Here is a 1,153,433-nt window from a genome sequence, read left to right on the forward strand (position 1 = left end):
GTTGAATGAAAAGTAATGCTTATACCTTTGTTACTTGGGTTTGGATGGGAACATTTTAATAAATCAAACACAGAAATAATCCTTAGAATGTGCTCTTTAACTACCACTATTCACTTTTCCATATAATCACCAGACAATTGGATACATTTCTGCCAACAATTAACAAGTTTTCTGAAGCTGTTATGGAAGTTGACACTCTGTTTCCGCAACCAGCGTCTCACAGTGCCCATCACGCACAGATCTTCCGATAGCCAAACAAAGCAATAATGTGACCCACGCGTTCTTGTGAAATGCCAATTATGCTTGAAATTTCTCTCTGAGTGATACAACAATCATCCTGAATCAATTTGTCAACCTTTTGCTTGTGAAATTTGGTGGTTGCTGTCACAGGACGTCCAACTCTTTGTTTGTCACGCAAGTCAGATGTTCCCACCTCAACATATTTAAACTTACTCGCCCAACAACACACAGTACTCACATCAACATAATCACCTTAAACAGCTTGCATTCTCTGATGAACCTCCTTTGGGGTGGCACCTTCTGCTGTCAAGAATGCTTAAGTCACATTGCTTAAGTCACATTGACTGACCATCTCCGCAGGGTTCCATACTTTGCACTTTAACAACACAACCGTTCAATACTAAGGCTTCCCACCAAATGGAACTGTAGAGGAGAGTCTACTGAACAAGCCAGTACCTGCCACATACCAGTACTGCCATCTATTGAGGAGTTAGGAAGGTGGAGGCATTGCTTTTCATTCAACCCTTAGTTGATTCTGGAGTCTAAGTTGAACATGAAATCTTCCTTCACTTCTGTCTCTACCTTACTGAGAAGGGACCATGGCAGAGAAAAACTTCTGGGAGAGAATAACTGTGTTCTGGAATGGGCAAAGTAGGCCATTGTTAGTGGGTCATCATCCTAATTCAGTGAAAAGAGCAACATTGCACACGACAAGGATGAGACAGAAAGGCGGACACCCCTCCGTATTCTTCTCCGTTAATTAAAAGTGTCACCAAACACTTTCTGGGCAGACTAATAACCCACGCTGAAGCCCTGGGAAGAATGTTAGCTTTGTTCCCCACATCACTGGAAGCCGTGCCCATAATTTAATCACTGTGCTAATTAAGAGGTCATCTATAGATCAGCCCAATACCAGCTTTTCCCCAAGTTCACCAGGGTCAACTTTTACTGTAAGTCATGTGTGATCAATAGAGAGCCCAATGGATTCTGCTTCCATAAATCAGAGGAATCAATCCAGAATATTGAGCGGAGATGGTTGAAACAGATGGGTTGGTGAGTAGTTAAGTATGGGGCAATAGTTGAGGAGGAAGAAAGTGCTGAGGTTTAGAGGAAAAAATAGCAATATACCCTGCTCTCCTGACATACTATTGAAACCTGCTTTTTTACATCCATAAAATCGTGCCAGGAGTGACTTGAAAAACTGCAAGTTGCTTCTGGTGTGAGAGAATTGGCTGTCTGCAAGAATGTTGCCCAGGGGACATTGCCCGGATGTTTGATGTTTTACCATCCTTGTGGGAGGCTTTTCTCATGTCCCTACATGGAGCTGGAGCTGACAGAGGGAGCTCATCCACGCTGGATTCGAACCGGCAACCTTCAAGTCAGCAACCCAACCTTCAAGTCAGCAGTCTGCTGGCACAAGGGTTCCTCATTTCAATCTCTGATTTGAATATATAACATTTCAGAACCTTTATCGTGCATAGTATATGTATCTACCCTCTAACTGTTGCAATTACTGTAGTCCTATTTTTAAACGAAGCTTCGTACGTAGCTTCCACTGTAGAATAAATGCATTGAGCCATGGCAGCTAAACTGCATGTCAAACTGCCATGGTGTCAAATTGCATTGATTCCACAGTGTAGTTGCACCCACAGACACAGACTAGGTCGACTTGCAGATATTTATGATTTATTTATTTATTTACAGTATTTATATTCCGCCCTTCTCACCCCGAAGGGGACACAGTGAGGATCAGATTGTACACATATAAGGCAAACATTCAATGCCATATAACATAGAACAGAGACAGAGACAGATGCAGAGGCAATTTAAACTTCTCCAGCTTCCAGCTTCCAGAGGGTATGCTTGATTCCAGCCACAGGGGGAGCAGCTGGTTCATCATCCACTGCGACGGCAACTTCCTCATTTCAACGGTGGCTGGATGATTTTTATTTTGTCATAAATTAGCCTCCTCACATATAAGTGGTACCTAAATCTCCTACTTGATAGATGCAACTATCTTTCGGGTTGCATAGGTCAGCAACGAGCAGGGTCTATATTTTATTTTTAATTGTCAGGTGCTCACCCCGACATGGGCTGGCCTCAAACTCATGACCTCTTGGTCAGAGTGATTTATTGCAGCTGGCTGCTAACCAGCCTGCGCCACAGCCCGGCCCCCTCATACTCTGCTAACAGGTAGAAGGAACAATAGGATTAGGTATGTTTGCATATGAACACAGGCATCACTCATATATGTAATTCAAGATTTTGTTTCTTCAAATACAGGCAGTCCCTGGGTCACAAACATCTGAGTTATTCAAGGTAAAAGGTAAAGGTTTTCCCTGACATTAAGTCCAGTTGTGTCTGACTCTGGGGTTTGGTGCTCATCTCCATTTCTAAGATGAAGAGCCAGCGTTGTCCGTAGACCATAGGTCATGTGGCCATAGGCATGACTGCATGGAGCACCGTTACCTTCCCGCCGGAGCGGTACCTATTGATCTACTCACATTGGCATGTTTTCGAACTGCTAGGTTGGCAGAAGCTGGAGCTAACAGCGGGCGCTGACTCCGCTCCCTGGATTTGAACCTGTGATCTTTCGGTCTGCAAGTTTGGCAGCTCAGCGGTTTAATGCACTGCGCCACCGGGGGCTCAACTTATTCAAAGTCATAGTTAAAAACAGAGGTGAGACAACAAGAAGTGAGAAAAATCTCCCCTTCGAAAGGGAAATCCACTCCTGTAAGAGTTATCATCATGGGGGAAAGGTATCTCCACTGGAGCTGTATCTCCAATCCTTGTTTCCACAGCAAGCCAAAATTCTTCAAACTCCAATGATAACAGGGACAGAAAGTGAGGTGAAATCTTCTGAACAGGGTGTTGTTCACTCTTGCCTATGCTAGGTAAAGGTAAAGGTTTTCCCCTGATATTAAGTCCAGTTGTGTCTAACTCTGGGGGTTGGTGCTCATCTCCATTTCTAAGCCGAAGAGCCAGCATTGTCCATAAACACCTCCAAGGTCATGTGGCCGGCAGAACTGCATGGAGCACCATTACCTTTCCTGCCGGAGTGGTACCTATTAATCCACTAATATTTGCATGTTTTTGAACTGCTAGGCTGGCAGAAGCTGGGGCTAACAGAAGGAGCTCACCTCACAACCCAGATTCGAACTGCCAACCTTTCAGTCAGCAAGTTCAGCAGCTCAGTGCCACCAGGAGCTCCTCTTCCCTATGTTATCCCAAAGTAAGATATATATATATATATATATATATATATATATATATATATATATATAGTTAGAGTTATGCTTAAAATATGTCCCTCTTCCATCTTACATATAAATTCAGTTTAAGAACAAGCCTACAGAACCTCTGTTGTTCGTAACTCGGGGACTGCATGCACATGTGTGGACATTCCCAATGTCGCCTTTCCCACCCCTTATACCGTCCTTTTCTTCCATCCTTCTTGAGTAAGCTCAAGAGATCAAGGAAGACAGCGCACAAGCTGGCAGAGTGACCCGCAGCTTAGAGGCAAAGAAATTAAGCTGTGAAAAGATAAACATTATTTCAAGTCGGATTTGAAGGATTACTGCTTGTAATAAAGAGTATTAGGCCCATTCAGGGGCTTTGGCAAGACAGCCTTCTAGATTTCTCCACCCCTTCCTTTTCCAGGAGAGACTTCAGGTGCGTTCCGATATTCCAGCAAGTTGTTCAAGAAAGCATAGGAAAGCAATGCCAATGGTCTAGGTCTGAGCACGGTTTGCTGGATCAAAACAGTAACTATTGTGCATGGGATTCCTTATTGTTTGAAGTAACCAAAAGGCATGTAAAACAAAAGAGGTGGCATGTTCTGCCCCCATATTAGCTATTTATTTGAAAGGTGCCTATAATGCAGGGAACAGATCAAATGCTACACATCTGAAGCCAAAACAATTTATTAAATAACAGAACTCAAGCTTCCCCTCCTCCAGAGTTTTACTGCCAGTCTTTGTGACGTGAGTTGTGAAGTCCTTGAAGCACAACCACAGTTCTGTCTGGATGTTACTTTAATATAACTTCAGTTGGATCTCAATCTGTTATATTTCCGATGTAGCTTTACTTTGTGTCTTTACTTTTATATAACTTTGATGTAACTTGTATGACGTTTGTGGCTTCAATGTCAGAAAGAATAAAACAATACCTTGGGACTAATAAGACTAGACCAACTATTTGGTGCTGTCCGAAATGGATCCATTAGACCATGGAAATGAACTGCAGCCAGGAGAGTTGTTTTAACCAGAAGAGGTCCATATGGTCCCTATAACCTGGTCAAGAGCATTTTGAATCCAATGAAGTTTCCAAGCAAGTATGAGTGTTAAGGATGTTTGGTAAGTTTGGTGAGGACACAGGAGAGAGCCTTCTCCATCGCTGCTCCCAGCCCTTTGAATTTCCCAGTTTTCCTTCTTTAGGTTTTGGAATTTTCATACGTCGGATAGGTCTATTATGAGAGTATTTCCTCCATTTCGGATGAAATCTTTAAAGCCAGACCAATCTGTTTTGTGTTTAACGTCTCGTAGTTTCTGTGTCAGACTGTCCATTTGTATTAAATCAAATAATTTTATGATCCATTCATCAATAGTAGGTGTGTGTGTGTGTGTATGTATATATGTGTGTGTGCGTGTATGTGTATGTATATGTGTGTGTGTGTGTGTGTATGTATGTGTGTGTGTGTATATATATATATATATATGTGTGTGTGTGTGTGTGTGTGTGTGTGTGTGTGTGTGTGTGTGTGTGCTTCCAGACTTTAGCTAAAACTAGCCTTGCGGCTGTCCCCATGAGGAAGAGCATTTTGTCTTGATTTTTATTCAGTTTCACGTTAGTTATGCCAAGCAGGTACATTTCAGGTATTTTAGGGAAGTTTATTTGTAGTATTTTTTGTGACGCTTTGTGTATGTTGTTCCAGTATTCTTTAACTTTTTAACATTTCCACCACTGGTGGAAGAAAGTGCCTATTTCTTTGTTGCATGCCAAACTATTTTTATTCTGGCAAACTTTTAGATTTGAAATAATATGTTCTTAGTGTGCTGTATTCTATTTCTTTTAAAAAATCTGTTCTTAACTATTAAATATGTTTTCAATTGGCTTAATCATGATAGGTCATGGCTTGCTTCTTAATTCTTTTTAATCTTTTGTAAAATAAGATTTTGATTTAATCTTATTTTCAACTTCTGGACGCCACTGTGGATAGCATCCCAGGAGATAGGCAGGATATAAATGTTTGGCAACTCTAAACTAATATTGCAATATACATATAATATTCATAATAATGTTATGATTTAATACAATGTAATAATAATAATAATAATAATAATAATAATAATAATAATAATAATACACTATTATAATTGTATATTTATATTACATGTAATATTACTAATAATATTGCAATATAGTCATATGGTACAATATAATAATACATAATGCTTATATAGTGCTTATATTGTGCTATACTAATAATATAATATATTGTATGTATTGTATTTTATTGTATTGTATGTATATATAACTTGTAAGTCACCCTGAGTCCCCTTTGGGGTGAGAAGGGTGGGATATAAATGTCACTAATAAATAAATAAATAAATAAATAAATAATGCAATAAATGACATAATATGACATAAAGTATATCACAAGTTCAATTGATGCTAATGGCTCTATAGCAGTCAGTCCATACTAGTTTTGCTTGGGGATTTGATAATGTTGAAATTTGGGATCCAGGCAGAGTATAAATTCAACAAATAACAAAATGTAATATTAAACATAAGCTCTATTGATAATAATGGTTCTACCGTAGTTGAAGCTAATCAGATTTGGCCAATGCTTTGAAAGCCAGCATAGTACATTGAACCACAAATTTGGTGACCAGGATTTGAATTCTTGCTCAGCCATGGAAACTCATTGGGCAACATTAGGCAAGTCATGCTATCTCAGCCTCAGAGGAAGGCAAAGGCAAACCATCTCCGAACAAATCAGGGCAAGAAAACCCTTAAGGTCTCTGTAAATCAGAAGTGACTTGAAAGCACACAACAGCTTAGCGCTCCAAGCCATTTTGCTTTGGATATGTTCCTGGAATAAGGGATGAAAGGAAATCATGGGCACCGATATCCCCTTTGAAAAATAAAAAGCAGCATCTCTAAAGTTATAGTAATACAGTAGAGTCTCACTTATCCAACACTCGCTTATCCAACGTTCTGATTTATCCAATGCATTTTTGTACTCAATGTTTTCAATACATCGTGATATTTTGGTGCTAAATTCGTAAATACAGTAATTACTACATAGCATTACTGCGTATTGAACTACTTTTTCTGTCAAATTTGTTGTATGACATGATGTTTTGGTACTTAATTTGTAAAATCATAACCTAATTTGATGTTTAATAGGCTTTTCCTTAATCTCTCCTTATTATCCAACATATTCGCTCATCCAACGTTCTGCTGGCCCGTTTACGTTGGATAAGCGAGACACTACTGTACTTCTTTCAATGTGAAGCATTTCAGCTGCTGGTTTGGTGATGCACAAATATGTATAAATTCTGTGTGTTGTCGAAGGCGCCTGATGAACCAACCTGGACACCGCATATTATTTAAGAACGTAGAATTGCTGGACCACTCTAACAACTATCATGTCAGACTGCACAGAGAAGCCATTGAAATCCACAAGCAGATGGACACTTTCAACAGAAAGGAGGAAACCATGAAAATGAACACAATCTGGCTACTAGTATTAAAAAAAACCTCTAAAATTAGAACAGTAAATAAGGAACAACACTCTGAAAACAGAGGAATTCCAGACATGAATCAATCAGGGGCAGATAACGACTCTGAACAAAGGATTCCCCCAGGACAGGACATGAAGCTTGCAAGGCCCTTTAATGCCAATCAATGTGATTAATTACAACATTCTCACTGGCCTCCAACAGACAAGAGTTTTTTCCCCCACCCTGGACCTTGCACATATATATAAACCTTCCTTGCCTAGTTTTTCCATACCTCACAACCTCTGAGGATGCCTGCCATAGATGTGGGTGAAACGTCAGGAGAGAATGCTTCTGGAACATGGCCATACAGCCTGGAAAACACACAACAACCATGTGTAAATTCTATTTGTCAGTTCAACATTGGTTGGTTTAGTCAAGTAAAAACATTTTAAGCAACAAAGAGCTTAACACATATCTTGAATTAATTGCACTAAAATAGTCACATTCATAAGGACACATCACCTAGCAGGATCATCCCCTAAAAGTTCCTTTTGTTTCAGGACTCATTGTTTCTGGAGTAAACAAGCCCCATCAGTGGAGATAGCAGGTTGGAAGAAGAAAGAACCTATGCTCTTTTTCGGCATCAAAACCTGATATTTAAGAATGAACTTTCCATCCTGACACATTTCAATCATTGCATTTTAATGACCGGGATTCTTTCTCTCTTAAAGAGACCAATCTGGCTGAGCCCATTAGTTTATTTTCATTATTGCATCCGAGGGCCTCCCCTCGCCGCACTCTTAGTCCTTTTCCTATTAGTTTCGCATCAGTCCGAGCTCTGATTTTTAATCAAAACAGTATTCAGAATATGATTCCAAAAGATTATATTTCGAGAGATTTGTGATACATATCTTGCCGGCATGACAGATTGCAGGGAGGTCTTAGATAGCTGGATAATCTGTGGCCAGGCGCGCTTGACCTTTAATAAAAAGGAAAACTGAGGGGGAGGGAATAAAGGCAAATCTTACAAGACTTCCAATAGGTCACCTTCAGTCGTCAGCTCTTAATGCACAGCGGCTGCATATTAAGGGCGTCCTAGAATTGCTGTTGTCTCAAGTAATCTCTCAGTGTCGATTGGGAAAGCAAACCAATACTCAACAATACTCAAGAAGAACAACATGGAGAGATTGGCTGAAGCTGAGTTTTTCATGCTATGGATGTTGACGGGTTTGGAAACAAGCTAGGTTATCTGAAACACACTCTCCTGCCATATGGACCTCTCTGAAATCTAATATCCCCATCAGAGGCCTGTTGCCTGTCCGATCCATTTGCAAAACTGGATTTATGGATACATAGGACATGGATTTCTCTAAAGTACAGGAATGGGAATGTCTGAAAGCAGCACCTGAACCCAACTATTGGGATCCTTGAAGGGCTAAGGTAAAGGTTTTCCCTTGACATTAAGTCCAGTCGTGTCCGACTCTGGGGGTTGGTGCTCATCTCCATTTTTAAGCCGAAGAGCCAGCGTTGTCCATAGAAAACCTACAAGGTCATGTGGCCAGCATGATTGCATGGAAGCTTACCATCTTCCAAAACCCTTCCATTGCATATTTGAAAAGACATTTTGGAGCAACATATGTTTCCAAATCATGCATAAAGATCTGAAAGTGGTGAAAACGTTCAAAAATGCTTTTACTCTCTGAATCCCGCACCATCTCCAAATTCCCTCTGTGTTTTTTCCTGCAAAATCACTGTAAGAGTTGACATAATAATAATAATAATAATAATAATAATAATAATAATAATAACAACAACAACAAATTTATTTTTATATCCCGCTCCCATCTCCCCAGAGGGGACTTGGGGCGGCTCACATGAGGACAAGCCCAGTTTCAACATACAATAAAATGCAGCATAATTGAACCAATATAAAACAGGTAAAATAGTATAAACATACAAACCAGCATAAAACATCAACATCAAAACATTAGAACATTAGAGTCTGAACATAATATACAAACTGTAAGATAAAATTCAGCAGACTCTACAAGAGGGAATTAAGGATCTCATTACAGGGTTTAATTAATAAGAGTGGAGTGTGATAAAGTGCAATAGTTGTGGCAACTAATAACTAACTGGAACTATTTATTCGAATGTACATCAAAATAACCATGTTTTAAGGTCCTTTTGAAAGATGGACAATGAGGGTGCTAACCTGATCTCCCTGGGGAGGGAATTCCAGAGCCGAGGGGCCACCACCGAGAAGGCCCTCTCTCTCGTCCCCACCAACCGCGCCTGAGATGGGGGCTTGTCATAAAGACATCCTGGGGTTTGTCATAAAGCACATGTCAGCTCACCACAGCCGCTCCTGAATGAACACACAAGACTCTCTGTGATATCACCAGAAACTTTTACTGTAGGAAACATGAACATCAGAAAAGCCAAGAATGGGAGGCTCCGGCCAACCCTCCTTTATATACCCTCCCCCTCATTTGAACAGTCTCTTCCCGCTCAGTAAAACCCCGCGCAAATTCCCCGCCAAGTCCATCAGCCGTTTCTCCTCCGAGTCCTGGGACGCAGGTGTCTTATCAATGTCAGTGACCCTGAAACTCAGAGCCACATCCAGGCTCTAGTAGCAGGGTTCTGACATGGCGTCCTCCTCCCCTTCGTCCTGGAAGGAAAAGATTAAACACAACTATTGTTCTCCGCTGTCCAGAGTTCCTTTATACTTTTTTAACAGGCTGCAATGGAATACCGGGTGTACCTTTCCTAGGTCCTTTGGTAGCCTCAGCTCATAGGTCACTTCGTTTATTCTTTTTGCTACCCTGAATGGCCCTATATAGCGTGGAGCCAATTTCTTGGATGGGAACCCCAATTTCAGGTTTTTTGTGCTCAGCCAAACCAGATCTCCTTCGCCCAATTTGTCCCCCTCTCGGCGCCTACGATCCGCAAAGAGCTTGTACTTCTTTTGTGTTTCCCGCAATGCCTCTACCACGGTTCGCCACCCTTGCTTGATTTTGGCCGGCCATTCCTCGTCGGTCTGGCCCTCCCCTTCCTTCCACTCGGGTAGCCTGGGGAAAGGTGCCACCTCCTGTCCGTATACTATTTCGAATGGGGCACGACCTGTGGCCGAATGTACGGCCCCGTTAAAAGCCATCTCAGCAAACGGAAGAAGGTCCGCCCAATCATCCTGTCTATAATTGGTGTACATCCTTAAGAATTGGCACAGTGTCTGTTGGGTACGTTCGACCCCCCCGTTGGTCGCGGGATGAAAGGCCGAGCTCAGGTTCCTTTCTGCTCCTAACAGCTGTAAGAATTTTCCCCAAAATTTTGCAGTAAATTGGACTCCCCGGTCACTAATTATCTTGTCGGGACACCCATGTAGGCGATATACGTGCTTCACATACAAATCAGCAAGTTTTTCAGCTGAAGGAAGTTTTGGCAGAGCCACAAAGTGTGCCTGTTTTGAGAATAAGTCCAATATTGTCCAAATGTATCTGTGGCCTCTGCTGGGGGGTAGTTCGCCTACAAAATCCATGGCTACGCATTCCCATGGCCTCATGGGCTCTACCACCTTCTGCAATAGCCCCTGGGGCTTCCCCGGTGGTGTTTTCCCCTCTGCGCATAATTCACACTGCGTGACGTACCCCCTGGCGTCTTTCCTCATTCCGGGCCACCAGCATTGTTTGGCCAACAGTTTAATAGTCCTGGTGGGGCCTAGATGACCCGCACCCTTGTTATCATGGTACTTCCTTAACATTTCTCGTCTTAAACATTCAGGAATATACAATTTCTTATTTACAAACACCAAATCCCCACACAATTCTCCTTTTTCTTTGTTTGTTTGTAACCATTTGTCCATTCCATACGCTCGCTTCAACTCTTCCTCCCATATTTCTCCTCCCCCCGTGGAAATGGCAGTACGTTTGTTTTCTTTGGCCGCTTGTGCTCGAGTTAGTACTGCCAGGCCCCATTGCTTATCAAGAAAAATACTCCCTTCAGATTCCTGAATTCCTCCCCCGTGCTGAGGCATCCGAGAGAGAGCGTCAGCGAGTATATTATGTTTCCCCTGGAAGAATCTGAGTCTGAAATCAAAACGGCTGAAATATTGGGCCCATCTAATTTGCTTCGCTGATAGTTTACGAGGGGATCTTAGATACTGTAAATTTCTATGGTCAGTCCACACCTCAAACGGTGTTCCACTTCCTTCCAGGAAGTGTCTCCAGCACTCTAGTGCTTTTAGAATCGCTAAGGCTTCTCTCTCCCAAATCGGCCAGTTTTTTTCTGTATCACTAAACTTTTTTGACAGATAGCCACATGGCTTCAGGTTCCCCCCCTCGTCTTTCTGTAGCAGAACTGCCCCATATGCCCGGTCTGACGCATCGCAATGTAATACAAAGGCTTTAGACATATCAGGGTGCTGTAGGACAGGCTCCTCCGTAAAACGCTTTTTAAGGGCTTCGAAAGCTTCCTGGCATTCTATTGTCCATGTCAGTTTGGCCCCTGGGGCCTTCACTTTGGCTGTTTCTCCCCTGCCTTTAGTCTTTAACAAATCCGTTAATGGCAAAGTGAGGCGCGCAAAGTCCTTGATAAATGTTCTATAGAAGTTTGCGAACCCTAGGAAGGATTGCAGCTGCTTCCGTGTTTTGGGGGCTTCCCACCCCCTCACGTCTTCTACCTTCGCAGGGTCCATCGCCACTCCCTGGGAGGAAATCCTATACCCCAGAAAGTCTATCTGGTCTTTATTGAACTCGCACTTGGCAAGCTTCGCATACAGTTTTGCTTCTCTCAACTTTTGCAGGACTTCCCTGACTAGTTCTACGTGTTGCTCCTTAGTCCGAGATACTAACAATATGTCATCTAAAAAAACAAAGACTCCCTTGTACAACAATGGATGCAACACTTCGTTGATTAATTGCATGAACGCGGCGCCTCCGCCGCACAAACCGAAAGGGAGCACACGATAATTGAATAATCCGAATGCACAGGAGAAGGCCGTCTTCCACCTGTCCTCTGGTTTAATCTGCAATTTATGGTACGCTTCAATTAAGTCCAATTTAGTGAATATCTGTCCCTCCGATAACTGGGCGATCAAGTCCTTCACTAAAGGTAGGGGGTATTTATTTCCAGAACTGATTGCATTCAGGCCCCTGTAGTCAATGCAGAGCCTCAGCGTTTGGTCCTTTTTGCGCCTGAACAACACAGGCGCCCCTAGAGGGGAATTTGAAGGCTCTATGAAACCCCTCGCTAGGTTTTTATCAATGTATTTTCTCAGTTCCTCCTTTTCCCTAGCCGACATTGGGTATATTTTTGCCTTAGGAAGCTCTGCTCCTGGGACTAGCTCTATCTTCACTTCAACTCTCCGCTTCGGTGGGAAACTGTCTGCTTCCTTCTCATCAAATACGTCCACAAAATCCCGATACTCTGGGGGTAATTTATCTGCCAGTTCTGCTATCCTGATAGAGTCTTCCTCCCCCCTTTTCCCCGGCTCTCTCTCCACTTCCTGGCTCCCTTCTTCCAACTTCATCCTGAAGATCATGCTCTTATCCTCCCAGTTGATTTGCGGGTTGGCCTGCCCCAGCCATGGCATGCCTAGTATAACATTATAGCTGGCTATTTGTGATATCACAAATGACACCTTTCCTTCCCAACTCCCTATCTTACACTTTACATCTTCGGCACTGTACTTAGCTAATGATCCCGATGCTGTGGATCCGTCCAACTGCGAAAAAGCTATTGGGGATTCTAGGTTCGTTCTTTCGCATCCCAATCCCTCGGCTAATTCAGGGGAGATGATGTTCCTGGAACATCCACAATCCACAAATGCTTTGCAGGTTGCTTGTTTGCTGCCACTTTCAAGCTGAATGGGGACCACTATCATGGCTTTGTCCTGACTTACCAACCCCCCCGAGTGGTGCCTCATCGGTGGTTCTTCCTCGGCGCGTTTCCCTGCCACGGCTCTTGGTTTGGGCGGGCCTCCGCCTTCCCCTTTTCTCTGCCAGCACTCGGCAGCCCTGTGGCCCAAACGGCCGCACACGAAGCAGCCCCTCCTGCTGGTGCTCACGTTCCCTGTCGGCTCCGTTCTCCTCCCGGCTGGGGTTGATCCCTCCTTCCGGCTCCCCTCTTTCATCTGCGGCCGCTGCTGTAGCCCTCCTCGGTGCCTCCTCGCCTGGGCCAGCGATGTCTCGACGCGCCCCGCCAGCTGAATCCATCCGCGCAGTGTGTCAGGCTCATCACGATGCACCGCCCAGGAGAGGATCTCCCGCCTGAGCCCCTCTTTGAAGAGTTCTATCTTTGTCACTGCAGACCATTCCGGCACCTTTTCAGCGAGGCATTGGAACTCCTCCGCATACTCAGATACCGACCTCTGCCCTTGGGAGACGGTCTTCAACTCCTCCCTCGCCCGGATCTGCTCCAGTGGATCTCGGAAACGGGTCTCCAGGGCCCCCATAAAGCGTCGGAGTGACCCCAGACATGGGTCGCGCTGCGCGTGTAGTTGAACGTACCAGCTGGCCGCTCCCCTCTTCAACACTGCACCAATGGCCCGTACCCGGCTGGATTCCGTTCTGAAAGTGTGGGCATTGTCCTCCATATAGCCCCTCACCGTGGTCAGGAAAAAATCCAGTTCAGAGGACTCTCCCCCAAACTCGATCCTTAGTTCCTCTCGTCTCGGTAGGGGTCCCTGTGGTGGCAATCCCCAATCCTCCGCCCGTCGCAAGCCCCCTTGCGGGCCAGTGGGCCCCGCTGCTGCTTCCCTTTGTCCTGTGCCACGCCCGGCATTCGCCAGGGGCACCAGGGTCTCAGTTGGGAGCGTAGCCGGGATTCTCGGAGGCTTTTCCCCTTCGTCGTCACTCTCCTCCACCCGCGTCAGGCTCGTTTGGATCTTGGGCCGGGCACCGGGCTCCTTTCGCATTTCCCTTCCCTTCGGTGCTGGGAGGTCTGCAAAGCCCTGGCTGCTTCCCATGCTCACGTCCCACATTGAGCTAGCCCGGAGTTCCCTTCCTCGCTCCGGCTCCGCCAAAACCGCCAGGCGCTCCATCGCCCTCGACATCACTGCCAGGGTGGTCTCCATCGCCGACATCCTCTCCTCCAGAAACACCATCTTTTGCGGGCCTGGGGAAGGTGAACCTTCCTCTCCTCCGGTGCTGTCTCCCCGCACCACTCCACGCCTCTGGGTTACCCCATTTGGCTGGGCATAAGCGGTGGAGGACGCCAGGGCCGCCAGCTGGTGGAACTCAGCGTCCGTCTCGGGAGTGGCCCTTTCCGACCTTCCCCCTCCGGCGCCCAAGAGCTCTTCATCCTCCACTTGCATGTTACACCTCACCGCTACAGCGGGATGGTGTCCAATTTCTTGGCTTAGTGTCAGCTCACCACAGCCGCTCCTGAATGAACACACAAGACTCTCTGTGATATCACCAGAAACTTTTACTGTAGGAAACATGAACATCAGAAAAGCCAAGAATGGGAGGCTCCGGCCAACCCTCCTTTATATACCCTCCCCCTCATTTGAACAGTCTCTTCCCGCTCAGTAAAACCCCGCGCAAATTCCCCGCCAAGTCCATCAGCCGTTTCTCCTCCGAGTCCTGGGACGCAGGTGTCTTATCAATGTCAGTGACCCTGAAACTCAGAGCCACATCCAGGCTCTAGTAGCAGGGTTCTGACAGCACATTTCTAACTGTCTCTTAAAAAGTCAGAACCAGCTCCGTAAATTTCAGTAGACAGTCGCTACAGATATAAGAAGCCATTTTATCCAGAGGTAGACCAGGTGATGCTTCCAAACAGTCATCTGTGGTGCAGCTGGCTACTAACCGATAAATAAATAACTACTGACCGAGAGGTCATGAGTTCAAAGCCAATCCGAGTCGGATTGAGCACCCGACCATTAAAATAGCCCAGCTTGTTGTTGACCTAAGCAACCCGAAAGATAGTTGGGGACTCTACTTGGGGAAGGGAATTGTTATAGATATAGATATAGATATAGATATATATGGCGCAGCTGGTTAGTAGCCAGCTGCAATAAATCACCATTGACCGAGAGGTCATGAGTTTGAAGCCCAGGTTAGATTCAGTGCCTGACCATTAAATAGCCCAGCTCATTGTTGACCTAAGCAGCCTGAAAGATAGTTACATCTATCAAGTAGGAAATTTAGGTACCGCTTATGCGGGGAGGCTAATTTAACTAATTTACAACACCATAAAAATTGTCCAGCAGCGTGTGGAAAAGAATGAGAAATTACTCCATCAAGGACTCGGTGTCACAGTGGATGATGAAGCGGCAGCTCCCTCTGTGGCCGGAATTAAGCACACCCTCATGAAGCCGGAAACTGGAAAATGTTAAATAGCCTCCGTGTCTTTGTCTCTGTCTGTATGTTGTATGTCTAATGGCATTGAATGTTTACCGTGTATATCAGGGGTCCCCAAACTAAGGCCCGGGGGCCGGATGCGGCCCTCCGAGGTCATTTACCTGGCCCCCGCCCTCAGTTTTATAATATAATATATTGTATATACATATAATATTGATAATATTATTATAATGTAATACAATATAACACTAATAATACCATAAAATAATATTAATTATATATTCTATATTACATATAATATTACTAATAATATTACAGTATAGTGGTATAGTTCAATATAGTAATATATAATGCTAATATTATGCTATGCTAATAATGTAATATATTGTATGTACATATAATTTGCAATCCACTCTGAGTCCCCTTTGGGGTGAGAAGGGTGTGATACAAATGTAGTAAATAAATGCAGTAAATAAATAAATAATAAATAAATAAATTTTAGACTTAGGCTTGCCCAAAGTCTGAAATGACTTGAAGGCACACAACAACAACAACAACAACAACAACAACAACAACAATCCTAATTAACTTGACTATCTCATTGGCCAGAAGCAGGACCACACTTCCCATTGAAATCCTGATAAATGTATGTGGTTAAAATTGTTTTTATTTTTAAATATTGTATTGTTCTTTCGTTGTTGTTGTTGTTTTTGCACTACAAATAAGACATGTGCAGTGTGCATCGGAATTTGTTTGTATTTTTTTTCCAAATGATAATCCGGCCCCTCAACAGTCTGAAGGATTGTGGACCGGCCCTCGGCTTAAAAAGTTTGAGGACCCCTGATGTATATGTACATTGTGATCCACCCTGAGTCCTCTTCGGGGTGAGAAGGGCAGAATATAAATACTGTAAATAAAGAAATAAATAATCAATCATCCTCAAAAAGGCACATTGGGGTAGTCTAGTTTACAAGTGTTGCCAGTTGTCCATGAGAAAGGGGGGAGGCGGAATCAGAAATCACATATGCGTCGTTGGTTCAAAAGCATTCCTAGCCACCATAGGATGTGGATTATTTTTCCTTGTTGCAGTTTGAAAGGAAAAACCCCTTCCCACACACCATTTCACTTGGCTTGAAGTGTTGTCTTGTGGGAAGCAATCTTATCTTCCCAGATTCTAGGCCCGGATGGAGTGCGGTTACAGGAAAAGTGGGGAGGGAGAGAGTCCCCGATTAGATAGAAGTGTACAAGTTTGTGGGTTGTCGTTGCTCATTGTTCCTCAATTAGCGAACATGCAAACACGTCCCCACAACCCGATTAGTTCCACCTGCTGCTCCCTCCAACCCCCCATGAACTCTCCACGCATCTCTTGAGATGGGAGGAAATGGGAATTCCTGACGGATGCCAACTAGGCTAGGCAAAAGTTGAAAAACACCCACACACATCCACACATATTCACAAACACTTGTTGTGCGACTGGAGTTCAAAAGTGGATTAGTCCATCCCATCTGCACACTTCATTACACTCCGTCAAAGAGGACAAGAGGGGAAAAATGCATGCATGGCATTGTACGGGATCATGTCTAGCCGCGCTGGGAATTTCTAGGGCAGCCGATGCCATCTTCCCCTCGTCCAACAAGAGCTGCTAATGAATTTTTGTCCGAGTTAATTGGAACATGCAGTGGAGACCTCAGGGCTGGGGCTATCTATGAAAAGCTGGCTTTGTACACTGGAGACGAGTGGATTCTTCTCATCTGCCCACCCATCCAAAGAGTTCCTGTGCCCCGCTTGTGACCCAGGCTGACCGTGGGATGATACTGGGCGGCATTCCACCGCCACCGATGATCCAAAGAAACTTCAGGCCCGACTGGTCTCCATGACCTACATTCCTGTCTCAAGCTAAGAGCCAAGGCAACCACTTTGCTTTACTTTTTTTGAGACCATTGTCAAAACTTACTAACAACCTTGACCTTTGCAGTGGGCATTCTGCTTCCAGATCCCATGGAATTGCGGAACCTCATAGATAATAAAGCTGATAGGGTAAAGATAAAGGTTTTCCCCTGATATTAAGTCTAGTCTTCTCTGATTTTGTGGGTTGGTGCTCATCTCTATTTCTATGCCAAAGAGCCAGCGTTGTCTGTAGACACCTCCAAGGCCATGTGGCCAGCATGACTGCATGGAGCACCATTACCTTCCCACTGGAGCGGTACCCATTGATCTATTCACATTTGCATGTTTTCGAACTGCTAGGTTGGCAGAAGCTGGGGCTAATAGCAGAAGCTCACTCCGCTTCGAGTCTAGGGGTTGGTGCTCATCTCCATTTCTAAGCCAAAGAGCCAGCGTTGTCCATAGACACCTCCAAGGTCATTTGGCCAGCATGACTGCATGGAGTGCCGTTACCTTCCCTCAGAAGCGGTATCTATTGATCTACTCACATTTGCATGTTTTCGAACTGCTAGGTTGGCAGAAGCTGGGGATAATAGTGGGAGCTCCCCAGATTCGAAGTGCCAACCTTTCAGTCAGCAAGTTCAGCAGCTCAGTGGGCCTTTCTCCCAAATCCCTGGTTACATCTCCAAATATTTTAAAAAATATCTTACACTATCATCCCGTATTATACAGTTTATTATACATAAAGACACAAATATTTGCATCATATAATAGATTTTTTTTCATGTCAGGAGCGACTTGAGAAACTTGAGATAATTGGCCGTCTGCAAGGACATTGCCCAGGAGATACCCAAATGTTTGATGTTTTACCATCCTGTTGGAGGCTTCTTTCATGTCCCCGCATGGGGAGCTAGAGCTGACAGATGGGAGCTCACTCCGCTCCCTGGCTTTGAACCACTGACCTTTCAGTCAGCAGTCCTGCTGGCACAAGGGTTTAACCCTGGCATACCTATGCCTGGGTTAACACATTGCACAACTTGGGGCTCCAATGTCATTGATGAAAGCGGACAACACATTCATTTGAAAGGTTAACTGATATCAATACCTTTTGGTATTTCAGTAGAATTTAAAGTTGGCAATAGTGACTTGCAACTTGCCAATGACTGTACAGTGTCCCTTATTACTGTTTGGAAAACCTAGCAGCACTAAGAATGAAGAAAATGTTAAATCCTCTCCTTGTCTAGTGATTCTACTGATGGCTCCCCCTCCAAAAAATAATGGTTGCCACATGTTTGAAGTCATTTCTAAGTTTCAGGATTTTCCTGAAAATATTTGTTCAGGAAATGTTTGTATTCCTGAGAATCTGAGAGAGTGTGACTTGAAAGCTCACCCACTTCGTTTCCCTAAATAGGGATTTGAACCCTAGTCTCCTGAGACCCATTCCAACACTCAAACCTTCACACATACATAACATATATTTCTTTTAAGCCACAGATTGCAATGCATTTGGATTCTGCAAGACTCTGAGTCTATTGACCCTGGAGTCATTTCAGGACTCCGACATCTGCTCTCGGGCTCTTTGTTTGCATTGTTTTTACCTGCTGTTCATCTGAAAACAAATTGCAGGTCAGAACAAGGTGGATAACATCCTGGGGAAATTTAATGATTGATTTAATCTGGATTTCCCTTCCGTCCTATCCTATAAATCTACTAAGAAGGATCACTCTTTTTTTTTTAGCCTGAATCTCAAAAGCTGGATTTTTGTGATGAACAGAAAACATCCTCCTGTTTTCCTATCTGACGGCAAGCAGCATCACCTTGAATTTCTGAAGCGTGGGATGGTGGGACTGTTCACTTTTGCTTGTTTGTGGAAAGAACTAGGACACAGGAAACAGAAATAAAACCAAGTCTGGAAACAGTACAAGAGGCTGAACCACCAAAATGATAGTTGTGTTTGCATGAAATTGGTACTTTTATTGCAACTGGGTGTTGGGTTAAGATTCTGGAAGACCAGGATTACAATCCAAGCTCAGCCATGGAGGACCTTAAGTAAGTCATGTTATCTTAAGCTGTGTCGATACTATAATCAAGAGTAGCGTACTCCAGAGTTGCCCTGAATTATTTATTTACTTATTATTTATTACTTGATATTATTTATTACTTGATATTATTTATTTATTTATTTATTTACTGGTGGTGGCGCAGTGTGTTAAAGTGCTGAGCTGCTGAACTTGCAGACCGAAAGGTCCCAGGTTCAAATCCCGGGAGTGGAATGAGTGCCCGCTGCTAGCCCCAGCTCCTGCCAACCTAGCAGTTCAAAAACATGCAAATGTGAGTAGATAAATAGGTACCGCTCTGGCGGGAAGGTAACGGCACTCCATGCAGTCATGCCAGCCACATGACCTTGGAGGTGTCTACAGACAACGCCGGCTCTTCGGCTTAGAAATGGAGATGAGCACCAACCCTCAGAGTTGGTCACAACTGGACTTAATGTCAGGGGAAAACCTTTACCTTTACCTTATTTACTTCACTTGTATACTACTTTTCTCACCCTGGATGGGGGACTCAAATCAGTTTCCAAACATATTACGACAAAATTCAATAAACCGTAGGAAGTCCATACTTCTAGTGAGAGTGTGTCCCAAAGTCATTGTGAAGTCTGTAATTGCTGGAAACATCACTTCAACAACCTAAGCATTAGGAAGAACTTTCTCACTGTGAGAGATGTTCAGCAGTGGAACTCTCTGCCGCGGAGTGTGGTGGAGGCTCCGTCTTTGGAGGCTTATAAGCAGAGGCTGGATGGCCATCTGTCGGGGGTGCTTTGAATGCAATTTTCCTGTTTCTTGGCAAGGGTTCTTCTAATTCTATGATTCTATGAAGTCATAACAAAGTGTCCATTCATATGATCACCAGAGGGTACATCATCAACAAGACTATGTTGGGGATCTGCTTCTGGACATCAAAAGCAGTGAGGCATTATTATTATTATTATTATTATTATTATTATTATTATTATTATTATCATCATCATTATTATTTCAACCTTTAAAAATAAAGAGACTGGAACCCTATAACCTGAAGCCGGGTTATCTGAAAGAAACTCTTCTGCCATACAGACCTCTCTGAAATATCCCCATCAGTGGCCTATTGCATGTCTGATCCATTTGCAAAACTGGACTTATAGATACACAGGATAGGGATTTCTCTAAAGTATGTGTTTGTTTATGTTTTAGTAATGCTGTAACCTGCCTCGAGCCGTGAGGAGAGGTGGGCAAGAAATAATAATAATAATAATAATAATAATAATAATAATAATAATAACAACAACAACAACAACAACAACAACAACAATAGACATTGACAAAATCACGATCTGCCAACTTCAAAAGGCCACCCTACTGTGATCTGCACGCATCATCCGAAAATACTTCACACAGTCCTAGACACTTGGGAAGTTTTCGACTTGTGATTTTGTGATATGAAATCCAGCATATCTATCTTGTTTGCTGTGTCATACAATAAATAATAATAATAATAATAATAATACTAATAATAATAATAATAATAATAATAATAATAATAATAATAATATGCAAGCTCAATATCAGTTGGTCCAATCATATTATCTGTATGTCCATTTTCCAGTGGTGAACAGCTGAAATGGGTTAGTCCAAAAGCTCAAAGGTTGTTCCAAAATCTCAAATGATGTGGTTTCAAATTTTGTATATCTGAGGACACCAGATTGCACCTGATCCAGCTGTCTACACTGAACACTCAGTCCACTACATCATACCAATTACACGTTGCAAAACCATATGTCTAGCTTACCACATTGCATTTTCCCAATAGTCACTGGGTTGTTGTGAGTGTTCCGGGCTGTATGGCCATGTTCTAGAAGCATTCTCTCCTGACGTTTTGCCCACATCTATGGCAGGCATCCTCAACCTCTGAGGATGCCTGCCATAGATGTGGGTGAAATGTCAGGAGAGAATGCTTCTAGAACATAACCATACAGCCTGGAAGACTCACAACAATCCTTTGCATTTCCTTTCACTGTTGTTTTCTTTTATAATGATTGCATGATGCTTCATGAAGTTACTCCAAAAGTATCTTGAAAATGCAAAAGATAACAGAAGCACTAATTAACAAGCAGTGCTTTCCCATTTCTGCCCTTCTCCCAGGCAAAAGCGTGCCTCATGGACTTTGTGGACTTCTCCCCTTGCCCTTTGATTTCATTTTGCATTTGATACAACCAGGGAATAGTTGCAGTCCAGGCTGTACTCAGTAGTTTCCATTGCCCATCAGAATGCACAAAGCATTCTCAATTCCTGGAACTTAACCTACTACATGAACCTTTTGGCTGAACTCTGATGTTAAAACCTTGCCTCACTCCGGGCAATTAGGCCGTGAGTATCTAAACAGGAAATGAGAGAGATTTTCCTCATTTCCTTTCAATTATGGCGATAATGTAATCTCTCCCCGTACCCTTTAAAGAACCTTTGCTAAAAGGATAATGAATGCTAATAGGTAGAATCTGATAAAAGAATCGGATACTTCAGGAATGCTGGACACCTGACTAGTCATACAGATATGATGAGGATGCATTAGCTGTTTTCCATGTATTAACAGATATTGGTTCAGTGCTTTCAAGCATTTTCAAGTGTCTGTGACATAGCCCTCATTTTATTGCTAGACGTGGGAAACATTTCGTATATGTGTAGTGGTTTGGTTGTAGTGTAGTGGTGCCGAAGGAGGGAATGACAAACTGAATGACACACCCGGGCTGTGGCACAGCTGGTTAGTAGCCAGCTGCAATAAATCACTACTGACCGAGAGGTCATGAGTTCGAACCAGCCCGGGTCGGAATAAGCTCCTGACCATTTAATAGTCTAGCTCGTTGTTGACCTAAGCAGCTCAAAAGACAGTTGCATCTGTCGAGTAGAAAATGTAGGTACCGCTTTATGCAGGAAGGCTAATTTAACTACTTTACGACACCATAAAATCTCCAGCAGTGTGCGGAAGAGTAAGGAAGTATTATTTATTTATTTTATTTATTTACAGTATTTATATTCTGCCCTTCTCATCCCAATGGGGACTCAGGGTGGATTACAATGAACATATAGATGGCAAATATTCAATGCCATCAGACAAACAACATACAGAGGCATTTAACATTCCAGCTTCACAATTCCGGCCACAGGGGGAGCTGTTGCTTCATGGTCCATTAGTGACTGTATTTCCTCATTCCTTTCCGGCATGTTGCTGGCAGTTTTATGGTGTTGTAAATTAGTTAAATTAGCCTCGCACATAAAGCGTACCTAAATTTCCTACTTGACAGATGCAACTGTCTTTCAGGTTGCATAGGTAACACAGCAAGGCTATTTAATGGTCGGGGGCTTAACTTGACCCGGGCTTCGAACTCATGACCTCTCAGTCAGTAGTGATTTATTGCAGCTGGTTACTAGCCTGCTGCACCACAGCCCGGCCCCAGTATTCCATCAAGGACTCGGTGTCACAAGTGGACAGTGAAGTGGTAGCTTCACCTGTGGCCGGAATCGAGCATACCCTCATAAAGCCAGAAGCTGAAATATTAAATTGCCTCTGTGTCTGTCTATATGTGTTTGTCTATATATGTCGTATGTCTAATGACATTGACTGTTTGCCATACATATGTACATTTGTGATCTGCCCTAAGTCCCCTTTGGGGTGAGAAGGGAGGAATATAAATACTGCAAATAAATAAATAAATAAACAAACTCACTCTTAACAAATCTTGCCATGAAAAGCCCATTATGGATTCATCTTAGGATTGTCATATAGTGGAAACAACTTGAAGACACCCAACAGCCCATAGTAACAATATGAAAAACAGAGCTAATCATAACCATGTTCTGATAATAACGTAAGTTGGTGTAACTCCAGGTTTCTTGGAAGAGCACCTATGAAAGAACTAGATAAGATCCAAATGTGTCTAGATATATAATTGGATATTAAATTTAGGATTGTTCAGGCCATTGTATTTCTGTGTGTTGTTGAAGGCTTTCGTGGCCAGAATGTAGGAGCCTCCGGTGCAGACAGCCAATTCTCTCACTCCAGAAGCAACTCCGGTTGCTCCTGACATGAAAAAAAAAATGGCCAGAATCACAGGGTTATTGTTTGTTTTCCGAGCTGTATGGCCATGTTCCAGAAGTATTCTAGGAGAGAATACTTCTGGAACATGGCCATACAGCCCAGAAAACAAACAGCAACCCATTGTATTTCCCATTTCAAGATATGGTTATGAAAGAGGGACAGTGGAGAAAACAGATAGGAAGAAAATCAACTCATTTGAGATGTGGTGTTGAAAAAGAGTTCTATGGATACGGTGAACTGCTAGAAAAACAAATAAATGGGTCCCAGAGCAAATCAAGTCAGAACTCTCCCTAGAAGCCAAGATGACTAAACTATTACTTCCATGAAAAGACAATAGTGAAGATAATATTGAACAGCAAGAAAAGAGGAAGACCACCTTCCAAGTTTATAAGACTACACTGTTGTATATAATGGACATCCCCAGATTTTGGTATACTTGGGCACACGGAACAAAACTCTAGCATATACCAAGTTCCCACTGTACACTTCATATTCCTTGAATGCACACAATGCATCAGAAGTAGAATGTTTCCATATTTTACAGTTGGGAGATGTGCGAAATCCTGATACAATGTCAGATACATATATAATCAATCTGTGGAGGCAGAGAGAACATGTTTCCTGCACTTCATCTCTCCATTTACAACAATTCGCTTTGTTGATAACATCCAAAACGAAGTCTATAGCATCTGTCATGTGCATGCACCTTTTCTCCAAGGCTTCTTCCTCCCAGTGTTTGCATGAGAAGGAATGTAACAGCAAGCAGTAGTTCTGCAGAACCAAATCTCCCCAAAAGTTGAGCGAGGAGGAACGGAATAAAATCAATGGGAAGCTCTGTAAGGACATCCCAGTGGAAAGAAAGGAGTGAATGCATACAAGATTGCTTATCTTCTTTTTAAAAAATGGAAAAACCATAGCGGTTTGACTCTTTTCTTGCCATTGATTCTCCCACAAACACACACACAGATCTTTTTTTTTGTTCTTCTAGGAATTCTCTTCTCTGTTTTCTACCTGGCTTCTTTGCCAATTTATTTGCCGGTTGCCAGAGTGTGGGTTAGAGACTTGGGTGATCTGGGAGTCTTAAAAAGAGAATCTTTGGCTGCATGCCCTCGTTAAAGCAAATAATTAGGGCTTAGTGAAATAAAGATGAAGGAGGAGATGTTTCCAGTTGATCCGGTCCCATGCCTTTTCACATTTGGCTCCCATGGTTCTTCCAGCTTAAATTGGTTTCCCAACCCAGGCAAGCACAGCAAGGAAGAAAAATCTCCAGGTTCTGGAAGTGTTCCTTGCGAGGCAGGAGGAGGCATCTAAGCAAAACTGCAAAACTTTACTATTAACTAGAAATAGAAAGAATGGGCCATCCATCTAAATATGTTTGCAAGTCTACTGAATGTGCAGTTCTTGAATCCACTTGCAAAACATATTTTCTGATGCAAAGAGCTGGCATGCAGAAGAGGGATAGAAATGGTGTCCTGCTGTTCCAAAGGAGAGAGTATGTATGAAGAGATTCAAATTATAAGAGAATGATTCCTACCAAAACATTAAGGAGAACTTATTTACATCAGTGGTTCTTAAAGTGTGCTCCGCTGAACCCTTGGGGCTCCGGGAAGTATACTGAGTAGAGATGGGTTTTCGGGACTTACCTTGTTCTGTTTTGTGTCCCGGCTTTTGTCGAGGCCCTGATCCATTTTCGCCTGACCTTCCAAAATTTGTTTTGTTTTTGTTTTGTTTTTTTGTTTTTTTGTTTTTTGGAGGGAGGGAGGTGCCAGCCAAGGCCACAGCACCAGCCAGTGCCATTCAAATGCCCGGTAAGGAGCCAGGCAAAGGGACAAGGGGGAGGCACAGGATGACCCAGCCACCCCCAACCTCCCCCCACCACGCCACGCCTGTGCACATACGCCTTAAAGCTCTCACCCATATGCCTGGACAGGAAAATGGTAGCCACTCTTCTATCAAAATCTGTGAAATTCTCCTATTTGCCAGAGACCAAAACTCCAGCCAATCTGCCATCTTCCCTGCCATACTCCTGCATTTTCAATAATAATATCAAAAATCAGAAACTCCTCAAAGCACAGCAGACAAAAAAACCAGTACAAGAAAACCACACTACAAACTAGAGCTGACAGCTGGCACAACAAAACATTGCATGGAAAGTTCCTTGACAAAATTGAAGGAGAAGCTGATAAGGAGAAGACCTGGCTCTGGCTCACGAATGGGACCCTGAAGAAGGAGACAGAAGGCCTGATCCTTGCAGCCCAGGAGCAAGACATCAGGACAAAGGCAATTAAGGCCAAGATCGAAAAATCAGCTGATGACCCAAAATGCAGACTGTGCAAGGAAACCGACGAAACCATTGATCATCTCAGCTGCTGTAAGAAAATCGCAGACAGACTACAAACAGAGGTACAACTTTATGGACCAAATGATTCATTGGAACTTATGCCTCAAGTACCACCTCACTGTAGTAAAGAACTGGTGGGATCACAAACCTGCAAAAGTACTGGAAAATGAGCACGCAAAGATACCGTGGGTCTTCCAAATCCAGACTGACATAGTTCTGGAACACAACATACCAGACATCACAGTTGTGGAAAAGAAAAAGGTTTGGATCATTGATGTTGCCATCCCAGGTGACAGTCGCATTGATGAAAAACAACAGGAAAAACTCAGGACCTCAAGATTGAACTTCAAAGACTCTGGCAAAAACCAGTGCAGGTGGTCCCGGTGGTGATCGGCACACTGGGTGCCGTGCCAAAAGATCTCAGCCGGCATTTGGAAACAATAGACATTGACAAAATCATGATCTGCCAACTGCAAAAGGACACCCTGCTGGGATCTGCGCACATCATCCGAAAATACATCACACAGTCCTAGACAATTGGGGAGTGTTCGACTTGTGATTTTGTGATATGAAATCCAGCATATCTATCTTGTTTGCTGTGTCATAATAAAATTATTATTATTATTATTATTATTATTATTATTATTATTATTATTAATTTATTTATTTATTTATACCCCGCCACCATCTCCCCACGGGGACTCAGGGTGGCTTACATGGGGCAGAAGTCTGAACAACATAATTGAACAAAATAAACAACATAAACACAATTCACAGTATAAAAAATAAAAACTGTAATACAATATAAAATGAGAATATTGTAACAGTTAATAATATCAGTTAATCACCAGGTACAGTTCCATCATCTCCATAGGTGGAGAAAAAGAACTATCAACTATCAACAAATGTACCAAGAAGCATTCAGAAGGGGATTTGTAAGTGTTGGTTTGTTGAAGTCTATTAAAATAACCTCTGGACTAATGCTTGTTTACAAGGATGTCGTAGCTAGCTTTGATCAGGCCTTACAAAGACGTCCCCGAGTCAATCTTAAAAAGATTACATGGAGTCTGGTCCCTTTTAAAATGTTTATGACATTATGCAAATAGAATCCATAACAAAACAAACAGAAATCATCAGATGGACACATAATTGATGCTTCTTCTTTGGGGAAAAAAAGTTATTCGCTTGTACAAAACATTACAGTGGTTAGAAATCAGCTTAGCAGGCAGGCCCTTGGGACTTCTTTTGAGTCCAATAACTCTGTCCACCCTAATCGGATCTCTGATTACTTTAAGTTGTAAAAAAAATGCGTTTAAAAAAGCCATCATGCAAAAGCAATTCAAATCAATGAGGTCGCACCTGGTGTAATTTAGACGGGAATTTCATCCACTGTCGTGATCAAGTATTATTTAGACACAAGACAAAACAACCTAGGAAAACACCGGGGCTCTGATTTGATGTAGTACATCATAATCTTTCCCCTAAGCCAGTCAAAACACAGCAGGTTGATAACAGTCCTGGGCTGGGAATCCAATTTATTCATAAGGATACAGTCCTGTTTTTAAACAAACTGTTCATTTTATGGAAATGAGGTGCTCTGATTGGCAGACGGAGACAAAGGTTGCTTTCATAAGCCAATAAAAAATATGGATCAGAGCTGCGAGACTGTTACTATCCCCCAGCATCCGTCAAATAAAGGACCACAAACAAAACACCCATTGATTTGAATGGAGTAGAGTTGCACTCTGAATGGGCACCTGTCCATCCATCATTTAGTATAATCAGCAAAGTGAGCATGCATTTGTGTCTCCAATACGATGCTGCTAAGCTTTGAAAAGCTACAAAGCCAGATTTCTCTCCCATTGTCATCCCTTCCCATGTTAAAAGTTGTTTTCCTCTAAAATTATATTTTGAAGCTAGTGCCCTGTCCTGGGTGAAAGAATGGGCAACACTGAAAGAAGGTAAGATTCTTGATCTTGAAGGTTTTGATCTAAGAAGGGGATGACATGCAAACATTGGATACGACAAGAGATTAATTGAAAAAAAATTGGGAATCATTTTGTATTATCATCCCTTATCAAAATATGGGGAAAATACAAAAGATATATACAGTGTTCCCTCACTACTTTGCAGTTCACTTTTAGCGGATTCGCTGTTTTGAGGTTTTTAATAAACTATAAAAGACTATTATAAATATTAAAAAATTACAATTTACAGCCTAAGACAGGAAGGAGAAGCCAAAAGGAGAGAAAAGGAGCCCAAGCGGTGACGGGAGGAGAAGGAGGAGATTTATCCACATACGATTGGTTGATAAAGACTTAAAATAGTGTATAACTACTAAAATAACATATAAACATTAAAATAAATATTGTGTCCCTACTTTGTGGATTTTCACTTATTGCAGGTGGTCCTGGAACTTAACCCCCACAATAAGTGAGGGAACACTATATGAAAAAATTCCGATATGGATTTCTACCCTGGAAGCAAATAAACGGAAAATTCTTAGCTGGACGAAATGGCCAAGATATAAAGAAATATTGTTGAAAAGGAATGACAGATTCCAAGTGAAAAATCAAGAAGACATAAAAAAGTTTTATAAAAATCTGACCTGGTTCCAATATGCCCAAATCAAAGAACAGTTTGCAAAAGACAAAAAAAAAAGTCGGGTTCAACGATGTAGAGACTTTTTGTGACAAAAGGCTCCAGAATGACAAAAAGGACATAATAACACTATATAATAAGTTACTGGAATGGTCCACGGAAAATGAAGGGGTTAAAAATTGTATGGTAAAATGGGTAAAAAATATAGGCAGGCAAATCAAATTAGAAGAATGGGAACAAATTTGGAATAAAAAATTAAATTACACTTATGCAGTAGATTTAAAAGAAAACTGGCTAAAATGTTTCATAGATGGTACATAACCCCGAAAAAAATAGGTATAATGTATAAAAATGTCCAAAATAATTGTTGAAAAAATAGATCTCTGGTGGTCGTGCAAAGAAACAGCAAAATTTTGGAAAACAATACATGCAGATACTCAAAAATGTTTGAAGACCTTCCCAATGAAACCCGAATATTACCTTTTAGGGATAACAGATCAAGACACATATTTTAATTTTAATGAGGATATTTTATTTACATACTTGAATACAGCTGTGAGAATTACTTTCACAAAATACTGGAAAACACAGGAAATACCAAAAATAGAACAATGGTTGGAGAAGATGAAAGCTATCCATAATATGGACACTGAGACAACACAGAGGAAAACCTGTAAAACAAACAGATTGGAAACAATATGAAGAGTATATCAAAAAGATGACTGAAAACTGAAAAGCAAACAAGAACTTGGTTGATACTTAAACAGAAATGGACAAAACCAACCAGTAGGAAGGAAGAATAAGATAGCATAAACAGTAAATAACCCACAGCAATGAAGATGGAAGACGGGAAAAAATCTATCCTCCTGAACTTTCCCATATATTTTCTCCTCCCCTTCCTTTATCCGTTTTCCCTTCTATTCCCCAACCTCTTCCTCCTCTTTCCATCATCCTTCCATCCCAAAGCCCGCCAGTCCCCTCCCCATTCCCCTACATTTCTCCTTCCCTTTCTAACCCACACGCAGTACGTGTGAAAAAGACCTTGGAGTCCTTGTGGACAACAAGTTAAACATGAGCCTACAATGTGATGTGGTGGCAAAAAAAATTCAATGGAATTTTGGCCTGCATAAATAGGGGCATAACGTCTAGATCTAGGGAAGTCATGCTCCCCCTCTTTTTCTGCCTTGGTCAGACCACACCTGGAATACTGTGTCCAATTCTGGGCATCGCAATTGAAGGGAGACGTTGACAAGCTGGCAAGTGTCCAGAGGAGGGCAACTAAAATGATTAAGGGTCTGGAGAACATGTCGTATGAGGAGTGGCCTAAAGAGCTGGGCATGTGTTGTGGTTCAGCCATCAGGTTCTGCCCTTCCGCAGAGATGGAGGGGGAATCAGAGTCTGATTTGGATTTTGGCTCCTCCAGAATTTGCATCAAAGCCCAATGGCTTTGCAGGTGCCCCAAGTTGTGCTTACTGGAGATCCATTAATTGGAGAACATTCCAATGTTCAGTCAAGGTCGGTTTTGCCAGATGGTGTGGTGGCGGAGGAGGATGTGGTTTTCGATCGGAGGGAATCTTTTGCGAAGGACAGGAGTCGAAGGGAGGGGCTGAGACGAAGTCGGTGCTTGGCTCTCAGGTGCACAAATGAATAACTTTCTCATTTGAAGTTCTGTGCGCCCGGACTCTCATTGCCCGGTAGCCTTGAGAACTCCTTAAAGGGGCCTCAATTCCTGTTCTCGTTGCGATGTCAACTTTGCTATCCATGGAAGAAGAATCTATGTTCCAGTGCCTTGTTCCTTGCCTTGTTCCTGTGCTTTGCTTCATGACTTCCAAGCCGAGTTCATGCCTTGTGACCCTCAAGTATACCTAGCCTTGTTAACCTCGGTTCCATGATCCCGGAGTGGTTGCTTTCCATGTGGATTACAGTTTGTGGATTTCCAGCATCTTGTTCCTATTGCTTGTGACTACTGGCTGACTAACTCTGGCTTCTTGGTGGAACTAACGAGTTCCGTTTATGGATTACAATATTGAAAGACTTTATTGGGGGTGCTATGAATGCGATTTCCTGCTTCTTGGCAGGGGGTTGAACTGGATGGCCCATGAGGTCTCTTCCAACTCTACTATTCTATGATTCTATGATTCTATGATTCTATTGGACTTGCTTTTGAACAGTTAAGGACTATTCTCTCTATTGACTTTGAACGCCATTTGCTTAAATTTATATATCCTTCAATAAACTGCTTTGCTTATGATCCTGGCTCCAGTGTGGTTTTCAGGGTGCCCTCGCAACCTTGGGGTGTAACAGCATGTTTAACCTGCAGAAGAGAAGGCTTAGAGGAGACATGATAGCCATGTATAAATATGTGAGGGGAAGTCATAGGGAGGAGGGAGCAAGCTTGTTTTCTGCTGCCCTGCAGACTAGGACATGGAACAACAGCTTCAAACTTCAGGAAAGGAGATTCCACCTGAACATTAGGAAGAACTTCCTCACTGTGAGAGCTGTTCAGCAGTGGAACTCTCTGCCCCGGAGTCTGGTGGAGGCTCCTTCTTTGGAGGCTTTTAAGCAGAGGCTGGATGGCCATCTGTCAGGAGTTCTTTGAATCAGATTTTCCTGCTTCTTGCAGGGGTTGGACTGGATGGCCCATGCGGTCTCTTCCAACTCTATGATTCTATGGTTTAATAAAAAAAGTTGTTTTCCTCAAATATCTCAGTTCTTGACTACCAGCGTTCAGAAACTGGCAGAAACTTGGCAAGCAATTGCCATCTTTATTCAATATGAATTGTGCCAGTTTTTGCAGCGATGGTTTAAGAGGAGGGGGAAAGCCTACATTTTAAAGATCCCGTGGCCCTGTCATCGCTAATTCCTTTGCAATTCACTACTATTAATCATCCAAAAACACAGCGGGGTACAAGATGTAATTCTTGGGTTGTTGGTTTTTTTAGGCCGAAGGCTTCTGACGTCGCCGCTAAGAACGCAACAATGAGGTGCCAACATTTGTCCTCAGGATTCAAACCATCAGCACGCGTCTTAATAAATCATTAGTCTACCCACAAGCAAATAAATATGTCTCAAAAATGTGGTGGGGATAAAACAACAACAACAACATACGGCGTATTGACATCAACAACTTTGAGATTCTTTGCTTGTAGCATGAGAATAAAACTAGCATGCTAATATGACATTTACAAATAATACCTAACCGCAGTCTAATTAACTTATTGTGTGCCTGCTAAAGCAGCATACATATTGTATTAGAGAAAGAAGGGGGGCGCAAAGTCATTATTTGTTCTGTGGCATGGAAACTTAATATATTTGCATATTTAACAAATTGTTACAGTGAAGGGGGGGGGGTGGCTGTTTCTAATGTGGGAACCGTCATTCTGTAGCTCATAAGCTTCAAAATGTGAGATCAAAAGCACCATGCTATTATTATTTTCTTTTGTCAACAGCGTCCTTGTAGCTGCCGGGCTTGAAGGAGTTGGCTCCTGAAGCAAACCCTTGCGGAGTGGAAAGTCTGGGATGACTCCAAAGGGAAGCTGGTAGTCAATCACTTGGTGGAGATGGAATTTGGGGCTTGGGGAAGTCCTCATCCACTCCATAAAAATCCCACAAATGAATGAAGTTTCCATGTTAGTTCCTCTGGGGTTCCACTTGAAAATTAAAAGAACGATAAAAACGCAGAAGTTCTTTGGGATATAGGGCTCAGCACCATGATAGGTCCTTCAACATTTGGACTAAAACTCAAAGTTAATGTCCTTTTCCACTGTCATGGGAGTCACTGAGGACAATATGGCTTTGGTGTTTCTTGCTATTATTCTGGGTTTCCATTTTCTCTAAGTTTTCATTTGGATATTAAAGAAAAGTTCAAAGATGCTGAGGTTCTATGGATCATAGTGTTCAACACTATGGACAACTTTTTTAAAGTTTGGACTAAAATCCAAAGTTAAACTAAGTTTCATGGGAGCCATTGAGCACTGATGTTTCCCTCTCTTATTGTCTTCTCTTCCAGCAACATCTCTTATTCTAAGATGCTGTCATATGCTTCCATTCTCTGCACCTAGTTAGATCCATTATCATCATCATCATCATCATCAACAACAACAACATTTATATCCTGCCCTTCTCACCCCGAAGGGGACTCAGGGCAGTTTACAAGTTATATTTCTATAAAAAGGTAAAGGTTTCCCCTGACATTAAGTCTAGCCATGTCCGACTCTAGGGGTTGGTGCTCATCTCCATTTCTGTCACGACCCAGGCTACAGAGCACCAATAACCATACGCAGAGGCCAAATTCTATCTAATATCTTTATTAAGGAAATATATAAAGTTAATAAAAGCGAATGTAAAGGTTAGTCCAGAAGCAGACCTTTCAGGAAAGGTCAAAATTAGTCCATAGAAACAATGTCCAATATGAAATATTAAGGTCCAAAGTTGTAATCCAATAACCGAAACACTCACTTTGCCAGGCAAAGTGAGGGGAGATGACAAGGTCCTTTAGTCCATGAACTTGAGCAAGGCTAGGAAATAACTTGATACTTGAAACAAGGCTTGAATCGTGGAACAAGGTAACGAGGAACAAGAACAAGGTCCGTGGAATAACTTGGTAAAATCCGTGAAACAAGGCAAGATTTAGTCCTGGGAAACAAGGCAAGGTCCGTAGGTAAACAAAGGCTGGGAAACAGGAGCGAAGGCTGGAAACAAGGACAAGGCTTGAGCAGGAACGAGGCTTGAAGCGGAGCGCGCTGTTCAGACACAACTCGCTCCGGAGGCTGACGAATTGACTCCGCGAAGTTACTTCGCGGGTAAAACACCTATATAGAGTCTAACTTTCCCGCCGAAGCAGTTCTCTGGGAACCAGAAACGAAAGCTAAACTCTGAGACCAGATGTTTGACTCCTTAAAGATTCTCACGAAAAGCAGGCTTAATTGGCTACATTCTTAGCTGCTATTCTAGCACTCCTGCGCGAAGCTGCTTCCAAACCCCTCTGTTGTTTACAAAACTCATGGCGAGAGAACACGGGAGATGTAGGCTCAGGGTTTGTTTGACATACTTCTGGGACACAACTTTCTTGCAGGTGCAAGGTTCCCAGATCTGCCTGGGAAAGATCTGGCTGAGAAGATTCCAGTTCTGACTGGGAAGGTAAAAAACCCAAGTTTTCTTCTTCATCAGGCATTACAATGTCATGAGCAGGACTACAAGGCCCATGAGTCATCACAATTTCTAAGCCGAAGAGCCAGCGTTGTCCGTAGACACCGCCAAGGTCATGTGGCCGGCATGACTGCATGGAGCGCCCTTACCTTCCTGCTGGAGCGGTACCTATTCATCTACTCACATTGACATGTTTTCGAACTGCTAGGTTGGCAGGAGCTGGAGCTAACAGCGGCTGCTCCCGCCGCTCCCGGGGTTTGAACCTCGGACCTTTCGGTCTCCAGCTCAGTGCTTTAACGCACTTCGCCACTGGGGCTCCTATATATATTTATATACAATATATTATATTATTAACATAGCACAATATAAGCATTTATATTGCTATATTGTACTATGACAGTATATTATAATATATTGTAATCCATGACCCAGTTGAGCCCATGAGAAACATCGTGTCTGAGCCATAAAAGCTCTTGAATCTGTTAGTGAAAATCCAACATGTCACAAAAAGGACCATCCTAAAGAGATATGTCACTAACAAAGGTAGACAAAAGAATGTGAGCTGACCAAGGAAGAAGTTTTGGTTCTCAGATCCTTTTGATTGCTGGGGACTTCAATTTTTAGAAGCCCCAGTCAATTTCGCCAGTGGTCAGGAATTCTGGGAGATGAAGTCCAAACCCCTTGGAGAACCAACGATTGAGGGCTGGGCTGTGGTGCAACTGCTTAGTAGCCAGCTGCAATGAATCACTACTGACAAGAGGTCATGAGATTGAAGCTCGGGTCAAATTGAGCTTCTGACCATTAATAGTCTAGCTCGTTGTTGACCTAAGCAGCTCAAAAGACAGTTGCATCTGTCGAGTAAAAAATTTAGGTACCGTTTTATGCAGGGAGGCTAATTTAACTAATTTATGACACCTTAAAAACTTCCAATAGCACGTGGAAAGGAATGAGGAAGTACTCCATCAAGGACTCGGTGTCACAAATGGCCGATGAAGTGGCAGCTCCCCCTGGAACCGGAATTGAGCATAACCTCATGAAGCCAGAAGCTGGAAAATGTCAAATTGCCTCTGTGTCTGTCTATATGGTGTATGTCTAATGTCATTGAGTGTTTGCCATGAATATGTGCATTGTGATCCGCCCTGAGTCCCCGCCCTGTAAATAAATAAATAAATAAATAAACCACTCTTCTAGAAGATAGGGAACAAATAAAAATAAGATAGCTGTTGAATCCTGGCCTGGAAGTTCTTCCTGCATATCTAAATCAGGAAGAATCAATCATCTTTCTGTTAGGTGGAGTTTGATGATGCTAGTCTCAACTTCTTTTGCTCCATTCAGATTCCTTAAGACTACTGCCAGAAGTAATATTGACAATCACATTAAAATCCCCCAACAATCCAGTTTTGTGTTGCAATATTTCCCTATATCCAAGTTAATTCAAATTTGTTTTCATTTTGAGCAGTGCCCATACTTGGGCAACAAAGCAACAACTGAAGTGTGGGAAAGAAGAAACTGGCACATCTTATGCTTAAATATTATTAAAAACTTCTTTACAGAGACAACCAGCTCACTATCCATCATCTCAAAGTAAGCAATCTTTGAAAGGTAAAGCTGCCTTTATTTAATTTGATGGACTGGCTGTTCATTATTTCTACTCTTCTGGGTCTGTGATTTATTTCATCACTACATTTTTTTTTAAAAAAAGGACAAGTAAATTAAGGAGCAAACCTTGGAAATTATTATTGGAAAACATATTGGCGATATGCTTCTGTTGTTGAAAGCAATTAACATCTCTGGTCTCCTCTCATCCCTTCCCTTGCTGTTGGATCTTTGACTCATCTTTTATATATTATACCCTAACTTGGTTTCTAAATCTCTGTTTCTCTGCGGTTTTCCAGACTCCTTGTGACAAAGCCACATCTTCCCTTCCTGTCCCTTAACGGAGTAGGAGGGCATTGGTGAACACACAAAATTTGTTTCTAATTTTACATTGGCCAAAGAACATTCCTGAGTTGACCAGCAAAAAAAAAATGGGTAGACCTTTTTCTGAAACTCCCACAAGGCAAACAAAACCAAGAAGAAATCAAATAAGACCGCAATGCAGCATAAATATTTTCACACTTCTTTTAGCTCGTGAGTCTCTTTCTCAAGAAATGCTTCTCCCTCTCCTTCTACTGTCAAGATCTCTAGAAACTATTGACAACCATGTACAAGATGGGCATTTCCCTCATTTACTGCAGCATAGAATTGACATGGTAGTCTTTGGACTTGATGAGAAGATTGGATACCCAGCAAGATGCCTTTTTGAGTGTATACAGCAGTGTTCAGCCTAATTCATACAAACATCAAATGAGGCTGTACATATAATTTTGCCCTGTATTACTTCACTCTGTGGGGTAGGAGTTCTCAGACTTTTTTAGCCGTGGAGCCCTTTTTGAAGCAAAAGTTTCTCATGAACACCCAATAAATTTTTATATTGATAGGTAAAAGTTTTCCCCTGACATGAAGTCTAGTCGTGTCTGACTCTGAGGGTTGGTGCTCATCTCCATTTCTAAGCCGAAGAGCCGGCATTATCCATAGACACCTCCAAGGTCATATGGCCAGCATGACTGCATGGAATAAGTTACCCTCCCTCCAGAGCAGTACCTATTGATCTACTCACATTTGAAGGTTTTTGAACTGCTAGATTGGCAGAAGCTGGGGCTAACAGCAGGAGCTCACCCATTCCCTGTATTCAAACCACTGACCTTTAAGTCAGCAAGTTCAGCAGCTCAGCAGTTTAACCCACTGCACTACCAGGAGCTCCATGTTTATATATTGTATTATATATCATATTATATATAATGTATATATATCAGGCATAGGCAAACTTTTTGCCCATTTTATATATATGTGTGTGTGTTTATATATTATATTATATGGTATTATCTCACTTATTACGGGGGTTACGTTCCAGGACCACCCGCAATAAGTGAAACTCCGCGAAGTAGGGACGCTATATATTTATATATTATTTTAGTAGTTATACACTATTTTAAGTCTTTATCAACCAATCGTGTGTTGATAAATCGCCTCCTTATCCTCTCATTGCCACTTGGGCTCCTTTTCTCTCCCTTCGGCTTCTTCCTCCCTTCCTTAGGCCGTAAATTGTAATTTTTTATGATTTATAATAGACTTTTAGAGTTTGGGGCCCCTGTTGGCACAGTGTGTTAAAACGCTGAGCTGCTGAACTTGCGGACCAAAAGGTCCCAGGTTCAAATCCGGGGAGCGGAATGAGCACCCGCTGTTAGCCCCAGCTTCTGCCAACCTAGCATTTCGAAAACATGCAAATGTGAGTAGATCAATAGGTACCGCTCCAGCGGGAAAGTAATGGTGCTCCATGCACTCATGCCGGCCACATGACCTTGGAGGTGTCTCTGGACAACGCCGGCTCTTCAGCTTAGAAATGGAGATGAGCACCAACCCCCAGAGTCGGTCATGACTGGACTTAACATCAGGGGAAACCTTTACCTCTACCTTTAGAGTTTACTGAAAAACTGCAAAAGAGCGAATCTGCAAAAAATGAACAGCGAAGTAGTGAGGGAACACTATATATCATATTATATATAATGTATACATATCAGGCATAGGCAAACTTTTTGACACATTGTGTTTTAAAATTTGACAGACAGACCAAGCCGGTGGCAGATGGATGGAGAGTGTTTGTGTGAAGTATTTGAAAAAGAAATGTACAAATTCCTATGCACACTGCACATATCTCATTTATAGTGCAAAAAAAAAAGGAAAGAAAGAACAATGCAATATTTAAAATGAAGAACAATTTTATCCAACATAAACTTAGCGTTATTTCAGTGGAAGACCCCAGTGGCTATCCAGTCCAACCCCTTTCTGCCATGCAGGAAAAGCACAATCAAAGCACTCCCTGAGCAGTGGGAGGGAAATAGGGTTTTGGATGCAAGCAAGGCAAGGGGGAAAGGATTTGCGCAGTGAGGAAGGTATGGAGGGAAAAAAGTTTTTTTGGCAAGGGAGGCAAGGGAAAAAGCTTTTGGATGCAAGGAAGGTGAGGGAGGGAGAGGAGCAGGAAAGAAGAGGGAAAGCTTGAAGGGGGAGGAGGGAAGCTCGAAACCTCTCAGTATGATTCACAGAGCCCCACGGGCCGCCCGGAGCACACTTTGAGAACCCTTACTGTAAGGGAACAGGCAAGCGACAAAATTCTCTACCTTTGCATCTACTGAAATCTAGAAAACAAGATGCCAAGGAGACATCATGCAATCTTTTCCCTAGTATACTTGTGCATTGTTTCTCCAGCTTTGTGTTGTGTCAGGCCAGTAACTCTCCCCTTCCCAATCCATGAATGTTTAGGTCAAATCAAATTCTTTATCTCAGCCAAAATCTTAGCTGGATGTGACAAAGCATAAAGGTCCACCAGATAGAACTCTACTCTCTCCCCCTTCTACTCATCCCTCTTGGCTTTCTTGCTTGTTGGTACCATACATGTGATTGGTCTTCAACATCTGTTTAGATTTTAATCTAGTTCTCTGTAAAATGAAAGAGATAGACATGATTTGTAAGAGAAGTCCAATTAACAATTGGTTACATGCAATACGTTAAGCAACTCTAAACTGGATTTCTGAAATCTAGAATATTCCAAAATTGTCCACAAAGTGGCTGAGACAGGGACACCTTCGCTTTTTCATAATTCAATGAATGCACACTTTGTTTCATGGACAGAATTATTGACCTTAGGCTATATTTTTAAGGTATGTATTAAACATCTATGAATTTTGTATATAGACTTGTGTCCCATCTCCAAGATATTTCATTATGTACATAGATGCAAAAACAGAAATTTCAAAATTAGGGGGGAGATCCACAATATTTTATAGAGCTATATTTTAATATGTGTATTTCTGGAGTTTTGGCAGTGTTTATATGTTTTAATTGTTCTGTAACCTGACTCGAGCCTTCAGGAGAGGCGGGTAAGAAATAAAATTTATTATTATCATTATTATTATTATTATTATTATTATTATTATTATCTTGAAACTATTTAGTTGCTTGTGATTTCTTTTCTTTTTTTTTATTTTATTTTTATTTCCATTATTTGAAATGTACAATGCTTTTGACACGAAATAAAAATAAACCTTGAAACGACCGGTGAGCCATCAGGAAGGTAGGTAAGAAATAAAATTATTATTATTATTATTATTATTATTATTACTACTACTATGAAACTACCGGTGGTGCAATGGGTTAAACCCTTGTGCCAGCAGCACAGCTGACCAAAAGGTTGGCAGTTCAAATCCAGGGAGCGGGGTGAGCTCCCGTCTGTCAGCTCCAGCTTCCCATGCAGGGACATGAGAGAAGCCTCCCAAAGGGTATCCCCTGGGCAACATCCTTGAAGACGGCCAATTCTCTCACACCAGAAGTGACTTGCAGTTTCTCAAGTCACTTCTGACACTATTATTATTAATAATAATTATTAATTATTAATTATTACACTTCAGGTACCTATAATTTCGAAGAAGGAGTTCTCAATTTCTAAATGGGTTTTCATTACTAAAGTTCATTTGGCTAGAAAGAGAAAGAAGGGAAAGATAAAACTGCAATGTTATTTAACACAAAATGAATGGGTGGGTTGAAACAGACTAAACAGAAGCCAGGCAGAAAACACTGTGGTTTGAGTGTTATTTAAGTCAAAGTATTATGAGCTTTCTTTTGTGTTCTGTCCATGCTTCAAAATTGGGGTGTTTTTTAAAAAGGAAATAACAATGACAACAGCAAAAGCAATGGGAAAATAACTTTTATAGCTGTGGTGGTGAAAAATAAAAACCGCCTTGGAAGAGCTGCTTGTCCAAGTGATATCTGTTATGTCAGTCTGCTCCCTAGTGTTATTATAGAGGTGCAACACCTCTGTCAAGTTAAAAGAAAATGTACACATAGCTGCGGATGGAAAAGACAAGGGATTTGGCAGAAGTATCTTGATAAAAAAATATGTTGGACCGAGATCAATCCTTTTGGCTAATGTTTGGTGCCCTTTAAGCAAAATAAAGGAGAACGGTTATGTGCCAATTGGGTTTGGTTTATAAACTAGCATAAAGATATAGGCAATGAGACTGGTTTTAAACATAATAATAGTGATGATAATAACAATGATTTAAATACCCTAAAGGAACCCAGTTTCCCTTCTGCTTTTGGAAGCTAAGAAAGGTCAGATCTGGTTAGTTCTTGGACGAGAGACCACCATAGAATACTGTAGGCTATACTGTATGTCAGAGGAAGGAATTGGCATAAATATTTCTAAACATTCCTTGCTTAACAAAACACTGAAATTCATGGGGTCTCCATAAGTCACAAGGCGATTTGAAGGCATACAAAGACACTCAAACACAACAACTTTTGAAGTGTTTTGGTTCAAAGTTGATCAGAGGTAAACCGATTCCATCAACTGGAATTACTTCATGAATATATTTATAATAATATTGATCTTGTTCATCCCAATGGTCAGATAAGGCACACAACAAAGCTACTTTAATTCCATCTTCTGACTGAATTGGTGGAAGTTTCCAAGAAGTAGGGACAAAACTTGAAAGGGTACTTTCTAAAGTGCAGTTACAATTCAAAGGCCAAACAATATTATTAATTTTAAGAAAAGAATTCAAACTACTATCCCTAGCAAGACAGACTAATGCATTTAGTAGTGGTTTGAGTATTAGGACTCTGTAGACAAAGGTTTGAATCACCTGTTCGTCAAAGAATCCCCAGGTAAGCTTGGGCAAGTCACAGATTCTCAGCCTCAGGAAAGCAATGACAAGCTCCCTCTGAACAAATCCTGCCAAGAACGCCCTGTGATTGATTCCTCATTGGATCATCTTACGTTGGAAAAGACTTGAAGGCAACAGCAATGAAATTTTAATTATTATTATTATTATTATTATTATTATTATTATTATTATTATTATTGACACAAAGACAGAGTATGACACAGAAAACAAGATATATATGCTGGATTTCGTATCACAAAATCACAAGTCGAACACTTCCCAAGTGTTTAGGACTGTGTGATGTATTTTCAGATGATATGCACAGATATTATTATTATTATTATTATTATTATTATTATTATTATTATTATTATTAGATACACAACAAGATGAGTACACAGCAAACAAGATCACTATAGGGGCTTTTGTATTGGATCACCTGTCGGACACTTCCAAAGAGTCTAGGACTATGGGATGTATTGGCAAATAATGTGTGCAGATCCGAGTAGGGTGGGCTTTTGCAGCTGACAGATAGTGATTTTGTCAGCGCCAATTATTTTTAAGTGCTTGCCAAGGTCTTTAGGCACTGCACCCAGTGTGCTGATCACCATCACCACTTCTTCTTCTTCTTCTTCTTCTTCTTCTTATTCTTATTCTTATTCTTATTCTTATGTCCCACTTTATCTCTCCTGCAGGAGACTCAAAGCGGTTTAACATAAAAACATCAGCATTCAAGGGTTGAATGAAAAGTAATGACTCCACCTTCGTTACTTGGGTTTGGACGGGAATATTTTAATAAATCAAATGCAGAAATAATCCTTGGAATGTGTTCTTTAACTACCACTATTCGCTTTTCCACACAATCACCAGACAATTGGATACATTTCTGCCAACGATGAACAAGTTTTCTGAAGCCGTCACAGAAGAAGTTGACACTCTGTTTCCGCAACCAGCATCTCACAGGACCCATCGTGCACAGATCTCCCAATAGCCAAGCAAAGCAACAATGTGACCCACATGTTCTTGTGAAATGCCAATTATCCTCGAAATTTCTTTCTGAGTGATATGACGGTCATCCTGAATCAATCTGTCAACCTTTTGCTTGTGAAACTCAGTAGTTGCTGTCATGCAAGTCAGATGTTCCCACCTCAACATCTTTAAACTTACTCACCCAACGACACACGGTACTCAGATCAACACAATCCCCATAAACAGCTTGCATTCTCTGATGAATCTCCTTTGGGGTGACACCTTCTGTTGTCAAGAATTCAATGACTGCATGTGGCTTAAGTTGCACTGACCAACTGCCTGTGCAGGGTTCCATACTTCTCACTTTAACAACACAACCATTCAATGCTAAGGCTTTCTGCCAAATGGAACTGTAGAGGAGAGTCTACTGAACAAGCCAGCACCTGCCTCATACCAGTACTGCCATCTGTTGAGGAGTTACGAAGGTGGAGGCATTACCTTTCATTCAACCCTCATACAATTTCAAATATACAAAACATTAAAACAGCATTAAACATCAGTATTAAAACAATTCAGATTAAATCCAGAAAAACATAGAAAACCACAGAAAATAAGAACATCAACACTGTCCATCTATCTTTCTTTGATTCATTCATTCTTGATTACGGTACAGAATCCTTTGCCTGCCAAATAAACAAAGACCATAAGAAAGTAGCATTGTCTTGCAGAGTTTGGGAAACTTTCTTCACCAGTTCAGTAAATGAAGTGAACAGGGAGGAAGAAGACATGTAGTTATGCCTAGGATCCTAGTCATTGTATCTGCCTGCCGTGGAGACGTTCAAAATGAAGATGAGCCGTCTACAGCGGGAGGGAAGTCACCACTGCAAACATGGTTAAAGGCACCGTCTGTATATCCTTTGGTACCCAGGCAAATTCGTATTATTTTAATGGCCAAGAAAGACAAAAGCAGTCAGAAGCAGTACTTGCAGTGTACACAACCTATTTCATGGCACGATGACAGCCTGTCTTGCTAACCTACCTGGAACTGTTCTCCAGGTTAGATGCTAAGATCAAGACCCACTGAAGAAAGGAGCTTGCGAGTGCAAGGAAAGCGAGGATAACTGGTGTTCGTAGCTGACAGGCTGTGCTTGGCACTTGACTCGCAACTGAACAAAACAAACACAGAGTAAATGCGCTGGCAAAGGAGGAAATCGGTCTTTCAAGGTCTCGGGTTTTCTCAGCCGTCCAAATTACAAGGGATCAAATCTGAATCTGACAAAGAAAAAAAGAAGACAAGGAATTCTGAAGCTATAGGAGTACTTACATTAGATGGTTTTGCGATGCCACTTATTTCATAGGAATTGCATGATGCTGATTTAGGTTTGGAATTGCTATAGTCTGCTGACTGTGGTCTCTTCTCTTGACACTCCTTGCTCCCATATTGGGGCACAACTTGCATTTGAGAATATAAGATCTTAAAATATATTGCATATGTATCATTATTGCCCTGCCTCCAATTCTGAACATGCCCATTGCACTCAGCTAATAATAATAATAATAATAATAATAATAATAATAATAATAATAATAATAATAATAATAATAATAATCGCACAGACAGACTACAAACAGAGGCACAACTATGTGGCCCAAATGATTCATTGGAACTTATGCCTCAAGTACCACCTCCCAGCAGTAAAGAACTGGTGGGATCACAAACCTGCAAAGGTCGTGGAAAATGAACACGCAAAGATACTGTGGGACTTCCGAATCCAGACTGACCACGTTCTGGAACAACACACCAGACATCACAGTTGTAGAAAAGAAAAAGGTTTGGATCATTGATGTCGCCATCCCAGGTGACAGTCGCATTGACGAAAAACAACAGGAAAAACTCAGCCGCTATCAGGACCTCAAGATTGAACTTCAAAGACTCTGGCAGAAACCAGTGCAGGTGGTCCTGGTGGTGATGGGCACACTGGGTGCTGTGCCAAAAGATCTCAGCCGGCAATTGGAAACAATAAACATTGACAAAATTACAATCTGTCAACTGCAAAAGGCCACCCTACTGGGATCTGCGCGCATCATCCGAAAATACATCACACAATCCTAAACACTTGGGAAGTGTTCGACTTGTGATTTTGTGATACGAAATCCAGCATATCTATCTCGTTTGCTGTGTCATACAATGTTGTTGTGTCAATAATAATAATAATAATAATAATAATAATACTTTATTTTTCTATCCTGCCTCCATCTCCCCGCAGGGACTCAGGGCGGCTAATACAGGCCAAGCCCAAAGAACAGTAAGCAAATAAAATGCAATACTATTAGTTATTGGTTGTTGTTGAGCTTATGTTTTAATGATATTTTATATGTTTTTATGTATTAATTCATCGTAATTGAAATGTATTTTATGTTGATATATTTTATTGTTGTATTACCGGGCTTCGTCACCATGTAAGCCGTCCCAAGTCCCTTCGGGGAGATGGAGGCAGGGTACAAAAATAAAGTTGTTGTTATTATTATTATTATTATTATTATTATTATTATTATTATTATTATTATTATTATATTATGACAAAGCAAACAAGATAGACATGCTGGATTTCGTATCACAAAATCACAAGTCAAACACTTCCCAAGTGTCTAGGACTGTGTGATGTATTTTCGGATGATGTGTGCAGATCCCAGCAGGGTGGCCTTTTGCAGTTGGCAGATCATAATTTTGTCAATGTCTATTGTTTCCAAATGCTGGCTGAGATCTTTTGGCACAGCACCCAATGTACCAATCACCACCGAGACCACCTGCACTGGTTTCTGCCAGAGTCTTTGAAGTTCAATCTTGAGGTCCTGATAGTGGCTGAGTTTTTCCTGTTGTTTTTCGTCAATGCGACTGTCACCTGGGATGGCAACATCAATGATCCAAACCTTTTTCTTTTCCACAACTGTGATGTCTGGTGTGTTGTGTTCCAGAACTTTGTCAGTCTGGATTCGGAAGTCTCACAGTATCTTTGCGTGCTCATTTTCTAATACTTTTGCAGGTTTGTGATCCCACCAGTTCTTTACTGCTGGGAGGTGGTACTTGAGGCATAAGTTCCAATGGATCATTTGGACCACATAGTTGTGCTTCTGTTTGTAGTCTGTCTGTGCGATTTTCTTCTTGTTGTTGTTGTTGTTGTTGTTATCATCATCTTCCAAAGGGGTTAATGGTAAGGGTTCTAATGGTAATGGTGAACACCTTGAAGGAACGACTACCCTAACACCCATTGAACCATTATCCAGTTTCTCCTACTTGCAATCTAGAAAATATATCATCTCTGGAAATGTAGTAGGCTTCCACCAGAAGGTACCACCAAGTCATCAAGAAGAACCTAGAACATTTCTAGACAGGATCTTTCTCTAGGGCTTTTCTGGGTCCTCCAGGGTGACACTAGGGTCACTATTATCTACAGTTCAAGAATATGGTTGTACAATATGTACCTGCCTAAGAATTGTCCTACCAGTCATATCCATACACTGTGTAGGGAAATAGGAGAGAGCCTTCTAAGCTGTAGTATCCCAGTTGTACAACATGTTCCCATCAAAGACTTGAATTACACCAATGCTTACCTTTGCTGTACACCAATGCCTTTGGTCTTCATTCATTTATCTCAGATGCTTGTGTACATCCTTTTAAACAGTTTCAGTCTTTTAAATCTGTTCAACTTGTTAATTATGTCAAATATGTTAGTTTATTTATTGGGTTGTTGTGTGTTTTCCGGGCTGTATGGCCATGTTCCAAAAGTATTCTCTCCTGACGTTTCGCCCACATCTATGGCAGGCATCCTCAGAGGTTTTGAGGTTGTGATACCTCACAACCTCTGAGGATGCCTGCCATAGATGTGGGTGAAACACCAAGAGAATACTTTTGGAACATTGCCATACAGCCCGAAAAGCTCACAACAACCCTGTGATTCCAGCCTTTGACAACACTTAATTTATTTATTTATATTGAAGCTTTTTAAGATTGAAAAACCGAGGAACTAAATTTGACAAATGTATCCATCCCTTCTATTAGGTTAGACAGCCTGATAGTATAGGAATCTGTATTTGAAAAGTGGGCTAGAGATCTGTGTGAGTCAATAATCTCTTAAGTATAAGTCACAAGGCAAATAATATCCTTTTTCGTATATTGTGCACCTGAACCCTGTTGCCAAAAATGGGTCTTGAGTTCAGATGAAGCCCTGCATGAAATAAACCTAACAAGCTCTTGCCATTTCAAAATGATTTATATATCAATTTCTGTAAAAGCAGGGAGCAGAATATACACGCAAGGCAATGTTGACACTATAAATGTGTCTTTATTGATCTTGTTCAGTGTAGAGAAGATTGGGAAGAAAGTAAGCTGTGGGAAGTTTTAGCATAGCTCAGAATTAGTCTTCAGGTATTAAAGTCAATTAATGCCCTCCAGGGTTTTCCCTCTAAACAATTACTTAAGAGCTCTTCAGAAGAAATTGAGCTGATATTCAATCAATGGATATGTCAGTTTGGCACTTTGGTAAATAGGTGATATGTGGAGATGTCTTACTTACCGAGGTAGAATGCTTATTCATTAAGTGCTAATTGCAGAAGTCTCTGAACGATACATTGGAAAAAAAAAACCTCTTCCTCGTCCCAACCTTTCAAAATGCCTGTGAACCCTTCATATTAGTCCAGTTTTAATTATGAAAATAGCACCCACAGAGATTTCCAGGCACACTTAGCAATTCGTTAGAGTGGCAAAAATATGAAACACATTCTGACAATGAAGCATACATATTTCAGCCTGATATCCTTCCTGCTAAAATGCTATGCTCAGGAAGAAAAAAAATCAATTTTAGTAAAGTCCTCCAAGCACCAAAGGGACTGGCATGCAACTGAGCAATTTTAAAAACACGTCCATAAGCTGAAGCTTTTGATTCATGTTTACTGCAAAATTATATTTGGAGAATTTTCATAATGATGTGCAGACTGTCATCACCCTCACACTGCAAAACAGAGAGTCAGATACAGTTGAGAGGTGAAGGGCACGACATGGGGGGAATCAAAGGCCACTTAAAAAGTTTGAGCTGAGAATCTGTAAATAAATAAGAACTTGATGGGATTCTGAAATAATAGCACACTGGAAACTTAACTTTGATGCTTATGGAGATATGGGATAGAAACAGCAATGCTCTTATTAATGAATTGCAACCTGGCACAACTTGGTGTGCAACCCAAGGCACATGTATGCAAGTATTGTAAATCTTCAGGCACAATGCACATGCTCAACAATATCACTTGTGTTGACTCTACTGCTACAACTTTTTAAACCTCTATCCAAAAAGAATATACATTCTCCATTGGAATAAAATGTCCAATTGCTTCCACAGGCAAATGTACAAATGTGTAAGACAAAAATGTGCCGTTCTTCATTAATTTCATTCTCAAAGAAAGCTACAAACAATATTAGCAATGGGTTGCTGTGAGTCTTTCAGGCTGTATGGCCATGTTCCAGAAGCTTTCTCTCCTGGCATTTTGCCCACATCTGTGGCAGCCATCCTCATAGATTGTGGGCAAAACATCAGGAGAGAAAGCTTCTGGAACATGGCCATACAGCCTGAAAGACTCACAGCAATCCAGTGATTCCGACCATGAAAGCCTGTGACAATACAATATTAGCAATATTTTCTGTCTAGAAAAATGCTGCTTCCTACACAGAGAATGCAGTCTTCCATGGACTATGATTCTGGAGACCAGCATTTGATTCCTGGCTCAACCACAGAAACCCATTGGGTGACCTTTGGTGACCCACAACCTCTCAGTCCAAGAAAATCCCTTGGTAGATTTGCCTTAGATTTCCAATTAGAAACAACTTGAAGGCACACACTGACAAGTATACTCCTCAATTCCTATAGTAAGAGCCATATTGCGATCTACCATTTCCATGCTAGTTCCCACTGAAACAACAGACAAGAAATGTTGACATCACAGTCTATAGTACATAACTTACAAACCCATAACTGCATTGCAGACTTGCAATGAAACCCTGTGAGCAAATGGCAAAGCTATATATCAAGACGTTCTGATGTGCATCAAGTACAGTAGAATCTCACTTATCCAACACTCGCTTATCCAACATTCTGGATTATCCAACGCATTTTTGTAGTCAATGTTTTCAATACATCATGATATTTTGGTGCTAAATTCGTAAATACAGTAATTACTACATAGCATTACTGCGTATTGAACTACTTTTTATGTCAAATTTGTTGTATAACATGATGTTTTGGTGCTTAATTTGTAAAATCATAACCTACTTTGATGTTTAATGGGCTTTTCCTTAATCCCTCCTTATTATCCAACATATTTGCTTATCCAACATTCTGCCAGCCCATTTATGTTGGATAAGTGAGACTCTACTGTACTTCTATTGAGGCTTGTGGTATTCAGCTGGAGGGCGATCCGTTTTTGGTATCCAAATTTTGTTCGGTACTTAGATCAGTTTTCGGGAGCCTTCTGAAAATCAACAAATAGAAAAAGCTGTTTTTGGCTAGGCAGCTGAAAGATCCGGGAAGATCCAGCCAATTGGTGGCAATGGGGAACTTACAAGGCTCCCCTTTCCATCCCTGGGATTCTTTCCTTTTTTCCTTTCAAGGAAGTCTGGGTTTGAGTAATGGAGTTAAGAAAGCACCCTTCCTGGAATCCTTTTCTTTCATCCTTTCAAAGGAGCATGGGCTTGAAGAACAAGGTTAAGGAAGCATGTGCCACTTTGTCCTAAAAAGAAGGGAAGAAGCTGCACCTGGCAGCCACGTGGTCCATTTCAGCTGAAAAAAACAAAGTGGCTGAGCCCTTACCATTACAGCCAGCCAAACAAGTCGAATTGGCCGAAGGGAACCAACCAAACCGAATCTGTGCACAAGCCTACTTCTAACATACACCAAATATTTCTGATGCACATTGGGTGCTCCAGCACTTCCTTGTCACTGTTGTACTTCACTGATGTGAAGAATTTTTACATGTATTCATGGCCATTATGCATTGGCCCATGGAACATCGATCACTCTGCTGGAAACCATTGCAGAATGGACACCTTATTTAGTAACATCACAGAAGATCCTGACACACACAAAAAGGTAGATCCTAGTTAAATATACATATTAGTAAACTAATCAATTCAGTTTTAGACATACTTTTGGACATTTATGAAGATGTATTTTTTATATATATATACTAGCTGTGCCCGGCCACGAGTTGCTGTGGCGAAGTCTGGTGGTCTGGTAAATAAAGTATTGAGGAATTGGTGGTAGTTAAGGTAAAGGATAAACGTTTTCCCCTGACATTAAGTCCAGTCGTGTCTGACTCTGGGGGTTGGTGCTCATCTCCATTTCTAAGCCGAAGAGCCGGCGTTGTCCGTAGACTCCTCCAAGGTCATGTGGGATGACTACATAGAGTGGCGTTACCTTCCCGCAGGAGCAGTACCTATTGATGCACTCACATTTGCATGTTTTCGAACTTCTGGGTTGGCAGAAGCTGGGGCTAACAGTAAAGGCTCACTCTGGTCCCCCAATTCAAACCTGCGGCCTTTCAGTCCAGAAGTTCAGCAGCTCAGCGCTTTAACACGCTGCGCCATCAGGGGATATTATTTCCTAAAGGTTGTGAATATATAATATTTCTGATTGGTTTTTTTTGTTTGTTGGAGGCAAGTATGAATGCTGCAATTAGGAAAAATGATTAGGATGTAATGGCCTTGCAGCTTTAAAGCCTGGCTGTTTCCTCCCTGAGTGAATTTTTTGTGGGGAGGTGTTAGCTGGCCCTGATTGTTTCCTGTCTGGAATTCCCTTGTTTTCAGAGTGGTGTTGTTTGCGATATTTTATGTGCTTCTACTGTCTGTGGCCCTGAGAAAACAGAGGATTTGCCGGACTTTGATGATGGGAATACTTTGTTGGGAGGTGTTAGCTGGCCCTGATTGTTTCCTGTCTGGAATTCCCTTGTTTTCAGAGTGATGTTGTTTGCAATATTTTATGTGCTTCTACTGTCTGTGGCCCTGAGAAAACAGGATTTGCCAGACTTTGATGATGGGAATACTTTGTTGGGAGGTGTTAGCTGGCCCTGATTGTTTCCTGTGTGGAATTCCCCTGTTTATTTACTGTCCTGGTTTTAAAGATTATATTGTTCTGCATTATTCTATCCCAGTAATTATTTCGTATTAAAGAAGAATCTCACTTATCCAACATTCGCTTATACAATGTTCTGGATTATCCAACGCAGTCTGCCTTTTCATAATCAATGTTTTTGTAGTCAGTGTTTTAAATTCATTGTGATATTTTAGTGGTAAATTTGTAAATACAGTACAGTAGAGTCTCACTTATCCAACATAAACGGGCCGGCAGAATGTTGGATAAGCGAATATGTTGGATAATAAGGAGGGATTAAGGATAAGCCTATTAAACATCAAATTAAGTTATGATTTTACAAATTAAGGACCAAAACATCATGTTAGACAACAAATTTGGAAGAAAAAGTAGTTCAATACACAGTAATTCTATGTACAAATTACTGGATTTATGAATTTAGCACCCAAATATCACGATATATTGAAAGCATTGACTACAAAAATGTGTTGGATAATCCAGAACGTTGGATAAGCGAGTGTTGGATAAGTGAGACTCTACTGTAAATACTACATAGCATTACTGCGCACGGAACTACTTTTTCTGTCAAATTTGTTGTATAATATGATGTTTTGGTGCTTAATTTGTATAACGATTACCTAATTTGATGTTTAATTGGCTTTTCCTGAATCCCTTCTTATTATCCAACATATTCACTTATCCTGCCGGCTTGTTTACGTTGGATAAGTGAGACTCTACTGTATATTTCTAATCTTATATTATCTGCTCAGAACTGGATTATCTGAGGCCCCTTCTTCACAGCTGTATAAAATGCACACTGAAGTGGATTATATGGCAGTGTGGAGTCAAGATAATCCAGTTCAAAGCAGATAATATAAGGTTATAAATGGGTTATATAGCTGTGTGGAAGGGCCTTGAGTCTACACTGCCTTATAATCCAGTGCAAATTAGATAATCTGTGGAAGAAGTCTAAGTGAGGCCTAAATCGGCCTGTCCCCTAACTGAAACCTGGCTGTCCCTTGGTTGCTAGGCAACCAAGTGGGCAGAGATTAGCCCTCTAAACTGGCAGCAATTGGATAAAAAAAATTATTGCTCTCCCTCTAATTAGGACTTTATTTTTCTTTTCTTTTTGTTGTATCAACCTTGAGGCGTGGATGATGGGTTGTGTTGTCAAATTTTGAGGTTGGGGGGCCTGTACTTTTGTTGTTTTGTGAATTGCCGTGATGCCATCACTCTTTTATATATATATATATATATATATATATATATATATATATATATAAAAGAGTGACAGCATCATATATCTATCTATCTCCAGAAAGTTTAGGCAAAACATTAGCCCTCAAAACCTGAGTTGACTTATCCACAGCTCAAGGACTACAGAGATCTTATCAAAATCTGTAATTTTGCCCCCAAAACCTGCCCTCATTCATGAGTTTGACTTATTCATGAACTAGCTGGTCTGATTTTCTTTACACTGCTTGGGACTTATATATTGTAAGTCCCAAGTATAATCCCAGCCTATAAATCTTAAATTGTGTTTTTGATTGGCTGCTTCAAACCTTTCATTTTCATTCACCAATTTCTTCCAATGTGATGTTGTGTTTTCTAAATGTAAAGAGAATAAGACCAACTAGTTCTTGACTATTTTCTTACCTTTCTCTTACGTATTGATAAATTAAAGTTAAGATAAGGGTCCATGAAAGTTCCATATCCATTATAATGTGTTCAAACTTGCCAACTTTACTTGAAGAACAGCAGATGAGTTTCTGCTCTATTGAATATCAGCCTGGGATATTTCTCAAAATAACACAATACAAGAAGAAGAAGAAAAAAAAGAATAATAATAAGAAGAAAGTCTTTCTTAAATGGAAATTTCACACTGCTAATCCACAATTCCAAACAATTGTCGCATTTCAACAGACCACGGGTGTCTTGGTGAAAAGCAAAAGTAATACATTAGGGCAATATTAAAATTACATTTTAATATAAAGTACCTGAGACAAAACCCCCAAACTATTAACCCTAAAGCCAATGACTATTCATTAGCTAAGTCAATTTTGAATCCCATTAGGTTTCACATTGTGCAAATTCCCACTGAAATTGATTTACTAAACCGGGGCTTTGATGGGCCTGAAATTAGAAGAAGTGAAGAAAGGATACTACTAATTGAAGAACATAATTTGATCGCCTGTGCAGGGTTTGGAGTCTAATGACGGTAGGATGGCAGTTTTAATTAAAGATAGCGGGCCAAATTCAACAGGGTGTAAGAAAGGCACAAGTTGTAAGAAAGGTTCGTCATTATGCCAAACTTTAGAACAATAATGAGAAGCTGTCTGTTGTGTCATTTCTCCTGTGTTGACATTTATGCGTAGGACTGCCTCTCATATATGAAACGCCTCTTTCTTATGTTCTTCAAATACTTCTGCAAAACTTTGGTCTGTAAAGCTATAAACATAGGTCAGAATCCTGTATCAGATGCTTAGTTAATTATGTTTAACTAAATAGACCTGCAGGTCTGATTCACTCTCCAAACCTGATGTAATTTGCCCATGCTCCAGTTGCAAACATAGTTTTCCCCATGCAGTTGATCACAAGTAAAGTAGGTTTTTCACAGGGAAAACAATAGTATCATAGTTGTGACTAAGTAGACTCTTAGAGCTGGAAGAGACCCAAGGACCATCCAGCCCTTGCCATGAAAGAATCAAAGTACTCTGGACAGATGGCCATCCAGATTCTATTTCAAAACCTCCAAAGGAAAAGATTCCACTTTCACTCCCAGGCAAACTATTCCACTAACAAATACTGTAGAGTTCCAGTTATTCGACATAAGTGGGCAGGCCGAATGTCGAATAACCGGATCTGACGGATAATAGGGAGGCTCTATTATCCAGCAAGCTGGTTGAAGGAAGCGCTCTTGTGCGTTGCTAGGTAGATAGCAAGCTGCCTAGCAACACTCACAGGCACCTCCCAAGGGGCCTGGGACGTTGAATAATATGGAGTGTCGGTTAACTGGAAGTCGGTTAACCGGAACTCTACTGTACCTTTTACAATAAGAAGGTTCCTAATGTTTAGGTAATTTTTTTTTCTGTAGTTTGAACCCATTGCCCTATCTTTTAGTCCCTGCAACAGCAGGAAACCTCGTCTTCCATGTCCTTTCAAATATTGAAACATGGTTATGATGTAAAGGTAAAGGTTTCCCCTGACGTTAAGTCCAGTCATGTCTGACTCTGGAGGTTGGTGCTCATCTCCATTTCTAAGCCGAAGAGCCGGCATTGTCTGTAGACACCTCCAAGGTCATGTGGCCGGCATGTCTGCATGGAGCGCCATTACCTTCCCGCCGGAGCGGTACCTATTGCTCTACTCACATTGGCATGTTTTCGAAGTGCTAGGTTGGCAGAAGCTGGAAAAACAGCAGGCGCTCACTCCGCTCCCAGGATTTGAACCTGGGACTTTTCAGTCTGTAAATTCAGCAGCTCAGTGCTTTAACACACTTTGATGTAAGGATGTGCAATTCAGGAAAAACCAGTCCCATTTTTAGTCCAGTTTTTGACAGGGCTCCTGTTCTGTTTTTTGGGTAGTTCCCAAAATAGGGAGAAGGAAAATGCTCTTTCTCGGTTCTGCAGATAGAAGCCCCATTTTTGCTTCAGGAAGATTTTGCTACTGGGTTGTTGTATGTTTTCCGGGCTGTATGGCCATGTTCCAAAGTATTCTCTCCTGACGTTTCACCCACATCTATGGCAGGCATTCTCAGAGGTTGTGAGATATGGAGTAACTAAGCACAGAAGGTTTATATATCTGTAGAAGTTGCTGGGTGGTGGGGAAGAACTCTTGTTTGTTGGAGGCCAGTGTGAATGTTTTAATTAATCACCTTTGTTGAGAAATTGTGGGATGGTATCTGTGTCTCTGCAGCGTAGAAGGAAGGTCAGGGAGCACAACAGATGTGCTTTCCTGGTCCTTAGTTTTTCCAATCTCCATGTGTCTTTGAATAATTTCTCTGTTTTATAATTTGAAATGTTATATTTTTGATATACAATGTGGCATTACATTTTGTCATAATCTGTAAGCTGCTTTGCGTCCCCTTCGGGGTGAGAAGAGTGGGGTATAAATATAGTAAATAAATAAATAAATAAATGCATATTTTAAAATATTCTGAACATGATTAAAAATGTATTTAAGGTGTCAAGAAAGGCTGAAGAAAAGAATCCCAAAATGGCAAGAATTTTCACACTTTGAGATGTTTTCCGTGCAAAATTTGGACCTGGTTATTCTGCACAGAATGGAACATTTTCAGCACAGCATTTTCTGTGCATGAAACAATATTTCTACCAGTTGAACTATGTTTCCTGCACAGAAAATGCAGCTTTCTTTGAAAATCAATCACATTTTCCCTCTCCAACAAACTACCTGAGCTCTGAGCAAAAAATAAAAAACAGCAAGTTTTTCTTATGGTCCCCAAAGTCGAGTCAATGGCTTCCAAGCAAAGGCCTGCAAGAAGAAAAGCAGAGCAAGAAAAAGTTGCATACATTTGGCCGCACATAACTTCCATTTATTGACTAGGAGTGTTTTGTTGTCCCCTCTTCGCCATTTGTCAGTGGTTCTGAGATGCCTGGCATTCAAAAAGATTTGTTATGTAAATGATATAATTGTACGTTTCCATATTTTAACATCAAATGGAATGATTGACTACAGAATCCGAGCTGTCTACAGGTGGGGGGGGGGTCAATTATCATCTGAATTATCACGCTGCCACACAAGAATAGCATAGCGCTGGAGTGTGACACACTTTTATCTCTATGCATTTCAATGAAGTCAGGCTGGTACATAAAAGGTTATCACCTAGGAAACATATTTTCCTAAGCACAAGTTAAACATGCAAGCGAGATCCGCATAGATATTCAATTTAGCCAGTCAACCCTAACCTATTAATATTTTAACAAAATCCAGTGAGGATAATTTTTTTCTTCTTTGATCCCATTTCATTTGAGCAGCCTGGGAAAAGGGAAGAAAAATTAAAAACAAAATAGTCAAGCATACAAAATGAGGTTATGTATTAAGTGGGCTATTTAATGTTTCTGGCATTTCATAGCCCTGGGGGAAGAGTGGATGGATTTAACAATCAAGATCGGTGTTTCTCTGGGACCCACAAAGTTCGAGAAACATAAAATAATCTATACTTCCAAGCTGACAAATCATACCTGACACCCGGCTTCATCTCACCGGGACTCTTTAGATCAACGTTAATCATCTGTTACAGGGAGTAAGAAGAAAAGTAAATCACACTTAGTTGGAAAGTGAGATGGAAGCTACTTGGGCAGAGGTTTTAATCAATAACGGGCAGGATAATCACCGGCAGCTATTGTTCACCTCTCCAAATATTAAAAGGGAAAGATGCCAAATACTAACAACTCAAGGAAGTCAGGAGAAAATAAACAGGTTGTCCTCCTAGTCAGCCCACAAAGTACTTTCCCTTCTCTTATATAGTATCTAGACAAGACATGGGCAAACTTTGGCCCTCCAGGTGTTTTGGACTTCAACTCCCGCAATTCCTAACAGCCGGAAGGCTGTTAGGAATTGCGGGAGTTGAAGTCCAAAACACCTGGAGGGCCAAAGTTTGCCTATTCCTGGTCTAGATCTAAGGGAGTAATAGACCTACTTTATTCTGGTTAGACCTCACCTGGAATAAAACTGTGTCCAGTTCTAGGTTTCACAATTCAAGAAGGATATTGACAATGTGTCCAGAAAAGGGCAACCAAAATGGCACAAAGTCTGGAAGCTATGCAGAGCAGCATACGAAGCTGGGCATATTTAGCTTAGAGAAGAGTAAGCAGTTTGGGGACATGATATCCATGCTTCAATATCTGAAAGGATGTCACATTGAGGAGGTGGTGATCTTATTTTCTCCTAGGACATGGGGAAATGAAATCAATCTGCAGGAAAAGATATTCCACCTAAACATTGAGAAGAACTTCCTGACATTTAGGGGTGTTCAACAGTGGGATAGAATGCCTCAGAGTCCAGTAAAGTCACATTTGTTGAAGGTTTTTAAACACAGTCAAGATCAGTGGTTCTCAACCTGTGGGTCTCCAGATGTTTTATTCATTTACAATATTTATTTTCCGCTCTTCTCACCCCGAAGGGGACTCAGGGCGGATCACAATGTACACATACAAGACAAATATTCAATGCCATATGAACATAGAGACAGAGACAAAGACAGAGACACAGAGGCAATTTAACCTTCTCCAGCTTCCAGCTTCCTGAGGGTATGCTTAATTCTGGCCACAAGGGGAGCAGCTGCTTCATCATCCACTGTGATGCCGACTTCCTCATTCCAAACGCTGCTGGACAATTTTTATGGTGTTGTAAATTAGTAAATTTTCAGGTTGCTTAGGTCAACAACGAGCAAGGCTATTTTTTTATTTTAATGGTTGAGTGCTCACTCCGACAGGGGCTGGCCTTGAACTCATGACCTCTTGGTCATAGTGATTTATTGCAGCTGGCTACTAACCAGCCTGCACCACAGCCCAGTTTTGGCCTTCAACTCCCAGAAATCCTAACATCTGGTAAACTGGCTGGGAATTCTGGGAATTGTAGGCCAAAACACCTGGGGATCCATAGGTTGAGAACCACTGGTCTAGATGGTCATCTGTTGGAAGGTCTTGGATTGTGTCTTCCTGCCTGGAAGAATAGGTTGAGCTGGGAGACCCTTGGAGTCTCTTCCAACTCTGTATGATGCTATGTATTTTTTCAACAAGGCTCATCCTGCCTGAGTGCAAAGGCCAAAGGCTCAATGGAATAGTATGTGTAATTTCCCAGTGAAAATGCCCTTATATATGTAGCAAAGGTTGCAGTCACCATTTACAAAACCCATGCATACATTGAACAGCCCTTATCTGAAATGCCTAGAACCAAATATATTTTCCAAAAAAATATAATCTTTTTAAATACCTGATTGCATGTACGTACATTACTCCCCTAGATCTAGACCGGGCAAGATAATATTTGCATCTTTTTTTTCATAGATTGATTTAATTGCATTTACAAAGTAGTAGCCAAAGTCAATTTTGTTTTAATGTTAGAAGGATAAAGTCCCAATAATATTGTTGAAGGCTTTTTCTGTATCTAAAAATACAAGGGAAAAGGAGGACACCTGAGGCTGTTAGGAATTGTGGGAGTTGAAGTCCAAAACACCTGGAGGGCTGAAGTTTGCCCATGCCTGGTGTAGACACTATATAGGAGAAGGGAAAGTAGTTTGTGGGCTGACTAGGAAGACAACCTTTTTACCAACATATCTTGGAGATGGGACCCAAGTCTCAACATGACATTCATTTATGTTTCACACAATGGTTCATCCAGTAATTTGGATTTCAGCTGTTTGAATTGAATTTTTGACGATTGTGTAGCTAGTTGAGCCCTGAAGCAACAAAAAAAAAAAAAGCAGAGGAATCTGAGGTTGAGAATCTTGGAGATGATGGAATTATTATTAATGGTGGTCTTCAAGCAGATGATGGTGAGCTCTGGCTTTCCAGAACTGAAAAGAGCATTACAGTAGACATACGATAAAGTTAATTCCGCCTTTATGACTCTGTGAAACCCAAGCCTCTTCTGGTGGAAGCCTATTCATACATTGAGCAGCAATTCAAACAATGCTGATGAATGATCAAGGGATGATACTGCAAGCGATGTATTGACTCGGCATGAAATCTGAGGTGGGAAAAAGAATGTATGGAAAGTGATAGCTAGAAAGTCGAGTCCTTCCACCGATGTTGACCTTGTCATGTGCAATATGTTGAGTTGCAGAGAAAGATGTCTAACCCATGAAATATCACACAGTGGCCAGGTTTCTGGAAGGAATTCTAAATATAAAAACAGTGAAAGGAAAACATGCCAAGCTTGATTCCTGTTGAGGATAGTTGAAATGACAAGTAAACATTCCAAAATTAACTGCTGAGCAAAGAAGGGAAGAAAATTAAGATAGCAATCTTACACACACTCATTGGCTCATAACTGATCGGGTTTATATAGCACTGAATGTGTATTTGATTGGTTGCCATCTCTGGAAATGTATACCGGAGAAAAGAATATGGCTCAAAGCAAACCTATAATTTTCCTTGAATAAATTGGTTTCTATTATATAGATTGCCTCGCTCTTTAAGTAACGGTTTTCAATGTCAGCAATTGTGCATGTAGGCACATTCTTTCACTTTCTAAAAGGGAATCCAAATCCAGACATCAACAAATGGGGGGGGGAAAACTGAATTAGAATGATTTTTTAAAAGCAATGTATGCATTACATGTTGCCTGTATCAAAAGTAAAACCATTATACCAAGGGGAAGGGTATGGTTAGAGGATTCTGGGAGTTGTAGTCCAAACATAACTTCAAAAGAAGAGAATTGTTCAACCAATTCCTCTGATGGTTTAACAACTTAATCTGCATCCATCCCCGCTGTATGCCAGTTATATCACTAACATCTGGAAAAAGGCACCAACACTGGAGTTAAATCCGGCCAAAGCCGCCATTCCCTATTTAAGCTGATAGATATGTACACAGTTCTATAGGACATTTCCATCAACAGCTCCATTTGCTTGTTTTTGAGGGCCAGATCCTGTCTCCTGTTCTCAATCTCCTTCAAAATAAATGCTACAGATTTGCTGTTGGAAACGATGAACAATATGTAAGAATTTGGCTGGGCTTTCTTTTACAATCAAACTTACATACTTGCTTGACATACAGAAATTGAGTAATTACTTGTTTGCATCTGACTTTGTAAATAAATCTGTTATTATTATTATTATTATTATTATTATTATTATTATTATTATTATTGCCTTCAGAACAAATGCAATTAAGGCCAAGATCGAAAAATCAGCCAATGATCCAACATGCAGACTGTGCAAGGAAGCTGACGAAACCATTGATCATATCCCTCAGCTGCTGTAAGAAAATCACACAGACTGACTACAAACAGAGGCACAACTATGTGGCCCAAATGACTCATTGGAACTTATGCCTCCCTGCAGTAAAGAACTGGTGGGATCACAAACCTGCAAAGGTCATGGGACTGTGGGACTTCCGAATCCAGACTGACAAAGTTCTGGAACACAACACACCAGACATCACAGTTGTGGAAAAGAAAAAGATTTGGATTATGATGTTGCCATTCCAGGTGACAGTCGAATTGATGAAAAACAACAGGAAAAACTCAGCTGCTATCAGGACCTCAAGATCGAACTTCACAGACTCTGGCAGAAACCAATACAGGTGGTCCTGGTGGTGATCGGCACACTGGGTGCCATGCTAAGAGATCTCAGCCAGTATTTGGAAACAATAAACATTGACAAAATTACGATCTGCCAACTGCAAAAGGCCACCCTACTGGAATCTGTGCGCATCATCCGAAAATACATCACACAGTCCTAGACACTTGGGAAGTGTTCGACTTGTGATTTTGTGATATGAAATCCAGCATATCTATCTTGTTTGCTGTGTCATAATAAAATAATAATAATATACAGTATAGGTAATACAAAGAGAGAGGGAAGGTGGTTCTGGTGAATCATATTCTGTCATTTGTTTGTATAACATGCGTTCCTCAGCCCAATTCTGCATAGTAATGATATGCAAAGTATTTTCACCAGAATGTCTTTAAATGCCATCCTCCTTTCCCTCAGTTTCCCCCCAGTAAGATCTTCCTGCAAAATAACTCATGATACTGGGGGATGGAGACTTTCAAAATAAAGCCAACACACATTCTTTCAATTTCTAAAGGGAAATCCGACTCTAAGCGCAGAACAAAGAGGGGAGAAATACAAGTAGAAGCAAATCAAAGGGGGGAAAAGTGCTGCGGGTTCAAGCAGATCAGATGGTGCACTTATTGGAGGATGGAGACCTTCAATCAGTCAAATGAAAGACACATTTGTATTAAAATACTTACAAGGCCAAGAGAGTAAGCATGGATCAGGTGAATTAGATTTAAGTTACTACTCCCTTGCTGAGAGATATAGACCCACCTCCTGGGCAATCTGTTCCCAATACTGAAACGTTCAGGGTTCGTGGTAGAGCATCGACCTGAGATAAAAGGTAGCTTGTTATTTGCATGTATTTATTTTTTTCTTTTGCGGTGCATAATATTATGTTAAACATGCTTAGGTTGCAAAAACGTTAGGAGATTGAACCAGACCAGGATATCTTAAACTTTTGCACTCAGGACCTCTTTCGGCCTGAGAAATATTTACATGACATATCTATATATATAAAAGAGTGATGGCATCACGGCGATGGACAAAACAACAAATCTACAGCCCCCCCAAACTCGAAAATTGGCAACGCAATCCATCATCCTCGCCTCCAGTAAGATACAACAAATTTACACATAAAACACTATCACAACACCAAAAAATGCCAAAACTAAGTACGCATGCGCAAAAACACCATGCTTCAAACCTTTATGGCGCTCGCGCGGCTCCAGTAAGATTTATATGACAAACACAATCACAGGGCCACAAACGGCCAAAAACTGCAACAGGCGATGTGCGCCTGCGCGCACCCCCCCATCCCTTCCCGCGCGCGCACACACACACCTCGCCTCAGAGCTGAAGGCAGGAAGGCAGGAAGGCCGATTCCTTGCTGGGCGCGGGATGGAGGAGGCCGCGCTGGGAGGCGTGCGGGCCTCACGTCGCTCTCTGCCCTCTCCCCCTCAATGTCCTCCCCCCTCAGGGCCCATGGAGGGCCCCGGTTGCTGTTCAGGCCCCCTCCTCCCGCCCCTCTCCCCTCCCCCCAATGCGAGGAAGGCCCCGCGGAGCCCCCCCCCGCCTCACCCTCTCTCCTCCTCCTCCCTTCTCGGTTCTTCTCGGAGGTCTTCAAGCTCTTCAAGGTGAGGGGGGAAGAGGAGGGCACGGCCCTCGAGCAGGCCTGGACCTCCCCTCGAGTTGTTTGGGGCGCCAACCCCCGCCCTTCCCGGCCTCAGGGCCCTTCCTTTTCCCCCTCACCCGGTTAAACGGCTGATGGGGAAAAGGAAAGAGCCTCAGGCCAGGAAGGGTGGAAGTTGGCGCCCAAAACAAGTCAAGGGAAGGCCCAAGTTGGCCCAGGCTGAGCTTCCCCCTTTTCTGTTGTTGTTATTGTTGTTGTTGTTCTCACCCACAAATTACAACCCCTCCAATGCCTCAGAAGCCCCCCTTTTTCCCCTCTCAAACCCTATCGCCCTCACCTTTCCCTTCCCTGTAATAATTATTAATATAATAACTGATCATCAGTTAAGAATGTAATAATCACCAATAATAATACTAATTTATTATTAGTATAATACTGATAATCATTCGAGAACATAATAATTCATAATAATAGTCAGTTCTTATTATTATAACACTGACAATCATTCAACAATGTATTAACAAATCGTAATAATAGAAAATTATTATTATTATTATAGTAATAATCATTCACAAATTAATAATTATTATTATAACATTGATAATCATTCAACAATATAATAACAACTAATAATAAGTAGTTATTATTTTTATCACAATGATAATCATTCAAGACTATAATAATTATTATTGTTATAACAGAAGGCGCCTCATATAATCCACTTCTAAACAAATAATATCACATTATAAATATACACTAGAATCTCACTTATCCAACATAAACAAGCCGGCAGAACGTTGCATAAATAAATATGTTGGATAATAAGAAGGGATTCAGGAAAACCAATTACACATCGAATTAGGTCATCATTATACAAATTAAACACCAAAACATCATGTTATACAACAAATTTGACACAAAAAGTAGTTCCATGCGCAGTAATGCTATGTAGTAATTACTGTATTTGCAAATTTACCACCAAAATATCACAATACATTAAAAACACTCACTCCAAAAACATTGACTATTAAAAGGCAGACTCCATTGCATAATCCAGAACATTGCATAAACGAATGTTGGGTGAGATTCTACTGTAATATGAAATAATTACTGTGGTACAATAATACACAACAATATCATCTCAGGACAGTAAATAAAGATCAACACTCTAAAAACACAGCTATTCCATCCAGGAAACAATCAGGGCCATCTAACACCTCCCACCAAAGGATTCCCCCCTTCACACAGGAAACCACCCACACTTTGAACCTACAAGGCCATTCCGTACTCATCACTCTCTCATCTCAGCACAGTAAATAAACAACAACAGTCTGAAAACACACAAATTCCATCCAGGAAACAATCAGGACCACCTAGCACCTCCCAACAAAGCATTCCCCCCCTCTAACACACGGAACCACCCAAGCTTTGAAACTACAAGGCCATTCCGTACTCTGGGGCCAATTTGCAATATATTAATATATATAATAATACAATACATATATAATACAATACATTGTATATACATATAATACTACTAATAATATTATAATACACTACAATATAATACTAATAACAAAACAAAACAATATATATATATATATATATATATATATATATATATATATATTACTACTAATATTGTGAAATAGTCGTATATGTTATAGGGTAATATCCTATCATATGTCTTTAATGTAATAAATGAATAAATAATACTGTATAATTTTTGTTGACGGTCACAACAAAAATAAAACCCAATGTAGATTGACCAACATCACTAAAAAAAAGCCACAGCAACGCGTGGCCGGGCACAGCTAGTAGGTATATAAAATAGAAAATTTTTCAGTACCCCAACATTAAGTTAAGGGGACTCCATTTGTGGTCACAATCCACCTTTGAAGAAGCAGTGGGCATGATTCCATAGAGACAAAAAGACCTTACATCCCAATGAGAAAATAATAGCCTGGACAAATATACATTAAAACTCACGGGTTTTTTTTTTAAAAAAAACTTTTTCCCCATATTAATAGCACATGTTGACTGAGTAGGGATAAGAATCCCCATTTTTTTATGGTCCAGCACTCAAACCACTACACCATGTTGGCTCATGTATACAGTTGACCATACACATTTGTGGATTAGATTATTTAAGGATTTGATTAATGTGTTCACGCAGATTCTCTGGGACAATTCTGTGGTCGATTTCTATGAGAATATTTTTTCTAGAAGACCTAGAGATTCCTATAGAGAACATTTTCCCAGTCTTTCATGGTCCCCCAGTAGGATTCAAGTGGAAGGTTACCATAGGGTTGCATTGGAGGACTTAGAAGTTCCTGGAGATAACATTTTTCCAGTCATTCATAGGTCCTCCAGTAGGATTCAAGTGGAAGGTTAGGGCTGCATTGGAGGACTTAGAGGTTCCTAGAGAGAATATTTTTCCAGTCATTGATAGGTCCTCCAGTAGAATTCAAGTGGAAGATTACCATAGGGTTTCTAGAGATTCCTGATGGGAACACACATTTATCCATTTGTAGGTCCTCCAGTGGGATTCAACTGGAGGTTGACCATAGAAAGTCCTAGGGAGGTACCACCAGGTTTAAAAAATGGCATTTTCTTGATTTGTGTTTTTTTCCCATAACCCCAGCGAATATGGGGTGCTGACTGTGGAACCTAGCTAGACAGGATCAAGCCAAAACTTGAAGTTTATGAAGATGTTATATCCAAAATTTGGAAGCATTTAAACACAATGCATTGACACCCATCCACATTTTCCTTGCTCTGCTTCCTTCCAGGGCCTAATCCTGCCAACGTTAACCAGGAGGAGAGGCAGTGAAAATAACAAAAGGTCAAGAGGACTTTGGTTGCAGTCAATCTGTAGGGATTTGGGGCATATTGGATTAAAAAAGCCTATATAACATGAAACATTTTCTCAATTATATACAATTCTTGCCAGCTTGAAGGAACTTGGTATTTCAGATGAATCCTAGGGCTTAAACACCTCTCACATCTGGATGGGGGGATTGTGCCCTTGTATATGATATACATTTATTTTACCCCAAAAAAATGGAAAAGAAAAGCTGCCTTTACTGGAAGAACCGGGTCTCTTTTACTGAGAAAGCATGATTCATTTCATAGAAATTCTCATCTGCTATTAATCTTTCAGGATATAGTTAGTGTTCTGATATTTTTCAGATATTGTTTTATTGAGGGATTTAAAGTAGCTCTCCCTAGGCAGCCTGGAAGATTATTTGGTGATTATAAGCAACTCAATACTGTATGACAGCATTTTCATGCAAGGGACTTACAATCATGTTTCATTAATTCAGCTTGAACGAAGCCTCATTTCGGGCCTTGAGGAGCTTAAGATTTATGTGAAATTAATAACATAACAGATGTCTTCACAATTTGGTTCCTCTGAAGAAGAAGAAGGGGGAAAAATAAGAAAGGCAAAGGAAAGAAAGAAAAGGCCACGATTACTTTGAAAACTTCAATGCTTTAAATTGCAGATTGAGAGAGTTGTCACTCCTGGGTATCCGTTTCGATCATCCCTCTTTGCGATCTCCGTGGAATTTAAATGTCAGGTTTATATGAAATAGTCCAAATTATCATTATAGCTGCAATAAACAAAATCAAAAGAACAAACCCATCTGCAAATTTTCAATTAGATCCATGATTAGGTGGACCTGGGTGTTCAAACTAAGACCAAGGTTGCCTCTACACTAGCCATGGGCAAACTTTGCCTGCTCTACACTGTCGAATTAATGCAGTTTGACATCACTTGAATTGCTATGGTTCACTGCTATGGAATCCTAAGATTTGTTGTTGGGCGAGGCACCAGCACTCATTATCAGAGAAGGCTTAGTTAAACTATGACTTATTCCATTGCATTGAGCCATAGGTGTTAAAGTGGCATTCATTCGACAGTGTAGATAATAATAATAACTTATAATAACTTTATTCTTGTATCCTGCCCCATCTCCCCAAAGGGACTGACATGGGGACCAAGCCCAAAAATCTATATATATACAAATGTAATGAGCATTTTCCCCATGGAGTAAACAACAAAGCCAATGAACCAAATCACACAAAATTTGGCCACAAAAGGCATAGTCATCCAATCTATGTGTTTCAATAAAAAACCTAGAAAAATAAAGTCCAAATTACAGAGGATGAGGAAGAGCCATTCTCCCCCTGGCTGCCAGTCAGAAGGGTAGGCCCTGCCCCTTTGAGACTCCACCCACTTCGTGTCATAGCAACCCACTCAGCCACAATGGTACCCGGGGGATAGGCAGAGTTCACTTAGGACTCTTCCACACTACCTATAAAATACAGATTATCTGATTAAAGATGGATTATATGGCAGTGAAGATTCAATGCCCTTCCACACAGCTATATAACCCAGAATTCCAAGGCACATAATCCACAGTATCTGCTCTGAACTAGATTATCTCGAGTCCACACTGCCATATAATCCAGTTGAGTGTTGATTTTATACAGCTGTGTAGAAGGGGCCTCATATAATCCAGTTCTAAGCAGATAATATAAGATTATAAATATAATATATAATAATTATACAGAACAATATAATCTCTAATATCAGGACAGTAAATAAAGAGCAACACTCTGAAAACGGGGGAATTCCAGACAGGAAACAATCAGGGCCATCTAACACCTCCCAACAAAGGATTCCCCCAGGGAGGAAGCAGCCAGGCTTTGAAGCTGAAAGGCCATTACATGCTAATCATTTTGGCTAATTGCAGCATTCGTACTTGCCTCCAACAGACAAAAAAAAAAAGGAACAACCAGAAATATTGTATATCCGCAAACTTTAAGAAACAACATCTACTAACTACGACCAATTCCTCAATACAGTAGAGTCTCACTCATCCAACATTCGCTTATCCAATGTTCTGGATTATCCAATGTATTGTTGTAATCAATGTTTTCAATACATCGTGATATTTTGGTGCTAAATTCGTAAATACAGTAATTACTACATAGCATTACTGAGTATTGAACTACTTTTTCTGTCAAATTTGTTGTATAACATGATGTTTTGGTGCTTAATTTGAAAAATCATAACCTAATTTGATGTTTAATAGGCTTTTCCTTAATGCCTCCTTATTATCCAACATATTTGCTTATCCAACATTCTGCCGGCCCGTTTATGTTGGATAAGTGAGACTCTACTGTACTTTATTTCCCATACCATCACATTCTCCACAGCAACGCGTGGCTGGGCACAGCTAGTACACAATAACATACATCAATATAGGTACATTTAACTTATAACATGTAAAAGCAAAGCATAAGATGCACTCTTAAATACAATACTGACCGATACACATTTTGGTCCCTCAAATGATAGACCTGCTTCTGGGTATATTTGACCTGCTGATTCCAAAAATTGCACCAGTTTCCCCCTATCAGCTTTAGTCTTTGAGCTACAGAAGATATGCCATCTACCAGTCACCATCTGCTCTCCCATAGAAAATCATGATAACCACATCTAAGAAACTAGAGCCGATGCGGTCTACCGAATGTAATTTTCTGAATCAGAGCCCCAAATGACCTTAGGAACAGGCCTAAAACCAAGACACCAAAAAAGAAAACATTATTGTTGGGTTGTGAAATAGAAACACTCTGTCATACCCGAGCCACCTTTGGCTTCTGAACCTGATCCAGAAATGAACTTTGACCAGGATGAAGCTTATTCTGACCTTTAGCCCAGTTCTCCCAGCTCCTTTCAGTTCCAGCTGCCGGTTGTTGATAGTTCAGATGATTCCTTAATTGGGAGAGATACTGGAGATGTTACTCCCATGGCTGAACCAGATGTTCAGAGTTCCCCAGAGAATGTGCCCTTCAACCGAAGGGAGTTTCTGCATCGCCAGAGATCAGAAAAACAAGGGCTTAGAAGGAGTAACCGCTTGGCATCTCGAGGGGATTGTGGATAAGAAGATTCCCTTGGGAACCTTTGGGGAGTTTGGTCTCCCTTTGTTGGGATCTGATCTTCGTTCCATAAAAGTGCCTTGCACTGCAGACAATTTGCGGTGTCAACGTAGCGTTTTCCTGAGAACACTTCATGGACTCCAGTTCCCTGATTTCATCAAGCCAAGCCTCCTGTTTCTGGCGGCCAAGCTGAGCCGCGACTCCCGATTTAAACTGGAGTAAATTCACTTCCTTGCCTTGTTCCTGAATCAAGTTTGATCTCCACTTCATCTCGTTCCTGCTTTGGTATCCATGATCTCCTAGTGACTGGGGACCTTGTTATTCAGCCTTGCTTCCTTGTTGTTCCCCGCTCAAACTTCCCAACAGTTTGAGCGTGTTTCGGTTTTGGACTTTGGACAATAATATTGGACATTTTCCTTCATCTTTTTGGACTTATTCATACCTCATCACAAAGAACTATTTCCCACTCATACTTTCTGCTTACGCATTCCTGAATTTATATTTGCTTTAATAAGGATATTATATGATTATTGGTCTCTGTCTAGTTTCCAGTGTTCACGCTGCCTTGGGGTGAAACACACTCTTTGATTAGGAATTGGGAGGTAGAAGCAGGGGTGTAGCTACCTATGGAGTGGGCAATTTAGCCAGGTGCCTTATTAGGGAAGCCAATGCCCGTATTTTGCCAGCTCTCCCTTCTAGATAAACCCCAGCATAGAAAGGAGGCAATAAATATTCAGGAATGAATTTGTTGGTCCTTAGTTGCTGAAAATTTAATCGGGTAAATAAGGCATAGCTAGACAACATGCCCACATACACACACCTCCACTTTATAAAAAAAAGAGAGCCCATTGCTTGCAAATGTCTCTGCCTAAGGCCTAAAAGCTTCTTTTCTCGCCTTTATTTTATTTGATTTGATTTAATCCAAAGGACATTTTAAGCACCAGCTTTTCCCCTCTTCAAAAGTCAATTCTTTTATCTAGGTTTCAGCTGCAAAAGGTGCCCTACAAGCTGAATTTTAACACATCCACACACTTGCAGTTATCTTTAAGGAAACTTTCTCCGTGTTTATCTCACTAAGACAGAATAATAACAGTAATTGAAATAGGGTTGGGGAGGGAATCCTTTTGTTGCCATCCTTAGGAAGAAAAGGAAAAAGGGAGGAGAAGGAAGGAAGGAGGAGGAGAAAAGATCCCACACATTAAGGGCATAAGAAATATTGTATTTTTAAAATTCAAAATTATGGCGGCGGGGGAGTTGCTGTGATGGTCAGATATGCAAACAACATTAGATTATGGACTGTAAAAATCAACACAGCACGAATATTCTTGGTTAAAGGCAGAGTTGGAGAAATCATTACAATTAGTTATATTTTTATCATGGATTCAGATCATGTACTAGCTCCATGTTGACAAGAAAAAGGTTTTCTCATACTTCACGTACTCTATTTATCTAACCTTGGGCATCATGACTATACAGGGGTTTCTTTTCAGCAAAAGGTCAGAGAGATAAAGAGGATGGGGACAACAGAAATTCAAATGCTTTCGTGGAAATAATAATAATAATAATAATAATAATAATAATAATAATAATAATAATAACAACTTTATTTTTCTATCCCACTCCCATCTCTTCCAGTGGGACTCAGGGCGGCTCACATGGGGACAAGCCCAATATCAACATACATTAAAATAATCATAAATTAAAATCAATATCTATATATATAGTAAAAGTCAGTGTTTGTATGTGGGTATGTTCGTGGGTATGTATGTGGCAGCTTTCTGATTGCTCCCGCTTTCACAGGCCACTGTAACCACCAGGAATGACGAAACTGTACCAAACTTGACACACAGGTGCAATGTGGCCTACTTTACATCCTTCTGTAGTTTGAGGGAACAACGGACCAGGAATGATGTGATTTACAGTACCTTTACGCACTTCCTGAGACCACTGGAACCCACACCAATGACTGATCAAGAACAAACTTGGCACACAGATCACTCATGACCCACCCTACATCCTGGCATTGTTTGGAGGAGGATGGATGATGGGACTTGCAAATGGGAGTTGTAGTTCACACACACCCACTGAACCCAGCTGACACTTGGGACACAGGCAAACAATGCCTTTCTCAACTGACCCGGGCATCACCGGGTCCCCAGCTAGTAAACAATAAAACCATATAAACAGTATAAACAGCATGAAACATAAACATATCAAGTCATTTGAGTCTGAGTATAGTGCAAAATATATAGAGGTAAGAGTATACAGACTCCACGTAAGGCTCAGGATAAAATCTAGAAAATAGTATAGATTGAGTATCCCTCATCGGACGTGCTTGGGTCAAGAAGTGTTTTGGGTTTTGGAATCTTTTTCCTGAAATTTGGAATATTTGTATTTGCATATATGTACAAAATGATCCCAGTCTGAATGTGAAAGACATTTCCATCAGAAAGCAAAGGTGTCCCTATCTCAGCCATCCATGCGGACAATTTTGGATGTATTTTCGAATTTTGGATGCTCAATACTCCAGTGCCACTTTCCTGCATTGATCATCTTCCATCATGGCAGAGCATTTTGTTGCTGTTATCCACACGCAGAACTAGATTTACCATGAAAGCATTTCATGGCATCGTCAGAAAGGGAAGATGTCATTATCTCAACCAGGTTTTGGAATCCCATAGAAGGGGTACTCAACCTGTACTATTTCTAGGAAACAAATCATCTCCAACAACATCTGGTTTCTGCTTGAGGCTCTGCTGAAGAAAGTCCTCATGGATTTGCATCATCTCAGGGCCTTTCATGGTGCATTACTTTGCCGCTACCATCCTTAGGGGCTTCAGGACATTATGTGAGGATTTTCCATGGCACTTAGCAACCGGACTAATGATGCCAAGAAAGACATGACCGTGATGGGCAATTCCATCTCATTTGGCAGGAGAAGGTCCCATGGCATTAATTCCATGTGCCAAAAACCCATTCATAGACTCAACACGGAGCAGATTAGTGGTTAAAAGTTCACAGGAAATGATGTTCTTATGGAAATATGGGATGTATATGTGTGTTAACTTTCAGAACAGGACTTTTCTCCTTCTGTGGGCATGGGATTGCTCAGATCCAGAAAAGCAATCCCAGACTCAGATTTGACCCTTGCGTAACATTTGCGCCATTCCGTTTTTAAGGCTGAGCGCAACTGAGCAAACACAGTCGGGATGTTCAGAAGTGCAGAATAAATATGGAATGTGCCCTATTTAATCTCCTTACACTGAAATCCACTGAGCAAAATTATAATTTGATATGGCTCAACTTAGCCAATAGAAACTCATAAAATGTCTTAACATCATAATACATTGTACAAAAGAATTGCTAAGTACCATAAAACATATGGGAATATGGGTCTGTATGCCTCTATTACACTCTGCCGGTGCCGCATATTAAAATCATTTCTATTTAAGTGCAAGGCTCCCCAAGGAATATCCCAGCCTTAATTAAAATGTCAATAAAGAAAAAAAGCAAAAGTCCAATGGGGACTTCATTTTGTTTTTAACTCTTTCAGACAGTGCTTTCTTAACTCATTAATTCTACTTCCCAACTTTGGGGACAATTAAAAGGAAGATTGTCAGGGAAGCTTTCCTTTTTAATTAAATGGAGGGACAGGAAATCCAGAGGTATATCAGGAGACAGTAAGTATCTGGTGCAACACACAGAGATTGCTACCTCTGCTATGCTTTCAGCAACTACACAACATAAGTCTATCCATGGCTTTTAGTCCTGACAATTTTTAGGTTTTGGTCCAGTTGCTTTCTTGTTCCTTGTTGGTTCTATATTGGGTGATGTGAGGTTGGGCCCTACATGACATTGTGTGTTATTTTCCCCCAGTTGTAACCAGTATTGACCATCCACCAATGAAACTGCATTCCTCAGAGTGCACATCATTTTTAATAAATAGTTTTTATTCAAGAAAAAAACAAAATGAAGTCATACATATAATATATATTAAATTACCATGACTATGGAGTTACATGTGGCACATTAAAACTGAGAAAAAACTTTTGAAAAACGTCAATCTTTTCATTCATTATTATTAGTCCCTTATTAGTCTCCTCCTTTAAGCAGTAATGCAAGAAGAGTTTAAGAAAACAAACTCTACTAATTCATGAATCCCAAAGATATAAATGCCCCTTCATTGTTGTGAAAAGGTAATGAACATGTCCCAATCTTTCTTAAAGTTGGTCAAAGATTCCTCCTTCATCAGCATAGTCCATTTGTCCATCTTTGATCATGGTCTCAAAGTGTAAAAAAAGTCAATGCCCCCCTTCTTAGTCCTGTGAGCAATTGGGAAGATGTGTTGTCGAAGGTTTTCATGGCCGGAATCACAACCTCACAACCTCTGAGGATGCTCGCCATAGAGGTGGGCGAAATGTCAGGAGAGCATGCTTCTGGAACATGGCTACACAGCCTGGAAAACTCACAACAACCCAACTGGGCAGATCTTTGCCAGACATTCTTCTTGCACTGGGGCAACTGGTTCTTTCCACCTGTGATCATATACAACTCTTGTGGCAGTTTTTTTTCTCATGTCAGGAATGACTTGAGAAATTGCAAGTCACTTCTGGTGTGAGAGAATTGGCCATCTGCAAAGATGTTGCCCAGGAAACACCCGGATGTTATATTTTTACCATCCTTGTGGAAGGCTTCTCTTATATCCCCGCATGTGGAGCTGGAGCTGACAGAGGGACCTCACCCATTTTCCCTGGATTTGAGCCACTGAAGTCCTGCCGGCACAAGGATCTGACCCATTGCACCACCGGGGGCTCCTTTGTGGCAATGATCATGTAACATTCTCTTAAATTTTCTTCCTAGATGATCAAATGGATTCATCTTATCACTGTGGACTCCACACATGCCTCCAGATCTACTTCAGAAGATCCAGAGCAGATTGCAGGAACAGCATTATTAGTATAAGAGGCGTTGGAGGGTGGGAAGCAAAGCTGTTGGATGAATGAAGGATGAATGATACCTGCATGAGCTATGATCCTATAGAGAAATTGTACAATCATAATGCTAGACAACATTTAATAGGGACTGCAAGCCTTGCAAGATTGATAGCAGCTATAAACATGTGGCGAGGCTTGTAAGTCCCTATTAAAAATGGTGAAGTACAGAAGTAAAGATGGTGGCAAATTCCACCAGCCATCCATTTCTACCTTACGGAAGAATCCCACTGCCTCAAAGACATCTGTGGTGGAAAGAATCTGTGGACCACACTTTTTTGTTTGCTAAATATGGTTTGGGAGGCCTTTGCCCTTAACTCCAGTGAAGGCATAAGGCTGACCACATTGTACGAGGGCTATCCACAAAGTAGGTTATGTTTTGGAATTAAAAATGAACAAAGTATAGGAGAAAACATTTACCATATGCAGTTGAAAGCCACACCCAAATACCACATCTCATGTAGTCGCCATTCAAATCTAGGCACTTCCCATAGCGATGAATGAGCTTTGCAAATCCTTCCCCACTAAATTCTGCCACTTGCATCCTCAACCAGCTGGTCAGCCCTTCCCGCAGCTGTGCAGCATTGCCAAAATGCTGCATTGCCAGCCAAGCCCCAATTGTTGGAAACAAGTGGTTGAGGGCGCAAGCGGCACAGTTTTGTAGGGAAGGAGTTGCAAAGCTCATTCATCACTATGGTAAGTGCCTAGATTTGAATGGCAACTACGTGAGATGTGGTATTTGGGTTTGGCTCTAAACTGCATATGGTAAATGTTTTCTCTTATACAATAGAGTCTCACTTATCCAACACTCGCTTATCCAACATTCTGGATTATCCAACGCATTTTTGTTGTCAATGTTTTCAATACATCGTGATATTTTGGTGCTAAATTCGTAAATACAGTAATTACTACATAGCATTACTGTGTATTGAACTACTTTTTCTGCCAAATGTGTTGTTTAACATGATGTTTGGTGCTTAATTTGTAAAATCATAGCCTAATTTGATGTTTAACAGGCTTTTCCTTAATCTCTCCTTATTATCCAACATATTCGCTTATCCAACGTTCTGCCGGCCCATTTACATTGGATAAGCGAGACTCTACTGTACTTTGTTCATTTTTAATTCCAAAACGTAACCTACTTTGTGGATAACCCTCATATTGTGCAATATTTAGCTACATTGTATTGCCTATAGTCTTCATGTGGCGCAGACGGGGCTGTGGCGCAGACGGGAGAGCAATGAGTCACTGACCAGGAGGTCATAAGTTCGAGGCCCGCTCGGAGCTATGTTGTTCATCTTTGTCCTGGGTTAAAAAGGCATTGAATGTTTGCCTAATATGTGTAATGTGATCCGCCCTGAGTCCCCTTCGGGGTGAGAAGGGCGGAATATAAATGCTGCAAATAAATAAATGTGGTCTATGTATTTTGAGTCATTGCTCTTGTGTCCGTTATAGCCCTCGTATCCTCATGGGATAATAGTGAACCTTAATGAAATGAATTACTTTTGCTGGAAGTTTCCATAAAGTTGATCTGGATGGCCAAATGTATTCTACAGTACTTTCTTGTAATTCGCCAAGGAATCACTTCCCTTAGTATTTCTTCCTAATGGAGTTGCACACTTTTCTTTTAAACACAGCTATTATTAAATGAGGCCCTTTGTGAATTGAGTTTAATTTCAAGCCTGTTAACATACTGTGCATGCTGATCTCATTGACTTCAAATGGACTATGGATCAGGCCTGCAGGGAGTTATAAAGAAGAGAGCACACAAATGGTCAAATGAGCTTCCCTCCTAGTCCTTGAATAAAAGAGTCTGCGCTCCCACTTCAGGGGAAGATACACAACCCAAGAGCTTAATCCAATGAAATGAAATAATAGCAGAGATATTAAATGTGAAACAGAGGCCCCATCATTCAGTTTGCAAAATAGCTGTGTGTATATATGTGCCTCCAAGTTGCCTCTTGACTTATCACAACCCCATGAGTTTCATAAGGTTCCCTTCCTCTGACATGAAGTCTAGGGTACTAGGCATTCATTGCTAGCCTCCCATCCAAGTAATTGCCAGGGCCGACCATGCTTGGCTTCCAAAATTAGACAGGACCCTGGTGCCTTTTGTTGTTGTTTATTCGTTCAGTCACTTCCGACTCTTCATGACCTCATGGATCAGCCCACACCAGAGCTTCCTGTCAGTCATGACCACCCCCAGCTCCTTCAAGGTCAAGTCAGTCATTTCAAGGATACCATCCATGCATGCCCTTGGTCAGCCCCTCATCCTTTTTCCTTCGTTTTTCCCCAGCATCATGCTCTTCTCCAAGCTTTCCTGTCTTCTCAGGATGTGGCTAAAGTACTTCATCTTTGCCTCTAATGTCCTTCCCTCCAGTGAGCAGTCAGGCATTATTTCCTGGAGGATGGACTGGTTGGATCTTCTTGTGGTCCAAGGCAATCTCAGAATTTTCCTCCAACACCACAGTTCAAAAGCATATCTCTTCCTTCACTCAGCCTTCCTTATGGTCCATCTCTCACATCCCCAGTGCCTTTAGGACACAGTGGTTTCCAACGTTGGTCCTCCAAATGTTTGGGTCTTCAAGTCCAAAATATCTGGAACACCAAAGTTTGGGAATTAGGATATTGTGATGAACCATGGGCCTTGTAGTCCTGCTCAGGACATTGTAATCCCTGATGAAGATGAAAACTTGGGTTTTTTACCTTCCCAGTCTGAACTGGATTCCTCTCAGCCAGATCCTTCCCAGGCAGATCTGGAAACCTTGCACCTGCAAGAAAGTTGTGCCCCAGAAGTATGTCAAACAACCCCAGAGCCTACTTCTCCCGTGTTCTTGCGCCGGGAGTTTTGTAAACAACAGAGAAGTTTGGATTCAGCTTCGCGCAGGAGTGCGAGGATAGCAGCTAAGAATGTTGCCAATTAACATTGGTTCTCGTGAGAATCTTTAAGGAGTTTAACATCTGGTCTCAGAGTTTAGCTTTCGTTTCTGATTCCCAGAGAACCGCTTTGGTGAGAAAGTTGGACTCTATATAGGTGTTTTGCCCGCGTAGCAACTTCGCGGAGTCAATTCGTCAGCCTACGGAGCGAGTTGTGTCTGGACAGCGCGCTCCGATTCAAGCCTCGCTTCAGCTCAAGCCTTGCCTTGCTATCCAGCCTTCGCCTTGCTTCCCAGCCTTTGTTTACCTACGGACTTTGCCTTGTTTCCCAGGACTAATCCTTGCCTTGTTTCACGGATTTTACCAAGTTATTCCACGGACCTTGTTCTTGTTCTTAGTTACCTTGTTCCACGTTCAAGCCTTGTTTCAAGTATCAAGTTATTTCCTAGCCACGCTCAAGTTTTATGGACTAAGGACCTTGTCATCTCCCCTCACTTTGCTTGGCAAAGTGAGTGTTTCGGTTATTGGATTACAACTTTGGACCTTAATATTTCTTATTGGACATTGCTTTTTTGGACTAATTCTGACCTTTCCTGAAGGGTCTAATTCTGGACTATTTTCTATACTTGTTTTATTAACTTTATATATTCCTTCAATAAAGATATTAGTTAGATTCTGGCCTCTGTGTATGGTTATTGGTGCCTCTGCCGCCTGGGTCGTGACAGTTTGACTCCGCCGCCCATAAGCACCAACTAACCGAGGCCAGGATGTCTACCGGAGCCGCGCCGGCTGGACAGCCGCTCAGCTACACCATCAGCAAGGACGAAGTGGACCGCATCCGTGACAGACTCAACGCGCAGGATGGAGAAATAAAAGGGTTGAGGGAGCGCGGAGTTCGCCTCCCGGCCATGGCGTTGCCTACCAAGTTTTCTGGAGAAGCTGCTAAGGTTCATGTTTTCCGCCGCCAATGTCAAGCTTATCTAGAGGCCCGTGATGCCGAGTTTCCCCAAGAAGACATCAAGGTGGCGTGGGTCTACAGTCTTCTAGACGGACCAGCGGCTAGCTGGGCGACGGCCCTGTTTGATCAAGCCTCCCCCCACCTAAGTTCAGCACAACGCTTCTTGGATCACCTTAAGGAGACCTGGGGAATCGAGGACAATTTGGAGGCAGCCGGTCACAAACTCCGGCGCCTCCTTCAAGGAGACAGACCCATGTCTCAGTACATAGCCGAGTTCCGCGTGCTGGCCCACAACACCGGCTGGAACGATGTAGCCCTCAGAGGACAATTTCGGGAGGGTCTCAACATTGAAATGCTGGAAGAAATCTCCAAGGTGGATCCTCCCCAGACCCTCGAGGCACTCATTGATCAATGTTTACGGGCTGAAGTCATGATTGCCAACAGGAAACAATGGGTTCGAGGCCAGGGCGGTAGAGCCGGGGCAAAACCCCCCGCTCCCGCCAGTGTTCAGCCACGTCCGGTGTGGAGACCCCCGCCGCCAACCCCATACCCCAGAGGAGGCGAGGAGGTGCCGATGCAGTTGGGCAATGTGCGTCCCAGACTAGATGCCGCCGAGAAGGCCCGTCGTCAACGCTTGAACCTCTGCTGGTACTGCGGGAACGGGGGCCACTTCGCCAGAGAGTGCCCAGCCAAAGGGAAGCCTGCCGCCCGTCTTGCGGCGGCGTCCTCCACGGAGTCGAAGGCGTCTGAGCCGACTGGCACACAGCCGGCGGGGGAAGCCAACGACCGGGTGTAGAGAGGCTCGCCAACCCGGTCAAAAAATCCATCCAAGAGCCGCCAACCGGGGTCCTGTTCCTTCTCGTGGTCACATTATGGTCAGCAAAAAGGGGACCCGTCATGATCCACGCCATGATAGACTCTGGAGCTACCAACAATTTCATCGATAGAGAGTATGCCGACTCTCTGGGATTACAATATCATGATTTCAAGAATGCCCGTGTGGTGCAAGCCATAGACGGCCGTCCCCTCAAGACGGGCCCCGTAAGCCAGTGGTCGGAACCCACCAGGATGTGGATAAGGGAACATATGGAAGAGATTTCCTTCTTTGTTACCGAGGTTCCCCATTTCCCTGTGATTTTGGGAATTCCATGGCTGACACTCCACGACCCTAACATCTCCTGGTCCAACAGAGAACTGCAGTTTGCTTCACCGTACTGCCAAAACCATTGCCTCGTAGCCAAGGTATGCCATGCCACAGACTCCGAGCCCATCATCACCTTGCCAAAGAAGTACTCCGAGTATTGGGATGTATTCAATGAGAAAGAAGCCGAAAAATTACCCCCACATAGACCTTATGACTGTGCCATTGACTTGGTGGAGGGGGCCCCGATCCCGCGAGGGCATCTCTACTCCCTGACTGAACCAGAGCAAGAAGCTCTCAGGGAATTCTTAGAGACAAACCTTCGCAAGGGGTTCATCAGACCCTCTCAATCCCCAGCCGCCTCCCCAGTGATGTTTGTGAAGAAGAAGTCAGGGGAATTACGCTTGGTGGTGGACTACAGAGCATTGAACAATATCACCAAGCGGAACAGCTATCCCCTGCCCTTAATCTCGGATCTACTGGACCGACTTCGAGGAGCCAAGGTCTACACAAAGCTGGATCTTCGGGGGGCTTATAATCTAGTTCGCATCAGAGAAGGGGACGAGTGGAAGACCGCCTTCCAGACTAAATTCGGATTATTCGAGTCCCGAGTTATGAATTTCGGTTTATGCGGAGCCCCCGCAACGTTCCAGCATTTTGTCAACGATATTTTTCAGGACTATCTAGACAGATTCTTGATAATCTACCTGGACGATTTTTTGGTGTTTTCCAGATCACAATCAGAACATGAGAACCACGTCAAAATGGTGTTGCAACGACTGCGGGATCATGGACTTTATGCCAAGCTAGAAAAATGCGCTTTTGATCTACAAGAGGTAGATTTCCTTGGCTACCGCATCTCGCCTCTAGGGCTTTCCATGGATCCAGCCAAAGTTTCAGCAGTATTGGAATGGCGGGCGCCAACTAACAAGAAAGAGGTGCAGCGTTTCTTGGGGTTCGCGAACTACTACCGCAAGTTCATTCCAGATTTTGCCCGCTGGTCCGACCCCATCACTAGCTGCATCCGTGGAAAGCAGCCTTTCCGCTGGACTGATCAAGCAGAGAAAGGGTTCCAGCAACTGAAGAAACTATTCACCTCCCAGCCAATTCTACAGCACCCAAATCCTGGAACCCCTTTTGTGGTGCAAGCGGACGCCTCTGATGTGGCAATTGGGGCTGTACTCTTACAACCGGTGGGAGATCACCTCCACCCCTGTGCCTTTTATTCTCGTCAACTAACCACACCAGAGAGGAATTACACCATTTGGGAAAAAGAACTACTGGCCATAAAGGCAGCCTTTGAAACTTGGAGACATTGGCTAGAAGGGGCCAAATTCCCCATTGAAGTCCACACTGATCATCGTAATCTAGAACATCTAAGAACTGCCCGCAAACTAAATCAGAGGCAGCAACGTTGGGCTTTATTCTTTGAACGTTTCAACTTCCAGATCCATTATGTGACCCCAGCTCAAACCAAGCAAGCAGACGCCCTGTCACGTAAACCGGAATACGCTGCAGGACGCAAGGAGACCTTTGAATCCCAACTGCTACAACCTGAGAACTTTGCCACGCTCACAGTGGGGAACACCAAATCCAGTCCCATTGGTTCAACTTCCCCTACTCCAGGACCCATCTGTGCTCAAGAAATCAGGGCTAGTCAGCAAGCAGATGCCTGGGCGCAGGACCAACTTCGCCAAGGTCTGCATTTTCCCTTTTCGCTTAAAGATGGGCTGCTCTGCTATAGAAATCATGTTTATATCCCACCCGGACCGGGCAGGGAAAAAGCGCTTCGTCTGTGTCATGACTGCAAACCAGCAGGACACTTCGGACTATTTAAAACCATGCATTTGATCCTAAGAGATTTTTGGTGGCCCAAGATCCGCAAGGATGTGGAAAAATATGTCAACACCTGCCCAGTATGCCAGCGCTCCAAGATACGAAGGGAGAAGCCCTCAGGGCTTTTGCACCCCCTTCCTACCCCATCTCGCCCATGGGAAATAATTTCCGCGGATTTCATCACTGACCTACCACCTTCCTGTGGATTCACCACGATCTTAGTGGTGGTGGACCTATTCACCAAGTTAGCCCATTTCATTCCCTGCGAAGGCCTCCCCACGGCCAAAGAAACTGCGGATCTATTTCTTCAGCATGTTTTCAGACTACATGGATTGCCCAAGAGTTTAGTCACAGACCGTGGATCTCAATTCACCTCTCGTTTTTGGAAGGCACTACAAAAACTACTGGGCATAGACTCTCGCTTATCTTCAGCTCATCATCCCCAAACAGATGGGCAAACGGAGCGCACCAATGCCACTTTGGAGCAGTATCTTCGCTGTTATGTAAACTACCAACAGGACAATTGGGCTTCTCTGTTACCACTGTCTGAGTTTGCCTACAATAATGGAGTTCAAGCTTCTACAAAAGAAACGCCGTTCTTTGCAAACTACGGTTTCCATCCACGTTTCTTTCCCCCTGTCATTGAAACTTCAGAAGTTCCCGCAGCAGAGGATTGGCTGCAGGAACTCACAGCGGTGCAACAACTTTTGCTCCAGCAACTGGACCAAGCCAAGGAGGACTATAAACGCCACGCTGACAAACACCGCCAGCCGGGCCCCGAAATCAAGGTAGGAGATCGGGTTTTTCTGTCCACTCGCTTTCTGCCCTCCCACCGCCCATGCCGGAAGTTAGATGCCCGCTTCATTGGCCCCTATCCAGTGGTGGCGCAATTAAACCCCGTGACTTTCAAACTCCAACTTCCGCGTTCAATGCGCATTCACCCAGTGTTTCACCGTTCCCTGCTCCTTCCGGCGGATGGTGTGCGTCCTGATACAGACCAACCGGCCCCCCCCTCCTGTTTTGATGAATGGGGAGGAGGAGTTCGAGGTTGAGGACATTTTGGATTCTCGCTTTCATCGCCGCCGCCTACAATATCTCATTGACTGGGTGGGTTTTGGGCCTGAGGAACGCTCTTGGGAAGACGCCTCCACAGTCCATGCTCCTGATCTAACCCGTCGCTTCCATCTGACCTATCCCACCAAACCGCGACCTCGCGCCTCGGGGAGAGGACCCCAGTTTGGGAGGGGCCCTGAGGAGGGGGATAGTGTGATGAACCATGGGCCTTGTAGTCCTGCTCAGGACATTGTAATCCCTGATGAAGATGAAAACTTGGGTTTTTTACCTTCCCAGTCTGAACTGGATTCCTCTCAGCCAGATCCTTCCCAGGCAGATCTGGAAACCTTGCACCTGCAAGAAAGTTGTGCCCCAGAAGTATGTCAAACAACCCCAGAGCCTACTTCTCCCGTGTTCTTGCGCCGGGAGTTTTGTAAACAACAGAGAAGTTTGGATTCAGCTTCGCGCAGGAGTGCGAGGATAGCAGCTAAGAATGTTGCCAATTAACATTGGTTCTCGTGAGAATCTTTAAGGAGTTTAACATCTGGTCTCAGAGTTTAGCTTTCGTTTCTGATTCCCAGAGAACCGCTTTGGTGAGAAAGTTGGACTCTATATAGGTGTTTTGCCCGCGTAGCAACTTCGCGGAGTCAATTCGTCAGCCTACGGAGCGAGTTGTGTCTGGACAGCGCGCTCCGATTCAAGCCTCGCTTCAGCTCAAGCCTTGCCTTGCTATCCAGCCTTCGCCTTGCTTCCCAGCCTTTGTTTACCTACGGACTTTGCCTTGTTTCCCAGGACTAATCCTTGCCTTGTTTCACGGATTTTACCAAGTTATTCCACGGACCTTGTTCTTGTTCTTAGTTACCTTGTTCCACGTTCAAGCCTTGTTTCAAGTATCAAGTTATTTCCTAGCCACGCTCAAGTTTTATGGACTAAGGACCTTGTCATCTCCCCTCACTTTGCTTGGCAAAGTGAGTGTTTCGGTTATTGGATTACAACTTTGGACCTTAATATTTCTTATTGGACATTGCTTTTTTGGACTAATTCTGACCTTTCCTGAAGGGTCTAATTCTGGACTATTTTCTATACTTGTTTTATTAACTTTATATATTCCTTCAATAAAGATATTAGTTAGATTCTGGCCTCTGTGTATGGTTATTGGTGCCTCTGCCGCCTGGGTCGTGACAGATATTTAGACAGGTTAGGTAAATGTAATGTACCAAAATAGAACATATAGGATTCCATCAGCTGTTTATAACACATTGCCCTGAATCCTTGACCCATTGAAGTTAAATGACAAATCAGTTCCTATAAAAAATATTTTGATTTAATTGAGTCCCCTTGGGGAGAGAGGGCGGGTTATAAATAAAGTATTTTATTTATAACCCCAATGATGCAGCGGGTTAAACTGCTGAGCTGCTGAATTTACTAAACAAAAGGTTGGTGGTTTGAATCTGGAGAGTGAAGTGAGCTCCTGCTGTTAGCCCCAGCTCCTGCCAACCTAGAAGTACGAAAACATGCAAACGTGAGTAGATGAATAGGTACAGCTCTGACGGGAAGGTAATGGCACTCTATGCAGTCATGCTGGCCACATGACCTAGGAGGTGTATTCGGATAACGGCAGATCTTTGGCTTAGAAATGGAGATGAGCACCAACCCCCAGAGCTGGACATAACTAGACTTAATGTCAGAGGAAAACCTTTACTAGTCTTATTTACTGTAGTTGGGTGTTAAAATGGGATTTAAGACATTACTTCCAAGCTTCACTGAATATCCAAGGAAGTAGTGGGGGTATAGAACTATGGGTATCGAAGATAGTGTGATGTGCACCTTAGATATGCAATAAACAACTGCACATTCAGGGTTCCATACACATGGACTTGTCCTATATATGTGTCTCTTGAACATGCAGTCTAACAAACAAAATTGCTTTTAGGACTGCTGCTGCTCAATCACAGTCATTTCTGACTCTTCTTGACCTCATGGACCAGTCCACGCCAGAGCTCCCTGTCGGCCGTTGTCTCCCCCAGTCACTTCAAGGATACCACTCATCCACCTTACCCTTGGTCGGCCTCTCTTCCTTTTTCCTTCCATTTTCCCCAGCTTCATGATCTTTTCCAAGCTTTCCTGTCTTCTCATGATGTGGACAAAATACTTCATCTTTGCCTCTAATATCCTTCCTTCCAGTGAGCAGCTGGGCATTATTTCCTGGAGGATGGACTGGTTGGATCTTCTTGTGGTCCAAGGCACTCTCAGGATTTTCCTCCAGCACCAAAGTTCAAAAGCATCTCTCTTCCTTCGCTCAGCCTTCCTTATGGTCCAGCTCTCGCAACCATAGGTTACTATGGGGAATACCATTGCTTTCACTATGCGGACCTTCATTGCCAGTATATAGCTCCCAAAATGTCCTATCCAGCATGAAAAATGTAGTTGTGGAGGGTGCAATCCAGAAAAAAATATTCCTAAAATGTGATTAAAATTAATCTCACACAGAAGAGTCTGAACTGCAAAATAATTTTTCAGATATATCATAGTTTAGTATGTTGCATATCTGAGTGCTTATAAATTTTTCATACCCTTGATCCAGATAATAATGAACTTCAGAATCATCACTAACTAGTTGTTAGTACATCATTGATTTATTTCACACAATTATACTTACTAACCTTACTCTCAAGATAGACTATTATGGACTTTCTGAGATTGCCTTTCTCCTAAGCACGCGGATTCATATCTCCTAAGCTTTACTATGCCCGGGACACATTTCTGTGCACCACTATTCCCTTGATTCCAGAGGGAATGAATTAAAAAATGAAACATTTAGAACTGCAAAGGAGTAAATTTTTGCAAAACAAAGTTGATGTTTATAAGAGGTCCTGGTTGCTATTTAAACTTTCACCGCTAGAGGGAAGTCTACAATAGCCTTTATGGAGAGAGGTCATGGAGCTCGACATTTCATTCTATACAAAGTGCTGTGAAACTTCCATCTGGGATAAGTTAGCTGAGAGACATAGGGAGGTTTTATGGATTTTACAGTGGGGACATTGGAGATACAGAATAATAGGAAACAAGGAAAAAGATCCAGATTAGGAGTTTCATCTACGCAATTTACCTCTACAATACATGCTGATCCATACCGGTTAAAATGGCATTATTATAAAACTGTATGGGGATCCTATATGAAGAAATAGATGGAATATTCAAACAATCTGCACTGTAAAAGGTAAATCTTGCACTGAACAAATATGAAACATTATAGCAGCATGAAACCCTTTAAACTGGGGGGGGGGGGATACTTCATCACAAAGCTCCAAAGCTGTTGAAAAAGACGGTGATTCTGTGTATGTATTAGAGGTGTGCGCGAAAAATTTTCCTTCGTTTCCTTCATGCTATCATTTTGTTTCGACCGTTTATCTACACAAAACAAATGATGACATTTTTGTAGGAAACAAGAGGTGACATGAAAATAAAAGTCACACAATCATGCTTCCTTTCATTTCCTTTTGTTTTGGCCTCGTAATAATAAGCAGGTACTAACAGAGGGCTGCTTTCCTATTACAGCTGATGCGTACCAATGGGTGTTAATAATAATATTAATATAAATAACAATAGTTATTCTGGCACCCTAAGCTGAGTCTGAGAGAGGAGGGCCTCCCAATTACATCTGATGTGGATCAATGGGTCTTGATGATAATATTTATATTAATATTAAGAACAGCAATTATTCTGGCACCCTAAGCTGAGTCTGAGAGAGGAGGGCCTCCCAGTTACATCTGATGTGGATCAATGGGTCTTGATGATAAGAACAGCAATTATTCTGGCACTCTAAGCTGAGTCTGGGTCTGGAGAGCAGTGTGTCCCAATTACATCAGATGTCAAAATGCCCACCATGTGTGGCTATTTTCACCCCTCTAGCCCAAAAACCGAGGGGGGGGGGTGAGCCTCGGAAGCCCTCCCATTGCAGCCAATGGTCCAAAAATTTTAGTTTTATTCATAAGCCATACGAAAATGTGTGTCGTTAGCAGGACATGAATAGGAAAACGAGATGACACAAATGAAACTACACAAAATGAACAGCAATTCTTTATGAATGCACACCTCTAGTATATATTCACTATCCAAATGGCACTGTCTTTGATGCCATAAATTACAGTCTGAAATATGACACCTGCTTGGAGGTCTCGCCATTAATTTTTACACTTTGAAAAGCTCTTAGCTGTCACATAAAGTTTTATTAGCATTTCTGGTACACGCTGACCTAATGAGTGAAAAGTGTCGGAAAACAGAAATGACACCCAAGAGGCCTCATTGAGGACTATCTATCCATTCAATAGGTGTGTGCTCACTTAGTTGAAACTCTTCCAAATAGGGCAACAAATCTAATTGGGAATCCTGGGAGGCATTTGCATCATCGCAAATTCGTTTACTATCATGCAAAAATGAAATATTATTTGAGGCTCACATGATCTGGAAGGAATCAGGTTCAAAACCATATGTTTTGTGCAATCCATATCAAAAGTGTCTCGTTTAACAACATGTCCCAATATACAACATGCAAAATTATATCCGAAGGAACAACCCTTGTTCTTGATGTTTTCTTGTCCACTAGGACTTAAGACCTTATCTTATGAGGAATTTCTAGCATCCTAGGACACTGTGACTCCTGTTGAGCAAAGGAGCCCCATGCCATATATCATACAACGTAGCCTCACTTCTTGTGCCATCAACACGGGAGCTTCCCCGTGTTCCATCTGGAACAATGGGGCTACCGCAGGGACACGCGTGATAAGAAAGTGCTACTGCCAGCCAGGTGGGGCACCAGGATTGCCCCACTGCCCCACTGATACGCGGGGCAGAGGGATTATAATATTTTGTCTTCTTTTCCTCTTTGCTTTTCCTTTCTCTGACAATTATTTATCTTAAAAACCGTTTGGGCTGATTACATCCCAAACAAAAAATATTGGTGTCTCTGTTTTTAGTTCTGTTCCCGGGGTTATTCGAGGCGCTGATTCAGTCTAGACTGTATATGCTCTACATTCGTAGATATGAGCAGATGGGGACAGTCATTTATTTATTTAGGATATATCTACCCCACCTTTCTCCACAACGAGGACCCAAGGTGGCTTACAGAATAAAAGATAAAGGTTTTCCCCTGACATTAAGTCCAGTCGTATCCGACTCTAGGGGTTGGTGCTCATCTCTATTTCTAAGCCAAACTACAGTTGCAGCCAGCATGACTGCATGAAGCGCCGTTACCTTCCTACCAGAGCAATATCTATTTCTCTATTCACATTTGCATGTTTTCAAACTGCTAGTCTGGCACAAGCTGGGGCTAACAGCAGGAGCTCACCCCACTCCCCAGAGTCAAACCATTGACCTTTCAGTCACCAAGTTCAGCAGTTCAGCAGTTTGACCCACTATGCCACCAGTGGCTCAGCTTACAGCATACCAGCATATAAAACAGAGATACATAAAAAGGTAAAACCATAATTAAACAACAATCCATAAAGTCCATAAAATAAAAGAATAGCCTCTTCCCTGTGTATGCCTCCCTATGTAGCAATAGTAAAATCCCCGATATCCTCCCCTACTTCAGTTAAAAGCCTTATTAAATAGAAAGGTCTTGACTGGTAGATGCCATATGTTTTCTAAATCAAAAACTTGAGCTGAAGGGGAAAAACCGGTGCCATTTTTGGAATCAGCAAGTCCAATATATCCAGAGACAGAGCTTACATATGAGACACCAAAGTGTGTGTTGGTCAAAGTAAACTTTTTAAAAGTTCACCCAAGGTTAATTAAGTTGCAATCTTCTCTTCTCTGAACCTAACACACCTATCTCCTTAAGCTGCTCCTCATAGCGCTTGGCTTCAAAACTTTTGACCATTTGGGTTGCCTTTTTATGGACACTTTCCAGCTTGTCTATTTCTTCCTTAAATTGTGGGGCCTGGAACTGGAAGCACTCTTATTCCAGGTCAGATCTGATCAAAGAAGAATCAAATGGAACTATTATAACTCTTGATCTAGATACTATACTTCTACTGATGCAGCCTAGAATCACATTAAATTTTTTCACCATTGACTCATGTTTATTTTCTTGTCTACTAAAACTCTAGATGCCTTTCACATGTACTGTTTACAAGCAAGATGTCACCCAACCTATATCCTTTTTTCCTGTCTAAGTGTAGTATCTTTCATTTGAGTTGAGATTGATTTTGTTAGTTTTGGCCCAATTCTTTAATCTATTAGGATCAGTTTGGATTCTGAGTCTATCCTCCGGGGTATTAACTATCTCTCCCAATTTGGTGCCATCTAGAAATATGAGAAGCATACCCTCTGTTCTTATTTTATCTTTTATTGGGAAACACTCAAAATTGAAACCTCTCCTCGTTTACCAATTGCTGAGCCAGCTCCTACAAATAAATACACTTGTTTCCAGGAATTCAAGAGGTAATTCTTTGCATGAAAGAACCTCTGACTTAATCCCTTGTTGCATTCTTAGCAGTCTCATTTTCACAGATCTTTGTCATTTTTTTTGGCAGTAATTTAATATTTTAGATATCCTTTCAAATGAATGTGAAAGCTTTTCACTGCTGTCCTTTATTCGCCAAAGTTCTTCCTTTTTGGCCTATAATTGAGTTCAAACTGGTTTTGTCAGAGCCTCCTTACGATAAACTGTATATATTTGTGTCCTTATCTAACTTTCCAGCTTTTGATCAACAGCCGCTTGTGAGCCTGTGTGTGTTATATTCAAGAAGTAACCAAATTTATTCAACAGATTATACATTAATTTTGCTATTAGAACATAATATGAACAGATAATCCACAGAAAGGCGTCAGAATTTTTTTTTATAAAAAAACCCTGAATTTAATTATAACCAGTAATGTGTGTATGAGAATTATAATTATGAAGAGCCATGTTCTGTAAATCTGAAATGACAGATTATATTTCAAAGCCTTATTGCAAAGGAATTACAGCACCAATTTATTAGTTGTAAATGTCTGATTATTGCGGCTTTGCTTTAAAAAAATATATATGATCACAGTATAGTCGATCTGGATTTGCCATGTTTAATCCTCTCGACAAAAAGAGAAGAGATTTTGCAGAGAAAGTGGACACTGTGCTAATTTGTTTACAAGACGTTTGCACAGTCAACCCATCTTTGTTTTACAATCCCTGGGCAGTAGTAATTTAGAGATACTTTACACAACTTGTATTTAATTTCTGCTGCTCACAAAGTGATTAAGAAATGGATGTTATACCTCCTTAGCAGCATGATTATTACCGAGTGTTCCCAATTGCCTTCCGCACATACCGTCCTTTATTACACGGTGATAACACGAAGATAGGAGAAGGACTTCCACTCCATTGACCGCAAGTTCGGTCCCATGACAATACGATCGGAAGAGCTCCAGAGGCATTGCTATTTATCAGACTTATTCTGGGTGCTCAAGTAGCAAACTTCCCAACCAAGCTATAAGTGATGGGCAAGTTTAATGAGGTGGAGTCTCCGGAATAGACCTTCTCTGTGTTCAACATCAGCAGATGTAATAGACCCTGCCCAATGGATCTAGCCTAGCTCCACTTTCTAATAATCTTCCTTAATGGGAAAGGCCTGCTGTATTTTATAATGGAATATGTCGCTTGGGTGCCCCTTCTGAGGGCAAAACAGGACCACTGAGCTGGAAGGAAACCTGCTAAAACATGCCACTATGTAGTTTCGAGGACAGTAAGAAGAACAGACAAATCACAATACAGTCTCAATCGAAAACACTGATCTGACCTTAATATCATCGACATCTATTAATCTGGGTGGGTCAACATTCAGTCTAGAAAAAGCATGACAAGTATCATTGCACTTCAAAAAATTACATGGAATGAACACATTGGAAGAGGGATGGGTAGATTTGTCATTATTGGGAAATGTGAGACATAGTGGTAGATCTATCATGCAGAATAACACTGGCCAACACACATTTAGGTAACTCAAATGTTAGCCCTGTTTCTGAGTATATTTGACCTGCTGATTCCAAAAATGGCACAAGTTCCCCCTATGAGCTCTAGCTATTGATAGGCCGGGCTGTGGCGCAGGCTGGTTAGCAGCCAGCTGCAACAAATCACTCATGAGTTCGAGGCCAGCCCGTGCCTGCGTCTCTGTCTCTATTCTATGTTATGACATTGAATGTTTGCCTTATATGTGTGCAATGTGATCTGCCCTGAATCCCCTTCGGGGTGAGAAGGGCGGAATATAAATACTGTAAATAAAAACAGAATATATGACATCTACCAGTACCAGTCTGGTTTCAGACGTGGTTATGGGACAGACACAGCTTTGGTCATCTTTGTGGATGGCCTATGCAGAGAACTGGACAAAGTATTCGTTCTCCTGGACCTTTCAGCAGCTTTCAATATCATCAACTGTAGTATCCTTCTGAGTTCCCTTTCTGGGATGGGGCTTTACTGTTCTTCAGTGGCTCCGTTCCTTCCTAGATTAAGGCCGGGCTGTGGCGCAGGCTGGAAAGCAAGCCAGCTCCAACAAATCACTCTGACCAAGAGGTCATGAGTTCGAGGCCAGCCCATGCCTGCGTCTTGTCTCTGTCTCTGTTCCATGTTATGGCATTGAATGTTTGCCTTTATGTGTGCAATGTGATCCGCCCTGAGTCCCCTTCGGGGTGAGAAGGGCGGAATATAAATGCTGTAAATAAATAAATAAAATAATAGATTCAGCCTATGTTAGATGGGGTCATAGTGTGAGAGTCCTCCTAGATTCGGCTCTACAACTGGAGACCCAGCCATCAGCAGTGACCAGGACTGCATTTGCACATTTAAAGCAAGTGTGCCAACTGTGCCCATTCCTGGAGATGTCAGTTCTGGGGAGTACATACCTTGGTTACATCCCAGTTGGACTACTGTAATGTGCTTTATGTGAGGCTACCTTTGAAAAGTGCTCAGAAACTTCAGTTGGTCCAAAGAGCACCAACCAGAGTGCTAACTGACGCTGGCTACAGGGAGCATACAACTCCTCTGTTGTGAGAGCTCCAATGGCTGCCAGCATGTTTTTGGGAACAATTCAAAGTGTTAGTTTTGACCTACAAAGCCCTATATGGCTCCAGTCCAAGTTATCAGAAGGACCGTATCTCTTTCTATGAACCTGGTAGACATCTGGGGAGGGGGCTTCTCTCTGTCCCACCACCCCTTTAAGCATGTTTGGTGACAAAACAGGAGAGGGTCTTTTCAGTGTCTGCTCCCAGACTGTGGAACTCCCTCCCAAGTGAGACCAGGATGGCCCCATCCCTGATGGCCTTCTGCAGGCAGGTCAAAACATTCTTATGTCAGCAGACATTTAGAGAAAGATAAGAGTCAGTCTTTGGGAAGGTTGTGGGTGGGATAAGGGCTGTGAGCTTTAAAAGCTATTTTAAGTGAATTTATTATATTTTATTTTGTTTTTACCACACTGTACTATTTTATTGTTTGCATTGTGCTTTTTAAAAACTTGACTAAAGTGAGGATTGTCAGCCACCTTGAATCCCCATGGGGAGAAAGACAGGATATAAATAAATTTGTTAATACTAATACTAATAATAATAAAAATAATAATAATAATAATAATAATAATAATACCAGTCATCATCTACTTGCCCATAGAAAACCATGATAACCATATCTAAGAATCTATAGCTGTCCAATACAATTTCCCAAATGAGTACCCCAAATAACCCTACGAACAGGCCCAAAAACATTTTTTTGTTGGGTTGTGTAATCTAACTGACAAGATAGAAGCAGAACAGCAATCCACCATCCACCCATGTCAATCTGCCCTGATTAATGATCCCTGCCCTCTTGAGCGAAGGTTTTGATTGTGATTGTTCCTCTTATTTATTGTTGTTTAACTGAATTGTTCTGTTTGATTTTAACAATGTGTTTTTACTGTTTCAAGTTGCTGTATATCATGTGTGCTTTGCACTCATTGGAAATCACCCTGAGTCCCTTTGGGGAGATAGAGCAGTATACAAATAAAGTGTTGTTGTTGTTGTTGTTGTTGTTATGTTGTTATATTATCCACCAGCACAAGATCTAGTAGAGAAAATATAGTCAGGCCTCCACATTTATGGCTTTGATGTGATTATTCACGGATTTGATCAAATGTTCTCTCTAGTAATCTCTAGATTCTCCGGTGCAACTCAAAAACCGACTTCTAGTGGAAGCTAACCATAGAAGTGTGCTGAAGGACCTAAAAATTTCTACAGAGGTGTGTAGCTTGGAGACATAGATATTCCTAGAGAATATCTTGTTATTTCTAGTCCATCCAGTGCAATTCTATGGGAAAGTAGACGTGACAGTTGGCCATAGAGATGTGTTGGTGGATGTAAACATTTCTAAAGAAGACACCTGTGTAGTTATTACTAGGTTCTCCAATACAATTCTATGGACAAGTATTGACATAGTAGTAGCTGGAGGACCTAGAGATTCCTGGAGAGGAGTTCTCTCATGTTAAAACAGTGGAAGGTTTTTTGTTTGCAATTTCCCCACTTTTGCAGGGGTCCTGTATCCCTAACTGCAATAAATCTACAGGGTAAACAGCGAACAACTGGGAGACTGACCCAGGTGTCCAAATGACCAGCTACAGTGCTGTTCTAACTAAATATATATTGACAATGATGAGATAATGATTAATGCTAGACTGCCTAACCCCTCTTGGCTGAGCAGGTATCGCTCCCCTTTCACGAACCCGGGCATCCAAACTGATGCTGATTAGTTCGTACATAATAAATTATCCAAAAGCAACCTTTGGCGTTGTATATCCCCAATGCTTTAAAATTAAAACCAAATTCAATTTAAGGGAAATTGCTGGGGAGGGAAAGGGAAACTCTTGCAATCCATTACCTTCTCTCCCTTCTTTTTTTAAAAAATTAATCTTCAATGAACTTGCCACTTTGGCCTTTCCACTGGATGCTGATAATCAATCTCGACATAAGGAACAGAGGCAACTCACGAGGACGTGGAATTAAAAGTGTGGACCTGAGGCAGCAACATGGAAAGAGATATGATTAGTGTTTGATTAGGGACAATTAAGCTAATACTCAATTAGTTCCCATTCTCTAACCCCTTGTGCCCCACCTCAGAAGCAAAGTGACAGATCAGAAAACAAAGAACCAGCTCCCAACCAGGTCGTCGTCGTCTTCTTCGTCTTCTTCGTCTTCTTCGTCTTCTTCTTCTTCTTCTTCTTCTTCTTCTTCTTCTTCTAAGCAGAATAGGATAAAATGAAATAAATGAGAGTCACAAGGAACCATTTATTGGTGTTGTGCCCTCGGTCAGAGCCTCGGGGTGACCTGCATGGAGGGAGGGGATGGTGTTGGCCTGGTGCCAACATTAACTGTACTTATTACGTTCGTTCCATGCAGAACACATCCATCTCCACCCGGGCCTTGACATCCCATTTATTCCGAGATTCATTTGTCATGTCCCCCAATCACGAAAATGAATAGAAACTTCCCGGAATGATGGATTGTGATCCTAATTAGGACTAAAGACAAGATCTACATTCAAGTAAAGCGCTTCCACCGTCCCATCTCTCCTCCTGCGCTCTTTCTTCGACTACAAAAAAAGGAAACCTGTTTAACTTTGCAACAAATGACCTTCTGGAGAGCCTTGGTCAAAAAGGAACTGCAAGCTATCAAGGGACGATTTCCAACAACATGGACAGATCCATTGCTCTTTTTGGGTGGGAAAGATCCTTAGGTTATTTATTACAAATAAGAAATGTGGGCAATGAGATTTCTTTGGGGCACATACTCCTTCTGAGAAGAAAGGTGCTGAAGCTGTTGGATTTGCTAATGTTTCTGAATGCCTTCAATATATTTGCCTGAAGCTATAATGGGCATAAGATCCATATAGGTTTCCTAAGAAATTTTCCAAATGCATCTCCTCGTGTTTGACAAGAAGCAAACAAAATATATACTTACTTTTCGGAAGAGCCTGAAAACTTGGCTCTTCCAACAGGCCTTTGGTGACTGACTTCCATAATAAAGGCCTGACCTGTTGCCTATCTTATTTTATTGTACTTTATTCCTTTAGCTGGCCATATTTTCCCTTGTTTATGCCTTCCCCAGCACTTTAATTCGGACAATAGTTCAGGTATTGTCCTCCCCCAAATTGTATCTGACACTACTGACACTTTCTTTGGCCCAGTTCCTTTTAGGAGCCAACTCTGGATTTTACTAACGTATGTCTATTTTATGTGACCTTATTAGTTTTTATAATCTATTCTATTGTTGATTGATTTGTTTTATTGTTGTATTTTTACATTGTCTGTTTATCCTGGGCTTGGCCCCATGTAAGCCGCCCCGAGTCCCTTTGGGGAAATGGGGCGGGGTATAAAAATAAAATTTTTATTATTATTATTATTATTATTATTATTATTATTATTATTATTATTATTATTATTTATTATAGGGGACTGAGATGGGCAGATTTACCTAAATGATTCTTCACATCTCATAAGTGGCTAAAGTTTAAATTATTGCTTATTTCTCTCTTATGCATAGAGCAAAGTATTAAAATTATCTTTATTGCTTGGTGAAATTATAAGAATTGGACATTTTTGCACAAAACCCAATTGTTAAAAAGTCTGTTTTCTTTACATAAAACTTGGCAATTATTAGCACAGTATATACTATTTTCTGTGCCAAAACATCCCACACTTCTTTTGTGCAAAACAAGAAGGATTGCACAAAACCCAGGCTTTACACAAATGAATTCTCCTCAAAAATATGAACCAAATCCAAAAACAAATCTTGAAACGGTTCACTGTTTTTTGGACATATTTAAGTGTGACAAGATGCATTTTCCTCCTCATAAAGAATAAGAATATTTCTGAATATTCTTTTCATCCCCAGCAGGGAAAGTTACCCAGATCCTGGTGCATTTTACCATTGTTCATTTATGAGAGTGCTCAACAAGTTATTATTCATCTCGAAGGCAACCTTCCAAACTCTACTCAGGAGGCAGTTGATTTTCAGAACAGTTATCCTGAATCTCCTGGGATCAATACTTTGGTCAGGCTTTTAGAGGAATAGGCATGAGTGCAATGAAATAATTTGATACTATAAGGTTAGAAGCATGGATGCAATCTACCGCCATGTTTGCTGCCAAAATATAGACATTTTTCACCTAAGCAAATACAACTTAAGAACATGCAAATTAATCCCTGGACAGATGCTCTCATTTCCAACACCTTTCACTCATTAAGACCTCTTATAATCAAATAGTGCTCATAAACCTTGCATCGACAGCTCGAGAGCAATTTAAAACATAGACATTAAAGGGTGAGGCCTCAAAGGAGCCATGATATTTTATATCTTGATTCATAGCAAGAAAAAAACTCATTTTGTCATTAAATATGAAAATAAAATGGTGGGGCCTCCCACCACTCAATCCATTTTTCCTAAACTCCTTTGCTTTGAATTCAGGTTACAGTGCTATAGATCTCAGGTTTTTGAAAATTGAGACTAGAAGAGAAGAACATCTTTAGAAGAAGGAAAAGGTAAACCTGAATGTCCCCCAAAATTTGAGGAGGATACTGAAAATGGAAGCCCATGTTTCACTTTCCATAGACTGTGAAGTATATTCTAACATCATTATATTGATTATGGTTCTTCCCAAGCCCTTGAAAATACTCAATGCATCATAACAATGTAGGTAAAGCAAAAGATTTTGTGCAAAAATGCATGTGTTTGATTTCTACGGAAAACAGTTGAAATTTTCTACAGAAATTTTGCTCAGTTGCATTCCATAGAAAACAGTTTTGGCTCCATAGAAAATTTTTCTGTATTTGCCCCAAAAACAAATTCCCTTTCTATAGAATTTTTGCTTAGTTGTATTCCATAGAAAACAGTTTTGGTGCCATAGAAAATAATATTTCTGTATTTGCACCAAAAATAAAAGCCCTTTTCTGTACAAAACAACCATGTACAAATTTCTGGGGAATGAGTTCCAAATTGTGAATTTGCTGTGAAAGCTGCATCATTTTTGAAAACTTTATTGCAGAATTGGTAAAATTACTTGTTTTCTTTGAGAAGAAAATAAGGAAAGCATCACATCTCTGTTTCTTACCTATTGACCTACCAACTCACCCATCTGTCTGAAGTATAATGGGTCAAACTTTGGAACAACTTCTAAGATGAGCAAAATGAAGCGTTTTACTCTGAATATACTCTAAAACTGAATTTCTAAGAGCACTTTCAAAGTAATCCCTCTGTTTCTACAAAGATGGATAATTTAATCTTCGTCATTGGCCTGTCTCTGTCAAAGCGAACAATGGATAGTCTATTCGCAATTGATGACTATATAGAAATTAATATTAGTAAAAGGTGTCCATTTAGTGTCTCACCTTCTGTGCTAAAGGTGACAGGCATGATGGATGCCTCCCCAGACAATGGATTTATCTTTAAAATGGGGTAATTACACAGTGGATGCATGGATGACATAATGACATTGTGGTTTTATATTAATAAAAGAAAGAAATATCCCTCTGCAGAGCAGACAATATGGTCAGCCTGGTTGAGTTCTTGATGGTGACAATGGTGAAATTCTGCAACTGTAGGGAGAGGATTTTCTTTGTTTATAACACAGTAAGGTTTGGTTTGTCATCCCATTTCATCCCCATTCTATTCCCTGCATTCTGCTAGTGATATAAAGCGGTACAGTTCCATCTCACACATGTGTATAGCTTGTTTTCTTCATTGCAAAGGTTCATAGTCTGCCTTCTACAAAACCCCTCACTGTAACATCCCCCTCCCATGGCAATATCATTGTTGCTGGAGAGTGGAGGAAGTTGGAGTTTCACTCACCTTTGTTCTCAGGTCCGGACACAGTCTACATCTACATCTCATTCCATCTGGAAATCTATGTCCTCAATATAAAGGACCATGTGGATCCAGAACAGGTCTTCACAGTCACTTACAGACCCACCACCAAGACTCTACCCCTGAAAAACAATCAAACTAGGCCACGCATGATCACCTATGGTGATGACACTGCATGGAAACCCAGACTGTGCCCACGTGGAAGATTGCCATAAAAGCCCGTTGTGTAGCCCAGGCGAGCCATTCTGGGCTGGGCTTTGTGCGGAGAGGGTGGTGGTCTGCAAACTCAGAGCAAGCAAGCCTCTTGAGGGAGAGAGAGAGTGAAGGGGCCCAGTCTGGCTGTTCCCACAGAGGGGTTTGGAGAAAGGGTTAGGGTTTTGTTGCTGGTTCTTTCTCTTAGCAAGGGAATTTCTAGTTTTCAAAGTATCCTTGCACAACTTGCAAGGGCATTGCTTGGCGTGGTCACAGGTCCATTTCTAATTGAAGGCATTGAGTTGAGGCTTGTGGGATCACATAGCCAGAGACACCAGTGTCCTTCTTGCTTACAAATACAGCAAGGGAATTTCTAGTTTTCAAAGTATCTTTGCACAACTTGCAAGGGCATTGCAATTTGATGAAGATAGCTCAAGAAATGAGGGTGGGAGAACCCTGTAAAAGTCCCCCCCCAGGTTCCTTTTTTTTTTTTTTTGCAATTGCACATGCGCATTCACCATTTTAGAAACATTTAGAATCATTACAAATTTTTGGAAATATCTGAAATTTTTGGGTGAAAAAATCGGAAATACTTTCTATATCGAAGCGCCAGCACCCCCTACTTTAGAAACAAGAATTGAAACTTTTTTTCAGCGATCGGACATGCCTAGTATATGGCATTATCCTGGATTTAACTAGTTTTGATCCCACTTCATGCAAAGTTGGGGTGTGCTCCAGAATTGGCTGGAAACTTCTGAGTACTTCATGTCTTCAGAGTACGATGGACAACCATTAGACCGCCATTGTTATACTTTCCCTACACTCCTGAGTAAAGGGAAGCATATGCCTGTGTTACCACTCTTGCCAGTTCCAGCAAAACACAGAGCTTCAAAAAGCTCCTGGTCATCATGAATGCCCCATTCTGACATCAACGTAGGTGTTGTTGTGTGCTTTCCAGGCTGTATGGCCATGTTCCAGAAGTATTCTCTCCTGACGTTTCACCCACATCTATGGCAGGCATCCTCAGAGGTTATATACCTCCCAACCTCTGAAGATGCCTGCCATTGATGTTGGCGAAACGTCAGGAGAGAATGCTTCTGGAACTTGGCCATACTGCCTGGAAAACACACAACAACCCTGTGATTCCAGCCATGAAAGCCTTCAACAATACAGTCAACGTAGGTGACCGGGAAGATGGTGAAGACATTGGCACTGTTCTTCTTCTTGGTCACTGCTGATTTTAGAATGGGACATGTGCATTGGCCAGGAGCTCACACAAAGCTCACAACTTTGAATTTTGTGCAAAATATACTTTTTTGTGCAAAAAGGCATGTTTTGTTATGCTAACTTTTTTTTGCACTGTATCATCAGGGCGGAAATGTATTTAAAATGTTTGAATTCTTTTCCAGCTGGGAGAAAACTTTTTAAAAATTTCATTCTTGCATATAAAAAGAAAATCAGTGGAGATGCATATCCCAAATACAAATAGCAATTCCATGAAATCTCACTTATGCTTCCCCAACTAGACAGCTCCTGTCACCAAATTCAGATGGCGGGTTGCTCCTCCACCCACAACTAGAGTGCCATCTCGTGGCAACCAGCTGAAATTTTCTACCATATGCCATTCATAACAGTAACTGAAATGTATCCATTAAGCACTGTTTAAAATGACCTCCCTTGGGTCACCAGGAAGGTGAACTGAACAAATTCAAAGATGCTGCCATATGAATAGGAAGTCGGAGACTTAGTGATACCTGATGCCCTTCGAACTAATAAAGACAAGGCAACCTCATCTTCTAATAAGTAGGAAAATAAATTAAAAATAAAATAAAATAAAGCCTCTTGGGGAAATGCTGTGATCACTGGGATTATCAACAAGCTGATCTTCATTTAATTCCCCCTGCAGTCTTCTCGGAACAAATGCCTAATAATTACAGGCCCCCAGGTGTTGTGATCAGAAATATCCTATTTAGTGTTTCAGCCACGTTGCCAAGGAGGCATCTTGTAAGTAGCTGTTGATTTTCCTGGTAATGCGGATAATCTCTTGGCAGAGAAACTCATTCTTGGAAGGAAAAAAAGTGACACTTCTCTTCTCAAATTCCATTTTAGGCATTCAATTCCCAAGGGAAAGGGAATTGGATCATGTCAGGAAGGAAGGAAAAGAAGGGGAAGTGGAAGCAAGATTAAAGATGTTAGAATAATATTCCTTTGTTTGGCATCTGTGGACTGGAGAGATTACACAATCTTTGCCCGATCTCCTCAGAGGGGATTTGAAACTACTTATGTAAACTCTGGAGAGTGGATGAAAGAAACACCCAGACCATGTACTTGCCACAAATGCTGACCTTTCTAGGTTTATAACAACAGCTAATAGTCATTAGGCATTTCACTAAGCCATTTTTTTACATAGTCAAAACATGTTGTAGTACAACACCTGCTGTGTCTTTGGACACAGATTAGGAAATTCAAACTTCTGGCATATAGGTTGACTATCTCTCATCTGAAACGCTTAAGACTGAAAGTGTTTTGAATTTTGAAATTTTAGGGGATTTTGGAATACCTGTATTTGTATCTACTTACATAATGACCTATACTGGAGAAGGAACCCAAGTGTCACTTTAAAATTCATTTGTTTTTATATAAACACCTGATACACAATATTTGTAATAGTGCACATGAAATGAAAGTTGTGTACATTGAACCACCAGAAAGCCAAGATGTTACTATCTCAACATTCCTTGTGAACAATTTCAGACTTTGGAGTATTTCAGAATTCTGGATAATCTGTAATTTATTTATTTATTTATTTATTTATTTCTATCATTTCTCTCACCCGAGGGGACTCAAAATAGCAATTAATGCCAATACACCAATATACAATAAATAAAATTAAAACAGTTAAAACATTTAAATAGTATCATAATAAACAATAAATAAAATTAAAACAGTGCAAAATGCTTGTGCATTGTAATAACACATGCTTTACAAAGCATAGAACTGTGATTTCTGCTACCTGGAGGTGGAGCCATAAGAAGGAAGACAAAGAGAGTGTCATATCTCAGGTTAGTTTCACCTTGCTTAACACACCAGGCTGTACAAGTCTTTTGTGGTTTATTAGGAAATAGAAAATAAATATTCCTTAAAAAGCAAAAGTAAAGATACAAAAGATTGTTGCAAAATCAAGGCTATAAAGAATAATCTAAAAAATCCTTAGGCATAAAACAGTTCCATTAATACATGACATAGTCCCATGAACTTGAATATACAAAGCTGCAGGATAATCCAAGAAAGCAAGAGCTGCTTCTAACTCAAACAAGACGTTGCTTTTGACAAAGATTTCTCTCTCAGCACACTCTTTAATATTCCCTGCATAGCATGAATGCATTTCTTTGGCCTCTGACCTTTTTCGTGTTTGCTATTCTGACACTCCTACGAACCCGAAATTCCAAATGGCCAGCTTGATCCAGAGATGCCATTTTGTCAAGGCCAGACAGCTCATTAGCAGCAGCCTCTGTCTGCATGCTATCTAACTGGGATCTGTGTTCCCTTTTCACCCGGCTATTTGGTATCAACCCCAGTATCATCAACACCATTCCCTGCTGTGGGAATGCCTCCCTGCTCCTCATCTCTCACAGCAGGGACACTCTGAACCTGAATCCCGTAATTCCCATCAGAGTAATCTTGAACCTGAATCCCATCATCTTGAACATCTGGAACCTGAATCCCACAATCCCTATCAGAGTCACTCTGAGACTCCAGCTGAGTCACAATAAAGAGCTCTGCTTGAGCAAGGATCTCTCCCCAGTTCTTCACAGGACTCCATTCATACTAATAGCCAGCACTATGATTCTGCATTAACATCCATGGTTCCATCATAAGGAATCATGGGGGCTGTGGTTTGTTGAAGTCCTGGAGGACTATGGTTGACAATTCTAATGTTCTATATTGCTAATCCCAGAATTTTCTAGAATGTAATCATGGCAGTTAAAGTGGAATAATAGCAGTATAACTCCATAGTCCAAGTGGGCCCTAAGTTTTGATCAGCTCCCAAACATCTCCTGTCTGGACTCTATTGACAGTAAATGAATATATAATGTAAGAGTGAGCAATCTATGTTTATGGATAAAGTTGGGCAGTCCATGGGAGGAATCTGGTTGAGGGTGATAGTGACACTATGTGTATGTCCCCCAAAGACACACAGAGATTTGAGGAACCTTGAGACAATGACCAAACTTTTAGAACCTGAGGCCCACTTTTTGAAGTCAGTGGTTCCCCTTTTGGAAGGCAATGGTTTCAACCCAACTATTCAAAGCTTCCATAACACTGTCCAAAGAAAACTGGTTTCTTTCCATTCTTTCCATGCTGGCCATCTTCAACTATATGATTACTACATGAAAAAATACCAATGTTAACATATGTGTACCAGTGGATGCAAAGGGGAAGGATACACACACATACATACCTCTGCTGGACACCTTTGTGATTTTCTTGTCACCTTTAGAGGAAAAGAGAATCACCTCTTTTATACAGCCAACATATGCTCCCAATTACTTGGCCTAATTAAAGGCAGACCACTGAGCAAGCTGAGAAGGACTTCTTTATCAATGCTGAAATGGAGCATGCAAGGCATTGCAGTCTTGTATTCTTTAAAGCTCTTTCAAGGAAACTACCTAGACATGCTGACTTGTGAACTCGGCTTGTCTTTTTTTTTTTTGGGGGGGGGGGGGTCAGGAAAGGGGACGAGAACATAGGTCTCTTTCTAATGGATGCCAGCACACCCAACAAGCAAGACTAAGGACATTTGTAGAAAAGCAGCATGTCAGTTCCTCTACACACAGAGAAAACCACAGGGATTCATTATAATAAACCAATATAACCAAACAGAAGTGATCTGAGCCAAGAGTTGAAACCAATTCAGATTTGAGAAATATATTTATTTGACCACTAAATGTCACCAACATTTTAACAATCTGATAATGGTGTTCTTCCCGTTTTTTTTGCTTTTTGTGAAGTAGAACTTTGTATGTGCCTTCAAGTTTCCTGTTGACTTATGGTGACCCTGTAGATTTCATAGGGTTTTTAAAGGCAAGAGCTCTAAAGAAACAGTTTAGTCAATGTTCTGTCCTCTGAAATAGCCTATAGCAGTGATTGTCAACCTGCTATAGGGTCCCCAGATGTTTTGGCCTTCAATTCCCAGAAATCCTAACAGCTGGTAAACTGGCTGGGATTTCTGGGAGTTGTAGCCCAAAACACCTGGGGACCCACAAGTTGAGAACCACTGATCCTTGATCCTTCAGGTGTTTTGGACCTCAACTCTCTAAAGTTTCCAGAATTCCTGCCACTGGCCTATAGTATTCGTGTATTGTCTCCCATCCAAGTATTGAACAGGGCTGACCCTGAATAGCTTACAAGATCAGACAGAATCTGATGCCCGGTGCTAAAGGGTTTCCATGGTCAAGCAGGAAATTGAACCCAGATCTCCAAAGTCATGATCCAACTCTCAGACCACTACACACTTGTTCTCCTGGCTACATGAGAAATACATGTAGAAGATAAGGCAGATTTTTTTCCCCTAAAAGTAACTTCTGAGATCAGATACAACTTTCCTCAGAGGTTGTGAAAAATTCTCACAGTTCTAGATAATTTTAGATGATCTTGCTTTTCTTGAGGATTCTCCTCAAGAGAAATTACTTCTAGCATGAGAAAGAGGATGGGATATTTTTCCCCCTATTACATTTTCTACAATTGACACAAAATATCATTTGTACCAATCCCACCAGCTGTGCAGAACAGGGGTCTTTTTGCCTTTCTGAATCTAAGCAAAAACACATAGACATAGGTAAAACATTGGTGCAGGCAGACAGAACACCAAAATGGGTAAAAAAAAAACCTGCGGTCGTGAAGAAGCTTGTGATAGGGAGACTCTGTCCCATCCCCATGCTCTCACTTATCTTGTTAGGATGGATCAAGTTAGGATTTATATCCCTATTTGGTATCTATTGGTATTTGGAGCCCCAGTGGCGAAGTGTGTCAAAGCTCTGAGCTGCTGAACTTGCAGACCGAAAGGTCGCAAGTTCAAATCCCAGGAGCGGAATGAGCACCCACTGTTAGCCCCAGCTCCTGCCAACCTAGCAGTTCGAAAACATGCCAATGTGAGTAGATCAATAGGTACCGCTCCAGCGGGAAGGTAACGGCGCTCCATGCAGTCATGCCAACCACATGACCTTGGAGGTGTCTATGGACAACGCCGGCTCTTCGGTTTAGAAATGGAGATGAGCACCAACCCCCAGAGTCAGATATGACTGGACTTAACATCAGGGGAAACCTTTACATTTACCTTTTGGTATCTGCATACCACTTGCTGGGGAACATTGGTTACCTAGCTATCTTGGTAACTGTCCTGAAAATCCATGTAAGATGAAGAACAATGTTTAATTGATAATCTTCCGCTGTTGCTGCGGTTGCTGCTTCCGCTTTCTCCTCCTCTTCTTCTCTTTCTCCTTCTCCTTCTTCTCTACGCCCTCAATGCAAGGGTCCACTTCATAAACAGGCGGGGACAATCCTTCTTTCAGGATCCCAGCCACTGCCAGCTATAAACCCTTGAGTCTGTACGTGTGCATGTACGATATGATGGGACACTGAGGGGAAATATGTGAGACAAATCTTCTACTGATACTAAGTTGAGCAGTTCACCACTCAGAAACACTTTCTTTATTTAAAACAGAGAATTATTTATTTATGGTTTCTTTAGTCCAAAAATCGTAACTTGTGGCAATAGTTTACTTCTTCAGTTTTACTTATATACAATATAAACCATATCTTTCATTCTTCAACATTAACAACTTGACTGAAACTTTGTCTCTACCATATTCCTTTTCCTCAGCTCTTCCTCACTAGAAACCCCAGATCTGATTCAATAATAGTCACTTTTTCCTTCAGTATTTCAACTAAAGTCCCAAACTTAAACTAGGATCCTTTTCCCTCTAGCTCACCCGGCTAGAGACTACCATAACTGAACCCCAGACACACACATCTTTTCTCTAGTTTTCCTCACAAGAAACATCAACATAACTGAACTCTTTTTAAAACATCTCCTCCTTTTCTCCTCCAGCTAGCTCCGCCCCTTTCACTAGCTTAGAAATTGTTACATTTCTACCGAAGCAGCTACGTTACCATGGTGACACATGGCCAATCATCAGTAGCTAACTCCTGCCCACTTTTATCTCTGAATCAACATTAAATAACATAGGTAAAAATTACCAATAAAATAAGGCTTTCCGTTACACCCTCCTTCTCCTTCTCATTGTATGCTACATCTCAGAGACATCTAATCAAGAAACCAGTGGTGTCTCCAACCATATTTATGAAACTGGAGGATGTCAGGTTGGCTTTATTTCAAGCTTCCCCTGGCTTATTTCCTGACCTTTAATTTTCAGTTTTTAGCGGCAATAACATGGTCTGCATTCCTTTTTTCCAGCTCTTTGTTGCTTTACTATACCCCACCAAAATGTATATACACGTCGGGAGAGGTCCAGAATGAAAAGAGAACAGGGCAAGTTCTCTTGTTTCCACATCTATTTGTTTTGCTCTAAGGACGGAAGTCACCCACTGCAGGAGCCCCAAGACCTGACTAGCCATTTGGAAGTCAAGATAGTGCAAATGCAGTCCACAAGAAGCAAACATCTGGTATTCTCATTATACAGGTCTTTGATGGGGGTTGAAGTGCATCCCCCTCTGTGAAAAAAGTAAGATGTTGCTACACCCCATTCTTTGTATATCACAGCGGAGAACATAAAGGCACAATAGTCTCTGCATACATTGTACATACATATACATACCACACACAAATTTCCCCTTTTTCCTCAACTCCCACAGAGATCTGCTATTTGCAGAGATGTAAGCTACCTAGTCTACTAATATCACTTAGTGCTCCACCAAAAACACTCAAGAGACCAAGGAGAGTTTACCCTTCCGGAATAAAAAATGGTAATCTCAAGAACCTGATATTCACCCCTATTTTTCCCCACCAGAGTTTATGAATGAATATTGAGCTGACATTTTAATATTAGATGACTTTGGCTATATCAACACTGGAGATGCCTTACATTGTCGTTCTCTATTAAAGAAATTTGGTTTAAAGAATGTTTGACCCATTTGGAAAGCATAGACAAACCCAGTCATTGGCAACATGAAGCACAGTTACACTGACTTTAATCTGTCAGTAGTTTCCTTTTTGAAGAAAGCAAAAAGCCATTTCTGCAATATTCTCCCTGTTGTAGAAAAGGCTTTCCAGCCCACACTGATTTTGAAGTCTATTCACAATTTGTGACTTTTTCTGTGCCAAATGTGCACAGCTTTTTGTTCTATTTAGGAAACAGCTTTTTCATAGAAATATTGGTTGGAATTCTGTTGGTTTCTAACACGTTCATATATTGAGTTACCTCTAAGGCAATTAGAATTGGACAGTGATGTAATATCTATATCCAGTAGAAGCCTACTATTATGTTACTAAATCAAACAGCCAACAATGGAAGTTATTTGGTGCTGTGACTGCTGAAGGATACTTTCATTTATTTAATTAAAACCTATAAAATTTTGGCGAGTATAGGAACAATTTCTTTCATTCTGAATTGGCTTGATGTTGTCATCATATCAAGAACATGGAACCCAATCCATCAGCACCTCTGTACTAATGACCCATCAGTTTCCCATTCATTATCCCAACATATTTCACAGAATACAAAGAAGAGCCAAAGGAGGAGAAGGAGAAGGGGTGATAGAGGTCTCCATTGCATAATGCAGGTCAACAAGTATTGAGGCTGGACCATCACCTTTGGTGAGAATCATAGAATTGGAAAAGACCACATATTATTTATTATTATTATTTACTACATTTATATCCCACTCTTCTCACCCCGAAGGGGACTCAGAGTGGCTTACAATTCAAATGAACATACAATATATTATTGGTACAGCACAATATAAACATTGAATTACTAAAAAGGTAAAGGTTTCCCCTGATGTTAAATCCAGTCATGTCTGACTCTGGGGGTTGGTGCTCATCTCCATTTCTAAGCCGAAGAGCCAGCATTGTCTGTAGACACCTCCAAGGTCATGTGGCCGGCATGACTTCATGGAGCACCGTTACCTTCCCGTTGGAGCGGTACCTATTGATCTACTCACATTGACATGTTTTCGAACTGCTAGGTTGGCAGAAGCTGGAGGTAACAGCGGGTGCTCACTCCGCTCCCAGGATTTGAACCTGCGACCTTTCGGTCTTCAAGTTCAGCAGCTCAGTGCTTAACACACTTCGCCACCAGGGCTCCATTGAATTACTATATTGTACTATATCATTATATGGTAATATTATTAGTAATATTAATAGGCCACCCTCTGCCAAATAGCAGGAAAATCTCATTCAAAGCACTCCTGACAGATGGCCATCCAGCCTCTGTTTAGAAGCCTCCAAAGAAGGAGCCTCCACCACACTCCAGGGCAGAGAGTTCCACTCCTGAATAACTATCACAGTGAGGAAGTTCTTCCTAATGTTTAGGTGGAATTTCCTTTCCTGTAGTTTGAAGCCATTGTTCCACATCCTAGTCTCCAGGGCAGCAGAAAACAAGCTTGCTCCCTCCCTTTGACCTGCTATGTGTCCGCTGTCATTGAAAGCACAATTGTACTGGAATAGCAGGTGTGTATGATAAAGTCTAAATGCTAGATTTTTATAGATCTCAGGAGTTGAGTTGACCGTTTAGCTCAAATGTCAACAACAGATTCTTTTAACAAAAATGAAAGCAACAAGAGGGCATAGCTTTGAGCAAAGGGAGGCGTGAGTAGAAGGATTACACGAACACGTTGATCACTATCTGCAATGCTTTCCAAGACACATGGCAAGCATTTATTGGCACGCATGCTAATGTGGATAAAATCTATCGGGTTCTTGGAAAAATAATCACTTCAGCCTTGTTACTGGAGGGATGAATCTGGGTCAACAGATGCATTTTGGATAGGCACCAATTCTTAAATCATTTAGCATTCCACACTGCAAAAAAAGAGGGAAATGAAAAAAACAACCTCTCAATTGCATGAATGCCCTCTTAGCCTGGTGTCTAATTTTATGAAGCTGCAGCCATTCACATCGATGCCTCCGTTGAACACGATAAAACATAGCTCCTATAAAAAGAAAGGGGATTCTGCTAAACTGATATAACACACATCAGTGCTCTGGATTATAGCTTGGTGCAAGTTCAAGTTATTTATATGTGTTTCCGGCAAAGACATCCCGTCTGGATTTCCAATATCACAAGATTAATCTTGCTAAGACATCACCATACAGATGGTCAGACAAGAAAAATTAGTCAAATATGAAAAAATATTAATATCTTCTTTTTATGCAATGGAAAAATATGATTTGTCTTCCAAGGAGATTAGAACTGAAGCTCTCAAGAAAATCTGATCTTCCAGCAACATTCATTTCCTTGGTTTCCAGGTTTTCTTACATCTTCAAAACATATGGGTCTTCTTCCGTCAAACGGTGATTGAGAAATCAAATGCCTGAATATGACGTCCTCATATCTGCTTCTCTGAAATTAAAAGTCTTAATAAGACAAATTCATTCTCATTCATACATAGGAGCAGACATTCCATCTTTTATAACCTTGACACTGGAGTGCTGTAAGACATTGTAAATTGGGTTGTCCTTCAGAACAGAAAAATGGCCCCAAATGAATCAGGCTTAAAGTCTATAGGGAATAATAGTGCTGTCTTCTATTTTTTCGGTGACTTCAGAAACTCACAAGTAGCACATGGCGGAATATCAGTTTTCTGTTGTTTACCCTTGGCATCCCTTCTGAAGCATTAGAATTGAATGGTTTGATGTTTAACTATCTTTTTAATTGTCTTTATTGTGTGCAGAAAGGAGCCTCTCTTACTTCTTCTTGGAGGCACCCACAGTTCTGCCTCTGTGACCGGTGGTCTTGGTGTGCGGCCTTCAGACACTGAGGCCCCAGAAGTGGTGCAGGCCCCGGTGGGCTCAGATTTTCTTCAGGTGTTCCAAATCCTCACGAAGCTTGTTGTGCAGCCCATTGGCCAAGACCTGGCTTTATTTCCCATCCTTGACGTCCTTCTGCCTGTTGAGGAACCAGTCAGGGATCTTGTACTTCCGGGGGTTCTGCATGATGGCATGTGCTCCACCTCGTCTTCCGTGAGTTTGCCAGCCCTCTTGGTCAGGTTGATGTCGGCCTTCCTCAGCACCACATTGGCATAGTGCCTGTCACACCTCAGAATAGTTCACCTTGCTATAAACACCCAGTCACACACAGAAGGAAGTATTTTGTAGTTTTATTGAGCAAAAGGAAATATAAATCAAAGCAGGCAGTTATAAGGTTCTCAAGATTGCAGTAAAAGAGTCAATAGGAATCCAATAGTTCATAAGCCTTAAAAATCCATTAGTCCATAAGCCATAACAATCCAATAGTTCATGAGCCAAAACAGTAGATGATAGATCCCAAGGAACAAAGGCCCAAATGTTTCAAAGATCTAGGAGCAGGAAACTTTTCTTAGGCATGAAGCAGGAACATCCACTCAGATGAAGCAAGAATTTGTTTTGACAAAGATCTATCTCAAAACACACACTTTTAAAAGCAACCCAAAAATGCATTTCTCCTTTCTGCGGAGGCCTCTCTCTTCCCTGCCAATCTTACACTCCTACGAGGCTGTACTCCCATAACAACCGGTCCGCCCTAGATAATGATGGCGCCCCTTCATGGTCCTCGTTATCTTGCACCTGAAAAGGAGCTGAAGACACCAGGGCTTGAGACATCTCTTGCTCATTAATTCCCATGGGAATGTCATCCTGGCTGTTATCTATGGCCGGCTGGGTCAACAGTTCATTCTGCTCAAGCTGCATTTCTGGAGCCGCTGAATCAGCCTGTATCATTCCCATTCCCATGCCATCATCCTGAAATTCATCCTGCATCCCATCATCTGGCTTTTGTATCTGAAACCGAGAATCCCCTTCTTCATCCTTACTCTGGCTATGCTGTGGCTGAGTCACAACAGTGCCAGCCCATTCCCTTGATGGCGGTGATGGCGAAGATGATCTTCCTCCACCCATCAATGTTGGTGTTGAGGACGCGAAGAATGTGCTGGAACTTTTCTTGGATCATGAGAGACATGGCTGTGCTGTCTGCTCCTCGCTCCTGCTTGAGCAGTCATTGGTAGCCATATCATGCATTGGATACTTTGTCCAATTAGAAACCTACATTTTGAGGCAAAGAAACTCATAGCTAATACTCATGGATTGACTGAATTTATAGCTCACCTTTCTCTCAGGATGGATGCAATATTTATCTAGCCACAATTCAGTGGTGTACCCCACAAGATACCATTGCTTTGGTCAGAACAAGTTACTGTCCCTGCAGTTGTCTACCTCATGTAAGTAATACATTATTTAAACATATATTGCTTACATTGATGCTTATAACATCCAGAGTCAATACTGAAAACTGGTCCAAACTTTCAAGTCCAATGTATTGAGAATAGGAATGAATGCACACACACACATACACACACACACCGAAAAGGCCTAGCACCTTGAACAGTTTTTCCAAAGTTCAGCTGAAAATATGAAGCAGATTTACTCTTCTACTGGCATAAGACCAATCAATAATAATAATAATAATAATAATAATAATAATAAGGTAAAGGTAAAAGTTTCCCATGACGTTAAGTCCAGTCGTGATCAACTCTGGGGGTTGGTGCTCATCTCCATTTCTAAGCCGAAGAGCCGGCGTTGTCCATAGACACCTCCAGGTCATGTGGCTGGCATGACTGCATGGAGCACCGTTACCTTCCTGCCAGAGCGGTACCTATTGATCTACCCACATTTTGCATGTTTTCAAACTGCTAGGTTGGCAGGAGCTGGGGCTAATAGCGGGCGCTCATTCCACTCCCGGGATTTGAACCTGGCACCTTTTGATCTGCAAGTTCAGCAGCTCAACACTTTAACACACTGTGCCACCGGGCCCCCCAATAATAATAATAATAATAATAATAATAATAATAATAATAATAATAATAATAAACATAAACCCTCGCAGTGATGTTGACCGGCTCTATCTGCCTAGAAGATCAGGGGCAGAGGACTCTTACAAGTCAAACAAGCAGTCAAAGAAGAAGAACATGCCCTGGCAGAATATGTAAAGCAAAGTGAAGAACCTGCTTTGATTGAAGTCAAAAATCAGAAACTCCTCAAAGCACAGGAGACAAAAAACCAGTACAAGAAAGCCACACTACAAACTAGAGCTGACAGCTGGCACAACAAAACATTGCATGGAAAGTTCCTTGACAAAATTGAAGGAAAAACTGATAAGGAGAAGACCTGGCTCTGGCTCACGAATGGGACCCTGAAGAAGGAGACAGAAGGCCTGATCCTTGCAGCCCAGGAGCAAGCCATCAGAACAAAGGCAATTCAGGCCAAGATCGAAAAATCAGCTGATGACCCAAAATGCAGACTGTGCAAGGAAACCGATGAAACCATTGATCATATCCTCAGCTGCTGTAAGAAAATTGCACAGACAGACTAAAACAGAGGCACAACTATGTGGCCCAAATGATTCATTGGAACTTATGCCTCAAGTACCACCTCCCAGCAGCAAAGAACTGGTGGGATCACGAACCTACAAAAGTATTGGAAAATGAGCACGCAAAAATACTGTGGGACTTTCGAATCCAGACTGACAAAGTTCTGGAACACAACACACCAGACATCACAGTTGTGGAAAAGAAAAAGGTTTGGATCATTGATGTCGCCATCCCAGGTGACAGTCGCATTGACGAAAAACAACAGGAAAAACTCAGCCGCTATCAGGACCTCAAGATTGAACTTCAAAGACTCTGGCAGAAACCAGTGCAGGTGGTCCCGGTGGTGATGGGCACATTGGGTGCCGTGCCAAAAGATCTCAGCCGGCATTTGGAAACAATAGACATTGACAAAATCACAATCTGCCAACTGCAAAAGGCCACCCTGCTGGGATCTGCGTGCATCATCCGAAAATACATCACACAGTCCTAGACACTTGGGAGGTGTTCGACTTGTGATTTTGTGATATGAAATCCAGCATATCTATCTTGTTTGCTGTGTCATAATAAAATAATAATAATAATAATAATAATAATAATAATAATAATAATAATAATAATAATAATTTATATCCCGCCACCATCTCCCCGCAGGGACTCGGGGCGGCTCACATGGGGCACATGGGGCAAACATAGTTCACAGGAGTAATGACATAAATACATTTGCACAATATACACAAGTGAAAACACAATAAGGTAATAACACAAGAGTTAATACAACAATAATAATATCAAACAACCACCAATACAATTCAATCAACTTCATAGGTGGGGGAACTACAGCAGCAATATAGAGATAGCATCTTCAAATTAAAATACCCAAATAAGAGGGACCTAATAAAATTCAGAATAGAATTATAATGAGGCTGGTGATCCAGTGACTGTCTCAACCATCACTGCGTCCAATTCAACAATGAACTTGGTTCTTTGGTTTCCTAGAAACCTGATGAATCTGGCTTACCAATGGAAATGATCCAAGATGTCATTCCAAAACTTGCTCCAGCATGCTTCCTGCCAATAGCAATGGTTTCACAGCCAGCTTACAGCATCTCACCATTATTCTGCCAATGATACATCATCTAACTGGGGCTTGGTGGGTACATCAAATCTGGGCACTAGCCAAAATAAGGCAATGTACGATATTATCATTCAACAAGAAGTCCAAGGTCCTAAACATCAACCGAAACTTGGCACATGAAATCAAAGGAAAAGCCAACATGTTCCCTAGGTAGGGAAGAATTTGAATATTATAAAAAGTCAAGACAAAGAGAGGAAGCATCCAACTTGTGACAAAGCAGTTGAGTTCCATCAAATCAAGGATGCCAGATCTCAATGATGGCTGGCAAAGATCAGTTGACTGGGAAAGAACCAGAGGATGGAAAATAAGGAGGAAGAGAAGTCCAAAGGCCTCCTGCATCAAACTATTGGCAAAATTATCCACTGTTTCTATTCTTTCCAAATAAATTCTGCATATGGCAAGCAAATCTTTAGCATCCAATCTCTACTCCCTGGTGAGCAGTGTTCTGTAGCTGTAATTACAGTCTCACATTTGTGTATCGTTTGACTAATATACTGGGCACACTCTATTGCATTGGGAACATGTTTGCATGAAAACTAGGACTTGAAACCTCTACCACAATCTGTAAACCAGAACTTGGAAATAATTACTCATAAATAGGGAATTAGTTGTAATTAATATCAAAATATGGCTTCATTATTCTCCAGCTATAATTTCCTGAAAGCTAATTTTAATATAACTTTGTTCATCACTGAGATAGTTATGATATCTCTATGAATGATGGGGGAGAATAGAACATGGTTCAAGAGACAGGTTATGCTCAAAAGTCTGGGCATCTTAAATAAGTGTCTGTTTTTAAGTATTTAAAATACTGATGATGCTACGACAAGCACTTTCGGGTGATAATTGACTGCAACAGCTGTAAAAATATATGTCACTACCTACATGCTTTTTGCTTCATTTCCCGTTCAACTTGTGTATCTCTGAATGAATAACTTAACAAAGACTTAGGAAGTCCTCAGCAGTTCACAAAGCAAAGGACATTGACTCTGTTGTGGATGGCTTTGGCTTTTAGACCATTCAGTGAACAGACAGCACAAAACATGGGAAGAAATTTAGTGAACATAATTAACCCAAACCAGACAGCAACCCAACTTCCCAGAGGGCTTCGTGACATTCAGAAAAGCACATTCATTTTCCTGAGAGATTAACCCCATCCGAGCCTATTTATCCACCATGCTCTTCAGTTTTGAGAGACTTGTGGAGAAGCATTATTCAGTCCCTCGTGGTGGAAATATATTTATTTAGAGCATATTCTCAAAGGACTTCTACAATGTCACATTTATAGAACTCAGATGAATCCCAACTTAATTAAACTACCCGGGGATCAAGCGTCTGTGTCAATATAATATCTGGAATGCCAGGCAATGGGGGAGGACTCTGGATTTTACATGGGTGTCATGGCTCACTGAATGCCATTCTGCTGGGCATCTGGCTCAGTCGTCTCAGTCGATTCATAGGAACAAGCCACATTTTTGCATTTTGGAATCCAGCAAAGATCACCCAGCTGCCAGTTTCCTATCAAAGCCTAAACACCAAGTAAGAGCTTGGATCTCCTCCAACGTTCTGTTTGCAGGCCTTATTATTACTGACAATGGAATCTGAGTCACAAAAGAGGCAAGATTGGAAATCAAACTGCAAGCCAAGGCTTTGTACATTGTCGGCATCTGTTGCAACTGGAGCTTATCAAGCAGAAACTACAATAGCAATGAAGAACATCTCTCCAAGTAGTTGCCTATTGACCCATTTTTGGGCTGTAGAAAATATTACTTCTGTTCTTAATGGGTGAAGCAATTTTTAGAAAGAAATGGTGTATAAGTCTGGAACATACCCATGTATAAGTCTAGAAATTTTAATTAAAATAGCAACCCAAAAAAGTATTGATTTATTCATGGGTCAAATGTAAGTACTGTAGCTTAACTCTTACATAAAAAAGAACCATCCTCTACTCTGAATAATGAAAGCCAAGAACTTATTATGTTCTGGGAGAACTTAGGTACCTTCTACACTGCTATATAATCCAGTTCAAAGCAGATAATCTGGATTTTATATGGCAGTGTCTTCTTCTTCATTCATTTAGTCGTTTCCAACTCTTCGTGACCTCATGGACCAGTCCACACCAGAGCTCTCTGTCAGCTGTCGCCGCTTCCAGTTCCTTCAAGGTCAAGCCAATCACTTCAAGGATACCGTCCATCCATTTTGCCCTTGGTCAGCCTCTTTTCCTTTTTCCTTCAATTTTCTCCAGCATCATGATCTTTTCCAAGCTTTCCTGTCTTCTCATGATGTGGCCAAAATACTTCATCTTTGCCACTAATATCCTTCCATCCAGTGATTATCTCCTGGAGGATGGACTGGTTGGATCTTCTTGCATTCTAAGGCACTCTCAGGATTTTCCTCCAGCACCAGAATTCAAAAGCATCTATCTTCCTTCGCTCAGCCTTCCTTATGGTCCAACTCTTGCATCCATAGGTTACTATGGCGAATACCATTGCTTTCACTATGCGGACCTTCGTTGCCAGTGTGATGTCTCTGCTTTTCACTATTTTGTCAAGGTTGGCCATTGCTCTCCTCCCAAGAAGTAGACGTCTTCTGATTTCCTGGTTACGTAGTGTAGTGGCAGTGTAGAAGGGACCTTAGAAGAAGCAACTGTCCCATTTTCTCTATCTACCAAGGAACAACATCTAGCCTTTTAAAAAAATGCTTGAACAGGGAAAATGGTAGCAGCCAAAAGCAGTTGTCTGCTGAGGCAGCATTAGTGCTTTTCCTCTCTATAGAAAGACCTTCAACCTATCCAGGGATCATATCAAAATCCACAATTTTAGTCCCAAAGCCTGTCTTTGATGTATACATGAGGTTGACTATACATAAGTATATACGATATGCTAAAAGACCCTCGTGGCACAGTGCGTTAAAGTGCTGAGCTGCTGAACTTGCGGACCAAAAGGTCCCAGGTTCAAATCCCGGGAGCGGAATGAGCGCCCACTGTTAGCCCCAGCTTCTGCCAACCTAGCAGTTTGAAAACATGCAAATGTGAGTAGATCAATAGGTACTGCTCCAGTGGGAAGGTAACGGCGCTCCATGCAGTCATGCTGGCCACATGACCTTGGAGGTGTCTACGAACAACACCGGCTCTTCAGCTTAGAAATGGAGATGAGCAGCAACCCCCAGAGTCAGTCACGACTGGACTTAACGTCAGGGGATAACCTTTACCTTTTTTAAAAGACCTTGCAAATATGGAGAATTTAGATTCCACTGGTGATTGGTAGCTTCCAGGTATGTTTGAAAAGGGGATTCAAGGAATTTGTTTTGAGTTTCATTGAAGACTTTAAAGACACTTTGTCTAAGAGATGCAATTATTTGCGAATTTTCCTTTTGATGGAAAAAAACATGTCAATTTTGTATTGATTATATTTCCAGTGTGAGCAAACCTTTAAAAAAAATTCAAATTTCAAAGACTATTCACAGGTCATGATTTTTCAGATAGTTGGACTGAGGATTCTGTAGACCATAACCAGCACTTTGAATTTTGCCTAGACATGAAATTGTAGTCAATATGAAATTGTTCCAACAAAGAAGATATGTGCCCTCTGTAGTAGAACTCTTGGTTGAAGCTGGGTGAATGCTACGCTACATGCAAACTCTCTGTTGACTGAAATCAATCTCACTCTGGGCTTTTCAAACATTATCTTTGCTCCTTTCATTTTCCTCCTCTGGTTTAGGGGAAAGCTGAGCTTGTGCGTTCTTCTGCCAGGCTTTTTCATTTCCATGGAGTGACACCATGAACAAGGTAGAAAAAAAATGGCACACACACATCAAGCTATTCCTTTAAAACATGGCTCGTTGACTTCTGAAATGCACATGTTGGTATATCCCAACACTCTCCTTCCTTTTCAATGAGTCTTTCTTCAAAGTTTGCAGTATCTGTCTGTAATTTTTCAAGCAAGGATTAGAGAGGATTAAGTCATTGCTAGCCTGGGTCTCCCAGGGAGTGTTGGCAAAGATGTTTCGCATACATTTCCAAGATGAGTCAAAGCATTGGACTGGTATCAATAGCAATTGCTTTGTACAGAAAAACATAAAGAAGAGAGTGGCCCAAAACTGTAAATCAAGTTTCACAGTCAGCCGATTCTTGGTACTTAATATGGAAACACCAGAGGGAGCCTAGTGTAAAACATTTTGTTTAAAAAATACATCCCTTCCCAACAGGGAAAAAATACATAGTGTACACACGCTGTGAAAATAACTATTCAATCCTGTAAACATTTATGCAAGAGTAAGTCCCTCAGACTTCTATGGAGCTCACTCATGGGCAAATGAATTGCTGCCGATAATACAACCAAATCCTGAGAAAATACAGATACGTTCTCTATATCTGTAAGCATAGTTACAATGTGAGTCCATTTGATGTAATATTTTGAAATGGATTCTTTGAAAAGTGCTATAATTTGAGCACAAAAGCAATATTTTAGACAGAAAAGTAGGGGTGTGCATGATATCATTTTGGTGTAGTGGATTTGGCAGGTTCCGGGGATTCGGCTGCTGAACGCCCAAACACGAGCCTGTTGGTCCCAGCTAATACGGATCACGGCAGCCAGATCTTTTTGGCTAATAGGGTTGTCTTTACTGTTCTAACGTAGCACAAATCCTATGTAAAATCATACTATGTAATTTTGACATTAATTTTGAAATCTGAAATATATACAGAAAGTCTTTTTCCTGAGGTGGAGGTGATGTGTGGGTATCTTGCCATGTGTGCTTGGGACTCCAATTCCCAGAACCCCCTCTTCTGTTTGTTTTTTAAAAAAATAAAAATGATATATTAAAAACTTCAGTGGATTGGTGGAACATTCTGAAACTTGGCAGCCTTGCAGTTGTAAATGTGCCCTACAAGTGAAGCGAGTTTCATGCTGATAGGCCTAAAAAATGACAGAATAGAATAAAGTATTTATATTCTGCCCTTTTCACCCCAAAGGGGACTCAGGGAGGATCACATTATATACATATAGGGCAAACATTCAATGCCCATATACACATAGAACCGAGACAGAGACAGATGCAGAGGCAATTTAACCTTCTCCAGAGGGGATGTTCGATTCTGGCCACAGGGGGGAGCAGCTGCTTCATCATCTGCTGTGATGGCACTTCCTCATTCCAACGTCATAAATTAGTTAAATTTGCCTCCCCACTTTATAAGTGGTACCTTATTTCCTACTTGATAGATGCAACTATCTTTCAAGTTGCTAGGTCAGCAACGAGCAGGGACTATTTTTTATTTTTTAATTGACGGGTGCTCACCCCGCCATGGGCTGGCCTCGAACTCATGACCTCATGGTCAGAGTGATTTATTGCAGCAGGCTGCTCCTCAAAAATTTCTCATTGGTGCCAATGGACAGAATCTTACTGAATCTTGTATTTGTGATCCTTGAATTTTCAGAAATTTTATTAACTGTTCAATAGCTATAAATTGAACAATTCACCTAAAAACATTGCTTATTCAATGGAGCCAAAACAATCCTATAGTATCTCAAATGCTCAGAAAACTTATGTCTTGAGTGCTAAGAAACCCTGGTGAGAAGAATCATTGACTGATGAAATTTTCATAATTTTAGACTTTTAAAATGCAAAATTTGCACATGGTTGTTTTGTGCAGGACATAACATTTTTATGTGCAGAAAAATATAGTTTGGGCAGAAACATTATTTTCTCCTCAGAAAACAGGCCCTTTATTTCTGCATAGAAAAAAATGACGTTTTCAGGACAAAGCAAACACATGTGAATTCTGCACAGAAAAAAAACCTTGAATTGCAAACATTCTTTGAAAATGGCAGTTGTCGACAGCTTTCTTGCAGAGAGATGAAAATTGCTAAAAGTATTTGTTACTTTCCCCTAGAAGAAAAATAGCAAAGGATTGTATCCCAGGTCCACAATTGGTAGTTGAACTATAAACCATCCTCTCACAGAAAATATTGTATATCTATCAATCAATGTGGGTGAAATTCAACTGAATTCAGGCATTTATTAGTAGTTTAACACTATCCCGGAATGTGCAATTGCATAATGCAGTTTTCAACGCAATTCAAAATGATGGTAAAGCTTTCTTCCACCCTTCTCACCATTTTCATTGGCAGTAAACCATCCCCAACCATGGCTACTTTTTTAACCATCAAATGTGACTTTGTTCTTGAAAGTTATTAAGGAGAGATAATATTTCATTCAGGTGAGCCTTGCCTTTCTGCTTAAAGGGGGAAAACAGCATTGTGAGCTTAGTAAAGAATTTAATTTGATGTATATCTGGAAGAAGTAAGCCTGACATTAAAATAAAAAGAAGAAGGTAAGAGCTGACAGCTGGATTCAATATGAGATTTGACACTGTTTTCTCCTAAGCTCTTTACCAAATGTATGTAGTCTATGAAACTGTCCCGTGTCCACTTTATTATGATCTCTTTTCCCCCTCTGGAAAAATAAAGAAAGATCCTTAATCTGAGAGATGACATTCACATGCTTATTTTGCAAAACAGCTGATACCACGTGACAAGCTTTATTTGCTCCATTTCTCTGATTTTGCTACAACCCAGGTTTCTTGTCAAAGCCCTGCCATAAGAAACGCACCATCGGCACACCCCGTTCTTCATCAAAACAGGCAGGATATCAAAGCAAAAGATGCACAAAACATAGCTGGAGAGGAATGTGAGAATTGGACGGTAATTTACGCCATGCCAGAGTCTTCAATAAGGAGCACCAGTGATAAAAAGAAATCAAATATGGGCCATGCAACCAGAAGCTGGAACAAGCTCTTATTGGCTGAATGCTGTGTAGATTTGAAATGGTTTCTTCTCGCAATTCACCTCACGCCAGCAAGAGAGATTGGCATCCAAAGTCACTCGCTCCAGATGCATAGCTGCAAAAATATCAATCCAGAGGTTGAAAAACAACATTGGGATATGAAAACCCCCAGAATTCACCAGCCAATGTCAACATTTGGGAGAATTCTGGAAGATGTGATTAAAAAATAATAACATATCCAAACTTTATGTCACATTGGTAGTATTTTGATCCCCTGAAACCTGGGTCTGCTACACCACTGCTGAGGAACGTCAAGAATGGTTTTCACTGCTCCTTACCCAAATTTCTCAAAAATATCAGAAATTAGAAGGAACTGCTCTTCATTCTGAGGCAGAGTTTACCACTCTACTTTTATTTGATGTGCATTCCAAATTTGTTCCTGTTATACTACCCAAATGTGGAGAACATTAACATCTGTAGAGAGTCCTACAATATTTCAACCCTCAGTCTTAGCACCATCATCCATAACAATGAAACTGAATGGGTTTGAATATTTCATTTGTCTGCCACTCTCAACAGGATATGTCTGTTCTGCTTTGTCCAAAAAAAGGCACTCCATTTGAGTGGCGCAATGTCCACTACCCATAGTATTAATGAGATTCAGATCAGTATTAAATGTTTTCTTGAATATACGGATGGGGAATATGTTAGCACTAAAGACTGCTGTAAGGTCCGAATGATTTTTCACCTACAGCCTTGATGGAAGACCAGTGGTACAGTAGTCAACATTAAAGTAAAGACATTTATTGCAAGAGTTCTAATGCCCCCAAAGAGAATCCAAAAATGTCATCAAACATACTGTTCTGTATGTTTGTTTTTGTCAGTGGTTGGAAACATTGTTTTGGACTACATGTCTCAGACTTTCCTAGCTGGTATGGCCATTGTATTATGTGAGTTGTATCATTCATTCATATATATATATATATATATATATATATATATATATATATATATATATCTCAGGTTCTGGTGCCAATAGTACAAATTAAGAATTGAATCTGCCAGTTCTCCAAATGTTGTTGAACTTCCCTTATTAGTTTATCTCACTATGGAAATTGCTAAGACAACTGGGACTTGCAATCCAACTATTTATGGGGAGCTACGTGGTTCCTATCCTTGACGTTATTTCTCAGCATGGATCAGTGGTTCTCAGCCTGTGGGTCCCCAGGTGTTTTGACCTACAACTCCCAGAAATCCCAGCCAGTTTGCCAGCGGTTAGGATTTCTGGGAGTTGAAGGCCAAAACATCTGGGAACCCACAGGTTGAGAACCACTGGCATAGATGAATGAATCAATTGCTGATAAAGCAGTGCTTCTGTAATCTCCACTGTTTCAACATATCTACTCTAATTGGGATTAGCCAACAGAAAATCTTTTATCTTTTATAGATTTTTTTGATATTACCTCTTGAGGACCAAGCTGTGACAAAATACGTTAGTTGACAAAATAGCAAAAGTTAGAACTTGCAATATAGTATTGTTAATGGGAAGTCCATGTCCACGTAGATTAAAATTCAGAATGATCCCTAACATCAGAGGTTACAGAAAAGCCTACATAAGAGATAGATGACAATGAGAGCCAATTGTTCGAAGGACTTTGGGAGACCAAAGTTAGAAACACTGCTCAACCATGGAAATCTATGTCTTTGGGCAAATCCCCCAGCCTCAATGGAGTCCAATGGCAAATCTCCTATGACTAATTCTTGCCAAGCAAACCCTAGGAGAAGCTTTCTATAAGTCAGAATTGACTTGAAGGTGCATAACAATCACACTATCTATTATCTACTTATGGTGCCAGAATTCCAGTCCTGTAGACAGTATCCTGGTCAAAGGATAAAATCTTTTGGAGGTAAAACCTGGTAAACAAAGTGAGGTCATCCTTTTTACACATATGATTATGTTGTAAATTGGCATCTGATCAGATCCAGTAGGAATCATAACAATAGTGATGACTTTGGAGATCAGAGTATGAAGCTCCACTTGGCCATGAAATCCACCTGGGTGACTTTAAGCAAGTCATACTCTCTCTGTTTCAGAGAAAGGCAGTCGTAAACCTCCTCTGAGCAAATCTTGCCAAGAAAATCCTGTGATAAGTTTGCCTTTGGGCTCCCATGTTGGAAACGACTTCAAGGCATATAAACAAAACAGCAAGTCCAGAGTTAGGTTGGTGGGGTTTACAATACAATTAGAGAGCCATATGTTCCTTACCTCTATGCTCTTTGATGCTGTCTTTGAGTGTACCAAACTACAGCCATTTTGAATCTGGCATTGGGTTTATATGGCTTTAAGAGCAGAGCTACCAAGTCCTCCTATCTGTATCTGGCTGTTGTCTTCTGGGTCTCTTCCACTGAGTCCTTATCCCCTTCAAACATCTGGTGCTTTAGCTTCCTCGGCCCTCACACATCCCATTTCCCAATGGGGCTCCTGCCTTGGCCGTTTCCATGCCAGAGCACTGAACATCTTGTAGTATCGGGAGGAATCCAAGCCAAAATGACAGCCAAAGCCTTCCAGAGGTGACACCAATCCAACTCCCCTGTTGTCAACACAATTTCCAGAAGGCCTCCTTCTAAAGAAGCTGCTAATCCAATGACATGTTTCTCCGATGGGCCTCTTGCCACCCGCGTGTGGAGATGAAGGCATGACCTGAGGGTTTGTACCACTTCAAGTGGTTCAGAAAAACCTTCCTAGCCAGAACTCTACCCTGGATATAATTTGGTGCTACGGAGCCAAGCTATTTCTTCCACCGAATGGAAGAGCAAGACTTGCACAAGGTAAAAAGGGGGATCAAAAGCTGCTAACAAAGTATTCCAACAACTGGAAGGGGAACGGGAGCATTCCAGATTATTGCCAAGGCCAAAACAGAGCTGATTGTGGAATCGATTTGGGAGGCTTGGTGAGATGCCTGTCTCTTCATAAGCAGAGTGGATAAAATGCATGAAGGGGATTTTCAATTCAGATAAAAGGAGAAAAGGAAGGAGAGGAAAAGAATGAAGATCTACCAAGGTTCCGATTGATTTATCTAATGAGTTAACTTTGAAGACGTTATGATTAAAAATAAATCATATCATATGGGTTTTAAAAATAGTACCATGGATTTTAACCTCACCTGATTCTAACCAACTAGGGAAGGGAATGGAAAGGAAGGAAAGGGAAGGGAGATCAGACAATCCCCTACATTATCCAATTTCCGTAAGGAACTGAAGACCTGGTGGTGTCGGCAGGTTTTTGAGTAATTACATTGGACTACCGCCGATTTCTGGGCCTGAATATATTGCACAAGATTTCCCTAGCCTAAAATGATACATTTTAATATATTGATTTTATGGTTCCTGTCCCCTTGATCTGGTCATGTAAGTGTGATTTATTGTTATAATTGTATTGTTTTACTTTGTTTAATAATGTGTATTATGTTGTTATGTAATGTTTGTGTTTGCTTTTATGACTGTAATCCGCCCTGAGTCCCATCCGGGAGATAGGGCGGTATATAAATAAAGTTTTATTATTTATTATTATAAGGGAGAGAAGGAGGAAAGAAGGAGAAAGGAAGGAATGGAGGGAAGGAGCAAAGAAAAAGAGAGAAAGGGAGGAGTAGAGGAAGGAATGGAGGCAGGACGAACGCAGGGAAGGAAAGCAGCCTTTAGACTCAATAAATGCCTCGCAGATGGCTTTTTCAAGACACACGGTCTTGAATTTCCTCAAGTTATATTCATCATTTTAATGTTCAAATCAACATGTTTCCATGACATTTCTATTTTCAAATAAGAAATTTTGTGACTGGACACCACATCAAATCCAGGGCCATAATCCATGGTGGTTTCTGATTTCCATGCCAATCTACCCAAGTAAGTTTCATGAGTGAGAGGGAATTTGAACCTGGGATGCTTGGATGTCTGCTAAGAAGCTGGTATTTGGGTATATCTAATGCAAAGTCCATGTTGATTTTTGACTCAGCACTGGTTCTAAATATGTACCTGAAACAGTCTCCTGAAATCCTTGCATAGAAAGAATGGAAATTGTCAAATATGCTTGTATTCTTCTGGTTGTGTCCACTAGATGGTGCAAGGAAATCATGGTTCTTATCATGAAGAGGAAATCTGATTTTATCCCGCCATTGCCTTGCAGATCTGGGGAGTTCTATAAAGGGGTAGAAGTGGATCAAGAAGGGGGACAAATGAATTGACCCTTCGAGTTTCAATATTGTAAAAATATTCAAATACGACAGCAAAACATCTGATTTTTGAATATACATACAAGAAAATTCACAAAGGAGAATACAAATATAAAACAATCTAAAGGCACATCCAGACAGGCCTTTAAACCGAGACTTGTCTTGGTTTTATTGGAGGCATCCAAATGAGGCCTCCAAATTAATTAGATACTTGATAAGACCCAGATCTTAGGTAAGATTCGGGCCTTATAAGATGTGGGTCTTTTTGTGGTTTGGGACAGGGGACCGCTCCCAAAACCCCAAAGCAACCCTTAAAACTGGGAAAGCCTGGGTTTTTTGGGTGGGAGTGGGGATGGGATTGCCTGCATTTCTCTGTTGTCCAGAAGTGCCCTAAGTAACATTTGCAATAATTACAGCTGCCATACAATCCAGGGTGTTTTAGTTGATTAATCCATCTTTCATTCTATTTGGTGAGCAACAAAAAATGTCTTTTTCTCCCTCCCATCTCATCCTTGCGGCTAATAAATGTTGAGGACGGGTTTCTGCCAAGAATTTCCTTGTTCACCCAGAGAAGATGATGTAGTCCACCTCCAGCAGTCTAAGTATACCAATAGAACATTATATTATATTGGGGCTGCTATTGGATCTTGACTAAACTGTGACTTCATCCAGATCCAGTTCAATCTTATTTGATATCCACCATGCGGAAAGAATTGCTTAGTTAGGTGACTTTTTCATGACTAAGAACTCTCATTGACCGTTGACCAGTATGTTAAGCATAATGAAGTCTGGATCCAACCTGCTGTATATAGGATTGTATCACTCATCTAAGAGTTGGTGAGATCAATTGCCTTCTTTTGATTAGTTCCACAGATACAGCCAGTAAAAATGATTCAGCGTCAAACTCTGAAAACAACAATAGTCTCCATTCTAGTATAGTATCAAGTATAATGCATCAGAACTGATGGTTTGCAAATGGATTTGTCCCTTATAATATTCATGCACTTCCTCTTGGCCAGACTTCTCGGTAGAAAGTATAACTTGACCCTGAATCCCATCTGCTGCCAAGACCTTTCCCTTATTACAAATTGAGAATGATACCTATACAAATGGTTTCAGCAGGTAAGGTTTATGGAAATCACAGATGCTCCTTTTCTCATTTCCTTTTCAGAAGGTTCTGGGCTTACCAAGCCAAGCAGAAAAGCTTGTACACTTAAATTAAGTCACACTGGCAATTTCCTCTTGGACTTTTGCAGGTCATTTCTTTTTTTTAAAAAAAAATGGGTACTAGTTCCTCTACAATATTGGCAAATGTTTCTGAGTAATAGCTTGGATTCAAAACTAGAGTGGAATCCACTGCTGGAAAAAGTAATGAAAATAACTGGAGCCAAGACATAACCTTAGATTCTATTTTCTTTTGTTTGTGATAGAACAAGACAATGCATACTTGTTGGCCTTAAGGCTCACATTTGTCATCAGCTGAGAGATAAAGCACAACACATGTGTGTATGTGTATATGTGCACCTACTCATATGAATGCAACTACACTTTTCACATACACATAACCCTTGGTGACAAAGGAGTTGCAGCTAATGAAGAATCTGATGCCTAGGTTGCTGCTCTAGTAAAGAATGTTAAAAGCAATGGTCACTCATGTCTATTGTGAAGAGGATAATGGTAGCGATCCTAAAGGTATTGTTTAGGTAAAGGTAAAGGTTTTCCCCTGACATTAAGTCTAGTCGTGTCCGACTCTGGGGGTTAGTGTTCATCTTCATTTCTAAGCTGAAGAGCCAGCGTTGCTCATAGACACCTCCAAGGTCATGTGGCCAGCATGACTGCACTGCCATTGCTTTCCTGCCAGAGCGGTACCTATTGATCTAATCACATTTGCATGTTTTACAACTGCTAGGTTGGCAGAAGCTGGGGCTAACAGCAGGAGCTCACCTTTCTCTCTGGATTCAAACTGCCAACCTTTCAGTTGGCAAGTTTAGAAGCTCAACGGTTTAACCACTGCACTATCGGGGGCTCCAAAAGTATTGTTTAGCTGTTGATTATTTACTTATTCCTTGTAAATGGTTATTGATGGCTCCCATGTTAATCGAGTAGTAAATCTGCTCCCAGGTTCAGTTTAAGCTTCAAGGGAGCTGTACATGGTGCTCAATTCTACTTCAAAGGAGTTTTAGCACCTTGCATAGATTCTGTAATGTTCAGACTAAAATGCAGAGTTTATACACTACCTTACTGACATGGAAGCAGCCAGCTGTGCCTGTCTTTTACACAGCAGTCTGTCAAACCTTTCCAATATCAGTTTGTTACTGTATTTAAAACATGTACGTATATACCGCCTTTTAGAGAAATTATAAAGCAGCTTGTGTTCTCAGACAGATTCTCAGATTCTTGGCTGGATATTTCTGGCTAGCTAAAGTGTTATTTCTTCCAATCCCACTAGCATAGGACAGGGAAGACGGTGAAAATGGTTATGTGTCATGTATACTCCCAAGAAAAAGCACAACTGCCACCAGAGGGCACTTCATACCAATTTGTCAATTTGAATTAATACAGGAAAGGCAGACAAGGAGAGGGGAAGGAATAACATAGGAATTACAATCAGCCTATAATATTGTATTTCCAGTTTGTATGTATGGTTGTGAAAATTGAACAATGAAAAAAGTTGATAGGAAGAGAATCAACTATTTTGAAATTGGGTGAGGGAAAAGAGTTCTACAGATACCCAGGACTGCCAAAAAGACAAATAGAGTCCTAGTGGCACAGTGTGTTAAAGCAATGAGCTGCTGAACTTGCAGACCAAAAGGTCCCAGGTTCAAATCCCGAGTGCCCACTGTTAACCCTAGCTTCTGCCAACTTAGCAGTTCAAAAACATGCAAATGTGAGTAGTTCAATAGGTACCGCTCCAGCGGGAAGGTAACGGCACTCCATGCAGTCATGCCGGCCACATGACCTTGGAGGTGTCTATGGACAATCCGGCTCTTCGGCTTAGAAATGGAGATGAGCACCAACCCCCAGAGTTGGTCACGACTGGACTTAACATCAGGGGAAACCTTTACCTTTACCTTCGTGCAAAGCAAAGTTAAAGTTGTTAACTTCAACGGACCGGCCACATTGTCCAAGTGTGCGGTCACCATCTCCCAATGCAGTTTCTTTATTCTCAACTTGAGGATGGAAAATGGAATGCCAGTGGACAACAAAAGAGATTTAAAGATGGGGTTAAAGCTAATCTAAAAATGTGGGATATAAACACCAGGAACTAGGAAGCCCAGGCACTCAAGCGTTGTAACTGGAGTCCACCTGTTACCAACAGTGCTATGGATTTTGAAGAGGCATGACTAGAGGATGAAAGGAAGAAACATGCCAAGAGGAAGGCATGTCAAGAAAACCCTTGTCATGACCACCATCTGGAAATCTATGTCCTCATTGTGAAAGACAATGTGGATCCAGAATAGGTCTTCATGGTCATTTACAGATCCACTGCCAAAACTCTACCTCTGAAAGACAATCATACTTAGCTACAAGTGATTATCGCTTATGATGATGATAAGTGCAAAGCAAGTCTGTCCTCTCCCTAGAAGCCAATATGTGTTGTGACTCAGCTGGAACCTCAGATGGACTCTGATGAGGATGATGGGATTCAGGTTCACAATCAGGTTCAAAATGTCCCTGTTGTAGAAGATGAGGAACAGGGAGTGCCAGTTCATTTTCCCACAGCAAGGAATGATGTTGTTGACACTGAAACTAGCCAGGTGCAAATGGACTTGGAAAAGGAGGACAGTTCTCAGTCTGATAATGAGGCTCAGTAAACTAATGAGCAGGCTGACCTTGACGAAACTGGCTCCTTAGATCGAGCTGACCGCTTGGAATTCAGAGTTCAGAGGAGTGTGAGAATTGCAAACAAGAGGGAGGTTAGAGGCCAGAGAAATGCTTTCATGCTTTGCAAAGGGTATTAAAGCAATGTGTTTGGAGACAAACCTTTGTCAAAGCAACTTCCGTTTAACCAAGAAGCAAGCTCTCGTTTTCCTGGATTACCTTGCAGCTTCTGTGTTCATGTTCTTGGGACTTAGTTATACTCTATTGGGACCTTGTTTACTCTTCGTGATTTCTGGATTTGTTCTCTATGACTTTGTTTTGTAACCACATTTTGGAACTTTACTTTTGTTTTTAAAGAACCTTTTATCTTCTATTTTCTAATAAACTAAAAAGACTTCAACCTGTGTGCAGTTTGGTGTATATAGGAAGGTGAAGCTACCCTGACGTGCGACAATATGACTAAACGGAAGCTATTGGACTTTGGACTTTGGACATATTGTTAGAAGACGTGATTCACTAGAAAAGACAACAATGGTTGGTAAGAAAGTGGTAAGAAAAAAGATGGTGACCACATTGCAAGTTGATAGACTTAATCAAGGAAACTGCCACCTTAAGTCTGTAAGGGTTGATAAAGTGAGTTAGTAGGTCTCTCATTCTAGGAGTCATTATGGAGTAAGGTTGGCTTGATGATAGTTACTAGTTAACAACAAAAAATATTATTAATCCTTGTGTGGTTGAGGAAAGGGGTGAATTATGTGTAGTTCTTTGTTGCTATTTACTTCTGTGTTGTAGGTCTGCTCTCATTTCTTCTTGCCAGAAATGGTGTCCAACCTCATTTCACTTGGGGATAAAAGCCATTCATACTCCTTTCACACCAGGATGTGACTAGTCATTCCTGTAGGCTCATTAGTGCATGTTAATGGAACCCAGAACAATTTCATTTCCACGTTGCTATAGCATGAAAGCTTGCCCCATAAACAGAGCCACAGGACTCAGAGGCCCATGAGTTGTAGATTTCAATATTCCAATAAGATGTGATGAAGAGGCAGGGTGCCAGAAATAACATGCACACTGAGGTTGGTGCAAAATCGTGACCAGATAGACCTTTTTTTAAAAATGAAGCAAAACATCAATGTTCTCAGAGGAACCTTTGGAGGCCAGACCGGCTTTCCCAAAATGTGACTAGAAGTAACATAAAACATTTTTGCACATATTCAAGACATTATAACACCTCTGTTTCTTGGCACGCGGCCCACTGTTCGGTTGTTACACGCAAAGGAAATAGGCATTTCCACCCTGGAATAGAACACTGGCCATTTCCTTTTGCTGGCTCCTGCCCCGACATTGCTGAAACTATGGTGCAAATTGGAACAGAATGTAACCGCAAAGGCCAGGTGATTTGTCTTCAAGCCTTTTCCAAGAATGGATGCCCTGGTGAGAGGCGACCTATCACTTCATTATTCTCTTGACTAAAATGCTCTCTAATATCCCATAATGAGATCTCCTTCTGGTTTCCAAGGTATACCATAAAGCATAGTAATTGGCAACCCTTTGATATTAAATCTTGCTTACCCTGCTATAGGCAGTTCTCATACATGTAATCCAGAACTGTTCTCGGGCTCTTTTTGTAAATGAAACCTTCAATTTGTAATCACCTTCTGCTTCGAGCGCACCATTTTTTATTGACCTTGCCTAGAGCACACAATCCACTTCACACCTGAAGCATGTTAAACCGAGACATAATCCTACATCCTTTTAAAATGTATGGTCCGGTAAAGCCCCAAAGAAAACATAAGAAAATAACAGCAGTCGAGGAATACCAGGAGGTATAAATGTTCAAAGATTTAATTTCTTCATTTGTTACAACTTCAACCTGTACTTTCTCAAAGGAATGAAGGCCAGCAGTTTGATTTCCTCTTTGGTCTCTTTCCACTGGCAGGTTTTAACTCTCCATTGCAGGGGGGAAACAAAAATAAGGACTTCAGTTGATTTACATAACTTTAAACAGACCTTGAAGATATTGGACTAGTTCAAGGTTTCCCACAGCTTGGCTCAATCATTAATCAGAGTAGAAACTACAGTCAGAAAACGAGGACTTGGAAGCACTGCTATGATGGAACTAGACAATAGAGGGGTGCAGAATATCATGTTGGTGTCCCGGAGTCAGGCGATTTGGGGGATTTGGCTATCAAATCACTGAAAACAAGCCTGGTGGGAAATAGCTGAAGCCTTAGCCTATACAGATAACATCAGCCAGATTTTTTTGACTAATGGGAGCTAATGGGGGCGAATGGGGCTGAGCCGCACTCTACTTGTGATGGAGGCAGCATGTGGGCTAGTGCCCACACTGACTTCCTTCAGGAAAGATCTGAAAATCTGGTTTTGCCAAGCCACCTTTAGTTAAGAAGATCCTGCACTTTATCGCTGTCCCATGCCATTAGAAATCCTATTAGGTAAAGGTAAAGGTTTCCCCTGATGTTAAGTCCAGTCGTGTCCGACTCTGGGAGTTGGTGTTCATCTCCAAAACTGGGAGGGATAGCTAACACTCCAGAAGACAGGAGCAGAATTCAAAACGATCTTAACAGACTAGAGAGATGGGCCGAAACTAACAAAATGAAGTTCAACAGGGACAAATGCAAGATACTTCACTTCGGCAGAAAAAATGGAAATCAAAGATACAGAATGGGGGATGCCTGGCTTGACAGCAGTGTGTGCGAAAAAGACCTTGGAGTCCTTGTGGACAACAAGTTAAACATGAGCCAACAATGTGATGCGGCTGCTAAAAAAGCCAATGGGATTCTGGCCTGCATCAATAGGGGAATAACGTCTAGATCCAGGGAAGTTATGCTCCCCCTCTATTCTGCCTTGGTCAGACCACACCTGGAATACTGTGTCCAATTTTGGGCACCACAGTTGAAGGGAGATGTTGACAAGCTGGAAAGCGTCCAGAGGAGGGCAACTAAAATGATTAAGGGTCTGGAGAACAAGCCCTATGAGGAGCGGCTTAAAGAGCTGGGCATGTTTAGCCTGCAGAAGAGAAGACTGAGAGGAGACATGATAGCCATGTACAAATACTTGAAGGGAAGTCAAAGGGAGGAGGGAGCAAGCTTGTTTTCTGCTGCCCTGCAGACTAGGACACGGAACAATGGCTTCAAACTACAGGAAAGGAGATTCCACCTGAACATCAGGAAGAACTTCCTCACTGTGAGAGCTGTTCGACAGTGGAACTCTCTCCCCGGGGCCGTGGTGGAGGCTCCTTCTTTGGAGGCTTTTAAGCAGAGGCTGGATGGCCATCTGTCGGGGGTGCTTTGAATGCGATTTCCTGCTTCTTAGCAGGGGGTTGGACTGGATGGCCCATGTGGTCTCTTCCAACTCTACTATTCTATGATTCTATGATTTCTAAGCTGAAGAGCTGGCATTGTCCATAGACACCTCCAAGGTCATGTGGCTGGCATAACTGCATGGAGTGCCGTTACCTTCCTGCCGGAGTAGACCCATTGATCTACTCATATTTGCATGTTTTCGAACTGCTGGATTGGCAGAAGCTGGAGCTAATAGCAGGCACTCACTCCGCTTCTCGGATTCGAACCTAATACATTGCACTATATTAACATTACCCCTTGCTCTCCATTTTGAAGACTGAAGTGCCACTATGTTGCTCTTGGTCATTGAGTATGTTTTTAAATTGTTGATGCTATATTTTATATTTTGATGCATTTATTGTTGTGTTTGGATTTGTTTTACCATTGTGTTTTGTTGTGCGCTGCTGGGCTTGGTCCCCATGTGAACCGCCCCGAGTCCCCTCGGGGAGATGGGGCAAGATACAAGAATAAATTATTATTATTATTATTATTATTATTATTATTATTATTATTATTATTATTGGTGTTGTGACTCAGCCTTTGTGCGACTCTGATGAGGATTCTGGGATGCAGTTTCAAGATGATGGGATTCAGGTTCAGGATGAGTTTCAAGATGACTCTGATGGGAATTATGGGAATCAGGTGCAGAGTGTTCTTGCTGTGGGAGATGAGGAGCAGGGAGGCTTTCCCACGGAAAGAAATGATGTTGTCACTGATGATGGTTTTCAGGTGCAAGAAGTAGAAAGGGAGAGTAGCTCCCAGCCTCAGTCTGATAACACTAACGAGCCCTGTGGCCTTGAAAGCGAAAGCGATGAAGCCGCTTCTCTAGATCAGGCTAGTCGTTTGGAATTTCGGGGGTTGCACAGAAGTCTCAGAATAGCAAATAAGAGGGAGGTCAAAGGGTAAAGAAATGCCTTCATGTTATGCTATTAAAACAGTCTGTGGGAAATGGTCGTCAAAGCAATTTCCTTGCTTGAATCAAGAACCAAGTCTGCTTCCCTGTATTATCTTGTAGCCTGGATGTATCCTCATTTCTGGGACTTTGGCTTCATTTTGGGGAGCTTGTTTCATGCCTAATGTTTCCATGGATTTGTTCTACAGCCTTGTTTTTGTAACTATCTTTTGGAACTGAACTTTTACCTTTTATGAACTATATATTCCCTATTTCCTAATAAACTACAAAAGACTACGATCTGTGTGCAGCCTGGTGTCTTTAGCAAGGTGAAGCTAACTTGAAGTGCGACAATTGGCAAGGCAGCCTCACAAATCAGGCAAGCTGCAGCTCGTCCTTTGCTTTCTTCCCCAGCAGGCTCCTATATCCCTTCCCGAAGCCTCCCTCTCATACCCTCTAGAGACAAATGAGTACTTGCTTTCCCAGCAGCATTTTGCGTGACACACGCATTAAAGAAGCCTGTGTTCCTTCCTGGGGAATGATGGGAGCTGAAGTTTTTCTCTCTGTGTGTTTCTCACTTTCTTTCTGAGCCAATCAGAAGCCTGGTTGATTGTGTCCATTCTTCTCCCCTCTTGTGGCTTGCGCTTGGGACTTGCAGTTGTACATTTGGCCTACAAGTGAGGCAGGTTTTGTACTGATAGGCCTAAAAATGACAGAGAAATGAGCCTCTAAAGTTTCCTCATTGCGCCGATGGATCAAATATTTCCGGCATGAAAACAGAAACCCCTCCCAAATTCGGGAAGTCCCCTAAAAATGGAATTGGGGGGTGGGGGCAGCCAAAAACTGGGCACCAAAAACGGCATGGGGTTTTTCTGAATTGCACACCCTTACTAAACAAGATCATGGAATGTGAAGACAGATCATTGAATATTAAAATTGAGATTGCTCATGCCATCGTATTTCCAATTTCTATGAATGTTATTGTTTATGAAAGCTAGACAGTGGAGGGAACTGATATGAAGGAAATCAAGTCATCTGAAATGCTAGAGAAGAATTGTATGGACATCATGGTTACTCAAAATCAGTACATGGATCCTAAAGCAAACTAAGCCTGAAATCATCTTAGAAGCCAAGATGACTTAACTGTGACTCTATTGCTTTGAACACATCATGAGAAGATAGGATTCGCTAGGCAATGATACTTGGTAAAGTGGAGGGCAGTAGAAACCATGGAAGACTGCATTGTAGACCGATGCAGTAGGAAAGGCACAACTGTCCTGAGTCTGCAAAACCTGAACATTGAAGATAGCGTGACTTGGAGATCTCTCATTCATAAAGTTGACAGAAGTCAAATTCAACTTGATGGCAGTTAACAACAAATATGGCTAGAATTGTCAATTGAAGACCCTTTATATTTGGGATTGAGTTAAAACAAGATAGCCAAAGACTCAGTCTGCATGCTATGAATTTTAAAAAATCCCGTTAATAAAAGGACAGGGGGAAATATGTGCAGTTAATGTTTGATCAAAGGCTGTGAAAACGTGGTTTTCATGATTTTTGTTTGAGAAATTACTGTCCTTGATATGAACACTCATCAGTTTTGATTCCTTAAGTTGAATGAGTTTAAGACTGAATTTTACAAATGTCATGGAGATGAAGTTCTGCCATGCTTTGATCCACCTCTTTGTTATATTACACTCTCTGAATTCATTTAGATGACCTTCATTTCTTTCATCTCTGCAGAGGGCATAGATGCCCCCTCCCCACTTCAGACCTGCCAAAACTCAGTTCCCCATTCCGACACTTTCTGAATATGGAATTTTGTGCAGCCTGGGAATTAGGAAGCAGATACAGCACTGCCTTTGACCAAATATGTATGTGTGTGCCTTCAGATTGCCTGTCAACTTATGGTGAGCTTGTAAATTTCAAAGATTAAATAGGTTTGCCAGATCAGCTCTGGTTAGAAGCAGTGGTGGACGATGTTCAAAGTCAATAAGTCATCTGTATCATTTTAATCTAAACTCAAAAGGAACCATCCAAGGTACTGAACCCATTTTGTAGACCTGCTTAAAGATAGAAAGCAAAAAAGACACCAGTCTAGCATCTCTAGAAACCTGGGGAGCAACCACTGAGAAGGCCCTTCCCCAAGTTCCCACCAGATGAAACTGTGACGGGACATAAAGAAGAGCTCCTCAAAAGATATGGAAATACAGGCATGTGAAAGTATGGTCTCTGTGTCAGACTAGCAACACTTTGAGTTATCCCTGGAAGCAGATCAGTAAGGGAATTGTGTACTCTCTGTATCTAGTTGTCACGCCCAGGGCAACGAGAGCACTAAGAACCGACACACGGAGGCCAAAAACTATCTAATATCTTTATTAAAGAAATATGTAAGAATAATAAAAACAAGTAGGAAATATAGTCCAATAAAAGACCTTTCAGGAATAGTCCAAAATTATATTGTCCAATATTTTATATTAGAGTCCAAAGTTGAAGATCCAAACCGAAACACACTCTATTTGCAAGCAATACAGTGGGGAAACGTCCAAATTCTTTCCAAAGTTCAGAGTAAGTCCAAAGCAACGTTAGTAACAAGGCTTGAAACTAAAAACAAGATCCAAGGCTGGGAACAAGGCAAGATAGTTCTTGAATACTTGGCTAGACAAGGCAAGGCAAGGAACTGGAGTTGCGGACTTTGCGAAGTCCACACTTGGCTGGAACCACGAAATCACTCCCGAAGTAGATCTGTTGACTCCGCACGGAATTCTTCGTGTCGGGCACTTTTATCCCGGTTTCATTTCTCTGCAAAGCAGGTGTCCAGCTTCCTGTCCCAAGGGAAAGGAGAACGAAACACATCTCCCTCCAGATGCGTTCCTCCCTAGAATTTCCCAGGGGAACATGGCTAATTAGCGTCTTGTTTAGCTGCTATTCCAAAGCTCCTCCGAAACTGCTCTTTCTCACTCCTGCCCGCCGCATAGGACTGTTTCCTGGGAAAAGGAGGGGAGGCAGTGGGAAAGACCTGGTCAAGGTCTTCCGTAATGGGCTCTCGGGTAGAAACATCAACATCAGGCATCTGGAAAGATTCCGGCTCTTGCTGAGCCGGCAAAAATCCTCTATTTTCCTCCTCATCAGCCACAATGGCACTGGGATCAGGACTCCATGGCCCATGGGACATCACACTAGTTAACAATCCATGTGGAGCCAAGTGGATTGATGAATCATAAGGCAGCTTCATGTCATCAAAGAAACTAGAGGAGGAAAGAGAAAACTGAATTTATTTGGATGTTTTTTTAGAAGTTCCACTGAGGATAATGGAAGGAATCCAGAACTTTTATGAAGGGATGAACCAGAGATACTTTAGCATCAGGTAGCAATCAACGTTCTTCAACATTTCACGAATAACCCCATACTTAGCCTGATGTCTTTTTGTTATAAAGAGATGCTCCCAAATTATAACAGAGTGCATTTTACTGAGGCACAAGAACTCTTTGGCAAAGAATGCTAAAAACCTTGTTAAACTCCTAAGATTCCATAGCACTGAGCCATGGAAATTAAAGTGCTGTCAAACAGCTTTAACTCTACAGTGTAGATCAGTGATTCCCAAAGTGGGCGCTACTGCCCCCTGGTGGGCGCTGCAGCAATCCAGGGGGTGGTGATGGCCACAGGTGCATTTGGGGGCGATGAATAACTGTATTAACTTTCTATTCTGAGCTCAAAAAATAGTTTCATAATTTCAAACTTCAATGTTTCTAGTTTACACCTTTTTTGTATATTTTACGAAAAAGGTAGAAACATTAATACATATATCTTTCTATTTAATTGCTATTTAAAAAATTAAAAATTAATTTCCAGGGGGCGCTGAGTAATATTTTTTCTGGAAAGGGGGTGATAGACCAAATAAGTTTGGGAACCACTGGTGTAGATCAATCCGCAGTATTCAAATGTTTTTTAATTGTACTGAGATCTACTAGATTATCATTGTCTTTAGATATCCTAGTTTAGACTATTTATTGTTCATCTACATATCAAAGCTAAAGTAACAAAGATTCTGCAAGTTGTAATCCCAAAGGTAGAATTTTTGAGCTCTGGAGAAGATTGGATGAAAAGATTAGCACTGCCTTCCTTGGAAAAAAAGTTTAGCTTGCTTTTATTTTCCTTCACCAGATGTCTAGTTTGACCTGGTTATTTGACTATTTCTGACCTTACTTGGTCATATTGAAAGTGATGGAAAGCTTGCAGAAAAACCACAATTGCAGGGTTATTTCAAAGAATGAAGCAATCTGACCAGGCAGTCTCAGTAAACATCAGATTAAATAGGAATTCTGCACTTGGATTAAATTGCTGAATTATAGGATTTATGTTAGGTGATGGTAGGATTGGAAAGAATATTCAAAAATACTTGAAAAATGGTTGGGAAACTTGTTTTTGTTAAGCATAAAGAAACTGTGACTGGAAGAATCCTAGACTTGTGAGAATGTTTGCATTTTGAGACTTATTATGTGCAAAATTCATATATAGGCGTTTACAGTGTACAAATTTGTACATAGGAAACAGTATTTTCTGCATGGAGAATAATACCTCAAGTCCTGCAGAGAAAATATTGTTTTCTATGGAAATCAACCAAAAGTGAATTTTATGCAGAATTTTTTTAAGTTACATTACTTTCTGCAAAAAAAATGCTTCTGGTCAGAACCTGGGCATTTTTGTGCTATAATTCCCAGAATTTGGCAATACTAAGTGGAAATTGAAACCTTTAAAAAGTATTTTGGTTTTGGGACATTCTTACAAATGGCTAAACAGTCAAACATACCCTCTTCCTAAACAGTCCACTCAATTGTGTCCAGCCTATATCTTCTCACTAACTTCCATAATGTCCGTCGGCATTTCATGACCATTCAATATTCTCAGATCTGTTTGAGGGAATCAGAAAGCACCACTCAGCATTTGCTTTTCCTAAAGTATTTCTGCAAACAGTTGGATTCCTGCAGACCTTCTGACACATTTTTTTGTGCACTGATGTTGTTTTGTTTGCTTGTTTGCATGCTTTGCTTTCATAAGGACTGGATGTCACCGAGTGTTCTATGATTGGGTATAATATGAAAATAAAGGGGGAGGAAGGTTTGCTTGCTTCCCCTCGGCAAAGTTTCCATCAGCCCTGGATTTCCCATTTGAATGCCTGCCACATTTCTGCTGCTCATTCCTGGAAGGTGACTAAGAGCCAATGCACGAAAGTGGTTGGTTTTGCTTAACTCCATAAGTCCTCTCCAGCTCAGGGCAAATGAGTCCACAATCAAAGAGACACAAAGATAAGAAAACAGACAGATAGTTCCATCTGGCCTAGGACATTCTATTCTGGCAAAGGAATAAAAGTGATACAACATTGGGTTTTGCTTTCTTACTGTTCCAGGTCTTTTCTCAAGCATCTCCAATGCAGAAACATAGTGGAGAAGGTTTTTACTGAAGATAGCGGGAAGCCTGTGCAGAGAGGTAGTCAATGAGTCTGAAGATCACTTTTCACTTCCTACAACCCTTTGATACTGCCAAAATGCAAAACAAGTATAAAATATGTTAAATCCAGACTGTCTGGCAAAGAATATCTCCTTCTATGAACCTGCCCCAGTCCTGAAATCTTCTTTCATGTCCTCCATCATCATCAGCACAATGGGATGCTCAATGGGGTCTTCTCAATGCCCTGGAACTCTTGTTATAAGCCTTCTCCTTGTCCTTTCACCAAATAAAAAGATTTCTTTATTATTTTAGGAAGCCTTTGAAAAATTTGAGGTTTTTAAATGACTTTTAAAAACATTTTTTTAAATTGTGCTGCTTTCTCCTCATTTTAATTGCACACCACATTGTTTTTTGTGTTCCTTCAAGTCTTTGTCTTCTCCTTGACTGTGGTTTCTATTCTACTTCATGCCTGAGCCAAAATATGGAAAAGCTTGAGCTACTCCAATGTTTTCAATATCTGCTTTAAAGTTTGTTTTCTTAATTTTGAAATGCAAATCTATCTTTGTGCTTTCTTCCTTGATTTTATTTAGTAAACATTCCAAGCCTTTGCTATTTTCTGTTAGGAGTGTGATGTCATCTGCTAGTGTTAATAGTTAATTAATGCTGATATTTTCATGTATTGTACTGTGGGTTTTTTTTGGAAAGGCAAGGTCTTTTAAATCCCTGATTTGGGGGGAAACAACAGATGATGACAATGGCGATGATGACAATGGCGCTGATGACATGACAAGAGTGATAATTTATTTATTTATTTATTTATTAAACTTATATACCGCCACTCCCAGTTTGGCTCGGAACGGTTTACAAAAATAGATTAAAACAATACACTTGGCTTTAAAATAACAATAAAAATAACAATAAAAGCAACAATAAAAACAGACATAGCCCCGAGTTTTTCACCCACTGAAAGCTTGTCGGAAGAGCAAGGTTTTGCAGGCTTTCTGAAAGGTAAGTAAGTCTCGGGTGGTTCGAGTTTCAACTGGCAAGGCATTCCATAATTGAGGGGCTACAATCGAGAAGGCTCTCTGCCTAGTAGAAGACAAATGATAAGTCCGTATGTTAGGGACATCAAGCAAATTTTGGATAATGACAAGACTCCTCTGAATTTTTTTTTCATGTCAGGAGTGACTTGAGAAACTGCAAGTCACTTCTGGTGTGAGAGAATTGGCTGTCTGCAAGGACGTTGTCCAGAGGACACCTGGATATTTTTTAATGTTTTTACCATCCTTGCAGGAGTCTTCTGTCATGTCCTCACATGGAGCTGGAGTTGATAGAGGGAGCTCATCCACGCTCTCCTCGGGTCGGATTTGAACCGGCAATCTTCAGGTCAGCAACCCAACCTTCAAGTCATTAGTTTTGCCAGCATAAGGGTTTAACCCATTGCACCACTGAGGGCTCCTGTCTTCTGAATGAATTCTGTCAAGAAAGTCCAGTGATAGGTCCATCTTATGACTGAAGGTAGAAATGACTTGGTAGAAATGAACACCAATAAAGTATGTGTCATAGAACTTTGAAAAAAGTTTCCCATGTTCTGTATCAGAAGGCTGACTAGCAAACAATGGCTCTTCTAAGATATTGTCCTCTGCAGATTTTATTAAAGTACCCAGATTAAAATATCTGCCACCTAACTTATTGAGAGTAACTGATGAATGAACCCATAGGTTCTTAATCAATTAATCGAATTGATACACCAAATTAGCATTCTTCACCTTCAGTCAGTCTATTTCTGATGTACAATATCAATCTGGACCAGACACAGTTTCCCAATTGCCATTTTCTATGTCATAACTCATAAGCAATAAAGCGAAGTCAAAAAGAATCAGAGCGACAAACGACAAAACTCTGTGCATCATTAATGAATGATGAAGATAAGAAGTGAGAGGATAACTTTCCGTGCATCTCATAATGGCAGCTTTGGTTTTGTGGTTCTCCGGTTCTTTGTGTTTAATAGGATACATTGAAATTAAAAATTTAAAAACCCAACACAGTGTACTCCATAAAAGATGAGATGGACGAATTACCCTCTCACCAGTTAAGATGTCAATATCATAGGAGAGACACAGAGACAATTTTCGGTCTATGTGAGTTCAACTCATAAATCCATTCCATCTGGACGCCACCTCAATCTGTGGATTTCTAAAAATGTATATGCATTTCATAATATGAGAGCAGCAATGGGATTATTTGTGGAGTCAGGAGGACCTAACGGACTACACCTGACTCCAAAGTTACACTTTGCCCAGGTCTGATCTCTTTCAAGGATTTCAAATCACTTTGAGCCCAAAGGCCAAATTCAAATTCAGGAAAGTTATCAAAGGCGTCATTCCAGTCATGGATGGGCCAAAGGCAAAAGGGATGTGACCCAAAATATGAGCTGTCTTCCAGTAAGTCAGCTTCAGGAGAAATAAACTTTAAGAATAGGTTCAACTCCTCATGCAAAAGCTGAGGAGTCACCAAATGCTGGTATCAGGGGAAATTAGATGTGGCCATCTTAGATTCTTGAGGAACCACTAAGATAGTGGTTCCCAACCTTTCATCCTCCAGGTGTTTTGGGCTCCAACTTCCAGAAATCCCTGCCAATTTACCATCTGTTATGAATCGTGGGAGCTGAAATCCAAAACACCTAGAGCAGTGGTTCTCAACCTGTGGGTTCCCAGATATTTTGGCCTTCAGCTCCCAGAAATTGTTGCACCCCAAGGCTGCGAGAGCACTCTGAAAACCACACTAGAGCCAGAATCATAAGTAAAGTAGTTTATTGAAGGATATATATGCAAGCAAATAGCATAAAAAGTCAGTAGAGTGAATAGTCCATAAAGTCCTCAATTGTTCAATAGTTAGTCCAACAAAGTCTTTCAAAGTTGTAATCCACAAACAGAACTCGATAGTTCCACTAAGTCAAAGTTCGTAAACAGCCAGAAGTTGCAGGGATCAGGAACAATGCGCGGTAAATCCACCAACTGTAATCCACATGGAAAGCATCCACTAAGGAGAAGTGGAAATGTGGTTAACAAGGCAAGGTATACTCAAGAGTCACAAGGAATGAACTCCACCTGGAGTTCCTGGAACCGGCACAGAAACGAAGCAAGGAGCAAGAGACTGGAACAGAGATTCTTCTCCCAAGGATGGCAATGTTGACACCGCAACGAGAACAGGAAACAAGGCACCTTTAAGGAGTTCTCAAGGCTACAAGCAGTGAGAGTCAGGACACTTACAACTTGACATGGGAAAGTTATTCATTAGAGCCAAGCACCCACTTCGTCTCACACCCTCCCTTCGACTCCTATCCTCTGCAAAAGATGGTCTCCGATCAAAAGTCATATCCTCCTCTGCAACAACACCATCTGGTGAACCCAACCTTGACTGAACATCGGAATGTTCCCCAATTAGTGGTTCTTCTGGAAGCACAACATCGGGCACCTGCAAAGCTTTGATCCAAGTCCTGGAGAGGCCCAAAATCCGCATCAGAATCTGAGTCAAACTCCATCTCCTGTGGATGGCCAGATCCTGACAGCTGAACTACAACAGAAATTCTAACAGCTGGTAATCTGGCTGGGATTTCTGGGAGTTGTAGGCCAAAACACATGGGGACCCACAGGTTGAGAACCCCTGACCTAGAGGACCTAAGGTTGGGAACCTCTGCAATAGGGGGTAAACTATATCAGGTGATACATATGACTTGTCTACACAATTTTGTGCCATGTTTGCACAGAAATGTATTGATTTTTAAAATGGAAATAATATCCCTGTAGTTAGATTTAACCACAAACACATTTGTTGCCAGCCCAACATCCTCGCCTACTGTATCAATGCTACAAGGCTAAGATTCTATACTAACTTACTTTTGAGCCTTCTAATAATGCTCACGCAGTGGTCAGAACTGTCCTTATTGCTCAGTTATGATGAAACTTAAAATCATGTGGGTATGCTAAAAAGCAAACAATGTTGTTTTCGTTTCTTTAAAGTTTTTTAAACAATAGGTGCTGATTTTGTCAAATTGTCAAGAATTTTAACTGTCATATTGTAGCATAGAAAGAGGTTTGTGGATGTGACACCATGACTTACCAACCCTAGAAGAACTGAGGAAAATCCATGTGTGTTATAAGATTCTGGGCTATGTTTCCTGAAGCTGTGAGTCACAAATGCTTTAGGTCACCTGTCAAACCACCAAAATCAAAGGAAATGCCTTAATAATGAAGCCCCAAGGCTCAGTCTTGTTCTTACAAGGGACCAACTTTTTCTGGAAACTACAGAAGCATTTGTGACCCATGGCTTCGGGAAACACAACCCAGAATCTATGCCAGCCTGAGAATGATTGTCCAATGGGAATTACCTGGGATTCCTGAAGGCTTTGTCTCATGTTTTGCCTAACAATGCTATATTTCTATTACATTATATATATTTTTTTCTCTAAGTCCCAGTAATTCTCTTCCAGTGTGATCTGTATTTTGATATGTATAGATAAGAACCGACTGAACTGCTCAGGTTCTTTGTCTATTATTTTCTCTTTGTCCACTTCCATTTGAAAAGTTTGTGTGGGTGCAATTTTTTTTCTATTATTCATACTTTTTAAAATGTATGTATGCACACACACACAAACACACATATATGCATGTTATTGTTTGTGTTATAATTCTCAGAAATATACTGCAAGCTTTAGAAACCCGCAGCATTCAAATAAGGTGTGCTTTATCTCACAACGGATCCTTGGAGATGTGAAACAGATGCTTTAGGTGGGAATATCAAAATCAATGTCCCGGTAGCGCAGCGTATTAAAGCACTGAGCTGCTGAACTTGCAGACCGAAAGGTCACAGGTTCGAATCCGGGGAGCGGAGTGAGCGCCCGCTGTTAGCCCCAGCTTCTGCCAACCTAGCAGTTTAAAAACATGCAAATGTGAGTAGATCAATAGGTACCGCTCTGGCGAGAAGGTAACACCACTCCATGCAGTTATGCCGGCCACATGACCTAGGAGGTGTTTACGGACAACGCCGGCTCTTCGGCTTAGAAATGGAGATGAGCACCAACCCCCAGAGTTGGACACAACTGGACTTAATATCAGGGGAAAACCTTTTACCTACCAAAATCATTGTCATGCTGTTCCATTCCTGATAAGTTATTGTGGATATCTATTTAAATGTTATCAACATGCCCAAGTTTACATCTACATTTATGAATTACTATATGTAAGTGTTTTAAATTATGTTTTACATGTATTTTAACTAATATTCTGAATTAGTGGCCCCAGATAACCCCAGGAACAGGCCAAAAAACCAACATACCAAAAAGATTTTGGTTTGGTTATCATTCATATACCCATTGTGTAAACTCAATTAACTACTCAAACATTAAGGAAGTATGTGCCAATCTATCTTTGATTGGTTTTTTCACCCGTTGGTGAACCCTTGGAAAAGAATAGATAGTGATGAAGAAGTGTATTTCAGACTTTTTTGCACCCACAGAGACCAAGGCAACAGAGACTTGTTTGCGAGAGGAAAAAGCAATCCCCACCATTCCTCGTCAGCTCTAATGAAGAATAATTTGCATGCTGCCCGTAGCACCATTGGTCAGAGGGAATTGGTTTTCCCATCTCAGACCGAACACTCTTAAATCCTTTGCTATTTCAAGCACTCTCCATTTGATTTTAATTAAAGCCCTGTCATGAATTATAAAAGAGCAGATCTTCAAAGTCATTAATTAAGGTCCCCTTGGTGTCTTTGTGCTAACATTATAATGACAAGTGGGATATGCAGAGAGCCTATTGACACACGGCGGGACGGCGGCTAGAGCAAGGCAAGCAGAACTATTATTCTGACATGCATGGCATGGCTCTTCCAATTGTTCAAGGAAACACATCTCCTGTGGCTAAAGACTGAAGTGCAATGGGGAACGGCCCAGGGATACATGGAGCACCTCTTTGGAAATGGGTCACGCCACCAACCCTTTCATGGGACGACTGTCAGGAAGCGGACTGAAGAATTAATAAATATGTTTATGCTTCCAATATCATTGCAACAGAAATTCCAATTATTCATATATTGTCCAGACTGATGAGTTGGTATTGTTGTTAAAGTTGCTTTGTTGGAAATAATGGGGCTTTAAAATTAAATTAAATTAAAAAGTCACAATTTGTCAACATGTGGAGATTTGTCTCCTTTGTTGTTTCTTGAGCAATTGAAATAAATCAGGATGAGGGAGTAAGTGGGAGGAAGAGAGAGAAACCAGGGCAGCTCAAAAAGTAGAATAACAAAGGATCAATTGAGACCGTCTTTTGTCAAACTGAGACAGCTTCTTGTGTTTCAAAGATCTGTCCTAGGGTTCATCTGCACTGTAGAATGAATGCAGTTTGGCAACACTTTAACAGCCATGACACAATGCTGCAGGGGAGGCATGGGTAAACTTTTTGGCCTTGGGCCACATTGTGGGACCAATCAGGAGGGTTTGGGCATGAGGGAGTGGGGCCATTTGCACCCTGGGTAGGACAGGCCCATAGAGCTAGGGCCATGAGAGGGTGGGCCAGAAGGAGCCAGCGCAAGACCTTGATCATCCTCAGATTGTCCTCACAACGTAAGGATGGGACTGCCAGGGAGGAAGGCGGGACACGCAGTTGACTGCCCAGGTCCTCAGGATGTCTTCTTGACATTATGCCAGGGGGAAGGCAAAAAAAGGATGTGGCTGAGAGTGCTCTGGAGAGCTCTCAGCCACCACGTGCCTTCCTTGAGCTGTCCTCCCAGTATAAGGATGTGGTTGCTTCCACCATCCTATATGCAATGGCTGAATGTCCTGTTTTGTCTTTCAAGAACAGCCTTAAGACACTGTGGTAAGTAAATGAAAATTGCTTTACTTCAGCAAAACATAAAGTACAGTACACTCAGTGAAATAATGCAAAAGAAAGCCAGGAAGTCTTACTTCAGACAAAGAAACAGGCATAAATCCAGATGCAGACTTGCAGCAGGCACACAGAGAGTGAAGGCATTGGAGTCAGTTTGTTACCAGCAAGAGCTGGCTGCACCTGCTTCTGCTTTATAGCCCTGGGTCCCTTCACAGCTGCTAGGGCAGTTCCTAATTGCTCAGCTGCATTTCTGGCAGCTAATCTAGTTGAATGACATCTCTGCTTGTTTCCTTTCACCTCTCCTGGAATGAGTGTACTAGCAAAGTCTCCTCCTCAGACTCCAACTCACCCTTAAATTCATGAATACTTTCCTGCTCCCCTTCTTCTTCTGAAGAAGAGGAATCACTGACACTGAGAGTGCTCCGAAGGGCTCTCAGCTGCTGTGGGTTGCCTTGTCCTTATGCCAAAAGGACAGAGTAAATAAGGAGGACCTGAGGTAAGCATTCCAGGGGCCGAATCTGGCCCCCGGGCCTTAGTTTGCCCATGCCTGCTATAGGGTCTTGAGCATTATAATTTCCTAAGTTTTTCATTATCTCTGCCAAATAATGCTGTTACCTCACCAAAATCCAACTCTCATAATTCCATAGCATATAGCCATGGCAGTTAAAGTATGTCTACAATGTAGATGCACCCCAAAGCCTTCAACATCACCAGCTCCTTCAGCATCAAAGACTAGCATTTCACCAGCCAGAAAGCAACAGCAACAACAACAACAACAACAACAACAAAATATTATTGTGGTCCAAAGACTCTTATTGCACCATTAAGTGTACACCGTATGCAGAATAATGAGAAAAGCAACAAATACAAACACAGATGTACACAGTAACACACACAAAGCCATGGCAAAAGATCAAGTGAGCAGTCCATCCCTTCTCCCAAATTCCATCACAAGGCCTTGAAGAATTTAAGGATAGTATGGACAATATTGGTAGTTCTATCCAGCTTCACGTCAAGGAAGATGAAAAGCATTATACAGCTTATCACCAAAGTAGATTTAATCCACTTCAATTCACAATCACAATCCAAGGAAGTGTTTCACTAATGTCTATATGCCTAGACAATCTCTTAGTTCCAAAAATGTTGTGAAATCCTGTTTAAAGACATCCCCTTTTTTAAAAAAAAATTGTTTTGATAGCAATTTATCCAGAGAAAATGATTTTTCCAGTTGTCGTCCCGTGAAGAAACACTTCCTTTGGTTTCTCCCCATCTTGCTTTTTATGCGCCAATGTATATGCATGTATTAAACCCATGATCTGCCTGTTACTACCTTAAAATTCCAGCAAAACACACATCTGGCAACTGCCCTCTTCCCCCCTCCTTCATGTTTCCACTGGTTTTTCAGACTTCCTCTCCGTGGTTTGGGAGGCTGGGCATCTGGATGTTTTAAAACATACAAAGGAATTGCTGGAGCAAGCAAAAGCAGAGAGAGCCCTGCAGAAGGCGAAGATGTCCTGCTGATAAGCAACAGATGGGACTTTACAACAACTGGATTCACTGACAAAGTGGGGAAGCTCTTCTCAGGAAAAGAAGGAAAAAGAGGACACAAGAAACTAATAGGATTTTCAACAAGATGGAGATCCATCTTTCCTTCAAGTTTGTTGGGTGCATTTGCAAAGTCCTTTTGCTCCAGCTTTCCATCTTCCACCCGACGTCGGCTCCTCCACCACCAACGTTCAGGCTTTCCGAAGACGTAGCAGGCCGAGAACTGATACCATCGCCCATCATTAAGTTTCCAGGGGATGTTTCTCCCAAAACAGACAAAGAACTGGCCTTGGTAAGTTTGATTTAATTACATCCTCTACCTCTTGGAGAAGAAACACCATCTTCTGTCCTGTTGACTCATTCTGAAGCCATAACCATCACTTTGTAAGTGCAAAATTACTGGTTTGGGGACAAGAAATAGAAAGTAATCTGATCAGTTTTCCAATGCAAGGTCCGTTTCTGCTTGTAAAACCTTTGAAGAATGAAAAGGGTGCATTTTGGGGGAGGAGGAAATGGTCAGCCTGTAGCTGTGTCCACAAACAACATATTGAAATATCAGCCAGTTTAATAGAAAGACCCCGGTATTGAGCACAAAAAGTTTCTGTTCACAATAATTGTTCTTTTTCTTTATTTGTTTACTTGCTTGCTTCCACCTCCTTGTCACAAAGCCTTATCATTGGTGCAGCTGAAGCCATTCCTCAACTTATCTTTTGGTAATTTATGAGATGACACTTAAGTCTACCCCAAAGGACTATTTACAGTTTGAACTGGCTTCATTTTTCAGGAAGAGTCATGACTAGTCTGAACCCAGGTCTGTCTGACACAGTAAGCTGTCCCTCAAAGCTATTCCAGATCTGTAAGATCTATGGTATCTAAAATGTAACATTTTAAAATGATAGTGCTGCATTACAATGTGTTTTTCATCTTTGTTTTTACAAATGAACTTACAGAAAAGAATGTTTCTATAACAGTGATCTATATGCTAACTTGTCCAGTGCAATCTTAGGAATGTTTCCTCTGAAAATTAAAAAAAACTCCCTTGTGCTCAATGTGAGCTAGGCTACTCTCATAGAATGGGAACCAAACACAAGCTTGCTCAGAAATAACTTTTGCTGAGGCTTACAATGCACATGTCTACATGCCATCAGGTTTTCTGTAGATTTATGGTGACGCTATGAATTTCATAGGATATAATAATAATAGATAATAATAATAATAATAATAATAATAATAATAATAATAATAAAGATCTCAGCCGGTATTTGGAAACAATAGACATTGACCAAATTATGATCTGCCAACTGCAAAAGGCCACCCTACTGGGATCTGCACGCATCATCTGAAAATACATCACACAGTCCTAGACACTTGGGAAGTGTTCGACTTGTGATTTTGTGATATGAAATCCAGTATATCTATCTTGTTTGCTGTGTCATATAATAATAATGATGATGATATTTTTGTGTGTCAGGAGCGACTTGAGAAACTGCAAGTCGCTTCTGGTGTGAGAGAATTGGCCGTCTGCAAGGATGTTGCCCAGGGGACGCCCGGATGTTTTGATGTTTTTACCATCCTTGTAGGAGGCTTCTCTCATGTCCCTGCATGGAGCTGGAGCTGATAGAGGAAGCTCATCCACACTCTCCCCGGGTTGGATTCAAATAATAATAATAATAATAATAATAATAATAATAATAATAATAATAATAATAATAATAATAATACTTTATTTGTATACCGCTCTATCACCCCAAAGGGACACAGGGTTGTTTCCAATATAGCTAAAACATTCAATTACCAACACAAAAAACATACATAAAACCATAATAAGACATCAACATAATTACTATTAACACAACATACTCATTTAGAGTTAAAACCAGTTTCAGTGCTAATCCATTGGGTAAAATTCAAATTGCCAATGGACAAAATTCCAAGGTGGGCCTAGACAATTGTGAGAGGCTGGGCCAGGGCAACAAAGTGTCATGGATAAGTACAAACTGGTGGCCAGGATAGAGCCAGGAGAGATGTATTGGGGCCGGGCAGTGGGTAAAATTAAAAACAGGGTCCTAGCCAGTGACCAGAATGGGAATTGGAGCTAATCATTTTCAAATAATAATAACAACTTTATTTTTGTATCCCACCCGATCTCCCCGAGGGGACTCGGGGCGGCTTACATGGGGACCAAGCCCAACAATATACAATACAATAAAACAAACTATATAAAATGCATTTCAGTCACAACAAATTAATAAATCAGTGACTATAACACACAATAAGAGGTAAAGGTAAAGGTTTCCCCTGACGTTAAGTCCAGTCGTGTCTGACTCTGGGGGTTGGTGCTCATCTCCATTTCTAAGTTGAAGAGCTGGTGTTGTCCATGGACACCTCCAAGGTCATGTGGCTGGCATGACTGCATGGAGCGCTGTTACCTCATTGGGGAGGGCGTTCCAAAGACGGGGAGCCACCACCAAGAAAGCCACTCTCCCTCGTCCCCACCAACCATTCTTAAGATGGTGGTGGGAGCGAGAGGAGGGCCTCCCCAGAGGATCTAAGAGATCGCACTGGTGCCTAGGGGGAGATGTGATTTTCATAGGCAATGAATACTCAGAGGTGGTTTTATTGGTTCCTTCCTCTTAAATGTATCCTACAGTAACTGGTACAAACTGGTAGTCTCCCATCCAAGTCATAATCAGATCTGACCTTGCTTAGCTTCCAAGGTCAGAGGGGATGCTAAGTCTTTGGGATACAAGGCATGCATACTAGTAAATGAGTGGAAGATTGCAGCCTGGAGATTAATACTTAAACCTAAGGCCTATTGGTTGTCTCATCTAGACTAGATCCATTGTCATGGTGCTCAATAATGGATGGATATTATTAATGTGACCTTCAAAATTGCAGTCTCCAGATTGTGTATATGGAACCACTGTATGCATATATTACTCTTGTAAGCTCTTAAACACACTGAGCCTCCGGTGGCTCAGTGTGTTAAAGCGCTGAGCTGCTGAACTTGCAGACTGAAAGGTCCCAGGTTCAAACCCAGAGAGCAGAGTGAGCACCGGCTGTTAGCTCCAGCTTCTGCCAAGCCAGCAGTTTGAAAACATGTAAATGTGAGTAGATCGATAGGTACCGCTCCAGCAGAAAGGTAACGGCATTCCATGCAGTCATGCTGGCCACATGACCTTGGAGGTGTCTATGGACAACACCGGCTCTTCATCTTAGAAATGGAGATGAGCACCAACCCCCAGAGTCAGACACGACTGGACTTAACATCAGGGGAAACCTTTACCTTTACCTTAAGCTCTTTCAAGACCTTCATCTGAAACTATAAGAGGGCTAACCAAGTGGATACCTTACTCTTGACATGTCTGAATGACAAACTCCCATGGAGGTTCATCCATTGACATTGTAGAGATTAGTAACCCAGGGCAGTGTGTTGATTTTGCTTTCTTCTCTCCCACCTAGTATTCCATCTACAATAGAGTCTCACTTATCTAGCCTTCGCGCATCCAACATTCTGTATTATCCAACACGGTCTGCCTTTTAGTAGTCAATGTTTTTGTAGTCAATGTTTTCAATACATTGCAAAGTTTTGGTGCTAAATTCATAAATACTGTAATTACTACATAATGTTACCGGTTATTGAACTGCTGCTTCTGTCGATTTGTTGTAAAACATGATGTTTTAGTGCTTAATTTGTAAAATCATAACCTAATTTGATGTTTACTAGGCTTTTCCTTAATCCCTCTTTATTATCCAACATTTTCACTTATCCAACATTCTGTTGGCCTGTTTATATTGGATAAGCGAGATTCTACTGTATTAATTACATATTCGGTCTACATTCAATTGTTAATGCCAATTAAAGATAATGGGAATCTTATTACTGAATATACTCGAGTATAAGCCGACCCAAATATAAGCCGAGGCACCTAATTTTAACACAAAAAACCTGGGAAAACATTGACTCCAGTATAAGCCGAGATACCAATAAAATTACATTAATTGAGGCACCAGTAGTTTAAATGTTTTTGAATCTTTACATCAGACTGTAATTTAAGATATGACTGTTCAACTCTGATTAAATCATTATTTTCATCTTCTTCAATGTAAATGTACTTATGTATCCTTTTAATAATAATAGAGTGAAATAATAAACGTAATAATAATAATAATAATAAATGCAGTGAAATAATAAATGTAGTAATAAATTACATGTGGGTCATCACTGAGTAAAATAATAAATGTATTTAATAATAAAAATAGAGTAAAATAAATGTAAAAGTAACAACAATAATAGAGTAAAATAATACAGTAGAGTCTCACTTATCCAACATTCGCTTATCCAACATTCTGGATTATCCAACACATTTTTGTAGTCAATGTTTTCAATACATCGTGATGGCTCCACTTCAGCTGCCATGACTGCATCCCTATCTTGGGGTTTGCAATATTGTGAGATGCTAAAACTCCCTGGCTAAGAATTCTAGATATCCTTTCTTAAACTGTCAGTCCATGTGTTCCATCGAATGGAACCATGGCAATTAAAGAGGAAACATACTGCTATAATTATGTGGTGTGAAAGAGCCTTGGGACATCTCAGTTTTCGAAAGAATGGGTGTGCCTAAATGTGTTATGCACAGCTGTTTCTTTAAAAAAGAGAGATTTCCAACAATGATGACCCACAGACAAAAATAATCATAGCAGCCACTCCAGTCTGCCTGAAGCATCTGTTTATAATTAATGATAAATCCAGCCATGTGATGATCGGAGCCACAAGTTTCCTATGTTGCATAGTCAAGACTGTCAGTAAGCTCCCGTTCTTTTGTCTTTCAAGTGGATGTTGACATTTAGAAGTTATTTGGTTGAGCAATGTAAATTTCTGTCAGGAAGTGGAAATGGTCTAAAATAGGGATGGGAATCATACAACCTTCCAGATGTTGGACTCCAAATCCCAGCATTCCTTACCATTAGTAGTTCTGGCTTGAATTGTTGGAATGATCTAACAAAATATGATTCCTCCCCCTCCCCCCTAAAGTGAGTTGCAAGAACTAAATGTAAGTAAGTACTGAATTACTGTATATACTCGAGTATAAGCCTAATTTTTCAGCCCTTATATGGCCGTGTAGAAGTGCCCTACTATCCCATCCTGTCCTCTCATTCAGTGTTTTGGACCCAACTGGACTGTGGCGCAGGCTGGTTATAAATCACTCTGACCAAGAGGTCATGAGTTCGAGGCCAGCCCGTGTCAGGGTGAGCATCCAACAATTAAAAATAAAATATAGCCCCTGCTCATTGCTGACCTAAGCAACCCGAAAGATAGTTGCATCTATCAAGTAGGAAATGTAGGTACCACTTATATGTGGGGAGGCTAATTTACGACACCCTAAAAATCACCCAACCACCGTTGGAATGAGGAAGTGCCGTCACAGTGGATGATGAAGCAGCTGCTCTCCCTGTGGCTGGAATCAAGCATACCCTCAGGAAGCTGGAAGCTGGAGAAGGTTTAAATTGCCTCTGCGTCTGTCTCTGTTCTATGTTTATATGGCATTGAATGTTTGCCTTATATGCGTACAATGTGATCCGCCCTGAGTCCCCTTCGAGGTGAGAAGGGCGGAATATAAATACTGTAAATAATAAATAAATATAACCAATCTTAGACCATATGGTCATAATGAGGGCATTTGATTGAGGAATCCTGCTTGCTTGTATTTTATTTACAACAGCCTTAGAATTACAGCTACTTCATCTCTGTTCAAGTCACCAGTCTAGACTTACCTGTTTATTTAAAAATTAAGCACCATTCACATTTGACTTCCATCTGCCATCATCACCATTCTGATCCTCTAGTAATTTTCACACTCAATCTAGGGTTGGAGCTACACTGACATATAATCCAGATTATCAAAGCAGACAATCTGGTTTTTATATGTCTGTGTAACCCCAGCCTATATGATCAAGTGCATTTTCAGGATGAATGGAAAAACTTGTTCAAATGTATCTATTTCTTCTTCTTCTTTGTAAAAGCAATACCTCAACAAGTACTATGGGTGCCCCAAAGACAGCTGCAATCTCTTTGTGCTGAAAGATACTCTGAAGAAAATGCAGAAATTCTTCGGGCTTCCTCAGACCGGAGAACTGGATCAAAACACTGTAGAAACCATGAGGAAGCCTCGTTGCGGTAATCCGGATGTAGCCAACTACAATTTCTTCCCAAGGAAACCAAAATGGGAGAAAAATCTGATCACATACAGGTATGTTGCAGAAGAAGAAAATCATTTATTTCCTAATATTCTTGATATGGAGCTAATTAAGAAAAGATTTGTTTTTTTTTTTTCATGACTGCTCTCTGATGCTACGAGCAACTCTCAGTTGGGTTTCTTTGTTTTGACTACTAATGGACGCTTTCTCAAGAGCATCTTCATATGTACTTGTGAAGAAAATAACTCTATAGTCAACTTCTGTCAGAAGTTGACCACAGAGACAAGATGGAAGGATTAGATTCCTTGAGAGAACATTTCTCTAAGTATTTTTATATTCAGGTGTTTTGATTTTGTTGTACCCTACCTCAAGCCATCAAGAGAGGTAATTAATACATTATTATTGTTATTATTATTATTAGTAGTAGTAGTAGTAGTAGCTTGGGTATCCAGCAATGCCCAGGTTATTTGAAAAAGGCATTGTTTGGTTTTGGATGTATGGTAAAATCAGGTTATATGTTACGCTATGTCTTAGAAAAAAACTCAGTCTTTGCTTTTGTTTGTTTTTTTATGAATGCTTCCATTAGAAAATGCATAAGGATGTGGGTGAACTACAATTCTCCAAAATCTTGGGCCAACCCACCCAAAACTCCCCCAGTATTCACAGTTGGATCTGTGTGCCAAGTTTGGTCCAGATCCGTCACTTGGGTTCAGTGTTCTCTCAATATGGATGAATTATAACTCTCTGATGACAAGGTCAATCACCCCAAGTTGGCAATGTTGGGTCTGTGTGCCAAGTTTGGATCTCACAGCAGCATTTGACACAGTTGATCACAATCTTCTGACCCACTGCCTTGCCGTTGCTGGAGTTAGGGGGACAGCTTTAAATTGGCTGGCCTCCTTTCTTCACAACCGTGGACAGCGAGTGGAGAGGGGAGGCCTGGTCTCTGAGAGGTCCCCTCTACATTGTGGGGTTCCTCAGGGGGCCATTCTCTCCCCTCTGTTGTTTAACATCTATATGCAACCACTTGCTCAGCTGGTCCGAGATTTCGGGCTCGAGTGTTATCAATATGCTGACGACACTCAGCTTGTGTTAAAGATGGAAGGCCAACCGGAGTCTGTACCCGACAGTTTTCACCAGTGCCTCGAGGCCATTATTGGATGGTTGCGTTCCAGTAGGTTGAGGGTGAATCCAGCAAAGACGGAGATCCTATGGCTGGGCCGACCGGGCAGTGGGGATATCCAGTTGCCAACCCTGGATGGCGAAGTGCTACGCCCGTCTTCACTAGTAAAGAGTCTGGGAGTCCTCTTGGACCCTTCATTGACGATGGAGGCCCAGGTCTCCGCCATTACCAAAACTGCCTTTTTTCATCTTCGGCAGGCTAGACGGCTGGGCCCCTATCTGTCTAGGGACAACCTGGCTACGGTGATCCAGGCTACGGTCATCTCGAGACTGGATTACTGTAATGCCCTTTACATTGGCCTTCCTGTGTCGGTGATCCGGAAGCTCAAATTAGTGCAAAATGCAGCTGCCCGGCTCCTTGCGGGAGTCCCGATAAGATGCCACATAACACCAATCTTACGGCAGCTGCACTGGTTACCAATTGAGCACCGGATCACTTTCAAAGTGATGGTGCTTACCTTCAAGGCCTTACATGGTCCAGGGCCGATGTACCTGAGGGACCGCCTCACCCCTTACAAACCCCAGAGATCCCTCCGTTCTGAGGACCAAGACCTGTTGGAAGTCCCCAGTTTCAAGACCTTGCGTCTAACTGCAACCAGACGCAGAGCCTTTTCAGCAGTGGCGCCATCTCTGTGGAACACCTTGCCACCTGAAGTTCGTGCCTTGCGGGACTTGTTGGCCTTCCGCAGGGCATGTAAGACACACCTGTTTCGGCAGGCTTTTGAGTTCTTTTGCTGATGTTTTAAAAGGTGCTTTTAGGATGTTTTTAAGATTTTTTATTTTTTTAAAAGATGTTTTTAAAATGTTTTTTAAATTGTTGATTTTAGCCGGTTCTTGTAAGCTGCTCCGAGCCCTAGGGGAGTGGCGGCATATAAGTTTGAAAAATAAAATAAATAAATAAATAAATAAATAAATAAGTTTGGCCCAGATCCATCACTGGTGGGCTCACAGAATACAAGTGAAGTATAACTCCCAGAGATAAAGATCAATTTCCTCCAGAGTCCACCAGTATTCCCAGTTGGCCATGTTGAATTTGTGTACCAAGTTTGGTCCAGATCCATCATCAGATGGGTTTAGTGTTTTCTAAATACGGGTGAACTATAATTCCTGGATGTCAAAGTCAATCACCCCCAAACACTGGCAGTATGCAAATTTGGCCATGTCGGGTCTGTGTGTCAAGTTAGTTCAAGGTCAATCATTGGTGGGGATCAGAGTGCTCTTAGATTGCAGGTGAACTATACATCCCAGTCCTTACTGTTGGGAATCATCCTGGACTACTCAAGTCTAAATGTAGTCAGATAGATGATAGAGTTAGATTGAGGGAATAATAATAATAATAATAATAATAATAATAATAATAATAATCTTTATTTATACCCCGCCACCATCTCCCCAATGGGGACTCGGGGCGGCTCACATGGGGCCATGCCCAGAACAATACATGTCTAGACATGCCTGTTTCCAAAGTATGCCTAGACAGGCTTTACTGTGTTTCACTCTATCCTGTTTATGTTACATCCCTTACTTTGAAGTTAGTAGAAATGTGAATTTCTAGGGACACTAACTTCTCATTGGTCAGAATGTTTTATGGCCCCAATAAACTGGACCATGAGGTTGGAACCATTTTGGTTCACTCTTCTCCCTTTGTTCTTCTAGCTAACAAGAAGCATCTCGCCATCTCTCCTGGCAAGATATAACTATTTAGATGTTTGTTATTTTTCCTTTCTTATTTTTCCTTAGAAACCAGTCTAGAGTAGACTAGACAGTTCCCAAGCCTTTCTATCTACAATGGAGTTCTTTTTACCTGAATAAATACTTTTTGAACTTTTACTGAGACTCTGCAGTCCATTGCAATCCTAAATGGTCAAAGGCTTTTCTTTGCTCACCCCGTGTAAGTAACTGCTGCATTTGAACGCTTTTGCTTTTTGCTACTCTGCTGATTTTGGTGGAATCTCCCCCAGAGAGGGTTAAATTGAGTCTAACCACTCAGAGATTACCACAACACTTACAACTCCTATAAATCATGGTGAATTCTCCCCAAACCTCTCTGGTATGTTCAGTTGCTGATCAATTCCTCTTTTTGCTGCATGCCATAGGAAAGGGTAGGAAAGGGTTAAGGGAGAGGCAGTGGGTGGGATCATGCAAATGGAGAAAGAAAGGAACACTGGTATGTGCTCGCTGTAACCTGCAATGTCCTGGGAGGGAGTGACTTGGTGGCTCCTCAGCACTGGGAACTGTAGCCTGTTTGTGGAGGCCGGAGGCTATCTGTGTGAGCAGACAACCGTGCCACATGCACACATACAGATTTTCACTTTTATTATGTGGATAGATAGATAGATAGATAGATAGATAGATAGATAGATAGATAGATAGATAGTAGTACTAGATCTTCCATTATGATTTTGTGGTCAATTTCTGGTAGAGCAAACCATGGGTGTGATGCAGGTTTTGCAAATCAAGTATTCTTTCTATAGCTATTCCTAAATGTTTTGTGTTCTATATTAGCAAAGATCATTTCTTCTTTTCAACATTTGTCCCATTATTCCAGAACATTGTGATTTTTTTTAAAAAAGCATAATAATGGTTACTCCTTTCTTCCAAATTCTGCTATTCGTTCATGGAACAAAACACCGCAGGCTCCACAGTGTCTGCCTTTCTCTCTCTCTCTCTCTTTTAAAGTTGATCTGGCATTTCTAGCTGGAGATGATATTAACCCCACAGCCATGTTATGTCTGCAGAAAGAAAGCAGACCAGAAATTACAGAGCGATTTGGACTGCGCATATTTTAACAAGCATTTCATCGTCCATTAAAAGTCTCTTTGGATTGGTTTTACATGGAGGGCGTACAGTGGGAGTCTTTTAATGATTTCCATATCACTTGATGCCTCAAGGCTCAGTGTTTAGTGTCTACATGTGTGCCTTTCCCCCCTGAAACTCCTAGAGATGATGTTGAAAGGCAAGAATGAGCAATGTCACCAAAGCAGGCAAGCAAAGAATGAAAGGAAGAGATAGAATAGACATGTCAGAGGCTACAAATGTAAACTGTCTTACTCAGGAGTAAGTTCAAGTGAACACAAAGTGGGATTCACCTCTTATTTAATACAACTCTATTGTGGCACTATATTGAACATTTGCCACATCAGTTCTTGCAACTGATAGGAGCATCTCTCATAAAAGACCCCTTCTACACTGCCATATAAAATCCAGATTATCTGCTTTGAACTGGATTATATGGCAGTTCAATGTAGATAATCTGGATTACCATATATACTTGAATATAGGCCGACCCGAATATAAGCCGAGGCATCTAATTTTACCACAAAAAACCTGGGAAATCATTGACTTCAGTATAAGCCGAGAGTGGTAAATTTCAGAAATAAAAATAGATACCAATAAAATTACATTAATTGAGGCATCAGTAGGTTAAATGTTTTTGAATATTTACATCAAGCTCTAATTTAAGATAAGACTGTCTATTTTTATTTATTTATTTATTTATTTACAGCATTTATATTCCGCCCTTCTCACCCCGAAGGGGACTCAGGGCGGATTACATTACACATATAGGCAAACATTCAATGCCTTTTAACATAGAACAAAGACAAGACAAACATAGGCTCCGAGCAGGCCTCGAACTCATGACCTCCTGGTCAGAGTGATTCATTGCAGTGATTCATTGCAGCTGCTCTCCAGCCTGTGCCACAGCCCAAGCTGATTAAATCATTTAAGTCTGATTAAATCATTATTCTCATCTTCTTCAATGTAAATGTGCTTATGTATCCTTTTAATAGTAATAGATGTAATACATGTAATGATAATAATAAATACAGGAAAATAATAAATGTAAAAATAAATAGAGTAGAATAATAAATGTAATAATAATAGTAAGATCAGAGTGAAAAAATAAATGTTTTAATAATAATAATAAAATAGAGTAAAATAAATGTAATAGTAGCAACAATAACAGAGTACAATAATACATGTAATAATAATAGAGTAAAATAATAAATGTAATAATACCAATAATAATAGAGAAAAATAATAAATGTACTGTACCATATATTCTCGAGTATAAGCTGATCCAAATATAAGCCAACCAGGATCCTCACCCGAGTATAAGCCGAGGGGGGCTTTTTCAGTTTTAAAAAAAGGGCTGAAAAACTAGGCTTATACTCGAGTATATATGGCAGAGTAGAAGGGCTCCCACGACCTTTTCAGACATGCTGCTGGAATTGCAACGGCTTGTGGCAATTCCAGCAGTGCATGCATGGAAGCGTGGAAAACTCATCGCCCTATGCCCCGCATCACCCAACTCATCCATGTTCCCATCCCACGGAGGGAAGCGTTCACCGCCTGGCTTTCCCCCATTGATCCAAGACAACATGGTTTGCCTTCTCCTTAAAGATGGAGCCTGACCAGAAGTTGCAGTGGGGAGTATAATAAGAGCTGGTGGGGTCCGTCTTAAAGAAGAAAGCGGACCGGCGCATGCCACCAATTTCACACCCATATGATGAGATCATAAGTCTCCAACTTTGGAGGTAATGATGAGTAGATACCCTTCTATGAAAATAAGAAACATGTGGATGTGGGAGGAGAGATATGCTTGCTCGCTCTGCCCCTTCCCTGTACTCAGGCATCTATACCTTTATCAGGGAGAACAGTGATTATGTTTTATCTTTTAGTTTGAAGTAGTTATCCAAGGCATTGAAACACATCCCCAAATAGGTGCAGGGGCTTTGAAAAAAAATATTTGAAGTCTGGAATAAAAGCTGGAGGAGATTTTTCACAACACTGACATGGAGTGTGTCTACGATGGCCTCAAATCCCTTACTAAGCACATATGAACCATTCATTGTCTCTACTATGGATAATCACATCTGATGAGGATCAATTGCCTCACTTTTAACAAAGACAAGAAATACTTTACTGGAAACTTCCACATATCCCAGGGCTTCTGAGCAGTCTTGGCCTGGTTTTATGTCCAGAAGGATAATTATCATCTATGTCATCACCAGCGCTCTTAAGCAGCCATTGAATCATAGAATAGTAGAGTTGGAAGAGACCACATGGGCCATCTAGTCCAACCCCCTGCTAAGAAGCAGGAAATCGCATTCAAAGCACCCCCGACAGATGGCCATCCAGCCTCTGCTTAAAAGCCTCCAAGGAAGGAGCCTCCACCACGGCCCCGGGGAGAGAGTTCCACTGTCGAACAGCTCTCACAGTGAGGAAGTTCTTCCTGATGTTCAGGTGGAATCTCCTTTCCTGTAGTTTGAAGCCATTGTTCCGTGTCCTAGTCTGCAGGGCAGCAGAAAACAAGCTTGCTCCCTCTTCCTTATGACTTCCCTTCACATATTTGTACATGGCTATCATGTCTCCTCTCAGCCTTCTCTTCTGCAGGCTAAACATGCCCAGCTCTTTAAGCCTCTCCTCATAGGGCTTGTTCTCCAGACCTTTAATCATTTTAGTCGCCCTCCTCTGGACGCTTTCCAGCTTGTCAACATCTCCCTTCAACTGTGGTGCCCAAAATTGGACACAGTATTCCAGGTGTGGTCTGACCAAGGCAGAATAGAGGGGGAGCATAACTTCCCTGGATCTAGACGCTATTCCCCTATTGATGCAGGCCAGAATCCCGTTGGCTTTTTTAGCAGCCACATCACATTGTTGGCTCATGTTTAACTTGTTGTCCACGAGGACTCCAAGGTCTTTTTCGCACACACTGCTGTCAAGCCAGGCGTCCCCCATTCTGTATCTTTGATTTCCATTTTTTCTGCCGAAGTGAAGTATCTTGCATTTGTCCCTGTTGAACTTCATTTTGTTAGTTTTGGCCCATCTCTCTAGTCTGTCAAGATCGTTTTGAATTCTGCTCCTGTCTTCTGGAGTGTTAGCTATCCCTCCCAGTTTTGTGTCGTCTGCAAACTTGATGATCGTGCCTTCTAACCCTTCGTCTAAGTCGTTAATAAAGATGTTGAACAGAACCGGGCCCAGGACGGAGCCCTGCGGCACTCCACTTGTCACTTCTTTCCATGATGAAGACGACGCTTTGGTGAGCACCCTTTGAGCTCCTTTTGAGTTTCTAACCATTGGAATGGGGAGTTCACACAACCAGCAAGGATACAGGGGTCAATTTGGACCTAGCCCTGGGTAGATTTCCACTGAAATAAACTTCCTCGAATAGCTCTGCCTATGGAAGCCACTACTTGAATAGGATACTGTACATGTGTCTCAATATTCTTATTTATATTCACCAGTATTTTTCCTTCTTTATTGTTTAGGATTTTAGGATACACCCCAGATCTGGACTCTGAAACAGTGGATGATGCTTTTGCCCGAGCCTTCAAAGTCTGGAGTGATGTCACACCACTGAGTTTCTCCCGAATTCATGATGGGGAAGCAGATATCATGATCAATTTTGGACGATGGGGTAAATAATAACAATAATGGCTACTCCAAGCAGACTAATGTAGCATCTTGCCATAGGTAAAGGTAAAGGTTTCCCCTGATGTTAAGTCCAGTCGTGACCGACTCTGGGGGTTGGTGCTCATCTCCATTTCTAAGCCGAAGAGCCTGCGTTGTCCATAGACACCTCCAAGGTCATGTGGCCGGCATGACTGCATGGAGCGCCGTTACCTTCCCGCCGGAGCAGTACCTATTAATCTACTCACATTTGCATGTTTTTGAACTGCTAGGTTGGCAGGAGCTGGGGCTAACAGCGGGTGCTCATTCCGCTCCTGAAATTTGAACCTGGCACCTTTCGGTCCACATGTTCAGCAGCTCAGTGCTTTAACACACTGTGCTACCAGGGGCCCCAACATCCATAGACAGGATGATAATATCACCATAATGAAAAAGTGACATGACTTGGAACATGTAATGCTTTGGTATCTCATCCCTCACTAATTCCTAGATTCTTGGAGAACATCCAGATCATTGAAGGCCCAAAACTTGTTAGACTGTGATATCAAAATAGGAATAGTATTACTTGGGGGTAAATCCAGCCCTCTGACTCATCCTTCTCTCTCCTCTATATATCTCTCCATGCATGAAACTCTTCCCCACCATGAGACATGAAAACCTCTGTGTGACCCAGGAGGCTCATACACTCCCAGTACTGAAAATCTCTGAGATAAGTTAATCTAAGGATTGTCATAAGTCAGAAATGATGTGAAGGCCAACTACAATAAGGAAGAACAACAACGTTTTATTTGGTCCTGGAAAGAAGACAGTGTTAATGCTCATGGGCCTCCTTCTTCCACATTCTCATGCTTTTGGTCCCACTTCTGCTACACAGAAAAATTATAGCATCACTGTTTCTAGCCATCAACAAGTTCCATTTATTTCATCCTATGAGCCCTGGGTCCACTATAACAGCCCTTAAATTGTATGACTTAACTAAATGTGGCTGGCTGGAGAGAAGAAAGCAATCTAGATGTTGTTGTTGAAAGCTTTCATGACCTTGGACACCCTGTTGCTGTGAGTTTTCCAAGCTGTATGGCCATGTTCCAGAAGCATTCACTCCTAACGTTTTACCCACATCTATGGCAGGCATCCTCAGAAACCTCACAACCTCTGAGGATGCCTGCTACAGATGTGGGTGAAACTTAAGAAGAGAATGCTTCTGTAACAAAGTCATACAGCCCAGAAAACGCACAGCAACCCAATGTAGATGTTATTTCAATCTCCATTAAGTAAAAGACCTGAATCAACCTTATTCATTTTTTCCTGGTCATAGTTAGTAACCCTGTATAAGAAAGAACTGCTGTTTTCAACTCTGCTTTCCTATCATGTCAATCTAATTCAGTATTGCTGGTGCCAAATGGAGGGCTAGGCTTCAAGAGACGGGTGGTTGTTTCAAGTGGCATCTTCTCAGACCAAAAAAGCCCACAGTGATGCAAAAGCAACCATGGAGAGGACAGTTGCCAGGCCAGTGGTCAGAAAGTGATGAATAACAAGGTTATAGCTATGCCAGGATGTTTTTCTTTTCCAAGAAAAACTTACAGTGAAATAAGTAGGGGAAGCCAAGAACTGTCCTTCACCCATGAAGACTTGGGAAAACCCAGGGCAAAAGACATATATCCATATTCAAAGTCATTATAGATATCAGTTGGTGGGTGGAAATATTTATGGGAAAGGACCAACACCCATTTTGGTGTCTCAAGTGTCAGCTCTATTTCTGGGTATATTTGACCTGCTGATTCCAAAAATGGCACTAGTTTTCCATTATTATCTCTAATTTTTGAGATACAGAACATATGCCATCTAGCAGTCACCATCTGCTGACCCATAGAAAACTATGATAACCATATCTAAGAAACTAGAGATGATGTGCTCTATCCAAGGCAATTTTCTGAAAAAGTGCCACAAATAACTCCAGGAACAGACATAAAATCTACCTTGACAACCTCACTGTTTTTAATTCTATGTTTTTAGTAAATGTGTTCATTTCTTTTCTTTCTTTTTTTTGGTTAATGTTTAAACATTATAATTGGTGCATGTTATTGTTTATTGATGTATTGTACATTGTTTTGTTTTGTATCTGGTATTTCTGTGAGCCGCCCCGAGTCCCGTACGGGGGAGATGGTGGCGGGATATAAATAAACTTATTATTATTATTGATATATTGTATGACACAGCAAACAAGATAGATATGCTGGATTTGGTATCACAAAATCACAAGTCGAACACTTCCCAAGTGTCTAGGACTGTGGGATGTATTTTCGGATGATGCGTGCAGATCCCAGTAAGGTGGCCTTTTGCAGTTGGCAGATCGTAATTTTGTCAATGTCTATTGTTTCCAAATGCCGGCTGAGATCTTTTGGCACAGCACCCAATGTGCCAATCACCACCGGGACCACCTGCATTGGTTTCTGCCAGAGTCTTTGAAGTTCAATCTTGAGGTCCTGATAGCGACTGAGTTTTTCCTGTTGTTTTTCGTCAATGCCGACTCTAATTATTATTATTATTATTATTATTATTATTATTATTATTATTATTATTATCATCATCATCATCATTATCATTATTATTATAAAAACCAAGAAAATTGTGTTGTGCTGTGTTATTTATACAGTCCACCTCTCACAGAAAATAAAGTTTCTAGTCTACAGTGGGCCCTTCCACACAGCCATATAACCCAGAATATCAAGGCAGGACATTTCACAATATCTGCTTTGAACTGGGTTATCTGAGTCCACACTGCATATATTCCAGTTCAAAGCAGATATTGTAGGATTTCCTGCCTTGATATTCTGGGTTATATGGCTATGTGGAAAGGTCCAGTAGTAGTTCTCAAAGTCTGGATTAGACTCCCTGCCCAAATATGAGCCGATAGAGCACTGGGCTAATGTAGCATTGTAGAGACAAGCAAGGCTTCTGTCATGTGAAAAGGTTTGGATATATCTTAATAGAATAACTGTTACATCAGTGTAATCTTTGTCATTTAGATATTAGGCTTCACTCTGTTGAATAACATATTAATTGGCTTCTTCTTTCTTCTTCTTCTTGTAGAACATGGTGATGGATACCCTTTTGATGGCAAAGATGGACTCTTGGCTCATGCATTTGCACCCGGACCAGGCGTGGGAGGAGACTCACATTTTGATGATGACGAACTTTGGACATTGGGTGAAGGACAGGGTATGACATAACTCCTTAAAACAATGGTTCTCAACCTGGGGTCCCCACATGTTTTTGTCCTACAACTCCCCAGAAATCCCAGCCAGTTTGTTTATTTATTTATTTATTTATTTACAGCATTTATATTCCGCCCTTCTCACCCCGAAGGGGACTCAGGGCGGATCACATTACACATATAGGCAAACATTCAATGCCTTTTAACATAGGACAAAGACAAACAAACATAGCTCCGAGCGGGCCTCGAACTCATGACCTCCTGGTCAGTGATTCATTGCAGTTAATTGCAGCTGGCTTGCTCTCCCTCCTGCGCCACAGCTGTTTACCAGCTGTTAGCATTTCTGGGAGTTGAAGGCCAAAGACATCTGGGGACCCACAGGTCGGGAATCACTGCCTTAAAATTATATTCACCATCTTGACCTTGTGACAATTTGTAAAGACAATTGGGGGGAAAATTGGAAAAAGCATTTAATATTTGAATCATTAAAAGCCAACAACATCACTTTTGAATAACATTCTAATTACAGTAGAGTTTCACTTACCCAAGCTAAACGGGCCAGCAGAACTTTGGATAAGCGAATATTTTGGATAATAAGGAGGGATTAAGGAAAAGCCTATAAAACATATTAGGTTATGATTTTAAAAATTAAGCACCAAAACATCATGTTATACAACAAATTTGACATAAAAAGTAGTTCAATACGCAGTAATTTTATGTTGTAATTACTGTATTTACAAATTTAGCACCAAAATATCATGATATATTGAAAACATTGACTACAAAAATGCCTTGGATAATCCAGAAGCTTGGATAAGCGAGTCTTAGATAAGTGAGACTCTACTGTACTTGAACTGGTTATTGAACATTTCAGTAATATCTAATGGGATTTTTAATTGAACTGCTTTAAACAAAATTAATTAACAAATCAAATGCTGGTGTGAATTTTTATTTTTCCCCTATTTTTTATTATCAACTAATTAATTTTCTTTAATGATTTACCATTAATATGTTAGCATATATGCTAATATTTCAAGGCTCATTTCAAAGCATGTAGAAATATCAGTAGCAGCTTGATATGGGACATTTCCAAGCTCCTTTTATGACATAATTTCATTACTGAAAAAAGGAATTAATTACAACGAACTAGATACAGAGAACCCTTGCTATCTGTTGTGGTTTGGTTTTAGGACCTCTTGTAGATTCCTCAATTCATGGATGCTCAAGTCCCATTGTATAAAACAGCATAATAAATGGTGTCCCTTATATAAAATGTCCATATCAAGGTTGTTTTGGGGATTTTTTAGGGGATGTATTTTCAAACTATGGATGGTTCAATCCTTGACTACAGAATTCATGGAGGGCTGACTATACTTCATTGTCACCATACCATCATGAGATCTTCTCTGATTTTGAAGGCTAAGCAGGATCAGAAACCTCAACTTTTGTGCTTATGGTCCTTGGCAAACAGTTACCAGGGAATTAATAATAGTGGTAAAAAAACAAACTGCTGGATCCTTGCTGAATCACATAACAGCTCTCCAGATTGTGAAAATAACATCACTTATGTAGTACTTCCAGGTGGATCTTCTCTCAGTGTAATTTCTGAGCTAGCTCCATTTGTAGCCAAGTTGTTTTTAAGTTCCAGTCAACACATTCTGCAGACAAAGGCTGTGTTTTGACTATGACTATTGCTGACAGATTCTCTCCCCTCTCCTTTCAAGTTGTTAGGGTGAAATATGGCAATGCAGATGGAGAGTTCTGCAAATTCCCCTACTTGTTCAATGGCAAAGAATACAACAGCTGTACTAATGAAGGACGCAGCGATGGCTTCCTTTGGTGTTCGACAACATACAACTTTGATACAGATGGCAAATACGGATTCTGCCCCCACGAATGTAAGTTGCATACCAATGCTATCACACCTGGCCTTATGACTGGAAATCAAAGGGGTTTGAGGTTTATCAGTGTGGCCTAATATTTTTGTTTCCATGTTGGACCAATCGGTAGATTCATTTTTATTGGAGTTCATAACTTCTTGTATTCTGAGAAATATCAAAAGATTGGATTGGACATCAACCATTTCTATATATGTTTAGGTTCTTGGGTTATGGCAAGAAAGCTGTGGATCCCTCTAAAGAAAACCACAGGATTCTAATGTCTGGGCAAACCTAAGGATATTATTCAATCTGCTTCCATAAGTAAACTGATTTATATTACCCTGATTCATACTTACCAAACTAATGTGTGGACCAGTATGAATCATAGAATCATAGAATCATAGAATAGTAGAGTTGGAAGAGACCACATGGGCATCCAGTCCAACCCCCTGCTAAGAAGCAGGAAATCGCATTCAAAGCACCCCCGACAGATGGCCATCCAGCCTCTGCTTAAAAGCCTCCAAAGAAGGAGCCTCCACCACAGTCCCGGGCAGAGAGTTCCACTGCTGAACAGCTCTCACAGTGAGGAAGTTCTTCCTGATGTTCAGGTGGAATCTCCTTTCCTGTAGTTTGAAGCCATTGTTCCGTGTCCTAGTCTGCAGGGCAGCAGAAAACAAGCTTGCTCCCTCCTCCCTTTGACTTCCCTTCACGTATTTGTACATGGCTATCATGTCTCCTCTCAGCCTTCTCTTCTGCAGGCTAAACATGCCCAGCTCTTTAAGCCGCTCCTCATAGGGCTTGTTCTCCAGACCCTTAATCATTTTAGTCACCCTCCTCTGGACGCTTTCCAGCTTGTCAACATCTCCCTTCAACTGTGGTGCCCAAAATTGGACACAGTATTCCAGGTGTGGTCTGACCAAGGCAGAATAGAGGGGGAGCATAACTTCCCTGACCCAGTGTCCAGTAATCCCATGATTTGACATTTTTCTGAAGATTGTTGAGGAAACTTAGGTTTTATAAATGAGCAAAAGAACATATATGAATGCATATTTATTATAGTATCCATATAAAATGTATAAACATTAAAAAAGGGTATTGAAATCCGATGGAAATGATTTTTGAATAAACACATGCAGAACTAGTACAAAAGGATTCTACTCTATCTATTCCCACAAGTCCTTGGCACCCCAGTTTTAGCCACATTATGGACTCAATTAATTAAAATATTAATTAATATATTAATTAATTAATGCTAATCAAGGCAACCAATTGGAAAATTCACACTTGCTTCAAACGAGTTCTTTCTCCCACTCTGGACATTATTCCACAGATATATAAACCCCACTTACCTACTTTCCAACAGACCTCACAACCTCTGAGGATGTCTGCCATAGATGCAGGCGAAACGTCAGGAGGGAATGCTTCCAGAACATGGCCATACAGCTCAGAAAACTCACAGCAATCCAATTAATTAACTGATTGCCTGTCTCCCAGTATGGGACTCAAGGCAGCTTACAAACTTTTTAAAAAGCACAATGCAATTTAAAAACTCTCAAAACAAAAGTCAAAGTACAATTGATTTAAAGCACGACATATATGAAATTATGCATCCTGTTCCATCTTACCAGTCCAAGGGAATAGAGAAGGCTACTTATAGAATCCCGGGAAATGGGGGTTATTTTTGGTGGCTCGCTTTGCAAGCTGCAGAAATATAAAGCCGGAAGTTAGCAACAACTTCTTGCAGAGTTCTGGAAGGAATTGCTGAAAAGAGAAAGAAGACGAAAGTGTCCAAAGTACATTGAATTGAGCTAACTGTACTCAGGTCTGGTTTGCCACTTTTTGCTTCTCTGTGCAAAGATTGAAAAAGCCTCCTTTTGGCAGTGGTTATTCCAGTATTAAGCAACTTTGTATGAAGTTTCCATATGTGTGGGTTTTTTTCTCTGCAATTGAGCTGTGATTCAGCTTCTAAAACATCCTCTTAAAATATGGAGGCTGCCAGACCTACAGCTGGACACAGCTTAAGTAGCCAGTGAATGACTCATCTCAGTCTCCCACCACAAAATTAGCTTTCCAGTGGAGAGGTTACATGGAGAAAGGATTTGAAAATGATATATAATACTTGTTATCTCAGAACTCTTTTGATCCACCTTATTGTCCCAGATATTGGTGACCTTCAACTCACAGAAGCTCCAGTCCCCATTGCCAATAGTCTAAGGATTTGGGAAACGGAAGTCCAAAGACATCTTCCCAGTTGAGAACTAGTCATTGTAGGTGTTTCAACACAGTGTGTGTGGCAATGTATGAAGACTATGGAACTGTCACGACCCAGGCTACAGAGCACCAATAACCAAACGCAGAGGCCAGATTCTATCTAATATCTTTATTAAGGAAATATATAAAGTTAATAAAAGCAAGTGTATGAAATAGTCCAGAAGCAGACCTTTCAGGAAAGGTCAAAATTAGTCCAAGAAAACAATGTCCAATATGAAATATTAAGGTCCAAAGTTGTAATCCAATAACCGAAACACTCACTTTGCCAGGCAAAGTGAGGGGAGATGACAAGGTCCTTTAGTCCATGAACTTGAGCAAGGCTAGAAAATAACTTGATACTTGAAAACAAGGCTTGAAACGTGGAACAAGGTAACGAGGAACAAGAACAAGGTCCGTGGAATAACTTGGTAAAATCTGTGAAACAAGGCAAGGTTTAGTCCTGGGAAACAAGGCAAGGTCCGTAGGTAAACAAAGGCTGGGAACCAGGAGCGAAGGCTGGAAACAAGGCAAGGCTTGAGCAGGAACGAGGCTTGAATCGGAGCGCGCTGTCCAGACACAACTCGCTCCGGAGGCTGACGAATTGACTCCGCAAAGTTACTCCGCGGGTAAAACACCTATATAGAGTCTAACTTTCCCGCCGAGAGCAGTTCTCTGGGAACCAGAAACGAAAGCTAATCTCTGAGACCAGATGTTTGACTCCTTAAAGATTCTCATGGAAAGCAGGCTTAATTGGCAAATTCTTAGCAATTATTCTCGCACTCCTGCGCGAGGCTGCTTCCAAACCCCTCTGTTGTTTACAAAACTCATGGCGAGAGAACACGGGAGATGTAGGCTCAGGGTTTGTTTGACATACTTCTGGGACACAACTTTCTTGCAGGTGCAAGGTTCCCAGATCTGCCTGGGAAAGATCTGGCTGAGAAGATTCCAGTTCTGACTGGGAAGGTAAAAAACCCAAGTTTTCTTCTTCATCAGGCATTACAATGTCATGAGCAGGACTACAAGGCCCATGAGTCATCACACTATCCCCCTCCTCAAGGCCCCTCCCAAACTGGGACTCTCTCCCCGAGGCGCGAGGTCGTGGCTTGGCGGGATAGGTCTGATGGAAGCGACGGGTTAGATCAGGAGCATGGACTGTGGAGGCGTCTTCCCAAGAGCGTTCCTCAGGGCCAAAACCCACCCAGTCAATGAGATATTGCAGGCGGCGGCGGTGAAAGCGAGAATCCAAAATGTCCTGAACCTCGAACTCGTCCTCCCCATCCACCAAAATAGGAACGGGGGCCGGCCGGTCTACATCTGGCCGCACACCATCCGCCGGAAGGAGCAGGGAGCGGTGAAACACTGGGTGAATGCGCATTGAACGCGGAAGTTGGAGTTTGAAAGTCACGGGGTTTAATTGCGCCACCACTGGATAGGGGCCAATGTAACGGGCATCTAACTTCCGGCAAGGGCGATGGGAGGGCAAAAAGCGAGTGGACAGAAAAACCCGATCTCCTACCTTGATTTCGGGGCCCGGCTGGCGATGTTTGTCCGCGTGACGTTTATAGTCCTCCTTGGCTTGTTCCAGTTGCTGGAGCAAAAGTTGTTGCACCGCTGTGAGTTCCTGCAGCCATTCTTCTGCTGCGGGAACTTCTGAAGTTTCAATGACAGGGGGAAAGAAACGTGGATGGAAGCCGTAGTTTGCAAAGAACGGCGTTTCTTTTGTAGAAGCCTGGACTCCATTGTTGTAGGCAAACTCCGACAGTGGTAACAGAGAAGCCCAATTGTCCTGTTGGTAGTTTACATAACAGCGAAGGTACTGTTCCAAAGTGGCATTGGTGCGCTCCGTTTGCCCATCCGTTTGGGGATGATGAGCTGAAGATAAACGAGAGTCTATGCCCAATAGTTTTTGTAGTGCCTTCCAGAAACGAGAGGTGAATTGGGATCCACGGTCTGTGACCAAACTCTTGGGCAATCCATGTAGTCTGAAAACATGTTGGAGGAATAAATCTGCAGTCTCTTGGGCCGTGGGAAGGCCTTCACAGGGAATGAAATGGGCTAACTTGGTGAAAAGGTCCACCACCACTAGGATCGTGGTGAATCCACAGGAAGGTGGCAAGTCAGTGATAAAATCCGCAGAAATTATTTCCCATGGGCGAGATGGGGTAGGAAGGGGGTGTAGAAGCCCTGAGGGCTTCTCCCTTCTTATCTTGGAGCGCTGGCATACTGGGCAGGTGTTGACATATTTCTCCACATCCTTGCGGATCTTGGGCCACCAGAAATCTCTTAGGATCAAATGCATGGTTTTAAATAGTCCGAAATGCCCTGCTGGTTTGCAGTCATGACACAGACGAAGTGCTTTTTCCCTGCCCGGTCCGGGTGGGATATAAACATGATTTCTATAGCAAAGCAGTCCATCTTTAAGCGAAAAGGGAAAATGCAGACCTTGACGAAGTTGGTCCTGCGCCCAGGCATCTGCTTGCTGACTAGCCCTGATTTCTTGAGCACAGATGGGTCCTGGAGTAGAGGGAGTTGAATCAATGGGAGTGGATTTGGTGTTCCCCACTGTGAGCGTGGCAAAGTTCTCGGGTTGTAGTAGTTGGGATTCAAAGGTCTCCTTGCGTCCTGCAGCGTATTCCGGTTTACGTGACAGGGCGTCTGCTTGCTTGGTTTGGGCTGGGGTCACATAATGAATCTGGAAGTTGAAACGTTCAAAGAATAAAGCCCAACGTTGCTGCCTCTGATTTAGCTTGCGGGCAGTTCTTAGATGTTCTAGATTCCGATGGGAAATTTGGCCCCTTCTAGCCAATGTCTCCAAGTTTCAAAAGCTGCCTTTATGGCTAATAGTTCTTTTTCCCAAATGGTATAGTTCCTCTCTGGTGCGGTTAGTTGACGAGAATAATAGGCACAAGGATGAAGATGATCTCCCACCGGTTGTAGGAGCACAGCCCCAATTGCCACATCAGAGGCGTCCGCTTGCACCACAAAAAGGGTTTCAGGATCTGGATGCTGAAGGATTGGCTGGGATGTGAATAATTTCTTTAGTTGCTGGAACCCTTTCTCTGCTTGATCAGTCCAGCGGAAGGGCTGTTTTCCACGGATGCAGCTAGTGATTGGGTCAGACCAGCGGGCAAAATCTGGAATGAACTTGCGGTAATAGTTCGCGAACCCCAAGAATCGCTGCACCTCCTTCTTGTTAGTTGGCGCCCGCCATTCCAATACTGCTGAAACCTTGGCTGGATCCATGGAGAGCCCTAGAGGCGAGATACGGTATCCAAGGAAATCTACCTCTTGTAGATCAAAAGCGCATTTTTCCAGCTTGGCATAAAGTCCATGATCCCGCAATCGTTGTAACACCATTTTGACGTGGTTCTCATGTTCTGATTGTGATCTAGAAAACACCAAAAAATCGTCCAGGTAGATTATCAAGAACCTATCTAGATAGTCCTGGAAAATGTCATTGACAAAATGCTGGAACGTTGCGGGAGCTCCGCATAATCCATAATTCATAACTCGGGACTCGAATAATCCGAATTTAGTCTGGAAGGCGGTCTTCCACTCGTCCCCTTCTCTGATGCGAACTAAGTTGTAAGCTCCCCGAAGATCCAGCTTGGTGTAAACCTTGGCTCCTCGAAGTCGGTCTAGTAGATCCGAGATTAAGGGCAGGGGATAGCTGTTCCGCTTGGTGATATTATTCAATGCTCTGTAGTCCACCACCAAGCGTAATTCCCCTGACTTCTTCTTCACAAACATCACTGGGGAGGCGGCTGGGGATTGAGAGGGTCTGATGAATCCCTTGCGGAGGTTTGTCTCTATGAATTCCCTGAGAGCTTCTTGCTCTGGTTCAGTCAGGGAGTAAAGATGCCCTCGCGGGATCGGGGCCCCCTCCACCAAGTCAATGGCACAGTCATAAGGTCTATGTGGGGGTAATTTTTCGGCTTCTTTTTCATTGAATACATCCCAATACTCGGAGTACTTCTTTGGCAAGGTGATAATGGGCTCGGTGTCTGTGGCATGGCAGACCTTGGCTACGAGGCAATGGTTTTGGCAGTACTTTGAAGCAAACTGCAGTTCTCTGTTGGACCAGGAGATGCTTGGGTCGTGAAGTGTCAGCCATGGAATCCCCAAAATCACAGGGAAATGGGGAACCTCAGTAACAAAGAAGGAAATCTCTTCCATATGTTCCCTTATCCACATCCTGGTGGGTTCCGACCACTGGCTTACGGGGCCCGTCTTGAGAGGGCGGCCATCGATGGCTTGCACCACACGGGCATTCTTGAAGTCATGATATTGTAATCCCAGGGAGTCGGCATACTCTCTATCAATGAAATTGTTGGTAGCTCCTGAGTCTATCATGGCGTGGATCATGACGGGTCCCTTTTTTGCTGACCATAAGGTGACCACTAGAAGGAACAGGACCCCGGTTGGCGGCTCTTGAATGGGTTTCTTGACCGGGTTGGCGAGCCTCTTTACGCCCGGTCGTTGGCTTCCCCCGCCGGCTGTGCGCCAGCCGCCTCAGACACCTTCGTCTCCGTGGAGGACGCCGCCGCAAGACGGGCGGCGGGCTTCCCTTTGGCTGGGCACTCTCTGGCGAAGTGGCCCCCATTCCCGCAATACCAACAGAGATTTAGGCGTTGGCGGCGGGCCTTCTCGGCGGCATCTAATCTGGGACGCACATTGCCCAACTGCATCGGCACCTCCTCGCTCCCTCTGGGGTATGGGGATGGTGGTGGGGGTCTCCACACTGGACGCGGCTGAACGCTGGCGGGAGCGGGGGGTTTTACCCCAGCTCTACCGCCCTGGCCTCGTACCCACTGTTTCCTGTTGGCAATCATGACTTCAGCCCGTAAACATTGATCGATGAGTGCTTCCAGCGTTTGGGGAGGATCCACCTTGGAGATTTCCTCCAGCATTTCAATGTTGAGACCCTCCCGAAATTGTCCTCTGAGGGCAACATCGTTCCAGCCGGTGTTGTGGGCCAGCACTCGGAACTCGGCTATGTACTGAGACATGGGTCTGTCTCCTTGGAAGAGGCGGCGGAGTTTGTGCCCGGCTGCCTCCAAATTGTCCTCGATTCCCCAGGTCGCCTTAAGGTGGTCCAAGAAATGTTGCGCTGACCTTAGATGTGGGGAGGCTTGGTCGAACAGAGCCGTCGCCCAGTTAGCCGCTGGCCCGTCTAGGAGACTGTAAATCCACGCCACCTTGATGTCTTCCTGGGGAAACTCGGCATCACGGGCCTCTAGATAAGCTTGGCATTGGCGACGGAAAACATGAACCTTAGAAGCTTCTCCAGTAAACTTGGTTGGCAACGCCATGGCCGGAAGACGGATTCCGCGTTCCTTCAAACCCTTTATTTCCCCATCTTGTGCATTGAGCTTATCACGGATTCGGTCCACCTCATCCTTGTCGATGGTGTAGGTAATCGGCTGGCCGCTCGGCCCAGGTCCGGCTCCGGTAGACATTCTGGCCGAGGTTAATTGGTGCTTAGGGTGGCGGAGTCAAACTGTCACGACCCAGGCTACAGAGCACCAATAACCAAACGCAGAGGCCAGATTCTATCTAATATCTTTATTAAGGAAATATATAAAGTTAATAAAAGCAAGTGTATGAAATAGTCCAGAAGCAGACCTTTCAGGAAAGGTCAAAATTAGTCCAAGAAAACAATGTCCAATATGAAATATTAAGGTCCAAAGTTGTAATCCAATAACCGAAACACTCACTTTGCCAGGCAAAGTGAGGGGAGATGACAAGGTCCTTTAGTCCATGAACTTGAGCAAGGCTAGAAAATAACTTGATACTTGAAAACAAGGCTTGAAACGTGGAACAAGGTAATGAGGAACAAGAACAAGGTCCGTGGAATAACTTGGTAAAATCCGTGAAACAAGGCAAGGTTTAGTCCTGGGAAACAAGGCAAGGTCCGTAGGTAAACAAAGGCTGGGAACCAGGAGCGAAGGCTGGAAACAAGGCAAGGCTTGAGCAGGAACGAGGCTTGAATCGGAGCGCGCTGTCCAGACACAACTCGCTCCGGAGGCTGACGAATTGACTCCGCAAAGTTACTCCGCGGGTAAAACACCTATATAGAGTCTAACTTTCCCGCCGAGAGCAGTTCTCTGGGAACCAGAAACGAAAGCTAATCTCTGAGACCAGATGTTTGACTCCTTAAAGATTCTCATGGAAAGCAGGCTTAATTGGCAAATTCTTAGCAATTATTCTCGCACTCCTGCGCGAGGCTGCTTCCAAACCCCTCTGTTGTTTACAAAACTCATGGCGAGAGAACACGGGAGATGTAGGCTCAGGGTTTGTTTGACATACTTCTGGGACACAACTTTCTTGCAGGTGCAAGGTTCCCAGATCTGCCTGGGAAAGATCTGGCTGAGAAGATTCCAGTTCTGACTGGGAAGGTAAAAAACCCAAGTTTTCTTCTTCATCAGGCATTACAATGTCATGAGCAGGACTACAAGGCCCATGAGTCATCACAGGAACTATTATTATATTTTAATAGAAACGGGTCTTGCATAGGCAGAACTTGTTTGGTCAGCAAGAATTGTGATAACACCGATGAACACACATTTTGGTGCCTCAAATGTTAGTCCCGTTTCTGGGTATATTTGACCTGCTGATTCCAAAAATGGCACCAGTTGTCCCCTATCAGCTCTAGTTTTTGAGGGACAGAACATATGCCAATATCTAACCAGTCATCATCTGCTTAGTCATAACGAATCATGATAACCATATCTAAGGAAGTAGAGCTAATGCAGTCTGTCTAATGCAATTTTCTGAATCAATGCTCCAAATAACTACAGAAACAGGCCTAAAAACAAGACACCAAAGTTTTGTGTAATCTGTCACTCCTTGACTTCCCTGTTGCTCCCAGAATTACAATAATAATATGGATTTTCCTCACAATAATACGGATTTTCCTAGCAAATATTATTATTGCAATATATCTCTATTTTAATGCTAAGTGTTTGGAAGTATTTTGGTCTTGAATGGATTGTCATAAACTGAATAAAAAATAGATTAATGTACAAATGACTATGCTTTCATTCCTCCTTGTTCCCTAGCTCTTTTCACAATGGCTGGCAATGCCGATGGGCAGCCTTGCAAGTTCCCCTTCAAATTTCAAGGAAGCACCTATGACAGCTGTACAACTGAAGGAAGAACTGATGGATACCGATGGTGTGCAACCACTGAAGATTATGACCGCGACAAGAAGTTTGGATTCTGCCCAGAGACAGGTACTCAAATGTACTATGTCTAGATGTGTTAGAGTAAGCCCAAACTCCATACAACTCCAGCTTTTTATGCCTTGCTGATGCTAGCTCCCTTTTTCCTATCTGCTTCTCTGTTCTGTTTATTGTTGGGCCAGGAGGAACATAATGTGAGACATGAAGACTTACCTAGGCTGGAGTAGAAGGGAAGAATGCACATTTTTGTAATATATTTTTGAAATAATTATTGTCTGTCTGCATTTTTCATGACAGCAATGTCAACCGTTGGTGGGAACTCAGAAGGTGCCCCCTGTGTGTTTCCATTCATCTTCCTGGGAAACAAGTATGAATCCTGTACCAGTTCAGGACGCCAAGATGGGAAAATGTGGTGCTCTTCAACTAGCAACTATGATGAAGACCGCAAGTGGGGATTTTGTCCAGACCAAGGTAGTGCTTCTTATAAGTATATATATCCTGAGGGAGGTAATAGATCATGTCTGAACTTGGAAGCTAAACAGGGTCAGCTCTGGTTAAAACTTGGAGGAAACTGCTAACTTTTCTGAGATCCCTATCTCATCCTCTTGGGATCCCAAGTTGCATCTACACCAATGGTTCCCAACCTTTGGGTCTCAAGGTGTTTTGGACTTTGACTCTCATGAATCCCAGCCAACTTACCATCTGTTAGGAAGTATGGGAGCTGAAGTCCAAAACACTTGGAGGCCCAAAGGTTGGGAACCTCTGATCTACGAGGGTTATCCAGAAAGTAAATTACGTTTTGGAATTAAAAATGAACCATGTATAGGAGAAAACATTTACCATATGCAGTTGAAAGCCACGCCCAAATACCACTTCTCAACATAGTCGCCATTCAAATCTAGGCACTTATCATAGCGATGAATGAGCTTGGCAACTCCTTCCCCACAAAACTCTGCCGCTTGCGTCCTCAACCAGCCGGTCACCCCTTTCCACAGCTGCGCATCGTCACCAAAACGCTGTGTTGAGGACGCAAGCGGCAGAGTTTTGTGGGGAAGGAGTTGCCAAGCTCATTCATCGCTATGATAAGTGCCTAGATTTGAATTGTGACTATGTTGAGAAGTGGTATTTGGATGTGGCTATCAACTGCATATGGTAAATGTTTTCTCCTATACTTTGTTCATTTTTAATTCCAAAACATAATCTACTTTCTGGATAACCCCCGTATACTGTAGAATTAATTGAGTTTGACACTTCTTGAGCTGTCATGGTTCAATTATATGGAATCATGGGAGGTGTAATTTGGTGAAACACCAACACTCTTTAGCAGAGAAGGCTATAGATCTCAAAAAACTACAACTCACAATGATTTCATAGCACTGAGCAGTTCAAGTCGTATCATTAATTCTATTATGTATATGCATCCCAAATGGCCAGTGTGTCCTTCATAATGTCACCACATTGTGCTTTTCCAGTTGTTTTTATATATCTTTCCCTCCAAACCCTCATTTTAAAAGCTTGAAAAGCTTTTTCTAAAACAGTAAGAATTTGGTTAAAATAGGCTGGTATTTTGTGCCTTTAGACCCACCCAATGCTGAAACATGATACCCAAGAACTTTCCTAAAATTGAGCTAAAGAGATTTCCCAGTTGTCTATCTTATTTCTGGAAATTGTTATGACTGTCTTAACCATCAATGGACAGTGTCTGAATTTGTTAGATCCTCCAATGCAACTCTGTAATGCCGTTTGTGGAAAACAGAATCACCTGGAGAACCTAGTAAATTCCTAGAGAGTGTCAGTGGTTATTGTTGGAGGTTGTAGATGTAAATAAATAGAAGCTTTACCACTGTTTCTAAACCAAACTGTATCCTGCAGTATAGGTTTGTGTAACAAGTAACAGTAACTTTACTTCAGTTCAAAAGATCAAACAGGGCAACAATATATGCAACAGTCTCTCTGAATTCTTACAGAGAATAGAGGGAATAAACAGTCATTTTAAACAGTCTTTAAATATGCCTCATTTGCCTTAGAAATAATCAGGCTTCAGAGAGTTGGCAGCCATTTCCTTCCTGACTGTTTCCTGTGAGCGCTCTCTTCACTCTCTGAGGTGAAATGGCAGTTAAAACTGTTTCTCTCAGCAGCAAGTTAGAAACAGTAGCCAATTAGAATTCTGGCTCCTGGCTGGCTCAGCCAATCAGCTGCCGACACATGCCTTTCCAGTCAACCCATTACATCGTGGTGCCTTTTTACAAATCCCCACAGTTGTGGGTAAGTGAAATTGGGAATAGTGATACCATGATTTTATGGAGAGCAGAATCATCTGAAGAACCTAGTAAATTCCTAGGGAGTGTCAGTTATGGGTAAGTGAAACTGGGAATAGTGGTACTATGATTTTGGAGTCTTATAAAATAATAATAATAATAATAATAATAATAATAATAATAATAATTGTATTTAGGCAATCATAAAAACAAAGTGATTTTCCTTCCAGGCTACAGCCTTTTCTTGGTTGCTGCTCATGAATTTGGCCATGCCATGGGACTAGAACACTCTGAAGACCCCGGTGCCCTCATGGCTCCCATCTATACCTATACCAAGTACTTCCGACTTTCCCAGGATGACGTTCAAGGAATCCAGGAGCTTTATGGTAATGATTTGTTTTACTAAAACAGAGATGGGAAGAATATGTGAAAATATTGTTTGCATTCCTGTTGTTAGCTTTGCAATATTTAAAGGAAACTCTGCTGTGTAAAATCCCTTGGTTGTCATCCTTTTTTATTCACAGGAGGTTCGACTGATGTTGGGCCAGGTCCAAGTCCAACCCTTGGGCCCGTTACTCCTGAACTGTGTGGTCAAGACATTGTATTTGATGCTGTTGCTCAAATCAGAGGGGAGATCTTCTTCTTCAAAGACCGGTAAATGGGTTTCTTTGATCAAATTAACTATAACTGAAAGATATACAGAATCTGCACGATAATAAGGAGGTGATATTTATAAGATTAAAGATTCTAAACATGCTCAAACAATAGCTATCAAGCTCTGGCATTATTTTCAAATTCATTAAAGTTTCCTCAATGAAACAATAAGCAATCTTAGCTATGATTCCCTACAAGACAAGTTTGCTCCTCACTACTTTAAAATGAACGGGTTTGTTCTAACAATTTTGGAAATTTGTCCCATGCCAAATCTTGAGCAAACTTGAGACTGAAACTCAATAACCGTTGTAGACATTTTTTTTGAAGATAAAGGAATTTCAAATAGGAAGACTATTGTTTATATGAAGCAATGGTGATGGATATATGATCAGGAATGTTTCTCATGTCTAAGTTTCATTGGACATTCTCCTGAATTTCATTGAGTCACTGGACTCTGAAATGGTTGAGAACACAGGTCCAAAAAAATATAATCTGCATGCAATTTACATACACACACATTTATATCTCCAGATTTGGATATATGTGTGTGTGTGTGTGTGTGTGTGTATATGTATGTATGTATGTGTGTGTGTGTGTATATGTATATATATATATATATATATATATATATATATATACACACACACACACACACACATACACACACACACACACACACATACACATACAGATTTGGAGATATAGATATAGATATATAGCTATACAAATATATATCCAGATTTGGAGAATTATGCAATAGTTATTTATTTGTTTACAGTATTTATATTCTGCCTTTCTCACCCCGAAGGGGACTCAGGGCGGATCACAATGCACATATACATGGCAAACATTCAGTGCCATTAGACATATGACAGACACAGAGGCAATTTAACCTTCCAGCTTCCGGCTTCATGAGGTACGCTCGATTCTTGCCACAGGGGGGAGCTGCCGCTTCACCGTCTACTTGTGACACCAAGTCCTTGATGGAGTACTTCCTCATTCTTCCACACACTGCTGGAAGGCTTTTATTTACATTTGGCTGAAAGCAAAGACAACCAATACTGCATCACCTAATTGTGATACAACTTGGGAGGAGGTCTCTGCATCCTTTTCATAGAGTTCATGGAGAAGGTTGGGTTTTCCAAGATTTACATGTTGATGGGACAGTGAATCTACTTTAGGTTTATCTCCACTATTAGAGGATATATCCAAGGTATATATCACCAAAAAAGGTTTCAGCACTTTGGAGAGCTCAGTTGGATAGTATATGTCAGAACACTGCCGTGGAAGTTGCACTCTGCTCCATTAGAAGCCCAGACACTTGACCATAGTCCTAAAATATTTCTGCTTGGTTTGTCACTAGAAAAAAATACAGTCTCTTAAGAGATTAATGACATCTTTCTGGAATCCTGAACAAACTCCGCCTAATTTGTTGTTTTTGTGTGATGCATTAGTAATTAAGTATCATTTGATGGTATGTTTATTCTGTGTTGTGCATTTTCCGGGCTGTATGACCATGTTTCAGAAGCATTCTCTCCTGACATTTCACCCACATCTATGGCAGGCATCTTCAGAGGTTATGAGGTCTGCTGGAAACTAGGCAAGCTGAGGATGCCTGCCACTGATGTGGGTGAAACCTCAGGAGAGAATGTTTCTGGAACATAGCCATACAGCCTGGAAAACTCACAGTAACACATTGATTCCTGCCATGAAAGTCTTCGATAATATATATGTTTATTCTGTGGGTCATTTTGAACATGTTTCCAACTCTAAAGAGGTGGCCTTGATGTAAACAAGAAATTGGTAGATACACACAAATCCACTCTTCCCGATATTCCGGTCCCATTATATTAAAAAAAATGCTAACCAACTAATGACAATAAAAAAGCTCTAAATGAAGTTGGTTTGCTAGATGTTAACCAAATTATTATTTTTTTCCTATTATGGAGGATTTAGCAAATTTGTTGCTTGTGGAATTGGCTGAGAATTGCAATTGGCATATTCAAATAGAGATGTTAAAGAGAAGGGGTGGAGAAAAACACATAGAAAGAAAGCCACAATAGTATCTCTGTTCACATTCCGACCCTTTCTGACCCAAACTCTGCTGCTGAAATCAAACTGGAGTTTTTTATATGCTTTTAAATCAGGAGAGGATACTGCCGATACATAAAACAGCTCCTCAATTACCCTCCTTTATTTCGCCGATGACTGCTTTTAATGCTCCAGGTTTCATTTACAGCCAAGCTGTTTGATAGATGATTATTAGATTTGATCTTTTTTAGTTGCTACAATCATAATCACCCGGCGTAATGCACCCAATACAAATGTTGGCGTTGGCCAAATGCACATCCATCTGTTCAGTGTGCAGAAATGGGGATGGCTGAAAGAGTTTTAAGTGCCTTGTAAATGGGTTTATTTGCTGGGATAATTGAAGTGGCAAAGGCTTCTCTCTCTCTTTTTTTGTTGGTTCTGCAGTGAGAATTAATAGGACTGCTAAAGATGTTATAAAAGGCTAATGGCTGTCACATAGCAAATGGGTAGAAATACAAGAGAATAGCTTCAGGAGGGCAATATGGGGGTGTTGATCCCCAAATAAGATTTCCATCCTATAGTGAATTTTTTCATCACACCATCATAGCCTAGCATTGCTGTAGTTGTAGATGATGTTGTTGTGTACTTTCAAGACATTCCCAATTTATGGCAATCATAGGCAAAGCTGTCATGGAGTTTTCTTGACAGGATTTGTTCAGAGAGAAATTTATGTGTTGTCGAAGGCTTTCATGACCAGAATCACTGGGTTTCTGTGATTTTTCTGGGCTGTATGACCATGTTCCAGAAGCATTCTCTCCGGATGTTTCGCCCACATCTGACAAAGGATTCCCCCAGGCAGGAAGCAGCCAGGCTTTGAAACTGCAAGGCTATTCAGTGTTAATCAAGCTGGCCAATTCTCTCCTGATGTTTTGCCCACATCTGACAAAGGATTCCCCCAGGCAGGAAGCAGCTAGGCTTTGAAACTTGCAAGGCTAATCAATGCTAATCAAGATGGCCAATTGCAACATTCATACTTGCTTCAAATAGAGAAAAGTTCTTTCTCCCACCCGGGACTTTCCATTGATATATAAACCCCACTTGCCTAGTTTCCAACAGACGTCACAACCTCTGGAGATGCCTGCCATAGATGTGGGAGAAATGTCAGGAGAGAATGCTTCTGGAACATGGCCGTACAGCCCTGAAAACTCACAGCAACCCAGAGAGAGATTTCATTGTCATCCAGTGGGTTTCCATAGCTGAACAAGGATTTGAACCCTGTACACACACACAGCTTTGAAGAGTGATTTTTTTAGTTATAGCATGGACAAATGAACCTTTTGATAAATGAAGTTCCATCATTTACATTTCAAGTTACTGCAGTACTTCCTCTCCCTCTCTCTTTCTTAAAATTGGGCAGAAAAGTAAAGCATGACAGCCATTTTTTGGTGATTTTTTTTTTAAAAAAATGTATGTAGTAATTACATGTTTATATTGCTGATACTAGTTCCGTGTGCCAGTGTGTGCATATGTATATACACACAGAGAGACGCACAAATGTATGCCTGCCCTCTCGCCAGCACTGATGAGAAACAGATGTGGCGATGAATCAGCCCTTTGTAGATCCGTTCTGTGATTCTTTTTTTGTTGTTTTCCTTCTGCCTAGATTCATCTGGAGGACAGCAAACCAACGGGACAGGCTTACGGGTCCTTTGCTCACTGCAACGTTTTGGTCTGAAGTGCCAGAAAAAGTCGATGCTGTCTATGAAGCCCCTCAGGAGGAGAAGACGGTCTTCTTTTCAGGTAAGGAGTAGAAGAAAGAAATGCTTAGTTTAGCATTTCTGTTTGGCCCCCTTTTTCTTAGGGACAACAAGGCTGACCATGTAGTTAGGAAATATGCTAGAATAGTGGTTCTCAACCTGTGTGTCCCCAGGTATTTTGGCCTACAACTCCCAGAAATCCCAGCTGTTAGAATTTCTGGGAGTTGAAGGCCAAAACATCTGGGAACCCACAGGTTGAGAACCACTGCTCTAGGTGTTTTGGACTTCATCTCCCACTGGACATTGGGTGAAGGACAGGGTATGCCATGTCATGGACACTTGGACATAACTCCTTAAAACAGTGGTTCTCAACCTGGGGTCTCCAGATGTTTTTGGCCTACAACTCCCAGAAATCCCAGCCAGTTTATCAGCTGTTAGGATTTCTGGGAGTTGAAGACCAAAACATCTGGGGACCCACAAGTTGAGAACCACTGTGCTAGAAGAAAGGCCTTCTTAAATTTCCAATCCAAAACACCATACCTCAGCCATCTAACTTATTTGTTCTTCCTCCTTAATAGCTTTTGTAAGCCACCACAAGTCCCTTCGGAGAGATGGGGTGGGGTATAAATAAAGTTTATTATTATTATTATTATTATTATTATTATTATTATTATTATTTGATACACAGAAAGATTAGAACACAGCAAATAAGACTACTATGCTGGCTTTTGTATTAGATCACGTGTTGGACGCTTCCCAAGTGTCTAGGACCGGCATGGGCAAACTAAGGCCCCACTGTCGTGCCTTAGGCTAGCTTCACCTTGCTATATACACCAAACTGTACACAGGTTGAAGTCTTTTCAGTTTATTAGAAAATAGAAGATAAAAAGTTCTTTAAAAGCAAAAGCAAAGTTCCAAAAGACCATTGCAAAATACAGTCTTAGAGAATAATTCCAGAAATCACAAAGAATAAACAAAGTCCTAATAGAGCATGACAAAGTTCTAAGAACATGAACACATAGGCTGCAAGATAATCCAGGAAAAACGAGAGCTTGCTTCTTGGTAGAATGAACGTTGCTTTGACAAAGGTTTGTCTCCAAATACATTGCTTTAATACCCTTTGCAAAGCATGAAAGCATTTCTCTGGCCTCTAACCTTCCTCTTGTTTGCGATTCTCACACTCCTCCGAACCCTGAATTCCAAACGGTCAGCTCGATCTAAAGATTTCGTCTCATCAAAGTCAGCCTGCTCATTAGTTTGCTATGGTTATTATCAGACTGAGAACTGTCCTCCTTTTCCAAGTCAATTTGCACCTGGCTAGTTTCAGTATCATCAACATCATTCCTTGCTGTGGGAAAATGAACTTGTTCCTCATCTTCTACAACAGGGACATTTTGAATCTGATTTTGAACCTGAATCCCATCATCCTCATCAGAGTCAATCTGAGGTTCCAGCTGAGTCACAACACCCCCTGGGCACTTACCTCAGGCCCTTCTCATTTTCCCTGTCGTCTCAGCATAAGGGCGCAGTGGCCTAAAGATGTGAAACTTGATCCCTCATATATTAAATAGCTTATTCAATGTTTGATTAAAATACCTAGTGGATCTGCTTTTCACTGCCAACAAGGCCACTAAGCCTACCATTGAGAACACCATCTTAAGGCTGAAGGATTCTGGGAAATGTAGTCCAAACTATTTTTGTTGTGTACAGTTGTAGCCCAACAACAACCAAATGGGACTTTTGGAAGCAGTGATCCAAATTGGGAAGAGTAGAGTTGGAAATGATGCTGGCCAACACACATTTTTGTGCCTCAAATTTTAGACCCGTTTCTGAGTATTTTTGACCTGCCGATTCCAAAATTGACATCAGTTTTCCCCCATGAGCTCTTGTTTTTGAGATACAGAAGATACGTCATCTACCAGTTGCTGTCTACTTACCCATAGGTAAAGGTAAAGATTTTTCCCTGACATTAAGTCCAGTCGTGTCCGACTCTGTGGGCTGGTGCTCATCTCCATTTCTAAGCCGAAGAGCTGGCGTTGTCTGTAGACACCTCCAAGGTCATGTGGCCAGCATGACTGCTTACCCATAGAAAATCATTATAACCCTATCTAAGAAACTAGAAAGAGCTGGTGCAGCCTTTCCAATGCAATTTCCTGAATCAGCAAACCAAAGAACCCCAGGAACAGGATGAAAAACTAAGACACCAAGAATTGGGGTGGGCTTTGTTATATATAGTTTTTTTGCCAAAGTCCAACATTATTGTATTGTCTTCCAAATGTCTATCACAACAACTACACTGATTAGAAGGGGGATGAAAGCAGAAGGGGATTAAAATAAATTAATTGCCTGTTGACTGTTTATGTCCATGTATCTACATATGTATTTGTTGCGGCTACATCGACTAGGTTTCCGGCGGTTTGAAAAGTCGAGCCAGCAAAATCTAAACAAATGTCTGCAACATGGCCAAAGGCATGATAAAACTGAGTGGAACAGGTTGGCAAAATGCTGATGGAGAATTTCTTTCAAAAGAAAGGAAAGGTCCAATAATGAACTCCACATGTCCGAACGCTAGCTGGGTTTGGATTACACAGTAAACTGGATGTAGCCAAAACACCTCATTTGTCTATGTCCAAGCATTACATCTACCATCGCCCTGGGGGACTGTAAGGAGAAGAAGAGATTCAATACTGTTTGCTAAAGAAATTCAATTAGTTCGCTATAAGGGAGGGAAAAGAACAAACCATCCAAATTGGCAGGTCAATAAGCAAACCCGACTGTTCTCGATATTATCAAACTAAAACACCCACGGCTTCAATCCCAAGGGTCAAACCGCCAACACATTTTTAAAAAGCAAAATATATAACAGAGTAATCTACACTGTGCACATATTGTATTTTTTTCTTCCTCCCACCTGGCTGTATACCAGGAATGCATATCTTCATTTAATGAAGCCAACACACATCCAAAAATGCTGGGTTGTTTCTACATTATACAATTGTAGCAGTTTGGTTACACTTTAACTACCAGAGCGCCCCCTTGTGGAACTCTGGGATTTGTAGGTTTTTTAGAGTCTTCGAATTCTCTAGAACACTTCCCTGAAAAGATGATGGTATGAGCAGAAAAACACCTCTGCCTCCAGACCATGAGATCCCAACATCCTGTGATTGTCTTGATGAAAATTTATTTTCCATTTAGCCGAACCGTGATGAAATTTGAAACTCTCAGATTGAAATAATCCTTTCTCCCAGCCCATTTTCCATTAACATCACTTGTAAAGGAGATAATTAGAACTTGATGTCTTATTTTTCTAGGAAACGAATACTGGATTTACTCCGCCAGCACTTTGGAAAGAGGTTATCCGAAACGGCTTACCAGTCTGGGGCTACCTCCTGATGTGCAGCATGTCAATGCGGCTTTTAACTGGAGCAAGAACAAGAAGACCTACATTTTTGCTGGGGACAAATTTTGGAGGTGAGACTTAATTGCTTCTCGGTAGGGAACCAGGGGATGAAGTGGTATCACGCTAGCACTTGGTTAAGTTTCGGATTTCAAAGCCAAAAATCCCTTTGTAGGAGAGCACAGTTAAATCACTACTAGCTGTGCCCGGCCACGTGTTGCTGTGGTGAAGTATGGTGGTATGGGAAATAAAGTATTGAGGAATTGGTGGTAGTTAAGGTAAAGGGTAAAGTTTTTCCCCTGACATTAAGTCCAGTCATGACTGACTCTGACTCGCATCTTGAGTCTAGACTACCATATAATCCAGTTGAAATCAGATAATTTCTAATTCCAATATTTTATATTATATTAATTGGATAAAAACAATCATTCCTCTCCCTCTAATTAGGACTTCATTTTTCTTTTCTTTTTGTTGTATGAACGTAGAGGCATGGATGAGGGGTTGTGCTGCCAAGTTTAGTGTTTCTGGGGATGTGTAGTTTTGTTGTTTTGTCCTAGGCCTTGGGGCTCATCTCTATTTCTAAGCCAAAGAGCCAGCATTGTCCATAGACACCTCCAAGGTCATGTGGCCACTGGCATGACTGCATGGAGCACCGTTACCCTCCCGCCGGAGCGGTACCTATTGATCTACTCACATTTGCATGTTTTCGAACTTCTGTGTTGGTAGAAGCTGGGGCTAACAGTGGGGGCTCCCTGCGCTTCCCCAACGCGAACCTGCAACCTTTCGGTCCGCAAGTTCAGCAGCTCAGCGCTTTAACATGCTGTGCCATTAGGGGATATTGTCTCCTAAAGCTTGTTAATATACATTATTTCTGTTTGTTTGGGGGTTTTTTTGTCTGTTGGAGGCAAGTATGAATGCTGCAATTAGCCAGAATGATTAGCATGTAATGGCCTTGCAGCTTTAAAGCCTGGCTGATTCCTGCCTGGATAAATCCTTTGTTGGGATGTGTTAGATGGCCCTGTTTGTTTCTTGTGTGCAATTCACCTGTTTTCAGAGTGTTTGCCTCCCCCCCCCTCCGGGGGGGACAATGTCCGATTGTCCCTCACCGATTAGTTTTTGGATGCTTGAGATGGGGAAAGCTTTCCCCTTTTTTTCCTCAGCCACGTCGTCTTCCCCAGTGTGAGGCAAGCCATCTGCCATGGACGTTGGGCTGCTCATATGCTGCTGAAATACCCGTATGTCGAAAGAGTTGGGGGCAGGGGCCAGTCCCACGCATGCACATATAGCTGTTTTTGGATTTTGGGATTTTGAGGGACATGGACTTCGAATTGTGTTTTGGTTTTGTCGTCTAAACACAGCGGGGAGGACCATGTGTTTTGTTTCCAAGTTTCGTGGTTCTGGGTTTTGTAGTTTCGCTGTTTTTATTAAGGTAGAAATGGACAGAACAGATTTTTATATATAGATATCACAACTGCAGGGTTTAGACTACTGCAAAGCTTTATACATAGGACTGCCTTTGAAGATTACTGAAAATTTTGGTTGTTTCGAAATACAGCTGCAAGATTGCTAACCTGAGCTATCAAGTGGATATATTTTGGAAACAATGGGAGCATCTATCTGTAAAATTAAAGCAGTTTGACACCACTTTAACTGCCATGGCTCAATGCTATGAGATCATGGGAGTGGTAGTTGTATAAGGTCTTTAACCTTCTCAGCCAAAGAGTGTGGGTGCTTCACCAAGCCACAATTCCCAGTATTCCACAGCACTTAGTCATGGCAGTTTATTTTTTTATTATTATTATTTACAACATTTATACTGGGTTGTTGTATGTCTTTCGGGCTGTATGGCCATGTTCCAGAAGCATTCTCTCCTGACGTTTCGCCCACATCTATGGCAGGCATCCTCAGAGGTTGTGAGGTATGGAGAAAAACTAAGCAAAGAGGTTAATATATATCTGTGGAAAGTCTAGGGTGAGAGAGGTCAGTGTGAATGTTGTGTAGTTAATCACTTTAATTAGCATTGAAAAGCCTATCTGCTGTCTTCTTCCTGCCTCTGGGGCATCCTTTGTTTAAGTCGTTAACTGCCCTTGGTTGATTCATGTCTGGAAATCCTCTGTTTTCAGAGTATTGCTTTTTATTTACTGTTCTGATTTTTGAGTTTTTTAATACTGGTAGCCAGATTTTGTTCATGTTCATGGTTTCTTCCTTTCTGTTGAAGTTGTCCACATGCTTGTGGATTTCAATGGCTTCTCTGTGTAGTCTGACATGATAGTTGTTAGAATGGTCCAGCATTTTTGTGTTCTCAAATAGTATTCTGTGTCCAGGCTGGTTCATCAAATGCTCTGCTATGGCTGATTTCTCTGGTTGAATTAGTCTGCAGTGCCTTTCATGTTCTTTGACTCTTGTTTGGGCGCTGCGTTTGGTGGTCCCTATGTAGACTTGTCCACAGCTGCATGGTATCCGGTAGACTCCTGCAGAAGAGAGAGGATCCCTCTTGTCCTTCGCTGACCGTAGCATTTGTTGGATTTTCTTCGTGGGTCTGTAGATAGTTTGTAGGTTGTGCTTCTTCATCAGCTTCCCTATGCGGTCAGTAGTTCCCTTGATGTATGGTAAGAACACCTTTCCTCTGGGTGGATCTTTGTCTTGACTCATTTATACTCTGTCCTTCTCACCCGAGGGGACTCAGAGCAACTTACAAAAATTAGCAAGATTTAATGCCGAAAGAATACAATCATAAAAGCAAAACAATACATATAGATCTGTTAGTAACATTGTTAAAATACATTATAAAAACCTTAAAAACATATATATAATTAATTCCATTCGTCCAAGAGCTGGCGTTGTGCGTAGACACCTCCAAGATCATGTGGCTGGCATGACTGCATGGAGAGACGTTATCTTCCAACTGGAGTGGTACCTATTGATCTACTCATATTTGCATATTTTCAAACTGCTAGGTTGGCAGAAGCTGGGGCTAACAACGGGAGCTCACCCCACTCACTGGATTCGAACCTCCGACCTTTTGGTCAGCAAGTTCAGTAGCTCAACGGTTTAATCCGTTGTGCCACTGGGGGCTCCACAAAAAGGTTATTTATAAGAAAACGTGTTTTTGCAGGTACAATGAAGTAAAGAAGAAAATGGATCCCGGCTTCCCTAAATTAATTGCAGATGCTTGGAATGGGGTTCCAGACAACCTAGACGCTGTGCTGGATGTGAGCGGCAGTGGTAAGTAGTCAATGGATTCCCAAATCCCAATGGTTTCTTCTTCAACCCTTCGCAAAATCACTCCCTGTTATCATTTTGAGAAGGAATGCAGAAGAAAATCTATCCATACTGGGGAAGAGGAGGAATTGGGAAAATACAGGGGAAATCTTGATTCATTTTTCCAGGTGTAGACATGCCCTGAGAGAGTGAGTTACTGTATATACTCGAGTATAAGCCTAGTTTTTCAGCCCTCATTTTAAGACTGAAAAAGCCCCCCTCAGCTTATACTCGGGTGGGGGTCCTGGTTGGCTTATATTTAAGTCAGCTTATACTCGAAAATATATGGTACATTTATTATTTTTCTCTATTATTATTGGTATTGTTACATTTATTATTTTTCTCTATTATTGTTGCTACTATTACATTTATTTTACTCTATTTTTATTATTATTACAGTACAGTAGAGTCTCACTTATCCAACATAAACGGGCCGGCAGAATGTTGGATAAGCGAATATGTTGGATAATAAGTAGGGATTAAGGAAAAGCCTATTACACATCAAATTAGTTTATGATTTTACAAATAAAGCACCAAAACATCATGTTTAACTACAAATTTGACAGAAAAAGTAGTTCAATACGCAGTAATGCTATGTAGTAATTACTGTATTGACTAATTTAGCACAAAAAAATCATGATGTATTGAAAACATTGACTACAAAAATGCGTTGGATAATCCAGAACGTTGGATAAGCGAGTGTTGGATAAGTGAGACTCTACTGTATTAATACATTTATTATTTCACTCTGATCTTATTATTATTATTATTGCATTTATTCTTTTACTCTATTTATTATTACATGTATTATTTTCCTGTATTTATATTATTATTATTATTATTATTATTATTATTATTATTATTATTATTATTATTATTATTATTATTACTATTATTATTATTGCATGTATTATTTTACTCTATTATTATTAAAAGGATACATAAGCACATTTACATTGAAGATGATGAGAATAATGATTTGATCAGAGTTGGACAGTCTTATCTTAAATTTGAGCTTTATGTAAATATTCAAAAACATTTAACCTACTGATGCCTCAAATAATGTAATTTTATTGGTATCTATTTTTATTTCTGAAATTTACCACCCTCGGCTTATACTGGAGTCAATGTTTTCCCAGTTTTGTTGTGGTAAAATTAGGTGCCTCGGCTTATATTCGGGTCGGCTTATACTCGAGTATATACGGTACTTCATATAAACATATTTTTTCTTCTTCCTGAACAGGTCACAGCTACTTCTTCAAAGACTGGTACTATCTCAAACTGGAAGATCAGAGCCTAAAGATAGTCAAAGTGGGCAACGTGAAATCCGACTGGCTGGGTTGCTGAGCTGTGTGGCCTCGTAATATCCAAAACCCACCTACCCTCCCCACCCAAAAAACAACCCCATTTATACTTTTTTATTTGTAAAAGTCCTATGTCATATTTGCAATTAGAGATAGATCTGTATGCTGATTCAAAGACCAGTCTGGAACTGGAACCATATGACTAAGTACCACTATTGGACACCATTCTTTTGCTCGCTCATTTGACCAAGCACATTTCTTTAGGAATACATTCCATCACAATCATGAATTCTGATTTTTTTATTTTTTTTGTGATGTGTGTGTGTCAGGAGTGACTTGAGAAACTGCAAATCACTTCTGGTGATAAGGAGCCGTGGTGGCACAATGGGTTAAACTCTTGTGCCAGCTGGACTGCTGACCTGAAGGTTGGGTTGCTGACCTGAAGGTTGCCGGTTCAAATCCATGAGACGGGGTGAGCTCCTGTCTGTCAGCTGTAGCTTGTAGGGATGTGAGAGAAGCCTCCCAGCAAGGTGGTAACACATCCGGGAGTCCTCTGGGCAACGTCTATGTAGACAGCCAATTCTCTCACACCAGAAGCAACTTGCAGTATGTTCTCAAGTCACTTCTGAGACAAATTTTAAAAAGAGTTCTGATTCAAACAAGGTGCAATTCACTTTCTCTATTTTCTTCTTCTCCCTCTCAGTGAACACAACTTTGTCCTGGGTTTCAATTGAGTCATTGGGGGCATTTACACTGTTGAGTTAATGCAGTTTGACACCACTTTAACTGCCATGGCCCAATACAATGGAATCCACAAAAGTTAAAGGCACAAATGTGGGGGACCGATTGTAGTTAAAATGAAAATAGTAATCTGTTTCATGCACTTTGTTCACTACCACAACTTAATTTGTCGGTTCTGTGTTGTATCTGAGCAATTTGTTCTGTTTCTTTCCTTTGCTCTTTCTTTCTCTGTCATTTTTCTTTAGGAAGCTTTGGGCAATGCAAAGTTTTCACTGTACAACCTGATGGAACATTTGTCTTCACACAAAGGATTCTTTTTGTAAAAAAGGGAAAATAAAACAACTTATGTGAAATGTCAGTGGTATAAATAAAGAATAAAAATTCCTCTCGGATCTTGTCCACTTTTGGATTCTTTCAACGATCGGCAGTTTAGAAGCATCCCATTAATATGTTTTGCTCTTTTCTGATAGATAGAGGCCCTTTGTTAGATCAGGAGCCCATGTCAAACATTTTATCATGTCAGAAGCAACTTGAGAACATACTGCAAGTTGCTCCTGGTGTGAGATAATTGGCCGTCTACAGAGACGTTGCCCAGGGGACGTCTGGATATGTTACCATCCTGCTGGGAGGCTTCTCTCATGTCCCTGCAAGCTTGAACTGACAGATGGGAGCTCACACCATCTCGCAGATTTGAACTGTCAACCTTCAAGTTAGCAGTTCAGCCTGCATAAGAGTTTAAGCCAGGCATGGGCCCAAAACTAAGGCCCTGTCCTCTTGGCATAAAGCTGCCTCGGCCCACCACATCCTTATGCAGAAAGGATGGGGTGGGAAGGCACTCAGCAGCTGAGAACTCTCTGGAGTGCTCTCAGCCACCACGTGTCTTGCCCTCCTCCCGGCACAAGGACAGTGTGAGCAGCCCTGTCCTTATACTGGGCGGACGGTTTGTGAATAGCACGCAGTGGTTGAGAGCCCTCCAGGATGCTCTCGGATATCGCCTGTCTCACTCTCCTCCCAGCAGAATGCCAAGAGGACAGTATAAATATTGAGGTAGGAGTACTGGGGGGATGATTGGGGCAGTCGCAAACATTTGTTTTCCTCCTGGCATAAGGACGGTGTGAGTAGCCCTGTCCTTACACTGGGAGGACAGCTTGTGAATAGCACACTGAGGTTGAGAGCCCTCCAGGGTGCTCTCGGATGTCACCTGCCTCACTCTCCTCCCGTGTCCTGTTTTGTCTTTCAAGAACAGCCTTAAAACACTGTGGTAAGTAAATGAAAACTGCTTTACTTCAACAAAACATAAAATACAGCACACTCAATGGAATAATGCAAAAGGAAGCAGGGAAGTCTTAGGGCAAACACAGTTCTTAGTCTCTGATAAACTCCCAAATCAAATAGCAAACTTACTTCAGACAAAGAAACAGCAGTAAATCCAGATGCAGACTCAAAGCAGGAACACGGGGAGCAAAGGCATTAGGGTCAGTTTGTTACCAGCAAGAGCTGACTGCACCTGCTTTTGCTTTATAACCATGAGTCCCCTCACATCTGCTAGGGCAGTTCCTAATTACTCAGCTGCATTTCTGGCAGCTAATGTAGCTGAACGTCATCTCTGCTCTGTTTCCTTTCACCTCTCCTGAAACATGGTTACTTGCAAAATCTCCTCGTCAGATTCCAACTCACCCTCAGATTCATGAACACCTTCCTGCTCCCCTTCCTCTTCTGAAGAAGAGGAATCCTTAACATCCCAGCATAATGTCAAGAGGACAACCCAAATACTGAGGGAGGAATATTGGGGGGGAGGGGTTGGGGCAGTCACAAACATGTTTCATTTTTCTCCTGGCATAAGGTGAGCAGCCCTGTCCTTATACTGGGCAGACAGCTTGTGGATAGCACGCAGCAGTTGAGAGCCCTCCAGGGTGCTCTCGGATGTCGCCTGCCTCACCCTCCTCCTGACATAATGCCGGGAGGACAGCCCAAATATTGAGAGAGGAGTATTGGGAGGGGGGAGGATTGGGGCAGTCACAAACATGTTTCAATTTCCTCCCAGCATAAGGATGGGGTGAACAGTCCCGTCCTTATGCCAGGAGGACAACCTGAGAATGACCTGCCCCCTCCAGGCCCTCCCTCTCCTGGGTCCATCCCAGAATATGCCTAGCTACTCTCTTTCCCAACCCAGCCCTCCCAGCTGGGCCCACAATGTGGCACCAAGTGAAAGAAGTTTGCCCATGCCTGGTTTAACCCATTGCACCACTGAAGCTCCTATGTCAAAGATGTCATTACTATATACTAGTGTTGAGCATTCGTGTGGAATTGCTGTTTGTTTTGTGTAGTTTCATTCGTGTCATCTCATTTTCGTCTTCGCGTCCTGCTAATAATAATGGGATGCCTATACAACACGAATTTTCGTCTGGCTAACGAAAAACATGAAAATTTTCGTGCCATTGGCTGCAATGGGAGGGCTTCTGAGGCTCCCCCCCCCCCCCAACTGGGTTTTTGGGCTAGAGGGTGACAAGCGCCACACAAGGAGGGCATTTCAACCCCTTTTAGCCCACCAACTTTTTAAACATTTGGATCTTCCCCAGAGTACTGTTGTTGTTGTTGTTGTTGTTGTTGTTGTTGTTGTTAACATCCATTGGCATGCATCAGCTGTCATGGGGAAGCACTCATCTCTCAGACTCAGCTCAGGGTACCAGAGTAACTATCGTTATTTATATTAATATTATTATTAATACCCATTGGTACACATCAGCTATAATGGGAAAGCAGCCCTCTGTCAGTACATGCTTATTGTCACAGGGCTCAAATGAAAGGAAAACAAAAGCAAGCATGATGACTGTGCAGCTTTCATTATTGTGTCATCTATAATTTCATACGAAAATGTCATCATTCGTTTTGTGTAGACGAAGGGTTGTAACGAAATGATAGCACCAAAGAAACAAAGAAAACATTTTCACGCACATCTCTACTATATACCTTTTAATGAGTGTGTCTGCACTCTGAACTTCATGTAGTTTGATGCCACGTTCACTGTCATGGCTCAATGCTATGGAACCCTGGGATTTGTAGTTTGGCGAGGCACCAGCAGAAGGTTTCAAATCTTCTAAAACTCCCAGGAGTCCATAGCATTAAGTCATTAATATTCAACATTGTATCGAATTGTGTTAATTCTACTGTGTAGATGTACCATCTTAATGCCAATCAATGTAAAGGAGGCATCAGTTGAAGAACAAGGAAAGATGAAGCAAAATAAAGTTTTGTTCCACTCACAAAGACCAGCAGGCAAATAAAATGGTACACAACTTCCAGGAATTCTCTATCAGCTCCCTTCTTTAGAGGGAAAGCAAGGGATTTTGTTCCAGACAATGACTAACTTCTTTGGCTAGGAAGGCTCTGTCACCGGAGCCAAAATAAACCCCAGCTTTTAAAGGAGAATTCATGTTAATGCCTATTCGCATGGAATTTGGCATTGCATCAACATTCTTGTTGAGGTCGGCCCCTCTTACGGGCAGATATTTTGATTGCTTTCAGTGGGTGTTTCTTTGGATGGGATGTCACCAAACAGATTGCGAAGACAGGTAAAAGCTGTTGAAGACATCTTCTAAAGGCTAGAGATGGACAAATCTCCATAAGTCTTTTTTTAAATCAATATTATACAGGACTGATAAGGCATCTTTCTAGAGTCTGCAAGCAGGAAGACAGTGCTTAACGGATCCCCGTAAATGAACAAACAGCACCATCTTCAGGGCAGATAAAAACCCTCCACTTTGATTTTCTGGATAGTGTTTATTGACACATTACTTGTCAGAATTGAGTCCCCGGTGAGGCAGCAAACAGCTGAGTTGCTGAACTTGCTGACTGAAAAGTCGGCAGTTTGAATCTGGGGAGCGGGGTGAGCTCCTGCTGTTAGCCCCAGCTTCTGTCAACCTAGTAGTTTGAAAACATGCAAATGTGGGTAGATCAATAGGTACTGCTCCGGCAGGAAGGGCACCAGGATGAGCACCAACCCCCAGAGTCAGACACGACTAGACTTAATGTTGGGGAAAAAACCTTTACCTTTACCTTAATTGTCAGAATAGGCTTTTTCTTGGGTTGTGGTTCGCTCAAGAATAGTAAACAATGAAGAAATTGCCCTATTGGGACCTTTCATTCAGCAGAATTGATGCCAACATCCTCCCCGATCTTTGCACTTTCCAATTTTCTCTGGGTTGAGTTTGTCAGCGTAGTTGTCAAAAATGGATTTTCCCAGCAGCCATATATTATTGTGAGATGCCGTGATGCAAAACATTTTGGTATGCATGATTTCCAACTGGGCAAGCTTGGCAAAATTATTTCTCCGAGTGAAGGAGGTACGACAAAGAAGGCCCTGGTACTGATGGACACAACTCAAGGAGTTGGCTGAAATTCTTCCTCATCCTTTCTGATCCCAGATTATTAAGAAGAAGGTTTGCTTCAGGCTACTTACATAGCATGATCCTATCCCCACTTTTTGATTTAATTGTTTGCTGTTTCCACGGCTGAGCAGGGATTCGAGTCCTGGTTTCCTAGTGTTCTACTCCAACACTCCAACCACTATACCATTGATTGTTGACTCAGTTTGCAACAAGGTGAAAAAAGAGAGTGCAAGGAGGAGAGAGAAACTGAGAGAGCATCTACACCAGTGGTTCTCAACCTGTGGGCCATGTCCCAGCTAGAGCTGACAGACAGGAGCTCATCCCATCTCACGGTTTCGGACCGCCAGCCTTCAGGTCAGCAAACCAAACTTCAGAGCAACAATTCAGCCGGCACAAGGGAGCTTGCTGGTTGCAATATTCATGCTTGCTTTAAATAGACAAGGGTTTTTTTTCTCCCACTCTGGTCATTCTACAGATATACAGTAGAGTCTCACTTATCCAACATCTGCTTATCCAACGTTCTGGATTACCCAACGCAGCCTGCCTCCCACTCAGATCCACAGCTGTTTCTCTACGCAGCAAGGACTGAACTTTTTACAGATTTAATTTCCGACAAAGTTGTTACTATAAGTTCATTTTATGCAGTTCTATCTTTATTTGTAGTTAATTTGTTAACCAATGTTTTTGTAGTCAATGTTTTCAATACACTGAGATGTTTTGGTGCTAAATTTGTCAGAGTAATGTGCACAGCATAGCAGCAGATGAATGACTTCAGTAGAGCGCAGAACGAAGGAACGTCAGAGACGATGTTAAAAGTATTTACAAAGTTTACTTGACAAGACAAACAGACTTGCAGACAATGGACATAAGACTTTCAATCTAGACAAACAGCACAGATCTTCTCAGCAGGCAGAACAGATCTCATCTGATGCAATCAGCTATATATAAACACACTTGTAGTCTGGACACTCCTATCTGGCTCCAGCCACATATCCAAGGTCAATACAGCTTCTTACCAAATTAACTCTTTACACACTATAGCATTTCCTGGATGATGCAATACATGCTAGACACAAATTTCATTTAAACACTACTAATACACAAATCCCACATTAACAAAATTTGTAAATTCAGTAATTACTACATAACGGGCATTGAACTGCTTTTTCTGATGATTTGTTATAAAACATGATGTTTTGGTGCTTAATTTGTAAAATCATAACATAATTTGACATTTATATAGGCTTTTCCTTAATCCCTCCTTATTATCCAACATTTTCGCTTATCCAACATTCTGCCAGCCCGTTTATGTTGGATAAGTGAGACTCTACTGTATATACACTCCACTTGCTGCACTGCCAACAGAATCTCTGAAGATGCCAGACACAGATGCAGGTGAAACAACAGGAGGGAATGCTGCTAGAATATGGCCATACAGCCCAAAAAACTCACAGCAACCCAACTTTTATATCTATTTATGAATTTTTCTGTAAATGTTTAGTCTGCCCTGTTTTTTTTTTCACATTTTGTAAGCTGCTTTCAGGCCTATCCTGGGGAAACAGTGGGATGTAAACAATGACGTTGTTGTTCTAATCTTAACACAACAGGTTTAACTCTGCATTGATTCAGTATAACCACTGGGTGGCGATCCCTTGTCAAGCAGAAGGTTCCAATCTGCAGCAGAGGATAATCCTTAATACCTGACTCTCTCTTCCCTAACTTTTCATCATATAAACTTTGTTACTGACTTTGGGAATTGACTCTACCATTACAAGAAAACTACCTTTTGATAAAATGTTAGTAAAAATAAAGGCAGAGGGGGAAAATCATTTTTTAAAAACCCATGATCACTCTTAATAGTGTGTTGTCAAAGGCTTTCATGGGTTGCTGTGAGTTTTCCGGGCTGTATGGCCATGTTCTAGAAGCATTCTCTCCTGATGCTTCACCCACATCTATGGCAGGCATCCTCAGAGGGTGTGGGGTTTGTTGGAAACTAGGCAAGTGGGGTTTATATGTCTGTGGAAAGTCCAGGGTGGGAGAAAGAACTTCTGTGTGTTAATGTTGCAATTGATCACCTTGATTGGCATTTAATGGCCTTGCAGATTCAAAGCCTGGCTGCTTTCTGCCTAAAGGAATCCTTTCATGGGAGGTGTTAGCTGGCCCTGATTGTTTCCTGTCTGGAATTCATTCCCGTCTTCTGAGTGTTGTTCTTTATTTATGGCCCATGAAGTCTCTTCCAACTCTATGATTCTATGCTGGGATCTTTTGTTGGGAGGTGTTAGCTGGCCCTGATTGTTTTATGCCCGAAATTCCTTTGTTTTCTGAGTGTTGTTCTTTATTTACTATACTGATTTTAGAGGGTTTTTAAAATACTGGTAGCCAGATTTTGTTCATTTTCATGGTTTCCTCCTTTCTGTTGAAGTTGTCCACATGCTTGTGGATTTCAATGGCCAGGAATCAATCAGGGCCAGCTGACATCTCCCAAAAAAGAGTTCACCCTGGACGGGAGCAGCCAGGTTTTGAAGCTGCATGGCTATTCAATGCTAATCAAGGTGGCCAATTGCACCATTCACACGTTCCTCCAACAGACGAGTTCTTTCTCCCACCCCGGACATTCCGAGATATATACATAAACCTCATTTTTATGGTTTCCTCCTTTCTGTTCAAATTGTCCACATGCTTGTGGATTTATGGCTTCTCTTTGTCATCTGACATGGTGGTTCTGAGAGTGGTCCAGCACCAGACCTTGAAGCTGAAAGGCTTTGAGGACAGTCAATAAAGAACAACACTCAGAAGACAAGGGAATTCCAGACATGAATGAATCAGGGCCAGCTAACACCCCCCAACAAAGGATTCCCCCAGGAGTAAGCAGTCAGACCTTGAAGCTGAAAGGGTATTCAATGCTAATATCGGCTCAGGCATTACAGTCAGCAGAGGAGGCCCTGCTTTCAGTCCCACCCCTGTCTCAAGCAAGGCTCGTGGGAACAAGAGAGGGGGCCTTTTCCATGATCACCCCCGACTCTGGAACTCTCTCCCCAAAGAACTAGAAATGTCCCTTTTCTTACTCTCTTTTTTTTTTAACTGCTAAAAACACATTTGTACTCTTTAGCATATAGAAAGGAGGAAGTTTAGATCAGATCATATACAATCATCTTAGGCGGAAAATGGCGCTATATTTCTGCTTGGCCGGCTGTATAAAATTTTATCATTTTAAATTGGTCAAGGTTTGCTTACATTTTGTTGAATGTTTGTTGTGTTTAAAATGTTACAGATGTAGTGGTTGATTGGTTATGTTATAATTTAGTTTAGTTTATGAGTTATGATTTTTGTTATAGTTTGAACTTTCTGTTTGGGATCTGTTTGGGGAGCTGATTCTTTTCTTTGTTGTGTATTTTTGGCCTTGAATATTTGCTGCCTCTTTGTTGGAAACCACTCTGAGTCCCTTTGAAGCGATAGAGCGGTATATAAATAAAGTATTATTATTATTATTATTATTATTATTATTATTATTATTATTATTATTATTATTATTTGGTTGTTGTATGTTTTCTGGGCTGTATGGCTATGTTCCAGCATTCTCTCCTGACGTTTCGCCCACAACTATGGCAGGCATCCTCAGAGGTTGTGAGGCATATTGGAAAAAAATTAAGCAAGGAAGATTTATATATCTGTGGAAGGTCCAGGGTGGGGGGAATGAATTAACGCCTCCGAACAAAGGATTCCCCCAGGCAGGAAAAAACCAGGACATGAAGCCTGCAAGACCATTAATGCTAATCAAGGTAATTAATTACAACATTCACACTGGCATCTAACAAAGAAGATCCTGGAAAACACACAACAACTCTGTGATTCTGGTCATGAAAGCATTTGACAACACATTATTATTATTATTATTATTATTATTATTATTATTATTGTATGACACAGCAAACAAAATAGGCATGCTGGATTTCGTATCACAAAATCACAAGTCTAACACTTCCCAAGTGTCTAGGACTGTGGGATGTATTTTCGGATGATGCATGCAGATCCCAGTAGGGTGGCCTTTTGCAGTTGGCAGATCGTAATTTTGTTAATGTCTATTGTTTCCAAATGCCGGCTGAGATCTTTTGGCACGGCACCCAATGTGCCGATCACCACCGGGACCACCTGTACTGGTTTTTGAAGTTCAATCTTGAGGTCCTGATAGCGGCTGAGTTTTTCCTGTTGTTTTTCATCAATGCGATTGTCACCTGGAATGGCAACATCAATGATCCAAACCTTTTTCTTTTCTACAACTGTGATGTCTGGTGTGTTGTGTTCCAGAACTTTGTCAGTCTGGATTCAGAAGTCCCACAGTATCTTTGCGTGCTCATTTTCCAATACTTTTGCAGGTTTGTGATCCCACCAGTTCTTTGCTGCTGGCAGGTGGTACTTGAGGCATAAGTTCCAATGAATCATTTGGGCCACATAGTTGTGCCTCTGTTTGTAGTCTGTCTGTGTGATTTTCTTACAGCAGCTGAGGATATGATCAATGGTTTCGTCGGTTTCCTTGCACAGTCTGCATTTTGGGTCATCAGCTGATCTTGGCCTTAATTGCATTTGTTCTGATGGTTTGCTCCTGGGCTGCAAGGATCAGGCCTTCTGTCTCCTTCTTCAGGGTCCCATTCGTGAGCCAGAGCCAGGTCTTCTCCTTATCAGCTTTTCCTTCAATTTTGTCAAGGAACTTTCCATGCAATGTTTTGTTGTGCCAGCTGTCAGATCTAGTTTGTAGTGCGGTTTTCTTGTACTGGTTTTTTGTCTGCTGTGCTTTGAGGAGTTTCTGATTTTTGACTTCAATCAAAGCAGGTTCTTCACTTTGCTTTACATATTCTGCCAGGGCGTGTTCTTCTTCTTTGACTGCTTGTTTTACTTGTAAGAATCCTCTGCCCCCTGATCTTCTAGGCAGATATAGCCGGTCAATATCACTGCGAGGGTGCAGTGAATGATGAATGGTCATGAGTTTTCTTGTTTTTCTGTCCAAATTGTCCAGGTATGGCCCAGGTGTTTATGGCCTTGATGATGTTGCCTCCATTGAGCTTGCTTTTGAGAATTTTTCTGACTCTTTGTGTGTATTCTTTGCTGACCACAGTTTTCACATGTTCATGCTTGATGTTGTCCAGCTGTAATATGCCCAGATATTTATAGGCCTCTGGCTGGTGACACTTTATTGTTTGGCCATTGGGCATATTTATACCATCATTTTCAATGATTTTTCCCTTCTTCAGTGCCATTGTCGAACATTTGTCCAAGCCACACTCCATGCTGATATCAGTGCTAAAAATTCAGACAGTGTTGGTCAGAGACTGGATTTCAGTTTCCGTTTTCCCATACAGCTTCAGGTCATCCATGTACATCAGATGCAAAATTTTGTGAGATTTCTTAGATGTTTGATAGCCAAGGTTTGTTTTTTTGTAAGATTGTTGACAGAGGGATCATGGCAATAATGAAAAGCAGAGGGGACAATGAGTCTCCCTGGAAAATTCCTCTTCTGATGTTGACAAGTCCATAGCTTTCATTTCCAACAAACAGTTCAGTGTTCCAGTGCTCCATCATGTTTTCAATAAAGGGTAATAAATTATTATTATTATTATTATTATTATTATTATTATTATTATTATTATTATTATTATTATTTGAAACACAAGATGAGTCCACAGCAGATACTCTGCTGGCTGTTAAATTGGATCACACGTCGGACACTTACCAAGTGTCTAGGACTATATAATAATACAGTAGAGTCTCACTAATCCAAGCTAAACGGGCCGGCAGAACCTTGGATAAGTGAATATCTTGGATAATAAGGAGGGATTAAGGAAAAGCCTATTCAACATCAAATTAGGTTATGATTTTACAAATTAAGCACCAAAACTTCATGTTATACAACAAATTTGACAGAAAAAGTAGTTCAGTACATAGGAATGTTATGTTGTAATTACTATATTTACGAATTTAGCACCAAAATATCACGATATATTGAAAAAATTGACTACAAAAATGGCTTGGATTATCCAGAGGCTTGGATAAGCGAGGCTTGGATAAGTGAGACTCTACTGTAATAATAATAATAATAATAATAATAATAATAATAATAATAATAAATTTATTAATAATAATCAAGGTGGCTAGTTGGAACATTCACACTTGCCTCAAACAGACAAGAGTTCTTACTCCCACCCACAGATATATAAACCCCACGTGCCTAGTTTCCAACAGGCCTCATTACTTCAGAGGATGCCTGCCATAGATGTGGGTGAAACGTCAGGAGAGAATGCTTCTGCAACATGACCATACAGCCCGGAAAACTCACAGCAAGCCAGGCCATGAAAGCCTTCGACAACACCATTCGTCATTGATGAGCATGTGCTGCTGGATGACGTCCCTCGCAAAAACAAACGTTTGAGCAGTTTAATAAACATTTTCCCATTTTTTAAAATGGGAAAATGATTTAGTGTGGTGCTCCAAGGGGACAGCTTGGCGCTGGTTAGGACTTTTGAGGTAAACATGAACGTAAAGAGGAGGAAGGCAGAAGAGCAGTGAGCCGGGCAAACGTTGGTCACTCTCCACCTGGAAGGGCGGGGGGCCGGCCCTTGCGCATGCGCCTCGGGGCCCAGGGAGGAGCGCGTCTGCGGCTGTCTATGGGCGACAACGGCTGAGGAGCCGGCAATGTCCTCCTCTCCTCCGGCTCCGTCTTCTCCGCTCCCTCCGCCCTTTCCCCGGCAGGAGTCGCTGGCCTCGCCGACGGTGCTCAACCCCTTCGTGCAGGAGGCGCGCCTGGACCCGCAGGCCAAGACCCGGGTAGCCCACCGCGGATGAAGGGGCCGGGAGGGAGGGGAGTTGATTGACAGCTCTCGGAGGAAGGGGGGGGGGGCTAGGAGGGATTGATGGGGTCAGCTCAGGTGAAGCCTGGCTGCAAAGCAGGTGGATGGGGAGGGGGGAAGCTGGGAAGGTGGGCTGAGCTCTCTGTCTGTCTCAGTGGTTCCCAACCTTGAGGCCTCTAGAAATCCCACTCAGTTTACCAGCTGTTTGGAAGTGTGGGAGCTGTAGTCCAAAACACCTGGAGGCCCAAAGTTTGGGAACCACTGGTCTATCTGGATCCAATGGATCATATAGAGAAAACGCTCCATTTCAAGAACACTGCATTGCAATAGCACTGCATTGGCTAAACAATATAATAGAATAGAATATCAGAATTGGAAATGTCTTGTTTAAGAAATAGATTGTGATATAGATATAGATATTATTTATTATTATTTATTTATTAGCAACATTTATATCCTGCCCTTCTCACCCCGAAGGGGACTCAGGGCAGTTTACAAGTACAGCAGAGTCTCAGCCTCACTTATCCAAGCCTCTGGATAATCCAAGCCATTTTTGTAGTCAATGTTTTCAATATATCATGATATTTTCGTGCTGAATTCATAAATACAGTAATTACAACATAACATTACTGCGTATTGAACTGCTTTTTCTGTCAAATTTGTTGTAAAACATGATGTTTTGGTGCGTAATTTGTAAAATCATAACCTAATCTGATGTTTAATAGGCTTTTCCTTAATCCCTCCTTATTATCCAAGATATTCGCTTATCCAAGCTTCTGCTGGCCCGTTTAGCTTGGATAAGTGAGGCTCTACTGTATATATACATACAATATATTATATTATATGACTACAGTAGAGTGTCACTTATCCAACATTCGCTTATCCAACGTTCTGGGTTATCCAATGCATTTTTGTAATCAATCTATATATATAAAAGGGTAATGAAATTTCGGCCTAGGACAAAACAACAAAACCACACATCCCAGAAACACTAAACTTGGCAGCACAACCCCTCATCCATGCCTCTGTCTTCATGCAACAAAAAGAAAAGAAAAATAAAGTCCTAATTAGAGGGAGAGGAATAATTGTTTTTATCCAATTGCTGCCAGTTAGAAGGCTAAGCTCCGCCCACTTGGTCCCCAAGCAACCCACCCAGCCCAGGGGACAGGCAGAGTTAGGCCTCACTTAGGCCTCTTCCACACTGCCTATAAGGTACAGATTATCAGATTTTAACTGGATTATATGGCAGTGTAGACTCAAGGCCCTTCTACAGCTATATAACCCATTTATAATCTCATATTATCTGCTTTGAACTGGATTATCTTGACTCCACACTGCCATATAATCCACTTCAGTGTGCATTTTATCCAGTTGTGTAGAAGGGCCACAGCAACGCGTGGCCAGGCACAGCTAGTTTTCTATACATCGTGATATTTTGGTGCTAAATTCGTAAATACAGTAATTACTATGTACCATTACTGCATATTGAACTACTTTTTCTGCCAAATTTGTTGTATAACATGATGTTTTGGTGCTTAATTTGTAAAATCATAACCTAATTTGATGTTTAACAGGCTTTTCCTTAATCTCTCCTTATTATCCAACATATTCGTTTATCCAATGTTCTTCTGGCCCGTTTATGTTGGATAAGCGAGACTCTACTGTACTTCTTTCAATGTGAAGCATTTCAGCTGCCAGTTTGGTGATGCACAAATATGTATAAATTCTGTGTGTTGTCGAAGGTACCTGATGAACCAACCTGGACACCGCATATTATTTGAGAACATAGAAATATTGGCAGAAGCTGGATGCATATGTATATAACACAATCAATTTCTCCGGCGGAAAGGTAACGGCGCTCTATGCAGTCATGCCGCCCACATGACCTTGGAGGTGTCTGCAGACAACGCCGGCTCTTCGGCTTAGAAATGGAGATGAGCACCAACCCCCAGAGTCAGACACGACTAGACTTAACATCAGGGAAAAAACCTTTACCTACCTCTTATCTATGTATGGCCATCTGTCGGGGGTGCTTTAAATGCAATTTCCTGCTTCTTGGCAGGGGGTTGTACTGGGTAGCCCAGGAGGTCTCTTCCAACTCTATGACTCTATGATTCTATGATATGAATGCAAAAAAAGTGAGCTGAGCTCTCTACTTCCTTAGATGCAATGAATGCAATAGCTCTGCACTGGCTAAACAAATTAGTACAGTATCATATAATATTAAAATTAGAAATTTCTTGTTTAGGAAATGTGTGTGTGTGTATGTGTGTGTGTGTGTGTATATATATATGTCATGGAACCCAGTTACAGGGCTTTGGTAATTCAGCCCTGTAACTGGGAGTCATAACATAAACAATCCCAGGAGCACCTGGCAGAAGAAGATAGAATATGCCTGGGAACTTGGGGCATCAAAAGTTATAAAAATAGTTGTATGTAAACATTGGGTCATTCCTGACTTTTCCAAAGTCATGTGTTCTTCAATAAAGATTGGATTTGAGAGCAGCCATCTCTGATCTGCGTTCAGACTGATCCTTTGAAGTGAGCAGGACAATTAAGTCAGGAATCCAGTTCTCACCCTCCTGCAAATTTGCAGTGAAGTGATAATGAGCAGGGAAGGAGATCAAAGCCATGACGGAGCAAAGGGGCCTCCGCTGGGAGCTCTGCCGTTGGCAGAAGAGACATTGCAAGCCATAGCTTCCTCTACGGGGTACCCCAAGCCGGACGGCGTGACCCAGAGGATTCCCAGAGGGGGAAGAGGCGTTCCGGCGGCGGCAGAAACCAGTTGGGGATCTGGAGGAAGCATGCCGGAGACCGTGGCCCAGCGGTTATCCATCCTGGAAACTCATTTATCCAGGCTGTCGGATACCGTGGGGAGAATAGTGCCAATATTGGAAGAGAATCTCCAAAAAGAGCACATCCGATATGGCGCCGAGAGAGAGCCAAGCAAAGGAGGCGATTGGAGCCAGAGGGGACAGCGAGCTTCAACGCAGAGTCCCGCGGCGGCAAGGGACGAGGGAGACGAGGAGTATTGGCAAGAGCTGGAGTTCCGGGACAGAATGGCGCGCGAAGTGGAGCGCCAGCAAGCTCTGGGAACTCTGAGGCCGCCAACCCCAACAGAGCTCCCAACCCCCCGAATGGGCGTCGGAGTAGAAAGACCACTGGGGCCAGGGATCGGGTCCAGTGGATTAGCTGACGAAGGCGGAGAGGAGCAGGAGATCCAGGAAGAGGAGGAGGATGTGCCGTACGACGGGGAAAGGCGAGATGCGGGGGCTACAGCGAGGCCAGTATGCGGATGGGGGGAAGGGCCGACAGCGGCGGCAGGATTTCGGGAGCCGCGCAGAATGACCACCGGAGTGGGGCGCGGCGTGATCCAAGGAAACCCGATGCAACCCTTCCCCATGCCTCCCAGACAGCATCAACGGGCCGCTGAATGGATGCCAAGAAGGGAAGATCTCAAGCTAGAATACGGAGGGGAATCAGCCGAACTGAACTTTTTTCTAATTAGCATCAGGGGATACATGGAAGACAATGCACACACATTCCCCTCCGAAGCAAGCAGGGTTCGGGCCATCGGCAACACACTAAAGAGAGGAGCGGCCAGCTGGTATGTGCAACTACATGCCAGACAGGACCCATGCCTGAGGTCAGTGCCCCGCTTCCTCGCCGCACTGGAAAACCGGTTCAGAGACCGGCTAGAGCAATTGAGAGCTCGAGACCAGCTTAGAGGAATAAAGCAGAGGGACAAAACGGTGCCCGAGTACGCAGAAGAATTCCTCCACCTCGCGGAAAGGGTACCAGAGTGGTCTGAAGTGACCAAAGTGGAATTATTTAAAGAGGGACTACGCCCCGAAATTTTCAGCTGGGCAGCGCACAGAGATGACCCCGAAACGCTCCAGGGATGGATTCAACTAGCGGGGCGCGTTGAATCCACCCTGGCCCAAGTAAAGCGCTTCAGGAGCAGCGGCGGCCAGCAAAGACCGGTGGCGAGAGGTCGAGGAGAAACGAGGAAGCAGGAAAGACCCGGAGGGAGGCCGGGGATTCCCTCCAGAGGAGACGACAACAAACCTAAACCGGGATGCTTTGTATGTGGGAAGACGGGCCATCGAGCAGCAGAATGCTGGGCACGGAAGGGGGAGCCGCCAAAACCCTCAAAGCCCAAGCCAGCAACCGGGAGGCGTGCGGAGGAGGAGGTGCAAGCCCCAGAATCTCCAGAAAAATTGGTGAGTCGGGACAAACGCATGATAGTAGTGCCAATCTGCCTATCGGGGCTAGAGAATCGGGCCACCTGCAAGGCATTTGTGGATTGTGGTTGTTCCAGGAATATTATAACTCCAGAGTTAGCAGGAGCATTGAAATGCCAGCAGATGGCGCTTGACTCCCCAATTGCGTTTTCGCAGCTAGACGGATCAGTGGCTACTGGGGAAGTATCTACAAAGGAAATACGGGAGGTCCCATGTAAAATAGGCAAATGGGAAGGAAGAATATCCTTTGTGATAGCCCCTATTGCCACATACCACGTAATATTAGGGATACCATGGCTCGAACAGGCTAATCCCGAAGTAGATTGGAGAGGAAAGAGCCTAGCATTTAAAGAACAGCAGACGCAATGGGAGATAAGCAAGATTGCAGAAGAGGAGGACGAGGGAGATGAAGAAGGTGAAATAGACCCACTGCTATTGCCACCTGAATACAGAGACTTTGTGGATGTGTTCAATCAGAAAGAGGCAAGTAAATTACCTCCCAAAAGGAATATAGAAGTAGAAATTGAAATAACCCCCGGAGCAAACTTACCAAAACCAAAAGTGTATCCCATGTCTGTGCAGGAGAAGGAGGAATTGAGGAAATACATTGATAAAAACCTGGCGCGGGGCTTCATTAAGCCATCCAATTCTCCTCTCGGGGCCCCAGTGTTATTCAGGAGAAAGAAAGACAACTCCCTAAGATTGTGCATTGATTATCGAAATTTAAATGCAATTACTAAGGACAATAAATACCCTATGCCATTAGTAAAGGATTTAATTACCGTATTGAAAAAAGGGAGCATATTTACTAAACTTGATTTAATTGAAGCATATCATAAATTAAGGATCAAACCGGAAGATACTTGGAAAACTGCATTTTCCTGCGCATTCGGCCATTTTGAATATAAAATTTTACCTTTCGGTTTAAAAAATGGAGGCGGGTGCTTTATGCAGCTTATAAATGAAATACTGCACCCATTGTTGTACAGAGGGGTATTCATATTTCTTGATGATATCTTGATTGTGACTGAAGATAAGGAAAAGCACGTGAAATTGGTCCGGGAAGTTTTGCAGAGACTAAGAGAAGCAAAGCTGTACGCAAAACTGTCCAAATGTGAATTTAATAAAACTCAAATTGACTTTCTGGGGTATCGGATATCTCCAGAAGGGTTAGCTATGGATCCAGCTAAAGTATCAGATGTAAAAGAATGGGGAGTGCCTCAAACAAGGAGGCAATTGCAATCGTTTCTGGGGTTTGCAAATTTTTATAGATCCTTCATAAAAGGCTTCGCGCAAATAACTGCACCCCTTACTGAACTTTTAAAAACAAAAGGGAAAGGAGAGACAGCAAAAGTAAAAGCTCCTGGCGCCAAACTAAGTTGGACGCCAGAATGCCAAAAGGCATTTGAAACCCTAAAAGAATGCTTCACAGAAGGACCCATTCTAAAACACCCCGATATCAGGAGCCCTTTCATAATCCATTGCGATGCCTCAGACTGTGCGTATGGGGCAGTACTATTGCAAAAGGATCAAAATGGGAACTTAAAGCCCTGTGGATATTTGTCCCGGAAGTTCAGCGAAACTGAAAAATGTTGGCCGATATGGGAAAAAGAGGCACTAGCCATATTAAAAGCCTTAGAATGCTGGCGACACTTTCTCGAAGGAAGCGGAATCCCATTTGAAATTTGGTCTGACCATAAGAACCTCCAGTATTTAAAGTCCCCTCGAAAATTGTCCCCCAAACAGATTAGATGGGCACAATACTTCAGCAGGTTCGATTTCCAATTAAAGTTTTTTCAGGGGAAGCAGAATGTCTTGGCAGATGCTCTTTCACGCATGCCTCAACACGAAGGAATACCCACAGCAAAAGAGGGAACAATATTCTCTGACAAACAATGGGGTTTAGCTGTCAGAACAAGAGCACAAACCCAAAAGGAGAACACTGCTATGGTTGAACTCGACGGAAAAGATAATTGGGGAAACGAGCTGAAACAGTCTTATGAAGGAGACCAGTGGATCGCATCCAATGCAGAACAGGGGGAGCAGAAGGGGGGATTTTGGTTTGTGAACAAGAAACTGTATATCCCAGCAACATTAAGGATCAAGATTTTGCATCGTTTTCACAACAACCAGAGCGCTGGTCATACAGGAATTACAAAAACAACAAAAGCAATAGCAAAACATTGCTGGTGGCCAGGGATGAGGAAGGACATAAAAAATTATGTTGTTCAATGTGATGATTGTGCCAGAAATAAATCGAGAGGAGGGAAGCCAATGGGATTATTACAAACAGTAGCAGAACCTACCAGACCTTGGGAATGTGTAGCTATGGACTTTGTGGGGGAACTACCGGTTAGCAAAGGACATCGTTATATTTGGACAGTATTGGACCTGTTTTCTAAACAGGCCCACTTTATAGCACTGACGAAACTACCATCAGCCGAGAAACTAGCTGAATTGTACATAAACCACATTTACAAACTGCATGGATGTCCCAGTAGAGTGGTCAGTGACAGAGGAGTACAATTCACAGCAAAATTTTGGGAAAAATTCCTGGAAATGCTAGGAGCAGAAAGGAGTTTAAGTTCTGCTTTTCACCCCATGACAAATGGGGCGGTAGAACGTACTCAGCAGACACTTGGGCAGTTCCTTCGAATGTACTCTAACATGAGACAAAATGACTGGTCTCGGTGGTTGGCTTTTGCAGAACTAGCTTTTAATTCGACTATACATTCAGCAACAAATAAAACCCCCTTTGAAGTAGTTTACGGGTATGAAATACAGCCTCTGCCCCAGCTGCCGAGATGGACAGAGAATGAGGGAACAGAGGCAGGGAAATGGAAAGCGCAAATGATGGAATGCTGGAGTCAAGTGACTGCATCCTTAAAAGAAGCACATAAAAAGTATAAAGTATTCGCAGACAGAAAGAGGGTGGAAGGTGATAAATTGGAGAAAGGAGATTTAGTGTGGCTAAGTACCCAAAACATCAAACTGGGGCTACCTTCGAAAAAATTGGGCCCTAAATATATTGGACCATTTAGAATACAGGGTGTTATCAACGAGGTGACTTTCCAGTTGGCATTGCCAAAAAGTTTAGGGAAAATACACCCTGTATTCCATCGTAGCTTACTGAAAAAATATATGGGTACTTTGGACAAAATGGACACATAGAATTATTGTTTTGTTTCAGGCTTGTGATGAAAGAAGAACCGAAGAGGAGGACGAAGAAAAGGAGGGCACCATGTCATGGAACCCAGTTACAGGGCTTTGGTAATTCAGCCCTGTAACTGGGAGTCATAACATAAACAATCCCAGGAGCACCTGGCAGAAGAAGATAGAATATGCCTGGGAACTTGGGGCATCAAAAGTTATAAAAATAGTTGTATGTAAACATTGGGTCATTCCTGACTTTTCCAAAGTCATGTGTTCTTCAATAAAGATTGGATTTGAGAGCAGCCATCTCTGATCTGCGTTCAGACTGATCCTTTGAAGTGAGCAGGACATATATATATATATATATATATGATTGATGATATAAATTGTCACAATAACACTGCATTTCCTATACAATTGATATGTGTGTATACACACACACACACACAAAGGGAGCGGTCGAAATTAGAAATTTCTTGATTGGAAAATGGAATATTTTATATGTGTGTAACAATAAAACTGCATTTTCTATACAATTAATGCATAATATAATATAACATAATACAATATTTGGATACAGTGGGTACATATGTATACACACACATACACATACATATATAGAAAGGGGTTGAAATTAGAAGTTTGTTATTTAGGAAATTGAATGGTATATATATATGATTGATATACGATGTAACGGAGCCCCTGGTGGCACAGCGGATTAAACTGCTGAGCTGCTGGACTTGAGGACCGAAAGGTCACAAGTTTGAATCCGGGGAACGGGGTGAGCGTCCGCTGTTAGCCCCAGGTTCTGCCAACCTAGCAGTTCGAAAACATGCAAATGTGAATAGATCGATAAGTACCAATTCTGCGGGAAGGTAACGGCACTCCATGCAGTCATGGCGGCCACATGACCTTGGAGGTGTCTACGGACAACGCCGGCTCTTTGGCTTAGAAATGGAGATGAGCACCAACCCCCAGAGTCAAACACGACTAGACTTAATGTCAGGGGAAAACCTTTACCTTTACTATACGATGTAACACTTGCTAAACAACAAACTTGTAATTGTAATCTATATAGAGATATAGATACAAATAGTGAATATAAGTAGAAAGATAGATAAAATTGATACAATTTGTGTATACAGATAGAGGAGAACTGAAAGGCTGTTGTGGCTCAGCAAATGCAGTGAGTGTGTTGTTCTCTCTCTCTATAGGTATGTCTTCAGTAACAATCACATTGCATTTGCTAAAAATGACCATCACTTTCTAATTTACAGCTGGTTTAAAGGATGCCAATTTAGACCCTTCTATACTGCCCTATAATCCAGATTATCAAAACAGATATAGTGTTCCCTCACTTAGCGCTGGGGTTAGGTTCCAGGACCACCCGCAATAAGTGAAAATCCACAAAGTAGGGATGCTTTATTTATTTTAATATTTATACATTATTTTAGTAGTTATACACTATTTTAAGTCTTTATCAACCAATCTTGTGTTGATAAATCACCTCCTTCTCCTATTGCCGCTTGGGCTCCTTTTCTCTCCCTTTGGCTTCTCCTTCCTCCCTTCCTCCCTTCCTTAGGCTGTAAAATGTAATTTGTATGATTTATAATAGTCTTTTAGAGTTTATTTAAAAACAGCGAAACAGCAAATCCGCAAAAAGTGAACCGCGAAGTAGTGAGGGAACACTGTAATCTACATTGTCTGCTTTGACCTGGATTAGATGAGTCTACACTGCCATATAATCCAGTGCAATGCAGATAATCTGGATTTTATATGGCAGTGTAGATCCAGCCTTAAACTCCCTGTGTGTGGTGTGTTGTTAATCATCCCTGCCATCCAAAAGGAGAGAGGTCTGTGTGTGCATTGCAAGCTGCATTTGCGAGAACAAAATGGTCTTGTTTAAAGCAGAGTTTGCGATTGCAGACAACAGTCTCCTATCTGTTGTGCTTTGGATGCCTAAACAACAATAAAAGTGAAGTAAACACCCAGCCTTCCTCCCTGGAAAGAATCTATACATTGGTGACACATTTATGGGGCCAAGCAAAACTGCAACGTGAGGTGACTCCCAACAAAAGTATCACTGTTTGGGTGGATTTTGGGATGTGTTTTGCAGTCTTGGCAACGCAACAAATGCTTGGATATGTTTTCTAGAAAGAGCCTGGCTTTTCTCACAGCCAGAGTCAGGCAAGGCGTTTTGTGCTGTTATGTTAGCATACTTTCAACCTGTTGCTCATATTTCCAAGTCAAATAAGGAATATTGTATCCCAAGAGGATGTTCATTTGAAGGGGGTGCCCTTGAAACCTTTGCACCCTTTGCTTTATCTCTTTCTGCTTTGCATCGGGAACGTTAAGGGATTTGGATCTCAGAACACCGACTCTGCAATGGGATCCAGGCCACACTTTAGAATGAATAGAGTTTGGCACCACCCAGTGCTAGGAAATCCTGGGATTTGTAGTATGTCAAGGAGCCCCAGTGGTGAAGTGTGTTAAAGCACTGAGCTGCTGAACTTGCAGACTGAAAGGTCCCAGGTTCAAATCCCGGGAGCGGAGTGAGCGCCAGCTGTTAGCTCCAGCTTCTGCCAACCTAGCAGTTCGAAAACATACAAATGTGAGTAGATCAATAGGTACCGCTCCAGCAGGAAGGTAACGGCGGTCCATGCAGTCATGCCGGCCACATGACCTTGGAGGTGTCTACGGACAAAGCCGGCTCTTCGGCTTAGAAATGGAGATGAACAGCAACCCCCAAAGTCAGACATGACTGGACTTAACATCAGGGAAAACCTTTACCTTTACCTTTAAGGTCAACTCATTAACTTTCTCTCGCTGAATCCACCCTGAGACCCCTTGGGGAGATAGGGCGGAATACAAATAAAGTTGTTGTTGTTATTATTATTATTATTATTATTATTATTATTATTATTATTAATCTCGTGCCTCCCCAAACTACAACCCCCAGGGCTCCAGAGTTCACCAAGCTACAAGCAAGACACTGATCTCAATGAGATCTTATCGCCAACCTTGTGACTTGCAAACGCACTGTTAACTTCCCTTTCTAGAATGGTCTGTATTGCATTTACAGGACATTGCGAGTCTCAGTGCTGCAATGGATGTGTGATTGCATTATTTTGGTTTTTTTTAATGGCTAACAATGGAAACCAGACTCCTTTTCTGTGGTGCAGATTGTTAAAACCAACAGTTTTTTATTCTCTGTTTGTATAGGAAGTGGAAGGCTGGATCGTGTGTTGCGGTGGGCTTGGATTTTAGTCTTGCTTTGTGGATTTAGTCTCCAGAATGAAACAGATGTTCAATATTTGGAGGCTTCTAATCTCTATAGGACAGGATTTCCTGCCTTGGTGCAAAGCTGTTGGGAGCTTGGTTCTCAATTGTTCAATTGGTTCTGTAATTTATTTATTTATTTTAGAATCGGTGTGTCCCCTGCTCTTCTTGTGTGTCTTTAAAGCTGTTTCCAAAAGCAGCAGCAATATAGCAGGGTAACATTCTAGTAGGGTAACATTGAGAGACTCGGCTTGTTTTAATAGATTCAGCACAATTTCAGAAACCAGGTTTCGAATCCCTGTTTGGCTACGGAAACCCATTGAGTGACTTTGGCAAGTCACACATTCTCAGCCTCAGAGGAAGGCAAATGAATAAATCTTCAGGAAAAACCATGAAGTTCACCATAGAATTGCCTTGGGTTGGGAACGACTAGGTCTGGATCTACACTGCCATATGATCCAGTTTCAGAATGCATGGAACTGGATCATATGAGTCTAGACTGCCATAAAGTGCAGTTCAATGCAGTTAATCCTCATTCTGAAACTGGATTATATGCCAGTGTCAATCCAGCTACAGTTAGGTCTCCTGAAACAGAAGTCTTCCAAAGATCACCTGATAGATCTCAGTTTCTCTTTTGCCCATCTCAGCCTAAGGACTATTAGATCTCACGACCCGTCCCTGAGTCTCAAGACCCACACCCTTATCTTCAATGTGGATATTCACAGTTTATTTTTTCCTCATTTGTTAGACTTGGTGTCATTTTTATTAGGAGGGCCAGCTCTGTTCAAGAGGGATGGATGCTTTATGGACCCAGCTTCATGATCTCACCAGGAATGGCTCTTGTAACCAAAGCACATTCTACACTGCCCTATATCCCAGGATCTGATCCCAGGTTATCTTTTTGAAACTGGATTATATGAGGCTCCACTGTCAGATAATCTGGATTAAGAAAATAATCTGAGATCAGATCCTGAAATATAGGGGCAGTGTTGAAGGGGCTCAAATTGTCTTCCTTTGACATGACATCCCAAGTTCTCAGGTTTTGGTCCTGAAATATCAATGTCTTGGTTTTAGACCTCAAACCTAAATTGTTTGAAATCCCAATTTCAAGGGAAAGTTAATTATGTTGGACTTGCTTTTTCAGAGAAGACACCATCTTCCAGGCTGGCCAAAGACATTTCATTTCCTGATGTGAAGGACAAGTTGGCTTCTCTATCCCATGTAGAGAAACCAACAGGCCAAGTCTTGCAATAGGATATACATAGTATGGCATTGTGTAGTCATAGAGCAGTGTGTTGTCAAAGGCTTTCATGGTCGGGATCACAGGGTTGTTGTATGTTTTCTGGGCTGTATGGCCATGTTCTAGAAGTATTCTCTCCTGAACGTTTCATCCACACTTATGGCAGGCATCCTCAGAGGTTGTGAGTATCACAACCTCTGAGGATGCCTGCCATAGATGTGGGCGAAACGTCAGGAGAAAATACTTCCAGAACATGGCCATACAGCCTGGAAAACATACAACAACCCCATAGAGCAGTGGTTCTCAACCTGTGGGTCCCCAAATATTTTGGCTTTCAACTCCCAGAAATCCTAACAGCTGGTAAACTGGCTGGATTTCTGGTAGTTGTAGGCCAAAACATCTGGGGCCCCACAGGTTGAGAACCACTGTCTTAGAGAGAGTAATCTAGCCATTGTCAACAGACATTTTACTGCCTCGCATGTTACCTTGGGTATATTTAACCTGCTGATTCCAAAAATGGCACCAGTTTTTCCCTATCACCTCTAGATTTTTTAGATACAGCACCAATTTTCATCTTCTCATCCATAGAAAATCATGATAACCATATCTAAGAAACTAGAGCTGATGCAGTCTATCCAAGGCATTTTTTAAATCCAGCACCCCAAATAACTCTAGGGCCAGCTAACACCTCCCAACAAAGGATTCCCCCAGGCAAGAAGCAATCAGGCTTTGAAATTACAAGGCTAATGGAGGAGGCCAGTTGCAACCTTTGCACTTGCCTTAAACAGACAGGAGTTCTTTCTCCCACCCTGGACATTCCACAGATATATAAACCCCGCTTGCAAAGTGTTCCAAGAGACCTCACAATCTGTGAGGATGCCTGCCATAGATGTGGGTGAAACATCAGGAGAGAATGCTTCCAGAACATGGACATATAGCTCAAAAAACTCACAGCAACCCAACTCTAGGAACAGTTCTATAAGCCAAGACACCAATAAATATTTTTGCTGGGCTGTGTATTTAACTTTAGTGTTTTTCTTAATTAAAGTTATCTTTTATATGAAAGAGAACAACATATTAGAACATATCATGCGACTGCTGTTACGGGTGTTCCTGGTACTGACTGGTTCAACGAGCAGTGTTTCCTGATATTTTTTTAAATAATGATAATGATAATAATAAAACTTTATTTAGGTTCCACCCTATCTCCAAATATAAAAGGCAAACATTCAGTACTCGAACATAACAACAGTACACCCGTAATAACAAAAATTGACAACCCAACATATACGAGTAAAACTAATTATGACTTAACAGCTAAAATTAAAAAGCAGCCTTTGGCTTTTAGCCAAGCCTAATAGTCTTGCGTTACCTTTATGGCTCCAAGCATACTATATTTTGTCACAGAGCAAGAATAACCTGTGACTCCAAGGAGGCAAATAAATATTTGTTGTTCCTAGTTGTGCATTTCTGGTTCTGCCCTACTCTGAACTCATTAGAAACTTTATACCATTCTTTGTAAAAAAATATATATATTTGGTAGAAAATAATTAGTCTTAACTGACTTTTTAAAAGGAGTCCCTGATAGCACAGTGGGTTAAACTGCTGAGCTGCTGAACTTGCTGACCAAACCGTTGGCAGTTCAAATCCGGGGAGCAGAGTGAGCACCTGATGTTAGCCCCAGCTTCTGCCAACCTAGCAGTTTGAAAACATGCAAATGTGAGTAGATCAATAGGTACTGCTCCAGCAGGAAGGTAACAGCACTCCATGCAGTCATGTTGGCTACAAGACCTTGGAGGTGTCTACGGACGACTCTGGCTCTTCGGCTTAGAAACAGAGATGAGCACCAACCCCCAGAATTGGACACGACTAGACTTAATGTCAGGGGAAAACTTTACCTTAACTTTTTAAAAAGACAAAACTCTTAGGTGCAAAATGCATACCTTCCAATATTTCACAAATGGAAACCTGGACAGCAGTATCAAAGTGTGGTCAAGACAGCAAAGGAAAAACACATTAAAAACCCTGTATATTTGGATAGTACAGGGTTCTTGGTGTTTGTTGCGGCCGGATTTTTTGCATGCCTTTCGAGGATTTCTGGATAGTCCTGGGTCAAAGCATGCCTGAATTGCACCAAAATGTAAGAAAAAATAAGAACTGGGAGACTTTAGGGAACTGGTAGTTGAGGTTTAGATGCCATGAAAGGGTGCATGAGTCCTGTCGGCTCAATTTGCCTACTTTATTTGAGGAAACAGAGCCCGAGGCTGCAGTTGTCCTTGCTGCAAGAGAGGTCCAGACTTGCTCCAAAAGCATGTTGACGAAGGACAGAACTCAGGTCAAACAAAGAAGGAAGTTGCTGTTCCTGTTCCAAAAGTCTGCGGCTTGCTCTCGCTAAACTTTGCAAAGAGTTTTGTGCCGAGAGGAAATGCATGTTGCTTACTGAGAAAGAAGACCTCAAGGTGGTGGTCACCTCCATCCTTTCGCCTCTGTAGAGACTTTGTTTGCCTCCTGTGTTTGAAGCTTGTTTTATGGGTAACCACTGGATTTTGTGTTTACAAACCATAGAGGAAGGAAATTTTGCAACTTCCCCAGTGAGTGCTTTTTGTTCCATGCACATCAGAATTAGGAACGTCATTTTTGGAGATGGGAAGCTATTGCTTTAATTGCCAGTTACAAGGGCAATGTGGTGGAGAGGTTTGAGCATTGGACTATGAGCCAAGGTTTGAATTTCCCATCATCCATGGAAATCCATTGGTTGACCTAGGGCATGTCACTTTCTCTCAGCCTCAGAGGAGAGGCAACCCCCTTCTGAACAAATCTTGCCACGAAAACCCCATGATAGGTTTGCCTTGGGGTCATCAATCGTCATAAATCAGAAATGGTTCGAAGGCATACAACAGCAAGAACAATTCAAATGAAGTTACACCTCGGAAGTTACTAATTGGTGTGTTATGTGATCTGGCGTCTAAGTAGAGTCCCAGCTTGCCTCACCTCTGTGTGATCATGCCCTTCGGCACCACTTTGAAAGTTTGGCAGTTTTTCCCCAGCTTTCCAAGAAACATTCACTGCTACTTCTAAACGCAGGTGGATTTAGCAGCCAAGCTTTGCTGTCTCTCTCATGGCTTTGATAGAGCCCAGGAAACATAATTCAGGAGACTGTTTCCTAGCCCTCGGTGACGCAGTGTGTTAAAGCATTGAGCTGCTGAATTTCCAGACCAAAAGGTCCCATGTTCGAATCCGGGGAGCAGAGTGAGCACCGCTGTTAGCCCCAGCTTCTACCAACCTAGTAGTTCGAAAACATGCAAATGTGAGTAGATCAATAGGTACCCTCCGGTGGGAAGGTAACGGCTCTCCATGCAGTCATGCCGACCACATGACACGACTGGACTTAATGTCAGGGGAAAACCTTTACCTTTACTTTCCACTATAGCTCCCAGTATCTTCAAGCCAACTGCATCACTTTTTTTATCGTGTCAGAAGCGACTTGAGAAGATACTGCAAGTCACTTCTGGTGTGAGAGAATTGGCTGTCTACAGAAACGTTGCCTAGGGTACATTTGGATATGTTAGCTAGGATGCTTCTCTCATGTCCCCGCAAGCTAGAGCTGACAGATGGGAGCTAACCCCTCTCTAGCGGATTCAAACTGGCAACCTTCAGGTCAGCAACCCAACCTTCAGGTCAGCAGGTCAGCTAGCACAAGGATTTAACTCATTGCACCACAATTGCATCACTGACATCACTCATTGAGGGATTTGGTGAAATATAATCCAGAAAACTAACTTCTTCCAGGACTACTTTAAATTTTCGGTTGCAGATCCTTCAGTCTTCTCCCACTGCCATCATTTTGTTTCATTTTGCATGACACTCTGGCCTAATTTTGCATCAGGTCCCCCAAAAAAGCAGCCTCGTGAAATAAAACAAAGCGGAGACTCAGGCTGAATCTACACTGCCATATAATCCAGATTATCAAGCATATAATCCAAATTATTTTTGAACTGGATATGAGTCTACACTGCAATGTAGACTTCAAAATTCATTAGTTGGGCATGCTTTTAAATTAGAAATGTTTATGGGTCCTCAATTCAATATGTAGCCTGATTCAGTAATTCACATTTAGACCTGATTTGGTCTATATCAGTGGGGGATGTAATATTTGGAATCAATGATAACGAAGCTTTGGTCATCCACTTATAGTTGAATTTTGGCTGACTCTACACTGTAGGATTAATGCAACTACTAGGGCTGAATTCTTTGGAATGTTATTTGTAGTTCGGTGTGCCACCACCAAACCTTGGCAGGGAAGGCCAAAGGCCTTGTGAAACCACAATTCTCATGATGCCATAACTTTGAACTATGGCAGTTAAAGTGGCGTCAAACAGCACTCATTCCACTTTGTAGACACACCCAGGAATTCCTATTAGCACTAGCCGACATTGTTTTTATGTGCCGCCATGTCGTTTCCAAGTTGTGATTGACACTGAAGGCAAAGGAGCAAAATGGATGCAGGAGAGAGAAACTGGGACATTTTGAAAGCAGTTGGAATGGTAGGGAACTATAGTAGAGTCTCACTTATCCAACATAAACGGGCCTGCAGAAATTGGATAAGCGAATATGTTGGATAATAAGGAGAGATTAAGGAGAAGCCTATTAAACACCAAATTAGGTTATGATTTTACAAATTAAGCACCAAAACATCATGTTATGCAACATATTTGACAGAAAAAGTAGTTCAGTATGCAGTAATGCTACGTAGTAATTACTGTATTTAAGAATTTAGCACCAAAATATCACGATGTATTGAAAACATTGACTACAAAAATGCATTGGATAATCCAGAACGTTGGATAAGCGAATGTTGGATAAGTGAGACTCTACTTTAGTTAGGATTGTTGCTGTTGAATTAGAAAGGCTTGGAGACTGCTAAATGATTAAGAAAGTGGTTTTCATCGTCTAGATGTTTTTGGACTTTAAATTCCAAAATCCCCAATTGGGTGAGGCTTCTAAGTAATGAACTCAATAACCTCTGGAAGATTGAAAGATAAGAACCATGAATGAAAAGAAAGTGTCGTCCTTATTCCGTGGCATTTGTATTTGAAACATGACATTAAATCAGGTGACTTGTTGACATTGTCTCTTTTTTTGCCTCTTAGGCTATCCTCTTTGGCCTTATTCTGGTCCCATTGCGGCTCATCTGCATGTTTCTCATTTTGGCAATGGCTTGGCCCTTTGCATTGCTGGCAACTTTCGGTGCTCCGGAGAAGGGGACGATGCCACTTCAGGGATGGAAAAGGTAACATTATGCCTTCACGTAACTGATTTCTCATTTGATATACCCAGCCTTCTTGATCTGCCTTCTAGGTTTGCTCAGATATCCATGTTCCTTTCCCCATGACGTTGAACCCATCCACTCTACACAGCCATAGTGTTATGAATCCTATGCCGCAGTAGCATCCTATGGGATCTTAGAGCATAGTTGTCTTTTTGTTGGGTGCCTTCAAACCATTTCCAGCATATGGTGACCATTGTCAGAGATTGCAATGTCTCGCCAAAGGCTATATTACCAGCAGTAACAGCATTACGCTGAAATATGCAGGTATTTCGGATTCCATCCTCACCCATCCCTAGAATGTTGCTCTAGAAAACCCTAGAGGCCCAAACTGAATTTAACCCTATAGTATTGAAGGTGGCTGTTTTATGTGTTATTTTCAGAAGCCTTTTCTTGGTTATAGCCCACTTTCCACATTCACTAGAGTTAGGGACACAAGACCACCACGATAGTGAAAACCACCAAAATACTTTATTGTCGAAGGCTTTCATGGCTGGAATCACTGGGTTGTTGTGAGTTTTTCAAGCTGTATGGCCATGTTCCAAAAGCATTATCTCCTGACGTTTCACCCACATCTATGGCAGGAATCCTCAGAGGTTGTGAGGTATTATTTATTTTATTTACAATATTTATATTCCGACTCAGGGCGGATCACAATTTACATATACAGTAGAGTCTCACTTATCCAAGCTAAACGGGCCGGTAGCAGCTTGGATAAGCAAATAACTTGGATGATAAGGAGGGATTAAGGAAAAGTCTATTAAACATCAAATTAGGTTATGATTTTACAAATTAAGCACCAAAACTTCATGTTATACAACAAATTTGACAGAAAAAGTAGTTCAATACGCAATCATGTTATGTTGTAATTATTGTATTTACGAATTTAGCACCAAAATATCACGATATATTGAAAACATTGACTACAAAAATAGCTTGGATTATCCAGAGGCTTGGATAAGCGAGGCTTGGATAAGTGAGACTCTACTGTACATGGCAAAAATTCAGTGACATAAACATACAGACAGAGACAAAGACACAGAGACAATTTCACTTTTTCCAGTTTCCGGCTTCATGAGAGTATGCTCAATTCCGGCCACAGGGGGAGCTGCTGCTTTACCATCCACTGTGACACCGAGTCCTTGATGGAATACTTCCTCATTCTTCCACATGTTGCTGGACAATTTTTTATGGTGTCATAAACTAGTTAGATTAGCCTCCCCGCATAAGCAGTACCCAAATTTCCTACTTGATAGATGAAACTATCTTTCAGGTTGCTTAGGTCAACAATGAGCTAGGCTATTTTTAATGGTCAGGCGCTCAGTCCAACCTGGGCTGGCTTCGAACTCATGACCTTTCAGTCAGTAGTGATTTATTGCAGCTGGCTACTAACTAGCTGCACCACAGCTAGGCCCTCTGAGGATGCCTGCCATAGATGTGGGCGAAATGTCAGGAGATAATGCTTCTGGAGCATGGCCATACAGCTCGAAAAACTCACCGCAACCCACCAAAATACCCATACCAAGCAGCTCACTTTGGCTTCCATTATCCTCCACTATGGTTGACCTCCAAGCTTGGAAATATTGAAACAGGATTCCAAAAAGCATATCTTGGTATATAAGGGACGTCATGCTTGTACACCATTGCATATAATGAGACAAGCTTGTATAGATGTTGGTCTCCAACAAGAGGATCTTAGAGTCAAAACCCGATGAATATCAAGGGTTCATTACACTTTCTGAAGTTTCAACCATCCATCATAAATGCCTTCCCTGTGTATGATGGATCTGGAACTACGTGAGATGTGATATGCCTTCTGGTGTTGCTGGAAATGAGCGTAGTTGTATTTATTTGGTTTGTTTCTTTTCTATGCCAAGGAAAGTCTCCTATTCCGCCCTCATCTTTCTTGGCCACGTCCTCTTCTTTGTGATGGGCTTCTGGGTCAAAGTGAAGGGCAAAGTCGCCCGTCCCGAAGAGGCGCCAATTTTTGCAGTCGCCCCTCATTCAAGCTTCTTCGATGGCATCGTGTGTATCGTGGCCGGTTTGCCGTCAACGGTGTCGAGGCAAGAAAACCTTATGGCACCCTTTGTTGGTAGTGAGTACCTTTGAATATCTCAATGGAGGACAGCTGATGAGACTAGGGAGACATCTGCACAGTAGAATGAATGCAGTTTGACTCCACTTTCCCTGCCATGGAATCATGGGAGTTGTAGGTGATGAGGCACCAGCAGAAAAGGCCAAATACCTTGCAAAACCACACCTTGCATGATTCCTTGGCATTGACCACTGGCAATTAAAGTGGTATCAATCTGCATTCCTTCTACAGCGGTGGTTCTCAAAGTGTGCTCCATGGAGCCCCTGGATCTCCACAAAGCATACTAAGGAGCTCCACAGTTCCCCTCTTCCTCCCCTTCCAAGCTTTCCCTCCTCTTTTATTCAATTACTGAAAACACACTGCATCAAAAAGGTTTCCCATGCCTGATATGTATATATTAAATATAATAATAATATTAAATATAATAATAATAATAATAATAATAATAATAATAATAATAATAATTAGGCCCGGGCTGTGGTGCAGGCTGGTGAGCAGCCAGCTGCAGCCAGCTGCAATAAATCACTCTGACCAAGAGTTCATGAGTTCGAGTTCCGCTCAGAGCCTGCGTTTGTCTGTCTTTATTCTATGTTAAGGCATTGAAAGTTTGCCTTATATGTGTAATGTGATCCGCCCTGAGTCCCCTTCGGGGTGAGAAGGGCGGAATATAAATACTGTAAATAAATAAATAAATAAATATACTTTATATTCCGCTCTATCTCTTAGAGTGGCTTACAGGTACATATATGGCAAACATTCAGTGCCATTATACATTATACAATTGACAGAGACAGACAGTACATAAACAGAGCCAAGACTTCCCTCTTTTCATCTCTGGATGTACTCAACCCGGCCATGGGGAGGTGCTGTTGTTTCATATTCCACGCCAAGGAGCCTATTGTCCATGCACACCTTTCCTAGTCAGATTTTTGCTGAGTGTTTTTCAGTAAGCCTTTTACCTCCCCACCAAAGCAGTACCTATTTATCTACTTACATTGTTGTTTTCAAACTGCTAGGTGAGCAGAAGTTGGGCTGACAGCGGGAGCGCATCCCAACCCGGGCTTTGAACACTGCCAAACTTTGAGTTGGCAGGATCTTGTATAGCTGGTGGTTTAACCCACTGTGCTAGCCTGGCCCTATATACCCTGTTTCCCCTAAAATAAGACATCCCCAGAAAATAAGACCTAGTAGAGGTTTTGCTGAATTGCTAAATATAAGGCCTCCCCCGAAAGTAAGACCTAGCAAAGGTTTTGTTTGGAAGCATGCCCACCGAACACAACACCAAAGCATGCAGGATCGGTAAATTTACGTACCATAAAGTGTTGTACATGGAAATATTGGTAGTAACACGAAATTGTTGATAGGATTCACAGTTTTCTGGTTATGCTGGTTTATGATGGCAACTACTGTACAGTATATAAAAAATGTTCATTTTTTTGTTCAACAATAAATGTGAATTTTTCTTCATGGAAAAATAAGACATCCCCTGAAAATAAGACCTAAAACATCTTTTGGAGCAAAAATTAATATAAGGCACTGTCTTATTTTCGGGGAAACACGGTATTATAACTAGCTGTGCCTGGCCACGCGTTGCTGTGGCTTTGTCTGGTGGCGTTGGTGAAAACTTGTTGAGGTAGTGGTGGTATTGAATGTCTGTTGTATGGTTGTCTTTATGTTTAGTATGCATTTGGGTGTTTGTGTACTGTGAAAGTGGTGACGGTAGAGGGGGTCTATGTGCCTGTGCAGCATTGTATAGTATTTATACGTTGTGTGGAAGGGCCTTGAGTGTACACTGCCATATAATCCAGTTAAAATCTGATAATCTGTATCTTATAGGCAGTGTGGAAGAGGCCTTGAGGCCTAACTGTGCCTGTCCCCTGGGCTGAGTAGGTTGCTAGGAGACCAAGTGGGCAGAGCTTAGCCTTCTAACTGGCAGCAATTGGATAAAAACAATTATTCCTCTCCCTCTAATTAGGACTTTATTTTTCTTTTCTTTTTGTTGTATGAACGTAGAGGCATGGATGAGGGGTTGTGCTGCCAAGTTTAGTGTTTCTGGGATGTGTGGTTTTGTTGTTTTGTCCTAGGCCGAAATTTCATTATCCTTCTATATATATAGACTAGCTGTGCCCGGCCACGCATTGCTGTGGCGAAGTCTGGGGGTATGGGAAATAAAGTATTGAGGAATTGGTAGTTGTTAAGGTAAAGGGTAAACGTTTTCCCCTGACATTAAGTCCAGTCGTGTCCGACTCTGACTCGCATCTTGAGTCTACACTACCATATAATCCAGTTGAAATCAGATAATTTCTAATTCCAATATTTTATATTATATTAATTGGATAAAAACAATCATTCCTCTCCCTCTAATTAGGACTGCATTTTTCTTTTCTTTTTGTTGTATGAACGTAGAGGCATGGATGAGGGGTTGTGCTGCCAAGTTTAGTGTTTCTGGGGATGTGTAGTTTTGTTGTTTTGTCCTAGGCCAAAATGTCACTACCCTTTTATATATATAGATATATATAATATATAAATATTTCTAGGGTGCTTCAAAAAGGGCTCAGTGGCTGAAAGGTTTGTACGTATGGCTGCATCCCACATCAACTGCATTGGGTCCAATAACCTGTTTCCTACATCCCCGCATAGCAAGCCCAAATACATCTGTATCCCTCTGTTGTCTTTCTCAAAATGGCAACATCACTTCTTGTAACAATTTGGGGAAGACTTAAGAGGAAAGAAGAAATACATTGTCAAGGCTTTCATGGCCGGAATCACTGGGTTGCTGTGAGTTTTCTGGGCTGAATAATAATAATAATAATAATAATAATAATAATAATAATAATAACAACAACAACAACAACAACAACAACAACAACAACAGCAACAGCAACAACAACAGCTTTATTCTTATATCCTGCCTCCATCAACTCGGGACGGCTTACAGATGGCACAAGGTGTCTAAAAACAACATAAAAATGAACACAGTATAAAATATAATAAAATAGAACACATGCAACATATAAAACATCAAATTAGACTCAAGTCAATCTGTGATCCTCTAAACATGGCGAAAAATTATTCTCTCCAAACGTTTCGCCCACATCTATGGCAGGCATCCTCAGAGGTTGTGAGGTTTGTTGGAAACTAGGCAAGTGGGGTTTATATATCTGTGGAATGTCCAGGCTTTGAAGCTGCAAGGCCATTCAATGCTAATCAAGATGAACAATAGCAACATTCACACTTGCGTGAAGCAGACAAGAGATCTTGTCTGTTGGAGGCACATGTGAATGTTGCAATTGGCCGCCTTGATTAGCTTTGAATAGCCTTGCAGCTTCAAAACCTGGCTGCTTCCTTCCTGGGGGAATCCTTTGTCGGGAGGTATCAGCTGGCCCTGATTGTTTCCCGGCCATTGATATCCACAAGCATGTGGACAATTTCAACAGAAAGGAGGAAACCATGAAAATGAACAAAATCTAGCTACCAGTATTTTCAAAAACTCTAAAATCGGGACAGCAAATAAAGAACAACACTCAGAAAACAGGAGAATACCAGACCGGAGACAATCAGAGCCAGCTAACACCTCCCAACAAAGGATTCCCCACAGGGCAAAAAATCCTTAATATAATCCAATCATGGCTAGAATGTTTTGTCTCTGTGTCTATTATCTTGTGAATGTCTCCTTAAACAGGAATCCTCAACTCACTCCAACCCGTTACAGTATCTCGAGTTGACCCAGATTCTCGGAAGAATACAATAGATGAAATAACGAGACGAGCGACTTCAGGAGGCCAGTGGCCCCAGGTACAGTGTATACAATGCATAACCTATTGCTTAGTATACAGTGTAGAGCCATGCCAGTCTCCTATGGGTTCCCCTAGGTTCCTGCAACTACTATTTCAGCTAGATTTGACCCCAGGAATTTTTATTTATTTTTATTTTATTTAGGGAAGTAACATGCAAAAGACTGATGGCAACAGTAATGTGGGGGAAGTACATGATTTCACTGGGGGAAGAAGCAGAAGCAAAGTTCACAATTTCCCCTTTCACTATCTCTAGTCAGTGAGGGAACTGGAGAAAGTGCACGATCTGAATTGTTGATGATCTGACTCCAGGCACAAAGAATGTGTTATGAGTAGTTTAGAGTGTCAGAAATTTGCTGGGATCTGCAGTTCGAAATGTTATTTTCTAGAACGGTGACTGTGACATCGGGTGACCTCATCTTCAAATAACATAGATTTAGAGTGCCCCCTAGTGATATTGTTGTGTCATGCAGCCACGACTTTTGCTAAATGGTTAATGTTGCGTTGCTGTGAGTTTTGTGGGCTGTTTCGCCATGTTCCAGAAACATTCTCTCCTGACGTTTTGCCCACATCTATGACAGGCATCCTCAGAGGTTGGCAGGTCTGTTGGAAACTAAGCATGTGGGGTTTATATGTCTGTGAAATGTCCAGGCTTTGAAGATGTAAGGTCATTCAGTGCTAATCAAGGTGGCCAATTGCAACATTCACACTTGTGTGAAGCAGAGAAAAGTTCTTTCTCCTACCCTGGACATTATTCCACAGGTATATAAACCCCACTTGCCTAGTTTCCAACAGACCTCACAACCTCTGAGGATGCCTGTCATAGATGTGGGTGAAATGTCAGGAGAGACTGCCTCTGGAACATGGCCAGACAGCCTGGAAAACTCACAGCAACCCAGTGATTCCGGCCATGAAAGCCTTCAACAACACTATTAAAGTAGTTGGCAGTTACATTCTTGGCAGTTCTAGAGATTGACAAAAGAAAACATCAACTATGCCTTCCAGCTGTAAGTGATGAATTGGCACAGGGGCCATTTTAAATCAGTTATACAGTAGAGTCTCACTTATCCAACACTCGCTTATCCAACATTCTGGATTATCCAACGCATTTTTGTAGTCAATGTTTTCAATACATCGTGATATTTTGGTGCTAAATTTGTAAATACAGTAATTACTACTTAGCATTACTGCATATTGAACTACTTTTTCTGTCAAATTTGTTGTATAACATGATGTTTTGGTGCTTAATTTGTAAAATCATAACCTAATTTGATGTTTAATAGACTTTTCCTTAATCCCTCCTTTTTATCCAACATATTCGCTTATCCAACGTTCTGCTGGCCTGTTTATGTTGGATAAGTGAGACTCTACTGTACTTTTAAATTATTTTGTGAATTCAGAAAAAATAGTAAAAGAACAATACTAATGCTAAATACTGTATTTACTCGAGTATAAGCCTAGTTGTTCAGTCCTTTTTTTAAGACTGAGCAAGCCCCCCTTGGCTTATAATCGGGTGAGGGTCCTGGTTGGCTTATATTTGGGTCAGCTTATACTCGAGAATATATGGTACATTTATTATTTTTCGCTATTATTATTGGTATTTTTACGTTTATTATTTTTCTCTATTATTGTTACTACTATTACATTTATTTTACTTTATTTTTATTATTATTGTTAATACATTTGTTATTTCACTCTGATCTTATTATTATTGCATTTATTATTTTACTCTATTATTATTAAAAGGATACATAAGCATATTTACATTGAGAAGATGAGAATAATGATTTGATCAGAGTTGGACAGTCTTATCTTAAATCTGAGCTTTATGTAAATATTCAAAAACATTTAACCTACTGATGCCTCTATTTTTATTTCTGAAATTTACCACCCTTGGCTTATACTGGAGTCAATATTTTCCCAGTTTTTTTGTGGTAAAATTAGGTGCCTCGGCTTATATTCGGGTTGGCTTATGCTCGAGTATATACGGTAAGTTAGATTTGAATGGAGAGCACACTTCTTGTTTTTCATGCTACGTCTTTCTGGTGTACTTCTGCCAGTTTGTTAATGGTAGAATAAGGCTACGTTTGCTTTATTGTTTTTGCATTAGTTAAAGTGAATGCATTTTACCTGTAAGTTTTTTTCCTTTGAACACCAGGTATTGGTTTTTCCAGAAGGAACGTGCACAAATCGTTCGTGTCTGATCACTTTCAAGCAAGGTGAGGATGCTTTTGCAGAAAAGTGAGATATGGGATGGATTGGGTATATTATTTGAAAAACTGGTGTACAATATGAGAATATTTTGTGGTTGCTGTCCAATAATGTGTTGGTTTAATGACAACAATTAAAACCTAAGAGTAGAACCCAACCTTGATTTGCTATGTCGTAGTTGAGACAATGGACAACTGGGAGTTGTCATTTGATGAACATCAAAATTTGATGCCAGAAAAGACTAAAGACCTTTTCAACATCCCATGATTCAATAGCATTGAGCCACGGTAGTTCAAGCAGTGTCAAACTGCATTTATTCCACAGTGCAGATGCACCTCAAGTATTTGTAGACACCCTTTCCCATTGATCATGGGAATATTTATGTTCTTTGCATTCGTTCTACAGTCATTTTCTATGTAAAGATACAGAATGGGGGACAATACCTGGCTCGACAGCAGTCCGTGTGAAAAAGATCTTGGGAGTCCTCATGGATAACAAGTTAAACATAAGACAACAATGTCATGCAACAGCTTAAAAAGCCAATGGGATTTTGGCCTGCATAAATAGGAGTATAGTGTCTAGATCCAGGGAAGTCATGCTGCTCTCTATTCCGCCTTGGTCAGATCACACCTGGAATCACATTGTGTCCATTTCTGGGCACTGCAATTGAAAGTATATGTTGACAAGCTGGAGGAGGGCAACTAAAATTATCAAGAGTGTGGAGAACAAGCTATATGAGGAGCGGCTTAAAAAGTTGAGCATGTTTAGCTTGCAAAAAAGAAGGTTGAGAGGAGACATGATGAGGGCCATATATAAATATGTGAGTGGAAGTCATAGGAAGGAGGGAGAAAGCTTGGAAACCAGGACGCAGAACAATGGTTTCAAATGACAGGAAAGGAGTTTCCACCTGAACATTGGGAAGAACTTCCTCACTGTGGGAGCTGTTCAGCAGTGGAACTCTCTGACCCGGAGTGTAGTGGAGGCTCCTTCTTTGGAGGATTTTAAACAGAGGCTGGATGGCCATCTGTCAGGGGTGCTTTGAATGCGATTTTCCTGCTTCTTGGTGGAATGGGGTTGGACTGGATGGCCCACGAGGTCTCCTCCAACTCTAGAATACTATGATTTTACCATAACCACTTTGAGCCTTCTTGTGGAGAGAAAAAGCGAAATATATACAGTAGAGTCTCGCTTATCCAACGTAAATGGGCCGGCAAAACGTTGGATAAGCGAATATGTTGGATAATAAGGAGAGATTAAGGAAAAGCCTATTAAACATCAAATTAGGTTATAATTTTACAAGCTAAGCACCAAAGCATCATGTTATACAACAAATTTGACAGAAAAAGTAGTTCAGTACGCAGTAATGCTATGTAGTAATTGCTGTATTTACAAATTTAGCACCAAAATATTACGATATATTGAAAACATTGACTACAAAAATGCGTTGGATAATCCAGAATGTTGGATAAGTAAGTGTTGGATAAGTGAGACTCTACTGTATAAGCATAATAATAATAGTAACAACAACAACAATGGCTTAACATATAAATTGTCCTTCCAGGGGCATTTATTCCTGGTGTTCCTGTTCAGCCGGTGCTTATTCGGTACCCAAACAAATTGGTAAGTTAATGTTGCTACATTTACATTTTAAAATGTTGAGCAGTGCATAAATCTTAGGTCAATATTTTTATTTAAAAAATACTTAGCAAATATTATTTTCTTTTTTAAACCTAGGACACGGTCACATGGACTTGGCAAGGATACAACTTGTAAGTGCCATCACAAAATGTCAGCACACACATACATACACATATACAGTTATTACTTGTCAGCAGTTGTTATAACAAGTGCCTTCCAGTTTGCACTGCCAATTTGGTTTTCCTGGCGAAGGGTAGTCGGAAGGCTTTTATACAAACTGCTTGGTTTTAGGAGTCATTGCTTAACCACAACCTTTTTTCCAAAAAAATATTTTTCAGCAATGAGGCCTTAGTCCTTACTCTCTGCCAGCTCTTTACCAAGATGGAAGTGGAGGTAAGCATTGCAGAAATGTTGCACCTTAAACCTGGCTTAATCAGTCATGTTCATCTATTTCCAGTGAAGAAGCCACCTTAGAAATAGTTTAGGATATTCTGAATAAGGCTAGAAGCTACTCATGATAGAACCTGAATCTAATATTGGAACAGAAGACTGTGTTGCAAACATACTGAGTCAAACGAGGAAGCTTCAGCCTACAGTTCTATACTGTAGAATTAATCCAGCTTGGCTCCAATGGCTCACAGCAATAAGATTCTGGGAGTTGTAGTTTGGGGAGGTACCAGCCCTCTTTAGCAAAGATAGCAACAGATCTTGCAAACTCCAACTCCCAAGATTTCATATTATTGAACCATGGCAATTTGATATCAAACTGCAACAGTTGTGCAAGTGTAGATGCAACTGTGGATTTCAGTTCTGCTCAGTCAGTTGCAAATAAACAGAACTTTCTCTTTGCAGTCCTCAGATTTCCTTTACTTTTAAGGATGGGCTGCCATCTCATGGCGGATTTGCTGAACTTCCTTGATTGATAAATTCACAAATCTGCTCCATTCTGGTGTACAATGCACTAGTGTTGTGCTTTTGTATGGAATTGCTGTTCGTTTTGTGTAGTTTCATTCATTTCATCTCATTTTTGTATTTGTTCCCGCTAATGGGGCGCCTATACGAACAGAATTTTCATCTAGCTTACAAAAAACGAAAATTTTCGTATCATTGGCTGTAATGGGAGGGCTTCCGAGGCTCACCCACCCCCCGCTCAGTTCTTGGGCTAGAAGGGTGAAAATCGCCACACACTGATCCCTTTTAGCCCCCAACATTTAAGACATTTGGGTGTTCCCCAGAGTACTGTTGTTATTATTGATATTATTATTATTAACACCCATTGGAACACATCAGCTGTCAAGGGGAAGCAGCCCTCTCTCAGTCTCAGCTTAGGGTGTCAGAATAACTGTTGTTCTTAATATTAATATAAATATAAATATTATTATTAAGACCCATTGGTACACATTGGATGTAATGGGGAGGCACTCCTCTCCCAGACTCAGCTTAGGGTCCCAGAATAACTATTGTTATTTATATTAATATTATTATTAACACCCATTGGTACATATCAGCTTTAATGGGAAAACAGCCCTTTGTCAGTACCTGCTTATTGTTACAGGGCCAAAACAAAAGGAAAACGAAAGCAAGCACAATGACTCTGTGGCTTTCATTTTCGTGTCGCCTCTCATTTCCTACGAAAATGTTGTCATTTGTTTTGTGTAGACGAATGGTCAAAACAAAACAATAGCACGAAGGATACAAAAGAAATTTTTTTGCGCACATCTCTAAAATGCTCCAACTGGTTGCTGGCCAGTGCATCCAAATACCCTGTTTTTGAGTGTCTTCTAGCTTGTTCCAACTCACTGAAACACATCTTGCTTTCTCTTCAGTTCCTCCCTGTCCACATTCCAACCGACGAAGAGAAGCACGACCCAGCCCTTTTTGCCAACCGAGTCCGTAGCAAAATGTCCAGGTGAGGGAGACAGGTTTTGCTTCAAGATGTCATAAAATTACACTCTGTAAGAAATTGTGAAAGATTTTCTGTTCCTGGTTTGAAAGTGTTATTTCCTGTGTGGTACTTACTTTGAAAGTAGCTATTATATTCCAGAAACTTAGTTTTTGTGGCTGCTACAAACTAGATTGAATTGGTTGAAACTCGATGAGATATTCATTGAAAAACTATAGCAAAATATGCTGCAGTTTTTGCAGTTTAATGAACCGTTGCCATGCTTTTATAATAGAACCAATTAGGAAATGACTTTTATAACCCAGGAACAAACATTGTGTTACATAGTGTTGTTTGTGATGGACTTGAAATGTGTTGGACACAAACCAGAATTTCTATGACATCTCTATGTCAGAGGGAAACAATATGTGGCCAGACAGACCTCCAATCATTTGGCGACACGAGACTCCCATCAATTATTATTATTATTATACCTACCAACACTGTCCGAATTTTTAGCACTGATATCAACATGGAGTTTGGTTTGGACAAATGTTCGACAGTGGCATTGAGGAAGGGAAAAATCATTGAAAATGATGGCATAAGTATGCCCAATGGCCAAACAATAAAGTGTCACCAGCCAGAGGCCTATAAATATCTGGGCATACTACAGCTGGACAACATCAAGCATGAACATGTGAAAACTGTGGTCAGCAAAGAATACACACAAAGGGTCAGAAAAATTCTCAAAAGCAAGCTCAATGGAGGCAACACCATCAAGGCCATAAACACCTGGGCCATACCTGTCATAAGATATACTGCTGGCATTATAAACTGGACACAGATGGAACTGGACAATTTGGACAGAAAAACAAGAAAACTCATGACCATTCATCATTCTCTGCACCCTCGCAGTGATGTTGACCGGCTCTATCTGCCTAGAAGATCAGGGGGCAGAGGACTCTTACAGGTAAAACAAGCAGTCAAAGAAGAAGAACATGCCCTGGCAGAATATGTAAAGCAAAGTGAAGAACCTGCTTTGATTGAAGTCAAAAATCAGAAACTCCTCAAAACACAACAGACAAAAAACCAGTACAAGAAAACTGCACTACAAACTAGAGCTGACAGCTGGCACAACAAAACACTGCATGGAAAGTTCCTTGACAAAATTGAAGGAAAAGCTAATAAGGAGAAGACCTGGCTCTGGCTCACGAATGGGACCCTGAAGAAGGAGACAGAAGGCCTGATCCTTGCAGCCCAGGAGCAAGCCATCAGGACAAAGGCAATCAAGGCTAAGATCGAAAAATCAGCTGATGACCCAAAATGCAGACTGTGCAAGGAAGCTGACGAAACCATTGATCATATCCTCAGCTGCTGTAAGAAAATTGCAAAGACAGACTACAAGCAGAGGCACAACTGTGTGGCCCAAATGATCCATTGGAACTTATGCCTCAAGTACCACCTCCCAGCAGCAAAGAACTGGTGGGATCACAAACCAGCAAATGTATTGGAAAATGAACATGCAAAGATACTGTGGGACTTCCGAATCCAGACTGACAAAGTTCTGGAACACAACACACCAGACATCACAGTTGTGGAAAAGAACAAGGTTTGGATCATTGATGTTGCCATCCCAGGTGACAGTCGCATTGACGAAAAACAACAGGAAAAACTCAGCCGCTATCAGGACCTCAAGATTGAACTTCAAAGACTCTGGCAGAAACCAGTGCAGGTGGTCCCAGTGGTGATGGGCACACTGGGTGCCGTGCCAAAAGATCTCAGCCGGCATTTGGAAACAATAGACATTGACAAAATTACAATCTGCCAACTGCAAAAGGCCACCCTGCTGGGATCTGCACGCATCATCCGAAAATACATCACACAGTCCTAGACACTTGGGAAGTGTTCGACTTGTGGTTTTGTGAAACGAAATCTAGCATATCTATCTTGTTTGCTGTGTCATACAACGTCGTTGTGTCAATAATAATAATAATAATAATAAAGTTCACAACACACCAGACATCACAGTTGTGGAAAAGAAAAAGGTTTGGATCATTGATGTCGCCATCCCAGGTGACAGTCGCATTGACGAAAAACAACAGGAAAAACTCAGCCGCTATCAGGACCTCAAGATTGAACGTCAAAGACTCTGGCAGAAACCAGTGCAGGTGGTCCCAGTGGTGATGGGCACACTGAGTGCCAAAAGATCTCAGCCGGCATTTGGAAACAATAGACATTGACAAAATTACGATCTGCCAACTGCAAAAGGCCACCCTGCTGGGATCTGCGTGCATCATCCGAAAATACATCACACAGTCCTAGACACTTGGGAAGTGTCCAACTTGTGATTTTGTGATATGAAATCCAGCGTATCTATCTTGTTTGCTGTGTCATAATAAAATAATAATAAAACTTTAAATTAACTCTGGTTTGGATTAGCAGTTGAATGCAGGCTGCTCTGTCCTCCAGTGTCATAAAGTGCATCTCACTTTAAAAATGAATGCACTTTGATGGTTCAGTGCTGTGGACTCATAGGAGATGTAGTTTTACAAGGTCTTGAGCCTCCTCTGCCAGAAAGTACTGGTGCCTCAGCAGATGCCAACTCCTAAGATTCCATAGCATTGAAACATGGCTACTTTTTGGGGAAAACTTTAAGAAAATAAGCTTGCCTTTCTCTAAAGGTAAGCTTATGGGTCCCCTTGGGGAGATAGGGCAGAATACAAATAAAGTTTTTTTATTATTATTATTATTATTATTATTATTATTATTATTATTATTATTATTATTATTATTAACTAGTGGGATGTATTTCTGTATGTCTTTGAAACCACAGTGCTTTGGGTGTCCCTGTTACGGATCATACGTACGAAGACTGCAGGCTCATGATATCTGCAGGGAACCTGACTTTGCCCATGGAAGCTGGCTTGGTGGAATTCACGAAAATCAGCAAGAAGCTGAAGTAAGTAGTTTTCTTGCCCAGATGGGAAGTGTAATAATAGAATTACAGAGTAGAAAGAGATCCCAAGGGCCATTCAGTCCAACCCCTTACCATGCAGGAACACACTTAAAGCACTTACTAAAGGAAGTTCTTACTAATGTTTTGATGGAATCTTCTTTTCCTGTCATTTGCTCCATTGTGTCCTAGTCTCCAGAGTTGCAGAAAACAAGCTTGCCCCCTCCTCAGTGTGATATCCTTTCAGATGTTTAAATATGATAGGCAAACTTGGAACGTTTGAATTTCTGACGGAGCATCTAAGTTCCTGGCACTTTCCACATAAATGCCTTCTATCTTAATAGACACACACAAACTAAAAAAGATCATGAAATCCTGAACTTTGTGATCATAGAATCTTTGGACTGCAATTCCAAATAGTACTTTTGATGGTCACCAAAGCTCTCCAACAATCCCTGTAGCTCCTCAACTTGCTCCCAATTTTGTGATTTTCATTTTCAGTCATTGAAATAGGGTTGCCAAAGTTAAAACTGGACTTGATAGGACTCTTGCCTGTAATAGTTGTGTAAAAGAAGGAATTATCAGCAAGCGTTACTCACCACACAACCAAGGAAAAAGCAACACCTACCGAAATCCCTTTTTCTGCACAAAGATTAAAGTTGCATAAGCTTCTCCAGTTTTTAATTTGGCAATCTTGAAAATGGGTGAAATGTGCTCCCAAGTTATTTTCCCAACCATGTATTGGCTGGATTGTGATCAGAAAGGGCAGTATATTATTTCCCACAACCATTTTTGACCAAAGTGTGAATATGTGCCTTTCAGTTACCTGTCAACTTATGGAGACCCGATGTATTTCATAGGGTTTTCTTAGGCAAGGAACATTCAAAGATTGGGTTGCCAGTTTTGTCCTCAAAAATATACAGCCTACAGAGGGTTTTCCATCTCCAAAGGACTTTAAACAGTCCTTGTGTAGGCATCTTTCAGGAGCGTTTTACTTATATGTTTCTGTAGGCTGATTATTTTAATGTTAGGTAGGCCTGGAGAGACAGGCCCCTGATGGTACAGCGGGTTAAACCACTGGGCTGCTGAACTTGCTGACCGAAAGGTTAGCAGTTCAAATTCGGGGAGTGGAATGAGCTCCCATTGTTAGCCTCAGCTTCTGCCAATCTAGCAGTTCAAAAACATACAAATGTGAGTAGATCAAAAGGTCTACTCACTTCTCTGGCAGGAAGGTAACTGTGCTCCATGCAGTCATGCCAGCCAAAAGACCTTGGAGGTGTCTACGGACAATGCTGGCTCTTCGGCTTAGAAATGGAGATGAGCACCAACCCCCAGAGTCGGTCACGACTGGACTTAATATTAAGGGAAAACCTTTACTCTGGAGAGAGCACTCGAGAGTTGGGCACCACCTGTAGCAAGGTGTTATCTACAATTCTAGATAAGAAGCCAGGAATCATTATTCTCCCTTCTTTGTATATCACATTACCAAAGGCTTTTGAAATGGATGCACACAAACATCCATGCTATTATGTAGATGCTAAAGATTGCAGTAGTTGTGTGTCAAAAGGGGCAATGCCCTTCATCCTCTGTCCTATCTTCATGGTCCCTTCACTTAAGTGAAGTATCAAGGACAACATTTCAGTCCAAGCTATCCTTAGCCCCAAGTTAAGGTAAAGGTAAAGGTTTCCCCTGATGTTAAGTCCAGTCTTGCCATTACTGCATGGAGCGCCGTTACATTCCCGCCGGAGCCTGTTGATCTACTCACGTTTGCATGTTTTCGAACTGCTAGATGCAGACTGCAGCCAGGAAATCAGAAGATGTTTACTTCTTATGAGGAGAGCAATGGCTAATCTTGATAAAATAGTGAAGAGTAGAGACATCACACTGGCAATGAAGGTCCGCATAGTCAAAGCAATGGTATTCCCCATAGTAACTTATGGTTGCCAGAGCTGGACCATAAGGGAGGCTGAACGAAGGAAGATAGTCACTTTTGAACTTTGGTGCTGGAGGAAAATCCTGAGAGTGCCTTGGACCATGAGAAGATCCAACCAGTCCATCCTCGGCTGCGCACTGGAGGAAGGATATTAGAGGCAAAGTTGAAGTATTTTGGCCACATCATGAGAAGACAGGAAAGCTTGGAGAAGATCACGATGATGGAGAAAATGGAAGGAAAAAGGAAGAGAGGCCGACCTAGGGCGGGATGGATGGATGGACAGTATCCTTGAAGTGACTGGCTTGACCTTGAAGGAACTGGGAGAGGCAACGGACAACAGGGAGCTATGGCATGGAATGGTCCATGAGGTCACGAAGTCGGAAACGACTATGCGATTGAGAGAGAGAGAGGGGTTGGCAGAAGCTGGAGCTAACAGCGGGCGCTCACTCCACTCCCCGGATTTGAACCTGCAACCTTTTGGTCTGCAAGTTCAGCAGCTCAGCGCTTTAACACACTGTCCCACCGAGGGCTCCTAGCCCCAAATTAATTAGCTTCAAATGCTTTGCACTCCTTAAATTATAGCTATGGCCCTTCCCTTTTATGATCCATGACCAAAATAAACTGATTCATTCTTTCCTCTTTTCAAAGTCTGAAATGGGACAATATCAGAGAGCAGTTGAGTCAGTTTGCAGCCATCGCCAATGCTTCCAAAGGCGGCCGGATCGGAATCGAGGAGTTTGCCAACTACTTGAAGCTTCCTGTCTCTGAGGTCCTGGGGGAGCTGTTTGCCCTTTTTGACAGAGTGAGTGCACTCTTTTTTCTCAGCTTAAAATGAAAGCTCAGTTGTGATTGTTTCCAGAAGCAAAGCTTGTGACTCGCATCACATGGAGCAAAAATGACAAGCGTTTCCACTTAACAAAAAGGGAGATTGTATACTGTTGAAGGGGGAAAGAAAGGGAGGGCAAGGAACGGCAAGCAAGGGAGGCAAAACAAGTGAGGGTACGGCCTGCCTGCCTGGGGCTGCTCAAAAAAGGCTTTGTGGCTTTAAAGCCGCAGAGGGAAGTTTCCATCTTGGCTCGCCAGCAGCCAAGAGGGTGGGACTCATCCTGCCCCCACAATAGATTCCAGCTGTGCGGGATGACGTGTCCGGGCACAGTGGTTTCTGATTGCCTTTGGCAGCTCCGTTGTTTTTGCAGAACACACCCAGACGCTCTGCTCTTTGCAGACGCTCTCCGAAGCAGTGGAAGCTGTTCATTCGTTCGAGTCTCTGTGAGCCTTCACCATGTTCCTCGCTCAGGCTCTGATGGATGCTGCCAGCGGCGGTAAAGCTGGCTCTGGTTCTGGCTCTGGTTCGAGTGGGAGCCGTGCCCTTGCCGCTGCTGGGGGAGCCCTCCTTAAAAGCCTCACAGGGGGCAGTGGAGGCGGTGGGGGCGCAGGCCTCCTGAAAAGCAGTGGAGGTCAAGGTGGAGGAGCTGGCAATGCCCTGATGAAAGGCCTCGGGGGGCTCTTGGCAGGAGGAGGCGGCGGCGGCGGTGGGAAAGCAGGGAACGTCATGGGACTCATTGGAGGCCTGGTGAACATCATCAGTGAGGCCGCAGCTCAGTACACCCCCGAGCCTCCCCCACCGGCCCGCAGCCATTTTGCCAACGTGGAGGCCAACGAGAGTGAGGAGATGCGCCAATTCCGGCGCCTTTTTGCCCAGCTGGCTGGCGACGACATGGCGGTGTGTCCCACCGAGCTGATGGGCATCCTGAACAAGGTGATGGCCCGGCACCAAGACCTGAAGTCACAGGGCTTCAGCCTGGACACTTGCCGGAGCATGGTGTCCGTCATGGACAGCGACACCACAGGCAAGCTGGATTTCTACCAGTTCCGTTACTTGTGGAACAACATCAAAAAGTGGCAGGCAGTCTACAAACGGTACGCCTCGCCGAACTCGGGGACCATCGAAATGGCGCGGCTGCCCGAGGCCTTCAAGGCTGCAGGGTTCAACATGCATGAGCAGCTCTACGCCTTGATGATACGCCGATATGCCAACGAGGATGGCACCATGGATTTCAACAACTTCATCAGTTGCTTGGTACGCCTAGACGGCATGTTCCGCGCCTTCAAAGCCCTGGATCGCGATGGAGACGGGAAAGTCCAGATGAATCTCCAAGACTGGCTCCAACTAACCATGTATTCCTGAACTGAACTGAACAGGAAGAGAAATGGAAGGCAGTGGTGTTTGTTTTGTTTGGAAGGTTGTTGCAAGTGAGCTCCTTTTTGCTAATGGCTCCTTTCAAGCAACAAGGCCCACTCTTTGGCCTCTGCTATATTTTTAGATTGCTTTGTTGGGAAAGCAGGAACAGTAGGAGAATTGTACAACTCTTCTGGCACTGCTTAATATTATTTCTAGCAGCATTGTTTCTGCAGCTGGAAATGCCTGCTTTTGAAAATGGAGACAGGGTGGAGTCAGTATGCATGTTGTCTAGTTACAGTGCTTTATCATTTCAAGAACAGGTTTATGCTTTTGTACATATATTTGGGCTGTGCAGATATATAGGACTAAGAATAAATATATTATAATTAATATTATGCTGAAGTTTGTAGGAAAGATGGGGGTAAAATGCAGCCCAAGGAAATCATATCTCCTATGTCTTCTTGAATTATCTACCTTGCCCCAAGACTGAATTGCCTTTCTTGGATTCCAATGAATATAACAATTCTGTCTTTTTAATACATTGCAGGATTGTGGCTTGCAGGCACCACACTGTTTAACATTAAATAGATCCTTTGTTTCAAACCAGAAGTGGATTTGTTGTCTTTTTATAGGATCTGTTGTAATTTTGGCATTTTTGACAGGGGATGCAGTTTTTCCCTAAGTTTCTTCTTGAAAGAAGCAACAAGTACTTTTTTAAATGTCCCTCCTTTTGCAAGAAACTCATTAGAAACCACGGTTTTCAAAGCCGATTCATAATTTGTAATTACTTATGCACAAAATTCAGGTGTGGTTCTTTTGCATAGAAAATAGCGCAACCCTTGTGTAAGAAACAGCACATGCAGAAATAACATTGTAGGTAGAAATGTTATTTCCTGTTGGTAAAACACTGTATTCTGTGAATAAAAAAGGGCTATTTTTATTTCTGCAGAATGTGTTTTGAAGAATCCCTTCAGCATTCTTATTGCCAGTGTTTCTACACTTCTTTTTCAGCCATTATCGGAATATTATTTCCATTCCTGACCCATTGTAGCTGCCTTCACCCAATGTAGTGTAACTAGTCCCTTTACGTGGGACAAAGGTTACCTGTAATTTTTTCCACATTAAACAAATAGTAAACAGGAAGTATTTTGACCCTCTTCCAAATGCATTCCGATTCATTTGGGGTTGGAATTCCAACCACTTGGAGTTCCATCTGGCCTTTCTGTGTTAAGCCCACGAGAACCATAACCTGCTGTTTCCCTAATTTTTGCATGTGTTTTTTCAACCTTTCCTATTCTAAAAAGTTGCAGTGTGTTTCTAAAGGCTTTGTCCCTGGTATGTTGAGCTTTGAATATTTTTGGTTGCATTCTTTTCCTTTAGGCCTCACCCACCGCTGGAATGCAGCCATGAGAAATTCTCTAATATTGCCTTCAACTTCACTGATGGCAGAAGGTCCCCACCCTTTCTGTATAGTAAGGGAAGGGATTACTTTCGACTTTCACACTTATTTTGCCCCGTTGCAGGTTTTTAAGATTTTGAGTAGGACATTTAACTCTTTGGCCCCACTCTACACTGCCATATAATGCATTTTCTAACTGTGCTGTGTAGTCTAAACAGGCCCTTCATTTTCCTGTCTAATTTTTCTTTTTTGATCAATTGCCAACCCAACAATCTGCAAATCCTGCAGCGTTATACATCCATGTTTTGGGTAATCAGTTTCCTAAATATTTTCTTTTATATCCAAGCATTGTATAATTTTGTATTAGGAAGGCTTTGTTGGCAACTGTTTCACTTAGCTCTGGAAAAATATTTGTTGGACCCTATCTACCCTGACATATAATGCAGTTTGGAACTGCATTATATTGTCAGTATAGACTCATATACTGCATTGAGCTGCATTATACTGGCCATATAATGGAGATTCCCACTGCATTATATGGCAATGTAGATGGGGCCTTGGCTTCACATCTGCTGAGACGTATTTCAGGGAAATATGCATCTCAACTCCAGTGTTTGCCAAACCCTTGATGCATGTCATTCCTGAGAACTTAAGTGCACACAAATCAATCTGCCTCTTTTCAATTGTGAGCCGCTAAAATGCAGCTAAATGGAACAACACAGGCCACAAAGTGCCACAGTTGTTGGGAGGAATGCTCCGTAAATTTGAAAACTTACAGGAAACTTTGCAAATTGCAGGGTAGGAGTTAAAACTTTTGGGTCTTCCCATTGGTTATGAAACAAAGAGCGTGTGATTTGGAGAAACTCCATGAAAACCCCACTTCTGACTATATAATAAATGCGCAGTGATGATCCAAGCTCTGAATAAGTGGAAGAAATGCAAATAGAGCTGCTTTCCCAAAAACTAGCACATTTGTGATGTGTTGGAACTATGGTTCCTATCAACCGGGCTGTGGTGCAGGCGGGAGAGCAAACCAGCTGCAATTAACTGCAATGAATCACTCTAACCAGGAGGTCATGAGTTCGAGGCCCGCTTGGAGCCTGTTTGTTTGTCTTTGTTCTATGTTAAAAGGCATTGAATGCTTGCTTATATGTGTAATGTGATCCACCCTGAGTCCCCTTCGGCGTGAGAAGGGCGGAATATAAATGCTGTAAATAAAAAAATAAATAAATAACCGTAGTGATGGTGTTGACGATGATGGGAGTTGTAGTCCAGCATCTCTAAGATTGAGGGAGATTGAACTAGAAATAGATCAGGAAGAGGATAGGATGAAGATAGATAGATAGATAGATTAAAGAGATGAAGAGATAGATAGATAGATAGATAGATAGATAGATAGATAGATAGATAGATAGATAGATAGATAGATAGATGAAGAGATAGATATAGATATTCATTCATGTATTCTACATTTTGCTTTAGTATTAGGCAGCATTCTGATTTTTTTTAACCCCAGGGCATGTTTGAATTTCAAGCAATTGATCTTCTCTTTGTTTCCAAGCCTAACATGTGCAAAGAAGGAAAAATAAACTCAGATCGTAACAAATTGAACTTGCTGTCATTTCTTTGATCAAGTTGTAGCTCAGCACGACCAGCTCGTGGGGGAAGGAGAAAGAAGTTTTGCATTGATCAGCCTAGGAACTTGAAAACTGTGCCAGAGTGTTTGCAAACTAAAGTCTACAGAATGCATGTGTCAGGAGTAAGAGAAACCATGTCAGAGCCCAGAGGGATGATCCCCTTCCCTCAGCTGCTCTCACTTACATTCATACTCCCTGCAGCTAAAATAAAACCTAGCACAACAGGCTGGTGTATAACCTCTCTTTCTGCCCTGTTCATTTTCTATTTGCATTCATCTAATGCTTGGAAAAGAAACGTTTCAGACTATAAAATCCATACCACCTGGGAAAATTTGGGAAATCCTCTCGCTAAAATTCCTAATTCTAGACTTGAAAGAGGTTTCAAGCATCTCATCTTACAATACCTTGGATCGGTGCTTTCATTGGTTTGACTACTTCTGCTATGTGTAACTAACAAATAGAGCCTTGGGTGCTAATAAATGGAAATTATTTGGGTGATAAATAAAGTATAGCTTGATCTAGAGTAGTGGTTGTCAATCTGGGGTCTCCAGATGTTATCGGCCTACAACTCCCAGAAATCCCAGCCAGTTTACCAGCTGTTAGGATTTCTGGGTGTTGAAGACCAAAAACATCTGGGGACCCCAGGTTGAGAACCACTGATCTAGAGTGTAGATTAATATAATGCAGATTGAACTGTACTGAACTGCATTATATGGGTCTATACCTATGGTTCCCAACCTTTGGGCCTCCAGGTGTTTTGGACTTCAACTCCCAGAAACCCCAGCCAGCTTACCAGCTGTTAGGAACTGTGGGAGCTGAATCACTGGTCTACACTGACCATATAAGGTCGTTTTAACCTCATTATATGGTAGTGTAGGTCCAGCTTGAAATCCCTACTATAGCATAGGATAAATGTTGGATGTTGGCCTTAGGAGACTTTAAACAGCTGTATACTTGTTGCAAAAAGAAATAAATATATTACCTGTTGTTGCTGTTGTTGTTGTTGTTGTTAGTGTTGTGTGCCTTCACGTTATTTCAGACTTACGATAGCCCTAAGGTGAAGCTTTTGCTGGAAGAACCTTGGTCTTCCACATGACACTCAAACCACTACACCACACTCGGGTTGCATCTACACTGTAGAATTAGTGCAGTTTGATGCCACTCTAACTGCCATGGCTAAATGCTATGAAATCCTGAGAGTTGTAGTTTTACAATGCCTTTTGTCTCTCCATCCAAAGACTTCTGGTTGCCTCACTGCAACACTACAACTCCCACAATTCTATAGCATTGAGCCATGGTTTTTAAAGTAATATCAAGGAGAATTGATTCTGTCATGCAAATGCATCCTCAAACACCTTCTTTGGGGAACATTTTGACATGGTTTTGAAGAGAGAGGGCTGAGCCAGTGCAATATAATATACACTGACTGATGCATCAAAATCAAAATGTACATGAGTCAGAAATAAAATGAAACTAACATTCCAAAAGTTTGGGGAAAAAGAGAAAGTTTTATATATAAGATGTAAGAATGACAAGGGAGGGATCCGCCTGCAAATGTTCAAGGAGGCAGTTTCAAGCGTATAGAGCAATGAGTAGAAAAGGACAAAGCTGAGACAAGTTGTTCAACTTATTGTAATCCCAGGTTTGCCTCTTTGCTTTCTCAGCCCGAGACAAAAGGGTTGGCGGATTGAACTGGGTGGAATGTGCATGAATAATTTCAAAGCTGAGCCCTATCTCTTTAATTTTTTTGTTTCCTAAATGTGACATCTCTTTCTCTCTTTTTATTATTCACCTCCACACACCCAACAGAGAAACGCCCTGCTGTTCTGTGGCTTTTTATATCTCTTTTGGCATGACTTGGCTTCAGTGGCTGTGGCTGTGAAGGTCTAAATAAACACTTGTGCTTGTCTGAACATATCTCAGCCCTAATGCAATACTATATGCAGGACTATAGAACTTCAAAATTACAGAAGTACACAATTATAGAACTACACAACTACATAATAATGGAACTACACTATTATGGGACTATAAAATTACTGAACTACACAATTACAGAACTACAAAATGTTAGGTAGATAATGCTATGTTAGATAGAAATGCATTGTCTGTAAACTCCATTGTGCACATCTGTTGGGGGAAATACAGTTCTAATAGACATGTGGTCACAACATATTCAACTTAAGGGCTAAGCAAGTGGAGATGTGGAAATAGAACAGTCATGGGCAAACTTTTTTGCCTTGGGGCTGGGATGGGAGGGGCAGGCTGGGAGAAAGGGGGGCCATTTGTGTGCTGAGAGGGGTAGGGTCTGGGAGGGGGCAGGGCAGGGCCTGGGTCATCCTCAGGTTGTCTTCCCAGCATAAGGACGGGGCTGCCCCAATCCTCCTCCCTCGATCCTCGGGCTGTCCTCTTGGCATTATGCCAGGAGGAGAGTGAGACAGGCGGTGGCTGAGAGTGCTCCGGAAGACTCTCAATCACCACGTGCCTTCCTTGAGTTGTCCTCCCAGCATAAGGATGCGGCCTCTCACACTGTCCTTATGCTGGGAGGAGGTGGGGCACGTGGTGGCTGAGAGCGCTCCAGTGGTCTCTCAGCTGCTATGTGCTTTCCTCCCCCATCATTTTGGCACAAGGATGCAGCAGGCCACTGTCTCATTGTTGTGACTCAGCTGGAGTCTCAGAGTGACTCTGATGGGGATTGTGGGATTCAGGTTCCAGATGTTCAAGATGATGGGATTCAGGTTCAAGATTACTCTGGTGGGAATTATGGGGTTCAGGTTCAGAGTGTCCCTGTTGTGAGAGATAAGGAGCAGGGAGGCATTCCCACAGCAGGGAATGGTGGAGATGATACTGAAGCTAGCCAGGTGCAAAGGGAGGATAGCATGCAGACAGAGGCTGCTGCTAACGAGCTGTCTGGCCTTGATGAGACGCCATCTCTGGATCGAGCTGGCCATTTGGAATTTCAGGTTCGCAGGATTGTCAGATTAGCAAACAAAAAAGAGAAAGAGTTCAGAGGGCAAAGAAATGCATTCATGCTATGCAGGGAATATTAAGGGGTGTGCTGAGAGAGAAACCTTTGTCAAAAGCAACGTCTCGTTTGAGTAGAAGCAGCTCTTGCTTTCTTGGATTATCCTGCAGCTTTGTGTATTCAGGTTCATGGGACTATGTCTTGTAGTAATGGAATCTTGTTTTATGCCTAAGGTTCTCTTGGATTATTCTTTATAGCCTTGGTTTTGCAACAATCCTTTGGATCTTTACTTTTGCTTTTTATGAACTATTTATTTCCTATTTCCTAATAAACTTCAAAAGATTTCAACCTGAGTACAGCCTGGTGTGTTCAACAAGGTGAAACTAACACTTATGGCAAGAGGATAGGGAAAATGAGGAGTGCCTGAGGTAAGCGCCTAGGGGGTCACATCCGGCCCCTGGACCTTAGTTTGCCCATGCCTGAAATAGAGGAACGATTAAAAGGAGCTGAGTCCTGACCATGTGACAGGCATGACGAGAATGATATCATTTCCTGTTGTCCCGGTGTGATGACAGGAAGCCTATAGGTATAAAGGTAAGTGGCAGGCATGTTCTCGTTCTCTTGCCATGAGGATCTTTTGCCATGTCATGCTCTCACATATCTAATATATCATCATTTTCCCCCTTCCCTCCCCCTCCCCCACCCCTACCCCTTACCACAATTCCATTAGAAATTTAACTCCATCCATGAGCACAACTTTTCCCATTTCTGTACAATCGTTACATTGGCTTTGCCACTTTTTATCCCATGTGAATATATTGTCCATTCCTCTTTAATTTTCCTCATTTTATCTTCCTTCTTATCCTCAGAGGTTACATTTGCAATAATTTCTGATTGGACCTGGTCAAACAAATAATTATTCCAATTCACCATATTCCACTTTTTTTCGTCTCTCCAGCCCCAAGCTATTACTGCCTTCCTTGCAAGAATCATAGCTTTGAATAGATCTTGATATTTTACGTTAATTTTATTGTTCCCTAATATCCCCATCCACATTAATTCCATGTTTACTTGGAGTTAAATTCTAAATAATTCCTCTATTTTCCCTGTTATTTTTTCACAAAATGTTTTTACCCTTGGACATTCCCACCATTTTTGGGAATGCAAAAAGTGTCATAAAAGAGCAAGGAGCAAAACCTTGTAAGACTTTTTTAAAAAGTGGAAGAAAATGTGAGTGAGATTTACAGTACTTTTCTTAAAAGCTCATAAAAACCAAGCATATCAGAAGGAGCAACTGAAAACATATCTATCATACTCCCCTCAAATAATTCTTGCCCTGTCTTTGTTACAGAATGGAGATGGTTCTATAGACTTCAGAGAATATGTGATTGGCTTGTCTGTTCTCTGCAATCCTGCAAATACGGAACAGACGATTCAAATGGCATTTCAAGTAAGTCCTTGATTTGGTGCCTAAAAAAACACTTCCGTTTTAATATGGGCAGAGTAATTACGAGCTCATTTGACTAAACGTTTAAAGCACTGTGGTTTAACTTGAACTATCATGATAACAACCTTTGGAATCTTGGGTTTGGAGATTGTGTGCCTTCAAATCATTTCCAGCTTATGGCAACCCTATGGAGAACCTATCATGAGCTAAACTCAGGAGGGATATGTAGATACCCCTCAGCTCTAATGTGCCACCAGACTCCAAAGTTCAGAGGTCTACACGATGCAAACATGGAAGTTAAAGTGGTATCAAAATGCTATAACTGCATAGTGTGAAAAGGTCCCTTGTGGTGACAGGGATGTTCCATGATAGAGCAGTCATCACATCAAGGTTCTGCAGACTAGCTGACTTTGGATAAAAGACTATTACACCGGCCAACGCTTATTTTGTAGCTTCAAATGTTAGTCCTGTTTCTGGGTATATTTGACCTGTTGATTCCCAAAATGGCACCAGGTTTTTCTCTATCCGCTCTAATTTTTGAGATACAGAACATACGTTATATACCAGTTGCCATCTGCTCGCTCATAGAAAATCGTGATAAATATATCTAAGACACTAGAGCTGATGTGGTTTATCCAGTGCAATTTTCTGAATCAGGGCCTTAAATAACCCAGGAACACACCTAAAAAACAAGAAACCAAGAAAAAATGTGTTGTTGGACTGTGTTATCAGAGAGGGAAATTTCTTTATTTTCATCCTTCACTTCACCGACCATTGAGTTATTATGAGGATAACATTGGAAGGAGAAGTAATGATATCCACCTGAACTCCTTGGATTAAATTCAGGATGTATCATAACTAACTGTAAGACCAGTCACTTTTACAGATGAAGACATTTTCTCAAACTATTCCCTAGTGATGAATATTTCCAGATTTCATTAGGCTGCTTTTCCACAGAGTTATCCTTCAAGGCAGTTCAAAAATTCTTTTCAATTTCCTTCTTATATTCTGCTTTCATAGCCTTGGAAAAGCCCATGTTATTTCTATATCATGATGAGAAGGGATAAGAGAACTATATGGAATCAGAATACAAATGTATTCAATCATATCCAGAAAAGACCTGTTTTCTACCTTCCTAACAATTTGAATAGGAGGAGAATGTGGTCCATAAGATGCCTGAATCTTCTCCTTCCAAAAATTGTTCCAAGCACTTGATAAGCAATGAAGAAGTCTTGAAGGCATCACTGTCTACATTCAAACCCCTTTTCTCTGTCTCTCTCAATTCCCACTTCTCTCCTCAGCTCTTTGACATTGATGAGGATGGTATCATATCAGAAGATGAATTTGCCTTAATTATCCGTTCATCGCTTGGACTTCCTGATCTTGACGTTTCTAACCTTTTCAAGGAAATAGATGCTGACAAGACCAACAAGCTGTCCTATGGTAAGTTCGATCTGTCATGGCTTCCATAGGGATTGCCACTTGTTTCTGGAGATGTTGAGAAGTCCTCCTGAGACTATGAAAAAAGAAGTTTTGTCCAAACCTTGAGTTCTCCTCAATGCTTGGTATTTTCACTAAGCAAGACATTACTAACACTCTGAAGTCAGCTTGTTTCAACCCTTATCCACAGTTTTGAGTGCAAAGGACACATCAAGGAGTAGTTCTAACAAGAACAGAATGATAGCTTCCAGATACATGATTTTACTAGTGAAGGAGAAAGTAAGACTCACAGCAAGCAGAGGATGGGAAACATCTTTTAGCTTAAGGATCATATTCAATTTCTGACAAGTTCTTGGGGGCTGAATTCCAGTGGAGGGTAGAGATAACAGCAAATGAGTGGGGCCAATGAATATTATTAGGTACTAATCATGAAAAGGGCATTTCTAATAGCAATACTTTATGCTGGTGTCCAGTTTTGGGTACCAACATTCAAGAAGGATGTTGACAAACTGGAAGGTGGCTAGAGAAGTGTGTCCAAAATGGCCAGAGGTCTGGAAACCATGAATCCCTATGATGAACAGCTTAGGTAATGGGGTATGTTTTGCTTAGAAGAGATAAGGTTGAAAGGAGACTTGATGACCATGTTTAGATATCTGAACGTATGTCCTATGGAAGATGGAGCCAGCTTGTTTTCTGCTGCTCCAAAGACTAGGACATGGAGCAATGGATTTGAACAGGAAAAAAGATTCCACCTAAACATTGGAAGAAAACATCCCAAAATAAGAGTTGTTCAACAGTGGATTGTGTTTCCTCGGAACGTGGTGGAGTCTCCATCTCTGGAGGTTTCTAACTAGAGACTGTATGACCATTACTTGGGAGTGTTTGGGTTGTGTCAAATAGAGTAAGGATGGCCCTGGTGGACTCTTACTACTCTATAATTCTAATATTCTGCTTTGCAGACTGGATAGAAACTTCACAATAGTTGGAAAACCAATGTTACTATTCAGGGAAGCTCAGAAGTTTGAACTGAGACTTCAGGAGGACTGGATCCAACTAGAAGTTCCCCTACTAAGCTGAGGTTTCATGAAACATCCATACTTTCTTGTTGTTTAGGTATAACATTGTATTTCTTCCTTTTCAGAAGAGTTCAAGAATTTCGCCCTGAAACATCCTGAATACGCCAAGCTGTTCACCACGTATATTGAGCTACAACGTAACCAGATGTGCATAGAGGCTGAATTTGAACCTGCCGCCACTCCAAATACTTCGGTTTCAGAGAAGAGCTCCGTGCCAAGGAATAAAGTCTGCCCTCAAACCTCTGAAGATGATCACTCAAGTGTCTCAGATAAAAAAGAAGACTGAATCAGAAAGGCCTAAAATATCTATATTTTTAATGTAATCTTCCTAAGGATTTATTTTTTTGTAATTCAAATTTATTTGTTTTTGGGTTTTTCTTGTGGGATTTTTTTTTTTTTACAGAAGGTGAAAATAAATATTTTCTTCGGTTTTTAAAAAACAAAGCCTATATTTCAAAGCTATTTTTAATGGATAAATTATTGTAGTTTTGGTATCAGGGTAGCATGAATTGCACAGTTTGCTAATGGAGTGAAGATCAAATACAAAGTATGAAATGTTCCTTTGGATGGGCATAGATCTTTGTAATAGGGATTTTTTTTCTCCTGGACCAGTGACCAAATTTGTTATCTCAGCTTCGGGGTAACTTTTTAAGCTTGTTACCAAAACTGAAGAGGGCTGAAAAAGGTGTTTCATTATTCGCTATTCCGAACTATACTTAAATTATGAATAAAAGAATGAACTTTGCAGCATTTTTTAAAGTTTTAGCATGACTAAAATGTCTTTCCCTTCAATGGTTTAGTGTTAACCCATTAACTCTACCATTCGGTGTTTCCATGCTCTGATTTATTGGAGGGAGAGAACCTACTCGGAGGATTTTGGCCTTGTAACCACACAGAAAAGCCATTGTACAATATTTTTGCACTTTCCCCTCCACCCTACTGAATAAAAATATTGCCAGAGTTGTGCTTGTCCCGTCCTTACTATTCTTCTAAGGTAAAGGTTTTCCCCTGACGTTAAGTCCAGTCATGTCTGACTCTGGGAGTTGGTGCTCATCTCCATTTCTAAGCCGAAGTGCCGGCGTTGTCCATAGACACCTCCAAGGTCATGCGGCCGGCCCCGTTGCCTTCCCACTGGAGCGATACCTATTGATCTAATCACATTTGCATGTTTTCAAATTGCTAGGTTGGCAGAAACTGGGGCTCGCCCAGTTGTCTTATTTTTTGTGTCAAAATGTCCATTTGTATAATGTCCAATATTTTGGTTAGCCAGTCTTTCAAATTCGGAGATTCTTTTATTTTCCAAACTCTTGCCAAGGTCAGTCTAGCCGCAGTACTAATGTGAAATAGTATTCTATCATCATTTTTCTTTAATATTGAGTTTTAGAATCCTAGTAGGTATGTTCTGGTTTTAATTTGAATTTGGTTCCTATCATCTTTTGTGTCATTTTGGTGAATTGTCTTCCAAAATTCTTTGATTTTCCCACATGTCCACCATTGGTGAAAGAAGGTTCCTATTTTTTCCCCACATTTCCAGCATAATGTAGAGTTCTTTTTGTTGAATTTTGCTAATCTGTCCGGGGTTTAATGCCAACGGAACTGCATCTTATACCAATTTTCTTTTATATCTGTTGCCACTGTGTATTCCCCCCCCCCCCCCCCCAGATCTCTTCCCAATGGTCCAAATTTAAATTATGGCCTACATCTTTTGCCCAATTGATCATGCATTCCTTGATTTGTTCTTTTTCAGTTACCCACATTAGTAAACGTTGGTAAAGTATTTTTTATTAATTTTGTGTCTTTTTGCATTATTATTTCCCATATCCCCTTGTCCGAGTTAAGGCCCATTTTGGCGTCTTCTTTGTAACTTGATTGTACTTGAGAAGGAAAAATAAGACTGATTGGACAAACGTTATAAAATTCCTGAGAAATAGAAAAATGGATCTTACAATAGATCTGTCTTGTATATAGAAGTGAGCTAATGGAAAGGAGGCTAGAGAAAATGACAAAAGTTAAAGGAAAATGAAAAAAAGTCTCCGAAGCACCGATGTGAAGTCAAACAGTACTTCATTTTTTTATTAATTTTTTCTTCTCCTCTTTGTTTCACTCCCTTTCTCTCTTCTCACCATTTTTTACTACTTGATTTTTGTTCTCCCACTTTCACTGTATCTACACTTACAAGTAATAAATAAAATTATGAAAAAAGGATAGGAAGCCTTGAATAGAGGTGCATCAGGCACAAAGAAATTCTATGAGGTCATAATGGGTTTTTTTAAAAGAAATAGTCTCTGATGCCATTGATACCTCAAGGGAGCAGCCAGGCCAAGGTTTAAGTATGGAGAGAAAGCTAAAACCAAGAAGCTTCTTCTAAAAATACATTTTTACATTTGTCAAGTGAGATGAGAGACAAGCTTTCATTTCTTTAGTTCCCATTCCAAACTGAACTAAGCAAAAGTACATAAAAGACCAATTGCAGTTTGTAAACAGATGGCATTAGATTAAAAAGAACGTCATTGTAGTTCATTTGTAAATGCAGTTTTGGGCGAAGGCAATTAGCTGTCATTTTAAAATGTACTGTATATACTTGAGTATAAGCCTAGTTTTTTAGCCTTTTTTTAGGACTGAAAAAAAAAACTCCTCGGCTTATATGTAAGCCGCCCCGAGTCCCTTCGGGGAGATGGGGCTGGGTATAAGAATAAAGTTATTATTATTATTATTATTATTATTATTATTATTATTATTATTAATAATAATAATATTCAGGTAAGGGTCCCCGTGGGCTTATATTCAGGTTAGCTTATACTCAGGTATATATGGTATATTTATTATTTTTCTCTATTAGTATTGGTCTTGTTACATGTATTATTTTACTCTATTAATTATTATTATTACATTAATTATTTTTCTCTATTATTGTTGTTACTTTTACATTTATTTTACTCTATTTTATTATTAATACATTTATTATTTTATTCCATTTATTATTCCTTTTTGTAAGGTTCTTCTTGCAGGCATAGAGAACAATGCAAATACATTTTCATTAGAAATATGTAAATACGATAAAATACATGAGACACTCAACAGTATGGGTGGACCATACTGTTCATTGTAAAATGCATACATATAAATCTTAAGGGTAAAGGTTTCCCCTGACGTTACGTCCAGTCGTGACCGACTCTGGGGGTTGGTGCTCATCTCCATTTCTAAGCCAAAGAGCCGGCATTATCCATAGACACCTCCAAGGTCATGTGGCCGGCATGACTGCATGGAGCGCCGTTGCCTTCCCGCTGGAGCTGTACCTATTGATCTACTCACATTGGCATGTTTTCAAACTCCTAGGTTGGCAGGAGCTGGGGCTAACAGCGGGCGCTCATTCCACTCCCGGGATTTGATCCTGGGACCTTTTGGTCCGCAAGTTCAACAACTCAGCGCTTTAACACACTGTGCCACCAAGAGCCCCCATATACATCTTACCTTAACGTTCTTCATGCATTTCCATGAAATGTAGATGATAGAAATTATAATAGCTGTCAGCAGTAGCAGCGCACTACGAATAATCCATGCCTCTATGGTCCTTTGTGAAACGTCTACGCCAAAAAGAAGACACACATCTGATTGCTCTCTTTTCCAATGTTGTTCTCTTTCTTGAGGTGTTTGTTTTTGAAGTGAACCTTGCAGTGCTCATCTCCATTTCTAAGCTGAAGAGCCGGCGTTCTCCGTAGACACGTCCAAGGTCATGTGGCCGGCCCCGTTGCCTTCCCACTGGAGCGATACCTATTGACCTAATCACATTTGCATGCTTTCAAACTGCTAGGTTGGCAGGAGCTGGGGCTAAAAGCGGGTGCTCACTCCACTTCACCACCGGGGCGCCTTATTCTTCTAGATGGGAAAAAAACAGAAATAAAGCCTGGATTTGTACAGAATGTCCAGATTTGAGGAAATGATACACAGAAAGCCCGAATCTGTGTTTAGAAAGCCAAAGTTCAGTCTGTACCATAAAAATGTGTGCAAATTCGTATTCTCTGTAAAATTAAGGCAGTTTGATACCACTCATGGCCCGGGCTGTGGCGCAGGCTGTTCACTCTTGGTCAAATCACTCTGATCAAGAGGTCATGAGTTCGAGGCCAGCTCGGAGCCTGCTTTTGTCTCTGTCTTTGTTCTATGTTAAAAGGCATTGAATGTTTGCCTATATGTGTACAATGTGATCCGCCCTGAGTCCTCTTCGGTGTGAGAAGGGCGGAATATAAATACCGTAAATAAATAAATAAATGCTATGGAATCCTTGAATATGTTGAGTAACCTATTACACTGATCGAACTTTAAAAATCATCCTCATCCAGATTCTGTCCAGTTTCATTATGTTTCACTTTGATCTCACCGGATTCTTTCTTACTGGCTGCAAGTTTTTGTGGAACTTTGCTCGTTGCTCAAGAAAACAGCAGAACGCCATCATGGACAAGGAGTACTACTACACCAAGGAGGAGCAGTTCAAACCAGTCTTCAAGGACCTGGAGTTCAAGGGCTGGTACACGATAGATGGCCCTCCAAACTGGTCAGACATCCATGTCCACAAGCAGATGTATGAGATCATAGAGAACTCCCTCTTCCTCAAGTTGAACCCTGTAAAGAAGTGTGATTTTTTTAGTTTACAGATGCCATGTTTAATTGTGTTTTAAAAGTCATGTTTAACTGTGTTTTTAAAAAGGGTTAATATTTCAGTTACTCAGCACTCAGAGTTGGTTGCCATGTAGAAGGGGGCGGAGCCAACTGGGTTAGCTGAAGAGAGCAGAATTTGGAGGGAAAAGTCAGTCAGTGTGTCTGTGGTCAGCGAACCACAGGGAAGTGTGGGCTTTGTTGAAGCTCAGGGAAGGCTGATCCTAAGTTAGGGATCAGGGATAAAATAAGTTTGGTGACTTATTTTAAGGTAGTCTGTAATTGGAGGAATTGCAGTTAGGACTGATTCTCAGTTGGAGAATCAGGGTGGCTCAAAGGTTGGATTAAAATAAGTCAGTTTAAAATAAGTTTGGTGGTGTTCCGTCCCCCAGGACGATGGTTTGCCTTACCTATTGGTCGTTTGTTTGTTTTCCCTCCTTTACATTTTGTTTCAGCCTCTGGCTGCAAAGGCCCAGGAAAAGTGGCTTGGAGTCTGCAAGAGCTGGCTGCAGTCTTCTTTGCAATGATTGGTCAAAGAGTACAACATCTTAGGACCGCCCTTTTTTACCAGGGTCTAGTCTCCATTTTGGAGCCTCATTTTGGCTATAGTCTTCCAACGTGCTGCAGCTGTGCAAAGCTAACTGGGACAAATCATCCTCAAAACCAGGCCAATCTAAGCCTATCCAAATTAGATAAGTATTGAATTATACTGATCTGGAATAGAAAATCTAATTAGAGGAGCAAGGTTATTCCGTCGCTTCTAGAACTAATCTTTGCTGTAAAGATAGGGAAGGAAAGAGTTTCTCCTTCTATTATAGACAGCGTGATTAGGGTGTAGTGGTTTTATAATCACCTTTGCCTTCTGGAACCAGGGATAATTCTGTAACTAAAACCTATAGAAATTTGTTTCATTTTCTGTAACTTTAAGATCTGTGCCAAGTTTACAACCTTGTATGAATAAACATCCTTTTTTTTTTTTTTGAAGTTTTCCAGACTCAGTCGTTCAATATTTTTAGGACAGCTTATAGGGATTTGCAGTTCGCCCGGATAAAGGACGGCACTTTTCAGCTTTATAGTTTTTTTTATTGTCTGGTGGACGGCACAGGTGGCTTATTTTAGCGTAGTCTGTCTCCTGACTAGAACAGATATTCTGTGATTGAAGTGGAATTTTAGGAAGTTTGAAACACCTCATTCTGTTATTGCAATTGTTAAGGAAAGTGCCTCTAAGTGAGAATTATATCCATTAAGCTTGTGCCTGAATAAACTTGTTATGGTTCTCTCAAACATCTCAGTCTGTCATACATACACACATCAAGAATAAAGAAGAAAGAAGAACAATAAAAGTCTCCTCTCTAAGTAGCCGGTGGCTAAATCTTCCAATAGTGGTGGCAAGAGTTGATAATCCCCTTAACATCTGGTGGCCGCATTATAAACATTTTTACCTCTGGTGGCAGCATTTAAATAAAACATATTTATATTGGTGGCAGCGGATATAGTTATATATATAAAATATATAATAATAACCTCTTTACATTTGGTGGCAGCGGTGGGATTTCAAAGGGATTCCCCCCTGTCTGAAAGAACCTCCGTCAGTCATAGATCTCTACAAATTGGTGGCAGCGGTGGGATTAAAAAGGATTCCCCCCTGCAGCGGATATAGTTATATATAATATAATTAATTAATAAAAACATCATCCTTCTCCACATCTCTGCAATTGGTGTCAGAGGTGGGATTTTCAAAAGGATTCCCCTCTGCCTGAGTTCGTTACAATTTGGTGGCAGCGGTGGGATTAGAAAGGATTCCCCCCCTGCCTGAGTTCTCAACAATTTAAATAAATGTGATTTTTGTTCCTTCAAACATCTTAGTCTCTGTCATACATACACACATCAAGAATGGACAAGAAGAAAGAAGAAAAATAAAAGTCTCCTCTCTAAGTAGCCAGTGGCTAAACCATAGAATCATAGAATAGTAGAGTTGGAAGAGACCTCATGGGCCATCCAGTCCAACCCCCTGCCAAGAAGCAGGAAATTGCATTCAAAGCACCCCCGACAGATGGCCATCCAGCCTCTGTTTAAAAGCCTCCAAAGAAGGAGCCTCCACCACAGTCCGGGGGAGAGAGTTCCACTGTCGAACAGCTCTCACAGTGAGGAAGTTCTTCCTGATGTTCAGGTGGAATCTCCTTTCCTGTAGTTTGAAGCCATTGTTCCGTGTCCTAGTCTGCAGGGCAGCAGAAAACAAGCTTGCTCCCTCCTACGTATGACTTCCCCATACATATTTGTACATGGCTATCATGTCTCCTCTCAGCCTTCTCTTCTGCAGGCTAAACATGCCCAGTTCTTTAAGCCTCTCCTCATAGGGCTTGTTCTCCAGACCTTTGATCATTTTAGTTGCCCTCTTCTGGACGCTCTCCAGCTTGTCAACATCTCCCTTCAACTGTGGTGCCCAAAATTGGAGGCAGTATTCCAGGTGTGGTCTGACCAAGGCAGAGTAGAGGGGGAGCATGACTTCCCTGGATCTAGACGCTATTCCCCTATTGATGCAGGCCAAAATCCCGTTGGCTTTCTTAGCAGCCGCATCACATTGCTGGCTCATGTTTAACTTGTTGTCCACAAGGACTCCAAGACCTTTTTCACATGTACTGCTGTCTAGCCAGGTGTCCCCCATTCTGTATCTTTGATTTCCATTTTTTCTGCCGAAGTGAAGTATCTTGCATTTGTCCCTGTGGAACTTCATTTTGTTAGTTTCGGCCCATCTCTCTAGTCTGTCAAGATCGTTTTGAATTCTGCTCCTTTCTTCTGGAGTGTGGCTATCCCTCCCAGTTTGGTGTCATCTGCAAACTTGATGATCGTGCCTTCTAAATCTTCCAATAGTCGTGGCAAGAGTTGATAATCCCCTTAACATCAGGTGGCAGCATTTAAACAAGACATCTTTTACAATTGGTGGCAGCGGTGGGATTTCAAAGGGATTCCCCCCTGTCTGAAAGAACCTCAGTCGGTCATAGATCTCCACAAACCCCATGACAAAAACATGGACCTGCCCTTCAGCGTCTTTGAATCCATGATCGACATCATCAACAGAGAGGCCACAATGATCTTTGCGGAGTTGATGTACATCTTGGCCACAGAGGAGGCAGAGCGCATCGAGGTGGACCACGTGGCACAGGTGACGGCCACCACCAGTGGGGAGAACTCCACGGTGGCCGAGTATCTCATTGCCCAGCACAGCACCATCAAAATGCTTCACAGCCGTGTCAAACTCATTTTGGAGTAGGTCAAAACTGTCGCACCTCAGTCTTGATTCACCTTGCTCTAGCACACAAACTCCACAGCAGGTTTGGGTCTTTTTAGTTTATTAAAGATAGATAGTAAAAAATTCTTCAAAAGTAAAAGTAAAGCATCAAAAGTCAGTTACAAATATAGTATTGAGTTATAAGTCCAGAGCTTACCAGGAATAAACAACATCCAAAGGAAACATGACAAAATCCAAGAAACATGGATACATGGCCTGCAATATAATCCAAAGCACTGCAGGAAATCTGGAGCTTGCTTCTCCAGTAGCGAGAAAGTTGCTTTGACAACAGCTTTTCCCCAAAGCACCCCTTTTATCACATCACTCTTTGCAACACATGAAAGTATTTCTTTGCCCTCTCACCTCCCCTCGGCTGTTTGCAATCCTTACACTACGCCATACTCTCAATTCCAAATGCTCAGCTCTATCTAAGAAGCCCATCCCATCAAGGCCAGTTTGCTCATTAACTCGCTGAGATTCATTAGTAAGCTGGGAATCTTCCAACCTCCCATCCTCCATTCTCAAGTCAGTGTACACCTGGCTGGCTTCACTGGGTTCAGGGTCATCAACTCCAAACCTGCCTGCGGGAAACTGAACTTGTACTCTCTGTTCCTCATCTTCCAAAGCTACAGGCCTTTCGGGGATATTTTGAACGTGAATCTTTCTTTCCTCATCAAAATTGATTTTAGATTCAAGCTGAGTCACAACAAAAGCATGAGAGGTGCCCTTCAATCATGAGATCCTGCATGAGACCTATGTGCTCTGCCACTGCCGGCCAGTGCTGAGCATGGACAAGTTCAAGACAAATTTCTATGATCAATGCAACACCGTAGGCCTGATGACCTACCTGGGCACCATCACCAAGACCTGCAACACCGTGAACAAGTTTGTAAACAAATTTAACATCCTCTATGACCTCCAGGGCATCGGCCTCAGGATGCAAGGGCTTTTCTTCTGAGGCCTCAAATAACCCCCCCCCCCCAAATAAAGTCATTATGCTGTCAAAAAAAGAAAACAAAACAGGGGAAACTCCTGTACCACAAATTGGTAAATTGGTTAATATTTTGCCACAATTAGAAAGTATGGAAGACTTTCCCCATCCTGATTGTGTTCAGGTAGGTTGAGATTGATTCAGCCGTGAGAGAAAAGCACTCTTACATTTATTTCAGAGTCGGAGCCGGTCCAACGATGAGGCGAATTAAGCGGTCGCTTGGGGCGCAAAACATGCGGGGGTGCAGTTGAGACTGCTTTTTCTGTTGATTTCTTGTAAAACATGATGTTTTGGTGATTAATTTGTAAAATCTTAATGTAATTTGATGTTTAATAGGCTTTTCCTTAATCCCTCCTAATTATCCAACATTTTCGCTTATCCAATGCTTTTATTTTTCAGTGATTGGTTTGGGCGGGGGGGGGGGGGGGCGGCAAAATTCTGTTTGCCTACACTTGAAAAATACCTAGGGCCGGCTCTGTTCAGAGGACAGGCATTTCCCAAGTTATGAACAAGATCAGTTCTGTAGATTTGTTAAGTTGAATTTCTATGTAAGTTAATAGGTATATTATCTAAGTGTAACTCCAGCCAAATAATTATAATATAATTAAAATAATTTTATTTCTTATTTATTTACTGTATATACCGCTTTTCTCACCCCTGGGGAGACTCAAAGTGGTTTACCACATAGTAATAGCAAAATTCAGTGCCAGACATACATGTAAACCAAATCATATATCCAAACAATGAACGCATAGCTGTGTATTAAAACAATAGAACCATTAGAACATAAGATATAAACAACATTTAGACATAGAATTAAAACACCTAGTAGAAACATTAAATTCACATGATCCAAAATCGTAGACCGGGGGCATTCCGATTATCAATTAGATATATTCCCTAGTTATTTCTTCTTGCATTGCGTTACTTCACAGGCCAAAAGCTTGGTCCCATAATCATAAAGGCCAAGAGGGAGGGCTCTGATCTAATCTCACTGAAGAGAGAGTTCCAGAGCCAAGGAGTCACCACTGAGAAGACCCCACCAACTGCACTTGCGAAGGAGGTGGGACTGAGAGCAGGACCTCCCTAGAAGATCTTAGCCTCTGTGATGATTCATAGAGGACAGGTCATTAGGGGGGAATTGAAAGGACATAGAGGACATTAGGACAGGTAAGCTGGGCCAGAACCATTTAGGGCTTCATAGGCTAAAGCCAGCACTTTGAATTGTGCTCAGTAGCAGACTGGCAGCCGGTGGAGCTGACGTAACAAGAGGGTTGTGTGCTCCCTGTATGCCTCTTCTCACAGTTCGATAGGGAAGGGTTAACACCACTGTGGTGTTCATTTTGCTGCTTGTGCCCCTGTTCAAGATTCCACTTCACTTTCAGTCCCTGGGATCACTGGATTTTGAAAAACTTAGCTTGTTGTGAAAACAAGGAACTGAGATAATGCTTCAGTGGAGACCCCGTTTCCCCATGAGAATAACTCTTCCAGGAGTGAATTTCCCTTCCAAGGTACAGATTTCTCTCACTTCCTGTTGTAAAAAAGAGTGCCAGACAAAGAATTTTGGACATAGAAGCACAAAAAGATAGCTACTCTCAGTGGGGTTGCCAACCTAAAATGGCTGAACCAATATAAATGTACATTTCAATTGTGAACTATCTAAAAATCCAAATGCCAAAACACTTTAGGTAGGTATTTACTTGAGCTAGATTTGATCAGCTTGATACAATGGTTAGATATGGGAGATTTAACAACATCCCTTATAATGAACGGTTCTGTATCTGTGGAGCACCTGAAATTGAGGATTTAGCACATATATTATTTGACTGTAAATTATATCAGAAGGTGAGAGATTTTTTCCTTGGTCCATATATCAAATGGACAATGCACGGGGAATCGCACATCAGAACAACATATTTTATGTGCGGTCAAGATCCAAAAATAACATATAAAACGGCTCTGAACTTAAGCATAACAATATGTTTGAGATCCACATATGTGGGGTTGATTGGGGTAAATTGCAGGGGTGACAATGAATTATGATGTACACACTCAGTTTTATCATATTTATTTATTGTATTGTTACAAGTGTTTTATCTAATTTTTGTATAGAATGTAATCAGGTCTTTTCAAGCCTGTTTGTTTGGCTTGGTACTTTGATATGGACTAAGGGCTAATCAATAAAATGTTCTGTCCTCACTTCCTGTTGTTTCATCCCATTCTTAACTATGAGTCGTTTGTAAGTCAGATTTTTGTAATTGGGAAACTGCCAGTAAGTGTATACTTTCAATTCCTCCTTCACTGATTTCCAAATCAGTGGTTTGGGCTGATCAAGAAAAGCAGGGCAATGCCACCCCCTACTGGTTCACAACTTGCAGTGAAAAAGGTACTTTTCCCAGGGAGAAGAAAAGTGTAATTGAATCCTAGAATTGGAGGAGATCCCATTCTACTGAACAGGAAGATACAAGCTAAGTTCTCCCAACAGATGACAATCCAGCCTTTATGAAAAGTCATCAGAGAAGGAAACTCAATCATACCTTCTTTTTTTTCATGTCAGTAACAACTTGAGAAACTACACGTCGCTTCTTGTGTGAGACAATTGGCTGTCTGCAAGGACGTTGCCCAGGGGGCACCCAGATGTTTTGATGTTTTACCATCCTTGTAGGAGGCTTCTTTCATGTCCCCGCATGGAGAACTAGAGCTGACAGAGGGAACTCATCCACGCTCTCCCCAGATTCGAACCAGCAATCTTCATGTCAGCAACTCAACCTTCAGGTGGGCAGTTCTGCCAGCACCAGGGTTTAACCCATTGCACCACCGGGGGCTCCAGTGACCACTATTAAACAGTTATCTGACTTCCGGTTATCAGACCTACCGTATTATCTGACGTGCTTGCTGGAGGGACAAGATTCTTCCCTTCGACAAGCACCCGGTTTAGGGACACCCCATACATGTTGCTGCCTAGCAAGATGCACCGGGCTTCTCCAAAGTGCAGGCAGTCGCCGGAGGGACAGGCCTCGTCCCTCTGGCAAGTTTAGGGAAGCCTGGGTGCATGTTGCTAGGCAGCAACATGCACCGGGTTTCCTTAAACTGAGTGCTTGCCGAAGGGAAGAGTCTTGTCCCTCCGGCAAGCATCCGCACTTTGGAGAAGCCCGGTGCATCTTGCTAGGCAACACGCACCGGGGCTCTCCAAAGTGCAGTTGCCGGAGGGACAAGCCTCATCCCTCTGGCGAGTGCCTAGTTTAGGGAAGCCTGGGTGCGTGTTGCCAGGCAGTAACACGCACCGGGCTTCCCTAAACTGGGTGCTTGCCGAAGGGAAGAATCTAGTCCCTCCAGCAAGCACGTCAGATAATATGTTAGGTCGGATAACCGGAAGTCGGATAACAGGAACTCTATTGTAATAACAACAACACGTTATTTATATTCCACCCTATCTCCCCAAGGGGACTCAGGGCGGATCACAATAGAGACTCTTCCCTTCGGCAAGCACCCGGCTTGATGGGAGGGATAATAGGGCCTTCCTATTATCTGAAAGTTCCAGTTATCCAACATTCTGCCCACCTATTTATGTCAGATTACAGGAACTCTACTGCATTATTATTAGTAGTATTGTATGACACAGCAAACAAGATAGATATGCTGGATTTCGTATCACAAAATCACAAGTCGAACACTTCCCAAGTGTCTAGGACTATGTGATGTATTTTCGGATGGTGCCTGCAGATCCCATTAGGGTGGCCTTTTACAGTTGGCAGATCGTAATTTTGTCAATGACTATTGTTTCCAAATGCCGGCTTATTATTATTATTATTATTATTATTATTATTATTATTATTATTATTATTACTACTACTACTACTACTACCTTCCTTCTGGAGCGGTATCTATTGATCTACTCACATTTCCATGTTTTCGAACTGATTTCAAATCCTGTAGTTTAAATCCCTTATTCCCACAAGCAGCAGAAAGTAAGCTAACCCTCTCTTCAATATGACACCAATACAGCAATGTTCCTGCATTGCACACAACATACAAGGGAACAAAATGCAATGCTCCTCAAACTGCCTGAAAAGGCCTGCCAGTAGGATCTCTACTATAAGTGTTAGCTTTGGTACTTTTCTTATATTGTGTGAGAAAGGTCTTCAGTGTCTCATAAGGCAAAGATGGGGATGCAAGCGTAGAGCTATGTTCCAATTTGAGATTAATAATAGCACTAAGGACATAGGGTCGTGTCAAAGTTAAAGGTCCCATTGATTTCTTACTGACCTGGCAAGGTAGAAGGCAGCAGGAAAAGAGGAAAATGGATAGACTCAATCAAGGAAGCCACATCCCTGAGTCTAAGGGACTTGAGCAGTGCTGTTGACAACAGGGTGATTTGGAGGCTTCACATTCATGAGGTCACCATAAGTCAAAGCCAACTTGATGGCAACTAACAACAACTCCGGAATAGCTTTCTCAAAATTTTTTACTCCAAGTATCCCTTGAAATAGTTTTCAGGACTCAAGGGAAGCACTCTGAGACAAATTATTTTACCCACAGCTCAAAAACATAGTTAATATCTTTTTCAGTCATGATTGTTCATGGAAACTCTACTAACCTCCTGGAACCCTGGTTGAGAAAACTTGGATCCAAAGCTTCTTTCTCCTCTCAGGTTGGTATCTCTGTCCAAATGCCTCCCCGGCTCTTTGTACCGAAACTTCTCATTCCCCAGAGCAACCATCTTTCAATTAAGGCCCTTTCTTCAAACCTTTTTGCTTATCTCCCCAACTTTATCTAATATAAACTACTAAGGATTCTTTTGGATCAATTATGTCTCGCTCCTGCCTCCAGGTCCCTCTGTGTAATTTCGAAAGCTTAATATCTCTGCGACTTGTCAGCCTCCGGGGCAAACATGTCCAGATGAATCCTACAAAGTATCTCAAGGCTTTAATTCAATTGTGTCTGACTTTCTTTGTCGTTGTCGTCTTCATCTCCTTCTTCGCCGCAGCCCCAACTCATGAACATAATTCTGTTAGGGCCAAGAAGCCTTTTTAGCAATAATTGAATAGCTCATGTTCAAATTATCAGCTGTACTAGCCAGAACAGCCAAGCAATTGACTCCTTCTGACCTTGAAGGATGCAGCTCTAGCTTTGTTCATCCAGCCTAAAGAGGTTTAGTTGTCAAACATTTGGCTCAAGAGATACAATTTGCTTGAAGCTATCTCAGTGGTAAGCATTGCTGAGTTTTGAGGATACACTCATGATGGGTTTAGCAGGGCCAGCCCTATCATTAAGCAAAGGATAGTGGTCATTTCAGGCAACAAAGACTGAGAGGTGGTGACCATCTATATATATAACTCTGTTCTGTCCATTTCTACCTTAATAAATACAGTGAAATTACAAAACCCAGAACCACGAAACTTGGCAACAAAACACATGATCATCCCCGCTGTGTTTAAATGACAAAACCAAAACACAATTTAAAGTCCATGTCCCTCAAAATCCAAAAATCCAAAACAGCTATGTGCGCATGCACAGAGCTGGCCCCTGGCCCCACCCTTGGAAGACATACGGGTATTTCAGCAGCACGCGAGCAGCCCAACCACAGCTTGCCTCATGCTGGGGAAGATGACTCGGCTGAGGGGAAAAAGGAGAAAGCTTTCCCCATCTTAGGCATCCAAAAACTAATCAGTGAGGGACAACCGGACATTTGCAAACACGCCCGGGGGGGGGGGGAGGTGAGGTTACAGAGGAAGGAGGGGAAAATCAATTTGCTATCTATGTTTAGGGCTTAGGAATAAAGTGTGGTCCCCGCCCGATATCTAGAGAGGACACATTCCTGAACATATTGTAACAGAAAATGGTGGATACAGTAGAGTCTCGCTTATCCAACATAAACGGGCCGGCAGAATGTTGGATAAGCGAATATGTTGGATAATAAGGAGGCATTAAGGAAAAGCCTATTAAACATCAAATTAGGTTATGATTTTACAAATTAAGCACCAAAACATCATGTTAGACAACAAATTTGGCAGAAAAAGTAGTTCAATACGCAGTAATGCTATGTAGTAATTACTGTATTTACGAATTTAGCCCCAAAATATCATGATATATTGAAAACTTTGACTACAAAAATGCGTTGGATAATCCAGAACGTTGGATAAGCGAGTGTTGGATAAGTGAGACTCTACTGTATTAGCAAAATGAATGACTTCTACTGAAAGGTACTATGGAGTCATGTTTGAGGACTTTGTAAATCCAAATTTCCAGTGGAAACATACTATAGAATCACCTGAAGGACCTTTACATACCTAGAGAAGATATATTTTGTGTGTGGGGGTAAAATTGCAGATATCCCTGTGGATACAGGAGGTCATACTATAGTCTCTTCTGTCTTTTCTCCCTGCTCTTTCTGGATCATTTGGTTTGAGGAATTGATGAGCTATCTTGCCAGGGACATAAAAAACAACAAAAAAGGCTTTTTTGCTTACGTTGGTAGAAAAAGGAAGAAAAAGGAGGCGATAGGGCCATTGCAAGGAGAAGATGGGGTGATGGCGACAGGGGACAGGGAAAAGGCAGAACTACTTAATGCCTTCTTTGCCTCGGTCTTCTCAGAAAAAGAAAGCCATCTTCAACCTCAGCAACACGGAATGGACGAAGGATTGGGGGAAATCCAACCCCAAATAGGGAAACAAGTTGTCCAGGAACACTTGGCCTCTCTAAACAAATTCAAGTCCCCAGGGCCAGATCAGCTACACCCAAGAGTACTGAAGGAACTAGCGGAAGTTATTTCAGAACCACTGGCAATTATCTTCGAGAGTTCTTGGAGAACGGGAGAAGTCCCAGCAGATTGGAGGAGGGCGAATGTGGTCCCTATCTTCAAGAAGGGAAAAAAGAACGACCCAAACAATTACCGTCCGGTCAGCCTCACATCAATACCAGGCAAAATTCTGGAAAAGATCATTAAGGAAGTGGTCTGCGAACACTTAGAAACAAATGCGGTCATTGCTAATAGTCAACACGGATTTACCAAAAACAAGTCATGCCAGACTAATCTGATCTCTTTTTTCGATAGAGTTACGAGTTGGGTCGATACAGGGAATGCTGTGGATGTAGCGTACCTGGATTTCAGTAAGGCCTTCGACAAAGTCCCCCACGACCTTCTGGCAAACAAACTAGTAAAATATGGGCTAGACAAAACGACGGTTAGGTGGATCTGTAATTGGCTAAGCGAACGAACCCAAAGGGTGCTCACCAATGCGTCGTCTTCATCATGGAAAGAAGTGTCAAGTGGAGTGCCGCAGGGCTCCGTCCTGGGCCCGGTTCTGTTCAACATCTTTATTAACGACTTAGACGAAGGGTTAGAAGGCACGATCATCAAGTTTGCAGACGACACAAAACTGGGAGGGATAGCTAACACTCCAGAAGACAGGAGCAGAATTCAAAACGATCTTGACAGACTAGAGAGATGGGCCGAAACTAACAAAATGAAGTTCAACAGGGACAAATGCAAGATACTTCACTTCGGCAGAAAAAATGGAAATCAAAGATACAGAATGGGGGACGCCTGGCTTGACAGCAGTGTGTGCGAAAAAGACCTTGGAGTCCTCGTGGACAACAAGTTAAACATGAGCCAACAATGTGATGCGGCTGCTAAAAAAGCCAATGGGATTCTGGCCTGCATCAATAGGGGAATAGCGTCTAGATCCAGGGAAGTTATGCTCCCCCTCTATTCTGCCTTGGTCAGACCACACCTGGAATACTGTGTCCAATTTTGGGCACCACAGTTGAAGGGAGATGTTGACAAGCTGGAAAGCGTCCAGAGGAGGGCGACTAAAATGATTAAGGGTCTGGAGAACAAGCCCTATGAGGAGCGGCTTAAAGAGCTGGGCATGTTTAGCCTGCAGAAGAGAAGGCTGAGAGGAGACATGATAGCCATGTACAAATACGTGAAGGGAAGTCATAGGGAAGAGGGAGCAAGCTTGTTTTCTGCTGCCCTGCAGACTAGGACACGGAACAATGGCTTCAAACTACAGGAAAGGAGATTCCACCTGAACATCAGGAAGAACTTCCTCACTGTGAGAGCTGTTCGACAGTGGAACTCTCTCCCCGGGGCCGTGGTGGAGGCTCCTTCCTGGGAGGCTTTTAAGCAGAGGCTGGATGGCCATCTGTCGGGGGTGCTTTGAATGCGATTTCCTGCTTCTTAGCAGGGGGTTGGACTAGATGGCCCATGTGGTCTCTTCCAACTCTACTATTCTATGATTCTATGATTCTATGATTCAGTAGTGCCTGTTTGATGATGATGGTAAGGATGATGAAGATTTCTGAGTATGCAATTCACAAGAAGCCGCTAGTCTCCCATGCTCTCTCCTCTCAGTCAATTGGGTAAAGGCTGTCCTACTCTTGGAATGGCTCAGTGCTTGCTGAAGTGGAAGCAAGAGTCCATCCCAGGGATGGTCTTCATGGGAGGAAAAGCTAATCCAAAGTGAATAAAACACCTAGCCTAAGATGAGTGGGACTGTAAGTGGAGGAAAGAGGCCAGTGACATCATAATAATGTCAACCAGTAGCCAGGGGAGCTATTGTTGCTCTTCCCATTGACTATCTTACTAAGGCGAAAATCTGAAGCTCAAGCAAATTCATGCATTTCCATTCTCACCTGGACCCAAGTAAAGACTTCACTTTAGGAGAAACACTGGAGGACCAATGTGCTTTCTGAAAGAATAATACCAACTGTCACCATTGGGTGGCACCTTCATCCATCTATCTAACGGTATCTTTTTTCACTCCTGTTCTTGTGTGCCTTCAAGTCATTTCCAATTTATGAATTTAAGCCTATACAGAATGTCCATAGTGGACCCTCGGGATCCACTCATCTTAACCTTTCTGGGAAGGCAATTAATGCCACTTTCACTGTCATGCCTCAAGTCTATGAAATCATGAGAATTATAGTATCTCAAAGTTTTTTAGTTTTCTCTGCCGAAGGCTGTTGGTGACTACAAACTACAAGTCCTGGGATTCCATAACATTGAGCCACAACAGTGAAAGTTGACTCAAACTGCATTCAATTTACAATGTAAATAAATCCTCAGAGAGAGAATGTTTTGCTTAACTTAAAAAAGAAAATCAAAGTAGCTCCAAAAAATAGCAGAAAAATAAGGCTAGGTTTCCCAGCCCAATTGAAACATTCCTCAATGTTTATTGTCAAAGGCCTTCATGGCCGGAATCACTGGGTTGCTGTGAGTCTTTCGGGCTATAAGGCCATGCTCCAGAAGTTTTCTCTCCTGACGTTTCACTCCACAACTGTGGCAGGCATCCTCAGAGGTTGTAAGGTACAGGCATCCTCACAGGTTGTGAGATACATGCATCCTGAGAGGCTGTGAGATACAGGCATCCTCGGAAGTTGTGAGATACAGGCATCCACAGAGGTTTTGAGATACAGGCATCCTCAGAGGTTGTGAGATACAGGCATCCACAGAGGTTATGAGATACAGGCATCCTCGGAGGTTGTGAGGTACAAGCATCCTCACAGGTTGTGAGAAACAGGCTTCTTCGGCGGTTGTGAGGTACAGGCATCCTCAGAGGTTGTGAGATACAAGCATCCTCAGAGGTTGTGAGATACAGGCATCCTCAGAGGTTGTGAGATACAAGCATCCTCAGAGGTTGTGAGACACAGGCATCCTCAGAGGTTGTAAGATACAGGCATCCTGAGAGGTTGTGAGATACAGGCATTCTCAGAGGTTGTGAGATACAGGCATCCACAGAGGTTGTGAGATACAGGCATCCTCAGAGGTTGTGAGATACAGGCATCCACAGAGGTTGTGAGATACAGGCATCCTCAGAGATTGTGAGATACAGGCATCCTTGGAGGCTGTGAGATACAGGCATCCTCAGAGGTTGTGAGATAGAGGCATCCACAGAGGTTGTGAGATACAGGCATCCTCAGAGGTTGTGAGATACAGGCATCCTCGGAGATTGTGAGATACAGGCATCCTTGGAGGCTGTGAGATACAGACATCCTCAGAGGTTGTGAGATACAGGCATCCTCAGAGGTTGTGAGATACAAGCATCCTCAGAGGTTGTGAGATACAGGCATTCTCAGAGGTTGTGAGACACAGGCATCCTCAGAGGTTGTGAGATACAGGCATCCTGAGAGGTTGTGAGATACAGGCATCCACAGAGGTTGTGAGATACAGGCATCCTCAGAGGTTGTGAGATACAGGCATCCACAGAGGTTGTGAGATACAGGCATCCTCAGAGGTTGTGAGATACAGACATCTTCAGAGGTTGTGAAATAGAGGCATCCTCAGAGGTTGTGAGATAGAGGCATCCACGGAGATTGTGAGATACTGGCATCCTCAGAGGTTGTGAGACACAGGCATCCACGGAGATTGTGAGATACTGGCATCCTCAGAGGTTGTGAGATACAGGCATCCTCAGAGGTTGTGAGATACAGACATCTTCAGAGGTTGTGAAATAGAGGCATCCTCAGAGGTTGTGAGATAGAGGCATCCTCGGAGCTTGCGACACACAGGCATCCACGGAGCTTGCAAGACACAGGCATCCACGGAGGTTGTGAGATACAGGCATCCTCAGAGGTGGTGAGATAGAGACATCCTCAGAGGTTGTGAGATACAGGCATCCTCAGAGGTGGTGAGATAGAGACATCCTCAGAGGTTGTGAGATACAGGCATCCTCGGAGCTTGTGAGATACCGGCATCATCAGAGGTTATGAGGTACAGGCGTCCTCAGAGGTTGTGAGGTACAACCTCTGAGTATGCCTGCCACAGTTGTGGGCAAAACATCAGGAGAGAAAACTTCTGGAACATGGCCATACAGCCCAAAAGACTCACAGCAACCCATTCCTCAATGTGGCTTTTCCTTAGGATCACCTAAGTCTCGTAGAAAGTATAAAGCATCGACATCCATAATATGATCAGGGTCACTTGCTGGATGCTTTTTCCTGCTTTTTCACTCTCCGAAAGCAAGATCCAGAACATTGTATTTCTCTCTCCCTACCAACCTGCTTGCTTCCAACTGCTCAACTACTGCCAAGCCCCCTTAAGCCAAACGTGGACCAGACTGATTCTAAACCAATGTCCTATTTTCCCCCCTTGCAAAATCCAGTTGGGGACTTTTCTTACCTTGAGGGGGCAGTGAAGATTACATTAAGCAGCCTGGCCACACTTTTCAGCTCAAGAAAGGCTCATGGGCTGGCATAAGGCAGAGAGGACACAGTCTCCAGAGGGAGAGAAGAAGAGAAGGAAACTTAGAGGAGAGGGAGTCCTGGTTGATTGTCTTTCCCATTAAACTTCTTGATTTCTCCTTCTCCATTGCAAAGACTTGGGAGGGGAGACACAGGAGTGTGTCAGGGTGACTGCAAGTGTCTTTCCAGTAAAGGGAAGCAAAAGGCCCTCCGGATTCTCCAGAGTAGGACATCTGGCAGGTTTCATTGAGACCGTAATTTAATCAGCTGAAGAGGATAGGTTTTTTAAAAAAGCTTGCCTCTCGCTTGCCAAGAGCTGTCTTCTTATCTCCACAGAGAGGAGGGTGAAGAGGTAGTGGGGTGCCCAACCTCCTCCCCCCAACATCTCACCTTGGTCCCACCTTATCAACAAACCCCAGGCAATGGAGCACCCATCTCCACTCAGGGCCATGTTCTGCTGCGGAGTCCCACCCATCGGTGAGTAGGCCGAAGGTACAGGGAGGTGGGGAGAGTTGTGTGTTGGGTTCAGTTTGGGCAAACTGAAGCTGGATCTACACTGCCCTATATCCCAGGATCTGAACTGGATTATATGAGTCTACACAGCCAGATAATCTCAGATAAGAAGTTAATCTAGGGCCATTAGAAAGCATCAACAGAGGAGAATGAATGCAGTTTGATACCACTTTTAACTGCAGCCGCAATCTTCTCTAGGATCTGGTTTCCCTGTTTCCAGAGGACACTCCAAGAATATCCCATTGGTCTATCCCTGGTGGCTCAGCGGGTTAAACCGCTGAGTTGCTGAACTTGTGGACCAAAAGGTCGCCGGTTTGAATCCAGAGAGCGGGATGAACTCCCGCTATTAGCCCTTGCTTCTGCCAACCTAGCAGTTCGAAACATGCAAATGTGAGTAGATCGATAGGTACCATTCTGGCAGGACACTCCATGTAGTCATGCCAGCCACATGACATTGGAGGTGTCTACGGACAACGCTGGCTCTCCGGCTTAGAAATGAAGATGAGCACCAGCCCACAGAGTCGGACATGACTGGACTTAAAGTCAGGGGAAAATCTTTACCTATGATTACATAGCTCAACAAAAACAAAAATCTTGGTGTCTTGGTTTTTAAGTCTGTTCCTGGGGTTATTTGGGGCCCTGACTCTGAAAATTGCATTGGAGAGACAGCTCTAGTTTCTTCAATATGATTATCATAGTTTTCTATAGGTAAGTAGATAGTGGCTGGTAGGTGACATATGTTCTGTATCTCATAAACTAGAATTGATAGGAGAAAAATTGTGCAGTTTTTGGAACCAGCAGAACAAATAAACATAGAAAGATGGCTTACATTCAAGGCACCAAAATGTGTGTTGGCCAGTATTTGTCAGAGTAATTGCAGTGCAGCAGTAGTTGGATGGAATCAGTGGAACGCAGAACGAAGTGACACCAAGAATCACATTAACAGTATTATCATTGAATCAATAATCTCCCAGGAGGAGAAGAATTTGGGCCCACTTTCCAATATGTACCTGCCTTTAAAAAAAAAAAAACAGGGCTGGAAAGAATTCCCAGCCCGAGAAGCAGCAGGAATCAAGACACTTTCCATTATAACGGTAGACACATTATATGTGCTGACTGTTCGTAGTCCAAAGGGCAGCACTCCACAGAAGATGGATGCCCATCTATATGCTCAAGTATGTTGCATAACATAAATACAAGAAACTCAAGTAAGGACATTCTTAAAAGGGGAAAGTGAGATATACCAAATGATCAAAAGATAGTTTGCTCAAAGCAAGTGTTCATAGGTGATGCCCAAACTCTTCCAAGTTGAATTGAGAAAGAAACAGGGCTCCTGGGGTCCCCCAAAGGAAAAGTTCAAGGAACTAGCTGCCTTATAGTTGTCTCCACTGCTTTCAAAAGAGGTAAAAGAAAACAAAAGGGAGAGGAAAGTTTCCCATTGAGGAGTTAAGATGGGGGAAGGAGGGATAGGACACAGCGTAGTCAGTGTTGAGAGGAAGAGAAGGAAGAAAGACCTTGGAGCCAAAGCAGTGCTTGAAACTAGCTACCTTGTAGTTGTTTCTACTTCTTTCCAAGGAGGAGGAGGAAGAAGAAGAAAGGGAGAGGAAGGCTTCCTGTTGGGGTTGAGATCAGGAAAAGGAGGAGGGATAGGACAGAGCCAAGTCAGTGTTGAGAGGAAGAGGAGGAAGAAAGTCCTTAGGACCAAAGCAGTGCTTGGAAGGAGCTACCGTGTAGTTCTCTCCACTTCTTTCCAGGAAGGAGGGAGAAAGGGAGAGGAAGGCTTCCTGTTGCGGTTAAGATCAAGAAAAGGAGGAGGGAAAGCACAGAACCTAGTCAGTGGCGAGAGGAGGAGGAGGAGGAGAAAAGTCGGGGCTCACTGGAAAGTCCTTGGAGCCAAAGGGTGCTTAGAACTGGCTACGTTGTAGTTGTCTCTCCTTCTTTCCAAGGAGGAGGAGGAAGAAGAAAGAGAGAAGAAGGCTTCCAGTTGGGGATGAGATCATGAAAAGCAGGAGGGATAGGACAGAGCCAAGTCAGTGTTGATAGAAAGAGGAGGAAGAAAGTCATTGTGGCGCTTGGAACTAGTAGCTGCCTTGTAGTTGTCTCTCCTTTCCAAGAAGGAGAAGTAGGAACTAGCTGCCTTGTAGTTGTCTCCACTTCTTTCCAAGGAGGAGGAGGAAGAAGAAAGGGAGAGGAAGGTGCCCTGTCGGGGTTGAGATCAGGAAAAGGAGGAGAGATAGGACAGAGTCAAATCAGTGTTGAGAGGAAGAGGAGGAAGAAAGTCCTTTGGGCCAAAGTAGTGCTTGGAACTAGCTACCTTGTAGTTGTTTCCACTTATTTCCAAGGAGGAGAAGGAAGGAGAAAGGAAGAGGAAGGCTTTCTGTTGGGTTGAGATCTGAGGAAGGAGGAGGGATAGGACAGAGCCTAGTCAGTGTTGAGAAGAAGAGGAAGAAGAAAGTCATTGAGGCCAATGTTGCGCTTGGAACTAGTAGCTGCCTTGTAGTTGTCTCTCTTTCTTTCCAAGCAGGAGAAGGCGGAACTAGCTGCTTTGTAGTTGTTACCATTTCCTTCTAAGTGATAACTTAGAAAGGAGGAAGAATAAGAAAGGGAGAGGAAGGTGCCCTGTTGGGGCTGAGATCTTAAAAAGGAGGAGGGATAGGACAGAGTCAAGTCAGTTGTTGAGAGGAAGAGGAGGAAGAAAATCCTTGGTGCCACAACAGTGCTTGGAACTAGCTGCCTTGTAGTCATCTCCACTTCTTTCCAAGGAAGAAAAAGAAGGGAGAGGAAGGCTTCTTGTTGAGAGGCTGAGATTAGGAAAAGGAAAAGGGATAGGACAGAGCGAAGTCAGTGTTGAGAGAAAGAAGAAAGTCACTGGGGCCAATGTGGTACTTGGAACTAGTAGCTGCCTTGTAGTTGTCTCTACTTCTTTCTAAGGAGGAGGAGGAAGAAGAAGAAAGGGAGAAGAAGGCTTCCAGTTAGGGCTGAGATCATGAAAAGGAGGAGGGATAGGACAGAGTCAAGTCAGTGTTGATAGAAAGAGGAGGAAGAAAGTCATTGTGGCGCTTGGAACTAGTAGCTGCCTTGTAGTTGTCTCCACTTCTTTCCAAGGAGGAGGAGGAAGAAGAAGAAAGGGAGAGGAAGGCTTCCTGTTGGGGTTGAGATCAGGAAAAAGAGGAGGGATAATACAGAGCCTAGTCAGTGTTGAGAGGAAGAGGAGGAAGAAAGTCCTTGTGACCAAAGCAGTGCTTGGAAGGAGCTACCTTGTAGTTATCTCCACTTCTTTCAAAGGAGGAGGAAGAGGGAGAAAGGGAGAGGAAGGCTTCCTGTTGGGGGTGAGATCAAGAAAAGGAGAAGGGAAAGCACAGATCCTAGTCAGTGGTGAAAGGAAGAGGAGAAAAGTCGGGGCTCGTTGGAACCAAAGCGACGCTTGGAACAAGGCGCTTTGTAGTTGTCTCGACTTCTTTCCAAGAAGGAGGAGGAGGAAGGCGAGAGGAAGGCTGAGACGGGGCGGTGCCTGCCTGCCTGTGTGTGCTCTCCTCCTCGCCCCGTGGCTTCCTTGCCTTGCCCTCTTCCTCCTCCTCGTCTCTTCTTCCTCTTCCTCGGTGGTGCGCGTTTTGCGCCGCGCTCTTGGAGAGCTTTTGGAGAGGCGCGTCCTCCTCAGCCTCTCTCCTCTCTCTCCTCTCTCTCCGTTGCCTCTTCTGCTCTCTTCTCCCCGAAGTGAGGATGATCCAGCCCCGCAGCCCGCAGCCCGAGCAGGACAGCAGTCCGCAGCCTCCTCTCAAGAAGGATGTGGAGCTGATCCTGGTCAAGGAGCAGAACGGCGTCCAGTACACCAGCACCAGCCTCTTGGAGAGCGGCGGCGGCGGCGGCGGCGGCGGCGTTGGCCCCTTCCTCCCCGGAGAGACCCCTTTGCCCGAGAGGGAGACCTGGGCCAAGAAGATCGACTTCCTCCTCTCCGTCATCGGCTTCTCCGTGGACCTGGCCAACGTCTGGAGGTTCCCTTACCTCTGCTACAAAAACGGAGGCGGTAAGGACAGCGGGGGCGCGATGCTTGCCTCGGAGAGAACAAAGTTAAGGGCATCATCCGCTTGGGGAGACTTGGAGAAGGACTGCCTTGGCTCTGCTGGGTGCATTCGTGCCCTTTGGCACCCTCGTGGCTCAGTGCTCTGGAAACCTGGAAGGTGTCCTTTTGCAAAGACTTGAGCCTTCTCTGCCAACACTTCCAGGACTCCACAACCCTGAGCTATGGCCATGTAAGCAGTGCCAAACTTCACCAATTGTAATCAATTAACGTAGTTGTACAGGCAGACCCCACGTTATGACCAACATAAGTTCTTTAGGTTTCAGGGTTGTTGTATGTTTTTCGGGCTGTATGGCCATGTTCCAGAAGTATTCTCTCCTGACGTTTCGCCCACATCTATGGCAGGCATCCTCAGAGGTTGTGAGGTATGGAGAAAACTAAGCAAAGAGGTAAATATATACAGTAGTCTCACTTATCCAAGCTAAACGGGCCGGCAGAAGCTTGGATAAGCGAATATCTTGGATAATAAGAAGGGATTAAAGAAAAGCCTATTAAACATCAAATTAGGTTATGATTTTACAAATTAAACACCAAAATATCATGTTATACAACAAATTTGACAGAAAAAGTAGTTCAATACACAGTAATGTTGTGTTGTAATTACTGTATTTATGAATTTAGCACCAACATATCACGATATATTGGAGCCTCCGGTGGTCTACGGGATAAAAGCCTTGTAACTTGAAGGTTGGGTTGCTTACCTGAAGGTGCCAGGTTCGAATCCCACCGGGGAGAGCGCGGATGAGCTCCCTCTTTCAGCTCCAGCTCCATGCGGGGACATGAGAGAAGCCTCCCACAAGGATGGTAAAAAACATCAAAACATCCGGGCATCCCCTGGGTAACGTCCTTGCAGACGGCCAATTCTCTCACTCCAGAAGCAACTCCGGTTGCTCCTGACACGAAAAAAAAAAATCACGATGTATTGAAAACATTGACTACAAAAATGGCTTGGATAATCCAGAAGCGTGGATAAGCGAGGCTTGTGAGACTCTACTGTATCTGTGGAAAGTCTAGGGTGAGAGAGGTCAGTGTGAATTTTGTAGTTAATCACCTAAATTAGCATTGAAAAGATTTTCCACAGATATATATTTAATAATAATAATAATAATAATAATAATAATAATAATAATAATAAATAAAACTTTATTTATACCCTGCCACCATCTCCCCGTGGGGACTCGGGGCGGCTTACATGGGGCAGAGGCCCAAACAACATAGAACAAAACATAGGCAGCATAATACAAATCACACTATAAAAAGATAAAACAGTAATACAATATATCAATTAAAACAAAAATACAGGATAAAAAAATGCATTTAAAACACATAAATGGTAAAATCGTAATAAAAAAGGGATAGATTATTAAAAACCCTCTGGGGCTGATTAATTAATGACTGTATCTCCATATTTACCGCTTTGCTTAGTTTTCTCCATACCTCACAACCTCTGAGGATGCCTGCCATAGATGTGGGCAAAACATCAGGAGAGAATACTTCTAGAACATGGCCATACAGCCCAAAAAACATACAACAACCCTGTGATCCCGGCCATGAAAGCCTTCGACAACACATTCTGTAGGTTTGCTCTTAAGTTGAATTCCTGCATTGCTGGGAGTTTTCCGGGCTGTATGGGCCATGTTCCAGAAGCGTTCTCTCCTGACATTTTGCCCACATCTAAGTTAGGCTCCTCGAAGGTTGTGAGGTCTGTTGGAAACTAGGCAAACGAGGTTTATATACCTGTGGAAGGTCCAGGGTGAGAGAAAGAACTCTTGTCTGCGTGAATGTTGCAATTAATCACCTTGATTAGAATTTAAAAGCCTTGCAGCTTCAAAATCTGGCTGATCCCTGCCTGGATAATCCTTTGTTGGGAGGTGTTACCTGGCGCTAATTGTTTCATGTCTGGAATTCCCCTGTTTTCAGAGTATTGTTCTTTATTTACTGTCCTGATTTTAGAGTTTTTTAATACTGGTGGGCAGATTTTTGCGGGAACCCCCTGTGGCACAGTGGGTTTAACCACTGAGCTGCTGAACTTGCTGACTGAAAGGTTGCCAGGTTCGAATCCAGGGAGGGGAGTGAGCGCCCACTGGTAGCCCCAGCTTCTGCCAACCTAGCAGTTTGAAAACATGCAAATGTGAGTAGATCAATAGGTACCGCTCCTGTGGGAAGGTAACGGCGCTCCATGCAGTCATGCCAGCCACATGATCTTGGAGGTGTCTATGGGCAACGCCGGCTCTTCGGCTTAGAAATGGAGATGAGCACCAACCCCCAGAGCCGGACACGACTGGATTTAATGTCAGGGGAAAACCTTTACCTTTACCTAACCTAAGCAAGGAAGGTTTATATATCTGTGGAAGGTCCAGGGTGGGAGAAAGAACTCTTGTCTGTTGGAGACCAATGTGAATGTTGTAATTAATCACCTTGATTAGCATTAATGGCCTTGCCAGCTTCAACATGGCCATACAGCCTGGAAAATTCACAATAACCCTGTGACTTTGGCCATGAAAGCCTTCCACAACACATTCTGTAGGTTTGGTCTTAAGTTGAATTTCTGGGTTGCTGGGAGTTTTCTGTGCTGTATGTTCCAGAAGCATTCTCTCCTGACATTTTGCCCACATCTATGGCAGGCATCCTCAGAGATTGTGAGGTCTGTTGGAAACTAGGCAGGTGGGATTTATATATCTGTGGAATGCCCAGGCTTTGAAGAGTTGTTTTCAGGAGGAAAAGAGGTCTCCACTGAAGCTTTCTCTGCAATCCTTGTTTCCACAAGAAAATTTCTTCAAATCCAGTCATCACAGGGACAGAAAGGGAGCAGAAATCTTCTGAACAGAGGCACAGAAAGCAATACAAACACCAAAGGGGTGTGTTTTTTTAATTGTGTGCTGCTAGGCTTGGTTCCCATGTGAGCAGCCCCGAGTCCCTTCCCGGAAATTGGGCGGAATATAAGGATAAAGTTGTTGTTGTTATTATTATTATTAACCCTTCCCTATGCTATCCAAAGATAGATAGCTAGACAAATATATGACTAGAGTTACACTGAAAGGATGCACCTGTACCGACTTACAAACAAATTCAACTTAAGAACAAACCTACATAATGTACATTGTTCATAACGTGGGACCTGCCTGTACAACTAAATAAATTGATTAGAGAATTGCTCTGAATTTTCCAGGCTGTATGGCCATGTTCCAGAAGCATTCTCTCCTGACGTTTCACCCACTTATATGGCAGGAATCCTCAGAGGTTGTGAGGTATATTGGAAACAAGGCAAGTGAGGTTTATATATCTGTGGAAGGTCCAGACTGAGAGAAAGAACTCTTGTTTGTCAGAGGCAGAATGTTGCAATTACTCACCTTGATTAGCATTGAAAAGCTTTGCAGCTTCAAAGCCTGGCTGCTTCCTGCCTTTGTTGGCCCTGATTGTTTCATGTCTGGAATTCCCCTGTTTTCTGAGTATTGTTCTTTATTTACTATCCTGATTTTAGACTTTTTTAAATACTGGAAGAAACCATAAAAATAAACAAAATCTGGCTCTCAGTATTAAAAAAAATTCTAAAATCAGGACAGTAATTAAAGAACAGCACTCTGAAAACAGACATGAAACCATCAGAGTCAGCTAACACCTCCCAACAAAGGATTTCCCCAGGCAGGAAGCAGCTAGGCTTTGAAGCTGCAAGGCTTTCCAATGCTAATCAAGGTGATTAATTGCAATATTCACAATTGCCTCCAACAGGCAAGAGTTCTTTCTCCCACCCTGGACATTATTCCACAGATATATAAACCTCACTCGCCTTGTTTCCACTATACCTCACAACTTCTGAGGATGCCTGCCATAGATGTGGGTGAAATGTCAGGAGAGAATGCTTCTGGAACATGGCCATACAGTCCAGAAAACTGCCAGCAATCCTCTAATCAATTTATTTAGTTGTATAGGCAGTTCCCAAGTTATGAACAATGTAAGTTCTGTAGGTTTGTTCTTAAGATGAATTTGTTTATGAGTCGGAACAAGTGGATTCTTTAAATGTAACCCTAGCCATATATTTATCTATCTGTGTTTGGATAGCATAGGGAAGGCTTGACACCCCGTATGGTGCTTGTGTTGCTTTCTGTGCCTCTGTTCAGAAGATTTCTCCTCACTTTCTGTCCCTGTGATGATTGGATTTGGAAAAAAATGGACTTGTGGAAACAAGGATTGGAGAGAAAGTTTCAATGGAGACCCCTTTGCCATTGATAACTCTTCCAGGAGTGGATTTCCCCTCTTGGGGTGGATTTCTGTCACATCAAAGACATGTGTTTGCTTGTCAGATCTTTGTAACTCAGGCAGGGCTTGTATTTTAACTTTATCTCCATGTCACAAATATTTAATTGCATTTGCCTTGTTTTACTTTTCTTTCCTGGCCGCCTTGAGTCCCTATGGGGAGAAAGGCAGGATCGAAAGAAAGCGAATAAAACAATATTTCTACAGTGTAGATGCACAGCGAACCAGAGGGAAGAAAGTTGGCAGCAGAAGTGCACCCACACTGTGGTATGAATGCAGTTTGATGCCTCTTTCACTGCCATGGCTCAGTGCTATGAAATGCTGGAATGTGTCATTTGGTGAAGCATCAGCGCATTCTGACAGAGAAAGCTAGAGACCTTGAAAAACTATAGCTTCCATGATTCCATAGTACTGGGCCATTGCTGTGAAAGTGGAGAGAAACTGCATTATTTCTACATTGGTAGAGACCTTGGAAAACTATAGCTTCCATGATTCCATAATACTAAGTCATTGCTGTGAAAGTGGATTCAAACTGCATTCATTCTATGGTGCTAGAGATCTTGGAAAACTATAGCTTCCACGATTCCATAGTACTCAGCAATTGCTGTGAAAGTGGAGTGAAACTGCATTAATTCTACATTGGTAGAGACCTTTGAAAACTACAGCTTCCATGATTTCATAGTACTGAGTCATAGTTATGAAAATGGAGTCAACCCGCATTAATTCTACTGTGCTAGAGACCTTGGAAAATTATAGCTTCCACGATTCCATAGTACTGAGCCATGGCTGTGAAAGAGGAGTCAAAGTGCATTAATTATACAGTGCTAGAGATCTTGGAAGACTATAGCTTCCATGATTCCATAGCACAGTGCTAGAGACCTTGTAAAAGTATAGTTTCCATGATTCCATCATACTGGGCCATTGCTGTGCAAGTGGAGTCAAAGTTCATTAATTCTACAGTGCTAGAGATCTTGGAAAACTTTAGCTTCCATGATTCCATAGTACAGTGCTAGAGACCTTGTAAAACTATAGCTTCCATGATTCCATAGTACAGTGCTAGAGACCTTGTAAAACTATAGCTTCCATGATTCCATAGTACAGTGCTAGAGACCTTGTAAAACTATAGCTTCCATGATTCCATAGTACAGTGCTAGCGACCTTGTAAAACTATAGCTTCCATGATTCCATCATACCAGGCCATTGCTGTGCAAGTGGTGTCAAAGTGCTTTAATTCTACAATGCTAGAGGACTTGGAAAACTATAGCTTCCATGATTCCATAGTGTGATGTTGTGTTGACTGTTTGTTGCCTATGTTTTGTTTTGCACTTGTTGTATTTTGTGTCACACCTTGAGTGTTTTGTGAGATGGTGGTGGGATATAAATAAAATATTATTATTAGTAGTAGTAGTACAGTAGAGTCTCGCTTATCCAACGTAAACGGGCCAGCAGAATGTTGGATAAGTGAATATGTTGGATAATAAGGAGAGATTAAGGAAAAGCATATTAAACATCAAATTAGGTTATGATTTTACAAATTAAGCACCAAAACATCATGTTATGCAACAAATTTGACAGAAAAAGTAGTTCAATACACAGTAATGCTATGTAGAAATTACTGTATTTACGAATTTAGCACCTAAATATCACGATGTATTGAAAACAGTGACTACAAACATGCGTTGGATAATCCAGAACGTTGGATAAGCGAGTGTTGGATAAGTGAGACTCTACTGTATTAGTATTGAGCAGTGGCTGTGAAAGTGGAGTCAAATTGCATTAATTCTACAGTGTAGCTAGCTACCGCAGAGGAGAATCAAACTTTATAAGCAACCATTGAAAGACATTTCTGTGTTAGTCTGGGTCGCTGTTCAGTGGGATCTTGTAGCATATTTGAAACTAATGCAAATAATGATGTCGGCAGCCTAAAGCCAAGAGAAAACTAAAGACCTTGTGAAACTACAACTCTCCGGATCCCATAGCATTGAGCCATGGCAGTTCAAGTGGGATCAGACTGCATTAATTCAACAGTCCAAGACTCATCTTCACAACTTCTGGGATGAACAATCCCTTCCCCTTTGCAAAATGGAAACAACAGTGACGTTTCGCCGTATGGTGAGAGTTGACTGAGATTAGTATTGAGACTCCATGGCATCGATCCAGTTACTAAGCTAATACAATATATCTACTAAAACAAATAACTGGCAACCGGCAAGACGGAAGCTGCACAAAAGAGCACAGCCAAAAGCTGCACAAAAAGAGCACAGCCAAAAGTTAGTGCGGCAAATATTGTGTTACAGTTTTGAGAGTCACAACACGTTGAAGAAGGGATGGCATCCTAACTAATAGCATGCTTACTTGGACTTAATTTGCTCATTTATTGGTATGTGTTAAAAACTGAATCTTTCCATTTGTCTGCACTCTTCGACTACGATGGCTTTCCAAGGGCATGAATCAATTTCACCTTTTGGTTTCCAAGCTTACGACGCAAACAGAAGGAATGCAGGAAAGAATCCTTCTGGAAAACCACAAAGAGACAACAATTCCAAATTCCTTCTTCAGATGCCTGTTGGGAGATGAGAAGGAGGATGGAAAAGCTATTATTTATTGCCTTCCTCCCTCGCTTCTCCCCACCCCTAACTATTAATATACTGCACCTTTACATGGAAGCTTCATTTGACTTGCAAAGCTAGTAGCTACGGATAGGCTTGCTGTCCATGATTTGGCACAATTTATTTATTTTAAAGCCATTTTTGGTCACATCAGAGTGAAACACACCCCCATAAAAAGAGATATGGAGAAAGTGTGATACAATGGTTGGAGCAGGGGTTCTCAAACTTTTTCAGCCACGGAGCCTTTTCTGAAGCAAATGTTTCTCATAGAGCCTCAATAAATTGTTTATCTATATATATAAAAGGGTAATGAAATTTCAGCCTAGGACAAAACAACAAAACTACACATCCCAGAAACACTAAACTTGGCAGCACAACCCCTCATCCATGTCTCTGCGTTCATACAACAAAAAGAAAAGAAAAATAAAGTCCTAATTAGAGGGAGAGGAATAATTGTTTTTATCCAATTGCTGCCAGTTAGAAGGCTAAGCTCCGCCCACTTGGTCTCATACCAACCCACTCAGCCCAGGGGACAGGCAGAGTTAGGCCTCACTTAGGCCTCTTCACCACTGCCTATAAACTACGGATTTCCAAATTAAGCACCAAAACATCATGTTATACAACAAATATGACAGAAAAAGTAGTTCCATGCGCAGTAATGCTATGTAGTAATTACTGTATTTACAAATTTACCACCAAAATATCACAATGAATTTAAAACACTGACTACAAAACAGACTGCGTTGGATAATCCAGAACATTGGATAAGTGAATGTTGGATAAGTGAGATTTTACTCTACAGGGGAAAACCTTTACCCTTTACCTTAACTACCACCAATTCCTCAATACTTTATTTCCCATACCACCATACTTCGCCACAGCAATGCGTGGCCGGGCACAGCTAGTATATCTATATATATAAAAGAGTGATGGCATCACGGCAATTCACAAAACAACAAAAGTACAGGCCCCCCAACCTCAAAATTTGACAACACAACCCATCATCCACGCCTCAAGGTTGATACAACAAAAAGAAAAGAAAAATAAAATCCTAATTAGAGGGAGAGCAATAATTTTTTTTATCCAATTGCTGCCAGTTTAGAGGGCTAATCTCTGCCCACTTGGTTGCCTAGCAACCAAGGGACAGCCAGGCTTCAGTTCGGGGACAGGCAGATTTAGGCCTCACTTAGACTTCTTCCACAGATTATCTAATTTTCACTGGATTATATGGCAGTGTAGGCTCAAGGCCCTTCAACACAGCTATATAACCCATTTATAATCTTATATTATCTGCTTTGCACTGGATTATCTTGACTCCACACTACCATATAATCCACTTCAGTGTGCATTTTATACAGCTGTGAAGAAGGAGCCTCATATAATCCAGTTCTAAGCAGATAATTTAAGATTAGAAATATACAGTAGAGTCTCACTTATCCAACGTAAACAGGCCAGCAGGATAAGTGAATATGTTGGATAATAAGAAGGGATTCAGGAAAAGCCAATTAAACATCAAATTAGGTAATCGTTATACAAATTAAGCAACAAAACATCATATTATACAACAACCAATCAGAAATATTGTATATTCACAACCTTTAGGAAATAATATCCCCTGATGGCGCAGCGTGTTAAAGCGCTGAGCTGCTGAACTTCTGGACCGAAAGGCCACAGGTTTGAATTGGGGGAGCGGAGAGAGCCCCCACTGTTAGCCCCAGCTTCTGCCAACCCAGAAGTTTGAAAACATGCAAATGTGAGTGCATCAATAGGTATTGCTCCGGCGGGAAGGTAACGCCGCTCCATGTAGTCATCCCACATGACCTTGGAGGAGTCTGCGGACAACGCCGGCTCTTCGGCTTAGAAATGGAGATGAGCACCAACCTCCAGAGTCAGACACGACTGGACTTAATGTCTGGGGAAAACCTTTACCCTTGACCTTAACTACCACCAATTCCTCAATACTTTATTTCCCATACCACCATACTTCGCCACAGCAACGCGTGGCCGGGCACAGCTAGTTATATAATATATTTTTTCTTGTGTCAGGAGCTACTTGAGAAACTGCAAGTCGCTTCTGGTGTGAGAGAATTGGCCATCCTCAAGGATGTTGCCCAGGGACACCCGGATGTTTTGATGTTTTTACCATCCTTGTGGGAGGCGTCTTTCATGTCCTCACATAGAGCTGGAGCTGACAGATGGAGCTCATCCTCGCTCTCCCCATGTTGGACCCTCAAGTCAGCAACACAACCTTCAACTTAGCAGTCTGCCGGAATAAGGGTTTAACCCATTGCGTCACTGGGGATTCATATAAAATATAATGTATTTATATCAGGCATGGGCTGGACCAGTGACAGATGAATCGAGAGTGTTTGTGTGAATTAATTCACACAGTGCAAAAAAAAAGGCAGAAACAATACAATATTTAAAATGAACAACAATTTTAAACAACATAAACGTAACAGTATTCAAGTGGAAGACCCCAGGGGCCATCCAGTCCAACCGCCTTCTGCCATGCAGGAAAAGCACAATCAAAGCACCCCCAACAGATGGTCATCCAGCCTTTGTCTGGGATTTCCAAATTCAGACTGACATAGTTTTGGAGCACAATACTCCTGACCTCACGGTCATGTTAAAAAACAAAGTATGGATTGTCAAAGTTGCAATTGATGAGAAGCAACTGGAAAAGCTAACACGATAGGAGGATTTAAAGATCAAACTACAAAGACTCTGGCACAAGCCAGTAAAGGGGGTCCTAGTGGTGATTGGCACACTGGGTCCAGTCCCTTGGCCAGCACTTAAAAAAAATCAGCGCTGACAAAATAGTAATAATAATAATAATAATAATAATAATAATAATAATAATAATAATAATAATAAAAACTTTATTTATATTCTGCCACCATCTCCCCACGGGGACTCGGGGCAGCTTACATGGGGCAATGGCCCAAACAACTATCTGTTAACTGCAAAAGATCTGCATGCATTATTCGCCGATACATCACACAGTCCTAGACAACTGGGAATGTTCAGTGTGTGATCTAATAAACAGCCAGCATAGTGATCTTGTTTGCTGTGTACTAATTTTGTTGTAAATAATAATAATAATAATAATAATAATAATAATAATAATAATTATTATTATTATTATTATTATTATTATTATTATTATTATTATTATTATTGCAGAAACCCAAGGGTTTTGCGGACCACAGTTTGAGAACCCCTGGGTAAGAATATTGGAATGCGATTTGGGAGATACGAGTTCTAGTCCTAGTGAGCTGCATGACATATACTGAGTGGCCAAGGGCCAACACATTCTCAATCTACCTCACAGGGTTATTGTGGTGATGAATAAATAAATAAGCAACTGACCGACCACAGAAGGAAAAATATCCCCTCGAATGCTGGAAAGGTTTTTATTTTGTGGTCCTTAAGCTCCAGCTTCTGCAAACCTAGTTTGAAAACATGTAAATGTGAGTAGATCAATAGGTACTGCTCTGGTGGGAAGGTAACAGCGCTCCATGCAGTCATGCCGGCCACATGACTTTGGAGGTGTCTACGGACAACGCCGGCTCTTCAGCTTAGAAATGGAGATGAACACCAACCCCCAGAGTCCAACATGACTAGACTTAATGTCAGGGGGAAACCTTTACCTTTACCCTAAGGTCTGACTTGGAAAGAAAACCCGAAAGGATTTGAATGAAACTAGAATACTTCTGCATGTCAATAGAGGACCCCTCTATAGGACTGAAATTTGGGAGTTTTCCCCATTAATTCAAAATTTTAATAGAAAAACAAACAAGGAAAACAACAATGCACATACATATGCAAACATAAACATTTCCTGACATTTTAGTAATAATAATAATAATAATAATAATAATAATAATAATAATAATAATAATAATAATAATATTTTATTTATACCCCACTCCATCTCCCAAAGGACTCAGGGCGGTTTATACATTGGGACAAGCCCATAACTACAATTTCTCTTATCAAGCTACATCTCTACTCCAACTAGTCGAACATACAGACATATTTGCAGAAATTCGTTTTCAAAGAGCATTGCCTGTTTTCCCCTTTTGTCAGTTTCTCTATAGTTCAGCACTTTTTATTGCACATTATCAATACAGTATAGTCTCACTTATCCAAGCCTCACTTATCCAAGCCTCTGGATAATCCAAGCCATTTTTCTAGTCAATGTTTTCAATATATCGTGATATTTTGGTGCTAAATTTGTAAATACAGTAATTACAACATAATATTACTGTGTATTGAACTACTTTTTCTGTCAAATTTGTTGCACAACATGATGTTTTGGTGCTTAATTTCTAAAATCATAACCTAATTTGATGTTTAATAGGCTTTTCCTTAATCCCTCCTTATTATCCAAGCTATTCGCTTATCCAAGCTTCTGCCAACCCGTTTAGCTTGGATAAGTGAGACTGTACTGTATATGTAAATGATGTATATCTCAGAGCTCAACTCAGCTTCCAATGTGACGGTGAGCAGGCATCGCCTTAACTTTTATAACTTTGAGGCGGGGAGAGAGAGATTTAAGAGAAGAATATGGGTCCCATTGGAGCACCGTGAAACATGAGGCACCGGAATGAGGCTGAACCCTGAGAGTGTTTACTTGGAAAAATATAGGTGCCCTGTGTTCATCACATTTCGCCTTACTCACTTTGTATGGCATGCAAGACTGGCCTCGGGTGGCAGAATCTGTGCATCAGGAAAGGATAGTAGATGGTTTGTTCCCTGAAATGTGTTGCGGCTTTCCCTTTAAAGAGGGAGCAGTGATATTTTCTGCCCTGTGATCCAAAACAAGTTGGTTGGCTTTAGGTACTGGAGTTGATTCTTAAAGAAATCCCAGGCAGACTTGACCCCTGCTGGGGTTGATGGCTTTATACTAGTGTAAAATAAAGACGGAGAACTCAGATGATAGGTTGGATTTGAGGCCCCATCATCCATAGGGAAAAAACTCCTTGGAGACTATGGCCAAGTCAACTGATGCTTTGGGGCCAGAACAAAGAGCGGGAGCCAGGAAGAGTTCCATCTTGTTTCCTGTACCATCAGTTGGGGGGCCCTCCCCCCAGTAACAGGCTATGCTAATAATATACGGTATTTACTCGAGTATAAGCCAACCCGAATATAAGCCGGGGCACCTAATTTTACTACAAAAAACTGAGAAAACATTGACTCCAGTATAAGCCGAGAGTGGTAAATTTCAGAAATAAAAACAGACATTAATTGTAAATTAAAATTACATTAATTGAGGCATCAGTAGGTTAAATGTTTTTGAATATTTATATAAAGCTCTAATTTAAGATAAGATTGTCCAACTCTGATTGAATCATTATTCTCATCTTCTTCAATGTAAATGTGCTTATGTATCCTTTCAATAATAATAGAGTCAAATAATACATGTAATAATAATACTAAATACAGGAAAATAATACATGTAGTAATAAATAGAATAGAATAAAAATAAATATTATAATAATAAGATCAGAGTGAAATAATAAATGTATTATTAATAATAAAAAATAGAGTAAAATAATTATAATAGTATCAACAATAATAGAGAAAAATAATAAATGTACCATTTATTCTTGAGTATAAACTGACCTAAATGTAAGCCAACCAGGACCCTCACCCGAGTATAAGCCGAGGGGGGCTTTTTCAGCCTTAAAAAAAGGGCTGAAAAACTAGGCTTATACTTGAGTATATACAGTAATATGTATTTTATATATGTTATATATATAGTATATTTTACATAATATACAATATAATAATATATAATAATATAATAGATTGTATAATATTAATAATAGTAATAATGTTATAATGTAATACAATATAATACTAATAATTATACCATATAATAATATTAATTATATATTATATATTAAATAATATTAATTATATACTACATATTACGAGGAGCCCCCAGTGGCACAGCGTGTTAAAGCGCTGAGCTGCTGAACTTGCAGACCGAAAGGTTGCAGGTTCCAATCCGGGGAGCAGAGTGAGCGCCCACTGTTAGCTCCAGCTTCTGCCAACCTAGCAGTTCGAAAACATGCAAATGTGAGTAGATCAATAGGTACCGCTCCGGCGGGAAGGTAACGGTGCTCCATGCAGTCATGCCTAGTGCCACATGACCTTGGAGGTGTCTACGGACAATGCCGGCTCTTCGGCTTAGAAATGGAGATGAGCACCAACCCCCAGAGTCGGACATGACTGGACTTAGCGTCAGGGGAAGCCTTTAACTATTATATATTACATGTAATATTACTAACAATGTTAAAGTATAGTGGTATAGTACAATATAGTAATATATAATGCTAATATTGTGCTATGCTAATAATATAATATATTGTATGTACATAAAATTTGTAATCCGCTCTGAGTCCCCTTCGGAGTGACAAGGGCAAGATATAAATGCAGTAAAATAAATAGGTCACACTCTTTCCGCCCTAGTTGAAGGCCAAGGCCACTCTTCTATGTACAAATCTTGCCAAGAAAATCCCATGATAGGTTCACTTTAGGGTTGTCCTAAGTTGGAAATGATTTGAAGGCAACATCAACAGCAACAACAAAACAACAACTAGGAATGACATTCACTGATTACTTTGTCCAGTCTTTCTCTGTGACCCTCCTTTCCTCTATTAACTATTAACCCATTCACTTTCCCAGTCCTTTCTATTTCTTGGAGTGTGTCTAAATTATGCAGCTGGACGCCACTTTATCCATCATGGCTCAATGCAAAGGAATCCCTGGATTTGTAGTTTGGCGAGGAAACAACAAACACTCTTTGACGGAGGAGGCTAAAAACCTTGTAAAACCATAACTTCACTCAGATTAAAAATAGCATTATTTTTATTCATGGTTTTTGTACCCCTAACCCCATTTGTTGGGGCTTACTGTATTTCAGAGAATCCAGTTGGAAAAGGTCACAAGGATCTTCCAATTCATCCCCGCCCTGCCATGCAGTTTAAATTGTTTTAATCTACAGTTGTATGTTTTTGATTTAAATATGTGATATATTTATATATATATATGTAAGACATTGATTTTTGCCATTTATTATGTTGTAAACTGCTTTGAGTCCCCCAGGGGTGAGAAAAGTGGTATAGAAATGCAGATAATAATAATAATAATAATAATAATAATAATAATAATAATAATAATAATATAATAATAATAGGTAAAGGTAAAGGTTTTCCCCTGACGTTAAGTCCAGTCATGTCTGACTCTGGGGGTTGGTGCTCATCTCCATTTCTAAGCCGAAGAGCCGGCGTTGTCCGTAGACACCTCCAAGGTCATGTGGCCGGCATGACTGCATGGAGCGCCGTTACCTTCCCGCCGGAGCCGTACCTATTGATCTACTCACATTTGCATGTTTTCAAACAGCTAGGATGGCAGGAGCTGGAGCTAACAGAGGTCGCTCACGCCGCTCCCGGGGCTTGTACCTGGGACCTTTCGGTCTGCAGCTCAGTGCTTTAACGCACTTTGCCACTGGGGCTCCAATAATAATAATAATAATAATAATAATAATAATAATGATGATGCAGGAATATGCAATCAAAGCTATTCTTGGCAGATGGCTATCCAGTTCAGTGTTGGAGTTAATGCTTTGTATAGGAAATGCCTGGGATTTCTTTAATGCTTTGTATTAGGAGCTCCCAGTGGTGCAACGGATTAAACCTCTGAGCTGCTGAACTTGCTGACTGAAAGGTCGGCGGTTCAAATCCGGGGAGCAGAGTGAGCTCCCGCTGTTAGCCCCAGTTTCTGTCAACCTAGCAGTTGAAAAACATGCAAATGTGAGTAGATCAATAAGTACTGCTTTGGTGGGAAGGTAATGGCGCTCCATGCATTTATGCCAACCACATGATCATGGAGGTGTCTACAGACAATGCCGGCTCTTCGGTTTAGAAATGGAGATGAGCACCAACCCCCAGAGTCAGACACGACTAGACTTAATGTTGGGAAAACCTTTGTCTTTACATATGGGGAAAAATTCAAAGTTAGCTCTCCATTGTCACTACTTAGAACTAGAAAAGATTCCAGTATGGCTCCCATAAGATCCATTGTGCCTCAACATAGACAACCATGAGCTGAACGGAGTAGAGTCCTGACTCTGTTTCAGATCGGTTTCTAAATTCTTTGTTCTGTAATGTACACACAGCTCAAGTTTCCTGTTATCAGTGACACATGTTGCGTCTTTGCCTTTTTAATAGAGTAAGGGCATCTTTGATCCTCATTGGAACCCAGCCAGATACATTTGGGAAGACGAGAGGACATGGCTCACAGATGTAGAGCTCTTGGCATGGCAATGGAAAGATTGGGAAGAAGATGTCTGGCTCAAAGAGAAATCAGGCTAGAGAGAAATCAGTGCCTGGATCGCTCCATTTCCTAGTTTTAAAAAGAGAGACTACATTCAGTTTGGAAAATAGATCCCAAATGAATCTGGGAATGCAGATTTGAACAATCACTTCCAGATCCTGGAAAAGCCCTGGAAGTTTAACACCTAGGACCTTCCAGAAACGAAATCTCTCTTGTGCTAGTCTAAGACATTAACCGCTGCAACTATGGCTGTTTGCTCTGTTTAAACGGTCTCGTGAAATTCTTCATGACCGACAACCTCACCAAATCCTGACCAATTTCCATTCTGAGCTTGCTGCACATCAGTTTTTTTATCACTTTTTTTAAACAAACTCTGTTAGTTCAGAATGCATAAATGCCAGATGTTTGAGCTCCATTCATTTGGGTTTTCTTTCCCAAAGATCATAAAATAAAATATCCCCCAGATACTGGCCCTTTTATTTTAGTTCTCTGCATGTTTATTTATCCTTTGGACTGTGAAGGTCACAGATGAGATCTGAAAGAGTCCTCATGTTGGACACACTGTGCTTATATCAGTACATTCTTGTGGTTTCCCAAACTACCTCACACACTTTTATGGGAAACTTCTCTTTAATATTCTAGAAAGATATACCGTATATACTCGTGTATAAGCCGACCTGAATATAAGCCGAGGCATCTAATTTTACTACAAAAAAACTGGGAAAACATTGACTCCAGTATAAGCTGAGGGTGGTAAATTTCAGAAATAAAAATAGATACCAATAAAATTACATTAATTGAGGCATCAGTAGGTTAAATGTTTTTGAATATTTACATAAAGCTCAAATTTAAGATAAGACTGTCCAACTCTGATCAAATCATTATTCTCATCTTCTTCAATGTAAATGTGCTTATGTATCCTTTTAATAATAATAGAGTAAAATAATACATGTAATAATAATAATAAATACAGGAAAATAATACAAGTAATAATAAATAGAGTAAAATAAATGCAATAAAAATAATAAGATCAGAGTGAAATAATAAATGTAATAATAATAATAATAATAATAATAATAATAATAATAATAATAGAGTAAAATAAATATAATAGTAGCAACAATAATAGAGAAAAATAATAAATGTAATAATACCAATAATAATAGAGAAATGTAATCAATGTACCATATATTCTCGAGTATAAGCTGACCCAAATATAAGCCAACCAGGACCCTTACCCGAGTATAAGCCGAGGGGGGCTTTTTCAGTCTTGAAAAAGGGCTGAAAAACTAGGCTTATACTCGAGTACAGTAGAGTCTCACTTATCCAACACTCGCTTATCCAACGTTCTGGATTATCCAACACATTTTTGTAGTCAATGTTTTCAATACATCATGATATTTTGGTGCTAAATTTGTAAATACAGTAATTACTACATAGCATTACTGCATATTGAACTACTTTTTCTGTCAAATTTGTTGTTTAACATGATGTTTTGGTGCTTCATTTGTAAAATCATAATCTAATTTGATGTTTAATAGGCTTCTCCTTAATCTCTCCTTATTGTCCAACATATTCGCTTATCCAACATTCTGCTGGCCCGTTTATGTTGGATATGTGAGACGCTACTGTATATACAATAACTGTTTTGCATGGTCTGGTCTGCTCAGGGCTGATACCAAAGGGTTAGCATTGAAGGGCAGCTATGGGTATTGTTGATACCTATTAGCCAGCTTTCTCATAGAATCACAATCTATATTGTCCTTTCCTAAGTTCTAAGTTAGGCTTCCAAGTATGCATCTTCACTAATGAATTAATGCACTTTTGACAGTACTTTGGTTGCCTTGGCTCAGTGCTATAGAATCATGGAGTTATAGTGTTACAAGGTCTTTCACCTTCTCTGTCAAAGAGCATTTGTCTCTCACCAAACTACAAATACAGGGATTTTTTTGCATTGAAACATAATGGATTAAGTGGTGTCAGACCATATGATTTAGATGCACCTCAAGAAACAAAGGACTGGGAAACAATACACCAAATGACACAAGAGATACTGGATATCAAGTTCAAACTAGAACCAGAAATGTATTTATTAGGATTCACGAACCCAAAATTAAAAACCAAGACAGGATGCTCTTTCACATAAGTATGGCGGCTAGACTCACACTAGCAAGAGTATGGAAAAGAAAAAAAAACTCCCAACCACAGAATATTGGATACTCAAAACATTAGACATAATACAAATGGATAATTTAACACAAAAATAAGAGACAGAAAAAGCAAAACGGACTGGACAAATTTTGCAAAATTTATGAAGAAAAGAATAGATTTGAAGATCTGTCATATATATAAAAACTATCTTTAAGAAAGGAGGACTGGAGAAATGATAGAAAACATAAAGAAAACGAAAGAAGAATATCTGAAGCATAGATGGGAAGTCAACTCACACACAGAGATTTCTCTGTCCTTTTTTTAAGGACACTTTATAAATATGGACATTTTATTATTATTTTTTCTCTTCTTTCCTCTCCTCTATCTCACTTTATCTCCTTTTGTTCTCCCACTTTCGCTGTATTTAGATCACATGAAATAAATAAAAATTATATATATTTTTAAAAAGAAACAAAGGACTGGGAAAGTAAATGGGTTAACAACTATTAGAGTAAAGTAATAGAGGAAAGGAAATAGGACCACCAACTCAGGAGTATCCCATGCCTAGAAATGCTGTAGCCCAGATTTGAGTTGTAAGAAGAAACTCTAGTGATGTCCGAAGAAACAGACCCTGGTGATTTTATTAAGACATATCCTTTATCTGGGACTGACCTCACCCTGAGATTCTTCCTACTTGCTCTAAGAACCAAAGATGGGGACCTTGTTGAAGGTTGTAGATATAAATAAATAGAAGCTTTACCACAGTTACTGACCCAAAATATATCCTGCAGTATAATAAAGTGTCACTCAGGATTGTGAAACAAGTAACAGTAACTTTACTGCAGTTCAAAAGGTCAAACAGGGCAACAATATATACAGCAGTCTCTCTGAATTCACACAGAGAACAGAGGAAATAAATAGTCCTTTAAAAAGAGTCTTTAAATATGCTTCATGCCTTAGAAATGATCAGTTGGCAGCCATTTCCTGTCTGGCTGTTTCCAGCCAGCGTTCTCTTCACCCTCCAAGGTGAAAGTGGCAGTTAAAACTGTTTCTCTCAGCACTAAGCCAGAGACAGCAGCCAATCGGAATATTGGCTCCTGGCATGCTCAGCCAATCAGCCGCCAACACATTCCTTTCCAGTCAACCCACTCTCTTCATGGTGCCTCTTTTCAAATTCTCACAGCCCTCACCCTTGAGATTTGAGAACCTTTCCCCAGAGACCATATTGCTTGGAGAACCTTCAAACTTGGGTCTTCACGTTTGATTCTACTCCTTCTGTTTAAGATTACCAAGTCATTAGCATCCCTTACCCTGAAAGTTTAGGCTTACAACCCGAGATGGGTGAGTTGAAAGGTTTCTGGAACAGCTTAATATGGAAGTGGGCAACTGGGGAATGTAGGTGAAGCCTAGCTTGCCAGGTTATATGTTCTGGCTTCCTATTGGTGACACATATAGCTGCAAATGGGCATTGATCCTATACTTTGGGGCTTTAGAGAAGAAGGTATTTGATGCATCCTTCTACAAGCTTTCCATCCTGGAATAAAACAAGAGAAGTCTGATGCACAATGTATTTCACGGCCCGAATCACTGCGGTGTTGAGTGGTTTCTGGGCAATATGGCAGTGTTGTAGCAGTATTTTCTCCTGTTGAACAGACGATGGTTATTTTCTCCCACCCTGAACATTTCACAGGTATATATACTCCACTTGCTTTACTACCATCAAATCCTCTGAATATGCCATCTATGGATGCAGGGGAAATGTCAGGAGAAAATGATGCTAGAACACGGTCTCAGAGACCGGAAACCACACAACACATCCAAGTCTGATGCTCTTTTTGAGGCTGTTAAAAAGTTCTGCTACTCAGCCTTGCAAAGGAGTCTCCTATTGGCATGGCAAATAGTTTAGCTTCCTTCATTTGAATTCATTTAGCTTCATTCATTTCTTGCATTATAGTGTCTTTTTAAATTCTGTGTTTATTTACAGTATTATATTCATTTATTTGCAGTATTTATATTCTGCCCTTCTCACCCCAAAGGGGACGGGTGGATCACATTGTACACATAGAAGGCAAACATTCAATGCCATATAACATAGAACAGACACAGATGCAGAGGCAATTTAAACCTTCTCCAGCTTCCAGATTACTGAGGGTATGCTTGATTCCGGCCACAGGGGGAGCAGCTGCTTCATCATCCACTGCAACGGTAGCTTCCTCATTCCAACGGTGGCTGGGTGATTTTTAGGGTGTCGTAAATTAGCCTCCCCACATATAAGTGGTACCTAAATTTCCTACTTGATAGATGCAACTATATTTCGGGTTGCTTAGGTCAACAATGAGCAAGGGCTATATTTTTATTTTAATTGTCGGGTGCTCACCCCAACACGGGCTAGCCTCAAACTCATGACCTCTTGGTCAGAGTGATTTATTGCAGCTGGCTGCTAACCAGCCTGAGCCACACTTTGGTTGGTGATGGACTGGGATAATCCTGGGAAGTAGGTCAGACTGCGAATCTGATTGGCCCTTGGTCATTTAATATGTTTCATGCATCTCACTTGGACTAGAACCTAGAGCTTCCATATCTCAGTTGAATATTCTAATCTCTACATCATCCATATGTCGTCTGTGTGTGTGTGTGTGCATGAGTGCATTTACGTGACAAAAATTGTTTTATAAGTGGGTTAGACAAGTTCATGGAGGACACATGGAGGACTTGAAGGCCAAATGGAGTTTCCATGTAAAGTTGAAATACCTTATATCACCAACACCAGTAGCTGGGAGATGGAGCAAGGGAAGAAGGCCATTGCCTTCATATCTTTCTTCTGGACTTCCCATAGACTCTGGGAGAAGCAGCATTCTGCATTATCTGGACTTTGGCTTTTATCAGGCAGGGTTCATTATTGTCTGTGACTTGTGGGGTCTCAAAGTCTTGGTAAGCATATTTGACCCACGTATTTACAAGGTATCCTCTCGTAAGTATTCCCTTGAGATATCTGTATACCAAACTATCCATCCTCCTTCTCTCTCTTTATCTGATTTGGAAGTTTTTATGAGCACAGACTCTGGCAAATCAGAAAGCCATTCCATTGACACGTGTTAAAAGGCTTGGTATTGTTCCATGAATCGTCTACTGTTCATTACTTTGTACTCAGCTTGATTTCTTGTAATATAAGAAATCATCTTTGCTCCCAGAGTGCTATTCTTAGCAGATGCAAATAAGAACTCTTTGGTGGCCTGCTGTGGCATGTACCACTTCCTGTAGAAACTGCCAAATGTGGATTTGGGAAGGAAGACAGGCTGATAGAAATCCCAGTTTCTCCACATACATTTAGACATGAGGCGCTTGGATGTTGAGATGGTAAAGGATCATGCAAGTGGAAGCTGGTGGCTCTTGGCTCTGATGCCAACGAGGCTGTAAACACGTTCCAGGTTCTAGATGGGATTTTAAGCAAACTATCCAAGGTATTGAATCTATTTGAGGTACAAGCTTCCCCACTTCTTCAACAGGTTAGGGACCATGGCATTGTCAAATCGAAAATATGATTAAAGCTGAAAAACAAAACCTAGTCTTTTGCAAGTTTGCACTGGTTCAACAAAGAGAGGGGGGGGGGTTTCAGTGAGTGGTCAAAAGAGGACCAGGGGTTGAAAGTGCAAAACAGGGCTTTAATTTCAATCTGTTGGAAAGAAATGCATTGAAATACAAGGGATATCTCTATAGCAAGGGTTCTCAAACTGTGCTCCCTGAAGACCTTGGGGCTCCGTGGGTAATAGTGAGGGGCGCCACGGTGCCATGCTGCTTCCTATCACCTCTTCTTTCCTCCTCCTGGGAAATGCAAGGAAATTAAAGTTTTGAGTTGCTTTTCCTGCATGGCAGAAGGGAGTTAGACTGGATGGTCCCAAGGGTCTTCCACTGAAATACTGTTATTAAATACTGTATTATTAAATACTGTTAACATTTATTGGAGCTCCATGAGATACTTTTGCTTCAGAAAAGACTCCACAATTGAAAATGTTTAAGAATCCCTGCTCTATAGTGTTTATCACTTTGGATAGGTTCATCCAATTTCTGTGATCTGGACTTCTGCCACAAGGAAACTTTATCTTTTATTAAAACCTGGGATGGATATGATACGGAAACCTTCAGCTGTCAGTAGATTGCATCCTGTATGCTTTTAAAGTAGGCAACTTGATTTGGGCATCCAGATTTGAAAGATGCCAGGTATTTGCAGAAGCCATTCAAGTTGGCAATGAGCATCACAGCTTTGCCTTCCATTGTCATAAAATTAAAGCCTTGGACAACTTCTGGTTCACAACAAAATGTCCAGCACACCACAGTTTCCTCTACTAATTTTCTTCTAAGTGGGCAAAGAGGGATTATTGAGATTGGAGAGTGTTGAATCTGAGGAAGGAACACTAGGGTTATTTCTATACAGAAACAATTTTCAAGAAGGGACACACATCAAATCATTTTCCACCTTAAAGTACCCCTGAGGACAACAGCTTCCTGAGTATCTATCAGTAGCAATTGCCTTGTTTTTTGCATATACCAAGACTTTCCCTAGAACTTGGCCCTTTATGGCTGCTGAAAAAAGAAAACAACATGAGCCCATCAAAGTGAAGATCAAGGGTTTCCTTGCAGATTTTCTATAGAACAAAGTTTATTTTGGCTGAAAGGGGCAAACATTCACAGTATGACAATATTCTATAGAAACTCAAGAGCTTTGTACAATATTTTTGTCGTATAGACCACAAGGTGGAGCAGTAAAACTTTGCAAGAGTATACACAGGCAAACATATATATATATTATAGATATAGACACCTAGAGACAGGTACAGTATGCAATAATATACGTATACACACTCGTTTTCTCATTTTCAATAAGAAAGAGTATCTTGACAGGGTTGTTGTATGTTTTCCTGGCTGTATGGCCATGTTCTAGAAGTATTCTCTCCTGACGTTTCGCCCACATTTATGGCAGGCATCCTTGGAGGTTGTGAGGTATGACACATAAAGATTCTCTTTAGGAATGTTCTGAATCCTCCAGCAAGACTCTACTATGGTAATGTATGGAGGATGTCATTCATTTCAATAGAATTTTCTATTGGGTTGTTGTGAGTTCTTCAAGCCGTATGGTCATGTTCCAGAAGCCTTCTCTCCTGACGTTTCGCCTACATCTATGGCAGACATCCTCAGAGGTTGTGAGGTATATTGGAAAAACTAAGCAAGGGAGGTTTATATATCTATGGAAGGTCCAGGGTGAGAGAAAGAACTCTTGTCTGTTGGACGCCAGTGAGAATGTTGTAATTAATCATCTTGATTAGCATTAATGGCCTTGTCAGATTCATGTCTTGGCTTCTTCCTACCTGGGGGAATCCTTTTTCTATTGTCCATCATTTTGTGTTTCCATATTAAATACAGGAACATATCCTTCATGGATATAGAGTTGTACTGTTGCATAGTTTGTTTATTTATCGTGTCAGAAGCTAATTGAGGGTACAGTTGTTTTATATATATAAAGAGTGATGGCATCAGGGCAGCGGACAAAACAGCAAAACTACAGGCCCCCCAACCTCGAAATTTGACAACACAACCCATCATTCACAGCTCTAGGTTGATACAGCAAAAAGAAAAGAAAAATAAAGTCCTAATTACAGGGAGAGGAATAATAGTTTTTATCCAATTGCTGCCAGTTTGAAGGCTAAGCTCCGCCCACTTGGTCTCCTAGCAACCTACTCAGCCCAGGGAACAGGCAGAGTTAGGCCTCACTTAGGCCTCTTCCACAGATTATCAGATTTTAACTGGATTATATGGCGGTGTAGACTCAAGGCCCTTCCACACAGCTATATAACCCATTTAGAATCTTATATTATCTGCTTTGAACTGGATTATCTTGACTCCACACTGCCATATAATCCACTTCAGTGTGTATACTAAACATAAAGACAACCATACAACAGACATTCAATACCACCACTACCTCAACAATTTCTCACCAACACCACCAGACAACGCCACAGCAACGCGTGGCCGGGCACAGCTAGTGTATGTGTGTGTGTGTGTGTGTGTATATGTATGTATATATATATATATAAACACAAAGTTAAAAACTTGACACTATACTAGATTTCTTTGGACCAGAAGCTAACCACTTTGAGTTCCTCTGATGTGGCTGTAAGAAGGTCCTCCATTGCGCATGTGGCAGGGTTCAGGCTGCATCATAATAAGTAATCTGTGGATTGCTCTTCTCCACACCCACATGTCATGGACTCCACTTTGTGGCCCCATTTCTTAAGGTTGGCTCTGCATCTCATGGTGCTAGAGCGCAGTCTGTTCAGCGCCTTCCAAGTCACCCAGTCTTCTGTGATCCCAGGAGAGAGTTTCTCATCTGGTATCAGCCATGGATTGAGGTTCTGGGTTTTAGCCTGCCACTTTTGCTGATGTTCCTGCAAGTATTTCTGTAGATCTTAGGAAGCTGTTTCTTGATTTAAGGCGTTGGCATGCTGGCTGATATCTGAATAGGTAATTATAGAACAACAGCCAAGGGAGAACTACTATCAAGGTTTGTTTGCTTTAACAGAATTTGTAGAGGAACAGCACTCAAGCAGAGACCCATTATGCATGGAAGCCCCCCCCCCCTCCCTGGCCACCAGTCTCAGAAAAAGAGATGCACTTATATCATTAAAGGCTTAAAGAGTGGTAAAGCACCTGGGGAAGATTTCCTACCAGCCGAATTATTTAAAAAAGATCCCGACTGGTGGGCCCCTCTTTTGGCGGGATTGTTCACACATATAAATAATACCTGCCAAATCCCAGCCGGATGGAAGTTGGCAATAGTGGTTCCCATTTATAAAAGAAGGAATAAAAAGGATCCCAGTAGCTATAGGCCCATTAGCCTAATAGATATCGTTGCAAAAATTTATGCTAGACTCCTATTAAGCAGAGTTGAAACCTGGGTAAACGAAAAAGGTATCCTTGCAGAAGAACAAACAGGCTTTAGACAAAACAGATATACCATTGATAACTGTTTTATTTTGAATCACCTGATTGCTAAATATGCCGGTAAGGGGAGGCACTTGTACGCTGCCTTTATTGTCTTCTCTGCAGCATTTGATACAGTGAACAGAGAATTATTATGGATTAAGTTGTCCACTCTCGAAACGGAACCTAGACTGTTGCTACTGCTTAAAGCCTTATATACAAGTACCTGTTTGAGAGTACGATTCGGGGTAAACGAAGCCCTGACATCCAGGATAAATACATACAAAGGGGTAAGACAAGGGTGCATCTTAGCTCCAATACTATTTAATCTCTACATCAATGATCTGCCTGGAGTAATGAAAGACCCTGTAGTTCATATGCCTAAAGTCCTAAAAGCATACTGTAATTAAATCAATTATGACACTGATTTATACAATGCATATAAAATGTACAGTAAGATGATTGTTAGTATCAGTATCATGGGTAAAATATATATCAATATCAGTATTTCAAACAAAAAACAACAACATCCATAATAGACATTAAATAATAAACATTAAAAACATCCTTAATAAACATTAAATTGACTTAATATCAATTTAGTCTGAACTTTAGTTTATGAACATTCCTAAGAATAAATAACAAGGAACTGTTGAGAACTCACATTTGTTGAATGAGAATTTATTGTTTAATGTCTGTTATGGATTCTTTTTGTTTGAAATAAATTGTATAAATCAGTGTCATAATTGATATCTGAATAGGGTATGGGCCAAAGATGTCACTGCCTTAGTCCTTTCATTATTGGCTGCTACTTCCCGACAGATATCAGGTGTTGCAATACTGGCTAAACAGAATAATTTCTCCAGTGGTGTGGGGCATAGACATTATGTGATAGTGCGGCATGTCTCATTAAGAGCCACATCCACTGTTTTAACTTGGTGAGATGTATTCTATACAGGGCATGCGTATTCAACAGCAGAGTAGCAAAATGCAAGGACAGATGTCTTCACTATGTCTGGTTGTGATCCCCAGGTTGTGCCAGTCAGCTTTTGTATGATATTATTTCTAGAACACACTTTTTCTTGATATTCAAGCAGTGTTTTTTGTAAGTCAGAGCACAGTCCAGAGTAACTCCTAGGTATTTTGGTGTGCGGCAATGCTCCAGTGGGATTCCTTCCAAGGTACAAGGGTTGAATGAAAAGTAATGCCTCCACCTTCGTAACTCCTCAACAGATGGCAATACTGGTCTGCGGCAGGTAATGGCTTGTTCAGTAGACTCTCCTCTACAGTTCCATTTGGTGGGAAGCCTTAGCATTGAACGGTTGTGTTGTTAAAGTGCAAAGTATGGAACCCTGTGCAGATAGTCGGTCAATGCGACTTAAGCAACATGGAGTCATTGAATTCTTGACAGCAAAAGGTGTCACCCCAAAAGAGATTTATCAGAGAATGCAAGCTGTTTATGGGGATTGTGTTGATGTGAGCCTGTGCGTCGTTGGGCGAGTAGGTTTAAAGATGTTGAGGTGGGAACATCTGACTTGAGTGACAAACAAAGAGTTGGACGTCCTGTGACAGCAACCACCGAGTTTCACAAGCAAAAGGTTTACAGATTGATTCAGGATGATTGTCGTATCACACAGAGAGAAATTTCAAGCATAATTGGCATTTTTTAAAATTTATTTATTTATTTACAGTATTTATATTCCGCCCTTCTCACCCCGAAGGGGACTCAGGGAGGATTACAATGAACACATATATGGCAAACATTCAATGCCAACAGACAAACAACATATATAGACAGACACAGAGGCATTTAACATTTTTTTCCAGCTTCATGATTCCGGCCACAGGGGAACTGTTGCTTCACTGTCCACTAGTGGCTGTACTTCCTCATTCCTTTCCTCGTGTTTTGCTGGCAGTTTTATGATGTTGTAAATTAGTTAAATTAGCCTCCCGCATAAAGCGTACCTAAATTTCCCTAATTGACAGATGCAACTGTCTTTCGGGGCTGCATAGGTCAACAGCAAGCCAGGCTATTTAATGGTCAGGGGCTTAACCCAACCCGGGCTTTGAACTCATGACCTCTGGGTCAGTAGTGATTTATTGCAGCTGGTTACAAGCCAGCTGCGCCACAGCCCGTCGTGTGGGTCACATTATTGCTTTGCTTGGCTATCAGAAGATCTGTGTACGATGGGGAAGGTGGAGGCATTACTTTTCATTCAACCCTCGTAAATAAATAGATGTCCCTCATTTCAAACATGGCAGCCCTAAAGTACCCTTCACTTCTGAAACTTTTGATCCAGCATCTCGCTAGACCTCTTCTAACATCCATTTCACAGAGAGAGTTCTATGAAGGTGCAATTAATGATCATAATGTCAGATTTCAGTTCCATAAGCCACCTTTGACCGGCGTTCTTCCTGTGAAGAGCTGTGATTCTGTACAACAGCGAAATAAAAAAGGTCCTGCAGAAATGCAAATCACATCCAGCTGCTCGCCTTTGATCCCCCAATCTCTTTCTAATGCACTTCCAAGCCTTGTTATTCCAAACCATGAGACTGTTATGTGACATCAAAGTGTTCATTTATGAGTCTTATCCTGAAAGGCTCAAATGTAAGAGAGAAAGTGTGTGTGTCTGTGTGTGTATATGCAGGCATTTTTTAAAAAAATTCTCGCCACTATTTTTCGCAAAAGGGCTTTGGGACCTCATGAAAGAGAACACAAAAATCAGATCGCTTCCTTTACAGATGAAATACTCATCTCTCCTTGTCATGACAAGAAAGGCAGGTTTCAAGGCTTCAGTCTCTTTCAAGGAAATATTTGCTGCGTGATCCTTTATTTTCCATTGATCGCCTTCAGCTTCATTGCGCCATGTCATGTGATACAAAACGAGGGATTCGCCTTATAGGAATTAACTTTGGCAACAATAATGATAAAAATATCCAAACGCTGAATTGCATAGCATTTATCCTCCAAGAAGCACAACAATCATGCTCTTTTAAAAACTGAGTGTTAACAGGCCTTTAGCTCAAAAGAATAATTTAAGGCTAGTAAAACAAACAAACAAACAAACAAATAATAATCTCACCATGCAACTGCCTATTACAAGGAAAACCAGCAGATTCCTAATCCATCTTAAATGAAGATGTGTGCTTTTCATCTTAAGAACAGACAAGCAGCTCGAGCTCTGAGTATTACGAGGGTTGAAAGAAAAGTAATGCCTCCACCTTCGTTACTTGGGTTTGGATGGGAATATTTTAATAAATCAAACGCAGAAATAATCCTTAGAATGTGCTCTTTAACTACCACTATTCACTTTTCCACATAATCACCAGACAATTGGATACATTTCTGCCAATGATGAACATGTTTTCTGAAGCCATCACTGAAGAAGTTGACACTCTGTTTCCTCAACCAGCGTCTCACAGGACCCATCGTGCACAGATCTTCCGATAGCCAAGCAAAGCCATAATGTGACCCACACGTTCTGGTGAAATGCTCCTCCCATCATATGTTTGCAAGCCTTGTAATACATTTTGTACATCTGCAAATAATTTGAAAATGCAAATGACCAAAAACATATGCAATGAAAGCAGGTACACAAACACTTTTTAATCAGTGAGTGAAATGCGGACTCAAGTGCCTATGTTAAGAAAAGTTCATGGACGAATGTGTACATTAACAAAAATATGTGCCGAAAATGCATACACTTTTTCCATGATGACTTTAAAAAGTATAAAGAATGGTGTAGAGTTTTAATCCAAGCTTTAAAGTAGCTATCTAAAGTCCTTTCTATCCTGCCATATAATCCAGATTGTCAAAGCAGATAATCCACATTGTACACTTTGAACTGGATTATATTATTTATTTATTATTTATTAGCAACATTTATATCTCACCCTTCTCACCCCGAAGGGGACTCAGGACAGCTTACAAGTTATATTTACATATAATATATTATATTATTAACATAGTACAATATAAGCATCATTATTATTATTATTATTATTATTATTATTATTATTATTATTATTATTATTATTATTTTATTTTTATACCCCACCCCATCTCCCCGAAGGGACTTGGGGCGGCTTACATGGGGCCTAGCCCGATAAAATAATCAATTATCAATGATACAGCAATAAAACAATTATACCAATAAAACATCAATTATCAATAAACAATCGATAAAATCGACATTAAAAACATACAATATTAAAACAGAAGACTAATTCATTATATATTGCTATATTGTACTATAACAGTATATTGTAATATTCTTAGTAATATTACATGTAATATACAATTATAATAGTGTATTATTTATAATATTTTGTATTACATCATAATATTATAAATATTATATGTATATACAATACATTATTATATAATATTATATACTATATTATATATACAATATATGAGTGCAGTGTGTTAAAGCACTTAGCTGCTGAACTTGCAGACCAAAAGGTCGCAGGTTCGAATCCGGGGAGCAGAGTGAGCACCCGCTGTTAGCTCCAGCTTCTATCAACCTAGCAGTTTGAAAACATGCAAATGTGAGTAGATCAATAGGTACCGCTCCAGCAGGAAGGTAACAGCGCTCTATGCAGTCATGCCGACCACATGACCTTGGAGGTGTCTACGGACAACGCCGGCTCTTTGGCTTAGCAATGGAGATGAGCAACAACCCCCAGAGTCGGACACGACTGGACTTAACGTCAGGAGAAACCTTTACCTTTACCTAATATGAGTATTACATATTATGATATTGTTATAATTGACTCAGGAAACATGGTGAATCTGCATTGCCATATAATCAAGTTATAAGCAGACAATCTGGATTTTATATGGCAGTGCAGAAGGGGACAAAGGCACTGAACTCTAGTCTTAAAATAGGTTCAGCTTTTGGGATTGTCCTTCCAACCTTTAGACTAAAGCATAGAAGACAACTCTCTCCAACAAAATAAAAAATATATATATTTGACCCAAACCACTATACTGCAGCAATTGCATCTCAAGGAAGGAAAGGAAATTTCCACTTCAGTGACTTAAGTTTTTTAAAAAGTCACTAGCGTAGTTTAAAAGGTTGCTGATTATAGCACAGTAATACGAGCCTTGAGTGTTATCTCAAGATGTTTGCAGTTGTGTTTGAGCCAGCGCTTGGTAAGACTCTCAGTCATCTACCTCCCATGGCTGGGCAGGCACTTTAATCCACTTGAAAGGCACATGGAGCTAATTTTAGCCGGTTTAAAGCACTTTTCTTCATCCTGATGTACAATGAGTCTCGGCTAGGCCAATTATTTGTGTGTGTGTGTTTTCCTTTTCTAGTGTTTTTCCCTCTCTTCTCCTCCAAACATGCTCCTTTTAAAACTCATGCCCAATGCTAAGCTTATCATCATCATAATGAAAATCATTGACCCCTTGATACAGTTCCTCATATTGTGATGCCCCCCAACCATAACATTATTTTCGTTGCTCCTTCATAACTGTAATTTTGCTACTGTTACGAATCGTAATGTAAATATCTGATATGCAGGATGTATTTACATTCACTGGACCAAATATGGCACTAATACCCGATACGCCTAAATTTGAATACTGGTTGGGTTGGGTGGGGATTGATTTTGTCATTTGGAAATTGTAATTGTTGGGATTTATAGTTCACCTTCAATCAAAGAGGATTCTGAACTCCACCAACGATGGAATTGAACCAAACTTGGCACACAAAATTGCCATGACCAACAGGAAATATTTGAAGGCTTTGGTGGACATTGATCTTGAGTTTGGGAGTTGTAGTTCAGCTACATCCAGAGAGCACTGTGGACTCCAAAGAATGATGAATCTGGACCAAACTTGGCACAAATACTCAATATGCCCAAATGTGAACATGGTTGGAGTTTGTGGAAAATAGACCTTGACATTTCGGAGTTGTAGTTGCAGGGATTTATAGTTCACTTGCAATCAAAGAGCCCCTTGAACCCCACTGCACTGATGTGAGGCAGGGGAGGAATCTTTTTAAATCAATTATGTTATTATATATTTAACTATCTTCGCTGCCACCAATATAAATATGCTTTATTTAGCTGCGGCCACCAATTTGTAAAGATGTGGGGTAGAGGATAATTTATTCTTTTTAATCTTTTTATTTACTTTAGATGGTAGCGTTACTTAAGTTTAGGATATGTGTGACAGAGGCTTGGATGTTGAAAGATAACAAGTTTATTTCAGGCACAGAGCGTAGTAGTTACAGTTTGTTTCTCAGAGTTAAACCTTCTTAATCTGTTGCAAATATAACTTATGAGGAATACACTTTCAAAATACTTGCTCCTTTCCCTTGATCACTTTGGATCTAACCGGGATTACTTTCCCTTTCTCCTCAGACTCTCCAAATAAACCTAAACAAGTCACCTAACTTGTTTAATTTAACACCACTAGAGATCTGAGTTCCCCTGGTTTCCTAAACTGGAACCAGTCCTTCCCCTGTGACTAAAAATCACAGACTAAACTGTTTTTTTAAACATTCCCTCCAAACGGCGGTTGGCTCCGCCCCCGTTGCTATGGTAACTGCCTCAGAATGCTGAGCCGGTTACCTTCCCCCATGTATTGTTAACTATAATACTTACCCACTTTAAACATAGCCAAACATGACTTCTAAAACAAAATCAAACAAACATGTCATCCATAAATCAAAACAAAACACACACTTCTTTACACCCACCAATGATCAAATTGGGCCAAACTTCCCACACAGAACCCCCATGACCAAAAGAAAATACTGGTCTTTGTCAACCCCCTAAATCCCTCTTGATATCCCCCCAGAGGTCTTGACCCTCAGGTTGAGAAACACTAGTTTAGGGATGTATCGATTTTAAAATTAGGAAGTAAATAAATTGTACTATCAATTTTTTCAATGTTCTCACCTTTATGGGTGGTGTTGGTTCTGTGGTGTCTGTAAACTCCCTAGACAAATGTACACAGTCTGCCTGGGCTGATTTACTTTGATGATGAACATCTCCCATTAATTGTAGTTACACTTTGATATTGAAATTAGCCATCTCCTGGTGGGAGAAAGTGCTTATTTTCCCAGAGGGACTTGTATCACAGAGATGGATTTATTTAGTAAAAGATTAGGCCTATTGCAATGATTCAACTGTATAATTCTATTTCCCACCCATACCTGATGCCTACAAAAAAAAACCAACTATCTATCTATATAAAAGGATAATGAAATTTCGGCCTAGGACAAAACAACAAAACTACACATCCCAGAAACACTAAACTTGGCAGCACAACCCCTCATCCATGCCTCTACGTTCATACAACAAAAAGATAAGAAAAATAAAATCCTAATTAGAGGGAGAAGAATAATTGTTTTTATCCAATTGCTGCCAGTTAGAAGGCTAAGCTCCGCCCACTTGGTCTCCTAGCAACCCACTCAGCCCAGGGGACAGGCAGAGTTAGGCCTCACTTAGGCCTCTTCCACACTGCCGATAAAATACAGATTATCAGATTTTAACTGGATTACAGTATATGGCAGTGTAGACTCAAGGCCCTTCCACACAGCTATATAACCCATTTATAATCTTATATTATCTGCTTTGAACTGGATTATCTTGAGTCCACACTGCCATATAATCCACTTCAGTGTGCATTTTATACAGCTGTGTAGAAGGGGCCTCATATAATCCAGTTCTAAGCAGATAATATAAGATTATAAATATAATATGTAATAATTACTGTGATATAATAATACAGAACAATATAATCTCTAAAATCAGGACAGTAAATAAAGAACAACACTCTGAAAGCATAAGCTACAGCAACACGTGGCCGGGCAAAGCTAGTGCTATATAACGTTATGCATCTGAAACCATTGTTTGGTGAATTGACCTCTATATTCCTGTGATGTACCCAGGGTAAATAAAGCTGAGAAAATGACCCATTTTGGGATGTCTGTTGTGTGGAAAGAGCAAACATTGAAATAATTCCTTTTACCCGAGTTACCTATAATAAGTTACAGTAGGCCTGCTCCTGATTTCACAAAGTTGTTGAATGAAGTTTCATTTCCATGTGAAAATTTTTAAATACTATATAATGACTATGGGTGGCCCAGGAAGGCTTGCAGAGGTGTTCTCTCTAGGTTTTCGGTGTGGTCACCTTCCATCAGTAGTTTGTGGTACTTGAAAATATAGGCCCCTTCCACACAGCTGTATAAAATCCACATTGAACTGGATGATATGGCAGTGTGATCACAGATGATCCAGTTCAAAGCAGATATTGTGGATTATCTATCTTGATTTTCTGGGTTATATGGCTGTGTGGAAGGGCCCGCAGTTGTCATAAATACCAATCAGTTACAAATCTGTAACTCTAAGCTATTTATTTGTTTGTTTGTTTGTTTGTTTACTATATTTATATCCCGCCTTCTCACCCCGAAGGGGACTCAGAGCGGCTTACAAATAATATTTACATGCAGTGTATTATATCAATAGCACAGCACAACACTAGCACTATATACCAGCATATTGCACCACACCACTATACTGTAATATTACCAGTAATATTACATGTAATAAATAATATGTAATTAATATTATTATATTGTATTATTATTAGTATTATATTGCATTATATTGCATTACATTATAATATTATCAATATTACATCTATAATATTGATAACCGAAAGGTCCCAGGTTCAAACCCCGGGAGCGGTGTGAGCGCCTGCTGTTAGCTCCAGCTCCTGCCAACCTAGCAGTTCGAAAACCTGCCAATGTGAGTAGACCAATAGGTACCGCTCCGGTGGGAAGGTAATGGTGCTCCATGCAGTCATGCCGGCCACATGACCTTGGAGGTGTCTACGGACAACGCCGGCTCTTCGGCTTAGAAATGGAGATGAGCACCAACCCCCAGAGTCAGACATGACTGAACTTAACGTCAGGGGAAACCTTTACCTTTACTTTACCTTACATGTATATACAATATATTAATTATTAGTTATGAAACCAAACTACAATACTGAATTCCATCCATAGTATATAGCAATACAGTATTCCTGAAAAGATCCATATTCCGCAAGGCACTCTGTGGGTTATCTATCAGAGAGGGACGTGCGAGAATGAGTGGGTAGCAAGAGGCCTAGGGGATAAAAGCCTTGTGACTTGAAGGTTGGGTTGCTGACCTAAAGGCTTCCAGGTTCGAATCCCATCTGGGGAGAGCGCGGATGAGCTCCCTCTCTCAGCTCCAGCTCCATGTGGGGACATGAGAGAAGCCTCCCATAAGGATGGTAAAACATCAAAACATCCGGGCGTCCCCTGGATAACGTCCTTGCAGACGGCCAGTTCTCTCACTCCAGAAGCAGTCATGTTGCTCCTGGCACACAAAAAAAATCATCCACTCAACTTACACTATCTAACAAAATTTGGAAAATTATGTTCCTGGTTTGAAAGTGCTATTTCCTGTTTAATTTTGAGGTACTGTACTTACTTTGAAAGTTGTTGTTATACTCCAGAAACTTTGTTTTTGTGGCAGCCACAAACTATATTGAATTGGTTGAGACTCTATGAGATAGTCATTGAAAAATTATAGCAAAATGTGCTGTAGGATGTAAACTTTTTTTAGTAAACTTTTTCCAGTATTGTTCCATTATCTGGGTGGAGGCCACAAGGAGGCACAAGAGAGAGAAGAATAGTCCATTTTACAGGAGGGGATTTGAAGGAGCAAAACCATTTTCCCCATTTTTTCTCATAATTCCTCCTCCGCACTTCCCATTTCATAAACGAGAGTTGTTTCCACAATGGGGACATGGGTGGGGGGAATAACAGGAAAATGGGGAAATGGTTTTGCTCTTTCAACCCACCTTCCAGCCCCATAAAATGGACTATCCTTCTCTCTCTAGCTCCCCCTTGTGCCTTCCGCCCAGATAATGGAACAGTACCCTTTTCTCATGATTTTATGATAGAACCAATTAGAAAATGACATTTATAACCCAGAAACAAAAAATTGGTTACATAGTGATCTCTATCACTATAAGTCTCCATGATTCTCGATGCCCCAGTGGCACCAAAATGTATTGCAATGATAATACAGCCCAACAAAAAAAATATTTGTGTCTTGCTTTTTAAGGCCTGTTCCTGGGGTTATTTGAGATGCTGAATCAGAAAATTGCATTGTGTAGACTGCATCTGCTCTAGTTTCTTAAATGTGGTTACCGTATATACTCGAGTATAAGCTGACCCAAATATAAGCCAAAGCACCTAATTTTACCACAAAAAAACTGGGAAAACATTGACTCCAGTATAAACCGAGGGTGGTAAATTTCAGAAATAAAAATAGATACCAATAAAATTACATTAATTGAGGCATCAGTAGGTTAAATGTTTTTGGATATTTACATAAAGCTCAAATTTAAGATAAGACTGTCCAACTCTGATCAAATCATGATTCTCATCTTCTTCAATGTAAATGTGCTTATGTATCCTTTTAATAATAATAGAGTAAAATAATACATGTAATAATAATAATAAATACAGGAAATAATACATGTAATAATAAATAGAGTAAAATAATAAATGCAATAATAATAATAATAATAATAATAATAATAATAATAATAATAATAGAGTAAAATAAATGTAATAGTAGCAACAATAATAGAGAAAAAATAATAAATGTACCATATATTCTAAAGTATAAGCCAACCAGGACCCTCACCCGAGTATAAGCCAAGGGGGACTTTTTCAGTCTTAAAAAAAGGGCTGAAAAACTTGGCTTATACTCGAGTATATATAGTAATTATCATAGTTTTCTATGGGCAAGCAGATGGCAATTGGTAGATGGCACATGTTCTATATCTCAAAAACTAGAGCTGATGGGGCGGGGGGGGGGGGAGACTGGTGCCATTTTTGGAATCAGCAGACAAATAGAGCCAGAAATTGGGCTAATATTTGACGTACCAAAACGTGTATTGGCCTTTGCTTTCAATTCAGAAGGGATAATGCAAGAGTGAGTACTAGGTAGCGATATAACACCATCCACTCTACTTATCACTATCATATGTAACATACACGATTCCCAATGCCCCAGTGGCACCAAAAAGTATTACAATGATAATAGCATTTCTGCAGCTCCTCAATGCCTCTTTCTTAGGGTTGTGTTTCTGACCATATTAAGAGGATGATTCCTTGCCTCTCAAGACTAGATATTAATCCCATTGTGTATAAACACAAAACAGATACAACAATTAAGATTTAGAAAGCCAAACACAAAATTTGCATGCAATTCATGTTAGTGTCTCACGATTCTGTTTCCAGGTGCTTTCCTCATTCCTTACATCCTCTTCCTCATCATTGCCGGGATGCCTTTATTCTATATGGAACTTGCGTTGGGTCAGTATAACCGGGAAGGAGCTGCAACCGTATGGAAAATCTGCCCACTTTTTAAAGGTAAATCCCAGGTTTTCTAATTAAGATACTTGTTAAATGTCTTGCTTTGCACATGCCAATATTGGACGTTGAGCAGTATTTTCTCCCTCGCCCCACAAAGGTGAGCTATAAGCATGAGTCACTGCTATGAAAATGATCTGAACGGAATGTAAAATGTCATGCTTTCCCTTTGCCTCCAGGTGTGGGCTATGCTGTGATACTCATCGCTCTCTATGTAGGCTTCTACTACAACGTTATCATTGCCTGGTCTCTGTATTATCTGTTTTCTTCATTTACATTTGGGGAACTTCCTTGGACGAAATGCGGCAATCCCTGGAACAGTCCGAACTGCACCGATCCTAAAAATGCCTCTGCTTTCATCCCTGGGACCTCTTACGCCAAGTACAAGATTACACCTGCAGCTGAATTTTATGAGTAAGTGTATGTGTGTGCAAAAATGTTTGTAAATCCCAGTGTGTTAGGGATTCCTCTTCCTCAGAAGAGAAAGGGGAGCAGGAAAATGTTCATGAATCAAAGAGGCAGTTGGAATCTGAGGAGGAGATTTGCAAGTGCCCACTTTTCAGGAGAGGCGAAAGGAAACAGAGCAGAGATGTTGTTCAGCTAGAATAGCTGCCAGAAATGCAGCTGAGTAATTGGGAACTGCCCTAGCAGCTGTGAGGGGACTCAGGGCTATAAAGCAGAAGCAGGTGCAGCCAGCTCTTGCTGGTAACAAACTGACTCTAAGGCCTAAGCCTTCGCTCCTTTTGTGCCTGCTTCAGGTCTGTATCTGGGAAACTGCTCCTAAGGATTTATTGCTGTTTCTTTGTCTGAAGTAAGACTGCTATTTGATTTGGGAATGTATCAGAGACTAAGAACTGTGCTTGCCATAAGACTTCCTTGCTTCGTTTTGCATTATTCCACTGAGTGTGCTGTACTTTATGTTTTGCTGAAGTAAAACAGTTTTCATTTACTTACCACAGTGTTTTAAGGCTGTTCTTGAAAGGCAAAACAGGACACTGTGGAATCTATTCCTTAAAATGTGTTGTTGAAGGCTTTCATCACTGGGTTGCTGTGAGTTTTCCGGACTGTATATCCATGTTCCAGAAGCATTCTCTTGACCCAGGCTTTCCTTCTATTGCTTTGAGTATAGAAGTGGTGTTTTTTTTCCAAGTGGTCAGGATAAATACTGTTTTCTGTCAGCTCACTACAGCCGCTCCTGAATGAACACACGAGACTCTCTGTGATATCACCAGAAACTTTACTGCAGGAAACATAAACATCAGAAAAGCCAAGAATGGGAGGCTCCGGCCAACCATCCTTTATATACCCTCCCCCTCATTTGAAAAGTCTCTTCCCGCTCAGCAAAACCCCGCGCAGATTCCCCGCCAAGTCCAGCAGCCGTTTCTTCTCCGAGTCCTGAGATGCAGGTGTCTTATCAATGTCAGTGACCCTGAAACTCAGAGCCACATCCAGGCTCTAGTAGCAGGGTTCTGACATAGCGTCCTCCTCCCCTTCGTCCTGGAAGGAAAAGATTTAACACAACTATTGTTCTCCGCTGTCCAGAGTTCCTTTATACTTTTTTAACAGGCTGCAATGGAATACCGGGTGTACCTTTCCTAGGTCCTTGGGTAGCCTCAGCTGATAGGTCACTTCGTTTATTCTTTTCGCCACCCTGAACGGCCCTATATAGCGTGGAGCCAATTTCTTAGATGGGAACCCCAATTTCAGGTTTTTTGTGCTCAGCCAAACCAGATCTCCTTCGCCCAATTTGTCCCCCTCTCGGCGCCTACGATCTGCAAAGAGCTTGTACTTCTTTTGCGTTTCCCGCAATGCCTCCACCACGTTCTGCCACCCTTGCTTAATTTTAGCCGGCCATTCCTTGTCGGTCTGGCCCTCTCCTTCCTTCCACTCGGGTAGCCTGGGGAAAGGTGCCACCTCCTGTCCGTATACTATTTCGAATGGGGCACGACCTGTGGCCGAATGTACGGCCCCGTTAAATGCCATCTCAGCAAACGGCAGAAGGTCTGACCAATCGTCCTGTCTATAATTGGTGTACATCCTCAAGAATTGGCACAGTGTTTGTTGGGTACGTTCTACCCCCCCGTTGGTCGCGGGATGAAAGGCCGAGCTCAGGTTCCTTTCTGCTCCTAACAGCTGTAAGAATTTTCCCCAAAATTTTGCAGTGAATTGGACTCCCCGGTCGCTAATTATTTTGTCGGGGCACCCATGTAGGCGATATACATGCTTTACATACAAATCCGCGAGCTTTTCAGCCGAGGGGAATTTTGGCAGGGCCACAAAGTGCGCCTGTTTTGAGAATAGGTCCAATATTGTCCAAATGTATCTGTGGCCTCTGCTGGGGGGTAGTTCGCCTACAAAATCCATTGCCACGCATTCCCATGGCCTCATAGGCTCCACCACCTTCTGCAATAGCCCCTGGGGCTTCCCAGGTGGTGTTTTGCCCTCTGCACATAATTCACACTGCGTGACGTACCCCCTGGCGTCTTTCCTCATTCCGGGCCACCAGCATTGTTTGGCCAACAGTTTAATAGTCCTGGTAGGGCCTAGATGACCTGCACCCTTGTTATCGTGGCATTTCCTTAACATTTCTTATCTCAAACATTCAGGAATATACAATTTCTTATTAACAAACACCAAATCCCCACACAGTTCTCCCTGTTCTTTGTTCGTTTGTAACCATTCGTCCATTCCATATGCTCGCTTCAACTCCTCCTCCCATATTTCTCCTCCCCCCGTGGAAATGGCAGTACGTTTGTTTTCTTTGGCCGCTTGTGCTCGAGTCAGTACTGCCAGGCCCCATTGCTTATCTAGGAAAAGGCTCCCCCCAGATTCCTCCCCCGTGCTGAGGCATCCGAGAGAGAGCGTCAGCGAGTATGTTGTGTTTCCCCTGGAAGAACTTGAGTCTGAAATCAAAACGGCTGAAATATTGGGCCCATCTAATCTGCTTCGCTGATAGTTTGCGAGGGGATCTCAGATATTGTAAATTTTTATGATCAGACCAAACTTCAAACGGTATTCCACTCCCTTCCAGAAAGTGTCTCCAGCACTCTAGTGCTTTCAGAATCGCTAAGGCTTCCCTCTCCCAAATCGGCCAGTTTTTTTCTGTATCGCTAAACTTTTTCGACAGATAGCCACATGGCTTCAGGTTCCCCCCCTCGTCTTTCTGCAGCAGGACTGCCCCATATGCCCGGTCTGACGCATCGCAATGTATTACAAAGGTCTTAGACATATCAGGATGCTGTAGGACAGGCTCCTCAGTAAAACGCTTTTTTAGGGCTTCGAAAGCTTCCTGGCATTCTATTGTCCAGGTCAGTTTGGCCCCAAGAGCCTTCACTTTGGCTGTTTCTCCCCTGCCTTTAGTCTTTAACAAATCAGTTAATGGCAAAGTGAGGCGCTCAAAGTCCTTGATAAATGTTCTATAGAAGTTTGCGAACCCCAGGAAGGATTGCAGCTGCTTCCGTGTTCTGGGGGCTTCCCACCCCCTTACGTCTTCCACCTTCGCAGGGTCCTTCGCCACTCCTTGGGAGGAAATCCTATACCCCAGAAAGTCTATCTGGTCTTTATTGAACTCGCATTTGGCAAGTTTCGCATACAGTTTCGCTTCCCTCAACTTTTGTAGGACTTCCCTGACTAGTTCTACGTGTTGCTCCTTGGTCCGAGACATTATCAATATATCATCTAAAAAAATAAAAACTCCCTTGTACAATAATGGATGCAACACTTCGTTGATTAATTGCATGAACGCGGCCCCTCCCCCGCATAAACCGAATGGGAGCACACAATAATTGAATAATCCGAAGGCGCAGGAGAAGGCCGTCTTCCACCTGTCCTCTGGGTTGATCTGCAATTTATGGTAAGCCTCAATTAAATCCAATTTAGTGAATATCTGCCCCTCCGATAACTGGGCGATCAAGTCCTTCACTAAGGGTAGAGGGTATTTATTTACAGTACTGATTGCATTCAGGCCTCTGTAGTCAATGCAGAGCCTCAGCGTTTGGTCCTTTTTCCGCCTAAACAACACAGGTGCCCCTAAAGGGGAATTCGAAGGTTCTATGAAACCCCTTGCTAGGTTTTTATCAATGTACTTTCTCAGTTCCTCCTTTTCCCTAGCCGACATTGGGTATATCTTTGCCTTGGGAAGCTCTGCTCCTGGGACTAGCTCTATTTTCACTTCAACCCTCCGCTTCGGTGGGAAATTGTCTGCTTCCTTCTCGTCAAACACGTCCACAAAATCACGATACTCTGGGGGTAATTTATCTGCCAGTTCTGCTATTCTGATAGAGTCTTCCTCCCCCCTTTTTCCCGGCTCCCTCTCGATTTCCTGGCTCCCTTCTTCCAAACTCATACCGAAAATCATGCTCTTATCCTCCCAGTTGATTTGCGGGTTGGCCTGCCCCAGCCACGGCATGCCTAGTATAACATTATAGTTGGCTATTTGTGATATCACAAATGACACCTTTCCTTCCCAACTCCCTATCTTACACTTTACATCTTCGGCACTGTGCCTAGCTAACGATCCTGATACTGTGGATCCGTCCAACTGCGAAAATGCTATTGAGGATTCTAGGCTCATTCTTTCGCATCCCAATCCCCCGGCTAATTCAGGGGAAATGATGTTCCTGGAACATCCACAATCCACAAACGCTTTGCATGTTGCTTGTTTGCTGCCATTTTCAAGCTGAATGGGGACCACTATCATAGCTTTATCCTGACTTACCAACCCCCCCGAATGGTGCCTCATCGGTGGTTCTTCCTCGGCGCGTTTTCCTGCCACGGCTCTTGGTTTGGGCGGGCCTCCGCCTTCCCCTTTTCTCTGCCAGCACTCGGCAGCCCTGTGGCCCAACCGGCCGCACACGAAGCAGCCACTCCTGCTGGTGCTCACGTTCCCTCTCGGCTCCGCTCTCCTCCCAGTTGGGGTTGATCCCTCCTTCCGGCTCCCCTCTTTCATCTGCGGCCGTTGCTGTAGCCCTCCTCGGTGCCTCCTCGCCTGGGCCAGCGATGTCTCGACGCGCCCCGCCAGCTGAATCCATCCGTGCAGTGTGTCAGGCTCATCACGGTGCACAGCCCAGGAGAGGATCTCCCGCCTGAGCCCCTCTTTGAAGAGTTCCATCTTTGTCACTGCAGACCATTCCGGCACCTTTTCGGCGAGGCATTGGAATTCCTCCGCATACTAGATACCGACCTCTGCCCCTGGGAGACGGTCTCCAACTTCTCCCTCGCCCGGATTTGCTCCAATGGATCTCGGAAACGGGTCTCCAGGGCCCCCATAAAGCGTCGGACTGACCCCAGACATGGGTCGCGTGCAGCTGAACGTACCAGCTAGCCGCTCCCCTCTTCAACACTGCACCAATGGCCCGGATCCGGCTGGATTCCGTTCTAAAAGTGTGAGCATTGTCCTCCATATAGCCCCTAACCGTGGTAAGGAAAAAATCCAGTTCAGAGGACTCTCCCCCAAACTCGATCCTTAGTTCCTCTCGTCTCGGTAGGGGTCCCTGTGGCGGCAATCCCCAATCCTCCGCCCGTCGCAAGCCCCCTTGCGGACCAGTGGGCCCCACTGCTGTTTTTCTTGGCCCTGTGCCACGCCCGGCATTCGCCAGGGGCACTAGGGTCTCAGCTGGGAGCGTAGCCGGGATTCTCGGAGGCTTTTCCCCTTCGTTGTCACTCTCCTCCACCCGCGTCAGGCTTGTTTGGGTCTTGGGCCGGGCGCCGGGCTCCTTTCGCACTTCCCTTCCCTTCGGTGCTGGGAGGTCTGCAAAGCCCTGGCTGCTTCCCACGCTCATGTCCCACATTGAGCCAGCCCGAAGTTCCCTTCCTCTCTCTGGCTTCGCCAAAAACGCCAGGCGCTCCATCGCCCTCGACATTACTGCCAGGGTGGTCTCCATCACCGACATCCTCTCCTCCAGAAACACCATCCTTTGTGGGGCTGGGGAAGGTAAATCTTCCTCTCCTCCGGTGCTGTCTCCCTGCACCACTCCACGCCTCTGGGTTACCCCATTCGGCTGGGCATAAGCGGTGGATGACGCCAGGGCCGCCAGCTGGTGGAACTCAGCGTCCGGCTCGGGAGTGGCCCTTCCCGACCTTCCTCCTCCTGCGCCCAAGAGCTCTTCATCCTCCACTTGCATGTTGCACCTCACCGCTACAGCGGGATGGTGTCCGTTTTCTTGGCTTAGTGTCAGCTCACTACAGCCGCTCCTGAATGAACACACGAGACTCTCTGTGATATCACCAGAAACTTTACTGCAGGAAACATAAACATCAGAAAAGCCAAGAATGGGAGGCTCCGGCCAACCATCCTTTATATACCCTCCCCCTCATTTGAAAAGTCTCTTCCCGCTCAGCAAAACCCTGCGCAGTCCAGCAGTCCAAGTCCAGCAGCCGTTTCTTCTCCGAGTCCTGAGACGCAGGTGTCTTATCAATGTCAGTGACCCTGAAACTCAGAGCCACATCCAGGCTCTAGTAGCAGGGTTCTGACAGTTTTCCCCCAGCGATAAATACAAGAACCCTGAACAGGAATGGGAATCTTCCTAGATATAATTCTTGTAGTCAAGAACAAAAAAGGTGGAAGTAACTCATTTCAATAGGGGCTGGGCAATGGCGCAGCTAGTTAATAGCCAGTTGCAATAAATCACTACAGACCAAGAAGTCATGAGTTTGAAGCCAACCCACGTCAGAGTGAGCACCTGACCATTAAAATAGCCCAGCTCGTATTGACCTAAGCAACCTGAAAGATAGTTGCATCTATCAAGTAGGAAATTTACATACCGCTTATGCAGGGAGGCTAATTTAACTAATTTACAATGCCATAAAAATTATCCAGCAGCGTGCGAAAAGGAATGAGGAAGTAATCCATCAAGGACTCGGTGTCACAGTGGATGATGAAGCAGCAGTTCCCCCTGTGGCCGGAATTGAGCACACCCTCATGAAGCCGGAAGTTGGAAAATGTTAAATTGCCTCTGTGTCTTCGTCTTTGTCTCTGTCTCTATGTCATATGGCATTGAATGTTTGCCATGTATATGTACATTGTGATCCACCCTGAGTCCCCTTCGGGGTGAGAAGGATGGAATATAAATACTGCAAATAAATAAATAAATAAATAAATAAATTCACTATTATCCATTATTTCCTGTTTCCAAAGTAAGTTCAGATATGGGAGCTGTAGGGTGCATCTACACTGCAGAAGGTATGCAGTTTGACACTAGTTTAATTGCCATGGCTCAACGCGATTTCTCAAGGCCTTTAGCTTTCTCTATCAAATAGTGCTGGTGCCTCACCAAACTATAACTTCCATGATTTTGCAGCATTAAAGCAAGGGAGTTACAGTGGTGTTGAACAGCATCCATTCTACATTCCCAAACCTTTCTTAAGGAAAGGGGTCTTATCTTATACTTCATTTCCATCCCGGTTATTTACATTTCTATGCAGACGGTGGATATCTATGAAGATACAGTTTCTCTGCCTTGCAGAAGTAGAGTTTTTAAGTTTGTTTTTTCTGGCTTCATCTTAAAGAGGAGAACTGACAAACAAAGCAGGCACATCCCATAAGGGCACACCGTGTTCTTTTAGATTCCCTTTCCTGTTTAGGTTTCATATCCTTTCAACTGCGCCATAGAGACCATACTTTCAACACCGCTCCGGAGAAATGGAACATACAATGAAGGGTGATCTAAGAGTCTGCCTTTTTTACAGTGTGTTTGTCACCCAAACAACAATTGTATTACAGTACTTGCAAAGATCTCTTGATCTTAACAACCTTCCATACATATCTTCTCAGCAACTTTTCCAACTGTCCTAAAAGGATGACCAATGAAAGTTTATGCTGAGATATACTAACTTGGGCTTCATGGGAGCTAGTGTCTTCCATATCAGTGGGACAATAAATACATGTTGGGCTTTAATCTAGACTCTAAAGGAGAGCTATCAAGTGCTACCATGCTTCACCAAAAATAAGACAGTGTCTTATATTAATTTTTGCTCTCAAAGGTGTGCTAGGTCTTATTTTCAGGAGATTTCTTATTTTTCCATGACGAAGAATTCATATTTATTGTTGAACAAAAAATGAACATTTATTATATCCTGTATATTAGTTATCATCACAAATAAGCATAACCAGGCAAACTGTGAATCCTATCAAGAATTTCTTGTTACTAGCATTATTTCCATGTAAAACAATCTATGGTACGTACATTTACTGATCCTGCATGCTCTGGTGTTCTGTTCAGCAGACATGCTTCCAAACACAAACTTTGCTAGGTGTTACTTTCAGGGGAGGCCTTATATTTAGCAATTCAGCAAAACCTCTACAAAGTCTTATTTTCAGGGGATGTCTTATTTTCGGGAAAACAGAATATTCCCAAAATACATTCAGCTCCTTAAATGTATAGCACAAAACCTGGAACAGACCCCTTTCATGACATGGAAGCCAACAGCAGCAACTTCATGGCATGAAGACTCTGATCTTCATTTCCTAAGAAGAGTAACTAAATTGGAATTTCCCACTCTCATATTGTCAAAACATTGTCAAAACCTGAGTACATTTCAGTCAAATTTCTCAGAAATTATCCATTTTATGCGTATGCTTGGTTCAAAAGATGTGAACTTTATGTCCCCTCTCATAATATACTTTCTCATTTGTAATTCCTGGGCTGAAAAGTGCTTCACAAAAATGTAGAAGAGCACTAACTCTAAAGGCGACCTCTCGTGACTCAAAAGGATGTGTCTCCAATAGTTGATCCCGCTTCAGAGATACGTGTCTACTTTCTCTTTGGAAGTGTTCTACTTCGCGTTGGTTTACTCCCTCTTTCTTATAGTTCTGCACAATGTTTCAAGGCCTCTTCTAGATAAACATCTCATTCTTTGCCAAGTTTGGATTGTGTCGTTTCAGCAGGAGTGAAGGAAGAGTTGATTATGCACCCTTGGGTGCAAAATTATCTCACATCATTACTGTTGTTTTTTTCCCTTTTGTTTAGGCGCCAAGTTTTGCAACTCAACAAAAGCCGTGGGATCCAAGACGTTGGCATGCCACGGTGGGAGCTCACACTATGTCTCTTAGTGGTTGTGATCGTCCTTTTCTTTAGCCTGTGGAAAGGCGTGAAGACTTCGGGAAAGGTATGCCATTGCTTATGCTCGCCAACATACATTTGGGTGCCTCAAACTTTAGAACTATTTCTGGGTATATTTGACCTGCTGATTCCAAAAATGGTGCCAGTTTTCCCCTATCAGCTCTAGCTTTTGAGTTACAGAACATATGTGTTGTGACTCAGCCTCAGAGTGACTCTAATGAGGATTTTGGGATACAGGTTTAAGATGAAGGAATTCAGGTTCAGGATGAGTTTCAAGATGACTCTGATGGGAATTATGGGATTCAGCTGCAGGGTGTTCCTGCTGTAGGAGATGGGGAACAGGGAGGCTTTCCCACGGGAAGAAATGGTGTTGTTGATGCTGATGTTTCACAGGTGCAAGAAACAGGAATGGAGCCTGATAACACTAACAAGCAGTTTGGCCTTGACGGTGCAGACAATGCAGCATTTCTGGACCGGGCCAGCCGCTTGGAATTTAGGGGGGTTCACAGAAGTCTTAGAATAGCAAAAAAGAGAGAGGTCAAAGGGCAAAGGAATGCCTTCATGTTATGCTATTAAAACAGTCTGCTGAAAGAGGAATCTTTGTCAAAGCAATGTCTCTTTGAATTGAGAAGCAAGTTCTGTTTTCCTGGGTTGTCTTATAGCCTTGATGTAATCTCGCTCAAACTACAGATCAATGGAGGACAACTTCAGTAGATGTAATGGCCAGTTCCTACACAACACTTTCCGTAGGCCACAACCTTTGGCTGCCACTACCACAGATACCATTTCATCAAAATACTTGCTTTAAATGGACTATCCCATTTTCTGATGATAGAAAGCAATTAAAGTAAACCAAAGATTGCTGTAAATTCAGTTTTGCCCATTAATTACAAAAATTGGTATTGATTGCTTCCACTATTCTCATTGGGATTAACTACAAATTTTAAATCCATTCATACAATAAACTCTTTGCCACTGAAATATTGATCAAATATATTTGCATTGGTCTCATTTTGCAGGTTGTATGGATTACAGCCACATTGCCTTATCTTGTAATATCTGTACTCTTAGTCCGTGGACTGACTTTGCCTGGCGCATATGATGGAATCAGAGCATATCTCAACATAGATTTGAGAAGACTTAAAGAAGCCACAGTAAGTAATCGGTTTGCATCGTCCTTTCTATTTATAAATGGCTTCTGTGTATTTGTCTGTGAAAGGGAGAGAAATTAAAATTGCAAAGATTACAAGGACATTATGATCAAAAATAGACCTTTAATGAAAATATATTGACTTATTGTTACAAACAAAGACTGGGTATCCCTTATCCAAAATGCTTGGGGCTAGATTTCAGGGTTGTAGTATTTGTGTACATGAGATATCTTGGAGATGGGGCCCAAGTCTAAAAAAGAAATTCATTGATACTTCATAATACACCTGATACACATACTCTGGAGATAATTTTATACAATTTGTTAATGTGCATATAGGAAAGTTTGCGTACACTGAACTAACAGAAAGCAAAGGTGTCCTATCACTGCCAAACATTTGGACAATTTTGGATTTTGGAGTATTTTGGAATCTCAAATAAGGAATTTTTAATCTGTACAAGAAAAGATGCTGCTTTTATTCAAACCTATAGAATTTCTGTTATCTCATTTCAGTGCATGCTTAGGAATTACTATGGGCTGGTTTTGAATAAGTTAATAGTTTGAGAATTATTCAAAAGTGTAAATATTGAGCAGAGTGCACATTCAATTATGTACAATGTGGTTGATAGAAATACTTTGCCGTGCTTTCTTCCTCTCTCAGCATCTCCTTCGATTCCCTGAAAATGTTACATAGAACATCCAGAAGAGCAGAACAATACAATCAAAAATCTGAGAAATGAAATTTTGGAGAGTTGTCTTAATGAATATTTTTGATAGAAACCATAAGGTTTTATTGAACATTGGGCCACATCCAACTTTCGTTGCTTCGTCGCCACCACTAAAAGAATGGATTGGCCACCTTCTTTCCTGCAATTTAAGTTTCTTATCTGTTTTAGTCAATCACCTTCCTTCTTAACTTCCATACATGCCATGTACACTTCAGAGTAAATTTAACTCTCTTCTATGAGGCTAAAAAAAGGAACCTAAAGACCAACCAATGTATTATTGTGGTTCACTTTAAGATGCATCTGATGAGGTGGACTATAGTCCATGGAAATGTATACTCAAGTCAATCAGCTAGTCTTTATGATGCTACAAGACTTCATATATATGTGTATGTACACACACACACACACACACACACACGAGGGTTGAATGAAAATTAATGCCTCCACCTTCATTACTTGAGTTTGGATGGGAATATGTTAATAAATCAAATGCAGAAATAATCCTTAGAATGTGCTCAACTACCACTATTCACTTTTCCACATAATCACCAGACAATTGGATATATTTCTGTCACCAATGAACAAGTTTTCTGAAGCCGTCACAGAAGAAGTCAACACTCTGTTTCCGCAACCAGTGTCTCACAGTTCTCTCAATGTATCAGAAACATAATGATGTCCCCACAGATCTTTCATTATTGGGAACAGATGGATTCTCTGATGAATCTCCTTTGGGGTGACACCTTCTGCTGTCAAGAATTCAATGACTCTACGTTGCTTAAGTCGCATTGACCAACTGTCTGCGCAGGGTTCCATGCTTCGCACTTTAACAACACAACCGTTCAATGCTAAGCCATTCTGCCAAATGGAACTGTAGAGGAGAGTCTACTGAACAAGCCAGTACCTGCCGCATACCAGGACTGCCATCTGTTGAGGAGTTACGAAGGTGGAGGCATTACTTTTCATTCAACCTTCGTATATGGAAAGAGCCTAATTCAACTAGCTCTCTATATCCAAGCCACAGACCTTGAAATGTTGACTTTATAGCACTGCTGTGTATTGACTTTAACAACACTATAATTGTAGAGTGTTGCTTTCTCAAACTATTTCTAGTTTGCTAAATATTTTTCCAGGAGGTGCCAGCCTGTCTCTCCCTCCAAGCTTTAGTGACGCGCTGCTGCAAATGTTACTACGACATTTTGCTAGGGCTGAATCCTTGCTGATACATCATGAAGGGCAGATTTATTGTAAAGGGAAGAGAAAACATCCAGGGAATCCACAGATACTGAAACATTCTCAGGAAGCTCCTAATGGGAAACAATGGAGACGAGACACACACTCTTCCTGACATCTACGATTTCATTGAGTCATTCTTGCTACTCCGTTTGTGAACCAGACATATAGTTTCAAATGCTACCGACATTTATAGACAACCATTCATTCATTACTGGAGAGTCAATGAGGTTATAGTTTCCTGCTCTGGAGACAAGGATTCATTGCTCATTGTTCAGTTTGGTCAACATCAAAAAGATATAGGCCAACCCCAGAGATTAGCAATGATGATCATCTTGAGGGGCCTTGTTGTCATAGGACCCAACATTCCATGAGAATCACTCTAAGAGAATCCAACAGAGAAAATTATTGGGGTTAGATCTATTGGACAGAGCAACAAAGAAAAATGGTACTCCATCTAGATCAGTGGTTCTCAACCTAGGGTCAACCAGCTGTTAGGATTTCTGGGAGTTGAAGGCCAAAAACATCTGGGGACCCCAGCGTGAGAACCACTGATCTTGATAATGTTAGGATAATGTTAGGATGCTATACTAACTTACATGCTTAGAAATAATGGAGGACTGAGAGTGGACAGTTCAGACCAAAAGAGAGCATCATAAGTTGAAATGATCTGTCTGTAAATCTGTTGTCTGTTTTATATAGATAAGTTTGCTCTCCATTTCCACCATGATCCAGTGTTACCTTTCCATTGATAGAATTTCTCCTTCCATCTCCAAAAGGTCATAATTTCATAGTGCTCCTGCTAATAGAACAGGGGACATGGTTTTTCTGGATTTGTGTCTCTGTAGCTTCCCCCCCAAAGTCTCTTCAAAAGGTTGGAGGTCCTTCCATTCATGGAAGGTCTTCCCACCCAGTTTTTTGTCTATCCTTCTCTCATTTTATTCTGGAGCGCTCATTGGTTCTCCAAATAGCAATTTGAGAGGGTTGAGGATTTATCATAGTAAGAAGGTAGCAGAAAGATTCCCTTATACCAATGGAGTTTCAGGCACATACATCTGTGTCAATCTCAAATAATGTTCCTAAATAAGCAGCAGAGCAATCAAAATATGTTAAAAAGCCAGCAAAAACAAAACAAAAATCAGCTAATGTAAACCAGCCAGTTGGATTCCCAAACTCTAGTCTTCCAGGTGTTTGATGGCCTGGACAAATGGAGAGATCTTGGTCTGGAAGAACTTCATATTTGACCTTACTGAGAAAGCCCATTGTTTATTCACCATCATCTACTTCTGCAAAGTCTTAGAGAATGTTTGGGAAGTCTCAGGGAATGCCAGGATAATATTTAGACATGTTCATCCTCAAGAAGTCAATCCCTCAGATTGCCAGTTCTGAATGTGTTTCAAGTGTTAAGTCAAGCACCAAAAACATAAATCATACCACACAATGGACTAAAAGGTAATGGCATACCTTGAGAATTGATGGACTATTATCTTCATAGTTGATCTCACTTAACATTCAGATAGGTCCTTTCTGGAGTAACCAAAGTTTCCAATTTTCGAGATCTTTCCTACATATAAATGAATGCAGGAGTCATGCCTATCTATCTATCATTCTGGGTTTTCATTTCCATACATATAAAACGTCATATTCCTCTTTTCCCCTTTTTGTTGGTTACCTTTTATCTATAGAATATTTTCAAACATACAAATGAATAGTGCTGTGTTTTTGTTTGTTTTTTGTTTAGGTTTGGATTGATGCAGCCACTCAGATTTTTTACTCTTTAGGAGCTGGGTTTGGGGTCTTAATTGCTTTCGCCAGCTACAACGAGTTTAACAACAATTGTTACAGGTAAGACAAATGAAGTCAGCATGGTCAGACAGTTGTATCCAGTTATTTCTTATCTAAATAAATTAGTACACTTCATTCTGTTAAAAACGCTTACCTTCCTAAGTACAGAATGGAGATAAATAATGAGATATTATTATTCCAGAAAGAAGGTATTCATTCTTGAGGTTTTCGTTTTTGTGTTTTCTATTATACTAACAAAAATGCAGAGTTATTTAAATATTACATTTTCCAAATAATCCTGCAATTCAACAAAATGGAAAAATGCACTAAATCACATCAAAATTTGAAATAGCACTAAGCCAGCAGAAGGATTGAAAATAATAAGGACAGCACAGCGCTACATTATTGGAGTTAAGAAGTAAAAAGATTAGACGACCTGGGTAAATATCAAGATCTTTGCTTGATATCAAAAAGTAATTAAACTGGGCGCCAGGTGAGTCTCTTAGGGGAGAGCACTCTAGAATGGAAACACCACGTCTAAAGCAATCCTCTGCTCAGTTGTCACTAGATGAATCGCATATGGCCATATTGTCTATAGATGATCCTCCAGGGATTGTCCTACTCTTGATGTTTGTGAGAGGAAATGGTGGTTTAAAATGGACAATTTGAGCTAAGCTATAAGTGGATGAATCGAGTGTCTTCCTACATAGAAGCACTCGGGTTTCCATGCATCCTTTAGAAGTGGTTGAGATCCTACATCATGGAACACAAGTTGAAGCTCTTTGAGTTATGCAGCCTGAAGCAGAGAAGGAGGAGGTGACATGATAGCCATCTTTAGATATCTGAAGGGATGCCATGTAGAAGATGGATCAATCTTATCTTCAGCTTCAGCAGAGACTAAAACTTCCACCTAACTTCCTAATGTTCCATCTAAACATTAAGAAGAACTTCTTTACTGTAAGAGCTCTTCAACAGTGAAATAGATTGCCTTGGAAGGTGGTGGATTCTCCAACTTCAGAATGTGGGTGGCCTTCTTTTAAGACTGCTTTAGCTGTGTATTCCTGTGTATCTCAGCGTTGGATAAGGTATCTCTTGTGACCCCTTCACTCTCTAAGACCCTATAATTCTCTGATAGGGTTGGAGTCAATTTGAAGGCACATAACAGCAACAAAACATGCAGATGATTTTTCTGTACTGAATTTGCAAAATGAAACCCATGCCTTGGTTTCAACAACTTAGTATTTAGACTACTTTTGATTGGAGTTTTCCCGTTAATGGCTTTAGAGCTGGAAGTAAATATCACTTGGCAATAATTAATGGCTATTAGCTTGTAGTAAAAGTGGCACCTGTAATCCCACATGGTTATCCGATTGGCAACCATCTGCCTTTGGCAATTAGATTACTGTTAATCACAACCAATCACTTGGAAGTAAAGGAGACAGAAAGAGGGGGAAAGAAGACAATTTCCTGCATAATTGCTCTTATCCTGTAATCTAAATAAATTTACTATGGGACATCTGAAACAAAAACTTTAATGCCAACATTATCCAACAACTTTTGGAGAAGGAACAAAAATGCTTGAGACGGGCTTAAAACTGGAGGTGATACAAATTCATTTTTTGCTGTTTTTCATAAGGTTGTGTAATCTTTGGTGTAAACAATAATTAGTCCCGGTTTTGAAATATTCATTTATCTTGGCTCCTCAACATGAGTTCTGGTGCCATGCCAACTGGAATTGAAATAGATTGCACTTCTGCAAGGAAAATAACTTGGTCAACATGTTTGCACACAATAAGTGGCATTTTGTGCAAAATCAGTTTTAGTGCAAAATATTTATTTTTTTCCTAAAATATAGTATAGTTTATGCATCTTCCTATCCTTGAGTGGAAATGGGAAAAACACAGTCTTTTCAGGCTCACTCAGAGATTTGTTACCATCAGATCAATGATGTAGAGCAGGGGTTCCCAAATGTTTTCAGCCACCAAGCCCTTTTTGAAACAAAAGTTTCTTGTGGAGCCCCAAGAAATTGTTATATATTATATATTATATTATATATATGTGTGTGTCTGTGTCTCTCTGTGTGTGTGTATGTATGTGTGTACACACACACATCAGACATGGGCAAACTTTTTTACACTTTGTGTTTTAAAATCCAACAGACAGGCCAAGCCAGTGGCAGATGGATGAGTGTCTGTGTGAATTAATTAAAGAAAACATGAACAAATTCCTGTGCACATTGCACATGTCTCGTTTGTAGTGCAAAAAAAGAAAATAGAAAAGGAAGAACAATACAATATTTAAAATGAAAAACAATTTCGACCAACATAAACTTAACAGTATTTCAGTGAAAGATTCCAGGGACCATCCAATCCAACCCCTTCTGCCATACAGGAAAAGCACTATCAAAGCACCCCCAATAGATGACCATCCATCTGAGTCCCTTTGGGGAGAGAGGGTGGTAGTAAAGCATGATGATGATGATGATGATGATGATGATGATGATCATCATTATCATCACCATCATTATCCAGTCTTTATAATAATACTGTAGTCATAGGAGTAAACCTAGGGGCCATCCAGTCCAACCCGCTTCTGCCATACAGGAAAAGCACAATCATAGAATCATAGAGTTGGAAGAGACCTTGTGGGCCATCCAGTCCATACACCCCCTGAGCATTGGGAGGGAAATGGGGTTTTGGAATCAAGGAAGGCGAGAGGAAAAGTGTCTGGGCAGTGAGGAAGGAGAGGAAAAAGGCTTTTGGGGGTGAGGGAAGAGCAGGGGCTTGGGGCAAGGGAGGCCTGGGGAGGGGAGGAGCAGGAAAGAGGAGAAAAAGCCTTGAGAGGAAGGAAGTAGGAAAAAGGAAGTACAGAGCCCTTCAATATTCTTCACGGAGCCCCAGGAGCTCTGCAGAGCACACTTTGAGAATCACTGATGTAGAGAATGGAATATTCTTTCAGTCCTTTTTGAATGGCCAGATTTCAGTATAGATGGTACATGACAAAGTGGGAATTTTTATCCATATCCCTTGGCTTTAGTACAAGAGAGAACAGCCACACTACAATGTCCATCCACTATATTCTACTGAAAATGGCTTCTAGTACTTACGCCTTAAAAACTGCCCGACAAAGTGGTTTCTAAGTCAAACTTGGATGAACTTTTTGTGTTTTAAAAGAGGGACATCAGGTTACAAAATTCAAGTTTGTTGTAAAATAGTTCTGAATGTGATGCATAAATGACTTTTCCTTTCTTTCCTGTGTTCCTCTAGAGATGCCCTGATGACCAGTACGATCAATTGCGTCACCAGCTTCATCTCAGGATTTGCCATTTTTTCTATCTTGGGCTATATGGCTCATGAATACAAAGTTGACATTAAAGATGTGGCCACTGAAGGTAAGACATCTCTTTTCTGTAATGGAAACAACTCATTTCAAACCACACATGAAACTGCCTCTTTTTGTTAAGCCAAGAAGGTGAAAACCCTCTAACGCCAGATCCCAAGAGATCTTGGAAGCTAAGCAGGGTTGGTCCTGGTTAGTACTTTAATGGGACATTGCTGATGAATCCTAGGGTGCTGTAGATGCTATTTCAGAGGAAGGAAATGGAAACCACCTCTGAGTATACTTTCCATAACAAAACCCTATGATGTTAATAAGTTGACAAACAACTAGGAGACACACACAAATACATTCACTGGAAAGTAATCTCCTACAGTAAACATGGTGAACGGATCCAATCTGGAGAAATAACCATTATCATAAATAGAGATGTATTAACCAAACGTGCCTTATATTGATGAAATTAGAAGACAGGCTGTAACGAAGTGTGATTTTTTATTTACAGATGCCATGTTTAACTGTGTTTTAAAAGGGTTAATATTTCAGTTACTCAGCACTCAGAAGTTGGTTGCCATGGAGAAGGGGGCGGAGCCAACTGGGTTAGCTGAAGAGAGAATAGATTTTGGAGGGAAACTCGGTCAGTCAGTCAGTCAGTCAGTCTGTAATCAAGGGAATTACAGGGAAGATTGATCCGGGTTGAAGGGATCAAGGAAGACTCAATTGGTCATTTTGAGTCAGTCTGTGTGTCTGTGGTCAGCGAACCACAGGGAAGTCTGATTCTCAGTTGGAGGGTCAGGGTGGCTCAAATGAGGAAATTTGAGTCAATTCTAAAATAAGGTGACTTATTTTAGGTAGACTGGGCTCTGTTGAAGCTCAGGAAAGGCTGATCCTAAGTTAGGGGATCAGGGTTAAAATAAGTTTGGTGACTTATTTTAAGGTGGTCTGTCTCCTGATTAGGAACAGATATTCTGTGATTGAAGTGGAATTTTAGGAAGTTTGAATCACCTCATTCTGTTATTGTAATTGTTAAGGAAAGTGCCTCTTAAGTGAGAATTGTAACTATCAAGCTTGTGCCTAAATAAATGTTATTGTTCCTTCAAACATCTTAGTCTTTGTCATATATACACACATTAAGAATAAAGAAAGAAGAAAAATAAAAGTCTCCTCTCTAGGTAGCTAGTGGCTACATATTCCTATAGTGGTGGCAAGAGTTGATAATCCCCTTAACATCTGGTGGCCGCATTATAAACATCTTTACCTCAGGTGGCAGCGTTTAAATAAAACATATTTATATTGGTGGCAGTGGATATAGTTATATAAAAATATATAATAAAAACATCTCCACAAATTGAATAGGGTGGGATTTCAAAAAGGTTCCCCCCTGCCTGAGTTCTTTACAAATTGGTGGTAGTGGTGGGATTTAAAAAAGGAATCTCCCCTGCATGAGTTCTTTACACAGGCCTTTTGCATCTTTCTTCCCCCCCCCCCCCCTTTCATCAGGACCTGGATTGGTTTTCATCCTTTATCCAGAGGCAATTTCAACACTGAAAGGATCAACATTTTGGGCAATTGTATTTTTCATCATGTTGCTTACACTGGGTATTGACAGTTCTGTGAGTATTCCTCTCTTTCTCTGAATTATTCCCTTTTGAGTCTCTTCCTTTGTTGTGAAATGTTCATACAATAGGTATTGGGGTATAGAGACTTTCTTCAGTCCAGAATTCTTCTAGTTGGGGTTTCTTTGCAGTGGGAATGATGTGCTAGGACAGTGGTTCTCAACCTATGTTTTGGCCTACAACTCCCAGAAATCCCAGCCAGTTTACCAGCTGTTGGGATTTCTGGGAGTTGAAGGCCAAAACGTCTGGGGATCCACATGTTGAGAACCACTGTGCTAGGAGAAACTTGGTCTATTCTAGCCATCTAATTCTTAAACGATTCCAGATTTCATCATTGCCGTTGTTGATGAATGGCTTTGGATTGGTCTGCTCTCTTTCTTCTTAGATGGGTGGCATGGAAGCTGTCATCACTGGCTTGGCAGATGACTTCCAGATCATAAAACGACGGAGGAAGCTTTTCACATTCTGCGTCTCTTTCGGCACTTTCCTTCTTGCTCTCTTCTGCATAACAAATGTAAGTATGCCTTTGGAAAAGCATTGTGTGTAGAAGTAGCATTGTAGAAGAAACGCCAATCCATTTTGGTTGGAATTTACAAAAGATGGGAGGAATTATTATTATTATTATTATTATTATTATTATTATTATTATTATTATTATTATTATGCTATTGTTAATACCATATTGTTTTTGTTGACCCTACTTTTCCACTTACAGAGCCAGTTTACTGTTTTTCTTTGAAATACAGTAAATATTGAAAAACCTTTAACCTACTGATGCCTCAATATAATTTCATTGGGATCTATTTTCATTTTGAAATTGAGCCATAGCTGCTGCATTTCCCACCCTTGGCTTATACTCGAGTCAATAAGTTTCCCCAGTTTTTTGTGGTAAAATTAGGTGCCTCGGCTTATATTAGGGTCAGCTTATACTCGAGTATATACGGTAGTTGTGTCTTTTCCATAATGCCTTCCTAAACAGTAAGGATTCTTTAGTACCATTGCAATCTACTTTCTATGATTAATTCTTGTCTTATAGGCTCTTCTGTTGGTTTAAATAGTTTTAGGGTAGGTTTTTAAAAAAACAACAACATTGTTTTAACCTTAAGAAATTTAGTATGAAAAGAGTACTTTTGTTACCAGATGCGATCTTTAGCTTGTATCCATTGAATAGAAATAACACCTGCATTTGATTCTTGTTTGAACTAATTTGTTCAATTCCATCCTTGCTTCATCTGTAAACATGTTATGATATGTAACATATTGACGTCAGTTAAGTACAAAACAGAAATTAGTGTCTTGCAATTCTATGATTTATTTTGTTTTCAAATAACCACACAGGAGCAATATGTTTTCAATTGGCTTTCTTTTAGAAAAAGGAGAACATCAAACACACAAGACAAGTGTATAACAATTTAAACCACCTGGAGCTGCTTAGCGTCTGTTCCTTTAGCCAACCATTTTCGATTTGTTAATTATAGAGAAGGACTTATATATGTATAGAATTTATATTCTACTTCTTATTGCAAGTTATTAGCGGATAGGTCAGGATAATCAAATACCAAAAGTATTTCAGTGACAACAAGAAGCCAGAAATTGGAGCTTACAATTTAATTGTTCTAAGTAAGTAACATTGATATTTGGGTTTTGTTGTATTATCCAGGCAGAGGCCAGAAGGGGGCGCTACAGAGAGAAGGATATTCCATTTTATTTGGCGGGGGAGTTGAAGGAGGAAAACCATTTCCCCTGTTTTTGCTGATTATTCCCCCTTCCCATTTCTCATTTCATAAATGAAAGTTGTTTCCACAATAGGGACATGGGTGGGAGGAATAACATGAAAACAAGGAGAAATGGTTTTCCTCCTTCAACCCACCCTCCACCCCTATAAAATGGACTATCCTTCCCTCTCTATCACCCCCTTGTGGCTTCTGCCTGGATAATGAAATAGTACCATTATCTGTTATACTTTTTCCCATTAAAATAATGAGAGGCAGCAACATAACTTTAAAACATTTCATTAATGATTCCTAATAGTCTCAGGATATTATTAGTTTGGGGCTGGTAAAGCAAGCAAAACGAGGCTCTGTGCATGCCTGGGTAAGAGGAAGCAGCTCTGTTCCTGACTCTCCGGAGATACAAATGAAATAAAGTCCAGAGCCTGAGATAAGTATTAATTTAGCAGTCAGTTAATGGATAATTATTCGTGGGAGACCCCTGCAGCCAACAAACTTTCTCTACAGTAAAATAATTGGGGGAAAGAGACTTTATTAAGTAAGATAAGCAAGAATCAAACCGGGAAGACGGCCAAAAATGGCGTCCAAACGGGAACTACAAAATATTCAACAAATGATTACAGAGCTATCGGAAACCTTGAATCCAAAAGTTGACATGCTGCTGGAACAAATGAAGACCATACAACAAGATAATAAATTAATTAAAAAAAACTTAAACAGACTGAGAAAAGAACGCAGCAAAACCAGAACGAAATTGCAGCTTTCCGGGAGGGGATGGATACACTGCAGAATTTTACAAAGAAATGAAAGAAATAATAATTCCAGAATTGAAGATTCTATTTAATAACATAACGAAGGGAGGGAAAATCCCTGACACTTGGAGAGAATCAGAGATAATAACAGTAAGAAAAAGTGGGAAAGATCCAGAAGATCCCAATTCATACAGACCCATTAGCCTCCTAAATCAGGTTTATAAAATATTCACGAAAATATTAGTAAATAGAATAGAAGAGATTATATCCAAAATAGTAAAGGAAGATCAATATGGTTTTATAAAAGGCAGGAATATTGCGCACCCTATAAGAAATGTATTAAACATCCTTAATCATAACAAAAAAAGAAAGTTTGCACTAGTAAAGTTAGACATTTATAAAGCCTTTGATTCACTAAACCACAAATATCTGTTACAACTAATGGGTAATTACGGATTTGACATTTCATTTATTAAAATAGTAAAAGAGTTATATAGTAATTCAAGAGCAAGAATAAGAGTAAATGAAGGCTTAACAAAAATTTTCAAAACAGAAAGAGGTGTAAAACAAGGTTGTCCCCTGTCTCCGCTCCTATTTGCATTAGCAATGGAACCTCTAGCAGATAGAATAAGAAACAACGGCAGGATAAAGGGATATCAAATTAGGAACGAAGAGGTGAAGATAAATCTTTATGCGGACGATATTTTACTAATAATGGAAAACCCAGCAGAAGCTATTCATGAAATACAAATAATATTAAAAGATTTTGAAAGGTATTCAGGATTGAAAGTGAATATGAGCAAATCAGAAATGATGATATACAATATGGGGGAAAAGGAGCAGAAGGAGCTGCAGACAAAAATGGGAGACATAAAAATAATAAGAAATAAAATAAAATATTTAGGTATAACCATTACAAAAGAAATAACTAAGTTAAAAGCAGCCAATTATGGGGCAATATGGAAAAAATCCAGGAAAAATTAAAAGCCTGGGGAGATAAACAATTAAGTACCCCACGAAAAATATTAGCACTAAAAATGTGCATAATACCCAAATTACTTTACCTGTTCCAAACCCTATCAATAAAAATAGACTATAGGCAAATAAAAGAATGGGATAATACCTTGAGAGAATGGATATATGGAAAAAAGAGAAACAGAATAATGAAAAAGATTCAATATACCCCAAGAAGATTACTTGGATGGGGATTTCCAAATCTACAAAACTATTATGAGGCCTTCCAACTAAGATCTTTACTAGAAATAAGTTTAAAGGGAGAAGATAAATGGATAAAAGTAGAGAACGAAATAAATGAAGGGCGGGGAAAATATGGGCTATATACTAGAGATATTAAAGAAATAAAAGAAAAACTAACAGGTCCAAGAAAGATTGAGTTTGAATGTTGGCAAAAATGGCAAAAACTATGGGCAAATAAAATTTCTGGAAAGACCCCAATTAAGAGCATGGGACTCCCTGAAAGGTTGGTAAATACCTTAGAAGAAAAAGGATTAAGGAGGGTAAAAGATATGTGGAAACAAGATGGAGGGATAATTAACTGGCTAGACCTTTTGGAAAAAGGGGGGAAAGAATATTGGTTAAAATTAAGAGGGATCTGGGAAAAAGTAAAAAAAGAGGGTGCACAGCCCACTGAAGAACTGAAGGTAGATAAATTGCTAAATGCAAGAGAAAAAACAAGTAAAGGAACAGTGGCAAAAATATACAATTTAATGGTAGAAGATAAGGAATTTATGATCCGAGCAATACGTAACAAATGGAATGGGGTTAAAATATTAAGCACACAAGAAGTAGACGAAATAATTAGGAACATAAATAAAATAAAAACAGAAAAATATAATGAATTAGAAAAAAGATGGTATTAAGATGGTATAGAACTTCGGAACAACTGTCTTATATGATAAAAGGGAAGAATTCAAAGTGCTGGCATTGTAATAAAGAAAAGGGCACTTATTCACATATGTGGTGGGAGTGTTCTGAATTAAAAAAAATTTGGCTAATGATACAAGGGAAAATCCAGGACTTATTACAGATAACAATACAAATTAATAATGATTTGTTACTTTGGGGAGTGCTGGATCATCCAAGTATAAAAACTGAGTGCCAAGAGTTATTGAAAGTAACAATAAGAGCAGCACATGCTGTGATTGCTAGAGGATGGAGAGACAAATCGAAATGGACGTTAAATAATTGGAATGATTATATGTATGATCAAGTGTTGTTAGATATTACAGGAATTATGACTAACCAAGTAACAAGAATGAATAAACAAAAGGACATTACAAATAGATGGAAAGACTACTTCAACTGGGTGAAAAATGGAGGAGCCAACGATTACATTAAAGAAAAAATACAAAGACTTTACCTGTGGCTGGATCTGCAAGATTAATATAAACATTCTGTGGTTGAGGAGGGAGGGTGTGGGTGGTAGGGAGGAAAAAATATTGGCAGATGTTAAAAAAGGGAAGTAGTGTTGTTATGAATTATGAATGTAAAATCCAATAAAAATGTAAAAAAAAAAGGTAAAGCAAGAAAAATTAAATTGGTCACCCACAAATATTTTAAAGGTTATTTGGGAAATTTTTGGAGGTTTTTGTCCATGTTAAGTATTTTTACAAATCCCGTGTGTTTAGTATTTTTATTTTTTTTAATATTTTTTATTAAAGTATTAACAATAGAATACAGTGAAAGTGTGGGAACAATGTCGTGATAGAAAAGATGAGTGAAATAGAAAAGGGAGAATATAGAAGAGCAAAAGAAAAAACGAAAAAATGATATATAAAAAATGATATATACACACACATCAAAAATTAAAAAAAAATAAAAAATACTGTGACTTCCTTTAGTCCTTAGTGGTTAGGGTCCACTTGTTTCTTTCCTCTAAAATTATTCATTGTCCTTCTGACCCTAATTTTTCTCCAATTATTAATAGTCAATTATTTCTTCATTCTTCTGAAGTAGTTTTCTACTGACTACCAGTCTGTTTGTTTTATGGGGTTTCCCGAATTCTTTTTAAGAAAAAAAGTTAGTTGGTCCATATCTTTAACCTCCCTCACTTTGATTTGAGTCCAGGTCCGGTGTTTCTTGTAATTTCCATGTTCTCGCAAAAACAATCCTCGCGGCCGTCAAGAGATATGTGAACAGAATGTCTTCATTTTTGTCAAAAAAGTCCTTATCTAATAAACCTAGAAGATAATGTTCTGGTTTCTTTGGAAAAGTTCTTTTTGAATATTTTTTGCAGCTCCTCGTGGATCTTTGTCCAATAGCTAGTAGTTATTTTGCAAGTCCACCATAGATGAAAAAAAACTTCCCTCATGTTCCAGACACTTCCAACATTTTTTTCAGCATTCTTATACATTTTGGATAGTTTTATCGGTGTCATGTATCATCGATGAAACATCTTAAGCCAATTTTCTTTGAGGTCTGACGCATAGGTATATTTTAACTTTTTATTCCAAACCAATTTATTTATTTTATTGCTATAATATCTACTACCCAGCTTGGCACCCAAGGTGGCTTATTGCTATTTTTAAATAGCATGTTAATAAAGCATGAAGAAAAAGCAATGAACAGCAAAATGTCTGATTCAAAAGTTAATAGTACATTTGGCCATGTTTGCAAGTTTAACTTTTTGCAGATTTGATAATTTTTGCTAGAAATCTGTAGGTCTTCCAAGGTCCTGGTGGAAGACCTCAAGATTCCTAAAGACACCTTTATGGGAATCTCTAGGCCTTCCAGTGCAATTCTTGGTCAACTTTCTCCAGAAAGGTGACCATAGAGTCATGCTAGAAGACCTTGGTATTCCTAGATAAATATTTTTCTCAGATTTTTTTTAAAATAGTAATATTGTATTCATGGTTTTTCATATTCACAGGGGTCCAATGCCCCTAATCCCAGCAAATGTGAAAGACTAACTGTGTTTTTCCAAAATTCAACCAGAAGTATGCAATTACTGCAAACAAACAACCATCAATATTATTATTCTTATTTGCATTGAATTCAAGGTCATCTTGTGTTGAAAGTGATTGATTGGACATAGTGAGAGCTAAGCAAATTAAACAAGCTTTTGGTATTTGGAGATAGTCTAGGAATATGGGCCATATATCTTATTGAATGTTTCCATATCCTTATTTTGTTTCCTTATCCTTGCCTAGGGTGGAATCTATGTGCTTACCCTACTAGACACATTTGCTGCAGGAACATCCATCTTGTTCGCTGTTTTAATGGAAGCCATTGGCGTTTCTTGGTTTTATGGTAAGTTGGCAGAAAGGGGATGAAAAATACCTTCATTGTTCTCTCACTGGAAACTGGTCCAATGTGATAGCTGCAAATAACGTCATAATAGCGTTGGGGAGAAGGAACACGAGGATCTCTCGGGATTAAGTTACAACTGTATCCACCCAAGATTATTAACAGACAATGCTGGCCTTGTGCCTCAAGTGAGGATTGCTTCACCTCATTTATTTGTAATTTTATTTTTTATTTTCATTGTGGTAAGTAAAACAAGACCCAAAACATTGTTGTGATATATATGGCTTTGTAATAATAAGCAGAAGGGATTTTTTTAAGAAAGGCTCATAAGCTGAAATAGTATACAGTAGAGTCTCACTTATCCAACATAAACGGGTCGGCAGAATGTTGGATAAGCGAATATGTTGGATAATAAGGAAAGATTAAGAAAAAGCCTATTAAACATCAAAATAGGTTATGATTTTACAAATTAAGCACCAAAAAATCATGTTATACAACAAATTTGACAGAAAAGGTAGTAAATTACACATTAATGCTGTGTAGTAATTACTGTATTTATGAATTTAGCACCAAAATAACACAATGCATTGAAAACATTGACTACAAAAATGCATTAGATATCCAATGTTCTGGATTATCCAAAGTGAGACTCTACTGTATTTAGGAAAATGTGCGCTAGTAAAAATATGTGTCATTGTAACTTCTCAGTGTTTGAATGACGTGTAACCTACAAAAATAAGGGAGACTTAAACATATATTTGTATATGTGCGGATGGATAGATAGACAGATAGATGATATAAAGATAGATATAAAGTTATCCCTGAAGAAGACCATTACAATATATATGTAGCTTGAAATGTGTTGAGCTCATGTGACTTTGGTTGGGTGTTCTCTACTTCTTGTCTCTGCTAATATCCTACTGTTACTACTAACACAAATATCAGTTCAATTGCGAAATACATGTCTCAGCTAGTACCGTGTTTTCCCGAAAATAAGACAGTGTCTTATATTAATTTTTGCTCCCAAAGATGTGCTAGGTCTTATTTTCAGGGGATGTCTTATTTTTCCATGAAGAAAAATTCACATTTATTGTTGAACAAAAAATGAACATTTATTATATACTGTACAGTAGTTGTCATCACAAATCAGCATAACCAGACAAACTGTGAATCCTATCAATAATTTCTTGTTACTACCGTTATTTCCATGTACAACTGGTATGTACATTTACCAATCCTGCATGCTCTGGTGTTCTATGTGTTGTCAAAGGCTTTCATGGGGTTGTTGTATGTCTTTCTCAGAGGTTGTGAGGATGCCTGCCATAGATGTGGGCGAAACGTCAGGAGAGAATACTTCTGGAACATGGCCACACAGCCCGAAAGACATACAACAACCCTGTAGTGTTCTGTTTGGCAGGCACTGGGCATGCTTCCAAACAAAAACTTTGCTAGGTCTTACTTTCAGGGGAGGCCTTATATTTAGCAATTCAGCAAAACTTCTACTAGGTCTTATTTTTGGGGGATGTCTTATTTTCGGGGAAACAGGGTAAATTTGTATATGTGTCTATGCCTTCAAGTTGCCTATCAGCTTATGGTGGCCCCATGGATTTTGTAATGCTTTCTTGGTCAAAGAATACTCAGAGGTGGTTTGTCATTGTCGTCTTCTGAAAAATAACCAACAGCACCTGCTATTCCTTGAACTAGTGCAGTGTTGTGGTTTTAATGTCTGATTGAGACTCTAGAGACTTGGACATGGAAGCCCATGTGGTGACCTTGGTCAAGCCATATTCTCTCTGTTTCAGAGAAAGGCAATCACAAATGTTTTCCCTGTGATAGGTTTGCCTTCAGGTGGACACAAGTTGGAAATGACTTGAAGGCACACAACAACAAAACTGCTATTTCATCAGGTATTAGCAAAGGCTGACTTTGCTTAGTTTCCATAGTTAGATGGGATCTGGTGTCTTCATATATTTAGGTCTAGTGTCTGCACTGTACTATTGAGTTTTGACTGTACCACAGAACATACAATGCTAAGCCTGAGCTTGGACTCACATGAAGGGAACATTTGTCTACAAAATAAATACTTCCTTTCCCTGGGAAGCAAGCACGAAGGTTCACCTATGTTGTCGAAGGCTTTCATGGCTGGAATCACTGGGTTGCTGTGAGTTTTTTAGGCTGTATGTTCATGTTTCTGACATTTTGCCTGCATCTGTTGGTTCTGTTGGCAGTGAAGCAAGTGGAGTGTTAATATATATTCTTACTTAGGCAATCTCTCATAGCCTAAGGATGATGGTCCTCCAAGTGTCTTGGTGGTGGATGCGTAGGTGGCTGTGGAGACCTATTCATGACCCGCATGTTCTTCCACAGTGAGGAGATTGGTTTCCAGGTAGAAGGTGGTCCCGACCAGGGTTGGCTTGATGTGCCTTCCTCTTGGCACGTTTCTCCCTTAAGCCCTCCATTCATGCCTCTTCGACTTCTGAAGCATTGCTGGTCACAGCTGACCTCCAGTTTGAGTGCGTAAGGTTCAGGTCTCTCTGTTTCCCAGTGTCTATGCCACAGTTGGTTGGCTTTGAGCACATCTTTAAATCTCTTTTCCTGTCCACCAACATTACATTTCCTGTTCTTGAGTTCGGAGTATAGTAACTGCTTTGGGAGACGGTGATCATGCATTTGGACAATGTCAGTGGTCTTTATTTCTTCCAGCGCACTGAAATTTGTCTGCCTATTTTCCTGAGAGATTTGCCGGATTTTTCAGAGGCAATGTTGATGGAATCATTCCAGAAGTTGAGTGTGACATCTGTAGACAGCCTATGTTTCACAGGCATATAGCAGGTTGGGAGGACAATAGCTTTATAAACAAGCACCTTGGTATCCCAATATATATTCAAACTCATTTTAAATAGACAAGGGTTCTTTCTCCCACCCTGGACATTAAATAGTGTGGCTCAGTGTGTTAAAGCACTGAGCTGCTGAATTTTTAGACCAAAAGGTCCCAGGTTCAAATCCGGGGAGCGGAGTGAGCGCCCGCTGTTAGCTCCAACTTCTGCCAACCTAGCAGTTTGAAAACATGCAAATGTGAGTAGATCAATAGGTACCGCTCCGGCGGGAAGGTAACGGCATTCCATGCAGTCATGCCGGCCACATGACCTTGGAGGTGTCTACGGACAATGCCAGCTCTTCGGCTTAGAAATGGAGATGAGCACCAACCCCCAGAGTCGGACACGACTGGACTTAACGTCAGGGGAAACCTTTACCTTTTTACTATATATACACTCTACTTGCTCCACTGCCAACAGAACCTCTGAAAATGCCAGCTACGTACACAGGCAAAACGTTAGGAGAGAATGCTGTTGGAACATGGCCATACAGCCAAAAAAAAAAAAACTCACAGCAACCCAGTGATTCCATCTATGAAAGCCTTCGACAACACAGGTTCACCTTTTCTGGAAAACCCACTTCAAAATTTTGTCATTAGTTGTAATGCAACATCAGAAGACACACATTTGTCCTCTGATGCTCTCTATATGTCAATAGCCAGCAGACGTAAACACACCCCAGCCTTGTAAAGGAGACAGTGAGATGAATTTTACTCCCCCGTTTGCACTGCATACACAACCATAACATTGCTAGGCAGGCAGCCAAATGCCTATTCTCCTCCCGCAAATGAAAATGAATGCACTTAGGTAACCTGAGGTGGAAAAGCTAGGGGTGTATTTATTATAACAGCTCCTTACAGAGTTTACTAAACACAGCCGGACAACTGGGGAGAAATGGGTTCTTAATGACATATTGTCCAGCCCAGGAGTGAACCGGGAAGCTTCCAAGCCGCTACTTTGAAGGCAGAGAGCTTCATATAAATCATGCACTCAATTACTGTCTTCTTGTCTAAATGCCCTTGATTGCAGGGCTTTGCATACTTGGGCCCTGGCAGGTAATTTCCATTCGTTTGCTTGGCTGAAGCCATCTTTCAAGATGTCACAAACAAAAGGAGGAAGCAAGTAACCACTCCAGTCTGGATCGCTTTCCTAATTCCTAAGTCACAAAAACTCTTAAGAACCCCTCAATATACAGATCCACTTTTACAAGCTTTATCAATATCAGAGGTGATGTGGGACCTGAAAATACCACTTCCACTACAACAGTGACTCGCAGTGTGGTGGAGCCAAAAACCACAGGACTTTAAAAGAACCATTGAATGAGGGGGGTTTTTTTGGAGGAGGGTTAAATTCAACTCTGATCAATGATTGGCAGTGGCATCAAATTGGGAGGGGACAGTTCACGGTACACCAACTCCATGGTTTCACATTGACGTGGCATTAGGGGCTGTGTGGTGGCGGTTGAGGTCTGGAGGGATGGGTGTGTTGTTTTGTGGTGTATGCTGGGGAAAGTCCTACCAAGCTCATGTACAATACCAGAACATCAGTAGCAGTCTAATACTACTATCTGTTGCCTCCTGTAAAATTCTGACCTTTGCTCTCATCCCTGTAGACATTAGAATTAGAATAGCTTTATTGACGTTGTGCTATTGCACAACAAAATTAAATGCTTTCCCCAAGAAACACCACAAAACAACACACCCATCCCTCCACACCCCAACCACCACCACACAATCCCAATGCCATGTCAATGTGAAACCAAGGAGTTCAGCATAGCCATAGTTCTAGGAGAAGAGCTATCTTTCAGTTTGTTTGTCTTTGTCACCCAGTACCATTTGCCAGATGGTAATTGTATTGGTTGGTTGTTTGATATTATTATTATTATATTAACTTTTGTTTTATTACCTTATTGTGTTTTAATTTGTGTATATTGTGCTAATGTATTTATGTTGTTACTTTTGTGAACTATGTTGACTGGGCTTTGCCCCATGTGAACTGCCCCGAGTCCCCGCGGGGAGATGGTGGCGGGGTATAAATAAAGTTTTATTATTATATTATTATAATAATTCAAAAATATGCTGGGTGAGATGGATTTCAAAGAATGCTCTGAGCTTTCTTAAGGCTATGGGACCTATATGGTTCTTCCAAGGAGGGAAGAGAGCAACCAATGAATCTCTGTGCAGTAGTGGTGACCCTCTGGAGCACCTTCCTATCTGCCACTGTGCAGTAGGTTACGACACTCTCTATAGCACAACGGTAGAAAGTGACCACTGGGTTTTCATTCAGTTGTTGGATCCTTAGAAGTCTCATGTCGTACAGTCTCTGTTGGGCCCTCTTAAGCAATACTGGCATATGAACACCTCAAGTCAGATCCTCCTTAACAGTGACACCCAGGAACTCAAAACTGGCCACCTGCTCCACTTGGTCCTCATTTATGACCAAGGGATGGATTTCTGGTCTATCCTTCCGGTAGTACACTGTAAGCTCCTTGGTCTTATTGATGTTAACAACCAGATTATTTTCCCTGCACCATGAGAGCAGCTGATCCACCACATCCCGATAGGCAGACTCGTTCCCTTCAGAGAAAAGTCCCACCACGGTTGGAAGAGAAGGTCAAGAACTGAGAACAAACTCCAGGATCCATTCACTATTATAGTACCATGATTCCATTTCAACTAGCCTGTTAAAGCAGATAGAAAATCAACATCAGTCCTCTTGGCTAGTTCATCTGACAAAATACATTAGGAGTTGTGGACTTCCGATTCGGTATCCAAATCTCTTAGAAGAACTAGACCCAAAAATAGTTGCTCAACGAGTACTGGATATAGAAGGCCAAAAAGACATTGCTACCCTGAGTAAAGCTGGCTCATTGAAATGGTTAAGCCATTTTAAACATACTTTCCAAACAGCCAGGTATCTAATGACAGAAATGCCTAAACACCTCAGGAGGGTATTTACCAGAGCTCATTTTGAGCAGCTGGATATGATGGTCAAACACGGAAGGTTTAATCAAGTTCCATACAATGAACGATTTTGTATTTGTGGAGCATCAGAGGTGGAGGATATTGCACAAGTACTGTTTGACTGTGAATTGTATAAGAAAGAGAGAGACCAATGCCTCGGGCCATACATTATTCACAAAATACACTGGGACCACATATTAAAATTTCTTTTTTGTTGGCTGGCCAGAATCCTAAAATAACACACAAAACAGCCCTTTTCCTATTCAAAGCAACACAGCTGAGAATTGCATATTTGGAATCAATTGGGGTAAACTGTGGAGGTGATGCAGATATTTGACCTGAACGGGATTTTGTTAACAGCTTGTTTATTTTAACTTCTTTTTTAATGGTTGTAAGTTTATGTATGTATGTCTATGTGTTAAATGTTTTGATACGGCCAATGGGCTAATCAATAAAACGTGATTTGCCAGGATTTTGCATTTCAACTAGCATAATTTCATTTTATGAGATCCTGGGATTTCATTTAAGGATGATTACCAGTCCATCCTCCAGGAAATAATGCCCGGCTGCTCACTGGAGGAAAGGATATTGGAGACAAAAATGAAGGTCTTTGGCCACATCATGAGAAGACAGGAAAGCTTGGAGAAGAGAAGGATTCTGGGGAAAATGGAAGGAAAAAGGAAGAGGGGCCAACCAAGGGCAAGATGGAGGGATGGTATCCTTGAAGTGACTGGGGGCAGCGACGGCCGACAGGGAGCTCTGGCGTGGACTGGTCCATGAGGTCATGAAGAGTTGGAAACGACTGAACGAATGAAAAAGAAGAAGACCTGGAAGTCTCAGCTGGAATACTCTGGCGCCTCCCCAACCTACAAACACCAAAATCCCATGGAATGCAGCCATGACAATTGAAGTGGAATCATATCACGATTGCAACACAGAGTAGAAGGGCTCTCGATAAAGACGAAGATAGAAAAAAGGGCTTTATTGATATGGATCCATCTAATGATCTGAACATTTGGACTCTCCTTAGGAGTGTCACTAGCTATGAGGATGAGATTTGACCACCACGCTTCGGAGAGCAACCACTGAATTGTCCCTGCACCAGTAACGCAAAGAAGCTGTTTTAGCAAAAGCAAGTTATGTGACTGGACCAACAGCTGTTCATCATTTTTTAATTAACTTGGATTACATGTTTTTGTTGAATAACATGCTGACATCCAATTTATTTTGTTTTCCTGATGGTTTAAAAATGACACTTGGGGGTTGCTCTTTGACTGAAGTCTGGCAGCAACTGCCCAGATATTTGAAAGAAATATAAACATATCCATATGCTTGGCCTGGAGAAGAAATCATTAAGAGAACGTCGGACTGCCATCTTCCATAATTTGAAGGGCTGTCACGTAAAATTATTGCTGAGGAGGATAGGATCCAAAGTATCAGGTGTCCTTTCTTATTCTTCCCAACTATTAATGTAGCATTCAACCATCTCTTTAGAATAGTTTCATTCTGGATTCGGGACTCTCCCAGCAGGTTTATTTATTGGAATTCCCTTCTATCCTAATCACTACCATTTCTTCTTCTCTTCCTGGCTCTGACATTCTTATCCCTTTCCATGAATGGATATTAGAAGATGCCCACCCCACTCACCAAATCATCTGTCTCAAGCAGTTAACTGATTTTCTTTTCATGGCCACATTATGACCCATTTCTCTATAACGCACAAGTTTGTTATGGCCGCAGGTAATGCTCAAGATGATCGTTAGTTAAATCTGGCATGCACCTATTGTTGTTGGAGTTAACCTGCTCCTTTCTCTCTTCTCCAATTGTTTTCGTGACCCTTGGGAAGCACTGCTTAGCTGAAAGGCTCAGTTGACATTTTAGCACCAACCAAAACAATGTCTTTTGACTAACGTATCTTTTTGTTATGGCCATTAAGCTGCATCTAGGAAAAAGCTGAAATTTCCATGCAGGAATACTTTTGATTTATTAGTACAAATATGAACCTACTGCTTCAGGGATGAATTTGAAGACAGAATAAGGCCCCTTCAACACAGCTGTATAAAATCCCACATTATCTGCTTTGAACTTGAATATATGGCAGTGTCAACTCAGATAACCCAGTTCAAAGCAGATATTGTGGGATTTTCTGCCTTAGTGTTCTTGTTGTGTAGCTTGGTATCCACAGAGGGTACCAAAGTCCCTCCGTATTTGCAATAAGTGCAATAATGTCCAATGTAGTCAAATGTATCTACATGTTCCAATATTTGTCATCCATCTTCAGGTGTGGACAGATTCAGTGAAGATATCCAACAAATGATGGGTTTCAAGCCAGGCCTCTATTGGAGATTGTGTTGGAAATTTGTGAGCCCAGCTTTTTTGTTGGTAAGCTCTTCTAATATTTCAGTAGAAAGAGGAGAACTTGCGTTTCTGGTAGGATATATTCTCCCCTGCCTTTTTCAGTATAACCTAAAGTCTCTTTGTATGCAGATGAAGAAAAGTACAAAGAAGGAGAAGGTATATTGGTATCCAAACTAGGACTGTGCGCTTAATGAAAAAAAAATCAATACTCATTAAGAAATTAGGGGGGGGGTGTTTCTAAAATGTTTCTAAAATTGGACAGGGTCTGTATCGTAACTATAGCAAGTTAACTATTTTTTGTTACTTTTCATTAAGTAATTGTGCAAATGGGGAAACTTCAGGGGCACCTTTCTCCATCACTATTAAAGCTATTGACATGAAACTGGCTACAATTATAGAACACATTTACCACTGTTATCCCACCAAGTTTCAGAACATTTCACTCATCTGCTGAGTTTTGGGAAAAATTTTAAAATAAAAATTTGTTTGTAAAATCTTTGAAAAACTACAAGAGCTATCTCCTAGAATTTTCTATGCAATGATACAAGATAACAGGGGATCATTCTCCCAAAATTTTGGAAATATTCACACATCTACTGATTTTGGGAATTTTTTAAAAGTTTTGACAAAGCATGTTTTTTTTTTTTAAAAAAAAAAAGGTTATTTCAACAGCTATTTCATTGAATGTCAATCATATTAACAAATAGAACTTCAATCTAGGGGTATCTTCCCAGGCCAGCACATATTTACTCACTAGTATTGAAGCATCAGTCAGTCCTCTTTGCAGAATTGTAGTTTTGGGTAGGGTCTTTTGAATTCTCTGCCATGGGGCTCCTCATCTTCACAAACTACACTTCCCAGAATTCTGTGTTCTCTCAGTCTCTTTCCCAGCTCAGCTTGCACCACCCTGCTGCTTTCCCCTCCTCATAGCAAGATGCCATTAATTGAAAGAGGAATGCAGCCTTTATGGCTTCATTTCACTTGCGCTCAACATCAAACTGACTTTGAGAGGTTTCCAAGCATTACAGAATTTAAACAAAAAAGTATTGCTGAGTATTGATTCTTAAGTTTTTGCATGAGTGCCCCCCATATTTCTTAATATCTGTTTTAATATACAAAACTTACAAATTAGATACTAATTGCTAATTAAAAACAAAATTATGCACAGCCCTAATCCACACTCTACATCTTTTATGGAGATCTTATGAAATGCCTCCTCATTCAGAAATGTGATGTGAGATAAGTGTATGCATTCAATGTGTGTTATTTGAATACGAAGTCCCAAACATCTGGGACACTAAAAGTTGGGGACCACTTCACTAGTGTAAGCTAATCACCAGCTTTACTTGTTGTTATTATTATTTATACTCTGCTTTTTTTCTCTTCAAAACAGAGACTCAAAGAGGCCGACAGTAAAACCGATACAATATAATTTAAAACCTGAAAAACATCCAAACACTACAATAGAATTAAATATTAACGGCATTACAAATAAACAGTTAAACCCCTTAAACCGATTAAAAACCTATTCATAGCTAAAACCAATCACAGAAGGCTGTTGTTTCACATCTGCAATGCTGCCGGGGAAGAAACTGTCACTTCACGCTGCACCCTTTAAAAAATATTGAATGCCTTTGATTCAATATTTGAATGGCAGGAGTAATAACTGACATTATAAGCAAATCAAAACTGCTGAGGCCTTTCTTTGTGGCAAGATTTAACTTGACAATTGATATTAAACAACTAGTTGCGTATAGGCTCAGTCCTCTGTCTGACACATAGCTATTTGTGCTCGTGCTTTGGTTTGCAATAGCTAAGGATGCCATGGCACAAAACACAAATATGGAGTGCAGTTAGCAGAAGCGATTAAGATTTTGGAATAAGTGGTTAGAATTTAAAATATGATGTGTGTACATGCACCGTCAAGTTGCCCGTGTACTTATGGCGACACCATACATTTCATTGAGTTTTCTTAGACAAGGAATACTAAAAGATGGTCTTGCCATTTGCTTACTCTGAAGTATACAATTCCTAAAATACAATGCAGAAAAATATCTTTTTTAAAAATATATTTTTATTGATATTATCTTATATTTCATGCTGTGAGCATATTGCACATTTAATACAAACATTCATACCTACATGTCATTTATCTCTTATCACATTTCTTATTTCTTATCACAATGCAGAAAAATATCATCCCTCTTGACATGGTCATCTGCTTGTTACTCCTCCTAAGTTAGGAATTGATGAAAATCTTTATCTCAGGTCACATTTTATCTGAATTTTGTAAAAATTTTCAAAATCATTAATGTGTGAGAAATTGATTTGCTGATCTCTTTGGGATAGGTGAATTAGAACAGTGCATTTTTAAAAAATTAGAATTTACCAAAGTTGCAAGATCCAAATGTTGGATTTGTGAGAGAAAAATGGGAGGAAGTAATGCTAACAGATTTACCCATCAGTATTAAGATATAATTTGCAGCACACTTTTGGTTGCTAACCAGAGCACCAATAATGTTTTGGGATCATTTAACTTGGGCCAGCCATCAACAGGTTAAACTCAGTTTAATTGTAATCCTGAGCAGATGTGGAAATCATGTGGCTCTCCAAAAGTTGATGGACTACATCTCCAAGCAGCTTTAGCCAGCATAATCCATTGCGATGAATCCTGGAAGTTACAGTCCAACAACACTGGAAGGGATGCATGATGTACGCCACTAATCTGAGAATAATGTGGTCAGCTAAATGTAAGGCCCATAAACATCTCAAGATGGTTTGCAGACAACATAGCAAGAGTCATCTTTTTTTTCCTTTTCTAACTTGGAAGAGATTTAAGCTTCAATTGAAAACTGAAACGTATCTTCTTCTCCCCGATTCCCTCCTAGTTTGTGGTAATAGTCAGCGTTACAACTTTCAAACCTCTGACCTACGATGAGTACGTCTTCCCACCGTGGGCCAATACTGTCGGATGGGGCATAGCGTCGTCTTCGATGATCCTTGTGCCTGCCTGCATTCTGTATAAATTACTGAAAGCACGGGGGACCTTTAAACAAGTGAGTTTAAAAACAATGAAATGTCATGGAAATGTTCTTTGTGAAATGAAAATCGCCGGCGTTAAGCTAAGAGTTTGCTTTCCTTAATTCCACAAACGCTATGCGGAGAGGTGACCTTTCGGAAACTGCTTTTAAGTAATTTGACGTTTTCAGGAAGGATTTAGCACTCTTCTTTGCTTCCTGTCCTGGACATTTGAAGCTAAAGCACCCTAGATTCTGACCTATTATGGGACATGGGAAGAAAAACCATCCATGGATTTCCCAGCATTTTTGTCTTTAGTTCAGAGCAGATGTGGCCAACACTGGATTAAAGAAGTAGCGTGGGACCATATTTGTTTTGCCCCAAAGCATTACCTGATTTCTAATTATCTCTCTGACTATGATGTTAGTAACAATGATAAAAATCATTTCCAATATATAAAAATAGAAACTTTTGGTGGGTGGGGATTGATTTCCATCAGGGTGTTGCACCTCAGGTTAGCTTCACCTTGCTAAATACACCAGGCTGTACACAGGTTGAAGTCTTTTATAGTTTATTAGGAAATAGGAAAATAATAGTTCTTAAAAAGCAAAAGTAAAGTTCCAAAATATTGTTGCAAAACAAAGCTATAAAGAATAATCCAAGAAAACATTAGGCATAAAACAAGGTTCCATTAATGCATGACAAAGTCCCATGAACATGAATACACAAAGGCTGCAAGATAATCTGGGAAAGCAAGAACTGGCTTCTTGACTCAAACGAGAAGTTGCTTTTACAAAGGTTTCTCTCTCAGCACACTCTTTTAATACCCTTTGCATAGCATGAACACATTTCTTTGGCCTCTGACCTCTCTCTTGTTTGCTATTCTAACACTCCTGGGAACCCGGGATTCCAAACGGCCAGCTCGATCCAAAGATGCCATTTCGTCAAGGCCAGACTGCTCGTTAGCATTAGCGTTTGTCTGTATGCTATCAGGCTGGGAGCTGTCCTCCCTTCTTGAGTCACTTTGCACCTGGCTAGCTTCAGTATCATCTTCAGTATCACCAACACCATTCCCTGCCATGAGAAAGCCTTCCTGTTCCTCATCTTCCACAGCAGGAACACTCTGAACCTGAATCCCATAATTCCCATCAGAGTCATCTTGAACCTGAATCCCATAATCCCCATCAGAGTCATCTTGAACCTGAATCCCATAATCCCCATCAGAGTCACTCTGAGGCTCCAGCTGAGTCACAACACAGGGAAACAATTCAATAGGAATTAGCTACCCCTTCATTTAGCACCAAAGATCAAAATGAATACCTCTCACCCCCTTCCAGGTTGTTACCATGCAAATCAAGAGAAACCATTCTGATTTTCTCCATCTTATGTCTACATTAGTTCTAATATTCGTATAAGGATGGATAAGCAAAAATACAGATGGAACCAAGTTTTGCAAAATGCCCATTTCCAAAGTTTTGTCATTGATAAACAGCCCTTGAGATGAATGTTCAAATTTATGAGCGAAATTTATGAGTAACATTAGTACAAAGAAGATGACTAAGATTCTGTATGGTCTAGTATAGTAGGAGGTCTATAGGGGTGACAACATGGATTACCACATTGGATGACACCAACCCTAGTGACACCACTGCTCCTAAAGGCAATAGTGATATTAAAATATTTATAGTTGGTACTCGACTGAGGTTGAAAAAGGCAGAAATTTCCATACGAATTAGAGTTACCTCATAGGAAATGAGGGCTGTGTCATTTCCCTTTTTAAGGAAAAGGTAAGTCAGGCTCTCCTTCCCCCATAAATTGCCCCATTTCAGAACCAAAATGGTGATGTATCAGTGCACAACATTACACCATCCAGATTAATTGATCTGTGGTTACAATTCCAAATGTTCACCATATGGCAATTATATGTACCTTCAGGGAAGACACACTGTTCTCCAATTCGAGAGAATCTTTGTTTCTATAGTGAAAAAGCACAGCCCATTATTCTGCATGGCAATTGCGCTTGTTGCCTTCTCCTTCCAATTACCATCTCCAAACCATACAGGTTTCAGATCTGTGATCATATTAATTTTCCTGTCACTACTATTGGAAAGCCTTCTTCTCTTAACTGTCAAGAAATCCACAGTATGAGGAGCTAAGTCGAAGCTGTTTCCGTTGCCAATAGATTTTCAGACTTTCACTAACATGGCTTGTGGGGACAGCATTTGGTCTTCATTCTGAACATCCAATATTGGGAAACAGGTTCAGAATAGGTTGTCATTTGTCACTAGACTGAGGTGGTGTGGTGTCTAAACTGGCCAGTAAATCAGGAGCTGGTCTGGAACAGAAATGCGTTGGATAGATATTGAAGGTGGCCACATGCACTGTTCTGAACCCACAGTAGTGTTGAGTTAGGGTATACACATGGTCCACCTGGGCTGAGATTGCATTGGCCCTGCTAGACCATAACCTCACTTGTCAAGCTCCTGAACATTGCAGGTGTCCCATGCTAACATCAGCAGAGGTACCTGCATGACCGTGAAGAAGGAGGGAGTCAATTTCTCCAGTGACCTCTTATTGGTCATGTGGGTTCCTCTGTTGATATCAGCATGGGGTTCCACCAATGGCCAAGAACTCACATAGAGCTTTATGGCTGGTAAGGAGCAGTAACAGTGGTAACATGGCCATGATCCACCTCCTTTTCCCTATAATGATGAGTGCAGGACAAAGGGGGTGGTTGCAATGCCCCATATAAACAGCATGCAAGCTCAAATCAGATGTGAGTCTGCTGTCCACACTGCACCAAAGCCATGGGTTTGCTTTAGAGAAGGCCTGCACAGCCTGTGGTCTCCAACTCCCAGAAGCCCTAGCCAGCTGGTCAGGAATTCTGGGAGCTAAAGTCCAAAACATCTGGAGAGGGCACAAGTTGTGCACACTTACTCTAGTATTTTTTGGCAAACTCCAGAACATCCCCTGACTTTTCTTAATACGGGGCTAAACCAGATTAACCTCACAATACCCACCAGAAGTTGAGGAACATCTTGAAGGCAGCCAGAATGAAACAAAAGGTGAGTATGGTTTATTAGAATTATGTAGACAACCCCTAAGAAACTGGAAACTATTTATGGAGAACAGCTAAACCCTGAAAGAAAGTGACTGGCTAATAGGCTGATTTTTCTGAGCCGAAATCCTGCACAGTTCTGGTGGTGAGCAGCAGGCTTTAGGAAAGCCCAAAATTCAGACTGTGGCTGGATCTACACTGCCCTATATCCCAGAATCTGATCCCAGATTATCTTCTTTGAATTGGATTATATGAGTCTACACTGCCAGATAGTCTGGGATAAGCAGATAATCTGAAATCAGATCTTGGGATATAGGGCAGTGTAGATCCAGCCTGTGTTGCTTGCTTATATAATTAATGTGTATTACTTCATTTATGTGCCACGTTTGGGGGACACAAAAGAGCTCACAAAAAAACCCATCTAAGATAACGTTTTAAACAGAATTAAAATTGTCACATTAAAACATCAACATGAAATCATTAAAAAGCACCCCTCACCCTATCAAAAGGTTCTCGTCAGGCAATAACATATTTAAAAACTTACTTGAACAAACATTTGGTCTAATTGTAGTGTACACACAAAGAATTGTTTCAATTCCTCCAGGGCTGGTTTCATCCTTTGCCATCCAGTACTTGAGAAAAAGAAGAAAACAAATGGCCACTAAGATTGTGAGTATAGTGAGAGCTTTAAAAAAACAAAACAGAGGGTGACTTAGGGTAGATATTTTTCTCAGATCACTTCATGTTGTTGCTCTTTTATCCTTAGCAACCATTCCTGTTCTACCATGTTAATGACTGCAGAATAATCCAACTTTCTTTCTCACTGGTTTATTTATTTATTGTGTTGGAAGAAAATTGAGGATACAATTATAATGTATTTAAAAACACAAAAAAATGAAAACTTGGCATTATACTAGATTTCCTTTGTCCAGAAACCGGCCACTTGGAGTGCCTCTGGTGTCGCTGTGAGAAGGTCCTCATTGTGCATGTGGCAGGGCTCAGGTTGCATTGTAGTCAGTGGTCTATGGTTTGCTCTTCTCCACACTCACATATCGTGGACTCCACTTTGTAGCCCCATTTCCTAAGATTGACTGTTTATCTCGTGGTGCCAGAGCGCAGTCTGTTCAACACCTTCCAAGTCACCTAACTGGTGAAAAACAACTATGGTTGGGCTACATTTCATCATGGTTTTTGGAGAAAAGAGAGGAACACAGTTTGAGAAACTCTGTTCCAACTTATAGTATAAAATTTTGTTATTTCATATTACTCTGTAGCAAAGGTTTTGCAGGATACCTTAATCATAGTGACTGGAATAATGCAAATTTACCCCTCATCAGAAAGTCTTGCATGAATAGGTTTTTGGATGAGACTATGATTGTATACCTGCTCTGTTATTGACTGAATTTTTCAGAGCTTCCTTTGCTCCTGGGTTAAAATAAGCTGTCACTGTTCAAATAAAGGTTGTCATTATCTATTATGTCACAAATTTTGAAAGACAATTAACAACCCAGACAGTATGATGCACACATTTTTCTCACCTTGTCTACAAGGCTTTCAACACCATCTTACTTACATGAGGCTTAGGCCCCTTCCACACAGATGAATAAAATCCCACGTTATCTGCTTTGAACTGGGATTTATGTTAGTGTGGACTCGGATAACTCAGTTCAAAGAAGATATTGTGGGTTATTCTGCCTTGATATTCTGGGTTATAGGGCTGTGTGGAAGGGCCCTTAGTTCAACTATGGAGGTGAAAGTGAGGTATTGGCCACCATCAAGGGATATGTTGACTATTTAGGCCCCATCTGAACTGTCATATAAAATCCAGGTTATCTGCTTTGAACTGGATTATATGGCAGTGAAGATCCAGCCAAAAATATCTAGACGTAGGAGAAAAATACGAGCAGACTCGTATTTTTAGATCTGATTGCGCCTATCTGCTATTTAGTATTGTATTTTATGAATGTTGCTGTAATTAATTAGTTAACTATATTAATTGATTTGTATTGTATTTTATATTTTTATATACGTGTGTTTTATTGTAAGCCGCCCTGAGTCCCCTTTTGGGTGAGAAGGGCGGGATACAAATGTTGTAATAAATAAATTTAAAAAATTCTCTGTGAAGATAACCTTGAGACAAGGAGGCAAATTTCAGAGGAGAATTGGACTCAGTTCTCAGAAACGGGAAGCCGAGTGATGTTACCTGTAATGCATTGGTTTTGTGATGACATGGGGACCACAACCTTCTTTTCCCCATTTGTATTAACATTGATATGTTGTTGTTGTTTTTTTGGTTAAGTAATCATCTCAGTGTGGTGTAGTGGTTTGAATATTGAGCCTGTGGTTCTGGTTGACTATGAAGCCCATTGGGTGATATGGAGCAAGTCATACTCTTTCAGCCTCAGAGGAATGTAAAGACAAAGCTACTTGGAACAAGTCTTGCCAAGAAGACCCTTAGGATTGGAAAAAGTAAAAAAAATGACTTCGTTTTTTTAAAAAAAAATTCCAAGGAATGCTTTTAATGGCCTGGAGGCTCCCCGAGTTCATATCTGAACATTGTTCCACAGTCTCGTTTTGTGGCATTTTGCTTCTCATCTTCGTAGGAAAGAGTTGAGACTTCCAAGAAGAGTAATATCAAAGGGAAAGCTTTACCTTCATTCAGCCCTATAAAGAATTGCTCATGAGTCAAAAGTTTTAAATGTTGACGTAAAGTTGATCCATGCACGTAATATGAATGCATAAATATAGATGTCTACAAAAATGGTTTTCTCTTCTCTTCGTACTCTGTCTTTAGAGACTAGCCTACTGCATCACACCTGAGAATGAACACCATCTTGTAGCAGAAGGGAACGTGAGACAGTTTAAGGTTAGTATTCTTTGCATCCCCTCCTTCCATTTTGTTGAGAAAAAAACTCTAACAAAGAGCCATATGGGATCAGAATGAATAGAACTCATTTTGAGAACGCCATCGTAATTAAGTTTTATTTTTCCACCAATTCTTTCTCCTTGCAGCTCAAGCATTGGCTATCTATATGATGACAGGGATTTCAAGAGAAGAGTCAGTCTATTTTAAAGCTATATTGGGAATACCCGAGAAGTCACCACCAAAGTTCTCAACCACGTCTGGTTCTAGATGACTGGCTGGAAGGCACCAAAGATCACCTCCGGTTTACTTTGGGTGACCATTCACCTTCCGCTCTCTGACGCCTGGTCATTCCAATTTCTACAAATGAATTTCCCAAATGGCTTGTATTGTTATTTTTTATTTATTTTTTATTTATTTTAACATTGTTTTTAGCATGTGCTGACCAAAAAGAATTGCCTTTGCTAGTGACAGATGCAAAGGTGGGTGGATAATAACCAACTTCTAGTTGGAAGGGTTTTAAAAAAAATGTGGTGTGGATCCTGACCAAAAAAAGTTGTCTTTGCTAGTGACCAAAGCAAAGAAAATAACAATAAACTTTTAACAGGAGGCAGGGAGATCAAGAGAATATTTCATACAGACATGGTTTAGTTGGGAGAAGATTCTGTAGGCATTGGCAAGTCTTAAAGAGTTGGATGTCCATCAACAGGTTCATATGCTCATGGACAACATCTAGTTGTGAAACCATAGAGTTGATGAAGATCATGTAGACCACTGGTATTCAAACTTTCCACTCCAGTTGCTGTTCTTCAACTCCCAGAATTTCAATTGGTAGCTAAGATGGTCGGGGATTCTGGAGTTGAAATCCAAAACACCTGAAGGAGCAAAGCTTGGGAACCATTGATATTGATCATCTAACCCAGGCCTGCTCTATCTGTGGTCCTTCAGGTCTTTTGGACTCCTCTCATAAGCTCTAGCCAGCTAGTGCATTGGTGAGGAATTCTGGGAGATGAAGTTCCAAAGATCTGGAGGTCCACAGTATGTTCAGGCCTACACTTATTCAATACCATTAATCCAAATATCTAACAAAGGACTGCCGAATCTCTGGATGACCCTGTTTGAGGACCTCCCCCTTTCACAGCAATGTCATCATGGAGTCATAGTGAATTCCATAATAATAGAAATAGAGGAGGCATTTTAGGGTACCTAATCTAATCCACCATGTTCTGCTATACAGTGCAACCCCCGTATCCACAGGGATATGTTCTTGAACTTTGCATGGGTTCACAAAACTGCAGATAATAGCATGTCGGGCTATCCTTCTCATCTTCTTGCAGTGGTTCAGTGTTGCCCAACACAATGTTAGAAATGGATTTCAGAAATAGGTTGCTTTGTCCCTTTACCTGCAAAAGATACACTCCAGGATGTTGTGTGGATATGTGAAATTGCCAGCAATTCATATGCATTTATGAACTGAGTTCCTTCTTTCTCCAAAGAGTTGACTGGTAACTTCATCTCTCTTCCAAACATCAAATAAGCAGATGCAAACCAAATGAAAATTAGGATTGCATTATTGCAGAGAAACATTACTTCTGACAGATGTTCTGACCAATGTGTTCTTTCATCCTCAGTTAATCTGCTTAGCAAATTTTGTATCACTCGATCCACTCTTTCACACATTCCATTTCCCTGAGGGAAGTAACTCCATAATATGTACTTTCTTTCATCCAAAAAAAAAATTGACACAAATCCATGAATAACCAAGACTCTGTTGGAATTTGGGTATGTGTTGTGTAAGAAAGGCTTTAGTGTCAATCCAGAAGGAGATTGCTTCGAACGATTCCCCTGTAAACTGTGAGAAGTGGTCTACTACTGTAAGTCAATATTAATGCTTTCTTGTGTGCATAAGCAATTTTAAATTTCCCAAAGCCACTGACTCCGAGGGTTGTCTGACAAGAATAGGCAGTAGAGGATGTTTTCTTTCTTACACTAACCCATTTTTCAGGGTTCGGGTTTTACTCTGAATAATTTGATTCGTAATATCCATTCAAATATTTGGCTAGTAAAACCAAGCTTCGGAGACAGCTTCGGTTTCTCCTGTTGGATGATATTTCTAAGGGAACCACTATTTGAGTCATCTTTTTCAATTGTCTTTGTTAGGAAATTACTCTGAATAATTTCTCTTTGCTTAAGAGTGTTTCCTATTGCTTTAACCGATCCCATGTTACTTTCTTTAGGCAACTTCTCTTATCTCAGATTTAACTATCCTTTTTTTAAAAATATCAGGCACGTTTTTCATACTGTTTCTGCACATCTTTATTGTCATTTCCTTCAACTACTGCCTTACTTACTTAGGAGATCCCTTGTTGTATGAGTATGATGACCTTCCAAGTGTCTTGGTGGTGGAGACATAGGTGACTATGGAGCCCTATTCTTGACCTGCATGTTCTTCCACAGTAAGGGCATTGGTTTCTAGGTGGAAGGTGGTCCCAGTCAGGGTTGGTTTGACATGCCTTCCTCTTGGCACATTTCTCCCTAGCCTTCTATTCATACCTCTTCAAATTCCACAGTACTGCTGGTCACAGCTGACCTCCAGTTAGAGCACTCAAGGGCCAGGGCTTCCCAGTTCTTGGTGTCTATGCCACAGTTTTTCAGGTTACCTTTAAGCCCATGTCTAAATCTCTACCACTAAGATGCCTGGTAGACAGACAATTGTGGCTTTTCCCATGATAAACATCTTGCTTTAATAGCTTCAGTTGGTGGATAAACCTATGAGGACATCCTCACCACATCTGGCCTCACATTCCACATCTGGCCTCACTTCTCTACTCTACTGAGGATTAATCTGGACAGGGCATCATTATCCAAAGCCAAATAAAAATTGCTTGAATGTAGAAGATCCAAATCCATTGAGTTTGGCTCTTTCCATAGAGATCTGCTCAGCAGGATTATTAATTGTTACCTCTTTTCGTGGAGCAAATTTTGAAAATTGTATAGGCATTTGTGAATGCCTCACCAGTTATGAAATTCAGTTTTCATATTGATTGTTGTTTCATTTTGCTCGATATTGTCCATGTGACGTGGCAGCAAGTCTCTAGGGGTTCAGACAGGATTTTCTTTTTCCTCAGCTCTACTTGGAGATGACAAAGACTGGACCTACAATTTTCTATCTTAAATGCAGATGACTCCACCATTGAATTACAAATGTTCCCTTATTTATTCTGGTTCTGTCTCACAGGGTTCTTTTATCTGCACCAGGCAATACTTCCGTTTGGAGTGTTTCAGCAGATTTGTAGCTTGGTGAATGAAGCACTAAGGTCTTCTGCCTGAGAAATTCCAAAAGCCCCAACCAAAACTACAAAACATAGGATTCCATGGGATGGAAGCATAGCAACTAAAGTAAAAACAATAGCACTATAATTGCATACTATGGATGAATCCCTAGTTTTCAGCTTACAAGTACTGCTAGACCTGAGCTAAGACAAGAACAGGGGTACATCTTGTGAACCATATTCATACGCTGGAAAAGAACCCATCTTTGCGGATGACAGTTGACAACTCTTGGTGACAACACATACCCATGGAGTCTTGGTGGTTACTAAAGGCCCAGCTAACCCAATATTCTGGCAGACAGATGTCTTCAGGGAATACACAAACCAAAGTACAGAACAAATAAGCCTTTCTCAGGATGCATTAGGGTGGAGACATGGAATACAGTAGAGTCTCACTTATCCTAGACTCGCTTATCCAACGTTCCGGATTATCCAAGGCATTTTTGTAGTCAATGTTTTCAATATATCATGATATTTTGGTGCTAAATTCGTAAATACAGTAATTACAACATAACATTACTGCATATTGAACTACCTTTTCTGTCAAATTTGTTGTATAACATGATGTTTTGGTGCTTAATTTGTAAAATCATAACCTAATTTGATGTGTAATAGGCTGTTCCTTAATCCCTCCTTATTATCCAAGTTATTTGCTTATCCAAGGTTCTGCCAGCCTGTTTAGCTTGGATAAGTGAGACTCTACTGTAATAGTACTCCGACTGCCCATTGTGAGTGGACATCCAACTCCTTTTCAAACACTTTCCTTCACAATTCAGTTTCAAGATCTGTCAACCATGAACTGAAAGAGAGGGATCCAAAGCCCTGTCCCAATGAGAGGTCTGTAAGTAGATGTGTTTTTTGAATCCTGACCTGTGAGCTTATTGGGAAGTTTCTCAATTGTGTGTTTCCTCAACAGCCACTCTCAAATACTGCCCAAGTATCATATAGTAGCCTCATTTTCAAGTCTGCCTTATTGGGAAGAGCTCTATAGCAAGGCTTTTCTTGGTTAATGCCAACCAAGGTTTTGGTTTAGGATTGCTTTGCTTAATTTGTAATGCCTTTTTATAACAAAAGGTTCAATAAGGGTACCTCTGTGTATATCAGTATTTTTATCTGTTTTTACCTGTGACAAAATGGGGAAAAACGTATACCGTAAAATGAAACGTTGTATGCTTTTACGTGGAAAGCACTCATGCAACTCAACCCTCCAGTCCATCTGATTAGCTAAACCTGACTGCTAGATCTTTTCTGGCAAGATGGTTTGCCTTTGGACCTTCAATGTTGTGTGGTTAGAAAGGAAAATGACACATCTACGTTAACAGTGTTGTGAGCTGCGGTGTAATATTCTCCAAAGCTGCCTTAATATCTGATAGAGGAAGTCCTGTGTGTTTGTAGTTTATATTCCCAAGAAACCAGAGATTATTTTTAAGTGTAAGTTTGTCGTAGAAAATTATGTGTAACCAAAATGGTGCAGAATGGAAGGAGAAACACAACTTATCCGCTCACTATGAAAAATAGCCTCCCTTGACAAAATACACTCAGATTTCTTGCAGGTTGTGGTTCCAATTGATTGCACTGTATTGGATGATTTCCCTCAGTTGAGATTAGCATGAAAGCCACCTTAAGTAGGGGGTTGTTGTATGTTTTCCGGGCTGTATGGCCATGTTCCAGAAGTATTCTCTCCTGACGTTTCACCCACATCTATGGCAGGCATCCTCAGAGGTTGTGAGGTATATTGGAAAACTAAGCAAGGGAGGTTTATATATCAGTCTGCCATAGATATGGGCGAAACATCAGGAAAGAATGCTTCTGGAACACAGCCATACAGCCCGGAAAACATACAACAACCCTATGATCCCGGCCATGAAAGCGTTCGACAACACACCTTAAGTATCCTATCCCCTGAGTTTGCCAAAACCCTTCTTCATATTCAATATGGAGTCATGGAACGAGGAAAGACTATGGCTGGAATCCTATTGATAAGTCCCAACTAGAATAGAGCACCAGTGTCCCACCAGTGGGAGCAAGGCATTGTGAGAGGACGTGGAAGAAGGCCTTCTCTTTGGTGGCATCCCACTTATGGAAGACCCTCTCCCTCAAAGCCAAACTGGCACTCACGTTGGTGTAATTCCAGCTGAATGTCAACTCCATGAATTTTAATTACGTATAACCAAATGTTGTTCTATGGTTGTCATTCTCCTAAATAGTTTTAAGTGTAATTGGCCCTCCATATCCATGTAGGAAGGAGCTCTGGCATGGGCTGGTCCATGAGGTCACAAAGAATCAGAAGCGACTGACTGAATAAATAACAGCTACAATAATATCCATGGGGGGTCAATTTTTGCCTCAATTCGCTTCTGACATGATACAAAAAATTCCAAGTAGATTGCCAAATCTTCAAATGGTCATGTTGCAGTAGTCAAAATTGCATAGTACATACTGTATTTGTGAGACTGGAGGGAAACACGAAACTGTAGAAAGAATGAATATCTGTGAAATTATGGGACACACGAATTCATGCCAAGCATTGATTCTCACCATTTCCCAGTTCCACAGTCTCTACAAACAATACACAACACAAGTAGCCAAGTACATGCTATACTTGCAAGACTGGAAAAGTTTATAAAGTGGCGGGAGTCCAAACAGAGTGCTCAACCTCCCTGCCATTAAAAAAAAGACAAATACAACCAATAGCCATCCAATAACCTTGCTCTAGTTAAAACTTGAGATGTCTGAAAGTTACATTTTGTTTCATTTTATGGATTCTCCATCTACCCATGATCATGGGAACAATTCTACATCCCTGCATATGAAACCGGGAATAGCTGTGTTTCATTTCATTATGGAGATAAGTGTGGTGTATGCACTGGTTGACTATATTTGAAACGTTGGTCAAATCATTGAATGTTGAGTATTTGTCCTCTTTTTTTCCTGTCCTTATGTGGAACCTTGTAAATAAGAGTCAGGTTTTCTTTTTAAAGAAAAGAGAAACAAGCTGTGCACTGTAAATGTATAAGGTCTATACAAATATTGTGTTACAAAGTCTTATTTAAGTTGACATAGAAATATGCACTACAAAGAAGTATATACAATAAAGAGTATCTTCTGTACCAACCTATGTGGCCTCAAAGGTTGTCTTTGTGTCCGTTATCTTTTTAACAAATGGTCATCATGGTGTTATTTTATCAACCAGTGAAGAACATCACTGTGTTGGAGAAAAGATTGACTTGCTGCTGTCCTGTTTTGTCTTTCAAGAACCACCTTAAAACAATGAAAACTGCTTTACTTCAGCAAAACATAAAGAATAGCACATTCAGTGGTATAATGCAAAAAAAAAAAAGAAGCAAAGTCTTAGGGCAAACACAGTTCTTCAGTCTCTGAACAATTTCCAAATCAAGTAGCAGTCTTACTTCAGACAAAGAAACAACAAGTAGCAGTCTTACTTCAGACAAAGAAATCCTTAGGAGCAGTTTTCCATATGCAGACTCCAAGCAGGCACAAGGGGAGCAAAGGCTTAGGCTTTAGAGTCAGTTTGTTACCAGCAAAAGCTGACTGCATCTGCTTCTGATTTATAGCCCTGAGTTCCCCCACAGCTGCTAGGGTGGTTCCTAATTACTCAGCTGCATTTCTGGCAGCTATTCTAGCTGAATGACGTCTCTGCTCTGTTTCCTTTCACCTCTCCTGAAATGTGGGTACTTGCAAAATCTCCTCCTCAGATTCTAACTCGCCCTCAGATTCATGAACACTTCCCTGGTCCCCTTCCTCTTCTGAGGAAGAGGAATCCCTAACAGCTGCATGGCCCCCAAAGTTATGTCTCTATTGTACTTTTTGACAAGGTTCATCACATTCAACATTTTCAATATCTATGCTTTAATACTTCAGTAGCGTGCAAAATTCTCCTTCCACATCTAGCCCTGTTGCTGAGACTGATCTCTATGCACCACCAACCTTCCTGGTTTTCCAAATAACTAATACAGAAATTCCAAAATTAGCTTGATACATAATGATTACACAAGTACCTTCAATAGCACTTTCTTGTTTACTTGTTTAATTTCTTGTCTACTCATCTTTTATGAAGAAACAAGAAAGTAAACAAGAAAGTTTACTCCATTGTGAATATAACTACTATTCATCATACTGTGAATGCAACAGTTTGATTATCCCCATCCAACCCAACTCCATGAAGCAAAAGCCTCTTGAATACCATAACTATGTTATGGGAATATCTGAAATAATAATAATAATAATAATAATAATAATAATAATAATAATAATAATAATAATAATAATAATAATAATAATAGACACAAAGACACAGTATGACACAGCAAACGAGATAGATATGCTGGATTTCGTATCACAAAATCACAAGTCGAACAGTTCCCAAGCGTTTCGGACTGTGTGACGTATTTTCCGATGATGCGTGCAGATCCCAGTAAGGTGGCCTTTTGCAGATGACAGATCGTAATTTTGTCAATGTTTATTGTTTCCAAATGCCGGCTGAGATCTTTTGGCATGGACCCAGTGCACCAATTATTATTATTATTATTATTATTATTATTATTATTATTATTATTATTATTATTATTATTTGTATCCCACTTTTCCTCTCCATAAGGAGACTCAAAGCGGCTAAAATAAAAATCATTACAGTACAATTTAAAATATACAAATATAAAATATGTGAACAGTATTCAACATCATTAGTATTAAAAACAATTCAGTTATATCTATACAAATGTTTAAAAACCACAAAACAAGTCAACAAGCATCTGTTGCCAGGACATCTGGCTTGAGAACAACCCACTGTACAAAACGATATGGATAGAAATCACTACTGGTAGGAGAAATGGCAGCTGGAAAAACAAAATGGAGAAACAGCTCCGTGAAATCAGCTGCATGAAATCAGTACTAACTTCAAGAAATATTTATTCCAAGTTCAAGCAAGGTCCTTACAGCTGTTTTACCTAATTTTGGAGAAGACCGGCTGGAAGCAGATGGGCTTACCAAATTTGGGATAGAAACAAGTGCTTTAGAGATTTATTTATTTTTTTGCTTTGTTTCTTGTGCATAACAGATATATTTTCTTTCTCAATTCACAAATTTCATGGTGGATGGTTGTTTCTTATCCCTTCTCACATAGCATAGATGTTCTGCTTGCTTCACACTTGTTTTCCTGCCTGATTAAGTCCCTGATCTTTTGAAAGTGTTTATTCCAAGAACTAATCAAATCCAGTAGAGGAATTCCATTATGGTAATAATTCAAAAAATGTGAGCTCTAGCATCCCAGCAGTATTGTTGATAGTGCCAATCCAGGAATTCATCAGGATTGATGCAATAGACTACACCATTTGGGAATATTGAATGTTCCATTTTATAAATAGGCATGAACTTTTTCTTCACACTAGTTTCTGAAACTTTGCCGTCTTTCTTCCCACCTTCCTGCTTGAGATTTGAACAAATTTTCTATAATATGCACATTTATTTGAAATCAAGCATAATATAGTGGTTGGTTGGATCTTCAGAAGGGTCACCAAAGACTATCAGAAAACACATATTTCTGATGGTCTTAGAAACCCAAATCCTCTAGTATTCTCTGTTGGTCATGGGGGCTCTGTGTGGGAAGTTTGGCCCAATTCTATCATCGGTGGGGTTCAAGGGGCTTCATGATTGTAGGTGAACTATACATCCCAGCAACTACAACTCCCATATGTCAAAGTCTATTTTCCCCAAACTCCACCAGTGTTCACATTTGGGCATATTGAATATTCATGCCAAGTTTGGTCCAGATCCATCATTGTTTGGAATCCACAGTGCTCTCTGGATGTAGGTGAACTATAACTCCAAAACTCAAAGTCAATGCCCATCAAAGCCTTCCAGTATTTTCTGTTGGTTCTGTGTGCCAAGTTTGGTTCAATTCCATCGTTGGTGGGGTTCAGAATGCACTTTGATTGTAGGTTAATCATAAATCCCAGCAACTACAACTCCCAAATGACAAAATCAATCTCCCTCCTGCAACCCCACCAGTATTCAAATTGGACATGTTGGGTATTTGTGCCAAATTTGGTCCAGTAAAGAAAAATACATCTTGCATATCAAATATTTTCATTACGATTCATAACAGTAGCAAAATTAACAGTTCTGAAGTAGCAACAAAAATAATTTTATGGCTGGAGGTCACCACAACATGAGAAACTGTATTAAGGGGTCGTGGCATTAGGAAGGTTGAGAACCACTGCCCTAGCAGAACTCAAATCCCTTGAAAGCTTTGAGAAAGTCACCTTCCGAGCCACTGATACCAACTTGCCAAGATTGCCAAGAAGATTGACACCAACTTGGAGTCAACTTGTATAAACATAGCAATGCATTTATGTACAGTAGTAAAGGTTAAGGTTTCCCCTGACATTAAGTTTATTTATTTTATTTTATTTTTCCAACATTTATATCCTGCCCTTCTCACCTGAAGGGACTCAGGGCGGCGTACACAATTATTTATTTATTATTTAAACTTATATGCCGCCACTCCCCTAGGGCTCGGGGCAGCTTACAAGAAAGGCTAAAATCTAACAATTTAAAAACATCTTTAAAATATTATTAAAAATTCTTAAAAACACTCCCCCAGGGCTCAGAGTGCCTTACAAAAACAAGCTAAAATCTAAGCAATTTAAAAACAGCAATAACGGAGATCAAAAGCCTGCTGAAACAGGTGTGTCTTACATGCCCTGCGGAAAACTGATAAGTCCCGCAGAGCACGAACTTCAGGCGGCAGCGTGTTCCAGAGTGATGGCGTAAAAGCACTGATGTAAAAGCTCTACGTCTAGTTGCTGTTAGACGCAAGGTCTTAAAACTGGGAACTTCCAATAGATCTTGGTCCTCAGAGCAGAGGGATCTCTGGGGTTGGTAGGCAACAATTCGATGCCTACACATAATTAAAACATAGCAATGAAAATCCAATTAAAACAATTAAAACAATATAAAAATATAAAACATATGGTTAAAAATCCGTTCATCCAAAATCCTCGTGCTGTAGCCGTAAATCAGTCCAGGTCGTCTGTATTGTGTCTGACTCTGGGGGCTGGTGCTCATCTCCATTTCTAAGCCAAAGAGCCGGCGTTGTCCGTAGACACTTCCAAGGTCATGTGGCCGGCATGACTGCATGGAGCGCCGTTAGCTTCCCTCTGGAGCAGTACCTATTGATCTACTCACATTTGCATGTTTTCGAACTGCTAGGTTGGCAGAAGCTTGAGCTTACAGCGGGTGCTCACTCCATTCCCGGATTTGAACCTGGGACCTTTCAGTCTGCAAGTTCAGCAGCTCAGCGCTTTAACACACTGAGCCAGTGGAGGCTGTACAGTAAGACCCCCCATATCCTTGGCAGACATGTTCCCAGTCAGAAAGTGGTCATCTGAAACCACAGATTTGACCAAACACAATGACTTCTAGCCCCAGCATAACATAGTGTCACTCTGGAGGACCTACAAATTCACAGAGAGGTATCCTCTCAAAGACTTTGATAGGTTTTCCAGAATAGCTCTATGGTAACTTCTGGAGGAACCATACCATAAAAACTCCTGGAGGATCAATATAATTCCTAGAAAAATATATTTTTCCCTGGGTGCAGATAAGTAAAACTATGGATGTGGGTTCCACATCTGCTGGAGTCTTATAATATACACATTTTTGTATCACATTTTATCCTTTGGTTGAAGTATGTATATACCCAGTTTTCAACTATACACATTTTCAACCGTTACTAGCTTTAGAAGTATGCATGACTCCATTCAGGTTGGCAGGGAGTCTGATACCTTCTGGTTGTCCTACAAGGTAACTTTGCTAACTAACTATTTAGGCACAAAGGAAAAGAATAGCACTAAATTCAATGAGGGGTGAATTATAGAAAACCATTTAAAAACATAGAGCAAATTTCTCATCTGTCCCCGTTCCTAGTCACATTTCAATGAAAGTGCTACTTGATAGTTCTGTAGTTACTAAATAAAATGAGCTAAAATTGGGCCATATTCTGAAATGCAACTACCAATTGGCCCACTGGGAGCTATTTGATCAGCCAACCATCTGTTTCACCATGACATAATAAATAGCTTTGTGGCAAATGTGCCTCAATCATAAATCATTTTAGTACAGTTTAGTAGCTCATGTGGGAACTTCCTATTAGCCATCTAATGATAGTGTTTATAGGGAGTCATTTATTTCTTGACTCCTAGAAGATGAACTGTCGTAGAGAGCTAAGCCAGGGAGAAGGAAGGGTTTGTTGTTTATTGTTTGTTTAAGTCGCCAAGCAGACAAATACTGGGAAAAGAGCACACAAAGGTTCCACTTCACCATGACTAAAGATATGAACAAGAACTGAGAAAAAATGCATCTGTTGTGCAAAAGAAACAAAGCAAAACAAAACCCAAACGCACTTGTTCCTATCACACATTTGGTAGGCTCAACTGCTTCCAGCTGGTCTTCTCCAAAATTAGCTGAAACCAGATGTTGAACTTGGACAAAGTATTTCTCGGGCTCAGTACTTATGAAGAAAATGAAGTTGTGTTTCACTTGGCCAAACTGTCAACAATAGCAACTCCATGTACTAAGCTAAATGCCAAGCCATTCTTGGGCAACACTGTAGTAAATTAGAGTATGAGGTGAATGTCAAGGAAAATTAATACAGAGAGAAGATGGGGGTGTTGAAGTATAAAGTGATTGCATTGCAAGAAAGCTAATTCCAAACTCCACAAGAGGAAGACAAGATCTGGATGAAAAAGACAGAAGAACGAACAACACTTTACAGGATTACTACTTGTCAAGACCCAGGCTACAGAACACCAATAACCATGCGCAGAGGCCGGATTCTATCTAATATCTTTATTATAGGAATATATAAAGTCAATAAAAACAAGTGAAGAATATAGTTCAGAAGTAGACCTTTCAGGAAAGGTCAAATATAGTCCAGGAAAATAATGTCCAATATGTGATAATAAAGTCCAAAGTTATAATCCAATAACCGAAACACACACTTTGCCAAGCAATAGTGTGGGGAGATGACAAGGTCTTTTAGTCCATTGAAGCTTGACAACAAGGCTGGAAAACAAACTAGATTCTTGGCAAAACAAGACTTGATACGAGGCAAACAAGAAGCAAGAACAAGGTCTGTGGCGAGGTCCGGGGAACAAGGCAGGCTTGGAACTTGGTCCTGGAAACAAGGAACTGGAGTTGCGTAGTCCACACACGATCTCACTCCTCAAGCTGACGAGTTGACTCCGCAAGGTTTCCTTCGTGGCAAAACACCTAAATAGGGTCTCGTTTCCCGCCAGAAGAACACTTTCCCTGGAGAACTAGAAGTGAAACCCAAATCTGTCCAGATGCATGACTCCTTAGAATTTCCCAAGGGAAGCAAACCTAATCAGCTAATTGTTTGGCTGCGATTCTGGCGCTCCGGCGATTCGCCTCCCTAGCTCCTCTATCTCTATTATAATTGTCCTTTCGAGAAAACGGGGGAGAATTCTGCCCAAGGCTTGTTTGGCTGACTTCTTGAGGGCAAACATCCTCCAGGTGCAGGGGCTCCGATTCTGGCTGAACCGGTGGAAATCCCATGTTTTCCTCCTCATCTGCCACAATAGTACTAGGAACAGGACTACAAGGCCCATGAGACATCACACTACTCAAAGTGGTGGCGCTTGAACCAGTACTGGTTCCTACCAAGTTTCAGGGAAAGAGAGAAATAACATCGGTCAACACACATTTTGGTGCCTCAAATGTTAGCCCTATTAGTTCTGATTCTGGAAACATTTGACCTGATGATTCCCAAAAATGTCACCAGTTCCCCCCCCCCCCATCATCTCCAGTTTTTGAGATACAGAACATATGCCAACTACCAATAGCCATCTGTTTGACCATAGAAAAACATAACTATATCTAAGAAGCTAAAGCTGATGTGGTCTATCTAATGCAGTAGTTCTCAACCTGTGGACTGGGGCCCAGCAGTGGGCTGCAAGAATGAAAATCCAGTCCATGAACCTCCTTCCTCTTTATTTATTTATTTATTTTATTCATTTTATTTCCGCTCCTTTCCACAGAGCTGACCATTGCACTAGATAGACCACACCTGCTCTAGATTATTAAATATGGTTTTCTGTGGGCAAGCAGATGGAGACTACTGGATGGCATATGTTCTGTGCCAGAAACTAGAGCTGATGTAATCTATCCAATGCAATTTTATGAATCAGCACCCCAAATAACCAAACCAAATCTAAAGTTGACAAAATATTGATTTGTAACCCTTTTGGGGAGTGGTCCCTGGTCAAACTGGTCCCCGGTCAAGTGGTTCCTGGTCAAAAAAATGCTATAATGTAATTTTTCTGAATCTGTGCCCCAAATAACCCCAAAAACAGGCCTAAAAACTAAGACATCAAGAATTATTTTGGCTAGACTGTGTAATTGTATCCAATGAGCAGGGCGCTGATATGATACAATCCAACGTGATTATCTTCCATTTTTTGGTCGATGGTGTAAAAATGGAGCAAAGATATAGAGGAAAGTGCTCTCAATTTTATCCAAGTTGCAGATTTGGAAATGGATCCATCCAGGAAAATTTTAAGGCATATATCTATTGAATTATGTAATATCTATGATATTAACCCTAGAGCAGCTTACATTTGGTATTAGTAAAGGGAGGACTCTTTTGAGAACCGTTTTAAGATATCAACCTGTGGTGTAGCTAGTTACCCAAGCAGGTCTCAAAATGACAAAATTGCACCTCAAAATAAGAAGTCTGCCTCCCTCAATAATAAAATATCTTTTGTCCCCAAATTTCAAGCAATGAGTTGAGTAAAACAATGAAAAATATCCATGCCTAGGCATTTTCTGAACTTCTACATTACTGCATTGCTAGAAATTTAGGGTCTGAAAGGAAATTTCTTGGATGTCATCAATGATATTGTGGTATTCGTATTTGGAAGGAACAATGGTCTGATTTTGCCACTGATTTTGCCACTAAGATGGTCTTAATTGTGGATTTCCTGTATCAAGCAAGAGTTTGGAGTAGACATCCTACAGAAATCCCTCTGATCCTCCTTTATCAAAATCCTTTGAACTCAAGAAATCACCACATGTAGTCATTCTTATCTCACCATGTAGATTTCCAAATGTTTTGGGGTGTAAAAGTATCTTTCACGAGCCAAATTGCTTCCATTCCAATTGTACGTGGGTTTTGTTATTTTTTTGGAAAGTTGCATAAAACTGCCGCACCCAACAAAGTGCTAACTGGAAGCACATGTTCAAAATCAGTCTCAGCCTTGTGATTTTGGAGATGGCCGGTGGCAGGAGTCAATGGTTAGCTTCACCTTGCTAAAGACACCAGACTACACACAGAACGTAGTTTTTTGTAGTTTATTAAGAAATAGGCAGTAAAATAGTTCATAAAAGATAAAAGTTCAGTTCCAAAATATAGTTTAAAAACAAGGCTGTAATCATCAAATCCATAGAAGCATAGGCATGAAACAAAGTCCTTTCAAAGGAAGCCAAAGTCCCAGCAACTAGAATATATCCAGTAGGCTTGAGCGATCCATGAAAAAATTGATTCTAAACTCGTTTCAAAAGTAGGGGGCGCCAGCGTTTCGTTTCTGATGTCATTTCTGAATTTTGCCCCCCAAAAAATTCGAAATTAACGAAAATTCGTTAGTTTCAAAAGTAATTCGTTAATGGCGGACGCGCATGCGCAGTGGCAAAAAAAAACAGCATGAGGGGAGATTTTACAGTACTCTCCCGCCCTCATTTTTTTAGTGATCTTCTTCAAACTTGGTACAGTGGTAGAACACATTTAACACTGATAGCTCACCAAAATTTGGAATGTTTCCCTTATCCTCTGATTTTTGGCGAATTTTCATAGCTTTTACAATAAACCATTTTTTAATAATTGCAGAAATCTGTTCCTGGTTTGAAAGTCTTATTTCCTGTTAAATTGGGTTGTCTTTACTGTGAAAGTCATTGTTCTACTTCAGAAACTTTGTTTTTGTGGCTGAAACTTTGTTAAATTGGTGTGTGTGTGATATATACTGTGTGTGTGTGTGTATATATATATATATATATATATATATATATATATATATATATATATATATATAGTCCTGCATATGTGTGTGTGTGTGTGTATATAGGTAAAGGTAAAGGTATCCCTTGACGTTAAGTTCAGTCATGTCTGACTCTGGGGGTTGGTGCTCATCTCCATTTCTAAGCCCAAGAGCCAGTGTTGTCCATAGACACCTCCAAGGTCATGTGGCCGGCATGACTACATGGAGTGCCATTACCTTCCCGCCAGAGCGGTACCTATTGATCTACTCACATTGGCATGTTTTCAAGCTGCTAGGTTGGCAGAAGCTGGAGCTAACAGCGGGCACTCACTCTGCTCCCGGGATTTGAACCTGGGACCTTTCGGTCTGCAAGTTCAGCAGCTCGGTGCTTTAACACACTTCGCCATCGGGGCTCATGTATATATAATATACATACACATACACACAATGTGGAGAATATGTGGAAAGGTAGATAGATAAGTTGGGAGCCACAGCGAAGGCACCTTCCTGGGAGCAAGGTCTAATAATAATAATAATAATAATAACAATAATAATAATAATAATAATAATAATAATAATAATAATAATAATCCCTTACAATATCCAAGATGGCTCACTGCTACAGAATCTTGGGAGGTTTAGTTTGGTATGGTACCATTATTGGCAGAGAAAGCTAAGCTGTAGGAGTTGAAATCCAATCATTTATCCTCCCTATAGAATCAATTTTATATGCATTTTTAGCTACAGAAAAGCTAAAATCAGGACAGTAAAAGAACAACACCCAGAAAATGGGAATTCCAGACAGGAAACAATCAGGGCCAGCTAATACCTCCCAACAAAGGATTCCCCCAGGTAGGAAGCAGCCAGGCTTTGAAGCTGCAAGGCTATTCAATGCTAATCAAGGTGACCAATTGCAACATTCACACTTGCCTCCCACAGACAAGAGTTCTTTCTCCCACCCTGGACCTTCCACAGATATATAAACCCCACTTGCCTAGCTTCGCACAGACGTCAAAACCTCTGAGTATGTCTGCCACAGATGTGGGTGAAACGTCAGGAGAGAATGCTTCTGGCACATGGCCATAGAGCCCGGAATACATACCACAACAGTGTGATCCCGGCCATGAAAGCTTTTGACAACACAACCACAGTATCCATTCAAGTTCATGTAGCGTGGTATGGAGACCTGTATTGGGGGGAGGGAGGGTGCGAATCTGGGCCCCTGGGAGTCGTAGTCCTCCCTCCCTCCCTCCCCGGGAGCAGCTGAGGACGGGCCTGGCCCACACCCCCTCGCATCCCGGGCCTCTTCCTCCTCACCGCCGGGCCCCTCTCTGTCTCTCTCGGTCTCTCCATTCCCGGCTCCATCCGCCGCCTTCTCGCCTCACAGAGAGACACCAGGCCTGAGCTGAGGCGAGGCGGCGGCGGCGGCCATTTCCCCCCTCCGTCTTCCTCCTCCTCCTCGGCCTCCTTCCCCCTCGCCCCCTCCCATTGGCTGAGCCCGTGACGCCCCTTTTGCTGAGGGGCAAAAGGAAAGGGCCTGAATGGTGGGAGTTTGGGTGATTTGCAAAAGCTTTTTTTCCTAACGAAAAAACGACGACATAACAAAAAACGGCCTCTCGTGATTCGAAACCGCAATATCCAGACGTGTGGACAATCAAGGTCGTATATTGCTTCAAAACAAACGAAAGTAACGAATTAATAACTGGTAACGGGGAAATCGAATTATTTGAGCAAGCCTAATATCCAGGCTACAAGGTAATACAGGAACGCAGACTTGATACAGGAAAGCAGACTTGGTTCTTGACTCTAGCTAAGAAGTTGCTTTTGACAAAGATCTCTCTTTCTGCTATATGCACAGATGTCTATTATATACAGCAAAAAGGAAAAAAAAGTATGGTATATATTATACTTTAAAGTAAGTTATAGTTCTGTATTTCCTCAAGTGATATAATCATATATATTATGATTGTAATATCAGTTTATATATTCCAACTGTACAGATAAGTACATATTTCAATGTCCAATTTTAACAAATATAATCTTGATAATGTTCTCAAGGTTTGTAATACTCTTCTTCAAAATCGATCATTCAAAGTAAATCAAAGTTCCATGTCAATAATAACCCATTCAAAGTAAATCAAAGTTCCATGTCAATAGCAACAAAGTTCCATGTCAATAGCAACGACTGATCTCCCGGGTATGCATCTAGTTTCGGTGACCTTCTTCAGGTAGACCTTCTTCAGGTAATCCTGGAGTTCCCTCTGTTTGCTTTAGGTAGTATATCTTGCTGCTCTGCTGTCTTATTTCTTCTCTTAGAAATAAATGTAAATTGAGTCAAAATAATACAAACCATACTAAAAATAGACATGTATAATACACCCCAATAATATCTTATATAGTATACAAATATCAAGATTCACAACAAAAAAACTTACATGTCCTTGGAGGATCCTTACATGTAGTATTCTACCTCAAGTTGCGAGCATTCAGTAGTAGTTCTGTAAAGACTTAAGTATTTTTTATCCCATTATAAGAAGCAGGTGAAATCTAGCCTATCGTTTAGGCCTTGTGGGGTTAAGGTCTTCAATTTGTGAATCCAAAAAGCCTCCCTGCAGAGGAGTAACTTCTTGATGTCAGTGTTAATTGAAGTCTGTAGTTTTTCTAGGGCAAGGTACTTAAGGTCGTTACAGGAATGAGTGTTGTCTTCAAAGTGTAAATACAGTGTGGATTCTGTGTTTACTTTTCTAATTCGTGATCTATGTTCCTGTATTCTAATCCTTATGGCTCTGGTTGACATGCCGACATATAATTTATTACAAGGACATGAGAGTACATAGATCACATTCTCAGATGAACAGGTGGTATAGTTTTTTAATTTAATTTTCATATTTAATGTGGGATGTATGGATTCTTTGACATTGTTTGTGAACTTACAGCAATCACAATGACCACATTTAAAGTTACTGGTGGTTGGGTTTCGTGGAAACATACTGGATTTTCTAATATCTGAGTGGATCAAAATATCCCTGAAATTTCTAGATCTTTTATGTGCTATGATTGGTTTAGATTGACAACCAGGGATGTCCTGTAGTAAATGCCAGTGTTTAAAGATTATTTTTTGTATATTTGATGTCTGTGTGGTTAAGGTGAGGGGGCAAATAATTCTGTTGGATTGTGTTTTAGATTGGTGTTTAAGTAATGTGTCCCTGTCAACTTGGTTTGTTTTTTCTAATGCTGTATTGAGAATTTTTTCTGGGTATCCTCTTATCTTAAGTTCTTAAAGGTGTGTGCTGACGTCAAAAAATCTTTTGGTTTGCTATTATTATGTTTTAGTCGAAGCAATTGGGAATATGGTAAGTTTGATTTTAGAGAATGGTGATGGAAACTTTTGAAATGTAGGATTGAATTTTTGTCTGTTGGTTTAGTATAGTTAGTTACATATAAGCCATTTCCATCCTTGTGAACTACCACATCCAGAAAGTTAATACTGGTTGAACTTATAGTACTTGTAAATTTCATATTTGGATGGATGGTATTGATCCAGTTACTAAATGACTGTGCTTTCTCGTAAGAATTAAATATTGTGAATATGTCATCTAAAAATCTCCCATAATATAACATATCTGTTAGGTATGGGTTATGGATCTGATTAAATATGAATATTGTTTCCAAATGAGATACAAAAAGATTAGCCGCAGATGGCGCAAGCGAACTCCCCATAGCTATCCCCCAAATTTGTAAATAATATTTAGAATCAAATCTAAAATAATTATTATCAAGGACAATGTCCAATAAGTCCACTAAAAAGTGTGTGGGTGGTATTTTTGATTCTCTGGAATCAAATAGATCCTGAATAATAGTTCTGATTTCGTTTAATGGTATATTAGTATATAAGGAGGCGATGTCAAGAGACATCAATGTGCATTGTTGAGGTATGTAGAGTGATTCTATTGTATTAATAAAATGAGTTGTATCTTTAATGTATGATTGGGATTTTATTACAAAAGGTTGGAGGAAATGATCTAAATATTTGGCCAGGGGTTCTAATACAGATGAAGTACCAGATACAATGGGTCTTCCTGGGGGAGGTGTAATGCCTTTATGTATTTTAGGGAGAACATAAAAGAAAGGGGTCCTGGGGTACTGGTTCTTTAAAAACTCAAATGTTTGCATAGTGATATAGCCCATTGCTAGACCTTCTGAACACACCATTCTAATTAATGATTTAATTTTGTTAATGGGATCATGTGGCAATTCCCTGTAAAAAAAAACTGGTCTGAAAGGTGTTTATTGACTTCAATTAAATAGTCCATCAAATTCATTAATACTATGGCCCCTCCTTTATCTGCCGGTTTCCAAATGTAGTTTTGCATATTGGATAATCTATTGATTATATCTAGTTCATTTTTGGTCATATTTGAATGTGATGTGCTGTTTTTCTTAGATAGTTTATCCACATCCCTAGTCACAACTTTCTCAAATGACTTAATCATAATATTTTCCGTATTAGGATAAAATCTACTTTTTTGTTTAAAGGGATCTGGTTGTGTGTTGTCAACTCTGTGTCCAAATTTTTTTTTAATCTTATAGTTCTGAATAATTTGAATAATTCTATTTTAGTATTGAAAACATTGAAACGGGGAGTGGGAACAAAACTTAAATCTTTATTTAAGACTGACATTTCTTGCGTAGAGAGATGATAATTGGAAAGGTTAACTATTAGGGACGAGTCTTTTTGTGTGGACCTCTTTGAAAATGGGTCTGTGGTTTAGAATATCTAATTCTGTTAGACCTACATAAGGGTATGGGGGAAGTTATGGAACTGTCTGTGTTTCTGGCGGATTCGTCTTCTGAAGTAGAGTATGGGTCTGTGGAGTCTGTTTCGAAACGGACTTTCCTTCTCGGTAAATGTGATCTATTGGTCCAATTATATACTTTGCTATTATCATAGTCATACTTGTCTTAATTTTGTATTCTCTAATCCAGGGGTCTTCAAACTTTTAAAGCAGAGGGCCGGTCCACGGTCCCTCAGAGTGTTGTGGGGCCGGAGTATAGTTTGAAAAAATATACAAACAAATTCCTATGCACACTGCACATCTTCTTTGTAATGCAATAACAAAAAAATGACAAAAGAACAATACAATATTCAAAAATAAGAACAACTTTAACCAACATAAACCTACCAGGATGCCAATGGGAAGTGTGGGCCTGCTTCTTGCTGATGAGATAGTCAAGTTAATTAGGATTGTTGTTATTTTTGTGTGTCTCCAAGTCATTTCAGACTTAGTCTAAAACTGAGGGCAGGGGCCAGATAAATGACCTTGGAGGGCGGCATCCGGCCCCCGGGCCTTAGTTTGGGGACCCCTGCTCTAATCTGTTTAGTTAAATCTTTACATTTTTGTCTATATCCTGCATTCTCTCTTTATAATCTGTGTGGGTTTCTATATTTTGTTTTAAGGTGTTAATTTTATGTTCTTGTTCTCCAATAAGGGAGTTAGCCTCTTGGATAATCAGAGCCATTAAATCTATTGAGCACTTATTTAAGATGGAATTCCACTTATTCACAAAGTTAGTGTTGTCAGTAAACATGCCTGAGGGTTTATGGATCCTAAGGCCTCTTGGAATCATTTTATTTTTGATGTAGTCTGCTAGAGTAGAGGCATGTAAGTCTAATCTGATGCACTTTCTTCGACATGCAACTCTGCACCATTGAAAATGCTGCATATTTCATCCAGCTTTTCCCGTGCAACCTTTTCTTCCTCCCATGTCTTTCTCTTATTTAACCAGGCTTTATGGATGCAATGTTAATGTTGGTTTTATTATGTGGTCTATTTGTCTTCAGAGGAGGGTGAATGTCATACGAGGTTTAATAACAATAAAGGACACAAACAAAGCAGGTGTTGGCATTACCTTTAGAGTGGGCTGAATCAGCTGAGCAGCAGAAGAAAAATGGTGGGGAGAACCCTGGCAAAGTGTATCACTTATATTATTCTCATAAATTACCCTTTGCTCACTCTTTCCACCCAGATGTTTTAACCATCATGCGGGAGGCTTCTCTCATATCTCTGCATGGGAAGCTGGAGCTGACAGATGGGAGCTCACCCGCTCCCCGGATTCAAATCGCCAACCTTTTGGTCAGCATTCCTGCTGACACAAGGATTTAACCCATTGTGTCAAAACAATTATGGTCCCAAGCATTTCATATAAAGAATACTCAACCTGTACAAAATTGTAGACACCCATTTCCTTATTCTACACAGAAACCATTTTTGTGGGTCTGATAGCATTATAGGGTTAACTTGTCTTGCTAGCATCCCCCTTCCTGGTGAAATAAAAGTGTTTTTCAAGAGTTTCAACTGAAGTCTATGTTGAACAAATAATTAAATGTACCCTTTGAAACAACTGCTAATTCCTTGAATTGTTTTGGTGTTCTAGCCTTTATCAAATGCCCATTTATATCTATTTATGGAAAAATTGCTTAACCGTAAAACAGCCCAGCCTTCTAGAGTCAACCTGTCCATTGCTAAGCACTGAGAACCTGTTTGCTTTTCATTGAATGAGTTTCTTCTCAACTTCATAAGTGGCTGGTTCAAAGGTTCTCCACATTGCACTTTCCTCACCCAGATATTGTCCCTGAATTACCTTAGGGATAGTGTTGTTAAATAACAAGTTGTTAAACATGAAGGAGGAAAAGAAGGGGGAGAGAAAGAAGATACAACATCAACTACTTCAAACAGGGGGCACAGTGGTGCAATGGGTTAAACCCTTGTGCTGGTTGAACTGCTGACCTGAAGGTCAACGGTTCAGATTCATAAGATGGAGTGAGCTCCTGTCTGTCAGCTCTAGCTTCCCATGTGGGAACATGAAAGAAGCCTCCTAGCAGGATGGTAACACATCCAGGTGTCCCCTGGGCAACGTCTTTGTAGATGGCCAATTTCCTTACACCAGAAGTGACTTGTAGCATGTTCTCAATTTGCTTCTGACACTATTAAAAAAAAGCTACTTCAAACAGAATAAAGAAAGAAATATGATTTAGACCTTTGAGTTATTGGATTATAACCTTCATTAAACAAAATCATAACCTGAAGCAACGATTTGGGGGCATTCACTCCACAATCAGTGAAATGACAAATGAGTATCCTCATTCCAGAAAGCCATGTTTACTACAATCTGCAAACTTAACATTGTTTTAATGGAGAACTTCTTTAGTGGAGAACTTCTTAAAACCACATAGAAAATCTACAAGAGTTACCAATCCTGCATGCTCTGCTGTTTTGTTTGGCGGGCATGTTTCCAAACAAAAACTTTGCTAGGTCTTACTTTCAGGGGAGGCCTGGGCTGTGGCGCAGGGGCTGGGCTGTGGCACAGGCTGGTGAGCAGCCAGCTGTAATAAATCACTCTGACCAAGAGGTCATGAGTTTGAGGCCAGCCCGTATTGGGGTGAGCACCCGACAATTAAAATAAAAAATAGCCACTTCTAGTTGTTGACCTAAGCAACCCGAAAGATAGTTGCATATATCAAGTAGGAAATTTAGGTACCACTTATATGTGGGGAGGCTAATTTACGACACCATAAAAATCATCCAGCCACCGTTGGAATGAGGAAGTTGCCATCGCAGTGGATGATGAAGCACCTGCTCCCCCTGTGACCGGAATCAAGCATACCCTCAGGAAGCTGGAAGCTGGAGAAAGTTTAAATTGCCTCTGCGTCTGTCTCTGTTCTATGTTTATATAGCATTGAATGTTTGCCTTATATGTGTACAATGTGATCCGCCCTGAGTCCCCTATGGGGTGAGAAGGGCGGAATATAAATACTGTAATTAATTAAGTAATTAATTATATTTAACAATTCAGTAAAATCTCTACTAGGTCTTATTTTCAAGGGATGTCTTATTTTCGGGGAAACAGGGTATGAGCTCTATGGGACATTTAAAACCAAGACTTAAAAAGCCAGAAAAATGGAACACTATCAGCTCCCTCAGGCCCCATCTACACTGACCATTTAATGCAGTTTGGGCTAGCTTCAATGGGGCCCTAGGCAAAAACAAACTGCTGCAGCCTCTTCCCCATCTACTGCACCACTATAATACAGTTTGAACTGACCATACAGTATAATACAGTCTATATAACTGACCATATAATAAAGTTCAATATGCATGACAATGGTAGAGTAGATGGAGCCAATAACTTTTGTTCCTTGACCTCACTGTGATGTTGCTTTGACATTCTTTTCCTGCTTTTCCTCCTTGAAATGTTGAAAGGCACGCATCCTTATAATGTTAAACAAACAATTGGCCACTACTCCTAAAATTTGGGAGGACCGCCACCCCACCAGCACATTCTTCTGGAGGCTGTTTCATACCATTCCACCATTATATGACTCATTGACAAAGGATTTTTTCATCCCAGTGCTCAAATTCTTGGAGGAGAACCACAACGCAAGCAAGCAAACTTGTTCTCTGCTGCTTAGCATTGTCATTAAAGAAGCAAGCAAGTGAAACCAATGACAAAGATAACACGACAGCTTGTTTAAGACCTTCGGGAATTTGAAAATAATTTGTTTTTACAGATGACGAAGAAGAGGCTGGAGAGGACCTGGCATTTTGCTCCCTCCCTCCAGTTCAGTTTCTTTTTCTACTTCTTACCGTTGTTATCAGTTGCTTAAAAAGGTCAAGCTTTCGAAATTCTTTCAAATTTGGTTAAACAATAAAAGTCAGCAACGCCATCGCCAACCTCAGCATAATTGTTGTGGCTTTGAAAGTGCTTAATCCAATTGGAGGGAAGAAAGGAGTGTTTGGAGCGCCAGCGTGTATCGCAAACTCATTCAGACAATACCGGCACTAATCGAATTGGGGAGATGTTAATCCGTCTGGTTTCCGAGCTAAGAGCTGCGATTGTCAAAGGGAACCTTGCAATATAATCCAATTGGAATATTTTAAGACTATATAAAAAAACACATCTGCAAAGGGCACCTTTCGCAGAGAAGATGGCCCTTTCCTCAAATATATGATTCCAAGAAATAGTTTCTATTGTACCTTGGAAGTTTTTTAATTGGATCTTGGGAGAGTGCTGGAGAGTTGGCAAACTCCGAAATATTCATTTGGTTTTTTTTATCTGCTCATTTATACCTACAGTAGAGTCTCACTTATCCAAGCTAAACAGGCCGGCAGAATCTTGTATAAGCGAATATCTTGGATAATAAGGAGGGATTAAGGAAAAGCCTATTAAACATCAAATTAGGTTATGATTTTACAAATTAAGCACCAAAACATCATGTTATACAACAAATTTGACAGAAAACATAGTTCAATACGCAGTAATGTTATGTTGTAATTACTGTATTTACGAATTTAGCACCAAAATATCACGATATATTGAAAACGTTGACTACAAAAATGGCTTGGATAAGCGAGGCTTGGATAAGTAAGACTCTATAATAATAATAATAATAATTTTATTCTTGTATCCCGCCCCATCTCCCCGTAGGGACTGGGGGCGGCTCACATGGGGCCTTGCCCAACATCACAATATAAAAACAAATCAAAACACATAAATTTACAACAATAAATCAACAATATCAGTAAAACCATCATAAAAACAATATTGCAGGAAAAAGCGTTAAAAACAGATATAAAACACAAGTCTAGGCCAAAGGGCGAATGTGTCAATGACTCTACTGTATTTGGTTTATATTCCATATTTCTCTCATGGTTGGGGTACAAGACATTTTCCTAAACAAGTAGTATTAGGAGTCAATGAGGGGAAGACGAAAGGTCGTCATAGGTTGCAAACAACTTGAAGGAACGCAACAAAAAAAAAACCCCAAAGTATTATATTTATTAGACATGTGCTCGGTTACTGTTTCATCCATTTCATACTTGTTTTTGTAACGTTTTGTTTATTCAGAATCCACAAAACGGTACATGCACATACACACACACACCCCGTGTGGAGACTTGATGTGGCAGAGGAATGGAATCCCCTTTGAATCCCACTGCTGCCACTAATTTATGTAAGGAGCTGAGGTGGCAGAGGAATAGAATCCCTCTTTGAATCCCACCACTGCCACCAATTATGTGGGGAACTGAGGTGACAGAGGATGGAATCCCCCTTTGAATCCCACCGCTGCCACCAATTTATGTAAGGAGCTTATGTGGCAGAGGATGGAATCCCTCTTTGAATCCCTCAGCCTTGCCACCAAATTGCACAGAGGTGAGGTGTCTGACAGGAATGTGTGTCAGAGATGGAATCCTTTTTGATCCCACACACACACACACAGATACCACCACTTAATAAAGATGTTTTATGAGATATGATGTTAATTAATGACTTGTTTGATTATCTTCTTCGCTGCCACCAATGGAGATGTCAGGCAGATGGTACTGGTTCTTATAAGCTTTCTCTATTTGTTCCACTACAGATGTTGATGTTGCTTAATTTAATATAAGAGTATGACAGAGGCTTAATTAGAATAAAATCAAAACAAGTTTATTGCAGGTACAGAGCTTGATGGTTTCAGATAACTTGGTAAAGGCACTTCGCTTAATGGTTACAAACAGTTATAAGGTGGTTAAACTTTCAAAATACTTCTTTCTCTGGATTACACTAAACCCTGATCCTCCTGGATCCCCTGGGATTAATGTTCCCTAATCCACAGATTCTATAACTGACCCTAGACAAATCACCTAACTTGCCTAGTCTGGTCTAACCTAAATCTGACTCAAATCTCTCTATTTAAGCCAGCCTGATTCTCCACACAAGAATCAGATCCTTCCCTGTGACTAGGAAATCACAGACTGCTAAAATAAATCCTTTTATTTTAGGCCTGACTCAAATTCTTCTGAGTCACCCTGATTCTCCACCTGAGAATCAGTTCCTTCACTGTGAATGGAAATCACAGACTGCTGGGTTTTAAAATATTCCCCCTTTTTCTTTCCAGGCAGCGGTTGGCTCCGCCCCTGTTGCTATGGTAACCTGCTCTAGCACTCTAAGATGGCTACCTTCCCCCATACATATTGTCAATTCAAATACTCACCATTTTAACTTAGCCAAACCTGGCTGTTTAAACAAAATCAAATACACATATCATCTATAAACAAAATATAATTATACACTTCTTCACACCCCGGTACAGAAACACCAGTGAAACAAATGAAAAGTATAACTGTTTTTCATCTGATTTTCATGCACTGGCGCATCTCTCTTCTCCCCCCTTAACTGTATAAAACAAAGGAGGAAAAAAACCTTACTATAACTCCATCAGCGTGTGTGGACACAGCTCATCTTTGGCACTCAGTGCTCCATCTCAGAGTCTGGCCTTGAAGCGGAGTGCCGAAATAGTGCATCTTACTCAGCACTCCGCTTCAGACCCTGAAGATGCATTTGGCGTTTGGCGCTCCACTTCAGGGCCTGCTGGTAGGCCTGCTTGCCAGACACAGTCTTTTTCCAAGGAGAGTGGTGAGCAGGTCTAAAATGCATCCACACGCCAGACCCTGAAGTGGAGCACTGAGCGCCAAAGATGCGCTGTGTCCATATACACCAATGAAGTTACAGTAAGGTTATTTTCCTTTGCTTTACACAGTTAAGGGGGGAGAAGAGAGAAGCGCCCGTGCCTCTCAGGGCCTGCAGCCTTGGCAGGCATGAAAATATTCTGGTTCCTTTTTTTACTTTTTCTGAAACACCAATTTATATAGGCACATATTTTCAGAAGCGACACCCAAAAACAAAAATGGGGCCATACAAATGGAACATACAGAGATGGATAGCAATTCCATGCAAATGCACAACCCTAATATTTATAGCATTTTATGCAAGACAATAATAATTTATTCTGCCAGAATTGCAGAAATATATATATTTCTAACTCTAACTTAGAATTTTCCCCCAGAGGTTTGAAAGTGCTATTTCCTGTTTAATTGTCCAGTACTTTCTTTGAAAGTAGTTGTTACATCCCAGAAGCTTCATTTTTGTGGCTGCCACAAACTAGGTCAAGTTGGTTGAGAAACAATGAGATATTCATTGAAAAACTAGAGGGAAATGTGTTGCAGGATATCCCACAAAAACAAAGTTTTGGCAGTTTAATAAACTTTTTCCATGTTTTCATGACAGAACCAATTAGGAAATGGCATTTATAACCCAGGAACAAAATTCGTGTTACATAGTGCAACAGAATGCAAGGAGCAGCCAATTAAAATCTCAATCATTGAAGTACTTAGCAACCACTAATAACTTTCACAGCTTATGAAAACAACATTATCATTCCCGATTATAAATAATTGCAGCTAGGCTCTGCAATGAACTTTCTCCTGTGGCATTTTCTAGTTTCAGGTTTTTTTTTAAAAAAAAAATAGCCTTATTATCCTTGTTTGGTTATACATTTTTCAACTAATAATACATGGTTTGCTGAGATATAATGCAACTCCATCAACCCAACACAAACCATGTTTTCCGCACACATTCTCATAACTCATCTTTGCCTACTTTCCCACCAAAGGTAGTTTGACAAGGGCTTTAGCCTTCTCTGCCCAAGTACCCAAACTAAAAATCCCATGATTCCATCACACTGGACCATGGCAACATGCATTCATCTTACAGTGTAGTTCTGCCTTCAAACTCCATACAACTTCTAAAAAAGAGTGTATATACATTGTCAAATGAATGCAGTTTGACCCCACTTCAACTGTTCAATGCCACGGCTCAATACTATGGAATAATGAGAGTTGTCATTTTAGGAGGTCTTCAGTCTTCTCTGCCAAAGAGTGCTTGTGCCTAGCAAAACTACAACTCCCATGATTTCATAGCATTGAGCCATGGCAGTTAATAGTGAAGTCAAACTGCATTCATTTTACAGTAGAGATGCACACAAAGAAATGAAAGGAGGTAAATAGTGGAGGTGTACTCGAAAAATTTTCCTTCGTTTCCTTCATGCTATCGTTTTGTTTCAACAGTTCGTCTACACAAAATGAATGATGACATTTTCGTAGGAAACTAGAGGCAACACGAAAATAAAAGCCGCACAATCATCATGCTTGCTTTCATTTTCCTCTCGTTTCGGTGCTGTAACAAGAACAGCTACTGACAGAGGGCTGCTTTCCCATTACAGCTGATGTGTACCAATGGGTGTTAATAATAATATTAATATAAATAACGATAGTTACTCTAAGCTGAGTCTGAGAGAGGAGTGCCTCCCAATTACATCCAATGTGTATCCATGGGTCTTTATAATAATATTTATATTAATATTAAGAACAGCAGTTATTCTGGCACCCTAAGCAGAGTCTGGGAAAGCAGTGCCTCCCAGTTACATTTGATGTGGATCCATGGGTCTTGATAATAATATAGTACTCTGGGGAAGACCCAAACTTTTTTAAAGTTGGTGGGCTAAAAGGGATCGAAATGCCCTCCATGTATGGCGATTTTCACCCCTCTAGCCCAACAGAGTGAGGGGGGGTGAGCCTCAAAAGCCCTCCCATTGCAGCCAATGATCTGACAATTTTCGTTTCTTTCATAAGCCAGATGGAAATTTGTGTCGTATAGGCAGCTCATTTTTGATGGCGGGACACAAATACAAAAATGAGACAACACGAATGAAACTACACAAAACGAACAGCAATTCTATACAAATGCACACCTCTAGTAAACAGAATTGATTATTTTATATATCCAAATATGTATCAAGTTCAGGCAGAATAGTCAACTTGCAAATGCCAAAGAAAACATGTTTGTATAGAAATATATCACTCATCGCTTGAAAAGTCACCATAGAGACCCTGCTGAAAAAGTGGCAGGTCCTATTGAAGCAATCACAGACAAGAGCATAATAGGGCATGAGATGTGGGCCAATGGAGTCCTTCATTAATCTGTCACACTGATAAGCAATTGTGAGTTGACACCAAGGATGAACTTGGCACAGAATGTCCGCAAGGCCTGGTGTTGAGTTCACAAAACTTAACAGAGGTCGGTTTGCTTTGCTGAGTTCCCTCTGAGCTCTCTCTCGGTCCGATAAGCTTATCTTTTGTGTTTGGGCTGAACAGGAGTGTTTGGGTCAATATGACGTCGTCTTCCAACTAAGTCAGTGAGGCCAAATGGGACTTCGCAGTGCAAAATGTTCCTACAAAGTTTCCAAATAAGCCTTCAAACACCTCTTGCAGCTCTGCAGATAAATTTTAAAATATGGACAATTTTGCAAACTCAAAAGCCCAGTCCAACTTTCCCAACCTCTCTGGTGCTTTTTGTTTGCCAGTACCATGGATCACTAAACTGGCTGTTTACACAGAGAGGGCATTCGTGCATCTTATCAGCTCTTTCCTGCTGCTGAATTCATTATTCAGAGCCCCCTCCCCTCCCATCACACCATTCAACAAGGACACAGACTCCACAACAGTCAAAACTAACTGGCAGATGTTCCCTCTTCAGAAACCAATTCACAAACACACACAGAGTGTGTGAGCAAGTGCACTAACTTGGGGTGCATCTACAGTGTAACATGAATTTGACGTGGCACCACTTTAGATCAATGCTATGGAATTATGACAGTTATAATTGAGTGATGCAACCAAAGAAGGCTAGACCTCACAGAAATACAATTTTCATGATTCCATAGCATGCAAAAATGTCTTAGCAGACCATTTAGGCATGTATTGTCCGTTGGTCCTTATCTGCTATGGCATTCCTATACCTTCCTGATCCGCATTCATTGTTGGCTCATTGAACATCTCGTGATGTTCATCATCTGATGATGTATGTAGAGATGGTCCTTCAAACAACCTTGTTGACTCTTGCAAAGTTGATTTTAAGTTGGTGGCAGATCTATTCAGATAACCTTTCAGAATAAATAAGGCAGCTACCAGTTTTGAATGTTGATGGGAATTGCCTGACTCAATGAATTATTTGTTTTCAAAATGAGTTTGTCAAGAGTCAGACGCCAATTTGAGAGCAAAACAGAGTTTATTCAAGAGATAGCCCAAAAAATAAACACAAACACAAAAGATGGCTTTAAACACTTAACTTTCAGTGTTTTAAAGCAGTCCAAACAAAAATATATCAAAAAGTATGCTTTAGCAAACAAACCGGATTATCCAAGCAAATAATCCATATTAAACAAAAGGTGCTTCAATTCATCTCTAAACAAACTAAGTTGGCTTGGAAAAGCAGCCAAAACAAAACAAAGACTTGGAAACTCCCAAAAAAAACTCCCAAGAGTCACAAACTAGCAGCTTTAACACAAAGCTCTAAACAGAAACCAAAACCGGGCAAAGGAGCTTGAAAACAAACTTGGAGCCGGTGCAAAAGGGAAGGTATGGCTCCAAGCCCTTACTGCGGCAAGCAACAGGCTTTGGGGATTTAAAGGGACAGTGCAAGAAGATGTCGTCAAACCGGTCCAGAGTCGAAATAGCAGGAACAGCAGCAAACCGCTTCGAGAGTGCAGGTAATGCCAGGAGCTCAAGGGACAAAGCGAAGAGACGTTGTCAGATTGATCCAGGGTCAGAACAGGAGACAGCAGCAGGGTCAGGAGGCAAGCCAGAAGTCAAGAGCCGTGGGTAGATCAATCAGTGTGATGACCCATGGGCCTTGTAGTCCTGCTCAGGACATTGTAATTCCTGATGAAGATGAAAACTTGGGTTTTTTACCTTCCCAGTCTGAACTGGATTCCTCTCAGCCAGATCTTTCTCAGGCAGATCTGGGAACCTTGCACCTGCAAGAAAGTTGTCTCCCAGAAGTATGTCAAACAAGCCCAGAGCCTACTTCTCCCGTATTCTTGCGCCGGGAGTTTTGTAAACAACAGAGAAGTTTGGATTCAGCTTCGCGCAGGAGTGCGAGGATTGCAGCTAAGAATGTGGCCAATTAAGACTGCTTTTCGTGAGAATCTTTGGGGAGTCTCACATCTGGTCTCAGAGTTAGCTTTCGGTTCTGATTCCCAGAGAACTGCTTCGGCGGGAAGCTAGACTCTATTTAGGTGTTTTACCCGCGTAGTAACTTCGCGGAGTCAATTCGTCAGCCTACGGAGCGAGTTGTGTCTGGACAGCGCGCTCCGGTTCAAGCCTCGCTCCTGCTCAAGCCTTGCCTTGCTATCCAGCCTTCGCCTTGCTTCCCAGCCTTTGTTTATCTACGGACTTTGCCTTGTTTCCCAGGATCAATCCTTGCCTTGTTCCACGGATTTATCAAGTTATTCCACGGACCTTGTTCTTGTTCTTAGTTACCTTGTTCCACGTTCAAGCCTTGTTTCAAGTATCAAGTTATTTCCTAGCCTCGCTCAAGTTTCATGGACTAAAGGACCTTGTCATCTCCCCTCACTTTGCTTGGCAAAGTGAGTGTTTCGGTTATTGGATTACAACTTTGGACCTTAATATTTCTTATTGGACATTGCTTTTTTGGACTAATTCTGACCTTTCCTGAAAGGTCTAATTCTGGACTATTTTCTACACTTGTTTTTATTAACTTTATATATTCCTACAATAAAGATATTAGATAGATTCTGGCCTCTGTGTATGGTTATTGGTGCTCTGCAGCCTGGGTCGTGACAGTTTGACTCCGCCACCCTAAGCACCAATTAACCTCGGCCAGAATGTCTACCGGAACCGTACCTGGGCCGAGCGGCCAGCCGATTACCTACACCATCGACAAGGAAGAGGTGGACCGAATCCGTGATAAGCTCAATGCACAGGATGGAGAAATAAGGGGTTTGAAGGAACGCGGAGTTCGTCTTCCGGCCATGGCGTTGCCAACCAAGTTTACTGGAGAAGCTTCTAAGGTTCATGTCTTCCGTCGCCAATGTCAAGCTTATCTGGAGGCCCGTGCTGCCGAGTTTCCCCAAGAAGACATCAAAGTGGCATGGGTTTACAGTCTTCTAGACGGGCCAGCGGCCAGCTGGGCGACGGCACTGTTCGACCAAGCCTCTCCACACCTAAGATCAGCGCAACACTTCTTGGACCACCTCAAGGAGACTTGGGGAATCGAGGACAATTTGGAGGCAGCCGGTCACAAACTCCGTCACCTTTTCCAAGGAGACAGACCTATGTCTCAGTATATAGCCGAGTTCCGAGTGCTGGCCCACAACACCGGCTGGAACGATGTAGCCCTCAGGGGACAATTCCGGGAGGGTCTCAACATTGAAATGCTGGAAGAAATCTCCAAGGTGGATCCTCCCCAGACCCTCGAGGCACTCATTGATCAATGTTTACGGGCTGAAGTCATGATTGCCAACAGGAAACAGTGGGTTCGAGGCCAGGGCAGTAGAGCCGGGGCAAAACCCCCCGCTCCCGCCAGCGTTCAGCCACGTCCGGTGTGGAGACCCCCACCGCCAACCCCATACCCCAGAGGAGGCGAGGAGGTGCCGATGCAGTTGGGCAATGTGCGTCCCAGACTAGATGCCGCCGAGAAGGCCCGTCGTCAACGCTTAAACCTCTGCTGGTACTGCGGGAACGGGGGCCACTTCGCCAGAGAGTGCCCAGCCAAAGGGAAGCCTGCCGCCCGTCTTGCGGCGGCGTCCTCCACGGAGACGAAGGCGTCTGAGCCGACTGGCACACAGCCGGCGGGGGAAGCCAACGACCGGGTGTAGAGGGGCTCGCCAACCCGGTCAAAAAATCCATCCAAGAGCCGCCAACCGGGGTCCTGTTCCTTCTCGTGGTCACATTATGGTCAGCAAAAAGGGGACCCGTCATGATCCACGCCATGATAGACTCTGGAGCTACCAACAATTTCATCGATAGAGAGTATGCCGACTCTCTGGGATTACAATATCATGATTTCAAGAATGCCCGTGTGGTGCAAGCCATAGACGGCCGTCCCCTCAAGACGGGCCCCGTAAGTCAGTGGTCGGAACCCACCAGGATGTGGATAAGGGAACATATGGAAGAGATTTCCTTCTTTGTTACCGAGGTTCCCCATTTCCCTGTGATTTTGGGAATTCCATGGCTGACTCTCCACGACCCTAACATCTCCTGGTCCAACAGAGAACTGCAGTTTGCTTCACCGTACTGCCAAAACCATTGCCTCGTAGCCAAGGTATGCCATGCCACAGACACCGAGCCCATCATCACCTTGCCAAAGAAGTACTCCGAGTATTGGGATGTATTCAATGAGAAAGAAGCCGAAAAATTACCCCCACATAGACCTTATGACTGTGCCATTGACTTGGTGGAGGGGGCCCCGATCCCGCGAGGGCATCTCTACTCCCTGACTGAACCAGAGCAAGAAGCTCTCAGGGAATTCCTAGAGACAAACCTTCGCAAGGGATTCATCAGACCCTCTCAATCCCCAGCCGCCTCCCCAGTGATGTTTGTGAAGAAGAAGTCAGGGGAACTACGCTTGGTGGTGGACTACAGAGCATTGAACAATATCACCAAGCGGAACAGCTATCCCCTGCCTTTAATCTCGGATCTACTGGATCGGCTTCGAGGAGCCAAGGTTTACACCAAGCTGGATCTTCGGGGGGCTTACAACTTAGTTCGCATCAGGGAAGGGGACGAGTGGAAGACCGCCTTCCAGACCAAATTCGGATTATTTGAGTCCCGAGTTATGAATTTCGGTTTATGCGGAGCCCCCGCAACGTTCCAGCATTTTGTCAATGACATTTTTCAGGACTATCTAGACAGGTTCTTGATAATCTACCTGGACGATTTTTTGGTGTTTTCCAGATCACAATCAGAACATGAGAACCACGTCAAAATGGTGTTACAACGATTGCGGGATCATGGACTTTATGCCAAGCTGGAAAAATGCGCTTTTGATCTACAAGAGGTAGATTTCCTTGGTTACCGCATCTCGCCTCTAGGGCTTTCCATGGATCCAGCCAAAGTTTCAGCAGTATTGGAATGGCGGGCGCCAACTAACAAGAAAGAGGTGCAGCGTTTCTTGGGGTTCGCGAACTACTACCGCAAGTTCATTCCAGATTTTGCCCGCTGGTCCGACCCCATCACTAGCTGCATCCGTGGAAAGCAGCCTTTCCGCTGGACTGATCAAGCAGAGAAAGGGTTCCAGCAACTAAAGAAACTATTCACCTCCCAGCCAATTCTACAGCACCCAAATCCTGGAACCCCTTTTGTGGTGCAAGCGGACGCCTCTGATGTGGCAATTGGGGCTGTACTCTTACAACCGGTGGGAGATCACCTCCACCCCTGTGCCTTTTATTCTCGTCAACTAACCACACCAGAGAGGAATTACACCATTTGGGAAAAAGAACTACTGGCCATAAAGGCAGCCTTTGAAACTTGGAGACATTGGCTAGAAGGGGCCAAATTTCCCATTGAAGTCCACACTGATCATCGTAATCTAGAACATCTAAGAACTGCCCGCAAACTAAATCAGAGGCAGCAACGTTGGGCTTTATTCTTTGAACGTTTCAACTTCCAGATCCATTATGTGACCCCAGCCCAAACCAAGCAAGCAGACGCCCTGTCACGTAAACCGGAATACGCTGCAGGACGCAAGGAGACCTTTGAATCCCAACTGCTACAACCTGAGAACTTTGCCACGCTCACGGTGGGGAACACCAAATCCATTCCCATTGGTTCAACTTCCCCTACTCCAGGACCCATCTGTGCTCAAGAAATCAGGGCTAGTCAGCAAGCAGATGTCTGGGCGCAGGACCAACTTCGCCAAGGTCTGCATTTCCCCTTTTCGCTTAAAGATGGGCTGCTCTGCTATAGAAATCATGTCTATATCCCACCCGGACCGGGCAGGGAAAAAGCGCTTCGTCTGTGTCATGACTGCAAACCAGCAGGACACTTCGGACTATTTAAAACTATGCATCTGATTCTAAGGGATTTTTGGTGGCCCAAGATCCGCAAGGATGTGGAAAAATATGTCAACACCTGCCCAGTATGCCAGCGCTCCAAGATACGAAGGGAGAAGCCCTCAGGGCTTTTACACCCCCTTCCTACCCCATCTCGCCCATGGGAAATAATTTCCGCGGATTTCATCACTGACCTACCACCTTCCTGTGGATTCACCACGATCTTAGTGGTGGTGGACCTATTCACCAAGTTAGCCCATTTCATTCCCTGCGAAGGCCTCCCCACGGCCAAGGAAACTGCGGATTTATTTCTTCAACATGTCTTCAGACTACATGGATTGCCCAAGAGTTTAGTCACAGACCGTGGATCTCAATTCACCTCTCGTTTTTGGAAGGCACTACAAAAACTATTGGGCATAGACTCTCGCTTATCTTCAGCTCATCATCCCCAAACAGATGGGCAAACGGAGCGCACCAATGCCACTTTGGAGCAGTATCTTCGCTGTTATGTAAACTATCAACAGGACAATTGGGCTTCTCTGTTACCACTGTCCGAGTTTGCCTACAACAATGGAGTTCAAGCTTCTACAAAAGAAACGCCGTTCTTTACAAACTACGGCTTCCATCCACGTTTCTTTCCCCCTGTCATTGAAACTTCAGAGGTTCCCGCAGCAGAGGATTGGCTGCAGGAACTCACAGCGGTGCAACAACTTTTGCTCCAGCAACTGGACCAAGCCAAGGAGGACTATAAACGCCACGCTGACAAACATCGCCAGCCGGGCCCCGAAATCAAGGTAGGAGATCGGGTTTTCCTGTCCACTCGCTTTCTGCCCTCCCACCGCCCTTGCCGGAAGTTAGATGCCCGTTTCATTGGCCCCTATCCAGTGGTGGCGCAATTAAACCCCGTGACTTTCAAACTCCAACTTCCGCGTTCAATGCGCATTCACCCAGTGTTTCACCGTTCCCTGCTCCTTCCGGCGGATGGTGTGCGTCCTGATACAGACCAACCGGCCCCCCCTCCTGTTTTGATGAATGGGGAGGAGGAGTTCGAGGTTGAGGACATTTTGGATTCTCGCTTTCACCGCCGCCGCCTACAATATCTCATTGACTGGGTGGGTTTTGGCCCTGAAGAACGCTCTTGGGAAGACGCCTCCACAGTCCATGCTCCTGATCTAACCCGTCGCTTTCATCAGACCTATCCCACCAAACCGCGACCTCGCGCCTCGGGGAGAGGGCCCCAGTTTGGGAGGGGCCTTGAGGAGGGGGATAGTGTGATGACCCATGGGCCTTGTAGTCCTGCTCAGGACATTGTAATTCCTGATGAAGATGAAAACTTGGGTTTTTTACCTTCCCAGTCTGAACTGGATTCCTCTCAGCCAGATCTTTCTCAGGCAGATCTGGGAACCTTGCACCTGCAAGAAAGTTGTCTCCCAGAAGTATGTCAAACAAGCCCAGAGCCTACTTCTCCCGTATTCTTGCGCCGGGAGTTTTGTAAACAACAGAGAAGTTTGGATTCAGCTTCGCGCAGGAGTGCGAGGATTGCAGCTAAGAATGTGGCCAATTAAGACTGCTTTTCGTGAGAATCTTTGGGGAGTCTCACATCTGGTCTCAGAGTTAGCTTTCGGTTCTGATTCCCAGAGAACTGCTTCGGCGGGAAGCTAGACTCTATTTAGGTGTTTTACCCGCGTAGTAACTTCGCGGAGTCAATTCGTCAGCCTACGGAGCGAGTTGTGTCTGGACAGCGCGCTCCGGTTCAAGCCTCGCTCCTGCTCAAGCCTTGCCTTGCTATCCAGCCTTCGCCTTGCTTCCCAGCCTTTGTTTATCTACGGACTTTGCCTTGTTTCCCAGGATCAATCCTTGCCTTGTTCCACGGATTTATCAAGTTATTCCACGGACCTTGTTCTTGTTCTTAGTTACCTTGTTCCACGTTCAAGCCTTGTTTCAAGTATCAAGTTATTTCCTAGCCTCGCTCAAGTTTCATGGACTAAAGGACCTTGTCATCTCCCCTCACTTTGCTTGGCAAAGTGAGTGTTTCGGTTATTGGATTACAACTTTGGACCTTAATATTTCTTATTGGACATTGCTTTTTTGGACTAATTCTGACCTTTCCTGAAAGGTCTAATTCTGGACTATTTTCTACACTTGTTTTTATTAACTTTATATATTCCTACAATAAAGATATTAGATAGATTCTGGCCTCTGTGTATGGTTATTGGTGCTCTGCAGCCTGGGTCGTGACAATCAGAGAGCAGAGGCAGAAACAGGGTCAAATTCCAGTCCAAGGTCCAGAGGTTGTAGTCATCAATTCAAGGTCCACGAAATGGCACAAAGAGCCAAGGCAACGGAGGCAACAGCAGCTAAAAATAGTAATAACAGTGCAGTCCAGGAAAACCCACACAGTTCCAGCCCTCTGTTGCAGAGCAACCCAGATAAACTTACATCTGAAGCAAAGTCCCAGTCCAGTCTTCTTTAAAACATACAGGAATCCCAATGGCGCCCAGCAACACTTTGCCACACGCATCTTCAGGCATCTCCGGTGCCCGTGCCCAGTCAGTGCCCACTTCCTCAGCCACCACCTGTTCCCCAGCATCCATTTCTTCCACAGACTCTCCATCTGAATCTTCCATAGAAGATTCCCCATTGAGGTCCCTAATTCTCTTTCTGTGCAAATCCTCCAACGAGCCCTCCTCGCAAGGGTTTTTCCTTCCTCTCCTGATCTCACCACTATCATCCACAGTCCCCGAAGGCACAGTCACAACAGAGTTATTTGCAGTTCTAAAATCTTCTAGCACAATGGTTCTCAACCTGTGGGTCCCCAGGTGTTTTGGCTTACAACTCCCAGAAATCCCAGCCAGTTTACCAGCTGCTAGGATTTCTGGGAGTTGAAGGCCAAAACATCTGAGGATCCACAGGTTGAGAGTCATTGTTCTAGTAGAAAGTATCTGGGGATGCTTTTAACTAATAGTGGTTGTTTACATCCAATGTGGTCTCTGCTTAAGTTTTAATAATACTGTACTTACTTGGTTTTATCTTGTTTTTAATTATGTAGGTGCTAATTCATGAAATATGTAGTATTTGAAGGGCATATCTTGACATTGATATATGTAGCATTTTAATGTTTTAATGATTTATATAGGGTTTTAATGGCATGTTTTATATTGTATTTAATAATCTGGCTTTCATGTATTTGTTTGTTTGAAAGACCTATGGTCTAAGCATCAAATAAACTTGAAATATTGCCCAAGGCCATGGTCAGACTTTGGAGAAGTTACTTTTGGGGACTACTTCTCTCAAAAAGCATTGATTTGCATAACCACTGGAAGTGGTGGTCTAGAAAATAAACCTTGTTAAGTAGTGGCCATACAACAACCTATTACCTCTTATTTCAGAGGAAAATGACTAAGATGGTTGAATTGAAACATTTGTGAATAGAACACCAGCCAGAAAGTGGTCTTGACAGGATCGCATCTACTATGAGTCAAAGTGAAGTGGTTAACTCTGGTTGCAATTGCTATTATGTGTATCAAGGCAGGAAGGAAAGTTCATATGTTAGTCTGATACCTTCTGGATCTCGATATTGAATCAGCCTTCTGCTGTTTCCTAAGCTGGCCTTTGCATATGAAAATTGTACAGGGTTCCACCTTGTTCTTTGCCTCAAAATGAGACAAAGTCTTATCTCCTTTACTTAATGCTTAACAAAACAAAAAATAAATCCCAATCTTTTACAAACTTCGTCTAACTTTCTTTTCATGCTCTTTTGTAATCCTAGCATCCTTGCTAATTAATAAGATTTCTCTAAGGTGCACTTACCAAAAAAAACCCCCACACTTTTAAAAACTCTCAGGCAAAAGAAATAGATGGCCCTCACAAAATTTAATTAGGATCCTTGCTTTCAAAAGCCAAGAATACTGTATTACCAAATATAATAAAGGGATATTATAAGGTTTCCAAAGAGACTGCATTGTCATATGGAGCTAGATATCTGGGAAAGTGCTATGAGATACACACCAGACCTCTGGTTTGCTTTTCAATGAAACAGTTCCTCTTACTGTTATTCAATTAGCCAGGTCTTAATTTATGGGCAATTGCAATAACAATGACAGAGTCAATAGTCAGGTCTGTGTGATGTGGCAGCGATTTTTGCTTTGTGTATTTGTATCCAGCCTGTCTCCCAAGGTGGAATTCAAGGAGGCTTACCATGTATTGTTGAAGGCTTTCATGACCTGAATCACTGGGTTGCTGTGAATTTTCTGGGCCGAATGGCCATGTTCCAGAAACATTCTTTCCTGATGTTTCGCCTGCATCTATGGCAGGCATCCTCAGAGGCTGTGAGGTCTGTTGATAATGAGGCAATTGGGGTTCATATACGAGGGCTATCCACAAAGTAGATCACGTTTTGGAATTAAAAATGAACAAAGTATAGGAGAAAACATTTACCATATGCAGTTGAAAGCCACACCCAAATACCACTTCTCACGTAGTCGCCATTCAAATCTAGGCACTTACCAAAGCGATGAATGATCTTTGCAACTCCTTCCCCAGGAAATTCTGCTGCTTGCGTCCTCAACCACTTTTTTCCAACAATAGGGGCGTGGCTGGCAATGCAGCATTTTGGCGACATTGCGCAGCTGCGGGAAGGGCTGACCAGCAAGCGGCAGAATTTAGTGGGGAAGGATTTGCAAAGCTCATTCATTGCTATGGTAAGTGCCTAGATTTGAATGGCGACTACATGAGATGTGGTATTTAGGTGTGGCTTTCAACTGCATATGGTAAATGTTTTCTCCTATACTTTGTTCATTTTAATTCCAAAACGTAATCTACTTTGTGGTTAACCCTTGTATCTGTGGAATGTTCAGGGTGGGAGAAAGAATTCTTGTTTGTTGGAGGCAAGTGTGAATGTTGCAATAAGCCACATTGATTAGCATTGAATAGTCTTTCTTCTTCAAGGTCTGGCTGCTTACTATCTGGGGAAATCCTTTGCTGTGAGGTATTAACTGACCCTGATTGTTTCCTATCTGGAATTCCTCTGTTTTCTGTTGTTCTTTAGTTACTATCCTGATTTTAGACTTTTTTAATACTGGTAGTCAGATATTTTTAATTTTCATGGCTTGTTCTTGTCCTTATAGCTCTTCTGATGTCTGTGGTGGAGTCTCCAACAAATGCTACGTTCAGCGAAGGACAAGAGGGATCCTCTCACCTCTGCGGGAGTAAACCATGCAGCTGTGGACAAGTCTACATAGGGACCACCAAATGCTGCAATGCCCAAACAAGAATCAAGGAACACGAAAGGCACTCAGCCAGAGAAGTCAGCCATAGCAGAGCACGAGATGAACCAAACTGGACACTGCGTATTATCTGAGAAGACAGAAATGCTGGAACACTCTAACAACCACCATGTCAGACTACACAGAGAAGCCATTGAAAACCACAAGCATGTGGACAATTTCCACAGAAGGGAGGAAACCACGAAAGAAGAATTCTTATAAAGAAAAGGTAAAAGGTAAATGTTCCCCTTTGACATTAAGTCTAGTCGAGTCCGACTCTGGTGAAAGAGGTGCTAATCCCCATTTCTAAGCCGAAGAGCCAACGTTGTCCATAGATGCCTCCTAGGTCATGTGGCCAGCATGACTGCAAGGAGAGGCAATACTTTAATTATGACCTCTAATTGCTAAACCCTTGAGTTTCCCTCATATCCTCTTGGGAAGCTTCTCATAAGTAAAAAGTCGACCACCATATGAATAAGATGTTTGACAAAAATGAATCAAACAAGGTTCTTCTGGTGTCCTCATCTCTCTCCAGCTTCTCTACCACCCTATTTTTTCTTTCTTGCTTTTATAACCTCTTGCTTGATTTTGGTCTTCATTTTCCTTGCTTTATATCAGCATTTTGCTGCCAAGTCAACTGTGAATGTTATTATGGTCCCACCAAATTTGATTTGAAAGGTCAGCTCTGCAGACTCTTGCGGTCAGCCTAAACACTACCCTACAATAACTCTAAATGCATTATGGTGCCAGGCATAGGAAGTGAAGAGAACGGAGGCCCACATCCCAGAATATTGATTTGCAAGACCCAGTTGTGCCTGGCCACTTCAGGTCAGGTCACAGTCCTGATGCCATTTGTCCTAATCTTTTCACAGAAAAGGGAGAGCTAAGTTACCGACAGAGCCTGCAGGTATCATAGTATCCATCAGGAAGCCTTTGTTCAAGAAGCTAATCCAATTGTGTGCAAGCAAGGCTTTTTTCGGGACAGTTAGCTTTTCTTCATTATTTATGCCTTGCATTTAGGAGGACATTGCAATGTCAATATGCATCTCAGCATCTCTAGAAGCAGAGAAAAATGGTTTATATGCTCCTAAGGTCAACTCTGCCATTATTTGGAGAAGGGCCTTCAATGGAGTAACAACTGACAACCACTGTGTACAACCTTTTATCTCAGATATGCAAAGTGTTTCAACAACTTTTGGCGCGTGCCAAAAGCCATTTCTCCAAGCATCCATTGCATAGCCCAGTGGTTCTCAACCTGTGCAGTGGGCCACGAGAATAAAAATCTGGTCTGCAAACCTTCTTCCTCTTTATTTATTTATTCTATTTTATTAATTTTATTTCCATTCCTTTCCACAGAGCTGAGCATTGCATTGGATATATCACATCAGCTCTTGATTATTAAATATGTTGTTTAATATGTTGTTTTATGGGTGAGCAGATGACAACTCGGCATTGTTCATTCATTCAGTTGTTTCCAACTCTTCGTGACCTCATGGACCAGTCCACACCAGAGCTCCCTGTCGGCTGTCACCGCCCCCAGTTCCTTCAAGGTCAAGCCAGTCACTTCAAGGACACCATCCATCCATCTCGCCCTTGGTCGGCCTCTCTTCCTTTTTCCTTCCATTTTCCCCAGCATCGTGATCTTTTCCAAGCTTTCCTGTCTTTCCTTGTGGCCAAAATACTTAAACTTTGCCTCTAATATCCTTCCCTCCAGTGAGCAGCCGGGCATTATTTCCTGGAGGATGGACTGGTTGGATCTTCTTGAGGTCCAAGGCACTCTCAAGATTTTCCTCCAGCACCAAAGTTCAAAAGTGTCTATCTTCCTTCACTCAGTCGTCTGGTGACTACTGGATGGCATATGTTCTGTATCAGAAAGTAGAGCTGATGTGGTCTATCCAATGCAATTTTCTGAAACAGCACCCCAAATAATCAAAACAAATCTAAAGTTGACAAAAACTGATTCATAACCCTTTTGTTACTAATGTTGGAGAGTGGTCCCTGGTCAAACTGGTCCCCAGTGAATTGGTCAAAATGGTCTCTGGTCAAAGTGGGTCCTGGTCAAGTGGGTCTTAGTAAAAAAAAAAAAAGGTTGGGAACCACTGGCATAACCTGATCAACATCTCTTTCAGTGGTGGGAATCATTTTGATCTATGAGTCACATTTTAGTGGATGTTATTTGAATGGTTCGGAAGCTGGCCATTGAACGGCCATGTATAGGACCATAGAACTGGAAGATACCCCAAGAGCTGTCCAGTCCAATCTGATTGTGCCATGCAGGGAAGACATAATCTTAACACTCTCAACAGATGGCCATCCAGCCTCTGTTTAAATACCTTCCAAGATGGAAACTCCACCACCCACCATTCCATCTTGAATGTTTCCATCTTGAAAGTTCATAGCAATTTAAGGAAGGAATAGACCCCCAGGACCATCCAATCCAACCCCATTCTTCCATGTAGGAAGACTCCATCAAAGCACTTCCAACAGATGGCCATCCAAACTCTGTTTAAAGACTTCCAGGAAAAGATGATTGATAGATAGATAGATAGATAGCTGATAGATAGATAGATAGATAGATAGATAGATAGATGATAGATAGGTAGATAGATAGATAGTAGGAGTGTGTAAAACTTTGTTTTTAATTAGTAAGTCATATCTAATTTATAAGTTTTGTATATACAAACAGATATTAAGAAACATGGGGTGCACCCATACAAAAATGTAAGAATCAAATCTTATCCAATACATTTTTGCTCACTATAGAGTGTTTTCTCTATAAAACATACTGTCTTCTGGCAGGAAACATATTTTCTATACCAAAAATGTGAGGGAGGGCTGCAGATTGTAGAAACCCCTTCACTGAAATGGCTGTGTCACCCAGGTACATCTTCCTTCTTTCCCTTTACATTGGAAATGTTTCTGCCTGGAGGTACACACAAACATCTAAAGAACATTTCTTTTTTTAAAAAATGCAATCTAATAGTATTATAAATGTTCCTACCACTTCACCCTGAAGGGCATTGCAGGAAATTGCTTATTATTTTGTAATCAGGATCTGAAACTACTCTTCAGGGGCTAATGGCTGTGTCCAAAATCTGCTTGCCTTTTGCTTCTTGAATTGACATCAAATGCCACCTTGTTTTGTCTTTTTAATATTATTTGAAAGCCAAGAGAAATAAATACAATAATGATATTAATAAATATCCAAATGTGTACATATCAATTAATCTCCAAAAGTGGTAGGATGGGCCAGTCTGACTTTTACGAGAAAGGTCACCCCATAAGAAAATTTTATCCAATTGTTGTCAGAAGCCAAATATAGTATGACTGGTGGGAACGAGAAAGGGGGCCTTTTCAGTGGTGGCCCTGCAATTTTCTGAAACAGCACCCCAAATAACCAAAACAAATCTAAATTTGACCAAAATCTGATTTGTACCCCTTTTGATACTAACATTGGAGAGTGGTCCCTGGTCAAAGTGGTCCCTAGTCAAAAAAAGGTTGAGAACCACTGATCTAGAGTATAGAGATAAGACTGGGACAGCAATCTAGCCACATTCTTGGACAAGTAGAAGAAAGTGAAGTCAACCTAAGAAAATTAGTTTTCACTAAGAGGAGACCATTCAAGTGAGGTTTAGTGGGCCTCTGGTATCTACTGGGTTTTGGTTCCCTTCGCCAATATCAAAATCCAAGGATGTTCAAGCTCAGTTATATACAATGGCATAGTAAGATGACATCCCTTATATAAAATGGCAAGATCAAGGTTTTCTTTTGGTAAATGTTTTGAAGATGCGGATGGTCGAACTGGTGGATACAGAATCTGTGGATATCTGGACTGTATAGACCAGTGGTTCTCAACCTGTGGGTCCCCAGGTGTTTTGGCCTACACCTCTCAGAAATCTCAGCCATTTTACCAGCTGTTAGGATTGCTGGGAGTCAGAGCCGGCCCTAGGTAATTTTCAAGTGTAGGCGAACAGATTTTGACCACCACCACCCCCCCCCCCCAACCAATCACTGAAAAATAAAAGCGTTGGATAAGCGAATATGTTGGATAATAAGGAGGGATTAAGGAAAAGTCTATTAAACATCAAATTACATTAAGATTGTACAAATTAAGCACCAAAACATCATGTTTTAAAAGAAATCAACAGAAAAAGCAGTCTCGACTGCGCCACTGTATGTTTTGTGCCCCAAGCGACCGCTTAATTCGCCTCATTGTTGGACCGGCTCTGCTGGGAGTTGAAGGCCAAAACATCCAGGGACCCACAGATTGAGAACCACTGGTACAGACAAAACTTTGAGAAAGCCCTGTCTCTATTGCCTCCTACTGACACAGAATGGAAAGGCGTTGTTGTCCTCCACTCCCAACAAAAAAAACCAAACTCTCATATATTTCTAAAATAAATAAATCACGTCCCATGGTTAATCAACCAAATTGTATTATGCATTTTTTTACAAAGCAATACTACACATGTCTACTGAAAAGCTCATCCAATTGAGTTTTATAGCTTTATTACAGAGTAATTAGGTCTAAGACCATATCCTTTTGAGAATTCTTCCCCTCAAACGCAGTTGTGGGAAAGTGGGTGGCAACAGGACTCTTCCAAGCCAAAGAGGTTTCCATGCATGTTTAATTCCAAGCAACGGAATTGTGCTGCCAAGAATATCTGTCATGGCAAAAGAGATTTCATAACAAAAAGATTGAGCTGCCCAGTAAGAGAAGTAGCATGTGCCAAAACACACATGTTATCCAGACCCACTGAACTTGGTGGCTCAGAGACGAGAATCATGTGTCTTGCTGGTGTTGCTAAAGTAAACCTCGCAGCAACCATAGCCAGTCATGGGGAATGCTGGGAGGTGCAGTGCAACATCTGTTGGGGTTACACAATTCACCCTTGCCCCATTGGGTCCGTGTAATGGTTTCACATAGTTCCTGGCAACATCATACTCATATACACGTAAGACTTCATGTTCTCCATGGTCTTCATCAATCACAAGAATATAAATCTGTGCATTGCAAACATGGCTGGGCCAAATCCAGACCAAGAGCTTGGCCATGGAGTCAAAGCACCACCTTCAGTCTAAAGGGAAAATAACATAAGAAGGCTTTGCTGGGTGAGATGCAAAGCCCATATGCAAGGTTAAAGCTGTAGCCACAACAAGACTCTCATTCCCAGCTTCAGGAATATTCAACATGGGCAGCTGAGAACTCAGGACTGAACGACAGTCCATATCATTCATGCTTGTGTTGAATTATTCTGTTGAATTATCCAGATTATCTGCTTTGAACTGGATTACATGGCAGTTTAGACTCATATAATCCCATCCAAAGCAGAAAATGTGGATTAGTTGTAGAAGGTGTCTAAGAACAGGATCTGCATAAGATCAGGATGCAAAGTGTGTGACATTGCTTTCTCCATGGAGTTATGCTTAGGAAGTCTGGATGATACCTTGGTAGAAAACCCATGTTTGGTTTCTATTGCAATGGTGTGTCCTTTCCACATAGGGATGAGAAATATTTGATCCTCATACTGAGGTGTCAACCATGAATCTCCAGAAGTTCTTCAGCACATAGCTCCTATAACATGATAGCTATCTTTAAGCATCTGAAGGAATGTAATGTAGAAGATGGACGTTTTCTGTTCCTCCAGAGACCCAATGATTTAAATTACAAGATCCAACCTAAACATTAGGAAGAACATGTTAGAAATACCAGAAGGAATCTGGCTAAAGTGAATTTGCATGGCTCTGGCACCATTTTCAAAGACCTGGGGTCCATTCCATAAAGTGGTCTTCCATGTGCATAGCCATTCAAAAGTAGTCTTCTCCACCTTCCATATTGTCTGGATAGACCAAAACAATAAACCAGCTGGACTGCTGATAATTTGCTAAAGGAACGTTTAAATGGCACATTTAAAACAAATGAACACTCCAATACCGATCATTAAAATGTCGAAACTCTCTAGTAACAGTGGACAACTATTGACTTTTCTGAAATGTCTGCCACTTGTTAGCTAACAGTAGCAATATTTCAGCCCGAGTGTCCCAGAAGATCCTTTTATTGTTAAATAAAAGCCACTGGCTATTTTCAGAACTGCAATTTGCCTTTTGTGAAACCATCTTCATGCTCTGAACATGACTAGAGCTGGGGTATTTTAAGGTGAAGGCAAAACAAGCATCCAAAGTTGGCTTGGAAGTTGAAGCCTGGCTTGGAAGTTGGAAGTTGAATTTGGCTGCCCCTTGGAATATTCATGGCCCACAGGAGTGGTTTCACCCAAGCTTTGAAGGGTTGCCTTTTGGACTACAACATCTTGAATCTCTTTGCCAGTATAGCCATTAGCCATATGAATTGGGGAATTCTAAGAGTTATAGTCCATCGGATAAACTTTGCAAATTTTTCAGCTCATGTTCTGCTCATCATCTATTGTGAAGTCTCATTTGTTTGGCATTATCTTTGAATGTTTTCTAAATTTTCACCTTTGTAACACAATATGAAGAACATTAGTCCAGAAGGGTAATTTTTATAGACTCATAGAATTAAAGAGATGGAAGAGACCACAATGGCCATTCAGTCCAACTTTCCTCTTCTATGCTATGACTTATGAATCAAACAGTTCATAGGAAGTCTCCACTTGCTGGTCAACACTCACGTTGAAACATTGTCCCTTATTTTTTAAATTTTTATACTCTGCAAATTGTGTCACTGTGTATTAATTGCATCAGTTTATATTGGAATCCATAAAGATCCAATTCATTAACCTCCTCAGTTTTTTCTTCTTGAGCTTCCCTTTATACCCAACCAAATCCTGTGGCTCTTCCATGATGACATGATGGCACCAGTCTTGGACAGCAATGGCTCACAAAGTGACCCATTTGAGGTGGAATCAGTTGTCAAACAGGGATGTGTTATTGTCCCAACCTTATTCTCCATCTTCATCACTATGATACTGCATCTTGTTGATGGGAAGCTTTCTACTGGCATGGAAATCATCTATCGAACTGATTATAGCTATTTAACCTGAGCAGACTGAAAGCCCAAACCAAGATCACAACAACATCTGTTATAGAACTCCAATATGCTGATGATAGTGTAATCTGTGCTCATTCAGAAGACCTACACATCACCTTAAACACCTTTTCAGAAGCATACGAAATGCTTGGACTTTCACTGAATATCGAGAAAACCAAAGAACTCTTTCAGCACGCACCACCCAATCCCTCTGCAATGCCAAAATATAGTTTAATGGTGTAATGTTAGAAAATGTTGACCATTTTTGCTAACTTGGCAGCTCTCAACAAAAGCCAACACTGACATTGAAATACAACACTGTCTGAGTCCTGCAAATGCAGCATTTTCCCGAATGAAGCAGTGTGTGTTTGAGGATCAGGATATTCATAGGGATATCAAGATGCTTGTTTATAAAGCTATTGTCCTCCCAATCTTGTTTTACACCTGCAAAACATGGACCATCTACAAACATCACACTCAACTTTGGGAATGATTCTATCAGTGTTGCCTTCAAAAATCCTGCAAATCTCTTGGGAAGACAGGCGGACAAATGTCAGCGTGCTGGAAGAAGAAAAGACTACCAGCACTGAAGCGTTGCTCTTTGCCATCAACTTCGCTGGACTGGCCATGTTGTCCAAATGCCCAATCACTGTTTCCCAAAACAATTACTATACCCTGAACTCACGAATGGGAAACGGAATGTTGGTGGACAGGAAAAGAGATTTAAAAATGGTATAGACACGGAGAACTGGGAAGCCTTGGCCCTTGAGTGAACAGCTGTGACCAACAGTGCTGTGGAATTCGAAGAGGCCTGAATAGAGAACGAAAGGAAGAAACATATCAAGAGGAAGGTATGTCAAGCCAACTCTGACTGGGGCTGCCTTCCATCTGGAAACCAATGTCCTCACTACGAAAGAACATGCAGGTCAAGAATAGGTCTCTACCATCACCTACAGACCCACCACCAAGACCCTACACTTGAAAGGAAACCATACTCAGACATGAGGGATCACCGATGATGATACTTAATCAAAGACTATATTTGTTAAATAAAGAGCATGGAAGATCTTGTTTGTGGTTGAACTAAATATCTTGCTAGAAATTCATTTCTTAAACTTAAATAGCAATCTCTTTGTTAAATACTCCATCATGCAAATATGCAGGCCAACATCTTCCCAAATGCACTCTTAATTCTTTCTAACAATTCATGCCAAGCAAAATTACTATAATTGAAAACAAAGTTGAAAAAAAAAGAGTCTGAGAGTCGAGGACAATGCTTCTGTCACAATAACCTACTTCTTTCCGTCTTGGATAACAGTAATGTATTAGTCAAATACAATTTCAACACACCCTTATATTGCCTCTAGGTGCGTTAACCTTGAAGAACAGAGAAAAAACAAGTGCTTGATATTTTAAGAAAAGGACACAAAAGTCAACGAGAAAGGGTTATGTTTCCAGAAATCAAAAAGGCAGGCAAATGTCAGGGAATGTCAGGGAGAAAAGAGTTCATATATATCAAATCAGGACTATTAGCATTGGTCCAAAATAGCTTGGGGATTATAGGCAGAGTTGCTTCAGTAAAAAAAAAAAAATCCCTATTGCATTGCTGTGAGGTTCCTGCTTAACAGATAAATAGTTATGTGAATCCTTGTAATAAATCAGGAATTGCAACTTTTATACTTCTATAATCAAATTAAAACAATATGGGGAGAGAGTTGTGCTAGATCGAAAGGTCCTTGCAACATAATCCAGTCAATATAATCGAAACTCATGTTCTCCGGCACATGGCTATCCATTACTATCTTTCTCCCATTGGTGGATGGTGGCTTCCACGCAACTGGAGTGAACAATCCGTTCTGGGTTTTCATCCAAACATTAAAGAAGCTATCCAAGGTGTTCTAACCATTTTGGAGATAGGATCCAGAGTTCAGACTGAAATCCAGAGCAGGTTTGCATCCCATGGAGACAGAAGTCTCCATCGTTTTACTCCAAAATGGTCAACAAGTTCATTTGCAAAATCAACCCTGGGCTGAAATTGTCTCTGAGGATACAAGATGTAATCACCAACATGATTGTGGATGCTCCCAGGAGCAAAAACACATTATGTAAAACCCTTTTAGGCTTGCCTTAACACTCCATGAGAGAGAAAACAGTATTGACACCCATCTTTCGAACTGATGAGAGCTGTTTTTGATTCGTCTGTCTGTATGATTAGAACATGAGGAACACATCCTGAGCCCAAGCAATTTTCTTTAATTTGTGTTCTTGCTGAGCAGAGAACACTTTCTGCCCAAGTGAAAGGTGGCATGACCTCAAACATCTTGTTTGGATTCTTGGCTTAAAAGTATTGCTGACATGGATCCCTTTTTGCATCTGTTAAGAGTTGAAGTACAGGTCAACAAAAATGGAGGAGGAAAAAGCAGGTAGTAAGTAACTCCCATGGAAATCTGCATGACATTGCTATTTTGTTTATTTATTTATTCACAGTATTTATATTCCGCCCTTCTCACCCCGAAGGAGACTCAGGGCGGATTACAATGCACACATATATGGCAAACATTCAATGCAATTTTTGGACATACAACATATAGACAGACACAGAGGCAATTTAACATTTTCCATCTTCCAGCTTCATGAGGCTATGCTTGATTCGGACCACAGGGGAAGCTGCCACTTCATCGTCCACTATGACACCGAGTCCTTGATGGTAGTACTTCCTCATTCCTTTCCGCACACTGCTGATTGTTTTTATGGTGTCGTAAATTTAAGTTAAATTAGCCTCCCTGCATAAGTGGTACCTAGAATTTTCTACTCAACAGACGCAACTGTTTTCAAGCTGCTTAGGTGGGCAGTGAGCTAGGCTATAATGGTTGGGAGCTTGATCCGACCTGGGCTTCGATCCCATGACCTCTCAGTGAGTAGTGATTTATTGCATCGGACTATGACTCTGGAGACCAGGGTTTGATTCCCCATTTAGCCATGGAAATCCATTGGGTGTCTAGGGGAAAGTCGCATCTCTCAACCCCAGAAAACCTATGATAGGTCCACTTACAGGCCAATTTGAAGGTAAATATCAACACAATTTTGTGTAGTTATAATTAAAATACCTTCATAGAATCTCCAAGATTGGCCAATGTATTCACTCACCATTCAACGATTGTTGGAACTGACTAATAGTATTCCAGGCATTGGTCTTTGTTTCTCTCTATAGAAATGTTTGTTTAGTCACCCTTGCTCTTGTTGAACTGGACCATTTGTCTCTCTCAACATCAGGTCCTACCTTGTTGGACCACTGTTCCTCAGAAGTTGTGGGACTGAGAAACAACCCTGTCACCTTCTGCTTTGAAAGCATGTTCCATGCTGCTTCTGAGCTATGGTCCACCCATTGATGAACGTTCGCCATGAGACTACTTTTATTATTCTGTCTGAACTTTCTCTCCTCCAAGTTTAAAACTGCCTGCTTGTAACTCCTTCTGGTTGGAAGTGCCAGTTTTTGCAATCCAATCCTGCAACTTTGCTGCCATCGTGTGGCTTACTCATACTACAGGAATCGATAGGTAACTTGGCCAATTGTCTCCGACTTATTTGTTGGTCTCTCACACAGATACCAAAACAAGAAAATGGAAGATGTATGATGGGCAGTTAGGAACATCTATTTCTCTATCATCCCTATCTAGTAAAGGTAAAGGTTTCACCTGATGTTAAGTCCAGTCGTGACCGACTCTGGGGGTTGGTGCTCATCTCCATTTCTAAGCCGAAGAGCCAGCGTTGTCAGTAGACACCTCAAAGGCCATGTGGCCAGCATGACTGCATGGAATGCCGTTACTTTCCCACCGGAGCAGTATCTATTGATCTATTCACATTTGCATGTTTTCGAACTGCTAGGTTGGCAGAAGCTGGAGCTAACAGCGGGTGCTCTCTCCACTCCCCGGGTTTGAACCTGGGACCTTTCGGTCTGCAAGTTCAGCAGCTCAGCGCTTTAACACACTGAGCCACCGGAGGCTCCTGTCATCCCTATCTATCTACCATCAATCTATCATCTCTCCACCTATCATCTATCTATCACCTCCTTTTAAACCTATCATCTATCATCTAAGGAGTGGTGCAATGGGTTAAAATCTTGAGCTGGCTGAACAGCTGACTTGAAGGTTGGGTTGCTAACCTGAAGGTTGGCAGTCTGAATCCACAAGATGAATGAGTTTCCATCTGTCAGCTCTAGCTTTCAGGGACATGAGAGAAGCCTCCCAGTAACACATCCTGGCAACCTTTCGGTTAGCAAGTTCAGCAGATCAGATATATATATATATAGACATATATAGATACACACACACACACACACACACACACACACACTATTTATTTATTTATTTATTACATCACTTCTACCCCGCTCTTCTCACCCATCAGCGGACTCAGGGCGGCTTACAATATACAGTAGAGTCTCACTTATCGAACACTCACTTATCCAACGTTCTGGATTATCCAACGCATTTTTGTAGTCAATGTGTTCAATATATCGTGAGATTTGGGTTATATAGCTGTGTGGAAGGGCCTTGAGTCTACACTGCCATATGATCCAGTTAAAATCAGATAATCTGTATTTTATGGGCAATGTGGAAGAGGCTTAAGAGAGGCCTAACTCTGCCTGTCTCCTGGGCTGAGTGGGTTACTAGGAGACCAAGTGGGTGGAGCTTAGCCTTCTAACTGGCAGCAATTAGATAAAAACAATTATTCCTCTCCCTCTAATTAGGATTTTATATTTCTTTTCTTTTTGTTGTATGAACGTAGAGGCATGGATGAGGGGTTGTGCTGCCAAGTTTAGTGTTTCTGGAATGTGTAGTTTTGTTGTTTTGTCCTAGGCTGAAATTTCATTACCCTTTTATATATATAGATCTATCCATCTATGAGGGTTATCCAGAAAGTAGATTACATTCATTGCTATGAAAAGTGCCTAGATTTGAATGGCGACTACGTTGAGAAGTGGTATTTGGGTGTGGCTTTCAACTGCATATGGTAAATGTTTTCTCCTATACTTTGTTCATTTTTAATTCCAAAACATAATCTACTTTCTGGATAGCCCTCATATATCTATCATCTCTCTCTCCACCTATCATCTATGATCTATCTGTCTATCATATGTGTGTGTGTATCACCTATTTATCAATTATCCATCGATATCTATCTCCTTGCCTACTTAAAAAAATACAGATTTTTTTATTTTTTAAAACACAAAAAATACATACCGTAGACATACAAAACATTTACAATTCCCACCACCAACACGAGGATTGTTTTCTTTTTACATATTCATTTCTTTGTGAGACAATCTTTATATCTTTATCTTTATCCATTTCCATCCTATATACTAAATAACATTTGTATCTTATTTCTTATGGCTTGATCTCCAGATTGATTCATGATATAGTTCTTTACCCTTGTCCATCTTTCTTCCATTTCTCTTGTTCTATTTTCATTCATTTTTACAACATTTAGTTTCACATTCATAATTTCAAATTCCATTTGCTCCACCATATATTGGTACCATTTACTTACTGACCATTTGGATTTATCTTTCCACCCTAATACTATTACTGCTTGTGCACATTCAATTATTGCTTCTTTTATTTCCCTTTTATTTCCCATTTCCTCTCTTTTCCCGAATACCGCTATCATATGTGTGTGTGTATCACCTATTTATCAATTATCCATCGATATCTATCTCCTTGCCTACCTACCTATTTTCTATCCTCAATTAATTTTAATACAAATAATGTCACTCACAAAGTGGGGAAGGTGTTTCCAGTTTCCAAAGAAAAGGAGTATATATAGGTTTTAATATCTCTTCCCAAAAATGCTTGAGTTCAAAGTTGTTGTAGACTTTGGGATATCTGTATTTGTATTTTTCTACATAATTAAATATTTTGGAAAGGAGAGCCAAGTCTTGACCCAAAATCCATTCATGTCTCATAATAATAATAATAATAATAATAATAATAATAATAATAATAATAATAACAACAACTACTACTACTACTTTATTTTTATACCCCGCCCCATCTCCCCGGAGGGACTCGGAGCGGCTTACATGGGGCCATGCCCGACATAAAAGTACAACCACAGCAATAAAACAGTAAAAACAATTTATCACATAAGCAGCTTATACACACAATATTGTTTAATAATTGTGCATGAAACAAACTTGATGTGCAGACTGAACTGTCAGAAAGCAAATGTCTCAGTCACCATGGTGGGCAATTTTGGATTTTGGAGTATTTTGCATTTCGGTATTCCAGATAGAGTTGCTAAACTTGTATCCATCCAGACCGTCTTCCGAATTACAGTATAGCCTTGGACCAGTAGGTGGTGCGATTGATCTAACTTCCACATGATACCAAGAGAAAGACAGATAAACCAGCTAATTCATGTAGGATAGTGGTTCTCAACCTGTGGGTGCCCAGATGTTTTGGCCTTCAACTCCCAGAAATCCTAACAGCTGGTAAACTGGCTGGGATTTCTGGGAGTGGTAGGCCAATACACCTGGGGTCCCACAGGTTGAGAACCACTGATGTAGGAGTCCCTCATGGATGGCCTTTAGAGGTCTTTTTGAACTCTAGGATTATATGATTCAGAGGCTGGATGGTCATCTGTCGGGAGCTGGTTGTGTGTTCCTGCATGGCAGAAATCAGGTTGGGTTTGATGGCCTTTGGGGTATCTTCCAACTCTGTGGTTTTATGACTCTATAAGACCCTGATGGGAAGAAGAGGGAGCTATGGATTTCCAAAGCACTCCATTGTGGTCCCCCAATTCAAGATAAAAAAAGCAGAACCAACAAAATATATTCTGTTATTCCGGCTACAAACCAAACATTCCATCATGACTTGAACCATTTTGTTCAGCATCCTGAAATATCAAATATTCAGCCAAGATTTAATTCTTCAAGTAAGAATAAACAAGCACAGCCATCTCACTAGTATGCAAACTGTTTTTTAATATTTAATACATCGTAAAATTATATGTCTACCAAAGAACTGTTTTAAAATAAATTTGTTCAATTTTTTTCATGTCAGGAGCAAGTTGAGAAACAGCAAGTCACTTCTGGTGTGAGAGAATTGGCTGTCTGCAAGGACGTTACCCAGGGAACACCTGGATGTTTTGATGTTTGTACCATCCTTGTCGGAGGATTCTCTCATGTCCCCGCATGGGGAGCTGGAGCTGAAAAAGGGAGCTCATCCATACTCTCCCCGGTCAGTGACCCAACCTTCAAGTCAGCAGTCCTGCCGGCACAAAGGTTTAACCCATTGCACCACTGGGGGCTCCAGAATCTCAACTGGGACAAAATGATTTCCTATCTCTTTCCCTCCCCTGGATGCTGACTTGACTGCTGACCTAAAGGTTGGATTGCTGACCTGAAGGTTGCCAGTTTGAATCCACAAGATGAGGCGAGTTCCTGTCTGTCAGCTCTAGCTTGGGGGGACGTGAGAGAAGCCTCCCAGCAGGATGGTAACACATCCGGGTGTCCCCTGGGCAACGTCTCTGTAGATGGCCAATTCTCTCATACCAGAAGCAACTTGCAGTATACTCTCATGTCACTTCTGACACGATAAAAAAGCCCAATTCAACGTAGTTTGTGGCAGCTAAAAAAACAAAGTTTCTGGAGGATAAAAAATACGTTCAAAGTAAGGACCGCACAATTAAACAGAAATAACACTTTCAAATCAGGAACAATTATTTTTTTTAAATTGTTGCCTAATGTTGCTGTTATTATTGTTGTTGTTATTAATAATAATATTACTAATAATAATAATATCCTGCTTTCTCTCTCTTAAAATAGACTGAAAGCAGCTGACAATGTTAAAAAATAAAATAAAACCATACAATTTCATATATACTAAGGCAGAGATGGAGATAAAGTCTGAGAGTGACTGCTACACTTTTAATGCTTTTCTCAGAAAGCAAAACTCAGCCATGCATTCATGTTCTCTTTGGTGCGAGTTTGCAGCTCTTCAGATGTATTAGAGACTTCTCTTATTTACAGCAGTGCAATGCCGGAGGGTATGAGATGATTACATAACCTGTAAGACTATATACACATAATACCGGTTGTTCTTACAAGCATGTGACAACAAAGACCAATACATATTTGTCTCAACAAAGTAGTCCTTCTTAAGAATCTGGTATCCAACCTCAGACGTTCTGAAACAGAAAAGGGAAAAATTCGTCCTCTCTGATTCAGGATTTGTTTCATACAGGGCTTCACTGTGGTATTATATGCATGCTCTGACTTTGCAAACTTTATGGGATATTTACAATATATTTAAACATACAATAGGACCTCCACATCCGCTGGGATTCGGGACACAAGAGCCTGGCAAAAATAAATTAAAAATCCACTTTTTTTTACTGGAAAGAACATCTCTCTGGGAATCTCTAGGGCTGGATCTTCATTGTAGAATTAATTCAGTTTGGCACAGCTTTAATAGTCATGGCTCAGTGTTATGGAATGATGGGAGTTGTAGTTTTATAAGATCTTCAGTCTTCTCTGCCAAAGTGTTCTGGTGTATTGCCGGACTACACATTCCAGGATATTTGGGGTTGCGAGAGGAAAAAGGCTAAGAAGCCCTGGTTTTGACCATGGGTATCTTATGTTAAAATCTAGGGATCCAGGAGATCATTAGACTAAACTGACCTCTATTATTATTATTATTATTATTATTATTATTATTATTATTATTATTATTATTACAGTAGAGTCTCACTTATCCAACACTCACTTATCCAATGTTCTGGATTATCCAACGCATTTTTGTAGTCAATGTTTTCAATATATCATGATATTTTGGTGCTAAATTCGTAAATACAGTAATTACTACATAGCACTACTGTGTAAGGAACTACTTTTTCTGTAAAATTTGTTGTATAACACGATGTTTTGGTGCTTAATTTGTAAAATCATAACCTAATTTGATGTTTAATAGGCTTTTCCTTAATCTCTCCTTATTATCCAACATATTCACTTATCCAGCATTCTGCCCGTTTACGTTGGATAAGCAAGACTCTAATGTAGTTTATTTATACTTGGGTTTTTTTCTCCACAAGGAGACCTTAAGGGAACAAGCTGGCAACAGCAGAGCATTGAGCCATGGAAGTTCAAGTGATGTCAAACTGCATTAATTCTACAGTGCAGATGCAACCCAAGTCAATGTGCCACAGCTGTGTTGTTTTTTTTTAAGATGGGAAGCAGTTCGAAAACATGCAAATGTGAGTACATCAATAGGTACCGCCCAGGCGGGAAGGTAACGGTTCTCCATGCAGTCATGCTGGCCACATGACCTTGGAGGTGTCTATGGACAATGCCGGCTCTTCGGCTAAGAAATGGAGATGAGCACCAACCCCCAGAGTCAGACTCGACTAGACATAATCTCAGGGGAAAACCTTTACCTATGGGAAGGTGATCATTGCTAATACTTCTATTAGAGCCTGTGAAATTGGAGAGTGTTGAAATGGTCCAACCGCATGCATCTGGCCTGTGTAAAAACAAGAGAGCAAGGGCTCAGAAGCCTTGTTTACTCCAAAAGGACCGCAGAGACATGCCAGGATTCGCTGTCAAAATGCTCAGCTGACATTCCACCAAGGCATCTGAAGCCTGGGCTCCAGTTTGTTATGCAATCCACAGCATGGGACCCGGGATGATGGGAGGAAGATCTCCTTACATAATGGGGTATCTAAACCTTGCCTTTGCTAAAAATAAATAAATAAATAAAATATTTTTAGTCAGAGTAAACAAAGCATAGTCAAAGACCAAAGCTACTACAAAAAAGAAGGAGAATTGTTATAATATACAGTATACAGTAGAGTCTTACTTATCCAACATAAACGGGCCGGCTGAATGTTGGATAAGTGAAAATGTTGGATAATAAGGAGGGATTAAGGAAAAACCTATTAAATGTCAAATTAAGTTATGATTTTACAAATTAAGCACCAAAACCAACATGTTTTACAACAAATCAACAGAAAAAGCAGTTCAATACATGGGAACCTTATGTAGTAATTACCGTATTTACGAATTTAGCACCCAAACATCTCAATGTATTGAAAACTGGCTACAAAATCACTGACTACTAAAAAATTGACTACAAATAAAGATAGACTTGCATAAAATGAACTTACAGTAGCAACATTGTCAGAAATTAAATCCATAAAAAGTTCAATCCTTGCTGTCTAGAGAAACAGCTGTGGATCAGGGCAGGAGGCAAACTGCGTTCAATAATCCAGAACGTTGGATAAGTGAATGTTGGATAAGTGAGACTCTACTGTATTGTGAAAATGATACAGCTATCTAACTCACTATTGCAGTCTAATACAAAGCCAAAACAAAAAAATTAATTACACTATGTAACAAAATTTGATTTTTTTTCTGTTCCTGGTTTGAAACATTTATTTCCTGTTTAATTGTGTGGTGGCATTTACTTTGAAAGAAGTTGTTCTCCTCCAGAAACTTTGTTTTTGTGTCTGCCACAAACTCTGTTGAATTAGTTGAAATATTCATTGAAAAACTATATCAAATTGTGCTGCAGAACGTCCCGTACAAACCAAGATGTCGCAGGTTGCTGTGAGTTTTCCAGACTGTACGGCCATGTTTCAGAAGCATCCTCTCCTGACGTTTCGCCCCCATCTAAGGCAGGCATCCTCAGAGGTTGTGAGGTGTTGGAAACTAGTCAAGTGGTGTTTGTAGAAAGTCCAGGTTGGGAGAAAGAACTCTTGTTCATTGGAGGCAAGTGTGAATGTTGCAATTGACTGGCTTGTTTAGCATTGAATAACCTTGCAGCTTCAAAGTCTGACTGCTTCCTGCGTGGGGGAATCACAACCACAAGCAGAGGCTGAATGGCCATCTGTCGGGGGTGCTTTGAATGCAATTTTCTGCTTCTTGACAGGGGATTGGACTGGATGTTCCATGGGGTCTCTTCCAACTCTATTATTCTATGACTCTATGAACCTCTGGGGATGCCTGCCATAGATGTGGGTGAAACATCAGGAGAGAATGCTTCTGGAACATGGCCATGCAGCCCGGAAAACACACAACAACCCAGTGATTCCGGCCATGAAAGCCTTCGACAACACAAGATGTTGCAGTTTAATAAACATTTTCCATGTTTTTTATGATAGAACCAATTAGTAAATGATATTTATAACCCAGAAACAAAAATTGTGTTACATAATGTTGTTGTTGCTGTTATTATTATTATTATTATTATTATTATTATTATTATTATTATTATTATACCACGTTTGTCTCTCAGTTAAGACAAACACATCAACAATTGGCTTACCGACATTGGTATAGGCTGGATCTTCACTGTCATATAATACCCTTTGGAACTCATATAAGGCAGTTTAACTGCACTGAACTGCATTATATGTGTCTACACTGACCGTATAATGCCGTTCCGCTACTGCTCTACTATTTTTTATTGAAAATGGGTCTATTTAAAGCTGTCTGATGTGACCGTGTGATTTCTAAACACAGAAATAAAGTGTGGGGGATTGTACCGAATTAGGCAGAGTGAGAGTGTACACAAAGAAAGGTGTCCTTCCTCCTCCCACAACACTGGGCTTGAGTCATCCCACGAAACTGAAACTCCGGAGAGATGAAAGGGAAAACGCCTTCATTCTGTGTGTTGTGAAGTGGAAGAATTTCCTCCCACCAGGCGTAGAGACAGCTGACAACCTGGAAAACTTTGAAAGAGGAGGAGGAGAGATATTCAGAGATTTTGACCCTGTCACGAGATGAGATGACTCACTAGAAAAGAAAATTAATGCCTGGGAAAGAGAGAGACTGCATCCCATGGGGCAGCTACACTGTAAAATTAAAGCATTTTAGCACCAGTTTGACAGCCGTGGCTCAGTGCTATGGAATCTGGTGGCACAATAGGTTAAACCAGTATGGTTCTCAACCTTCCTAATGCCGGTGACACCTTAATACAGTTCCTCGTGTTGTGGTGACCCCCAACCATAAAATTATTTTTGTTGCTACTTCGTAACTGTCATTTTGCTACTGTTGTGAATCATAACGTAAATATCTGATATGCAGGATGTATTTTCATTCATGGACCAAATTTGGCACAAATACCCAATACGCCCAAATTTGAATACTGGTGGAGTTTGGGGGAAATTGAAATCTGGGAGTTGTAGTTGCTGGGATTTATAGTTCACCTGTGATCAGAGAGCATTCTGAACTCCACCAACGATGGAATTGAACCAAACTTGGCACACAGAACTCCCATGACAAATAGAAAATACTGGAAGGGTTTGATGGGCATTGCTATACAAAATCCCAGAATACTTGTAAAGTATCTACATAAACACAAGATGGTCTATGTACAATGAAAATATGTCCAAATAGCATATAGTGTTATTAAAGTTCCCCGTACAAAGCTCAATTTGTCTGGTACTACCAAATTGAGCTTTGTACGGGGAACTTTAATAACACTATATGCTATTTGGACATATTTTCTTTGTACATAGACCATCTTGTGTTTGATGGGCATTGACCTTGAATTGTAGTTTACCTACATTCAGAGAGCACTGTGGATTCAAACAATGATGGATCTGGACCAAACTTGGCACGAATACCCAATATGCCCAAATGTGAACACTGGTGGAGTTTGTGGAAGATAGACCTTGGCATTTGGTAGTTGTAGTTGCTGGGATTTATAGTTCACCTACAATCAAAGGGCCCCTTGAACCTCACTAATGATAGAATTGGGCCAAACCTCCCACACAGAACCCCCATGACCAACAGAAAATACTGGAGGAATTTGGGAGGAATTGACAATGATTTAGGGGAGATGTAGTTCTCATATCTCCGGAGAGCACTATGAATTAATATGTGTTTTCTGACACCTCCTCAACCCCCAGGTTGAGAAACACTGCCTGGTTTCCATTGACCTCACAACCTCTGAGGATGCCTGCCACTGATGTGGACAAAACGTCAGGGGAGAATGCTTCTGGAAAATGGCCATACAGGCCAGGAAACTCAGAGCAACCCATCTTTCTTTTCTTTTGCTGTTGTTGTTCTGTTTTTTCTTTTCTTTCTGGCAACAGAATGTCTTGGACTCAGCTGTTTAGATGCGAGGCATATTTTAATGACATTACAAGTTGCCTGCCCAAAAAATTATCTGCTCATCGGTGGTGATAAAACCAAGGAGTTTATAAGTAAAATTCTGCATTAAAAAAATCAAATAAGTTTCAGAAATAGCCCTTGCCAGGGCTAGTTAGGCGGCTCTATTACCACATTACTTAGAAGCTAATGTATTATGAACGGATGCCAAGATATTTTCTGTGTAGTGCAGAAGAAAGTAAATGGGAATGTCTATTTCTAGGATCTGTTTTGCAGCCTGCATGTAATCATGGGAAATGTCAAGATAACAAAGAGTGCACAGATAACATAGCTAATTAGAAATAATTGTTCAAATGTTTAAGATCTGGATGTTGTCTGTGTGGAGAGGATATAGAAAAACAGCAATAGAGAGATCAACAGATGAATGAGAATAAGGTTTTGCAAAAACAGACACAGAAGGCTGGAAACCAAGAGTGCCAGGCAGTCCTCAAAAATCAATGGCCAGCGAATCAATTTTTCAATGCAAAAGGCAACGATGATGATGATGATGATGATGATGATGATGATGATGATAATAATGATAATGATAATAATAATATGCAGACTGTGCAAGGAAACCGACGAAACCATTGATCATATCCTCAGCTGCTGTAAGAAAATCGCACAGACAGACTACAAACAGAGGCACAACTATGTGGCCCAAATTATTCATTGGAACTTATGCCTCTAGAACCACCTTCCAGCAGTAAAGAACTGGTGGGATCACAAACCTACAAAGGTAATGGAAAATGAGCACACAAAGATACTGTGGGACTTCCGAATCCAAACTGACAAAGTTCTGGAACACAACACACCAGACATCACAGTTGTGGAAAAGAAAAAGATTTGGATCATTGATGTTGCCATCCCAAGTGACAGTCACGTTGATGAAAACAACAGGAAAAACTCAGCCGCTATCAGGACCTCAAGACTGAACTTCAAAGACTCTGGTAAAAACCAGTGCAGGTGGTCCCGGTGGTGATGGGCACACTGGGTGCCGTGCCAAAAGATCTCAGCCGGCATTTGGAAACAATAGACATTGACAAAATTACGATCTGCCAACTGCAAAAGGCCACCCTACTGGGATCTGCACGCATCATCCGAAAATACATCACACAGTCCTAGACACTTGGGAAGTGTTCGACTTGTGATTTTGTGAAACGAAATCCAGCATATCTATCTTGTTTGCTGTGTCATACAATAATAATAATAATAATAATAATAATAATAATACAAAATCCAGTATATATATCTCGTTTGCTGTGTCAAACTATGACTTTGTGTCAATAATAATAATAATAATAATAATAATAATAATAATAATAATAATAATGTTATTTTTATAACCCGCCTCCATCTCCCCAAAGGGACTTGGGGCGGCTCACATGGGGACGAAACCCAAATAGTCAAATAACAGATATAAAAATTAAAACACAACAACAATATAATTAAAACAGTTCAGCAATAAAATAGAATACACCAGTGAGCATCAGAACTGAAACGTGGGACTAATAAATTGCAAGGGAGGGGCAGGGCATGTGCAAAACATGGGACAATAGGATCAGGAGTGGGAATAAAGTGCTAGAGTCAGGACAGTAAACAATTAAGACTGGGCAGGGATAAGTTACAACTTACCTATTATTCGAATGCATGTTTAAACACCCATGTCTTCAAATCTTTAGGAAAAGGGGACAGGTTGGGGGCTAATCTGATCTCCCTGGGGAGAGAGTTCCAATGTCGGGGGGCCACCACTGAAAAGGCCCTCTCCTTTGTCCCCACCAACCGTGTTTGTGACAGAGGCAGGAGTGAGAGAAGAGAAGCTGGTGCACAAGTTTTAACTACGTGAAGGACTTCCCAACCCATGTCAATGCTTGAGCGTCAAGTGTCAACGCTGAGTTCAGGAGGACCCCCAGTCTGTGGATCTGTGTCCTCAGGGGGAGTGCAACCCCATCGAGCATAGGTAGCCCCGATCAGCCACACAATGTTCCTTACAAGATAGTGACGGAGAAGGTTTCACTAATAAAATTAGAGTACACTTAAACTGAAATGCTCGGACAAGAAGTATTTTGGATTTCCAATTTGTTCTGATTTTGCATAACCATGTTGCTAGTGTGAGGGGTAAAGGACTCCCATGAAAGTGAAAAAAGTCGATAAATAAATTGTAATTTTTTTTCGTGGCAGAACACATCTCTGGGAATTTCCTTCAATATGACTATGGCCAACTTCCTCCACAACCAAAAAGGCAAGTATATTATTATTATTATTATTATTATTATTATTATTATTATTATTATTAACTGCATTTCTATACCATTTTTCTCACCCCTGGGGGGACTCAAAGCAGTTTACAACATAATAAATGGCAAAACTCAATGCCTTACAAGTATATAAAAATATATCACATATCTAAATAAAATACATACAACTGTAGATTAAAACCATTAAAACTATATATCAATATAGTCCACTATCAATATATGGACTTCACCTGACTGCCAATATAGAAATCAAATAGACCACTGAGTCAGAAACAGAAGGTAGAAAAGCTCTATTTTTGCTGCAAAAACAAGACCAGGAACAGATTGTGAAACAGACCATATTAAAAAAACTGATTAAAACTTTGAAGAATAGTACACCAACTGTCAGGAAAAAATGCAATCTAAAGGACATTCCCTAAAGACCTTACAAAGCTAAAACTCCCAGGATTCCATAGCACTGAACCGTGGCAGTTCAAATGACGTCAATCTGCATTAATTATGCAGGGAAGATGTACCCCAAGTCTCACCAGCTAAAGTATCACATAGTTTTCTGCTGATATAAATAGAGTGCCACAGAATTAAACAAACTTCACATCTATATAGAATCATAGAACCATAGAGTTAGAAGGGACCTCATGGACCATCCAGTCCAACCCCCTGCAGAGAATACATCTGGAACATAGCCATACAGCCCAGAAAACATATAACCCAGCTTGAAAACAGCATTCAAAGCACCCCCGACAGATGGCCATCCAGCCTCTGCGTAAAAGCCTCCAAAGAAATAGAATATCTAAACTGTTGATGGACAAACCTAAGAAAAACACTAACACAGTCTTGACAAGGCAATGGATACCGCACAATAATATTGCAGGAGACAAATAAATCCACACAATCTTACTTTCATTGCAGCAGTAATGACTCTTAATTGGGGCATCATTAAAAACAATTAAATATCCCTCGTTTTAAGTGGGATCTGATTGCTTCATTATATAATTACTCTAATGGGTATTATATGGTCCTTCTAATTGTTGTATTTATGCAATAGCTTTAATATTCCAGGAAATAATAATAATAATAATAATAATAACAACAACAACAACAACAACAACACATCACACAGTCCTAAGCACTTGAGAAGTGTTCGACTTGTGATTCTGTGATACGAAATCCAGCATATATATCTCATTTGCTGTGTCATACTATGTCTTCGTGTCAATAACAACAACAACAATTTTATTTCATACTCATCTCTTTTCACGGCTTGAGGCGGATTAGAAGCATTGATCTATGTTAGTTAAAGTGGTGTCAAACTACATGAATTCTATAGCATTGCTAGTACTCCAAGAGACAGGAGCAGAATTCAAAACAGTTATAATAGATTAGAGAGATGGGCCGAAACCAACAAAATGAAGTTCAACAGGGACAAATGCAAGATACTCCACTTAGGCAGAAAAAAATGAAATGCAAAGATACAGAATGGGGGACAACTAGTTCGATAGCAATACATGTGAAAAAGATCTTGGAGTCCTCATGGACAACAAGTTAAACATGAGCCTACAATGTGATGCAGCGGCAAAAAAAGCAAATGGGATTTTGGCCTGCATAAATAGAAGTCTAGTGCCCAGATCCAGGGAAGTAATGCAACCCCTCTATTCTGCCTTGGTGAAATCACACTGTGTCCAATTCTGGGCACAGTAATTTAAGGGAGATAGTGACTCTAAGTTGCAATGTGTCCAGAAGAGGGCAACTAAAATGATCAAGGGTCTGGAGAACAAGCCCTATGAGGAGTGGCTTAAAGAGCTGGGCATGTTTAGCCTGCAGAAGAGAAGGTTGAGAGGAGACATGATGAGGGCCATGTATAAATACGTGAAGGGAAGTCATAGGGAGGAGGGAGCAAGCTTGTTTTCTGCTGCCCTGCAGACTAGGATGCGGAACAATGGCTTCAAACTACAGGAAAGGAGTTTCCACCTGAACATCAGGAAGAACTTCCTACCTTTGAGAGCTGTTCAGCAGTGGAACTCTCTGCCACAGAGTGTGATGGAGGCTCCTTCTTTGGAGCCTTTTAAACAGAGGCTGAATGGCCATCTGTCGGGGGTGCTTTGAATGCGATTTTCCTGCTTCCTGGCAGAATGGGGTTGGACTGGATGGCCCACAAGGTCTCTTTCAACTCTAGGATTCTATGATTCTAGATGAACCCCCCCCCCCCCCCCCCCCGCCCAGTAATAGAGCTAAGTGATCATATTTACTTTATGATAAGAATTTAACAAAATTTTAAAGTCTGATTAAAAAAAAAACAATCCAACCCCATCTCTGTAAAGCACCTTTCAGAATGGTTAATGCAGATGCTATATATATATACATACACACACACACACACACACACACATACACTCGAGTATAAGCTCGAGTATATATATATATATATATATATATATATATATATACACACACACATACACACACACACACACACACACACACACACACACACACACCTAATTTTACCACAAAAAAACTGGGAAACCATTGGCTCAAGAGTGGTAAATTTCAGAAATAAAAATAGATACCAATAAAATTACATTAATTGAAGCAACTCTCATCAAATCATTGTTCTCACCTTCTTCAATGTAAATGTGCTTACATGTCCTTTTAATAATAGACTAAAATGATACATGTAATAATAATAAATAGAGTAAAATAATAAATGTCATAATAGAGTAAAATAATAAATATCAGAGTGAAATAATAAATGTATTAATAATAATAATAAAAATGAAGTAAAATAAATGTAATAGTAACAATAATAGAGAAAAATAATACATGTAATAATACCAATAATAATAGAGAAAAATAATTAATGTACCATATATACTCGAATATAAACTGACCAGGACCCTCACCCGAGTATAAGCCGAGGAGGGCTTTTTCAGTCCTAAAAAGGGGGCTGAAAAACTCAGCTTATACTCAAGTATATATAGTGTGTATATATATATATATATATATATGCAAAAAGAGATATTTGAAAGAAAAATGTGGAATGAGTTGTCCAACTGTAATAATTTAAACCAGCAAAATCAGTATAGCTTTCCTGAGCATCAGACTGCATAACCTTTCAGTAATAACCTAGGCAAACATTACATTAAAATGGCTGTGATTAATTAAATTAGAATAACATGTCCCGCTTATATTAAAAATAAATAAACCAAAGACGATGTTGAGCTCAAGACTTGGTTGTCACCCTAATGATTTTTTCTTTTCTTTTCTTTTCTGGTCTTTGCTTCGTTTATTAATTTACTGGCTCAATAACTATTGGCTGCCCCTGGGAGACGTTTGTTAATATTTTATGCCATGTAAACATCTGGATCCAATTTAGCCAAGGAGCGTTTGCGAGCCAAGGCTGGCCCCGGGCCAAACCACTCGAGTAGGTGCTTGGCAATGGGAGGGCTCCGCTTGCGTCCTTCGCCAGAGATACAAATTACTCCCCGCTTAATTTCCCTGGGATTTATTGAAGATATATCCTTGTCTCCACCTAACAAAGCGCAAGGCATCTTAGAGGAAAGGAGGAAATGAAAGTTGTAGTCAGAGCTCAGATTGCTTTAGGGAAAAATTAAGGAATTATACAATTTCACAATACAAAGTGGACTTTTGGAAAAACAAATGGGAGTGGATTAAGAACATTGATTGGTAAATGGATTTAACCTTTTGGGGAAAACAGAGGTTTTTTTCATATTATGCAAGTATAGCATTATGATGAGAAATGTGTCACTTGGGGTCACAAACAGATCCTAAGGCCCACTGAAAGAGATCCCATGTGGTGTAGTGCTCTTAGGCCCCATCTACACTGCCATATAATCCAGTTCAAATCTAATAATCTGAATACAGAAATGATGTGCTCCAGAAATACATTGGAAATACCATGGAAAGCATTTGTACAAAGTCTTAATTCAGCAAAACAAGGATGCTACAGCTTTCTAAAGGAAGTATATGCCTATAAGAATGAAGATAAGAATCCTAGTTCTAGCTAAACTGGAGATGAAGGGAGCCATGTTTTTTTCTTGCAAGAAAAAGCAAAAATATCTTGAAAGGACATAGGATAAAATGAAAGAATACAGTTTGACACCACCATTGCTTTGCAACCATGGAAGTTGTCAAATAGGTATTAAAGTCTAACATTTACTGATGACAAATTAGCATTTGCAAGGCTTGCTAAACAGACCGATTTTCCATTTTATGAATTATAGCTGAAGCATTTTCTACAGACTCCACTGTAAAAAAACTCTACAGTGATTGCTAATCGATTCGCTTCAATGCCTAAAGCAGCCACTAGGTGGCATTCAGAAACCTTCTACTATTGCCAAATTCTTTTGTGGCCCCAACATTGAGCTAAGGCAGTGGTTCCCAACCTTTGGGCCTCCAGGTATTTTGAACTTCAGCTCTCAGTTGGTAATAGTTGGTAAGCTGGCTGGGATTTCTGGGAGTTGAAGGCCAAAACACCTGTAGACCCACAGGTTGAAAACCACTGAGCTAAGGGGATCCCATATGTCCATGGTTCTTAACCTGTGGGTCACCAGATTTTTTTTTCGTGTTAGGAGAGACTTGAGAAACTGCAAGTTGCTTCTGGTGTGAGAGAATTGGCTGTATGCAAGGACGTTGCCTAGGGGACGCCCAGATGTTTTTTTAAAAAAATGTTTTTACCATCCTTGTGGGAGGCTTCTCTCATGTCCCTGCATGAAGCTGGAGCTGATAGAGGGAGCTCATCCCTGGGTTGGATTCGAACCTGGCAGCCTTCAGGTCCGCAACCCAACGTTCAAGTTTTAACCCACTACGCCACTGGGGGACCCAGATATTTTGGCCTTCAACTCCCAGAAATCCTAACAGCTGGTTAAACTGGTTGGGATTTCTGGGAGTTGTGGACCAAAACATCTGGGGACCTGCAGGTTGAGAACTACTGTCAGGATCCACAGTTTGTGAAGCAGTGGAATTGATCACTTTGAAGCCACAACTGCAATGGAAATCAATATGTTTGTGAATTAGAGCTGTGCAAAACTTCAGAGGTCTGTTTCATAATTCAGAGATGTGTATGATTGATTCGTTAATACAGATCTCTGAATTACTAATCAGAATGGGATGACTCCAAAGCATTACGAAACAGAAGCCTCTGAAACATTTCAGAGAAATTCATAAAGTTTTGTTATTATGGAGTATTTCAAGCCGGGTTTTTTCAGTGTAACATACCTCGTAATTGTCTGGGATAGGAGGAGGCGAGAGGACCAATGTAATTGACAATGTCAACTACGTACTGGGTTTTTTTTCCCTCGTCAGCCAATCACACAGCTTTCTGCAAAGCTGGTCTCCTCCCTTCAACATCTAGGAGAGAAAGACATGTGTCTGAATCTCCAAAATGAATTGCTAATCAAGATTTCAGCCGCTTCGCTGAATTCATTGGTCCAGTATAGTCTGTTTGGGACTTTTGATGGAAAGCTAGTCAAGGTACAGATTATGGGGGTCCCCTAAGCCATTTTTATAGACAAGCATTATAAAAATGCCATGTGCCCCTTTTCCATGCTATTTAAGGACCAGGTGCATATTTAATGTCTCAGAATCCCCCATTTCCCCTAGGGATTCATGCCTTACTGTAAGTAGGCTTACTAAAATTTATAGGTCTTCTTAAATCAGTCATGGCTAGCACAAATCTTGATTTGAATGGGTCTGCCTTAATTATGACTAGTGTGGACTTGATCCTGTGTCAATAAATAGCATCAATGATCTCCAAGGCAATTTATAGCAGCTTCCAGAACAAAGAAAAACAAAGAATAAACAGGTCTTACCTTAAAAGAAATGGTTTGGTATACATTTCTCAAATGGCTTCAGTCACCTTTGGAATGGTGACAGTATTCCTGGTGGTTTTTGTTTGCTCTAGCAATCTGCCAAAACTAAAATGAACTATTTGGATTTTTTTCTTTTTTTCCCAAAAGGCAAAGCCAAACCTGCCCTTTCGCTTATATCTGTCAACTCGCAATGATGCGATGATACATCAAAGCCGAGTGGAAAGGTTATCCTTGGCTCCTCGCCCGGTTTATGATGGGCAAGGGTTCCTACTTTGTTGGTATCTAAGCTCCTGAAAGAGGATGTGAGGACCTGGAAGGACTGAAGCCTGGCCAAAATAAACATCTTGGTTTGAAGGCATTTGCTCCTGCATTCTGCAGTAATATTTCACTTTTTGACTGCGATAATTAAGACGTTTGGTGCCAATGTTGATGAATCTGCAGCCATGGCAAGGTATGGTGATCCCAGTCCATATTGCTTCATAAAAACTCAAACTGAGAAATATTTATTTTTAAGACTACAGGTTCTATGATGCAGCAGTAACCATTGCTACTGGCATTGCAAAAGAATTGCTTCTTGAATGTTCAGAAGTGTAACCTTCTCCAATCCATATATTCAGATCTTGATGTCAATGATAGTGAGGGTGAAAAAATAGGAGAAGGGCAACATGGAGTCGCAGCAACTTGTCTTTTTTTTAATCTATAGTAGGGAAAGCAATGGGGAAAAAAACTGTACTTCCATTCTTCTTCTTTGCAGAACAGTAGAGTCTCACTTATCCAAGATAAATGGGCCGTCAGAACATTGGTTAAGCAAAAATCTTGGATAATAAGGAAGGATTAAGAAAAAAGCCTATTAAACATAAAATTACATTATGATTTTACAAATTAAGCACCAAAACATCATGTTTCACAAGAAATTGACAGAAAAAGCAGTTCAACACACAGTAATGTTATGTCATAGTTACTGTATTTACGAATTTAGCACCAAAACATTGCAATATTTACTACAAAAACAATAGCTGCTAAAAGGCGGACTGCCTTGGATAATACAGAACCTTGGATAAGTGAAGCTTGGATAAGCGAGACTCTACTGTATTTAAATTCCTGAAGTTCCTGATTGTTTTTTTTTCTTCTCTTCTCTTTCTTTTCTTACCCTCTTTTCCTACTTTTCTTTACCAAAAATGTTCTCCTACTTTTTATGTAGTCAAAATTTTCTTTATAATAAAAAATTATTTCAAAAAAATCTATATATTAAAATGGAGCCCCTGGTGGCACAGTAAATTAAACCACTGAGCTGCTGAACTTGATGACCGAAAGGTCAGCAGTTCAAATCCGAGGAGCGGGGTGAGCTCCTGCTGTTAGCCCCAGCTTCTGCCAACCTAGCACTTTGAAAACATGCAAATGTGAGTAGATCAATAGGCACCGTTCTGATGGGAAGGTAACGGCGCTCCATGCAGTCATGCCAGCCACATGACCTTGGAGGTGTCTCTGGACAACACTGGCTCTTCGGCTTAGAAATGGAGATGAGCACCAACCCGCAGAGTGAGACATGATTAGATTTAATGACTAGATTTTACCTAACCTAATATTGTTTAGATATCTTTTAAATACTGTCAAAATTCCCTTTTATGCTGTTAAAAAGGTAAAGGTTTCCCCTGACTTTAAGTCCAGTCATGTCCTACTCTAGGGGTTGGTGCTCATCTCCATTTCTAAGCCGAAGAGCCGCCGTTGTCCGTAGACACCTCCAAGGTCATGTGGCCGGCATGACTGCATGGAGCGCCCTTACCTTCCCGCCTGAGCGGTACCTATTAATCTACTCACATTGGCATGTTTTCGAACTGCTAGGTTGGCAGAAGCTGGAGCAACAGCAGGCACTCACTCCACTCCCGGGATTTGAACCTGGGACCTTTCGGTCTGCAAGTTCAGCAGCTCAGTGCTTTAACACACTTCCCCACTGGGGCTCCTTTTATGCTGTTATGTATTTACATTTAAAAATAATGATAAAGTAAAAATATTTTAATGGATTCTTGCTGGGAATAGTTGCTGATTCAGGACTATGCATGACATCTGAGGAGTCAAGCCAATGCTTGGAGCCTCTGAGCAGCCTGCCAAGAGCCCCTTTCCATCTTCCTTTCACAGATACTGCCAAGACGCTGAGGTCAATGAGTCTGGAGCCGGCCAATTAGCCCTGATTGTGCTTCATTGGAAACTGGTGGGGGGTACGACCATTTCTCATGCCTCTTCTGGAAAGGGAGTAAAAAAGGCTGCAAGAAAAAGGCCACATTTGTCATGGTATCTGGTCTAAAACCCCTTTAATGTATTGAGGCTATAGGCAGTCGCCGAGTTACAGACATTCAACTCTCAAATGACTCTAGAAATCAGGGAGAGAAATCTACCCTTTGGAAGGAAAGGAAATTCACTCCTTAAAGAGTTATTATCATGGGGGAAAGAGGTCTCCGCTGAAGCTTTATCCCCAATCCTTGTTTCCACAACACACCAAGTTTTTCAAAGTGCAATCATCACAGGGACAGAAAGGGAGGGAGGTACAGTAGAGACTCACTTATTCAAGCTTCTGGATTATCCAAGCCATTTTTGTAGTCAATGTTTTCAATATATCATGATATTTTGGTGCTAAATTCGTAAATACAGTAATTACAACATAACATTACTCCGTATTGAACTACTTTTTCTGTCAAATTTGTTGTATAACATAATGTTTTGGTGCTTAATTTGTAAAATCATAACCTAATTTGATGTTTAATAGGCTTTTCCTTAATCCCTCCTTATTATCCAAGATATTCGCTTATCCAAGCTTCTGCCTGCCCGTTGGATAAGTGAGACTCTACTGTATAATCTTATGAACAGGGCCATGGATGGCAAAGGAAACCCCAGAGAGGTGTTTACCTTTCCCTATATTATCCAGAACCTCTCTTTTTTGTAATTTGGAGACTGCCTGTATTTGTTCTCTTCTCCCAACATTGGGCACATTTGCGCTGATCAAGAAATGTGGGACCCAGGCCCCATCTGCACTGCGATATAATGAAACTGCATCATATGGGAATGTAGATGAGGCTGGAAATGGCAGAAGAAGGAGCCAATCTATGGATGCTTTGAACTGGATTTTATTTTATTTTTTTATTTATTTATTTGCTACATTTATATCCCGCTTTTCTCACTCCGAAGGGGACTCAGAGCAGCTTACAAATCAAATGAACATACAATATATTATTAGCATAGCACAATATAATCATTAAATTACTATATTGTACTATATTATTATACGGTAATATTATTAGTAATATTACATTTAATATATAATATATAATAAATACTATTATATTGTATTAGTAGTAGTATAATGTTGTATTCCATTATAATATTATTATCAATATTATATGTATATGAATCTACATTGCCATATAATCCAAATCAGACAATCTGGATTCAGAAACAGGATTATATGGTTATGTATATGACGCATCAGCTCACTACACCACACTGGGTCTCTTTTAATGTGCTGTCACTATAGTATTAGGAGCCGTGGTGCGTAATAGGTTAAAGCAGGGGTCCCCAAACTAAGGCCCGGGGGCCGAATGCGGCCCCCCCAAGGTCATTTACCTGGCCCCTGCCCTCAGTTTTATAATATAATATTTTATACCAGTTTTACTAATATCATATATTGTATATACATATAATATTGATAATAATATTATAATCTAATACAATATAATACTTATTATAATAGTATATAATAATATTAATTATATATTATATGTTACATATATTATTACTAATAATATTACAGTATAGTGGTATAGTTCAATATAGTAACATATGATGCTAATATTGTGCAATGCTAATAATATAATATATTGTATGTATATCTAATTTGTAAGCCGCTCTGAGTCCCCTTCAGGGTGAGAAGGGCGGGAAATAAATGTAGTAAACAAATATAGTAAGTAAATAAATACATACATAAATTTTAGGCTTAAGCTCACCCTAATTCTGAAATGACTTGAAGGCACACAACAACAACAATCCTAATTAATCTGACTGTCTCATTGGCCAGAAGCAGGCCCACACTTCCCATTGAAATCCTGATAAATTTATGTTGGTTAAAATTGTTTTTATTTTTAAATATTGTATTGTTCTTTTGTTGTTGTTGTTGTTGTTGTTGTTGTTTTTGCATGACAAATAAGACATGTGCAGTGTGCCTAGGAATTTGTTTGTTTTTTTCAAATGATCATTTGGCCCCTCAACCATCTGACCGGCCCTCTCCTCAAAAAGTTTGGGGACCCCTGGGTTAAAGTCCTGTGCTGGCTGGCCTGCTGACCTGAAGGTTGGGTTAGCAACCTAAAGGTTGCCGGTTCATATCCATGAGATGGGGTGAGCTCCCATCTGTCAGCTCTAGCTTGCAGGGTCATGAGAGAAGCCTCCCCGCAAGATGGCAAAACATCCAGGCGTCCCCCTCACAACCTCTGAGGATGCCTGACATGGATGTGGGCGAAACATCAGGATATAATACTTCTGGAACATGGCCATAAAGACTTGAAAACACACAACAACAACAACAACAACAACAACAATTTATTTTTATACACCGCCTCCATCTCCCCGAAGGGACTCAGGGCAGCTTACATGGGGCCAAGTCCAGATAAAACCGCAAACAACATACAGTAACATCAAAAAAAAAAAGAAACAAAAGTAAATTAACATTCTAAACATAATAATAATAATAATAATAATAATAATAATAATAATAATAATAATAATAAAACATGTAAGTATAAAAGGCAATAAAGGTATAAATATGGATTTGGGCCCCAAGTAGATAAAATAAAATGTACTGGGTAAAGTGCAGTGAGTGAAAATTGTAAATGAGGTAGATATTTAAGTGCTATCATCGAATAGAAGAGCAACTTGGGTGAGGGAACCATGTGACTATAGTACACTAATAGGGCAAGATAAAGTGCAACCAAATAAGGAAATTGTCGAAGAAACAGGTCTCTCATGGAGATGGGGAATTCACTCCCCAAAAGCCTGTTGGAAGAGCCAACCCTGTGATTCCAGCCATGAAAGTCTTTGACAATACATTGAACATCTGTGTAGATGGCCAATACTCTCACACCAGAAACAACTTGCAGTATGTTCTCAAGTCACTCTGACATAAGGAAAAAAAACTATAGCCTTAGGGTCTGTTTGTGGCCCCCGAGTGTCACATTTCTCATCTTTCCAAATAATCTGATCTTGACAGATAATCTTTTTGATCTCTATTCAAGAACAGTCATCTTGCCTACGTCTTGCTCCATGTTTCCAAATGCTACATTCATTTTTTCTGCTCTTGCCCACAAAGAGAAGGGTGTATTTTTTTCCAAAAAAGAATCCATTAAAAGCCTGCTCATAAATGTGAGATATGGTGTCATTTAAAATCCATGCGAGATCTTTCTACCTGGCAGTTTAAATTTAGAACCCGGCGCTGTCATTAAAAACACAGACAACCCCAATTGTTTATCATCTGTCTTGCTTCGGGCGCTTATGAGTCAATTTCAGACCCAGCAATTGTTTGTCTCTTAAATCTGGGACTATAAAGATAGAGTGGGTTTCTGCTCCCACTCCCTTCCCCTCCAAAAATCTTCATGTTCTAGATAAAAGTTTATTTCCATTGTGAATAGCAACGAAGTCTTCCACAGCTGCTGCCCTAGTTTTAACACTGAATTCCAAACTGGGGTCTTTTTCTGGAAGATTAAAAGGGGGGGGGGGGGTTGAAAGTACCCTGAGAACAACAGCCGCATGCAATTTATAGTAAGAGCACTTGAGACTTCTGTAACTCATAGTAGATCAGTGAAATAGATGGAACATAGACAATTTTCCTCATTTTCCAGTGTTCAGGTTTAGGGCATTATCACACGACACTCTAAAAGAGGTTCTTCCATTATAAACCTATCCTGCTTGAGACAGGAGCTTTTGTTATTACATCAAGCCTTTTCAAAGCTCAAAGTGCATAGACTTACTTCTTTTTTATGTGAGAAACTGCAAGTCACTTCTGATGTGAGAGAATTGGCTGTCTGCAAGGATGTTGCCCAGGGGATGCCCAGATGTTTTGATGTTTTTACCATCCTTATGGGAGACTCCTCTCATGTCCCCGCATGGAGCTGAAGCTGATAGAGCAGTGGTTCTCAACCTGTGGGCCATGAGAACAAAAATCTGGTCCGCAAACTTCCTTCCTCTTTATCTATTTACTTATTTGCGTTGTATTTATTTATTCTATTTCTTCTCCTTTCCGCATAGCTGACCAATGCATTGGATAGACCACATCAGCTCTAGATTATTAAACATGGTTTTCTGTGGGCGAGCAGATGGTGACTGCTGGATGGCATATGTTCTGTATCAAAAACTAGAGCTGATTTCGTCTATCCAATGCAATTTTATGAATCAGCATCCCAAATAACCAAACCAAATATAAAGTTGACCAAAAAGTGATTCATAACCCTTTTGGTACTAATGTTGGAGAGTGGTCCCTGGTCAAAGTGGTCCCTGGTGAAGTTGTTCCTGGTCAAAGTGGTCTTTAGTCAAAGTGGGCCCTGGTCAATTGAGCCCTGGTCAAGGTGGTACCTGGTCAAAGTGGGCCCTGGTCAAAAAAAAAAAAGGTTGGGAACCACTGTGATAGAGGGAGCTCATCCGCGCTCTCCCCAGGTTGGATACGAACCAGCATCCTTCAGGTCAGCAACCCAACCTTCAGGTCAGCAGTCCTGTTGGCACAAGGGTTTAACCCACTGCACCACCAAGGGCTCCATAAAGACCTTACTGTATATCCAGAGATAAGTATAAGCCGACCCGAATATAAGCCGAGGCACCTAATTTTACCACAAAAAAACTGGGAAAACATTGACTCCAGTATAAGCCAAGGGTGGTAAATTTCAGAAATAAAAATAGATACCAATAAAATTACATTAATTGAGGCATCAGTAAGTTAAATGTTTTTGAATATTTACATAAAGCTCAAATTTAAGATAAGACTGTCCAACTCTGATCAAATCATTCTTCTCATCTTCTTCAATGTAAATGTGCTTATGTATCCTTTTAATAATAATAGAGTAAAATAATACATTTATTTATTTATTTATTTGCGACATTTATATACCGCCCTTCTCACCCCGAAGGGGACTCAGGGTATACATAATAATAATAATAATAATAACAATAATAATAATAATAATAAATACAGGAAAATAATACATGAAATAATAACTAGAGTAAAATAATAAATGCAATAATAATAATAATAATAATAAGATCAGAGTGAAATAATAAATGCATTAATAATAATAATAAAAATAGAGTAAAATAAATGTAATAGTAGCAACAATAATAGAGAAAAATAATAAATGTAATAATACCACTAATAATAGAGAAAAATAATAAATGTACTATATATTCTCGAGTATAAGCTGACCCAAATAAGCCAACCAGGACATTCACCCGAGTATAAGCCAAGGGGGGCTTTTTCAGTCTTAAAAAAAGGGCTGAAAAACTAGGCTTATACTCGAGTATATACAGTAATTCCTCCCATTCTATTCATTCCCCATCTTCATTATGCTCCCTATATTTTTATTTTGTTGTTAATGTGATAATTATGGAGCTCTGAAAGGTCAGATGTTCAGAACTTCTGGACCTACAGATTTTGAAAGTACTGTTCACATGCACACTTAAAACATTAAGTTTTTTAAAATTAACATTTTTCCATGTAAATTCTTTTTTATTATGTTTATTCTGCAAGTGGGAGGTGTAGTTTGGATTTGGAAAGCTTTTGTAATGAGGCAAAACCATGCATGAGTGGGATGTTCTGTGCAATGTTATTGCCCCTCGGGAAACAATTAAAGGGGAGCATTCATATTTGGCCCCTTCTACACTGCCATATAAAATCCAGATTATTTTATTTGAACTGGATTATATGGCTGTGTGGACTCATATAATCCAGTTCAAAGCAGATCATGTGAATTATCTGATTTGATAATCTGGATTATACAGCACTGTAGAAGGGTTATAGAGGCTTGGTGCAATTGAGCCTTTTGGAGCATTAAAACCATTAAACATATTAAAATTCATTACTACAAAATCCCAATCACACCATCTCCATGAGCCCACCCATGTTAAAATGCAATTATTCTATCAACATTTAAAAGCAATTTCAGGCTTACAATGAAAACAGAAATGTCTTTCTTTTTTTGAAGAGGAAGTCACTAAATGGGAAGGCTGCTTGCAAATACTGCCCTGTTCCTCACTATCAAAATGCACCATACAGTAGAGTCTCATTTATTTATTTATTTACAGCATTTATATTCCGCCCTTCTCACTCCGAAGGGGACTCACATTACACATATAGGCAAACATTTAATGCCTTTTAACATAGAACAAAGACAAACAAACATAGGCTCTGAGCGGGCCTCGAACTCATGACCCTAACTGGTCAGAGTGATTCATTGCAGTTAATTGCAGCTGGCTTGTTCTCCCGTCTGCGCCACAGCCCGGGTCTGAACTACTTTTTTTGTCAAATTTGTTGTATAACATGATGTTTTGGTGCTTAATTTGTAAAATCATAACCTAATTTGATGTTTAAAAGGTTTTTCCTTAATCCCTCCTTATTATCCAACATATTCGCTTATCCAACATAAATGGGCCGGCAGAATGTTGGATAAGCGAATATGTTGGATAATAAGGAGGGATTAAGGAAAAGCCTTTTAAACATCAAATTAGGTTATGATTTTATGAATTAAGCACCAAAACAACATGTTATACAACAAATTTGACAGAAAAAGTAGTTCAGTACGCAGTATTACTATGTAGTAATTACTTTATTTACGAATTTAGCACCAAAATATCACGATGTATTGAAAACATTGACTACAAAAATGCATTGGATAATCCAGAACGTTGGATAAGCGAGTGTTGGATAAGTGAGACTCTACTGTATTTATGCGGCTACTTTCTTTTTGCGTATTTTCTTCTCCTGGGACAGAACTTCCTGTGCATCTTTCAATGGGAATTAACGGGCAGAAATCCCCTGTACAAAAGGTTAACAGGGCAAAGCTAGAGCTTGATGACATTTTAATTTCCTGTGGCACACGACCAGGTCCGCTTCTCGCTGGCTCTCGCTAATTCATCAAAAATTCTCTCTGCTGCCTTCCTTTCTCTTCTTCCATTCCTCCTGTGGGGCATCTCATTAACAAGCCAGCTATGAGATGGAAAGAGAAGACAAATTGTGCGCTGACTGTAGGACTTAATTTAGAGCCGTCGAATGTTGGCTTTTATTCCCTTTGTTGTCCCACAGCGATCCGAGAGAGAATACAGGAGTACACACACAGCTAGGAAATTCAATTACAGCTAAGAATGCGGTGGTTTTTCTTTCTTTCTTCAAGTTGGAAAATTTGGAGGAACCAATTAAGCTTGCCCATTAAGTTCAAAGGCCTTGGCAGGAATGAGGATTCTAGCATCCAACCCTCTGCAGGCTTCGCTTTTTCCAAGAGATCTGAAAGCTGAGCTTCTGTAATAATCAGATGATTAAAAAAGAACCTTTTGACGGACAGAACCGGCCTGCGACTGATGATGATGAATTTGCTCAACACCAAAGGACATCGGAGAAATCATGTTTCAACTGGCATGCATTATACCCGATCGAGTTCCCACTCTCGGTGTGCCTCCCTTCCAACATCTCACCGAGGAAAATAAGGTCACACTAGTAATGACCGTGTTTTCGCACAAAAGATTACTGATGGAGATGCCTCACTGCACATTTGCTAAAAGCTATACTCTATCTGCAGTCAGTTGTATTCATTTACTCTGCAAGCAACTATCCACCAAACTCCCATCCCCTGTGGCAGGTCAACAGTCAGGGTACACACAATGTATTTTCTTATTTATTATACTCATCACTCATCTTTGCTCGAGGAGCATCAAACATGGTGCCTTTTCCTATTTCACAATGTCAACAGGAGTAGCCAACGTATTAAATGACTCAAAGCAAGGGACAAAATGGTATGCAGGAGGAAGCTGGACTCGCTCTGCACATCAGTTGCAAACCGCTTTAACTGTCGTGGCTCCATCCTAAGAATTTGTACTTTGGTAAGATTTTTATACAGCAGCAAAGTGTTCTTTAAATACTGTATATACTCAAGTATAAGCCTAGTTTTTCAGCCCTTTTTTAAGACTGAAAAAGCCCCCTTCAGCTTATATTCGGGTGAGGGTCCTGCTTGGCTTATATTTGGGTAAGCTTATAATCGAGAATATATGGTACATTTATTATTTTTCTCTATTATTGTTGCTACTATTACATTTATTTTACTCTATTTTTATTATTATTTCACTTCACTTCACTTTATTTCTTAATTAGTCGCTCTCCGCCAGAGTGCTCCGAGCGACTTACAATTTAAAGTATCATTCCACAATATAAAAACATTCAACCTAAAAACATTCAGCAGTGACTATTTGGCAAATTAGATCTGATTTACTTAAATGCACAACCAAACAGCCAAGTCTTGAGCGCTTTTCCAAAAGGTCGCAAGTCCGACATTGCTCTAACATATTATTTCACTCAGATCTTATTCTTATTATTATTCTTATTATTATTGCATCCATTATTTTACTTTATTTATTATTACATGTATTATTTTCCTGTATTATTTATTTATTTATTTATTTATTTATTAATTAATTTATTTATTTATTTGTATCCCGCCCTTCTCACCCAACAGGAGACTCATGTATTATTTTACTCTATTATTATTAAAAGGATCCATAAGCACATTTACATTGAAGAAAATGAGAATAATGATTTGATCAGAGTTGGACAGTCTTATCTTAAATTTGAGCTTTATGTAAATATTCAAAAACATTTAACCTACTGATGCCTCAATTAATGTAATTTTATTGGTATCTATTTTTATTTCTGAAATTTACCACCCTCGGCTTGTAATGGAGTCAATGTTTTCCCAGTTTTCTTTTGTGGTAAAATTAGGTACCTCGGCTTATATTCGGTTCGGTTTATATTCGAGTATATATGATAATAGTTGTCTGCCTAAATGGACACCTAGGGAGCATCTCTGTACCAGTAGAATTAATGCACTTTAACTGCAACAACTCAATGCTGTGGAATCATAGGAGTTGTAGTTTGATGTGGCACCAGGACATTTTTGCAGAAAAGGCTAAAAATCTCATGTAATTACAATTTCCATGACCCTATAACACTAAGCCATGGCAGTTGAAGTGGTGTCAAACTGCGTTAATTCTATGTGTAGATGCACCCCTAGTTTTGCTTTTTGGAAACCCAGTGGAGACAAATGGACACACACCATTAAATCAATGCACCAAGAACATACTGTATATAGTGTCCTGGGATTCTGGTTTGAAGTGATTTATAGTTTCCAAATCATGACCTCTCCGAAGCACTGCAAGCTGGATAGCAATTGTCCCAGAAGCAAGCAAAAATACAACAGAGTCCTTTCACAGGAAATACATGTGCTTCAGCCTATCTATCAGCAGAGTCCAACTGCCAGCATCTGACCCTGTCTACACACACTGTTCAGTAAACTAACGAATGCAGGTTTTCATCCAAAATATCCAGCGGCTTTAATCTTCACCATTGCAATATATACAACCAGGATATGCAGATCTTCTTTCCTTGTTCTTGCAAATGATCAAAGTAATCAAATAGTCACATACAGAACATAGGCAGATACTCACACTGAGTCACACAGGAGAGAGAAAGATGGATTCTTTCATCCTCCTTATATAGCCACCTGCTGATAGGTCATCAGTAAGGGACACTGAAGGTCCTTGAAGGAGCTAAGGGTGGTGACAACCGACAGGAAGCTCTAGCGTGGGCTGGTCCATGAGGTCACGAAGAGTTGTAAGCGAACAAATGAATGAACAACAACAAGGGACACTGGCTGATGCAACCCCTCTGCAATAACCCGCAGCCATTACGACACTCTCTTAGGTATTGTATCATGATATTCACAGTCATACCCAGGTGCTATCAATCAACCACATGTTCATCAAACAGTATTTTTCTTATGATTGGAAATGCTGTCCTGTTTCTATCTATCATATAGTCATGCATAAGTTTAGAAATGTTAGTGTAAAATCACCCCTCAAAAACTGGGTCGATTTATCCACAGGTCAATGTAAGAATTATACCTTAACTCTTATTTTTTTTAAAGTAATTACAGTAGAGTCTCACTTATCCAATGTTCTGGATTATCCAACACATTTTTGTAGTCAATGTTTTCAATGCACTGTGATATCTTGGTGCTAAATTCGTAAATACAGTAATTACTACATAGCATTAATGTGTAATGAACTACTTTTTCTGTCAAATTTGTTGTATAACATGATGTTTGGTGCTTAATTTGTAAAATCATAACCTATTTTGATATTTAATAGGCTTTTTCTTAATCTCTCCTTATTATCCAACATATTCGCTTATCCAACGTCCTGCCGGCCCGTTTATGTTGGATAAGTGAGACTTTACTGTACTCACTTTCCAGTATAGAATGGTGAAAGGTGAAAGCTCAATCTGTCCAGAAAAAAGCACGGTTTTGGTGCTTTTAAAAGCCTAGATGGGAAAATGGCAGTGGTCATGGATGACTGGTCCCCTGAGGTGGCATTGGTGCTTTCTCCTCTCCATGAAATGACCCCAACTTAGTCACAATTTTGACTCCCAAACTTGCCTTCAACTTATAAATGAGACTTACTTCTACATGACTATATGCGGTACATTCAGAAGTCAATGAAACAGTGTCCGCAGCACCAAGATACACGAAAGATACACGAAAGAGTGAACCATTGAGAATTACATTAGTACATTACGTTATGTACTCAAGCGTTTGAGGAGCAACATCTGAGGTCGATATGACGTGAATCAAAGTGCACACGAAGGTGTTAGTGGACGAATTTAACTATACATGCATTTTAAATTTTATTATTCATGGTTTAATAGAGTCTAATTAGAGTTTTAATTGATGTGGTACTGTTTTATTGTTTATTAATATGTCATTGTTTTATTGAATGTATTTTGGGCAATGTAATTTGCCGACTGTTGTAATCCGCCCTGAGTCCCTCTGGGTAAGAAGGGTGGGCTAAAAATGATGTAAATAAATAAATAAATACATAAGTTCAATTCTACAGTGATAGAGTAAATCTATATCACTCAATCTCAAGGCAGGAGCAACCCAATTTTATGATAGTTTAAGCTGAATGTGAGACGACAAACTATTTGAAAACCACCGGTGAACTTCATGGACTGAAAGCTGGGTTTCCACATTCCTTGACCAAAGGGGAACCAGTCACCCTTGAGATGTTATTGGATTCCAATTCTCTTCAGCCTCAAGGAACATTGATTCAGGTGATGATAGTTGAGACCATGCTAGCTGTAGGAACTACCGTATATACTCAAAGATAAGCCGAGTTTTTCAGCCCTTATTTATGAGCTGAAAAAGCCTCCCCCGGCTTATAATCGGGACAGGTCAAGGCTAGCAACAGAGCCTGCAGGCTATTGCTTGCAATATGTGATCTATTTCTCTCTTCTCCTCCCTTATCAGTGTGTTTACTTTTGCAAAGCCTCCCTCGCTCTTAATCAAGGGAATGTTTTGAAAAGAGACACCCTTGCATGTCAGGAAGAAGAAATATATATATATATATTCATTAATCTTATGAAAGCATTTCCCCCTGAAATATTCGTTAAACTCTCCTACAGATATATAGGCATTAACCCCTTGCAAGCTTTTGCCATCTCTATGTACCTTTAAATGTGTATCTATCTATATGCATTAATTTTATATATGAATTTCCCCTCATATGTTTGCAGGTCTTTGCAAATATCTATATAAAGAGAGATGTCTGGATAGATATGAATATATTCTTACCTACCTATATATAGGGCTTGCAAATATTACAGGGGGTGAAATGAACACACAAATATATATAGACATGTCTAGATAGATATGAATATATATATATATATATATATATATATATATAGAGAGAGAGAGAGAGAGAGAGAGAGAGAGAGAGAGAGAGAGCTTACAAATATTGTAGGGGAAATGCACACACACACACAGGGGATTTGCAAACGTTTCAGGGAGAAATGCATATGTGAAATTAGTATCTATAATTATAGATCTATATCTAGCTCTGCATTGTTTATATAAGCATTGAATGTTTGCCTGTTACCATATTGGAAGCCGGCCTGAGTCCCCATGGGGAGATAGGGTGGGATCCAAATGAAGTTTTTATTATTATTATTATTAATATTAGTTTATTTTTGATACCATATTGTTTTTGCTGCCCCTACCTTTCCACTTATAGAGCTAATATATATATATATTTTCTTTGAAATACGGTAAATCTTCAAAAACATTTAACCTACTAATGCCTTGATTAATAAAATTTTATTGGTATCTATTTTTGTTTTGAAATTTACCCGTAGCTACTGCATTTCCCACCCTCGGTTTATACTTGAGTCAATAAGTTATCCCAGTCTTTTGTGGTAAAATTAGGTGCCTCGGCTTATATTAGGGTCAGCTTATACTCGAGTATATACGGTATATGAGTTGGATACATGCATACCTATTTTAATCAAACAAAACAGTTGAAAAGTTCTGCTCCTTTAGCATTTCATGTGCTGACTATGCAGGGCTGGAGGATTCTGGGAGTTGTAGTCCACCACTTTCTCCCAACGCTGCTGTAAAGAGGAAGGGTTCCATGCTCCATGAAATTAGATTCAAAGACCTCAGAAAACACAATGGTATGGAGAAGCTATGCTGTGTGCACAAAAGCATATTCTTTCTTTGGTGCAATTGGTGATTTTTTTTTTCAGAGCTTGCTGGCGGCAGGAAAGCCACGATGCCCCACCTCTTGCCTGAGGATGTGCATCTCTTTATCCCTTCCAGGCAAGCTCCAGCAGGATTTATTCCATACATTATTGAAATGGATGTTTATTTTACTCTGCGCAGATGTTCAGACAATGCGCCAGCTTTAGATCGTTTAGAGAGAAACTCACTTTTCAGCAGTATCCACTGAAAGCACGGGGAGAGCTTACAAAGGATTTCAGCTCACTGCCTCATTGCACACTGTTGCTATGTCATCTACTCACTTGTGTATAAACACACACACACAGATCAAAATACTTTGGAAGGGGATCACTTTATGCAGCTGACGAGTGATGAATTTTCTCCTCTTCAGAGCTATAAATGTATCATCTTCCACAAGTTATTTGTATTTTTTTAAGGAAAGGGAGGGATAGAGGGAAGGGAAAGACCTGGGATTTATTTCAAATAGAAGAGCTTAAGGGATTTCTGAATTAACTTTTGTGTTTACTTTAGGACATATATTTAATGCGGTGTGGATGAAATCTAGAGTGCTTTTTGGCTTCAAGACAGGAATGGATATCCCCCTTTTTTTAAGGCAGAAACCAGTCACAAAATGACGCAGGGGACAAGATAACGTGACACAATTATCTAGAAAGCAGCAGCTTTCCTAAGAAGAATTAGGGAGACACTGCCGGCAAAGCTCAATATTACCATACTAAATTGGATGGCTCACATAATCCCACTGTATTAACTTTCTTTTTTTGAATGAATCCTGCTGCACAGCAGACAGCACTTTCCAAGCAGGACTCTCATGAGACCAGAAGAACGTTATTATGGTGACATCAACAGCAATAATGAGGACACGGGATAGTTCTATGATTTATTTCCTTACAGCAAAGGCAGGAGCGGAAGGAACAAAGTATGGCATCAGATCACCATCTTAAAACAAAACATCTTCTTCATAGCCATTCATGTCTGTGAACATATTGCTTCAAACTCTTCTAACATTTGGGGGTGCAAGATGATACCAATCCCTTCTGTGATTGAATCAGTTCTGCTTTGATGATATAAAAATTGGAATTTCCTCCCTTTCTTTTCTTTAATGTCTTTAATTAACTGTTTTTCAAAGGCTTTTTCCAGGGGGGTGAGGACAGATATGAAGCATTGCCCCCATAAAAGCAAGACATATGGCTATCAGTAACTGGAAAGACTGGTGCCACTGCTGGCAGTGTATTAAAGTGCTGAGCTGCTGAACTTGCGGACCAAAAGGTCACAGGTTCTAATCCGGGGAGTGGAATGAGCGCCCACTGTTAGCCCCAGCTTCTGCCAACCTAGCAGGTCGAAAACATGCAAATGTGAGTACATCAATAGGTACCGCTCCGGCTCCATGCAGTCATGCCAGCCACATGACCTTGGAAGTGTCTACGGACAACGCCAGCTCTTCGGCCTAGAAATGGAGATGAGCACCAACCCCCAGAGTTGGACATGACTGGACTTAACGTCAGGGGAAACCTTTACCTTTACCTAGCTGGAAAGACTATCTGAGCAATGCTTCCCTTCATGTCCACCTATCAATACAAACCAGGCTTTATGCTTACACCAAACATAAATTTAGGAGTAAATTGGATGCCGCCCCGGATTTATGTATGCAACTGTATTTAAACTCTAATTTCAAAACTATTTTAAGTACAACTTTGAAACAATTTCATTCATCACTTTGTTATGTGATTTCAGCTCTGCTAAACCATGGGTTCGGGATCGGAGTGTCTAGCTTCCAAATGAGACGCAGACGGGTTGAAGACAAAATCAAAGGCATTTATTCTTATTGCCTAAAGTGGATGTCAGTAGAGCCTGCGTTCCCAAAGACTGACATACCGTAATTGCAAATACAGATTATATTTATTTTATTGACAGTGATTCAAGACTTCCGCGCCAGCTCCTGGTTGGTCCAGGAAGTGTCCAGCCAGGATCTGCTCCCTGTCCAATCTCATCACTGATTGCTCTTTGTTGTGGTGGAACAATTTAATAAATTGTCATTGGATTATTTTGAAGAGTGTGCCCACTTACTGATCTGCCCCTGAGAAGGGCACAATTGCTGATGAGCGGGGTGGAGCAAGCAATAATGGGCTGAAATGGGTCTTCTTGATATTCCAACTCAGGTCAATACAAAGGATGCTTAAGGTGTTGGCTATTTAAATGGGTGCCCTAAAGATGGCTCTGTTTTGAGGACACAGACAAGTGTTCCCTGGAATAAATTTAATCATATCAAGGGAAATAGGAAAAGAACCCGGAGGCTCTTGTGCAGCAAGTCCATTGTATATCCCTTTCCAGGGTCTTTTAAGATAGTTATGATAATTCACCTGATGTTTGAGGTGTGGTGGGACAACATTCCAAGGGAAATTCATGAAAGGTTACTATAGGACAAAGGGGGAAGTCAATGTATGCTCACTGTATGTTTCTAATGGCGCCGTTTATCATAATTCATATGTTAGGAGTCTAATTTTAAGTGTGAAACCAGTTTTTTCCTATAGCAAAATAAAGGTTTGTGGTTATATTTGGAATGTGTTCTCTTTATTCTCAAAATACTCAGGCTGGATCTACATGCTATAAATAGGATTTCAATTGAGCCTGCGCTCCTAAAGATTGACATACCACAGTTTCAGAATGCAGATTAACTGCATTCTGAAACTGAATGATTATGAGTCTACACCAGGCATAGGCAAGCCTTGGCCCTCCTGCCAGTGTTTTGGACTTCAACTCCTACAATTCCTAACAGCCTGGTTCAAAGTAGCGGTTCTCGCTTGGCTCCGTTCAGCTCCATCTCTCTACCTAACATCAACGTAGGTGTTCTAAGATTGCTTTCTTCTATGTAGGTGGTATTTCATTACTGAACCTCCCAAGTTTTCTAACAAGACTCTGCTTCAAACAAACTGAGGAACCTTCACCCAAGTTTCAGTCACAGTGAGAAAGAGGTTCATTCATCTGGGCTCCATTCCTTGCCAATTTCTGAAGTGCTGGATTCTCACTTCAGTTGGGTTCAAGCAGAGAACATTTGCAACATTGCCTAATTTTGTAAATATTTTCCATCATTAGACACTCGTTGGCCAACAACTGTATTAGAATAGGGTTGCCACTGCAAATAACAGCCATAGAGAGCGGGATAATTATGAATATGCAGATTAGGTTTGCTAAATGACCAGACTCTTTGCTGTTACAACTAATAGTGCTTAAGGAGCAGTCATTATATTATATTTATTTATCACTTTTTTCTTAAAAGAGATTGGATTTACATTACCCTATAATCCAGTTTCTGAATCCAGATTATCTACTTCGTTATCCGAGTCCACACTGCCATATATTCCAGTTCAAAGCAGATATTATGGGATTTTTCTGCCTTGATAATCTGGGTTATATGGCTGTGTAGAAGGGTCCTGGGTTATCCGAGTCCACACTGCCATATATTCCAGTTCAAAGCAGATATTGTGGGATTTTCTGCATTGATGTTCTGGGGGCTATTCCACACAGTCCTATATCCCAGAATATCAAGACAGGAAATCCCACACTATCTGCTTTGAACTCGGATTTATGGCAGCGTGGACTCAGATAACCAAGTTTAAGGTAGATATTATGGGACTTTCTGCCTTGATATTCTGGGTTACATAATAATAATAATAATAATAATAATAATAATAATAATACATGGCCGTGTAAAAGGGCCCTGGGTTATCTGAATCCACAGTGCCATATATCCCAGTTAAAAGCAGATATTATGGGATTTTTCTGCCTTGATATTCAGAGTTATATGGCTGTGTGGAAGGGTCCTGGGTTATCTGAATCCACAGTGCCATATGTCCCAGTTCAATGCAGATATTATGGGATTTTCTGCCTTGATATTCTGGGTTACATGGCTGTGTGGAAGGGTCCTGAGTTATCTGAATCCACAGTGCCATATATCCCAGTTAAAAGCAGATATTATGGGATTTTCTGCCTTAATATTCTGAGTTATATGGCTGTGTAGAAGGGCCCTGGGTTATCTGAATCCACAGTGCCATATATCCCAGTTAAAAGCAGATATTATGGGATTTTCTGTCTTGATATCCTGGGTTATATGGCTGTGTGGAAGTGTCCTCGGTTATCCGAGTCCACACTGCCATATATCCCAGTTCAATGCAGATATTGTGGGATTTTCTGCCTTTATATTCTGGGGGCCCTTCCACACCGCCCTATATCCCAGAATATCAAGGCAGGAAATCCCACAACTGGGATTTACGGCAGACTCAGATACTGCGTTCCGTGCAGTCATGCCGGCCACATGACCTTGGAGGTGTCTACGGACAACGCCGGCTCTTCCGCTTAGAAATGGAGATGAGCACCAACTCCCAGAGTTGGGAGTCAGGGGAAAACCTTTACCTTTAGACTCAGATAACAAAGTTCAAGGCAGATATTATGGGATTTCCTGCCTTGATATTCTGGGTTCCAGGGCTGTGTGGAACGGCCATGGGTCCACACTGCTTTATAATCCAGTTCAATATGGCCTCAACCAAGCTGAGGACAAAACAATCCCGCAGGAAGCCTGGACAGCGCCTGGATTAGGCCAGGCTGGGTTGGGCCGATTGCGCATGCGCAGGGAGGCATTCGTCAATGGATTAAAGGGGTCTGCGTGAGGAGGCCAGAGCAGCCCGGGCGGGAGGAGGAGTGAGGAGGGTGCGCGCGCAGCCCCCTCTGTGTCTTTCTCCGTGGAAGGGGAAAGAGCGATCGATTCGCTCGGTCGGCGGCTTTCCGCCTTTATTCCATCCTTTCTCTCACGAGCCCAGCGGCGCCCGCCCGCCTCTTTTTCCCCCGCTCTGCCCGTCTCTCCGCGCCTTCTCTCCCCGCCCCTCCGCGCCTGTTCTTCCTTTCTTCCCTCAGAAGAGCCGCAAACGGTCCCTCGCGAGGCAGACGCCGCGGGGGTGGGAGCCAGGCCGCGGCTCGCCGCCCAGCCCAGGTGAGCAGGGTGCTTTCTTTCCTTCGGCGGGGAGCTAGGCCGCGGCCTCCCTTTCCTTGCGGCCTAGCCGTAGCGCCTCAGAAGCCGGCCTCGCTTGAGGCCAAGGGGGGAAAGGAAAGAAGGAAGGACGGAGGCCTTTTGTGTGACTCCCGCAATTCCAAACTCCCCTCCCTCAATAGATACAATATCCTAGAAACTATTAACATTGTAATGTAGTAATACTATTATATTATTACAGTAGAGTCTCACTTATCCAAGCTAAACGGGCCGACAGAACCTTGGATAAGCAAACATCTTGGATAATAAGGAGGGATTAAGGAAAAGCTTATTAAACATCAAATTAGGTTATGATTTTACAAATTAAGCACCAAAACATCATGTTATACAACAAGTTTGACAGAAAAAGTAGTCCAATATACAGTAATGTTAAGTTGTAATTACTGTGTTTACGAATTTAGCACCAAAATATCACGATATATTGAAAACATTGACTACAAAAATGCATTGGATAATCCAGAACCTTGGATAAGCGAGTCTTGGATAAGTGAGACTCTACTGTATATATTATATACACTCCAGCTGGTGATATAGTACAATATATTATGTAATACCAATAGTACAGTATACTGGTGGTGCATGATATAGATTGTAGTATAATAATATAGTACAATATAATAATGGTATATTATATGTTTTTGGAAAATTGCATTCATAACCTTTTAGAAAAACACCTTTTGGATATCGTAATTTTTTAGCCCAGTGGGACATTGGGTTAAACCACTGAGCTACTGAACATGTTGACCAAAAGGTTGGTGGTTCAAATTCAGGGAGCGGGGTGAGTTCCCACTGTTAGCCCCAGCTTCTGCTAACCTAGCAGTTTGAAAACATGCAAATGTGAGTAGATCCATAGGTACCGCTCCGATGGGAAGGTAACAGCACTCCAGTTATGCCGGCCACATGACCTTGAAGGTGTTTATGGACAGCGCCGGCTCTTCTGCTTAGAAATTGAGATGAGCACCAACCCACAGAGTCAGACACAGCTAGACTTCGTGTCAGGGCAAATTCTTTACCTAACTTTTTAGAAAAGCATGAAGAGAAGAAGAGCCAAAAACCCTTTGGAGTATAACCTTCTCTTGTGGTATACAACCAGATGTAATTATGCTAGGCAGTTGATTCAATTGTTAGAGTGAGTAACTTGTTATCTCTGGGCTCTTCCACACAGCCCTGTATCCCAGAATATCAAGGCAGAAAATCCAACACTATCTGCTGTGGATTGGGTTATCTGAGTCCACACTGCCATATATTCCAGTTCAGAGCAGATAATGTGGGATTTTATTCAGCTGTGTGGAAGCGGCCCCTGATCCTAATAATAATAATCCTAATAATAATAATTTTTATTTTTTTTATCTTTGGGGTAGAAAGCAGGCTGAGAGATCTGTAGGACAGTTCTTTGTTGGCATGTCAGAAACAGAGTGGTTGGCTTACGATTGCTCTTTCCTAAATGTCAGAATGATTGACATTCACTTGTTCAAAGAGAAGAGTAGGCAAAGTGTGACCCCTGTGACATAAAGCACATGCTCTCCAACATTTCATAAATGAAATCAGGACATGTCTAAGCAACATCAGAGTGTGGCTAAGATGGGAACATGTTATGATTGAAGAAGAACGCAAAAGTGAGAAGAGGCAGCCAGAGTTTGCTTTTGCCTAGGCCGACTGGGAAGGACAAGATTTTACCTTTTCCTCTCCCCTTACTTAGTTTACTGGGACAATATTAATGCAGCTGTAAAAGTGGGACAACAAATTATTAATTGGGGGCTCTTCCACTCAGCCCTATAACCCAGAACATCAGGGCAAAAAATCCCACAATTTGAACTGGGATCCACACTGCCCTATATTCCAGTTCAAAGCAGTTAATGTGGGATTTTATTCAGTTGTGTGGAAGGGGCCTCTGATCTCTTAGGAAAACAGATATTTGCAAGTGCTTAAAAACAGCAGAACCTTTTTTCAGGTCCTAATTTTTATTATTTTTATCATTATTATATTTTTATTATTTGCTTCACAAATTACAAAGGTACAGGAATACTATTGAATAATTATACCTCAATATCATCAAGCATATGATAAGTTTTCCCTTGTTTCTTTTGCTGTTTTATAGTTTAAACACAATAAAAAATAAATTGATTGTAACTAAAACTCTCATTAATCTTATACATAGCAATCACCCTAAGGTTTTCAAAAGTAAGTGAAACAAAAGGATATGCTTTTCTATGCTACCCAAGACCTTTTCAGGCCACCTCTTTCAAAATTTACAGATATAACCTTGAGTTACGGCCTGCCACACTTAATTTTGCTCTATAAGCTATTTATCTGCTTTTGTATTTACAGGACTTCATTACTCATTTTGTTTTCTATACGCAGTTTTATGTCATTTACCCTCTTTCTCCCTCCCCCCTCTTAATGGAACAGTTTACTCGTTTTGCTACACTTATTATGATTGTTCAATCATGAAGAGAATTTTGTTTAATTCCTTATATTTATTATTCTCCTTTATTCTGGTAATAAGACCTTTCAGTTTTACCTCTGATAAAACTAACATCTTTGGTTTACAAAACTTATCAGTCCAGTTTCAGATATGTTTGAGATAATTCTCTGTGCCATCTGGTCAAGGCATCTCTCTTATAACAAAACAACTATCAACAGGTCACATAATCAAAAGGACAGTGAGAGAGCATATGGTCTGCAGCCCCTTTTATAACTTCTCAGGCACCATAGAGTAAAGGAAGCTGCATACCAGAACATACACACAAATAATAAGCAACAGGATCACAGATAAACATTACTAGAGAAGGCTTGAAGACGGTTGCCATTTCAGAACCTCTCTTTTTCGTAACTTGGGGACCATCTGTACTTGAATGGGAGATGGGCAATGAATCCCAGGGTGTACTTCAGAGGAAGGAACTGGCAAACATATCTCTGGGGATTCCTTGCTTGAGAAAGGCATGGGGCTGACATAAGTCGACTTCAGGGTGTGTGCGCATACACACACACATACACACAAGAGCCCCTCTGTCACAAATAGGACCGATTCTCATGTAAGTCCCTAATCCTCTCCTGTTGTTATTGCTGGCATTATTGCTGCTACTCATGGTAAGCCACAGATGTACTAGATCAGATTTCTAGGATAGTTCAGGTTGAGCATTGCTGATCCAAAATGCTTGGGACCAGAAGCAGTTTGGAATACAGTAGAGTCTCGCTTATCCAAGCTCTCTTATCCAAGGTTCTGTATTATCCAACATAGTTTGCCTTTTAGTAGTCAATGTTTTTGTAGTCAATTTTTCAATAAATTGTGAAATTTTGGTGCTAAATTCATAAATACAGTAATTATTACATAATGTTATCGTGTACTGAACTGGTTTTTCTATCCATATGTTGTAAAGCAGGGGTCCCCAAACTAAGGCCCGGGGGCCGGATGCGGCCCTCCAAGGTCATTTACCTGGCCCCTGCCCTCAGTTTTATAATACAATATTTTTATATCATTTTTAATAATATAATATATTGTATATACATATAATATTGATAATAATATTATAATGTTATACAATATAATACTAATAATAATACCATATAATAATATTAATTATATGTTATATATTACATATAATATTACAGTATAGTGATATAGTACAATATAGTAATATATAATGCTAATATTGTGCTATGCTAATAATATATTGTATGTACATACAGCTGCTCTGAGTCCCCTTCGGGGTGAGAAGGGCAGGATATAAATGTAATAAATAAATGTAGTAAATGAATAAATAAATAATTTTAGACTTAGGCTCGCCCAAAGTCTGAAATGACTTGAAGGCACACAACAACAACAATCCTAATTAACTTGACTATCTCATTGGCCAGAAGGAGGCCCACACTTCCCATTGAAATCCTGATAGGTTTATGTTGTTTACAATTGTTTTCATTTTTAAATATTGTATTGTTCTTTCGTTGTTGTTGTTGTTTTGCACTACAAATAAGACATGTGCAGTGTGCACAGGAATTTGTTCGGGGGGTTTTTTTCAAATGATAATTCGGCCCCTCCACAGTCTGAAAGATTGTGGACCGGCCCTCTGCTTTAAAAGTTTGAGGACCCCTGTTGTAAAGCATGATGTTTTGGTACTTAATTTGTAAAATCATAACATAATTTGATGTTTAATATGCTTTTCCGTAATCCCTCTTTATTATCCAACATTTTCACTTATACAGTGTTCTGCCGGCCCGTTTATGTTGGATAAGTGAGACTCTACTATACCATATTTACATGCACAGGCAGTCCCCTAGTTATCAACACATGTCTTACAAACGACTCATAGTTAAGAATAGGGCTGAAAGAGCAAAACAAACAGCACCGAGTCAACCTTTCCCTGTGCTATCCTATGACAGGAGGTACAATTTTAAAAATGTACCTATCTCGACTTACATACAAATTCAACTTAAGAACAAACCTACAAACCTATCTTGTTTGTAACCTGGGGAGTAGCTGTAAATATACAATGAAGTATTCCAGAGAGGCTAAACACGAAATTTACTCATATACACCCGATACACCTAGCCTGAAAGTAGTTTTATACAATATTTTCAAAGTTTGTGTTAGTAGAGCCTTTGGAAAGCAAGAGCGTCATAATTTATTCAGATTTTGAAATCTCTGATTCAGATGGACTGAATCAAGTACAGCTTAGTATATGTATGTAAAGCTCAGGGGCTCAGGGCAGAGATTTCAAACTTGTGACCTTCCAGATGTTTGGGACTCCAACTCCCAGAAACCCTAGCCAGCTTGTCCAGTGACCAAGAAGCTGAAGTCCAAAACACCTGTAGGGCCACATATTTGACACACTGGCTTAGGGAGTTGGTTTGCCAATTGGTTTTAGGAGTTATGGATTGATTGGAGCCAAGTCCAAGGTCACATCCAGTTGTGAGCAATCTTTTGAGAGATCCAACGTTATTTCTTAGGTTGGATGTTAAAACAAAACTGGGGGATGGGTTTGACAAATGTCCTCGACTTGATAGTGATTCTGCTTTAAATGTATCTACAGGTTTTAATGCTCTGGTGAAATGGAGTCGGGATGGGGTTAAGTAAAGTGCCATTGGGTCAGTTCAGATAAGGTTGCAGCACATTCCAAGAAATGAAGAAAGTAATGGTTATTCCTTAATAGGGTGAGGACATCAGGTCTGATAGTTACTCTGTTCTTTCTGTAGCCCTGATTGAAACATACAAGTTCATTGTAAGGCAAAGACGCATAAGTTAGGAGAACTATTGTAGCCCTTCTGTAATGAATCTGCTAAAGCCATAATGCCTACCAATTTTTGGAAAGCTGTGGATGGTTAGGGTCCTCCTTTATCTCGTTTGTTCTCAGAAATTATTTGAAATGCTAGAGTCAGTTATCACCTTGTGGTTGTTGTATGTCTTGATTTCTGACTTATGGGGACCATAAGGTAAACTTTAGGGTTTTCTAGGCAAAATTGGTCCAGAAGAGGTTTCCCTTTGCAATCCCCAGAGACACTGAGTGTGGCTTGCCCAAGGTCACCCAAAAGGTTTCCATGGCTTAGTGAGAGTTTGAACCCTGGTCTCCCTGCTCAGAGTCCAGCACACGGACCACTACGTTATCTGCCTTACCACAGATCCAAGGAGTTCTGACATTCTGGATTTGGTCAGCAGAACTCTATTATAGCTGAGACCTGCAATCTGATGTGTATTTGATATCAATGTCTTGTGCTTGGTAGGACTTAATCTTGGGTAAGTGTTCATTGCCTTGTAGCTTTAATTCTTATCATTGCTTGGTGAGCTCTTAGATTCTTTTCCCACTCAGAGATGTCCCTGCTCTCCTTTAAACTGTCTGTTGTGTCATTTTCTCCATGCCCACTCTGCAGTATACTTCTGTCGGATTGGCTCTACCTTGGATATGTTATAACACATTGTTGTATGTTGCTTTTCAATACATAGCATACTGTATTATTTAAGCTGTGTAGAGTGCAGAAATTGGATAAAATATTAGAAATGCTTCTCTACCTAAAGTCTTATTTTGTGAGGCAGGAGTGGCTTCTGTTTATGTCGTGTAGGACAGTTGAAGGTTGTTTTTTTTGCGCTGTGTAAGTTTGGTAAATTAAGGGGAAATAAATATTCTGGTGAGTGCATGCAAATGATGGAATTCAGAATAAGGAAATCAGAAATACATTTTACCATTTCTGTTTTCCTTTAAACAAAAAGAAAATGCCATTTACCTGTATTTTTCCATATGATTTCATTAGATATGGCAAAGGTGTCCAGGTGTCCAGCAATATAATATATTGCTATTTTAAAATACAGCTTCATTCTGGGCTTTTGTTTTAAATCATGCCATGACCTAGTTCTTTCCATTCTCTGTGCAAAAGCTGTGAGTTTGCAAGCATTGACTTTTCAATTATGAAATGTTTACTTTTGTACTCTGACACCAATGACAGTTGGTTCATCAGTGAAATAACTAGGGAAAGTATACTGCCTTAGCTCACTTAAAATTAGCAAACTTCTTTGTGAAATAGCTAAATAATATATATTACATGGTATGTTATTGGTTTTCAAGTTGTCTCATACATTGCTGGTAATCGTTACAGAAATTTTGGACTAAAACCTAGTATCCTGTGTATTGGAGATGAGGCCTACCTTGTATGTCTGTGGAAGAGGTACCAGGTATAGACATGCTTCAGTTAACAAAGCCTCTGACAAAGAAGATGCTTTTTACAAATTTACACACTCAGCTTCCACTTTTCCTCCTTGTCCTTTGACTAGTTAGAAATATTTTATGAGCAGCAGCATTGGGCAGCTTGTGAGAACTTTCAGTCTTGGGATGTAGGAAAATGTCTCCAAGTACAAGTGCACTCATCAAGGTGTAAATTAACCTACTAAAAGATACTTACAATAATGCATCTCAAAAACTTGTTTTTAATGTGGGACTGAATCATAGGACAAATTGTCCTATGTTAAGGGTGTCTTTAAATAAGAGCAATCAGTCTTTGTACAAATGTACAGTCTTGTAATTCAGAGCAGTGTGCAAAGATATTATGGAAACTGCCATATTAGGTTTTATGGACTTAAAAGTATTCCTGTAATGTTTGATTTATTTGCAAATATGTGCTTCTGGTGTCTGATGAAGACAGATACCAGAAGCACTCCTCCTTCAGATCTCCAGAGACAGACATCTGTGCACTCTAAAATGCATTCAGTTGGTAACTTCCAACTCACGCTCTCTCTGCATTTGCAGGCAATTTCAAAACAAGAAGTGTTTTTTAGGATGTGAACATAGAGCAAATAAACATAGAATACCACAGCTGGAATCTAGAAGACCTTTTATATATACACCTAATGGCTCTTATGTGACCATCAAGGTTTTTGGCAGCCTTTTATTTTAATGAGAGTGTGCGTCTTATCCTTATAGAGCAGATAAATTATGTAAAATGCAGGACAATAAAGGCAATTCTGGGGGATTACTACATTTTGAAAACTAACAACCATTTCCAATTTGAATCTACTTACTTGAGTCTGAAATAGTGTTTCTAGTTTTTAAGCACGTAAAGCAATCAAGTTTTAATCCAAAAACATTAGTCCTTACAAGTTCATTTCTGATTATATTCACCCTACCTAAGAATAGATAGTTTAATTGGTAGTTTGCAAAGATAGACCATTGGCTACCAAGAAGCATACATGATACATCTCAAATATTTAAACGGATAAGAGGAATGCATTTTATATTGTTAGGTATAAAGTTAGAAGCGTATTTGGGTGCGGGGGGGGGGGGGGGGATTAAGAAGCCTGGGGCTTTCATGGTTTTGATTTTTTAAAATGAAGGCAGTGCATTGCTTTCTTATTTTCAGATTTCTGAATGGAGTTGGAAGAAAGTTCTATGCATTATGTTAAGATATGCTTTGAATTAAGCATGACTTCAAAGGTTCTGTTGAAAATGTGCATATGAAAATAGTATCAGTGCAAATCAATTTAGGATCCTGAGAGCCAACAGTTTGTAAACAGGTGAGGAACCTTTTTAACATGAGGGCACATGAGTATTTTCGGTAAATTGGTAAAAGTTACAGCTTTCAATAAAAACCCTTGTATAGCTTTCCCTTTAAAATTAAGGAATTCTGTTAAATATTGGCTTTGCCCAGCAGAAAGTGAATCTTCAAATATAAAGTGCAAGTCGATGCATTATCTACTTGCACTTTATATTAAGAACATGGGACGTTGTCTTTTGTTGAGACTAGCTCACAACAGTTAACGCTTGCCAGCATCGATTTTCCAAGATTTCAGGCAAGATGTTTTCCTAGCCTTGTGCCTGGGATTGGACATGGAACTCAGTCATGCACTCTGCCATTGCATTTTAGCCATTGAATGCAAGCTATGATGTATGCAAAGATTATTTGTTTATAATATTAAGAGTCGGAAAGGAACACCAGGAGCTGTTGGATTTGAGCCATTCCTGAACATAAGAGCATATTTTCATACCATAGCTAACCCAAGCTGCTTCTAGGTTCTGCACAACTGCCTGAATATTTGTCTTTACAGGTTCGAGATAAAACGGACAAGGCTTCTAGAGCTGGTTGTGTATTGGGCTTCTCATTAGAATAGCATAGTCACCTTTTCTGGACATAGTTTGTGGCTTACCTCCTGAAAACATTGGACACTGCTGTGCTATAGAGTGGCAGCAGTCTTTTGGAGTGTGTCATTGTTTTGGTGGGCGCAATCCTGGAAGCTCTACTGCTGCAAACCCATACTACTTGCATCAGGCATATTTTGTATAAGCAAGGCTTGAAAATCTTTCCCTTTCCTCAGCCCATATGAGCAGAGAGGAAGATAGTGCAGCAGGACTGCAGTGACCAATGAATTGCATAGGAATTAACCATCTTGTTCTTCTTGCCCTGTTCCTCAAGAGTGGGATTGTGGTGCTTTGTTGTTCTCACCCTATCAGACTGTTGTTTTTAGCATTAGAAATAAGGTTGTCTTTCAGTCCCAAATTGTTACTTTGTGAATTTTTAAACGTTGTGATGCACTTGAGTTTTGGAATGCTTTTTCTGCTGTCTAAAGAGAGCTATATATGTCCCAAATGGATGAATATTTTGAAGGTTTATTCTGCAAACAACATATCAATTTGATGATGGAAGCTTTCATACATTTTAGTTGCTTAGATTTGCTCTCAGTCCAGATGACTGCTAAATGATGTGTGCCTGCAGTGAAATTCTGAATTCTTTCCTTCTGGAAACAAGCCTTTGATATTTGATAATGTTTGGGAAACTTCAGAAGCTACCCCAACACATTAAAGTGCTTATGATAGGAGGGAAATAGGATTGCAAGTTATAATGTGTACTCGGACCATTGTATACTGCTAGAGGAAATCTTTTAAACTATACAGTGACAGAGGACCAAATAAAAGCTACTTATTTAATATTGACACAATTATGTATAGAATGTTTAATGCATTTGTGGATACCACATGTGAAATTGAGGAAAAATGTTGTAGTAATTTGGTGTCATTTGTATTGCAGATTAAAGTGTTGCAAGTATGTTGAATGGTATTCTAACATTAGTGACTTTGTAAATAGGTTAGTTATTTACTTCATGTTCAGTTTCTGTTTTCATCTTGCAGGTTATATATAACCCACATTTGAAATACCTATTTGCTTCCAACCGCCCCCCCCCCCCCCCCCCCCACACACACACAATTTTCCTGTCTATCCTTTCTCACTAGACATGGCCAGTTGTCTCCCATGAAATCTTGGGGTTGACCATTTCACCCAGTTCCCAACTCATTACCTCCATTATGCCCATTTTGACTTTTTCTCTCTCCTCAAAATGGGAAGTGATTGTCATTACAATTTTGAGAAATAATCCATATGGGACTAAAATAGTTTATATGGGCTAAAAGAGGTATTGAGTAATTGAGTTAAATGTCTGGTAGTACCTTTGCTGAAAACAGTTTTTTTAAACACTTTTTTTGGATTGGTGGGTAAGGGAGGAGATACAAAAGTGTGGGGAGTATGGTCTTCTATGGTCCTGGGAGGATAAAGCCTGTGTCATACCCTGATACTGCTAATAATACAGATTGAAACCTGAAATTTGAAATTTCTTGATTGATAAATAGTTTTAGAAACCATTAATCATTTCTGTTAAGTTATCTATGTTTTGATTGTTCAAAAATAACCAAACTTCTATGTGTCATTGGAGTCAGCTGGGGCTTTGCAGGTGTTGGACTAGTGCCTGGATGCTGTCATGAGCTGGATGAAGGCCAGTAAACTGAAGCTGAATTCTGGTAGACGTAGGCTCTGTGAAATGGAAGTTCTTGCATCCAGGAATTGAATAACAGTTTGTTCTGGATGGGGTTGCACTCTCCATAAAGCAGCAGATATCCAGCTTGGGAATGCTCCTAGATCTATCCCTGTAACTGAAGACTAATGTGGGCTTTGTAGCTTAGAGTGCTTGGTGCCAGCTTTGACTGGTGCCTATGACCTTTCCTGGATAACCTAGCTACAGGAATTCATGCACCAGGAGCCTTCTAACTAGATTACTGCAATGTGTTCTGTGTGGGGCTGCCATTGAGGAAGATTTGGGAACTGCAGCCAGTGCAAAGTGCAGCAGCTTGACTGCTGACAGAAATGCCATATAGACAGCATTTAATGCCAGTTGTAAAATAATTGCACTGGCTGTCAGTACATTTCAGATCTGAATACAAGGTGTTTGTGGGGACTCTGACACTTGAGGGAATACCTCTTATGTGTACCTGTCTGAGAATTAAGACCTTCGGAAGGGGATGGGTTCTCCATGTCCCACCATGAGGTGACTACAGTATGTCAGGACATGCGAGGGGGGCTTCTCAGGTGTTGCACCCCAGCTCGCACCAATGCTCCTCCCATGAAAGTCTTTGAACCTCATTAATGCAACCTAAATACTATCATTTATAATTTTTAAAGCTTTAAGTTTTTTTCAGTTTGTTTTTTAGATGCCATATTGTTGAATGTGATTTTAGTTAATGTAAAGTCTGTTACCATTTTCAGCTCGTTTAACTTGTTCTACTGCTGTTATAAATATCCCTGAGATCTCTTGACATAGGGTGGGATGCAAATACATAAAATAAACTGCAATGCTTTATTAATAGTTTTTATTATTAGAGTAGTGTTTTGGAAGAAAAATTAATAGCAAATACAGTCTTGAATATATAATTTCAGGATGTTAGCAATATATTATATTGTAGTCATCTGTGTTTTCTTAGATCTACACAGATGTCTGTTGTAGAGGGATTGCAGTGAAATTGCTACAGTTCTGGCAAGCAATTTTGTTTTCTCAAATTCTCTTGTACTGCCATTAGAAATACATTAATATAATAATTGTCATCACATCTGTAAGGCAGCAATGTAGTGTATATGGGTACCACTTCTTTCATCTGCTGATACATGCAGTTATTTACATTTTAAAAGATCAGGAGCCCAGACTTCAAAACATAGCACTGACCTGTAGTTGTTCCAGTTGTTAGCTTGTGACAACATACCTAGCTCATCTCTTTTCCTTGAATGCCTCTGGCCCTCATGTGGAACCAGGACCATTTTTAGGAAGTAAATGTATAAAAGCACCAGATCCTGTCTGATCTTGGAAACTAAGCAACTAAACTCCTATGAAGTTTATAGGGTCTCTATATGTCGACAGGTGACTTGAAAGCACAGGAGGCCATTGCTTTGTTTGAAAGTGTTTTGAAGTGCCCATGAAATAAAGATAAGCATAGAGAGTCATCATGTCCCTTTTTTTCATCCTTGTTGCCTTAGGTGTTTATCGTCATCTTTTTTACAGTTTTTTTAAAACACATTATCCATATATATTCCTTAAAGGCTTTAAACAGTAAAAAATGCATCCATCAATTTCTAGAATTTGCAGTTCCCTCATGTGGCATCACTGTTACTTTCTCTACTATGCCTGGTATTTTGATTATGGTAATTCCCCCCCCCCCCCCTTCCCCATCTTTTAAAAACTGTAGAGACTACAACAACTTCCACCCCCAGATTACTATATCCTCCACAGAGTTTGGGTTCACTAAAGTTTCTTGAATATTGCCAGCCCACTTTGCTATGTGATTCCTTTCCTGGCAAGATCACAGAGAAGAGCACACTGCTAATGTTATCTCACTTTTGTTTCTTTTAAAAAAAACAGTCCTTAGTTCAGAGAGTGACCTTTTATGGGAAGGTCCAAAGTTCAGAAGCTGTGCAGATGCTGTGCTTGCAAAGAGCTCCAGATTGAGTCACCAACCCGGCCAGGTAAAGCTAGGAAGGCCCCCGGTAGACACCCTGGAGAATCGCTGCTAAGCTAGCATTGAAGGCCACATTGTACAGACTCTATCCTTAGTACAGAATAGAGTGATGCCTTTGAGGCGAGCTGTGACTGGAACTGTGACTGGGGCTGGCCGTGCGAGGCAGAGAAAGAGCCCAACCCTTCTTTTCCCAGCGTCTCCTTTGCTGTGCTCAGCAGTCTCTGGCTCTGAGGAATGCTTGACTTAGCTGGCTGCCAGCGGAGTCCGGCTGGTCATGTGAGACTGGTCCGCCCCATCACCCGCCTCCTTCCCTTCCCTCCCTGGGCTGAGATGGGACACCGCCTCTTCCTCCTCCTTTCCCTCCCATTTGTTAGGAGCTGGAGCAGAGCAAGATCAGGGCTCTGTCCGCAGCCAGTGGCTTTGCTCCTGGTGCTGCTTTCTTCAGTTGTTTTGCCTTTGGCTGGGCTCTTCATTCTTGGGCTAGAGCTTCATTTGGTTGGATGCACTTGAAACCGTACAAGATGTGGTATTGGAAATTCCAGGATCCTTATCAGGGAGCCTTGCTGATCTAGTGGATATATCTAATTGGAGCTTCGCCAGATCTACAGCTTTGCCTCTCACTCTTTTCTACTTCCCTCTTGCTTTGGATTACTTGGAAAACTTTACTTCAATACGGAGAGCTGACTTTCCATGCCCTGGTTTTGTCCCAGGAGTGGTGGGCCTCTCGTGGCTGTGGCCTCCCTCCTGGGTGCTGTGTTCCTGCTTTGGAGTTTCCAGGAGGGGCCTCTGTTGTGGATTGTTTTAGTTTCTATGGAGAAACGCAATGAGCTCTTCTACTCCTCATGACGGGGAAATCTGCCTTCAGTTTTTTATATGCGTGGAAAGGAGTCCTTGATACATGTCTGCCAGGAAATAAAGCCAGCAAAAGAAAAGGTAGTCATTGTTTGACCAGAATAGTTAGGTGCTGCATTTCAGTGTTGAAAGTTCGCTGTTGCCCAGGATATCACAAGCATGCACTCTTCATTGCTTGGCTCGATATCAGAAATGCCTCTAGGTAATTCTTCAGTCTGAGATATGATCACGTAATTCTTAGTCCAGCTGGTAATTTCCTTTTTTTGTAAAATCTTAAGGAATTTAGTAAAATTAGGTTTGTAGCTTGTACCTTTACTTGTCTTTAAATTCAATACATGTTTGAAATGGGGCAGAAATAACTACCATCACTAATAAACTTCATGGGAAAACAGAGACCAGTGTTGACATTATCCACATGGTCTGTTTTGCATTCGATCACTATACAATAATGGCACCACCCTGGAATCTAGCATGACCCGTAACACTGAAGAATTCTTATCAGTATCTGAATATAGTTTTCTTCCTGAAGTCCTGCCAAGAATTGATCTGTCCTAAAATGTTTCTCTTTACTTACCATGATAATTAAAAATGGGGGGGGGGGGGGAGATAAGGGACTTGCCTTTCTTTATTTTCATCTGAGTATGTTTTAGTGCCAAGACATTTTTAGTGCCAGTTATTGTTTTCCCTTATGCTGATAGCAGACATCCTGAATGTATTTCTGTTCACTGGAATTTTGGAGCATGCAGTGGGAATGAACAAAGTAGCTAGACTTCTCTCACATGATAGAGGACTAAACTGGATTCTTGTAATGGTTATTGAAGGAAATCTTGCTGTAGTCAAAGCAGATGCATTTATAGGCTGCTGAAAGCTCCTGTGTTTCAGAATTGGGCAGGATCTGACAGGCTCTGTGATGATGAGAAAGGATCCCACACTTAGCACACATTTTGTAGTTTGTGTTTTGGGAAGACGCATAGGACATACTTAAGAGTAGTGGCTCAACAGGCTGTCCTGGTTCTCCTTGTTGTATGAGGATGGGTTTTCCATCCAGAATAACAGGCCCTTTTGCATATATCCTCCTGATGTTGATCCTTTTCATTTCTGGAGACGTGTGTTGAGATTTCTGCCAGTGAAAATGACTGTGGTGGTTGACTTCAGCTGTTGCCAAGTAGTAATTTGCTCATTTTAACATTGCTTCTTCTTTGGGAATTAATATAACAGTTTATTAAAAACAGCTTGCAGATAAAAGGCAATATGACTTTTTTTTTTAACCACTCACTCCCACTATTTTGCATGTGTTCTGCAAAGGCAGCTTTCATTCAGGTTGCTGTTATACATATCCAAACGACAATATAAAGTCTAAGCTTGGAATCAGTAGGTTTGTCAAAGGTTGGGTCTGAGGTTGGTTCCACAACAAAAGAGTGTTAACAACTGAAGAACAGAACATAAAGCTGTGCATTTTGATAGAAGAAAAGAGGACAATACTGTGGTTACTATAAACACATGACTGTCTCATGTAGTATCTGTGTTCCCATGGTGCCTTCATACTGCACACTACAGTGGCCTTGTAATTTAATTACTCCAGGTTTTTGTCCAGTTGCTCACTGCTTTATTTTGCAGTGATCTTATGATTACAGTACTTATAAACTCCTAATGGAAAAGGAGATATGCAGATTTTCCACTAGGAAAATAAACAAATATTGATGTTTTTTGGCAGTAATTTAAAAATGGAAGTGAACTTTATTTATTTCTAGTTCCATCACAGCGTTTATTTTAAAAACTCAGTTTCATTTAATATTTTATTATCTATGGCAAAACATATATATATATATTACAGTGATGGGGCTGATTAGTTGTTACTAGTAAAGTAATAATGTGAATACAACTATTTACATTATTATTGTTGTTGTTGTTGTTGTTATTGTTGTAAACACAAGTAGAATGATACAAATCTCAATAACAATCCCGTAAGGTTAAATAGAAAAAAACAAAAAATGATATTCCACTTCCATTTTCTCTCAATTTGATATGTCCTATTTTCTTAACCTTACCAATTCCACAATTATCTCTCACTTTTGTTCAACAGTTTTTCTCCCCATCTTCCCCCGCTCGCCCCACCCTCCAGGAACAGTTATATCCTCAGTTCAAGTGTTATTTTAATTGGTCAATCGTGAAGAGAGTATCATTTAATTCTTTATATTGTCTTTTTCCATTTACTCTAGCTAACAAAATAGCCCATTTCGAGTCCAAATTCTTCTTGAAATGACCTGTTGTGTATTTATGTAATGAATAGTTGTGTTAGTTTTCTTTTGGTTCAAGTATTAGTTGACTTTTTTAAATTGAACTTTTCATATCTTAATAGGTAGCTATCTAGGTTTAAGTGTACAAAGCAGAGGTGAGAAAGGTGAATTCTTGCATGTTGGATATATGACCGATAGAAAACAAAGAAGACCCATGGCTTTCTTGATTGAATTACAGTGTAGTGTGTTCATTAGCATGCAGATAAAACAAATCTTAACACCCCATACTAGGAGAAAGGATAAAAATTAACTAAATAAATAAAAACATTTTCAATGAATATTGCAGCAGGCAGTGAATTCTTTTGTTAAGTAGTGATTGGATCCGTTTTCTAAGATGACGCCATCCGCTTATGTTCTCCTAAGTTTATACTGTTTGGAAATACAATATGGCCTCCGTATTCATGGGGGATACATTCCAAAACACACACACACACACCTATAGATATCTGAAACTATGGATACGAGCAAACCCTATGTTTTGGCTACACATTCAGCCTTCCATATTAGCTGGGGCACAAGACCTCCACAAATTGAAAAGCTGCAAGTAAACAAATGCTTTTATTTTTTACCTGAGAGAACACTTCTCTAGAAATATCTGGTTTTACCAGCATGACATTGTTGTAAACGTCCTCTGTGGTCAACCTCTCTAGGAATCTCTAATTCCTCTGGAGGTATCCTCCAGCATAACTATGATCATCCTCTGGCAAAAGTTGACCATAAAGTTACCCTCAAAGATTCATAGAAATAACATTTTAATCAAATCTGTAAACAATCAAATCAGCAAAAGACAATTTCACAAACATAGAGAGATGACTATATTTGGGACATATGATAGAATAGCACTGGAGGACCCAGAGAGGCTCACAAACACTTCCAATATTTTCTGGAGATGAATAGTGAAACTAGATATTTAACTTGTGGGACAAGAAGGCCTTTTTTGTGTTCACCCAGACATTAAGTCCCACTTTCTCAAATACATTTTACTCTGAGTCAGCAATTATGATTGCATTCTTGGATACATAAAGGAATCCTAAGTCCACTAAATTGTGGGCATTTTATATTAAAACATTAATGACTTAATCCCATCTATTAAATACTTCAAACTGTGCAGTGCAAGTGTATGATAAGATTGCAATGTAAACTTTGAGTCTACAGCAGCTGTATTTTCTAGGGTACCTAATAGTGTTGCAACTACAAAATAGTGTAGCCAGATGGCACATTAACTATGTTATGAAAATATTTTGACTACTTTCAACAACCAAGTCTATATGGTTTCACGGGTGATGTTTTTGTCTTATTGTTTTAAAAAGAAGTTGCAGTCGGCCCTCTGTGTCCATGAGTTCTGCATCCACAGATTCAACCAGCCATGGCTGAATCTAGTTTGGGAATATATAAATTCCCAAAAGCAAACTACACTGATATAAAGGAATATCCTGCTATAGCCTCTCTGTCAGCTCTCTCAGGAAGTCATTTAAATTGTTTGCCATTTTTATAAAAGGGACGTTGTTAGCAGTGTATATAATGGGACTTGAGCATCCGCAGATCGTAGAACCAAACCCCATCAGATATTGAAGGCCCACTGTACTTCCTGTCTTTTTTAGAACCACCAACAACCTCTCATAATTTTTCCTCATGACAATATTGCTTGCCTTGATAAGTCACAAAAGTGATTATGATTTTGGTAAGTGAAATGACTTAGTAAAACAGCTAATTGCTGCCCAGAGCATACTGTATACACCTTTTAAAATTTATCAAGCAGCCAATTTCTTAGCAACACAAAATTAATTAAAGATGTGTGTGTGTGTGTGTGTGTGTGTGTGTGCATGCATATTGTTTAACATTTTGCTAATTAGGCTGATTTTGGGATGTTGGAAAGCAACATCCTCTCTCTGTGAGATCATTAGCAGTGGACCCTGTTGAATGCCTAAGGGTTTCTCTGTGTGGGGTAAAAATATTCAGTAAAACAAGCCAACTTTAAACCGGTTGATTTTGCAAGTGGTAGGTTAGTTTTCATTCTAACAGATGAATTATGGGTGCAGTTTAATGTTTGTGTGTGCAGTCTGAGGTGCAGTGGTAGTCATAGATTTGATGAGTGCAAATAAATGCTCTTGGGTTTTTTCATTCTTAGAAACTTTTTTCCCATAGACTTATTTAAAATTGATCATGGCAATTTCTGTGTTAGTTATTAGTGGCCTGCTTGGTTACTCCATAATAATATTTAATGTTTTGCTGAAACTTTGACTTCTGTCATGCACAGTGAAATACAGTTGCACCCCATTCTCTTCAGTAGGACCTAAAGACACACATGTGTGTGCAGTCTTATGATTCAGCGCACATCATGAGTCAGGATTTGTTTTTCATTGGTTTCAAATGTGACAATTTTATTTTCATTGCTTCACTTAGTGAAGGTTATTTGCAGCAGATGTAGATTGGCAGTAGAAATGAACAGAAATACTATATCTTAAAAAAAAAAGATTCTACCTAAACATTAGGAAGAACTTTCTGATGGTAAGGGCTGTTCATCAGTGGAATATGTTGTCTCGTAGTTTGGTGGAGTGTCCTTCTGTGAAAGTTTTTAGGCAGAGGCTAGATGGTCATCTGTTGGAGGTGTTTTATTTGTTCCTGCATGACCCTTGGGGTCATGTATCACACTGCTGACTCAGGTTCAACTTAATCATTCAAGGATCAAGGATCATCTGTATATTTGGTTTTTGTGGCCTAACTGGGGATTTTGCATTTGTCTCCATTGAATTGCATTATATTTTATTTTTCTTGCAGAAATGAGTCGCCAGACTGCTACAGCACTTCCCACGGGTACTTCCAAGTGTACGCCGTCCCAGAGGGTCCCTGCGTTGACTGGCACCACCGCTTCCAACAATGACTTGGCCAGTCTCTTTGAGTGTCCGGTGTGTTTTGACTATGTGCTCCCACCGATTCTGCAGTGCCAAAGTGGCCACCTTGTCTGTAGCAACTGTCGCCCCAAGCTCACATGCTGCCCAACCTGCCGAGGCCCACTCGGTTCCATCCGTAATTTGGCTATGGAAAAAGTTGCCAACTCTGTACTGTTTCCCTGCAAATACGCCTCCTCTGGCTGTGAGATAACTTTACCCCACACTGAGAAAGCAGACCATGAAGAGCTTTGTGAATTTAGGCCTTATTCGTGTCCATGCCCTGGTGCTTCTTGTAAATGGCAAGGCTCTCTGGATGCTGTCATGCCCCATCTCATGCATCAGCATAAGTCGATAACAACATTGCAGGGAGAAGATATAGTTTTTCTTGCTACAGACATTAATCTTCCAGGGGCTGTGGACTGGGTTATGATGCAGTCTTGCTTTGGCTTTCACTTCATGTTAGTACTGGAGAAACAGGAGAAATATGATGGTCACCAGCAGTTTTTTGCGATCGTACAGCTGATAGGAACCCGGAAGCAAGCTGAAAATTTTGCTTACCGCCTTGAGCTAAATGGTCATAGGCGACGATTGACTTGGGAAGCAACGCCTCGATCGATTCATGAGGGGATTGCAACTGCCATTATGAACAGTGACTGTCTAGTCTTTGACACTAGCATTGCACAGCTTTTTGCAGAGAATGGCAATTTAGGGATTAATGTGACAATTTCAATGTGTTGAAGCTGCAATCTGATCTTTTTCAGGCCAGTGTCTAAGACAGAAAAGTCAAAACTCAATTGCATTCAGTTTCATGGAAACCAAGGTAAACATCTTTGCCTGCCAGATGTGAACCATCTGGTTGGGAGAGACTAACATATATGAAGGCAAATTAATGGGAAGGCTGTTGAAGTAGAGGCCACAGTTGCATGTAATAACACTAATATATTTAAAGTGAGTCAGCAGGAAACCACTGAATATATATATATTTGTGTATATATATATATATATAATATTATATTATATTATATACCCCGATGGGCATCCTTTTGTATTGATAATTGATTTTACGAAAACGCTGTAAAATAATTCTAAACTTGTTTGTAGATTAATTGTACTTTTGAAACAGATACTGTTTTGTGTTTCATTTGTGCTCCTTTCTTTTGACTGACAAGCCATGCAAAAGGGCGGTCTGGTATCTGGCCGCTTCTTCTCTCTCCCCCCCCCCCCTCCTCCTCCGTAAGTTACTACATAGTATTGCTGCTGTTCTTGTGTAAATTTTCTGTATATTTGCTAATTTTTATTAACTTCAAGTTTTTCATTAAATAAATGACTTTTTCTTTTCTGTAATTCAGGTCCCCCCCTTCTTTGGACCTTTTGACATAAATTTGCAGGTGTCATCTTCAGAGTCACACAGTTGCTTATGGTAAATTGTATAGTTATTTTATGTTTAATGTGTAACGTTTTTGGGGGGGTTGCAATCCTGCCTTTGGCTAGAATACAGCAAAGTCCCATTGGTGGAAACTTACTGCTGTATAACTGCTTAGGATTGCAGCCCTTTGTCTCTTTCCAATAGTCCATTCGATGATGCTGTTGTTCATTCAGTTATTTTTTGTGGACACGCCAGTCTCTAAACTGAGGCCTTTTTTTGGACAAATTTCTTTTTTAAAAGGCTTCTTATAAATTATAGATGCCATTGCATTTTGAGTTCAGACACAACCTTGCAGATTTGTTTTAAGAATGTTCTAATTTAAAACAAGTGGAAGTTCGGACACGTTTTCAAAGAATTTTAAAGACCTTTGGACATTTTGAAGTCATTCTTGTATCTATTGGTTGTGCAGTACAAGAAGGCATTGTCTATATACAGTATTTGTAACTATAAAATACAGACCATTTGTTTAAAGGAGACAGTTGAAATAAGCTGTTTTTGGTCTTTTTTAAAATTCTGTCATTAAAAGAATTCCTGGCAAACTGAAAACGCTTGATTTTCTTTTCCTTTCATGGAATGGAAGCTGTCTAGAATGGAATATTGCTCAGGACTGCTTAGTCTTTTATCCATGGTGCTGATGTGTTGTACCTCAGAGGATCTCACCTTGATCTTGCAGCCTGGTCTTTAAATGTTTTCCTGTCAGGAATGGTGTAGATGTATGGGACTCAACAGCTGGTATAACAGCTTTTCAGAATAAGCCTATGTATGTGTGCATGCAATATTTTTTTTAATCATCACTTTGCTTTGTTTTCTCGTTGTTTCTGCATTTGTACACAAGTCACACAGATATGCTTGGGGCATTTTTATAAAAGCTTACCTAAGGCAAGTGGAATAATTTGAAGGACCAATGTGAACTGTGAAAATTCTTTTAGTAGCTAAGGTGTTTCAGATTGAGATTTGATGCCTCAAAGATGATCATTGCAGGATGGAAACTTAATTTGCTTACTCAAGAGCAGGGATGGCACATCTAGGAAGAAACTGGGAATAATGGCCTATCAGTTGTTATTAGATTGTGGCTTCCAAAGGCTCTTATGAGAATAGCCAATAGTGAGGAGCATTTCAGAGTTGCAGTTCAGCAGTATTAAGAGGCACGTGGTTCCTGTTATTACTTGCCAACAAATTGAGACAATCAGGAGCTTCATTTAAGCACAAATGGCAAAACACACTTGGTATGATGCAGGTAAAGAAGGGCAAAGGAGAATTAAGATGCATTTGATGAGGAGCGCAACTTCATGTCTTTGCTGTAAGCTAGATCACACCCATTTTGTAAGAAAAGGGAGGGATGCTGTGCTGTTTAATACATTGTTGTTAATCTACTGAACTCCAGATTGCATTTGCCCAAAGAGAGTACTTGTTATGTTGCTAACCAGTTTTGACTTCAAAGGAGGCATGAAATCAGCAGCTGCAACTGAGGTAAGAAAGTTTGCAGTTAAGCCTTTTGCTTAACAAGCTGTAACTTGATCACTGTATTTGTCTAAATGAAGGTTTGCTTAAATGACTTTTGACCAATTAACTGTGGAGGTTAGTTCTGAATGTTCGCCTTTTCCCCCATCCTTTATTTAAGAAAGAGCCTGATGTCAGGCAACAGTTTACATACTGCTGTACATACTTGAAATTCCTTTTGAATGATTTACAAAGGTATGTAGCCAGGAAAATCTTGGTGGCTTTATTGAACTTAGTAGTTGCCATGGGAGCATTATCTTTGGGGGCATCAGTGAAGCTGGGCCCTTAACACTTGTGTAAATTCCTACAATGGTGGTCCTCTGCTTTCTGGCACCTTTTGCTGGGCTGGCTGTGATAGTCAAATGTGCCATCATGGTTGCATATCTGAAGAAGCAGAGGTGTTTTCTAAAAATGTAGTTTCACTTTTTGTTGAGAGTTACTATTTCCAGGTTCTGCCTCTCCCATGTCAATATAGGATGCGGAGACACTGATTGTCATGTGTTCTGTTATAGTACTCAAGGTGATAAAATATGCAAGGAATCCTAAGGTGCATGGAAAGAAGTGTTCATGGGATCCTCAGGTCATTTCCCATCCAGTCACTTTCTGTACCATGATGGATGTCACTGCTAGCTCACTGGAGTTGTAGTCTGATGGTCAGAAGCTTTCTGAGTCAGGTGTAAATTCCCCTCCGCCAGTTCTGCTACATAAAAAACACACAGATGTTATACTGAGCAATATGCTCTTGTCTCTTGAGTTATCATCACTCTGGCTTACGCTTGTTAAAGCTTTGCTGGTAATAAAGTGATTATAATTGTTCACATTAAATTAAATATCTAAGAGACGGGTCATATTTGGCTTAAACAAATGATTGTTAATATTCTGATGCTAATAGTCAGAATTTAATGCTGTGGCACTCAGCATATTTAAAGGATCATACTTAGCCATGAGGGATCACCGATGATGATTTTGAGAAATAGTGTTGCTATTAATTCTCTTAGCCATGTATAAATTGTAGAGCTTGTCTTGTAACACTTGCTGTTTTTTAAGTGCATTGAAAGGAATGGAGCAATATTAGTAGATTAAATGAAAACTTAATGCAGTGCTGTTTGAATCAGGGTGCCTTACATGTGCCGTGCTTTATGAAGAAAATGGACTGCATTGCTGAATAGTTAGTGCAGCCATCTTCTGTGCAAGTGAGACCAACTGTTTTCAGTAGAATTTGCTGTTTCTGTGTGCTTCCATGTTTTCTGACTCATGACAAACCTATGACAGACTAATGGCAACATGAAGGGGTTACCACTCTCATATTTGGAAAGTCAAGACAAGTGGGAGAATAAAAAGAATTAAACAAATTCCAGAAGTGTGTGAGCAAGAGTTCAATAAAATGAAATCACTGTTCAGCATCACACTCTTTTGTTCCTACACTTCTGTTGGTGCTTCAGATGTGCAAGTAATACAGTTTGGATCTCCTTTATTGCTTATATTTTCTGATTTTAGTTCAGAAATAAAAGTGTGAATATGAAACATTTGCATATAGGCATTAACTGTTGATAAGAGTTAGATGCTAGTTTGGAGTGGCAGCTTTTATTTTGAGGCCCAGGTGACTTCATTTAACTTAGTTGGTATTTCATTTAGTTTCTGTTGGAAATGGAATCAGGCTATATCAGCTTGTATCAATGTGGAAAACAATATATTCCATCGATTTCCTTCTAGCAGAACCCATCTTTTCAGACTTTCACTCTACCAAATTATGTTGTGTTAAAAAAATGTAATTGTTATTCTTGAGCCACTTGGCCTGTCTTTTCCACATGATACAGAAAACAAGTTGGAACAGGTTTGTGAGGTTGGAAACCATGACGTTTTTTAGATCTACATCCATTGCCTAAAGAGGTATTTGTGCATTTCCATTTGGAAATAGAACTTGGTTTATCTTCTCTGACGGCCTTATCTTCCTGTTGAACTTTCTACTGTTATGATTAGGTGACCCAAAATGCAGCAATGTCTAAAAATTTTCTTGTTGCCTCTTCAAAACATTTGCTTTGCTGTGGTTGCCCATGATCAGCCAAAGATAGAACACTAAGACTCCTATGTAGCAGAAGCCCCCATAGGAATATTTTAAATGATCATTTTTACTGCTTTTTTGACATTGATTGTTGCCATCTGCAGTTGGAAGAAGAAAGGGATTGCAATGAACTATGCTTCCAGTGTTCTCTAAACATACCAGCAAGTAGACAGAGTTAATAAGCTGTTGCCAAGGTTGAGTTTTCTTCACCCAACTTTAAAAACAGTCCCAGGGTCTCCAACATGATCAGCTTCATTCTGCGTGCCTTGCCTTATTCTTCTTTGCCAGCAAGTTAACTTTGATTTACAGTGACCCTGTGGATTGGAACCTACCAAGAGTACTTAATACTTTCAATGTATTCTTATCCTCACTGCTGGCCCCTTGGTGTTGGAAATTATATTTTAATGACCTTTTTGCCAGTTCTGTGCTGAGTTACCGCTTTGTTTTTGTACACTTTAAGGATTATCACACTTGTGAAGGGTTGAATTTTTCAAACTGTGAGAGAATATGCTGTTCAGATCTGACTTACTGTCAAAATATTAATGTATCAGGTGAAACTCATGAAGTAGGGAAAGTTGAAGGGGGCAAGGGACTTGATTTCATTTGGGTAATAAATTACAATAATATGAATAATAGTTTGATTAAATAAATGGCCTTAGCTTTAGAAATCAATTGATAATAGCCTTGGTGTTAAAAAAATTTAGCCACGAGAAACACACACAGAACAGAGAAAACATTCACCAAATTGAACCCTAAGGTTCCTTCTTTAGATATGCAAAAGAGAATCAATTGAAGGTCTGGGAATGTCAAGCTAAAGAACTCACAAAGACGGAAGGGGCAACAGTCTTTAGTCTTAAGATGTAAGATAGTTCAAACAAAGATGATATTTTGATTTTGACCAGATGGCTGCTTCAAAGGAAGAGAGATCAATATATTGAATGATTGTAATTGGGGAAATTGAGACAATTTTTTCTCAGTTTCCTGATTACAAGTCACTCCTGAAGCGAAAAAAAGGGGAATTGAGACAAGATGAAAGACAAGAAGAGGCATGAGAACCAAGATGTTTAAAGGTGTGAATATACTTGAAAATCTTATAAAAGCCTCAACCACTGCTTCTCAGTGTGGTACTTCCTTTTGACTACTGCTACCCGGCAGTTCCATAAAGTGGTTATAGAATCTATCCTTAGGATGAAATTATTGCATTTTAGACTCAGAATGAGGAATATCCTAAAGCAGCTTTACTAAATTGGATGCTGATATTTGACCAATTGTTATATTGACATCTTTAGAAAGCTCAAAGTTGGAAAAACTATTATAAGCCAAGGATTTGCAGGTCAGAGTGTGCTTTCTAGCATTCAAGCAAAGTTCAGCTTCAAGGTGAGGATAGGGATTTCAATTCTTATTATCCTACTTTTCTCCCAAAGCAGATAAATATATAGTTCATATAGACTAGGGCTTCCATGCTGTGGGTTTTCTAATGTTATTGGATTGCAGCTCCCCAAACCCCTCACCATTGGCTGTGCTGGTTATATATTCTGGGAATTGGAAATCCAACAGCTGGATTCCAGATAGGAAATTACTGCTATAAAACTGTTTGACTCAAGTTCACTATTCTTTTGTCTCCTGGACTTGTGGTGGAGGGAAAGTGTGATCTCATGGCTAGTGTCCTTGTTTAGCTGCTGTTTTTGCCAGAGACCTTGTCCTAGAGTTTAAGCAGGAAATCTAGTCTCCTCCCCTTCTCCCTGTTAACGTTTCCTGCCTTGCCCAGTCTCTTCCTGCTGTGAGTTTTTTGCTGTGGGACGTCAAACTGTGTGGCTTCCCATTCCAGCAGAGTTTTCTCTTCCACCAGTTTCCAGAACTCGATCTCTAGCAGAAGGACAAAAGGTTGCATTCCTTAGCAGTGGGTGGGGGTGGAAGGACACCGGTTCCCACAAAGCTTGCAGGGCAGGAGTGGAGGAGGGAGAAGATCATGAATCTCTCCATTGGAGCCAGGGAGTTGTCTCCCACTAGCAAATGCAAATAGAGCATGGATCAAGTATGATAAAATTAAACAGGAAGAAGGAGACAGCAAAAGGAGAATACCAGGAATGGTATTCTGTTCTATTCTGGAGGAATGTAAGGAGAAAGTTCAGCATACTCCTGCCTTTAGGAAAACATTTTCCAGCCTGCTAAGAAAAGGAAAGGGTGTCTTTACCTATATTTAGTGCCTTAAGGTAATTGCCTTGGACTGAGATTTACTTAATAAGTACCAATCAGAAGGCATTCAAGGAGGCTCATGAATGGAATTGCCTTTTGGAGGAGATTCCACAAGATTCACCTTTAAACAAAGTTTGAAAAAACATTTTATCCCAGAAAACCATTTGTGTACCCTGATTCCTTGTTAAACTTTTCCAGTTATGTTGTTTTAATGTTGCATTTTGTTTTTATAGCACAAGGTGCTATGATTTAAAAATGCATTGCGGTTATTTTCTGAAAAGGAGAAAATATAAATCTGTCATTGATTATAAATTCCTCTATTACCAAGTTCAGGTGGTTAATTTTCTCCAGATTAGAGTCATAATGAGGCTATTGAGGTGAAAAGAAGGGAGGCATATACAGGGGAATCCCTGAGTTTTTCAGAAGTGAAATCCTTAAATACAAGGAGTACCACAGCTTCCAGAAACCCAAGGTTGTGGGAACAGGAGAGTGTATACTTGAGTTCCTTTCAGGTCTTAACTCCTAGAAAGCTGACAGGTATGCTGAATAGGAACGTTCCTATTAGAAACTGTATTTGCAGTGCAACATTTATGGCAATTATTTATTGTACCATAAGAGAAAATCAGTTCAATCTAGAACATATATAGCTTGGGTGATAGAAATCCATGGAAAAAGTCTTACTGATTGTGGTGTTAGGTACACATTTAATTGATTTCATGCAAACGTGTTTAAAGAAGGAAGTTCTGAAGAGACACATAAATGGGCCCTAGAGTGAATCAAACCTAAACACTCTCTAGAAGCTGAAATGGCTAAGCTGAGACTGTTGTATTTTGAATGTATTATGAGAAGACATGACTTGCTAAAAAGACAAGGCAAGGTAGAAAGCAGTTGAAAGAGAGGAAGATAGTATTAAAGGTAGAGACTCAATGAAGTTATTGCCTTGAGTCTGCAAGACCTGAGGAGAGTTGTTGATAACAGGATGACCTGGAAGTCTTTCATTCATGGAGTGAGTTGAAACCAACTTGACAGCAGTTAACAAATAATAAAGGAAGAAAATCCCTCATAATTAAGTGTTCAGTATTGCTGAATTGCTTTTGTGACATGTTTGGAAACACATTTTTAATATAACCTTAAGTACATGGGTTGAACCAAATGTTAAACAACTTATTTTTGTATGGAAAGATTTCAGAAACGTATTTTGTGAGTGGGTGAAAGAGAATTGCAGCTGGCCTCCTTAAACTTGTCTAGTTTCGCAAGTTTTAGCATCTGTCTGTAGGTGTTAGGATACAGACAAAACAGTGGGTGTGTTAAATTGTTCAAGCATAACTGACCCCACCAGTATGGCTTGCAATCTTGCATTGATCAAATTCCGCCTAGTGTGATAAGGTTGTGACTTTTGAAGCCCTGTGCTATTCATTACCAGAATAGACTTGCAGGATGGGGGGGGGGGGTGAGGCCAGGGGCCGTGAACAGCTGAAAGGGCAATAAATAAAATGCAATGGAAAATGATCCAACTGTGTAACGTATACTGGGTGTCACTAGGGGATGCCTGTAGCCTTGCACCTTAGCAGAACACAACTCAGTTTTCACTAGCAGTAGTCTTTGTAACTTTGCAAATTGTACAGTAAATAAACTCAACTAGTGCTAGTCATATGTTCAGTGAGCTGTCTATGTACTCTTGGAATAACTGCTTATGAAACTGCTCTGCTAGGAAAGGTCTTCCCACATACTTGCTGTATGACTTGTTTTAAACTATTTGGTCTGAATCCAATTCAAGCAGACCTGTTGAATTAGTGGAAGTTGCATAAGGAGCAGACCATTTGACAGACCTCTTTCATCTTACGCAGCTTATCAAAGATTTATAGCCTGTCTGACAATCTGCATCTTTCTGTATCCCCTTTCAGTTGAATCCCACCTCCCAAGTAGGCAACTGCTTAAATTCCTGTGGCTCTAAAACTATATTCCATCAGTCCATCTAAACTGAACAAAAGCTTGAAATTCTTGAAAACTTTATTAAGTAGACTTAAAGGTTCTGCTGGATTTCTTCCCTCCTATTCTTTTCATGCTGAAACTGACTAAGATGACCTTCTCTTTGAAAATCGTAATTGAACAATTGAGTCTATTCTAGTTTGGACCATCAGTACAATTTTGACCTTGGGAACCACCATACCATTGGAAACACGCCTGCAATCTCACTGACATTTAGGCCACTACTCAGATTGGGTAGATGGCTTTCTATATTCTTCCTAAATTGCAGTCCCCTAATAGGAGACAATCTATCTAGCCTGCATTTTATGCAACAGCACAAGGAACATGTTTTTAAATCGTTGCTTGACCATGAGAAGCAAAGAACCTCATGTGATGCCAGTATTGTGGTTTTGACATCGTACCAGCAGTTATCTGCTAGGAACTCTTACAGAAGGCAGCTTGCTGAAGATTGTGTGAAAAGTTTTGTTCAGTTCATTCTACAAATGCTTATTCTCTTGTTTCTCATGTGCACACAGACACGAGTACTACTTTATCAACAAACTTGTGTTGAGACATGTCATTTTTTAAATACTACAAGTGAATTCTCACTTTCAGCTAGATAGGCCTGTTCCTCTTCTTTACTTCTGTGAATTACTGTAGGATGCGTAACCATGCCTACCATGAACAGGAATTTGGCTCTTGTGACCCATTGTTTTTGTTCAGAGTTCACAATTCTAGTAAACAAAGCCATTCTAGTACTACTACAAATTAGACACTTAGAACCATGATTATTTAGTCAAACCATCTATTGTAGAGAAAAGTAGTGCATTTTTTCATCTTCCACCATTTTAAACAAAATTGCAACATTAATTTAAAGTGGTGATAATTATCAGTAGGAGATGCCTAAGATTTCTATCCAGTCACAGCCTAAAGAATGAAGAGCTCTTTATTTTTCATCTTTTATACCATCCCCTAACTCTGGACATTTGGCAGTGACTTCTCAGATTATAAAGTTGTTCTAATTTATGATCAACTTACTTAGAGAAGCCATGTGTAAAAGCAATTCACTTGTTTGGTTAAGGCAAAAAAAAAAAAAAACCCAAAGTGAATGGCACTAGCTTAAGAATGGCAATTCATAATTCTGACATTCCTCTGCAGTCACAGAAAAAAACAAACAGGCTCACATTAAATTTCACAGGCAGCTGCCTTCATGATGAGCCTCAAGTGATTGGATATAACTGTTTTGCCTTCATATAAGTCTCCTGGCTTAATAGCTAAGGAATGGGGATTCAACTATCATTAAGAGCTTCATTTAAATCTATATGTGGATTGCTCCCCAACAGGAGCCAATAAGGATAGCAGGTTTTGAACAGTCTTAGTGAAGAATAGCGCCTCACTTAAAAAAAAAAGACCCTGACTAGGATCAATGTTCCAGTATTGTCCTTTCTGTACTTCCTTATGTTTTTCTACAGGCTGCCAGATGAACATCGGCTTTGCATTTGGTGCCTTGGGCAAGCCCGGTCAATCTGCTTAGAGTTTGCTATTGAAATGATCAAGTCTGGTCTTGGCTGAAAATCCCCCTTCAAAAGCTGCATTAAGGACTTCATCCAAACAGCTCGTCATCACAAAATTTAGATCCTGCCGTACATTGACTGCAATCTCTTCAAGATCCTTCTCATTTCTTTGAGGAATGATAATTCTCTTCAGACCTGCTCTGTGGGCTGCTAGGACCTTGTCCTTAATTCCTCCAACCTGGAAATGAAAGAAGGGTAAAAAACAGAATGTGATTAAGTAGGCTAGAAGCCCTGGTAAAGTAGTGTAAGTATATTGGCCACTGTGTTATTAGCAGGCAACAACAATACTTAGGCAGTAGAAACGCATTTGTCTATATCATTATTGCCTACTTTGGCTGGAAGCTGTTCTTCAGCATCTTACTCAGACGTCTCTCCCATCAACTTTTCTCTGATTTTAACTGGAATTTGGGGCTTTATGCATGCAATCTTTGGTGTTCCAGGGGGCTTTTTGGAGCTGTTCATTTGAATAACCAGAATAAATGCTACAGTGAAAACCGGTTTGGGATTGGCCTTGGAAAGGAATACAGGTCTTCTGGTGCAAGAAGTGGAAAGCCAGCCATGTGCAAAGCAGTAAAGCTTTACCCAAGGTCACTGTGTACTACATAGAGACTGCAACAGGGACTGGGAATCTGTTGAACTGCAATTCCCATCAGCCCCCACCTCCTGTGAGTATCCAGAAGGGCATCTATATCAAGATTTTTGAAAAGCTGTGTTCAGTTCTGTAGGTCATGCATGTCGGCCTCCAATTTAGAACATTCTGGATGCTACAGGGAAGTGGACTAACACTATGTACAAACAGGATCTGGAAATGTTACTTTTTCTTTTACTACAACTGCAGAAGTCATTCCACTGGAGAAATGCAAAGAAAAAATGTGCAAATGTAGAAAATTAGCAATAAATAAGCTGTTATTTGTCACCAAGCATGTGTTTCTTTGTATGAAGGATGAATCTCTGACCTACAGCAAGGTTTTGGCTGGTGAAATGTAATCCATATGTATGTGGCAGGATTCCCAATGTAGCTAAAGCCAACCTCCATATGCTAAACATCATCACCAAGAAAACATTGACAACAATTTGTCCCACCTCCTGGGTGAGAGACTCTGAATAAAGGAAGCTTAGACAATTTACAGTTAGCACTTCCGACAGCAATATTTATGACAGCTCTGGGATGTCACTAACAGCCATCAAGATGGGAGAAAGCAAACCGGTGGAAACGGAGACTTTTCAGCAACTCCTTGAGAACAAAGAAATTATACAGTCACCATTTCTAGTAGGCAACATTGGACAAAATCAAGCCCAATGCTGTAAGAAATTGGAAGTCAGCCCTCCACATTTGCTGGGGTTGGGGACGCAAGACCACTGCAAAAGTGGGGGGGGGGGGGGACACCCTTTTAACCTAAGATAACACCTCTAGGAATTTGTAAATCTACCAGCACAACTTTATGATCGACCTGTCAAAAGTTGAGCATAGAATCGCACTGGAGGACCTCAAGATTCCTAGGGATAACATTTTAATCAAACCTGCAAGTAACCAATTCACCAAAAATCAAAATTTGCAAATGTGGAGGGTCGACTGTACAATTATCTCTTCTCCTGGAAATATTGCTCCAGGCAGATTCCTAGTTTCCTCTAAGGCAAAGTGCTTTTAAAAAAAACAAATCAAGTCTGAAGTCGATTTTGTAGGAATACACTAAATATGCTGAAAGACTTACAAAAGGATGTCTAGGAATGAAATGTAGCATGCCTGGATATGTGGCTTAAAATCAATGACAGAATGGAAGCAGGTATTAAAAGGCTGGGGAAAGATGGGGAGGGAAGAAAAGCAATGGAAGGTTTAACAGTATCACCATCTCCGAACAATACCTACTGGAAGAACCAGGCCTCTGAGTGTAATTTCCCCAGTCATGGCTACATCCGAACGCACGAGCCGCCCACTGAAAAGCGAGGCAAGGCAGGTTACTATGGTAACACCAGCAGATGGTCCATCTTTTGTGACAGCTCCAGCTGGGAAGTGCAGATGGATGTCTGTGTTGTCAAGGAGATCAAAACTTCCAGAAGCTTTAAGAAAAAGAAGAGAAAGGGAGAAAGGAGGGAGTTCAGCGTGGAAATTTCAAACCTGTGGTGTTTCTGGCCCTTTGTTCTTAAAATAAATAAATAAAGCCCCCCTGCTGGGAAGGACTCACATTCCAAACACGGTTGCATTTGGCAGCCAGCAAGTTTGAAAGGAGATTTGTGATGGTAAAAGGGAGGAGAGGATGGATGGAGATGGGGAAGAAAAGGGGGCAAACACCTGCACCCTTACACTGCCATACTTGTTTTAGTCTTCCCAGAAAATTCTCATTTCAAATGCAACACAAATATCTTTATAATAATAATAATTTTATTTGTATACCCCGCCTCTATCTCCCCAAAGGGGACTCAGGGCGGCTTACATGGGGCCAAGCCCGAATAAAAACAATAGCAATATAAAACACAACAACAGACAAAAGACATGCACAATTATAAAAATTTAAACATTAGCCAATAAAAACAAATGACAAGAACTAATAAAAACATGGATTAAAACGGAGAGGTTGTAAAAGTAGACTGGGTAAGGTGCACCATATAAATATTGTAAACACGAGGTGACTGATAAAGTTTATGTGGTACTACTTTTAATTTGTCAGTGAACTGATTAGATAGCTTGACTATGAAGTTGCTCTGTTTAAGGATTCAGCAAAATACCCCATATACTCATTTGTAAATCTAGAAATGTAAGTTAAAAAATCAGTGTAAAAAGCCTGGATCAATTTATCCACAGGGCAATGTGAGTATTGTACCTTAAGTATTATCAAGAAAAGGAATCATTCCTTTCTTTGAGTGAAGTGTTGAAATGCAAGAATTTAATACATCCCAGGAGAACCTAAAATAAGCACTACTTTTGTACTATAATGTTACCTCTGGCCTTTTTGAGTGCTTGGGAAAGGAAATAGTGGCATCAGCCAAGGGTGGCTGGCCCACTGAGATGGCATTGGTGCTTTCCTTTTTCCATGGAATGACCCTCTATGTATGGGTCATATCAAAATCCATAATTCTGGCCCCAAAACATGCCAAGTCCTCCACTGCCACAGTCTTAGGCAGGCAGCAAAACCTATGACAAAAGGCTCACACCTGTTCTCTCTTCTTGTGCCCTTACACGTACCATTGGTCAGGTGGTATTTCTTGGCGTTGCTGCGCAGCCAGCTAATAGCAAGATGTGCCGATTCCTTCATGATGTCACCAAGTTGCCCGGTCAAAGTGAGCTGGCCTTCCCCATCCATACGGCTGGCCTCTACGAACATGATCTCTCCCCCTAAAGGAGTCCATGCCAAGCCAATTGCTACACCGGGTTGACTTAGCCTCTCGGATACCTGCAGGGAAAAAAACATGACAAGATCTGTATGGAAAGGAACCAGAATATTCAAATGTTGCTGTTTGCTAAGAGCCCCCCCCTCCCCCGCCCCCGGAACCATTTCCATTGGCCATCATATGGTTTGACTCCGTAGACCTGAGCGCAAAACGATGCTATAACTAATACTGCCAGTCTGAACTATGCCTAACTGCCCAATTATTCTGATCTTGATTATTCTGACATAATGTAAAGGCCCAAACCCTGGCGGCTCAGTTGTATTCTCAATTCATGGCCTTCTGCAATCGGTGACTAACTTGTTTCTCTTTCTTTAGAAGGCAGTATTTGATCTGCTGTAATGCAGAATGGAAGGGCATGAGTGAGCTCCAGGAAACAGCCTGAGCAGCATAATCTCAGTACCTAACACTAAACCTATCTCATTTTCTGCAAACTTGTTATAGAAATAATATGGGCAGCAGGTGACACTTCCTTTTTACCACCTGGCAAACAATAGGCCCTGTTCCCAAATGAGTACTTCTTACTGGCTTTCATTTCAAGCACATTCTGGTGACAAATGTATTTCACCTATTAGTAACTGAAACATTCCAGGAGTCATTTCCCAAAATTATATTTGCTTAGTATCTGTCCATTGCTAAGAGGGGATTATGAGAGATCATCTGTATTGTTTGCCAGCTAATTAACTGAGGTTTTCTCATCTTCAGCTTTTCTGGACTTCATTTTCATTCAAAGTGTAATGTGGGGCCTAGTTTGGGGAAGAGAATATTTATGCAAAGCAAGTAATTTTTGGTTCTGTATTATCATACAGTGCCTTTAGAACAGCTGCACAAAGGACTGTTGCTAACAAAATTATATTACCTTATGTGCTTATTCATTAATTTTAAAATTACTTCATTTGACAAGTCCTTTTCTTCCAGAAGGCCAATTAACTCAATTACTTTAGGTTTTCTATTTCTGCTCAGACCCAGCCTCCTCCAGCTAAGTGCTGACATGCGGAGTGGCTTTGCAGGGTCTAGGTTTCCAACTAGTTATTGATGTCAGACAGAGGGTCAGAGGTGAGGCTCTTAGAGCGAAGGAGAAAGGAGAGGAAGAGGCCCTGCTGCAGAAAAGAAAAACAAATGGAACCAATCTGGAATGCCTTTCCCCCCTGAAATGGAAGCTGCAGTGGGGAGAGCAGGGCTATGGCAGCAATACTGTTTCAAGCAAGCTGAAAGCTCTGCTTTACGAAAACAAATAAACACGACAAATAGTTACCTCCAGTTCATACATTGGTGGCCCAAGAATATCTTTCAGAGCATGAAAGTCAATTAAAATTGGCATTTCAGGTGGCAGCGCAAGGTCAGCCGTGTCACTGATAGAATCAGGCTTTGCATCTTCGGCAATATGCTCTCTGCACTCTTAAGTTTAAAGAAAGAAAGAAACTGCATTTGTTCACAAATAACATTCTGGTGACTGCTTCTAGAGGGAACAGTCCACATTCAGTTGAGTATATCTTGGACTGATAAAATGAGGGGTGAACTTATCTTTCAGTTTAGCATGAGTAAGCATGCATCTAAACTGCAGAATTAATGTGGTTTGATAGCCCTTTAAATACCATGGCTCCATGCTATGGCAGCTTGGGATTTACCGTATTGCAAAGTCTGGAGCTTTTTCTGCCAGACTGCTGAACTATTTTTATTTATTTATTTATTACAACATTTATATCCCGCCCTTCTCACCCGAGAGGGGACTCAGGGCGGCAAAATAACTAAACTAAACTAAAATTTCTACGATTTCAGACTAACAATGTACACCTTCCTAAAAGTCACCTTTAAAAAAGATTTCAATTTACTGATAAATAATTTCATACTCTTGCAGTCAATGCACTCTTGAGGGTTTTTTCCCCCTCCCAAACAACAAACAAACCTTTTTTGAAGAAAAAAAAGGAGGAAAGATCTATTTTGGCAGCCCATGCAAACTTAGGAGCAGAAGGACCACCGTATAGAAAGGATCAGTTAAGAAGTAACAGAAAAAAACTTGTCAGTATTCAGCCAAATGGACAAATTATCTGAATCAGAGCTCAGAAAAGTTATTTCTTTTGGATTACAACTCTCATTGGGATTTCAAAGTACAGTAGAGTCTCACTTATCCAACCTTCGCTTATCCAATGTTCTGGATTATCCAACACAGTCTGCCTCCTGCCCAGATCCACAGCTGTTTCTCTAGGCAGCAAGGACTGAACTTTTTATGGATTTTAGTTCCGACAATGTTGTTACTGTAAGTTCATTTTATGCAATTTTATCTCTATTTGTAATCAATGTTTTTGTAGTCAATATTTTTGTAGTCAATGTTTTTGTAGTCAATGTTTTCAATACATTGCAATGTTTTTGTGCTAAATTCATAAATACAGTAATTACTACATAACGTTACTGTGTATTGAACTGCTTTTTCTGTCCATTTGTTGTAAAACATGATGTTTTGGTGCTTAATTTGTAAAATCATAATGTAATTTGACATTTAATAGGCTTTTCCTTGATCCCTCCTTATTATCCAACATATTCGCTTATCCAACGTTCTACCGTCCCGTTTATGTTGGATAAGCGAGATCTTACTGTACTTATAACTTCAAAACCGCAACTCTCCCCAAGTTCTGGACAGCTTTCTGCAAGAAACATGGAACCCTTTTACTTCAAAACAAACAGGTATTGTCTCTTTTTCCAAAACATTTGGGAAACCTTTTACTGGAATATCCTGCTCTTACTCAGCTTTCTGACAGTTCCAAGGGTCTTTATAACTTTTCAGTGGATTGTTGACAGTGGGGTTCGTTTCTATTGGGGGGGGGGAGGGGAGGAAGTATTTGTGGGTGGAGAAAGGAAGGTGCCAGAGATCTGTGGCTAGACCCAAGTGTTACATTTTTCCTAACATTCCTTAAAGCATGTTAACCACAGTGTGGCTTTATTCAAAGCTTACAGCTGCCTCCAGCTATATATCGCCTTGGGATTTGCCCTCATCAGATTTTCGTTAAGGTTTCTGCCAAAGGACTGGCTGAAGCTGAACTCTGCTCTTTCGAAGAGGAAGGCACACAAATTAAAACAAAACAAAATAAAAGGCAAGTGAGACTGGCTCCTTTTTGTTAGAAATCCAGGTGTTTGCGGGTCACGTGCTTACTATGCAAACAAATGAATTCAATTAAAAAGAGAGAAAGCGCGACCCCAGGATTTTAAGTGCTGCTCATAAAACTTCACATTTTAGTTGAAACAGACCTGAGTTTGACCACACTTTGGGGAAATTTTTTTAGTTTGAAGCGGTATGAATGTTACACATAGAGTATAACTCAAAAGGAGTATAACTCAGAAAGTGTACAGTGGATTGAATACTGGACTATTCAATATTCTGGAGATCAGGGTTTGAATTTCTACTTTGCCTTGGAAACTTTCTGAGTAACCCTAAGTAAATCATGTTCTCTCAGCTTCAGAGGATGGCAAAGACAACCCTCTAGCGAATCTTGCCAGGCAAACCCTGTGTTAAGTTTGCCTTAGAGTCATCATATGTTGGAAACCTAAAAGCACACAACTACTAAAGACGAAGGTTTCACTTGGAATGGAGACTCATGTTTTCCCAGAAAGCCAACAGTAAGCCTATACAATTGGTGAATTCATTTTGAAAAGAGAAATAGTACGTATCTTCCAACAAAAGCAGTCAATTTGACTGGAATACAGATCTAGTCTTACCTGACCCTGATTATATTTAAATGGATCAAACCATTTAGGTCTTGCCTAGCACAACTCAAAACATGCCATTTTTCTAGTCTCTCTCCCGTCTATTTCCCCATATTTGCCTTGAAGGCCAAGGAGAAGAAAGAGCATAGAATCATAGAATCATAGAATAGTAGAGTTGGAAGAGACCTCATGGGCCATCCAGTCCAACCCCCTGCCAAGAAGCAGGAAATCGCATTCAAAGCACCCCCGACACAGACAGTTTATTAAATCAACTGTCTGTGGCGAAATAGATCTTGTGGCATGTTTGAAGCAGAGAGAAAAAAAATGGCAGTACAAGCTTTGGTAGACTCAGTCATCAGACATTAAGAAGTAGACTGAATCTAGGGAAGCCTATGCTATGAACTTCTTCCTTTCAAGGCATATTTGCAGTGTAGAATGAATGTAGTTTGACACCACTTTAATGGGCATGGCTCAATGCTATGGTGAGACATTAGCACTCTTTGGCACTCTCCATGTGTCCATAGCATTAAGCCATGGCAGTAGTGGTATCAAACTGCATTTGCTTTACGTGGTAGATGCAGCCTCAGTTTCAAAAGTGCAACAGGACTCTTTTGTATACTGATACAGAGTAACACAACTACAGTAGAGTCTCACTTATCCAACATAAACGGGCCAGCAGAATGTTGGATAAGCGAATATGTTGGATAATGAGGCATTAGGGAAAAGCCTATTAAACATCAAATTAGGTTATGATTTCACAAATTAAGCACCAAAACATCATGTTATACAACAAATTTGACAGAAAAAGTAGTTCAATACACAGTAATGCTATGCAGTAATTACTGTATTTACGAATTTAGCACCAAAATATCACGATATATTGAAAACACTGACTACAAAAATGCATTGGATAATCCAGAATGTTGGATAAGTGAGACTCTACTGTACATCTTTGAGTACTTTCTGTGTTGATCTGGATATGAAGGTTTAGTATATTATCTTGCTGTGTCCTAAACTCTCAGATGAGACCCTCTCCAGCCTGTGATCTAAGATGCAGGGATTCACCAGCTACATGTGGCAGGATACTGACAGCTCAATAAGTGTCTTCGTTTTCAGCAACTGGAGAAGCCAGCAACTGGCAGGGATGCGACAACCCACAACACGAGACTGGTGGGCTTCCTTCAGCTTGATGGCTTACGACCAGAGAGGCCTCACCCCATTACTCCAAACAGCCTGGTTCACTACCACATTGTACTCGAGACATTTGCCCTTCTCCTCCTCCTCTCTCATTTTTCCAAAACAAAACCCAATGTCTTTTGAGAAGATGGCAGCACCGAAAGCCAACGCAGGCGGAAGAGGGAGCCCCTCCCCGTCTTGTCTTCTCAATCTTTTATTATGCGCTGTTTTGCCCGCTGCCAATTTGGGCCACACAAAGACAACTGTTCACAGCTCAGTACTTTTGGGTTTCCTCCAGAAAAACAAAACCTTGAGTTTTACACCATTTGAAAGCATTCAGATCCCATATTACTTTCCTAGCTGGCAGCAGTTTCCAGCTCTAATGTTAACACCCATAAATAGCTTCTTTGCTGGATTCACTGGCATGCGGAAGACAGCCACTCTTTTGTTCTGTGTGCAATAGTAAACAAGCGAGTGTATCATGTGAAGGGAAGAGCTTTCAGATCATTCCACAGATAAACCTTAGAAAACTAAAATGTTCTTTCTGAATCAAAGAGGCTTTGAGGGATAATATATAAATTGGAATAACAACAATGGATCTAGGGACATTTTTAGGGTGGGACCTACGGTGTCAACTGGAACTACATGTTGCTATGTGTTTCATGTAGCATATATATATTTGCACATGCATGCAGTAGTGGACACAAGATGGAAATTTTACTTTTGGGTGACCACTCCTAGAATTTCTAGGCAGCATAGCCATTAGGCAAAGTCACCAAAGCTGTCATGGGGCCCCATGTTTCTGACACTTTCTCTTCCTCCAGTCCTAGTTGGAGACTCTAGGAGTTGTCCAAACAGTAACATTTTCAAGAAGATTTAGTGGGTGGGATAATTTATCCTCCCTAGCCTTATTGTCATGTCATTTTGTCTTTCTCTTGTCATATTCATGCCACTGCCTGCTCCCAGCAGTCAGCCAGGGCCCTGACTGCCATCCACTTCCTCTTCACTTGCTCTTTTTACTGTTGTGTAGCCAGGGATTGTGCATTTTCTGACAGTGAGCTCTACATTCTGCCATATAAAAGCACAATCAAGTCCTTTCACATACATGGTGGGTTTTTTTTAAAAAAAAACCCTTTTTTTGTCCTCTTCTAATACCATAATATAAGGATAGTCAGACTTGTTTACAAAGGGCCAATTGGTTGCCTATCACAGGCCTACTAGAAAAGCCCTACCTGTCTTTTGTTGTTCTGCAAAATGGCCAGAGATCCACCAGTAGATCTCAATCTACTTTCTACCCTCCCTTTCATACCAAAGTTGCTTTGGGTATGCAGAAATAATCACATGGTCATAGTTGAGATATTCCCATATTTTTCTCAGTTTAGGATAATGAACCCTAAACCACATATGTGCAGGCTTGTGAAAAATTATTTTTAAATGCATTTGAGCTTCAGCCATATACTTTCTGGAAAAACAGTGAGTTCTGATACCGGAAAGGTTTTAACATTTGAATTTGCTTGCCATGTGGAGATATCAAAAGTAAGTTATCTTTAAAGGATTTAGATTCATACTTTCATTTTATATCTAATGCTACTTTGGAGAAAGAAGAAAAGAGAGAGAAAGGCAAATTATCTGATCTGAAAAGAAATTGGCACAAGGCCCATAACTGGTAACCACTGTATCAACAACTGCTACCAATTAAAATGTTCTTTTTTTCATTTAAAGAAACATGGAAATGAAGTTAAGGCAGGTTTTAAGGTTCTCCCACACTGTGCAAATCTCAGGGAAAATATTCTTCTAACCCTCTGTGGCAGACAATGCTGCATAGTTCTCCAAAACGCCTCCTAGTTTTCCATCCAGACAAAAATTACTGCTAATTAGTCACAGTAAGTCTGCCAGCCAACACAGGGCCATCTGAATCATTAGCGAGTTTTGAAACCCAGATTATCATTTGTGTGTAGGATGTGTATGGCATGTGTGTCCAATGGAAACACTGAAGGACTTCTTAAGGGTGCACACATGCTTCCCTGCAAGCTTATTCAACATTCTGAATATAAACATAAGAAAGAATGGTCCCATAGACAGCTTACATCCACCCTTGAGAGTCAGCCTTGGGGGCTCTTCTACTGAAATTTAGGTAATCTGCTTTTGTCTATCACCTTTCCTACCACAAAATGAATTTTACAAGAACATTTTGAGTATTTTCTCCTAATACAATCTCACTGCATTCTGCTTGTATTCCAAACCCATAGCTTTTCCAGGATCTACTTAAATGACACAGGACAACGCTCAGATTTGTGAAATATCCAGTCAAAAGGAACTCAGTAACACCTCTTTCTATGGCCAATGGCTTGCCTTTCAGAGGAGTGGATACCAAGAGGGAAAATAACAAGGCAAAGGAAGGTGGGGGGTGTCTTTAGTATGTCTTGGAAATCCAGTTTTCTAGAGCTAAAACTGAGCTCAGCAATTCCACCCTCCTCGCACATCTTTCAACCAATAACTCAGTTCAGGGTTCTCTCCATCTACACAATGAATACTGCTCATACTGAAAAGGAATGACAGAAGTGAAACTCCATATTTATCTCAGTGAAGGACAAAACAAATGCAAATCTAAAAACCCAAACATGGCTGTGGCCCTCTTCTTGGGCAACCTTCCAAGCTGGAGAGCTGGCAAGAACTGGTATCAGCAGAAGGATGGAAAAGGCACACAAACCTCCTCCTTCTGTCACTTCGGAGCGGTCTGGCTTTGTCTCCTTATGCTGGCCTTCTGCCACTTTCACAGCAACCGCTCGGCAAATGGCCCCAAATTTGCGATCCAAGGAGCGGACTCCTGCCTCCCGGGTGTATCTAGCACAGAGCAGCAGCCAAGGTTAGCCTTTTAGCATCCATCTAAAGAGACATGAACTGGAAAGCCAGGGCTTAATCTGTGAGTTTTATTAGCTGCATCAAGAGGTTTCTGAGTTTGGCGAGCAAACTGCTGAGGATGATTTAAAAGAAAAGAGATACTGTACATGCAAAGGATGCCTGGTGGAATCAAGGAATAACTGGGATTCTCTCACACTTATACACCTTTTTTAAACTCCACAACATGTATTCTAGCTTGATTTGAACTTTTATTTCATAGATGTATTGTACTTGGTCTGAGTTATTCAGTAAAGAAGACTTACACCTAAAAGCAAATAAAGATACCACTAGTGTGATTGCACTATTTCTTGACCTGATAAGAAGCCCACCTTTCCTCTCTCAGAATTTGAATCTTTCTCTTCTCTCAGCCTTGAGAGTAAAGAGGGGCTACAGCTTTCCTAAGCCTGTGCTTATCATCCTGAAAATTTCAGAAGGCCAACCTTGCCTAGGGGTATACAATCACAGGATCCCGTGAAAGCTAAAAGCTGCTGTTTTTTTGTTTTTTTTTTTACTTGAGAGAACACCCCTCTAGGAATTTTCACATTTTTCAGCATGGCTCTATGGTTAACTTGCCCTGGAAACTGATCATAGAATTGCACTGGAGGACACAGACATTCTTAGAATATTTTCATCAAATCTGAATAAGGAAATTCACAAACATCAAAGCCACAATGTGGAGGGGCAACTGTAACTTAAAGGAGTTCTTTGTTCTGATCTTGGGAAGGGGCTTCATCTTGAAAGGTCACCTGGTGCTAAGAGAACAATTCAACATCTAGCAGTGCAGACCCAAGCACCAGGTGTATTTAAGGCTGTGTGTCTTTGTTTTCTGGTTCTTTTTCCTTTTCCAGCCACCAGTCACTGACAAGGGCATGATTCAAACTTCCAAGTCCTCCCTCAGTGTATCCTTGAATGTAAACTAAGGGTCTAAGCCAGGGGTCCCCAAACTTTTTAAACGGGGCCAGTTTACAGTCTCTCAAACCATTGCGGGGGGCGGACTATAGTTTTTTGTTTTGTTTGTTTAAACTATGAACAAATTCATATGCATACTGCACATATCTTATTTTGAAGAAAAACAAAAACAAAATGGGAACAAATACAGCCTCAATGTTAATCATCATCATCATCAAAATAATAAAGGAGGTTGGAAGAGACCCCTTGGGCCATTTAGTTCAACCTCTTCTGCCTTTGTGCACCAAAAGCACAAACAAAGCACCCCTGACAGATGGCCACCCAGCCTCAATGTTGTTGATAATAATAATTTTATATATATAACAGAGTCCTAAACGCTTGGGAAGCATTCGACTTGTGATTTTGTGGTTTGAAATCCAGCATATAGATCTCATTTCCTGTGTTATACTACGTATGTCTTTGTGCCAATAACAACAACAATAACAACAACAACGAGAGTTGGAAGAGACCCCTTGTGCTATTTAGTCCAACCCCCTTCTGGTTTTGTGCACCAAAAACACTAGCAAAGCACCCCTTAATAATTAATAATTAAATAATAATAAAAATGCCATTATAAATAAGCAAAGCTTTGGAAGGCGCGCACCAGGTGAAGGAGGAGGAGGGAGCTGCCGAAGCGGGGGCCAGATAAATGGCTTGGATGGGCTGCATGTGGCCACCGGGCCTTAGTTTGGGGACCCCTGGTCTAAGCAAAGCAGGCCCTCCAGATAAATACACTGCAGAACACCCAAAGGGAAGATCGATAGACAAGACTTCATTATCAATACTGGCAGCACCATAAATATGTAAAGCAGCACTGAACAAAGGGTTTTCATTGTGATTGTAGAATTTCCTCATCCTTCTATACATTTGCCCCCTAAGCTGTGTGCTTTCCGTCAGTAAGTCGAAAGTCACCTTTTGAGGAGTCGCTGAAGAATGAGGTTGCATTCCCCACTTGTAACGAAACTGAAAGAACTTTGAAAAATTACAGTTCTCCCAGACAGCTACAAAAATTCAATACAAAATTCAGACATAGCACAAAATGCAAAAACTTTACCGGGTGATGATTGCCAGAGTTGTATCTTGGGGGATTTGAATCTGCTGAGGTGTTAGCCCATGCTGTTCAAGTTGCTTTGGAATCAAATGACGATGTGCAATTTCTAGCTTCTCCTCCTGCGTGTATCCTTTGAAACAATGAATTCATATCAGAACTAAGTAACAACATGAGGGAGGCAAGAAACGTTGCCATATTATACCATAGATACAGACAGCCTCTCCATATCTGCAGTTTTGACTTTTGCAGATTTGATTAAAATGTTGCTCTGTAGGAATCAGACAACATTTTAATCAAATGTGTGACCCTTATGGTCCACTTAGTATGGAAGGGTTAGGCAACCTGCTATCCGTTAAATATTTTGATCTATCACAGCTCTTAGTTTCCTGCCATCATAACCTATGGTTAGGAAGACTAACAATGATGGAAAATTTAAGACTTGCTCCCCATTTGGGGCTAAATCTAACTCTCCCCTGGTGTGAATCCAGTCTCCTGGGCTTCCTTGGATGGGTAGATCTCCTTCTCCATAAAAGCGTAGTTTGATGGTTATCTACCTTGTGTACAAGATCACCTATTTTCAAAGGTTGAAATGCCTCTTCCAAGATTCAGTTGCTGTCGGTAAGAGATGTACACTAAAATATGCTGGTATTTTTGGTTTCAACCTTTTTCATTTGCCTGTAACTTGACAGTGCCTCTTAGAATTTGGAAAACTGAACTCAGCCCTTGGGCTCCAATGGAGTACAGGAACTGTGGTCCAAAATATTTGGAAGGTACTGGTTCTCCAAAGCATGTAGTCTGTCACTGAACTGTAGCCCTGGTATCATGCAAGAAACATTTAGATCTACCACAGTAAAAACATTTTTACAACGTTATAACCAATGGCTAAAGTCATTTCTGTATTAGACACTTTGTCATTACCTGGAACCTGAATGATCTCCATTCTGTCCAACAAAGCAGGCGGGATGGTGGCAGTAGTATTAGCGGTGGCAATGAACAGGACTTGAGACAAATCAAAGGCTACATTTAAGTAGTGATCGGTGAAGCTATGGTTTTGCTCTGGATCCAAGACCTTAAAGAGCAGATTAGAAAAGACTGAGAGATTGTACAGTTCAATCTACATAACCATATTTTACAGCAGAGACACTCTGTAGAGAAAGGAATGTACTTCTAAGTAAAGAGATATACTTTAGAAGATAGTTTCAAAATGACAGCAAAAAAGATTGAGTCTTTCTAAAAACTGCATTAAAAAGAACTAAATTTTGAATTGTGAAGTTGAAACTGATCACTGAAATAAAGTTAACTTTAAAAAAAACAGGAATACCAAGTTGTGGTTAGTGACAAAGAGAATACAAGGGATAGTATAGTACAAGTTTATAAAGATTCTCTACCACTTTAATGTTTAGGATCTCACTTGCCCCATATCCTCCAGAACGCAAAGACCAGAAGTTGGGTAAGCATGCTAATACTCTGGAAAATTCAGAGTAACAGTTCCTAACATTCCCTCAAAAGAAAGAATCAAAAAGGTATCAGAACAGAAACGAGACATGTGCTTTGTTTGCACACAGCTCATGCTCAATCACTAACATAATAGGCTTAGACATCAAATGATGAGAGATATCTGCCTGACACCTTGGAAAAGCACTACTGATCAGAGGACGTTATACTTAAATAATTTGAGCTTGTATAAAGTATCTTCCTATGTTCACAGCCTACTGAAATGAGTTCTGTTGATGAGCCTCAAGAAAGAGGGTGGAGAGAAAGAAAAAGAGAGACAGAATGGGGGACAGCTGTGTTAAAAGAATTAAAAGGTTTACAGGATTTACGTGTGGATCCCAGGTCTAAAAAGGTCAAACACTCCTATTTTAAAACATCAGGATCAAAGCAGCATACACATGGGATTTTCTTTGAGCTACAGACGACTAGAAACACACACTGGAAGAGTGGCTAGGATTGTAAGTGCCACTGCACAGACACCTACATTTAAATAATCTTGACACATACAATATATTTTTGAACAACTCTGAAATGATTAGTTTAAATGATGCCAGCATTTTAGCTATACATCTTTAGCATTAAATTAAGCCTATACGAGATGGAACAACACTTTCCCCCCCTAAATTGGGGATCACCAAGCTAAAACAGTTCATGTATGTCCATTTATACATCAGAATTTTCAATATCTAAGTTCTGAATACAAAGTCTCTCTTTTTCTCAATCCCATACACACATACACATGGACAGCAACAAAATGTTATTGATGTTTTCTACTGTGCATGCACAGAAGGTATTGTTTGCTAGCCAACCATCTTAAATCTCTGTCTACATTTCAATCTTCTGGAAAGTGTTGATATGACTACAAATGTACTCACTTTAAACTAAGCATGGGAAACCTTATCCATCCATGGCCCTCGTCTTATTTGCCTACCTTTGTAGTTCAGTTTAGCCCAGTTCAAACTTTTGGTAAGATGGAGAAGAGGAAAGGGGCAAGAGTGTGAAGAGGATGGATTCTCATCCACTTCGTGCCAAACCCCACCTGCCACCAGCTTCAGCCATCCCCATTTACAGCATGAAACCACAAGAGATCACTCCTATGGAATGTGTCCTTCAGCAAGAAAAGGAAAGGTTTCACTTCCCTTTAATCTTTTCACAATTAAGTCCTTCTTCCTGATGCATTTGTTTGGATCAACTCTCACCTTTTGGGACGAGGGGAGATTTACATTGTTGGAGGAAGAAGGCAATGAGGCATCTATTTATTAAGTTCACATATATCTCATCTTCCTCCAATGAGTTCAGAGAGGTGTGTATGGTGCTTTTCCTCACTTTATCATCACAATAATACTGTGAGGTAGCATCAGTCTCCACAAGAGGAAAGTCAAAGTTCTCTTCAAATATCAATCATAAAAAATGCAAACTATATATGTAGGGGGGAAAGAGGGGAAGACAATGTCCTACATAACTGACTGCTTTGGCTGCTAACACATCAATCGCTAGCTCTTATTCCAGTCGAGTGGCTGTTTGCAGGAATCTCCACTGAGGCTATCAAGAAGGAAACAGCAGGGTAATTTACCGTCCATTAGCGGATGAACAAGTGCCACGGATACAAACATTTATGTATCTCGTCTGCGCTTATACCCTGTCAACCAAACGCCAAACACAACTGCCACAGTCACTTGAGTAATAGGATGGCAATTAAAGCTAAATTAAAATGGACACTCCAGACGTGTGTCTGTTTCAAGGTGAACTCAGGAAGCACAAGTGTCTGAATACGCCACTCATTTCAAGCGGTCAGTGGGTGAATTGCTCAAGAGGACATGAGGCTATTAGGTGGCTGGTTGCACAGAGTTTCACATACGACACCAGACATTTCTCAAAGCTGATTTACACATCAAGAGAAGTGCTGGAAGTCTAAAGCGTCACCTCAGAAAGACTCTTAGCTGGATGATGTGCTGCATCTTATTAGTAAACTGCTTTTAACAGAAAGGCAAAACCTAAAGAGAGAGAGAGAGAGAATCATATCCTCTTACTGTAGGTCAAATAAAGAGTACTGGGGCAACCAAAATATCTTATGGGCAAAAATACACCATCTGAAATATAGAAAGTGACAAAGTCTGGTCCCCCCCCCCCCCCCCCGAAAGATTCTAAAATGTAGTATAATGATGTTTTGGATCAGTCTTGATACATACTGATGATAGTTCTGTGTATGGCAGGCTGGAGAATTCCTTTTGCCCTGAGAGTTATGTTCAGTTTCAGTGTTTTCAGGAGCTACCATATATTCCAGGGACCAAAAATAGCAGCACATTTTAGCTTACGCTTTTACTGCCAGGAAATGCAGCCCTAGGAGAAGCAACACAATTTTTCTGCATGCAGGGGGCATTCAAAAGCTACGAGCCCACAAATGTTGCCATCGTAGGGAAGGGGAAATGACTATCGAGAGAACTGGGAGGGCCAAACTGAAACCTATAAGGCCGGGTTCAGCCCCAAGGCCAGTCTGAGGTTCCTCACGCCTGGTATACAGAAAGCCAGATAATTTTATTTCACAGAGTACAATGTACTATACCTGAAGCTGCCAGAGGCAGTCCTCTGTTTAAGTCCTTTATTTCATGGGCTTCTTAATTCAAATCTGTCTTAAAGAGAACAAATGCTTATATAAGAAGGAAAAACAAGGGCCTTGATGTTGCCCACTGGGACTTAGAGCCGAAAGGGCAGAGTGAGCAGCAGGTACTTCCGCCTCTATGAAGTTGTATTACATTTAGATTTAAATTATGTTGCTTCTGTTAATTGTCATCAAGTCAAATTCAACTTAGGGTGACCCTAAGAATGAGACACCTCCAAATCACTCTATCCCCAACAGGGCCACAGCTTTCTTGAGTGAGTCTTCCCATTTGGAATGCAGTCTTCTTTATTTTTCTACTGCCTTTTACCTTATGAAGCATTGTTTTTTTAGTGAGTCATACAATACAGTCAAGGTATGACACTCTCAGTTTAGTCATCTTGGCTTCTAGGGAGGTCAGCCTTGATTTACTCTAGGCCATTTATATGTCTTTTTAGCAGTCCATGATATCTGCAGAACTCTTCTCCAGCACTGCATTTCATTGAGTTGATTTCTTCCTATCAGCTTTCTTTAATGTCCAGCTTTTACAAACATACATACCGTGTTTCCCCGAAAATAAGACAGTGTCTTATATTAATTTTTGCTCCCAAAGATGCGCTAGGTCTTATTTTCAGGGGATGTCTTATTTTTCCATGAAGAAGAATTCACATTTATTGTTGAACAAAAAAATGAACATTTATTATATACTGTACGGTAGTTGTCATCATAAACCAGCATAACCAGACAAACTGTGAATCCTATCAAGATTTTTTTATTACTACCAATATTTCCATGTACAACACTTTATGGTACGTACATTTACTGATCCTGCATGCTCGGGTGTTCTGTTTGGCTGGTGCTGGGCATGCTTCCAAACCAAAACTTTGCTAGGTCTTACTTTCGGGGGAGGCCTTATATTTAGCAATTCAGCAAAACTTCTACTAGGTCTTATTTTTCGGGGATGTCTTATTTTCGGGGAAACAGGGTAGGAAATGGGAATACAATGGCATGGGCAATCCTAACTTTAGTATTCAATGAGATATCCTGACACTTTAGGATCTTCTCTATTTTCTTCATAGCTGTCCTTCCAAGTCCTAATCTTCTTGATTTCTTGATTGCCTTTTCCATTCTGATTAATGATTAAGTCAAAGTGTTTTCACAATCTACTTTAAAGTTATGCAAATCATTTATGGTTACTATTTTTGTTTTCTTAGTGTTCAACTGTATATTGTATACCATTACATCTGCATATGCCTATACATTAGTAAATATATATTTCAGTGCAAATCTGTGTGCTCTTTCTCAGTGTTATGCTTTCTCTTTTCTACCAAAGGTTGTCCTTAATATTAAATGTATATACCAAAGCACTGTTGTTCTCTTCATGTGCAGGTTTGCAAGCCCATGTCCCAGTTCTTTCAAAGCTCTCTTTAGCTCTCCTATTCCAATGCCAGAAATATCCTTTAAAGCCAGCTGATGTAGTATGGAGAAAATAGCAGAATTCAGCTGAATGGAGTAAACAAGCTGCCTTGTTTTTAATGCAGCATCATTAAAACAACTCCTCCTAGTAATATTTGTTTCTGAAAAGCAAAACAGCTTTCCAGAAAGAAGTCTCCACATGGAGTTTCAACCCTTTTAATATGAAAGAAGCATGGCTGGCGTTCAAAGGGATCACAGAGTGCATGGAAACCGAAACCTTGTAATTAATGCAATGAGTGAAATTAGATCTAAGTAGTGGGTGTTGGTTTGATTAAAGAAGAGTTCCAGCATGTCTGAAACTGTGAACCCTCAATTTCAGCAAAATGCAGACTCCCTAATCCCTTTGAGCCTGTTGCACAACTTTGAGTCACTGCATACAGTATATACCTGGCCTAATATTGAGATGACATCTGAAAGGAGGCCAATCCTCAGTTGTTCATACTAAAAACAAGATGATCCACCTTCATGAGCAAACTTGACCCAGTTAGCTAGAAGCTTGTGCAGTCCAGGTTTACACTGTTGGAGAGATGACAGAGTACTCTGTGTAACAGGGAATTCTGTGCATAGCTATGGTACAGATCTTTCCCCACCTTCTTTATCATAACCAATTGGGAGAAGGACTCCAATTCTCAAATTTTTGCGCTGAAATAATGAGGACAAGATTCTGCTGTGAACCTAGAATCAAGATAAGATCTTGTTCGTGCCTCCTTGCTCTATAACTATGTGCCAACCCTATACTTTGCCCCAAATAGGCATCGTTAAGTTTTGCTCCTCCACAATAGAGGAGAAACATAATGCATAATGCGTAAGTGCCGATTATACAAAAAGGAAAAAGGTCAGGACTTTGACAGGTCCCTCTGTCTTACTATACAAACCAAAAGCAGGAAAATTCAATTTGTAGGCTAGTTTTCCCCAAACGGTGCTCTTAAAGTGCTTTGAATCATAGAATAGTAGAGTTGGAAGAGACCTCATGGGCCATCCAATCCAACCCCCTGCCAAGAAGCAGGAAATCGCATTCAAAGCACCCCTGACAGATGGCCATCCAGCCTCTGCTTAAAAGCCTCCAAAGAAGGAGCCTCCACCACAGTCCAGGGCAGAGAGTTCCACTGCCAAACAGCCCTCACAATGAGGAAATTTTTCCTGATGTTCAGGTGGAATCTCCTTTGAACCATCACTTCCATTGTTCCAAGACATGATTATTGGGGCATAGGGGAGATGAAGTCCAAAACATATGGAGGGTAACAAGTTGGGGAAGGATATTGTTGTTATTCTATAACCACTGAGAAATGCTGCTATCTTCCTTTTCGTAACAATTGAAGAAGGGGCAGGGACACCAAGTAGGACACAGGTAGAAAGAGAGCAATTATAATAAATAGGTGAAGCAACAGATTCTACTTAGGGAAATTTTCCATCAGCACGATGTAGCCCTTCTTCCTTCAACAGGGCATTCTACACATGTGTTGGACAATTCAGCAGAAATTCCAGATGTTATGGTCCAACAATTTGAAGGACACCAGGAGAAGTAAGGCTGTTCTTACTTACATATCACCATCCAGATGTAACAGGCCACATTAGCAAATATTGACCTTATACATAGGAGTGAATAACACTGAACATTGGGCATAGAGACACCATACTCACATCATAAGTCACCTGGAGTAAGTTTGGGAAGTTTTTACCCATTCTATCTCCTGTGCAGAAAGGCCCTCTGGTCAGAAAACCTATGAACCTATTGTATTCCAACATTTGTTGATATTCATTTTGTCTATTTTTAATGTACACCCAGAGACACACACACACACACTGCCTAAGGTTAAAGACAGTCCCAACTGCATTATGAAATCCTCCTTATACAAATCTCAGCTGTGACAGAGGTTTTTTTTAGGTGTATATATATGCAAGGCAACTCCCTCTTCTGTCATCATCTTAACTCCATCAACATGATACTATGATCGGCGCCCACCAACATCACGCTCACTGATTCTACTTTCCTTTCTTGATTTCTAGAGCTCTCTTGCCTTGCACGTGATCAATTAGGAAGGCTGCCTTGACATAAAAAGTTCTCACGTAATACATGACAGGACCTCCACGATGCCCAAGCAATCACATGCCTCTGTCAAGATAATTTATCCTTTCCATAATGGCACCAATTCAACTCTTTGGCTCAGCAGCTTGAATTATAGCCCAGAAGAGTGCTGCTAATTAAAATTATGCATCCTTCATACACATACTGAAATTGAACAGTTGTCAAGAATAGAAAGCTATCTCAATTAGCTTTCATTACTGCAACTTTTTTTAAAACACATGGAAAAGGGGGGGGATGACAGCGAGATTAACTTATAATGCTATATGAATCTAAAATAGCTCACTTCTACTAAGTGGTATTTCCCCCTTCTACTTACCCAGACCCGTTTTGAAATCCCTGCTAAAGCTATTAGACACTTCTGCTGCCAATCTAACAGAAAGGGGCTATTGTATTCCTTGGTGACAGTGGAGTGCCTTAATTAAGAAAGTGGCACTTGGATTTCAAAAGGTAAAACTGAGAAGGTTCATCCCTTCTAGAAACACAAAAACAGGTTTGCCAGCTGTTGGAGGGAGGCATCAGACAGCTCCCTTCTCAGCACAGGCCCACTAGCATTATCTCTTCTCCCCATGTCCTCAGATGAAAGAGCCTGCAAGTCTTTTTAAAAACTACATTTCTTTCACCATTCTTAAAATTCAGGTATTATTTTAGCCATTTCCAAGATAAAGGGCAATGCTAGTTCAATCTATCTTTATTGTAGAAATGGCTACTGCCTGGATCTCTAAGCACATGAGTGCACACTCGTGATGTTAAGGGCCTTTCACATGAGTAATTTTTCACTGCCTGCCAGATCAGGTACTTCCCAAGATAATTCCCACATTTAGTGACACAATTACATGCCTATTTTTTAGAATTTTCTGTTACTTCCTCCATTGGTTTGAGTGTTGGACTCTGGAAACCAAGGTTCAAATCCCCGCTCATTCAAGAAAACACACTGGGTGATCTTGGCGGTCAGAAACCCCTCTGATAGGATAGCCTTAGGGTTGCTATGAGTTGGAAACGAAAACCCAATACACAAAACAGCAACAAATCTTGCTAACCTGACTAAAGTCAGCAACCTGGTATTAGGTGGTGTAAGTTCTTCTGAGCCTAGTTCTGTCAAAGCGAATAACCACTGACTAACTCATCACCTAGTAATGTGTCTACTTTTTAACCAGCCTTCCTGAATCTGGTACCCTCTAGATACCTGGGGGTACCAGAAATCCTAACATCTGGTAAACTGGCTGGGATTTCTGAGAGTTGTAGGCCAAAAACATCTGGGGACCTCAGGTTGAGAACCACTGCTCTAGATGTGATAGAGCAGTGGTCTGATCTTGAAGCTAAACAAAGTCAGCCCGGTTTAGTACTTGGATGAAAGACCACTAATGAATTTCAGGTGCTCTAGGCTATATTTCAGAGGAGGGCACTCACAAAATCATCTTTGAATATCCTTTGCCTAAGAAAATCATGAAATTCATGGAGTCACCATATGTTAACAGATGACTTGCAGACACATGCAAGAATTGAAACAGTCCAGGATATAACATTCAAGAACATTTCTCAAAAACTTTCACACTCTACCATGTGTGATGACAATTAAAACTACAGGAAATAATATGCAAAAAATTCATAGTAAAAGAGAGAGCTTATGTTAATTCAAAACTTTCATTTTCATAATATGCAGAATATTTCTGAACATTTAGTGGCCTGCCTCATTCTCCTTGCTTGATTTCCCCACCCAGGATCATAGCCAGAAAAAAATTTTGGGAGGGGTTTTGAAAATTGGGAGGGGTATGTGAACCCCTACACCCCCCCCCCCCCCCGGTTACAGGCCTGTCAATATCTGCTTGAGATAGTGCCTAGAGGGACTTTTAATTTTTTGCGTCTCATAGACTTAGCATGGGGATTTGGTTAACCAGTTAAAATTCATGAGTAAACCAGGTTTTTTTTTAATCTGAAAAATTGGGGGGGGGGGGTGTTGAACTCCTAACCCCCCCCCCCCCCCCCCCCCCCGGCTACAGGCCTGCTACAAACACTCTTCTCAATGAGATATACATGGATCATGTTCTGTCTACTACAACCTTCAGCAGGGGTCACCTAAATATAGAACAACATGTGTCCTTGCTGTTGGACAGTAGCTAGAAATAGGAAATTCTGTTTTGGTCAAACACCAAACGTGCCTCAGCTCCACCATCTAGATTATTAATGTATCCAACACTGAGGCACTCTAGTTTTCTTTCCAAGTGTGTAAAGCAAGTAATATTTGTTCACTTTCTAACAGTATATTTTGCTGCTATGTTCTTGAATCCTTTTAGGTTTGACAGACCATCTTAAATTATGATCCCTGATGTGTACAGTTCTTGCCTAAATTTCCAATGTTGCAATAAACATTTCAATATAAGAACAATCCCAAGAGGCAAACATGTCACCAAACTCTAAGGAAGTGCATAGCCACAACCTTCACTACAAAGCATTAAGAGTCAAAGATCTTAGTGCCAACCTTAATACAATTGGGGATGTCATCCAGATTGATAACTTACAAAGTAGAGGTAGGTCACCATAGTCCTAAAGATGGGTTGGATGCCAACTCATGAAAGCCCCAGTTAACATGACACATAGTAATAGTTTAAAGGAGAAATAGCCTAAAACTTCTGAAGTGCTAAATGTTCCCCATTCCAACTGAATATAATTCCCTCAGTTTGGAAGAGGTGCACTTAAGATAGGGACATCAAGGCTGTATGTGAAATACATTTCTACATCTAACTAAAATCATTCATCACTTGGTAAAAACTCCAGGTTTTACATAGTCTTATCTTGTTACTGAATCATACTGGAAAAAGCATAGGAAAACAAAATTGTACAAGTACTCCGAGGTTCGCCACACAAAGTTCTCCATGACGAAGACTATACAAAAACAAAATCCTCTGTGTAACAATTGCCCATACAAACTATTTACTATTCTACAAATGTAACCAAACTGCACTCCACTTCCTTCCTGGGGCTGTATGTTATAAATAAAAATGCCTTATTGTGAGAATGTCAGATACTCTCTTGGTGATCAGTTCAAAGGATCCAGTAGCTAGCTGCCCAAGTCCCCTTCTCCAGCACCAGATTTCAAATGAGTTGATTTTCTTCCTGTCAGCTTTATTGTCGAGCTTCCACAATACACATACATATTGGAAATACAATGACAAGAAAAAAATCTAACAGTATTCAATGGGATATCCTGACACTTCAGGATCTTGTTGGATTCCTTCATAGTTACCCTTCCAAGTCCTAGTCGTCTTCTGTTTTCTTGACGGCAGTCTCCACTCTGACTAATGATGAAGTTAAGGAATGGAAAAGCTCTAAATATTAAACTACAAAAATAAGGGGCAAAAAAATGAAAGTGGGATAATGCCTTCATGTGCTGATTATGCAGAATTTAACAGCATTTGGGAAGTCACTGTGTGAACTGAAATCTGACCAAAGATTAAGGCAAATGGTGAACAAGTCATGCAATCACTAATCTAACTACCATTCTTTCATTCAGTGTTACCTCCATCCCCAAAGGCCACTGCTTTCATCAGCATGAAATACCTGATCTGGAAAATGAGAGTAACCTATAACACGTAAGAACTGCCTTCCATTTCTTACCTCTAGCAAGGCAGCTGCAGGATCCCCTTGCAGGCTTTTCCCAAGCTTGTCCACCTCATCGAGCAGAAAGACTGGATTGTTAACCCCAACCGTCTTCAAGCCATTGATGATGCGCCCAGGCATGCTGCCCACATAGGTGCGCCTATGGAGGAAAAAGGGAAGAGACTCAAGTATGGAACACAGCAAAGCTAAGCGAGAAAATATGCAAAGTGGATGCAAACTGTTTATTTATGTGCGTTTGACATCTGTCTGTTTTTCTCTTTCACAGTCAAGCAAGATACTGCATAAGCAAAAAAGACTGTGTTGCATAGGGAACACCGAGCCTTTGGGCAAAATTGAACTGAGACAAATAAAAATGGCGTGCGCAAAATCTGGCCACTTTCTAGAAGAGAATGTAATATTTAACACCTATTACTAGGTCAAAACGCATTGGGCTAACTGGAATAATAAAAGTCTTTTTCAACATGTCGTCTCTTCTTTTACTTCCCTTCTATTAGGTGTTACTAGTCTTCATTGCAACTATTTTTGGTACCTTCCAAACAATTTCTATACTTTTTGCTGTAATGAAATGGACTTCACCAAATGTGATATTCCGGCTTAGAACAAACTCCCACACGTTTTTATGCAAATTTGTGCAATTGACAAAGTTCAGCATTTTTCATGGATTTTGGTGCAGGATGTTTAAGAACTGTAGCTAGTTCCAGTTAAACACCTATTTTATTCAAATTACTATATAAGCAAAATCATACACATCAACCTGCACAATGATGGGTAACCTCTCTTGTATTATATAAACCAAAAATATGACTTGATGGAGCTCTCTGCCCTGAGCAGCTAGGCTAACTCCTTCCTCATTGTCCTTCTGCTAGCAGGCAAAAATGTTTTTATTTCAGACAGACTTTTGGTATTTAAGACAGATGGCAGTTGGTGGTGTTTTATCTGGACGGATGCTGCAATTTCTTTTTAGTCATATGCTTTAACTGTGTTTTTAATCTTCTTCTGTTTATTTGAAATGGATTCATTGTTCTTTTTTGGCAAAAAAATGTCAGATATATATTTCTTGGATAAATCTATAAATAATACATGTTAGAACTTTTCCTTTAGCTGGGTCTTAAGCTGAGGAGTGATACATAAACTGCAGGAGATAAAAATGCCTAAAGGCAGGCGGGCAGACAAGCAAAACTTGCCCAGGAAGGCTTAGGAAGAAGCCTGAACATCAAAACAACTGCAACTGGGGTGTAACCAAATCTAAAGATAGGCAGCCAGAGCTGAGAGCAGGACTTTAGAAGCATTTCCTGTTCTCCACCTTTGTTTTACTTTTGAGAACTATCAAACATTCATCTACAAGGACGTCATGAAGACATGAGGCACATCTACATCAACCACTCATCACAAAGGGCCCGTGGATCAGCTCACAGGCACACGGTTTATCCGGGATAATGTGGGCAAGCTCACCTGAATGTGATCTTGACCCATATTAAACGAAGTTCGTGGATACTCCACATTCTGGCCCAGAATTCAGATCAAACCACAATGTTGAGGACATGTAAACAGTTGGACCAATTCCAAGAAGTGGCCGCAACGGTTTACATACACTGCCACCCCATGCTTCCTTAGCTTGGGCACCCTGGGGACACGATATGGCACTTACCCTCTTTTCAGTGTTACGGTGTGGCCTTTTGGAAAGGGAGGGAAAGGGGGTGAATCCTCCTCTCCCTCGTCCCTTGTTGCCTCCTCTGATGGCCAACTGGCAGGACCCATGTCATGGCTAGAGACTGCCACAACAAGGCTTATAGTAAGAAATGGTAAGAGTGCCTTGCTGTTGCTGGGCGATCAGGATTCGCTCCTGCCTTCACAGTGGCTGGGAGATAATGATGGCTGTGTAAACCATCCCAAGGGCAGTCCAACATACACCATGCATGACAGCCCTGGAATAGTAGATCAGATCTATCCACAGTTAACACCTCAGCCCAAGAAAAGGGCACTACAGGCAGTCCCTGAGTGACAAACATCTGACTTACAAATAACTCATAGTTACAAACAGGGGTGAGAAAACAGAAAGTGAGAGAAATCTACCCCTCAGAAAGGAAACTCACTCCTGGAAGAGTTATTATCCTGGTGAAAAGGTGTCTCCACTGAAGCTTTCTCACCAATCTCTGTTTTCACAACAAGCCAAAATTTTCAAAATCCAATTCTCACAGAGACAGAAAGTGAGGTGAAATCTCTGAACAGGGGCACATACAGCAAAACAAACACTACAGGGGTGTTAGTTAACCATTCCCTATGCTATCCAAAGATATCTATCTATCTGGCTGGAGATAACTTAAAATGTACCTGTTCTGACTTACACACAATTTAAGAACAAACCTACACAACTAACCTTATTTGTAACTTGGGGATTGCCTGTATTGGTGAACAGATAGGGGAATGTTAAGCCCTAAAATTCTTGCCCAGTATCAGCAGGAGGGCAGAGATGGGAGCACATGTACAAACACAATCAACAGTCCCACTGGACAACATTGTCCTGTGAGGCACTCTTTTTCTTATCACCAAGTGATGTTTGTGAACATCACATAGCATCAGAACAGTCAAATCAATGGCTAGAAGGCTTGAAGCCACTAATAGCAAATGTTTGCATTACTGCGCTTTTCACATAAAGATTATCTGGACAATAAAGAAACATATTTCTTTCTGCTGATCCAACTCTGGCATTGCTGTTTATAACTTTAAAATGTCTTTTGCTCGGACTCTTTATGTTGGAACTATTCCAACTTTAAAAAACCCGATTCACTGCATCTAAACTCTAAAATTTCCACTATTTCTCCAGAATAAATAGAGGGATTTAATAAGCTTAAACACAGTTTAAAGGAAGATACTGTGAGAACCTTTCTAAGCTGAGAGCAAAGCTATTTTCAGTTTCTGCTTAGACTACAGAGGAGTGGGTGAGGATTCCTTTGAACTGAACAAGGTTAATGACCAGAATTAGTCTAAAGAGGCAGTGATGTAATGATATTCTTCTGCCAGACATCCCTATTACTGAGCAAAAGCAACAAGACATGCAAGCATATTATTAACCTAATTAAGACGACTAGTACTGTACTAGTCATATTCAAACACTATGAGGCTCATATCAATCTGGCTCAGATGTCATGGCTGAATCAGGATTTAGCTGCTGGAAATGGGCTACAAGTTCATACTCTCAGATTCTCTTCTCTGGTGTGTATTTAGCAGTAACTATCATTTGCCATGACATCTGCATGAGGCAAAAGCATGGATATTAAAAGCACAAACTATTGTTTAAATAGTTACTGAATGGGATTATAATTTTTATTCACGTCACCAGAACAAATAATATACTCAAGTGCATTATGCCTAATTATACATAAATGGGAAGCATATGTACTTTTGTAATGTGGCATGATAGTCCTGTTTTTAACTTTAACTGTTTGAAACTCCAATCAGACCCTAATACAGATTCTTTCATGACTCCTCCCAAGATGAGCCTCCCTCTAAGACTATTATAAAAGAAAACAATAATGATCCATCTGTGACTCCAATAATGACTCAACCAACAGAAAAGCGGAACATAGACACTTCTGCAGGTGTTGCTATAAACATTCCGCATTCTATGGACTCCCCTCAATCGCAGATGGAGCTTGCCCTTATATCGGATATAGGTGAGGGCTCACAGACAGTAAATGTGTTTTGCTCTTTACTGGCCAATGATCCACATTTTATTACTTATGTGGCACTGATCCATCCACCCCCTTCATCAGAAAGACAAGTTCCTTACCAGACTAAGATCCGGACCTGATGCAGAAGGATTGTAACCAAGCCATAGAGCCCTTGGGCCCATGACAACTACAGGGCCAGCACGGGGTCAGCCTATAAATATCTATTTGCCCCAAACAAGGAAGAAGGCCCAAACTAGAGCTCTATGGTCAGAATTGGAAAATTACGTGGCAGACCTCATGACACAGAACCCAAACATTTCTGTAATTATGGGAGGAGACCTCAATGCAAAAATGGGACCTGATGATGCCACACTCTTTAAATGCCACAAAGGCCTTCCTCCTACCACTGAATATGAGGTCCCGCTTCTAACCCAGCGTTCCAATGATCAAAAAACAAACTTTGCAGGGCTGTGTTTGGCTCAATCAACAAGATTGAATCTCAACATCCTAAATGGTGTTCTGGAAGGCGATCACCCAGCCAAACTCACATATCTTTCTGGCTCTAAAATGAGCATCACTGATTACATACCCTGTTTCCCCGAAAATAAGACATCCCCTGAAAATTAGACCTAGTAGAGGTTTTGCTGAATTGCTAAATATAAGGCCTCCCCTAAAAATAAGACCTAGCAAAGTTTTTGTTTGGAAACAGGCTCGACTAACAGAACTCCAGAGCATGCAGGATTGGTAAATGTACGTACCATAGATAGTTGTACATGGAAATAATGGTAGTAACAAGAAATTCTTGATAGGACTCAGTTTGTCTAGTTATATTGGTTTGTGATGACAACTACTGTACAGTATATAATAAGTGTTCATTTTTTTAATTCAACAATAAATGTGAACTCTTCTTCATGGAAAAACAAGACATCCCCGAAAATAAGACCTAGCACATCTTTGGGAACAAAAATTAATATAAGACACTGTCTTATTTTCAGGGAAACAGGGTAGCCATCTCAAGGGACCTCCTTCCATATGTCAAAACCTTGGAAGTTAAGCCCAAGTTTGACAGTGATCATTTTCCTTTCCTGCTGCACCTAAACTCTTTTACTCAAAATATCCACATAGTGGAATGCTTCCAACCCTCCAGGCTTAACTTAGTTGCAGAACTTAGTTTAAATGTCATTGTTATTCAAGTTATTCTCGAATAACTGTTTATTTTAACTTCTGGTTGTATGTTGTATGTCTATGTGTTAAAAGCTCTGATACGGCTGATGGGCTAATCAATAAAATATGTTGTTGTTGAATATGATTGTTTTTTGATAACTAGTTATTCCACAGTTTGATTAATACGCTAGTCAGCTGTTATTAACTGTTTGCAAAATATGGATACCACCACCTTCCAGTTTGCCTCCAAACTAGAACCTGAAGCCAACGTCAAAGCATTGTCCTAACTTAAAGAGAACATTTCTGTGTTATGATAAACTATGACCATACAGTCCAGGAAGAAAATTGCTAGGTTTAGTTTGTTTTTCATGGAATTTTGTGCAAAACAAAGTTGTAGGTCTGTAGCTAGTTCTAATAAAAAAAACCTCAAATGGTGACGTGAAGATGGGCAAGGATGGGAGAAACTGTGCAAGTTGGCACTCCCTCTGACCAAACAGAGGGATTTTATGAGACATTTATTTCTATTTTCAAATGCAGAGTTTCCCTTCACAAAAGCATGTAGAGCTTCAGTGTACTTTGCTTAACATGAGTCACGGTGTATTTACATATACAAAGTTCAGGTAATTTGCAAAATATAAATGTTTTCTGTTTCCAAAATGCAAGACAGTTGTATAAACACTCTGCCAGATATAATCAAGATTAATGTGCATTTTCCATCTTTACTTTTCATGCAAGTAAAACAGGAACATACTATAAAATATGTAGATAAATAAGAAACTCATGGTTATTTTCATATGTACAGCTAGAATGATAACAGGTGCTATCACTCTAGTTGATCTAGCAAATGTGGACAGTGGGAGCAATATGCATCAGCTAAAAGAGCAAAGAATCTTACAGGCCTCGTGCACATGAACAATAAAATCATTATGACACAAACTTTCACTAGAAACATAACATTTTATCCTTTGTGGATATATGTACATGTGGATATGGATGGAAAAACAAATTTTAAAGGTTGCGTCAAATCCCATTGAAATGCAAGGAGTAAAGCCTCAGCTGCCACCAGATTCCACTGTTTACACTTTTTGCATACAGGTAAACAGAAGGCTCAGTGTGTTGCAACAAGAACTATGCAAACACAGCTATTCCTCTGGAAAATCATCTCTAACTGAAACTTAACAGAAAAAACTAGCAAATCATGGGTCCTGGACAGGAGATACTGCAGGGCAGGCATGGGCAAACCTTGGCCCTCCCAAGTATTTTGGACTGCAACTCCTGGTAGAGTGTTAGGAATTGTGGAAATTGGAGGTCCAAAGCACCTGGAGGACCAAAGTTTGCCTATGTAGGGCATATAGAGGGAACGTGGCCCTTTATATCACTATGGAGGGCCACATGGCAGCTGTAGCACCCGATTCTTGCATTAGGAAAGGATGGTGTTCTCTGTCTCTCCCACAGTTCCCTGTTAATATATAAAGTGTGGCTAAAGGGATTTCAGAACTTGGTAACAGTGCTCTTTTTCACTAGAAATCATCAAGACCCCAAGCCAATGAGGCCATTGGCTAAGCTAGCTGCAGGAGTCGGGAACCTGCAGTAAAAGCAAATAAACCAAGTTCTGGGGATTGACTGAGAAAAGCCACCCTGAACTCTGAGCCAAATGGCAGTTATTTATAAACCAGTCCCAGACCACACAAACTCACAAGGGGATTTGCTCGTAAATCTGTGCCAAAATGGGAAAACAGTGGCTTTGAAGTGCTTAAATCCAAACCCGAAAGCAAAACATGAAGGAAAAGGTACCAGAGTGGATTTTGATCAAGAAGATCTATGTTCAAAGCAGGGCCATGGAACTGGAGTAAGAAACAATTTGGGGTGGGATTGGAGTGAGAGTCTAAATCAGGAGAAATGTTCTGACGCCACTCCAGTTTCAAAATATAAAAATATATATAATATCAAATGCCTAGCTTGCTGCATATTCACTTTCATAGGAATTTAGGAAAATTGTATTGTTAATAATTTTTAATTAAATAGATATATTTTATGTTCTTATAAATCCAAGAAACCAAATGATTCCCATGGTGGTAAGAAAATGCTGCTAGTCCCAGAAGAGCTTCCAGAAAAGACATAATTGCAGCCAATGGATATAAATATGCTGCTGGTTCATCACATGAGATGGTCTGAGAAGAACTGATATCGATCATGATGAAGAAGGGAATATAAGGAAATATTATGAGAACAACAAGAAGATATTTCTAAAAATCCAACAGTTAGAATTAGATGTTTTAAAGCATAGAAAAAGGTCTCTCTGTTTAAACATACACACATATACAAGATATCCTGCCTAGTGTTCATATGAAGATGCTGAAAAAAGGACACAACAAGGAAGTCTTATTATTGTCAAAATAGAGATGCCCTATATATATCTGTTTTAACCCTATGCTACTTTCACTTTGACCTACCCAAATAAGGAGATGACTGAAAGCAAAGTGGCTTTCTTCCAAGAATCAGAATCTATCCCTAAGGCATTTCTTTTTAAAGAAAGCAAATCTATGCAAAGAATGAAGCCAAAATTCTGCAGCTCTCTCCCAGTTCTATTTTTCCAAGGAGGCCTCGTCTCTCTAATGAAAGGGGACAAACCTTTTCACACTTAGTGAGCAGCAGCTGCCTAGCAAAACCTAAGGACAGCTGGGAAATGGCTGTTCAGAGTTTTGTGTTATGAGGCGAACTTCATTTGCAGCATGGAAAGCGCAGAAGGCCCTCGGAGTTGTAGAAGACAGATGCACACACACATCCAACTCCAAACACTTGAGCTGCCCTTACATGGGAAAATTCTGGCATTCCTTGCATCTGGGTATGAATCGCCCTGGAGAGTGCATTCCCAAAAAATGCCCTTTTGCCACTGAGTTGGAAAGAACTCTTGAATCCTCATGGAACCCGTTCTTCACAAGCTTTCTCTCTGCATGGCATAAGATAACACTCAGTTGAAAATGTTCACTCCATAAAGATCCGAGCAGCCTTGAATCACACAGCAAGGACAAAGAGAAAAGAACAACAGGCAAAGAGGAAAATGCAGCAGGAAGTTTGAAAAGAACCCATCTGCTAATTGAAAATAGCAAAGGATGTCTGCTAGTGACAACAGTTGGGAGCCCTGGCAAGCCTATGTTCCCTCCTTTTCTATCCTATTACAATGAATGGTCTTAAATAGCCAGGGGCTCTTTAAAGGCTGGGAAGAGAATGTCCACACTTGTGGACAGCCGCTGCCTTATGCCACTATTGAACAAGTAGCATCTTTGAGCTTCCTTTCCTGGCTCACAAAATGTGTGAGAGGCTGCTGAGAGAGCTCTTGCTATGATGTGGAGGAAGCTTTTCTAGTTTCTGGAGAACCTGTCCACTCCAGTCCCAAATCAAGCTCTTCCATACCCATGAACAGCTCTAAAATGATTTGGAAAGGTTTTCTTAATGGATTCTTGTTAACTGGGAAACCAGTAACAAGAAAAATAAAGTATCCTACTCAAGAAAAATTCAAATAAAAGATTTAAAAAACAATAGATTCAAACTACAGGAAAAGATATTCCACCAAAAGTGTAGGAAGAACTTCCTGAAATTAAGAGCTGTTCCACTGGAATATACTGCCTTGGAGTTTGATGGTGTCATCTTCCCTGGAAGGTTTGAAACAGAGGCTTGATGACCATCAGTGGTATATTCCTGCAAAGCAGAATGGGGTTGGACTGGATAGCCCTTGGGGGCCCTTCCAACTTTATCTTCCTATAATTTTTAAGTGCCAAGGGCTTAATAGGTAGTTTGTTTTAAAATGAAATGAGAAGAACACACTTCCAGTTGATTCCTGAAACAGAAGGGAATTTCAAAAGTGGGTTTCAGTGAAATTTAGGGAGATGCAATGGAAGTTGGAGAGAGGGGGGGGGTCCTGATGCTCGTCACAATGGGAATGCTCCCTTGGGAGAAATGGCCTTCCAGAACATACAGCAAAGTGAACTGAAGTTTGTACTGAGATCCAAATGGTTGTTTCAGAAAAAGCATTTAACAACCTCTAGTGGTTCCCATGTGGATAGCAACATGTTGCTGTTATTTCTGAAGAGCAAACTGAGCAACTGGAGAATGCATCCCCAGGTTTACTTGCTTCAGTCAACCTGATGTGAGAACAAGGTACTGATTGGATTCAGAACATGGGCTATATAATACAATAATAAACAAGTCCCTTGAGATGGGATGTATGATCCCTATGACCCATTAGGAGAAAAACAGCATGGTAGCTCATCAATCCTGAGTTATAGTATAAAAAACAACAACACAACTTTTCTAAGCTTTTCCAAAATATAGTCCACAATAAAGAAAATTGTGTTTCAATGTTTTCTATTAGCTTTTAAATTGTTTGTTTGTTGATTTGTTTAGTTGTTGTTGTTGTTGTTTTTTTGCAACACTTGCCCAGAATGTGTGCTTTTGTTAAGTGGAAGGCAGAATAAAAAAGTAACAAATGAAAAAATATATATCCACATACTCCTTGAGTCAAAGCCCACCCTTCAAGTTTCCACAAACACTAGGCAGATTCAAGCACTGACAAGAGGCTGCACATTAAGTCTATTAAAGACATATTACACTATGTGACACGATTTTTGTTCCTGGGTTATAAATGTCATTTCCTAATTGGTTCTATCATAAAAATATGAGAAAGGTTTATTAAACTGCAAAAACTTTGTTTTTGCATGATATCCTGCAGCACATTTTGCTCAAGTTTCAATTAATATCTCATCAAGTCACAATCAATTCAATATAGTGTGTGGCAGCCACAGAAATGAGTTATCTGGAATGTAAAAACTAATTTAAAAATAGGTACCGCACAATTAAACAGGTGCAGTAATACTTTCAAACCAGGAACAGATTTTTTTTTCAAATTTTGTTACATAGTGTTGTTATGTGTAAGTAGTGGGACTGAACGACAGAGCAGAACGTATGGAGAATGAAGCATTGCTTTCCAGTCCTGCTTCTACTATCCCTGAAAGTGTTGGCTAGTTCTGCCAGTTTATTTCTTAATTTTCCTTTGATGTGTACATCCATTTGCTTGATAATCAATAGCACTCTCTGACTCCTTGATTTTTTTAAAAAAGGCTCTGGATCTATCTCTCTACTCACAGGGAAGCAATTTTTTTATTCTTGGGCATTTTGAACCTGTTCTTGTAAGCCAATCTGCCATCTACTTTGTGGGCAACTTTCTTATTTTTATTCTATGTGCTCTGATATTGTGTGTGTTTACTGCTGTGTGAAATTTTAATAAATATCAGTCAATAGGGAACACTAACAGTGGAAATTTAGGGGCTGGGACTTCCCCATCTTTACAGTATAATTAGGACGTGAAGGTAATAAAATCCAGATAGGTATATAAGCAATTAAGTTGAGGAATACATAGATCAGGTGGGAATATAAGGGCCAATCTGGCATGTAAAGCCTTATGCATAGCCTACCAAATGGTGCACAACTATAATACCAGTCCTCTTTCACCAGAATGAGCACTGAATGGAGGCACATTTTCCAACACCATGAGGGCAGACACATGTTCCATAGACTTGTTTATGCTTGCAGGCAGCTTTTACATTAGTGTTATTACAACAGCTACTGGAAGGAGTAAAAGAACCATGACAAATTCAACCTAAAACTGATTTATAACCACCTGGGATTATGTCATGTTGCTTTTTCTAACATGATGCCCTCCAGATGTGCTCTCTCACACAGTTTCCATATTCCCCATATTTTCACTGGGGATGATAGAAGTTGTAATTTAATCTACCCAGAAGGTACCAAACTGAGAAAGGTTGATACAGAAGCATGGGAACGAGCTGGATGGTCAACAATGAAAACCAGCACAGGATTTAAGCAGGACACCCTTCTCCAACACTGAAAACCAAACCCTCTCTTTTCTCTTGGCCACAGTTACCTTTCCTTCCAACATAAACATATGTACTTCCTGAAGGTACAAGGTATGCTCAATTCAAGCATTCACTTCCTTCTAATGGGCTTCCAAATCAGACTACGAAGAAGTACACACTTTGATTTACAGTTTTCTAGTTCCGTTTTGGAAAACTAAATCTCAATGCACCAGTTAATGTTGGAAAAGCCTTCATCTTTTTCCCAGCTGGGGCGTCATGCTCTAACAGAGCACAGGATGGTAGTTGTCACAACATGCTCAGCTTCCTGCCGCTGGCTTTCTTTTGCTTCAAAGCATCTGCAGTGAGTCTTTCCCCTGGTATCTTCTACTATTTTTTGTCTGATTTTTCTGCACCTGATTTATAGAGCGCATACGAGCGATGCTACTATAAACCAGAACAACCTCACTTTGCTTTTGAATCCTGCTTAGTGTCCTTCAGGGCTCCAAACCCATCCCTGACTTTTTTTTAAAGGAAAAGCAAAGTCCTGACAGATGATTCTTGTACTATTAAGATAGGAGGGCGCAAAGTACAGTCCTCTAGAAATTACTGGACTACAATTCTCACTCTGATTGGTGATGTTGGCTAGGGCTGCTATGAACTGCAATGCAACAACAGTTAAGACACCTCCACTTTTCCCACCTCTACCATAAGACAAAAGTTGTAATATTCTAACAGAGCTGAAGCCCTGAAGAAATAAGACAATTGTATTATGTTTAAAATGTTTTGGAATTTTAAAATATTTAAAAACGGTTTTTAAAATTCAATTTTTAAGTATACTTAAAAGTATACTTTTTTGAATAAAGCATTTATTCTTCTTTGAAGAAAGCATTTGCTATAAGGAGCAAAACTGGTTTTCTCCACACACCCCTCCAGAAAACCACTGTTTTAATCTGGGAGAGGGAAATGCAGCTCTACAGGTGTCACTGAACATGAGCTTCCATCATTCCTCACCACTGGCTATGCTGCCCAATGCTACTGAGAACTGCAGTTGAAGAACATTAGTAGGCCACATGATTCCCATCACTGAGTTACAGAATGCAAGTAACGTTACCTGTGTCCCCGGATGTCAGACTGGTCGCACACTCCGCCCAAAGCAATTCGGTGGAACTCTCGGCCCAAAGTCTTTGCCACTGATCTTCCCACACTAGTTTTGCCAACTCCAGGGGGACCCACAAAACAAAGAATGGGTCCTTTTAAGTTGTTCTTTAGCTGTCTGACAGCTAAATATTCCAATACTCTCTTCTTCAGTTTCTCCATTGCATAATGGTCATTGTCCAAAAGAATTCTGGCTGCCCGGATATCTAGGCAATCTGTTGACAAAAACATGCAATCCCCAATTTACAGACATCCAACTTACAAACGACTCCACCTTAGGAACGGGGCTGAGACAAAAGAAGGTGAGAGAAATCTCCCCTTCGGAAGTGAAATTCACTTCTGCTAGAGTTATTATCATGGGGAAAAGGGGTATTCAGTGAAGCTTTATCACCTTGTTCCTTGTTTTCAAAATCCAATTCTCACAGGGACAGAAAGTGAGGTGAAATCTTCTAAACAGAGGCACAGACAGCAAAACAAACACCACCGGGTTTGTTTTACCCTTCCCTCTGCTACCTAAAGCTAAAAAATAATATATTTCTGGCTGGAGTTACACTTTAAAAACATACTTATTCCAATTTACATACAAATCCAACTTAAGAACAAACCTACAGAACCTATCTTGTTCATAGCTTGGAAACTGACTGGAGTAAAGGTTTATCACCAAAATAAGACCTCTCTGCTCTTCAAACAGTGATAAAAATTGTGTTTCTGGAATGATGCCATGAGCATTTAAGGAAAGAATTTACCGTAATTATTCTTTTTAAACAACTGACAGCCCAAAGCCTGTGAAATCACATAAGGTCACCTTTACCTTTTGTACTTTTGCTCCAGGGCAATTCCACCATCAATTCCAAATAATTCCGGGTCAAGGCATATTCTGGCATTGACTGAGGCATTTTCTTTAACCTAGAAAGACAGATAAAATTGACCAGGAGCAGCCCAAACCTAAACTATCATGTATATTTGCAAATATATTATACTGGAGACGTTCAACCAGTTTAATATCTGAATATCTGATGATACACCAGCTTCCTATAGTAAACTGATATCACAGTGCGCTAAACATAGCCCAACAAAAGTTATATAGTTTTAGATTATCCTGATGTAGCAATCTTGCTATACAGGGCTGTATTTGGTAATTTATGGAAGGGTTTACTAGTTTTCGCTGTTCTGTTAGACAAACTACCTATTAAAAAGTACTGAAAATATTTTATTTCAAAATACAGACACATAGGAAACCAGTTGAACACTCCAGTGCTGATGTATGATATTTAAATAATTTTAAAACTTCAGAAATGAGATAGCTTACCTCTTTACCTCCTTGACACACACTTTCAAAGCCTGCTCAGGCATACTGGAAGTTCGGATTTTCTTTTCCAGGATAACGATATCATCGTGATCTTCATCTTCCTCCTCCTCCTCCAAAGCACCTGGAATGTGGGCAAGCCTTCGGATTGGACGTATTGCTATAACCTAAGAAAACAAAACAGTGACAACAGCTACTTGTGAGACCTTCTGTCTAATGCTGTGAGAAACAATTACCAAAATAATTCATGACTCTATAATAAACGCCAAATACAACACATGTCAAGCCTCAAGAAATGTAAAAGGATGCTCATGAAATCTACACCCTGTAATTAAATACAAAGACAAAAACTGATAGTAAAACTCTTTCTCTATTTCCAGTTTTCAAAAACATAATATTTTCACGAACAATGTTTAAACAATCCAAATTATAATCTAAATACTGGTAGTCCCCAAATTACAAACAAGATAGGTTCTATAGGTTTGTTCTTCAGTCGGATTTGTGTGTAAATTGGAACAAGTACATTTTTGAAGTGTCATTCCAGCCATACACACACACACATCTATCTATCTATCTTTGGGTAGTATAGGAAGGTTTAACCCCATTGTGTTGTTTCCTTTGCTGTCAGCTTCAGCTTCCCATGTGGAGACATGAGAGAAGCCTCCCACAAGGATGGTAAAACATCATAACATCTGGGTGTCCCCTGGGCAACGTCCTTGCAGACAGCCAATTCTCTCACACCAGAAGGGACTTGCAGTTTCTCAAGTTGCTCCTGATATAAAAAAAAAGTGGTTTCCAACCTATGACAACCCTAAGATGACCCTCTCATAGGGTTTTCTCGGGAAAGTTAGTTTAGAGGGGTCCGTTTGCCTTCCTCTGAAACTATGAGAGTGCTGACCCCATGACTTATGCTTATATAATTTAAATCATATATGTTTGAACACATGCACATTTTTAACTGATCAATTCAGAGGAAAAAAATACCCTTTTGTCATCATCTTGTTTGGGTTTTCTAGTTTTCTGAAGCAGCTTCAAACCTTCAATCTGCCTGACCAGCAAAGGGATGGTCATCTTGAAACGTTCCTCCAAGCCCACAGCGTCTAAAATCTTAAAGAAATGAACCACATGCAGTATTAAGTGTACAATTTTCAAAATAGTCCCTTATTTCCAGAATCCCTAGGCCTCCAAACTTAGACGACCGTTTCAGCACTAAGTCAAACTACGGCTTTTTATTTGTGCCCATCCTGTGGTTGCAACTATTTTAAATTGTTTTAATTGATTTCAATTTCTCTGGGTTTGAATTGATAAGTGCAAAAAAGTTAGAAAATTTATATGAAAAAAAGAATAGCTTTCCAGTAAGTTTTAATTTTAAATAAATTGTAAAAATACATGAGTAGGCTCCCAAAAGGCAACAACTGTTCATATTTCAAACAAGGACTGAAGTTCATGCAAGAGCTTTCCAGATTTTCTAATAGCCTCTTATCTTCCATCAGGGATTGAACATAACTGGAGAAAAGGATTGCAGGATGGAGAAACCTTTCAACAAGGCTGAGAATTCCCCATCTTTACATTAAAATTAGGATGTGAACTTAATAAAATCCAGGCATACATTGCTGTTTTCTCATGGTCATTCTTTCTCTTCTAACTTGCAACAGCTCTCTTTTCTCTTAGGTAGAATTTTGATAAGAACTGACCCTTGAACTTCTACATCCACTTTGTGTTTTCATTAATCTTTTTCCATGAATGGTGGCCAAGTTTTCCTCAGATATGCTGAACACAACATCTGAACACATGATCCCAGGCTAAATACACTCATGCATAAAAGTGTGGAAGGAAGATGTGAGACTAGATTGGAAATACTCTGTCAAAATAGATTAAGAGAATATTATGACTCTGAGAAGAGGGACAATCGTAAGCAAAAGTGAGCACTCGATCCACCACTTCACAGGTAGTTAATCCACTCCTGGATTTTTCTGACCACTCTTCTAATAGGTATTCTGGATTACATAGGTGCTATCCTAGTGCTGAGCCAACTCAGGTCCCATTTACACATCATCCCATTTCTGATCCAGATTATCTGTTTTGAACTGGATTATGTGACAGTGTAGACTCGTACAATCCACTTCAAAGGAGATCAGCTGGGATAAGATACTGGATTATATGGCAGTGTAGATCTTGCCTCAGAGCTGGATGGAGAAGCAACCATAAAATCAAGGCTGAAGCTGCAGTTACAAATCTACCAGCATTCCCAACAGATCACCCCATATTATTATAATTCTTTTTAATAATAATAATAATAATAATAATAATAATAATAATAATAATTTATTATTTATTATCTACCTCTTATTTTGGCTCAAGGCAGCGCACAACATAATGAAATACATCTATAAAATCACATATGAAAACATACTTAAAATGCAAACATCAAAGAATGTATTAAATCATACATATATTGGGACTGACAAATTATGTCATCAATAAGAAAAGTATGGTTTTCTTTAAAAATGTTGTAACAGCTGCCCAAATAGTTTCTGCCAGACACTGGAAAGGAAATATTATTTCTACTGTAAGTTAATGGTTGACCTAACTGCTAAACTTTGCAGAATTTGAGAAACTGACTTGTCCCCTTAGAAGTAAAACAATACAATGTTTTCAAAATAATTGAAAGCTTTTCACAGGATAGGTAAAGGTAAAGGTTTCCCCTGATGTTAAGTCCAGTCATGTCTGACTCTGGGGGTTGGTGCTCATCTCCATTTCTAAGCCGAAGAGCCAGCGTTGTCCGTAGAGACCTCCAAGGTCATGTGGCCAGCATGACTGCATGGAGCGCCATTACCTTCCCGCTGGAGCAGTACCTATTGATCTACTCACATTGGCATGTTTTTGAACTGCTAGGTTGGCAGAAGCTGGAGCAACAGTGGGCGCTCACTTCGCTCCCTGGATTTGAACCAGGGACCTTTTGGTCTGCAAGTTCAGCAGCTCAGCACTTTTACACACTGAGCCACTGGAGGCTCCTTTCACAGGATATATAGGTAAAATATTTAAAAACTGGTCCATAATGGTGTTGAATGATTAAAAATACATGGACAGAAAGAAGAGCAAGATGATGATAAATGTACAATCAGATCATCTTTATATACTTTAGGTAAATTTTACACACATACATACACATACACACATATGAATTCTTTGTTAAGAGCTTTCATATGACAAAATATTGTAAGACTCTATCCTGGTATAGGGTCAGGAAGCTTTCTTTCAAATAAGATACACATGTTTTACTATTATTAGAAGGTTTAAATTACTACTGTTTACTATTATTATTACTACTACTATTACTACTATTAACAACATTATTTATATCCTGCCTTTCTCCCCGTGGGGACTCAAGACAGTTAACAATCCCACAGTTAGTCAGGTTTAATTGGTGGCTTTATATACCAATAGTTACGTTGTAATGTGCACACATTGGAAATAATAATAAACAGAACAAACATACATATACTAAAATACCTAAGACAAAGGTTAAAGCACAATAAATGTACAACATTTTTACTTCTGGCAACAGCTTTGAGGCCTTCCACTGTAGTATTGATATTTTGGTAGTACTCAGAATTTGGAAATAAAAAAATGAGATATTTTCTTTATTAAGCCTGAATAACTGCAACAAGCCATACCTGAAGCTTCTCCTGGTTGCTGGTGCGAATGATTGAAGTTAATATATCCGGTAGAGCTTCCCTGGGCAGGTTGTCCAACAGGCGCCTCAGTTTAGCCACTGCAGGGATGGACATGTCGAGCATCTCAACCAGCTGCATGAGAGAGAGAGAGAGAGAGAGAGAGAGAGAGAGAGAGAGAGAGAAAGGGAAAGAAAGATATAATTAACACCTTTAGGCTTATTCACCGTTAAACAGTCCTAGAAACAGATTTCACATCTATATATATAAAAGACAAATGGTGTCCTCCCCTCCCACTAAACAACAAAAGTACAAGCCCCAGAACCTAGAAATTTGGCAGCACAATCCACCATCCTTGCCCCTACGTTCCGACAACAAAAAGAAAAGAAAAATAAAGTCCTAATTAGAAGGAGAGAAATAATTGTCTTTAGCCAATTGCTGCCAATTAGAAGACTAAGCTCCACCCACTTGGTCTCCTAGCCACCTACTCAGGCCTCACTCTCTCTTCCACACTGCCTTATAAAATACAGATTATCTAATTTGCACTGGATTATATGGCATTGTAGACTCAAGGCCCTTCCACACAGCTATATAACCCATTTATAATCTTATATTATCTGCTTTGCACTGGATTATCTTGAGTCCACACTGCCGTATAATCCACTTCAGTGTGCATTTTATTCAACTCTGTAGAAGGAGCCTCATATAATCCAGTTCTAAGCAGATAATATAAGATATACAGTAGAGTCTCACTTATCCAACATAAACACCCTGGCAGAACATTGGATAACTGAATATGTTGGATAATAAGAAGGGATTCAGGAAAAGCTGATTAAACATCCCATTCCCTCACGACCCTATCTGCTGCCAAACGGCCATCCATGTCTATCCCAGGCATTCTCAGAGATTATGAGATCTGTTTGAAAACAGACAAGTGGGATGTTTATTTTTATCTCACCAATGATATCCAGGATGGGACAACTCTTATCTGTCTCAGGCGACTGTGAATGTTCCACTTGGCCACCTTGATTGCCATTGAATACCCTTGCACCTTCAAGGCCTGCCTACTTCCTGCTTCAGAGAGGAATCCTTTGTTGGGAGATGTTAGCTGGCCCTCAGTACATCATGTCTGGAATTCCCTGATTGCTCAGTGCTGTTCTTTAGTTAACTGTCCTGATTTCACAGATTTTTTAATACTGGGAGCCACATTTGGTTCATTCCAGGCAGGCAGGAACCATCCAGGCTTGAAGCTACAAGGCTATTCAGTGCCAATTCCAACATTCACACTTGTCTAAAGCAGACAACAGTTCTTTCTTCCACCCTGGTCATTCCACAGATATATCAACCCCACTTCCTTTTGTTACAACACATTTCACAACCTCTGAGGATGCCTGCCATACATGCTGGCAAAACATCAAGAGAGAATACATTTGGAACATGACCAGGCAGACCACAGAACTCAGAGCAACTCAATACAAAGAGAAACAAAAATAATAAAATAAATACAAAAAACAAATAAAAAAACAAAATAAAATAATACAATTAAAAAAACATAAATAAAAATAATATAATCAAATAATAAAATATAATACAGTACATACAAATAATATAATAAAGTAATAAAACACAAATAATAATGAAAGAATAAAAATAAAATACAAATAATACAATAAAAATAATTAAAAACACTAAAAATTAATACAATAAAATACTATAATAACAGAAAATAACTAAAAAATAATACAAGAAAATAATAAAATATAATAAATAAAAAAGATAAGTTACAATAAAATTAATTAAAAAATACAAATAACGTCAAATAAAAATTCCACAACAATTTTTAACCAATACCACCACTTTGCCACAGCAACGCGTGGCTGGGCACAGCTAGTTTTAACATAAAAAGGATCTATTCCAACTCTCAGTCATTTTCTCAATTTCAATAATTTCAGAGTCATTTGTCTTCACACAATTCATCTTTGGGAATCTATCTTAAACAGTTGACTTGCACAACAGTTGCCATCGCTAACTCACAAGATGGAGTCTGTTTTTACTACAAAGTTGTGATCATTCTTTGCACCACATACAGATTTCCCTTGGGGCAAGAAAGATCTGTTTGACTTGCCATAATAACATGTTACTCTGATTCTAAGATAGTGTATATAGGTAACCTATTGCCAAATGCTTAGCTGTATACCTAAAGGTTTCTCAACAAAGGATAATGTCACATATAAGGAAATAGTTGTCTTAAATTTCCAAATGAGCTACACTGCATTCTACAACAGTAGGATTCCTTGCCATATGTTAAGCTTTTTCAAAATGAATCCTGTCAACCCAAAAGTGGTTTGAAACAGTATCAAAAGTGTAACTAGAAGACCCTATATGGTTGGATGGTGACTAAACAGAGGTAGATGCAAAGCAGACCAAACCTCTGTCTAATCAGTTGTGAGAAGGCTTTGACTTTCCAGAGGTTTAGAATTTTTTTAAAAACTCAAAATATCTAACCGCTAGTTATGGTAAATGGTACTGATTAGAGTTACAGAGCAAAAGATATGGAAAATCAATCATTCCAACCTCTGATACAGCCAAATACTATCTCTTCCAAATGGGAGTAGCTCTCAAGAAACTAGGGGTGCAACTACACTGTAGAATTGATGCGGTTTTGACATAGGAAAGGAGTAACATCCCTTTGCTGTCTGTGCTCCTGTTCGGAAGATTCCACCTCACTTTCCATCCATGATATCACTGGATTTTGGAAAATTTGGTTAGTTGCGGAAAAAAGGATTAGAGATACAGCTTCAGTGGAGACACCTATTTCCCATGTTAATAACTCTTCCAAGAGTGAATTTCCCTTCCAAAGGATAGATTTCTCTCACTTCCTGTTGTCTCATCCCCGTCCTTAACAGTGAGTTGTTTGTAAGTGAGATGTTTATAACTCAGGGATGAACTGGAGTCCTACATGCAAAGCATCTCACCTGTACTGCGTATTTGTAGAGCTGATCCGACAGCTCTCCCAGCTCTTCCTCAGATGTAGACTTGTTGGTAAACTGTTCCAAACGGTCCAGCTGTTCCACCTCTGCAACGGGATATGGCTTCTCCTTCACCAGCTGCAAAATCTGGAATCTGCAGAGGCCTGTGACCAGCAGAGTGTAATGAGGCTTGGGCCAGTTGCTGCCCACCACTTGGATGGCTAGGGCTGCCGTGCCAATCCTGGGAGGAGGATTAAAAAAAAGGAAGCACAGTCATTGATAAGACTGGCATAAATATATAATGCCACATCAATATTCTGCTCAAGGCAATAGGACTAACATTGCTAAGGATAGGAAGAACATGGGAAGACCTTATATCCTATACAAAAATCAGACAATTAATCAAAACAGTTCAGTACAGGCAGTCACCAAGTAACAAACAAGATAGGTCTGCAGATTCGTTTTTAAGTGAAATGTATTTGTAAGTCAGAACAGATTTAGCAAAAGGTGCACCCTTTGCAATTTGGCCAAAAAAAGGTGCACATTACACTAACACAATTTTTGTTCCTGGATTATAAATAAATGTCATTTCTTAATTAGTTATATCATAAAAACATAGAAAACATTAGGTGGTGGGCCTTTCGGGAGAAAAACGCTTTTGGTAATTAAATTTCTAATACAGGGTATTAAAAATATATCTAAATAGATAAAGTACAGTAGAGTCTCACTTATCCAACATAAACGGGCTGGCAGAACGTTGGATAAGTGAATACAGTTGAAGTGGTTGGATCCTTAGGGGCAAGTGACCATGTGCTCCTGCAGTTTGCAATACAAAGGAATGCTGAAACTAAGACAAGTCAAACACGCATTCTGGACTTTAAGAGAGCCGACTTCCAAAAAATGAAGGAATTACTGAGCGGCATCCCATGGACGCCAATATTAAAAAACAAGAGAGTTAAGGATGGATGGGAGTTTTTCAAAAGTGAAATACTCAAGGCGCAAATGCAAACAGTGCCAACAAAGAAGAAAAATAAGACAAATGCAAAGAAGCCAGAATGGATGTCCAAAGAACTTCTAACTGAGCTAAAGCTCAAAAGTGACATGCACAAGAAGTGGAAAAGGGGAGAAATCACCAAAGAAGAATTCAAACGTATAGCCAACACCTGTAGGGAAAAGGTTCGCAAGGCTAAAGCGCAAAATGAGCTCAGGCTTGCCAGGGACATAAAAAACAACAAAAAAGGTTTTTTTTGCTTACGTTGGTAGAAAAAGGAAGAAAAAGGAGGCGATAGGGCCACTGCAAGGAGAAGATGGGGTGATGGTGACAGGGAAAAGGCAGAACTGCTTAATGCCTTCTTTGCCTCGGTCTTCTCACAAAAAGAAAGCCATCTTCAACCTCAGCAACATGGAATGGACGAAGGATTGGGGGAAATCCAACCCCAAATAGGGAAACAAGTTGTCCAGGAACACCTGGCCACTCTAAACGAATTCAAGTCGCCAGGACCAGATCAGCTACATCCAAGAGTATTGAAGGAATTAGCGGAAGTTATTTCAGAACCACTAGCAATTATCTTCGAGAGTTCTTGGAGAACGGGAGAAGTCCCAGCAGATTGGAGGAGGGCGAATGTGGTCCCTATCTTCAAGAAGGGAAAAAAGAACGACCCAAACAATTACCGTCTGGTCAGCCTCACATCAATACCAGGCAAGATTCTGGAAAAGATCATTAAGGAAGTGGTCTGCAAACACTTAGAAACAAATGCGGTCATTGCTAATAGTCAACACGGATTTACCAAAAACAAGTCATGCCAGACTAATCTGATCTCATTTTTCGATAGAGTTACGAGTTGGGTCGATACAGGGAATGCCGTGGATGTAGCATATCTAGATTTCAGTAAGGCCTTCGACAAAGTCCCCCACGACCTTCTGGCAAACAAACTAGTAAAATGTGGGCTAGACAAAACTACGGTTAGGTGGATCTGTAATTGGCTAAGCAAACGAACCCAAAGGGTGCTCACCAATGCGTCGTCTTCATCATGGAAAGAAGTGACAAGTGGAGTGCCGCAGGACTCCGTCCTGGGCCCAGTTCTGTTCAACATCTTTATTAACGATTTAGACGAAGGGTTAGAAGGCACGATCATCAAGTTTGCAGATGACACCAAACGGGAGGGATAGCTAACACTCCAGAAGACAGGAGCAGAATTCAAAACGATCTTGACAGACTAGAGAGATGGGCCGAAACTAACAAAATGAAGTTCAACAGGGACAAATGCAAGATACTTCACTTCGGCAGAAAAAATGGAAATCAAAGATACAGAATGGGGGACGCTTGGCTTGACAGCAGTGTGTGTGAAAAAGACCTTGGAGTCCTCGTGGACAACAAGTTAAACATGAGCCTACAATGTGATGCGGTAGCTAAAAAAGCCAATGGGATTTTGGCCTGCATCAATAGAGGAATAGCGTCTAGATCCAGGGAAGTCATGCTCCCCCTCTATTCTGCCTTGGTCAGACCACACCTGGAATACTGTGTCCAATTTTGGGCACCGCAGATGAAGGGAGATGTTGACAAGCTGGAAAGCGTCCAGAGGAGGGCGACTAAAATGATTAAGGGTCTGGAGAACAAGCCCTATGAGGAGAGGCTTAAAGAGCTGGGCATGTTTAGCCTGCAGAAGAGAAGGCTGAGAGGAGACATGATAGCCATGTACAAATACGTGAGGGGAAGTCATAGGCAGGAGGGAGCAAGCTTGTTTTCTGCTGCCCTGCAGACTAGGACACGGAACAATGGCTTCAAACTACAGGAAAGGAGATTCCACCTGAACATCAGGAAGAACTTCCTCACTGTGAGAGCTGTTCTACAGTGGAACTCTCTGCCCCGGACTGTGGTGGAGGCTCCTTCTTTGGAAGCTTTTAAGCAGAGGCTGGATGGCCATCTGTTGGGGGTGCTTTGAATGCGATTTCCTGCTTCTTAGCGGGGGGTTGGACTAGATGGCCCATGAGGTCTCTTCCAACTCTACTATTCTATGATTCTATGATTCTATGAATATGTTGGATAATAAGGAGGCATTAAGGAAAAGCCTATTAAACATCAAATTAGGTTATGATTTTACAAATTAAGCACCAAAACATCATGCTTTACAACAAATTTGACAGAAAAAGTAGTTCAATACGCAGTAATGCTATGTAGTAATTACTGTATTTACAAATTTAGCACCAAAATATCACGATTTATTGAAAACATTGACTACAAAAATGTGTTGGATAATCCAGAATGTTGGATGAGTGTTGGATAAGTGAGACTCTACTGTATTACTATTACTAAAAAGATAAAGGTAAAGCTTTCCCCTGACGTTAAGTCCAGTCGTGACTGACTCTGGGGGTTGGTGCTCATCTCCATTTCTAAGCCGAAGAGCCGGCGTTGTCCATAGACACCTCCAAAGTCATGTGGCTGGCATGACTGCATGGAGCGCCGTTACCTTCCTGCCGGAGTGGTACCTATTAATCTACTCACATTTGCATGTTTCCGATCTGCTAGGTTGGCAGGAGCTGGGGCTAACAGCAGGCGCTCATTCCGCTCCCGGGATTTGAACCTGGGACATTTTTGTCCGCAAGTTCTGCAGCTCAGCGCTTTAACACACTGTGCCACCCATGATATTATTATTATACTGATATTATAACAGATTTTATTACTGTTATGAATAACAGTATTATTGTTACATCACACAATTATGTATCAAAATATATTACAAAATTGTGTATTAATATATATTAAATTATACTGTAAGTTTAACAGTTATAATTATATTATATATGATTTATATACTATATGATATAATATACATACAATATATATAATGTATTATATATTACATAAATTATTATGTTATATTATGGCGATTAATAACAATGCCATGCCATGGAAAGGGGCGTGGCCTCACTGCGCATGCGCAGGAGAGCAAGGGCTGAAGGTGGGTGAGCATTGCCATGGGAACAGGGGCTCGGGGCGGAAGGCTGCGCGAGGACCCCCGGTTGCCAGGGCGACGGGGGTGGGCGGGGCACGGACCTGTGGAGCGGCGGCAGCGGGTCTTGCTCGCTGGGCGGGTCGCGGCTGTCGGGGACGAGGCCAAGGATGGTGCTCTTGAGCGAGGTGCCCTTGAGGAGCCGGCTCCGCACCAGCTGCATGTTCCGCGGAGAGTCCACGCTGGCCCGCATGGTGGAGCCCGGCAGCAGCACGGACTCGGGCGTCAGCAGCAGCGGGAGGCGGCTCGGGATCTGGATGGACGACGAGGCCGCCATGGCTTCCCTTCAGCTCGGCCTCAGCTGCCTATCGTTCGGAGCGACGGAAACCGGCGAGGGCCAATTCGGAGACGTGCGTGCGCACTCACCAGCTCCCCCTGCAGGCGGCGAGGAGAACCGCCTTGATCTTAATTTGACCAAAACTGGGAAACATTGCCTTTTGCTCATATTGCCATACAATCCGGTTTCTGAATGCTTGAAACTGGATTATATTAAATTAGCACTGCTATATAATCCAGTTTCTGAATGTGGATTACTTTAAACTGGATTATCTAAATCTACACTGCCATATAATCCAGTTTCTGAATGCAGGCTAACTGCTTTGAACAGGATTATATAAATCTACACCGCAGTCCAATGTAGTTAATCTGCATTCAGAGCCTGGATTATATGGCAGTGTAGGTAGGGCCTCAATATCAACACATAGTATGCATAGAATAATAGAGTTGGTAGACTGCAGGCACCATCTAGTCCAACCCTTCTGCCATGCAGGAAAAGCACAATCAAAACACCCCGGACAGATGGCCATCCTGCCAGTATGGGGATCCGGAGAGGTTGACACCAAAAAGTGACATTTTCTCTTTTTAATTAATTTTTATTAAATTTTCATAACCAATTAAAAATGAAATTAATGAAAACACTAATAAAACAAGTGATATTTGGTAGCATTGTGTGTGTTTGTTTTTAAAGCAGTTGTGACTTTGGGTCTAATCTATTAACAAAGTTTTTCTTACTTTGCCTGATAGTAAATTATTAAATTCTATTCTCTTTAGTGGTGGAGTTTACTCTCAGGTAAGTGTGCAGGCTTCTTTCATTAAATAAGGGTGCGTCTACACTGTGGAATTAATGCAGTTTGACACCACTTTAACAGCCATGGCTCAGTGCTATGGAATCACGGGAGTTGTAGTTTGACAGGGTCTTTAGCCTTCTCTGCTAAGGAATGGGGGTGCCTCACCAAACTCCCGAGATTCCATAGGATTTAATCGGGGCAGTTAAAGTGGTTTCAAATTGCAATGATTCTATATTGTAGATGCATCCCTAGAAAGAAGATATTAATCAAATCCATATTGAACCAAATCCATAATAAAGTTAAATTTGCAAATGTGGAGGTTTACATTTTACATTACATTAAGTTACATTTAAACCAAAGATGAGATAAACAAGTTTGAGAGCCTTTGTTATTCAAATAATGCAGCTTTGTGCACACTTGCTTCTTGCTTAGTGCCAAACAGCCAGTACATGTATTCCTCGGAACAAATGATATCGATAAATCGGACCCCCCAAATTATAAAATGTACGATGAAATGTATAAAAGATGAAATAGAAGCTGTGGCTCCAGCAAATCCAGAAAATGTGCTGAACATTTGTTATGAATTGCATGTGAAATGTTGTCTGGTCACACCATAATCTCTTCACAATAAACTGGGAGATGGGAGGAAAAATTTCTCAGTGGATGAACCTCAGAGCCTCCCAGATTCATTTTCTACTCTCATTGATCTGTGGCTATCTGTGGGAAAGATCCGGCACTCATGCCTCAAGCCTCATGCCTTCACCCATTAAGATGGTCATCATCCCCAAGTAGCCATTGTGTACATTGGACTAACCCTGTTGTGTTCACTGGTGCCAGACCATTAAACCCATCATAGATTCATTACTTGATATCACACTGCATTTTTTTCAAATCGTGCCCCTCTCGGAGGCAGACCATTAAACAAACTGACACTTCAAATGGCCCAATAACAGTTTATTGAATTTTCCATCACAACAAAGAGCCAACCATCAAAGACGTCCAACAGAATCCTGAGCTACTCAAGACGCAGATTCTAGCCGGACAGTTTTCCAACCAATCAGGAGCTGACGTGGGTTTTTAAATTCACTGTCAAATGAAATAAAAATGCTCTGTGTTCACAATTGCAATCTGTCAGTACTTTGGAGTGTTCTCTCCACTGACACCCTTTCTGGCCATTGAGAATAAAGCTCTGCTTTTGTCTTCTTCTCCCTCTGTGTCTGATTTGGCCTTCTGGAATAGCTAGTGCAAGAACCATAGTTCTTGCAGTAGCTGAAATCACTCAACACAATATATCCAGGGCAGAAGAAATGGGACAGACCTGCTTGATAGAGCTCTTTTCTGTAAATCATCTTTATTTTACACCAACAGTTCCAACCTCTAGGAAGTTTCCCTACATGAACCCTTCTGAAATGCATATGAGCCACACATGAGTGGTAGTTGGGCTACAAGATGTAATAGCTTTCTTGGAAATGGGCAACTGGACTTCCTTGTGCTTTCCCAATTATTTTATTGGTTAAAGAACACAATAGGCACTTACTGTTATTTCCATATTTAATCACCATTCATCATATCCAAGCCACTGTTAAAAGCACAAAATAAAAGTTGACAACTCCTCAAAAAGTTTTGGCATTTGGACTTTGGCAGAACAAACACCTCCCATCAATTACATTGGTCACAAACTTGACAAACGTGCTATTTTCTACCAAAGGATTGATTTCTGTGCTTGACTTCCTCCATTGCATATACTTAAATATGGAAGGAACCATTCTCAACATACTGTCTTTGAACTGGAAACTGGATTTATTTTCCTTTTTCAATTTCATTTTTGAAACACTATTGCAGCATCTGCTATGTCCACAAGATGTCAGAAAAGTACCAGAAATATGAGTTTTCTATTTCACTGTCTAGCAGCTATTAAATTTACTTAAATGAATCAAACATTTGTTAGCAGGGTCAGATTATGTTCCATCTTGAAATGAGGCAGGAATAATAAAGTCTGCTACAACCCCAGTATCTGCAAAGCTGGTGTCCACAATTTCATTTATCCACTTTGACCAAAAAAAGCTTTTTAAAGTGGATGTGGGTCTAGGAGGCATCAACAGGAATATAATGTCAAGATTAGGAGAAGAAATGGTTTGGAAGCCAAACCCTATGAGGAAGGTCTTAGGGAGCTGGGTATTAGCTTGGAGAAGAGGTGGTGACATGAGAGCCCTGTTTAAATACTGGAAATCATATCAACTGCTCCAGACTATCATATCATATGCTGCTCCAGACTAACATGGAGCAATGGATTCTTCAGGAAAAAAAGACTGTAGCGAAACATTAGGAAGAACTTCCTGATAGAGTTGTGCGTGGAATTTGTTCCTACCATTTCTACAATTTCTTTTGAGTCTTCTGTTTCTTCAAGAGCATGAAACGGGAAACTCCCTCCCCGCATGAAAATCTGCCTGACTTGAAAGCCTTCTTTCGTCTGCAGCTACGTCCCTCAAAGAACTTGCCTCCTTGCCTTGGAAAGGGAGTGTGTGTGTGGCATACAGGCCCAAAAAGCATGTGCACCTGCCTGTACCTGTAGCCGAGCATCTTTTACTCTAGAGTAAGAGGCACTCGGCTGCAGACACTGGCAGGCGTTCATGCTTTCCGTGCCTGCACGCCACATACACTCTTTCTTTCCAAGGAGAGTGCGTGTGTGATGTGGCAGGCAGGCCCGGAAAGTGTGCATGCCTGCAACCTAGCCCCTTTTCTCTACAGCTCGTCAGCGGGTGCACTCCAGGTCTGGAAAGAGTGCACGTGTGGCACGGCATGCAGGCAGACCCGGAACGCGCCTGCAGCTAAGCGCCTCTTACCCTAGAATAAGAGGCATTCGGCTGCAATCATGCATGCTTTCTAGCTCTGCCTACACACCATGCCACACACACACACTCTCTTTCCAAGGAGAGTTTGTCATAGCGTGCAGGCAGGCCTAAAGCGTGCGCACCTGCCAGTGCCTGCAGCCAAGCGCCTCTTACTCTAGAGTAGAATCAGCAGGTAAGAAGTCTCCTTAAAGTACGTGCTGGGAAGGGGAGCCTGGGTGGGAAGGTCAGTTCCCATAATGGTCCGATTTTCAGGGCCCCAAACCAAAAATAGATAACCGCCCTCCTGATTCTGGGAGGCTCCCAAAAATGGATCAGGGCCCCCATGGAAAGCCGGGACACAAAATGAGGCAAGGTTTGCCCCAAGTGCACAACCCTACTTCCTGACGGTAAGAGCAGCTTGACAGTGGGATCTGCTGCCTATGACTCTATGTCCTCTTTTGGCATTTTCAAGGTCATCCAGCATGGCTCTAGTATGCCTGTGCCACAAATCCCTTTTTCCCAATAGGGTTTGCTATCATCTATGGTTCACGTAATGTCTGGCAACGTATCCTCTGTGGATACAGGGGTCATCCTGTATTAGCACTTTTAGGCTTTGTCATAGTTTTATCATCAAACTGTTCTTTGTGCAAACCATGCAATCAGCAAATACCCTTTACTCTCTGAATACTACATCTATTTGTATTCTGAAATCTATTATATAAAGAGCCCAAGTGATCTCAAAGTTCTAGGAAATCATTGTGAACCAAGTCAAACTGTTTCCAAGCCAGAGAGTCAGGCCATCCTTCCGCTCCCTGCTTGGAAACTCATTTCTCTGCTGTTTCTTCCTTCTCTGCTGTTTTGTGGAATTCCTGTTTTTTCACAGTTAATTTCTTGGAAAAGAACCAGAGTTTATTGGTTCTGAATCTGCAGTTTGTTCTCTTTCACTCTGACTCAGCAAAATTTGAAAAATCAATTATTGTTATGGCTAGTTTTCTTAATTGATTGAGTGGATCCATGTTGTGCAACTTTATTGATGAGAAAATGGAATGGCTAGCTCTCATTTATAACTTGTTAATCAGTAATGGCAATTGCCTGAGCACTTTGACCAAATGCCATTCGGTACAGAGGTACCTGGTGACAGTGCATTTACTTCTGTTTCCAGTGATGATTATGCTAAATTGTGATCACATGGCAAAATCATCCTGAATTGGGGATAATATTTGATGAGAAATAAATGCCAAATGAGAACTTGGTTCTCGGTCAGGAAGCAGTCAGGTGTTGAAGCTGCAAGGTGATTCAATGCTAATTGGGGTGGCCAACTGCAACATTCACACTTGCCTCAAACAGATAAGAGTTCTTTCTCCCACCCTGGACATTCCACTGATATATAAACCCTGCTTGGCTACTTTCCAACAGACCTCACAACCTCTGAGGATGCCTGCCATAGATGTGGGAGAAATGTCAGGAGAGAATGCTTCTGAAACACAGCAACCCAGTGATTCCACCCATGAAAGTTTTTAACATCTCTTTTTTTGGCCTGTGTTTCTGTGCCAACATATTTTTCACACACACACACACACAGTTGTGAGAAATTAAACATCTCAAGCCAGCTGGCCATTTTCTTATGGGATATCTTGATGTGCTGAGACAACCCATGAGAAGAATGCATGTATTTTTTACATTTCCATTAAAGACACACAACCATCTAACTTATTTTGGACATTATGTCCCAGTTCTAAAATGGGTTTCATTGCTGCAGGAGGGGAAAGATTTTTTTCAGCTGTGAAGTGGGAGGACCTTTTGACCAAATTATTATGAATCTGCAATTGAAACAATCCCTTAGAGTCTAAAGGTTCATTTGAGCACAGATTCATGACTGATGTCCGAGGCATGTGCCAAATATACTGCTGCCAGGAAAAAAAAATTGTCAGAAGAACTTTGTCCAGCACAGAAGCAGTTGGCTCACAAGAACACAAAGAGGCCACTTGTCTTTCACATGGTAAGACTATTCTTACAAAATGCAACATAAAACTTTATTCTTACAAAATTATTATTCCCCTTCTTATTCTGGTCCCTTCAATATAATGAATGATTTCACTTGGGAATAGAGATTTGCTGAACAATGAATCACTTTGGTAGTTCTGAATATCATTGATGCATCATGAAAAGCACAAGCATAGTGAGGAAATGTCAATGCACATAGATCTGTTATTAATTATTTAAATGTTGACTGCCCTGTTATTTCTGCCTTGTATATGTATTTCTCTACCTTGCATCTGTATATGAGCTTTCTGTACTATTAATTATGGAAAGGCGGTGTAGAAAAAAAATTGTATTCTTCTTTATAATGCCTTTGAATACCTAACAATTTTTATAACCATTTACTGCTTTTTATCCTAGACTACTCATGCCCAGCCACATGTTGCTGTGGCATAGTTTGATGGTCTGCAAAATAAAATGAGAAAGTTTTGGTATTTAATATGTTCTATTCAGTCCTATTCAAGGTGGCCAACAAAGGATTCCCCTTGGCAGGAGTCAGGCAAGTTGTGATGCTGCAGGGCTATTCAGTGCTATTGAAGGTGACCCACATAGGATTCCCCTAGATACAGAGAAGCCAAACTTTGATACTGCAAGGGTATTCAATGCCATTGAACTAGGGCAACAAAGAATTTCCCTAGGTAGGAAGCAGCCAGCCTTTGATGCTGCAAGGCTATTCAATGCTATTCAAGCTGGCCAACTAAAGATTCCACTTGGTAGGAAGCATCCAGGCTTTGAAGCTGCATGGTTATTCAATGCTATTTAAGCGGGCAACAAAGGATCCCCTACACAAAACGAATGATTTATTTATTTGTTTGTTTGTTTATTTACAGTATTTATATTCCGCCCTTCTCACCCCGAAGGGGACTCAGGGCGGATTACAATGAACACATATATGGCAAACATTCAATGCCAACAGACAAACAACATATATAGACAGACACAGAGGCATTTAACATTTTTTTTCCAGCTTCACGATTCCAGCTACAGGGGGAGCTGTTGCTTCACTGTCCACTAGTGGCTGTACTTCCTCATTCCTTTCCTCGTGTTTTGCTGGCAGTTTTATGATGTTGTAAATTAGTTAAATTAGCCTCCCGCATAAAGCGTACCTAAATTTCCCTAATTGACAGATGCAACTGTCTTTTGGGGCTGCATAGGTCAACAGCAAGCCAGGCTATTTAATGGTCGGGGGCTTAACCCGACCCGGGCTTCGAACTCATGACCTCTTGGTCAGTAGTGATTTATTGCAGCTGGTTACTAGTCAGCTGTGCCACAGCCCACAGCTGTGGCGCAGCTCATTTCCTACAAAAATGATGACATAGGAAAGGAGAGGCGCCACAAAAATGAAAGCCGCACAATCATGGTGCTTGCTTTTATTTTCCTTTCGTTTCGGCCTCGTAACAATAAGCAGGTACTGACAGAGGGCTGCTTTCCCATTACAGCTGATGTGTGCCAATGAGTGTTAATAATAAGATTAATATTAATAACAATAGTTATTCCGGGACCCTAAGCTGTGTCTGGGAGAGGAGTGCTTCCCCATGACAGCTGATGTGTGCCAATGAATGTTAATAATAAGATTAATATTAATAACAATAGTTATTCTGAGACCCTAAGCTGAGTCTGGGAGAGGAGTGCTTCCCCATACAGCTGATGTGGACTAATGGGTGTTAATAATAATAATAATAATAATAATAATAATAATAATAATAATAATAACAACAATAATACTCTGGGGAAGACCCAAACATTTTAAAAGTTGGTGGGTTGAAAGGGGTCAAAATGCCTTCTGTGTGTGGCGATTTTCACTCCTCTAGCCTAAAAACTGAGTGGGGGGGGGGGGTGAGCCTCAGAAGCCCTTCGATTGCAGCCAGTGGTCTGAAAAGTTTCGTTTCTGTCATAAGCCAGATGAAAATTCTATTCATATAGGCGCCCCATTTTCATTAGTGGGAACAAATACAAAAATGAGACTAAACAAATGAAACTACACAAAACAAACAGCAATTCCATACAAAAGCACAACACTAGAAACCAACAAACAATTGAATGATGGGGAAGATGTGTGGCCATCTGGAGAAGCCTGGAAGACTGGATTGGGACTCCAATAGATATTTGGCCCCAGAGCCAGAGGTTCCCCATCATCAAGACATAATGTTTTATGCCAGAGTTCTGCCACCACCAATAAGCAATTCTTGCTCACTCCCTTTTTTTTTTAAATCAAGGACCTGTGCCCGAACTCTGTACACCAAACCTTCCCTCCTCCTTACCTTCATTCATCATTAAAAAGATTCATTCCAGCCTCCCTTGCTCTCTCTCCCTCTCTCTCTTCATGAAGCCAAACATGCCAGGAATAAAAACCACACAAAATCAACTAATCCAAAGTTCCCCAAAGCAGACAAGAGCAAAGCAGACAGCAATCTCCCAAGACAAGAGCAGGAGGCACGAGGCAAGGAAGCTGCTCCTGTGAAGCCCTAAAGCCCTGTATTCTCACACTTGTGTTCCCTCTGGCCCTAGCTCTTAACAAAACGCTACTTGTATTTCAAAGCAAAACCCAGGCTGAGCATCAGTTCTTAATTCAAAATGTTTTTAAGTTGGAGTGCTCTTAAGTTGAGGTTCCTCTGTAGTTTATTTTCTTCCTCTCAACATTGCTCACTGCCCAGTTTTCGCAGCTATGCATAGAAATCGGAAATTTGATGTCACAGGTGATATTGACTTTGGTATTTGGTCCATTGTCTAATAGCAGAGCTAGAACTTCCCATATTTTGTTCACAAGTAGAAGAGCATTATACTCCTACATGGAGAAAATAGATCTAGACCACTATTTAATATTCAAGATTGGCTCCTATAAGCAGGAAAATGCATTAAGATAATGTGATTTTTTTCCCATTATACATGTCTCATTTCCTATTATAACACTCGGCAACAGTTCTCTTTTGCTCTGAGATTTTGCCACTTATCTGTATAAGTAACAAGCATTATCCTGCAAAATATGTTAACTGAACCAATCCTTCCCTCTCCTCTTCCCCTGGCCCTTGTTGTTTTCTTTTCAAGCTCTCTCTTTTTCGTTTTCTTTTTTGCTAATTGTCTTGTAGGCATTTTAAATAAATATCCTCCGCATTAATGGACAATGTGAAAAAGACAAAGTGTGTAATTTCCTCAATCAATATGAAGAAAGGAAAGAATGACTAATAACACTAATTTCACACTATTAATGCTAATTGGCACACCATGTACCCTGTGCCAAAAAGATACCCTTCTTGTCAGTCAGAATAAACTGTGCAATTTTGCCAAATTTGCATCTGCTTTGCATAATTTATCGCTCCACTTCCAAAATGTGGGAGTTGCAACTGATAAAAAATATTTTTTCAAGAACCAGGGATGTGAAAAATAGGAACATAGTAATTCAGTGCTGTTCTCCTGTCCACAGTGTTTATTTAGTTATCCTCTATTTATTTTTAGTTCAAACTCTTCAACTGCTTTGATTTGGGAAGAACAGTCTTAATAAATTAATGTAATATAACTAGCTGTGCCTGGCCATGCGTTGCTCTGGCATAGTCCCAAGTAGGGTTTACTTCGTGATATTCAAGGTGGCCTAGAAAGAATTCCCCTAAGTATGAAGCAGCCAGTCTTTGAAGCTGCAAGGCTATTCAGTGGCATTCAAGTTAGCCAACAAAGGAGTCCCCTAGGTATGAAGCAGCCAGGCCTTGAAGCTGCAAGGCTATTGAGTGGCATTCAAGTTAGCCAACGAAGGAGTCCCCTAGGTATGAAGCAGCCAGGCCTTGAAGCTGCAAGGCTATTCAGTGGCATTCAAGTTAGCCAACAAAGGAGTCCCCTAGGTATGAATCAGACAGGCTTGGAAGCTTCAAGGCTATTCAATGGTATTCAAGTTGGGAAACAATGGGATTTTTCTGGCCTTGTCTCTGTTTAATTTCTTTCTCTTTTTTGATGGTCACTCCTTGGAAAGTGATGAGTATTGTGGCCAAATTTGGTGTGATTTGGCCCAGTGGTTTTGTTGTTTACTCAGTCCTACAAACGTACATTTTTTGTATATATAGATATAATAAATACACTTTATTAATATTCTGCTCTATCTCCTCGAGGGGACTGTGTACAACATACACAGATAGGCAAACATCCAATGCATTTGATACAGTAGAATAACAATCACAATGACATACAAGTGCACAGAACAAAGGTAAAAGTTTCCCCTTTTTATCTCTGGCTTTCTGGAGGCGGTGCTCAACTCTGTCCATGGGGAGGGGCTCTTGTTCCATTTCCAAACTTTTTTTTTTTTTTCGTGTCAGGAGCAACAGGAGTTGCTTCTGGAGTGAGAAAATTGGCCGTCTGCAAGGACGTTGCCCAGGGGACGCCGGATGTTTTGATGTTTTTACCATCCTTGTGGGAGGCTTCTCTCATGTCCCCGCATGGAGCTGGAGCTGATAGAGGGAGCTCATCCGCACTCTCCCCAGGTGGGATTCGAACCTGGCAGCTTTCAGGTCAGCAACCCAACCTTCAAGTCACTTAGTCCACTACGCCATCTGGGGGCTCCATTTCCAAACTGAGGAGCCTGTTGTCCGTAGACATCTCCTGGTTGTGTTGCAGGCATGGCTGCATGGGCACCTTATTACCTTCCCACCGAAGCGGTATCTATTGATCTACTCACATTTGTATGTTTGCGAACTGCTAGGTTGGTAGGAGCTAGGGCTAACAGCGGGAGCTCACCCTGACTCACGACTTCAAACTGCCAGCTTTAGATCAGCAGATTCAACAGTTCAACTCATTGTGTCACCACAACCTCTAATTAATCCTTCGTCTTCCCAATTTTTCAACTGCTTTTAAATCACTCCTCTCCTCCCACTTCCCCCTCTTGTCCCCAGCTTATTGCAATTGCTGAAAACTGAATTCAAATTCTGAAAGTACTTTGTATTGCTGGTTAACGCTGAGTGTAAGTGCTGCTTATTCTCCAATGGTGTAGGGCGTAGACATTCTGTGATAATGGGGCCGGGCTGTGGCGCAGGCTGGTTAGCAGCCAGCTGCAATAAATCTCTCTGACCAAGAGGTCATGAGTTCGAGGCCAGCCTGTGTCAGGGTGAGCAACCGACAATTAAAAAAAAATAGCCCCTGCTCATTGCTGACGTATGCAACCCAAAAGATAGTTGCATCTATCAAGTAGGAAATTTAGGTACCACTTATATGTGGGGAGGCTAATTTTCGACATCATAAAAATCATCCAGCCGCCGTTGGAATGAGGAAGTGCCGTCACAGTGGATGATGAAGCAGCTGCTCCCCCTGTGGCTGGAATCAAGCATACCCTCAGGAAGCTGGAAGCTGGAAGCTGGAGAAGGTTTAAATTGCCTCTGCATCTGTCTCTGTTATGTTATATGGCATTGAATGTTTGCCTTATTTGTGTACAATGTCATCTGCTCTGAGTCCCCTTCGGGGTGAGAAGGGCGGAATATAAATACTGTAAATAATAAATAAAAATAATAATAATGCGGCGTGTGTCATTAAGAGCCACATCCACAGTTTTAATGTGATGAGATGTGTTCCACACTGGGCATGTGTACTCAGCAGCAGAGTAGCAAAGCACAAGGGCAGATGTCTTCACTGTATGTAGTTGTGATCCCCAAGCTGTGCCAATCAGCTTTCATATGATATTGTTTCTAGCACCCACTTTTTGCTTGATATTTAAGCAATGCTTATTGTGGGTCAGAGCACAGTCCAGGGTAACTCTCAAGTATTTTGATGTGTTGCAATGCTCCAGTGAAATTTCTACCCAGGTAATCCTAAGCAAATGGCATACTTTATGTTTAGAGAGTGCTATTAAGATATCCATGTAATTGGGGAGGTGGCTATGGCAGCATGTTGCAGCTTTTTATTAGAATGGGCTTGGAATGCTTAAACACACTATTAGACCATCACGAAGTAATCTCCTAACCCAGCATTTGTGAGAGGAAAGAGAAGGTGGAATATTGGCTTTTCCAGTAGGCTGAAGCCAAAGCAAACTTTTGCAGTCTCTCCCAGTTTGTGTGCTTTAATCCATTGATAACATTTGCTGTTTTGACAAGACTCTGATGGTGGCTGGTCACAAACAACCCAGTTTTCATCCATGAAATATTGCAGGGCATAGAGCTCCCAGTGGCGCAGGGGGTTAAACCATTGAGCTGCTAAACGTGCTGACCGAAAGGTTGGCGGTTCGAATCCGGGAAGCAGAGTGAGCTCCCACTATTAGCCCCAGCTTCTGTCAACCTAGCAGTTCGAAAATATACAAATGTGTGTAGATTAATAGGTACCATTTCAGCGGAAAGGTCATGATGCTCCATGCAGTCATGCTGGCCACATGACCTTGGAGGTGTCTGTGGAAAACACTGGCTCTTCGGCTTAGAAATGGAAATGAGCACCAACCCCCAGAGTTGGATACGACTAGACAATGTCAGGGGAAAACCTTTACCCTTTATGATAGTGACATTCATATTCCACTGTTACAGTAGAGTTTCACTTATCCAACACTCGCTTATCCAACGTTCTGGATTATCCCATGCATTTTTGTACTCAATGTTTTCAATACATCGTGATATTTTGGTGCTAAATTCGTAAATACAGTAATTACTACATAGCATTACTGAGTATTGAACTACTTTTTCTGTCAAATTTGTTGTATAAAATGATGTTTTGGTGCTTAATTTGTAAAATCATAACCTAATTTGATTTTGTGGAAAAGTAATAGTTATTGTGTTTAATTTTGTCTGTTGGAGTATGTATTTATGTTTAGTTGACACAGTAACTGAAACAGAAGCCATCTTGTTTCAATCCACAGTAGTGCTGTTACCAAGGAGACGAAGCTGGCTAGCTCATCAGAGGGAGAAGTGGGCGGAGCCAAGAAAATAAAAAAAGGGGAGTTTTTAAAAAGAGAAGCGAGAGAGAGTGTGTGTGTGTGCGTGGCTGGAGGCTTTTCAGTCAAGAAGGGCTGAGGAGATAGGCCTGGCCAAAAATCTTTAGTCAAGGCAGACTAAAGGGAGTCTAGTCAAGATCTCTGGTTGAGAAAGTCTAGTGATCAGGAATTTGATCAGTAGTAGATCAAATTAAAAGCTTTTATTGTAGTTGGGACATTGTTCACTAAGGAGCTCAGCTGAGGTTAGAGTTCGCTACAATTTATATCATCAGTAGGAGAGTGAGAGTGGATTTACACCAGAAACTACTGTTGTGGTGGTTATAAGAGTTATTAAACCACTTGTTTATCTAAAGTTCCATAAGTAAATCAATCAACCTGCAACCATAAGCTTTGTACGCAATAAACTTGTTGTTCTTTGTTAACAACTGACTCATTTCATCTTATCTGCATCTGTGGAGCCAAATTTCATCGGTGATAATTCAAAAGCCTCACGTTGGTGGCAGTTACCTTAATAAATCACCTAATTGGGGAAGAATAATAGTCACAGTTACCTCAGAAAGGGAACCACAACACAGAAATCCTTAACTACAGAGACAGAGGCTGGGATCTTGGAATAAAGATCACCCTCTGTAACCCTTCCCCTCATATAAAGGTGATATATATATATATATATATATATATATATATATATATATAATCTAGAGGGATTAAAAGACTCAAAAATCCCCTCAGCAGTGGAAACAGCATTTACAATTTCCCTGCCTCACACCATCACAATCATCAACTTCACAATTGGTGGCAGCGGTGGGATCAAAAGGATTCCTCCCTGTCCCAGCACCAACATCATCATCACAGATGTGTAATAGGCTTTTCCTTAATTCCTCCTTATTATCCAACATATTCGCTTATCCAATGTTCTGCTGGCCCGTTTATGTTGGATAAGTGAGACTCTACTGTAATTCAAGGGGGCATACCTGGCTTCCTTATGGAAAGAAGTGGAAATAATTCTTGAATGGGGCAATCTTTTCCTTTTGTCTCCCCTGACCCTACAGCTATATCATCATTACATTTATACTTCCAAAACAGAAGAAACGCCATTCATTGCCCAACAAAATGAGTATGCTGCGTTTAAGCTTCTTTTGTGTGTGGCTTACAGAAAGGTGGATTTTGTGTGAATGGGTTCCCAGAAGCAAAGCGTTGAGCCACCCTGTTTTTTCTCCCTCATTTATTCTTGAAGGCAACCCCTGAAAGCAGGAGAAAGAAATGATTGAGGAAAACCCTTTAGGAACAATGTAGTTTTGTCCTCAGTGGGTGTATCAATCATTTTAATACACTGGCATGAAATGTTGTTCCAGCTGAACAGAAACTTGGTGTCAGTTAGTTGTGTAAGCCCTGGGCACAAAATTCTTGCCAATTGCTGCTGGCAACCATGGATGATTCTCATCCCAGAATCACTCCCCGAAGTGCTCTTTCCTTCAGCAACACATGGAATAAACTTCTTCCTTGCACTCTTGCTTGTTTTGAACACTCTGCAAAAACTTGAGGAGGATTCTATGTGCTTCAATGTTGAAGAAGAACTCTGGAATAATAGGTGTATACTTGAGATATTTATCGATGAACCTTGCAAGAAGAAGATAACAGAAACTCCAGGCAGCTAAATAGTTGTCTAACAAGAGATTTGGAAAAATACAAGGAAAGGCTGCTCTCTTCAGAGAATTTTGTTGTAAGCATTGAATGAATAGCTGGCTACACTGGTAGATGAGAGAGAAAAACTTACAGGAGTATTGTCCTCTATCGTTTTGCAAGTGTTATTCAATGCAAGTTCTTTCAATTTTAACATTGGAAAAGATTTGTTAAATTTAATACTGATCACATTTAGGAAGTCAATAGTATTTCCTGTGGCAGGAAATATAACTAAGTTTTCACTAATGCTTTTTGCTATTTTGGTGTAGTTCTGATCTTTTCTTTTGCTGTTTTCAAACTTTATCTTCCTCCCAAAACAGGCCTGCATTTATGATTTTATATGAAAATGTCTAGGAGGAAAATATCATTTGTTTCAAGTCACACAAAGAATGAAGATGATGAAATAAAATACAAGGAAACAAATGAAGTCACTGGCTTGACCTATGTAAGTAAAAATGTTAATGTTCTGGATATTTTATGGATAATTTTTTTATTTGTTTGCTATTAAGGCATTATGTGCTGTTTTGTTTTGTTGTGTGCCTTCAAGTTGTTGTCAAATTATAATAATAAATAATACACTTTATTTCTACTCCACCACCATCTGCGCCAGTCTGTGGCACAGCTGGTTAGTAGCCAGCTGCAATAAATCTACTGACTGAGAGGTCATGAGTCTGAAACCAGCCCCGGTCAGATTGAGCACCCGACCATTAAGTAGCCTAGCTCATTGTTTACCTAAGCAACCCAAAAGACAGTTGCATCTGTTAAGTAGGAAAATTTAGGGACCACCTATGTGGGGAGGCTAATTTAAATAATTAACGTCACCATAAAAATGTCCAGCAGCGTGCGTGTGGAAAAATAAGGAAGTACTCCATCAAGGACTCAGTGTCACAGTGGATGATGAAGCAGCAGCTCCACCTGTGGCTGGAATCGAGCATACCCTCATGAAGCCGGAAGCTGGAAAATGTTAAATAGCTTCTGTGCCTCTGTATGTTGTATGTCTAATGCCATTGAATGTTTGTCATGTCTATGTACATTGTGATCTGCCCTGAGTCCCCTTTGGGGTGAGAAGGGCAGAATATAAATACTGTAAATAAATAAATAAATATCTCCAAAGGGACTTGGAGTGGCTAACAAAATACAGCAAAGTGCCACATACAGACAGTACATAAATCTAAAACGATAAAACCATAGAATTACATTAAAATTCATAAAATGCAGTCATAGCTGCAGATAAGAACAAGTTGTTTCAACTGACTTATAGCTCAAACTTATAATAAGTTGCAATAACTGAATTGGTCACTTGGTGGCAGCAGAGATCATTTGCTGTATTTTTAATGACATAATAGTAACTTCACTAGGAACTCACTTGTAACGAGTAATTAAGTAAGTTCTTAGGTTCATGACTATGATGTTTATGACTTGTGGAGTAATTAAGGTAAAGTAATTAGTTTCTTTAAAAAGTAACATTCCAAGCTTTAAATGAAAGAGTACCAAATTCGTAGCTAGGTAATTAGCTCTGCCTTTACTAGACGCAATTTCCAAATACTGACAGCATGGAAAATGCACAACAACCCAATCTCCAAATACTATTATAGCAACAGACTTTTATCAGGCACAGAATAGAACTATAGAGAAACCCTAACCCAGTATTTTAAACAAAATTCTCATGTACCATAGCTGTAGCCAAAATGAATAACAAGAGTCCACTATATGGCAAAGGTTGATTGAAACACTAGCTGCCATTAGAGCTATATTTTCTTCCTTTTGCCCACATGCCAGCTTTGTTCATACAAGTCCTTCCTATTAATCCAACCACCAAGAGAGAATGTCCGGGACTATATTTCTTTAACAGAGATCAAAGGGAGGATGGGGCTTTTGTTCTAGAACATTTCTTCCAGGTTCAGAATGTCTGTTGAGCCAGGCAGTTGGAGAGGAGAAAGTTGGTACAATAGAAAGCTTCCTTCCCGTTGGAAGCAAATTTAATGGAAGAAAGAAAGACTGAGGTCGGGACAATGAAAAGCTTCCTTCCAGATCCGGATGGAAGTGAACTAAAGGAGGAACAGAGTTAAGAGAGCAAATCTTTAATAAGTGAGGAATCGCCTGTAATAAAGATGGCAGAGCAAGAAACAAGATAAGTATTTGCAAGAACTGGGAAAGTATTTCCAAGGACCACTCTAACTAAATTTTTGTTATAGTCAATGTGGCAACCTCTGATTTTTGCTGGGTTTGAGTGCTAGATTCCGTGACTTTCAGTAGTGATGAGACAGGGCTAGGCAGCAAAATTTCTTCCCTTTGATAATACTACTACCAATAATAATAATAATAATAATAATAATAATAATAATAATAATAATAATGGTTCCAGTGTTAATCAGCACACTGGGTGTCGTGCCAAAAGATCTCAGCCGGCATTGGGAAAACAATAAACATTGAAAAAATTATGATCTGTCAACTGCAAAAGGCCACCTTACTGGGATCTGCACACATCAATAATAATAATAAAACAATAAACATTGAAAAAATTATGATCTGTCAACTGCAAAAGGCCACCTTACTGGGATCTGCACACATCAATAATAATAATAATAATAATAATAATAATAATAATAATAATAATAATAATAATAATATAAACATTGAAAAAATTATGATCTGTCAACTGAAAAAGGCCACCCTACTGAGATCTGCACACATCATCCGAAAATACAAGACACAGTCCTAGACACTTGGGAAGTGTTCGACTTGTGATTTTGTGATACGAAATCCAGCATATCTATTTTGTTTGCTGTGTCATAATAATAATAATAATAATAATAATAATAATAATAATAATAATAATAATAATAATAATGACATCCCAGGTGACAGTAGCATTAACGAAAAACAACCTGAACATCAGGAAGAACTTCCTGACTGTGAGGGCTGTTCGGCAGTGGAACTCTCTCCCCCAGACTGTGGTGGAGGCTCCTTCTTTGGAGGCTTTTAAACAGAGGCTGGATGGCCATCTGTCGGGGGTGCTTTGAATGCGATTTCCTGCTTCTTGGCAGGAGGTTGAACTGGATGGCCCATGAGGTCTCTTCCAACTCTACTATTCTATGATTCTAAAACTCAGCCGCTATCAGGACCTCAAGATTGAACTTCAAATACTCTGGCAGAACCCAGTACAGGTGGTCCCGGTGGTGATTGGCACATTGGGTGCCGTGCCAAAAGATCTCAGCTGGCATTTGGAAACAATAGACATTGTCAAAATTACAATCTGCCAACTGCAAAAGGCCACCCTACTGGGATCTGCGCACATCATCCGAAAATACATCACACAGTCCTAGACACTTGGGAAGTGTTCGACTTGTGATTTTGTGATACGAAATCCAACATATCTATCTTGTTTGCTGTGTCATAATAAAATGCTAATATATTTATAACCGCCCTACCTCCCCGAGGGGAGTCCCAACAGACAAGAGTTCTTCCCCCCATCCTGGACCTTCACCCCTTGCCTAGTTTCCAACATACCTCACAACCTCTGAGGATGCCTGCCACAGATGTGGATGAAACATCAGGAGAGAATGCTTCTGGAACATGGCCATACAACCCGAAAGACTCACAGCAACCCAGGACTCAGGGTTGTTTCTAACAAAATAAGCACCTACTACTTTGCTCTTAACAAAGAGAAAAATCAACAATAAGGACAATGAAACTTTAAAGAGATGTCATTAAAACAAATCTCTCTGTGTCTGTTCTTTTTTTACTTCAAAGAGACAGCTGGAGGACACCGATGAACCATGGTATCAAACCGGTAGCGTGGCAGCGCCGGAACATTATCTGCGCCCTCCCGACTTCGACCAAGATGATGGCCAAAGGACCTTTTGCCAGAAATATTCCCCAAGCTTAAAAAATATGATTCCCTTACGCCCTCGAGCAAGGCAGGTCATATATATTCATGACCAGGGATTGGGGAAATTGCATAGTTTGTGGGTAAATACATACAGAAAAAGTGAGAAAAAGAAGCAAAGGCTTAAATCCAATTTGATGCTGGTGAAATGAGAATCTCTATTGATATAGTTTTACCACATTGCACTATTGTAAGGATATAATCAGTACCTTCCAATTGTGCAAATGTTTTTCATAGAAAATTCTTGTACAAGGAGGTATTGGAGGCTCTTTTTGGCACAAGTTTTAGAAGTATGTAAATGCTTGTGCAATGCATGATGACTCCCAATGTGATCGGAACAAAGGATAGGAATTCAGATTAAATCTGATAAGATGAGAAAAAACTAAGACCAAGACTTTCGAGTTCAGAAAAATAAATATTTTTGAGCTCCCTCAGCAAATGGTCTGGCAGGATACAAGAGCCTCTTTCTACTTCTGCAATGTCCATTCTAAAATGCTTATTTCCTTCCCACCTGTCAGATCTTCTGCAAATCCAGTGGACGATGCCGGGCTCATCTCATTTGCGACGTTTTCTTGGCTCTCGTCCCTAATGCTCAGAGGATACAGGAAAAGCATTGACGTTGCCAGCTTGCCTCCGTTGTCCGATCATGATAGTTCAGAACCAAACGCCAGAAGGTATTGACAACCTTTTTACATTGGAGTTTTCTCTTTTATCTAAGAGTTTTCTGTGTTATGGACAGAAGAAGAGAATAAAAATGAAGGATTGTTTGTCTTCTGCTCTTGAGGATGTTGAGCATGATAGGCAGTTCCCAGGTAGAAAAAATAGTATTATTTATAGCAGTGGTTCTCAACCTGTGGGTCCTCAGATGTTTTGGCCTTCCACTTGCAACAATCCTAACAGCTGGTAAATTACCAGGGATTTCTGGGAGTTGTAGGCCAAAACATCTGGGGACCAATAGGTTGAGAACCACATACTATTCTGGTTTTGGAATTAGTGGGGAAACGGGGCAATGGGTAAAGCAGAGCACTATAATTTATACAGAAGGTGTGTTGCACCTGAAATGTTTTCATGCAACCACACAGTGATTTTGTGAAAAAGGGCTTCATTACTAAGGCTGGCACCAAAACATGGAATCCATTAGCTGATATTGAAATTCTCAGCAAGCTATCTGGGACCCCTGTTGATGTCTTCCCTGGGCTGCTCACACAAAAATGGGCATGATCTTATGAGCTGGATGGTGTAGTTCTATGGGGATACAATGGTAGACTTTATGTAGACTTTATGGGTGACTTTCACAACTCACACTCTCAGGGAAAGGGCTGCAGTTTTATTAGAAAGTTCCTGCTTTGCCTATATCCAACTCCAGGCTAAATGTCTGGATAAAGCATTTTTCTCCACTTTGCTGTTCTCTGGATATGTTGGATGTGGCTAGTATATTCCCTCTGTGACGTGTATTTTTAGTAGTCACAGTTTATGGCAAAGTGCTGGCTTTTCATAATAGGATGAGTTTCTGGCTCTGAATTCTAGCTGTTTGTTCTTGACAGATTTCGACTCCTTTGGGAAGCAGAATTGGCCAAAGTAGGCCCCGAGAAGGCTTCTTTAGTCAGAGTGGTATTAAGATTTCAGAGGACTAGAATATTGGTGGATGTCATAGCAAATATCGCTTGCATGATTTTTGGTGCTTTGGGACCGGTGAGTATTGTGGAGATACACTTATAAAAACACTATTAATCCATGGAGTCCCCAAGTTACTAACAAGATAGGTTCTGTAGGTTTGTTCTTAAGCTGAACTTGTATGTAAGTTGGAATAAAAGGTAAAGGTTTCCCCTGCCGTTAAGTCCAGTCATGTCTGACTCTGGGGGTTGGTGCTCATCTCCATTTCTAAGCCGAAGAGCCAGCGTTGTCCGTAGACACCTCCAAAGTCATGTGGCCAGCATGACTGCATGGAGCGCCGTTACCTTCCCGCTGGAGCAGTACCTATTGATCTACTCACATTGACATGTTTTCGAACTGCTAGGTTGGCAGAAGCTGGAGCTAACAGTGGCCGCTCACGCCTCTCCCGGAGTTTGAACCTGGGACCTTTCAGTCTGCAAGTTCAGCAGCTCAGCGCTTTAACACACTTTGCCACCGGGGCTCCTTTAAGTTCGAATAGGTACATTTTTAAATGTAATGCCAGCCAAAGATATGAGGGTTGAAGGAAAAGTAATGCTTCCACCTTTGTAAGTCCTCAACAGATGGCAGTACTGGTATGTGGCAGGCACTGGCTTGTTCAGTAGACTCTCCTCTACAGTTCCATTGGGTGGGAAGCCTTAGCATTGAACGGTTGCGTTGTTAAAGTGCGAAGTATGGAACCCTGCACAGATGGTTGGTCAATACGACTTAAGCAACGTGCAGTCATTGAATTCTTGACAGCAGAAGGTGTCACTCCAAAGGGGATTCATCAGAGAATGCAAGCTGTTTATGGTGATTGTGTTGATGTGAGTACCGTGTGTCGTTTGGTGAGTAAGTTTAAAGATGTTGAGGTGGGAACACCTGACTTGCGTAGCAGACAAAGAGTTGGACAGCAAAGAGTTGTGACAGCAACCACCGAGTTTCAAAAGCAAAAGGTTGATAGATTGATTCAGGATGATCATCGTATCACTCAGAGAGAAATTTCAAGCATAATTGGCATTTCAAAAGAACGTGTGGGTCACATTATTGCTTTGCTTGGCATCGGAAGATCTGTACACAATGGGTCCTGTGAGACTCTGGTTGAGGAAACAGAGTGTCGACTTCCTCCGTGACAGCTTCAGAAAACTTGTTCATCATTAGCAGAAATGTATCCAATTGTCTGGTGATTATGTGGAAAAGTGAAATAGTAGTAGTTAAAGAGCACATTCTAAGGATTATTTCTGCATTTGATTTATTAAAATATTCCCATCCAAACCCAAGTAATGAAGGTGGAGGCATTACTTTTCATTCAACCCTCGTAGGTAGATAGATCCCTGGCTTGGATCGTCACCTTGACGTGGTGCTGGGGCTTGAGTGCCTCGATGAAGCCATGAGCTATACCGTGTAGGGCCACCCAAGACGGGAAGGTCATGGCAGAGAGGTCAGACCAAGCACGATCCCTGGGGAAGGTAATGGATAGATGGATTGATGGATGGATGGATAGATAGATAGATAGATAGATAGATAGATAGATAGATAGATAATTTGCTTTGGATAGCATACGGAAGGGTGAACAACACTCCTGTGGTGTTTGTTTTCCCATCTGTGCCCTGTTCTGAAGATTTTGCCTCACTTTCTGCCTCATTGGATTTTGGAAAATGTGACCTGTTGTGGAAACAAAGATTGGTGAGAAAGCTTCAGTGGAGACCCCTTTTCCCCATGATAATAACTCTTCCAGGAGTGAATTTCCCTTCCGAAAGGTAGATTACTCTCACTTCCTCTAGTCTCACTCCCATCCTTAATTATGAGTTATTTGTAAGTCAGATGTTTGTAATTTGAAGACTGTTTGTACTTTATGGTGCATGCATTATGCTTGAGCTTTCCCTTGCCCTCCACTAAAAGGAAAGAACTCTTTCCAAGAACTTTTAGAGCTCTTGCTAATCAGATCACAGCTTGGAAAAGTTACTTTCTGGGACTATAAGTATGGCCATTCCAAAGATTTGCAAATCATAATGATATGATGCTTTCCTCCACACCCGCACTACCAAATAATTTAGATTTCTGTTCATCTTTTTGCAGACGGTGCTCATTTACAACATCCTCCAGTACAGTGAAAGTGGCTCCCGGGACCTGGTCAGAGGGATCGGCCTCTGCGTAGCACTATTTCTGACCGAGCTTTTCAAAGTGCTGTTTTGGGCCTTGGCGTGGGCAGTCAACTACCGCACCGCCATCAGATTAAAAGTGGCCGTTTCTACGGTTGCCTTTGAGAAACTGCTGGCATTTAAATCTATGTCGCACATCTCATTTGGTGAAGTAAGCCTTCTTACTTATCGGCTCCTTACTTGGAGATATTTCCATCATAAAATAGCTTTAGTGAAATGCATTTTTAAAAAGATATTTCATGTTTTGAACAATGAATGACTGTCATCCATGGATAGTGACCAAAATCCCATTGATTTCATTAAACATAGAGTCTCACTTATCCAACATAAACGGGCCGGCAGAACATTGGACAAGCGAAAACGTTGGATAATAAGGAGGGATTAAGGAAAAGCCTATTAAATGTAAAATTACATTATGATTTTACAAATTAAGCACCAAAAACATCATGTTTTACAACAAATCAGTAGAAAAAGCAGTCCAAAACATGGTAACATTATGTAGTAATTACTGTATTTATGAATTTAGCACCAAAACATCGCAATATATTGAAAACATTGATTCCAAAAACATTGGCTACTAACAAATTGCCTACAAATAAAGATAGAATTGCATAAAATGAACTTTCAATAACAACATTGTCGGAAATTAAATCCAAAAAAAGTTCAATCCTTGCTGTCTAGAGCAGGGGTCCCCAAACTTTTTAAACAGGGGGCTAGTTCACGATCCTTCGGACTGTTGGAGGGCCAGACTATAGTAGTAGTAGTAGTAGTAGTAGTAGTAGTAGTAGTAGTAGTAGTAATAAGCACCGAAAGCACAAGCAAAGCACCCCTGACAGATGGCCACCCAGCCCCAATGTTATTATTATTATTAATAATAATAATAATAATAAAGAGGGTTGGAAGAGACCCCTTGGGCCATTTAGTCCAACCCCCTTCTGCTTTTGTGCACCAAAAGCACAAGCAAAGCACCCCTGACAGATGGCCAGCCAGCCTCAATGTTAATAATAATAATAATAATAATAATAATAATAATAATAATAATAATAAGGGTTGGAAGAGACCCCTTGGGCCATTTAGTCCAACCCCCTTCTGCTTTTGTGCACCAAAAGCACAAGCAAAGCACCCCTGACAGATGTCCAGCCAGCCTCAATGTTAATAATAATAATAATAATAATAATAATAATAATAATAATAATAATAAGGGTTGGAAGAGACCCCTTGGGCCATTTAGCCCAACCCCCTTCTGCCCTTGTGCCGTGGGGGCCGGATAAATGGCTTTGATGGGCCGTATCCGGCCCCCGGGCCTTAGTTTGGGGACCCCTGGTCTAGAGAAACAGCTGTGGATCGGGGCGGGAGACAAACTTTGTTAGATAATCCGGAACGTTGGATAAGCAGATGTTGGATAAATGTGACTCTACTGGCTCGCCTTTGGAGAGACAGCTATTGGATGCCCAGCCTCATTATAATTCTATTCTGAATGTTATTAGGTTCCTTTCATTGGGGTATTTTAATCTAATGATTTTATCTTATATTGCTGCTATAGTCCCCCCCCCCCCCCCACCTTCGAAGTTGACTGAATTGCATTGGTGGTTGTTTGATATTATTACTATTGATATTATTACTGTTGTATAAAACTTTGTTTTAACTTCTGTTTTATCATCTTCTTGTGTTTTAAACTGTGTGTATTGTTTATGTATTTGCGCTGTTACTTTTGTAACATTGTGAGCCACCCCGAGTCCCCACGGGGAGATGGTGGCGGGGTATAAATAAATTATTATTATTATTATTATTACTGTACATTTCCTTTTGGAAGGGATTAAAAAATTTTTATTCAAAATATTGAATACAGCAGGCATCAGCTCAGTGTTGCACAACCAGATCTGTGCATGTGATGGCACTTTGTATGGACACATACTTGAGAATTGCATTTGATGAACCTTTTTTTGCTTTTGTACATTGTTCATGGTGGTACATGTGCATTTGGTTGCACATGTGGTGTCTTGGCTCAGTTGTGCAATGTTCAACACAAGGGTTGCATGATTTAATGTGTAGCTCTGCACCTAAACAAAGCTGAAGTAGAATTCAACCTACATATTAGAGCCACTTCCATTGAACTTATTTATTGATTTCCAACATTTATATCCCGCCCTTCTCACCCGAGGGGACTCAGGGCGGCTTACAACAAGTGGCAACAATTCAATGCCTGCACATAGTTAAAAAAATCACAACAGTACATAAAATCAATTAAAACTATTAAATACAATATAAAAATTCAAAACATATGGTTAGATCCATGAACTGCAATATATGTTTCAAATTCATCTACATTTCCAACTGATGGCATGTTACATGAGAGTGATTTGTGAGCTTGAAAGATAGTATTTCGAAAGTCATTCCTTATGTAATTTTGTTTCAAAACCCCCACAATTAATTGGTTGCTTTTAACATTGCAAAAACACAATGTAGTCACTTGTTACATTACTTTTCCATTACACATCTTGAAATAAACCTTCAGATTGATCAGCAAATGACACAATACCAGCAACCTTCTAATCAAAATACCCCCAAAATGCATTAACATATCATTTCAAAGTACTTTTGCTGAAAAAAATAACAGTGAAAAAATAAAAAACATTATACCAATTATGTTATTTTTGAAATAAAGCTTTCATAATGCTCTCATTCTCCCACTTCAGTTCATTACAAGTGACTACATTAGGCTCACATTAGACCTTTGGTGTGATATGATTTTGGCATAATCTGGAACCCTATTGTTTTCTTACCAGAAATTAATGATGTCTTGGGCATCCAATAAAAGCCATGGAATTGTTCAGAAAGACCAAGAAAATGCCCAGAAATGTTCTCTCTAGCCTCCAGCGCATTTCTATATTCAATGTCCAGCAGGACGTCCAGTTGAAGTTCACTACAGAATCACACTGGAGATCTAGAGAGAACGCTAGTGTGGGCATTATGTAATATTCTGTAATATTTTATGTTTTTCATGCATAAAGGAAACCATGTTCAACAAGCTCCTATGTATATACTGGTCCTACTGTATATAAAATTACTTGTAATGTGCTTCTCTTAAACTTTGGATGAAAGCCTTATCTATATATATAAAAGGGTAATGAAATTTCGGCCTAGGACAAAACAACAAAACTGCACATCCCAGAAACACTAAACTTGGCAGCACAACCCCTCATCCATGCCTCTACCCAACAAAAAGAAAAGAAATATAAAATCCTAATTAGAGGGAGAGGAATAATTGTTTTATCCAATTGCTGCCAGTTAGAAGGCTAAGCTCCACCCACTTGGTCTCCTAGCAACCCACTCAGCCCAGGGCCATTTCAATCAGGCCTCTTCCACACTGCCTATAAAATACAGATTATCTGATTTCAACTGGATTATATGGCAGTGTAGACTAAAGATGAGCCCCAACCCCCAGAGTCAGACAGGACTGGACTTAATGTCAGGGGAAAACTTTTACCCTTTACCTTAACTACCACCAATTCCTCAATACTTTATTTCCCATACCACCATACTTCACCACAGCAACGCGTGGCCGGGCACAGCTAGTACTTCCTATTTGGTTTCCTCATTCGTAACATCTTGACATTAGAGTTAAGCCAGTGGTTCTCAACCTGAGGTCCCCAGATGTTTTTGGCTTACAACTCCCAGAAGTCCCAACCAGTTTACCAGCTGTTAGGATTTCTGGGAACTGAAGGTCAAAAACATCTGGGGACCCCAGGTTGAGAACCACTGGGTTAGACAAGCACAGATAAACCACCTAAACCCAAGGATGCATCTACATTGTAGGATGAATGCAGTTTGGCACCACTTTACGTGCTGTGGCTCAATACTATTGAATCATGGGAGTTGTAGTTTGACAAGAGATTTTGTCTTCTCCTCCAAAGTGTGCTGGTGCCTCAACAGACTACCGTTCCAATGAGTCCATGGCATTTGAGCCATGTCAGTAAAAAGGGTGCCACACTGCACTCATTCAACAATGTAGAGCCAGTCCTGTGTTTTAAATCATATTGCACAGCCCAATAAAAATATTTTTTCCTTGTTGTTTGGATTTTTAGGTCTATTCTTGGGTTTATTTGGGGCACTGATTCAGAAAATTGCATTGGATCAACTGCATCCGCTCTAGTTTCTTAGATACGGTTATTTATCATTGCTTTCTGTGGGCGAGCAGATGACAACTGGTAGATGACATATCGTATTTTATTTATTTATTTATTTCCAATATTTCTATCCCGCCCTTCTCACCTGAAGGGACTTAGGGCGGTGTACTCAATTGGCAACAATTCGATGCTGACATATAATTAAAATAAACGTATATAAAATCCATTACAAACAATTAATACAGTATAAAATATAGAACATATGGTTAAAATCCGTTCATCCAATATCCTCGTGCTTTAGCCATACATCAGTCTGGGTCGTCTTTGTCATTTATTCGTTAAAAGCCTGAGCACATAACCATGTTTTTAGGGCTTTTCTATCCATGAGAATATAGGCTGACCTGAATATAAGCCGAGGCACTTAAGTTTACCAGAAAAAAACTGGGAAAACCTATTGACTTGAGTATAACACAAGGATGGGAAATGCAGCAGCTACTGGTAAATTAAAAAAATAGTTACCAATACAAGTACATTAATTGAGGTATCAGTAGGTTAAATGTTTTTGAATATTTACATAAAACTGAATTTAAGAATAATAGGATTTCAATAAGATAAGACTGTCCAACTCTGATTACCTATATACTTGAGTATAAGCTGATTTGAATATAAGCCAGCCAGGACTTTCACTCGAGTATAAGCCAAGGGGGGCTTTTTCAGCCCTAAAAGTGACTGAAAAACTTGACTTATGCTCAAGTATATACGGTATGTTCTGTATCCTTCAAAACTAGTACCAATTGGAGAAAACAGGTGCCATTTTGGTAGTCAGCAGGTCAAATATATCCAGAAACAGGGCTAACATTTGAGGCACCAAAAATGTGTGTTGGTCGGTGTTATGGATGTTCTTTGATAATAATGGGATTGCTTCCAATGGGTTCATCTCGTAGTCACACTCGTTCCTTTACCTCTTTCAGGTGATCAATCTATTAGCCAACGATGGCTATCGGATGTTCGAAGCGGCGTTGTTTTGTCCCCTGCCAATTGCCGTGCCTCTGCTGATGCTGGCCTGCTCAGTCTATTCTTGCATCATTCTTGGTCCCACGGCACTCATAGGAACATTGGTGTATATTGTGTGCATACCCATACAGGTAGTGTATACAAATAATCTCTTTTAAAATGGGGACAGTTGGTAGTTCTGTCTAAATAGAAGAGTTACTTAGTAAACTTTAAAGCAGTGTTCGAAAGGAAGTAGACAATGACAAGTAGTTTGATTCAGAATTTAATCTACGAGGGCTATCCAGAAAGTAGATTACGTTTGGAATTAAAAATGAACAAAGTATAGGAGAAAACATTTACCATATGCAGTTGAAAGCCACACCCAAATACTATATCTCACGTAGTCGCCATTCAAATCTAGGCACTTACCATAGCGATGAATGAGCTTTGCAACTCCTTCCCCACTAAATTCTGCCGCTTGCATCCTCAACCAGCCAGTCACCCCTTCTGCAGCTGCGCAGTGTCATCAAAACACTGCATTGCCGACCATGCCCCCATTGTTGGAAACAAGTGGTTGAGGATGCAAGCAGCAGAATTTAGTGGGGAAGGAGTTGCAAAGCTCATTTATCGCTATGGTAAGTGCCTAGATTTGAATGGTGACTACGTTCAGAAGTGGTATTTGGGTGTGGCTTTCAATTGCATATGGTAAATGTTTTCTCCTATACTGTGTTCATTTTTAATTCCAAAACGTAATCTACTTTCTGGATAACCCTCGTAGTTCTGTCCAATTTATCTTGTACAGTAGGATTGTAGATAATTTGTTGCCTTGTGATTTTAGGTTCACTACTAATAAAAAATGACTTTGGCTGGCCAGTATTCTTTGAAACTAGTAGCAGTTCTCCCAATTTCTTTTTAACAGGATTTGTTCCAGACTATCAATATTGGCTCAAGATCACAGGCAACCTGCCTATCATTCTGAACTCAGAGACTTTTTAAAAAAATGAATATAACTACATAGTGAAGCTGTCTATGTCTGAGCAGTGATACCCAGAGCACCCTCCCTCTTCTGCTGAGTTATGGAAAGCTCCACGATGTCATTATATTCATCTTTCTTTTAAAACTTTCCGAGCTCTGCTCTCAATCAATACAGGTTGCTAGGGAACTAGCATGCCCATATCTTAACATTTTATTGGTCACTCTGGGAAACAGGGCTAAAGAAGCCCTATCGGTCTGATTAGAACTTGGAAAAAGTTCCTTTTCGGGCTTCAACTTTCACGACTCCCCAACTGGTTTCACAAGTTCCATTCTAAAGGCTGTGATCCAAAGAAAAAAAGGAGAGAAACTTTTCTATACTCTGATTTGACACAGCAGGGCTGTTCTAATGTAAGCACTCTCTGGGAAATGCCAGATAATAAACCTATTGAATGCCATGCAAGCATTCTCTCAACAAAACGTAGCTCTTTCCAATGTTTTTGCTGCACTTTTTGGTGGAACTGTCCAATTCATGCACCTCAGTTCATTCAAAATCAAGCGTTTCTGGGACTCAGAATTCAGTACATCAATGAGGCTTGCAGTGCATTTTGGAGAAATAAAATGTACCCCAAACCATATGTTGGTTTCAAAAATACAAAGTGTACACAATTAACAAATACAGACAAGTAAACCATGTAATCCTGACATTGACTGGAATCTGCTCTCAAGCTGTATATTATGTAATGGTACATATTAGAGATGTGAGTGAAAAAAATTTCCTTCGTTTTCTTCATGTTTCATTTGGATCTGGAAATCTAACCTGGGAGAGGAAAATGCCTCCACATTAGATCTGATCTGTGGAAATGGGGGTTAATATTATATATATATATATATATATATATATATATATATATATATATGAATGAAGGATCTGGGAATCTAACCTGAGCCTGGGAGAGGAAAATGCCTCTCTGTAACTGGACTGATAAGCAATGTACCTGTATGCCGAATACATGAAGTTTGTGAGTAAACCAACTATGTTACTGTCTCTTCAGAGCATGATTTAAACCAAAAGGTTTTAAGGAAAAGTAGATGTCTTTTGGGCAACTGAAAGAACATCTCTGAAACTCTGCTATATATGTGTGTTTGTGTGTGTTTTTGTGCCTTTTTCCCTAACAGCTCAAAGAGATATCTAGGTGAATCAGTATAACAGCTGAGAAACCTAATTGCTTTGCAAGAATGCTAAGAAAGTTGACTTAAGTGAGTTTTTAACTCTTCTCAGGGAGATTCCTGATTTTCCCAAATTGTAATAAATGCCATTTTCAGTAAGTTTAGGGAGATTTCCATTTCCCAAAAGGTTAGAGCATCAGTTTCCCAAAAGGTTATGATTTCTAACAAGGTCATGCCTTTCCAAAGATCACAATTTTCCAATAGAGAAAGCCTTTTTTGCCTTCTCTACCAAATTGTGCTGGTGTATCCCCAAACTACAACTCCCAGAATTCCATAGCATTGAGCCAGGGCAGTTAAAATGGTGTCAAATTGCATTTGTTCTATGGTGTGGATGCACTTAAAACTCTTATTTAAAAGTGGGGGAAATGACTTTTATCTCTGTCTCATGCCATTTTCCCTATTTGCTACAGATGTCTATGGCCAAGCTTACCTCTGTATTCCGAAGAGCTGCCATTCTGGTGACGGATAAACGCGTGCGAATAATGAATGAGATTTTGACATGCATTAAGCTGATCAAAATGTATGCTTGGGAGAAGTCTTTTGCAAAAGCTGTCAGAGGTAGGAATAAAAGAGAGAAGGGAGAGAGAGGAGGCAGAGGCTTTTAAATTTCAATGAAATGCCTTAACTGGATCATTCTCGACAATATCTGTGATTCACTGTTAATTCGAGATGTAAGGCTATAATTTGCAAAAATGACATGCCATTGTCTTGGGAGGATGTATGATTTTTCACTTTTCTCACATCGTAATTGAAGGATGCCTCCCCCCCTCCCTTTACAGGCATTAGGAGAGCAGAGACGAAATTACTGGAAAAAGCAGGCTACGTTCAAAGTGTGAACTCTGCCCTGACCCCAATCGTGTCCACCTTATCTATCGTCATGACATTTTTCATCCATACTCTTTTAAACCTGGAACTCACCGCTTCTGTTGTAAGTTGTAGCCTTAAATCACCACTCAGAAATACTACATTTGTGGGTGCTTTCCCCCCCTCCTTCTGTTATTATATGTGCATTGGGACATTCCACCTTATAGCCTTCTGCTATTTTATGCTCATTGGGTCATTTTCATCCTCAAGAGTGGATGCTCATATATAGTTCCATGCAAGCAGGTTGTGATGGCATGCCCGAGCCTTTGGGAAAAACTATAGTGTTTGGCTTTACTCAGGATCTATTTGTATACCTTCTGTTAAGATCAAGACCCTTAACATACAGAGGCACTTTAGGCAAGGTAAAAAGATAACCTAAATGAGTTTACTAAAAACAGGATGAAAAAAGGGTTAACTCCACCCGGGACTACTGTAAAATAGCTTAAAACAATACATTACAAAAAGAGATTTTGCTGGTTGCAGTCATCTCTCTAGAATCCCTGAAAGTCTTTTGCCTCTGATGCAAAGTGATGGGTTACAAGCTGGTGCTTATAAGCTGTCTTGATCTTCTACTTTGTGAAACTTAGGCGATCACAAGCTTCTGTTGTCTCTGGGACTGATAGTATATGAATACTGCTAAATGCAGGTGCTAAGGATGCCTGTTTTGGATTGCTGGGCCTAGGATTACCAGACAATGACCAGGCCTCTAGTCTCTGTAGCTCTACTGCAGAAAAAGAGGAGTCTAGCATGAGAGCTCTGAAAGGCAAATGACCAACTAAGGCTGGCCTCTGGGGATTTTATGCTTCACCCAAAAACTAATGCAAATGAAGCTATCTACACTACTGGGAAAACCTAAACAGAGGGAACTAAAGCAAATGAGAGGAAAAGGCCGAGTCAAGATTTCACACAGGTTGATCCCAAGCATTGTGGAACCCCTCATTCTCTGTTGGAGACTCCAGTGCAGGGTTTGGCAAATGTATCTCATACCAACATTGATTATAGAATGACTTCTCCACTGCAGCTAGTTTAGAGGGTGAAAGACCAGGCCTGGATCATTAATGGTGCTACTGGATCAGTTTGTAGCTAATATAGAAAACTGAGGACAAATGGGAAATGTGGGAGAAGGAAAAAGGAGGATGTTAAAAGCTGCTGGAAAAGTGGGATGAGAGAAGATTAATTAGACTTTCCCTGCCAAATTGAGACAGTTGGAGTGCATGCTAAACCAGATTTTTTTTCCCCATGTCATGAGCAACTTGCGTCGCTTTTGGAGTGAGAGAATTGGCCGTCTGCAAGGACGTTGCCCAGGGGACACCCGGATGTTTTTTGATGTTTTTACCATTCTTGTGGGAGGCTTCTCTCATGCCCCCGCACGGAGCTGGAGCTGATAGAGGGAGCTCATCCGCGCTCTCCCCGGGTGGGATTCGAACCTGGCAGCTTTCAGGTCAGCAAACCAACCTTCAAGTCCCGAGGCTTTAGTCCACTATGCCATTGGGGGCTCCGCTAAACTGGATTGCAAGGGCACTTCCACATAGCCATGTAATATAGAATATCAAGGCAGATAATCCACAATATCTGCTTTGAATTGGGTTATCTGAGTCCACATTGCCATATAACCCAGTTCAAAGCAGATAACAAGTGATTTTATACAGCTATGTGGAAGGGATCCAAGCTGAACCAATGGGATATGTATTGACATGCCATGCAATAACTAAGGCCCCTTTTACACAGCCGTATAAAATTCAGATTATCTGCTTTGAACTGGATTATATGACAGTATAGACTCATATAATCCAGTTCAAATCGGACAATATAGATTATCTGTTTGATAATCTGGATTATATGGCAGTGTAGAAGGGGCCTAGGTCAATGGGTTTGCTGTAACTCAAGCTAATAGTTGGGTTTAGGCCATGGACCTAATCAAGTGGTCCTACAAATCTTCTTGGACTGCAACTTCCAGAAGTCCCAGCCAACATAGCCTATAGTGAGGAATGCTGTGAACTGGAATCAAGCAGTGTGAGTTGTACACTGATTTGAGGTGCATCTATATTGTAGAATTGGTGCACTTTGACTGCCATAGCTCAATGCTATGGACTCATATGGCAGTTATCATTTTACAAGTTCTTTTTCCTTCTCTGCCAAAGAGTGCCAATGCCTCACCGAAATACAACTCTTATGACTCCATAGCACTGAGTCCCATCAAACTGCACTAATTCTACACCCTTACACATTGAAAATGGAATTCATTCTATAGTGTAGATTGCATGATGTCTTATGAATTCATAATGCACATCATTTCAGAAACTCTTAAAGACATAATGCAAAATAATCAGATGTCATCCTAATAGTCTTTCACTCATTTCCTTTTGCAGGCCTTCAGTGTGATTGCGATGTTTAACGTAATGAAGTTTGTCATTGCCATTTTGCCATTCTCGGTGAAAGCTGCAGCGGAAGCAGCTGTTTCTTTGAAAAGATTGAAGGTAAAATTAAAATGATTTCAGGCATGTTGAAACTGATGAATGGAAAAGAATAACTACAGGCCTCCTGTACTATATCATGCCCTGACGGTTATAGTATTCAAAGATTAGGAAGTTCCTGTTATGGAGCACAGCATCCAGAATCCCAGTAGCCATGTTGACTAACAGAGGAGCTTGGGTGTTCTTTGTCATGTAATGAATGACGAAGAACGTGTTGCCCATGTTCTGATGATACTTGACCACTTGTGTCTCAATTTTATATGTGTGAAATGTTGGAAGATGTGAGATATAGGTGAATGTTCAAACACAAGTGTATGAATCATATAGTCCTCCAGATAATGTTAGTCTTCGTTTCCGATCAGTCCTAGCCAGTACAACCATTGGTGAGGAATGCTGGGAGTCACTTCCATCCACATCAGAGAGCCATGTGGATCCCATTCAGGTTCTGATATATGGCCTCCTCTGCTAGCCATCACAAATTTTGTCTTCTATGAAGGTGTCTCCACTCCTTTTAAAGCTATCATTGCACCTTCTAAGAGCAATTTTAGTATTGCAACATATGTGCAGACAGAATGCTGGACTAGAAGACCAAGTGTTGAATGTCTGGAAGCCCATGAGATAGTCCTAGGCTAGCTGCAGTCCCTCAATCTTTGAGGAAAGCAATGGCAAACCTCCTCTGAACATGTCTTGTGAAGAAAGGTCACCATAAATTGGAGTTGATTTGAATGGCACACAACAATTAAGGCATCTGGAAAATTTACTTTCTTTGGACTGCAGTTCCAAGAGTTTCCCAGTGAGTATCACCACTGGTTATGCTAGGCATGTGATTGTGAGAGGTGTAGCTCAAAAATAACTTTCCCAAACTATTGTTATTATATAGAAGATTTCTAGATGATCTTTCAATTTTAGAAGCCATTTCCTCATGCAGGCCAGAGATCTTAGGAACATCTGTACCTTCCATAGGTCCATCTCGTCCCATGTTCTGACTGGGGTAGACTTGTACGTCTTTGGTGAGACAGTTTCTCTGAGATTCTTTGAAAATTGAGATATCAGGGATTGACCTGGACCTTTGTATACTCCAAGTGTGCTCCACCACTGAGACACAGCCCTGTTGACCCAAGCTGGACCTCCCACCAGTCCTATAGTGTTTGCCCTTGACTCTGTCTCTTCTCTTTCAGAAAATTTTGGTTATTCAGATTCCTCCAGCATACGTGATCCCTTTGAAGGGTTCCGCAAATGCCGTGGTCCTGGAAGGTGCCACGTTGTATTGGGGAAGTTCTTCCAGAGAATGCAGCACTAAAGGGGTCAAGGGGACAACCCGGAGTGTCACTTCTGCCAATGAATGCACTGCCAAAAAGAGCAAGGAGACCACCCTGAATGGGAAACGCATCTGCAAAGATGAAGCCGTGTCAAAACCAGCCATTTCTCTCTCTCAGATAACAATTGCTGGGAAGGAGAACAATGGTTCCTTTGCTTTGCGCAACCTAAATTTTACAGTACCAAAAGTAGGTATATCAGAACAAAAAAAAATTGAGTGGATTTCTGCTTAAGTTAATATGAAGGCAATTGAGGCATGTGAACACAGCGGGAGTGGGCAAGTCATCCCAGATGAATTTACGTAATTTATAGTGTTTTCTTTTATCACTGACACAATGTGTATGAAAGCAGGGGATTGGAAGAAGAACCAATTTTACATCATTAATTTGCTGAACGAGGCCGGACAAGCAAGCAAAAGGGGAATTGTTTTCATTTCATATATCTGAAAATGTAATGAAGATATTGAAAATATATTCAATTTGCAGGGCAAAATCTTGGGGATTTGTGGAAACGTTGGAAGTGGAAAAAGCTCGGTCATCACAGCAATATTGGGGCAGGTATGCACACTTTTTAAACTTTGCCTCTGAATCAATCAGTGCATATATAATGGGACTTAAGCATCTACAGATTTTGGTATCCACAAGTGGCCCTGGTCCAAAATCCCAGTGCTGTTGTGACTCAGCTGGAACCTCAGATTGATTCTGATGGGGATTATGGGATTCAGGTTCAAACTCAGGTTCAGAATGTCCCTGTTGTAGAAGATGAGGAACAGGGAGTTTTTCCCACAGCAGGGAATGATGTTGATGATACTGAAACTAGCCAGGTGCAAATTGACTTAGAAAAGGAGGATAGTTCTCAGTCTGATAGCAAGCAGGCTGACACTAACGGGCAGGCTGACCTTGATGAAGCAGGTGCTTTGGATCAAGGTGACCGTTTGGAATGCAGGGTTCGGAGGAGTGTGAGACTAGCAAACAAGGAGGAGGTCAAAGGCCAAAGAAATGCTTTCATGTTTTGCAAAGGGTATTAAAGCAATGTGTTTGGAGACAAACCTTTGTCAAAGCAACTCTCGTTCTACGAAGAAGCAAGCTCTTGTTTTCCTGGATTATCTTGCAACCTATGTGTTCATGTTCATGGGACTTTGTCATGATCTATTGGGACTTTGTTTATTCCTTGTGATTTCTTGAAATATTCTCGATCATTTGGAACTTTACTTTTGCTTTTAAATAACTTTTTTATCTTCTATTTTCTAATAAACTGAAAAGACTTCAACCTGTGTGAAGTTTGGTGTATATAACAAGGTGAAGCTAATCTGAGGTGCAACAAGTGCGCATTGTAAAGTTGGCCTGATCTTGTGCTATCTCCTTGTTTCAGATGTATCTACAAAAGGGAACCGTTGCTGTGAACGGTTCATTGGCTTATGTGTCACAGCAGGCATGGATATTTCATGGGACTGTCAGAGAAAATATACTTTTTGGACAACCTTACAATGAACAAAGGTAAACATAAAAACCAACTAGACAAGACAAGACTGGAGCATAAAATGGGGATATTATATATTTCCTCTTGCTTTGCCTTTCACTTTAAATTGTAGCCAGTCTCTAGTCTTTAATAGGAGGAATTGCACAAACAAGATTTTCCCAGATCTTGGAAAAGGTTGCTTTTTAAGATTATGGCTCCTAAGAACCATCCAGTCAGCATGGCCAGAAAGTGGGTTAAACCCTTGTGCTGGCAGGACTGCTAACCAGAAGGTTGGGTTGCTGACTTGAATGTTGCCAGTTCAAATCCAGAGAGAGCGCAGATGAGCTTCCTCCATCAGTTTCAGCTCTCCATGACATGAGAGAAGCCTCCCACAAAGATGGTAAAACATCAAAACATCCAGACATCCCCCGGGCAACGTCCGTGCAGACGGCCAGTTCTCTCACACCAGAAGTGACTTGCAATTTCTCAAGTCACTCCTGACACGAAAAAAAATGGAAGCATGGCCAGATAGTTGAGTCTGTAAACATATTAACTTACTGACTTAAAGATATAGATAGGCAGCTCTTCAGCGGTACTTTCAGGTCAGCTGGCAATGAAATAATAAAAACCACAATTTCAGAACAAGTCACAAAGATCACCGCACAGCAGAGCACAAAATGAGATAAAATACAAGACTAAGGTTTCAGATACTTAAAGGAATTGGCAAATAAAGTGATTTTCAGGCTGCATCTAAAGGAGAACAGAACTGAGGATAAGTGGGTGGGTTGGAGATATGAGGTGCTATAACAAAGGAGGTCCTGTCTACTGCCATCATCCATTCCAAGAGTTGATGAGATGTAAAGCAGGTCCTCAGAAGTTAATTGTGGTGTCCTATTGGAAGAGATGATTCTTCCCATCAGACATTTTCTTCTCATTGGCTCCAACAACACTGCAATATGGTTTGAAACTGTAGATGAGGCCATTGAGGACTTTATCACACAAGGGAGGCAAACTGGCATTAAACTCTCTGTATCATACAATACCATGCACATCTTATTGCCAATCAGCCTCCTCTCCATGATTAACCTATCAACCACTATTGATACGCAAACTGTATCAATAAACTCAAATTGTGCCATGGGGACCTTTTGCTTCTGTGACAGCAGGATGGTTCTGAAATAACACTGGATTTGGGATTCTTCTCTTTTCCTGTTCTCTCCCTACTTGATATTCCTGAGCCAAAAAGTTTTACATTGTCAATGGTATTTGAACTTTTAAGTAATTTGCTATACCTGTAACTGAAAAAGTATTTATTTCAAAAACAATTGTGGAGTTGCATTACTGCGAGAGGGCTGGAATGTGAGGTTTTACAGAAGTACAAAAATGGGACCACCAATCAGTAAATTGGCACAGTTGTGTGAACAGAAACGTGTGATAGGAAGGGTACTTATTCCAGTATGTAACCACTATCGGTGACCATGCAATGCTGTGGAATAGAGGTTTCGTGTGATAATGTCCTGAATAGACATCCCTGGTCCTGAGCCAGCATGAGGAGCTTTCTGTCTTCTGATACAGCCGACTGCCAAAGAGCTGTCCTGGAGATTAGACATTTATATTTTGAAGCAAACCTGCAAAGTGTCATTTGCTTTCAAAGAAGGCTGAACACAGTTCACTTTTTAATGTTTCAGGTACAATTATGCCATCAAAGTCTGCTGCCTGAAGTCAGATATGGACATTCTTCCTTACGCAGATATGACTGAAGTAAGTGTCACAACAGAAGCCGGATTAACATAGCCTTTCAGAACATGTGACAGAGCATTCCTCTTGTTTTTTTTAAAAAGGAAAATGATTGTCTCATGCTCTGCGTAGCAAAACAAATTTCTTATTCTTGCAGTATTTTTCAGGGAACTCCTCTATTAACAGGGTGGAAATATGAAAGAGGAAGGGATTTTTTTATATTACCACCTTCTTTAGTGCATATATGTCCGAGGGTTATCCAGAAAGTAGATTACGTTTTGGAATTAAAAATGAACAACGTATAGGAGAAAGCATTTGCCATAAGCAGTTGAAAGCCACATCCAAATACCACATCTCACGTAGTCACCATTCAAATCTAGGCACTTACCTTAGTGATCAAGGAGTTTTGCAACTTCTTCCCCACTAAATTCTGCCACTTGCGTCCTCAACCACTTGTTTCCAACAATGGGGGCGTGGCTGGCAACGCAGCGTTTTGGCGATGCTGCGCAGCTGCAGAAGGGGTGACCGGCTGGTTGAGGTGTAGGTGAACTATAAATCCCAGCAGCTACAACTCCCAAATGTCAAGATCTATTTTCCCCAAATTCCACCAGTGTTCACATTTGGACATATTGAGAATTCATGCCAAGCTTAGTCCAGATCCATCATTGCTTGAGTCCACAGTGCTCTCTGAATGTAGGTGAACTACAATTGAAAAACTCAATGTCAATGCCTGCAAAACCCTTCCAGTGTTTTCTGTTGGTCATGGGAGTTCTGTGTGCCAAGACTGGTTCAATTTTATCATTGGTGGAGTTCAGAATGCTCTTTGATTGTAAGTGAACTATAAATCCCAGAAACTACAACTCCCAAATGACAAAATCATTTCCCTCAACCTCACCGATATTCAAATTTGGTTGTATCGGTTATTTGTGCCAAATTTGGTCCAGTGCATGAAAATACATCCTGCATATCAGATATTTACATTGTGATTCATCGCAGGAGCAAAATTACAGTTATGAAGTAGCAACGAAAATAATGTTATGGTTGTACTTTGACCACCTGGAACTTAGACTGGATTTACACTACCATACAATGCAGTATTGGAATCCAGATTGTTTGCTTTGAACTGGATTATATGAGTACACTGCCACATAATCTGGATTTTATATGACACTATAGATCCAGAGAAAGTATGGTAAAAAATGGAAGAGTTATTAATGAGGAAGAAACCACAAGCCAAGAGAGGCTGCAGCAGTTTGCTGTTGCCTGAACTCACTGGGAAGGACAAGACCCCATCTCAGCCTCTTAGTACTGCTGAGTTAATTGATTATAAACTCTTGTGTTTTGACCTCAGTTTGTAGCAAATGATGTTGAAAACAAATCGAAAGTGGGATGAAGAGATGGAAACTGGGGCATTTAAATAGCAGTTGAAAAAGTGAGATGACAGAGAATTAATCAGGACTGTCCCTTTCAAATCAAGAGAATTGGAAGGTATGGTTTTGGAGTGGCCTGAAGAAATTCCCAGACTCTAGTTTACCTTCCACTACACAAAAATACTATTAGACATGTTAAACACTGACCAGAAATTGGCTTGGTTCTACTTTTCAAAGTACACTGCATGGGCAAAGTAGGGCTCTAATTTGTTTCAGGGCCACTAGACAATTTGTTCATTTTGTCAGTGCAATTTTTAGTAGGGCAGGAGATGAAAGCCTTCTTTAAATATACCATTTTATTATACAAGTTACATACTGAAGCACTGTGCATCCCAATGAGTAGCTGAAATGAAAGCAGGTATCTGTCCTAGGGGAGCAAGAATGGCATAATAATAGAATTTGGCATCACGTCCCTCCAGGCCATCATGTCAGTTTAAATTTTCATTATAAGGCACTCTTAACAAGGAACATGCTCTGGCTTGGGACTCAATCCTACTTTTAAAAGACTTTGGATCTCTCTGTATTTGAAAGGAGACACTGGTTGCTCTATCAGGATGCATACCTGCCTATAAAGTCATAATGTGTTTCATGTATCTTCTAGAAGACACATCCAGAGCAGCGGGGGTTGAACTCCAAAGTCTGTATTGTGGGGTCTGACTCTCAGTGTTTTCATTCAAAATACTATATATACTTGTGTATAAGTCGAGGGCAGGTTTTAGGGGGCAAGATGATGGATTTTGATATGACTTGGAGATAAGTCTACGCTCCTCTGAAATGAAAAGGTATCAGAGATAGAATGCCCAAGGCTCTCTGGAGAACTACTGATCTGAAGTCTCCTTTGCATTTCCTTAATAGAGTCTTATATTCCCTGATACATATATATTAATGTCATGCTGTAAGCAATTTTGTAATATTTCATTGATAATTTTGGCACCATCCTCACGGTACCCATAAGGTTAACAGCTTTCCCCGGCGGCATCGTTGTTATTCACTGTATGCTATCTTTTTATTGTTTTGCCAAAACATATGTCCAAGGAAACAAAATGGATAATGACTTGCCTGACAGTCTTGACTGCCCCCCATCTTGGAAATAGCCCCATGGTCCCTGTATTCCGCTCTGTCATTAGGAAGGGTGAAGCAATGGCCTCAGGCAGCAGATTTGGAATGGTGTGAAAAGATCATAAATTATTGCTGCTGTTATTATCACGGTGGTATTTTTAACTTCTCCTGGCATTTTCTGCTTCAGGTGCCAAAATAACTCGGCTGACCCCGGGGTACTTTGGGAGTTCAGGGGCCTTCTTTCCTGCTCTGCCTCAGGAAGCAAAATGTCTTGAGCTAAAAAGTACCCAGAGCTTGGGAAAGTTGCTACTATCGCTGTCAAAATTATTTTAAATTACATCTTCCAGGATGTTGATTAGAAGGTTTTTGGAATAGTAGTGCAGAACAATAAAGAAAAATTGCAGAAGGTTTAGAAATGCACTTGTCGTGTGTATTCTATACGATTACAATTACGATTACAATTACGTGTGTATTCTATACAAGGGAGAGGGCCTTCTCTACTGTGGCCCCCCGATTGTGGAACTCACTGCCCATTGAGATTAGGCAAGCCCCCACATTAGTAGCCTTTAAGAAAGACCTGAAAACATGGCTCTTCCGTTGTGCTTTTGGAGAGTAATTACTACATACATCTTCTCTGTTACTCCCCTCCAATATCTATCCTTTAGATTGCACCACTAATTTATGACCCTGTTTTTTGTGGTTTTTATTCTTATTTCTTTCTCACCCCGAGTTTTAACTTAGTGTTCATGTGGCCCACCCTTGTTTTTATTGTTCTTCTGATTTTGCGCTGTAATGTATATTATCATTTATTGCAGGGGTCCCCAAACTAAGGCTTGGGGGCCGGATGCGGCCCACCGAAGCCATTTATCCGGCCCCCACAGCACAAGGGCAGAAGGGGGTTGGGCTAAATGATCCAAGGGGTCTCTTCTTCTCTTACAACCATTATTATTATTATTATTATTATTATTATTATTATTATTATTATTATTAACATTGAGGCTGGGTGGCCATCTGTCAGGGATGTTTTGCTTGTGCTTTTGGTGCGCAGAGGCAGAAGGGGGTTGGACTAAGGGTCTCTTCCAACCCTCTTTTTTATTATAAGTATGACACAGCAAAGAAGATAGATCTGCTGGATTTCGTTTCACAAAATCACAAGTTGAACACTTCTCAAGTATCTAGGACTGTGTGTTGTATTTTCGGATGATGTGTGCAGATCCCAGAAGGGTGGCCTTCTGCAGTTGGCAGATCGTAATTTTGTCAATGTCTATTGTTTCCAAATGCCGGCTGAGATCTTTTGGCACGGCACATTTTTTATTATTATTATTGTTATTGTTGTTATTATTATTAACATTAAGGCTGGGTGGCCATCTGTCAGGGATGCTTTGCTTGTGCTTTCAGTGCACAAAGGCAGAAGGGGATTGGACTCAATGGCCCAAAGGGTCTCTTCCAACCCTCTTTATTATTATTATTTTTTTTTATTATTATTAATAATTATTATTATTGCTCAGTGGCCAACTATAGTCCGGCCCGCCAACAGTCCAAAGGATCATGAACTGGCCCCCTGTTTAAAAAGTTTGGGGACCCCTGATTTATTGTATTGTTCAATGTGTTATGATTTGTTTTGTTTTTTATATTCTGTTATATTGTATTGTTCTGGGCATGGCCCCATGTAAGCCGCCCCGAGTCCTCATTGGGGAGATGGTGGCGGGGTATAAATAAAGTATTATTATTATTATTATTATTATTATTATTATTATTATTGTATCGTTGTTAGAGATATGTCACATAAGTCCTTTCACGTTGTGCAGTTATAGAGGGATGATTCCACATTAATTGCTTTGACAACATTCTGTGGAATACTGCAGTTTGTAATGTGTGTGCATGTGTATTTGCTTTCAGGCTGTATGTTGACTTGTGACTAGGGCTGTGTAATTCGGCTAAAACCCGTGCCATTTTTGGTGTCTGGATTTCAGTGCCCCCCCCCCCCCCCACGGAAATTTGGGCAGGCAAAATTCCTTTTTTCAATCTGGCAGCCGAAAGATCCATTTTCACTCCAGAAGATTCAGCCCATTGGTGGCAATGTGGGAACTTCCCTTTCTGCCATTTGTAGAGCATCAGTCTTAAGAGACCACTTTTTCTGGGATTATTTCTCCTCAGGCTTTTCAATAAGACTTGGATTAAAGCATCAGACTTGCTTGCCATGCTTGGGACTCAGCTGCGAATCGAGATTGATCTTTGCATTTTAATAAAGTCATAAAGCTTTTTAATGAAATGTGAAGCCTTTCGCATTTTCACAGTTAACTATCCCTTAACTAATGTGGAATTTTTGTCCTTTTATAGATAGGGGAAAGGGGCCTCAACCTCTCGGGTGGCCAGAAGCAGCGAATCAGCTTAGCTCGGGCTGTGTATGCCAACAGAGATATTTATTTATTGGACGATCCGTTGTCGGCGGTGGATGCACACGTTGGGAAGCATATTTTTGAACAATGTATTAAAGTAGCCCTTCAAGGAAAAACTATACTTCTTGTGACCCATCAGCTTCAGGTAACAGAAAGAGGTACAGGATGGGATAATGGGGTAATGTACCAGGTAATGTACAAGGAACCCGGGTGGCGAAGTGTGTTAAAGCACTGAGCTGCTGAACTTGCAGGCCAAAAGGTCCCAGGTTCAAATCCCGGGAGCGGAGTGAGCTGTTAGCTCCAGCTTCTGCCAACCTAGCAGTTCAAAAACATGCAAATGTGAGTAGATCAATAGATACCGCTCAGGCGGGAAGGTAACAGCGCTCCATGCAATCATGCCGGCCACATGACCTTGGAGGTGTCTACGGACAACCTCTTCGGCTTAGAAATGGAGATGAGCACCAACCCCCAGAGTCAGACACGACTGGACTTAACATCAGGGGAAACCTTTACCTTTACCTACCAGCCTAGGGCAGGGCTGCACACAATGAAATTACTACATGTACTCATGTATATAAATAAGTCTAGAAGTTGATTATGTGTTCCTTGCATGGCAGAATGGGTTGGACTGAATGGCCTTTGGGGTCTCTTCCAACTCTAGGATTCAATAACTATATGTATAACATGTTTTAATTATTATCTCCTGTTTTAATGATGTTGTGTCAACTTTCCCCCACGCTCATCCTGGATCGCTCTTCTGTTTTGCAAATGCTTGCAAGGAAGGTTATGGTGACCGTTTTTTGGGACAGGAAAGGTGTGCTTCTTGCAAAAACTTAGAAGAGTGATCAAGGATGAGCGTGGGGGAAAGTTGAGCGCATGCACATGCGCAGCTGTGGGAAGGGACGCCCACCTGGTTGAGGACACAAGCCAAGCGGCAAAGTTTGGTGGGGAAGGACTTTCCAAACTCGCTATGAGAAGTGCCTAGATTTCAATGGGGACTATGTTGAGAAGTGGTATTTGGGTCTGGCTTTCAACTACATATGGTAAATCTTTTCTCCTCTACTTTGTTCATTTTTAATTCCAAAACGTAATCTACTTTCTGGATAGTCCTCGTATATATTTGCAAAGACAGGTGTACCAACATCTTGGGAGAGGAGATCCAAATCCAAAACGCTTCTGATCCGAAGCATAAGTGACACTCAACTTGTAATCTCCAAACTATTTGGAAATAAATAGAAATGGCAAAGTCCACCAGGAGATGGCACAACAGCCACAGAGGAAATATGAGGAATATCTAAGGTGTTCAGCTAGCTAGGTACTAAAAATACATTTTAGAAAAGTAGAAAGCAGAAAAAGGGAGAAATTGTATGTCAAAGACAGAACGCCACCAAATAGAGTACAACACAGTTTATTGAAGTTACAGAACTAAAAAATGCCCGTAGGAAGCAAAGGACTAGGCAAACACTTGTCTTCAGTGTGAAAAGTAACAGAAACAGCTCCGTTTGAATTAAAACGGTTCGAAAGAATAAACCGGATTAAACAGGAGTTTAATCCGGATTAAATCAAAAGTGCTTACTTCAGCCTGGCAATTTAAACAAACAAAAGTTGGTAAACAGAGGTCAAAATGAACACAAAAAACTGGCAGCAGATTCCTCTCTGCTACTCAAAAGCTACAGATGAGTAACTCAGGCTGTTTACTCCTCCGTGCAACGAGCGAAATCCAGGTCCAGGCACATCAATCAGGGTAACGGCGGTCAGCAGGGTCCCAATCCGGTCCAAGGTCGAAAGCCAAGCGCAGACGTCTAAAGTTCCACAAGTTCCACCGATAGCCACAGAAGGGATAGTCCAAGGTCGTAGTCAGTCAGTCAGTCCAGCGTCAATCCAGAGTAGGTAATTAATGTCCGTCAAAAAGACGACGGAGGTCCAAGCTATCAAGATTAAACACAAGTTGCACAGAAAAACCCCACACAGTTCCTCCCGCCGTCTATGCCCAGTGTCCTTGGTAACTTACGTATCCAGCAACGAATCACACCCGTCTTTAGGAAGTTCCCCAACAAGAGCCCAAGCGTTCGTCCAGATTACCTTGCCCAACGCAATTAGCCATTGATCCTAAACCCCATTTTATCCCAGTTCATAACTCCTCATCGCTGTCAGCTGCTATCCTAATTCCAGGTGCCTCATCATCATCATCCTCATCAGAGCTAAAACACCTTTGACTACGCCCCACAGCATCCCCAGCTGTGGATCCCGCTCCATCCCTCCAGCCCGTCCATGGGTCTGATCCTGCAACCCGCCAATCGCCTCCCATGCTATCATTGCCGGTGACACCCAAATCCTCCCTCACACGAGTCCACTCCATGTCATCCTCCTCTGAGCTAACCATCTCTTCCTCCATTCCCTCGGTAAAACCCTCAAATGAGTCTTCATCTGTTGGTTCTGCAAATAAGTCCCGGAGCCGTTTCCTTTCACACTCCTCAAAAGAGTCTGACTCTCGAGGAGTCTTACGACCCCGTCTCCTAGTACCGGAGCCAGAAGGCTCAACCATAACATTGTATTTCTGCTAAGGAACACAGAGAATTTGTGTTGCTCAGCACAAGCAGAGAGCAGTTCCATTAGCAAAAATGTGCCCAATCAAAAGCCTCAAGGATATCCTTATACTTTTTCCTAGAGTTTCTGGTTTCTCTGATTCATCCTGTCCTGAGAAAGGATCGTATTCTCCCCAGGTATCCCCTGCCTCTCCAAAACTCACCACCTTTTTCTAATTCAGTGTCTCGTGGAGCATAACCATTTATTTATGTAGCTATTATTTACACATCCTGCTGGAAATAGGTGCACAGAGTAGCTGAGAAATACCAAGAATGCAAATATCAATAAAACTGTGCTATTATCATAAAATGTAATGGGATGCTTGTCCTTTTGCTGGCAGGCAAAGACCTTTTTTTAATTCCAGAAGGCTATGATCAGATGATTGGATGCTGAGGAAAGGGCTTTTTAAGGGAGACCAGGGGGAGTAAGACCAAAGATATAGTCAACTTTTTTATTGGTATGCTTTTCAATTTGTTTTTAATTTGATTGTGTTGAATTAGTTTCACTGGATTCTAGTAACAAGTTCTTATGCTCTTATTTCTCAGAGTGCAGTTTGACACCACTTTAACTGCCATGTCTGAATGGTATGGAATCATGGAAGGTGCAGTTTTACAATGTCTTCAGCCTTCATTGCCAAGGAACGTTGGTGACTCACCAAACTACAAATCCCAGGATTCCATAGCATTCCTCCCTGTCCACTGAAGTGATGTCAATCAAACTGCATTCATTTTACAATCTAGATACGCCTCCTAGTAGGCTCATGTCACATGTGCATATTATAGATTTTGAATAAAAAGTCTGCTAAAATATGTTAGAACTAAGTCTTTTTGAATGTAGTAAATGTTGAAGGCTTTCATGGCTGGAATCACTGGGTTGCTGTGAGTTTTCCAGGTTGAATGGTCATGTTTCCGGAACATGGCCATACAGCCCGGAAAACTCACAGCAACCCACTGTCTCAATTTTACTTTTTATTTCTGCCTCTGGTCCTGAATTATTTGTAAAAGAAACAATGCCCAGGAATGCATCTATTTCAGTAACAGCACTATATACCTGTAATGAGAGTAGTAAATAATGTATAGTGTTTCATCCCCCAGAGAAGCACAACAATTCTGGATTATTATTTTTTTTAAAAAAAAATAGAAGTCTTTTAAAAATATATTCAGGATGCTCAGAAATATTCACAGATTCTGTTTCAATTTCCTTTCTTAAATAAATATGGCAACACACCAGTATTTGGAATTTTGTGACGACATCATATTGCTAGAAGATGGGGAAATATGTGAGAGCGGCTGCCACACAGAACTGATGGAAGCGAAAGGGCGCTATGCTCATCTCATCCAAAATCTGCACGCAGAAGAAACAACGGTAGGTTTGGGTATCCAACTGGCTTGTTTCAGAATGTAAGAATGTATGGACAGCTCTGTCAGATCAGATCAATGGCCTGTAATGCAACTAGCCCTTCACATTTGCGGTTCTGTCCTTTGCAGATTTGATCTTTCATGGATTTGATTTTTAAAGTTCCACCTGAGATTTTTTTTGGGGGGGGTCCCCCAGTGGTGCAATGGGTTAAACCACTGAGCTGCTGAACTTGCTGACCGAAAGGTTGGCAATTTGAATCCGGGGAGTGGGGTGAGCTCCTTCTTTTAGCCCCAGCTTCTACCAACCTAGCAGTTCGAAAACATGCAAATGTGAGTAGATCAATAGGTACCGCTCCAGCAGGAAGGTGTCAGCGTTCCATGCAGTCATGCTGGCCACATAACCTTGGAGGTGTCTCTAGACAACGCCAGCTCTTTGGCTTAGAAATGGAGATGAGCACCAGCCCCCAGAGTTGGACACAACTAGACTTAATATCAAGGGATAACCTTTACCTTTACCTTGACCTGAGATTCTTTGTGTCCTCTGGTGTCACCTAAAGATTTCTAGAGAGAGTTTCTTTAGAATCTCTAGGTTTTCCAATATGATTAATCTTCCAGTACAAGTTGACCATGGAGTCATGGTGGAAGACCCAGAAATTCCTAGAGAGACGTTCTCTTGGTTAAAAAAAAGATAACAATTTCTCTATTCACATTGTTTTTTCAGTTTCATGGGAGTCCTGCACCCATAACCTCAGTGAATGTGGAAGGCTGACTGCTCAGGAAATAGTAATAAATAAACTACTTAAACTTTTTCTATTTGTGACTCCTTTCCACCCAATTTTTTTACACAATCCTAGTATAAAAATCAAACATTTACTGATAATAAATCAGCATTTGCAAATACTCGATTTTGTGGAGTATAGCTGAAGCATTTTCTGTAAACTGTAAACATTGTTGCTAACAGATTGATATAAATGTCTAAAACAGCCACTAGGTGGAATTCAGAAAACTTTTACTGTTGCCAAATTGTTCATTAACCTGAACATTGAGCCACAGTTTAAGAAGCACCGTAACAATCCAGATTAGTAACTATTGATATCAATAACCTTTATGGAATTACTATCCAAGTTTTAAAGCAAGGATAAGCAACCGCTAAGAGCCAGAGATCATACCCTATTACTCCTAAAGTTGCCAGATTGAAAACTGGAGGTGGCTCTTGTACCATCGATGGATGTATTTGCTTGTTTCAGGGTCCAAGCAATTTCCTTGATTCACGTATGATTCCTGCAGTGTCAGGAACAGCAGAAGAAGTGCAGGACAAAGGAGTGGAAAACCCTGGTAAAACAACTGAAAAATTTTGCTTTCCTTTTTATTTTAAATAGCTATGATCCTTTGCTTGACTCTTCTCTTTCATGTCCCCAGCTTTCGATATGTCTGATGAGACCAGCGAGGAACCAAAGAAAGAACTTGAAGTGAAAAAAGATGCAGGTATGTTATGGGGAAATTAAGCCCATCATCTCACCTCATTCAAAGGCATGGCAATGTCAAGATGGAAAATGCTATAATCCTGGTTTTTATTCCAAATGCAAAGTGGAAATGACTATTCTTGATCTGGAAGATAGTCTCATATCCTAAAGCTCATATCCTAAACCTTTGGTCCTCCAGGTGTTTTGGACTTTTACTCCCAGATTTCCCAGCAAGTTTACCAGCTGTTAGGAATTATGGGAGCTGAAATCCAAAACACCTGGAAGACTAAAAATTAAGAACCGCTGCTCTAAAGTATTTATTTATTTATTTACAGTATTTATATTTCACCCTTCTCACTCCGAAGGGGACTCAGGGAGGATCACAATGTGTATATACATGGCAAACATTCAATGCCATTAGACGTATAGACAGAGACAGAGACGAAGACATATAATCAATTTAACATTTTCCAGCTTCCAGGCTTCCAGGCTCAATTCCGGCCACAGGGGGAGCTGCTTCATTATCCACTGTGACACTGAGTCCTTGATGGATTGCTTCCTCATTCCTTTCTGTGTGCTGCTGAATGGTTTTTATGGTGTTGTAAATTAGTCAAATTAGCCTCCCTGTATAAGCAGTATCTAAATTTTCCTACTTGATAGATGCAACTATCTTTCAGGTTGCTTAGGTCAACAATGGGCTTACTATTTTTAATGGTCAGGTGCTCAATCTGATGCAGGCTGGCTTCAAATTCATGACTCTTGGTCAGTACTGATATATTGTAGCTGGCTACTTACCAGCTGTGCCACATATAGCTGGCAAAGTGATGCTTGCAGACCATGTTCAACCTCTTAGACCAGTGGTTCTCAACCTGGGGTCTCCAGATGTTTTTGGCCTTCAACTCCCAGAAATCCTAACAAGCTGGTAAACTGGCTGGGATTTCTGGGAATTGTAGGCCAAAAACATCTGGGAACTCCAGGTTGAGAATCACTGTCCTAGGGCCATTTTCATTACTGGCTGCCAATTTACTTCTAGACTGAATTCTTGGTGCCGATGGCAACAGTCAATGCCCTAAATGGATTTAGACTTAAATTAGAAATGGCTCTATCACATTGAAATAATTTAATAATTTTAACCCAGAATTGCTTAAATTACGGTTTCATGCTAAATAGGTGGGATCAAGATACAATTTTTTTCGTTTAGATAAATTTTCACAGCTCTGTCTCCACCCCCAGGTTTGCTCTGCCCTTGTGTTTAATGCTGAGCCATTCTCTCCGGTTCTTTTTTATCGCTTTAATGGACTGGAAATATGACTTATCTTTGATACCAATCACATTTATCTTCCTAAAACGGTCTAAAGAAAAGGGCACGTCCACGATGAAGCGGAACCAGAAGTTATGGGGTTTTAACACAGTAAAACTCTAATGTGAAAAAAGAAGGAAATTGCGTTTTCTCAATAAACAGTCTTTCCATAGTTTCAGGTGGAATCTGGATATAAAATAGGAAGGGAGGTGGTCAGTTCAAGCAGGAAGGAGAAATTGGTCTCTTTGGCTGTTTCTCCATTTGTCTCATGGGGTTTTGCTTGGGGTGGGAAACAACATCAATCGGCAGTTGGATTCAAAACTGACAGGTATTGATCACTTTTTGGTAAATCAACACCCTTCGCCTTTTGAATTCCAGTCACGGATTCCAGTTCATTCGACAGCCATTAGGAAAACAGGAGGAGAGCATTTACCATATGGCTTCATCCAGGGGAGGCTGGCCGGGTGAATACATTTAGCTGAGGCTCCCATGAAGCCTCATATGTTTATTTTAGTGGATCGACATGAGTGACGTCCAACTGTATTTAAAATGCATGAGATTTGTCAGTACCGGACAACATTCCAAGGTGAATAAATAATAATCAATGCTTTCTGTTGCAGCTCCTGCAAACCAGCTTGTTCAAGAAGAAGGACGGCAAGAAGGCTCCGTAACGTGGAAAACCTACCACACGTATATCAAGGCCTCTGGAGGTACCTCCTGCGGGAAGCTTCCTTCTCAGGCACATTTGCCTTTCTGTCTTTGTCGCTTTCAGCCAACACACACATTTTTACAGTTCATCCTTCACATTTGGAGGGTTTCATTTTGATTTGAATGTTCCCAGATTTGATTAAAATGTTTTCTTTACGAATCTCTAGGTTCCCCAGGGCAACTTGATGGTCAGCTCCCTTCAGATCTCACACTGGAGGTCCCAGAGATTTTTAGGGGGAATTCCTCTTTAGGTCAGTGGTTCTCAACTTATGGGTCTCCAGGGGTTTTTTTGCCTACAACTCCCAGAAATCCCAGCCAGTTTACCAGCTGTTAGGATTTCTGGGAGTTGAAGGCCAAAAACATCTGGGGACCAACAGGTTGAGAACCACTGCTCTTGGTCCTCCTATATCAGTGGTTCCCAAACTTATTTGGCCTACCACCCCCTTTCCAGAAAAAATATTACTCAGCGCCCCATGGATAGGAGGGTATAACGGAAACGATGGCAGGGGGGAAAATATCTTTTATATTATCCCACCTCTGCCACCAATATAAAGAAAACGATGGCAAGGAGGGAGGCTAGGCTGAGAGACTAATTATAAGATTGAGCACCTGACCATTAAAAATAGTAAGCCCATTGTTGACCTAAGCAACCACCTTTAGGTTGGTAGCTGCCACCAACCTAAAATGTCTTTAGGATTTTTGTTGTTAAATGTGTCTGAGGCAAACTTCTCCCATTCACTGCCCACACTATTTTCCCACCCCTGGCTCCCAAACGGATGTTCATTATGAGGCTTTTCTGTGGTATTTTATGGTTATATTGCTGGAACTTTTATTAAGTCTTCTTGATGGAAAATATACACTGTGGAGGCTCTTGAAAGTTGAAAAAAAAATAAAATTTTATTTTCTTAAAAACAGGTAAATGATTACTTCAGAGAGGTTCATAAGTGTAATTGGTTACAGACGTTCTTCAGCTTAACTTAGTTGTATGTTTCAGATTTACTTCACTTAATTTCAAACAGTTCCAACCAACCAATCTATCTATTGGTCACAAAAACTCTATTCGCTGAGAACAGACACAAGTTCCCCTGGGTTGCTAATTAACTCTAACCTAGAGTCCTTCTATTAACCAGCCCAATAGTGAGAGTCAAGAGATCCAAGCTGCCTGACTTCGCCTGTCAGTTTCCACAGCTTTCACACACACACTCTCCCAACTCCAAAACCAAACTGCTCTCTTCAAACCTCAAACCAGAACTGCCTGGAGCTCTTTTTTCTGCACTCTAATACTTGGCTCCGCCCATCTGCTCTGGTTGGCCAATCCTAGGAGTCTCTCTCTAAGCTCCTCCCCCTTTCTAACCACACTCAAGATGGTTGCCTGGCCTTCCTCAACAAAATGGAGGCTGCCTCATTTACTGTTACCAAGGCTTAATCCCAGGCCTAATAGGTAAGGTTCACTACAGAGGGCGTGGCTTAGAGGGGTGGGCGTGGCCCCTGCTCAAGAGCCTCTCCCCTAGTCCAAGATGCAGGGCTGGGAGGGGGAGGGGCCACAAATGGGCGGCCAGGACTGGGATGGGCGGAGTTAGGAGCTCTGAGGTAGGGCTGAGCTTCTATCCCTGTCCTCAGGCCTGCCAGGACACAGGGGGCGGGGCTAGAGGAGAGGGCATGGCTTAAGGAGGGGGCAGGGCCTCTTCCCAAGAGCCTGACGGGCCTGAATCTCTATACCCTGCCCCCGTGTTCTAACAAGCGCCTCAGGGGAGGTATACAGAGGCTCAGCCCTGTCTCTTGCTCTTGGGAAGAGGCCCCGCCCCTAGCCCCGCCCTGTAGTCCTAAAAGGCCTCTCAGGAGAGGTATAGATTCTCAGCCCTGTCTTGTTCTTGGGAAGAGGCCCTGCCCCTAGCCCCACCCCTAGCCCTGCCCTTTAGTCCTAAAAGGCCTCTCAGGGGAGGTATAGATTCTCAGCCCTGTCTCGGGCTCTTGGGAAGCCCACTCCTCTAGCTCCTCCCCCTGTGTCCTAACAGGCGCCTCAGGTGCTCAGCCCTGTTTCCGGCACTTGGGAAGAGGCTCTGCCCCGCCCCCAGCCCCGCCCCATTTCCTAATAGGTGCCATCACTGCCCCCCTGGATCACTGCAGCGCCCACCAGGGGGCGGTAGTGCCCACTTTGGGAATCACTGTCCTATATGATTCCATAGCCAGCTTCCTACAGAAGTTGGTCATTGAATCTTGCTCAATCCTCCAATTCCTACAAATTGGACAATATGGAGATGAGGCAATTATGTGGCTCATAAGACCATCAAGCTCTATTAGGTCTAATGGCTGCATTTTGTCAAAGACAGTAAGTCTCTCAGAACTGTTCCCCAGAAGAAGAAATTCAAAGTCCTGATTCTGATACAGCTTGTATCAAGACTCCCTGACCCAAGCCTTCTATGAGTCCAGCAGCATTTTCAGATCTTAGAGGGATCCCACAACAATCCCAGGCACATTTGATGAGGACAAGAAGATCCTCACCAAACAGGATTGTAATAGTGGTGAGACCAAAAGAAAACTCTCCCCTGAGGGTCCTACATCTCCAACGATTTCATGCTGGGGAATATGATATGAGTTTCAATTAGTTTGAATATTCGTACGCTTATAATAACTAAGTTGACTGAATCTTCTCATAGGTTTCATCCTGTGGTTCTTCCTCATCCTCCTCTTTGCCCTCATGATTGGCTGTTCAGCCTTCAGCAACTGGTGGCTGAGTTACTGGCTGGAGCATGGATCTGGGGTAAGTAAGTATAGCTCTCAGCTCTCAGAATGATAACACAATGTAACAAAATTTGAAAAAAATCTGTTCCTGATTTTAACATGTTATTCCTATGTAATTGTGCAGTAAAAGTAAAGGTTTCTCCTTTACATTAAGACTAGTTGTGTCCAAATCTGGGGGTTGGTGCTAATCTCAATTTCTAAGCCGAAGAGCTGGTGTTGTCCATAGACGCCTCCAAGGTCATGTGGCCGGCATGACTGCATGGAGCGCCGTTACTTTCCCCCCGGAGCGATACCTGTTGATCTACTCACATTTGCATGTTTTCAAACTGCTAGGTTGGCAGAATCTAGGGCTAACAGTGGGAGCTCACTTTGCTCCCCAGACTCAAACTGCCGACCTTTCAGTCAACTAGTTGAGCAGCTCAACAGTATTTACTTTGAAAGTAGTTATTATACTCCAGAAACTTCATTTTTGTGACTGCCACAACTATGTTGAATTGGTTGAGACTCGAATAGACACCCATTGCAAAACTATACCAAAATATGCTACAGGATATAGAATCATAGAATCATAGAATTGGAAGAGATCTCATGGGCCATCCAGTCCAACCCCCTGCCAAGAAGCAGGAAAATCACCTTCAAAGCACCCCCGACAGATGGCCATCCAGCCTCTGCTTAAAAGCCTCCAAAGAAGGAGCCCCCACCACACTCCAGGGCAGAGAGTTCCACTGCTGAACAGCTCTCACAGTGAGGAAGTTCTTCCTGATGTTCAGGTGGAATCTCCTTTCCTGTAGTTTGAAGCCATTGTTCCACATCCTAGTCTCCAGGGCAGCAGAAAACAAGCTTGCTCCCTCCTCCCTATGACTTCCCCTCACATATTTGTACATGGCTATCATGTCTCCTCTCAGCCTTCTCTTCTGCAGGCTAAACATACCCAGCTCTTTCAGCCACTCCTCACAGGGCTTGTTCTCCAGACCCTTGATAATTTTAGTTGCCCTTATCTGGACACTTTGCAGCTTGGCAACATCTCCCTTCAATTGCGGTGCCCAGAATTATATTTTGCATTTTGTATTTGCATTTGCATAAAAACAAATATTTTGCATTTTAACCGACTTTTGCTATGTTTTAAGATAGAACCAATTAGGAAATGACTTTTATAACCCAGGAACAAAAGTCGTGTTACATAGTGTAATACTTAGCCATTTGCTTTCTCTGGGGGCAGACCGGGTGCTTCCAAAAATGAAGGAAGGCATTATCCAGGGATGTGACTGTGGAAGCAAGGAAAAGGACATTTCCCCCCACATTTCTAGGCCTGGACTATCTTAACAATTCAGAGAGGCTTTTAGAAATAAAATTAAGGCATCTAAGAGAAAAAGCAGGAAAAGGCCCCATCTACACTGCCAAATAATACAGTTTCAGAATGCAGTTTAACTTCATTATATGGTAGTGTAGATTGGTCCAAAGGGGTTTTTTTTCATGTCAGAAGTGACTTGAGAAACTGCAAGTTGCTTCTGGTGTGAGAGAATTGGCCGTCTGCGAGGACATTTCCCAGGGGACGCCCGGATGTTTTTTGATGCTTTTTTACCATCCTTGTGGGAGGCTTCTTTCATGTCCCCGCATGGAGCTGGAGCTGAAAGAGGGAGCTCATCTGTGCTCTCCCCGGGTGGGATTCGAACCTGGCAGCCTTCAGGTCAGCAACCCAACCTTCAAGTCACAAGGCTTTAACCCACTACGCCACTGGAGGCTCCGGGCCAAAGTGACCAAGGATGAGAGTTGGACATGTGGAATATTTTCTGTGTCTCGCAATGCAAGAATTGTTATGGAGGAGTATGTTTTCATTCCCCTCGCTCATAGCTGTACCTCTGGCACATCCTGGGTTTTATTTCCCTCTTTCCTTTATTTGAAGGCTATCTTTCCACCAGATTCGATATTACCTTATCTATTTTTACAAAGGAGCCAAAGGCAAGGAGAGAGCTGTTCTATTGCCCAGAAAAAAGCAGGTTTTCAAAATCAAGTACATCTCTCCGGACACGAGATAATTATCCCCACTGTCATGCAGGGCGCTTTCCAAACATCGCGGCTCTAATACAAATGGTTTTCTTTTCAGTTTAAGGGGAACATCGCCAACAAGTTTGGGATTAAGCCTCAGACAGGACCAAAGCACTTGGCTAACACAAAAGAGGCAGCAGGGCAGATGTTGCCTAAAATGCTGCACACCACATTGCAAAGCCATGCTCTATAGCAGTGGTTTTCAACCTTCCTAATGCTGCAACCCCTTAAAACAGTTCCTCGTGTTGTGGTGACTCCCAGCCATAAAAATTATTTTCGTTGCTACTTCATAATTGTAATTTTGCCCCTGAATCACAATGTAAATATCTGATATGAAGGATGTATTTTCATTCACTGGACCAAATTTGGCACAAATATCCAATACGCCCAAATTTGAATACTGGTGGGATTGGGGCGGGAGGGGGGTTGATTTTATTATTTGGAAGTTGTAGTTTCTGGGATTTATAGTCCACCTACAATTAAAGAGCATTCTGAACCCCACCAATGATGGAATTGAACCAATCTTGGCACACAGAACTCCCATGACCAACAAAAAAGACTGGAAGGGTTGGGTGGGCATTGACCTTCAGTTTTGGAGTTGTAGTTCACCTACATCCACAAAGCACTGTGGACTCAAACAATGATGGATCTGGACCAAACTTGGCACAAATACTCAATATGCCCAAAATTGAACAGTGGTGGAGTTTGGGGAAAATAGACCTTGACATTTGGGAGTTGTAGTTGCTGGGATTTATAGTTCATCTATAATCAAAGAGCCCCTTGAACCCCACCAAGAACAGAATTGGGCCAAACTTCCCACACAGAAACCCCAAGACGAACAGAAAATACTAGAGAGATTTGGGGGGAATTGACAAAGATTTAGGGGAGCACTTCAGCCTTCTCTACCAAAAGGGTCCATAACACCATCAGAAATATATGTTTTCATATATGTTTTGTGATGGTCTTTGACAACCATTTTGACACTCCCCTCACAACCCCTCCCCAGAGGTCCCGACCACCAGGTTGAGAAATGTTGATCTATAGGTTTAAATGTTTTGTTATGAAAGGATTGGGACCAGCCTAAAGCAGAGAGGTGGGAGCATAGTTTGCTGATCTTTTTCCAGGCAGCAAAACATCTTAGGTAGACCTAAGAAAGGAGTCAATGTTCAACTAAGCTTAGACTCTGTCAAATAAAATTCTGCACAGATTCCCCCTGCCACTCTGAAATATTCATCCAGTTTACAAATTTATAGCCTTGCAATCATTTAAAACCTTGGTTGTGTATTTAGAAATTCATTTGAAGCCTCCAAAGATAACGGACAGGCAATGATAGTAAGGAGATGCTACGTTCTGGATCCATAACTGCATAAGTAGGAGTTTAGTGTCTAGATCTAAGGAAGTTATGCGACCCCTCTATTCTGCCTTGGTCAGACCACACCTGGAATACTGCGTCCAATTCTGGGCACCACAGTTGAAGGGAGATGTTGACAAGCTGGAAAGCGTCCAGAGGAGGGCGACTAAAACGATCAAAGGTCTGGAGAACAAGCCCTATGAGGAGCCGCTTAAAGAGCTGGGCAAGTTTAGCTTGCAGAAGAGAAGGCATGATAGCCATGTATAAATATGTGAGGGAAATCATAGTAGGAAGGAGAGAGCAAGCTTTTTTTCTGCTACCCTGGAGACTAGGATGCAATGGAACAATGGCTTCAAACTACAAGAAAGGAGATTCCACCTGAACATCAGGAAGAACTTCCTCACAGTGAGAGCTGTTCAGCAGTGGAACTCTCTGCCCTGGAGTGTGGTGGGGGTTCCTTCTTTGGAGGCTTTTAAGCAGAGGCTGTATGGCCATCTGTCGGGGGTGCTTTGAAGGTGATTTTCCTGCTTCTTGGCAGGGGGTTGGACTGGATGGCCCATGAGGTCACTTTCAACTCTATGATTCTATGATTCTATATAGAACACCAGCTGATGTTATTAAGACTCTTGGGTGTAGTATTCAGCATCTTTAACAAACCTTGGGGGTTATCTCTGAAACATCATGTCTCTGAGATGTTTGAAATATCACGATATTTGTTATGAAGCCCCCTGTTGCTGGGAATGCTTTGCAAGTATTTTAAATATGATGCTATGACCGGGGATCGATGGGTCCCCATTTTGCTTCTGGTTCGATTATTCTAAATAAACTTAACATCTCAGCATGCTTTTCTATTCCTAGCCAATGGGTAGTAGCTCAAATCATTGACACTAAGAAAAAGGATAAAAATCCTTCTTCTGATCCATCTTGATAGCCATTTGTTCGAAATCCAACAACCCCAAATTCAGCTGGAGCTGTTGGCTTCTTTTATTTTGGTGAAATCATTTATGATCTAACTGGGCAAAGTGAAATCCATCACATTAGAAAGCAAAAAAGCAGCAAGCAATGTTCTTTTGTCTCAAATTGTTATTATTTGGAGAAGGAACTCAATATAATCTGGGCTCAAGTTAAAGGATTGTTGTTGTTGTTGCTATTTGCCATTTATACAGAAAGGGATTTTGTAGCACCTTTGAGATTTATGGTGAAAGAGAAGTTGATAGTATAAGCTTGGGTAGGCTTAAGTCTGCTCCAAGGCATCTGATGAAGTAGACTTAAGCCTAGGAAGGCTTATGATACTATCTTCTTTCTCTCAGGTAGTCTCAAGAGTGCTACAAGATGCTTTTGCATACAGATCCAAACTAACATGACAATCTTTGAAATTTGCCATGATGTCTACTTTGAGTTATACGAGTATCCCCATAGATGCAAGACCTCCAATAGGTTGTTAGGTTGAAACATTCTGTCTCTTTTCTAAAGGATTGTCGCGCTGTGCAAAACACCACCTGCCGCGAGGGAAGCATCACTGATAACCCTCAACTGCACTTCTATCAACTAGTCTATGGGATGAGCATCATCGGCATGATTATCCTCAGCTTCATCAAAGGTTTTGCTTTTACCAAGACAACGCTACGAGCTTCATCGACGCTACACAACACTGTCTTTTACAAGGTATCTCAAATCTTTAGTTCATTATGATATACTTGGATGGGAAGTGTCAAGCAAGCTGGATTTTTTTACTACTAATTTGTTGGGGTCAGAAGGTGGCAGAGCTAATTGTTGACCCTGCAATTACAAATTACACTTTCCGACTTCCAGTGGAATTTGGTCTACAACTCAATCTATATATATAAACATGTAATGTACGTTTGTAGGACTGAGTAAACAACAAAACCACTGAAGCAAATCACACCAAATTTGGCCACAAAAGACATAGTCATCCAATCTATATATTTCAAACAAAAAACCCTAGAAAAATAAAGTCCAAATTAGATGCCGAGGAAGAACCGTTTTCAACCCTGGCTGCCAGTCAGAAGGGTAGACCCTGCCCCCTTTAGGCCCCGCCCACTTCATCTCCTAGCAACCCCCTCAGCCACAATGGCACTGAGGGACAGCCAGGGTTCTGTCAGGCCTCTTCTACACTGCCTATAAAATACAGATTATCAGATTTGAACTGATTGTATGGCAGTGTAGACTCAAGGCCCTTCCACACAGCTATATAACCCAGAATGCCAAGGCAGATAATCCACAGTATCTGCTTTTAATTGGATTATCTTGAGCCCACACTGCCATATAATCCATTTCGGTCTGGATTTTATACAGCTGTGTAGAAGGGGCCTCATATAATCCAGTTCTAAGCAGATGATATAAGATTATAAATATAATATATAATAATTACTGTGGTATAATAATACAGAACAATATAATCTCTAAAATCAGGACAGTAAATAAAGAACAACAATCTGAAAACAGGGGAATTCCAGACAGGAAACAATCAGGGCCAGCTAACACCTCCCAACAAAGGATTCCCCTAGGAATCCCACTTAGGACGATGCCACAGCAATGCGTGGCCGGGCACAGCTAGAACTGGAATAAAATAAATAGGTGATAAACATCTAATGTGGATTTGTGTGTGTTGGATCTAGGACAGGGTGCACGATGTGTAACCCTCTAGATGTGAGCTATTTTTGATATCTTCAGCTCTGGACAGCATACACCAATGACAAGAAGAACTGCAGCTTAACATCTGGATTGACCACATATCTCTATTCCTGATTTGAGGACTGTCTGAAATGTCAACTTTCACAGAGCTATGGGTTGGACTGATCACATGTCTTGAAGGGTTTTTGCAATTTTACAACTCCTACAGAGAAAATAATGTGTTGGGCCATAGCATGTTAGAGTAGAGCAGGGATCCTCAAACTTTTTAAGCCGAGGGTTCATGGTCCCTCAGACTGCTGAGGGGTTGTATTATAGTTTGAAAAAAAACATGAACAAATCCCTATGCACACTGCACATATCTAATTTATAATGCAAAAAAGAACAATACAGTATTTAAAATTGAAAACAATTTTAACCAACAGAAACTTACCAGTACTTCAATAGGAAGTGTGGGCCTGCTTTGGTTGATAAGAGAGTCATGCTCATTAGGATTGTTGTTGTTGTGTGCCTTCAAGTGATTTCAGACTTTGGGGGACTCTAAGTCTAAAGTTTAGAGCAGGAACCTGGTAAATGACCTTGGATGACCACATCTGGTCTGTGAGCCTTAGTCTGAGGACCCCTGGAGTAGATCAAGCCAAAACTGCACATTCAAAACATATCAGTCCTTGGAAGCTATAGGACACAATGCAGGCTCACACAGGTAGTTCCGTGGAAATGCTTTATTATTGTCCTTCTTGTTAAGATGAAAACAAAGCTAGTACTAACCCATTCCCGCCAAGACCCCAGCATATCAACCTACTACTTCCCCGCCCCCCGCCCCCAGTCCCCTTTCCACATTCACACTTATCTGTCAGATGATTCTTTCCCAGGCTTGCAAACCAGAGCAGGCCATAAATCAATCCTCCTAGCCAGATGGCTCTTATCATTTAGGCTATCTCCACCCTAATTGCTTTTGGCAGGATGGAACAGTTCAGCTAGTGTGAATGTTGGGTGATCACATCCTGAAAAGACATAAACTTGAGTCAGTTCATTCAAGAAAAGCTTGAAGGGAAAAATTGGTGACTAGGAGATCTATAGGAACATGAGAAGGTTCTTGAGAGAATGTGGACACACTGCCCACTTTCCTAGAAGTACTGTTAGCTCTTGATGTACTCATTTTCTATTGCAGAGGCCCCTTGCCATCACTAGAGGGTACAGACTAGAGCAGAAATGGACATATATAGCCTCCAGATGTTAGGATACAGCTCCCATCATCCCTAGTTAATCTAGCCCTTGGTGAAGGATGAGGGAGTTGCAATCCAGTAACCCTTGGGAAGCAACATTTCCCATCCCTGAACTAGATCAAGAGTAGACATCTACAATTGGGTAGCTGCATGCCCGTATCTTAACAGGTGGATGATGCCAAACAATTGGTGGCATATAGATATAAATTGCACTGCCAATCAGGGATCTAGATGGCTGTCCAAATGTAATGTGGGTCCTAAATAAAGGGCCAGTTAGACTGTTTGAACATGGAGCTCCATCATTTTTTTCCAGGGTATTGCATAAGTTTAAGGAACATGGTTTTAATTATCCAGGATCTGGAAGGTCTGTGCTTTCAATTCACCTCTGGCTGAAATTTAGCACTGGAAAGTAGTTTTCTCTTAGGTTGCAAAGGCTAAAGACTCTCCAGGGTTTTTCATCGCAGCAGTGGTTGCTGGTGGCTCCCCATAGCAACATGGCACTGAATCTAGACCAAAAACTTTTCAAAATGATGAACCTATTTTGAGGATAGGTGCTTTAAAGTTCACACTAAACCCAGAGGAACTTAAGAAACTGGCATAGAAGCTACCTCCAGGCAATGCTTTGCAGTTTAGTCTACGAATCTCTACTTTTGTTCAAATCACAACGAGCTGGTCATGCAATCTGACCATTTGGAGAGCATCCTGGTAATCATATCTTACTATTTTCCCAAAGCAGATATTTATACTTTAAGCAGATGTGATTCCACGGTGGCAAGTCTCCTGTGTTTAAAGTCATGGCTGTAATGAGAAGGAAACACAAAACATATTGTCATCCTTTTAAGGGCTGTTTTACAAAAAAACTAAAAACAAACCCATTCCAGTTATCAAACAAAAACATCACATTGCTGTATTTTATTCCACCACTCAGATTAAACCAGAGTCGTATCTCTGCCATGCAAGCACCTCTGCACTGCAAAAGACATCTCTGCCCTCTTATTTTGTCATTGCTGTTGTTGTTCTTAGCACTTTCTCTGCCCTCTTTGATCCACAGATCTTACAGAGTCCTATGAGTTTCTTCGACACGACTCCCACTGGCAGAGTAATGAACCGTTTTTCAAAGGATATGGACGAATTGGATGTGAGGCTTCCGTTTAATGCTGAGAATTTTCTGCAGCAGTTTTTCATGGTGGTCTCGGTTGTCACCATCATTGCCATTGTGTTTCCTTACCTCCTTATTGCGGTGGCTGTCCTCACTGTTATTTTCATCCTGCTTTTCCAGTAAGTCTTTACATCAAACTCTGATGATCAATACAAAATAAATAAGAGAAAGGGGGGAGAAATGATCAATACCAAGGAAACAGTCATGGGTTAGGAACATACATAACATTGACCATATGTTCACACAGTATCTACTTTCAGGTAGCATATCTTGGTCTAAGTAAATAGTATGTTGAGTTTTCTTGGTTTTGCAGAAGTACTTTCTCAAATGGTGAAAGACATCTGCTTGCAACAGTACATGTTTTTTCTTGCATTTCATATACTAAATGCCGCCCCTTGCTTAGAACTCCACCAGTCACACAAACGTAAAATGTTTCAGTATAATTCAATGGATACAAGCATTACAACACAACTTTCTTCTCAGGCTGCTCTAATCTCAAAGAACATGGTGGGTGCATCTCTACTGTAGAACAAATGCAGTTTGAAAACATTCTAACTGCCGTGGCTCAGTTCTATGGAATCCTGGAAGTTGTAGTTTGGTGAGGCACCAGCACTATTTGACAGAAAATGCTTATACAGTAGAGTCTCGCTTATCCAACCTTCGCTTATCCAACATTCTGTATTATCCAATGCAATCTGCCTTTTAGTAGTGTTTTTGTAGTCAATCTTTTCAATACATTGTGATATTTTGGTGCTAAATTAATAAATACAGTAATTACTACATAACGTTACGGTGTATTGAACTGCTTTTTCTGTTGATTTGTTGGAAAACATGATGTTTTTGTTGCTTAATGTGTAAAATCATAACATAATTTGACATTTAATAGGCTTTTCCTTAATCCCTCCTTATTATCCAACATTTTCAATGTTCTGCCAGCCCATTTATGTTGGATAAGGGAGACTCTACTGTACTTCCAAGAAGACATGGCATTCAGCCATGGCAGTGAAAATGGTGTCAAACTACATTAATTCTACAGTGTAGATGCACCCTAAGTCTGCAATCCTATCTGAGCTTGGAGGTAACCAGTTACGAATATCTAGTTACTATTTAATTTATTTCCAAGTGATAGTTTAGTTACACTGCATTAATGTTATATACACACATGGTAAAATCATACATTTGAAGATATGATTTCAACTTTTCAATTTCTTTCATAGTTGTGAGAATATGACCTCATTAAGGACTATCACATAGCGCAAGTGTTGTGTTGATGCCTCATGTGCTGTTATTGGTGTTAAAATAATACTGAGAGGAAAGTGTTTTGTGCCACTAGTTAAAATCATATCTATGCCAATGATGAACTATGGTACATAAAAAACAAAACAAAAAATAGCCGTCCAGGCTCTTAGTGTTATATTTACTTAGCATGGAACAAACCTTACTGAACTCAGATAAATTTACTTCTTAAAAAACCATGCAGGGGGTAGTTCAGAAAAGCTTCTCTTGGTGGTACAATTCAATTATTTGGGGATTTTGAATCCAGATTGCCAGTTTTGAAAGGGATTCACCTGTACACTCAACTTGGTTTTGTTGCAGGATTTTTCAGAACACTATCCGAGAACTGAAACGAGTGGAAAACACCAGCAGGTCCCCGTGGTTTTCTCTGATAACCTCATCTGTCCAAGGCCTTAGTACAATCCATGCCTACAATAAGATGGGAGACTATTTGAGTCGGTGAGTTGGCTCACTCAGAGGTCAGCTTTTTCTGTGCCGGTTGCTTAGACAGAGATGGATAATGCTGTGTTGTTGTCGTTCTTCCTTTGACTACCAATCTTGTCGATTTTGCACCTGCGGGCCCATCGATGAAGCCACTCAGTTATTGTGCAACATAAGCAGTTGAGATCCCGCAGCTTTTTATTTACAGGAAACGACGAGCCACAGGAAAGCTCTAGGGTTGAGCTGTGGCTTCCTCAGAATTGTCTCAAAGAGATTGTTATGTCTGCAATTGTATGATATTCCCACAGGAGCTCTTTCTATTCCTTTTCCCAAGCTCGTTTTTCCCCATATTTCTTGAAAAGTGGAAGAATTCAACTTGTCTGTCAATCTTTTACAAATCTTTTTGTAACCCAAAATATGGCTGGAAACTCTGATGCATGCAGTGATGACATTTTCATTCTGCTTTCAGTCATGGCAACATCTTACAGAAATTCTAGGATTTGTACTTTAGAGAGAGTTATTTAGAAGCTTTAGTGCAGTGGTTCTCAACTTGTAGGTCCCCAGGTGTTTTGCCTACAACTCCTCGAAATCCCAGCCAGTTTGCCAGCTGTTAGGATTTCTGGCCAAAACATTTGGGGACCCACAGGTTGAGAACCACTGCTCTGGTGTTTTAGTCAGCTACAAACTCCAGGATTCCACCCATGACAAATAAAACAAAATGATAGTGCTATTACCACATTGTGTGGAAGGATCCTTAATGCCAGCAGAATGTATTTTTTTTCTGAACCAATGTACTTTTCCAGAACGTGACCATAGAAAAAGGAGAGCTTGGTTCTTCTATAGTTAAATAGGCTTGCAACACATTCCAACATCAAAGTTGGAGGCCTGCAGGAGTTTTGAATAACCTCGACCATGTGTAGATTATTCAACCAGTAAAACATCTCTGATGCTCTCATGAAAAGAAAAAAAAGGATATATCTATGGGAATAGTAAAACAATCCATAATTCATCCTCCAATTTGAAATAACATGGTGAAGGAACAGTGAACGATCCAATCCATTCCACTGGTGGTTGTTGAACCGACTTCGAGTTTGAATGGAAACTTAAAGAGATCTGTCCAAGGTGCTGAATCTGATTGTAGGTAAAATCTATCACCTTGGATTGAAGCTTTAAATGTCAGGCTAAGGCAGTGATTCTCAACCTATGGGTCCCAGGTGTTTTGGCCTATAACTCCCAGAAATCCCAGCCAGTTTACCAGCTGTTAGGATTTCTGGGAGTTGAGGGCCAAAACATCTGGGGACCCATAGATTGAGAAACGTTGGGCTAAAGTTTAGAGTGGATTGTCCTCCTAGACAACATTATAATCGTAGTATTGAACTAATCTATCGTCCTGGTAATTTCAAATGTGCTTTCCATCCTAAAATTCAAGGAAAGCTTGTGTTTGTCATTAGATCTGGGCAAAACAAATCAATCACAAAGTAGTCTCTGTTTGCCATCTATACGGCGGATATCTCATTTCTATCACTCTGTTTCAGTGTTAACCTGAGTGAACTGGATAAAAGTGGCAAGAACTCAGACTTCATGAATTAACATGCAACCCTGATACATTTCTCATCCACTCCCTAGTCAGACAACAGGCCCGGTCTTTGCAGGCTCAGATTGACTTGAAACAACTACTGACAACTTTCATCTTTGCTTTTCTGTTTCAGCTTTAAGATGTTGAATGATGAAAACGCCAGCCATTTCATACTGTTTAACTGTGCCTTAAGGTGGTTTGCGGTGAGGACAGATATCCTTATGAATGCCATGACTTTGATTGTCGCCCTCTTTGTTGTGCTCAGCCCGCCTTCCATCAGTGCGGCTGAAAAAGGCTTGGCGTTATCTTATATTATCCAGGTAAAGAATCAGTGGTGAAACTCTTGGATTCATTGTGATATGATCCAAATGGAATCAAAGGTAGCTCAACAACTCTTTCTTTCCTTCCTTCCTTCCTTCCTTCCTTCCTTCCTTCCTTCCTCTTCTTTGACTTATATTTTGCCTGTCCTCCTGAACTTAAACTCAAGGTGACTTTCCATCGGTCTAAAACAAGTGTATGCAAAAAGAAAGAAAAAGCTAGAATATTTAAATACATTAAACATTAAATACATATAACATTAATACCACAACAGTATAAAAATTACAGTGCTAATCTGTTAAAAACTCCTTCATAATTATCCAGTCAGTTATTGGAAAATCACTTGAATAAAAAGGTTGTTGCCTACCAAGAAGAAGTGCTGTGAGTTTTTTCGGGTTATATGTCCATGTTCCAGTAGCATTCTCTCCTGATGTTTTGCCTTCATCTGTGGCTGGAGGCATCCTTTGTTTAGGAGGTATTAACTGCCACAAAAATTTCAACAGAAAGGAGGAAACCATGAAAATGAACAAAATCTGATTACCAATATTTAAAAAACACCAGAATCAAGACAGTAAATAAGGAACACCATTCAGAAATAGAGAAACTCCAGACTGCAAACAATCGAGTGCCAAACAGAGGCAAGGCTATCTCTATTCAGATACCCTCACTGATTGACTTTTCAGCTTCATGCCTACTCCATGCTAGAAGAAGAAGAAGAAGAAGAAGAAGAAGAAGAAGAACAACAACAACAACAACAACAACAACAACAACAACAACTTTATTTTTATATCCCACCTCCATCTCCCTGCAGGGACTCGGGGTGGCTAACATGGGGCGAAGCCCAAATACGCACAATAAACAAAATAAAATGCATTTACAATAAAATGAATATAATAGGCATATACCACTACATAGATTAAAACAGCATTTTAAGCTTGATAATTGCAACATTCACACTTGCTTCAAACAAACAAGGGTTCTTTCTATCACCCTGGACATTCCACAGAGATATACACACACACACTACTTGTTTCACTGCCAGTAGAACCTCTGAAGGTGCCAGCCACGGATGCAGGTGGAACATCAGGAGAGAATGCTACTGCACAGCCATACAGCCCAAAAAACTCACAGCAACCCAGTGATTCTGGCCATGAAAGCCTTCGGCAACACATTGAACAACAAGAAGTAAAACCAATGTACACCTCCATGTCTTAGGAACCAAAACCGAGAAGGGCCTCTCTTGCATTCTCGCCAAATGGGTCAATGAGCTGAGCAAAACTGAAATAAAAGTTTCCTCTTGAATCCCAGAACCCCAGGCAGTTTTGTATTGGAGAAGATGGACAGGTGGATTGCTCACGTGGCATATAAATAGAGGCACGTGGCAGTCAACCGCCATGTAGCTGCAATGCTTTAATAGGCCCTTCTCTTTCTATGTGCCAGCTGCTTCTTAGCTAATTTGCAAAGTGTGTCTGGTCGAGTGTCTTGCAATATAACCAGTTTTTCTAGTATTACATGGAGCTTGTAAAATTCCGTGCTGTCAATTTGGAAGGAGGCTCTTTGGAGACATTTGACGCACTTCAAAGAGGCTCGTGCAACATGTTGGTATTCCTTGGAGTTTACAGCTGAAGTAATAACTGTGAACTGGAGGCATCTGTTAGTAAACATACAATGTCTCTCTGGGGACTGCCAGCTCCCTGAGGATCTTTGAGCAGGCCTGTCTCTGTGCATTTTGAAATGTGTCTTTCTTGCACAGTTTAAATCTATCCATGGAGATAATGGTCTATGCAGAGTCTCAGGCCCAGTTTTCCACATGCATCGGACACCTAAATACGCTTTTCCTTGAGCCAGGCTATTGGCATATCTACATCAATTGTTCAAGATAAGGTTGGGAAATTTGTGTCTGGATTTTAGTAGATAGGTAATCCCAATTGTTGACCATTCTAACTAAAGTTGATGAGAACTGCAATTCAACATCTGACACAAAGCTGGGGAAATGTTACTTTTTTGGACTAGCTCTTTGCATATTTTCCAGACAGCATGACCATTGACCATGCTGGATGAAGGGTTCTGGGAGCGACAATCCAAAAAAGTAATACAATCAATGCTTTATTTTCATGGGTTATGTGTAGGTTTGAATAATAGACTCTCTCTAGGAATCTATAGGTCCTTCAGTGTGAGTCTGGGGTCAACTACAGTGGTTGTTGTGATCTAGGATCTAGAGATTTCAAGAGAGAATACCTTTCCAGGAATCTCTCGGTTCTTTGGCAGAAGGTCACCAGAAAGTAGCTCTGGAGGACCTATTGAGTCCTAGAGAAGTGTTCTCTTAGGTGAAAAAAACAACAACTAGTGTTTATTTATTCATGGTTTTTTCATTTTCATGTGGATCCTGGAAGAATTGAAGGGCTGACTATCCTTTCTACTCTGATCTAGGGGGCCATGCCATCTCTTTGTTGTTTATTCATTCAGTCACTTCCGACTCTTCATGACCTCATGGACCAGCCCATGCCAGAGCTTCCTGTCGGCCGTGGCCACCTCCAGCTCCTTCAGGGTCAAACCAGTCACTTCAAGGATACCATCTATTCACCTTGCACTTGGTTGGCCCCTCTTCCTTTTTCCTTCCATTTTCCCTAGCATCATTGTCTTCTCCATGGTCTCCTGTCTTCTCATTATGTGGCCAAAGTACTTCATCTTCGCCTCTAATATCCTTCCCTCCAGTGAGCAGTTGGGCTTAATTTCCTGGAGGATGGACTGGTTGGATCTTCTTGTGGTCCAAGGCACTCTCAGCCTTCCTCATGGTTCAGCTCTCGAATCCACAGGTTAATATGGGGAATACCATTGCTTTGACTATATGGACCATCGTTGCCAGTGTGTTGTCTCTACACTATTTTATCGAAATTAGTCATTGCTCTCATCCCATGAAGTAAACATCTTCTGATTTCCTGGCCTCAGTCTACATCTGCAGTCAATACAAAGTCTGTCACCGCCTCCATGTTTTCTCGCTCTATTTGCCAGTTATCAATCAGTCTGGTTGCCATCATCTTGGTTTTCTTTTCTTTATTTTTTTAAATAGTTTTTTATTGATTTTCCAGAAATTTAGGGAATTACATTACAAAAATCATCTTGGTTTTCTTGATGTTTAACTGCAACCCAGCTTTTGCACTTTCTTCTTTCACCTTGGTGGTAAGGCTCCTCAGCTCCTCCTCGCTTTCAGCCATCAAAGTAGTATCATCAGCATATCTAAAGTTGTTAATGTTTCTTCCAGCAATTTTAACTCCAGACTTGGATTCATCAAGCCACCCACGTCGCATAATGTGTTCTGCATACAAATTGAATAGGTAGGGTGAGAGGTTACAGCCCTGCCGTACTCCTTTCCCAATCTTGAACCAGTCTGTTGTCCCATGGTCTGTTCTTATTGTTGCTACTTGGTCGTTATACAGATTCCTCAGGAGACAGGCAAGGTGACTTGGTAACTTGGTATCATCACTTTTGCCAAAAAGTTTGTGACATGTCCTTCAACAGAGGAGAGACCCAACAGAAAGAGCTGGCGGCTTCCCCTCAGCATCTTCTGCCTCACTCTTGCTAATGGTAGGGCCAACACTGTCCACTATTTGGATAGAATCACACATTGGGAGTCTTTGGTATCATCTACTGCCTGGATCCCTTTCAAAGAGAAGGTACAAAGAAATGAAACCGGGATGTCAAATTTTATCTCAATCAAGGCCATTGCTATTAAAGTTTTAACAAGCATACTATATAAATGTGATCATTATAAAATGCTGATTCCATTGTATTGCTAATATAATAACATCTTAAAAATATACCTCTGATACTAAAACCAGAAAACATTGCCAAGTATATAAAATCCATTTGTTTGGTTTCAAACATAACTACACTACGCACAGGCATAGGCATGAGGATGTTCTGGGCACTGGCTCTGCTGCTAAGCTTTGATCCTGTCATCCCAGAACAAGAGCATCAGATGCATCAAAAATGACTGGTTGTCACATCTTTCTCTCTTAGGACACAAAGGAACAATCCCTCCAATGTACGGGACTGTCTGGATAAGAATGTCAATCGTAGGCATGATCTGGGTCGCTGTGAGTTTTTCAGGCTGTCTGGCCATGTTCCAGAAGCATTATCTCCAGACGTTTTGCCCACATCTATGGCAGATATCCTTAGAAGTTGTGAGGTCTGTTGAAAACTAGGCAAACTCCCACTTGCTTAGTTTCCAAAAGACCTCATAACCTTGGAGGATGCCTGCCATAGATGTGGATGAAACGTCAGGAGAGAATGCTTCTGGAACATGGCCATGCAACCCGAAAAACTCACAGCAACCCAGTGATTCTGGCCATGAAAGCCTTCGCCAACACATTAGGCATGATCCTTTGTTTTTCCCCTTAAAGATCATAGCTCTTTCCAAGAATCTATGGTTATTGCAGGGCAGAAAGTGCCATAAGGATGCTGAGAATGTATCTATCAGAGTATTACAGTTAAATCCCTAGAGCTACATGGAGAAGACAGAACCTAACTTAAGAGTTTCAAGGCAATAATATAATAATAATAATATATAATAACAACTTTATTTTTATATCCCTCCTCCATCTCCCCGAAGGGACCCGGGGTGGCTTACATGGGGACAAGCTGTCCAACAAAAATTAAACCAAACATGGATGAAAACATATCTCAATAGAATCAGCAACATTACAACAAGACAATAACATAAAAACAGCATCATAAAAACGGCAAGCCATATTCTCTTCTCTCCATCTAAGCATTGACTGCTTCCCTGCTGACCCTTCCCCAGATAAGATACTAACCAATCTTTGGAAAGGAATGAATGAGAATCTTTGTTTAGCAAAATCCGACCTCCTTGTTCCTTTCCAAGTCCGTTGGGTTCTACAAAACTCATCTTGCGGCAAAACAATGTGGTAGAACATCACACACCAAAATCAATAGGTTGTTGTCTTAAAGCTTTTCCTAAACATCTTTATCTAAAACATGAATTCTGTTTCCCTTTCCTCCCATCTTCATCCCAATTAGTAAACTGTTCCCGGGGAGTGATGGGAAGGAGAAGGAGGGGAAATGGTGTAAAACGGGATTCAGGATGATGAAGAAAACAAAATGAGCATTTCTGAGAATCTTAGTCAGACGGTTATGTATAAGATCAATAAGACTCTGAGCTACAGTCAATCTATTTGTATTGTGTTTAAACGATAGAATAGCTGGAAAAACCAGGGGGAAATGATTACATGCTTGATCATACTGAGATATAAATATTCAATAGTATTCCTGTACCTTTGTAAAGTGAACAATAATAAAATGGGGGAAAAATCCCTGAAAGATTACACTTTTAGGCTTGTATTGCAGAAATAATGTTATCCATCAGAATGCATCTCTTAGATGCAACAAAGAGCTGCCTGCATATGCCATCTTAACTTTTCCTCATTTTGGTTCAGAGTCTCCATCCCTGTAATGTAAACAGGAGTGAGCAGGTGTTTCATTTCCATCCCTGTAATTTAAATAGAGCCTGGAAATGTTCTTTAATTGGATTGCAACTCCCAGAATCCCTTAGCTGGCATGAACAAAGCCTCCATATTGTCCACTCCATAGGGAATTCTGACAATGAGAAACAGTTCCAAATTCTACATTTGATTGATTGATTTGATTTATCAGATTTATATCGAGCATTTCTCCCAGGTTGGGATGCAAAAAAATAAATAAAAATCCCACCATAAATTATATTATGTAACAAAATTTGGAAAACTTTTCTGTTCCTAGTTTGAAAGAGTTATCCATGTTCAATTGGGCAGTCTTTACCTATAAAGTAGTTGTTCTACTCCAGAAATTTGTTTTTGTGGCTGCCACAAACTAGATTGAATTAGTTGAGATTAGATGAGATATTCATTGAAAATCTGCAGATGTCCTGCAGAAAACAGTTTGATAAACTTTTTCTATGTTTTTATGATACAACCATTTAGGAAATGACATTTATAACCCAGGAACGAAAATCATATTATATAGTGTTATGCAACTAATACTATTTAATCATATATGTTAGGGTATGTGTTACCATGGCCAGCTCGTGCATCTCCAGGAATAGGTGCAGTTAGGAAGTCTAATTACTTTCCTAACTACTTTTGAACTTGGAAATCTTGGCCACAATTGAATCCAGGCTTAGACCCAAACTGAAATTCTGCATCTTCAGGAGACGTGTAACCCTAGACCCATTCTCTGGTCTAGTTTTCACCTCTTTCTTGTCTGGATTAAGCTTCAGTTTGTTCATAGCTATCCAATATGATGCTAACAATAATGATTCAGAACTAACACATTTTGCCCATATTTAAATACAAAGGGGAAAATAGGTGCATACAGGTGGCATAGCAACAAAGCCTCCACCTAACTTTTCCCAGAGGTTTCATCAAAATATTAAATTACTGTATATACTCAAAGAGTATATATGAAGGCCATTGTTTGCAATATATGATATATTTCTCTCCTCCGTTATCAGTGTTTTTTGTTTTCCAAAGCCTCCCTCGCTCTTGACCAAGGGAATGTTTAGAAAGAAGCCCTTGCAAGTGAGGCAGAAGAATATATATATATATATATACACACACACACACACACACACACACACACACACACACACACACACACCCATTAATCTTATAATAGCATTTTCCCCTGAAATATTTGTTAATCTCTGCTACAGATATATAGGCAATTCCCCCTGCAAGCCTTTGCAATCCTATGTACCTAAATAGTTGTATCTATCTATCTTTCTATCTATATACATTAATTTTATATATGAATTTTTCCTTCATATGTTTGCAAGTCTTTGCAAATCCTATATACATACAGATATCTAGAGATTTCCATGTATCTGTGATGACTCATGGGCCATGTAGTCCCGTTCCTAGTGCTGTTGTGACGGATGAAGAGGAAAACTTGGGTTTTCCACCATTTCAGCCAGAAAGGGAACTTTCCCAGCCAGAATTGGAGCCCTTGCACCTGCAGGAGGTTTGTCTTCCAGAAATCTGCCAAACAAGCCCTGAGTCAAAATCTCCCCCATTTTCTCGCCGTAATTATTATCAGCAACAAAAAGGAGTTCAGCAGGCTAATCGCAGAAGCCTGAGAATCGCAGCAAAGCATTCAGATGATTAAGCCTGCTTCCATGAGAAATTTTAGGGAGTCATACATCTGGGCACAGAGATTGACTTTCGGTTCTGATTCCCCAGAGAAGTGTTCTTTGGTGGGAAAACGAGAACCTATTTAGGTTCCTTGCCCTTTAGGAATCTTGCGGAGTCAATTCGTCAGCTACTGGAGTAGTGTGTGTGGACAGCACTACTCCCGCTTCCAAGCCTCGTTCCTGTTTCCAAGCCTCGTTCCTGTTTCCAAGCCTCCGCTCCCAGCCTTGTTTACTCCCCGGATCTTGCCTTGCTTCCCGGACCTTGCCAAGAAATTACCACGGATCTTGTTCTTGCTCCTCGTTCTTGTTGCCTTGTTTCAAGCCTTGTGTTCCAAGAATCAAGTTACTTCCTAGCCTTGCTCAAGTTTCATGGACTAAAGGACCTTGTCATCTCCCCTCACTTTGCTTGGCAAAGTGAGTGTTTCGGTTATTGGATTACAACTTTGGACCTTAATATTTCATACTGGACATTGTTTCTTTGGACTAATTTTGACCTTCCCTGAAAGGTCTACTTCTGAACTATTTCCTACACTTGCTTTTATTAACTTTATATATTCCCTTAATAAAGATATTAGATAGATTCTGGCCTCTGTTTATGGTTATTGGTGCTCTGCAGCCTGGGTCGTGACAGTTTGACTCCGCCGCCCTAAGCACCAATTAACCTAGGCCAGAATGTCTACCGGAGCCGGACCGGGGGCCCAGCCACTCAGCTACACCATCGACAAGGACGAAGTGGACCGTATCCGTGATAAGCTCGACGCGCAGGATGGTGAAATAAGGGGTTTGAAGGAGCGCGGAATCCGTCTCCCGGCCATGGCGTTGCCAACCAAGTTTTCTGGAGAAGCTTCTAAGGTTCATGTTTTCCGTCGCCAATGCCAGGCTTATCTAGAGGCCCGTGCTGCCGAGTTTCCCCAAGAAGACATCAAGGTGGGGTGGATTTACAGTCTCCTAGACGGGCCAGCGGCCAACTGGGCGACGGCACTGTTCGACCAAGTTTCCCCACATCTAAGATCAGCGCAACACTTCTTGGACCACCTTAAGGCGACCTGGGGGATCGAGGACAATTTGGAGGCAGCCGGCCACAAACTCCGGCGCCTCTCCCAAGGGGACAGACCCTTGTCCCAGTACATAGCCGAGTTCCGAGTGCTGGCCCATAACACCAGATGGAACGATGTAGCCCTTAGAGGACAATTTCGGGAGGGTCTCAACATCGAGATGCTGGAGGAAATCTCCAAGGTGGATCCTCCACACTCTCTTGAAGCACTCATTGATCAATGTTTACGAGCTGAAGTCATGCTTGCCAACAGAAGGCAATGGATCCGAGGCCAGAGCGGTAGGACCGGAGCGAAACCTCCCGCTCCCACCGGCGTCCAGCCGCGTCCAGTGTGGAGACCCCCGCCACCAGCCCCATACCCCAGAGGAAGCGAGGAGGTGCCGATGCAGTTGGGCAATGTGCGTCCCAGATTAGATGCCGCCGAGAAGGCCCGCCGCCAACGCCTAAATCTCTGTTGGTACTGCGGAAACGGGGGCCACTTTGCCAGAGAGTGTCCAGCCAAAGGGAAGCCCGCCGCTCGTCTGGCGGCGGCGTCCTCCACGGAGACGAAGACGTCTGAGGCGGCTGGCGCGCCAGCGACCGGGCGTAGAGAGGCTCGCCAACCCGGTCAAAAACCCCACTCAAGAGCCGCCAACCGGGGTCCTATTTCTCCTAGTGGTCACCTTGTGGTCAGTGAAAAAAGGACCCGTCATGGTCCATGCCATGATAGACTCAGGAGCCACAAACAATTTCATTGATAGAGAGTATGCCGACTCTCTGGGATTACAATATCATGACTTCAAGAACGCCCGTGTGGTGCAAGCCATCGATGGCCGCCCCCTCAAGACAGGTCCAGTAAGCCAGTGGTCGGAACCCACCAGAATGTGGATAAGGGAACACATGGAAGAGATTTCCTTCTTTGTTACCGAGGTTCCCCACTTCCCTGTGATTTTGGGTATTCCATGGCTGACACTCCACGACCCAAGCATCTCCTGGTCCAACAGAGAACTGCAGTTTGCTTCAAAATATTGCCAAAACCATTGCCTTGTAGCCAAGGTCTGTCATGCCACAGACGCTGAACCCATCATCACCTTGCCCAAGAAGTACTCGGAATATTGGGATGTATTCAATGAAAAGGAAGCCGAGAGACTACCCCCACATAGACCTTATGACTGTGCCATTGACTTGGTGGAGGGGGCCCCGATCCCGCGAGGACACCTCTACTCCCTGACTGAACCAGAGCAAGAAGCTCTCAGGGAGTTCTTAGAGACAAACCTCCGCAAGGGGTTTATCAGACCCTCTCAATCCCCAGCCGCTTCCCCAGTGATGTTTGTAAAAAAGAAGTCAGGGGACCTACGCTTGGTGGTGGACTATAGAGCATTGAACAATATCACTAAGCGAAACCGGTATCCCCTGCCTTTGATCTCGGACCTCTTAGACCGGCTTCGAGGGGCTAAGGTTTACACCAAACTGGATCTTCGAGGAGCTTATAATCTAGTTCGCATCAGGGAAGGGGACGAGTGGAAGACTGCCTTCCAGACTAAATTCGGTTTATTCGAAACCCTGGTCATGAATTTCGGTTTATGTGGAGCTCCCGCAACGTTTCAACATTTTGTCAACGATATCTTTCAGGATTATCTAGACCGGTTCTTGATTATCTACCTGGACGATTTTTTGGTGTTTTCTAGATCACAATCAGAACATGAGAACCACGTTAGAATGGTGTTACAACGATTGCGGGATCATGGACTTTATGCCAAGCTGGAAAAATGCGCTTTTAATCTACAAGAGGTAGATTTCCTGGGATATCGTGTCTCGCCACTAGGGCTCACCATGGACCCGGCAAAGGTTGCAGCAGTATTGGAATGGCGGGCGCCAACCAACAAGAAAGAGGTGCAACGCTTCTTGGGGTTCGCGAACTACTACCGCAAGTTCATTCCAGACTTTGCCCGCTGGTCTGATCCAATCACCAGCTGCATCCGAGGGAAACAGCCTTTCCGCTGGACAGAGCAAGCTGAGAAAGGATTCCAACAACTAAAAAAATTATTCACGTCACAGCCAATCCTTCAGCACCCAGATCCTGAAAACCCTTTTGTCGTACAGGCAGACGCCTCCGATGTGGCAATTGGAGCGGTACTCTTGCAACCAGTGGGAGAACATCTTCACCCTTGTGCCTTTTACTCTCGTCAACTGACCGCCCCAGAGAGAAACTACACTATTTGGGAAAAGGAACTTTTGGCCATAAAGGCAGCCTTTGAAACTTGGAGACATTGGTTAGAAGGGGCCAAATTTCCCATTGAGGTCCACACTGATCATCGGAATCTAGAACATCTAAGAACTGCCCGCAAGCTAAATCAGAGACAACAACGCTGGGCTTTATTCTTTGAGCGTTTTGACTTCCAAATTCATTATGTAACCCCAGCCCAGACCAAGCAGGCAGATGCTCTGTCACGAAAACCGGAATATGCTGCAGGGCGCAAAGAGACCTTTGAGTCCCAATTGCTGCAGCCCGAGAACTTTGCCACGCTCACAGTGGGAAGCACCAAATCCACTCCAATTGAATCTACTCCCTCTACTCCAGGGCCCCTTTGTGCTCAGGAAATCAGGGCCAGTCAACAAGCAGATGCCTGGGCTCAGGACCAACTTCGCCAAGGACTACATTTTCCCTTCTCGCTTAAGGATGGTTTACTTTGCTATAGAAATCATGTCTACATCCCCCCGGGGCCGGGCAGGGAAAAGGCACTTCGTCTGTGTCACGACTGCAAGCCAGCAGGGCATTTCGGACTATTTAAAACCATGCATTTGATCCTAAGAGATTTCTGGTGGCCCAAGATCCGCAAGGATGTGGAAAAATATGTCAATTCCTGCCCAGTATGCCAGCGCTCCAAGTCAAGACGGGAGAAGCCCTCAGGGCTTCTGCATCCCCTTCCTACTCCATCTCGCCCATGGGAAATAATCTCGGCGGATTTTATCACTGACCTACCACCTTCCTGTGGATTCACCACGATCCTAGTGGTGGTGGACCTTTTTACCAAGCTCGCCCATTTCATTCCCTGCGATGGCCTTCCCACGGCCAAAGAGACTGCAGATTTATTCCTTCAGCATGTTTTCAGATTGCATGGTTTGCCCAAAAGTTTGGTCACAGACCGTGGGTCCCAATTCACCTCTCGTTTCTGGAAAGCACTACAAAAACTATTGGGCATAGACTCTCGTTTATCTTCGGCTCACCATCCCCAAACGGATGGGCAAACTGAGCGCACCAATGCCACTCTGGAACAATACCTTCGCTGTTATGTAAACTACCAGCAGGACAATTGGGCTTCCCTATTACCGCTGTCGGAGTTTGCCTATAACAATGGTGTCCAGGCTTCAACTAAAGAAACCCCGTTCTTTGCAAACTACGGCTTCCATCCACGTTTCTTTCCTTCTATTGTTGAAACCTCAGAAGTTCCCGCAGCAGAAGACTGGCTGCAGGAACTCACAGCGGTGCAACAACTTTTGCTCCAGCAACTAGACCAAGCCAAGGAGGACTATAAACGCCACGCTGACAAACATCGCCAGCCGGGCCCCGAAATCAAGGTAGGAGACCGGGTTCTTCTGTCCACTCGCTTTTTGCCCTCCCATCGCCCTTGCCGGAAGTTAGATGCCCGCTTCATTGGTCCCTATCCGGTGGTGGCGCAACTTAACCCCGTGACTTTCAAACTCCAACTCCCGCGCTCTATGCGCATTCATCCAGTGTTCCATCGCTCCCTGCTCCTTCCGGCGGATGGTGTGCGCCCTGATGCAGACCGGCCGGCCCCCCCTCCTGTTTTGGTGGATGGGGAGGAGGAGTTCGAGGTTCAGGACATTTTGGATTCTCGCTTTCACCGCCGCCGCCTGCAATATCTCATTGACTGGGTGGGTTTTGGCCCCGAGGAACGCTCATGGGAAGACGCTTCCACTGTCCATGCCCCCGATTTAACCCGCCGCTTCCATCAGACCTACCCCACCAAGCCGCGGCCTCGCGCCTCGGGGAGAGAGCCCTATTTTGAGAGGGGGCTTGAGGAGGGGGATAGTGTGATGACTCATGGGCCATGTAGTCCCGTTCCTAGTGCTGTTGTGACGGATGAAGAGGAAAACTTGGGTTTTCCACCATTTCAGCCAGAAAGGGAACTTTCCCAGCCAGAATTGGAGCCCTTGCACCTGCAGGAGGTCTGTCTTCCAGAAATCTGCCAAACAAGCCCTGAGTCAAAATCTCCCCCATTTTCTCGCCGTAATTATTATCAGCAACAAAAAGGAGTTCAGCAGGCTAATCGCAGAAGCCTGAGAATCGCAGCAAAGCATTCAGATGATTAAGCCTGCTTCCATGAGAAATTTTAGGGAGTCATACATCTGGGCACAGAGATTGACTTTCGGTTCTGATTCCCCAGAGAAGTGTTCTTTGGTGGGAAAACGAGAACCTATTTAGGTTCCTTGCCCTTTAGGAATCTTGCGGAGTCAATTCGTCAGCTACTGGAGTAGTGTGTGTGGACAGCGCTACTCCCGCTTCCAAGCCTCGTTCCTGTTTCCAAGCCTCGTTCTTGTTTCCAAGCCTCCGCTCCCAGCCTTGTTTACTCCCCGGATCTTGCCTTGCTTCCCGGACCTTGCCAAGAAATTACCACGGATCTTGTTCTTGCTCCTCGTTCTTGTTGCCTTGTTTCAAGCCTTGTGTTCCAAGAATCAAGTTACTTCCTAGCCTTGCTCAAGTTTCATGGACTAAAGGACCTTGTCATCTCCCCTCACTTTGCTTGGCAAAGTGAGTGTTTCGGTTATTGGATTACAACTTTGGACCTTAATATTTCATACTGGACATTGTTTCTTTGGACTAATTTTGACCTTCCCTGAAAGGTCTACTTCTGAACTATTTCCTACACTTGCTTTTATTAACTTTATATATTCCCTTAATAAAGATATTAGATAGATTCTGGCCTCTGTGTATGGTTATTGGTGCTCTGCAGCCTGGGTCGTGACAGTATCTGTATATCTGTATCTATATGTATACATTATTTTATATATGAATTTTCACCTGTTTTCATGTTTTCAAGTCTTTGCAAATCTTATACAGATACAGATTGAGAGATGTCAAGATAGATAGATATGATTATAGATATATAGGGCTTGCAAATATTGCAGGAGGGAAATGCACATATATAGAGAGAGAATTTGTAAATGTTTCAGCAAGAAATGCATATGTGAAATTAGTATATATAAGTATAGATCTATATCTAGTTCTGCATTGTTTCTATAGGCATTGAATGTTTGTCTGTTACTATGTTGGAAGCCAGACTCAGTCCCCATGGGGAGATAGGGTGGGATACAAATGAAGTTTTATTATTATTATTTTTAATACCATATTGTTTTTGTTGACACTACTTTTCCACTTACAGTGCCAGTTTACTGTTTTTCTTTAAAAGATGGTAAATATTCAAAAACATTTAACCTACTGATGCCTCCATTAATGTAATTTTATTGGTGTCTATTTTTATTTTGAAATTTACCAGTAGCTGCTGTATTTTCCACCTTGGCTTATACTCAAGTCAATAAGTTTTCCCTGGGTTTTTTTAATGGTAAAATTAGGTGGCTCAGCTTATATTTGAGACGGCTTATACTCGAGTATATACGGTACTTGAGGAACAAGATGAAGACTTGAATGACACAAGCCAAAAGCCAAGGCATTCAATATGAATTTTTAGCATGACCTTGAGTACCTCTCCAAGCAGGAAGGGCCAAAGGAACTGCAGATCCCATTCTGCAATGGCGGTAATAGATTGTCACTGTTCGTGGTGTTGGAAGATCCAAGATGCCCAGCAAAACCAACCAGAATATTATCCTGATCTCCAGTTTCCCAATTTGATCATCCAACAAGGCAACCAAAGCTGCCTGATTCCCATAACCAGGGCTCAGTGGAATACAAACAGCCATCTGTTATTATTGTGAGATTAATGATGTGTCGCTCACATCACTCTTGCAACTTACAAGTTAATACACAGAGGAAAGGCAGATTTTGCTTTAAAAAATGCCATATTTCCCCCTTAAGTGTGAGATGCTTTCAGAATGGTAAAATTATGGTCCTTTTATTAGCACATTTTCCTAGAGGGATAAATATTTCCTCGGAGTTGGCAGAGAAGCCGGCAAAACACAGGCCCAACAAGTCAAACTGTGAGCAATGTTTTTCCTAGGCCTGTATTTAGTCCTTCTCCACAGGCGGGTGTAATAGCTCCGAAATTGCCTCGGGGCTTTATCATTTGGAGGCAGTGGTTTCTGGAGCTGTGAGTCACTTTCTTCTCCTCAAAACTCTGCTCTCAGCTTCAAACATTTCCCTTCCCTCTGCAGAGCTGCCAGATCAATACACGGGGATGAAGGGTGGAGACTTGCTCCCTGAAGGCAGGATCAACCTTGCCTGACATTAGACTGAGGGAGAAAACTACAGGAAAGGAGATTTCACCTAAACATTAGGAGGAACTTCCTCACTGTGAGAGCTGTTCAGCAGTGGAACTCTCTGCCTCCGAGTGTGGTGGAGGCTCATTCTGAGGAGGCTTTTAAGCAGAGACTGGATGGCCATCCGTCGGGGGTGCTTTGAATGTGATTTTTCTGCTTCTTAGCAGGGGGTTGGACTAGATGGCCTGTGAGATCTCTTCCAACTCTAGGATTCTATTCTGTTGAACTTCATTTTGTTAGTTTTGGCAAAATGAAGTCCAACAGGGAAAATGCAAGATACTCCACAATTAACCCATGATCTTCCCACTTTTCCAGCTGCCTTTAAAAAGTCCCAATTGCTCTCCTTTCTTCCCACTTTCCCTCTTTGTCCTTCTGTTGATGCAAGCTAAGTTCAACATGCAAAAAGTAGTTTGCAGGAACGGAGTGGGAAATAATGATAATGATAATGATAATGATAACAACAACAACAACAACAACAACTTTATTCTTATATCCCGCCCCATCTCCCCTAAGGGACTCGGTGTGGCTCACATGGGGACCAAGCCCAGAATATTTTATTTTTATTTATTTATTTTATTTATTTATTTCTATCCTGCTTTTTTCCCGTGGGTGGGATTCAAAGCGGCTACAACATATAAAATTCATACAAATAAACATAAAATACAACAGCAAAATGCATTTAAAATATCTAAATATATAATATCAAAAGTCATAAGTAAAGGTAAAGGTTTTCCCCTGGCATTAAGTCTAGTCGTGTCCAACCCTGGGAGTTGGTGCTCATCTCTATTTCTAAGCTGAAGAGCCAGCATTGTCCATAGACACCTCCAAGATCATATGGCTGGCATGACTGCATGGAGCGCCATTACCTTCCCGCCAGAGCTGTCCCTATTGATCTACTCACATTTGCATGTTTTCGAATTGCTAGGTTGGCAGAAGCTGGGGCTAACAGCGAGCGCTCACTCTGCTCCCCAGATTCGAACCTGCAAGCTTTCAGTCCGCAAGTTCAGCAGCTCAGTGCTTTAACACGCTGTGCAATCGGGGGTTCCTATCAAAAGGCATATAAAATACAACAAAAACATACAACTGACCAATAGCCTGGTGCAGTGAGTGTATTCAAGACTGGAAGTAAGGCAGTAGAATTTATATATGTGCAATATCTTGCAACCTCTAAAGCTGGACCAGAATAAAGTGCAATGGCTGGGTATAGGTGAAGGAGAAGGACACCTTGTTCTTCTCTTGGTTTTCAGTCAATCCAACTACTCCTAGTTGCAACAAATCACTCTGACCAAGAGGTCATGAGTTCGAGGCCAGCTCGGAGCCTGTTTGTCTTCTGTCTTTGTTCTATGTTAAGGCATTGAATGTTTGCCTTATATGTGTAATGGGATCCGCCCTGAGTCCCCTTCGGGGTGAGAAGGGCGGAATATAAATACTGTAAATAAAAATTTAAAAAATTCTTCATGAATAAGTTTTGATACCTTGACCACACTCTGATGTTTTTTGGCCACAGGTGTGTATATCCTCAACATCCTAAATTAACTCTGTTACTTTCAATGTGGTGGATGAGCTTTTTTCATCAGTGTAGCGTTGTAATAAAAGACACCTTCCAGTCTGGCCAGCTGTAGGAGAAGATGGCTCTTCGTTTTGTCTTTCACTTTAGGCAGCAAAATGGAACAGGCCAGGACCATCCACAGGACTGTCTTTGGAAAATGAATACATAGTGTGATTATTTCAACATTCTTTACATAACATGTGTGACTGGCTTTTTCTGGGTGGAAGAAAGTCATATTTTTACATTAAAACAGCTGTCTCTAAGATAGCCTTGTGCTATGTTCTGATAAAGTGACTCCGACGGGACTCTGAAAATGCTGACGGGCTTCTTGACCCTTGATGGCCATTTTCACCTTTCAAAAATACACTCCCCTCTTCCTTGGCCCTGCTGTCTTCTCTGTGGATGTGTCCACATATGCTTTCTGTATATCCATTCCACTCTCGTGCCTCTTTTTTCTGCTTCAGCCTTCTTTCGCTCCACCGCTTCCCACCCACACCTCTATGGGGAAGTCGGACTCACACTTTAAGAGCTATCAGCATGGATATCAATGTGTGAGCTTGCTATGAGATGCGCGTGTGTGTTTGTTTCCCCCCCCCTGTAGTGCTTGCACAGAAAATTAGATACACGCCGTAGGAGGAAAGGTAAAAGCCCACACAGGGGAGGAGAGAAGCGAGTGGGCACAGCTCAAAGCAGGTTGTGGTTTGCATTTGTAAACATGAAAGATGACTAAGAGAGACCATCCCTTGAGCCTCTTCTTCCCCGCAGCCCTTGAGTGGTGGGCAGATATTTTTCTCTCGGTCGGCTCCAATAAGCCAGTGTTTCTCTGACTAATATTTTAACTAGGGCTGCAACCATTTACCTGGTATTTCCTCCAGCAACCATTTCTCCTTTGTCTTTCAAAGGATTTTACAAAAAAAATTCATGTACTGCTTTTTCAGCACTAAAAACGTACCTTGAAGCAGCACGTCGGTAAGATAATGAAAAGACCACTAAATCAATTAAAAGCAATGGTTGGATCTAAGCTCGGTTCAATACTGCACATGTCTGAAGAGGAGTAAGCCCTCTGTCCAAGGTGATTTACTTTCAGTGATGTGTGCAATGGCAAGCCTCTCGGAACAAACGTTGCCGAGAAAATTAAAAATAGGGTTTATTTATTTATTTATTTACAGTATTTATATTCCGCCCTTCTCACTCCAAAGGGGACTCAGGGCGGATCACATTATATACATATAGGGCAAACATTCAATGCCCATATACACATAGAACCGAGACAGAGACAGACGCAGAGACAATTTAACCTTCTCCTGAGGGGATGTTTGATTCTGGCCACAGGGGGGAGCAGCTGCTTCATCATCCACACTGATGACACTTCTTCATTCCAATGTAGTAAATTAGTTAAATTTGCCTCTCTACTTTATAAGTGGTACCTTATTTCCTACTTGATAGATGCAACTATCTTTTGGGTTGCTAGGTCAGCAACGAGCAGGGGCTATTTTTTATTTATTTATTTTTAATTGACGGGTGCTCATCCTGCCACGGGCTGGCCGTGAACTCATGACCTTATGGTCAGTGTGATTTATTGCAGCAGGCTGCTCACTAGCCTACGCCACAGCCCAGCCCCGGGTTGCCATATGTCAAGAACTTCTCAAAGACACACAACATATACACACGTGTGTCCAGTATAGTAAAGGTAAAGGTTTCCCCATGACATTAAGTCTAGTGTTGTCCAACTCTGGAAGTTGGTGCTCATCTCCATGTCTAAGCCGAAGAGCCGGCGTTGTCCGTAGACACCTCCAAGGTCATGTGGCTGGCATGACTGCATGGAGCGCCATTACCTTCCCACCTCACATTTGCATATTTTGAACTGCTAGGTTGGCAGAAGCTGGGGCTAACAGTGGGAGCTCACCCCGATCCCTGGATTTGAAAGTTCAACAGCTCAGTGGTTTAATCCACTGTGCCACCAGGGACTCCCCTATGCAGTATAGTGTGGAAGGAGAAATAGAAGCCTATGGCCCAATTTCATGAGAGAGGAAGGAGGATGTAATATGTACATACATATACAGTACTATGAAGTCCAGCAATATTGTGAAGTTTGATCTTTGCCTCCACTCACCATTATGGAGGATTATCTGGTATTTCCACTGAAAGACTAAGTCCTTTACTGTCGAGATGGTGAGTTCTGGTTTAGTCTGCGCCCTGGTTGTGAGCCAAAAAGTATAGGTAGTAGCAACAGGTAAAAGGATATAAAAGGCACTGAAATCATGGAAGAAGTGAGGCATTGAAAAATAGGTTGCCAGGAGGAAATATGCCTAACTGCCTGGAGATGCCAATGCCAATGAGACACCATCACTCTGAAGGTGCTGCCCACCACTTGTCTCCTCCTCCATCTCCTCCATCAACATCCTGTCTTTTTCATAGCTAACACTTACAAAAACGTTAACATCAACATCTGTTTATCCCTTTTCAGCTAAGTGGACTTCTCCAAGTATGTGTGAGAACAGGAACGGAGACAGAAGCCAAATTTACTTCTGTGGAGCAGATCACAGAATATATAACGGTAAGACAGACAGGGGATCTAAATACCTTAACGATAACACAATTTTGTAACACTGAGTCCTTGATGGATTACTTCCTTATTCCTTTCTGCACACTGCTGGATGATTTTTATGGTGTTGTAAATTAGTTAAATTAGCCTCCCCACATAAGTGGTACCTAAATTTCCTACTTGATAGATGCAACTATCTTTCGGGTTGCTTAAGTCAACAACGGGCTGGGCTATGTTAATGGTCAGGCATCTGATTTGACGCGGGCTGGCTTCGAACACATGACTGAAAGTTGAAGGCCAAAACATCTGGGTACCCACAGGTTGAGAACCTGGTTGCCCTGGTTGAGTAACTTTTAGATGTTCCAATGATGTTAACTAACTAGTGTGAAGCTTCTATGATATCTCATCATTATCTGGCTAGATCTGATGGGAACTAGCAGTTCAATTATATCCAGAAAGTCACACGTTCTCCAGCCTGCCTCTTAGTGATGTAATAAGTGCTAACAAATATGAATACTTGCTTCAATGGTCCAGAACAGATATGTTCAAAAGCACTTTGGCCAAAATCACTGCAATAGGAAGATTAATGCCATTCTCCACGTATCTCTCTGTTTCTTTCAGAAATGTGTTCCTGAGGTCAAAGAGGGCACTATGGTCATTGTCCCTCCTCCAGAATGGCCCAACAAAGGTGAAATCGTGTTTAAGGACTACCAGATGAGATACAGAGAGAACAGCCCCATTGTGCTTCATGGCATAAATGTGACAATCCGTGGCAAACAAAAGATTGGGATTGTTGGCCGCACCGGCTCTGGTATGATGTTTGCTTATGTTCTGCCAATCTCTGTATGTCATAACTGAAGGAACTGTGGTCCATGTGCATCACCCACATCCCACTCTCCGTTGCACTCATGTTGTTGGATGTGTTGACATGGGTTTACATATGAAGCATGATTGTGACATGAGTGTTCCATGCTTGAAATAGTCCTTTCAACTCTTTCAGGCAAATCATCTTTGGGGTCTGCCCTATTCCGACTGGTGGAACCAACTGCTGGTACCATTTTCATTGATGGTGTGGATATCTGCACTATCAGCCTGGAATCGCTGCGGACGAAGCTGTCGGTGATTCCTCAAGATCCTGTTCTGTTTGTAGGTACAGTAAGGTAGCTGTTGTTGCAATTATCAATTAACCTTTTCTTGCAAAAAGCATAGCCTAACCACTAATACTGTCACCCTAAAAATTTTCTATTTGCCAGGTAGATTTAAAATCAGCTGACTCTGCATAGGGTGAATCTACGCAATAGAATGAATGCAGTTTGAGACCACTTATAACTGCCAGGCTAAAGATTTGTGAAACCACAACTCCTAGGATTCTATAGCATTGAGCTAGTTCAGTTAAGGTGTCCAAATGCATTAAGTCTACAATGTACTCTTGATCTTTCTGTTTCTCTTTGGACCCATCTACACCACCTAATTTTAGCACTATTGCTAGTTCCATTAATCCATTTTAACTTCCATGGTTCCATCTTATGGAATGATATAATAATAATAATAATAATAATAATAATAATAATAATAATAATAATAATAAATCACACAGTCCTAGACACTTGGGAAGTGTTCGACTTGTGATTTTGTGATATGAAATCTTGTTTGCTGTGTCATATAATAATAATAATAATAATAATAATAATAATAATAATAATAATAAACATCTTTATTTTTCTATCCTGCTTCCATCTCCCCACAGAGACTCGGGGCGGCTAACACAGGGCCAAGCCCAAGAAATAAATAAAAACACAGTAAAATACATGTAAAAACAGCATAATCAATCAAATAAAACAGATTAAAACCCAATGATACAAAGCAATAACAATAGAATCACAATAAAACCAATTTTAAAACATGGAATGATAACATAGAAGAACCACCATTTCAGAGAAGTGAAGTAAAATGGGAGGATATAGCAGTTAAAGTGGAATAACAGTATTTATTTATTTACAGTATTTATATTCCACGCTTCTCACCCCGAAGCGGACTCAGGGCGGATTACAATGCATATATACATGGCAAACATTCAATGCCATTATTAGACATACAACATATACAGACAGACAATAGAGGCAATTTAACATTTTCCAGCTTCCAGCTTCATTAGGGTATGCTCGATTCTGGCCACAGGGGGAGCTGTCACTTCATCATCCACTGTGACACTGAGTCCTTTTGATGGTAGTACTTCCTCGTTGTTCTTCGCACACCACCGGCAGTTTTATGGTGTCATAAATTAATTTAAATTGGCCTCCCTGCATTAAGCGGTACCTAGAATTTTCTACTCACAGACACTGTCAGGAAATGGTTAAATTGAGACTGAATCACCTCTCAGTCTCAATTCCTCTCCTCTGATGTTCTGGCAGCTTGCCAGACACACGGAACAAACTCCAGACTTCTCAGTGGACAGCTGTAAACAGCAGCTTAAAATTTATTGCAGATATATACATCTTATATACACAACTGGCCAGACCATAGCTTCTTCAAAAGCCCACATGAGAAGTACCGTCCCACATTCCAGTGTTATCTTAAACATGATGAATATCCTGTCACATATTGGAAGCTTCAACTGCTTCGCTCTAGCCATACATTTCCACTCTATGCATTTTCACTACTAGATTACATGCTGGATTACAGACACACACACACACCGACAGCTAGCTTTAAACTATAAGTACAATTTTATACTACATAAAAACAATTACATCAACAGACACAACGGTTTTCAAGCTGATTAGGTGGGCAGCAAGCCAGTCAGCCGGTCCTCTGTATCCACACCTTTTATATCCGTGGATTCCACCAATCATGGCTCAAAAATATTCAAAATGATTTTTCCAAAACAAACTTTGATTTTGTCACGTTGAGCAGTATGCTGATGTGTAGCATGCTCTGCTTTAACCTCCCATTGTTTCACAAAAACCACAGGCTCTCTCCAACATTTATTTTAAATTGTTTGCCATTTTATGTGAGAAGTGCCATTTTACTATGGCTTTGTATACAGTGGGACTATGACTATCCATGGATTTTGTTATCCATAGGAGTAATATACAAAGAAAAAGCTGCATGTAACCAGACAAATTTGATGTGATAATGGGCCAATTAAACAAAAAGCTTTAAACTTTAGGACATATATCAGTTATTCTTTCAACATGTCATCTCTGATGGCCAAATTCTATGCAGTTCATTAGGTCTGACTCCTGAGCCTAGTAGGTTTCAAGCTACAGCTTGACCGAGGGATATACCTCTGAGTTGACATGCTTTGGAGTGTTACATGTGCCTTTCAGTTAGCAAGGCAAAGAAAAAACACACTCACCATTACTAAACACTCCGCAATTGGATGGATTTTTCCCCCCAAGAAAATTTGATGCTCATTTGGTCAGGAGTGAAGGCACAAAGGGAGATGAGAAAGAAATGCAAAGGCTGCCTAGTAAACAAGATAGCAAAATAAATAGTGAGAGGGGGTTCTTCCCTTCCACGTATACAGTGAACTTATGAATAGATGCACTCCAGTTGTGAAAGCAGGATAGGAGCAAAGTTATCTTCTCTGTCCATCAGATATGTCTGTCTTGCTTCTCCTATTCCCGGCAATGAATATACAAGGGTTGAATGAAAAGTAATGCCTCCACCTTCGTTACTTGGGTTTGGATGGGAATATTTTAATAAATCAAACGCAGAAATAATCTTTAGAATGTGCTCTTTAACTACCACTATTCAGTTTTCCACATAATCATCAGACAATTGGATACATTGCTGCCAACGATGAACAAGTTTTCTGAAGTTGACACTCTGTTTCCGCAACCAATGTCTCACAGGACCCATCGTGCACAGATCTTCCGAGAGCCAAGCAAAGCAATAATGTGACCCACATGTTCTTGTGAAATGCCGATTATGCTTGAAATTTCTCTCTGAGTGATAAAACGATAGTCCTGAATCAATCTGTCAACTTTTTGCTGGTGAAACTCAGTGGTTGCTGTCACAGGACATCCAACTCTTTGTTTGTCACGCAAGTCAGATGTTCCCACCTCAACATCTTTAAACTTACTCACCCAATGACATACAGTACTCACATCAACACAATCACCATAAACAGCTTGCATTCTCTGATGAATCCCCTTTGGGGTGACACCTTCTGCTGTCAAGAATTCAGTGACTGCACTCTGCTTAAGTCACACTTTAACAACACAACCGTTCAATGCTAAGGCTTCCCACCAAATGGAACTGTAGAGGAGAGTCTACTGAACAAGCCATTACCTGCCGCATACCAGGACTGTCATCTGTTGAGGAGTTACGAAGGTGGAGGCATTACTTTTCATTCAACCCTCATAAATAACACTGAAAGATAGCATTGATGCTGAAAATCATTATATGCACTACCCCAGCTCAGGAGGTGGAGCCTCAGTGGCACAATGGGTTTAACCCTTGTGCTGACTGAACTGCTGACCTGAAGGTTGGGTTGCTGACCTGAAGGTTGCCGGTTCAAATCCGTGAGATGGGGTGAGCTCCCATCTGTCAGCTCTAGCTTGCAGAGACATGACAGAAGCCTCCCAGCAGGATGGTAACACATCTGGACATCCCCTGGGCAACATCTCTGTGAACAGCCAATTCTCTCACACCAGAAGTGACTTGCAGTATGTTCTCAAGTCACTTCCGACATGATAAGAAAAAGCTCAGGAGGTCAATTGCTTGATTTTATATGAGATTCCAACAGCATGGATTAAATTATGCACATTGGATTGCATGGGTCTATGTATGGGTTTTCAAAAGTCACCATGATATCATGGTTTCAAGGCAGGAATAGGACTCTGGGGCCCCATCTACACTGCCATATGATGCAGTTCGACATTGCATTATATGGACAGTGTAGACCCATAACCTAGTCTCACCTAGCACTGCCTTGAGCCAAAACGAGAGTTGGGTAATAAATAAAAAATTATGGTCATGATGTTGATGTAGTTTCAAACTACATTATATGTAGGTGGGGTTTGAATCTCTGTTTAGCCATGGATATCCCTAGGGTTACTTTGAGCAATTCACACTTTAGAATAAATCTGTTCTTAATCGTTCAGACTCAGATGCATCTACACTGTAGAACAAATGCAGTTTGATAGCACTTTAATGTTGTCAAACTGCATTCACAATAGATAAATAGATACCATTCACAAATGTATCTATTTTGAAATACAATACAGCCCAACTTGGTTTTTAGACCTATTTCTGGGTTTATTCGGGGCCCTGATTCAGAAAATTGCATTGGGTAGACTGCATCAGCTCTAGTTTCTTTATAATGGTTTTCTATGGGCGAGTGGATAGTGGCTGGTAGATGGCATATGTTCTGTATCTCAAAAGCTATAGCTGATAGGGGAAAACTGGTGCCATTTTTTGAATCAATGGGTCAAATATACCTAAAAATATTTGTGTCACCGTATTGTGTGTTGGCCAGGGTAATTAATTGTTTTGATTGCTGTATCAACTGTGGATAATCCTTCAGAAAAGGGAATGGAATAGTGTATATGATCTAGAAATAGTGATATAACTGAGGTGCAATTTTTTGCAAAACTGGGAAAAACAATGGGAGTGAAATAGTCATCTGTGAAACAGCCCTCTAAAAACACTGCTGTTTCAAAATGTTTGATTCAAGTGAGCAATGATCATTTCTCATAACAATATGTTCTTTTCAGGTACAACATGGATCCTTTTAATGAACACACAGATGATCAGATCTGGAAAGCTCTGCAAAGAACTTTTATGAAAGGCACAGTATGTTTATATTTTTGGTCCCTTTTTCCATCACACTGTGTTATTGACTGATATTAACAGACCAAGAGCCCCTGGTGGCACAGCGGATTAAACCGCTTATTTATTATTTATTTATTTACATTATTTATATTCTGCCCTTATCACCCCGATCACAATGTACACATACATGGCAAACATTCAGTGCCATATGAACATAGAGACAGAGACACAGAGGCTATTAACATTTTCCTGCTTCCAGCTTCCTGAGGGTATGCTCAATTCCAGCCACAGGGGGAGCAGCTGCTTCATCATCCACTGTGACACCGAGTCCTTGGATACTTCCTCATTCCAAACGCTGCTGGACAATTTTTATGGTGTTGTAAATGAGTTAAATTAGCCTCCCCACATAAGTGGTATCTAAACTTGATAGATGCAACTATCTTTTGGGTTGCTTAGGTCAACAACGAGCAGGGCTATTTTTTATTTTAATGGTCCAACACGGGCTGGCCTCGAACTCATGACCTCTTGGTCATAGTAATTTATTGCAGCAGGCTACTAACCAGCCTGCACCACAGCCTGGCTTCTTGCTGACTGAAAGGTCAGCGGTTCGAATCCAGGGAGCAGGGTGAGCTTCTGGTGCTAGCTCCAGCTTCTGCCAACCTACCGTGTTTCCCCGAAAATAAGACAGTGTCTTATATTAATTTTTACTCCCAAAGATGCCCTAGGTCTTATTTTCAGGGGATGTCTTATTTTTTCATGAAGAATTATTCACATTTATTGTTGAACAAAAAAATGAACATTTATTCTATACTGTACAGTAATTGTCATCACAAACCAACATAGCCAAACCAGACAAACTGTGACTTCTGTCAAGAATTTCTTGTTACTACCATTATTTCCATATACAACTGGTATGTACATTTACCAATCCTGCGTGCTATGGTGTTTTGTTTGATGAGCACCAGGCATGCTTCCAAACAAAAACTTTGCTAGGTCTTACTTTTGGGGGAGGCCTTATATTTAGCAATTCAGCAAAACCTCTACTAGGTCTAATTTTTTGGGGATATCTTATTTTAGGGGAAACAGGGTAGCAGTTCGAAAACATGCAAAATGTGAGTAGATCAATAGGTACTGCTCTGGCAGGAAAGTAGCAGCAGTCCATGCAGTCATGCCAGCCACATGACCTTGGAAGTGTCTACGGACAATGTAGGCTCTTCGGCTTAGAAACGGAGATGAACACCAACCCCCAGAGTCGGGCACATCATTCAGGAGTCGGGGGGGGGGGGAGGGATACCCTCAGGCTATTCTAAGTTAACTAACTACTCCTCATTGAGGACTGCAGACTTGGGCAGTGTGTGGTTGAATTCCAGGGACAAAAATAGTGTAATCAAATCCACAAAAGTCGAATCTACACATGTGAGGGCCAACTTATTCCAAAATCCAGAACATTTCTGGTCCTAAGTGTTTTGAAGATGGGATACACAAACCATTACCATTCTCTTTGGATTCTCTCCTAAATATATAGAATGATTATGATACAGAAATGCCTGCGAATACTAAACCTTTACATGCCCTGCTTCTTTATTGGTCTTTTTATTCATGAGCCACTTCCCTTCCACGCTCCTAATCCTGACAGTAAATATTAAAGCACCTTTTAAATAATTTCTCCCTTATGCATACATCACCTTATTTGACAGGGACCAGGGATGTCGTGTCAAAAAGGGTTGTCTGAGTTCTGTAGTGTGTGTATTACAAATAATTGAGAATATTATCTCAGTGGCGTTTCCCTTTTCTTCTAGGTCTCAAAGCTGCCGGGAAAGCTGGAAGCAAAGGTTGTCGAAAATGGAGAAAACTTCTCTGTCGGGGAACGGCAGCTCCTCTGCATGGCAAGAGCACTCCTTCGAAATTCAAAAGTAAGTTCAGGCAGTACTGGTGGAAATTCAAAATCCAAAATTCACCAAAACTTAAAATGGGTTACTGACATAATGGCATCTTTGTTTTCCGAAGGTTTGGTGTATGCAAACTTTGTTTTCTGCAGCTTGTATAATATTACCTTCATGATAAGTTGTCTATGAAACACACATGAATTTCATGTTTCAACTTGGGTCCATCTCCAAGATATCTTATTATGTGCATACAAATACTCAAAAGGACAAAAAACCCCCAAAAATCCAAAACACTTTGAGTCTGAAGCATTTTGGAGAAAGGATTTTCAAATTGTACTTAGATTGGTCTTGAATACATGAGTTGCCTATTGTCTCAATTTCATGCTTCATTCAATATTTTGCAATTTCTGTGGATAGAACCATTCACACATACTGTGTATTTATGGCAAACGTACCCACTAGTGTAATTTAGATGGGACTAGCTGTTACCGGCCACACGTTGGTGTGGCATAGTCCTAAGTGGAGTTTTCTTCGTGGCATTCAAGGTGGCCTAGAAAGGATTTCCCTAGGTATGAAGCAGCCAGGCTTTGAAGCTGCAAGGCTATTCAATGGTATTCAAGCTGTCCAACAATGGAATCCCCTAGGTATGAACAGCCAGGCTTTGAAGCTGCAAGGTCACTCCTTGGAAAGTGATGAGTATTGTGGCCAAATTTTGTATGATTTGGCCCAGTGGTTTTGTTTTTAATTCGGTCCTACAAACGTACATTACATTTTTATATAGATAGACTAGCTGTGCCCGGCCACGTGTTGCTGTGGCGAAGTATGGTGGTATGGGAAATAAAGTATTGAGATATTGGTGGTAGTTAAGGTAAAGGGTAAAGGTTTTCTCCTGACAGAGCTTAGCCTTCTAACTGGCAGCAATTGGATAAAAACAATTATTCCTCTCCCTCTAATTAGGACTTTATTTTTCTTTTTTTGTTGTTGTATGAACGTAGAGGCATGGATGAGGGGTTGTGCTGCCAAATTTAGTGTTTCTGGAATGTGTAGTTTTGTTGTTTTGTCCTAGGCCGAAATTTCATTACCCTTTTATATATATAGATTATATATATACAGTAGAGTCTTGTTTATCCAACCTTCGCTTATCCAACATTCTGTATTATCCAATGCAGTCTGCCTTTTATTAGTCGATGTTTTTGTAGCCAATGTAGTCAATGTTTTCAATACATTGCAATGTTTTGGTGCTAAATTCGTAAATACAGTCATTACTACATAACATTACTGTGTACTGAACTGCCTTTTTTGTCGATTTGTTGTAAAACATGATGTTTTGGTGCTTAATTTGTAAAATCATAATGTAATTTGACATTTAATGGGCTTTTCCTTAATCTCTCCATATTATCCAACATTTTTGCTTATTCAACATTCTGCCGGCCCATTTATGTTGAATAAGCGAGACTCTACTGTGTTTATATTATATTGTATTATATTATATTATATTGTATATAATGTTCTTCCTCCAAGGAACAACTGACAAAATATCTACCTGTTTTTTTTTTTTAAAAAAATAATAATAATATGAGAGTTGCCATTTGCACAGCAAAAATGTTTTGGGCTATGTCTTAACGCTATACTTCTCCCTAATATTGTCATCAAAATGCCTCCTGGCTTTGCATGCTAGAAAAGGCTGTCTGCAACCAGTAAATTCAGCACTAAGTACTGGACCATCTCAGGCTTTGGCTCTATAAAAGTCTGCTTCAATAACTGTCTGATTCAAATCTTCCCCTGGATCTTTGTTTTCTCCTAGACAGATACTTCATCACTTCTTTATTTGTCAGTGTTGTGTTCTTTTTCGCAGATTTATGTCATTTCATTAATATGATAGACTGCTTAAATTATAGTGCAGTTCAAATATGGAGAAACATATTTTGGCATATTTTCACGTACATGCAAAAGTGACAACACAGTCCTGCAATGTACAGAGCATCAGTAGAGAAGGCTGGATAGTAATTCCTAGCAAGTATTAATATTTCCAGCTTGCAGTCAAAGCACAGCTCAGCTCTGTGCCTCTCTACTCTTGTTATAATTGATTGATTGATTGATATTCTGTCTCTCTCTTAATATGGGATTCAAGGTGGCTTCAAATATGAATGAAAATATACAATTAAAATAATGATTAATATAGAAGTTTATTCAAAACCCCAACTTTTATCAACTGCAACCTCCCAAACCCAGATTTCATGGTCAAGGAAAGGGAGAACAGCAGAAAAGTGCTGATCTATTTTCATATAGTTCAGTGGTTCTCAACCTGTAAGTCTCCAGGTGTTTTGGCCTTCAACTCCCAGAAATCTTAACAGCTGGTAAACTGGCTGGGATTTCTGGAAGTTGTAGGCCAAAACACCTAGGGACCCACAGATTGAGAACCACTGATATAGTTGGATAAAGAGCAGTTGACATCATCCATAGGGGCTTCCAAAATACCACCTCCCAAGAAGGCCAAAGTCATCCAACTGTAAGAAACTTAGCAGGCCATTTGTCCATTGTTCCCCTTTCTCTCCGCCAGCCAGATTTGAGGGGCTACAGTTGAGAAAGGATGGTTGAAAAAAGAGATTATTGTAGCCACATGTCATAGCTATGTATTCTGTTGATAATAGCCTTATTCATCCTACAGATTATAATTCTCGATGAAGCTACCGCCTCCATCGATTCTGAGACAGACACGCAGATTCAGCAGACCATCCAGGAGGCTTTCGTGGACTGTACAGTCCTGACCATTGCGCATCGGATAAACACCATCCAGGACTGTGACCGTGTTTTGGTGATGGACAATGGAAAGGTATTGAAACCCTTACTATCTTCCATTCTACTATTATGAACCAAATGTGGGATGGAGATCTCTCCATTTCAAGGGAAGACCTTCCTATTTGTTACAATGCTATGGCACAGTAGAATTGTGTGCACACCATGAGGGAATGCATTAAGACATAGAGGAAAACATACCCAAATGTTTTCCCTTCCACATCCAGTGAATTAACATATTCAGGATTTCATCAAAAATATCCACAGACCTTGATCTTCACCATTACAATATATACAAATTTACAATCAGGATATGCAGATCCACTTTCAGGCTTACAAACAACCAGATTTTCAGAGAATCACATACAGAATAGACAGATATTCACGCTGAGTCACGAAGGAGAGAGAAAGATGGAACTTTTCATCCCTCCTTAATAACCACCTTCTGACCTGCTTGCTATCAGACTGAGGACTGCCCTCCTTTTCTGAGTCAATTTGCACCTGGCTAGTTTCAGCATCATCAACATCATTCCCTGCTGTGGGAAAAACTCTCTGTTCCTCATCTTCTACCACAGGGACACTCTGAACCTGAATCCCATAATCCCCATCAAAGTCACTCTGAGTCACAACAACCTTTGCAATACAAATCACATGGTTATGATGCAGCCGTTACCACATCCCCTTAGATATTTCACCATGACATTCACAGTTATTGCCCAGGTGGTATCAATATTCCACATCTTTATCAAGCAGCATTTTTATATGACTAGAAATGTAGTGCCATTTCTATCTAATAAAACATAAAGGTAAAGGTAAAGGTTTCCCCTGACATTAAATCCAGTTGTGTCCAACTCTGAGGGTTGGTGCTCATCTCCATTTCTAAGCCGAAGAGCTGACATTGTCCGTAGACACTTCCATGGTCATGTGGCTGGCATAACTGCATGGAGGGCCATTACCTTCCTGCTGGAGCGGTACCTATTGATCCACTCACATTTGCATGTTTTTGAATTGCTAGGTTGACAGAAGCTGGGGCTGGCAGCGGGAGCTCACCCCACTCCCCGGATTCGAACCACTAAGCTTTCAGTCAGCAAGTTCAACAGCTCAGAGGTTTAACCCGATGCGCAACTGGGGGCTCTATCTTTTACTATTACAACTTTCCCCCCTTGTTGCTATTCTCCTTCCCCAAGGCAATTCTTACATGATCAGGAATTCATAAAAACCCTCTGTATTCTCGCTTCATGCCTGACATTTACTAACGCGCCTGACATTTGTTGTATCTTTTTCCCAACGACTTTCAGGTGGCAGAGTTTGGCAAACCGGAGGAGCTTGTTCAGAATCCTAATTCAGCCTTTGCATTGCTCTTAGCCGCGGCGAACAAAGTCGGAGCTTAGGATAGGATACATATTTATTGGCGCTTGCATTTGTGGCTTTGGGGAAATGAAGGCTTGAGATGGATGAAAAGGAGACGAAGAAAAAAAAGAAACTTGCTAATATCTAAATCATCAAATCCCATTTGCGAAGAAGCGTTGTAAGCTTTCCAAAGGCCACGTCTGCCGGGAAAGTCAGAAGTTTAATATAACGCTGGCAATTAAAGATGAAGAACTGAAATGAAGGAAACCAGAACTCATGCCAATATATGTGGCAATAGACTCTTCAAAACAGGGAGGAAATAAATCATCACCAAATTTATGACTTGACATGATGATTTTAGCAAGCAAATTTGAGAAAAAGTTGCCGTTTGTGTTTCAGATCCTTTCTCATCCCAGAAAAGCTAAAAATTGCTTATTCAGACACAAATACAGAGAAATGATGTCAACATCAACAATGCATCACTGTAACAGCTCCCAATTCAGTGAGAATTAGACATGAATAAATCCCAACAAAAAAGAATGGAATGAATTAGATGCGATTCCCTGACATTTCTCGGAGTAGTATTAAAAATACTAGATGGCTCTAGGGGAAAAAAACAACAATTTGGCAGCCGTTTCATATTCAATTAGGCTGTCTAATCCCACTGACATCGGTGGGATTTAAGGAGTTTAACTGGATGTAGGATCAGCTTTTGTCTTTAACCTGCAATTGGTGCATGCAATTGGCATATGCCACAATGTTTCAGCAAAGGAACAGGCACTTCAGGACCAGAAAATCCCTTGGATGACAACTAAAGCTTGACATTCCCTTTGGAAATGAGATGGGGAAAAATACTTCTGTTTGTCTGGATTGTACCCAATCATTTTGTATATCCCATGCAATCTGTTCTCCCATGTGATCTCATTGTCTCTGTATGTCAGAAAAAGAAAGAAATCAGAAACTCCAACGGAGAAAACATAGCAAGTTATTTTGATCTGTTTGTGGTTTGTCATCAAAATAAAAAATAAAGACTATTGCCCATTGGAGCTTTGCTTGGTTTTCTTTCCTTTGTAGATTTCAGCACAATGCTTGATGTTTTCTTCAGTTCAGCAGAAAGATTTCATGTTAGAAAGACAGACTTATTTGAGATGCCCTTAGTCTCTGTGCAGCAAATACAAAGACAATAATAAATAAAATAATAATAAAACTTTATTTCTATACCACTCAATCTCCTTGAGAGGACTCAGGGCAGTTTCCAACATGTATGCAAAGCAGTCAATTGTCAAAAACAACATACAGAAACTTAACACAGCAGACATAATAAACAACATTGTAACAAGGCAAAACAATTCAGTTAAAATATACATAGTTACAGTCAGAACATTCAATCGAGGGATCGGGGATCAGTAGTTGGGTGGGGTTGACATGGTCCATTTTAAGGGATAAATAAAACTTATGCAGCATATCACAGGGCCAAAAGGTAAGTAATGTACAGAGCAGGGAATCTCTTGTTGAATAATGAGACTAATCTTGTTTGAAGACTGCTGGAACCACCAAGTTTTTAGTTCCTTGTGGAAAGTGGGCAAAGTAGGGGCCTGTCTGATCTCTTTAGGGAGGGCATTCCAGAGCTGGGGGCGGGGTGTCCTGTTTTGTCTTTCAAGAACAGAATTAAAACACTGTGGGAAGTAAATGAAAACTGCTTTGCTTCAGCAAAACATAAAGAACAGCATAGTCAGTGGAATAATGCAAAAGAAAGCAAGAAAGTCTTAGGGCAAACACAGTTCTTAGTCTCTGATAAATTCCCAAATCAAATAGCAGTCTAACTTCAGACAAAAAAACCCAATAAATCCGTAGGAGCAGTTTTCCAGATGCAGACTCGAAGCAGGCACAAAGGGAGCGAAGGCTTAGGCATTAGAATCAGTTTGTTACCAGCAAAAGCTAACTGCACCTGCTTCTGATTTATAGCCCTGAGTCCCCTCACAGCTGCTAGAGCAGTTCCCAATTACTCAGTTGCAATTCTGGCAGCTATTCTAGCTGAACGATATCTCTGCTCTGTTTCCTTTCGCCTCTCCTGAAATGTGGGTACTTGCAAAATCTCCTCCTTAGATTCCAACTGTCCCTCAGATTCATGAACACTTTCCTGCTCCCCTTCCTCTTCTGAAGAAGAGGAATCCCTAACAGGGCCACCACCGAGAAGGCCTGCTCCCTCGTCCCCACCAACCGTGCTTGGGACGGTGGTGGGAGTGAGAGGAGGGCCTCCCCGGCAGATCTTAAGGCCCGCACCAGTTCATAGGGGGAGATGCAATCATGGAGATAGGCAGGGCCCGAGTCGTATAGGATTTTATAGGTCAATACCTGCACCTTGAATTGAGCCCTGCAGCTTATCGGCAACCAGTTGAGCCACCTTAGTAGAGGCGTTGTGTGCTCCCTATAGCCAGCTCCCATCAGAAGTCTGGCTGCCGATATATTTCTAGAATCTCAACTGACCCTTCCATGAAATAGAGTGAGGTGGTCATCTCAACATAATGATTCAGCTACCAGTTTGTTGGCTTTGGCACATGAATATAAAGAGTAGGTGCCATCTTGCTCTTCGACACAGACAACCAGAGTTTCGTAGTCAGCCCTATCTTTGCATCCCTCAACCTTTAACCCAACATTATGGTTCTGTGGCTTCATAGAATCAACCTATGGTGATCCTTGGCAATATTTGCTCAGAGTGGGGTTGCCTTTGCCTTCCTCTGAGGCTGAGAGAATGGGACTTGCCCAGGATCAATGGGTGGGTTTCATGGCTGAACAGGAATGTCTTCAGAGTCATATTGCTACAACCTCTCAAGATAGACCACACTTATTGCTCCAATATCATAGCTTCAGACCTGTCATATTTTCCACATCTATTTGTCTGTCTGTCTGTCTGTTAGGCCTGTATGATCAATAAAAAAACGTCAATACTCATTACTAAATTATCTACCCTGTTTTCATAGAATCATAGAATAGTAGAGTTGGAAGAGACCTCATGGGCCATCTAGTCCAACCCCCCACTAAGAAGCAGGAAATCGCATTCAAAGCACCCCCAACAGATGGCCATCCAGCCTTTGCTTAAAAGCCTCCAAAGAAGGAGCCTCCACCACAGTCCGGGGGAGAGAGTTCCACTGTCGAACAGCCCTCACAGTGAGGAAGTTCTTCCTGAAAATATGACAGGGTCTTATATTAATTTTTGCTCCAAAATCTTATTATTATTTATTCATTTCTATCCCGCTTTTCTCCTGTGGGTGGGATTCAAAGCAGCATACAACATATAAAATGCATACAAATACATCTGACCACAATATATAATCAGTTAAAACATCATATCCCGATATAAAAACCAAATTAAGATATCAAATCAAACAATTAAACAAGTTACAACAAGCACCATTTAAAGATATCCATAACCTCCAGCCTCTGAAGTTATTTGTCAAATATTATCAAAATATTTATCAAACTGGCAGTGCCTATTATCATTCATCTGGGAAGGCCACCGAAAGGTTTTAATTTGCGAACGAAAGGCCAGTAAGGAGAGGGCTGATCATGCCTTATTATGGAGAGAGTTCCAGAGCCACGGGGCCACCCCTGAAAAGGCTTTCTCTATGGGTTGAACTGTAACTAAGGCTTATTTTTGAAGTAGGGCTTATATTTTGAGCATCCTCAAAAATCCTGAAAAATCATGCTAGGGCTTATTTTCAGGGTAGTTCTTATTTTTGGGAAACAGGGTATCTATCTGCATCTATCTATCATGCTTCATCAACTCAAATTTCATGATGGTATCTAAAATATATAGGTAATACTGTATTCAGTTTCTCTTATACAGGAGCTGATAAGCAGTTATTGTAATGTTTAGCTATATTTATTCATAGCATCTTGTTAGCTGTGAATTTGTATGAAGCCATTCAGGTTAAAAGCAATTTATGTTTGCAATTGCAAACTCCACAGTTGACCACCTGCTGTTTTATTATTAAGTACATTATTTCATCTTTCCCCAATTATCCCGCTATTGAGCTTCGCAGGATGAACCCATGTTCTATCATGAGGGAGGAAGCCAATCTCTTTCATACCCACTTGCTCCACATCATGCATAATTGTATAAACCTTTATCATGTTCACTATCCCTCCCTGTGAGAGCAGTTGGTTTCTGGCAAATTGCTGGAAAGGATCAGGTCCGTGTCTTATGCGGCAATTCATCCTTCTACCTTGGGACTGGATACTCTCCTGGTCTCAGAAGATCTATCCTTTAAATGGGTCGTTTAAAAAGGAGATTCAAAGAAATGAACTTGGCATCTTCTTGTCCTGAGAAGGGCAACCAAAATGGTCAAAGATCTGGAAGCTTAGTCTTATGAGCTTTGGGAGTTGGGTATGTTTAGCTTAGTGAAAAGAAGTCTAAGAAGGCACATGGAAACCATGTTTCAATGTTTAAAAATATGTCCATTGAGGAGAAAGCTTGTTTTCTGCTGCTCTAGATTCTAAGATACAGACATTAGACTCAAATTGCAGTAAATGAAATTCCACCCTAATATTAGGAAGAACTTTGTGATGGTAAGAGCTTTTTGGCCATGGATTATGTTGTCTCTAGACCAGTGGTTCTCAACCTTCCTAATGCCGCAACTCCTTAATACAGTTCCTCATGTTCTGGTTACACCCAACCATAAAATTATTTTCATTTCTACATCATAACTGTAATTTTGCAACTGTTATGAATCGTAGTGTAAATATCTGATATGCAGGATGTATTTTCATTCACTGGACCAAATTTGGCACAAATACCCGATACCCAATTTGAATGTTGGTAGGGTTGGATTTTGTCATTTGGGAGTTGTAGTTGCTGGGATTTATAGTTAACTACAATCAAAGAGGCTTCTGAACACCACCAACAATGGAATGGAACCAAACTTGGCACACAAAACTCCCATACCCAACAGAAAATACTGGAAGGGTTTGGTGGGCATTGACCTTGAGTTTGGGAGTTGTAGTTCATCTACCTTCAGAGAGCACTGTGGACTCAAACTATGATGTATTTGGACCAAACTTTGCATCAATACTCAATATTTCGAAATGTGAACACTGGTGGAGTTTGGGAAAAATAGACCTTGACATTTGGGAGTTGTAGTTGCTGGGATTTATCGTTTACCTACAATCAAAGAGTCCCTTGAACCCCACCAACAATAGAATTGTGCAAATTGAGCTTTTGGTGGGAGCATTTGCTGTCTGTTTCCAAAAAGGAAGAGAAGGAAAGGCAGAGATATCTTCGCCTTCTCTACCAAAGGGGTTCCTAAGACCATCAGAAATATGTGTTTTCTGATGGTCTTTGGTGACCCCACTGAAACCCCCCTCATGACCCCTCCCCAGAAGTCCCAACCCCTAGGTTGAGAAACACTACTCTAGAGACTTTTAAATAGAGGCTAGATGACCATCTGTCAGAAATGCTTTGATTGTGTATTCCCACATGGCAGGAGGTTGGGCTGGATGACCCTTGTGGTCTCTTCCAACTCTTTGTATCTATGATTCATTAAAATCTATGATACTCCTTAATCCAGAGAGAATAGGATGTCACAATGGGACAGAAAAGAGAACTGCTCAAAAGGCTATAAACTAAAAGCAGAGAAGGGCATGGGCTCTTTTATGACAAATACGTTCTTGAATGCTTCACTTTTGAAGGTCTAAATATCAGATGATATAACATCCATTGGCAGAGTTGGAGAAATTGAGACTCGGCATATGATGATCTTGCAAGGATTGCTATTCGGTGTCACTTCACTTCAAATGATCTTATGGGAACTGCCTTCTTTTGATGATTTTTGTGGGTTGGAATACTTAGCATTACTTTCCCCATCCCAGCTTTAAAGGGACCCAGTGCTTGCATGTATTCAAGGTTAATTGATTTATCTCTCATCTTTTCATCTGGGTTTGTGAACTGTCTTCGTGGGAAGCAGGAGTACAGTCATTTAGTTAATATCTGTCTGTTCCTGCGGCTTAAAAGCTCCCAGGTTGCTGGCTCCATGTATATCTTTATTATATAAATTGGCTCTACTTCTCCATTAATTTCACACTTTTTTTTTTCAAAAAAAAATACATCACAATGAAGTCCTTTTGCTTTCCCAGTGGTACAAAAGAGAAGAAAAGAGCAAGGGCAGCTTTTGAGAAACTGCAAGCAGTGCTCCTGGGGTGAATTGAAAATGCTCCTAATGGAAATGGAAGCTGAACGTTGACTGCCTTAAGGCGTAGTTGCAGTCACCAGAGCTGTATCCAGATGCCTTCAGAAGCAAGAGTTATGAGGAAGCAAAGGGGAGAAATGAAACCCATTTTGGCTGAATTGATACCCAATGCATAATTCATCCAAATGCGGACGGCTTCAAGAAGTGGGCACTGCAATTGAGCCATTGCAATGAGCAGCGTTCCTGTTCAGGAGGCCAGCCACATCTTTCTTTAGGATACTCTGTTCCATTCCTCCTCCTCTTGCTTTTCTTTTTCTAACAATCTGTGACAGAGGAGCATTATCAGCCCACATTTTAATAAGTATTGGAAAGGCACAGCTATAGAAAAAATGTATCTTATTGGCACAACTCTACCTTCTCATCCACCACCATATTTGTCTCCACTGCCTTATCATCACTGTTAAACCTCATTCTTCCTCAAGTACATTTCGGCCTGTTTTCACAGTGACAAGGATGAAATGCTGCAAAAACACTCTGAGATATCCGTCCGGGCTCCCTTCCATCCCCACTCCCTGCGTCAACTCAATGCACGATATCTACGCCGATTCCTTTAATGCATTTATTGGCAATGGCCTCCCAGGCTGAACAATGCCTGTCGATATGTTGACTAAATCCCTTATCATGCCTTGGAGTACCAGCCAAGAAAAGAAGAAAACCTGCTGGAGGAGGCAGTCTCTTAGACTCTCTCAAGGTGAGAGGAAAAAAGATACAACGACTTTCTTGCATCTATCTGAAACATTACACCATCTAAACCTTAGCTTTTCAGCACTCTCTCTTGAGAGCTGGTGTTTCCCCTCTTGACAACACAGGAGTGATACTCAGATAATACAGTAACTATTTATATAAATGGACTGAATTTCTCTCTCATACACACTCTCTCTTTCTTTCTCTGCTCCATGTTATCCACACTGTTTTTCTTGTTATAAGACTATCCCACTCCAAAGAACTTTCCTTGAGTTTACTGGGGATTTTTTGCATAACTTCATTGGGCCAGAAAGCCACTGCAAAATCACAGAGTTGGAAGGCATCACATGATAATCCACTCAATGCAGGATCTCCAGTTAAAGCATCAAATAAAATAGCTGTCCAACCTCTTTTTTGAAGACATCCAGAGAAGAAGCAACCATTGTCAGGCCCAGCCATTGTAGAATGCAAGTGTGGAGGGACTGAACTGGTTCTGAAGCCTATCATGGTGTGTGTGTGAACTAACCCTTTGGTGACAATAATGTCATTCCTGATCTATACAAATCTCTCTTCACTTCTTTTTTGCTTTGTGGGGAGAACTCTCTCTTGCACACCAGTGGGAACTTCCTTTATCTCCCATGGAAATAGGAAGCATGGGTTCTTAATCAGGACCAAATTGAATATTTGGAGCCTTCATTCAACTTGCCAGTCTAAATTGAGGTCCTAATGAATGCAAACGCTGGGTTGCAGTTAAACACCAAGAAAACCAAGATGATGGCAACCAGACGGATTGATAAGTGGCAAATAGAGGGAGAAAACGTGGAGGCAGTGACAGACTTTGTATTTCTAGGTGCGAAGATTGCTGCAGATGCAGACTGCAGCCAGGAAATCAGAAGACGTTTCCTTCTTGGGAGGAGAGCAATGACCAACTTCGATAAAATAGTGAAGAGTAGAGACATCACACTGGCAACAAAGGTCTGCATAGTTAAAGCAATGGTATTCCCCATAGTAACCTATGAATGCGAGAGTTGGACCATAAGGAAGGCTGAGCGAAGAAAGATAAGACACCTTTGAACTGTGATGTTTGAGGAAAATCCTGAGATTGCCTTGGACCACAAGAAGATCCAACCAGTCCATACTCTAGGAAATACTCACAGGCTACTCACTGGAGGGAAGGACATGAGAAGCAAAGATGAAGTATTTTGGCCACATCATGAGAAGACAGGAAAGCTTGGAGAAAAGAATGATGCTGGTGAAAATGGAAGGACAAAGGAAGAGGGGCCGACCAAAGGCAAGACGAATGGCTGGTATCCTTGAAGTGACTGGCTTGACCTTGAAGGAGTTGAGTGACGGCTGACAGGGAGCTCTGGCATGGGCTGGCCCATGAGATCATGAAGAGTCGGAAGCGAATAAACAACAATGAATGAAGACTGGCTGGCTTTCATGTAAATGAGGCAATTCATCCTCTTTGTGTTTGACTTTCAACTTTACAGGAGCTTTCCACGGTGCTGAATCTGCTTTGAATAAAAGATTTAGTATTTTGTATATTATCTCCATTAAAGTTCAGACTAAAATCCAGGACAAATTCAATGGCTTTCTCCCTCTGGCACGGGATCATTCCCTACTTTTTCTCCTTGAATGAGAATTGTGCAGCCTCTCTTATTATTTCTTTTATTTGAATCAACTGATTGATGTGTCAGTTGCAACCATAATGGATAATCAATAACCCCTGTAAAAAATACCTTTATCTTTAGCCTTACATAAAACAAATGAAAGCAAATTATAAAATCTCCCTGAGCAAGCATTTCAGATTTTCCAATTTCTCCAATAAAAAATAAGAAATAAAATAATGTTCCACTACTTCAGTGAAATATATTCAGCATCAGCCCTAAATCTTCATGGTGCTTTAATGGGGTAATTTTTTCACTCATCATTTGAAGGCAAGATGGTTGCTAGGCTAAACAACAGCCAAGCGAGAAAAAGATCGACACAGATTGGGAGAGAGACAGCTGCCTTACCTGAAAAGGCATTAATGCCAAGCATAAAAATCAACCATGCAACGGAGCCAGAAAACAAGGGGCCAACAAGGAAGGGAAGCAGACGAGAAACTCGTAACAGCAGGAGAGTTGTTTGATGCCTGGCTGACATTGACACAAGGGGAACTGTGCTCCTTGATGACAGTGATATATAGCAACGATTTCTAGGGTCTGGAAACATAAAAGATAAAGATAAAGGATGAAAAGCATGGAAATAAAGCATGCGAGAACAGGGACAAGGAGCTGGGCTCAAACAAGGATTCTTGGCTGATTTCTTCTTAACACACAAAGACATTTTTAGAAAATCCTACATGGGCCCAAGATAACGATGCATTCATGGAGCAGATGCCTGGTGCTGTCAAAATCCCAGCCCTTGATCAGTTAGAAAAACAGGCATTTTAACAGCTCCGAAGAGAAGACCGACTTGGCGCTGGGTGGGAGGGTGAGGAGATGGCAGAGCGCGATGACAGCCACGATGATTGCACTTTAGCAAAGTGCAGACTCCTACCCAGGCCTGTCAAAGAACGGAGTATTTCACACTGTGATGAATTCAATGCTCCTCCTGCTCATGGATGAAATACACCCTCCAATGTTTCACAGATGAAAACTAGGATGCATGCAGTCCAAGACTTTGGAGGGAGGAACTTGTTGATGTTAAGGATGACGTTCTGTCACTCTCATTACAATGATTATGCAGGATCTCAACCAGTGTGTTTTCTGCAAGATATTCTAAATTTGAAATGAGAAAAACTAGGGCGGTGGTTCGTTATTATAGTTACAAATGTCTAAGCAAAATTTACACATCTCTTAAGTGTTCCATATTAAAGTGGAGGGAATGCATAGGAATCATCAACATTCTCCAGTCATGACTTGCCAGACAGCAGCTGCTGTGAGTAGCAGAGATCTATTCTCTTGTCAATCAAAATGGAAGAGACTAATATTTTCATCTTTTTCCACAAGTGATTTCCAGAGCATCGGGTAATTCAACAAGGGTCCTGCTTCTAAGTGTTACATTGAAGATTGCTTGCAAGAGGGAGAGACATAGCTGTTACACCCTATCAACAGGAGAACAGACCCCTGTCATTCACAGCAGTTGCTTATTTGTAAAGCAGGATAAGGTCAAGAAGATGTTTCCTAGTCAAGTATTTATTTACTATACTTAAACAAGTGGTGTAACTAAGTATTGACTTGGTAAACTTAACTAAGTAGCTGGGCTACAATCTCAGCCAAGCTTTCCCCCCACAAATCAATTTTCTGTAAAAAGTCTGCAAACATTTTGCAATGGTTGACCATTTTATTGACAGCATACCTTGATGAATTTGAGATACTCATTAAGGATTCTTATTACAGAATGGAGCATTTGTGTGCATTACACTGCCCCACACATAGTTTGGTGCCTCAGATATTAGCCCTGTTTCTTGGTCTATCTGACCTGTTGATTCCTAAAATGGCACCAGTTGTCCTCTATCAGCACTAGTTTTTGAGATACTGTACATATCATACAGTATCTAAAAAAAAAAGAAAAGAAAACTCCATTTCCAATTCCTTATTTTTAACTAGGAAATGGGCAAATCTTATTTTAACAGATGGGAATTAAATAGCATTAGCCCTTTATACAAAAATGTTGGAGAAACGTGGCTTAGCTCAGTGCGGAGCTTGAGACCTGTCTGGCGTTAGTCTCACAAGTGTACGGAAGCTGGGCAGCATGGGGGAAAATGAACTGAGGAAAGCTGTCAGTAAAATTTACGGAGGAATCGAATTCGCTGTCACATTTCGTAGATGCTTTTGGTGTTTATTCTGTTTGCTGAGCACTCTCTGTCTTCTCGGACTCTCCCTCCAAACACTCTGTCACCACTTTTTATCTCAGTTTGCTGTCTCCTTCAGTGTAGCCAGTTTTCAAAGTACCTTTTCGCCTTCGATTCATGATACAACTATATGCTAGATCATAGCAGTGACAACTGGCAGGGAATAAAGGAAAGAAATTGATTGTTTAACCCTACATTTTGAACCTATTCCTGTATAATGTACAGGTCCCAACATCACACACCAGGGCAGCCAATAGCAGGGGATAATGGGATTTATGATATAAAATAGTCTGGTGACCAGCAAAATGTTCAAAGCTCAGCAAACACAACAACTGAGAAAATTATATAGAGTCAGAAATAAGAGAAAATTAAACCTCATGATAGGAGATACTTTGGTATTAAATGTCATTGACTCTAGGAGCCGCAGTGGGACAATGGGTTAAACCCCTGTGCCGGCTGAATTCCTGACCTGAAGATCGGCAGTTTGAATCCATGAGACGGGGTGAGCTCCTGTCTGTCAGCCACAGCTTCCCATGTGGGGACATGAAAGAAGCCTCTCACAAGGATGGTAACACATCTGGGTGTCCCCTGGGCAACGTCTCTGTAGATGGTCGATTCTCTCACACCAGAAATGACTTGCGGTATATTCTCAATTTGCTTCTGACATGATAAAAAATTAAGTTGACTTTAATTTATGGAGATCTTATAAATGAGGGACCTCCAAGATATAAGAGTATTGTTATTAACAGGACTCATGTCTTCAGTACCCAGGACCATGGCTTCCTTGATTGAGTCCACCCATCCATAAAATAGTCTTCTTCTCCTACTCCTTCCATGGTACCAAGTATGATCTCAAACAGTCACTTGGGTTAAAGTGGTCAGCAATAAAGACTACAACCTGCAAAGAGAGATGCAATGGCTCATGGATTATGCAGAGAACTTGAAAATGGAGAGAGTTGGAGAGTATATTATGAAGACAGAGAGGAAAGGTTAAGACAGAGGGGGTGGGGGAGAGAACATGCGGTTGTTGACATGGTAGAGTGGGTTGTATAAAAGGGAGAAACCTGTCATTAGCTCCTCCATCTGTACTGAGTGGTTAAAACAATTCCGCCAGATGTTTCCACATTTCTCTCTCCGCCTTCACATAATGTAAGCTGTTTGTTCACACGCCAAAAGATCTAAGAGGTCTTAATAATAGCATGCATTTTTGATTTCTGCCATGGGCTGTGTTCACGGCATAATCTTTAGACAAATTTACTTCCATATCTATAATCATGTGCCTCTCCGGCACAATGCAGAGTGGATGCTTTTTCCTCTTAATGATAATTTTTAAACTATATCTGCTGGAGTCATCATATTGACACTGGAATTGTAGGAGAGTGTTGCTGCAGAGAGAATAAATGCCACTCTCTTTCCTTGTTTGGCTCCCCGGCCCCCTTATAATTCTGGTCTAAACAGTAAAGGCTTCAGGCTGCCATGTACAGCTCTCCCCGTCTCTCCTTGACCAAATTGTTTCAGCGGTTAAACACAGGCTTTCATGAGCTAACCTCACTCGAGGAGACTAATTGCCATCCAAATTATACATCATGGTATTTAGCTCGTCTTGAATAAATGGAGATGTTGCTCCATGTCAATTAAGAGCAGATCAAGAGTTGGCGTTGCGCTACTCAAAATGTAAATTTCCCATCAAATGGAATTCTAAATAACACGTTACCTCTTTGTACGATGCAGAAAGATAATATCCAGCAGAATCAAAGGGCCAGGGTTGGGGGGAAACCCACTCCAAAATTGGCTGGAATACCAGAATACAGAAATGAATGTGATAATAATGATTTTCCCCTATCATTATATTACTTGGTTAAACAGTATCCAGAAAGAATATATGTAAGAATGGTGCAGTTAAATTGCATTGTGAAACTGCATTATTGTTAGGGATTCCTCTTCTTCAGAAGAGGAAGGGGAGCAGGAAAGTATTCATGAATCTGAGGGTGAGTTGGAATCTGAGGAGGAGATTTTGCAAGTACCCACATTTCAGGAAAGGCGAAAGGAAACAGAGCAGAGATGTTGTTCAGCTAGAATAGCTGCCAGAAATGCAGCTGAGTAAGTAGGAACTGCCCTAGCAGCTGTGAGGGGACTCAGGGCTATAAAGCAGAAGCAGGTGCAGCCAGCTCATGCTGGTAACAAACTGACTCTTTGCTCCTCTTGTGCCTGCTTCAACTCTGTATCTGGAAAACTGCTCCTAAGGTTTTATTGCCGTTTCTTTGTCTGAAGTAAGACTGTTATTTGATTTGGGAATTTAACAGAGACTAAAAACTGTGTTAACCCTAAGACTTCCTTGCTTCCTTTTGCATTATTCCACTGAGTGTGCTGTACTTTATATTTTGCTGAAGTAAATCAGTTTTCATTTACTTACCACAGTGTTTTAAAGCTGTTCTTGAAAGACAAAACAGGACAATTATATGGCAGTGTATGGTGTTACGTATTGTAGATGGTAATAAATGGAAACCTTTACGTCAGCTTCTGAACCAAAGTCACCTTGCAGTGTAATAATGTGCCACTCAGCTTTGTAATACAAGTAACAGGAACATTACTTAACTTCAAGATATGAAACAGAGCAATAATATATGAAATAGTTTCTCTGACTGCTTACAGAGAATAGAGGAAATAAACAGTCCTTTTAAATTCCATAAATATGCCTCAGTGCCTTAGAAATAACCAGGCTTGAGAGAGTCGGCAGCAATCTTCTTTCCATACAGCACTCTCTGTCACTCTGAGGCAAAACCTGCTCAAACCATCAGCAGCACGGCTGAGAAAGTAACCAATCAGATTCCCAGCTCTTCACAGGCTAAGCCAATTAGCTGCTTACACATACTTTTCCAGTTAACCCATTACATCATGGTGTCTTTTACAAACCCCAACAGATGGTACCTCGATAGAGGCTACTGTACCTTGGACAAATCACAAGACCAAGTAATTCATTGTTTGGTAAAGTGGAAGGCAGTAAAGAAAGAGGAAGACTGCATTGCAGATGGATACATTAAGGCAAGAAAGCCACAGCTCTGAGTTTGCAAGACTTGAGGAAAGGAGCTGATTGGCAAGGATCTTGGAGAACCCTGATTCATAGCATCACCATAACTCAAAGCTGATCTAATCCAAATAACAACAATGAATATTTGAATCCAATACCCTTGTTCCTGGGATTCCATAGTACCTTAAGAAGGCAACTGAAGATACTTACCTTGTTTCCCTTTTGTAAGAAAGGATCTAGGCTGGTGCTCTGAAGACTGTTAGATGTACCTTCAGTTCAATTCTGACTTAAGGCGATGTTATCATGGGGTTTTCTTGGCAAAATTTATTCCAAGGAGGTTTGTCATTACTTTCCTCCAAGGCTTTACCGTTTGTTCGGTGATTCTTCATGGCTACAAAGGAGTTTGAAAACTGGTTTCCTAGATTTCTAGTCCAGCATTCAAATGACTATGCTATACTGTCTCAGAGGAAGAAAATGATAAGAGTACACAAGCTAGAAGAGACTTCTAAAGTTTCGTTTTCATTATGTCTCCTGGAAATACTATATTTTGTCTCTTTCCTGATATTGAGAAATCGGGTCCAAAATATAAAATATGAGATGTGGCCCCATAGGTGCGCATGCCTATGTAAGCGTTCATATGAATTACCTTTGCAAGGCTGTCTGAACACACCAAGGCCCCTTCATTTACTTTTCATAATCCCCTCACAATTAACTGAGAGACATCAGGGGAGCACATAATGAATTTGCATCTGTTTCCTGCTCCCATTGATATGATCTATCTGTGGGTTAGGGTCTGTTTCCTGCTCCCATTGATATGATCTATCTGTGGGAATGATCTATCTCCCATGCCTTAAACCAGACTCACCCTTACAACACCTATTGAAATGTTCATCTTCTTCAAGCATCCATTGCGAATTTTGGGCTAACCCTATTGTTTCTACCAAAGTCAACTCAATAAGCCCACCATTGACTCATTGCCACACCACATTCCTTCCCAGTCATGCCTTTCTTAAGGGCAGATCATTACATGGATTGACACTTCAAATGCTCCAATGACAGCTTATTGAATTTCCCATCACCATGAAAAGCCAACCAGCAATGATGTTGGACAGAGTCCTGAGCTACTCAGGATGCGGATCCTAACTGGACAGTTTCAGAGCCAATCAGCAGTTGACATAGATTTCTTGAATAGCTGTCGAATGAAATAAAAATCCTCTGTGTTCACAATTGTCTCTGTGTTCACATCCTCTTTGGTGATTGAGAATAAACCTCTGCTTTTATCTTTAACCTGTCTGTCCGATTTGGTCTTCTGGAAAGTGAGACAAACTGGGCCACTGAACCTGTGGTGACTGTATTAGCTGAAATCACTCATCATTCCCTTTGTATAACAGTTCCAACTTCCCAGCATCCCAATGCCAACATGGGGATTGCAAATGCTTTTTGCAGTGGTAGCATTCTGGGAATTATTTCTGCAGCTAAAACGAAAGGCATGTTTTTGTGCAGTTCCTGTGGATTCTTTTTCAGCTAAGATGAGTTTCAAGTGCTCAAGTGTAACTTCAACTTCTGTTAAGTTATTTTTTTCCCCTGAAACTGACAGGGAGAATGAAGGTCAAAAGGAGAGAAAAAAATCAAGGACTATAAACAGCTGAGCAAAATGTTTGCAATCAAGCTGCTTTTCAGGTAATGCTCCAAGAAAGTACAGATGCAAATGACGGAAGCTCTTCACTCATCTTTAGTGATCTCCCTGCAAAATGCTACAGACTTATTTCCCCACATGACTGGAAGCTGTCACGCAAAACTAAAGATCAGTGGTTTCTCTCAGGTTTTGGATTTTTCATCCTTGGCGTTCGTTGAGCTAGACAGAACGGGCCTCAGGATATCCAGAGGTGATAGGAAGAAAAGAGGGGGAAATCAATACTTTTTTAAAAATAGAAATACCAACTTGGTTTCAGTTTATTCCTTCCCACTGATATCTCCCTCTCAATAACTTTATGATATATACTTATTTAAGCTGAAAGGCTCAAGTGATTCCAAAACTTTGGAATTTTACTTTTTGACTCTAATCTTCAGCATTTTGCGGCTGACAGGATTCTGGAAATTCTAGTTCAAAAGGTAACTTTCCCAAGGACTTTGGCATTTGGCAGGGATAGGACACCTGCTGTCTTCTATATTTTTTGAAGATATGTCTAACCCAATATGAAAATACAACATATGGGTCATTAAAGCAGCTATGACATTTTTTATGCACCATCACGAGAACATAAGGAGACCCCTCCTGGATCAGACTGTTTCATTTGAATTGATAGAAAGAACATAAGCGTTGGCCTTACTGGTTTCCATTAATCCAACGATTCTTAGTTGGGACTAAGAATTGGATTTAGACTGTCTTATTACTGATCCTATCTGTAGCCATTTCAACTCCCTCTGCAGCCTCTCTGCCCGGGCTTGCTCCTGAAGGCTCTGGATCTTGCGGTGCACTGCCTCCACGGAACTCAGCCCCGCCAGGAGGCAAGGAAGGAAGTAAGGAAGGAAGGAAGGAGGAGAAAAAGGCAAGGAAGGAAGCCACAGAAGCTTTCCTTGGCTTCCCTTTCTCTCTCCTTCTTTTGCACAAAGCTCTCCAAAGCTTTGCAAAAAAAATGCAGCTCCCAATCTGGATTCGACTCTTCCTCCTTTTATTCTGGAAGCAGCTGGATCCGAATCAGGCACCACCTTCTTTCCCTCTTTCTGCTTCAACTTCCTTGGCGGTGATGGCTCCCTCCTCCTCCACTGACGAAAGCAAAGGAGGAGGGAAAGACATGTGCTTTTCCCTCCTTCTCCTTCATCTTCCTTGGCGACAGCTGCTCCCTCCTCCTCTTCTGAGGAAAGCATGTGCGGCATGAAGGAGAAGGCTAGAAAGGCAAACGCCTTTCCCTCCTTCTCCTCCATGCCACATGCACCTTCCTTGGCGGAGGAGGAGGTAGCAAAATAAGATATACCTTCAAAATCTATATAAGATGCTAGTTCTGACCTTTAAAACTCTTTACGGCCAGGGCCCATCATACCTTAGGGACCGTCTCTCCTTCTCCCATCATCAGAGGTCGCAACGACCATCCCAACGAGACTTACTCTATGTACCAGGTCCTAGAGAAGTGCAGGACCAGATGCAGAGCCTTTTCTGTTTCTGCCCCTGCCTTATGGAATGCCTTGCCGCCCCATATGAGAGCCATGCGTGAGTTAGGGCCTTTTACCCTCGCACTCAAGACCTGGCTCTTTACTAGAGCTTTTAATCTATGTTAATTTTATCAATATTTGTATGTATATATTTTTATCCTTTACAATTTTATCTTGTAAATCGCCTAGAGCATCGTGGATGGAGGGTGATTAATAAGTAATTAAATGATGATGATGATGATGATGATGATGATGATGATGATGATGATGATGAAAATAAGACCTAGGGTGTCTTTCGGAGCAAAAATTAGTATAAGACACTGTCTTATTTTCGGGAAAACATGGTAGCTCTCAGGGATTGAAACCAATGGTTTTCCCCATCACCTGCTGTATAATGCTATGAAAAGCAAATAAACTTCAGAAATGGTGAGGACTGAGCTAAGGACATTCTTCCTGCAAATCATGTGACAAAAAGAAAAGGAAAAAGCTCACGAGGAAAGTTTTGGACAAGGAAGAGTTCATTGTCCATCGTTTCTTTGGGGAAAATCCATGTTTCATTCTGCTCAGTAAACAGATGTTGCTTTCCATGCAGAAAATAATACTTTTGCACAAACAACTTGTTTCCTGCAAATAAACCATTTTCCTGCACAAGTCTTAAATAGTGAATCATCATTGAAAACTGTGCAGCTTTCTTGTGATGAGGAGCAAAATGATACAGTTGTTTAGTTAATTTACAAAGATTTGCACTTCTAATCGCAGGCAGGTATGCTCCTGCTTAGCTCAGGTCACATTTCGGCTCAGGACCATTTTATTCCCCAGCTGTAGCTGCTGATTTTGCCGCTGCTTTTCCCTGTTGCTTGGCTGTGTGCCACCACACAGACATCTATTGCTGTTGAATCCATCCCATGTGCTCTGAAAATGAATGAGCAATGCTGCTCCATGGCAGGAAAGAAGAGGCACAGTTAGAATTACGGCACCTGTCATAAAGTGCCTATCATTTATATAACTGGAAGAAAGACAGTGGGACATGTCTGAAAGATAGATGCCAGGATGGTATTGTAACGGATGCCTGCCAAGTGTTCTCTCCAGTATTAGAAAAATGGGAGGCTGCAGCATTGGTTGCAAACAACTACAGCAAATAGCAAAGCATCACCTACAGCAGTGGTTCCCAACCTGTGGTCTGTGAATCACCAGTGGTCTGCAAGAACTAAAATATGGTCCATGGCCTCACTGTTGCAATGGGAGTAACTGGTCTTGCGAAACCCTCTTATAGTGCCGAGGCTTATTAAATATGGTTTTCTGTGGGTGAGCAGATGGTGACTACTGGATGGCATATGCTCTATCAGAAACTAGTGCAAATGTGGTCTATCCAATGCAAAATTGCAAAATTCCAAATCAGCACCCCAAATAACCAAACCGAATATAAAATTGACCAAAAGCTGATTCGTAACCCTTTTGGTGTTGGAGAGTGGTCCCTGATCAAGTGGTCCCTGGTCAAAAAAAGGTTGGGAACCACTGATTTACAGGAAACAAGATGGTTTAAATCAGGGGTGTCAAATTCATTTTCATCGAGAACCACATAAACCTTATTGTTGCCTTCAAAAGGCCATTGAATCCATGGATGGAGAATTTGTTGATACAGAGGACGAACTATCTTTTTTTTTTCTTTATATAATGGTTGCTCTTGCTACTCTTTAGTTTTTACCAAATTTTTATCCCCTGATATTACTGAGCAACAACTCCCATTATTTTTGTTTATCCGCCTTGTGGACTGGGGATAATGAGAGTCACAGCCCAACAGCACTTGTGGCTCTGAGGTTGGAGAAAGATGAAAGGACCCTTTAAAGTCATATTTTATCCACAAGCCTTGTATCTAAATTCAGATCCAATTTTCCTGACTAATCAGAACAAATTGCATCCTTCCAGAGGTTACTATATCTCAACTCCCATCAGATCTAGCCATAGAGCCTTAAGGTTAGAAATACAGGAGTTATAGTCCAGCATCTGGAGGGCCATATAGAATGACAAAGACTTTCAAGTCATGAACAGAACTTTGTCATTATTGTAATTTTTTAGAGGCTGCCTGGCCATCTGTCTAGACAGGTTTAGTGGTGTACTTGTGGCATGGAATAAGAGGGTGATGTTCCTGGGTTATACATGTCTGTTCCTATTAACCACCTGCATGACCTTGGCTCTCAGTATTTCCATTTCTCTCCATCACTTCAATGTCCCTCCCACCAGTTTTGCCAGTTTACTAAAATTTCCCCACATTGTTAGCATAGACCCAATGAGGAACCAGCATATATTACCTGGGAACATCACCCTGTTATTCCCTGGCACAAGTATGCCACAAAACCTGTCTGGACAGATGGCCACACAGGCATTCTGTTCCTGGTTTGAAAGTGTCTGTTCCTGTTTCACTGTGTACCACTTACTGTGAAAATACTTGTTGCACCTCAGGAACTTCATTTTTCTGCCACAAACTTCATTAAACAGGTGAAGAATGAAGGTCCTCTTGCTAGGACAAAGTTTTTGCTTTCTACTCAACTGTCACCTTCTTTTTAGGAACTGACCAATCAGGAACAAACATCTAAAATCTGGGAACAAACCCAGATTTTAAAAATCTTGTGTTTTCCCATTGTAGGGACATAGAGACATTCAAAGATGTGGATTTTCAGCTCAGAACCGGGATATTCCCACACCTGAAATTCTTGCGTTTTTTGCTGTTTGTAATGCTTCCGCCTGTGTTTTGAAGGAACGGCATCTGGTCACCCTCCTGTTCACTGCAGAAGCTCCTGGGATAAAGGTACTGTCTGGATGGGTCCTCAGAGAAAGATGAAAGCAAATCTTCTCAGAACAAGATCTCTCAGGAAGACTCTGCCACCTGAAGTTCGTGCCTTACGGGACTTGTTAGCCTTTCACAGGGCATGTAAGCCACACCTGTTTCGGCAGGCTTTTGATTTCTGTTATTGATGTTTTTAAAAGATGTTTTTAAGATGTTTTTGAGATGTTTTTAAATTGTTAGATTTTAGCCTGTTCTTGTGGGTCGCCCCGAGCCCTAGGGGAGTGGCAGCATAAGTTTGAATAATAAATAAATAAATGTTGCCAAGAAACTCCTATGACAGGCTCACCTTATTGTTGCCATATGCCAGAGACAATCCGAAGGCTCACACAACAACAAAGTCTATGGAGGACTAACACCGCATGTAGGTGGAGTGCAATCCTTCAGAAGTGATTGGACTACAGCTCACAGCATTCATCACACTTGCTATGAAGACTGAAGGAAGTTGCCGTCCAGCAACATCAGAAGAGTCACATTTGGCTCACCGATGATTTAGCTAACCTGACGGCTCTTTTAGATATTGCAAATAAGCGGAATACCAAAAATGCTGTGTGTGTGTGTGTGTCGCAGAATTTTTTTTATTGGAGATGCCAGCGATTGACCCTGTAACCTTCTCCATGAAGAGTCTATGCTCTCCCTGGAAAGCAATGCCCTCTGCTGCCATCTCCTCTGGTTGTTTTCCAACCTCCCAGTGGAAGTCCTGGCGTGATGCTGTGGTGCCGCATGTTCACTCACTTGCTTCTGTTTGATGGATGTTTCCCAGCCAAAGGGAGTGCAGCCATATGGTCTGGCCCACGGACAAAATAAGCTCTCTCCTTCCCTTCCTGTCTATTACGCTGAAGCAGCACATCCCAAGCTGTTCTGCGAACCTTTCCAGAAGGAAAACCCGCCCCCAAAGTGATATTTGCTACTCCTACTGTTCTTCTGGTCTGCTAAACTTTCTTTTCTCGGACAAATGAATGCAGCACAAAGCATTTACTATTAATTCATTCACCTTGAATGTTATACATTGAGCAGCGATCTTGTTTGTCAAGGGCTTGTCTACATCAGGTAGGTTATCCCAGTATAAATCAGGCCCAGGTTCAGCACATGTACAGACAGTCCCTAAGTTGGAAACATCTGACTTAAAAATGACTCATAAATAAGAATGGGGTGAGACAACAGGAATTGAGAGAAATCTTCCAATTGGAAGGGAAACTCACTCCTGGAAGAGTCATGATCATGCAGGAAAGGGGCCTCCACTGAAGCTTTAGCCCCAGGTTTCGGACATGATCGAGCTATCTAGGTAAAGGTAAAAGTTTTCTCCTGACATTAAGTCCAGTCATGTCCGACTCAGAGTTGGTGCTCATCTCCATTTCTAAGCTGAAGACCTGGCGTTGTCCAAAGACACCCCCAAGATCATGTGGCTGGCATGACTGCATGGAGTGCCATTACCTTCCTGCCGGAGTGGTACCTATTGATCTACTCACACTTGCATGTTTTCGAACTGCTAGGTTGGCAGAAGCTGGAGCTAATAGTGGGCACTAACTCCGCTCCCCGGATTTGAGCCTGCAGCCTTTTGGTCTGCAAGTTCAGCAAATCAGCAGTTTAACACACTGCGCCACCGGGGGCTCCTGTGATCCAGCTATCTAGACTGCCCCAAAATCTCGGATACTCTGGAGTTTCAAGCAAATTCTGGAGCATCACTCAACTATGCCTACAGGGGACAAAGTTAATCTCAAAGAGGAAAAATGGGATATTCAATGGAAATCACTGTGCATCATGAAGACAGCTAACTTGTCAATTGAGATCAGGTAGACAAACCCTGGCTCATCAATGTTTTCTGCGCCAAGTAAATCATCTCCATGATGTTTCAACTACACTAGAGTCTCACTTATCCAAGCCTCGCTTATCCAAGCTTCTGGATTATCCAAGCCATTTTTGTAGTCAATGTTTTCAATATATCATGATATTTTGGTGCTAAATTTGTAAATATAGTAATTCCAACATAACATTACTGCGTATTGAACTACTTTTTCTGTCAAATTTGTTGTTAAACATGATGTTTTGGTGCTTAATTTGTAAAATCATAACCTAATTTGATGTTTAATAGACTTTTCCTTAATCCCTCCTTATTATCCAAGATATTCGCTTATCCAAGCTTCTGCCAGCCCGTTTAGCTTGGATAAGTGAGACTCTACTGTATCTTCACTTATAGCAGTGGTTCCCAACCTGTGGTCCATGGACCACCATTGGTCCACAAGAACCTTAGAACCACAAGAATGGTCTGCGACCTCACTGTTACTATTTCAGATAATAACACAGCCAACCAAAAAAAATTATTCTTGGTGTCTTCATTTTTAGGCCTGTACCTGAGGTTATTTGGGGTGCTGATTCCGAAAATTGCATTGGATAGACCACATCAGCTCTAGATTATTAAATATGGTTTTCTGTGGGCGAGCAGATGGCGACTACTGGATGGCATATGTTCTGTATCAGAAACTAAAGCTGATGTGGTCTATCCAATGCCGTTTTCTGAATCAGCTCCCCAAATAACCAAACTGAATCTAAAGTTGACCGTTTTGGTACTAATGTTAGAGAGTAGTCCCTGGTCAAAGTGGTCCCTGGTTAAAAAAAGGTTGGGAACCATTGATTTATATCAACATTTCTAGAAACAGTGCATCTGCACTGTAGAATTAATGCAGTTTGTCAACATTTTAACTGCCATTACTCTATGCTATGGAATCTGAGGATTTGTAGTTTGGATTTGTAGTTTGTACAACCCCCATGGTTCCATAGCATTGAGGCATAGCAGTCAAACTGATGTCAAACTGCCCAAACTCTAACAGTCTCGGTTCATCCTTAGAATCACAATCCTATTCTAAAAGATGTAAAGAAGAAAGGAAGAAGGAAAACATTTCCAAGTACACCCCTATTCGCAATCCCCAACCCCTTTACAACAGTAACATTTCCCATTTAATAATAATAATAATAATAATAATAATAATAATAATAATAATAATAATAACTTTATTTTTATACCCCGCCTCCATCTCCCCAAAGGGACGCAGGGCGGCTTACATGGGGCCAGGGCCAGGTGAATACAGACAGTATAAAAAACACAACAATATAAAAACAAATCAATACAACATATTAAAATCACATTTACAGTAAAACATTTCTGGTCTCCATTTGTAACAAGTTCACACTCATCAAGGACAGCTATGACTCTGTCAATTTGCTTTGGGAAAAATATTGCCACTTGTTTATGCCTTGCTAAGTAATCAATATTTGACAGTGTAGGTCAAACCATCCTGCTCTCTGCTATTGATTCAGTGTGTTGACAACCCAGAGTGAGATCTATCATTATGTGTAGATAAGGAATTATCTATTGTGACTTGCGACTGATAAATTGCGTGGAATGGCCTTTCCTCCTTTTACCGTTGGAACATCCACTTGAATTTTCAGTCCTTGGATGGTATCTTCATCTCATCTCTTCTTCTATAGTTTATGTTCACAATTCATTGAAGCCTTCTGCTGATGTTCAACTATAGCAGAAACAATATTTTTAGTTATTGGGTTGCTGTGAGTTTTCCAGGCTGTATGGCCACGTTCCAGAAGCATTCTCTCGTGATGTTTCACCCACATCTATGGCAAGCATCCTCCGAGGTTGTGAAGTCTGTTACAAACTAGGCAAGTGGGGTTTATATATCTGTAGAATATCCAGGGTGGGAAAAAGAATGCTTGTCTGATTGAGGAAAGTCTGAATGTTGCAACTGGCTACCTTGATTAGTATTGAATGGCCTTTCAGCTTCAAAGCCTGGCTGCTTCCTGCCTCGGGGGAATCCTTTGTCGGTTATTAGATTATTGAAGCATTTATTTATTAACTCTCATTTTGCTAGGGTCCCTGAGCAGGACTGGAGGATCATGGGTGTATCTACACTATAGCACTAATGCAGTTTGACACCACTTTACCAGCCATGGTTCAATGCTATGGATTCATGGGAGTTGTAGTTTTTTCTCTATCAAAGGGTGCTGATCCTTGGAGTCAAACTGCTTTAATTTTAGTGTATAGAATGATGTAAGGGGAGGCACAAAGGAAAATGATGCTTATAAGGAAGCCTCTTTCCGATCACAAATTGCTTCAAAAGAAGCGTCCCCCAACATTTGTATTTATTTCAGTGTTTATAGCCAGCTTTCACAGGCAAATAGCCTTCCGCTAAGCGTCCTACAGCATAATCAAACTAGGATAAATGAATTGTAAACGAACAAACTAAACAATCATCATAATGCCCAATTTAAAACACAAAACATCAATGAAATACACTAAATGTAATTAAACCGTCTTCACGCAGCCCGGGAAAGATAAAGCACGGAGCGTCAACCGTTTTAAGAGGCTAAAGCAGCGCCTACAATTTAAAAGCAGATTGAAATAAAAAGCCCTTTCTGGGCTGGTTTAAAAACAGTTCAAGAGGAAGCCAAATGAACATTGCATGGGACAGTGGTTCATAAAGATGGCAAGAGCTTCTATAGCAGTACAGATGATCTTTCAGATAAGCTGGCATTTATTTGGAATCCACTCCAGGATTCTTTTGGAGAGCATTTGGTTCAGCACTCTGGAAAATTCCCTTGAAGACAAAATTAAAATCTAGAGTAGATTTGCTATTCTAGCGACACAGAAATCAATCATTTTCACCTAAGGAAGAAATGTTGGGAACTGCAATCCAACTGCTTCTAACAGCTACATGAATTATATCCCTGGTTTATAACATCATCATTCACTCATGTTGGTGATTCCTATCATCGCCATAATTCTATGTGAATTGATTTTTAATTGGTTTGAATTGTTTATTTTTAATAGTTTCAATGTTTAATTCTATCTTCATGTTTGTATGTTTTCTAGGTTTTTGAATTATTTATTGCATTGATTTTATTGTTAGCTATTTATTTATTATTTATTTACAGCATTTATATTCCGCCCTTCTCACCCCGAAGGGGACTCAGGGTGGATCACATTACACATATAGAAAAACATTCAATGCCTTTTTAACATAGAACAAAAACAAACAAACATAGGCTCCGAGCAGGGCTCGAACTCATGACCTCCTGGTCAGAGTGATTCATTGCAGTTAATTGCACTGGCTTGCTCTTCCGCCTGCGCCACAGCCCGGGCCCGGCTACTTTTGGTCACTTTCTAAGGGGAATATAATTGGACGGAGAGAAGATAGAGAAGAGGAGGAGGAGGAGGAGGAGGAAATGTTGCCGCCGCCATTCAGATATTATTGTCCATTATGAGCAAAGATCAGGGGCAAAAGGTATGGTTTACATGCAGAAAGTCCTAACTATCTCAAGTTAAAACAAGAATGGGACTGAGCTTGAAACTGTACTTGTTGGACTTCATTACCCAGAATCTCTCACCAACATAGTTGCTGGAGATGGAAGTGTTGCAGCTGAAATGTTCCACATGCAAAGCATGAAAATGGTAATTAGCTGTGTTAATTGTATTGTATTCCAAAAAGGAAAATTTCTAAGTCCTGCCATGGAACATTTAGTTGTCCTGTTGTCTTCTACTCTGCGAAGCCTTAGCCATCATATGCTAAAGGAAGTAATTACAGAAATTGTATCTGACCAGCCAAATATCGAGTCATTTTCCACTCCTGAGTTATAAGAAATGAGGGAGAAAAGCCAATGGGATTTTGGGATGCATCAAAAGGGGTGTAGTGTCTAGATTGAGGAAGTCATGGTGCCTCTTTATTCTGCTTCAGTTAGATCTCACTTGGAATACTGTGTCCAATTCTGGGCACCACAGTTCAAAAGAGAGATTGACTCTAAGCTGGTTTGTGTCCAGAGGAGGATGACTAAAAAGACCAAAAGTCTGGAGACCATGCCTTATGAGGAACGTCTTAAAGAGCTGGGTATGTTTTTCTTTCAGAAGAGAAGGCTGAGAGGAGACATGATAGCCATGAATAAATATGTGAAAGGAAGAGGAAGCAGACTTGTTTTCTGCTGCTCTTGAAACTAGGACTGGGAGGAATGGGTTCAAATTACAGGAAAGAAAATTCTACCTGAACATTAGGAAGAACTTCCTGATTATGAGAGCTGTTCAGCAGTGGAACTCTCTGCCTTGGAGTGTGGAAACTCCTTGGAGGCTCTTAAACAGAGGCTGGATGGTCACCTGTCAGGGATACTTTGATTGTTGTGCATGGCAGGGGGTTGGATTACATGGCCCATGTGGTCTCTTCCAACTCTATGATTCCATAGTTATATGATTCTTTGAGTTAGAAGACACAATAGTCCAATGAGGCATCTTTATGCCTAGTTGTTGAGTACATCCCCAAGTCAGGTTTTTGATGTTTGAAAAGAGTTACTGCAGGTTGAACTTCTATTTGTTTTTCATCCTATTTCCTGGGGATTATGGATTCTTGCCAGTGCTGATTGGAAGAAGTAACATCCTCAAGTTCTGAATACTTCACAAGCTCCTGAGCACCTCCTCCAATTTGAAGCTTGGCAAAAAGCGCTCATTTTGGAGGAGTATATTGTGCGTCATTAGATAGAACATCCTCACATAAATTTACTTGGCCACGTATTTGCTTAAATTGATTTAGAAAAGAGGGGGGAAAGGCCCATTTTAAGCTTGGGGAATCCATGCAGGGCGAAGGGGGGGAAAAAATCTCTCTGAAGCGCCAAATGAGTGACTTTTGAAATGTGGTAAGCTTCTTCAGCTGGAACATGTCCTGTCAAACTCACTTTTCCACTCTGCAATATTCTGTCATGAACCCTAAAGCTTTCCAATGATAAAAGCACCACTGACTCTTCCTGCGCAATCCAACCCACTTGCGCTGATTATTTTTTCTTCAAAAGTACTGGCCTTTTAGTCTAACGGTTGCAGTGACACACTAAAAAAATCTTTGCATTAATTAATTTATTCATTGATAGGGATGCTATTATTTTCTTCTGAGATACAAAGGCGCATTCCTTTTGTTCCGGCTGCAGATGGAAAAGCTACTTGCATATTCTCATCTGAAAACTGGTTTAGGGCAAAGCCTGTTTCATAGCCTTCTGAAGAAATAGAAGAAAATCCCCTTGCAGTTAAAACTTGGGTTCTTCTTTGTCTCACACAGTTCTGCCCTTCAGTATCTCATCTCATTTGCTGCCTGAGGCAATAGCCCTGCTGTATCCAATGAAAGAGCCAGCTTTCTGTTGGTTTTGTGCCCTTCAGCTTGCTACTCAGCTCTTTCTGTCTGAAGCAACTTCTGTATCCAGCTCTGCAGGCTTGGAAACATTTTGGAGGATAACTCACATATTCCACTACTCATCAATGCATTTTGAAAGTTATATTCCAAGCTTTCAAACTCTTCCACATCCCAAATTAGTACCTCTTTTTGACATCTTCCCACATTGCAGTGCTAAAAATACAGGAGCAGTTGTTGGCTAGATGTACTCAATACTTTAAATCTTAAAGTATCTCTCCAAGGTGCTGAACCAAAGGTCCCAGTGAGACTCGGCACCCTGGATAGTCCCTTTAAAATATATATATTCAAACTCAAAAGGAGATTCAACACCATGTTTTCAAAGTCTTAAAGAGGAAAAGTCAGAAAGTGACTATAAACAAAGATGGAACCATGACAAAGAAAACACTTTAGAAAGCTCCTAGTGATCTCAGGGTAAGTTAAATATGTACAAAGCATCCAAAGTCATGTTGAAAAAACATTTTAATAGGGTCTATTGATAAAATAATGCCTGAGATTTAACTTCGTGGTCTATCAGTTGTCAGATCATTAGTTTTGTTGCAGAGGAGTAATGAAACTCTGTTAATAAATTGTGGAAATGCATATCAGGGCACTTACAAAAATGGTCCAATATGCCTTGGGTTTTTCTGTTGCACATTAGGCATTTCTGAGCACTGGATACTTCTGAAGCACATCAGGTACTCACCAGTTGAAACTGATCCAATGTAATCCATCTCACAGAGTTGCTGGACACCTTGTTGTCAACTCCTACTCCAATGACAGCATTTAAGTGGGCTCTTATGTGAGAGATTTTATCTCAAAATCATCATTAAAGATGATTAAAGGTTTTGGTATTTGAAGGTACCTGGGTTAAACGTCTAACCATTCTGAACAGCTCAGCTAGATGCGGCTTTGCGAACGCAATATGTACAGAAAAGAAAGTTTTCTTTGATACACATATAGCCACCTTATAGGAGCAAAGACATCCTCTATGCCATATCTTGTCACATAGAAGTTGAGTTTTCCTCTATCTGTGTTCTAGTTGTCATCCTTCTCATTTCATCTCCTTGAGAGTCTCTGTATACTAGGAAGTCTGGTTAGTATTTCCTACCTTGTGCCCAAAGGTACACTTGGGAACCGCCTGAGGCACATAGGAACCCAATGTGCCATGGTGCATCATGCTTTCCACTTTCATGTAAAGGATGCTCTAGATATTTTAAAACAGAGGCTAGATGGTCACCTGTCAGTAGTGCTAAAATTGTGTTATTACCATATGGCAGAATGGAGTTGGACAGGTCCCTTCCAACTCTATGACTCTTTGTAGTAATGTCACAACAGCGCCTTAATAAACACCAGCATTATGAAACTCCTCAGTTTTGTATCCTGCACAGTCAAATCCATGTGCAAAGACACAAGTCCCACACTAAATTCCAACCAATAGCTATTTAGAATACCAGAATAATAATAATAATAATAATAATAATAATAATAATAATAATAATAACTTTATTTTTATACCCCGCCCCATCTCCCCGAAGGGACTCGGGGCGGCTTACATGGGGCCAGGCCCGATAAAACAAACAAATAACTGTAACAAAGCAATAAAACAATTATCCCAGTAAAAAACATCACAAAACATCACATAAGGCACAAAATATAAATGTGACGTATGTAATTTAGAAATAGTGTTGTTCTTCATTGATGAGTTTGTATGACTGTTGTAACCTTGGGCTGGTCTCTTGCTGCTTCTGCATATTTTGGGGAAAATTTTGCATAAAGATGATTTAACTGTTTATCCAAACTACATTCCTTTTGATGCCATGTTGTTAAATGAACTATTACCAGGCTCCATTCATGAACCGTAAAGCATTAACATAATTTCTTCCAGGTGCCCCAGTCACTGCAATATAACACTGTGCAACTAAATTTGAAAAATGTTCTGTTTCTGGTTTGAAAGTGTTATTTCCTGTTTAATTGTGTGATACTTACTTTGAAAGTAGTTGTTCTACTCCAGACACTTCATTTTTGTGGCTGCCACAAACTATATTGAATTGATTGAGACTCTGTGAGATATTCATTGAAAAACTAGAGCAAAATGTGCTGCAGGCTGTGCTGCAAAAACAAAGTGTTTGCAGTTTAATAAACTTTTTCCATGATTGTATGATAGAACCAATTAGAAAACGGCATTCATAACAAAAATTGTGTTAGATAGTAATAAGAACCTATCAATTGAGAATCCTTCATTTGGCAAAACACAAGGAGGTACATTTTGCCACAACAATTTGCTCTCCACTTTAAACACAGTTGCAAATCACCTTGATGTTAAAGCGCAAAACAGAAGGATGACCAAACAATTGATGGTGCTTTGCGACCCTTTCCCATCCCCATTCTACTTCATGCAAAGACCAACCCACATATCCTTCCAGAGTCCACAATCATTCTGATAAATTGGTTGTACATGAAATATGAGTGGGTTTTAGGGAGACAATTGATCAAATGCCACAAAATGCTGACTCTGTTGTAGGCGGCAAATGCAGCTCAGAGAGAACATTATGTCTTGGGTAGCATTGCAGTGATTGCTAACATGATAAATGCCTAGATGTAGGAAAGAAAATAGAAAGGATGCCCCACAATGGACGAGAGCAAGGATGCAGTCATGATGGGTGCTGTGCTGTCCATAGACTTGCAAAACATGATGCTATACCATACAATGTAGAGGCTTGACTCTTTCCTGCATGGTTTTGTCTTGTTTTGAAAACAGAGGGTCACTTTCCAATGACAGCCCTCAAAGAGACTTAAAATTTTCCCAGTTTGGGTGGAACTGTCCGGATTAATCCTCTCTCAGACTAACTCAACCAGAGAAGTCAGCCATAGCAGAGCACTTGATGAACCAACCTGGACACAGTATATTATTTGAGAACACAGAAATGCTGGACCACTCCAACAATTACCATATCAGACTACACAAAGAAGCCATTGAAATCCACAATCACATGGACAATCTCAACAGAAAGAAGGAAAATATGAATATAAACAAAATCTGGCTACCATTATTTAAAAAACTCCAAAATCAGGACAGTAAATAAGGAACAACACTAAAAAGAAACAGAGGAATTACAGAGAAGGAAAAATCAGGGCCAGCTAATACCTCCCAAGGAGCCCCGGGGGGGGGGGGGCGACGTGCGTTAAAGCACTGAGCTGGAGACCGAAAGGTCCCAGGTTCAAACCCCAGGAGCGGCGTGAGCAGCCACTGTTAGCTCCAGCTCCTGCCAACCTAGCAGTTTGAAAACATGCCAATGTGAGTAGATCAATAGGTACTGCTCCGGTGGGAAGGTAACGGCGGTCCATGCAGTCATACCAGCCACATGACCTTGGAGGTGTCTACGGACAACACCGGTTCTTCGGCTTAGAAATCGAGATGAGCACCAACCCCCAGAGTCAGACATGACTGGACTTAACGTCAGGGGAAACCTTTACCTTTACCTAATACCTCCCAATAAAGGATGCCTGCAGGCAGAAAGCAGCCAGGCTTTGAAGCTGCAAGGCCATTCAATGCTAATCAACCATCACACTTGCCTCAAGCAGGCAAGAGTTCTTTCTCCCACTCTGGACATTATTCCACAGATATATATAATTCACTTGCCTAGTTTCCAACAGACCTCACAACCTCTGTGGATGCTTGCCATAGATGTGGGTGAAATGTCAGGAGAGAATTCTTCTAGAACATAGCCATACAGTCCAGAAAACTCACAGCAACCCTATTATTATTATTATTATTATTATTATTATTATTATTATTATTATTATTCTGTCCTCATGGCTTGGGATGGGTTACAACATAGTTAAAACACATAATCAATTGTAAAGATTCTGTAAATACACCTGTTTCCATAAAAGATACACATTAAATCGTATTTCTATAAAATACATATTAAAATACACCGAACAAATATTAAAACCCAGGGCATGAATTTAAAATTCATGATTAAAACTAGCCAAATAGACGCAAAAGTTAAACTACTAGTGTAACAAGTAACAGTTTTCCAGTAATCTCTGTAAGAGTATTTGCTAGACATTTTCACATAACTTCTCCCAGTTTTGTGACGTTCTTTTGTTAACTTTCCCCTTTCCAAAATGTAATTGAAAAAGAACAGGCGGTTTTACAAATAAGCAAGTCTGAGTTTATATGAGGCTGACAACATTGGTTCAAAAAGGGCTTGCCATTGCCTTCCTTTGAGGTCAAGAGAGTGTGACTTGCCCAAGCTCATCCAATAGGTTCAAAAGTTAGAGCTGAGTGAAGTATGAGCCCAAAGCTTAAACCATGACACCACGCTGCTTTCCTTTTATACTGTGTTTTTTAAAACATCCAAATAACCCCGAGCTTTATGTCCAGGTCAAATGCCAAATCACACTCTGAATCTTTTCCATCTTTTCTCAAAAACTGGTACATTGACAAAGAAGAGATGCTGCTCATTTTCTGAGCAAATGCTATTTTTGCACATTCCCCTTTGGGATACAAAGTCAAACAAACAAACCAAAGAGGAAAATAAGCAAACAGAGACAGGGAAATTCTAAGGCATCGAGCTTACCGTCCCCCCTGATTTATTGCTACATTTGTAAATTAGATTTGTCTGAATGATGTATAACATTATAGAATTATGGTCAAATTTGTAGCTAAATTATGGCCTTAACTCATTTGGTAATTGAATTGAGAGCTGACCCACGTGGCACCGCAGGCCGCTGCAAAATTCTGCAAACAGATATGCATTGGAAATAAATATAAATGTGGCTGTCATTGCAAAGCTCCAGGAGAAAGCACCAGTTTACGTAAATACGGACATTTTTCTACTCTGGGATTGAATTAGTTGTCCTTCTAGAATTAGAAGGGGTGAAGTGGAATGCTTTCAGTCCAAAGATGATGAAGTAAAAAGCTTCAGCGTGTATAAGAAAGAGTACTGCTGGGCTCCGGAGTTAAGCACAGCCATTCCACAAAAGTGACATTTCCAATTTCCTTCCTGGGAGCAGAGTGAGCTTCGAATTCAGAAACACATGTTCACGTACCAGAGGCTGGATTTATAAATGGTATCAACTGTCTCACTTCGGCTAGCAAGGGCTCTGGAACTGAGCTTGCTAGTAACCGGTTTCACATAATAAGTAGGAGCAAAGCGGATATTACAAAGCGCCAACTTAACAAAGGATAACTTCACTCCTTCTATCACATTATAACTTCTAGGCCTCATTTTCATGGAGGGCCACGTCTACCTTATTGTTGTCTTCAAAGGGCCGTTGAATCCATGGATAGAGAATTCATGGATATAGAGGACCAACTATACTTTTTTGACAGAGTGGTCGGTGCTCTTTAGTTTTGACCTAATTTGCATCCCCAGGTGTTATTGAACAATTCCCATCACTTTTTATTTTCCACCATGTGGGGAACCCCGGTGGCGAAGTGTGTTAAAGCACTGAGCTGCTGAACTTGCAGACCGAAAGGTTGCAGCTTCAAATCCCAGAAGCGGAGTGAGCGCCCGCTGTTAGCTCCAGCTTCTGCCAACTTAGCAGTTTGAAAACATGCCAATGTGAGTAGATCAATAGGTGCTGCTCCGGCGGGAAGGTAACTGTGCTCCATGCAGTCATGCTGGCCACACGACCTTGGAGGGGTCTACAGACAACGCCGGCTCTTCAGCTTAGAAATTGAGATGAGCACCAACCCCCAGAGTCAGACATGACTGGACTTAACATCAGGAGAAACCTTGGGATAATGGGAATTGCAGCCCAGCAGGACTTGTGGCTCTGAAGTTGGGGAAAGTCAGACGTCATATCTGCAAGCCTTGTATCTCAATTCAAACCCCATTCTCCTGACTGAAAAAACAAATGGAAGCCTTCCAGATGCTATTGTATCCCAACTCTCATCAGCTCCAGTCATGATGTCTAATAATGAAAAATACAAAAGTTCTCTTCTAGCATCTGGAGCACCACATAAAAGAACATAGACAAATTAATCCATGGAGCTTGAGTTTGACACATGTCATCTAGGCCAACATTCAAGTAGCTTACTGTTCCTACCACCATGTTTGATGGCATTTTGCTTAATTCTATCACTCAATTCAGAAATGTGTGAGAGAGTAGTGGATTCCTCAAGCAGAGTAATCAATTGTCAAGGCAGAAGCTGAACAACCACCAGTCAGTCCCACACACAGCCACTTGCATTGGATCTAGCTGAGAGAAAAGTGAGTTTTGTCTTTCTTGTAAAATATCTAAAAGTACTTTTAGATATTATTTAGAAATTAAGAAATATTATTTAGAAATATTTAGAAATTTTGTATCCTATTATTATTATTATTATTATTATTATTATTATTATTATTATTATTATTAGCCACTGAGTGACCTTCCCATCATCTTTAACTGCCATTCCACCGGCCACTGAGTGGGAGGGAGCCAGCCTACTAATCAGGAGAGCCTATTGAATTTGGGTTGTATTGTCGTTACCATCAAATTTTGCTGTTCTTACCAACAAATTAATTTACACTATCAAGACTTGCCATCAGTTGGGGGCCCCTCCTCCCAGAAACAACATAGTACTATATAATATAATAATATTGTGCTATCAGAGCCAGCCCTAGGTATTTTTCAAGTGTAGGCGAACAGAATTTTGGCGCCCCCCCCCCAAACCAATCACTGAAAAATAAAAGCGTTGGATAAGCGAAAATGTTGGATAATAAGGAAGTATAAAGGAAAAGCCTATAAAACATCAAATTACATTATGATTTTAAAAATGAAGCACCAAAACATCATGTTTTACAACAAATCAATAGAAAAAACAGTTCAATACATGGTAATGTTATGTAGGAATTACTATATTTGCAAATTTAGCACTAAACATTGAACAGGGATATAGGGCAGTGTGGACTTAGATAACCCAGATAGCCCTCAGTATTAAAAAAAAACCTCTAAAATCAGGACAATAAATAAAGAACAACACTCTGAAAACAGAAGAAATCCAGACAGTAAACAATCAGGGACAGCTAACTCCTCCCAAAAAAAGATTCTCCCAGGCAAGAAGAAGCCAGGCCTTGAAGCCACAGGGCCATTAAATGCTAATCAAGGTGATTAATTACAACATTCACACCTGCTTCAAAGAAAAGTTCTTTCTCCCACCCTGGACCTTCTACAGATATATAAACCCCACATACCTAGCTTCCAAGTTCCTACAGACCTCACAATCTCTGAAGGCCCCAAAGGTGGGCTTGCGTGGTGCGAAGGTGGGTCTGCGCGGTCGCTGGAAGGCCCGAAAGAGAAGGAGGTGGAGAGTGGTGCCCTCCTCCCAGGACGATGGTGCCCCCGGGACGATGGCGCCACAGGCAAATGCCTATTTCGCCTTATGGTTGGACCGCCTCTGTGTGCTATGGTAATAATATAATATATTGTACATAGATATAATATTGATACTAATATTATAATGTAAGGCAATATATAATGCTACTAACAATACAATATAATAATAATTATATATTATATATTAAATGTAATATTACCAATAATATTACAGTATTGTGATATAGTACAATATAGTAATATATAATGCTAATATTGTGCTATGCTAATAATATAATATATTGTATGTACGTATAACTTGTAAGCCGCTCCAAGTCCCCTTGGGGGTGAGAGAGGGCGGGGTATAAATGTAGTAAATTAAATAAATAAATAAATAAATATTATAATTATATTTGTATTTATTTATATCCCATTTTCCTCTCTTGAAACTCAAAGCAACTAACAATGCCAAAAACAATTCAATGTCCAGATTCAAACCTACAACATATAAACACTAAAAATCAACTCAAACATGAAACTATTAAAAATAAAGAGTCAAAACCATTAAAACCCCTATTAAAATACATATTTAAACACATAGTCTAACAGAGGAGAGAGAGTGACAAGAAAATCGACTGCAGGCTAAATCAATGCACAAAGAGAATGGATATGGAAAAAGAAAATGAGGAAATTCTGCAAATATAATAAAATAGCTGTTATGTTTGCAATGTCTACAAATTCTATTAATGCCTTTGAATTCTAACAAGTCATTTGGTAGTGGTCCTGCTTCAATGTCAGTTTGCCTCTTTCATGTGATAAAACTCTTTAGACCACAATATAAGGTACAGTAGAGTCTCACTAATCCAAGCCTCGCTTATCCAAGCCTCTGGCTAATCCAAGCCATTTTTGTAGTCAATGTTTTCAATATATTGTGATATTTTGATGCTAAATTTGTAAATACAGTAATTACAACATAACATTACTGTGTATTGAATTACTTTTTCTGTCAAATTTGTTGTATAACATGATGTTTTGGTGCTTAATTTGTAAAATCATAACCTAATTTGATGTTTAGGAGGCTTTTCCTTAATCCCTCCTTATTATCCAAGATATTCGCTTATCCAACATTCTGCCGGCCCGTTTAGCTTGGATAAGTGAGACTCTACTGTAGAACCTTTGACTCCTGTCTCTAATCTCTGCCAGTTTTATTGATATTTGCAAATGTTTTCCTCCAAACTCTGTTTGTTTAATGGAATCTCATCATTATCATGCATGCATGCTAAGGTGAGTGGACTTCAATGCCAAATGAATGTAACATTGGGAGGAAAACCAATATGGATTTTCTGGCAGTGGCATGATCAAATCCATCGCAGTTGCCCTTAGGTCCTTTGTGTATTTTTGTGTGCCATTCTTAGCTTTACCATTTTAAGTTACTTACCTAAGCAAAGCTGATTTTAGTGCAAAACCACCTTCCCTGGCTTCATTGCCTTCTCCAAAGCCTTCACTATGCCAGCTTTTCTTTTCCTTCTCACTTCGACCAAGTGCATTAGCTTTTTAAAAAAGACATTTTCTTCAGCTGTGTTGTGAATTCAGAATCGAAGTCCCTTGGCATAATTAGACTTTCACTATCAGAACTGAACTTGCAGTATCTGAATTTGTATCTTTTTTATCTTTCCTGTTACATCTTGGTTTAATCTCTGGTTTGTGGCAGGAGTACGCTGAAATGCATTCTGAATATGAAATATATGCTTATGAATTGGTTCAGCTGTGTTTTTAGTAGGCATGGGCAAACTTTAGATTTGCGGATTCCTTGTAAAACACTTCACCGTTTCCCAAGGAGCTTCTAGGATCAATATAACATAAAGTAAATGATATATCCATTGCATACATGTTTCTAATTTACTGTATACAGGCAGTCCACAAGATACAAACATCTGACTTGCAAATGACTCTTAGTTTAGAATGGGACTGAGACAACAGGAAATGAGAAAAATCTACTCCTTGGAAGAAAGGGAAATTAAGGGGCCGTGGTGATGCAATAGATTAAACCCTTGTGCTTCTGAACTGCTGACCTGAAGGTTGGCAGTTCGAATCTGTAGGACCAGGTGAGCTCCTGATGTTAGCCCTAGCTCCTGCCAATCTAGCAGTTCAAAAACATGCAAATATGAGTAGATAAATAGGTACTGCTTTAGCGGGAAAAGGCAAAAAAAATGCTCCAGCAATCATGCCAGCCACACAACCAGGAGGTGTCTATGGACAACGCAGGCTCCTCGGCTTGGAAATGGAGAAGAGCACCTCCCCCAGAAATGAGCACAGCCTCCAGAGCCGGAAATGAAAGGAGAAGCCTTTGCCTTTGTCTGTGTCTGTGTGTCTCATTGTAACAAGGCATTGAATTTTTGCCTGTGTTTGTTTATATACTGCAATCCGTTCAGAGTCCTCTTGAGAAGAATAACGTAATATAAAAATTTTTTATTATTATGATTATAAGAGTTATTATCATGGCGAAAAGGAGTCTCCATTGAAGCTTTCTCACCAATCTTTGTTTCCACAACAACCCAATTTTTTCAAACTCCAATTATCCCAGGGCAGAAAAGGAGGTGAAGTCTTCTAAACAGGGGCACAAGCAGCAAAACAAACACCAGAGAAGTGTTAACCCTTCTCTATACGATCCAAAACTACATATATACATATTAAATGTACCTGTTCCAACTTACACAATTTACATATAGATTCAACTTAAAAACAAACCTACAGAACCTATCTTGTTTGTAACTTGTGGACTGCCTGTACATACAAGCACGAAAACAGTAGAAGAATAACAGTAAATTCTTGGGCGTCTTTATTCCAGTTTAGGTAAGCCTGACTCTATGAAGGATTGAGGCCTCAGCAACCACTCTGTGTATTAATTTTTAAGTTCCATAATGCATTATGCAAATAGCACTGCCGAAACCTACCAGTAACCCTTGCTGAAGGATATTTTATCCCCATTCTCTAGCAAATAAGATAAAATGCTAATAAGCTTGGCTTGGCATTTGTTCTCATTATTTGCTGCATTCAGGATGTGGCTGTTGCTGATAAAAAGCTTTCTGGGGTTTTCATTTGCTGTGGTGGACGTGGGAGGGAGTCACCCGTTGGGCCTATTGACTTTTTTTGCTCATTCGACATTGTGCTTTGAACACAATGACACGGTGTCACAATTTGCGGCTGGACTCTGGCGTCAGGAGGATCGTTTCACAGGCTCCCATGTCATCTCTGCCAGGCTTGAATTTCTTGTGTAAAGGTTTTCCTTCTTGGGTATTTTGTCCAATTGCTGGCTATGCAACTGTGATGTTTGGCTGCAAGCATCATTTCTAGCGGTGTAACAAAATTCCCTTTATGAAGTGACATTCTTCCAGTTCAACACACAATAGAAGAACTGGCTCTGGCTCAGAATTGTGTTGCAGTTATATGCCTCCAAGTTGACTCTGACTCACAACAACCTTATTAGAGATTTGTTCAGAGGTTTGCCATTGCTTTTCTTTCAGGTTGAGTGGCTTGGCCAAAGTCACCCAGTGGGTCTTCATGGTTGAACAGAGATTTAAACCTTAGCCTTCCAGAATCATGGCCTAACACTACTTTTGGAGACACAATCTGTCCTCTACATCCATGGCCTCTAGATCCTCTGATTCAACTAGCCATTAAGGTTGTGCATGGATCCATTTTTCAAAACAGGCTCTGGCTATTTCGTCTGTCCCATCATAACGGCACAGGCTCCACCGCCATTTTTTTCTGACCACAACAGACCATGTCGCTGTCAAAAACTATTGCTTTCTGTTTCTTTCGGCTACACATGGAGTGCAGAGAAGAAGTCATATGCCTATATGGAGTTTCCCTATGAGCTCTGCACGTTGAGCCAATCAGAATAGAAGAAAACTATGATGTGTCTTTTAGCTAAGCTGGGCTTCCATTTTTCTGTTCTGAACAGGCTTCTGAGAGAGACTCATTGGTGATCTAAAGTCTCAGTGCCACTCACAGATCTGCATGGCTTGGCTTGCTTTTTGACTCAAATAGCAATAAATAAACAATTTACTTTCTGCACACTTAAGAAACTGCCACTGATGGTGCCCGTCATTCAAGGCAAGCTTCAAATGTGGGGTAGAGGATGTATCTTAATATTTCAAAAGCTGCCATAAAATGGGAAGCTAATTTATAGCTTCTCTAAAAGAATGGATAATGCTCCTTAGGATGATGTGACTCCCATGGAAATAAGTTTTTAAAAAGAGTTCCTCCCTTAACTCAGTTTCATTGAAAGGATATTGAGGGCAAACGATCCCAGAAAGGGTGGTTTCGTAAGTCTGGTGCCTTTAACGTGGGTCTTATTGAAGGCTATAAGGAGAAAGGATCCCAGAAAGGATGGGAGACTTCATATCTTTCCATAAGGAAAGATGTGTTGAGCCAGCTTAAAGAGGCTTCCACCCATGTGATAAGGGGGAAGCTGGGATGGTGCAGGCTGCTTCCGGCAATGTGAAACCCAGGCTGAGGAAAGAAGAGAGAGTGGAGGGAGAAATAGCCAAGTCTCCCTTAAAACCTAAACCCAGCTGTCTTGAGGCTTGAAGAGAGAAATAGCCACCAGGTCTCCTCTCCATTAAAACCTGAACCCAGGTTGCTTGAGGCTTGAAGCAGCTTAGAAAGAAGGGTGAGTGAAGGAGAAATAGCCATGTTTCCTTTTTTAAAGCCTGAACCCAGATGGCTTACTGTCACGCCCAAGGCTACGGAGCATCAAGAACCAAACACGGAGGCCAATAACTATCTAATATCTTTATTAAAGAAATATATAAAAGTAATAAAAACAAGTAGAAAATATAGTCCAGAAGCAGACCTATCAAATGAGGTCAAATATAGTCCAGAAATGTTTTGTCCAATAAATGATATTAGAGTTCAAAGTTAAATCCAAACCGAAACACACACTATTGCCAAGCAATAGTGTGTGTCCAGGGTCTTTCAGGGTCCAAGGTAAAAGTCCACAACAAGGTACGAGGGCAAAACTTGATTCTTGAAGCAAGATCCGTGGCTAGAAGCAAAGCGAGGCAATTCTTGAAATACTTGAATGAGCAAGGCAAGGAAACTGGATTTGCGGACTTGCGAAGTCCACACAAGGCTGGAACGCGATTTCACTCCTGAAGCTGCTCAGTTGACTCCGCACTGGACCAACCGTGCCAGGCACCTATATCTGGGTCTCGTTTTCCCGCCAAACAGGTGTCCAGCGTTCTCTTTCCCTAGAGAACGGGAAACGAAACCCAGCTTTCTCCAGATGTGAGACTCCCTGGATTTTCCCAGGGGAAACATGGCTAATCAGTGTCTTGTTTGGATGCAATTCTTAAACTCCTGCGACCCCGCTCTTTGACTCCCCTGTCTGCAGCAAAGGATTGTCTCCTAGCAAAGGGAGGTGAGAGCTGTTCAAGGTCTGTCTTAATTGTCTCTGGGGCGAGAACATCAACATCAGGCATCTGGAAAGATTCCGGCTGTTGTTGATCCGGAGAAAACCCCATGTTTTCATCCTCATCTGCCACAGTGACACTAGGAGCGGGACTACAAGGCCCATGAGGCATCACACTTACTGAGGCTTAGGCTTCCCTCCATGTGATGAGGGGGAAGCCAGGATGGTGTGCGGTGCAGGGTGACAGGTCCCCACACTCCACCGCTGCCATTGCCTTGATGCATGTGAAGAGGTCCAAGGAGAAAGGATTCCAGAAAGGGTGGTTTCTTAAGACTGATGCCCTAAAAATGATGGAAAGGGGAGCCTCATAAATTCCCCATTGCTGCCAATGGGGCAGATCTTCTTGCATCTTTTGGTTGCCAGATTGAAAAACTGATTTTTTCCAAACAAATTTGGGAGGCTCACGAAAAGTGGATCTGGATGTCCACCAAAATCTGGATACCGAAAACAGAATGGGATTTAACTGAATTGCACATCCCTATTAACCATGGCTTGAAAGTAATTTGAGCAAAATCCCAAAGCAAACAGTGATTTGGCTGCAAACCAAGCACTACGCTGATATGTAGGCATGCCCTGCAATAGCCTCTCACCATTTCACAGATCCTTAACCTCTCCTGGGCGTTTTTTTCTTCTTCAGTTATTAACCATGTTATATAAGGAAAACACAATTTTACTATGCCATTATGTAGGGACTTCAGCATTCAAAGAAGACTACAGGAGTCTGGAACCAAAACCCAACAGACACTGAAAAGTCACTGTACAATCTACAGTCAAAGCCATAATGCACCTTTCTGTTGGAAATTCAACTATTTCCAACAGACATGTGTTTTGAAACCAAATATCTGAGCCTTACAGAGGCATTGACCATCACTATAAGAACTTTAGGCACCATGGCTGAAATCCTCACTCAACCTGCTTGAAAATTCCCCTCTCAACCTTTGCCATCATTTGACATTCCTTCAAACTGTGAGATAGAGATGAGATAGAAAGCTAGTACATGCTTTCATACTGCATATTTTATTTCTCTTTTCTCTTCATCTTTCTTCCCTCTTGTATCATGTCGTTTTAGATTGTGAGTCCATTCATCTCTTTGTCTGATTGCATGCTCATAGCTTTGATTGAGAAGTGGTAGAAAATACTTGGGGAAAGCCGAATAATGAGTCAATGGTATGATGTGGCAGCTATCAATGTAATTCCAGGCTGCATCAATAGGAGTATAGTGTCTAGATTGAAGGAAGTCATAGTCCTAGTCTATTCTGCTTTGGTCAGACCTTACCTGGAATCCTGTGTCCAATTCTAGGAAACACAATTCAAGAAAACTATTGAGAAGCTGAAAGGCAAAGCTTCCAGAAATGGAAAAGAAAACCTTGGGGTGCATCTATGCTGCAGAATGAATGCACTTGATCTAACCCTGGATCAATACTGAGTCTGTAGTTTTACAAGATCTTGAGCCTTCTCTGCAAAAGAATGCTGATGCCTCATCAAACTACAAATCCCAGGATTGCAAAGCACTGAGCCCTGGCTATTACATTAGAAATGATGTCCCTCAAAGAGGAGCTCCAAGTGCAGCTCCTAAAGCATGTTCTCTTTTTGTTTTGGCTCGGCACTAAGATTACTGTATTATGCAAATCTAATGCACATCCTAATTTTTTTCTGAGGGAATGGATAAAAAAAGGTGAGTATTACATTTGAGTAAATTTATTTATTTATTTATAGTATTTATATTTCGCCCTTCTCACCCCAAAGGGGACTCAGAGCGGATCACTACCATTCATGGCAAACATTCAATTCCATCAGACATACGACACACACAGACAGAGACACAGAGGCTATTTAACATTCCCAGCTTCTGGCTTTATGAGAATATGCTCAATTCCGGCCACAGGGGGAGCTGCTGCTTCATCATCCACTGTGACACTGAGTCCTTGATGGAGTACCTCCTCATCTTACGGTATGCACACTGCTGGACATTTTTATGGTGATGTAAATTAGTTAAAAGCCTGTAAAACCTTTCTCTTCTGACAAGTTTTCGATGGGTGAAAAACTCGGGGCTATGTCTGTTCTTATTGTTATTTTAAAGCTAATTGTATTGTTTTAATCTACTTCTGTAAACCGCTCCGAGCCAAATTGGGAGTAGCGGTATACAAGTCCAATAAATAAATAAATAAATAAATAAATAAATAAATTAGTCTCCCTGCTTAGTTAATCTTTACTTAACTAAGCAAAGCATATATGAGTGGGACTTATTTCTGCATAACTAATCAACAGGACAAGGAGCCCCTGGTGGTGCAGCATGTTAAACCGCTAAGCTGCTGAACTTGCTGACCAAAAGGTCAGCAGTTCAAATCCAGGGAGCGGGGTGAGTTCCTGATATTAGCCCCAGCTTCTGCCAACCTAGCAGTTCGAAAACATGCAAATGTGAGTAGATCAATAGGTACCACTCTGGTGGGAAGATGACGGTGCTCCATGCAGTCATGCTGGCCACATGACCTTGGAGATGTCTATGGACATTACCGGCTCTTCAGCTTAGAAATGAGATGAGCACCAACCCCCAGAGTTGGACATGACTAGACTTAGTCAAGGGGAAACCTTTACTTACCTTTACCTAACCAACAGGGCACCACAATAGTACTTTTTTTCTTATACTCTAATAGAGGATAGTTACTGTTTCAGCAGCTGAGCCGGAGAAAGTCAGTGAAGCTACAGGAGCAGACAAAAGCCTTTCTGCTCCAGTTCATCCGGGAGGTGAACACCAAAGTCACGCACAAAGCCCTGTACGGGATTTTCCTCCTTTCCGCCGTCTTTGCAGAGAGCGCGGCACATCCCTCCAAAGAAATGGCTCACCTCCGGTTACCTTTCCATCGAGCGAAGGAGGGGGCGAGGGCAGGGAGCGGAGGTGCTGCCTTTGCATTAAAAATCCCCAACTCAGATCAGACTCTATTTGCAGTTGCCATCTGAGCTGTGGATTCGTTTTAAGGAACTTACAAAAAGTCACAGGAACAAATATTCCCAGGGTCACGGCACTGACAGGCAAGGCCAATGTTATTTCCCAACACAGTGAAAAACAATGTGAGGGTAGGAAATTATATCAATAGAATCCCATGTAACTTATTAGGGCCTGCCTTCCACAATGAATCAACAGTGGGAGCCTTTTCTGGTTCTCAAATGCCTCCCTCCTCTTTTCATACTAGTTTCTCTGCCTGCTGGGTGGGAAGAAGGATTTTGGAAGGAAAAAAATAAATGTAACAGGCCCCCTAACATTAAGAACCATGGACTATATTCCGACGCCTTGGGAAAATTCCTTTTAAAAAATTAAAATGGGGATTTTGTAAGTTTTAATTCCTAAAAGGAGCTTGACTTTGCTCTGTATCTATTTGTTCATTTGCACCATCAATGCACATGTTTGTTCATGGATTGCAACAATAGAAGAGACAGATAGTCTACCAAAGACGTGACAATTTAATTTTCAGTAATAGAAGCATATGGAGTCCCCCAGTGGTGCAGTGGGTTAAAGCACTGAGCTGCTGAACTTGCTGATAGAAGGTTGGTGGTTTGAATCCAGATAGTGGGGTGAGCTCCTGCTGTTAGCCCCAGCTTCTGCCGACCTAGCAGTTCGAAAACATGCAAATGTGAGTAGATCAATAGGTACTGCTCCAGCGGGAAGGTAACGGCGCTCCATGCAGTCATGCCGGACACATGACCTTGGAGGTGTCTACGGACAACGCCGGCTCTTTCACTTAGAAATGGAGATGAAAGCCAACCCTAAGAATCAGATACAACTAGACCTAATGTCACCTTTACCTACCTTTATCTTAATAGAAGCATAGACTTTGACAAAAAAGTTCCTTTTTACAAAGTCTTTTTGTGCCTTCTCAAAGCCATTTTCTTCCTCATTCTCTGTCTAGCTGGAAGATTTTCATCAGCATTCATTTTGTGAACATAATGGAAGACTCGCTGGAAATTTCAGCCCGCTGGTTGATCTTGGTCAAGTCACATTCTCTCAGCCACAGAGGATGGCAATGTCAAATCCCTTCGAAATGAAAATTGCCAAGAATAATGGATGATAATGCCTTAGGGTCACCATGGAGTCCAGTTTCTGAATCCAGATTATCTGCTTTGAACTCGCTTATGTGAGTCTAAAAGATAAAGGTTTTCCCCTGACATTAAGTCCAGTTGTGTCTGACTCTGGAGGTTGGTGCTCATCTCCATTTCTAAGCTGAAGAGCCGGCGTTGTCTGTAGACACCTACAAGATCATGTGGCTGGCATGACTGCATGGAGCGCCATTAGCTTCCTGCCAGAGGAGTACCTATTGATCTACTCACATTTACATGTTTTTGAACTGCTAGGTTGGCAAAAGCTGGGGCTAACAGTGGATGCTCACTCCGACTCATTGGATTCGAACCTGCGACCTTTCGGTCTGCAAGTTCAGCAGCTCAACGCTTTAACACGCTGCGCCACCCAGTTCAAAACAAATAATCTGGATTCAGAATCTGAATTGTATAGCAGTATAGATAGGGTCTGTTTCTCTCTTCACCATCTAGGCCCCTTTCATGAAAACAGATCACACGTGCAATATCAAATAAGCCTCAAGTACAGTGCCAAAGGCAGCCATCAATGCAAAGCAATCAGATGGTATAGACTTGACCTCTTTTATTTCAATTCCTGGAGAGACTATTGAACGCGCAGCTTGTAAGGGAGCCCCGTTTCCTTTCACCCGCTTAACGACCTTATTGACTGCAGAATAATGCATGGCATGCTATAAAACTGTTACATAAACCAACGGAATGAATACTCTGTGAATAATAAGAACAAGATGTCATTTGATGTGCCAGCTCATCTCAATAAAGTCTCCAGATACATCCATAGTGCCGTGCTGGGAAGCCTGGACAAACCTTTCCTATAGATCTTTTCATTAGGATTTCAAGTGCCGTACTCATCGCTCGATTTACTAGGCACCGTCCCATCATGTTTAATTAAACCGATCTGCTTGGATTCCCACCATTTCATTTTATACGATCACTTGTTTCATAAGAATATGCAAGAACGCATATATTATCCCAAGAGCAACCAAGACTGAATCCCACCATGGAGCATCCAAAATCCATAATATACCAATAATAATAATAATAATAATAATAATAATAATCATCATCATCATCATCATCATCATCATCATCATCATCCAATAATAATACAATAATAATAATAATCATCATCATCATTATCAAACCAATAATATACCAATAGTAATAATAATATACCAATAATATACCAGTAATATATCAAAATGCTCAAAATATATCATGCAAAATGTTGTGGCTCAACAGGCTTCTTCATCAGGCAAAGATGTTAGAAATCATACAGGTGAAGAAAAAGATGATGGTGTTGGAGTCACAGGTCTACAGTTGTTGTTGAAGATGGAGAGAGATCTATGTAGGGTTTTTTTTTATCATATCAGAAGTAACTTGAGAACATACTGCAAGTTGCTTCTGGTGTGAGAGAGTTGGCTGTCTACAGAGACATTACCCACAGGATGCCCGGATGTGTTACCTTCCTGCTGGGAGGCTTCTCTCATATCCTTGCAAGCTAGAGCTGACAGACAGGAGCTCACCCCACCTTGTGGATTCGAACCAGCAACCTTCAGGTCAGCAGTCCAGCAGATGACACCCAACTCTACTACTCCTTTCCACCTAATTCCAAGGAAGCCCCTCGGATACTGGACCAGTGTCTGGCCGCTGTATTGGCCTGGATGAGGGCGAACAAGCTGAAGCTCAATCCTGACAAGACAGAGGTCCTCCAGGTCAGTCGTACGTCTGATCGGGGTATTGGGTGGCAACCTGTGCTTGATGGGGTCGCACTCCCCCTGAAGGCGCAGGTCCGCAGCTTGGGGGTCCTCCTGGACTCTGCGCTGACACTTGAGGCCCAGGTGTCGGCCGTGGCTGGGAGGGCCTTTGCACAACCAAAACTTGTGCGCCAGCTGCGACCATACCTCGAGAAGTCAGATCTGACCATCGTGGTCCATGCCTTAGTTACCTCTAGACTGGATTACTGCAATGCGCTCTACGTGGGTCTGCCTTTGAAGACGGCTCGGAAACTACAACTAGTACAACGATCGGCAGCCAGGTTTCTAACTGGGACAGATTACAGGGCGCGCTCAACGCCGCTGTTTAAAGAGCTCCACTGGCTGCCATTTATTTTCCGAGCCCAATTCAAGGTGCAGGTTATCACCTACAAAGCCCTAAATGGTTTGGGACCCACCTACCTTCGAGACCGCATTTCCCCCTATGAACCCGCACGACCTCTTCGCTCGTCGGGGGAGGCCCTCCTTTCGCTTCCACCAACTTCGCAGTTGCGGTTGGTGGGGACGAGGGAGAGGGCCTTCTCCGTCGTGGCCCCCCGGCTGTGGAACTCGCTCCCCAGGGAGATTAGGCAGGCCCCTACCCTACTTTCTTTCAGGAAGAGCCTGAAAACTTGGCTATTCCAGAAGGCCTTCGTTGACTGATCCTTGTGGGATCATGTTATTTACCTATTAAGCAGTAGACCCTCTGGATTGTTTTTAGGATTCATTCAGCACTTTAAGTATTACACCTGCTGTATAATTATCCCTCCCTGATAACTTGATATTGCTTTGCACCTTGGCCTGGATCTTTTGACCCAAATTGGGATTTTAATATTATTGTGTATATTGACTTTTATGACTGTTTTAATCATGTTGAAGTTTTACTGCTCGGTTTAATGTTTTATCTGATTTGTGCTGTCGTGTCTGGGCATGGCCCCATGTAAGCCGCCCCGAGTCCCTCCGGGGAGATGGGGCGGGATATAAGAATAAAGTTGTTGTTGTTGTTGGTGCAAGGGTTTAACCCATTATGCCATTGTGGCTCCTGCATTCACATAATTAGTGGCCACATCTTTCCAACTTGGGAGACAAAGAGTCCAGGCAATACATCCAGGCAATAAAATCCAGGCAATAAAATTGAAACTTCATTAGCAACAGAAAAAGTAACTTCCCTTGCGATCCAGGCTGTTTCTGGGTACATCTACACTGTAGAATTAATGTGGTTTGACACCACTTGAACAACCATGGTTCAGTGCTATGGAGACACCAAACTGGCAGAGAAAGCTAAAGACTTTATAAAACTACAACTCACATGTTTTCATAGCAGTGAGCCATGGCTGGTGTCAAAGTGAATTAATTCCACAATGTCCTGGGTGAAGGATTCCTTGGTTTTCTCCAAACCTCGCCACTGAATCTTTTGTATTGTTTGGAAAAGACGGGAGTAAGGGAGTATAGAGCATCCCATTTTGAGAAAGCTTGTATTTAGGATAGCTAATCTTCTGGCAACTAGGATGGGCACTAAAGCAGAACTTTTCCAGAACTCCGGTCCCATGTGTCTCCATATGAAGAGCCCTTCCTTTACTATGTCCAGTTCATAACTAAAGTGTAAAATGGAAATCCCTTGCTGATAGTAACAATAATAATCCAACGGAAAGGAATCCTTGTCTGGAAAATCGGTATGCTATTATGCGAGGAGCCCTCGATGGCGCAGTGTGTTAAAATGCTGAGCTGCTGAACTTGTGGACCAAAAGGTTGGCGGTTTGAATCCAGGGAGCGGAGTGAGCGCCCGCTGTTAGCTCCAGCTTCTGCCAACCTAGCAGTTTGAAAACATGCAAATGTGAGTAGATCAATAGGTCGGGAAGGTAACGGCGCTCCATGCAGTCATGCCGGCCACATGACCTTGGAGGTGTCTACAGACAACGCCGGTTCTTGGGCTTAGAAATGGAGATGAGCACCAACCCCTAGAATCGGACACAACTGGACTTAACGTCAGGGGAAAACCTTTACCTTTACTATTATAACATGTAACCAGTGGTTCCTTTCCAATAGCCTCTTTGGTTCCAAACATTTTGGGCCACTTATTATCCCATCATCCTCTACCATTGGCCAAGCTATTTGGGGCTTCTTCAGTTTGAAAAATCCAAGCCTTGCATGAATCTACATCCCTGTCATACAAAGCCTTTTTCTTATTGCTATAAACCTCTCCTTTTTGCCATGTCTCCAATTTCTATTTTCTTAACCCCACCACTTTTCTGTGCCCACTTTTTTCCTGTACCCGTTCTCCCCAAGTCCTTTCACATGGTTCACCCCTTTTGCTAACTTCCATTTTCCTATTAACACTGTTCTCCCGTATTCTCCAAAGTGAGCAATTATCACATTTTTGCTCCGACGCCAACCTGGCAAGCAAATTATCCCTTTCAACGGAATGAACTCATAGAAAAGCCTGGCACACGTCCTTTAATTCCACTAATCTTTTCTCCTTAATACACTTTGGCTTCTTCTTCTTCTTCTTCTTCTTATTCTTCTTCTTATTATTATTATTATTATTATTATTATTATTATCATTACAGCTCTTGATGTAGCCTTCACTTCATTAACTGTTCTAAATTAGCCTAGCACATTTCATATGCCTGCTAGCTTGACTTTGTACAATCTCCGGCTTCCAGCGCTCCATCTTTCTAAGGCTGGATATTTCACTAGCAAAGTCTCTCTCCATCAGTGTATTGTAATCTTTGATTACTTTCCCCACTTTTTTGGTTCATTCACACTGACCTTTCCTGATCTCATTACACGAGCTATTTGCAACCCTTCGCAAATACTAATGTTTAGCAAGCAGATTCCTGTGTCGTGTCTCCTTCAAGCTTCTTTGCTTTGTTAACCCACCTTCCTTTCTGAGGCCAACAGAAATGATACATTGCTACAGTTCAACATGTTGATTTGTACCGAAATGATACAGCATTGGATGTACCGCCAGTGGTTAAGTGGGAACACTAAATCTCTTTCGAGACAATTCATTCCTGCAGTGTTGAGTCCTAGCATTTGTTATGATCGCCTTTGATTTCGGCCAGCATTTTCATCTTTCCGGTCATTGAAACAAACGACTCTTAATAGTCTTGCCTATTGATTAGATGTCACTCAATATGATAGTGCCAACAGAGATGTCAACTACATTTTCTCTGCATTAAAAAGTCAGAGCAGGTGCCAGAAAGATCTGTCGGCGGATGGTTTTCCTTCTATGCTTATTTTTTTTAGAAAAGCAAAACTAAGGGGGTGGGGAATACTTCTTTGGAATGTAAGGGTCTACAAGAGGGTGGCTGTGAGTTTTCCGGGCTGTATGGCAATGTTCTAGAAGCATTCTCTCCTGATGTTTCAACCACATCTATACAGTAGAGTCTCGCTTATCCAACGTAAATGGGCTGGCAGAACGTTGGATAAGCGAATATGTTGGATAATAAGGACAGAATAAGGAAAAGCCTATTAAACATTAAATTAGGTTATGATTTTACAAATTAAGCACCAAAACATCATGTTATACAACAAATTTGACAGAAAAAGTAGTTCAATACACAGTAATGCTATGTAGTAATTACTGTATTTACGAATTTAGCACCAAAATATCATGATGAATTGAAAACATTGACTACAAAAATGTGTTGGATAATCCAGAATGTTGGATAAGCGAGTGTTGGATAAGTGAGACTCTACTGTATTTATGCAGCTACTTTCTCTTTGCATATTTTCTTCTCCCGGGACAGAACTGTATTTGGAACTTACTTTCTTAAGTAAGTAAGTAAGTAAGTAAGCTGTTGTTATTTTTGAAACATCAAATGTGTTATCGTACAACAAGTTTACTGTTTATATACACAATATAAAGGTACGTAGAGTCTCACTTATCCAATATAAATGGGCCGGCAGAATGTTGGATAAGCAAAAATGTTGGATAATAAGGAGGGGTTAAGGAAAAGCCTATTAAATGTCAACTACATTATGATTTTACAAATTAAACATCAAAAACATGATGTTTTACAACCACTCGACAGAAAAATCAGTCCAAAACACAGTAACGGTATGTAGTAATTACGGTATTTATAAATTTAGCACCAAAACACCGCAATATATTGAAAACATTGACTAAAAAAAATTGGCTACTAACAAATTGAATACAAATAAAGATAGAATTGCATAAAATGAACGTACAGTAGCAACACTGTTGGAAATTAAATCCGTAAAAAAATTCAGTCCTTGCTGCCTAGAGAAACAGCTGTGAATCGGGGCGGGAGGCAAACTGCGTTGGATAATCCCGAAGATTGGATAAGCGAATGTTGGATAAGTGAGAATCTACTGTACAACTTATCTCTATCCTGAATAAATCTCTGTATTCCTATAGATTTCAAAAGGGAGACATGAATCTCCTCTAAATAAACATAATAGTCCAATATATTGATGGAATATGTCAGAAGTTGATCGCCATAAGTTAACAGGCATCTTGAAGGCTCCTACACGAACACGTATCATGAGATGAAATATAAATGTTTCATCTGTACATTATGTTCCTTCTGAGGCTCAGAGAGTGGGACATGCCCAAGATTAACTAGTGGACTTCCAAGTTGGCTTCCAAGTCCAAGCATACCCTCTGAAATTTCCCCAATGATGACATGTGTAGCTGGGCAACATCTGTGTGGTCCAAAACCATCATCTGTTCAATGAGCTTAGACAATTCCTTTCTTCTCAGAATAGGCAATACTCATCTAAATTAATACATATTTTTGTTGTGTGTCTTCAAGTTGTTTCTGACTTATGGAAACCATAATGTGATCCTTTCATTCGGCTTTCTTGATCAAATTTGTTCAGAAGAGTGTTGTCGAATGCTTTCATGGTCAGAATCACAACCCCTGAAGATGCCTGAGATAGATGTCAGGAGAGAATACTTCTGGAACATGGTCATACAGCCCAGAAAATATACAACAACCCTGTTTGGAAGAGGTTTGCCATTGCCTTTCTCTAAGGTTCAGAAAGCATGACTTGCCTAAGACTTCCTTACTAAGCATCAATATGGGAAAAAACAAGAAATATAGAAAGTTAGATCATTGCTTTATCTAGTTCAGTATTGTCATATCAAGGGTGAATTGCATGTACCATATACACCTTTGTAGGGTCCGTGACCCTTGACTTTAGCACTCTCCTAAAAATAACTGCTAAAAAGACCAAGAGAAACAAAACATCATTTGTAGTATGATAGCTGTCAGGGTCTTGATGGAGACAAAATGTACATGGAGAGACAATAGTGGTTAGAGTGCTGGAGTACAACTCTGGAGACCAAGGTGTGAATCCTTGCTCAGCTGTGCAAACTAGTACGGCAGTCTTAGGCGAGTCACACTTTCTCAACCTTAGAGGAACCCCTTCTGAACAAATCTTAACAACAAAGGCCCATGACAGAGTCCCATTAGGGTTTCCATGTCAGAAACATCTTGAAGGCACACAACAACAACAAAAGTATGTATTCATCTAGATGAGTATTGTCTATTCTGAGAGGAAAGAAACAGTCCAAGCTCATTGAACAGTTGATGTTTTAGGACCACTTTAATGTTGCCCAGCTACATGTGTCATCATTGAGGAAATTTTGGAGGGTTTGCTTGGACTTGGAAGCCAACTTGGAAGTCCGCTAGTTAATCTCAGGCATGTCCCACTCTCTGAGCCTCAGAAGAAGATAAGTTATCTTCGAACTAATCTCCAACCCTTCTGAGCCAATCTTGGCAAGAAACCCCATTCACTTAGAGTTGGCATGAGTTGGAAATGACTTGAAGGCACACAACACCAACAAGCATGTCTACCGGTAGCTGCCCCAAGGTGTTTCAGGCAGACCTTTTTCCCAAACTGAGAAAGCCATGTTGATGATTATTCTTTGGACCTCTTGTAATGCAGCAATGTAATGATGCTCCATCACATTGTGCATTTTGCCCTATGATTCCATCTGATAACTGCTACAAATGCTTAAAAGAAACGTCCACATAAGAGAGAAAACAGTCCACTCAAGTGACAGCATTGTAGCACTGTGAACATTTTAAAAATATTTCTTTCATCTGCAGCCTATCACAATGGGAATAATTCTTCTGATTACCATTGGTTCTTTCTTGGTTTTTCTGCAACATGGAGAGGTGACTCGCAAATGTCAATACAGCCTCTGCTGACATTTCTCGGGAGAGAGTTTGAGCGATTATGAAAAGCAATTGGCGTCTGGGACATTGAATCAGCTTTTATTTCCGATTTCCTGGGTGACCCAAATGCCCTCTTCTGGCTTCTGTAAAATGCAGATAATGCTTTATGTTCTCACAGCCATGAGGATTTTGAGAGAATTAATTAATGTTGGCAGTGTTCCTTGAAATCCTGGGAAAGGAATGCATCAAAGCAAGAGAAAAATGTGATTGCAATCTTAGGTTCGGAGTTGTTGGACCTAGTTTTATATTTTATCTATGCCAGAGTTAAACAACATTTCACTTTTATTATGCTATGCTTGTAAGATGGAATAACATAATATTTTTAAAATGTTGTTATTGTTCTTGTAGCTTGTTTTGTTATCAGGAACAACATTCAAATCCTTCCTGTCTTGCAAAGAGCTTAAAACTGCCTACATAGTCCTCTTCCTTATTTTTATTCTTGTTGCCACTTCTCCCTTGGTTTTGGAGATCCCATATCAGGCATTTCAGAAGTTTCAGTGCAAGAAGACCTTAAGTACAGCCATAGGCCAAAACACATCAGGCTTTTCAAGAAACAAACAGAATGCCTTTTCAGCCTCTTTTGATTTCTTTTGTGTTTCCTTGTCGATATGGAGCTTATTATGCTAGCTTGCCAGAATGGCCTACTATCACTAGAATATGAATTTCTGTTATCCAAATTTCTTATCTGAATTTCTCCCCAGATATTGGAGTTCTTATTCAACTATACGTATTTTTGAAATACACTAGTTCTAAGGAATTAGGAACTCTCCAGACTGGTTTTTATTTCCAAATTTTGTAAAACATGGTGCATGTGCCATTTGCAGTTCAATTCCCCTCTGTATTGCCAAAGTACATGTGGATATTGATAAGATGCTGCCAAGCTCCTTACTTTGTAGGCTTGAGCAATCCATGAAAAAATTGATTCCAAACTCGCTTCAAAAGTAGGGGGCGCTAGCGTTTCGTTTCTGATGTCATTTCCGAATTTTGTCTTCAAAAATTTCGAAATTTAACAAAAATTCGTTAATTTCAAAAGTAATTTGTTAATGGTGGACGCGCATGCGCACTGGCCAAAAACAGCACGGGGGGGGATTTACAGGACTCCCCCACCCTCATTTGTTTAACTATCTTTTTCAAACTTGGTACAGTGGTAGAACACATTTAACACTGCTAGCTCACCAAAATTCAGAACATTTCCCTTATCCTCTGATTTTTGGCAATTTTTCATAGCTTTTATAATAAACCATTTTTAATAATTGCAGAAATCTGTTCCTAGTTTGAAAGTCTTATTTCCTGTTTCATTGGATTGTCTTTATTTTGAAAGTCATTGTTCTACTTCAGAAACTTTGTTTTTGTGGCTGAAACTTTGTTAAATTGGTGGACAGTGTCCCTTGCACAAAGACAAAGTTCAGGCAGTGTCATAGATTTTGCCATGTTTCTATGACAGAACCAATTAGGAAATGACATTTATCACCCAGGAACAGAAATCATAGTACACCATCAAATCATTCCTGACAGATGGCCATCAGCCTCTGAATAAGGAAATCAGTTCCTGGTTTGAAAGTGCTATTTCCTGTTTCATTGGCTTTTCTGGGGCTGAGAGTGTGTGACTTGCCCAAGTGGGTGGCTGAGTAGGGAATCAAGCCACAATCGGAGTCCAACACTCAAACCTCTCCCAGCCTCCCTCCCACTCTCTCTCTAAACTTCTCATACCTTCCAAGAATTCACATAACGGCTGAGTTTTTCCTGTTGTTTTTCATCAATTCGACTGTCACCTGGTATGGCGACAAACAAGAAATCCAAAACACATCTTGCTAGTGTTTTTAGTTTACTTATTAGCGTGGGCTCTATTGTGCAACCTCTAGTTATTGTGTGTGTGTGTGCTTTTAATGCATAGAACATGGCTCAGAGAACAAAAAGATGATATAAAGTTAAAGTGATGCAGCAGGTTAAACCGCTGAGCTGCTGAACTTGCTGACCGAAAGGTAGGAGGTTCGAATCCAGGGAACCGGTGAGCCCCAGTTTCTGCCAACCTAGCAGTTTGAAAACATGCAAATGTGAGTAGATCAATAGGTATCGCTCCAGTGGAAAGGCAACGGGGCCGGCCACATGACCTTGGAGGTGTCTACGGAGAACGCCGGCTCTTTGACTTAGAAATGGAGATGAGCACCAATCCCCAGAGTCAGACATGACTGGACTTAATGTCAGGGGGAAACCTTTACCCTTAAGATTTTACTATAGAAGCACAACATACGGTATCTCATGAAAGCCTTTAAAAAAAAAAAAAACATGATTTGTAAGATATCAACATACTTTCCCAAACTGTTTGTCATTTATGAGTAGCAATATGTAAATATGTGTAATAATTTTATTTCTCTCTCTCTTGGGCTGCTCCCTTGATGTATACGTGACATCATAGACCCCTTCTTAGAAAGATCAGGAGACCTTATGTGCTTATCCTGGGGACTGCTGTCATTCTCAGCCACAAAAAACCAGCCTGGGCAACAACTGGCTTAGATTTCTCACCTCAAGAAAGAGAACAACTTTGGAAAAGAGAGCAATCAGATGTGTGTCTTCTTTTTGGCATAGACATTTCACGAAGGACCATAGAGGCATGGATTATTCATAGCACGCTGCTACTGGCCACAGCTATTGGGATTTCTATTATCTACATTTTATTATCTACATTTTATTTCTCTCTCTCTTGGGCTGCTCCCTTGATGTGTTCGTGACATCATAGACCACTTCTTATAAAGATCAGGAGACCTTTATGACCTCATAGAATTTCTCCAGGCCTGGTGTTCTCATATTGAAGCTTCTTTAACAGAAGTACTTCCAGTTGCCTACAAGACAGTCAGGATGTTTCTTGGAGGCTTCTGCTATGTGCTCATCTTCGGGACTGCAGTCTTACTGCCAAATGTTCTCAGCCATGAAAAACCGGCCTGGGCAACAAGTGGCTTAGATTTCTCACCTAAAGAAAGAGAACAACTGTGGAAGAGGGAGCAATCTGATGTGTGTCTTCTTTTTGGCATAGACATTTCACGAAGGACCATAGAGGCATGGATTATTCGTAGTGCGCTGCTACTGGCCACAGCTCTTGGGATTTCTATTATCTACATTTCATGGAAATGCATGAAAAATGTTAAGGTAAGATTTGTATGGGGGCTCTTGGTGGCACAGTGTGTTAAAGCACTGAGCTACTGAACTTGTGGACCAAAAGGTCCCAGGTTCAAATCCCGGGAGCGGAATGAGCGCCCGCTGTTAGCCCCAGCTCCTGCCAACCTAGCCGTTCGAAAACATGCAAATGTGAGTAGATCCATAGGTACCGCTCTGGCGGGAAGGTAATGGCACTCCATGCAGTCATGCTGGCCACATGATCTTGGAGGTGTCTATGGATAATGCCGGCTCTTTGGCTTAGAAATGGAGATGAGCACCAACCCCCAGAGTCGGTCACGACTGGACTTAACGTCAGGGGAAACCTTGACCCTTAAGATTTTATGTATGCATTTTACAATGAACAGTATGGTCCACCCATTTGAGTGTCTCACGTATTTTATCTTATTTACATATTTCTAATGAAAATGTATTTGCATTGTTCTCTACGCCTGCAAGAAGAACCTTATAAAAAGGTGACAGCGCTTTTTACAGGTCTCCTCCCTGTATTTGACAGCAGACTGACACTTTGAGAAAATGTCACTTTAGTCTATACTTACTATCTACACATCAGGCTTCTGTTAGGAAACACAAAGATAGGGAGAGTCAAACCAAATGGCCATTTTGATAAACCTCTATTTTTTTTTCCCCTTAAGTTAATACAATGATCTTGTTTTGTCATTTTTTCCAGCCCAGCCAGGCCACGACCAAGATGCCAGATGCTGCAGAAATGAAAAATGAACGGATGATGGAGCAGATAGTGAAGAACACCATTGAGATCAATGAAGGCATTAAGGAGATCCTATGGATGCAGAGGGAAATACTAAAAACTCAATTAACAACAGGCAGACTTAACATCTATGAAACGGAGGGCGAGGATTCAACCCCAATGAATCCCAATTCCTGCTCAGATCCTGGTCCAAAAGAAGGCAGAAGAGGAGGAAGGGGAAAGGCAGGAAAGACAAAGGGTAGGCGAGGAGGGAAGAAGAACAGGAATGTGAGAGTGAGTGACAGGTAGAAAGGGTTGGGGGGGAATGGGGGGGGAGGTTGGGAGAATTGGGGGGAGGGGAAAGGGATAGACAGGTGTCAAGTTAATTCAGATGTTTTAAATAAAAGTTGGCCCTGTTTCAATCCACACTGTGGTCTGGTCTTTTATTGCAGGGGTGGGATGGCAAAGGTGACACAATATAAATTAAAGCAATGCAATTGTACTGTACTAAAGTATTAAAAATACAGTATATACTCGAGTATACCCGAATATAAGCCCAAAAAAACTGGGAAAACATTGACTCCAGTATAAGCTGAGATACCAGTAAAATTACATTAATTAAGGCCTCAGTAGTTTAACTGTTTTTGAATCTTTACATCAAACTGTAATTTAAGATATGAGTGTCCAACTCATATCTTAAAGGCCATCGATGTGGGCGAAACATCAGGAGGGAATACTTCTGGAACATGGCCATACAGTCCGGAAAACATACAACCCAGTTGCCTTTCACTTCCCTATTGTCTCAGCTTTGTTCTTAAATATGTGCCATTTGTAAGTCAAATTTTTGCAACTCAGGGACTGCCTGTATTCCAAGTGAGGTCTGACCAAAGCAGACTACACCATGGCCAATATTCTCTGATTTTAGGGCAGGGAGAGGAATCTCAGAGTGAGAACATTGCCATTAAAGTTTTGTATTTGTGTGTGTGTTCCTCATTTATTAAACTTGGTCTTTTTCTTGGCCATACTCTGTGCAACAATAGTTGATGCTTAAGCTCTCATGCCAGATGGCATCTGCAGGGGCTTTCGCTTGTGACATCACCAAGGCCTAACTTCTATGACCTCACACAAGGACTTAGGTTTTGGTCCCCTAAATCTCAAAGCTTGAGATAATGTTCATCTGGCAATGCTACGAGCTGCTGAGAGCTAGCAAGGATTTCCTCCCTTTCCTCTCAGTTGCTTCATGATTTTGAGAAAATGCAATGCACCAACACAATTTTGGCCTATATTAATTTATTTATTTTATTTACAGTATTTATATTCCAACCTTCTCACCCCAAAAGGGACTCAGGGCGGATCACAATGCACATATATATATGGCAAACATTCAATGCCATATGAACATAGAGACAGAGACAAAGACACAGAAGCAGTTTAACATTTCGAATCCAGCCACAAGGGAAGCTGCTGCTTCATCATCCACTGTGACACCAAGTTCTTGATAGATTACTTCCTCATTCCAAACACTGCTGGACGATTTTTACGGTGTTGTAAATTAGTTAAATTAGCCTCCCCACATAAGTGGTACCTAAGTTTCCTACTTGATAGATGCAACTGTCTTTCAGGTTGCTTAGGTCAACAACGAGCAGGGCTATTTTAATGGTCAGGCATTCAATCCGACCTGGGCTGGCTTAGAATTCATGACTCATAGTGATTTATTGCAGCTGCGCCACAGCCCGGCCCCTCAGTTCCACAGTTGCAAGGCTTATAGGACATTTCCAAGAGCAAGAGTGCACACACACAAAACTGTGCCTGTAGATTAAAATGCAGATAGCTAAAACACATGTAATTGAAAAATTACATTTCAGTCAACAGGGAAAGGTTAAGCAAATTAGACGTTCTGTGCAAATCAATGCACAAATTAGGAAATGAACTCATAAAAATGTCACAAATTCTAGCACATGAACATCACGCTCAGAGATGAAAGACGGGAAGCCAATCCAGGTGAGATTTGGAGAAGCCCAAACAACTTGGGAAAGAAAACTGTTCGTCTCTTTGAATTTTCTGCCCCACACAACATACGATAAGACCTAGGGAGAGTTCTTAGGATCTCACACACTCTTCAAAAGATGAGCAGATATTTGCAGGGAAAAGGACCCCTGGGGTTTCCTTTGGAAGCAAAGACTTCCATGCCTTTCAAGAGGACTGAACTCCTCGAGCAGTTCGGTGAGATCTGAAGGCAGCCATCAATTGCCTGAAATGAAAAGTTTAGATCCCAGTATTGTGCAGTATTCAGATAAGAGATAAGAAAGAGAAGGGGCACGCTGGGCTCGGCCTTTGATGCCTGCCCATACAGGAGCCTGCCTACTGTGTACTTGGCATGAAACACCAGCTTGCCAAAAGGATTAGAAAGTGAGCTTCACTCCTCCTACATCCTTGCTGGCAGAGCCTGATGTGTTCCTAGATATGCAGGATTTTTTTTTTCTCTCCTGCGCACCAAAACAAACAAAGAAAAGGTCTGGTGAGATTTCTGCCATGCATACTTTCAATAAACCTGGCGGGTAACATTTTAGTTTTTCTGTGCCATAAAAGAGGAAACAGAGGGAACATAATATCCGTGTTTAAATGTTCAAAAGGATGTAATATTGAAGATGGAGCAGACTTGAGTTCTGCTGCTCTAAAGACATGGAGCAATGGATTCAATTTTATTTTATTTTTTATTTACAGTATTTATATTCCGCCCTTCTCACCCCGAAGGGGACTCAAAGAAGATCATAATGTACATATATATGGCAAACATTCAATGCCATATAACATACAGACAGAAATGAAGACACAGCGGCAATTTAACATTTTCCAGCTTCCGGTTTCATGAGGGTATGCTCAATTCCGGCCACAGGGGGAGCTGCTGCTTCATCATCCACGGTGACACCAAGTTCTTGATGGATTACTTCCTCATTCCTTTCCGCATACTGCTGGACAATTTTATGATGTTGTAAATTAGTCAAATTAGCCTCCTCACATAAGCGGTACCTAAATTTCCTACATGATAGATGCAACTATCTTTCGTGTTGCTTAGGTCAACAGAGAGCTGAGCTATTTTTAATGGTCGGGCGCTCAATCCAACACGGGCTGGCTTTGAACGTATGACCTCTCGGTCAGTAGTGATTTATTGCAACTGTAAGCAAAGGTTGGATGTCATTGTCAGAAAGGCTTTAATTGTGTATTGCTGCATGGCAAGAAGTTGGATTTGATAGCCCTTGGAGTCTCTTCCATCTCTATATGTCTAACAAAGTGACAATTGTGCAATTTCGAATTGCAGTGTTGGGCAATGGCTGTTTTGCCAGGAGGGAAGCATTGTTGTAGCTCTTCCATCAGAACGATTACATATGCAGAGCTATCAGTGAGGCCATTGCACACAAAAATCACAATGCACAACAATGTGGCACCGTGCCGAACAGACTGCCTTTGGGAAATGAGAGCACAAAGTTCCCTTCATTGTCGTTCTCTAACGTGGCTGCACCTCATGTCAATGACCTCACTCCATCATGGCAAACTTACATATAGCAGGAGCTTGACCTATATTTTCAATATGACAGTGTGTTGAATTATTTTATTAACTTTTTCTGTGATCCATTGTTTTATTTTGGTTTAACTCATATTGAATCCCACAAGGGAAGAAAAGCAGGATATAAAATAATTAACTAATTATTAAAACTACAGTTTGACATTCAAATCCACGAAAGACCTCCTGGGGATACATGAAACAGTGGATAAAACCAAAGCTGATGTGACTATACTTGGGCTGGAAACTTACAAAGAATCACACTGGAGGACCCAGAGATGCCACAAAGACTTTTGGGGAGGGGGAATATTATTTTGGAGTTTGGGTCCATGGATATTGATCTGTGTTTCTTAGATCAGCTGGACCAGAAAGGCGTGGGACAGAATCAGAGATAAGGTCAATGTGTTGTTGAAGGCTTTCATGGCTGGAATTACTGGGCTGTTGTGCATTTTTCCTGGCTGTATGGCCATGTTCCTGAAGCATTCTCTCTTGATTGTCCTACCACAAATCAAAGAACATGAAAGGCACTGCAGACTGATTCAACCAGAGAAGTCAGCCATAGCAGAGCACTTGATGAACCAACCTGGACACAGAATATTATTTGAGAACACAGAAATGCTGAACAACTACATAGAGAAGCCATTGAAATCCACAAGCATGCAGACAATTTCAACAGAAAGGAGGAAACCATGATAATGAACAAAATCTGGCTACTAGTATTAAAAAAACTATAAAATCAGAACAGTAAATAAAGAGCAACACTTTGAAAACAAAGGAATTACAGGCATGAATCAATCAGGGGGCAACAAAGGATTCCCCCAGGCAGGAATGAAGGTTGCAAGGCCATTATTGCTAATCAACGTGATTAATTACAACATTCACACTGGCCTCCAACAGACAAGAGTTCTTTCTCCCACCCTGGACCTTCCACAGATATATTAACCTTTCTTGCTTAGTTTTTTCCCCCAATATACCTCACAACCTCTGAGGATGCCTGGCATAGATGTGAACGAAACGTCAGGAGAGAATGCTTCTGGAACATGACCATATAGCCCAGAAAAATCCACAACAACCCAGAGATAACATCAACATAAAATCACACAGAATGACAGAATCATGCTTCAGTAAAGCCTTCATTTACAATTTCAACTTCAACACACCATCACCAGGCACAGGCAAGGCCAGCCCTACTTTAGCGTTGTATTTCTGTGTGGATGGGTCTTGTAGTCCCTTTCAACTCTATGAATCTAAGACGTTCAAGTCTTCAACTGCAGGTGGAAAATGCTATGAGGAAGCAGCATGAACATAACTCAGAAATAAATGGAAATGACTGAGATAAATCCAGTTGAACTTCAGCAGGATAAGGACATCCATTATCCAGAGGATGTTGGTTTTAGGTGAACACTGACATCTATAAGAAAAGGGCATGAATACTCAAAGAGGAGAGGGAAAGCTACCAATGGACAAAACACTGAAAAACCAGCAATTGTATACAAGTCCATCTCCTTGCCCTCCCTTCTCCCTGTCTGGTTTGAGGCAGTGGCTCTCTTTTCTGCTACAAACAGCAGACACTTTTAAGAAGAAACGAGACAGAGCAGCCAGACTGGCAGTGCGCTGCTTTAAGGCACTAAATCATAAAGTCTCGGCATCTATTATCCAATGACAGGCATCGTGACTGAGTCAAGTCGATGCACCTTTCCCATGCAGAAGGCCCAGGTTTCCAGCAATGATGTATCTTGGCCTAAAATGCTCCAGAAAATTTCAAATTTATATTTGCATTAGGCAAAATTGAGCTCGGCTTTACATGATGAATGGACAAAAGAGCTGTGAATGGCTCCCTGAATAATACAGACATCTTTCGCACCTCCTTTGAGAAGGTTTAATACTTCCCAAAGCCTGCATTAAGTAATGCCTAGATATGCTCAAACTCCTTGCAGTCCCACAGATGGAGACTTACAAGTTAAGAAAGAGTGGTTGTAATTTTTGGCTCCTTCCCATGCCACTTGGGTTGTTCAATATCAGGGGCAGTAAATGCCTTTTGGGCTTTAGTCCAAACTTTAAAGGAGCCCTTCTGCCAACCTAGCAGTTTGAAAACATGCAAATGTGAGTAGATCGATAGGTATCGCTCCTGCAAGAAGGTTTTTTTTTCCACGTCAGGAGCAATTTGAGTTGCTTCTGGAGTGAGAGAATTGGCCGTCTGCAAGGACGTTGCCCAGGGGACGCCTGGATGTTTTGATGTTTTTACCATCCTTGTTGGAGGCTTCTCTCATGTCCCCGCATGGAGCTGGAGCTGATAGAGGGAGCTCATCCACGCTCTCCCCGGGTGAGATTCGAACCTGGCAGCTTTCAGGTCAGCAACCCAACCTTCAAGTCACAAGGCTTTAGTCCACTAGGCCACCGGAGGCTCCTGAAAGAAGGTAACAGTGCTCCATGCAGTCATGCCTATGGCCACATAATCTTGGAAGTATCTACGGACAACGCCGGCTCTTCAGCTTAGAAATGGAGATTAGCACCAACCCCCAGACTCCGACACAACTGGACTTAATGTCAGGGGGAAACCTTTATCTTTACTTTTACCTGAGTGCTGACCGTTGTAATCCAAAGAGGTTCAACAACTCAGAAAATACATTTAAAGTTTACCATAAAGCCCAAATTCGATTTGAACCCTACCGCTTTAAGTCAGAGCTGAGAGCAGTGACTGTGCAGAACGGCACACTTAGGATGTCTCTCCTATCTGCTCTGTTCCTCTTATATAATATGCCGAGTTTGTAGCAACCATCCAGCTGGTTACAACACCTCCTACTGCAAATGAACCACAACATGGGGTTCCTATTTTTGCACAAGTCTGAGCAACACTCCCATAATTACATGCTAAAACATGCTCCACTTTGGTGTATGCCAATGACCTGCAGCCTCAAGGTTGTAGCATTCAGAGCAAGATCTTCAAATGATCATAAGACAGCGTTGAGCAGCACTGGGAAGCTTTCACATTTGACAATTGTCAAATGGTGCTTGGTGGAATCACAATTGGTTTTCTTCAACATCATGTCAATTTCTCCTGTTTTTTCATGTCAGGAGCAACTTGAGTCGCTTCTGGAGTGAGATAATTGGCTGTCTGCAAGGACATTGCCCAAGGGACACCCGGATGTTTTTGATGTTTTTACCATCCTTGTGGGAGGCTTCTCTCATGTCCCCGCATGGAGCTGGAGATGATAGAGGGAGCTCGTCTGCGCTCTCCATGGGTTGGATTCAAACCTGGCAGCCTTCAGGTCAGCAACCCAACCTTCAAGTTACAAGGCTTTAATCCTCTACTGTTAAATGAGAGTGTGTATCATATAGATAATGTCCTCCAAGTTGGCTTCAATGCAACTCTTTTTTGCAGAGTTACACAAATGCCTGGCTTACCATGTTTGGAGCCCAGTGAAGGCATAGAGTTAGGCAGCAGTGCTCCACTTCTCCCCAGCCAATTGGGCCTTTGATGGGCTCTTCTAGGCCAGTCATTCTCAACCTGTGGGTCCCCAGGTGTTTTGGCCTACAACTCCCAAAAATCCCAGCCAGTTTACCAGCTGTTATGAAGAACCACTGTTCTAGGCAGACTCAAGAAGGAAAGTTCCTTCTTTGATCCTCCTGGGAATAGAAAACTTGGGACTCTCCTATGTTTTGTGGTGATACTTGCCTTGTATGGATTTGAGTATGCATTTGTGGGTCTTGTTTTTTCACTTGCATCACACCTTCATTGGTGGCTGAGATACTGGGACATCTCTTGGCAAGGATTACCTTAATGAAGGAGTGGACAAAGTGTGGCACCTAAAGCCAGCATCCTTCAAGCCTCCTTCAAGGGTCATAAATTCCTCATTCCCCAAAATTCAGGTAATTCTTCACTTCAAAACAAACTCCAAATGGATCAAAGCTATCTGAAGGTGCTGCCTCAATCATGCTGATGACAAGCTACCCTTGACATTGGTCAAAACAAGTCTTATTTGATAAATTGTCTTCTACAGGTGGAAGTGTGAGCATTTTGAACTTCACTTCAGGCAGGCAAATGGCCTCCACCATTCCTGTCCATTTACCAGAGCCTTGGAAATTTACCCGTTTGGACTACAACTCCCAGGTTTACCCAACCAGCATGGCCATTATTTATGGTCAATGGAAACTCCAGGATCTGTAGTCAAAACAGTTTTTTTAATCCATGCTGTTTGTACTGAAAGGTGTCTTGAGGACATCTGAGAAACGTACAGAAACATGACCCAGCTAGCCTGGGTTGGAGTAAGCTCCCGACCATTTAGTAGTCCAGTTTGCTGTTGACCTATGCTGCCGAAAGACACTTGCATCTGCCCAGTAGGAAATTTAGGTCCCACTTATGTGGGTAAGTTAATTTAATTAATTTACAACACCATAAAATCTCCAGCAGCGTGCAGAAGAATGAGGAAGAATTCCATCAAGGACTCGGTGTCACAAATGGACGGTGAAGCAGTAGCTCCCCCTGTGGCCAGAATTGAGCATACCCTCATAAAGCCGGAAACTGGAAAATATTAAATTGCCTCTGTGTCTGTCTATATGTGTTTGTCTACATATGTTGTGTGACTAATGGCATTGAATGTTTCCCATGTATATGCGCATTGTGATCCACCCTTCAGCGTGAAAAGGGTGGAATATAAATACTGTAAATAAATAAATAAAATAAATAAAAGGGTCTGTTGATTTCTCATCCATAATGAGCGCTCTTAACCAATGGATATGCTTCTTTAGTGCACAGACTTCTCAAGGGAGCATATTTTGGCCATGAGTTGAACCTGCTGTTTGTAGCAATGTTGGCGCTTTTCTGTTGTCCTCTTTCTCCTCATTTATCTGCATTATCATCTGAGGCAGAAACCTTGTTTTCGACCTGCTTAGATGAATCCTCCTTTCTTTACATATGTTTGGCAAAAGCTCATTCCAGCTTTGCATTTCACATTAATCTGTCTGGAAGTCTCTTGATAGTCTCTGCCTTGGTGTATCAGTTAGCTCATTTTTCTGCATGACTACAGAATATGATGGAGGTTTGGTGCCTCATTAGCAGGGAAGGAGCACTATCTTAGGATGGTAATTGATACAGCCGGCTTCCATAATATGCCAGTAATTACTGCATAATGGCACCTCAGAGAGGTCGGCTCAGGTCACCGCCTGCAAGATGAGGAGCCCCTTATTTCTTGTGATGGAAACATTCTCCTTCCTTCAGGCAACACAATCCTCGCCACTGGTGTTCTTTCCTGGAGCAGTACATGTTATCTATTCCATCTCCAGAAAAGAAGGAAGATGGGGGTCATCCAAGAGTGTAGACAATCTACCTTGTGGGTCAAATGTGGAACTCCAGACCTTCCATTTTGATCAGGGACCACTCTCCAATATTAGTACCAAAAGGGTTACAAATCAGTTTTTGGTCAGATTCTGTTTTGTCCCATTTTGTCTTTCAAGAACAGCCTTAAAACAATGTGGTAAGTAAATGAAAACTGCTTTACTTCAGCAAAACATAAAAAACAGCACATTCAGTGGTATAATGCAAAAGAAAGCAAAGAAGTCTTAGGGCAAACACAGTTCTTAGGTTTCTGATCAATTCCCAAATCGAGTAGCAGTCTTACTTCAGACAAAGAAACAGCAATAAATCCTTAGGAGCAGTTTCCCAGAGGCAGATTCGAAGCAGGCACAAGGGGAGTGAAGGCTTAGGCTTTAGAGTCAGTTGGTTACCAGCAAAAGCTGGCTGAACCTGCTTCTGCTTTATAGCCCTGAGTTCCCCCACAGCTGCTAGGGCAGTTCCTAATTACTCGGCTGCATTTCTGGCAGCTATTCTAGCTGAACGACGTCTCTGCTCTGTTTCCTTTCACCTCTCCTGAAATGTGGGTACTTGCAAAATCTCCTCCTCAGATTCCAACTCCCCCTCAGATTCATGAACCCTTTCCTGCTTCCCTTGCTTATCTGAAGAACAGGAATCGCTAACAGGCTTGGTTATTTGGGGTGCTGATTCAGAAAATTGCATTGGATAGACCACATCAGCTCTAGTTTCTGAATATATGTCATCCAGTAGTCATCATTTGCTCGTTCACAGAAAATCATATTTAATAATCTAGAACTGATTTCCCCCGCATATCTCACATACCTTGTTTTAGTTCCCGCAGCTCACAGGTTGGGAACCGCTGTTCTAGATCCTCTCTGACCATGCCACATTTCCCTATGTAATGCCCCCTTTCACACAAGAAACATTTACAGGAAGAAGTAGAGAAAAGCCATTCTACTGCATCCCAACTGACAAGAGAGCAAGCTCCTGTTTCTCACAGGACTCTGGGACTTTTTGATCCATATATATATATATTTGTAGGACTGAGTAAACAACGAAACCACTAAACAAAATCACACTGAATTTGGCCACAAGACACCAACACATCCAAGGTATGTCCTTCACTCAACCCCCCCCCCCCCAAAAATGGATTGACCTAGATATAACACAGCCAGGCATTGAAGCTGCAAGACTATTCAGAGCAATTTAACCAGACCAACATAGGATTAACCTTGCTAGAAGGTGGCCAGGCTTTGAAGCAGCGACACTACTCTGTACCATTGAAGCTGGCCAACTAAAGATTCCCCTAGGTAGCAAGCAGCCAAGCTTTGAAGCAGCGAGGCTATTCATTGCAATTCTACAGCCCAAAAACCCATTAGCCTAGACCGCAAGTACCCAGGCTTCCAAGCAGCAAGCCTATTCCATTGCATTCTAACTCACCAAACAAGGATTCCCATAAGAAAAAAAATGGCCAGGTTTTGAGGCTGCAAGGCTATTCACTGCTATTCCACCTGGCCAACAAAGGATTCCCATATGCCACAGCAATACGTGGCTGGGCACAGTTAGTGTGTGTGTGTGTGTGTGTGTGCGTATATATATATATCCTATGCTATTGAGTATGTTGGGGGTGATGAATGGGAATCATTTTTCGAATGCATGTCTTTAGGTTACACATTTGTAAATGTGCTCTTGAAGTCCATACAAGATTTCTACACAAGACCCTCATTTTCTGTGTAGGAAAAGCACTGTGTCTCTGCAGTAAAGAGTTTCCATGCAAAGTGTCCCAAAGTATCAAGAATCTGTTACCATGTGGGTTGTTATCATGGATGAGAAATCTTTTTTTCAAGTAGAAAAAAGTGAGTATTAATTCTTTATTCTTTATATCTCTCTCCTAGATCTTCCGGCTATTCGTTCCGGAACTGGCAGGCAACTCTTGCACCGAGCTAGTGGAAATGGTTCTGAGATCAGCACTGGAGAGCTCCCTAGACCAAACTTTGTATGCGAGACCTGGATAACTTCTGGTCCTGGGGCGGTGCAGGCTGTCTGCGTATCTTTCTCACACAGCATTAGGCAGCTTCGCTTCAGTGCAGCCATGCTTTGGGTATGAAACCGATGGCAAGATAGATGCCTGCGAAGACAGACACGGATGAAGACACTGAGCCTTTCACTGCTCATCTGTACCAAGTCCCTGACAGGCAGGGGAGCAGAAGGCTTTATATTTCATATTCTAGTCCCAACTCCAATGCAGATGCACTGTGGAGGGGGGGGGGGAGGATGGGCCCAATATCCCTAATGCATTCTCTGCTCAGTCATGGTGCAGAGATAGGACTATTATTATGCGGTGGGCAGCAGCATGAAAGTGGGTGAGACATGCTCTCTCAGACTCTCCGAATGGATGCTTTATGAGAATATATTCGTTTAAAGTCCATCATAAAGCAGAGTAGTGAAATGCTCTGGAAAGAAGACCAAAACACTTCATAGGTGAGGACCAAGGAACACAGATTGCCTGACTCTGTACACAATCCATAGGAAAAAGACTGGGGCAAAGCAAATCACTGCAAGTCACTTCTGGTGTGAGAGAATTGGCCTTCTGCAAGAAGGTTGCCCAGGAGACGCCCAGATGTTTTTACCATCCTTGTGGGAGGCTTCTCTCATGTCCCCTTATGGAGCTGGAGCTGACAGAGGGAGCTCATCCACAATCTCCCAAGGTTGGATTCGAACCGGCAAGGTTGGATTCGAATCTTCAGATCAGCAACCCAACCTTCAAGTTAGCAGTCCTGCTGGCACTTTAAAAAATATGTTTTTTAAAATGCCAAATTGGATAGATGTTTTGAAAAATGGCTCTTTGGGGTGTTAAACAAAGCCGAGAGCCGATGCAGTCTAGCAGTTTGAGTTCCAATCCCCACTCAAACATGGAAAAGCACTATGCGACCGCGTTCTCCCGGCCTCAGAGGAAGGCAATGGAGGCAGATGTCCCCTGAATAAATATTGCCAAGAAAAATCTAAGATAGATCACCATAAGATGGGCCTGACCTGAAGTCATACAAGAACAACAAAGAAACAGGGGAGAGTTATTCTGTGAGGAAGATAAATCACTGATCTTCGAAGCTTTCAGAAGAAATCATCCCCATGCTTTTTGCCAGAAAAGTGAGTGTGAAAAAGAGCCTTGTAGTCATGTGTGACCCTAAGCTACATAGATATTTTCTTGCATACAAATTTCCCCTAAAACTCAACTTCTCTGTTACTGAATCTCATGCACTCACTTTCTTGGATGAACACCCAGTATAGATAGAACTCTGCAATGAGTAATCTATGGCCAACCAGTTATACCTAGAAATGATGGGGGAGCCCCCGGTGGTGCAGCATATTAAAGCGCTGAGCTGCTGAACTTGCTGATCGAAAGTTTCCAGGTTCGAATCCGGGGAGCGGAGTGAGTGCCTGCTGTTAGCTCCAGCTTCTGCCAACCTAGCAGTTTGAAAACATGAAAATGTGAGTAGATCAATAGGTACCGCTCCGGCGGGAAGGTAACAGCGCTCCATGCAGTCATGCCGGCCACATGACCTTGGAGGTGTCTACAGAAAACACCAATACTTCGGCTTAGAAATTGAGATGATCACCAACCCCAAGAGTCGGACACGACTAGACTTAATGTCAGGGGAAAACCTTTACATTTACCTAGAGATGATGGAATTTGCAATCCAACAGCATCAGAAGAGCCACATATTTCCCCTTACCACTAGATTAAATAACTTCCAAGACTGCAGTTGCCCTCTTCGCTTAAGATTGCGATGCAAGTCAACCCAGGAACCCGATGGCGGCAAAGACAGTCGAACATGACCAGTCTGGCAATACAGCGGTGAGAATCAGCCTCAGAATTACATTCATGAATAGCCTCGCAAAGCTATCAAGTCCTCCGACAGAAGTGAAACGCCTTTCGGCGGCATTGAGGGCGAAGATGCCAGAACCCCCTGTCATCCACCGTTGAAATTACAACGACTTTGACAACGAAATAATTGGGAATTTGTGGGCCACAGAGACTTTGGATCGGCCTGTCTTATAATTAAATCCACGCCGTTCTGAGCGCCGGCGCCCAGGCTGCAGGGAGACTTTGAGGTTAATAAGAAGATTTTTAAAAATCAATCTGTTATTTCATAGGAAGCCTGGACCGTGATTGGAAGTGGGAGAAAGAGGGAGGGAGAGACAGACTCTCCGTGCCTTGTGCTTTCTTGCATGAAATGCGATGCTGGCAGCTGCAGAAATTTTGTACAAGCAGAATCCTTAATAATCAAGCCACTTGATAGAGCAGCAGGCAGGCCTTGCGGTGATCTAATCTAGGGAAGATAAAGGCATGAATGAGCTTTTGCAGGGAAATTGGAGACGAATACATACAGGGGAAGTGCTTGCATTTGTCAGTGGGTGGGTGGAGACCTGTTTCGTTTCTCCTTCTAATTCACTGTATATCTATATAGGCTCCACACCTTTGAAAGCTCACGTGAAAACCTGAAGCAAATCCATAGTAACCATCCGCTACTTTCTTTTTCGTGTCAGGAGCGACTTGAGAAACTGCAAGTCACTTTTGGTGTGAGAGAATTAGCCATCTGCATGGACATTGCCCAATATAATGTTTTAATTGATTATGTATTGCTGTCTGATGTATTTGTATGAATTTTATATGTTGTACGCCACTTTGAATCCCACCCACGGGAGAAAAGCGGGATAGAAATGAATTACCGTATATACTTGACTATAAGCCGACCCAAATATAAGCCGAAGCACCTAATTTTAACACAAAAAATCTGGGAAAACATTGACTCCAGTATAAGCCGAGGGTGGTAAATTTCAGAAATGAAAATAGATACCAATAAAATTACATTAATTGAGGCATCAGTAGGTTAAATGTTTTTGAATATTTACATAAAGCTCAAATTTAAGATAAGACTGTCCAACTCTGATCAAATAATTATTCTCATCTTCTTCAATGTAAATGTGCTTATGTATCCTTTTAATAATAATAGAGTGAAATAATACATGTAATAATAATAACAATAATAATAAATACAGGAAAATAATACAAATAATAATAAATAGAGTAAAATAATAAATGCAATAATAATAATAATAATAATAATAATAATAATAATAAGATCAGAGTGAAATAATAAATGTATTATTATTATTATTATTATTAATAATAATAATAAGATCAGAGTGAAATAATACATGTAATAATAATAATAATAATAGAGTAAAATAAATGTAATAGTAACAACAATAATAGAGAAAAATAATAAATGTAATAATACCAATAATAATAGAGAAAAATAATAAATGTACCATATCTTCTCAAGTATAAGCTGACCCAAATATATGCCAACCAGGACCCTCACCCGAGTATAAAGGAGCCCCCAGATGGCGTAGTGGACTAAGTGACTTGAAGGTTGGGTTGCTGACCTGAAAGCTGCCAGATTCGAATCCCACCTGGGGAGAGTGAGGATGAGCTCCCTCTATCAGCTCCAGCTCCATGTGGGGACATGAGAGAAGCCTCCCACAAGGATGGTAAAAACATCAAAACATCCGGGCGTCCCCTGGGCAATGTCCTTGCAGACGGCCAATTCTCTCACTCCAGAAGCAACTCCGGTTGCTCCTGACACGAAAAAAAAAAAAAAACCCGAGTATAAGCCGAGGGGGGCTTTTTCAGTCTTAAAAAAAGGGCTGAAAAACTAGGCTTATACTCGAGTATATATAGTTATAGGCTTATACTCAAGTAATGACACTTTTCAGTGTTTTAATTACTCTTAATTATATTGTCATGTGTTCAGGGAGATGGAGGCGGGTTATAAGAATAAAGTTGTTGTTGTTGTTGTTGTTGTTGTTGTTGTTGTTGTTGTTATTTCATTGCGCCACTGGGGGCTCCACCGTCAGCTACTGATGCTTGCAATAAATGTATTCTAGCTCTGTAGCAGCTTCCTCTACATTTCTGATTTTGTACATATGTGAAGCGAAGAAAAGAAATGTCTCTCATATTCAAAGTGACACTCAGGTATCTTACTAGTTATTCCATTTTAATGTTTCAACGCATTTACATTAGAGCTGTGTACTGCACTTTCAACCCCCAATCTGCTCTTTCAACTCCTGATTTGAATAGTTTCCTTTCGGTAAATTGGGGATACTGGGTTTTTTTCCCAATTGCCTTGGTGCCATCTTGTATTCAGCCTTGGTCCTCCTTTTCAGCCATTTCCACCTTTGGACAGTGCCCTTGTCCCAAATCCATTAAACAAGCAGGGGATGTCATTGTCTTTATCCTGAACATCATTGATTCCCTCTACTCTGCAAGAAATACCCTTTTTGTTTATTTATTTATTTTATTTACAGTATTTATATTCCACCCTTCTCACCCCAAAGGGAACTCAGGGCGGATCTCAATGCCCATATACATGGCAAACATTCAATGCCATTATTAGATATATAACATATAGACAGACACAGAGGCAATTTAACATTTTTCAGCTTCTGGCTTCGTGAAGGTATGCTTGATTCCGGCCACAGGGGGCGCTGCTGCTTCATCATCCACTTGTGACACCGAGTCCTTTGACTTCCTCATTCCTTTCCGCATGCTGCTGGCAGATTTTATGGTGTCATAAACTAAGTTAAATTAGCCTCGCCGCATAAGCGGTACTTAGAATTTTCTACTCAACAGATGCAACTGTTTTTCAAGCTGCTTAGGTCGGCAGTGAGCTAGGCTAACAGTTGCGAGCTCAATCTGACCCGGACTTTGATCTCATGACCTCTCAGTCAGTAGTGATTTATTGCAGTTGGCTACTAACCAGCTGCCCTTCAGCCCGGCCCCTTACACCTCATACACCGTACAGTGGAACTCTCTGCTGTGGTGGAGGCTCCTTCTTTGGAGGCTTTTAAGCAGAGGCTGGATGGCCATCTGTCGGGGGTGCTTTGAATGCAATTTCCTGCTTCTTAGCGGGGGGTTGGACTGGATGGCCCATGAGGTCTCTTCCAACTCTACTATTCTATGATTCTATGATTCTACTATAAATTGCAGAGGTGAAGTAGGTACCAACTGTAGACAATGCTTCCTTGGTACGGGTAACCCATAGTGGAATGTTTTCCATAGGAATGCTTTTTCAGTGCTAATATTCAACAAGTAAAGTGTATTCTCTTTTACTTTATTAGATGCACCCTCATATGTTTTAAGGGGAATTCTGCCACTGAGGAGGATGAGTCCTGGCAAGCTCTTTTTGTGAACCCCAGCTTATAATTTGAAGGATTGTGGTATGGATAGTCCAGGTTCCTCTATAGACAGGCACTACTACTTTCTAGCAGATAATTCCAAAGATTCTTCTAAATGACCATCAAGGTGGTATCAGATGCGGAAACAGGGTTAGACTCAGATAAATCTTAAGAAAGTAAAAAATTCAAATACTTGGAGCAGTACCCACTTCTTTGTGTGACCTTATAATCAGCAAAGGAGATGACAGTGCAGACATTGGAAGAAACCGCCACAAATAAGCTGGTCAGCGAAATCCCACGAATAGCTACTGTATGTCTGATTTATAGCTCTGTCAAAATCAAGCCAGAAACCCACTTGTTTAGCCCACACTTGACTCTGGGTTTGTCGAATTCTCAAATTCGATGTCAAACCTGAATGGATGTCAGCCCGCCTCTGCAGTTCGATAAAGTGATGTTTTGCTTTGTCTAACGATTTTCTTTTCTTCTTTTCCCCAGTGTTGCTGCATTTGTTTCCCAGCACTTTTCTTCCATGGTCTTGCATGATTCACTTCCATGAAATTGGCTCTACACAAACTATAACCCACTCAGGGGAAAGTTGCACACAAAAGAGTGAAAGGTGGTGTTTAAAAAAGATCCAGCTTTCAATTTGGTTGGCTTTTGTGCATGGAGCCATTGGTGGCTGTTGACAGCCATTCCAGATGGATAGTAGAGCCACTCCAGCCTTGAATGCTATCCATGTTATTGAATCTATGTGGGAGATAAAGGACACCACCTTGAATAGCCTTTTGGACTTAAAGTAGATTCATGGCAGTCACAGATGCCAATGCATGCCTATTTGCATGTTTAGCATCTTGTTTATTTTTTCAGACATTCAGTATAACTTGGATTTATCCCAACAAGAGCTTGTAAAGAGACTGGTTTTGAAAGTGTGTCTGGAAAAAAAGATCTTTTTGTCGGATGGACGTAATTAGTAGGCTGTGCAAAACTTCGTTTGTGTCTGGTTTGTCATACAGTAGAGTCTCGCTTATCCAACTTTCGCTTATCCAACATTCTGTATTATCCAATGCAGTCTTCCTTTTAGTAGTCAATGTTTTTCAATATATTGCGATGTTTTGATGCTAATTACCGTGTTTCTCCAAAAATAAGACAGTGTCTTATATTAATTTTTGCTCCCAAAAATGCGCTAGGTCTTATTTTCAGGGGATGTCTTATTTTTCCATGAAGAAGAATTCACATTTATTGTTGAACAAAAAAACCCCATTTATTATATACTGTACAGTAGTTGTCATCACAATCAGACAAACTGTGAGTCCTATCAAGAATTTCTTGTTACTACCACTAGTTCCATGTACAACATTCTATGGTACTTGCATTTCCCGACGCTGCATTCTCTGGTGTTTCCAAACAAAACCTTTGCTAGGTCTTACTTTTGGGGGAGGCCTTATATTTAGTAATTCAGCAAAACCTCTACTAGGTCTTATTTTCTGGGGATGTCTTATTTTAGGGTACAGGGTACTACATAATGTTACCGTGTATTGTACTGCTTTTTCTGTCAATTTGTTGTAAAACATGATGTTTTGGTGCTTAATTTGTAAAATCATAAGGCAATTTGATATCTGATGGGCTTTTGCTGAATTCATCCTTATTATCCAACATTTTTGCTTATTCAACGTTCTGTCAGCCCGTTTATGTTGGATAAGTGAGACTCTATTTTGTAAGGTTTGTACCTATGACGCAATATTAAGAAATGCAAGAGGCTCTTACACAAAAAACTTAAGATTCAAAACACTGACTTATGATTTTTAGGAAGCGTTATGTAAGTCTTGTAAGTCGCTGCAGGTCTCTGTGGCGGGCACCACTTCTCCCCCAAAAGGGCTGGGTTTGGTTCCCCCAACAGACCTCACAACCTCTGAGGATGCCTGCCATAGATGTGGGTGAAACATCAGGAGAGAATGCTCCTGGAACATATCATGGCCATACAGCCTAGAAAACTCACAGCAACCCAGTGATTCCGACCGTGAAAGCCTTCGACAACACTTTAGAAATGATTTGTCACCCCCACCCCAATTTAGTAATGAGCATTGAAACATTTTTTTATTGATTGTGCAGGCCTACTAATTAGAAAACTGATTTGCCTTCTAAACCAGCACATGATAAAAAGGTCAAGAACTTCTCAAAGACACACAACATATACACATGTGTGTGCAGTATAGTAAAGGTAAAGGTTTTCCCCTGACATGAAGTCTAGTCATTTCTGACTCTGGGGGTTGGTGCTCATCATTTCTCTCATCCATTGGTCGACAAAATGGATCTCTTTTCCTCTTATTGCCACTATGAAGTCTCTTGTGAGGAAATAAATCTTTAAGTTTATGCAGTTCTGGATAGATATTGCCACAGAGTATAAAGTCTTGTCATGACTGGATTCTTTGTAGCTTTGAGGTGACTAATACAATGTTGTCATGACTTTCTCTATTGCTGTAGTGTATGGCTTTTTAATCTAATCTGGGTACAGTTCCGACGCGATGTGAATTTCTGTGCTCCTTTTGCTTCCTACACTTCCTTCCAGTGCTTCACCAACTGACAAAATCTAACTGACAAAATATAACTGCCATTTCAGGCTGGCAGGAGCCAAGACTAAGCTCCGCCCTTTTAGAATCTTAAAGAGACAGGACAGCAGGTGATGTTCTGCCTCCTCGTGGCATGACAGTGCCTTTACCTTCCCACCTGAGCGGTACCTATTGATCTACTCACATTTGCATGTTTTTGAACTGCTAGATTGGCAGAAGCTTGGGCTAACAGTGGGTGCTCACTCAGCTCCCCGGATTTGAACTGCCGATCTTTCGATCAGCAAAGTTTGACCCGCTGTGCTACCGGGGTCTCCAGCAAATGATCAACTTTTGCAATAACGGCACCCTGCAGAGTTTGGCAATGTTCCTTTGCTGCACTACAACACCCAGATGCCCTCAAAGAGCATTGTCACCTCCAGAGACTATACTGTGTAATGTAGTCCCAAAAGTAACTTTCCCAAGCTTTGCAACTTCATAAAATTTTTCACATTCAGAGGTCATCAGTCCTGACCCTTTGCTTTCTCGGTGCTCCTCAAACTACATCTGAAGCAAAGCATTGATATGTTGGCAGCCAATCTTGGCACTGCAGCAACGGAGCCAACGTGTGCCCTTTCTCCTTGAACTCTTCAGAAACAAAATCAAGAATCACTTTTCTCATTTCCTTTGATTGATTCACTATATCTTTTCCCACTGAAAACAAACTTCTCCGCTTTCAGCTCAGTCATTATGAAGGTATTTTTAGCTCTATCCTGTTGAGACAGAGTTCGGTGCGGAGGGGGAAGAGCCTGTTCTTCTGAGGAAAGGTTACCTAAGTTGTAAGGTGAATGCCAGCACTGCAGGAAGCCCGAGCTTGGTGGCATTTTGGGTAAAGCTTTTCTCTTGACATTAAGTCTAACCGTGTCTGACTCTGGGGGTTGGTGCTCATCTCCATTTCTAAGCCGAAGAGCCAGCGTCGTCCATAGATACCTCCAAGGTCAAGTGGCCGGCATCACTGCATAGAGCGCCGTTACCTTCCCGCAGGAACAGTACCTATTGATCTACTCACATTTGCTTGTTTTCAAACTGCTAGGTTGGCAGAAGCTGGGGCTAACAGCGCGAGCTCACCCCGCTCCCCAGATTTGAACCACCAACCTTTCAGTCAGCAAGTTTAGCAGCTCAACAGTTTAATCTGCTGCACCACCAGGGGTGCCAATGGCATTTTAGGGAGCTCAAAATGTGCTTCAGAAGCCATTCATGGGGCAACTAACAACTCGGAAGCCAATATGGTAATGAATCCACGCTGAATTTAAGCTTGAATCATAAAGGTGTGGTCCAAGTTACTTTAGACCTATTGGAATCATAGGATACTGGGATCCAAATTCAGCACCTCAGTGATATTTATTTATTTATTTATTTATTTACAGTATTTATTTTCCGCCCTTCTCACCCCGAAGGGGACTCAGGGTGGATCACAATGTACACATACATGGCAAACATTCAATGCCATATGAACATAGAGACAGAGACAAAGACAGAGACACAGAGGCAATTTAACCTTCTCCAGCTTCCAGCTTCCTGAGGGTATGCTTGTTTCCGGCCACAGGGGGAGCAGCTGCTTCATTATCCACAATGACTCTTAGTCCTCCTTGGATACTTCCTCATTCCAAACGATGCTGGATGATTTTTATGGTGTCGTAAATTAGTTAAATTAGCCTCCCCACATAAGTGGTAACTAAATTTCCTACTTGATAGATGTAACTATCTTTCGAGTTGCTTAGGTCAACAACGAGCAGGGTTTTTTTTTTAATGGTCGGGTGCTCACTCTGACACGGGTTGGCCTCGAACTCATGACCTCTTGGCCATAGTGATTTATTGCAGCTGGCTACTAACCAGCCTGCACCACAGCCTGTCCCCATCCAGTCCAGTTTGTAAAGCAACAAGACTAGGAGCATCCTATAGATACATGCATCTTGCATCCGATTACATATAAATTGTCTCAATTTTTCAAATCTGCATATGCCTTTTTTAAATTGTAACTTGCCTCTTTGTATTATTACCATTACTCATGTATTGCTCAATTTTGTGGCTATTTTCAAGGTTAGGATTATCTTTCTTGTCAACATCCGAAGGCCTCGGCTCCTATCCACATCTCATCTAACAAAAGGGAGTCCGATGCCTCAGTGGCTCCTTATGTGAATCCATTCTTCTCATTCCAACACATAGAAGATATTACTTCCAAATCTGCACATCACAAACCAAATCAGATAAGCTTCAAAGGATGCAGATAGATATCCTTTCCATTTTTCTACAAGTTTCCCTTTCAGAAGCTCTTGATGTGAACTGCGGGGAGAGTTGGGAGGAAGATGGACTGAAGTTTGATGTTGAAACATTTTGTATCTTAAGAGCAAAGACAGGTCATACAGGGATTAGAGATTGCTCTGAATCTCAGATATCAACCAGATTTACGTCAAGGTGCAGCAGCTGATAGTGAGATATTGTGGGAATTAACTGTCCAGAAAGTCAAGACGGGAGATGAAATTTGGGATCAGAGTTCAACTATTGAGATTATTCCATTGTAGATCTATGATTTGTATCACACAAGGTTCTGTCCCTTGGTTAATCCCAACATAATTTCTCTGTTACTTGAGAAATGTGATTTCTTATTTTCCTAGGATCGAAGATCTCAAGGATCCTTCAAGGATGCATCTGCACTGCAGAATTAAAGCAGCTTGACATCACTTTAACTGGCTTGGCTCAATACTATGGAATCCTGCGAGTTGCAGTTCAATGAGGTACCAGAACTTTTTGTCAGAGAAATCTAAAGACCTTGTAAAACTGCAACTTCCATAGCGTTGTTGAAGGCTTTAATGGCCGGGATAATAATAATAATAATAATAATAATAATAATAATAATAATAATAAAGCATAATAATTCACAACCTCTGAGGATGCCTGCCATAGATGTGGGTGAAAATTCAGAAGAGAATACTTCTGGAACATGGCCATACAGCCCGGAAAACACATAACAAAACTTCCATAGCATTTAGACATGGGAGTTCAAGTGATCAAATGGCATTAATTCTTCAGTATAGATGCACCCTAAGGGTCCAATCTCAACTGGATACAGTGACCAAGGTTTTCACTGATTCACACATTTGCAATAACAGCCCAAAGGATCTGAGCTAAAGTAGCAAAATCTATAACTGAGGCTAGAAATAGAAATGGAGATGGGTTGGGATGATACAAATAGACACTGTTATTGTTATGTCTCTGCTACCATAATTTTAAAGAGCTAGTTGTAATATGGAATTGAGGCGGGAGGTTAAAGAACCCCAGGAAATGCCATATATGGGCAGAGATGGCGACGGCTAGCGAGCCGGGTGCATAAGCTCACAGAAACATGTGATTTCTGGGAAATCACGTGTTTCTGAAGAAATGAAAGTTAAGAATAGACAAACTGCGCGTGCGCACGCAGGCGCTCTGAGTGATTGTGAACACGACACAGAAAGAGTGCGCCCGGGCCGCTGGTCAGCGCTGATTGGATGCAAGTCGAGCCGCGTCACAACTCTAAGCCAATGAATTTGCTTGTGGGCGGGCATAACCCGAACCCTGTAATTTGTATAAATATTTACTCAGCCCACCGCTGGGGGTTCTCCCTTGGAAAGCACCGTGTTGTGCTAGGGGGAACCCCAGCGGCCGCTTGCCAATAAACTGTTTTTCTTGGAAAGACTCCAGTTGTCCGTCTTCAATTCCTCCCACTGCGCTCGCAAGGACCGTAGCACAAAGGTTCGGCTACAGAATAATTCTTAATGCTTATATTGGAAAGTGCTTATTGCACTTTTAAAGGCTGTATATTATTGATGTCATGGCCTATGGCTAGTACAATAAAAAATATTCATTATTATTATTATTCTGGACTCTTCACTGAGCCTAGAACCCCAGGTCTTGGAGGTGGCCAGTGGAACTTTTGCACAATTAAAACTTGTGCGCCAGTTGCGCCCATACCTTGGCCACAGTGGTCCATGCTCTTGTTACATCTTCAATAGACTACTGCAACATACTCTATGTGGGGCTGCCTTTGAAGACAGTTCAGAAGCTTCAAATATTCCAACAGGCAGCAGCCAGATTGCTTGCTGGAGTGACGTACAGGGAGCACAGAACCCCCGTGTTACACCACCTCCACTGGCTACCAGTCTGCTACAAAGCACAATTCCAAGTGCTGGCTTTAGCCTATAAAGATAAATACACACAAATGTCTATACTAGACAATGTCGAAGAGATAAACAAACACTATAAACGTTCAAAACATAAAAAGAGATGTGTATGTTAGAGCATCTTGCAAAGGCCACAGAAATAGTCAGGCCTCTCTGAGTATAGAGCTATCTTCCTTCTATGTAAAAAGGATAAGCGAATACTATAAAGTTTCAAAACATAAGTTGCACTATGTAATTCAGAGCACCATATACATACAATATTACCTGAGAGTTAACAACAATAATGAAAATAATAAGTACAGTCAACTGTTATAATCCACAGTAGTATCTTCCAGACTGTAATAGTCTCCACTATTTAAACATCAATTGAATTTGGCAACCAAAACAATATAAACACATTCAACCTTTGCAAAATAATATTGGTTAATATCTCTTTTAAGACTTCACAGGTATTGAAAAGCTTGTTCAAAAAAAAAAAACCTTGACCAAAAGTTCTTTTGATTCTTTGAGATCCTGTGTTGATGACATCAAATGTATAGCATATCTTTTGAAATTACAGTCTATTGGAAGTAAGTTCAGTTTCTCAAGAGTAAGATCCCAAGTCTGGGGAACAAACTATGCATGAATGTTGATTCTGAGTAGTTGTCAAAAATAGCCCCAGCTAGGAGAACACAATGCTGTTTCTAAGTAGCTGGCTCTTCACAAGTATGACTGGTGGGGACGAGAGACAGGGCTTTCTCAATTGTGGCCCCTAGGCTATGGAACCAATGGTATTAGATTGGCCCCTCCCTCTTGTGTTAGGAGAAAGGTGTAGTGGATTGATGATAATAAATGGAAGCTCTTACGTGTGCCCACGATCCAGAGTCACCCGCAGAACAATAACATGCCACTCAGGTTTGCAGAACAAAGATACAGGAACTTTACTGATTCTAAGAGATCAAAAACGGTAGTATTTACAATGGTCCCTCTGATCACTTACAGAAGTCCACAGTCATAAATTGTCACGACCCAGGCTGCAGAGCACCAATAACCATACACAGAGGCCAGAATCTAACTAATATCTTTATTGAAGGAATATATAAAGTTAATAAAAGCAAGTGTATGAAATAGTCCAGAAATAGACCTTTCAGGAAAGGTCAAAATTAGTCCAAAGAAACAATGTCCAATATGAAATATTAAGGTCCAAAGTTGTAATCCAATAACCGAAACACTCACTTTGCCAGGCAAAGTGAGGGGAGATGACAAGGTCTTTTAGTCCATGAAACTTGAGCGAGGCTAGGAAACAACTTGATTCTTGGAAAAACGAGGCTTGATTCAAGGCAACAAGGAAACAAGGAACAAGAGCAAGATCCGTGGTAATTACTTGGTAAAATCCGGGAAACAAGACGAGGCTGAGTCTTAGAAAGCAAGGCAGGATTCGTGGAGTAAACAAAGCTGGGAACGAAGGCTTGGCGACAGGAACGGAGGCTTGGAAGCGGAGTAGCTGTCCACACACGCTACTCCGGTTGCTGACGAATTGACTCCGCAAGATCCCTTTGTGGGTAAAACACCTAAATAGGGTCCCGTTTTCCCGCCCAAGAGCAGTTCTCTGGAGAACCAGAAACGAAAGCTATTTTCTGAGTCCAGATGCATGACTCCCTAAACTTTCCCATGGGAAGCAGGCTTAATCAGCTGAATGCTTAGCAGCTATCCTAGCACTCCTGCGAGACGCCTGATCGACTCCTCTCTGTTGTTTACAAAAATCATGGCGAGAAAACGTAGGAGATTTAGGCTCAGGGCTTGTTTGACAGACTTCTGGAAGACAAATCTCTTGCAGGTGCAAGGTTTCCAAATTTGGCTGGGAAAGTTCCAATTCTGACTGAAACGGCGAAAAACCCAAGTTCTCCTCCTCATCTGGCACAACAGTGCCAGAAACGGGACTACATGGCCCATGACTCATCACACTATCCCCCTCCTCAAGCCCCCTCTCAAACTGGGACTCTCTCCCCGAGGCGCGAGGCCGCGGCTTGGCGGGATAGGTCTGATGGAAGCGGCGGGTTAAATCGGGGGCATGGACTGTGGAAGCGTCTTCCCAAGAGCGTTCCTCGGGGCCAAAACCCACCCAGTCAATGAGATATTGTAGGCGGCGGCGGTGAAAGCGAGAATCCAAAATGTCCTGAACCTCAAACTCCTCCTCCCCATCCATCAAAACAGGAGGGGGGGCCGGCCGGTCTGTATCAGGGCGCACACCATCCGCCGGAAGGAGCAGGGAGCGATGGAACACTGGATGAATGCGCATAGAGCGTGGAAGTTGGAGTTTGAAAGTCACGGGGTTAAGTTGCGCCACCACTGGATAGGGACCAATGAAACGGGCATCTAACTTCCGGCAAGGGCGATGGGAGGGCAAAAAGCGAGTGGACAGAAGAACCCGGTCTCCTACCTTGATTTCGGGGCCCGGCTGGCGATGTTTGTCCGCGTGGCGTTTATAGTCCTCCTTGGCTTGGTCTAGTTGCTGGAGCAAGAGTTGTTGCACCGCTGTGAGTTCCTGCAGCCAGTCCTCTGCTGCGGGAACTTCTGAGGTTTCAATGACAGGGGGAAAGAAACGTGGATGGAAGCCGTAGTTTGCAAAGAACGGGGTTTCTTTAGTAGAAGCCTGGACCCCATTGTTGTAGGCAAACTCTGACAGCGATAACAGGGAAGCCCAATTGTCCTGCTGGTAGTTCACATAACAGCGAAGGTATTGTTCCAAGGTGGCATTGGTGCGCTCAGTTTGCCCATCTGTTTGGGGATGATGAGCCGAAGATAAACGAGAGTCTATGCCCAATAGTTTTTGTAGTGCTTTCCAGAAACGAGAGGTGAATTGGGACCCACGGTCTGTGACCAAACTCTTGGGCAATCCATGCAATCTGAAAACATGTTGGAGGAATAGATCTGCAGTCTCTTTGGCCGTGGGAAGGCCATCACAGGGAATGAAATGGGCTAACTTGGTGAAAAGGTCCACCACCACTAGGATCGTGGTGAATCCACAGGAAGGTGGTAGATCAGTGATAAAATCCGCAGAGATTATTTCCCATGGGTGGGATGGGGTAGGGAGGGGATGCAGAAGCCCTGAGGGCTTTTCCCTTCTTGTTTTGGAGCGCTGACATACTGGGCAGGTGTTGACATATTTTTCCACATCCTTGCGGATCTTGGGCCACCAGAAATCTCTTAGGATCAAATGCATGGTTTTAAATAGTCCGAAATGCCCTGCTGGCTTGCAGTCATGACACAGACGAAGTGCTTTTTCCCTGCCCGGTCCTGGGGGGATGTAAACATGATTTCTATAGCAAAGTAGCCCATCCTTAAGCGAAAAGGGAAAATGTAGTCCTTGGCGAAGTTGGTCCTGTGCCCAGGCATCTGCTTGCTGACTAGCCCTGATTTCCTGAGCACAAAGGGGCCCTGGAGTAGAGGGAGTTGATTCAATGGGAGTGGATTTGGTGTTTCCCACTGTGAGCGTGGCAAAGTTCTCGGGTTGTAGCAGCTGGGACTCCAAGGTCTCCTTGCGCCCTGCAGCGTATTCCGGTTTCCGTGACAGAGCATCTGCTTGCTTGGTCTGGGCTGGGGTTACATAATGAATTTGGAAGTTAAAACGTTCAAAGAATAAAGCCCAGCGTTGTTGCCTCTGATTTAGCTTGCGGGCAGTTCTTAGATGCTCTAGATTCCGGTGATCAGTATGGACTTCAATGGGAAATTTGGCCCCTTCTAGCCAATGTCTCCAAGTTTCAAAGGCTGCCTTTATGGCCAATAGTTCCTTTTCCCAAATGGTGTAATTTCTCTCTGGTGCGGTCAATTGACGGGAATAAAAGGCACAAGGATGAAGATGATCTCCCACTGGTTGTAGGAGTACAGCCCCGATTGCCACATCGGAGGCGTCCGCCTGCACAACAAAAGGGGTTTCAGGATCTGGATGCTGAAGGATTGGCTGGGACGTGAATAATTTCTTTAGTTGCTGGAACCCTTTCTCTGCTTGATCTGTCCAGCGGAAAGGCTGTTTCCCACGGATGCAGCTGGTGATTGGGTCAGACCAGCGAGCAAAGTCTGGAATGAACTTGCGGTAGTAGTTCGCGAACCCCAAGAATCGTTGCACCTCTTTCTTGTTGGTTGGCGCCCGCCATTCCAATACTGCTGAAACCTTTGCCGGGTCCATGGAGAGCCCTAGTGGCGAGACGCGGTACCCCAGGAAATCTACCTCTTGTAGATCAAAAGCGCATTTTTCCAGCTTGGCATAAAGTCCATGATCCCGCAATCGTTGTAACACCATTCTGACGTGGTTCTCATGTTCTGATTGTGATCTAGAAAACACCAAAAAATCGTCCAGGTAGATGATCAAGAACCGATCTAGATAATCCTGAAAGATGTCATTGACAAAATGCTGGAACGTTGCGGGAGCTCCACATAAACCATAATTCATAACTCGGGACTCGAATAATCCGAATTTAGTCTGGAAGGCGGTCTTCCACTCGTCCCCTTCTCTGATGCGAACTAGATTATAAGCCCCCCGAAGATCCAGCTTGGTGTAGACCTTGGCTCCTCGAAGTCGGTCTAGTAGGTCCGAGATCAAGGGCAGGGGATAGCTGTTCCGCTTAGTGATATTGTTCAATGCTCTATAGTCCACCACCAAGCGTAAGGCCCCTGACTTCTTTTTCACAAACATCACTGGGGAAGCGGCTGGGGATTGAGAGGGTCTGATGAATCCCTTGCGAAGGTTTGACTCTATGAACTCCCTGAGAGCTTCTTGCTCCGGTTCAGTCAGGGAGTAGAGATGTCCTCGCGGGATCGGGGGCCCCTCCACCAAGTCAATGGCACAGTCATAAGGTCTATGTGGGGGTAATCTCTCGGCTTCTGTTTCATTGAATACATCCCAATATTCTGAGTACTTCTTGGGCAAGGTGATAATGGGTTCAGTGTCTGTGGCATGGCAGACCTTGGCTACAAGGCAATGGTTCTGGCAATATTTAGAAGCAAACTGCAGTTCTCTGTTGGACCAGGAGATGCTTGGGTCGTGAAGTGTCAGCCATGGAATTCCCAAAATCACAGGGAAATGGGGAACCTCGGTAACAAAGAAGGAAATCTCTTCCATATGTTCCCTTATCCACATTCTGGTGGGTTCCGACCACTGGCTTACGGGACCCGTCTTGAGGGGGCGGCCATCGATGGCTTGCACCACACGGGCGTTCTTGAAGTCATGATATTGTAATCCCAGAGAGTCGGCATACTCTCTATCAATGAAATTGTTTGTGGCTCCTGAGTCTATCATGGCATGGACCATGACGGGCCCTTTTTTTGCTGACCACAAGGTGACCACTAGAAGAAATAGGACCCCGGTTGGTGGCTCTTGAGTGGGTTTTTTGACCGGGTTGGCGAGCCTCTCTACGCCCGGTCGCTGGCTTCCCCCCGCCGGCTGTGCGCCAGCCGCCTCAGACGCCTTCGTCTCCGTGGAGGACGCCGCCGCCAGACGGGCGGCGGGCTTCCCCTTGGCTGGGCACTCTCTGGCGAAGTGGCCCCCGTTTCCGCAGTACCAACAGAGATTTAGGCGTTGGCGGCGGGCCTTCTCGGCGGCATCTAATCTGGGACGCACATTGCCCAACTGCATCGGCACCTCCTCGCTCCCTCTGGGGTATGGGGCTGGTGGCGGGGGTCTCCATACTGGACGCGGCTGGACGCCGGTGGGAGCGGGAGGTTTCACCCCAGCTCTACCGCTCTGGCCTCGGACCCATTGTTTTCTGTTGGCAAGCATGACTTCAGCTCGTAAACATTGATCAATGAGTGCTTCAAGAGAGTGGGGAGGATCCACCTTGGAGATTTCTTCCAGCATCTCAATGTTGAGACCCTCCCGAAATTGTCCTCTGAGGGCTACATCGTTCCAGCCGGTGTTGTGGGCCAGCACTCGGAACTCGGCTATGTACTGGGACAAGGGTCTGTCCCCTTGGGAGAGGCGCCGGAGTTTGTGGCCAGCTGCCTCCAAATTGTCCTCGATTCCCCAGGTCGCCTTAAGGTGGTCCAAGAAATGTTGCGCTGATCTTAGATGTGGGGAGACTTGGTCGAACAGTGCCGTCGCCCAGTTGGCCGCTGGCCCGTCCAAGAGACTGTAAATCCACGCCACCTTGATGTCTTCTTGTGGAAACTCGGCAGCACGGGCCTCTAGATAAGCCTGGCATTGGCGACGGAAAACATGAACCTTAGAAGCTTCTCCAGAAAACTTGGTTGGCAACGCCATGGCCGGGAGACGGATTCCGCGCTCCTTTAAACCCCTTATTTCCCCATCCTGCGCATTGAGCTTGTCACGGATGCGGTCCACTTCGTCCTTGTCGATGGTGTAGCTAAGTGGCTGGCCACCCGGCACGGTTCCGGTAGACATACTGGCCTAGGTTAATTGGTGCTTAGGGTGGCGGAGTCAAACTGTCACGACCCAGGCTGCAGAGCACCAATAACCATACACAGAGGCCAGAATCTAACTAATATCTTTATTGAAGGAATATATAAAGTTAATAAAAGCAAGTGTATGAAATAGTCCAGAAATAGACCTTTCAGGAAAGGTTAAAATTAGTCCAAAGAAACAATGTCCAATATGAAATATTAAGGTCCAAAGTTGTAATCCAATAACCGAAACACTCACTTTGCCAGGCAAAGTGAGGGGAGATGACAAGGTCTTTTAGTCCATGAAACTTGAGCGAGGCTAGGAAGCAACTTGATTCTTGGAAAAACGAGGCTTGATTCAAGGCAACAAGGAAACAAGGAACAAGAGCAAGATCCGTGGTAATTACTTGGTAAAATCCGGGAAACAAGACGAGGCTGAGTCTTAGAAAGCAAGGCAGGATTCGTGGAGTAAACAAAGCTGGGAACGAAGGCTTGGCGACAGGAACGGAGGCTTGGAAGCGGAGTAGCTGTCCACACACGCTACTCCGGTTGCTGACGAATTGACTCCGCAAGATCCCTTTGTGGGTAAAACACCTAAATAGGGTCCCGTTTTCCCGCCCAAGAGCAGTTCTCTGGAGAACCAGAAACGAAAGCTATTTTCTGAGTCCAGATGCATGACTCCCTAAACTTTCCCATGGGAAGCAGGCTTAATCAGCTGAATGCTTAGCAGCTATCCTAGCACTCCTGCGAGACGCCTGATCGACTCCTCTCTGTTGTTTACAAAAATCATGGCGAGAAAACGTAGGAGATTTAGGCTCAGGGCTTGTTTGACAGACTTCTGGAAGACAAATCTCTTGCAGGTGCAAGGTTTCCAAATTTGGCTGGGAAAGTTCCAATTCTGACTGAAACGGCGAAAAACCCAAGTTCTCCTCCTCATCTGGCACAACAGTGCCAGAAACGGGACTACATGGCCCATGACTCATCACATAAATAGTCCTTTCTCAGTCCACAAATCTGCTTCAGAGAAGAATACAGTCCTGGTTCTTCTCGCTCTTTTCTCAGCAGCAAACAGGCCTCAAAATATCAAGGCCTCTCTGAGTACACTGCTCCCTACACCAGCAGTACTCAGTCAGCACTGAAATCTTGTCCAAACTAGTTCTGCAGCAGCAGAACAGAAACAGTATCAAATCAATCCCCAGGTCTTTGCAGGCTCAGCCAATCGGCTTCATGCACTTCATTTTCCAGTTAACACACACAGCACAGTGCGTTTGCAAACCATGACAAAAGGGTCCCAGAAATGCATGCGCATTTTTGTCGATCCAGAACGAATCAAACTGAAAAATTGAGAAATGAGAAATGGAGCAACTATCACTGACAAATTAATTCACCCAACTTGTTTGTCACAATCTCAGAGCAAACATATCTAGGCTTTGTAGAAAGAGCAACCACATGCTGAGATGGGAGCCTGACTAGATCTCTAAATGGAGAAATAAACTCCTCTCCTTCGTTTTGTAAAACAAGCATTACGAATCCAGGCTGGAGAAATGGTGTTAAGGGGATAAATTAAGCTGTATAACATCTTTTAACAAGAACTCTAATTTGGGTAGCTTGCTGTAAAGGATGCCACTTGTGATGGAGGGAGCCGGAGGAAAAAGCCGTTTGGAGCATCAGAAATCTTGCAGATGGCATAGTGACGACTTTGACATGTAATCCAACACAGCATAAAACTAAATGAGATCTTTGGGACTTTGAAATTAGACATCCATATGGCTTCCGTTAGAGAGAGACAAGGCGAAGGATGCTTTCAAGTTTGTCAAACATGGCTTATAATAAAAGTTTATCATGGTGGTGGTGGGGAAGGGGGAAGAAAATACTACAAATAATCTTTTAAAATGGACCACACACCTAATGATTTTTTAAAAAATAAATTAATTGTAATAGTTACTACTTTGTTGGAGACTCTACATTTCATTGATGCTACAAATCCATTTGTTAATGGCAGCAGGTGGCTAATTGGATTAAAGGATGATCGGGAAGCATTTGCAGGCAAAATAACAAAAAAGGCAGAAGGGAGAGTGTGCTAATTCTTTGCCCTGGCATCTGGATGCAGTAAGGTTGGGATATTGTCCATCTTGCAGGCCATATGAGCAGGATCCCCTTACGTCAAATCATATAATAATAATAATAATAATAATAATAATAATAATAATAATAATAATAATAATAATAATAATTTAATAATATTATTAATATTATTAATAATTTAATAATAATATGTTCATTGGAACTTATGCCTCAAGTACCACCTCCCAGCAGCAAAGAACTGGTGGGATCACAAACCTGCAAAAGTATTGGAAAATGAGCACGCAAAGATACTGTGGGACTTCCAAATCCAGACTGACAAAGTTCTGTAACACAACACACCAGACATCACAGTTGTGGAAAAGAAAAAGGTTTGGATCATTGATGTCGCCATCCCAGGTGACAGTCGCATTGACAAAAAACAACAGGAAAAACTCAGCCGCTATCAGGACCTCAAGATTGAACTTCAAAGACTCTGGCAGAAACCAGTGCAGGTGGTCCCGGTGGTGATCGGCACACTGGGTGCCGTGCCAAAAGATCTCAGCCGGCATTTGGAAACAATAGACATTGACAAAATTACGATCTGCCAACTGCAAAAGGCCACCCTACTGGGATCTGCACGCATCATCCGAAAATACATCACACAGTCCTAGACACTTGGGAAGTGTTTGACTTGTGATTTTGTGATATGAAATCCAACATATCTATCTTGTTTGCTGTGTCTTACAATATAATAATAATAATAATAATAATAATAATAATAATAATAATAATAATAATAATAACAATAATAACAATTATTTATATTCCACTCTTCTTCCCAAGGGGACTCAGAGCGAATTACAGCATATAAACATACACAGGCAAACATTCAATGCCTTCTTACAATGAAATACAATGAGACACAAATACACAGACAAAGGCAAAGGCTTCTCCTTTCATTTCTGGCTTTGGAGGTGGAGCTCTTCTCCGTTTCCAAGCCTAGGAGCCTGCATTGTCTGTAGACACTTTATGGTTGTGTGGCTGGCATGATTGCTTGGAGTGTCTTTTTGCCTTTTCCCACTGAAGCATTACCTATTTATCTACTCACATTTGCATGTTTTCGAACTGCTAGGTTGGCAGGAGCTAGGGCTAACAGTAGGAGCTCACTGAGTCCCACGGATTCAAGCTGCTAACCTTCAGGTCAGCAGCAGCACCCATTGTGCAGCCCCTGTAAGTATAGTGATGCTGAATGGAGGTTTTGGGGAGTTGGAGTCTAAGGCCAGGATCCCAAAAAGCAGTGGTTCTCAACCTGTGGGTCCCCAGATGTTTTGACCCTCAACTCCCAGAAATCCAAACAGCTGGCAAACTGGCTGGGATTTCTAGGAGTTGTAGTTCAAAACACCTGGGGACTCACAGGTTGAGAATCTCTGCCATTGAGGCAAACATAATGAAGTATCAGTGGTTTCATGTTCTCTCTACTCATGCAGGGAGATATCCAAGCTACATGAGTGGTAGCAGCATCAGCAATAGATATCATGGAAAAAGCTGGATTCAGCAGCAATGAATGGAAGAATTATAGAACCACTAGCTGTGCCCGGCCACGCGTTGCTGTGGCTTAGTCTGGTGGTGTTGGTCAGTCTACATTAGGTTGTATTGATGCTGTGACCTCCACCCTTCTTTATACTCACATTAGTAGTAGTATTTGAAGTCTGTTACCTTCTTCAATTTTTGTGTTGATTGATAATTGCTTGAGATCCCTGTTGTCTTTGGTTTGTTGTTAGTTGTAATGTCTGATTCTGCTGAGTGCGGTTTATATTTTTATTGTGGTACAATAGTCCTTTTTTTGTTTTGCCTGTGTAGGTGTTTATTATTATTGTTGTTGTTGTGGTCATGAAGGTTGGATAAGTTAGATGCTACTGTATTGTTTTTTGGAGGCCCAGTGTAGCACTGACTGGCCTCTCAGCCTCAGTGCCTGGCTGTTTCTTGCCTGTGATGGTGTTGATTCTTATTGTTGTTGTTGTTGTCATTGTTATTATTGTAATTGTTTTTTTGGAGGCCAAGTGTGAATGTAGGGATTGGGGAGGTGGATGAGTTGTGTTGCCAAATGTTGTATTTGTTATAGTCACAATGCGTTGTTGTGAGTTTTGTGGGTCTGGATTGTGGTTTTGTGGTGTGGTTGTGTTGTTACAACTGAGAGGCAAGGCTTTTGTGTTGTGTTGCGAAGTTTTGTATTTCTGGGTCGTTTAGTTGTGTGCCAAGTTTTGTATTTCTGGGACGTTTAGTTGTGTTGTTATAGTCACGATGCATTGTTGTGAGTTTTGTGGGTCCGGATTGTGGTTTTGTGGTGTGGTTGTGTTGTTACAATCGGGAGGGAATACTTTTGTGTTGTGTTGCCAAGTTTCGTATTTCTGGGGCTTTTAGTTGTGTTGTTATAGTCATGATGCGTTGTTGTGAGTTTTGTGGGTCCGGTGTGGTTTTGTGGTGTGGTTGTGTTGTTACAACCGGGAGGCAAGGCTTTTGCATTGTTTTGCCAAGTTTTGTATTTCTGGGGCGTTTTGTTGTGTTATAGTCACGATGCGTTGTTGTGAGTTTTGTGGGTCCGGATTGTGGTTTTGTGGTGTAGTTGTGTTGTTACAATCGGGAGAAAAGGCTTTTGTGTTGTGTTGTCAAGTTTTGTATTTCTGGGACATTTAGTTGTGTGCCAAGTTTCGTATTTCTGGGGCGTTTAGTTGTGTTGTTATAGTCACAATGCATTGTTGTGAGTTTTGTGGGTCCGGATTGTGGTTTTGTGGTGTGGTTGTGTTGTTACAACCGGGAGGCAAGGTTTTTGCATTGTGTTGTCAAGTTTTATATTTCAGGGGCGTTTAGTTGTGTGCCAAGTTTTGTATTTCTGGGACTTTTAGTTGTGTTGTTATAGTCACGATGCATTGTTGTGAGTTTTATGGGTCCGGATTGTGGTTTTGTGGTGTGGTTGTGTTGTTACAACCTGGAGGGAAGGCTTTTGCATTGTGTTGCCAAGTTTCGTATTTCTGGGGCGTTAGTTGTGTTGTTATAGTCACGATGCGTTGTTGTGAGTTTTGTGGGTCCTGTGTGGTTTTGTGGTGTGGTTGTGTTGTTACAACTGGGAGGCAAGGCTTTTGCATTGTGTTGCCAAGTTTTGTATTTCTGAGGCGTTTAGTTGTGTTGTTATCGCATGATGCATTGTTGTGAGTGTTGTGGGTCTGGATTGTGGTTTTGTGGTGTGGTTGTGTTGTTGTAACCTGGAGGCAAGCCTTTTGCATTGTGATGCCAAATTTCGTATTTCTGGGATGTTTAGTTTTGTTGTTATAGTCACTGCGCCCGCAACTTTATCCTTTTATATATATAGACTAGCTGTGCCCGGCCACGCGTTGCTGTGGCTTAGTCTGGTGGTGTTGGTCAGTTTACATTAGGTTGTATTGATGCTGTGACCTCCACCTTCTTTATACTCACATTAGTAGTAGTATTTGTAGTCTGTTACCTTCTTCAATTTTTGTGTTGATTGATAATTGCTTGAGATCCCTGTTGTCTTTGGTTTGTTGTTAGTTGTAATGTCTGATTCTGCTGAGTGCGGTTTATATTTTTATTGTGGTACAATAGTCTTTTTTAGTTTTGCCTGTGTAGGTGTTTATTATTATTGTTGTTGTTGTGGTCATGAAGGTTGGATAAGTTAGATGCTACTGTATTGTTTTTTGGAGGCCCAGTGTAGCACTGACTGGCCTCTCAGCCTCAGTGCCTGGCTGTTTCTTGCCTGTGATGGTGTTGATTCTTATTGTTGTTGTTGTTGTCATTGTTATTATTGTAATTGTTTTTTTGGAGGCCAAGTGTGAATGTAGGGATTGGGGAGGTGGATGAGTTGTGTTGTCAAATTTTGTATTTGTTATAGTCACAATGCGTTGTTGTGAGTTTTGTGGGTCCGGATTGTGGTTTTGTGGTGTAGTTGTGTTGTTACAACCGGGAGAAAAGGCTTTTGTGTTGTGTTGTCAAGTTTTGTATTTCTGGGGCGTTTAGTTGTGTTGTTATCGTCACGATGCACTGTTGTGAGTTTTGTGGGTCCGGATTGTGGTTTTGTGGTGTGGTTGTGTTGTTACAATCGGGCGGGAATGCTTTTATGTTGTGTTGCTAAGTTTCATATTTCTGGGGCATTTAGTTGTGTTGTTATAGTCATGATGCGTTGTTGTGAGTTTTGTGGGTCCAGTGTGGTTTTGTGGTGTGGTTGTGTTGTTACAACTGGGAGGCAAGGCTTTTGCATTGTTTTGCCAAGTTTTGTGTTTCTGGGGCGTTTAGTTGTGTTGTTATAGTCATGATGCGTTGTTGTGAATTTTGTGGGTCCGGATTGTGGTTTTGTGTTGTGGTTGTGTTCTTACAACTGGGAGGCAAAGCTTTTGTGTTGTGTTGTCAAATTTTGTATTTCTGGGGCGTTTAGTTGTGTTATAGTCACGATGCGTTGTTGTGAGTGTTGTGGGTCTGGATTGTGGTTTTGTGGTGTAGTTGTGTTGTTACAACCGGGAGGCAAGGCTTTTGTGTTGTGTTAAGTTTTGTATTTCTGGGGCGTTTAGTTGTGTGCCAAGTTTCGTATTTCTGGGGCGTTTAGTTGTGTTGTTATAGTCACGATGCATTGTTGTGAGTTTTGTGGGTCCGGATTGTGGTTTTGTGGTGTGGTTGTGTTGTTACAACCGGGAGGCAAGGCTTTTGCGTTGTGTTGTCAAGTTTTATATTTCTGGGGTGTTTAGTTGTGTGCCAAGTTTCGTATTTCTGGGGCGTTTAGTTGTGTTGTTATAGTCATGATGCGTTGTTGTGAGTTTTATGGGTCCGGATTGTGGTTTTGTGGTGTGGTTGTGTTGTTACAACCTGGAGGGAAGGCTTTTGCGTTGTGTTGCCAAGTTTCGTATTTCTGGGGCGTTTAGTTGTGTTGTTAGAGTCACAATGCATTGTTGTGAGTTTTGTGGGTCCTGTGTGATTTTGTGGTGTGGTTGTGTTGTTACAACTGGGAGGCAAGGCTTTTGCATTGTGTTGCCAAGTTTTGTATTTCTGGGGCGTTTAGTTGTGTTGTTATCGCATGATGCGTTGTTGTGAGTTTTGTGGGTCTGGATTGTGGTTTTGTGGTGTGGTTGTGTTGTTGTAACCCGGAGGCAAGCCTTTTGCATTGTGTTGCCAAATTTCGTATTTCTGGGATGTTTAGTTTTGTTGTTATAGTCACTGCGCAAACAACTTTATCATTTTATATATATAGATGGAGTTGAAAGGGCCATCAAGTCCAACCTCATTCTGCAAAGCACTCCTGACAGATGGCCATCCAGTTTCTGATTTCAAAACCTCCAGAGAAGGAGACTCCACTGGACTCGAAGTCATTCCACTATTGAATAGCTCTTACTGTCAGGAGTTTTTTCCCTAATGTTTAGTTGAATTCTGTCTTAATCTCTGGCATCAATATGACATCCTTTCAAATATCATTTCACTTCCTGAAAGTCCCTTTCCTCTAAGCCAGTGGTTCTTAATATGTGCTCCATGGCGCCCTTGGGGCTCTGTGAAGCTTATTTAGTTATTTACAGTATTTATATTCCACCCTTCTCACTCCAAAGGGGACTCAGGGCAGATCACAATGCAGATATCCATGGCAAACATTCAGTGCCATTAGACATACGACATATAGACACACACAGAGGCAATTTAACATTTTCCAGCTTCCAGCTTCATGAGGGTATGTTCGATTCTGGCCACAGGGGGAGCTGCCACTTCATCGTCCACTTGTGACACCGAGTCCTTGATGGAGTACATCCTCATTCTTTCCACACACTGCTGGAGGTTTTTATGGTGTCGTAAATTAGTTAAATTAGCCTCCGTGCATAGAGCGGTAATCAAATTTTCTACTTGACAGATGCAACTGTCTTTCCAGTTGGTCAACAGCGAGCCAGGCTATTAATATTCTGGAGCTCAGTCCAACCCGGGCTGTCTTCTATTTCCCTCTCACCATTCAGGAGGTGCTTTGATTGTGCTTCCCTAGGACATGCCACTTCAGGTGGATAACAAATTTTGTTGGTTAGTCCCAGCTCAAATACACCCATTAAAGCAATTGCTAAATGGTGAGTCAACTCATGGGTAAATCACATTGATCCAATAGGTCTGCTCTGGTCAGGACTATCAACCTGATTTGGGCTTCAATCCGTCCGAAATCCCCATCATGGGCAGACCATGAACAACTTTTGACAGAGCTTTCCTGACTTGGTACTCATTGGAAAGTCAAGAGTTGGGAGAAATAAGATTGTAAAGTTGCATTTCAACAGCGACCTGGTCTCCCTTTGGCATTAAAACCCATCAGGAAGCCAGAGAACATTGACTGCTGCAATCAGCTCCAACATTTTCAACGATAAAAAGTAATTATTCTCCATCAGCTGGGAAGTGTAACTTTAGACAGCTGAGGACTTTGCAAACCATGCTCTTATAATTGAAGCAGAGGGGAAGGAATCATTGGGGTAATTAATATAAATTTCTGCCAGAGGGACTGAACAGAATTCAGTATGGGTTAAGGACAGATTTTGTAAAATATACTCCGAGCAATTGCGATGCCGTAAATGTTCATTCTGAACTTTGCAAGTCGGGTCTACATAACTCTTTTATTGCTGCTGTTCAGCCATTGCCTTTGAGAGCATTTTCACTGATTCCTTAACATGTCTTCCTTCCTTTTGCAGAGAGAGTAAGGCTCCCTCTGCACTGCCATATAACATTCCCCTGACATTAAGTCTAGTCATGTCCAACTCTGTGGGTTGGTGCTCATCTCAATTTCTAAGCTGAAGAGCTGGTGTTGTCCGTAGACACCTCCATGGTCATGTAGCCATGGTCATGTAGCCATTACCTTCCTTCCAGAGCGATACCTATTGATCTACTCACATTTACATGTTTTCAAACTGCTATGTTGGCAGAAGCTGGAGCTAACAGCAAAACCTCACCCCATTCCCCAGATTCAAACCGCCAACCTTTCGGTCAGCAAGTTCAGCAGCTCAACGGTTTAACCCACTGCGTCACCAGGGCCTCCTATATAGGATTACACTGTGCCTATAATGTAGTTCAAATTGCATTATATGGGATCACACTGATTTTGTAATGTAGTTCAAGCTGTATTATTTGGCAGTGTAGATCTAGCTTTCACTGATCTGTGAGATACTGAATGGTACCAAGTGATATTCTGGTTGAAAACACATTTAAAAGGCCTAATAATGTCTACAAAAGACTTAACATGTCATTCTGAGTTTGTATCCAGAACAACAATGATTGTGATTGTGATTTTGCCAGTTCCTTCATCTGAAAAACAGCCTACAGCACCAAGGATCCATTGGTGGCCTCCCATCCAAGTATTAACTAGGTCTGACACTGCTTAAATTCCGAACGCCTTTATGATTTTTTTTTAATCATGACAGAAGCGACTTGCAAACATACTGCAAGTCATTTCTGGTATAAAAGAATTGGCCATCTACAAAGACGTTTGCCCAGGGGAAGCCCAAATGTGTTACCATCCTGCTGGGAGGCTTCACTCATGTCCCCGTAAGCTAGAGCTGGCAGACGGGAGCTCACCCCATCTCGCAAATTCAAATTGGTAACCTTCAGGTCAACAACCTAACCTTCAGGTCAGCAGTCCAGCCATCGCGACTCTATGATATGATATTTAGACACACCAACAAAAATATTTAGTTTTGATTAATTTACAGTATTTATATTCCGCCCTTCTCACCCTGAAAGGGACTCAGGGCTGATCACAATGTACATATTCATGGCAAACATTCAATACCATTAGACATACGACATACAGACAGAGACACAGAGGCAATTTAATATGTTCCAGCTTCTGGCTTCATGAGGGTATGCTCAATTCTGGCCACAGGAGGAGCTGCTGCTTCATCATCTACTGTGACACCGAGTCCTTGATGGAGTACTTCCTCATTCTTCCGCATGCTGCTGGACTTATGGTGACGTAAATCAGTTAAATTAGCCTCCCCGCCTCAATCCAACCTGGACTGGTTCGAACTCATGACCCTTCGGTCAGTAGTGATTTATTGCAGCTGTGCCACAGCCCATCTCATTCATTGCATTAAATAGGGTTCTCCAACTCATTGTATCATAAATTCGCAAAAATATTATGTGATGAAATATGTATATTTTTTGTTTATTCAAACTCAGCCCACCAACAAAGCTACTGGGTAGTCCTAATATTGTGACTATTGTTACACAGGAGCATTTGGAAAGGTGGTTGTAAAGGATGCCAGCAGCAATCATTTCATTGCAACTGAATTCTAAAGGGAAAAGAAATCCGGTGCGTTTCCAAATGATTGAAAAGACGCTGGAGAACAGCATGCATTTGCTCGTTGTTATTTCTGTGGGAAGTTAACAGCAGGCCAGATACCAAGGGAGGAAAGTGTGCCATCAAACTTTTAAATACATGGCTGGTAATGCCTCCAGAGAGACTGGAGATGTTTTCATTTTCACAACCCTGCCTTTGCCTTCCAAGGAACAAGAGTCTGGAATCGTCGGAGGAATAATAGCTTTGAAAGTGTTTGCCGTTTCCACATCTTCGCCGAATTGGGGTCGCTCTTTAGCTAATTAATTGGACCGAATTCCGCTTCCAAGAGAAATCTGGATTTTTATAGCATTCACAGAAAGGAACTGCAAGCAAAACATCTAGCAATTCCTTTTCCACCTCCAACACCCCGGAAAACCATTATTCAACTTGCAAATGAAACATTGGGGGGGGGGGGGGGGGGAGGGAGCCATAATGGAGAAATGCAGACAGCTCTGTTAGTAAAGGAGATAAAGCAACACCATAATCTAAATGGGAGTCATCCGTTTTGCAAATTCATCGGAATTTGTCTTAGCGGGGTTGCTTCGTGTTTATTATATACAGCCAATTGTGAGCTTGATAAGATATTGGGGAAAGCACATGGCTCTCTACTGAGATAAACACATGAAGTGATAACCCTTCTCATCAACGAGGCAGCAGTGTATAAATATAGTGTATGTATATGTATCTCTCTAACTATAAATTCTAAGACTGCATTATTCCTCCTATATAGAGCAGTAGTTGGGTTGTTGTGTGTTTTCTGGGCTGTATGGCCATGTTCCAGAAGTATTCTCTCCTGACGGTTTGCCCACATCTGAGGCTGCCTGCCATAGATGTGGGCGAAACATCAGGAGAGAATACTTCTGGAAAATGGCCATACAACCCAGAAAACACACAACAACCTTGTGATTCTGGCCATGAAAGCCTTCGACAACTCATAGAGCAGTAGTTCTCAACCTTCCTAATGCATCAATACCTTAATACAGTTCCTCATGTTGTGGTGACCCCAACCATAAAATTATTTTCATTGTGACTTCATACGAGGGTTGAATGAAAAGTAATGCCTCCACCTTCGTTACTTGGGTTTGGATGGAAATATTTTAATAAATCAAATGCAGAAATAATCCTCAGAATGTGCCACTATTCACTTTTCAACACAATCACCAGACAATTGGATATATTTCTGCCAACAATGAACAAGTTTTCTGAAGCCATCACGGAAGAAGCCGACACTCTGTTTCCGCAACCAGCGTCTCACAGGACCCATTGTGCTCAGCCAAGCAAAGCAATAATGTGACCCACACGTTCTTGTGAAATGCCGATTATGCTTGAAATTTCTCTCTGAGTGATACGACGATCGTCCTGAATCAATCTGTCAACCTGTGCTGTAGCACAGGCTGGTGAGCAGCCTGCTGCAATAAATCACTCTGACCATGAGGTCATGAGTTCAAGGCCAGCCCGTGGCGGGGTGAGCACCCGTCAATTAAAAAATAAAAAATAGCCCCTGCTCGTTGCTGACCTAGCAACCCGAAAGATAGTTGCATCTATCAAGTAGGAAATAAGGTACCACTTATAAAGTGGGGAGGCAAATTTAACTAATTTACGACATTGGAATGAGGAAGTGCCGTCACAGTGGATGATGAAGCAGCTGCTCCCTCCTGTGGCCAGAATCGAACATCCCCTCAGGAGAAGGTTAAATTGCCTCTGTGTCTGTCTCTGTCTCTTTCTATGTGTATATGGGCATTGAATGTTTGCCATATATGTATATAATGTGATCCGCTCTGAGTCCCCTTTGGGGTGAGAAGGGCGGAATATAAATACTGTAAATAAACTCGGTGGTTGCTGTCACAGGACGTCCAACTCTTTGTTTGTCACGCAAGTCAGATGTTCCCACCTCAACATCTTTAAACTTACTCGCCCAATGACGCACAGTACTCACATCAACACAATCACCATAAACAGCTTGCATTCTCTGATGAATCTTCTTTGGGGTGACATCTTCTGCTGTCAATAATTCAATTCAATGAATTCAATTCAAAGTCACATTGACTGACCATCTGTGCAGGGTTCCATACTTAGCACTTTAACAACACAACTATTCAATGCTAAGGCTTCTCGCCAAATGGAACTGTAGACGAGACTCTATTGAACAAGCCAGTACATGCTGCATACCAGTACTGGCATCTGTTGAGGAGTTACGAAGGTGGAGGCACTACTTTTCATTCAACCCTTGTAATTTTGCTACTATTAGGAATCATAACTATCTGATATGCAGGATGTATATGGACCAAATTTGGCACAAATACCCAATACGCCCAAATTTGAATAGTGGTGGGGTTGGGAGGAAATTGATTTTGTAATTTGGGAGTTGTAGTTGCTGGGGTTTATAGTTCACCTACAATCACAGAGCATTCTGAACTCCACCCATGATGGAACTGAAACAAACTTGGCACACAGAACACCCATGACCAACAGAAAATACTGAGTTTGGTTGGCATTGACCTTGATCATCGGTCAGATGGATGGCCATGAAGCCCTGAGATATTCTCTAGTTTTCACCTGAGCATCCCTCAACATTGCCAAAAGTGGAGCAAAGGTGGTTTAAGTTGAAACAGCCAACAAAGCTGCTGTGAATTGTGGGGACAAGCAGTGGCCCATGTGTGATGTGTATGGGGTTTTTAGTTCATTGGGGAAAAATTAGTATTGCTGTTCCCTCACATCAGACAGCTTGGGAAGCACTGAGCTAAAGAAGATCATGGATGGATACTTGGGAATTGTACTAGCAAATTGGTTGCCTCAGGAGGCAGAAAACAGTGCTTCTTTAATTTGATACTGATATATTTTTTACCATCGAAGAAGACATGCTAAAATAACTTGGATATTTTTAGATATTCTGTAGTTTGATTTGGGTGAAGGGGTAAATGTCAACAGCTGGCCCTGTTTGTAAACAAAATCTTTGACTTCTGGCTGTCTCTTAACTTAGAAGTCAGGACGTTTCCAAGGTGTGCACTGATGAATCCCATCAACATTTGCCATATCCTGAAATCTAGGTTCTCCATTAAAAGGGATCCCTCATGAGATGTGAGCGAACAGAAACACATCTAATACCTAAAGATAGCAAAGAGGCAGCTATGATTTTTCCCAAGTCACCAAAGCAGTTAATTAGTCATAACACCAATCCATTAATGTATTAATTATCTTGAATAGATGCGGGGATATTATTGGCGACAGAAAGTCTTCCTTTAGTGTGGAAGCCATTAACCTGAACTTGACCTGCACCAGAAGGGTATTTGGATTTCTTTCCAAAGTCCTTGACTCAAATATATATGGTGAACTGGGGAGAGGAGGAAAGCTTCAGACTTGGCAAAAGGTGAGCTTTCAAAATGGAAGTCCATCTATTGCCTTTTGCTAGAAAAGTATGTAATTGGCCAATGTGTCTGTAGGACACATCTATGGTCAATGACTCCACTTGACTGGCCATGGATGTGTCCTAAAGAATACTTGGATTCTGCAATTTAGGGAAAGAAATTGAGAATTCTCAGCCAGAGAGCTCTAAACTACAAATCTCACGACTCCATATAATGTAACAACAGCAGTCAAAGCAGAATCATAAAGGTAGAATTGTTAGTGTGAAATGGCCCCTAATCTTGTCCCCACAGTTTCTAAAATAATGGCAAATGGCACGTCCTTCAAGGTCAGGCTCTGTTAGACTTGTGGGATTAGAGATAGTCTCAAGGGGTTCTTACTATTCATACAAAAAGGACAAGAGGAAAGATCACTCATAGAATGCGTAAACACAGCCATAACACATCGTGGGAAGGGGAGTCATTAATACAGAAAAAACACAAATAAGCATGAGTCATATTTCCATAGCAACTGTAAGTTGGGAAAACTTGAATATGCATCACAGCAGCTGATAAAAGAACTAGGAAAATTGGTGTATTTCTTTTGGTGAAACCCAGAATTCTCCATGACTGCATTGCCAGTAAGGAAACTCTAGGACCTGTAGTTTAAAATAATGGCTTTCCAAAGCTTTTCAGTAGATTGCCCACTGTTCTGCCCCTATGCTATCTTAACTACTTGGAAGGTGAACTAGCTGCGCAGGGAACAGGTCAGAGACTATATGGTTGCATCAAACATGAATTTATTAACTGACAAGAACTTTAGACTTTCTCTCCTCCTGAGTATCACTACAAAGTCTTAATGAGGGGAGGTAGTCTTTGAGAGATAGACACGGTTCTTGCCAAACTGAGGCTCCTGAATTTTTATTTCTTCTTATTGTCTCTTTCTTGTATGGTGTTCAACTGTCTTTAAGATGGTCTCAATATTTAACTCTGACTGGACTTGAATACAGCTCCGACCGGACTTGGATACAGCTCCAACTGGACTTGAATACAGCTCCAAATGGACTTGAATACAGCTCCAAATGGACTTGAATACAGCTCCGACTGGATGTGCTATTTGTAGACCTTTTGGCCTTTCTCTCTCTTCACCTTCCAGTAACAAAAGGCTGACTTTTCCAAGCACCAGAAGTGCCCTGCCTGAGACTCCACTCCTGAAAGGATTTTTAAGGGGCAGGGAGATGGAGGCTTCAAATGCAAAGAGGCTGTCTAGACTGACCCCTATTAATCCCTCCAACTAAAAAGGACTTAACTGAGTGTACACTTTTGTGTCTCAAATACAGAGATAATTCGAAGAAGAGGAGGAGGTGGGAGGAGGAAGAGGAAGAGGAGGAGGAAGAGAAGGAAGAAGAAAATTAGGAAGAAGAGAAGGGGGAGGAGGAAGAGAGGAAGGAACCCTAGATCAGTGTGACAAAGGGGCAAAGTGGGAGGAAAAGAGAAAAACCAGGGCATTTAAAAAGTAGCCAGAAAAGTTGGATGAAAGAAAATTAAACATGACTATCCTTGGGTGCGTATACACTGCAGACTAATTGTGATTTGACACCACTTTAACTGCTGTGGCTCAATGCTACAGAATCCTAAGAATTATATTCTGGTGAGATATCACAATTTTTTTTAGCAGAGAAGGCTACAGATTTTGCAAAACTACAACTCCTAGGATTCTATAGGTGTCAAAGCGGTGCCCAAGTGCACTAATTCTACAGTGTAGATGCACCCTTTGCCAGTTGGAGGGTATGCGAAAGACAGATTCCCCTTTCTCAGTTTCTTTGCAGCCCTCCGCTTAGCCAGGAGGTGAAATGAGAAGAAGCCGGGAGTTCAGAAGAGGCGGTTCTGTTATGGTCTGGCTGCTGATCTTTGATCTAAAAATTCCTGACTGGGGTGGAAGTAATTATCTGAAGCTGGAATCAAATTTTACTTCTGATCCAAGGTGGCAGCGGCTGGCGGAGGTGATGGGAATCCATAATGAGCAGCCCTCTGGGTGAAGGAAGGCATTATCTTGTGCCGCGATCTTCTCCTTCGGTAAATCTAATCAGCGACAAGACCGTTTTGTCATTGCGAGCGCGTTATGGAGACCGACGGAGAGAAAATGCAATGTTCCTGATTCTAGTACAAAATCAAGGCAGCTGACATCTGTGTAATAGGGGTGTGTAGAACCTCGGAAAGAAAGAGAAATTGAATCTTAAATTCCCCTACACCTCAGCATTGCTTCCCCCTCATCCTTCCTGGAAATCAGAAAGAAACTTATTATGGTTGCATAAAGAGGGAAAATGTATTTCTGAGTGTTGTGTGATATGTGTGTATATACGAGGGTTATCCAGAAAGTAGATTACGTTTTGGAATTAAAAATGAACAAAGTATAGGAGAAAACATTTATCATATGCAGTTGAAAGCCACATCCAAATACCACTTATCAGCATAGTCACCATTCAAATCTAGGCACTTATCATAGTGATGAATGAGATTGGCAACTCCTTCCCCACAAAACTCTGCCACTGGCGTCCTCAACCAGCATTTTGGTAATGATGCGCAGCTGCGGGAAAGGGTGACCGTCTGGTTGAGGACGCAAGTGGCAGAGTTTTGTGGGGAAGGAGTTGCCAAGCTCATTCATTGCTATGATAAGTGCCTAGATTTGAATGGCGACTATGTTGAGAAGTGATATTTGGGTGTGGCTTTCAACTGCATATGGTAAATGTTTTCTCCTATACTTTGTTCATTTTTAATTCCAAAACGTAATCTACTTTCTGGATAACCCTCGTATGTGTGTATGTGTACATACACAATTCATAATGTGTGTATCAAAATGACTAAGGATCTGAGCAATTTTTTATAATGTGGGTTTGAACTAGAAGAAGCTCTGGCAGTGGCCAAATCTAGTTTGACACCCTAGGCTTCCCTATCATCCTTCCCCTATCATCAGTTCTCTGTATCCACAGATTGTGCATCCATGGATTCCACCACCCATAGCTTGACTATATTAAGGTCCAAAAAACAAACCTTGATTTTTGCCATAAGGGACATCATTCTACTGCACCATTGTATACAATCAGAATCTGCCATTGTATATAATGAGATTTTGGTATCCACAGATTGAAACCAAACCCCAGCAGATACCAAAAGACCCATTGTAATGCTATCATTCAATGGTGTTCATGGAAATGGGAGGACAATTGGCTGGTGTCCCTCATAACACTAGAGACTGAGCATTCCTTTACATTATCAGCCACATTGGACCACCTAGGATACATCTACACTGTAGAAGTAATGCAGTTTGACACCACTTTGACTGCCATGGCTCAATGCTTTGAAATTCTGGGAGTTGCGGTTTCACAAGGTCTTTAGCCTTCTCTGCCCAAGTGTGCAGGTGCCTCACAAAACCACAACTCCCATGATTCCATAGCATTGAGTCACAGAGATCATAGTGGGGTGAAATTGCAGTCATTATACAGTGTAGATGCACCCCAAGACTCCTATGTAGTTGAATCTCTTGTCTATCAGAAATGAACCAAATGATCATGCACACAATATTGAGACTTCTGATTTATCCATTCCAGGGTTAACAAAAGCTGCAACGTTTCTACACTAACTTGCCATTGAACTACACTGAACACCTGGAGGGGACTTCTAAGTACGCACTGTGCTTATCATAGTTTTAATATTTAAGGGTGATTGAATGATAATGAATGGAAGAAGAAATTTGCCCTCCCCTTGGCTGTGCCCTAGACCTGTTTTTCTACTCTTCAGGCTTGATAGACATATGTTTTGCATTTACTTTTGAGAGTATATTACAATTTTTTTATCTTTTAACATACAGTAGAGTCTCACCTATCCAAGACTTGCTTATCCAAGGTTCTGGATTATCCAATGCATTTTTGTAGTCAATGTTTTCAATATATCGTGATATTTTGGTGCTAAATTTGTAAATACAGTAATTACAACATAACATTACTGCGTATTGAAATACTTTTTCTGTCAAATTTGTTGTATAACATGATGTTTTGGTGCTTAATTTGTAAAATCATAACCTAATTTGATGTTTAATAGGCTTTTCCTTAATCCCTCCTTATTATCCAAGATATTCGCTTATCCAAGGTTCTGCCGGCCTGTTTAACTTGGAGAAGTGAGATTCTTCTGTATCACTAAAGCTTTCAAAGTAGTGTGTATGGACAGACAGATGTAATAGGAGATCTGATGATTTTAGGGGGTCTAATTTCCACACCATAAAATAGTTTTGCGATCCCTTTGCATACCTTTCCCATTCAAGCAGTTGGAAATGTCTCTCCTAACACTTGATGATTGGTAGTAAGAGCTTGCATCTAACATATTGGCTTCATGCTTTTGACTTTTAGCATCATCTCCTGCTGGAATGTAGCCTGTGGAACCTCATTCAAATTGGACTCAGTCCTTGAGCTGAAAGCCATTCCCTATCTTTGTGTTATAGGAGACCTAAGAGCCAAAACTCATGTTCCCTATAATGATCAAGTAATGCAAGTTATGCCAACTTCCCAATTAAGCCTCATACTTGGGGTGGAAAGGCATTATATGTATAGAGGATTGTGTACAAAATATCTAAAATATAGAGCATTTTTCAAAATTGTCAAAATTTCAGAGGTTTTGGTTTCAGCTGCCACCAAAAATATGGAGGATTCGAACTCACTATCTCTACTAATGCTGCCACCAATGTTATACTTGGGAGCCTCCTCTGTATTAGGATATTGAGAGAGTCACACGAGACATTTTATGTGAGAAAGAACAAGAAGTTGTAGTTTATTTGTTTATGAACAGTAAAGAAGCTCAGGCGTTTTAACCACACTGAACAGGAAAGATACTTAGCGGTTTCAATAACAAGTTAGGCTTTTCTCTTATAAAGGATATTTTTAAAACTTGAATTCTGTGGAAATATGTTCCTTCACATAGGAAAAACAAACAGGACAATTTAAACTTTTAAATCTACTTCTCCTGGGATTTAACATCAACACTCTAGATTATAGAGTCACAATATAGTTCTCAGCCCTTCCTTTCCTGAAGGCCTTTTAACTATATTCCTCAAAGAGGCTTCCTTTTAAAAGCACAGTTCCCAAAACCTATCTCTTTCTTCACACTTCAAAAACCAACTCTCTAACTGAATAAATTTCAAACTGAATTAAATTAAATAATCTGCTTCATAGCTCCAACTGTCACTTTGGCTCCGCCCACCTCCCGTTGCTAAGCAACTCCTCTCCATTTGCATCAGCCAATCAGACTGCACTTACAGTAACGGCTGCCTGATCGCTCCTCCCCCTTGTTCTGCTTAGCTTTTGCAAGCAAGGCCTGCAAATGGCCACACAGCAACCCTGCAAGGCAGACCACTCACCAACCCTGTAAGGTAGGTAAGATCTGTTACAATATGCCTATTGTATAAACTGAATGAGCCGAAACCATCAATACATTGAACTAAATAGCCAATCAATGTCCAAATGTGCATGCATTCCAATCTAGCTGCAACCAACTCCATAAGCTCTAAAATGAGTCTTGTTTTCTGTCTTTGGACTCAGGGGACCAGAAGGCTGGCAATGCACCAGAACCAATGCCCTTGCCATGTTGCTGACTGCAGACGTTAATGACATCTGCCTCTTTGCATACAAGATTGGGCGGAATTAAGCCACGGGAACCCAGCGTTTGAGCCAAGTGTCAGTCTGTGCTGCTGGTTCCTACCGATCGATATATGCACCTCCTTAGTGCTGTCGCATATACATTTTATCACTGCTTGGATCTTCCTGACAGCAGCTTCCTAACAAAATACCATATTGGTTTAGGCAAAGATTTCCAACCCCTGCCTGTGTCGCATCCAGAAATGAGGGCTGTTTTGATAAATAGAGTGTTATCTTCCTGACCCAGAAACACAGGTATTGCATAGACATTCTCCAGATAAAGAGTGGTGTTGTTGAGGGGTCGCCTTGCCAAGCTGTTACGGAGCGATTTCTGAGAGCTCACTGGCTGAGCTGCTTGAATAAACTAAGGGGACATGAACTTGGAGGTAGTTGGTATAAAATGACGGTAATCGGCTTCCTCTGCCCTTTGTCCTTTGCAGAAAGGAAAGGAAAGAAAAATAGCTACCTCTCTTCTTATTGAGTGATTGCTAGACTTGTCCAGGAGTCTATTGGGACATTGCAAACAAAAAACTGAAACAATACAGGCAGCCCCGAGTTACAAACATCTAACTTACTCCAGTATAAGCCGAGATATCAATAAAATTACATTAATTGAGGCATCAGTAGTTTAAATGTTTTTGAATCTTTACATCAAACTGTAATTTAAGATATGAGTGTCCAACTTTGATTAAATCATTATTTTCATCTTCTTCAGTGTCAATGTGCTTATGTATCCTTTTAATAATAATAGAGTGAAATAATAAATGTAATAATAATAATAAATGCAGTAAAATAATAAATGTAATAATAATAATAATAATAGAGTAAAATAATAAATGTAACAATACCAATAATAATAATAGAGAAAAATAATAAATATACCATATATACTTGAGTATAAGCCGACCTGAATATAAGCCCACCAGGACCCTCATCCGAGTATAAGCCAAGGAGGGTTTTTTTCAGTCCTAAAAAACGGCTGAAAAACTAGGCTTATACTCGAGTATATACAGTATTTATTTATCATATCAGAAGCTAAACCAAAAGTACAGTTGGAATGCAGTTAGAAACACAAAGAAAGTAAAAACGTGGCATTATACTAAATGTCCTTTGAGCAGAATCTGGTCACTTGGCGTGCCTCTGGTGTCGTTGTGAGAAAGTCCTCCATTGTGCATGTGGCAGGGCTCAGACCGCATTGTAGTCTGTGGTTTACTCTTCCCCACACTTGTATGTTGAGGACTCCACTTTGTAGCCCTATTTCTGAAGATTGGATCTGCACCTTGTGGTGCCAGAAGCCAGTCTGTTCAATACCTTTCATGTCATCCAGTTTTTTGTGTGCCCAGGAGGGAGTGTCTCATGTGGTCTCAGCCATGGATTGAGGTTTTAGCCTGCCACTTTTGGACTCTCGCTTGCTGATGTGTTCCTACAAGTATCTCTGTAGATCTTAGAAAGCTATTTCTTGATTTAGGGCATTGGCATGCTGGCTAATATCCGAACAGGGGATGGGCTGGAGATGTCACTGCCTTGGTGCTTTCATTACTGGTGGCTACTTCCCGGCAGATGTCAGGTGGTGCAATACCAACTAAACAGTATAATTTCTCCAGCAGTGTGGGGCATAGACATCCTGTGGTGATGCAGCATGTCTCATTAAGAGCCACATCCACTGTTTTAACATAGTGAGATGTATTCCACACTGGGCAGAGTTGAAAAGCACAAGGGCAGATGTCTTCACTGTCTCTGGTTGTGATCTCCAAACTATGCCATTCAGCCTTCGTATGGTATTGTTTCTAGCACCCACTTTTTGCTTGATATTCAAGCAGTGCTTCTTGTAGGTCAGAGCACGGTCCAGGGTAACTCCCAGGTATTTTGGTGTGCAATCTCCAGTGGGATTCCAAACTACAACTCCCAGGATTCAACAGCATTGAGTTCAACAAGTGTTAAACAACATTAATTTTACCATATTGCTGCATCCTTCAAATTGGCAACTCTAAGTAACAAATCTTTAATTGCAATACTGCATGGCAGCTAGCATTTTCCAAATGGCCCTTGTCTTCTAGTATAGTTGACCCACTCAAAGAATTTGAAAAGATTAGTGAAAATGGATTTAACTTTCCAGAAGTCAAGTTGCTTTTATCCCTCTACATGTTCGATAATGTTATCTCTAAAAATGCTTTTAACTTGGTAAATATTTTGCTCATTTAATTGGCTATGATTTCCACTAATTATATGGGATCACTTCTAAAAATTAATGCTGCATCAGCTACTTCCTAGTCTTCTGGCACAGAGGCCGCTCTCAGAGATGCGTTCTATCATTTTCTTAAAAGGTCAGCAATTTCCCATTTGAGTTCTTTACAAACTCTCACAATTAATTACTATGCAGAGGCTGTTTTTGGTTGGTTAACAAGATCACTGTTTTGTCACTTCTAGTAGTAACTTTCTCAGCACCATATATACATTGCACAAATTTGACTATATCTCATATGTTAGTTTGTGTGATTGCCACTCAAAACAAGCACATACTACTGACCATTGCTGCATTCTGCAAGTTAAATACAAAGCCTTTTTATGTTGGTCTGTCCAGAATCTACTTCCAATCAGTTACAGGGTGAACTATAATCCCCAGCATCCACAAAGGAATATTTTAGCAAAAAACTTGATGAAGAGAAGAGAGAAGCAGGACATAAGGACTATTGCTTGCCATCTCATTTTATGCTGGACTCCAACTCCCATATTCCTCATCATTAGACAGCATAACTACAGCTGATGGGAATTGTGATACAGTAACATCTGGAAGGCTGCTGTTTGTTTAGTCAGGATATTTGAGTTTGGATTTAGATTCAAGGCTGACTTTGAAATGTCTTTGAACCCTTCCCCAACCTCAGAACCACAAGTGCTGTTGGGTTGCAATTCTCATTATCCTCACTCTGCATAGCAGATAATCAAAAGTGATAGGAGTTGTTGTTCAATAACATCTGAGGCCAAATACTAAAGAGGCCAAAAGCTAAAGAGCTAAAATGATAGTTGGTCCTCTAGCCTGTTGCACTCTAGCCTTGAGACACGTTTTCACCCAGCGCCACACCAGAGTCCAGTAGTACTAACTACAGCAGTTTATTAAGAAAAGCATGTACAAAGGGGGGAAAGGGCATTTCCCAAAAGAGCAGTAGAAAAGGAGCTATAAAATACCAGTAGTCCATATACAAAAGAGCAGTAGTCCAAAAATGGCAAGGTACATGAAGTCAAGGAAGTCATGGTGACAGGCATAAATCCATAAGCAGGAAAGCAGGAATTTTTTTCCAAGGCAAACCTCTTTCAGAAACATAGGCAAACACAGGAAACTTAATCATGAACTTGAGAGCTGAGACAGGAACCTGAACCTTTTGGCAATATTGTCCGCTCTGAGAGACACCAAGTAAATATCACTTAATTTAAGCCCAAACCTGACCAAGAAGGCATGATATCATGCCTCACACACCTGGGTTTCAAAGATTTCTCATGGAGTCTCTCTGAGTGTCTAATTAATCTATCCTTCACTCCCTCTGTCCGGAGACCTAATCTGATATTGCTGGAAAACTCTGGAATCCAAAACATCCTCTGAGTCATCTTCAACTGTCTACACTTCTCTCTGATCTAAAGCCTGCAATCCACCCCGATCACACACAAACTCCCCAGTTGGAAAACCATAACCCCACTCATCCTCTGAAAAATCCCCAGCCCCTTGCTGAGCCCGAACATATCCATGGATTCTCCATCCATGAATTCAACAGCCCTTCGAGGGCAACCATAAAGCTAATGTGGCCTTTTATGAAGACAAGTTTGACACCCTTTTTTTAAAAGAAAGGAACTGGCAAAACCACCTCGAAGTATTCCTATGAAATTTATGGGGTCTCCATAAGTCAACCATGACTTGAAAGCACATACATATGCATGTATTCCCTACGTTATTGCACATATAGGGACTGTGAATAGCAATCAGTTGTGATTGTTTAACTCTGGATTACAGTTTGTTACTGTGGTCATGAATTCCAGGCATCATTTTTTGATTACACCTCCCAGAATCCCCTAGACAATGTGAATAATGGTTGGATGATTCCGGGAGTTATAGCCTCTGCGCTTTAACTTTTCCATGCTCTGATCATGTTTGTTGTGTACAGCGGCGAAAAGACAGTCTGGCACTCATCACGAAACCTTCTTCACCTAATTATCACTCCGCTAATGAGGATCCTAATTCAAGAGATGTCCTCTGGAGACCCCGACCCAGGCTTTGAATCTGTGCCCTTTGGCGTCCAACTGGGAGATGACATCCCAGCAATGTGCTTTGCGAAGACTTGTCTCCACTGCTCCTTTGGCTTCTGACAACATTAGCAACCGAAGTGACGTTTGCCTCCATGCACTGGCAAGCTTGAATATTTCATGGAAATAATAAACTAGATAGGCCATTTGCAAAGAAATATGATCAGGGGGAAAGAACAAGCACCCAGTGAAGAGAATCATAATTTCTGACAGTAATGTGCATCGCAATGAAAACACTCTGATTTCCTACAGCAGCGGAGGAGGGGGAGACTCTTTTGAAGCCTTTTAAATGAGAAATATTTCACGCATGGCAGGACCCATTCTATGGAGATTGTATTAAAAAAGTATTCTGCCTCCCCCCTTGTTTTTTGTCACATGGGAAGCTATGGAAGCAAAAAAAAAAAAAAAAGATGATTTGCTATTAGAGAGTAAGTGCAAAATTGTCAGTACGTCAAAGCATTTCATTCCTCACTTTTCAGGCACACTGTTTAGCATGTGAATGCCAGCATGTGTAATATGTTTGCCATTTAACCCCCAGCTGACAATCTGCTGTATATTCGTTTTGTTACATGTGGGGGACTCCCACGTTTAATAACAGCATTACACTCAAAATTCTCTTCTGTGAGCTGCCGAAATTGCAGAACCGGAGTTTTACCTCAAAGGCAACATACCCTCCAATTGTCCCGATTCGACAGTCCCTATTAATCCTCTCTTCTTCCACTTTGGATGCATCTTCACTGTTGAATTAATGCAATTTGACATCACTTGAACTGCCATGACTCAATGCTATGGAATCCTAGGAATTGTAGTTTAGTGAGGTGCTAGCATTCTTTAGCAAAGGAAGCTTAAGACCTTATTAAACTATCACTCTGTCAGCTCTTGCAAGCTACAGGACTCAATGCAGGCTCACACAGGCAGTTCCGTGGAAACACTTTATTGAAGACCTTCTTTACAAGTCAAAATCAAAGCTAGAACTAATGTATTCCCGCCAAACCCCGAGTATATCCACCTTCTACCTCCCCCCCCCTTTCCATCTTCACAAGTATCTGTTATATAGTCCTTTCCCATGCTTGAAAAACCAGAGCAGGTCATAAAACCCATCCTCCTGGCCAGATGGCTCTTGTCATTTAGATTATCTCCCACCCCCCATTGCTCTGACGGGATGTGGAGAGTTCAGCTGTTATGCGTGCTGGGCTTACACATCCTGACACACTCCCTTGATTCATGATTTTTTTCATGTCAGGAACGACCTGAGAAACTGCAAGTCATTTCTAGTGTGAGAGAATTGGCCGTCTGCAAGGACGTTACCCAGGGGGCACTGGGATGTTTTGATGTTTTACCATTCTTGTGGGAGGCTTCTCTCATGTCCCCGCATGGGGAGCTGGAGCTGACAGAGGGAGCTCACCTGTTCTCCCTGGATTCGAACCACCAACTTGTCAGTCAGCAACCCAACCTTCAAGTCATCAGTCCTGCTGGCACAAGGGTTTAACCCACTGCGCCACAGGGGGATCATGATTCATGGTCAAAGCATGTGATGAGCCACACGTGGTCTTGTGTGGATAACTAAGTAGGAGATGTAGAATATAGAAATTCAAATGTGATTATTGGGCACATTGAACAGTGAACCAACTAACAAAGGAAGTCGTAAATTAATTGTATTCACTGGTTTTATAAGTCAGCTTTCCGAATCAGTAGATTCTGCAGCAATCCGTAGCTTTTAAAAAAAAAAAATCCAAAAGAGCAAACCTTGATTTTGCCATTTTATATAAAGGACAGCAATGTATTACTATGTGGTTTTCAACCTTCCTAATGCCATGATACCTTAATCCAGTTCCTCATGTTGTGGTAACCCCCAACCATAAAATTGTTTTTGTTGTTACTTATACCTGTAATTTTGCTACTGTTATGAATCATAATGTAAATATCTTCATTAACTGGAACAAATTTGGCACAAATACCCAATATGCCCAAATTTGAATACTGTTGGGGTTGGGGGATTGATTTTGTCATTTGGGAGTTGTAGTTGCTGGGATTCATAGTTCACTGACAATCAAAGAGCATTCTGAACTCCACCAACGATGGAATTGGCACACAGAACTCCAGCAAAAAATACTACTACGTCCAGAGAGCACTGTGGACTCAAACAATGGATCTGGACCAAACTTGGCACAAATGCTCAATATGCCCAAATGTGAATACTAGTGGAGTTTGGGAAAAATAGACCTTGACATTTGGGAGTTGTAGTTGCTGGGATTTATAGTTCACCTACAATCACAGAGCATTCTGAACTCCACCAGCGATGGAACTGAACCAAACTTGGCACACACAATACCCATGACCAATAGAAAATACTGGAAAGGTTTGGTGGGCATTGACCTTGAGTTTGGAAGTTGTAGTTCACCTACATCCAGAGAGCACTGTGGACTCAAACAATGATGGATCTGGACCAAAGTTGGCACAAATACTCAATATGCCCAAATGTGAACATTTGTGGAGTTTGGGGAAAACAGGCCTTGACATTTGGGAGTTGTTGCTGGGATTTATAGTTCACCTACAATCAAAGAGCGCCTTGAACCCCATCAACGATAGAATTGGGCCAAACTTCCCAAATAGAACCCCCATGACCAAGAGAAAATACTGGAGGGATTTGGGAGAAACTGACAGTGATTTGGGGGAGATGTAGTTCACTTACCTCTAGAGAGCACTGTGAATGAATATGTGTTTTCTAATGGTCTTCAGCGACCCCTGTGACACCCTCTTGTGACCCCCCAGGGGTCCTGACCCCCAGGTTGAGAAATACTGCTGTATATAATGGGACTTGAGCATCCATGGTACTATGAAATCAAATCCCAGCAAACATGGAATAACAACTGTATGTTTACATTAATGCTCCTGAGCTGTCCTTAAGGCAACAATTGCTAATGTAAACCCAGATCAGATCCAGAAGCCAAATCAAACATGTGTCCAACACTCCAGACATAAAAACTGCATCTTAGCCTGCTTCTGATCTAATTACATTTGCGATGGTTGTAAAATGGGAAATAATCTGAGCCGGCTTTGGTTTAACAACACATTGGCGCTGACAATGAATGGTTTTTATTGGCACCGTTCCTGCTTTTTGATGGCTACTCATACGCTACTGATGAAGTTCCATAAAAGTATGATGCATGAATGGCACGTCAATCCACGGAAATGGCAATTAATAGGATTAAGATATTGCTTTTGCTTATAAGTTTGCCCAGTAAAGCTCTCGTGGATGTAAACCCTGCGCTTTTTATGGATTATAAATGGAGAGATAATAGAGTCGAGTAAAGTTAAGCCGAACTTCATTAACATTTGAAGCTACAAAATGTGCCTGTCAGTTTAGCTCAATCTGGATAGCTCCGTAAAGGGATGCCTGTGCCTTTGAGCATATTTAGGGAAAGTGGTGTACAAAGAAATGATAAAGACTGTGAGATTGGTGAAAACTCCCTATCACAATGACATTCTCAATAGGAGGAAATAGCAGAGGGGTTCATCAATAAATGTGGATAGTTGATACCAAGTCAGGAAAAGCTTTTATTGGTTGTGAACAAATCTTGCCATCAAAGGGCCGTCATAGGGCTAACATAAGATGAATATGTCCATCAACAACAACAATGTATTGTCGAAGGCTTTCATGGCCAGAATCACTGAGTTGCTGTGAGTTTTCTGGGCTGTATGGCCATGTTCCAGAAGCATTCTCTACTGACGTTTCACTCACATCTACGACAGGCATCCTCAAAGGTTGTGAGGTCTGTTGGAAACTAGGCGAGTGGGGCTTATATATCTGTGGAAAGTATAGTGTTGGAGAAAGAACTCTTGTCTGTTGGGGGTAAGTGTGAATGTTGCAATTGGCCAGCTTGATTAGCATTGAATGGTCTTGCAGCTTCAAAGCCTGGCTGCTTCCTTCCTGGGGGAATCCTTTGTTGGAAGGTGTTAGCTGGCCCTGATTGGTTTCTTTGTCTGTTTTCTGAATGTTGTTCTTTATTTACTGTCCTGATTTTAGAGTTTTTTTAATACTGGTGACCAGATTTGGTTCATTGTTATGGTTTCCTTCTTTCTGTTGAAAGGATTTCAATGGCTTCTCTGTGTGGTTGTTAGAGTAGCCCAGCACTAGCTTAGGTACCCAGCATTCCCCAGGTTTATGCTTTGTAAAAATAATTGTTAGTGTTATGATTGTAGGGATGGTGCTATCACCAGCTTGAAACACAAAGCAGTACTTTCTCTGTCCCTCGGGTAGTGAGCACAGTTGGCTGATTTAGGTCTCCATGGCAATCCTCTAGTGGCTTCTTGGGGTAATAGCTGGCTCTTTCCCAAACCCCTTTGATGACCTTTTGGGGTTTCCATGGTCAAGCAGGGATTTGAATTACAGTCTCCAGAGTTGGAGTTCAACACTCAGCCACTAAAACATACTGCCTCCCTTAATAATTTCTCTAATACTGATACCAGTGCCACCATCACCATTTACTTATTAAGACCTCAAATCTTAGCAAGTTGACCAACAGAGCTCTTTTTGCTTCTCTGATTCCTATCTGGGTCCTTTCTGAACCTGCTTCTCTTAAAAAAGAAGAATTACAAGTCATGGCAACTAAGGGGTTTCATGTCAATGGAGTGATGACTTTGGGTTTTAATCTGAACTTAGAAGGAGCCATTCAAGATATTGAGCCCTGTCCCCCACAATCATTTCAGCACCTTGGATGGCTCCTTTAAAGTTTGGAGCAAAGCCCTGAAAGGATTCATTGCTCCATTGACAAGGAAGCAACCAGCCGTTTGGGTAGGAATAACTAAAACTGCCATGTTGGCCATTGAGATGAATGGGAGTATATAAGCATGACTTCTCAACTGTTGGAGAAGAAAGTGGGGGGAGACACATGCTGTGAATATATTAACCCCCTGCATAAAATACAGTAAGAATAATGCCGTCTGTTTTGTTTCCCATTCAAGCACTCTACGAGTAAGAGGCTTGGGGGACTTTTAAATCTCCAAAGCCATTTGTCACAGTATGCAAATGCTTTTTTTGCAACAGTACTTTCCTCCCTTTTGACAGCCCTATCTCAACAGGGGCATGACAAGAGCCCCGCCGTCTGTTACAGTTTCAAAATCAGCCTTCCCACCCGCCTCCTCGGTGCTGGGGGAGAGAAATCATGCATCGCATGCCTGAAGGTTTTGCTGCTGGAAGTGTGAAATCTCTGCCCGAGTGACAGATGGGATGACAGTGAGGAGTAATGTGACTCTTAAACTACAAAAGGGGAGGGGAGAATGGACACAAAAGTTAAGGAGGCAAGCAAGAAACTACAGACAGTAGTTAGTCCAATGCTAGGGAACCCTGAGAGATGTGATTTGGTGAGACCCCAGCATGTTTTGGCAGACCTTGTAACTCCCAGGATTCCATAACATTGAGGTATTGCAGTTAAAGTGGGGCCAAGCTGCATTCATTCCACAGTGTAGATGCATATTTGATATGTTCAATGACTGATATGTAGAGTAGGGTTGTGCGCGGATTTTGTTTCCCATTTCCTCCATTTCCTTCAGTACCTTCGGTACTTCAGGAGCACGTAACGGTGAGAGCCCTCCCGGTATGAAAACCCACCCGACACGAAAGCAAGTGGGAGCCGATCTTGGCTACTCCTCCCCTTTTCGGCATCACAGTTGAATCTTTTTGATTTTCCTTTATTTTCCTGATTTGTTTTATTTAGTGGGACTGACTGAGAGTTGGGGACCTGAGGGACTGTGGGTGAGGTGCGCATGCCTGTATTTGGGGGTGTTCCGTCCCCCAGAGGTTTGGTTTGCATTTTTTTATAGTTGTAGGAATAGCATCTGTTTGCATTTGCTCCAGGGTTGCTGCAGATTCTGCAGCAGTCTGATAGTTTAGCCTGTTTGTAAGTCTTTGCTGCTTGCAGCCTGCAAATGTATCATTTTGTTCTGGAGACCGCCCCTTTTCCTGGGGATAGAAGGCTCCATTTTGAGAAGCCTATTCTGCCTTCTAGACAGAAAGAAGAAACAACATAGATGTGCTTGTGTGGCCAAGCCAGACCAACTCTGAAAAGGCCATCGTAAGTACTGACCTGCCTTTAAAACCAGTGCCAAGCATAGATAGGGAAAGACCTGTTCTTTCTTATAGCTTTGGCACTGGGGCAGAGAACATCTTCGGATTTCTTTGCTACTGGAAGAAGCCCTACCAACTTCGCCTCAGAAACTAGCTTTGAGCTCAGATAGTTATAGACCTTTTTAATAGCAGCTCAAGGCTAGGGTAAAGAGGATCTCGGGATCTCTTTGCCTTTGGTGGAAGTTAACCCAGCAACTAAAGGGGAAAAGCAAGCAAGGAACATCTGCAAGGTTTTATAAGTGGACTGTTTTTATTTGCAACTTTAATTACATGTGCCAAGTCTGCCAAGGACTTTGTAAAAATAAAATTTTGTTTGATTGTTCTACTTGAAGTGCCTTTGGTTACTGGGATTTCCAGAGCTTCTAAGTAAGGCCCCCGCAGTTCACCTGGGCAAAGGAAGAAGCACATCCTAAAGCTTAAAAAGGTGCCTGGGTGTGACGGCATAGGGGGCTTGGAGACTGTCACCCTTTTACTTTCCTTTTCTCCTTCCCTTCCTCTCCTTCAGAAAATACTTCTAAAAGATAATAATAATTATTAACAATAGTAATCCCAGCAAACAAAAAGAGAAGCCTACCTTTCCTCTAGAGTAGAAGTAGAAACCAAACTGGCAAGCAGAAAGGAGATTGCAGGCACTGAAAACGGGGGATTTTTAAGGTAGTTCAGGGAGGATAACTCTACTGAGCTCTTCCTTCTCTGCACCTCCTTAAAATGCCTCTTGGAAAGGTGCTTGGCATGCTGGTGCTGTTGAGAGAAAGCATGCATTCCTGCCTCTCCTGCAGCCAAGCCCCTCTTCTCTAGAGTAGAAAAACAGCTTTAAGAACAAGAAGCCTTCCTAAATCTCGTGTTTCTCCTCTAGAGTAGAAACAAACAGCTTAAATGCCTAAAATGATGGGAAGGGGAGCCTGGGAAGCCCCCCCCCCCCCAATAATGGGCTGATAGAAAATTGATTTTTTGACACCCCAGAGCATAAACAGATATCTGCCCTCCCATATTTGGGAGGCTCCCAAAAATGGATTGGGGCTCCCACCAGAAGCTGGGACAAGACACGGCTCGTAGTTTACCTGGATTGCACAACTCTAATGAAGAATGCTTCAAGACATTTTGCCACCTAAGACAACAAGAAAGACAACTCATTACAGTTATAAAGGTTGACAACTGAATCATTTTCAGTAAAATCAATAAGGCAGTGCCTCTTCCATTGCACCTGAAGGCATCTGGACAGCTTCAGGAATATACAATGGCCTTGCTGGCACACAATCTCTCATCCAGCTCTTTCATGTCACATCATAGGACCCATCTACACTGACCATACAATTCAGTTTCAAACTACATTATACGGCACTATAGATGATTCTAAGACATGTTCTCAAATGGCAGGGAGGGCTATAATGACCCACCAGCATTTATTTATTTATTTATTTATTTAATACATTTATATCTCGCCCTTCTCACCCCAAAGGGGACTCATATGTACATTCAATATATTATATTATTAGCATAGCACAATATTAGCATTATATATTATTATAGTGTACTATACCATCATACTGTGATATTATTAGTAATATTACATTAAATTATATAATACAGTAGAGTCTCACTTATCCAAGACTCGCTTATCCAACGTTCTGGATTATCCAACGCATTTTTGTAGTCAATGTTTTCAATATATCGTGATATTTTGGTGCTAAATTCATAAATACAGTAATTACTACATAGCATTACTGCATATTGAACTACTTTTTCTGCCAAATTAGCTGTATAACGTGATGTTTTGGTGTTTCATTTGTAAAATCATAACCCAATTTTATGTTTAATAGACTTTTCCTTAATGCCTCCTTATTATCCAACATATTCGCTTATCCAACATTCTGCCAGCCCGTTTATGTTGGATAAGTGAGACTCTACTGTATATAATTAATATTATATTGTATTATTAGTAATATGTTGTATTACATTATAATATTATTGTCAATATTATATGTATATACAATATATTATATTATTATATATATTGTGTATAAATAAAACATAATTACATTAATAACACATAATTACACCAAAAGCATGTGTTTTAGTAGTTATTATCATTATGATTATTATTTTTTATCCATCTCTTCCAACATTAGATTCAAATGTAATATTAGTTTTAAGAGCTATATAAAACAATACATATCAAAACAGTCAATGCATTCCTAACAATCAACCATCACTTTGGCCAAAAAAGACGGTTTGTTTACTACTTTTTAAACATTGAAGCATTGGCCTTCCATTGCCAAAGGTAGAAATTTGGTAATGCACTGAGGAATGCATTATGTGTGATCATATTGCCCAATCTATCTTTTTTTTTTTTAAAGCTATAATGGAAATTGGTCCTTTGGATTTGTAGGGATTGACAGTGACACAAACCCATGCACCTGGCCCCTGAAAGCACATATCCAATAATAATCTGTGTTTGTTAACCTTTGATTGATGTGCCCCATTCCCTGGCTTAGCATTCGAACTAGAGATGGGGGCAGCTGATGTCATTCCAGATGTAAAAACATTTCTGCCTATATTTGGAGAGATCCATTTTCCCTTTATTTCCCTCACAGAGTATTTTACTTAAAAGCAAACCAAAGCTCTATGGACTTTGCTTTCATAATAAAAATGGAATGAGCAAATACGATTCCTTTTCCCCCTGAATATTCGCTCTGCTAGATACTACAAGACACAGTTATTAAAAGTTAAATGTTCTGTAGGCCAAGGCACTCGAGTGCCTTTTCTTTTTTCGGTGACAAATAGTATAACTGTGATCAAAAATTAGTGTTTTAATATCAAACGGCACCTAGGGGGATGGAGACTTCCAAGCCCTATTGAAAAAGGCAACAATTCATGGGCTCAATCTCACCTCTTCCTCACCTTTCTCCTCCTTGGCCTTTTGTATACATTTCCAAGAGATTCATAAAAAGGTCCTTGATGAATAGCTGAAATATTACACTCAACTGATTAAAAAGCTGGAAGCAGCAAAGCATAAAATAAAATGGATTTTGCCGTTTGTAATCTATAGGAAACAAGGCACTGTTAAGTTCCTCAGATATCCAAAATGAGACTGTGATGTCGAAGGCTTTCATGGCCAGAATCACTGGGTTGATGTGAGTTTCCCAGGCTGTGTGGCCATGTTCCAGAAGCATTCTCTCCTGACATTTCACCCACATCTATGGCAGGCATCCTCAGAGGTTGTGAGGTCTGTTGGAAACTAGGCAAGTGGGATTTAGATATCTGTGGAATGTCCAGGGTGAGAGAAAGAACTCTTGTCTTATTTTAAATGGGTATATTTGTTTTTAACCGTTATTATGTTTATGTTTTTATTACAGTGGTGTTGTATGTTTCTATGTGGTATTAAGTACTTACCTATGTTGTAAACCACCCTGAGCGGTATATAAATAAAGTTTTGTTGTTTTTGTTGTTGTCTGTTTGAAGCAAGTGTGAATGTTGCAATTGGCCACCTTGATCAGTATTGAATAGAATTGCAGCTTCAAAGCCTGGCTGTTTCCTGCCTGGGGAAATCCTTTGTTGGGAGGTGTCAGCTGGTTCTGAAATAATCAAAGGACTATTTAAAAGAAGGAACTGAATATTACTTTGCCTCTAGAGCCCACGGCTAGGGTTGTTTTTTAATCTAACCTACAATAGCAAAGGTAAAGGTAAAGGTTTTCCCCTGACATTAAGTCTAGTCGTATCCAACTCTGGGGGTTGGGTGCTCATCTCCATTTCTAAGCCAAAGCCATTCTAAGCCATTGTCCGGAGACACCTCCGTGGTCATGTGGCTGGCATGACTGCATGGAGTGCTGTTGCTTTCCCACCGGAGCAGTACCTATTGATCTACTCACATTTGCATGTTTTAGAACTGCTAGGTTGGTAGAAGCTGGGGCTAACAGCGGGAGCTCACCCCACTCCCTGGATTCAAAGTGTCGACCATTCGGTCAGCAAGTTCAGCAGCTCAGTGGTTTAACCCACTGTGCCACCGGGGCTCCACTGTACAATATATTTAGCTGAATGTATATTAAATAAATGACAGAAATCCTCTAGAGATGGCCTAAGAAATGGCAAGTGATTTATTTGAAGAAAATAATAACTCCAACTTTATCTAGGTTCAGATATAATATAGTGCACCAGATGGTTCATCCGTTAGGAGAAACTGATGTTTTTATTCCATTCCTTTTCATAAAACTGTTTTTGTTTTTTGTCAGAGTGACCAAAAAATATTTCAGGCCCCTTCTACACAGTTATATAATCTAGATGATCAAAACAGATAACCCACATGATCTGATTTGAACTGGATTATATGTGTCTACACTGCTATATAGTCCAATTCAAAACAGATACTCTGGATTTTATATGGCAGTGAACAAGGAGCATGAAATATTAGTTTCAGAATTCTGGACTTGACTGAATGATACTCCTGTTTCAAACTGCATTATATGCCAGTCTTTTGGGGCCAAAACCTGAGATAGAGGGATGGCCTCTAATGATGCTATTAACCTCATGCATTAAGTAGAGGAGCCGTGGTGGCGCAATGGGTTAAATCCTTGTGCCAGCTGAACTGCTGACCTGAAGGTTGCTGCTTCAAATCCGTGAGACAGGGTGAACTCCCATCTGTCAGCTCTAGCTTGTGAGGACATGAGAGAAGCCTTCCAGCAGGATGGTAACACATTCAGGCATCCCCTGGGCAATATCTCTGTAGACAGCCAATTCTCTCACACCAGAAGCGACTTGCAGTATGTTCTCAAATTGCTTCTAACACGATTAAAAATGCATTAAGTACCAACATATTGCTCTCAGGCTGGATCTACACAGTGTAGGCTCATATAATCCAGTTAAAAGCAGATAATGTGGATTATATGACAGTGTAAAGAGAGTCTACATAGAAGGAAAGAATTGTGCACCATCTTGATCTGACTGGGGGAAGGCAGAGTTTATACATATCTAATAAATAATCAGAGCTTGGGAAGCAGCTTCTGCAAAGCAATTCTTCTCTGTTATTTGTTGCTGCCTAAGAAAAACAGCCCATTGTTTCGCACTGATTACAGTGTTGAAAACCTTGGTTGCATTTCGTATTGTCTCACTTGTTAGCTTTGGTTTCTTCCTTTTCCCTTTCCTTGACTGAAACGCTTTTTAAAAGTATCCAGAGAGTGCTACACAAGTAACATCTTTTTTTTACTGTTACCTTGGAAATTTCAGCTTTGTTATGCCCTAATTACAAACAAACACGGAAGAATTTAACAAGGAAGCAACACAATACACATTTCTGCAGAGAGCACAAAAATGTGGATTGAGTTTTCTCCCCCTCCCCCCATACTAAAGCGTAGAGAGGAAAATACAGTAGAGTCTCACTTATCCAAGCTAAACGGGCCGGCAGAAGCTTGGATAAGCGAATATCTTGGATAATAAGGAGGGATTAAGGAAAAGCCTCTTAAACATCAAATTAGGTTATGATTTTACAAATAAAGCACCAAAATTTCATATTATACAACAAATTTGACAGAAAAAGTAGTTCAGTACGCAGTAATGTTATGTTGTAATTACTGTATTTATGAATTTAGCACCAAAATATCATGATATATTGAAAACATTGACTACAAAAATGGCTTGGATTATCCAGAGGTTTGGATAAGCGAGGCTTGGATAAGTGAGACTCTACTGTATTAGTAATAGATTTTAAATCAAAGCTCATGAATAAATATTGTCTGAGTAGGTTTGCCAGAAGAGATGGGTCTTCAGTTATGTTTTAAATTCTGACCCAAGTGACCTAAAGTCAACAAGAGATTTCATGGTTTGTAATGGCTGTGTTCATGAAGTTAGTGTAGCATAGTTTTGGTCTGTTGAACTACAACTCTGGAGACCAAAGTTCAAATTCATGCTTAGCCATGGAAACTCATTGTTTGACTTTGGGGACATGGCATACTCCTAACCTCCTGAGATAGAATCGCCTTAAGGTCAACATCCGGTGGAAACTATTTGAAGTTAAACAACAACAACAACAACAACTGTTTCCATTCTACATCCAGCGTAAATATGCAAGGACTCTGGTCCAATCTCCACAACACTAGAATTGACCATATAAGGCTCCTTTGAGTCCCCTTTGGAGTGCGAAGGGCGGGATAAAAATAGGGTCATTAAATAAATGAGTTATACTTGTCCACATGGCTGGCTGAGATAGTGATCTTTGTTTTTTGATGGTTCAATTTATTTAAATGATTGCATATAAAATTAGCTTCAGGCCATATGAGACATAAATGAATTTAATATTTAGTCAGGTCCCTTCTCCAGAATGTCTCATCATGTATATGTAAAGGTAAAGGTAAAGGTTTCTCCTGACGTTAAGTCCAGTCATGTCTGACTCTGGGGGTTTGTGCTCATCTCCATTTCTAAGACGAAGAGCCGGCGTTGTCCGTAGACACCTCCAAGGTCATGTGGCCAGCATGACTGCATGGAGCGACGTTACCTTCCCGCCGGAGCGGTACCTATTGATCTACTCACATTGGCATGTTTTCGAACTGCTAGGTTGGCAGAAGCTGGAGCTAACAGCGGGCGCTCACTCCACTCCCCGGGTTTAAACCTGGGACCTTTCGGTCTGCAAGTTCAGCAGCTCAGCGCTTTAACACACTGAGCCACCGGAGGCTCAGTGTGTTATGTATGTGTAAGTACTCCAAAATTTAAAAAAAACAGAAATCCAAAACACATCTTGCTAGTGTTTTTAGTTTACTTATTAGTGCGGGCTCTATTGTGCAACCTCTAGTTATTGTGTGTGTGTGTGTGTGCTTTTAATGCATAGAACATGGCTCAGAGAACAAAAAGATGATATAAAGGTAAAGTGACGCAGCGGGTTAAACCACTGAGCTGCTGAACGTGCTGATCGAAAGGTAGGCGGTTTAAATCCGGGGAACCGGGTGAGCCCCAGTTTCTGCCAACCGAGCAGTTTGAAAACATGCAAATGTGAGTAGATCAATAGGTATTGCTCCAGTGGGAAGGCAACGGGGCCGGCCACATGACCTTGGAGGTGTCTACGGAGAACGCCGGCTCTTCGGCTTAGAAATGAAGATGAGCACCAACCCCCAGAGTCAGACACGACTAGACGTAATGTCAGGGGAAAACCTTTACCTTTACTATAGAAGTACAATATATGGTATCTCATGAAAGCCTTTTTAAAAAAATATGATTTGTAAGATATCAACATACTTTCCCAAACTGTTTGTCATTTACGAGTAGCAATATGTAAATATGTGTTTGTTTTTTTTTGGGTGAAATATAAATTTATATATATATATATATATATATATATATATATATATATATACATACATACGTACATACAAATAAAGACATACAATCTTGATATTCCACATTTACATTACCTGTATTTCTCCCCGATCCCGCCACCTCCCCGTTCTCGCCCATAAACTTATTCTTACATAATGTAAGGGTACAGAAATACTATATATATTTATATCCCCTCTCTCCCTCCCCCCCTCCTCCCTGAGAACAGTTTACTCCTCTTTACCGTACTAATTATAGTTGTTCAATCATAAGGATAATCTTATTTAATTCCTTGTATTTGTCTTTCCCCTTTATCCTGGAGATAAGGCCCTTCCATTTTGCCTCCCAGGTCATCTTGGTTTGGCCAAACTTATAGTAGCTTTTCCTTTCGCTAATATAATCTTGAAGTAGATAATCGGCTAAATATTTATACCACGTTTTTATATCCCATTTTTTTTGGTCCTTCCATCCTAGGGCAACTGAGGCTTTGATTGCATCTAACATATGTTTTATTATTTCCTCCCATTCTTTAAGTTCCCCAATGCCTTCTAATTTTTGAACAAAAAATGTGTTTTATTCCATTCTATTTTCGTCCCCAATAGCTCTTTCATTTCCTTCTTAATTATATTATAGAATCTTTGAATTTTTTCGCATTCCCACCACATATGGGTATAGGTTCCAATTTTCCCACAATTATGCCAGCATTGTTTTGGGTGGGTTTCGGTTATATAAGCCAATTGTATAGGAGTTCTGTACCATTTTGTAAGTATCTTCAATTGCATTTCCTTAATCTTTAAATATTTTATTTTATTAATTGATTTTATCCATTTTTCTATTTCTCTCTCATTGCAATTCAAATCCTCCTTCCAGATTTCTATCAGGGTGTATTTTGTGTTATATTGTTTTTCCATAATTATTTTATATATGTATCCCATGATTCCTTTCTCCTTCTCTACTTTCCATTTTATTATTTTATCCAAGTCTGATTCTGGAGTCTCCTTATTCTTCCAATCTGTTATCTTTTTAGACAACCCTCCCCATTGTAGCCAATTGCCCTGTCCACATTTGTCTTTTATCTCCTCCCATTGTATAACTGTTCCGTCGGATTTAAGTAGGTCCTCAATCTTTGTTATTCCATGTTGTTCTAAGTTCTTTATCATATTGCGGTATAGCTGGGGTTTTCTATTTTCTAGGACTCCTATTGGAAGTTTGTCTATTTTATTTATTGGAAGTTTGTTTTGCCATTTTCTCCAACATTCCATTGTTGAGGTCAATGGGTCTCCTTTTATATTTTTTAGGTCTTTATTGCCGATTTTCCCGATCAAACATGATCCGTATTCCCATCCATTCATTAGTTTCTCTAATCTGACCCATCTTTTGGGCTCACCAATGTCCAATTCAAGTAACCTGGCCAATTGGCAGGCTTCAAAGTAGTTTTGTAGGCAGGGAGCTCCCCAGCCTCCGTTTACTTGTTGCGTAAAGAATACTGTGTTAGCAATTCTATTCTTACTGGCGCCTATTATCCATGTTTTGATCGAATTGTCCCATTTTTTAATTATTTTTGGTGGAATGCTGAAAGGGAGGGTCTGAAATAAGTATAAAAATTTAGGTAATATCATCATTTTGTAAGCCTTCAACCTTGTTGTAATGTTCCAATTCCATTTTTTCCTATCAATAATTTGTTTACTTATTTTTTTCCATAGTGGATTATAATTTATCTGGATTATATTATTTAAATTTTTAGATATGTGAATGCCTAGGTATTTTAACTTCTTTCCCCCCAGTTTCACCCCTAAAGTAGATTGGGCTTCTTTTAATTCCTTCCAGGTCAGATTTTTATGCAAGATTTCTGATTTTTCAATATTAATAACTAGGCCTGAGATCGATTCAAATTTTTTAATTACTTTTTTTACTGCCTTTACTGAGTCATCCATTGTGCCTATCAGGACCATCGCGTCATCTGCATATAAATTAATTTTTATTTCTTCTCTATCTATCCTATACCCTTTAATGCTTTTATCTGATCTAATCAAGTTAGCTAGAGGTTCTATTGCTAGGGCAAAAAGTAGAGGAGAGAGAGGGCAACCTTGTTTGGTTCCACTTTTTATTTCGATAGTTCTGGAATTTGATCCGTTTACTATTATTTCAGCTTGATTTTCTTTGTATAATTCTCTAATTACTCCACAGATATTTTTCCCTAAATTACACTCCTCACACAAATTGGCTAAATAATTGTGATTTATTGTATCAAATGCTTTGTAGACATCTAGTTTTATTAAAAGTAATTTTCTTCTCTCTCTTGTTGCATGGTCAATTACATTTACGATATTTCTGATTGGGTCGGCAATCATTCTTTTTTTAATAAACCCGTACTGATCTTCCTCGATTAATGTGGGCATTATCTCTCTCAGTCTGTTTGCTATAATTTTCGTGAATATTTTATAGTCCACATTACTTAACGTAATAGGCCTATATGAATTAGGGTCAGTTTCCTCTTTATTTGGTTTTAAAATTGTTATAATTTCTGATTTTTTCCATGTCTCTGGAATTATTTTATTTTCCATAATTTTATTATATAAGATTTGTAAATTAGGAATAACTTCCTTTTGAAAGATTTTATAGAAATTTGTAGTGAGCCCATCGGGTCCTGGTGATGAATTAATTTTTAGGTTTTTGATTACCTCCTCTATTTCATTGCTAGTTATATTTGAGTCCAATACTGCTTGAGAGAAAATGTCTAATTTTTTGTTAAGTATTCCTTCCGAACTCACTGTATCCTTGTTCATATAAAGCTTTTCGTAATAATTTGCCATTATTTCCTTTAGGTCTTCCTCTCTTGTTTTTATTTGCCCATTCCTGTCTTTCAATTTGATTATCTTTGCTTTCCCTTGTTTCTTTTTTAAAAGATTTGCTAACTTCTTTGTGTTGTTTATTGAATTTATATGTAAATATGTGTAAGAATTTTATCTCTCTCTCTCTCTTGGGCTGCTCCCTTGATGTATTCGTGACATCATAGACCACTTCTTATAAAGATCAGGAGACCTTTATGACCTCATAGAATTTCTCCAGGCCTGGTGTTCTCATATTGAAGCTTCTTTAACAGAAGTACTTCCGGTTGCCTACCAGACAGTCAGGATGTTTCTTGGAGGCTTCTGTTACGTGCTCATCTTCGGGACTGCCGTATTACTGCCAAATGTTCTCAGCCACAAAAAACTGGCCTGGGCAACAACTGGCTTAGATTTGTCACCTCAAGAAAGAGAACAACTTTGGAAAAGAGAGCAATCAGATGTGTGTCTTCTTTTTGGCGTAGACGTTTCACGAAGGACCATAGAGGCATGGATTATTCGTAGTGCGCTTCTACTGCTGACAGCTATTATAATTTCTGTCATCTACATTTCATGGAAATGCATGAAGAACGTTAAGGTAAGATGTATATGGGGGCTCTTGGTGGCACAGTGTGTTAAAGCGCTGAGCTGTTGAACTTGCGGACCAAAAGGTCCCAGGTTCAAATCCTGGGAGCGGAATGAGCGCCCGCTGTTAGCCCCATATCCTGCCAACCTAGCAGTTCGAAAACATGCCAATGTGAGTAGATCAATAGGTACCGCTCCTGCAGGAAGGTAACAGCGTTAGATGCAGTCATGCCGGCCACATGACCTTGGAGGTGTCTATGGATAATGACGGCTCTTTGGCTTAGAAATGGAGATGAGCACCAACCCCCAGAGTCGGTCACGACTGGACTTAACGTCAGGGGAAACCTTGCCCCTTAAGATTTATATGTATGCATTTTACAATGAACAGTATGGACCTACAATTTGAGAAAATGTCACTTTAGTCTATGCTTACTATCTACACATCGGGCTTCTGTTAAGAAACACAAAGATAGGGAGAGTCAAACCAAATGGCCATTTTGATAAACCTCTATTTTTTTGCCTTAAGTTAATACAATGATCTTGTTTTGTCATTTTTCGCAGCCCAGCCAGGCCATGACCAAGGTGCCCGCTGCAGAAGAAATGAAAAACGAACGGATGATGGAGCAGATAGTGAAGAACACCATTGAAATCAACAAAGGCATTAAGAAGATCCTATGGATGCAGAGGGAATTACTAAAAACTCAGTTAACAACAGGAAGAAATATCTATGAAACGGAGGGTGAGGATTCAACCCCCATGAATCCCAATTCCTGCTCAGATTCTGGTCAAAAAGAAGGCAGAAGAGGAGGAAGGGGAAAGGCAGGATGGAAGAAGGGGAGGGAGGAGGGAAGAAGAATAGGAATGTGAGAGTGAGTGGAAGGTAGAAAGGGTTGGGGGGGGGGGGGAATTGGGGGGGGGGGGGGGGTTGGGGGAGTTGGGGGGGAGGGGGGGGAAAGGAATAGATAGGTGTCAAGTTAATTCAGATGTTTTAAGTATAAGTTGGCCCTGTTTCAATCCACACTGTGGTCTGGTCTTTTATATATAACAATATAAATTAAAGCAATGCAATTGTACTGTACTAAAGTATTAAAAATACCATATATACTTGAGTATAAGCCGACCCAAATATAAGCCGAGGAACCTAATTTTACCACAAAAAAACTGGGAAAACATTGACTCCAGTATAAGCTGAGATACCAGTAAAATTACATTAATTGAGGCCTCAGTAATTTAAATGTTTTTGAATCTTTACATCAAACTAATTTAAGATATGAGTGTCCAACTCTGATTAAATCATTATTTTCATCTTCTTCAATGTAAATTTTCTTACGTATCCTTTAAATAATAATAGAGGCTTGGATAAATGAGACTCTACTGTAATAGCATTTGGAAAGAGGATAGGATAGGTTTGAGGAAAAAGAAATGGGCACAAACAAAGAAGTTTAACTGCATAATATGAGTCTGCACTGACCATATAATGTAGTTTCAAACTGCATTATATGGCAGTATGGATGGAGCCAAGGTCGACCCACATCCCTGACTCTGCCTCCATCTGCTGACACAGATCCAGTTTGACACTACTTTTAAATGCCATGGCTCAATGCTATGGAATCATGGAAGTTGTATTTTGGCGAGGCACCGGCACTTATGCATACAAGGCTCAAGATCTTGTAAAACGACAGTTTGCATGATCTATTCTGGCTGTTAAACCCTATGGGAAAGGGTGATGGTAGGATGTCCATATAATGTCAACATATAATGACCCCATGGATTTAAAAGTGCTTTCTTAGGCAAAAAATGTTCTGAGATGATTTGCCAGAGTCTTCCTCATAGAATCATAGAATCATAGAATAGTAGAGTTGGAAGAGACCTCATGGGCCATCCAGTCCAACCCCCTGCCAAGAAGCAGGAAATCGCATTCAAAGCACCCCCGAGAGATGGCCATCCAGCCTCTGCTTAAAAGCCTCCAAGGAAGGAGCCTCCACCAGAGCCCGGGGGAGAGAGTTCCACTGTCGAACAGCTCTCACAGTGAGGAAGTTCTTCCTGATGTTCAGGTGGAATCTCCTTTCCTGTAGTTTGAAGCCATTGTTCCGTGTCCTAGTCTGCAGGGCAGCAGAAAACAAGCTTGCTCCCTCCTCCCTATGACTTCCCTTCACGTATTTGTACATGGCTATCATGTCTCCTCTCAGCCTTCTCTTCTGCAGGCTAAACATGCCCAGCTCTTTAAGCCGCTCCTCATAGGGCTTGTTCTCCAGACCCTTAATCATTTTAGTCGCCCTCCTCTGGACGCTTTCCAGCTTGTCAACATCTCCCTTCAACTGTGGTGCCCAGAATTGGACGCAGTATTCCAGGTGTGGTCTGACCAAGGCAGAATAGAGGGGGAGCAGGACTTCCCTGGATCTAGACACTTCCTCCAAACTGTAGCCTATAACAATTGGTGTTCCTTGGTGGTCCCCCATCCAAATATTAACCAGGTTAGACTCCCCATCTACACTGCCATGTAATGCAGTTTTAAACTATATAGTGCAGCTGTAACTACTATGGCTGTGCCAAAAAAGTCATTTGTGCCTCATAAGTTGTATTATTTTGTAAGATTCATACACATGAGGCAATATTAAGAAACACGAGGGGCACCCAAGCAAAAAACTTAAGAATAAAAACACTCACCTATGACTTTACATTACAGCAAACCTTGTAAGTTTCCCAAAATCAGTTTCATTTTCAGCACAAGCAAGCAGCAAACTGTACCAGTGATGCAAAGCCAAACAGGCCATACCTCTTTAAATTAAGGTTGTCTGTCATCACTGGGAGGTCAATTGAGCTGGGAGGGAGACTGAGAATTCTGGGAAATGTAGTTTGGGAAGGCGAAGACCTCTGTGGCAGAGAATTCAGAAGGCCCTGCCCTAAACTACATTTCCCAGAATTCTGCTTGCATCAGAAAGCCCCAAGGAGGTAGAAGAGAGCTATTGTCCATTCGTGCATCAGAATTTCAGTAAATTATTGAATCTGCAAAGAAGACTGAAAGCAAATCTGTGCTGGACTGGGAGGAAAATCCCTAAGTTGAAGTTCTATGGTATGTATTGTGTGTCATACAGAGAGAGACATTCAAGGGGATAGCTATGGCTTTTTTTTTGGTCAAAACTTTAAAAATTCCCAAAAAATCAGTAAATGTGCAGATCTTTCCGAAACTTGGGGAGAATGATGCCCTGGTTATCTTGTGTCATTGTAAAATCAAGCAGACAGTTATTGTAATTTTTTTATGTTGTTTGTAAAAACTTTAAAAATTCCCCAAAAATCTGTGGATGAGTGAAACATTCTGAAACTTGTTCAGAATTGCAGCAAGTTTCATGCCGATAGTTCTAACAATGAGGGAGAAAGGAGCTCCCAAAGTGGCTCAATTGGCTCAATTACTTAATGAAAAAGTAACATAAAAAGCATTATATCATTATAGTTGCGATACAGACTACTTATGATATTTTAGAAATACTTTAGAAACCATTTGCTGCTTCTTCCCCAATTTAGTAATGAGTATTGAAACATTTTTTTATTGATCATACAGGCTTAGTAACTACACTGAACTGCATTATATAAGTCTACACTGATCATAATGTGGTTTCAAATTGCATTCTATGGCAGCATAGTTGGTGCCTCAGATCCTAAGATCAGATGGGATTTGGTGATGGGACCTCTTTAAAAACATACAGCAGAACACCTTTCAGTTATAACAGTGGTTCTCAACCTGTGGTACATGGACCACCAGTGGTTCACAAGAACTAAAATATGGTCCACGGTCTCACTATTACTACACCGTTGCAACAAGAGTGACTGGTCTCATGAAACCCTGTTGTATCTCCAAGGCAACGGGGATGTCAGGAGAAGAGAGGCTGACTACCCATGAAAGGCGCGACAACAAGCCTCCTGACTGCTGCTTCTCCTCCTCCTCCCTCCCCCTTCCATGTGGTGCCTAGAAGTGGGGGCGCCTTGGTGTCTTCATTTTTAGGCCTGTTCCTGGAGTTATTTGGGGTACTGATTTAGAAAATTCCATTAGATAGACCACATCAGCTCTAGATTATTAAATATGGTTTTCTGTGGGTGAGCAGATGGCGGCTACTTGATGGCACATATTCTATATCTATAACTAAAGCTGATGTGATCTATCTAATGCAATTTTCTGAATCAGCATCCCAAATAACCAAACTGAATCTAAAGTTGACCAAAATTTATTCGTAATTGTTGGAGCATGGTCCCTGGTCAAAGTGGTCCCTGGTCACAAAAAGGTTGGGAACATCTGAGTTATAAGAAACCATAAAACAGGTGCTCCTTTAAGAAACCATTCTTGAAATTCCATTATCCTTCAAGAGACTTCAGATTTGGTGCTATAGAAAATATGAATAATATGGATAAGAAGATTTTATCAAAGAAACTTGAAATATTCAGCTCCCACAGGATGAAATGAGGATTTTGATTTTCTCCCACCGGTGTAAATTCCCTTGGAGCTCTTTTCAACCCAGTTGAACTGATATGTCCTTGAAGGCTCTCGAACTTCCTCCTTTTTCCTAACCATCTGCTAACATTAATATTGAAAAAAGAACCCTTGAGCCTAGTTCACATGCTTCTTTTTACCCAGCAAATGAGAGTCTTGGCTTCAGACATTTCTGCAGCCAGATTTCAAATTGGATGCCTTAGGCAGCATATAAAGATTAAAATGAATGTTCCTGTGTCACATTACATATGTTTTATCATATAATTATATCTTCTTCTTTCATATTTATATTTATTTATATTTATGTAGTCCCCGAAGAAGGCCATAAAATGTATTTATAGAGGCTGGAATACACTTGGTTTTTGCTATAATAAAGCAGCTGTGTATCAAACTGAAGCAAACTCCTCAACTACACTGAGACACAGTGCAATTTGAAACTGCATTATATGATCAGTGTAAACTCATATAATGCAGTTCAATGCAGTTAAACTACGGGCCCTTCTACACTGCCATATAATCCAGATTATCAAATCAGATAAGCCAGATTATTTGCTTTGTGTGAGTCTACACTGCCATATAATCCAGTTCAAAGCAGATAATCTGGATTTTATATGGCAGTGTAGAAGGGGCCTCAATTATATGTAGTGTAATGTAGTTCAGTGCAGTTAAACTGTATTATATGAGTCTACACTGACCATATAATGCAGTTGGTCCTAGATGGCTACAGAAATCTATTTTCTTTCTAGGAATATTTGGGAGGAAAGGAGGAAAATAGAAAGCAATCTGTAACCAAGATGGACAGTATAGAACACTTTCTTCCACCATAATCTTTAAAACCAAGGAGGTAATTTATATCTTTTTGTTACAATAGCTAATGCTCCTTCAGGTAGTGTAGCTAGTGAAATAAGTAGGGTGTTTTTTTTTTTGAATATTTGTATTTACTCAAATAGACATACATTTCTAAGTGTTTGTTGCATACAATGCAATATTTTCCAGCTATTAGTGTTCCATAATCATTTCTCAGATAATATTTTTTTTATTTAAATGGTACATATAAAGTTATCATAGGCTCTAAATTAATATCAGTTTCCTCCTTGTCTACAGTCTTATAGGTTCCTCTATGTACATTTTTAGATTAATTGTACATTGAGATGTTGAACCATTGATTGCCATTCATTAACCAAGTTCTCTAAAAGTTCTTCTCTTAAGAGTACAGTTATTTTATCCATTATCACAAAATCTGTAATGTATTTTTCCCATTCTTCTAAGGGAAGTGGTGTCTTCACTCAGCTTCATTGGAAGAGTGTTGAAGGAAAACGACTCCAGGAAAAGTGGTTTCTTAAGACCGATGACTTAACTCTGGTCTAGTTGAAGGGTATAAGGGCAAACGACCCCAGAAAAAGTGGTTCCTTAAGACTGACACCTTAGCTTTGGTCTAGTTGAATGGTATGAGGGCAAACGACAGGGGAAGAGACAGTGGGAGGAGACATATGTCTCCCATGTGGTGGTAAATAAAATGGATAAATTTTAAAGAAAGCAGAGAAAAGGATTAGGTGTGATGGGGGTAGGAAACTCTTCTGTTTAATTTCAAAACAAGGTATGGCAAAGCTTAAGGGAAAACCAACTATTTACTTCATATTGTTTATCCCGTGGGATGAAGTCCTGAGGGTGCATCTACACCAGTGGTTCTCAACCTGTGGGCCGCAGCCCAACAGTGGGCCGTGAGAACAAAAATCCAGTCCACGAACCTCCTTCCTCTTTATGTATTTATTTTATTTTATTTCCGCTCCTTTCTGCAGAGCTGACCATTGCATTGAATATCAGCTCTAGATTATTAAATATGATTTTCTGTGAGCAAGCAGATGGTGAATACTGGATGGCATATGTTCTGTATCAGAAACTAGAGCTGATGTGGCTTATCCAATGCAGCTTTCTGAATCAGCACCCCAAATAACCAAACTAAATCTAAAATGGACCAAAAACTGATTCGTGACTCTTTTGGTACTCATATTGGAGAGTGGTCCCTGGTCAAGTGGGCCCTGGTCAAAGTGGGCCCCGGTCAGAAAAAGGTTTGTAACCACTTATCTACACTGTACGATTAAAGCAGTTTGACACTACTTTAAGTGCCATGGCTCAGTGCAGGGAATCCTGGGATTTGTGCCATTTACAAGGTCTTTGACCTTCTCTGCCAAAGAGTGCTGATGCCTCACCAAACTGCATTCATTCACAGCCCGGGGCTGTGGCGCAGACGGGAGAACAATGAGTCACTGACCAGGAGGTCATAAGTTCGAGGCCCGCTCGGAGCTATGTTTGTCTTTGTCCTGTGTTAAAAAGGCATTGAATGTTTGCCTAATATGTGTAATGTGATCCGCCCTGAGTCCCCTTCGGGGTGAGAAGAGCGGAATATAAATGATGTAAATAAATAAATAAATAAATAAATAAAGGATATGCACCCTGTCTCTTCCATAGACAGAAGTCACTTAAATAGTGACAATTAAACTAGTGTGCAATTATGCCTAGTTATATTAACATCATAACATTGTATAGTTATGTTTTTGCTCCTAGAGACAGCAAAGAATAGTAAGTAGTCCTTTGTCACCTGTTACAGCAGAGTCTCATTTATCCAAGCTAAACAGGCCGGCAGAAGCTTGGATAAGCGAATATCTTGGATAATAAGGAAGGATTAAGGAAAAGCCTATTAAACATCAAATTAGGTTATGATTTTACAAATTAAGCACCAAAACATCATGTTATACAACAAATTTGACAGAAAAAATAGTTCAACACGCAGTAATGTTATGTTGTAATTACTGTATTTACGAATTTAGCACCACAATATCACGATATATAGAAAACATTGACTACAAAAATGGCTTGGATAATCCAGAGGCTTGGATTAGCGAGGCTTGGATAAGTGAGACTCGACTGTACTTCCAAGTTCTGCTTCACCGTTTCAGTCCATTCTTCATACAAGGATTGGGCCAAGATCAACAATCAAAGTAAAGAAAAGAAGTTGCTTCTCTCAGCTCAGATTTATGTTATGTTGCTGTGTGTTTTTAAGAAGCCTTTCCGGGGGGGGGGGGGGGGGGGACCCATATCCTGATGCCTTATGTGCTTTTCATATTTCTGAAAGGACCCTCTCAAGTGTGGAAACTGTAATGACAATAATACAAACAGTAGGAACCAACCTAACCATTTCTGTCCTTTTTTAAAATAAATTTTGCCTGACACCAAACAAAGTACGCCTCTGGAAGAATGATTATAGGAATATGAAAGGACTTGCAAGAAAAGAGGCAGTTCAATAGCATCCTGATGCTACAAAGGAGAATATGAAAAAAGGCAAGAGAGAGAGAGAGAGAGAGAGAGGGGATTCTTTTCTTTTAAAAAAAAAACCAAACCAAACCCAAAATTCATCCATAAAAATAGCATCACACAAAAATAGCACTGTAGTGAAATGGTAGTTAATCTTCCAACTCAGTCACCTTCAGGAGGGAAACTGCCGCCAAAGGAAAAAGTTCATATATTAAGGCATCTAAGTATGGTCTATCCCCTTGACAGGTTTTCCCCCCTTTTGTCAAATAGTATATTGTTGGAAATTGCTTCCCCATCATTTTCCAATTTTATACTTCTTTGTTAGCTGCTGAATTGAGCGGCGTTTAATCTCCACATGCCGTGCCTTTGGTAGCGATCAGATAGCATTTCATTCACACCTCTTCCTTTATATTGTCTTGTATTCCTGTGGCCTAAGGCGTCTTTCTCAATGATGTTAAGGACCCGCTTTTTCAAGACCATGTAAGATACTCAGAGAAAGATGTTGTCTTATTGTCGAAAAATTGACCCCCCCCCCTCCCAAAAGATAGACACAACACACATTCCAAATTCATATATGGATTTTATTATAGGAAGTTTCGCAATACCAAAATAGTAATGTTTCTCCGGTTCATAGTAGACTTCATTTCCAATAGTCTGGTCGGGAAACCACATTCTGGAGGAGATTCATTAACCTTTCACCAAAATAACATCTGAGGGGAAGTGAAAAGGAAATGTGTGCCCACAACCCCGACAAAGAACCTATCTACACTTCCCCTAACAAAAAGAGTTTTCCTCCATACTTCAAGATGATATATCTGTTTTTTGAGAAACATTTATAACACTCACATGGTTATGATCTACATTGAACTGGTCATATTTACATAACAGCACTGTTGAGTTTCTGAACCTCACCCTTTGTGCAAACCAGACTTGATAAATAATCTCATCATGAACTGTTTTACATATTAGTTCAACACATTAAGCTTATCCACTCCCTCTTCCAGGGCAGACTTTCCAAATGACTTGTTTCAAACTAACAAATGACAGCTGTATATTTTTCTCACCACAGAGAAGACTCCATCCACTGTTGACATCATGAGGATTCCTTAGCCAGCAGAAGCCTGGATTGAAACCAATTTCTGACCCATCAGGGAAGGATGCGGGGACCTCGAATGGCTGTCAAAGAGAATAAAATGTCATGTGCTGTACTTCATGCTGTATGTCCATTTTCCATTCTTTTGAGCAGAAACTCTGTACCTGACATCCTTTCAGGCCTGAAAGCAATCAACCTCTGTTCCTGTGCCTCCAGATCTGATTTGCGTTTTGATCTGGTCATCTAGATAGTGGTGTGTGCCAAGTTCTGGACTCTCAGCCCACTCCTTTGGTGGGTAGCTGAATCTCAGCTTCAATCTGTCTCTCTTAAGAAGGATAACCAAATCCCAAGTAGTTAGAACTTTGGAAAATGGGAATTCAGAATGCCGTAGTCCAAAATGCATTTTGCAAGCAGTATACTAGATATCACTTAATCCCTTATCTTGGCATTATTAAAAGGAAATAATATATGTGTGAACAGATCAATCCCTGCTCTTGGAGATAAATGGACATAACCCAGACTTCAAGAATGGATAAACAGAAAAAACAGTTGTAGAACATTTCAGTCCTTCCGGCTTTCCATCTTGGACAATAATAGCAGTCCCTGGACAATAAAACTATGTAAGAAAATTGGAAAATGAAACAGAAGAATTGGGATATATTCACAAACTTCAGTCCATCGACAGTGGGTTGAGTGGAAAGAATAGTTTCCTGGCACACCATTCATCTTATAATACAAGTTAACACTCCTGCTCACAAGGAGCCTCTTACTCGTTTTCTCAACTCCTTTCTGGTTGCCAGCTAGCATCACATAATATTTTAATGAGTCTACCCACCATTCAAATAGTTATCTCCTTATCTTTGTTTTAGTCAGTGTCTTTCCTCCTGTCTTTGTACGTCAAAGATCAAGGGCTGGGTTGTGGTGCAACTCCTTAGTAGACAGCTGCAATAAATAACTACTAACAAAGAGGACATGGATCAAGGCCCGGGTCGGATTGAGCTACTGACCGTTAATAGCCTAGCTCACTGCCCACCTTAGCAGCTCGAAAAACAGTTGCGTCTGTTGAGTAGAAAATTCTAGGTACTGCTCATGCGGGGAGGCTAATTTAAATTAATTTACAACACCATAAGAACTGCCAGCAGCATGTGGAAAGGAATGAGGAAGTACTATAACCAAAGGACTTGGTGTCACAAGTGAACGATGAAACGGCAGCTCCCCCAGTGGCCGGAATCGAGCATACCCTCATGAATCCGGAAGCTGGAAAAATGTTAAATTGCCGCTGTGTCTGTATATATGTTGTACGTCTAACAATGGCATTGAATGTTTGCCATGTATATGTACATCGTAATCCACCCTGAGTCCCTTTCGGGGTGAGAAGGGCAGAATATAAATACTGTAAATATAGTTAAACTTGTCACTTCATCATTATATCCACAAGTTTTCATTTCTATTATTATTTACACATACAGTCTGTGCATAAAGGTCTATCCTAGGACTTCACTCCATGTACATGAGAAAGTAAACTTAAGTCTACCAAAGCTTGTGCAACTAATTTCTTCCTCTCAGGCTGGATCTACACTGGCACATAATCCAGTTCAATGCAGTTTATCTGTGTAGTGAACCTTACCTATTAGGCCTGGGATTAAGCCTTGGTAACAGTGAGTGAGGCAGCCTCCATTTTGTTGAGGAAGGCCAGGCAGCCATCTTGAGTGTGGTTAGAAAGGGGGAGGAGTTTAGAGAGAGATTCTTAGGATTGGCCAACCAGAGCAGATGGGAGGAGCCAAGTCTTAGAGTGCAGAAAAAAAAAAGCTCCAGGCAGTTCTGGTTTGAGGATTGAAGAAGAGAGTTCTGTCTGAGGGTTTGAAGAGAGCAGTTTGGTTTTGGAGTTGGGAGAGTGTGTGTGTGAGAGAGAACGGAAAGCTGTGGAAACTGACAGGATAAGTCAGGCAGTTTGGATCTCTTGGGGGAGATAACTCAAGGGATTGTCTCTCAATATTGGGCTGGTTAATAGAAGGATTCTAGTTTAGAGTTAATTAACAACCCAGGGGAACTCGTGTCTGTTCTCAGCAAATAGAGTTTTTGTGTCCAATAGATAGATTGGTTAGTTGGAACTGTTCGAAACTAAATGAAGTAAATCTGAAACATACAACTAAGTTAAGCTGAAGAACGTCTGTAACTAATTACGCTTATGAACCTCTCTGAAGTAATCATTTACCTGTTTTCAAGAAAATAAATTTTTATTCTATTTTTCAACTTTCAAGAGCCTCCACAGTGTATATTTTCCATCAAGAAGTCTTAATAAAAGTTCCAGCAATACAACAATAAAATACCACAGAAAAGCCTCATAGTGAACATCAGTTTGGGAGCCAGGGGTTGGAAAACGGTGTGGGCAGAAAAAGGAATGAAGTTTGCCTGAGACACATTTAACAGCAAAAATCCTAAAGACATTTTAGGTTGGTGGCAGCTACCAGTTTTAAAAGAAAATCTGTTATAATTAGTCTCTCAGCCTAGCCTCTCCCCGCTTTGCCTCCATTTTCTTTATATTGGTGGCAGCTGTGAGATATTATTAATAGTTTTCCCCCTTGCCATCGTTTCGTTATAATCTGCTTTCTAAAACTGCATTATATATGGCAGTGTAGATCCAGCCTCAGCCTCAAAAATGCTACAAGGTGTCTTAAGTCTCTAAAAGGATTTTTTTCAAAATACACATTTCTAAATGAAACCTCTTTCAACATGCTCCTTTAAATACATTTTTGTTATTACCATGCCTAGAATTTCAATTTGCAGAGTTGAAATACTGCCTCATCCTTAATCTGGAAAGTAAAGGGTTTGGCCAGATCATGTTCACAGTTTGCAAGCTTCACAGAGTTTAATTACAATTCTTAGAATAACTAGTTCGGTCTCTTGCTTGTGAAAGACTAACAAGAAATTCTTGAGATGGTCCCTGAAGAATTGCGGGAAGGTCAAACCCAGGCAGCTTCTTTCATCAGCAAAACTAGCAAGAAGAGGGGAAACCCTTTATATTCAATAAGCATCAAGACTAGCCTTTGAAACCGGGAGAGATTTCATTTCCTCAAGGAGAAAAATTATCTTTAAAATATTTCTGGCTGGAATGATTTTGGTATGTGTCGCTACTGGCTCTGGCACTAAGCAGTTTCAAATAACACAAAGAGAACATTGCTAAACTGTAACACACCACAGCTATTGCTACTGGAGAATGAAGCTTCCTCTGGGGCCAGATATTGCTACTCTGGACTAGCCCCGGATTATGTGGTATGTGTATATGACGTGGTAAGTGTATATGGTGAGCCCTTGCCATCCTTCCTTCTCTTCTAGGTGGAAGAGAAGATACTCATGGGATCAGAAGATTTGTAGTCTCCAGTTTATATTATTATATTATATTATATTATATTATATTATATTATATTTACTGTATATGTATCAGGCATGGGCTAAATCTTTGTGCTGGCAGGACTGCTGACCTGAAGGTTGTGTTGGTGACCTGAAGGTTGCTGGTTCAAATTTGGGGAGAGCATGGATAAGCTCCCTCTGTCAGCTCCAGCTCCCCATGTGGGGACACAAGAGAAGCCTCCCACAAGGATGGTAAAACCTCAAAACAATTGGGCATCCCTTAGGAAATGTCCTTGCAGATGGCCAATTCTATCACATCTCGCATGTTTTTGAACTTCTAGGTTGGCAGAAGCTGGAGCTAACAGCAGGAGCTCACTCGGCTCCCTGTATTTGAACCAATGACCTTTCGGTCAACAAGTTCATCAGCTCAACCATTTAATCCCTGGCATTCTGTGGGAAACATCCTTGCAGATGACCAATTCTCTCACACCTTGCAGGTTTTCGAACTTCTAGGTTGGCAGAAGCTGAAGCTAACAGCGGGAGCTCGCCCAGCTGCCTGCATTCGAACGACCTACCTTTCGGTCAACAAGTTCATCAGTTTAACCCCTGCATCACTGGGGGTACATGATTATAATATCAAGAGCAATCTACTGTGACTTTAATAATATGCTATGTATCACATCAATGCAAATCCTGTCCAAAGGGCTACTGCTGTGGTTAGGGGTTCAGGACCACCATTAAAGTGGCAAAAATGATAAAGAACACCATTATTTTTATCTGAGAAAACTCTCTAGGAATCTCTCATTCTTCCAACTCTATGAAGTTGACCATAGAATTGCACTGGAGGATCTAGAGATTCATGGCGAGAAAATTTTGACAAAATTTGACAATAATCACAACCACAAAAGCCAAACCCACAAATGTGGAGGTAACATTTGAAGAAGAATCTATTCAGTGACAGCATTGATCAACATTGGGACATTACTAGATTGTCGTGGTCCCTTCTTGATGTCATAGGGAGGTGGCTATACTATATAGGACCGCACTTGCAGAAGATAGTGACAAAATATTATGCAAAAAAAGCCGCAATCGTATTGTCTTTAGCCACAGCATAGATACAGTAGAATGCCGCAACACCAATGATGTTTTACTCCATTAACAATTCAAAAGCAGAACACAACCAAACTTCCTTTTCGGGGGACTATATTTGAAAGGCACGCTTCAAAGAGCAACCTGTTTTGAATTATAATTATCATTGGAATTGACAACCAGTTCCATTAATTAATTTTCTTTCTTGTTTAAAGGAAATCGGAATGTCTTCTCAAAGTTGTCAGCCAAGAAAGGAGGGAGAAACTCTTTCAAAGCGCTATCACAGGGAAGTGCTGTTTGTATGTAATTATACCAAAAGTCTGCAAGTAAATTAGCTTTGTGAAAAGTGGCTTTTTAAGATTTGATGAAAGAGAAGCAGCACTGGAAGACCATGGTTTGAATATTTGGAAGCACTTTGGCAAGTCACACTCTCTCAAACTCAGAGGAAGCAAGCTTTGTATGGATACCAGGCCTGTGCGATCAATGAAAAACAATGTTTCAACACTCATTACGAAATTAGGGGAGTGGCAAATCATTTCTAAAGTGTTTCCAAAATATCGTAATGGGTCTGTATTGTAACTACAGTAGAGTCTCACTTATCCAACATAAATGGGCCGGCAGAACGTTGGATAAGTGAATATGTTGGATAATAAGGAGGGATTAAGGAAAAGCCTATTAAACATCTAATTAGGTTATGATTTTACAAATTAAGCACCAAAACATCGTGTTATACAACAAATTTGACAGAAAAAGTAGTTCATTGCACATTAATGCTATGTAGTAATTACTGTATTTACGAATTTAGCACCAAAATATCACGATGCATTGAAAACATTGACTACAAAAATGCGTTGGATAATCCAGAACGTTGGATAAGTGAGACTCTACTGTATAATGATATAATGAATGTTTTGTTATTTTTTTGTTTGGTAATTGTGCAAGGGGGGAGGAAGCTTCCAGGGCTCCTTTCTCCCTCATTTTTAGAGCTATCAAGATAAAACTTCATACAAGGGTAGAACTCATTTACAACTGTTATCTGCCTCCCTCAAGTTTCAAAATGTTTCACACATCCACTGGAGCATGAACTGGCATGAATTACCAATGAAGCAAACGGCTTTTCCCTTTCTCTTAAAGAGCCTCCTGCAGTGAGAAAAACACATTCCATTTCACTTCCCCACCAGATAATTTACCTTCCCACTTTTCTTGAAATCTGACCTTTGAAGAACCTGTGAACTCTCTTTGTTTACAAAAGTCTTGCCATCTATCTTTAAACTCATTAACCTCTACATCTGCATCTGACAAATCCTCCTCAGAAAATTGGCCCCTCTCAGGAATGTGTCTTGACTCTCCTCTCTCTGTTCTGGAGAAACCTCCGGCTCAAAAGCAAGCCTGCCAAGCACAGGCCTGTCAACAGGATCAAAGCCAGGCCTTTCAATATAACCATCATCCCCTTTGCGATCAGACCCAGGCCCAGAAGCCTCATTGACATCAGACCCATCAGACACTATCACAGGCTGGACTACAACACATCCCTACCTCCCTCCTGTCCCCTTTGTGGAAAGAACAGAGCTTCTCCCTCCACTCTGCTCTGGCCTTGCCATCCTCCTCGGGGCCCTTTGGGTGAAACAAACCCAGCCCTTTTGGGGGAGAAGCAGCACCCACAATTGAGACCTATATATGAGACTTACATAACTCTTCCAAAAGTCATAGGTTGCTGTTTTGAATCTTAAGTTTTTTGCTTGGCCACCCCTCCCGTTTCTTAATATTGCTTCGTATGTATGTACAAATCTGACAAAATAGATACGACAAACGAATTACAAACAAAATTTTACACAGTCCTAATGGATACATCTTGAAAGAAAAAGAAAGAAAGAAATCCTCAGGGTCATCAGAAGTCAGAGTTGTCTATTTTTTTTGAATATTTTTTAAATTACATTACTATTAATTTTGTTACAAAAAAAGAAAATCTTTACAATTCATATAATTATGTCTTTTCCTTCCCCCAGTGTTCTACCCGTTCACTGGAGTCCATTTCTTTATAGTCCAACCAGAACCTCATTTCTTCTGGTGGTGGTTGATTCCCATCTTCTCTCCTTAATGTTTCTTCAATAAATTTTTTCCATATACTTTCAAAGTCATTTTTCTTAGGCCTTTTTTCACATTTAAATTGCATGTTAATTTATCATTTATTGCTAATTTCCAAATTTCCTTGTACCAATCGTCTATTTTAATTTCCACCTCCCCTTTCCAATTCCTTGCTATTAATAACCTTGCAGCCATTAGCAACATTGTTACCAAATTCTTTTCATTTTCTTTCCATTCATCTGTATTATAAATAGATAATAGTATAGTCGCTGGGTTTGTATTAATTTTTTTCTTCATGATACTCTCTATTTCTACTGTGACCTTCCCCCAAAAATTCTATACATACTTACTTTCCCACCACATATGAATATATGTCCCCCTTTCTTGACAACCCCTCCAACATTTTTCTGAACAACTCTTATCCATATTATATATCTTTATTGGGGTCAAATACCACTTCCATACTATCTTGTAGTAGTTTTCTTTTATTCTAATTGATAAATTTTTGAGATGCCTTGCTTTCCATAATTTTCCCAATTTCTTTCTCCTACTTTTATTCCCAGTTCTTCCTCCCATATTTCCCTTGTTAATATCCCTTTCCTCCCACCTTTAATCTCTATTAATATTTTATATATCATACTGGTTATCCCTTTCGGATATTCATTTCCCTCTTTAGTCTGTTCTTTTAATACTATATTTTCAAATTTTGTTGGCTCTCTTTCCTCCCAGCTCTTTCTTTGCCAATTTTGGAACCATTTATCTAATTGGACTCAATGAAGCCATGATATATTTAAATCACCTAGGATTCCCTTTATGTTGTTTTTCTCCTTTATTTGTTCCCCCCCATCTTCCAATTTTGTCTAATTTCTTCCTTTTCAATTCCTTATCCATTACATTTTTTAAGTTTTTAGGAAATTTCTTCTCCATTATCACTGGCATTATTTTAGAATTCTCTTTAATGAAGTGGTTTTTATATTTATTCCATATTATTAATACGTTTTTAATGATACATTTCCCATTTGGTTGATTTTCTTTTTTGAATGTTCCTTAACAATATATTTTCTAATCTCATTTCTATATCTTTAGTAATTATTTCCATCCAGAAGTCAGAGTTGTCTATAAAGCACATCATAACAAGAAAATTTGCAAACAAAGTGTGGCGCTCGGGACTTTGTTGACTGAGAATCCCATCATCCAAGTTGGCCAAACCAATGAGAGATGCCTTCTAGTAACATCTGGAGGTCTTCATCTGCCCAGCCTTGCTATAAAACATCTCTTGTTAAAGCTGAAATTCAAAATGCGTAAGAGCTCTCATTTCCAGGCACCTGTTACCAAAACCATTTTCTCCCTCGTGAACATTTCTAGGTGCTTTTGAATACCTAATGGGATGGAAAAATGTGAAATCTACAGTCCGGCAGCATCCGCAAGGAGAAAACATCAGTCCACAAATGCGATTACAAGAAGATCCAGCCGTGGCCTAATCCACTTCTAAAGCCTGAATAAGGAAACTTTTGCTGCTTGCCAAAAAATGTAATCAAGACTGCGGATTGACAGATGTGTCATGTCCTTCTCCCTAGATTTCATTGTCCATTAAATACTGCTATAATGCATGGAAATTTGCACAGATGTTTATAGAAATTTTTTTCACATAGGTGTATTAAAATATAGTTGACCCTTGAATTTGTAGGAAATAGGTTCTCAAACTTCACATAGATACATATAACTGTGGATCATGGAGAACTCTATTGAAAGGAAGGATTTCTATCCTAATAATACTGTAGAATTGCACAGGAGGACCTAGAAAATGCCTAGAGATTATATATTTTGTTAACTGTGGTTAAATGAAATGGAAGATACTGGTCACATGGATACAGTGGTCATACTGTGTATGATACTCCATAGAGTTCTCCATAGAGTATCATTTTGAACTGCATTTTGACCAACACCTACCTACATTCTTCCCTTCCTTCCTTCCTTCCTTCCTTCCTTCCTTCCTTCCTTCCTTCCTTCCTTCCTTCCTTCCTTCCTTCACTTTATTCCTTCACTTTATTCCTTCTTTTCTTTAGACCAGTTGCTAAGAAGGGTAGCCAAAACATGGTACTATACTCCACTTGTTAGTTTCCTATCAGCAACTAATTGACCAATATGTGACCAGTATGTTGAACTGGAGCCCCGGTGGTGAAGTGTGTTAAAGCACTGAGCTGCTGAAATGCAGGCCGAAAGGTCTCAGGTTCAAACCCCGGGAGCGGCATGAGTGGCCGCTGTTAGCTCCAGCTTCTGCCAACCTAGCAGTTCGAAAACATGCTAATGTGAGTAGATCAATAGGTACAGCTCCAGCGGGAAGGTAACGGTGCTCCATGCCGTCATGCTGGCCACATGACCTTGGAGGTGTCTATGGACAACGTCGGCTCTTTGGCTTAGAAATGGAGATGAGCACCAACCACCAGAGTCGGTCACGACTGGACTTAACGTCAGGGAAAACCTTTACCTTTACCTTTATGTTGAACTAGAAAGACCTTCAATCCACCTAGTGTTGATCGTCAGCTCCTACATTTCATAAATGTATGCAGTGGACTTCTTTACCTATTATTCAAATGTTGTTCCACACAATACTTTTCAAAAGCATAAATGCATGAATCCAAGGCTGGAGTTAAAATTGCTGGAAGAAACATTAACAACCTTAGATATGCAGACAATACCACTTTGATAGCTGAAAGTGAAAAGGAACTGAGGTGCCTTATAACCAAGGTGAAAGAAGAAAGGTGCAGTTAAACATCAAGAAAGCCAAGATGATGGCAACCAGACTGACTGATAACTGGGGAAAAGAGAGAGAAGACTTGGAGGCAGTGACAGACTTTGTATTTCTAGGCACAAAGATTACTGCAGACGTAGACTGCAGCCAGGAAATCAGAAGATGTTTCCTTCTTGGGAGGAGAGCAATGGCCAACCTTGATAAAATAGTGGAGAGTAGAGACATCACACTGGCAACGAAGCAATGGTATTCCCTGTAGTAACCTATGGATGTGAGAGCTGGACCATAAGGAAGGCTGAGTGAAGGAAGGAAGATAGATGCTTTTGGACTGTGGTGTTTTAGGAAAATCCTGAGAGTGCCTTGGACCGCAAGAAGATCCAACCAATTCATACTCCAGGAAATAATGCCCAGCTGCTCACTGGAGGGAAGGATATTAGAGGCAAAGTTGAAGTATTTTGGCCACATCATGAGAAGACAGGAAAGCTTGGAAAAGATCATGATGCTGGGGAAAATGGAAGGAAAAAGGAAGAGGGGCTGACCAAGGGCAAGGTGGATGGATGGTATCCTTGAAATGACTGGCTTGACCTTGAAGGAGTTCAGTGACGTGGACAGCGAGCTCTAGCGTGGGATGGTCCATGAGGTCACAAGGTTGTTGTTTATTGACTGAACAATTAAACAACAAATGGCTTTCCTACTGAAAACTGCATTCATTTCCATCTTCAACCCAGGAGGGCACATCCATGAACACAAATCACTAGGGCCTATGTGTCAAATGTGTATGGTCATTGTATTTCTATAGTTTATCCATTTATGAATCTGCTGTGCACTTTCTCCCCTGAAAATTGTTGGGTTTTTTTGTCCATATGATAACATTTCTATAGGCGTGAAGCCAACTTTGGGTTGGAACCAAGGGTTTTCCAGTAGTATGAAATTCAGCCTCTGTTTGCCCCAAAAAATAGTCGCTATATACTTACCCTTCAACAGTGACTTACATTGGATACTCATTTTCTAGTATACTGTATATACTCGAGTATAAGCCGACCCGAATATAAGCCGAGGCACCTAATTTTACCACAAAAAAAAACCGGGAAAACATTTACTCAAGTATAAGCCCAGAGTGGTAAATTTCAGAAATAAAAATAGATACCAATAAAATTACATTAATTGAGGCATCAGTAGGTTAAATGTTTTTGGATATTTACATAAAGCTCAAATTTAAGATAAGACAGTCCAACTATGATTAAATCATTATTCTCATCTTCTTCAATGTAAATGCCCTTATGTATGCTTTTAATAATAATAGAGTAAAATAATACATGTAATAATAAATACAGGAAAATAATAAATGTAATAATAATAAGATCAGAGTGAAATAATAAATGTATTAATAATAATAAAAATAGAGTAAAATAAATGTAATAGTAGCAACAATAATAGAGAAAAATAATAAATGTAATAATACCAATAATAATAGAGAAAAATAATAAATGTACCATATCTTCTCAAGTATAAGTTGACCCAAATATAAGCCAACCAGGACCCTCACCCGAGTATAAGCTGAGGGGGGCTTTTTCAGTCTTACAAAAAGGGCTGAAAAACTAGGCTTATATTCAAGTATATACAGTATGTCTTTTGGGAATCTTTTAACACTCTGGTCTATTGTAGATACATCAGACTTTCAAGTTGAGTAGTATAAGTGACCTCGGCTCCCAAAGGATGTTGGAGATGACTGTGAATTAAAAGTGAATTAAAAATAATGCCCAGCTAGGGAAAGAGGAGAGGGAGAAAAACACCATTTAGGAGACAGAGAAAGAAAAATTTCAGCATCTCAAGTTACAGCACTGTCTCCCAAGTACTTAAATTAACATTAGCACCTGTGTAAATGTCCAGCTTAAAACAAGCAGACCCTAAAATCAAACCCACAGGGTAGATATTTAACCGGGAGAGTAACAGAAATGGATGGCAACATCTTGAACCACTTCTGTTAAGCTCTGCCTTTTGTGTGTTATTTGGGTCCTTGGTGCCTGGGGGGAGAGGCATTCAGCGGCTGCGATGGAGCTGCAAATATAATAGATCGGGTCGTGTTTAGATGCTTTGTACTCTAGGCGAAAACATCAAAGAAAAGGAAGGGATCGTGGGTTGTAAAATGTGCAGTGGGTGCTCTTATGCCGGCATTTTGCAATGGCTTAATGATGCCAACGCCGCTTGAACTACCTTTGCCATTTCCAGAAATGGGACGTTAAAGCTATTTATAGAATGGTTCAGTGTTACACCATTATGTAACATACCCACACGGAGCAGCCATCGCTTTAATGTGTACATGCTGTCAAATATAAATGCTGGTAATGGTTAATGCTCATGCCTAGATTATTTATGCTCTTATCATATAGATGGCGGCCCCTGGTGGCACAGTGTGCTAAAGCACTGAGCTTCTGAACTTGCAGACCAAAAGGTCTCAGGTTCAAATCCCGGGAGCGGAATGAGCGCCCGCTGTTAGCTCCAGCTCCTGCCAACCTAGCAGTTTGAAAACATGCCAATGTGAGTAGATCAATAGGTACCGCTCCGGCGGGAAGGTAACGGCGCTCCATGCACCTATCATATAGATATATTTAGATACTAGCTGTGCCCTGCCATGCGTTACTATGGCCCATTGGAATTGCACTGAACAGCTCCGGTTTTTGGGTTTTTTAGGTCCTGTGGATGATGGATTGTGTTGTGAAATTTCGAGGTTGGGGGGTGTTTAGTTTTGTTGTTTTGCTCGGTGCCAGGATTCCATCACTGTTTTATATATATAGATATAGGTAAAGGTAAAGGTTTCCCCTGATGTTAAGTCCAGTTGTGTCCGACTCTGGGGGTTGGTGCTCATCTCCATTTCTAAGTCGAAGAGCTGGCATTGTCCGTAGACACCTCCAAGGTCATGTGGCCGGCATGCCTGCATGGAGTGCCGTTACCTTCCCACCGAAGCGGTACCTATTGATCTACTCACATTAGCATGTATATAGATATAGAGATATAGATATAATCTGCTTATCATTCAGCATGCCTTTGTTTTTGGTGTTCAAAACTAACACTGGTGGTTACAGGTCCAGCTTGGATAGACCTATTGGCTTCCTAAGGGTGAGTCTACACCATAGAACAGGAATGGGCAAACTTGGGCCCTCCAGGTGTTTTGGACTCTTAACTCCCACAATTCCTAACAGCCTACCGGAGGAGGGCGAGTAAAATGATCAAAGGTCTGGAGAACAAGTCCTACGAGGAGTGGCTGAAAGAGCTGGGCATGTTTAGCCTGCAGAAGAGAAAGCTGAGAGAAGACATGCTGGGGTAAAAAAGGTAAAGGTTTCCCCTGACGTTAAGTCCAGTCGTGACTGGCTCTGGGAGTTGGTGCTCATCTCCATTTCTAAGCCGAAGAGCAGGCGTTTTCCATAGACATCTCCAAGGTCATGTGGCCGGCATGACTGCATGGAGCGCTGTTACCTTCCCGCCGGAGCGGTACCTATTGATCTACTCATATTTGCATGTTTTCGAACTGCTAGTTTGGCAGGAGCTGGGGCTAACAGCGGACGCTCATTCTGCTGTTATATACATGATGAGGACCATGTATAAATATGTCATGAGGAGGAGGGAGCAAGCTTGTTTTCTGCTGCTCTGGAAACTAGGACGTGGAACAATGGCTTTAAACTACAGCAGGGGTCCACTTTTTAAGTGGAGGGCAGATTCACACTCCCTCAGACTGTTGTGGGGCCGGACTATGATGAAATAGTCCAAAATTAGGATTGTTATTGTTGTGTGCCTTCAAGTCATTTCAGACTTAGGTCAACCCCAAACCTAATGTTTAGGACAGAGGCCAGGTAAATGACCTTGGAGGGCCTTAGTTTGGGGACCCCTGATCTAGATGATCTCATAAGACCATCAGTAAGCAAAGAGACCTCCAAAGACCATCTAGATGATCTCATAAGACCATAGGTAAGGAAAGGGACCCTCAAAGGCCATCTAGATAATCTCATCAGGCCATCAGAAGACCATAAATATGGAAAGGGACCCTCAAAGACCATCCAGATGGTTTCATAAGACCATAGCTAAGGAAAGGGGCCCCCAAAGGCCATCTAGACAATCTCATAAAACCATAGGTAAGGAAAGGGACTCTCAAAGGCCATCTAGATGGGCTCATAAGGCTGTAGCTAAGCAAAGAGACCTTCAAAGACCATCTAGATGATCTCATAAGACCACAGGTAAGCAAAGAGTCCTCCAAAGACCAGGTAGACTTAGGTCAACACTAAGTCTAAAGTTTAGGACAGGGGCCAGGTAAATGACCTTGGAGGGCCGCATCCAGCCCAAGGGCCTTAGTTTGAGAACCCCTGAACTATAGGAAAGGAGATTCCATCTGAACATTAGGAAGAACTTCCTCACTGTGACAGCTGTTCAGCAGTGGAACTCTCTGCCCCAGAGTGTGGTGGAGACTCCTTCTTAGGAAGCTTTTAAGCAGAGGCTGGATGGCCATCTATTGGGGTGCATTGAATGTGATTTCTTTCTTCTTGACAGGGGTTGGACTGGATGGTCCATGAGGTCTCTTCCAACTCTATGATCCTATGATTCTAGAAGTGTCCTCAGTCCTATTCTTTGCTCCAGATACCAAATACTTTGGGTTTCTCTTTAAGAACAAAATATTGCTGTTCTTAGAAATTTCCCAGAGCCAGTATTGTTTTCTGTGCCCTGTCCTTTGTGTTTCCTGGAGAATCCTGTTTGTTGAGCTGACATTTTTTTCCCTCCTTCCGCGAATTGATCATTAGCCATCTCGACTTTGAACCGCTCTGTTTCCAAGAAAGATGAAATACCTCCTTTCTGTCATGTTTTACTGTTAGGTGACTAATGAGAACATGATGTTTATGAGCTGTGCATTTGTACCTTTAAAAGCCTCGAATTAGCACCATTTGTATTATAACAATCATCGTGTTATCATAATTTGCTCGCTTTCTTTGCAAGAGATAACATGCTCACGCAAGCTAAATGGTGGCAATTATTGGCTTTTTAATGGATAATTGAAACTATTTGGGAAGTGGTGGCAGTCCATGTTGTACCCGAAATGACACTGAGTTACAATCACCTTGTCATGGGTCATCTAATCCAGCAGAAATTTGATGTCTCTTGTTGCCATTATTTTAGCTATTTCTGTTATATGCTTCATTCCTATGGGGTCAACTAATTTCAATCTGTGGCCCCATCTACATTGCCATAGAATGTAGCTTGAAACTCTTGCCAAGAAAACACAAAGAATTGATGCAGTTTGATTCTATTGTAACAGCTATGGCTCGATGCTATGGAATCCTGGGAGCTGTAGTTTGACAAGATCTTTTGTCTTCTCTGCCAAAATACTTCATCACACTAGATCAGGAATGGGCAGACTTGGGCCCTCCAGGTGTTTTGGACTTCAACTCCCACAATTCCTAACAGCCAGTAGGTGTGAGAATTGAAGCCCAAAACACCGGGGTTGGAAGAGACCCCTTGGGCCATCTAGTCCAAGCCACTTCTGCTTTTGGGCACCAAAACATAATCAAAGCACCCCTGACAGATGGCCACCTAGCCTCAATGTTAATAATAATCATCATCATCATCATCATCACCATCATCATCAAACTAATAAAGAGGGTTGGAAGACACCCCTTGGGCCATCTAGTCCAACCCCCTTCTGCCTTTGTGCACCAAAACACAATCAAAGCACCCATTGACAGATAGCCACTCAATAATAATAATAATAATAATAATAATAATAATAATAATAATAATACTGTAATAATCAGGGTTGGAAGAGACTCCTTGGGCCATCTAGTCCAACCCCCTTCTGCCTTTAAGCACCAAAAGCACAAGCAAAGCACCCCTGACAGATGGCCACCCAGCCTCAATGTTAATCATCATCATCATCATCATCATCATCATCATCATCATCATCATCAAACTAATAAAGAGGGTTGGAAGACACCCCTTGGGCCATCTAGTCCAACCCTCTTCTGCCTTTGTGCACCAAAACATAATCAAAGCACTCCTGACAGATAGCCGCCCAATAATAATAATAATAATAATAATAATAATAATAATAATAATAATACTGTAATAACCAGGGTTGGAAGAGACCCCTTGGGCCATTTAGTCTAACCACCTTCTGCCTTTAAGCACCAAAAGCACAAGCAAAGCACACCTGACAGATGGCCACCCAGCCTCAATGTTAATCATCATCATCATCATCATTATCATTATCATCATCATCATCATAAAAATAATAAAGAGGGTTTGGAAGAGATCCCTTGGGCCATTTATTCCAGCCCCCTTCTGCCTTTAAGCACCAAAAGCACAAGAAAAGCACCCCTTAATAATGAATGAATGAATAAATAAATAAATAAAATACCGTGATAAAAAGCACAAACAAAACATTGGAAGGTGTGTACGATGGGTACTGTGAGACGCTGGTTGCAGAAACAGAGTGTCGACTTCTTCCATGACGGCTTCAGAAAACCTGTTCATTGTTGGCAGAAATGTATCCAATTGTCTGGTGATTATGTGGAAAAGTGAATAGTGGTAGTTAAAGAGCACATTCTAAGGATTATTTCCTTGTTTGATTTATTAAAATATTCCCACCCAAGTAATGAAGGTGGAGGCATTACTTTTCATTCAACCCTCGTATTTATGTCATGCACAAGTGTAGCTGCATTCCCTGTCCCATGTGCAACTACAAAGCCCCATGGGACCTCTGATACATCTGTTAAACATCTAGGGAGTGCCAAAATGGAGGAAGAGGAACAAGCTGTGTGCGCAGCCTCTTATTCCCATTGCAGTTAGAGACAATAGAAGTAATAATTTCTTGACCATAAGAGCAGTTCAGCAATGGGGCCAATTACACAGAAGGGTGATGAAAGCTCCATGTTTTTTCTTGAAACTAACTTACACCCCTTTCCCTTCTTTTTGAGCCACCGTTTTTACCAAACTCTTTGCTTCAGCCTTGATGCATCTGCTATAAACTCTGTTTCCAAACTGCGCCTCTCCAGGGAAGTCATCACAATGCTATTTATATGCAAGCGCTGTTATTGTTATTTAAAAAAAAAAAGCCCAAGAGGGAAGCAGTGCTCTATATACAGAACTTAGTTTACTGGAGGCCAAGCTTTCATCAACACCTTATGACCCAGGAATTCCATTTGTGGAAACCGTTAATTTTAAAAATAATAATAATAAATAAGATTGGTTGCTTGCCTCTGCTGCCTGCTGCCTTCACTACTTTGCCCTCCCAAAAACAAAAAGGGAAAAGAAAACCCTGCAGCAGAGCCAAAACATTTTGTACTATGGGAAGAATAGACTTTAAATCCCAAGCTGAGAATGCGACAGGTCAAAGGAGCAAGTTAAAAATAATCTCACCTACGACAGAGGACCAGGATTGAAATCCTCTAAGGTCCTCGCAGCGTGTTTTCTAACATCGCCACAGAATGCATGCGATACGGGCTTCCCATTTTAATGAAGGACAGCTAGGGAGTGGATTGGAATACAAAAACAGTCCAGACCATTGAAATAATCGACCAAACAAAAGGCGAAGAAATGGAAAGTCAGATCACATCTCCATCCGTTGCATGGAGGAGGAAAACCCAGGCCGATGTCTCCCAAATGTTTGCACATCGATGAATACAAGAAGGCCTTTGGGTGCACCGCTTGATATAGATACCATATATTCCTCCAATAACCAGAACATGCACCGATAATGTGTTTGCACAGTTGTGCAATGTGTATGTTACAATTTTGTACAAATATACCGGCAGCGTTGCACAACTGCCACATCACTCCACGAACAGAAAGTGATTATGCTCTCTTTCTTCAATATAGGATCTCAGCTATTGGTGTAATATTATTTACCATCAATGACTCAAGAGAAACAACGCAGACCAGAATTTCCAAGCTTAGTAAAGTTACTTTTGGACCTCAGCTCCCAGAATCCTGGTTCAGATTCTCAACTATATATATTTTTAAAAAAATCTTCTATAATTTCTAAGTGAAATGAGTATTGGAAGAGGTTTTTTGGCATTTCAGTGGTTGCAAGCACAGAAAACACATCAGCAATTATTTAATCCCAGTAAATATTGTGCAGGAGCCCCCGGTGGAGCAGCAGATTAAACCACTGAGCTGCTGAATTTGTTAACTGAAAGGTTGGCAGTTCAAATCCGGGGAGCGGAGTGAGCTTCTGCTGCTAACCCCAGCTTCTGCCAACCTAGCAGTTCGAAAATATGCAAATGTGAGTAGATCAATGGGTACCACTCTGGCAGAAAGGTAACAGCGCTCCTTGCAGTCATGCCGGCCACATGACCTAGGAGGTGTCTACAGACAACACCGGCTCTTCGGCGTTGAAATAGAGATGAGCACCAACCCCAGAGTTGGACACGACTACACTTAATTTCAGGGGAAAACCCTTACCTTTACCTAAATATTGTGCAACTGTTTAATGCCATTACATACATACCAGACTGATCCAAAGCTTGGCACGTATCACAACAAAGACTTAGAAGCTGGGAAACTGGCCTTCCCTCCAGTCATTTCCAAAATGGTGAACATTTGTGCTGAGTTTTCCACATCAACAAATATGTCAAAACCCTTGGGACAAGTACGAACAGGATAAATACACCCTTCACTCTCCTTTCCCTCTGCTCTGCATTCTCCATGGTGGAATCAACAACACCAGGCAACGTCACACAAAATCTGCTCGTCCCTTTCTAGTATGAATCTAAAAGGACAGTGATGCAAATTGGCAAGAAGATTGGGTCTTTTTGTTTTGTTTTTGGAAATATACGAGTACAAAGGAGACCAAGTGAATTTGTTTTCAAGCTGATTCCCTGAAGATTAAAAACTGGAACAGTTCTCCTCTGGAAACCTGAAAGCTGCAGAAAAAAAAATACCTTCTAAAAACCGTTTGCATACCCAACCAAAATAATAGAAGATGGGCAACACAGGGATCACATATTCACTATGGATTGGATCCAGACTGGATCATGCTTAGAACAGATCACTAGAAATAAATGGAGGTTAAACTACTTGTGGCTAAATTCAGTTCCACTGAGACCAATAAGTCCAATCTAAGCATGTTTAAATGAGAAGTCAATATGATATTTCTCCTTGATCTTGCTTGATGTCAAATTCATTCCTATTTATGGCAACTTTATGAATGAGAGACTCCTTAACTTCCAGAAACCAATAACCAACACTGGAAATGAATGTATTGAAGGCTGGCAGACTCTCCAGCTTTAGAGGTCCTTAAGCAGAGGTCAGATGGACATCTTTTAGTTTTATGTTTCCTGTATTGCAGGGGATATGACTAGTTGCCCCTTAGGGCTCTCAAATTCAATGATTCTGGTATTCTAACTCTGCTGAGCTCTTGCAAACTCAGAGCTATGGCTTTCTTGATTGTGTGTGTGTGTGTATGAATGATGGCGCAGCAAATATGATGGAAGAAGCCATCATGCCATTGCAGCTGGGCATAATAGGAAATGACACAAGTTAGCAATCATATACATTTGCCCCAATTTTAGGGTGCTACTTTATAAATGAGACCAAAATAACCCAAGATTTTAGCACCACTGAATGCTGAAGAAATCAAAAATGACAGTTTTGTTCACCGCAGCCAACACTAGCATATTAATATAGTGAACGGTGTCCAGAAAAGATTGGTTTGGGTGAGAACTAAACTTTTAGATTTGCTTTTGAAGCACAAAATAATAATAAAAGATGAGATTGAAAGTTTGTTCCTTAATCAATTCAAAATAAACTCACGGAATACAAATAGCAAGGATTGCACTGCCATTTGTATTTCGTGGATTTTTCCATAATTAGGACTGCCTCAATGTCCTTTTGAGGCCAATTTGGCTTCTTGCTATATATTCTTTGCTGGAAATCTCCAAAATGTTAGTATGCGATGTGGGAACGATCTAAAAAGGAGAAAGAAAGGGGAAAATGCAAGGAGAGGTGAATTGGTATTGAGCAAAGTAGTACCTTTGCCCTCCGTATGCATTTTTGGGAGATTTCTGTGGTGACTCTAGGGAACTCCGCAACACCATAAGATTTTGTGTTTTGAGAGCTAGAAACATAATCCATAGTTTCTGTGCTGCACAGAAAAAAGTCAATTTTTTTTACATTTGTGAGCATTTGGAGAGTTGCTTGCGGCTCAAGTCAAAGAACCCAAGTTCCCACAGCGGGATATAACTCGGTAATAAATATCCCATCGTTGGAACCTTCCTGAGTGAAGGATAGTAATGCTACGTTGAAATGAAACTCAAATTAATCTTCCCAAATCATTTCTGCACAGGTTAAGGCTCCTTTTTTGATTGGGAGGTTTTGATGTTTGCCTTTCTGCGGCAGACGATGAAAAGAAGGAGGGGAGGGAGCTCCGACGCGTGGGTTGTCAGTCGGAAAAATAACGAGAAGGAAAAGCGAAACAGGTGCATGTCGTAAAACATACGCATTGATAATGTGACATGTTTACTTGAGAATCACATTCTAATTAGGAGGCCATTCATATTCGTGCCACACACCGTCTGGTTTGCAAAACACACACTTGGCAAATCATAAAGTTGTGGAAATGTAGGAAAGTGGCCTCGGGCAGCGAGTTTCCCTTCCCAGTCTTTTGACTTCTTTGGAATTCTTTATATGTTGACCTATCTGATCGGAAAATGCTTGAAATTGTAACCTTTTGTGGAGGCCCTGAAGAAATGTGTGAGGCATGGTCTGGGATGCAAAATCAGCTCATAAATCGTTTCCATCATGACACCTTTCTGCATTTCAGTGAAATAAAATTGCACCGAAAGGTGGCTGCAATGGTGGGCAAATGATCTGTGTGAGAATGGGGCAGACAGTATGGGTTTGGGCACACGTGCACACATGCCTGTGTACAACAAGATGTGTAAATCAGTTGCAAAAAAATGGTTATAACTCCTGAAGGTTGGTTTTTTTTTTTTTTTTCGTGTCAGGAGCAACTTCAGAAACTGCAAGTCACTTCTGGAGTGAGGTTGTTGGAAGTTGTAGATGTAAATAAATAGAAGCTTTACCATGGCTTCTGAATCAAAGTTTCCCCTGCAGTGTAATAATGTGCCACTCTGTTTTGTGAAAGAAGTAACAGTAACTTTACTTCACTTCAACAGATCAAACAGAGCAACTGTCAAGAGTCAGACGCCAATTTGAGGGCAAAACAGAGTTTATTCAAGAGATAGCCCAAAAAATAGACACAAACAAAAAAGATGGCTTTAAACACTTAACTTTCAGTGTTTTAAAGCAGTCCAAACAAAAATATATCAAAAAGTATGTTTTAGCAACCAAACCGGATTATCCAAGCAAATAATCCGGATAAAACAAAAGGTGCTTCAATTCAGCTCTAAACAAACTAAGTTGGCTTGGAAAAGCAGCCAAAACAAAACAGAGACTTGGAAACTCCCCAAAAAACACCCAAGTCACAAGCTAGCAGTTTAAACACAAAGCTCCAAACAGAAACAAAAACCAGGCAAAAGAGCCTGTAAACAAACTCAGAGCCGGTGCAAAAGGACAAGAATGGTTCCAAACCCTTTCTGTTGCAAGCAACAGGCTTTGGGGATTTAAAGGGGCAGTGCAAGAAGACGGCGTCAAACCGGTCCTGAGTCGAAATAGCAGGAACAGCAGCAAACTGCTTCAAGAGTGCAGGTAATGCCAGAAGCTCAAGGGACAAGGCGAAAAGACGTCGTCAGATTGATCCAGGGTCAGGACAGGAGACAGCAGGAGGGTCAGGAGGCAAGCCAGAAGTCAAGAGCCGTGGGTAGACTAATCAGAGAGCGAATGCAGAAACAGGGTCGAATTCCAGTCCAGGGTCCAGAGGCTGTAGTCATCAATTCTGGGTCCACGAATTGGCACAAAGAGCCAAGACAATGAAGGCAACAGCAGCTAAAAATAGTAATAACAGTGCAGTCCAGGAAAACCCACACAGTTCCAGCTCTCCGTTGCAGAGCAACCCAGATAACTTACATCTGAAGCAAAGTCCCAGTCCAGTCTTCTTAAACACGTACAGGAATCCCAATGGCGCCCAGCAACACCTTGCCACACGCAAAGTGAAGTGACCAAACACTCCCAATTTATCCCAATTCTCCCTGGGTGTCCAAACACCAACACCCAAAGAGCAGGTGTCCCAAATCCTTAATCAGAGTCAGAACTCCACACAGCTAGAGCTCGTGCATCAGGCATGCCTAATTCTTCATCTGAATTCCAATCATCCTGCCCACACCCAACACCATGCACACCTGAGGATCCATCCTCCCTCCTCCAAACAGACCAAGTGGGATCTGCTTCTGAAGATTCCCAAGGTTCAGCAGTATCCATGGGCCCCAATTCCCCAGGCTTCTCCGGTGCCCGTGCCCAGTCAGTGCCCACTTCCTCAGCCACCACCTGTTCACCAGCATCCATTTCTTCCACAAACTCCCCATCTGAATCTTCCTCAGAAGACTCCCCATTGAGGTCCCTAATTCTCTTTCTGTACAAATCCTCCAACGAGCCCTCCTCTCGAGGGTTTTTCCTTCCTCTCCTGATCCCACCACCATCATCCACAGTCCCCGAAGGCGCAGTCACAACAGCAACAATATATACAGTAGTCTCTCTGATTCCCTCTCAGATGGAATAAATAGTCCTTTTAAAACAGTCTTTAAATATGCCTCATTGCCTTAAAATGATCAGGCTTCAGAGAGTCGGCAGCCATTAATTCCCTGGCTGTTTCCAGTCAGCGTTTTCTTCACTCTCTGAGGTGAAAATGCCAGCTCAAACCGTTTCTCTCAGCAGCAAGCCAGAGACAGTAGCCAATCAGAATATTTTTTCATAGCATACTTAGCCAATCAGCTGCTGACACGTATCTTTCCAGCCAACCCATTACATCACGGTGCCTTTTACAAATCCTCACAAAGGTGAGTTGAGAGCAGGGTAGAATAGGATAAGGTCACTGAGGAAGATTAAAGTAGTCAACAAGAACAAATCTAGAAACCAACCAGCCCAGATTTTATAGTCCATTTGGAATGAGTTCTTATTGTGGAATGTGAGAGACCGTATTGTAAGTCACAAGCAGAGTAATTCACAAGCAGAAGGTGAGCCACAACTAGTCCCACCCTGCCACCCACCACATATAGTTCAGCAACAAAATAAAGCATAATCATACGATGTAGGCTGGTCACATATATCAAGGGATTCATAAGTGCATGTGATGAAAGAGTCTGAAATATGTTGGAACATGGAGAAGTGAATACTCCAAAATGAAGGAGGAACAAAAACTAATTGATTCAGGATGGAGAGGGTCTGGGTAAGCAAACTGGCAACTACTGGATATAGGCAGAGTAAAGGTCTCACAGTACTACCCTCTGAGGTGTGTTATGTCTAGCCTCTAGTTGTTTTACATGATTGTTTTCAGTATTGCATGACATTCCATGCCCTCGGCCCATGGTTGTCATGAATCGTAATGTAAATATCTGATATGCAGGCTGAATTTCATCCACTGGACCAAATTTGTCCCGAATACCCAATATGCCTAAATTTGAATACTGGTGGGGTTGGGAGCAGGAATGATTTTGTCATTTGGGAGTTGTAGTTGCTGGGATTTATAGTTAACCTACAATCAAAGAGCATGCTGAACCCCACCAACAATAGAATTGGGCCAAACTTTCCACACAGAACTCCCATGACCAACAGAAAATACTGGAAGGGTTTAGTGGACATTGACTTTGAGTTTTGGAGTTGTAGTTCACCTACATACAGAGAGCACTGTGGACTCAAATAATGTTAGATCTAGACCAGACTTGGCACAGATACTCAATATGCCCAAATGTGAACACTGCTAAAGGTTCGGGAAAATAGACCTTGACCATTGGGAGTTGTAGTTTATTATTTATTTATTTATTTATTTATTTACAGTATTTATATTCCGTCCTTCTCACCCCGAAGGGGACTCAGAGCGGATCACATTATATACATATAGGGCAAATAGTCAATGCCCATATACACATAGAACCAAGACAGAGACAGACGCAGAGGCAATTTAACCTTCTCCTGAGGGGATGTTCGATTCTGGCCACAGGGGGGAGCAACTGCTTCATCATCCACTGTGACGGCACTTCCTCATTCCAACGTCGTAAATTAGTTAAATTTGCCTCCCCACTTTATAAGTGGTACCTTATTTCCTACTTGATAGATGCAACTATCTTTCGGGTTGCTAGGTCAGCAACGAGCAGGGGCTATTTTTTATTTTTTAATTGATGGGTGCTCACCCCGCCACGGGCTGGCCTCGAACTCATGACCTCATGGTCAGAGTGATTTATTGCAGCAGGCTGCTCACCAGCCTGCACCACAGTTGCTGGTATTTATAGTTCACTCACAATCAAAGAGCATTCTGAACCCCACCAACGATAGAATTGGGTCAAACTTCCCACACAGAATCCCCATGATCAACAGAAAATACTGTGTTTTCTGATGGTCTTTGGCGACCCCTCTGGCACCCCTTGTGATCCCCCCTCAGGGGTCCCGATCCCCAGGTTGAGAACCACTGTTATAGAGGAAGACGTCTGCTGTGATGAGTGAAGATCTTCCAAGGATAGACCAACTCAAGTCATTTGGCTGCCTGAAGGGGCAGAGAAAATGGAGCCCCACAAGGGTCATTTCTGTGAGTATTTCCTTGGTTGAGCTCTCTGTAGCTCCTTGCATCAACTATAACTGGTGACAACATGGAGCATAAGCTAAATCCGAGCCTGAGATGGTTTGAGTCACCCTTTCAAGACTTTGCATGGACTTGGGTTGTCACCATTGGCCCTAGCAGGTCTCCGCATTCAATCGATAATGTATTCCAGGCAATGGGCAGAGCTGAAAACATTCTAGACTACAAAACACAGAATTAAGGTGCCTTTGTTTGCTTGAAGTCTGCCAGCAGGGGAGAGCGCATGCAATTGTTTACCTGGATTTGCAATTGTTAGCGTTCTCATCATCTTGATGGATGCGGCTTCTTCAAGCAGAGGGCATTGCTGGTGAAAATAGAGACACGGGCTTCTTTGATTCAATTGGAAAAAATGTTTTGTGGTTTTGCTTTGGTTTTCAAGTCAGGTCCAGGAGTCTCTTGTTGTTGTTTCCATCTTCTAGCAGTGATTACATTTATCAAGTGAATGATCCACAGCAGATGAAATCTTTGGGCTGAAGATGTAATAACACCACAAGATATAACCTGCGGGTACAAATTAGCATCTCATTCGAGGCTGCAAGTAAAGACAATCTGGACGAGGAAGCAAGGGGGTTTTCTTTGGAGGAATTTAGCACCTCTTTCAACTTTGATTAAAGTATTCAGAATATTTTTAGGGAATGAACACTGTTTTGTAAGTGAGCCGGATGAAGAAAAATTAAACATTTGATCAGTAATTGAAGCATTCCACCACTTTCTGTCCTCTTTGTCATGGTTTGTAAAGACACTGTGCTGTGTGTGTTGACTGGAAAATGAAGTACATGAAGCCAATGGGCTGAACCTGCAAAGAACTGGGATTGATTTGATACTGTATCTGTTCTGCTGCTGCAGAACCAGTTTGGACAAATTTTTATTGCTGACTGAGTACTGCTGGTGAAGAGAGCAGTATACTCAGAAAGGCCTTGCTATTTTGAGGCTTGTTTGCTGCTGAGAAAAGAAAGAGAAGAAACAGGACTGTATTCCTGTCCCTATGGGTGAGAAAGGCGGGGTAAAAATGTTGTAAATAAAATAATAAATGAAGCAATGATGTAAGTAATCAGAGGGACCATTGTAAATACTACTGTTTTTAAACTCTTGGAATCAGTAAAGTTCCTGTATTTTTGTTCTGTAAACCTGAGTGGCGTGTTATTGTTCTGCGGGTGACTCTGGATTGCGGGCACATGTAAGAGCTTCCATTCATCATCATCAATCCGTAACACTCTCCTCCATACTGAATTACTTGAAAGCAAACTACTTTTCTGTTCCATGTTTCTGATGTTCTTACAACCTGTATCTTTCCTTAAGATACCCAACAGTTTGGATCGGTGATATTTTGGGTTTGTTTTCACAAACATCCTTTGGCAGCGATGGGCAGAAAAAACATCTTTAATGCCAAGCAATTCAACATCAGTCCTATTTTGGTCAAACCAGATCAAAGATTAGACTTTGACACAAGAAAGAGAAAAGCCTTACAGATGACTGCTTGTTCTAGTCAATAATTAGAAGGAAAACACGAAGGCACCTTGTGCTTGGGGAGTTTGTGTCAAATCTCATCCTGCTTGTGTTCGTGTTATTACATATTGTGGCAGGAAACAAGAACTAAATGGGTTATATGCAAAAGAGGATCTGAATTTCCTATGCTCAACCATATCACATGGAAACCATTCAAGTACATCTCGTCAACTTGTTTTCCTTGGTGTTGTTGTGTGCCTTCAAGTCATTTTCACTTTATGGTCATCCATCATAGGATCCTTCTTGAACTTCATGTGTCCCTCACCCATCCATCACCTCTTCCAGATGAATGGTTGTTGCTGGAAGGAAACATGGGGTGGCAATACAGATGTTATATTTATTCAGCCTCACAATAATCTCTAATGGTCTACACTGACCTATACTGGTCTGTATGGTTCTCTACTGGGCCTAGACTGGGCCCATAACCTTTGTTTAGCAAATGGGCTTAATAACACAAAACCCTCACCATAAAAGTATACAGCAGAGTAGCTTATTTAGCAGCAGCAGTAGCCAGAACCAGTAGCCAGTATAAGACAAAATAAAAACACACAGAGACTATTGTTATCTTCCTTCTGAGGCTTTTCTTGTAGAAAAATAATATGGTTGTACCATTCACAAAAACAAGTTTTCCACAACACAAAGTTATTTATACTTCCTTGTTATATCTTTGCTTCAGCTTGTTGCCTTTTTTTAAACAGTATTTATATTCCGCCCTTCTCACCCCGAAGGGGACTCAGAGCGGATCACATTATATACATATAGGGCAAACATTCAATGCCCATATACACATAGAACCGAGACAGAGACAGACACAGAGGCAATTTAACCTTCTCCTGAGGGGATGTTCGATTCTGGCCACAGGGGGGAGCAGCTGCTTCATCATCCACTGTGACGGCACTTCCTCATTCCAACGTCGTAAATTAGTTAAATTTGCCTCCCCACTTTATAAGTGGTACCTTATTTCCTACTTGATAGATGCAACTATCTTTCGGGTTGCTAGGTCAGCAATGAGCAGGGGCTATTTTTTATTTTTTAATTGACGGGTGCTCACCCTGCCATGGGCTGGCCTCGAACTCATGACCTCATGGTCAGAGTGATTTATTGCAGCAGGCTGCTCACCAGCCTGCGCCACAGCCGGGCCCTTCACACTGGGCTTCTCTCTCATGTAGATAAAGAAAATACAGCAATCTTAAATTGAAGCAGCACTCTCCTTGGAGCTGTCAAAACAGCACTCTTTACACCAAGGCATTCTTCACACAGAAGGAAGTCTTCACACAGGAGGAGCAACTAACTCACAGGCACAACTGCTTATATTACCTTACTGGTTTTGCTTCGTGATTGCATCATTTTAACTCTTTCAGTGCCTGTAGATCATTTTTTGTAATTAAAAATACACTGTTAATTTTCAATATTTCCGACACATCCTACAATGCATTAAGATATCATTAGTAAGGCCTGCTTCCCACTAGACCAGGGGTATCAGATTCATTTTCATCTGGTGCCACGTCAGCCTTATGGTTGCCTTCCAAAAGCCATTGAATCCATGGATGGAGAATCCGTAGATACAGAGGACCAACTATGTATTTTTACATAGTGGTTGGTGCTCTTTAGTTTTTATCTAATTTGGGTCCCCAGATGTTATTGAAATGCAACTCCCATCCACTTTTGATTATCCATCATGCGGACTAGGGATAATGGGAATTGCAACCCAATTGCACTTGTGGCTCTGTGGTTGGGGAAAGGCTAAAGGACATTTTAAAGTCAGACATCCTATTCAGAAATCTTGTATCCCAAACCTTACTTCCTGACTAAACAGAACAAACAGCAGCCTTCCAGATGTATCACAACTTCCATCAGGTCTTTTCATGGTGTCTCATAAGGAATGCAGAAGTTGTAGGAGGATGGCTACATAAAAGGCCATGGACTGGACATGGCTTTTACTCTGACAAATGTGCACTACACAGTTATAGCCACTTTAATTGCCAAACCTATAGAATTCTGGGATTTGTAGTTTGGTGAGATACTAGAGCTCTCCATATTCGCGTGAATATCTCATCAGATTGCACATTCCAGAATTCCTTAGGATGGAGGTTTGGTGGTTAAATGGGTATCAAAACACTGTTATTGTGTCCCGTGCAAGAGATCTAATAAGAGAAAATGTGTATGTTTTTGTTTGTGTCTAAAAGGAAAAATAGTATGAGTCTTTCTGAACCCATATTTTCTGCTGTTTTAATCAGATTTTAATATGTTACGAACAAATCTCAGGTTCCTTGGTAACAGAGACAGTTCCCTCCCACAGTATTTTATCATGTGTTATCTTATATCTCCGCATACGATAGCAATTATTTCTTAGCTGCACATCTATTCAAGGTAACTCCTCCTGGGTCCAATATTTTGCAGGCAGCTTTGACATTTATTTAAGTGCATAATTTATACGCCGCCTTAATATTCTGACACATATTCAAGGTGGATTGCAATGATAACGCAGACGGTCTCGCTGATACAAAAACAACAATGTTCCTTTTCATTTTGCTCACTGTGTCTACCTAAGATCCTATTATGTCTCTGAATAATAAGTGGGTTTTGTATTTACTGAAAACAGGAGAACCAGCCTTTTGGTGTTTGTTTGTTCCAGCCGTCCTAGGTATCACCTGAAACATCTGCATAACATCACATGGAGCTCAAGGCTTGAAAAAGTGCCTTTTGCATTACAGGCCCCAGAATCCCCTATCAATGACCATGTTAGGTTCTGAAATTTGAAGTCCATGAATTTCATGAAGTCCATGAAATTTGAAGTCCATACAAGTATTAGCAGACTATATAACCTTATGTAGCAAAATTTGAGAATTGTTCTGTTCCTGGTTTCAAAGTGTTATTTCCTATTTAATTATGCAGTTCTTACTTTGAGGGTAGTTGTTATACTCCAGAAGCTTCTTTTTTGCCACAAACTATGACGAATTGGTTGAGACTCTTATCAGGTATTCATTGAAAAGCTATAGCAAAATGTGCTGCAGGATGTCCCACAAAAACAAAGTTTTTGCAGTTTAATAAACTTTTCCCATGTCTTTATGACAAAATCAATTAGGAAATGACATTTAAAACACAGGAACAAAAATCCTGTTAGGTAAAGGTAAAGGTTTTCCCCTGACATTAATTCTGGGGGTTGGTGCTTATCTCCATTTCTAAGCTGAAGAGCCAGTGTTGTCTGTAGACACCTCCAAGGTCGTGTTGCCACATGACTGCATGGAGTGCCGTTACCTTCCTGCCAAAGCAGTACCTATTGATCTACTCACATTTGCATGTTTTCAAACTGCTAGGTTGGTAGAAGCTGGGGCTAACAGTGGGGGCTTACTCCGCTCCCCAAATTCAAACTGCCAACCTTTTGGTCAGCAAGTTCAGCAGCTCAATGGTTTAATCCACTGCTTCGCTAGGGTCTCCAAAAATCATGTTATGTAGTGTAAATGTATATATTCTTACTTGGTAGTCAGCTCCAATGCACCTGGTACTTAATTTTGTCCAGACATATACAGCACTGGAATATTTCCTTCTGAATATATACCGTAAAGTAAAACAACACCATCAGATAAACTGATGTCGCAGGGTTCTGATATAAAACACTTTCCAGGTGCCACACCAAAGCAATGTATGTGGATGTTCTTTTGAGGTTCTTGAATATTACGGATGCTACCACTGAGTAAGGACTCACCCACATGTCCAGGAAAGAGGGCTTCCAAACAAACTTTGCAATCAAATGCAAAGGACAATACCTGGCTCAACAGCAGAATGGGATTTTGGCCTGCATAAAGAGGAATATAGTGTTTAGATCCACGGAAGTCATGCTCCCCCTCTATTCTCCCTTGGTCAGACCACACCTGAAATCACACTGTGTCCAGTTCTGGGCACCTCAGTTGAAGGGAGATGTTGACAAGCTGGAATATGTCCAGAAGAGGACAAATGATTAAGGATCTGGAGAACAAGCCCTATGAGTAGCGGCTAAAAGAGCTGGGCATGTTTAGCCTGCAGAAGAGAAGGCTGAGAGGAGCCATGATTAGGGCCATGTATCAAGAAGTGAGGGGAAGTCAGAGGGAGGAGGGAGCAAGCTTGTTTTCTGCTGCCCTGCAGACTAGGACATGGAACAATGGCTTCAAACTACAGGAAAGGAGATTCCACCTGAAAATTAGGGAAAAACTTTCTAAGTGTGAGAGCTGTTTGGCAGTGGAAGTCTCTGCCCCAGAGTGTGGCAGAGGCTCCTTCTTTGGAGGCTTTTAAACAGAGGCTGGATGGCCATCTGTCAGGGGTGCTTTGCATGCAATTTTCTTGCTCCTTGGCAGAGGGTTGGACTGGATGGCCCATGAGGTCTTTTCCAGCTCTATGGTTCTATGATTCTAACAGTGACACAGACATGGTGGAGTCTGACACAATCGTTTGGATGTGGAACTACACTATACTTGGCCATCCAACACCTCCACCTGGACTTCCTATTGAGCCATTACAATGCCTTCACAACCATTCCATGGTGGGAAAAGCAGAGAAGCATCTCCTAATAATTCCTGTCGATATATATGGAATGATTACGGATACATCTAATAAGTCTTTAGCCCTTCCCTGCCAAGGGATCCTGGTGCTCACCAAGCTGCAACTCCCACGACTCCATAACACTGAGCCATGGCAACATAAGTGGAGTCAAACCGCATTAATTCTACAGTGTAGAGCTTGGCAGCATCCAATTTTCAAGTGTTCCTGAACACAATTCCCATCACCTTAGTCATTGGTGAGGGCTGGAAAGCCGCAATCCAGCAACACCAGAAAGGCCACTGTAGAATGTGTGCAATTTGACTTTAACTGCTATGGCTCAATGCTATGGAATTACAGTAGAATCTCACTTATCCAACATAAACGGGCCGGCAGAATGTTGGATAAGAGAAATGTTGGATAATGAGGGATTAAGGAAAAGCCTAATAAATGTCAAATTACATTATTATTTTACAAATTAAGCACCAAAACATTATGTTTTAAAACAAATTGACAGAAAAAAAGCAGTTCAGTATACAATAACGTTATGTAGTACTGTGTTTCCCCAAAAATATGACAGTGTCTTATATTAATTTTTGCTCCCAAAGATGTGCTAGGTCTTATTTTCAGGGGATGTCTTATTTTTCAATGAAGAAGAATTCACATTATTATTGAACAAAAAAATTGAGCATTTATTATGTACTATACAATAGTTGTCATCACAAACCAACATAACCAGACAAACTGTGAATCCTATCAAGAATTTCATTATTTCCATGTACAACACTCTATGGTACATACATTTACCGATCCTGCATGCTCTGGTGTTCTGTTTGGCAGGCACCGGGCATGCTTCCAAACAAAAACTTTGTTAGGTCTTACTTTCGGGGGAGGCCTTATATTTAGTAATTCAGCAAAACCTCTTCTAGGTCTTATTTTCCAGGGATGTCTTATTTTCGGGGAAACAGGGTAATTACTGTATTTACACATTAAGCACCAAAACTTCACAATGTATTGAAAAATCGACTACAAAAACATTGACTACTAAAAGGTAAAGTGCGTTGGATAATACAGAATGTTGGATAAGCAAAGGTTGGATTAGTGAGACTTTACTATATGTGGTTTTTAGCCTTTTTGTCAAAAAGTTTGCTAATGCCTCACCAAACTACAACTTTGGTTCCCTAAGATTCCCTAGCATTGAGCCAAGGCAGTAAAAGTGGAGTCAAACTGCACTATTTCTACAGTATAGATGCACCCAACAGAGAAAGATTTTTGGATGGAAGAACTCTGGAAACATTGCAACACCTCTCTCTGCTTTACATGCCTTGCAATTGCATATGCCTTAAGACACGGCACCCAAATTCAGACTGCCTCCACTTCTTCTCAGCATGTATCTTTCCTTATAACCATTGCATGGTTAAGAAAATGAGAAGAAGGACAAGTTTTTGACAGCCCAAATGCACATGTCTCAACAAGCCACCCCAAAGCTTCCCTTTCGCAGGAGACGCTTTGTCTCTGTCACGTCGAGCGACGTGGGATGTGCCTGGGTTGCCATTCAGGGCAGCCGCTCTGTCTCCTCGCAGACGGATGTCATCATCCTAGCTCCCCGTAGCCCTGAGTAAAGCCATACGGTGTCAACATTTCATGGAAAAGAGCTCCGAGGCGCTCCCTGTCTCTTTGCATTGTGTCAGTCCTATTACGTTACATAAGCAGGCATGAATGATTCAACCTGACATCCCGTGATCTAGTGGGATTTATATATTTTTTCTTCCAGGTCAACGTTTAAGCATGAAAAAGCAACCAAGCCTGCAGGAACTTCCCCCTCCTGCAGAAGAAAGATTAAAACCATCAGTCTATAGAAACAAGAGACTGACCCATAATAATAATATATTATTCCATTACCTAGGTCGTTGTTATGGCTTGAATGTCGTATCAGCATCATTCAAGGGAATACGGTTTTCATGACCTCAAATTTGACCTCTCTTTGGAGATACACATCATCTTTTCTGTGGCTGATTTTTCCCCAGGAACTGGGCCATTTATACTCAGTGTTCATGTGTCACCATGAGAAAGAACACATCCGTTAAGGGAAAAAAAGGAAAAAATATGTCGGCTCTTGGCACACAGGTAAGAAATCTGGGATGCAGAACCATAGGATCCTATGGAAATCAATGGTTTTAACCTGGATCACTATCTCTTGTATCCTATCGGGTTTGGGGCAGAACAATTTTATCCCATGGAAAGAAATGATTTTAAACTGGAGTTAGTTTCCTTTAATGTAAGGGGCTTTGGTCAGGGCAAGGGATCTCTTGGTTTTTGGATATTGTTGTTTCTCCTGAAGTAATACTGATCTTGTGATCAATGTAAGATGAATGTATTGCCAGCTCTTAAATTTCCACGTGTGAGTCTGATAGGGAGGCAGAACTTCAAGTAGGACTACTGAGTTATAAAAGGGGTGATTCTCTACTCTTAAAGGGACGGTCACCCATGCTTTCCCCTCTCAATGTGATGAGGTCACAAGTTGGATTCCCTAAAACCAAAAAAGAACCCACCCAGAACTACTTTGATAGATGAAAACAACAGCAAATTGAATATTGTTGCTCAATAGTCCCACTCTATTCTTCTTTGGTCAAACCTCACTTGGAATACTGTGTCCATCCCAATTCAAGAAGGATATGGACAAGCTAGAAAGTGTGGTCAAAGGTCTGGAAACCAAGTCCTATGGAAAAGCTCAGGGTTAGGGAGCTGGGTATATTTGGCTTTGAGAAAAGAAGGTTAAGAGAAGACATAATAGTCATGTTTAAATATTTGGATGGACATCACATTGAGAAAGAGCCAGGTTTGCTTCCTGCTGCTCTACAAACTAGACCACAGAGCAATGGATTAACATTGCAGGAGAAGAGATTTCACCTGAACATTAGGAAGAACTTCGTGATGGTTTGAGCCATTCTACTGTGAAACATCCTGCCTCAAAGTGTTGTAGAGTTTACTTCTTTGGAGGTTTTGGAACACATATTGGATGAATATCTGTCAGGAGTGATTGAATGGTGTGTTTTTGTATGGCAAAATGGGGCTGGACCTGATGGCCCTGGGGGTCTCTTTCAACTGCCTATCTTTTCTTTGTCATTTATATTTTTAATTGCCTTTTAGTTGTTGTTCTGTAGTAGTAGATAGTAGTCTTGTGCTTTTGTATGGAATTGCTGTTCGTTTTGTGTCGTTTCATTTGTTTTTTCTCATTTTCATATTCGTTCTTGCTAACGAAAAGGGGGCACCTATACGAACAGAATTTTTGTCTGGCTTACAAAAAAAAATGAACATTTTCAGACCAATGCTGCAACGGGAGGGCTTCTGAGGCCCACTCAGTTTTTGGGCTAGAGGGATGAAAATCACCACACACAGAGGGCATTTCAACCCCTTTTAGCCCACCAACTTTTAAAACATTTCAATCTTCCCCAGAGTACTATTGCTATTAATACTATTACTATTATTATTAACACCCAGTTGTCATGGGGAAGCAGTCCTCTCTCAGATTCAGTTTAGGGTCCCAGAGTAAGTATTGTTATTCATATGAATATTATTATTAAGACTCATTGATACACATCCAATGTAATGGGGGAGGCAAGGCACTCCTCTCCCAGACTCAACTTAGGGTCCGGGAGTAACTATTGTTATTAATATGAATGGCCATCCAGGAAGAGGAGGAAAACAAAGAGGACAAACAGGGCAAAACGAAAGGAAAACCAAAGTAAGCACGATGACTGTGTGGCTCTCATTTTCGTGTTGCCTTTCGTTTCCTACGAAAATATCATCATTTGTTTTGTGTAGACCAATGGTCGAAACGAAACGATAGCACGAAGGAAATGAAGGAAAAATTCTCACGCATATCTCTAGTAGATAGCATCTTGTTGTGTGATTCTTTTCATTTGTTTGCTTGCATATTCTATTTTGCTTTCTTTTTTCCATGAACAATTTTTAAAGCAATCATCACAGGAGACCTCTGGTGCCATTCCAAACTTCAAATCCCAGGATCTCCTAGGATGGAGCCATGGAAGTGCAAATGGAATCACAGTGCTATGAACATATAGTGCGAATGGCCTCTAGTTATCTAAGAGGGGATAAAAGGAGGTTTATTATACTACCTGCCTTTCCCTTGAACAAATCTACTCGATGACAGCTAGAAGATGTTATGGAAGACTCTTTCATCCTTCTTTAATAAGCACAATAAAGAATAGTTGTTCACTTTGTGACCTTATGCTACCTGTGCTTCTGTTTGCTTTGGGTCTGTTTCATCAGTCATATATTCTCCGTAAACTCGAGAACATTATGGGTTTCATGGTGTTCCTGGGGGTGATTGTGTTGATAGCCCTTTCCATCTCATCCCATTCCATGGTGATACCTAGTTTTCAGCTGCATTGTCACAAAACATGGAGGCTTTGTACTGCTATTACGGCTAAATGTATTGCCGTTGAATCAAATCACTTGTTGACTTTCTGTCCATCTGGACAGCTGTTAAAAACACAATACTTCTGTCAAGAATAATCACAGAAGCCTAAACGGTCATTGGGACTTTTATGAGTGTCTGAGAGTGCTGTGTACGAAAGCTTGGGATGTTACCTGTCATGGCATCAAATATATGGAACCATAACAAAAGGAGGACTGAGAGATGCCATTATCAACTTTCCAAAAATGTATTGCTGAAATAAAGAGATGGGGAAATGTTGGGAAAACATGATCTGAGTTTCGTCAACTTCTGCGGAGCTGAGGCTCTGCTCCTCTTGATGCGTCTCTCGTCCTTCAGAAGCAAGCAGTAAATCATTAGATCCACAACTCTTCGCACAGAGAGCCTCACACTTACCCCATCAATCAATGTTTGCTTTCGGTTGTCATCATGTGCGTCAACGGCTTGCTGTTGTGAGGAAGCGTGGACTCCTTTGCTCGATGCGCATATCCATCATAGAACATAAGTTTCCTATTACCTTGCTTGACAGAATATGAATTGAAGCCCTTCATCAGCACAAACATCTCTGCTTGTAGCCTGTCTTGCAGCGCTTGGGTTAGAGAGCTGGGTTGGGATGAGAGAAGCCAAGACTTAAATCCCTGCTGAACTTTGAAGCTCAGGCCAACTGGTACTTTTCAGCCAAACTCCCCACACAGGGCTGTTGTGGGGCAAAAATGGGGGAAAGGATAAGTTATTAAGAAAGCATTTCCAATTCATATAGGAAAGGGAATGTCTAATCCCAAAAAACAAACAAAATCATGAGGTCCCTTCTCCTTACCCAAGATGAAATGATGGCCATAAATGTATATAGTTTCCAAGGGAGCGTTAAATTAAATGGAAGACCAATTCTTGGGAATTAAATGTTAAATTCTACAGGACTTGGGTCTGATCCAGCATATTTGTATTTAAATGACACACTGGTGGCACAGTGTGTTAAAGCGCTGAGCTGCTGAACTTGCAGACCAAAAGGTCCCAGGTTCAAATCCCGGGAGCGGGGCTGGGCTGTGGCGCAGGCTGGTGAGCAGCCTGCTGCAATAAATCACTCTGACCATGAGGTCATGAGTTCGAGGCCAGCCCGTGGCAAGGTGAGCACCCGTCAATTAAAAAATAAAAAATAGCCCCTGCTCGTTGCTGACCTAGCAACCCGAAAGATAGTTGCATAAACAAGTAATTTCTATCCAGCTTTGATTGTGTTTGCTACCAGAAGCAGTCTTCCTCTGAATACCACCTGGTGTTAGAAAACAGTTTAAGGAGGCTACCACTGTCCCATAACTTGCCTTTCTGTCGAAAGTCAATCTCATCTATCAAAGCTGGGTCTCAGGAACCTATTTTCAGGAACCCTGGACAGCTCCTCTTGCATGAATTCCCGTCAGTTCCTGCTGCAGTGATCTGTCCAAAGTCAACGTTGTCAAAATCACTTTCTTTCCTTGAGTTTTGAAATTTGGAAGATGTCCCCATATTTGAGATGGAAAGAACTTCAAATCTGAATGCTGGAGAAAGCAAAATTTCCCCATCCCTATTCTAAACCTGGAATGCTGCAGATGGCCCAACATTCCTTGCCTGCCTTGTCTATAACATGTGTGGCCAGTGTGCAGAAGACAGACAGGAGTTTCTTATGGTCCCAGATGACAATTTCTTATACAGAAGAAGAAAAATGAACACTGAGGAACAAACGCAGGTGTTGAACTTGTAGCTGTGTACCTTCAAACCAATTTCAACTTGTGATGACTCTGTCCTGGGATTTTCTTGGCCAGGTTCATTCAGAGGAGGTTTGATATTGCCTCTCTCCTAGGCTGAGAATGCACAAGTTGTCCAAGATCATGCTATGGATGTGCAGGGATTCAAATCCTAGTCCAATAGTCAAATCACAACTATCTTTGTTTGCAGATCTCCTCCCCTTCTTCAATTTTTCAGTGCACCCTTTCATGGCCTTGGGGAGAGATAAAATGCCTGGGATCTATGACGATGCCTGCTACTGATCTTCCTAACAATTTATTTAATTTATTTATTTACAGTATTTATATTCCGCCCTTCTCACCCCGAAGGGGACTCAGGGCGCATCACAATGTACATATACATGGCAAATATTCAATGCTGTTAGACGTATGACATATATAGACAGACACAGAGGCAATTTAACATTTTCCAGCTTCCAGCTTCATGAGGGTATGCTTGATTCTGTCCACAGGGGGAGCTGCTGCTTCACCATCCATTTGTGACACTGAGTCCTGATCAAGTACTTCCTCATTATTCTGTATGCTGCTGGAAGATTTTTATGGTGTTGTAAATTAGTCAAATTAGCCTCCCCACATAAAGTGGTACCTAAATTTTCTACTCGACAGATACAACTGTCTTTTGAGCTGCAATGGTCAGGAGCTCACTCTGACCCAGGCTGGCTTCGAACTCATGACCTCTCGGTCAGTAGTGATTTATTGCAGCTGGCTACTAACCAGCTATGCCACAGCCCAGCTACAATAACTTTTGAGGAGATGTGCAATTGCTTTATTTGCTAACAGATCCAATTTCTTCTGAAAAATCATGTCACAAATAGCTCTTTTAAAGCTTGGATTAAAACCTAGAGTGGGGTCACTATCCACTGGTATGGAGGCCATTAGCTGGCTAAAAATGGGGCATCCCAAGAGCATCTGTTTTGCTACTCTGAGAAAGAAAATGCTATATTAGATAGGCCTTTAGTCTGATCCAGCTACATTCTTCTTATAGTCCTTCCTCCTGCCATACACAAGCTGGGTTTCAAGGCTCAATCTTTTTACTTTGTCCCTCCTTCAAGCAAGTCCACCTTTAAACACCTCCGAATCCCTGGCATTCGGTCCCATTTTCATGCCTCCACCTGGGAGGTGCTTTCCATGGCATGAATAAAGTCGAATCTGCTTAGCAGGGAGAGGAAATCAATGCCTGCATACTTTGAAGATGCTCCCAATTAGCAGTCTCGCTGGCTAGAGGAGCCATTGATTTGTCTTTCTAGGAAAACAGCACTTATTTCCCCCATACAGAACCATCTTTTTTTGTACACAATGGCTCTGGGACACCAGGTTTTATTACTGCCGGAGGAAACGGCTTTTGGAAATAAGAATGAAAAAGCCAATCCTCACCTTGATATTGTTCTTCTCTCACGACTGACCTTTTTTGATCCTGCACTTCTTGGAACCAAAATGAAATGAAATAGATGGGGCTCATGAATCATCTGTACTATGTGTGTGTATGTACACACACACACATATACATAGTAATTATTCCAGAAACAATGGAGACAGGAGGGTTATGTCTTATGTCAGTTGTCACACTGAGAGCAGGAACAGTTGAAAAGGTCAGTTGTAAACCATTCTTGGGAACACTTTTATGGCTAAAAAGTATATGCTTCTGATAGAGAGAGAGAGAGAGAGAGAGAGAGAGAGAGAGAGATAGCATAAAAGTATATGCTTCTGATAGATGAGATAGATGATAGATAGAGAGATAGAGATAGAGATAGATAATAGATACGAGGGGGAGATATCATAGATAGATAGATGATAGATAGATAGATAGATAGATAGATAGATAGATAGATAGATAGATAGATAGATAGCATAAAAGTATATGCTTCTGATAGATGAGATAGATGACAGATGATAGATAGATAGATAGATAGATAGATAGATAGATAGATAGATAGATAGAGATAGATAATAGATACGAGAGGGAGATATCATAGATATAGATAGATATAGATAGATGATAGATAGAAGATAAATAGAGATAGATAGAGATATAGATAGATAGATGATAGATGATAGATAGATAGATAGATAGATAGATAGATAGATAGATAGATAGCATAAAAGTATATGCTTCTGGTAGATGAGATAGGTAGGTAGGTAGATGATCGATGTGTGTGAGAGGAATCATAGATGTAGATAGATATATGATAGATAGATAGATAGATAGATAGATAGATAGATAGATAGATAGATAGATAGCATGATTGATAACATGATAGATATTCTAGAGATAGAAAGATAGACAACATAGAGCAGTGGTTCTCAACCTGTGGTCCATGGACCACCTGTGGTCCCCAAGAACTGTAAAATGGTCCACGGCCTCACCGTTACTACCCTGTTACAACAAGAGCGACTGGTCTCATGAATCCCTCTTATAGTGCTGAGGCAATGGGGATGTCGGCAGAGGAGAGGCTGGCTGCCCACAAAAGGCGTGACAACAAGGCTCCTGATTGCTGCTTCTCCTCCCCATGAGCCGAACTGTTCCATGTGGTGCCTGAAAGTGAGGGTGCCTTGATGTTTTCATTTTTAGGCTTGTTACTGGGGTTATTTGGGGTGCTGATTCAGAAAATTGCATTGGATAGAGCACATCAGCTCTATGCTTTGCTGTGGCAGATGGCGTCTACTGGATGGCATAGGTTCTCTATCAGAAACTAGAGCGGATGTGGTCTATCCAATGCAATTTTCTGAATCAGCACCCCAAATAATCAAACCAAATCTAAAATTGACCAAAATCTGGTTCGTAACGCTTTTGATACTAATGTTGAAGAGATAGACAGATAGATAATGATAGATAGATAGATAGACAGATAATGATAGATAGATAGATAGATAGATAGATAGATAGATAGATAGATAGATGATAGATAGATAGATGATATAGATAGACAGATGATAGATAGATAGATAGATAGATAGATAGATAGATAGATAGATAGATAGATAGATGATAGGTCTGCAATAGTGCAATAGGTTAAACCCTTGTGCTGGCTGGACTGCTGACCTAAAGGCTGGGTTGCTGACCTGAGGGTTGCTAGTTTGAATCCGTGAGGTGGGGTAAGCTTCCGTCTGTCAGCTGTAGCTTGCAGGGACATGAGAGAAGCCTTCCAGCAGGATGGTAACATATCCAGGCATCCCCTGGGCAATGTCTCTGTAGACAGCCAATTCTCTCACACCAGAAGCGACTTGCAGTATGTTCTCAAGTTGCTTCTGACATTATAAAAAAGACAGATAGATGGATAGATAGATAAATAGATAGATAGATAGATATAGATAATAGATACCAGAGAAATAGAGAGATAGATACCATAGAGATAGATGATAATTAGAATAGATGATGATGATGATAGATGATTGATATAGATAGATAGATGATAGATAGATAGATAGATAGATAGATAGATAGATAGATAGATAGATAGATAGACAGACAGACAGACAGACATCCTTTTTGCAGTTGATTTCCATTGCTCTGATATGGTTTCACCGTCGCCTCCAGTTCCACCTTCCTTTTGCTTCCCTTTAACTGCCAACTTGCTTGAAACCGTGTGCTGTGGAGAAGATGGAAAACCTTAGCCATTTTTTATATCCAGTGCTGTTAATCTGTCTCCCTGAGGTCGCTGGGAGTATTTACGAATCTGGGATGCCATTTTAGACAAAGTACCCTCACAGGGCCCTGGGTGCCCTCCCAGCAATGTGTAACAGCTGTAGTGTCAGCTCACCACAGCCGCTCCTGAATGAACACACGAGACTCTCTGTGGTATCACCAGGAACTTTTACTGTAGGAAACATGAACATCAGAAAAGCCAAGAATGGGAGGCTCCGGCCAACCCTCCTTTATATACCCTCCCCCTCATTTGAACAGTCTCTTCCCGCTCAGTAAAACCCCGCGCAAATTCCCCGCCAAGTCCATCAGCCGTTTCTCCTCCGAGTCCTGGGACGCAGGTGTCTTATCAATGTCAGTGACCCTGAAACTCAGAGCCACATCCAGGCTCTAGTAGCAGGGTTCTGACATGGCGTCCTCCTCCCCTTCGTCCTGGAAGGAAAAGATTAAACACAACTATTGTTCTCCGCTGTCCAGAGTTCCTTTATACTTTTTTAACAGGCTGCAATGGAATACCGGGTGTACCTTTCCTAGGTCCTTTGGTAGCCTCAGCTCATAGGTCACTTCGTTTATTCTTTTTGCTACCCTGAATGGCCCTATATAGCGTGGAGCCAATTTCTTGGATGGGAACCCCAATTTCAGGTTTTTTGTGCTCAGCCAAACCAGATCTCCTTCGCCCAATTTGTCCCCCTCTCGGCGCCTACGATCCGCAAAGAGCTTGTACTTCTTTTGTGTTTCCCGCAATGCCTTTACCACGGTTTGCCACCCTTGCTTGATTTTGGCCGGCCATTCCTCGTCGGTCTGGCCCTCCCCTTCCTTCCACTCGGGTAGCCTGGGGAAAGGTGCCACCTCCTGTCCGTATACTATTTCGAATGGGGCACGACCTGTGGCCGAATGTACGGCCCCGTTAAAAGCCATCTCAGCAAACGGAAGAAGGTCCGCCCAATCATCCTGTCTATAATTGGTGTACATCCTTAAGAATTGGCACAGTGTCTGTTGGGTACGTTCGACCCCCCCGTTGGTCGCGGGATGAAAGGCCGAGCTCAGGTTCCTTTCTGCTCCTAACAGCTGTAAGAATTTTCCCCAAAATTTTGCAGTAAATTGGACTCCCCGGTCACTAATTATCTTGTCGGGACACCCATGTAGGCGATATACATGCTTCACATACAAATCAGCAAGTTTTTCAGCTGAAGGGAGTTTTGGCAGAGCCACAAAGTGTGCCTGTTTTGAGAATAGGTCCAATATTGTCCAAATGTATCTGTGGCCTCTGCTGGGGGGTAGTTCGCCTACAAAATCCATGGCTACGCATTCCCATGGCCTCATGGGCTCCACCACCTTCTGCAATAGCCCCTGGGGCTTCCCCGGTGGTGTTTTTCCCTCTGCACATAATTCACACTGCGTGACGTATCCCCTGGCGTCTTTCCTCATTCCGGGCCACCAGCATTGTTTGGCCAACAGTTTAATAGTCCTGGTGGGGCCTAGATGACCCGCACCCTTGTTATCATGGTACTTCCTTAACATTTCTCGTCTTAAACATTCAGGAATATACAATTTCTTATTTACAAACACCAAATCCCCACACAATTCTCCCTTTTCTTTGTTTGTTTGTAACCATTTGTCCATTCCATACGCTCGCTTCAACTCTTCCTCCCATATTTCTCCTCCCCCCGTGGAAATGGCAGTACGTTTGTTTTCTTTGGCCGCTTGTGCTCGAGTTAGTACTGCCAGGCCCCATTGCTTATCAAGAAAAATACTCCCTTCAGATTCCTGAATTCCTCCCCCGTGCTGAGGCATCCGAGAGAGAGCGTCAGCGAGTATATTATGTTTCCCCTGGAAGAATCTGAGTCTGAAATCAAAACGGCTGAAATATTGGGCCCATCTAATTTGCTTCGCTGATAGTTTACGAGGGGATCTTAGATACTGTAAATTTCTATGGTCAGTCCACACCTCAAACGGTGTTCCACTTCCTTCCAGAAAGTGTCTCCAGCACTCTAGTGCTTTTAGAATCGCTAAGGCTTCTCTCTCCCAAATCGGCCAGTTTTTTTCTGTATCGCTAAACTTTTTTGACAGATAGCCACATGGCTTCAGGTTCCCCCCCTCGTCTTTCTGTAGCAGAACTGCCCCATATGCCCGGTCTGACGCATCGCAATGTAATACAAAGGCTTTAGACATATCAGGGTGCTGTAGGACAGGCTCCTCAGTAAAACGCTTTTTAAGGGCTTCGAAAGCTTCCTGGCATTCTATTGTCCAGGTCAGTTTGGCCCCTGGGGCCTTCACTTTGGCTGTTTCTCCCCTACCTTTAGTCTTTAACAAATCCGTTAATGGCAAAGTGAGGCGCGCAAAGTCCTTGATAAATGTTCTATAGAAGTTTGCGAACCCTAGGAAGGATTGCAGCTGCTTCCGTGTTTTGGGGGCTTCCCACCCCCTCACGTCTTCTACCTTCGCAGGGTCCATCGCCACTCCCTGGGAGGAAATCCTATACCCCAGAAAGTCTATCTGGTCTTTATTGAACTCGCACTTGGCAAGCTTCGCATACAGTTTTGCTTCTCTCAACTTTTGCAGGACTTCCCTGACTAGTTCTATGTGTTGCTCCTTAGTCCGAGATACTAACAATATGTCATCTAAAAAAACAAAGACTCCCTTGTACAACAATGGATGCAACACTTCGTTGATTAATTGCATGAACGCGGCGCCTCCGCCGCACAAACCGAAAGGGAGCACACGATAATTGAATAATCCGAATGCACAGGAGAAGGCCGTCTTCCACCTGTCCTCTGGTTTAATCTGCAATTTATGGTACGCTTCAATTAAGTCCAATTTAGTGAATATCTGTCCCTCCGATAACTGGGCGATCAAGTCCTTCACTAAAGGTAGGGGGTATTTATTTCCAGAACTGATTGCATTCAGGCCCCTGTAGTCAATGCAGAGCCTCAGCGTTTGGTCCTTTTTGCGCCTGAACAACACAGGCGCCCCTAGAGGGGAATTTGAAGGCTCTATGAAACCCCTCGCTAGGTTTTTATCAATGTATTTTCTCAGTTCCTCCTTTTCCCTAGCCGACATTGGGTATATTTTTGCCTTAGGAAGCTCTGCTCCTGGGACTAGCTCTATCTTCACTTCAACTCTCCGCTTCGGTGGGAAACTGTCTGCTTCCTTCTCATCAAATACGTCCACAAAATCCCGATACTCTGGGGGTAATTTATCTGCCAGTTCTGCTATCCTGATAGAGTCTTCCTCCCCCCTTTTCCCCGGCTCCCTTTCCACTTCCTGGCTCCCTCCTTCCAACTTCATCCTGAAGATCATGCTCTTATCCTCCCAGTTGATTTGCGGGTTGGCCTGCCCCAGCCATGGCATGCCTAGTATAACATTATAGCTGGCTATTTGTGATATCACAAATGACACCTTTCCTTCCCAACTCCCTATCTTACACTTTACATCTTCGGCACTGTACTTAGCTAATGATCCCGATGCTGTGGATCCGTCCAACTGCGAAAAAGCTATTGGGGATTCTAGGTTCGTTCTTTCGCATCCCAATCCCTCGGCTAATTCAGGGGAGATGATGTTCCTGGAACATCCACAATCCACAAATGCTTTGCAGGTTGCTTGTTTGCTGCCACTTTCCAGCTGAATGGGGACCACTATCATGGCTTTGTCCTGACTTACCAACCCCCCCGAGTGGTGCCTCATCGGTGGTTCTTCCTCGGCGCGTTTCCCTGCCACGGCTCTTGGTTTGGGCGGGCCTCCGCCTTCCCCTTTTCTCTGCCAGCACTCGGCAGCCCTGTGGCCCAAACGGCCGCACACGAAGCAGCCCCTCCTGCTGGTGCTCACGTTCCCTGTCGGCTCCGTTCTCCTCCCGGCTGGGGTTGATCCCTCCTTCCGGCTCCCCTCTTTCATCTGCGGCCGCTGCTGTAGCCCTCCTCGGTGCCTCCTCGCCTGGGCCAGCGATGTCTCGATGCGCCCCGCCAGCTGAATCCATCCGCGCAGTGTGTCAGGCTCATCACGATGCACCGCCCAGGAGAGGATCTCCCGCCTGAGCCCCTCTTTGAAGAGTTCTATCTTTGTCACTGCAGACCATTCCGGCACCTTTTCAGCGAGGCATTGGAACTCCTCCGCATACTCAGATACCGACCTCTGCCCCTGGGAGACGGTCTTCAACTCCTCCCTCGCCCGGATCTGCTCCAGTGGATCTCGGAAACGGGTCTCCAGGGCCCCCATAAAGCGTCGGAGTGACCCCAGACATGGGTCGCGCCGCGCGTGTAGTTGAACGTACCAGCTGGCCGCTCCCCTCTTCAACACTGCACCAATGGCCCGTACCCGGCTGGATTCCGTTCTAAAAGTGTGGGCATTGTCCTCCATATAGCCCCTCACCGTGGTCAGGAAAAAATCCAGTTCAGAGGACTCTCCCCCAAACTCGATCCTTAGTTCCTCTCGTCTCGGTAGGGGTCCCTGTGGTGGCAATCCCCAATTCTCCGCCCGTCGCAAGCCCCCTTGCGGGCCAGTGGGCCCCGCTGCTGCTTCCCTTTGTCCTGTGCCACGCCCGGCATTCGCCAGGGGCACCAGGGTCTCAGTTGGGAGCGTAGCCGGGATTCTCGGAGGCTTTTCCCCTTCGTCGTCACTCTCCTCCACCCGCGTCAGGCTCGTTTGGATCTTGGGCCGGGCACCGGGCTCCTTTCGCATTTCCCTTCCCTTCGGTGCTGGGAGGTCTGCAAAGCCCTGGCTGCTTCCCATGCTCACGTCCCACATTGAGCTAGCCTGGAGTTCCCTTCCTCGCTCCGGCTCCGCCAAAACCGCCAGGCGCTCCATCGCCCTCGACATCACTGCCAGGGTGGTCTCCATCGCCGACATCCTCTCCTCCAGAAACACCATCTTTTGCGGGCCTGGGGAAGGTGAACCTTCCTCTCCTCCGGTGCTATCTCCCCGCACCACTCCGCGCCTCTGGGTTACCCCATTTGGCTGGGCATAAGCGGTGGATGACGCCAGGGCCGCCAGCTGGTGGAACTCAGCGTCCGTCTCGGGAGTGGCCCTTTCCGACCTTCCTCCTCCGGCGCCCAAGAGCTCTTCATCCTCCACTTGCATGTTACACCTCACCGCTACAGCGGGATGGTGTCCGTATTCTTGGCTTAGTGTCAGCTCACCACAGCCGCTCCTGAATGAACACACGAGACTCTCTGTGGTATCACCAGGAACTTTTACTGTAGGAAACATGAACATCAGAAAAGCCAAGAATGGGAGGCTCCGGCCAACCCTCCTTTATATACCCTCCCCCTCATTTGAACAGTCTCTTCCCGCTCAGTAAAACCCCGCGCAAATTCCCCGCCAAGTCCATCAGCCGTTTCTCCTCCGAGTCCTGGGACGCAGGTGTCTTATCAATGTCAGTGACCCTGAAACTCAGAGCCACATCCAGGCTCTAGTAGCAGGGTTCTGACATGTACCTTTGAGACCACAAGCCAATAAATGTTCCATTGCGGTAGGAATACCCTTGGGAGGAAGGAGACGGAAACAAACTCAGCAGCAATTGCTCTCTTGATGTTGCAGGACAAAATGTGCTCTTGGTCTCCTGAGTGTGTGCGTGTGCGTGTGCATGCCTACAAGTCATCAGTCAATTCCTGGTGAATTTTTCGTAGGGTTTTCTTAAGCAAGGAGTGCATAAGGAGTTTGACACCCCTCCTCATTTATGGTATTTAGGCCCTCCAAAAGCAGACCAAAACAGAGCTTTGCTAAATTGCTTTTTGGATTACATCTTTGCTGTCATGTTGACTTCATCAACTACCCACTTGAGGTTCTCCAAACTATAGAAGAGGGTATGTATTCTATATCTATATCTATATCTGTATCTATGATATATATCTATATCTATCTATCTATCTATCTATCTATCTATCTATCTATCTATGAGCTGCATACATGAGTTAAACCCTTGTGCCATCTGGATTGCTGACCTAAAGGTTGGGTTGCTGACCTGAAAGTTGCTGGTTCGAATCCAGGAGGTGGGGTGAGCTCCCATCTGTCAGCTCTAGCTTGTGGGGACATGAGAGAATCCTCCCAGCAGGATGGTAACACATCCTGGCGTCCCCTGGGCAGCGTCTCTGTAGACGACCAATTCTCTCACACCAAAAGCAACTTGCCTCAAGTCGCCTCTGACACAATAAAAACAAATCTATAACTATACCTATACCTATATCTGTATCTGGCTCATTCAGGTTATGTTAACTTCTAAGAAAATAAATGTTGAAGGTCAAGTCTGTATGAGGTATCCAAGTCTTCATGCTGTGTAACATGGGGTGAATCTACACTGTAGAATTAATGTGGTTTGCTATGGAACTCTTAGCCTAGTAGGCAGAGAAGTCTAAAGACCTTTGCAAGGGTCCACTTCATAAACAGGCAGGAGGCAATCCTTCTTTCAGGATCCCAGCCACTGCCAGTTATAAACCCTTGAGTCTGTACATGTGCATGTACGATATGATGGGACACTGAGGGGAAATATGTGAGACAAATCTTCTACTGATACTAAGTTGAGCAGTTCACCACTCAGAAACACTTTCTTTATTTAAAACAGAGAACTATTTATTTGTGGTTTCTTTAGTCCAAAAATCGTAACTTGTGGCAATAGTTTACTTCTTCAGTTTCACTTATATACAATATAAACCATATCTTTCATTCTTCAACATTAACAACTTGACTGAAATTTTGTCTCTACCATATTCCTTTTCCTCAGCTCTTCCTCACTAGAAACCCCAGATCTGACTCAATAATAGTCACTTTTTCCTTCAGTATTTCAACTGAAGTCCCAAACTTAAACTAGGATCCTTTTCCTTCTAGCTCACCCGGCTAGAGACTACCATAACTGAACCCCAGACACACACATCTTTTCTCTAGTTTTCCTCACAAGAAACATCAACATAACTCAACTCTTTTTAAAACATCTCCTCCTTTTCTCCTCCAGCTAGCTCCGCCCCTTTCACTAGCTTAGAAATTGTTACATTTTTACCGAAGCAGCCACGTTACCATGGTGACACATGGCCAATCATCAGTAGCTAACTTCTGCCCACTTTTATCTCTAAATCAACATTAAATAACATAGGCAAAATTTACCAATAAAATAATGCTTTCCGTTACAACCTTATAGAATTACAGCTCTCGGGATTCCATAGAATTCAGCCATGGTTTGTAAAGTGGTATGAAACTCCATTAATTCTACAGTATGGATACACCCATAGAAACACATTCTGTACATGTGCAGAAACACTCTCCTTTTTAGTTATATATCCCTTTCAAGCAATGGCTAAACATCATGAGATGTTTACTGAAAATCTGGCAGAACAGCAGAAAGAGTGATGGGAGGGCTCTCAATGCAGAATTTGTATTTCAGACGCCAAGTTCATCATTCTTCTGTCCTTCAGCTTGACTCTGCTCTGAAATAAAAGGAGGCCATAAATCTGAAGGATGGCAGCAACGTTATGGTCCACTGATGTGCTTAGAACAAAAGGAGCAGACGGCCTGAATAACAACAACAACAACAACAACAACAACAACAAGACAAACAATGCACTGATGATGAGAACAGAAGAAAATTGGGAAAGGATTTGCAGCCTTTGTAACAAATCCCCTGCGCAAGTTTACTTGGAAATAGATCTCACAATATTTGTTTGTATGATTTCTGTTCCGGGGTTTAAAACTGCTCATGACAAGATTACCAAAGGTATGCCGATAAAAGCAGAAAAAGTTATAATATTAGAAAACAATTAACTTGACTATAAGATTGAAACGCTATGAGACTGAAAGCAGATTTTCAAAACACGAATACAAAGAGACAGCTCTGTTCTTCTCACATCAACCCAATCACCATAAATAGCTTGCATTCTCTGAGGAATCTCCTTTGGGGTGACACCTTCTGCTATCAAGAATTCAATGACTGCACGTTGCTTAAGTCGCATTGACCGACCATCTCCACAGGGTTCCATACTTTGCACTTTAACAACACAACCATTCAATGCTAAGGCCTCTCACCAACTGGCACTGTAGAGGAGAGTCAACTGAACAAGCCAGTACCTGCTGCATACCAGTCCTGCCATACATTTTGAGTTATGAAGGTGGAGGTGTCAGCTCACCACAGCCGCTCCTGAATGAACACACGAGACTCTCTGTGATATCACCAGAAACTTTTACTGCAGGAAACATGAACATCAAAAAAGCCAAGAATGGGAGGCTCCGGCCAACCATCCTTTATATACCCTCCCCCTCATTTGAAAAGTCTCTTCCCGCTCAGCAAAACCCCGCGCAAATTCCCCGCCAAGTCCAGCAGCCGTTTCTTCTCCGAGTCCTGAGCCGCAGGTGTCTTATCAATGTCAGTGACCCTGAAACTCAGAGCCACATCCAGGCTCTAGTAGCAGGGTTCTGACATGGCGTCCTCCTCCCCTTCGTCCTGGAAGGAAAAGATTAAATACAACTATTGTTCTCCGCTGTCCAGAGTTCCTTTATACTTTTTTAACAGGCTGCAATGGAATACCGGGTGTACCTTTCCTAGGTCCTTGGGTAGCCTCAGCTCATAGGTCACTTCGTTTATTCTTTTTGCTACCCTGAACGGCCCTATATAGCGTGGAGCCAATTTTTTAGATGGGAACCCCAATTTCAGGTTTTTTGTGCTCAGCCAAACCAGATCCCCTTCGCCCAATTTGTCCCCCTCTCGGTGCCTACGATCTGCAAAGAGCTTGTACTTCTTTTGTGTTTCCCGCAATGCCTCCACCACGGTCTGCCACCCTTGCTTAATTTTGGCCGGCCATTCCTTGTCGGTCTGGCCCTCTCCTTCCTTCCACTCGGGTAGCCGGGGGAAAGGTGCCACCTCCTGTCCGTATACTATTTCGAATGGGGCACGACCTGTGGCCGAATGTACGGCCCCGTTAAAAGCCATCTCAGCAAACGGTAGAAGGTCCGCCCAATCATCCTGTCTATAATTGGTGTACATCCTCAAGAATTGGCACAGTGTTTGTTGGGTGCGTTCGACTCCCCCGTTGGTTGCGGGATGAAAAGCCGAGCTCAGGTTCCTTTCTGCTCCTAACAGCTGTAAGAATTTTCCCCAAAATTTTGCAGTAAATTGGACTCCCCGGTTGCTAATTATTTTGTCGGGACACCCATGTAGGCGATATACATGCTTCACATACAAATCAGCAAGTTTTTCAGCTGAGGGGAGTTTTGGCAGGGCCACAAAGTGTGCCTGTTTTGAGAATAGGTCCAATATTGTCCAAATGTATCTGTGGCCTCTGCTGGGGGGTAGTTCGCCTACAAAATCCATGGCCACGCATTCCCATGGCCTCATGGGCTCCACCACCTTCTGCAATAGCCCCTGGGGCTTCCCCGGTGGTGTTTTTCCCTCTGCACATACTTCACACTGCGTGACGTACCCCCTGGCGTCTTTCCTCATTCCTGGCCACCAGCATTGTTTGGCCAACAGTTTAATAGTCCTGGTGGGGCCTAGATGACCCGCACCCTTGTTATCGTGGCACTTCCTTAACATTTCTCGTCTTAAACATTCAGGAATATACAATTTCTTATTTACAAACACCAAATCCCCACACAATTCTCCCTTTTCTTTGTTAGTTTGTAACCATTTGTCCATTCCATACGCTCGCTTCAACTCTTCCTCCCATATTTCTCCTCCCCCCGTGGAAATGGCAGTACGTTTGTTTTCTTTGGCCGCTTGTGCTCGAGTTAGTACTGCCAGGCCCCACTGCTTATCTAGGAACAGGCTCCCTTCAGATTCCTGAATTCCTCCCCCGTGCTGAGGCATCCGAGAGAGAGCGTCAGCGAGTATGTTATGTTTCCCTTGGAAGAATCTGAGTCTGAAATCAAAACGGCTGAAATATTGGGCCCATCTAATTTGCTTCGCTGATAGTTTACGAGGGGATCTTAGATACTGTAAATTTCTATGATCAGTCCACACCTCAAACGGCGTTCCACTTCCTTCCAGAAAGTGTCTCCAGCACTCTAGTGCTTTTAGGATCGCTAAGGCTTCTCTCTCCCAAATCGGCCAGTTTTTTTCTGTATCGCTAAACTTTTTTGACAGATAGCCACATGGCTTCAGGTTCCCCCCCTCGTCTTTCTGCAGCAGAACTGCCCCATATGCCCGGTCTGACGCATCGCAATGTAGTACAAAGGCCTTAGACATATCAGGGTGCTGTAGGATAGGTTCCTCAGTAAAACGCTTTTTAAGGGCTTCGAAAGCTTCCTGGCATTCTATTGTCCATGTCAGTTTGGCCCCTGGGGCCTTCACTTTGGCTGTCTCTCCCCTGCCTTTAGTTTTTAACAAATCCGTTAATGGCAAAGTCCTTGATAAATGTTCTATAGAAGTTTGCGAACCCTAGGAAGGATTGCAGCTGCTTCCGTGTTTTGGGGGCTCCCCACCCCCTCACGTCTTCCACCTTCGCAGGGTCCATCGCCACTCCCTGGGAGGAAATCCTATACCCCAGAAAGTCTATCTGGTCTTTATTGAATTCGCACTTGGCAAGCTTCGCATACAGTTTCGCTTCCCTCAACTTTTGTAGGACTTCCCTGACTAGTTCTACGTGTTGCTCCTTAGTTCGAGACACTATCAATATGTCATCTAAAAAAGTAAAGACTCCCTTGTACAACAATGGATGCAATACTTCGTTGATCAATTGCATGAACGCGGCCCCTCCCCCGCACAAACCGAAGGGGAGCACACGATAATTGAATAATCCAAATGCGCAGGAAAAGGCCGTCTTCCACCTGTCCTCTGGTTTGATCTGCAATTTATGGTAGGCCTCAATTAAGTCCAATTTAGTGAATATCTGTCCTTCCGATAATTGGGCGATCAAGTCCTTCACTAAGGGTAGGGGGTATTTATTTACAGTACTGATTGCATTTAGGCCCCTGTAGTCAATGCAGAGCCTCAGCGTTTGGTCCTTTTTCCGCCTGAACAACACCGGCGCCCCTAGAGGGGAATTTGAAGGCTCTATGAAACCCCTCGCTAGGTTTTTATCAATGTATTTTCTCAGTTCCTCCTTTTCCCTAGCTGACATCGGGTATATTTTTGCCTTGGGAAGCTCTGCTCCTGGGACTAGCTCTATTTTCACTTCAACTCTCCGCTTCGGTGGGAAATTGTCTGCTTCCTTCTCATCAAACACGTCCACAAAATCCCGATACTCTGGGGGTAATTTATCTGCCAGTTCTGCTATTCTGATAGAGTCTTCCTCCCCCCTTTTCCCTGGCTCCCTCTCAACTTCCTGGCTCCCTTCTTCCAAATCCATCCTGAAGATCATGCTCTTATCCTCCCAGTTGATTTGCGGGTTGGCCTGCCCCAGCCACGGCATGCCTAGTATAACATTATAGCTGGCTATTTGTGATATCACAAATGACACCTTTCCTTCCCAACTCCCTATCTTACACTTTACATCTTCGGCACTGTACTTAGCTAACGATCCCGATGCTGTGGATCCGTCCAACTGCGAAAAAGCTATTGGGGATTCTAGGTTCGTTCTTTCGCATCCCAATCCCTCGGCTAATTCAGGGGAGATGATGTTCCTGGAACATCCACAATCCACAAATGCTTTGCAGGTTGCTCGTTTGCTGCCATTTTCAAGCTGAATGGGGACCACTATCATAGCTTTGTCCTGACTTACCAACCCCCCCGAGTGGTGCCTCATCGTTGGTTCTTCCTCGGCGCGTTTTCCTGCCACGGCTCTTGGTTTGGGCTGGCCTCCGCCTTCCCCTTTCCTCTGCCAGCACTCGGCAGCCCTGTGGCCCAACCGGCCGCACACGAAGCAGCCACTCCTGCTGGCGCTCACGTTCCCTGTCGGCTCCGTTCTCCTCCCGGCTGGGGTTGATCCCTCCTTCCGGCTCCCCTCTTTTATCTGCGGCCGCTGCTGTAGCCCTCCTCGGTGCCTCCTCGCCTGGGCCAGCGATGTCTCGACGCGCCCCGCCAGCTGAATCCATCCGCGCAGTGTGTCAGGCTCATCACGATGCACCGCCCAGGAGAGGATCTCCCGCCTGAGACCCTCTTTGAAGAGTTCTATCTTTGTTACTGCAGACCATTCCGGCACCTTTTCGGCGAGGCATTGGAACTCCTCCGCATACTCCGATACCGACCTCTGCCCCTGGGAGACGGTCTTCAACTTCTCCCTCGCCCGGATCTGCTCCAGTGGATCTCGGAAACGGGTCTCCAGGGCCCCCATAAAGCGTCGGATTGACCCCAGACATGGGTCGCGCCGCGCGTGCAGCTGAACGTACCAGCTGGCCGCTCCCCTCTTCAACACTGCACCAATGGCCCGTATCCGGCTGGATTCCGTTCTAAAAGTGTGAGCATTGTCCTCCATATAGCCCCTCACCGTGGTCAGGAAAAAATCCAGTTCAGAGGACTCTCCCCCAAACTCGATCCTTAGTTCCTCTCGTCTCGGTAGGGGTCCCTGTGGTGGCAATCCCCAATTCTCCGCCCGTCGCAAACCCCCTTGCGGACCAGTGGGCCCCGCTGCTGCTTCTCTTGGCCCTGTGCCACGCCCGGCATTCGCCAGGGGCACCAGGGTCTCAGCTGGGAGCGTAGCTGGGATTCTCGGAGGCTTTTCCCCTTCGTCGTCACTCTCCTCCACCCGCGTCAGGCTTGTTTGGGTCTTGGGCCTGGCGCCGGGCTCCTTTCGCATTCGGTGCTGGGAGGTCTGCAAAGCCCTGGCTGCTTCCCACGCTCACGTCCCACATTGAGCCAGCCCGAAGTTCCCTTCCTCTCTCTGGCTCCGCCAAAAACGCCAGGCGCTCCATCGCCCTCGACATCACTGCCAGGGTGGTCTCCATCGCCGACATCCTCTCCTCCAGAAACACCATCCTTTGTGGGCCTGGGGAAGGTGAACCTTCCTCTCCTCCGGTGCTGTCTCCCCGCACCACTCCACGCCTCTGGGTTACCCCATTTGGCTGGGCATAAGCGGTGGATGACGCCAGGGCCGCCAGCTGGTGGAACTCAGCGTCCGGCTCGGGAGTGGCCCTTTCCGACCTTCCTCCTCCTGCGCCCAAGAGCTCTTCATCCTCCACTTGCATGTTACACCTCACCGCTACAGCGGGATGGTGTCCGTATTCTTGGCTTAGTGTCAGCTCACCACAGCCGCTCCTGAATGAACACACGAGACTCTCTGTGATATCACCAGAAACTTTTACTGCAGGAAACATGAACATCAAAAAAGCCAAGAATGGGAGGCTCCGGCCAACCATCCTTTATATACCCTCCCCCTCATTTGAAAAGTCTCTTCCCGCTCAGCAAAACCCCGCGCAAATTCCCCGCCAAGTCCAGCAGCCGTTTCTTCTCCGAGTCCTGAGCCGCAGGTGTCTTATCAATGTCAGTGACCCTGAAACTCAGAGCCACATCCAGGCTCTAGTAGCAGGGTTCTGACATGGAGGCATTACTTTTCATTCAACCCTCGTATTTCCATGCATTTTTTTATTTTATTGGAGCTGGAAAAAGGATCATCACACCTTCTGTCAGGCTTTTCAGCCAACGTGCCCAGCCTTTTTATGCAACGGGAGACACTGTTCATATGAATTGGCCAATTGTGCGAAATGGCCCTAGCCATGAGTGCTTGAGCGAGGCATCTTAGCGACTTGTCTCCCCCTTTCCCTCTCTAATGCGGGTTTGATTAATCTGAATTGCGCGAGGCAGCTCCCTTTAATTAAAAATAAACTGATCACATCTGAGGACCGGGAGAGCTGGCATCAGGATAGATGGAAACACTCTTGCAGCAGATATTACAAGCGACAAACGCCTGCCTGGAAGAAGAAGAAGAAGAAAGTCAGATTTTCAATCGACCATCAGTCCTGAATATATATGCTTAATTCCTAGCTTGAAAGTGTTAGTTACTCTTTAATTGTGCAGTACTTACTTTGAAAATAGTTGTTCTACTCCAGAAACTTCATTTTTGCAGCTGCCACAGAGTATGTTGAATTGGTTGGGACTTTCTGAAATATTCATTGAAAAACTATAGCAAAATGTGGTGCAGAATGTCCTGCAAAAACAAAGTTTTTGCTGTTTAATAAACTTTTTCCGGTTTTATGATAGAACCAGTTAGGAAATTACATTTACCACCCAGGAACAAAAATTGTGTTTTTCATGATGTTATTGCTTTGATCTCAATTCGTCCTTTTTATTATTACTTGACTATTCAATCTGCTGAATTTTAGCAGAACTTTTGGAGAGGAATCAGAATCTAAAATGACCTTAACAGATTAGAGATAAGCCAAGACTAACACAATGAATTTCAACAGAACAAAGACACGGTACTTAACTTTGGAAATCAAAATGTAATGCCCAAATACAGGAGGGTTAACACTTGGCTTGAAAATGGTCCATATGAAAGGAATCTAGGAGTCTTAGTAGAGCACAAGCTGAACATAAGTCAACAGCATGATGTGGCAGCTAAAAAGGCCAATGAGATTCTAGGCTGCAACAATAGAAGTATAGTATTGAGATCAAGGGAAGTCATATAGTCCAACTCGATGCTGCCTCAGAGTGTTGTGGAGTCTCTTTTTTTGAAAGTTTTAAAACTTATGTTGGATGGCCATCTATCAAGGGTGCTTCAATTGTGATTTTCCTGTATGGCAGAAGTGGGTTGGGCTGGATGGTCCTTGTGGTCTCTTCCAGTACTATGATTCTGTGATTCTAGAGTGTGTTAATTTTAATTGATGACCTTACTATATTTGGGCTGATCTCCTGTTGGTTAGTTGCCACTAAATTAGATCTATTCATTCCACTATTGAGGAGTGAGTCAACATGCAGATAAATCTCATGGACCTATTTGAGTCAAGACTAACAATAGGCCTTAGAGTGGTGTGTTTTGTCAGGGTGGATTTTAAAAACATCAGCTTCGTAGCACCCTGATTTATTGCCTCTCACCAATTCCTCCTCGGTCAGACTGCTTGCCCGTCCGGAGAAGCAGTACCGACAAACGACACCTCAGTCGCAAGTCAGCTGAAGGCAGCGGTTCTAAGGCTTTATTCCAAATATATACAAAGGTATTTACAAGATACAAAGTCCATCGCTCGTTGCAGACATGATTTCTCCTTGCCGTTCAGCGAAGCACACACACACTACTGATAAGAGTACATTCCACAGCAAAATGACGAACGTCCTGTCAGACCGGAAGTCACGACCTATTGGCTGCAGCAGGCTGACACTCAAACTGGCTTGCTGTTAACAGTTTAGTTGCTGGAACACATGTCTGGTATACACAGTTACAAACAGTAAAAACACTTGATTCATCATTTCATCCTTACACCCAAAATAAACCAACATGTTTCTGTGTTTGGTTGATCAATGGCTACCTTGGAGACTGATGGAGGGACAGATATAAAATCCATTCTTGAACACGATCAAAGCTAGGATTACTGCCAGTGTTTCTACAGGTTAAGTATCCTTATTTTCTGGAATACAATCCAATTTTTCCACTTTGCTGGCTGTTATAATGACATCTTTGCTTTCTGATGGTTCAATATAGACAAATGTTATTCCATGCATGAAATCATTAAATACATTGGATAGAATTATCATAATAAATTGTGGAAAGTTCTTGATGGTATGGGGAGACCACGTCACCTTGTCTGTCTCCTGAGGAATCTGTATAACGACCAAGTAGCAAAGGTCAGAACAGACCACAGAACAACAGACTGGTTCAAAATTGGTAAAAGAGTATGGCAGGGCTGTATCCTCTCACCCGACCTATTCAACTTGTATTCAACAGTTAAGAGGTGTTAACTGTCATGTGTATTACATCATGCAACGTGTGGGGCTTGATGAATCCAAGGCTGGAATTAAAATTGCTGGAAGAAACATTAACAACCTTAGATACGCAGATGATGGTTGAAAGTGAGGAGGAGCTGAGGAGCCTTATCACCAAGGTGAAAGAAGAAAGTGCAAAAGCTGGATTGCAGTTAAACATCAAGAAAACCAAGATGATGACAACTAGACAGATTGATAACTGGAAAATAGAGGGGGGAAACGTGGAGGCAATGGCAGACTTTGTATTTCTGGGCACAAAGATTATTGCAGACGCAGCAAGGAAATCAGAAGATTTCTCCTTCTTGGGAGGAGAGCAATGACCAACCTCGATAAAATAGTGAAGAGTAGAGACATCACACTGGCAACGAAGCAATGGTATTCCCTGTAGTAACCTATGGATCTGAGAGCTGGACCATAAGGAAGGCTGAGCAAAGGAAGAGAGATGCTTTGGAACTGTGGAAAATCCTGAGAGTGCCTTGGACTGCAAGAAGATCCAACCAGTCCATCATCCAGGAAATAATGGCCGACTGCTCACTGGAAGGAAGGATATTAGAGACAAAGATGAAGTATTTTGGCCACATCATGAGAAGACAGGAAAGCTTGGAGAAGATGCTGGGGAAAATGGAAGGGAAAAGGAAGAGAGGCCAACCAAGGGCAAGATGGATGGACGGTATCCTTGAAGTGACTGGCTTGACCTTGAAGGATCTGGGGGAGGTGACAGCTGACAGGGAGTGCTGGCGTGGACTGGTCCATGAGGTCACGAAGAGTCAGAAGCAACTGAACAAATAAACAACAACATAGAATTACCTTTTGAGTATGTCTATAACAGGCACTTTTAGAAGTAACATCATGTTACATATTGCACCCTTACTTGTTATGTGTAACTTCCATGCTCTGCTCCGGTGCTTTGGAGAAGAGTGCAAAGCTGTCAAGGAGGAAAATAAACCTCTTATCTCAAGTTTCATACCTGAAATGAAAGGAGAAATAAGTTATGAAGGGTTGGAGCTACTATTGATTATTTGGGAGCATCAAGATGCTTTGAAGTCTCTTCCAATGAAGTTTTTCAGGCACTGAAAGGAGCCACTACAGACCGCTGTCATGGGCAATCTTGAAAACACAACCGTTCTTTCTGGGGGAAATTCATATTTAATATCAAGGCCTTGATAGACGGGGTTGTGTTTGTTATTTTCAAACAACTTGCAGGCAAAATTAGTACTGAAGCACTTTAACACCAAAGTCAATCACCTTTCCTTCATTGTTTAGAGCTGAGAAGAGAGCTGCAATCACAAAAGCAAATGGACTTTGATTTCTCTCCAAAATCTATACTTTTGTAAGAAAATTTGACCAGAAGATGCAGTAAAAGGAAAGGTAAGAGAGGCAAATTTGGGGAGGAAGAATAAGAATGAAATTGCAGTTTTAATTTCATAGAATATGGAAATGATTAGATAAAAATAACAAGTTTATAACTACATCCTATAGGTTGGGAAAAGTACTTTTTGTAATGCAGCAGCCAAAATACAACAACAAGTATGACAACTTCTCATGTTGGATGGAGGATTTTGGATATCATATTCAAAAATAACCTTTCCAAGTCCTATTTCCAGTATAGTACAACACTCACAGCCTTGGAGGATAGGTTCCTTGCAATAGAAACAGGAAACTGTGGATAATAACAAATCCTATTGAGATGGGTTTGCTATTATCCACAGTTTCCTATATGACACAGCTTGTGCTTTGCCATATTCACCTGCTTTGTGCTATGTTGTGAGTGGCAACTACAAGGTCAATGGAAGAACATAGGCCAGCAGTTTGAAATAAGATCTTTAAAATCACCTTTTTAGAATCTAGAAAAAAACAGAGAAGAATGGATTTTAATGCTATAAAGGTTTTCCCCTGACATTAAGTCTAGTCATGTCCAGCCCTGAGGGTTGGTGCTCATTTCCATTTCTAAGCCGAAGAGCCAGCGTTGTCTATAGACGTCTCCAAGGTCATGTGGCTGGCATGACCTTCCCGGCAGAGCAGTACCTACTGATCTACTAACGTTTGCATGTTTTCGAACTGCTAGGTTGACAGAAGCTGTGGCTAACAGCAGGAGTTCACCTCACCTCCAGATTCAAACTGTTGACCTTTCAGTCAGCAAGTTCAGCAGCTCAGTGGTTTAACCCGCTGTGCCACCGGGGGAACCTATAATAGTAACTCCCTATTTGGGGTGACCATAGGACTTTTTTCCTGCAAGAGAGAAGATTGAGCTGCTCTGAGCAGGAAAGAATCATACAAATTTTGGAGAGTTCCTTTTAAATATTGATTATCATCAATATTTCCTCTTGTTGGAAAAAAAGCAACAACATTGGAGTTTTGTTTGATATGCTAGCCAAGGTCTCCTACTAAACAAAAATGCATCTGCTGAGAGAACAGGCCCATCCAACCCAAATTCCTCAAAATAGATTTTAGTGCGTCTGCCCTGTGTTCAGAGAGGGAAAAGTTAACTCGCCAGTGGGTTTTTTTCTCCGCTCCTAGATAGCTGTTGTTATCAAGCCACCTTTCAGAAATTAAATGGCGCTTAAAATTAGCTTTTCAAAGGGCTTTCTTTGTTGTTAAAGATTTTGCAATAATCACGGATTTAAGCCCCCAGTTGCTGGGCGGTTTTTTTCTTGTTTTGTTTTTTTCTTTTTGTTTCCACAAGGACAAACAGCCCTTTGCAAGCTGTGCAATTATATAGTACATAATGCCTAATTACCCCCAACAATGACCCGCTTCCTTGCAATGTGGAAAAATCAAAGAGTTTCCAAAATAACACATTGTTCAAAGCAAAAAAAACGGTAAAAAGGAGGAGGGAGGGCTGCGGTATCCGGCATCAGTGCAGAGAGAGATCTCGCTCGTCCATTTGCCACAGTCAATTGAGACTTTTGAGGTTCTTCTGAAACAATGGGATGGGAAGCCAGTAATGTTTGGAGGACAAGTGGAAGAGGAAATGTAAATTGTTCTGCGTTGTAGCTACAGGCCACCTTCCACTGTCCTCAAAGCTGCTCCTTCCTTAAAGATGTATCTATACTGCGGAATTAATACAGTTTGACACCATTTTAACTGCTGTGGGTCAATGCTATGGCATCTTGAAAGTTGAACAAGACCTTCAACTTTTACTGCCAAAGAATAGAGTCCAACAACATCTGGAAGGCCAAATGATTCCCAATGTGTAATTGATTGTCATAATCAATGGATACATTTTTTGATGGTGAGTCAACTCTTGTCTACGACTGGGTCTACAGTACCAAATAATGGAGCTTGAACTGTACTATATGATCAGTGTAATCCATATAATGCAGTTTGAACCACATTGAACTGCATTACATGGGTCTAGACCAGTGGTTCACAACCTTTGGACCTCCAGGTATTTTGGACTAACCTGGCTGGGATTTCTAGGAGGTGAAGTATAAAACACCTGGAGGCCCAAAGGTTGCGAACCACTGACCTTATAATCAGTTCAAACTGCATCATTTGACAGTGTAGATCCAGCCCATTGAGGCTGGATCTTCACTGCCATATAATCCAGATTCCGAAACCACATTATCTCCTTTGAATTAGATTATATGAATCGACATAGCCATATAATCCAGTTCAAAGCAGATAATCTGGATTCAGATTATATGGCAGTATAGATGAGGCCTGAGTCAATGGGTCAATGGGTCAACTCTAGTTGTATCTACCGACATGACTGAAGTCATGGTGCTTGAATGCTTTGAGTGAGGTCTCTGTGTATATATTAAATTAGGATACTTTAAAAAATACCCAGAAAGAAAGGACAACAGTCCTTCAATATTTATGAAGCTCCTTCTGCCTATAATTAAAAGCAGGTGCAATTATCACCAGCACCGCCATTCATTAACCTCAAGAATTCAGTAACTAATAAGCAAGAAGGTTATTTATTCATTAAAGGTATAGAACAGTTTTGCTTCTCCCACCTTCAAAATGGAAGGCAAGGAAGTCTTTCTTCAGAGAGGGAGAGGCAATACGGATGGGCAACTGGCTTCTCTCCCACAAATTATTAGCCTCACATTTCCAGGACATATTCTATCAGTGTCGTTCAAAGAATGTATTTCTCCATGGCAGAATAGAGTTCTGATCGTCTCCTCCAACTTGATGAATCTGTGATGGGCACCAATAGACTACCATGGTCCCTACTTTTCTGATAAAGAAGATGCAACTACAAGAGTTGAATGAAAAGTAAGGCCTCCACCTTCATAAATTCTCAACAGATGGCAGTACTGGTCTGCGGCAGGTACTGGCTTGTTCAATAGACTGAGACTCTCCTCTAGAGTTATTTATTTTATTTATTTACAGCATTTATATTCCACCCTTCTCACCCCGAAGGGGACTCAGGGCGGATCACATTACACATATAGGCAAACATTCAATGCCTTTTAACATAGTACAAAGACAAGACAAACATATGCTCCAAGTGGGCCTCGAACTCATGACCTCCTGGTCAGAGTGATTCATTGCAGTGATTCATTGCAGCTGCTCTCCAGCCTGCGCCACAGCCCGAGCCCATTTGGCGGGAAGCCTTAGCATTGAACGGTTGCGTTGTTAAAGTGCGAAGTATGAAACCCTGCACAGACAGTCGATCAATGTGATTTAAGCAACGTGCAGTCATTGAATTCTTGACAGCAGAAGGTGTCACCCCAAAGGAGATTCATCAGAGAATGCAAGTTGTTTATGGTGATTGTGTTGATGTGAGTACTGTGCGTTGCTGGGAGAGTAAGTTTAAAGATGTTGAGATGGGAACATCTGACTTGCGTGACAAACAAAGAGTTGGACGTCCTGTGACAGCAACCACCAAGTTTCACAGCAAAAGGTTGACAGGTTGATTCAGGACAATCATTATATCACTCAGAGAGAAATTTCAAGCATAATCAGCATTTCACAAGAACGTGTGGGTCACATTATTGCTTTGCTTGGCTATCGGAAGATCTGTGCACGATGGGTCCTTTGAGACGCCGGTTGCAGAAACAGAGTGTCGACTTCTTCTGTGGCGGCTTCAGAAAACTTGTTCATCATTGGCAGAAATGTATCCAATTGTCTGGTGATTGTGTGGAAAAGTGACTAATGGTAGTTAAAGAGCACATTTGAAGGTGGAGGCATTACTTTTCATTCAACCCTCATATCTTTACCATTTGCTTTCCCAGTCCTTCTCCCTCCCAGCCAATCCCACCATGGATCTCAGGTCCGCAGTTTGGGGGTCCTCCTGGACTCAGCGTTGACACTTGAGGCGCAGGTGTCGGCGGTGGCCGGTAGGGCTTTCGCACAACTCAAACATGTGCGCCAACTGCGCCCATACCTCGTGAAGTCTGACTTGACCATGGTGGTCCATGCCTTAGTTACCTCTAGACTGGACTACTGTAATGCGCTCCTCGTGGGGCTTCCCTTGAAGACGGCCCGGAAACTACAATTGGTCCAGCAATCGGCTGCCAGATGAATAACGGGGGCGAGCTACAGGGAAAGATCTACTCCCTTGTTCAGGGAGCTCCACTGGCTGCCGTTTATTTTCCGGTCCCAATTCAAGGTGCAGACCATCACCTATAAAGCCCTAAACAGTTTGGGACCCACCTACCTTCGTGACCATATCTCCCATCATAAACCTGCCCGATCCCTTCGATCATCAGGGGAGGCTCTCCTGTCGCCACTGCCGATATCTCAGGCCCGCCTTATGGGAACAAGGGAGAGGGCCTTCTCTGCTGTGGCCCCCCGATTGTGGAACTCACTGCCCATTGAGATTAGGCAAGCCCCCACATTAGTAGCCTTTAAGAAAGACCTGAAAACATGGCTCTTCCGTTGTGCTTTTGGAGAGTAATTACTACATACATCTTCTCTGTTGCTCTCTTCCAATATCTATCCTCTAGACTGCACCACTTTCTTTGACCCTGTTCTCTGTGATTTTATTCTTATGTCTTTCTCACCCCGAGTTTTAACTTAATGTTCATGTGGCCCGCCCTTGTTTTTATTGTTTTCTTGATTTTGCATTGTAATGGATATTATTATTTATTGTATTGTTCACTGTGTTGTGATGTGTTGTTCTTTTTATATTCTGTTATATTGTATTGTTCTGGGTATGGCCCCATGTAAGCCGCCCCGAGTCCCCGTTGGGGAGATGGTGGCGGGGTATAAATAAAATTTTATTATTATTATTATTATCCTAGCCAGCTTCTAGGACGGAGTGGGAAGTCTAGTGTTTCACTTAGGTCCATGATCAAAGTTATACTTAATGCTGAAATGGAGGACTGAGGACTTTCATATTAATCCAAAAAAAGGATTAATCTCTTGAAGCTGTAAACATATTTCCAATTGCAAAGAAGAGAAGTGGGTTATGAGCCCAATTTGTTTCTACTAGACTATTTTAAACACACATGTCCTTCTACTGATGATTTTAGGAATGTCGCCACCTCCTTTCTTTTCCTTTGAAAACTAATTAGGTAATTCAAAAATCCAGAAAGGAACCAAGAAGGGAATTTGGCAAGATGACAGTGTAAATTATTTACAAATTATGTTAATGGTTGCTTGTTTCACGTAACACACCAAATGCAAGTGGATTGCTCAGATGTGGGGAGAAAGCTTCACCCTCATAGTCAATCTTGTCTGTAATTGTAATGGCTCTGCCTCCATCTGGCTTGCATCGCAAAAGCCTGGGTGTAAAGTGTCTCAAAACCAGGAAACTCTTCAACAGAAATGTTCCAATTGAGTTAATGAAACACAGAAAGAGAGGAGCAAGTATCTGCTGAGGGCCCTTCAGAAACATCTTGGTTGCTCCCCTGACAGTTCAGCAGATGCTGCTCAAGAGCATCTCATTCTTAACAACTCCATCGGAACCCTGTCTTTGACTTATGAAAGATATCCAATGTTTCACAGAAATTCTTCCATGACATGAACAGTATATATAGAGCATAATAATAATGCTAATGCTAATAATAATGCTAATGCTAATAATAATAATAATAATAATAATAATAATAATAATAATAATAATATCATCCAAAAATACATCACACAGTCCTAAACACTTGGGAAGTGTTCGACTTGTGATTTTGTGATATGAAATCCAGCATATCTATCTCGTTTTCTATGTCATACTATGTCTTTGTGTCAATAATAATAATAACAAATTATTAAATAATTATTATTTATTATAATGTATTAAAAGACTACCCTATTCACATATGCATGCATTATTCGCCGATATATCACATAGCCCTAGATATACCCTGTTTCCCTGAAAATAAGACATCCCAAGAAAATAAGACCTAGTAGAGGTTTTGCTGAATTGCTAAATATAAGGCCTCCCCCAAAAGTAAGACCTAGTAAAGTTTTTGTTTGGAAGCATGCAGGATCGGTAAATGTACATACCATAGATTGTTGTACATGGAAATAAAGGTAGTAACAAGAAATAATAATAATAATATAATAACTTTATTCTTGTATCCCATCTCCATCTCCCAGAAGGGACTCAGGGCAGCTTACACAGGGATAAGCCTAACAACAACATAAATTTACATACGAACAGAAATTTTAAACAGTAATTTTAAAACAGTATAGCAATAAAATATAAGATAGAAATTCTTGAAAGGATTTAGTTTGGTTATGCTGTTTTGTGATGACAACTACTGTACAGTAGATAACAAATTTTCATTTTTAAAAATTCAACCATAAATATGAATTCGTCTTTGTGGAAAAATAAGACATCCCCTGAAAATAAGACCTAGTGCATCTTTGGGAGCAAAAATTAATATAACACACTGTCTTATTTTCGGGGAAACAGGGTACTTGGAAGTGTCCAATGTGTGATCCAATACAACAGCCAGCATAGTGATCTTGTTAGCTGTGTACTAATTTTGTTGTGTATCAAATAATAATTTCACTTCTTACCCACCTCTCCTCGTGGCTCGAGGTGGGTTACAACATAGCTAAAACACATAACACTATGTAGCACAATTTTTTCTCCTAGGTTATCAATGTCATTTCCTAATTGGTTCTATTATTTTTTAAAAGCATCAGAGTTAATATACAACTCTTTCTGCGATCCTTTCCCTTCTGTCTGTAGAGAAGACTGGGTTTAATGCTTCATTAAAACTGTATCTACTCTAGAGGAGAGAGGAACTGCAGGCGCTCGCACTCTCTCCCTGCAGCAGGTAGTTTTCTACAGCATTTTAAAGAGTCTTCCCTGTTTCCCAGGGAAGGAAGAGGGATCGACCTAGAGTTCATTACCCTGTGCTTCTTTTAAAAAGCCCTCTCTTCTCTCTTGATTTGGAGGCTCTGAGGTGCTGCTTTTTTTCCACTCACACTTTCCCTTCTAGCAGCTGCCTCCTTCCCTGCACTCCACCTGCAAATGAAAACAGCCGGTTTTCAACAGTCCCTGTTCTGTTGAGGTGGTAAAAAAAAAATGGCTGCAGAGCCCATGCTGTTATGGGCTTCTGAACCAACTGAACAAGCCAAAAGCAAACTTCCACAACCAATCTGTGCACAAGCCTACAACAATTGATTCCTATATCTACACTGCAAAATTATAGCAGTTTGATATTATTTATTTTATTTATTTACATCATTTATATACCGCCGACTTCCGCTAGGGGACCCAAAATGGTTTACAGCATAATATACAACAAAGAACATAGTGTTAAAAATGGTCAAACCCATAAGGGTAAAGGTTTCCCCTGACGTTAAATCCAGTTTTGACTGACTCTGGGGGTTGGTGCTCATCTCCATTTCTAAGCTGAAGAGCCAGCGTTGTCCATAGACATCCCCAAGGTCATGTGGCCATCATGACTGCATGGAGTGCCATTACCTTCCCGCTGGAGCGGTACCTATTGATCTACTCACATTTGCATGTTTTTGAACTGCTAGGTTGGCAGGAGCTGGGGCTAACAGCAGGTGCTCATTCTGCTCCTGGGATTTGAACCTGGGACCTTTTGGTCCGCAAGTTCAGCAGCTCAGTGCTTTAACACACTGTGCCACCAGGGGCCCCAGGTCAAACCCATAGCATTTTAAAAATCCAAGTAAAAACAGATTAAACAGTTATGGCCCAATCTACTTGTCCGAACATATGAGCCAGCAAGATCCCTAAGATCATCTGGAGAGGCCCTGCTCCCGGTCCCACCATTCTGGTGGGAACGAGGGACGGGGCCTTCTCGGTGGTGGCTCCCCGGCTGTGGAACACCCTCCCCAGACATATTTGACAAGTCCCAACCCTTTAGGGCTTCAGAAGAGCCCTAAAAACATGGCTATGTACCCAGGCTTTTAAGGAATACATGACAAAGACGATATGGACTGACTTATGGATATAGCATGAGGATTTTTTGGACGGACAGGTCTGATCATTTTTTTTAATTTGTAATTTTATATTGTACGTAATAGTTTTAATTGATTTTATGTATTGTTTGATATCGATTTTGTGCAGGCATCGAATTGTTGCCATTGTTGTAAACCGCTCTGAGTCCCTTCGGGTGAGAAGGGTGGGATATAAATGCTGGAAATAAATAAATAAATAAATAAATAAAACAAAACATCTCAAGTCAAGCAGTTAAAATCACACAATCCGAAAGCGTTGATCCAGGCCAGTCCAATGTCAATTCTTCATTGCACTTATGGTTCAATGTCTCTTATTGCTGTTGAGTAAAGGCTTGGTCCCACAACCAGGTTTTTAGTTTCTTCCTAAAGAAAGTCATATGTTATTTGAATGATTATATTCCTTCTGTTTATGTGATCGTTTTAGTCAATTGTTATGTTTTGTTTTTGTTTTTAACTCTTATAGCATTTTATAGTGTTTTCAGTGTTTTATTGTACAATGTTTTATGCTGATTTTATATTGGAAACCGCCCTGAGTCCCTTTCGAGAGAGAGGGCGGTATACAAATAAACTTTTACTTACTTACTTACTTACTTACTTACTTCCTAAAAGACCATGAGGGAGGGCACGGATCTGATGTCACTGGGGAGGGAGTTCCACAGCCTGGGGAGGAGCCACCACTGAGAAGGCCCTGTCTCCCATTCCCGCCAATCGTGCCTGCGAAAGAGGCAGGATCGAGAGCAGAGCCTCCCCAGATGATCTTAGATTCCGGGCCTTTATGGCCATGGTTCCTTGCTGTTTGTCCTTTTGTGAGATATTTATCCTTCTGTGACATACAGCTTTGGAACCACAAAAAAATCTACAAACCCCAAGGTTCCATAGAATGGAGCCATAGCAGTTAAAGTGGTATCAAACTACATGAATTTTACAATATAGATGCACCCCATAAGAGAGTTTCTGGCTAAAGCCTATAAACTTGCGACAATTCCCAAGTATGTCAAGATGCATCTCCAGAAACCGCTATTGTCTGGAAACCAAGTGTGAAGTGAGGTCGAGCGTCAAACCACATCGTGAAAACCTCTGTGAACTACACATGTTTCTTTGCCATTTCAAATCCATATCCTTTTATGTCCCTGTTTTGTTTTCTGGAAAAAAGGTAGGAATGGAAACTGAACGAAAGACAAATAATTCATAGCATCGTTCCCTTCAGACACTTGAGCATCTAATAACACTGAAATGTAACAAGTGGAGAAGGGAAGCAACATTAAACTGTTTATGGAGAGAGAGAGAATAAAACAAAATGCAGCAAGCACTGGAAGGCCAGTTTTGAACCTCATTCCTTTCTTTAATATTCCTTTAAGCAGCAGATAACAAAGACAATGGCCAAGGATGGTGGAAGTTATAGTCCGTGTATTAATGGCACATCACCATGGGGCACAGCAGCCACTATCTGTAACTGCTGCAAATGCCTCTTTCTTTACCGCTGGCTCTTTTATTGCAAGGGACGGTTGGGACTACTTTGCCGGCATTGAGCCTGAACATCTCCAAGTGAGAGACTCTCACTCGAGACCTTGCCTAAAAGCCTCTCCATCTTTATAAGCCTTTCACATGATGTCGAAAGAAAGAGAGAGCGAGTGAGTGAGTGAAAGAAAGAAAAAAGCAAGGAGTTTTGTAACCATCCCCCCTGCTATTCTCCTTACATAACATCGCTTCTCCCATTTGTAGGCACAATTAATTTAATGTTGCAAAGAGCATAACAGCCTTCTTACAATCAGCACCCGTCGAGGGAGAGCATTTTCTCCGTGGTCCCTGCTGACTTGATGAATATGGAACAGCGTCTCCCTTAAGGCCACAGAGACACACTCACATCATTGTGTAACATCAAGACTTATAATTGTCTGAAGCAATGGGCATAATGGGAGCTAGTTTCTTCTGTGTCATTCATTGGCTGGCACTCACTGGGGACATAAAAGTACATAAGTTTCTCTGTGGACCTTATCCCATGTAGTAGAGTGGGAGTTACCAACATGCAATCATTGTGTTGAATCTTGTAGTGTTGCAAATCACAATATTCCATTATTAATTACTGATCTGTATTGCCCAAGGCACTGTATAAGTGCAGTTTGTAAGCCACCTTGAGTCCTCCTCAGGATAGAGAAAGGCAGGATATAAAGATGGTAAATAAATTATCACATGTTGTCTGAATTGGCTGATTAAATTAACGAAAAGGATCAAGTAGCTGGGACTCATAATCATAGAATAGCAGAGTTGGAAGAGACCTCATGGGCCATGTAGTCCAACCCCCTGCCAAGAAGCAGGAAATCGCATTCAAAGCACACCCGACAGATGGCCATCCAGCCTCTGACAAATGTAAGATACTTCACTTAGGCAGAAAAAACGAAATACAAAGATACAGAATGGGGGATGCCTGGCTCAACAGCAATATGTGTGAAAAAGTTATTGGAGTCCTCGTGGACAACAAGTTAAACATGAGCCTAGAATGTGATGCAGCAGCAAAAAAGCCAATGGGATTTTGGCCTGCATCAATAGGAATATAGTGTCTAGATCCAGGGAAGTCGTGTTCCCCCTCTATTCTGCCTTGGTCAGGTCACACCTGGAATACTGCGTCCAATTCTGGGCACCGCAGTTGAAGGGAGATGTTGACAGGCTGGAAAGTGTCCAGAGGAGGGTGACTAAAATGATAAAAGGTCTGGAGAACAAGCCCTATGAGGAGCGACTTAAAGAGCTGGGCATGTTTAGCCTGCAGAAGAGAAGGCTGAGAGGAGACATGATGAGGGCCATGGATCAAGATGTGAGGGGAAGTCATAGGGAGGAGGGAGCAAGCTTGTTTTCTGCTGCCCTGGAGACTAGGATGAGGAACAATGGCTTCAAACTTCAGGAAATGAGATTCCACCTGAACATCAGGAAGAATTTCCTCACTGTGAGGGCTGTTCGGCTGTTCTTTGGAAGCTTTTAAGCAGAGGCTGGATGGTCATCTGTCAGGGGTGCTTTGAATGTGATTTTCCTGCTTCTTAGCAGGGGGTTGGACTGGATGGCCTGTGAGGTCTCTTCCAACTCTATGATTCTATGATTCTTTGATTCTATGATTCTGTGATTCTACCGGGGACTCACTGTTGGTTAGGAGACCACCCACAGGATGGCCTATTTGCCAACGTTATAGATTCAATTCAGTGGGGGTGATTCTGACAGCTCTTATGTGCTTTCGTACTTTTGTAATGGGATATCCTGGTTCCTGAGTCCAGAAGATAACCTCAGACCATCTTCTCCCCCCCCCACCTTTTTTTTTTAACTGTTTATGACGTTGGACTACCAAATTGTGACAGGCACAGACAAAAAAACCACCTGTGTCGTGGGATGGGCCCCGTCACTCTTCATCGCCTCAATTGCTTGTTTTAAAACTGGGAGTGGGATAAGGTCCTATGTGTATCTCTTTTGGAGAGTTTAGCAGAGTTTCTCCAGGTCATGTGGCCGGCATGACTGCATGGAGTGCCATTACCTTCCCGCCGGAGCAGTACCTATTGATCTACTCACATTGGCATGTTTTCGAACTGCTAGGTTGGCAGGGTCTGGGGCTAACAGCGGGCGCTCATTCCGCTCCCGGGATTTGAACCTGGGACCTTTTGGTCCACAAGTTCAACAGCTCAGCTCTTTAACACACTGTGCCACCAAGAGCCCCCATATAAATCTTGCCTTAACGTTATGCATTTCCATGAAATGTAGATAATAGAAATTATAATAGCTGTCAGCAGTAGCAGCACGCTACCAATAATCTATGTCTCTATGGTCCTTCGTGAAATGTCTACGCCAAAAAGAAGACACACATATGATTGCTCTCTTTTCCAAAGTTGTTCTCTTTCTTGAGGTGAGAAATCTAGGCCAGTTGTTGCCCAGGCCGGTTTTTTGAGAACATTTGGCAGTAATACGGCAGTCCCCAAGTTGAGCACATAACAGAAGCCTCCAAGAAACATCCTGACTGTCTGGTAGGCAACCGGAAGTACTTCTGTTAAAGAAGCTTCAATATGAGAACACCAGGCCTGGAGAAATTCTATGAGGTCATAAAGGTCTCCTGATCTTCATAAGAAGTGGTCTATGATGTCACGAATACATCAAGGGAGCAGCCCAAGAGAGAGAGAAATAAAATTCTTACACATATTTACATATTGCTACTCATAAATGACGAACAGTTTGGGAAAGTATGTTGATATCTTACAAAGTATGTTGATATCTTACAAATCATGGTTTTTTTTAAAAAAAATGCTTTCATGAGATACCGTATGTTGTGCTTCTATAGTAAAGGTAAAGGTTTGAACCTGGGATTTGAACCTGGCACCTTTTGGTCCGCAAGTTCAGCAGCTCAGCGTTTTAACACACTGTGCCACCAGCTTATCCTGTGGCTTTGTATGGAAAGCAGGCAAAAGTGAAGATATCTCCTACCTGGCTATGGGGATGTAACCGAATGCTTCTGTGATGCCATCTGCTTGATCGCAAGGCATGGAACGGGAAGGCTTCAGAGGCTCTCCAGTGTGTTGGGACTGGTCTATGGCTCAGTCTAGTGTACACATCAGGGCTGCTTAAACTTTGTCTAGTTACAACCCCTTTTCAGCTGAGAAATGTTTATGTCCTGGGTTCTGAGTGATTGTGTACATCAGTGTTTCTCAACCTGGGGGTCGGGACCCCTGGGGGGGGGGGGTCTCAAGGTTGGTTTCAGAGGGATCACCAAAGACCACCAGAAAACACTATTTCTGATGGTTTTAGGAACGCCACCTATCCTTCTCTTGCTTTTTGGTAACAGGTAGCAAATCCTCCCACCAAAAGTCCTCTTCCTCCTGTGATTAGCTGGCCTCTCAGCTGGAAGAGCTGGTGTGCTCTCCCCCAAATTACTGTCAATTCCTTCCAAATCCCTCCAGTATTTTCTGTTAGTCATGGGGTTTCTGTGTGGGAAGTTTGGCCCAATTCTATCATTGGTGGGGATCAAGGGGCTCTTTGATTGTAGGTGAACTATATATCCCAGCAACTACAACTCCCAAATGTAAAGATCTATTTTTCCCAAACTCCACCAGTGTTCACATTTGGGCATATTGAGCATTTGTGCCAAGTTTGGTCCAAATCCATCATTGTTTGACTCCACAGTGCTGTCTGGATGTAGGTGAATTACAACTCCAAAACTCAAGGTCAATGCCCACTAAACCCTTCCATGCCAAGTTTGGTTCAGTTCGATCATTGGTGGAGTTCAGAATGCTCCTTGATTGTAGGTGAACTATAAATCCCTGCAACTACAACTAACAAATGACAAAATCAACCCCACCCATATTCAAATTTGGGTGTATTGGGTGTGTGTGCCAAATTTAGTCCAGTGAATGAAAATACATCCTGCATGTCGGATATTTACATTACGATTCATCACAGTAACAAAATTACTGTATATACTCGAGTATAAGCCTAGTTTTTTGGCCCTTTTTAAGACTGAAAAAGCCCCCCTTGGCTTATACTCGGGTGAGGGTCCTGGTTGGCTTATATTTTGGTCAGCTTATACTCGAGAATATATGGTACATTTATTATTTTTCTCTATTATTATTGGTATTATTACATTTATTATTTTTCTTTATTATTGTTGCTACTATTACATTTATTTTACTCTATTATTATTATTACATTTATTATTTCACTCTGATCTTATTATTATTATTATTATTATTATTGCATTTATTATTTTACTCTATTTATTATTACTTGTATTATTTTCCTGTATTTATTATTATTATTACATGTATTATTTTACTCTATTATTATTAAAAGGATACATAAGGGCATTTACATTGAAGAAGATGAGAATAATGATTTGATCAGAGTTGGACAGTCTTATCTTAAATTTGAACTGTATGTAAATATTCAAAAACATTTAACCTACTGATGCCTCAATGAATGTAATTTCATTGGTATCTATTTTTATTGCTGAAATTTGACTCCAGTATAAGCCAAGGGCTTATATGGGCCGGGCTGTGGCGCAGCTGGCTAGTAACCAGCTGCAATAAATCACTACTGACCGAGAGGTCATGAGTTCGAAGCCTGGGTCGGGTTAAGCCCCCGATCATTAAATAGCCCGGCTTGCTGTTGACCTATGCAGCCCTGAAAGACAGTTGCATCTGTCAATTAGGGACATTTAGGTACGCTTTATGCGGGAGGCTAATTTAACTAATTTACAACATCATAAAACTGCCAGCAAAACACGAGGAAAGGAATGAGGAAGTACAGCCACTACTGGACAGTGAAGCAACAGCTCCCCCTGTGGCCGGAATCGTGAAGCTGAAAAAAAAAGTTAAATGCCTCTGTGTCTGTCTATATATGTTGTTTGTCTGTTGGCATTGAATGTTTGCCATATATTCATTGTAATCCACCCTGAGTCCCCTTCGGGGTGAGAAGGGCGGAATATAAATACTGTAAATAAATAAATAAATAAATAAATAAGAGTGGTAAATTTCAGAAATAAAAATAGATACCAATAAAATTACATTAATTGAGGCATCAGTAGGTTAAATGTTTTTGAATATTTACATAAAGCTCAAATTTAAGATAAGACTGTCCAACTCTGATCAAATCATTATTCTCATCTTCTTCAATGTATATGTGCTTATGTATCCTTTTAATTGACTCCATTATTAAAACGTTGACTCCAGTATAAGCTGAGGGTGGTAATGTTTTCCCAGTTTTTCAGTGGTAAAATTAGGTGCCTCAGCTTATATTCGGGTCGGCTTATACTTGAGTATATACAGTAGTTATAAAGTAGCAATGAAAATGGTTTTATGGTTGAGGGTCACCACAACATGAGGAACTGTATTAAGGAGTCACGGCATTAGGAAGGTTGGTGTGCATGAAAACAAACTCTACACATGATATTTGGATAGTTCAACCCAGGTTTAATCCCAGGTCAAGCCATAGAGATATGAAAAGAGGCAGGTGGGAAAATCTCTTTCTCCCTCTTTGCAGTTTTTCAGAAGCAAAGAAATGTGATCATAAGTTGGCCTTACTTTTCACAGCTCCGTCTTTATTGCTGCCAAGGAGGCTCATATAGTTTGTAGCCACTGGGGGAGGTTCATGCCAGGCTGCTCTCCTTTTCTGCCCGGCGCATACCGTGACCCCAGACACTTTCCATAGCCCTCGGTACATATTCAACATCAACATTTGGCGGAGCTGAGAGAGCGGGCGCAGCATCGGAGCGGCTTCTCCAGAAGGGTATTTTGTAAGGGGCCATAAAACTCACAGGATGCTGCGCGCTTTAATGTGCAGCGAAGAAATATTTCAAATGAGAAAACACATCTTATCCACAGGCATTGTACTTTCAGAGAAATATCGAGGCTGAGGGAGTTCTGGACCAGAGCTTTGAAAAGTTATAGTCGGAGAACTAAATCCAATTGTTGCAGAATAAATGCAACTTACGGAAGTCACTTGATTCAATGGGTTTGCTTTTGACAAGTGTGGCATAATGGCTTGAGTGTTGGATGGTGACTTTGGGAGACTATGGCCCTGTCTACACTGGTACATCTACACCAGGCATGGTCAAACTTGGGCCCTCCAAGTGTTTTGGATTCCAACTCCCACAATTCCTAACAGCCGGTAGGCTGTTAGGAATTGTGGGAGTTGGAGTCCAAAACACCTGGAGGGCCCAAGTTTGACCATGCCTGATCTATGAAGGTTGAATGAAAAGTAATGCCTCCACCTTCGTCACTTGGCTTTGGATGGGAATATTTTAATAAATCAGACACAGAAACAATCCTTAGAATGTGCTCTTTAATTACCACTATTCATTTTTCCATATAATCACCAGACAATTTGATACATTTCTACCAACGATGAACAGTTTTTCTGAAGCCATCACGGAAGAAGTCGACACTCTGTTTCCTCAACCAGCGTCTCACAGGACCCATCGTGCATAGATCTTCCGATAGTCAAGCAAAGCAATAATGTGACCCACATATTCTTGTGAAATGCCCATTATGCTTGAAATTTCTCTCTGAGTGGTTCGACAATCGTCCTGAATCAATCTGTAAACCTTTTGCTTGTGAAACTCAGTGGTTGCTGTCACAGGACGTACAACTGTTTGTCACGCAAGTCAGATGTTCCCAACTCAACATCTTTAAACTTACTCACCCAACGACGCACAGGACTCACATCAACACAATCACCTTAAACAGCTTGCATTCTCTGATGAATCTCCTTTGGGGTGACACCTTCTGCTCTCAAGAATTCAATGACTGCCTGTTATTTAAGTCTCATTGACTGACTGTCTGCACAGGGTTCCATACTTTGCACTTTAACAACACGACCGTTCAATGCTAAGGCTTCCACCAAATGCAACTGTAGAGGAGAGTCTACTGAACAAGCCAGTACCTGCCGCATACCAGGACAGCCATCTGTTGAGGAGTTACGAAGGTGGAGGCATTACTTTTCATTCAACCCTCATACACAGTGGAATTATTGCAGTTTGATGCCATGGCTCAGTGCTATGGAGTCCTGTGAGTTCCAAGGTCTGGAAAGCACTCTGTCAGGTATCGGGTGCAAGAAAGTGCCGAAATGCTTCTTGTTGCTACACCAACTTTACATTTTGCAAGATTTACCAATCCTCTAACAAAAAGGCCCTCTGAGAAATAAATATTGTAGACACGCTGATTTATATTTTCCTTTTTTAAAAGGAGATTGGGAGAGAGGGTGTTCTTGCCCGGTCCCGTGTTGCGTACGATAATGAGCACCTCTACCTATTTATCATCAGGCGGCAACAGCTGTTCTGCCGTTTCCCATCGCATTTGCTAATGGTAGGTTATTTAATTTTATTACATTTATATTATGGCCTGTCTTTGCATTTTCATTTACAACAGAAAATTACACTCTTAGGCATCGTTGGTTAAAATAAATGTTGTACTTTTAAAAAATAATTCCAGAGACAAATGACCAAAGGAGAAAATTCTCCCGAAAGAGACAGAGAGAGGAATTATTCTTTTTGTTACATCTTGGTTTCCTATCTGTCAGGAGACATCATTAAATCCTAGGTCGTGGTCGGAGGCCGTCGGATACAGCCACGTTGCAGAAGCGAAGGCAAAGCTGGTCAATACCTAGATGGGACTCTACTTTGTTGGATGTTTTGAGTTCTGCCATGAAAAAGAAAAGAAAATATGACAGACTTTTCTGCAAATCAGGGATGACTGGGCCTTTGATAATGTTGCTGTTGCATAACTTCATGAGAAAGGCTGTAGGGACTTCCCTGGTCTCTGTTGATAAAAGTAATGTTGATAGATATAGATAGATGATAGATGGATAGATAGACAGATAGATAGATAATATATAGATGATAGATGATAGCTAGATAAATGGATAGTTGATAGATGATAGATAGATAGATAGATAGATATAGATAGATAGATAGATAGATAGATAGATAGATAGATCCCTGTTAATAATGTTGATAGATGAAAAATAGATAGATAAATACATAGATACTGATAGATATAGATAGATAGATAGATAGATAGATAGATAGATAGATAGATAGATAGATAGATAGAGATATAGATAGATAGATCAATTGATCAATCAATCGATCCCTATTAAAAAGATTATAGGTAATAGATACATGATAGGTAAATGATAAATAGATCCCTGTTAATAATGATGATGATAGATATAGATAGATAGATAGATAGATAGATAGATAGATAGATAGATAGATAGATGAATGGATAGATATAGATAGATAGATAGATAGATAGATAGATAGATAGATAGATAGATAGATAGATAGAGATGGATCAATTGATCGATCAATCGATCCCTATTAAAAAGATTATAGGTAATAGATACATGATAGGTAAATCATAAATAGATCCCTGTTAATAATGATGATAGATAGATAGATAGATAGATGAATAAATAGATAGATAGATAGATAGATAGATAGATGAGATAGATATAGATAGATAGATAGATAGATAGATAGATAGATAGATAGATAGATAGATAGATAATAGATAGATAGATAGACTGATAATACAGGTGAGAGATGATAGACGTGTTGTTGAAGGCTTTCATGGCCAGAATCCCTGGGTTGCTGTGAGTTTTCCGGGCTGTATGACCATGTTCCAGAAGCATTGTCTCCTGACATTTCACCCACATCTATATCAGGCATCCTCAGAGGTTGTGAGGTCTGTGGAAACTAGGCAAGGGGTTTATATATCTCTGGTATGTCCAAGGTGGGAGGAAGAACTCTTGTCTGTTTGAGGAAAGTTAATGTTGCAATTGGCCACCTTGATTAGCACTGAATGGCCTTGCAGATTCAAAACCTGGCCGCTTCCTGCCTGGGGGAATCCCTTCTTGGGAGGTGATTAGCTGGCCCTCATTGTTTCTGGTCTGGAATCAAGGTGGTCTATTGCAACATTCACACTTTCCTCAAGCAGGCAAGAGTTCTTTCTCCCACCCTGGACATTATTCCACAGATGTATAAACCCTACTTGCCTAGTTTCCACTAGACCTCACAACCTCTGAGGACGCCTGCCATAGATGTGGGTGAAACGTCAGGAGATAATGCTTCTGGAACATGGTCATATAATCCGGAAAACTCACAGCAACCCAGATGATAGATAGATGGACAGATGGATAGATATGTAGGATAGATAGACCCCTGTTAATAAATGTGATAGATGAAAGACAGACAGACAGATAGACAATAGACTCCCCTTCTGCTATGCAGGAATTCACAATTAAATCACTCCCAACAGATGGCAATACAGCTTCCCTCTCTATATATGTGTGTGTATGTGAATATATATATGTGTGTGTGTGTGATAGATGATAGATAGATAGACAGACAGACAGACAGACAGACAGACAGAAGGTGTGCTCACCATTCAGACTTACATCCCTTTAATCCAATTCTAATTCACTCACTTGCTACCCAAAATCTACTATGCAAAAAGAAAGTCTAATATAATACATATAAATAATATGGATCTACCTCTCTCCTCTTCCTCTGCAGTATATGCTATTTTTGTCTGTTTTTATTTTTGCTGGTTCTGTTTTTATCTCAAAGGAAATATCTCCTGCCATCTGCATTTGCAGCCTCGGGCACCCCAAATATCTTGGACAGGAAGGGAAGGGACTTTTAAATATACATGAGTTGCATAAAATGCTTAGGTAGAAGTAAGTCTTCTGCAGTGATGTTGCCAGGAGATTACTCCCTAGGAAGTGTTTGCAACTGGATCTTTGCATGGAAGAAAACAAAGCCTGTTTTGAATGCCTTGAAACTGTCCCTCCACTCCCCCATTTATGGCGCAAATTTAACAAAGTAATAATAGCATCTTACCATAACAGCAGATGCTGCAAACGTGCAAGAAGGTGGATGTGGGACTTATTAGAAGTTTTGCCAGGCGTTTGTCAGTGTAAAGATGTAAACAAGTGGAGCGGGGCTGCCTTCCCTCCCTTGGCTAATAATAATAATAATAATAATAATAATAATAATAATAATAATAATAATAACCTCAAGATTGAACTTCAAAGACTCTGGCAGAAACCAGTGCAGGTGGTCCCGGTGGTGATCAGCACATTGGGTGCCATGCCAAAAGACCTCAGCCAGCATTTGGAAACAATAGACATTGACAAAATTAATATCTGCCAACTGCAAAAGGCCACCCTACTGGGATCTGCACGCATCATCCAAAAATACATCATACAGTTCTAGACACTTGGGAAGTGTTCGACTTGTGATTTTGTGATACGAAATCCAGCATATCTATCTTGTTTCCTGTGTCATAATAAAATAATAATAATAATAATTTCCAATGAATTATTTGGGCCACATAGTTGTGCCTCTGTTTGTAGTCTGTTTGTGCGATTTTCTTACAGCAGCTGAGGATATGATCAATGGTTTCGTCAGCTTCCTTGCCAGTCTGGAACACAACACACCAGACATCACAGTTGTGGAAAATAAAAAGGTTTGAATTATTGATGTTGCCATCCCAGGTGACAGTCGCATTGACGAAAAACAACAGGAAAAACTCAGCCGCTATCAGGACCTCAAGATTGAACTTCAAAGACTCTGGCAGAAACCAATGCAGGTGGTCCCGGTGGTGATGGGCACACTGGGTGCCGTGCCAAAAGATCTCAGCCGGCATTTGGAAACAATAGACATTGACAAAATTACGATCTGCCAACTGCAAAAGGCCACCCTGCTGGGATCTGCACGCATCATCCGAAAATACATCACACAGTCCTAGACACTTGGGAAGTGTTCGACTTGTGATTTTGTGATACGAAATCCAGCATATCTATTTTGTTTGCTGTGTCATAATAAAATAATAATAATAATAATAATAATAATAATAATAATAATAATAATAATAATAATAACTCTATTCTTATATCCCTCCCCATCTCCCCGAAGGGACTCGGGATGGCTTACATGGGGATCAAGCCCTAAAAGCACAATGATACATAGCATAAAATTACATTCCAAAATTAATACATAAAATATATAAAAACATCAAACATCATAATTCAATAATCCAATGTCTGACCAGTGCCATGGACATATTCAGAGTTGGGGTGAGGGATAAAACCTGTGTATAGTAGAAATAAAGACCATTGGTAAGGAGAGGCATAAATCAGTGCAAAAGTTGGGGATAAAACATGGATTCAGGATATTTCCACCCATGTTAACAAAAGGGAGGCATTTTAAAGGAAGCTGAGAGGTGGAGCAGAAGGTGAGACTCATGCCATCTTCCAGATGCCAATGGACTGCAGCTCCCATCAGCCCTAACCAACAGAATCGACGTTGAGGAAGGATGGGAGATATGGCTCAACTGCATTTGGAGGGTCATCTGATTATGGGTCTTAAATGCAGAGTTTGGTAAAGCTACTTAAAGGAGAATAATAATTGTTGTTGTCGTCATCATCATCATCATCATCATCATCATCATCACCCTGCTTTTCTCTCTTGATCATAACCTAAAGCAGAATCAACCAACCAGTATGTGGACTGGGAGTTGTACTCTAAAATGGATCTGGACCAAGCTCTGTCAGTTTCTTAGTTATCCTGTGCTCTCTTCCAGGAAACCAGAGTTTAATATGCATTTTTTTTTCGTGTCAGGAGCAACCGGAGTTGCTTCTGGAGTGAGAGAATTGGCCGTCTGCAAGGACGTTGCCCAGGGGACGCCCGGATGTTTTTTGATGTTTTTACCATCCTTGTGGGAGGCTTCTCTCATGTCCCCGCATGGAGCTGGAGCTGATAGAGGGAGCTCATCCACACTCTCCCCAGGTGGGATTCGAACCTGGCAGCATTCAGGTCAGCAACCCAACCTTCAAGTCACTTAGTCCACTACGCCATATGCATTTTACTGGAACAACAACAACACACAGCCCTATTGGAAAAGGCTGAGAACCACAGCTCAACAGCATTTGGAGGGATCTTCATTTAGAGAGTGTGACTATGAAAGGATCTACATTGCTATATAGTGCTGTTTGAATTTGTAAACAAACTAGTCAAACGTCCGCTAGGCAATGCTACTATTAAGTGGATCTGTAATTACCGTAGTTAAGACCGAACCCAAAGGGTGGTCACCAATGGTTCCACTTCATTCTGGACAGAAGTGACTAGGGGAGTGCCATAAAGAGGGTTCAGTCCTGGGCCCAGCACTGTTCAACAACTTTATTAATGACTTAGATGAAGGTTTAGAAGGCATGCTTATCAAGTTTGCAGATGGCACCAAATTTGAGGGATAGTTAATACTCCAGAAGACAGGGTCAGGGTCCGAAGTGACCTTAATTGATTAGAGATCTGGGCCAAAACTCACAAAATGAATATCAATACAGGCAAATGTAAGATACCACACTTAGGCAAAAAAATGAGGCAGACTGGATGACACCTGGCTTGACAAAAGTCCATGTGAAAAAGATCTTGGAGGCTTCCTGGACAACAAGGTGAACATGAGCCAACAATGGGATTTTGAGTTGCATCAGAAGGAATATGGTGACTGTCTAGATCAGTAGTTCCCAGCCTGTGGGTCCTTCAACTCCCAGAAATCCTAACAGCTGGTAAACTGGATGGGATTTCTGGGAATTGTAGGCCAAAACACCTGGGACCCACTGGTTGAGAACCACTGGTCTTGATTGAGGGAAGTCATGGTGCCTTTGCATTCTGCTTTGGTTAGACCTCACCAAAAGAGATATTGACAAGCTGGGCAATGTCCAGAGGAGGACGACTAAAGTGATCAAAGGTCTGGAGAACAAGCCCTATGAGGACTGTCTTAAAAACCTGGGTATGTTTAGTCTGCAGAAGAGAAGGTTGAAAGGAGACATGATAGAGATGTATAAATATGTGAAAGGATGCCATAAGGAAGAGGGAGCAGGCCAGTTTTCTGCTACCCTGGAAGCTAGGACTTGAAGCCATGGATTCAAATGACCGGAAAGGAGATTCCACCTGAATATTAGGAAGAACTTCCTGATCGTAAGAGCTGTTCAGCAGTGGAACTCTCTGCCTGTAAGTGTGATATAAACTCCTTCCTTGGAAGCTTATAAACAGAGGCCATCTGTCTGGGTGCTTTGTTTGTGCTTTTCCTGCATGGAAGAAGGGGGTTGGACTAGATGTCCCATGTGGTCTCTTCTAATTCTATTATTCTATGATTCTCTGATATGGCAGTGTAGAATCATCCTATGATGCAGAACTTGGTAAAACTGCTCTCAGGAGAACAATTATTGTTATTGTTATTATTACTCTCCTTTTCTCTTGAGTAAGACCTAAAGCAGAATCCATCAGCCACTATGGCTAATGGTCATGCTTTTTTTGTATATGTGTGTGTGTGTGTCAGGAGCAACTTGAGAAACTGCAAGTCGCTTCTGGTGTGAGAGAATTGGCCGTCTGCAAGGATGTTGCCCAGGGGATGTCCGAATGTTTCTGATGTTTTACCATCCTTGTGGCTTCGCTCATGTCCCCGCATGGAGTTGGAGCTGACAGAGGGAGCTTATCCACGCTCTCCCCAGGTTGGATCCGAACCAGCAACCTTCAAGTCAGCAACCCAACCTTCAAGTCAGCAGTCCTGCTGACACAAGGCTTTAACCCATTGTGCTACCATGGGCGCCATAATGGCTATGCTAACTTTCAGGCTTAAGGAATTTTAAAATGGATCTGAGCCAAATTCTGCCACCTTATTTAGTTATCTGTGGTCTTTTCTGAGAAATGGATAGATGTAAGGACCTGGAGTTTAATATGCATGTATTAACTCCCAATCCGCATCGAAGGCACATGCTTCCATCCATCCCAAAAGAGATTGCTTTGGAATAAGCCGACTTCTATGAAAATGCAGAGGCAGTTGAAGCTCCAAACTCAGGAACAATCGGAGGGCTGGAGGTAGTGTCCCACTTCATGATCGACACCCTCTTATTTAGAAATCGCACTTCAAATTCTGATCTTAAAAATCTTATTGTGGAGTCACTGAGAATAGTTATTTCCCCTTCTTTTCTCTGCATTAATTTTAATAAACGTAAGTGAGAGAATTTGCCTTGCAAGATTGTATTTCAGAGCTCCGAGTGCGTCTACTTTTAATCTTCTCCCATTTGTATATAATGTCACGGTGCTTGTACAGTCCTGAAAACACACTGTCTAGAGACAGAAGGCGGCGGGGAGAAAAGGGATTGGGAGGGAACGAGAAATCCTTTCTCGCCTACGGGTTTCTTCTTCGCTTTGGGAGAGACAGAAGAACAGGGAACGTGGAAAGAGTGGGATAAAAGCTGCCTTTCATGTCTTTACAGCTAAATTCAGGCGGTGCGGCTTGTTCTCCAATCCAGGCAGCGGAGGAAGAAAAGGTGTGCTTTCATATGGAAAAAGCACCCTAAGATACACTCATCAGCCTGGGGAACTTTCACCTAGCGAAGGGGAGGCTTGGCAGAGGAGGCCCAGAAATAGCAGGGAAATGACAAGATTAAACGAAGAGGAAATATAGAAACGCTGCATTATTAATCAAATCGTCTGCGCCAGTGTCGTCCCATCTTGGGAAGAACACGGGAACTCGATGCCAAGTGCTAGGCTTTCAAGTCTTATGATGAATTATAAAGACTGTGATTCCACTCCACATATCCAAAATGGAAGCAATGTTGTATTTGGGAACTGTAGAAGGGGAGGGGAGGGCAAGGGCAAGGCAAGTGAAGGCAGGGTAAGGGAAGGGAAGGGAAGGGAAGGTGACGCAAAGGAAGGGAAGGCCAGGCCAGGCCAGGCCAGGTCAGATCAGGCCAAGGGAAGGGAAAGCAAGGGAATGGAAAGCAAGGGAATAAAAAGGCAAGGGAAGGCAAGGAAAAGCAAGGGAAGGCAAGGGAATGGAAAGCAAGGGAAGGCAAGGCAAGGCCAAGGGAAGGGAAAGCAAGGGAAGGGAAAGGAAGGAAAGTGAAGGCAATGAAAAGCAAGGGAAGGCAAGGGAATGGAAGGCAAGGGAATAAAAAGGCAAGGGAAGGCAAGGAAAAGCAAGGGAAGGCAAGGGAATGGAAGGCAAGGGAAGGGAAGGCAAGGCCAAGGGAAGGGAAAGCAAGGGAAGGGAAGGCAAGGAAAGTGAAAGCAATGAAAAGCAAGGGAAGGCAAGGGAATGGAAGGCAATGGAAAGCAAGGGAAGGGAAGGTAATGAAAAGCAAGGGAAGGCAAGGGAATGGAAGGCAAGGGAAAGCAAGGGAAGGGAAGGGAATAGAAGGCAATGGAAAGCAAGGGAAGGGAAGGCAAGGCCCAGGGAAGTGAAGGCAATGAAAAACAAGGGAAGGGAAGGGAATGGAAGGCAATGGAAAGCAAGGGAAGGGAAGGCAAGGCCCAGGGAAGTGAAGGCAATGAAAAGCAAGGGAAGGGAAGGGAATGGAAGGCAATGGAAAGCAAGGGAAGGGAAGGCAAGGCCCAGGGAAGTGAAGGCAATGAAAAGCAAGGGAAGGCAAGGGAATGGAAGGCAAGACAAGGCCAAGGGAAGGGAAAGCAAGGGAAGGAAAGGCAAGGCAAGTGAAGGCAGGGCAAGGGTAGGCAAGGGAAGTCAAGGGAAGGGAAGGCAAGGGAAGGCAATGGAAAGCAAGGGAAGGGAAGGGAAGGGAAGGGAAGGGAAATGAAGGGAAGAAAAGGGAAGGGAAGGGAAGACTACACCCAGTGCCATGTGTCACAGTTTAAGGGGGATATGGGCAAGTGAGAATGTATCTGGAGAAGAGTAACCAAGATGGGAGAAATATTAATAATAAAATCCTATGATGAATGTTTAGGAAGTTAGATTGGTTTATCCCAGATATGAAAAGACAGAAAAGTAATATATTGACCATCAGTCAATATCTGAAGGGCGATCACATGCAACATGAAGCAAACTTGTTTTCTGTTGTTCCAGAAGTTAGGACCATGAACTTTCCTGCCATTGGAAAGGAAACTTTGACCAAACATTTGGGATTTTTGGTGACATGTTCAAAAGTGGAACAAGTTACTTCAAAAGATAAAATAATTCCTCGTACTGAATTTTTTTACACAGGACGTTGGTGGTGACTACAGATTCCTGTACTTGCAGAAGGTTGCATTTCATGACCATTCATGGTAGTCTCAATGCTTGAAAGGAAAGGAGACACAAGGATGCTTCTTTCTCAAGATTTCTTTGTGTGTGGATGAAGCATCCACAACCAGTCCTTTATGCAAAACCTACAGAAATTACAGGTCAACATTTTAGATCATCTGAGTGCCTTCAAAACCAAGAGGCTGAGAGATAGTGAACCAGCTAGAGTTTCAGAATCAGCTTCATGGTTGAGTTGGAATTAGAACCCAGATCCCCCAGTTGTTGGATGTCTCTCTGGTTTAGTGTCGCCAGGATTCCCAAATATCAGGAAATACAGTCAAAATTCATCACATATGGGATTGACAACCAAGAGGTAACTTCAAGCAAGTTTGTCTTTTGCCCAAATACCAAAAGAAAGTATTGATTTCAGTGAACTTAGCCATGTATTTCTCTGTAAGATTAATACATTGTCCTCATTCATAAATTAAAAATTGCATATAGTTCTGCCTTTTTGAAGAATTCTAAACACAACATGCAGGAGTTTGGGTACCTTGCTCAGTACCATGGACAGCTCTGGAGTGTCCAACGTCTTCCTTAGATTTGTAGGGATTTTTCTAGCTTTACGGCTTTCTGCAGACAAAGAAATGCCCAATTCCTTTTGGTTAGATCAGTGCGGAACCCTCAACCCATGTTGACAAGAGAGACTTTCCAGATCCTTTTCTGTGCCAGTTGCCCCATAAAATGCAATACTCCTTCCAAAAGAAACAGGAAGGCTGCTGGGCATTAAGAAACTGTTTCTTTAAGGGATTATAAGACACCAGTCTAGCTTCAAGGATTGCTGTCAAATAGTCAGATTAATGTCCTGTTTTATGAAAAGGTCCAAATGAAAGACAAGACATAAATGAAGACTGCAGTAATGCTTCGACTACTCCATTGTTTATTTTGATGCCATGAGAATGGAGCTAAATACCGTATTCACTGAGAAGCCAATTAAGAAGAAGTCAAGCTATTTTATGGTAGACCTTTCCATGCCAGTAATCCACTGCTCTTACATTCATCACTCGGGGGCTTTAGTGGCTTTTCCCTGAGAAAGAACGAGTAGTTTGACATGTAATCTTAACACTTGTCTCAGAATTAGAAAGATGTGTTCCATTCATACAACCAAAATGACAGGATTGTTCTATGAAAGGGAGGGGTGAGATTCGACCCACCCAATGTCCATGACAAGCAGCTCCCATCAGGTCTGGTGAGTGTGGCAATGGTGAGAGATGATGGGAACTGCAATCCAACAGTGAAAGGATGGACCTTCTGTGCTATACTCAGGTGTACAGATCTGCAATACATTAAGTGTTCATTCTACAGCTAAGTGGGCAGCTAACAATTGTTGGAAACATAAGTGAAAGAAATACAACATAGGCAAGATAGGCAGCTTTTTTGGTGTGATGGTCCAGGTTATGATATCAATGGAAAACTGCGAGCAAGAGATGCGGTGAGGACTTACAACTTCAGATGTTGCAAGTACATACTCGCCACAACAATTCCCTAGGGTCTATCATTCCCAACTAGGTTTCTGTGAATTTTCCGGGCTGTATGGCCATGTTCCAGAAGCATTCTCTCCTGATGTTTCAAGCATATCTATGGCAGGCATCCTCAGAGGTTGTGAGGTCTGTTGGAAACTAGGCAAGTGAGGTTTATATATCTGTGGCGGCTTTTCAATGCTTATCAGGGTGATTAATTGAAACATTCACACTTGCCTCCAACAGTCAAGAGTTCTTTGTCCCACCCTGGACATCATTCCATAGAGATATAAACCTCACTTGCCTAGTCTCCAACAGACATCAACAACCTCTGAGGATGCCTGCCATAGATGTGGGTGAAACCTCAGGAGAGAATGCTTCTGCAACATAAAACTATAAAACTCACAGCAACCCAGTGATTCCAGCCATGAAAAAACATTTCCAACTAGCATGACCAATGATCAGATATGATACAAATTGTAGGTCAGCAATATCAAAGACATATATCCTGAACGCACCAGATCCTATCTGACCTTGAAAGCTAAACATTGTTGGTCCTAGTTACTATTTGGATGGAAGACAGACAAGGAATACCAGGAGTTGTAGGTTATATTTCAGAGGGATCATGTCTGAGTATTCCCTGGCTAAACAAAAAAAACCTTATAAAATATGTGGGTTTGCCATAATATTGACATGTGACTTGAAAGCAAATAGACACATAAAATATCACAAGATTCAATTGGTCTGAAGGATGGCTTAAAACAGTGTAGTCCAACCTTTAGTTACCCGAGGGCCAATCAAACTTTAGTAAAGGAATGTGACAGCCAAAGACATTCCAGAAAGAAAAGGTATTCTTAAAAACTTAAAGCATTAAGAAGGGTAAACTATTTTTTCCAAGTGTTAAATTAAGAAGGGTAAACTATTTTTTCCAAATGTTAAATTAAAATATTTTTCCAGTAAGAAGGGCAAGGCCACAGGTTGGACCACACTGGCTTAAAATATAGGATACAAACAACAGAAATGCACCTACTCCAAAAATACAATTAACAATTACAGTAGAGTCTCACTTATCCAACATAAACGGGCTGGCAGAACGTTGGATAAGCGAATATGTTGGATAATAAGGAGGGATCAAGGAAAAGTCTATTAAACATCAAATTAGGTTATGATTTTACAAATTAAGCACCAAAACATCATGTTATACAACAAATTTGACAGAAAAAGTAGTTCAATACGTAGTAATGCTATGTAGTAATTACTGTATTTATGGATTTAGCACCAAAATATCACGATGTATTGAAAACATTGACTACAAAAATGTGTTGGATAATCCAGAATGTTGGATAAGCAAATGTTGGATAAGCGAGACTCTAGTGGATTACTATTATTACTGTTATTTCTAAAATAACTCCTACTCTTCAAGAAAGGGTTCAAAAGTAGAAGTCCAAAAGATGAATGCCTGTTTCCTAGAATGAAAGCACATCAGTTGCAGAGCGTGAGAAAGTTGTTTTCCAGACTTCAAGGATCCCTCAGACAATATGGCTAGTGGAGATTATGGGATCTATAATCCTATGAGCCGATTTCCCAAGCTCGGACTTGAAGGGTCTGAACCTACACATATATGCACACCGATTTCTTTTAAGCACGGCTCGGAGGCACTCCCTGTTTGAAAGGAGAAAACTCTGGCTTTATTGAAGAGAGTTCCTGGCTGTTGGGGCCTTACCCAAAGCTTGGCAGTTGCTTCCGAAGCCTAGAACTGGCAAGTTTCCACTTAAATTAAGAATCCTGGCAGGAGAAAAAAAGAATAGAGAGTTCTAAAGAATTGCTGCAGGGGAAGAGAAGGTGGGGGATGACTTTAAAAGGTCAGTTATTGGAAATATGACAAACCATCAGGTGCTTTGTCTGGAAAACATATTAGAGAATGTGGGAGAAACCAATTACCCACTGGGAATGAATAAAACATGCACAATGAATGAAGCTTGCAGCTTTCTTATCAGAAAGGGGAAAGCGGTGTCAGTTTAGAAGCTAAAAATGCAAGGAAGCACAATGAGGACTGTTAATGTCATGCTGGCCAGAGTGTGTCCCTTCCAATGACCCATTGAGCTTTTTTCCCCATTGATGGAGGTGCACAAAGACCAGCTGGTACTTTGTGTGGCAATGCTATTTATAACCCCAAACCTGCCAAGGTCTTTCCTGGAAACTGTTAAGGGGTGATTGAACATTCATGGACTCAAATTGCTAAGGAAGTGGTTATTCAAAAGAGGTTGTCAGTAAAGAAACATCACATGAAGATGGGGTGATGAGAAGTGTGGGATGGAACAACAGATGCCTTAGTGCTTTTTTTTTTTTCAGACAGAGTTGTAACAGACCAGGATGCAATGGAAAAAGAGGAGATTTGTTTGGATGCAACTTTCCACATCTCCTATCCAACATGAAAAAAGATTGGTTGCTTATCTGTAACCATGTTTCTTCGAGTGGTCATCTGTGAAATCCGCTCATATGGTACTAATTCTCACGCATGCGCAGCAGCTCGAAACCCTATAGCAAGCTCTCTGCCCGTCCTCCACAGAAACATGGTAGGTAAGCAACCAATCTTTCTCCTTCGTGGTATCTGTGAAATGACTGACATGGTAGACTGACATTGTTTAGTCCTGTTTTCAGTGCTGGCATGATGCCCACCAAACAATCCAAGGTCTTAACCGTTGAAGCATATAAATATATGAAGAGAGGGTGTTCCTAACACTGCTTACAACACAGTGGAAAAAAGGAACTGGGGCTATGGGCCTGCCCATTTCCTATATACCTTCTGTGGAGGACGGACAGGGCCATAGCCTTAAAGAGCCAGAGATCTTGCTATAGGGTTCCGAGCTGCTGCACATGCGTGAGAATTAGTACCAAATGTACAATTTTACAGATACCACGAAGGAGAAGAAACTTTCTCAGGATTTGGAGAGACACCATTTCCAGTGCTTTTGGGAAGATTCTGGGAATTCTAGTTCAAGTAGCTTTTGTATAAAATCCAGAGATCAGACTACTGTTGTTCGCAAGATCTAAGACGGACCCATTTTATGTTCTGGTTGAGGGATTCCAAGAGTGAAGAGTCCAATCTTAGCCAACCCTCCAAAGTTTGACTTTTGTAGAAGTGATTATTCATGAATTTGATTTAAAATACTATCTGTAGGGATTTCTAGGTCTTCCAGAACAACTCTATGGATAGTTGTAAAGAAACATCACATAACTACAACATACTGTAGAAGTTTGCTAAATTCTACCAGATAGTGAGCAGTCATGCTGGAGAACCTTGAAATTCATAGAGAGATTTTCTCTCAGGTAAAAAAAAAATGGCAGTTTTTCATTTTTGTGATGGTTCCTTTGAGCCCATTAATTCCAGTAGTAACTTTCCCAATATCTATAAAGCCCACACTTGCAGTCCAAAGAAGAAAATTCCTCAAGATCTGTAATGAGTCCTTTTGCCATGCTTTGGTCCAAGAAGCAACTTTTCTTTGCTTGTGTATTTATTTCATAGAATCACAAAATCGTAGCGTTAGAAGAGATCTTGTGGGCCATCCGGTCCAACCCCCTGCCAAGAAGCAGGAAAATCACATTCAAAGCACCCCTGGCAGATGGCCATCCAGCCTCTACTTAAAAGCCTCCAAATTAGGCGTTTCCACCACTCTCTCGGGGAGAGAAAGCATTCCAGTGCCAAACAGCTCTCACAGTTAGGAAGTTCTTTCTAATGTTCAGGTTGAATCTCCTTTTCTGTAGTTTGAAGCTGTTGTTCTGCGTCCTAGTCTGCAGGGCAGCAGAAAACAAGTTTGCTCCCTCCTCCCTATGACTTCCCCTCACATCTTGATCCATGGCCCTCATCATGTCTCCTCTCAGCCTTCTCTTCTGTAGGCTAAACATGCCCAGCTCTTTAAACCGCTCCTCCTATGGCTTGTTCTCCAGATGCTTGATCATTTTAGTCGCCCTCCTCTGGACACATTCCTACTCGTCAACATCTCCCTTAAGTTGTAGAGCCCAGAATGGGACACTGTGTGATTCCAGGTATGGTTTGACCAAAGTAGAATAGAGGATTCTCTGGTTCTAGACACTAGACGCCTATTTATGCAGACCAAAATCCCATGGGCTTTTTTGCCGCCGCATCACATTATTGGCACATGTTTAACTTGTCCACGAGGATGCCAAGATCTTTTTCACACATATTGCTGTTGAGCCAGGTATCCCCATCTGTTAAATATATAGCCCACTTTCCCCTGAGATAGGATCCAAGATGGCTTTCTCAAGACATGGGAAGAGGCAACTTTCTCAAGTTCTGGGAAGGCTCCATTTCCTGTTCTGTGGGATCCTGGGAGTTGCAACCCAAAGAAACAACTTCTCCCAGATCTGGACAGAATCCATTTGTTGTTTTTAAACAAAAGAAACCCAGGAAAACAAACAACCCAATGTTAAAAGCCTGCTGGTACAGAGAAGAAATCAATATACTTTCAAATAGGGAGAAAGTAAACAATCCCATCAGAAAGTGGGCTCCTTCTAAGATCTCCAACTGATCAGAGAACCAGCCAAGAAAATGGCAGGCTTTTTAATGAACGTAGTTGACGCAGTTGGCTTTGTGAACACAGAAGCCTTTAATGCCTTTTGAGCAACTCCTGCCCAAAATTCTGTTCTTAGAATAAACTATGTGTGCTGTGATGGTTATTTCTGATCTTAATGTGTGATAACTCCCCCGCTGTGGCTCCACGTTTGCAAGCATTTTCCAAAGAAGTGAGTGAAGTATGTTTGGAACTTTAGGGCTTCTTGGGCTTTTGCTTTAGAAGAGGGGATTTGATGTTTGGCTTTGGAAGTAAAGAGAAAAAGCAATAAAGGTTGAATAGGTAAAGGGAGGGAGTTGTGGGTGTATCTGTTGGAAGTCTGTTGAACCAGAGAGCACAGGTACGAAGTTGCAGTCCAGCCTATCCAGAGGGCAAAAAAGTTGGAGGACTCTGCTTTTCACCATTACAGAATGGGAAACCATTGGCCTTCCAATGATGATTACTTGCGCATCTCAAAATCCTTTTGCAAGTCACCATGCTGGCTAGTGTGGGAGGGAGTTGGGAGTCTGAAAACATGGAAAGGACATAGATTTTTCATATCTGAGGTTTTCCAATCATGGCTTCTCAGCAGATATCTCAAGTCTGATTACAAAACATCCAAACTCAGCATTGGACAAAGAAATCAGTCTCTGGACCAGAGAATAAATGGGAATAAATTAGATATTGGGCATGGTAATACATCAAAAGCCATTTGAAAACACTTCATTATTTCAGGACATTTCATCTTGAACCTCAGAACTGCAGTCTTTGAACAAAAAATGGTGAGACTGGGGGAAAAAAACACATTAGACCTGGGTTATATTCACACACTCCAGTCTATTAATAACCTTGGGTTGAACAGAGAAAATGGATTCTTGGCATAATACATATATTATAACCTTATCCTCATGAGCTCTCTCTTGTCCATTTTATTGCAATTCCTTCCTAGTTTCCAGCCAGCATCATACTACACTTCAAGAACTCCTTCCATCATTCATACGATTATCTACTCATCTTGGTTTCAGGCAATATCTTTCCCCCCAGTTATTCATGACTATGGTTCAGGTTGTACTTGTAACTTCAACACTATACCAACAAATGTTGCATTTCTATTATTATTTCACACAGAGACCCACTCATCGATCTGTATGTTTGTCTGCAGGCACTTCATTCCATGCATGCATCAAATGAATTAGACTATGGTTGGATCTACGTTGCCATACAATGCAGTTTCAGAAAGTAGTGTAACTGTGTTGAATTGGATTATATGAGTCTACCCTGCCATATAATCCAGTTCAACGTAGTTCATCTGCATTCTGAAACTGCGTTATATGGCAGTGAAGATCCAGCTTTAATCTATGAAAGCTTGTGCAATAAACTTCTTTCTCTCCATTTGTTTCAAATCTGCTTCACGATCCATTTGCTCCCAAACTCCGTGAGGGATCTTAATTTTTGAAGTGCTATTTTTCATAACATTCCTTAACAAGATAAGGACTAAATCCTGAAAAGTGTGGGATTGCTTCAAATTATATACAGGTATCTTTGATCTTAACTGAAACGAGAGTGCAATGTGAAATCTTAACATTTTGCAAAGAGAATCAATCCATTGAGGTCAGAAAAATGGAGAGAAAAACTTTGTTCTCTGAGCTTCCAACGTGGGCAGTCTCACCCATCAAATTAGCAATCAAAACTCATTACCGGAGAAAGCCTGGCAGAGTGATTTGGCTAGACGAAAATCCATCTTGAGCCTTCTGCTCAAATGTGAACTGAAGTAAATAACAGAAACTCCAAAGCAATTTGGAACATGTTTTTTTTTTATTTGGCTTCCCTGGGACTTGAATAGTAATAACTCAATATGACTCAGCTTATCTTCTCCAGCAAAGAATTGGACAGAAAGCAAAGGAGGGCGAGGAGATAAAGAAGCCAGTTAAACTCAGATGAGGAGGAAGAACACACATACATCGCCGCTGTGAACTCCAAACCCCAAGAGTAGAATTCTGTGCCAAAGTAAGTCGGATTCAACACTGACACACACACGCGCATTGGTTGAATCTGTGATGTATCTAGATTATGCCCTTGGCAGGGGTTCACAATCAGACGTGGCCAGAATCAAGCGATTTCTAAAAAAAGGGCATGTGCATAATACTCTATGTCAACTCATACTACACAGACACACCTGGGGGACACTTTTACAAACCAAGGTCCATTGAGCACCATCCAAGACGCCTGGAAGAAACTCTGCCAGAGTCAGGATTCCTGCCAAATTTGGATCAGCAGGGACCCGACTAAGAAGACATGACCAATGAGCCAGCCCTTAAGCTAACACCAGCACAATCTCGAAAACCCATCTTTCATTTGTCACCGGAGCCAGGAAACTGCCTACACAAACGGGTGTGTTGCTGCTGTGAAAGGGGAAAGCGAGCTTCTTTTTTTCTGCCTGCGCTGCAGAAGCATGGAAAGATTAATGCCCCAGCCTCCCAGAAGAGGAAAGAGTCTGTTAAGGTGAGTGATTGAGCCAAGCTGCAGGGCCTCCTTACTTACCTTTATTTTTGTACGAGATGCAAAACCTAATTGGTTTTCTATTCCCCCTTCTCACAGTCAGCGTGCCATTTCCACTGACCATGCTCTATTTGCAGGTGGGCTGTTTTGGGCCACCCTCTATGGATTTTCTCTTACCATGGGTGTTTGTTCCTTTAAAAGTAGAGAATCGCTCCTCTTATATCATCAGCAGTCCCATTTCGCATTCTGCCTCCCCATCACTTGTGGAAACTTAAGAGCTGGCAATACATTCATCTTACATTCATCACTAAGTCAGCATTACTTTTTTGTTTTTAATCGGGAGAAACAATATCCAAAAACCAAGAGATCCTTTGCCCTGCCCAAAGCCCCTTACATTAAAGGAGACTGACACCAATTTGAAACTGATTTCCATGAGATCCTATTGTTCTGTATCAAACCCCATTGGATACAAGACACAGTGATCCAGGTTAAAACCATTGCTTTCCATGGTATCCTATTGTTCTGCATCAAATCTCATAGGATACAAGAGACAGTGATCCAGGTTAAAACAATTCCTTTCCATGGAGTCATATGGTTCTGCATCAAACCTCATAGGATACAAGAAACTGCTGATGGTTGGGCAATGAAACAGGATGGGAAACTATTGATTGTTTTCATCTTACCTGTTTTTCAGTTGTAAAGTGCAATAAGAGGTAGGAGCTCTGAACAAGATTGCTGGCCTGTGTTCAGAGTTCCCCCTTTCAGGACATTTCTGCCTCTTTTCAACCCTGGAACATGTGATGAGTTCCGTGCCTCTCCCTGCTTGAAAAGAAGCTGAAGTGTCCTACCAGGGGGAAATTTCTCAATGGGATGAGGTCAGATTGCCGCAATTCCCTCTTTCAGGACACTTCTGCCTCTTTTCAACCATTTTCAACTATGCATGACAGCCAGAAGTAGTTTAACTCATGTGATGAGCTCAGTGCCTCTCCATGTTTGAAAAGAGGCTCAAGTGTGCTACGACTGGGAAATTTTTCAATGTGATAAGATGGCTGGACCATAGCATTAAAAGGATTTACAGTGGCCACTATAAATTCTCCCAGTGATTACCAAGCAATGGTTTTCCACAGAGTATAGAGATTCTGTCCCATGTGGATAAAGTTATCTTTTTTTAGAATGGAAATTTTATTTAGTGGCAGGAAATACAGCACATGAGAACACTGGTGTACCCTTCCCATACGTTAAAGTGGAACAATACCCTTAAGTATTTATTTATTTATTTACTTACAGTATTTATATTCTGCCCTTCTCACCCCGAAGGGGACTCAGGGCGGATCACATTGTATACATATAAGGCAAACATTCAATGCCATATACACATAGAACAAAGACAGAGACAGACGCAGAGGCAATTTAACCTTCTCCTGAGGGGATGTTTGATTCTGGCCACAGGGGGAGCAGCTGCTTCATCATCCACTCTGATGGCACTTCCTCACTTCCTCATTCCAACGTTGTAAATTAGTTAAACTTGCCTCCCCACTTTTTATAAGTGGTACCTTATTTCCTACTTGATAGATGCAACTATCTTTCGGGTTGCTAGGTCAGCAACGAGCAGGGGCTATTTTTTATTTTTAATTGACGGGTGCTCACCCCGCCATGGGCTGGCCTCGAACTCATGACCTCATGGTCAGAGTGATTTATTGCAGCAGCTGCTCACCAGCCTGCGCCATAGCCCAGCCCCTACCATTCCATGTTTTGCTATAGATAGAACACAGAAAGAACCCGGCACACAATTATCCTTTGAAGGACTATCTTCCTCTACAAAAATCGTTACAGCTTTTGAAGTGTATGCATTATATATTATCATGACAACCCAACTTGCCATGGAAAATGGCAGACCAGTTGGGACTTACTCTCCCACTTTGTGAGGCTTTGTAGTCAAGCAAAAGCAAGCCACGCTCTCTGACCATTCAGCCCTTGCTGCTCAATTACTGAAATGGAAAACATCTGTTGCAGCAAATTGAAAGGTTGTTTTCCTTCGTAGCAACAAGATGTATTGATGTCTGTCAATCTGGACAATTTTAATTAGGAACTCGGTCAATTCACAGACACTGGAATTATCAGCGGTTATGAATCGGGATGGCTATCCATCACTTCCACATAGAAAACAGCTTGATTCTGTGTCCCTTGCTGGGAAATGTAAGATTGAGAATGCGGCAGTCTTCGTGTTTGTTTGGCAGGTTTCTTCTAGATGACAGATTAGCCAATGTGGAAACAGAAAGCTGAGGACATGGATCTGATCCAGCATGGCTGTTCTATGATTGTCAACATGTCAGGGAATCTTAAAATAAATAGCACAAACAGGAAAAGCCTATATCCATATACAACTAAGCCAAGGCCCACTTAAGTCTAGGAAGCAGCCTGGTGCCGTCCAGTTGTTTTGGATTACGACTTACCATATATACTCGAGTATAAGCCAACCCGAATATAAGCCGAGGCACCTAATTTTACCACAAAAAAACTAGGGAAACATTGACTCCAGTATAAACCAAAAGTGGTACATTTCAGAAATAAAAACAGATACCAATAAAATTATATTAATTAAGGCATCATTATTCTCATCTTCTTCAATGTAAATGTGTTTATGTATCCTTTTAATAATAATAGAGTAAAATAATACATGTAATAATAATAATACTAATAATAATAAATACAGGAAAATAATACATGTAGTAATAAATAGAGTAAAATAATAAATATAATAATAAGATCAGAGTGAAATAATAAACGTATTAATAATAATAAAAATAGAGTAAAATAAATGTAGCAACAATAATAGAGAAAAATAATAAATGTAATAATACCAATAATAATAGAGAAAAATAATAAATGTACCATATATTCTAGAGTATAAGCTGACCCAAACCAGGACCCTCACCCGAGTATAAGCCGAGGGGGGCTTTTTCAGTCTTAAAAAAAGGGCTGAAAAACTAGGCTTATACTCGAGTATATACAGTACATAGTCTTCAATCTTGGATCATGCCACGTGGGGTATATGAAAGCTGACCTTTTGGAAACATAGTCCCAAGCATGAAGAAAGGACACAGACTGGAGGAAACAACTTTTAGTATGACAAAAGCACCAGTAGCAGGTTAAGACGTTAAAGAAAATTACATTCGGTTCAATCAGACCACCAAGGCTATATTATCTCACAGCACACAAAAGGAGACTTGCTTTTGTGTGAATTTCCCCAAACATTAAATTTGTCAGGGAAATGTTACTAGATCCTATACAACTGCTTTTCTATACTACAAGGCACAGGTAAGCTAGAGGATGTCTTGCAAATGGTACATTTCTTACTGTGAAATTCAAGTAGCAAACGGTGTGTACAAGAACCGCACCTCGGTGAGATCTGTCACTGTAAAAGAGTAAACTTTAAATCGGATTTAAGGCTTGCCATGCTCTGCTAAGTATGTTCATAATTTTACTCCTTTCTTGCAGCTGTTTAAATATTTGGAAGCCAAAAAAAAAAAAAGCTGAGCAGGAGGCTTTCGTTCGTTATAAATCTTTACAGCCAATGACACTCCAACTTTTCTATTCTACAAAATACGTTCTGGGTTGTGTTAAAAGGGTGACATTCTTTCATGGAATAACCTCAACCCACAGCAGAGTTAAGAGAACTTTAGTGGTGAAAAGGTTGCACTTTGCTATGTGGTCATCGGATAAAATATGTGTTCACGGCCACAGTTCCAAGCTGTACTAAATCCTATCATTTTGATCATATGTGACTCTGGATTTTGGCTTTTCCTCCAGGAAGATGAAGGCAACATATATCAAAGCTGGAGGTTTTCAGCCTTGAGGGATGTGATTTATTTTCTAAGCACAAGATCCAACATCTAGAGCCAACTTATGAAGGCTCCTTTAGCTGTGGACATTATCTAGCGCAGGCATGGGCAAACTTCCGCCCACCATGTGTTTTGGCCAGTAGGAATTGTGAGAGTTGAAGTCCAAAACTCCTGGAGGGCCAAAGTTTGCCCATGCCTGGGCTAGCCTCTGCAAATTAGGCTTTCTATTGACTTGCTAAGATTTTGTTTTCTACGAAGGTTGAATGAAAAGTAATGCCGCCACCTTCGTTACTTGGGTTTGGATGGGAGTATTTTAATAAATCAAATGTAGAAATAATCCTTAGAATGTGCTTTTTAACTACCACTATTCACTTTTCCACATCATCATCAGACAATTGGATACATTTCTGCCAATGATGATCAAGTTTTCTGAAGCCATCACGGAAGAAGTCGACACTCTGTTTCCACAACCAGCATCTCACAGGACCCATCGTACACAGATCTTCCAATAGCTAAGCAAAGCAATAATGTGACCCACACGTTCTTGTGAAATGCTGATTGTGCTTCAAATTTCTCTCTGAGTGATATGATGATCGTCCTCAATCAATCTGTCAACCTTTTGCTTGTGAAACTCGGTGGTTGCTGTCACAGGACGTCCAACTCTTTGTTTGTCACGCAAATCCGATGTTCCCACCTCAACATCTTTAAACTTACTCGCCCAACAACGCACAGTACTCACATCAACACAATCACCATAAATAGCTTGCATTCTCTGATGAATCTCCTTTGGGGTGACACCTTCTGCTGTCAAGAATTCAATGACTTCACGTTGCTTAAGTCGCATTGATAGGCCGTTTGAGCAGGATTTCATACTTTGCACTTTAACAACACAACCATTCAATGCTAAGGCTTCCCGCCAAATGGAACTGTAGAGGAAAGTCTACTGAACAAGCCAGTACCTGCTGCATACCATCTGTTGAGGAGTTACGAAGGTGGAGGCATTACTTTTCATTCAACCCTCGTATGACTTAAAAATTGAACAGGTTTCTGTGAAAACTTTTCAAAAATCAATGTGTCGTGCGGTTGATTCTCATCATTTTAATTAGAAGCAGACCATCTATATATATAAAACAAAACAAATAAGGTTTACTTATTTATGATTCAATTTGCAGATAGGCCAATGTGATGTGAGAGGATGGTAGGAAAGAGAGGAGTCTGGCCTGACAGCAAAACATAGCTGTTGTCCATGACTTTTATGTGAAGCCATGCATAGAGATCAAACATGACTCTCACAAAACTCAGATTGTAATTTTTGTAGCTCATTGTGAAAGAAACAATAAGGAGTCCATTGCTTTATAGGCTTCTGCTCAGAGTGTACACATTCTTACCTGAATTGACCTTTTTTTTTCTTGATGGTATTACTCCCATTCATGGCTTTGCATGCCTTATCTGTGATAATCCATTTTACATTAAAGTATTTGCATATTTACATCATAAACTGTGGTTCATTTCTTTGTAAACTCTAGTCTTCCTTTCTCTCCACTCAATACTTCTTATATGAGCAAGATAATATCCTCATAACACTATGTAACAAAAATTGGGAAAAAATTATGTTCCTGGTTTGAAAGTGTTATTCCTGTATTTACTTTGAAAGTAGTTGTTAGACTGCGGAAATTTTATTTTTGTGGCTGTCACAAGCTATGTTGAATTGGTTGAGATGTTCATTGAAAAACCCTAGCAAAATGTGATGCATGATGTCCCGCAAAAACAACATTTTTGCAGTTTAATTCCATGTTTTTATGATATAACCTAGGAACTAAAATTGTGTTACATACAGAATAATGGTATCCTTGTTTGCCTTGTTCCCACAACATCTGGAATTTACCTTTGGGATCAAGGTTGGCTCAGATCTAAGCACAGCTCTCTCTTCATGGAAAACACACAGTTTTGATCAAAAGCACTCAGTTTTGCAACTTTCCTTGCCTTAATGACGGTGGCAAAGGAGATTCTCTAAATGTACAGAAACACCAGGGAACGCAGAACAGATTTGGAGTTGAATATCCTCAGAATAGGTTGACAGATGAGGGAGTAAAGATGTTGCATGACTTTACTACTTCAAGATGTGAATGGGAACAAATACATCTATCTATCTGTCTGTCTATCTGTTGATCCATCCATCCATCTAATGAAGGGTTGGCTAGTTTTCCATCTGCATAGTGGTCCAGGGTGAAAAGGAGGACACATACCTCAATGGCAGAGCAAATCCTTTGCATGGAAAACGTCCCAGGCCCAATTCTTGGCATTTCCAACTATATCAGACTTTTCAATTCAGGCCATTTTACACGCTAAGGTACCCCATCCCTTTTGATATAGACCTTGCCTTCACTATAACATCCTGCATATATTCATGTATAAACTAACCTCATGTAAAAGTCAAGGGCAGGTCTGTTAACAGTTAAGGTCTAGTATTAACTCTTATAAAGAAGTAAACCATTCCCTCCTTTGAGTAAAATAACAAAAAGTGAGATCTTAGTTTAGTCCATCCTGAAAGAACCTCAAAAAGCAATGTCTCCCTCTGCTCTCTCAGCACTCATTTGAGGGGAAATTCCTTCATTTTCCTATCCAGATATTCCAAAAAAGAAAATCATAAAAAGTAGCACAACACTATAGAAAGTATATGCCATCATTCAAATAGTGGTTCATAACCTTTTGAAATTACAGATCACCGCATAGAAAATAATTAAAGCTATAGGTTATGCCCAGGAAATGCATTTAAACATAGTATTCAAAATTAAGAAAAAGGAAACCGAGGAGGGAGAAAAACACCTTTTTTGCATCTGGTTCACAGCAACACAAATAATTTATCTCTAATTTTAACAATGGAAAAATTAGTATGTGTAAAGAATTAATATTAATAAACAGAAAACCAATTACAGACACATTCCGCAGTGTAGATTTAGTGTAGCAGTTTTTATTTTTCCCTTAAGCTTCAACGGAGCACTCAAACCCAAAGCGACAGTTATCTTCTCAAAGTTAACAAATACCTCGACTTCAAACATGGGGCTCATTAATTCTTTTTACATTCAAGCCCGAGTCCCATTCAGTATTCATGATGATGCCTTTCAATAATGAGTCACAATGCGAAATGAAAGGCGTAGAGTTGATAGATGTTACAATACACATTTAATTCACAATTACATATATAAATATATCACTCCAATCATTCCCTGCCAATGATTAAATTATAAATACAAACCCTATTAATTTTCCAGAACTATTTGGATTCTCAATCATATGAACTATATATATATTGTATTTCATGCATTTGCTCAGTCTGTGTGTGACTGCAGGGCTTGGGTGGGAAAGCACAGGTTGCTATTAGAGAGATATGGAGGAAAAACATTTCTGGATTAAATATGCTGTTTAGCTGCCCCAGAATCAGATATGTGGTCTGCTATCCTAAGCATGTGAGCATGCCACTGCAACCATAGCGTAAATGGTCTCCTGCAATTTCCTATGAGAAATTAAACAGAGAGCAAATAAGTTCATTGAATAACAAGCTAAGCAATTCCAAAACCCAACAAACACTTTAACCAAAGCAATTTGGCTCTACTTCCTTTAACTGATAGAACAAGGGTCATCTGCGGTGGGCTTGACTTCACCTTCCAGCAATAAATTCATCACCACTTTTGTTAAATAGCTGCAGGTTCCCCTTTTTCCCAGCGGAGGAGTGTTGTAAAAGGAAGTCATGTCATCCTGTGTAAAACAAAACAAGAATTTGGATCTCAGTCGCAATGTTCATAGATTATGAGGGTTGAATGAAAAGTAATGCTTCCACCTTCGTTAATTGGGTTTGGATGGGAATATTTTAATAAATCAAACACAGAAATAATCCTTAGAATGTGCTCTTTAACTACTACTATTCACTTTTCCACATAATCACGAGACAACTGGATACATTTCTGCCAACAATGAAAAAGTTTTCTGAAGCCATCATGGAAGAAGTCGACACTCTGTTTCCGCAACCGGCATCTCACAGTACCTCCTGCACAGATCTTCCAATAGCCAAGCAAAGTAATAATGTGACCCACACATTCTTGTGGAATGCCGATTATGCTTGAAATTTCTCTCTGAGTGATCGTCCTGAATCAATCTGTCAACCTTTTGCTTGTGAAACTCGGTGGTAGCTGTCACAGGACGTCCAACTCTTTGTTTGTCACGCAAGTCAGATGTTCCCACCTCAACATCTTTAAACTTACTCACCCAACATAAACACGATCACCATAAACGGCTTTCATTCTCTGATGAATATCTTTTGGGGTGACACCTTTTGCTGTCAAGAATTCAATGACTGCACGTTGCTTAAGTCGCATTGACCGACTGCCTGCACAGGGTTCAATACTTCGAACTTTAACAACACAACCGTTCAATGCTAAGACTTTCTGTCAAATGGAACTGTAGAGGAGAGTCTACTGAACAAGCCAGTACCTGCCGCATACCAGTACTGCCATCTGTTGAGGATTTATGCAGACAGAGGCATTACTTTTCATTCAACCCTCGTACAATGAGGCCGAATGAAAGATTGAGGAGAGTCACAGATGGAAGATGGTGCGGGGAAGAGAGGGACGCTGCACACACTCGGCGTTCCCTGTCGCTTCGCATGATAAACATTTTGGATTCCCACCAAACTAGAAGGAAGAAGTAAGGATGAGGAAGCAAAAGGGGGAAGAAATTGCCCCTTGTACCTAAACATGGACCTTTACATTTAGTTAAGGATCTGATCTGAGTTCATTAAAAAATACTGTTCAAAGCAAGATGAGTCAGACACTTTTATTGGGCTTTAAACACCACCTTTGTGCTAAGGCAATGCAGCAGCAAATCATTCCGTAGTCTTTCAATGAGTCATAGCTTCATTGCTGTTGAATGTATGGAGCTTATGAACTCTTCATAAACTGCAGTTGTCTCAGATCAGTACATGTTTGTTTGCTACAGATATTGTTCTGTCGGCCTTGATGGAACAGCCGTTCTTTCACGGAAAGAGGCAAAATGGCAGAGTTGTTGTAGGAATGGAGGAGAGCTCTGAAGCAGAGGAAGGTTGGGAAGGTCAGAGTAGATAAACAATGGAGAGTGATGGTGAGAGAAGGGCCAACTGAGTAGATGGAAAGGAAGGGTCACGGTTAGCACACGAGGTTAAACTGTCAGCTAAAGAAGATCTTGCCGACTGGAAGGTTGACAGTTCAAACCGTGGGCCAGGTGAGCTTCTGCTGTCAGCCCAGCTTCTGCCTACCTAGCAGTTTGAAAACAGCAATGTGAATAGATTAATAAGTACTGCTTTGGCACAGGGATAAAAGGCGTCCCGGAAAAACATGCCAGCGGAAGGCATTCATGGACAACATAGCTCCTCGGCATGGAAGAATGGAACAACAGCACTGCCCCATGGCTGAGTCGAGCACAACCGGATATGAAAAAAATGCCGGAGATTAAAAAAAAGGGAAGCCTTGCCTCTGTATTGTCTGCATTTATCAAATGTAAAAATGGCATTGAATGTTTGCCATATATGTACCTATAATCTGCTCTGAGTCCCCTCAGGGAGATAAGAGTGGAATATAAATATATTATTATTATTATTATTATTATTATTATTATTATTATTATTAGGCCAGTTTTGGGGTAAAAGACAGAAATTCTCTGGCTTTTATTGTACTTTGAGTCAGTGATGGGATGGATTCAGTGGTTCTGATCTATCTGCAATAAGTCCTAGCTCCTGAAACTTGGATTTAGACCCAAACTTGGAGTGTCTCGAAGCACCTCTTAAAGAGGTAACAATTTATAGATCATGATTTTCACAGCTGTGCATTCCTGTGAATTTCAAACATTTCTACATTCCTGAGAATCTCTGTGAAGGCCCTGTCTTTTTGTCAATCATCACATAGTCAGCGATATACACCCAGCCTAAGCTGTTCTTCTAGAACATTGGATCCCAACCTTCTTCTTCTTTTTTAATCAGGGACTACTTGACCAGGGACCACTTTCTAATATTAGTACCAAAAGAGTTACAAATCAGTTTTTGGTCAACTTTAGATTTGATTTGGTTATTTTGAGTGCTGAGTCAGAAAATTGCACTGGATAGACCACATCAGCTCTAGTTTCTGATACAGAACATATGCTATCCAGTAGACACCATTTGCTCGCCCACAGAAAACTGTCATGGAACCAAGTCCCAGGGCTGAATTTCCAAGCCCTGGACTTGGAGTCATAACATAAATAATCCTGGAAGCACCTGGCAGAAGAAGATAGAATGAGCCTGGGAACTCGGGGTTGAAAGTATAAACAATTATAATTGGTATAGTGTGTGGGAATAGTAGAAATGTGATACAAGGGGTGGGGTTTGATGATGATATTTGCGTGTGGTGTTACGTTGCATCAGAGGTGATAAAAATGATTGTATGTAAACATTAGGTCATTCTCGACTTTTCCAAAGTCATGTATTCTTCAATAAAGATTGGATTTGAGAGCAGCTATCTTTGATCTGCGTTCAGACTGGTCCTTTGAAGTGAGCCTGACAATTAAGTCGAGAATCCCGTTCTCACCCTCCTGCGGATTCGCAGTGAAGTGATAATGAATGAAGAAGGAGATCAAAGCCCAAATGGAGCAGGGAGGCCTTTGCCAAGGGCCCGGCCGTTGGGGGAAGAGACGCTGCAAGCCATAGCTTCCTCTACGGGGTACCCCAGGCCGAACGGCGTGACCCAGAGGATTCCCAGAGGAGGAAGAGGCGTCTCTGCGGCTGCAGAAACCAGTTGGGGATCTGGAGGAAGCATGCCGGAGACCGTGGCCCTGCGGTTATCCATCCTGGAAACTAATTTATCCAGGCTGTCGGAAACCGTGGGGAGGTTGGTGCCACTATTGGAAGAGAATCTCCAAAAGGAGCCCACCCGATATGGCGCCGAGAGAGAGCCAAGTAAAGAAGGAGATTGGAGCCAGAGGGGCCAGCGCGCCTCAACGCAGAGCCCCGTGGAGGCGAGGGGCGAGGGGGATGAGGAATACTGGCAGGAACTGGAGTTCCGAGACAGAATGGCGCGCGAAGTGGAGCGCCAGCAAGCTCTGGGAACTCTGAGGCCGCCAACTCCAACAGAACTTCCAACCCCCCGAATGGGCGTCGGGGTGGAAAGACCACTGGGGCCAGGGATCGGGTCCAGTGGATTAGCGGACGAAGGCGGAGAGGAGCCGGAGATCCAGGAAGAGGAGGAGGATGTGCCGTACGACGAGGGAAGGCGAGGTGCGGGGGCTACAGCGAGGCCCGCATTCGGATGGGTGGAAGGGCCGACAGCAGCGGCAGAATTTCGGGAGCCGCGCAGAACGACCGCCGGAGTGGGGCGCGGCGTGTTCAAAGGGGCCGTCCAAGGAAACCCGATGCAACCCTTCCCCATGCCTCCCAGACAGCATCAACGGGCCGCAGAATGGATGCAAAGGAGGGAAGATCTCAAACTGGAATACGGAGGGGAATCATCTGAACTGAACTTTTTCCTCATTAGCATCAGAGGATATATGGAAGACAATGCACACACATTCCCCTCTGAAGCAAGCATGGTTCGGGCCATCGGCAACACACTAAAGAGAGGCCAGCTGGTATGTGCAACTACATGCCAGACGCGACCCATGCCTGAGGTCAGTGCCCCGCTTCCTCGCCGCACTGGAAAACCGGTTCAGAGACCGGCTAGAGCAATTGAGGGCTCGAGACCAGCTTAAAGGAATAAAGCAGAGGGACAAAACGGTGCCCGAGTACGCAGAGGAATTCCTCCATCTCGCGGAAAGGGTACCAGAGTGGTCTGAAGTGACCAAAGTGGAGATATTTAAAGAGGGACTACGCCCCGAGGTTTTTAGTTGGGCAGCGCACAGAGACGACCCAGAAACACTCCAGGGCTGGATACAACTAGCGGGGCGCGTCGAATCCACCCTGGCCCAAGTAAAGCGTTTCAGGGGCGGCGGCGGCCAGCAAAGACCGGTGGCGAGAGGTCGAGGAGAAACGAGGAAGCAGGAAAGGCCCGGAGGGAGGCCGGGGATCCCCTTCAAAGGAGATGACAACAAACCCAAGCCGGGATGCTTTGTATGTGGGAAGACGGGCCATCGAGCAGCAGAATGTTGGGCCCGGAAGGGGGAGCCGCCAAAACCCTCAAAGCCCAAGCCAGCAACCGGGAGGCGAGCGGAGGAGGAGGTGCGAGCCCCAGAATCTTCGGAAAGGCTGGTGAGTCGAGACAAACGCATGCTAGTAGTGCCAATCTGCCTATCGGGGCTAGAGAATCGGGCCACCTGCAGGGCATTCGTGGATTGCGGTTGTTCTAGGAACATTATAACTCCGGAACTAGCAGGAGCGCTGAAATGCCAGCAGACGTTGCTTGACTCCCCAATTGCATTTTCGCAGCTAGATGGATCAGTTGCTGCTGGGGAAGTATCTACAAAGGAAATACGGGGGGTCCCATGTAAAATAGGCAAATGGGAAGGAAGAATATCCTTTGTGATAGCCCCTATTGCCACATACCACGTAATACTAGGGATCCCATGGCTCGAACAGGCAAATCCCGAAGTAGATTGGAGAGGAAAGAGCCTAGCATTTAAAGAACAACAGACGCAATGGGAGATAAGCAAAATAGCAGGAGAGGAGGACGAGGGAGATGAAGCAGGTGAAATAGACCCACAGCTATTGCCACCTGAATACAGAGACTTTGTGGATGTTTTCAATCAGAAAGAGGCAAGTAAATTACCTCCCAAGAGGAATATAGAAGTAGAAATTGAAATAACCCCAGGAGCAAACTTACCAAAACCAAAAGTGTATCCCATGTCTGTTCAGGAGAAGGAGGAATTGAGGAAATATATTGATAAGAACCTGGCGCGAGGCTTCATTAAGCCATCCAATTCTCCTCTCGGAGCCCCAGTGTTATTTAGGAGAAAGAAAGACAACTCCCTAAGATTGTGCATTGACTATCGAAATTTAAATGCAATTACTAAGGACAATAAATACCCTATGCCCTTAGTAAAGGATTTAATTACCGTATTGAAGAAAGGGAGCATATTTACTAAACTTGATTTAATTGAAGCATATCATAAATTAAGAATCAAACCTGAGGATACTTGGAAAACTGCATTTTCCTGCGCATTCGGCCATTTTGAATATAAAATTTTGCCATTTGGGTTAAAAAATGGCGGCAGTTGCTTTATGCAGCTTATAAATGAAATACTGCACCCATTGTTGTACCGAGGGGTATTCATATTCCTTGATGATATCTTGATCGTGAGCGAAGATAAAGAAAAGCACGTGGAATTGGTCCGGGAAGTTTTGCAGAGACTAAGGGAAGCAAAGCTGTATGCAAAACTGTCCAAATGTGAATTTAATAAAACTCAAATTGACTTTCTGGGGTATCGGATATCTCCAGAAGGGTTAGCTATGGACCCGTCTAAAGTATCAGACGTAAAAGAATGGGGAGTACCCCAAACAAGGAGGCAATTGCAATCATTTCTGGGGTTTGCAAATTTTTATAGATCGTTCATAAAAGGCTTTGCGCAAATAACCGCACCCCTTACTGAACTTTTAAAAACAAAAGGGAAAGGGGAGACAGCAAAAGTGAAAGCTCCTGGCGCCAAACTGAGTTGGACGCCAGAATGCCAAAAGGCATTTGAAACCCTAAAAGGATGCTTCACAGAAGAACCCGTCCTAAAACACCCCGATATCCGGAGCCCTTTCATAATCCATTGCGATGCTTCAGACTGTGCATACGGGGCAGTACTATTGCAAAAGGATCAAAATGGGAACTTAAAACCTTGTGGATATTTGTCCCGGAAGTTCAGTGAAACTGAAAAATGTTGGCCCATATGGGAAAAAGAGGCATTAGCCATATTAAAAGCCTTAGAATGCTGGCGACACTTCCTCGAAGGGAGCGGAATCCCATTTGAAATTTGGTCTGACCATAAGAACCTCCAGTATTTAAAATCTCCTCGAAAATTGTCCCCCAAACAAATTAGATGGGCACAATACTTCAGCAGGTTCGATTTCCAATTAAAGTTTTTCCAAGGGAAACAGAATGTCTTGGCAGATGCTCTTTCACGCATGCCTCAACACGAAGGCATAACCACAGCAAAAGAGGGAACAATATTCTCTGATAAACAATGGGGCTTAGCTGTCAGGACAAGAGCGCAAACCCAAAGAGAGAACACTGCTATTATTGAATTCGACGGGGAAAGTAGTTGGGGAAAAGAACTGAAACAGTCATACGAAGGAGATCAGTGGATCGCATCCAACGCAGAAAAGGGGGAGCAGAAGGGGGGATTTTGGTTTGTGAACAAGAAACTGTATATCCCAGCAATATTAAGGATTAAGATTTTGCATCGTTTTCACAATAACCAGAGCGCTGGTCATACAGGAATTACAAAAACAACAAAGGCAATAGCAAAACATTGTTGGTGGCCAGGAATGAGGAAGGACATAAAGAATCATGTTGTTCAATGTGATGATTGTGCCAGAAATAAATCGAGAGGAGGGAAGCCAATGGGATTATTACAAACAGTAGCGGAACCTACCAGGCCTTGGGAATGTGTAGCTATGGACTTTGTGGGGGAACTGCCGGTTAGCAAAGGACATCGTTATATTTGGACAGTATTAGACCTGTTTTCTAAACAGGCCCACTTTATAGCACTGACAAAATTACCATCGGCAGAAAAACTAGCTGAATTATACATAAACCATATTTACAAACTTCATGGATGTCCCAGTAGAGTGGTCAGTGACAGAGGGGTTCAATTCACAGCAAAATTTTGGGAAAAATTCTTGGAAATGCTAGGAGCAGAAAGGAGTCTAAGTTCTGCTTTTCACCCCATGACAAACGGGGCAGTAGAACGTACTCAACAGACACTTGGGCAGTTCCTTCGAATGTACTCTAACATGAGACAAAATGACTGGTCTAAGTGGCTGGCTTTCGCAGAACTAGCTTTTAATTCGACTATACATTCAGCAACAAATAAAACTCCCTTTGAAGTAGTTTACGGGTATGAAATACAGCCTCTGCCCCAGTTGCCAAAATGGACAGAGAATGAAGAAACAGGGGCAGGGAAATGGAAAACTCAAATGCTAGAATGCTGGAGTCAAGTGACTGCATCCTTAAAGGAAGCACACAAAAAGTATAAAACATTCGCAGACAGAAAAAGGGTGGAAGGCGATAAATTGGAGAAAGGAGATTTAGTGTGGTTAAGTACCCAAAACATCAAATTGGGGCTGCCTTCGAGAAAATTGGGCCCCAAATATATTGGACCATTCAGAATACAGGGGGTTATCAACGAAGTGACTTTCCAGTTGGCATTGCCAAAAAGTTTAGGGAAAATACACCCAGTATTCCATCGCAGCTTACTGAAAAAGTATATGGGTACTTTGGACAAAATGGACACATAGAGTTATTGTTTGATTTATTTCAGGATTGTGATGAAAGAAGAGCCGAAGAGGAGGACGAAGAAAAAGAGGGCGCCATGTCATGGAACCAAGTCCCAGGGCTGAATTTCCAAGCCCTGGACTTGGAGTCATAACATAAATAATCCTGGAAGCACCTGGCAGAAGAAGATAGAATGAGCCTGGGAACTCGGGGTTGAAAGTATAAACAATTATAATTGGTATAGTGTGTGGGAATAGTAGAAATGTGATACAAGGGGTGGGGTTTGATGATGATATTTGCGTGTGGTGTTACGTTGCATCAGAGGTGATAAAAATGATTGTATGTAAACATTAGGTCATTCTCGACTTTTCCAAAGTCATGTATTCTTCAATAAAGATTGGATTTGAGAGCAGCTATCTTTGATCTGCGTTCAGACTGGTCCTTTGAAGTGAGCCTGACAGAAAACCATATTTAATAATATAGAGCTGATGTGGTCTATTCAATGCAATTTTCTGTATCAGCACCCCAAATAACCCCAGGAACCAGCCTAAAAATGAAGACACCAAGGTGCCCCCGCTTCCAAGTGTGACATGGAATGACTCCGCTCAGGAGGAGGAGGGAGGAAAAGCAGCAGTCAGGAGGCTTGTTGCACTTTTTGTGGGCACTCAGCCTCTCCCCTGATACAAATTTTTTTTATTATCATGTTGTTAACTTATCTTGCTGTGGCTTTTTAGTAAACCGTCTTCAAACTGATGCCAAGAGAAAAGCAGCATATAAATAAAATACATGGCAAGAGGCTTGAAGAAGCTGCCACATTTGCCTCCTTATCAAAGTAATGCTTATATTGAGGATTACTAGAGCCCAGGAAGAAAATAGGAGCAAAAATCATTAACTCTACTGACCTGTTTCTCAGTGCCCTTGAGTAGGCTCTGGTCCTTCTGGAAATCATGGAAGGCTTCTTTCATCAGCTTATCCAGATCCACTTTATCCTGAAACTCTAATTCAGGGTTTCTTTCCAGAATGAGAGAGACAACCATCAAGAGCTAAATCATAAGAGAAAGCAAGAAGATTCAGGCACATCATCTTATTTTTTGAGAACCATTTAAAATCCACTTTAAAGGAATGCAATAAAGCCACAAAGTGAAAAAAAACATGAACACCAGTGAAAGTTTTTACAGATTTGGATCTGGCTGACATTAAACTTTTTAAGAGGCACTATTTCTGGTGGATAAAACTTTGTATATTCATGGCTTTGCAATAAACATTAAAATGTCTATGTGAGGGTTTTTATTTCGTGTCAGGAGCAACTTGAGAAACTGCAAGTCGCTTCTGGTGTGAAAGAATTAGCATCTGCAAGGACGCTGCCTGGGGAACGCCCGGATGTTTGATGTTTTATCATCCCGTGGGAGGCTTCTCTCATGTCCCTGCATGGGAAGCTGGACCTGACAAAGGGAGCTCATCCCGCTCTCCCTGGATTCGAACCGCTGACCTGTTGGTCAGCAGTCCTGCTGGCACATGGGTTTAACCCTTTGCACCACCGGGAGCTCCTTATGTGAGGGTGTGAGAGATAGATAAGCAAGTGACGGAGGCCACAAAGAAGAACATAAAACTCATATTAGCAATTTAAGGCAAAATAATAATCTTACATTAGTTCTATTCACACACTGCATGAGTCTACACTGCCATATAACCCAATACAATGCTGTAAGGTATTTTCCAGACAGTCTGGGTTAGTCCAATGGGCTTTTCTTTCAAACAGCATCCTGCTCAGCTATCACCGTATTCTCCATCACACAAATCTATTTTCTTCTTAAAGGTAAGAGGAATTATTTGCTTTATACATTTTTTAATGCAATACACACCTCTACAATTATTTGCCTGTATTCAGGCTGATCGATATTCTTTAACATGTCCTCAACCAGGAGGGAAAAATTCATTTCATACATCGTCATGTCGGACAAGGTTGGTTGCTGAAAAAAAGAGGAAGAGAAAAACAAAGGCTTAAAATGAGCTGCAACAGAGGAGAGAATCTCTATAGAGTAGTAGAGTCATGTCAGATCTCTTGTTTGGTAAGAAAATAAACACAGATCCTGTTTGTTTTAAGGAAGGATGTAATTTGAAGCTATTATGTGAGGGTCATTTGTTAGGGTAAACTAATGTTCTCTTCAGAATAAGGAATTGCTGTAATGCTTACATATGAACAATAATACAGATATTAAAGGGGCAGGAAAGGAGTAACCAAATCAATCATTATTATTTAAACTGGTATATACAGTACAGTCTCACTTATCCAACATTCACTTATCCAATGGTCTGGATTATCCAACGCAGTCTGCCTTTTAGTAGTCAATGTTTTTGTAGTCAATGTTTTCAATACATTGTGATGTTTTGGTACTAAATTCGTAAATACAACAATTACTACGTAGCATTACTGCGTTGTTAAACATGATGTTTTGGTGCTTTAATTTGTAAAATCATAACCTACTTTGATGTTTAATAGGCTTTTCCTTAATTCCTCCTTATTATCCAACATATTCACTTATCCAACCTTCTGCTGGCCCGTTTATGTTGGATAAGTGAGACTCTACTGTACCTCTATATAGGTAAAGGTTTCCCCTGACATTAAGTCCAGTCGTGTCTGACTCTGGGGGTTGGTGTTCATCTCCAGTTCTAAGCCGAAGAGCTGGCATTGTCTGTAGACACCTCCAAGGTCATGTGGCCGGCATGACTGCATGGAGCACTATTACCTTTACTTTGCTGAATTTGTTAAAATGAGGTAAAGATTGTGAACTGAATCTGTATCATTCCTATTCTTTACAGATGGGGAACTGAGGCTAAATATTATTGGTGTTTCAAAGGCCAGCCCTGGATTACAGCTTCTCCCATAAAACAAAAAGAGACATTCTGTTTATGGAAAGACATGTCCGGATATCCAATCCAATATAACAGAAGCGGGCAACTGTCAGGGGTTTGTGGCATCATGAAGGACACACACTTTTGTTCCACCATTCATCACAATGAGGGATGGTGCCTTGTATTTGGAGACCCTTTAAACTCTATTATCACATAATTTCAGGTCTAGATGGTGCTTCTTCCTGGAGGACTGAAAAGACTATAAACTGAGCCAGATCAGCTTTATGACCATTAGGTTACACTTGACTTTCTCTTTGGGGAAGTACACAGAATCAGAGTTGGAAGAGACCACATGGGCCATCTAGTCCAAATCCCTGTCATGTAGGAAAAGCACAACAAAAGCCCCCCAACAGATAGCCATTCTGTTTAAAAGCCTAAAGGAATGCGCCCTCACTGGACTCCAAAGAAGAGAGAGTTCCACTGCTGAACAGCTCTTATAGTCAAGAAGTTCTTCCTAATGTTCAGGTAGAATCTCCTTTCCTGTCATTTGAACACATGGCTCAATTGAATCCTAGTCTACAGGATAGCAGAAAATAAACCAGCTCCCTCTTCCTTATGACATCCTTTCACATATTTATACATGGCTATCATGTTTCCTTTCAACCTTCTCTTCTGCAGGCTAAACATATCCAACTCTTTAAGCCGCATCTCAGAGGGATTCGTGGTCTCCAGACCTTTAATAATTTTGGTTGCCCTCCTCTGGACACCTTTCAGCTTGATAATATCGCTGTTAAACTGTGGTGCCCAGAATTATTTATTTATTTACTACGTTTATATCCCGCCCTTCTGACCCTGAAGGGGACTCAGAGCGGTTTACAAATAATATTTACATACAGTGTAGTATATCACTAGCACAGCACAACACTAGCACTATATACCAGCATATTGCACCACATCACTATACTGCAATATTACCAGTAATATGACATGTAATAAATAATATATAATTAATACTATTATAGGTAAAGGTAAAGGTTTTCCCCTGACGTTAAGTCCAGTCGTGACTGACTTTGGGGGTTGGTGCTCATCTCCATTTCTAAGCCAAAGAGCCGGCGTTGTCCGTAGATACCTCCAAGGTCATGTGGCCGGCATGACTGCATGGAGCGCTGTTACCTTCCCGCCAGAGCGGTACCTATTGATCTACTCACATTTGCATGTTTTCGAACTGCTAGGTTGGCAGAAGCTGGAGCAACAGCGGGCGCTCACTCCCCTCCTGGGATTTAAAGCTCAGCGCTTTAACACACGGTGCCACCACCAGGGGCCCTTAATATTATTATATTGTATTAGTATTAGTATTATATTGCATTACATTGTAATATTATTATCAATATTATGTGCATACACAATATATTAATTATTATTTATTACTGTAAATTACATTGTACATTATTAAACACAGTATTCCAGGTATTCTAGGTAAAGAGGTCTAGGCAAAGCAGAATAGAGAGGCACCCTGACTTCCCTTGATCAACAATTTTAATCATATGTTTTATATTTTTCTATTGTTTTAATTGTTTTATCGGATTTTCATTGCTGTTTTAATTATGTGCAGGCATTGAATTGTTGCCAATTTGTACGCCGCCCTGAGTCCCTTCGGGTGAGAAGGGCGGGATATAAATGTTGTAAATAAATAAATAAATAAATAAACAAGCATCAAAGAATCATAAAGCTAGAAAAGACCTCAAAGATAATAATATACTGTTCTAAAAATCTGTTATAGGCCCTGATTCACTCTGAAATGTCTTGACTAAGGCTTAATAGCTGGAAGTAAGATATTTAAGCTAATATATGTAAGATATAGCCCTCCTACCACTGGAATGCGGATAAAGGCAGATCCCTCTCCTTGGTTTCATCCTATTCCTTTCCAATATGGGAATTTTTCTGCTATAGAATATCTTGTGGGTGGGCATGCATGCTTTGCTTTAAAAAATGAAGGTGGCATGAGTATTTTGCATGTTAAGTTACCTGAGGCAAAAAATTCCCAGCTACTATTAAACCATTGGGGGTCCTCTCCAAGATTTGCCACACTCGGTCATAAAATCCACTTGGTGTTCGGTTCAGGGAGCCATCAATCTGACGCCTATTCAACCAGCATCTGCGAATCAAAAATGCAAACAAGATGACTATTAGCCCACAAAAGCAATCTGCTTCCAGATCAAAACAATACTTGTTTCTGTGGATTAATTAAGTTCGGTAAGAAATAAGAGAAAAAAATGTGAGTCCATCAATGAGACAAAACACAATATGCTACCTCAAGGTTCTTGTAAAATGTTTTTTTTTATAAAATTCTCCTTCATTTTCAAAAAGAACAAAATTCACCTCTTAAATAAATCAAAAGGCACAGTCTTAACAGTAGGAGGTGTTAAGTTAAATATGTGCTTTATAGCTGGGTTGAAAAAGGTTTTCCAAAAGTTAAATCTCCTTATAAGGAAAGACAAAGGAAATGAAGCAAAGCAATTGCTTTGGGTCACGACCAAAGCTTAATCTCACAGAGGAAGCAAAAGCCTTCATGCCGAAAAACATCCTAACCTTTCAAATATTTCCACAATCTTGTTGCGTTTGAAAAATTTAAGAAGTGCCTTTTTTTCTGTGATTCACCTCAATTGTTGCATGCTTCCCTTAACTACATTTCTCTTGGAATACTGCATTTAATTTAGAACATTGCTGTTACAAGTTCTTTTTTAGCAAATACAGTAGAATCTCACTTATCTAGCATTCACTTATCCAACATTCTGGATTATCCAATGCAGTCTGCCTCCCGACTGGATCCACAGCTATTTCTCTAGGCAGCAAGGACTGAATATTTTTACAGATTTAACTTTCAACAATGTTGTTACTGTAAGGTCATTTTATGCAATTTTATCTTTATTTGTAGTCAATTTGTTAGTAGCCAATGTTTCTGTAGTCAATGTTTTCAATACATTGAGATGGTTTGGTGCTAAATCTGTAAATACAGTAATTACTACATAACGTTACCATGTACTGAACTACATCTTCTGTCGACTTGTTGTAAAACATGGTGTTTTGGTGCTTAATTTGTAAAATCATAACATAATTTAACATTTAATAGGCTATTCCTTAATCCCTCCTTATTATCCAACATTTTCGCTTATCCAACATTGTGCCGGCCCTCTTATGTTGGATAAGTGAGACTCTACTGTAATAATAATAATAATAATAATAATAATAAATCATCTTTATTTCTAACCCACCCTTTCTCCCCAAGTGGACTCTGAGTGGTTTCCAGAAACAAAATGGCAAACATTCAAATAAATATCCCTAAGCATTTCATCATAAAAAGACAAAAAAACACGAAACATCTTACACAGACTAAATGACAGTAAAAATACACCCAGAATTGACTTGGAATATAGATAGATGACAGATAGACAAACAGAGACAGGGGTCAAGTATACATCACAGAATAAGGGACTATTGTCTGACAGCAGAGCATAAGCTTTGCATCTCATAGGTCTCAGGTTCAATTCAAAGCACATCCCAGTAGGACTGACCAAGTCTCCTCATTTCATCCATCCATCAATCCCTTTATTTATATCCTACCATTCTATCAGACCGGGATTCAAGACAGCTGCCAAAAAGGCAGACAATTAGAATAAAAGCATGTCTAGCTAGAAACTTACAAAACTGAGATGAAAATGCAGTAGTGACAACAGAATTAGAACTCTTTAAAAACAGTACAGCATAATAACATGCTCATCTCCTGCTGAAAATCACTTTGCAAAGGCTTGGTAAGAAAACAACAGTACTCAAGATTGTGATTCTTTGAATTATCTTTGTGGCCTCGCACAAAGGCCTTTTGCACCTCCTCAGTCTCCAATTGGAAGGATCTAGAACTGAGTAGCTTGATAGGAGACCTAGACCTATCATGCACGTATCAGCCAGTCAAGTTATTGTTATCACTAGTTTCCAAGTCTGCAGTGAAGTGTACAGGGACCTGAAAAAAGGAAGATTTCCTGAAGGCAGAATAGAAGCTGGTTGGAATATGCCTCGACTGCAACCTGGAGCAATTTTTTTAACTGTGCAACTTTTAGTTTAGAGACCCTGTTTTTCAGGATTTGTGTAGTAAATTTTCAACAATATATTCCTTTCCCAAACAAAAAAGTGTGTCAGAGTGATGCCTTCCTGGGGCAAGAAGTATAAAAATGAGAAGAGGGACCCCCCCAAAGTAAAGAGAAAAGTATTTTAAAATATACCAGAAGGAAGAGAAGATAAAGAAATATGTTAAACAGCAGTAGAAGGGATTAGAGTAAATCAAAGCAAAAAATAAGGACAAATCTACTCAAGTAAGTTTTAACTGAAGATATCAAGGCTCAGATATCTAAGGTAATCTAAAACAGAATCAATGGTCTTCGAACGTGACTTTCCTATCATACTAGAAGAAAAGAGGAATGATCTTTGGAAAGGTAGAAGTATATCAAACTAGGGATAGTCTAGGCATGTTCAAGACCCTTAACATACAGAGGCATGTTAGGCAAGGTGAAAAGATAACCAAAATGAGTTTACTGTAAACAAGATGAATAAAGGCTTAACTCCACCTGGGGCTATTGAAAGATAGCTTAAAACAATACACTACAAAAGGAGATTTTGCTGATTGAAGTCACCTCTCTGGGGTCTTTGAAAGTCCTCTGTCTCTGTTGTAAAGCAATGGCTCACAAGCTGGAGCCCAAGGGCTGTGAAGCCTAAGCTGGTCAAAGGCTTCTGTTGTCTCTGGGACTGGTGATATAATAATGCTGCTGAAAGCAGTGTTTAGTGCTAAGGATGCCTGTTTTGGATTGCTAGGCCTAGGATTTCCAAACAAAACCAGGCCTGTAGTCTCTATAGCTCTACTGCAGAAAAAGGAAGAGTCTAGCAAGGAAGCTCTATACAGGAAAATGGAATAATAAATCAACTAAGCCTAGTCTCTAGGTGTTTTTTATGCATCACCCAAAACTAATACAAATGGAAGTATCTCCACTATTGGAGAAACCTAAACAAAGGGAACTAAAGAAAGGTGAGGAAAAGACATAGCCAAGATTTCACAAGAGGCCCTTCACTGCTTAATACCAAACAATGATTTGGAATTTCATCTGAATACCATCTTCATACTGATATCCTAGTAAACAGTTGGGAAACTGTTAATAAGACAAGAGGCAATTATATACCCTGCTGGGTTTAGGAAGGGAGAGATGTCATAAATGTCACATCAGGGAGTTTTTATATAATGCTTTGAAAATAGTAGGGAGGCTGAAGAGCTCTCGTATAATAACATTCATTATGGAGTAATACATGGCTCGTTCAGTTTCAAACCTGAAGAATGGGCCATCCCACTTAAGGTTGTATTACATGAAGAAACCTGCATTCTAGGAAAGAAAGAATAGGCTTCTTTGGAAAATCTGCCTGTCGCTGCACTTTAGTTGGGAAAAGGAAATAAACTTGTTGTATTTTTCATTCACGTAAAGTGCTTTTTGTTTCCTCCAGGCAAGGGTATCTCCCCAGAGAAGCACTTCTCTTTGAAGATTTTTCGAGATAGAGAGCTCAAAAATAAAAATAAATAAAATAAAAGTAATGTTGCTGATGCCATACAGGAATTCGATTTCATAAAGAGATAAAATTGGAGATTAAAAAAATGGCTTAGCTGAAGAACTTCCTCTTCCCCAGAAGAAGGTGGCTAGGAAATAGTAAATGAGACATTTCACCAGGTTTCTCATCTTTCTCAGCTCAAAAGATAACACACTTTCATCAAAATTAGCAGAGCTGCCAGCAAAGAGAAAATTACACTCTCTCTCTTGACAGAGACAGGTGTTGCTACTGGAAGTGTATACACATACGGACATATAAACCGTTTGGCAGGAAAGTTGCCGCACCAAATGTTCATCGTTATTTTAAGAACTGACTTTGTACAAACAAACACCAAAGCCAGACTTGCAAAATACGATATTGTCACAAGGAAAAACAAGAGCAGGACCTAGGTAAACTGTTGAAAAGTTCACCAACGTTTGAAAAATCTCAGCTGAGATTTGATAGTAAGTATTATCCAACTTCTCCTTTGTGAGCATTTCAGATCACTGTCCCTAATAGTGACATGAATGCACAAGTTGCATGGCTAGAAAGGTTATTTTCTAACTTTTCAAAATGTCAATACTTTAGCCCACTTTCATTCCCAACCACACACAGAGACATTGATAACCATTCTTGGGATGCAGCCCAGGAGAAGAACTGTCACTGAAAAGAAGAAAGAGCACACAAGTGCGAATTTCTATCAACACGCATTCCCTCTCCAGACCTGCATTCCAGGTTTGTTCTGATGAGAAAGATAAACGTTTTCTCCCTTCTGCTGACACTGGATACACATTTGTGTATGCAGGGATGTATATCAATAGGCTAGTATAGGCAATAGGCTAGAATACCAAGCCTTGAGATTGCATAGGTTTGATGTAAATCAAAGATGGACAACTTGGAAGGGTCTAGGGGATATATTTCACTCTGATGTCTCTTGGTGAACCCAACAATATTTATTTATGTATTTATTTACAGTATTTATATTCTGCCCTTCTTACCCCGAAGAGGACTCAGGGCGGATCACAATATACATATAAATGGCAAACATTCAATACCATTAGACATACAACATACAGACACAGAGGCAATTTAACATTTTCCAGCTTCCGGCTTCATGTGGGTATGCTCAATTCTGGCCACAGGGAGAGCTGCTGCTTCATCAGTCACTTGTGACACCGAGTCCTTGATGGAGTACTTCCTCATTCCTCTGCACGCTACTGGAATGTTTTATGGTGTCATAAATTAATAGCCTCCCCGTATAAAGTGGAACCTAAATTTTTCTACTCAATGGATGCAACTGTTTTTTGAGTTGTTTAGGTCAACAACAAGCTAAGCTATTAATGGTTGGGAGCTCAATTCGACCCGGGCTGGCTTCGACCTCATGACCTCTCAGTCAGTAGTGATTTATTGCAGTTGGCTACTAACCAGCTGTGCCACAGCCCGGCCCTTGCTCAGATTCTTCTGGACTTTAAAAAACAACAACCTATCCCCCTTTCTTTGTTTAGAGCAGAGTTTCTCAAACTGTGCTCCTCCAGATGTTTTGGACTTCAGCTCCCACAATTCCTAACAGCTGGTAAGATGGCTGAGATTTCTGGGAGCTGAAATCCAAAACACCTGGAGGAGCACAATTTGAAAAACTCTAGTTTAGATGATGTATATAAGCGGATGTCCCCTGAAATCTTGATTTTCTCAGATTTTATACAAGGAAGGACATAGTCCAGACTTGAGAGCCTTATGGGGTCTAGAGACTTCCTAATTCTGTTGTTAACACTAGGAATCTGATCTTTTGCCTGATCAAAAGCTAAATTCCTTTTCATTTTAAAATCTGTGCTCCAATGTCCAGCTCACCTTTGCAACCTTAGGAACCTCACGTCAAAAAAGCACAGCTTTTCTGTTTGGATTTGCAGCTCTACTAATCCAACACCATCAATCACTTGCTATGATGTATATATAGCTGTTGATGCTGAAATTCAGCACAGAAGAACCCCACTCTATGAAAGTCACTTCCCTTCACCCCTAAATGTTACACTAATGGTGTAAAATTCCATATTACAGTCAGATTGCTGGCCCTTAGCAGTGGTTGAGTCACAGCAAGGCAGTATTGTCCTCGGCTTCCGCTGCGGTTGTTTGCGGTGCCCACATATCCACTCGCACAGCCAGCTAATATTAACAGAGTATATAATCTTAAAGCAACACACTCCAGGCAATGCAGCCGCAGCTTGAGCATGCTGACAGGAAAGGGGATTTAATAACAGGCCAGAAGAAAGAGGTCAGCGATCAGCAGATAAGCCATGCTCTAACTGAAGCAAACTCCTTAAGTAACTACTCCCTGGGTTATGCTGTCTTTCTTCCCAGTGTCAAACTAGGTAAGGGAAATCCTGCACAGCAGATGCCTGCAGCTACTGCCAACCAAGGTATCAAATTCTGATGATAGAGCAAAGCCCCGTGGATGGAGACCAGATATACTCATCTCTGTCTGTCTTTGTTTTTGCTGCCTCAAAATAACATGAAATAAAAAACGAGTTTGAAAAGGAGAAAGAAAACAAAATCCTACGGTAACAAAGAATACGCCATCAATCCGCGAGGGATGCCACTGTGGGAGGTTTACGGAGAGAAAGCTGTTACCTTCCTTGCTGCTGCGGCTGGAGAATATCCAAGAGAAGCTGCTTCACCTCACTGGGAGACAGCTGATATAAATCCATGGGGGGCATCTCCCCTGCACGGATCTGCAGTTCGTACTTCATGGCGTGCACAATCCATCTGGAAAATACAAACAGCCATCAAATCAAGTCTTTATTTTGAAGAACCACGGAGAAGCAATCAATATTGGTAGCTGAAATCTCCTCTATCAAGGCCTGCAGCACTTTTAACCCTGCAAAACAAACACATCTAAGTATAAGTTCATCCGCTAAAGTTTGCTGGAGGCCACAGGAAGGAGATGTGAAGGATACAAGGCAGCTTCCTACACTCTTGTGGTTCCCAGTACTTTGGATGAGGAAGATGTTGTAAGAACACTTGCAAAAATGGATTCAGCAGAAAACAGCAACTAACACAAATAACTGCATTACACAAAAACTATATCTGTATAGCTGTGGCGCAGGCTGTTGAGCAGCTGCAATAAATCACTCTGACCATGAGGTCATGAGTTCGAGGCCAGCCCGTGGCGGGGTGAGCACCCATCAATTAAAAATTAAAAATAGCCCCTGCTCATTGCTGACATAGCAACCCGAAAGATAGTTGCATCTATCAAGTAGGAAATAAGGTACCACTTATAAAGTGGGGAGGCAAGTTTAACTAATTTACGACCTGGAATGAGGAAGTGCTGTCAGAGTGGATGATGAAGCAGCTGCTCCCCCCTGTGGCCAGAATCGAACATCCCCTCAGGAGAAGGTTAAATTGCCTCTGCGTCTGTCTGTCTCGGTCTCTGATGTGTTTATGGGCATTGAATGTTTGCCCTATGCGTGTATAATGTGATCCGCCCTGAGTCCCCTTCGGGGTGAGAAGGGCGGAATATAAATACTGTAAATAAATAAATAATAAATATCTATGTAACAGTACATGCTGCTGGAAATTAATTATTTTCAACACCCATCATACAAAGCCATACCCCAAAATATAAAGCATCAATGGCTTCAATTTTCTAAGTAGAATAGTCGTATGGATAACATCTGTTTATTATATATTTTCAGAACTGAATGATAGAAATGGCCCTCTGACTAATCAATTCAATTTTGAGGGCAACAAACATCAGAATATTCAAGAAATGTAATATCTAGTCAGTGGTGGATGATTGCATAGATATATTTACATGTGATCTGATAACACATGTATCTGTATTTGACATATTGTTGGAATTAATCCAAAACTTACCTAAAGCCCTTTAAGAAAAACAATGAAATAATGAATATGGCACTTAAAGATAAGATAATCCCGAATTCTTGGAGGCAAGCGGATATTATAGTGATTCCAAAAAGTGATACAAATACTGCAAATGTAAGGAATTTTAGGCCGATATCACTACTGAATACAGACTATAAAATCTTTTCAACAATCCTTGCAAATAGATTCAAAGTATTTCTGAATAATTGGATAGGGATTGAACAAAAAGGCTTCTTGCCAAATAGACACATGAAAGATAATGTCAGGTGCGTACTGGATATCATAGAATATTATGAAACATTCCATCAAAAAGAACTGGCCTTAATAACAATTGACGCTGAAAAAGCCTTCGATAATTTAAATTGGGAATTCTTTAAATTGCTGCTAAGAGAATTGGATATGGGCTACTATTTTATAAACGCAATTGAGGCGATTTATACTAACCAAGAAGCAAAATTGTTAATTAATGGACAGCATTCAGAATCTATCCAAATTGAAAAAGGAACAAGACAGGGGTGCCCCCTTTCCCCCCTCATTTTTATATTTGCTCTGGAAATCTTGATCAGAAATATACGGAAGGATGACCAATTAAAAGGCACTAAAATTAGAAACCAAGAATACAAAATCCGCGCCTTTGCTGATGACATTGTTTGTTTTATTGAAGACCCCCGCAGACACATAACAAAATGGATTAATAATATGGAAAATTTTGGCAAAGTAGCGGGTTTTTTCATAAATAAGGAAAAAACAAAAATTCTGACCAAAAATATAGTACGGGGAAATCAAGGGAAATTGGAGGAGGCCACAGGATTTAAGACGGTCGCGAAAGTTAAATACCTTGGAATTTGGATCACTGCAAAAAATGCCCAGTTATTAAAAAACAACTATCAAAGTAAATGGAAGGAAATAAAAACCGATTTACAGAATTGGCAAAGTTTAAACATCTCCCTCCTAGGAAGAATAGCGGTCATTAAAATGAATGTGCTCCCGAAATTAATGTATCTATTTCAAAATTTACCCATTTTAAGAACACAAAAAATATTTCAGGAATGGAACAAAGATATCACAAAGTTTGTGTGGAAAGGCAAAAGGCCGAGAATAAAATATAGTACCATGACTGATGCAACAAAAAGAGGGGGTTTCGGACTACCAAATATAAAACTCTACTACGAGGCCTGTGTCTTAAATTGGGTGAGAGATTGGATAGCCCTAGAGGATAACAATATACTGACCTTAGAAGGCTTTGACCTCCGACGAGGGTGGCACGCGTACGTGGGTTACGACAAAAGAAAGGTTGAAAAGAATTTTGGCAACCACTTTATTAGAGCTGCTCTAATAAAAGTGTGGGAAAAGTACAAAAAGAGGTTCTATAATAAAACCCCCTTATGGATCTCTTCTCTTGAATCATCTCAAAGTCACATATTGCAATGGCCCGTCTGGCCACGGTATAAAGATTTACTGGTGAAAAGCAATGGGACTTATGACTTGAAACCACAAGAAAGGCTAAAAGAAAAATTCAAAAATATGTCCTGGTTTCAATACGCCGTCATTAAGGAACAATACACTAAGGATGCCCGAATAGGCTTCAATGGCTTCAACTCCGTGTGGGACAGAATCATGTTAACTGAAAAGAAGGTCATCTCTAAAATCTATGATACATTACTAGAATGGTCAACAGAAACGACAGCAATTAAAAGCTGTATGATTAACTGGGCTAGGAACATCGGACACCCAATCATGTTAGATGATTGGGAACGGATATGGAATAAAAAACTGAAATATACCTATGCTACGGAATTAAAAGAGAATTGGCTCAAAATCTTCCACCGATGGTACATGTCTCCCAAAAAACTCGGACAGATGTACAAATCCTATAATAGTACCTGCTGGAAATGTAAAACACAAGAAGGCTCATTCTTCCATGTCTGGTGGTCTTGCGAGAAAACCAAAAGATATTGGAAGATGATCCATGAAGAGACACAAAGTATTTTAAAGAAAAAATTTCCACTTAAACCAGAATATTACCTTTTGGGAATAACAGACACAGAATTACAACTTGATAAAAACGACGACATTTTATTTATGTATAGCTCCACAGCTGCAAGAATAGTCTTCGCAAGAAATTGGAAAATGGCTGAACTTCCATCGAAGGAAATTTGGCTTCAGAATTTGATGGAAATACAGGAAATGGACAAACTAACTTTTTTGTTGAAAGAGTCCAGAGGACAGGGAATCAAGCATACAAACTGGGAGAAGCTTAGAAATTATATTTCACAATAATGACAGAAAGGAAAACGTTAAATAGATGACTTTAATACCCGATATGGAAGATAAAGGAAGACCATTATCCCAGCCCCCCTCCTCTCCTTACCCCCAGTACCTCTTCCTGTTATCCCTCCCACCCCCACCCTCTAGATCCCCCACCCTTCTCGCTCTCCCTTTCTACCCCTATTCACCCATTCCCCCCCCTCCCCGATCCCCTTCGATACCTACCACAATTGTTTTAATTACTGTACCTGTTAAACTTCAATAAAGATTAAATAAAAAAAAAAGAAAAACAATTTGAAACATTTTTTTCTTGCTGCAGTATATGTTAGCAAATGAATGTGATCAATCAATAGAGTATGAAAGAAATATTGAGACAGATACAATGTACGTGATTACATTATCTCTTTCTCGCTGTCAGTAGTTATAACACATGCCATAGATTTTAAACAACAACAACGAAACAGATCCCTATTCTTTTTCTTTGGTAATATTTCTCACAAGACTATAATATGGATAGCTGAGAATACGTTTCATGGCATGATTATATCTTTCTGCTAAAAGTTGCATATTGAGATGCTTCAGAAGATGGCATTCGCTTCTTTTAATTTGATGCAAAGTCACAAGAATGTCCTGAGAAGTCCCTGATGATCCAGCTATTATATTCATAACAGTCTTAAATATCCATTGTAAGGTTGGGGAATGTGCAGTTCTCCAGATGTTCAATAGCCATTATGTTGACTAGGACCTATGGGACATTCAACCTCGGGAGAACTATACAGGTCTTACGTTTAATCTTATGGCCAATATGCTAAGGACTGGGTTGTAGAATAAATTATGTTAAAAGATTTTGTAATTAACTAATCTTAAAGATGTGCCACTTTATCAATAGCATTAAACTTCTTCTCTTAAAAATAAAAAAGAATGTCCCTAAAAATTATTTTATGTCTCAAGCCACAATTCATAGCTTTGGAAGTATATGGCTGAAAAGTCTGATAATGTGAAACCTGGCTGGTCAGACATCTTTGGTACAATTCTCCAAAAGGAAGACAAAATGCACTGTTTACCTGGACTGCTTAATGGACTATTCAGAATGCTTGCAAAAGCTGGCATCTAGCCATTACAAGACACCACCATTTAGATTAAAGTGAACTTGCCTGCTCAGTGGAGCTTATCTGGACTACTCCTCCTGACCTCTACTTTAGTAAATAGTCATTTAAATTAGAGGTTTTTGTTTACTGTTTAATTGGCCTCAACACACATCTCTGAAATACCCTTTGCAAAAAGCATTGGCATCCTCACATTTTCCTCTGTAGCTAAATGGCAAAATGCCACTTTGGCATCCACCAAAATGTGCCTCAAGTATGTAATATTTCAAATCAACAGTGTTTTATATCTGCATAGTTCTGAAATTAATTTGGAGTAAAAAGTAATATGGATCAGAATGGGAGAAGACTTCTTTTGCCTTTCCCCAAATTGCTCAGGTAGATATGTCTCCCATCATTTCATTTTTTCTTCATTATTATCATGCAATGTTTATACTGAAGACGTTATATCAGTGGTTCTCAACCTGTGGGTCCCCAGATGTTTTGGCCTTCAACTCCCAGAAATCCTAACAGCTAGTAAACTGGCTGGGATTTCTGGGAGTTGTAGGCCAAAACACCTGGGGGCCCACAGGTTGAGAACCACTGTGTTATATACTCTACTTACTGGAGTTCTTACAGAACCAATCTTATTTCTTTGCACTAACAACTGACTGGCCAGCATTGAGGTAAAAAGGAAATTCAGACAGAAGGAAGCACTAGACAGAAGTTGTTTAAGAATGCTTGTTCTGGATCATGGTCCTTCTTCTTCTATGCTGCATTGCTCATGCTTTCAAGTCTCTCTTAACAGGAGGAATACTCTTCCAAGAGCCATTAATACTTTATTGATAAATCATTCATCAGTAGACAATGCAGTGCAATATACACAGGAGCTGAATTAAGAGAGCTAAAGTGCATTTAGTGTCAATTCCAACACAGCAGAACAACAGTGTTCTTTAATATTATGCAAAGCAAATGTAAGGCTTGTAGAACCTATTTTCTGTTAGAACCAGATATACACTTAGAATTTATAGACTGAATAACTTGCAAATCCACTGCTGATTCTTTGCCCCATAAGCTAGCTTTGTTTCTTGGAAGGGGGAAACCATTTAGTTGCTGTTGTAGTGAAACAACTGAGAGTAAGAAAAACTTGCCTACTTACAACCTTGAGCTTGTTTCCCAGTTTATTCCAATCTTTTGCCTGTCCCCGCACTAAATTAACAGTAAACTAATTGGAATGCCCAGTCTGAAACTGAGGGGAGGGATTACACTATGTAACACAATTTTTGTTTTGCAAACACTTTGTTTTTGAGGCAGGGACATCGTGCCGCACATTTTGCTATAGTTTTTTGCTGAATATCTCATAGTTTCAACCAATTCAACCTAGTTTGTGGCAGCCAGGAAAACGACGTTTCTGGAATAGAACAACTAATTTCAAAGTAAAGACCGTACAATTAAACAGGAAATCATTCCATGTTTTAAAATTAGTTTTTACCATTCTTGTATTGTTACTGTATTGTATCATTTGGTTTTAATGTGTTTTATTTGGATGAAGATGTTGTTTTTACATGTATTTTACTTTGCTTTTTGTGCTTGGCCCTGTGTTAGCCACCTCGAGTCCCTGGGGGAGATGGAGACGGAATAGAAAAATAAAGTTGTTGTTGTTGTTGTTGTTGTTAACACTTTCCAGCCAGGAACATAATTTTTTCAAATTTTGTTACATAGTGATATTACTATGGTTACTATCACATAAGGAGTATAAAAAGTTGTTCTTGTGCATTGTTCTCTTTTGTGTTGTTTTCCTTCTCTCTGTCTCAAACCTTCCTCTGGTGAGGTAATAGCAGGGTTTGACCAAATTCTTATTTTAAATAACAGAAAGGGGGGAATTTAAAGTTAAATGATACGATACATACAATGCAGGAACATGAAATGCACAGTGTATTTCTGGATCATTCTTAAACAATTGCATTCCAGTCAGTGAAATGAAATGATCAAGGAACTTTTTCCCTGGAGAAAGTCCTCAGCCCTGTTCATGTCAAAGGCCAAAATGCAGACTTGCTGAACCAGCGTTCAATGGAGATTACAAAGAAGAAGGACATAGTGAGGAAACAACTCCCAGGCTGCATTACAATTCTGGTCTTTCCCCAGGAATAGCGGCATTGCGCAAATGCATCAGTACAGGATCATGTTGCTTGAAAAGCCAGGTGGAATGATACACAAAATGGATAAATAATATATTCTCCATCTCTAATGGGTTCCATGAGATGTTCTAGCCGCCCTACAAAAGGTAAGGTGACAGATGGCATATACACAGCTCTTCCAAGCCTGAAGAAGCACTGTCTGCAAAAAGAACTGACTGACAGGACTTGGCTGGAATACATTTGATTGCAATTCCGTATAGTAATGGGACTGTCAGGATCTGGATCTATTTCAACCTGAAAGCTGGCACACAAATCAATAATGAGGCACCAAACCAAATCATTATTAAGCCAGAACACTATTTCTGGGAGAAGGTTAATTTTGCTCACCGGAGTGAATGATAACGGAAGAACAAGGACATTGAGTGTATGGAATTAACCTTGGATCAAAGTGAGTGGTTTTCAGATATAAAAAATGCTAAAGGGATGATTTCAATATAAAGGGAGTCAGTGAAGGTTTTTGTCTTATTTCTTTCTTTTGTATTCTTCTAGTCTGACTTTCTTCTATCATGGAAATCAAAGCAGTATACAAGGGATTCCTAGGCTATCACTGACCATACTAGGAATGGAAGAAATATTCACTATTAATTCCCAAAAACCAGGAAACCTTTAGATAGGAAAAACAACTGAAATTATTTGTCCTCATATGTGAGGATGAAATAGTCAAAGCCTGACATTTGTAGGCTGGATTCCTTTTTAGCTTCAGCAAAGAACCTGGATCATGAACCCTGAAACCACATCCTCAAGAGCCCTCTATAAACTATGTATTTCTCAATATGCAGAACCATTCAACCTAAGCATTTGTGCACGGCACTGGAGAAACATTCTGCTCAATGTAAAATGCATCTAATTCCTATTTACAAAGCTATTTTCAAAATAATTTTGTTTACCAGAAGGCTTTAGAAAATGTGCAAAAAAAATTAACCAAAATACAGAATTGGAGAATAATATCTGCTTGTTTTACAACAACAAAACTCCACTAAGAATGATAACTATACAGATAGTTCATACTAAAAGTAATTGATCCATTAGTGTGTAGGTTTTACATCTGATGATATTCCCTGTTTAATGGGTTTTCTCATAAGCAGATGCTGCGTTGACATCCTTTACAGAAGCCACAGTATCCAGCTATCAGGAACAAAGGTGGCTAAAGTCGAATGGCAGAAGAAGTAAAATTAAAGCCCAGATGGACTTAAAACGGTCTCTGCAAACTGAAGACGTAACAAGTTGACTCCTACATCCCACTCCTAGTTAACGCTTAAGCAAGCATTCAGAATCTAAAGCAGATAAACAGCTTGCAAAAGGAAAAGATGTGTCTCCTTAACAGAAACCAATGAATGCAAAGGTGAACGAAGCACATCATTCCTTAGAAAACAATACACAGTAAAAACATATTTTGGGTTGTCTTATAGAACCCCCTTCTTTACATTCTGTTCTCTATAGTCATGTCAGCATGCTCTCACACACATATTGTTCTGTACTCATAAAGACAGATTCACAAAACATATGGCAATAATAAACATACTGCTCTGGAAAGCACCAGTGCAAGGAAGGAGATGTTCTATACTGTCCTTTGGCTCAGAGACTATGGAAAAGGTACTTCTTTGGACTATAACTCCCACATTGAAAAACTACATAGCAAAATGTGGTGCAGGTTGCCCCTCCTGCACAAAGTTTTTGTAGTTTAATACACTTTTTCCAGGTTTTTATGATTGAACCAATTAGGAAATGGCATTTAAAACCTAGGAACAAAAACTGTGCAATTAAAGAACCACTCATGGTAAACCCTGGAATACTCAACAACAACAACAACTACTACTACTTTATTTTTGTATCCTGCCTCCATTTCCCCACAGGGACTCGGGGCAGCTAACACAGGGCCAAGCCCAAATTTCCACAATGCTATAAGATAAAAAATATAATTCAGAGCAAAAACAAGTTTAGCTGTGTTATAGAAGGTTAGGATAATTTAACTGCACAGAAATAAAGCATAACCAATTTATTTTATAGTCCATTTCTTATGCAAGAAAGATATAATCAAAGACTTTGAATTTAAAAATGTAAATTCAGATTGAAATAATATGTCATATCCTGTTGTTTATTATACTTATATGGCTTCAAGCTGTTTAGTTTTACAGTGACAGCATATTACAGCAGAAAAGCTAGTGCTTCTCAAGTCAAGTAGGTAGTCCAAATAGGAAAAAGAGGGGGACTTATTTATGGAAAAAGAGAGGCATATGTTGGTAGCATGGTCTAAGGAATCTCTTAGGATGAGTCTGTAAACTGTTGGAAAGAAATTAAAGAGAAACTACCAATAAGGCCAAAAACGTTAAAGGGAAGACAATACAGTTCCATGAAGTTCTGAAAGATGAACTTCACATGAAAGCTTTGCACAGGGACTAATAAAATGACTTGCAGGAAAATTGGTTTAAAATGTTTTACCAATGGCATTTAACACCTAAAAAACTAGGATTAATGTATAAGAATATGCAAAAGAAATGCTGGAAATGTAAGATACAAGAAGGAACTTATTTCCATGTCTGGTGGACATGCCCAGAAATGACGAAATTTTGGAAGATGATACATCAAGAAACACAAAAATACTACAAAAAATATTTCCTATGAATCCAGAATTTTACCTCCTAGGTTTAACAGAAAACATAACAAACTTTAACAAGAATGATGATAAAATCTTTTCATACCTATCCACGGCTGCAAGAATAACCTTCGCTAGAATGTGGAAAGGAGAAGAAATTCGAACAAAAGTCTGATTTGAAAAAAAATAAATTTATGATATGGATAAGTTGACATGCCTAATGAAAGTAAATAGAGGTAAACCAATAAACAAAACAGATTGGAGGCTTTTCGAAGACTAAAAAAGAAAGCAAAGGACTAAAGAAAACAAAAAAGGAGTACATGAGGGAAAAAAATAAAAATAATAAAGAGACCAAAATTTGAGCAATAATTGAAATCATAAGAATAACATCGCTATAAGTAGAAGAAAACGGAAGATCACAAAGACACCTATCCCTATTCAACCCAAACCCCCCTAGTGGGTTTTTTTTTGTATGTGTGTATATTAGCCTTTTCTACTCCTTTTTTTTCTCTTTCCTTTCCCAATCTCTGAGCCCTTTCCCCCCATATTTTACTCATATGTGTATCTAAGAAAACTTAATAAAAATTTTTTTTTATTTTTTTTTAAAGAAAGCTTTGCACAGGGACTGATAAAATGATGCATCTAGGCAATGCTGTAACTGGGAGCCTTGCAAAGTGTTGTGGGCTCTTTGAAGCACATCTTCCGCTGGTTTGGATGCTGTAATTTGTGGCAGTGCCTCAGTCAAAGCTGCTGGATGGCCAAAGGTTTCGCTGCATGAGGCCAAAGGAGCAAAACTGGCAGCCGACAAATCACTCGGCTGGCTTCCTCCCACAAAAACCGAGGAGGAGCAGCTCATTTAGGCACATGCCTGCTGTCTTAAATGAATTGTGAATTACAGTCACTGTATGGAATGCAAACTGCACTAGAACGTCCCATTTCTAATTGCCATGGCAACTAATTTAGATCAAAAGATGAATGCAGATATAGAGGAGGCGCATTGTCTCAGGTTCCTGCTAGCTTTAAGGCAACCAGAAGAAGGCCCCAGACACAGGCTCCAGGTATGTGATCCATAATTTATTGCCTTCTATTGTGTTGTCAGTGTTCCAGCATAGAGCTCCGACAACTCAACAATCTCAAGGGCCACTAGGAAAACAGCACAAGCACAACACCAGGTGAGAACACACATTACAAAGGATTTGCTACAAAGGATGGTTGCGGCGGGAGCAGCACCTGACAGGTAAATCTGGGCCTTGCTCATCAACAGGATCGGCTGTCTTTCCATCAGTGTGAAATCTCTTGATTGACTGGTTTATCTTTATAGTCAAGATCAATTCAACAGAAACAGCAGCCAAGGACAAACAGAGAGTAAAACTCCCTGCAGGAAAACAAGACAGGAATTTCATCAGATTAACCATCAACTGGAAAAACACAACTTAAGTGTCAATTTACTGCAGAAGTGGGAAAGTAAGAACCATGGACAGTGATTCCCAAATGATACAAAATTGTATATGCTTATTTTTTTGTTTAAAAAACATCCTTCGTGTCCTCTGATACTCTATGCTACAAATGGAAGGAAGGTGCCTTTGCATAGAAAATGCCTTGGTTCTGACCCAACATGGTTCTTCCTGCATAATTTTAATGTTTTGTTTGTGGGAGCATCCCATACTTTAAGAAGCAAAGAGCAATCAGGAGTCCCAAACATCCACACAACAACAACAACAACAACAACAAGTTATTCGTATACTGCTCTATCTCCCCGGAAGGAACCCGGGGTGGTTTCTGTTGCAGATTGTAGATGATAGATAGAAGCTCTTACGTGTGCCCATGAATCCTGCAGAATGATGCACCACTCAGCTTTGCTGAACAAATAACACAAGAACTTTTACTAAATCCAAGAGATCAACAGAACAATGGTATTTATTTATTTATTTATTTACAGTATTTATATTCCGCCCTTCTCACCCCGAAGGGGACTCAGGGCGGATCACATTATAACACACATAGGGCAAACATTCAATGCCCATAAACACATCAAACAGAGACTGAGAGACACACGCAGAGGCAAGTTAACCTTCTTCTGAGGGGATGTTCGATTCTGGCCACAGGGGGGAGCAGCTGCTTCATCATCCACACTGACGGCACTTCCTCATTCCAGGTCGTAAATTAGTTAATCTTGCCTCCCCACTTTATAAGTGGTACCTTATCTCCTACTTGATAGATGCAACTATCTTTCGGGTTGCTAGGTCAGCAACGAGCAGGGGCTATTTTTTATTTTTAATTGACGGGTGCTCACCCCGCCACGGGCTGGCCTCGAACTCGTGACCTCATGGTCAGAGTGATTTAAGGCAGCTGCTCAACAGCTGCGCCAGAGCCCGGCCACTTAACAAAGTGCACTAGTCTATTACTCAACTTTGCTGTTTTTAATTCTGTGTTTTATTAAGTGAGTTTTTATTTTTATAGGTTAATGTTTAATTTTATAATTGGTGAATGTTTTTGTTTACTGATGTATTGTTTATTGTCACTGTTTTTATCTGATACTATCTGTGAGCTGCCCCGAGTCCCCTTTGGGGGAGATGGAGGGGTATAAATAAACTACTTCTTCTTTTTCTTCTTCTTCTTCTTCTTCTTATTATTATTATTATTATTACCATAGTTCCTCTGACTGCTTACATAAATCAGCAGTCGTAAGCAGTCGTTCCTTAGTCCATAAATCTGCTTCAGTGAAGATCAGCTGCAAACAAGGCCTCTGAAATAGTCAGGCCTCTCTGAGTACAGAGCCATTTTCCTTCCAGCCAGTACTCCGTAGACTTGCGCACACACGCACACACTCAAAGAAACCTGTTCAAACTGGTTCTCCAGCAGCAGGACAGCAACAGTTACAAATCAATTCCCAGGTCCTTGCAAACTCAGCCAATTGGCTTCATGCATTTGATTTTCCAGTTAACACACATATAGTATCTTATAGGTAAAGCAATCAATACCAACACAGAAGAATATACATCACAATATAATAAAAAAATAAACCTAGTTACTACTAAAACACATATACTCATTTAAAATTTGAGAATTAAAATGAGTCTCAGAACTATTCCATTGGGTGAATTCAGCTACCAATGGTCAGAATTCCAAGGTGGGCCTAGACAATTGCGAGAGGCTGGGCCAGGGCTCATGCAGTGAAGTAACATAGAGCCGGGGATAAGTAAAGTGCAAAATGATGGCCAGAATAAGGCCTCGGTTACTTGGTCTCAAGGCCTGCTGAGCAGCTGTAAGATGACAAGGCTAGTGCAATGAGGTACCATAGGGCCAGGGAAGTAGGTAAAGTGCAAGGCCAGAGTTGGGTCTGAGATTAATCGTTTTCAAAGGCCTCCTGGAGCCACCAGGTTTTCAGGTCCCTGCAGAAGGAGGACAGTGACGAGGCTTGTCTTATATCTTTTGGAATACAAATACAATACAATACAAACAAGAGACTGATGCACTGACCCTACTCGTATCTTCAGCATGCCATTAAATAATTCAGGGGAGTTGGAGATGATCCAGCCAATATGAATGACAAGCTCTTGCTGGAGAACAGCTTCCCTCTCGTCCTGCAAATTGCACTTGTTGTAGATGATGTCCTTAATTGCGCCGGGAGACACGGGATTAGATATAATTTCTTCTTCCTGGCCAAATGCCCCAAGAGTCACCTAAAGGAATACGTTAACAGCAATTAGAGTTTCAGCCTGAAAAAAGAAAACAATAAAGGGTACCTTATTCATTATACCTTCCCGACTCAACTCTCTGTGTTTGCATTAGGACCCAATATTGGAGAGGATAATTAGCTTGGTGCATTAAGTTCACAACCGATGAGTAAATGGAGCTTTGCAGGCCACTTTTATTAACACAGATTTTGTAACAAAAAAGAAGTATCGCCTTTAAAGGCAGAATAATGACTTGGCAAACTGCTTGTTGAATAAGAGACTTGATCTGCCCTGTTACTTCTTTATGATTAAAACTTCCATTAGGCCTGTACGGTTCACAGACTTCCCCCGGACAGAAGTTACATCCTTCGACAGCAAGAAATGGCTGGCAATGCTGCTCTGTCCTTCTCCCTGCTTGTACTGTATGAGATGCATAATGGTATGACCAATTCTGATGCTACCAAAATCAAATTCACATGTAAGATATGAGGGTTGAATGAAAAGTAATGCCTCCACATTCGTAACTCCTCAACAGATGGTAGTCCTGGTATGCGGCAGGTACTGGCTTGTTCAGTAGACTCTCCTCTACAGTTCCATTTGGCGGGAAGCCTTTCATTGAACTGTTACATTGTTAAAGTGCGAAGTATGGAACCCTGCACAGATGGTCGGTCAATGTGATTTAAGCAACGTGCAGTCATTGAATTCTTGACAGAAGAAGGTGTCACTTCAAAGGAGATTCATCCGAGAATGCAAGCTGTTTATGGTGATTGTGTTGATGTGAGTCCTGTGCGTTGTTGGGCGAGTAAGTTTAAACATGTTGAGGTGGGAACATCTGACTTTGCATGATAAAAAGAGTTGGACATCCCGTGACAGCAACCACTGAGTTTCACAAGCAAAAGGTTGACAGATTGATTCAGGATGATCATCATATCAGTAAGAAAGAAATTTCAAGCATAATTGGCATTTATTTTACAAGAATGTATGGGTCACATTATTGCTTTGTCTATCAGAAGATCTATGTACGATGGGTACTGTGAGACGCTGGTTGTGGAAACAGAGTGTCGACTTCTTCAGTGACGGCTTCAGAAAACTTGTTCATTGTTGGCAGAAATGTATCCAATTGTCTGGTGATTATGTGGAAAAGTGAATAGTGGTAGTTAAAGAGCACATTCTAAGGATTATTTCTACGTTTGATTTATTAAAATATTCCCATCCAAACCGAAGTAACGAAGGTGGAGGCATTACTTTTCATTCAACCCTTGTACATAGTATTGTATTAATGCAACATGTTAGATCAATTAATTGTACCTATAACTTTACGTATCTATTCCTACATACAAAAACATGCACACAACCCACTGCCTGGAGTCAGTGCAGTCATAACGCTGCCTGTCCCTTTGACCTGCTAGTGGATCATGGTCTCCCCAACCAATAAATTCATTACTTCCACCTTACTCGAGGTAGTCCTTAACTCTGCACAAGTGTTAACTATGGGATTTGTTGATGCCAACCAGACTTCTTTCTTAATCAGGAGCTGAAAATGAGATGGGAGCACAGCATCCCAGAGGCAGTTTCACTAACTATTGTCAAGAGACAGGCAGCATTACATCTTCACTGGCTCATTGACCCAAGCAAATGAAACAGAAAGCGATTCAAAAGACACAGCCAAAGCAGATGACAACAAACCACCAAACCATGCCATATAGAAACAGGCTTATCACAAGTTATTATGCAGTAATGTGATGACGAGGAAACTGTGATGGAATCCACGATGATGGATTGAGATAGCAAAGAGTTCTGAAGCCACACTGCCTCCCAGAAGGGCATGCTGCTAGTATGACATCCACAGTTTTGCAAACACACCAGCTCAAATGTCACTTCTAGGACATGTTCCTTTGGTTTAGAAATGCCTGAGGTGCCTATCAAAACACCAATGATTTGCCTATTTTCAAAACACATTTCCTTATCATAATGGACTATCCATACTTTTGATGTGATAAATTCTACAAAGTCTGGACTCTCTACAACTTATATAAGAGAGCACTGTTAGAAAAATTCCATTAGCATATTCAAGTGAAATTAAATGTCAAAAGACGTGCCTCCAATGACCCTGACCTTGTTAATCTTGATACATTGGCAGAGGCTAAATTAACAACTTATAGAAGTTGATAGAACTAGTATGCCTAAAACTGTATTACTTCTCTAGCATTTCCTTTGAAAAAGGCCATAATGAGAATGGCACAATGTGAGATGCCCATCACTCCAGGGAAATGTTTTTTTATTATCAAAATCAGACTTGAGTATTAAAACTATGCTTAAAAACCTCCCAAACCTTAGAATCAAAGTAAAGCACCACCACTATAGGGCTGGCAGAATTGCTTGAAGTATCATTTTTTTCATTAGATGCATGTTTGTTTTGGTTTGCTGTATATGAATTATAAATGAATGCCATCTTCCTATATTCATCTACTCTTGAGTGGGGGAAATGCTGCAAATTTTGGGTACCCAATGGTTGAGTGTCCAGCCCAGAGTAAGTTTTTATTTGAAAGCGCAACACTGTATTTAAGGGAATGGATAAATCTCTGGGAAGTAGTTCCTGTGACAACATTAAGTGCTACAGTAGAGTCTCACTTATCCAACGTAAACGGGCCGGCAGAACGTTGGATAAGTGAATATGTTGGATAATGAGAGATTAAGAAAAAGCCTATTAAACATCAAAATAGGTTATGATTTTACAAATTAAGCACCCAAACATCATGTTATACAACAAATTTGACAGAAAAAGTAGTTCAATACGCAGTAATGCTATGTAGTAATTACTGTATTTACGAATTTAGCACCAAAATATCACGATGTATTGAAAACATTGATTACAAAAATGCGTTGGATAATCCAGAACGTTGGATAAGTGAGACTCTACTGTATATGCATGCGATATGAAGGAACGAGTCTTATTTTTTTTATATTGTTTTGCACCAGGGTAAATTTTCAGCTCTCTTCCTATATCATCTGAGGCTGATAAAACCAATTTCAGACTCATATAAAATGTTTAACTCCTATTTAGGCTCCACTCAAAATTACTTTGAAGGCTTCCATTAAGATCAGAGGCAGGGAAACAGAATTCCGTTGGCCACAAGGAGACCCAAGTCTTATATTTATGTCCTTCAGGACCCCAAATGGAAAAAAATTACATTAAAAACACATCCAAATGCAACAGTTCTTCTATCTACTTCTCCTGCCGCAACTCCCAGACAAAATGGAAACCGAAAGGGATGTGATCAAAAGTAATGTTAAAAAGTGTGTGAAAACTACCTACCTCACTTCAGCACTCTCAATTTAGATGGTCAATGAATGTCTGAGGATTTCACAATTTATATTTCTCCTTTGCACTGATTTTGGATAAGAATTTGTTTCAGGGAGCGAGGAGCAGATACAGCAAAGAAGCACAATTTGTGGTGTGCCACAAGGAAGGCAGAAAATGGTTCCATATTTGAAGTTTTGCAGTATGACTTTCTGAATCATGGGGAATCGCAAACTTCACTTTAAAACAGAGCAGTAAATAACCACTGCATCCTTATTATCCTTGTCATACCCATTTTCTCCTCTTGCAGCCCTTTTGATACTTTAGTAGTAAAGACCACAATTACTATAAGACAGGGGTATGTCTTATCCATATTTCGCTACATAAAGTATTAGGCATACTGGTGATACATAATAACAAAATAGTGGATTACATCCAAATTTAGACCAAAGTAGAGCACACCCATTCAAATGAATGGAGTTTGTTAGTCACCACTTATACCCCAAGGGTAAGGAAATTTATTTTAGGCAGAGAAATTGATACAATAAAAGAGCAAAAGTAATCCATTAGCTATGGTTCACAGGGAGCTACTATAATACTTGTGTTGATTTTACAGAATAGAAAGCAATTCTTTAGATCTGATTAAGCTAATTTTAAAAAGCCTATTTTTAAAGAAAGCATGCAAATGACTTTAGAAATCTAAATCTCATTTTTTTCCTGATTAACAATTTGGAGGAATACAGACTTACCTGTTTGCCCTGAACTAAAACATTAGTAATAGACGGTGCAAGGCTGTCCACTAGTTTACATAAATGACTCGCTGCGAAGCGTACAACAGACCTGAGGGCAGAAAACAGAGCAATCCAGCTAGAAATCAAGCTCTAGTTTCATGAATCCGAGAATCTGAATGAAATTTTGTTGTCCCATTTTGATCCATCCCCAAATACTAAACATTTCAATAAGTATATGGTATTTTATATTCAAGATGCATCTTTGTAAAAGATATTTGGGGGGAAGGAGGAGAGGCTAAATCTTGAATTATCTAACCACTGAAGCAAGCACGGTCTAATGGCTGTGTTGAGAACATGTCTGAACTCATTAAGCTGCATTTTATAGTAGCGGACATTACTGTTTTGTTTGCTGACACTATAAAGCAAGATGTTTGATAAAATTACCTAAGCAACAAGAAAATATTATTTCAGACCTCGTTGATGATTTGCATTCAATAAAAACATTCTCACGTGGGTGTTTGGGATTTTCTGAATACTCAGGCATTTTCAACCAAATTGTATTATTCCGTTTTTGGAAAGGAACCCAAAATGTTCAATAGTTTTATGGGTTCTCAAAGAACTTCCTTACAGAGCAGACAAATGTCTCTTTGTTTGCAGCATAACAAATAGGGCATGCAAAACAAACATCATTTGACAATCTTCTAGACTGAAAAACAGATGCAACATATCACATAGAGACAGTGACTCTGAGCAGCCAATTGTTGGTTGCTCACTTGAAAAAAGCAGACATTTCTAATGGTGGATTCAAATGATACCATTCATGTGGTGAACTGCTCACCACATTATTCCCTTAAAAGATATATCATGGAGTTAATCAATAAATGATATAAAATTAAAATTGATCAGGAGATCATGTGGACAGTGAAAAGACAAGATGAAAACAACGATATTATTCCGCGACTGTTTTATCTCTGCTTCGTAGCATGAATAAGAAACACTTCAACTAAGAGGCAAAGTATATGTTGCAAGCAGCCTGCTGTGAAATATGTCTTGCTGGGCTACACAGCCTCAGGTGGCAAAATGCAAACCTTTAAAAGGCAAAATATCAAACTTCAGATACTTTCAGAAGTATCTGGACTATCTGGTGAGCAAAGGACAACCCTCCTGATGTTGTGATACTTCTCCAGCAATGCTAACCAGCACAGCCAAGAATGAAAAGCACTGCAGTCCGATGTTATTTGAACAAGCTGAACTTTGCTTCCCCTGATCTCAGACATGCTCCTTCACATGGCACTTTTGTATGTGAAAGTGTGGGAGGTGAATTACTGTTACCTGTGTCATCTAGAGGGAATTCCAGAACTTTGGGACAAGCGCTTCCTGCAGGTCAACATGGAAGGAAGACCCTGCTTTCTCAGACCTAGGAGTATTTGAGCACTAGTTCTGATGAGTCTATGTTTATCTATCCACATGCTGATCTCTTTTATGATATAATAATATAACCCAACAGTTGGCCTTCATTCATCCGACCCAGATCAAATGAAGTCATATGCAACAGAACACAACAAGGTGAGGAATGAAGTATCTTCAAACCATCAACCCTGAGATGGATGAATGAAACAAGGAGATCAGAAATAGATTTTTCCCTCAGCATCCACAGTCAAGTTGAGCAGCCCATTCTTGGGAGCACAATGCTGTTAAGCAACATTGTTTTACAATCCTTCTGCCTTGTCACTTGCCTCATTTGGGCAGTTCCCAATGCACATTCCTTGCATAGAGCAGGTAGAGACACAAGCAGCAAAGACTTCAGCAGAACTATCCTCATAATAAAGGTAAAGGTAAAGGTTTCCCTTGACATTAAGTCCAGTCGTGTCTGACTCTGAGGGTTGGTGCTCATCTCCATTTCTAAGCCAAAGCGTCGGCATTGTCTGTAGACACCTTCAAGGCCAACATGACTGCATGGAGTGCCGTTACCTTCCCACTGGAGCGGTACCTATTGATCTACTCACATTTGCATGTTTTTGAACTGCTAGGTTGGCAGAAGCTGGGGCTAACAGCAGGTGCTCACTCCGCTCCTTGGATTCGAACCTATGACCTTTTGGTCCGGAAGTTCAGCAGCTCAGTGCTTTAATACACTGCGCCACCGGGGCCTCCAAGCAAAAACCAGACAAATCCTCATAATATGCAACTGTAAAACTTGTAGCAATAAAGATAGAGAAAGCACTCATGATGCAGGAAGATCTCAATGTTCTGGAATGCCCTCTAGGTCAAAGGACAATTCATATATTAAACCCTTTCCTCAGAAACATAGTCCATCAACAGATAAACCACATGGGGATGTTATTAAGCCTCATCAGTAACAATAGATACCATGCAATGTTTTATATTCATCTGTACAAATAAACCTAAGGAAAGTGAGAAACACGTAAAGTGCTGGGGTTAAAAATGGGCTGCATCTTGTAAGACTGGCCAGGTATTCCTATAGTAATTATTTCAAAGAAAACCCATTATGTCATTGTTTCTTTTTCCTGATGTGGCAGAGATGCAGCAGAATGGAGTGTTTCACATTGTCTAGGACTGGCTTTGTAAATGAAACAATAATGTACAAGGAGGGTTAATAAATGAGTGTGTGGTATTCCACTAGATTAGCACAAAATCCATCCGCCAAATTGATGCTGAGTTCCATGACAACAAAAGCACACACCCTTCAAAATCCAGAGCAAAAAAAATGAAACAAACCCCAATGTAAACAATACAATCAAAATGCAAATAAGCCAGCACATCTAAAGCAGCACTGTTTCAAACCTTGATGCACTTTACCTGCTTCCCATGGACTACCACAGTTGTAATATGAGGGGCTAAAGAGGCAGCAAGCTTCTGAATGCATGCCGCGCTGCAGCGTAACACCAACCTAGATATGGCATAAACAATTACGAAAGAGGAATTCAGAAGGAGACTGTTTCTACGTTGATCCCGTCCAATGTTTAGTGGATAGGCATTTCCAAAAATGGGGTTGGAACTGGAGAAAATGAAGCTGATAGACTTGCTAGGCATGCAGAACTCAGGAGTAAAAAACTTCTTCTTATAGAAATCTCCTAAAGCAGAATGACTATTGAGTGCCAGTGAGGAGTAACAATTTGAGTATCGGATCGGGAACTAAGAGTTTGAATCCCTGCTTGGCCATGAAAACCCATTGCATGATTACAGGCAAATCACATGCTCTCAGTCTTAGAGGAAAGCAAAGACCCTTCTGAATAAACCTCAACAAGAAAACACCATGATAGATTTGCCGTTGAGTTGCCAGAGGTTGAAAACAACTTAAAATAAAGATCAATGTTATTATGAGATTTATTGAAAGTTTAGAAAAGCGTGTTGGCTTTATTTTAAGCACAGCTTTTCCCAACCAGGGTTTTGCAAGAATGAAGGAGGAAATTTCCGTGAATCCCAAAAGTGTATTCCCAAAAGCCACATTCTTCCCAATGTTGTTAGAGACTGAGTTTTATTTTAACAGAGAACAATGATGAGGTTGTTTTGTGTTTTCTGAGCTGTATGGCCATATGTTGCTGTTGCATAACTTCATGAGAAAGGCTGTAGGGACTTCCCTGGTCTCTGTTGATAAAGGTAATGTTGATAGATATAGATAGATGATAGATGGATAGATAGACAGATAGATAGATGATAGATTGATCCCTGTTAATAATGTTGATAGATGAAAAATAGATAGATAAATACATAGATACTGATAGATATAGATAGATAGATAGATAGATAGATAGATAGATAGATAGATAGATAGAGATCAATTGATCGATCAATCGATCCCTATTAAAAAGATTATAGGTAATAGATACATGATAGGTAAATGATAAATAGATCCCTGTTAATAATGATGATAGATAGATGGATGGATGGATGGATGGATAGATGAGATGATAGATAGATAGATAGATAGATAGATAGATAGATAGATAGATATAGATAGATCAATTGATCGATCAATCGATCCCTATTAAAAAGATTATAGGTAATAGATACATGATAGGTAAATGATAAATAGATCCCTGTTAATAATGATGATGGATGGATGGATGGATGGATGGATGGATGGATGGATAGATGATAGATAGATAGATAGACAGAAATAGATACTGATAATGAAGGTGAGAGATGATAGATGTGTTGTTGAAGGCTTTCATAGCTGGAATCACTGGGTTGCTGTGAGTTTTCTGGGCTGTATGACCATGTTCCAGAAGCATTCTCTCCTGACATTTCACCCACGTCTATGGCAGGGATCCTCAGAGGTTGTGAAGTACAGTACCTCACAACCTCTGAGGATACCTGCCATAGACGTGGGCGAAACGTCAGGAGAGAATACTTCTAGAACATGGTCATAGAGCCCGGAAAACACACAACAACCCTATGATTCTGGTCATGAAAGCCTTTGACAACACAGAGAACAATGATTCTTGGGCATGGATCTCCATTTCGGAAAAAAAACAATGAGCACTGGGGAGAGGGGCACTAAACCAGACAGGAGGATGTATGCAAACTATGGACCATATGTAGTCTACCTTTTCTATAGATATTTTGGACTACATCCAACAATCCAACATGGTCAGTGAAGGGCATATAACTCTATGTGACATGATTTTTGTTCCTGGGTTATTAATGTCATTTCCTAATTGGTTCTATCATAAAAACATGGAAAAAGTTAATTAAAGTGTAAAACCATCCTGCAGCACATTTTGTTCTAGTTTTTCAATGAATATTTCATTGAGTCCTAACCGATTCAACATAGCTTGTGCCAGCCACAAAAATGAAGTTTTTGGAGTAGAACTACTTTCAAAGTAAGTACCGCACAATTAAACAGGAAATAACACTTTCAAACCAGGAACAGATTTTTTTTTTCACATGATAGGAACCAATTTTACAATGCCTCAATTAGACAAGGCTTTGGTAACTATGTGAGTACAGGGATAACTTCCCTTTCAATAAAAGATGCTGTAGACCAGGGGTCCTCAAACTTTTCAAGTAGAGGGCCGATTCACAGTCCCTCAGACTGTTGGGGGGCTGGATTATGATGAAATAGTCCAAAATTGGTATTGTTGTTATTGTGCCTTCAAGTCGTTCAGACTTAGGTCAACCCTAAGTCTAAAGTTTAGGACAGAGGCCAGGTCAATGACCTTGGGGGGGCCGCATCCGACCCATGGGCCTTAGTTTGGAGACCCCTGATCTAGACGATCTCATAAGACCAAAGGTAAGCAAAGAGACCTCCAAAGACCATCTAGATGGTTTCATAAGACCATAGGTAAGGAAAGGGATCCTCAAAGACCATCTAGATGGTCTCATAAGACCATAGGTAAGGAAAGGGATCCTCAAAGACCATCTAGATGGTCTCATAAGACCATAGGTAAGGAAAGGGGCCCCCAAAGGCCATCAAGACAATCTCATAAAACCATAGGTAAGGAAAGGCACCCTCAAAGGCCATCTAGACGGTCTCATAGGACCACAGGTAATGAAAGTGACCTCCAAAAGCCATCTAGATGGTCTCATACAGCCGTAGCTAAGCAAAGAGACCTCCAAAGACCATCTAGATGATCTCATAAGGCTATAAGTAAGCAAAGAGACCTCCAAAGACCAGGTAGACAGGTCAACCCTAAGTCTAAAGTTTAGGGGCCAGGGAAATGACCTTGGAGGGCCGCATCTGGCCCCCGGGCCTTAGTTTGGGGACCCCTGCTGCAGACTAACAAAATAAAAATGGCCAGCAGCAGTATGTTGCCTTGGAAGGATCTAGAGGCATCTGGGCAGCTACTGCTGTAAACAGAAGGCAGACAGACCCAAAGATGTAATTGTGATAATCCTGGGTGCTCACTGGATTACTGAGAGCCTATCCATTTCCTTCGATCCCGACTGAAAAACGTTTCCCAAAGAAGATTGCTAGACTCCTTTTATCACTCAGTGAGAGTGAAGGAGATATTTATTAGGTGCTCTAATCAAAGCCTGATGGTTGAGAAGAGGAAAGGGAAAGAGCTGCACCGGGGACTCGCTAGAGAAAGTTCTAAAGAGAGTGGGGCGAATCACTGACGTGAAAAAAAAGCCCATCAAAGAGATCGTAACTGGATGGGAATTGCAGGTGACGTCCATGGACTCCAACAAAATAATAGATCTTTTTAAAAGCTTCATAAATGTAATTTAACAGTCGACTAATTTCTAGAGCAGCAAAAAGGGGTCTGTCGCATCTCACTCTGCAGAAATCATGCAAGTTTTAACAGCCCCTCTAATAGTACAAATTGACTGTTACAATAATGCATTCTTCCTGAGTTATTTGTACTCTCCTCTTCCTTTCACTGTAATTCCTTGTCTTGGTTTCTCTTTGGACAGTATCAGTACAATGTACTTGAATCTCTAAGAATCAGGGGCCAAAAGAAAAGGCTTCCAGATGTTCTAACCAGGCTCTAAGACCCTACTTTCCTTTTCTTGCAAATTCAACATGGGCACAGAGCTTGACGTGATATGATATATTATTAAGATTCGTGCATTAGAATCCCAAATTATGAATCTCTTATGAAATCAGTCTGAATATACTGACGTTAGCTAGAGAAGCTTCAAAGATAGACAATAGAGAATTCAAAAATGCCAACATATCAACAAGAAGCTGAAAGACAGGGAATACAAACCAGAGCTTTTTGCTGCCAGCTTTTCGATATATTCGTTCAATATGATCAGAGACGGTACCTAATTCACAAATAAAATGAAGAAGACACAAAAAGAAATGGAGTTAAACTACAGATTATAATGAATTTGTACAGTACATTTTAATGCAGAGAGGCAGGTTATATTTATTCACTATGCTTAAGGCAGCAAACTAATGATTCTTTTTGCTCCCATTTGTTTGTGCAGGTGTTTAAATATCCATGTTTATGTTATTCACTTCATGGGAAATATTCGGTTTCTCTTAACAATAATAACCCACAGTGCTCCCCTTACAGTCTATATGCTAATACACAGTTATTGAGTTTAACTCTAGCTGAGTAGTTAAAATACGAATATTAAATATTTGCATGGAAGCTTTCTGCAATGATGGCTTGTGGTTGTTTTGAGATTTTATGCTAACAGAGCAGTAGGTAAGCCTTCTCCTAAGCTCTTATTTGCACAGCTTTCTAGAACTGGGCCACGAGGGTCATTTTCCTGGATTTTGTTAGATATGCAAAAAAATTGAGCAACCTGATGCATTAAATTACCCAATTGCCATGAATCCCAGTACAAGCATACATTGTAACTCTGCAGAAGAATTTCAAGATGACATTTTGCTCTAGTTTTTCAATGAATATCTCAGAGTCTCAACCAATTCAACATAGTTTGTGGCAGCCACAAAACGAAGTTTCTGGAGTATAATGACTACTTTCAAAGTAAGTACTGCACAATTAAACAGGAATAACATTTTCAAATCAGGAACAGGATATTTTTCAAATGTTGTTATATAGTGAAATGACATTCAGGACTGGATTATCAGTAGATCACCAGGCAAACTGCTATAGCCCCTTCCCTGATTAAAGGCATATCTTGCTTTCTATTATTCCCCATATACTTCCTGAACTTCCCAGTGTTGTTGCGGTCGTCAACATTTTGTGTATGACTTGAAAAATTGAATTAAATTGTATATGTTAGTCTCACTGAAGCTGCATAGCTTCATGTTTTAATATACAATGACTTTGTGCTGCTGCCTAATTTTATTGATAGTTATTTGTTTATTTAATTTCTATGTTATAGCTAACACCAGAGCCTTATTTTCTTTATTTAAATAATAACACGATGTAACACGATTTTTGTTCCTGGGTTATAAATGTCATTTCCTGATTGGTTGTATCATAAAAATATGGGAAAGGTTTATTGAACTGCAAAAAAAACCCCTTTGTTTTTGCAGGAGAGACATCCAGCAGCATATTTTGCTTTAGTTTGTCAATGAATATCCCAAAGAGTCTTGACAAATTCAACCTAGTTTGTGACAGCCACAAAAATGAAGTAGAACGATTATTTTCAAAGTAAGGACTGCATAAGGACTACACTTTCAAACCACGAACAGGAATCTTTTTCAAATTCTGTTACATAGTATAACAACAGAAACAACAACACAAAATTGTTTAAGTTATCAAGCTTCCAACAAAATTCATGGTGGTAGATTCTCCTTCTTTGGAGGTTTTTAAACCAATGGCAACCAAATCAGGACTACGTTGCTTGTGTATTTTTGCATGGCAGGATGGGGTTGGACTGGATGGCCTCTGGGGTCTCTTCCAACTCTATAATTCTATGCAGGACTTGCTTTCCGCTGACAGAAGGTGCAAATAATATTTAGCAGCCCCTCCCAACTCTTTATGTAGCATTTTCAGGGGGTTTTGTGGGGAGACAAGGAACCCCCCCCCCTTCTGCCATCCCAGCTCCATGTACCAAAAGCTCCATGCAATTCAATATATTCACCCAGAGAAGTAACAGACACTCTGCAGCTAAAAATCTCTAGCCCAACCTGGCTTCCAGCTTCACCTAAACAGATGAAATCCATCTCCCCCACACACTGCATGCTCAGAATAATAAACAGACATCTGGTGAGTGAACTATTTAAAAGAGTTAATATATTTAATGGTTCATTCCACTCTGCAGTGTACGAACGCCTGTTTCCCATTTGAAAGAGGAAGTGCTTTAATGGAGAGGAAAATAGCAACACCATTTTCACTGTGGATACCCATTATTCATGTTCATCAGTGGATGTGCAAAATTGCCTCCGGCAATCATACCTTCCTTGGTGATGAAATGGGGGCCTTCCCGTTTGAGTAAAATGTTCAGCAGAATCGCTTGGCTCGCGAGGCAATTGCAGTCCTGGCCAAAAAAAAAACATAGCCATTGAGTGTAAATCAATAGCATGGAAACACAAAGGAGAACAATGTAAAGAAAAAAATAGGCTTTCTCTTGGTGTTATATATATATACATACACACATACACACAAACACACCACACGAAAGTGTTTAAGACTCTAAAATGTCAAGCCTCAACCTGATCTCCTATTGGAACTGACAATCATTTTGAGGCTTCTAGGATTCTACAATTTAGGAAAATCATTGTGATTGTAAGGAATTATGATTTGCAAATGATGCCCTGATAATCTAAACAAGGGGTGAGCAAGCTGAAGAGGTCCAAGAGCCAGTTTTGGACATAAAGAATTCATTAAATTCAAGTGAAGCTTTGTAAGAAAACGTCAGATGGTAGAGTGTTGCTGTTCAGAATTCCAGAAATTAAAATTCCACCTGCATCCGGGTTTCTATGGCCTGACTCCTTAGTCAATATTCTGCTCCCATTGAGAATATTTTGTCCTGATTGGACTATTTGGTTTCTTTCTCCCCTTTTGGTGGGAGATGCGACACTTGTGTTCGAGTCCCAAACAAAATTAAAATTCTGAATTTCTCGATTGATTCCTATCAGAGTGCTCATCAAGAGATATTTCAGAGTGAGAACATGAGAATAAGAAGGTTTTCTCTATACATTTTTAAAATATTTATATGTGCCCCCCACTCCATCTGACAATACTTTTCTTTCCATTCAAGTTATATTTTCACTTCCACTTAAATACCATTTCTTTGGGCTCTTTTGGGAGTCATTTGCTCTTCTCAGGCATTCAACCCTTTATGATGATGATGATTATTATTATATTTATTTATATCCTGCTTTTTCTCTCCACAAAGGAGACTCTAAAGTGGCTCACATTAAAAGCATTTCAATGCAATTTAAAAATATACAAATATACAAACATTAAAACAGAATGAAATAGCATTAATATTAAAAACAATTCAGTTAAAAACCACAGCACGTTGGGCTTGTCTGGCTAACTCTATCTTCTTTCGATGTGTGTGAAATTTAGGACTGCATTTGTGTTTGCATGCAAGTAAGGAGTGAGAAACACAGAGAACATATATTAGTATGAATAGCCTAGAATACTGTCTCTGAAATTATTAGGATTATCATTCCTTAGAGTAGGGTTTGTAGCCAAATTTCAGCCCCAAGATCCAGCCTGAGCCACAGCAATCCAATAAAAGGAGTGTCCAGAAACTGATTTTGTGAAAAGATTACGTGTATAGGCAATGCTTCTCAACCTGTGGGTTTTGACCTACAACTCCCAGGAATCCCAGCCAATTTACCAGCTGTTAGTATTTCTGGGAATTGAAGGCCGAAACATCTCAGGAACCACAGGTTGAGAACCAGTGGTATAGGGGAACATCAAGGCATGAGACAGAAATTATGGGGACTTGCATTGATTCCCATACCCACCTTAGGCAAACATTGATTTTGGTAAAATATATGATATAGGCAATCCAAAAAACTGCACAGATGGAATCAAGTTCTCTATTTCCTCTAATATTCTCAATACTTTCCATATTTTCTATTTGTTCTGAGAGACAAAAAGTACAAGAAGAATGTTTCATAGACCTGATAGCTTATGTAGAATAAATCAAACAGCCTGTGTGTGTGGGTGTATCAATTTAAAAAATCATATTGGGCAAATAATGGGCTTCAAGAGAAAAGCACAGACGAATAACAAAAACTTGGGTTTCTTCTCCTATATTCTTACATTTAGCTTCTGAAGAATCTCATAAGTCGGCCTGTTTTTCCAATCATTTGCATTGATATCTGGCTGTTGTTCTAATTCGGTTACATTTGGTGTGCTGGTTTGCCTCTTGACCTTTGAGTGTTTTGGAAGATCGAGCTCCTCAAAACTCTTAAATTCTGGAGGCCTGAAAAAAATGCATGATTGAAGATTGCACAAACCTAGCAAACACATTAAATATTCATATTTATACTTTGCTTTCAAGTGATGAAAAATAAATATATTCAGATAGATGTTTTGAGATGTTTTATTGCAAAATGATTTAAAGTATACCTACTCTTCTGTTTCGGTGATTCTTAAGAAGTCCAGCTGATCAACCACTGCATCCGAAATCAATGTCTAAAATAGAGAAGAAGGAATGAGAGAAAGAAAATAGAAGTTGGCAGCTACATTACTGTTCTCTGTAAATAATAGCTTCCTGGACTTTCAGAATAGCCCAGAAATAATTAAGTGACCTATACAGGAACCTTTCCTTGCTACTAAAACATTACCAGTTTAAAAGAGCCATGAATGAGGGATGGTGATTAGTTAACACTCAAAGGATTTCCTGCCATATTTGTTCACTTGTTTTGGATGGCATATTACCCAATAGGGACTGAATCCTGTTGGTAGTCCTAATTAAAGTAGGCTCACTGAATTAATGGATTGATATTAAACTGGAGTCGACCAATGGATTCAAATAACAAGGAAAATGATTCCATAAACGTTGTTGTTGTTCTTATTGTGGGCCTTCAAGTGTGTTCTGATTTAAGGCAACTCTAAGATGACCCTACCATTGGGTTTTCTTGGCAAGATTTCTTCATGGATTTGTATTTTGCTGAGGCTGAAAGGTCACCCAGTAGCTTTCCATATCTAAGTGAGGGTCTGAATCCTTGTCTCAAGAGTGCAATTCACAAACCACTACATCACACTGGTTCATATTTAATCATTAGAATTACATTTTTGCTGTAAAAGCTATTTGGTGATAAAACAGATTGCCTTGGAAAGTGAAAGACCTTTAAATAGAGCTTGGATGGGCATCTTCAAGGAATGCCATAACTGTATATTCTTACATAGTAAAGGGTTGACCTAGATGGGCCTTGTGATGTCTTCCAACTCTAGATTCTATGATTCTGCAATAGTCACACGCTGAATGATGTATTAATACTTAAATACCACTGACTTGAACTGGTTAATTTTATTTAGGACCAACAATTGGTTTTTGGCCTTTTCTTTTGTTGCAATTTGCTAGCTGGGATGGTTTTATGGTGGGGCTTTCAAGAGAGAAACAGAAAGACTCCATGTATCTCCAAATAGGAACTTCGCTGCCAGGTATCTGGGTCTATAAAATAACCCAAATTCATTGTGACCAGGAATGGAAACTTGAAACTATGTCCCCAGGACACGGGCACTTCAGAATATAATTCAACATTTGTTAGCGTCTTCCTTGGGTGCATCTGCAATTTGACAGCACTTTAACTGCCATAGCTCAATGCTACGGAATCATGGGAGCTGTAGTTTGATAAGACACCAGTACTCTGGCAGAGAACTTCCAGGGTCCAATAGCACTGAACCATGGCAGTTAAAGTGGTGTCAAACTGCATTTATTCTACATGCAGATGCACTGCTAATTTCACCAGTAAGGGTAGTTACATCTGCATTGCTTCTGTCTTGGGAGGTGTCAAATTGTTTTAGATGTCAGTAATTTTGCACTAATCTTTCAAGTTGCTCAAAATAAACAAGAAGGCTTTTAAAGACGTATGAACACCCAGCCTTTTAAACATCATACTTTTTTGGTCTACAACTCCCACCAGCAATGTTTGAAATTGTAAAATAAAACTGAGTTTTTTCTAGCTCTGATTAAGCAGTACTGAGAACGACTAAAAAGGCTGCAAAGAGCTCTAGCAGCATTTATGTAATATACTGTTATACAAAACCATTCTTCACTGACAGATTATACAGATTAAATTTGTATTCTAGCAGGGCTTGGTGAAATAGAAGTGAAACTTTGAACACATATAGCGAAATGCTACAACATGAGACTGAAACAACCATGGAGACACGGCTCCTTGGTGCTTTTATTGCTGATGTTGCTCTTCTCTTTCTAACTTGTATAATCCTTTGAGCACAAATTATGATAAAAGAATTATAGTCTGCAAACGCGGAAAGTATTAGGATGGGGAAACGTATACATTTTGCAGCCAAAACGGATGCAAATGTTTTATGCAAATATCGCAAGCAAAGATTATGCAGCTCTGCAATGAATTAACACCTAAAAACCAAACTGAATATATATCCTGACAAATGGAAAAGCCAAAAGTAAATTATGAACCTGCAGTATATATTCTTTTTAATAGATAATGCATTATCGGCATTTCACCATCTCAATATTTCAGCTTCTCCTCGCCGCCTTAATGAAATGGACAACATCCAAAACATGACAGAGGATTAATTTAGGAAATTAATGTTTAAACATTAGCAAAAGGAAATAAAGAACTATTAAAACAGGAGGATTTAAATGTTTTAATGTTGAAAGATCGGGCTGATAAACCTGAGAAGGGCTCTCACAACCAATTCAAAAATTGCACAGAATCCCAAGTACTGATCCTACTTTGGATGTTTACTCAACTTACCAATAAACTGGTTTTTAAAGTTATTAAAATTTCTCCCAACATTTCCTGGCAAGTATAGAAGGACTCAGAGATAAGTGTGCCCCTCTTTCTGTATATAAACATGGAACAAAAACAGTGCAATCTTTCATTTCTTGTTCATAAGGGACATTTGCTACTTCTTGTTTAGAGAGAAACTGCATTGTAACTGGACTCAAGGAGAATATATTGAAATAAGAAGCTGGAAAAGCAAATTTGTTCTTGTTACTCATGATAGTGTTTTGAAAACAGCAAGTCGATACTATTCATTGCAATGTAAAAAGAGCAATGCATTGCTTTGGTTGCTTTGTCTATTTATAGCTTGTGGGAAATTTGAATTGATAGGAGAATGATGTGAAATAGGAAACTCTGTTAAAGCTGTTCATGAAATGCTTTAATTATTATGAAAATATTCAAGGAAAGGCAACAAATGTAGAGCACAACTGCCCTCTAAGGACCCTGAAATAACCCAGCTATATTAAAAATGACACTGGAATACTCTTAGTGATGGATGTCTAAGAAAGTTGGCTTTTACAAAATCTTGCTTTAAAAAAGGCATGCAAATTCCCCTGTTATGTGTGGGAACAGTAAACACATGTTCATACATAACTTATTTATAATGCTAAATTAATACCGTCAGGATGACCAAAAAGTAACTAATTTTAATTAATGCCGCCAGGACCACCAAAAATAATTAAAGATAATTAATACCACCAGGATCACTTTGATTACATTATGTAACAACATTTGAAAAAAAAATGTTCCTGGCTTGAAAATGTTATTTCCTGTTTAATTGTGCTGTCCTTACTTTGAAAGTAATTCGTATACTCCTGAAACTTCATTTCTGTGGTTGCCACTAACTATGTAGAACTGATTGAGAGAGACTCTATGATGAGATATTCATTGAAAAACTATAGCAAACTGTGCTGCAGGATGTCCCACAAATACAAAGTGTTTGCAGTTTAATACACTTTTTCAATGTTTTTATGATAGAACCAATTAGAAAATGACATTTAGAACCCAGGAGCAAATGGGCTGATAGGCATTTGAATGGTTCTTCCAGTTTTCAATATTCATGGAGTAATGATTTCAAAAAGCATCTTACCTGCAGCCTGTCCACGTGCACTTTCACTCCCCCAACAACACCTTTCCTGAAGTCGGCAAGCATGTCAAGTATTGGGTTGAATCTGCTCCCCCTGAGGGTTGAAGCAAAACCATGCTTCAATACAGCAAGCTCTGAGCTCAACACAGAAGTATTAAACTTTATAGGCATATATCAGCTTACCTGATATTATCTTCCCGAATCAGAACAAGGAACAAGGGGCGGCCGTGCATTTTCCAGTACTGTTTAATGAACTGCAAAGTGTTCTGCACAAACAGAAGAACAAAACAGGCTCTGTAGGTTTGTTCTTAAGCTGAATTTGCATGTAAGTTGGAACAGGTACATCTTTTAAGTGTAACTCCAGCCATACACACATACATTTAGGGAAGGGGTTAAAACCCTTGTGGTCTTTGTTTTGCTATCTGTGCCCCTGTTCAGAAGATTTCACCTCACTTTCTGTCCCTGTGAGAACTGGATTTTGAAAAATTGTGGAAATAAGGATTAGTGAAAAAGCTTCAGTGGAGACACCTTTTCCCCATGATAATAACTTTCAGGAGTGAATTTCCCTTCCTGTTACTTCATGTTGTCTCACCCCCGTTCTTAACTAGGAGTTGCTTGTAAGTCAGATTTTGTCATTTGAGAACTGCTTGTACAAGTGTGAGAACCAAAATGGCCATGGCAACAGCTTTGTGTGAGTATGTGTGTGCCTGGGCTATCCCCAGCTTTGCAAATACATCTATATATTGTTCACGAATATGGCACTTTTCAAATATATCATTGCACTTAAAATGCACACACACACACCTGAAAAATCCCACCTATAATGTATGGTAAGTCATTTTGTTGTCCACCACATTTGTACATTTTGTGTCACAGCATCATATAATGGGAATTTTCTATTTCTCCGTCGTTATTTTAGACCTAGTGCTATTGTACACTTAAGAATTCATAGTGTAAAGATGGTTTTAGGTTTTTGTATTTACTACCAAGTGGAAAAAAGAAGCTGCAACTCACCTTATGGCGATGTTTGATTTACATTGATCTGAAAATAAACCTACTCTATAAGGGAGGTGTTTCTGTATTTCACAAAACCAGATGGAGCTATGTCTAAGGATGCTTTTGTGACATAGAAATCACACCTCTGAAAAAGTCTTCTCTAAAGCACACCATTTCCTTATGCCAGTCCAAAGAAACAACAGGATGGTACAGAGTAATAACATTTTGTCTGTCTTGTTTCTGAAACAACTTGAGCCACCAGATGCTGGATGCAGCTCACAAGGGATGGCTTCAACTGCTATTTTTCCAAGCAGTTCAAAAGAAGGCCACTTATTGTGATGTATGAATGAATTGAATGAAATTGTATGATTGGGGTCTGGCTATGGCCTATTAAGGTCTGACAAGGATGAAGTCACCTTCCAAAAGGAAAAAAAATGCAACCTGAAAATGGCATTACGGAGGTGATGAAGAATTCATTATCTCTGGCATGAAATGTGCTAATGAGAAATCCAGAAGACAACCATTGAACTTTTGGTGTAAACAACACCTGTTTACATAGTCAAAGGCAATGTTACCTTAAGACCTTAAGAAGGATGTTAAATGACATCTGTTCCAAAATTGATAAAGCTCCAGCAAGTCTGAGCTGAATGACAGGTTATCTAAACAACCAAGTACAATAACAAAAAAGTGCTACATAAAGAGACTATTTTCCTCTTTGACTGTGTGCCAGACCTGCAGGGATGCAGCATTCTGAACACCCATCTCCTTTTAAGAAGCCTGATCAACTGAATGAAAAAGGACGGTGAGTATGAATGAGTAAATGAATGGATTATGGGTGAATTTCAGAGTATATGTGATTTTCCCCATTTTGTCTGTGTAACCAATATAGTTATTGATTATAACTCCAGTACTGGAGTCTGTTTGTCTAAGGCCTCTTCTACAACGCCATATAATCCAGATCATCAAAGCAGATAATCCACTTTATCTGCTTTGAACTGGATCATATGAGTCTACTTGCCATATAAAATCTGGATTTTATATGGCAGTCTAGAAGGGGCCTATTTCTTTTCTCTGAAAGTGTCTGATACTCTGTCCAACTGAAAACAGATTAAAGAACATTTTAATGTGCAAAATGTATTCATGACATTATTACACCAGCCATACTTTGCCCTGGCCATGTATTTCTTCGTCTTTTTTCTTTCTCATTGCAGTTGGAGCGTGATGCCATTAATTCTAAATTTAACATTCTCCAAAACTTGTTCTGGGTGACTTCCCTGTGATTCATGTTGCCTTGTAACACCCCACTGCACTTCTTTTATCAGGGCTCTCTCCAACCTTTATCTCGGTACTTCATTTGTCTTATTTAGGGCCATTTGAAATGTTACCATGTCCCATGCAGAAAGCATCTTTCCATAGCAAAAGGAAGGCAAATCACAGCAACTTTCTTGTGTGGTTACAAATTTACCAAAAGTAACTAAACATGGGTGGCCCCACTCAATGTAGACTTACTCAAACAAGTTACACGATTTCCAGCAAGGATTGCTTAAGAAGTCAGCAAATACCCAAACCAAGCTGTGTCCCTAGTTTATGAGCTCTTTAGCTTGGTAATGTCTTGTCTAAAAGTTATTTGGATTTTTACAATAAAACATATCACATGTTCTATAAACAATATACCTTAATATCATCGATCAGCATCATAACATCTTGGGACATGTAGAAATCACTCAGATCAAAGATAATTGGGTAGCAAACCACTGTTTTGCCCAATATTCGATAAATCTACAAGGCAAACATAATTAATTTTTTAATCTATACAATCTTGATAAGTTTATCTTTTTTCCTATCAGGAATACAAACTCACCTTTTGTTCTAAAATTAAAGCCAATCAATAAATATATGCCACATTAAATAATTAGGCACTCCGGAAATCAGACAAAATTAACATCACTATTTGGTGATACTTTAAAGAGATATATTTACTGCAGTGTGTGTTTTTCATAGGCAAGCACCTACTTCAAGCCATGCATTAAACCATCATATAAATTACAACTAGATGACTATTCTGAGCATAAATTATTTCAGGTTACAGTCTTACAGACGTTTTGTCTGAGAATGAGTCACATTGAACTCTATATTCCGAGTAGAGATGCATACGGCTGTGCTGGGGCATGAAGTAATATTGTTAATTATCTTGCTCTCGTCAAGGCAACCTGTTAAGAATGTATTAACCACAGAAAGTTTCTCAACTCCAGCACAAGTTTAAAATGAGCTCTCCTTTGGATTGATTTATCCACACGTTGTGCACATTTTTTCTAAACAAATTCTTTCCATTGTTAAGTTGAGTAAAAACACACTGAGTTAACAGAAGGATGGGGTGGTTATTAAAAAGATGCAAACAATTAATTAAATGCTTCTTTTTTAAGCCATGCAATAAGAGAGCAACTATAATAATTTTGCAACATCTAGACCAAAATGGGTCTTGCAAATATACAAACCCATAGCTATACTGAACAAAAAATATAATGGGCTGTTGTGTGTTTTCCGGGCTGTATGGCCATGTTCCAGAAGTATTCACTCCTGACGTTTCGCCCACATCTATGGCAGGCATCCTCAGAGGTTGTGAAGTAAACCTCTGAGGATGCCTGCCATAGATGTGGGTGAAACGTCAGGAGAGAATGCTTCTGGAACATGGCCATACAGTCCGGAAAACTCACCGCAACACAGATGATAGATAGATGGACAAATTGATAGGTGGATAAATAGATAGACTCCTGTTAATAAAGGTGATAGATGATAGATATATTATAAATATATAATAGACTCCCCTTCTGCTATGCAAGAATACACAATCAAATCACTCCCAACAGATGGCCATCCATGAAAGCCTTCAACAACAAAAAATATAATACTTCTCACCATCTTGCAGGCAAATAGGGGGAAAATCTATATTGTCATGTGTGAGAACGAGTGGGGTTTTATGAATACCATATAATAAATTGCTTTCCATTCCAGAGAATCCCACCAAAGTTTATACCAACTATAGCATGCAGAAGAATGATTGACAGGACCTTTGATGTTCCAAGGCATCCAATTGGTCGGTCAGGTCTTCCTGAGAGTCCCAGTTTGTCATTGATCCCAAGATGGAAGTAAGCCTATAAGACATAGTAGAGCAGGGAGTCTAACGCAGTTAACATTATAAATAGCAGTATTAAAAGTATAGGTGGATGGAGCCTCTCATTTGGGCTAATAGGGGACACAGCAGAATAGCTAAACCCTGGTCTTCTCATCTTTAAGCGATTAGGGGCTCCTTCAGGCCAAATGAGGATATTTATGTTCTCTGGGAGACGAAATGACAACTGAATGTGAACAAGAGAGGGAAATGATCTGGAACATCGAAAAGAAAAGAAAAAAACTCTTCACCGGTGGGTACTTTCTGCACACAAGACAGCCTCAGTGAGCACATTAACTCTTAGGGCTCTCGCCAAAGCAATCCATCTGCTGCTTTCTGAGCCAAGTCAACTGCAGGGAGTGTGGTCAATGGTTCTGCTGCAGAGTGACCTTTTCAGAAATTAAAGGGCATCTCATTGCAGAAATGCTAGCGGGGGGAAAAAAATCCACAATCGAGGCTGTAGAAATGCTTGGAAAGAAAGGTAAGCAGACAGCAAGTACAGAGAGGATATGGGGATAGAAAGTGTGTTGAGGGTGATCCTTACACCTACTTTTGAGGAAGAGGAAATGGCTAAACTAAAACCTGGAAGCCAACAAAACAAGACAAATGTCACAATTACAGAAGTGTGTGTAAGCTTTTAAAATCATGATTTGCTCAAAGCATCATAATAAATGTAACAGTATACTAATGTCTTGTTCATATACAGTGTGATTATAGATCTATTTGCAATTCAGACAACATCCTTAGTTATCAGCAACGTGTGTGATGGCACTCCTATCCTGCTCCTTTTGAATATGAATCCTCTCCTCTACCTGTAATTTAACAGGTTTTTAAAATGGTGTTATTGGTTTTAACTGCGTATGTTTAGCAAGTCCTGTGTTTAATTCTATTTTAATATTAGCATGATTTGGGTTTTAATTTACATATTGTATGAGGTTTAGCATTAGCTGCTTTGAATCTCCTCTGGGAGAGAGGAAGCAGGATATAAATACTTATTATTTTTATTTATACAAATAACAACAATAATAATTAATTACACAGATTAATAGTAGGGGTTTTTTTCCAGCTTGACTGACAAGTTGTATGAGACAGGCTAGAAAGAGTGGAGGATAATACAAAGACATCTTCACAGACTTCTCTAGCTTTATCCCATTTCATGCTATCTAACAATAACTGGAAGGATCCTGGTGTATCTGTGCATATAAGTATGAGTGATTTTATTGTTGTGATTTTACCTGAAATTACTGGCATACTAAAAGCCAGAATATCATACATCCTGTCTTGTTAAAACAGCTATGCTGGTTCTGAATCTGTTTCTAAACAAATGCAAAGAGCTGGAGATGACCTTCAAAAACTTCTATTTCTCTTAATGAGCCTATTATTGCCAGACACAATGTTCCACAAAATGCATTAAGGTAGGACCCAAGAGAGAACCTTTTCATTGGCTGGGTCCCAACTCTTCCTTCAGAATACTTTCAGAAAATGCTCAAAAGCATACTATTTGGGTATATTTTGTAGGATGCTTCCTCATTCCAGTGCTTTTAATTACTCTGGTTGATTTATTTTCAAAGGCTATCTGTGCTTATTTAAAAATCTGTTTCCTCTGCTATTTCAGTGTTTTATGGCTGCTTTATGGCAAATTTATTACCATTGTCAAATTCTCAGTAAATTATTGTTTTTACTTAAATTGCGGGCTGCTTTGGGCTCACTGAAGAAAGTATAAATGTTTTAAATAAAGGAAGGAAATCAATAAAATGCCTGAAGATGAATGACTTAGTTATAGAGACAACACAAACAGATGGACAGGTTGCTTACCTGTAATAGTATTTCCTCAAGTGGTCCTCTGTAAATTCACGCAGATAGATCTAACTGTGCCTGCACAGGTCCTAACAGAAAGCTTCTCCAAGCTCTAGCTTCAAATTTTGGCGGTAACTCCTCCCTAGGGCATAAAAGGCTCTCTAGCTGGCAGCTCCTCAGTTCCTGGGAGCTCTTGTTGGAGGGTGGAGGTTGGTATAACCTCGAAGGAAAGTTTTGATAGGATGGTCAAAAAAGATCAAAGGATGACTTTGTTGGAAGGACTATGATAGGACTGCCAAGTATGCCTTTATCAAGAAAAGTGTGGTTTCTTCTATGGGGATCCATGTATGGCCCTTGCCATGGGACGCCTTTGTCAGAATCTGGCCTGTGGCAACTGCCCTTCTCGCCTCTTCATGGGACTGTTTGAAGGTGATCTTCATGGAGGATGAAGATGGCAGTGTGGTCATTATTGAGTATGATGATCGTACTGAGGTCACCGATCCCGATGTCCCAACTTAGAAGTCTATATCTTTTCTGAGGAAGCTTTTGATGTCTTCAAAGTCATCAAAGTTTGAGATGGCACCATGGAAGGAGTCTCTGATACTGAAGGCATGAGAGCCCTCGCTTCTCTGTTCTTCGTTGCCTGTGATGTGAATGCTTGGTAAAGCTGCCATGGCCTGACGACATGGGCTTCACCAAGGCAGAGCAAATGGCCATCAAAATCCAGAATCTTGGCAGACCAAGTTGTGCAGTGTTTGAATCTCGTTGTAGACATTCTGATGAAGAGCAAAGCCCCGAGGTAGCTGTGGTGGCAGGAAAAAAGGAACTAAGGAGCCGCCGGCCATGGTGCCTTTTATGCCCTAGGGAGGAGAGGGTGGAGTTACCAGCAAAATGTGAAGCTAGAGCTTGAAGAAGTTTCTGTTAGGACCTGCACAGGCACAGTTAGATCCATCTGTGTGTATTCACAGAGACCATGAAGAGGAAATTACATATATTTTAGAAAACTAGTGAGCAGTTTTGTAACTCTTGCTTATTTTTATTTTATTTTTTTTCATTTTTAATGTTTAAATATGAACAGTCAATAAATTAAAAGAAAAAATGAACAGCAAGAAATTATTTTTTTCTTATATAAATCAGAGTTCTGGAATTTTACAATCTTCAAGTTAAAGAAGTATTTGAAAGTCTTCTCTATGGTCAAAGATACCCATTTTTGAGACATGAAGTCAATCTGCAAATATGATGCTGCCATTCAGCTGATTGCTGTAGAAGATGAAAGACTTGTCAGCTGAAACACTTTCAAGTCAAGACTAGAAGGAATTAATCTCTCCAGGAATGATCCAAATTTGACAAATATTTGACATCTTAAGAGCTTTCCTTTTGTTATCTCTCGAGATTTATTTGCAGTTTAGAAGATGTTATTCCATATTTCTGTACAAACATCTGTATTATACACATACACATATATAAACCAAATAGGTATGGTAAAATAATAACAAAGGAGTAGCAAATCACAAACTCACTTTCCACTTATAAACCATATTTCCTGCAACATGCGACCTTGGTGAATACATGGAACCCTCAGCTAAAGGCTCAACTGTTCATTTCAATAGGGAAAACAAACATACAAATGAAACCTGTTGAATGAGATAGCCAATAGACAGAATGCCATGTGTGTGGACTAGTATAAATGGGGCTTAATATTAATGCAGGAGATACATGCATGTGTTTGTTGTCTGCCTTCAAGTTGTTTGATTTATGGTGACCCTAAAATGAAGCTATTTACAAGGGTTTCTTCTCCAGATTTGTTCAAATAATGTTTGCCATTGTGTTCCTCTGAGGCTGAGAGAGCATGACTTGCCCAAGGTCACTCAATGGGTTTCAAAGGCCAAGGGGGGATTCAAAAACTTGTCTCCCAGAGTCATAATTTGGGTGCCAATCAAGAGAGAAAAATACAATCTAGATAAGTGAAATGATATTAAATATAATAATACAGCAATCCAACCACTACTCAACCATTGCAAACAACACTCAAAACATTGGCATTGAATATGCTTTGCAGACTGTGTCAAATTTAGTCATCAGCTAACATCAGAAAATTAAGAATAATGAGTTGATTTTAAATTACAGTTGACTGTTGTAGTTTGAATTGGCTTTTGTTTATGACAAGATGAGCTCTGTCTGTTCAGCCCTAGGAGCATATTTTGTTCTAAACATACAAAACATATTAGAAGGGATTTTCTAAATGCAAAAGTTATCATGTCATAATTCATTCCCACCTTATTTTTAAGGGCATTCCTGGTCTTATAATAAAGCTTGACACACAGTATTCCCCTATCTATCTATTTATCTATCTAGCCAGCTAGCTATCTAGTTGAGGAAAGCTATCTAGAATGAAAAAAAAATACCTAAACAATTCTTCATAACCTATTATTGTAATCATTTAAATGAATACATGAAGGATTTGTTTAATTTTGAAAGGGAAGCACGATGCATATCTTACTTTGACAAGCTCCTGCTGTGCCCATATCTGGATGGGTTCGACCTGCTGGGGTGTCTGGGTTTGGATTCCATATGTGTTCAGGAAAACTTGTAGACTGTTTTTAAAAAGAAAATATAATACAAGGTTAAGAGGAATTCAGGAATGCAGCAAAGCTAATTGTAAATATAGAATCTTGTCAAAAATGGCTTTTTCCAAGTAGCTCTTCAAAGAATTTAATTTTTGAAAGCTATCAGAGTCAGGCATCCAAATTTAGATCTGAATTAAGTCTTTTCTAGTTTAAACTTTTTTGAAGTCATTTCTAGGGCATGGGGCTTTAGTGGCACCTGGAACAAAGCAAACTGAGCAGCAGCCAGAAGTACAATGAACAAAAATCACTAATGTTTTGACCAGAAAAAAATGTCATGTTCTCATCATCATTTATATTGGCTCTTTTTAGTTCAGAGGATTCCTAACACATGTCAAACAGAAGATTTTTTGTTTAAGTCAGTGGTTCTCAACCTGTGGGTCCCAAGTGTTTTGGCCTACAACTCCCAGAAATCCCAGCCAGTTTACCAGCTATTAGGTTTTCTGGGAGTTAAAGGCCAAAACATCTGGGGATCCACAGGTTGAGAACCTCTGGTTTAAGCAACCTCCTGCTGGAAGAGAGATCTAATGCTAGAACGCACATCTCATGTAGTTTAAACTAGTTCCAAGCTCAGGCACTAAAGTTTCTACTTAAAGCATCATAGTAACTTTTAAATCTGAGTCTAGAAACGCGTCAGTGATCTCAATGACTTACCGTTGGCTTTCAGCAATCAATGCAACATGGACCACTAGGTCATTTTCCAGCGGACCCTAAAAAAATAAAGAGTAAAAAGAAACGTTTATGAAAAGACAAGCCCAATGCAAACAATAGCTTTTAATCAATATGAATGACATCTTCTGGCTGCATTGCTGCTTTTCCCTCTCTCACTTTAATGGCACAGACAGGAAAATGGATCTTCAGAGAAGTAACATATATAAATCTTGAACTGTATTGTCAATATATTTTGGGGTGGTTTACACTGAGATGTTAAGGATAGGCTTCTGTATTTTTTTTCTTTACTGTATTACACTTCAGGAGAAGAAGGAATCTTTGGTGTTATATTTATTAGTCTTGGCTGACACTATGAGAAAGAACTGATTGTGTATTTGTCAAAGAGTGTGAAGGTGTTGATGATGTTCAAAGAAGGTGGTATATCCCACTTTTATTTTGATATATAACAAAGACCCTACAAAGTAAACTACGTATGTGATTGCATACAGATCCTCTTATGTATTTCTTTAAGTACACAAATGAAATCTGTCAATATAGATTAACCAGAGTATGTGTGACTCCGAACCGTTTGTACATTAGACCATAAACAGAACTCTGAATTGGAACAAACGGACAAACATGCTAATTCAACATGAGTACTTCAACATAATGGTTTTCTCACTGCCCAGCTGTGATGACAATGGCCAGAACAGTCCATTCATACAGAACGTGCTTAGAACAGACTGCTGCTTATTGTGGTAAAAATAGCAATATCTGCTAAGGCGAATCTTCCACAGGGTTAATGGTTAAGTTAGTTTCCTCTGATAGGGATTGTATTCAGGAGCATGTTCCACTGATTACAAAAGAAACAGAAGCATTTGCAACCCCTTTACCAATACTAAAAGCCCAAGTCAAGGTAATGTAAATCAGAATCAAGTCAATCCAAATCTCACAAGCGGTGAATGCGAGATGAGCTGAAGCCAGTACTTTCTAGTATAGCATAGGATTGCCACAGTTCTGCAACACTCAAAACAAGAGCTTTGATATTCAGACAAAAGACCCTTCAATAGTTAAGAAAGATTGGGAACCATTCAAAAACAGAGAATTCCAACATGGGGATTTCATGTTTAAAATGCTAAACTATTATATTATATTGTACACAATCAACTAGATAATATGGAAACAAAATTCTTATGTATATGAAAGAAGGATATGTACAACTTTGACAATATGTTTCAATTTTTAATAATAATAATAATAATAATAATAATAATGTGTGATTGATGTGTACTTGGCTCATACTTTTAGGTGGACATAGTAATAGTAATAATTATAATAGTTATTGCTGATATAATTATTATTATTCTCATTATAAAAGTAGACAGATAAATTCTCTGGTGAGATATAAAAGCTGAAGTAGGTACCCACCAGCATGAACAGTAATATTTTGAACATGCATATCTTTTACTCTCAAATTTGTCATTCTCTTTCTCTTCTCAAGATAGATTTTGCCCTTCTTCAATGGAAATAAGGCAGAGATTCTAACCCAGATCCAGAACAGCATAACGATGCCTCGGGTTTTGCAATGCAACCAACTCTGCTTTCAATAATTGTAATGCACGCTGTAGTTAATGCCTTTTTGTGTTTTTTTTCCTCTTATGTGAGCAGTAAAGGCAATATATACTTTGCCAGGTTAAAAAAAAATATGATTTTTGGTCCTAATAAAAAAATGTAAAACAACTGCTGAAGTATGCTCTAAGTTCCTCTCTCTACACTATAGGCCAGGGGTCCCCAAATTAAAGTCCGTGAGCCAGATGCGGCCCTCCAAAGTCATTTACCTGGCCCCTGTCCTAAACTTTAGACTTAGGGTTGACCCAAGTATACCTGGTTTTTGGAGGTCCTTTTGCTTACTTATGGCCTTATAAGATCATCTAGATGGTCTTTGAAGGTCTCTCTGCTTAGCTACAGCCTTATGAGATCATCTAGATGGCTTTTGGCAGTTACTTTTCTTACCTATGGTCCTATGAAACCGTCTAGATGGCCTTTGAGGGTCCCCTTCCTTACCTATGGTTTTGTGAGATTGTCTAGATGGCCTTTGGGAGCCCCTTTCCTTACCTATGGTCTTATGAAACCATCTAGATGGTCCTTGAGGTCCCTTTCCTTATCTATGGTCTTCTGATGGCCTGATGAGATTTATCTAGATGGCCTTTAAGGGTCCCTTTCCTTACCTATGGTCTTATGAGACCATCTAGATGGTCTTTGGAGGTCTTTGTGCTTACCTATGGTCTTATGAGATCGTCTAGATCAGGGGTCACCAAACTAAGGCCCATGGGCCGGATGTGGCCCTCCAAGGTCATTTACCTGGCCTCTGTCCTAAACTTTAGACTTAGGGTTGACCTAAGTCTGAAATGACTTGAAGGCACAATCCTAACAACAATAATTATTTTGGACTATTTCATCATAGTCCGTCCCCCCAGCAGTCTGAGGGCCTGTGAATTGGCCCTTCACTTAAAAAGTTTGAGGACCCCTGCTATAGGGTTTTTCTGTATGCAGATCAAGTAAGCAAGTTGGGAGCTGGGTGTGTCACTGTACAAGCCCAAATTTTTTTTGCTTCGGGGCAACGTATACACTTTGGTGGAATGCGACTGCTGGCTCAGGTCCTTGCAGGTGCTCCTGTGCAAGATGCGGACAAAATTAAAACAGTGCAATCTTTCCCTGCTAAAGTAATGAGCTCTTCTTGCCAGGAAAGGGGCTGGCCACCCATTCCCAGGCCCTGGTTTTAGGGATGCAACTGTTTCGAGGTAGGAACTGGTTGTAGTATGTTAGAATGAAGAAAACAAGAATGAAATACTGAAATCTCATCCACCTGAACACGAGAGGTGATTATATTCCAGGCATGCAGCTCAGTCTTCAACTGTGCCAGCTTCGGATGCCTTGGATAAAACAACATATAATGCAGTTGGGAAAAATCACAGAAACCGGGGACTCCTGTATGTGCTGTTTCCAACTGTTATTAAGAAAATTCTGTTTTGATCCGTCTCACACTAGGATTGATAGTTTGGGGCATGCTCTCTCTCTCTTATAAGAATGTTAGTAAAAAACAGACTGTACAGTAGGATTATTAGTGTCCCTACTGACAGACCCCTCAGCCTTAAGGTCCTGCTTCTGAATGCCAGATCCGTCAATGGTAAGACAGCTATCATCCAGGATTTGATCCTGGATGAGGGGGCGGATCTGGCATGTATTACCGAGACGTGGTTGGATGAGCTGGGTGGGGTGAATCTCACCCAGCTGTGTCCACCGGGTTTCGGGGTCCATCGGCAGGCCAGGGTTGAGGGGCGGGGAGGAGGAGTTGCGGTGATCTTCCGGCAGTCCATCGCCCTGATCAGATGCACTGTTCCACAATCTACGAGGTTCGAATGTGTCCTGCTGAAGGTGGGAGCCCGAGACAACTTGGGGATTCTGTTGGTGTACCGTCCACCCCGCGACCCAGCAGTCTCCCTGTCTGAGCTAGCAGAAGTGGTCTCTAATGCGGCCTTGGTCTCCCAACAACTCATAGTTTTGGGAGACTTTAACATCCATGTCGAGACCACATTAACAGGTGCAGCTCAGGATTTCATGGTTGCCATGACGACCATGGGGCTGACTCAAGTTATATCTAGGCCCACACATCAGGCGGGACGCACGTTGGACCTTGTCTTCATTGTGGACGGTGGGACAGTCAGAGTGGAAGAACAAAACATCCTTCCATTGTCATGGTCTGACCATCATCTGATCTGTTTAAGTTTCGCCATGTCTTCTAACCTCCGCAGGGGTGGTGGACCCATTAAGATGGTCCGCCCCAGGAGGCTGATGGATCCAGATGGACTCCTGAGGTCTCTTGGGGATCTTCCTGTTCTGGAGACTGGCGATCCTGTTGATGTCCTGGCTGATCACTATAATAGTGAGCTAGCAAGGGCACTGGACACGATCGCTCCCGAACGTCCCCTCTTGCTGCGTAGAGTCACGTCAACTCCTTGGTTCACTGAGGAGCTGGCCGTGATGAAGCGTACGAGGAGGGGACTAGAGTGCATCTGGAGGAAATCTCAGGATGTGTCCGACCAAGCACGGACTAAAGCCGCTATTAAGGCTTACTCCGTGGCTCTGCGAGCAGCCAGGAAAGCTTTCACGACTGCCCGCATAGCGTCTGCAGCCAACAGGCCATCGGAGTTGTTCCGAGTTGTTGGGGAGCTCCTGCGGCCTCCTGAGGCCCAGGAGCTTCCCGATGACTTGGCGACTCGGTGTAGCGATTTCGCACACCATTTCGCAGGCAAAGTTGCTCAGATACGTCATGAGTTGGACTCCAGATTGACTGTGGTTTCAGCGGAGGTAACCGAGGCACCTGTCGGTTTGATCTTATGGGATTCTTTCCGGCTTGTTCTTCCTGATGACGTGGAGGGGATTCTCGGGTCTGTGAGGGCGACCACTTGTGCTCTGGATCCTTGTCCCTCTTGGCTGGTTAAACTGGCCAAAGATGGGTTGTTGGAGTGGTTTGTGGCTATAATAAATGCCTCCTTGGGCCAAGGGTCATTTCCATCTTGTTTTAAGCAAGCGGTGGTAAAACCGTTACTAAAAAAGACCTCGCTAGACCCATCGGTTTGTGACAATTACAGACCAATCTCCAACCTCCCATTTTTGGGCAAGGTTCTGGAGCGGGTGGTTGCCACGCAGCTCCAGGAGTTCCTCGATGACACTGATTTTCTGGACCGCTCGCAGTCGGGCTTCAGGCCTGGGCACAGCACCGAGACGGCTTTGGTCGCCTTGGTGGATGACCTCCGCAGGGAGCTGGACAGGGGGAGTGTGACCCTGCTGGTTCTCCTGGATATCTCAGCGGCTTTCGATACCATGGACCATGGTATCCTTCTGGGGAGGCTCTCCGGGATGGGGCTCGGGGGCACGGTTCTGCTGTGGCTCCAGTCCTTCCTGGAGGGTCGTTTCCAGATGGTGAAGCTGGGGGACACCTGCTCGGACCCCTGGCCATTGACCTGTGGGGTTCCGCAGGGGTCTATTTTATCCCCCATGCTATTTAACATCTACATGAAACCGCTGGGAGAGGTCATCCGGAGTTTTGGAGGGCGTTGCCATCTCTACGCAGATGACACGCAAATCCACTACTCCTTTCCATCTGACTCCAAGGAAGCCCCTCGGGTGCTGAACCAGTGCCTGGCTGCTGTGGCGGACTGGATGAGGAGGAACAAGCTGAGGATCAATCCTGACAAGACAGAGGCCCTCCTGGTCAATCGTGCGTCAGATCGGGGTATTGGGTGGCAACCAGTGCTGGACGGGGTTGCACTCCCCCTGAAATCACAGGTCCGCAGTTTGGGGGTCCTCCTGGATTCAGCGTTGACGCTTGAAGCACAGGTGTCGGCGGTAGCCGGAAGGGCCTTTGCACAACTCAAGCTTGTGCGCCAACTGCGACCATACCTCGTGAAGTCTGATTTGACCACAGTGGTCCATGCCTTAGTTACCTCTAGACTGGACTACTGTAATGCACTCTACGTGGGGCTTCCCTTGAGGACGGCCCGGAAATTACAATTGGTCCAACACTCGGCTGCCAGATTAATAACGGGGGCAAGTTACAGGGAGAGATCCACTCCCCTGTTTAAGGAGCTCCACTGGCTGCCGTTCATTTTCCGGTCCCAATTCAAGGTGCAGACTATCATCTATAAAGCCCTAAACGGTTTGGGACCCACCTACCTCCGTGACCGTATTTCCTTCCATAAACCTGCCCGATCTTTACGATCATCTGGGGAGGCCATTTTATCACCATTGTCTTTATCCCAGGCCCGCCTTGTGAGTACAAGGGAGAGGGCCTTTTCTGCTGTGGCCCCCCGATTGTGGAACTCACTACCTACTGAAATTAGGCAAGCTCCCACGCTGTTAGCTTTTAGGAAAGACTTGAAAACATGGCTCTTCCGCTGTGCCTTTGGTAAGTAATTTCTGTTATTTCTGTGTTACTCCCACCCCGAACATCTATCCTCTAGATTACCCCACTTCCATATGTCCCTGCCCGCAGTGGAGTACCCCTATGTCCCTCTCACTCCAGGTTTTATCTTTGTGTTCACGTGGCCTGCCCTTGTTTTACTGTTTTTTGATTTCTTGATGAAATGCCTATTATTATTTATTGTATTTTTAATGGTGCTATGTTATGTTGTTTTATTTTTTGTTATATTGTATTGCTCTGGGCATGGCCCCATGTTAGCCGCCCCGAGTCCCCGTTGGGGAGATGGTGGCGGGGTATAAATAAAGTTTTATTATTATATTATTATTATTATATAACCCCCTTGAAAAGAAAGACAGGCACACAATCCTGCACAGACAGCTTTCGGGTATAACTATGGAAAGGTAGGATCAGAAAACAAGGAAATGTTCTAAAATAAAGGCCTTGTTTTGATTGTTTCAGTCGTACCTTCACACACACCAGGATTTGCAGAATAGTGTTGAGAAAACAATTTATGTAAACTGGAAATTAGCTTTAGACTGATTGCTTGAACATTGTCTTGGAATTTTATATTTGTACTTGATGCTTCTAATTGCTTTGTTTATATACGCCACACATTCCCTGGAGAACTTAGCTTTTGGGTAGCTAATAAATTTAATAAGCAAACAATAAATCAAACATCTGCAGCCAAAATCAACATCGACTTGGATCTAACATTTGGCGTTTAATTCCCCACCGAAAGCGATATAAAGCAAAAGAATCTAGGTACACACATTTAATAGACAAATATAGTTGAAGCTAAAATCTGGCAGACACTTCACTCCAGAATAAATGGCTGCTGCTTTTATTTCTCATTTAAATCTTTTTGCTAGTGAGCAGGATTTCATGGATTGCTGCACTTGATGAAGTGCTTTATCAACAAGGGGCTGCAATCTTTTCTCTAGGTGACTTGATGCTTCAGTCATTTTTATTTCAGAGTGCCAGCTTATGTGAAAAGTCAAGTGTTGCAGTGGGGAGGAGGACTCTGCAAGCAACTCGGTTTTTAGTGCATACAGCTGGAATGCTGCTTCTGTTTATTAAACAAAAGGTAAAGGTAAGTCTTCTGACTTTCTTAGAAAGACAACGGAGACCTAGGTGTCTGGAATTAGAAGCATTTTACATTCAAGCCAATAATTCAATTCAAGTCAATGATTTATTCAATTTTAAATAGAAAGCATTGGGTATACATTTGCCAGTAGCTGTAGCAAGACTGCAGAGCTGTGCCAAGAGGGAGGGAAGATGGGAAGGCAAATGTGGCTGAAAGCCTGCATCCAGGAATGAAACCCAAGAAGCCAAAAATAGTGGGACCTACCCCATGCCAGCCAGGAGAATTAAATCTGACAGAAGATGATTCCCTGCAATTAGTCATTCCCTGGCGAAAGGCAAGGGAATGATGGATAACAACCATCTATAAAACATAGCACACCTAGGGAAAAGGTCTAAGTTCACTGGAATGGGATAAAGTTTTATTGGGATTACTAGAGAAAGATTAATTTATCCCTTACTGCAGTTCCAAATGGAAGATAAACAGATAAATCAATGCAATTTCTAATGAAACATCTGGGATTTATGATAGATTGCTCTTGCTGCCACTTAGGTTTTCCAAGCTAGGTCCTCTCCAAATGCAATTTGACCAAGTAATGTTTGACTATTAAGTACTTACAGTGCACTCACATATGAGTCACATATACTCATATATAAGACTCTTTGTCAAAAAGAATGACCCAATAGCAGAACACATGATAAACCAAGCAGGGCAAAGAATATTATTTGAGGCCACAGAAATTCTAGACCACTCTGACAACCACTATGTCAGAACACACAGAGAAGTCATTGAAATCCACAAGCACACAGACAATGTCAACAGAAAGGAAGAAACCATGAAAATGAACAAAATTTGGCTACCAGTATTGAAAAACACCAGAATCAAGACAGTGAGTAATGAATGACACCCAGACACAGGAGGTTTCCAGGCTGTAAGCAGTCAAGGGCTAGTGAACACCATCCAGACAATGGATGTTTCCAGTAAACAATTCAAAAGGAATGAAGCCCAAGCTACTTCCATGCCGATACCCTACTCATATGCTAATGGGTGGATCCCATTCAACACATGCAAATCAATCTTGCTAACTGCACCCCTTTACACTAGTTTAATAGATGATGCTTCTTTCCTCCCACCCAGGACATTTCACATTCCACTTGCTTAACTAGCATCAGATCCACAGGCGAAACATCAGGAGAAAATTCTGCTAGAACCCAACCATACAGCCCTGAAATTACACAACAGCACAGTGATTCTAGCTGTGAAAGCCTTTGACAATACATTATACACTGGTCAGTGCTGTGGCAATGCTTTTGGCAGAGAGATTGGGTGCTTCTTTCAGGCTCTCTTGGCACAAAGTAAGCTCCCAGAGTCAAAAAGTTTAGTCTGTTCTGGAGGAGCCTGAAAGAAACAAATGACTGCTATCTTTGGTGACTCTGGGGCTTCCCTCGAGGAGAATAGGGCGGGGTACAAATAAAGTATTTATTATTACTATTATTACTATTACAGTAGAGTCTCACTTATCCAAGCCTCGCTTATCCAAGCCTCTGGATAATCCAAGCCATTTTTGTAGTCAATGTTTTCAATATATCATGATATTTTGGTGCTAAATTCGTAAATACAGTAATTACAACATAACATTACTGTGTACTGAACTACTTTTTCCGTCAAATTTGTTGTATAACATGAAGTTTTGGTGCTTAATTTGTAAAATCATAACCTAATTTGATGTTTAATAGGCTTTTCCTTAATCCCTCCTTATTATCCAAGATATTCACTTATCCAAGCCTCTGCCGGCCCGTTTAGCTTGGATAAGTGAGACTCTACTGTATTATTATTGCTATTATTACTATTATTATTAAACAACTAAAGACTTGGATGTTTTGGCTGGCCTTTGGTGAGACAAGCATTAGATAGCTAATCCCATACAGTATTATCCGGTATTTATTAGGTCCCTATTTTATTATCTATGCATTTTATCTCATCATTGTATTCTTGCATAGATGTTTCAGTTCCTCCAACTATGTATTTGATGGTTGACTGATATTATCAACTATTATAATACCTTGTTTATATTGTATTTTGTTTTTATCTTTATACTAGCTTAGGGACCCGGCGATGCCCGGGTCATTTGAGAATGGTACTATTTGTCTTTTAATGTTATGTATTCTGTTTGGAGTGGGTGAACTACAATTCCCAGAATCGTGTCATGCAGTACTCTGTGGATGGGGGTGAACTACTGCAATTTCCAGATTCCTGGGGTAATTGTCCTGAAATATCTATCAGTATTCACAGCAGGCAATATTCAGTCTGTGTGCCAGGTTCAGTCTGTGTGCCAAGTCTAGATTCGTCATTGGCTGGGTTCAGTGGTCTTTGGATGGAGGTGAACTACAACTCCCAAAATCAAGGCCCCTTCCCACAAATACCTGCAGTATGTTCAGTAGGTCATGAGGCTTCTCTGTGTGAAGTGCATTGTCGGTGGGGGTCAGTGTTTATCTGGCTGCAGGTGAACTATAACTCCCTTTCCCCCAAACTTCTCCAATATGTTTTATTGGTTATGGGGGCTCTGTGTGCCAAGTGTGATGCTCATTAATTGCAGGTGAACTATAAATCCCAGTACCTACTACTCCTGAACTTCCAGTCCAGTTCCCCTCCAAACCCACCAGTAGTCAAATCTGGGCATATTGGGTCTGCATGGCAAGTTTGGCCGAGAGCCATCATCATTTGGGTTCATAGCGTTCTGGGTGTAGGTGAACTACAACTCCTCTATATTCCCCAGTAGGAGTGACAGTGCTCTTACTTGATGCAGGGTGAACTACAACTTCTACCATGTGGAGTCAATCCCTAAACTCCTCCAGTAAGTTTACTTGCAGGTCAGTTCTGCTCTGTTTGTTATGCAGAGAGATTGGAAAGGGAAGGGCAGTGGGCGGGGCCATGCAAATTCCACAGCAATGGAGAACCCTGGGATGCCTGCCTGTGGTGGAAGAAAAAGCAAAATCTAGGAGGAAATGGTCCCCAAATGAAAGCCTTCCTTGGGTGGTGGGCCATAGTGTTTGGGAAGGACATTGGCAGGGTTTGGGCTGCATTTTCATGGCGCTCGCTGTAACCTCAATGTCAGTGCAAAGGGGTGACTTGCTAAATTTTTAACCCTGGGACGTATACCCTGTTTGTGGAGGCTGGAGGCTGTCTGTGTGTGCAGATATCCATGTCACATACAGGTTTTCACTTTTATCATGGATTTAGATATAGATATTGTGAATTGTATGTTGTTTTTATCTGATTATGCTGTCTGGGCTCCGCCCCATGTAAGCTGTCCCGAGTCCCCTTGGGGAGATGGTGGCAGAGTATAAATAAAGTTTCATTATTTTATTATGACACAGCAAACAAAATAGATAAGCTGTATTTGGTATCACAAAATTACAAGTTGAACACTTCCCAAGTGTCTAGGACTGTGTGATGTATTTTCGGATGATGCTTTATTATTATTATTATTCCCTGATGCAACTGACATAAGTTGCTTCTCTACTGCGGCAGGGAAGTACCAAAGAGCTGCTGCCTATGTCATCTTCCCAGGCATTGCAACAGACCATTGGCAAACACTAACTAGGTCAGTGCTTCTTTTATAGTTGTAGAGGCTTTTTGAATTGCTGGGTGGTAAAATGGTGCTGGTAGCCAGAGGTGGCTTTACCTAAGCTGGAATTGGCAGTTTCACTTCTGAGCAGACTAGATCCCCAGAAACATGTGCTGAGCCTCCAAGCCTCGACTTATCCATGCATCACATCAAAATCCACAATTTATGCCCCCAAACTTGACCTTGGCTTATACATGAAGTCAACTGATATTTGAATATATATGGCACTTGTGTGAAAAACCTCACCCACAATTCCAAATAGCCACCTTGAGTCCCTGCATTAACCAACCAGAAGTGACAAGACAAATATTTTTTGCTATCAAACAACAGCCCCCTAAGATTCTTCACATTGTCGTACCAAGTGTGAGCATCTCCATTACTGTCCCCACTTCCCCGGTGTTCATAGAACAATTATGATCAAACATAATATCACAGAAGAATACATATATGGCTGATTTGTGTCGTCATTAGTATTATAGTTCTATTTCCACTATTAATAACTTTTAAAATGGCACTTTAGGCAATTTACATGCTATCAAAAGTGTGTAAGAAAAAAATGTTTAAAGCCTAGTAAGTGACGGAATTTGGAAACATGACTGTTTGTACAGCCAATGACTCTCAGAATCTTCTAGTTATGCTTCCAAACATTTCTTTTCTGGGGTATTCTCTAACAATGCACAGTGGATATTCACAGCAATATGAAATCTATTTGTTTGCTGCATAAATTCCTACAAGCTTTAGTGGTTTAGCTCCAGCTATAATTGGTAATGCACTTCATCAGGATAATACCACATTTATAAACAATCCTTTATAAATCGCTCGGTTGGCCCTTATTTCCTGTACAACGTAATACAAACATATACATACAAACACTCCAAAGCTTAAATGTCTGCAATCCCTACTAACATATTATGCAAGCAGTACATCCACCGTTGTACAATGCTCAAGGGAAACCATTTTTTGTGGATTTAAAATTATTGAGTTTGGAGTTCCTCATATAAGTGTAATTTGTGCTCATTAAGCTTTGTTTATAAACCTTGGCAGTTACAATAGCGCTGATTTTTCCCCCCAGAACATTAAGGTTCCTTTAAAGAAAGCATGAAGACAAAAAAAAACCCCCTGAAAACATGGTTTAGTGTAAATGACTATTATATATTTTATAAGGCAATCCAAACGGAATTACAAATGTTAAAATAAGTTTTAAAATAAAGCTTTACTGTTATTGTATACAGTGGGGCCTTGGTATCCACTAGGTTTTGGTTCTACAACACATCTCCCACTCAATAATATCAAAATCTATCAATGCTCAAGTTGCAAAATATGCAAGCCATAGATGGTTGAATCTGTAGATACAGAATCTGTAGATACAGAGAGCTACCTGTCTATGGCAGCAGACTCTTCTGAGAGAAGAGGTCAAACACTGTGACCGGATGGAGGGTCTCAAGCCCAATATCATTATACTGTCATGCTGCCCCCAATGAAAAGTATTTCAGTGCAAGGACAAGGCATTAAAGACCTCTAGCAACCGCTGAGCTCACAGAGTTCTCTGACACTGAGAGTAAATCAGCCATAAGTCTACAATGTGGTTATGCCCTCCCTATAAGTCAACACGGCAGGTGAACACTGTAAGTCAAATCCAAAGGAACGAACATCAAGATCTCTCTCAATGTCAGACAATGTCCAGTTATAGAACCCACAGTTCAGAAAAAAGAAGCCTGGGAAACACTAAAAGAACCAAAAAAAAAAAAACATACATGAAAGTCTGGAGGCTCAACAAAAATACTCAGGATTTGTCGGGAAATGTAGGGTGGATCCAACAATGTGCTTGCCATGTTGATTTTACTCATTTCCCCCTAGTATACTGTCTAATAACAGACAATAATGCCCATATTGTGCATATTATTTCAGGTTCAGATAACACCTTGCTGGAAGTGTATACACCAATGAGTGTTTTATTAACATGCCTAGAAAAGCAAAGATTATCTAAAATTGCATTTTTACAGAAACTCTCCAAGATGGTCAAGCCAAGCCAAGCATAGACAGTTCAGGCTTCACCATTTAGACATGGCCAGTAGAATCTACAATAGTATTGACTTCCAGCCTTAAAGAGGCCACATAAATTAATTCAAATTTAGTTGTTAATTTAATGAGTTTTATAAAAGTATGTCTGTAAGCTTTCTCAAACAATTTGAAGAGGTATGGCGGGAAGGTAACGGTGCTCCATGCAGTCATGCCGGCCACATGACCTTGGAGGTGTCTACGGACAACGCTGGCTCTTCGGTTTAGAAATGGAGATGAGCACCAACCCCCAGAGTCGGTCACGACTGGACTTAACGTCAGGGGAAAACCTTTACCTCATGGTATGAGTATAAATGGTTTAAATTGGAGTGGGGAAGCTGGAAGGCTCCAGATCAAAAGTTCTCAAAGTGTGCTCTGCAGAGCCCTCAGGCTCCGCAATTCCCTCCTACCCCTCTAAGCTTTTCCTCCTGTTTCCTGCTCCTCCCTCTCCCCCCGCTTCCCTTGCCACTAAAAGTCCTTTTTCCTCATCTTCCTCACCACCCAGATCCTTTCCCCCTCACCTAAGAATCATAGAGTTGGAAGAGACCACGTGGGCCATCTAGTCCAATCAAGCACAATCAAAGTACCCCTGACAGATGGCCATCCAGCCTCTGTTTAAAAGCTTCTAAGGAAAGAGCTTCCACCACACTCCCAGGCAGAGAGTTCCACTGCTGAACAGCACTAAGGCAGGAAGTTCTTCCTAATGTTCAGGTGGAATCTCCTTTCCTGTATTTTGAACCCATTGCTCTGAATCCTAGTTTTCAGGGCAGCAGAAAACAAGCCTGCTCCCTCTCCCTTATGACATCCTTTCACATATTTATACATGGCTATCATGTCTCCTCTCAATATTCTCTTATGCAAACTGCTTCTCAGAGGAATTCATGGTCTCCACAACTTTGATCCTATTTGTTGCCCTCCTCTGGACACTTTCCAGCTTGTCAATATCTCTTTGAAACGGTGGTGCCCAGAATTGGACAGCATTACAGGTGAAGTCTAACCAAAACAGAATAGAGAGGCACCATGACTTCCCTCAGTCTAGACACTAGACTCCTTTTGATGCAGCCCAAAATCCCATTGGCTTTTTTAGCTGCTGCATCACACGGTTGGCTCATGTTCAACTTGTTGTCCACAAAGTCTTCAAGATCTTTTTCACATGCAGTGTTGTATAGCCAGGCATCACCCATTCTGTATCTTTACACTTCATTTTTTGTCTAAGTGTAGTCTCTAACATTTGTCCTTGTTGAAATTCATTTTGTTAGTTTTGACCCAGCTCTCTATTCTTTAAGGTTATTTTGAATTTTGATCTTATTCTCTGGAGCTATCCCTCCTAATTGGTGTCATCTGCAAACTTGATCACCACACCCTAAACCTTCATACAAGCAATTAATAAAGATGTTGAACAGCACTGGGCTCAGGACCAAACCCTGTGGCACTCCAGTAGTCACTTCTTTCTAGGATGAAGTGGAACCATTGGTGAGCAGCCTTTGGGTTCGGTCACTTAACCTTGCTTTCAAAACTCTATTTTTCTCCACCGCATAGGAGGTGTTTTGATTGTGCTTTTCCTGCATGGCAGAAGGAAGTTGAATTGGATAGCCCCTGAGGTTGCTCCTATTACTACTTGTGCTATTACTACTGTTACTACGGCTGTACCAGAAGCTCCAACTTTATTTTCTTTCTGCTAATGTTTGCAGTCATAGGGCAGGCCGCCTGTCCATCAACCTTAAGTTTGGTTCCGCCCCTTGTTCAGGGCTCTAGGAGGGAAGGAGCCATTTTTAAGTCAGTCTCACTTAAGGAAGCTAAGTATAGGACGTAGACCAGCTCGTCCCGTAGAAAAGCTTCATATCTCAAGAACATCCGGGGTTATAGAACATCCGAGAAAACAGAAACAGATATTCCAGGGGAAAAGTCCCAAAAGCTCTGGCTGAGAGCTCACAGCCTCTCAGCCTCACAGCTCCTGAGAGAAACAGCCCTAAAGTTTCCAAAGAAACCTCGGAGAGAGAACAGCATCACAGATCCACGGGATACCAGCTGAAACATCTGCAAGCCTTGGTTGGTAGGTTTACTTGATGCCCAGATGCATTTGGAATTGGTAGTAGGTCCCCCATCAGCTCGGCCCATATGATAGACAGCCTGGGAGAGGTTATAAGGGGTTTTTCTTCTTACAGAAAAAGTACAGTTATCCAAAGCCGATTGCCTGTCCCCTGGGGACAAGACTGAAAAGCCAACAGTTTATTAAGGAAACTTTGAAGTGTTATTTGACTCCTTAAAGACTTTGTTATTTCATTAAAGACTCAAAAGACCATTCCTTTCATGAAAATCCTCAAGAACCTCTCTTTGAGGCGCCCTGGCTTCCCGCTGGGCATAAAGTATACGTTCTATACAAAGACAATAGTTACAGGCCCAGCGCGTGACAGAACACTACTACTACTACTACTACTACTTATTATTATTGTTATTATTATTATTATTATTATTATTACTACAAAAGCTGGGTGGCCATTTTTTATTGTGTTTTTCCTGCATGGTAGAAGGGGTTAGAATGGATGGTCCTTGGGGTCATCCACTGAAATACTGTTAAGTTTATGTTGGTTAAAATTGGTCTTCATTTTAAATATTCTATTGTTTTTCTTTCTTTTTCTCCCCACTACAAATGAGATATGTGCAGTGTGCATAGGAATTTGTTCATTCTTTTCCAAATAGTTCACATAAACATTCTCTATCCATCTGCCACTGGCCCGGCCCATCTGTCAAATTTTAAAATACAATGTGTCAAAAAGATTGCTCATGCCTGATATATGTACATTACATTACATATAATATATAAACATTTCCTAGTTTTGTTTCAGAAAGGGTTCCACGGCTGAAAAAGTTTGAGAACCCCTGCTCTAGATGGTGTCAAACTAAAGCTCCTAGCATTGCTGGCCAAGGACCATTCAGGCTTGCCAAGAAAACACCCCAAAAGGTTCCCTATCTCTGTTTTAAACGAATGAGAGATGTGACAAATTCTAAACACACCAAAGGTACCATAACTAATCAAAGGCAAGTTTGACAGCATCAGGGATATAAAAGAAAGACTGCATCTCCAACACTGGCTGTAAAGCAAGGTTAAATGTAAATGAACTTTTAATAGATGCCTGATGGAACTATTCTGAAGGGAATGAAAAGAACTTTTATGTCTTATTTATTGGATTTGTGATTCAGCCTGGTTTATGAGTAAAGGAAAAAAATGCTTGGATAAAGATATTTTTATGGCATTGGCTGGGAGAAACAAATCAGCATATACCTTTTTTGTTTTTACTGTGATATAATAGTACAATGCATTCCTGGTAGTTGCATAATGAGATAATCCAGCCTCGCTGAGACTAGGGATTTCCTCCCTTCTTTTCACTTCAAACAGAGGGTTGGGTACTTGTAGCAAGGTTACTCATCCTTTGCCCTTTGAAAACAGGGTTCTTTCTGTTTACTGAATTGATCATTAAACCTAGGTCTGCATATGCTTGTGTCCGTATAATGTATTCCAAACCAAACCATGTAGACTAAACTAAAGTTTTCACCTGGAGCACAAACCTGGTTTGAAGGACAAGCATAGATCAGTGCTACTCAAAATATTGTTAGTAAATAACAACAATAACAAAAGAAATGTGTTTTATTGTTCTAAGATACCTTGACATTTAAAAAAAATTGAGATACTATATATGAGGTTTATCCAGAAAGTAGATTACGTTTTGGAATTAAAAATGAACAAAGTATAAGAGAAAACATTTACCATATGCAGTTGAAAGCCACACCCAAATACCACTTCTCAACATAGTCGCCATTCAAATCTAGGCACTTATCATAGCGATGAATGAGCTTGGCAACTCCTTCCCCACAAAACTCTGCCGCTTGTATCCTCAACAGGCCGGTCACCCCTTCCCGCAGCTGCACATCATCGCCAAAACGCTGCATTGCCAGCCGCCTCCCCATTGTTGGAAACTAGTGGTGGTCGCTTGCTGCAAGGCCCAGACTGCACGGTAGATGAGGAAACAACTCCCACCCAAAAGACTCCAGAACTTCACGTGTGCGACCCACCGTGTGGGGCTGGGCAAAATCCCCGCGCTCAACTTTCCCCCACGCTCGTCCTGGATCGCAGCCGTGGGAAGGGGTGACCGGCTGGTTGAGGGTGGAGGCGGCAAAATTTAATGGGGAAGGAGTTTCCAAGCTCATTCAACGTTATGATAAGTGCCTAGATTTGAATGGCAACTATGTTGAGAAGTGGTGTTTGGGTGTGGCTTTCAACTGCATATGGTAAATGTTTTCTCCTATACTTTTTTATTTCCAAAACATAATCTACTTTCTGGATAGCCCTCGTATTATTAACATATAGGAAACAACAACAAAATAATTGTGAGTCACCTATCTAGATTACCTATGGAAAGTGGAAAATAAAAATAAGCATCAGAAGGACAAAATAGACAATACAACTGCAAAGAGCAAACAACTATTTATTGCAACAGTGTTATGTAGTTCCCTGCAAACTCCTTGGTGCATCCCAGTCCTCCTTGCATCCCAGTTACTGGTGAAAGAGTAACCTGACTTTTGATGGTTTTGGTGCCAAGATAATTATCTTTATAAAAGGTGCCAATTACGAGAAAGGGACTTCTGTAATGGCAGTCTGTAATACAACAAACCTTGGGTCTGATTAAATTGTTTTATTACTAATGAGAATAACTTCAATGAAGCCCATTAATGATGGGATTGCTTTTTTAAAGTGTTAAATGTGGGCTGATTGATTTTGCTTCCACAAGCCTATCTAATGTGTCGCCAGACACAATGAAATGACTAAATGGATTTTTTAATTTGCTTTTTGAACAAAATGAGATGGTTTAATTTGACACATTTTGTAGAGGAAAAGGAACAAAGCCCTTTAAGAAGTGAAGCAGCTTTTTAGTTTCTGAAGACCAATTAGGTGAAATGTGTTGTGTTCCACTTCCTGATTCCATTTTCAGCTAGTTGCTGAACACTTCAAAGCAAACACAGACAGAAGCAGCAGTAAGTTTCAGCTGCATCAGACTAGGCATAAATTAATAAAGAACACCACCATATGTACAACTCACCAAAGTTCAACCAAATTCAATCCCAACTAAGTATGAATAGGATTGAAATTAAAATCAGATCAAATAGTATCCTCAACTATTCAAAGTATTTCTGTACATCCACATATACAAACACAATAAAGAAAGATATTCCCTATACATGTGATATGGAAAGTAAATAAGACAGCCATGATTAAAAAGATAAGCCAACATGGAGACATGCTCTACTCTGTATTAATCCCACTCCTTTAATTTCCCAAATCAGTACAACAAAAATAATGAAAATATGATATGATCCCCCAAAGACTACAACAAATGGATAAGGTCATGGCGGAAGCAGTAAAAACAGGCAGGTGGAGTGCTTGTTCCTATCCAGAAATGAAATGGGGGGAAAGAGAATTAAATGGAGAAGAACAAACACACATGAATGTGGCATGCCTATTAGTGGTGTGCATTTGTATGGAATCGCTGTTTGTTTTGTTTTGTTTCATTTGTTTTGTCTCATTTTTGTATTTGTCCCCATTTCTGAAAATGGGACGCCTATACAAATAGAATTTTAGTCTCACCTACGAAAAAACCGAAAATTTTTGGACCATTGGCAGCAATGGGAGGGCTTCCGAGGGGTCGATATGCCCACACACAAAGGGCATATCAACCCCTTTCAACCCACCAACTTTTAAAACATTTGGGTCTTCCCCCGATTTTTAGCATTTTTTTTCCTTTTTATAAATAAAATCCCTTTTAAAAGCATTTCCATCCCTTCTTCTCCCAGTGCGTTGGCTGTGACAGCTAAAATATGGGCCTTGGCTCTGAGGAAGCACTTCCTCCTCCTCCTCCTCCTCTATCTTTGCCAGGACCGCTGCACTTCGTGGGAGCCTAACGCCGCTGTGGGAAGAACTGGAGGCTTCCCATCCGCTTTGCCTGCCTTGCCTTAATTAATATTAATAATAATTAATAGGAACCCCGGTGGCAAAGTGCGTTAAAGCACTGAGCTGGAGACCGAAAGGTCCCAGGTTCAAACCCCGGGAGCAGCATGAGTAGCTGCTGTTAGCTCCAGCTCCTGCCAACCTAGCAGTTCGAAAACATGCCAATGTGAGTAGATCAATAGGTACCGCTCCGGCAGGAAGGTAACGGCACTCCATGCACTCATGCTGGCCACATGACCTTGGAGGTGTCTACGGACAACGCCGGCTCTTCGACTTAGAAATGGAGATGAGCACCATCCCCCAGAGTTGGTCACGACTGGACTTAACGTCAAGGGAAACCTTTACCTTTTTAAATAATTAATATTAATTAATAATTAATATTATTATTAACACCCATTGGCACACATCAGCTGTAATGGGAAAGCATCCCTCTGTCAGACCCTGATTGCCCCAGAATAACTATTGTTATTAATATTAATATTATTATTAGCTCCCTTTGGCGCTCATCAGCCCTCTGTCAGTACCTGTTTAGGGTCTCAGAGTAACTATTTGTTATGTGGCTGGAAACCAAAGCAAGCACAGTGTCCGTGCATCTTTCTCTTTCATTTCGCCATTTGTTTCATCCAAAAATGGCATCTTTCGTTTCATGCATCCAAATGGACAATACAAAATGAATACACGAATTAAACGGAAGAAACAAATACAGCACACAGCTCTAATGCCTATCTCATATCCAGTATAGCAACATGGCTTCATTAGGGAGGAATGTCTAATCTGCTTAGTCCTCAATTGTGTAGCTTCCATGTGTGTGTATGTGTATGTGTATGTATGTATGTATGTATGTATGTATGTATAGATAGATAGATAGATAGATAGATAGATAGATAGATAGATAGATAGACAGATAGAGTCAGTTCCTATAAAGGCGTCACAGGAGAAGAGCCAGGCTTGCATTTGCTCTTCTTGATGACACAAATTGGAAAAGAAGCATGGCTTGATCCTAGGGCCTTACTATCACATTAGACCTAAGGGGAAAAAAAGTAGAGGAAATCCTTTTTTAAAATCCATACTGATACTATAGTCTCAACCGGAAGAGGGAGAAAGTACAGACATTTCTCATAAGAAGTTAACTGCATTATGTTTTTTAAAAATAAAATAAAATATTGCATACAGAAGAAACAGTGCTTCAGACAGATGTGTGAAGTTCCAGACAGCCATAAACACATGCCATCTCATCTCGGAATATATTATTTAAAGATACAGCTTGCTCTGTCCAGGGGGGCTCACCATGGCATTAACAATAATTTGGTTGGGCAGACTGCAGCTTTAACAACCAACTCAAACTGAAAGTCTACACATCAGGGGACAGAATGAACTTGCGACCAAATGTGACCCCTTGCCACCATCAGCCAACGTTATGTTTCCATCTATCCTGATGTTTTGGGGTTTTTGTTTGTTTTTTAAAAAAAACCTATTCACAAAAAGAAAAAGAAAAAAGTTAGTAACCTTCAGAAAAACTACTTGCTAAATCTGTCAGGATGGATGACCTTCACTGTGATATTTTATCACTGGAGGTTATCTCTGCTCCACCAGTTGTTCCTGACCAGACAGCCAGACTGCCTCCTGAAATCATTTTAGTGAGCCATACTAGATACTCCTGGGTAGTTCAGCACCACCAATTTGAACTCATAGAGTGACTCTATCTACCTACCTATCCATTCATCTATCCATCTATCTAGTTAGTAAGTATGTTTATCTGCCTGTATCACAAAGGTTGTCACTAGGTAAAGTGCCCTCTGTAATGTCATTAGATTGGCTGTTGCTAGGTGAAGGACTGTTGCTATTTACAGCATTTCTATTCCGCCCTTCTCACCCCAAAGGGGACTCAGGGCAGATCACAACACACACACATACATGGAAACATCCAATGCAATTGGACATAAACAACAGACAAACAGATAGAGGTATATCGACATTTTTTCTAAGTTCGGTGCCTGGAGTTTATGCCCGACTCCAGCCACAGGGGATGTTGTCACTCCATCTGCTATGACGACGAGCCCTTTGATTGCATAAGTTTTCCTCCTTGTTCTTTGACCACTGGCATTTTTAATGGTGCTGTAAAATACCTGCCTGCTGAGCAGTGTGTAATTTCTCTACTCACAGCTCAGCTGTTTTCGAATTGCTTAGGTCAATAGTGAGCTGAGCTGATGGTCGGGTGCTCACTCTGACTCGGGCTTTGAACTGCCAACTTTCTGGTTGGCAATGATCTATTGTTGCTGGTGATTAACCAGCTGTGCTAAAGCCCGGCCCACATTGTTGCTAGGTGAAGTGGCCATCTGTTATGTCACTGGACAAGAAAGGTGGCATGTATATGACAGAAAACGAGGAAAGAGCCACAAAGAGAGCCATCTTGTCACATTGTGAGGCTCTCTCAGAGGTGGAGAAGGGAGAAAGGGGAGAGGAAGGAAGGAAGGAAGGAAGGAAGGAAGGAAGGAAGGAAGGAAGGAAGGAAGGAAGGAAGGAAGGAAGGAAGGAAGGGGAGGCAGTGGTCCCAAGAACACCTAGGCAATACTGGATATATACACTAGTTACAATTATTATTATTATTATTATTATTATTATTATTATTATTATTATTATTATTATTTATTACTATCAGTATTATACTTATATTTCTTACCCACCTCTCCTCGTGGCTCGAGGCAGGTTACAGAATGATTAAAACACATAAACATTGTAAACATTGTTGTTAATTTATACATTGTCTTATACAGGACAAAACCACTTATTGTTTTTGTTTATCATTATTGTTTATCTCAAGGGCAAATAATTACGCCACCCGAGTAAACTTCTGGATTACAACTACCATAATCTCTAAACCATTAGCTGTGCTGCCTTTGTTATGAAAAACATTCCTACCTGATTTGAATATCTCATGCTCACATTCCTCTGATCCTGGGGAGGGATGTAGCGCTTCACAGGGTCAATATCTTTGATGCTGACTAAACCATCAGCTAAAAATAAAGCACAAACAATTCGTCCGCTGGCAACCAAAAGCATTTATCACCATTATACAATTCATTGTTTTCATATATGTAAGAATGACAGCAATTAGGACACTACTCCACCATTTGAGACCTGGCAAATTAAAATTTGCAACATATAGGGCAAATTAAGAGCACGAGGAACAAATAGTGATTTGAATAAATCACCCAAATAACTTTACTATAGGTGTAAAATGGTTCTGCCAGTCTATCACAAACAAGATTCTGGGCGAAACATTGAATATAAGTTGGCTCTCATTGATGCAGGATGTAACAAACACCATTTAATCCAGCCAGCAAAATTCAGAAAGTCATATAAAATGAACTCTGAAGGCCATTAAATAAAAAAATAAGATTTTTTAAAATAATAAACCCAATTGGCATCCACTTACCAAGAAGTTTTGCAATAATATAAAGGGACTGTCCCCACAGAAAGAACTTTCCATCCCGTCCGTGATTGCTAGGAAATCGTTTCTGGCTGCCAGGGTTCTTCTTTTCCAGTTCAACAAAATCAGCTGGCACATAATAATATTTTGGCACAACAGGATAGCCTGAGAAGTGTTAAAGGTATTTTAAAAAATGAGGAAAACAAGTATAATGAGCAGTTCAGGGTGCATCTACACTGTACAATTAATGTAGTTTGATACAGTTTGATACCTCCCATGATTCCACAGCATTGGCAGTTAAAAATAGTGTCAAACTACATTAATTCTGCTGTGTAGATGCACTCTCGATAAACATTCACTCTTACTTATAATTCCATGCAATGGCTTACAAAGAACATAAATTACTGTTTTGAACATCGGTTTATTTATACCTTGTTTCTTCACTGAACAGATGCATTATATGCTTCATTTCTTGACTGAACATAATAAACTGACTTGGCAATTTCTGACAGAAGGGGGAAATGCACTTTTAAAGAGGTACTAAAGTTATTCTGGTGCTACAGTACACGAAACATGTAGAAATGTTGCTAGTAAAGGAGTATATATGCTTCAGAGCAAAAGGAAAATGAACCTCAATCTTGAACAAAAAAAGAAGAAAGCTTATTTTTAAAAGGCAGTCTTTTCAGTCATTCTTGATCTATTTGTTTATCACTGAGCTAGAAAAAAACACATTCGCTCCAATGAGTTTATATGTTTAATAAGGCTACACATTTCACATCTCGCAAGTGTAATAAGGCTCGCTAATGAGGCCACATATTATAAGTTAACACGGATCTCACAAGTATCTTGTAAGACCAAGGGATAAAAAAGAGAAATTAACAATACAGTAGAGTCTCACTTATCCAAGACTTGCTTTTCCAAGGTTCTGGATTATCCAATGCATTTTTGTAGTCAATACAAAATTCGTAAATACAGTCATTACAACATAACATTACTGCGTATTGAACTACTTTTTCTGTCAAATTTGTTGTATAACATGATGTTTTGGTGCTTAATTTGTAAAATCATAATCTAATTTGATGTTTAATAGGCTTTTCCTTAATCCCTCCTTATTATCCAAGATATTTGCTTATCCAAGGTTCTGCTAGCCCGTTTAGCTTGGATAAGTGAGACTCTACTGTATGTCCTTGGGGAATCTCTCTGGAAATATGTTCAAGTGAGGGGACCAAAAAAGACTCAATTAAATGCAGATTTCTAGCTGGATGATCTGTTTCACATCTATGAAAGGAGAGTGGGTGGGGATGCGAAACAATTCCTATATAAATATAACATTTAACCTATCAGTGCTTCATTCACCTGATAATGAACTCCATTTTATGATAAGCTACATTTTACTGGATAAATTAATTAAGTTTTATTTCCATAGCTGGTGTCAAGGACAGAACGCCACAAGATTCAAAGTAACAGAGTTTATTAGATTACAGAACTCAAAAATGCCCGTAAAAACACAAGGGCCAGGCAGTTTTTGCCTTTAGGAGCAAAAAGGGACAAAAGTAAATGTTCAAAAGATAAACCGGATTAAACCGGAGTTTAATCCGGGTAAAAACAAACTGCTTGCTTCAGCCTAGGTATTAACAGAACGAAAGCCAAGGAACAAAAGATACAAAGAATGCAACTAATTGGCAGCAGATTCCTCTCTGCTGCCAGCACTGTGCTTAGAGTAACTTGCGTCGCTCCCACACACACACAGTAGACAGGATCTCCAACACGAGCAATTCAGCCAAGGATTGTAGAAGTAGAGTAGACCAGTTCCGTTCCGTAAATCAAAGCCAGAAGCAGACGTTTGTAGTTTTTCCAAGTCCAAGAAGGGGGGAAGACAAGCCGTGGTCAGTTCAGTCCGGGTTCTCAAAGCAGGAGATGGCGTCCGTCAGAAAGACGACGGAAGGTCAAGCTAATAAGAGTAAGCACAGGTTTGCACAAACAAATGCCCACACAATCCCTCCCGCCGTCTGACCCTGGATTTCAATCAACTTACGTCACAGCACAGGAAAGCACACAAGTCTTCAGGGAAGCGTCCCACACACACACGGATCCCAAGCGTTTGCCCAGATTACCTTGCCCGACGCAATTTGCAATTGCTCCCAAGCCCCATTTTATGCCAGTTACAAATCTTCATCACTGTCAGCTGTCCTCCTTAACCCGGGCGTTTCCTCATCACTTTCCTCGTCAGAGCTGGAACACCTCTGACTACGCCCAACAGCATCTCCAGCTGTGGATCCCGTCCCATCCCTCCAGCTAAGCCATGGGTCTAATCCTGAAGGTCCCCATTCATCTTCTGTCCCATCATGGCCAGTGGCCCCCAATTCCTCCCTTACCCGAGTCCAATCCATCTCATCCTCCTCTGAGCTAACCAGCCCTTCCTCCATTCTCTCCGTGAACCCTTCGAAAGACTCTTCGTCAGAGGGTGCTGCAAATATGTCTCGCAGTCTTTTTCTCTCTCGCTCCTCGAGAGTATCCGACTCTCGAGGAGTCTTACGCCCACGCCTGTCAGAAACAGAGCCACGAGGCTCAATCATAACACTATCCCCTCTCACAAAGGCCTCCTCCCCCGATGGCGGAGAAGTGGCAGTGATACCCTCCGCTATAGCACCACGACGACTAGAGGTATCAAGTTTCAACAGCGAACGATGAAAGACTGGATGGACCTTTAAACTAGACGGTAAACGCAAACGAAACGCAACAGAAGAAATCTTTTTAACGATAGGAAAGGGACCCAAATACCGAGGCGCAAACTTTCCCCCAGCCTGTTTAATATGTTTGGAAGATAACCACACCAAATCCCCTTCTTCCAACTCCTCCCCTGCCTGCCTGTGGCGGTCAGCCTGAGTCTTCTGCGTTGCCTTAGCTTCCAGCAGTAAGCGACGGGCAACATCATGCAATGCAGCCATTTCCGTAGAGCGGTACACAGGGTCCGAAGAGACCACATTGGTCGACGGCGCCACACCTCCCCGTGGGTGAAAACCATAAGTTAGCTCAAACGGCGTATGCTGACTAGATGTGTGCACCGCATTGTTGTAAGCAAATTCCGCCACCGGTAGCCACTTCACCCAAGCCGTGGGTTGATCTAAACAAAAACAACGCAGATATTGCTCTAAGAGCCCATTAACCCGTTCCGACTGTCCATCCGTTTGCGGATGAAAGGCTGAAGAAACGTTTAACTTAGTCCCCAAGCACTCATGGAAATGTTTCCAAAAGCGTGACACAAATTGCGGAGCCCTATCTGAAATAATCACCTCGGGTGCTCCGTGCAAACGATAGATGTGCTTAGTAAATAGTAAGGCCAACGTAGGGGCCGCCGGAATGGTTGAACAAGGAATAAAATGAGCCAGTTTACTAAATAAATCCACCACCACCCAAATACAAGTATAACCTCCAGACTTAGGCAAATCTGAAATGAAATCCATGGAAATGATTTGCCATGGCCTGTCCGGAACAGGTAAAGACGACAACAACCCTCTAGGGCGCCCAACAGGCGTCTTACTCTGCTGGCAAACGGCGCAGCTGTCACAAAAGCGCAGAATGTCTTGCCGCATCTTTGGCCACCAATAGCTCCTGGTAATGAGCTGCACGGTCTTGAATCTGCCAAAGTGCCCAGCCATGGGTTCGTCATGGTGGGCTCTAATCACCTCCAACCTGAGGGCCCCCACTGGTACGTAGACCTGCCCCCTGCGTACCAATACTCCGTCTTGATCTTGTAGATGCGGCAGTATGGTACGATTACCTGCTGAGAGCAGCATCAGTTGCTCCTGTGTCCACACATCATCCCTCTGAGCCTCAAGGATCTGGTCATGTAACCCGAGCTCATTATCTACAACACACAGAGAGGCAGTAGGCAAGATGGTCTGACATACAACCTGCTCATTGGTCTTAAACTCCGGCTTGCGGGATAAAGCATCGGCCCGCAAGTTTGCCTTCCCCTCTACGAACTGCACCTTGAAGTTAAACCTGGAGAAAAACAAAGCCCATCGGATTTGACGCTGGTTTAACTTCTTTGCTGTTTGCAAGTGCTCTAAATTCTTGTGATCAGATCTGACCACGATCTGGTGCCGTGCCCCTTCAAGCCAGTGCCGCCACACCTCAAACGCCACCTTAATCGCCAACAACTCCTTCTCCCATATGGTATAGTTCTGCTCGAAGGGTGTTAGTTGCCGCGAGTAAAATCCACAGGGACGCAAGGTCCCTGAGGAATCTTTCTGAGACAATACAGCCCCCAACGCGTAGCTAGAAGCGTCCGCTTCTACCACGAACGGTTTGTCAACATCAGGATGGGTTAGTATGTTGTCTGATTGAAAACTAGACTTAAGTTGTAGAAACGCCTCGTGAGCTTCCCGCCCCCACACAAATGGCTGTTTCTTGCGCAGAAGCTGCGTCAAAGGTACCGTGAGCTTTGCAAAATTCGGAATAAACTCCCGGTAGTAATTAGCAAAACCTAAGAACCTTTGTACATCCTTCTTAGTTTTCAGCTCCTGCCATGAGTTGACGGCGTCAACCTTATGTGGGTCCATTTTAAGTTCCCTACCTGACACTACATGACCTAGGAACTCCACTTCAGGCACATGAAAAACGCATTTGGAAGCCTTGGCGAAAAGCCCATTAGCCCGCAGTCGGTGCAGAACCTGCTTGACATGTTGACGATGTTCTTTCTCGTCCTTAGAAAAAATCAAGATATCATCCAAATAAATCACTAAAAATTGGTCAATTAGGTCCCTGAACACATCGTTCATGAACCTCTGGAAGACCGCAGGAGCATTACAAAGCCCAAAAGGCATGACTCGGAACTCGTGGCATCCGAAACACGTGTTAAATGCCGTCTTCCATTCATCCCCTTCCCGTATACGGATTAAGTTATAGGCCCCCCGCAGGTCAAGCTTGGTAAAGACCTTAGCCCCTTGCACCCTTGATAACAGTTCCGAGATTAAAGGGAGCGGGTACCTATCCCGAATGGTGTATTTGTTTAGGATCCGATAGTCGCAGACCAGCCTAAGTTCCCCAGTCTTTTTGGCTACAAAGAATACTGGTGCCGCAGTTGGAGAACTAGATGGGCGAATAAACCCCTTGGCTAAATTGTCATCTAAAAACTCCCGCAAAGCTTGCCTTTCCGGTACAGTCAAGGCATACAGCCTCCCTGCTGGCAGTTTCGCACCTTCTGCCAACTTGATGGCGCAATCATATGGCCTGTGCGGTGGTAATTTGTCCGCTTCTCTTTTACAAAATACATCAGAGAACTCCCCATACTCAGCAGGCACTCCCTCCATATCAGCATGAGTAACGTTTAGAGTGCAACAATCCTGCCTCTTTAAGATCACTTTACGTGTTGCCCAATCCACTTGTGGGTTTACTACAGCTAGCCAATCCATCCCCAGGATCACATCATATCTAGGCAAGCTCGTAATATCCCACACAAACGTTCCCGTTACTCCCTGCACCTCCCACGTTACTGCTGAGGTTTCCTGGTTAACCACCCCAGTCTCCAGCAGTCTCCCATCTGCTCCCTCCACCCACACGTCGCATGCCTTGCGCACTCTAGGAATGCCATGCTTCTTAGCAAACTCAATATCTACATAGGAGACCGTAGCTCCTGAGTCCAGCAGTGCCAGAGTAGAAACAAGTTCCCTTCCCCCAACAGATAATGTAATGGGTACGAAAACATGCTTCCTCCCCTCAGTTGACTGCTTGAGGAGCCCTAGTGCGTTGGACTCACGTCGCACTAGGGCTGGCCTTTTCCCGAAAGCTGGGAAGGTTTCACATTACAATTTTTGGCAAAATGCCCAGCATTCCCACAGTACAAACACAAGCCCAGCTGCCTCCTACGGCTCTTTTCCTCTGTAGACAGTTTTTTAAAGACCCCAAGCTCCATGGGCTCTTCCCCCATCACCACAGGTGCCCTGGTTACATGCATAGGTGGCGCACACATTGCTTTTGAGTGTTTACGAGCCTCGAACCTTGCGTCTAAACGCAACACCTTAGCTACTAAGGCGTCCCAGCTTTCAGCCGGCTCCAAGCGTGCTAATTCATCCTGGAGCATATCACTTAACCCGGCAGTAAATAAAAGCATGAATGCATTTTCCCCCCAATCCAGCTGGTGGCGATACAGGTTAAACTTATTTAAGTAATCCAAAACAGTCCCCTTTCCCTGTTTCAACCGATACAGAGCCCACCCAGCGTTCTCCGTGCGGAGAGGATCCCCAAAAGTATCAGTTAACAACCTTTTGAAATTATTCAAATTGTCCTTGACTGGGTCATTTCCCAAAATTAAATTAGTGGCCCATTGTCCTGCGGGACCGGTCAACAAACTCAAAATAAAAGCCACCTTGCTAGTGTCAGTAGGAAAAGCATGAGCACTGAGCTGAGAAAAATAAAGCTCCACTTGTGCCAAAAAGGTTGGCAACTTGCACCTGGTTCCGTCAAAGCGTTCAGGAGTCAAAACATGTCCTTTCACAGCAAAAGCTGTTTGGCTTAAGGCCGTTTGCAATTGGTCTACTTTGGCTCTTAACTCATCCATCGTCTTCCTGACGGGTTTATTGCTGCAATAAACTTTTTATTGGGCGTCGGGCAATCTGTCAAGGACAGAACGCCACAAGATTCAAAGTAACAGAGTTTATTAGATTACAGAACTCAAAAATGCCCGTAAAAACACAAGGGCCAGGCAGTTTTTGCCTTTAGGAGCAAAAAGGGACAAAAGTAAATGTTCAAAAGATAAACCGGATTAAACCGGAGTTTAATCCGGGTAAAAACAAACTGCTTGCTTCAGCCTAGGTATTAACAGAACGAAAGCCAAGGAACAAAAGATACAAAGAATGCAACTAATTGGCAGCAGATTCCTCTCTGCTGCCAGCACTGTGCTTAGAGTAACTTGCGTCGCTCCCACACACACACAGTAGACAGGATCTCCAACACGAGCAATTCAGCCAAGGATTGTAGAAGTAGAGTAGACCAGTTCCGTTCCGTAAATCAAAGCCAGAAGCAGACGTTTGTAGTTTTTCCAAGTCCAAGAAGGGGGGAAGACAAGCCGTGGTCAGTTCAGTCCGGGTTCTCAAAGCAGGAGATGGCGTCCGTCAGAAAGACGACGGAAGGTCAAGCTAATAAGAGTAAGCACAGGTTTGCACAAACAAATGCCCACACAATCCCTCCCGCCGTCTGACCCTGGATTTCAATCAACTTACGTCACAGCACAGGAAAGCACACAAGTCTTCAGGGAAGCGTCCCACACACACACGGATCCCAAGCGTTTGCCCAGATTACCTTGCCCGACGCAATTTGCAATTGCTCCCAAGCCCCATTTTATGCCAGTTACAAATCTTCATCACTGTCAGCTGTCCTCCTTAACCCGGGCGTTTCCTCATCACTTTCCTCGTCAGAGCTGGAACACCTCTGACTACGCCCAACAGCATCTCCAGCTGTGGATCCCGTCCCATCCCTCCAGCTAAGCCATGGGTCTAATCCTGAAGGTCCCCATTCATCTTCTGTCCCATCATGGCCAGTGGCCCCCAATTCCTCCCTTACCCGAGTCCAATCCATCTCATCCTCCTCTGAGCTAACCAGCCCTTCCTCCATTCTCTCCGTGAACCCTTCGAAAGACTCTTCGTCAGAGGGTGCTGCAAATATGTCTCGCAGTCTTTTTCTCTCTCGCTCCTCGAGAGTATCCGACTCTCGAGGAGTCTTACGCCCACGCCTGTCAGAAACAGAGCCACGAGGCTCAATCATAACAGCTGGCCTGGAGCACTGCTTTCTTAAGTCCATAGCCTTTCGCCAGGATATGAGCTGCACTTACTACAGTTGTTTTTAGCATATCAGAGGACTTCTCTCTCAACTACTTTCTAAAGTTCAGACATCTCCAGTAACATCACCATACAGTACCTTCCGCCGATTGCTGCAGTATGGGATCCAGAAGCTCCTGATATTCTTTGACTTGTTCAGTATTACCTCTGAAGACACCTAAAAGTAATGCAAGTAACACTTAATGGACAATTATACTAGGTCAAAACGATTGGACTGGGTCAAAACAATTAGACTGGGTTCCCCCTCCCGCCCCCCCCGGTCCCCCCACCTCCCCCCGTCCTGGCATGGAAACAAGGAGAATATTGGAAGCAGTTAACTACTGTTTGCTGTTATGTCCAAAATGAGAAACGTGTATTCACTGTGTCTGATCCAAACAAGCAGGTTGAATTGGTTTGAAGAAAACCCGTGGTTAAACTAACCTCTTTATCCCATATCTAAAACAATGCAGAGCAATACTTATGGAAACAAATACACTCTATCTCTGCAGCTGTGAAGTGGAGTTAAGGGGAAGAAAGCACAGAAACTCAAGGTATTGGCACGCATATGAATTCATTCTGCAATTGTGCCTGCTTTTAAATCAATACCAAGTCTTGATGCTTGTGGGCAAGTGCAGATGACAATTTGCTTATCTAGACAAAAGAACAAATTATGCTTTGCTTACAAACAAGTACTAGAAGGAGGGAATCATTGTTAGAGGGGAGGATGGAAAAGAAGACAGAAAGGAGACCAGCGTTCTCCAGTGCTCAAACAATACTCAACGTCTATTCCTCGTGCATGTTCCTTTTTCTACTAAAATCCCACAAAGTCTATTTCTCACTTGTTATTTTGATATCCACGACTTCAGTGTACCTTGGCTGAAAATAATTTCCCTGGTAGGTAGGGGGTTTTGCAATAGCAGATGGACTTCCTGTGGTTGCTCTCACGACTACACGGCTGGTCCTTGATCAGTGTGGATTTTTCTTTTAGTGACATTTGTCTGTAATTCACACTTCCCATTGTTCCATTTCCTCCTTCCCAGCTCATCATTTTTCTCTCTGATAACACTGAACACATTTCAAATGTGTCCTTTATGACTAAGGTTGAAAATATATTCTTCTATACCAGATACAATTTTAGCTGAAGTTATTCCCACAAATGTTTATTTTGCTGTGTTTTAGGCTCTTTCTCTTCAGCTACACATTATTATAGTCGATAACAATAAATCAGACCAAGTTGTCCATCTTCCCCAGAATTCTGTTTCCAACATAGATACTCAAGTTGCCTTTAGACATCAATATGTTGGCATGAACGTAATATTTCCCCTGATGTTTGTCAGTAATATCCAGCATTCAGAGGCATACCCGTATACATTGGAAGTTCCATAGCAACACAAAATAACCAAACAGCCACTAACAAATGGTGGGAAAGATTGCGTCCTTACCACTGAAGTAAAGGAATCTTCACAGTAAGTACCTTTGTTCTGTTGTCCTTCAGTAAAAGGAGGTAAACTTTATACCAGGACCTACACAGTCAACTTTAAATATTTGTAACCTTCTCTAACTACAGCTACAAATATACAATCTGGAGTAGGACATGACTGCCAAAAATGCATTTGCAGAAGCAAACTTGTGAATTTTATGATGTCTGATGAAAGATGAAGGTGAGCCACCCTACAAATCTCTGTACCCAATACTGCTTATGCAGCAGCAGTATGAATGAAATATGTTTGGATCCCCTAAGGAAGTGGCAAGGACCAATGAACATATTCTAATTCACTGCACAGTCTCAATCAATGAGCCAAGCAAGAAACCTTCTGATCTTTAGTAGACTCCTGGAAGGAAACAAAAAGATAATCCAACTTTTGGAAATCCTTAATTTTCTCCAAGCAGAACTTGAGTGATCTACGCACACTCAATCTGTGCAATTCTTTCTCCTGGGACCTGGGCAAAATGAAAATAGCACAAGCAAAACTCTCTCATATTCAACGTGAAGAAAGCTGGAGGGAAGTGAAGTTTGAGAGTTTTTCCAGACTCTGCTTCAAAAGATGCAAGACACAACCTAAGGATTACATTCCCACACTGCAGGAATATGCCATGTTCTATCAAATAATAATACAGAGTTACTTGATTAAATAAATATGAAATTCAGATTCATGGCTGAAAAAGGGACGTACTTCATAGAACGTACTATTGACCGGTAGAGATCACTAAGAAGGCATGGGGAAAGCAAAGTTTGGGGAAAATACGGTCTTGCCTAGCACCAAATGACATAGCTGATCTACTGTAAAAAGGTTGAACATTACAATGCAATTCTATGGTTGTTATAAGATGGATCTGATTTCTTCAAAGCCTTTTTCACCCTGGAAAGAGATCTCATCTCAATCTACTTTACAGAAATCTCCCTGCCTCTTGATTCTCTGATACTGGAATCACAAAATTGGGAAAGGATCCTAGTGAGAAAGTCCAGGAGATACTATGGATCAAAAGAGGGATCAAGTCAAGATATTAGACTGCAACTCCTATCAGACCTAAGCAGGACAGCTAAAGCTTCAGTCAAAACATAGTGGAAGGCCTATAGATGCCTATCTTTGGATAAAATGAAAAAAGAAGAGGGATGGAAGGAAAATAGGAGTGAAAATGGCATTTTTCCATCACTTCAATTATGCTGGTGAATGCCTAGCAATGCTCTAGACCAGGGTCCTCAAACCTTTTAAGTGCAGGGCTGGTTCATGGTCGTTCAGACTGTTGGGGGGCCAGACTACAATCTGAAAAAAAATGAACTGATTTTTTTACAAGCTGCACATATCTTATCTGTAGTGCCATGAAATACAATATTTAAAATGAAGAACAATTTTTAGCAACATAAACTTACTCGTCTTTCAATGGGAAGTGTGAGCCTGCTTTTGGATGATGAAATTGTCAAGTTAATTAGGATTATTGTTGTTGTGTGCCTTCAAGTCATTTCAGACTTAAGACAACCCTAAGTCTAAAGTTTAGGACAGGGGCCAGGTAAATGATCTTGGAGGGCTGCATCCAGCCCACAGACCTAAGTATTGAGATCCCTGCTCTAGGCACCTGAAGCAAATCTAGGTGTACTCTTTTCAACTCTTACACAAATGACTATGTACAACTGGGCACTAAATACTCAGCTGCAAAGCCCATAATAGAAGATCTGCTTATTCTACAAGTTCTAAAGTCTATGAATTTTACTTGGTGGCAGAATTATTTTTGAAAATCTTGCTATAAGCAGCTTTATCTTCTGGGTTGCTAAAAACATTTTATTGGTGCATTCCAAGACACATCTACTGACAGAATAAGAACACAAAGTCACACTTACCATCAATCATCATAAAAATGAAAAATAGAGGAAATTCACACTCAATTCCATCAAAGAGCTAAGATGTAAAAAAAGAGAGAGAAAGAATATTTGAAAGGCTTGCACCGGTTTATTTATGGAAATACATTCAAATAACATATTAGATTTTCAAAGAGGACAAAAATAAACACAAAAATAACGTATTCTTTTAAGAGCAGCAACTTGTTGGGGGAAGGCAGGGAGCTGTTCATTTTGTTACATAAAGATCTGCAATACTTTCAACACAATTTTATGCAGAAGATGTATCACGCAATTTTTCATTTCTACAAAGAATTTTTCATTTAAATGAGAAAAGATGGAAATAAAAGAGTTTGAGGGAAAATGGGAACTTCAATTCACACAACCTTTAATAGCAAGCATTAATACTCAGCAACTCATTGAAATTTGATTATTAATACACTCCAGTCTGTAGTCAGCTGTGAAATTAAACAAAATGATAAATAATGTGGCTATTTGTTAGGAGAAACAAGCTGTACATTGAGTTTCAAGTGTAAGCACATTTTCTTCTAAACAAATCAATCAGGAGAAAAGTGCTGATGCAATGCTCTTTGACGCTGCACATCCAAACTACTCAAACAAGTAATGTCTCCTTTGCTAAAATGGATTGCAAGGAAATGGCAATCCATGATTTTCTTCCATCCTACTACCTTTATAAAATGAAGCCATGAAAGCTTCATCCAGTTTTCGAAGAGCCTGCAGAAACATTAGAAGAATGGATTGGGGATCTGGGCTGTTCAAGATGGCCCACAGACAAGCATAAATCACTCAATAGCTCACATTGAAGATTTTGCCCACCATTTTGCAGATAAAATTGGTCAAATTCATTCCTATGTGGATGCTATTGTTGATGCAGTTTAAGGTATTGGAGCATGTGGTGGTCTCTCAGCAACAGGGGCTCCTGAATGAGACATATTATCTAGATTTGTTTGGTCTAGCTTCAGTCTTGGTTATGAGACTGAGATGCCTTAGGCAGCTTTGATGGATGAACTATGTGAGGAACTGGATAAGGAGAGCATGTCCTGATAGACCCCTTAGTGGCTTTGAGTGCCATCAACCACAATTTCCTCTCAGATCAATTTGCTGTGATGGGGCTTAGAGGTACTGTTTTACAGGGGCCCTGGTTCTTCCTAGTTGGGAGATTGTGTCTTCTAAATTTGTCTATGGTTCACAATTTTAATCCAATAGTATACACAGTCAAGAGATCCAGAATGAAGCATGACATTCCATATTCCTTCTCTTGATACAAGCAAGCTACTTCTTACTGAGTCAGTCCACTAAATGGTTTTCTGTGGCTAGCAATGGATGTTCCGTGACTAACAGTGACCATCTACAGTCTCAAGGGCCCTAACCTGCTATCCTGCTGCCTCACTATCTGAAAATCTTTAACTAGAGATGCAACAGTCTCCCTTTGCATGAAAAAAAAATCACACTTTCAGTGCACTTAGGTCTTCACTCTAAACTTGACCACAAAACCTGCTTTCAAATCCCACCCAGGTAAGTATTGCAATAGCAATACTTAACAAGAGATAAACCCAGTCTTGGGAGAGTGGTGAATCGGCAATGTGAGGGGTTCAGAAGAGGGAGATCCTCTCCGTCCTTTTGGGTGAGCCACAGTACTATTACCCTTATCAGACTCTTACAAGATCTACTATTACTGGACTGTCTAATAGAATTCAAATTATTGTCAGCCTGCACAGGAAAACTTGTACCAATGCACTGAATGCCGTTTCAATAGCTTTCTTTTACTTTCTTAAAATTGCATTTTTCTTACACATTGGAAATTCTGGATAACGGGAGTATGAAATCAATAAAATAATCTGATCAAGAATAAATTAACATCTGAATGTTTAGTTAAACCAGGCTTACAAAATGATACTTCCATTATCTATTAAGATAAAAAACAGATTACACAGGAAGTGTTGATACAATCTTCAGTCAAGCATGCACAACCACATAACTACAATACAGGTAATTAGAAATTAGAATGTGACATTCAGAGTCAAGATAATTAACAGTGTAAAATTATTCAGACTGACAAACCTGGAATTTATTTGCCTGCTGATCATAACAAACATGCCAACAAAAAAAGTTATAAATCCTATACACCAGCATACATCTAGCACTTTTCCAAACACACATTGCAGTACAACCCACGTATCTGTGGAGGATACGTTGCTGAACTTACCATGGAAGCAGAAAACCACAGATAATAGCAAATCCTATTGAAATGAATGACTTCTACTAGAAGGTACCATATAGTCCAGAGCAATGGTTCTCAACCTGGGGTCCCCAGATGTTTTTGGCCTACAACTCCTAGAAATCCCAGCCAGTTTACCAGCTGTTAGGATTTCTGGGAGCTGAAGGCCAAAAACATCTAGGGACCCCAGGTTGAGAACCACCGCTCTAGAGAATTCCTAGAGAATTTAGTAATTTTCACATTCTTCCAGGACAATACTATAGTAACTTCTAGTGCAGTGATTTCCAACCTTTGGGCCTCCAAGTGTTTTGGACTTCTGCTCCCACACTTAAGAAGGCTGGGATTTCTGGGAGTTGTAGTCCAAAACACCTGGAGGCCCAAAGGTTGGGAACCACTGTTCTAGTGGAAGCACATCATAAAATCACCTGGAGGACATAGAAAATTCCTAAAGAAGACGTAATGTGTCAGACATGGGTAGATGAAACTGCAGGTACCATGTTCCATGGGGTCATACTGTAACCCCTTGCCACGTTGCATAAATGGGAATGTTACCTTAATTTCTGCTGGTTTGTAGTACTGCCGATTTTTGTCCTCCAATGCAGTCCTATAGCCATCTCTCAAAAATCTTTTGAATCCGTATTTGCCTTTTAGCTTTCTAACCACCTTGTCAATCGTTTGGCTATACAAGGCTTCATCATCCACAGCGAATGCAGGATAGCTAATACAGGGCAGGAGAGCAGCATCAGTGTTCTAAGGAAGACAAAAAAGTTTGTCTAAATAATGGATGAAAGAAAACACAACTAAGTAAATATCGCTGCTTAGCTCTATTTTCAAATCTATGTATACAGGTCAAGATCTAATGGCCTTCCTCTCAAGGCCTCTTTGATCTCAATTTTCTCCCAATAGATTTCTAGCAAGATGGCTAGAAATACAGCAGGATGGCTGCAGGAACAATTTAATTCTGGAAGAATCAGTGAGATCCAAAGCATTATAAAAATTGCAAACTCCAAAACAACTTTCATGACTATTTCAAAATGTGTGTGAGAATACTAGTTTTCCCTCTTCTTGCCTGCAATGACTTTGATAGTTTGAGAATAGATGTATCAAGCTAATCTCATACTGGATTCAATCTTTCACTTTGAAGCACAAAATAAGATTTGGATTCAACCTGCTTTTGAGCTAGATCAGGCCAATTCTTCTTTATAAGCAACTAGCTGTGCCCGGCCACGCGTTGCTGTGGCTTAGTCTGGTAGTGTTGGTCAGTCTACATTAGGTTGTATTTATGCTGTGACCTCCACCCTTCTTTATACTCACATTAGTAGTAGTATTTGAAGTCTGTTACCTTCTTCAATTTTTGTGTTGATTGATAATTGCTTGAGATCCCTGTTGTCTTTGGTTTGTTGTTAATCGTGATGTTTGATTTTGCTGAGTGCGGTTTACATCTTATTGTGGTACAATAGTCTTTTTTTTTGTTTTGCCTGTGTAGGTGTTTATTATTTTTGTTGTTGTTGTGGTCATGAAGGATGGATAAGTTAGATGCTACTGTATTGTTTTTTGGAGGCCCAGTGTAGCACTGACTGGCCTCTCTGCCTCAGTGCCTGGCTGGTTCTTGCCTGTGATGTTGTAGATTCTTATTGTTGTTGTTGTCATTGTTATTATTGTAATTGTTTTTTTGGAGGCCAAGTGTGAATGTAGGGATTGGGGAGGTGGATGAGCACTGAATGGCCTTGTAGACTCAGTGCATGGCTGATTCTTGCCTGTGTAGGTGTTTATTATTAGTGGGTGAGTGGATGGATAGATGAGTGGATGGATAGATAGAGTGGGTGCTCTCCTTCTTTCCTTTATTCCTATGCTGTTCCCTTTCTCTGCTACGATCCTGAGCTCGCTGATAAGAACACACTGGTCAGAAAGGAGGGTAAATATAACCGGATCAATGGTCTTTCTCATTGTTGTGAATTTTGTGGGCCTGGATTGTGGTTTTGTGGTGTGATTGTGTTGTTACAACCGGGAGGCAAGGCTTTTGCGTTGTTTTGTCAAATTTTGTATTTCTGGGGCGTTTAGTTGTGTTGTTATAGTCACGATGCGTTGTTGTGAGTTTTGTGGGTCCGGATTGTGGTTTTGTGGTGTGGTTGTGTTGTTACAACCGGGAGGAAAGGCTTTTGCATTGTGTTGTCAAGTTTTGTATTTGTGGGGCATTTAGTTGTGTGCCAAGTTTCGTATTTCTGGGGCGTTTAGTTGTGTTGTTATAGTCACGATGCATTGTTGTGAGTTTTATGGGTCCAGATTGTGGTTTTGTGGTGTGGTTGTGTTGTTACAACCGGGAGGGAAGGCTTTTGCGTTGTGTTGCCAAGTTTCGTATTTCTGGGGTGTTTAGTTGTGTTGTTATAGTCACAATGCGTTGTTGTGAGTTTTGTGGGTCCAGTGTGGTTTTGTGGTGTGATTGTGTTGTTACAACCGGGAGGCAAGGCTTTTGCGTTGTGTTGCCAAGTTTTGTATTTCTAGGGCATTTAGTTGTGTTGTTATAGTCATGATGTGGTGTTGTGAGTTTTGTGGGTTCGGATTGTGGTTTTGTGGTGTGGTTGTGTTGTTGTAACCGGGAGGCAGGGCTTTTGCATTGTGTTGCCAAGTTTCGTATTTCTGGGATGTTTAGTTTTGTTGTTATAGTCACTGCGCCCGCAACTTTATCCTTTTATATATATAGATAGACTGTACAGCTTGGCCAGCACTCTGAAGCTGTGATATTTAACTCATCAACATTTGCAATGAATACCAACACAACTATAAAATAAAATGATCAAAAGTTATAAAGAACAATGCTTCTTTTGCTTTTTATTTACAACTGGAATACTGAGAAGCAATTTGGTACTGAGACATTTCTGATTACATACTCCAACCATCAGTTTGCTTTGAGATACTCTTTTGTGTTTGTGCGCAAATAGTAAAAATCCCTCAGGAGGCTACCAGTACAATAAGAAGGCTGGAGGAAAAATGGTTAAGTAATTAAAAAGAACAGGTTCCAGCATCAAGATCTCAGAAAAAATAGATAAATCTTTGAAGTTCATAACAAGGAATGACATCATTCAGAGAGAGAGAACTAGTAGTAGCAGTAGTAGTAGTTACAAGCTTAGAAGATGCTGTTGATGTAGCATATCTTAATTTCAGTAAGGCCTTTGACAAAGTCCCCAATGACCTTCTTGCAAGCAAACTAGTCAAATGTGGGCTAGGCGGCAATGCTACTATTAGGTGGATCTGTAATTGGCTAAGCGACCGAACCCAAAAAGTGCTCACCAATGGTTCCTTTTCATCCTGGAAGAAGTGGCTAGTGGAGTGCCACAGGGTTCGGTCTTGGGCCCAATACTGTTAAATATATTTATTAATGAATTGGATGAAGGTTTAGAGGGACTGCTTATCAAGTTTGAAGATGACACCAAATTAGGAGGGATAGCTAATACTCTAGAGGACAAGATCAGAATTCAAAATGACCTTAACAGATTAGAGAGCTGGGCCAAAACTACCAACATGAATTTCAACATGGGCAAATGTAGGATACTACACTTAGACAGAAAAATATAAACACAAAGAGACAGACTGGGTGACACCTGGCTTGACAACAGTCCGTGTGAGAAAGATCTTGGAGTCTTCATGGACAAGTTGAACATGAGCCAACAGTGTGATGCAGCAGCTAAAAAAGCAAATGGAATTTTGGGCGAGGGAAGTCATGGTCTCTCTCTATTCTGCTTTGGTTAGATCGTACCTGGAATATTGTGTCCAATTCTGGGCACCTCAGTTCAAAAGGAACTATTGACAAGCTGAAAGGTGTCCAGAGAAGGGTGAGTAAAATGATCAAAGGTCTGGAGTCCATGCCCTATGAGGAGCATCGTAAAGAATTGAGAATGCTTAGCCTGCAGAAGAGAAGGCTGAGAGGAGACATGATAGCTATGTATAAATATGTGAAAGGATGCCATAAGGAACAGGCTTGTTTTCTGCTGCCCTGGAAACTCAGAGCAATGGGTTCAAATGACAAGAAAGGAGATTCCACCTGAACTTAATAATAATAATAATTTTATTATGACACAGCAAACAAGATAGATATGCTGGATTTCGTTTCACAAAACCACAAGTCGAACACTTCCCAAGTGTCTAGGACTGTGTGATGTATTTTCGGATGATGCACGCAGATCCCAGCAGGGTGGCCTTTTGCAGTTGGCAGATCGTAATTTTGTCAATGTCTATTGTTTCCAAATGCCGGCTGAGATCTTTTGGCACGGCACCCAGTGTGCCCATCACCACCGGGACCACCTGCACTGGTTTCTGCCAGAGTCTTTGAAGTTCAATCTTGAGGTCCTCATAGCGGCTGAGTTTTTCCTGTTGTTTTTCATCAATGCGACTGTCACCTGGGATGGCAACATCAATTATCCAAACCTTGTTCTTTTCCACAACTGTGATGTCTGGTGTGTTGTGTTCCAGAACTTTGTCAGTCTGGATACGGAAGTCCCACAGTATCTTTGCGTGCTCATTTTCCACAACCTTTGCTGGTTTGCTGCTGGCAGGTGGTACTTGAGGCATAAGTTCCAATGGATCATTTGGGCCACATAGTTGTGCCTCTGTTTGTAGTCTGTCTGTGCAATTTTCTTACAGCAGCTGAGGATATGATCAATGGTTTCGTCAGCTTCCTTGCACAGTCTACATTTTGGGTCATCAGCTGATTTTTGGATCTTGGCCTTAATTGCATTTGTTCTGATGGCTTGCTCCTGGGCTGCAAGGATCAGGCCTTCTAGAATCATAGAATCATAGAATAGTAGAGTTGGAAGAGACCACATGGGCCATCCACTCCAACCCCCTGCTAAGAAGCAGGAAATCGCATTCAAAGCACCCCCGACAGATGGCCATCCAGCCTCTGCTTAAAAGCCTCCAAAGAAGGAGCCTCCACCACGGCCCCGGGGAGAGAGTTCCACTGTCGAACAGCTCTCACAGTGAGGAAGTTCTTCCTGATGTTCAAGTGGAATCTCCTTTCCTGTAGTTTGAAGCCATTGTTCCGTGTCCTAGTCTGCAGGGCAGCAGAAAACAAGCTTGCTCCCTCCTCCCTATGACTTCCCTTCACGTATTTGTACATGGCTATCATGTCTCCTCTCAGCCTTCTCTTCTGCAGGCTAAACATGCCCAGCTCTTTAAGCCGCTCCTCATAGGGCTTGTTCTCCAGACCCTTAATCATTTTAGTCGCCCTCCTCTGGACGCTTTCTAGCTTGTCAACATCTCCCTTCAACTGTGGTGCCCAAAATTGGACACAGTATTCCAGGTGTGGTCTGACCAAGGCAGAATAGAGGGGGAGCATGACTTCCCTGGATCTAGACGCTATTCCTCTATTGATGCAGGCCAGAATCCCATTGGCTTTCTTAGCAGCCGCATCACATTGTTGGCTCATGTTTAACTTGTTGTCCACAAGGACTCCAAGGTCTTTTTCGCACACACTGCTGTCAAGCCAGGCATCCCCCATTCTGTATCTTTGATTTCCATTTTTTCTGCCGAAGTGAAGTATCTTGCATTTGTCCCTGTTGAACTTCATTTTGTTAGTTTTGGCCCATCTCTCTAGTCTGTCAAGATCGTTTTGAATTCTGCTCCTGTCTTCTGGAGTGTTAGCTATCCCTCCCAGTTTTGTGTCGTCTGCAAACTTGATGATCGTGCCTTCTAACCCTTCGTCTAAGTTGTTAATAAAGATGTTGAACAGAACTGGGCCCAGGACGGAGCCCTGCGGCACTCCACTTGTCACTTCTTTCCATGATGAAGACGACGCATTGGTGAGCACCCTTTGGGTTCGTTCGCTTAGCCAATTACAGATCCACCTAACCGTAGTTTTGTCTAGCCCACATTTTACTAGTTTGTTTGCCAGAAGGTCGTGGGGGACTTTGTCGAAGGCCTTCCTGAAATCCAGGTACGCTACATCCACAGCATTCCCTGTATCGACCCAACTCGTAACTCTATCGAAAAAAGAGATCAGATTAGTCTGGCATGACTTGTTTTTGGTAAATCCGTGTTGACTATTAGCAATGACCGCATTTGTTTCTAAGTGTTCGCAGACCACTTCCTTAATGATCTTTTCCAGAATTTTGCCTGGTATTGATGTGAGGCTGACCGGACGGTAATTGTTTGGGTCGTTCTTTTTTCCCTTCTTGAAGATAGGGACCACATTCGCCCTCCTCCAATCTGCTGGGACTTCTCCCGTTCTCCAAGAACACTCGAAGATAATTGCCAGTGGTTCTGAAATAACTTCCGCTAGTTCCTTCAGTACTCTTGGATGTAGCTGATCTGGCCCTGGGGACTTGAATTCGTTTAGAGTGGCCAGGTGTTCCTGGACAACTTGTTTCCCTATTTGGGGTTGGATTTCCCCCAATCCTTCGTCCATTCCATGTTGCTGAGGTTGAAGATGGCTTTCTTTTTGTGAGAAGACCGAGGCAAAGAAGGCATTAAGTAGTTCTGCCTTTTCCCTGTCCCCTGTCGCCATCACCCCATCTTCTCCTTGCAATGGCCCTATCGCCTCCTTTTTCTTCCTTTTTCTACCAACGTAAGCAAAAAAGCCTTTTTTGTTGTTTTTTATGTCCCTGGCAAGCCTGAGCTCATTTTGCGCTTTAGCCTTGCGAACCTTTTCCCTACAGGTGTTGGCTATAACACCTGTCTCCTTCTTCAGGGTCCCATTCGTGAGCCAGAGCCAGGTCTTCTCCTTATCAGCTTTTCCTTCAATTTTGTCAAGGAACTTTCCATGCAGTGTTTTGTTGTGCCAGCTGTCAGCTCTAGTTTGTAGTGTGGCTTTCTTGTACTGGTTTTTTGTCTGCTGTGCTTTGAGGAGTTTCTGATTTTTGACTTCAATCAAAGCAGGTTCTTCACTTTACATATTCTGCCAGGGCATGTTCTTCTTCTTTGACTGCTTGTTTGACTTGTAAGAGTCCTCTGCCCCCTGATCTTCTAGGCAGATATAGCCGGTCAACATCACTGCGAGGGTGCAGTGAATGATGAATGGTCATGAGTTTTCTTGTTTTTCTGTCCAAATTGTCCAGTTCCGCCTGTGTCCAATTTATAATGCCAGCAGTATATCTTATGACAGGTATGGCCCAGGTGTTTATGGCCTTGATGGTGTTGCCTCCATTGAGCTTGCTTTTGAGAATTTTTCTGACCCTTTGTGTGTATTCTTTGCTGACCACAGTTTTCACATGTTCATGCTTGATGTTGTCCAGCTGTAGTATGCCCAGATATTTATAGGCCTCTGGCTGGTGACACTTTATTGTTTGGCCATTGGGCATATTTATACCATCATTTTCAATGATTTTTCCCTTCTTCAGTGCCACTGTCGAACATTTGTCCAAACCAAACTCCATATTGATATCAGTGCTAAAAATTCGGACAGTGTTGGTCAGAGACTGGATTTCAGTTTGCGTTTTCCCATATAGTTTCAGGTCATCCATGTACATCAAATGTGAAATTTTGTGAGAATTCTTAGATGTTTGGTAGCCAAGATTTGTTTTTTGTAAGATTGTTGACAGAGGGATCATGGCAATAATGAAAAGCAGAGGGGACAGTGAAGCTCCCTGGAAAATTCCTCTTCTGATGTTGACAAGTCCATAGCTTTCATTTCCAACAAACAGTTCAGTTTTCCAGTGCTCCATCATGTTTTCAATGAAGGTGCCAACGTTTTTACTAATCCCGATGGCGTCCAGGCAGTTGATGATCTAGCTGTGTGAGAGTGAGTCAAAGGCCTTTTTGTAGTCAATCCACGTCATGTGAAGATTAGCTTTTCGGCTCTTACAGTTCTCCAGAATCATTTTGACAATCAATAACTGGTCTTTTGTGCCCCTGCTTTTCCGTTTGTTGCCTTTCTGTTCATCTGGCAAGATGTTTTTTTCTTCAATATAGTCTTGAATTCGGTCAGCTATGATGCCAGTCAGTAGTTTAAACATAGTGGGCAGACACGTTATTGGCCTGTAGTTTCCTGGTGCTGCTCCTTTTGCTGGATCCTTTTGTATCAGGTAAGTTCTTCCAGTTGTTAGCCATTCACTGATACTTCCTTTCTGCAGCATCTCATTGAATTGTTGGGCCATTTCTCCATGTAAACTAATCAGATGTTTGAGCCAAAATCCATGAAGTTGATCACTACCAGGCGATGTCCAGTTCTTGACTTTTTGCACTCGTTTGCTGATCATTTCAGTTGTTATTTCCATTTGTTCCATTTTGTTCTGTGAGAATTTTCCTTCAAACTCCTTTATCCACCCAGCGTTTTTGTTGTAGTTTTTATTATTTTCCCAAAGTTCTTTCCAGAACTTTGTTGTTGCAGTTTTCTCTGGCTTTATGGTTACTGTGTCTGTTGTTTGGTTTAGGCTCTGGTAGAACCATCTTTGGTCTGATTGAAACAGTTGATTTTGTCTGTACTGGATGATTCTGGCTTCATACCTTTCATTTTTTCTGGCTGTTGCTGTAATTTGTTCTTTCACAATTTCCAAAGCTTCTTCAATTTTTCTGGTGTTCAGCCAGTACTTTCGGATCAGGTATTGCTTGATTTTGTCATTCTTCAGTTTCTTCTCTTTCATATTTTTCAGGTTACTTGCATCTGATCTAAGTTTCTTGATTTTCAACTCTAGCCTGACCTTCCACTTTGGTTTTCCAGTCGATTTTCTTTGGGGCTGCCTTGGTTGTAGGAGCCCAAGCCCTTCTGTTACTATCACTGCTGCACTGTAGGCATACTGCATTCACATCTTTCAGGAGAGGCGCCAGGTGTCTCTTGGGCACTGTTTTTAGAGCTGGGAGCCGCTGTCTTATTGCATTTGCTGCAGCATGAGCGATGATCTTATCCTTGAGCTCTTGTTGTCTTGCTGTCAAGGTTCCTGGTGGTTCAGCAGATGTTTCAAGTGCTGGTTCATCAAATTCTTGCAAAAGCTCCACACTTTCTTCTGGTTCAATCTGTTCCACCATTCCAAGTGTTGCTGGAGTCTCTGCTGCTGTCTGAGCTGTGGTCTGATGGTAATTTACTTTGCAAATTTTCTGGATTTCTTCGAGTTCAACTTCACTGAACACTTTGTTTCTGATTATGAATCTTCGTTGGTCAGCCAGTCGGGGTTCTGTTATCTGTGAGTCAGGGTACTCTTGTTTCCACAGTTGATGCATCCTTTTTTAGTAGCCACGCCTTTGAGGTTCAGATTTGTAGTAGCATTTCATAATTGTGCGGTTTTCTGGCATTGTATATTTCTGCCGCTTCTGTGACTGTTCATTTGGGTTTTGATGATTCCGTAGCCCACTTGTCGATGTATGTCCAGAATCAGCAGCATCCACCGCGGTCCTTTTTATCCTGTGTGACGACCGAGCCAGTTTAGACTTTGTTTGGGTTTGATTCTCCATAATGCTAATGGGTTAGGTGCACTTGGTTCTGCTCCTCAGCTGAGGCCTCTCTGGCTTGGTTGGTCCTGCCGGTAGTTACACTACCGCCAGCACAGCCCTCAGTCATCATTGGAGCAGTTAAGCCCCCCCACCACGTCAAGGTGGCACATTATTATTATTATTATTATTATTATTATTATTATTATTATTTTATTTTTATACCCCGCCCCATCTCCCCGGGGGGGACTCGGAGCGGCTTACATGTGGGCCGAGCCCGAAACATACTTTAGGAAGAATTTCCTGACTGTAAGAGCTATTCAGCAGTAGAACTCTGAATAGCTCTAACAGTAGTGGAAACTCCTTCCTTGGATGCTTTTAAACAGAGGCTAGATGGATATCTCTCAGGGGTAATATGATTGTGCTTTTCCTGCATGGCAGGGAGTTGGACTAGATGGCCACATGGTCTCTTCCAACTCTATGATTTTATAATTCGAGGAAGAAGAAGAAGAAGAGGAGGAGGAGGAGGAGGAGGAGGAGGAAGAGGAGGAGGAGGAGGAGGAGGAGGAGGAGGAGGAGGAGGAGGAGGGGGAGGAGGAGAAAGAAGAGGAAGAGAAGAAGGAGAAAACAGAAGAAGGCATGTTTTAATATACAAAACTAGAATATTGCAACCTTAAGTTCTATATTTTTAAGGAAACTACATTGTATTTGTAAGTCAAAAACATATATGTAAACGTAAGAGCTGCCTTTTCCCTTTTAATTTTCTAAGTTAAATTCTAATTTTTTCATGAGGCAGCAGTTATAGCGAAGATTAAGAGGAGGCTTCATTTGTGAAAATGCTACCAGAACCAGGGAGGAAGAAAGGGGCATCGTGCCATGACTGTTAATTTTAAGACAATGAAATGGAGCTCACTGTGATGCTAATGAAAAGTATCTAATGTTACAACAGCACTCTTGATTAAAGGCATCTAATGGCATATCAGCTTAGACTCTCAGCAGGCTCCTTCCCATGGTGTGGCATCCTCCGAAAGCCTATGCATAAACTATTAATCCAGAAGACAACCAACTTATACTTCCGTTCTCTCAGAATTCTGAGATGCACCATTTTCAAGCTCTACAGCGTAAAGGGGGAGGGGAAAAAACCCAAGCAAGTGGCTTCTGCCTACATTGTTTACTAGAGGAAATGTGGATAATGAATTCAGTTTTTGGAAGTCAACACTGCAAATAGGTCACGATCTGATGAACCCTCACTGCATAATTTAAGTGAACGTAATTAATATATATTTTCCTGAATTCAGCAGCTGACAAACTATTTACTGTGCATTGTTGTTCTGGAACTGTTACTCAAAAATGTAAGAGGCTTATGCTTGTCTTGGGAAGGGGGGGCACTGACAAAGACATTTGATAAAACACGAACATTTTCAGAAAAAGAAACATTTAGCCTGCATTTGATTTCTAAACACATTTATATGGTTCTGTTGTTTTCAAGTGCATCATCTCCCCTATTATGTGGCCTAAATATTAAAAATTAAGAACAGAAAGTTCAAATCTGCAAGATTTTTTGAATACTGTACACCATAGGATAGGGTTGTGTATGGATCCATTTTTCAAAACGGGCTTTGGCTGTTTCGGCCAACCATAACGGCACAGACTGCTTACTGTTTCTTTTGGCTACAGGTGGGGCATGGAGAGGCAGTTGTGCGCCCACATGGTGTTTCCCTGTGAGCCCTGCCTGTTAAGCCAATCAGAACAGAAGAAAGCTATGACGTGTCTTTTAGCCAAGCTGGGCTTCCATTTTTCTGTTGTGAGCAGGCTTCTGAGAAAGACAGATCAACAATCTAAATTCTCAGTGCCGCAAGCAGCTCTGTGTGGTTTGACTTGCTTTTTGACTCAAATAGCAATAAATACGCAGTTGACTTTCTACACACTTAAACTGCCACCGATGGTGTCCGTCACACGAGGTAAGCTTCAAATGGGGGGTAGAAGACGTATCTTACAGTTTCTAAAGCCACCATAAAATGAGGTCATTAATATCTTTTTTAAAAGAATGGATAATGCTCCTTCAGGTGGCGTGGCTCCCACTGAAGTAAGTGTTATAAAAGGGTGTCTCCCTTAACTCAGCTTCATTGAAAGGGTGTTGAGGGCAAACGATCCCAGAAAGGGCAGTTTCTTAAGACTGACGCCTTTAATCCAGGCTCTATTGAAACATATAAGGAGAAAGGATCCCAGAAAGGGTGGTTAGAAATGATAGAAAGGGGAACCTCGTAAGTTCCCCACTGCCACCAATGAGTCAGATCTTCCTGGATCTTTCAGTTACTGGATCAAAAAACAGATATTTTCCTGACCAAATTCGGGAGGCTCCCAAAAATGTATCTGGGGATCCACCAAAATCTGGATACCAAAAACATGATGGGGTTTAATCGAATTGCACATCCCTACTATACGATGGGCTGAGAGTTGGTGTTTAGGCAGAATTGTCTGCAATAACTAAAAGCTGAGTTGAATGAAAAAGAATGGATCCTCAAAGCTTTCCACTTGGACAATCCTTACTGTTGACCATTTTAAATGAAAGTTGAAGACGGCTTGATATAGTTATAAAGTTCACATTTCCCTGGTCCATTGCCATGATTTCTCAACTGGGCTTAATAGAGTTCGAAGCACTAGAATGTATCAGAACAAAAATAAACCAATCTAATAGGCATTAAAACCCCAAAATGGAGCAACACAGCAGGAAGAGATGCAAAACTTCACTTTCAAAACTATGCTAATCAAGAAGACATCTCGTAACGAGTAGCATTTAAATTACAATTACTCTTTCTTCTACAAACAATAACCCGAGACTCTTTATTAAAACAGCCATGTAGTTGAACTAAAACCAAATTCTTTCTCCTCTCTTAAGTTAGTTTTATCAAAAATTACTTACATGAGACCTTGATTCTCGAGGAAGCAAGGAACAAAGAGTCTGCCTGTTCCGATTGTGGGCATCAAGGTCTACAAATATGACAGACCATGAACAACCCTGAAAAGCGAACAGAAAATTAGCATTACACAGGATATGCAAAGCAATATCTAGAACTAAGAACTTCTGGTAAAGTGAATTGATTACTTAGGCATTAAGATAATCATCAGCAATCATAAGCCAGGGATTTCAAACAGATGATGACAGTTCCAAGATAAAAGTACATAGAATTATTTCATTTCATACTGAAGAGATTAAGCAGACATTTTAAAACAAGTTAGCAGATATAGGTGTGAGATTACCAAAGTCCAACTCTCCAGGTTTATTGACAACTACCTCATTACACCTCTGGCAAACAAATGAAAGCTTTAATTATTCATTCAATAATCTGATGAGGAGAAAAAAAAACAATCTGATCAAATAACAGATTTGGAAGCAGCATGGTAGTTTTGAAGCCTCCGGGAAAGCACAGTGCCAGGGAGGGATGCAATAAGAACTGGTTTGAAAATCTATTTTGTGAAGCTATATTACAGGGCTATTGCATAGCTGCTCCACATCAAGTGCCCGAGAGCCCCTTCCTGGTCAGGTGAACAGGTAAAATTTTTGGCTCAGGTAAAATGCTTCTAGTTCTTATTCTTCTAGTTCTTAATCCAAATTATTCCCAGTTTTAAAGTCATCATGGGCTGTTTCTGGTTTGAGAAAGTCCTTGGCAAAGTTATCCCAAGTAGGCCCCCTCTCAACTGAAGGAGACAGTGAAAGGTAATCGGGAAACTTGTGATTCCTCATAAGGTCCCATTAAATATGAAAAAAAAATAGCTCTGATAACTGCCAGCCAAGGAAATGGGAATCGAGACAGACAGCAATACATCAGTAAACTCTGCCAGAACACTATGGCCTCAACAGCGGATTAAGATGCTGCGTGTTGATGTCCAGCTTGGCTTCATCCATAAGCATCCACTTCTATTCATCCCTTGCTATATTACTCTTCTGTGTTGCCTTTTTAGGGGTTGAATGAATGTCCCAAGGGCACTAAGTGTAACCTATGGACCACATGTAGCCTGTCAATACATGAATCACCGGAATATTTCTGATGTCAAAATGGCTTATTTTGCCCCAAGGAACTATCAGCCACTCTCTTCCTAGGTTTGCCTTTGACCCAACAATAACCTGTTAGCAAAAATGGAACTGAAACTTGGGCAATAGCTGTCAAAGGCATTTGGGCCATCAAAACCCATTTACCTTGATTTTCTCCCCGGCTTGCAGTGGGGATGTATACTGAAAACAGGGGAGGTTGAAAATACGCCATGGGCCTAACAAAGTTAAAACCCTATAAAGTCAAATGTATGCCTACAAATATGAACAATTGAAGACCATATTTGAGAATTTAACTTGTTCTTAAAAATTACTATGGCTAAAAGCTACATTGGTGACTACCTTTGCAGCCCAAATAGCAAAATATCTATTATATATCTGCCTTGAAATCAACAATAGCTAAGATGTGGACTTCCATGCTCTTCTGATCCCCAGCAATGAACTCTGATAAAGTGTTTTGGAGGAACCTAAAAGCAGTGCACATTTGTTGAATTTCACTTGGTTCTCATAAAAAATATTCTGTGCTTATACCTTTTGTTTTGTCCTCATGGACCAAGGCAACTTTCATTTATGCAACAGCAAGTAGATATCTATAATTCAGAAAACTCCCAGAAAACTCATGTAAACCCTGTTTCTGAATCCAGTGCAACCAGAAATTATTTCCTGGCTTGTGCATTAAAATAAAACATCATATTGCAGCATTCCAAAGCCAAGCATAGGTCAATAATGAGAAATTGATTTTTCAAGATGTGCAATTATGCCATCCTGCTTCTTTGTGCAGATTTAGATTGCTCTTGAAGACGTCTGCATTCATTTGCACACTTTTCAAGAGTATGATCAGCAAAGATTTGGGAACACCGATGCTTCAAAATCTAATTGCGCAGCTTGCAGTAAATGTGTGTCAAGACCAAAAAAATGCAGCAGAGAAAGACAGCAGCAACCAATTAATTCAGGTCCAAAGGAAACAAGTAACGAAAGTATAAAAACACACACATTGCTTTGAATAGAGACTAGGACATTGTCCTAGTGCCTTCATGAGAGTGTTTCTACTGTTCTAGAAACCACAACATGAAATTACAAGAGAAAATTATACTTAAATATCAAGAACAACTCATCGACTGCAAGAGCTGTTCAATAGTGAAATAGATTGCCTTGGAAAATAGCAGCCATCTCTTCTTCATAAGTCTTTAAACGAAAGTTGAATTATCACCTTTCAGGAGTATTTTAGCTGTAAATTCCTCCATGGCAGAGAGTTGGACCATGGACTTTGGAGTTTCTTGCAATTCAATAATTCTAGTGGGATATGAAAGAAAACATTGCAGCTGCCATGTCAATAGGGGATTGTATGTGTTATCGTCCAAAAAAAGGGAATGTTCACAATCTTGCTTCTGTTCAGGGTTCCTGCCAGGTATAGATGTGCCTTTGTCCAGAATACTGTAAGCTGCGCAGAGGTCCAAGAGATCAATACCACACCACTTCCTACTTTTCCTTTCCAATTGATGCTCTGCATTTCACGGCATGGTGGCTGTGGTGGGGATTGTGCCCCCACTGTTTTGTTGCCGTTTCATAAGGAATTCTTGTACATTTTCCAACCTTCCAAGCATGCCAGTACTTCCCTCTTGATCCTCAGTGGCCTCATTTCGGCTGCACTTGTGCCAGCACTCGCCGCGTGAGCTTCATGTTAGATGCAGCGATGAATGCAAATATGAGTCTACCAAGGATAAGTTAGCATGAAATGGAAGCAGCAAACCCACGGCCAAATAGTGTTCAAAATGAAGGATTCCTTTTTTGTAGCTTGCATCGTGCTGAGAGAGGGCAAAACTTGAACTCCAACTGAGTGCCTGAACACTGTGAGTGTCCCTCAGGCCAGTTGCTGGGGCAACCATGGGAAATTGGGGGAATCGTCCTGGGCTGGTGGCCCACATCAGTTGCCAAGCAACTGCAAGCACATTCCAATTGCAGAAAGATGAATCAGTATAAAATATAGGAAGAAGAACAGAGAGGACTATTTAAACTTCAAGGGTAGCTCGAAACATCTATGTTTAGATAACAATCAGTCTATGGTCGAGCCCATTCACAGGAAACACTGTCCATAGAGATTTCAGCCCACAGAGATATCATATAGCAATCTGAAGGGTGTGCATTTGGTCTCAAATAGAAATTGCTTCTGTTACTAAACATCAGAAATCTCAAGGAAGAAGATATAGGTGGTAACAACAACAACAACTTTATTCTTGTATTTCATCACCATCTCCCCGAAGGGATTCGGGGCAGCTCACATGGGGACGAGCCCAACAGTAACATATGTTAAGACATAGTACACGAATTAAAACAATATAACAAAATAAATATAAAAACAGCATAAAACACATAAAATGCAACAATTACTTTAAAAACCTGGCCACAGTACAGCATATACAGAGAGTGACTAGTGCAAGACTCTAAGTAGGTGCTTCTTTTGAGAGATTTCTAGTGACTGGTATGCAGTTCTTTGGAGGGGATCCCAGTTGAAACACAACACGTCTGGAAAACCATTCATATAAGTCTACACCAGTGGTTGTTCACCTCTGGGCCTCTAGGTGTTTTGGACTTCAGCTCCCACAGTTCTTAACAGCTGGTAAGCTGGCTGGGATTTCTGGGAGTTAAAAGCCCAAAGATTAGGAACCACTGGTCTACACTGACCATATAATGCAGTTTCAAACTGCATTATATGGCAGTGTAGATGGGGCCTAAGTCTTAGTTTTGTATTTGAAATCAGACCACTTCCAGATCCCCAGAAAACATGAAGGCTGAGAATTGATATTCCAAGGCCAAACAGAAGTTACTTGCAAGAGCTCTAGTTTTCAAATCCCTCAGATAAAGACCCTGTTAAATGAAAATCCAAAAACGTGTGTTTTTCTCCATTTCCACTTAGCTGTTTACATTTTGCCCTGTGCTCATTAGGAGGATCCTTTTAAAAAGGTTAGCTGAATCCCTTTAAGATGGATTAAATGTCTCAGATAAGCCTGTCTGCCGTCTTGCTGCAGTGCCCATGGATTGCTTTTTTAAATAAAATATTTTCATGAGAAGATGCATTATTGTTTGATGTTTCAAAAAAGATTTTTTTAAAGAAAATAATTGTTCCTTTGGAACCTCTCAATTGTACCTTTTATCTTTCCACTGTTGTATTATTTTGTATAATTAAATAACTAATTGCATGTGGAAAACCCCACCAGGTTAATTTGATTAACATGTGAGTAATTAGTTGGTTTTTCATGATGTGAGTTTTAAGTTATTTATTTATTGTAGTTTTCATTTAAATAGTATCATGACAAAATGTTTCTTGATATGAAAATTTACAAAATTATATATCTCACCAATGAAAGAAGATTGCCTATGTCTATGACAAAATAAATCTTAACACAGATGTTCTTAAGAGGAAGACTGGGGATTTCATTTCCCTCCAAGCATTAGGTAATCATGCAATTTGGCTTTTTATCTAGTGCACCACTTAAATTTAATCCCCATCTTTAATAATATTGGAATTGTTATAATACTCTGTGATTCTGCTCCAAGCTGACATAGAAGTCAGTGCAAAGACAATGGACAAATCACTGAGTGCCTCCCAAGTATTTTGCCTGAAGAAATGCAAATCTTGTTACTTGCTCCAAAGCTCATTGCTCCAACCAGCCAACTCCATCGTACAATTTCAATCTAACTACAGATCCAATAGTTACATGAAACTTGATAGCTGGATTATTCTTCCCAAATTTCTTCCCAAATTGTCTAACATTTGAGTCTGAAAAAAATTCTAAAGAACTGAAAATCATAGAATCCTAGAGTTCAAAGAGACCACATGGGCCACTTAGTCCAACTCCGTGCTGCCAGGCAGGAAAAGTACGATCCCCCTCGACAGATAGACTTCAAGCCTGTTTAAAAGTCTCCAAGGAAGGAGTTTCCACCAGACTCCAAGGCAGAGCGTTCCACTGTTGAACACCTCTTCTTACGGTCAGGAAAATCTTCCTAATGTTCAGGTGGAATCTCCTTTCCTGTCATGGCTCCATGGCTCCATTGAGTCCTACTCTCCTTATGACATCCTTTCAGATATTTAAACATGGCGATCATGTCTCCTCTTAGCCTTCTCTTCTGCAAGCTAAACATCTCCAGCTCTTTAACTTACTCCTCACAGGGATCATTCATGATCTCAAAATGTGCCGTCGCGCCTGGGGCTATAACTCTTAGTGAAAGAGGCATGGACGTGACATCTTACCCAGGGGATTGCTTCTTGCCCTCCTTTAGGGAAACTGGAACTCCCAAGGACCAAAACACTGTAGATAACTCAAAACTGGTTTTATTGTTCACAAAAGGTTATCCCTTTAAGGCAATAAGCTGGAAGTTTCCAAGGGGTAAAGTAAAATACATTACAGTCTTTGGTTGTCATAAGTCCAAGGAGCTCTGCAGCTGAGAAGCTTTTCCAGGTCCCTCTTTCTCAATGGCTGTGAATGCCGGAGCAATCAGTCCAAATGGCCTATATTTGAAGACACAGTCTTCCTTTGGTGCCAAAGAACTGATTTGAAGGCGCTTGAGACTCCTCAACGTCATCCAGGTTGGCCCTGAACATGAAGCATAAGTCTCAAGGGTAGGAACCTCAGAATTGGTGCTGAGAGGTAACTTAAGGGCTTTTAGAGCCAAGTCTCTCTCTCACATCCATCTGGTAGAAAGCTTGATGGTGGAATGAAAAAAGGAAACACTGTCCTACTCCAGGAAGATGTGGAGCCAAACAATTGAGCTGAGGAAGCAATATAACTGGTGCAAACAACATTGATTGACAGCTATAAATAACCAATCCAACTACATTTACAGGGTAAAGGCAAAATCAGGCATGATACAACAATTCAACTTACAGTTCGACATAGAGATGGCGCCACTTGTGCAGTCACACCAAATCTTTGATCATTTCAGTGGTCCTCCTCTGGACACAGATGCTCAGCTCTATTGTGATTATTCATAAAGATGTTGCTATATGCCTTTAAAGTAGATGATAGCTTATGACGATTCAGTCAGAAGGGATTTGTTATTGCCTTCCTCCAAGAATGAGGACCTTGGACAGGATCATCCAGTGGAATTGACATAGTCCACAAATTTGATCAGAATGGAATCTACATGACCACAAATTTAAGCAGAATGGAATCTACATAGACCACACATGTGATCAGAATGGAATCTACATAGACCACACATGTGATCAGAATGGAACCCACATGGATCACCAATTTTTAGAGTTATTTCAGCATGTGGCTGTTTCCCACTTTCTATATCTTTCCAGTAGTGGTCCCCTTGAACAATAGTACTTGCTGCCCAATACCATATAGACTGTTCACAAGGCAGTGAACTTGTGCATTTAGTTACATTTTTTTTCTGACATGCAGGGAGAATGAGACAAAGCTAGGAGCACATTTTGTGATAATGAAGAGAAGGGCACACATATTGGAATGGTAGAGCAGCTGATGAATAGCATAGCTATTTGAAGGATCTGAAATTATCTGGAATTGAGGAAAGTCATAATGAAGGCTGACCAAAGTAATAGACGGTGCTCCATACCAGAGAATGAAAACAGAAAAGAACAGGACATTTAAATGCACAACTGGAGACATTTAATGTCTCGCTCAAACAGACTAGAGGAAAACAGGAGACCGTTCTATACATTTCAGTTTTCATAAGAGTTAAATCAAATGGCTGGGGGGAAAGTAATGGTTGTTAACTGTGGAAAGAGATGGTTTTGTTAGCCTACGCATCCAATACCCAAAGTAGCAAGAATTAATTTTCTAGCCTACTTCCTTTTTAAAAAGACTGGAGAAATGCAGACTGAACAGGCTTTACCATATGGATATTAGATGTCCTTTGATCTGCAATGAAAGCAATTTACTGAAGAAGAAGCAGTTAATTAAAAATGGAGAATGAACAAATACTTAAATATTTTTACTACCTGATTGCCGAAGAGGTTGAATCCATTAATTGCTTCTAGGGCTGCTTTTGCTAATCCAACAGAACTGAAAAAGGAAGACAGAGAAAGGGGGAAAATGTTGTTTGTTATACTTACGGCTCTAGAAATAAAATCCAAGTCCCTAAAGGCTAACTTGTACATCAAATCACTTCTTGCTGATGGCTTTAAAAATCCTGGGGTAAATGTGATACAGTAGACTTGTTTTATTATTTTTCAGCACTTTCCCTTGAAAGATCACTGGCCATCTGTAAAAAAAATGCATATGCCTGGACATCTGGCACTGTGAGTGGAATGTCTTGCTGAGAGGGCACTAGTGGCAGGAACAGTATCCGTGCTCTGTGCGCTCTTCATGCAAGGAACTTGAAGAAAAAGTGTGCTTTTCATGTGTTACGTTAAATCAATCATTTATGAAATCATCAATGGATATATAAATCTGCACGGTGAAGAAGAAAAATAATCTGGCAAGGCATTTGCCCCAGGGAGATTACTATTAGTGGAGGGGGGATAATAAGAGGGAAACAAATGTGAAAGTCAATAAATATTTAAGTTCACTCAAGTTGGAGAGCAGGGCTAGGGATGGGTTAGAACCTGGAGCCTGCAGATAACCAAGATAAAGTTTTCTAAGAAGATCCTCTAGGATGGAAATTGTATTGCCCTCCAGATGTTACCAGACTGTAACACCCAGTATTGACCTTCACTGGCTATGCTGCTGAGGCCCGTGTTGGAGTCTAAGCACATCTGCAGCAGTAAACATGTGGCCCTCCAGGTGTTTTGGACTTCAGTTCCCAGAGTTTCCTGCCACAGGACAAGTTGGATAGGGCTTCTGGGAGTTGGGAGGCCCAAACATCTGGAGGGCCACAAGCTTGACACATCAGATCTGGAGAATCAGATAACACCCATGTCTGCACTAGGCATTATGGGCAACATGACAAAGCAGGGAGTTAACCATTCTTAAATATTTAGAAATATGTAAGACATATAAATATATGTAAGGCTGGCTCTTTGTGAAAGTGTTGAGATCTAGGAAGAAATATTTAGTTACATGATAGCTCCTGTGAAACTTCCCTTTGGTGCCACCCAGAAAAAAGAATGTTTCCCAGATCTGCAGTCTTCTTTTTATGCATCTCTATTGAGTTATTCTCTCTTCATCCTCTGAATTATATTGAATTCCATGGAATTTACTTCTTCCATGTCCCAAAACATTATGCTTTCACTGCTCTACTGTAGATGGCTTCAACACATGATGAAATGCATTGATCTTATAAGTCGGTTTCCACGCTTTGCTCTCCCAACTTGGCTTGCTATTGCTTTGGGACTCTGTCATTTTGATACCGTCTTCTGTTCCGAGACTTGAGTGGTTTGGCCAATGTCAATTAATCTTTCCTTGCCCTTTTGCCCTTTTGTGATATCACAGAGGCTCAGCCAACCACAAAGGCCTCAATTTCCACCGTATGTGGAGTACAAGGAAATACAGACTGTCATTGTATCCAAACTCTTTGTTTCCTAGCCACAAAAGATAATAATTGACTCAAGATGTCAAGTTGTGAGGTTTTGTGGGCTTTGTGGGACCAAGTGTGCTCACCAGAATTTTGAATATGGTTACAATTTATATTGGGCTTTTTTTCCAGAGATGGGGCTAGTTACACCTCAGCAGACTGTTCCATAGAATTACTTTGCTGCTTAAGGGATCTACTGACATGCAGAGCTGAGATGTTTTATGTTAGAAATTGGGGGGCTGGAGGAAAATTTCAATGGAGAGCAGAATAATCATTGGGGGATGGTAGTGGCCTTGTTTGCCCCTTATCTATCACAATCCATCACCATCACACCATCACACCACCCCTGGCAATCCACGTGCAGATTTTAGGACAACGTTGTAGGAAATGGGAGAAGCAGGAGGGAGTCCACTAGGCAAAAGTGTGAGCTTCCACAGGAAGGGAATATATGCCCATTTGAGGCCCCATCCAACAGTAATCACACACTTTGCTCGGGAAGACAGATTGTGACGGGTCGAACATTTCTGGCCTAGTCTAATTGATTATGGCATTAGCCCTCTTTCTGATAAACATATAACACAAGACTACAGAGAATATCTATTTTATGAGCCAAACAGTACCAGCTGTGTCCATGAAATTAAATCCTGAAGAATAATTGGTAAATGGATGGATGATGTGCTTGGGTTTACCCTAAGGTTATCTGTTAATTATCCAGGCAATAATTGCAAACACGCTTTTTAAATAAAAAAAATGTATGTAGTGTCTTTAAAAAAGAGAGAAGGAAATCACAACAGAAAAGAGTGGCCGCAGCTCAGTTTCACTGTGCAATCTTTGCATTTAAAAGGTTCCTTAACTCCACTTTAGGAGATCTGAAATAATGGGACCAGAAAGCTTCCCATTATTTCTCTTAAACTGAGGGATTGAGGACCACTTGTCAGGTAATTCTGTCTATAGTTCCCATGACACTATATAACAAAATTTGGAATTTTTTTCTGTTCCTGGTTTCAAAGTGTTATTTCCTGTTTAATTGTGCAGTACTTTATTTTAAAAGTAGTTATTACAGTGTTCCCTTACTTATTGCTGGGGTTAGGTTCCAGGACCACCCACAATAAGTGAAAATCCGTGAAGTAGGGACGCTATATTTATTTTAATATTTATACATTATTTTAGTAGTTATACGCTATTTTAAGTCTTTATCAACCAATTGTGCATTGATAAATCACCTCCTTCTCCTCCTGTTGCCGCTTGGGCTCCTTTTCTCTCCCTTTGGCTTCTCCTTACTCCTTTCCTTAGGCTGTAAATTGTAATTTTTTATGATTTATAATATTGGTTTAGAGGTTATTGAAAAACCGCAAAACAGTGAATCCGCGAAAAGTGAACCACGAAGTAGTGAGGGAACACTGTATACTCCAGAAACTTAGATTTTGTGGCTACCACAAACCAAGTTGAATTGGTTGAGACTCTAGAAAAACTAGAGATGTCCCTCCCACAAAGACAACAATGTTGCAGTTTAATAAACTTTTTACATGTTTTTATAATAGACCCAATTAGGAAATGACATTTATAACCTAGGAACAAAAATTGTGTGTCATAGTGATCAACTTTTGGTCACTTTAGCGCCCAAATCATGACTGTTGCTAAAACATACACCGCGAGTTAACATCAGCATTCCATTCAAGCAATCTGAAGTATTGGAATGTGAAAAAATTTATAACAGAATTAAAGAGGTTCTTTTGGTACTCTTTTGTCAGAACCCTGCTACTAGAGCCTGGATGTGGCTCTGAGTTTCAGGGTCACTGACATTGATAAGACACCTGCGTCCCAGGACTCGGAGGAGAAACGGCTGATGGACTTGGCGGGGAATTTGCGCGGGGTTTTACTGAGCGGGAAGAGACTGTTCAAATGAGGGGGAGGGTATATAAAGGAGGGTTGGCCGGAGCCTCCCATTCTTGGCTTTTCTGATGTTCATGTTTCCTACAGTAAAAGTTCCTGGTGATACCACAGAGAGTCTCGTGTGTTCATTCAGGAGCGGCTGTGGTGAGCTGACACTAAGCCAAGAATACGGACACCATCCCGCTGTAGCGGTGAGGTGTAACATGCAAGTGGAGGATGAAGAGCTCTTGGGCGCCGGAGGAGGAAGGTCGGAAAGGGCCACTCCCGAGACGGACGCTGAGTTCCACCAGCTGGCGGCCCTGGCGTCATCCACCGCTTATGCCCAGCCAAATGGGGTAACCCAGAGGCGCGGAGTGGTGCGGGGAGATAGCACCGGAGGAGAGGAAGGTTCACCTTCCCCAGGCCCGCAAAAGATGGTGTTTCTGGAGGAGAGGATGTCGGCGATGGAGACCACCCTGGCAGTGATGTCGAGGGCGATGGAGCGCCTGGCGGTTTTGGCGGAGCCGGAGCGAGGAAGGGAACTCCGGGCTAGCTCAATGTGGGACGTGAGCATGGGAAGCAGCCAGGGCTTTGCAGACCTCCCAGCACCGAAGGGAAGGGAAATGCGAAAGGAGCCCGGTGCCCGGCCCAAGATCCAAACGAGCCTGACGCGGGTGGAGGAGAGTGACGACGAAGGGGAAAAGCCTCCGAGAATCCCGGCTACGCTCCCAACTGAGACCCTGGTGCCCCTGGCGAATGCCGGGCGTGGCACAGGACAAAGGGAAGCAGCAGCGGGGCCCACTGGCCCGCAAGGGGGCTTGCGACGGGCGGAGGATTGGGGATTGCCACCACAGGGACCCCTACCGAGACGAGAGGAACTAAGGATCGAGTTTGGGGGAGAGTCCTCTGAACTGGATTTTTTCCTGACCACGGTGAGGGGCTATATGGAGGACAATGCCCACACTTTTAGAACGGAATCCAGCCGGGTACGGGCCATTGGTGCAGTGTTGAAGAGGGGAGCGGCCAGCTGGTACGTTCAACTACACGCGCGGCGCGACCCATGTCTGGGGTCACTCCGACGCTTTATGGGGGCCCTGGAGACCCGTTTCCGAGATCCACTGGAGCAGATCCGGGCGAGGGAGGAGTTGAAGACCGTCTCCCAGGGGCAAAGGTCGGTATCTGAGTATGCGGAGGAGTTCCAATGCCTCGCTGAAAAGGTGCCGGAATGGTCTGCAGTGACAAAGATAGAACTCTTCAAAGAGGGTCTCAGGCGGGAGATCCTCTCCTGGGCGGTGCATCGTGATGAGCCTGACACACTGCGCGGATGGATTCAGCTGGCGGGGCGCATCGAGACATCGCTGGCCCAGGCGAGGAGGCACCGAGGAGGGCTACAGCAGCGGCCGCAGATGAAAGAGGGGAGCCGGAAGGAGGGATCAACCCCAGCCGGGAGGAGAACGGAGCCGACAGGGAACGTGAGCACCAGCAGGAGGGGCTGCTTCGTGTGCGGCCGTTTGGGCCACAGGGCTGCCGAGTGCTGGCAGAGAAAAGGGGAAGGCGGAGGCCCGCCCAAACCAAGAGCCGTGGCAGGGAAACGCGCCGAGGAAGAACCACCGATGAGGCACCACTCGGGGGGGTTGGTAAGTCAGGACAAAGCCATGATAGTGGTCCCCATTCAGCTGGAAAGTGGCAGCAAACAAGCAACCTGCAAAGCATTTGTGGATTGTGGATGTTCCAGGAACATCATCTCCCCTGAATTAGCCGAGGGATTGGGATGCGAAAGAACGAACCTAGAATCCCCAATAGCTTTTTCGCAGTTGGACGGATCCACAGCATCGGGATCATTAGCTAAGTACAGTGCCGAAGATGTAAAGTGTAAGATAGGGAGTTGGGAAGGAAAGGTGTCATTTGTGATATCACAAATAGCCAGCTATAATGTTATACTAGGCATGCCATGGCTGGGGCAGGCCAACCCGCAAATCAACTGGGAGGATAAGAGCATGATCTTCAGGATGAAGTTGGAAGGAGGGAGCCAGGAAGTGGAAAGGGAGCCGGGGAAAAGGGGGGAGGAAGACTCTATCAGGATAGCAGAACTGGCAGATAAATTACCCCCAGAGTATCGGGATTTTGTGGACGTATTTGATGAGAAGGAAGCAGACAGTTTCCCACCGAAGCGGAGAGTTGAAGTGAAGATAGAGCTAGTCCCAGGAGCAGAGCTTCCTAAGGCAAAAATATACCCAATGTCGGCTAGGGAAAAGGAGGAACTGAGAAAATACATTGATAAAAACCTAGCGAGGGGTTTCATAGAGCCTTCAAATTCCCCTCTAGGGGCGCCTGTGTTGTTCAGGCGCAAAAAGGACCAAACGCTGAGGCTCTGCATTGACTACAGGGGCCTGAATGCAATCAGTTCTGGAAATAAATACCCCCTACCTTTAGTGAAGGACTTGATCGCCCAGTTATCGGAGGGACAGATATTCACTAAATTGGACTTAATTGAAGCGTACCATAAATTGCAGATTAAACCAGAGGACAGGTGGAAGACGGCCTTCTCCTGTGCATTCGGATTATTCAATTATCGTGTGCTCCCTTTCGGTTTGTGCGGCGGAGGCGCCGCGTTCATGCAATTAATCAACGAAGTGTTGCATCCATTGTTGTACAAGGGAGTCTTTGTTTTTTTAGATGACATATTGTTAGTATCTCGGACTAAGGAGCAACACATAGAACTAGTCAGGGAAGTCCTGCAAAAGTTGAGAGAAGCAAAACTGTATGCGAAGCTTGCCAAGTGCGAGTTCAATAAAGACCAGATAGACTTTCTGGGGTATAGGATTTCCTCCCAGGGAGTGGCGATGGACCCTGCGAAGGTAGAAGACGTGAGGGGGTGGGAAGCCCCCAAAACACGGAAGCAGCTGCAATCCTTCCTAGGGTTCGCAAACTTCTATAGAACATTTATCAAGGACTTTGTGCGCCTCACTTTGCCATTAACGGATTTGTTAAAGACTAAAGGTAGGGGAGAAACAGCCAAAGTGAAGGCCCCAGGGGCCAAACTGACCTGGACAATAGAATGCCAGGAAGCTTTCGAAGCCCTTAAAAAGCGTTTTACTGAGGAGCCTGTCCTACAGCACCCTGATATGTCTAAAGCCTTTGTATTACATTACGATGCGTCAGACCGGGCATATGGGGCAGTTCTGCTACAGAAAGACGAGGGGGGGAACCTGAAGCCATGTGGCTATCTGTCAAAAAAGTTTAGCGATACAGAAAAAAACTGGCCGATTTGGGAGAGAGAAGCCTTAGCGATTCTAAAAGCACTAGAGTGCTGGAGACACTTCCTGGAAGGAAGTGGAACACCGTTTGAGGTGTGGACTGACCATAGAAATTTACAGTATCTAAGATCCCCTCGTAAACTATCAGCGAAGCAAATTAGATGGGCCCAATATTTCAGCCGTTTTGATTTCAGACTCAGATTCTTCCAGGGGAAACATAATATACTCGCTGACGCTCTCTCTCGGATGCCTCAGCACGGGGGAGGAATTCAGGAATCTGAAGGGAGTATTTTTCTTGATAAGCAATGGGGCCTGGCAGTACTAACTCGAGCACAAGCGGCCAAAGAAAACAAACGTACTGCCATTTCCACGGGGGGAGGAGAAATATGGGAGGAAGAGTTGAAGCGAGCGTATGGAATGGACAAATGGTTACAAACAAACAAAGAAAAGGGAGAATTGTGTGGGGATTTGGTGTTTGTAAATAAGAAATTGTATATTCCTGAATGTTTAAGACGAGAAATGTTAAGGAAGTACCATGATAACAAGGGTGCGGGTCATCTAGGCCCCACCAGGACTATTAAACTGTTGGCCAAACAATGCTGGTGGCCCGGAATGAGGAAAGACGCCAGGGGATACGTCACGCAGTGTGAATTATGTGCAGAGGGAAAACACCACCGGGGAAGCCCCAGGGGCTATTGCAGAAGGTGGTGGAGCCCATGAGGCCATGGGAATGCGTAGCCATGGATTTTGTAGGCGAACTACCCCCCAGCAGAGGCCACAGATACATTTGGACAATATTGGACCTATTCTCAAAACAGGCACACTTTGTGGCTCTGCCAAAACTTCCTTCAGCTGAAAAACTTGCTGATTTGTATGTGAAGCATGTATATCGCCTACATGGGTGTCCCGACAAGATAATTAGTGACCGGGGAGTCCAATTTACTGCAAAATTTTGGGGAAAATTCTTACAGCTGTTAGGAGCAGAAAGGAACCTGAGCTCGGCCTTTCATCCCGCGACCAACGGGGGGGTCGAACGTACCCAACAGACACTGTGCCAATTCTTAAGGATGTACACCAATTATAGACAGGATGATTGGGCGGACCTTCTTCCGTTTGCTGAGATGGCTTTTAACGGGGCCGTACATTCGGCCACAGGTCGTGCCCCATTCGAAATAGTATACGGACAGGAGGTGGCACCTTTCCCCAGGCTACCCGAGTGGAAGGAAGGGGAGGGCCAGACCGACGAGGAATGGCCGGCCAAAATCAAGCAAGGGTGGCAAACCGTGGTAGAGGCATTGCGGGAAACACAAAAGAAGTACAAGCTCTTTGCGGATCGTAGGCGCCGAGAGGGGGACAAATTGGGCGAAGGAGATCTGGTTTGGCTGAGCACAAAAAACCTGAAATTGGGGTTCCCATCCAAGAAATTGGCTCCACGCTATATAGGGCCATTCAGGGTAGCAAAAAGAATAAACGAAGTGACCTATGAGCTGAGGCTACCAAAGGACCTAGGAAAGGTACACCCGGTATTCCATTGCAGCCTGTTAAAAAAGTATAAAGGAACTCTGGACAGCGGAGAACAATAGTTGTGTTTAATCTTTTCCTTCCAGGACGAAGGGGAGGAGGACGCCATGTCAGAACCCTGCTACTAGAGCCTGGATGTGGCTCTGAGTTTCAGGGTCACTGACATTGATAAGACACCTGCGTCCCAGGACTCGGAGGAGAAACGGCTGATGGACTTGGCGGGGAATTTGCGCGGGGTTTTACTGAGCGGGAAGAGACTGTTCAAATGAGGGGGAGGGTATATAAAGGAGGGTTGGCCGGAGCCTCCCATTCTTGGCTTTTCTGATGTTCATGTTTCCTACAGTAAAAGTTCCTGGTGATACCACAGAGAGTCTCGTGTGTTCATTCAGGAGCGGCTGTGGTGAGCTGACACTCTTTTAGGCTATTATACTGTATGCACTCTATGTCATTTGATGTAGCCCTCCAGTTGTAGCCCTCCAGTTGTTGGACCACAACTCCTATATTCCTCATCATGTTTGGAGTTGTGATACAGTAACATCTGGAATCATCCAGCTGCAGTTTGTTCTGTTGAGTCAGGAGAGTGGGGTTTGAATTTAGATACAAGGCTTGTGGATATGATGTCAGATGTTAAAATGTCCTTTAACTTTTCCCCAACCTCAGAGTCACAAGTGCTGTTGGTTTACAGTTCCCATTATCCTTGGGATCCAAACAGTGTAAAAACTAAAGAGCACTGACCACTATGTATATGTGTGTGTGTGTATATATATATATTTGGCCCTCTGTATTCACAGATTCTCCGTCCATTGATTCAATTACCCTTTGAAGGCAATCATAAGTTTGTTATGGCCCTCGATGAAAATGAGTCAGACACCCCTGATTTAAGGCATCAAGTCATTTCATTACATCATATCATCAAGGTGTTATCCTTTTATCAGACATTTCACAGGGACTTTATCTGTCTATCAAGCTTGATCAAAACCTTTTAACAGAGCCACAATCAACATCATTATCATTAGGCATTTCATAAAGGATTTTACATATACATGTACAGAGCTCCATTCTTTGTACCATCCTAAGAATGTAACATAGCCAACAATCCATTCAGGCATCCACTCTCATGTTTGAGAAATTACAAATCCCTGGTTGGTTTGGAAGCTTAAGTGGATATTTCCAATCTCCTTTTTCTAGTCACAGCAAGGAAGGAAGGAAGAAAAACATCACAAATGCAAGGTTCGAAAAGCTGGGTCATGTATCAGGATTTCCTGCTGTATGTAAACAAACCCAATGAGGTCAAGGCAATCTTCCCTAATTCTGTCAGCCACAACTGACACAACTTTTCAATACACAACCAAGAAGTAAAGGTGAACAGATTGTTCAATAATGTGATTTGAAAGGGCTTGCCATACAAGACCTAAGAAATATGATAATGAAGATTTGAACCAAGTCTTGGACTTCAAGGCCTGCATTAAGTTCAGAAAATTAGAGTTCAATTCATAGTCAAAACAAGTGTGTTTGCATACAATCAGTACAAGCCAGGGAAACTAAACAAGTCCAAATTAAAAGCAAACTTCAGCTTGGTGACTTTGCTGCAACCACACAGAAGGAACTTCAAGCAAGAATGGATAGGGTAACAAATGTTTCGCTGCATGTAGCATATTTATCATAAATATAGCTTCTGTTGGAACATTTTCATTAACAGCTTACCATGAAACATTGATTTTAGACTGTTCCTTTATTTCGAACCGTCACAGCAATAGATTTCAAAGCCTTTCAGAAACAGTGCCAGGGAAAAAAAGGCTTGTGGGGTTTAATTCTAATTGGTTCAACAAGGAAAAGCTGATTAGGTTGGCTACAAAACTCTGCTCTAAGCAGCTGCCATCAAAGACAGGAGAAATCCCACATTCTCCCACTATCTTCTGCTGATTAGAAGTTATTCTTAACCTGAAAATGGATAGCGTTCTCTAAGTAAGCAAGGAAGAGTGAACACCAATCTGTCACATCCTTGCAACAGGCATCTTCTTCAGAAAAGGACCATTAGGAACAGCTGGAGCTTAAGGCAGGAAGAACCTTGATCTTCTGGAGAAGGGCTCATCTAATGAAACAAGTGCAATAGCAGAGAAAGAGCTACATCCAGATCCTCAAGGATATTAGAGGTAGGCCAGAGTCTTTATGACTAGAAGCGGGCTTGGAGTCCTCAAGAGAAATGGATTCGTGTTATGCAAGGGTTTCCTCATGCAGAAACCTGTAATAGATTACAACTTATATCAGTCAGCTCAAGTCAGTTCTTAACCTGTGGGTCGCCAGGTGTTTTGGCCTACAACTCCCAGAAATCCCATCCAGTTTACCAGCTGTTAAGATTTCTGGGAGTTGAAGGCCAAAACATCTGGGGACCCACAAGTTGAGAACCACTGGCTTAAGTTCTCCTTAGGAAAGGATCTGGGAGTTCTTCTACACAATGAGGTAAAACACTGAACAGATCCTTTGACAGTGTAGTCACCTCCCAATATTTTCTTTTACATTCTTCAAATAAAAATGTTGTCATACCTGGATGAAAGTCTGTAGTCTGCTCCTTCCTATGCTATTAGCATCTTCTTCTCTGCATTCTGGATTAAAGTCAAAGTCATACTTGAGACTTCGAGCAAGGCGTTAAAATGTATGTTATGTTATAATTGAAACAAGAATTTTTATAAAATGATGTACCAATGGTATATGATTCCTGAAAAGCTTTCTAAGATGCCTAAAGTGGTTTCCAACACTTGCTGGAAATTTAAACAGTAAGTGGGGTCCCTTCTATCATATGTGGTCGACATGTAAGCATGACAAGAAATATTAGATTCAAATACATAAGGTAATCCAGAAGGTTTTGGAGGAAAATATCCAGTTTAAAACCTGAGACTTCTCTACTTGGTCTTACTGATACATATGACTATGATAAACTGTTGCAATATATGACCACAGCAGCAAGATTACTCTACGCATGGAAGAACTCAGCTTACTAACAGAGCATTGGATGATAAAAATGATGGATTTGGCTGGGATAGACAAATTATCATGTTTGCTAAAATAAGAAAATTGGGGAAAAATTGAAAGACCGGAAACCTTTTATTCAGTTTTTGTATGAGGAAGAGAAGGACTTTCCAATTTTGAGTTTTGCAGAATATTATGAGGTGATTTTGTTTGTTTGAGAAAGGAGTCAATATTGGAAGGCCTAGAGGGTGAAACTTATGCTGTTTTCTTTTGGCCAGGTGAGGATAGATTAGAAGTATTTTTTTTCTTTTTTCTTCCTTGGCATTTGTTGTGTGTGTTTCTGCTCTGTTTTTTTTTTTCTTGATTCATCTTTTACTTTTAATGTAACTTTTAAAACTTTTATAACAAAGTTAATTTTTAAAAGACATGGAATTCTGTACATAATAGATTCGGGTCTTTTATCACTGCAAGATTTTTCAGGTATCATTTTATTCTGCCCAGTGCTACGTTACCTTTAAAATCCCAACCAGTATCCCGACCCTGAGGTAGGAATGAGGTAGGGCACCATAAAGCAAAAAGAAAAGATTTCTGAATATTTTTCCACACCTCAAAATCCTTACAAATAAATAAACACATCAAGAGGGGCGGAAAGATTCTACACTAGTCAATTCTATAATTTGTTTTTACAGCAATTCTTTCTCGTAAGGGATTACTGAAATATGTGAGTGCTCGTCTGTAATCTAAAGTAGCAGTTCATTCTACAAGATCAGAATTATAACAGGTTCAACAGGGGAAAGCTGATTACAAATATGTGATTCTACTATAGTAAAATATATATCTTAAATGTAACTTTGATTTCAATCTCAAGGGCAGGGAAAAAGTGCCAAAGAACAGCATGGGATTTCATGGCTGTGTGAGCCCTATGTTATTTTTTCTTTTCAGGATACTAAGCACGTGCTTTCAAATTTGGCTTTTGGTTTATCTCTGGCCATATTACATGAGCTGGTTTTAAGATAAAGCCCTAAATTGCATAAGTAAAGGATACTTGTGGTGCCATCTTTTCCCATATATTAAAAAAGATCCTCCTTCACATCACATTAACTAGAGATGTGACTATAAGTAGGAAGTGAATTAATTTTTGTCTCTGCAGGTGAACTCATGTTACAGAACATTTTGTCCCTAGTCCCCACTTGGTTTGTCACTTGGCCAAACTGATTTTCCAGAGGATATTTCGTTTCCTAGGTTACTTTGAACCAACTCGTCCTCTTTTTTCATCTATTGTGATTTTCTTTGATTTAACTGGTTCATAGGACAAATCTTTTCAATTATTTTGCATATGATGCGGACTACCTTTTCCAAATTGAATATGAATCCACAATATGAATATTTCTAGTAATAACAGGCAAAACATAAACTTCTTGGCAGAGTATTAAAGTTTTCTAAAGAACCTAGCAGAAACAATCAAAAGCCCTCATAAGTTATTCTCAAAGAGGCAGTCATCAGAATATTATAGAAATCTAATACTTTTCTGGGAGCTTTAGGTTAGGTATACATTCAAAGAATCTTGTTTCCCAAGTGATACAACATATTGCTTGGATACTTGTGTCACAAATTACTAAAATAGAATAGAATAACATTGCCACTGTAAAGGTAAAGGGAAAGGGAAAGGTTTCCACTGACGTTAAGTCCAGTCTGGGGGTTGGTGCTTATCTCCATTTCTAAGCCAAAGAGCCGGCGTTGTCCGTAGACACCTCCAAGGTCATGTGGCCAGCATGACTGCATGGAGCACCATTACCTTCCCGCCGGAGCCGTACCTATTGATTTACTCACATTGGCATGTTTTCGAACTGCTAGGTTGGCAGGAGCTGGAGCTAACAGCGGCCGCTCACGCCGCTCCCAGGGTTTGAACCTGGTACCTTTCGGTCTCCAGCTCAGTACTTTAACGCACTTTGCCACTGGGGCTCCTATGAATCACATCAATAGTTCAATATAGTTACAGCTCTAGGATAAAAGCTGTCTCAAGACTATTTGTCCTTGCCTTTATCATTCTGTACTGTCTGCATGTACAGATGGTAATAATTTTAAAAAAAGAATATGCTTGGTGAGATGGATCCCCAAGAATGCTCTGAGCTTTCTTAAGGTTGTGGGACTTATAAAGTTCTTCCAAAGAGGGGAGAGGGCAACCAATGATTCTCTGTCAGAAATGGTGATCCTGTGGAGCGCCTTCCTATCTGCCACTGTGCAGTTACCAAACCCCACACAATACAGTAGGTTAGGACACTCTCTATAGCTCGGTGGTAGAAAGTCACCAGCAGTTTTCATTCAGTTGTTGGTTCCTCAGCCGTCTCAGGTAGTACAGTCTCTGCTGGGCCCTCTTAACCAACATCGCTGTACGGGTGACCCTGGTCAGATCTTCCTTAATAGTGACACCAAGGAACTCAAAACCAGCCACCCATTCCACTTGGTCCCCATTTATGACCAAGGGCTGGATTTCCAGTCTGTTCTTTCTGTAGTCCACTATAGTAAGTAAGTAAATAACTTTATTTTTCTATCCCGCCACCATCTCCCGACAGGGACTCGGGGCGGCTAACATGGGACAAAGGCCCGAAACCAACCAAGTACAACAAGGCATATCACAATTAATAAAAGCAGTGAGATCATCATTATAAAAACAATACAATTACATTAATCATAAGAACACATTAAAAGTATAAAATGGGTAAAAACAAAATACACTAGAGTTTCACTTATCCAACATAAACGGGCCAGCAGAATGTTGGATAAGCGAATATGTTGGATAATAAGGAGAGATTAAGAAAAAGCCTATTAAACATCAAAATAGGTTATGATTTTACAATTTAAGCATCCAAACATTATGTTATACAACAAATTTGACAGAAAAAGTAGTTCATTACGCATTAATGCTATGTAGTAATTACAGTATTTACAAATTTAGCACCAAAATATCACAATGCATTGAAAACATTGACTACAAAAATGCGTTGGATAATCCAGAATGTTGGATAAGTGAGTGTTGGATAAGTGAGACTCTACTGTAAAATGAGATAAAATGAGCTACTTGGTCTTATTGATGTTAAGAACCAGATTACTGTCCTTACACCACGAGAACAGCCAATCCACGTCATCCCGATAGGTAGATTTATCTCCTTCAGAGATAAGCCCCACCATGGTTGCATCATCCACAGATTTGGTAATTATATTGTTATTGTGGATGGAGATGTAATCATATGTGTACAAGTGTAAAAGAGAGGACTCAACACACAGCCCTGTGACATCCCAGTGATGAGAGTAAGAACTGAAGAGTTATGATTACATAATCTAACCCCCTGCGAATGTCCAAACAAGAGCAATTACTAGAGATTAATGGAGATGTTCCTTTTGCTGAAACAAGAATATCCAAGTGCCTCCACTCTTCAAGATTAAGACAGCTGTATGAATACAGAAATAATGAGCAAGAGTAGACAAAAATGAAGAACAGCACCATTAGTTTCTGCCTTTTGTCTACATTATAGGGCATAAACTTCAGTAAAAATGGATTTAAAATCTTGCTATGCCTCCAAGGTGCCAACATATATTGTTAACATGAGCTAGTATGTCTAGGAATGCTGCATAGTTGTTGCCAAGCTCAAATTCTATGATTAGGTATTACGGCTGCTGCTGAATTTTAGATGCTCGATGGATGCCTTCATGATTGCTGAAGAAAAAAAGAGACAAGGCACTCTGCTGTTAAATTATGGTTCATTCTCTCTTGGAACATCATTAACTACAGGCTCCAAGGATCAATTTAAGGAATATGTAATCAGAATGAAAAATGTCTGTATAGTGGGACATGGTGGTTATATGAACCAAATCTTCATTAAACATTAAAGCTATGCCCTGAAACCACCATAGATTTGTGCTCATGTTTGTTTGTTTACATCATTTTAGAAGTAGATCAAATATGTTCTCCTCAAGCACACAGCTCTAAGGCATGGTCAAAAGCATCTTAAATTTACAAGACTATGCTATCCCTCATCGATATGCAGAGTTCTTTAGAAGCTTGTTATACTGCCCAGAATGGCAAATATTGAATAATAATGAAAGTTTTTCCCATTAAGTTGTTCCACACATCCTAGCTGTTGTTTTGCACATCCTGGCTGTTTGTCCAATCTAGTCATTTGCTGCATTCAACAAAAATGAAGTAAATATCAAGGGATAACACAGCCTACAGCCAAGAAATAACGAAGCCATTAAAAACAATTAAAATAATCCTAACTGCCAAGGTATGGATCCAATCTCTGTAAACCTAAGAAACATTTTTGGTATATACATCTTCCTATAGTAAAAAAAGTATGAAACATTGGTAATGATACTCAGAGATGTTTAGGACTAAAAGCTGCATTCAAAACACAGTCAGCGTAACCTTAATAGGGCCAGACAACCTGACTGCAGCATATTAACTGCAGAACAAAGGAGAACAAGTAGAAGATTCTGGTGTCTTGTATTTTTTAAGTTTTCAGTACAAAGATACTATATATATTTTTCAAACACCACTATTATCAGCAACACAGATGGGCTACATCAAAAATATTTTTGCAGAAGTGTTCAGCAGATGCTTGGAAACAGCTTGATCAAAATGGTTACAGGACAAATGAATATTTTAGGAGCTCAAACACACGGGAGGGATATCATACGGTTCTATAGAGATATTCGAATGCCTACTTAAAAAAAAAACATTAGGAGAAGACTGCAGTTTTGCAGATCTTTCTCACTGAAAATTCAACTCTAAATGTTCCTGTCTTCAAAAAATTATGTTTTGCATTTTATGGAGGTAACCAAACTCAAAGCTAGTGATTTTATGTGCAATTGAAGTCCACTTCTAAATAATTGCAGACATTTTTGAATGATAAATATTGCTGTTAAATTATCACACTAATCCCAAGCAGACATCATCTGTGAAATGATTACTTTTATTGCAGAAGTATTATCAGTTAATAAGGCCAACGAAATATTAGAAATCATAACATTGTGATGTGATAGATTTGTTTTGAGTATGAATGTGTCAAATTGACCTGGGATTTGCAGGAATATTTTTTTAATGTTCTAGTTAATAAAAGTTTTTAGCGCATTTGTATTTCTTACAAGCAGCTAAGGTGTCAACAGGTTTGGTAGAGTGGGTCCACTTAGTTGAGAAATGACTACAGAATTCAGGGTGCACTGTGGTTAGAAGCAGAACTGGTTTACTAATAGTGTTTTGCAATTCCCTAGTAGGATTTTTAATACAGGCCTCCAGCAGATTCTGTCATACATTGGTAGAGAAGAGTGTTTTGAGGTTGACTTGATCTGAAAGGGGCAGTAAATCCATGGTGCTTGAATACCACACAGTCTAGGTTCAAATGTTCTCTACCTAGTAATACTAGTAATACTACCTAAAAGATATAATTTACCTAGAGCAAAAGTATCCACGCTTTTCATGTTGGTGACACAATACTTTTACACGCACCATTTCGCAACACAGTAATTCTGTTTTAATAGCAAACTGGAGGCAAAACCAACCCCTTCCAAGACACTTAAACGAATTTTAATATTGAAATGTCTGGGGCCCAACATATCACATGAGTGTGTGTGTATATGTGTATGTGTGTATGTGTATATGTATGTATATGTATGTATGTGTGTGTGTGTGTGTATGTATGTGTGTGTGTGTGTATATATATATATAAATTTCACATGGACTCAGAGATTTCTCATTGAAATCACGCAAAATGCCTGCACACTGCAGTCGATACAGGAACATGCCACAATACAGAGTTTTGAAAGCTCTGACCTAGAGGCTCTTTGAACATTTCTCATGGGTTCCTGTCTCCTTGTGTACCTATCTCTCGTTTTCATGCACTCCAATTTGGAATAACTGAAAACATTATGGTTATTGTTGGGATTTCAAATTCTCAGTTGACTAGGCATTTCTGGATGTTATATTCTGAAAAAATGACTTTCAAACTCAAAATTACTATTAATCCTCTTCTTGACTCAGATTCTAGCATGGTGCTAGATTTCAAATTTCTTAGGCAGGCCCATGACTTCTCACTAACTGGGTTAGTGTTACCCAACTCTGTCGTCTATCAATGTCTGTCCCTCTGCAATCAAATGCACAACAAAGACCAGAATTACCTTTCCCATGATGACTAATACAGTTATGAACAAAAAGGTGCCTCTTTTTGTAGAATTCCCCCCCCCCCCATTTTATATAACACTAAAGTGATCCAATTTGTTAACCCTGAACCAGGATTCAAAGCTTTTAAAGCCCTAATTGCATTGCCTTTTACCATCACTTTGGGCTAGAAAAGAAAAAGAGTCTGAAAGGTTCGATAGTCTGCAAATTTCTGTCAGCCTTGACAAAATCTTGGCCAAGCTATAGCTGATGGGAGCACATTTTGGGCTCAGACACTCATGTAAGTTTCCCATCTAAGTTGGAAGACAAGATTTGCAATAATCAACGTTTTTGTGATTCAGATATTACAGCAAATTAATGCTATTGAAAATCAGGTGTAAAAAGAGGGCAAAAGTGTGATGGACGGCCCCAAACCCTATAAACTAAGTCTGAACCAGTTCATTCCTTCTGGTTTTTTTTAATGTTTACATTATTTGCACTAGATGTGTGCATAAAATGGATCTAAACTGTCATATAATCCAAATTATCAAAGGAGATAAACCACATTATATGCTTTGGACTGGATTTTATTAATCTACACTGCCATGTGCAGTAATACAATTCAACACAGATAATCTGGATTTTATATGGCAGTGTAGATCCAGCCATAACCTCTTTGAAACAGAAACTCTTGGTTGATGACCTTGCCATACTCTCTGAATACAGCCACTGACATGAAGAGCTAAAGTGTGCCACTAAAATATATATATCTAGTCCAAGGTCTATTGAAATAGTTCTCCAAACTTACTAATATAACTTTAATGTGCACTAAAGGAATAAAAAGAAACATCTCAAATTAATACAAGCATCTGATTTTTATTGCAGAGATAGGTTACCAATATATAAAATCACAGACACAAGTGTCCACCTGCTTCCCTTAATGTTACAACATACTGAAATAAATGCACTGAGCCAATACAGAAAATGTTATATATGTAAGAACTGTCATCGGGACTTCTCTTTTAGCCTGTGGTATTTGCAAGCTATTTTCCCTGGGAAATTATTACTGTTGTCATCGAAAAGGCCACAGTTCTACAGACTTCGCTGCTAATGGAGCACAAACAGAAGTAACATATAATTTCAGGATTTTATTTCAAAAGAGTATGAGTAATAAAAAAAGAGCACAGTTACAAAGAATATTGGTATTCTAAAAGACACATCATGGGAGTCTTAAAGTACCTTGGCGTCTGTAATGATTCAGTGGCAGAACTATAAACCCGACTTGTTTGAACATTTCTGGAATTAAGGAGTATGGTCAGAGTTATATTTATAACTATGGGGGTCACTAACTTGATACTGAAGCTTATCATTGCTAGGAAAGTGTAATAAATTGAGTGGAAAGGCGCTATCTCTCAGTGTGTGGAGTGATTATTAACAAAGGAAGATACGCTCTGCACAAAGCCGTGTTCAACCTTATTTTTTACCAGGAAAAATTATGAACTCAAATTGGACTAAGTCTGGGAATGAACGTAAGCATACAAATGTACACTATTAATGTGTACTGAGAACTCTACGCAATCCGGTTTATATAATCAACTTGAGTATATTTTCTGTACATTCATGTAAACTTTGGTTCATTAAACAGATAACATTTTAAAAGCACCAGTACACACTTAGCTCGCCAACTACTAGCTGCAGATTGACCAGAAACACAATGGATTACCCCTACCCTAAAGTGCTTTGGATGCTACCAACACAAAAACAATAGCCTACAGATGCTTAATGTGCATTAGAGAAACTACAAGTTTGAAAAGTACAACAACAACAACAACAACAACAACAACATGTGATTGATGTGAACTTGGTTCAGACTTTTAGGTGGACATAGTGATAGTAACAATGATTAAAATAATTATTGTTGTTATTATTGTTATTCTCATTATGAAAGCAGACAGGTAAATCTGGTGAGATATAAAGGTTGAAGGAAATATCCACCAGCATGAAAACTAATATATTGTCAGGCTTTCAGTGGGTTTAATTTATCTGTTAATTGTGCTCTCTCTTTTTTTTTGTTTCTATGGTCTCATTTTAATTTCTTATATTTTACATTATTTTTATAAACCATCTTGAGGGCACTTATGGAAGAGGTGCTCAAACACAGTATGTAAATGTCTTTACAATGCCCTTAAACCAGTGTTAATTTTCATGTACATTTAGAGAAAAAATAGATGTAAACATGGGGCAGAATATACCTGTGGGTGATCAATTAGAAGTCATGACAGTGACCAGAAACACAGGCAGTCATCCAGACTTACCTGGAATGCAGTTCAGTGCTTCCATTGTTGTATTTGCTTCCTCTTTCCCACACACCAAAATCTGGCACCCGATAAGCTCTTTCAACACAAAATACAAGGTTCTGTATGAAGGACACCTAAGCAAAAACAAGAAGGTATGAAAATGGGATGAAAAAGTGAAGAAGAATAGTGCTTCTTCTCATCAATATTAGCATGTTGATGTTAAATTAGTCACATTTGTTTACTGTACAGATCAAGACACATTTGGTAGAACCTAAGAAATAGAAGCACTGCCTTAAATTCTCTATATGATTTTGAAAACATATTTAATTGCCACGGGTCTAGAAAAGTCATTATCTCTCCTTCATTTCCCATCACTAGAATTGGTGAAAAGCCATTGCCAGTCTCTCACAGAGAAGACAATAAAGAGACAATACTACTGTATGCAATTGCTATAGCTATACTGTGTTTCGATGTCCAGGTTTTCTCATTTCTACTATTAATGAATCCACTTGTCACAGCTGTTCTTTTATCTCAATTAGTGAATACTTCTTATGATTACAGTTCCATATATACAAGTTGTTTCTGTCTATTACAGGCCACACAGAAACAGTGTCTGGTGAGTGATCTACTCCTGATGAGTAGCTTATTTCATAGCTGATAGCTTTATGACTAACAGTCATTTATTGGCATCTATAACTGAAGAAAATTGTGTGAATTCCTCACATTCGGGATACTGAATGTTGTCATAGTGAGGCACTTTATTGGCAAACAAGGGAATGGCAGGCATATATAAATGCCTTTGAAAGAGAATGTCCAAAATTACAGTGGCGTCACTGCCTTTACTCTTGCAGGGCGAGCCCAGCCAAATGCTGCTGTGTCCATATTGCCACTTTTACTAATTTAACATAGCAGCCACAGCTCCTGGTTCTAAATTAATTGAAGTTGTTTGTTTGTTGTTTTAATTATATAGATTTACAATCGGACTGCATTAAAATGAAAAGGCTTTGATTCCCGAGGAATGTCATTCCAATATCAGTTGTGAAGTCTTGGCTCTGCCTTTTCCTCTCCTTTGCATTAGTTCCCTCTGTTTATAGGTTTTCCCAATAGTGTAGATACCTCCCTGTGTATTTATTTTGGGTGTGGTATAAAAAAAACCCTAGAGACCAGCCTTAGTTGTTCTATTCCATTTGCTCCACAGAGCTCTCTTGCTAGACTCCTCCTCTTTCTGCAGCAGAACTACAGTGAGCAGAGGCATGGGCATTGTTTGGTAATCCTAGGCCCAAGCAATCCAAAACAGGCATACTTAGCACCTGCATTCAGCCAGTATTCATATACCACCAGTCCCAGAGACAACAGAAGCTTTTGACCAGTTTAAGCTTCACAAGGAAGAAGATTGAAACAGTTTATGAGCAGTAGCTTGTAAACCAGCGCTTTGCATCAGAGGCAGAAGACTTTCAAGGACTCCAGAGAGATGACTGCAACCAGCAAAATCTCCTTTTGTAATGTATTGTCCTAAGCTATCTTATAATAGTCCCGGGTGGAGTTAACTCTGTATTCATCTTGTTTTCAGTAAACTCATTCTGGTTATCTTCTCACCTTGCCTCAAGTGCCTCTGTATGTTAAGGGTCTTGATCTTAACAGAAGGTATACAGATAGTCCCTGAGTAAAGCCAGACACTATAGTTTTTCCCAAAGGCTCGAGTGTGTCAACACATCAGTGGATATACTGAATAAGTAGAAGTTCTCAAAAGAAAATTCTCTCTGGCCTGCAATGCTCTCCTTTTGTTGTAGTCTAGGAATAATTTTCAGTGCACTGAGAGACACCTGTGCACAACATCTGTAGAGTCACATTGTTCCCAACTAAGTTAAAACATTAATGCATCCTTTTCATAAAGACTCTTGAAATATTAGGTTTTAAGTATCAACCAGGTACAGGGTATTGTACAGTATCTGCTGCTTAAAATTAGGCCTAAAATAATAAACTGAAAATAACATCTTTTGTTTGTAAGGAGTTAACAAACATTGCTATTGTGCACAGGGGGAAAAATCCCATTAACTTTACCCAACCATTTAAACTTGCTCAGCTTTTTCATCTAGTACTGCAGGCAGCTCATTTACCTCCGAGGGAAAAAAGAGTAATAATGAACTGCTTCGCTGCACTCAATAGGCATAGCATCCTGCACAAGTGAATTGTCTATATGTAAAATAATCAAAGTCGTAGAGAAAAGAAGGGAAGCACCCAAAAGTTGTCTTCAGACTTCAAAACAGTTGAAATAGAAACAATTCAAGCAAAGCTGGTATCAGTCCCAAGTCCGTTAAAACAAATCAGAGTGAAATAATGCCCAGGTGGACCATGAAACCATACTTTTCTTAGCTATCAGAGGAAGATGTAAACTGGGTTTAGAGTGATGGGTAACACTGCAAACATCTTTAAAGCAGAAAATAGACTAGATGACCCATGTGGTCTCTTCCAACTCTATGATTCCTAAGATTGTGTGAGTATTATTGAGATAAATGACCATTGTCTGATGAGATGGTTTATCAGGTAGAAGATCTAGCAACAGACAAATGGCAGTAGAGGGAAAGGATTTCTACCCCTACTTTTCATTACTGGTAGGAGGTACTCTATATACTCATGTGTAAGTATAGATATTTTAGTAAAAAATCATCTCCAAAAAGCTGGGTTGATTTATCCATGGGTCAATGTGGGTCTATTTAGAGCAGCAAGAACTTAGTCCATCCAAGGAGAGTCCTTAAAAAGCACAAACTAATTTCTGGACAGAAGTTGCTGTTTCCATCTGCTGCCTGCCAGCACAGGAGAAGGGAGTCCTGCTGACCCACCTCTGGCCCTGCTACTTTGGAGTAAGGAGGAAAGGAAGAGAGTGGAGGAAGCCCTTAAAAACTCCTGCTTCTGGACTCTTCTTGCTGTTTCCATCTGCTGCCTGCCAGCACAGGAGAAGGGAGTCCTGCTGACCCACCTCTGGCCCTGCTACTCTGGAGTAAGGAGGAAAGGAAGAGAGTGGAGGAAGCCCTTAAAAACTCCTGCTTCTGGACTCTTCTTGCTGTTTCCATCTGCTGCCTGCCAGCACAGGAGAAGGGAGTCCTGCTGACCCACCTCTGGCCCTGCTACTCTGGAGTAAGGAGGAAAGGAAGAGAGTGGAGGAAGCCCTTAAAAACTCCTGCTTCTGGACTCTTCTTGCTGTTTCCATCTGCTGCCTGCCAGCACAGGAGAAGGGAGTCCTGCTGACCCACCTCTGGCCCTGCTACTCTGGAGTAAGGAGGAAAGGAAGAGAGTGGAGGAAGCCCTTAAAAACTCCTGCTTCTGGACTCTTCTTGCTGTTTCCATCTGCTGCCTGCCAGCACAGGAGAAGGGAGTCCTGCTGACCCACCTCTGGCCCTGCTACTCTGGAGTAAGGAGGAAAGGAAGAGAGTGGAGGAAGCCCTTAAAAACTCCTGCTTCTGGACTCTTCTTGCTGTTTCCATCTGCTGCCTGCCAGCACAGGAGAAGGGAGTCCTGCTGACCCACCTCTGGCCCTGCTACTTTGGAGTAAGGAGGAAAGGAAGAGAGTGGAGGAAGCCCTTAAAAACTCCTGCTTCTGGACTCTTCTTGCTGTTTCCATCTGCTGCCTGCCAGCACAGGAGAAGGGAGTCCTGCTGACCCACCTCTGGCCCTGCTACTCTGGAGTAAGGAGGAAAGGAAGAGAGTGGAGGAAGCCCTTAAAAACTCCTGCTTCTGGACTCTTCTTGCTGTTTCCATCTGCTGCCTGCCAGCACAGGAGAAGGGAGTCCTGCTGACCCACCTCTGGCCCTGCTACTCTGGAGTAAGGAGGAAAGGAAGAGAGTGGAGGAAGCCCTTAAAAACTCCTGCTTCTGGACTCTTCTTGCTGTTTCCATCTGGTGCCTGCCAGCACAGGAGAAGGGAGTCCTGCTGACCCACCTCTGGCCCTGCTACTCTGGAGTAAGGAGGAAAGGAAGAGAGTGGAGGAAGCCCTTAAAAACTCCTGCTTCTGGACTCTTCTTGCTGTTTCCATCTGCTGCCTGCCAGCACAGGAGAAGGGAGTCCTGCTGACCCACCTCTGGCCCTGCTACTCTGGAGTAAGGAGGAAAGGAAGAGAGTGGAGGAAGCCCTTAAAAACTCCTGCTTCTGGACTCTTCTTGCTGTTTCCATCTGCTGCCTGCCAGCACAGGAGAAGGGAGTCCTGCTGACCCACCTCTGGCCCTGCTACTCTGGAGTAAGGAGGAAAGGAAGAGAGTGGAGGAAGCCCTTAAAAACTCCTGCTTCTGGACTCTTCTTGCTGTTTCCATCTGCTGCCTGCCAGCACAGGAGAAGGGAGTCCTGCTGACCCACCTCTGGCCCTGCTACTTTGGAGTAAGGAGGAAAGGAAGAGAGTGGAGGAAGCCCTTAAAAACTCCTGCTTCTGGACTCTTCTTGCTGTTTCCATCTGCTGCCTGCCAGCACAGGAGAAGGGAGTCCTGCTGACCCACCTCTGGCCCTGCTACTCTGGAGTAAGGAGGAAAGGAAGAGAGTGGAGGAAGCCCTTAAAAACTCCTGCTTCTGGACTCTTCTTGCTGTTTCCATCTGCTGCCTGCCAGCACAGGAGAAGGGAGTCCTGCTGACCCACCTCTGGCCCTGCTACTTTGGAGTAAGGAGGAAAGGAAGAGAGTGGAGGAAGCCCTTAAAAACTCCTGCTTCTGGACTCTTCTTGCTGTTTCCATCTGCTGCCTGCCAGCACAGGAGAAGGGAGTCCTGCTGACCCACCTCTGGCCCTGCTACTTTGGAGTAAGGAGGAAAGGAAGAGAGTGGAGGAAGCCCTTAAAAACTCCTGCTTCTGGACTCTTCTTGCTGTTTCCATCTGCTGCCTGCCAGCACAGGAGAAGGGAGTCCTGCTGACCCACCTCTGGCCCTGCTACTTTGGAGTAAGGAGGAAAGGAAGAGAGTGGAGGAAGCCCTTAAAAACTCCTGCTTCTGGACTCTTCTTGCTGTTTCCATCTGCTGCCTGCCAGCACAGGAGAAGGGAGTCCTGCTGACCCACCTCTGGCCCTGCTACTCTGGAGTAAGGAGGAAAGGAAGAGAGTGGAGGAAGCCCTTAAAAACTCCTGCTTCTGGACTCTTCTTGCTGTTTCCATCTGCTGCCTGCCAGCACAGGAGAAGGGAGTCCTGCTGACCCACCTCTGGCCCTGCTACTCTGGAGTAAGGAGGAAAGGAAGAGAGTGGAGGAAGCCCTTAAAAACTCCTGCTTCTGGACTCTTCTTCTTTTTTTTCCCCCTCCTTTGTGTGTGTGTGTTTGTGTATGTGTGTTATACAGAGTCGGGAGTGAGAAAGTTTTTATCTTTACTCAGGGAAACAGTATTGACCGTGATAGGTAGCGGGTTCTTAACCTGGTATTAATGTCATAGGAAGTATTCACATAGGATTTGAGAGTACCGTGAGTTTACTGATTGGTAATTGATGGTTTAGAATGTGAATTGATGGTTTGTGTATGTTGGTGTATGTACTGTTGAGTGAAAGCTTTGACAGAAAGAGACAACAGGATTGAGGTGCTAATTTTGAAAGATTAGAGTGGTATACTATAGGAAGGTTTTTTTTTTTTTTTGGTTTGGTTTTTTTGAGAAGGTAATAAGAAATGAGTTGGAAGGAAACTCCGGGCAACAATGAACTCTCGCACTTATGTGATCTGTTGGGAAAATCGTTCGGTACTGTCTTGCAGCAGCTGGAAATACTGAACGCGAAACTTGACCATCTCTTCAAAGGAATTTCCCTGATTGTGAAATATCCTTCTCCTACAGACACTATAACAACTATACCAACCAGGCTTATTAACTTGAATGAGGAATTAAGCACTCCGGAAGGCCAGGGAGGAATTAAGCTCAAGGAGCAGAAGGTAGTCGTCGGATCAGGCCTTGGAGTGACTGGAGAGGAGGGTGGGTTTTTATCTGGGGGAGTGGGTCTGGGGAGGGTGGATGGGAAGGAAATCAACAATGTCCTGCAGAAGTCGAACAATGAGCTGCCCTCTGAATTGGTCGGACAATCTTTGGATACTTCCTGCAATTCTCAGCATCTTTTACAAACAAATAAGGTTGCAGTGGAAGTTTCAGACTCATTATTGAACAGAGGCAGGTGGACTTCTAAGCGAGCAGTCCAGATATCCCTTGCACAAATTTTATCCATAAGCTGGTCGGAGGTAAAGATCAAGACTATCGACTGGCTTTGTAGAGAGTATCAATCCTGGAACCGCTCCTTATCTCTTATCATTGGCTTGGAAGATAAAATATTAAGGGAAAAATTGTTTTTGTGTGGGCCCAAACTGCAACAATGGGGCATCACTCTCAGGAGGGTTCTAGTAGACCCACTGATTCGCCCCCTTGACATCGGGCTGAGCATTGATATTCAAGATTCCCCAACTCTAAGTCAGACTTGTTCTACCTCCCAGGCCCACAACAAGACCCCACTCGTGCTTAGTCACCTTCCTATTCATGATGATGCCAAATCAACTGTCCCCTCTCTCCCATCAGTGGAGAGAAGCTCCTTTTTTAAAAAAACAAGTACCTTTGGAGGCTTTCCTTTCCAGGACAGCTGACTAGTCCCGGTAATTGGCAACTCCACCCAGTTCTTCCATCAGGGGGAAGAGGGCTCTCATGGAGGTGGCCCCATTGAGGTGATATGGGGGAGGAGAAAGCACGGTCACTATCAACCCAGGGAGAAGCGCAACAGAGTTTTTGCGACCCTGGAGAGGTTTAGGTGTGGTAGTCTTCAGGACAGACCCCCCAACCTTAAGGTCCTGCTTCTAAACGCCAGATCCGTCAATGGTAAAACAGCTGTCATCCAGGATTTGATCCTGGATGAGGAGGCGGATCTGGCATGCATCACCGAGACGTGGCTGGATGAGCTGGGAGGTGTGAATCTCACCCAGCTGTGTCCTCCAGGTTTCGGGGTGCATCAACAGGCCAGGGTTGGGGGGCGGGGAGGAGGAGTTGCGGTGATCTTTCGGCAGTCCATCGCCCTGATCAGATGCGCCGTTCCGCAATCCCCGAGGTTCGAGTGTGTTTTCCTGAGGGTGGGAGCCCGAGACAGCTTGGGGATTCTGTTGGTGTACCGTCCACCCCGCGACCCAGCAGTCTCTCTGTCCGAGCTAGCAGAAGTGGTCTCCAATGTGGCCCTTGTCTCCCAACAACTGATAGTTTTGGGAGACTTTAACATTCATGCTGAGACCACATTGACAGGAGCAGCTCAGGATTTCATGGTTGCCATGACAACCATGGGGCTGTCTCAAGTTATATCTGGGCCCACACATCAGGCAGGACACACCTTGGACCTTGTTTTTATTGTGGACGGTGGGACAGTCAGAGTGGAAGAGCAAAACATTCTTCCATTGTCATGGTCTGACCATCATCTGATCTGTTTCAGTATCGCCGTGCCTTCTAACCTCCGCAGGGGTGGTGGACCCATTAAGATGGTCCGCCCCAGGAGACTGATGGATCCGGATGGACTTCTGAGGTCTCTTGGGGATCTTCCTGTCCTGGAGACTGGCGATCCTGTCGATGTCCTGGCTGATCGCTATAACAGTGAGCTATCAAGGGCATTGGACACGATCGCTCCCGAACGTCCCCTCTCACTGCGTAGAATCGCGTCGACTCCTTGGTTCACCGAGGAGCTGGCTGTGATGAAACGTAGGAGGAGGGGACTAGAGTGCATCTGGAGGAAATCTCAGGACGTGTCCGACCAAGCACGGGCTAAAGCCGCTATTAAGGCTTACTCCGTGGCTCTGCGAGCAGCCAGGAAAGATTTCACGACTGCCCGCATAGCGTCTGCAGCCAACAGGCCATCGGAGTTGTTCCGAGTTGTTGGGGAGCTCCTGCGGCCTCCTGAGGCCCAGGGGTTTCCTGATGACTTGGCAACTCGGTGCAGCGATTTCGCGCACCATTTTGCAGGCAAAGTTGCTCAGATACGCCGTGAGTTGGACTCCAGCTTAATTGTGGTCCCAGCGGAGGTAACCGAGGTACCTGTCTGTGCGATCTTATGGGATTCTTTCCGGCTTGTTCTTCCTGATGACGTGGAGGGGATTCTTGGGTCTGTGAGGGCGACCACCTGCGCTCTGGATCCTTGTCCTTCTTGGCTGGTGAAGCTGGCCAAAGATGGGTTGTTGGATTGGTTTGTGGCTATTATAAATGCCTCCCTGGTTCAAGGGTCAGTTCCATCCTGCTTTAAGCAGGCGGTAGTAAAACCATTATTAAAAAAGACCTCGTTAGACCCATCTGTGTCAGCTCACCACAGCCGCTCCTGAATGAACACACGAGACTCTTTGTGGTATCACCAGGAACTTTTACTGTAGGAAACATGAACATCAGAAAAGCCAAGAATGGGAGGCTCCGGCCAACCCTCCTTTATATACCCTCCCCCTCATTTGAACAGTCTCTTCCCGCTCAGTAAAACCCCGCGCAAATTCCCCGCCAAGTCCATCAGCCGTTTCTCCTCCGAGTCCTGGGACGCAGGTGTCTTATCAATGTCAGTGACCCTGAAACTCAGAGCCACATCCAGGCTCTAGTAGCAGGGTTCTGACATGGCGTCCTCCTCCCCTTCGTCCTGGAAGGAAAAGATTAAACACAACTATTGTTCTCCGCTGTCCAGAGTTCCTTTATACTTTTTTAACAGGCTGCAATGGAATACCGGGTGTACCTTTCCTAGGTCCTTTGGTAGCCTCAGCTCATAGGTCACTTCGTTTATTCTTTTTGCTACCCTGAATGGCCCTATATAGCGTGGAGCCAATTTCTTGGATGGGAACCCCAATTTCAGGTTTTTTGTGCTCAGCCAAACCAGATCTCCTTCGCCCAATTTGTCCCCCTCTCGGCGCCTACGATCCGCAAAGAGCTTGTACTTCTTTTGTGTTTCCCGCAATGCCTCTACCACGGTTTGCCACCCTTGCTTGATTTTGGCCGGCCATTCCTCGTCGGTCTGGCCCTCCCCTTCCTTCCACTCGGGTAGCCTGGGGAAAGGTGCCACCTCCTGTCCGTATACTATTTCGAATGGGGCACGACCTGTGGCCGAATGTACGGCCCCGTTAAAAGCCATCTCAGCAAACGGAAGAAGGTCCGCCCAATCATCCTGTCTATAATTGGTGTACATCCTTAAGAATTGGCACAGTGTCTGTTGGGTACGTTCGACCCCCCCGTTGGTCGCGGGATGAAAGGCCGAGCTCAGGTTCCTTTCTGCTCCTAACAGCTGTAAGAATTTTCCCCAAAATTTTGCAGTAAATTGGACTCCCCGGTCACTAATTATCTTGTCGGGACACCCATGTAGGCGATATACATGCTTCACATACAAATCAGCAAGTTTTTCAGCTGAAGGGAGTTTTGGCAGAGCCACAAAGTGTGCCTGTTTTGAGAATAGGTCCAATATTGTCCAAATGTATCTGTGGCCTCTGCTGGGGGGTAGTTCGCCTACAAAATCCATGGCTACGCATTCCCATGGCCTCATGGGCTCCACCACCTTCTGCAATAGCCCCTGGGGCTTCCCCGGTGGTGTTTTTCCCTCTGCACATAATTCACACTGCGTGACGTATCCCCTGGCGTCTTTCCTCATTCCGGGCCACCAGCATTGTTTGGCCAACAGTTTAATAGTCCTGGTGGGGCCTAGATGACCCGCACCCTTGTTATCATGGTACTTCCTTAACATTTCTCGTCTTAAACATTCAGGAATATACAATTTCTTATTTACAAACACCAAATCCCCACACAATTCTCCCTTTTCTTTGTTTGTTTGTAACCATTTGTCCATTCCATACGCTCGCTTCAACTCTTCCTCCCATATTTCTCCTCCCCCCGTGGAAATGGCAGTACGTTTGTTTTCTTTGGCCGCTTGTGCTCGAGTTAGTACTGCCAGGCCCCATTGCTTATCAAGAAAAATACTCCCTTCAGATTCCTGAATTCCTCCCCCGTGCTGAGGCATCCGAGAGAGAGCGTCAGCGAGTATATTATGTTTCCCCTGGAAGAATCTGAGTCTGAAATCAAAACGGCTGAAATATTGGGCCCATCTAATTTGCTTCGCTGATAGTTTACGAGGGGATCTTAGATACTGTAAATTTCTATGGTCAGTCCACACCTCAAACGGTGTTCCACTTCCTTCCAGAAAGTGTCTCCAGCACTCTAGTGCTTTTAGAATCGCTAAGGCTTCTCTCTCCCAAATCGGCCAGTTTTTTTCTGTATCGCTAAACTTTTTTGACAGATAGCCACATGGCTTCAGGTTCCCCCCCTCGTCTTTCTGTAGCAGAACTGCCCCATATGCCCGGTCTGACGCATCGCAATGTAATACAAAGGCTTTAGACATATCAGGGTGCTGTAGGACAGGCTCCTCAGTAAAACGCTTTTTAAGGGCTTCGAAAGCTTCCTGGCATTCTATTGTCCAGGTCAGTTTGGCCCCTGGGGCCTTCACTTTGGCTGTTTCTCCCCTACCTTTAGTCTTTAACAAATCCGTTAATGGCAAAGTGAGGCGCGCAAAGTCCTTGATAAATGTTCTATAGAAGTTTGCGAACCCTAGGAAGGATTGCAGCTGCTTCCGTGTTTTGGGGGCTTCCCACCCCCTCACGTCTTCTACCTTCGCAGGGTCCATCGCCACTCCCTGGGAGGAAATCCTATACCCCAGAAAGTCTATCTGGTCTTTATTGAACTCGCACTTGGCAAGCTTCGCATACAGTTTTGCTTCTCTCAACTTTTGCAGGACTTCCCTGACTAGTTCTATGTGTTGCTCCTTAGTCCGAGATACTAACAATATGTCATCTAAAAAAACAAAGACTCCCTTGTACAACAATGGATGCAACACTTCGTTGATTAATTGCATGAACGCGGCGCCTCCGCCGCACAAACCGAAAGGGAGCACACGATAATTGAATAATCCGAATGCACAGGAGAAGGCCGTCTTCCACCTGTCCTCTGGTTTAATCTGCAATTTATGGTACGCTTCAATTAAGTCCAATTTAGTGAATATCTGTCCCTCCGATAACTGGGCGATCAAGTCCTTCACTAAAGGTAGGGGGTATTTATTTCCAGAACTGATTGCATTCAGGCCCCTGTAGTCAATGCAGAGCCTCAGCGTTTGGTCCTTTTTGCGCCTGAACAACACAGGCGCCCCTAGAGGGGAATTTGAAGGCTCTATGAAACCCCTCGCTAGGTTTTTATCAATGTATTTTCTCAGTTCCTCCTTTTCCCTAGCCGACATTGGGTATATTTTTGCCTTAGGAAGCTCTGCTCCTGGGACTAGCTCTATCTTCACTTCAACTCTCCGCTTCGGTGGGAAACTGTCTGCTTCCTTCTCATCAAATACGTCCACAAAATCCCGATACTCTGGGGGTAATTTATCTGCCAGTTCTGCTATCCTGATAGAGTCTTCCTCCCCCCTTTTCCCCGGCTCCCTTTCCACTTCCTGGCTCCCTCCTTCCAACTTCATCCTGAAGATCATGCTCTTATCCTTCCAGTTGATTTGCGGGTTGGCCTGCCCCAGCCATGGCATGCCTAGTATAACATTATAGCTGGCTATTTGTGATATCACAAATGACACCTTTCCTTCCCAACTCCCTATCTTACACTTTACATCTTCGGCACTGTACTTAGCTAATGATCCCGATGCTGTGGATCCGTCCAACTGCGAAAAAGCTATTGGGGATTCTAGGTTCGTTCTTTCGCATCCCAATCCCTCGGCTAATTCAGGGGAGATGATGTTCCTGGAACATCCACAATCCACAAATGCTTTGCAGGTTGCTTGTTTGCTGCCACTTTCCAGCTGAATGGGGACCACTATCATGGCTTTGTCCTGACTTACCAACCCCCCCGAGTGGTGCCTCATCGGTGGTTCTTCCTCGGCGCGTTTCCCTGCCACGGCTCTTGGTTTGGGCGGGCCTCCGCCTTCCCCTTTTCTCTGCCAGCACTCGGCAGCCCTGTGGCCCAAACGGCCGCACACGAAGCAGCCCCTCCTGCTGGTGCTCACGTTCCCTGTCGGCTCCGTTCTCCTCCCGGCTGGGGTTGATCCCTCCTTCCGGCTCCCCTCTTTCATCTGCGGCCGCTGCTGTAGCCCTCCTCGGTGCCTCCTCGCCTGGGCCAGCGATGTCTCGATGCGCCCCGCCAGCTGAATCCATCCGCGCAGTGTGTCAGGCTCATCACGATGCACCGCCCAGGAGAGGATCTCCCGCCTGAGCCCCTCTTTGAAGAGTTCTATCTTTGTCACTGCAGACCATTCCGGCACCTTTTCAGCGAGGCATTGGAACTCCTCCGCATACTCAGATACCGACCTCTGCCCCTGGGAGACGGTCTTCAACTCCTCCCTCGCCCGGATCTGCTCCAGTGGATCTCGGAAACGGGTCTCCAGGGCCCCCATAAAGCGTCGGAGTGACCCCAGACATGGGTCGCGCCGCGCGTGTAGTTGAACGTACCAGCTGGCCGCTCCCCTCTTCAACACTGCACCAATGGCCCGTACCCGGCTGGATTCCGTTCTAAAAGTGTGGGCATTGTCCTCCATATAGCCCCTCACCGTGGTCAGGAAAAAATCCAGTTCAGAGGACTCTCCCCCAAACTCGATCCTTAGTTCCTCTCGTCTCGGTAGGGGTCCCTGTGGTGGCAATCCCCAATCCTCCGCCCGTCGCAAGCCCCCTTGCGGGCCAGTGGGCCCCGCTGCTGCTTCCCTTTGTCCTGTGCCACGCCCGGCATTCGCCAGGGGCACCAGGGTCTCAGTTGGGAGCGTAGCCGGGATTCTCGGAGGCTTTTCCCCTTCGTCGTCACTCTCCTCCACCCGCGTCAGGCTCGTTTGGATCTTGGGCCGGGCACCGGGCTCCTTTCGCATTTCCCTTCCCTTCGGTGCTGGGAGGTCTGCAAAGCCCTGGCTGCTTCCCATGCTCACGTCCCACATTGAGCTAGCCCGGAGTTCCCTTCCTCGCTCCGGCTCCGCCAAAACCGCCAGGCGCTCCATCGCCCTCGACATCACTGCCAGGGTGGTCTCCATCGCCGACATCCTCTCCTCCAGAAACACCATCTTTTGCGGGCCTGGGGAAGGTGAACCTTCCTCTCCTCCGGTGCTATCTCCCCGCACCACTCCGCGCCTCTGGGTTACCCCATTTGGCTGGGCATAAGCGGTGGATGACGCCAGGGCCGCCAGCTGGTGGAACTCAGCGTCCGTCTCGGGAGTGGCCCTTTCCGACCTTCCTCCTCCGGCGCCCAAGAGCTCTTCATCCTCCACTTGCATGTTACACCTCACCGCTACAGCGGGATGGTGTCCGATTTCTTGGCTTAGTGTCAGCTCACCACAGCCGCTCCTGAATGAACACACGAGACTCTTTGTGGTATCACCAGGAACTTTTACTGTAGGAAACATGAACATCAGAAAAGCCAAGAATGGGAGGCTCCGGCCAACCCTCCTTTATATACCCTCCCCCTCATTTGAACAGTCTCTTCCCGCTCAGTAAAACCCCGCGCAAATTCCCCGCCAAGTCCATCAGCCGTTTCTCCTCCGAGTCCTGGGACGCAGGTGTCTTATCAATGTCAGTGACCCTGAAACTCAGAGCCACATCCAGGCTCTAGTAGCAGGGTTCTGACACATCTGTATGTAACAACTACAGGCCAATTTCCAACCTCCCATTTCTGGGCAAGGTTCTGGAGCGGGTGGTTGCTACGCAGCTCCAGGAGTTCCTCGATGACACCGATTTTCTGGACCGCTCGCAGTCTGGCTTCAGGCCTGGGCACAGCACCGAGACGGCTTTGGTCGCCCTGGTGGATGACCTCCGCAGGGAGCTGGACAGGGGGAGTGTGACCCTGCTGGTTCTCTTGGACATCTCAGCGGCTTTCGATACCATCGACCATGGTATCCTTCTGGGGAGGCTCGCCGGGATGGGACTCGGTGGCACAGTTCTGCTGTGGCTTCGGTCCTTCCTGGAGGGCCGTTCCCAGATGGTGAAGCTGGGGGATACCTGCTCGGACCCCTGGCCATTGACCTGTGGGGTCCCGCAAGGGTCTATTCTATCCCCCATGCTATTTAACATCTACATGAAACCACTGGGAGAGGTCATCCGGAGTTTTGGAGGGTGTTGCCATCTCTACGCAGATGACACACAAATCCACTACTCATTTCCATCTAACTCCAAGGAAGCCCCTCGGATGCTGAACCAGTGCCTGGCCGCTGTGGCGGACTGGATGAGGAGGAACAAGCTGAGGATCAATCCTGACAAGACAGAGGCCCTCCTGGTCAGTCGCTTGTCAGATCGGGGTATTGGGTGGCAACCTGTGCTGGACGGGGTTGCACTCCCCCTGAAATCACAGGTCCGCAGTTTGGGGGTCCTCCTGGATTCAGCGTTGACGCTTGAAGCGCAGGTGTCGGCGGTGGCCGGGAGGGCTTTCGCACAACTCAAACTTGTGCGCCAACTGCGACCATACCTCGTGAAGTCTGACTTGACCACGGTGGTCCATGCCCTAGTTACCTCTAGACTGGACTACTGTAATGCGCTCTACGTGGGGCTTCCCTTGAAGACGGCTCGGAAATTACAACTGGTCCAACGCTCGGCTGCCAGATTAATAACTGGGGCGAATTACAGGGAGAGATCTACTCCCCTGTTTAAGGAGCTCCACTGGCTTCCGTTCATTTTCCGATCCCAATTCAAGGTGCAGACCATCATATATAAAGCCCTAAACGGTTTGGGACCCACCTACCTTCGTGACCGTATCTCCTACCATAAACCTGCCCGATCTCTGCGATCGTCAGGGGAGGCCCTCCTGTCGCCACTGCCTTTATCCCAGACCCGCCTTGTAGGAACTAGGGAGAGGGCCTTTTCTGCTGTGGCCCCCCGTTTATGGAACTCATTGCCCATTGAAATCAGGCAAGCCCCCACTCTTTCAGACTTTAGGAAAGATCTAAAAACATGGCTCTTCCGATGTGCTTTCGGAGAGTAACTGTTACATGCTTTTGTTACGCCCCCATTATTTATCCTCTAGACTGTCTGCTATCTTTTCCTAGTTCCCTGTGGTTTTATTCTTATCCTTTTTCTTATCCTTTTCTCACCCCGAGTTTTAACTGAGTGTCAGTGCGGCCTGCCCTGTTATACTGCTCTTTGGATTTTGTGTTGTACTGTATATGATTCTTTATTGTATTGTTGTAATTGTATTATGATATGTTGTTTTTATATTGTGTTATATTGTATTTTTCCCGGGCATGGCCCCATGTAAGCCGCCCCGAGTCCCCATTGGGGAGATGGTGGCGGGGTATAAATAAAGTTTTATTATTATTATTATTATTTCAGATTGAAATTATACTCAGGCAATGTGCAATGCAGATTGTGTACTCACAAAAGTCAGACCAAAAAGTGGCCACTGCTACAGATAATGTAGGGAATCAACGTGAGTAACCATAAAGCACAATTTTAATACTAGAAATATCACCATCATAGAAAAATGTAGTTCTGTACTGTTTTTATACTCTGTTTTTATGCCACTGTTATTATGTTTTGTTTTATTATGTTATTGTATAAGCATTTTTATCGAATGTTGTTGTGTGTCTTCTATGTATTTTATCTTGTTTGATTGTAATTGTTTGGGCTTGGCCCCATGTTAGCCGCTCCGAGTCACTTCGGGGAGATTAAGGCGGGATACAAAAATAAAGTTATTATTGTTGTTGTTACTAATATTCCCGCTGTACACTTCAGAAGGAAAGGCCAAACAAAATATGATAAAGGTGAGCTATAATTAGGACTGTGATTGCTGACTGTTTGTTGCACGTGTATATTTAAAATTAGTAGGCATGAGGGCAAAAAGATCATCTCATTGAGATTAGAATTTAGAGGAGAGCAGCTATCTGCAGTTTTTTGAGATTAAAATCCTCACTTGCCTCACATAGCTATTTGTTTAGCAAGAAAAGTCTGTAGGCACCCAACCTTTTAAACATCCACTTCGGAAGACATGGCAATTTAAACTAGGAAATCGACAGGGAGGAAAGTGCCATGATTCAGATCTGATTTTGCCATTACCCCTCTATTTTACTTTATTTTAATCCATGAGAGATCATAACCCAAACTATCCATCTTCCTATCCAGTTTAGCCTGGACAGGTTTACTCAATTCTTAATTAACAACAAGATTAGTTACAGGATGAAAGATGTATCTAAATTTTTCTTTATAAAAAACTTTCCCGTTAAATATAAAGAAAATGTATTCCTAAGAGCCCAGAACATAGATTGTAGGATTTATTATGAACCATCGCTTTCTGGATAATTTCTGTGTGTTTTAAATTTGTATGGCATCTAAAGTAGCACTAAGGACAATTAATTATAAAAGTCAAAAGCAAGTCCTGGTAATGTCTAGAAATGTAAATTCCACAAAATGAAGCAAAGCTTTAATGCATTACATGTAATACTACTAAGGTAACTAATGTTCCTGTGGTGATGAAGGCTTTTATGTTATTTCTAAAGGAAAAATCAAGGTACTTATTTCGATTTATTATCTATATCAATCTATGCAGAACTTACAAACAGATGCAAGATGATGGATGAAATTGGAACAAAAAGAAATAGCATATTTTAGTGATAGTTTCCAGTTTTAGCCTACATAGTATTTATTTCCATAATAGAACCATGGATTTAGGGAGAAGAGAGAAGGGTGTCACATTAAATGTGGATTTTGAAGGTCTATTACCACAGAAGGGAACAGGAGGGTGTTTTTTAGCATTTAAAACCTTTGTGCATACTTGGACTGATTTTCTAATCTTTAAGATTTACACAAAGATGAAGACATAGAAGTAATTCCAAGATTCTCCATATCTTGGCTCAGTCATTAGTCAGAATGGCAACTGCAGTCAAGAAATCAGAAGAAGACTATGAAGGTAAGAAGTGTCAAAATATCTCATTGATGTTAGGATTGTTCATCCCATTGCATTTCTTTATTTGATTGTGAAAGCTAAATAGTGAAGAAAGCTGATAGGAAGAAAATGCAATTTATTTGAAATGTGGCCCTGGAGAAGAGTCCTGTGTTTTTACTAGGGGCTCATAAAAAAATAAAAAAAATGGACCCAAGAGCAAATCAAGACCTCTTTCTAGAAACCAAGTCCCTTTCTAGGCTGCCAAATAATCCAGATTATCAAAGCATTATCTGCTTTGAATTGTATTAATGAGTCTACAGTGCCATATAATCCAGTTCAAAGCAGATAATCTGGATTTTATATGGTAGTGTAGAAGAGGCCCAAGATGACCAAACAGAGACTTTGGACAAAACATGAGAAGGTATGACTCTTCGAACATTTTAAAGGATAGTGTCCATGGAGTTAACTGCATCCTTATAACATCCCTATAATGCAAGTTAATCTGAAAGAGGAGTCTGCCTGTGGCCGTTCATGGAGTTTTATCCCTGATCACAGATTTAAATCATGGCTTTGGTATCTGCAACCACCACCCAAAAGACAGTTGAATAAACCCTGTTATAACACATTCTGAAATAGCAGTCATGAAACATTTGGCTTTGAATTCATTTAAATTATGTAGGCAGGAAGAGGAATTCAGCCTGTTTTAATCATGTACCTCATCTGTATTGTAGATAATCTGCAGACCAGATGATATCATCTCAACCAGATAGAGGAGGAATAATGACACAGCATTTATCTGAAATAAAGAGAAAATAAAAAATACACAATCAATAAAAGATGCACCTCTTCAAACCAAACAATAATAACAAAAAAATATTGGTGTCTTGGTTTTCAGGCCAGTTTCTGGGATGATTTGGAGTGCTGATTCAGAAAATTGCATTGGAGAGACTGCATCAGTTCTAGCTATGGTTACTATGGTTTTCTATGGGTGAGCAGATGGCGACTGGTAGATGGCATATGTTCTGCATCTCAAAAACTAGAAGATATGGGGGAATGGCAGATATTTCTGGAATCAGCAGGTCAAATGAATCCAGAAATAGGTCTAATAGTGTCCAAAATGTGCATTGGCCAGTGAAGAATGCATCGTGTAGATCTCCCATCACATTGACATCCTCTGTAGTCAAGGTGTCAATGAATGGAAGTGGCTAAAATGAAACGATCAAGAGTATGTGAAGCTAGGAGTAACAGATGGTGAATGAATGCATGCCCTGGTACAGTAAGGGGTCCATAAGCTGAAACACGGCTAGCAGCTGTGGGCTTGCTGTTCCAATTAACTTTGGACAGTGTGAACAGCACCTCCATGAGATCGAGCACAGTTCAGGGATCAGAAGAATCCCCTCAACAAGGCCTTCTGACAATGGCTTCACTGCATCTGTTTAAGGAAAGATTTATTTACAGCTGCAAGCGACAAAATTAAGAAACAGTTGTTCCCCCTTCCTCTTGGGGCTTCCGTTTTGATCAATATTTAAAGCTACATATTTCGCTACCACTTATGCCAAAACATCCCTAGAGTCAGGTGGTTTATTTGCAGTGTGATTTCAGCTTGCATGTGTAACTGATCAAGTTTGGACTTCAAGACAGCTTCTGCCAAGCTGCAAGAAACAGACCTAGAAAAAAGAAGAGAAAATGGGGAAACTAGCAATGTTAATTTTTTGCTTAGACTCATGAATGCAAGGGAATTGTTTTCATTTGAAAATATGTTTTTTAAAACTTTTTTGCCACAAATATCGGTGAGAGGGTTGTACAAAAAAATCAAAAAACCAGGTAGCAGTCATTTTTGTTTTGGATATAATGGGTAAATGTTAGTAATTACACTGAAAATATGTGACTTTGCTTCACAGAAATAGTGCTTTTTTGAGCTCACTGTCCTCTCCAAAATACTTGTGAAATGGCTACTTGGAACTCTTTACAGCCCTTCAGCCCTATAAAGACCGGAGCCAAAGATATTAAATGGTGTCCAGAAATAGAAATGTACGTTAACATATCGTATAGCAAAAACCAAAAATTAAGTTGGGTGCCTTGGTGCATGTACCTTAAATGCTAAACAGCCTCTTACGATTGTTCTTAGCTCTATGGGCTCTGAGATATTTCTTTTTTAAAAGGCGCACCAGGAAATATTGGATAAAATGGCAGGCAGATGATGCTAATAAATGGTAATGACTCAGCCTGACGTTGAAGGAAGACATCTGCTACCCTCACTTCAGTACGACTGCTTCAAATATTGGCCATAAAATTGTAAAACAATATACTAAAAACAATAAACAAAGAGACAAATGCAAAAAGGACTAGCCCAGTGCCAAAGCATTCTCTGTAAAAAGCATTGCATTTGCAGTTCACAATATTCTGAATGTTCTGCAGCCGACACTGCAGCAGCCATTGTAATGGGAAAATCATTAATGTTATTGGCCAGGAGGAGCTGTAATTTCTATTGGCTGGACCTCACAGGTCGCTATTATGCCAAATCATATTATATTTGGCACTACAAAATATGAAAAGGCAGTAACATACATTGAAATCAAACTAAAAATGTCAATTAAAACTTATTAATCAGTTCCATTCTTATGAATTCAATGTTAAGCTGTTTTCTATTATACTCATCTGACACATGTTTAAAACTATAGCTTTGTGCATCCTTTAAAGTATTATGTATAATAGAGTGTAAAGTCTAATTATTTGTTCATGGAAAAATGACTTTTGGGCAACTGTGTTGTCGAAGGCTTTCATGGCCGGGATCACAGGGTTGTTGTATGTCTTTCGGGCTGTGTGGCCATGTTCCTGCTTGCCTTACAACAACTGTTTTGGCCACTACTGTGATCTTGTTTGCAAACAGCTATATAGTAGCAAGTGCAGCTACAAAACAGCTTGCTTTTATTGGTATGTTAAAGCAAGGAAATCAGTTTGCCACATTCCATAGTTTGGCACATCTTTAAAGAGTTCCAGTGTCCAACTGAACAGCAGGGGAAAACAACTTCATTGAAAGCCAACCAGTCTGCAAACAATATTTGAAAAAATGTGGGGTTTTTTTTTCATACCTGAAGATGTCCATATTCCTTATGTGAAAAGGCCTCGTCCCCTGTGTGGGCGCTGAAAACTGAATGCAAGCATTTCGATGGCTTGGGGTCTTGCTTATATTGTTGAACCTTTAGAGGGAAATGAAAAAAATACAATTTAATTCAAAAATAACACATAGATGATTAAATTTCTACCATAAAAGTAACACAAGCCACTGAAAGTTCATGGTTAGATTAATAAAAACAGTTTATTTTATAGCAGCAAGTACTACGTTCTGAATATAACAGATAGAACAGATGATATCCATTTTCTTTTATCCATTGCCTTTTAAATAAGAGCCAATATAATAAAGTTAAAGTTCAATTTTCTAACATAAACATTCCTCCAGATATGTTTAAGGATCTAACATTGCTTTTGTACCAAGGCTCACATTTAGGACATTTCCACATGGCAATGGAAAAGGAAGTGTTGTAGCTTTTTCCCACACTTCAGTTTATATGTATGTATTTATTTAACTAATATAAATGATATGTCATCCAAATTACCAAAGCAGTGCAGAAGAAATACAATACAACTATGAGACAGTTTCCGGGATTGACAAATTGATTTTGTTCTTGCAAAAAAGTGCCAACTTGTTTTGGCTAGGAAATATTTAATACAATATTAAAAACAATACCTGTAATTATTGTTTATGAATAATACTAAAATCTATAAAATTAGTAAGCTACGTAAGGTATTATTCCATACAGAACAATATTCTGTATATGTTTAAAAAACCTTCAGGGATTTCAAGCAAGTGCATCTCCAGATGTCATAAATGGCAACTGACAGCTTTGTGAGAAGGAGCTGAAACATTTTGGGCCTGGATTTGCTCCAGCAGTGGCCTGGAGTCTTTAAATGGGACACACATTAGTCCGGGTGACTTAGCAACACCTCCTATTTATAAAAGTGCTTTGTCAGATTGTTGTGGCATTGGCCTGTGTGGTGAGAATGATAACTTGACTGCAGTTTCCGAGATGACCTCAGAATTTGAGGATGGTGACATATGACCCCTTTAAAAAGGGACGGTGACAACTGGATGTATTCTATGACTTCCCTAAACTTTGAATCTTAAGGGAATCGGGGTCATTCAGGGTTTTTCCCTCCTCAATTTTGCCTTCATGTATATGGCCTCATCTCATGACTATGGAGTATATTCTAGTGGCAATAGCAGCAGCTTAGCTTATAACAGACATACTGAGTTTCTCACACCCATTGTCTTAAACCAATTATATGGCTGTCTTTAATCAAGGAGGAACTTATGATTTGTTTTACTTCAATATCTCATGAATCAATACATATATCTATTTAAAAAGTTCTCTTTGCAAAGACATTTAATACAAAAATCCACAGAGCCAAACAAATCTTCAGGGCACAACAGGCAGCTTAGCGGTTTTCCTGCCAAAGAGATTGCTCCTAGCTGCTCATGGCAGCAAAATTCATCCTTTCATCTCAGAAACATCTCAACATGTAAAGATCTAATCTGTTTAGTAAAGCAATACGGGCCTTAAATAACATTACAGTGCTCTATCATTTGCATCTATCTCAAGTGTACATGAGATCATAGCTGGAGAATTTTAACATTATGACTATGCAAAGGGAATACAAAAAAGAAAATATTAAAGTTATTTGAGCTGCTGGGGCGGGGAGACACAAAGGAAATAGAATAATGCTGCTTTAAGTTCTGACATTGTTAAAGGTCAACTAATTTAAAAAGACTTTGTGAACAGAGAAGCTTGAAAAACGTTACTGACCAATGCGGTATGTTATTGGGAATTAGTAAAAAGATAACAAGATTACTATAAAAGAAGAAAAGATGGATGGGAGGAAATGCAGTGAAATGTGTTCCAAACACTTGTGTTATGAATGCTCTCTTGCAACCAGAACTCTCTGGTGGGTTTCATGTCATTCTGTGAATAATGCTACCACTGTTGATGTTTTTAAACATACAACTACAATTGTAGCGCTACACAAATCTGAATAAATTAGATAGATTTATCTTACAAATAAAACCACATATAATTGAGCTTCAGGCACTAGCCACTGCCAGACTAGTTCTTTGTAAAACTTTTTAAAAGATTGTTAGCATTCATGTTACAGGGAAAAGCTATGAGAATAGCTTTTCTAATTGCTCGGATGTCCGTCATAGATGAAGCTGAGATTCACACTTATTTTATGACTATAAAAGTGGTATAGAGAAATTCTACTTGAGGTGGTGATTCCAGGACCAGTATCACTCCCTAAGCCATTAGCTTGTGATCCGTAGTATGTTTCCAGGAAAGAAAGAAAAACAGTTTCGTCAATGGTCACAAATACAGTGCCAGTTCTACACATTGTAGGAAAAAATGGCCAGTCCTCCATCAGATAACCTGAGAAGCACTGCCATAAGAACACGTTGACAAGACAGCTTAACAAGAAACTTAACCGGAGTCTCATCAGTAAAGCTTTAAACAGTATTATGTAAGGGGAATAGACTGTATTCTTGAAGGATGGAGGTTATCAAGTGCTGGAGATAATAGCCCAATTGTAGAGAGTACAGGAAAAAATGTAAATAAGCAGTTAGGATCTCAGATCCCTCTACACTAATGCATAGAACATGGGAAATTAACAAGATGAACTTGAACTCTCAACATGGCAAAGGAAATATAACAAGCATCACTGAAACTTGATAGGCTGAATCACATGATTGATAAATATAAGGGAACAACCTATTTCAGGAAAATAAACCAAACAGGAAAGGAAAAGGAGTAGTGTTATATGTCAAGGATGTCTACACCTGTGAAGGGATCCATGACTTAAATCCTGGAAGCCAGGTTGAAAGCACCTGGTTAAAAAATTTAAGAGGAAAAGAAACAACAATGATATCATTATGGGAATCTACTACAGATCCTCAAACCAAACTGAGGACTTGGATGATGCCTTCCTGGGACAGATGACATTCAGAAAAGTTAGATGTAGTTGTAAGTAATGGGAGATTTTAACTCTGATTATTGGAAGTCAAACTCTGACAATACAAGATCCAACAAATTCCTTCCTTGTCTTGCAGATAATTTCATGGCCCAGAAGGTGGGTATGACAATAAGAGGATTGGCTATTTTCAATCTGATTCGAATCAGTAGTGATGACCTTGTTAATGGGGCAGCAATATAAGTGTGATGACCCATGGGCCTTGTAGTCCTGCTCAGGACATGGTAATTCCTGATGAAGATGAAAACTTGGGTTTTTTACCTTCCCAGTCTGAACTGGATTCCTCTCAGCCAAGAATTCTGCCAATTAAGTCTCCTTTTTCGTGAGAATCCTTAAGGAGTCAAACATCTGGTCTCAAAGATTAGCTTTCGTTTCTGGTTCCCAGAGAACTGCTTCGGCGGGAAAAGTTAGACTCTATATAGGTGATTTACCCGCGAAGTAACTTCGCGGAGTCAATTCGTCAGCCTACGGAGCGAGTTGTGTCTGGACAGCGCGCTCCGGTTCAAGCCTCGCTCCTGCTCAAGCCTTGCCTTGCTATCCAGCCTTCGCCTTGCTTCCCAGCCTTGTTTATCTACGGACTTTGCCTAGTTTCCCAGGATCAATCCTTGCCTTGTTCCACGGATTTATCAAGTTATTCCACGGACCTTGTTCTTGTTCTTAGTTACCTTTGTTCCACGTTCAAGCCTTGTTCCAAGTATCAAGTTATTTTCTAGACTCGCTCAAGTTTCATGGACTAAAGGACCTTGTCATCTCCCCTCACTTTGCTTGTCAAAGTGAGTGTTTCGGTTATTGGATTACAACTTTGGACCTTAATATTTCATACTGGACATTATTTCTTTGGACTAATTTTGACCTTTCCTGAAAGGTCTGCTTCTGGACTATCTTTTACATTTGCTTTTACTAACTTTATATATTTCCTTAATAAAGATATTAGATAGAATCTGGCCTCTGCGTATGGTTATTGGTGCTCTGTAGCCTGGGTCGTGACAGTTTGACTCCGCCACCCTAAGCACCAATTAACCTCGGCCAGAATGTCTACCGGAACCGTGCCCGGTGGGCAGCCACTGAGCTACACCATCAGCAAGGACGAAGTGGATCGCATCCGCGACAGACTCAACGCCCAGGATGGAGAAATAAAGGGCTTGCGGGAGCGCGGAATCCGCCTCCCGGCCATGGCGTTGCCTACCAAGTTTACTGGAGAAGCTTCTAAGGTTCATGTTTTCCGTCGCCAATGTCAAGCATATCTAGAGGCCCGTGATGCCGAGTTTCCCCAAGAAGACATCAAAGTGGCGTGGGTTTACAGTCTTCTAGACGGGCCAGCGGCCAATTGGGCGACGGCACTGTTCGACCAAGCCTCTCCACACCTAAGATCAGCGCAACACTTCTTGGACCACCTCAAGGAGACTTGGGGAATCGAGGACAATTTGGAGGCAGCCGGTCACAAACTCCGTCGCCTTTTCCAAGGAGACAGACCTATGTCTCAGTATATAGCCGAGTTCCGAGTGCTGGCCCACAACACCGGCTGGAACGATGTAGCCCTCAGAGGACAATTCCGGGAGGGTCTCAACATTGAAATGCTGGAAGAAATCTCCAAGGTGGATCCTCCCCAGACCCTCGAGGCACTCATTGATCAATGTTTACGGGCTGAAGTCATGATTGCCAACAGGAAACAGTGGGTTCGAGGCCAGGGCAGTAGAGCCGGGGCAAAACCCCCCGCTCCCGCCAGCGTTCAGCCACGTCCAGTGTGGAGACCCCCACCGCCAACCCCATACCCCAGAGGAGGCGAGGAAGTGCCGATGCAGTTGGGCAATGTGCGTCCCAGACTAGATGCCGCCGAGAAGGCCCGTCGTCAACGCTTAAACCTCTGTTGGTACTGCGGGAACGGGGGCCACTTCGCCAGAGAGTGCCCAGCCAAAGGGAAGCCTGCCGCCCGTCTTGCGGCGGCGTCCTCCACGGAGACGAAGGCGTCTGAGCCGACTGGCACACAGCCGGCGGGGGAAGCCAACGACCGGGTGTAGAGAGGCTCGCCAACCCGGTCAAAAAATCCATTCAAGAGCCGCCAACCGGGGTCCTGTTCCTTCTCGTGGTCACATTATGGTCAGCAAAAAGGGGACCCGTCATGATCCACGCCATGATAGACTCTGGAGCTACCAACAATTTCATTGATAGAGAGTATGCCGACTCTCTGGGATTACAATATCATGATTTCAAGAATGCCCGTGTGGTGCAAGCCATAGACGGCCGCCCCCTCAAGACGGGCCCCGTAAGTCAGTGGTCGGAACCCACCAGGATGTGGATAAGGGAACATATGGAAGAGATTTCCTTCTTTGTTACCGAGGTTCCCCATTTCCCTGTGATTTTGGGAATCCCATGGCTGACTCTCCACGACCCTAACATCTCCTGGTCCAACAGAGAACTGCAGTTTGCTTCACCGTACTGCCAAAACCATTGCCTCGTAGCCAAGGTCTGCCATGCCACGGACACCGAGCCCATCATCACCTTGCCAAAGAAGTACTCCGAGTATTGGGATGTATTCAATGAGAAAGAAGCCGAAAAATTACCCCCACATAGACCTTATGACTGTGCCATTGACTTGGTGGAGGGGGCCCAGATCCCGCGAGGGCATCTCTACTCCCTGACTGAACCAGAGCAAGAAGCTCTCAGGGAATTCATAGAGACAAACCTTCGCAAGGGATTCATCAGACCCTCTCAATCCCCAGCCGCCTCCCCAGTGATGTTTGTGAAGAAGAAGTCAGGAGAACTACGCTTGGTGGTGGACTACAGAGCATTGAACAATATCACCAAGCGGAACAGCTATCCCCTGCCCTTAATCTCGGATCTACTGGATCGGCTTCGAGGAGCCAAGGTTTACACCAAGCTGGACCTTCGGGGGGCTTACAACTTAGTTCGCATCAGGGAAGGGGACGAGTGGAAGACCGCCTTCCAGACCAAATTCGGATTATTCGAGTCCCGAGTTATGAATTTCGGTTTATGCGGAGCTCCCGCAACGTTCCAGCATTTTGTCAATGACATTTTTCAGGACTATCTAGACAGGTTCTTGATAATCTACCTGGACGATTTTTTGGTGTTTTCTAGATCACAATCAGAACATGAGAACCACGTCAAAATGGTGTTACAACGATTGCGGGACCATGGACTTTATGCCAAGCTGGAAAAATGCGCCTTTGATCTACAAGAGGTAGATTTCCTTGGTTACCGCATCTCGCCTCTAGGGCTTTCCATGGATCCAGCCAAGGTTTCAGCAGTATTGGAATGGCAGGCGCCAACTAACAAGAAAGAGGTGCAGCGGTTCTTGGGGTTCGCGAACTATTACCGCAAGTTCATTCCAGATTTTGCCCGCTGGTCCGACCCCATCACTAGCTGCATCCGTGGAAAGCAGCCTTTCCGCTGGACTGATCAAGCAGAGAAAGGGTTCCAGCAATTAAAGAAACTATTCACCTCCCAGCCAATTCTACAGCACCCAAATCCTGGAACCCCTTTTGTTGTGCAAGCGGACGCCTCAGATGTGGCAATTGGGGCTGTACTCTTACAACCGGTGGGAGATCACCTCCATCCCTGTGCCTTTTACTCTCGTCAACTAACCACACCAGAAAGGAATTACACCATTTGGGAAAAAGAACTACTGGCCATAAAGGCAGCCTTTGAAACTTGGAGACATTGGCTAGAAGGGGCCAAATTTCCCATTGAAGTCCACACTGATCATCGTAATCTAGAGCATCTAAGAACTGCCCGCAAACTAAATCAGAGGCAGCAACGTTGGGCTTTATTCTTCGAACGTTTTGACTTCCAGATTCATTATGTGACCCCAGCCCAGACCAAGCAAGCAGACGCCCTGTCACGTAAACCAGAATACGCTGCAGGACGCAAGGAGACCTTTGAATCCCAACTACTACAACCCGAGAACTTTGCCACGCTCACAGTGGGGAACACCAAATCCATTCCCATTGGTTCTACTTCCCCTACTCCAGGACCCCTCTGTGCTCAAGAAATCAGGGCTAGTCAGCAAGCAGATGCCTGGGCGCAGGACCAACTTCGCCAAGGTCTGCATTTTCCCTTTTCGCTTAAGGATGGGCTGCTTTGCTATAGAAATCATGTTTATATCCCACCCGGACCGGGCAGGGAAAAAGCGCTTCGTCTGTGTCATGATTGCAAACCAGCAGGACACTTCGGACTATTTAAAACCATGCATCTGATCCTAAGGGATTTTTGGTGGCCCAAGATCCGCAAGGATGTGGAAAAATATGTCAACACCTGCCCAGTATGCCAGCGCTCCAAGATACGAAGGGAGAAGCCCTCAGGGCTTTTACACCCCCTTCCTACCCCATCTCGCCCATGGGAAATAATTTCTGCGGATTTCATCACTGACCTACCACCTTCCTGTGGATTCACCACGATCTTAGTGGTGGTGGACCTTTTCACCAAGTTAGCCCATTTCATTCCCTGCGAAGGCCTCCCCACGGCCAAAGAGACTGCGGATCTATTCCTTCAACATGTTTTCAGACTACATGGATTGCCCAAGAGTTTAGTCACAGACCGTGGATCTCAATTCACCTCTCGTTTTTGGAAGGCGCTACAAAAACTATTGGGCATAGACTCTCGCTTGTCTTCAGCTCATCATCCCCAAACAGATGGGCAAACGGAGCGCACCAATGCCACTTTGGAGCAGTATCTTCGCTGTTATGTAAACTACCAACAGGACAATTGGGCTTCTCTGTTATCACTGTCTGAGTTTGCCTACAACAATGGAGTTCAAGCTTCTACTAAAGAAACGCCGTTCTTTGCAAACTACGGCTTCCATCCACGTTTCTTTCCCCCTGTCATTGAAACTTCAGAAGTTCCCGCAGCAGAGGATTGGCTGCAGGAACTCACAGCGGTACAACAACTTTTGCTCCAGCAACTGGACCAAGCCAAGGAGGACTATAAACGCCACGCTGACAAACATCGCCAGCCGGGCCCCGAAATCAAGGTAGGAGATCGGGTTTTTCTGTCCACTCGCTTTCTGCCCTCCCACCGCCCTTGCCGGAAGTTAGATGCCCGTTTCATTGGCCCCTATCCAGTGGTGGCGCAATTAAACCCTGTGACTTTCAAACTCCAACTTCCGCGTTCAATGCGCATTCACCCAGTGTTTCACCGTTCCCTGCTCCTTCCGGCGGATGGTGTGCGTCCTGATACAGACCAACCGGCCCCCCCTCCTGTTTTGATGAATGGGGAGGAGGAGTTCGAGGTTGAGGACATTTTGGATTCTCGCTTTCACCGCCGCCGCCTACAATATCTCATTGACTGGGTGGGTTTTGGCCCTGAGGAACGCTCTTGGGAAGACGCCTCCACAGTCCATGCTCCTGAGCTAACCCGTCGCTTTCATCAGACCTATCCCACCAAACCGCGACCTCGCGCCTCGGGGAGAGGGCCCCAGTTTGGGAGGGGCCTTGAGGAGGGGGATAGTGTGATGACCCATGGGCCTTGTAGTCCTGCTCAGGACATGGTAATTCCTGATGAAGATGAAAACTTGGGTTTTTTACCTTCCCAGTCTGAACTGGATTCCTCTCAGCCAAGAATTCTGCCAATTAAGTCTCCTTTTTCGTGAGAATCCTTAAGGAGTCAAACATCTGGTCTCAAAGATTAGCTTTCGTTTCTGGTTCCCAGAGAACTGCTTCGGCGGGAAAAGTTAGACTCTATATAGGTGATTTACCCGCGAAGTAACTTCGCGGAGTCAATTCGTCAGCCTACGGAGCGAGTTGTGTCTGGACAGCGCGCTCCGGTTCAAGCCTCGCTCCTGCTCAAGCCTTGCCTTGCTATCCAGCCTTCGCCTTGCTTCCCAGCCTTGTTTATCTACGGACTTTGCCTAGTTTCCCAGGATCAATCCTTGCCTTGTTCCACGGATTTATCAAGTTATTCCACGGACCTTGTTCTTGTTCTTAGTTACCTTTGTTCCACGTTCAAGCCTTGTTCCAAGTATCAAGTTATTTTCTAGACTCGCTCAAGTTTCATGGACTAAAGGACCTTGTCATCTCCCCTCACTTTGCTTGTCAAAGTGAGTGTTTCGGTTATTGGATTACAACTTTGGACCTTAATATTTCATACTGGACATTATTTCTTTGGACTAATTTTGACCTTTCCTGAAAGGTCTGCTTCTGGACTATCTTTTACATTTGCTTTTACTAACTTTATATATTTCCTTAATAAAGATATTAGATAGAATCTGGCCTCTGCGTATGGTTATTGGTGCTCTGTAGCCTGGGTCGTGACAATAAGATCCTCAAATGGATCTTATAAGATCCTCAATGGGGCAGCAATATAAGATCCTCATGTTATCCTGGAGTTTATTATACAGCAGAAAAGAGAAGACAGGCATAGTCAGACATGCATTTTAAACATTAAGGAATATGATTTCAGGAAAATTAAGAAAATACCAGGTATGATCCCATGATCAAGAATATCAAAACAGAAAAGGAGTTCATGATGAATGCGAGTTTCATAAAAGTCATAGGAAGAAAAGACAGATAGGCAAGTAAACAATAAAAACCACATATGTATGCGTTTACACTGTATATATCAGTCAAATTCTCACATAAAACTGGGATACACAGATTAAGACGAGATTTAAAATGAATATACAATCTAATAAAACCAAGCATAAACACTACAAATGTAGCATCACACAAATACAGCAAAGTCATGCCAAAACTACAGTATCACACATATGATGAAATTATTATAGCATATATCACAAATTAAATGTATAAACCAAAATGAATTTGACCTAAGTCTTCTTCGGTAGCAGAGACAATATGTTGCTATAGGGATTAAAGAAGAAGAAGAATCTGAAGAATAATCACAGCATCTTCAAGTATGAATATTCAATATTATTCTTGGCTTTAAAATATTAAAAAGTTAAAGGAGTCTTAGTTGGAGGAGTCTTAGTTACCTAGCAGAGTGGCAGCTAGCCAAGACTCTGCTGTTATTGTCAGTGGAGTTCTTTTTTTTTAACAACTTTTATATTACATGATTAAATTTGCATTTAAATATATTTTGGTTTCTTTCTACATAACTGAATTATACATAGTAATTAGACAGCAGAGAGACAACCAGTTTTACAGGTTGGTCTATACTCATTTTCATTTTCTTATTCCCACACTGTACAGCATAAAAGAAAAACAGCTTACTGTGACAGCAGAAATTTATGAGAGATTATGCTATTCCAGTGATAATTTAGGGATGCCTTTTTGAGCCATTCTTAATATTAGGTCTCCAAAATACTGACACTGATTGCGTAAGTAAAACGAAAATACAAACCATCATGCAACTATCAGTTATATTAGATTACTTCTTCAAAAATCCATCAGATATGGGCAGATGAGTTGGTTTCTTATGCTTCTGCACTATAAATGACTGGCACTATTAGTACAACTCGTTTCTTCTTTATACTCCGGAATGAAATTACTTCTACTGTAGCATAACATTTTAAAAGATCTTTCTTGATAATGATGTGCAATGTCAAGCCTGGGTAGACAAATTATAGGCTTGTTAAATAGCTTTGCTATCAGCTAATGAATACATTCACTTTCCTATTTGTTATCATTTTAATGCATTCTTTCTCTGGCACAGTATTCTTGTGTCAACGTACTGATCCATAGGGAGAATGAGAAAAAGAGAAACTATTCCAAATTAAACAAGTTAACACTTTACATTGTTTCCAAGACTTAAATATAGTTGTTGTGCCTAAAATAAAATAGACTCAGTAAGCCAATGAGATCTTTACTTAGTATATATTAGATACTTCAGTGTTGCACTGTAGCCCTGGAACACCTTTTCATCCAACACCATACAATGTTCAGATAATCCAGTAAGTAAAATTTTATTAATGAATAAGTATAAAAGCCATATTATTTTCCATGCAGAAAATAATATGGTTTGTATCAGCTCATGAGAAAGTGCTACTAGGAAAATAAGACTTAATTTAGCATATATGAAAACACTTTCTTTTTCTTCCAGACTTCCAGGCATGGTCTTCCAATAATGAACTCTAGCTTTATTATAAGGAAAACAGAGGCTGCACATAAAGTAATGGAAACAAAGCTATTCCATTTGAGAACTACAAGACAGAATTCTCTTGGGGAGGCAAACTCAAATAATCTCTCCTGAATTAAATCCATCAAAGACGGTTTGTGGAGCAGTTGTGTCAAATCAACCCATAGAGAAAGGGGACAAATAGCTTACTTAAAGGAGACCTTGTCAGATAGAATTTTTCATATCAGACAGGAGAATGAGAAGACATGTCAGCCTTTAAATAATACAGACTGAATGCAACCTTAATGCATTGTGCTACTTTTTAAAAAAAAGTTCTAATGAGAATAGATCTACACACCACCGTGATGAATGTCTTTGCAAAAAGGAACGTGGCTTAATACGATTTGCTACTGCTTAGTATCTTCCAACAGAGAGAGAGAAAGGGAGAAACCAGAGAGGTGGCAAAACTGCTCAGATCATTCCTATCTTCCAAGCTGCATGTAAAGGATATAATATTAATTCTGAGTCTCCCTGCTAGCTCACATGACAGATATTTGGAAATGGCTGGTCTGCAGTGACAGTTTAAAGCTGACTTCCAGAGTCAACGACAACTCTGTTCCCAACTATCCAGGGTGAACCTTGTGCATACATCAGTATCAGATCTCACAAGGGTTGCAACAGGTTATAAACTGAATGGAAGAAAAATGTTTCAAGGCTAGAATGTACTAATATTTCGCTTTTTATGGGTTTTTTTGTTGTTGTTTTTTGAAAAAAGGTAAAGGTTTCCCCTGACATTAAGTCCAATCGTGTCCGACTCTGGGGGTTGGTGCTCAACTCCATTTCTAAGCCGAATAGCCGGCATTGTCCGTAGACACCTCCAAGGTCATGTGGCCGGCATGACTGCATGGAGCGCCGTTACCTATGAATGAATAGGCCCAATACAGCTGTCATTAGAATACTTCTTCTGTTTTAAAAGCGTATGGCACTTTATCAGTGCTACTTATTTCCATGATACAGCACTTTATGAAACCTGTCCCCGCTGGTTTGCTTTTAATTACTCTGATTTTATCTGCTTGGATTTTAATGTATTGCCCATTATTTTATTTTGTGTATTGTTGGAAAGTTTTAAGTTTTTGTCAAATATGTTGTGTTGTTGTTTCGGGCTTGTCCCTGTTGTGAGCTGCCCCAAGTCCCTTCGGGGAGATGGGGCGGGATATAAAAATAAAGTTTATTATTATTTATTATTATTATTACCTTCCCGCCGGAGCGGAACCTATTGATCTACTCACATTTGCATGTTTTCGAACTGCTAGGATGGCAGAAGCTGGAGCTAACAGCAGGTGCTCACTCCGCTCCCTGGATTCGAACCTGGGACCTTTCGATCTGCAAGCTCAGCAGCTCAGTGTTTTAACACACTGCGCCACCGGGGGCTCCACATATTTTCTTTTTTATGTTTTTTTTTTGTTTTGAATACTTTTCTGTTATTATATAGGATAGGACCATCCCGTGTTGGCATTTTGATTAATATTCCTCATAAAAAGTTCTGGTTTGAAAGTTATTTTGTATTTGAGTTTCTCTGAATAATCTCCTGTATTGGCTTTGTCACATATCTAAGAGGGATGCACTAATATTTCAGGAATGACTAAAAGGCTCAGTCTCAGTTTATTAGAGGCAGATATACATAACAAACCTGCTGATATGAAATGTTTGATTGTATAAGCCATGTAACAAGAATGGAGTTAATAGAAGAATCATCTGATGATTTCAAGAATTGGAAATAACATTTAAAGTTACAGAAAGGAAAAAATGGAACTTGACTTTCATAATCTGACTCTTGCAGCAAAGGCAACTTGTTCCCCTACCACATCATTAATTCCATGCGAGCATGGAGTCATGACAGCATATCTTCGCATTTTGATTAATCCCACTCAGAGGAGAGCTATGGCTACTGCAAGATGCAATGTGTTGCCATCAGTTCTTTTAGATGGGAGACAAAAAACATGGAAGTTTCTAAAAGGGTTTGTTCTTGTGACTTGGTCTCTGCTGAAATATTTCACCGTTCTTTGTTTATATGCCCTATATATGACAATACATGGATGACACACAGGAGTGCAAATTTTATTCTTGAGATTAGTGACTCTTAATTATACTTTCTTTTTTATCTGTGACTTCATATTGTTGTATATGCCTGTGTTGTGATTTTGTTGTTATATGCCAATAAAAGGATGTGTGTCTATGATCACTTCAAGAAATGGAAAATAGCAATTTTTTTTAATTTACAGAAAGGAAAATATTGTGTTCCTAGATGTGCATTTGTCAAATGATCAGGAAAGGTCATATTAGCTTCTTACAGTTTCAGCACTAGTCCTCTCAATCTCTTCCCAACTCTGTATTTCCACTATTTCTTATGATGCTATGTATTTTCAACACTCCTGACACCACCGCCTGCCTATCATTGGCTTACATTCCAAGAGCAATTAAAAGACTGAGTTTTTCAAATAAGCTGAAGCGTTGATTTACTGTGGCAAGAGCTTCTTTGCCTGCAGCTTTTCAACATGTTGGGCCCAGAGCCTGGGAACAGACCTTCCCTAGGAAGCCGCATTCTGGCACTTCACCCATCGCCCTTTTAATTTGATTCCCTTTTGGAACACTCGTTAACAGTTACAATTAACTTAATCCTTTAGAATTAAGTGTGCGCTTGTGTCCACACTGCAGTGTTTTACCTTATCAGCCTGGCGCATGTAGCAGTAGAGAATTCCTCGCATGCATTTTATAGCAGAATGCTCCAGCTCATGGGTCCTTCCCTTGTCATCATCAATGCGCCTGGGTGAGAGAGATAACCCATGAAACAAATTAGAAATGCTTTCAGAAGGAAGTTAAAGGTAGCAGCATAATTAAGCATCAGGGATGTTTTATATAGTAGCACCAGCTCATGCAGGTACACTTATGCTTGATCAGCCTTGCCACAATAAAACCAATAGTTATTTTTTATACTTAGGATGCAGAAGATGAAATCAAATAAAGCTTGTTTACAAACCTGGAATACTTTTATTTCTCAGTTTCATTTTGTTTTAGGGAAAGTACGTGAACACAATTAGAGATCATGACACCAAAAGCAAAAGGATTCTATTTGGGAAAAAATGACCACAACATAGCAAAGTTTTTTTAAACCAGAATAAAATGAGGAAAATGTTTTTTTGGTGTGTCTTTTTAATAGTAGCACTATGAAATGGGCCTTTTTTGCATTTTGCTCTAACAAACGACATTCAGCTTCAACACAAACATCACCTCGTCTCTTCTCCAGACTGTTAATACAAGTACTATGCACTTTGCATGACCTGTGCGAAATGAAACACATACCCAGAAGGACAGAAATGGAAAACCACAAATGGCAAGCCAAAGTGTGGATGGAAGGTCACATAGAGAAGGCAGTTTTGATATTACAGATACATTTCCCAAAATACTCATTTTGGTTGTGACTTAAAGTGAGACTTATTTTCAATGAAACACAGAATCATAGAATTGCAGGAGATCACAAAGGGCATCTTTAGTCCAACCTCCTGTCATGCATGAATAGATAACTAAAGGACTCTGAAAAATCTCTATCCAATCTCTGTTTAAACATCTCCAAAACTAGAAACTATCATCCTGCGGTGCAATCTAAGGCATGATCCAGACTTTGGGGCCTAGTTGACTGAATATAAATCTGGTAGTCTGAGTTTGAAATATTCTTAAAATGTTTTACATAGCTTCAAACTGATTATCAACATCGAAAGCTGTCAGGTTGCCAGCACCTGTTTTGTCAAATGGTTTAGTATACTTGGTCTATTTACATCACTCTTACTGTTTAAAACTATTCTGAACTAGTTCAAGCTGATTTTATTGTAAGCCACCCCAACGCCCCGGATATAGGACAGACTGTAAACATTTTAATAACTGACAAATCGATGGCCACAAGGCACAAAAACAACAAAACGCATCTTACCACGGAGACAAGTTAACAGTATAGTATCCAAAGGAATGGAGGCTGACTCAGAAAATACGCTGCCTTCTACAGAGATGGAAACTTTGGGCAAAGAATTCCCATCAGGAGACTGAAATTGTCAGGGATGTTCATCAAACTTGTTTTCCACTTATTACAAATATTTTCAGTCACTCCAGGCATTAAAATGCTAAAGCTAGTAAGAAGATGTCTAGAGTCGCACATCGAGACTTCTAATACCTCAGGTTCAAAGCTTACAGCATTGAACAAGCAGTAGAGACAGCTTCTAGGCAAATCTCATTTCTTTTGACTATGTGAGGAGGGAAAAATTGCAAAGAGCTTCAGATCCTCACTTCCAACTTTGGTTTCTGTCCCACAGGAGGAAGGGACTGAAGCCTTAATGAAAAGAAAGGTGGCAAGGACTCCTCCAAGAGTTACATATTTTATTTCTTATTCTTATATGTTCCATTACTGCATTTTATTGCTAAGTGTTTTATAATATTTTTAAAAGCAGAGAAATTAAATATAATTTTAAAAAATGACATTTCCAGCCTACAATTAAACAGAAACCCTTAGGCAGTTATTTGGCTGGTTAGGAAACTGTAGATTTTGATTTGCAGTTACCAAGGGTACTTCAGACAAAGATCTGCCATAAAAAAAAATGAATTGGGCAGGCTTTTAAAAGGTGAGCAAGTTCAGGAAGGGGAAAAAATATGTCTCAGAAATCAAACAGTAGCAAATGAATATTTCGAGTGAATGCACCAATGCAGGTTTCAAAAACCAACCAAGTCCACAATTTCAACCAGGATGAAAACTAGCCTTCCGTGATAGAAGTTGTCTGGAGTGGAGAACATCTGTGCTTGATGGGAATGTCTGTGCATGAAATGAAATTATAATTAGCTCTTCAAATAAGAAATCTAGCAAGAGCTACGCTGAAGAAGAAAATTATCTTCCTACTGTGTGATGCTGACTAGAAGGAAGAAGATATAAATTATTCAGCATTCCCATGTCATTTTTTCTTCCCTCATAAATATATCAGTTGAACTAACACCACCTTCCCGTGTGTTGTGCATTTGAAAAAGAAGGCAGAGCTTGGTGACCACAGGAAGGCAGTCATTGTGAGATGATGCACTTGTTAGAATGAGCCATAAAAAAATGCAGCATTGCTCATATCACTATTTGTATCTGTGTCACGACCCAGGCTGCAGAGCACCAATAACCATACACAGAGGCCAGAATCTATCTAATATCTTTATTAAGGAAATAAGTAAAGGCAATAAAAATAAGTGTAGAATATAGTTCAGAAGATGACCTTTCAGGAAAGGTCAAATATAGTCCAGGAAAACAATGTCCAATATGAAATAGTAAGGTCCAAAGTTGTAATCCAGTAACCGAAACACTTGCCAAGCAAGGTGAGGGGAGATGACAAGGTCCTTTAGTCCATGAAACTTAGGCAAGGCAAGGAAATAGCTTGAATCTTGGTACACAAAGCTTGATTCAAGGCAACAAGGAACGAGGAACAGGGACAAGATCCGTGGTAAACACTTGGCAAGGTCCGGGAAGCAAGGCAAGGTCCTGGAAAGCAAGGCTGAGTCCTAGGTAGCAAGGCAAGGTCCGCGAAGCAAAACAAGGCTGGAAACAGGAACGAAGGCTTGGAAACGGGAGTAGCGCTGTCCACACACAACCTACTCCGGTAGCTGGCGAATTGACTCCGCAAGATTCCTACGGGGTAAGGAACCTAAATAGGGTCTCGTTTTCCCACCAAAGAACACTTCTCTGGGGAACCAGAACCGAAAGTCAATCTCTGTGTCCAGATGCATGACTCCCTAAAGGTTCTCATGAAAGCAGTCTTAATCAGCTGAATGCCTGGCTGCGATTCTCAGGCTTCTGCGATTAGCCTGTTGAACTCCTTTTTGTTGTTGATAATAACTACGGCGAGAAAATGGGGGAGATTCTGACTCAGGGCTTGTTTGGCCGATTTCTGGAAGGCAAACCTCCTGCAGGTGCAAGGGCTCCAATTCTGGCTGGGAAAATTCCAATTCTGGCTGAAACGGTGGAAAAACCAAGTTTTCCTCTTCATCTGTCTCAACAGCGCTAGGAACGGGACTACATGGCCCATGAGTCATCACAATCTGAGTCCATAAAATATTGGGGTTTGTCCTTTGGTTCTGGAGATTCATTTATCCGTAACTCATAATGCTGAATTACTATTTTCCCTCATATTTGGCGATGCTGCTAAAGACTAATTGGAATTTCAGTCCAACAGTATTTGGGAGAGCACAGCCCTACCACAAGCACCATGCTATGCAAACAGAAATGGCTTCATCAATAGGAATCACAGCAGGACGCTGCAAATATAGCCTGGGAATTTGATTCTAGGTCACGAACGTAATTTGAGAAGAAGCTCCTCAATTAATTGGCATTTCTGTACAGCCATGAGAAGTAAAACCAACATTTGAAACCTCAACCAACGATTCCTGGTAGTGCTGGCCATCCTGAAAGAGGTCATCTCGTCGAAATAGCAACAGGTAAAGGGCATGTTGGATCCTTTGAAAAGACACTGAAAAGTTCCTCGTCGAAATAAAATATAATAGAATTGCTTTCAAATGTTAAAAGAGGCAATAATGAAGCATGAAATTTGAAGAAACCACAGAGAAGCTCTGGATACAAACCACAGCTCAATGCCAACAAAGGAATGTGCCTAACTTTGGAATATAAAGGCAGCCTTCACAGAGCATGAAGGTCGAACCCATTTCAATGAGAAGGCAGTGGGAGTTGGAGGAGGAAATTATGCCTATAAAAACGATACTCTGAATGGTACCAGCTATTTAATCAACCACTAAATGAACCTGAGGCCAAAATCATATATGCTGATTTTGAACTTTAATGTATAAAAATTTAAATTATGCCAGCTGACAATGTGTATTAAGCCAGGCTTAAAATAACCGTTGATTAAAATCCTCTAAAGTTCTGGAGTGGTGGATCGTTTTTCTTCAAGTTTAAGATAAGACTAGAATGTAAAAAAGTATTATGTGAACTGCAGAGGAAACTAAAATATAGCACAGAAATTTTAAGTATAACCAAGACAAACAAGATGGCACAGCATCCTCCCAATTTGTTAGTTCAGGCAATATCATAGGGGCAATGCCGACAACACAATGGTGAAAGGAGATTCTACTGTACAGGATCCTATTTAAAGATTTTTGGTTTTCTTTTCTACGTATTGGACAGAACAGGCTTGAGGCCAATCGTATGAGGATCTTAGGAAATACTATCATGTTGGGGGAAGGACTAGATAAGAAGTTATATGTTTGTTTGTTTTTGTAGCAAGAAGATACAGAAGTGTATAAAAAACCATAGCAGGACACTGAATCATTAGTGAGAAGGTCTGGGTAGAAGGTTTGAAATCCCATGTGATCAGGAGCACTTTAACACATAGAACTAACAGCCATTGGGTCTAAAAGCACACTGTTTATCAGGACTTCAGTTGTATTCAAAACCTAACTTTTCACATTCAGAAATCTATGAAAGTTAATGAGTCAAAGGAAATAAAATGTACTCTAGAATCTAATGTGGATAGACAAGCTTTTAGGCCACCATGCAAAACATGGGTAATATTTTAGATACATATTTTGAACATGATAAACAATGATCAAGTTATGGTTATTTTAGTTCAAGTGAAATCACCCATGCACCCTTACAGACATTTCTGCTTCAGATCATGTCTTTCACTTAGTGCTTCTGCACATAGCCACTCCATTTGGCTTTATGCAACAGAATTTTAAAAATGGAAAGGGTCCCAAAGCTTAGCCAAATAAACTCACTGATATTTCATCACACTTTCTTTCCCTTCTCCTTCCCTCCTCAAACACATACAGAGAAGCAGCCTTTTAAGTTAATGGAGAAAAGCGAGAGAAATGTGGAGAGAAGATAAAAAAAACAGGATAAGTTCCTGCAACTTGCAAATGTCTTTCAAGTGTTCCAAATGCAGGAAAGAAATAGTACTGGGAATTAGCAGGGAAACCTGTTTTTTCCAGCTGCAAAGCTCAGTTGACAGCCTTGTAATGTTTTTCTCAATTTTTCTGTCTGAATGAGACCCAAACTCTAGTTTTGGTGATTCATATTTCACTTTCTTTCTCTCAAAGTCATAAGGTGTATGTAAAAAAAAAGCCACAAGAAGAGATGAGTGATAAATAAATATAATTGTTGTTGATAGATTGGCCCAATGACCATGGTTCTGTTAGTCACAGTGGCCAACCTGGTGTTCTGGGTAGCCCACATGAGGACTCTTCCCTTTCTCTATTCTCTCCCCCAAGCCTTATGAACATATGGATCCAATTTACTTTTAACTGCAAAGATGTGGAGTCTATTTCTCCACAATGTAGCCCCATACCAATCCAGAAAAATCAGAACTAAGAAACCAATGGGATGAAGCCAAGGAGATGGCGTCTTTCGACATAAAGGCCTCTCAATCTCCCAAAATCCTAATGGAAAGCTATGGTCCATTGGTCCCACTCATTCACATACTTCCCAGAGGTGAAAATGAATACTTTTTAGGGCAAAGGTGCCCAAACCTTTTAAGCCAAGGGACAGTTCACAGTCCCTCAGCCTGTTTTTTTTGGGGGTGGGGGTGGGGGTGGGGGGGGGGGGTCAGACTATTGCTTGAAAAAAACATGAATGCATTCTTATGCACATGGCATTTGTAATGCAAAAAAAAATCTATGAAAGAACAATACAATCTATAAAATGAAGAACAATTTTAACCAGCGTAAATATACCAGTCTTTCAATGGGAAGTGTGGGCCCGCTTTTGGGTACTGAGATAAGTTAATTAGGATGACTGTTGTGTGCAAGTCATTTCAAACAGTGACATATGCTGCCTCAGAGTCTGGCGGAGTCTCCTTCTCTGGTGGTTTTTCATCTGAAGCAGCATGGCCATCTGTTGAGAGGGTTTTGATTGTAGCAGGGGGCTTATAGTTGCTGCCTGACTCTCCCCCTTTCTTCCCAAGGGAAGAGCTACAGTGAAGGGTAGCCTTTTTTCAAAATGCCCAAGGCCAGAACCACGCGAGGAGAAGGCAACGCTTGTTCGAGGTGAAGGAACACAAGAGGCCACCATCTCTCTCTCTCTCCTCCCAAGGAGCCCACCTTTTCTGGGGCCTTGATCCCCAAGAAGGAACGATAGAACGAAGGAAGAGAGGAAGGAAGCCAAGAAAAGGAGAAAGGGAGGAAATCAAAGGAGGGAGGGAAGAAGGAATGCAAGAAGCAAGCAAAAGAAGGAGGCTTGGAGAGAGAGGGCCAGTGGAAATTTAAACAGGGTCTGCAACTGGCCCCCGGGCCGGACTTTGGACATACCTGCTTTACGGGAATATATCTAGTACCACAACTGCTGCAATTTTAGACTTCTGCTTTGTTTCAAAGGGAAATCAAATGTAGGGGGATGTAAAGAATACAAACACAAGAAAACAGTAAGTTGGATGGAGACCCAACCACTAAAGAGAACAGGATTCTTAGTCATATAATTGTTGCGCCAGAGAGATAATTTCATCCCTTGCCTCTTCTCTATGGGTCATCTTAGAGCAGCATTTTTAATACAGCACCATTATAACCTATGCATATCATTTATTAAATTCATACATTTATACAGCAGGGATATGCACTCCAGTTTGAATTACATTTTTATTTAAAATATTTCCAGTTGCATTGGTGAAAAGTATGCATTAAGCACTGATACACTGTATAAGTACTTCACATTTTTAAAACATTCCCATCAGTTACCATGGTAACGCCACGATGTGATGAATCCTTCTGTAGCTACAACTGCTCATCATTTATAATTTATACAGTGTCATTATATTTAATTAGGCAATGTACTAAAGCACTATACATTAATCAATCCATATTTATTTCTGATTCTATTTTGATATGTTCGTTTGTTTGTTTTTTTCCAGCTTTGGTTTTTATCTTCTTTCAAAATTAACTTTTGAGCTTTCTAGAGCTAGGGATTTGTTGATATTATCTAGTGAGCCAAAGCACACAATCTGCTTTTACCTTTGCATCATCAGAAATTCTATTTCATTTTCTTGATAGGTGAAGTATTCAAGAAAAAAAGGTAAAGGTTTTCCCCTGACCTTAAGTATAGTCATGTCCGACTCTGAGGGCTGGTGCTCATCTCCATTTCTAAGCCAAAAAGCCAGTGTTATCTGTAGACACCCCCAAGGTCATGTGGCTGGCATGACTGCATGGAGTGCCATTACCTTCCCGCTGGAGCAGTACCTATTCATCTACTAACATTTCAATGTTTTCGAGCTGCTAGGTTGGCAGAAGCTGGGGTCAATAGCAGGAGCTCACGCCGCTCCCCGGATTCAAACCGCCAACCTTTCGGTCAGCAAATTCAGCAGCTCAACCCACTGAGCCACTGGGGGCTCATATTCAAGAATACAAACGAGAAAAACAGGACAAATTTTAACTGGGAAGATTTAGCAGGGACTTGTCAGAAATATATAGGCTATGTTGTCACACAAATCAGAATGAAGTATAGCAATTCAGAGGCATATGAGGATATCAGTTTTGAATGTGACCTTACATTAAGGGATGCACACACAAATAAGGAAACAAGGCTACCTAGGACAGAATTCCCTGCTTTCCTAGCTTTCTGCTCTTTCCCCACATTCTTAGCACTCTATTTTCTGTAACAGATATTATAATTAAGGGGAGAAATTGAATCAATTGTCCATGACTTGCACGAGGTTCTGCTGATTAAGTAATTCAAAGATATGCTTTATTTGGCATGTGATGTGCAGTGTAGTAGGGCCTGGAGGAACTGAAGGTTCCTGCAAATGAACCTTAAACTAACTTTTCTAGGCTGCCGAAAGGAAGTTTCCAATGGAAGAGAAACGATGAGTTCGGAAGATAGCAAGCTGCAGAGTTAATTTTGTTTTGTAGGTTTAAAGTTCATTGTCCCTCTTTGTAATAACTCTTGGGGCAATAAACTTCAGCCTGTAATAAAAGCTATCCCAAAACCATTTACTTTATATGATAGATGATTCGAGGAAGAAAATCCTCCACCTGTGACATAAAAAGATCTTTTATGGGTTGTATTATTTTAGAATTCAATTACGACCAGACCTTTACTTTTGTGATACCCTTGAATCGGGAGTATCTTTCTCTCCGATTCTGGTTGCTTCTACTCAATATTTAGCTGTATGCTATTCAACTGTGGAAGGAATTGCTCTTTGAATGAAAGCAGGTATTTTGCCCTACTGACTTATGTGAACAGCACACTGGGCCTTAACATTTAAGGATGTTAAGATGAAATATTATTCTCATTTGTATGCAGCATATGTAATACAGGCTTCCACAAAGGACTATGATATAGGCCAGCATAAATATGTAGTACATAAATAAATAACTGCTGGCATGTTGAAATGGTAGATGGTCTACTTTCATACAGAAGAAGACCCCACAGGTAGAGCTATTCACATTTATAGTCCACTACCCGGTGGCTCAGCGTGTTAAAGTGCTGAGCAGCTGAAATTGCAGACCAAAAGGTTGCAGGTTTGAATTTGGGGAGCGGAGTGACTGTCCGCTGTTAGCCCCAGCTTCTGCCAACCTAGCAGTTCGAAAACATGCAAATGTGAGTAGCTCAATAGGTATCGCTCCGGCAGGAAGGTAACAGCACTCCATGCAGTCATGTCAGCCACATGACCTTGGAGGTGTCTACGGACAACGCCAGCTCTTTGACTTAGAAATGGAGATGAGCACCAACTCCCAGAGTCGGACACAACTGGACATTAAGTCAGGGAAAAACCTTTACCTTTACCTACCCTACTTGGAAATTAAGTAAGATGAGACACAAACATGTACATTCTCAATGGAAAGAGACAAATGGAGGATGGCAGCAACTTGCCATTATAATCAAGCCAAGTAGCTGCCTTGTTTCTAGAGTCTGCACTCAGAGTCGCTCACAAATACTTAACATGAAATGTTTAATATAATTTGAATTAATTATTTGTCTGGTTCCTTGACTGGGAGAAATTATCTAAAAGGGGCTAGGAAAGTAAGCTCAATTTCACATTGTCTTCCTGGTCACTCAACATTTTTTCAACCTAAATGTACTTAGTGCCATTGAGAAAACAAACAAGAAGCAATCTATTTACCTGTAGGCAAGGGCCAACGCCCAGGCAGCAGCAGCACAGTAAAGGCTGTCATGCACTTTGGCCTTCTGGTTTTCACCAAAGGTTTTTGTGGGGAAAAGACCAGTGGTCGGGCTTTGGAAAAGCAATACTGTTGATTTGACTGCCAAGAGAAGGGAAAAAAAGTGAATTTTAATTCCACCCAACTTAAAAGGCATGTTTTTTTTTTCAACAGGAAGACAAAACACCTTTGCTATTCCCTGAGAGTGAGTAAGGGTTTCCCTTGCCAATGCAGAAATTCAAATTCTGGTCTCTATCACAACATTCAAACCAATACATGACTGGCCAAACCTATCTATTCCTCCTTACACATTTTCCTGAATTATCCACAGTACCACTAAATTTCAATTTCCATTGCAGTATCACTAGTAACATTATCTGAAGGCGTTTCAGTTGAGGATTTTGGTCCAAAACAGCCTTGGTCGTCCTGCAAATGGATTGTTCTCAAAAGAAAGAGTCTTCCTGGATCTCTCAGGGACTTCTAAACTGTCAATGGTATTTCACTCGAACAGTTCTTTGGAATGGAACTAAGAGATATAGCACTGCTATAGTGCTGAATAGCCAGCTGCAGAGAGTTGCAATTGATAATTTCTGTTCAATCTCTAGCTTTTGAGCTTGACAAGGTTCCATTCTATTGCTCCTGTTACATCAGTCGCTGATGTGATTTGGCAGAATTCAAGGCTGGTTCAGCACAGCAATGTTTCAGACCAGCACCAAATGTTGTGGTTCATATAGATGAGCTCCTTGACAACATAATCTAAGTAAATGCACTCAGCCTGGAGTACAATATTAGTTTAATTGTGCAACTGAAATACTAATTAAGAAGAGAAGAAGGATGATGAATATCAAAACAAATATTGTGAGCACTGTCATTTTTAGAATTAAATTGAATATTCACCTAATCTAAGCATGGGCAAACTTCGGCCCTCCTCCAAGTGTTTTGGACTTCATCCCCCATAATTCCTAACAGTCTACCAGCTGTTAGGAATTGTAGGAGCTGAAATCCAAAACACCTGGAGGAGGGCCGAAGTTTGCCCATGCCTGACCTAATCCAAAACACGGAAACCTCAAAAGTTTGTCAGAACACCTATTCGAAAAAGTATGCTTCACATGCGGCAATAGTGTTTTCCCCGTGACCATTTTAGGCTGTGCTGTCATTGTGGCTTTTTAGTGCTGAATAATTAAGCTCATGGCTCTCATGGTGAATCACAGAGCCATTACCTGTCTGGATTCAGACAAATGGGCAGGCACTTAGTGCTTGAAGACATAGCACATTTTAAGTAGGCCATATGGTTCACGGTTGGATGCTTGTTTGTTTTCAAAGATAATGTAATAAAATAGCTACATCTCTGGGAACATCAGTGGTGTTCAGTCCCATATGAAAATAATTCAGTTTCCGTGTTGCTTCAGACTGAATCTGTGGAAACACAGTGGCATCAATATCTAATATGTAGAAGTTTAATTATGATAATTATATTACAATGCAATAATTGGGTGTCACTTTTCTTTTCAAAAGAAAAATTCAACATGACCAACAGTAAAATGGAGAAAGGAGTACAAAAGAAATTTAAATATCAACATGCTTCTCAAGAGAAGTCAGAACATGAGGCTCATATGCACAACATGAAATTTACATTTGGTTGAATCTCTGTATTAACTTGTGACTACCTATGTAAAGAAAACCAATGCAGTGTAGTGGTTTGAACACTGAATTACACTATGTGACACGATTATTGTTCCTGGATTATAAATGTTATTTTCTAATTGTTTCTATCATAAAAGCATTGAAAAGGTTTAGTAAACTGCAAAAACTTTGTTTTTGTGGAACATCCTGCAGCACATTTTGCTATAGTTTTTTAATGAGTATCTCATAGAGTCTCAACCAATTCAACATAGTTTGTGGCAGCCACCAAAATGAAGTTTCTGGAGTATAACAACTACTTTCAAAGGAAAGACTGCACAATTAAACAAGAATAACACTTTCAAACCAGAAACAGAATTTTTTTCAAAGTTTGTTACATAGTGTTATGACTTAGAGACAAGGGTTCAATTTTTCACTTGGCCACGGAAACCCACTGGATAATCTTGTATGAGTCACACACTCTCAAATAGAGAAAACCTTGTGATAAGTCTCCATAAGTCGGAATTAGCTTTGAAGTCACACAATAACATCAACAGCAAACCTATGTAAATGTAAGATTTGTCATGTCATGCTTTCTCCATTTATTTTATATTTTATCATTCTCCAGAAAAATTAATGAAATAAATGAAACAGAAAAATAACAAGTGCATACATACTCCAGTTTACCCTTTTTCAGACTTACCTATTCGGTAGTAATGGTCTAGTCTATCCCACAGACTTTCTCCATCCCTTGGTAGATTGATGCTTTTGAGAGGTTCATATACAGAACCTAAAGGGAGAAGTTATGAAATCCTGATTATAATAATAGCAAGAAAACCAAATTAGGACTGCAACCATAATAAAGGCAGGATGTTATAGTCATATTTCACAACCCATTTCTCTAGCAAACCTCTGAGGCACCTTCTACACTGCCATATAATCCAGATCATCAAAACAGATAATCCACATTATCTGATTTAACCTGAATTATACGAGTCTACACTGCCATATAATCCAGTTCAAAGCAGATAATCAAGATTTTATATAGTAGTGTAGAAGGGGCCTGACACCTCTTACAATGACATTTTTAAAAATGTCATTAAGAACACTCTTTAATAAGGCCAGAAAAGCAAAAACGCAGTAACATGATAAAGCAACTTGTGAATAATAAATCTGCAATAGGTTCAATGTAGAAAAGGAGTCTTCACCACCCATCTAAAGGTGCACAACAAATGGATCCAGCATTTTTTCCTTGTGAGGTTATTCCCAATCTTGGGCACCACAAATGAAAAGACATATGGAACTGGGTTACAAGTGAACCAGAAACAGAGCTTAAAATGACCAAGTACTTAATCAAAGCATGACTCAAAAAGTCTGGATTTTTGCACTTTGAGTATATCAATATTACTGTATTTGCATGCCACCTTGAGATCTCAAAACAAGGGTTGAGATGTAAATACCTTATTAATAAAATAAATAGGACAGTGGCACTTTAAAAAGGAAAATTGTATGTTTGGATCTAATGTTCAAATGCCGAAGTTTCTTTCATAATGGCAGTCAGAATTCCAGCTAAAGGAAAGCCACATAATGATGAAAAAATAGTGCTCTTCTTTCCTGAATCTGAACCAGCTTCATACTGGATGACAGGGATAGGAGTGGTATTATGCTGCATTCAGACTGCAAGCTATAACTACGTTACATATTCATGTATAATTCTGGATGTATTAGCTTTAAAAAGACCCAAAAAACCTAGGCTGATTTATCTATGGGTAAATATGAGTAATGTACCATAACTCTTATAAAAAAAGATACAATCCCATTCTCTGAATAGACTGGTGGAAGGAAAAGTTGAGTCCCAAAAGAAGCACCGAATTATTGCAGCATTAGAGCAAACACAGGCCTTACTGTGGGCCACAAATATTCTCCAGACCACACTCTGCCCATCTCATGTAATGTCATGCAGCAACTCAGAAAAGACAAACATACTTCTTGACCTTTACACAATATTATTTTCCCGATCAGCTTAAGAAAAATATTCATTCTAAGTAAAATATATTAACTATTGGGTGGAACTGACCTTTAGTAAAAATTGTGTAAAACAGTAATAAAATTTTATTGTATTATTTTATAGGAAACTCCATACATGAAACAAAGTTTCTGTTTTTAGTTCATCTATCTTACACCATGTCTCTGCTTTACCAGGCTTAAGTTAGGAAAATCCTGGCACCAGTTACAAATCAATATTGGATAGTTATATAAATGAATAATATATTCATATATAGAGTATATAGACCATAAATAATGAAACCTCTCTAATACAGCATTGACATTTCATGCACCTTTTATCAATGGAAGATGTTTTAGACTAAGACATGTACATAAATTATCTAGCATACATAATGCAGCATGTAGAACAAACACTGTGTGGTTCAGATCTAATGCAAAACTGCAATGTAGCATTGTGTGCTTATGTGACTTCTCAAACTAACATGTTACTTTATCCCTCTTCTTGTGTTTCACAAATTCTTAACTTTGTTCTCAGCAGGTTTGCCATTCCATCCAGACCTACAATCTAGGATATGCACAGGTCATAGTCTGTTCACAAACCAAAATCAAAATACTCATTATGGCTTTAGCCAGCAGACAGAATTTCTTCGTCTTCTATTCTACTATCTATCGTTGTTGTTATTATTATTGCTATCTTGACTACTTCATGCAACTGAACTGGGAACCAAAGTCAAGTCACACTTCAATATTAAAGGCACTTGGTTTGGTTCAAATTGAGATGAAACTCATTCAATATCAAGGAGGTATAATGGAAATTAGTCCTGCACTCTCAAGTCTTTGATGTATCTAATTTGATGGTTTCTTGCTGCTTTACCCACTTACGAAGAAAATTGCATCCTTTTAACTTCAAGCATAATCTTCCATTTTTAGGTCTTTTCATTACAAGACCTTGTGGGAGAAAAGGGATATTGACAGAGGCTGCTTATTTGTAATGGTTTATTGAAATGTATTTGCTTTGTTCAACCACTGACCACACGAGTTCTCTGATGCAGGCTGCTCCAAACAATTTAAGACAAGAAACCACATGAATCCTGTGCTTAATCAGTGACACCTACTTATGTCTTTTCTGAAAAATAAGAACTGATCACATACATATAATGTGTGACCATCACACAGCTCTGGAATCTGAAATAGCTCCCACTGTTTCCAGATACATTTCATCTTGGCCCATGTAATCTACAAAGAGGAACCATACTGTGAGGCTGCAACTATATGGGTTACTTCTTGTTTGAATGGACAGATACTTAACTGTCAAGACTATATTACTAAATATAGAAAGTCTTTTGGGGATCTGCATTTACTATATTGTATTCTATACCTATCCCAGTTCAATGTTGCCCGGCTCTTGTGAAAATAACTGGATACAAAAGAATGACAATTCTGAAATCCATTTCCTAGGCTGTCACACCAAACCAGAACATACTGCAGCAAACATTACAAGTATAAACAACACTAAAAAATGGAAAGAAAGACAGCAGGAGTGGGTTTCATAAGGACCTTATTTTACACCTCAATCTGAAATGAAGAAAAAATTCTGTGCGATGCCCTCTACTTTCAAATCTCCAAGAAGGCAACACATAAACAGGACATCTCTCTATTCTAATGTTCCTCTGGTATTTTAGAGGAAAGCAGAGGGTTTGCTTCATCCCCTTAATACTTTTTGTGAGCTATTTTGCTACTAGCAAAATCCCCCCACAAAATCAGGTCTAATTTCAGTCTTCTGATCACTTTCTAGATTGGTCAAGACAAATGACAAGAGCAGAAATGTTGTCGAAAACACTATGTCTCCCTGCTATGCTGGTAGTTTAAAATGTAAGAGAGGTTTTAGCAAATGGCACTAATTAGTTGCTTCCTAGTTTTAATGAGTTCATTAAAATACCTATAATGAATATCAAATTAGTTTACCTTCAGGAGGCCTTTTGCCTCTTGCCATTCGGTTGTACAGAATCAATTATTACTGTACAAGCCTTAACGGTGTATCAATGGAAACATGAGTTAAATTAATTCTCTATGTCCCTTGAAATGCTCCCAAAACAGTTTTGGGCCAGCCAAGTGACATAATTGCAAAAGCACAGGGAAAACGTCCTGCATTAAACACATCAAGCACAGCTGGACATTCACTTCAGTATCCCGAGCCATTTTGCTCAGGTTTGTTCAAACTCAATATCTAATGTTATTTCTCCAAAGAACACAAATTAGCCAAAAATGTGGCAATTAAATGGCTTTGGAAAGCATTAGTTATAAACGCTTTGTCACATTTATGTGTCTACCAAGATATGTGTGGAAAATCATAGTAACAATTCAGTGCAAAAGTCACCAAGGAAAAGACATGAAGCAAATGAAGATATTATATACCATGGGTGGTTTTACAGACAATAGTGGCTGTTCTGCGGAATATATGAAATAAGAGCAACAGTCGTATTTATTCAAGAAACAGTTTTTAAAAAGCAGCAAAACTTCCTAAATAGCAATGCAACAGCAGTAATCATTTCTGCATCATTATCATATTTACTTTTCAAAAACTGGTGCTGAAAGAAAATCCAATACAGTTCCAAAGTAAGAAAAAATCATGCATAACACAACAATTTAGTGAATTACTCATAGTGTTTGAAAAATGATACTGTTGCTACTCATTAAACTTTTTAAAAATCAGCTCATGGTTTTAGCTGTTTGATACTTTTCATGGCACCTTAGGATGAATAAGAGAACGACGGAAAAATTACAATTCTTGGAATTATACCTCTGAAAATGCCTAAAACTGAGTAACTTTATTCCCACGCATTACATTACTGTACTTTTTTATTGATACTGCTCTGCCTTCACTCACAGGGCAAAGGAAGTAACTGACTTGAGGTAACTTTGTAACTTGTGGCTCAGGTGCTACAATATGCCGTAGTCTTAATTAGAAACAGCTTATCCTTGCAAAATGCACACTTACCAGGAAATCTGCCATCTGAAGCCAAAAGAAAAAGCACGAAAAGTGTATTACAATCAAAATTATGCCTCCACTGTTCATACTGGCAAATGCCCAAGAAGTGAAATCCATCCAGTTCCTTTAATAATCACAGCACTACAGCCCAGGCTATATACAATTTGAATAATGAGGATTCTAGACAATGAACTCTGGGCTGTGAAGTAGGCCATCTTCAGCAAAAGTAAACCCGTCAAACAGCACAATGTTTTCCTAAGAACGTCTTCCCCTATTTATAGTATTGCAGTAATCCTAATTTGCTCAACTCAAAAGTATTGATCACATCTACTAGGCACTTGATTCAATCAGCACATTGGAAATAAGGAGAGATTTTATTGTTTTTGTCATTAAGCAGTTGATTTGAAATATAGGATGCAAAATGAACTGCAATATTAGGACCTGCTTTGGAACATGACAAAACCATCATGCAAGTCCTGAGATGGAACGTGCACAACATCAAGAGCGACTCTATCGTCAACTTCTGCCTGAAGCTGAACATTAAGATGCCATCAAAGATCTAGAGGTTTTTCTCAGGTAAAAAAAGCACTTCTTTATTAATGGTCCTTCCATTTTTGCAGGGGTTCAGAGATTTAACCCATATGAAAAGTAGAGGGCCTACAATATTTACTAAATGCTATAGTATTTTACAATACTTTCTAAGTGTTTAAGAATATCTATATCTATATCTATATATAAGCATTAGAAACAATCCTGCAAAATTGATCTATATTATTATCCTTACATGCAGGTTTCGGGCTCTGAACTGATATCCCTTGCAAGACCCACCTAGCAAAAACACAGCATGTTTCCAAGTTGTTGTTCTTAATGCAAATATATTTCTTTCAGTATTCAACAACAAATCAAGAGACTAAGAAGGAGAGATTGTTAAATTAAATCCACCCACACATTAAAAGTAATATTCTGTCTCACAGTAAGGAGAAGGGAAAACTCCAAAAAAATGATGATGTTCATAGGCCAAACTAAGCTAAACAAATGAAAGGTGGTGTAGTTTACAAGAAAGATATTGGCATTGATGGGTATCTATTTTTCACACTGTTCATAAAAACACAACATAAGATCCCTTACTACACTTTGACAGGGCATGCCATCCTCTCATATCATCATGACTGACCAATGAGTGTATTTATTTTTCAGCTAAAACTACATAGTAGACTGGTCTAAGAAGCAACTGCAGAGGAACTCTAGGGTTTGGGGATTTTTTTTCTACATAGCATTCAATTTCATAGTCTAGAAATGTGACTTAACACTTTCAGCGAATGAACCATTCGTCATAGGGCTCATAATAATTCCACAAACAGTTTAATATTACAATGTTATTACTGCTATTTCATATTGGACTGAAATATATTTAACAATTAAGCTTGTGAGGAAATGCTGCAATGACTGGTATTTCTTAGTTTCACAGAGAAATGATAAAAATGTATAAAATGATGCATGGAGTAATAATTGTGAAGAGTAAATTATTTCTTCTTGCATAATATCAAAATGTTGGGCCATCTAAAGGAACTGATTGGCAGCACTCACAAAAGACAGCACTTCTTCACATAGTGTGATGACTCATGGGCCATGTAGTCCCGTTCCTAACGCTGTTGTGACAGATGAAGAGGAAAACTTGGGTTTTCCACCATTTCAGCCAGAATTGGAACTTTCCCAGCCTGAATTGGAGCCCTTGCACCTGCAAGAGGTTTGCCTTCCAGAAATCTGCCAAACAAGCCCTGAGTCAGAATCTCCCCCATTTTCTCGCCGTAGTTATTATCAACAACAAAAAGGAGTTCAGCAGGCTAATCGCAGAAGCCTGAGAATCGCAGCCAGGCATTCAGCTGATTAAGACTGCTTCCATGAGAAATTCTAGGGAGTCATGCATCTGGACACAGAGATTGACTTTCGGTTCTGATTCCCCAGAGAAGTGTTCTTTGGTGGGAAAACGAGACCCTATTTAGGTTCCTTGCCCCGAAGGAATCTTGCGGAGTCAATTCGTCAGCAACTGGAGTAGATTGTGTGTGGACAGCGCTACTCCCGTTTCCAAGCCTTCGTTCCTGTTTCCAAGCCTCGTTCCTGTTTCCAAGCCTTCGTTCACGTTTCCAACCTTGCCTTGCTTCCCGGACCTTGCCAAGTATTTACCACGGATCTTGTCCTTGTTCCTCGTTCCTTGTTGCCTTGTATCAAGCCTTGTGTTCCAAGAATCAAGATTACTTCCTAGCATCACATCAAGTTCCTTGGATTAAGAACCTTGTCATCTCCCCTCACTTTGCTTGGCAAAGTGGGTGTTTCGGTTATTGGATTACAACTTTGGACCTTAATATTTCATATTGGACATTGTTTCTTTGGACTAACTTTGACCTTTCCTGAAAGGTCTACTTCTGAACTATTTCCTACACTTGCTTTTATTAACTTTATATATTTCCTTAATAAAGATATTAGATAGATTCTGGCCTCTGTGTTTGGTTATTGGTGCTCTGCAGCCTGGGTCGTGACACATAGGAGAATATGGAAGCTGCTGCTACAAGTTGGGTATCTCTTATCTCAACTGTTTGGGATCAGAAACGACCAAAGCCTAATGACAAAAAATCATTTATGATTATATACGCCTTACACACACCTGAAGTTTATATAATATGTAATTATTTTGTGCATGAATCAAAGTTTATATATATCGAACCACCAGAAAGCAAATGTGTCACTATTTCAACCGCTTGTGTTGGGTGATTTCTAAATTTTGGATAAGAGATGCTCAGCCTGTACAAGATTAGGCTATGGTTGCTAGTACAGACAGCTTTAGGATAAGACACATACATAAAGGACTGATTTATCAACAGTAATTATTCCTGAAAGCTAATGCATTCATCAACACTAATTAGTCCTGACAGCTAATGAACCATTAGGTTCAAGGGCCCTATGCCAGTGAATATCAGGTGTGCGGAGGGGAGTTAGTACAGAAATCATGTATGTCCTTTTCCCAGAAGCCCTTAGACAACAACAGTTGGAAACACAATCCTAGACTGAATATGTTAATCTGAACCAGCACATAAAGCACCAAGTTGTAGTGTCTGCTGACTACTGAAAATGTGTATTAGCTAAATTGTAGAAATACACACTGTGTTGGTGTGCTTCTTTTCTTAAAAGCTTTTATAAAAGCTTAGAAAACCGTGTATTTGGTGTACAGATTTTTGTAATCAATGGCCCTTATATTCCAGAAGTTTCAGCATCTCAGCTGACAAAGCCTCTGAAGTGACCCCACACTTTGTGCTGCTTCAAATGATAATGGCTATACATTTAATTGTAATAATAGTATTTTAATCTTTTTTGAAAGAGTATTAGTGAGCTGACAAATCTCTTGAAATGGCAATCAGTTAAACTCAGTTTCACAATATCACTCAGTGACAAAAATATGGAACATTTGTCTCTCCAACCAGAGATGATCACAGTAATAGCTGTGGTTCCCAACAAGGAATGGAAAGTTTGAAGCACCCAGCTAAGGGGAGATACACAATATGAGAGGTTGGTCGATGTTAACGTAGAATTAATAGTTGTGATTGGTATAATGGTAATTGCATTTTATAAAGTCTAAAAAAGTGGGATAAAATGGCAAATTATGACAAGATTTCAAACACTGACAATGATTCCCAGATCACTCAAACTGCAAGCCTGGAGCAGACGTTAAGAGACTTCTTGCAACCTATAACTCAAATCTAAATGTACATGGACAACTCATTGCAATTTCAAAGAGTGACAAATGCATATATGCAGACACACTCATGTGCACACACACACGTGCCCAAAAACAAAAGCAAGTGACCTGTGAGAAGTCAACACTTACCAAACCAGGAGTAAGCACGAGCAGAGGCGGCTCTGTCAGCATCCAAACCGGCCATTTCAAGCTGTTGCACCTTATCACAAACGTTTCAGGCTAAACTACAGCAATTGTTGAAAATGTTAGCAAGGGTTAGAGACAATCAAGTTTAAATTAAGCAAAAGTAGTGTTAGCAGAGTTATTAACATGATGCAGTGTACAATAAAGAGGATAATTAGATTCATTATATTTTATGTTTTCTCTCCATAGAGCAAAACTTGATTTTCCTATACTATAATTTTCAATAAATCTCACTGGTTGAAGTACCATTATCTACATTTACATAATGCCTGCTTACTGTTCTGTAACAAGAATGTTATTTGACATTAACAGTTCTTATTATACTAGATAATACTGAACATTTAAAACCAAATCTTGAGGGTGGGGGGAATCTTTTAGTCTGATGAAATAAATTCCAGGTCCAAATGAAATGCATTATTCTTTGCTTAATGAAACATATAATTGCTCTACACTAAAATAGCTCACAGTTGCATACGTTTTTTCAACATAACACTGTTTTTATGTCATTCTAAAACTTTTCATTAAGGAACCTATCAACAGAATGCTTTTTTCTTCTTTCTTTTGGGTATTTGCCCAGTAGATTTTTATATTTCTTGCAATCCTATCTCCTTGACTCCAATATAGATCTCAACTTTTGGACTAACATATTTATTCCTAATATCCAGGAGCAACCAAGTTTTTACACCTAGCATTTATTACTTCATTTTAGCGAGAATTAATGTTATAAAGCAGTTCAATTCAAATTAATGTGAACAGGACACAATGACATTAATAATGCACAAAGTTGATATTTTTTCTTGAGTATAGAAAAATTCAAACATTTATCTACATGATTTTGGATAATATGATTCAATGGGTACTAATCACGGGAACCATAGAATGATAGAGTAGGAAGAGACCACATGGGCCATCTAGTCCAACCCCTTGCCATGCAGGAAAAGCAAAATGAAAGTACCCCTGATAGATGGCCAGGAAATTATTTCATTCCCCTTTTGCAGATAAAGATTTTGCTACAGCTCACGAGCTTATGTTTTCTTAGTTAGTGGAGAAGAGACTGGTAACAAGATATAATTTTTCTTGTTTGTGTGTTGATGTGAGTTAACCATTGCCATCATAGCACACAGTACTCAGTTCCTCAAGTGTAGGGAAAAACATTTCAGCTACAGTTCATCTACAATCTAGTCTAGATTCCTCATAAAATTCAGCTAACACTGCTATTCAGCTAACAGTGCTCTGCTAATAGTATGCTGTCTCTGCTATTCTGCCAAGTACCAAATCACAATGATGGGTGAAATAAGTTTTATGTGCATAGAGAATATGCATAACAGAAGAATAGGATTACAGACACCCATTCACAAGGTGTGCTGTACCATCTCAAGGCCCCCTAGTCAAAAGGTTTGAAAAAGGCAGGCCCTGAGATAAGACAAATGTACTTTGCCTGCAGAAAGCCATGATCTGGCTTGCTCATTTCACATAAATTCTTGAAACCCATTCAAACCATTCTACAATGGACTGAGGGATGGAAGATCAAATTGCCAGGTATCCCAGATCCCTGAGTGATTAATTAGGTGGATTCTGTACACTGAAGAGAAATTATATGGCCTCTAATAAAAACACTGCTTACATGACTTCAGTTTTTAGATATACTTTTAATATGGTCCATGTATCAAAATATTACTAGGAATGTGCAACATTTTCTACTAATAACCAAACATTTAAATATGGGCAGCTATCTATAATTTATCCATTATGTATTATTATATCAAATATATTAAAGGTACTATTATTATTCCTATCTCACATGGCCATGGCATAAGAAAGGACATACCGTAAAAGAAACAAACACAACAAAACCTAGAGGTGTCTGCTAAGAAAGCCCAAGTTTGCACAAGGACTTGGTGTTTACTGAAGAAGCAACAGTCAAATAAGCATAAAAAGTATTTGAATACAAAGTATTTGTCCTGTCAACTATTATTGTAAATGAACTGTTGAGTCTTTCCAGTTTTATGTCTGTTTCATTCAGAAAGTTTCAAAACATATATTTAAATATTTCACTTAAAGTCTTCTTAAAGCTTTTCTGTTTTCAAAAATGTTTGAAAGGACTAAAACATAATAAAGCAAGATCAGCATACTTGTGAAGATTTTATAATTTGAGAACTACAATTGAATTTAAATTTGATTCAGCAATATTTGGGGGGGCAGATAAGGGGAACACTATACATGTCAAATCTTACATTATTGTGTTGTCGAAGGCTTTCATGGCCAGAATCACAGGGTTGTTGTATGTCTTTCGGGCTGTGTGGCCATGTTCCAGAAGCATTCTCTCCTGACGTTTCGCCCACATCTATGGCAGGCATCCTCAGAGGTTGTGAGGTATGGATAAACTAAGTCAGGAAAGGAAAGAATATATATCTGTGTAGAGTCCAAGGTGTGGCAAGAGTTCTTTGTCACTGGGAGCCAGCATTAATGTTTCAGTTAATCACCCTAATTGGCACTGGAAATGTTTTGTCCCTTGCCTGGGGGCATCCTTTGTTCAGTCAAGTCCTCATTGTGTTGGTTCCCATCTACTGTTTTGATTTTGGAGTTTTGTAATACTGGTAGCCAGATTTTGTTCATTTTCATGGTTTCTTCCTTTCTGTTGAAGTTGTCCACATGCTTGTGGATTTCAATGGCTTCTCTGTGTAGTCTGACATGATAGTTGTTAGAATGGTCCAGCATTTTTGTGTTCTCAAATAGTATTCTGTGTCCAGGCTGGTTCATCAAATGCTCTGCTATGGCTGATTTCTCTGGTTGAATTAGTCTGCAGTGCCTTTCATGTTCTTTGACTCTTGTTTGGGCGCTGCGTTTGGTGGTCCCTATGTAGACTTGTCCACAGCTGCATGGTATCCGGTAGACTCCTGCAGAAGAGAGAGGATCCCTCTTGTCCTTCGCTGACCGTAGCATTTGTTGGATTTTCTTCGTGGGTCTGTAGATAGTTTGTAGGTTGTGCTTCTTCATCAGCTTCCCTATGCGGTCAGTAGTTCCCTTGATGTATGGTAAGAACACCTTTCCTCTGGGTGGATCTTTGTCTTGACTCTCATGGCTTGTTCTTGGCCTTGCAGCTCTTCTGATGTCTGTGGTGGAGTATCCATTGGCCTGTAGAGCCCAGTTTAGGTGGTTGAGTTCACCTTGGAGGAGGTGAGGTTCGCAGATTCTTTGTGCACGGTCTGTCAGGGCTTTGATTGTGCTCCTTTTTTGACTTGGGTGATGGTTGGAGTTTTTATGAAGGTATCTATCTGTATGTGTAGGTTTTCTGTAAACTGTGTGGCCCAATTGTTGATTGGGTTTGCGGATGACCAGAACATCTAGAAATGGCAGTTTTCCTTCCTTTTCTTTTTCCATGGTGAATTGGATGTTTGGGTGGATGCTGTTAAGATGGTCCAGGAACTTGCTGAGTTCTTCCTCTCCATGGCTCCAAATTGTGAAGGTGTCATCTACGTATCTGAACCAAACAGTTGGCTTTTTTGGTGCTGTTTCTAGGGCCTGCTTTTCAAAGGAGTCTGCAGGAGTCTACCGGATACCATGCAGCTGTGGACAAGTCTACATAGGGACCACCAAACGCAGCGCCCAAACAAGAGTCAAAGAACATGAAAGGCACTGCAGACTAATTCAACCAGAGAAATCAGCCATAGCAGAGCATTTGATGAACCAGCCTGGACACAGAATACTATTTGAGAACACAAAAATGCTGGACCATTCTAACAACTATCATGTCAGACTACACAGAGAAGCCATTGAAATCCACAAGCATGTGGACAACTTCAACAGAAAGGAAGAAACCATGAAAATGAACAAAATCTGGCTACCAGTATTACAAAACTCCAAAATCAAAACAGTAGATGGGAACCAACACAATGAGGACTTGACTGAACAAAGGATGCCCCCAGGCAAGGGACAAAACATTTCCAGTGCCAATTAGGGTGATTAACTGAAACATTAATGCTGGCTCCCAGTGACAAAGAACTCTTGCCACACCTTGGACTCTACACAGATATATATTCTTTCCTTTCCTGACTTAGTTTATCCATACCTCACAACCTCTGAGGATGCCTGCCATAGATGTGGGCGAAACGTCAGGAGAGAATGCTTCTGGAACATGGCCACACAGCCCGAAAGACATACAACAACCCTCTTACATTATTATTTCTAGTTTTAGGCTTTTAACTACAATGTAAGATACAAGCTACAACTATTTTGGAAAGGCCTAGAAAGTATTTCAAATATATAATTTTAATCAATCTACACATAGTCAGTTCTGGCAATTAGAAAATATACATATTCAAAAATAGGCAGATCTCCTCAAAGAAGTTGAATAGAGTATCTATGCCATATATATATATGGCATATAGTATATACTATGCTTCTTTATAAGCATAAATCCTTCCTTAAAGCAATTTGCTCTGGGCAATCTAAGACCCTCCCTAACCTGAAAACAAAATAGCCCACTCTTTGTTGCTTACTCCTGTTTTAACAAATATTTTGTCTATCATTTGTAGAGAATAAATGAGAAACTCATGTATTGAAGTATGTTGCAAAGAATCAAAACCAAAAGTTTTAGCTTGAGTGGCTAAAGTGTCACCAATAGGCTGCAATGCAACCCATAGAATAAAACATTTTTGTTTCAATAGGACTGCTGGGAAGAGGCAATACAGTCCCTTAGACTTGGCCAACCCTAGTCTAAGACTTAGACATTAAGGAAAACCTAATTATTGTTCAAGGCTGTACTATATTGGCAATTTAAGAACACATTAATGTTTACTAGCTTGTCGAATGTAATGATACATACAGCAGGCTATTTCAGTTTATAATGTTCTCAACAAGACTTAATTTTGGAAGTGATGTGAAATTTAACTATCTCATTAAATCAAATGTGCAGCAAAGTCATCCATAACTGGAGACGGTGATTTTCTAAAATCAAATTGAACAGCTGTATTAACTAGCCAAAAGTCACCCCTAGGGACTGCCACTGTTACATGGACATTGAATGTTTAATTTTGGTTCCCTTTGCAAGAAAAGGAGATACAAATCCAAAGCAAGATTGGCTTTTTAAAAAAAATAAAAATAAAAAGTACTGTATAAGCTTTCACAAGGAGAAAAAAGATGTAGCCATACACATGCAACAGTCAAAACAATGACATGCTTCAGATACTGTTTCTTTTAGACTTTTATTAGTTACATTATTATTTATCAGGATCACAGAAGAAATGTAAACAAGGAGCAGCAGAGTTTGCATCTTCAATGTCAGCTGCAACTTTTTTGAGTGATTTGCAAACTGTCAAATGGATCAAGCAGGACAAATATAGATCAAGTCAAGGCAGGAGAAAGTTTGTTGACCAGCCAGGAAAAGCAACAGCAGTGGAAGAGGGAGCATATATTGAAGGGAAGGGGAACAAGGAAGTTTTTGACTTAAAAACAGAAAAGCTGAGAAGTTAAATAATGACCAACACAAGAAAAACCAAATTATGAGGGTGACAGAAAATACAAAAGGAGATAGAAAAGGGATAGAGGGAGACAGCATGGGAAAGGAACAAAAATGGGAAGACAGTTAAATGGAAGAATAAGATTGTCCTGCTGGGTCAGACTAAAGGCCCATCTGGTCTGATTTGCTTCCCTGGCACCACTCTCTTATGTATATTCAATATCTGACATCAGATATCTGACACGATTAAAAAATATCAGTATTATTATGCTAAAGATAAAGACTCCATTCCAGCGATAACAACATAAAAAATACAAGAATATGGAGCAAGTCTTATTATGCACCTCCATCTTATTATGATTGCCTTCAAAGGGCCATTGAATCCATGGATGAAGAATCCATGGATAAAGAGAGCCAAATATATCATTTTTGTACATAGCAGTCGATACTCTTTACTCAAACCATAGGATATCAGCCATGAAATGTAATTCAAAGCATATTGACACAGAACTGGGTTCTATGGAGCTGAATGACATCTGATCCCAACAAGCAGACCATCCTATGCATGCAGAGGTGACAGTGAAGAAAAACATTTAGGGCACATCTACACTGAACATTTAATGCAGTTTCAAACTAGTTCAGGAGAAAGTGCTGTGTAAGTGATTCCATAGGAAATCCTGGGACCAGGTTGAGGCCTGTGATGTTTGTGAGGAGACAAACCACACAAAGTGTTTGTCTTTCACAGACTTTTGTGGGCATTCATTGCGCAGTGACCACAGTTTGAAACTAGCTTCAAGCTGTATTAAGTGGTGATGCAGTCGCCCCAGTCACAAGATATATTTTTAAATAATACTGTGAGGCTAAAGGTATATTTTATGATAATGCAAATGCTTTTATGTTAAGCCGCTTTGCGTAGCATTTGTTGGATTTTCTTGGTGGGTTTGAAGATTGTTCGTAAGCTGTATTTCTTCATGATTTTCCCTATGTAATCAATGGTTCTCTTGATATATGGTAAGAACACTTTTCCTGTGGGTGGATTTTTGTCTTTACTCTCATGGCTTGTTCTTGGACTTGCAGCTCTTCTGATGTCTGGGGTGGAGTATCTATTGCCCTGTAGAGCCCAGTTTAGGTGGTTCTGTTCACCTTGGAGGAGATGGGGTTCGCAGATCCTGTTTGCACGGTCTGCCAGGGATTTTCTTTTCTGGAACATGGCCAGACAGCCCAGAAAACTCACTGCAACACGAATGCATCTCCCTCTATGAACCATCACAGAGGTTAAGATCTTCTAGGGAGGCCCTGCTCTCAGTCCCACCATCTTTGCAATCGTGACTGGTGGGGACGGGAAACAGCGTCTTCTCAGTGGTGGATGTGGAACTCCCTCCTTAGTGGGATTAGATCAGCCCCTTCCCTCCTGTCATTTCGCAAACAAGTGAAAACTTGGCTTTGGAAGCAAGCATTTGGCTCAGCATAATTATCTGTGCAATATAGTTGGAATTGGCTTTGGACTGATGAATATATCTAATCATCTGGCTTTGGATCTATGTTCAATAGTATCTAATGTTTAAAGGTAAAGTTAAAGGTTTCCTCTGACATTAAGTCTAGTCGTATCTGACTTTGGGGTTTGGCGCTCATCTCCATTTCTAAGCCAAAGAGCCGGCATTGTTCATAGACACCGCCTAAGTGATGTGGCCAGCATGACTGCATGGAGTGCAGTTACCTTCTGAAAGAAGCGGTACCTACTGATCTACTCACATTTGCATGTTTTCGAACTGATAGGTTGACAGAAGCTGGGACAAATAGCGGGAGCTCACTATGCTCCCCAGATTTGAATGCCAACCTTTTGGTCAGGAAGTTCAGCAGCTCAGCAGTTGAATGTTTACATATGTTGTTTTAAATTTTTCTTCAATTGCTTTTAATTGTTGTTGTTCGGGCATGAAATAATGCCACTCATGTGTTGTCAAAGGCTATCATGGCTTGTGTGTTTTCCAGACTGTATGGCCATGTTCCAGAAGCATTCTCTACTGATGTTTCACCCACAACTATGGCAGGAATCCTCACAACCTCTGATGATGCCTGCCATAGATGTGGGTGAAACGTCAAGAGAGAATGCTTCTGAAACATGGCTATACAGCACGGAAAACACACAACGATGTCACTCATGTAAGCTGCCCTGAGTTCCCTTCGGGATGAGAAGGGCAGGATATAAATGTTGTAAATAAATAAATTAAATAAATTATTCCGGCCATGAAAGCCTTCAAGGAAACAACAGTAATAATAATGTTTTGTTTATTTTGAGAACCCTATATTTGCATATAGGTCCGAGGCTTTTTAATCTCTGCTGAAGAAGTCTAATGCCTCAGTAGACAACAAAACCCCGGGATCCTATAAGGTAAAGGTTTCCCCTGACGTTAAGTCCAGTCATGTCTGACTCTGAGGGTTGGTGCTCATCTCCATTTCTAGGCCGAAGAGCCGGCGTTGTCCGTAGACACCTCCAAGGTCATGTGGCCGGCATGACTGCATAGCACTGAGTAATCAAAGCGGGGCCAAACTGCATTAACTCTAGTGTAGCTGCAGCCCAAAGTGGGCTTTGGGCCTAACCCAGCGAGGGGGGGGGGGGAACTGGGGAAGGGAGGGAGAGTCCGAAGGGAGGAGAAAAAGACACTATAGAAGACTGGCCAGACCTGAGCGCTTGCTGCGGGCTCTCAGTTCCAGCATTTTCCAGCTCACGTCGGCCAAAGACGACGCCATGGCGGGGAAGAGATCCTCAAAAGTTTCCTTCAAGTCGACTCCGTTGCCGCGTTGCTCGGTCCAGCCACAAAGCATACATCTCTCAACAGCATCTGCGCAGGCGCGGCAGAAGACTGTCGCAAAAGCACACAAACCCGGAAGTCGGTGGATTGTGACCGGCTGAGGCTGGGGACTGCTTTCCCGTCGCTTTCTCTGAGGGATGCTGTTGGCCGAAGGGAGGGACGACGCCGACGCCTCGCCATGGGCCTGCCGGGGCTTTTCTTCTTCCTCCTGGCGCTTCTGAGGCCCGGCGGCGCCCTCCAGAACGTCACCCCGCAGCTCTTCGGGAGCCAGGCCTCGGGCAGGCTGGCCGCCTTCGGGGACTTCAATTCCGACAAGCAGACGGACCTCTTCGTGCTGAGGGCAGGTGAGGAAGGAGCCGGGGCCTCCCTTCATCCCTCAATGCAGCCAAAGGGCTGAAGAAGAGGCCCCTTCGCCTCCTGGTGGGCCATGGGCTGCGTCAACCATTACACTTTAGAATAATATATACCTTCAGGTTTACACTATTGTATAATATAGACATGGGCAAACTTGGGCCCTCCAGGTGTTTTGGACTCCAACTCCCACAATTCCTAACAGCCGGCAATTAGGAATTGTGGGAGTTGGAGTCCAAAACACCTGGAGGGCCCAGGTTTTCCCATGCCTGGTATAATACATACCTTCAGGTTCACAGTATTGTGTAAAATATACCTTCAGATTCATAATATTGTGTAAGATATGCATTCAGGTTCCTAATAATATATAAAATATATCTTTCAGGTTCATATAATCTATCTATACCAGTGGTTCCCAAACTTATTTGGCCTACCGCCCCCTTTCCAGAAAAAATATTACTCAGAGCCCCCTGGAAAGGGGGGCATAGCTTAAAGGGGTGGGTGTGGCTCCTGCTCCAGGGGGCGGGGCTGACCCTCCCCCTAGTCCAAGATGCAGGGCTGGGAGGGGGAGGTGGGCAGAGACACAAATGGGTGGCTAGGACTGGGATGGGCGGAGTTATGAGCTTTGAGGCAGGGCTGAGCTTCTATCCCTGTCCTACAGCGACTGCCAGGACACATGGGGCGGGGCTAGAGGAGGGGGCGGGGCCTCTTCCCAAGTGCCTGACAGGGCTGAACCTCTATACCCCGCCCCCATGATCTAACAAGCACCTCAGAGTAGGTAAACAGAGGCTCAACCCTGTCTCGCACTCTTGGGAAGAGGCCCTGCCCCTAACCCCACCCTTTAGTCCTAAAAGGCCTCTCAGGAGAAGTATGAAGGTTCAGCCCTGTCTCGAGCTCTTGGAAGGAGGCCCCGCCCCCTTCCTTAGCTCCGCTCTGTGTTTTAACAGGCACCTCAGGTGCTCAGCCCTGTCTTCGGTACTTGGGAAGAGGCCCCACCCCTCCCTCATCTCCTAATAGGTGCCATCACCACCCCCCTGGATTGCTGCAGCGCCCACCACGGGGCGTAGTGTCCACTTTGGGAATCACTGATCTATACATCTATCTATCTATCTAGTCTGTCTCTCTGTTCTGTTCTATCTAAGATCATAGAATAATAGAGTTGGAAGGGACCTCATGGGCCATCCAATCCAACCCCCTGCCAAGAAACAGGAAATTGCATTCAAAGCACCCCCAACAGATGGCCATCCAGCCTCTGCTTAAAAGCCTCCAAAGAAGGAACCTCCACCACAGTCCAGGGGAGAGAGTTCCACTGCCAAACAGCTCTCACAGTGAGGAAGTTCTTTCTGATGTTCAGGTGGAAACTCCTTTCCTGTAGTTTAAAGCCATTGTTCTGCGTCCTAGTCTCCAGGGCAGCAGAAAACAAGCTTGCTCTCTCCTCCCCATCTAGTTTTATTCTATTCTATCTAGTTCTACCTAGATAATAAAAGTGAAAATCTGTATGTGGTGGAGATATCCATTTACACAGACAGCCTCCAGCCTCCACAAACTACTTTAACACTTTAACACTTTAACAGTGCGGAGGAGCCACCAAATCCCTCCCTCCCTTACACGTTACAGTGAGCCACATCCCAGCATTCTTTTTTCTCTGCATTAGTGTGGAACTTGCATGACCCCGCCCATTGCCTTTCCCTTAACCCTTTAATATTCTTTTCTATGGCACACAGTAACTGAACATGTTACAGAGAAAGGTTTGGGGAGAATTCACCATAATTTATAGGGTTTGTAGGGATTGGGATGTATAGTTCACCTGCAGTCTAAGAGCACGCTGAACCCCGCCAATGATGGACCTGGAACTAACTTGGCACACAGATCCAACACAGACAGCTGATAGGGTTTGGGGATGATTGACGTGGACATCCAGGAGTTATAGTTCTCCCGTGTTCGGAGAACACTGAGCCCATCTGATGACAGATCTGGACCAAACTTGGCACACAAATTCAATATGGCCAATTGGGAATACTGGTGGACTTTGAGGGTGATTAACTTTTAGGTCTAGGAGTTATAGTTCACCTGTATTTCGTGAGCCCTCAGAACCCCACCCATGATGGATCTGAACCAAACTTGGCACACAGACCCAATGCTGCCAACTTTGCATACAGACCTGGTTTGCAGAGGATTGACCCAAGATTCTGGGAATTGTAGCTCTCCCACATTGTTATGCCCCAAAACAAACAATACCTTTTTCAAATAAGCCAGGCACAAGCTAGAATTATATAATATATACCTTCAGGTTCACAGTATTGTGTAAGATATACTTTCAGGTTCACAATATTGTATAAAATATGCCTTCAGCTTCATAAGATTGAATAATACAGGCATGGGCAAATTTCAGCCCTCCATGTGTTTTGGATTTCAACTCCTAATTCCTAACAGCTGGCAAACCAGTACGTGCCCTGTATCCCAGGATCGGTTTTCTGTTTATCCCAGATTATCTGGCAGTGCGAACTCGTATATTCCAGTTTAAAGCAGAAAACCTGGGATCCGATCCTGGGATATAGGGCCTGTCTGGAAGGGCCCATAAAATGCTATCCTGTCAATCTCCCCAGATGTCTCAGAGTTTTCTGAAACCATAGGTGATATTTAATCAGAACAGTTCTTTGGTATGGGAATAGGAGGTATAGCACTGCCATAGTTTTAAATGGCCAGCTGCAGAGTGGCAATGTGAAATTTATGTTCAATCTCTGGCTAGTAAACTGTGGAGTTTGACAGGTTCTGTTCTATTACCCATGTTGCATCAGCCGCTCATGTGGTTTGGCATAATATAGGGCTGGTTCAGCACAACAGTGTTGCAGCATCAAATGTTGCAGTCCATATAGATGGGCTCCTTGACAACATAATCTAAGTGCAATCAGCCTGAAGTATATTATTAGTTTAATTGTGCAACTGAAATATTTATTAAGAAAAGAAGAAGGATGCTGGATATCAAAACAAATACTGTTAGCCACTGCCATTTTTAGAATTAAACTGAATATTCACCTAATCCAGGCATGGGCAAACTTTGGCCCTCCTCCAGGTCGTTAAGGAAGTGGTCTGCAAACACTTAGAAACAAATGCAGTCATTGCTAATAGTCAACACGGATTTACCAAAAACAAATCATGCCAGACTAATCTGATCTCTTTTTTTGCTAGCATTACAAGCTGGGTAGATGCGGGGAATGCCGTGGATGTAGCCTATCTGGATTTCAGTAAGGCCTTCGACAAGGTCCCCCATGACCTTCTGGCAAACAAGCTAGTCAAATGTGGGCTAGACAAAACTACAGTTAGGTGGATCTGTAATTGGTTAAGCGAACGAACCCAAAGGGTGCTTACCAATACGTCTTCTTCATCCTGGAAAGAAGTGACGAGTGGAGTGCCGCAGGGTTCCATCCTGGGCCCGATTCTGTTCAACATCTTTATTAATTACTTAGATGAAGGGTTAGAAGGCACGATCATCAAGTTTACAGATGACACCAAACTGGGAGGGATAGCCAACACTCCAGAAGACAGGAGCAGAATCCAAAATGATCTTTACAGACTAGAGAGATGGACCAAAACTAACAAAATGAAGTTCAACAGGGACAAATGCAAGATACTTCACTTAGGCAGGAAAAATGAAATACAAAGATATAGAATGGGGGATGCCTGGCTCGACAGCAGTACGTGTGAAAAGGATCTTGGAGTCCTCGTGGACAAGGTAAACATGAACCTACAATGTCATGCGGTGGCGAAAAAAGCAATGGGATTTTGGCCTGCATAAATAGGGGTATAGCGTCTAGATCAGGGGTCCCCAAACTTTTAAAACAGGGGGCCAGTTCATGATCCTTCGGACCATTGGAGGGCCGGACTATAGTGGGCCGAGCAATAATAATAATAATGAATAATAACAACAATAATAACAACAACAACAATAAAAGGAGGGTTGGAAGAGACCCTTTGGGCCATTGAGTCCAATCCCCTTCTGCCTTTGTGCACCGAAAGCACAAGCAAAGCACCCCTGACAGATGGTCACCCAGCCTCAATGTTAATAATAATAATAATAATAATAATAATAATAATAATAATAATAATAATAAAGAGGGTTGGAAGAGACCTCTTGGGCCATTTAGTCCAACCCCCTTCAGCCTCGTGCATCAAAGCACAAGCAAAGCATCCCTGACAGATGGCCACCCAGCCTCAATGGTAATAATAATAATAATAATAATAATAATTCTCAATTAAAAGACAAAGTATGGATGGTCGATATTGCAATCCCAGGGTACAGCAAGATTGAGGAGAAACAATTGGAAAAGCTGACACAATATGAGGATTTAAAGATCGAACTGCAAAGACTCTGGCACAAGCCAGTCAAGGTGGTCCCAGTGGTGATCGGCACACTGGCTGCAGTGCCTAAAGACCTTGGCCTGCACTTAAACACAATAGGCACTGACAAAATTACCATCTGTCAGCTGCAGAAGGCCACCTTACTTGGATCTGCCTGCATTATTTACCAATACATTACACAGTCCTAGACACTTGGGAAGTATCCGACGTGTGATCCAATACAACAGCCAGCAGAATGTCTGCTGTGGACTCATCTTGTTGCGTGTCATAATATAATAATAATAATAATAATAATAATAATAATAATAATAATAATAATAATAATAATAATAGTTGTAAGAGAAGAAGAGACCCCTTAGGTCATTTAGCCCAACCCCCTTGTGCCATGGGGGGCCAGATAAATGGCTTTGATGGGCCGCATCCGGCCCCCGGGCCTTAGTTTGGGGACCCCTGGTCTAGATCCAGGGAAGTCATGCTGCCCCCCTATTCTGCCTTGGTCAGACTACACCTGGAATACTGTGTCCAATTCTGGGCACCGCAGTTGAAGGGAGATGTTGACAAACTGAAAAGCATCCAGAGGAGGGCAACTAAAATGATCAAGGGTCTGGAGAACAAGCCCTATGAGGAGCAGCTAAAAGAGCTGGGCATGTTTAGCCTGCAGAAGAAAAGGCTGAGAGGAGACATAATAGCCATGTACAAATATGTGAGGGGAAGTCATAGGGAGGAGGGAGCAAGCTTGTTTTCTGCTGCCCTGGAGACTAGGACACGGAACAATGGCTTCAAACTACAGGAAAGGAGATTCCACCTGAACATTAGGAAGAACTTCCTCACTGTGAGAGAAAACTGTTCAGCAGTGGAACTCTCTGCCCCGGAGTGTGGTGGGGGCTCCTTCTTTGGAGGCTTTTAAGCAGAGGCTGGATGGCCATCTGTCGGGGGTGCTTTGTTTGAGATTTTCCTGCTTCTTGCAGCGGGTTGGACTGGATGGCCCGTGAGGTCTCTTCCAACTCTACGATTCTATGATTCTAGGTGTTTTTGGATTTCAGCTTCCACAATTTCTAACAGCCAGCAAGTCCAAAACACCTGTAGGGCTAAAGTTTGCCCATGCCTGGTATAAAATACACCTTCAGGCTGTGTGTATGAGGTGTATAACTGAATTCTATATATGATAATGATACTTTTGATGGTTGAACTGACTTGATTTCATTCATACAGTTATAACACTACTAGCTGTGCCCGGCCACGCGTTGCTGTGGTGAAGTATGGTGGTATGGGAAATAAAGTATTGAGGAATTGGTGGTAGTTAAGGTAAAGGGTAAACGTTTTCCCCTGACGTTAAGTCCAGTCGTGTCTGATTCTGGGGGTTGGTGCTTATCTCCATTTCTAAGCCGAAGAGCCGGCGTTGTCCGTAGACTCCTCCAAGGTCATGTGGGATGACTGCATGGAGCGGTGTTACCTTCCCACCGGAGCAGTACCTATTGATGCACTCACATTTACATGTTTTTGAACTTCTGGGTTGGCAGAAGCTGGGGCTAACAGTGGGGGCTCTGTCAGTTCCCCCAATTCAAACCTGCGGCCTTTCGGTCAAGAAGTTGAGCAGCTCAGCGCTTTAACATGCTGTGCCATCAGGGGACATTATTTCCTAAAGGTTGTGAATATACAATATTTCTGATTGTTTTGTTTTTTTTTTGTCTGTTGGAGGCAAGTATGAATGCTGCAATTAGGAAAAATGATTAGGATGTAATGGCCTTGCAGATTTAAAGCCTGGCTGTTTCCTCCCTGAGTGATTATTTTGTTGGGAGGTGTTAGCTGGCCCTGATTGTTTCCTGTCTGGAATTACTTTGTTTTCAGAGTGGTGTTGTTTGCGATATTTTATATGCTTCTACTGTCTGTGGCCCTGAGAAAACAGAGGATTGGCCAGACTTTGATGATGGGAATCCTTTGTTGGGAGGTGTTAACTGGCCCTGATTGTTTTCTGTGTGGAATTCCCCTATTTTCAGAGTGTTGTTCTTTATTTAGTGTTCTGATTTTAGAGATTGTATTGTTCTGTTTTATTATACCACATTAATTTTTATATATTCTGATTTTAGTGTTTTTGAATACTTGGAGCCAGATTGTATTCATTTTCACGGTTGACCGCAACACAATAATAATAATAATAATAGTAAGGATAGTAATGATAGTAATAATAATGGCTTTGGTAATACATAGTGCTTCACTGCCTTCTCAGCTTCCTTTCTGGAAGAATCCTTTCTTGGGAGGTGTTAGCTGGCCCTGATTGTTTCCTTTGTGGAATTTCCAATTTCCTTGCTTTATTTACTTTCTTTATTTCTTTATTTCTTTATTACTGTCCTGGTTTTAGAGATTATATTGTTCTGCATTATTCTATCCTAGAAATTATTTCATATCAAAGTAGAATCTCACTTATCCAACATTCGCTTATACAATGTTCTGGATTATCCAACACAGTCTGCCTTTTCATAATCAATGTTTTTGTAGTCAGTGTTTCAAATTCATTGTGATATTTTACTGGTAAATTTGTAAATACAGTACAGTTGAGTCTCACTTATCCAACATAAGTGGGCTGGCAAAATGTTGGATAACCGAATATGTTGGATAATAAGGAGGCGTTAAGGAAAAGCCTATTAAATATCAAATTAGGTTATGATTTTACAAATGAAACACCAAAACATCATGTTAGACAACAAATTTGGCAGAAAAAGTAGTTCAATACGCAGTAATGCTATGTAGTAATTACTGTATTTATGAATTTAGCACCAAAATATCACGATATATTGAAAACATTGAGTACAAAAATGCGTTGGATAATCCAGAACGTTGGATAAGCGAGTGTTGGATAAGTGAGACTCCACTGTAATTACTACATAGCATTACTGCGCATGGAACTACCTTTTCTATCAAATTTGTTGTATAATATGATGTTTTGGTGCTTAATTTGTATAACGATAACCTAATTTGATGTTTAATCAGCTTTTCCTGAATCCCTTCTTATTATCCAATATATTTACTTATCCTGCCGGCCTGTTTATGTTGGATAAGTGAGAGTCTACTGTATATTGATCATCTTATATTATCTGCTTAGAACTGGATTATATGAGGCCCCTTCTTCACAGTTGTATAAAATGCACACTGAAGTGGATTATATGGCAGTGTGGAGTCAAGATAATCCAGTGCAAAGCAGATAATATAAGATTATAAATGGGTTATATAGCTGTGTGGAAGGACCTTGAGTCTACACTGCCATATAATCCAGTGCAAATTAGATAATCTGTAGAAGAAGAGTAAGTGAGGCCTAAATTTTCCTGTCCCCTAACTGAAACCTGGCTGTCCCTTGGTTGCTAGGCAACGAAGTGGGCAGAGATTAGCCCTCTAAACTGGCAGCAATTGGATAAAAACAATTATTGCTCTCCCTCTAATTAGGACTTTATTTTTCTTTTCTTTTTGTTGTATCAACCTAGAGGCGTGGATGATGGGTTGTGTTGTCAAATTTCGAGGTTGGGGGGCCTGTAGTTTTGTTGTTTTGTCCACTGCCCTGATGCCATCACTCTTTTATATATATAGATGTAACCTGAATTTTTTCCCTGGGTTATAGATGTCATTTCCAATTATTTTATTTATTTATTTATTTACATTACTTTTACCCCGCCTTTCTCTCCTAGGAGACTCAAAGCGGCTTATAGTAAATAGGCAAAAATTCAATGCCTAAAAACAATGTAAAAACAACAATTCATATAAAACAATCTACAAAACAACAGTTCATATAAAACAGATACCATTACAAAATAAAAACACATTATATAAAATTTTAAGAATGTCCAAGATTAAAATCCATTCATCCAGAATCCTCAAGTCTTCGTACAGGTCATGTAAAGTCCATGTTCTCATTCATTAAAAGCTTGTGTGCACAACCATGTCTTTAAGGCTTTCCTGAAGCCTAGGAGAGTTGGTATCTGCCGTATGTTGCAGGGGAGGGTGTTCCACAGCCGAGGAGCCACCACCGAGAAGGCCCTGTCCCTCGTTCCCACCAGCCTTACCTGCGAGGCTGGTGGGACCGAGAGCAGGGCCTCCCCCGATGATCTAAGAGTTCTAGAAGGCTCATAGGGGGAAATACGTTAGTTTGTGATAGCCACAAAACCGGAGCTTCTGGAGTATAATAACTACTTTCAAAGTAGGGACTGCACAGTTAAGCAAGAAATAACATTTTCAAACCAGAAACCATTTTTTTTCATATTTTGTTCCATAGTGTTATTCAATGTATTGTATAGATTTATCTTCAGTATGCAGTATCTATGTGCACATCTCCACTATAGAATTATGACAGTTTGACCCCATTTTAACTGCAGTGGTTCAGTGCTATGGGATCCAGGGAGCTGTAGTTTGCTTTCTGAAGACTGCATCAGATAGCTGTATGCTTTAAGGATGCATCTCCACTGTAATTGGCATGCCTCAGTGCCATGGGGTCCTTAAAGTTGTAGTTTTAAAAGATCTGCAGCCTTACCTGCCAAAGAGGGCTGATGCCTCAACAAACTCCCACTCCCAGGATTCTCTACCATTGAGTCCTGACAGTGAAGGTGGGGTCAAAATGCATTAGTTCTGAACTAATGACACATAAATGGATTTTGTGTTTAGTCTTGGGTCCCATCTCCAAGATTACACTATGGATAGCATAGAAAAGAGTTAAACCCCTGTGGTGTTCATTTTGCTATCTGGGCCCCTGTTCAGAAAATTTTGCCTCACTTTCTGTCTCTGTGAGAATTGGATTTTGAAAAGTTTGGCTTATTGTGGAAAGAAGGATTGGTGATGAAGCTTCATTGGAGATCCCCTTTCCCCATGATAATAGTTCTTCCAGGAGTGGATTTTCCTTCTGAAGGAAAGATCTCTCTCACTCCCTTTTTTCTCAGCACCGTTCTTAACAGTGTGTCATTTGTAAGTTGGATGTTGTAACTCGAAGGCTCCCTGTACCCCAACATTCAGAAAAACCCCACACACCTCTGATTGCAAGGATTTCCTATAAAGGATGCTGAACCCATATTCCAGAGGTCTCAGCCAATGTGGTTCAGTGGTTTCAGAGACCAGGGTTTGAATTGCTCCTCAGTCATAGAAACCCACTGGGTGATTTTGGGGAAGGTACATGCTCTTAGCCAAAGGGGAATGAAATGGCAAATCCCCTCTCAAGAAGTCTTCCAAAAAACTCAATGCACTTACGTTCATTGAAAACTATTTGAAGGCACACAGCAACAAGAGGCTGTGTGTGGCAGTTGCCTTTAGCTGAATTGACAGTCTTGTGACACCTCCATCATCATCTTTTGTTTGCAGTCCGCTCCGCAAACACCATCACAAGTTACAGGCTACATTTAGGATGGAGGAATATGTCATTGATTTCCTTCTGATCTCGCTGCATACAGTCCCTCACAGCTCTGTTTGTTTATCTGTGTAGATGGATACATATAATGCAAAATGAAGCTCCATGCAACTGATGACAAACTGTTTGTTGCCTTTGAAAGATTATCCAATAATAAAGGTGTTAGTAGTCTTCAGGTTGCTATGAAACTCTCGCTTTATATGTATCATGTCTACTGATATCTTATACTAGTTTTCAATGTAACATTATCACTAACTGAAACATCAGAACAAGATTGAAACTTGAAACTATTTGTTGCCTTTGAAATATACAATTATGTGGTAGAAATCTTCAAGATACTATGAAACTCTTGCACTTATCTTGTGCTTATTTTAAATGTAAACATTGTCATTAATTGAAACTTCAAAACAAGACAGATTTGTGTAAAAGAGTTATCTACCAGAACAGTAGTGCTATTTGCTGTTCTTTGTTCATTTTAAAAGGCCTATATCCCAATTTAGGAGCCCCCTGTGGCACAGCGGATTAAACCACTGAGCTGCTGAACTTGCTGACCAAAAGGTTGGCGGTTCAGGTCTGAGGAACGGGGTGAGCTCCTGCTGTTAGCCCCAGCTTCTGACAACCTAGCAGTTCAAAAATATGAAAATGTGATTAGATTAATAGGTACCACTGTGACGAGAAGGTAACGGCATTTTATGTAGTCATGCCAGCCACATGACCTTGGGCGTGTCTATGGACAATGCCGGCTCTTCGGTGTAGACATGGAGATGAGCACCAACCCCCAGAGTCGGACACAACTATACTTAATGTCAGGGGATTTTTTTTTTCGTGTCAGGAGCAACCGGAGTTGCTTCTGGAGTGAGAGAATTGGCCGTCTGCAAGGACGTTGCCCAGGGGACGCCCGGATGTTTTTGATGTTTTACAATCCTTGTGGGAGGCTCCTCTCATGTCCCCGCATGGAGCTGGAGCTGATAGAGGGAGCTCATCCACGCTCTCCCTGGGTGGGATTCGAACCTGGCAGCTTTCAGGTCAGCAACCCAACCTTCAAGTTACGAGGCTTTTATCCCCTTGGCCACCGGGGGCTCCATGTCAGGGGATAATCTTTACCTTTACCTATGTCCCAATTTACTTGCCAGCCAAAAAATGAAAGCCAATAAACACAGGCAAAATTATTTAAAGCACCTGAAAGAACACAAAAAAACAATAATTGTATGTTTATAAGAGGAAACATTAATAGCTGATTGTTCCAAGGCCTGTTTCCTAGATAGTTTCATCCTGGAGAACTTAAATGTATGAAACCGAATTGCCTGGCAATGTCTTATGTTTTCTTGTTGAACTGAAACCATCTATTCTTGTACTTTTTTTCAGACAGTGAATTAAATATATTCCAGGCAGATCAAAAAGAACCTTATTTTAAACCCAAAGTCAAGTTACTATTAAGGTATGTATTCTTATATAATGTGTTAACATTCTGCTGTCGCTCCAGGATAGACTTCAGCAACATGCTATTCTGTCTGTCAGGTTGCCAAATTTATTTTACTTTTTCTTTATTGTATTATTTGTATTACTGTTTTAATATTACTGTGTTTTACTTCTAGAAAATATTATAGCCACTAAACACAGTAACACAAAGACAGAAGCAGAAAACAGCATCAATATAAGGAATAATACTAAATCCAAGAATAGTCCTACCTCAAATAGACGCATTCAAATCAATAGGACTTGTGCTTAAGAAAATAACTTTGAGTCAAGCAAAGGAAAATGAGGGCTGGGAAGAAATAAAAGGATTTTATGAGAAAGGGAATTTTTGTCTTCTTTGCTTATACTCTCTTTGTATTGTCAGGCTGTAGAATTATAACTGTGATACTTTTTCTTTTATTTTAGAAATGTTGTCATAACAAGTGTTGTTCCTGGTGACTATGATGGTGACTCACAGATGGATGTCCTACTGACAACTCATCCACAAAAACAACCCAATGCTGACTTATCTGTTTTGATTTTTTGGGGAAATAATCAAACTTTAGGTAAGCCATGTTGATGCAGAAAATTTAAAAGATAATGCCAGATTGTCTTCAAAATGGCTAGTAATTGCCTGGTCTGTGTGAGACAGTGCTGTGTCCATTCCTGCTGGTCTCATCCCTGCCTTTGTGTATTCAAAAGTCCCATGTGCACAGATCCTACACACATGAGGAAGAGCCATAGCTTGCTGGTAGGGCACATGATTTGAAAGTGAAGGTTCCTAGGTGATTTTTCATTCAACCAGGACATAGATTGTACTTATGAGAATCTCCAAAAAATTAAATAAATGTATATGGATATTTGACTATGGAACCAGTAGCCACAGTCCTGATTCTATCCCATTGGGGTATTCATTTTTCTACAGATGAACATCTAGACTAGGCACCATTGTTAAGGGAGCAACATTTGTTTGTAGCCCCATCCTCCCAATTATGGTGTATCTTTGTTGACCTATTTATTGTCAGAACAAACCGAGAATGCCTCTGAAATGCAGGTGCTTCTCATTTGATCTAATGATGTGATCTGAAATGTGCCTAATTCAAATGACCCCTTTCTCTGTACTCAGTGAATTGCATTGGGCAAGCAACTGTACCTTGGCTTCTTTTATTTTTTATGAAGTTCTTGTAAAGATAAATGACACACACCTTAAAAGGTGCTTTATACATCTTAAGAACACAGTCCACTAGAGTTAAGCACTTTTAAGCTCCATTCATTTCATTGAGAGAATTAAAGATGAACTTTAAACAGTTTCCATTGGAATCAGTTGGATGGTTAAGTGTTTAACCTGTCCTGGATTATAGCCTAAGTCTTTTGTCTCTTAGAAATTCATCTGAATTGTTTTTTCTTCCATGGAAAAATCAGTTTGGTTCCTTCATATTATGCTGAATTTTGATACTTTTTACTACTTTAATTTTATAAAATTAATTTTGAAACTATTGTAGTAAGTTCATATGCTTATAAATTAGAATCATAAGAGTTGGAAAAGACCTCGTGGACCATCCAGTCCAACCTCCTGCCAATATTTGAAGTAATGCATTGACAAGAAATTAAACTACAATGTATTGCTGTTTTTAACAATCTTCTTTTTTTCAGATATAAATCGTAAGCTAGTATTAAACAAGACATTTCATGATGAACCACTAATCATGGAGTAAGTATATGGCCATTATAAGAAAACCGTATAGAAGTGTAAATTAGAACAAAACACAAAATAGCCTGCTAAAAGTTTATATGTAAAGCATAACCTTTAGGTAAAGCCATTCTTCAGATTTTTAGATTCTGGAAGTTCAAATGAGAAACAAATAGCATTTTCTGATGGTCAGTATTGTTACTATGTGGTCATATTCGTAGTAGAACTTAAAGGCTTAAAAATGTTGTTGTTATTGTTGCAGTTTCAATGGCGACTTAATCCCCGATGTATTTGGAGTTACAAATGAATCTGATAAACCACAAGTCCTGATTGGCAGCAATGACAGGTGAATGAAATTTCTCATCATTTAAAAATATGCAGCGTAGAGTTCTTGTCTTACAATGTGGCTGTTGTAATTCTTCTTGCTGTTAGATAATTTATTTTACACTGAAATAAAATGTGAACATGTATTGATAGTAGTAGTGATGAGGAGATCAAAGATTTAGGGGAACTCTCTGGAAAGAGAGATTCGCGCCAGACCAAAAAAGAGGGTTGCGCAACACCTGGTGAGCTTGCAAGAAGCAAAATAAAGATTTCCCTATTTCCAATAAAAGTCTCACCAAGTTTGAAGCAGAGGTCACCAAATTTATTCTGGGAGCGCGAGCCCCGCTTGTGACATCTCCCCCTCGCTAGCCAATGGGGGAGATGGAGAAACAAAGGCAAACATATGTTGATGACAAGATTAATGAGTGACCTTAGGTCAGGTCCTTTGTCAAGCAGTCTAGAAAGAGCCTCAGGCCCTGCAAGCCGGACCTAGCTATTGATACCTTGATTGCAATAACAAGTCCCTTGGATAGGAATCTGACATTGGAATGCCAGTCCTATTGTCAAAAGAGCAGCAGCCACGGAAATCTTGATGGGACTAAATGATTCAAAGTCCAAAGAAGGAAGATGGCTTTATCTGGACAGCTGTGGCTTACCCATGTCTCCCCACAGAGGGGGTAAGCCATTTAGGTGAATGTTTAGAATCTCCAAAGGTTTCTTCATTCTCAAATGGTCTGTCCTTGCCCTCCAAGGTTCTAGAAGAAGTCCATTGTTTTATTTTCCAGAGGATGATCATGGTAATCCATACTTCTATGTAGTACATGGCCTGAGGCATCCAGATGTAGGTGAAACGTCAGGAGAAAATGCTGCTAGAACTTGGTCATACAACCACACAATTCATATGTTGTAGCAGACATCACCTTGGATGGCCCATTCTGGAAATGAAGGAGTAATCCCTCTAAAACTTGCCAACAATATTGTCTACAGTGTGTATAAATACTTACTTTAAAAATCTTATTTAAATTTTTGCTCAGATTTTGTGCCTTTTAATAAAATTTACTAAGTTTTAACTATTTAATTAAATTGATTTAAAGTTGCAACTATATCAGCACTGGGTTAAAAGTTGCAACTACAGTTGAGTCTCACTTATCCAAGCTTCACTTATCCAAGGTTTTGTATTATCCAAGGCAGTCTGCCTTTTAGTAGTCAGTGTTTTTGTAGTAAATGTTGCAATGTTTTGGTGCTAAATTCATAAATACAGTAATTACTACATAACATTACTGTGTATTGAACTGCTTTTTCTGTCAATTTCTTGTAAAACATGATGTTTTGGTGCTTAATTTGTAAAATCATAATGTTATTTTATATTTAATAGGCTTTTTTCTTCATCCCTCCTTATTATCCAAGATTTTCACTTATCCAAGGTTCTGCCAGCCCGTTGATCTTGAATTAGTGAGACTCTACTGTATATCATAAACATGAGCACATGGAAAGGTGTTAATCTCAGGATAAATCCAAGCTCTTTTGCTACCTTTAGCAGATGTTTCAGTTAATCAATGGCAGTGTTTGTCTACTAGAAAGGAAATGGTTTGTTGTGAAGTGTTTTGCTCTTCCCTGGGGCTTGTTCTGCTATTGTGTCAAGAAAAGTGCATTAGACCCCGAGAAGTCAATCAGATTATTTAACCGTTTCCATAGAAACAGTGCACCAGTTTTTCTAACTTGTGCCCCTTAGGCATTAAAATATTTTAATTAAGGAACCTGTTTGGATCCTTCACAAAGAAGAATAGCTCCCTCAAATAAAAAGTCAAAAGGTGCTCTATTTGGGTACATTACCTAGTAATTTGTGATCCTTATATTTTAGCTACATCACCGTCATTTTGGGATTCTTGAAAACCGGCTCCTTCATACCAGAAAACTATTTATATTATCCTTTTTTTTTTTTGACAGAGCAAACTATTTTGTAAAATAGGAGTCAAGACAATTTTTTGATCTTGTTTTGAGTGTTTGGAGGAAGGAATGTCTTCTGTCCTTTTGATAAAGGTTTTCTTTTTAGGGGGAGCATTAATCTCTCTCATTTTGATCAAGATGACTTTTGTTGAAAATCGGTAACTTGCACAACAAAGCCTGCAGATTCCTCAAGGGCGTGTATGACAGCAAGCGTAACCTTGCAACGATTATGTTGGAAGATTTTATCAGCTTTTGAACAACAACAACAAATCCTGATGCTCTCCCCCCCCCCCCCCCCCCATAGGCTGTGCATTTTATTAGTGGAAAGTAACATTGTTCAAAATATAACAATATAAGTTTTGGCTTTGGATGTCTATGCATGATGATGTCTTATTTCCAGGCCAGCCAGATAAAGGGTGTTGCAGTGATCCAGGGTCTCCTTTGTCTTGAACCACTACTTGGGGCCATTTCTCAATATGAAGCAATAACTGAATAATTTTGCCTCCTGACCTAGGTCAGGTAAAGGTTAATATTTTATGTCCCAGAAGTAAAATAGAACATGTTTTAATAGATTTATTGGAATAAAAGTGGAATAAAATATAGTTTACAGAGAAGAGAGGGAGGTCTGAGAGTGATGGGGAAGCCTGGGAGCTTTATGCAAAAGAGACAATGCTACTATATCTCATTCTGACTGGTTGGCCTTGGAAAACTATATACCCTTAGCTATAAATCCATTTTTATTAGGGGTGGGGGTAAGTGGTGTTCAATAACATAACTGACAAAGGAATTGAACTCTAGTATCCAGGGTCATGATCCAGTACTGAAACCACTACTGATGATCTTGAATATTATAGGTCAGATTATAATGATTTCTTTGGGGTCCATCCTGGCCAGTTTAAGACAAGAGATGTCTTTTTGTTTAAAATAGGACGTTACAGGAAGTTCACTTCTTACTATTTAAAAAAAATCCTCTCCATGGTGAAAATCCCACCTTGTCCCCTAGATTGCATTTGGAAGTATTTTGGGTTTTGCAGAATGGATTACAGTGATGTTGTGGCCTCAAGGTCTACTGGAAGGCAAATGTGGCCTCCTACCCTTTTATAATTGTCCGCCCCTGGTTCAGGATTATACGTATGCAGATTCAGACAAATATTTGGCAGATTTTGCTGCCATGTCTGGCAAAGGAGGTTGAAGAGTCTGATTCCTTTTGCAAAATCTGTCTCTGTTAAGTATGGAATAAGAGCTTTTTCTTTTGCCCACCATTGCCTTACAAGGTTTTAAAGGAGATGTTATGTGTAGAATTCCTTTATTATTGAGTCCTTTCTTCAATTACTTCAGAGAGATGAAGGCAATTCTTCCCCCTCCTCTTTAGTCATTTAGGAGAAGACATAATTACTTGTAGCTGCATAGAACCTTAAGTATGTGTTGCCCTGGTCCAAATGTGATCTTGTACTACAGCTATTGTTCCCAATCTTTTCATCATCCTCTATAGATATTTCGAACCAACTCCCAGAATCCCTAATCATTGGTCATGTTGACTGGGACTTCTAGCAGTTGAAGCCTAAAAGCGTTTGGAGGCTCTGAGGCTGCATGCACTGCAACTAGAGCATGTTGGTGCTCATGTAAGGTCAACGTGAAACATTAGAGTTCTGTTTGATTGGGATGTCTCTCATTCTAGAATGAAAAATTAGTAATCTTTGGCTTGATGCTACAGGGACTGGTTTCTTTGATATGAATAACTGAGGCAAAAAAAATCAAAATCCATTGAGCTCTTATCATCAGTGGACAGTCTGCTGGGGTTTTGTGTTTTGCTTTCAAGAGAAAACTAAAATCAAGGCATTCATTTTTGGTTTCTTACAATGAATGGGCTGTTGCTTAAATGTGCTACGGTACACACAAGAGATTGACTTTGAAGAGCTGAAGGTTAAATTTTTAGGCAAGAAAGGAGCATCTATTTAAGCTACAAGCAAGACTTTGAGGGAATAAGTATCTTAAGCCAAATCTTCTTAAAGAATACTTAATCATTGGATGAGCTGGTCAGAAGTTCAGCAGCAGCAGCAGCAACAACGCCAACTAAATGTATTTAGGGAACTGTTTGGAAGACAAGCATTAAATGAGAGATTTCACACAAACTTTATTTTCCTTTTCTATTTCCAAGCATTACTCTGTATAAGTCTAACTCTTCCATATGATTAACAATTGTGAGTTTTTCTTTGATGTTGCATACATTTTGTAGTTACATTTCTATAGTTCTCAAAGAGACAAGTTATTCAATAAAATCATTTGGCTAAATACCGTAGGCATGTCACAGCAATGATATAATGATATCCTTATTGCAGTTTCCTAGCTTTGCTTCTTTGAGATTCCGTGTGCATATGCAGAATACAGACACATAAATGTAAAAGTGAATCAAATCAAAAGATCCACGCATTGTCATTCAGAGAGGTCTACAAAGGTGATGATGTTAGGCTATCAAATTACAGTTTCAGAAGTGGTTCCATTAAATACTAAACAGTTGAATGCTGTAGCAAGAATTTTAACTGGCCTAACTTAAAACAATTAGGCACAACTGTATCTGTATTTGTGATGTGTGTGTGAACACATGCTTAGTTCTTTTTAAAATGTTACTATAATAATAAATGATTTTTAGGTTTACTGAGAAAATTATCTCAGTAAGCAAGTGTCTCATTAAAAACAGTAGCTACAAGTCCACATGACAACTGAAAAATGAATGATTGCTTTCTATTTTGGAAAATACAGTTAGGATGAATGCTGTTCATATATACTTTGGTCAAACTTGAGAAATATTGATTCTTTGGAATGGTATTGACTGTGTTTGTATGCCACTTTAATGCTTATTACCCAGCCTGATGCATCTCAGATGTTATGGATTGCAGCATGGCCATTGGTCAGGGATTATTCGAATTGTAGACCAAAACTTCTGAAAAACATGAAGCTGGGGAAGACTGCTCTAAACCATGGATTAGCATGATATGTGACATAGAATAAGATCATAATAAGACACTGGGTTTCTGTAAACTGGCCAGTTTAAACTTCGCCAATGAAAAGCTGAGTTTCATAGCTTAAACACCAACAAAGTTTTTCTCTTGAAAATGTAAGCATAAGCAATAAGGAAGGTTAATTCCAGCTCATGCCCATCATCTGAATCATGGTTCAGCATGGGAAATGTCTACTGTATTTTAATGTAGTTCTTATCTGTTCTTTACTTGTAAGAATAATGGGTATATTGTAGCGTGTGTTTTTGTAGGCTGAAACCTATGTAATCTAATGCATGCAGTGATAATGTAAAGTTTTGTTTTTTTTCGTGTCAGGAGCAACCGGAGTTGCTTCTGGAGTGAGAGAATTGGCCGTCTGCAAGGACGTTGCCCAAGGGACGCCCGGATGTTTTGATGTTTTTACCATCCTTGTGGGAGGCTTCTCTCACGTCCCTGCATGGAGCTGGAGCTGATAGAGGGAGCTCATCCACACTCTCCCCTGTTGGGATTCGAACCTGGCAGCTTTCAGGTCAGCAGCCCAACCTTCAAGTCACTTAGTCCACTACGCCATCTGGGGGCTCATGTAAAGTGAGAAGGCACATGGAGGGAGAAAGGAGAAATAACATCCTTTTTTACTCAAATACACAGATGTCAAGTGAATCATGCGGAAATAGTTGTTATCAAAATTAACATCTAATAACTTTATTTTTAGGAATTTATCATGGCAGCCTGCACTGGATACAGAGAACAAAATGTATGCACCCCACTCTCATGCGTTCATAGATCTGACTAATGATTTCACTGCTGGTGAGTCACTCATTTTGACCTTCTTTTAAACTTAGTGTGGCCAGATAATAGTACTGATAATTGAATAATTTATATTTCTACCATTTTTACTGTAATGCTACTGTAGTTTTTTTGGGCTGGTGAATGTCCAGTAGTGCAGACATTTCTAGAGAAAAATGTGTTCTTCCCTGAAAGATTCTTTGTTTAGTCGTAGCACATTAGTAAAGCTTCTCTCAAGCCAGGAGTGGGAGACGGACAGCTACACCTAGTGTAAGAGTCGCCCAGAAGGTTCTTATTCGTCCCCTAATTTTAAAACAGGCAACAAAATCACCTGTGAGGTCCTATTACCCTGAAGGTTCATAGCTGGCACAGTTGACATCTGCTAGTAGACTGGTTTTCCATGCATGTATATTGTTCTGAAAGAAAATATCGCCTGCTTTAAAATGGCAGCCAAAAGGGTGACATTTAAAATATGCTTGCAGGCCTGTTAAGGAAATGTCTTTCTCATTTAAATTCATCTCTTTCTTTCTCCCAATTAATGTTCATTAGTACATGGGGAAATGTAATTGCTATTATTATATATGACTGATTCCTCCTCTTTTATGATGAAGCTATTGCTATTCTGTGCTACAATCGCTACTCTTTTCGCCTGTTCCATTTTCCTTTCATACGATTCTGGACATAAAGTTGTAATTTACAGTAAAAACAGCTATACTCTGAGAAAATTTCAGTGATACAATATTGTCCTGTTTAACTACCTAGTTTGCTGGTGCCGTCGTTCACAATCAAACGGTATAGGGAGATATATCATTGTGGCTTTAAGCCAGTGTAGCGATTCTGTTTGACATTCACTATTTTAAAGAGAGAATCCACAATTAATTTATGCCACAATGTATTAATGTTCCAAATAATTAATATATGCTATTTTAATCATCATGTCTTTTTAGATATAATTTATATCCCTAACATTGTTGAAGATTGTCTGAAATTTAGAGTTCTCAAAAATGTTATGGGCACACTTTCAAGCTATACTTATCACCAAGCATCTATGTCAGCCTCCTCTTATTTGGCAGCCTCTGCATACATCGGACTACAACTCCCATCTCTGCCATCATAGTCAACTGCTATGTTGCTTGGAGATATGGGAGCCATAGTTCAAATAATTCAAATAATCCCAGACCAGTGGCCATGCTGCAATCCACAACATTTGGGATACATCAGGTTGGGCAACATCCTTGCAGATGGCCAATTCTCTCACACCAGAAGCGACTTGCAGTTTCTCAAGTTGCTCCTGACACACACACAAAAAGGTTGAGTAATACTCATAAAGGTAATAATCATAGGTGGTGGACTTTCTATAGTGAGTCAGTTTCAGAGAGGGAGATCATAGACCTCATCTCAGTGCTCCGTGTTCCTATACATGCTTTTGCTATTGGTCTATGGGAATTTCTCATTATTTGGTGGATTCCTTTTGGCCGGGACTTCTCAGCCAGGGTTCCACAAGAGGGTATGACTGAAAAACAATATACATTTTTTTTGATCTCTGTGTATAATATTTTAATTCAGAGATTTCTTAAGACCTCAAAAGTATTTCAAAAGTTCCTTCAGGGAAAAGAGGTTGAGAAAGGCTCTCATCTTGTTGCATAGCCAATGTTTCGTGTCATGGATAACATAAGAATTTAACATCTTGGTGTCAAAGATCCTTTTCCCATTCAGGTTATTATGAATGTGAGTCTTATCTTGAACTTCAGACTGAATTGTGTCAATGAATCATTCCTCTGGGCTAGTCATTGCCTTTATCAGTCTTCACCTGAGTTACCTGTCATGTCCACAATATGGCAGCACCATTGTCATAACCAGCTGCATTGTCACATTCCTGTGGTCAAAGCTACTCCATTCTGGTCATGATATATGACACTGTCCTAGGAACTCAGCAGAGGTATTTTATGTGTGTTAAACACCATCAGCTCTCTATTTTCTTGTTTTAATCTTCCTTTACAAATTCCCAACAGAGCTATAGCTGCTGAGCAATACAGAAATTGAATATAAATAAACTATTTGTATTGGAGTAATTGTGTTATAACATAGGGACAAAGCATTTCAAGTGTCCAAAAAGGATCAGAGAGAAAAAAGGGGTTTCAGCTGGGACCTGAAGGAAAGACGTTTTTTTAAAAACTAAAAACATCTTCAGAATTGTAGATGAATTCAAATAAGAAGGGATGCGCTGTTCACTTTTGCAACAGATGTAGAAAAGTAGTTGAGCCAGCTAAACTATTTTTTGACAGTTATATCATTATAAACAGCTTAACAGATTTAAAGTGTAGTCTGAAAAAGAGTACAGGGGAAGACATCTGCTGCCTGAACGTCCCAATGCCAATTTTGGTTTTAGCCTAATCTGTTTTCGAACTGCCATTGTACTAACTCCCTCCTCAAAAGAAGCCGGCCGGCATTCTGACTTAGCCAAGGTTCAAGAAACTATGCAGCTGGCTTTATGGAGCCAAATAAGTTTGGTTGGGAGTTGTGTGTTTCAAAACTGTGGGTTTGGGGGTAAGGTTGTTTGCTTTTCTGAGAAAAAATAATCCCCCTGGACACAGTGAAACTCTTGGATGTATTAAAAATAGCTTTTTGGATTCTGGTTCTTATCTGTTTTATTATGTTGTATTTGTTCTTGGATTCCCATTGCATAGGCCCACAAATAAGTTCTATTTGTCCTCTTTTTATTTCAAAAACACCCAGTTGTTGCTGTTAAATACCATCCAGTCAACTTCAACTTCTAGTAACCTCATGAATGGAAGGTCCATTCCATTGTCTCTTTGACTTTCCACAGTATTCACAGAGCTCTTCTGCAGGACCACATTTCAAATGAACGGATCTTTACATTATGACCACATACATTGGTATTATAATTTATGTATATAGCACCATCACTCTGCATGGCACTTGACAAGTAAAATAACAACAAAATCATTTCCTGCCCTTGAATTTACAATCTAGATGGTGAGGATAATAATAATAATAATAATAATAATAATAATAATAATAATAATAATGTGCTATATAAGAACTTTCCACATTGGGATTGGTGGAGGAGGATATCAGGAGCTACTAGTGGATCTCTGAATACATTTCTCAAAGGTTTCTCATTCCAGTTATTTTTAACAGACAAAATTACTTTCTCCTGCTATGTAAATGGTGAAGGTTTGGGGTTTCTTGACAGGGACATCTGCATAAAAGGACTTGAGCTCAGACTGGCTCTGATTGGGGAAGCAAATTCTTAAGTTGTGCCTTTCCTCAGAAGGCTATGTATCTTGAATATGTTTTTAGATCTAGTTCAGGTGTGTATATATTTGGATTCTAGTAAAAAAAAACTTAGTAAGCTTAAATTCCTTCCATCTGAAATCTAGAGGTTCCTTGTTGAAAAGTCATTGCTTTTAATTACAGGACTCAAATTCCTTTGAAAAGGACATAGACCCTTTGGGTGAGAAGGGCAGGTTATAAATGTCGTAAATAAATAAATAATACCACTTAAGATTTGATTGACTACATTAAAATCAGCAAAAACAATAATAATCTCACCTATTTTGAGGAGTCTACATTTTCCCCCCTGCTGTTCTCTAAATTTCAACTTTGTTGTGAAAACAGATTTATTATTTCAAGAATTACTCCTTTCTTAGACTCTTTATCAGCAGAATTAATAGCCTTGACCAGAGCCATATATTTTTGTGTGCTGGTACACAAATTCAGAAAGTGTTATTTATACAGAGACGGAGAACAAGATAAATACAAAATGGGAAAACAACCATGTCCAAATATATAGTAGCTGCCATATCTCCTTGGGTGTAAAATGGCTGCATTTTAAAATAATGGACTCCACACAGATAGCAGGGATGTGAACACCATTTGATTTTTTAATAGAGGAAGCTGTTTGTATTGAATACACTATTGGAAGACTGTGTTTTCCCAGCCTCATGTTTATCTGTTCAATCTGAAAACACTTTATTGCAGGGGAGAAAGCTACCACTCAGTAGCAACTTATACCTACCATCTGCAGTTCATTCGCTTCTTTCTAGTCATTGCTACATCTTTTGTGATGTTGAAATAATTCATTTTGAGATAACTGAGGCCACAACTGTGGTGTGTAGTTAAACAAGCTAGAGGTAAAATACAGTATGCAGTTTGCATTATCTGAATGTCTGTCCTCATTAGAGATGTGCACAGAATCCGTTTCCCTTGTTTCCGTCAGTATTTCAGGAGCATATAACGGAAACCCCCCTCCTTACCTTTCTGGTTCAAAAATCAAGTTACCACAAAAGCAAGCAGGAGGTGATCCTGGCTCCAAGCCTGCTTTTCAGCATCACGATTTAATCTTTTTTATTAATCCCCCAGCAAACAAAAACTTAACCCTCATTCCCTGGAAACCAATCTGCTCTTTCAGGAGGTCATTGCTCTTCCTTACCTGGAAATGGGAAGCCTCCTTAAAATGCCTTGGAATGGAAAGAGTGCATGGCTGGCTGGCGTGGTGTAGCCTGGGAGAGAAAACACTGATGCCTGCCAGTGCCACTTGCAGCCGAGCACCTCCCCTAGACTAAGACATTCTTAATCTAGAGGAGACGCTAGGCTGTAGGTACTGGCAGGCATGCGCGCCTTCTGGGCCTGCATGCCACACACACACTCTTTCCAAGGAGAGTGCATGTGTGGCATGCGGGCCCAGAAAGCGCATGCGCCTGCCATTGCCTGCAGCAGAGTACTTCCTTTAGAGTAGAAAGGTAAGAAGAAGCCTCCTTAAAGCCCACATGAAGCCCCCCCCCCCCTCATAATGGGCGGAAACAGATCAAGGTTTACCCTGAATCCACAACTCTAGTCCTCATATAATCAGAATGTCCTCACCAAAAGAGAAAGGCATCTGCATGCTAGAGTGTAACCCCAGTTTGTTGAAGTACAAAAAAGTAGAGGAAATTCCAAAGGAAACAGCTCATCGAGCCCTGAATTGGGAAGATAATACTGGCTGATAGGGAAATGAGGCAGAAATGGGAAGCGGGAATGGAGTATTCATGAAAGGAACATTCTTGTTTGGAACCCAGAAGGGAACTGCGGTGTATATCAAATCAGTTCTTCTGGTGCCCTTTGCATTTGTTCATAATATTTTTATTTGGATGATCTGTAGCTATGAATAAACATTCTATTCAATTAAAATGATCACAAATTATAAAAGTATACCTGACTAATCATATGAAAGTACTAAGATATTAAAATAAACATTACTTAGGACCTAAGAGAGCTTGAACGATTTGGTACAGAAGGGATCAGATCAGTCTCTAAGGATATTTACACATTCGCATTAATACATTTCCTCTTCACCTGTTGCATAGGCCTTCACCCCTTGCATAGCCAGAAGGTAACATCATTTGGATGAGATATATTTACTACTAAATTTGTCATAAATTTCTCAGTAGATTCCTCTATAAATATCTCTGTGGCATAGAGTATCTAATTTTTATGCCCTTAGTGCTACAAATGCAGGGCAGCTCTGGGCACAGTGATGAGACTGTGAAGTTGAAAATAATAGGACCACATGTTCCCATAATGAGTAGCTTACTAGGCTGATGTTATTTTCTGTTGACCTGTGTAAAATCCAATTCTATTACCTCTAAAGATGCTTAGGAGGTGATGGTTTTAAATTGCCATCAATTTGGCTTCATAAATGAGAAACCACCAAGTCACCCTGTTGTCAACAGCTCTGCGTAGATCTTGCAAACTCAGGATTGGAGACTGAGTCCCTTCACCTGTAATGGCTTTCCTTTTTCCCCAGCAGCCTTCTATCTCACCAAGCATCATTGTATTTTTAATGAAATTTATCTTCTTTTATGCACAACCATCTCCATTCAGTCATCTCGAATCCAAGCCAATGTAAGCTCCTCCTTTTTCTCCCAGCTACACCTGTGGTTTTTCCAAATACAGTTGGACCTCCACATTTGTGCATTTGACCTTTGCAGATTTCATTATTTGAGGATTTGATTGATATGTTTTCACCAGTTGATTGTAGAATTGTGCTGGAGGACCTAGATAGAACACTTCTCTAGGCATTTGTAGTTCCTCTAGAATGATTCTATCAGAAGTTGACCATAGAGTCAGGAAGGAAGACCTTGAGATTCCTAAAGAGATGTTTTCTCAGATAGAAAAATAGCACAAGGAGGCCGCTCCAAAGCCTCTTCTTCTTCATTCACACAGTCGTCTCCAACTCTTTGTGACTTCATGGACCAGTCCACGCCAGAGCTCCCTGTCGGCTGTTGCCGCCCCCAGTTCCTTCAAGGTCAAGTCAGTCACTTCAAGGATACCATCCATCCATCTTGCCCTTGGTCGGCCTCTCTTCCTTTTCCCTTCCATTTTCCCCAGCATTGTGATCTTTTCCAAGCTTTCCTGTCTTCTCATGATGTGGCTAAAATACATCTTTGCCTCTAGTATCCTTCTCTCCAGTGAGGAAACGGGCATTATTTCCTGGAGGATGGACTGGTTGGATCTTCTTGCAGTCCAAGGCACTCTCAGGATTTTCCTCCAACACCAAAGTTCAAAAGCATCTATCTTTCTTCGCTCAGTCTTCCTGATGGTCCAGCTCTCGCAACCATAGGTTACTATGGGGAATACCATTGCATACAAAGCCTACTTAAAACTATATGCCTCAATCGAAGCAAAGGAGTGCCCTTCTGAGCAAATCTGCATGGAACCATCTTCTAAAAGGCAGCAGTTGCAGGGGACTACAATACATAGTGGAAACTGTGCCTGAGTTCTAAACATAGGTTTGCTGTTGAAAAGATTCCTATCACCTTTGCCCAGTAATTGCTTCAAAGATGGTACATAAAGTTTTCAAAAGTCATCGAAAGGAAAATTAAAATCAAGTGAAGCTAATTAACCAGCACTAAAATGAAGAAAAGAAAATACAACAGTACTATAAAGACCAAAGTAATGACTGTTATTAAGCACAATTAAAAGCTTAAATTGCCATTAAGAGCTTGGGAAAACAGAGCCAACCTCTCCTTCTGTCCAGATGATAGTAATGATGGCAATACTTCGCCAAATCTCCTTGCAGAGAGCATTCTGCAGCCTGGGTGCAGATGGGGCACTAAGAAAAAGATGAATATAGAGCAAAATCTGCAAGGTATTTATGGGAAAGCATTGCAAATTTATTCCAGGTTCCAATGTTATCTAACCCTACCGTATTTTTAATTTGTCTTTGGCGGCCTCTTACGTAAAGTTATTGGTCTGCAAGCCGAATTTGTATTTTGTTTCATACCATCTTGTAATGAAAAGGAGTTGAGGAGGTGGCTTATAAACTACTGGGCAACTACCATATTTTTTGCTAGGCAGAAAGGAATTGAGCTAGTTAACAAAACCGTGCTATTGCTCATGTTGCGAGAGATGCTACCTGCATTACAATTAGTGATGCGCAGGGCAGAGTCACTGCCACCATTTTTCCTGCACTGTCTTTCCTCCACTGCCTCCTCACAGAGTCTCTTATGCAAAGCCCCTAACATCCCTTGAACAAACAGCCAGCAGCACATCAGTTTATCCCTTTGCACAGTGCTTACGTGGTGACAGAGATTTAAAAAGAAAAGCACACATTAAAATTTACATTGACTGCTGTTGAGTAAAATAGTTGCAGACAACCACTTAGCTCTCTTCCCGACACCCATTGCTTCAATTTATTCCAACAGGAGATATAGGATGTGACATTTACGGTACTTATTTTCCTTCATTACAGACGATTTAACTCAGCTCAATGAATTCTAGATGCAAACATTGTACTCCCAGAATCCATACTTTGTATGTAAAGAGGCTAGGAACCAAAAGGGCCAAGTGGGTAACTTTCCCAAAAAAATGAAAATGCTTGCTCTAAAATGCCTGTTCTCCTCTTTGCCGCCCAGCTCTTTGTTGTTTCACACCCATGGTGCCTTTTGAACTTTTATTCCAGGCCACTGAGAGTAACTTCACTGATTCGTATTCGGAGGTCACACATAGTTATAAGGGCTCTGAACACAGGCCTGCACAAAGTTTTCCCAAATGAGACGACAAAGCTTTCCTGCTAGAAATTACTGTGTGTTGTGCTCATTGATTTTATTGTGTACAAATAGAGCATCATAGCAATATTCTAAGCATTTTGTGCATTTGTCCTGCACTGTTCCAAGTCCATCATGAAAAAGTACAGCAAATACCAAAATTAAATAAAATAGATGAAAAGAACAATCACACAAAACCACACACTTAAAAAAAATGTTAGGCCACAATCCCGGTTGCTAATGGAAGTGAGTTTCTGGTAGCCTGTAAGATTCCTGGCTTCTGAAACCACACTGAATAAAACACCTTATGTAACATAGAAAATGAGGCAGAATTTGATGAGAGGTAGTTTGTCATAGCCTTCACCTCAGGCTGGGTCACCCAGAGGGTTTCCATGGCTAAGCAGGGATTTCAATACTGCCTTCTTCTCTCCATGGTGACCCCGCAGTTGGAGGGCTCTCTCCACATATCCACTGGGTATAATAAGGCTCTCTCCCAAATTAAAATGTCCTTTGCTCACCAAATTTCTAACATTGCAGTATCCTATAGTTTCAATTCAGCATTCAGTAAAGAAATGGCAAAGGAAAGATTACAGATGGACTGTAAAGAAAGTAAATATAAACATTCAATTTTCAATTTCTAGCGCTTTGCAGTGTTAGAAATTTGAAGGCTGGAGGAAAATGACATTTGGGTTGAGAAGAAGAATTCTTGCTTGAGGAGGCAATGCTCTCATTTTGCCCCCCTCCCAATAGCTATCCCCCCCCCCCCCCAATGTGTTAGTACTGGGAAGTGTTATGTTTCATTTTCTTGTTTGTTACTCTACTGCAACCTTCCATAACCTCATGCTTTTCCAATGTTATAGACTTTCATCTGCCTCCAGTGAATGGGGACATGAGGGTTGTTAATATTACATTTTAAAATATGTGCTGTAGGATACCCAGAAAATATTCTGTTTTTAAAAGGATACATACTTTAATGAGACATCCCTCTCTCTTTCTCTTTCCTTATAATTAAGAATTAGTTGGTTTTTAGATAGATAGATAGATAGATAGATAGATAGATAGATAGATAGATAGATAGATAGATATTAGATCCATGAGTAATACAGTTAGATTATATGCAAAGGATTAGTGTTTTGCTTATGTTTGGATATTTTCTCTCTCTCTCTCTCTCTGTGTGTGTGTGTGTGTGTGTGTGTGTGTGTGTGTGTGAGAGAGAGAGAGAGAGAGAGAGAGAGAGAGAGAGAATCAGATCTAGAATGTAAATGAGAAGTTAATTGGCTTTCTTATAATAATGTTTAGCTTATGAAGTGTTGAACATAAAAATAATGAATTTCTAAAGCCTGCTGGTGTGGAGTGAGGCTTCTTCCGTAGCTCATGGCAAAACTACAAATTGTACACCCAGAATAAATGATCTTTCCAGTGCTTGGCGCCATGCTTTAAATGTGAAAATCCGAGAGGAGAAATCCCAGTTGATCAGCATAATTGGAAACATAATTCATCTGCAAAGAATTCAATTAATGCCTATAAGTTTAAATGAAAAATTCAGAATTAAAATACAAGCATTGCCTGTATTGTCCATAGGTTGCAGTTAGCTATGCTCAATATAATCTCTATTGATGCAGTGTTTAATACTTAATGGCATAAATCTATCAAAGTTTGAAATATTGTTCTAAAGCTTTGCTATAAAAACCTGAAATCAACAGTAGTCTTGTGTCTTAAATTTCTTTGAAATATAGTCTCTTTGGGCTGTGTTTGTATGTAGTTAATTGTATAGTTTGAGAGCAAGCTGTGCTTAACATTGAACATTCAGCTGAGGATTTCCTTGGGTCAGTGGGCAATATTTCAACTGTTGGTTTTGTAGTGGCTGGATAGTGTTGAACTCGCCAGATGGTTTGAGGCCAGATATTCCCTCTGAAGTCCCCATCTGTAAATGGGCTTATTGATGGACTACTTTAGACATAATGCTGTAGTCTAGCATTCAGAGAGAAAGATGAACCCCCCTCCGAGTTCCTATGCCCTCTGACCGTAGATAATGTTTTCATTTCTGGTTTAGTTTAACCCGAATTTGCCATGTCTTCCAGCCTCAGACAAACTGTGACTTTACTTTATCTGAAATGAGGATGTCATGTTATATGGTCTAGAAATTTTAGACAAAAAACAAGCAACCAAAACATGTGGGTCAATGAGAAGAACTGCATCTTAAATCTTATTTTTAAAAAAGGAACCATCTCCTTCTCTGACTAGAATGATGAAAGGCAAGAGCTTACTCCATCCCAGAAGGACCTCAAAGAAGCACCAACCCTTCTACTCTTTACACCGTGGCACTGCTTCTGGCCTTTTTGAATGCCTTGGAGAGCAATTATACTTTCCTTTCTCTACAGAATGTTCCTCTACTTATCTACAGATCATATTAAAATCCATAGAAACCCCCGGTGATGCAATGTGCCGGCAGGACTGCTGACCAAAAGGTTGGTGATTTGAATCCAGGGAGTGGGATGAGCTCCCATCTGTCAGCTCCAGCTTCACATGCAGGGACATGAGAGAAGCCTCCCACAGGATGGTAAAACATCCGGGCATATCCTGGGCAGTGTCCTTGCAGATGGCCAATTCTGACATGAAAAAATAAAATAAAATCCACAATTTTGGTCAAAACCCTGCCCCTTGACTTATACATGAGGTCAATTTAGAATAAAATAAAATAAGTTTAAATTAAATGCTTTCCCCAGCACACACCACAAAACAACACACCCCTCCTTCCACACCCCAACCACCCAATGCCACATCAGTGTGAAACCATGGAGTTCAACATAGCTACAGCTCAAGGATAAAAGCTATCTATCAGTCTGTTTGTCCTTGTCTTTGTTATCCTGAACCATCTGCCAGATGACAGTAATTCAAAACAAGAATATCCTGGATGAAATGGATCCCCAAGAATGTTCTGAGCTTTCTTAAGGCTGCAGGACCTAGAAAGTTCGTCCAAAGAGGGGAGAGGGCAACCAGTGATTCTTATATGTAGTATATAAGGTACTTAGATTTTTCTTTTCTCTGATGGCAGACATTTTCAACCTAATCAATCCCTGCAGTGCAAATCGAAGGCTGGGTGTTTGTACACACAGTAAACTGAACTTTGTTATCTCCTGCTGCTTTTTTAAAAGTAGTTTGTTTATTTATTTATTTTTAGATGGTGAAGCCTTTGCTTGGTGGTGTATGACATTATTTTATTCTCTGCGTGCTTTAAATTATTTGTTTGGTAAACTGCTGAGAGCCTTTATTGGCCAGCGAGGAAGGTGGTAATTTATTTCTAGGATTTATGAGTACATAAATGCTTTTGGAAATGAGGTGGAGGTTTGGAAAAGCTTGTCATACAGCACAGGTCAGCAGTTCAAAACTCGAAGAAGGGTAGAAAAATTGTATTGCATGTGTGCATGTGCCATTAAAATTGGCAAATATATATCTTTGGATGAAAGCCATTCACTCGTCAGGATTCAGGAGTGAAGTAGAGAATGTTGCACAAAAAAAGTAGATTGGAAAAAAATACATCTTATTTCATATGCTTTCTCTTTAGGGAAATATGAAAAAGAATTAAATTCTAAATGTAAAAAGTCCATTACTTTCATATCTTTAAAACATGAAATAACAATTCATCGACTATAATAAATTGTAAACATTTCATCCAATTTTCCGTACCACTCACCTGAAAAAAGCAATTTTAACACACTGTTTTTACATATTGTTTTTAAGCAGTTAACAATAAGAAGGGATGTAAGAGAAGTAAAAATACAACAGTTCTGATTTTGTTCCCAAATGTAACAGCCGTAATTATTGTTGCAAAAACAATTCTGCAGACAATTTGAAATCTGCCTCTGCTTTCTCCAAATTATACGGGAAATTAAAATTGTGTTTGGGAAGCACGTCAGCTAGCTGCTTCTCAAGAAGAAGAATATCTAACATAAACTCAAAGATATATTCCTTTTACATTTTTTCCCCTTTGAAGGTAGGGTGAACCTTCAAAGGAGGTTCTCAGGTGCTGAGAACCCTAAAGAGTTCGATTCTGGCGTTTCTTCATCTTCACTCTCTCCAAGTACATCGTCTTATGTTTTTGAAACTCAGACAGTCTTCAAAACCACTTTGCAAAATGGCATTGTAATCTAATATTTGAAGTGGGTGGGAAGTGGAGGTGAAAAATCCACCAGTCCGTGCCCTCAGCCAAAGATCATTGGCTATTATCTTGCCTTCACAATTTTAGGGATGTGACTCAACCAGTGTTTACCTGAAATAAGAAATTACAGATTATTATTACAAAATGAGCTTAACCTATACTATCACGACCTTGTATAGCTCTCATAGTCTCTGTCTCTGGTGTGTCTATGTAGAGGAAAAGCTGTTCCTATTACAGAAAAGCTGTTCCTATTACAGAAAAGCCCTAATTTAGTGTGTCATGTCAGTCACAAATGGCATCTAATATCAACTTGGGCTACTGAAAGCAAGGCAGCTTCCTAGATGTAGTTTGAAGTTGACTTGTTCCCATTAACCATTGGACTTGTTTCCACTAATCATTGCATGCATCCTACAAGCACCTCAATTAAATAGTTAAGAAACATGCCTATTTTATGTATTGTTTGTTTCTAGTACTTTGTCTTATGTTAACAAGTACTACCAAATTGGCTTGTGATCTTAAAACAGTGGTTCTCAACTTGTGGGTCCCCAGCTCGTAAACTGGCTGGGTTTTCTGGGAATTGTAGGCCAAAACACCTGGGGACCCACAGGTTGAGAACCACTGTCTTAAAACAATGTAAAACTGTATATAGCAGATCAATATAAAATGGTTTTGTTTTTAAATGGAAAATGAAAAAATGCTTAAATTACAGCCAAATCAAGGTCAAATACAAACAGAGCTGGCAAAAAATATTTTAAGCTAAACAAGTGCAGTTCAGTATGGAAGATTTGCACAATTCCCAATGCAAGATCCACTAAGATTTCCCCATAAAGGTGTAGGAATGAAAAATATGTGGCCTTCTAAATGTATGTAAAGGATTTCTTGCACCTCGGAAATGGAGATAATGAAATTGGTAGCATAAATTTTCATAGACTAAATATACTTCCTCAGAGGTGTTACATCATTCCTTTGGATTCCTGACTAACCGAGCCCTAGGGGAGTGGCGGCATATAAGTTTGAAAAATAAATAAATAAATAAAACATGACTATGGTCCCTTCTACAGTGCAATATAATCCAGATTATCAAATCAGATAATCCACATTATCTGCTTTAAACTAAATTATATAAGTCTACACTGTCATTCTGCCTTCTCAGGGTATCTAAAATTGAAGATGGATACCACTTGCTTCCCAAACTGCTTTGCAATAAGCAGTTTTATTCTCACATTCTAGTTTTGTCCTAAGCTTGGAGCCAGTTAAGTGATTTATGTTGGAAGTTTAAGGCTGACACATCTGAAAAATCTCTCATTCTATTTCCTTTGCCTTGTTCCAGAAAACAAAAGAGGAGCAAAGCAAACCAATCTCCTCTTAAGAGAAGAGGGAAAGGCAAAACACATTACAGGAGATGGAACAGGCGTCTGTCTTTATAGGAGACTCTGCATTGTTAACTCAGTAAACCCTTTATACATTTAAATTATCATCTGTTGGCTCTTTTTAGTTTCACCCTTTTTCTTTCTCCCTTTTTTTAAACAATACATTTATTCCTCCCACACACCAACTAGCTAAACACATGCTTTGTTTTATTGCTAAGCTGCCTGACATTACAGCCATTGTATTGTCGGTTGGCTTGAAGAAAAGCAAACCTTGTCTGTATTTGTTTTGAGGATGCTTATTACTATTCTGCTCCTTTTATTTTGTAGAGATGTTCTTTGAAACAAATTTTACATAGTTGAAGTGCTGTTGGTTGTTAAGTTACTTTTTGATCTGCCTCCATTTCAACAGTAAAGAGAAGGGAACCTCATCTTTCATTGAACAAATGGGGTAACTATGGGGAGGCAGATGAGAGGCTTGTCCTTCAGTGAGAAAAATCATCCAAGTATCTTGCATTGCAGTGACTTTAAACTTCAGGAAAGCATTTAGACATATAATGTATGTACTCAAAGGAAAGGAGCAGGCAGTGCTACCAAGGGAGCAAAGATAAGTGTTCAATTTTTATTTCTCACATTACAATGCTGAAAATACAGGAACTGAAAGGACATTTCATTGGGCAGAATAATTCTTATTTGAAGGAGCAATGCCCTCATTTCTTCTGCCACAACCATACCATGGAAGTAAGACTGTTTGAAGATCTGCTGCAGGCAGATATTTTTGGACTTCGAAGTCCTGTAATCCCTATTGGATATGGACATGTCTTACTGTTGGGGTATGCTGTCATGTCCCTTTATTACTAAGTAGCCCAAACTTTCAGAGCTGTTGTTCAATCAGACACTGAAGGCAAGGAGTGGGTCAACAGGTTTATTTGATCCAATCACCCTGCTGGGTGAACAGAAGAAAGTGCCACACAAAACCAAACGCAGCTCAGTTTTATGGTCAACACCTTGAGCATGCTCACAGGCTATTTTGGGGCTATTTCTCCGATTTGTGCCTCATCTCTATCTTTTCCTTCGGTTCCCATCTGGCACAATGTCTTATTAGTATTCCTGTACCAGCTTTTCCTCAGCAACCAATTCCCCCTCCTGTGTCCCCCCTCTTGCGCCAACTTGTTACTAGGCATTTCCTTTTTGAACTTTCCACCTTGTCTGAACTCTGCTTTGGTGGGTAATTTTCCACTATCTTGACCCTATCCTCTTCATTGTGGTGACTGATGGGAGTCCAATATCTGTATGGCCAAATGTTCTGAAGCCTAATCTACCACATTTAGAAAGTAAAACCCAAGAGATATCGGTATCACTCTGAACACTTCCGAGACTACCCTGGGACTCAAAAACAATGGGGAATATCTTTAGAGAATGTATCTCTCTATTGTTGAAAAGTCTCTGCTGTGTGCTTCCAAGGGCAACTGGCAATACTTGAGTTTTCTTTTTAAAGTCATTTTCAGCTTGGCACTTGGATATTGAAAGAAAGAGCAGAGAAAAAGTTTGGTTTTACTTAGAGATCTTTGAGATAGCTGCAGTGGACACATTTCTGTTGTTTTAGGGCTAATGACAGCAACATTCTTGGAGTGAACCTTCTTTACCATGGATGGTTTTGTGCCGGTGGTTTTTCTCTCAATCCCTCACCAATAACATATGACATTGAGCAGGTTTCTTTGATCACACAGATCTTTTGGGTTTTGCCATCTTGTTGTAGATTTGAATCCAGTTACTATTCTTTGAGTAGACTCATGAAATCACTTGCTAAATGGTAAATTCATAGGCAAGTTTCATTGATTTCATGGGATCTACTCTAGGTAGGATTTGAGATGTAAAATCTCTAGAATTTTTGAAGCAGTGGGGGGGGGGGGGAGAGAGATTTTTGGGGAATTTTAGGACATGACATTTTCAGATTTTTGTATAATGGGAGATTAGCACCCTATGCCGGTTGAACATCTTACCTTTTTTTCTTTAGGAGCATAGAAAATTCTATGTATGATTTGATTTTACATGAAAAACTACACAGTTTATTCAAACAAAAATTACAAATTGAGTGTACACTTCTAAATTTTTTGTTACAAAAAAGTTCCCAAATGGTAAGGAACCTCTTTATTTTATTCTGATGTATGGGTTCTTTTTTCTTTTTTCTGATATTTTATGGCCTTTATATAAATCTGCTCAGATTTTAAGAATTTAAGGGTGCATCCAGTGGCGGTGCTCTGGTTATAGAGATGCATCCTCCGCCCTGTATTGTACCTTAACAAAAAGCTGATCAATTTTAACTTATTTTTAACCTTCATTATAGTGCATTCTATTTTATGTTGCCCTTAAAGGACCTTAGAACGGATTTTCTCGCAATGCTGTATTAGACACCCAGCTGCTTTAATTTGCTGCCATATCAATCTCAGTGCTCACATTTAAACATGTGTAAGGATTAAATACATATTACAAACTAGATGAAGCAAATTATCAGTTTAGGGCTTTTCATTTATATTAACTGTGTAAAATAACTGACATATGTTATTATGCTAACATAATAAATGAAGCTGCAGCAAGGCTTTTATGGCACCGCTATATGAGAGCTTGTTTTGCCATAAGAATATTTTTGAGTTTCAATATGCAGTTGCATCAGTTATCAAATGTAAAAGCCTTAGCCACTTGATGTAGGGTTAGTAGAGGTTATGTGTGTGTCAATGTATGTGCTCACACACACATACATTATTCGCTTGCAAAGAAATAAAGAATTAATTTCAGAGTTCTAGGTATGGCTTGTAAATTTTCCTGGTAGGCATTTCATTGCCTAACCATTGAAACTGGTAGACTTTTGCACTCGTAAAGTGTTTGTGTTAACTACAATAGAGTTTAGGTAGTAGTAAAATTTTACTTTGGATTGTGTTTATGAAGAAGGAAGGCATTTCATAGAATCATAGAATCATAGAATAGTAGAGTTGGAAGAGACCACATGGGCCATCCAGTCCAACCCCCTGCTAAGAAGCAGGAAATCTCATTCAAAGCACCCCCGACAGATGGCCATCCAGCCTCTGCTTAAAAGCCTCCAAAGAAGGAGCCTCCACCACGGCCCCGGGGAGAGAGTTCCACTGTCGAACAGCTCTCACAGTGAGGAAGTTCTTCCTGATGTTCAAGTGGAATCTCCTTTCCTGTAGTTTGAAGCCATTGTTCCGTGTCCTAGTCTGCAGGGCAGCAGAAAACAAGCTTGCTCCCTCCTCCCTATGACTTCCCTTCACGTATTTGTACATGGCTATCATGTCTCCTCTCAGCCTTCTCTTCTGCAGGCTAAACATGCCCAGCTCTTTAAGCCGCTCCTCATAGGGCTTGTTCTCCAGACCCTTAATCATTTTAGTCGCCCTCCTCTGGACGCTTTCCAGCTTGTCAACATCTCCCTTCAACTGTGGTGCCCAAAATTGGACACAGTATTCCAGGTGTGGTCTAACCAAGGCAGAATAGAGGGGGAGCATAACTTCCCTGGATCTAGACGCTATTCCCCTATTGATGCAGGCCAGAATCCCATTGGCTTTTTTAGCAGCCGCATCACATTGTTGGCTCATGTTTAACATGTTGTCCACGACAACTCCAAGGTCTTTTTCGCATACACTGCTGTCAAGCCAGGCGTCCCCCATTCTGTATCTTTGATTTCCATTTTTTCTGCCGAAGTGAAGTATCTTGCATTTGTCCCTGTTGAACTTCATTTTGTTAGTTTCGGCCCATCTCTCTAGTCTGTCAAGATCGTTTTGAATTCTGCTCCTGTCTTCTGGAGTGTTAGCTATCCCTCCCAGTTTTGTGTCGTCTGCAAACTTGATGATCGTGCCTTCTAACCCTTCGTCTAAGTCGTTAATAAAGATGTTGAACAGAACCGGGCCCAGGACGGAGCCCTGCGGCACTCCACTTGTCACTTCTTTCCATGATGAAGACGACGCATTGGTGAGCACCCTTTGGGTTCGTTCGCTTAGCCAATTACAGATCCACCTAACCGTAGTTTTGTCTAGCCCACATTTTACTAGTTTGTTTGCCAGAAGGTCGTGGGGGACTTTGTCAAAGGCCTTACTGAAATCCAGGTACGCTACATCCACGGCATTCCCTGTATCGACCCAACTCGTAACTCTATCGAAAAAAGAGATCAGATTAGTCTGGCATGACTTGTTTTTGGTAAATCCGTGTTGACTATTAGCAATGACCGCATTTGTTTCTAAGTGTTCGCAGACCACTTCCTTAATGATCTTTTCCAGAATTTTGCCTGGTATTGATGTGAGGCTGACCGGACGGTAATTGTTTGGGTCGTTCTTTTTTCCCTTCTTGAAGATAGGGACCACATTCGCCCTCCTCCAATCTGCTGGGATTTCTCCCGTTCTCCAAGAACTCTCGAAGATAATTGCCAGTGGTTCTGAAATAACTTCCGCTAATTCCTTCAATACTCTTGGATGTAGCTGATCTGGTCCTGGCGACTTGAATTCGTTTAGAGTGGCCAGGTGTTCCTGGACAACTTGTTTCCCTATTTGGGGTTGGATTTCCCCCAATCCTTCGTCCATTCCATGTTGCTGAGGTTGAAGATGGCTTTCTTTTTGTGAGAAGACCGAGGCAAAGAAGGCATTAAGTAGTTCTGCCTTTCCCCTGTCCCCTGTCGCCATCACCCCATCTTCTCCTTGCAATGGCCCTATCGCCTCCTTTTTCTTCCTTTTTCTACCAACGTAAGCAAAAAAGCCTTTTTTATGTCCCTGGCAAGCCTGAGCTCATTTTGCGCTTTAGCCTTGCGAACCTTTTCCCTACAGGTGTTGGCTATACGTTTGAATTCTTCTTTGGTGATTTCTCCCCTTTTCCACTTCTTGTGCATGTCACTTTTGAGCTTTAGCTCAGTTAGAAGTTCTTTGGACATCCATTCTGGCTTCTTTGCACTTGTCTTATTTTTCTTCTTTGTTGGCACTGTTTGCATTTGCGCCTTGAGTATTTCACTTTTGAAAAACTCCCATCCATCCTTAACTCCCTTGTTTTTTAATATCGGCGTCCATGGAATGCCGCTCAGTAATTCCTTCATTTTTTGGAAGTCAGCTCTCTTAAAGTCCAGAAAGCGTGTTTGACTTGTCTTAGTTTCAGCATTCCTTCGTATTGCAAACTGCAGGAGCACATGGTCACTTGCCCCTAAGGATCCAACCACTTGTCATCTGCCAACAACTATAAAATGGAAAGGCAAAGAATACTATGATGACTACTAATGTGTATAGATTCTCAAACTGAAATATAAAAAAGCATGGGTTGAATGAATAGATAATTATGACAGTTGGATAAAGGAATATTCCATTTTAGACACAAGACACTTCTGCATATCTGATGCTGGTGAGAAAAACAAGGATGGCCCTTCTGTGTGTCTCCTTACATGCGTTTTTAAAACACTTGGCTCACAAAAACAGAATTCTGTCCTTTTGTCTGATGGACTATAGCTTTAAACAGTGAAGTAGCTCATCAGCTATGTTTTGTACTGTTGTTTCATGCCTGTAACGTATATTGTCTATTTCTCTCTTGTTCTTGAAAACTTCCCTTTTAATTTCTTCCCTGAGCTCTGGTTTTGATGAAAACCAAAGTTTGCAAATAAGCTTGACAAGCCTTCTAAATCAGAAACTGGTAACCAGGCCCTATCGTGATTCCCAGCTGGGATAGGGAGTAACAAGGACAAAGAAGAATTTGCCATCTTGATTGTAATGAAAACTAGAATTTCCTTAGAGTCTGAAGTCATGGAGAGAACTAGAATGCATCTCCAAAAAGCAACCAGTATCTATGTGCTGTCGAAGGCTTTCATGGCCGGGATCACAACCTCTAAGGATGCCTTCCATAGGTGAGGGCGAAACGTCAGGAGAGAATACTTCTGGAACATGGCCATACAGCCCGGAAAACACACAAAAACCCCAACCAGTATCTGTTTTGGCGTTACATGGAAAATTCGCTTCTATATATGTGTTTCAGTGAAGTGAAGCGTGTTGGGATTCTAACAAGAGCTGTGCATTTCAATACCCATTGAGCTAACATAATTATCTCAAGCTGAAAACTGTCTGGTTGAATTAAATGCCCAAGTGAAATATAATTTAATGCAGGTCTTAGCCTTCTACTGACTTCTGCCCATTGTATTATTACAGATTTGTTTCTCACAACGGTATCAAATGACAAACAAATTCAGTTTGAAATATGGGAAAATCAGGTAAGACACTTTTCGTAATGTATGTGTTTTCAAGACTTGAGAAGCAACAGTGGTCTGATGGTACTGGTGAAAAGACTCATGATAGCAAATCGTTTGAGCCTTGCTTCCAAACATGTGAATATTGCTTTGCGGTGATTCCTCCCTCTGCAGAATTTTAGCTTGACTGCCAATTAAGCCACTCAGTCTGCTTTTAATGTATGTGTTAACAGGACTCCTGTCGTGATGTCATCTGTTGTGTAAATTTACTGGCATTTAATTTGTCAGCATGATGGCTTACATAGAAAAAAATGTTTCAACATAGTACATTTTCCTTGTTGCCTCCAGGGATCTATACCATTCAAACGTGGCTGGTTTTTTTCCCCTATTGGAAAAAAATCAGGGGAGATGGTTTGGAAAATGGTTGACGTTTCTGCCTTGCTACTTAATTCCCAGGGAGACCCTGCAATGCAGCTTGTTGCATTGCAAAATGGAAAGGATCTGTCGGCTTTCAGAGGTCAAGTGGCAAACTGCGAAGCCAGCTGAGGTCTTGTAATTTCTAATCAGGAGAGGAATAAAATGTCAAGAGGAAACAAATCAATTTGATTAAGTAAATCAGAAGTCCAAAGTCTAATGTAAAAGAGAGAAAAAATGGTGTGAAAGCAGAGTTCTTGTGATGACTCATGGGCCTTGTAGTCCTGTTCCTAGTACTATTGTGGCAGACGAAGAGGAAAACATGGGATTTTCGCCGGTTCAGCCAGAGCCGGAGCCTTTTCACCTGCAGGATGTTGACGTTTGCCCTCAAGAATTCAGCCAAACAGGCCTTGGGCAGAACTCCCCCCCCCCCCCCCCCCCGTTTTCCAGGAGGGAAAATTATGCTAAAGATAGGGGAGCCAGGGAGGCTAATCGCAGAAGCCTGAGAATCGCTGCCAAACAAATGGCTGATTAGGTCTGCTTCCCTTGGGAAATTCTAAGGAGTCATGCATCTGGACAGAGTTGGGTTTCGTTTCTCGTTCTCTAGGGAAAGAGTTCTGTTGGCGGGAAAACGAGACCCAATATAGGTGTTTGTCGCAAGGGAAACTTTGCGGAGTCAATTGATCAGCTTGAGGAGAGAGATCGTGTGTGGACTTCGTAATCCCTGTTCCCTGCTTCCCGGATCAAGTTTCAAGTCTTGCCTTGTCTCACGGTTTTGCCACGGACTTTGTTTCATGCTTCATGTTTGCCTCGTTTTAAGTCTTGGATCAAGTCAAGAATCAAGTTTATTTCCAGCCTTGTTGTCAAGCTTCATTGGACTATAAAGACTTTGTTATTTCCCCACACTATTGCTTGGCAAAGTGTGTGTTTCGGTCAAGTGGATTACCACTTTGAACTCTAATATCTTATATTGGACAATACATTTCTGGACTATATTTGGCCTTATCTGAAAGGTCTGCTTCTGAACTATATTCTTCACTTGTTTTTATTGATTTTATATATTTCTTTAATAAAGATATTAGATAGAGACTGGCCTCTGTGTAAGGTTATTGGTGCTCTGCAGCCTGGGTCCTGACAGTTCTGTGAGGGCTTTTTTCAAATTGTGCAAGCATTAGCACACATTTTTCCAAGGCCTGTAGATGTGCTACTATTTTTCAAGCAGTTGTATACAGTGTTCCCTCACTTATCACGGGGGTTCTGTTCCAGGACCACCCGTGGTAAGTTAAAATCCGCAAAGTAGGGACGCTATATTTGTTTACAATCTCACTGGCAAGTAGAGATTCTGTCCCTTCCTCACCTCTTAAGCATGTGAGCTTGAGGCAAAAACAAAGCTGCTTCAGTCTCCTTTTCTCTTCCTTCCTTCTCCTTAGGAAGGAAGTAGAAAGAGGGATTTATAATATTATTTTATGATTTATACTATTTTAGTGTTTATTCAAAAACCGCAAAACAGCGAATCCGCAAAAAGCAAACTGCGAAGTAGCGAGGGTACACTGTAATTGTAAACTGCATTGGATTCTCCTTCTTTATTCATAATTAGTTGTGCCTGTGCACAGCATTATTTGCACCAACAGTATGACATGGTTGGATACGTCTCCATGTGTTCAAGTGTTTGTGTGTTATTTTTTAAGACAGTGTGCCAGTTGTTTTTGATTTCCTGCCAGCCACCAGTCCCCCTTTTTCCAGACTGATGTCATTATTCCTCATTGATTCTGTGCTCTCTTTCTGTCACAATATATTAAGTCCTCCTGTTGAATCTGCATACCAAAAGCACAAATCATTTTGGGGCTTTTTTTTTAAAAAAAAATGGAGGAATGGTTGCTTGAATTACATTTTATAACATCGTTCCACTTACTGCATGATATTAAAAAGTGGCTGCCAAAAAGTAACAAAGCTATCTGTTTTAAAGGAGGGAAAGATCTTATGATTCTGTACCGTTCTTGGATCAGAGTTTTTTAGTTTGTCTTTGTGGAAGGGCCAGTGTGCCAGGTGTGTGGTTGTTCTTATTTTTTTTATATAATACAATTCTCCGTCCCTTCCTTGTTCCCTCCATCCCTCCCCCTCTCTCTTTTCATGCTCATGCGCAACTATAGAAATCTTGTGGAAAGGGGACATAGTGCAGTATTTTGTTGTCTTTCTTGCCACTGAATGCCCTGCCACTATCTCTAAAGCAATTTTTAGTTCCAGGATAGGGCTTGTTTCAAAAGAGGTAGTGATCAGAAGTTATTTATGGTTGTATTTCTTCATTTGAAAAGACATTTTCTAGGCCTAAAAGCAGTTTTTGTTGACCTTACAGCAGCCTATGACACAGTACAACATAGAAAATGCTGCATAAAGTCTACCATATTACTCGGTACCATGATTTTACGAAATCTATCCAGACTCTCCTAGAAGGAGTTTTAATGCAGGAAAAGTAGATGGAGGAGGCAAAATAATGGTTTACCTCAAAGCAAGGTTCTTGTACCGACCTTGTTTAACATCTTTACTAACAATCAGCCACAGTCACCACTCACAAAGAGCTTTATATATGCTGATAACCTTGGCCTAACAATATAAGCAAAAGTCGAAAACCAACTTACTAATGCCCTGAAAGATCTCTCCAGCTACTACAAAGATAACCACCTACAGCTTATCCCTGCCAAGACACAAGTGTGTTCTTTCCATCTGCATAATCGTGAAGCCAACAGAAAATTTAAAGTTACTTGTGAAGGCTCGAACACTGCTCCCACCCTAAATATCTCGGCATCACCTTAGACCAAACACTAACATTTAGGAAACACTGTGCAACCACCAAGCACAAAGTAACTGCACGCAATAACATCTTGTGGAAACTTACTGGTAAACATGGGGTGCAGACCCAAAATTAATATGAAGATCAGCCCTGGCCTTGTCTTTCTCAATTGCTGAGTATACCTTCCCTGTTTGACCCAAGTTTGCCCATGTGAAGCAGGTGAATATAGCATTGAATTAGACATGTAGAATAATCACAGGATGTCTCAAACCTACACCTGTTGATAGACTCTATAAGCTAGCTGGCATTGCCCCCCTGATGTGCAACCGGAAGTTGCTGCCAATTGCGAGAGAAATAAGGTTGAACACTGTGAAAGCTACCCACTGTATGACTATCAGCCTCCTCCCAGTAGACTTAAATCAAGGAAAAGTTTCATGATAACCACAACTCCTCTAAATGTTCCTCCAGCAAAAGCAAGAATATCCCTTTGGGCAGCAAAATCAGACAATTCCAATTGGTCCCTCCCCCCCTTCCCCTCCCCAAGGGACTTCCAAGAATGAGCAACATGGAAGTCCCTGGACAGACTCAGAAGTGTAGTGGGCAGATCAAAAGACAACCTGGTAAAATGGCACTACCTAGAAGAATTCTCCACCTTGTGCGATTGTGAAGCAGAACAAACAACTCATCATCTGTATGCTTGCCCAAAATGCTCTGCTTCATTCATAGAGGAAGAACTGTTTAAAGCTACATACATTACGGTTGCTGTTGCCCATTTTTGGTCTAAAATTATTTAGCTGCTTGTGCTTCCTTTATTTTATCAGTTTTATACTTATTAATTTGTGCAATGCTTTTGACATGAAATAAAAAAAACGGCATCAGAAAATGATGTCCCTTATATAAAACATCAAATTCAAGGTTTACTTTTTGGATATTTTAAATATATTTTCAAGCTGTAGGTGGTTGAATCCATGGATGCAGAATCCATGGATATGGAGAGCCAAGAGTAGTTTAACTTCAAGGAGCAGAGTTGGTTATATGATGCATAAAGGTTGCTCATTTCACAATATTCCCTTTCCTTTTCCATTTCTGCAAATACTTTACAAATTGCTGATCTGTTACTGGAACAAAGGACAGTCTTTTCTTTTCTTGCTCAGAGAGAACAGAGCAAACATCCCTATCTCTCTGAAAGTGGGTTTTTTAAAAAAGTGAAAACAAATGTGTCCTTGGTGACCTAGAAGTGTTGTAGGAATTAAACAATATTTAGAAGACAAATCCACATGATAATTTCCACATGACCTGAAAGTACATGAAAGCACACACTATGTTAATGGTGAAATGTAGTTTAAAAGGTAAAGTATTTTCAAAGCTACTGCAATCATCTTTATTTTATCATGAAGTTGTTCACATTCTTGTCCTCTTGTCTTGGATATAATTGTTTAAAATTGAAACCAATTTTGAATTACAATGAACCAACTTGAATGATTGTATCTAACTCCAATTGTATGTAACTCCAATTCTCCTCTCTTTGAGCAAGCTCTAACTAAACCTGGAAGTTTCTAATTCACCATTATTTCATTCATATAGCACCCACACAAGCCAGGATCTTAAATCAATTTCAGACCTTAGTTTAAGATCCTGTTTTGCTTGATGTCTAGCAATAATAGTTTCTCAGCTTCAATAAAATTGGATATTTTTCATATTCATACTGTTTAAGTTGATATGATAATATATGTGTATTATCAAAAACTTCATTTGCTGGGAAAGATCCTCCTATAATGAATAAGATTTGTCTTAAGACCCCAGTTATGCGACTTGCATAGTCAATGTTCAAACTCATCTCCAGCTAAAGCTATGTCTTGAAATGTGCCACATGCTGATGACCTATTTCCCAATAAATGCCTATTTGAGTTGACATAAACAGGAACCAAAATCTTTGCCTAGAGGTATATCGTACGAATCTGTAACCCAGTTTATATGTGTTATGTAACCATCCTTGGCTGAAATAGATGAATCCTGCCTTAGGTCAGGTGTGTCTGTTTGCATCTGAGACCACTGGATAAGGCTACAGATACAAAAACCCCTTTGCCACAATTGTAGAGGAGCGCATTTTATGCACATAAATACATCTGATTTTTTCTCCCCTTGTAGTAAGATGTCTTTTTCAAAAGCATATAATTAAATACCCTTTTTGTGAGCAGACTAGATCATAATAATATCAGTGCGATGATTATTTAGAAGGCTGTCCACCGAAGGGAATGGAAAGATATGCTAATCTAAATTCAAGAGACACTTATGTCTCTATTGAATGCGGCAAGAGATAGTGATCTAGTGTCATTTTTTAAAGACTAATGCAAGTCACATCAACGGAATCCTTATTTGACATAAGAGTTGTCAACCACTTTAACTGCTATGGCTCAGTGATATGGAATCCTGGGGTTTGTAGTTTGGTGAAGAACCAGTAGTCTTTGTTAGAGAAGACTGAAGACATTGTAAAACTACAACTCTCAGAATTACATAGCATTGAACCATGGCAGTGATGTGGTGTCAAACTGCATCCACACTGCTACTGTTTAATTATTTTTAAACTTTTGTATTGCTCTTTTTAAACTATCTGGTGGGGATAGATGTTAGCTAACTTGAGTCCCCAGGTTGACAAAGGCAAGATATAAATAAAGATGATGATGATGATGATGATGATGATGATGATGAGGATGATGATGATGATAATAATGGGATCTGCACGCATCATCTGAAAATACATCATCCAGTCCTAGACACTTGGAAAGTGTTCGACTTGTGATTTTGTGATACGAAATCCAGCATATCGATCTTGTTTGCTGTGTCATATAATTATAATAATAATTATAATAAAAGAACAATAACTTCTTCAATGTAGATGTACCCTCAGTTGCTATTTTTTTTTGTATCTGCACTGGAACCAATTCCCTGCAGAGACCAAGGGCTCACTGTATGAACATTGAGTATTGTGTCATGCAGAAGGTGTCAACAATAGTATTTTCACAGTGTCCCTTTAATAAACATAGATATCATGGACATTCTGGCAAAGCTAGCATTGCATTGAAAAGTCATTGTCCAGTCCAAGTCCAAGATTTTGGCCCTTAAAGAGTGCAGAGGATTGCAATCAGAATGGCCAAAAAGTACAGAAAAGCACAGATAACAATTGCTCAGACAGTGGTCATGTAAGAAAAAAGAAATTATACAGAACAACAAATCACTCAGCATCAATGCAGTGGTTGTCAGAGAATAGAACTGAACTTCTTGATGCAGCCTTCTTCAGCTGTTTCGTTAGCTGTTGAAGCATAACCGCTATGGTCAAAGACGGAGTGCCCACTATTTCATTATTTTTAATTGCTATTTTGTATGTACATGTTCCTTCACTACTATCTTTTTGTTGTTAATAAACAAGTCTAGCATTTGAGAAAATTAATGTAGATAACATAATCCAATGGATTGATTCATTACGGAGAATTTGTTTTCTTTGTTTACATGGGAGTCATTTTCCAAACTTATATTTCCCCAACATTTAATTAGGACAAGGTTTGTTTGTGCAATCCTCTGGAAGAAACACAGAAATTGGTAAATTATAAATCAGGTAGTGAGAAGCTTTGTAGCTTTCAGGGAAACCTAGCAGAGGCATATTATTTACTCATATGTTTTTCAGCAAATTGATTGAATTCACACTAAGTTTGCCCTGAGTGGAATGTGTGGACATTTTAACAGTCCCATAAGATATTTTTTATGGCTGGCTGGAAATACATTTTTTTTTAATATTACAAAACTGTAAGTTAACTTGGAATGTAATCTTAATAATAAAAGGATCGGCAGATCCTGAAAACACATAAATGCATCAAAGAGAGTTTATAAAACTCTAAACCACACTTGGAAATTTAGTGAAGAAGTATAAAATCAAGGTTCGAAAAGACAAGGCTCTAAAAAGTATTGTTTCGTGTATGTGCTCATGTTGAAATACATCTTACATTCACAAATGAAATGTTTATGGATTGGCCATTTTAATGTTTTTACATTTCTTTGTATTTTATGACTGACAGAATGGGAATTTTACAAAACCTACGCAAAAAAAACCTACATACATAAAGAAGAAACCTGAAGGTGCTGTCATCGTTGGTCAATCAGTCTTTGCAGATTTTGGTACGTTTTCTTTCTCCATTTCTCTTTAAAAAAAAAAAACGATGTCTGCGTAGATGTGGCTAAGACAAAGCAGACATGTAGAAGAACCTGTTTGTGAGTTAACAAATGAATTCACTGTTTCGTTGCACTCCTTTTTTGAAAACCTTCTACAATCATAAGTCATTCCTTTATAAGACGTTGCCAGATAAAGTACCTAAAAACTCTGATATGCATGGGAAGTATTTAAATTAATTAAAGTAGCTTATAGAAAGACGGATGAAACATGTCAACATGCTTAATGTTATAATTGCCGCTTATTTTTCTAAGCTTCTGAACAAAGAGTATACTCAATTTATATGTAAATCTAGTTTTAAGTTTTGTATAAGACTTTGTTGGGGGGTTTTGTAGTCAAGGACTAAATGCAGAATCGTTTTTCTATGTTTTTGAAACCTAATATGTTGCTGTTTCTAAAATGTTGATCTTGTATGTGTAATTTTTAGCTCCAGTTACATTTTGTATTGATTGTGGGGGATGTCCCTTACGCTTTATATAAATAAGAGAGTCCAGGAGCTTTCGGAAGAGTGACAGCTATTACAGAAAGGCTTACAAAGCAACACTTTCTCCATTCGTCTTGGAAGCACACACATGGTCTCTTGTTATATGCAAAATGTTCTGAGAGTGATCAGAAAGCAAGCTTTACATAGTATGGATTTTCATTGGACATCCAATGCCATGGTCTTTGCTATGTAAGTTTTATTTCCACTTCTCCAAAATGATTTCCTCACCGGTTCCGCCTTCCATTCAGTGACTTTTCAAGTTTTCCATAAAATCGCATGGATTTTTCAATCAAGCCCTGGACATTGACCTAACATCAAACACAAAAGTGTCTGAAGGCTGGATTTTAGACTCCAGAAAATGATCCACATCCTTTCTCTTCCTTGCATCCCATTCATCAGTGCATCAACTCTGGCTAATTTAATATACACATTTTAATATCAAAAAGGCTGAGTTGTGTCCAGGTCCAATGTAATGCTATGGGAATGGGAATCACTGGTGTGTAGGTAATCTTCCATATCAACATTGATTAGGAAGCCGCACAAGAGAGGGCATAGATTTCTACAGGTGTTAGTGTTGTTGTGTGTCTTCAAGTTGTTTCCAGTTTATGGTGACTATGGGGTTTTCTTTTCTTTACTTTTGCCTTTCATTGGTGCTAAGAGAGGACAACTTGCTCTCAGATACCCATTAAGTTTCCACAACTAAATGTATTTGAACCCTGATCTCCAATCATACAATCATAGAAAAGGCCACTATAGCTTGTCGAAGGCTTTCATGGCTGGAATCACTGGGTTGCTATGAGTTTTCCAGGCTGTATGGCCATGTTCCGGAAACATTCTCTCCTGTCACTTCACTGACATCTATGTCAGGCATCCATCCTCTGAGGATGCCTGCCATAGGTGTGGGTGAAACGTCAGGAGAGATTGCTTCTGGAACATGGAAAACTCACAGCAACCAAAGCCGCTATTGCCATCCACCCCAACCCCTTGCAATGCTCAAACCAGTATGCCATGCTGGCTCTCACATTGATACAATACTGAATTTAGACAATAAGATTTTATTTCCAAGGGAAATAAAGCAATAAAACTGTTGGATCTCTCCCTTTGGCTAACTAGACATTTTCCCTGGTTTCTAGATAGCTGCCATTTGCCCACCTTTGTTCTCTTGCCACAGACCTTCTACTAGCATTGGATCCGGCACCGTGGTTTCATGTCCAGGATAACCAGGATCTTAAAGTGTTAATATTGGCAGTCTTGTCAATGCCTAAAAATAGAGCTAAGCAAGACCATTGAATCCTGTTGTAGCTGCTGCTCTTCCATAAGCAGTTGCTTAAAAATATCCTCAAACATTCTCATGCTCTTTTGGCTGACCTTTAATTAAATATCATCTCTCCTGAGGGTCACTTGGGCTGCTCTCTGGTGTCGATTCTTTACAAACTATGCAAACAGCAACAGCACAAAATGAAAAATGATTATGGATCCTGGTTTGTTGTTGTTGCTGTTGTTTGTAGTAGTTTTCAATTAAGACGTTAATTAAAATGGAGGCAAGACTCAAAAGCCCATCTTTTAAAGAAAACTGCAAGAGTTGATGAGGGATTGGGGGAAGCCAAATAATCTCTATTCTCTTCTGCCCACGCTTCCTGCTTCTTGAGGTTTACGTTGTCCTGGCGCAGAAAGCTGCTAATGATTCCCCAAACGCATATGCTACTGGAAAATGCCATGAATGCTAATAAGCACAACGTATATGTCAGATACATTTATTTTGAAAGAAATGAAGAGAAGTAATCTGCAATGGAATTTCATCACACCAAGTGTTATAGCAAATAGCAGGGGATAATATCACCAAAGGGGACATTGCAATTTTAGAAATCTGCCACGCTTCAAGAAAGGGTGAATTTGCTTGGATTTCGGGAGATGCAGAAGGTAACAAAACATTAATTATAGCATTTTTGTTTTTCCAATTTTTGTGCAAAAGGCTGTGTTTCCTTGGCAAAGTATTGCTATAATTCTATTTACTAAGAATAAATAAGATACGAGAGTTTGCAAAACGTCTTTCTCAAGAAAACCTTGTACAGCTTGCTCACCAGGCCTTCTTTGATACAAAAAAAGAGAATGCCAATAGATGGAATTATTTTTAAGTTTTCAGAAAAGGCCAGGTTTCCAAACCTTTGACCACTGGGTGGTTGTGAGTTTTCCAGACTGTATGGCCTTATTCCAGAAGCATTCTCTCCTAACGTTTCACCCACATCTATGACAGACATCCTCAGAGGTTGTGAGATTCCGGTCATGAAAGTCTTCGATAATACTTTGACTACTTTGTTCTCACTTCTTTGAGCACATTCCATCTTGTCAGTATCCCTCTTGAATTTTGATGCTCAGAATTGGACACAGAGTTATTCCAGGTGGGGCAGAATTACTAAAGCAGAAGCGAGTGGGACTATAACTTCTCTTGATATCAACACTAGACTGCTATTGATACAGCCTAGGTTCGCATTAGCTTTTTCAGCTGCTGCATCACACTCTTGATTCATGGTCTACCAAGACTCCTAGATCCCTTTCACATGGACAGTTTTCAAGCCAGGTCTCACCCGCCCCATATCTGTGTATTTCATTTTGATTGCCTAAGTATATACTGTACATTCCTCCCTGTCAAAATTCATTTTGTTAGTTTGGCAGAAAATGCTGCATTATGTGGGACACAATGAGGATCCTCTTTGGGCACGTTGACATAGCGGTCAAGAATAGAGCTCTGCTCAGGAAGCAGAAATCTGTCCATTTCTACATTTTATATCACAGTCAGTTCAATGCTGTCAGAAGATATTAGTCACAAGCAGCTTGTGCCACAAAAGCTTCACCTTCAAAGATCAGTGCCCATATTCAAAGTCCCAGCCAAGTCCTCCTCATGGAGATAGTATCCCATTTTCCTCTTCTTTTCTGTGGGATAGAGAGAGCTGGGTAATAATAATAATAATAATAATAATAATAATAACAACAACAACAACAACAACAACAACAACAATAATAATATTTTGTCGTGCCAAAAGATCTCAGCTGGCATTTGGAAACAATAGACATTGACAAAATTACGATCTGCCAGCTGCAAAAGGCCACCCTACTGGGATCTGCGTGCATCATCCAAAAATACATCACACAGTCCTAGACACTTGGGAAGTGTTCGACTTGTGATTTTGCGAAACAAAATCCAGCATATCTATCTTGTTTGCTGTGTCATACTTATAATAATAACAACAACTACTACTACTACTACTACTACTACTACTACTTTATTTTTCTATCCTGCCTCCATCTCCCCAAAGAGACTCAGGGCGGCTAATGATACATCAGTTCTTCTTTCCTCTATGAAAATCACTATTTTAGTAGTGTACTTCTGAGCTTGTCTCCAAATGAAAGAAAACCTTGAGCTTCCATATTGTTCCGCTACCACACAATTCTCTTAATCAGTTTAATTTCCATTTAAGTGCATTTAAAGCAGTAGTACAGATTTTTTTAAAAACCAAGAAAATATTATTTCAGCCACTTTAGCATCACAGTGAACATTTCATAATGGCAAATTAAACATCTTCATCTACCAGTCATTTTCAGTTAATCGTGTTCTCTGTGATATCTGTTTTAAAACTGTGATGCCTAGAATATCTGGACTACTTTAGCTGTAAAGTGGCTAGAACTGATTAAAATTGCTTAATAAAATTGGCAGTAATTTCTAGAGACAGATGCAATTTTGGAAGCATTCCTCTCCTGGAATTGTGTTAAATGCACTTCAGAACAATGGTATTGAATATATATAAGCTTTAGTTTCATAAAAGTTTCTTACTTTTCTTTGTGCAGTTTGAGATAAGTAAATATGTGCAGTTGCCTCTGTATTAAAGGATTTTCACATCGTTTCATTCTGGCCAATTTAATATTCTACATGAATGGACAAAACATGAAAGGAAAATAGGGGAACTATCTATCAAAGCAAGATCTTTCTAATACACCATTTTAATATCTGTTATCCATCTGTTCTCTACAGTTCAGTATTCTTTTCCCAATAACAGTGATATTGAAAGAGAAATAACAAAACATGAATAGGCAATGGGCTAAAGCTGCTCAAGTCAATAACACCTGTAAATAGGTATAAGTATTGAAAGTCATTTCATTAATGCTCAGTTGCCACAATCCAGTTTGCTATATAACAATGCTGCAGGGGGTTTTCGCTACTTGTAGTGAAGAAAGAAAAGACAACAAATGAAAGCCATCATTCAGATATTCCCCTTAACTTTGTCAGCTGGAAGGAATAATAGTTTACATCCAGATATAGTCATGCTTCAGTACTTCAGTAGTTGTTAAGAAGAAAGTAGGATCAAACTGAGTGATTTCAAGTGTGCTAGTTTACTAACCAGCATAAATGCACTTGCATTTTGCTTAAAAATGGGAAGAGAAAACTCTGGTTGCCTTCGTAGGCATGAAAGAATATGTAAGAGAATGGGGTATACATATTATGTCTCTCACAGCTTGATCGCAGATCTGGAAATGATGTTCTCTCTTTATATTTAAACAGTAGCAAAAAGTTTTAAGCCAGTGATATCCAGGCTGTTTTCGACTTCTGCTCCCAGAAACCTCAACCAGCTTGGCCAACAGTCAGGAATTCTGGAAGGTGAAATCCAAAACATCTGGAAGACAAAAATTTGGGAGACACCTTTTTAGGAGGTGAAATCTTGTAGACCTTAATTTCCTTGTTCCAGAGTTGTACATCAGTATAATCTAAATGTATAGATGGATAGACGCAGACCAGGAAGCTATGGCTCTGAGTTTGCAAATCCAAAACAGAGCTGTAAAAAACAGGGCAGCTCTCATTCACTATATGTTGAAACTGACTTGATTTCAGTTAACAACAAGCAGCAATCATCCAGCATCATAGGCGATCACTTGTGGCCAAGTACGATTGTCTTCTGGATCCATTCCTAAGGGGTAGAGTCTTAGTGATGGACCTGTTAATGACTGTGAAGGCCTATTTTGGATCCACATGGTCTTTCATAATGAGGATGTAGATTTTCAGATGGAAGGTGGTCACGACAAGGATTTGCTTGATGTGTCTTCCTCTTGGCACATTCCTTCCTTTTCCCCTGTAGTTGTGCCTCTTTGAAATCCACAGCACAGCTGACCTCCAGTTGCAACGCTCAAGGGCCAAATCTTCCCACATCTTGGTGTTTATACCATGTAAGTGAATTGCATTCAGAAGTGGGCAGAATAGACTCTGCAAGCCTTCCATGCATGCATGGACCTACTATGGATGTATAGATCTGAGATTTTGCCTCGACTTCTTCTTTATTAATTATATATAGCTATCTCAGCTTTCAGCTAGTGAGATATTTAAATTTCTATAGCACCTCCTACAATATGTTCCTCAATAAACTTGGCAGGGCTACCCAGGCATTTTCTTTTTTTTTATCTCCTGAAAGTTGACTGAAGTGGAGTCGATGCCTTAATGTAATCCCTTTTCCATCCCTGTCACCTCCTGCTGAGGTATTTACATCTAATTAAAAAGGACAAAGGCTTGGGAGGGTTTTATTTAAGTGGAAAATTAGTCCAAAGAGGAGCATTAAAGTTATCTCAGTGGGTGGCACAACAGAACAGGAAGCAAGAGAGTGCCTACAAGGAAGGCTTCTTTCTGACCTGGAAGTAGTCCGCCAGAAGATAAACCAATGACATTTGAGCAAAGTAGATTATAGATTATTGATATAAATCATGTCAGCTCAAAACATAATTTTACTTCTCATTTCAAAGTAATGAGGCAGGCATGTCATTTTTGGCATTTATTGCTGTGTAAAAGGCTCGTCTGTAAATTAATAATTCTCGTTGTTCTCAGAGTGGAATCACATTATTCACATAGCAATGAAAAGTAGACTTTGGAATAGTTGTACGTTCTTCATAATTTTGGTTTAAGTTGAGGACTTATCACAGCAGAGAGATGTCTTATAGCATTTTCCTTTCCTTATCCCTCCTTCCTGATAGTGGGATTTAAGAAATACACAAACACACTGCTGGTATTTTGTACTCCCAATGGTGAAACGCTGTTGAGGGTGGTTGCGTACTCCAATCCCTTAGCTGGAACCCAAGACCCTGTTCTTCTGAACACAGGCAGTAAGACACATCAGAACTCTACAAGAGGCTTGTAACTAAGCATTCAGATTTATTAATACATTTCAAGTGCAGGATTAAAGTATGATAAATAGGATAATACATGTATTACATTGATATGTCTGTTTCCATCCTGCAAAGAAATTTACCTGACTTAGCCTGGAATGATAATTTTGCTTACGTTTCGAATGACACAAATGTCTGACATCGCAATTATGGTCTTTAGAATTTGCTTGAAATCCAATTCCAGGCAAAATGGTGAAACAGCAATTTTTCAAAAAGAAGGTGTAGTTTGCAGTCAGTCTCAAAAAATTGGAATGCCTTTCTACCACATTTTAACTACATGGGTTCATAATGTGCTTTCTGGACCAAAGAAATATGAAATATTTGGGAGCTACCTGAGGTAGGTAACCCACCAGGTTCAAAATGTAACTACATCCTTTGTTTTCTAACTCATTAAATAATATGGCTAGTAACAAGTTAGTTCATCCCAATTAGAGACAGTACAGTGATTTGCATGCTGCACTAGGACACTGGGAAAAGATGGTTTGAATCTTTGCCTAGCCATGGAAATAAACTTGAGCAAACTATATTCTCTCAGCCTCAGAAGAAAGTAGTGGGAAACCCTTTCGGAGTAAATCTTGCCAAGAAAACTCCACGACAAGGTCAACTTAAGGTTGCCATAACTCAGAGACAGTTTGTAGGCAGGCACACAACAACAACAACAACAACAACAACATAGACCCATTTCATCAGTTGGTTAATGGGATGTCAGCATGTGGGTAAATCCCACTGATGAAATGGATGTAACTTAATCAGAACAGAATTAGTCCTCGGTTCAGTGACTACAACCAGGCATGTGGATTGGTATAGGATAATAGTTTGCTGTGCTAAATGTATTATCTACTGACACTATTTGCAAAGATTAGTTGCTGAAGAAAGGCCCCAAAGCTGTGTTTTCTCTTGGATTAATAACACACTGGCACCATCGGTATGCTATTTGGTTATCATTAGTATTGTTCTAGCATTCTTCATAATCCACCCTTCCTCCATGGATCACAAAGTGGCAGGCACCGGGCCAACCTCTCAATCTCCATTCTCACAACTTCCCTGTGAGGTAGGTTAGGCTGATTACTATCCCATAATCACCCAGACAATACATAGGGATTTTCATAGGGATTTGGACTCTCTTCCTCCAGTCTTAATGCGCCGATTGTGCTACTACATCACACAGGTCCGGTACATGAGCATTTGGTCAGAAGCAGATTTAATACTCTTTACTTCACAATCCCATACTCCAGTGAACATAAAATGAAGTAGTCAGACTCAATTTGGATTGTTAATCAGTTACATGTCGGAAATAAAAATGAGCTTCAGGATTTGAAGGGGAAAGTCTTTGTGCTTTTGAGATGAAGAGAAAGGCTAGATAACAGGCTGACAAGGTTAAGGATTACGGTTTATCTCTTTAATTACCTTGACACTTCCTTTGTTTATATTTTATCAAAAAATATTGCCTTTTCTTTGTACATGCTTTTTTCCTGATGATAAAAAGGGCTCTTTTCATTCTCCTGTTCTGAAGTATTTTTATCTTCCTCTTGTTTTGCCAGATGGTGATGGACAGACTGAGCATTTGCTGCCAGCGTGCGCTGATGCAGCCTGTCAAAAGAGTGTCATCTACCTAACTAAACCAGGATCAGATCAAGTATGTTTGCACAGATTACATCTGAATATATTTTGTAGATTAAAGATTCACCAATGGCAGAGCTACAAATCTAACCCAAAAGGTCAACATTTAGGGTCAGTTCAGACTACATGATAGTTGTACTTGCAGCAATAAATGTATCAAAAAGTATCTCCACCTCTCCAAATATTTGGAAACACCAGAGATCTGTAGCCAGTTGCAGCGTTCTTGTGTTCATAGGTGTGCCTTCACCTTTTAATACTCCTTTGCCAGATAGAAGGAAATCAATGTTGATGTATCTCCTAACCACTACTTGATGCATTCTACGTTCTGTAGATGGGGAAAGAGGCAATGGTTTTACATTTCAGAAAGAAAGCTTTAATAATGAAATTCTAATCTTATGAGCAATTCAGCTGTGGAACAGGATGTGTAAGAAAACTAGAGTGATCTTCCATGGAGAATTGCCTGAAATGTTTGAGAAGGTTCTCTTCAGAATCCAGGGAGAGAGATTGAGAGTCCTAGAGGTCTTTTGACCAACCTCAAGGACCCTACAAATCTCAAAAAGGTTATGGAACGTGTCTTCCTTTTTGGGTTCAATTGTCCTTTTGTCTTTTCATATTCTGAGGCAAAAATATATTTCTGCCTGTTATCGTGGGTGGAAACAGGACATGGCTGGTAGAACATAACAATAGTAATTACAAGAAAGTTAGAAGAGCATTTCAGGGCTCAGGAGGTCAAACTGTTACTTCCCCCTTAGACAATATAGCCACTTGAATAGATGGATAGAGCCCCCAATGCACTGCAAAGAACACTATATAACACAATTTTTGTTCCTGGGTTATAAATGTAATTTCTGAGTTTCAACCAACAAAGTTTGTGGCAGTCACAAAAACAAAACTTCTGGAGTAGAACAATTATTTTCAAAGTAAAGACTGCACAATTAAATAGGAAATAACACTTTCAAACCAGGAACAGATTTTTTTTTTTAGTATAATCAGAATTTGTGAGTAAATAGAAGACAGTGCTGTTCATGTCTCTCCATTCCTCATTCCCCCATCGTAGTCTAGGAGAAACTCATTTGATTGTTGAACGCCTCATTGCTGTTCAGAAATTATACTCCTAGATAATGTAAGTTGTTTATTTCCTTGTTTGCATTAAGACATAGAAGAAATCCAACCTTTGAAAGTCAAACATACACGCACCTTTGCAAATGATAAAAATGATCCGCTCTGACAATTAAAATAGCAAAAAAGAGAGATTTATTGTTGATAATTATAATTACTACTTTGTGTTGAAATGAAGATGTTTTCTACATTTGTTTATTGTATTTAGAAAAAAGGTGTTGCACTAGACTAGACAGACCTTTGGGCTCATCCAGACTTACATTTTTATTCAAGCCTGCCTCTCTTTTGCTACATAGAAAAGCAGTGCTGTCTGCAGTTAAAGACCTGGTGGGTTAGTTCAAAGAGTATGGTCCTCTCTGCTTTGGCTCATTGTTCCCTCTATTCACTATTAACAACCCATGGCCTACTTTGCCCAGTTTGCTTTAAGTCCGGTCACTTGGCCATCCTGTCTTCTCTCTGAAGCACATACCCTTTTGAACTTCAGAACTGTAAGATTGTCTGAAAGAAGCCAACATCTGCAATCCAAGTTCTACAAAGAAAGGTTTTCCGAAGGAACAAGTGAGAGAGGAGGCTCCTCTCTCATTTGTACCTGCTAACAACCCTCCCTTGCAGAATCATGGCTACAGACGTTCAAGCCGCATTTACCTCTTTCAGTTAAAACACATCACAGCAGGAGCACAAACAGTGTTGATGGGTTAAGACATAAGACATTTAGAGCCAATACATCCTGACAAATATGCTTTCTTTCTCTTTTGCAGTGGTTTCCTGTGTTGCAAAACTTCACAAATAAAGGAACTGTGTGGGGCTTTGTCCCATATAACAGTGATCCATCTTCAGCCGAATTTTCAGTTCCAATCACACTTCACATTGGGGATTACAACATGGATGGCTATCCCGATGCACTTGCCATACTAAGGAATACATCAGGAAGGTATAGTATTGCCCATAATTACTTTCACACTTTTGTTCTTCTTGACACAATGTGCATGTCATTATTATTTCCTTGAAGTATCACAAGCCACATAAGATCATATTCCCTTCTTTTATGAAAAGGTTATGAAAGGCATTAGAATACGTCTCTTTATAGGAATGAAGCAACCTTGTTTCTCTTTGTTGCCACTTAATGGGATGTTACAAGTGAGATTCCAGGAAAAGAAGCTGTGCAAAGAGAATGTGGAAGAGAGGTGTGCACTAATTTTCCCTATGTTATGATACCTAGAGTATCAACTAATATATTACTATCTTAAAATAAACTTGCTCTCGCTCTCTTTTCTCATATTCATTCTTTTTCTGTTTCTATATATGGAAATAGATAGTAAAGTAAAGGTAAAGGTTTTCCCCTAACATTAAGTCATGTCCGACTCTGGGGGTTGGTGCTCATCTCCATTTCTAAGCCGAAGAGCAGGCATTGTCCGTAGACACCTCCAAGGTCATGTGGTCATAGGCATGACTGCATAAAGCGTTGTTACCTTCCCGCCAGAGTGATACCTATTGATCTACTCACATTTACATGTTTTCGAACTGCTAGGTTGACAAAAGCTGGAGCTGACAGTGGGAGCTCACTCCACTCCCCGGATTCAAACCACTGATCTTTCAGTCAGCAAATTCAGCAGCTCAGTGGTTTAACCCACTGCGCCATAAGGAGCTCCTCTAGAGATAGATAAGAGATTGCATATATAATAAGCCCCTTTTCTATTTCTTATTCCGTGACCTGTCTCGGTGTCCTTCTCCACTGTTAAAACAGAAGACACTGCAGTGCCATATGACAAGACTTCCCTGCTGAAAAGGCCAGAAGGGAAGCACCCAAAAGTGGATTCAGCATTCCCAAGCCCTTAGGAATTGGTGAAGTAGCTCTTTGGATCCTGTCCATAAATATATTTTGCCTGCCTGCAAAAAAGTTTTGCACATTCAGTTGCACAAATGTGAGATTTGAAAATCTATGTCATATTGATGCTTTATTGCCTAGACTTTTTGCATTCTTCTCACCATCTTAGCACACACTTGCCAGACCTTTGGCAGCCCAGACCTTTCTTTCAGCATTATGTTCTGCACAGAACAGCAACCTCAACCTAACATCATCTAAATCTAAATCTAATCTAATCTAAATCTAAATTCATAATAAAAGCAAAAACCTGTATGTGTGTATGTGGCACAGATGTCTGCGCACACAGACAGCCTCCAGCCTCCACAAACAGGCTATACTTCCCAGGGTTAAGAATCTAGCAAGTCACTCTTTTCCACTAACATTGCGGTTACAGCGAGCGCCATGAACATGTAGCCCAACCCCTGCCAATGTTCTTCCCAAACACTACGGCCCACCACCCAAGGAAGGCTTTCATTTGGGACAATTTCATCCTAGATTTTGCTTTTTCTTCCATCACAGGCAGGCATCCCAGGGTTCTCCATTGCTGTTGAATTTGCATGGCCCCGCCCACTGCCCTTTCCTTTCCAATCTCTCTGCATAACAAACACAGCAGAACTGAGCTGCAACTAAACTTACTGGAGGAGTTTAGGGATTGACTCCACATGGTGGAAGTTGTAGTTCACCCTGCATCAAGTCAGAGCACTGTCACTCCTACTGGGAAATATAGAGGAGTTGTAGTTCACCTACACCCAGAACGCTATGAACCCAAATGATGATGGCTCTTGGCCAAACTTACCATGCAGACCCGATATGCCCAGATTTGACTACTGGTGGGTTTGGAGGGGAACTGGACTGGAAGTTCAGGAGTAGTAGGTACTAGGATTTATAGTTCACCTGCAATGAATGAACATCACACTTGGCACACAGAGCCCCCATAACCAATACAACATATTGGACAAGTTTGGGTATTTGTGGGAAGGGGCCTTGATTTTGGGAGTTGTAGTTCACCTCCATCCAAAGACCACTGAACCCAGCCAATGACAAATCTAGACTTGGCACACAGACTGAACCTGGCACACAGACTGAATATTGCCTGCTGTGAATACTGATGAGTATTTCGGGACAATTGCCCCGGGAATCTGGAAATTGCAGTAGTTCACCCCCATCCACAGAGTACTGCACCACACGATTCTGGGAATTGTAGTTCACCCACTCCAAATAGAATACATAGCATTAAAAGACAAATAATACCATTCTCAAATGACCCGGGCATCGCCGGGTCCCCAAGCTAGTAGCAAATAAATCTAACTGCCTGATAAGATTAGAGCCCACAAGCTTGGAACATGCTTATCTCCTTTATATAACATCCACAGGTACAACTTTTTTATTGAGACAGACATCAATACCCAGTCCTTTATTATTTTGATTTCTGTTTATTTTTTATTTATTTTTTTCATACTCTATCTATGTAATGCAATTGCAGAGCAAGGTACAATAAAACCAACTGAAAGACATTCAGTGGGGGATACATTTCTGGACTTAACAAAAATTAAATGAACAATGTCCGGTGAAAATATACCGTACCTTTGTGCTGGAGGACCTAGAAAATGTATGAAGGGGACATATTTGGCAAATACATGTGAATGAAACTGCTGGTCCCAGTTCTTCTCCATTATACCAACCAAACAAGAAGAGCCTTTCCAAAAATCTTAGACCTTGAACTGGCTGATACAGGCATGCCCCCCGCTTTTCAACAACCCACTCTTTCAACCATTTCCAGTTATACCAAAAATGAATATCTTTGATATGTGGTCTGCAATTTCATCATTTCTGTCTGATTCCTTTGTGACCACACACTGCATTTTTTCTCTAAATCCACTCTCAGCTTTTCACTCAGTTTGTGTACAATGTAAAAGCCATTTGTGGTGGATCTCTTAGAAATAGTACACAGTGCCTCTCATAAATTTGTGTTTGTAATATATTTGTATTTGTATTATTTCTATTTATTACTGGGTTCCACATTTCAACAGTTTATAATAGTATTTAGATCCATAGCTAGTTGAATAAATAGGGAGCACCTGTATAGGAAGACAATACAATAAATGATGCCACTGAAAATATGCCTTTTGGTGCAGTATTTCTCCTGACCTCTCAAGGATGGTGAAACTATCCCTCCTGGAGATCCAGTAGAAAGAAAGGATGTGGGTTCTGCATTTCCAACATTGTCTCCTTCTTTTATTTTTACATCACGGCTGGTGAATAGATGCAGTCCTTTTTTCCCTCATGGGGGAGGTTGGTTCCTAGTGGCGACTGCAGCATGAATTGTCAGCTCCATTTTTGCCTGAGGCGGCTCTTCTTCCCTCCAGCAATTGTTGACCCATTTCATTTTGATGGATATGCTGTAGATGCATTTTCTGGTAGCTGTCGCGCACATTTCTGCTCATTTGCTAGCCCTCCCCTGTCGAAAAACTGTCATTGTCCGTACCTATGGTGCTTCGTCCCATTTGGACCCCCTTCCCTGTTTACAAACATCTGGCTTATTATGTTGCAATAATATTGTAGCCTGGAACTGCTGGTCAGTATCAAGAGCATATATTACAAATTTAAGCTTTATATAATTGTGTTCAAAATATTTACCAGATGCATGTTTTATTTATTGTGGGCTGTTTCATCACAGTAGGCATACTCAACCCAGTTACTGAGTGTTACCTTCAAAAGATCTAAATAACATAAAATGAAATGAAATCTGTTTTTAAATATAAATATTGCTTAAAGCTCAGTTCATGTGTGATATTAAAATTTATTAAGTGTATACACAATCTAGATTTAAGTGCAAACACAGTATAAAACATACCATTGAGAGATGAAAAATAGTAAAATAGGGTTATGTGGAAGAAAGGCAATGTGCTACTTCCTGAATGAGAGAGATGAAATGACAGAGTCTTCAAGTCTTGCAGTGAGTGCTAAGCTAGTTGACTTATTGTCCTGGTACCACTATTTGCAAGAGTATGTTTTCAGGCAAACATCACAGCCAAGTAGTGGCTTTGCTATGATAAGATTTAATGTAAAGGAGTATTTTGTATTTAAAATCTATTGATGTATCACAAGTTTCTGGTTTTAAAACACAAAACATGGGATAATATTCAGGCCTAAATCCAGTGTAATACTAGTAGAGAGAAACATTTTTTTTTTCTGGTTGATGATACTGCATTTGTTCTTGTTGTCTCTAGATGTGCTTATGTATTTACAGAATATGTTGTGCATAATCTGGACCTATGCATCCACAAGCACATTGTTATTTTTCTCAAATGGAAAGGTATTGTTGTGTACTGGATTTATTCTGACCATTGATCAATCTAGCACAGCATGGTCTGCATTAGAAATATGGATACTGTTCTGCTATACCTTCCAGTCTGTTTCAGAAGTTAGCTTTGTGGATTTCATGTCTTACATTAGTCCCCTACAACAGTCCTCACAGAGCTATATAGAAAACTGGGGATATGGTTGAAACTTAGTCATATCTTCAGTGTAAGAGACTACAGTGTTCTCTCACTTATTGCGGGGGTTAGGTTCCAGGACCACCCGCAATAAGTGAAAATCCGTGAAGTAGGGATGCTATATATTTATACATTATTTTAGTAGTTATACACTATTTTAAGTCTTTATCAACCAATCGTCTGTTGATAAATCACCTCCTTCTCCTCTCGTTGCCACTTGGGCTCTTTTTCTCTCCCTTCAGCTTCTCCTTCCTCCCTTCCTTAGGCTGTAAATTGTAATTTTTATGATTTATAATATCATTTTAGAGTTTATTGAAAAACTGCGAAACAGCGAATCCGCAAAAAGCAAACCGCGAAGTAGTGAGGGAACACTGTACTCATTTTGATATATTGCAAGAGGCCAACTGACCACCAGAGCAAGAATTTCAAATCAAAACTGTTTCCAGTCGACACCCATAGCTTCCTCACATCTTGAAGATGTAATGCTGGCATGTTGTTGTATAAAAGTTGCGACTTAATAGTTCAAATCTTAGCCATAAACACATTGTGTGACCCTCTTTTATCAGTTTCAAGCTCACATCTGCACCATGGAGATAACAATACTGGTGTGTCTTAAAGCACTGTTGCGAGGATTATGGAGATAATGTGTATGAGATGCTTGAAGTGTGCTACATAAGTAGGAGCATTATCAAATATGCTGCCAGAGCTATCAGGCTGATCTTCAGTTCCTTTTAAGATGCACAGCAGGAGAATGAACCTTTGAAAATAGCCACATCCAGAAATGCACAGGTTTTGATAGATTAAGGTCAGCATTAGGATTGCACCTGGAAGCAAACTGGAAATGCTGAGCCTGGGCATATTCCCAGTCGCCACTCAAATCAGACACATGTGATTCAGGTAACAGGACACAACTGCCCCACACTGTTCTTTCATCTTTTCCAGTAATTTGAGGCTTCAGAGCTCATCAAAACAAAATCATTTTCTTTCCCCCAAACAGCTTTTGTCACATTCTGGTGACCAGAGTTTCCAATACTAGCACTCTAGCATCACATACAGCTTGCTGTGCTGCTGTTTAGTCTCTAAAGGACCAAAAGAATCCTCCAAAATCTTGTTAATACTTTGAAAATCCCTTAAAATCCCCCTTTTAAAAGCTGCATAAATGCAGATTACTGCGGCCCAAGTAAAATGTAATCCATAATAAAAGAAGAGTTTCAAAAGGCACTGCTCAGTCACTACAGCTTTGGAGCTGAAGTCTACCACTGGAAGCATCCCATTTGCTCATCTATATTGTTTCTGCTAAAAAAAGAGTATGGGGTAATATTGAGCCAGTTACTCCAAAATGTTAAAATAGTGTCCAATCCATAAACCAGTTGATAAATAAATTGAAGGAGAATCATGGAATTGGGCTGTTATGGTCTGCTCAAGGCAGGAACTCCAGCTAGAGCATCCCAGCAGATAGCAATCCAGCTTTACCGTCTCTCTAGGTCAGTGGTTCTCAGCCTTCGGTCCACTAAATGTTTTGGATTTTACCTCTCAGAATTCTTAAAAATTGGCCAAGTTGGCTAGGGCTTCTGGGAATTGAAATCCCAGAACCAAAGGTTGGGGACCACTTCTCCAGATATTTGGTTCCCTTGCTGGGCTGCTCTTACTATCAAGATTGGATTGTGTCTTCCTGCATGCCAAAGTGGAACTGGATGGTCCTTGTGGTCTCTTCCAGCCCTTAGGATTCTATGATGCACATTTTACATACTTCAGAGTTGTGAACTGGCATTCATGCCTATTGCAACGTGCATGCCCATTTGGCTGACCATTTGGCCAGGCAAACTTGCAATTTACTAACAACATGGCATTGCAAGCCATCACATAATGCCATAAAATTTCATTCAGTGTAATGTTACATTGGCCTCTCCATGTACGTTTTGTTTTCTCCCTCTGAATCCACGATTTAATTCTTGCTATCCTCACTAATCCTGACTTCTAAACACATTTTGCAGTTTCTCTGAACTGGGACCTTTATGTTACAAAGACAGTATTAAATGAACTTCGGGATCATTCCTTACAAAGTAAATAGCATTTTCTTTAAACGTAATACTTGAAGCTTGTCAAAACTACAAGAGGCAGCAGCTTATCAGTAAATCTGGCATTTTCCTGTGCTAGTTGTTGATTTGTTCTGCCAGCTTTAATTCACTGAAGCTGTCTTCTCACAAATTGCTGGACTTCACTTAGATGTCAGCTTGATTCTTTCTCATTGACTTCATTATTGCATATTGGAAGGAAAGTGGCTAGCTTATTAAAAGGTTGCTGCTGAAAGCCTCGTAATTGATCTATGATCAACTTTCAGCTAAGTCCAAAGTAAAGGGTAGTCCAAATTCAAATCAATACAATTAAATGTTGTCATTATTATTTTGAGTAATGTATGTGGAAGCTTTTCTTATACAGAGATTGGGGAGGAAGGGATAATGAGCCAGCTCCTAGTTGTTGTGATGCTTTCTGGACTGTGTAATGTTATTTTCATCCAAGCATCATAAAACGGCACTCTGTGACAGATAGGGGTTTATTTTCCAAATCTCTGTAGCCTTTGTTAAAATCTAAGCTTGGAAAAGTGGCTTTTCCAAAATATAACTCACCAAATCTCTCAGACAGCATGACCATTCTGGGACTTGTAGTCCAAGTTACTTGTAGTCCAAAGAAGGTTTTCAGCAGTCCCAAATATAGTACTTTGGGGATGTTTCTAGAGGAAAAAAAACTTTCCAACAGAAAGCACATATTTTACATTTTTAACTTGCATATTTTGCCAAAATACCCTTTAAATCTAATCAGTATTGTAGGATCCAGACTGAAAAGAGGTGCTAGCTCTTCTGTTTTGGGTTATACCTCCTATAATCTTGGGTGGATGAGGTATTACATTAAAATCCAAAGGAAAAGGGGGGGGGGGGGGAACCAGATTTGTTAGATTGCAATAGACTGAAATATATCTTCTCCATCAAATGTGGCAAAAGGAGGTTGAGTAATCCTCTCTGTGCTGCCTGTATAACATATATTCTTTAATTTCAGTTTATCTGCCCCTTAAATTGATTGAAGTGTCTATAGTGCACGCTTTTCAAATGCATCTCTTCAGGTAGGAAGCATGTTCCATAGTGAAAAGTAAAAGACTGAGGATCTGTTACAAATCCTTGACTACTTACCAGGGCCGGCCGGAGATATTTTTTGATGTAAAGCGGGGGTGCTGAAAAGCGCCCCCGCCACCGGCGCCCTGGCCCCGCCCAGCGTGCCCTGGCCCCGCCTCCCACGCTGCGTGGGAGGCGGGGCCAGGGCGAATAGTGAGGGGGCGGGGCCAGAGTTGGCCCCGCCCCCCGTGCCCTGGCCCCGCCTGCCACGCAGCGTGGGAGGCGGGGCCAGGGCACGCTGGGCGGGGGGGCGGGGCCAGAGTTGGCCCCGCCTCCCACGCTACCCCCGCTCGCCCGTCTGGCCTTTTGTAGCAGGCCAGACTCAGCGGAGGTTTCTCCAGGCCGCGATTGCGGCCTGGAGGAACCTCCGCTGAGTCTGGCCTGCTACAAAAGGCCAGACGGGCGAGCGGGGGTAACGTGGGAGGCGGGGCCAGCTCTGACGCCGCTCCCCCCCCCCGCCCAGCGTGCCTTGGCCCTGCCTCCCACGCAACGTGGGAGGCGGGGCCAGGGCACGCTGGGCGGGGGGGGCGGCGTCAGAGCTGGCCCCGCCTCCCACGTTACCCCCGCTCGCCCGTTTGGCCTTGTGTAGCAGGCCAGACTCAGCGGAGGTTCCTCCAGGCCGCAATCGCGGCCTGGAGAAACCTCCGCTGAGTCTGGCCTGCTAGAAAAGGCCAGACGGGCGAGCGGGAGTAGCGTGGGAGGCGGGGCCAGCTCTGACGCCGCTCCCCCCCCCCCGCCCAGCGTGCCTTGGCCCCGCCTCCCACGCTGCGTGGGAGGCAGGGCCAAGGCACGCTGGGCGGGGGGGGAGCGGCGTCAGAGCTGGCCCCGCCTCCCACGCTACTCCCGCTCGCCCGTCTGGCCTTTTCTAGCAGGCCAGACGGGCCAGGGCGCACTGGGCGGGAGGCGGGGCACCGTCAGGGCGGTGCCCCGCCTCCCGCCCAGCCTGACGGCGCCCCCCCGGGCCTGCGCCCGAGGCGGCGGCGTCAGCTGCCGCATTAGTGGGGCCGGCCCTGCTACTTACCATTGGTATATATTTATTTTCCATGCTACACCTCAATTCCTTCAGCTGGCATAAAATGTTACATTTTAAAAAATGGCTCAGCAGTGGTGTTTCTTGCCCTATTCAGAAAGTGTGGGTATAACCACTCATTCATGATTCTTTATGGTCAAGCCAGTCATTTTAAGTATTGGGGATTTGTTTATTTGTTTCTTTTTAATGAATTTGGAATGAATGCTCACCTGAAGCATTTTAGAAGAAAGAAAATTGAAACTGAAGAACCTCTCGGGTTACGGAATTGCTCTATTAAATGCAAAAGAAATGTTGCTGACGGTATCAAAACATGATTTTCCTATCAGTATTAAAATTCCCGGCTTGCCTAGATGATTAAGTGAGGCTTTGATGGAGAAATAGAAATGTATAGTAAATCTATTATCGCTGCTTTCACTGTTGCTAGGTTGTTGGATGCTGTGGAGAAGAATAGCAAAGATGAGCTAGCAGAGATACTTAGACACATAGTCCTATATATATATATATATATATATATATATATATTGGACTGCAAGTCCTGGATTTCCCCCAGGCTGCATGGTCATTGACAGGAGGATGCTAGGATCTGCTGCCCAAAAGAACTGATCTTTTAACTTTGTTTTATTAACATTGTGTAATTTATTATTGTTGTTTTCATGTGATCTGCTTTATTTTTGAATGCTCTGATTTGTTTATTTTGAATCGTTTTAGTCTACTGTTGTATTTACAGCCTTGAATGTTTGCCTTTTATGTTGTGAACTGCCCTGAGTCCCCATGGGGAGATAGTGAGGGATAGAAATTAAGTTTTACTTACTTACTTTTCAATCTCTGACATTGACAATCCATTGCACATAGGTTGTTAATTGGAAGAAGCCAGTAAGTAAGTCTAGAATCCATAGTTGACCGTCATCCAGATTGCCAGTCATCCGACTGAATGTAACTATTGATATCCAAAATGAGTATATAGAAGAAGTTAAGTCACTGCTTGAGTATATCCAGAATTATACATACATCATGAAAAGTAACAAAATCCCACTGTGATTGCTTTCATATTGTTGGTGTCAGCTATAGTTATTCTTCTGCAGTAACTTGTCAGGATTTTGTCAGGCCGAGAACATGACATGTTGCTCAAAATTAGCCTCTGCTGCACGAATGAAATTTCTGAGGCTTCCATTCAAAGTTTTATAACAAAAACTAGTCTGTAACGAAAGAATGCCCCATATAGATCTTTTAGATCTGAGATTGCTTTCTCCTTAGAGCAGTGGTTCTTAACCTGTGGATTCCCAGGTGTTTTGACCTACAACTCCCAGAAATCCCAGCCAGTTTACCAGGATTTCTGGGAGCTGAAGGCCAAAATATTTGGGGACCCACAGGTTGAGAACCACTGCATTAGAGACTGTTGAATCTGGGCAATCCCACTCAAGTGGTTGCGGTCCCAATCCTGTAATTTTTTTTGTGATGGATCCAGAGAAGAAAGTCCTGAAGGTTAAATTACTACAATCTGACATACAAGTGGAAGAAGAAGGAACATCACGATGTCAGAGGAGCATTTGGCGGCCTGTAATAGCTGTGTATAGACAGTGGAACTAGAACCACAATTGTCCAGTGTTGTGTATGCGTCACTTTGTCAGTCCTCTTTAGTAACAGTTGTGTTCTTAAATGCTATAAACGTTTAGGAGTCATTCAGAATTCTGCCACATATTGCCTTCCTGTGGACTAATGTTCTTGAAACCTGAACAAAACCAACTTGATGCTCCTAGAATCTAAAATGTTCTGTTATTACATGTTTCCACCTTCAGTATGATGTCACTACGATAGTAGGATGTTGGGCATTACAACTTCTTTGATCATTTTGTGCGAGATGAGTGAATACGCATGACTGTCATTTCTGAGTTACTAAGACTCCCATGCCTGTATTTAAAAGATGTTCGAGTGGTTGCACTTTTTTTAGATGTTTTGTACACACCTAACCGACCATTACACAACAGCTGAGCCTCGATTCCTTTTGCAACCAGTTGTGAAGCTTTGGGATCTAATGTAACAAGGCGGGCATATATTTTCACGATGTCAATAGCACAGGGAATCTTGGCCTGTATCTGTAGTCCTATAGAGTATAATTCAAGAGTTGTGTGCATGTGGCAGGGTATTAATACGAAAATCAATGAACGGGCTTGGTGATTGCTATAATCATGGAAGATACTTTTACTCTTCCAAATGAGACACATTTTCTTAATTCTGGGGGATTTCAAAGGTTTGTTTAAAATTGGTTATTAATTCATACCTTACTTTTAGTTCTGGTTAGAAGCTTTTAAGAAACCAAATGATTTTTTCCCAAGTAGATAAAGCATTAACATTAAGGAATAATTGTACACAGCTGCTTAATTGAAGATGATTTCTCTGGGATGTTGATCCATTTTAAAATGCAGGAAGAGAAGGAGGAAAACAGGAAGAGTATAGAATGTTCCTTGTTGTGTTAGAGACTCGGATGAGGGACAGAAAACAAAACAGCTTTTAAAAAACAAAGAATGGTGCATCAGAGCAAAAGAAATAATTATATGTGACTAATGCTTCTGAGATTCATATTTAATGCATGCTGGCACATGTTTTTCTTTCTCCGAATTTTTAAACTGCACACATCTGGGCAAACTGGCAAATGTTCAAATTCTAAGCATTCAGAAGAGTAGCTTCCATTTCAGTGTCTGCCATCTTTCTTTTCCTTTATATGCAAACTCTTTTGTATTTCCTTATGGCCTTTCAATTTATTCGAATGTTGGTTTTAAAACCTTTAATCAAACTTTTCCTATTGGGTGCATGCATAGATGTTTTCCCTCAAAAAAAGAGTGGCTGTTTAAAAATAAAATTATATTTCTCCCCAACGGCAAATCAACTGCCGAAGGTGGTTATAAATATTTATAAATTCTTGTAAAATCTGAGCTGATAATTGGCAGGGGAGGCTCTGAACATGAAACACTTAGCATGGCATTTTAGGGAGGAAATATATTGACAGCAGTTAACAGTTGGCAACATAAAACCAAGGTTATTGGGGTTGTCATGGAACTGGCCAGGCAGTAGCAACCTAGATGATAAGAACAATTGAGTATGGTAGATAGTCATCTCAGACCCCAAGTGCCTCTTATTCTCAAGAAAAAGAAAAGGAAGTAGTTATTCAGTTGCTTTGCTGGCTCTTTAAAGTTCTCAGTGTCAAGTATGCTTTTGATATATGTATGAATCTTTGGGACATGCATCTCTGACATCTTGATATATAACAAGGCTTCCTCTTTATCATTGAATCAGAGAAGAATACTCCGACACATGCAAAAGAAGCATATTCCATTGTTGAACAGCTCTTACCATCACAAAGGTCTTCCTAATATTTAGGTCAGTGGTTTCCAACCTTTGGTCTTCCAGGTGTTTTAGACTTAGCTCCCACAATTCCTAGCAGCTGATAAAATGGCTGGGATTTCTGGGAGTTGAAATCCAAAACACCTGGAGGGCCAAAGGTTGGAAACAACTGCTTTTTTTTTTGTATATGATCTTTATTCAAAGTTTTATATATGGAAAAATGAAAAAAAAAGAAACATCTATATATGTATCTTGATACGAAAATAGTGTTTTTCCATCGAAAGTGGGAGAACATTTATTTTTGTTAGAAAGTAGGAAAAGAGAGTAGAGAGGAGATAAAAAAAATAAAAGATAAAATAAAATAAAAGCTAATTAAAAAAAATAAAAAGGAAAAATGTTGACTTCCATCTTCCTTTGACTGGTTCTACAAAGAAAAAATTCTGATAGTCAATCAAAGCCATATCCCCTTTGTCCTTATCCGATTCTAAGATTGAATTTATTCAGCAGATGGGATTAAATTTTATTTGTTTTAAATAGTCCTTTACCAGGTCCCAGTTGGTTTCTTTCTTAGGCAAGCCTTGACTTGAAGATAACCAGTAAGTAAGCTTATCCATGTTCATCACATCCAAGACTTTAATCAGCCATTCCTCCTTATTTGGGGTCTCTTTTTGTCTCCACCTCCTAGCATAAGTTATTCTCGCCGCAATAACCAGATAGTTGAACAGGATCTCTTTATCTTTGTCATATTCTATATCTAACATTCCGAGTAGAAAATATTCAGGTTCTCTTCTAATCTTTATCTTCAAAATTGATTGTATTACTTCATTTACCTCTTTCCAGAATTGTTGGGCTCTCGGACATGTCCACCATAAGTGAAAAAACGTGCCTGTTTGATGCTCACACTTCCAACATTTATCTGAGGAATTTTTATAACATTTCGAAATTTTATAGGGGGTTATATACCATCTGTATTGCATCTTTAACCAGTTCTCGCGCATATCATACGCATAAGTATACCTGAGGCCCTGATTCCATACCTTCTCCCAACTTTTTAATTGAATTGGATGACCCACATTTTGGGCCCATTTTACCATGCACTCCTTTATCTGCTCCGTTTCCGTGCCCCACTCTAATAATTTTTTATATAGTTTCGTAATTAATTTGTGCTCAGTCTTCATTATATTGTCCCAAAAACCATTTCTTTCTGCAAAACCTGTTTCCTTGTCTTGCCTAAAGAGATCATATGCCTGTCTATAGTGGAACCAAGAGCGTTCGGAAATAAAAGTTTAATATCTTTTTCCTCTTTTAAATCAAATTTCCCTTTTTGTTTAATTAGTAGGTCCTCGTAAGTAGGCCACGTTCGCCAACCTAGTTCTCTCCTTTGGAAGGCTTCCAAAGGTGAAACCCACAGAGGGGTTTTCGTATAAAATTTCAATTTATATCTATTCCAAATTTTTATCAGGCCGGCTCTGATAAAGTGATTAGAGAAATTACTTTCTACCTTTGACTTATCGTACCATGTATAAGCGTGCCACCCCTTCCGAAGATCAAATCCCTCCAGGGTTAGGATTCTGCGTCTTTTTTAAGTCGTCCATTCTTTAATCCAACATAGGCCCGCAGCTTCATAATAAAGTCGTAAGTCTGGTAGGCCAAAACCACCCCTTTTTTTCTCGTCTATTAAATTTATCCTTTTGATCCTAGGTTTTTTATTTTGCCATATAAATTTTGAAATGTCTTTGTGCCAAGTATTAAAGATGCTTAAATTCCTTATAATCGGAAGGACCTGAAACAGGTATATCAGTTTAGGTAAAACATTCATTTTAATGACTGAAATTCTTCCAAGTAGAGATAACTTTAGATGTTTCCAATTATCCAAATCCTTTTTGACTTCCTTCCATTTTTGTTCGTAGTTGTTTTTCATTAACTGAGAATTTTTACCTGTTATTGTTAAACCTAAGTATTGAATTTTATCAACCACCTGAAGACCAGCAAGTTTAGATAATTCTTTTTTTTCTCTTTTGACATATTTTTAATTAAAACCATTGATTTTCTTTTATTTAATTTGAGACCTGCTAATTTGCCATATTCTTCTATTTTTTCAATCCAATTTATTATATTTTCCAATGGATTGCTAATAATACAAATCACGTCGTCAGCGTAGGCTCTGATTTTATATTCTTCGTTCTTTATTTTTAAACCTCTCAATCTAGAGTCTTGTCTAATCTCATTCAGCAGAATTTCCAATGACATGATAAAAAGCAGTGGTGACAAGGGGCACCCCTGTCTGGTCCCTTTGCCTATTTTAAATGTTTCCGAATCTTGCAAATTAATTGTTATTTTTGCCTCCTGTTGGTCGTATATGGCCTCTATAGCGTTCGTAAATTGATATCCAAAGTCCAATTCTTTCAGTAATAATTTTAGGAAGTCCCAATTTAGATTGTCGAACGCTTTTTCCGCATCCAAACTTAGCAATGCTAATTCTTCTTGGTTATTTTTCTCGTAATACTCGATTACATTTAAAATCGTTCTAACGTTATCTCTTACTTGGCGTGTGGGGAGAAAACCCACCTGCTCTTCCTTTATCCAATCACTAAGAAAGTTTTGAAGTCTCCCGGCTAGTATGTTTGCAAAAATTTTATAGTCCACATTAAGAAGCGAAATTGGTCTATAATTTCTCACGTCTTTTGGGTCTTGCCCTTCTTTCTTTATCATTGTTATAGTCGTCTTTTGCCATGAATCCGGAGGTTTTTGACCTTGAAGTATCTCATTCATAATTTTATGGAGGTGTGGCGTTACTTCCTCAATCATAATCTTGTAGTAGCTGGCCGAAAAACCGTCCGGGCCAGGAGCTTTACTTGAGTCCATCGCTCTAATAGCCTTTTTTATTTCCTCTACCGAGATCTCCTTGTTTAGTCTCTCCCGCTGTTGCTCTGTTATTTTTTCAAGATTCTGTCTATTTAAGAATGACATAATACTCTCTTTATTTATTGTATCCTTGGTATATAATTTCTTGTAAAATTTAAAGAATTGTTTCAATATGTCCTGATCCTTTGTATAAGTTTTCCCCTCGGATTCAATTTCTGTAATAAACTGCGCTTGTTTTTTTTCCTAATTTTCCTGGAAAGCCATCGTCCTGGCTTGTTTGCATTCTGAAAGTTATATTGTTTAACAAATTTCATTTGTTTAGCTATCTTTTCTGTTTCTAAGTAATCCATCTGTGTTACCCAGAAATTCAGGTCTTGTTTAAGTTTCTCATCAGAGGGGTTCGCTTTTAAACCTGCTTCTAATTTAATTAATTGTTCGGTGACTTTATCGTATTTTTCTCTTTTCAGTTTATTTTTCCTGGCATTCTGCTGTATCAAATGTCCTCGCATAACGGCTTTGCTCGCGTCTCATATTACTTGAATCGAAGTCTCCTGGGACGTGTTCAGCTGAAAATATTCCTTCAAAATTTCCCTATTTTTTTAATATCATCTTCGGATTTCAACATATTCTCGTTAAATTTCCATTTAAAGTTATTTGTCCTCTCGTCTAGTCTGAATTCTATCGGGCAGTGGTCAGAATTGATTCTGGGCAAGATTTTAATTTTAGAAACTCTTGTTGATAAAGAATTCGAGGCCCAGGCCATATCAATCCTTGACCACGATTGATGTCTATCTGAAAAAAAGGTAAAGTCTTTTTCTTTTTTATGTGTTATTCTCCAAATATCGGTTAGATCATAGTCTTCCATTAGATTCACAAATTGTTTCGGGAGTTGACTCATTTTATTTCCTAATCTATTTTTCTGAGTACCAGATTTGTCCAGCTGTGGGTCCAAGACCCCATTAAAGTCTCCAACAATTATCAAATTGTCAAACTGTTGGCTCAGTATTTTCTCTCTTAACTCCCTCACAAAAGATGTTTTGGCGCCATTCGGAGTGTAAATGTTACAAAAGAGCGTAATCTGGTTATTCTGGTTTATACAAATCACTATCATTTGACCCTCTTGATCCTTAAAGGCCAATTTGGAATCCAATCTCGGATTAGTATAAATTACCACTCCTCTCTTTTTTTCATTAGCTGCGGAATAGAACTCTTTCCCAATATTTTTTAGAGTTAAATTTGAGACGTGTTTTTGACAAATATGCGTTTCCTGAAGTGCTACGATATCATATTTCCCTCTTTTAATTTGATTAAATAATTTTCTCCTCTTATTTGGAGAGTTCAGTCCATTAACATTGTTACTCCAACACTTAATTTGCATAACAAATTTTTATTATATATTTTATTTACTATGATTTGTTCCCAAGTCCGGTTGAGGTGCATTCTTATTTGTGGACGTTGGTGAGAGAAATCTAGCTCGCTTCTTTTTTCTCTCTTCTTCCTCTTCCGGTGACAGCCCGACATCTTGATCTTTCATCAGCCTATCATAAAAAGATTTGGCCTTTTCCTCTGATGTAATCCATATCTTCTGTTCCCTATATGAGACCATCAGGCCTTCAATCTTCTCCCACCGGAATCGAATATCTCTTTTTCTCAGCTCGTCAGCCAAGAAGTTGTATTTTCTTCTTTTTATCAAGGTGGAAGCTGGGTGTTCCTTGAGAATAGATATTTTGCAACCTTTATAATGCTGCGGATTGGCACTATTGCTCCTCAGTATTTCTTCTCTTAAGTTTCTTCTTGCAAAATGGACAACAATGTCCCTTGCCACCTTGTGTTTTCTAGAGTAGTTTGTCGTAATTCTATATACCTTCTCAATATTGTCCGCCATCTCTTCTTCAGTACGCTGCGTCATCTCAGCCGTAATTTTAGTTATGATCTCTTTTAAGTTCTCCTTAGCTTCTTCTTGGATGTTTCTAAATCTCAGCTGGAACTCTGCTTCTCTTTGTTCTATTCTTTCCTGTCTTGCTTCCAGTTTTGTATTTAATATTTCTAGTTTATTCATCTTCCTTTGCATTTCTTCTTGAGTTTGCTCAATTTTTTTGTTTTCTTGTTTCATCTCTTTTATCTCTTGTTGTACTTGATCAAAATTTTTTTTAATATTACTAAATTCATCCGTGATTTCCTTTCTCATGTTCAGCATTTGTTCCTGAAACGTATTTTGACTTTCTGACAGTTTCATTAATTCCCTCATAATATCTTTTAGGCCCAGATTTTCTGGCAGAGATTGTCTTCATTGTAGCATCTTAGGGTCTTCTTTTACCTTGGGGGTAGCCATTCTTAATAATAGACTGTATAAACAGATAGAGTTCTCAAAATGAAATTAGCTTTGATTTGATTCTTAATAGTAGAATGTATAAACAAATAAAATTCTCAAAATAGAATTAAATTTGATTTGCCCTCCAGGCAGAACTGATATTTGTTTCCCCTAAGTACTTTTTGGAAATTTAATAGTTAATTGAAAGTTGATTATAAATATTCAATTGCCAGGGGTATCAGGGATGTACAGTATCTGGTATATGATGTGTTAGTGATCCATTGGTGCTTCGTTTATGTAAAATTTATTTACCCACTTAATTTATTTAATATGGATAGAGTCTTTAATTAATTAAACACAATTAATTAGTTGTGAGTTAATGGCCTAGATAAATTTATTCTCTTTGATAGATTGAAAAATTATTTCTGATCACCAAATATAGATTTTTAGTATAACATATATATTTTCAGATGTTCTCTATTTTATTTAATTTAATTTTATATCGTTATTTATTTTATTTTATTTTATATATTTTTTATTTATTTTATTTTATTTATTTATTTATTTATTGCCGCCTCTCCCTTTTGGGGTGTCCTGGTAGCTATAATCTGTCTATCCCTTAATCACAGTCAACTGTCTACTGTTTTCTGTCAATGGGCCCTATTAGTCACCTGCCTCCTAATCTCTATTCTCTCTCCTTCGTTCCCTCAGTCCCCCACTCTTGTTTACTGTCGGTCCTCGTGGTCTCTTCCTCTCCCTCTCCGTTGTCTCTCCGTTGTCCCTGCTCACCGATCCTTGCCACCCCGTCCGTTTCGTTGGGTTCTTCAATACTAGGGCTGGTGTACTGTGCCGTCCGTCGTCTTCTCTCCGCGCCGCCGTAGCTCCTTCTCAATTTAATTTAGCAGTCTTGTTATTACACTGCTGTTTCGCGTCACTGGTACAGATTGCTCTATGAGTTCTGTGAGCTCTCTGTCTCTTTTCTCATGTAGACTATAGAACAATAGTCTACGGGCTTCTGTCGTTGTCCCTCTATCTCATATCTTCCTGTCTCTATGGTTCTTTGGGTCTTTCCTCTTCCTGTTTCCTGTCCTTTTGCCCGCGTTATTTGCCCCCCCCCCCCCCCGGACCTGCGCAGTTTGCCTTTCTGCTTTGTTTAAAGAAGGGGGAAGGTAGACACAACAAATCCAGGGCCAAGGTCAGTAAGAATTTTAAATAGCTGTCCCATGGAATTTCAAAATGTCGGCTCTGACCCTTCTTCTCCTTTTCCTTCCTCTTCACCTTCACCCTCCCCTTCAAAAGGCACCGTTCGTTCTCTTTTAATCATATAACATTTGAAAAGCGCTGGTCTTTTTTATAGATATTATTTTAAAGACCTCAAACCTCGTCCGCTTTTATGTCTATTTTTTTTCCTCCTTCCAATCTTGTGTAAGCTTTCAGCACATTAAATTTTCCGAATCGCAGAGGGGTATTAAACCAGTAAAGGAGATTCAGTTGTTTGAAGTACTCACTCGTGCAAAGTGTCTTCTTCTTCTTAAAAGTGGAAAGTGGAAGAGTAGGCAGTCAGACAGATTAAATCCGAATCGCACTCCAAGCTGTCCGCTAACCCGTGGGTACCTCTGCTTTGCCGGGTCTGTGGATCCCTACCCTTGAGGGGCAAGGGTCTCTTGGACCATCGGCAGGCCCCTTGGGATTGGCTGTCTATCAGGCTGAAAGATTCTGTCTGACAGAGGGAGCCTTCTGGCTCTACCCGACCGCTTGGGTGGTGGCGTCCTGAGAGCTCCAGGGCGCCCGTCCTGCCTCCATGCCATCCACCCGGAAGTCGGAAACAACTGCTTTAGGTGGAATCCCTTTTCCTGCTATTAGAATCCATTGCTCCATATCTTAAGTCTCCAGAGCAGCAGAAAGCAAGCTTGCACCCTCCTCAATGGGACTTCCTTTCAAATATTTCCACTTAGCTATCATATCTCCTCTTTAAACCATCTCTTCTCCAAACCAAATATACCCCAGCCTCCTAAATGGCTCCTCATAATTCTTGGCTTCCAGACCTTTGACTCGTTTGGTTGGCTTCCTCGGGACATGTTCCAGCGCATCAATATCTTTTAGTGCTATAATGTATAGAAAATAAATGCAGCATTATTCATACCATTACTGCTTTCTTTTTATAATTGTTGGAATTGTTATAGAAGGTATAATGCATTCACAATTCTGCTTTATTTTTAGAATGTATCAGGAGGGGGGAAATGTTGATTAGGTAGACAAGCCAATATTCATCAGATGCACTAATTAATAGACTTAAGAATCAACTTGCTTTGTTCAAGAAGTATTGATATAAAACAGTTTAATTGGTACAATCAACTGCAGTTGTCTCATCTTATGAATCAAGTATCCAGTCCCAGGATCTAACAGATGGTCTTAGGATGTTAGACACAGATACTTTACTCAGATGAGTCTTCGCTTCATTGTTGTTTTGCAGCAAACTGACCCAAAATTTGCTCCCAAATTTCATTAGCAGCCAGCTGGCTTGTTACCTAAAGCAGATATTCCCAAATGGGTGATTCTGATGTTGGCAGAAAAACACACATTTAAGTGTCTGTGACTCTGCCTGTAAAAGGTTATTTTCTGCCTTTTCGTTTTCTGCCTTGAAAGAAGTAGAGTAGGTTAGGTGCAGGTGTAATACTGCCAGCTGTATATCTATAGTGAGAAGATGTAGAATTGCCCTCAGGCATGGATGTTCCAGCCATGGTTGTTTCCAAAGCACCTTTTGGAACCATGATTATTCGAAGGTTTCCACACTTATTGAGACTATTAGATCAACTTCTGAGGACTGATGCTACTATGTAGTCCTGTAGAATCATACTATCAAAACAAAATAAATTTTATAAATAATGGTGAGCAACGTTTCCTTGGAGAACTGTTCCTGCTCAGACATCCAGATATGTCTGTCCAGAGCACCATAAGCTCCAAAGTGTTTCACCTTGATTTTGTTTTGGAGAGAAAGTCCAAGTATGTCTTGTTGCTCTTGATCATGCTTGATCTTCAGGCTGTTCTGCAGAGGAGAGGGTGTATCTCTTTAGGATCTTAATTTTTAGAGGAAAAAATCTTTCTTCAGGTCTGGAAATTCTTCAAAACATGACAACACCAGCCTATTGGTACTCAGTGGGCTCCACTTGGCCTGCATTCTTTGTCATACACAGTTTCCTATTCAAGTGTGTATCTGATGTTGTTCTCATAGTCTTCATCTTATGTGAGAGAGAATAAAAAGGAAATTGCAGTAATCTTCCTGATAGCTTCACATAAAGGATGGCATTTCCCCATACTACTCACTGCTGGTTTTCAGTATGTTTAGCTTAAGCATTTCTAAGCAGCATTTTCAGCCAAATGGCACCCAGGTCTATAACAAATAAACCCCCAGAAGTCATTTAAAGAAAGCAAATGGGACAACTAAGTTGAGACGGCACCGCAGACTGTATCATCAAGCACAAAACATGTTTAAACGAAAACATGTTTTTCACTTGATAAGCAGCACGGAGGTGATCCAAGGATGCACAGTTTGCAAAGCGGATGCCATGAAGGAAGCATCCTTGTTGGTTCCACTAAAGTCAGCTTAAGTTCTCAACCTGTGGGTCCCCAGGTGTTTTGGCCTACAACTTCCAGAAATCCCAGCCAGTTTACCAGCAGTTATGCTTTCTGGGAGTTGAAGGTCAAAACATCTGGGAACCCACAGGTTGAGAACCAATGACTTCGTTGAAAGAGTAATCACAAAACAGGACATCTCTTGTTCACCTAAGCTAAAGATGGGCATTCCTAAAGAATAAATAATCCACCATTTTGACCCTTTTCCCCCTGATACTTTTGCCTCAAAACACCACATTCTAATTCTTAGAATTAGAGTTTTCATGGTTCTGTAACCACTGTTTCTGGGTGAGGCCATAGTAAGGCCATGATTCTTTAAAACACGACGAAGGCCTCTTACATTCCTTATTTTAGGCAAAACATCAGGTGTGTGGGTTTGCAATAGTTTCTCTTGGAGAGGCTTCTATGCTCCTACTTGAAGTAAGAAAAATTACTTCCTTCACTGAGTTTGCCATCTAAGCGAATGGGGAGACATGTGAGAGTGCCTCTTCCTAAGCAAATAGTTCCCACTTTCTTAGCTTGTCAGGTGTTATTCCTCTTTTAATGAACAAGGAATATTCACTCTGCTGAAGCAAATCTCCCTCTGCTTTCATTCTGTTCATTCGATTACAGTTATGAGGCATATTAGATGACTCACCCAAGAAATCACAACAAGTGCCAAGGCAAGGGAGTTGAACATCGAGCTAGTTGCTAAGGAGACCTCGTGAATTGAACCATTTAATTCTCTCCCTCCCAGCTTTTAATACTGGTAACCACAGATCTAATTTTGGTGATTGATTACAGTGATTAAGTGATAAGAGCTTTTTTTCTTCTTCTTCTTCTTGCAAACCCTTGGCTCAAGGCTGTGCTACTAGTCCAGGAAGCCTAGCTCTTAATTGCTGGGATCTGTAGCAGAGTAGAATTAAAAGGGCCCATGTGGCTTTTTATGCATCTGGGGTCATGTTGATATACACAATAGCCTCGTGAGCACAGAAGTGACTTAATTATATGCTTTTAGCGTCATTCGTGAAAATAGATTCAGAGCTGTTTGCTGTTCTTTTTCATTTTTCTTGTTGTTATTCTCAGGCAAGGTATGGTAGGGATGCTTGCAATGTGATTTGAGGCTCTTGGGATAATGTTTGTTTATTTCCCAAATGAGCTTCTCAGGCATTCAAAAGAAGAAAAGACAATGTCACATGTATAAGATGATGTTGGGAATAAGGATACTTTAATGTTCATGGCCATTTAATACTCAGTTCCAACAAATCTTAGTTTCCATAATGAGAGTCAATCTCAAGTTTAGCACTACATAGTTAGTAAACTATGGTAACATTGTGAACCGGAAATTGAAAACATGGAAGTAATTTTGTTTTGTTTTGTTTTTTAAATTTTAAATTTTTATTTATTTCCAAATTGAAAAGGGTTAAAAAGAAAAGGCTAAAAGCATGGAGGAAAGGCTGGTGGTGTATAGGGAAGTGGTGTGAGGGAAAGCACGTAAAGGATGTTTTCTAAAATCTTCTTTTCTTGGAAGTAATTTTGAAGGAGCCTTTTCTTTGACTAGTTTCCAACAGTTCTAGTAGCAACATTTAGAATCAGATGGTAATCCTATACCCTATCCTACACTAAGATAAACACCACTGAATTCACTAGGACTTAATTCTTTGCACATATCTAAAAAAATCACTGCTTACATTGTCAACAAATCACTGCAAACCTTGAAGAAAGGGTGTACACAGGAAGCAGATTAAGTGGTAAAATACACTTTGACATAAATTACAGGTTGGAACGCTTTCCCTGAGTTGCAAGAGAGCGAAGGGGGAAAATTCCCTGTAAATAGTAAACAGAAAATAGTAATAGTGAGACTGGTTTCTTGTTTGCAAGATTTTTTTCATATACATATATGGAAGCATCGGAGATACAGGTGCTCCCTCAGCACTACTTGCAATTTGCAGTAGTACTGTCTATTTTGTCATTCCTCATTCAGCAGCATGAGTCAACCAAGAATCTGCTGTAATACCTGCAGTGCAGATGGCAACGTGCGGAGAAATCTGAGATACTCCACTGTGTCTCATCGGAGAGTTCTAGGAAAATAAGGATCAATCTCTTCTAAATGTGTCATCTGTTCCACTGTCCAACCATCCCCTCCTCCTTTTTCCTTCTAAACAATCACAAACAAAGAAGATAGGGAAGTTGGTATATGAAAGGACCCGGAAACATCCTTTCTATCCTAAATCACCATATATACACTCTGAGAGATGACTACTGCTCAACTATATCTCAATATTTCATGCTAATTGTTTTGAAATTGACTGAAAATATTAGCATATCTCAGCATTCTATCATGTTAATATAGTTTGCAGGCTTGACATCAGCCTTAGATTTATTTCCATATCCTTCCATTATCTCTATAAATGTTCAGGGCTCTCTTGTCTTTGGCAGCAGGCAAGTAGGTTCTCCTGACATATTCCTTTTTAGTGGAAGGCGGTTGATTATTAACCCTGTTAACTTGTCTGCAAGCTTCACAACAAGAATTTTGTCATGTCTTTAGGACTTACCTGCATTTTGATCTCCAATCCAACAGTCATCCATTCATAACAGCTTCATTTTGTTTGGGCTTTGGCATTTACTGTTGATACTATTGAAGACTTTCAAGTTGTCTCTTGCAATTTTATGAGAGGTTCCAGCCCATCATTTTGAAATCCGATGGACAATGCGCTGTTCTCCAGAAGTAAGGATTTAATATATTATTTGTAATGTCCCAATCTGAATAGTGACAGAAATACATCACTGCCACCCTATCCAAAGAAAAAGTTTTATTTCCCATTATTGTGACATGTGACACTAATACAGTTCATCCTCCCCACTTGTGGATTTTCCATTGCGGATTTGATTACGTACCTGCTGATTTGATTTAAAATGTTCTCTCGGAATCTCCTTGTCCACCAGTGCGCTTCTGTGGTCAACATCTGGAAGACCTTTCCCCTATACATCAGCCTTCCATACCATGTGAAAACCAATCCCCAAGAGATTTCCAACTCTCTCAAACTTGCGCTGAGGCCAACATAGCCCTATTTTGGGGAGGGAGGGAGTAGATTTCCCTCTCCCAATACCCCAGATTCTATTGTCCTGACAACGAAATGCTATTCTTTGATTCTGGTCACTATTTTTCATTGAAACATGAACCAACCATGCTGTTGCATCACTTTAAATCAGGGGTTCTCAATCTTTTTCAGCTGTGTAGCCCTTTTGGAAGCAAAACTTTCTTGTGGAGCCCCAAGAAATGTTCATATATTTTATGATATATAATGTATATATATCAGGCATGGGCAGACTTATTGACCAACATAAACTTAACAGTATTTCAGAGGAAGATCCCAGGGGCCATCCAGTCTAACCCCCTTCTGCCATGCAGGAAAAGTACAATCAACGCACCCCCAACAGATGGCAATCCATCCTTTGTAATAATAGTAATAATAGCAACAGAAACTCCAAGGGCCCATCCAGTTCATATCTCTCCTACCATGCAAGAAAAGCACAATCAAAGCATCCCATAATCGGTGGGAGGGAAAAAGGGTTTTGGGGGCAAAGGAAGTGACGAAAAAAGGCTTTTGGAGGTGAGGGAGGCGGCAGGAAAGAATTTTGGCAGCAAGGGAAGCGGGGAGGGGGAGGATCAGGAAAGAGGAGGAAAAGTTTGGAGTGGGGGGAGGAGGAAGAACCATAGAGCCCCTCAGTATGCTTCATGGAGCTGCAAGGGCTCCATGGAGCACACTTTGAGAACCACTTCTCTAGACAATTCAGTTGATACCATGTGGACCTCAGAAGCATGAGATCAGATCTATTCTGGAATAAAACAAGCAAAATAGAAGGCATAGCTTCTATTAGGGTTAGAAATTTCTCACATCCTTTCCCCTAAGAGGCCATATATTAGATTCACTATGTTGGGAATTTCAGGCTGTTTGCTTTGATCGAGTATATATTGTGTCATTCTCCTCTATATTATGTTGAAGTACTGTTGATAGAAAAGGCTTCAAAGCTACATGAATTTTCCAGTAACTTAATGCATTAACTGATAAGAAATTCTGTGAATTTGACATCTAAAGGGAATAAAAGGGAAATGCAATAGATTTTGTTGCCGCTTTACGTGGGGGGGGGGGGGGGGAAGGACATGGATGAATATGATGAATGACTGCCGTTTTTCAAGCTTGTGCCGTTCTGACTGGAGTGGTTGCTCTCAGCAATGAATCTCGTGGTTGTAGCTGTCATATTAAATGGTAGGATGCAGGTGTAGATGCTGTGTTTTTGTGAAGGGTGGGGATGCGAACAGTATTTTTCAATTGCTGTAATGTTAGGAAAAACATCAAATCTGTTGCATTTTTACTTTACAGTGAGTTTCAGGTTGATTTGTCGCTTTTATAAGATGTGAATGCTGGGTCTGAGTTACGATACTGAGTTTAACTGACGTATGATATTGGGTAGATTATTAATATGAGGGAGCGACATGCAGAGGTCTCCAATTTTGAGTTTTTCTTGCCTTATATTTTAGGTGATAATATAGCCTCTGTTGTTTAGATGAAAAGGAGGGCAAATTTCAAGTTTAGCTTGCTGAAGATTTCCACATGAGATTATTTGGAAACAACTCCCTGAATGCCAATTCCCAGTAAATTGGATTGGTTTGGCAAGTTACTACAAACATGTTCTCTGTCTAAGAAAGATTCTATAGCTTTACAAGGGATGAAGTCATCTTGGAATTTAAATTTTACTGAACTTTGTTTCGGTCTCCATATGGCCACAAAAAGAGGATTGTCCTCTGTCTACATTGGATCCCTCCACACCAGAAGTATGGCAGAGATGACAATGTCTGATATCCAATGTAGCCCTGTGACTTCAACACCTTTCGTTTTTGTCTTTTTTCTTTCACCTGTATGGTTTCTTACATCTTTTCCCTAATAAAGAAGCCAGTGGTAGCCTAGGAACTAGAACAAAAGATGTTTGCAGTGTTTTAAAGACTAATGAAATCATTGTGGATGCAGCTTTCATAGACAAGGAGGCACCATGAGATCTAAGTGGCAAGCATTAATGGTTACACACACACAAGCATGGTTATAAAGAGTGGAAAGATAAATGGAAGAGTTGGATGGCTATAAAATAAAAATGCTCAAAACCCTCTGATTCACTAACATCGTTTGATTTTCTGAACCCCTTATATCCTTTGTACCGAACCCCTTATATCCTTTGCATTGCACAAATATGTGTACATACACTAGATATAGAATCATAGAATATCTGCATTAATACTTCATGAATTTAATTACATAAGTGTAAATCACAAATACAGGCAGTCCCCAAGTTATGAATAGGTTTGTTCTTAAGTTGATTTTGTTTGTTAATTGGAATAGGGACTTTTTCAATGTAACTCCAGCCAGATAGATGGATAGCATAGGGAAGGGTTAACACCTCTGTAGTGTGTTTCTTTTGCTATCTGAGCCAATGTTCAGGAGATATCACTTCACTTTCTTTTCCTGTGATACTTTAATTTTGAAAAATTTGGCTTATTGTTGAAACAAGGATTGGCAAGAAAGCTTCAGTGGAGACACCTTTCCCCCATGATAATAACTCTTTCAGGAGTGAATTTCCCTTTCCAGATGTAAGAACTTCCTCACTTCCTGATGTCTCAGCCCTGTTCTTAACTTTGAGTCATTTGTAAGTTGGGTATTTGTAAGTCAGGGACTGCTAGCAAAGTATAATTTAAGGCACTGCTTCTTAAATTGTGTGTCCCAACCTCAAATGAGGTCTCCTTAGCTCAATGTTGTTGCCCTGAAAAAGTCTGAACACTACCTAGACATTTACACTAATCTTTTAGGAACAATGTACAGTATTTACACTGACTTCTGCAGAAAGTGTTTCAGATGTACTTCATTAAAAGGAAAACCAGCCTGTTTAGCAAGCCTTGAAAATGCTGATCTATTTCCTGTATATGTTTGATTTTTATACCTATTATATATACTCGGAATTGTGAAAAAAATTCTCAGGCAGAAAGGGGTCATGAGTGGAAAAAGTTTCAGAAGCCCTGCTTTAAGATATTATTAGTCTATGCAGCTGTTACTGTAATAGACAGTGATGACAACTAAAACTACTACTACTACTACTACTACTACTACTACTACTACTAGAAAAGCCTCACTCCTTGTTTGAGAGAATGAAATAAAGTAAAACCACATATGCAATGTCAATACAAATAAGGTAGATAACCATTCAGAGCTGAACATTTCCACATCTTGAAAATAATGTCTATACCACTGCTAAAATGACACGTTGTAATATCATGTCAGACCGAGAAAAGAAGTAATCACCTTATCTTCAAAATTTGCAACACTCCTTGTAAGAGAAGATATCAAAAGAGGATGAAAAAAATTATAGATAATATTCTGCCACACAGCACTGTGCATCTAAACCAGAACATTAATAGGATATGTAACAAAAGGACTGAAATAAGCTTGTAAATTGTATAATGGTGTGTTTTGATATTTGGCTGAGAAGGAATGAGATATAACGGAGATGCAATGTAATGATAATCATGACTCATGCTGGATGTAAATATGTAAATATCCGTGAAGAATGTTAGGAATAAGCTGCTTACCATAAAGGTAAAACGCATCATTAAAATTAGGAGTGGAAGCGAGGGGGGGGGGGGGAGTCTGAGTCATATATTTTGAAGATTTTGCATTGTGGGGAGGAAGTGAAGCTTACAGTGCAATATAAATGACTGCACTTTGCAGATAAAAGCATTCTGTTTGGGGTTTTTGTTTTGTTTTGTTCTCCCAAAACCTTGACATACACTGCAAAACAGCCTTCAGTTTTACTGCTCTGCCCAGAAGTTTGGAAGTTTTAGAGGAGATTTTTAATATCCATGTTCTGCTTTTATATCTGCTTTCAGGTTGGAGAAATAGGTGATATCAAAAACATCTAGTTCTTTTTTGTTTCCTCTATAAAATCCAGTCAAAGGCACTAGATTGTGGCCATCAGGTTTCCCACCCTTCCTAGCAGCAACCACTGAAGTGGAATAAGGTAGAGAAGAGCAAATGTGCAATGACAAGCAAGACACAGGAGCGCCGCTTTTTCTTTAATATATAGTTTCTGAAAGGTCTATTTCCATATCACGTGGGCCTTTTCCCCCCCCTCCAGCTCCTAAAAGTAAAAACAAGTCTAGTATCCTTACTCTTTTTCATTGTGATCCTATTGTTATGGGCAGGAATAGAGAAGAAATTGCTGTCACAACCTAAGCCCTTTCTCTTCCATGCAGAAAGAAAATTAAGCTACGTATGGATTCTTGTCAGTGGTGACCACTCATCCCCAGGAATATTGTGATGGGACTACCATCATAAGCAAACAGGAAAAAAAATGTAGCTATTTCTGATACGTTCCTGCTATTATTATAAATATCGATAATGCCCATAATGTTATTCCTCTCACCAGTAGTTTCCTTCAGTCTAGATAAAGACATTTAAGTGGAAGAACAAGATAGGAGGCTCTGCTGTTTTAAAGGAGTCTCTGGAAACTCACAGTTTTTTGGAGAATATGGAAGAGTCTTTTTTATGAAAAATTGTTTTCAGTGTTTGGATGCTTGCAGATTGTTGGTTTGCAAAAATGAGTCCATCTCATGCTGCTGTTCCCCATTTTACAGGGGAATTCCAAGTAAGAGCAGGCAATCTCAAAGTTGTTAACACTATATTTTAAGAATTGTTTGGAGGATCTTCAACATTTTTCTATTTTCCCACTTTCCATAGCACTAGGAAGAAGAAAATAGTCCTTGCTTCTTATGAGCAGTTAGAGACTGACTAACGTTGAAGGGATCAGCTCATCATTAGCTTTACAAGAGGAAAGGAAGGGAAACAGGACTAAGTCCATGACATGCCTCTTTCTCTCCTTTGCAGCAACCAGCAAGCTTTCCTGTTGCAGAACGTCGAGTGCAATAATGCAAGCTGTGCGGGCGCCCACCGTATGTTTAAGGTCTACTGGGAACTCTCGGATCTACATCAGATCAAAGACGCAATGGTGGCAACCTTCTTTGACATTTATGAAGATGTGAGTTGTGGCCTCTATGTTCTTTTCCTGCCTTCTTAATTGCCATCTGCCCACTCCGATTTGAGGTTTCTTCCAAACTGGCACTTTGGAAGGTTTTGACCAGATGATCCTCAGTACATAATGAAAACAAACGAGTCAGTTGCAAACAAGTCATTTAGAGTTGAAGGGAGAGCTGTTGAGATTTATGAGAAGCAGTCACACTTCATTTCAACTACTTGAACACATCTGTGTTCATTCTTTCTGGGCAGGGGCAAGGGAATTGTCCCAATAATGTAACTAGAGCTATACAGTACCAGTGGAGAGGGCTCCGCTGTCACTTTGACTTAACCGTTTAACCATATTCTACTCTTCAACATTTTTGTGGTATAATCAATGAGTTTCATTAGTGTTTTGTTTTACTTCACAATTCCTTTGTGCCATCTTGCTGACTTTTTATAAAAAAGGGACAGGATAGAAATATCAATCGATACTAATAATATAGAAAGGAATGTCTCTGTGACTGTAGTAGTCATAACTCACAGGAGTGTTTGACAACTCAATTTTTTTCTGTCATCCAACTTGCACTTCTCCGTTTCAAGTCAAAATGCCAAAATTAGGAAAGGAGCACACTCGAATAAAAAGTGGAACATTCATAATCCATCTATTCCAAATTTCACAGTGTTTTTGGTTGCTATGCAAATGGAAATGTCTAGGTTCAAATAAAAAAAATCCAAAGTAGAGGGCTTTTTAGAAGCAAAAGGAAAGGGGGGGGTTCATATTTTAGGGTATGGCCTAAATTTTCATTGGCTAGTTTTGAAAGACAGTGTCAGACCAATTCACTAGAGAGGAGCCTACCACAACTGGTATTTATTTGCTTTTTTAAGAGTTGGAAATCAGGAGAGAGCCTGGCATGATTTCAGGGTTAGCTGAGGGGAAAGTGAGAAAACACAGGAGGGGGTAAAGCAATGCTACTAGACTTCCCAGTTTTTTAGTATGTTTTCGACCCTTCCTAAAGTCTTGCAGGATTTTCACTTGAAGATGTTTCCCGCTGAGCCTCCCCATAATAACTCTCAGGTGATCCTTATTAAAGCCTTGCTTATTAATGTGGATAACTTCTCAGGAACTGTCATTTGAAGCAGGAAACCTAAACTGTATCCAATTATTACAGAATGCATAGAAAGAGAGGCAGTGCCGGGCAGTATATATCCCAAAGCACAAATGTCAAGAGTCAGACGCCAATTAGCGAACAAAAATAGAGTTTATTCAGCAGATAAGCCAAAAAGTAATGTTAACACAGAAAAAACCTTGAAACACTTCACTATCAGTGCTTCAAGAGCAGTTCAAACAAAAATATAATTCAGCAACACAAGCAGGTAAAAACAAAGCTAAACAAACTTAGTGCAAACTGCACTTTCTGAGTCCAAGCCCTGCCAGCCGGCTCTGTAGTTTTCAAAGGAACAGTTCCCAAAAGAAAACACCAGATTGGTCAGGAAACAAACAAACAAACTAAGAATGCAGTAGACTGCTTCCACAATGTGGATAAAGCCGAAGGCTCCAAAAGGATGGTGAAAAGACGTCGTCCGGGATTCCAAGGTCAGGTCAGGAGATAACAGCGGTGTCCAAAGAGCAAGCCAGGAGTCAAAAGCCGATAGTAGTCATCAATCACAGGGCGAAGGCAGTAGCAAGGTCAAATTCCGATCCAAGGTCTGAAGAGGGTGCAGTCATCCAAAACCGGTCCACGATAAGACACAGCAAGAGCCAAGCTAGGTGATAACAGCAGATTCAAATCATAGTCCAAGTCCAGTCTTCATGGAAACACAGAGATCCCAATGGCGCCTCAGCAACACCTTGCCACACGCAAAGTGCAGTGGCCAAACATTCCCATTTTATTCCCCTTCCTCCTGGGTGACCAAACACTCACACCCAAACACTAGGTGTCCCAAATCTACTCAGAGTCTGAGCTCCACACAGCTAGAGCTCGTGGATCTGGAGTACCTAGCAATTCGTCGGAGTCCCAATCATCCTGCCCACACTTAGCCCCATGAACACTTAAAGAACCATCCTCCCTTCTCCAAGCATCCCAATTGAGATCAGCTCCTGCAGAAACCCCAGGTTCAGAAGTATCCATAGACCCCAAATCCCCACACATCTCCGGTGGCTGTGCCCATTCAGTGCCCGCTTCCCCAGCCACCACCTGTTCCTCAGCATCCATCTCCCCATCTGAATCTTCCTCAGAAGATCCCCCATATAGCTCTCTAAGTCGCTTCCTGCGCAACTCCTCCAGTGAACCCTCATCACGAGGGTTTTTTCTTCCTCTTCGAATTCCATCCCCATCAACCATAGTCCCCGAAGGCGCAGTCACAACAACAAAGGCATTTAAAGCTTAAAGCTAAGGAGGATAGATCTATCAGAGGATAGATCCATGATAGCAAAAGGGAATAATTTTCTGAATCAGTTGAGTTGAACCTCAAGGAACGTCATGCCTTCCCTATGGACCTCCCGAATAACTAGTGAAAGAAACAACAATGAACAAGATTATGGATGGGGATCCTTTTGCTTGGTCTCTGGCTCTCATCAGACCCACTCATGGCCAATAGTAAAACAATATGGGGTCTGTCCCAAAGATCTGGAAGACCAAATAACCCTAACTCAGAGCTAGAAAGATATTTATTCTTAATCTAGCAAGCATCTCTCACATTCTCAGCATCTGAGTCTAGCTTTTTCTTGTTTCAGGTAGATGAACTGGTTTTTTACTGCACTCTATTTAACTACAGACACTACAGCTGATCTTTTCAGACCCACTGACTTCACCCTCCCATGTTATATGGAGATGCTTTCCTACTGGGCTGAGCTACACCATAAAATAAATTAGAAGATACCAACCCCATTCCCTGCCTACTGAGTGCCAGCGATTCACAATAATTCATTTTCACACAGTACTTGAGCGTACAACACATCTGGTTCTCTATCTTCAGTGCCAAGTTTCTGCTGCCTGCAACTTCATTCTTCACTTTTGAACCTTTTGCCACCTCTGCCCAATGTATTCCCTACGGAGCACAGAAGTGCTTTAAGCACCTTAGTTGAGGTGCCATTTCTTATCTCTTTCCCCACGATGCATGTTTGTCGGGAAATTCCAAGGGTGAAAAGTACACCTCCACGTTTTTTGCTGTGTTTCCTGCCACATAACTCATTCAAAATGTTTTCATGTTCGCTAATATCTAGAAGTGAAGTTGTGACACTTTTGAAGCATTGTTAAATGCAGGCCTGATATCTGCTTAACACAGCAGTGTTTCCTGTAGCAGAGAAGACATAAAACTGACATTTTCCCCGTTAAACATAATGATGGAATGACATTGCTTGAAATCATTTTGTACTTAAAACCCATGTCTACAAACTGGATTGCTGCAAAACCGAGAAGAAAAGGAACATGACCAAGGAAGGGTATTGTTGGTGTATAAGGATGTGTCTACACTAAAGAGATGTCTATGCTGCTGTTTAATTCATTTCTCAAAATAAAGCTGGTGCCATCTAGCCTTAAAGATATTTTAGTTTCCATGCATGTAGTAGAACAGAGACTATGTAGAGACAAGTCCAGTCTTAAAATTAAAGGTGTATTTTTCCTCCCACCTTCTAAAAATGATGTTATTTTCCTCACAAACAGAATCAGGAACACACTGTTATCTATGAGGAATCAATACAAGCTTTACAGTCCATTTCTGACCTATATCTCCAGTTAATTTCTTTGTTGTTCTGAAGTTAATGTTATGATCTCAAATAGGAATTGTTTGTATTGTTTTGCTGAATTTTTATGGACTATTGAAGATCAGCTTTCCAATTTATTGATTTATTTACCTTCTTCTTTCTTGTTTGTTTAGGGAATTTTGGATATCCTTGTCCTCAGCAATAATTCTTCCAAGAAAGAGTTCACCATCCATGCGTTAAAAAATAACTTTGAAGCCGATGCTTATTTTGTTAAAGTCATTGGTAAGTGGCATACTATGAAAACATTAAAATACTATTTGGGGGAAAATTGATACTGGTTGCAGCTGAATGCAAAAGACTAAGGACAACAGAAAAAGGTTCATACTGTAGTCATGAAGTGAAAAAGAAAGCTTTATTGGACAGCATGTGTGGGAGAAATGGCTTAAAGAAAACCTAATTAATCATATATAATCCAAACTGCTTTTTCTTCTTCTATACCTCATGGTAATCCAGTACAAAAAGGGACAAAGTAGTTGCTCATATGTAATACTTTATTGTTGGCCTTTGTAAATAATGTCATGCATGGTCTTTTGTCAGGCTCACTTCAAAGGATCAGTCTGAACGCAGATCAAAGATAGCTGCTCTCAAATCCAATCTTTATTGAAGAATACATGACTTTGGAAAAGTCGAGAATGACCTAATGTTTACATACAATCATTTTTATCACCTCTGATGCAACGTAACACCACACGCAAATATCATCATCAAACCCCACCCCTTGTATCACATTTCTACTATTCCCACACACTATACCAATTATAATTGTTTATACTTTCAACCCCGAGTTCCCAGGCTCATTCTATCTTCTTCTGCCAGGTGCTTCCAGGGTTATTTATGTTATGACTCCAAGTCCAGGGCTTGGAAATTCAGCCCTGGGACTTGGTTCCATGACATGGCGCCCTCTTTTTCTTCGTCCTCCTCTTCGGTTCTTCTTTCATCACAATCCTGAAATAAATCAAACAATAACTCTATGTGTCCATTTTGTCCAAAGTACCCATATACTTTTTCAGTAAGCTGCGATGGAATACTGGGTGTATTTTCCCTAAACTTTTTGGCAATGCCAACTGGAAAGTCACTTCGTTGATAACACCCTGTATTCTGAATGGTCCAATATATTTGGGGCCCAATTTTCTCGAAGGTAGCCCCAATTTGATGTTTTGGGTACTTAACCACACTAAATCTCCTTTCTCCAATTTATCGCCTTCCACCCTTTTTCTGTCTGCGAATGTTTTATACTTTTTGTGTGCTTCCTTTAAGGATGCAGTCACTTGACTCCAGCATTCTAGCATTTGAGTTTTCCATTTCCCTGCCCCTGTTTCTTCATTCTCTGTCCATTTTGGCAACTGGGGCAGAGGCTGTATTTCATACCCGTAAACTACTTCAAAGGGAGTTTTATTTGTTGCTGAATGTATAGTCGAATTAAAAGCTAGTTCTGCGAAAGCCAGCCACTTAGACCAGTCATTTTGTTTCATGTTAGAGTACATTCGAAGGAACTGCCCAAGCGTCTGTTGAGTACGTTCTACTGCCCCGTTTGTCATGGGGTGAAAAGCAGAACTTAGACTCCTTTCTGCTCCTAGCATTTCCAAGAATTTTTCCCAAAATTTTGCTGTGAATTGAACCCCTCTGTCACTGACCACTCTACTGGGACATCCATGAAGTTTGTAAATATGGTTTATGTATAATTCAGCTAGTTTCTCTGCCGATGGTAATTTCGTCAGTGCTATAAAGTGGGCCTGTTTAGAAAACAGGTCTAATACTGTCCAAATATAACGATGTCCTTTGCTAACCGGCAGTTCCCCCACAAAGTCCATAGCTACACATTCCCAAGGCCTGGTAGGTTCCGCTACTGTTTGTAATAATCCCATTGGCTTCCCTCCTCTCGATTTATTTCTGGCACAATCATCACATTGAACAACATGATTCTTTATGTCCTTCCTCATTCCTGGCCACCAACAATGTTTTGCTATTGCCTTTGTTGTTTTTGTAATTCCTGTATGACCAGCTTATTGTGAAAACGATGCAAAATCTTAATCCTTAATATTGCTGGGATATACAGTTTCTTGTTCACAAACCAAAATCCCCCCTTCTGCTCCCCCTTTTCTGCGTTGGATGCGATCCACTGATCTCCTTCGTATGACTGTTTCAGTTCTTTTCCCCAACTATTTTCCCCGTCGAATTCAATAATAGCAGTGTCCTCTCTTTGGGTTTGCGCTCTTGTCCTGACAGCTAAGCCCCATTGTTTATCAGAGAATATTGTTCCCTCTTTTGCTGTGGTTATGCCTTCGTGTTGAGGCATGCGTGAAAGAGCATCTGCCAAGACATTCTGTTTCCCCTGGAAAAACTTTAATTGGAAATCGAACCTGCTGAAGTATTGTGCCCATCTAATTTGTTTGGGGGACAATTTTCGAGGAGATTTTAAATACTGGAGGTTCTTATGGTCAGACCAAATTTCAAATGGGATTCCGCTCCCTTCGAGGAAGTGTCGCCAGCATTCTAAGGCTTTTAATATGGCTAATGCCTCTTTTTCCCATATGGGCCAACATTTTTCAGTTTCACTGAACTTCCGGGACAAATATCCACAAGGTTTTAAGTTCCCATTTTGATCCTTTTGCAATAGTACTGCCCCGTATGCACAGTCTGAAGCATCGCAATGGATTATGAAAGGGCTCCGGATATCGGGGTGTTTTAGGACGGGTTCTTCTGTGAAGCATCATTTAGGGTTTCAAATGCCTTTTGGCATTCTGGCGTCCAACTCAGTTTGGCGCCAGGAGCTTTCACTTTTGCTGTCTCCCCTTTCCCTTTTGTTTTTAAAAGTTCAGTAAGGGGTGCGGTTATTTGCGCAAAGCCTTTTATGAACGATCTATAAAAATTTGCAAACCCCAGAAATGATTGCAATTGCCTCCTTGTTTGAGGTACTCCCCATTCTTTTACGTCTGATACTTTAGACGGGTCCATAGCTAACCCTTCTGGAGATATCCGATACCCCAGAAAGTCAATTTGAGTTTTATTAAATTCACATTTGGACAGTTTTGCATACAGCTTTGCTTCCCTTAGTCTCTGCAAAACTTCCCGGACCAATTCCACGTGCTTTTCTTTATCTTCGCTCACGATCAAGATATCATCAAGGAATATGAATACCCCTCGGTACAACAATGGGTGCAGTATTTCATTTATAAACTCCCTAAAGCAACTGCCGCCATTTTTTAACCCAAATGGCAAAATTTTATATTCAAAATGGCCGAATGCGCAGGAAAATGCAGTTTTCCAAGTATCCTCAGGTTTGATTCTTAATTTATGATATGCTTCAATTAAATCAAGTTTAGTAAATATGCTCACTTTCTTCAATACGGTAATTAAATCCTTTACTAAGGGCATAGGGTATTTATTGTCCTTAGTAATTGCATTTAAATTTCGATAGTCAATGCACAATCTTAGGGAGTTGTCTTTCTTTCTCCTAAATAACACTGGGGCTCCGAGAGGAGAATTGGATGGCTTAATGAAGCCTCGCGCCAGGTTCTTATCAATATATTTCCTCAATTCCTCCTTCTCCTGAACAGACATGGGATACACTTTTGGTTTTGGTAAGTTTGCTCCTGGGGTTATTTCAATTTCTACTTCTATATTCCTCTTGGGAGGTAATTTACTTGCCTCTTTCTGATTGAAAACATCCACAAAGTCTCTGTATTCAGGTGGCAATAGCTGTGGGTCTATTTCACCTGCTTCATCTCCCTTGTCCTCCTCTCCTGCTATTTTGCTTATCTCCCATTGCGTCTGTTGTTCTTTAAATGCTAGGCTCTTTCCTCTCCAATCTACTTCAGGATTTGCCTGTTCGAGCCATGGGATTCCTAGTATTACGTGGTATGTGGCAATAGGGGCTATCACAAAGGATATTCTTCCTTCCCATTTGCCTATTTTACATGGGACCCCCCGTATTTCCTTTGTAGATACTTCCCCAGCAGCAACTGATCCATCTAGCTGCGAAAATGCAATTGGGGAGTCAAGCAACGTCTGCTGGCATTTCAGCGCTCCTGCTAGTTCCGGAGTTATAATGTTCCTAGAACAACCGCAATCCACGAATGCCCTGCAGGTGGCCCGATTCTCTAGCCCCGATAGGCAGATTGGCACTACTAGCATGCGTTTGTCTCGACTCACCAGCCTTTCCGGAGATTCTGGGGCTCGCACCTCCTCCTCCGCTCGCCTCCCGGTTGCTGGCTTGGGCTTTGAGGGTTTTGGCGGCTCCCCCTTCCGGGCCCAACATTCTGCTGCTCGATGGCCCGTCTTCCCACATACAAAGCATCCCGGCTTGGGTTTGTTGTCATCTCCTTTGAAGGGGATCCCCGGCCTCCCTCCGGGTCTTTCCTGCTTCCTCGTTTCTCCTCGACCTCTCGCCACCGGTCTTTGCTGGCCGCCGCCGCCCCTGAAATGCTTTACTTGGGCCAGGGTGGATTCGACGCGCCCCGCTAGTTGTATCCAGCCCTGGAGTGTTTCCGGGTTGTCTCTGTGCGCTGCCCAACTGAAAACCTCGGGGCGTAGTCCCTCTTTGAATATCTCCACTTTGGTCACTTCAGACCACTCTGGTACCCTTTCCGCGAGATGGAGGAATTCCTCTGCGTACTCGGGCACCGTTTTGTCCCTCTGCTTTATTCCTTTAAGCTGGTCTCGAGCCCTCAATTGCTCTAGCCGGTCTCTGAACCGGTTTTCCAGTGCGGCGAGGAAGCGGGGCACTGACCTCAGGCATGGGTCGCGTCTGGCATATAGTTGCACATACCAGCTGGCCGCTCCTCTCTTTAGTGTGTTGCCGATGGCCCGAACCATGCTTGCTTCGGAGGGGAATGTGTGTGCATTGTCTTCCATATATCCTCTGATGCTAATGAGGAAAAAGTTCAGTTCAGATGATTCCCCTCCGTATTCCAGTTTGAGATCTTCCCTCCTTTGCATCCATTCTGCGGCCCGTTGATGCTGTCTGGGAGGCATGGGGAAGGGTTGCATCGGGTTTCCTTGGACGGCCCCTTTGAACACGCCGCGCCCCACTCCGGCGGTCGTTCTGCGCGGCTCCCGAAATTCTGCCGCTGCTGTCGGCCCTTCCGCCCATCCGAATGCGGGCCTCGCTGTAGCCCCCGCACCTCGCCTTCCCTCGTCGTACGGCACATCCTCCTCCTCTTCCTGGATCTCCGGCTCCTCTCCGCCTTCGTCCGCTAATCCACTGGACCCGATCCCTGGCCCCAGTGGTCTTTCCACCCCGACGCCCATTCGGGGGGTTGGAAGTTCTGTTGGAGTTGGCGGACTCAGAGTTCCCAGAGCTTGCTGGCGCTCCACTTCGCGCGCCATTCTGTCTCGGAACTCCAGTTCCTGCCAGTATTCCTCATCCCCCTCGCCCCTCGCCGCCACGGGGCTCTGCGTTGAGGCGCGCTGGCCCCTCTGGCTCCAATCTCCTTCTTTACTTGGTTCTCTCTCGGCGCCATATCGGGTGGGCTCCTTCTGGAGATTCTCTTCCAATAGTGGCACCAACCTCCCCACGGTTTCCGACAGCCTGGATAAATTAGTTTCCAGGATGGATAACCGCAGGGCCACGGTCTCTGGCATGCTTCCTCCAGATCCCCAACTGGTTTCTGCAGCCGCAGAGACGCCTCTTCCTCCTCTTGGAATCCTCTGGGTCACGCCGTTCGGCCTGGGGTACCCCGTAGAGGAAGCTATGGCTTGCAGCGTCTCTTCCCCCAACGGCCGGGCCCCTGGCAAAGGCCTCCCTGCTCCATTTGGGCTTTGATCTCCTTCTTCATTCATTATCACTTCACTGCGAATCCGCAGGAGGGTGAGAACGGGATTCTCGACTTAAATGTCAGGCTCACTTCAAAGGATCAGTCTGAACGCAGATCAAAGATAGCTGCTCTCAAATCCAATCTTTATTGAAGAATACATGACTTTGGAAAAGTCGAGAATGACCTAATGTTTACATACAATCATTTTTATCACCTCTGATGCAACGTAACACCACACGCAAATATCATCATCAAACCCCACCCCTTGTATCACATTTCTACTATTCCCACACACTATACCAATTATAATTGTTTATACTTTCAACCCCGAGTTCCCAGGCTCATTCTATCTTCTTCTGCCAGGTGCTTCCAGGGTTATTTATGTTATGACTCCAAGTCCAGGGCTTGGAAATTCAGCCCTGGGACTTGGTTCCATGACAGTCTTTTATAGATAGTTATACTAATAACATTTCAGTTTTTAATATATCAGGCACTTCATGCAGTAAGTTAGATAAAAATAAAGTAAACACAAAGCCAAATGAAGAACTAGATGGAGAAAGACTGAAGAAGGAAAGAATAAGCATTGACCCTGCTCCATTCAGAGTTTCTGATTTCTGAAAGAAAATTCCTCCTAGTAATTCTGACATGTTGTAGTTGGGTGCCTTCAAGTCATAATTGACTTATGGTGATCCCAAGGCAAATCTATGCCAGGGTTTTCTTGGTAGACTTTGTGTACAAGAAGTTTGCTCTTATCTTCCTATTTATAGGCTGAAACTCTTCTAGAATGATTTGATTTATGTTCTACAGATTATGAAGGTATTACGAGCTCCTATATATTCAAGTTAAGCTTTATTTGATGTTTAGACCATAGGTCTTTCACATATATGGCAAACAAAGAAATGCATGAAAATCAGATTATTAAATACAATATAAAATACACCATTAAAGTCCTATATAAATCATTAAAATTCTATGTATATCAATGGCGAGACACACCCTTAAAATACTACACAAGATTCTGCATGGACTAGCACCTGAATAGTTAAAAACCAGGTAAAACCAAGTAAATACAGCATTATTAAAACTTAAGCAGGGAACACCAATGTAGAGACTACCGCTCCCTAAAATCCAAGCTAAACACCCACATCTTCAGCTGCTCTAAGTTGCAACCCCTATACAGGAGATCATAATGCTTTCATACAGTTCTTTGTCTAAGAACCCAAACAAGTGTATTGTTGTTGTTGTTGTTACTATTATTATTATTATTACATTATGTAACATAATTTTTGTCCCTAGGTTAGAAATATCATTTCCTCGTTGGTTCTATCATAAAAACATGGAAAAGGTTTATTAAACTGCAAAAACTTCGCTTTTGCAGGACATCCTGCAGCACATTTTGCTCTAGCTTTTCAATGAATATCTCAATGAGTATCAAACAATTCAGCAACCACCAAAAAAAACACACACACACAACAAAGTTTCTGGAATATGAGAAATACTTTCAAAGTAAGGACCGCAGAATGAAACAGGAAATAACATTTTCAAACCAGGAACAGAACATCTTTCAATTTGTGTTACATAGTTTTATTACCCTGCTTCTTCTCTCCCAAAGGGAAGAGAAGAATGCTTTGGGGTTTTAATTTGCATATATATATGTACATTGAAACCCCAACACATAGAATCCTTAAAGTCAGATTAAACACAAGACTTATTTTAAAATTCATAGTTAAAACCAATGAAACAACTGAAAACCCTGTGCAACTACATAAAACACGGTGACCCCTGTGTATCTTAATTGCAGTTGGGAGAAAGGGCAGGTTTTCTTCCAAGGTTGAAATGGGAAGAAGTGTGTAATTACACCAACACTCTCAAGGGTTTTGTGGCACCTTTAAGGCTAACAAACATATTTTAGCATAACCTTTCCTGGATTATAAATAACAGATGTTTATCATGTGTCAGCTGCCTTTCTTATTGCTAAGATGTTAGTGCTGAAACATTGCAGCCAGTGTTAATAGTCTAATGGTTATTTTCTCCATTCAGTGTTGTTCTGATCACACTGACAACAATGTGAATAAAAGCATTATGTGTAATATATGCACCTATGGAAAGAGATCACTCTTTTTCAAATAAAACAGGTTGAAAGGTGCAATAAGATTTAATCATGATCAAGAGACCTCTTTCGTTATGTTGGCTGTTGTCAACTTATTTTTCCACTCTCTTTAACCACCTTCATGTTCTCTGGAGGATTGCTAGTTGCCGCCTTTAAATCCAGTGTTGCAAATGCAGTTTATGTGTTATTTTGTGCTCGTTTCATCATTTTCTTCAATGGCAGATAAGTACTTTCACTTGGAACTTTGTTCCATTGTATGAAACTGCATTGTAGGTATGTGAGTGATAAAAGTTGGGTTTTTTAATGAAGAGGGAAAACTTTTTTATTCCCTTCCATGCAGATAGGAGAAAATATGCAAGACAAACGAAAGCGAAATACCCTTTTCAGCAGCTTTTTAGTCAATGTCCAGGAGTTGCATTGCTTTTTAATCAGAACTGTGGAGAATTAGCTTCAATAGACTCTGCCGCTTGCTGCTTCTGAGTGCAGAGGTTATGCTGGTGCTGGGAATGCTATCGGTTCAATGAAATACGATGCGCACTTATTGGATCACCAAGCATGATGGTGAGAACTATTGATCCTCCAACTCTGAAAAACAAAATTCATGGGGTGTGTAAGCTATGCAAAGATTAAAATATTTCAGATTTTTAAAGTGAATAGGGAATCCAAATCATTAGTGTTATTTACATATTAAAAACCCCTCGCATTGGGTTCTGAAGTATACTTTTCAGTATTTTGCAGGTGAAGGAAAGGGAACTTTTTACCTCTCTGTAGTCATTATGAGCACAACTTGAAGGCAGGTTTTGAAGTCTGAATCGACTTTATAGATTTGTGTAGGTTTCTGGAGTATAAGAACTACTTTCAAAGTGAGTACCACACAATTAAACAGGAAACAATGCTTTTAAAAGAGGAACAGAACATTTTTCAACCTTTGTTACATAGTGCAATGTTCCAGTGCCAATCTCTCCCCATATCTTGAGTGCCAGAGGTGACAATCTGAGAAAGCCCAGGTTTTTTAGCAGTGATCCCTGATTATGGGAAAATTACTTGGCACCAGAATTATGATTCATCCAGGCATTTTCAGCGCTTTGAGTTCCACTATCTCCTTTTTGTTTGACATCTTGTTTTATATTGCTTTTTATAATGTATTTCTAATATTAAGCACTGCTCTGAAGTCAAGTATGATTACCTATGATACACACATTATTCGTAAATAGCTTTTCTGCCCACCAGGGCCCCCCAAGCCTATGTGAAATAAAGTCTCAGTATAAAAACAGAACTGATTATTCTTTCCAAGCTCGCTAAAAAGACAATTTAGAAGCTAAAGACCTGACAAAATAATAGAGTTGTAAGTGTCTGCTGGTAGCTTCGTAGGAATGGAGTTCAGCTGCCTTCAGGTATTGCTAGAGAAAAAGTCCTGCCTCAGGCATTCACCCTTCTGACCGTAATAGGATGTGCAGCAGGCTTCCCATTGAAGATTCCAGTTTCCATGCCAGATTCTGTGCCACAAGGTGATTTTTAAGGTATCCTGGCTCCAAGTCATAAGCTTCATAAATCAAACCAATAGCTGGAATATAGCTCAAAAAGGAACTAGAAACAATTACAGTTGGTTTAGGACTGGTGATATTTAATCTCTAAGTTTTTTTGTGTGTATCAGGAGTGACTTGAGAAACTGCAAGTCACTTCTGGTGTGAGAGAATTGGCTGTCTGCAAGGACATTGCCCAGGGGATGCCTGGATGTTTGAGAGGCTTCTCTCATGTCCTGGTCTCCAAAGTGAATGCCAGACAATGCTTGGACTGTCACATTTTGCCCTAATTGTGGCCCATGAACCATTTTCAAGAATTGGCCCACATAGAGTCCATTGATATTTTACCCTTTATTGCCTTTAAGTGCCCTACTGTGGGTTATTGGTGCCCCATGGAATTTCCAACACTTTAATTTCCATCCTTTGATTTAAGAGGTTGAGGAATTCACTTACTATTATGCAAGATATGTAATTCTGTAGAATTTGTAATAAAATTGTTTAGTTAAATACAGCTTTCCTTTGTTCTTCGATACCTACTGGGCAAAAAAGTGACCTAAATATCATATTTAAAATTAGAAGCAGGAACAGTCTGGAATAATATTGTACGCACTTGCTGAGATCCTTTTCCTCCCCGATTGTTTCTGTCTAAAACGGTGCTGACGCTTCTTGCATCTAAAAGTGCAAACCCACCAATTACTTTTTTAAAAGAGCAGTTCCACAGAGGGCAAACTCCTTTCAAAGAGGCCCGGCTTTGGCACCAGGTTATTAAGGAATCGGTGCTTAATCGCAGCGTGTGGCTTGGCTGAACGGGCTTCTAAGTCTTGGCACAAAAAGCACACGCTTTCAGGAACAGATGTTCTTCGAAGTATTGAGGGACAAGGGAGGAAGGGGAAAGCGAATGAGACATTAATTTGTAGCTGCTGACGATGTTTTCCATAGTCGGAAAGCTGATTTGCTCAGGCATTCGTTACCTTTCCTCTCCTCACCCGAACCACAAAATTGGTTCTGCTTTTTAACAATAGCGTTTAGATCCAAGCAGGTAAATTGCTGGTGGGATATAAGCCTTTATTGATTCTGTGTCAAAGAGGAAACAAATTTGTTTTTATAAGCAATGGTACATTTCTGCCTAGTGGAAATATCCACTTTCGGGGATATGCTATGCCAGCAATATGCAACTTGCATGCAGAGTAGCAACTTTGTACAACACATGGCAATAACTGGATACGGTTGTACCATTGCAAATGCTATGTACATAGCTCCTCTTCCACTACTGTTAGCAGCATACATTTGCTTCTTTGTGACAAGTAATTTACCTCCTGTGTATAGGGTGACTTACCCATGCATATGTCACTACAAGGAAACTAGCCAAAAATGGAGTCTAAAGGTGCATTTACACTGTAGAATCAATGCTGTTGACACCACCTCAACTGCCCTGGCTCAGTGCTATGGAATCCTTGGAGTTGAAGTTTTACAAGGTCTTTAGCCTTCTCTGTCAAAGAGTGCTGGCCCATCATCAAGCTACAAGTCCATGATTCCGTAGCATTGAGCCATTGCAGTTGAAGTGGTGTCAAATTGCATTAGGATGTGCACCCTTTAACACAAAGATAGTTTGTGGTTTCACAGGAATTTCATACATATACGTCAAGGATTCCATAGCACTGAGCCAGGGCAGTTGAGGTGGTGTCAAATTGCATTGATTCCATAGTGTAGATACACCTTTAGACTCCACTTCTCGGCTGGTTTCCTGGTAGTGACATATGCATGGGTAAGTCACCCTATACATGGGAGGCAAATTACTTGTCACAAAGAAGCAAATGCATGCTGCTAACACAGTAGAAGAGTAGCTATGCATACAGCATTTGCAATGATTCAACGGTGTGTGTGTGTGTGTGTGTATATATATATATATATATATATTATATAATAATCATATATATATATATATATATGCACCTTATTGTCATTGTGCTTTGCACAACAAAATCAAATGCCTTCCTCAGCATAGAGAGCAATATATAGAGCGTTATTGAACTTTTTTTGAATGCCAGGGTAGTACAGAGTGACCCTCAGCCTATTACAGATAATCTCAGTATCCGTTATTTTGTCCCCAAAACCTGCCCTTGACTTATATATCGGGTAAACTTATGCACTAGTATATACAGTAGTTTTAATATCATTCCTGTTAAAAATATGTGTTGCTATGACAAAGTGTCTAACATAAGGTTATATTGCAGGAAACTTGAGAAGAGATTGTAAGGATGTTTGAGTTTAGTCAGAGAAACTTAAATTTAAATCCACAGCTCTGTATGAAGCTCACTATTTGACTTTGACCCAGCCATTCAGTATTTCAGTGTAAATGACATTGCAGAATGCTTGTATCAATAAAATAGAATAATTCTCTCTACATGAGTCATCCTGATTTGTGGTGGGAGAAAGTATGTAATATTCATTGTGATGAAAAGTGGGGATGTATTGATTCAAGAGTCAGAAGCTAATCAGAATAAATAAAGTGTACAAGCCTTTACTTCTAGCATGCACTTTGTTTCCATTCTTACATAGGTGTCCTATTTGTGTTCTTCAGCACATTCCCTGATCAAGAAATAGTAGCGATAGAATAGCGATTGCTTAATTAACACCCTCACTATGCAAACAGTATGATCTGGGTAAATCAATAATGGCTTTTTCAATTTTAATGTGAGGCCAGCAATATTAATCTTGATTTTTATGGGATCTCTGTGAAGGAAATGCAGCTTGGTCCCTGTGCAAATGCATAATGAAATGGAAGCAATGTTTAGGTTTTTATTCTTTCAATTCATATTGTGATTATGATTTTAATAAGTGATTATCAGACTGTAAACCACCTTGTTTCCCATATTGTGAAAAAAGAGGGATATAAATTCAATAAATGCCTTAGAAAATTGCACAGCCTACACTGTTAAAGTTACACCGGTCTCCTCTCTGTTTATCCACAGTTCTCAGTGGCCTTTGTTCAAATGACTGTCCTCATAAAGTAACAGTAAGTACACAGCTATAATCTTTTGTTTTATTTGTTTCACAAATCCCTACAATGTTTGGCTTTGTAAGAGGATAAATGGATATGGAAGGATCATGAGGCCCTCAGTTTACAACCTAAGCATTGTGATGACAGCCAGAGACTTTTTTTTTTTTGCATGAGAAGTGTTTTCGTATTAATGGTGAATCATTTCCTAACCAGAACTTCTAAAAAGACCCTGACAAATAATAAGTAGAAGGTTAAAATAATAGATCTGTAGCAGTGAACTTCCCTTTTAGTTTCCCAAGTCTGCATAATTTCTTGGATATCAAAGTTCGCCGAACGTCCTGGAAATTAGGAATGGAGTTACACAAAACCTATCACAGAACATTGGTCTTAGACATTCCATCTGGAATCTTAGAATGGCAGTTCTTGAACATAAAACCTTCAGAGTTAAAGCAGTTGAAATAGTTTAGCCACAAATGGTAGTCCATTGATAGCAGGTTGAACAGAGACAATGGTTTCCAGGTACACTACATATTTTGTAACACGAGTTGACAATCCCAGCCACAAGCAGGTTCTCAAACTCACTTCATCTCATCTCTTTTCTGGTGCTGAACTCATGATTACACATAATTCCAAGCACTCCTTCTGCTATTCATATCCTTTATCTACTCATCTTTACTGTAGATCCTGTCTCCCAACTTTTATCTCCCAATTCTGCAAGCATTGTTGAGTATGAGCTTGTCACTCTATCACCAGACTTACCATTTTTGCTATTACTATTTACGCTCATTCTCAGCACAAAAGAAATTGGTAAAATTGTTTGTCCATATATCGGATGAAGTTTGTGACAGATGCTTTCACAAAGGTGCTTAAAGTCTCTTGTATCCTGATACAGATCAACATGGCCATGTCTTTGAAACACAAGTCTGTTTTGAAAAAGACAAAACATTATGATTTGCAAAAATGTGAAGTACTGGTTGTAATGAGTTTGTGATGATTTTGTAACTTTATTTTGTAGGTTTTTTGTTTCAATAGCAAATGGGTTACTATAGGTCGGTTAATTCCCTCCTCCAAATATATTTTCTTGTTACCCCTACTCCCCTGTGTTAGAAATAAATAAGGATCTATTTTCTACTTCAGAAAATGTGGAGGAAATTCCACCAAAAAAAATGTAAAACTATTTGCTATACATCACATTCCATTCATTCAGTTTGCTATCCGTATAACTTTGCAAAGTTTGCTCTGCCTTTCTCTTGACCATTTTCTGTTGTGTGATCGAGCCTCCAAATAAGCCTTAAGCAAAAAAAAATGAAAAGCAATAATTTTGAAAGTCATTTCAGCAAGGCCCAATTTGTGACAGCAACTTTTAGGCATTTTACTTGACAGCTTGTGTCCCTAAGGCACACTGTAGTTGAAACATTTGCTTCTCGCTTATCTCCTTTCGACTGTGTTTGAGGATCACGTCTTCTTGAACGATTTGCCTTATCCTTTATTCTCCCTTCCCAGAGGTACCCGATTTGCTACTTCCTTGACATGGAAGGGTAGCAAGCAGAGGATATTCTGCTTTTCATATGCTTTGTCTTTCTGACTTGTATTCACATTTGTATTAAACTCCCCAGAAAGCATAATGATTTTGACTTTGGAATAATTTCTTTATAGTACTGTCACTGCTTTCAGTGAATACTAGACACGTGCTGCAATTTCCAGTCCTGTAAAGAATCCCTCTTTTTGAGGTTAAGCATTTTATCTACTCAACTTTAGGGCTGTTATCAGAATTCAGTAGCACTGCTGTGGGCTGCTTTGCCATACATAAGTCAGAAATTCCACCTGGATAAGTTGAAAGATCTGTTGGTGCTCATGGTCTGGCCTTTAGAAGGAAACTCTGTAGTGCACCTCTCTTTTAAAATTCACAATATCTATAGCTAGGAGTTATGGATTAGGGATTCAAATCAATCTTGGCATCTTAAAATGGTTAGATTTGTCTCCAGGCTGAAATGAATTTTAAAGAAGTTTTCTGGGCCTCATTCTCTTGGTGAATGGGGATGAAGGCAAAAGGGAATAGCAATATATTTAGTTTTAAAAAGCATATTTTGCCAAGTAGGTTTGAATAACTGCACATGTGAGTACTATAGGAAGGTGACACAGTCCCCAAGAAATCCCCTGGGCTTGAAGTTCCCAATTCTTATCTTTAATAGTCTTTTTACATTCTGATCAATGAACATTGGGAGGCAGGAAAAATGCAAGATGGCCCATCTACATTGACCATTTAATGCAGTTTCAAACCGGTATTGAAGAAAGTGGTTTAGCTGTGCAAACAACTGCATAGGCAATTCTGGAACCAGTTTGAGGCCCAGATGGTGAGTACGCAAACCACATAGCACTGTTGCGCACTGCAGGATTTATTTTGTACGCTTTTGTGGGAGTCTGCTGTCTATAGCCACTGCAATTTGAAATGTATTAAAGCAATGGTTCTCAACCTGTGGGTCCCCAGATGTTTGGGCTTTCAACCCTCAGAAATCCTAACAGCTGGTAAACTGGTTGGGATTTCTGGGAGTTGTAGGCCAAAACACCTGGGGATCCACAGGTTGAGAACCACTGCATTAAACAGTCAGTGTAGATGGGGCAAAAGAAAGGAAATAGTATAAATAAGGTCTAAATGTCTTGAGATGCTCAACAGAGGTGCAAAAACTAGATCAGTGCTGGACAGATAAAAAGAAAACTGAAAGGATTCAACCAGAGAATCAATTAGGATAGCTTAAACTGAGCATGAGATGGCAAGCTGGCATAAAGTGACATTGCTTGACTAACCAATGAAATGAGTTGGAAAGCTTAGCCATAGTTAGACCAAGTGCTGTGTACTTCTTTTTTGTACGGCCTCAATCACCCATCACACAACACTGCATCTTTGGCAGTCCTTAAAAAACCCCAATAATAAAAACTCTGTAAAATTGCTGTACAACCCTCAAGATTTTCAGCTTGCCTAAGCCTTTTTTTCTGGCACCTGCTATTCTTATCAAACTGTCAGCCTGCAGTCAATCATCCTTTAGACTTGCATTAGCTGATGAGAATAAGTATCTCTGTTGGAAACATTCACTGTTTTCTGCATCACTGACTAAAAAGAACATCTCTTTTCCCACACCGGATTGGATATGCAACTTGAAATGCTATTCTTCTCATTCCAGTCGTCCTCAAAAGTTGATGGTTAGGTTAGTGCCGGATGCCTGGGATCTGCTGTTTTCCTTCTGCAATCACGGTTCATTCAGAAGAGCATCTACAGGAATGAACTGAATGAAGTATTTTTAGTTTGGAGGTGGAAAATGGACACCCTTTGTGATTATTTGCAACTTGAAAATAAATTGTCTTCCCAGAATGCTTTCAATAAATCACTGTCGATTTCCCAACACTGTGAATGACAAGAGGCGTATGCAATCATTTCATGTTCTTTTTTAATTCTTCTACCGATTTGAAAGCTTTGAAAGAAAGAAAGAAGTGGAGGGAAAACATTATAGCATATTATCTTTCATTCCAGCCTTTTGGTGTGAATCAGCCTGGACCTTATATTATGTATACAACAGTTGATGCAAACGGATATTTGAAAAACGGTTCAGGTAAGACGACTGCTTTTATTTTCACTGTTTTAAACAACACCTTCCCAAAAATAGGTCACCTTATTAGGATGGGGAAAGGGGGCTAGAAGGCAAATAACCTTTATTAAAAGGAAAGTGGAGAAAGGGGTATTGCATATCTGGAATTCTGAAATCCAAAATATTCCAGGATCTAAAAACATCCACATAGATGAGAGATATAGCAACACTTTTGCTTTCTGGTGGTTCTGTGTACATAAACTTTGTTTCATGCACAAAATTAATAAAAAAATATTGTACAAAATTATTTATGCGTATAGGGTGTGTTTAAAACATACATGAATTTCATGTTAAGACTTGGCTCTTATCTTCAAGATATCCCAACACACTTCTGGTCTCAAGTGTGTCAATAGGTATTTAACCTATATTTATTATTATATTTTTAAGAATATATATAAATATCATTGTGCCAATACATTAATATATACAGTAGAGTCTCACGTATCCAAGCCTTGCTTATCCAAGCCTCTGGATTATCCAAGCCATTTTTGTAGTCAATGTTTTCAATATATAGTGATATTTTGGTTCTAAATTCATAAATACAGTAATTATAACGTAACATCGCTGCGTATTGAACTACTTTTTCTGTCAAATTTGTTGTATAACATGATGTTTTGGTGCTTAATTAGTAAAATCATAACCTAATTTGATGTTTAATAGGCTTTTCCTTAATCCCTCCTTATTATCCAAGATATTCGCTTATCCAAGCTTCTGCCGGCATGTTTAGCTTGGATAAGTGAGACTCTACTGTATATATATTCTAAAAGCATAATAATACACACATACTTTGGTGCAGCAGGATAGACTATCACAGCAAAGTACTTTCCAGTTCCTGGCCTCAGGTTTAGAGTCTAAGAAAAATAATGAAACAAAATGAAATGGGGAGGAAAAGAGAAAATAAAATAAAAATATTTAAGTGCAAGTTCTCATATTATGAGGTTTCATAGAATCATAGAATAGTAGAGTTGGAAGAGACTTCATGGGCCATCCAGTCCAACCCCCTGCCAAGAAGCAGGAAATCGCATTCAAAGCACCTCCGACAGATGGCCATCCAGCCTCTGTTTCAAAGCCTCCAAAGAAGGAGCCTCCACCACGGCCCCGGGGAGAGAGTTCCACTGTCGAACAGTTTTCTCTCACAGTGAGGAAGTTCTTCCTGATGTTCAGGTGGAATCTCCTTTCCTGTAGTTTGAAGCCATTGTTCCGTGTCCTAGTCTGCAGGGCAGCAGAAAACAAGCTTGCTCTCTCCTCCCTATGATTTCCCCTCACATATTTGTACATGGTACAAAGTTTCTCAGCTTAGTAGAAAACTGGTATGTCATCATTGGAGAGGTCAAGCTTATTGGAGTTGACTCTACAGAAGAGCTGGTAGTACGTCTGCTTCTCTATCCTCCTGATTTGAAAAACCCATTATGGAAACATACAAGCAGGACATGCAATGATAATAGGCATCAATAAAAACCACTCTGAGAAATTTCAATACATTCTAAAGAGATACTCCATTTGTTTCTTCTGGAGAATCTATATATTCCACTCATTGAACCTGGATTGGAACGTAGCAACCCAGCTTGGTCTTTCTCTCTTCTATTTTCTGAGTTTGAGTTTAATTCAGCACAATTTCTAAGAATAAGAATTGCATTAAAAGAACTACCATTGATGGTTAGCATTATGTTTCACACAAGAAAATAACAGAATAACCTTGAGACTGTATGAAATACATGTTGTTTGTACCTCTGTTAATTTCTCTCCTATTGCCACATAACATATGCCCTTGAAATAGTAAAGAGTACAGAGACATCAAGTGGGTTATTTTTTTAAAGCGGTGTTTCTGTATTTCTGGTTTAGAAGAATTGTTTGTTTTCATGTGGTAAGAAATACATGGTGACCACTTTCCTAAAAATCACTATAATGAAAAGCTCATGTTTTCTGATTTGTTTTCTGTATTTAGCTTGCTCAGCTGTTTATGTTGAATAATCCAGGGCCTGTTAGCATGATGGGTTTTCCAAACTGTTACAGAATCGTTGACTTTCATTTCTTGGAGTGGCTGTATAATGCAGTGAATGATGGCCTGTCTCCATTAGTGTCATTGTGCTAGCACATGACCCGGTTCATTAGCATTTAAATATTTTCAGAAGTGGATTATGGGGAATATCCACGACACTTCTTTCTTGTTCAGGAGGGTATGGACATGATTACGAAATAAGTTGTACAAGAGGTGTTGTAATCAATTGTTCAATGGTATAATCCAGTACATCGGTGCTAGTAAGGATTTCCACTCTGCTCTCATTACACAAAAACAGCCTCAATATTTATTTATTTGTTTACAGTATTGATATTCCACCCTTCTCATACTGAATGGGACTCAGGGCAGATCAGTTAAAGCATATACGGCAAACATTCAATGCCATTATACACAGACAGGACAGACAACAGTACAGACAGAGGTATATAGACATTTCCCATCTTCAGCATCCTGGGGTTTGTGCTCAATTCTGGCCACGGGGATGGGGGGATGGTGCTGTTGCTCCATCCTCACCAGCATTTCCTAGTATTTCCTTATAGTGCCATTAAAATACTTCCCCGCTTAAGCAGTACCTATTTATCTACTCATAGCTCTTTTCGATGCTAGGTGGACAGTGAGCTGGGCTGATGGTCGGGTGCTCACCCTCAACCCGGGCTTCTAACTGCCAACTTTTCAGTTGGCAAGATTTATTGCAGCTGGTGGTTAACCTGCTGTGCTAAATGCCCTGAGGCCACAAGATCCTATCTGATCTTGGATGCTAAGGAGGGTCAATCCTGATTAGTTCTTAGATGGTAGACCACCAACAAATACTAAGTGCTGTAGGCTATATTTCAGAGGAAGCAACTGGCAAAATCATCTCCCCTTATCTTGAAATCAATGGAATCGCCCTAGGTTGACAGTGGCCTGAAGGAATGTACACCCACATGACATTATACTGGATTTAGACCAGATTTGAGCAACCATCATTTCCTTCAGTGATGGGACTCCACTTCACATGCCTTCCCTTTCCTTATAGCCTGCTTAGGTGGGTTCGAAAGCTAACAAACTAAAATCAATACTTTAGTGTGAGTACTTTTTTTTTCAAAAGCTGAAAACTGTCAGTTCCTTTCTAAAAAAAATTACCTTGGTTTACTTAACTAAGTTAAGATCCAATTTGAATTTTTTTAGGCCTTGTCTTGACTTTCACACGACTTTATCGTATCCATTTCCTAGCCTAGCCCCAGATGCTTTATTCATTGAAGTCCAATTTCTGTAGCAGCTTTGCTAGGAATCCGCTCCCTTATTAAGTGCCCAAAGGCTGTGCTGACCCATGAATATACATGGTCAGTCATACTATAATTGTATTCTCCAAGAGTTATGACTTCAGGCAAATAAATCCACTTTCCTTGGCAGAAACATTATGCACATTTATTTAGCCGAGAAAGGATGGATAAAGGCTTTTCTGGAAAAAGAAAAAAAGAAAGAGCAATTGTTAGCCTCCTTTTTTAAGGATGGAGTATCTAGTTAATTTTAAGTAAATGTATCATGACCTTTCTTTGGGCTTAATTGCACTCGTTGGGTGTGTTTATGCAGTCATGACTTTTCTTCCCTTTTTTGCTCTCGGCTGGTTATGAATAATAATAGAGTCAGTGCAGTCCCAGGTTTGCAAATCTTGATGTTTTGAGGGAACCAATGCCATAAAAGTACACTTTGTTTAGAAACAGCTGGCTGCAGGTACTCATATAATTAAGCAAATTATAAAAGGCATTTCATATACACGGCGGCCATAATTTAACCATTCAAAATTAGCAACATTCTGGATCTCTGCAGGAAAACTGTCAGTCTGGGTGGTTTTATAATCATGTTGGCTTTTAATAAATTAAACATTTTTAGCACACAGATGGCAAGTGAAACCTGTCCTCCTCCTGGAAGGACAGAGGGAGAGGTACAAAACCAGCCTGGAGGTGGAATCAATGGAGAATTAGGCTCCCTGGGAGGTGAGCTTGCCTAGACTTCAGTGAACTGACATACATACATAGCCTAACTAGGGCAGGCCACAATGATCAATAACAAGAATATTTTGGAGCGCCAGCCTTCGATCCAGTTGCAGCTTTTTTTCCTCCCAGAAGCTCATGTGGTATACAGTGTACCATCTGAAAGGAAATGGGAATCTTGCCCATGGTGAGAATTCACTTCAGGGGGTTATCGAAAATCTGTTGCTTCAATTTTGCACCATTTTTCAAGATTAAGCTCTTGGGAACGCGTATCGTCTGTGCATCTAAAATGCACAGATGGGTGAACATCCAAATCCCCAGCCTCCATCTGAAGCGAATTCCACCGCAAATTATTCTGACTGGGGGGATGTTTGTCAACCTCTGATCGACCTCTGAAATGGTTGGTCCACTCAATGTTTTAGTCTATAACTCCCAGAAAGCCCAACCACACAGCCAGTAGTAAGGAATTATAGTAGTTGCGATCCAAAAAACACCTAGAGAACTAAACATTCCCCAACTTACTCTTAAATGATTTGAGCCTCAAGACAGAGACATGAGAACTTCAACACAGCATATCTCTCAAAAGATCCTAGTTCATTCAAGTAGATCAAAACCCTGGACAGCAAACATGAGAGTCTATTACAAGATTATGCATTTCTTCTTCAAGTTAAAATGATGGAAGATAGGTTTCACTTCTGCTTAAATATCTTCATCAAACGAAAACCCACCATCTCCAGTATATAATTTTGTCAGTCAACTGTCACCATGGCTTCCTTGCAGTTAACACACTTTCATTCAAGTCCTACATCTTTCGTATCTTCAAATATAGTCTGTGCATTTTCTATATTAACAGAACCACTCATTAGAATTAATCTGATTCACAAGTAGCTGTTACATAATTCCTCAGGGGAAAATATGATTAAGTCATTAAGGCACAGAGTATCCATGGAGGATTTTTGGTTGCTGAAGATCCCTAAGCTGTCCAAGAAAGCACCTAAGATCCTTCAGTCATGGCAACGGTGTAATGAACCAACGGAGAGCGTCTCAGCTCTCATGTGAAGGTTCTAAAGAAACTCTAATCAATAATGCCGTGTTTATTTTGAACTAGAACTGACTATTTAACAAATAATAAGCGTGGGCCCAAAATGAAGGTGGTAGTGTATTCTGGTATGGTATACACCCTGAACCTGTGGCTTAAGAGAATTAAGAAAGCCAAGAGGTATCAAAGACAGGGATTTCTGCTCAAACTTGGGTTCTCTCTCTCTGTGTGTGTAAAGGGGTTTTTGAAGATTTTACTGTACAAAGAATGTGTAAGCAAATTAATAGAAGATAGGGTTTCTTTATGACACTAAATTCTTGGTTAAACAGAGGGAGCAGTTTAAGTAGTGCCACTTATTACATGCAGTATGAATAAGGTTGTATGTGTTGCCCTTTTAATTGGTAGCTATTGCTGCATTTTATTATTTTATTGATTTTCAATATTTTTATTGGATTGTTAGTTAATTTTTGCAAGTGTTGTTTTATGTCATTTGGGGCTATTATTGATTCTGGTAAATTATGTGTTGTATAGCACTATTATGTGCTGCTCTGTAAGCCACCCCGAGTCCCTTTTGGGAGATGGTGGTGGGATATAAATAAAGTTGTTGATATTGTTTTTGTTGTTGTTAGGGTTGCTCTCAAGCAATCTCAGAGCATCCTTCCAACCTGCAATTATAAAACACTGCCAGGTTGTTGCATAGTACTCTTTTAGTAAACTCATCTGCCCTGCAAGGTGAGGGTAAAGGCAATGGATAACAATGCAGGGTTGTAGAAAAACCCTGCAGAAAGGGTCTAGAACAGAGTATCCTTGCTTCCATTGGCTTCCATGAGCTATAATGGAAGAATAATTATCTTAAAATATGCAAACACTAATGATAACTAATGAGCAAAACAAAGAAGGTCTATGCCACCACAGATAAGCAAAAAAAAAGTCCTTGCATAATAATCCTATTTATGCATCACCTCGTCTTTTAAAATTGTCGAGCAGGTCTTCTGGCTGAACCATTTGCAATTATAATGTGAATTATGGATAATACTCCAAAATTTGTTGACATAACACACTCCATTCTATTCCATTGTTTATAAAGTTCACGTTCAAGAACCACACACATTACCCCAAGAACCTTAATGTGTTAAGTAAATTTACGATGCTGTGTTGGGCTGCATTCATAGGTGTCTACAGCCACAAGCTTGGTCTAGAACAGGCCTAGGCTAACTTTGGCCCTCCAGTTGTTTTGGACTTCAACTCACACAATTCCTAATAGCTGGTAGGCTATACTTCTACAGTATTCCAGCAGATAGTTGACCCACTTCTGCTTAAATGCCTCCATTAAAGGAAAACCCGCCACTTTCAGTGTCTGTACTTTTGTCAGACAATCCTCACCATGATTTCCTTGCAGTTAGCATACTTTTATTCAAGTCCTACATCTGCAGCAAAAACAAGCCTGCTCCATCCTGTGAGTGACAGCCCTTCAGGTATTTGAAGATTGCTGTCATGGCTGTTCTTAATCTTCTCTGCAGGCTAAACATATTCAGTTCTTTCAACCATGCCTCATATGCAAGTCTAGCATTGCAGCCATTTGCAATCAACATAGAGGGTTGTCAGATTATCTCTAAAAGATGTAATTGGTGCTAGCAGGTGTAGCAATTGACATGACTTCAAAGGAAAGATGTTGTCTATAAAACTTGTCATTGAGGCTTAGCAAACCAAATTGTTGCTCACTAACTCAAGATGATCATAATGATGAGCTTTAAACTGAAGCAACAGAAAGGCAACCATAGCTGCAGAAAACAAAAAATGTATTTATTCATGAAATACAATTTTACATAAGGGATTCTGATATAACAGTTGTTTTGTATATTGATTTGTCATTTGGGGAAGGGAAATGTTCCGAAATTGCTCTCAAAATGTATGTTAGCAACTTTTGTTATGTATTTGCCGAGAAAACAGTATGTTGTACAGATGAGCAGTGTCAAAAAATTCAATCTGCATCTGGTTCTCTTTCTCTTCTATATAGTATAACATTGGGCAGAAAACATTTATCCATAATGCCATTGTACCCGCTGCAGTATATATGTTCTGTTCCTTACCCATCTGAAAAGACATTTAAATTGCTCTCTGCTACATCCTAATATCTCCTGCATGTTTTCTAGAGATTTCAGGATAGATAGTATCAGGCTAATCCGTTCCTGTACATATTGAGGGGGGGAGGTAGCAGAACACCCGTTTGTTCAAGAATATTCATCAGGCCATTTCAAGGAAGAATTATTTCTTCTCATTGTTTAAAGATGAGCCTTCAAAACCTTGTGTTCTTAAGGATAAGGATTTTTTTTTTCGTGTCAGGAGCGACTTGTGAAACTGCAAGTCACTTCTGGTGTGAGAGAAGTGCCTGTCTCTAAGGACGTTGCCCAGGGGATGCCCAGATATTTTTTGATGTTTTTACCGTCTCATGTCCCCACATGGAGCTGGAGCTGATAGAGGGAGCTCTTCCGTGCTCTCGTCAAGTTGGATTTGAACCGGCAACCTTCTGGTCAGCAACCCAACCTTCAAGTCATCAGTCCTGCTGGCACAAGGGTTTAACTCACTGCACCACTGGGGGCTCCCAAGAATAAGGATTACGTTAAAACCTTTTTCATTTAGGCAGGGTTTAAAAAAAAAAACCTTACAATGGATTAATGTTAATAGTGGCGTGTTGTGTGTTTATCCTGCGGTGGCGCAATGGGTTAAACCCTTGTGTTGGCTGAACTGCTGACATGAAGATTACCGGTTCGAATTCATGAGACATGGGTGAGCTCTCATCTGTCAGCTCTAGCTTCTCATGCAGGGACAAGAGAGAAGCCCCCCACACGATGGTAACACATCCGGGCATTCCCTGGGCAACGTCTTTGAAGATGGCCAATTCTCTCACACCAGAAGCGACTTGTCTCAATTAGGTTCGGGCATGATTTTTAAAAATCCTGTATGAATGTTATGTGTATTTTGAATTATTTTTAATACTATTGAGGTTTAAAAAACTTTTGCAATAGACTATTTTAAATCATTATAAGCCATCTTGGGTCCCATGATGTGAAAAAGGCAGTACATGAATGGAACAAATGAATGATGAACGAATCATCTTTCTAGTGCATAATACATTTAAGTATTTAGGACAGAATTCTCTTGGGGCAGTGGGATAGCATCAGAGGTTGTGTAAGTATATAATCCAAGCCTTTCATAAGCACACAAACAGCCCTCGCTCTCTTTTGACTTTGTGAAGCTGATCAGAGATTGCTCAGCATGTGAGCTCAAAGCTGTGTTGCCCATTGCGCAGTTGGCTACACAACTGTAGGATCCTGCTTGGCGTGCTGGTGCATATTTATGATACACTCAAAGATCCTTTTGAAAGTGTATAATTTTACTTGGATTTCCCCTGATCTGTATTTGGGGCTAACATCTATTTTTCTGTCAAACTCCTGCATTTTCTCTAAAATTATGTTAGTTTGGTTTAAAGACACCACTGGGCACTGTTAGTGAGGATTTTAATACAGAATCATAGTAGCAAACTCCCAAAGTTGTGCCATTACAGTTTCCCCACACAGTTCCAATCCTGGTGACACATAGAGCAGAAAATGAGTCCCATGACACCTCACACCTTATTCACCTCTTTTAGGAAAACCAAAAAAACCCTTTATTATTCCGGTCCTAGTTGGTATAGGTTGCCTGCCTCCTCCAGTCCTTTCCTCATGAAGCAGCCCTTTTACAGGAGCTGGGAGAGTTAACAATTCGAGTTGCCATTCTTCTGTGTTGTTGGAGGACTGATGGCTTGAAGCTGCAGGTGAGCTCAGCCAAGAATTAAAGCTTTCCTGTGCATAAATATTGATGCATCTGTGAGATCGGTTTTTAAATATTAATCACCAATTGTTTGCAAGCAGTGTAAGAGCCCACTTCTCAGGTGTCAGACTGAAATCTCGCTCTTCAGCTCTTCAGCTCTGCAGCTTTACAGATAATAATAATGAACTTATTAGCACCTAGCATTTACTAAGCACTGAGCATGACAACCTGAAGTAATTGGCTGCTCCTTTATGCTATAAAGAAGGGTTCTTGGTTGAGAACAGAAAACACATTGGTAGGATCAGTTCTTCATTTTTCCCCAGGCCATCCATTAATCATTGATAAGGATAATAATATTTTGCATTTGTCTACATAGCACTTGAGAATGTTTGAAATACTTCAATTGGTGGTTTTCACTAATCTTTAGGGTAAAGGTAAAGGTTTTCTCCTGACATTAAGTCTAGTTGTGTCCGACTCTGGGAGATGGCGTTCATCTCCATTTCTATCTGTAGACGCCTCCACGGTTATGTGGCTGACATAAACACATGGAGCACTGTTACTTCCCACAGGAGCAGTACCTATTGAACTACAAACATTTGCATGTTTTCAACCTGCTAGGTTGGTAGAAGCTGGGGCTAACAGCGGGAGCTCACCCCACCCCTCAAATTCGAACCGCTGACCTTTTGGTCAGCAAGTTCAGCACTCAGCACTTTAACCCACTGCACCACCGGGAGCATTACAATCTTTACAATAGCCCTAAATGTATGTCAATATCTATAATTCTATTGTTGTCTCCATTTTGCAGGCACAAAGATGATGGGAGTGGGCTTCCCAAGGGTTGTATGAATGCTTAGTTTTAGTCCAAAAAAGTAACTTTTATAAACTTTGCCTGAGGCCACACAAAAAATTAATAGCAGAGGTGAAATTTGAAATGTATAAAAGGCGCTTCGTGACTCACAGCCATTCTCTTATCCACTAGCAGTATTCTGTTAGCTACTGCAATTTTATCCATCTATTTTTCTTCTAATTAAAACCCAGACCATCTGTTAATTTATCTATTTTTAAAGTGCAGATTCTCACTCTTAGTTCAGTTTTTTGCTTACTGTTTGAAACTGCGGCACCATTGTGAGTGTTGTTTCTGTTGTTTGCATTTCTCTTTGGGTAACATCTCTTAATGGCTGCATCCACATAATTCCGTGTGGCTTCCACTTACCATACCCTGGCATCTTCTTGCTAATTGTCTAAAATGAAAAAGGGTTAGGCGAGCATTTGGTTTTTAATGAAGCTTCCTCATGTCTGGAAAAAGTCTGTTACCTTTCCGATAAAATGTCTGAAGAGTCTGCATGGTTTGCCAGTGCTAGACCGGGACTTTGGAGATTGTGGAATCATAAAGTTGGAAGTAATCCCAAAGGCCATCCAGTCCCTTCTGCCAAGCAGGAATACACAATCACTCCCAGCAAATGACCATTCAGCCTTTGTTTTAAAATCTTCAGAGAAGACTCCATCGGCCTCCCAAGGCAGTTGAATAGCTCTCACCATCAGGAAGTTCTTCCTAAGGTATAGATGGGATCTCTTTTCTTGGAACTTGAATCCATTGCTCCATATCTTCATCACTAGAGCATCAGATGTCTCAATGTGACATCCTCTCATCCTTCTCTTTTCCAAGCTAAACATACCCAGCTCCCTAAGCTGCTCCTCATAGGACTTGGCTTCCAGAACTTTAACTGTTTTGGTCATCCTTCTCTGGACATGTTCCAGCTTGTCAATATCCTTTTGAATTGTCTCAGAATTGGACATAGTATAAAGGTGAGATCTAGTACCTTAGGATCATGAACTCTCCTCCTAGGTGATGCAAATTCTCGACTTGTCTCTCTGGGTTTCAGAAAAAAAGAGGAGAACTGTTCCCATTCTCTTGAGTTCACTGATTGAAGACTTGGTTCATAGGAACATGGACCTGACAGAGGCATTTTTTCATATGGATAAAATTCTCGAGAAATAACCAGTCAGCCTGCTGAACTCAAAACAACAGGAGCTTTACATCATCTTAACAATGCCTTGAGTACAATGGGGCTCAGAGGGTTATGCACTGTGGTCTATACTATGCAATCAAGTGCAGTTCAAAGGAGGAAAACGCTGCTGAGGTACAATACAACTCCAGCTCCCCCAAGGAGCATGCTACTTAGTACAGATAGTGCATATACAGTAGAATAGAGAATTTCTGCAAGGCTCTGTCACTTTTTTTTGTTTCTAGTATTCTATTTGTGCTTAAAGGAAACAGAATGGGGATACAAGGAAAGAAACAAAACAGAGAGAGAGAGAGAGAGAGAGAGAGAGAGAGAGAGAGAGAGAGGGATTTCATTGCATCCTAGGGTGAATGTGTTGTGGTCCTCCTCCCACAGTCAGCCAAACTGTATTTGAAGGTCAAAGTGAGACAGTGCAGCTACTTGAGAATTTATATAAATTAGCTATTTACTTTTGGTTGGAGATGGACTACTTTATTCCGCACGAGCCTCTGGCCTTGGAGACTTGAAGGAGCATCTCCAGTGTAGATAATGGTAGTATCTGTAGCCTTTGAACCCATGAGCCCTGATTCATTTGTATCCTCTTTCCTTCCGTGGCTGTATACTCAACTGGCAGTACAAAGGCTATTCTGGGAAGAATGAAAGATATTGAAACAAAAATGGAAAATTACCAAGCCTTCCTTCATTCACTCTTCAGTGCCCCATCAAATGGCTATCCATCCTCTTGGCCACTAATAACCACTGCCCATCCATTATGATATCTTGTCCTGAAACTGGCCTCAAAATTCAATTGATACATATAGATCTGTGGTTCTCAACCTGTGGTCCCCAGATGTTTTTGGCTTATAACTACCAGAAATCCCAGCCAGTTTACCAGCTGTTAGGATTTCTGGGAGTTGAAGGCCAAAAACATCTGGGGACCCCAGGTTGGGAACCAGATGAAGATGAGCAAGCATGGGATGTTTCCTTTAAGGAATTCAAACCAGGTTCTCATTACAGATTTTGGAAAGTATCCACTTGTGATTGCAATGGGATAAAAGTACCTTCTTGTGTTACTTGATCTGTTACTGGTCCCTTCCCGTTACCTTCTGGAATTTTTGAGGGAGGAAAAAGCATTACATTGTTAAGAAACAGAAATAAATTGGAAATAACCATGTCCGAATGCTTCTTCAAAGACTCCTAAGAAATATCTTCTGAATATAATTAGAAGCATTACTTGTGACATGGTAAAAGTAACTTCATTCTTACACATTACATTACAGTAGAGTTCCGGTTAACCGACCTACTGTATTATTCGACGTGCCAGGCTGGCCCTTTGGAGAAGCCCGGTGCGTGTTGCTGGGCAGCAACGCACACGGGGCACCCCTAAACTGAGTGCTTGCCGTAGGGACAAGGCTCGCCCCTCCAGCAAGCACTCAGCCCTTTGGAGGCAC

At 41.0% G+C, this 1,153,433-nt stretch overlaps 13 protein-coding genes, 4 long non-coding RNA genes and 1 pseudogene across 36 annotated transcripts in view; 10 read left to right on the forward strand and 8 right to left on the reverse strand.

Annotated features, from left to right (window-relative positions):
* Positions 1 to 104,847: 104,847 nt before the first annotated feature.
* On the reverse strand, positions 104,848 to 106,431 carry LOC134293680 (small ribosomal subunit protein uS13-like; annotated as a pseudogene).
* A 35,095-nt stretch (positions 106,432 to 141,526) lies between these two features.
* Positions 141,527 to 185,773, forward strand: mmp2 (matrix metallopeptidase 2). The gene is made up of 13 exons (XM_003222922.4): positions 141,527 to 141,948; positions 147,681 to 147,907; positions 155,309 to 155,457; positions 158,541 to 158,669; positions 160,389 to 160,562; positions 169,856 to 170,029; positions 170,276 to 170,449; positions 172,467 to 172,622; positions 172,761 to 172,890; positions 176,585 to 176,721; positions 179,990 to 180,149; positions 183,191 to 183,300; positions 184,580 to 185,773. The coding sequence occupies exons 1-13, from the start codon at positions 141,745 to 141,747 to the stop codon at positions 184,681 to 184,683; spliced, it is 2,028 nt and encodes a 675-aa protein (XP_003222970.1). The 5' UTR covers positions 141,527 to 141,744; the 3' UTR covers positions 184,684 to 185,773.
* A 10,618-nt stretch (positions 185,774 to 196,391) lies between these two features.
* Positions 196,392 to 243,462, forward strand: lpcat2 (lysophosphatidylcholine acyltransferase 2). The gene is made up of 14 exons (XM_003222923.3): positions 196,392 to 196,585; positions 213,675 to 213,814; positions 215,728 to 215,945; positions 219,628 to 219,740; positions 221,898 to 221,958; positions 223,512 to 223,570; positions 223,685 to 223,719; positions 223,927 to 223,981; positions 225,415 to 225,497; positions 228,304 to 228,429; positions 231,005 to 231,158; positions 239,891 to 239,989; positions 241,288 to 241,429; positions 242,568 to 243,462. The coding sequence occupies exons 1-14, from the start codon at positions 196,454 to 196,456 to the stop codon at positions 242,786 to 242,788; spliced, it is 1,638 nt and encodes a 545-aa protein (XP_003222971.2). The 5' UTR covers positions 196,392 to 196,453; the 3' UTR covers positions 242,789 to 243,462.
* On the forward strand, positions 196,708 to 204,309 carry LOC134293624 (uncharacterized). The gene is made up of 2 exons (XM_062961741.1): positions 196,708 to 200,831; positions 204,043 to 204,309. The coding sequence occupies exons 1-2, from the start codon at positions 199,215 to 199,217 to the stop codon at positions 204,124 to 204,126; spliced, it is 1,701 nt and encodes a 566-aa protein (XP_062817811.1). The 5' UTR covers positions 196,708 to 199,214; the 3' UTR covers positions 204,127 to 204,309.
* capns2 (calpain small subunit 2) lies at positions 231,177 to 236,561 on the forward strand. Its single transcript, XM_016994754.2, has one exon. It carries the CDS (start codon positions 231,639 to 231,641, stop codon positions 232,542 to 232,544), a length of 906 nt encoding a protein of 301 aa, XP_016850243.1. The 5' UTR covers positions 231,177 to 231,638; the 3' UTR covers positions 232,545 to 236,561.
* A 122-nt stretch (positions 243,463 to 243,584) lies between the features above and the next one.
* Positions 243,585 to 250,984, forward strand: LOC100555614 (COP9 signalosome complex subunit 6-like). The gene is made up of 2 exons (XM_062962014.1): positions 243,585 to 247,131; positions 250,155 to 250,984. The coding sequence occupies exons 1-2, from the start codon at positions 246,858 to 246,860 to the stop codon at positions 250,421 to 250,423; spliced, it is 543 nt and encodes a 180-aa protein (XP_062818084.1). The 5' UTR covers positions 243,585 to 246,857; the 3' UTR covers positions 250,424 to 250,984.
* Positions 250,985 to 260,008: 9,024 nt separating this feature from the next.
* slc6a2 (solute carrier family 6 member 2) lies at positions 260,009 to 352,224 on the forward strand. 2 transcript variants are annotated; one of them, XR_010000642.1, is made up of 17 exons: positions 260,009 to 260,183; positions 262,953 to 263,093; positions 266,845 to 267,153; positions 302,855 to 302,986; positions 303,166 to 303,400; positions 311,953 to 312,091; positions 313,065 to 313,199; positions 316,895 to 316,998; positions 320,205 to 320,329; positions 321,775 to 321,887; positions 322,276 to 322,404; positions 328,542 to 328,641; positions 336,759 to 336,859; positions 339,724 to 339,891; positions 343,516 to 343,580; positions 345,706 to 345,777; positions 345,924 to 352,224. XR_010000642.1 is itself a non-coding variant. In XM_003222924.4 (16 exons), exons 2-16 carry the CDS (start codon positions 263,039 to 263,041, stop codon positions 345,945 to 345,947), a joined length of 1,941 nt encoding a protein of 646 aa, XP_003222972.2. In that variant the 5' UTR covers positions 260,011 to 260,183; positions 262,953 to 263,038; the 3' UTR covers positions 345,948 to 352,224. The 2 variants fall into 2 exon arrangements, 1 of the variants encoding a protein (XP_003222972.2); XM_003222924.4 differs by lacking the exon at positions 343,516 to 343,580 and having other exon boundaries at positions 260,011 to 260,183.
* LOC134293688 (uncharacterized) lies at positions 304,207 to 757,902 on the reverse strand. 4 transcript variants are annotated; one of them, XR_010000646.1, is made up of 4 exons: positions 757,714 to 757,902; positions 741,010 to 741,121; positions 576,425 to 576,539; positions 572,485 to 572,586 (listed from the first exon to the last, which is right to left on the reverse strand). It is a non-coding gene; the product is annotated as an uncharacterized LOC134293688 (long non-coding RNA). The 4 variants fall into 4 exon arrangements; XR_010000647.1 differs by lacking the exons at positions 572,485 to 572,586; positions 576,425 to 576,539 and adding an exon at positions 304,207 to 304,483 and having other exon boundaries at positions 757,714 to 757,896; XR_010000649.1 differs by lacking the exons at positions 572,485 to 572,586; positions 576,425 to 576,539 and adding an exon at positions 721,343 to 722,552 and having other exon boundaries at positions 757,714 to 757,897.
* On the forward strand, positions 433,987 to 454,586 carry siah1 (siah E3 ubiquitin protein ligase 1). Of its 3 annotated transcripts, none has more exons than XM_008113896.3 (2): positions 433,987 to 434,266; positions 452,502 to 454,586. In XM_008113896.3, the coding sequence occupies exon 2, from the start codon at positions 452,504 to 452,506 to the stop codon at positions 453,350 to 453,352; it is 849 nt and encodes a 282-aa protein (XP_008112103.1). In that variant the 5' UTR covers positions 433,987 to 434,266; positions 452,502 to 452,503; the 3' UTR covers positions 453,353 to 454,586. The 3 variants fall into 3 exon arrangements, with proteins under 3 accessions (XP_008112103.1, XP_003222961.1, XP_062818036.1); XM_003222913.4 differs by lacking the exon at positions 433,987 to 434,266 and adding an exon at positions 446,928 to 447,507; XM_062961966.1 differs by lacking the exon at positions 433,987 to 434,266 and adding an exon at positions 447,514 to 447,628.
* Positions 462,555 to 511,931, reverse strand: lonp2 (lon peptidase 2, peroxisomal). The gene is made up of 15 exons (XM_003222914.4): positions 511,633 to 511,931; positions 507,585 to 507,819; positions 504,613 to 504,744; positions 501,920 to 502,042; positions 500,939 to 501,102; positions 500,441 to 500,535; positions 499,586 to 499,844; positions 487,764 to 487,905; positions 477,418 to 477,568; positions 476,503 to 476,629; positions 474,310 to 474,443; positions 467,980 to 468,122; positions 466,522 to 466,729; positions 465,208 to 465,398; positions 462,555 to 463,518 (listed from the first exon to the last, which is right to left on the reverse strand). Exons 1-15 carry the CDS (start codon positions 511,863 to 511,865, stop codon positions 463,297 to 463,299), a joined length of 2,559 nt encoding a protein of 852 aa, XP_003222962.1. The 5' UTR covers positions 511,866 to 511,931; the 3' UTR covers positions 462,555 to 463,296.
* Positions 517,340 to 607,685, forward strand: LOC100558155 (ATP-binding cassette sub-family C member 12). Of its 8 annotated transcripts, none has more exons than XM_008113897.3 (31): positions 517,341 to 517,485; positions 526,416 to 526,540; positions 529,849 to 530,015; positions 530,503 to 530,658; positions 531,529 to 531,676; positions 533,714 to 533,947; positions 538,895 to 539,068; positions 541,529 to 541,676; positions 541,898 to 542,046; positions 544,352 to 544,459; positions 545,635 to 545,961; positions 546,259 to 546,330; positions 547,145 to 547,269; positions 548,920 to 548,992; positions 553,798 to 554,001; positions 557,673 to 557,807; positions 559,048 to 559,135; positions 559,220 to 559,285; positions 561,184 to 561,273; positions 563,929 to 564,032; positions 568,884 to 569,075; positions 572,340 to 572,566; positions 574,044 to 574,181; positions 575,873 to 576,059; positions 594,749 to 594,838; positions 595,448 to 595,637; positions 595,827 to 595,986; positions 600,550 to 600,628; positions 602,407 to 602,520; positions 605,162 to 605,326; positions 606,588 to 607,685. In XM_008113897.3, the coding sequence occupies exons 2-31, from the start codon at positions 526,436 to 526,438 to the stop codon at positions 606,678 to 606,680; spliced, it is 4,308 nt and encodes a 1,435-aa protein (XP_008112104.1). In that variant the 5' UTR covers positions 517,341 to 517,485; positions 526,416 to 526,435; the 3' UTR covers positions 606,681 to 607,685. The 8 variants fall into 8 exon arrangements, 6 of the variants coding, with proteins under 6 accessions (XP_062818076.1, XP_008112104.1, XP_062818075.1 ...); XM_062962003.1 differs by lacking the exon at positions 517,341 to 517,485 and adding an exon at positions 525,867 to 526,135; XR_010000641.1 differs by lacking the exon at positions 606,588 to 607,685 and having other exon boundaries at positions 517,340 to 517,485; positions 595,827 to 595,976; positions 605,162 to 605,180.
* LOC134293689 (uncharacterized) lies at positions 555,249 to 557,722 on the reverse strand. Its single transcript, XR_010000650.1, has 2 exons — positions 555,868 to 557,722; positions 555,249 to 555,784 (listed from the first exon to the last, which is right to left on the reverse strand). It is a non-coding gene; the product is annotated as an uncharacterized LOC134293689 (long non-coding RNA).
* Positions 757,903 to 794,065: 36,163 nt separating the features above from the next.
* On the reverse strand, positions 794,066 to 796,053 carry LOC134293687 (uncharacterized). Its single transcript, XR_010000645.1, has 3 exons — positions 795,814 to 796,053; positions 794,804 to 794,926; positions 794,066 to 794,690 (listed from the first exon to the last, which is right to left on the reverse strand). It is a non-coding gene; the product is annotated as an uncharacterized LOC134293687 (long non-coding RNA).
* A 42,904-nt stretch (positions 796,054 to 838,957) lies between these two features.
* Positions 838,958 to 1,035,719, reverse strand: phkb (phosphorylase kinase regulatory subunit beta). 7 transcript variants are annotated; one of them, XM_016994758.2, is made up of 33 exons: positions 1,035,537 to 1,035,677; positions 1,027,344 to 1,027,433; positions 1,023,473 to 1,023,487; positions 1,019,171 to 1,019,257; positions 1,016,811 to 1,016,949; positions 1,007,397 to 1,007,496; positions 993,660 to 993,767; positions 991,283 to 991,363; positions 973,772 to 973,887; positions 954,175 to 954,238; positions 947,082 to 947,177; positions 935,357 to 935,554; positions 932,569 to 932,626; positions 929,332 to 929,409; positions 921,421 to 921,579; positions 920,904 to 920,998; positions 899,237 to 899,292; positions 898,459 to 898,552; positions 894,061 to 894,144; positions 892,667 to 892,771; positions 890,180 to 890,262; positions 890,000 to 890,090; positions 886,545 to 886,606; positions 886,232 to 886,394; positions 884,405 to 884,486; positions 882,293 to 882,350; positions 875,637 to 875,727; positions 871,390 to 871,592; positions 858,515 to 858,649; positions 852,296 to 852,425; positions 849,280 to 849,387; positions 848,320 to 848,460; positions 838,958 to 839,762 (listed from the first exon to the last, which is right to left on the reverse strand). In XM_016994758.2, the coding sequence occupies exons 2-33, from the start codon at positions 1,027,396 to 1,027,398 to the stop codon at positions 839,625 to 839,627; spliced, it is 3,273 nt and encodes a 1,090-aa protein (XP_016850247.1). In that variant the 5' UTR covers positions 1,027,399 to 1,027,433; positions 1,035,537 to 1,035,677; the 3' UTR covers positions 838,958 to 839,624. The 7 variants fall into 7 exon arrangements, with proteins under 7 accessions (XP_016850247.1, XP_016850246.1, XP_062818078.1 ...); XM_016994757.2 differs by having other exon boundaries at positions 1,027,344 to 1,027,438; positions 1,035,537 to 1,035,676; XM_062962008.1 differs by lacking the exon at positions 1,023,473 to 1,023,487.
* LOC134293690 (uncharacterized) lies at positions 913,371 to 975,094 on the forward strand. The gene is made up of 3 exons (XR_010000651.1): positions 913,371 to 914,036; positions 974,349 to 974,369; positions 974,952 to 975,094. It is a non-coding gene; the product is annotated as an uncharacterized LOC134293690 (long non-coding RNA).
* Positions 982,052 to 987,331, reverse strand: LOC134293685 (uncharacterized). Its single transcript, XM_062962010.1, has 2 exons — positions 985,562 to 987,331; positions 982,052 to 982,333 (listed from the first exon to the last, which is right to left on the reverse strand). Exons 1-2 carry the CDS (start codon positions 987,107 to 987,109, stop codon positions 982,292 to 982,294), a joined length of 1,590 nt encoding a protein of 529 aa, XP_062818080.1. The 5' UTR covers positions 987,110 to 987,331; the 3' UTR covers positions 982,052 to 982,291.
* Positions 1,035,720 to 1,035,843: 124 nt separating the features above from the next.
* Positions 1,035,844 to 1,153,433, forward strand: part of itfg1 (integrin alpha FG-GAP repeat containing 1) — a 157,564-nt gene continuing 39,974 nt past the window's right edge. Inside the window, exons 1-14 of the mRNA XM_003222926.4 lie at positions 1,035,844 to 1,036,009; positions 1,047,121 to 1,047,193; positions 1,047,637 to 1,047,776; positions 1,048,864 to 1,048,921; positions 1,049,163 to 1,049,246; positions 1,054,880 to 1,054,974; positions 1,074,713 to 1,074,774; positions 1,082,023 to 1,082,122; positions 1,090,401 to 1,090,495; positions 1,092,357 to 1,092,529; positions 1,121,215 to 1,121,365; positions 1,125,220 to 1,125,328; positions 1,137,468 to 1,137,511; positions 1,141,023 to 1,141,101. Coding sequence (XP_003222974.2) covers positions 1,035,844 to 1,036,009; positions 1,047,121 to 1,047,193; positions 1,047,637 to 1,047,776; positions 1,048,864 to 1,048,921; positions 1,049,163 to 1,049,246; positions 1,054,880 to 1,054,974; positions 1,074,713 to 1,074,774; positions 1,082,023 to 1,082,122; positions 1,090,401 to 1,090,495; positions 1,092,357 to 1,092,529; positions 1,121,215 to 1,121,365; positions 1,125,220 to 1,125,328; positions 1,137,468 to 1,137,511; positions 1,141,023 to 1,141,101 — 1,429 coding nt within the window. The remainder of the gene's footprint in view (positions 1,036,010 to 1,047,120; positions 1,047,194 to 1,047,636; positions 1,047,777 to 1,048,863; positions 1,048,922 to 1,049,162; positions 1,049,247 to 1,054,879; positions 1,054,975 to 1,074,712; positions 1,074,775 to 1,082,022; positions 1,082,123 to 1,090,400; positions 1,090,496 to 1,092,356; positions 1,092,530 to 1,121,214; positions 1,121,366 to 1,125,219; positions 1,125,329 to 1,137,467; positions 1,137,512 to 1,141,022; positions 1,141,102 to 1,153,433) is intronic.
* The window catches only part of LOC134293686 (uncharacterized), a 72,579-nt gene continuing 50,128 nt past the window's right edge, over positions 1,130,983 to 1,153,433 (reverse strand). The window contains exon 2 of the mRNA XM_062962012.1: positions 1,130,983 to 1,133,557. Within this exon, the coding sequence (XP_062818082.1) occupies positions 1,133,519 to 1,133,557 (39 nt within the window). The 3' untranslated portion in view covers positions 1,130,983 to 1,133,518. The remainder of the gene's footprint in view (positions 1,133,558 to 1,153,433) is intronic.

This window comes from Anolis carolinensis, unplaced genomic scaffold (assembly GCF_035594765.1).
Source record: "Anolis carolinensis isolate JA03-04 unplaced genomic scaffold, rAnoCar3.1.pri scaffold_9, whole genome shotgun sequence".
In the NCBI taxonomy this organism is placed as follows: Eukaryota; Metazoa; Chordata; class Lepidosauria; order Squamata; family Dactyloidae; genus Anolis; species Anolis carolinensis.

Bases quoted from the DNA above. Each gene is read 5' to 3' on its own strand.
- mmp2 (XM_003222922.4), top strand. From the start codon at position 141,745: ATGGAGATCCATCTTTCCTTCAAGTTTGTTGGGTGCATTTGCAAAGTC. The intron at 141,949-147,680 runs GTAAGTTTGATT...TCTTTGTAAAAG, and splicing joins CAGACAAAGAACTGGCCTTG to CAATACCTCAACAAGTACTA. The intron at 170,450-172,466 runs GTAGTGCTTCTT...TTTTCCTTCCAG, and splicing joins GGGATTTTGTCCAGACCAAG to GCTACAGCCTTTTCTTGGTT.
- lpcat2 (XM_003222923.3), top strand. From the start codon at position 196,454: ATGTCCTCCTCTCCTCCGGCTCCGTCTTCTCCGCTCCCTCCGCCCTTT. The intron at 196,586-213,674 runs GTAGCCCACCGC...TTTGCCTCTTAG, and splicing joins ACCCGCAGGCCAAGACCCGG to GCTATCCTCTTTGGCCTTAT. The intron at 215,946-219,627 runs GTGAGTACCTTT...CTCCTTAAACAG, and splicing joins TATGGCACCCTTTGTTGGTA to GAATCCTCAACTCACTCCAA.
- LOC134293624 (XM_062961741.1), top strand. From the start codon at position 199,215: ATGAGCAGGGAAGGAGATCAAAGCCATGACGGAGCAAAGGGGCCTCCG. The intron at 200,832-204,042 runs GTGAGTCGGGAC...GTTTTGTTTCAG, and splicing joins CAGAATCTCCAGAAAAATTG to GCTTGTGATGAAAGAAGAAC.
- capns2 (XM_016994754.2), top strand. From the start codon at position 231,639: ATGTTCCTCGCTCAGGCTCTGATGGATGCTGCCAGCGGCGGTAAAGCT.
- LOC100555614 (XM_062962014.1), top strand. From the start codon at position 246,858: ATGTTTCACTTTGATCTCACCGGATTCTTTCTTACTGGCTGCAAGTTT. The intron at 247,132-250,154 runs GTGATTTTTTTA...AGTCGGTCATAG, and splicing joins GTTGAACCCTGTAAAGAAGT to ATCTCCACAAACCCCATGAC.
- slc6a2 (XM_003222924.4), top strand. From the start codon at position 263,039: ATGGAGCACCCATCTCCACTCAGGGCCATGTTCTGCTGCGGAGTCCCA. The intron at 263,094-266,844 runs GTGAGTAGGCCG...TTCTCCCCGAAG, and splicing joins CTGCGGAGTCCCACCCATCG to TGAGGATGATCCAGCCCCGC. The intron at 345,778-345,923 runs GTTAGTATTCTT...TTCTCCTTGCAG, and splicing joins GGAACGTGAGACAGTTTAAG to CTCAAGCATTGGCTATCTAT.
- siah1 (XM_003222913.4), top strand. From the start codon at position 447,417: ATGACGGGGAAATCTGCCTTCAGTTTTTTATATGCGTGGAAAGGAGTC. The intron at 447,508-452,501 runs GTAGTCATTGTT...TTTTTCTTGCAG, and splicing joins TAAAGCCAGCAAAAGAAAAG to AAATGAGTCGCCAGACTGCT.
- lonp2 (XM_003222914.4), bottom strand. From the start codon at position 511,865: ATGGCGGCCTCGTCGTCCATCCAGATCCCGAGCCGCCTCCCGCTGCTG. The intron at 477,569-487,763 runs GTAAGAAATGGA...CTGCTCTTTAAG, and splicing joins CTGCAGCTGCCTTGCTAGAG to GTCTTGGATCCAGAGCAAAA. The intron at 468,123-474,309 runs GTTTGTGTGCCT...TTTAAACTTAAG, and splicing joins CGAAGTGACAGAAGGAGGAG to AGTGCAGAGAGCATATTGCC.
- LOC100558155 (XM_008113897.3), top strand. From the start codon at position 526,436: ATGAAAATGTCTAGGAGGAAAATATCATTTGTTTCAAGTCACACAAAG. The intron at 530,016-530,502 runs GCAGGTCATATA...CCCACCTGTCAG, and splicing joins CCCTTACGCCCTCGAGCAAG to ATCTTCTGCAAATCCAGTGG. The intron at 594,839-595,447 runs GTAAGACAGACA...TGTTTCTTTCAG, and splicing joins AGATCACAGAATATATAACG to AAATGTGTTCCTGAGGTCAA.
- LOC134293685 (XM_062962010.1), bottom strand. From the start codon at position 987,109: ATGTTCATGTTTCCTACAGTAAAAGTTCCTGGTGATACCACAAAGAGT. The intron at 982,334-985,561 runs GTAAGTCAGGAC...TTTTCCTTCCAG, and splicing joins GGCACCACTCGGGGGGGTTG to GACGAAGGGGAGGAGGACGC.
- phkb (XM_008113900.3), bottom strand. From the start codon at position 1,035,678: ATGCTTTGTGGCTGGACCGAGCAACGCGGCAACGGAGTCGACTTGAAG. The intron at 882,351-884,404 runs GTATGATTGCCG...TTTGTGAATTAG, and splicing joins CCATTTCATCACCAAGGAAG to GTACCGTCTCTGATCATATT. The intron at 849,388-852,295 runs GTAACTTAACAT...TCTTTTTTTCAG, and splicing joins CTGGGAATTTTTTGCCTCAG to CAACCAACCTTGTCCGACAT.